The following is a 1,049,965-nucleotide window of genomic DNA, read 5'->3' as shown; positions in this document are numbered from 1 at the left end:
GTCACTCAAGAAGGACACTTTCAATGGACATGCCTACCATTTGGACTAAAGACTTCACCAGCGATTTTCCAAAGAATTTTAAGCAGTATTTTAAGAAAACACAAACTTACAGAATTTTCAGTAAACTATATAGATGATATACTAATATACTCTTCAACTTTTGAAGATCATATAAGTCATATAGAAAAAGTGTTAAAAGCAATAATAGAAGAAGGATTTAGATTGAAATTCAAAAAGTGCACGTTCGCCTCTGATTCGGTAAAATATCTAGGTCATATAATACAAAACAATTCGGTTAGCCCACTTAAAGATAATTTAGTTTCAATCAGAAATTTTCCTACTCCGAAAACTCAGAAAAATATAAGACAGTTTCTAGGAAAAATAAACTTTTATCATGAATACATACCAAATAGTGCAATAATTTTAGATCCATTACATAAACTACTCAGGAAAAACGAAAAGTTTGTTTGGACTGAAAAATGTCAAAATTCATTTAATAGAATAAGAAATCTTCTATGCTCCCAACCAGTATTAGAAATATTTGACAACAACTTGCCAATAAACATTTATACTGATGCATCATTAGAAGGTATTGGTGCAGTATTAAAACAGAGACAACCAAATGGAAAAGAGAAACCAGTAGCATACTTCTCAAAAAAATTAAACGAAGTTCAAAAAAAAAAGAAAGCAATATATCTAGAATGCTTTGCTATAAAAGAAGCTGTAAAGTATTGGCAACACTGGCTTATAGGAAAACAATTTATTGTATATTCGGATCACAAACCTCTGGAGAAAATGAATATAAAAAATAGGACAGATGAAGAATTAGGAGACTTAACTTATTACCTGTCACAATACAACTTCGAAATAAAATATATACCAGGAAATAAAAATATAGAAGCAGACTGCTTGAGCAGAAATCCAGTATTAGAGCCAGAAGAAAATAAAGAAGAGGATTTAAGAATAATAAACTTATTAAAAATAGAAGACATTAAGACGGATCAACGAAACAATATAACAATAAAAGACAACAACAAAAGACTGATAAAAAAAGTGATATATTTTATAAAAAAGCAAAAAACAAAGAGAAAATAATTTTATCAGAAGAGTTGAGTAAAAGATTAATCAAAGATGTACATGAAACGTGGTGTCATATAGGCATTCGACAGATGCAAAAAAAAATTAGCCCTTTATACACATCGAAAAACTTGACAAAAAACATAAAAAATATTTGTAAAAATTGTGAAATTTGTAAAAAAAATAAGTCAAGAGGTCAAGGGAAATATGGACTACTATCGCACCTAGGCCCAGCATCAAAACCTTTTGAGATTGTTTCTATCGACACCATTGGAGGGTTTGGTGGATCCAGATCTACAAAAAAATATCTCCATTTATTAGTGGACCATTTTACAAGGTATGCGTTTATTGTTACTTCAAAAACACAAAGTGCATGTGATTTTGTTAAATTAGTCAAAGGAGTATTGGAAACAGACGGAATCGGAACAATCCTCACGGACCAGTATCCCGGGATTAATTCTAAAGAATTTAAAGAGTTTCTAGAAAACCATAAAATAAGACTGATTTTTACATCAGTAAATACACCTTTTTCCAATGGTTTAAACGAAAGACTGAATCAGACATTAGTAAACAAAATTAGATGTATAATAAATGATCTAAAAAAAAAAAAAGCCTGGACGACAGTCGCCAGAGAGTGTGTTGATAAATATAATGAAACAGAGCACACAGTCACAGGATTCTCACCGAAGTATTTGCTAGATGGCACTAATGTATCTGCTTTACCAGAAGAACTGAAGAAAAAAATTGATAAAGATGATTGGATCAAAGATAGAAAATTGGCACATGAAAATACTATTAAATCTCACAATTACAATAAACATTTATTTGATAAAAACAGGAAAAATCATGAATTTAAAATCGGAGATAAATTATACATAGAAAATGGCAACAAACTAAACAGGATGAAATTAGATGAATTATATATCGGCCCATTTGAAATAATAGATAAAATTTCAAACTCTATATTCAAAATTAATACAGGAAAGAGAAAAGCTGAATCAACTCTATTTCACGTAACCAAGTTAATTCCTGTCACAAAAGAAGGGGACACAACGGATGAAGAAACTGTCGATTAGATATAATGATATTAGATTAAACACATTGAGGATTTTCACGTCGGAGGGGGGAGATGTAAAGGAAATATATTTCCTTCATTCAAATCTGCCGCGCTTCACGCATAGTAATAGTTTAGTTTTAATATGGTAACATTTAGTTACAGTTTAGATATACTGATAAAGAGAGATAGAAAGAACAGGAGATATGAAAACACGTGTATAAAATTTTCACAAACAAATTAAGATTAATAAAAAGTTTATAAAGATAGTGTAAAGGTATAAAAGTAACAGAAGGAATAAACTTTAATTGTCGTTTCTCTTGTTACAGGTAAGATTGTAAATATTGTACATAGAATTGTAATATAGGAAATAAAACTTTTCATCTCTTGTTACAGAGCAACAAATTGAGTTTTTATTCTTGAAAATCTTTAACGAATAATAATAATAAGATAATTGTCTTATATATATATATAAATATATATATATATATGTCTATAGAGAGGGAGAGCAATAAATACATCCTATTTTATATGCCTTCTAAATCTTTAGACCGCTATTAAAGTAAGCACATTAGTTACCCAAAGGTGCAATCTAAGCGAATTATGCCCAAGTCTAAAACTCGTTAGCATGTTTTAGCAAGCCCCCGAGCTATAAGAACCGCAGCTTAAACTACTGTTACACAAAATTCTTAGCTAAAATATGTAAAAAATCCTTTTTTATTATTATTATGTTTCATCTTATTTTTGATGCACCAGCTACACTAGTACTATTACATTTTTAATTAATAATGTCCTAAAGTCCTTTAATTAATATATTCTCAAAAAATTATGATTACAAGATAAGAGAGCCTTATTACGATATCAAATAGTTCAACAAATTAACCCACCAGTAGTGCTGCCTTAGCTGCTGTAAAGAGAACCCTACTGGGCTGCACATTATCGACTTAAACTGCCTGAAAAATAAAATTGTTTTAAAATAAATAATTGTCAAAAGGGAATTCGTGTAAATATTTGCGGCGTCTCTGGATTTGGTAAACAATCTTTGGAGAATGGTGTGACATTACACGAGTTACCGTTACTCGTGCAAATTTGCCAACAGTGTGACGTGGTAGCTGAAGCTATCACGTCACTATACACCTATATTTTTGGGCGAGTCATTGGTGGCTACCGAGTCCTATGATACTGTATATATTTTACATATGAATCGTCTTACAACACATTCTTATTGTGTGTTCTCGGTGCCGCGGACTACGAGACAGAGGAGAGAGAAAGACCGAAGACCAGAAAAGGGATTGAAAGTGTGTGAGGTATGATTAGGTGAGCATGTGTATAAGGTAGAGAAGGAGAGAGAGACGAGGGCTCGCGACACGTTGAAGAAGTGTGAGCACCGCGCGGCCGCGTCGATTCCCTAGTTTTTGAAACCTCCAATAATTTACCGGTTTTTAGGCGTGTTGGAGATTTTTCGTATACACGGGAGGGGTGCGCGCATCTGTTGAAGTGCACTGCCATAACGCAGCAGTACCGCGAGAGCCATCAGAGAGAGCAAAGTCAAGGAGGATTGTAGCAGCCACGATAGAGAGAAAACGAGAATAGTGACGAGTATCCGCGAGAACAGAACGGGAGATATTTCAGAGCAGAGTAGGCTAAATAAAAGAATTGGTGAGAGATAGGGAAGTGATAGAGCAGAGGAAGGGATTGAGGAGAGCGAGGTCAAGGTCGAGTGTAACGAGAGAGCAGCTGAGGCTAGGAAAAAAGGGAATTTGCGAGAGACCATCGGGCAAGAGCAACGGAGATCGCCCGAGGCCGAGAGCACGGCTGAGCCGTCATGACAAGTGAGACGAGTTCCAGGTACTCGTACCCTGCAAGGATAACCAGGAGGTAAGTGTGCTGTAAATAGTTCACCGGGTGGTATACAGGATAGTGTTGGGACGATCCGAGCGGGCGCGGGTGAGTGTGTGTAGACGTGAAAAGGGGGTGTAGTCGTGTAGTCGTGGTTAGAGGTGGTGTCAGAGTGCAGGGCACTAGAGAAAGGTCGAGAGACAAGAGGTGTGAGTGGAATTATGTGCGAGCGTGTGCGTGTGAGTAAGAGATTTAGGTATGGGTCACCGCCAACAGAATAAAGGTTAAGGCCGGCGGAGGACGACTAGGAGTCGCTCAACCCAGGACATCTACCTCGAGGACAGTGGAACCATATATGTTTATACGTATATATATACAAATACATAGCTACACACAGAGAGAGAGAGAGAGAGAGAGAGTGTGTGAGGTAGGACTTGTAAAGAGTAGAGAAGGGAGAATAAATAGCGCACGCGCTGTGAAAGTGATACCAGGGAGTTATTTTTTTGTAGTTGGTGCCCCGAAGTCCCCTTCTAGTTTTCTTTTCAGGAGTGTTCGGCGTTTCCGAGCCGAGCACCAGCGGCAGACCTCCCGGAGGAGAGGAATCTGGTGGAGAGGGACGAGGAGGAGTAAATAAGCTAGTTTTTGTGAGGGAATTCGGGGCGGCTGTTTTCCCGGCCGAAAAATTCTTGTCACAAATGGCATCCCTTTAAGTGGGGAAGTATGCTGCAGGATTAGGAAGGGACTTTCGGGGCCTAAAGTTGAGGTGAGATTTTAATGTGTGGGTGAAAGTGTTGACGAATTAAGAGTGTTGCTCGGATCGGGGAGTAAGTATTAAGCAATAAGGCAAGAAATAATTTTAAGGATATTTTTCTATATTTTTACATATATACATACACATAAAATTTTCCATATTTGTTTTGTGGTGTTTAGAGACCGTCGGCGACAAGTGCGGGTAGGCGACGATACGCAAACAGTGTATCTTCGTTAGGTAGGATCGTTCAACATTCGGTGTTTTATGGGGTTGTAGTGTAGGAAACGAAATGGCGCCGCATGACGAAACAATGCAGGCACTTATAAATACACAGGAGCTGCGCGCACTCAGGCGTAGCATCAGGAGAATGCCACTAGAGACACTAGAGGGCGAATTGTTTTTGAGGGGATTTAGTACCGAGGGGACAGAGGCCGCTGTGAGAGATAGGTTTCTCCGAGCATTGATGTTAGAGATGAAGCCAGATGATAAAAGGGTACCCTGGTACGAAGAGGACGTGCTTGCGGACGGAGAGGAGGGGAAATTATAACACAGTACTCCGCGGATGACCCAACTCAGTACCGCCAGCGAGTTGATACATGAGGGAATTATCACGTGGGGAGGGATCCAATTTCGAGAGAAGAGGAAGTCTGGTGTCTCCGTCGGAGCCAGTGGCTACGGGGGAGCGGAAATGCGAGCGCGAGTGAGTCCGGAATAGAAGATGAGTTGCGGCGATTGGATGAAAAGGGGGCTAAGGTATATAGGCCACTGACAGAGTCTAGGATACAGACCGTGACGACGACGACGTACACGACGACGTATACGACGCCCGTCACCACGTCAGTAATAGGGGGGGGGGGGGAGAGTAGATTGAAACCAGGGAGGGAACAGATGCGAACGATCACGATTGATCCTAACCTGCAGAAGTTGTTGATGGCCGGCCTCCAAGGGGAGCAAACTTCCAGGGCGACCACCTACACTCTCGGTGGGTGTTTCCCTGCTTCACAGAGGCTATCCCAAGAAATGTGAAAACATCTCGCGAAAAATCCTTCTAAGTCGACACTAGGGAATATAGCACTTTTGGGAAATCCACAGGGACACCAGAGGGCCAACTAGGCAGCGTCTGGGGATAGTCAGGGTCTTATAGGGGGCGATAGGGATACCGGAGAAACAAATCCGGCAACATCAAAAGATAATCGGGTACCACTTAAGGAGAATAGGGGAACCCCGAATATTAAATCAATCACTCAACAATCAATATTGAAGAGATCCGCGCGGGACTTCACTTTACCCAGCCGAACTGAACGGAGCGAATATTTTACCCCCGAACAAGTAGTAAAAGCGATTGATTCAAATTCGGAGGAGGACGGCTACCATAGCGATGGGGGGGCTACCGATCAGAGTCACTGTGCCGAGGAAGAGTATAGGATCGAGTGCGCAAGGATCAAAAGAGAGTTGGCGGAGAGACGCAGAGCAGAAGATTGGAGAAAAGGTTTTTCGAATAAGCGGAAGTATATTAGGACGAAGAATCACCAAAAGCCAAGCCTGCAGAGTAGGCGTTTAGAAATGACCCCCGGCAACGACCTCTCCCCGGAGAACCATAGGCACGCAGACCACCGAGGGACGAGATCCTGGCCGGAACTACAGCCCGGCCAGAGGAGACGAGCAAGCTCCCCAGATGGGAGGCGTGATGATCGATGCAAATCCAGAGGAAATGAGTGGCTTACTGAAGATCGGGGACAGCGCAGGCCAAGCCTCAGGGCTGCGGAGACTCCGAGCGAGTGAAGTAGCCCCACGGAAGATTATAGGACAAACGGTCCCCGATCTCAAGCGGTCAAACTTCTCAAGGGTTGGGGAGTGAAGTTTTTGGGTAAAGACAGAGGTGAGGATGCTGAAGAGTTTTTGGAACAATTAGAGGACTGTTGAGGAAGCGCGGAATTCAGCGACTGAGAACTCCTGAACGCATTGCCTTGCGTGTTATCAAAGGGGGCGAGCCGCTGATTCCGTACGATTAAAGGAGAGCTACGAGACTGGGAGAAGTTCAAGGTGTCTTTCAAGAGACAGTTTATTGGAGCATATGACGAAGAGGATTTGTGGAATGATTTGCGCCGCCGCACCCAAGCCAAGACCAAGAAGATCGCGGTGTTTTTATCGAAATTCAAATACATTGTCTCAAGATTTCCAGTGCCGCCCTCTAGGAGATCGGTAGTAGAGTTGGCGCGACGGAACTTGCTACCCGAATATCGTCGGGCCCTATCCGACAAACTGGTCGTGAGTTTCGATGATATTGAGACTTATAGGTTGTGGTGGGAAAGGCAGAGGGAGCTGGACAGTCGCTATGTCCCACCGCCACCAGCGGACAAGATGCAAGTACCTGGAGCAGGATTTTCCCAAACACCTACGGTCCAAGCCAAGATCGCAACGGTAGCGGAAGTAAGTGATAAAGAGGAGCCAAAGAAAAAAAATCCATCTAACAACAGGGAGGGAAACAAGGGAAAGAAAAAGGGGAAAGGTGGCAAGAAGCAGGATGCTGGAGACAGTGGGGTCAAGAAGGAGGAGGGGAACCAGGGGGAAACCGGATCTTCGTGTTTCGGGGTGCCGCCGGAGTTGATTGCGAGCTTCGCCCAAGCCCAGAACCGTCCGCTGTGGGCCCAGTATTGGAAGTCAATACCCTGGAACAATCAGGCGACCGCGAAGTCTCCGACTAACGTCAAGGAGGGAGGCCAGCTGACGGGACCAACGGCCAGCGGGGCTCAACAGGGAGCCGTCCCTAAACAGATGGCCAGCCGAGACGAAGCCGTGGGAAGTAGTGGGTTCTATACCACGTGCCATACCTGCCGGGCCGTGGGTCATCGTTCCGCACAATGCCCGGAGGTGCTTTGCTACATGTGTGGGAACAAAGGACACCTGGCACGAAATTGCCCGTCGAAGAGACCCCCTGGGAATCCCGAGCCTAAGCCAACCGTCGAGTGCCAGGTTTGTGGTACTCCAGGAGTAGTCTTCTCGTCCTGTCCCAAGTGTGTGTTTTGGCGAAAAACTATGGGGAACGGGGCAAGCGGGGGCCAAAATTAAGCAAGTTAACTTCTGCAACCCCCGAGCTCCGTCCAAGGCGAGAATTAGAGGAGAATAGGATCGGGACGATATATAAGGGAGAGGTTGAGAATGAAGTAAGGGATTCAGGAATATTTGAGGGGAACGAAGGTCAGAGAATCGATAGCGAAAAAACGTGGATTTTGGGAGCAGATGGCCAATTGGTTTTGGTACCTAGGAAGACTCTCTAAGAGCCACCGAGTAAGAGAAAGAGAAACCCGACCGGGAAATATGTGAGGATGAGTGAGAGGTTAGAGGTGAAGTTTCCGAATAAAAATGGTGATGTGGGGGAAGAAGAGAGAATATTAGTCATATAGAAGAACGACGATCCTATAGGGCAGTCACGGGAAAGAGAGTGGAAGCGAACAGCGAATGAGAAGAATGAGACAATTTGGTTCACTAAAGAGGTGTCAGGTCCAGACGAAGACTTTGATGTTTAGGTGGACAATTTCGAGAGGGAATGAGACTGAAGAACGGAGAAAATTCGTTATAGAGAGGAAGTCATCGAGCCAAACTCAGAAAACGTCGGGACGACGACAGATTGGGAAATCAAGCGACAAAAAAAGGGAGAGCGGATTGGGTCGACCCTAGAGGAAGGTAAGCCACAATAGATCGATGTCGAAGATCTTCAGGACTTTTTCAATAGGGCCTTTGGAGATGAGTCGGAGGACCAACAGTTTCGAGAATCAAGCTCAGACGCAGTTCTTCAGGAGAAGTACGGAACGTTGGGCCGTAATCAGACTACACCTCCCGACGTCAGTGGTGGGCAGAAAGAGGATCAGGATGGAGGGAATAACGGCCAAGAGATCCAGCGAGAGGATGTGGTGGGTACGAATAGCGAAAATCGACCTTATCTGTCAGTGGTGTAAGGGGGCCAGGAATACAGCGCTCTCCTTGACACTGGGACGCAATCGTTGCTGGTAGGACCCAGACTAGCCGAACGATTCCGAAATAGGTTGGAGCCTATCAACGCGGCTATCGTTAGCGTGAACGCCACGTTGTTGCGGGTCTTAGGAACTTTAAAAATAAGCTGCGAGATTGATGGTCACGTGAGAGAGGTACAGGTCCGGGCAGTCACTTATATCAACCAGGACATAATCCTGGGACGGGATTTCCAGGACATGTTCGATATGGATCTTCGATTGGGCCGAGGAATGTTTCGAGTGTTCGAGGGTGATTGGCATTCGTTCAAGAGTATGGGGGATACACCCACGTCACCCTCCATGCTGAATGCGCTGGGATAAGTGAAATCTCGACAGAGGAGCGGGAAGAAATTGAGCGAATGGTAGACGATATTTTGGGATCAGCTGAGAAACCTTCGGGGAAGACTCCTCTCACGGAGCATGTGATCGAAGTGACGGTCAAAAAATCCATACGTCATGCATACTGAAGGATGTCTCCGAAGATGCATGAGGTGGCCGTCGAGGAGGTCAAGCGGTTATTCCGAAAGGGAACAATAGATCGATCCGCTAGTGATTATTGCCAAGCACCAGTCTTACACAAAAAGCCGGATGGAACATATCGGTTTTGTATAGATTTTAGGGATTTGAATAAGGTAACCAAGCGGGACGCAAATCCTATGCCTAGCATGGATACTATTTTGGACAGGCTGCGCGACGCCAGGTATTTGTCTAAAGTGGACCTGAAGCAGGCGTATCATCAGGTACCAATGGCCAGGAATAGTCGAAAGTTTACGGCCTTCGCCGTGCAAGGGTCAGGACTCTGGCAATACAAAAGAATGCCATTCGGGTTAAGCAACGTGCCGATGACATTCCAACGTCTGATAGACATATTATTTGGAGAGGAGTTGCGACCCCAGGTGTTTGGATATCTGGATGACATAATTGTGGCTACCGATACCTACGAGAAACAAAAACATTATCTGAGATTAGTTTTAGAGAGATTAGTGTGAGTTCTGCATGCCGTGGTTAACGTATTTAGGATTTATTTTGGATAACGAGGGGTTGAGGCCGAATCAGGAGAAGGTATAGCCTGTCCTTAACTATCCAGAGCCGAAGAATGTTAAGCAATTGCGGCGGTTTTTGGGAATGGTAGGGTGGTATTCGAGGTTCATAGAGGGTGATTTAGAGCTCAAGGTACCCTTGGTCAAGTTACTTAGGAAGAAACAGTCATGGATCTAGGAACAAGACCAGCAGGAATCCTTTGAGGGTCTAAAAAGGGCACTCACTACCGCTCCGGTGTTGGCGAGACCCGATTTTTCGAAGCCATTCATCCTACAAACGGACGCAAGCGGGTATGCCCTAGGGGCCGTACTCACTCAATCGGACGAGGGCGGAGAACATCCCATTATATATGTGAGTCGGGTCCTTTCACCCGTGGAGAGGAACTATAGTACCACAGAGAAGGAGTGCTTGGCAGTGATTTGGGCCTTTAAGAAGCTACGTCTCTACTTGGAGGGATACGAATTCACCGTTATCACCGATCATGCAGCGCTCAAGTGGTTGAGAAACTTGCGAGAACTAACGGGAAGACTAGCTAGATGGGCGATCGAGATGCAGCAGTGGAGTTTCGAAATAATCCATCGGAAGGGGGTGCTTAATCATGTACTAGACGCTCTATCCAGACTGTACGAAGAGGAGGAGATGGCGATAGGGACATTTGAAGAGACAACGGACCCGAGTATTCGAGGTTGATTAGGGAAACAAGCGAGGCCCCGTACAAGTTCCAAGGGTGGCGAGTCGAAGATAGTAGACTTTATAGGCATCGTTACGATCCCTTACTGGAACTTATCGCGTTTCCGGAGGAAAACTGGAGACTAGTAGTACCAGCCGAGTCCCGGGAGAAGGTGATTTACGACGCACACTGCCTTCCCTCCAGCGGACATTTGGGAATAGAGAAAACGTACGACTGTATAGCCCAAAAGTATTATTTAAGAAGGATGTATTACGACGTGAGGAGTTTTATTAGAGCGTGTCCCGAGTGTCAGATGTATAAGGTGCCGCAAACTGGCGCTCAAGGACTAATAGGGAAGCGGATAGTGGAGAGGACTTGGGCCGTGGTGGCGGCCGACCTTATGGAGTTTCCACCTAGCAAGAATGGCCACAAATATTTGGTAGTCTTCTAAGACCTTTTTACTCGTTGGGTTGAGGTGAAACCTCTTAGGAGGGCCGACGGGAAGTCGGTGGCGAGAGCATCCGAAGAACTAGTGTTATTTAGATGTGAAACTCCGGATTTCTTCCTTACAGACAATGGAAAGGAGTTCGACAATCAGTTGATGCGAAAAACGCTAGAGGAATATGGGGTTAAACACGTGTTTACGCCACCGTATCATCCACAGGAGGATCCGGTTGAGCACAGCAATAGGACGATAAAAACTATCATTGCCATATTTGTGGGACATGATCATAGAAATTGGGATCAACACCTTCATGAGATTAGGCACGCTATAAATACCGCAACCCAGGCCACAACAAAGGTATCACCCGCGTATTTAAATTATGGCTGACACCCTCGACCAGTGAAGAGTTTACGGAAAGACATAGAGGCCACCGAGACCATTGAAAGGATACGACTAGAGGCATGGGTAGATAGGATCAAGAGGTTAGATGCGTTGCGGAATCTGGTAGCGAAGCACATAGATACTGCGAGGGTGACTCAAGCGAAACAATTTAATAGGAACAAGAAAGATGTTAGATTTCCGGTAGGAACTTTAGTACTGCGTAGAACCCACCCCTTGTCTGACGCTTCAAAAAAGTTCGCGGCGAAACTCGCACCTTAATTCAAAGGGCCCTATGAGATAATCGAGGTTAAGTCGCCGACAGTCTATGTGTTAGGAGAGAGGGAGGGAAAAAGTCGCCGTCTCAACGAAGCTCATGTGTCAGAACTCAAAAGATACATGCCCAAGAGAGGCCACCAAACAGAAGAAGAGATAAGGATAGGATAACCTGGTCTTCTTTAATTTTCTTTGTACAGGTTGACAAGAGTCAGCAAGTCCGAGGAAGTTCAAAATATGGAGCGTAGAGAGCTTTCGTCTCCAGGTCCCGTAGAGGATCCCCAAGAGATAAGTTAGGGGAGGGAGAAGGAACTGTTGAACTCCGATCAGGACGGAGAGGGAGGGGGAAGCATCGGAGTAGTAGCGAAGACGGAAAGGGAAAGAGGGCCAGAGAAGGAAAAGGTAGGAGAGGAGGAAGAAGGAGGACGGAGGAAGGAAAAGAGGAGAAAGGATGTCTGGGAGGATGAGGACTATGGACTGGTAGAGTTGTTCGATGAAGGACTAGAAGAAAAATTGGGCAGGTCATTGGAAAGTGTCGAGGAAGTGTCCATCTTGAAGGAAGCTCGGAACAAACCCCTCCCTGACTCGGGCGAAGGTGAAGGGGACTCCGACCCCGAGATCAACCCCCCCTTTCCCAGTTCCCCCGGGACTTGACCAGAGGCTCCCTCGTTCCCCAGTCCCGGAGAGAGAGCTCGATAATTTGGTGAGCCAAATGGGAATGTGGAAGACCCACACTACCTCGACCACCACGGTGTCGAAGCCTTCGTGCGGGTGTCTGGTCTCCACAGGAACTTATGGCAGATATTGGTGGCCCCCCTCTTAGGGCTTTGGAAGGAGCGACGGCGTCGCCCTCAATGGACCTCAGGAGAAGGGCTCGAGTCAGGAGGATCGAAGGAACGTATCCCAAACCCCACTCACCGAGGAACTTCCACCGGAGATCACGGACCAAAGTGATGGTTCCCGGGATCCCGAGGAAGTCTTTATGACTGAGACGGAGGCGGAGGCCTCTCGGACCTATGTCCCTATCCAATCCCACAATCGATTTTTTGTCGAGGAAGAGGAGAGTTGGGACGAAATCTTCCCCACCCCCCCGAAACCAAGGGCACCGGGAAAGCTGGAGGCCATCCCGGAGGAAACCCCATTGAAGAAGGGACCCATCATCAAGATGGTCCAGGCATTCCCCCCTCCGAATCGAGCGGTTGAAATGCCGTCGAGGGGACCCACGAAGGTCAAGACGGTGGGCACCACCTTTGGCAACCTACTGCCCATCCCGTTTGACCCCGCTCTAAACCCCCCACCCTTCCGATGTTTCCACTGTTGGCAGCCTGGCCACATCGCGCTCAAGTGCTCCAGGCCACCCGTGAAGCATTGCCGAAACTGTGGGCGTCGGGAGGTGGACATCGAGGATTGTCCTCGATGTGGGACCGAGAGAAGCATCGACGGCAAGAGCGAAAGAGGAGGGCAGGAGAGACCACAATGAACCCGGGCGAGGTCGCTGGTCTGGTCGCACGCCTAGATCTAACCAGGGAAGGAAAACCAAGTCCACCTCTACATCATGGCAAGTACCCCCACCGCTTCCAAGACCACTGCCGGGAAAATCTCGCGAAGGAAGCCGAAGCGAAGAGGGAAGAATGGAAGGACGCCAAAACTCAAGAAACCCGGGGAGAGCAGACTTCGCAACTTCCGGACCTGCGAGAACAATTGGAGGAGCTACGAGCAAAGAAGGGGAGGATGAACGTCTATGAGCGGCGCCTCCAAGAGGAACGAAATTGAAGGGAAGAACCTAACCGGGAAGAAGAGCGAAGGAGCAAGGAAAAATGGCAAGCAAATAGGTTGAGGGACGAGAAAGCAGAGGAGCAGAGAAGAGAGAAGAAAGAAAGAGAAGATCAAGAAAGAAGAGAGAAGATCAAAAAAGAAGAGAGAAGAAAGAAAGAGAAGATCAAGAAAGAAGAGAGAAGAGAGAAAGAGAAGATCAAGAAAGAAGAAAGAAAGAGAAGATCAAGAAAGAAGAGAGAAGAGAGAAAGAGAAGATCAAGAGAGAAGACAGATGGAACACCAGAGGAAGACGAAAGAGGAAGGGCAAAGGGAAAAGAAAAAAGAAATAGCTTAGCAAGAGAGGAGGAGAGCGGAACAGAGCAAAATGATAAGTGAATCCGAGGAAAAGAAGAGAAAGAGAGAATGAGAAAGCCCAGGAGGGTTGGCAGAGCAGTGGAATAAGTATATGGCCGAAAAAACACGAAAAAAAGAGTACAAGACGAGAGCTTAAGAAGAGATAAGGAAGAAGGAAAGGAAAAGGGAAGAGAGAAAGAGGCGTGAAGAATTAAGACAGGTAGAAATGTATCACAAGGAACTGAAGCGAAGGATCGAGGAAAAGCGATTGGAAGATATTAAAAGAAGGAAGGACCAGAATCGAGAGCTTCGTCGTAAGAAGGAGGAAAAGGCGAACGAGGAAAGGAGGAAAAAGAAGAGGCAAGATCGACGCGACGCTAGGAAGTCTCGGAGACAATCGGGACAGGAGGAGGGGACCCACTCTTCGGAATCAAGGGGGGGCTCGTGCCCTGGGCATCGACGTCACCGATCCCGCTCAGGGAGGCGCGACCTCCATTCCCGTAGCGGTCGACTAGAAGCAGCCTTGCGGTTGGTCGAGCACATCGACGACTTACCGTCCACCACTAGACAGCAGGTGTTGGACGGGACTTTCCGGAAGTTGTCCTCATCACCCTAGATGTATGAGTCGCCGAGGACACAGAAATGGAAGAGATTAGGGGGACCAGAAAATGGAATACGAGGACGCAGAGGGCCAGAGAGAGAGGAGATATGAAGAAATAAAAAAAAGATCCGAAGAAATAGAGCTATTCAGGCCAACGGAGAAGGAGAGAATAATTTTGTTTTTCAGGACTAGGACTAGTGAAGGCAGAGAGGAGAGAGACCTTGGATAGGGGAAAACCCCAGGCCGGACTAATAATTACTTATTTCAAGTAACCAGGGGACCCCCGAGAGGACGAACGAGGAGTCTTCGGGAGAGAGATCCCAGGTAAGCGTTGTTCAATAACTATGTAGGTAGTCGCCAATAGTAGACTGCTTTAGACATTTGGAGGAATGTCTAGCCTAGGAGGGAAGTTTGTGACGTGGTAGCTGAAGCTATCACGTCACTACATACATATCTTTTTGGGCGAGTCATTGGCGGCTACCGAGTCCTATGATACTGTTTATATTCTACATATGTATCGTCTTACAACACATTCTTAATGTGTGTTCTCGGTGCCGCGGACTACGAGACAGAGGAGAGAGAAAGACCGAAGACCAGAAAAGGGATTGAAAGTGTGTGAGGTATAATTGGGTGAGCATGTGTGTAAGGTAGAGTAAGAGAGAGAGGCGAGGGCTCGCGACACGTTGGAGAGGTGTGAGCACCGAGCGGCCGCGTCGATTCCCTAGTTTTTGAAATTTTGAAACCTCCAATAATTTACCGGTTTTTAGGCGTGTTGGCGATTTTTTGTATACACGGGAGGGGTGCGCGCATCTGTTGAAGTGCACTGCCATAACGCAGCAGTACCGCGAGAGCCATCAGAAAGAGCAGAGTCAAGAAGAATTGTAGCAGCCACGATAGAGAGAAAATGAGAATAGTGACGAGTATCCGCGAGACCAGAACGGGAGATATTTCAGAGCAGAGTAGGCTAAATAAATGTTGATAATAATGACAATAATTATAACAATAATTATAATAATAAAAATCACAGCGATAATGATAACAATGATTTTAGTGACAACGATAAGCATAATATCATCTATGATGATAAACGTGGTCAACATAATTTTGTTGAAGTCGAAGATATTGCCAATAAGAATGTCAATCATGATGAAGACAATAACGATGATCATAATAATAAAAATGATGATGGTACTGACTTCGGGAATTACAAGTGTTGCTGACCCGACCGGTTGCAGGCGTATACACGCGGCTTCTGCTGGGACTCGTGCCATCTGAGTGCTGATACCTGCCAGACGGATCTCCCAGTGCCCGTGGTCAAGTTGCGGTGTACCTCGCCATAGGAGTGTTAACGGTGGGCCTGTGTCCCTTAATCCTGTCCCTACCGTGAGAGCACTGTGCCGAACAGCAACTGCCGGACCCACAGGGCCGAATTGTTAGTGGATAGGTCTTGTCGGATGGCTGGACGTTGACATTCTTTTGTATGCCATACATAGTCATTGCCATAATAAACGCATTATCTTTGTAGATAAATAGATGTGTTTTCCTTAATTGTAGGTACTTGAATGCCAGCTACCCACCTATCCTACTGGCCCTTAAGGATAATTATTAATAAATATAAGATGAACAGCGTCTTGCTGCTGACTGCAAGGCGAGCAAGACGCGACACATCACATGGCGTGTTTTTTCTTTCACAGAAATTTTTTTTCTCTTCTTTCTTATTCTTTTTGTTTCGATTCCAATCCCAAATGGAGGATTTATTTTATATTACTTCTACGAATTGCTATCATTTTTATTATTAGTATTATTCTGTATTTTTTCTTTAAATATAGTCCTTTAACCTGAAAATAAAGGCTCCACAATTTATTTATCCACACGGAAGTAAATGAACGAACAATAAAACTTTATTTTATGTAAATTTTAATATTATTTTTTAAGCGCACTGAGTAGCACGGTATCACGCAACGAATTTATGTCTAATTATTTTGATTAGAACAGACAGCGGCATACAACATTGGCTTCCTTACCTAGTATAGCAAGAAATCTTTCTGTTCCCTTACGTTTGCCTACCTGTTTCTTTACTTTCCTGCCACTGCCAGTTGAAAATTTTTTTTGGTTTTCCTCTCTTTCCCCGTTTTTATGTTACCAGCCAAGGTATTGGCTGAGTTTGGGCACGGGGAGGTACCGAAGGGCAGGTAAGTGAAATCGTAAAGTGCGAATAGCACTAGAGCACTGACGGTGGGAGCAGAAAAGAGCCCTTACGGCATGTACTGCACAAGCCATGTGATGTGTCGCGTCTTGCTCGCCTTGCAGTCAGCAGCAAGACGCTGTTCATCTTATATTTATTAATAATTATCCTTAAGGGCCAGTAGGATAGGTGGGTAGCTGGCATTCAAACACCTACAATTAAGGAAAACACATCTATTTATCTACAAAGATAATGCGTTTATTATGGCAATGACTATGTATGACATACAAAAGAATGTCAACGTCCAGCCATCCGACAAGACCTAACAACTAACAATCCGGCCCTGTGGGTCCGGCAGTTGCTGTTCGGCACAGTGCTCTCACGGTGGGACAGGATTAAGGGACACAGGCCTACCGTTAACACTCCTATGGCGAGGTACACCGCAACTTGACCACGGGCACTGGGAGATCCGTCTGGCAGGTATCAGCACTCGGATGGCACGAGTCCCAGCAGAAGCCGCGTGTATACGCCTGCAACCGGTCGAGTCAGCAACAGGTAGCCGTGGCTGCGTCTCCTGTTGTCACCTGATACCGAGCTCGCCTCACTAGCTTACGCAAAACTCAACCGACGTATATCAGAGAACGACTTTACGGTGAGCAGACAAGAGAGAGAGACAAAAGGATGATAGCAGTGGGTTGGATCCGATGCCGACTGAGGCGCAGGATTATCGTCCAGCGATGCTACAAGTGCCTAGAATATGGACTCACAAGATACGACTGTAGAGGCCTGGACCGATCAGGTATCTGCTGGAGATGCAGTAAAGACAATCACAGAGCTAAGGACTGCAAGGCTAAACCACGATGTGTCATATGCAGTGAATCCGCGCATAAAGGAGAGAGCACTAATCATGTGCCTGGATTTGGAGCGTGCAGGGCCTTTAGACAGGTTCTGGATAGAAGAAAAAAACACCTCACATAATACCCAGAGTTTTCCAATGAAACATGAAAGGGGCAATTGCCGCAGATGCCCTTCTGCCACAATTTATGTGACAGAAGAGTAGACGTAGCGCTCATGAGCGAGCAGTACAAGAACTTTAAGCCACCTAAGTGGCTTAACAACGTTACAAATATGTCGGCCAATTTAGTTCCTAGATCAGACAAAATCTGCTAAGATGCAAGCGGATCGAAGAGACATTTTGTCTGGTTGGAAAGTGGAGGCATCATGTATGTCAGCTGCTACTTTTCACCAATCACTAGTATCAAGGAATACAGGAGAAGAATAAATTACCTCGAAGATACCATCAGGGATAGCATAGAAGACGACCTATTGGTCGCTAGAGACTTCAATGCAAGAGCAGTAGAATTAGGAATGCCTGCGACGAACTCTTAGGATCAGGCAGTCCTAGATATGGTTAAAGGCTAGGACTGGTCGTTGTAAATGAAAGAAGGACCACGACTTTCCGAAGGCCGGGATTTGGCGAATCAATATCAGACATTACACTGGCTTCGGAGAGCCTTGCGCGAAAAGTGAAGGAATGACAGGTAATCGAGGACGAAAATGGCAGCAATTAACAATATATCGTCTTTAAAATCACCGATACAATAGACAGAAGAGGCATAGCACGTAAAACAGGATGGAATAATAAGAAGTTGGACACAGAACGACTAGCGAAAATGTTGAGAATGGCATCACTGCTATCCAAAACGATGAACAAAACCTGAACACAGGAAAAGGAGTATAGAAGCTCACCGAGGCATTCATGCAACACATAAAAACCGCATGTGGGGTCTCCATGCCCAAGAAAAAAAGATGGAACGGCAAATGCTCAACGTACTGGTGGAATAAGGAAACTGCGGAATTAAGGTGCCAATGCCAGATGGGAAGCCAATGTTGTATGCCGCTGTCTGTTCCAATCAAAATAATTAGACATAAATTCGTTGCGTGATACCGTGCTACTCAGTGCGCTTAAAAAAATAATATTAAAATTTACATAAAATAAAGTTTTATTGTTCGTTCATTTACTTCCGTGTGGATAAATAAATTGTGAAGCCTTTATTTTCAGGTTAAAGGACTATATTTAAAGAAAAAATACAGAATAATACTAATAATAAAAATGATAGCAATTCGTAGAAGTAATATAAAATAAATCCTCCATTTGGGATTGGAATCGAAACAAAAAGAATAAAGAAAGAAGAGAAAAAAAAAAAAATTCTCTGTAGGGATAATCAATGTGCGCTCCTCAGCGTGGCATGTTGGTGCCTGCCTGCCTTGCCAAATAGGCTCGCCTTTCTGCTGCCCAGAGGTCACGACAATGTGGACAGTTTGTGATGCTCACCCTTTTTTTTCCACATTTGTGGCAAAACTTTTTCGCTGGGTCGCGCGTCGTACACTGTGCGTAACGATGCCCCAGATTCCCGCAATTCCAACATCCCAGATTCGGAACAGATATGGCCTCCGGAGTCGGCACCGTCTCCTCTCCCAGGAGGTCCGCTTCTGGGGTGAACGGTGGGGGTCCAGGCATTCCCCTTGGCCAAGTTACCCGCATGTCCATGAGTCGTGGAATCCTTGCCGTTTCCGGAATCACCTGCAGGGATGGTGGTACTGCTCGTCGGGGTGGGCAGGCCGGCGCCGATGCTGTCAGGGGCACGTATCCTCGTTGTGCTAGGTGGATCTGCCTGAGCACCGACTGGATCGTCTCCATGTCCTCTACTGGCCGAGGTCCCTCCGCCGGGGTGTCGGCAATCTCCAAGAGCTGCTCCAGCATCCTGGGGCTCAGTCTGCCTACCGGCTCCGGGTCGGGGCGGATCTGGCGTGCAGTGATTCTGGTGGGCGCCGGAGTCGGGATCGGTGGTGGCAAGTCATACCCTGGGGGGGGAGGAACCACATCTACCTCCCTTGGTGTGGGTGGCCCCTCGGCTCTGGGACCTGGTAACTGGCCGTCGGTCGGGATCGGTGCCCTGGGCTGTGGTCTCCTCTCCGTAGGTGGCCCTGATTGGATGACCAATCGTGTTTGGGGAATGACTCTGCCTGGTTGCCTCATCTTTTCTCCACTTGGCTCGCGGTACAGGTCGTCGAGCCGCGGATCCCGTCCTCGCCTCGATGTGTCTGCCCATGCCTTGCGTCCAGTTGGTTGGCGCCGGATTCGTTGTCCTCTCATGATTGGGGTCTGTAGGGATATAGCTCACTTCAGATTCATTGTCCAATGAATGGCGTGGGGGTGTGTACCGCTTGAGGTCATTAATATGAGTTTTTACTACTTTTCCTGTCGCGGTGTCCCTTACTTCCACTACTACGTCCGAGAGCAATTGAGTTACTATACAGGGACCCACAAATTTGGGTGCGAGTTTCGCGGCAAATCCCTGGGTTCCTGAGGATAGTACGTGATTTCTCCGCATCACACTGTCCCCCAATGCAAATGATTCTGCCCTTCGCCCCCGATTATAATATTTCGCCTGCTTCTCTCGTGCTAACTCAAGGTGCTTCCCTACCAAATCCCTAATCATTTCTAAGTGGCTTACCCTATTGGCCCATAAGGAGGTATTTGTTAGGTCTAATGGTGCAGTTGGTGTGTCGCGTTTCAGAAGAGCTACAGGTGGAGGATTTCGGCCAAAGTTCAGGAACGCCGGGGTGAGTTTCGTGGACGCTTGCTCCATCGTGTTCATTGCAAATGCAAACTCTTGTAGGTGTATATCCCACAGCCGGTGATCCTTATCCAAAAACGAGTTTATCATCGGGTTCAAGGTGCGAATGACACGCTCTGCCAGGTTGGCTTGTGCGTGGTATGGTGGGATGGTTGAGTGTTCAATGCCATAATTTTTACACATTTCTTTCAGTTCCCGGTTGACAAATTCGGTGCCGTTATCTGTTAAGATGTATTTCGGTTTTCCCCACCTGTTCAATACTAGCTCCTCTACCGCTTTCCTGATGCTTTTTCCGTCTGCCTTCCGGAGTGCTTTTAACTCTACATATTTCGTAAATAGGTCCTGGATGATCAAGATATATCGGTGCCCATTCTCCGATGGAGGTTTTGGTCCTGAAATATCCATAGCTATAGCCATCCATGGTTGCTCAGTGATTCTTTCCCCCATGAATCCGACAGGAGCTTTCTGTAGGACTTTTTGCTGTTGACACTCTTGACATTCCCGGACATACTGAACCACATCTTGGAAATAACCCGGCCAATAATAATAGTTGGCGAGACGAGCATAGGTCTTCTCCACTCCTAGGTGACCTGCCTGGGGGGCATCGTGGGCATCGTATAGTGCCTGGACGCGGTGTTCCTTTGGTAGGACGATTTTCCATTCGTCGAGGTCCTCCATCGTTGAACTAACGATAGGGTTTGGTTTGTGGAAGAATAGGGCTCTATTCTCATATTTCCAGTTTGCAAATTTCTGTGGAGCAGCCTGCACCCCCTTGACTCGCTTCAAGAACCATTCATCGCGTACTTGCTCGGCATCGGGAGTAATTACTGCGACTGAATTTTCTTGGGCACGGGATAGGGCATCTGGAACTTGATGTAGTTTACCTTTTCTATGAACAAACTCCAAGTCGTATGCCTGCAACGCAGTGTTCCATCGAGCCAATCTCCCTACTGGGTCCTTCAATCTATTGAGCCATAACAGGCTGCTGTGGTCAGTAATTACTGTTACCCGTTCCCCTTGCAAATATCCCCTTAATCGATCTACAGCCCACAGCACAGCCAAACATTCCTTCTCAGTTACGGTGTAATTACGTTCCGGTTTGCTTAGTGTGCGGCTGACATAACATATCGGGTGTTCTTCACCTTCAAGGGTTTGGGTTAACACTGCGGCTACAGCATAGTCACTGGCGTCAGTTTGTAGGACGAACGGTTGCGTAAAGTCGGGCCTCGATAGGACAGGGGCTTCGGTTAGAGCTTGTTTGAGGCTCTCCAATGCTGACTGCTGCTCCTCAGCCCATTGCCATTTCATGTCTTTGGACATTAGCTTCGTTAAGGGCGATTTCTTTTCGGCGAGATCGGGGATAAACCTGGAATACCATCCAATCATTCCTATAAATCTCTTAAGTTGTTTGAGGTTGGTAGGTGCGGGATATTCTAAGATTGGCCGGACTTTGTCAACATCTGTCCTAAGTCCCTTCCCGTCCACCACGTATCCAAGGTACTTAACTTCTCCACACCCGAATTCTGATTTTTCTCGGTTAATCACGAGATTCGCCTCCCTTAATGCCTTTAAAACAATTCTCAGCCACTTGACGTGCTCTTTGAACGTTTCTGTGACGATGATAATGTCGTCCATGTATGTGTATACGTATGGTTCCCACTCCGGTTTAATAATTTGGTCCATGATGGTCTGGAATGTAGCTGGGGCGTTGGTCAGTCCATAGGGCATGCGCACGTATTGATATAACCCTCTACCGGGTACAGCAAAGGCTGTGTATTCCTTGCTGTTCTCATCCAAGAGGATTTGATGATAGGCCTCACTGAGGTCGATTTTTGATATATACCTCGCCCGGCGCAATTTGTCCAGAATATCATCCATAAGTCGCATGGGGTACGCGTTTTTTCGCGTAATTTCATTAAGTTTCCGGTAATCTATACAAAACCGAAACTTTCCGTTGGCTTTTGGCGCCAAAAGCGGACAGCTGCACCACGCGCTTTCCGATTCCTCGATGATATTTTCATGCAACAAACGGTCTATCTCATCGTACGCAATTTGCAGGACTTTAGGCGCATACCGTCGGGGACGTTGTTTAATTGGGGGGTGACCTTGTACGTCAATACTATGTTTAGCTACGGTAGTTATGCCGAGCTTGTCTGGTCGAGGGATTATCAATTCATCTAGGATTTTCTCTAGCTCGTGCTCCTCAGTAGAGGTCATCGTTACCAATCCCCCGGCAGCAGCAATCGCTGCTGAACGTATTTGATCACCATCCTTACCCTTAAATTCTTGCCAGGGACTTGTGGGGGTACGCCATATATCCTTACCATAATCGATGGTAACTTTGAAAGTTCGTAGGAAATCTATTCCAAAAATGGCTTCGTACTCTAATTCGTCCACTAACCCCAACGTTAACGTCTCGGTAGTTCGCCCGATGGTTAACGGAACGCTTACAGTGCCTTGAACAGCCAGTACTTTGCCGTTTGCAACAGAAATTGTTGCACGACAGGGTTGAAAATTCCTCACTCGCCTAGTGATCCCTTTTCCCAGGTAACAGTGCACTGCGCCACTATCCACGAGGGCGTGCTTTTTAATACCTGCGACATCAAACGGTAAATAGTAACGAGGGTCCTCAGCAAGTGCCAAAACTTCTATTGCCCTTTCAGTTCCATATGTCCCCCACCCAAGTCCTCGACTCGTGGCGGACACCTTATCTACGGTCGACGATAGGAAGCTCGGCCATTGCCGCTCCTTCTGTCCTTTGCTTCGGAGATGGGTGTTTTTAAACTCCCAACTTCCTAGGCCCCATTTGTGCATACTGTTGGCTATGGAACTGATTCTATTCATCGCTTCGTTTGTCCAGTATATTATCGTTGTTATAACTTTGGCCCCGTAACTCATGAAACCCAACAGAGCCATTTGGAAAAATTCTCCCAGTCGATAAACCTGCCGATTACTACACCTCTGTACATCGCCTAGTTTCCCTACTAGCCATGTCATAAATGTCAGTACCGCAAGTCCTATTGCTGAAGAAATTTTCGGAGTCTCCTGTTGGTCTGTATGGTTAGCTGCCTTAATTACTATTTTTTCTGGTTCATTTGGAGTCGCGTATTGTTCCGGCGGGGCGGCTCCGACTCCTACTGCCCCCCTCCTCTGGCGTTTCCCGTCCTTTCCGTGTTACATTTGGGGCACTTGTAGCGCTTGTCCCCTATCTTGCCGCATTTGGTACAATATTCTCGGTAGGGGCAATCATTACGCCAGTGTCCCACATTTCGGCAAATGAAGCACGATCGGTCCCTGTTATCTGTAGTGGTATTTTCACCAGGGGTTTTCGCGTTATTGCCTGTTGACTTCTTCTCTTTAAAAGCTGAAGCCTGCGCATTCTGGCGCCGTTCAGCTACCTCTTGTCTTTCTAGCATCATACCTTTCAACGGAGCTAGCATTTCTTCAAGCTGCTGTTGCACAGTTTTATGCTGCTTCTCTGTCTTATCCTCCCCGCTCAGTGGGGTGTTGGTTGTTGGCGTCGACGTTTTTATATCCTCGACGTTAGGGGTGAGGGTACTTGATACTGCCGCTATCTTCTTTGGTGTATTCTGTTTTCGGGGAATGAAAGATGTTGCCGGTAACAAACTATCCTCGGGTAGCGGGGGTGGGCGGTATTCTCTATCCTGTTGCTGGGTTAATTCAACATTTTTGCCTAACAGCAAAAAATCGTTAAAGTTGTTTATCTGTGCCCTTGAAATTCTACCGCGATAATAAGGATGAAGGTTCCTGTATGCCCGATTAATTTGTTCGTAGAGCGGCAGGGGTGGGTAAATTTTATCTAATAGGGTTCGCAGATTGGATAGGTAACTAGCTATATCCTCATGCGGCGCCTGTGTGCGTCTTTCAGCTTCTTTATTCACCCTACCCTGTAAATCATATATCCCATATTGTAGTTGGAAAGCGGTTATGAATTCGCCTATAGAACGCCAGTTGTATTTTTCCCGTCGGAACCAGTTGTTTGTTTCTGCGTCAAACACTGCCGGTAACACCCTTAATAATTCCTCTAGTGACAAGTTGTACGTCGTCACGCATTCCCATAGTCGGGTCAAAAAATCCTCAGGATCATCTTTAGCACGTCCGCGAAATTCAACATTCCAGCGGGTCAACAAATCTAGCGTGTACCTTTCGCACCTAATTTGTGATTCGCGCTGTTGTGCTGATATTCCCACGCCTGCCAAAGTTAAATTATGTTGATTATACCCTGCGTTAGTGCTGGGAATATCTCCATAAGTGCCTTTGCTTTGTCCACCTTGGTTAGCTGAGGTCGAATTGCAGTGATCTTGAGGCCCTGTGGTAAATCGATGTTCGTGAGGAAAATTATCTGGGCTATGACTTTGTATCTCTACACGTGGATGACTGATGCTGCCAGTTGTTGGTAACTGCATACTCGCGTAATTAAGGAACGAATGTAAAGGTACATTTTGCGTTTGGGCTGTGGGTGTTCGAGTCTGCGGGGGCAGCGAGTGTACCGTTGAGTGCGCTCGGGGCACGTTTGACATATCGTGGGGTACGTGTTGTTGTGTGTGGCTATTCGTTTTACGCCTTGCTTCCGTGTACCCCATTTGTGCGCTTGTGTTGTGATCCTGAGATGCCAAGCCTTCATAGTTATGGTCGGTAGGGTGTCCGTCTGACCACTTTACCCGACGGTCGTTTGCAGCACTACCCTCTCTATCCCCCGATGCCAAAGCTGCTTGACGGTTATTACCACTGAGTGCCATAGATGTATTTTCGCCCATTGTTAGACCTGTACTTTGTTCCTTGTTTACAGTCCCTATGTTTTCTCCGGCAGCTCTATTTGCCCCCAAGTTACGTACAGGACCTGCTGCTAATACTCGTGACGGTCTACTCGTAGGTTCCTGAAGTATCTCTTGCAGGGGCCACTCATACGACCCTCTGTAGGGTTGTGTTGTTCCGTGTGTATTGGATGGTACGTTTTGTTTATCTCGTACTACCGATTCCATATTTAATTGGTCACTTTGCTCCCTCACATTATTAAGATCGTGACGTACTTTCCCGCTTACAACTTCACGGAATTGTTGATTTGCAGGTGACGATGTGGTGGCTCGATCCTCTCGTGTGACACTTGCGTCTGCCTCCGACGATTCGTCGTATCTGAATTGTGTTTCACGGCGTCCCGGCCTATACTCCATGTCTGAAAAGTCTATAGTCGAACTATTTTTCTCTACTCGAGTGACTTCATCTATTTCCTTAGTCCATGTTGCAGCTGTTGGTCCTATATATTTTCTGCTCAAGAAACGTTGTAATCTATCTCTAGCTTCCGGCGTGGTTCCATTACTTTTTAACCCTAGCAATATTAAATACTGGAATATTTCCCCGTCCGTGTATAGTTTAATTGTGTCCTCGATTACTTTATTTATTGTCTCATGGCTCAGCGCTTGGAGTTCGTCCCCCCCTGTTACGCTTGCGCTGAAGGAGAATTCTAAATCCTCTAGTGAGACTGTCATATTTTGTGTGTAGAACGCTAGGGGTCACGAAATAAACGAAGCCAAATAGTCGAGTATACACGATAAGGTCTTATTATATCGCTTGTATGGGTTGATGTTATGCTGTGTATCTACAAGTAGCTTGAAATTATTAAGCTACTGTAGGGATTATCCCGAACAAATTCTTTACAACATAATATATTGGTGTTGGTACGCTGCTAACTAAATGTAAACACTACCGTCTTCAACTTTCCCTTGTTATTAAATTTTCGATTCTTATATCATATACAATCTACACTACACAGTAGTTAATCCTGTACAAGGTTGCACTTGAGAAATAAAAGAAAACACCTTGTTTTTATTTCACTACACGCTAGCAAAGGTAAACGGTAGGGAAAAATGAACGATCAACTTTTAATTTGATATATACACAACTTATTATCAAGTAATAAGTACTGTTAAAATTTAAACTTCGTTAAAGGAGTAGCACGCACCAACAGCACAAATAATGCGCCGGCAACTAAGTTACAACATAACCATTATAATGTGCAAAAAAAAAAAATTTAGCATAAAAATAATATTCAATACACAGCGTGCACACAAAACGGCCGTATGAGAGCATGTGATGAAGCCAATGTTGTATGCCGCTTAATGTGTGTTCTCGGTGCCGCGGACTACGAGACAGAGGAGAGAGAAAGACCGAAGACCAGAAAAGGGATTGAAAGTGTGTGAGGTATGATTGGGTGAGAATGTGTGTAAGGTAAAGAAAGAGAGAGAGGCGAGGGCTCGCGACACGTTGGAGAGGTGTGAGCACCGAGCGGCCGCGTCAATTCCCTAGTTTTTGAAATTTTGAAACCTCCAATAATATACCGGTTTTTAGGCGTGTTGGAGATTTTTCGTATACACGGGAGGGGTGCGCGCATCTGTTGAAGTGCACTGCCATAACGCAGCAGTACCGCGAGAGCCATCAGAGAGAGCAGAGTCAAGAAGAATTGTAGCAGCCACAATAGAGAGAAAATGAGAATAGTGACGAGTATCCGCGAGACCAGAACGGGAGATATTTCAGAGCAGAGTAGGCTAAATAAATGTTGATAATAATGACAATAATTATAACAATAATTATAATAATAAAAATCACAGTGATAATGATAACAATGATTTTAGTGATAACGATAAGCATAATATCATTTATGATGATAAACGTGGTCATCATAATTTTGTTGAAGTCGAAGATATTGCCAATAAGAATGTCAATCATGATGAAGACAATAACGATGATCATAATAATAAAAATGATGATGGTACTGACTTCGGGAATTACAAGTGCAATGATAATGATAATAATATTCTTGACGTTAGTGACAAAAATAAAAGTTTCGATTATAACAAAATTTATGTTTATTATGTTAAGGGTAATGTTAATAATAACGATGAAGATAATAATAAAGAATTAAATAACGATAATACTTACGATGAGGATAATGATGATGATGGTGATGATGATGATGATGGTGATCATGATGATGATGATAATAATGATGATGGAGATGATAATAATTGTTATGATGATAATAATAATTTTGACATTAAGTCTTCATTAATAATAATTATGATAGTTATTATAAAAGTGGTGTTTATTTTATTGATAATAATGTAAATGATGTTAACGATGTGATAATAAAAATAATAATAATTTTAATAAACATGATAAAAATAATGTTAATGATGATAATAGCCACACTAGTAATTATAGTGGTAACAAAAATGACAAAAGATGATAAAATACTAATAATAATAATGGACATGATGAGTATCATAATGACGATGATGACGATATCAAATATAATGACGATTATAATAACGCCAAACATAATAATGATAATGTTCAAGATCATCATAAGAATTAAGAGTATAATTTTCGAAAAAATGTTCACAATGAAGATTATCATGATTATTATAAAAACAATGAAAATGATTATAATAATGATAAGGATGATGATAAGCTTAATGATAATAATAGCGATTATCATGATGAAAATAACAACGATAATTATGATAAATTTAATAATGATGATGATAATGACGAAGATCATCATGATAATGAAAATAATAATAGAAATGATAATACTGCATATAGTGACGATGATAGTGATGATGTCAATAATAATAATAATTTTTAAGATAATGATGACGATATTAATAATGATGCCGATAATAGTAAAAATAAAAATAATAATGATAACGATGACGATTATGATGATAATAAATATAGTTATTATAGTAACGATGATGATAATGACAATAATAATAATGAGTATAATACTGATAATAATGATAATAAATACGAAAATAGTAACGATAATCGTGATAATAATTATAATGATAATGACAAACATGGATAGTAAAAGTAGTGATGACAATAATGATGATGATGATGACGATAACCTTGATTTCGACGATTTCAAAAGTGATGTCGATGACTCTGTTAAGAATGTTGATAAGGACAATAAGCGTAATAATCATTATATTAGGGATAGCAATAATGAAAATTATAATAGTTATATCAATGGTGATGATAATAAACATGATAATAATGATAATGACAATAAGTAATGATATTAATAATGCTTTTGATAATGATCATGATGACGATAATGTATAGCATACAATAGTAATCATGCTGATAATAGTAACAAAGATGATGGTAATACAAACAACTGGCGGATGGTTGTAACAAAATGAAGTAGTTCTCTTGGACCAAATCGACGAGGAGAAAACCTCGTAATAAAGTCTAGGGTTGATTTCCAAACGAAACCAAACATGGATAACGCTTATGTTAACGCTTAAAAGTACTAGGTAGGATGACATACGTCCTGAAAAGTATCAAAAAAGTAATTGACAGGCAGCCAAACGTTAGCAGCACAGTTAAGGAAACCAGATTTCATCTGGAAAAAATCTGTGGAATCTTAAAAGACCTTTAAGGCTGCCGCCAGAAGACTGTGGGGGAGATGTTAGTGTTGAGGACATCTCTGTTAGCTCGTGTAATTAGACAGCTTCCGAAAAAGAAAGGTAGAGACAATAGTGCTACCGAGGATTGAGCGTATCAACAGAAAGCAAGAACGACGACGACTACGACGAAATGTGGAGGGAAGTCATAAACAAAAGAAAGCAGGCGCTTGCGAACCGCAAGGAGCAAGTGGCTGCTAGAAAGAAGCTCGTAGGTAGCACACTGACTCCAAACAAAGGTAAGCCAGGAAAGGAAATAAAGAAGCGAGGAAGGGCAAAGGAAAGTAACGAGGTCATCCTTGTGAAATCATCAGGAGGAAAGTCATACGCAGAAGTATTGGGAGCATTCCGTAACGTGGTCAACACGAGAGACTGTGGTGCGATAGTTACCAGAATACGCGGCACAAAAGCTAGTTGTATTCTGGTGGAGCTCGCCAAAAGCACCAAAGACAAGGAGAAGCCGACGCAGGCCATCTCACTGGGTAGTGGTACCACAGGAAAGGTACAATCAAGAAAACCTAGAGTTACTTTGAAGGTACTACACTTAGAGGCAGTCGCTGATAAAAAGGAAGTCTTAGCAGCCATCCAAGAGTCTGCTAAAACCGAAGAAGACTCAGGCAAAATTAAAGTGGCTATGGTACCGCCAAACCGATGGCAGGAAAAAATGGCGCTAATCGAAATGGACTAGGCTGGCGCTCTGTCACTTTTGAGGAAAAGGATGATAGCAGTGGGTTGGATCCGATGCCGACTGAGGCGCAGGATTATCGTCCAGCGATGCTACAAGTGCCTAGAATATGGACTCACAAGATACGACTGTAGAGGCCTGGACCGATCAGGTATCTGCTGGAGATGCAGTAAAGACAATCACAGAGCTAAGGACTGCAAGGCTAAACCACGATGTGTCATATGCAGTGAATCCGCGCATAAAGGAGAGAGCACTAATCATGTGCCTGGATTTGGAGCGTGCAGGGCCTTTAGACAGGTTCTGGATAGAAGAAAAAAACACCTCACATAATACCCAGAGTTTTCCAATGAAACATGAAAGGGGCAATTGCCGCAGATGCCCTTCTGCCACAATTTATGTGACAGAAGAGTAGACATAGCGCTCATGAGCGAGCAGTACAAGAACTTTAAGCCACCTAAGTGGCTTAACAACGTTACAAATATGTCGGCCAATTCAGTTCCTAGATCAGACAAAATCTGCTAAGATGCAAGCGGATCGAAGAGACATTTTGTCTGGTTGGAAAGTGGAGGCATCATGTATGTCAGCTGCTACTTTTCACCAATCACTAGAATCAAGGAATACAGGAGAAGAATAAATTACCTCGAAGATACCATCAGGGATAGCATAGAAGACGACCTATTGGTCGCTAGAGACTTCAATGCAAGAGCAGTAGAATTAGGAATGCCTGCGACGAACTCTTAGGATCAGGCAGTCCTAGATATGGTTAAAGGCTAGGACTGGTCGTTGTAAATGAAAGAAGGACCACGACTTTCCGAAGGCCGGGATTTGGCGAATCAATATCAGACATTACACTGGCTTCGGAGAGCCTTGCGCGAAAAGTGAAGGAATGACAGGTAATCGAGGACGAAAATGGCAGCAATTAACAATATATCGTCTTTAAAATCACCGATACAATAGACAGAAGAGGCATAGCACGTAAAACAGGATGGAATAATAAGAAGTTGGACACAGAACGACTAGCGAAAATGTTGAGAATGGCATCACTGCTATCCAAAACGATGAACAAAACCTGAACACAGGAAAAGGAGTATAGAAGCTCACCGAGGCATTCATGCAACACATAAAAACCGCATGTGGGGTCTCCATGCCCAAGAAAAAAAGATGGAACGGCAAATGCTCAACGAACTGGTGGAATAAGGAAACTGCGGAATTAAGGTGCCAATGTTTTAAACGAAGAACCCTCTATCAAAGGGCCAAAGGCCGGACAAACGTACTTCGAATACCAGCTTGCAAGAAAGACGATCTAAGCTGCTATTAAGAACAGCAAAAAAGAGTGCTGGCAAACTTTGTGCCGGGAAGTAAATAACGACCCCTGGGGCAGAGCATACTAGATAGTGATGTAAAATCTGGGAAGACAGGCACCAACTGCAAACAAAGACGCAGATACCATGAATCATATCGTGGATACGCTATTTCCGACGCATCTTGAACTCGAGGATCAAGCAGACTTGGAGCTTATAGAATATATACCTTTATTTACCCAGAAGGAACTAAAGCTAGCAGCTGAATCGCTTAAAAATGGAAAAGCTCCTGGACCAGATGGTATACCGACAGAAGTTATTAAAGCAGTGGTGGCAAAACATTCACAGCTGCTCTTAAACCTATTTAATATTGTTATTGATAACGATATTGATAAAGATAAAGATAATGATAATCATGATGATGATGATGATGAAAATGAGAATGATAAAAACTTCGATGGTAGTGGTCATGATAATGATGATGGTGGTAACTATATTTATGTTAGTAAAAATATTGATAAAAATAACAATAATGATGATAAGGACGATAATTATGATGGTGTAGGTAATAATGAAAATTTTAAGTGTGATGACAATAATCAAAACGATAATTCTGCGAATAATGATAATGATAACGATGATTATGTTTAATATTATAATAGTAATAATAATAATATTTACAATAAAGATAATAATAATGATAGTGATCATGACAACAATCATGATTCGACAAATAATAATGATGTCGATACTGACAATATAAATAATGTCGATGATGATAATGATGATTATAAAGGTACTAAAAATGATGAAAGTAATGATGATGATGATGATGATGATGATGATGATGATGATGATGATGATGATGATGATGATAATGATGATGATAATGATGATGATGATGATGATGATGATGATGATGATGATGATGTTAATAATGATGATGATAATCTTAGTCATAATGATTATGACTTCGATGACTCTATTGAAAAAAACCATGTCGGAAAACCATATGAGAAAACCATGTAAAATCATCTGGTTTTGTCACTTCGTTTTCATGTGGTTTGTTGTCTCAAAAAACCACATGGTTTTTTGTTCAAAAATCATGTGGTTTTTGAAAACCATGTGGTTTTTGAAAAACCATGTGGTTTTGCGTTCCAACAACAATTGTTATTAATGTGGATTATTTGTTTAAAAATCACGTTGTTTTTAAAACCATGTGGTTTTTGTAAAATGAGAATTCTTTTAATGGTCATAATTTTACGGTTTTTGACTGCCATTTTGTTATGGTTTTATAAAAAATAGTTAAAAGTTAATGATTTAATATATCTTTCCAGTGTAAAAGTGCAGATACAAATTTTTTGACACTTTACATGCCATTTTGGTTTGCTTAAGATGACTGTTCCTCTTTATCAGAGCTTTGGACGCTGTCACTGTCACAATACTTACGTTCCTTGGTAATTATTTCAACTACCGATATTATGTATACCTATTGCTGCTGAAAGAAGATTTGTTAAATATGTTGTTTATATATTGAAAAAATCTTGTTACCTTCTTTGGTATATAAATCAGTACTTCAAATGTGGAGAGGATTGATTTCACTTTCGTTATAATGAGCCGAGTAGAATTCCGAATGCAAAATGATATCACATTATAACTATTTTATTTAGAAATTAGAAAGTGACTTAAGTAGTGTACAGTTAGGAAGCTACACAGAACATGGGACAGATACTTAGCTCAGAAAACTTGAGTTGTGATGATTGATTCGTACATTACAAAGCGAAGCCTGTCAAAATAGATCATCACTGTAGGAAAACTATAGTTTCTTTCAATACTACGTCAATTATTAAGATCCACATTATTATTTTAACAGAAGACCACATGAATTTTTAAAACCACATAGTTTTTAAGCAAGAAATCATTGTAATTGGAACACAAAACCACATGGTTTTTAAATAAAAAAACGTTAGTGGAACGCAAATTCACATGAAAATAGAGTGACAAAACCAGATGATTTTACATGGTTTTCTCATATGGTTTTCCACATGGTTTTCCGACATGGTTTTTTTCAATAGAGGATAATAAAGATAGGGATGATGATAATTATAACAATAATTATGATGCTGATGATAATGACAATAATTATAACAATATCAACAAAATTAAAAGGTTGATAATGATGATGATGGTGTTAGAAATAATGATAATACTAATGACGAAAATTATGATGGTGATGTTGATGGAGATGGTGACGATGATACTTATAATGATCATAGTATTTATGATGTTGTTAATAATGATAAATATGATAGTTATAAAAATAATAACATTATTGGTTGAAACAAAAATAATAGAGTTCAAGATAATAATGAAAACGATAATATTGATGTCCACGATCACGATAATGTTAATGACGACGTTAAAGGTAAAGATGATGATGATGATGATGATGATGATGATGATGATGATGATGTCGATGACGATGATGATGATGATGATTATAAAAAAGATAATGTTAATAGTGATAATAATAATAATAATTAGGACAGTAAAGATAATAAGAATGGTGATTATACTGATGCTGATAATAATGATGTTGATTGAGGTAAAGATAATTATGATAATGATAATGATGATGTCATTAAGGACGATGATGTGAATAATGATGGTGAAAATAATAAAGGTATTAATTACAATGATAATGATTAGAAAACTGATGATTTTGATAATGTTGATAATGATAATAATGATAATAAGGATAATGATGATTATGACTATGATGATAACAAGGATAATAATGATGTCTAAAATGTTAATGTGCATAATGTTGATAAGGATCATGAAAATGATTATTATAATGATATTAGTAATTATAATGTTTATGTTCAAAATAACTATGACAATAATAGTGATTAGAATGATAATGACAATGTTAATTATAACAATGTTCATGATGATATCAAAAATAATGTTGATGTTCATGATAATAATAATTATAATGGTAATAATAAGAATGATTATTATTAAAGTGATCACAAAAATAACGGTAGTAATGATAAAAATAATTACAATAATATAGATGATAATAATGATGATGATATAATACGAAGATGTTTACCCTGTTTACGAAGATGATGTTGATCATAATGCTAATGATGATGTTGATGATAACACAGCTCCACAAAAAAAATCGAAAGTCTTAGTGCAGAGACCTGACATACCCTTCTACATGTAATCGACCACGCTGAATTCGAATCCGAGGTCAATTTTACTCTATCACGTCAGGATTTTTCATAACCTCAAAATTTAAGCCCAAAAACCCCATAACACATAAACCATTTAATGCCCGAGTATCTTAACCCAAGTAACGCTATAACCTTATGATTCGATCATCCCTAAACTCCATTAACCCCAAAACCCTAAAACCCAATGACGCCATAACCTCTAAACCAGATGAGTAACAAAGGTTTGAGTCTCTAGTGCTGAGATGTCTAGGTCAATGTTGTGTTTCTCCACGTATAGCGAATCTCCTGATTCGTCAGGCCCCTTTACTACATAATTGCTTAAAACATTAACTGTATGACACACCGTATTACCTAATAACTAACTCCCCCATTAACCCTAAAACGTGATTACCATGAAACCCTAAAAACCAGAAAAATTAGCCCAATAACTCCCAAATCCTTAAGTCGTCAGTCACTGTAACCTTATTACTTATTAAAATATGAACTGTACATCCTCATAACCCTATATAACCCAGTACCTCTGTTACCCTACAACCTTATAACCCTAAAACCCTAAAAACTAGTTAAAAAGAGGCTTATGCACTTTCTAGAAGAGAAAATAAAGTTTCAAACTATTATATCGCCAAACCACACTGTCATTAGAGCTTAAGAATCAATAACTCTGAAACCTCTTTACTTAATAAATTCTATATCCCTATACCTCCATAACGCCATAGATTAGGAGTTAGACGGATCTTTTGTATCACTGAAAAAAAAATTTTCTTTTTTGTGTTTGCAATCCAGGGCACCTCCACGTGGTTGACGGTGGGCAACGGAGTTTTTCCGTGATCTGGCAGAGACCCTGGATAACGGCATTCATGCCGTCATGGCAAACACAAAAAAAAAATTTACGATGCAGAGGGTTGGATCCTCAGTATCGGCGGCTGGTCATTAAGCACCTCAAAGGGAACATATGCCTGCTACGTCCACGTCTTTGTTCCTGGGTTCGGCAAAAAGTAGGTTTGTTGTAAAAAAGTGCGATCTTAGAAGTCCACTAAATTTATAAAATATATGGTTGAAGGGATAAAAGTTATGATTTATTTCAAAAGGTTAATGACTAGAATAAATAAACTTAAATGTATCGATACTGTCAAACAGTCCATCAAACTTACATTCCTGTACTTAGTGTTGTACGCGCTTATTACTCTTTGGGATTTGAGGTTGTTTAACTATAGTGTTGTGAGTAAATTAAATCCTACAGTTATTGTTTTATGCAATTATGTAGTTAAATGGCCTGACGAGTTGGGAAATTCGCTATACGTCAAGAAACACAACAATGACTTAGACATCTCAGCACTGAAGACTCAAAACTCTGTTACTGATCGGGCTTAGAGGTTACGTTTTAGATTGAATGGGTTAGTTGGTTATGAGTGAATAGGGTCATACAGTTATTGTTTAAAATAATTATGTCGTTAAGGGGCCTGGCGAATCAGGAGATTCGCTATACGTGGAGAAACACAACATTGACCTAGACATCTCAGCACTAGAGACTCAAACCTCTGTTACTCATCTGGTTTAGAGGTTATGGGGTCATTGAGTCTTAGGGTTTTGGGGTTAATGGAGTTTAGAGATGATCGAATTATAAGGTTATAGCGTTACTTGGGTTAAGATACTCGGGCATTAAATGGTTTATGTGTTATGGGGTTTTTGGGCTTAAATTTTGAGGTTATGAAAAATCCTGACGTGATAGAGTAAAATTGACCTCGGATTCGAATTCAGCGTGGTCGATTACATGTAGAAGGGTATGTCAGGTCTCTGCACTAAGACTTTCGATTTTTTTTGTGGAGCTGTGTAATACTAATAATAATAGTGATGGAAATGATGTTGTTGATGATAATAATGAAAATGATAATAATAATTATGATAATGATAGTTATGATGATTAGGTATATGTCAGTAGTAATAATATTGACGACAAAACTAACGACTATATTGATGATAAAAATAACGGTCATAGTTATAATGATGATAATGATAATAATAATGATGTCAATTAGGGTGACGATGTGAATAACTTCGATGATGATACTAATAATAATGATGATAATGATAATAACAATAATAATGATTAATATTATGTTAACAATGATGATGTCGATAATAATGTAGATCGTAATCATGAAAGTAATTATAATGTTTATGATGATGACGATCGTAATTACAATGATGATGATAACTAAAATGACAATGATAATACTAATAATTATAATGATAATAAATATAATAGTGATGATAGTCATAATGCTCATAATAATGATAATAATAAAAAAATAGAATTATTCTAATAATGATAGTAATGTCAGTGATTTTGATAATATCGATGATGATTATAATAATGATAATGATAATGACGATTATAACGATAATGGTGATAATTACAATAATAATAATAGTGATATTGATAATATCCATAACGAAAGTAGAATTAATTTTAATGTTGGTGATTATAGAGATGATGATGACATGATGATAATGATTTATGATGATCACAATGATGATAGTAGTAATGATGATAATTATAATGATAATGATGATGAGAATAGTGATAGTGTCTATTTTTATGACGATGTTGATAATGATAGTGGTAATGAAGATACGAGTGACGACAATGATAATAGGTAAAATGATTATAATGATGTTGAGGGTAATAATAAAAATTATGTTGATGACGATGATGATGATGATGATGATGATGATAATGATGATGATGATGATGATGATAATAATGATGATAAATATGATAATAATGATGATGATAATGTTTATGATATTGATTATGCTGATTATATTTATGACAGGAATGTCAATGATGTCAATAATGGTCATAATCATCATAATGATGATATTGATAATAATTATAATAACAATAATAATAATGGAGATAAAAAAGGTGATAAGAATAACAGTGACGATAGTGACGATAATTATGATCGTGTTGATGGGTATGTTAAAAATGATGATTACAATATTAATGTTACCGATGTTAGTGATAAAAATGATGATAATGATTATGACGTTGATAATCATGGCAACAATAATACTGATAATATCTTAAATTATAATGATAGAAATAATGACTTTAATTCTATGGAAATTGATAGCAATGATGGTAATAAAGATTGTTATTAATACAACAATGATAATGATCATAATAGTAATAATATTGACAAATATATGAAGGATGATAATAACAGTAAAAATAATAATGGTAGTAAAGATTATTAAAGTTTATGCTGACGATAAAAGTAATAATGGTAATTATAATAATGATACCGATGATATACATGATAATAAAGATAATTCTTATAAAAATAATGGTGGTGATGATAATGATGATTAAAATGACAATAATCTTAATAATAATAATGAAAGTAAGGATAGTGAAGATGATCATGATTATGATGATGATGATGATAATGGTAATAATGATAATGCTGATTTTGATGTTTATGATAAAGATAATAATGTTGTGGACGATGATGATGTAGATGATGATAAATATAACAATAATGATGTTGAATACGATAATAATGATAATAATGATGATAATGATGGTAATAATTATTATGAAAATAATAATAATAATAATAATGCTAATAATAATAATTATAATGTGGTTAATGACAATGATAATGATTATGATGTTTATGATAACGATGATGATGATGATGATAATGATAATGATCGTGATGATGATGATAACGATGGTAAAAATAATGACAATGATGGTGATAATTATGGTGATAATTATGATGAGGATAACAATTATGATAACATTTATAATAATAGTAAGTATTTTGATGTTAAATACGACGAAGAGGATAACAATGATAATAATGATGATATTCATAATGATGATTATGATGATTATGATAATGATGCTAATTATGATAATTATGATGGTATTAATGATAATAATATTGTAGATGCTAATAATGACGATGATAACAATGATGATGATAATTATATTGATAATACTGATCATGATAATGATGGTAATAATAGTGACAATGTATGTGATAATGATAATGATTACATAGATGATAGTTTCGATGGTAATGATAATTATAATGATGATGCTGTTGATGTTGATAATGATACTAATAGTCGTGATGTTTATCATCACGATGACGGTGATAATGATGGTGATAATAATTATGATGATTACGTCTTTAATTACATTCATGATCATTATTATAATGATAAGAATGACGTTAATGAAGATAATTAACATGTTTATGATAATAATAATTAGATTGATAATAACATCGGTGATATCGATAATTGTGATGATAATAATGAGGATGATGTTGATGATTATAACGACAAAAATAATAATAATGATTATTATTATGATGATGATGTCGATGTTCACAATAATAATGTCAATAATAATGGAGATTATGTTGATGATTCTGGTACTGTTGTCCATTAATAAGACAATAATTAGGATGATAATGATGAGGATGTTTATGATAATGATCATGATGCTGACGACGTTAATGATGATAATGATAATGATGACGATGATGATGTCAATGACAATGTCAATGACGATGACGATGAAAATGATGATCAAGGTGATGATGAGAGTGATTATGACAATGTTATTATTGATGATAAGGATAATAATAGTAACAACGATAGTGATTATGATGATGAGGATGATGATTATAATGAGGTTAATGATGTTAATGATATTGATTATCATAATTATGATAATGATGATGATAATAATGATTATGATGATGAAGATAATAACGATAATAATAATAATGGTGATGATGTGAGTAATGATAACTATAATGATGACAATGGTAATGATCATCTTGTTGATGATAGTAAAGATGATAATGGTATTGATGATGATGATTATCATGATGATGACGATAACAATGATAATGCTGATAATGATGATTATATCGATGATGATGATTAGAACGATAATGATTATGATGATAATGATAATGATATTAATAATGATGATGATAATAAAAACAATGAAGATAATCATAATGATGATGATGATGACGATGATGATTATGATGATGATGTTAATGATGTTGATGAAGATAATGTCTTAGATACAAATGCCTTAAGTTATTTTTATATCGTTGAAGTAATACTCAAAAGCTTACGTTATCCCTTACAAGATGCTTTGGTACTTAAGGATATGACTAGCAAGGCTGAAAGCAGTCATTATTTCTGTTTTTTTTGTATACAGAAAAAGGCCATTTTATTATTTTGAATTTCAAAAGCTACATCACTTCGAGTTATCGTAGCATTTGGTAAAGCATCATTTGTTTTGTGTTTGCTGAAAGGTTAGTATTCTACGATCTTTATAGGTTTTTATAAATCTTTCGAAAACTTGTTCTCTGGTCGATGCAGTGATTTAGAATATATGTACACATTTTTAAATTTAACTTTATTGTGGTGTACGATTAAAGCTTAGTAGCTATTGGTTTTACCCTAATTAGATAGACCGCAGAATAAAGCACGAATATTATTGCAAAGTAGTTTTTTATGTTCATTTGAACGCCTTTTTTGCTTAACATTAGAGTTAGGATTCGGAATTTTTAATTTTATGGACTGTTTCCTTAATTCTTTTCGTATTTTGTATAAAGAATAAGTCACAACTCATTTTTTAATTCAGAAGTTCAACGCTCTAATAGTTTGAGCTCTCTATTGAAACGGTTTTCTCTCCTATAAATACGTTATTTACGTTCTTAACCGCTCAGTAATGATCCAACCTCTTAAGACTAGCCATTATTATCACCACGTTTTACCATCGCCATATATCGTAACAGAAGACGAGGTTTTGTCAATAAAATCATATATTTTCCACCAGTAAAGCTTTACTTGCCCAGCTTCTAATATTGCGGTCTAGTACTAAGCTTGCTATGCGTTTGGCTAGAGGAAATTTAGGAGTTCATCCGTTGGACGAAGTGTGTAAAGTTCATGATATAGCATACTTAAAAAATTGACAAGGTTAAAAAACTAGACACGAAGCAGAAAAAATTTAAGCTGATAAGGCTTGGTAAAAAGTTAAAGCTTCAGATTTAAGTATTGGTGTAAAAACAGCAGCTACCTTGATGATCAGCGCTATGAAGTTCAAAATGTATTTGGTATGGCATTAAAGAAGGAGAAGACAAAAACAAGTTATTTACAAAAGAAGAAGGGAAAAATTAGATTAAACAAACAATGCAGTGCTTTAAGTGCCATTATTAAAACTACCTCACAAAATATGAATACCAAAAGCAAAAAATCACGAGACGTCATTAGTAGTGCTTTGGCAGGTGCTCATACTGCAGTTATAAAATCTAGCAGTTTAAAGCATGTCAAAGTTCCCCGCATTTTCTGCCATGCTACTCGAATTGGTGAAGCTCTACCTCTGATTTGCTTGTTTGCTGAATTGAGTTCAACCGGTGCTATAGCCAATGGAATAGCTAGAAATATTAGGAGCATCAGTGCTACTCAGTCAGCTAAAAAGCAGCTAGCTGAGAGTCAGAGATCTTAAGAGATAATAAAATGAGATAATCAAACCAAGGCAGCTATTGCTATCAGGAAAGGTCTTTACCTCAAACCTTGTAAAACTGGATTAGGAGTCTATTGAAACCCTTACATTACAAAAGATTTAAACAAAAAAAAATGTTCAAAGCAGTAAAATTACCTGATCGAGCTTTGACCAACACAGATTTAATAAAAAATATTCTAAAATCTTAGAAATTCGTTATTTTTGCGGAGTATCCATAAAAAAACAACTAACTTGCTGACAGCCCACGGTTTTTTATAACAGCTATAGTAAATCTTAATGATAAGAATAATCGTAGATCTCACTGAGTGGCTTATTGAAAACGTAGTAATAATGTTGTATATTTTGACAGTTTTGGAGATCTGCCACCAACTATCTATTGACTAAATGTTATATCTAAAATTTAATAAGGTAAAATATAATCATAAGTGTTATTAAAAATTTGATTCCTATAACTGCGGTCATTTGTGCTTTTTTTTAAAACAAGTATATCTTTCTTATATTGGAAAAAATCTCTTAGTGATTTAGTTAATTTCCATGGCAAAGTCATAACTATAAGATTATATACAAAACTCTCATCATAATAGGTATAATTCATAATCGAATAAATTATAGAGGCAGCTCAATATGTGATCCAGCACTTAGTTAATAACGAGCTCTCAAAATATTGAGACGTCAGAAAAAACAGTCCGTCAAAGCATCGAGACATCTAAAAAACAGCTAACACGTCAAAAGCTAGCTCATCAAAACATACATTTTATAAAAAGTTTAGGTCCAAAAATAAGAAACCCTGGTGGAAAATTAGTTGGATTCTTTTTTTTGTATACAAAATGGACGAGATTCCAAGTATTTAGTCGACAGTTGCGTTTGATGAATCCATTGCGCACTATGAGATTTATGCTCATCAGTCGTATGCATCGTCAACATATGGTAACAGCGATGAAATTTGTTTTTGAATTTAACATTCAGATTTGTGTCTTTTACCATCTAGCAGGTCTCTGTATGTTTATGAAAGATTGGTCAAAGCAGATGGAAATACAGCACTAACGAATACTGCATTGATCACCAACACCATCTCTCACTCATTTTATGAAATAAGATATGAGATGAATGCCATAGAGGCGGAAAAGTGCAAAAATGTTGTTGTTCTGATCGAAAATCTATGATAAATGCAGATTGGCTTCGTGTTCGAGAAAAAAATGTTGATCTTACTAATAATAACGGCTACTTTGATATTATGCTTTTGCTTAAAATGATTTTAGATTGTAATGAAGACTATCGTAAGATAGTTACTAATGTAAAACATGAGGTTATACTCACAAGAGTGAGAAACTGTATAGTTACCGTGTTGCAAACTCCAGTTAATGTCAATGCTGCTGATCCCCCAGCCGTAGAAACTTAGAAATACTTTAAAATAGTAATATTGAAGCTTGAGTGGCTTATGCCCTATGTGGTTATGTCAGATTCTCATATAATTTGCTTATTAAATTATCTGTTATAAAGTTAAGCTCATACCTATGAGTTTTTGAACTTGGGATTTACGTGAGTATCCACTCTTACCTAGCACATCTAAACATAAATAGATATTTTAAAAAATCTAATCAGTTAGAAAAGCCATTTTACGTTATTTGAGCTTTTTAAACTAACCGTAAAAATCAGAAAGATAAAAGAGCTAGTATGCTTGATCACTGCAACATAAGAAATGTTAAACTCTGTTTAAATTCTCAATATTATCCGTATGGTGATCTAAATCTTGATATAACGCGTAATCAGTATGTATTGCTGTATCATATGTATGATCTTTTTTAAAATTTATACTGTGGCAAAGATTGTGCACCTTCACTAAGCAAACATCACTTTCTTAATCGAATACATACCGTTCTAACTCCCAAGATTGATTACTACTTGCACACATCATAATGGAGCCTACAAATCCATGTGTGCTCTCCATAATGTGAAGCGAATGAAATAATTTTACTTTGATATGATATGGGTTGATGTTGACGATGATAATGATAATAATATAGAGCTGCAAGAATGCATTGTATTGTATTGTATTTTAAAAACAAGATGTTTAACAAAATTATTTTATGAATCATGTACATTTTTTATTTATTATAAGCTGATTTAAAAAAATAATACAAAAAATGTTTAATAGTTATTGCCCTATAACTCTACATCCTACATTATCATGCTGCGCGCTTGCTAACACAAAAAGAATTTTTGTATGCATATGACTACCACGTGCACAAGCTGCATACTATTTTGCACATTTCTTTAAATTATTAATTTTTTTCTCCGTTTTCAACATGATGGAGCTTTCGGCACGATCTACGTAGTTCACATTTTTTGTCTTACTCAGAAAATTTTGTAACAAAAAACAACCCAGGCAAACGAGCAATGCAGACGACTTATGCACATCACGTTGCGCGCCAACTCAAAGGGCGTTGCGTCAACTGGTGGCGCACGCGGCGCTACAGGTGCTAATGCACATTGCAGCGTGTATGAAGTCAAACAGCGCGCGAAAACTCAAGCAGCGCTGCAGGTGTCGCACGCAACCTTAAGTAATGTCGGGAATTCGAAGTGATCAGTGATCCGTTGGGGGCAAAATGTAAGAAAACAAATAAATACAAGTAAAGTGTATTTAAATTTTCTTGCGTTGATTTATTAATGCGCAACGTTTCGCTGACAATATGCGTCAGCCTCATTTCAGTGAACAACCTTTGGCTTCATGAGGCTGACGCATATTGTCAGCGAAACGTTGCGCATCAATAAATCAACGCAAGAAAATTTAAATACACTTTACTTGTATTTAATTATTTTCTTACATTTCGCCCCCAACGGATCACTGATCACTTCGAATTCCCAAATTCACCGGAGGGCACTGATATATACTAACAAATCCTTAAGTAATGTCGTTCTTGGGCATTAGTAATTACGGGTTACGTGTATTGGACTCTCATTTGTTTACAATTTTATGAATGAACTTGAATCTCTCACTTCTGCTATTAAAATTATGTATGTAGTGTACAGGGTAAAACTACTTTAGACAAAAGCAACGTTCAATAGCGGTACAAAATTTTCTGAGTAAGACAAAAAATGTGAACTACGTAAATCGTGCCGAAAGCTCCATCATGTTGACAACAGAGAAAAAAATTAACAATTTAAAGAAAATGGTATTGACAAATCGTAGAATCACATTACCACATGATTAAGAAGATAAAGACTTCATTATTAGATAAGATGAATAAAATCACACAATGGAAATGATAAATAATTACAAATTCTTGAATACATTCTAAAATGTTATCTTTTATATATTTATGTCTAATATTAATTAAAACAATTTATAACAAGAATAAGGTTTTAACTGATCAAAAGATATTTTCTTTTTAGAAGGTTTAATTTAAAGGTACCGTACTTAGCAGAAGCGTAATGGGCACTTTCTGTTATTTTAACATTCGAGATATATAAATATGAAATAAGAAAACAAACAAGTAATTAGTGATCAATATTAAGTTTTCTTTATCATGTACTATAAAAAAAAGTGCAAAAACTTGATAATAAAGAAATTTGCTTTCAAGCTTTTTACCACTTAATTATGATAATTCTATGGTTTGGAATTTCAACACTTATTTTCTTATTTTTTCAGTGAACAACCTTTGGCTTCATGAATTTTGTAAGAAAGTCTATGATTTCAACTAAATATTTTAAGTTTCGTTGTATATGACACGAAATTAGCCGAAAAAAGCTCTAACACTTACTGTCGAACTAAAAATTCTCCGTAAACTGTACATGGAAATTCTAAACCGTAAATGAGTTCCTATTAGTTCTGGTGAGCATCATGCCCTGATATTTTAAAAGTAGATTTCTTGAGTCTTATTTCACCATAGATTTTAGCCTAAATTTAATAGATAAGTACTAGTATTATTCCTGTATTATGTTTTAGATGAATTTTTTTTTTCCATCGGAACAAATCGTTGTGAATTTTGTTAGTTACAAGTTAAAAGTATTTTGTTAATACTCTGAGTAAATGTTATAAGATAAAAGAAAAAAAATATTAATACAACTACTTACTTATTATGTAAATATGCAAAAACACATCTTTTCTATTTGCGTATTCAGGATATTTTCTGTCCTTCTTTTTCAAAATAACTTTTTTTTCTGAAATTTTAAATGTTATTTTGGGAGTTATAACCTCTAATTAATTGTAATCTAATTATTTGTATACAAAGTGCCCAGTATAACGATAAAACCTAACCTGGTGGTTATAGGTAAATAAAATTTATGCACCAAGGTGAAATTTTCTGCTGAATCTTGTATTGTTCCTCAAATTCATATAGGATTAACTGTTGTAAGGATAAAAAAAGTATTTCCTCGATAAAAATTTCTTGGTTAGATTCGATATTGTATTCAGCTTGTCCAATGATTATAACATGGATTGACACACTCGTGGACTATTTATTACTTGATGAGTTCGAGTCACTAATACTAACTTCGATTGCGATAGCAGCATGTTGTTGACATTGTGTTGAGAATCTGTCAGACTGGTTTAATGATTTAGAGAGTAACTGTACCTAGATATGGAAAACTATCTCACTTAAAGTAGTGGCTTCGCACAACGACCATGCGCATAAATAAGTCATTGTGTGCAAGAAGTGCTGCTCAAAATTTAATTTTTTAAACAAAATATTAATATCAACACTCATCGATGAGGTATAGCATCATAGTGGTCTGTAAAAAATTGTAATATTATTTATTAAGAGAGAAACTGGCTGATATTTGGTGAGGAATAATGATTATTCTTATTAACATTAGTCATTTATTATCATAACTTTTTTTAATCTTTAATTTATCTATGCTCACTTTAATCCCATGGCAGTCATTAAACGAATGCGGCCATCTCCAGTCCTGACCATCTCCTGGTAGTGCAGGAACGTACGCCACTTCTTCCTCACCCTGTTTCAGAGCACATTTGGAAAGTGTAGAGATACTCACCGCTCCCAATAAGATTCTGATAATGATGCTAGAGTATAGGAATGCCTTCTGCCCTCTCTATTTCTTACCACGTTGTGGTAGTGCAGAAACGCACACCATACTTTTCTCGACGTCATGGTTCTAACCACGTCATGAAAGTCAGACTTAGGTATGATTTTATACATCGTTTTTTCAGCTTTTGAACCTACTATTAAATTGTTTTTACACTGCAATAAGCTATTTTCACTGAAAATTATTTCTTTTAACGATCCATATTACACCTCCAGCTTCAGACCCGTCGTGGCTATATAAAAGTGTACGCTGCTCATTGTCCTCGGCCTAAGCTCCTCGTGTAGTGCAGCCGTGCATGCAACCACCCTTAGCTCTGGACTTGTCATGGCAGCGCAGAAGTTCACATTAACTGCATCTTATGCTGAAAACCAAGTCTGAAGATCGGAAGCGATTGAAATTGGAACCCGTTTAAAGGACTTCAAAACTTGCGAGAGACTTTTGCAAACCTTCCACGAGAATCTCGAGAAACTATTCTTATACTTTTTCTCAACTTGTATCACATATTTATCAGACTAACGGAAGATATTTACCCGGCATTTATGCAATTTTTCTAAGACTTTGGTCTTACCTTTTACCGTTATATTTGTAACTTTTTCGTGAGATAATTAAGTGACTTTTGCACGACCATTTTAAGAGTTTTTTGTAACATTCGCGAGACATTTATGGGCTGGTAAGTACTGCCAACAGCGACATAATACGAAAAAGTATTTGAATAGTTAGGTAGCAGTATGGGATATGAAGTGTATGTGGCCTATGAATCGGCTTCAGGTGGCAGTCCCATGGCTGCCGTGTCCAGGAGTTGAGGAGGAAGGTGAAGTAATTAAACGCTTGTTAACATTAACAAGAAAAAATTTAATATTCACTGGTAAGAAAGGGCTTCTCAAAGAAGCTACAAAATGTGTGCTCGCAATGACGGTCGAGACTTCTCTGCTCGCGCAGCAGCCCAGCGGCCTGCACGGCGAGCAGAGACGCTGGAGAAAGAGAAGCGGAGGAAGGCTAAAGAGCCTACTCTTTTACCGACGGTTGCGCAGCAGGGTCGGGTCCCCACACTACTCCCCCCTGAGACAGAACAAGTAAAAAAAAAAGTGGAAGGCTGTGGCCATCGCAAACTGATATGAGTTACAAGAATAATAAAAAAAAAAATGTTTGAACGCAGCTTGACAAAAACATTACTGTTTAAATCGCAGTACAACACAAATTGGATTATTTTTACTTAGTTACAATTAACGTTGGAAACAATTTGTTTTAACGGAACAGAGTCTTGACACATAAGAGAGAAAAAAAAAAAAATAATTTACAGAGTGTGTGTAATTACGCTGTGGCCGCGCAGGTGTAGGCCATTATAAAGTTGTAAGACTCAAATGATAAATATAATTATAAAATGTGTTTAGAGACTACTTAAAGTCTATGTAGATCTGACTAATGATAAATTAGACGTAAAACATAAACGTTGCTAGCGCAAGTTAAGAAGATATTTAAAAGAAGTTTTACAGACTGTTTTCACAATTAACATTGACTTGACAATAACAGAGATATTAAAAACTATAAATTCGCAGTCTCTGAGTTACAATCGGCCAACGCAAGGCACTTTGGTGTGACAAAACATTAAATGTAACGCATTTTACAGTAATGGTATAACTGAGTAAATATTAAATCACAGATGGCGTTAAGTAAGCTGAGACTATATTAATTAATTTTCCTTAATATTAGCAACCAGGTAACGAAGAGACCAGAAAACAAATTTACTTAGAACTATTAATGGATGTGCTGAAATGAACGTTTTTGTTGCATTGTTTATTGCACAGATAGGTTTTAAGTACAGGAATGGGCCTTGGAGGCAGAATGCAGGGTGTGGTGAGATCCACAGTGGGTGCTTCAAGGTCCTCCGGAACAAAATGAGCTGGTTTGAGTTGTTCTGTTGAGACAACTTTGAGTGTACCGTTTATATCTATTTTATAATCGAGGTCAAAAATTCGCTCGATGATTTTGTAAGGGCCCGAGTAAGGACGTTCGAGTAATTTGTCAGCTAGGTTACGATGAAATACATGTGAGCAAGTGCGAAGATTCTTAAAAAAGAATGGGCAAGCCTTGTGACGGTGTTCAACGGGCACTGGTTTGAGTGTTCTCATGTGTTCCCTGTAGTCCTTAATAAAAATTTGAGGATTTGCAAAAAAATTGTCAGGGATGAAGAATTCACCGGGCAGGCGTAAGGTTGTACCATATAAGAATTTGGCAGGGCAGGCTCCCGTGTCAGTCCGTACTGCGGTGTGGAGGCCAAGCAGAACTGTGGGGAGAAGTTTAACCCAATTAGGATCATTGTGACACATGAGTGCGGCCTTGAAACTGCGATGCCAGCGTTCTATGAGCCCGTTGGCAGCCGGATGGTAGGCAACGGTTCTTTTGCGCTGGCAGCCTATAAAGGAAAGATAGGCGTTAAATATGGTGGATTCAAATTGAGAACCCTGATCTGTGGTCAGAAATCGTGGGGCACCGAAGCGAGCGACCCAACTCTCTTGGAAGGCACGAAGGACCGTGGAGGCTTGAACGTCCTTGAGAGGGACAGCCTCCACCCAACAAGAGAAACGGTCTATGATGGTTAAAAGATACGAGAATCCCTCACAGTTCTTGAGAGGACCAACGATGTCCATGTGAACATGACGAAATCTGTCGTCCGGAGCTATAAATTGACTGGGTTCGTTTTTAACATGACGAGAGACCTTAGATTGTTGGCAATCGAGACAGCCATGACACCAAAATTTTATATCTCGGTGCATGTTGGGCCAAACGTATCTTTGACGAATCAGTTGATCTGTAACTTTAGCGCCAGGGTGAGAAGAACTATGAAAAAGATCAAAAATTCGTTTACGTAAAGCTTTTAGAACGTAGGGACGAAGAATTTTGCCCGTCAGGTCACAAAAGAGACAAAGATGCTCGTGACCTAGTTCGATGCTTTTAAGTTTTAATGAGCAGTCTGAAGACTCGAGGAGTGACTTTAACTCGACGTCGTGCTGCTGATGCTAAACAAGTTCGGGCATCTCGATATCAGTAGGTAGTTGAATCATGTCGACGCGAGAGAAAGCGTCTGCTGCGACATTATCTGTGCCGGGTAAATGTTCGATCTCTGTAGAATATTGAGAGATAAAGCACAGCTGTCGACACTGACGAGGAGAGGCTTTGTCAGCCTTTTGCGCGAAAGCATAAATCAGGGGTTTATGGTCAGTGACGATTTTAAAGCACCTACCCTCAAGAAAATATTTAAAGTACTTTATAGACGTGTAAATGGCAGTAAGTTCTTCAGAGTCGTGCGTGAATGCATAGAGAGGAGCCTGAACAGATGCAGCATTGGGAAGGCTGCACCGATAAAAATTTACAAGGCCCAAAAACCTTCGGAGCTCGAGGACCGTTTTGGGTCTGGAGGAAGGCTAAAGAGCCTACTCTTTTACCGACGGTTGCGCAGCAGGGTCGGGTCCCCATAGCAGAAACCATTGCAGTGTGACATGAACATAAAAAAATAAAGTAAATCGTATCACCCTAGACAGTTTATCGTTTGATTAGTAACAAGTAATTCATAATACTCATGAACTGTCTTGTAACCGAGCTTGTTTAAGCTGAGACAAATAGCCAGCAAAACGTAGCTGTACTAAGCTCACAAGGGTAGTCTCCAAGTTATCAGTCGCCAATTTTGGTGCAATTTTGATGTGTAGTGAAGTATAAAAAAATATTAGACACACGTTTTTTTTTATCAACCCATACATAGCCTTCGGCCTGAGTATTTAAACTGCAAAATCTTAAACTCCTAAGCCTTAGACAAGCTGGAGTCCTGTGCATGTAAATCCCAAAATCTCAAACCTTTAAGCCCCACACAGGCCGAAGACCTGTGTTCCGTATTTGATGAAGCTCAAACCTCTGAACCCCAGGCAGGCCGTAGGCCTGTGAATTTAAACTGCAAAATCTCAGAAGCATCTCTCTTGAAATGTGTGTGTTTGTGACATGTGTGTTTTTTTGTGTTTCTTTATTTTAGAAAGTAATGCTATTCTGCTCTAATTTTATGATTGTTATACGAAATACTTATTTTGAGTGAAGTAGATCGACAAAATGAGTTAAAGTCATCGGGCTGAACGTTATTTTTGTGTTATTGATAATAACGAAAGAAAAAATCTGGACTTAAACTTTTACAGTGCTCCTGGGCAATGGTATGAGAGTGAGAAAAAAACAAAGTGGATTACTGCTAAATGATGATCAACGTTAGAAAATTCCTGTAAACTATTATGTATATTCATTGCTGGTAGATGCATAGATGCAGAAAAATGTTACTTAAAATCTGAAAAAAAACTTAAAATTCCACAACAAGCACAAGAATATGCAGTGCACACTTTTTGGGCGGAGAAAAATAAAAACAAAAAGAAATTGAAGCCATTCATTGTGAAACTATTAGTGGGACTAATGATGTTGAAGATGGAGTTGCAATAAACTGCTGTATTTCATTGTATCATAATGAAACATGTATATTTCTTTCAACAATATTTAATTACGAATGATTTTTACTATTTGACATTTCGGAGATTTGTAATTTTTTTGAGGAAGCTATGCAAACTAATGCTTGTGAGATTGAATCCACAGGTAGTCATTGTTATTTTTTTGGTAATTTTAATAATAATAATAACGCATTAGTACAAACAGACATAACCATCATCTGTATGTCGTGTGTTAAAGAAAAAGTCATAATAAGTGACAAGGAATTATCAAACGGTTTTTCAAAAAAATATAAGGATGCAGCATGTGGGCAAAATTCTGAAACAAGTCCTTTCTTCAGTGTACTAGATAGTTTAAACACAGAAGAATCTATAAAAAAATTGGCAGGAATTTTAATAGCTTTATTCGATGAATTGTTATCATTTATCAATCTTGGGAATGATGGACAACTGAAATTTTTCAGAAAATTGTCAAAGTACAGTAGGATCCTTTTGTTTTTGATGAAATTAAAACTAGGATTGAGTTTTTCTGCATTAGATGTAATACTTTGAGTGTCAAGACAAAGCGTTGAAGATACATTTTTTAGTATATTAGACACTTTAGTCACAAAAACAAATACTTTGGCCATCCATGGAAGCAGTAAAGAAAACGATGTCAGAAAGTTTCAAGATTTACCCTAATTTCAGAGTTATTATCGATTTCACTGATCTTTACGGTGCCATATCCCTCCTACAGTTTAATAAAGAGTACTTATGTATTCTCATTACAAGGGCAGATTTACAGTAAAGTTTTTGATAGGGATCAGTCCATCAGGACTAATAATTTTTGTATCAAAAGTTTACGGTGAACGAACTACTGATAGTTTCATCGTCAATGATTCTGGCTTTTTAAATTTATTAAAACCAGAAGATGAGGTGACGGCTGACAAAGAGTTTTCGAAAATAATAACAGAACTTTTGCAAAGGAAGTGTACTCTTGTCATACCACCCTTTATAAAAAGCCCTTAATTCACTGAACAGTAGGTCTTGGAAGGGTAAGCTGAAGGATTAGCTTCAGTAAGAATTCACATTGAGGGCGATATGCAGCCAATAAAAAAATTTTAAAGTATTACATCATACTAACATCAAATTACTTAGTAAAATAGATAGTATCATGCATTTCATATGCCTATTAGCGAACAACGAAGAGCCTTTGATTAAAGCACAATAAATTTACTAATTCTGACATAATTTGTCAGCCCTGTTTTTCAATTTGTGATAATTTTTGTACATTTATTATATGTGTTCTTTTACCGTTTAATGAAATATCAAAAACAATATTTTTTCAACCGTAACAAATTGTTTTTATTTTTATAACGTTGGAGGAACTTGAAGAAACAAAAGCAAACAGGAATTCAATGTGAGAGGCTTGTAGGGGGCTGATATTTAGTCATACTAAGATTTTTACATATTTCTCTGGTAAATTGACCAACTAAAACACATCTTCCAACAAAGTCACCTCTCCTCATCCCTCTTTATGAGTGGTATTTTTCCAGCTCCTTTCATGATAGTAGTAAGAAAACTTATAATAAATTTTAAAATATGAGATTATTTGAAAATCACGAAACAACATAGACGAAAATTACCATTTAAGTGATCACTATTATTATGAAAAAATTTTGATAATTTTAGAAATTTACTTTTGCACTGTACATTTGGGCTGATCAGAAAAAATCTACTCTGCTAATTAGTGTTAATGTATTTTTTTGTAATATTTTTCTAAATGGTAATAAAGTTCACGTACGAAAGTAAGAGTTTTAATTGATAAAGTTATTAATAAATGTATGGAACACTCGTGGAAGTTAAAAAATTTACGTAGGATCATGTAGATTCAATAGCACAAACTGTTTTTAAATAGAGAATACCATTACGATATTAAAAAATGCATCTTATCTAGCATCTGTAAATATTATTGTTCGTTGGTTCGGTTCATTCATTTTATTCGTTTTGCTCGCACAGTCCGTTCTATTTAATTGACTCTTACGCCTAGGAGATGGACTTCTACTTTTAAATAACTTCGAGTATGGTGAGAAAAAGAAACTATTTAAAGTCTTCATGGCTGCCATTATCTCAGAATTCATCTAAAAGCGTATAACGCAAGCAAATGAATACGAAATCACTGATCTCACTCAATGGCTGGGATAAAACGAAAGACTTGCTATGGGCACTATAAGATCTCTGCCCCAGGGATGTCATCAAAGATATTTTTTGTTAACTTCCTTATTCTACTCATATAAATTTATATATATTCATAAAGGATTAGTTACATTTACATTTTAATATGAAAAATTAATATGCTATATTTATTACTTTTCAACGTATTAAATCATACATTTCTATCTTTCAGATAGAGTATTGGAGATAAGCGCGCAATATAAAGGTATCTGCGTGGGGTATCCATTACAACCCGCACATGATAAGGTAAGATTCTGTATTTTTTCTGTTATTTTGAAATGGCACAATTTTTGTCCTAACCTCCACGACCCTCTCACAGGCCCACCATCACCCCTTACACATTTTTGTTCGACCACCCACCACCTTAACAACCCCCACACCATTTTTAACCATTACCACACCACCACACTATACTGAGACGCTACCAATTTTTACGTATGCTGACATACACATATGTTTGCATTATATTTTATTTTTAAATTAAATTTATAATCAAACTATAATAAAACACAACTTTTCCGTCGCTATTTCACATAAGACTTTATATATTTAATTTACGTACAAATTTTTAAAATAAATAAACAAAATACATCGAATTATTCTAATTGTATTTAAAATCATCGCATGATTGTAGTCAAAGGTTAACTAGTTCATTTACTTTATAAAAAAAATTTCAAAATTCTAAATAAAGATATAATTTTATGTATCTAAAACATGTTTTTGTACTGTATGCATAATTATTTGTTAGAAAAGATTTGTCCAATAAAAACATGTAACTTTTCTTAAAAGGTCATAAAAAGTTGCTGTATAAAGTGGGGATACCATTCGGGATTCTTCAAAATTTAAAATTGATGATATGTATAAAAATAAATATACAGTAAGCTCTTATAATAAGCAATACGAGGAGAATGAGAAAAAATTCAGTCTTTTTCTCGTTATTTTGAATAACAACATCTTACTAATACGTACATCAATGTACGTACGTCTTCTATGATACCGAAAAAAGCGTTAAAAATCGTTAATAGGAGTTAAAAGATTTATCTAGTAGCAATAAACCTTTTGCAAATAAAATAATAATTTTAGGTGGAGACTTTTGTCAAATTCTTCTAGTGCTAAAAAACGGAAGCAAAATTACTATTGTTCAAGAAACCATAAAATTTTCTAGATTTTAGCCTTTGTTAAATATTTTTCATTCAAAGAAAAATATACATTTAATTGATAAGTAATTTTCTTCATTGCTACTGGATTAGGAGAAGGCAAAATTGAAACTTTTAGAATTCCTCAGGCATGAAAAACAAATGATATATGTTATGAAATTTTTATTAATGATAATGATTCTTTTATAAGTACAGCTATATTAACATCTCACAATAAATACACACATGTTTTTAACAAAAAAATTTTCAACGATATGGTAGAAACATTAGTAACTTATTAAAGTATTAATAAAGTAACTCACAAAGCAGTATATATATCAGATGCTAATCTTTATATTTACATCCCTACAGAATATTTGAATAGTATTAAAGAAGATCCTCCTCTACACGAATTGAAATTATAAATAAACGCTATTGTTATGTTAATACAAAAATTAAACGTATCTAAATAAGGACTTTGCAATGGTACAAGATTGTGAATTACAAAATTATTTAAACACAACATCGAAGCTGAAATAATCACAGGTGAAAAAAAAGAAAATAAAGTCTTTATTCCAAGAATAGCAATATATACAAACAAATCTTTTTCACTACTATTTGTGTTGTACAGAAAAAAATTTTCATTTACCTTAGCTTTTTCTATGACTATCAATAAATCTCAAGGTAAAAGTTTTGATGCCTTAGGATTATACCTTAGAAAACCATTATTTTCTCATGGGCAATTATATGTTGCATTCTCTAGATGTAGAAACCCAAAAACAATTTTTATCTAAATTGAATCAGAAAACAAATTTGAAATTAAAAATATTGTTCGGAATAAAATTTTAGAGTAACAAAAAAACTATTCTATATTTTATTGCTATTTTTATACTTTCTTGCAAATTTTCTCTTTTATTAAAAAAGCAAATTTCAGTACCGTCTAGTACCCAGATTTATGTTATCATAAGCAATCCGTTTTTTGTAATATGTTTTTAGATACACCATCATGGATGCAGAATTTTATCAGTGTGACAAATGTAATTCAAAATTTTCGAATCAAGAGTGTCTATCATCGCACGAAAAAATTCACAAAAAAAATTATTTGTATTTGATCCATGTAGTATTATAATATTAGAGAAGAAAAACTATTCGCGTTACACACAGAAATGCCAAATTATTTAGAAAAATTTGCAGTGTATTAAATGCGGGAAATGTTTCAAAAGAAATTATCACTTACAGAGACATTTGAAAAGTCATGAAAAAAACGTTAAAAAAAATATTTGTCAAAATTGTGGGAAAGGTTATGTAAGAGCAGAGCACCTAAAGAGACATTTTATAGTATGTAATAAAAATAAACATCGTAAGTATATTAATTGTAACAAAATTTTTTGTTCTGGTCAAATAAAATTTTAGGTAAAAATTTAATTATTTGTAACACTTAATAAATAAGGCTTTATAAATTAATTCACATTATACATAGAGGAGATGGGGGAGGAGTATAAGGGAAGCCGAAGGGAAGTGGTGGAGAGGTGAGGGGGAGCGGGGGGAGTTAGCAAAAAAGTAGGATTACTCGAAAAATGCAAGAATAAAAGAAAAACTATCTTATTTAGAGGAAAGCGGGGGGTTGGGGGTGGGAGGAGCAGGGGAGAAAAAAACCCTGCTCTTATTCTTACGAATGTATAATATAGGAAGATGTACATATGTATATATATCTTACTCTTTAAAAAAATATGTAAATATACTTATATATATATATATATATATATATGTGTATATATATATATATACATATAATAATTCTTATATTATACAGTTGTAAGTGTAAGACTGAGGTTTTTTCCCCCAACCTTCTCCACCTCCCCCCCAAATAAAGTAGTTTATCTTTTATTTTCTTATATTTTTCGAGTAATCCATCTTTTTTTGCTAGCTCCCCCCAACCCCCCTCACTCTCCCTCATACTTCCCCCAGCTCTTTCTTAGCTTTCCCATATATCATGTGAATTTGTTTGTAAAGCCTTATATATTAACTGTTACAAATGCTCTGATTTTCACATGTAATTTTATTTGACCAGAACAAAAAATTTAGTTACAATTATTTTACTTACGAAGTTTATTTTGATTACATACTCTGAAATGTCTGTTTAGGTGCTCTGCTCTTACATAACCTTGCCCACAATTTTGATAAATATTTTTTTGAATGTTTTTTTCAAGACTTTTTAAATGTCTCTGTAAGTGATAATTTCTTTTGAAACATTCCCCGCATTTAATACACTGCAAATTTTTCTAAATAATTTGGCATTTCTGTGTGTAACGCGAATAGTTTTTCTTCTCTAATATTATAATACTACATGGATCAAATACAAATAATTTTTTTTGTGAATTTTTTCGTGCAATGATAGATTCTCTTGATTTAAAAATTTTAAGTGACATTTATCACACTAATAAGATCTTGCATCCTTGATGGTGTATCTAAAAATATATTACACAAAATAGATTCTTTATGATTTCATAAATCTGGGTACTAGACAGTACTGAAATTTGCTTTATTTATAAAAGAGAAAATTTGCAAGAAAGTACAAAAATAGTAATAAACTATGGAATAGTTTCTTAGTTACTCAAAATTTCATTCCAAACAATATTTTCAATTTCAAATTTGTTTTCTGATTCAATTTGGATAAAAATTTTTTTTGGGTTTTAACATCTAGAGAATGCAACATATAATTGCCCATGAAAAAATAATGGTTTTCTAAGGTATAATCCTAAGGCATCAAAACTTTTACCTTGAGATTTATTGATAGTCATAGAAAAAGCTAAGGTAAATAAAAATTGTCTTCTGTACAATAAAAATAGAAGCAAAGAAGAATTGTTTATATTTAGTGCTATTCTTAGAATATTAGAATGAAGACTTTATTTTCTTTTTTTGTCACCTGTGATTATTTTAGCTTTGATGTTGTATTCGGATAATTTTGTAATTCGTACTCTCGTACCATTGCAAAGTTCTTCAGATATGTTTCAGTTTTGTATCAACATAACAAAAGCGTTAATTTTTAAATTTAATTCGCAGAGGAAGACCTTTTTTAATTCTATTTACATATTCTGTAGGGAAATAAACATAAATATTATCGTCTGAATTATCTACTCATTTGTGAGTTGCTTCATCAATACTATAATACGATACTGCTAATACGTTACTAATGTTTCTACCATATTATTAAAAATTTTTTTGTTCAAAAAATGTGTGTATTCATTGTGAGATGTTAATATAGCTTTAATTATAAAAGAATCATCATTATTATTCAAAGTTTTAGAACGTATATCATTTGTTTTCCATGTCTGAGGAATTCTAGACGTTTTAATTTTGCCTTCTCCCAATCCAGTAGCAATGAAGAAAATTTTTCATCAATCGAACGTATGTTATTTTTTATATAAAAAATATGAAACAAGGGCCAAAAATTAAAAAATTTTATGGTTTCTTGAACAATAGTAATTTTGCTTCCGTTTTTTACTACTCGGAGAAGTTCACGAAAGTCTCCACCTAAAATTATTACTTCATTTCGAAAAGGTTTATTGCTACTAGATAAATCTTTTAACTTCTATCAACGATTTCTAACGCTTTCCTCGGTATCATCGAAGCTTTATTTCAAATAATTACTGCTACATTACGTAATTTTTGTTTATTTGGCTCAAATTGGAAGAACGCACTTTCTATAGAGCTTAAGTCTAAAGAAAGTCTGAGAGTTCTGTGAGTGGTCATTCCCTTTTGAAGCAGAATAGAAGCAATACCTGTCCAAGCCATAGTAAGAAAGTTCTCTGTAGATGTAAAAGGAACAATTTTTTTTTTCGTCGCAATTTGAGAGTCTAATTCACTGATACATTTTTGTTTAGACATTTTGTAACTTTTTAAAATAAATTTACCAATTATCTAACGATACTGTGAAAACAAAACCAATTTCACTTTTGACAATATCGTAATTTTTTAATTTTAGACGATATTTGAAATCTTTTAATACGCTGTTGTTTTAAATGTATAAAAATTAGGCTTCAGTCAGGGAAAATAAAAAAAGGTTGTTAAAAATGTATGTTAATAATCATGACGAATATATATAATATACATTTATTATATATTTACATACATTTACATACATATATCAATTTTAAGTCACAATTGATATAATTCGCGTTTTTTTTCCTACTTCGTAAATTTATATTTGTAATTACGGGGGTTGGTGCGCAGAGCTCGCAGGGGGCAGATATAGTTATAAGAGTTTAGAACGAGGTTTTAGAAATATATATTGACACACACAGGATAGACAGCTTTTTTTAAAAAGGGGGCCACTAGAAAAAATAATAAAGCCCAACAAAAAAAAAGTCAAGGGCACATATCTTTTTTTATAATAACTTCACCACTTTTGTTTAAAATTAGCAGCTTGTTTTTTATATTTTCTTAAAAGTAGCTCAGTAATCATTTTCCAGCGTAGAACGTGTATTCCCGAGTCTTTTCGAAAAATGCCGTAGTCTTTCAAATTCCCTCCAATATACTTTAACATATTTTTTTTTTATACTAATAATTATTTTTATAATTTTTTAAGGCTTTATAAAATATCAATGCAAAGCTTATTTTGAAAAAATTAGACTTATAACACTAGAAGGGGGGGGGTTGGCGCGTGGAGCTCGCTGGGGGGTGGAGCCTTACTAGTATATATATATGTGTATCTTCGCATTTTACACAGTGATTTTGGGGGACCATTTCACAGAAACCCCACCATTCCTCTCAGCTTCCCACTAAATAAAGTGAAATTATATTGGTTTTTACCGGTGTTTTAATAGATTTTTGTAATCCCCGTCCACCTCAACTTACTGTTATATAACCCTGTAACTGGATATTTCAATTAGCTTTCCTCGCTATTTAAAAGAACTATCTTTAATCACCCTTCAGCTACATCTCTGAATGAGGTAAAAGTATGTGCATGGGTTATCATGTAATCTTTAGTAAAACTACTGTTTTAACCCCCGCCCCCATCCCTTACCGTCTTAGTTATATCTACACTTTTCAAGAAAGCAACCTTGTCTCTTTCACAGTTTCTAAGCACATCGTTGGAGCAACGCTTCAATGTTTGTTCTTTAATTTTTGGTTGATTTTTGGACTTTTCTGTGAACTAAAAAATTTATGTTAGCTGTAATAAAGCATTTTGTTTTTTTTTTCAAAATCTAAAATAACACTTATTTTAATTTTTTCCATAAACTTTTGCTTGTAAACCTTCAGATAAAAGGAACCACACAAAAAAATTTCTCAATAGGCATACCATCATACCGTTAAATGCTTCTTCAAAAATATTATGAGTTCGAAAATCGTGTTTTACGTAACCTGTCACCTATTCCTAAGTTTTCAAAAGATTCTGCTCTAATAATGGGTTTTAAAGTAAGTTACTACGTTTAGTATAAATTCGCGTGACTCATAGCTTAGTGATAAGAATGAAGTAGTTATGTAGTAGGCGCTTGAAGCGTGCAGAGGAGTGGAGCCCCACGAGTAGATATGTATAATAAATGTCAGAAATATATAGGTAATTCTTTTACAAACCGAATAGATTGAGGCAAAATTTGACTGCCACATTTTTTATTTGGCTGAAAATGTTTTATAGGTTCTGTATCAAAGAATATCTATTCAACGATTTTTTGTTTTTTTTTCTTAGGTGGTGTTGAAACTTGGAAATTTACGTGATTTTTGCCTTAGAGACTCATTTTCAAATACTCATAACTCTGATTTTTTTTAAGCTAGAGTAAATTTTTTTAAAGATAAGAAAGAAAATTTCGAGAAAAAAATATTTAGAAAAAAATGTATTAATAGTTCTATATTATTATTAACAATTTAAATTTTCAAATCGACTTTTAACAATGTTCTCCAAATAAATTGATTATTTATTACAACAATCGTATGCTACGTTAAATTTTCTACAAAAAACATATTTTTAATTATTGGACAAATTAGTATTACTAGGAAAGATACATTAATTTATGTTGCACGGTACGTCGTATTGGCGCACGGGGAGCATTGTACACCTCTTCTTCTAACTCTACATCGTTTTTCCTAATAACATTAATGGTTATTAAAATAATAACATGTTTATACCTGAAAAAAATTTAAATTTAAATTTAAAATTTAAATATTTTTATTTTTAAACTTAACTTAAAATCAACTTAATGTCTATTTTGAGATTTTTATATTTGTTGTTTTATCATTTAATGAAATATTTTTGCTTCTGGTCTCTAAAGAAAGATCGGTATCATGTAATGGAATTGTAAGATGCCTTTAATTGTTAAAGCTTTTTAAAATTGTTCTGACAATATTTTTTATTCCTTATCATACTTATCATTAGTTGAATAACAATACTTTATGGTTTGTAAAGCTTTTGTTATCCAAGGGAATAATTCGTAGGGTGTTTAAATAGGATAATTTATCCTTGAAAGACTAGCACTGGCAGCGAATTCTTTCAACGTCCCACCTATTCTATCACATGGTCCCTTACTATGAGACGTAGAGAAAAAATGCCATTCAGCTGATATTCCAAAATGATGAATAAGATTTATAAAGTTTTCCTCGTTTTTGTACTGTGCGCTTGCACTGCCTGAAAAATGTTTAATTTATTAACACCAAATATGCAATATTTAATTTATCAATACCAGAAATGCATAATTTTTGAAAAAATTACATATAACAATACATTTTTTTTCCTTAGTTTTTCTCTTTAAGTCCAATAATTCGATTTGTTTTTTGACTTAAAAAGAATTATTTAGCAATTTTTTCAAGCCATTGCTTAAAAGTTGTAAAAATTCGTCTACACTGGATATCAAAGATTGTAGTGAAGTTCTACCTATTGTCATACACTTTATGTGTTGCATATTTTCGATGAATTAAATACCAAAATTTTGTGGTAATTCTTCAATAATGTTATCGATACCGGGGCAATTATCTCATAATCCCAAAAAAAATTGGTAGATTGAATATCACACGTCATACGATCTAAACAGTCATGATAATTAGTTACTGGTCTTTTTGAGTCAACTGATATATATTTTGGATTCGCTCCATCTATGATGAATTTATTATTTTCATGTATCGGACTTGCATGCACATCAAATGAGTGCCACTGGCTCCTGCCAGTACACAATGTGTTGGTCGTATACTGTCCAAGTTAAAAAAACTACACTTTATGGTTAGATACTCTTTTTTAAATAGTTCATACAATTTTTTTAAAGTATTCTAGCGTGCCAGCTTCGGCAGGCAGTATATTTTACGCACGTGCTGCCATCTGTACTTTATTCGTGACCAAAATCCACTAAATTCAAAAGTAGAAACAATTAATGAAACGACAAAATAGACTAAAAGTTTGATAAACAATTATGTTATTGAGACAAACGATGTAGGATTAGAAGGAGAGGTGTGCAAAGGTGCTCGCACACTGATGCGACGTGCCGCGCTACATAAATTAATGTATTTCTCCCAGTAATAATAATTTTTCCATTGAAAACACGTTCTTTGTAGGAAATGTGACATAGAATACAATAAATGTATGAAATAATTGAGTAATGTTGGAAACCATAGTTAAAATTCGACTTAAACATTCAAATTGTTCATAACAATACAAAATTGTTTATACATTTCGTTGTGAATATTTTCTTCTTAAAATTTACTTCATTATCTTTAAGACGAAAAAAAATTTACTCGAGCTTAAAAAAAAATCAGAGTTATGAGTTTTTGAAAATGAGTCTTTAAAGCAAAAATCATGAAAATCTCTCATTTTTAACCTCCTCCATCCAAAAAAACAGAAATTCTTGAATAGGTATATTTTTTTTCGATATAGAACCCATAAAAAATTTTCAGCCAAAAAAAAATGTGACGGTCAGAAAGGTGCTTGGTTTGTAAAAGAATCATCCATAAATGGAAAGAGAAATATACAGATTCCTATATATTATATAGTTATTTTTGTGGGGCCATCCACACATCCTTTCACCCCTATAGTCGTTTCACAGCCGTCCCTTGACCACCACACGAAAAAAGAGGAAATTTTTATTGTTCTATGAATTTCACCTAACAAAATTTGTGTAAACCCCACCCCACCCCTTGGTCTTTTCCATGAATTCAATGGCCCCTTTACATTCTTCCACTGTTTCCCCACAGATACTCAGAACAATTTGAGAAAATATAAAAATCATCCTGTTTTAATGAAAATGTGTTAAAGAAGGGTACTTATGGGATACTTTGCCCACCCCAATATCTTCCCTTAAAAACTCAAAACGTGATGTAATGATACCTTATGATAAGAACATTATAAAATATTTACCACCACACCCCTTGAAATAACCTATAAATATTTGTGAAATAACTTTATGATCGGGACGACAGGGGCCAATCCCCCAACCCCCATCATCAAAAAATTAGAATTTTTCGTAGAGACCTGTTATTTTTATATTTATCGACACCTCACTTTCATTGTACAATAACTTCAATTTTTGTTTCTTCTATTTTGTAAGTTTTTGTCTAAATAACAACAAATTTGATAATAAATAAAAACTAAAACAAAACAATTTACGAGGTGGAAAGTCTCAATGTTATATCAAATTACATTACGTTTAAATCACTTAAAAGTATTTTCAATTTACTTTACACGATTCTTTGTTAATGGTGATGGCGCCCAGAGTGGACAATGACCAGCTTATGATCAATATTTAATTTGTCAAAATTATTGCTAGAACTATAAAAATCATTAGGTTTTAATATTTTATCTCAAAATTCAACGCGTGTATACTTTTTTTGAAATATCTTTCCAATGAAAGAAAGTAAAATAGAAAAAAATACGAAAATTTTTTTAAAAATAATTATAACTATCATCTAATTTTGCCTTCAATTTGGAACTGAAGGTTGTGGAGTGTAGTCTCACGCTTCCTTGCAGGCTGTGGGACCAGCAGACAGTCCGACTGTTCTTTTGTTCATAAGAAGGAAAACAGAGGAACATGCATAGAATGATTGTGTTAACGTACCTTTCTTTCTTGTAGCAGCTTCTAATACTGGGCAACTTCAGTAACTAGGTTATTGACTATTCTTAAATATTGATTCAAATAACTTAAACTTCTCCTTCTGTTGGTTTTATATTAATTTATTTTATACTACTTGAAAAAAAAGCTCTCTTTAGTTGTCACTTGACACTTCCGAGATTCACGAAGTACACAGTCAGCTTTATTACGTGATGACTTTTGTAAAGTATGACTCTTAAAATATAATACAATAATTATGTTTTTTTTGTTTATTAAATAACATACTGTAATACACTAAAGTAAGTGATAATCAGAAAATACATGGATAAATATAATTATTACTTATCATGCTATGTCAACATATTTGTAGACTTACAATACAACAGAATGAATAATAAAAATACATTCTAAAGCTTAACATTAGAAAAATTTTTACAAGAGAGTAAAATGCAGCTGTCATGAAATACAACATGTGTTTCAGTCTCAAAGCCTCAAAGTTTAAAAAAAATTTTTTTATTTTTTATTTTTTTTTTTTACGTGAAACCTAAAACTATAGATTTCTTTTTATAAATCTTAAAGATTAAACTAGACAATAAAGTGCAATTCAGGAAAAAAAAACTATGAGATGTCTGTGTCTACCAACATAGTTTCAATACGTGACGGTAATAATTAAACACATATGGATTCTCTTATTGGTTTTCTAAAGCTTAAAATAAAAATTTTAGAACCTTGCGATGTATTTTCTTGACACAGTATATAGCTAATATAATTATAAGGTTTAATTGTTGGGGTCATTTTCTGCTACTGTTATTTCGGCATCAGCTAGATGATCATTTTTGTTGATCATTTTCACCATTTAATTATTATTTTTGTTGTATCACTTAGGTTGTGTGTGTATTTTTTCCTTCTTATTTATTTTTACACTATTTTTTATCTTATTTTTTTTTTCTTAGTTAGATTTTATCACGTTCGAAAAAAAAATTTATCATTATATTTTTGTTTCATTTTGCTAACTTACCCCAAAAAATGTTTCATTAGGTACTTGCCATGCATCATAAAAGACGCAAGAAATAAATAATTCATATAATATAATTATATAATATTATTAACATAAGAAATGCTAAGATGCATACATATATAAATAATATCGATAATCATGCATTTAACGTGCTGCACAAAATTAACTATGGATAATAGAGAAGAATATTTTCTTTTAAACGTGTGTACAACCAATATATATATATATATATATATATATACATAAACATATGTATACATATGTACATATACACATATTTACAGTGGAAATACTTGCTTGTCGCATTGCATAAATAATAAAGTTATAGTTTTTTTTTATGTCATCTAGTGCGCTGTGTATGATTGAAGGCTCTTTCGGTTAAGAGAGAGAGAAAGTATCCAACTTATAACTTGACACCTTTTTTTCTTTAGATTGGGGGAAAGCAAGATGGTTTAAGCTTGAACACTGTATTATTAATTCTCATGTATTTGTGTGTTTGTGAGTAACCATCTGACAATGTGTTTATACGTTCTTGAGGATGTTTAAGAAACTCTTTTTCGTAAAAATAATGATTCCATCGAATCGTATACTCAGTTAAATTTTAAAACTATTGCATTTTAGCTTAACGTTGATTTCTGAATGTTAAAAATGATTTTTCTGAAGTGTACATACTACTTGTGTTTCGTATTAATTTTTTTCTGTTAAATGAAAATTTGGTTTATTAAAATTATAGTAATGGTATGATTCATTATTAATAGAATAACATTTTTTTCTAGAATAATTTTCTCAGCTGATAGCTTTTGTAAGTAAAGTTTTTTGCCACTTCTTTTGTTTTTCTTGTTACCCGTCAATTTATGTGCTGGTATTATTTGTTCTTTGAATCTTCATTTATATATTTGTTTATTTAACGTGTTTTTGTAATTCAGGAAAAGATTGCTTTAATTAGCAGATCCTGGATTTAGAATGTCTACTATTGAAGCAGGACCAAGAAAACAAATCGCTTTGACGAGAAAATTAAGGGTAGGAATAAATAGACCACTTTAGGTAGCAGATCTAATGTTAAGGTGTGTATCTAAATGTGTGGTATAAAAGATCACTAATTTTTATTTTTCTACTAATATTTAATATACAAAGTTCTCTTATTTCTCACTTTTTGACTTTATAACGGTAATCTTTTCTAGTTGATTTTATTGTTTATTTATTAAAATAGTATCGTTTTTTAATTTATTTGTTCTTTTTTTAAATTGTAACAAAATACCGCACATATTATGTTCTCCACAAAGGCACGGCATATACACGTCCGCACCCGTTGCAATAAATGGGGTGTTACACGTTATTCATTAACATGCTTCTTTAAATTGTGTATATTGTTTCTTTAAAAATAGTCATAAAGGAACATATAATAAACAAACAAATAGTAAGAATCTCAACCATGCTCTGCTACCATTTTTGATGAATGATTATTACAATTATTTAATTTTTCCTTTAGTTTGGAATTGAAGGTTGTGGAATATAGTCTTACGCTTCTTTGCAAGCTGTGGAACCAGCAGACAGTCCAACAATTTTTTTGTTTGTAAAAATAAAAGGAAGTTGCATAAAATAATCGTTATAACTTACCTTTCTTTTCTGTAGCAGCTTTGACTACTGGGCAACTTTGGTAACTGGATTATTGAGTATCATAACTGTTCTAAAACTTTTTTTTTGTTAGTATTATATTAATTCATTTTATATTACTTGTAGAAAAAATAACAATATGTCGCGGGACCCATCAAAGAAGCAAAGCTTCGATGAAGTTTTTTTAAAGAAACCATTTTTTTAAATCATATAATTTTTGTCAAATTAACATTATTTCATTTAAAAAATAAAAAGCTTATGAATGCTCATTCATTATTTCATATTTATAAAAATTTATCGCACGTAATTTTGCATCTTATTTTATATACTTTCAAATTCTTATGCCATTTGGGAACGTCACGCTTGCTCATATTCCCGATCGAAAATTTTAACTAGGATACCCACCTGAAAAATGGATGACAGAATTCCATGTGTAATAACTTCGGGAAAGCCATACGGCATTTTAAGTGGTTTTACATGTGGCCTTACAAAAGGGGCTTTTGATTCGTGATGCCACATATAATGCCATATGGAAAAATACATGGAAATACAAATTAAAAAAAAAAAATTTATTATTTAAAAATAACTGCAGAATAGTCTTATCTACTATACTTTCAAGCTTGAAGTAGTTTTTTTATTATTTGCATGAGCAGGGCAATGTTTATTTGATTAGGCCTATTTAATATGTTTTTTTGTAGGTAACTATTGTACATTTCAGATAATTTTAATAAAATGGATAAGCATAGCAGAATACTAGTCTGATAAGTGATTTTCATAGGATTTCAATCATTTTAATGCTCAAATCTGTAAAAAGTATGATCATATGGGCTTAAACTTTGCACGATAACCCCTTGAATAGTTTTGTATCAGTCCTATAAGTTTTGTTGACATGTATTATTTCTATCATAGTTTGCAATGGTGATTCGGCAGCCATCCAATAAAAGTATACGTAAAACACTATTTTTTGTCGTATTATTTTTCAATATTGGACAGTATAACATATGCAAAAAAAAATGAGTAGATTCAAAATAATCTAATTACTACTATTCTTAATTTTCATAAGATTCTGTTATTATTTTATATAACTAGGCAACGTCTTTCACTAGTGAAAAATGCATAAGTAAATCGTTCTTCCAAAGTTACTAGAGTCAACGAGGATAATTTAGGTGTTTTAAAGTAGATATTTTTTTAAATGATCAACGTTTCATCCACCCACTACATAATAGATCATTTAATTTTCTAAATCGATGGCTGTTTTCTTCAAATTTAGAAAAATTCTGAAAAATCTATGGAAATTTATTTTGTAAACTGTACCTATATGGGTATACACAGTTACGACACACACAAACACACACACACACACACACACATATATATATATATATATATATATATAGACAAAAAAGGATGTCTAGGAAGGGCCACATGCGACTGCTACCGTGTACAAATGTGTCTATATATACACACCACTCTCGCTGTTGAGAAAGCATGTGGTGGTAAGAGAACGAATAGGAACCAAGGGAGCACGAAAAAGTGTGACGTTTTCCCCTATTTTCGTCGAGTAAGGGCACTACGTGAGAAGCTTTGCTTCAGAAAGCACAGAGGAAAGAAAAGACATTAAATCACTCTCTAACAAGTTACTTTAAAATTATTAATGAACTTCTGCACTTGATGAAAGGCAGCATGCTACTAACTAAAACGTCACGTGAAGAGATGCACCTAACGTGAAGCTATTGGTATAACTTCTTTGTCTTACATGCTACTGGGCCGGTACTTGCTCACTTCATGTGTTTAGACTTACTGGATAGCTTCGGTTGTCACTTGATACTTCTGAGAGCCATGAAGTACCCAGTCAGCTTTGTTAGGTGACGACTTTCGTTAAGTATAACTCTTTAAAAAGTCTTAAAATGTTATTATTGAGAGACTAAATATAATGTAAAATTAAATGAAATAAAAATTCCTTTGTTTAAGCTAGTCGTCACTTAACATTTATTTCACTAATCAATTAATAACTGAAAATAGGGGTTTTGCACATCATATCCTTTAACATTTTTGGAAAATTATTATATCTTTGCACATTATTTCGTATTCTAAAACATAAAATAATTATTTGTTCAATTGACAGAACATTTCCTAATTCTTTGTCATTACTTTTTATTTTATACAGAAAACAATTTTATGTATTCCAAGCGTTTTTCACAACTATGAATAAATCTCAACGTCAGAGTTTTAATAATATTAGATTACATTTGAGAAGTTCAGTGTTTTCGCATGGTCAATTATACGTCACGTTATCACGACGGAGAAATGAAAATAAAATTTGTGTTAAAGTAGAACAGGATGATAATTTTATAATAAAGGATATGGTTTAAAAATAATTCTTTGACGTCCACTATTAAAGATAGATCTGTTAGGTGATGACTTGCGTAAATTAATAAATTTTTATTTTTATTCTATTTTATCCTGTTATATTTCATTCCCAATGATAAAATTTTAAGACTCTTTACAGAGTCATACTCAACGAGAGTCGTCGCCTAACAAAGCTGACTGTGAACTTCGTGGCTCTTGGAAGTGTCAAGTGACAACCGAAGTGAGCCATGAAGCCTAAACACATGAAGTCAGTAAGTACGGGGCCCATAGCAAGTAAGACAAAGAAGTTTAAATAAAACTTCGTGCAAGGTGCATTTCTTTGCGCGGCGTTTTAGTCAGTAGCCCGCTGCCGCTCATCAAGTGCAGACGTAATAATTAATTTTATAAGATTAACCAGACGTTCCGTCTATTTTTTCCTTTTCTGTTTTATTTTATATGTATACTACTAATATAAAATAAAGTGATATAAAACTAATTGATAAAGGAATTTAAGTTATTGTAAAATAATAAATAACAAATAAATGAATTAAAAAAATAAATAATTATAAATCGACGGAAAGAGGAAGTGCAGGCCATCAGAATCAATAATTAGCGGAAAGAAAGGTAAGTTAATCTGAATATTATATTAAACACTCTACTTCTTCCTTCCTTTTAACTTTTCTTAAACAAATAAATAGTTGGACTATCTGCTGTCCCACAGCCTGTGAAGGAGCGTGAGACTGTAGTCCACAGTTTTTAGTTTTTGATTTGAAGCTGAAAACAAACTTAAATGACATTAAACGTTATTTAACAAAATTGGTAGCAGAGCGTGGTTTATGGTCTCTAGCTATTTGTTTGTTTATTATATATTCTCTTATTCCTATCTTTCTCTTAAGAAACACCAAACACCATTAATGAAGCATGTTAATGAATGACGCGTAATACCCCAAATAGTACACTGTGCGCGGAATCGTATATGCTGTGCTTTTGCGGATAGCATGGTATATGCGATATTTCGTTATAACTAAAAAAAAAAATAAATAAATAAATAAATAAAGTAAAAAAAGAAAATAATAAATATAATACTACATTAATAAATAAACGGAAAAATAATTAAGAGTTAACTGTCGTTAAAATAACAAAAAAATAAATAAGTTATAATATAATAATGTGTTTTAAATGATAACAGAAAAATAAGAAAATAGTGACCTCTTATACTACACGCTTACAAGACAGAACAAATACACTGTCCCTACCCTGAATCTGCTAACCAGAGCGGTTCATCCCTCTTGTCCTGCTGAAATAGCGGACATTCTATACCCAAGATCTGCTAACCACAGCGGTCTTTCTCTTCCTACTCTGAATCTGCTAACCAGAGCGGTTCATCCCCATTAGTCCTGCTGAAATAGCGGACACTCTTTACCCTAGATCTGCTACTTAAAGCGGTCTATCAAAATAACAAATACATACACACAAACATATTTGCACGTAATAGTGTTAGTAGAAGAAGAATTCTTAAAAAAAACGGAGTAAAGATTTAATATAATTAATGATTTCACTTATATACCCACGATTGTTTATAAAATAATATTTCATGAAACCTCCAACGAATAATTTTGCGAGTAATAAAAAAGGTAAGAGAAGTGGTAGAAAATTGTTTATGCAGGAGCTTGTAAGAGAGAAAAACGTTCCAGAAAAAAAATTAGATTTTATAAATAATCAGTTACAAAATTACTATAACTGTGATACATTAAACAGTAATTAATTAAAAAACAAAAAAATCGAAAAACAAGTAGCAAGTACGTTTAAGAAAAATAATTTTTATAATTCAGAAATTAATGTTCAGCGGAAATGCGATAATTTTAAAATTCGATTAAATACACAATTTGATGGATTAATTGCTTTCGCGAAAAAAGAGTTTCTTAAATGCACTCAAGAACATATAAACGCATAGGCAGGAGATCACTCATTTACATACGAATATTTAAAAAAATTATTAATACGGTATTTAAACCGTGACCGTCGAGCCTATTCTTGCTTAAAGAGGAAAAAGTGTTAAGTTAAGTCGGATACTCTCGTACAGAAAGAGCCCTTCAATATTACACTGCGCACTAGCTGATGCTCGCATAGCAATTTGTATGTATAGCTACACATGCCACATTAGAAATCCCTGCGCCGTATACTCCCTTGCTTAAAGCAGATGATATCATATAAGCGTGCTCGATTACACTCTCTCACTTTAGTTTTTGGGCATACACATAGTACACTTATCGTATACCTATAAAAATTAAAGCAAACTTATTGCACTTGCATGCGTTAAGCAAACGCTCACATTAAACACATACATATCCACACACGAATAAATACACAGATATATATATATATATATATATATATATATATATACATACAATTATTTTTTTATTTCTTATGTCTTCTGCGATAAATGTCAAGGATTTAATAGAATATTTTTCCAGAACAAAGAAACAAAACAAAATAGTAGTATAATTTTTTTTTTGTTAGTATTTCACACATAAAGAATAAAAAAAAAAATTAAAATAAAAAAGGTTTAAAAAAAATAAATAATAAAAAAAAGAGAAGAAAAAAAAACCGCACGTAAGGTATTATACAACTTTAAAAAATGGTCAATGGAAACGATGATGCCGATATCACAGTAGCCGAAGCGCTGAGGGAGTCTCTCAATGCCAACTTCTCATTTCAGCATGCGATTAAATCCATCCCTATATTCGATGGGAAAAATATTCCACTGAAGGATTATATACAAGATGTTAGAAATGGAGAAAGCTGGGTCAGAGATGATCAAAAAGATTTACATAAAAGAGCAGTATTGCAAAATCTACGAGGTGCCGCACGCATAAGCGTAAGTGGCCAAGATTTCGAAAACCTTGAAGCATTTATAACCCATTTAAAAAAAAGATATGCAACAGGAAAAACCGTTGCTTACTATCAAACTCAGCTATAGAAAGGGTGCCAATGACAAGGCCAATCGGTTGGTGAATATTATGATTATGTAAACCTACTGCTAAGCGGTGCTGAAAAAGCCTTGATGGAAGATAAAGGCAATACATACAACGCACATATAATGACCCCTATAAAAGACATGGCGTTAGACATGTTCATAAAAGGACTAGCACCTATGAGAAGCCAGCAGGCAGATGCAAAAGAACCTGCTTCTCTAGCCAACGCCTTCGATTACGCGTTGAGATTGGAGAGCCGAATGAGAGCGGGTATAATTCCGGATACGCGATATCAAGGACTACCTCGTAGTGACTTTAGAAATAATTTAAACAACTCATATCAATAGCAGAACAGGTATCCCGATGAGCCATTCTCATCACATCAAGTGGCACAAGTTAATGAACAACAGATCGACAATGAGAATAATCACGCTGATAGGCAGTATAATAATTATCAAAATTATAATAGACAATATCAACAGCAAAATGATGGACAGAATTACTGTAAAAATTATCAGAATCAGGGAAGAAATTGGAATTTTCAAAATCAATCGAGAAACTCTAATTATTATCAGAATAATTTCGGACGATATAATAACGAAAATCCTAATGATTATTACACTCAAAGGAATGCTAATTTTAATCCTGGTAATAATCAAGGATACCGAGGCAGAGGTCAGAATTACAATAGGTTTTCCCGAAATAATGATTATAATAGTTATAATCAACAAAGTTTTAATCCTAACTATCAGAATCAGAACTTTCAAAATCAATACCAACCAGGAGGCGACCGTTTGCCGCATCATTTAAACTCTTAGGCGGCTCACCCCAATCGTCGTTCGGAGGTGAGCCCCCAAAGACAGAATTCAACCCCTACACCGAATGTTTCAGCGCAGGTAATGACGATAGCAACAGAATTAAAACCGTCCACATTGGTACCTGCCAGGGACTTGGCGTAGACGACAAGCCTACAAGCATAAGGTTATCAATCCCAGAAGGGAAAAATCACTTTATAACACTCATGCTCGATAATGGCAATGCCACAAATCTGATTAAATTAAATCAGTTGCACCCATATTCACGAGTAGAGACTAGTGAAATTTTTAACCTTACTGGAATCACACCTCACCCAGTTTTAACTAAAGGAACAACGTATCTGACCATACAAGGAAAACCTACAATTTTTCATGTGATCCCTAACGATTTTCCGATCAAAGATGGCGGTTTATTGGGTCGAAACTTTTGTAAGGAACGACGAGCCACATTATCATATTATCATGATGCTATAGTACTAGATGATGACGTAATGAACCCCATCCCTTTTTTAAAAACTCTTGAGGAAATAGAGCAATTGGAAAGAGATGAAAAAGAAAAAAAAACCATAAAACTCAAAAAACAAGCACAGGAAAATCAAATTTTAGCTACAACCCTTGATACTAACAAAGAGGCAGAATGCCTTTAGGATAAAATTAACCAACAAAAATTTTATGACGAATACATCGTAGGCCCACCCGAAAGGTCAAATATACCTAAGTACAAAAAATTTGGAGACATAAAAGCTGATTTTCATTTTCGAGATGAGTTTGATAAATTAATCTTATCAGAAAGAGGTGAAAATCTTATGAAGGCCACTGATAATAAAACTGATAAAAGTGGGATACACAGTGAAAATAATAAATTAGTCGACCAACCCCATGCCATTGAACAGAATAAAAATACTCCTAGTGTAGAACATTGCCCTAATGAGGAACACAAAAACACAAGTAAAGCAACTAAATATACGATTAAGGCTCGAACACGTCAAATAGTAAGAATTAATTTAATTAATACTAATTTAACTGAAGGATACTTACCACGAATAGATGTAGGGTGTGATAACATATATTTAGGAGAAGAAATAGTAAAAAATGAGAACGGTCAATGTAATATTATGGCAATAAATACTAATAAGGATGATATTACGATTGAAATAGACCCAAGAGAAATCCTACCTTTCGAATACATTGCACCTGAATTTGATCCCGATACTAGCAGCGAACACGAAAGACCAATTATTAAAAATAAACGAGATAGAATGAACGACCTAAAAGGACTCGTGCGGACCAGTCATTTAAACTTGGAAGAACGAGACCAAATATATCAATTGATTTTTGAATTCTCAGAAATCTTCTTGTTACCAGGAGACATTTTACCGTGTACTAACCTCGTCGCACACGAAATCCCGACGGAAAATAACATCCCTATCAACACTAAACAATATCGTCACCCACCAGTACATAGAAAAGTTTTAGAGGAACACGTAGCAAAGAAACTTAACGATGGAATAATTGAACCTTCGTCATCACCGTATAATTCACCTCTTTGGGTTGTCCCTAAAAAACCTGATAGCCAGGGAAACCCAAGATGGAGGGTATTAATTGATTTCCGAGAATTTGATAAAAAGACCATTGGTGATGCATATCCATTGCCTAATATCGCAGATATTATGGATCAGTTGGGAGGAGCCGTATATTTTTCAGTTTTCGATTTGGCAAGTGGATTCCAACAAATTCCCATGGATGAACATGATAAGAATAAAACAGCATTTACGACACCCCATGGACATGACCAATATAGACGAATGCCCGAAGGCCTAAAAAACGCATCTGCCACGTTCCAACGACTAATGGATCTCATATTGAGAGGCTTATTGAATGTTGAAATGCTAGTGTATTTAGATGATATTATTATTTACGCAAAAGATCTAGTTGATCACGAGCGTAAAGTTAGGTTACTTTTCGATCGGTTAAGATCAGCGAACATGGTACTCCAACCAGATAAAGTTTAATTTTTGCGAAAAGAAGTAATATTTCTTGGGCATATAGTGAGTCAACGAGGGATTGAACCAGACCCTAAAAAGATACAAGCCGTTAGAGAATTTCCCCAACCAAAAACTATGAAAAATATTAGACAATTTTTAGGACTAGCAGAATACTATAGACGCTTTATTAAAGATTTTTCAAAAATAGCTAAACTATTATCAGATTTATTAAAAAAGGGAGAAAAATTTGAATGGACTGAAGTGCAGGAAAAGAGTTTTTAAATACTAAAGGATCACCTATGCCAAGAGCCTATTTTACAATTCCCCGACTTTAGTAAATCATTCAAATTAACAACAGATGCATCTGACTATGCAATTGGAGCGGTATTGAGTCAAGAAAAAGATGGGTTTGACCATCCTGTCGCTTACCTTTCAAGAACTTTAAATAAAGCCGAAATAAATTATTCCACGACTGAAAAGGAATGTCTAGCCGCACTTTATGCAATGCATCACTTTCGTTCGTATTTATTAGGAAATAAATTCGTTCTCGTAGCCGATCATGGGCCATTGAATTGGATGCATACAAGAAAAGACCCAGGTCAGCGTTTGATGCGCTGGATGTTTAAATTCACCGATTATGAATACACTTTTAAATACAAACCAGGAAGACTCAATACCAACGCTGATGCATTATCTAGAAACCCAGTAGGACCATTTCTTTATGCAGAAAATAATATAAACAATGGAATACCATTACCAAGAGTTATGATGATGGGTCGAAAGAAAATAGAGGAAAAGAAGAAAACAGAATTACAAAGTCAGAGGAAAGGAATAGTCAGAGCATCCAAATTAACGACGATCAAATTTAAAGCATTGCCAACAACCTCGAAGGAAATAATAGGAGTAACAAAACCAAGAAGCATAATCAAATCAGAACCAGATGTACCTAAGATGATCAAGGGCCCTGGACGACCCCTTGGTTCAAAAACAAACAAAGAACGGCCGAAATTAGATCATAGTGTGATTGCTCAAGGAACCCGAACAAAAAAATTTTCACAGCCACAGAAATCATCTACATCTCAACCGAATATATTAAGAAATGTCACTAAAAATACATCAGAAGATTCTAGCTCATTAAAAGTGAATTTTTCAAAATCGGTAGCCTCAACATCACACGCTAGCGATACAAATTTAGAAACTACAGAAATAAAACATAATAGTTTCAAAAATGAGGAAATGACACAATTACCAGTTAGAGATATAATTAACCTTGGTGCATCGTCAAGAACAAGTATGTTTCCCGAAAATGATCTAAGCGATACTGAAGAATCGTCAAGAGAAGATACTCAAATACCAGTATATGACCCTAGACGAAGTAGATTACGGCAAGAACTGACTGAAACAGAAATAGACTCAAATACGGATACTGATTTAGACTCAGACATGACAAATACTGAAATTTCTGTTACACCAATTTCACTTAGTGAAAGTTCAAATGATGACGTTTTTGAAGACCAACCTAAAATTACGACAAATAATACTAATGAAGTTACTTATCAAGAAATAGAAGAGTTATCAAAGAGATTTAACCAAAGCCTTCAAGAATATTTGGACAAGTCTAACAACGATGACGAGCCCGAACAGGCCGATTTTTTATCAGTAACTAGATTTTCTGATGGAGATAAACTGGACCCCGAAATTCAAGACATATTAACCGAAATAGACACCTACGATCCTGATAATTTTGGCGATTCTGTATTAGATGAAATAATTGCAGATATATCAAGACGTACAAAAGGTCTTAAACCCCTATTCGATGAAGAAGAAATTTTAAGAAAATATAGGACAAGTGAAAAATTATCAATTACCCCACGTATTCAGGAAAATACACCCTTAAGTTCTAGCACACCGACGCAAACGAGTACTTTTGCTACTGCAAAAAACAGACGATCTAAAGCGCCGGACTTGCAACAAATAACAGAAGAAACCCCAGATAACATAAATGAAAACAACAAACAAATAAACTGCAAAAAAAATAAATCAATGAATTGATTTATTGCACCTGATTTCATGTTACTATCGGACTTATACTCTTTTCAACCCATCAATAGATACAAACAACAGCACGGAAAAGTGTATGTGAGTCTTAGTGATAGTAGCAGTAGTACTGATAATTATAAGAACGAAAATGGAGCTAAGCTAGTAAACAATGTCATTACCACCAGATATTGCCTTACATACAATAGAGACAATATAGTTCATTTTATTAGCAAGGATTGTCAACCAGTCACTTCTGTCTCAAGGCTGTTGAGATCGATAGGTGCACTGGACTTTAGCTATTTGAAATCGAAGAAATCAAGAGTTGGCCAAATTTTAATAACACCTTATGGAGGACATATTATACTGTCAATCGTTATTAATGAAACGTCGACTGATTTAGTATCATCAGAAAGTCTTACAAAAGCTTTTAAATCGCTTCAAAAAATATTTTTGAGAAGAAATCTCAAAACCTTCCAAATTTCAAGAAGGGGAGATCTTACAGACAAAGTAGAACCTGGATTGATAACAGAAACGTTATTAACAATTTTCGATAAGACACCCATACAAATTACTGTCTGTTACGGTAAGGTTGATTTTCCAAAAATCCAAGAACGTAATGAAATAATACAAACATTACATGACAGCCCTGTTGGAGGACATAAGGAAATAAACCAAACTTACCGGAAAATAAAAAAACGGTTTTATTGGCCCGGAATGAGAAATAATATTCTCAATTATTTACGTAAATGCAGCAAGTGTCAAGAGAAAAAAATTGAACGACCAAAAACAAGAGAACCCTTGGTACTTACAGATACACCTATTGAAGCTTTCGATAAGGTTTCCATCGATACCGTTGGTAAATTAAGAATAACACCAAATGGTAATTGCCATTTGCTGACCATACAGTGTTATTTAAATAAATATATCATATTAGTCCCTGTACCAGACCTGAGATCAAGCACTCTTGCCGATGCACTCTTACAAAATCTAATATTAGTTTATGGTGCACCTAGAGCAATTCTATCAGATAGACATGCTACATTTATGTCTAATTTATTGGAACAACTCATGAGAACCCTCAAAACCAATCTTCTAACTACATCAGCATACCACCCTCAAACAACCAGATCACTAGAGCGAAGTCATGCTGCCCTAGCTGACTTTAAACGAACTTACTCTGAAACATATGATGACTGGGACAACTTAGCAAAATTTGCAGCTTTCACGTATAACACGAGTGTACATGCAGCAACAAATTTTACGCCTTATAAACTAGTATTTAAGAGAGTAGCGCGGTTGCCCTTGAAGATATCTAAAGATGAAAGATTACGAACATACCCACTATATTTACAAGATCTTATAAGGCGACTTCAAGAAATGCAAATTGCGGCAGGAAATCAACAAATAAAGATGAAAGTACAAGCAAAAACAAGATATGATAAAAAATTAAAGCCTCTAAATGTTAAACCAGGAGATTACGTTTGGGTAAAGAAAGAAGTGCGTTCCTATAAATTTGATCGCTTTTATAATGAACTTCTAAAGGTTAGAACAGTTTTAGAGGGAAATAATGTGTTACTTGAAAAAACCAATGGTGAAACCATACGCAAACATACAGATAAATTAAAGCTAGTTCCTCGATAATAATGTCTTGTAAGAAACATATTCTACATGTCTTCCAGAGAAAAAAAAACAACGATGCAGATTATATTGGCCATCTTAATGACAATAGCGTTCGAAGGCCGCGCAGATTGAAACTATGCTAATCATGGCAACTATAGCATAGAACCACTTGAAACAAACCCTGGAATATACTACGAACGAAACGAAATACGGCTGGATGTTAATAAATTCATATTGGAACAAGCACCTACTCAAGGATTAAACGAAACTTTTCGATATTGTATTGTACAGTTTGGTTATTATAATTGCACTCGCTATATGGAAATGGACCTCTTGAATTTAAAAATAAAGCAATTGACAAACCTCAAAGCAACACTATTAAACATAAAAAATACTGTGGGAATCTATGCAAGAGATAACATTATTCCACCGCCCAGCATGCGAGCAAAAAGACTGACACCTTTTGGAATTATTGGGAGCATTGCTAAAGGACTTTACGGCTTAGTCACAGAAGATGATATTAATGTTATAAACACTAACATCAACAATTTGGTTACCAATCAAAAAGAATATATTAAATTGTACGAACAAAATAGCAATATTTTTGCAGCCGCATTTAAAGAACTATACAATACCACGAAACGCCATGAGCATATTTTAAAACAAGTTGCTGATATATTAACTTCAGGACAGGATTTTACTCTTGACAGATATCTGATTCATTTGTCAGCATACCTTAGAAGAACTGAGGCTACCCTAGATCACATTATTCGTTCCCATGAAGATCTGATTGACATCTTGCATGATTTACAAAGAGGTCAAGCACATCCAAAGCTAGTTTCTCCAAATATATTTAAAACAATAGCCCGGGATGTAACGAACCTTGCGGGAAATCTAGAATTTGTAGCACCAATAGAAAACCTTTATGCTGGCGAAATAAGTACCCTAAGCAAATTAGATGTTGTAAATCAAGAAAATACAACCATGGTAATATTACATTTGCCACACGTAGATCGAATCCCTTACAATCTTTATAGACTACATCCAGTCATGATACCCCAATCTGGACAAAATGGATCTGCCTACATAAAACCGTCGTAGCCGTACCTAGCAGTAGCAGCAGACCATAATTTGTATTGACAACTAAACGAAGTTACATTTAACCAATGCGATAAGACGGTATATGGTTATATATGCTCGGCTATGGAACCGCTGAAGGAACCCTATTCTATGAACGAATGTGAAATTCTTATGTTATTACAACCTGGACCAGAAGTATTTAAATACTGTGAAATTATGTTTACGCCGAAAACCAGAAGCCAATGGATTTATCTACCAGCTGATAGTTCATGGTTATTCTCAACACCCAATGAAGAACAATTGAACATTATCTGTCCTAATAAAATGGATCAACAAGAAAGAGTAAAAGGTATAGGTCTTCTACGAATGAATGATGGATGTACAGGAAAAACTTACAGATTAACCTTAACCAGTGAACATAAGATTATCACTCAAATACAATATATCTATCAGGTAGAAGTGAACTTAAACTTAACAGTACTACATGAACCCTTAAAAGACACTGATGACTTCCATGACGCTATAAAATCGATTCGAGAATTAAACTTTAATGAACAAGCATGGACAGATGAAGAATTAAATGTACAAAATATAATAAATCAAATGGAGAAAATACGGACCCGAAAGTTGGAGAAAAAACAAACTTCTCTTTTTACTTTAATACGAAATGTCATTGAAGCTATTATTATTATGATTATAATAGCAATACTCATCAGCAAAGCAAGAGGCTGTTTCAAAAAGATTATGAAACGTAGTGTCTCGGAAAAATTTATAAAACGTACCATCAACCCACTGAACGCAGAACCCCGAGTAACCATAAAACAAGAACCAAATGAACACGAACCAACTGAACTGTATGTTGAAATTGAAGAAAAACAAAAAATACCTAAATCATCTAAAGCTAGACCTATAATGAAGACACGGAGTTTGATACTTCCACGCCATACACCCCAAAAACTGGAAACGGACTCATAAATCAATAGTAATTTGATACTATTTTCCTTCCAGGTAGAACAATGAACCCCGAATATGAAATAACAATAAAGACTAGAGTCAACATAAACCAACCTTTACATGAAGTTATCGAACAATTAGAAAATAAAGGAAATATTAAGGAAATGCACATACTTACGGATTCACATAGTTATGAACATCGAACTATAACCGCCAAATACAATAGTGATTCATTTACTAAAGTAACTGATGAAACACTAAATACAGAAAAGGAAGTTCAACCACTTTCTCCTTTTAAGATGAAATCCACTATTTGTCAAGCAGAAAAGATCTCTTCACCATCACCATCAAAAAACGACAATGATACACCAAACATTGATCCAAAAAGACTTATGTGTCTTCTGCCATTTGATATAGAAGAAAAGAAAAGGGAAAGAGATTTCTTTAATCATTTCTCTCAATTTGGCACTCTAGAATATTGTTTTGTCGTTAGAGATCGGTGGGGAAGATTATCCCAAGTATATGTAAAATATATGGATCCTAAAAGCGCTATTTTAGCATTGCAGAACGATGAACCCGAATATCGCACAAAATACGCTGAACCAATTAAAAGGAGTACAAAATACAAAATGAACCGAAAATTGACTCACCAATTATGACAACAACAAGTTGAGTTAATGACCTACCACATACATGTGATTACATTCAGAAGACAACGCTGTACACAAACTACAGAAATGAAGTCAATCCTTACCAAAACCGTTGATTTACGAGAGAAGATCAAAAGTAGCAGAAAATGAACCCAATAATTAAACCCTACCATTCAACTAGCCACCTTCTACGTCGAATACACATTACTTAGTTCTAAGATTTTAACTTTAAGCTTTGTAAAATCAATTTTTTTCTTTCAAGTATTTCTTCTTCTTAACTTCACTTTATTTTTTAATTTTATCTTTAGGATTTATATGAAGTACGTTTATTATTAGTTATAAAAAAAAAAAAAAATAAAAAAAAAAATGAAAAAAAAAAAAATAATACTAATAATAAATAAAATTAAAAAAAATGTATATACACAAATTTTAATTAATAAATATAATAATTATGAAAATAATAATAATTAGGCTTTAAATTTAAAAGCGCATGTTGTATTCTATTTTCGCTGCATGTTACTCTATTGTCAAATTTTTTTTTCTTCTAATTTGTGATATTAAGCTTTAGCATGTATTAAAACTACTTATTTAGTTGTATTAAAAATACGCAAATATTTCGGCATAGCATGATAAGTAATAATTGTATCTATCCATGTATTCCCTACCCATTATCCAATAGTTTCATAAACCTCATTTTATTCTCATATCTGTATTCCATACATCACTTACGAACAATAACAACACGAAGTACACTACAAGAACACTCATACATGTACAGTATCAAGTGAGGATCCTCACAACATCCATCATATTTACGCTTGCAGAATTACACACACAATGGACAAACAAAACGCTAATATCATAGAAGCAATGGCTGATGGATCCCAGCTTAGCATACTGCTGCAGGAGGATTATAGTAGGCTAATGCTAAAAAAAATTCTGGAAAACTTCGGGATAGTGAGGTCCATCGAACGGGAACCCTGTGCTATGGGGTACTCAAGTTACGAAGTGGCATTCCTTTCACAACGGGAGGCAGCATTAGCGGCTGATAACCTAAATGCAGAGCCAACGCTACAGAAGCTATTCGACTCATTGTCGAATGTATCGGACGAGAGGAATTGGGCAAAGTCAACGGCACCTGTCCCCTTGCCAAATAAAAGACAAGTCAAGGTCCACAATATATCGGAAAATGGACGTTGGATAAACATAATGACCGAAGAACCAATTGACAAGCGCCAATTTGAAACATCGCTTAACAAATTTGGTCCGATGTTATCATTAGAAGAACAGCCATGTTCGGCCCCATACACCAGCTACGAGGTCGAATATTACCAACTATGTGATGCAGCAGTTGCTGCAGCAACATTAAATAATACAACGACCATAGAAATAGAAGACAAATCATCTTCACGAAACATTGAAGCACCAGCTAAGAATGTAGAATCAACGATGGAAGTCAAAACCTTTGAAAAAATTAATGAAGAAGAGCTTAGTCCAATATTACGATTTGTAAGAGTAAATCGTACTGGGACTAAAATAAGCGTCATTTAAAAAAAACCTGTTAACACAAACTATATTATTGAATTTTTCGAAAACAAATATCCAATAGAAGATATTCATTTTTCAACCAAAAAACAAACACGGGAAGATATTGTTCCCGTTCATATAACGTATGGATCCGCTGAGTGGGCAGAAAACATGCGCCAGATAGTAGTGTATTGTATAACTCAGCAGCCAAAAAATGTAATCACAAAAAACCCAAAAACAGAAAACACGATCAAAATAAATAACGATCCAAAAGACAATGACTCACTTCCGCGAGAAGTAGTATCTAAGGTACCGGCCATTATGAATCCGGATGAATACACCCGGTTGTTAATGACCTTTGGCCCTTTGAGCCATTTAAACTACTACCCATGAGATGTCAAACGCGACGATGAAAGACAGTTATACCTAAGCTTCGCTACATACTGTAACGAAGAATCGACATAAAGGGCCCTCAAAGGACTCAAAATGAGGGGCGAATTACTCCCCAAAAAAAAATCGCCAAAAAACCGTGAAATAATAACACATTCATCGTGTGGAAATTTAATATCCAAATGCCATCTTGAGGTGCACAGTCTTTTGTGCAAAACACAAATGAAATTAAAAAAGATCTGCCCATCATGCCAGAAAAATATCAACTTGGTAAAATACGACTGGCACTATAAACTATGCCTTGAGATGGGAGTGTCAGCAAATCTTGATGCACTTAATAGACTAGTAATTAACAACACAAAATCAGGGGCCAAGGAGAAAAAAAAAACGTAATATTCACGAATCCATTCCTTCCTTTTCTCTCAGTCCCGAATAAACAAATGTAATAATTCTGTAAATTGATACTTTATTACATTACTATAAGGATTATTGTAAAATGTTTATGTTATGTAGTTCATAAATGTTTACTTATAAGATGAAAAAAAAAAAAAAAAAAAAAAAAAAAAAAAAAAAAAAAAAAAAAAAAAAAAAACCAATAAAATCATATGATATAATATATTCACCGAGGACGGTGATAGTTTTAAGAGGGGAGTCTGTTAGGTGACGACTTGCGTAAATTAATAAATTTTTATTTTTATTCTATTTTATCCTGTTATATTTCATTCCCAATGATAAAATTTTAAGACTCTTTACAGAGTCATACTTAACGAGAGTCGTCGCCTAACAAAGCTGACTGTGAACTTCGTGGCTCTTGGAAGTGTCAAGTGACAACCGAAGCGAGCCATCAAGCCTAAACACATGAAGTCAGCAAATACCGGCCCCATAGCAAGTAAGACAAAGAAGTTTAACTAAAACTTCGTGCAAGGTTTATTTCTTTGCGCGGCGTTTTAGTCAGTAGCCCGCTGCCGCTCATCAAGTGCAGACGTATCAATTAATTTTATAAGATTAACTAGACGTTCCGTCTATTTTTTCCTTTTCTGTTTTATTTTATATGTATACTAGTAATATAAAATAAAGTGATATAAAACTAATTGATAAAGGAATTTAAATTATTATAAAATAATAAATAACAAATAAATAAAATAAAAAATAAATAATTATAAATCGACGGAAAGAGGAAGTGCAGGCCATCAGAATCAATAATTAGCGGAAAGAAAGGTAAGTTAATATGAATATTATATTCAACACTCTACTTCTTCCTTCCTTTTAACTTTTCTTAAACAAACAAATAGTTGGTTTATCTGCTGTCCCGCAGCCTGTGAAGGAGCGTGAGACTGTAGTCCACAGTTTATAGTTTTTGATTTGAAGCTGAAAACAAACTTAAATGACATTAAACGTTATTTAACAAGATCAACAAAATTAAACGATTATTTATTTGCAAAAGTATAAAGTTGTACGTAATACTATTGCACAGTTTATTTAAATGATAAAAGAATGTATAAAATCTACGAAGGTATTATTTAAATATAGTTACATTTCATATTAAGGTAAATTTAAACAATTATTTTACAATACTTACTTTTATAAAAGGAGTTATTGCGATACAGTGGCCGGTCACAATCAACCCCCACCACATGGTGAGAGTTTCCGAACGGGCCACTGTGCCACCGCTTATTTACTAGGAAGTGAGAGGACTACTTCTCCCACTCCACCAACCCCATAACCTGGTGAGAATTTCTGAACGGAGCCACTGTGCAGCTGTGTACTTACTATAGGAGGGGAGAGCCCCTCCTCCTACACCTGAACTGGAAAGACTTTCCGGGGCAGCTCACCGTACATTTTTCCTTCTTACATTTTCTTTATGTATATGTTTGATTAGCAGCCCCCCGTCTTGGCTTTGCCCGAGACTTACTAAATGAAACACCGTAGTGCGTTGACATTTAATGTAAAACGTTTCCAGTTAGAAATTTTACATCTATTCCTGACACTTCTCAGAAAAAAAAATCTTCTTTTAAAAACATATTTTTTCGAAGTCCATACAATTTATTGGGTAAAATATTAAGCTAAAAAAGGTAAAATATTAAGTAAAAAAATTATTATTATGCTGAAAAGTACCATACGTTCCTTATGCCATAAAAGAATCGTTGACCCTAAAGGGCCCTTGATTGGCAGTTTCTTCCGTGTTATCTACGAAGAGGGCTATTTTTTAAAGCTCTTAATATTCAAATCTCCCAAAAAATATATATATAAAAAAAAAATTTTTTTTCTTTTATCTTACAACTTTATTATCAGAACAACAAAGTTCTGGAGATTCATCTCTACATTTTTTATCGCCAAAAAAATACAAATACATATTTTACCTATTTAAAAATCTGGAAGATTTAGGATAACTGTGAGGGTTCTGATTAAAAAGCTGACGTCTCACGCAATGGATTCTTTATTTATCAATTTTAATGCTGCTACTTCAACCTCGATAAATGTTTTGCGTCAGTTACTTGACACCCAAAATTGTATTCATTAGATGCACATAAGATTTTTCTTTTAATTTGCCCTCTTGCGACTTTTAGTATGGTTAAGACTTTTGTAAGCCCTAAAGGCTATGTTTTGTCATTTTTCTTAAGTTCTAATATATTTGTTGGCAAGGTAGTTCAACGTCCGATGGCCCTAAAAAAACGGGGAGCTTCTTAAGTAAACTCATTCTTGATTGAAGTTAACAGCAAACGTGACTGTCTGGATACCTCAGGGTGATCTTCTCTGGCCTGCTGTTAAAGCCCCAGACTGATCGGAAGAAAAATTACAAAGTTCGAAGCTTTAGAGCTAGTTGTAGAGATTTTGACTCTTACCCTCAATGTCTCTGTGTACGGAGACTGTGATGGAGGGAGGTACGCCACTGACCAATGAATATCTCGTCTTCAGGTTGTTTCCCGGATAACCAACCGCTCATCGTTAGTCGGAAAAGTGGGCCTAGAGAATACATTCTCTGTGGGTGGGTTGGAACGACCACTGAGAAAGAAGCCGTTCTGGCTGCCTGTGCTCCTCAGGGCTGTCTTCCCTGGCTTGCATTTGTAGTTAAAAATTCTGTGATGGCACCAGGCTGGATGGTGGAACGGCCACATTACTCTGAAAAGTTTGAGCAGGTTACGCTCTGGCTAAACACGTACCCTGGTACTCCACCAGAGACGTTATCATTAGGTTAGAATAGATTTTTTATTCGTGGCACTCGTCAATCCTGGAGGCTCAGGTTGGAAGTAGACCTAGGTCACTTACCCATTAGCAGAGAGCGTCATCGGTAACCGGGAAATACCCAGCTGCACGACTGACAACTACATTCTCGATGCAGTCTGACGTACTGTCGGTAGACAACTGTAAAACTTTTTGAGATACTCTGGCCTATTGTGACCACGTTTTATTTAATTCTGTTGCAGGTAGCTTCAAATTTATGTCGATGCCTCCTAGCGGATTCTACTGAACTGACGTGAAAAGCTGGCGTATTTTTTCAAAACTTTGAGCTTATTTGCTGTTTTTATAAACTTTTTTAAGATAAAAACTATACTAAAACCATCTAGGAAGTATCAAGAATCTATATACAAAATGTTAGCTAGATCGGTTGAGTAGTTTTTGTGGTCAGCGACTTTGCTGTATGTATCAGTAAGATTGTATTAATTATTAATAAGCGAGTATACAGGAAAGGTTTTTGGCCTTTCTTCTTTTATTTTTTATTTTAATTTGCATAGTTACAAGGAAAAGGAATACGTTTACGGTTAAATAACAACAAAATAAATACATTTATTTTTTTTATTTCTATAATTCATAGCATTAAAAAGGGAATTTACATGAAAAGATACAATATTGTACACAGTATCACACATCAGATCTTTTGTCAGTCTTCTGTTTTACAATATCATGTGCTACAATTTTTTCGTAAATATTGTGTACATTGTAATCATTAAAATCACTCATAATATTTTTTACAACATTTGGTGTGTAATAATTAATTTGTGCTTCATGTACACTACTACTCTTTTTTAAGACAAAGTCTATAAATACCTGCGCTACGATAGGCATATTATTTGATATTTTGCTGAACGTGTGTAAATTACAATCGACGCAATGTACAACAAACTTGTGTAAATGATCGAACGTTACTATTTTCAACACTAAACTTCGATGATACTTCTTTGCAGCTCTCTCGTCTTCACTTTATCATCCCATTTCTTCAGGATTCAGAAAAGGAATTCCTTGGAAATCTACGCCCAACAGACGAACGATAGGTTCCCAATTGTTGTCCAACAATTTTTCGCATTCAAGTCCGACGATTATTTTTTTACCAAATGATTTGTTTCTTCGATACGAACGAAAACCAAGTTCATAGTATCTATGAGACGAAATGGATCGCGAGATCTTACTAATCGCATTCTCACCTTAACACCATTGATGAGTAATTTTTCCTGATTGCAAACATCACAATGAAGATGACTAATTGGATCAATCGATTTCTTTGCTGATAGTAATGTACGTTGCTAGACGAGCGCCACGTTGGCATCTAACACATCGTCCATCTTTGTCGCTGCATCGTCACACCATAAGACACGCGTTAAGTGAGATGATTCTTCCGCAGGTCCGTAACTTAAGAAGGTTTCCGAATACGCTTGGTAAGTGTACGCATTGTTAGAAGGTGATACAGGTTTCTAATTGAAAAATACATCAACTTGATTGAACAATTAATGCATAAAATTATTTGTTGGTCCCTGCCTTTGAGATTTTAGATGCTACGTCAGCATTCAATTTTTTATCTTCATTGACGGCCAATTTAACACGAAAACTAAACATCTTTTGTGCGCGATCAATGTATTCTTCAACATGATCTGGTACGACAAATTTGATCGGTTAATCATTCATGAGCGATGAGATCGGCTTGTATTGAATCCAATGCGATCCCTTAATAGTTGTTTGAGTCAGTGGAGCATCAAACTAAAGAAGCTCAGACTTTAAACACTCACACGAGTAGATATATGAAAAAGCCATTTTTATTTAAATTCAACTTTCAAAAGTATCTCTTGCAGTTCTCTTTTCCTTCCTTTTTTTTCTTTTCATTCTTCTCTTCTTTTTCTTCTTAACTTGTTTGCGCGTTTTCTTGATCTTTTTTCTTTTTACTCTTACGACGCCTTGACTGCACAGTTCTACGAAGCAATCGCAACTGAAATGGCTCGTAGAGTCGGCCAACTTTATAAACTGAACCTTTCATAAGTTTGTCAAATTTTTCTTCCGCTTTCCTCTTTAGCGTTTTATCAAACTCCACCATGCACGTGCGAAATTCATCTTTGAAAGATATATTTCTAGTGGTAACGCCAGACATAATGTTCATACCAGTACGAACAGCTTCTTTGCTAACAGCTTTGGCACCTCGTTTAATGAGTGGTAAGATCCGTCAAAATACTCCGGCAAAAAACGAACCGATACCTTCTAGTCCCCGTTGATAGAAGAACCCTACGTAAATGCGTCCGACACCTCCTTCACTGTTTCCATGAATTATGTTCGGAATTCCACCACCAAAAAAATTTAATTCTTAACTCAACCGTACGCATAAGCTTGAAGGTTCAACGACACAGACCGCAACAATCGCGATTGAACGTCTCCTACGATGTATGGCTCACAGATTTCACTGTGAATCATTAGCATCGGCGGTAAAGCGTTGGCAAGATTTGCTGGATGAACTGATCAAATTTAGTTATTTTCCAAGAAAATACATGTTGCACTTTCAAAGCCTAAGATTTTACGTAATATTTCAGATAAAAGTTAGCGATACACGTATTTACTGTGCACTGTTCTGGAACAGACAAACTTAGTTACTACGTAACTACCTCTTTCCAAACTGAAAACCATGTGATCTCGCGTGGTATCAAAACCATTGTTTTCTTGTATCATTTCTTTGATATTTGCATATAGACCAGGGCGTGTGCAATCATCTACATAAACCACAGGCCGTTCTCTATGTACATTGTTGTACACCCAAGCAAATTTGCTGACAACATCAATGACAACGAGAACATAGGCGTAGCCATCATTGTAAGTTTTTAAAACTCTCAAATTCATTAAAATAGCTTCCCACACGTCATCAAAGTTACGCACGTTATAGCTTCTTCAGGGAAAACGATTCCTTGCAGGTCTATGTAAATTTTAGGCATCTTGACTCTCTAGCCAACTAATTACGTTGGATCGCAAATATCTATTTTCAGAGCACTCACGAGTTTGTTACCACCAGCGTATGCAGTTGCTCGCGCCGTTTCGTAGTAAAACTTTTGCGAAGTCTTATGCATTATTTTTTTTTTCATTTTTCTTTTTAGACTGAAATCTAATGGCTCTCTTGATGCAAAAAAAAAACTTCTCAAATGTAATCTTGCTACACATGTAGCATGCTGTCAATAAAGTGACTGTTCGCTAATCCGGCAGTGTTTCTCCAGCAAGCATACGAGAAAAAGCAAATTCAACCAACGCCCGATCAGCTTTAAGATGTTCACCCTTCTTCTCCGTAGCGTAGACAAGATCGTGCTGATGACATGCTTCGTCCAAGGGATTTATACCCACATCACCGTGTTCAATGTGCTTTGTTAGCTTCACTCCAGGACCGCAAAATTTGTATCCAGAGACATGCATCTCAAACGTTAGCAAGTCGATTGAAGTGTCAAGAGCACTGTTTTTTTTCTCTTTGAATTTTACTTGTCTTTCTTCGCCTTGGTCACTTTTCTGCTCAATCGACGCCATGTTCTTACTTGTTTTGACAAAGGTGCAAATTTTTTATATTTTTTTATTTTTTGGTGACTCCGTTAATTCAGTACCACATTCATCAAAAAAACTCCCACTATTCAACGTAGATTTTGGACTTTTATTTGGTGTTTTTAATTTATCGTTGTCGTCGTCATCGTTGTTCATTCGTAATTTTAATACTCGCGCGTTACTGACACACTCTTGAGGAATAATTGCTACACAAAGTACCACTGCGAACTGATCACGCCCCATCGGTGTGCGTTTTCTCCTGTTCCTTAAGGTATCGTTTACTAGATCGACAATGCTCGACTGTAGTATGCGAACATCACCTGTGGTGACGGTATGATCGTTGCTCCACTCAAAGTTACCAGTAGCATGCAATCGTCATACGATAACTGCAGCTTTTTGATGATACTTTTTCGGTACGCTTTTGATAACCTCGGCATTCTGTGTTTTTTCCTCCTTACGCTTTTTTTTGTCCTCGTCGACGTCATTATCAGAGGGATTGTTATCTTGTGATGCCTTGGTGTTCACTGTGATAACGTCAGCATATTGTTTTCTCTCACTGTCCAATTTCTTAAGGTGTAAATATCGTTGCAAAAATTGTTGATATTTCTTTCACTTTCCTTGCTTGTCGATATACAGTAAATTCAAGATGTCTTTCATTTCTACGTCAAGTCGACTCATCGTTGTACTCGACGTTTACACAGATTTTAGACCATCGTTGAGAAATGTGCTTCACAATGTGTCCACGCTTTCTCGAGGCAGAACATCCATTTTTTTTGCATCCTCCATATTTGTGACAGCATCGACAACACCGTTCTAAGGTGTGGACTCAACAAAGCAAGTAAGAAACTTCCTCTTTGCTGTACGATGATTTTGTTTCTTCAACGACGAATAAATTTTTGCGCTTGCTAACTTTATGAGAAAAATGGTGTGTCTACGTGAGCCTTTTTTATGTGCCACAGTTAGCGAAACGTTTTCTTCGGTAATGTTTAATGCACAATCGCAAACAGCGTTGGGTTAGGCGGATTCAATATAGGGACTTTTTCCCTAGATCGTATAAATAGCTATACGATCTAGGGAGAATTTTCCACCGAGCAGACAACAAAGACAGTACCCAAAACGCGCGAAAATTGAAAATTGTAATATTAATAACACAAGCGCCTATCACCCAGTGACCCGGAGCACTTACTGGTCACTCTATTAAATAATAAAATATTAATCATTAACACAAGCGCCTATCACCCAATGACCCGGGGCGCTTACTTGTCGCTTCATTAAACGACATATATCATTAATTAATAACACAAGCGCCTATCACCCGATGATCCGGGGCGCTTACTGGCCAGTCTATTAAATAATTAAAAGTTAAATAATAACGCAATCGCTAATCACCTGATAACCCAGGGTGCTGCTTTTATTTAATTAACATTTTATAATTTAATACAGTGGCCAGTAAGTGCCCTGGGTCATCGGGTTATAGGCGGTTGTGGGATTTATTAATAATATCAATCGTTTAATAAAGCAACTAATAAGTGCCCCGGGTCATCGGGTGATAGGCGCTTGAGCTATAAATTAATAATATACTGTTAAACGAAGCGACCAATAACCAATAATACCTTTATCGGACAATTCGTCCGTAAGACAGCCAAGTGTTGTACCGAGAGGTAAATCAGGTTCTCCTTCTTGACTCACGTAAAAAATACAATCCATATCATAATATAGTGCACGCAACCCCAATACGTGTATCACATGTGTCACATCACACATGATTGAATTATTTACAAGGGATAAGTCATTGTTGTCTTCAGTAATTCTTCGACATTCTATTTGTCCTATATATATCAATGGGTGACCAACGAAAAGTTACCACGTTTGCATATATACGGATACAGTGAACAAACATCGATGTACTTAATTTTTTCTGTCCCCTGGCATTCGTACTTTTTAACTGTATTTCCAGTACTTCCTCCGAAAAATGAATCACGTGGGTTGAGAGGTTTTTGTCTCCAATAACCTTCCTTTTCTTGAATAAAATGTCGAAGGTCCTCGTTTTCACGAATTTCTTCATTAAAAAGACATTTCCACTTTTCAATCAGCTGGTAATTGCACGCCACTATTTTTCCACTGATGGCACAGGTTCTCTCGTATCTTTTGTCTATTGTATTGCCAGTTAATATAGAAAAATCTCTGTTTATTCTAAAACATCGTGGACAACCATGACAGAAACAACCGTAAAACTGAAATAGGATACCATGATGATTATCTTCACCAATTTGTGGAGCGCAATAGCCATCGACAACAATACCTTCCGGTAATCGTTTCTCTTTGCATCGTCCAGCATGTTCAATGAGTTGATCGAGAACACGCTTCTCCATAAAACACAGCCACTTAAGCGCTACTTCAGACTGATTATTTACTAATCTGAAACCTCTTGGTGGTATAAAATACCAATTTGGTTTTTCTTAAAAAATGTTTTCTTGTAGACATGCATACATGTCAAGGCTATTGTTGTACAATCAATGAAAGCATCCACTTGGAATTTTGCGAAATTTCTCCGATAAGCCACGCAAGCTAATCTTAAAATTTTCACATCTTGTTTACAGTATTTAACAATTTCCCGTTAAAAATCAAATATATAATCATTGGCTACTTGTTCGTTGTACCATTTCCAAAAAAAAATTTCTCTTTCTTGTGCAGTCACACTTTTGGGCTAATTGGGCTAATATACATCTAATGGTGGTAGAAGACTGACATATGACTGATTTTCGGGTGTGTTAAAAAATGTGGAAAAACACCCTTTGCAATACCAGTCAGATCATACGCTATGGATAGACTACTCAAAGGCATTTTAAAATAATTAAGACTATTGATAAATTTTATCTTCATAAATTTTATCAAAATAAATTTAGACCCATTTATAATGATGAATGGTGTCACTCGCCCTCCGTATGTGTTTCAACGATATACTAAAAAAAAATAAATTGTGCGTCGAATCCTTGGGCGTTGTGGGCAATACAGATAACTTGCTAAAAATGTTTTTGATGATCTAGCGAGAGATCTATTAATTATTTTATCAGATTAATTCAAAAAATATATTTGCGTATTCCACAGTGGTTGCATCTCATCTCGAACAACTGTCTCTTGTTCCAAATCGATACAAAAATTAAAAACTTGCTCCACAATGCACAGAATTACTACATGAATTTTTTTTTCGTCGTCACCCAATACAGTTACTGACTGTTGCGTATCAAAGTCAAAATACAGTACTACGAACGGCACTTTGTTATTAGATGTCTTAATGGGTGGTATATGACAGAGATTACTAATAGGTACGTGTTCTTTACACGTGTTGCAAAGAAAAATTCAACAAATGTGTACTTGTTTTCTGTTTGTTCGCACGATTTTACAACATATTCCACAAACTGTTATTTTTTTACAAACAGTAGATGACTTAATAATCGACCCTTTATCCAAGTAATTTTTAAAACATTTGTTATTAATAAGCCATCGATTGCATGAGTCACATTTTTTAGAGTCGCCAGTTATTTCACACTGTGGTAATTAACAACATTTAGAATATTGATTAAAGCATCTATGATCTTCTACATGCCAAAAGCGTTTATAACAAGATATACATTAACCCGTACTTCCGCTGGTGCCAATCACATTTAGAATCAGTTTGAAATGTTGATTTTCGTAATACATTAATCGCAGTATATTACTTACACTTCCATATGTATCTACGACGATACGTGTACCATCGTACAGGAGGGGATGACCGTAATCAAAATTTCGTAAAGAACACACAACAATGGCTGTTCCACAAGTGGCAGAAAATAATTGGAAATCATGAATTGAGACCACATCCCGTTTCCGGTACTCTGACCCTTGCCTTTCTAACTAAATCATTATCTGCTTTTTTTTGCGTTGGTCTGAAATCGCATCTAATAAGATTCCAATATTGATGTAACCTACCTGTACGTATTTGCCCCCTGATAACGTAAGCATAGGCTGCCGCTAAGGCTCTCGGAAGGCAGAGGTTGTCATAGTTTCTAATAGTTAATATAGATTGTTCTTTTACTGTATCTTTGCTTAATCGTATACGGCCACGCCCTCTAGTACCATTTACGATCTCACATGTAATTGACAGTGTATCGTCCATTTCAAAGTCATTTGAATTTTGCACAGCACCAAACAACACTTCCCACAAATCTTTGATACAAAAATCGTGCACCAGTCTAAAGGACAACCATAAAGGTCCATGATTGAATCCCTCCGAAGTTATTGTCACACCAATAATGTCGTTGGGTTCACTTCGATCAATGAGCTGTCTATGCGAATCATTAATATACTCTTCTAGCCAGGTATATATATATATACACATATATATATATTAACGTTTGGCGATGGTCTTGACAAGCGTCCACGCACCTCTCGTCCTTCATAGTTGAAGTAACGATAACATTTCACAACCTCAGACTTGAGAATAAAGAGTGGACACTCTCTTTCTCTGTACTGTAAATGATTATACTTCATCGCCTCGTTCTTGATATTACATATTGTATACCCCGTCTCCCTCGCTTGATGCCACGATATTTTAGAGCTAAATGCAAATCCCCGCGGTATGCGCGCGCTCGCCTCCGAGCCTCGGCCCCCGTGCTCGGTCGGTTCGCGCGCGCCAGCAGTTAGCCCTATTAGCAAATCGGAACTAAAAATAAAAACCGAAGTAGATAAGCTCCTCCTAAGGGGCGCGATTAGCAAATGCAAGCAAATCCGGGGTCAATTCTTATCCTCATACTTCCTACGCAACAAACCAGACGGCTCATACAGGTTCATTCTCAATCTCACCGGCCTCAATACATATATCGCAAAAAACCACTTCAAACTTGAAGATCTTAAAGCGGTAAGCCAACTCCTCCTACCCAATTAATGGATGGGGAAGATCGACTTACAAGACGCATATTTTATCGTTCCCATTCATGCTCCACACAGAAAATTTTTAAGATTTCAATTTAAAAATCAGATTTTTGAATTGAACTGCCTGTCGTTTGGCTTAAACTCGGCCCCCTACGTCTTTACGAAGCTTCTAAAGCCAGTCACGAAGTCCTTAAGAGAAGGAGGCCTCTATTCGGTCCTTTATCTCGACGACTTTCTGTATGTAGGCGACACCTCTGAGGCATGCCAGCGGAACCTAACCAAAACGGTAAAACTTTTACAAACGCTAGGCTTTTTAATCAATTTCCAGAAGAGCACGCTGGTACCGAGCACATCCTGTCTTTTTCTTGGAATACTAATTGACTCTCGTAAATACACATTCAAGCTCTTACCAGAAAAGCAAGCCACTATCACCGCTTGGCTAAATAGATTTAAAACAATCAAATCATGCAAGATCCTGGAACTGGCTAGCCTCATTGGTAAACTGATATTCGCTTGTCAGGGAGTTGAGTACGGTCTACTGCATACCAGAGATCTGGAAAGGCTAAAAATTTGTGAACTCGCACGGTCAAACGACAATTTTCACTTGGTCATGAACATCCCACATTCGATCCACCCAGAACTAGACTGGTGGCTAGAAAAAAGATTAAAAACGGCAAACTATAGCTTAACCATCCATACAGACGCATCTGATACAGGGTGGGGCGCTACCTCAGGCATACATAGCGTTTTCAGATTTTGGGTTGAAGCTCTCAGTGAGAAACACATCAATTATAAAGAATTAATGGCGGTAAAACTATGACTAGAAGCCTTAGCCGAAAAATCCCATGATTGCGAAATTTTACTCAGAATATACAATACAACGGCTATTGCCTATATTAATCGCATGGGGGGAGTTCGGTTTATGCATTACCATGTACTGTCAAAATCAATCTGGGATTGGGCTCAATTTCGGAACGTTTTCTTAGTGGCTTCGTACATCCCATCAATAGATAACAAAGACGCGGACACCCTTTCGCGCATGAAACACACTGACATAGAATGGGAACTAAGAAACGAACACTTTGCACATATTCAACCAATTGCAGGCTGCTTCGCATTCTGCCACTAACAGGGGAAAGTGCCCACTGCTGTGTAAACGTATTGAGCGAATCATTTCACTGATAGACTATGGCTCAGTGTAGTGCTTCTACTTTCAAGATTGGCCATATCAATGCGCAATCGCTCGAGCCCCATTTTATCGATATTAGACAGATTATCCGCGACCGTGCTCCTCATGTTATGGCGATAAGTGAGTCTTGGCTGAAGCCGGAGAAGCACTCCAATCTACTGAACATTGATGGCTACCAGTTGCTACGAGTGGACCGTCCGGGCAGAGCTGGTGGAGGTGTGGCGGCGTATGTGAGTGCCTCTTGTCAAAGAGAAATTGTTGGTCGCTCAGTTTATCGGCCTGGTGGCCCAGTTAGACCCGAATTTATGTTTATTAAGCTGCGCATAGTAAACACATAGATATTGTTAGGGGTTGTTTACAGCCCGCCTAAAAGTGGATACTGGTCTGACGTGGAGGATGCGCTGCTCAATTGTAATCGATCGTGTGACTACTCGTTGCTTGTAGGTGATTTCAACATTGATTGGGCCGTTGACTCCACTCCGCGAAGGACTATCAGTAGCTGCTTTGATGCTTTTGGTCTTGAGCCTCTGCCTTTCGATCCCACGCACCATACCAAGTCGTCACACTCTACTATCGACTATATATGTGTCAGTGATCGTTCTCGGGTGCTTTCAAGGGAACAATTTAGCTCTCCGTCTGTCTCTTAGCATGACGTTTTATGGGCCGAATTTGACTTCTTGGTGCCTGCGCCTTCGACTACTAGAATTATGTGCCGAAGCTTCGCGTCATTCGACGAGAATAGTTTTGGACGGGATCTGTCTGCCATCCGATGGGACACGTTGCACACTTTCGACACCATAAACGAGAAAGTTGATTGGCTTACGATGACCATAATAGGGCTCTATGACCGCCACGCCCCTTATCGAAGCGTTACTGCCAAAAAGCGACGTGCCCCATGGTTCTGCTTGGAGCTCAAATCCTTAATTACTCGACGCAACAGATCATGGACGGTATATAGAAGGACGGGTAAATCGGAGCACCAGCTGATCTACAGGCGTCTGCGCAATCAGGTGAAAAACAAAATTCGTAATGCTAAATCAGCTTATTATCGCGATAGGCTCTCCAGGTGCACCGATGCTAGGAAGCTTTGGCGCTGCATCGATGAGATTGGTATACGTGTGAAGGAACGCTCAACCGACGGCATTAATGTTGACGTCGAATCTTTAAATACACATTTCGTCGATGGCGGCGACGCTATTGCCGCACCACACGTCAAGCAGGCGCGGACTCTTAGACGTGTAGGTGATGGTTTTTATTTTCGCCACGTCAACCCGACTGACGTACTAGATGCTCTGGCGTCGATTGGATCGAATGCCAGAGGCCCGGATAACCTGCCACTCTCCTTAATTAAGGGATGTATGCCTTCGATCTTGCCTGTTCTTCTGCATGTCTTTGATTTTTCTTTGCAGTCGGCTATCTTTCCTTCCAGCTGGAAGCGGGCTACTATTCATCCGATTCCCAAGCGCTTCCCTCCTCGGAACCTTGATGACTGGAGGCCCATCAGTATTACTTGCGCGCTGTCTAAGCTTCTTGAATTTGTTGCTCTGCGTCAGATCAAGGAGCTTGTTGGGCGTGAGCAGCTCATCGATCCGTTGCAGTCGGGATTTCGCAGGGGTCACAGTGCTCACTCGGCGCTTGTTCAGATGGTGGACAGTGTGCGCCGGTCTGTTGACAACAAAGAGATCACCGTCATGATCTCCATCGACTTTGCCAGGGCGTTTAATCTCGTGAACATCGAGCTCTTGGTGTGTAAGCTTGCGGCTCTTGGATTTTCTCCTCCGGCTGCTGGATGGATTCGGAGCTTCCTGACTGATAGATCCCAGTCTGTCGTTTCCTCGGATGGCTCTTGTTCCCGCTCGGCCTCCAGGGTGGCGGGTGTACCGCAGGGGTGCCTGCTCAGCCCGTTGCTGTTCGCCCTATTTATAAATGACGCACCGTTGGTCCTGCGCCACTGCTCTTACCATATATATGCGGATGATTTTACTCTCTGGAGGAGTGGACCTCTTCACGAGACTGCCCGGATTGTTAATGAAGCAAACCTTGACCTTGAGGCTCTGGTGGGGTGGGCTGCTTCAAATTGCATGTATATCAAGCCCGAAAAGTCGCAGGCCGTTTGGCTTGCCACCAGAAATTTCATTACCAAACTACAATTGAATCGCTTGCCAGTCCTGCATATTGGCGCTCGTACTATTGAATATGGGAGCTCGTGGATGGTCCAGGGTCGAAGAGACGCTCTGAAATGGACCTGACTGTCCCCCACGCACGCACCGAATGTTACAAACACTCCTTCATCGTCTACACCTCAAGGCTATGGAACGACTTGCCCGTCAACCTTAGGAGACAGGCTGGAGGCCCCCAGTTTGAGAGACATCTGCGGAAGCGTTTTCTTATACACGAAACCACCTTTTAATTTTAATTTATCAATTCAATTTATCACTTTTTAGCTTTGACATGTTCTATCTTCTTTATCTAATTGTTCTTTTGTTTATTTATTTATTTGTTTATTTATTTGTCTTTTGTTATATCTTTTTATATTACACTACTTGTTCTATATATGCGATTTTACTAATCTGTTGTCATTGGTTGTTGGTATTATTGTTATTTATTTATTTATTTATTTTATTCACGTTTTAATTTACCACCTAATTGTGTTCCGGATAATAGTTACGCTATTGCTCTAATGTACCTGTACTGTATGTAACGAAATTGTCATGTACCGTATAGGGCCTCTGAGTCCTTGGTACTTAATAAATAGTTCAATTCAATTCAATTCCTCTCGCATAAGTTTGTTCGCATCATAAGTCCTGTACGCCTCTCGAGACGGAAAAGTTAACTCCTCGCCCGATCCATCGATCGCAGCGCCAGCTGCGTCTGAATCGTCGCAAGGGGCAATTCCGCATTTCCGGACGTCGGTCCGCTTTCACCAGCCTTGCGCTGACTCGTGCGACCGAGCAGGGCCTGCCGGTTCACAAGGGAATCCTATTTCTGCCTTCATTAATTCCTCGCATACTCACACACCAGAAGTCGTTACCAGTAGGTCCTTCCGTACAATCATACACATACGCATTTACGCACACAAGACCAGTCCGCATTTAAAATTCCGCATTTTCATATCTCATTAGTTATCAATTTCATCAATTTGTATTTGTCTTCGTTTCTTAATAAATCTGGGTTTTTTATGCCTCTGGCTTTTTCCCATTTAATTGGTTTTCTTTATTCATTAACCTCTGTTCAATTTCAGGTAATCAACGCATTATAACCCCCTATTATGAATATTTAAATTCTCAACTTATTTTTTTATTATTTTTATTTTATTTTTTTTTTTCCCTTTAATTATATTTACCCCCCCCCAATTTTTTAATTTTATTTCTGTTTTTATTTTATCTATTTTTTTGATTGATTTCTTGTTACGTGAGCCCATCCCCCCTTTTTTTGTTCATTCTGCCCTAATCCCTTTTTAATTTGGACCAGGCAATCCATGCTGGATTGGCTGTGCTCCCACACGACATTTTGGTGCCTCTTATGAGGTTTGAAGTTTCACTGCCTCATTAACATCCCCATCAATCATCGTTGTTTTCAACGCCGTCGCTTCCACGGATCAACCTTCTCCCAGCTGCCAGAAGTTGAGTCAACGTCGTCAATACAGACAAGATTTGTTTTTTTTTTTCTTTTTGTTGTTACCCCCTTTCACTTTTTTCCAATTAGAATCAGCTTGATTTCAAGATATTTCTTTACATTAGTTTTTTTTGGGGGAACCATAAAGGTTGAGAGTGAATTTGTATACTAATTTTTATACACGGTCAATCTAATCAAGTTGCTCGCAACAATCATGAAGAGAAACATCTTGTCAGAAATAGCTGGAATTTTCGATCCTCTAGGTTTGTTAGGTCCAGTTGTATTCGCAGCCAAGGTTATTATGCAGGAGTGTATGAAATCAAAGGTAGGCTGGGACGAATCTGTACCTCAGGACCTGTTCACCAAGTGGGCCTCGTTTGCTAAGCAGCTTAACTTATTGGAAAGGGTATCGTTTCCAAGACTCCTTCTTTTTCCACACGCTGTCACGATTCAAATCCACGGGTTTTGCGACGCCAGCAACCGTGGATATGGGGCTTGCTTGTATGTGAGATCAGTGGATAGGTCTGGGAAGGTTCTCGTGTGCTCAGCTTGTGCGAAATCCCACGTCGCCCCAGTCAAACAAACAACGATTCCTCGACTTGAATTGTGCGGCGCCTTAACGCTGGTTCGATTGTTCAAGGAGTGTAGGGAATTCTTTCCCTTTGTCATTTACAAGGTCGTATTTTGGTCCGATTCTGAGATCGTGTTGCAGTGAATCAAGAAATTCCCTCAGGTCCTCAAAGTCTTCGAAGGAAATCGTGTCGCTGAAATCCAGGAGTGGTCATCAACGATAGAGTGGCGTCACGTGGCAAGTAAAAACAATTTCGCGGATGTTCTTTCCAGGGAACAAAACCCGGCCGAGTTCGTCGAGAATCGTGAGTAGAAGTCGGGAAAGTCTTGGTTGTATGGTCCAGAAGAAGCATGGCCAAATTCAACGAGAAATCACAACATCGATTTACCAGGCTTGAAGGCGTCAACTTGTCTCTTATCGACCTCGAAACCCTCTTATTCCGCAACACCAACTGCGTCAAATTTGTCGTTTCAGGAATAATCCACGAGTCCACCATTCTACAAGCAATCCTTGTCCTACTTTGCATTAGTTAGCTCCTTGTCTTATTGCTTGCGCTGGCGTCATGCGTCTCATCGAACCAAGGCACCACTCTCGATTGCAGAAAGGTCCAGAGCAGAAACAAGGCTTTTAATTTTTATTTAACAGGAACAGTTTGGCAAGGAGATTGAGCAGATCAAGGGAACCGGAAGTACAAAGAACACCAAACTCGCTGCGTTCGATCCATTCATTGACGCGGACGGTCTACTTTGAGTAGGTGGTCGACTATGACACGCGCAAATTCCTGATCGTCAGAAGTACCCGATTTTGTTGCCCTCCTATCATCACGTGACCGATCTTATCATTAGGGAAGTCCATCATTCTTTGTTGCACGCGGGAATTCAAGGCACGCTGTACAAGATTCGCCAATGCTTTTGGTTGTTAGATGGTAAGAATCAGGTTAGGTGGATCGTCAGGCATTGCATTACATGCATTAGGCATCGACCCGTGAATCTTCAGGCCAAAATGAGCGACTTGCCGCGAGCGCGTGTCCAACAAAATGCGGTTTTTCAGCACGTAGGCGTTGATTATTTTGGGCCAATCAACATAAAGGAGAAGAAGTTCCGAAATCAAGTGATTTTATCAGCTTACGGTTGCGTTTTTATCTGCATGCCCACAAAGTCCGTCCACATCGAAATAGCTAGCGACATGACCACAGAAGCGTTTCTTGGAGCGTTTAAGAGGTTTATAGGGCGACGAGGAATCCCATCGCACGTATACTCAGATAACGGAACCAATTTCATAGGTGCAAATAATGAGTTACGCGAAATCTTCAACCTAGTCCACTCAGACTCTTTCCACGATACAATCAGCAGTTATACTGCGAAGCAAAACATCAAATGGCATTTCAATCCGCCAGTGTCACCACATTTCAGTGGGATTTGGGAGTCCACGGTAAAATCGTTTAAACATCATCTCAAACGCGTGATCGGAAAGCAAGTGCTTACCTTTGAACAACTCAATACCCTTTGCATCGAAATCGAATCAATTTTAAATTCGCGACCTATCAGTTCAATGTCAAGCGATCCAAACGACCCATCAGCGTTTACACCCGTGCACTTCTTTATTGGTCGTCCTCTTACGATGTTGCCTGATCACAATTTGACTTCCGTTCCAGATAACCAACTACCAGCATGGAAATTCATTGTGAAGGCGTGGCAGGACTTCTGGAAACGCTGGCATTCGGAATATCTCAACAAACTTCAAAAAAGGACAAAATGGCTCGAGGGAAAGGGAGAAATCAAGGTCGGATCTGTTGTCATCTTAATGGAGAAATCTCAGAAAAGTTAACTCCTCGCCCGATCCATCGATCGCAGCGCCAGCTGCGTCTGAATTGTCGTAAGGGGCAATTCCGCATTTCCGGACGTCGGTCCGCTTTCACCAGCCTTGCGCTGACTCGTGCGACCGAGCAGGGCCCGCCGGTTCGCAAGGGAATCCTATCCCTGCCTTCATTAATTCCTCGCATACTCACACACCGGAAGTCGTTACCAGTAGGTCCTTCCGTACAATCATACACATCCGCATTTACGCACACAAGACCAGTCCGCATTTAAAATTTCGCATTTTCATATCTCATTAGTTATCAATTTCATCAATTTGTATTTGTCTTCGTTTCTTAATAAATCTGGGTTTTTTATGCCTCTGGCTTTTTCCCATTTAAATGGTTTTCTTTATTTATTAACCTCTGTTCAATTTCAGGTAATCAACGCATCATAACCCCCTATTATCAATATTCAAATTCTCAACTTATTTTTTTACTTTTTTTTTTTATTATTTTTATTTTATTTTATTTTATTTCCCTTTATTTATATTTATCCCCCCCCCATTTTTTAATTTTATTTCTGTTTTTATTTTATCTATTTTTTTGATTGATTTCTTGTTACGTGAGCCCCCCCCCCTTTTTGTTCATTTTGCCCTAATCTCTTTTTAATTTGGACCAGGCAGTCCATATTGGATCGGCTGTGCTCCCACACGACAGTGGTGGCAAGCTGTATCTTAGTGGAAGAACAGAGTTTGCCTCCCTTAACCATGCCGGCGACTCACAATCTTCTTCAGAAATAGGTGGTCCTTCGGGCCTGGGACCTAGTGAAAGAGTGTCCGGATGCGCTGTTTCCCGAGTGAACTGCCTCCCCTCCGCTATCAGCCTTGGTTGGATTGCAAACCATACCAGCTGGGCGACCACACTGGATCCCCTCAGTTCTGCCTTGCTCGGCTTTAGATATACTTTGTCAAGTCAGGGATCGCATCCTCTTCTCAATATGGCTACCCAAGCCTTGCGCCCAGTTGGTTGGTGCGTAATTCCTCACCCTCTTATGGTTGGGATCTGTAGGCATATAGCTCACTTTAGATTCATTGTCAACAACTTGGCATGGGGGTGAGTACCGCTTGAGGTCACTAATATGGGTTTTTATCAATTTTTTTATCGTGTTGTCCCTCACTTCACCTACTACCTCTGAAAGGAACTGGGTTACAGGGTAAGGGCCTACAAATTTGTGCGCGAGTTTCGTTGCGAATCATGGAGTTTCTGAGGAGAGTAGGTGATTTCTTCGTATTACACTATCTTCTTACGCAAATGATTCGGCCCTCAACCCGTTATTGTAATATTTTTCTTGCTTCTCCCGCGCTGACTCGAGATGTTTCATAACCAAATCTCTAATCATTTCTAAGTGGCTAACCTTATCGGCCCATAATCTTGTATTAGTCAAATCTAGCGGCGCAGCTGGGGTGTCTCAGTTCAGAAGGGCTACAGGTGGGAGATTCCGCCCAAAATTCAGGAACGCTGAAGTTAATGTCATGGATCTCTGCTCCATTGTATTTACTGCAAATGCAAACCTATGCAGGCGTGCATCAAATGATCAAGTGTTTGATGCCATAAATTTTACAAATTTCTTTTAGTTTTCGATTAACAAACTCCGTGTGGTCGTCAGTTGAGATGTATTTTGGTTTTCCCCACCTGTTCAATACTAATTCCTCTACCGCCTTTTGGATGCTTTTCTCGTCTGCTATTCAGAGTGCATTTAACTCGACGTATTTAGTAAATAGATTTTGAATGAACAATTGATCTCTCTGTCCATTCTTCGATGGAGGTTTTGGCCCTGCAATATCCATTGCTGTTGCTATCCACGGTTGTTCTATTATTCTTTTCCCCATGAAACCAGCTGGGGCTTCCTGTAGAACATTTCACTGTTGGCAGTCTTGACACCCCGCGACATACTGAACTAAATCTTGAAAATAACCAGCCCAATAACAACAATTAGCGTGTAACGAGGTAAATCTGGCCTCCAGGCTCGTGCTGCTCTCACTGACGCAACGCGTATGACATCACACCGGCAAAGGCGCACCTTCCTGGAATTGTTTCTTTTGTTTTGCTCCCGGAAAAAGTAAAAGAGGACGAAGCGACGCAGGGCACAGCAGCAACTGCGAGGAACGAGTACGAGTGAGCGCACGCAACACTGTTTGGGCCGCGGCGGTGGCCCTCGGGTATTAGAGAGAGAGAGAAAAAAGTTTGAGAAGCCGAGAGGTAGCGTGTCTTTTCTCCCCCGTTTTTATGCGTCGTACTAAGACTCGCGAGCACAGGCAGGATGCTTAGACTCAGTTCAGGAGTCGTGGATAGAGTGAGCAAGAGCGAGAGCGAAAGAGTGAGCGTGTGTGAAGGAGCGAGAGAGATAGAGAGAGCGTACCAGAGTACGAGATCATCGCGGGTGCATGCTCGGGAGTGCCGCTGAAAGGGTTCGCGTGTTTCCGTCCAGAGTACGTGAGGAGAAAGAGCGCAGTCAAGAGGAATAAAGAAAGTGAGAAAGGACCGGGACCAGGAACAGAAGGGGGCAAGGGTAAGGTTACCGGGAGACAGAGAGAGCGAAAGAGAGAGCGAGAGTGCGAAGAAAACCCAACAGGACGAGTAGGAAAGAGCAGCAGGGAGAAGAAGAAAGTAAGATTGTGTGGACACCAGGGCAGGGAAGGGACAGGACCGAGAGACGGTGAGAGGGTGCGGGTGAGGGGATTCGGGAGTGTGTGTGTGACGTGGCCAGGAACGCGTTAGAACAGCAGCCCCTCCTGATCTCAGGATCCCGAACGAGCGTTCGCGGTTCGCGCAGCGAGGCAGAACTGCTACAGCGCCGTCGAGGAGTTAATTTGTACCACACGGCGAAGAGTTTGATTAAACAATTTCCTTAAAACTAAAAGTTATTGTGTCCCCATTATTATTTCTCTCCTTAGAAAGAGAGAAACCCCGTGCAGACCCCCCTTCTGTATTACAGGTGCAGAAATCCAGAGGACGACGGACAACAAGGAGACGGACGAGACACGTTACGTCCACGGCTTCGGTACCACCTCCCCCCTTTCCTTTTTTCCTCTTTACAGGTACAGGAGTGCAGCGTGACAAGCGAGACAGGCATTGGGAAGCATCTTGAGCATTGTATAATTCTTTGACACAGTGTTCCTTCGGCAGAACGGTTTTCCATTAATCGAGATTCTCTATCGTTGTGCTAATGATAGGGTTAGGTTTGTGGAAGAAAAGGGTTCCATTCTTATATTTTCAATTTACAAATTTCCGTGGAAGCGCTTGCACCCTTTTTACCCGTTTCAAGAACCATTTATCACTTACTTGCTCTATATTGGGCGTAATGACTGTGAGTTTTAATGTGCACAGAAAAGGGCGTCCGGAACCTGACGTAGTTTTCTCTTTCTATGGACGAACTCCAAGTCATATGCCTGCAACGTAGTATTCCATTGAGCCTATCTTCCTACTGGGTCCTTCAACCTAGTAAGCCGTAACAGACTGATGTCATCTGTGATTACTGTAATGCGTTCACCTTGTATATATCTCCTTAATCTATCCATAGCCCACATTACAGCCCAACACTCCTTTTTTGTCATTGTATCGTTCCGTTCTGGCTTGCTTAGAGTGCGGCTGACATAACATATTGCATGTTCTCCGCTCTCAAGGTTCTATGTCAATACAGCACCAACAGTTTAGTCACTGGCATCTGTTTGTGGGACGAACAGTTGCAAAGAATCAGATCTCGATAAAACCGGTGCTTTGATCAGGGCTTGTTTAAGGCTTTCAAAGGTTGACTATTGCTCACGTCTTTGGACATGAGCTTCGTAAGGGGTAATTTCTTTTTGAAGAAATCGGAGATAAACCTGGAATATCATCCAATCATGTCTATGAATCTCTTGAGTTGTTTGAGGGTAGTGGGTGCGGGATGCTCCAGGATTGGCCTAATTTTGTCAAGATGTGTCCTAAGACCTTTCTCGTCAACCACTTATCCAAGGTACTTGACCTCTCCACACCCAAACTCTGACTTTTCGCTATGAGTCACAAGATTTGCCTCCTTTTATGCTCTCAAAACAATCCTTAACCACTTAAGGTGGTCCTTGAACGTTTCCAAGACAATTATAATATCGTCCATAAATGTGTAAGCGTATGGTTCCCATTCTGGTTTAATAATATAATCTATGGTGGTCTGGAGTGTAGCTGGTAAGTTGGTAAATTTGAAGTGCATGCATACATATTGATATAATTCTCTACAGCAAACGCTGTGTATTGCTTGCTATTCTCATTGAAGAGGATTTGATGGTAGGCCTCGCTAAGATCGATTTTCAATATGTACCTGGCCCAACGCAATTTATCTAAGATGTCGTCCATTAGTCGCATGGGATAAGCATTTTTCCATGTAATTTCGTATAATTTCCGGTAATCTATACAAAAACAAAATTTTTCGTTTGTTTTTGGCACAAGAAGCGGACAACTATACCACGAACTTTCGGATTCTTCGATAATAGTTTAATACAACAACCAGTCTATCTCATCATACGCGATCATCAGGAGTTTGGGCGAATACCGTCATGGACGTTGTTTAATGGGAAGGTAATCTTGCACATCGATACTGCGTTTGGCTACGGTTGTGATACCAAGCTTTTCTGGGTGACAGACTATCAAATTGTTGAGGACTTTCTTGAGCTCTTGCTCTTCAGAAGGGGTCATCATTATTAATCCTCCCACAACAGCAATTGCTGATGAGCGTATCTGATCACTCTTCTTCCCCTTAAATTCTTGACATGGACTTGTAGGAATGCACCATGAATCCTTACGGTGGTCTACAATAACATGAAAAGTTTTCAGAAAACCTATCCCAAAAATGGCTTCGTACTTCAACTCGTCCACCAATCCCAACATTAGTGTCTTGGTCGTTTTCCCGATGATTAATGCAACGCTTACGGTGCCTTCAACGACCAGTACTTTGCCGTTGGCAACAGAAATCGTAGCGCGACAGGGTTGGAAACTCTTAACCCATCTAGTGATTACTTTTTCCAGATAACAATGTTCTGCACCGATATTCACGAGGGCTTGCACTCTAATACCTGTGACATTAAGCGGTAAATTTTAGTTCCATACGTCCCCCACCCAAGTCCTTGACCCGTGGCAGACACTGCGTTCTCGGTCGATGGTAGGAAGCTCAGCTCCAACCGTTCCTTCCATCCACTGCTTTGAAGGTGTTTTTTTTAACTTCCCCATTCCCTAGGAACTTTCAGTGCCCATAGTTGGCTATAGAACTGATTCTTTTTGTCACTTCGTCTTTCCACTGTGATAATGTTGTGGTAGTACATATCCAGTAATTCTTGAAAGCTGACAGAGCCACTTGCAAAAACTCTCTCAGTTAATATACCCTCTGACTACTACACCTTTGTACATCGCCTAGTTTCCCTACTAGCCATGTCAAAAATGTCAGTACCACAAATCCGATTGCTGAACAAGTTTCGAGAAGTCTCTGTCGTTCCTTATCTTTGGTTACTGTAGTCTCTAGTTTATTTAGAGTCATGTCTTGATCTCGTGAGGCAGCACTGACTCCTATTGCCCCCCTCTTTTGGTATCTTCTGATCTCTCCACCCGATACTTCGAGCACTTGAAGTATTTATCTCCTATCTTGCCACATTTAGTACAGTACTCACGGTAGGGGAAATCATATATTACACCAGTGTCCGACGTTACGGCAAATAAAGAACGATCGGTCTTTGTTTTCCGTAGAGGTATTTTCTCCAGGATTTTTTGTGTTATTGCTCGTTGATTTTTTCTCCTTAGAGGGTGATGCTTGTGCATTCTGGCACCGTTTTCTGGCCTCTTGTTTTATTAGCATCATATCATTTAATGGAGCTAGCATTTCCTCTAGTTGCTGCTGCACACTCTTTAGCTAATTTGCCGTTTTATCCTCCCTGGCCAGTGTAGTAATGACTGTAGTGGTCAATACTTTCATCAGTTGTAAATAAGCGTTATCTTCTACTCATAATATTTCCTGTAGGTTTGCGACGCTTTGTATGTGTGCATCAGCAGGCCTTGTCCATCACGCATTACCAAATTCATTTCTACATGATTATCTTATACTCCCACGCTATTGAGATCACGACGTACTTGCCCGCTGACAACATCCCAGAATTTTTTTGTTACAGGTAATGAGGTGTTGCTTCGATACACCTTTGCAACGTTGGCGTTTATTTCAGATGATACATCGTATACGAATCGGGTTTCATCGTGTTCTGATCTATCTTCTACGTCCAAAATCTCCATAGCTGAAGTATTGTTTTCCGACCGTGTGATCTCATCGACTTTCCTATTCCATGTGTAAGCTGATGGTCCAAAACGTTTCCTATTTAAAAACTTTTGCAATCAATCTCTAGCCTCTAATGTAGTCCCATTACTTTTGAGTCCTAATAGTATCACGTATTGGAAAATTTCCCCATTTGTATAATGATTGACCGCACCCATTTTCACTCCTAATTTTGTATCATTGCTCAACGTTTCGAGCTCATCCCCTTTTGTTGCACTTGCACTGACAGAAAACTCTAAGTCCTTTAATAAAATTGTCATATTTATGTGTACGTATCTGAGAGGTTAAGAAAATACGAAAACGAATGGGACGTTAATGTGTACGTGGTAAGATAGTAAATTAATGCTATATACAGGACAGGTAGCAAGTTGATTAAAATACGCCGTAAACTACTGTAGGGATTATTTCGGATGAGTTCTCCAAACATCAATATACCAGCAGGCTGCTACATAAATGTAATTAACTGGCTTTTATTACCTCCCACTATAACCTTCTTAATCCAAATATCGTGTACTCCAACTTGCCTACTTTTGTATTCTAAGGACATGTTTAAGAATAGAGAGAACTAACTTTATTTATTAACGCAACGCGTTTTTTACATCACTGTCATTTAGTTAGAGACAAAACACCAGGAAAGACAATATGATCAAATATAATAATGTACTAAAACTAAATAATGAAAAATATAAATATGTGTATGACTCACTTAAAAAAAAACTAGCACGACCACTGTGGGCCAGGCAACCAATTTATATACATTGTATTTATATATTGTAAACAAAGTGGCCAAGCAGTACGCGTGAGCAAACCTATCTGCTAAAGCATACGGCGGGCACACAAAATGGTCGTTAAAGAGCACCGTGCCGAGCATCTGCCTATACAATTAGTCGAGCGCTATGTAACATGTCATACCTCACTCATTGACCTGTAAGTAGCAAGGCTCGGCATCAAGGTATTTTCTTTACAGGACTAAAGAGATGAGACAATTGTTACCTATATTCTCAAACAACTCAATACAACTACTATATGATGAATTACGCTACCTAAGTATCCGACCTTGCCTATTTCGATGCAGCTTTAGCCTTACTAGTGCAGATTCGGCAGTTGTTGCTCTCCATAATACTTCCGCGGTAGGGACGGGATATAAGGAAGTGGGCCTGATAGTAAGATGCTAGTGCATACTCTTGTGCTTACAATCATGGCTTACAAGTACTTGATAATAACCGATATCGATGCAAATTGTTCTATCGGTTAAAATAAAAAATAATCTGCAAAATAACAAAACAGTTACACAAACTAAACAAAAAAAAGTACTTAAAAAAATTTTTTTTTAAGAAAAAAGAAAATTAAAGATGTAGTGAAAATGCACAAAAATAAAAAATTATAACAAAAAAATTGGTAATTGCCTGTCCAGTGGCAGCCAGGTTATTTTATTACAATGTGTTTATTACTTATTACTATATTATTATGTGTTTGTTACCTGGATCCAATAAAGAGAAATGAATAAAAAACTTATAGTTTTACAAACCCAAAAAAATGACTGTATCTTTTTCGATTGGTCAGAGCCGTAAATGCTCTTCCCTGCTTCCACTGTTGCAATGCCTGGGTAAAAGATTCCAATTTCGTATCCCTTGTTCGTGTATTCGATCATTTGTTTTTTTCTTTTTTTTTTTTTTTTTTTTGTATTATTGCAAGTGCGAAAGGAATAGAAAAAAAACTATAATCGTTATGATATTTTTGGCAAAGATGTGAACTTTTCAAAACATAACGATAGTTCACACAGTTGCGACACTCCATACAAAATTGTGTCTTAATTTCTTAGTGTGCATGCGCCATTTTGTACTACCAAAAACACGGGGGAAAGGCGCACAGTGCAAAATCGCAGAAAGCAGAATTAGCTTTTATAAAAATTTTTGTTTGTTTATAGTTTCCTTTACTAACAAATGAGTATTTTTACACAACATTGGAATAGTTTATTATAAAAAAATTATTCAAGAAAAAATAAATCAGCAGGAGAACAAAAAAACAGGGGTCACAGGGCTCTTCAGGTAAACAGCACGTATTGGCTATACCTATATATATATATGGCACGTCTGATGAGCTGACCAACCTTGCCTGGCTAGTTGGTGATTAATTTCGATAATGTAACTAAGAGAATGCAGTAATCACTCCAAAATAATTTGAATTCGATAAAGTATACCAATGTCGTGTAAGAATAAGTACCAATGTCATAAATTATCTCATGAAATCATGTTTTTAATTAATTAAAATAGTACCATTTCCATAAGATCCAATGCTTTTAATGGCAATTGGTATTAAACTCCGGTATTGGCGGCACCCTCTGAGATGTGCTCGTAGTCAATAAGTACATTAGAGCATACGTAAAAGAAGACTTATATTCACACTTACTGAAGGTTCGTTTCTAGAAACTAATAAACTGGTTATTATCATTCATACTTACTCAAGATTCGTGTTTGCGCCGGAAAGTAATGCTGGAATGGCAATTGTCGCGAGTAGGAATCGAGATCAGTAGTTACCAAAGTATCACGTTACGAATAACTATGTACAAATTTATTATCAAATTAATTACCAATGCTCGCTGTGAGAGAAGCATTCTCAACAGCGGCCGTGAGCTGACTGACTGTTGTGCAGAACAGTTAAATTTAAATGTCTGAAGCATTTTGGGTCTATACATTGAAATAGTAAAGTGAAACTAGCTAGTGGTTAAGATAGATTAACATAAGCTTAATACAGGTGAAATTCTTTGTTTTGGTTTTACACGTAAAGAGATAGTAAAGGTAAGGAAAGCGTTACTATTGTAAGAGAAAGAATCTTAATGTAACTGTAGCGCAATAAATATAACTTTTAAACTAAACAGTTCGTTTTTAGAAACTAATAATCTGATTAATGTCATCCACAATTACTAAAGGCTAATTTCGTTTATTATTTATTCCATTGATTATGCATCAGTTTGAGTTAGTTCGGTATACAACTACAGTTACAGAAAAACGAAAAGTTTTCTGCTCAAAACATTTTAAAAATATAAGTTTTGTCAAAATTTAGGACATTTCATGTGTTTTTGAAAAAAATTCAGGACAGATAAGGCAAAATCAGTGGGCATTCAAATTTTTGCGGATTGTATGACCAGAAACATGGCACCTGGTGGACACTCTTTAGCACGGAATGTCGCAACTGTGTAAACTGTGACATAACGTTATACTTAATTCTAATTACAAATATACTTACTTTTTAAATAATAAAGTTAAAATCCTGATAATTATTAATAAAAGCTCATCCCCACAATAAGTTTCATTTAAAAATTAGAACAAGTGTTATTTGATGTGAAATAATGCAGTTAATAAACGTATTAAAAATCAAAGATAAATAAAATCGGCGCGCCAAATCACTACTTTAAAGGAGGTGTGGAAACGCGTTAACAAATTATATAGATGAAATAATCCCTACGGAAGCGGTGAAAAATGTCTAAAGAGGGCTAGAACAAGTATTGGAGCGTTGCTCACATTGTGTGTTTAGAAATTGTAAAGAGGCTGTTATATATACATGCACATGTGTACGTGTGGGCGTGCATGCACGTGTGTGTGTGTGTGAGCGTGTATGTCTATGCGGTGACTGGTATAGACTACTTGTATAGTAAACAAAAGGAAAAGGAAAAAATGTGGGGACCCGACCCTGCTGCGCAACCGTCGGTAAAAGAGTAGGCTCTTTAGCCTTCCTCCACTTCTCTTTCTCCAGCATCTCTGCTCGCAGTGCAGGCCGCTGCGCAAGCAGAGAAGTCTCCACCGTCATTGCGAGCACACATTTTGTAGCTTTCCTGAGAAGCCCTTTCTTACTAGTGAATATTAAACATTTTCTTGTTAATGTTAACAAGCGTTTAATTACTTCACCTCCTTCCTCAACTCGTGGACACGGCAGCCATGGGACTGCCACCTCAAGCCGATTCATAGGCTACATACACATCATATCCCATAAAAAGACGCATGTACAATAGTTTTATGCAGTGGTAAAGTGTGTAAGAGAGAGAAAGAGAGAGAAGGAGAGAGAAAGAAAGAGAAAGAGGCAGAGAAAAAACGGTGCCAGTGCGCAGAAAAGAGAAAGCAGTGGAAGTAAATAGGTGAGAGTAGTTAATTGTCTCCTTCATTCTCTTGTTCCCATACATTTTTCCGTTACTCTCTTACGTAACGTTACATTTTTCTTATTTGGGTTTCAGGAAGAGGAAAGGTATTATCATACTTCCTGGAAGATGTAAACAGCAAGTTTGTGTTTTGGCAGCCATTATTGTTGCCTATCGAGAGCCAGCCTTCCTAGGGCTCACGCTAACACCTCGTCGATGATTCTCCCAAAATACATCGTCTCGGCCTCTCGACGCCAAAATCACCGAGTGATCCGAGCCCTTCCGGACGCTTCCAGTACAGTGCTTTTGACCGTGCAGCATTCTTGCGTGTTTACGCCAGCCAACGGCATTGCTCAGCGACAGCCCATCATTGATGCAGCTCATCATACCAGCTCCAGCTTGCAGTGGCCCTAAGCTCATCGTCTTGCCGCAGCTCCTGCAGGTACTCATGCGTGACCTTGCGAATTGCGATTTCGCCGAACATTTGCAATTATAATTAAGGTGATTCAATAGTGTTGGCATGCTTTGTTTTTTTTGCGTACCGTCTTGATTACTTGTATATACATATATACTTTTTCTCGCGTTGTTTACAATTACAGTCTTTGCGCAGGCCCACATGAACTTGCGTATTATATGTCGTGTCTCGACGCGCGCGCGCGTGCACAACTCGCAGCGTTTTCTTGAAATCACCTTGTGTTTTGCTTAAAGCCGTGCTTGCTGTTGTTTATTTGTATCTCATTCAACACGATTTCAAAATGAGGCTCCGCGTATTTTCAGACTTTAACGTTATTATTTTTTTTTTTAATTAAAATAGTCTATTTTTTTTAAAACCCTTGCAGTCCTACACTCTTGTCGTGCATTTTGCGTAAAATTTTTTGTTTGTTTGTTTATTTACTTGGCTTCTTCTATTGAGATTTTGAATCATTCCGCCAAAGAACTACAAGCGTCGCTCAAGCAAGCAATGGACAAAATCGGAGAGCTAGAACTACAGGTGCAGGGTAGATCTAACAATTTAAACGCAAGGGGTGACGACAGCGAAGATCCGACATCTCAGGTAGTGGCTGCTGCGAGAGCTGCCAAAATAGCGAACTTCATGCGTTCTTACCCTCAGGCGTGGTTTGCTCAAGCCGAAATTACGCTTAGAAATTGCGGTGTCACGGTCTCCGCGACCAAATCGGGCTACATTGCCGAAAAATTAGATTCGGATTCTATGATGTCCATTCTTGATTTATTGAATTTGCATCTGAGGCCTCCAGATCTTTACGAGCAAATCAAAAAACGTATAATTTCTACTTCTGGGGGCTCGTCGGAACAGCGTCTCCGTCAGCTTTTGCGCAACTAGGTTTCGCTAGAAGGCAAACCGTCCATGATTTTGAGCAGAATGCGTGCCTTGGAGAAAGGATGTAGGGAGAAGGTCCTCAGGATCGTGTTCCTGGAGCAACTTTCTCCCGGTTGTCATGCAGCTCTTTCAATCCTTAATATCACATCCCTAACAGCTTTAGCAGAGGCAGCAGATAGGTACTGTGACTCCCTCGCCTCCGAACACACGAATATCTCCGCTGTCAAAACTCATGCCCAAGCCACGACCCGACCCATTAGCTGAGTAGAAAACCTTTTGATTTCGTCCATGGATGATCGATCCTTTTAGCTTTTTGAAAAATTATCAAACAATGTTGATACCTTAAAAAAAAAAGTCGATCTCCTTATGGGTAAAAATAAGATCGGCCCCTCCCGCGGCCGCTCAAAGTCACGTAATCGTAACAACCACTCTCGCCGCAATGATGACAAGGCTACTAAGTCTGAGTCCAACCCCGGCCCCAAATCTGATGATCTTTGCTACATCCATCGTAAGTATAGCGCTAGGGCTTTTCGCTGTAAGGGCAACTGCTCTTGGCCTAAGGCACAGGAAAACTAGGTTCTCCTCCTCGCGTGGAAGCTGCGAGCGAGGTTTCTTCTGGAGCAAGCCGCTTCTATATCCGCGACATCTCGTCTGGTTTTCTTTTTCTTGTTGACAAGGGAGCAGAAATCTCCTTTCTGCCCAAGACCGATCTTTCAGCCAGATCCACTGACTTTAAATTGTTCGCAGCCAATGATTCCGTAATCCATACTTACGGTGAGGTAGACCTGGCGCTTAATCTGCGCTTGAAACGCCGTTTTCCCTGGAAATTCCATCGTGCCGACGTTTCTAGCCCTATTTTGGGGGCAGGCTTCCTGCACTTTTATGGTCTTATCGTTGACGTTTCACGCCGCAGGCTCATTGACCCTCACTCGAACTTCTACTTAATTGGCTGTCTCAGAGAGGCCGACTCGCCCATAATCAGTCTCTTTTCCTCTAGCTCTCGAATTTCTCAAATTCTTGCTGACTTCCCTGAAGTCACAGGTAAAAAACCTGCTCAGTTTATTACGGTTTTAAAGACGTTTTTCATCATATAAAAACTCACGGTCCACCGGTCACCGAACGCACGCGTCATCTCGATCCCGAAAAATATCAAATAGCCAAAGAGGAATTCGAGCAGCTTGTCAGAAATGGTACTTGCCGCTACTCCAAGAGCCCCTGGGCCAGCCCAATTCACATGGTTCGTAAGAAGGATGGCTCTTGGAGAATCTGCGAGGACTATCGCCGTCTAAACTCTTGCACGGTTCCCGATAAGTTCACCATACCCTACCTTTACGATTATTCTGTTCTCTGAAAGGGTAAAAAAGTTTTTGCAAAACTTGACTTTTACATAGCCTATTACCAGATTCCTATTGCGCCCACGGACATTATTAAGACTGCAGTCACGACCCCGTTTGGTTTGTTTGAGTATGTTTTCATGCCTTTTGGCCTCTGCAATGCCTCGCAGTCCTTTCAAAGATATATTAATCAGGCTTTGGGTGATCTGAACTTTATTTTTGTTTATCTTGATGATATTTTAGTTTTCTCTTCCTCTCCTGAGGAACACGATTCTCATCTCAAGACGGTTTTCGCACGTCTCAAAAAATTCGGCCTCCACCTCAATCTAGCCAAATGTGAATTTCACAAATCGGGAATCGTTTTTCTTGGCCATCTCATCGATTAGGATGGCTTAAGGCCGTGCAAAGAGAAAATTCAGGCCATTGCCGATTTCCCCAGACCCAAGACGGTCCTCGAGCTCCGAAGGTTTTTGGGCCTTGTAAATTTTTATCGGTGAAGCCTTCCCAATGCAACATCGGTTCAGGTTCCTTTCTATGCATTCACGCACGCCTCCTAAAAAAACGATCGCCGGCTAATTGATTGGGTAGAAGAATTCATCAAGGCTTTCGAGGACACCAAAAATAGTCTTATTAACGCTTGTCATCTCGTGCATCCCTCTTCCACTGCTCCTACGCGTCTTGTAACCGATGCCTCAGACTTTGCCATGGGTGCAGCCCTCAAGCAGTTTACTGATGGAACTTGGCACCCTTTAGCGTTCTTCTCGCAAAAATTCTCTCCGGCTCAGTGCAAATATAGCGCTTATGACAAAGAACTCACTGCCATTTACACGTCCATAAAGTACTTTAAATATTTTCTTGAGGGTAGGTGCTTTAAAATCATCACTGACCATAAACCCCTGATTTATGCTTTCGCACAAAAGGCTGACAAAGCCTCTCCTCGTCAGTGTCGACAGCTGTGCTTCATCTCTCAATATTCTACAGAGATCGAACATTTACCCGTCACAGATAATGTCGCAGCAGACGCTCTCTCTCGCGTCGACATGATTTGCCTACCTACTGATATCGAGATGCCCGAACTTGTTCAGCATCAGCAGCACGACGTCGAGTTAAAGTCACTCCTCAAGTCTTCAGACTGCTCATTAAAACTTAAAAGCATTGAACTAGGTCACGAGCATCTTCGTCTTTTTTGCGACCTTACGGGCAAAATTCTTCGTCCGTACGTTCCAAAAGCTTTACGTAAACGAATTTTTAATCTTTTTCATAGTGCTTCTCACCCTGGCGCTAAAGTTACAGATTAACTGATTCGTCAAAGATACGTTTGGCCCAACATGCACCGAGATATAAAATCTTGGTGTCATGGCTGTCTCGATTGCCAACAATCTAAGGTCTCTCGTCATGTTAAAAACAAACCCAGTCAATTTATAGCTCCGGACGACAGATTTCGTCATGTTCACATAGACATTGTTGGTCCTCTTAAGACCTGTGAGGGTTTCTCGTATCTTTTAACCGTGATAGACACTTTCTCTCGTTGGGTGGAGGCTGTCCCTCTCAAGGACGTTCAAGCCTCCACGGTCCTTCGTGCCTTCCAAGAGACTTGGGTCACTTGCTTCGGTGCCCCACGATTTCTGACCACAGATCAGGGATTTTAATTTGAATTCACCATATTTAACGCCTACCTTTCCTTCATAGGCTGTCAGCGCAAAAGAACCGTTGCCTACCATCCGGCTGCCAACGGGCTCATAGAACGCTGGCATCGCAGTTTCAAGGCCGCACTCATGTGTCACAATGATCCTAATTGGGTTAAATTTTTCCACACAGTTCTGCTTGGCCTCCACACCGCAGTACGGACTGATACGGGAGCCTGCCCTGCCGAGTTTTTATACGGTACAACCTTACGCCTGCCCGGTGAATTCTTCATCCCTGACAATTTTTTTGCAAATCCTCAAATTTTTATTGAGGACTATAGGGAACACACAAGAACACTCAAACCAGTGCCCGTTGAACAACCGTTACAAGGCTTGCGCATTCTTTTTTTAAGATCTTCGCACTTACTCACATGTATTTGTCACATGGCCGATTGTAACTCAGAGTCTGCGAATTTATAGTTTTTAATATCTCTGTTATTGTTAAGTCAATGTTAATTGCGAAAACAGTCTGTTAAACTTCTTTTAAATATCTTCTTAACTTGCGCTAGCAACTTTTATGTTTTACGTCTAATTTATCATTTGTCACATCTACATAGACTTTAAGTAGTGTCTAAACACATTTTGTAATTATATTTATCATTTCAGTATTACAACTTTATAATGGCCTACACCTGCGCGGCCACAGCATAATAACACACACTCTGTAAATTATTATTATTTTTTTTCTTTTCTTCTTATGTGTCAATACTCTGTTCCGTTAAAACAAATTTTTTTCAACGTTATTGTAACTAAATAAAAATAACCCAATTTGTGTTGTACTGCGATTTAAACAGTAATGTTTTTGTCAAGCTGCGTTCAAACATTTTTTTTATTATTCTTGTAACTCATATCAGTTTGTGATGGCCACAGCCTTCCACTTTCTTTTTACTTGTTCTGTCTCAGGGGTGAGTAGTGTGGGGACCCGATCCTGCTGCGCAACCGTCGGTAAAAGAGTAGGCTATTTAGCCTTCCTCCATTTCTCTTTTTCCAGCGTCTCTGCTCGCCGTGCAGGCCGCTGCGCGAGCAGAGAAGTCTCGACCGTCATTGCGAGCACACATTTCGTAGCTTCCTTGAGAAGCCCTTTCTTACTAGTGAATATTAAACCTTTTCTTGTTAACGTTAACAAGCGTTTAATTAATTCACCTTCTTCCTCAACTCCTGGACACGGCAGCCATGGGACTTCCACCTTAAGCCGATTCATAGGCTACATACACATCATATCCCATAAAAAGACGCATGTACAACAGTTTTATGCAGTGGTAAAGTGTGTAAGAGAGAGAAAGAGAGAGAGAGGGAGAGAGAAAAAAAGAGAGAGAGGCAGAGAAAAAACGGTGCCAGTGCGCAGAAAAGAGAAAGCAGTGGAAGTGAATAGGTGAGAGTAGTTAATTGTCTCCTTCATTCTCTTGTTCCCATACATTTTTCCATTACTCTCTTACGTAACGTTACATTTTTCTTATTTGGGTTTCCTCACCGAACTTGGCATAAAAAACTCTGTTTCTTTTAATCATGATAAAAAAGACATAGTTTTGAGCGCCAACTGCATATATATCATAGTTATTTAATTTACAAAAATTGCCTACAATGTTTTTGCTTAATATGGCACCGTTGTCATAGCCTCCGTTCGAAACAAAACATGTTTTATTAGGTAAATTTATTTACATGTGTTTTCTGTGTTGTCATATAAAAATATATTTATATCTATGAATAAGGGTTTGATTTAAACTTATTTGTTATGACGAATGTTTGAATAGTTTTTTTAACATGAATAAGACAAAGGGTTTAATAAAAGGTAAACTGCCTTTACAAATGAGGTAGAGACGTTATTAAATGTATGCATTTGTCATGTCGGTGAACTTTCGTTAATATATTTACTTATAATTATTTTCTTCCCCTCATCCCTTCGGAGTTTTCTATGTTCATTCAAAGCATTTTAAGCAAGGACCAACGTGCTTCTGAAAAGAGGTAGATCACCTGCAAGTTTGCTTGCAGATGCAGCACAATGACCACACTGATCCATGCACATGCAAGCTGGCCTGTGTTGACCAGAAATTGGAAATAAGAATTATTCCATACACAAATAACTGAAAACATTTTCAGAAAAACTAACAAACGCAAAAGTTTAACTGGGAGCAGCTGCACTAAAATATAAAACTAGAATAACTTAGAGCTTACGAAAATAATATTAAATGCTAGAATTATTACATATAGCTCAAACAAATAATAACCTATACATGCGGCACCTGTAGCAAGCCACATAATGAAATAACGTACAGAAGTATCGACTCCGGTGAACCTAGCAAAGCAACTTTTTCAAATTTTAAGAAATTATGCAATTTTTACCGTTCGTGTTCGTTGACACGTAATTTACTGAGATACCCCTATTTCTAGACCCAAATAATTTTCAAAACCGACTGCAACAGTTTAATTTAGAGTCTTGTCAAATTTGGCTACTTTTTTAAATGTAAAGGAAAATAGGAAAGCCACAGCCCTTTCTCTTTTTCCTGTCTCAGAGATATTGAGAGAGAGAGAGTCTGTACCACTGCCTCCAACACGGGTAATGAAATTTTCCACGGCACGACCAGCCGACTTCATTTCCAACGACGAGCAAGGAAAAACATAATGTCTAAAATTCTAAAAAAATTCTAAATTACTTTAGTAACCTTATAATCAGTCAAAACTACCCGTAAACCTAATTATGTTAACTAGTGACAGGCACAGTACTATTATCTTTATTAATATCTTTACTATTACAACTATCATCTTTAATATTATTATCTTCATTGCTATTATTACAACTACTACTACTACTACTACTACTACTACTACTACTACTACTACTACTACTACTACTACTACTACTACTACTACTACTACTACTACTACTACTACTACTTCTTCTTCTCTGTTGATTGGGGGGAGCCGAGAACCGACCCCAGAGGACGGGCGGTGCTAGAGATGGCTGAGAGGCTGGATCTCATCGTCATGAACTCTGGTGGTTCAGCAACGTTCAGGCGACCTGCTAACCGGGGAGCGATCATCGATCTCACACTAGTGTCGTCAGAAATGGCGGCGCAAGTGTCTGACTGGCAAGTCCTGGAGGACTACACTGCCAGTTATCACCAGTATGTCAGCTTCGTGGTTAACGAAGATCGTGGTGCAGGCTCGTGAGATGTAATCCGAAGGCGCGTTACCAGGTGGAACGTGGCAAAACTCAACCGAGATTTGCTGCTGGAAGCCATGGTTAGCGCGCCACCACCAGCTGATTTGAACAAGATCACAAATCTAGCGGAGGCCGAGACACTCGTGAGCAGCACTACGAGACGGGTCAAGGAATGGTGTGACGCGTGTATGCCTAAAAGGTCATTCAGAAGAAGTCAACGTTCGTGCTACTGGTGGACCGAAGACATCGCTAACTTGCGTGGAGAAGTGCAGCATCTACGGCGTCTTGCACAGCAACACAGAACTCACGAAGGCGCCGGAGTGGCTGTTGCCGCGTACAGAGAAGCAAAAAAAGCGTTAGAGAGAGCGATCAAGGTGAGCAAGAACCGATGCTGGCGCGAGCTTATCGTTGAGGTAGATAAGGACACGTGGGGCCTGGGCTACCGGATCGCGTTAAAAAGACTTCGCGGTACGGACCCGACGCCGCCGATGGAACCTTCCTTTTTGGAGAGGGTGGTCTCTTGCCTTTTTCCAGAGCATCCCGCTGCGAGGCGAGAGGACATAAGTGTAGGACAAGTGCCTCTCTTTACACTGGATAAATTAAGGTCAGCGGCATCGGAGACGCCGGGGCGTAAGGCCCCCGGTCCGGACGTGGTGCCGTCCGAGATCCTCAAGATCATAGCTGCAGAGAAGCCACACGTTTTGTTGGATATGTTAAATGCATGCCTGCGCATTGGACTGTTCAGCGAGCGGTGGAAGATCCAAAGACTTGTTCTTCTGGACAAAGGCAAACCACCCCCCCTGGTCCCGTCGTCATTCCAACCCTAAAGTATGTTGAACAATGCTGGAAAAATGCCAGAAAGGCTGATAAGAACCCGCTTAAGAGGGAAAGTCAGCCTCTCAGAAAATCATTACGGGTTTCAAAAAGGGCGATCAACGGTTATGGCTGTGGCTAAGGTTCTTGAGTTGATCAGGGAGGCATGGAAACCCTCTCATAAGACGAGGAGCATCTGTATCCTGGCGACTTTTGACGTAAAGAATGCCTTGAACTCGGCGAAATGGTCCGACATAATGAGGGCTCTGAAGCGCAAAAATGTACCGGACTACCTGAGAGAGATCCTGGACAAATACCTCCAGGATCGAGTACTCCGGTACGACACGAAGGATGGACCAAGAGAGAGGCGTCTGACGTTGGGAGTCGCACAGGGATCTGCCCTTGGCCCCGATCTCTGGAACCTGGTCTATAACGAACTTTTGCGCCTTGAAATGACTCTGGGGGTCAAGCTGATGAGCTTAGCTAACGACATAGCATTGCACGTCACAGCGAGATCGCGAGAGGAGGCCGAGCGCAAAATACGGTGGGTGGTCACGATACTGTGGAAAAGGCTCCAGGACCACGGTTTTGAGCAAGCTGTAGGAAAACGGAGATGGTCGTCCTCACCAGGCAGAGATGGTTTGGGGGTGACTTTCGCCCGAGCGTTGCGAGTGAGGTAATCTGCGCGAGTCCGGTGGTGTGCTACCTTGGAGTGTGGATCGATTCACCTCCACCTTCGGGGAGCACATCAGGAGAGCAGCCGATAAAGCTGCTAGGGTCTCAGGGGCGCTTTCACGGTTAATGCTAAATGTTGGAGGCCCGCAGGAAGCCAAAAGACGGCTCCTTGCATCGGTCTCCAACTCAATCCTGCTGTACGGCGCGGAGGTATGGGCGGACGCACTTGCGAGGAAGGATGTCCGAGAGCGCTTAACTGCGGTGCAGCGCATCGGATCCTTAAAAATCGCGTGTGCCTACCGCACGGTCTCCTCTGCTGCTGCTATGGTGACAGCACGAACGATTACCGTCGTGTTGCTTGCGCGGAAGCGGCGAAGGAAATTTCTGGGCTCTGGTGACGAAAGCGATAGCGGCAGGCGGGAGGAAACGTTGACGATGTGGAAGCAGGAGTGAGGTCAGGCCGGTGTGGGTAGATGGACGCACCGTCTGATTCCGCTCTTGCGGCCATGGGTGGAGAGAGGGCATGGAGAGGTAAACTACAACCTCGCCCAGTTCCTCTCTGGGCATGGCCAGTTCGATGCCCATCTTCACCGCATGGTGGTGAAGGCATCACCTAAGTGTTCTTAATGCCCTGCGTTGGATAATACCGTCAAACATACGTTTTTCGTATGTGAGAGATGGCACCTTGAGCGCCAGCAGCTGGTGGACAAGATCAGCGTGGCACCCACTCCTTAAACCATCATCTCTGAGATGCTCAGCAGCGAAGAGGGGTGAACGGCAGTGGATGGCTCTGTCGGGTCAATCCTCCGGAAGAAGAAAGAAGAAGAGAGAGCCGCTGTGCAGGTAACGGGAGCCCCTGAGTAAAGGATGCGGACTCAAGCTGCGCTAAGTATTTATACTCATCAGCAAGTGGAAGCATCAATGAAGCTCTAGAAGACGGGTGCCGGTCCTTAGAGACCCCGAGCACTTTGCAGGACTCAAGCGGATTGACACCTCCAGCTACTGGTGGCGAGCTTTCTCGCTAATGCTGTGAGATACAATGTTCTCCCTGGTGGCTCCACCCTGAAGTAATGCTAACGCGATTCCGGGGTGCATCAAAAGCAACGCGGCATGGGGGGGGGGTTTAGTGGGTATGGGTAATCTAATTAAAAAAAATGCACCGAGTCCCACACTACCGCTGTCCCTGCGGTGTGCCTCAATGCATTTCCCGTCCCTCCAGAAAAAAAACACTACTACTAGTACTACTAGTACTACTACTACTACTACTACTACTACTACTACTACTACTACTACTACTACTACTACTACTACTACTACTACTACTACTTTTGGGCTTTACTAGGACTTTTGGACATCAGAGCCAGGAGCTAGAAGTTGCTCTCTTAAAGCCAAATGCCAGAGGACAGAGGCTGGCTTTAATCAAGGTGGACGAAACAACTGCCAGACAAGTAGAAAAGGAAGGCAGGTTACGAGTTGGCTTTGTAAGGTGCCGAATTCGAAGAAGAATCGAAGTAACGAGATGTTTTAAATGCCTGGGATATGGACACGTCTCGGGCAACTGTAGAGAAGAAAACAGATCCAAGCTTTGCTTCCGGTGTGGGAGCTCAAACCACCGGAAGAAAGAGTGCCTAGGTCCAGCACGGTGCTTCCTTTGCCCAACAACGGACAACAAGCACGAAGCAGGCAGCGGAAGCTGCCCTTTATTTAGAAGAGCCCTGAAAGAGGCCAGGGATAAGGCCCAAGCAGGGTCAAAATAAGGCAGAAAGGCCTTCAGTGGAAAGACAGGCTTATGTGGACCCACGCTGCGCTGGGTACTTTTTACCTATCAGCAAGGGAAAGCATTAAGCTTATAGTGGTGCTGGCTTAATAGGTAGCCTACTATGAAGCGCTAGACAGGGTGCTGGTCCTCAGGGACCCCGAGTCCTTTTCAGGACTCGAGAGCATCAGCACCTCTAGCAAATGGTGGCGAGTTAGCTCGTTAATGCTGTGAGACGCGATGGTCTCCCTGGTGGCTCCACCCCGAAGTAATGCTAACGCGGTTCCGGGGTGGATCAAAAGCCACGCGGCATGGGGGGGGTTTTAGTGGGTATGGGTGGTCTAATAAAAAAAATCCACCGAGTCCCACACTACCGCTGTCCCTGCGGTGTGCCTCAATGCATTTCCCCTCCCTCCACAAAAAAAAAAAAAAAAAAAAAAAAAAAAAAAAAAAAAAAAAACTACTACTACTACTACTACTACTACTACTACTACTACTACTACTACTACTACTACTACTACTACTACCCCCGGGTGGGGTTTTCGCTAGTTTCTCCATACCGGGCGCTTCCCCGGGTGGCGGATAGAGGCATCCTCTTAAAATAAGAGGTGACGATGGGCAGCTGGGGTGACTCTCTGTGGTGGTGGTCCGGGGCGTGAATCGGGGGGCGTGTGTGGCGTTGGCGTGTGTATCTGCGGCGATGTGGACGGGGGACTAGTGCCCCATGCCTCCGCCGGTGTGGATGCATGGGCCGGCTCTGCTTGTGCTCCTTGGTCTTCGCTTTTTGCTGCTTCCGTGGGTGGCACTCCATTGCTTGATGCGGGCCAACAAAAACTAGCACCCGTCGTCTATAGAAGTAAGCGGCGGTTAAAACATTCTTCTCAGATACATGCATCACACACTCTTACTAAATAAACACAGGGACAATTACGGATTGTTCTGGGTTGCGTGTGGCGGGTCCTTTACCGGGCTTGCGTTGGAAGCCTGGCGACGGGTGAAGCCGGATGATGAGGTGCGGGTAAGTCTGGGTAACCACATCTGATATAGCTGTACGCCTCATAAACAAAAAAGACGTGGTGGGCCGACTAATCTAGGCTTACTACCACTGAGGAGGCTATATGGCGGCACATTAGTGCCTTACGCCAGCCCGTTTCGTTGGGTCGTCGGCGCGGTCTCGGGACTGTACACCTGCCGCTCGTCTTGCTGGGATGACCGTTGTGTACCAACAAATACATACATTACACACGAACACCATTTTTACACTTGTTACTCAACGCCAGCGCAGTCTCCGTGGGTGGGACTGAGGGAGAGTGGCGACTCCCGGCCAGCCCGAGCAAGTAGCGGTCTTCTCTGGTGACAGAGAGGGCTGCTGCCCTGGTTTTAACCCTTTCCAAATACTTATTTCTAGAAAAAAGGGTAGTGCTGGCCTTCGCGGGTCAGTACGACACTAAAAAGATGCCACAATGAAAAACGTCGATGCAAAACAAGTACCCCAGGCGGTAACCTCTCCGGGAATCCGCCGGCAGTTCCGATCCGGTGAAAGCCCGGGTGACTGACGCAGGCCCCACGGATTCTAGGGGGGGCCACAAAGACGTATCTCATGGCCAACAGGGACTGCTAAATGTTCCATGGCCTTTCATTACAGACAAAGGACGACGAGAAAGCCTGTCGAGTATAGGCACTAACGACACCGAGGTTAGCAAGGTGTCGGTATTCAGCAACCAGACCCAGGAAGAGCTTGCCTCTTTGAAAGAAAGTGCCACTAGGCTCGGAGTAAAGCGACAGCAAGTTGCCAATAAAGTCCAATCAGCAACGAATGACATCACAGAGACGCTACAACTGATTAATGATAAGTACGGCAACACAGCGAACGCTGTTAAAAATGGGCTCAAAGCGGCGCTTAAGCATCTTCAAGAGGCAGAGGTGCTAAGAGAACGCTGTCTTACTGAAGAAGATTTGTATATTAACGCTTGGAAGATGTCATTTGAATCGCTGCAGTGGAGGGAAAAAAGGCGAGATAATTTCCGACGGCATGTACAGAAACCCTGAACACTGCCTTAAAGGAAATAGAACGAAGTAAGAGAAACAGGAGCCCATCGGACAGCCCTGAGAAACGCCAGCATACTATGTCTTTAAAGAAAAAGAAGACAGGTAGTGGCAAACAAGAATAAATTCTCCTGAATGATAAAACAAGCCAGAAGATAAAAGTGGACCCCACAACAACAGTAGTAGTGAAGATGGCTGAAGGGCAGACCTTTGCAACGGTGCTAAAGACTATGAAGGCAAACTTTGACCCCGATAAGGCTAAAGTGGCAGTCCAAAGTGTTGTCACTACAAAAAAAGGAGACATACTTATTAAAGCCAAAGGTGTAGAGAATGCTACTGCATTCTCACAGCAAATTCAAAAGTCGGTAGCCGGACAGGGTACCGTGAAAATGAGCGACAGAAAAGTGACATTAGAGGTCCGAGACCTGGATGCCATTGTAAAGGAAGATGAGGTCAAAGAGGCTTTCACTAGGACTTTTGGACATCAGAGCCAGGAGTTAGAAGTAGCTCTCTTAAAGCCAAATGCCAGAGGATAAAGGCTGGCTTTAATAAAGGTGGACGAAGCATCTGCCAGACAAGTAGAAAAAGAAGGCAGGTTACGAGTTGGCTTTGTAAGCTGCCGAATTCGAAGAAGAATTGAAGTAACAAGATGTTACAAATGTCTGGGATATGGGCACGTCTCAGGCAACTGCAAGAACGAAAATAGATCCAAGCTTTGCTTCCAGTGTGGAAGCTCAAACCATCGAAAGAAAGAGTACCTAAGTCCAGCACGGTGCTTCCTTTGCCCAACAACGGAAAACAAGCACAAAGCTGGCAGCGGGAGCTGCCCTTTATTTAGAAGAGCCCCAAATGAGGCCAGGGATAAGGCCCAAGTAGGATCAAAATAAGGCAAAAAGGCCTTGAGTTAAAAGACAGGCTTATGTGGACCCACGCTGCGCTGGGTACTTTTTACCTATCAGCAAGGAAAAGCATTAAGCTTATAGTGGTGCTGGCTAAGTAGGCGGCCTACTATGGAGCGCTAGACAAGGTGCTGATCCTCAGGGGCCCCTGAGTCCTTTTTAGGACTCGAGAGCATCAGCACCTCTAGCAAATGGTGGCGAGTTAGCTCGGTAATTTTGTGAGACGCGATCGTCTCCCTGGTGGCTCCACCCGGAAGTAATGCTAACGCGCGGTGTCAACTGTGGTGTTCCAACATAATCAAACATTACACACATACACCACTTTTACATTTGCTCTACTTAGCGTCAGGGAAGTTTGCGCTGGTGGGACTGAGGGAGAGTCGTGACTCCCAGCCGGCTCGATCAAGTAGCATGCTTTTCTGGAATCAGAGTGGGCTGCTGCCCTGGTTTTTAACCCTTTCTTATTTTCTTTACTAGAAAAAAAGGTAGTACTGGTCTGCCCAGGTCAGTACGTCACTCAAATAAGTTGAAAAAATGAATAACGTCCATGCAAAACAACTACTTTAGGTGGTAACCTCTATGAGAAAATCCGCTGGCAGTTCCTTTCCGGTAAAATCCTGGGTGGCTGCCGTTGGCCACACAGATTCTGGGGAAGGGGGGAGGAGACGTCACTTCCATAGTAAGGAGAATTATGGCAGAACTGGGACGAGAAAAGGCTGACTTTGCGTCAGAATCATTTGATCTTGATCTCGGTGGAGGATTCAAGCTGAACCCAGGGGTTGAGTTCCAAAAAAGCGCTGACATTGCGTTTGAGGTACTTGCGAGGGCCATAATTGATCTAAAGGCACCTATAGCTAAGCACCCCAACACGGCGAGGACTATAAAGGGTCTTGTCGGGCTTGCAGCGACGGCTGTAGGCACCCTTAAACACCATCAGGATCGGCTTGAGGAAGCGGAGGAGTCAGAGATCAGCTTAGAACTGAAAGAAAAAGAGAAGGAAAAAAGAAAGCGAAGGCGAGGAAGAGAAACCCCAAGCCTAAAATGGACGCCAGAAAAGGTCTTGAAAAAGCCAAGAGGGCCTGGCTTCCAGCCGCAACCAGAAGATGACGTGGCTGGCCGCATGGGCAGTGGGAAAAATTGGAGGGAGGTCCAGAAAAGCAAGAAAAAAAAGAAACCAGTGAAGGAAAAGGTTAAGAAGGATAATCCCCCAAGATCAGAAGCCAAGCCATCAAAAGTCGCTGAGGGAATACGTCAGGGGGCCAGGTCCGATGCACCAATCGTAAAACCAGCAGAGGGCAAAAAGTATGCCAAGATCCTGGCCTTAATGAATAGGGTCAATGTGGTCGAGCTCTGGGAGGGCATGGGGTTAATCAGGGAGATGAGAACTGGTAGTGTTCTCGTTGAGTTGAGAGACACCATGTCTGACTACCGCGATGCGTTCGCCGACGTGCTAAAAAAACGCTGTGGCAAGCGCTGGTAACGTAAGGACCCTTGCCCCGTGCTTGACATCCGAGATTAGAGACGTTGGCCTTACGGTGACAGAGCAGGATGTGCAGGCTGTACTTCGAAGCTGTTTTGAGGAAAAGAGGGCCCCTGTCATAGTGGTGCGGCTGTCGTCTGGCACTGTTAGAGGAAATCGAGCTACCTATGTTGAGGCACCTGTGTTGGTGGCTACGATCCTAAATAAGATGAATCACACAAGGCTGGGCTGAGTGAACTGCAGGATGCGGCCCAAGTCCAAGGCTGAGCGCTGCTTTAAGTGCCTGGGCTTTGGCCACATTGCCAGGCAGTGTGGCGGGCCTGACAGGACCGGAACGTGCTAGAGGTGTGGTAAAAAGGGCTACGTAGCACGTAACTGCTCCAAAAAAAAAGGAGCTGTTACCTGTGTGAATGCGTCGTCCCGTTACCAGACACCGGATACGTCACTGGGACTGCCAGGTGTCAAGCGCAGCAGGCGTTTGCAGGAGAAGCTCAGTGAAAATGGCGGTGATTCTGCAGGTAAACCTCGATCGAACCGTACTTGCACACAATCTGCTGGACCAGCTTGAACGTGTTCGAGGTGTGGACTTGCTTTTCATAAATGAGCCGTCCCACACGTTACCAGGCCGGGGCTGATACTGCGACAGAACGAAAAGCGCTGCCATTCTGATCTGTAGCCACAGGCTCTCTGTATCCGACACCGGAGGCAGAGACGGTTTCGTGTGGATCAGGTGTGGGGGTGTGTACTATGTGAGTTGCTATACTTCCCCTAGCATTCCGATTGGCGTTTTTGGAGGGCGGCTTGCCGAACTCGAGGATGCTGTTCACGTGTGTGGGGAAAATGGTAACGTGGTCCTGGCCAGCAACTTCAACTCCAAGGCCATCGCTTGGGGGGAGCTGAGAACTGACTGCAGGAGGCAGGAGGAGCTAGAGATGGCCGCAAGGCTAGATCTCATCGTCATGAACTCTGGTAGTTCAGCAACGTTCAGGCAGCCGGGTAACCGCGGCACAATCATCGATCTAACGCTAGTGTTGTCACAAATGGCGGCACGGGTGTTTGGCTGGCAAGTCTTGGAGAACTACACGGCTAGTTATCACTAGTACGTCTGCTTTGTGTTAAACGAGAACTGTGGAGAAAGCTCGTGAGAAGTAATCCGAAGGCACGTCACTAGGTGGAATGTGGCAAAACTTAATCGAGATTTGCTGCAGGAAGCCATGGTAAGTGCGCCCCCTCCTGTTGATTTCAGCAAAATCATAAATACAGCAGAGGTCAAGGCACTCGTGAGCGGCAGTATGAGACGGGTCAATGAATGGTGCGATGCGTGTATGCCCAAAAGGTTTGCTGGAAAGGGTTGACGTTCGTGTTACTGGTGGACCAAAGAAATCGCAAACTTGCGCGGGGAGGCGCAGCACTTACGACGTCTTGCACAGCGACACAGAGCTCGTGAAGACGTCGAGGTAGCTGTTGCCGCATACAGGAACGCAAAAAAGGTTTTGGTAAGGGCGTTCAAGGTGAGCAAGAACCGATGCTGACGCGAACTCATCGCTGAGGTGGACAAAGATACCTGGGGCCTGCGCTACCGGATCGCATTAAAAAGACTTCGCAGCTCCGACCCGACGCCACCGATAGAACCTCTCTTCTTGGAGAATGTGATCTCCTGCTTCTTTTTCGAGCATCCTGATAAGAGGCGGGAGGACATAAGTACAGGTCAAGTGCCTCTCTTTACCCCTCTCTTTACCCTTGATAAATTGAGGTTGGTGACATCGGAGACTCCGGGGCAAAAGGCCTCTGGCCCAGATGGGGTGCCGTCCGAAGTCTTTAAGGTCATAGCTAAGGAGAAACCGAACGTTTTGCTGGACATGTTTAATGCATGCCTGCGCGCTGAACTGTTCAGCGATTGTTGGAAGATCTAAAGACTTGTTCTTTTGGACAAGAGAAAACCACCCCCCCTGGTCCCGTCGTCGTTCCGGCCCTTAGGTATGTTGGACAATTGTAAAAAAATGCTTGAGAGGCTGATAAGAACTCGCTTAAGAGGAGAAGTTAGCCTCTCAGAAAATCAGTACGAGTTCTGAAACGGGCGTTTGTCAGTTATGGCTGTGGCTGAAGTTCTTGAGTCGGTTAAGGAGGCATGAAAACCCTCACATAAGACGAGGAGCGTCTGTGTTTTGGTGACGCTTGACGTCAAGAATACATTTAACTTGGCAAAATGGTCTGACATAATAAGGGCATTAAAGCGCCAGAATGTACCGGTCTACCCGAGAAAGATCCTGAACAGTTATCTCCAGGACCGAGTACTCCGGTACGATAGAAAAGACGGACTAAGAGAGAGGTGTCTGACGTCAGGGGTCGTGCAGGGATCTGCCCTTGAACCTGACTTCTGGAACCTAGTCTACGATGAACTTTTGCGCCTTGAAATGCCTCCGGGGGTCAAGCTGACGGGCTTTGCTAAAGACATAGCACTGCACGTCATAGCGAGATTCCGAGAGGAGGCCGAGCGCAAAATACGTTGGGCGGCCGCGATAGTGTTTGAGTAGCTTCGGGATCACGGTTTCAAGCTGGTGATTAAAAAGACGGAGATGGTTGTTCTCACCAGGCAAAGATGGTTTGGGGGGGACTTCCACCTGAACGTTGCGGGTAAGGTAATCTGCGAAAGTCTGGTAGTGCGCTACCTAGGAGTATAGATCGATTCACGGCTCACCTATTGAAAACACATCAGGAGAGCAGCCGCAAAAGCCGCTAGGGTTTCTGGAGCGCCTTCACGGTTAATGCAAAACGTTGGGGGCCCGCGGGAGGCCAAAAGACGGCTTCTTTCGTCGGTTTCTTACTCGATCCAGCTGTGTGGCGCGGAGTCGTGGGTGGACGCGCTAGCGAGAAGATATATACGGGAGCGCCTCACTTTGGTGCAGCGCATCGGATCGCTGAGGTTTGCGTTCGCCTATCGCACAGTACCCTCCACTGCCGTTATGGCAATAGCACGAAAGATTCCCGTTATTATTCACCTGAGGATTCAATTACAATGTTAAAAAATTTTTCCCCACTCTTTTTGCAACAAGTTCAACCGAATACTATTTAAATTATTTTTAATACCGCAAAACTCCGAACTTTTATTTAAATAAAACTTAATCGAATTATTAAGCCATTTTCACCACTCATTGTACAACAAGTTCGATTGAAGAAACGAACAGTGTTTAGCATTAGTGAATATTAATAATATTCTATCTTGATGTTAATATCGAGCTACAGTGAAAATCTATAATATTTGGATGTAAATGAGAAAGAAAGGTCAGAAGTAAGTGAATCACCTTCCTATCTTTTAACGCATATAGGAGAGCAAGCCAGATGTAGGAAGTGCCAATTTTTGAGTGGCTGAGCTAGAGCACATCTTGCCAATAAAATTTTTGGTTATTATCATTTTTCTAAGATTTTTTTCCCACAAGCTTTTTTGCTTTCTTTTCGAGACAGTTCGTGACTAAGGTCCTCTACTCTCTATAAAAAGGCCCCAAAAGCAGACACTTTGTAGTCACCCCTCGAACGGTAGACTGGGTAGTTAGAGCCCACCTCTGCTACCCGACAAGTTTACCACGGGATAAAATCACAGTTTATTTCTACACTCGAACGGTCGAATGGGTAGCTAGAGTCCACCTCTGCCATCATACAGTCCTCTAAGAGTGCGGTTTAACCTTGGCATCAAGCCTTCACTAGTTCAACATGTGTATCCTAGTTTTGACTCAGAAAAAAAGTACGTTGTTAAAAGTTTTAGTAAACTGCTTAAACCCTTCTTTTTGTTTTTTTGTACCTACGTGGACAAAATTTATACTTTCTTGAGGTTTAGTGCATAAGCACACGATCAGTAAGAGCTAATTTAGGAGTGAGAATAAAAACTCCAAAGTCAGGTGTTAGTTTGAGCAACGTTTCGTTGGTCTTAACGCCAACCTCATCAGGCCCACTTTATTAACAGAAAAAACACAACAAATTTCATAAATTACATTGCAGCGCCAATATTTACAAATATCTACATTAATGCAAAATTAATTATAAGTACGTAGTCACGAATAAAATAGGAATATAAATAATTTTAAAATTGAACTATTACTCACGTCTATATCGTTAAGACGATCATTACAGACTGTTGGGCGCCTCGAACGAATAACGTAAGTGTCAAACATGTATGTATTTACGCGTATACATATAAACAGTAAATGTACGCTTCTTACGAATATACATAACAGCAGTACATAACGACATTGTATTATTTAGAAAGATTACTTGTAAAATCTTTATATTTGTTATTGAGAAGTAAGGTATCTTCTTTCTCATTAATAGTGTGTTTAGTAAAGTGTATGTATAGCCTTTCAATATCTGAAATGCTATACATACATGTTTGACACTTACGTTATTCGTTCGAGGCGCCCAACAGTCTGTAACGATCGTCTAAACGATATAGACGTGAGTAATTGTTCAATTTAAAAATTATTTATATTCCTATTTTATTTGTGACTACTTACTTATAATTAATTTTGCATTAATGTAGATATTTGTAAATATTGGCCCTGCAATGTAATTTATAAATTTGTTGTGTTTTTTCTGTTAATAAAGTGGGCCTGATGAGGTTGGCGTTAAGACCAACGAAACGTTGCTCAAACTAACACCTGACTTTGGAGTTTTTATTCTCACTCCTAAATTAGCTCTTACTGATCGTGTGCTTATGCACTAAACCTCATAAAATCATGGAAACAATTGGGAGCAGAACGGCACGTTCAACAAACACCGTAACAAAATTTATACTGTTTATACCATTACTCATTGCGGTATTGATACTCTCTGCACCATGGAAATAAATAATAGATTGTTGAAGACGTTAGCTCTAGAATAATACCTTTACTCGTCACAGTATTGGTAGCTTCTAGATTCGGTAGCCGTTGATAAGGCGCCACAAGTAGTATTGACAACTCCTAGACGCGCTGCGAGTAAGTGCGTCAGGATACAGCACAACAACCACTCCAAAACATTGCAACTTGATTCTCTTCACTCAAAAACATTCATACCCCTTTTCGAATACCCTGTTTCAACTATTCTCTAGCTCCATTTCTCACCTACGCACCCAGTGTGAGTCCCGAGTTATTAAGCAGAAGCTAAGACTCGAATAATTTGTTGCCCCAACGTAACAATTATTTATTGATGTAATTTTCACTTTATGTTATACTACAAATTCAATTTGACAAACAAACAAGAAAGTTCTTCGTCTTTGTGCTTTGATAAGGCTCTGTAGGTTCATTTTTAATTTGAGCAGCCTGAAACCACAGATTTTTGCACAATTTTTATTGTTACATAAATAAGAATAATTTCAATGTTCATACGTGTTTTCGTCACGTCACGAAAAAATTTATAAAAATGTAAGTTTTGTATGTAGCTTAACTGTAATGTTAATAAAAAAATTTTTAACCATTAGAGGAACTTCCTACTTACAAATAAATCAAAATTAAATAGTTATAAAAATTAAATTAGTTAATTAAATAGTGTATTCATAATAATACTTTGTAATACTCTGTAAAACAAGCATTTATTACTCGTACGTATAACGTCAACCGATTTGCTTTATAAGCAGAGCTGAAAAAAGATCAAAATAAGTATATATCTTCCTATATCACATAGTTATTTCAAGTAGTCTCAGCCTCTAACCTCTCTCCATCCCCCTACAACCCCCAGACATCCCTCTCAAAATACCTTGTTATTAGTTTGTTCTCTTGCTGTTTTGTCTATTTAATTACGTCCCCCTCTATCCCCCATGCGTCCCACTTTAATCCCCCTCCATCTATCTCCGTCCCCACCTTACTTCTAAAAAATCTTCACAGTTAAGAAAATAATTGCGTTTTGTTGAATAGTTGTTTTGATTGTGCTAATCAATTCAAATGTTGTACAAGAGACTTCCATATATTTGTAAGAAGTCTTAAACTTATGTGATAGTAAAATTTTTTACAATAATATTCTGTAATAATGAAGAAAAATAAGCACATTTCGTACAAATTTGTTTAATTTCACATTTACTGTGAGTTTTTATACTTATATTTACATGTGTTGATCTCTTGAATTTTTTATTACAATATTTGCATGTAATTGTTTTTCATAAACTGTGTTTTTTTTGATGTCTGACACAATTTTTTTTTTAAGTTAATAAAATTTTACAAGTATCACAAACGTATAACAGTTTTCGATGTGTCTTTGTATGTTCTATTAACTTTTCAGAGTTCAAAAATTTTGTTTTGTAGTAAAAAGTTGTATTTAATCAGTTGTGTGAGTTCAATGATATATTTTACCTCAACTGCATTGTGTGACCTAAAATAAGTAAAACAATCTATTTTTCAATTAATAATGCCAATTTATTAAACTTTATTTTGCATTAATTTTTATTACATTTCCAAAGAAACCTGGAAAATACTTGTGTACGCATAAAAACAGATGATTACTTTTTTTCTGAATTTCTTATTTTTCAGAACAAAATTTACAAAATTCGCAAATTAAAAAATTACGGATATTATTATAAAATATAGAACATTCGTAGATGGATCAAAAATTTTTACCTTTAAATTTTTTCAAACATTTCTCAATATGGATAATGTGAATAGATGAGTATCTAAATTTTTTTGAACTATTGCAAAATTTTAGACCAAACAATATTTTGTACTTCAATTTTATTTTGAGCTTCAATTCCAATGAAGATATTACTTGAATTTTTACATCTTGAAAGGGCAACATATAAATGTCCATGAGAAAATAAAGGTTTTTTAACGTATAATCCTACATGATCAAAACTTTGACCTTAAGATTTGTTAATAGTCATGGAAACAGCTAATACAAGGGGAAATTGATTTCTGTACAAATTAAAAGGAAGTGATGATAAACTACTTGTGTTGAATGTTATTTTCGGTATAAAAACTTTACGTCCTTTTTTTCACCTGTAACTATTTCTGCTTCTATGTTATATTATTTATACAATTTTATTATTTTTCACTTCGTACCATTACAAAGGCCATCAGAAATACTTAAGTTACTTATAACCATAACTAAAGCATTAGTTTTCAATTGAGTTCGTGTGGTGGAAGTTCTTCTCGAATATTATTTAAAAATACTATTGGACAGTTCATGTAAATATTATCGTCTGTTTTATCAACTCCTTTATGAGTAGCATGGTTTATGTTATAATAAGTTGTTTTTTCTCCTTTCATGTTTTCTAAAATTTTATTATAAGCCTCTCCATTACCCCTGGACTATGTGCTTGTGCAACATCAGACTATCACATCTGAAATCATCGATTAGCGAGTTCGATGATTAAACCTACATATATGAATCCGCTTTCTTACGTATCGAGATTAACTTTCGTTTTGGACTTATAACATGTGATATCATTTTTCCACTACGCAATTTTGTACTTTCTCCATTTTATTAGAAAGAAAATTTAAACTTCGGATTCTTTGAGTTCTGTTTTACCTCGGATTTCAATGTGAATGCATTGGCTCAACATCAAAATGGTGATGAGCCACTGTAAAGTATACATATCGAAAATTAAATCTGTCTTATAAATCAGAAATTTTTATTTATCTTTTTATTTTTTTTCAATTGCAAGTACTGCTACTAATTTTTTTGAGAAGACGCACTGGAAATTCATGAAAGAAAAAAACCACAAAAATTTTTCAAGTTACTTCATACAAATCTCTGTAAAAGGCTAGAACGCAAAGACCATCTTATAATACGTAATCAATTCGTCAAAGGATAGCTAATTTTTTCGTGTTTTTAATTATCTGTGTATCAATTCATATACCAGTCACTGGGCCATTTTTGGCTGTATGTTCCTTATTATTATTAATGCACATTCCAAGTGGCCTGAGATTATTGATTTTGGGTCTAACACTAGCGTGGAAAAATTGATCAATTAATTCAAGGGTATATTTTCAACATGGGGCTTGCCATTACATTTCGTCACGGACAACGGACCCCAATTTACAAGTGTGTTTTTCAATGATTTTTTAAGAGAATTGGAACTTAGGCATGATTCTTCGCCACCGTATCATCCAGCTTCTAATGGTGCTGCAGAAAATTTAGTAGGTGTTTTCAAAGACAAAGTAATAAAGATTGTTAAAGAAGGGAAAACGCTGGATAATGCTATAAATATTTTTCTTTTCGATTATCGCAACGTTCCTCATTGTACAACTAGAAAAAGTCTGGTCCTTTTAATAAGTAAAAGAGGAATGCGAACTTGTTTTAATTTATTACGTCCTTGTGTAGAAAACAGAGTCTTGAAAGAACAACGTGATCAAATAACAAGAAGCAGTGGCTCTCGTTCACCATTTTTTCAAGAGGGCGATATCGTCACCACGAATGACTACAGTGTCAGTAATGAAAAGAAAATAATGGGTGAAATTGTGAAATATCTTTCACCCTCCACTTTCTTGGTTCAAGTATCTCCAGGCAAAACTTGGGATAGACACGTTGAACAGATGGTCAGCGTTCAGCCGGAAAACAAGGAACCACGAAGATCCGAGTGTCTTCGTAAGAAGGAAGATGCGTCTTCTAAAAACGACAGGAGTATGATGTCACGTGGAATAGGTGGGCGTTTACTTGGTCACTTGACCAAGTAACGGTTTATCCATCAATATGGTAATAGCAGCAAGCAGAGTATTACGAGCGTTTTGACTGCGATGTGTGCAGGTATACGGCTCTTATTACACTGTATCTTTTATGCATTCTAAATACATATTATTACATTCAGGTCATGTCTACTTACTTGCTAAACCCAATGACCAATTCATATATCACACTCTATATTTGATGTAAAGGCCTGATAAGACTGAAAAGATAGCTTTGACACATAATTGACAATCAGTAATCTCAAAAACTCTTAACAATAAATTTTTGTTTAAAAAATAAATTTTTTTTTTCCATCATCATTATTTTAAGTCTGCCATTTTAAATTGTTTAATTTCAACATCTTATTCGTAATAAGTGACATAATAAATATTTTGTTTTCATATTCACCATTTTAAATCAGCTATTCCGAATTTTTTTATATCTTATTCTTAATTAGCAACCGTGAAAACATCTCCATATTTTTTTTTCTAACAACCAGAAATTTTTTATTTTTATGTTCCCCATTATGAATCTACAAAACTTGAATTTGTTAATTTTAACATATACTTCGGAATTGGTAATCTTAAAACTATTGTATACCGATTATAACAAAAAAAAAGTAATTTTATATCTTTCATACCAATGCACTCGATATCATTGGTCCTCTACTTTTTTTGGTTATTTAAAATCGTAATTTAAACACTGATGCATTATTGTACATATCCCCATAAGTATGGACATTTTTTTGGTTTAAATTTTGGGTGAGACAGATTTTTGTCTAAATAAAAATAAATCCGAGTATATCTCGTTGTAACGGGCATTCCAAAGACGTTCATTTTAATATTATCCTATATATGGTAAGCTTGAAAACAAAACAAAAAAAACTAACTAACTAAATAAAACTGAATAACAATTGCAAAATCTTACATCCATCTAATACCTTAGAAACTCTCAAGACCACTACTATAAAAAAACTGAGTCAGTTTAGAGGCAGAGAGAAAGTGAAACCAAAAAAAAAATCGTTTGCTTTCTTTCTAACATCAAGATTTTTACGTAAAATAACATACAAACGCTCACACTAAGAACATAATAAAACAATTTAATTTAAATAGAGGACAAAGCATAGGCTTGCAAGAACAATTCAACCAAATAAATTAGGACAAAAACGCACAAAGTAACCTGAAAGGAAACGTAATAATCCAAATAGTGTGACAGCACAATACAAAATTGTTAGCTAAGTGAAAAAAGGCTAATATCAACAGAAACTTTTCATGCTGAAAATGCTTAAAAAATTAATCCTTAAAATTAGACGTTGGTAGTTACCTTACAAACAAGAGATAAGCAATATGTAGAAACACATGGATACATTTTATTTGAAAAATTAATCACTCCCTCTTAGCACATAAGTAATACAATAAACAGTTTTTAAAGGTTGCAATAAAAAGTTTTAATTAAAATATGAAATTAGAAAAAGCATAACTATTAATTTTTTAAATACTGAAATAATTAATAATAAAAAAATTGTCATCAACTAGTTTATTAAATACTTGTCCTAGCTACAATATTTACAATAAACGTTTACTAAATCTCACAGCTGTCACGTACAATGCAAGCGAAATGGTTATTAAGCCACAAAAAATTCAACATAACGAGTGGGGCTGAAAAGAGAGATCCCGTGCACGTTGCCGGGTAGTTACAATTAGGACGTAACAAGTCAATAAAGAGTGAAAGAGTTGTGAGAATCAGGCCCGTGAGAGCAACACATGTACTATTATCTCACAGATAAAAAAATTAGGTAAAATAACTGTGTAACACAATCCACGTTTCATTCTATTTACCGCTCGAAAAACTTACAACTCGTAACAACCTTCTGGCTACTAAAAGAGATAACAGTTTGTACATACTGCTCATTGCCATTCCAGAATAAAATTTTAGAAAATTTGGCAGCCACAAAATACACAACCGTCGTAGATTTTAAGAGCAGGATAAGATTCAAAAGATTTCTAAAATGGTTAGCAGGTGTAAACCTTACAGTAAAATCAAAAAAATCATATACTTTCAGAAAAGGAGCCAAAATATTCAGACACATTGACGCTCCAGGTGAAGACTTGTTTGGTCCTAGATGAAAACTTTACCCTTTCGACGTCCTGGACGAAGACTGTTCTTTTTTAATGTCCGGGCGTATACTTTGCTTTTTTCAGTCGCAAACGCAAATTGTGCCCCTTTTTTCAAATTTAGTCAAAGGCTATGACTTTTTCTTGAATCTGGATAAAAACCATGCTCTTTTTTGATCTAAAATAAATACTATGCCTATTATTTAGAATTCAATCGAAAACTATGCCCTTTTCTTGACTTTGGACAAAGACTATACCTTCTTTTTCAAGTATGGGCTAAAAGTACGCCGTTTTCTCTCATCTAGACAAAAACTATGCTTCTTTTTTATAGCTTTGACGAGAACTTTATCTTTTTTGCATCCTGGTATAAATTATTTGTTGTATTAATAGCTGTTTTATAAAAATATTTATGTATAAGAAAAATAGCTAAGACCCTAGAGGTTGGGCATCAATTTTCAATTTAAAAATTACATACGGTTGTTATGAAGTATATGTAGATAACAATTAAGTACCTAACAAAGCACACAAATTCAGGAAGAAGCTTTGCTGCAAAAAACCTGTTCTATTGGTTGAAAAATTTTTACGATTTTGTAGCGCATGATCGTTTTCATAAATGTGTGTCTATATAGGAAAACGTTATATACGCTTGAAGATCAATAAAAATCGTCTTATTTCAAGAAGAACGTAGAACAAGCAGACACTTTAATTAATCTGTTAGGCAAATAGTATTTATTTTCTTTCGTTGACACAAAAAATTGTGGAGTCTCTGTGGAGGACGTTCATGTTCGTCAACACCAAATCTATAGTCTCATAGTGAGACGTTAATCCAAAATAAATAGCGAATAAAATCACGTTTCTACAGGCTTGATGACAAAGCTTGTGGTAAGAAAAATCTAATCTAAAAATTAAGACTAGGGTAAAAAAACACATTTTATGTCTGGACTCGAGAAAAAGGTATTTAACATTTTATTCATCCAGGATCCTAAAAGGGCATAAGTCTTCATCCGGACTCGGATGAAAGGCACACAGTTCATGTCCAGGCTCAAGAAAAGGGCATAGTATTGGTCTGGGGCGTCAATATCATAGTCAACTTTTAAGTTAAAATTAACCCAGGATAAATAGAAGTGGTAAGAAATAACTCCAAACTAACCAACACGAGAAAACTAAAGCGATTTCTTAGGCTAGTTGGTTTCTATCAATAATTCGTTGAAGACTACGCAAAAATTACTTACTACTCTGGATATAAGTAAACCTTTTATCGTAAAAATCAATACTTCAAGTCACGCAATAGGTGAAATTCTTACCCAAGCAGAGATAGAAAAGGGTTCCCCTTGCAAATGTGCATTAAAGTGCTTTAGAGGCAACAAACTGTGCTACCCCACATACGATTAGAAGCCTTAGGTAATAGTTTTTGCAAAAGAGTAATTCCAGCAATACTTTTTGGGATGAAAAACAGTTGTCTCACACCATGAGATGCTCGAGCACTACTATACACCGAAAATGCCCAACATACGGTTGACTGTACTGAAATCAGAACTCAAGGCTGTGAGTTTGTCATAGTATATCGGCTAAGTATTTCAAATTAAGTCTAAGGCACGCTTTTCTAAAATCTAGTACTCAAGAAAGGAAAAGGCAGCATTGAACAACCACGCCAGGAGCTACATAAACTAGCAGATGAACAAGAGAATGAAGGACTGGTCAATAGCAACGGACCACTGGCGCGTTTATTCAAAGTACATACAAATTTTAGAAGCATGATCCAAAACAACCTCAATAAAGTAAATATTAATTGCTCTCATTCTATGGACTCGAATTTCAAAAAGAAAAAACGATGTCACAACAAATTTATCCAAGAAAAACAAGTTATGAATACAAAAAGACAATTGGACAGTGGAGCTGACTCTGAGTCTCAGAAAAATTAAAGATCAAAAAAAGCGGTTTTTTAATTAAAGAGTTTCACGACAAGAAGATGCGAATCATGGAGAAACTTTATTAAGAGGCACATAATAAAATCTAGTGTAGACAAGATCGTAAAAGACGAATTGTTATGATGAAGACTAACTGATTAGATACTAGCGTACATGCAAAAGCAAGAAAATAAAAAAAAAATGTAAAAAAAATGAGCACGCTGCTCGTAAATGACTATACTGCAAAGGAAATACAACACAGAACCCATTATCATTGAATCAACGTGTTACTCTACCGTACGTGTGAGTAAATGAAGGCCCAGGAAATTTCAGAAATAAGCAAAAACGTCGGGGCGATACTTGACGACCTACCAAACAACTTTGAACGGTAGGTGAGAGTTAGACTAGAGTCTAGTGCCAAGATATAGAACAAAAAATTTGAATAAAGCTCGAATAAAAAAGTTTTACAGCTGAATATAGTCTACGGTAACAATGACTTTGTATTTTTATTCACACAAAAGTTTAAATAAAAGTATGCATGCATTCGCAAGGCACTGAAAAAAAGAAAAAGTGCGAAATTTTTGAAACTTACGGCAAATAACTGAAATAAATATGTGCACTTGTATCTTTTTAATAATCACTTTAACTAACTTGCTGTCGTAGAAAAGCAGAATAAAAATGAAGCAACGAATTGGAGGACACCATTAGACAGGAAAAAATTTGACATTGCATAAGGCTTAAGCAAAAAAAGGAAAAAGGGACAAGAAAATTGAATGCAACATGACAAATTCCATAAAAAAAAACTAAGTTTTGAGAAAATTACGCCCTCATGAAATTCTCCACCACCCCCAGACCACTCAAACAACTTTGAGTCACTAACCGGCTATAACGGAAATGAGGATGTCTAAAAAAGGCCCATGCTAAAATCAGGAGGTGATTTAGCAAAGGCAGGCGTTGGATGAAAAAAACATCAAGCCTTTCGGTGCTCAATAAATATACAGTGTGCAACATAACTGTCCCACGAAAAACTACCAAGACTACCACAAGACAATTCATAACCACCGCCTTTTTAAATAATAAACTGAGTGAAATGTCACCCATTTTATTATTTGAATAACTTTTTGATACGCAATAAAAAGCGTTCCTGGTACAGAAACAATTGACGCAATTTATGAGTACAGTAATGAGAATGTATAGAAAATTGTACCTTCAGGGCACCACTCTAAAATCAGGTATTAAAAATGCATTCAATCAGTAAGAATACTAGTAATAATTAATAATTTGAATCAATTCGAATAATTTTTTAAAGGTCCCAAAATCACAGCATATTGTACAAACACTCTATTTGGTCCATAGGACAACAACTAAAAGTGCTGAAAAGGCATGGAATCTAACATTAGGTAGTTAATATTTAGTTGTTTATCATGCCAAGCGGAAAAACTAAAAATGAATTACATTTTTAGTTTTTCCGCTTGGCATGATAAACAACTAAATATTAACTACCTAATGTTAGATTCCATGCCTTTTCAGCACTTTTAGTTGTTGTCCTATGGACCAAATAGAGTGTTTGTACAATATGCTGTGATTTTGGGACCTTTAAAAAATTATTCGAATTGATTCAAATTATTAATTATTACTAGTATTCTTACTGATTGAATGCATTTTTAATACCTGATTTTAGAGTGGTGCCCTGAAGGTACAATTTTCTATACATTCTCATTACTGTACTCATAAATTGCGTCAATTGTTTCTGTACCAGGAACGCTTTTTATTGCGTATCAAAAAGTTATTCAAATAATAAAATGGGTGACATTTCACTCAGTTTATTATTTAAAAAGGCGGTGGTTATGAATTGTCTTGTGGTAGTCTTGGTAGTTTTTCGTGGGACAGTTATGTTGCACACTGTATATTTATTGAGCACCGAAAGGCTTGATGTTTTTTTCATCCAACGCCTGCCTTTGCTAAATCACCTCCTGATTTTAGCATGGGCCTTTTTTAGACATCCTCATTTCCGTTATAGCCGGTTAGTGACTCAAAGTTGTTTGAGTGGTCTGGGGGTGGTGGAGAATTTCATGAGGGCGTAATTTTCTCAAAACTTAGTTTTTTTTTAAGGAATTTGTCATGTTGCATTCAATTTTCTTGTCCCTTTTTCCTTTTTTTGCTTAAGCCTTATGCAATGTCAAATTTTTTCCTGTCTAATGGTGTCCTCCAATTCGTTGCTTCATTTTTATTCTGCTTTTCTACGACAGCAAGTTAGTTAAAGTGATTATTAAAAAGATACAAGTGCACATATTTATTTCAGTTATTTGCCGTAAGTTTCAAAAATTTCGCACTTTTTCTTTTTTTCAGTGCCTTGCGAATGCATGCATACTTTTATTTAAACTTTTGTGTGAATAAAAATACAAAGTCATTGTTACCGTAGACTATATTCAGCTGTAAAACTTTTTTATTCGAGCTTTATTCAAATTTTTTGTTCTATATCTTGGCACTAGACTCTAGTCTAACTCTCACCTACCGTTCAAAGTTGTTTGGTAGGTCGTCAAGTATCGCCCCGACGTTTTTGCTTATTTCTGAAATTTCCTGGGCCTTCATTTACTCACACGTACGGTAGAGTAACACGTTGATTCAATGATAATGGGTTCTGTGTTGTATTTCCTTTGCAGTATAGTCATTTACGAGCAGCGTGCTCATTTTTTTTACATTTTTTTTTTATTTTCTTGCTTTTGCATGTACGCTAGTATCTAATCAGTTAGTCTTCATCATAACAATTCGTCTTTTACGATCTTGTCTACACTAGATTTTATTATGTGCCTCTTAATAAAGTTTCTCCATGATTCGCATCTTCTTGTCGTGAAACTCTTTAATTAAAAAACCGCTTTTTTTGATCTTTAATTTTTCTGAGACTCAGAGTCAGCTCCACTGTCCAATTGTCTTTTTGTATTCATAACTTGTTTTTCTTGGATAAATTTGTTGTGACATCGTTTTTTCTTTTTGAAATTCGAGTCCATAGAATGAGAGCAATTAATATTTACTTTATTGAGGTTGTTTTGGATCATGCTTCTAAAATTTGTATGTACTTTGAATAAACGCGCCAGTGGTCCGTTGCTATTGACCAGTCCTTCATTCTCTTGTTCATCTGCTAGTTTATGTAGCTCCTGGCGTGGTTGTTCAATGCTGCCTTTTCCTTTCTTGAGTACTAGATTTTAGAAAAGCGTGCCTTAGACTTAATTTGAAATACTTAGCCGATATACTATGACAAACTCACAGCCTTGAGTTCTGATTTCAGTACAGTCAACCGTATGTTGGGCATTTTCGGTGTATAGTAGTGCTCGAGCATCTCATGGTGTGAGACAACTGTTTTTCATCCCAAAAAGTATTGCTGGAATTACTCTTTTGCAAAAACTATTACCTAAGGCTTCTAATCGTATGTGGGGTAGCACAGTTTGTTGCCTCTAAAGCACTTTAATGCACATTTGCAAGGGGAACCCTTTTCTATCTCTGCTTGGGTAAGAATTTCACCTATTGCGTGACCTGAAGTATTGATTTTTACGATAAAAGGTTTACTTATATCCAGAGTAGTAAGTAATTTTTGCGTAGTCTTCAACGAATTATTGATAGAAACCAACTAGCCTAAGAAATCGCTTTAGTTTTCTCGTGTTGGTTAGTTTGGAGTTATTTCTTACCACTTCTATTTATCCTGGGTTAATTTTAACTTAAAAGTTGACTATGATATTGACGCCCCAGACCAATACTATGCCCTTTTCTTGAGCCTGGACATGAACTGTGTGCCTTTCATCCGAGTCCGGATGAAGACTTATGCCCTTTTAGGATCCTGGATGAATAAAATGTTAAATACCTTTTTCTCGAGTCCAGACATAAAATGTGTTTTTTTACCCTAGTCTTAATTTTTAGATTAGATTTTTCTTACCACAAGCTTTGTCATCAAGCCTGTAGAAACGTGATTTTATTCGCTATTTATTTTGGATTAACGTCTCACTATGAGACTATAGATTTGGTGTTGACGAACATGAACGTCCTCCACAGAGACTCCACAATTTTTTGTGTCAACGAAAGAAAATAAATACTATTTGCCTAACAGATTAATTAAAGTGTCTGCTTGTTCTACGTTCTTCTTGAAATAAGACGATTTTTATTGATCTTCAAGCGTATATAACGTTTTCCTATATAGACACACATTTATGAAAACGATCATGCGCTACAAAATCGTAAAAATTTTTCAACCAATAGAACAGGTTTTTTGCAGCAAAGCTTCTTCCTGAATTTGTGTGCTTTGTTAGGTACTTAATTGTTATCTACATATACTTCATAACAACCGTATGTAATTTTTAAATTGAAAATTGATGCCCAACCTCTAGGGTCTTAGCTATTTTTCTTATACATAAATATTTTTATAAAACAGCTATTAATACAACAAATAATTTATACCAGGATGCAAAAAAGATAAAGTTCTCGTCAAAGCTATAAAAAAGAAGCATAGTTTTTGTCTAGATGAGAGAAAACGGCGTACTTTTAGCCCATACTTGAAAAAGAAGGTATAGTCTTTGTCCAAAGTCAAGAAAAGGGCATAGTTTTCGATTGAATTCTAAATAATAGGCATAGTATTTATTTTAGATCAAAAAAGAGCATGGTTTTTATCCAGATTCAAGAAAAAGTCATAGCCTTTGACTAAATTTGAAAAAAGGGGCACAATTTGCGTTTGCGACTGAAAAAAGCAAAGTATACGCCCGGACATTAAAAAAGAACAGTCTTCGTCCAGGACGTCGAAAGGGTAAAGTTTTCATCTAGGACCAAACAAGTCTTCACCTGGAGCGTCAATGTGTCTGAATATTTTGGCTCCTTTTCTGAAAGTATATGATTTTTTTGATTTTACTGTAAGGTTTACACCTGCTAACCATTTTAGAAATCTTTTGAATCTTATCCTGCTCTTAAAATCTACGACGGTTGTGTATTTTGTGGCTGCCAAATTTTCTAAAATTTTATTCTGGAATGGCAATGAGCAGTATGTACAAACTGTTATCTCTTTTAGTAGCCAGAAGGTTGTTACGAGTTGTAAGTTTTTCGAGCGGTAAATAGAATGAAACGTGGATTGTGTTACACAGTTATTTTACCTAATTTTTTTATCTGTGAGATAATAGTACATGTGTTGCTCTCACGGGCCTGATTCTCACAACTCTTTCACTCTTTATTGACTTGTTACGTCCTAATTGTAACTACCCGGCAACGTGCACGGGATCTCTCTTTTCAGCCCCACTCGTTATGTTGAATTTTTTGTGGCTTAATAACCATTTCGCTTGCATTGTACGTGACAGCTGTGAGATTTAGTAAACGTTTATTGTAAATATTGTAGCTAGGACAAGTATTTAATAAACTAGTTGATGACAATTTTTTTATTATTAATTATTTCAGTATTTAAAAAATTAATAGTTATGCTTTTTCTAATTTCATATTTTAATTAAAACTTTTTATTGCAACCTTTAAAAACTGTTTATTGTATTACTTATGTGCTAAGAGGGAGTGATTAATTTTTCAAATAAAATGTATCCATGTGTTTCTACATATTGCTTATCTCTTGTTTGTAAGGTAACTACCAACGTCTAATTTTAAGGATTAATTTTTTAAGCATTTTCAGCATGAAAAGTTTCTGTTGATATTAGCCTTTTTTCACTTAGCTAACAATTTTGTATTGTGCTGTCACACTATTTGGATTATTACGTTTCCTTTCAGGTTACTTTGTGCGTTTTTGTCCTAATTTATTTGGTTGAATTGTTCTTGCAAGCCTATGCTTTGTCCTCTATTTAAATTAAATTGTTTTATTATGTTCTTAGTGTGAGCGTTTGTATGTTATTTTACGTAAAAATCTTGATGTTAGAAAGAAAGCAAACGATTTTTTTTTTGGTTTCACTTTCTCTCTGCCTCTAAACTGACTCAGTTTTTTTATAGTAGTGGTCTTGAGAGTTTCTAAGGTATTAGATGGATGTAAGATTTTGCAATTGTTATTCAGTTTTATTTAGTTAGTTAGTTTTTTTTGTTTTGTTTTCAAGCTTACCATATATAGGATAATATTAAAATGAACGTCTTTGGAATGCCCGTTACAACGAGATATACTCGGATTTATTTTTATTTAGACAAAAATCTGTCTCACCCAAAATTTAAACCAAAAAAATGTCCATACTTATGGGGATATGTACAATAATGCATCAGTGTTTAAATTACGATTTTAAATAACCAAAAAAAGTAGAGGACCAATGATATCGAGTGCATTGGTATGAAAGATATAAAATTACTTTTTTTTTGTTATAATCGGTATACAATAGTTTTAAGATTACCAATTCCGAAGTATATGTTAAAATTAACAAATTCAAGTTTTGTAGATTCATAATGGGGAACATAAAAATAAAAAATTTCTGGTTGTTAGAAAAAAAAATATGGAGATGTTTTCACGGTTGCTAATTAAGAATAAGATATAAAAAAATTCGGAATAGCTGATTTAAAATGGTGAATATGAAAACAAAATATTTATTATGTCACTTATTACGAATAAGATGTTGAAATTAAACAATTTAAAATGGCAGACTTAAAATAATGATGATGGAAAAAAAAAATTTATTTTTTAAACAAAAATTTATTGTTAAGAGTTTTTGAGATTACTGATTGTCAATTATGTGTCAAAGCTATCTTTTCAGTCTTATCAGGCCTTTACATCAAATATAGAGTGTGATATATGAATTGGTCATTGGGTTTAGCAAGTAAGTAGACATGACCTGAATGTAATAATATGTATTTAGAATGCATAAAAGATACAGTGTAATAAGAGCCGTATACCTGCACACATCGCAGTCAAAACGCTCGTAATACTCTGCTTGCTGCTATTACCATATTGATGGATAAACCGTTACTTGGTCAAGTGACCAAGTAAACGCCCACCTATTCCACGTGACATCATACTCCTGTCGTTTTTAGAAGACGCATCTTCCTTCTTACGAAGACACTCGGATCTTCGTGGTTCCTTGTTTTCCGGCTGAACGCTGACCATCTGTTCAACGTGTCTATCCCAAGTTTTGCCTGGAGATACTTGAACCAAGAAAGTGGAGGGTGAAAGATATTTCACAATTTCACCCATTATTTTCTTTTCATTACTGACACTGTAGTCATTCGTGGTGACGATATCGCCCTCTTGAAAAAATGGTGAACGAGAGCCACTGCTTCTTGTTATTTGATCACGTTGTTCTTTCAAGACTCTGTTTTCTACACAAGGACGTAATAAATTAAAACAAGTTCGCATTCCTCTTTTACTTATTAAAAGGACCAGACTTTTTCTAGTTGTACAATGAGGAACGTTGCGATAATCGAAAAGAAAAATATTTATAGCATTATCCAGCGTTTTCCCTTCTTTAACAATCTTTATTACTTTGTCTTTGAAAACACCTACTAAATTTTCTGCAGCACCATTAGAAGCTGGATGATACGGTGGCGAAGAATCATGCCTAAGTTCCAATTCTCTTAAAAAATCATTGAAAAACACACTTGTAAATTGGGGTCCGTTGTCCGTGACGAAATGTAATGGCAAGCCCCATGTTGAAAATATACCCTTGAATTAATTGATCAATTTTTCCACGCTAGTGTTAGACCCAAAATCAATAATCTCAGGCCACTTGGAATGTGCATTAATAATAATAAGGAACATACAGCCAAAAATGGCCCAGCAAAATCAACATAAATTCTTTTCCATGCTGTATCTGGCTTAGGCCATGGTGTTCACTGAGCATGAGGTGGCTTTTTGTGTTCTTTTAAACATATTTGACATGTTTGCACTAAAGCATCTATATCACGGTTAATATTTGGGCACCAAACATACAAACGTGCCATCATTTTCATTTCAACCATGCCTAAGTTTGACTCGTGCAATTCTTTTAAGACCAACGAACTCAATGATTCTAGAATTACTACACGATAACCCTATAACAATCAATTTTCTTCAACCGTAAATGGGTAATTCTTTTACAAATCAAACGGATTTTGACCTTTACCTCTCTGATTCGGCTGAAAACATTTTTTCAGTTTCTATATTGAAAAATAAGAGATACGCGTTCGAGGAATTTTTTTTTATCGCCTATTTTCAATTTTATAAGTTATAACAAATTTCATAATAGTGGTTGGAGACTCATTTTAAACAATGTATAGCTCCGAATTCTTAAGAGCTATAAAACTATCACCAATGGTACTTTTGTAGCTAAAGAGTTGAGCTTAAAAAAAAAAATTATCAACAAATTAACATTGTTATTAACAATTTAATTGTTTTAATTAATTTTTAACTATTGCTCCCAAAATAACTTGAGTTTTTATTATTACCATCGTATTTTGCGTCAAATTTTACGTGAAAATCATGTTTTTAAAATATGGAGACTTTTTAGTTGATATTGTTGAAATATCAATTTATGTAGCGCGTTATGGTAAAGAAAACTTTTTTTTCAATACAAAATGGTATCTGTACCTCGTATCAAAAAAAGTTAAACGTAAAAGTTGGATATAATTAAAAGATCTATAACTTTTATACTCACAATTTGTCAGTACAACTTTAAAGTTTTGTATTATCATATCATGCAAATTTTATCAATTTTTAAGAGTAAAGTTTGACTCGTAAAACGGAGATAAGCAATAATAACTGAAAAAATTAAATTTTAATCAACTAACAAAATGTGTAATAAAAAACCATGTAAACATTATGATAACTTAATATTTATTCATAGAGACGAAATTTTTATGTACAAGTAAAACTTTTTGTACAGTTTCATAACAAAATTATGTCACTTGCTAATTTTCACAGTATTTGTTTTTTCGTGCAAAGAAAACAGCCTCGCTTATAATTCTTGACGAGATAGTGAACCATGCTATGATATTTTAGCATTTCCTTAATCGTTTTTGCTCTCAAAAATCTCTCTGACACTAATTTTCTTTCTTCTTCAGAATCTTCATTTGTAGAATAACAACAAGTAATATTCGGCAGTGATTCTGTGGCCCAATAAAAAATTTCTCGCTGCGTTTGAATGGGATTTTTAATTCTCTGAAGAATTGCTCTGGCAGCTAGTCATTTTACAGTCCCGCCTATTTCGTCGCATAGCCCCTTTCCATGTGAAGTGCGGAAAAAGCCACTCTGCTGCTATTTTAAAGTCTTCAAAGTGATAAGTGAGATTAATGAAATTTTTTTTTAATTTTTATACCGTCCACTCACAATGTCAGACATATATTTTATTTTATCAACACACGGTAAATTAATTTAAATAAATTTAATCAACTGCTTTTGATACAGATGTACGGCAATCGTGTCGTGGTGTAGGCATTCAGAAATGCAAACAAAATTTGAAATTTTTGATTCATCCAAGTCATTCCTATAATAAATTGAAAATGGGTGTAGGATTGTCTGATCGTTGTTCTAATGTATACCCTGAACCGAACTTTGAATTATAAAAGCACAATTTTCTGAGAAGTCACAAATTACGATACACTCGTTTTCTCTCAATTTTTTTTTCTAGTGGTTAATAATCTTTTTTTTTTTTTTAATGAAAAAACGTTTTGTATCATCCAGGAGATTAGATTGGATAAAAAATCACCTCTGATTTGATTTTAATGAAAATTTGTACTAAATAAATGATCAAATGGCGATTTCTCGCTTTTTTGCATGATAATACAAAATTTTGAGGTTATACTGACAAATGGGAAATACAGAAGTTGTAGATCTTTTAATTATCTACAACTTTTACGTTTAACTTTTTTAGGTACGAAATATGGATACAGAATACGGTGATAATAATAAAAACTCGATTCATTTTGGGGGCAATTGTTAAAAATCGATTAGAACAATGAAATTGTTGATAACAATATTCATTTGTTGATAATTTTTTTTCTTAAAGCTCAACTCTTTAGCTTATAAAGTACCACTGGTGATAGTTTTGTAGCTCTTAAGGATTCGGAGCTATACATTGTTTAAAATGAGTCTCCAACCACTAATATGAAATTTGTTACAACTTATAAAATCAAAAATAGGTAATAAAAAAGAATTCCTCGAACGCGTATCTCTTATTTTTCAATATAGAAACTGAAAAAATGTTTTCAGCCGAATCGGAGAGGTGACGATTAATTTTCAGTAAAATCCGTTCGGTTTGTAAAAAAGTGACCTAGATTCTAATCGTTTTTCAAAATATTTTTTTTTCACCGTTACGTTTTTAAAGTCTGTTGGCCAGCCTTCAGTAGTATATCGTTTAATGTTTGACAAAATTTTATCTCTTTTTGTTTCGGAGGCGATCTCATAAAAATCTAAAATACCTCATTGTTTGGAAGTATAATTTACGGGTGTAAAATCAGCTTCAAAAACATTCGTTTTATCATTTATAGGCAACAGAGATGGCGCGTCACAATTTCCATTTTGCTCCGACTTAATGTCTTCTATTTTATACTTAAATCCGGACACAAAATATGCCCATCGCTGCAAATGAATGGCAGCAGTTATGGGAACTCCGATACTTGGACTAAAAATGTATTGCAAAGGCTTGTGGTCTGTTACTAGTGTGTTTTTACTTTCTAAAAATATAATTATAAAAATATTTGAAACCAAAAACAATTGCCCGTGCTTCTTTATCCATAATAGTGCGTTGCATTTCTTTTAAGGGAATCTTTTTTGAAGCGTAGTCGATTGGTCGCTCTGTTCCATTTACATGTACGTGTGAAAGCACTGCTGACAGACCCTAACCCGATGCGTCACATGCCAGTACTAACGGTCGGCTAGCATCATAATGAGTTAATACTTGCGACGAAATCAGTTCACTTATCACCCACATAAATGCACGCTCACACTCATCCGTCCATTCAAAAATTTATTTATTTGTGCATTCGTACAGTGCATGCTAATTCTCGGCGCGATGCTGCAAAACACGTGATTAAAAGTTTTACTAGTCTTAAAAAAGATAATGGTTGCTTTTTGTCATTTGGGCAAGGTGCTTCAACCATCGCTGCTACTTTTGTTTTTGATTTATGCAAACCTGTGTTGTCTATAACGAACCCGAGTAACTCTAATGTTGCCTGCATTATTTTACACTTCTCTTTTCTCATACGTAAATTACAATTCTGTAGTCGCTCGCAAACTAATGGCAAATTTTCTAAATGTTTTTTATCATTCCGTCCTGTTACATAGACATTGTTTAAGTAAGCAGCAGTTCCTGGAATACCTTTAACAACGGTCTCACTTATTGATTGAAACTCGCCACGGCAGACCGATACTCCCTCTGGCATCTTTGTATAAGCATATAAACCCTTATTTGTATTGACTGTCAGATGTTTTTTACAGTTTTCAGCAACCGGAACTTGTATGTACGCGTGTGGCATGTCTAACTCTGTAAATTTTTCCCCATTTTGTAATCCTGCGAAAACTTCTTCTGTGTGTGGTAGTGTATTTCTACTTGTTACCAGATTTTGATTTAAAGTGAGCTTAAAATCACCACAAACGCGCTAGTTTCCATCACTTTTAACTATAGGTACGATTGATGTTGCCCATTCACTTGCCTCTGCCAGAATTAAGTACCCTAACTCAATTAAACGTTCAAGTTCTTTCTCGATAAGTTCATTTATAGCAAATGGAGCATGTCTAGCCTTTAGAAAAATTGATGTGGCAGTTTCCTTTAATCGTATGGACATAGCACCTTTATTAAATATGCCCGTCGTAGTGCCAAAAAGTAAACGAAATTTCTATTTGATTGCTCTTTAATATCCATTAAACTTAAGACTTTATCATTGTGCTTATTCAAAGAGAGTAAATTTTCTAAAGGCCATAATTCGAATTTCGCGAGCCTTTGCCTGCCTACTAATAAAAGCCCTGAACCAGGCAAAACAAAACAAGATAACTTGCGTGACTCATCACCCAGCTCAACACTGAGATTATCTAGCGTACCTACAGGCAATAATACATGCGTTTTGTAACTGTATAATTCACTATTCGTTTTGCTTAATATCAAATTTTTAAACAACAGGTTTTTTGTTTCCTCCGAAATCACAGTAACGGATGTGCCTGTATCTACTTTTAACTTTACTTTTAACGAATTAATTTTAAATTTCAAATACATAGGATCTGCTACCGATTTACTTGCGATATTTACTTTCGTATATTAGATTATCCCGCGTTCTTTCTCTGCGTATTAAACCTACTCGAATTCTTGGAACTTCGGCCGTTTTACATGAAAATTTCTTGCTGCTTGTAATTTTCCATTGAGACTTCACTGTCGTTAATTTCAGCGCTTTATATAGCTGTAGTGTCTTTTAAAGCATTTTCAAACGTTAATCCCGTTTATTAAATAATTCCACTTTAATATCATGACTTTTCATGCCGCACACAAATTGGTCTCTCAATGCTATATTGAGAACCGTAAAATTGCAATGAAGAGCTTATTTTCTTAATCTTACCGCAAAATCAGCTATCGTCTCTATAAGTTCTTGTTTAGCCTGATTCTAACAAGCAAAATTCTAACTTAATTTCCGACGTTGCACTTGTTTCGTTCTCAGACTCTAAATTACCACTACTTTTTTCATCTATATCACTTCCAGTTCCTACGATTTCTTCCTCTTTCACTGCTTTAACTTCTTTTCCTTTCACTGCACTTTTTAATAATTTTCGCAAGTTGTATAATTTTTTATCTTGTTTGCAACTCACACCACGTTTCATTAATTCCTCTATTACTTGCTCTTTTTTTAATTCATACATCTAACTTATTTGTCCATTTTCACTCATTGCATTCCATCCTCGTCACCAATGTGATGTATGAATAGGTTATTGGGATACAGGTTACAGAGGATATGTTTTTGCAAATATGGTTGAATAAAGCTGTTTGGTATGTACCAAGTACGAGTGTATACAATAAAGTCCAGAAAGTTAGGATCCTTAGTTATATTGCTGATTAAAAACGATTATGTACGACGTTGCTTGCTTACCGTACTTAGCATGTCGCAGTGTCAAACAATCAGCTAGTGATAATAGAGAGAAATTTGTTTTGATTATGTGCTTTCTAGAGCTTATAGCCTGTTTTTAGCCCAGGAGAAAGTAATTCCGTTGCAAAAACTCATGAGTTCATTGTTATGAATAAGTTAGAATAGAAAAGTATTTTTTTGTTGAGGCACTTAATCTTGTTTGATGTTCTTAAACTTATTTATTTAGTCTTAAAACAATAAATATTTTTTAACTCCAGTCGTATAAACAACAGATCTGTGTTGTCTGACATAGCCCACCTATATAATCTTCTGGATTGGATAGCTCTAGTAGTAGTGTATGCTTAAATAATGATACAATCTTTGTGATTGATTAAACTAGGTTGGGATATTAAGTTGCCCAAGGATATTTTGAAATCTTGGTTTCATTAGATGAATCAGTAAATACATTTAAAGAATGAATCTAAAATTTCCTGGTAAAAACAGTTTATTACTCAACTGCAGTCAATAAGATTGTATGGTTAAACTAGAGTAGGCAGTTGTTATATATGCTTGTAACGTTTGAGACGAGAAAGTGTATGTTATCCTTCAAATGGCAAAGATAAATGTAGCAACACTCAAGAAATTAAGAGCTCTCTGTGTCGAGCTATGTAATGCACATCATTTAGCTAAGCTCGTAAATTATTTTGTTCTTCCTCAGCATCAAGATATAGATCCTGTACACCTATAGCCAGACTTTCATTGCGTCTTATGCTGGCTTAATGTCCAACCAGCACGCTTTGTTCAAATCGGTGTCATCATATTCACGAACTTATTCTCACAGACCTATACCATCATCGTATTAGCATTTTCAGAAAATGTTGGGCTTGATATACAACGACCCAATTTTACTTCAGATAGTCATAACTAGTAAGGAATCGTAAGTTTATAGTTATGGCACAGAGATCGAAGCTTAATCACCCCAATAAAAGCTGCCACATGAACCAAGACAAAGAAAGGAAGAAAGAAAACTTGCCAAGTTCGGCCAAATGTATGGTTTTGATCATGGTTACCTTCGATTGTAGAGACCTAGAGTGATAAGGTTTTGCCACGAATTAGTTTGGTTACTAAGAAATATTACCTGCAACTTATGCATGATTCACGCAGAGTAATTTGCCAGAAATGTCTAGATTTGTGAAAGAACAAAGGATTGGCTTTTTTTACCTTGATAATGCCCTGATTAGACTTTAGCTACTTTTCACAAGTTTTCTGATTAAGAGAGTAACACCTCACTCCTGAAATCTTTTTCTCATGTAGCGTAAATAAGCATTTATATGATTCTTTTACACATTTTTGGGACGTTTTTAAATTAAAATCTTTGCACTATTTTCTCGTCTTACCTTGTATGTCGTAGCAGTTATTTTTTTTATTAACTTTTTTTTTTAACGTTTCGTTTTTTATTTTATGTTTGTAGCTGAGAAATTATAAATTGATAATTCATGTAAGGTAAAAACTAGTGGAAGGCATATAAGAAATCAATTTTTATACCTTACTCTACTTTAATTTACAAGGTTTTCATCAACTACGCCTGATAATGAATATTAAAAAAAAAAATGTAATGCTGAAATTTGTACTACTTACTTATAACAGTTTATATTCATTATTTTAACCTGAATATAATGGAAATGTAGGCAGCAATAGGGCTATTGTATGTCTCCCAGCTAACCCGATTCACCAATAATCTTAGTAGTACAAGTTGTATAACAAGTGCATCTCTTGGACAGTGCGTCTTTGTGGTGATTCTCTACGTAAGGGGTTGTTACCTTATACGATCTTCTCTACAGTGCGCCCTGATTATCATTTTAAGCTAATGACGAATTATCGTGATTACACAAGTGTGAATTACCACTATATTTGAAGCACACACCGATTATACAAGGTGCGCCATCATCCTAGGCAGAATTAGTAGAGACCTGATTGTGATTCTACAGATTTCTAATCATTATATAATTTATATTACACGTCTTATTATCGAATAAATTAAGATAAGTGAATAAAAACAAGGTATTATATAATTAAATCTGTTTAATAAATTGAATACATTTGTAGTACCTCACAATTACCCTAATACAGAAATCGTGTTATTTTTTGCCCATGCCTTTTAATCCTACATTTTTCTTCGTCAGCAAGGTATTAAGTTAGCTACTCTGGCTCCTAATAAAGTGTAATTGAGGCACATGAAATAAGTCAGAATTACAAAAATTGTATAAATACAAGTGGAGCTCTACCTATCTGCGCGGTCTGCTTGTCAACCTCTGTGAATATCATTCTAAGCGTCTTCTTTTTCGCAAATTGCAATGAAAGCATTAAACTTATACAAAACCAGTGGTCAGTGGGTACTTGGCTACGGCAGTATAAGATTATACTTGGTTGGCAGGTAAAATTACTATACATCATAATAAAAAAAATAATTGCATTACCTTAAATACATCATAGCGGGTTATTTAATATATCATTTTGTAAAAGGTGTATCTTCATTTATATGTGTTATCTGTATGGTTTCCATAAATGCTTTAATTTTTAATAAATGGAAAAATTATAAAGAACAATACGTTCAAACAAATTTTCTTGGCTAATAACAATCTTAATGTTGTACTTTTACCTGTCACATATTCTCATACACCCATTATAAGTTACGTATATATAATACCCACAATTTTTATTCTTAAAGATGGGCTCGAAATAAATAAAAAAGCATTGTTATTATTACATGTTTGTTGAAATGTGTAGAATAGATGATTAATATATGTTTAATAAAATATATTGCAAACATAATGATTACACATACATAGTAAATAATTGCACATAAAATTAACTGAACTGTTTTTTACGTGGTTAATCATAAAAAAATTTCAACGAAACATGTAAACTTATTAAAGAATTAATTGAAACTGCATTTATAAAGACATTATATGTAGAAATCATTCAATTTTTTTGGTATGATGGAGTGTATAAAATTAAATAAGAATATAAAATTTTCAAATGGATCTACAATTTGGTTTTTCAGTAAAATAATAAAGAAAGGGTCGAGTACGCATGAAAGCGTAAGTGTCCGTATGTCCATATGAACTAAATAATTTCCAGTGTTGCTACACACTTGCGCTCCCCTCACCTCTTTAACGTTCTCCCTGCTAACTGTGATGGACATCTGTAATTCGAAAAATCACGTTAGTAACAATTGAAAAAATTATGAAAGAACAAGACGCAATAAAAATCAATTCATGCATTCACAGAACCTTGTATAAATAAACCATTCATAGAAAAAAGATTTAAAAAATGTAAAATACGGGTAACCAATCCTTTAAAAAATTGAAAAATTTCACAAACAATTATTGATTTACTCTAAAGCTAACAAAATAAAATGATTACATAATTAATATTTAAGAAAGCTACTGCTGAAAAAACATTTTTTTTTCAAATCAAAAATAATTATTTGCGTATGTAAGATATTTATTAATGTACATAAGCAATTACATGCTTGAAAAAAAATTAATTAATAAACAGTAAATAAATATCTTAATTATAAATATCTTAGGACCACAGTATAAAAGCAGTAAAAGTTATGGTATCTCTTGCCCTCCATATTAGAATTAAATGATTTTTGGTTGATCTCTTGGGGCAAACTTGCAAATGAAAAACACAATAAGTTTTTTATACAGCGACGATTCGTTGACTTGTCAACCTCTTCTGGCTTTATTAACAAATTTAACAATAAACTAGTACAAAACAAACAAATCATGAACACAAATTTAATCATCCAAGTTAATGGAATTACTTAACGTAGCAAGTTTCGCTGGCACGCCAGTCAAAGAGGAAAAAACACCCACATTATACGAAGTGATCAATTTACAGCACATCATACATATTTACGCACTTACTTTAAGTCAATGTATTAAAATTAATAAATATAGTCAGTAACTTATACAGGTTGATAGTGTAGTTTTAGATAAAGAGCCAAGTTACAAGACCATATTTCTTACTTTTAGTACATTGACCTCTAGTAACTGCATAAATGTGTGTGATGTGCTATAAATTGATAACTTCGCGTAATATGAAAGCTTTTCCTGTTAGACCTATAGAGACCTAACGAGTGAATCTCACTACGTTAAATAATTCCCTTTCGTGTTTGTAGTAAAGGTAATGTGCACGCTTGAATTTAGGTTTACAAAAATCTATCCCTATGAAAAGTTGTGACTTGAACGAATTGGAATTGAGTAATTTTCTTCAGAGTACTGTAACGATGTCTTAACTTTCTTTAAAAATGTAAATACTGAGCCTACTAGAAAATCTTACTTTTTTTCTGACGATCAAAAAATTCAAAGTTCCCGATTGTTAGGACACGAGAATTGGTTTACAATCCTTGACCGAAAGTAGGGAAGTTTCGAACAGTCCAACTACCATTATGGGTTTTATCTCGAGTGACAATATTTTTATGATCCAAAACTTAAATTTACTTCTCTTACCAGCCATAATATGCTGTTTATTATCAGTGGTAAAAAAAAAACAAATTATAAGAGTCACATACATTACGTCATCAAGTTGAATACTATAATTATAAATTCAGTCAAGGTTTATTTTAATTGATATTTACATTACTAGATTAATGTTAAGCTCTGCACTTTGAGCTATTAGTTTTTTCAGGTTTTTCACAATATTCTTAAATATGATATTACCTTTTATAAAGATAAGCACTTACTAAGCTGAAAAATTTTATTACGCACGTAAGAGATAGTAGGTATGTAACCTTTCGTAAAATGTAATACAAAAAACATAGCTGTTTTTATATTAATTTTTTTCTTCAAAAGATTACTTTACTATACAGCCTACTTTTAAAAAAACAAAAAAAAAAGACTAGTATTGGCTGTGCAAAATACGTAGAAGCAACATAAATCCTTAAAAAATCTGATAAAAATCTTATATTGAACTTATATAAAAATGTCTGCTGACAGCGCCATTAACGTACATGAAGATTTAGCTAAAGAGAGTCTTCAGGAGTAAGCTAACGTTAAAAAGATTTTACTGCCCTTTAAGTTAATAATTAAACCAATAATAGTGAACATAACTACTAAATGAGATTCCAATTCTATTCTTGGTGGGTAGAGGGATTTGCTGGCTAGTAAATCTGCTGTCATGGATTTGACCCCTGTACAGAGAAAATCGTTTAAAAACTTAAATACTGAGGTGACTGAATTAATTCAAATAACTGCTAAAAAAAATATATTAAGGTTAACAAAGGATACACTAACACTTTCTACGGTATGGATTATAGAAAAAAATGAAATTCCAAAAGCTATTAATTTTCTCAAAAAACTGAAAAACCATTGAATAATTTACTACGATATACCTTAGTTGCACCAACACTGTTGACAGCAGAGATGTCAGATGTCAACACTGAGCACATACTTGTGATACAAATTCATTTTAGTCAGAAATTTAAATCGTCTAAAGACGAGGTATAGTGAGTTCTTCGTACCCTTGCTTGTTTGCCCTACAGAGATGTTGCCATTCGTGAATATGCTGTGGAGGTTAGACACTTCATGATGCTCCTGGAGATTAAATAATTTTTTCCGAACAACCATCCTTTGGATCATGCACTCGAAAATTTATCTGCAAACTGTGTTTGCAATGTGCCAGGGTTGGACGAGTTTATTGCTGCTGATATTAACAATGTTCCAGCTTGCTTTAAAGTTTTTTCATGTGACTGCTTCCAGTTACATTGAATCTATGTATAATGGCTTCCGCTTAGCTGATGTTCAGGGTGCTATTAAGTAAATGCAGGGAATTTCCTGGACTTCTGGAGATCCTAATATTTTTATGTTCCATTGAGTAAATACAGGGTATTAACTGGACTACCAAAGATCTTAATATTGGTGTACCGAAGGTTTATAATGTACTGAATGGAGCTAGTGATCTCTATGTGCCAAAAAAGTCTTTTAAGTCTAGTACGTATCCTCTTTATCACTCACCACACTTCCAGCGTCTTATTATTCCAAAAAAAGACTGCACAAACGATGGGTATCGTCGGGGCTATTAAGTGACTTTATCAAGCTTAAACATATTAGAACTGAGAACACTAGATTTCTGCCTAAATGTTATGATAGCTCTAATTATGAAGTACGATATAATATAAATTAGAACATGAAATGCTTTAAGACGTATACAAAAAATCTTAAAAGTGGAGAAAAGTTGCCTGTGACTATAACTTATGGAGGGTACAGCACCTCAGCAGTGGTAGAAAAGGCTAGGTTGTTTACAGATTAGTTTAGTTTTACTTACCACGGTAGAGTTGCCTCGTTAGAGCTGAGGCAGTTTAATTTCTTGTAACTGACCATTAATGACATTTACAAAGTGATAAATGCTCTAAAAGTTTATAGCCATAAGGGCCCAGATCTTTGTCCTATGTCGTTTATCAACGACTACACAGCTGTCATATCTGAACATTCGCTGCGTTTTAGCCGCTCATTATGAATGCGCTGTATGCCTTAGTGCTGGAAATTGTCTCATGAAATACCCATTTAAAAGAGAAGTGATAAGTCCAATGTTCAAAATAAAGATCAATTTCCATCTAGAAAATTGTAGCCAAACTATTTGACAAAATCATTTCTAAGAAAGTGTTATTAATGATCAGATATAAATTGGTTGATAAGCAGCATAGATTCCAACGGTAGCGCTTGACTCTCAGAAATCGGATTGTTGACTGCAATATGATTGTCGATGCTCTTGATGGTGCCTTAAAGACTGTCTCGGTATACGTAGATTTTGAAAAAGCGTTTGATTCTATCAGTCAGGATATATTTATTGCGAAACGGCAATAAAACGAATGGAACTTTTTGATTAGTTCACATTTGATTTATTGGTTTGCAAGCTAGTAGTGGTGCAGGCGTTTGGTAATGTTTCGTCTGAGTAAATTTCGATGAATTCGAGCATCTTTCGGGGATCCCACCCGAGTTGTTTTCTATTTTAGTTTGTGTGAATAATTTAAGGAGGTTGGATACAGTCTTTCAGACGGGCGGTGAAGCGGAGGCAGAGGATTAGGAAGTACGCAACATTATCGACAGAGATTTTTTTTCTTGAGTTGGGATCAGTGTTTGTTATGATTATCAGTATTATTTTTTCGTCTGATGTAGTGAGTAAAGTAAAAAGTGTTATTTTGATTGATAAAAAAACGCCAGGTATTAGTAATAAAAAGGCCAGTTTGTAAAAAAAGGAACGTTAAACAGAATAAATGCTGGACATGTGAATGGAAAAAATAACCGTGGACGCATCGTAAAAAAAAAGTTTATGTGAATACTGTTGAATCTGGAAACAAAACAATCAACAAAAATGATCATTGTTTTACACATAGTGCTGAAAACAGACAAACTAATCATGAAGAAAAATCTTCAAACTTTCCTATCAAAGGCGGCAGGATTGGTGTTCTGAGTCATGTTAATCAACTAATGTTTTGTTGCTCTTGCAAAATGAGACTGGATGTGAGAAACATCAAGAATGAAGAAATCAAAGCTTTGGGATCTATCTGGCATGTTAGTTGTAGTAATTGGTCAAAATTAACTAAAATAAAAACTTCAAAGCGATACAAAAGTCTTCTCATTGGCCGAAACCACTTTGAGGTTAATGCAAAAGCAGTTTTACGTAAGTTAAGAAACAATACAATGTTTACAATGTCTTTCACTTTGATATTTATGATTTTAGGAGGTTTACAAACTGTTGTTGGTCATATACAGGTCAATAGTGTATTCAAGATCATGAGTTTGCCCGGACTTACTAATCGTACTTTTGAAAAAACTGAACGAGAAGTTGGGAATGTTGTTAAAAAAGTCACCAAGTCCAGTTGTGTTAAGGCAGTTCAAGAATAAAAAGAGCTGACGGTCTTGAATAATCATAAGACATTAAATTTATTGTACATATTTTTTCAATCCACAAAAACTTGACTCATGATGTATAAAAAAATTATGCTCCCAAACTGAGTATATTTTTTTTCTTCCAATATTTTAAGAAAGTCCGTACTTATTTAAGCTCCAATAAATAGCATAATTTTTATATTATATCATGATTTATAGTTGATCATTATACACACAAAATATTTTAGTGCGATGAAATTCAATTCTGAATTTTTACTGATTTATACACTTGAGATTTGTTTATTATTTACAATTCATATTTTATTATTATTTTACCTTTTAATATAACAATGGTGTACTCAAAGATTGATTTACAAGTATACATTTTTTATAAGTTTTATTTTAATTTTTTTCACAATGATAATACCTACAAGCTTGTTAATCTCAATAGGTGACAGAGGGGCTATGTAATTTTTAAATCTTTTAATTGATTTTTATTTACATGCCTCTAAAGATGATTCGGAATTCTTATATCTATAGCTGAAAATAATAAATTTAAAAAACGCCAAGCCAAGTTTACACTGTTTTACCTTCTTTTGCAGGCTAGCTGATGACAGGAGGTCTTTTATTATAACGAATCCCGAACAAACTGTCAAATTATTAGTATCTTTTGATATGGGCTGGGTACAACGTTCCAATGGATACGCCTATGATAGTCTAAGTGGTTTTTGTGCAATGTTAGGGTATCATACTGGAAAAGCATTAGACTACGTGTCATACAATAGAAAATGTGGCATATGCGACTCTAATGTTAAAAATATTACCAACACTTTTTATGATTGCCGTTTAAATTTTTGGGGTACTGCTAAGGCTATGAAATCCTTCAGCGCAGTTCAACTGGCAGCTCGGAGTCCAATTTTAAAAGAGGCTAATACTGAAATTGGCGTATTTATAGAAGATAAAGATTCTGGATGTATGTCAGAAAAATAGCACCGTATAGACACATCTTCCCATAGGCTTGTGCGATACTGACTTCGAGACAAAACGAGACGGTCTCGACAAAAAAATACCGAGACCGAGACCAAACGAGACGAGGCTTGACAAAAAGATCTTTGATTCTTTTTGGAGAGTCTCGGAAGTCTCGAAAAAATTTTCAAGACCTACGATACTTTTCTAAGTGTCGGTGTGGTCTCGAGGAAGATTTTTAATATTTTCGAATTTCTTCAGTGATTAGCAGAAAGCTTGGACTGCGGTCACATATATGTCTACGTGGATTGCGAAAAAGGGGCTTAAGCTTTTTTTGGTACGCATCACATCTCTTTTCACAATTTTTTAGTAATTTATTTTTTAATGTCTTAGGCCGCGTTCTGACGGACATGATAGTTCGTGTGTTTCATAAGGCGTCATGGCGTTACTAAGTTGCGTATATCTTAAAATCGTGAGAGTGAGAGAAAGGTAAGAGGATTTAGTCTTTCACGCACCTTTTCCTCGCTTCCAAATGTCTCATGAGCTTTACACACGACGTAACGAAGCATTGACGCATATCAGGTAACCCGTGGCCTACCACCTTTGACGAGCACATGACACTCTCTTTTGTAGGTGTAAACGCCTCGTCGATTGCCGCTCCGTCAGATCGCGGCTTGCGACTATGGTCAGAAAAATTGTGAAATATATATGTAATGTGGACCATAAAAAGCTTAAACCTGTATAACTGTATCGTGTGAGCTTATTCGCAATCCACGCAGACGTGTGCGTGACCGCAGTCTAAGCTTTTCGTTAATCACTGAAAAAATTCAAAAATATCGAAAATTTTTCTCGAAACCACACCAAGACTCCCTAAAATGTATCGAAGGTCTTTTTGTCAAGTCTCGTCTCATTCGATCTCGGTCTCTGTTTGAGCGGTCAGCGGTGACCTGTCTTGATTGCTCCCCACGTGGGAGAAATCAAGTAGTTGAAATATTGAAGGGGGTATCGGGTGAACACAATAAAACACTAATTTTATCAAGTATTTAACACTGGAACTAACTGCAATAATCGCGAGATAAAAGGTAAAACTTAACGCAGGCACGTGAGAGAGAGAGAGAGAGAGAGAGTGTGGGGTGTGTGTGTGTGTGTGTAGGTGCGTCTCGGGATGTGAACAATCCTGACATCAGCGCGTGCGGCTGCAGTCCACGCGCGTGAAGATTAGCCACGCCGGCAAGAGCAGGTGGGCAGACACTATCGTCACTAGGATACGACGTTCTATCGGTGCCGGGTTGGAAAAGGTGGAAACTGCAAAATTCGTGGCTGCAGGAGCTTGGCCACGAGGAAGAGCAAGAACAAGAAATCGAGAGAGAATTTCGTTGCGAGAGAAACAATATACTAGATAATTGATTACGAAGCGAACGCGATGAGATGAGCTGCTGTACTACTTAACGCCACCGTTGAGCCTTCAAAATTCCTCTGCTCATCTCTCTTTCTGTCGTTTCTATAAAATGCGGAAAGCCAATTCACGCGCGTTAATAAACTGCTGCTACCGAGTTGCGCATGCCAGTGAGAAAATCCTACTACGCATTGAGTGGATGAAGAGGGAGGGAAAGAAAGAGAACAAGAATTAGCGAAAAGGATTGAAAAAGATCGGAATTAACCGATCGAACCCGATGCGCTCTCTCTCTCTCCCTAGTCATCATGTCTATTCTGCTTCACATCTTCGACTCGTCGCTCCAGACAGGCATATTTCCTACTCTAGGAAGCATGTCACTGTTGTCCTTATACCCAAAAAAGACAAAGCTGTTGCTGCTAAGGATTTCAGGCCTATAGGCATCCTGGCCACAGGGGGAAAAATACTTGAAGCAATTGCACTCTACAAAATTTTGGATCACATAAGCAGCAGGAACATTCTCGACAGTCATCAGTCAGGCTGTAGGTCAGGACATAGTACCTGTACCGCTCTTATTAACATTGTCGTCGAGCACCATGGATATGGATCAAATCACCCTACTCGTCTCTATTGATCAGACTCGAGCTTTTGCCTTGTAAACGTTGATCTACTTGTCAATAAGCTCAAATGTTACGGATTCTCAGATCCTACCACGCAATGGATCGAATCTTATCTGTTAAATCGTACACAGACTCTCCGCTCCCCAGATGGTGAACTCTCTCAGACTCTGTTTCGCAGCCTCGGTGTACCGCAGGGGAGTCTACTCGAACCCTTCCTGTTTTCTGTTTACATCAATGATCTACTTGCTGTCTGTCAGGATTGTCGATACCACATTTACGCTGACGATTTCTATTTCTATTTTCATGGCCATGTCAAAGAGGCCAAGCGTCTAATCGAATTAGTGAACTCCGTATTATCACGAATTTCTATCTGGGCTGAACAGAACGGTTTAATAGTAAAATCGGCTCTAAAAACTGTGACCATTTGGTTTGGAACCCGGAGATTTAAGAATAGAATGAGCCAAACTCTACCTCTTATCAAAATGAACGAGGTCATCATTGACACCAGTGACTCCATCAAACTCCTCGGCGTGTTCCTCGACCCATCTCTACTATGAGACCTCATTGTATCGCCATCACTGCCAGCTGCTTCTCTGCGCTTGCAAAACTCAAGCACTTCAAAGACTGCATACCTAGTGATACAAGGCTACTTCTCGTAAAATCACTTGTTTTTCCACGACTCGAGTACTGTGAAGCGTTGCTTTACGGACTTTCAGCCGAGATGACGACTAAATTAAGACAATGCAAAAATGCCGCTCTCCGTTTTGTCGAGAACATGCACAAATCCGAACATATCCCACGTGCATACCGCAAACATGACATCCTGTCTTTCAGCAGCAGGGTCCTCTACTGCATGCTTAGTTCGTTGGCCTGTGTCCTCAAGGCTGGAATTCCTACGTACCTTGCGAATAGGTTCGCATTTAAAACTACGCTGTCAGATTCAGTCTGTTCCAGAAGATCAAATACCAACGAACTCTTCATACCTAAAGCCTCTCTGGACATGTTCAAAACTTCATTCATCGTTGCAGTGGACAGGGAATGGAACAGGTTGCCCGTCGGCCTCCGTATGAGTTTCTCTGAACTCAGCTTTAAACAGAAACTTTAGACTTTATTGTATCACGCGATAGCCGGCTACACGACCCTTAGTCTGTAGTTAATTTATGTTAATGTTTATTCCTGTCACCAAATTTTTTTTTTCTTTTTTTTTTTTTTACTTAATTTTTATTTACTCATACATTTATTTTTTAATTACCTTACTTTGTACTTATTTTCTGCACCAGTGCCTTTGTTAACATGTTTTTGATGCAATGCAGCTCTATTGTATCACTTATTTTGTCTGTCATGTATTTCTCTTGTCAAGACTATTCTGGACCTACGGCCCTTATAACTCTAACTATAACTCTAACTCTAACTCTAACTCTTCCTATTACCAAAAGTTTGTTCCGAGCTCCGATGGAACAGTCTCAGTATTCTTTTGTCGAGACCGTCTCGTCTCGTCTCGAAGTCAATATCACACAAGCCTATGGGAAGATGTGTCTATACGGTACTCGGTCTCAGAAACTTTCTATGCGCCCATGATATGATAGGTATGCTGTCAGTTAGGTTATTAATGAAATGGATGTGGCAATCCATCACTACACATAGGTCATGGATGAGTAGTCCCGGGGACTAGACTAGTAGACTATCATGCTAAACCGTAAGTTTATTACTAATACTTTAGTCAAGGCTCATAATTAAAGCTATTATAACATTTAGGCAGAAATCTAGTGTTCTCAGTTCTAGTATGTTTAAGCTTGAGAAAGTCACTTAATAGCTCCGACGATACCCATCGTTTGTGCAGTCTTTTTTGGGACTAATAAGACACTGGAAGTGTGGCAAGTAATATAGAGGATACATACTATACTTAAAAGACTTTTTTGGCACATAGAGATCAATAGCTCCATTCAATACATTATAAACCTTCGATACGCCAATATTAAGATCTTTGGTAGTCCAGTTAATACCCTACATTTACTTAATAGAACATACCAATATTAGGATCTCCAGAAGTCCAGGAAATACCCTGCATTTACTTAATATCACCCTGAATATCAACTAAGTGGAAGTCATTATACATAGATTCGAAGTAACTGGAGGTAGTTACATGCAGGAACTTTAAAGCACTTTTCAAGACTTCCGAGAGTTTTGAAGGTTTTGGAAATTTTTTCAAGACTTCGAGACGAGACGGAGACGAGACGAGACTTGAAAAAATTTTCGAGACCAAGATTTCGGAGACTAAGACCCGAAAATTTCGAGACGAGACGAGAAGATCTTGTTGCATTTCTCGCTACCGCACATCCTTATCTTGCCAGTTTAGCTGACACTTTCTGCATCAATAATGCATCGGGTCCACTTATGACTGTGTAACCTTTCCGCAGAGAAGACTCCATATTTCAGGTACTTACTTATCACCAGTATAGCCGGCTCTCTTTACTAAAGCATTCCCGGAGAAAACTTGTGCCTTAGGGATTACTTATCACTAATTACTTATAACTTATCGGTAATGCCAGCGCTTCCTACCTAGGAACTGGCATTAGGTTCGCTAAATTCTTACGTAAAGCTCGACCACTGTTTTTAATTTATTCAGGCCTAAAGATGTGCGAGGCAAGGAAAATCCCTGAAATCATACTAAAGGAACGTTTCACTGAGGAACCCGCTCCAAAAAAACCCGAGTTCATACGAACTGTTTCCAATGAAAACAGTTTTTTCAAAAAATCTATATTTACTGGAAGTCGAACGCATATCTCTTAGATCGGTATTGTATCAATACTAAGCACGGTTACCACTTAGCTGACATCGCTTTATTTTACAAAAATTAGCGATTTGGAAAATGTTTTAGAAAGTTTTTTCAAATTCTGTAAGAACATTAATTTTGGACTCTCCACTACCTCTTTAACTGTAGGGTTCCTGAAGAGAAGTTATCAGAATTGTAATAATACTGGAAAGTTTATATTCTTATGAAAATCTTTTAGGTACATTGACAAATGATTCTAATGGTTGTAGATAAGTAAAAAATACAATATGACTCTAGTAGGTATACAAGCAATATTTATACATTTATTCTCGCATCAATTAGCGCATATGTAGATGGCAGCCTTTTTTTATATAAGCACTCTTAAAACCATTCATGCCCTTTGTCGATAGTAAATATACTAAAGATTTATAATCAAAGTTCATAAATCTTCTTTTTTTTAAAGAATTTTTTAAGAAATTGGTAAGAATGAGAAAAATATCTTCCTCGGGTGAGGATCGAATACACAACCTCTTGTTTACTAGACAGTTACTCTACCCCTTGAACTACCGAAAAGCTATATGTTTACTAGCACCGTTGGTTTAGATAGTTTCCCATTCCTTATTTTTGAGCTGTTTTTTATCTCAAACTCGATTAATAGGTATATTAAAAAATGATTCGAATGCTTGTAAATGAGTTAGAAATACAATTTGGCCCTAGTCGGTGTACAAGAAATATTCAAACATTTATCCTTGTATCAATTGGTGCATGTGTAGATGGCGGTAATTCTTTTTTATGTAAACACTCTTAAAACTACCCATGCTATTTTACGATGACAAACATACTAAAGATTTATAGTTAAAATTCACAAATTTTGTATTTTAAGAAAATTTCTGAAGAAATAAGTAAGAATAAAAAAAATATCCTCCCCAGGTGCGAATCGAACACACAAGCGAAAGAGTAACTGTCTTGTGAACAGGAGGTCGTGTCTTTGATCAGAACCCGGGGAAGATATTTTTTTTATTCTTACTTATTTCTTAAGAAATTTTCTTAAAACAAAAAATTGTTGTAATAAATCTTTATTTAGTATATTTATTATCAAAGAAAGGCACAGGTTTTAAGTTTTTATTGTACAGACTTGACGAGCTGATAATATATGTTGGTCTTAACTATTAACTTATTCAGTCACGGGTTGATTTAATTGGAATTGGTCAGCTTAATAAGAGTAATCATTGCCACACTTACATAAAATCATCTCTAGTAATGTACAATGCGAAACAGCAGTTTTTTTTGTTTTGAGGAAGCGCAGTGGTACCATGAAGAACCGGAGAATATTTATTGAAACTTATTTAACGCGAAATTATCTACACTATTAAGTATTTCTACGTTTAAGAAAACTATAGAAATCACTCCCTAGTAATATTATAAGTGCGCGATACATATTGCATTTGACAGTTATTTGGTCAAAATTATTAAATCTATACTTTACACCTTTACCCTGAAGTTCAGATTTTTATAATAAAAAGTTATAATGTGGTTATTTAAAGTAGTTTACCACTTAAGATCTCCCCATAAGCACTTATTTGTATTACAGTAGTGAAATTAGACTATATAAACATAAATGCTTTCTATACATGAACATTCATATTTACTATTTACAATAACAATTGAATGTTACCCAACATAAAGTGTACGTAACTATTTGTGGAAGACAATGGAGCAAAATAAACACTTATATTTTAGGAAAAACAAATATAAAATTATATATTGTGTGATATAACTAACAGTTATAAGTACAAGCAAAAACACAGGTGTATTGCATAACATTTAGGTATGCTATGAAAAAATATTCAAATGTTTCAGGATTACTAATGCTGCTGCACACAAGTATTTATGCAAGTTATTGTACAGATAACCAGTTATGAATTCAGTAAAAAAAATTGTATACATTCTTAAAAAAAATTATGTACGTAAACGATTACTAGCATTTAAACTCTGTTGATAAGTTTGAGATTAACAAAAAAAAATTAATGGAAAGAAGTATGGTAAAAAATGTTATTGAAATGTTGTTTTAGCTTAATTCATTAGCTATGTTTTTAGATATAATCCTGAAACCATTTTAAAGCAGTATGTCAGTGTAGTAACATCAGCAACCAATACTATAATTTTTTTTTTGATGACAGAAAGAAAAGAAAAACATACCTTTTATTTCTTTATTTCTTTAAAGTAATAAAATTTCAAGTAATACAATTTGGTACTTTTATTAATTTCTATGTGATTATAATTACAAGTAATTGCAAGATAAAACTGGATTAAATGTAGTATAACTACAAAATTAGACATAATATTATCTGACAACAGATTATGCTCGAAAAGCTTTAAAAATGTGGAACCAAATCAGTTTTTCAGTTCTTTAACACGTTCAGTCAAAATTGAGACGTTGTTTGCGATGATTTCCATATTTATACTAAAATTCTTTTGAATTTCCTCTAGGATACCTGTATTATTCAATACAACTCCATTGATATGTTGCTGTAAATGTCCAAATTCATCTAAATGATTATTAAATTCGCAAGCTGAAACAAGTGAAATATTATACATTTTTAACGTTAGAAACTTTAAAAAGGGTCATAAATAAAACTTATAACAGTTATAAAAATGTTTTTTTCTTAACATAATTGTACACATCCTCACTCCGTACATTCCGTAGTTAAAAAGAATTTTATGTATACTCTCTTTTCATCAATTCTGTCTTTATCTTAAGAAAGTGAAAGTCAATGACCGTAATTTTTTGAAAAGCAATCATCGTTATAATTAACAAGTATAAAGAATAAGTATTATTAGTTGAGTGAATTTTTTCTTGTTTATGTAAAAAATTGTAGAAAAAAAATTTCTGATGATCACCATTTATGATGCTTAAAAACAAAATTTTCAATCATTTTAAGTCAAAAAAATTTATCGTTCGAGAATCAAAACTAACATTTTTTTTGTTTTATGAGTCAAAATATACAAAATTGTTGTAATAAAATTACAAGTCGTACATCAAGTTTCAAAAATAACCTTGAAAAACAGTGAGAAACAGCACTTTTAAGTATGTAAGGTTTAAAAAAAAAACCTAGTATTGTTTTTTTTGTATGTAGAGTACTCTTATCCAACGTATTTTAAAAGACAAAATTCTAATTTCTTATTGAAACAGAGATTTGACTGATTCCATACATAACCTCAAAAAACTGCTTAAATAAGCGTTTTTCAGTAGTAAAAGTAGTTAAAACTTCAAATGAAAAGAAGCTCACTTTACAAGAACTAAATTTGTTGATGTTTTTGCTTGAGTTTGTTGTCAAAAGATTTATGAAATGAATTTCTTCGTCTTTTTTTTTAGGACTGCATCTCTTTTAAACATTCAACATCTGCCATCACATTAAAGCTTGAATTACCTAACCGTTTACATTCAAATTCTTTTATATCTTAATAAAATTTTATACTTTGCTCTTCACTACAATCGCCAAGGTTTCAAGGAAACTTAATCAACGGATGAAGTAAGTTAAGTCTTTAATTTATTAAGCAACTTAGGCTTTTAAGGTTTGTAGCCTTATTTTCATTGTTGTTTTTATAGTTTTCATCTTTATTATTCCCTAAAAATTTCGTTGCTTCATCTTGAATGCTTAACCAGATTTACGCACCCTCGGTATCATTTATACTTTTGACAAACTCCTCATCTCTATAAAGATTTTCTGAATTTAAGGTTTATAAAAGGTACCTGCCATTAATTTAACCAACGTTTTATTTTAAATACTTCAAAAGATGCTTTTGAAGTATTCAAACTAGCATCCTTATTTCTCAAGAGCTTTTACAAATTCTTCTATCGATCTTAACTGAATATGCAGTAGAGAAAGAAAAATTTTGTCAGGATCTATAAAAAAGCTACTTAATCATGTTGCTAGAATCAGATGTAAATACATTTTTTATGGCTGTACATTCCTTTTATAGTGGTGCACTCCGTCTACACTATTGAACATGAAATGATAGCACGAGTATTTGGTAAAGTCTGACTATTGCCCTTGTATTGTAGACAATATTTTCAAACTCTCACAAACCATTTCTGCTTACTTCATATTATTATGTACAAAGTCATTTTAATGTTAAAGTTTTATTCTTTGACTGAAGTTAAATGAACCAAAGGCAACAGAGTACACACACTTATATTATGAAAAAGAACCGCCTTTAGGTTTCACATGGATGGATGAATGGAGAATCTTTTTCTCCTGGCTTATATGAAATGTGTTGAAACTCATCAAGAGGTCTTTTTATAAGAGAACAGTGTATTGTATCAGATTCATTCGTAAAATTTTCACGAAAAACTTTGTCTTGGTTTCGTTGGTATGGGACACTTACGTCCTTTTTGTATACACTATTAATCTTTAATTGTAAGGGCAATAATACAGCTGCATTTATAGCTAATCAGACGTTTCGAAACATATGATTTATTTTAATTAAAGGAATCATTTTAATACTTTTTTTTTTTTTAATGAGACAAACTCCTTATCACTATTTCATATTTTTTAATTACTTACTTTTTTTTTTTTTTTTCTTTTTTTTACCGAGTTACCACGACAGCCTACTGGCCTAGTCGCGGGGACCACCCACTCACCACCTATGTGTGGGGGTGTATTGCCACACCCATTTCCAAACCTTTTTCCTCACGTCCTACCTGAAACCATAGGAACAGTGTGAGTATCTCCGGTGGAATACCTTGCAAGTTAAGCTGACACTCTGTGCACCAATGGTGCATCGGGTCCACTCGCCACTGTGTAGCCTTTCCCCGGAGAAGACTCCATTATTCCAGGACGTCCACTCCTCGCCGGTTAAGCTGGCGCTCTCTGCCGAAGCATCAGATCCAGGCTAATTAGCATCCCCGGAGAAGCCCCATGTTTCAGGGACCACTCCTCGCCAGTAAGGCCGGCAATCCCTGTTCAACGCCTGGCATCAGGTCCGCTAATCTCTACCTATAGCCCTAACACTGTTTCGCATTCACCCAGGTCTGAAAAGCTGTGGGGCAAGGAAAACATAAGATGAAGCAGACTTGCCCACTGACTGGATGACGGCCTGATGATGCCCATATCGAGTAGGTACTTGAATTCCTTCTTGGCTGCTTCAAGGCATGGTCCGGAGAGACGTCGCGGTTGGTCGAACACTGGGGGGCCAGATATGTGGATTTGGCGAAACAACGGCAAAATAGCCATTTTCCTGGGTGATGTCCTAAAACTCAGCTAGTAGCTACTGATAGCGAAAGGCCTGAGTCACCCGTTGGTATGCTGGTTATGCTGACAACTGATACGCTGTGGAGTGGTGTCAATTCTGCGAACCTCTTGGACGTAAGCCTTGTAGTTGCATCGACCAGTTAACTATTGTGCAGATTCATTAGCAAGCTGAAATGAGCCAAAAAGTCTGCACCCAGGATTTGAGTCTCGACGTCTGCTACCCTAAGAATCCAGTTGAAGGTCCAACATGTTGAGCTGCAAGTTGTGCTTGCCGTAGGTGGCGATAGCCGATGCGTTAGCTGCAGATAGTGTAAGGAGCTAGCATTGTAGGTTGGTCTTGGCTTGCGACCTAGAAACCAGGGAGATGACCGAACCTGTGTCGATCAGGAACCTGAGCCCTAATGAACTATCAATGATGTGCAGATAGATTTCTGCAGGCAAGTCACCCTCCACCGTCTGGACAGAAGATGGCTTTACTGATTTCCCGTAGTTGAGGCCAGGTATATGTTTAGGTTTGTCTGCATCTGCTAGCTTTTCTGCCAAACATGCCGTGGTATCAAAACCAATCATAGCTGTTTGCATCCTCTGGTGTGGTGGCCCTGCTGCTTGAGTTGTTATGTGACTTTTCCCTTTACCTACAGTGCCATCTCTGCTGATAGAAATTTTATTTAATGCGGTTGAACTGCTGCCATTGCAAGTCTTACTTGATGTTGGGTTAGGTAATGTGTTGAGTGGAGGTTAGCGGTGGACGGCTTCTATAGTGTGGTAGTACGTGGTGACATTAGTGTAATTTTCTTCGCGTCAGGTAATTGGGAGGGCCTGAAACAAACACCCTTAACGCTACAGAGCCAAAAAATGCCTCGTTACACTCAGTTGCTACATGTAAAGTTTCAGTGGTTTCTTAATCAACACCTGTTCATATGATATACGTAAACATTGAATCGATGGGTAAGTATTCATTCAAAAAAAATTGCATTTATCGACATTTATTATGAATCACAAGTTTTGCCTGGGCAACTTGTTCTTGCGTAAAAGCTTCTAATTTTTTAGAATAATTGTCTAACGTAGCAATTTGAACAAAGTGCCACCTAAGCCAGGCCTTAAAATTGGACCTCTTTCTTGCCGGAAAAGCGCGTTACCATATTTCACAATCCAGATCTCGACGACTCTCTCTCTTCTCATTTGCTGTATTAAATGTTACAGAAACGTTGACTAAGACATCGTTGAAACATTAAATGTAGCAATTAAGAAGAGTGAATCGTCGAGATTCCAGTAGCGATAATGGTAACGAGCTTACTGGTCCACAAAGAGGTTCAGGTTTGAGGCTCGGTAAAGGTGGTACTTTTTTCTTAAAGTTGCAACGTATGACAATTTTTCTATAAAACAACGAAGTTTTAACTGAAAAACAAGTTACCCCGGAAAAACTCATTATTGAAGATGTATGTCTATAAATTCAATTCATTTTCCATTAATACGTGTTTATCGACCTTACATTTATACATGGGGGGAATTTTTTCAACTGCCCCAGCGTCACCGCAGATAGGCCGCGTGAGCGCAAAAGACAACTTTTTCATCTCGTCGTTTGGGCCTAAGAAAAACGTTATAAAAATCACAACAGCATTAATCCCCAAGCAGTTTTTTCTCAGCTTTCTGATGGTGCTATCAGTTTTTACAAATTTTCACTCTATAACCTATAAAAATGCAAATGTTGGTAAAAATGCGTCAAATCTCATGATGTACAATTTTTAGAATTTTTTTGACATTTAGATCGAAAGATGAGACAATTTTACTTAAGTATAGTCAATAAAAAAGAGGGATTTTTTGATGTTTTTATGTGTTGCACCGATGAATTTGTAGGTGCGAGTCACCGTGCAGCACGGGTGGCTGCTACGTGCCTGTCACCGCTCCTAACGCTGCCACACGTCACAAGACACTTTTATTTAGTTATTTAAAAAAATTATAAATAACAGTTAATAAATGTAGATGGAAATTTAGTAATCAGTAGACATGTAAGTAACAACATAATATTTTATTATTAACAATCAAAAAGCAATGAGTTGACATTATTAAAAATAAGATTTAACTATTTTTTTCTGTACTCTTCAGCGTATTTACTTTATTCTACTTTTCTTTTTATCGACAGTAGTCGTTTTTGAAGCCATCTTACGCCCTTTGAATTTCGAGAATATTTTATATTTATTACTTGCAGAAGAATTTTTTAGCATAAATTTATTGTCACTAGTAGGTATAAAATCGTGATAATTCAAAGTTTCTGGAATCATTTTTGCGTTTGAAATTTGATGTTTTAATGTCTTGGCAGTTTATTGGTAGTCAGTTTTACTACTTAAAAAATCTGTCGCTTCCTTGCAATATCTTTAAGTCCAATGAAATAAATCTTCTGCCGTAAAAATATGGTTTCCTGCCGAGAGCTGCAAACTCGATCGTCGAGCACCACGTTTCAGATTTGCTCCTATTTCATCATATGCTTCTTTTCCATGGGCCTTAGCGTAAAAATGCCACCCTGCTGAAATGCTGAAATCATTTTCATGACTTGAAAGAAGATGAAAATTCGTTTTATTTTTAAAGTATTGCGTTGCGCCGTCACTCACGTAGTAAATTTTTTTTTTGATTAAAGGGTTTTTTAAAATAATCAATTATAATGTTTTGATGTACGTGTACAGCTATCGTATCATAGGATAGATTATCTGATATTGTTGCCAAGTATTAACAAATTCTCAATGAATTTGAAGTTATTGTGCATCGGTCAGTTTGAGTCCATGTTGAATAATTTACCTCGAATATATCTTCAGCTTCAAAGCTCTCCAGCAACATTGATCTAAGCCCTCTACAATTCAGATAATCTAAACATTTTCCTAAAAAACAATTTTCAGAAGGATCGTGACATACAATCACATTCATACAGTCTCCGTAAGTTTTAAGAGATGATACTGTGTGTTTTGTCAACTCTTCTAATTTTATTGCATCCAACATGAGTTTGACGTTCTCATGGTGCACGCACACACAAACGTTGTGAGTACCGCTACTGCCTGCTTAAATACAATGCAGTGGTCTTCGTTAAACAAACTTTGTAAGGCTTACTTCGATACTTTCATTTTTTTCTTGAAATAAAATAAACAACTCGTTCAAGTTGCCAAGTAAAAGTCTTTTTTGAACGCTAATTCAATTACCGTTATCTTGCTTAAATGAAATGCAATCTTTTACACCTGGCATTAGATGACTTACGTTATCTTGTTTGTAAAAATTTTTTATACGATTCTCACCATCGGCTGAAAATACCTTACCCTTTTTTTTATCAGATGATGATAAAATTACATACTGTGCAACTAAATCCAAGGCTTTTCTAGCTTCTCTTCTAGTGGATCCAAATTCTTTTATCAGATCGCGTCGATTTTAAAGTTATGGGGCAAGGGAGAGCAGCGTAATTCTTTTCTTCTGATCATTTGACAATGTAAACTTTTCTTTGATTTGCTCTACTGTGCGATACCTGCTTAAACATATTTATCGTCTTGTCATTTTTCCTCATTTTTGAGTTTGGGAGCCGAAATGTTGCACTGCAAGCATATCATAAGAATAGCCTTATCTTGAACGGATGAAATTTTTTTTTAATGATTGCGGAAATTTCACTATACTTTTATTAACGTGATAATTCTCTTTATTCAAGGGATCACAGCAGACAATCATCTTAAATACTGATTGTAAAATGTGAAATATAACAATCAAATAGCTGGCATTCAAGGATGCGTTACCATGGTTCTGTTTCAGATCACTGTAATGATACGTATTATAGGCAAATCACTGTCTAAATAGACGGAATTCAAAAAAAAGTGCAACTTACGACCGAAAATAGAAATTTCCTGATAATTATAATCAAAGAGTATCAACAAAATACAGAGACAAGACTTTTCTTAATCAGTATTTAGGTTAGGCGTGCTTGTTTACATTCGGAATAAATAAAAATAATGCCTCGCAGTGTGTGGTGGCCTTTGGAGCGGCGGTGGGCGCGTAGCAGTCGCCTGTGCCATGCGGTGACTCGCACCTATACATTGATCGGTCCGATACATAAGAATATTGAAAAACCCCCTTTTTTTATTGACTATACTTTAGTTAAATTGTTTTATCTTTCGATCTAGATTTATAGTCTTTTGTCATGAATGAAAAACCAGAAGTCAGTAGGTGCTGAGATAGCTAAGTACAAAGTTACACTTCTGTAGTAGAAGATATATGAATGTAAATATGCCTTCTATAAAACGATATTTTAAACAACATAATTCACTACGATACATAGAACCTAGTGTAATTATCCTTGACAGTAGAATATTCGGTTACTACATGGGATTTCAGTATATTTTAATATTAAATAAACTATGAGAATACATTATGTAAGTAAGAAGAGTACAGAGTACAGCCCCATGGCAGGACGCGCCTGTTACATACGTTCATACATATTAATTTTTAGTCAGGTGTATAACAACCTTTACTTAACAATCTTTAATAGGGTAGAATTACTTTGCAGTAAATGTGGCGTAACTCAAAAAATCACTTTACTCACGAATGAGAAAATTTTTAATGGACAAGACGCAACAAAAATCAAATGATTCATTAATATAACCTCCTATAAATAAACAAATGATAAGCAAAAATAAAATAATGAGAAACATTTAATAAAAAAAAAAAAAGTTATTTTTTTATTTTGAAATTACTAAACAAATACAAATTAAAAAGTTTATTACTGTAAGGTACAGATTGACTTGAAAAAAAAATTGTTTTGAAGTATTGAAAAAACAAATTTTTAATTCAATAAATAATTTATCAATGTGCATAATAAATCAAATCCTTAAAAACAAAAAAAATTATAAGCTGTAAATGACTCCTTAAATTTAAAGTAAGTTACAAAATAAACGAAAAGTGTAGTGAAATGTAACTTCTTAGCCAAGTGGATACGATGTTCGGTACGTATGCATGAAGACGTGAGTTTAAACTCTATGAAACGGTGTTTTATTTATTTATTTATTTTTTTTTTTAAGGAATGAAAGTAATGAAAATGAAAAGTTTACATGGGGCCCTAACTTTATTCCTGTAACTGAATGTCAAAGTTAACATTCATCTCCAGCACATTTTATTTGAAAGTACAAATTTTCAAAATTGTGGATTTATTTACGTGCATAACGTGACTGTAGAGTACAACTTCGAAGATCAAACTAAAATACTGCTACCAAAAAGTACACCACATGCACTACGATAGCTTGAAAGCTTGGTAACATATGCTTACGAGTTTGAGATCTGGCCTTTATTAACTGAGCTCTATTTTCTGAAAGAGAAAGGTTCATATAAATTAAGGGTTTTACTCCTGTCTGCCCCTTCACCCCTTCTGCTATCTCAATAACATCCTTTTTTTTCTTTTTTTTTTCACAGTCTCTGTCCTACCAACCTTTGAAACTTATCCTTTTCACCTCAATTTTTTATCTCTTTTTTAACAATGATTCTTAACACACGTTCCTTCAATATTTCTCAGGCTTCGTCAATCCCTCCTGTACTACAACATAAATTTTATTACGTATCAACCTTAAATAACTTAATGCTTTCTTCCGTCCACGTATTCACAAGCCTTTCTGCTTACGTCTTGTTTTCTGTTGTTAGTAGTATCCTCCTTATCTATTTTCCATCCCCTCATTTTACTTCCAACGGCATATGGTCTATCCTATTACCTACTTTAAATCTCTAAATTAACTCAAACATTTTCTCATTTGTTAATACATAACTGTTTACTGATTTTTTTCCAGGACCTATATGTGTAAATTTCCTCTTCTAATTCCCTTTTATCGAGCTATTTAAAAGAAAGCAACCTTTGTTATTTATCAAATATACAAGGCATCTCCCTCTGTTACTTATCACTTTGTCTTTACTACACCTTACTTCACCCTAATATTCCATTTTTTCTAAGCAACCACAATTTACATTTTCTAGTCTTGTATTTAAATTAACCCCATCGATTAATACTCTGTCTTCATGCACCACATCTGAGGTTTCTAGAATTTCTACTGTCTTTATCAGATCTTGTCTATTGTACATTGAAATAACATTCATATCTTCCCCTTTATATCTCTATCCTTTTAGTTCAGCTCCGATTACATCCTCCTCCATAACTTCAGTTAGCTTACAATTTGTACTAAAAAAATGCTTTTTTAAGCCGATAATAAAACCCGCTTTTACCCTATCTTTTTTGTGATATCTCACCACGTAGACTGCCTCCCATACAAATCTCTTGGACAATTTTTCTTTTGAATGATTTCATATTTTTTCCTTCATCCAAAATTCAGACAAGCTCACAAAGTCTGCGTCTTCTACATATTCCCAGAAATCTCTATCCTAATTGCTAATCTCTGCTACATCCAAAAAAATAACCTTATTTATTTGATCACGCTCTTTCACATTTTTTGCCTCATTTGTTACTTTCTTGCGTTCCTGGCTTATGCAAAAAATTTATTTAACGTCTCTTTGCCTATCTAAAAATCCCCTTTTTTCCCTTTTGCTACTTTTTTCACTTTTTCCTTCCCTCTTCTCCTCTTTGTTTTCTTTTACCTCCCCTACTGTCTCCCACCTGTTTTCTTCATTGTTTACTTTTGTAAGCTTCACCTCTTGTCCTCGCAAAATCATATTTTCTTTCCATCCATACCAAATCCCCTTAAATTTAATCCTACCAAACTCTGCTTTTACCTCCCACCCCATATCTATTTGCTTTTTAACCCATCGTGTAATCTGTTCTTGATTTTATCTTTCCTTGAACGACAAATCAGTTTTTATATGCATATTTATTTCTTTTTGACAATACTTATTCAAAATAATATACATTTCATCATCAAAATAGTAAAACTTAACAATCATTACCAGCCCACTCACTTTTACACTCAACACTTTCATTCTAATTATTAACATATTTTCAAACAGATTCTCTACCCACTCTTTCAAATTACCCACGCCAGCATTTCTTTACTTTGTAATAATGTTATTCACTCTTACTTTTTTTTCTCTGTCGTGTACCAACCTTCTGCCTCGTGTAACGTCCCTTACCGACAGCTGGCTACCCGTACTCCCGCATGACTTCCTGTTGTGCACCAAGTACTTCTCTAGCTTTTCTAGCATGCTTGCTAACTGCATCTCCCTCTCCTTAATATTGACTATCTCTTTTCCAATCCTTAGCAAATTCTGTTTTAACCCTTGTATCTCTTCTGTGTAGGTTTTCTTCATTCTCTTGTTTTTCTCCCTCTCTAATCTGCATTTTCTTCATTCTTCTTTTAGCTCCACCTGCATTATCTTTTCACTCTCTCGGACATCTGTTTTTTTGAAAGATACCGTTCTAGACTCGTCTTGACTAGACTGCTTCCTACTCACTGACTTTTCACTTTTTTTCTCAATCTTGACTTTCTTCTTCTTAACTGCTTTTTCCTTTATCAGTTTTGTCTCTCGTTCTTTTGCGTTGTGTTCTGACCGAGTTGGCTATAGAACGGATTTCAGTTGAGCACTACCTTCTTGTCCTCTAATGTATTCATTTGACACTTCAGTCGGATAAAACTATTTTGTTGCCATCTCCCTTTGTTTTTCTTTGGTGCCATCGTCCTTCCGCCGACTATACACCTCTTACGTGCAGCGGTACAATTCTAGTCCCAAGACTCACGACACTTTTTCCAGCCTTATTTGCGCCTTATTTTATCCACTTCCCCCATTATTACTTATCTAGGGCTTTCTTTGCTTACTTATTTATTATTAACCACTTTTTATTTACTTCTTAAGTCACAGAACACCACAAAAATAAACACACAGCACGGACACTATTGACAGTACGCTGCAGCGCGCCCTTTAACCAAATCCAACAATATAAATCTTGTATTATGTAGTAGTAAAACCAAATTTAGTATCAACGATCTCCCTCCCCTCGCTTCCTCTCAAAATTTTAATTTAATCCTTTAGCCCTCCTCAAGATAAGGAAAAAAACTATATATTATTTTGTTGAATTAAACCAATTAGAAATATTTTATGAAAATAAAGTCCCCCTCAGGCTCCCTTATATTTTAAGTTGCCTCTCCTCTAATAAACGACAGCGACTTTCACGCATAGAGACGTGATTTCATGATTACGTGTGTCGAATATGCCCATACATTCATGTAGTGATTTCTCTGTCCAGAAAATGTGAGACAGAATTTTCGTCACAAAATAAAAATCTGGACTGATCATCGTTTTTATCTAACATAAAATGTGTTATATACATAATGCACCCTAGACATGGAATGTATTATTCATGATGGGTGTAAGCGCAAATGTTACATTGTTCCCATGGTAGCATTTAACATTTTTTATTGTTCACTATACCCAGGGAGCGAGATTGTTAATACTTTCATATTTTGTTGCGATTCTTACGTTAATAATGGTGGAATTTGTGCTTCTCTTTCTTTCCTATGCATATCATTTTCAGTCTTTACATAATATTTTTTGCAGTGCGTATACAAGACCCAAGAATTAATTTTGTAGCCTGAAGACAAAAAAATTACGCTGTGTCTATTCGCACCTTACATCCACGTATACGCATGCACCTTGCTTGCTTCGATCGCTCAGAAAAAAAAAACTTAGACCCTATAAGTACTGGACAGTAGAGTTGCCCACCGCGCATGCGCATCCAGTATATTCACATAATATATACGGTGCGAATAGACCCTACGAAAAAATTATGTTTTGAAATTTTTTACTGGTAATTTTTACAGTTCTCACAGACTTTGCGAGTTCCTAATGGATGTCACCCGTAACCCTTTAAAACTCACTAGACGGTCATGTAGTGGATTCGATATTTTTATTAGTACTTGCATTAATACAATCAAGTACTACTTCTACATGCTCTATCCTGGCATAAATGTGACCACTATTAAAATTTAGGACAATTATTGACTCTGTTTTAATTGCAGCAAATTTAATACTGTCTTAAAAATAAAATTAAGTTATACTGGGATAAATATTAAATATTCTAAATCATTTCATAGTGTGATTTCTACTGAAATATTTTCTTACCATGTGTGCTAAGTCTTTGCGCCCTTTAATTAATTTACGCCCACGACCAAAAAAGTACTTTCGGCCTACAGGCTCAAAGTAATTTTTGCTTTAGAGCGCAAAGTAATTAGTTTGCGGTCACAAATATGCATGTTTTCAGATTGGTCCCTCTGCCAAACAAGTTTGCGAAGCAGGGATAGCATTTAAAATTTTTTTTTGAAATAAAACTTATTTACTACACATTTTAGCGATACTGCCCTCATTATCATTGATTTTCTGTGTTTAATATTATGGAGCAAAAAGTTTAGGTGGCCGCTAGCATAAGTTCTTTACTTATTCATAGGAATATGTTTTAAAGTGACACCGCAATGACAGGTGCATATCAAAAAGACTTGCTTGATAATGCAAATATTAATAAATAATTTTTTATCTTCAAGTCCAAGTAATTTAATTAACTAAAAATAGACTGACTTTTCAAAATAAAGTAGTAGCCGACTAAAAGCAAGAAAAGGATGAAAAAATATAATACAATATTTAAATCTCAAAAAATAAACTTCTTAAGACAGTAATCATCATTATGTAAGGTGGCTTGGGCGGTTAGTACCGTACCTAGAGTAGGGTGCCATAAGGGCCCCTAAAAAATTAACACTTTTCGACGGTAAATTTTTCAATAAATATAGTTATTTCGATAAAACTAAAGTACAAGATCAAGTAATTGCCAGAAAAGTTTCGTGAAATTATAACTGTAAAAATTGGGAAATGTTGCGAGGCAAGCCAGATAAGTATTTCATTCTTTTCTACTGATTTTCTCTTAATTTAAATCGTTGACCCTATGTTTTTAAGAATTCATTAGATTCTTTGTAAAAAAATACACGAGAACTATTTTAAATTTTTGAGGTTAATTAAGTACTTCTAGACATATAGCCGTTTTAGTGACACTTCCCATAAGACTGCATTTTAAATTGGCGAATTTTCAGTAGCGATTCGCGAAAAAATTAAGTCATTGATCAAAGTTTTTTTTTATCACAAATAAATTTGGCATATTTTATTTACATTACATTCCAGAATCTCAGAGGTTTTGGTCAAGCCAATAAATATCGCCCAAGCCACCTTAATATTTGTATGTACACTTGGTTGCTTAACTAGAGTTTGCCAGTAGTTAATATAAATAAAACGAATATGAGTTGCATAGAGAATTGCTTATCATAAAAATATAAAATTCTATACCATACCTGATTTCAGGTATAATGCTTCAGATTCTGATCAGATGCATGTTTCTTGCCAATTATTTTTTTCCTTTAAAGGGAACACTATACTATAAAAAATACCCTTGGTAGGTTGTAGTGCATTCTTTACTATAAATGTAAGGTATATGGCTAATCTTATATTTTGGCTTGAGATAAAAACGACGTTTTTTTCAGCCACGTAAGGCGATTTTAAGGCACCAAATGCACCCTAGAGTGCAAAGCACTTTGTCCGTGGTGTGGAATGGTAGTTTCTGATACAAATATGTACTTCTCTGAAAAGATTAGTCCATGAGAAAATTGTTGAATGATTTTAATAATTAAAAAAAAATGATCCTCGTAATGATTAAATAAATGCTGGGGACACCCTCCGTATGTTCAGCTTGTTGTTGATGATACATGCTAAACCACACCATCTCGTGCACAGTTTGTCCTTAGCATTAATATATTTTTTTTATTTCCAAACGTGTGATCAAATTTGAGAGTTAAATATTTTCTACTTTCAAGTAAACGTTTAATTACAAGCTAGATCAAGACCAAATTTTTAAAAAAACATGACAGCTGAAACGCGTTAGGAAGTATAAGATTTGAAGATTTTTGCGCGTGTGGAGACACATGTGAGAGAAGCAACAGTGAGGAGAGTGGTATCATCCACCTACTTTGTCTCTAAAAATTCAGTTATGTTTAACTCCATTAAGCTCCATGATTTAACCATTAAATCTTGAATCATTTTTTTAAGGTTACATATGTGCTGACTATGAATATGAAACATTCGTCAAACCAAGTTGTAAAAAATTGTAACACTGAACTTAAAATACCTATCGCCTAATATTACATTGATCTAAAGTAGCCTGATTTTCATTGTTTCCTATGTACACGTAATATGTTTGTTCTAGAAAGAACTCGTTTTTTTGTAACAATACAAATTAGGTGATTCTTATTATTTTTTTACAGTACTCTTTTTTGACAACTTTTAGACATATTCTCTATTATATGCCGAACTGTAAGGTGACACTTTGTATCAATTGTTTACTAAGCATCAGACCCATTTTATCGATGAATACACAATTTAAAATCATGTCCAAGAGCAGACTGCTTTTTCTGTATTTTTTCTGTTTCTAAAATATTGAAAAAAAACTTATATACTCATTCATTTTAGCAGAAAAATAGTAAGTACTGTGCTTATATTTGTATACTCAAAAAGATTTGGCGCTGTCAGAGTACTACCGGTAGTACAGTGCTTGTTTGAAAGTTTAATGAGTCAATGATACCAGTTGAGATAAGAGCTACGCAAGACTTGTACATACGCTGCACCTAACCTATGGTATATACGTCAACCATACTATTAAGTAATGCTACAATTCTACTTTAGGACACTACACTGCTTGGGATGCTATTTCAGTGGTCAGAGACGGCAGACTAATCGTAATTTTGTATAGCTGCTGTAGGGGGAGAGATAACTACAGCAACAAATCTTTCTCAGTGTAAGGATCATTTTGGTCTAATTTTTCGAGTTTTCTTCTTCTGTGTACAGTTTTACAGATTTTTTCCCAATTAGAAGTAACCGTTAGAACCTCCTGCAAAGCTGTTTGATGAATGAAATAGAGTACTAGAATAGTTTTATCCGTGAGTAATATAGTTTGGCTCCTGGCAGGACCTTATTTTTTACCTCTTATTTTATGTACATTTTCATGACATTCTTTAGATATTTTTGCTTATGCGCGTAAAATCTTTTTTCTCTAAAAAAACTATTGTTATGTACGTGCCGATACCTTGATGAAAGAGTTTGTTGGTAAAATCACCAAGTTTCGAACTGATCAGGAAATCATACTTGCCATCTCTGCTGATGTTGAAAACCGAGTACATGTTACAATATTTGCTCGAGGACTGAGATCATGCAAGTAACGAAAAAGTTTCAAACTAGCTTGTGCCGTGATAAAAACTGTAACAAATACACTCGTGGTCAGAGAAACTAGTAATTCTTTTTGTTTAAAATTAGTACACATTTTTGTTTAAAATAGTTTACACTATTACCATATAAGCGCGATCGAATCAGTCTAAGCCATCACCTCTCTTGTGTCTAAGGCAGAGAGCACGTCATCAGCCTTACTGATAAGTCCTGGCGTGCTCTCGGGACAAAACACTTTATTCTCTCTCTTGAAGATGACCTTTCGATCTCTTCATTCGCGATCCTGCCCTTCGAACTTTTATAATCTTCTACAGATGGTCTATTAAAAATTGATCTATTCCAAAACTATATAAGAACAGTGAACAAACTACAACATATTCTATTTTTTGTCTCCTCGACATTTGTACATTCTCTGAACAAGGCAAGACCACTAAAAAAGCCATTGTTAAAAAAGGATCCATCCATCCATCCATCCATCCATCCATCTCTCACCACCTTGTATTAGCCAACGATGCCACGACCCACACCATCCCACACCCCCCTCAGCTGCTTCACGCCACCCCACAGCTGCATCGCACAGATGTATGCCAAAAATGAGAGATACATGACCTACAGTAGGCAGATATGTTAAAATAGCTTATGACACTTGGGTCTGATAAGTCTTTGAATATAATTTAAAAGGGCGATTGTATAGACATATGAAAGTCTTAGAAAAAATATCCTGTAGTACTGTTTCATCTTTAACAGAATAGTATTACTTGTCAGTGTATGTTGCTTCAGAACATTTATCACACATAGGTTTTTGATAGGCATACTCAAAACATCTAGCATATTTGTTGTAGCATAGAAAATATCTGCAAAAAATTGCAGATAGTGTAATATTACCGTTTTTATATATTCAATTTAAAAAAATTTTAATTGAACCTGTAACCTTATGGAAGAATCTTATAAAGTTGTATTTATAACAAAAAGATCAGTAGAAATTTTCCAACTTTTTATAAATAATAGATTACTACGAGATAAACTAATTAAATTTTCATCGTGATCCACAAGTGGTTATATAGGTATATCCATAAAAAAAATGATTCCCAGCGTTGCTGCATCTTTGCGCTCCTGTCACCTCTCTGAACACTCATCCTGCTAACAGTAATAAACATCTTTAAGTTAACAAATCACGTTAGTCCTGAATGAAAGATTGTAAAAGAATAAAACTTAGTAGAAATCAGTTGATCTTTTAATAGAACTTTGTATGAATAAACGATTAATAGAAAAAAGATTAAACCAAGTGTTAGGGGTATCAGGACCCCTGATAGAAGCGACGCTGCTTTATATATGTGGCAGCGGAACACTATCCAAGATTAATTATACTAATAATGTCTGTAGATACACATATATATACATGACAAAGAATACGCATGCACCCATGCACTCATTTACACACATGCACGACCGCACACACACACATAAATATATATATATATATATATATATATATATATATATATATATATATATATATATAACTGGGACACATATCCAACAATTTATTGTCTAATATGCAAGTATACATTGTTGGCTGAAAAATGTAAGTAATAATAAAATCAAAAAAACGTAGATAGGAGATACATAGACAAAAATCTGTATAGCAGATGTTCAAGGGAGATGTCCCTATTAGGACCACATCACACTTGTTTCTTTATTTTTATTTTTATTTTTTTTTTTTTATTGTTAGCTTTAATGGTAAAGGAAATATGGTTTTGAATTGTTAAATAACTTTGTTTTGTTACGGGGTGTGCACGATGCAGATTTTCGAAGCAGAAGTTTCGACTTCAACCGGGCCTGTGTTGCCCGAATACTCGCGGCGACGCTCCCTGTAATATATTTGGGCGGGTCTCGTTCGCCGAGACACCGCAGGGGCCAAGTATCACGGCAACCTTGGATGTCGTCGTCTCTCGTGACGACTTTAATACAAAACAAGGAAAAGAAATAAGGCATACTTTGAAATAAACACTTCCGAGTAAATTTAAATAAAATATATCGATTCAAAAGAATAGGAAAGATACACCAAATATACTAACGGGTGCGCGCGCGCGCGCGCGTGTGTGTGTGTGTGCTAGTCAAGCGCGAATACTCGACGAATCGAGGTTCCGCTAGAGTTGTGAAGCGGGTACGCTAGGGCCAGTAGGCAGCGTTCCCTGCTGGCAGCGTTCGAAGGCCAAGGTCGTCTACGTTGGCCTTGATGACCTCGTGTCCAACGTCTCCTGCTATCCCAGCAGGACCAGGAGCCAACTCGTACCATCTCTTAAATCCACCTCTCACTACCATAACAGAAACACCAGCGAACAACGCTTCTCGTGCAAGAAAAACAAAACAAACACTTCTCACGTAAGACAACAATTTTGCTTCCACGCGCTGGTAAAGCCCAAGCTAATCTGCTCTCTCCCGGCTTCTTTTTCTTGCTTTCCCCTCTTTTCCTTTACCCCTTTCCTTGAATAGGGACACGTTCTACAAATAGCAATATTTATCTTATGTGCAGTAAAGAGCAACATCTGTATGAATATTAAGTAGTACAGCTGAGTCGAGCTGTGCCTGCTCTCGCGCGGTCCAGCAGACGCGATACATACGATTATACAGGTACTACGGATACATTTACATGCGATTGTTCGTGCAAGCATACGTTTGACAACGCATCAGGATATTTTGTATTAGTATTTAATTAAGCTATGGATTTCTCTCCGTGTAGGTAATAGGTATAAGCTTGTTACTTGTAAGAATAAACAGTAGCTGCAGTAACTGTTGCCGCATGCATATATATACATGTATACATGCGTCAGCTAAATTATGAATTTAAGTGCATCATATGTAAGATACGAGGTCTACATATACATGTATACATTGTATCATATGTATACAATAGAGGCCCACTCAACGAGCTGCTCGCCAGCCAGCAGCAACAAAAGCACTGTACTCTATCGGTACAATTCACAGCCGCTGGAGGTAGGAAAGAGAGACCACGTGACCATGTCGCAAAATTTAGAAAGTCACTCCCTAAGCCGAGATCCCGGACGTCCCATAAAAAGCTTCGCTTCAAAAATTATAAACTGCTTAAAAACTTTTTAAAATTATTTTTAAAGAAATGAAAAAATAGTATAAGCAATTATTTATTTATTTAATTTAAAAGTACAAAATCAACAAGAATTAAGTAAATACTCTTGAATATATAGAAAAGCATATTAAAAAATAGTTGTTCCTAAGTTTTGAGGAAAATTATTTAATCGTACAAAAAAACTTCATTGAATGAATAATTTATTAATTGATATGATGTATAATTAACAATAATTGTTTAATAAACATTAAATGAATATGAAAATTTAACATTGGTTACTAACCACACTATAACAAGGAGAAAAAGGTTTATCTATATAGTTAAGGCAATGACACATAATTTTAGAGTTGAGAAAGAAACCGGATGACGCTTGGTATTTGAGTTCTAGAAGAAGTTTGTTATTGCACCATAAGTCCAAAATGGGAGGGGTCGAAAATACAGGGGGATGTTAGGACGCAAAAAAAATTGTTAAATAACTGAATAAAATACGGTAGCATTTTAGTACCCCTACCAACTATTGTTCCAAAAAGTCGTCATCCGAAATGTACGGGTGGTTTGCGTGTACTGATTTTTTTTAAATGGAAAAAAAATCGAGACAAAATCGTAGAAACTTGATGGAAAATTGTTTGTTTACTTTTCATATGACACAAAAAATACTGTCATTCGCTTCTGCTAGCCAGTTTATGCGAAATTTGAGCTGAAAGTTCAATTTTCACGTCATTTTCGTTAAAAATCGTTAAATAGTTATTCGCGTATCAAGTGCGGAAAAGACGATTTTCCGCCCGAGTCATGATTGACTCGCACGAGTGCGGGAAATCATTCCACACGAGCTGCGTACAAGTTTTTTCGCAATAGTGTGCGGAAAATAGGTGTTTTCCGCACTGATAGTAGTGTGGAAAACACCTATTTTCCACACACTATTGCGAAAAAATTGTTAATAATGCCTCAAACGAATGACGTTTTTTATACATGCTCTTGGGAGGCATAACTATAACAAGTGGTAATTTTGTCCGTTTTTATTATGTTTACCCTCGCTTTAAGCCTCCATATACAATAAACCCAGGAGGTGACATTATTGAACGCCTTTCGTATCCTTTTAGAACCGATTCAAAAATGTCACCCATAGCGGTTCAAAAATGGTGCTAATCATGATAAGAACGGATGAAATTATTACATGTTATTATTGGACCTCTCAAAAACATGCATAGAAAACGTATTCAAAATTTCAATTAAAAAACAATATTAACAATTTTTCAACAGTTTTTAACGAAAATGACGTGAAAAATGAAACTTTTTGCTCAAATTTCTCATTAACTGCCCAGCAGGAACAGGTGACAGTATTTATTTTTGTTATCTACGAAACAAACAAAGAATCTTCCATTAAGTTCCGACCAGTTTTGTTGCAATTTTTTTCCATTTTAAAAAAATCGGTACGCACAAACCACCCACAGATTTCGGATGACTACTTCTTGGAACGATAGTTGGTAGGTGTACTCAAATGCTCCCGTATTTTTTTTCAGTTACTTAACATTTTTTTTTACTTTTTAACACTTGCCCTTTATCTCCAATCTCTCATATTTTGGGGTTATGGTGCAATAACAAAAAAATTTTCAAACTACCTCTAGAACTCAAATACTAAGCATCATCTGGTTTTTTTCTCAACACAAAAATTACGCGCCATTGCTCTAAATAATAAGAGTAATTGCTCGTAGCAAAGTGGATTGGACACTCGCCTGATATCCAAAAGATTGTTGGTTTGATTTTTGATAAAAGGATTTTGTTTTCTCTTTTTTAAGGAGAATTAGGAGTAGAACAAAAAGTGAAAATCAAAATACTTTTTTTTTATTTACTTTTATTCCACATTTTCTTAAGGTCATTTATCTACAATTGTTGGATTTAAAAAAAAAAAAATCCTTTTTTTACATATGTTTCTATTTCGTATATTTAATGGTAAGACTTTTATTTTAAATTGGAGTAGTAGGGGATTGGAACACAGAGCGCAGAGGGTTGGAGCCCCACTAGTATCCATACATACTATATACCTACATAAAGTTCTTTTGGCAGGGATGTCCATACCCACCACCAAGTGTTTTTGCTCCCCCCCTGCCCATCTCCCACTCAAATTAAAAAAAAATTCTTTTGTTTTATACTTTATTTGTACAGACTTTATATGTTCTTAATCCTTACTAATCTTCCCGCTAATTTTTGAAAGTCCCCCTGCACCCCCTCCGCCGTCATCCGCACTAAATGCCATGACGAATCCGCAATAAATGAAAACTCCTTTTTCTTTTCCACCTTATAAACCTTAAATTTAGTGCTTAAAAGTTTTTAATTCAATGACTTATACATATTTTAGGTTTAATTCTAAATTGATTCCTCTTAGTTGTATAACAAGATGAAAATTATTTATTTTTTCACACCACCCTAGAAAAAAATAGATTCTTTTTATACTGATGAATTTAGAACAAACTAATTTATTATTTTAATTATTATTGTTTTAATCAGTCATTTAAAGACTTAATTCTATAATTTTTGTGAGTATAAAGTTAAGGTAAGTTGACTTTTTTTGTAGTATGATATTTATGTTAATGTTGAATTATTAGATAAATTAATGTAAATGCATAGCATGTGAGATTACACTTAAAAATCTCTACTTAACATTACAACAAAATAATAATTATTAATATTATTATATAATTACTTTTATATCTTTTTTAAGAGTACCCAGTCGTCTCTTACCATAGACGTATTGAAATAAATTTGTTCCTTTATGAATATTCAATTTATGATCATTCAATTTCAAGAAATACAAATGTATGAATGAAACATACATAATAAATATACAAAATTTATGTAACAATTTTTCAATACATATAAAAAGTTATCAAATAAGAATCAGTATTGTTAAAAAATAATACGTAAAAATTTTTATCAAATATTGATAAAACAACATTTATAACGTATACGATATTAACAAATATATTTTTTGCGAACTGAATAATTAAAAAATATCAATATATAATGCCATTCAATAATGTTTAAAAATAAAACATGTTTTAAAAAAATCTCTCAACGAAACTGAATCATTACAAAGTATTATTACATTGTGTTATGTAGTAATATTGAACAGTGTCAAAGTTAATTATCTTAAAAGTTTTATGCAGTAAATTGTGGATTTAATTCAAAAGACATAAGTACATTAAAAATTTTAGCATTATTTACAATTCACTCAAACTTAAAATTTACTGTACAAAGAAATTTAACCTTATTCATAATGTATTTGAATTCGAAATTAACTACACATGAAATATTTTTTATAGCTAATCATTTCTACTTTAAATTTATACAAAAATCTAATGTTTATTCCTAAATCTTTATTTGTAATTTATTTGTTTTCAAAAATTTATTTCCAAACTATATTTTCCATTTCTGAATCGTTTTCACGTTTAATTTGCATGAAAATTCTTTTTTTATTTTTGCATCTTGACAATGCAACAAATAATTGTCCATACGAAGATAAACGTTTGTTCAAGTATTGTTAAGTAAGGCTTTGACTATTCATAAAAAAAATGTACAAAGAAATATTTTAAATGTTTACTTTGTCAAGTCATATAAAAAAAACCATAAACACTTTGTTCCTCATAAAAAGGAGCATATTAATAAAGAAATATAATAATGCGTATTTTTTGGATTGAAATTTAAGAGATGAACCCATTTGAATAGATATGAAAAAAGTCAAAACTGACTAGAAAAAAAAATGTACTCGGAATGTAGTGAATGCTATCTAGAAATTATATTTTAAATAATTATATCAATAGGACACATTCAAAAAGAATGTATTCTTAGAAAATTTAATTAAATAGGATTCTTTATTAAAAATAATAACAAATATTTACATTTAAAATTGTTAAAGTGTGGAAAGGTGTGGTTAAATAAACTAAACTGTCAATAGTTTATTAATAAGTAAGTTTAAAAATAAAGAAAACGATATACATAAATGTAAAGTGCGTGTGCTGTGCGACGGCACGATCTAGACTCCCGCAGCAGCGCTTACACGACTCTCTCTCACGCTGAGGCGAGTTCCCTCTCTATACCACTCACTCATGCATATGAGAGCGCTCACACTTACACGACCGTGTCTATCATTCGTGATAGTGTCTCTCAACCTATTATAGCGCTAATGTACATGTATTCTTAACACGCCTCCTTACATTTGCGCTATTTCAATTATACAATCAGCCATTTAAATTACATATATCAATTCATCATATCAATATTTTTCCATATTCTTATTTTCAAAATTTTACATATTTTTAGATTAAATAATCAATTTAGCAATTAGTATACATTATAACTTATAATAAGCATAGCATTTTACTAAACTGTTCGTGTTTATTTCTATTCAACGACTTCGTAAATATATCCGCAATATTATCATTTGTGTCTACTTTTACAATTTCTATTTTTCCTTTATTAACACTTTCATGAACAAAGTAATAATGCACCTCTATGTGCTTCGAATTTTTTGTAAAATTACCATGTTTAGCTATACTTATTGCTCCTGTATTATCTTCATAAATTTTTACAGGTTTTTTATACCCTATCTTAAATGTCTTTAACAATTCAACGATTAATTTAATTTCTGTTACCGCCTCGTATAACGCAACATATTTAGCGAATGTTGATGCTTTTGTAACTGATTTTTGTTTTCTTGACTTCCAAAATACTACATTTCCAAACAATCTTATAACAAAACCCGTTGTCGATTTTCTATCTACGTTATCTCCAGCCCAATCAGCATCAACATAACAATCAAGTACTTCTTCTTTTAAGTTTCCGCTATAAGTTAAACTTAACTCTTTTGTTACATATAAATATTTTAAAATTCGTAATGCATATTTGAAATGTGTATTATCGTAACAATTCTGAAAACGACTCAAATAATTTACCGCAAAGCTAATGTCTGGTCTCGTAGCAGAACTTATATATAACAATGCACCAATTAAATTTCTATACTTAATATCTCTCTCACAATCATCAGATCTTTCAAGCTTCAAATTTACTTCCATAGGTGTATTATACATTTTACTTTCTTTAATTTCATACTTTTCTGCTAACGAGTTAATATATTCTTTTTGTGATAATTTCATTATTTTACGAGACACATCATAATCAATATTAATACCTAAGTATTCCTTAATTTTACTAAGATGTTTCATCTTAAACTTTTTTGCTAATTTTTGTTTTACACCCTTAATTAAATTTTCATTTTTACTGCATATCAACAAATCATCTACATAGATTAGTAAATAAATTACATCATCATTGCTATTAAAAGTGTATAAACAATTATCAACATAATTTCTAGTAAAACCTGACTTAATTAAATACTCGTCTAAACACTCATACCAGGCTCTTGGACTTTCCTTTAAACCATACAACGCTTTTAATAATTTACATACTCTATTCGTTCCATCTTCATAGCCTTTCGGTTGATTTACATACACTTCAGATTTTACAAAGCCATTTAAAAAAGCAGTTTCGACATCCATTTGTTCTATATTAAAGCCCATTTTACAACAATACGCAAGTAGTATTTTTAATGTCTGCGTCTTTGCTACTGGCGCATAAATATCATTTATTTAATCTCTTTGTTGAAACCCCCTTACTACTAACCTCGCTTTATAAATACCATTTGATTTTCTATTATACACCCATTTTACATCGATTACATTTTTATTATCTCTTTCCACTAGTTCCCATGTTTTGTTCGATTCAATACTTTTTATTTCTTTGTCCATTGCTTCTATCCATTTTTTACTCTCTTTCATTTGAATCGCCTCCTCAAACGTATCAGGTGTATCAACTTTACAATAATTTGCAACAATTTTATTTTTAATTTTATATTCATCGTAACGATCTGGGCTACTTCTTTTTCGTTCAGACCTTCTAGGAATTTTAAGTTGGTTATCCTCTTCTTCTTTTGTTTTGTTTTTCATAGGACTAGCAAAAACTTCATCATCAGATTCACTATCGAAACCTTTTTCAATTTCAGAATTACTATTTTCATCTGAGTCATTATCATTAAATCCTATGCATTTTTCATTATTTTCAATAACTTCAACGTGTCTAGCAACAATTATTTTATTATTAATCAAAACTCTATAGCCATTTTCACTATAACCAACTAAAATTCCCAGATCAGCCTTCTTATCCCATTTTGAACTTCTCTTTTGTTCAGGTTTTCTAACAAATACCTTACTACCATAAATTTTTAAATTACATACATTTGGTCTTCTACCAAAAAATATCTCGTACGGAGTTTTCTTTTCTATAGTATTTGTTAGAGTTCTGTTTTTTAAATAAGTTGCCGCTTGAACTATTTCCGGCCAATACGTTTTACTAATCTGCGCCTCGTCTAATAAACACCGCGCCATATCCATGATTGATCTATTAAATCGTTCAGCAACGCCATTCAATTCATGTACATACACGGGACACGGTGAGATCACAATACCTCTACTTTTAGTAAAATCAAATACGCTTTTATTTAAATATTCCTTTCCATTATCGCATCTTAAATACTTTACTCTTTTGCCTGTTATATTTTCACACTCATTAATATAATCAATAATACAACGGCACACTTCTGATTTTTCCTTCATTGGATAAACTCTCGCGATCTTACTATAATCGTCAATAAAAGAAATAAAGTATTTCTCACCCTTATTGCCCGTATTATTAAAAGGCCCACACACATCAGTATGTACTATTTCTAAAATTTCTTTCGCTCTATAACGATTATTTTTAAACGGTATATTGTGCATTTTGTTTTGAATACACGTTTTGCACTTTAAAAAATTACTTTCTAATTTATTTGGCAGTCCTGTTAACAATTGATTCTTACACATAGTTTCTAAATATTTAAAATTAACATGACCTAATAATCTATGCCATTTTTCTTTATCATTCATTTCATTTAAATCTTTATTCAAATAATTAACTATGAAATTATTTCGATTTATTTTACTTGACATATGATATAAACCCTTTTTCTTATTTGCTACTGCCATTAAATTATTATTCAAATCGAAAATCTTAGCTACATCTTTCTCCGAAACTACTTTACCATTATCAGTAATTTTGCTTACACTTATTAAATTTAAATTCATGTCTTTAACATAAAGAACGTTTTTCATTGTAATTTCACTTTGCTTTCCAAAAGCATCAAAATACGTTATAATATTTCCGACCTTAGTAGCTTTAACAATTTTATTATCCCCAAGGTAAACATTTATAGGATTACACAATGTTTCACAACTGACGAAATACCTATCGTCGTTTATTATATGATCAGAGCTACCGCTGTCCAAAATCCAATGTATCACACCACATTGTTTACCTTTTGATTCGCTTTTATATGCCGCCGCTGTCGCCGAGTCTCGTTCTACTGTTGCTATCCAAGCCGCGCTGTTGTTGTCTCCTCTGCCTTGCTCGCTCCAATGGCACGTGTTATCACTGTTACTAGGCCCAGCTTGAGAGTTATGTGCGCCTCTGTAAGTACCTCTTCCCCTTGCTCCTCTATAGCCTCTCCAAGCTCCTTTGCCTCTGCCTCTATTCGGCCTTTGTTCTTGACCTTGACTTGTTTGACTTTGGTCACAGTTCTTTTGTATATGTCCATACTTTCCACATTTATAACACTGTAACTGTGTCTTATTTGATGAAAAAGCATTTGCTTTATTCACATTATCACTTTTATTACTTTTTAATTCAGCCATTTGAATTTTATTTTTAACATAATCTGCCGTCTGATCTGATGTTGGCAATGCATCTATCAATTCACCAATATAACTATATGACTCTGGCAACGTATTCAGTATATAATTTAATTTCTCCTTTTCACTAACTTTAGCACCAGCACTTTTTAAATCGTTCACGCACTTTTAAAAGTCTCCAAAGAAAGAAGCTGCATCATCGTAATCCTTTAACCTTAGCTTTTCCAGCTTATTTCTATACACAATTTGTAAAGCTGTTGATTCCTTTAGATACAAACTATCAAGTTTCTTCATAATTCCATAAGCAGTTTTCTCTTCACACACAAACTCCAGTTGTCTATCTGAAATGGAGCTGTATATCCAATTAATACATCTTAAATCTGCTTCATCCCAATCACTTTTATCTGCAGCTGTCTTCTCTCTCGTTATATTAACGTCGACTTTCTTCATTTTAAGAAACATGGCGATCCTTTTCCTCCACATGGAATAATTCTCGCCATCGAAAAATGGAATTTTAAATTCATCATGACCATTACCCATTGTTAATAATCAAAATATACTCAGTAACTTTCACAGTAATCACTGTCTTTATATGTTACTTATTTTAGCACAAACCACGAAGACTTTCAACCACGCTCTGCTACCATGTTAAAGTGTGGAAAGGTGTGGTTAAATAAACTAAACTATCAATAGTTTATTAATAAGTAAGTTTAAAAATAAAGAAAACGATGTACATAAATGTAAAGTGCGTGTGCTGTGCGACGGCACGATCTAGACTCCCGCAGCAGCGCTTACACGACTCTCTCTCACGCTGAGGCGAGTTCCCTCTCTATACCACTCACTCATGCATATGAGAGCGCTCACACTTACACGACCGTGTCTATCATTCGTGATAGTGTCTCTCAACCTATTATAGCGCTAATGTACATGTATTCTTAACAAAAATACGTCAACAACGATCGTCTACTAGTATATTGCATCAAAATAAAAAGTGTAAACAAGTGTTTACTAAAGTATTTAATGAAAATGAAATAAAGTTTGTGTTGCTTACTTCTTAAATTTTGTTATCAATTATCGCTGATATGTAGGACCACTGAAATTTACCAATTCGTTTGCTTGAAATAATATCTATAATAATTGTTCGTTTCTTACTTCTTACAATAAACAATGATTGTTTAGTTTTTTTTGTTAGCAATAATTAAAAAACTTTCTTAGACATTGATTAAACACTGTTATTCCATCTCGAAAAAAAACAATTATTTTTAATTATAACGTTAGCATGTATGAAAAATTGTGCAATTAATCATCCGGTGTTCATTTGTTTATTTTGACTATTCAAAATAATTTTATGGATAATTTGTACTGCATTTTAAGTTTCCTGATGAAAACAATACTAGGAAAACTATTGGTCCAACAGGCTTATGCCAAGTTGGATTCTAAGATAAGAAAAATGCCGAATTGGGTCCCAAGCATTTTATCAGAATGCCGAGTTGGATACTGGGTGTCTTATTAGACTGCCGAATTGAGTCCTGGCCGTTAAATGGATTTCTAAGTCCAAGAATTGATCTAGTTTATAAATATTACTTTTTCTCGTCACACTCTATCTAGGCTTCGTACTGGCAGTGAAGTAAAACATACTGGCGTGTTTAAAAATGTGTTTACGTTTTTGAAAAATTCGCCATAAATTGTAAACTTAAATTATAAATTCTTGTAACACCCCTCGTACGTCATTTTTTCACTTGCTGTTATGGTACAGATGAAAATTTGTTTGAAATCTCCTGAATAAATTGCAGTCGAGTTATGGAACAACATTGAAAGCATTCTATTAGCATTTTTGAAAATTTTTGTTTACTGAGAGTTGTTTTTGATTTATTTTTCTGCTTTGCATTTTTACACAAACTTAGCATTATATTATTTTCTTCTGGCGCAAGCAATGTGTAAAGACTAAGTGAACAACTGACAAGAAAGTTACAAAACTAACAATGTCGATAGCGAGCATTCGTACCTGAAATTCTACAAAATCTCGTCTATTAGATTAGATAAAGTGATATCTACATGAAGCAGCCAATACTAATATCCAAGGTGTAACAAAAAAATGTAGTGTTTATAAACTACCTCAATTAAAAACTAATACGTCAGAAGTTAACTTCATGACAGGGACTCTGCTCGGCTGTCTGAAAGAAAGCTAGGGACAAAATCCAGGGATGCAATTAAAATTATTTTTTAGAATATTTGAGCAGTGGTTCTTTAAATCGGTCGTAAATAAATCGGCAAATTTCATAGCTTTGTTATATTTGTAGTTACATATTTATTTATTGTATTTATTGACTGTATTAATAATGTCAACCGTTGTAAAATATTTTTCTGTGTCCATGTGTTTTACATTGGACTTTTTTATTGTTATATATCGAGTGATAAATGTATCTAGTCTACTACTGAACTGTACTTGACAGCCGTGGTAAGATAAAATGTTTATACGTTAATATCAAATATAGAGTTAAAAACACGCATAAATAGTTAGTAGGTTCAAATATTGTACTTCGACCTAATGAGGTCAACAAATGTTGGCGAAACATTGTCAATCATATAAACATCATCACTAGCATCAAGTAATTTAAGCCTTATTTTGCCCTATAGGATCAACGAAGTCCAAACAATGCATCTATTTAAGCAATCACATTTTTACAGAATGCAAATTCTTTAGTGTTATTGTTTTAGCTAAATTTTTTTGCTCTTCACGTTCGTATAATTTGATTTTTGTGTTAAATAGCACAGTTTTTTCCCTGTTAACAACAGTATCTAAGTAAGATAAGTTCTTTATTTCTGAAGTTATACTTTTATAGGCGTATATAGCGTACATAAGCTACAGAGTAAACCAACGATTTCAGATTCGTGACCTTAAAAAAATATGTAACGAGATCTCTCACCTGTCTAACCTACTCTGCTGCATCACACTTATAAGATCACTACGTGGAACCACTTAGCATCCCACCACCAAAGATAATATGTCAAGAGAAGCAGATATTAATTTTTTCTAAATTCATGTTGTTATTTTTTTCCCAATTCTTTTGAGAAATGAAGAAAAAAAAAACAAAAACAAAAAAATACTTTTTACAAAAATCAAGCTGGCGATCTTTTTTTTAAATACATACAGAATTTAATTACTACGTAAATTCTTTTAAAAAAACTGTTTTTAACCATGACATTTTTAGTGCCTTTTTTTAAAATCAATATTATTACATAAATATTTATAATTTATAAATACATGTCTGACGAGGCACTTCATGATTACAAGTAATGTAATAATTTTTAAAGTTTAAAAAATAATAATTAACATTGTGGACGTGCACAGTAGTTATACACAACCACAAACAAATTCGATTTTTCTGTACCCAACTTTTAATGGAACAAATGATACTTTAACTGATATTTTTTGTCAAGAAATTGACTTGACGATTTTTGTATTCAACATTTATGAACGATAAATAAATTTTACTTATGTATTAATCACAAATATCTTTCTACTTAATATTTTTTATTTTACAGTTACTATAACCCACAATTGATATAAATATACTATTTTTTGTTTTGCATGGTAATTACGCTACATAGAGTTATCCATGTGCAAGTAAAGATTTTTTCAAATAGTAGCTCATATTCTTAAAACGTTTGTTTGTAATTTAATAATTGTCATGGCATGTGCTAGAACTATATGAAATTACTCTCTGTACGGTATAAAGGGTATTTATGATGAATTTCCTGAATTAAAAGTTATTGTTGGTTTAAACTTTACTTTCCAGTTTCAATTCAGTCATTTTTTTGGCTTTTATTTAAGTAATAATATTAATATCCATAATATTATTATATTTGTAAGTTGCATGATTTATACTATAGTAAATTGATGTATTTGTGTTTAGATGATTCAAAATTTTTTTATTTCGGAAATGAGCATATTTTTTATGAGGAGTTAGTGTGACTTCATAAACTGTAGAATATCAATATTAGTTTTTAAAGTCTAAAAATTGAGAATGGTTAAAACTTTTTTTTAATCACCAATAAGAATTAAGAAACATTTACATTCATGAAATAAATAATTACAATTAGTTTTTAAATGTAAAAAAAAGTTCTAATGTTCTATAAAAATAATGATTTTGTAGTCTCAGCTATCACTATACCTCTACTATAATAGATAATTATTGCTTTTTTTATGGCAGACAGCATTTAGCGATAATTTTCTCTTAATACAATTGATTTATCTCTAAAATATATGTTTGCGTGACATTGGTCATGAAAAGTGCAGTCTACTATTTCTAAAACTCTCTTTTAGAATCACGAAAGAGTCATCCCGAATTATTAAATCAAGTTCGCATATTTTTTTCTTTATATTCTATCTAAAAAAAAAAAAAAAAAAAAAAAAAAGCACTTTCTATAGTATTTTAGCCTAAAAATAAACAAAAGGTTCTATAACTGTTTATTTTATTGTGAAGCAATAACAATATAACACCAGACTAAGCTATTGCTAACACTTATTCACTTAAAAAAATTAAGTAATTCATTAATATTTGGAAAAAAAGTTTTTTTCGGTACTTCTACTTAAATTTAATCAATAATAGATTTAATTTGTTTTTATTCAAGTTAAAAAATTATTACTGATAAATAATACTTTTTTAAAACGTATCCCAGCAGGGTAGAAGCTAACCATGCCAACTTATAAGGATAACCTTGTTGCAAAATTCCTGCAATCATCGTACCTCCAACTCTACATACGACATTGTGGATTCTGGGATATTAAGCACATGTGTAGGTACAAATATACGTCGTACCTATGCGACGTAAAACTAGCTTGGCGATCATGAAATTAATTAACGCACGATCGTTTTTAGACTCTTGTGTCTCGTCGATCATTAGTCAAGGCGAATCTTACTAACATATAAAGCAAAATCTCAAATAAACGTTGTAATCGTTAACTACGAAAACTACTAAGCCAACTTTGCAGAAATTTTGCATACTGATTCTTGACACTTTCTAGATGGTTTTCTTATAGTTTTTATATTGAAAAAATTAATAACAATAGCAATAAGTAAGCTCAAAAATTTTTTACAATACGCTAGCTATTCATTTAAGCTCAATACGATTAGGTGGCACCGAAGTGAAACTAAAGCCCCCTGCAACTGAATTCAGTGAGCCTAGTTATAATATCCACGAGCAAACTTATCGTAGTTGTTTACTGGGAGTACATCGAGAACAAAGTTATAAGTCATGCAACTGGGTATCTTGGCTACCAATGATACTGTTCTCAAATGGACAATCGACTTTCGTCGAATTCCACCCAGAACCATCAAGATAACAGAGTGTCACAAAAAAAACGTTCTAAATGCCAACATCTGCAGCGTTATACCAGGACACATCCAGCATTACGCTTCAAGATTTCGTGGTCGTTCTTTTAAACGACCTGGTGCTACCAGAGCACCTTCTTCTGCAACAGCAAGCCAAGAAAAACAACTCCAAGGAGTACGGGCAGCTACTTTGTCTGAAAGTTTTATCAGCCTTTTCCTTGGTTCGTCCCAATGGCATAACTCTGGGTGAGATTCTGAGCACCAACGTGTCCGATGTAATACCAGACGTCCAGCCCGGAGCACATCCTGCTTCACAACTTCAGGATTTTATCGCCAGGCTTCCGACTGACTTGGTGCCGTTACAGCAGCTTTTGCTACAACAGCAAACCATAGTAAAAAATCTCAAGGAGTTCAGGCAATCATATCAGCTGGAAAATTAATCAGCCACCTCCTCCGTGGATATCGAGGAGGTATTCTCCAGTGCCGTTTCTGCCAAGAGTGAACAGTTAATAATCCAGAGAGCAACCTAAAAAGCAATATTCTTCGGACAGGGGCGTATTTTCCTCCAGCACTCTCTCCATGCGTAGAGGTTTCCAGGGCAAGACTTCAGCTAATCCAGATCAAGATACCGGAGCTTCAAGATTTCCGTCAACTGAGCCCAGTCAAGCGGTAGATACGCACCGTTCACAGAACACCAGATCAAATTTTTCATATTATCCACCCACAGCCGGTTCCCCATCATTAAGCATAACAAAGAAAAACTGAAAGTATCACTACTAGCTCTTATTAGGGCCATCATTATTCTTTACAATCAACTTACCAACAAATAAATTTTTTTGAATTACTATTTAGAAAAATATCTTGAAGCGAATTCCAACAACAATTTGTTCACAAAAAGTCCATGTAAAGCTGGCCAATATTAAACTAATTCAGTTATTTATTGGCAGACGTTACAAACAGAGTTTTTCGTCACGAGGCTAAGAATCCCGGGAACCAACGATCCTGCACCACTTTCTCAGCTCTGAGAACTCAACCAGAAATTAACAATCCTTCAAGATCTGCGCTCGGCCAACTCAGTCTAGCTTGCCTCCTAAGCTATCTAGAGCCATCTGACGTTGAACTTTCTCATGATATTCACCATCGGTGTGTCCAATTGAGATCAGTTTTACCCATCACTTTTTATTTTTTTATTTTTTATTTTACTATCATAACCCAAAATTTTTCTTCATAACATTATAAAATTTGTAGGGAGAGTGATAAAGTGGCCTTAGAAAAATTCCATATTTTCCAATGGCTACAAAGGAGGTAAGAAAATTCGAAAAATAAAAGTAACATTTTTTCTCAAAGTGTTTTATGTTGACAAATTACGGAGGAAGAAAGATTCTTCGTATATTTTACTTCATTTGATGTTTTTTTTTCCCTTTTTCTTTTTTTTGGTTTTCAATTGACCGGTTTCAGTTTTTTTTAACGCTGCATTACGTCAGGCTTAGTGACATAGTTAACTCTTGGGTATCTATTTAAATAGTAACAATATGAGACAAAGTTGTACAATAAATAAGGGAAACGGTAAAAAGGGAAGCACAATTTAATTTTATTATTTACTATAAAATTATAGGTAAAGATACCCTATCCTTTCTTCCTTTTTTTCCTACCTTCCCTACCTTTGTCTCTGGCGTTGGGGCCTCTATATAAAAGTTTCATGATCTCTTATTACTACTTATTGAAGATTTACTTTTAAGGTTAAGCTCACATCATTGTCACGCATTAGCTTGGCCCCTGTCACAAACTGTTATTAGACATTGTTTTCGTTTCCTTACGAAATTTCGTTTCCGGCACTTGCTGATGTAAGTACAATTATTAGAATAAATAAATAATATTTAAAAATTTTTGATAGAACAGTTTTGCTTATCGAATTTGTAAATATTGTCAAAAAATTTTGTTAAACTTGTATATATCGTAATAATAATTTTTAATCGTCAACGTGAATCAGCAAATTTTGTTCTACAAAATGATTCAACTATAATAATTTAAAAAAATAAATAAATAAACGAGTTAATGCTTTTTAACAATGAAAAAAGGTCGAATAAGCTTGACATCCCGAATTTTAAAATTCAAAACTTTTTTAGAAGCATTCCACAAAAAAATACAAAAAAAACGTCTCTTCTTCCAATCACTTAAATTTTTTACACAAAATTGTTTAACTTTATATTCTTTAACATATTCATTTTTTAAACAGTTGCTTTTGAAGCAATTTAAACAATTTTTGAATTATTATCACCAGCAAATTAGTACTCGATACCAAAATAAGTAAGAAGAACCTTGATTTACCTACGGTACTTGTCTCTAGACATACACAGTAGTAGCTAGCTCATTTCTCAAACGTCATCTCCTGTTTGATATTAACACAATAAAAATGGCAAAGTCAATTACATTTCGGAGAATTTCAGAGACAAAACTTTTTTCTCGTAAAATAGGTTAAATAACAAAGAATAAAATTAAGTTTGATTGTCTCGAGATGTAACTATTTTTCATCAACGCAGGTAATTTAAATGGATTTTAGCTTGATTTATCTTTCAAGACATTAGCTTTGTGTGTCTCTTCATTATTTTTCGTTTGAATAGGTATACAATAAACAATTCATAAAAATTAATTAAAATAAAGTAAACGGTAAGGTAGAATCTTCCGATAATATATTGACTGCCCTTAAACGATTCCATTAAAAGTGAATTTCTGACTTTGATATATCCTGAACCAGAAAACTGGTTTCTGCGAGAAAAATATATTATTAAGACTTTAGTTTGTGAGATTTTAAAATCGGCTCCATTGAGCCAACTTAGTAGAATGGTACAGCTAGTGCAGAATTAGGAAGCAAGGATGCAAAAATAATCAACGGCAGAAAATAGGGATTAATAAAAAGACTTGTATATTGACACTTTTATAATCATACAATTAGCGAGTTTTTCACTTAGAGGCACAAAGCACATGGCGTCCGGCACATCTGCCCCTCACCTTGCCTCTACGAGCTCATACGTAGTCAACCGTCTCCTCTTGACGTCGCTAGCTCAACTAATCTATTGCGCGTGTAAACCGGGACTTGTTCATCAGTCTCACACATATGTCAATACAAACAAATATATTATTGCACACACACGTATATATTTTAACACGCCCCCTCAATAAAATATTTGTTGAATTACAAGAATAAATATAAAATAAAAATAAATACAATTACGTTAACAATTTTTCATTTGCAATAAAGTTATAAGTGTTGCAATATTTTTCTTTCTCGATAAATATAAATAAAATAAAATAACAACATTGCAATTGCTTTTACAGAAAAATAAATTCTTTACCACTGAAGGCATAAAAATGCATTTTTCACTCATTTAAAGATTACAACACTTAAATGTACAAACCAACTCTTAAGGAACGTAGACTAACCAATATGTTGTCATATCACTTAAGTCCAATGTTTTTTATTAAAGGTCCTTATGCATTTATCACTGACACTTTTGATCAAACCGTCCACTAGCATCTTTGGTGATGGAACAAACTTGATAATAATTTTCTTGTTGTTAATCTTTTCTCGAAGAAAATTATGACAAGTATTAATGTGCTTCGTGCGCTGGCTGTAATTAGCATTCTTGGCGAGAGATATGGCCCCCTTGTTGTCGCAACGCACCACTATGGGACGTTCATACCCTCTCCAAGTTCCAAGGTGAAACTACGTAGCCATAAAGCTTCCTGAGCTGTTGATCATAATGAGTCATACTCAGCTTCTGTGCTGGAGAGGGCTGTAGTAGACTGAGCCTTGGTGTTCCAACTGATTACACCAGACTGCAGTAGAAATGCATAACCAGTATCTGATCTCCAATCGTTAAGAGACGATCCTCAGCTAGCATCGCAATATGCCTTTCACTTTTCATTAGATTCAGATCATTGATATGTCAATTTAAGAGGACAATTACCTTTTAAGTACTTCAGGATGTGCTTGACAGTGTTTCAATGAGCAGATGAGTAATTTTTGTTGAATCTACTCATAAGGCTAACTGTGAAAGATATATCAGATCGAGTGCATCTGCTGATCTATAGTAGATTTCCAACCACAGCTCGATAAGGTATGTTTGCATTTGCATCCTTATTCTGCTGTTCAATGTCTGGTTGAGATGCAAACAAAGTATCGAAAGTGATCACCGAAGGTAGCGGAGTTTTAATTGGATTACTATCCTACATTTTGAACTTTATGAGTATTTGATTTATATAGTATGACTGATCCAATGTGATGGTTAGATTGGAGTGATTCACATTAATATTAATCCCTAGAAATTTCTTGACCGGTCCCAAGTCCTTGGTAGGAAAATGTTTGCTTTAATAAAATTTAAAGTCATTTAAAAACTCTTCGTTATCAGAGAAAATTAAAAGTTCATCGATAAAAACTGTGATGACGATAAAGTAAGGACTGGATAGTCGAATGTAAACACAGGCATCGTTCTTTGATTGCGTGAAACCTATGGACTGAAGCACCTTGTAGATGTGCTGATTCTACACTTTGCTCCCCTGCTTCAGGCCGTACAAAGCTTCCTTAAGTTTGCAGAACTTATCTTGATGGTTCGGATCCTGAAAACCAAGAGGTTGTTTATAATATATTTCCTCTTGTATGTGACCATGTAGGAAAAATGTCTCTGTATCCATGTAACGTATAAAAACAATAGAACGGGTTAAGGCAGCCAAGCGCAAACGCAGAGTGGAAAATTGGACGACCGGTGCGTAAGTTTAATCGTAATCGGTGGCTTGTACCTGAGCGAAGCCCTGAGTAACAAGTCTAGCTTTATGTATGACCTTGCCAAATTGGTCCTTCTTTTTCTTATATACCTGTTTCGTAATTATAGGAAGCTAAAGAGAAACGCAGAGTACATGACGTAGTCTTTACAGCGATTAGGTGGCTTGGTCTGTCGCTTCGGAAGGGTCTGCGGCTCAACTTCAACACGCTAAGATGAGCCTTGCTGGATATGTCCAGGAGCCAACGTTTTAATAGAAGTATCAGACTTGTTTTCAGAAGTCGTGTAGAAGAAACGCTTGTTATGGTCCTCAACAGATGGATTTTCAATAAATTTTACATCTCTGGCTATAATGATTATATCATGCTCGTCCCACGGCTTATATCCCTTTTGATTGGACGGATATCCAAGGAAGATACATTTTTTGGTCTTAGAGTCAAGCTTACCTCTAAATTTCGCTGGAATAAGAGAATAAGCGGGGCAGCCAAGAACTCGCATATGAGACAAGTTAGGTGGTTCTCCTGTCCATAACTGATGGAAAGTTGATCCTTGTAGTTGTGAATGAGGTGATTAATTGTAGACATAATTAGCAGTAGTGATAGCTTCAGCCCAAAACTGGTAGTGTACGTTCATGGCGAGCATCATTGCTCGAGCCTTTTCCAGCAGTGTCCTGTTTATCCTCTCGGCAACTTCATTCTGTTGAGGTGTGTAAGCAACTGTGGTTTGACATTCTATGCCTTTGTTCTGAAACATATTCTTTCAGTCCGTGCTCAAATAATCAAAGTTCATTGTCTGTTCTAAGAGTTTTAACTTTTCTTTCAGACTGATTTTCGACGTAGGCCAAAAATATTTTTTCCACCCTCGGGAGGTTTTGGGAGGGTGGTACTTCCTCGGGAAAAAAAGCAGTTTTCCGATACTCGTTCAAAAAGTCTCCTTTACGAACCTTGTTACGGATCTCGCCTTTGGCTCAGGCAGCAAACCTCTCGGTTCGCAAACAAAGACTTTTGAAACTCGTTGGAAAACTACTATTTCGCATTAGTGTGCGAAAAATAGGTGTTTTCTGCACTGATATTGAGTGAAAAATCGATTTTCCACGCTAATATCAGTGCAGAAAATACCTATTTTCCACACACTTATTGCGAAAAAACTTGTACGCAACTCGTGCGGGAAATCGTCTTTTCCGCGCTTATTACGTAAATAACTATGATAGCTTTTTGGGCATTAGATTTGTATTATAGTAGATATACAAACAGCATGCGAGAGAAGTCATCTACAAAGGTTACGAAGTACTCGAAACCTTCTCTCGAGATACGTGGTAGTTCGCCGATGTCACTGTGCACTAAATCAAGCTTATGTTCCGCACGACTTTCACTATGTTTGAATGGAGCTTTTATTGACTTGCCCTGTATGCACGCTACACAATTACTCAAGTTATCACTAGGTTTGAATTTTACACCATGTTTATCATTTTTACATAGTACATTTAAATAGTCTTTATTCATGTGTCCTAGTCTTTGATGCCACAGATTTATGTTCAAGGTGGCTATATTAACTCATAAATTCAGTTGAGAATCAGTCTTGTATTTTTAAGTATCGGCGTCGACTTTGTAAATATTATTTTCAAGGAGCGTGCCACTCATCACCAATTCACTATTATTTTTTAAAATGTAACACTTGTTTTGGAAGGATTCAACTTTAAAACTCTTTTTGGTTAGAACTCCCACTAATATAAAATTGGCAGAGGCTTTTGTTACATAAAGTACGCGAGCGAGAGCGTAAAGTGTCTTTTTGCCTTGATTTTTAATTTTAAGATTTATTGAGCCTGGGCTCAAAGCCAACATGGAGTTTTTGTCGGGAGTACCAATTTCGTGCTTTGTTTCTTCAATGAAATTTGTAAATAAGTAATTGTTTCTTCACATGTGCACCAAGGCGCTGGAATTAATCAGCCAGTCATTGGTTCGTGTATTATTGAGGGCAGATTGCATACCGTTTGGTACCGTACCTAAGGTAGGGTGCCATAAGGGCCCCTTGAAAAATTACCGTTCTTTAATGGTATTTTCTTATCGCAAATGGATTTGGCATACTTTATTTAAATAGTTCCAGAACTTCAGAGGTTTTAATGAAGCTGATAAAAATCACCCAAGCCACCCTTATGTTTGTCTGTACACTTGGTTGCTCTGATACTACGGGTCTTGATGGACATCGCGTAGTTTATTAGTTTAAGCCACCATTAAGCCAATTAATCACAATTGAAAAGAAGTTTACTAGGAGAACCTATAAAGAAGTACAAATTATCAAATATAATACAGAGTAGAAATAGAGTTATGGTCAAAAATGACAACTAGGACTAAGAACACAAAAGTGCCAACTTCACAAATAAAAAAGAAAAAGAATAAGAAATAGAAGAAGGAAATGGAGATAAAGACATTGATAGAGGGACAATATGCCACGATTTTTATAAAAATTAAGTGATCATAGATATAAACGTATGATGCTGTGTTTTGATAAGTTTTTTCCGAAATGATAGATTTAAATAGTCAAGTAAAAATAATTCAGTTTAAAATAATTATGTACTGTACCCGCTTCACATCAAAATAGAAACAAAATGTCCTAACAGAGTCAAATAACATAATTTGTAGGATTAAGAAACCACGCCATTTACAAACAGATGATGAAAGACTACAGGTATCGTTACCTATTAGGTCCATTAGTCAAAAAATAACCATGTCGTTACGAGTATAAAGTATATTTTTCTCATTTACTTGCCATGTAAGTAAATTTTTGTTTGTAGATTTACACTGGTAATGTGCAAAAAAAGTTTTGTAAACTTTACGCCTTTTTATCAGAAAAAGCAAACAAAAGAATCTTTATCGATGGCCAAGACATGTATTGTGTCCATGTTGCTCCCGCAAGAAACGAACCGTAACAGATTATTTTAATTCTAGAGTTTAAACAGTACTGAAAATACATTTTTTGTTTAGAAATGAGAAAATAATTAACAAAAGTAGATCTAACTTTTTAGGAAAGAGCCATGATGATCCCTAACAATGCCTTGAAAAAAGTCAATAGAACATTCCTAGAACTACGCGCAAGTACGATTACTACTTTTTTTGAAAGTATTTGAAAAACTTTTTCTGTTTTAAGATACATTATAGAATCATTAGTATCACAGAAATCATCAAATCATTATATCTTTGGGCATAGTTATTCATCTTGTATTTGAGTGATAATATAAATAGTAAGATAATATACGTTAGTAACATTTTTTAATGTTGTTATTGTAAATCGAGGAGGAAACTTACAATTCAAAAAAGATACTTCTATTTTCTTAATTATCAAATTTCTAATTCAATACTCAAAAGAGACTATAATTTGGAACGTTTTAGATTATATTTCAGTTTCCCAATAAAAATATCAAATGATATTCATAAATAATTCATTAACCACCTTATAAACTTAGTTAAAAAATTGGGGCTATAGTTATGATCATATAAAATTTAAGCACAACACACGTTTTTTGTGATGGTGCACGATTAAGTTGAGTAAAATTATTGAAGTATAACATTGGAAAATAAATTATAACTGACAAAAATTGAAAAACAATGTGCCTACATTTAGAATTACCTTAAATATTAATAATGTCACATACGACATGCGTGACGCATTTGACCCCGTATCAAGTCACAAAAACTGCATAACAATAGGTAAAGCTATAAAGGGAGGTCCCGTGCTGGTAGCCAGTCAGGAAAGTTACACTGGGAGTACAGTTGCGCTTGGAGTTGCATTAAAGTTACGCTAAATGAAGGTAAACGCAAGAGCTCCTCGTACTGCATAACAGCATTTTCAATGTCCTCACTACCGTCTACAGTCATTATTGACAACAGTCACCGTCACACACTAAAGACACGAAAGAAAACCGAATTTGAACAAATCCAAAGAACGAATTTAAATTATATTTTACTTCTGCACAACAAGAACGAATAAGCCCAAAACCTCAAAGCTTTTTGATGTAGTTGTTCAGAAAGTGAAGCAAAACACACTTTAATAGTTAAAATCAAATAGTTTATAATTAATTTACTAATACTTAAAAGTAGAAACTTATAAGAACTATTATGTTGCTAAATACAATGAATAATCTCTTTTATACATGGCCAAGCCATGTCTGTATGCGGTACAGGTATAAATAAACCTAAAGAACTATCATGCACAATATCAGCGATGGTGCTTTTGTGATAGATAAAAAACTACTATTTTTTATCAAAAAGGAAAAGAAGTTTCAAAAAACTTTGTGCTAATTTATTAAAAGCAGTTTTTTTCAGCTACAATTCATGTTGTATTGTATTTACTTGATACTGTTTTTACTTATTGTTGTAACTAATAAGGTATGGGTTTAAGGAATAAGTAAACCGTATACATTTACATCACACTCAAATATTGTTTGGATACAGAAATAGGCTCTACATTTAGGTCATAAATGACATAAATGATAAGCAACTGACCAGTGAGACATAGCGACTACTCCTTGTTCGAGTATTTGAGCGATGGCTAAATGGTACAACTATGTTTCCACGTTACAATAAGCAGAACTTAAATATGAGAGCATACGTGTACATCTCAACGATGTGTGTATAGTTCATGAAGAACGAGACTGTACTAATTTACTTATGTTTTAACCTTTGCTAATTGATGAGATAATACTATTAAAGATCGAAAGAGAATCATGATATGAAAACAAATAAAATTTTTAACTAACAATCATTTAAATCATGATGCTATTAAAGTTAATCCATCCAAATCATTCATGAATATATTAAATGTACCGTAACATTAAAAATTTCATCGCTAGGCTTATGAATAAAATTTTTTTAGCAATGAGTGCTTAACTTTATACTTCGAATGCAAATGTACTGTATAGCAATACGGAGCTTTAAAACTCAATTTGATTTTAGCGAGAAGTTGGTTCAGATATTTGGTGGGTAAGAAAAGAAGAAGTATTTTCTACCATATTCAACAATTTTTTATTCATTTTGGTTTCATTTAACTTTTATTAAACTTATAAAACAATAAAAACGGTTATAGTGCAAAAGATTGTCCCAAAAACATATATCACAAGATGGGAGAGAACTCAACAAAGAATGCTTTCAGAACCAGTCCTTAAACTCTATATGATTTGACTAAAAGCCATCCAGAGTATATGAAAGTATTTGTTTTCAGGTGAAATCTTTAAAAAAATAAAGATAAAACTTAAGAAAAAACTTGAATACACTAAGTTTGTCACTGAAATTTTAGTGTGAGCAAACTAAATTTTCGACTGAGAAATCTATTCTGGGCTACAAAAAATTTCTTGTTATAGATCTTGAGCGTGACAACAAACGTTACCAAAATAGGAATGAAAAAAAATTGTAGCAAGTGGTCGGAAAAAATGGTAAGAATGGCCAAAACAAACCCTTGCAAAACAATTGTTAATACTGGCATGTATAAAATATCCATAGTGATAAAAGTAATAATATAAATATTATAAGAGAACCACGTTGTATTATAAAATGCAGGGAAACCATGTGAAAAAGAATTTGTAAATTTTAATCAACAAATTTTTCAGTTGTTTGAACTCCTAAACAGGGTTAGAATATTTTATTTATTAGCAAGGTCATTTTGTGGTATGCTGTAGAAGATGAAATCATACAGAAGTATCTTAAATAAAAATAAAAACGAAGCTTTCTAGTGTAATTAGTGTAATACTATATTTATAGCAGCTATGATCATTAATAGAATATTGTTGACAAGAGCAAACTCAATATTGTTGCGAGATACCCCATATCGAAAACAATTGGTTATTCACAATGCTTAGATCAGAAGATATCAATTTTCTGACCACGTCAGTTTGAAGTAAATCGCTTGAAAAGGTGGCATGGCACAGCAAGAAAGAAAATATAGCTTAAATCGCCGCTGGTACTATGCGAAAAAACACTATTTTTGGATACGTTTTTCAGATTTTTTAAAAAGAGGTAGAAATACGAAAATTTAAAAACAATTAAATTAATATCTAATGAGGAAAAGACATTTTCAAAAGTGGCTTCATGTGGTCCAACAATTTTCTTAAGCCGTTTTTCGAAAGGAACATTTTTTCGGCTTATTTGACGGTTTACCAAAAGTTTGCATCCAATCGTCTTGAAATTTTGTGGGTTTATTAGAAATGACAAAATATACGTTCTGTTAAAATTATAAGTCAAAAAATGTATTATAACGCCAGTTACAAACTACCAAAAAACAGGGCAAAATTGGTACCTTATAGCAGTTTGCAGAGAAAGAGCAAGGCCGATTTCGGCCCTGCACGGCTTATTTCATTTTTCTTAAAATTGCGCATATGTTTCATGCGGAATGTTCCTTTGTCAGAATCATGGCTTTTCTGGTAGAACTGAAAAATCTGGTTTGGTCATTTTTACCATTTTTTTGGACCACTTGCTACCATTTTTTTTCATCCTATTTTAGTTGCGTTTGTTGTTGGATTCGAGATCCATACAAATTAATTTTTCGTAGTCAGTCTGAATTCATCTCAATTAGAGGTAGTTTCCAAGTAGTTTGCTCATACTATTCTTGTAAATTATTAGTTTGTTTTAGATTATCGTAGGCACAGTAAAAAAACTTTTTCCAACAAAAAGTATGGAGTTTGATATTAAAAAATCAAAGAATACATAAGAATAAATGGAATTATTTTTTGGCTAAATAAGTTATGTTTTTATTTCAGCTTAAAATAACCCAGATCTTGATAAGATGAGATCAAACATACCTGAAATTTCGATATAGAGACCCTAAAAGTATACAAATAGAGCATATTTTCGTTCTAACGTCTTGTCTCTGTTTTAACCTCTTAACAACTTTACAAACTTTATATTTAACTGATATCTTGAATTACAAAAAATTTTAAATACGTTGATGCAACGTAAATTGTACATACCTTATAATTTTTTTTTTTGCCCTTTTTTTCATCTACCGGTTGTAATAGTTCATATCGTCACTAGGGCACTAAGTAGGAACATGAGCACCCAAAGAGCGCGATTGTTGTATGTTGGTGCCCGAGTCGCGTACAATGTTTTTCTTACCAAGGGTGAAAAGTGCAATTTTGTGCCTGTAGGCACACTTTGCGCCCGGTAAAATACTTGGGACCCAGAGGGCGCAAAAAACTTTTTTGCCCGTGGGCATGGGCCAATTGATTCCAAGGGCGCAAAGTGTGACCCGAGGGCGCAAAGCGGCAATTGCACTTTGGGCTCATGGTAAGAAATAGTAGTTTTCCTACGAGTTTGAAAAGTCTCTGTTTGCGAACCAAGAGGTTTGCGGCCCGAGCCGAAGGCGAGGTCCGTAACGAGGTTCGTAAAAGAGATTTTTCGAACGAGTTCCGGAAAACTGCTTTTTCGCCCGAGGAAGTACCAGCCTCCCAAAACCACCCAAGGGCGGAAAAATTACAAAATACTGCACAGTACTCAAAACAAGAAAATTACAGCGAAATTTGAATCACTTGCATACGCAACCTGAGATGCTGTTATATACAATTTTACATTAAGAATTTCACAGTAGCTTAAATGTGTCAAATATTTTTGTTAATATTAAATAATAATTTTAATAACTATCATGATTTTATAACCTTAAAATATCGTTGTTTTATATTAATTGTCTTGAAATCAGAATGCTTAAATAATAGAAAATAAAAATACAAATTAACTTTAACCTTTGTTCAGTAACATGAATATAAATAATGTATAAATTTAACATACAAAAAAAGAATTTTAGAATTTAAATTAACAATAAAAAAAACTACTCTAAAAGGTTTTATAAAGTTGTAGTGTATTAATTTTAACTTTTTTCAGTACATTGATTTGTTGGGTGTAAGTATTATGGAATGAAATTAGGAAAGCCATGGAAAAAAAATTTCCTTATATTAAAAACTACAAAGTTAAAGTCTTGAGTGATTTAGAAACTAACTTTTCCATCTTTAACTTAGGTATTCCTAGCATTATACTTGTTGTTGAGAAAATCTTTTAAACGGACTATCGCACTATTTGGGCTCAACTTGTTGATACTAGGACAACTATAAATATATTAATTTGAAATAAACGGGATATGTGTTTTTAATCATCTAGTGGTAAACTATGTGCGACAGAAGTTGAAAAATGATGTTCTTTGTTTGGAAAAACTTGTAATAAATAAAAATTGGAATGAATCCAACTTTAGGAAAAAAAAGGTTAGAGAATATTTTTATAATTGTATGGTTCATTCATTTTTCGTACGTCTCGAGGGTAAGTGTATGAGATTTGAGATCTTTACATGCATAAGAAAAAAATTCAAAAGCGCTTTACTAAAAATTTTCATGCCCAGACGCGCTCTAGTACGTTTCGTTTTTTATGTTGCTATTTGTGACTTTTGTAAAATGTCGCTGACCTATGATAATTGTTTATTTTTTTATGAGTTACTGAGCTTCGAATTTATTTTTAGATCATTGCTCTATCTCAACTTTCAATTTGTAGTTTAAAATACAAAATAAGAAAATTATTTCTGACACAGATTTGTGGTACTCTTAACGCTATTTTGCTGTCTTTTCGAAATTTCCCGAGTTATGTGAGATTTTGATAAGATTTGTGTATATTTTTGAAAAATATCTTTTGGAAGAGGTTTCCAGGTTCATATCCAATACAAGTTTTGATTACAGCGGTGTAATCAATATTTTCTGGATTTCCCTATACCTATGCTGTTTTGTGTCTATAAACAATTTTAAAATTCCTAATAATATTTCTTTTGTCTTTTAATCAGACATTACTCAGAGTTTAAATTAACAATGACTCAAGTGGTAATACTATCAATAATTTTCATTTCTAATACAACGTTTTAGCCCATACAGTTACAAAATAACGAGGCCTTTATCAGATACACAATAATCGTCACCGGACAGTGACTACAAGTAGCACGCAAAGTGGTGTAGTAGCGAATACAAGATTGTAGAAGTTTACATTATGTAGGGTCAGTGACCAATACACTCTAAAGGTAGTTTTAATATGATATACTTACAAACACTGCGATGCGTGCACTTTAAGTGACTTGAGCCTATATAAGGGCTTACAAGGTTTTTCAAATTTGTATTTAACGCTTTACCATCCAGCGTACAACTAAACAGTGCTTTTGCAGGCAGATACTATGGATGTCCGTACATCGCGATTGCTGTTACAGTTATAACTCCCATCAAGAGTCATAGATTTTTTCATCATTGTTCACTGGTGCCAGCTTTTTCACGGTCTTTGCAAGACTGCTCTTTCCTTTACTCCTTTAAACTTGAGAAGAAGATTTTTCTTCTTGATTATGATGATTCCTTTTACTACGATTTCAGCCTCTTTCAGCTTGAAATCTTACCTCATTTTTTTTGAGACTCCAGCAAAGTTCTACCCTCTTGGGACCTTGACAAAAATTTTCTCCTCCTTTTCTTCTGGCATAATTTCGTTTACGACTCTCACTGCCGTCAACTATAAGTCTAATAATTAGCTGTATCAGTTTTCTTTATAGATAGCAGGTTTGGACTCACCTTTGAAGCATCAGAATTCCTGTTTCGCTTGCAAACCATCATTTTTTTCACAAATCTAGACTAAAAGATGTATTAAAAAAATAAAATCACAACTACTTACTTTATATTTTAGGATCAATTTTTTTTGGAACTTTCACAGAAAGACTCAACATAAAATTAAATAAATTAATTTGGATTCTTATACTACCTCAAATGTAAAGATATTTTATATTTTCAACAATCGTAATGTAAATATCAACATAAAATATTTTTACATAAAAAGTAGTATAAAAATTGTTAAAGCTGCTATCAGTTTCTGTCAGTAACAAACCGAAACTCAGAAGCAAGACTGTATGTTCTCTCACTCACCCTCACATGGACTTACAGCTAGTCCTGCAAGTTCAAAACTCTTCGAATAGACAGCCTTACAAGGTAAGGTTACCGACAGAAAATGACGGCACGAAATTTAAATTCGAATTATAAACACGCCATGGTACATTACTTCACTTTATTATTATATAATCTATGCTTGGGTTTTAATATTATAAAATAGAATAAATTTTGAATTTGCGGTTTATAAATACAGATACACCGAATATAGAACAAGACTCACAGGAAAGAGCCAAAGTCGCAAGCCACACAACAAGCTTTCAAAGTCGCACATAATCTCTCGATTTTGTTTGCTGCGAAAAATCAAAAGCCACGCAAAAAAAGAAGCTTAAGCTTTACTGTTTGAGACCAGCTACTTCTCCTTGTCAGATACTTCAGAAAGTAGTTGAGACGCTGTCACGAACAACCTACTCACCACTGACCAGCAAGCAACACCTCTCATGCTTGAGCCACGTCATGCAGCATCGCTTATCAAGCGCACGCGCATGGCTCGTGCCTAAGGTACAATACTCAAGGGCGCTGAGCACACATGTAGGCACTAATACCTACAGCTTCATAATTTACTACAGACAGGCACCCACGTAAGTGTGCTCGACATTGTGACTTCATCGCAATCCTTACTTCTAAGCTATCAATACTTCCTCAGGAATTATCTGGATTGTGAAACCAGGCAGGAGGAATAAAATGACATACTCTTTCTCTCTAGAAATGCGTTTATTGGTTACAGCGTCTCTGTATACATAGATGTATGTGAACAGTAGTTTGAGGTGTTGGGCGCACGCATACATCGTGCTTTTGTCTGCTAATTTGTATATAAACTGAAGCTGAAGTGACATTTTTTTTAGTTAAGGCTTTTATCTTGTTTCTTCCTTTTAATAATACATTTTAATATTATAATAGTACTTATACGCATCTTACTGTTCCTGGTACTTCACTCGACTCCAAACTGTGAGGGAGATTTTCATTTTTGTTTGAGGTGAGGCTTATTAGAGGGAAGAAATAAGATACAAACGTTAACTCAAAAAAACGTCACTTCAGCTTCAGTATATATACAAATTAGCAGACAAAAGCACGATATACGCGTGCTCCCAACACCTCACACAACTGTTCACATACATCTATGTATACAGAGACGCTGTAACCAATCAACGCATTGCTAGAGAGAGAGCATGTCATTCTGTTCTTCTTGCCTGACTACACCTTTATCTTGCTGAATACTGTCTCCAGTAATATATACTCTAAGGTTCTATCCAGCGGGAGAACAGATCCTAAAGCACCACAATATATTTATACTAGCTTTTAGTGAAAGGTAGCTCTATCATATCAGCAGCCACTACCGTCCAGGGGCATTCCACTATCCTCGAGCACACTGAGCCCTGTGGTCCAGTTTGCGAAACTTTATACTTCTGACACTACCGAACGAAAGTGTGCACGTCATTCTACATTCTAGATCAGAAATATTCCTTAGCCACTCTATCATAAGTCTTTTTCAGGCCAAAGTGCCCAGTACTAGGAAGGCTATGTGCTTCTGTCAAATTATTTTCTGTTTCTCGTGAAGAATCAATAGCCTCTAACTGTGATCCCTGTACGCTACGGGATACAGTAACTGATCACCCTTGGATTTGTACAACAAACCGTTTTTAATTCACCAAGTCGTGTACTTGTGAGGGTTCGTTTGAACTTCGTACAACGTTTAATGCACCAAGGATCTATGATCTCCTCATTGACAGATACTATTTTTCGATGGTCGAATATTTTTTCTCTGCCAGATTTAAGGTTCAACTCACGAAAACAATAGAGTATTTACCATTCTCATACTTCTGAGTGAAAACAGCACCTATAGTCAAGTTATTATCGCACTAGACCATAAAAGGCTTCAGTTCCTCCATCCATTTCCACGGCTGTCCTTTCCGTAATAATTTCAACAAGGGGACTTTTAATTCTAAATTATTCGGAATAAAGCATACCAGCCCATCTTTTCCAGGTACCTCCGCAACTGTTTAACAGTTGTTGATGCCGATTATTCTAGGATGGAAATTACTTTTTCTGGACAAGGACAAATATTGTAAGATGCTTAAATTTTAATGGATAAGAATGTTTCACCTAAATACAAAACTAATGTAAATACTGTGTATTTTCAAAATTGCTATTCAGGTGAGATGTCTTTGACATATAATAAACTAGTTTTTAAATCAAATCTCTCTCCTTCTCTCTCTCTCTCTCTCTCTCTCTCTCGGTGTTACTGACCTCAGTTATTCCAGCACATTTAGCTACTAACAAGCCTGACATCCCTGATTTAAATCCAAATTTATTCCAAGGACCGTCAAAGGATTTCGAATATTTTCTTTACAAGCTGACAGTGACGTCCCATTTCTCACCGAAGTCAATGCCCAGTATTATTTCGTACCCCATATTATCCATTACTCGTAGCAGTAAAGTATGTACGTGACCGTCTAATTCTATTGACACGTCCAAGACCTTTTAACAGCGTATCTGCTGGTCTAAGATGGTCTTTAAATTATTCAGTACTGCCGGTCATAATAGTGAGATCCCAGCTCCAGAGTCGATTTTCGTATCATATTCTTTGTCTTCCAAAAAAATACGAGTGAAAAGATGTCTTGGTATGCAATCTGTACTAGCCACTTCTCTACTAAGAAATCGCTATTTCCTCATCTCAACTGTTCACCAACCTCAAGCAGAAGTCATTGAAGCTAGTTAAGCCAGAATCAGTTTTTACTTTGACTAAATTCTCACAGCCACTATCCTGACACTTACCGTCACTTAGCGTATGAGAACCTTATACCCAGCCCCTTTTCGCTGCAACTTGCTCAACTCAATTTTCATAGTCACTACCAAAACCTTATACCACGAGTTATGGGCTTCTTATTAAGTTAGACGTGAGTGTCGAATTCTTCTGAACCAGACCTGTTAACGATGCTGATTGATTTTCTAGTTCAGATCTTTGGACTCCCACATCCTTCCTGATATTTTGGGACACTACTAATATTGGTGAGAGAACAGAGATCCCCATTATTTTTCCACCTACACATTTCCCAACAACTTACGCTAATCTGCACAATCAGGACAGTTCGCAAATATAATTCCCGATACCCCACATACCTGAAATTACAATTACAAGTACAGTGTTTAATGGGCATTCCTTTGCTCCATGTCCCAGAATCTTGCATCAAAAACAACGGTTGTTACGACACTGTGCTTGTCGATTATCAGTTTCCTTAAAAAAATAACATTAGCCATCGTTTTGATTCGATTTAGAGCCACTTTGTTCCTTTTCCTGAGGTACTAGACTCTATGGTTCACGATTCAGTTTATTTCCTGAAGAAATCACTGTTTCCTGGACAGCATCTCCAGTCTTACTTTTGCCTTGTTAGCTTTTATTTTTTAAGACACTTTGCGGCTTCCTTCAGTAATAGTCACTTTTGCCACTTAAATTTGTTGTCTAAAATAAGCCACAGTTGGAATTCTTGACATCTCGACTTGTAATGGGGGACATATCTCACACCTGAATCTAATTCTTTTTCATATCGTCTCTCATATTTTTCGATGTCTCCCAAAATTCTCAGTCTTTCCCGTGCCATACTTTTCTGATAAGATAGTAAGAGATTACGCAGAGACAACTTTATTTGCATCTCCAAGGAAGGAGGATCGCAACATCTGCTCATGAAATATTTGAAGCAGGATATATATTTTGATACTACCCTATCAAATTTCTCGATAAAAGGTGACTTAAACGCCTGTTTGAAGTTACTGAATGATGTAAAATTATTCCTATTAGCTCGGTACCAACGAGTAACATTTTGCGTAAAAATCGCTGATAAAGCTCCCAGCAGATTTATACTAACTACTTCCATGCAGGTTTTAAAATCTACGAGGCGATCTAAGAATTCTACCGAATTCTCTTTTTTATTGCTTGTAAATCTTAAGTTCAAGCTTTATACATTTTTTAACCATTTCATTTTTTTTTATTTTCATGACCTCATCAGCTTTTACTACAGCTAACAATTTCATCAAGGCTGTTTTCATTAGAGCTACTACTGGAGCTACTATCAGAGCTACTATTTTCAGGGTCGTGACTAATCGCAATAAGACTCGAGAAAAGCTGAGTTGATTTATTTCTTTGTATGTTTTTGCTTAACTTTTTTGATTCAAACTTATATAATAGATTGATATAAAGAGTATTACCATCAAAATGCGATTTGATTATCATCCTAAGCCTTTACTGGTCTTTTATAACGACTCTTTTATTAGATTTGGCACCGTTGGTGTATTACAGTTAACAGCCTGTGAAATAAATTCGGAGCTACCAACAGAACTTACACTATCACTGACTTATAATATTTAATACTTTCATCTAGTTCCTAGGTTACATCTTTTTCATTTTTTCTTCCCCTCTGTTGATATGAGAGTCTTTTTTAGAAATATTATTTTTATCTCCATCCTCAGCGTTTAAAACACCCTCCAGTATTATATTCACACCTGAAAAGATGTTACTGCTTGAAACTTTATAACTATGTTTTATTTCGATTCTCAATGATTTCAGGAATCCAGGTTATAAGAAAATCTTTGATCCCTTGAGCAATCAAACAGAATTGTGAAAATCTGCTTTACAGGTCATGTAAGCTGCCTATCACACTTAGCACTGCTTTTTTTTAAAGCAGCTACTTAAGATCTACTGTCCACTTGCCAAATTCCTCGCAGCAATGGTCAGACTTTCCTGCAAATGGTGAGGATCCACATATCATCGCGATGTGTACTCAAAGTTTCCTTGGAAATCATAACATAAAAAAAAAAAATGTCACGGCCAGTAAACTACTGGCATCCACTTTAGTAGTTTATAAATTATTAGAAGCTACTATAAAAAATCTAACTTAGTGTGTGCAAAGTGTAACAGTTGACACAATAATAACTTCTTCTCTTATTAGATAAGATTTACGTAGTAAAACTTCACTTACGTAGTGAAACTTCACCTCTCACGTATCTCTTACACGTGATTTTTTTGTCGAGCGCCTTTTTTATAACGTTGCACCCGGGCAGCTTGGAACACGCTCACAGCTAGCCCTAGCATAACTCTAGTAACACAGTTATACAGCTCCAGCCACTCGAATACGGCTGCCGTGCTCCGACGCCGCGCCGTAGCCCATGGTGCCCTACCAGCTGTGAATTTTTCCCACTAATAATATTGCTACTAACTATTAGCTCACCTTTGACGAGGAACTATAATACCCCAGAAGAGCTACTACAATGCTTCTAAGAAGATACTTCTCGCAAAACTTGAGGCCACTAACCACAAACCCGCAAATACTACTCAATTTACTCGAGGAGGGCATGAAATACATCTCACCACCCCAAGTTACCGACAGTCACTTGTCATGTAGCCACTAACACCCGTCATCAGGAAGTCACTGACACGAAGTGGTACGAATGCACGTCTTCCTTACTGTCTCGCACACCTTGCGTACGCTATAGCCAATGTAGTAACAGAAAAATTCTACTCACCTACGTTCTCTCAGCCTTCTGTTTTTTTGGGACTCCTAATCCTAGATGATGGCTTTAGCTCCAGTCTTCTTGTAACCCACACAACAAAAAATCGTGACCCACACAAAAAGCTTTTTAAGTCATGCATAATTTCTCAATTTTGTTATCTGTGGAAAATTCAAAGCTACGCAAAAAGGGTAACTCAAACTTTAATACTCGAGATTAGCTACTTCTTCTTGTCAGATACCTCAGAAAATCCCTACCAGGAACCCTTGATTGGTCGCCTGCCGTCAATCAACGATTGCTTATTGGGTCTTCAAGCACGAGCGCCTTTTCTTCTTTATTTATTTAGCATGTAAACTATACCGGCATACTGATTCGATCGGCAAATCGTACCAGCGCCTCTATCGGCCTGATCTCCATGTTTTAGTCTGTTCCACTCTCTCAAGAGCAGAGGCACTGTCACGAGCAACCTACCCACTGCGGTGCTAATCACTCCTCTCATGCTTGAGTCAAGTTAGCGCCGCTCACCTGAGATGCAATACTCGAACGGACTGAGCACACACGGAGGCACCAATACCAACAGCTTGATAACTCACTACAAAGAGGTGCCCACATGGGTGTGCTTGACGCTGCGACGTCGTCTCACATGTCGTTTTTGTATTATCTTATTTACAATTTCTAAATTAAGTACACAATTCTACACAGGTTTTATTCCAATTGCAGTGTTGTTCTTTGTCATTTTCTAGTTGTGGGTCTAATCTATTCTAAGTCTTGGATCGTAGTGGGAGTATCAGTGGTGGAGGAGTAGTAGGTGCAAGTAGGTTGCGGTTCACGTCCATTAACTCCTGCGTGTTGTCTGTGTCACTACATATGATCTTGCTACTACTGTTATTCGTATCCTCCATGGCCACTTTTTATTTATTTTGTTTTAGTCAGCCCTTTTTTCTTTTAACGGATATATATTTGTGATTTAGATTTAGAATCCCTTCTTAAGTTATTGTTACATTTTTGATCTTGGATAGTTCTACTCTACCATGCATCAATTCGGACTCTGGATTTACCATAAAAGTCTTGACACTGGACGTCTAGCCTAACATTTGTTTGAAATTCGTTTATTTACTTGTACAATAACACCTCGATTTTCTTATTAAGCTCATACTTTTTCTTTTGTTTATCTAGAATCCATTCGTAAGGTATTGTTTCATCCGTATTTTTTTTATTGCTACGTTCTTGTTAGTTTTGAATTTTCCTCTGTAGATTCTATTTCACTGTCAGTTGGATGGATTCGGTCACTTACGTACTCAATTCGTTTTACTGTAGCCCGATTTCCACTCTAGTTTTGTCCCGTTCATCTGAGTTGCAGCTGTTTTCCTCCTACTTTCTATTCTTGCTTTATTTTTGGCTTGTTTACGACCATTAATACTTCTTTTATAATCGTATTTTTATTTTACTTAGTCCTTTGCTGTTACTTGAAACTGTCTTTATCTTCTATGCTTTTTTTTATGATACTGGTCCGTTTCATTTTAAGTCAGCATTTTTGTGCTCACTGTCGTCTTGTATAATTAATTTTAAACCATGCTTTTCACAGTATCTTTTTTTTTTTTTTTTTTTTTCCAACTCGTCTTAATAAAATATTTTGATTTAATTTTTTTTGTACATCGTAACATGGTATTTTCATGAAATAATAGTAAACGGAATAACATGAAACCTTAAGGAATCATTTATTAAGTTACAATACTCTACTCCTTAAGATTTTAGTTACTTATTCACTGAACATAATCAAGTTAAAAACAGACACAATAAAGCTTACGCAACACTGAACATACAGCCACCTTGAAATATCTATGTTCATGGACTTGATCAAAAAATATTTTAAAAAATACAGGCATAAATTTTTGTTTTCTATGTTGAAAGCATATAGGCAAGCATCAACTGCGGGTATTTTGAGGTTGAGCGCAAATTTTACGTTACCATTCGGATATCATGATCTAAAATTTAAAATTAGTACTTAATCTGATTTAATAAATGATATTTACAAATAATTGTTTGAAATTTAAGCAGCAATAATAAATGTCAACTTATCATTCTTCAGCAAGTTTATAAAGCTCTTAACGTGGAAGTGAGAAGTTTTTTTATATTTCTATTTTAGAATTAGATTCCATGAAAATGCGATGAGGTATTATTTGTGACGCATGGTCGATACACGACATTATATTGATATTCTCTTAACTCTGTTCTTAGTATTGAAAATCGAATGTCTAAGTTGCTTGACACATGGAAATATTTAAGTGATTTAAGATCTGTAATTACTGTAAATTAAAATTTCTAAACGTATGACTAAAAACTCCTTATTAATAAAACTGTGGTCGAGAGATCTTTATTGAACATTGGATAGCAAAAATTTCTGTCCCTTAAGCATCTTTATACATACTGGCATAAATGATTCTTTCTTCTTTGGCTAAAGTTTCTCCTATTGTATCCATAGTTGTTATTATAAACAGTTTTCTTCTATCAGGGGTTGTGAGTGTTGGCTCTCTAGACAGGAAATTTAATAGTTTTATGAATGCTTTTTATCATGGTTATTACTACTTATAATTGATTTTTTTTCTGGTAAGTACAAAGAGCGATTGTGCAATTTTGGCGTAGTTCTTTATCAATCTTTACTAATATCCTGTTAACCTAGAAATTGTTTCACTTTTTTGCGTCGGTCATTTTCGAGTTATTTCTTACGGTTTTTTATTTTTCTAGATTTGGCCTTACCTAGCAGTTACCTAGTGTATGCTCTAGTACCTTAGCTTCGTGTTTTAAGGATTATCATGTTTTCAGCTCTATCGTTATAATTTAATCTGCTAGTTGTTAGTTATGGACAGTTCTAGTAATATGTGTAAATTTATTTCGAGAGTATGAATCCTATGGGCATCCACTTAAACTGATAGTGCCTTTTCAGGCTTCAGCACGAAGTTTAATGTAAGTAAATTTCTTGTATTTTGACTTTGAAAATCAACTTGTCAGGTTTACTACCATAATACACCACATAAACATGGAAAAACTTTGCTCTGGAATGGCAATAGATAGTATATACCAAATGATATCCCGTTTGACATTTGAAAGTCTGTTACAATCCCTATAGAACTTTTTTCTGCAAAGCTCTGAAAGTTTGAGGACGACTCACATGTTTGAATTGTATGAATTTCTCAGCATTTTATTCTGACGGTTATTAACACGTCGGACAAAGACAATTTATATTGTAGGCGTGTGGACTATTCTACAAAGCGCGTTTAAAAAGTAAGATAATTTTGTATTTTCAAAAAATAATGTTTATTCATTCATCAATATTGATGTTGTTCTCTTCAACCAAATCCTTTTTAAATACGATACGCTTATGCCAACGCTTCTTCAGTTTATTGGTGCACGTCTTAATGCCATCTATAAGCGTGCTCGCAACTGGGTAAAAGTCTAAGCGATATCTCACTCTCAGATACTGTAGATCTGTGCTTGTGTGTGCAGAGCTTTGTTATTTTGTGGCCCTGTCTATTGACGTACTGCTGCTTATAGTTTCTACTGTACGTACAAGCTTGTGTTGCACCGTAAAAATAACTCAGCCAACACAAAGCTTGGGCAACTGTTCACCCAGTATGCACTTTTCAGAACCCTAAACGCCCTGCGATTGTATACCAAGTAGCATTGCAGAGGATACGGCTGCAGCCAGTAATTATAGAAAGAGCACCTTCTTGTCCTTTCTAATCTCTTTTCGCCTAACCAGAGCGATAGATGCTAGCACCATGCCGTGCAACACTATGCCCACATACGCAGGCGTTTGTCAGAGATTAATTGAATACAGTGATGATTAGTTTTTAATGGTGAGACTGTTCTATAGAGTGTTTTGGTTACCAATTGTTTTTTTGACTTGTGTCCCTAAAAATAAGCACCAAATAGTAAAGATTTCACTTTAATTGGTCTAAATAAACTACAAGATAAACGGTACATTATATGATGTTACTTTGCACTTATTTTTAACAGTCTTACCATATCTATGGGGATTCTACGGTGTTCAGCAAAAAAAACTTACCCAGTGGTGTGTGCTCTAACCCGATCACCATTCTACAGTATAATACCAATAAAGCATATATACGTATATATATATATATATATATATATATATATATATATATAACTTTTTCTGGTCTAGTTAAATGCGAGAAAAGTGTAACATTCAATCATTATGAATAGTAAGGAAAAAAATTTTTTTAAACAAGATAAAATTCAGATATCTTACCTTTTTTGTGTAAATTACTGAGTGATCTCATTCTATTTATGATTTGAGGTAGAATCTGACTTTCACTTTCAGACTGCTTCACAATTGAAAACAATTCTAAAATCTAAAAAATTATTGACATTAACATTCTTCCTGTCCAAACTAAACATGTTGTTTTCTGTTAACTACATAAAAAAAAAAAAAACTTTTCTTTCTTATTATGACTAAAAGTTTGTGTGTTGTGTACGAACATAAGTTAATGAAAGTTAAAAGTATACTAGACACAACAAGTATACAAAAAAAATGTTCAAATATCTAAGAAGTAAGCAAAATATTGTGGAAAAAACAGAACTATGTATTGATGAGTTCTATAGAAGTATTTGTCCATTACACAGATTAAAGAAATTTTTAACGTATAATAACATCTTTCAGAGTAAAGCAAAATTTTTTAGATTTTGTAAGTTCGTGTGGCAAAGCAAAAATAATAGAAACTGCTGCCAACATGTAAAAATAAAGTTTATTCACACTCACAAACTATTTTTTTTTTTTTTTTGATCTCACTGTAACATGAATAACAATTAACCTATTACATACATTCGTAACTTGATTGCAAGTATCATACGATATACAGTAACAACTATCTTAGATTTGTTATTTATAAGGTTCTCAAATCATTTTCCTTTACTGCATAGAAAGACTTTTAATAATAAATCACGTACAGTTTCAATGATCTTTAATTACTCATTCATAAGTGTTTTGCTATTATTAAGAAAAAACTATTTCTAGTATACTTAGCAAGCTTGTATACAATGTGTATTTGAGCTAGTCAGCATAAAACAATACAATTAATAAAATGTACAAATCAAGGAATACATTTAAATGGAAATTTAAAAAACGTTTTTACAATAGAACCTCTCTAACATTTACATACGTTTTGAACAACCTTCCAAGTTGTGGGTCCTAGTTTCTACAAAATACAATATTTCAAAAATCTCGTACAAGAAAACCTCCCCAACCCAACTTCACTGATTTCACTGGTTTTGAAGTATGTTGTGGTACTCGAAAAAAAAGGAAATACGTAATTCTTATTCGTTATAACGATTACTTTCAAGAACAGAGAACTACCCTTAAATATTGCTTAAAAGAAACCAAGTACTGGATATTTCTAATAATGGGTTGAATATATTAGTGGTGTTTATGATTCAAAAAGTTGCTACCTTTACATTATTTTTTTTCCAATTTTATTTTCTATGCTCTTTTCACATAAGAACTAGCATATAAACTAAAAAAAAAAAAGAAACCATTTGCTAAAGCTTTACTAAATGTTTCAGTTCAGGTGGCCCCTTAAATAACTACCCCCAAATTCCGTAAACTATCCCATAAAGTTACATACAGTATGTAAAAAAAAAATTTTTTTTCTTTTCAGATGCATTTCACATTAAAACAGAATGAAATTTATTATAGATACAATTATCTTGCCAATTTCTTACAACACAGGTGTATAAAAGGGTAATAAGAGTAACCCCTAATGTGCTTATTCAATGTAAATGATAAAAATATATATATATATATTTTTTTTAAATACAAACATTAATTGAATTGTTAAATTATTATCTTTTTATTGTTATATTACAGTTACATTAGAATTAGAGTTATATGAGAATCATTATAGTTACTAACTAGTATCATTCACATTACTATCATCATTATTTTGTTTATACTTTGCTGAAAGTTTCATTCTTAATGTATACATGGAAGACTTATTGATAGCTTCGAAAATAAGAATCCCTTGAACTGATAATTATTACATAAAGTTCTAAAGGATTGAAACCTCTGAGTATTTTTCGTACTGTGCAAAGTTATTCGTGAAGTGCTTAAATTATTCTGTTTTCTGGTAATTACACAGTATACTAATGTAAGATAAGTTTTAAATATATCTTTACAAATAATCGTGTAGAATAAGTAATTACATAAGCTTTTTTTTTATTTTTTCAAAACAGGTTAAAAGTAAAAGTCTACTAGTAGTGATGCTTAACAGAAAATTGAAATACGTTCTTCATCTTGAATAGTGTCTCAATAACTTTAATTTGTAATGTTAAAATGTTTTCATAATAAATGGTGTACTTGTAATGAAAGTGTTTTGAAAAGTGGGATTTTTTTCTTATTCAGTAAATTATGAATCATAATCAATGATTAGTCAAGTATCATCACTATCCTGATTAGAACGATAGTAACATTCATGTCTATTGATAATTTTAGTTTAAAATTTACAAAGTATGTTTGCAATACTTGAAATTCCTTATAAAATGTGTATAAATGTAGTTTTTTGAAACCATCTCATAGGAATACTCTATTCATTATTCATTATTATAAAAAGTTGTATATTTGCATTTTGTTGTTTGATTTTCAAATGAGGAAGGGTCCTTCAACTGTACTGAATTTTTTATTAGCATATTTTGATTAATATAACAGATGACTTAAATAAAGTTGATATGATTGATAAAGAGACGTCAGACTTCCAGGAAGATTTCATGGATTAAAATGCTAAAATAATTAAGGATGACGTTCCAGATTCTTTTCCTGATCTTAACTTTGTACCAACAGATGACATCAGTGTACGCATGATACTGATGATCTGGATTTTGATTAAAAACAAAAAACCTTAGACTTTTGAAGAAATGAGAAAAAAAAGGAAACTTTAAAATTGAAAAAGTGCCAAAAAAATTAACAAAAGTTACCAAACGGTCAACTGAAACGTTGGGTTCACACTATTATTAGAAGAAGAACATTCAGAGAAAAATTGTACGTATCTGCCAGTATACATTAAATAATTTTAAAGCTGCTGTTGAAAATGGTTCAATGATTTACAATTGCGATATGTGTAGATAAATTATACAAGCTTAAATAAAAATTGGATCTGCATATGTAAGATTTCAAGCTTGCAATAGTTGGTTATTGAAATCTAAAAAGGCTCACAGACTAGTGATTCGAAAAATAAATAAATTTTCTACTAGAAAAACATTTGAAAATTATTTTGGGCTTCAAAAAAAGCTAGTATATTTGTTGCTGACGTGGAGTCTTGAATACTCCAAATTGGGATGAAAAATCTGTATGACTCAGACCAAAGTGCACTTCAGTGAAAAATGCATCTAGGACGAACACTAGCAGTTAAAGGGAAAAAGCAAGTACAAGACAGTTTCATCGACAAGGTATAGTTACACTGTACAAGCACTTATATCAGCTACTGGACAATAGCTTTCACCGCTTTTTCTTGTTCTGAAAAAATCAGCTGGTAAATTTGGTCTTGTTGCAGAACATAACTTATTTAGGCCAAAAAATGTGTTCGTAGAAGCATCGAAATCGGGAAAGTTAACTACCAGTGAATTATATTAATTATTTATTATAATGAAATAATGAATAAAATAAGTTAATAAATACATTTTCGTACTAAATATCTCTATTAGGTTTAACTAGAAAAATTATTTTATCCATGTAAAGGTCCTCAATCTGTACTGCTACTTAACTTCTGACGTAGACATTGTGATAAAGTTATGGAAGAAACTTTGCCAAAAAATAAAAAATTTTAATACAAAAAGAAATTATAACTGAAACTACAGGAAAGATTCAATCATTTATTGTTTTTAAATGTTGTGTCAAGAAAAATTTTGTGCGGCATTTTTCAAATAAGGTAATTTTGATGTATTAAGATTTAAATTTACATCCAAGGAATAATATCATAAAAATTTTATCTCTTGTTCACAGTCAACTTTTTTTACCAAGGTATAGAAATATGTATAGATATCTTTTCGTGGCACGAAAGCAGATAGATCACTGAGTAACCAGTAGGAATTTGAAAATCCAGTCGAGTTTTTTATTCCGAGATTTTTGAAAAGTACATTGCAAAATAGAAGGATGCAACAAAATCAGAATTATAAAATGTGGTTTGTACAAGAAGACATTCTGTTTCGAGCACTTTTTTGAAGGCTCTGCTACTATCAAAACTTTAAAATAAAAGATACCGTTATTTAATTGTAAAAAAAAGGAAAAGAATAATTTAAAGCAGAAATTAGAGCCACGCAACTGGCTCGCAGCGATCAAGCCCAACCTGACGACGAGCAGATTCACGCCCAACTAAGTACGTTAAGCATGCGCCACTTACTCTCTCGCAGTGATCTCACATTTAATCTATGATTTAATCAAGCAAACCTTATTTGTATCAATAAATATTATGTGCATACCTTGTACACAGCGTGCGTTTCCTTGTGTACTTTCACCCAAAACTCTAAAGAGGTAACGCAAATGTTTTTTTTTTTTTTTTTTTTTTTTTTTTTTTTTTTTTTTTTTTCTAGTCCACACATTGCTCCTTGTGTAAAAAAAGCATTAAAAAATAACTTTAAGAAAATAAAATGAAATAAAGGTTCGCAACTCCTAAGGTCCTAAGCACCGATAATTTATTTAACTCATTAGTAAAAATTTTCTACATTTAATTTTGTTAAAAAATGTTAACTAAAAACCAAGATACGATAAAAAATCATTTACGGAGGTAATATTTAGGGGTGGGTTTCACTTCTTTCATGTGGATGTCAACACAAGTTAAAATATACGTGTCTTAATTTATTGAGTACTACTCTATGTTTCAAAATCATTTATGTCACTGTTGTTGTTGTAGTTGCCTCCGTTGTTGTTATTGCCTCCGTAGTTGCCTTCGCCTTCGGACGAGCTGTTGTTGTCACCGGTTCCGACCATGGTTTTACTGCTGCGTTGTTTGAGGCTAGCTGTTCGTGCGAGGCGAGAAAGAAGAAAAAAGAAAATCGGCTTCGAAGAGGCAAGGAAACACGAGAGCACGCGCAGCGTAGCGTGTCACTTTTAATGGGCCATGTGGCCTTGCACTAATCTGTCTAGATCACGTTGGGGTCACTTCTTTAGAATTTAGGGTAAAAGTACACAATGAAACGCACACTATATACAAGGTATGCACATAATATTTATTGATACAAATAAAGTTTGCTTAATTAAATCACAGATTAATTGGCGCGTGCTCAACGTATGGGTGACATATGAGCGGCTGAAAATTTTAGAGGTTGAGCAAAGAGCTTTTGACGCATGGCTGAGCACAGTAAAAGAGAAACGACAGATCCTGAGTCAACGAGAAAACTCAGGCCAGAGTTTCTGTCAAAGACATGCGATTCTCTTGGGGCAAACAGCTGCCGTGGGCCATCTATACTGACAGCAGCTTGACTAGTTTCCCTGCCCGGGAAGAGATTTCCAGGCACAAGGCTGCTCACACTTTCTTGCGTCCATACCAAAGTGGTGGTGGTATTATTGTCGCATCCAAGAGCCACAAATAGCACCTACAGAACTTGAGAGAGCTCTTTAAAACTCTGCGAGCTGCAAAGCTCCACGTCAAACTGGAGAAGTGCAATCTGGGAAAAACACAAGTTCACTTCCTGGGTTTCTTGCTGACACCCAAGGGCTTCAAGCCACCAGAGCACAAGGTGGACGCCATTGATAATTTCCCCAAGCCAACCATTATTTAAGAGCTTCGCAGGTTTCTAGGTATGACGAATTATTATCGCCGTTGCATACCCAACGCAGCCATCCTACAAGCTCCGCTCAACAACATGCTTGTCGGAGCCCCCAAGAACAAAAAAGCAAAATTTTGTTGGATCTAGGAGGCTGATCAAGCATTCGAAAACTGCAAGAAGGCTCTGCGAGATGCATCTGTCTCCTTTTACCTGTCTCCACGTGCACCACTGGCTCTATCCACTGACACCTCAGACTCAGCCATTGGAGCAGTCCTCAAACAGCACGTCAACTCTGAACGGCGCCCGGTGTCTTTTTACTTGTGAAAGCTCACGCCAGATAAAACCAATTACTGCACCTACGATAAAGAGCTCGTTGTGGCCTACACGGCAGTCAAGCATTTCAGCCGTTTTATAAAAGGTCGCAACTTCATCCTCAGGACTGACCACAAGCCACTCATTTATGCTGGTGAGTAGTTGTCCAACAAGGCATCTCCTCGTTGACAGTGGCATCTGGATTACCTGCTTCAATTCAATGTGGACTTTCAACACATCAGAGATGAGGACAATCCTGTCACAGATGCTCTCTCCAGAACCTGCGCCATTGATATGCCCTCTGGATTATAAGCACACCATATTGAACAGTCAGACACACCATATCGAAGTCAAGCCTTCGACGCCTTACACTCACCCGCTCACCCAAGTGCTCATGCCATGGTCAGGCTAATGACGTCGAAGTTTGTCTGGCCTGGTATCAAAAAGCACACCAACCGGTGGAGCCGCACTTGCCAAGGCTGCCAACGCTCAAAGGTCAGCAGACAAAGGCCGCTTTGCAATCCTTCGACCTCCTGGACAACAGGTTCAAGCACGTCCACCTCCTACCACAGGTAGGAAACTTACGCTATTGCCTCGACATGGTTCAGCAGATGGCCGGTGGCCATTCCTTTGGCCGATATCACAGCTGAAACGATAGCAGCAGCCTTTACAAAGGAATGGATCGCCAATTTCGGTTATCCTCTGACCACAACCACGGATTAGGGAAAACAATTTGAGTCATCACTCTTCACAGCCTTAGCTCGCATGATAGGAGCCAAGCACGTCCACACGACGCCCTATCATCCGCAAAACAACGGCCTGGTTAAAAGGTTTCGTCGCACCTTCAAGGCAGCTATCATGTGCGAGTCTATCACACCTTGGCCATAACGCCTCCCAATAACGCTTCTGGCGCTGAGAGCTTGTATCAAACAAAACCTCCAAGCATCACCAGCAGAGATGGTGTTTGGCACCAAGCTACGCTTGCCTGGTGAGATTTTCGTTTCCAACAGCGTCCAGGCATAGCCACACAAGTTTCTCAACCAGCTCAGAGACCTCATAAGGACCCTCCAAGCAGTACCAGCTTCACATCACACCAAGTATTGCGTGTTCCACCACAAGACGCTGGATACCTGCACACACGTTTACCTCAAAGTCGATAGTGTCCGCAAGCCACTGCAGCATCCATACACAGGCCCCCATAAGCTTGTCAAGCGCCTCAAAAATAAGATTTTCGTCATTCTAGTAAATGGCGTTGAAAGAACTGTGTCAATGGACGGTCTCAAATCAGCCTTTCAGAATGAAGAGGATATACCAAAAACCTCGGCCACACCACTGCCAGCACTGAGAGACACCCCACCACCACAACAGCAAGCCACCCTGCCACCAGCACAGCAAACCGAACCGCAACCAGCCTAACAGCAAATCTTGATTCCGAAGTCAATCTCTAGTACCAACACCTACTGCAGCAAGGCAAGGGAGCCCCGTCGTCCAAAGCAGTGCCAACAATCCTGCACCAACGGGTTTCGTTCCCTTCGTGACTCACGAAGGTCTCTACGGGGGGAGTACCTGTGGATACTCTAACGCTACTACTTGACAACGCTACGCAGCAGCACCGCCGCAAGCAGAAATTAGAGCCACGCAACTGGCTCGCGTCGATCCAACCCAACCTGATGACCAGCAGATTCACGCCCAACTACGTACGTTGAGCACGCGCCACTTACTCTCTCGCAGTGATCTCACAATTAATTTTTGATTTAATCAAGCAAACTTTTTTTGTATCAATAAATATTATATGCAAACCTTGAATACAGTGTGCGTTTCCTTGTATACTTTCACCCAAAACTCCAAAGAGGTAACGCAAATGTTCTTTTTTTTTTCAGTCCACACATTGCTCCTTGTGTAAAAAAAGCATTAAAAAATAACTTTACAAAAATAAAATGAAATAAAGGTTCGCAACTCCTTAGGTCCTAACTTTATTAAGTACTACTATATGTTTCAAAATCATTAAAATCTGTAAGTTTGAGTTGGGGAGGTTCTCTTGTTGGATATTTTTGAAATATGGCCTAGTATACATAGTAAATACAAGGATAAACAGTAATTTAGCCTTACCATATAAGCCTAAAAAACAATATCTTGGACGTCAAGAACGGTCAGTGTAGTAACATAAGGCCACTTAAAACAGGGTAACCAAGAATGCAGTTATACACGAAAGTGCTACAATATAAGTTATGAAAACAGACGAACTTTCAGCAACTGTGCTACTATTTACTTTAAATCTAAAATACTTAAAGTTTGAAATAGCAAAGTATAATTATTTTGTCGGTATGCCTCACGTACTTTAATCTTTTACATTGTATTTTACAGCTTTACCGAAAATACCGCCGCAGCAAACCTTTATTAGCAGCCTCGCATTCATAGTTTCGCATCCATAAACGGTTCCATGACTTTTAGTCACGTTTAGACGCATATAAACTAAAAAATGATTAGAATAACAAAAATAAGACATGTGCATCTCAAAAGGCTCTATTTAAGACTTTTTTCAGGCTCAGCCGTCACGAAATTTGGTATCATATGAACTCAGATCCGAGAAAATTTTTTTTACATGCTTGAGATAAGCATGATCTTAAATTTAAACAATAAGGCTAGCAGTTTGATGTTGGCAACACGTATTTTGTGAATTTATAGAAAGCATACATTATGTTATTATGAAGAAGATGACTACTTGGCGCTTAATTTAAATGTGTTTGAAAATTACGTACTTTCATATGTTCGTGATCCATACGTCTTTACCGTAAAGACCTTCGGTACCAAAATTAAGCTTATTAATATTATAATTCATCATGAATAATGTACATATATGTGAACAATTATTTATTAACAGTAAAAATTTCTTGCACCATTTTTATTGTCTTCATACATGGCTAAAACGGAGAACCTGTAAAAGTTTCTCTATTTCCTCTAATAAATATGACTTATAAGAAGCGAAAACCTAGGTGATCCGAAATTTAAAAAACTTCTCTACTTAAGCATGTCATCCCACTCATTAACTAGCTAGTTAACCCAATTTATTAAATAAATAAATATTAAATAAGTAAAAAAATAAGTCCTACCACTTCATTTTAAAAGTTTAAGTAATTAATCAACGCCATATTTGGCGGCACAGTTTGAAGCTCAAGGAGAAAAATGTAAAATAAGATGGTAGACGAATAAATTATAACCTTAATTTTCATTTGTCTTACCGTTTGTCATGAACAAGGAAGCACTTAGATGGAGTCCTGATGTTGTCAAAAACTGCGGTAGTAAAAAAGAAAAAACATATTTTCTTGCTTTGCCTTCGCACTCACTTAAGCTTATAGGGAACTGACAAGGTTAAGACTCCATCTTAGCGCACCTAAGAAGACGCAGTCATAGAATTGAATAATTTATTTATTTTTTTATAAAAAATTTATTCATACAATAAACCATAGTATCTAGCTATAATTTTGACGTAATCCAATTAAGAAAAATAGAAAACTCTAATTATTTCCAGATCACGCTTAATAACAAACTGTGTGCCCAAGCTTCATTTAACCCATTAACAAGGGTAATTAATAGTGAATAAGGATTAAAAACTTAGTATTGTGGAACATGGCTGTTTATTTAAATAACTATCCATACAGAATCAATATCATATCAACGCGACGGCCTCTTTAGGATTAAACGACATGTAGGTACCAAGACAACACGTAGAACGGACCCTCATAGCGCCTAGAGATTCATGTACGAACTACAGCATAAGACCTTATGACATTAGCCAGTATTGAACCCATATTATCATAATTAAAAAAAACATCGTAGAACTCAGACTGATGTATTTGTTGTACGTAACACTTTTTAATTATAACATAGATTCAATACTGGTTAATGTCAGAAGGTCTTACGTTATGCTGTAGTTCGTAGATAAATCTCTAAGCGCCATGAGTGTCCATTCTACATGTTGTCTTGGTACCTACATGTTGTTTGATCTTGAAGAGGCTGTTGGTATGATGGCAAAATATTAATTCTGTATGGATCATTATTTGAATAAACAGTCATGCTCCATAATACTAAGTTTTTAATCCTTATTCACTATTCATGATGATAAAGGAGCAAGTAAAAGGAGTTCATAGACACTTGTAAGAGTAATTTATAATTATTCTTTTAAAATTAACATTTATAGTAAGTTATTTAATTCATTAAACGTTATTTCCAGAGTTTTCGCAAATAAAAAATACTAATTAATTACAAAAATTACGTAGTTAGTATATATGCACGTGTAAAAACTAACTTATGCACATTTTTCGTGCTTTGAAGATCTACACTTGTATTATAAAAAGTTGATGAAACAGTCAGCATAAATAAGCCTTTTGTTTGTAGAGTATCAGCAAAAATTAAAATATTGATATACATATATATCTGTTTACTACTTAGTTATATAGACAAAAAAGGTCCAAACTCGCCCCTGATCCCTTCTGCTCGCCCTTAACTCTCTCGTCACACCCTGTATGTTTTTCCTTAAATATCATAGTTATTCGCTTATTTTTACATGATTTTTGAGCAAGCTCGATCTTGTTACCCCCACTCCCTATCATCCCCTTCTCACTCTCACGCAGTAACCCTCCTTCTCCCCATTCACGTAATCTTTTCCTAGTTCATCAACACCGTCTCCGAAGATAATATTTTTAATTCAATAAAAAATCACCAGATTTTTCAAAAGCATATTCTTTAATCGACTTGAACAATCAACCTTCAAAAAAACAATATTTTATCAAGTTTGTAAAAAAAGACGAAATATTCTTTGGTCAGCAACGTACCACTCTATAGCACAGTCTCCGTATACAGAGACTCCGAGGGTAAGAGTCAAGCTACCCGCAGCCAGCTCTCCATCGTTTGAAATGATAATAAGCAATAGCTGAATGTTTAACCACTGCCTCATTTCAGGGTCATCATAAGTATTTACGTTCCCAGCTCAACCATCAATCTCATCGGTTCTTCTAACGGCCACCTGAGTTTAAACTACCTTGCCAACAAATAAATTTTTACTACCATTTCCGAAAACGATTCGTCGACTAAAAGACTATATAAAGCTGGCCACTATTAAACCAAGTCATTCATTCACTAGCAGACGTCACGAGCGGAGTTATTAGTCACAAGGCTAGGAACCCCGGTGACCGACGACCCTATACTAGCCTCTCGAATCAAAGCATTCAACTAGGAATCACCGATTCTCTCCAAGGTCTGCGCTGGGAGAATTTAACAGCTATAAAAGAAAAATAAACTTCAGCAAATGGGACAGTCTCCAACGGGCAAGTATCACAAACCAATCTCCCAACCGTAGATCACCAAAACAACTGAATCTGCAAAAAAATTCTACAACGATAGGCCAGAGAAGATCACCTGAGGTTTAGAGGCAATCACGTTTGCTGGAAACTTCAGTCAAGAAAGAGTTTACTTAAGAAGCTCACCGGTCATTTGTAGGGCGATTGGACGTAGAACTACCTTGCCAACAAATATATTGGAATTTAACAAAGTTGACAAAAAACAGCCTTTAGGGCTCACAAAAGTCTCAACTATGCCAAAAGTTAAAAGGAGGCGGATTGGAAGAGAAACTTTAAATGCATCCAATGTGTACAATTTTAGGCGTTAAGAAACTGACGCAGAACATTTATCGAGATTGAAGCAGCAGCATTTAAATCGATCAGTAAAGAATTTATTAAGTAAGGGATCAGCTTTTTATTATAACCCTCACGGTTATCTCTTAAATCTTTCAGATTTTTAAGTAGGTGGAATATCTATTTATGTTTTTGTGACGATAAAAAATGTAGAGATTAAGCTCGAGGACTTTGTTGCTTTGGTAATGAAGTTGTGAGATAAGAGAAAAAATTCTTCAATTACATATTTTCTGTGAGTTTCAAATCTTGACAGCCTTAAAAAATAGCCTATTTTGTAGATTACACGGGAGAAACTGCAAATTAACAGCCCTTGAGAGCTAACGATTATTTCATGGAATAAGAAACGCACGGTACTTTTAAGCGTAATTATACTTTTATTACCTGTTACAGCTTATAATTTGACTAAATAAACTGTATGCATTTTGAACAAATATGTTTTTAATAAGAAGATTTTTACTTTAAGAAATGTTAGGAATAGATGTAAAATTTTCAACTAAAAACGTTTCACATTACATGACAACACTTTACGGTGCTCTACTTAGTAATGTCCAGGAGTAATAAAAAATAAGAAAAAAAAAAAAAAAAAAGAAAACGAAAAAAGTATTTATCTTGAGGAGTACATGTAGATGTACAAGGTGTGGTTGTAAGACAACAAGATAATTAGTTTCGTAAAATACCAATACCAACACTGAAAGTGTATGAATGACAAGCTCTACAACGAAGAGCCTTTCTCTAGCCAATGTCTGGTGTGTATACGTAAAGATTTTATTTTTATTCATGCCGATGCACAAGATCTAATTTGTTTTTTTTTTAACTGATAAAGTAAAATATTATTTTAAAACGTCTTATTGAATTTAAAAAAAATAACTCTTATATGTTAAAGAAAAATGTAGATCAATAAAAATGAATCACGAATATTATTTTTTATGTGAGCTTTAAGCTTGTAAGATTGGCTCTACAATAGGATTGCCGTAACGCACAATACACACGGCTCCAGCAGTGTTTGCGGAATACGCTAATGACTGAGAAGCACATCCTCCATAATGTGTATTACGAAGCTCTACCTTTTAAGCATATAGTTCTCGAAAAAGCATAGAATTAAATATATTGACAGAGTGATGAGGCAACTTAAGTTTTTGTAATGCAGTTGATCGAGAAGTAGTGGTCCAAAGGCGTAAGTTTTTTCTGGTTGGTTCTACTATATTCAGGATCCGCACTTACAAACAGAACTACTATGTCCGTGTGTCAGAATTTACGTTACAGTATGTATATATGAGTACTCAATACAGTCGAGCGACTCCCGGTGCTCACCTTCGTCCACATTTTTATCATCATTATTATTATTAATATTATAGCTAAAATTACCTTTTTTTTGTTTTACTTAATTTTATTCAATTTTTTTTTCAATAGACCTTAACATATCTCTCTCGCTGTTACATATTTTGGGAAGAGAAAAAAAAGATTCTTTCTAAGTATCGTCCTACGGACTGTGCTTACCGATACAGTCGAGCGACTCCCGGCGCTCATCCTCTTTTCCTTATTACTCTTATTATTGTTATTATTATCCTTATCATCATTATAGCTACAATCCTCACATACATTTTTTTTTTTTTTTTTTTTTTTTTTATATAAACTTAAAAAAATTTCCCAATGTTACATATTTTGAAAAAAGAATAATTCTTTCTTAGTGTCGTCCTACGGACTGCGCCCTCCGATATAGTTGAACGACTCCCGACGCTCATACTCGTTGTCTCGCGAATTTCAATTTTGCATTACGGCCAACAGGAATTTTAGTATTCGTATAAAGGGTTGCAGTCACCTTTCTGCTCCGAATTCTACTGTCGGCGTAGTTTGGATTACTGCTAATTCTCGTTCTTCCTCTTGAGCTCTTTGTTTACCTGTGAACATTTTATAACATATTAGAGCTAGGGCCCCCCGATAGAAAAGGCACTTATACATAAGAAAAAGAAGCCCCATGTCGAATTTATTAACCATGTGATATATAAAGCTGTTAGCTATTAGTTGCCAACCCTGGTTCCTGTTTATGAGCCCGTGCTTTAGTCTCTGTGGTAAATACATGTCCTAACACTATTTATATCCCATCGATAGCTATTTATTTAAGTGTATTACCGTATGTACCTTACCCTTTCTCTTATATTTTTCCTTTATTCGGTTAGCGTTGAGCTGCAAGTGTGGCTCTCTCCTTACATACAAAGTTTATAATAATGAACGTATTTCTTTTTATTCATTATCTTGCTTTCCTTCTTGTACAAATATTATTGCCTATTTATTACTTTTATTTATGTAAGTACTTTTTGTACGTTTCAAAATTTTCCATCGCAAATACGTTTTTTGTTGTTGTCATTGCTTATTTTACATCGGCTCTACGTGTGCGCATGAGTCGGTTACTGAGTATGTAAATGGTCGGTTATAATATTGTGCGCCTTATCTTGCCTACGGAGTCATATAACATATTCGAGAAGACTGTGTAGTCAGACAATTTGACGATCGGTTACCTTACATTAGACTTGTATTTTAGTAGCGACGAGCTTGGAGGTATGAATTAAAAAGAATCATTTTACGGCCGTGCATTCCACATTTACATTTAGACTTGTGTCGTACATTTTTCTAGTATTTTTTATCTTTACATTTTCTGATACTACGTTTTTTCTGCTACTTCCCCTCTCTTTTCTCTAACATGATGAGGCTTAGGATAGGAATTATATGGATATTTCTTGTTTGCTTTTACTCTTAACGCCACGCCGTAGACGCATTTGCTGATTTCGTCCGTTGCTCTTTCGCTGTTTTTCCCCTTAAAAACAAAACTTTTTTTTTTCTATTTTTTTTTCTTTTGGTCTCTGGAGAAAGTGCGCTTTTTAAGGTGTTCTTGCTGTTGTCCGAGTTTTCGAATCTAAGCTTCGACATTGCTCATGTGACATGATTTTCCGCACCACGAGAATCTCTGTGTGCTGTCCTCATGCACGCAATTCTGCAGGAGCATTCCGCGTGCACTAATGCACAATGTCGTTGTGTGGGTAGTAGCTTTAATGATTACAAGCATTCTTGCTTTTTTTTTTTTTTTTTTTTTTTTTTTTTTTTTTTTTTTCTTTTTTTTGTGGATCTCTATGCCTTCTTTCCAGTATCGACGCCACTGTTTGAACGAGGGTGGGCTGGTAACGTGATATTGTTGTCCAGGAGGTGTTCCAGGATTCCACGAGGGCTTTCCAGCTGTCTTTCGACGGCCAAGTCCTGAGGAAACACTGCCACACGCTGGGTGGGGTTAATTATTCCTTTTGAGGTGGACGGTCCGACGAACGGGCTGTTCGTTATTTTACACATGGCAGTCCAGTCTATATCTCGTGACGATTATGTATGACGTTCCAGGTGTTGTGGTTATCAGCACATCATGATGGTAGGAGTGGGATTGTTTCTGATGGAGAAGGACAGAGGGAAGGAAGAAGAGAAGGTTCTTTTACTCTATTTATGTTTTCCTTTATTTTAACGTAAAATGCTTGTCTCGATTTTGCAGATATTTTAAAACACTCTGGCTGTATCAGCGGTATCTCTACGTTGTCCAACTTAAACATATTCTCAGCAGCGCTTATTTGGTCCCGGTACCGCTTAAAAATATCCACCCTATGATTCCTTCCACGTCAACTGGGAAGTCATGGGGGACGACATGTAATATGCACTCTAATCCGTGTAACTGAGCCTGTCCTGTGCCCAATGTTTTGCGTGATCCGTGAGTCACGCCGATAATAGCTACTCAATACCTACTGTCTATTAGCATGTCAGTGCTTAAAAAATTAACCTTCATAATAGAAATCTCTGCGCTATTATCCGCATGAAAAGTCGCCTTTCCGTTTTTTAGCCGTGGTCCTTGTAACTGAACCGATTGTGGTATATGCCCTGTTCTCGCGAGTTTTATAATCATTTTAGGAAGATGCTCTATTTCTTCGTCGTGCTCTGAAAGCTTGGGTTCATCATTATTTATATGTGTGTCCGACGCTCTTGTCCGATTACTCTTTTTGCGAGCTCTCCTCCCTCTTCTTGTGCGTTTGCCACCCCGTTGTCTAGGAGTATTTTCGCATTCTGCCTTATAACTTCTATTTTTTCCTGCACTGCGTTAGTATTCAGACTGTTGTGCGTCTCCGCCTCCACTACTTCTTGCTCCACCTTTTGCGGCTTCTCTCTCGCACCTTTTTCTTCGCCGGACACGCTTTTTTCCGTTTCTCTCTCTCGCTCGGCGTTTGGGGACCACGCCGAACATCTTGCGAGTTTAAAGCAGCTGATCTGTCTCTCCTATTATCAGGGCCGTATTTGCCGTTTCTTTGCTGCGGTGGGACCCTCTCTTGTGGTGGCCTAGGTCTTATAAAGTTTCTATTATAACCGTCCCTACTATCCTGATTTGTATAGTCATTTACATAACAGTTGGATGTGTCCCTCCTGTAGTTATTGTTTGATACCCCATTGCCCCGATTGCCGTTATAATTATTGTTTCTGGGATTGTAATTATTATACCTATCATTGTAATTATTGTTCCTATTATAGGCCTCTGTTGCACCATTGTTATAACCCCTGTAATAATTATTGTAATTTTTATCATTAAAGTTATCATTCCTATCATTGTAGTTGTTATTTTTATTATTGTACTGGTTATTCCTGCTGTAGTAATTATTATTCCCGTTATAGAGCTCCATTGGACCATTGTTGTGGCCCCTGTTATAATTATTGTAATTGTTGTTGTTGGAGTTATCATTTCCGTTTCCGTAGTTATGGGCGTTTCTGTTAGTATTGGTATTGTCTATGGGTTGGTTATGCCCCTCGTTTTGCTGCCTCTCCTCTTCGTCCCTGTCTTGCTTGCGTAAGCGGCAGTCTCTCGCATAATGTCCCGGTTTCTGACAGTAAGTGCAATTTCCCTTTGCTTCCCTTCCGTTATCTCTTGGAGTTTTTCTCTTGTTTATCACCACCAGCAGTTTTCGGCATTTCTCGACTGAATGCCCGGTTCAGCCGTCGCAATATATACATCGTTTTTCGTTTGCCACTGCAGCGCCTTGTAGCTCATTAGTGTTTCCTGTTATGTTTTCTTCTTTTCTTGCCAGATTTACTAGTGGCCTCCACTCAGTTGTTGTCTTATTGTATGTTGGCAGTGCACATACTGGCACTGCATGCCGTAAACTAAGATCGCTCTCAATTTTCAGTGCCTCTATGATTGCTTCACAGAGAGTCCTCGGGTTTAGACTAGTAATTTTACACCTGATTGTTGGGTGTAGACCATAAGTAAATTGTTTCACTGCCTCTGCTTCCACGCTTTCCTTCAGCACATGTTTTTGGATAGGTAATAGGTTTGGGTTCTAATCGTGTAGCATCGTCAGTCTATCGTACAAATGTTGCACCCTCCCGCCATAGTCTTCTATTGACTCGTTGTTTTGCTGCTTGATTATTTTTAGCCTTGCCATTAGAGTATCCGAGTTGCTTATGCTTCCGTATCTGTTCGAAAGTTCCTGGAGAAATTCTTGCACCGTTTTAAACTGGGCCAGTCTTGGCGCGAAATGCTCGGCTGCTTTACCTTTCAGTCTGTTGGCAAGGGTACCCAAAAACAATAATTTGTTCTCCGGCCCTATTTGCCGTGCAATCATTTGCACCATTCTCCCGAACAGCGGTAGGTTAATTGGGTCCCTGTCGAAGAACGGGATGTTGCTCGTCATATGGCAGAGTGTTAGCAGAATATTTTGTAGTGGTCTTCGTGTACCGTTTTCGTTACGCCCCATATAGGCTCTCTCCTCACCTGGTTGTGAGTGTAGAAGTATATCATCTTCCTGCCTTTGTTTGAGTGATTGCGGGACAGTCCAAGTGGGTTGGTCTCTATACGTGGGGCGAGCCACCGATGCAAAAGCCGCCTTTTTCATCCATTGTAGTTCTTCGGTGATCTCTCTGATTCTGCTCTCTAGGTGACGTCTTCCATCGTTTTCTATTAATGTACTCTTCATGCCCTTCATGCCCCTCCAACCGTCATGTATGGCCAGCGAGCTATGCTACCCAAAAATATTTGCTTTCCCTGGTATTCTTCGTGGGCCCATTTTTTTCGCCTGGGTCGCAAAAATTTGTGTAGTTCCCCAGTTTTTATATGTCCTATCTGTTTCATACTGCTTTATTTCTCTGTCTCTATCTAGTCTTTCCCCCCTCGTATCATTCAATTTATCCCCTTTGTTTTTGTTTGCTGTTGACCCGGTTTCATTTATTGTTGTAGTTGCTTTGCCTGTTGGGTGGACTATTTCTTTTCTCTGATTTTTCTTTACTTTCGCCTTCATTGAAGCAAAGATCCCCATTACCACTGTTCTAGCTTCCTCAACCAACGCATCTAATTTTTCGCACCCACTTGGTTCTAATTCTAATTCTAGCATTTGCTGTTCTGTGTCTTCTTTTTGTTTTTTTCTATTAAATATATTACATATCTTCACCCTACCGTTTTGTACTTCGTCTCTATTATTCACAACGTCATAGCTCGTACCCTCTGAAAGAGACATGTTTGTTGTGTCTGTGGTTTTGATTTTCTTAAGTGTATCTATTTTGCTCACACAACACACCCTGTTCTTATTTGAAAAATTTGGCTCACTCTGAGTCAGTGTAGAAGGTTCTGAGTGAGTGTAGACGCGTGGGTTTGTCGTATCGGAAGAGATAATGCTGAGGGTCCCTCTACCAGCTCTCGATACGATGTATGTTATGTTCAGGTCCTAATATTTGGTCCCTTTCACCTAGCTGCAGCAGCTTGAGAGAGGACAGACGGCAAAAGAGTTTCCCTACTTTCCCTGCTTGATCCAATTTATGGCACTTATCCTCACCTGAAGACGCTGTTCTCTCTCCCCTCTAGTCTCTGCTGTTTCCTGTTTTCGACCGACTCGTTGAGTTTTTGCGTTATGAGTCACTGATTTTTCTCCCAGTTCTACAATTCTTTTATCACGTGAATCGTTTTCCCAACAAAAATTCTACTCATCCAATGAGTTTTAAGTCCATTTTATCGCGTCTTTTATATTTTGCGTTTAAGAAAAAACACTAAACGAAACACTTGTTACGAAAAGATATTGACAATGAATATTTTGACTCCCTCACACGACAAACGGGGGACCTTATAGTTTTAGGTTTAATTTTGTTTTTTATGTAACTGCTAAAGATTACTATGTTTTTGTCACCCTAAGAATATTTTTGTTTCCAATCAAGTACAAACTTCTTGTATATAATTAATAGCATCACTGTCCTTAATAGCCATTTGTTCAAAACGTACGCCATAAACCTAGTTCAAAATACGTAAAAAAAAAGCATGGATATAAAAACAATGTACAATTTTGTTATTTAATTCATAATTTAAAACATACGATGTTATAGAAAACAAAAATTTACTCTTACTTTCTGTCAACGGAGCACAAAGTTATTTAAATTACGGCCATGTACAACACATTATGATTGTCTCAACTGTTTTGTCACTTGCCAGCTGCACAGATGAAACAGTATTAGGTTATTGTAACAAAATAATTATCCAAATATTTTAAAGCAATTTTTTCCACTTCCAAACATCAGACGAATGGCCTTGCAGTTAAGCATAATCTTAAATAATTCTCTATTTAAAATGGAAAAAGTTTACTTTTTCAAAGTTAGTACAAGTTTATTTTTGTCCTCAGAAAATAAAATATTTTTTTCGAAATAAATAAAATTGTTGACTGTTTTTTGTCAAGATTAATATTTTAATAGCATACATTTACTGTACACAATTCGTTTTAATTAGTTTTTGTAAGTAATTGGCAAAAAACGCATTTAAGACTTTCTTTAAACAATCCAAATAATAAAAAAGGCTAGATAAGACTTGTTACTTTTCTAAAAATTACCTTAATTAATTGATGTTACATGCGTTTTACGAGTAAATATATAATAGATCAAATATGTATTGCAATATTAAAATGATCTTTGTTATAACCTAGACAATAATTTACTTCAGCCTTAATTTCTACCATGAATGAAAAAAAGCGTCATTTGTGACAATAATTTTTCGGCCGGAAAAACAGCCGTCCCGAATTCCCTCACAAAACTTGCTTACTTACTCCTTCTCGTCCCTCTCCACTGGATTCCTCTCCTACGGAAGGTCTGCCGCCGGTGCTCGGCTCGAGAACGCCGAACACTCCTGAAAAGGAAACTAGAAGGGGACTTTGGGGCACCAAATACACAAAAAAAACAATAACTCCCTGGTGTCACTTTCACAGCGCATGCGCTATTTATTCTCCCTTCTCTACTCTGTACAAGTCCCACCTCTCACTCTCTCTCTCTCTGTCTGTATAAAAATTTATATGGTTCCAATGTCCTCGAGGTAGATGTCCTGGGTTGAGCGACTCCTGGTCGTCTTCCACCGGCCTTAACCTTCATCCAGTTGGCGGTGACCCGTACCTAAATCTCTCTCCTCACACGCACTCGCTCGCACACAATCCCACTCACACCTGTTACCTCTCGACCTTTCTCTAGTGCCCTACACCCTGACACCACCACCACCTACGACTACACCCCCTTTATACGCCTACACACACTCACCCGCGCCCGCTCGGATCGTCCCAACACTATCCCGTATACCACCCGGTGCACTATTTACAGCACACTTACCTCCTGGTTATCCTTGCAGGGTACGACTACCTGGAACTCGTCTCACTCGTCGTGACGGCTCGGTCGTGCTCTCTGCCTCGGGCGATCTCCGTTGTTCTTGCCTGATGGTATCTCGCAAATTCTCCTTTTCCCTAGCCTCAGCTGCTCTCTCGTTACCCCCGATCTTGACCCCGCTCTCGTCGATCTCTTCCTCTGCCCTATCACTTCCCTATCTCTCAGCAGTACTTCTGTTTTGTCTACTCTGCTCTAAAGATTCTTGCGTTGTTGTCTCGCGGATACTCGTCACTATTCTATTTTCTCTCACTATCGTGGCTGCTATAATTCTCCTTGACTCTGCTCTCTCTGATGGCTCTCGCGGTACTGCTGCGTTATGGCAGTGCACTTCGACAGATACGCGTGCCCCTCCCGTGTATACGAAAAATCTCCAACACGCCTAAAAACCGGTAAATTTTTGGAGGTTTCCTAAACTAGGGAATTGACGCGGCCGCTCGGTGCTCACACCTCTCTGACGTGTCGCGAGCCCTCGCCTCTCTCTCCTTCTCTACCTTGCACACATGCTCACCCAATCATACCACACACAATTTCAATCCCTTCTCTGGTCTTCGGTCCTTCTCTCTCCTCTGGCTCGTAGTCCGCGGCACCGAGAACACACATTAAAAATGTGTTGTAAAACGATACATGTGTAAAATATATACTGTATCATAGGACTCGGTAGCCGCCAATGACTCGCCCAAAAATATAGGTATATAGTGACGTGATAGCTTCAGCTACCACGTCACACATTTATTAAACAAATAAAATCAATTTTTGTCCAATTACCATAGACGTAAATGATTCTTTAATACCGCATTAAGTGATAACTTTTTTCAAAAATTTTATCACGTATTAATGCTCATGTACAGAATGCAAACAATATTTAGGAATTGATATGAAAATCAGTTTACACTAAATTGAAATTGAAAACATCTAGTTATACGACTACTAAGACAAATTTATATCATATCACTGGATGTCAAGACTGGCAAGTTAACAAAATGACAACTATCCAGAGAATCAAGTTGGATGATATGAGAGATCATACAGTCAATGAAACATTTTTCAGTCATGCTGAATTCTAGTTACTTTGAAGAGATAGGAAAAAAATGATCAACCATGTTGCCATTGTACTGTGACGAATGACTCACAAAACACAAAAGTAACAAATAAAATAGTATATCACTATTTCCATACCACAAACCATTGACCTTGTAAGTAAACGTTAGATTTTGTGATTCATCATTAGCAATCCACGACTACATTTTTGAGCAAATCAAATTGAATGATTGTAATCTGTTCAGTAGAAATTTTTTCTAAAGATGTAAGATGGTTAAACGTTGATTGTAAATTATAAATAAGGTCTACAGTAAAAAATTTAAAGGCATTTGCTGTTATTGGTTGGATCATTACAGTCCACACAATAAGCGCAGCATCCACTACACCAGTCACCTACATGACTTTGTAGGATCTCCACTGATCCACAATGGCACTGCAAGCTCACTACAACAACCGTTATACATGCTCAAGAAGATATAACAGATCTACTATTATCAAATCTCTTCAAGGTACATGAAGCTTGTGACATATGCTCAATCAGTAAACACCTCCTATTCTGCACTACCTGCAGCACTACGGCGTTTGGTAATTTGGTAATCAGAGCCGTAAATTGCGCCTCCTTTTCAGCCCATCACTCCCAACATTAAGTAGTTGTTATCAAAACAATCGTTTATGCCTCTAGTGATATGTACTAATATGATGATGATATCCTCTTGGAGACTTACGATATTACGACAGCTCGATAACAAAGTAATTGGACTCTTAAACTCTGGTAGACTTCCAATCTGGATATGAGCGGCTAAAACCCCCAAGCTACTTGACAATCTTCTCGAAGACGAGCATTTACGCACTACTTGGCATCAGTTTAGTGCAGACGGCTTCTTATTAAATTTGGAGTTATCAAAGACCCAGCCTTGGACAGCTTTTAACTCCTCGCGTCAGCGATTGCAAAACAATTCACCAAGTACGCAATAATTGCGGCCCTGGTCGTTCAGCACTCAGCTCTGAAAGATCCTCGTAACAACCACTAGACGATGTACACCAACACTTAGAAACCTAGCCATTCAAGTGGTTTCCACAATTGTGTGCCCTTCTTACCTTTTTCACACGCCTTCAGGGATGAGTCTAACTGCACCTCTATCGAGAGACAGCAATGTCCGTCAAGTCACCTCTTATACCTAGCAAACTGCATACGGCCTACCTAGTCTACGTTTGCTTGAGTCAGAGTCAGTTATAAAACATAAAAAAATAGACTCCTTTTGGTGCTGCAGACAGCTGTGCAACAAAAATTTACTGACTTATCATGCTGCGTTCATCGATGCAGACGGAATCCTGCATTTAAGTGGGTGTCAATTGTATTTATCCTACGGAAAGCAACATCCACTGATTCTGCAAGGAACGCACGTTCCTGGCCTTCTTATGATCTCATGGGATCACACCTGCGCACTACACGGCAGTTACTGAGTCATACGTGCTTACTTGGCCAATGGGGTCCAAATCGTTAACAGCACCAGAAAAATCGAGGATTTTATTCGACAATACGTCACCTGCACCAGGCTACAAGCACAAGGGCCTACTCAGCTAACGGCATCGTTTTCTACTTTTCAAGTCACACCTACCTTAGAGCTTTATAGAGTATGTCAGCCCCTTTCAAGTATTTCCATCGTGAAGGTACGAAGGTCGCAGTAATAAAGGCTATGGTAAACTTGCTGTTGATAAGTGATATCTTGATAAGCGTAGTTTATGTCCTTAGTCTACGTAAAAGGTAGTCAAAAAACAGACAGATAAATAGTTTATTAGAAGTACCATACTCAACTATACGGTACTTATGAAACTTGTTAGAGCCGTATTAAAAAATGTAACAATAAAAATAACTTGCTAGTTATTACAAGTACAGAATAATAAACAGTATTACAGCTGTAAAAAAGCTGTATTTTTAACAGCTGTTTAAAATCAAAACAAAGATAAAATCCCTTAAGTTGGCACTTGAAGAAATCAATAATGCCCCAATCCAATGCAATCCGTCACGGATTAAAAGAGAATAGTTAGATTTTGTTATAATAAAAGAGTGTTTTGTAGTTTATTATTTTAAATGCACTTTTTTTTAGATAATGCATTTAATTATCTACAATTTCGACAAAAGCTCTGAAATAAAATGACATACACCGGTTATGTTTTTTGTAAGTATACAATTGAAAATATACACTTACGGTGTTTGTTGAACGTGCCGTTCTGCTCCCAATTGTTTCCATGATTTCTTGAGGTTTAGTACATAAGCACACGATCGGTAAGAGCTAATTTAGGAGTGAGAATAAAAACTCCAAAGTCAGGTGTTAGTTTGAGCTCAAGCTCTAGCAAGAATAAAAATGAATCACTTGGTGGCTACAACGGCAAGCGCACCGTGTGTGCGGCAGCATAGGACCACGCGTCACGGTCTTTTTTTTACTTATTGCTCTTACATCTATTACTGTCCCACTTCAAAAGTTTGAAGAGATGCAGTTTATAAGTTTCTTCATTAAATGTTATTTTTAAAAACTAAAAAAAATACATATTTTGAGAAAAAGTGACCTGAAATTGAAACTGAATTTTCACTGTTAAAAAAATGCATTTAAGCTCAAATAGACTACACCATCAAAAAGACAACGTTAAAATCTGTCAAATAATGACTATATATGTATATAGTATGCTTATTTTTCTAATCTCTATTTACTAAGGAAATAATAACTATACTGAGTTTCACTGTAAAACAAGATATTTATTATTTACTTTACTTACATGTTTACATGGTTTTATTAACATTATACGCTTACCTGTAAAACAAGAAACGACCTTGAAAGCTATTATTTCACATTAGTTATTGTAGAGATGTACACTTTAAAACGATCAATGGCAAACTGATTATACCGCGTACGTGGTACTTGTTTCACGGGCATGCGCTATCAATCCAATTCAAAATAAGTTTCAAAAGAAATTAGGTGATTCGTACTATTTCTTTTACATACATATATTTATATGTATATTTACTATTTTTCCATCGCTTTTAAGGGACATGAATAGCTCATAAATTTTTTTTTTTTAATTTATTAACGACACTGTTACAAAAATAAAAAAAAACCATTTATACTCTCTTAATGTTAAATTTTTTTAGCACTTTCAGAAGAATCAACTTGTTATCGTGAAAATCTAAAAGTGTCTAGGGACTATGTCTCACTAAGTAAAAGCTTCCCGTCTATTAGAGGGTTATGGAACTAAAAGTCCTGATACGCATACGCATGGTTCATTTACTCTGTTTGCGTACTAGGAAGCCAAAAAACCAAATGACGCATGTTTTTCTATAAATTATAGCTCTAATTATAAGGTGTTCATCAGACTTATGAGATCAGTTTTTATTGTTGTACAATATAAGTTATTAGTTGTAAATACTTTACACAATCAATGAAGCATAGCCTCATATCACTAACAGCAAATTTTTTTCTTACATCGTGTGCTACACAGCTTAAAAATATTATAATAGTATTATTTAGTTAAAGCAATAACGAAACTGCAACGAAACATAATACTAAAAAATTAGAACAAAGCCAATTATACGATACTACATAATTTTTATATCACGAACAAATGGTCATACAGTCCGTTTATTATGAAAAAATTTTTTTTTAACAGATAAAAATGTCAGCGTTTTCATAACAAAATTACTATTCTTTAGACCTTCGTTAATTCAACACCCGTCTAAAGCATCTTCAACAGGTTTGCTGTATTTTGTATGCAAAATAAATAAAAAAATGCTAAAAATTAAAGTAATGCTGGTAAAAACTTCAGCAATGTTAACACCATAAACGTATGGCTTTGTTATTCAAAGCAAAGTTGAATTACCATTATGAAAACAAATAAAAATACTCTAACAAGAATTCAATATACTTCTACACTTTATTATTAATAGTAATTTTCATATTGAGCAAAATAGTACTTCATGAACGTGCTTTAATATAACAAAACGTTGATACAGTGACAAATATATTACAAATACTCTAGTAATCTTTTTGGTAGGTAATTTAATGGTGTATGCATCATAGGTTTTCCTTTTTTTTTTGATAAAATAAGGAAAAGTCAATAGGCTGGAAGTGTATGGCATACAAAATGAATATTTTGCCCTTTTTTACTGTGACAATACCTGTAAAATAAAATTATTCATGACATAACGCACTATCTATTGATATACAAAATGATCTCTAGCTCTTCACTTGTATAACTCCTTATCAAGGATAATAGACTTAATTAAACCACAATGAAACGTGCTGCTGAAAAATAAAAGAAATGCTAATTACTGACACCACATTATTTCCATACCACAAATGAACAGTGTTAATGATAGTAAATATCTTTAGAAACATTAAGGAGATATCTATCCTTACTATTGATAACAAAATGCAAAAGTATACTGGAATTCTTGTTATAGCGATTTTATTTAATGCTTTAACAATTCCTCAACTGCTCTTTTAAAAAAAAGGCATACATTTGTAGTATGGGCATTGCTAAGGTTTTTAACAGCATTACTAAATAAATGGTCAGTGCATTTTTCTAAAGTACTGTTATTTTTTTAGCTAACATGCTACAGCGTTTTCAAGACTTATTCTCTCACTTGTGTAGTCGTATTTGATAAGAGAAAATGTATTTCATAAGTAAAAAATAAATTACCAGGATTTTTCATAATCTGTCACATAATTTAACATTACATTAGAAATCTAAAAGCTGAAAATACTATTTATGTTACTTTTAAGTGCATAACAGTAATAATTCACTTATTTGCACTCGCTTACTGACTATTAAAATGACTTGAACATCATTTTACAAATATCTGTTCAATTTTTAGCGTATTTACGATTATTTTGTTAAAGAAATGTAGTCAATTTTCTGAGGAAGCTTTGGGAGATTTGAGAGGTAACAAAAATTCAAGGAGAGCTCTATTATTTTTAAAAACATTAATTATGTCTCTTAAATAAAAGTCATAGTTATAAATGGACCACATGACTATTCGTTGATGGTATGAAAATAATGAAATGTCATTCAATTGCCTGAATAATAATCTCTTGGTACGTCAAAAAATACTGTCACTAATGCTTTAATCAAATAATATTGTAAGTATAATAATACTCCTAAAGTTTGCAGCATTCTAAAAGAGAAAAATATTATGTCAATAGTATTAAATTGTGCTTCATTGTTCATATAACGTACGTGCAACGAGAAAGAGTTTTTTTATCCCAACAATGAATAAGACAATTCTTACAAGTATTCTAAGAACCAGATAATGAAAGATCCAAGCTGCAATTTTAAAAATATCATGGGTCATTTCTTTTTTTAGCTACCTTTCAGTTACTTCTAAAAAGATTAATCATGCTATAGGCAGATTACAAGACCATTCGTTAGTGGTATGGAAACAATGTGAATACAAGCAATTGCACTTTTTTTATCGCTTAAAACAGCTTTTAATTACTGTTTTATTAACGTTTTAGCTAAATTGTGTCTTTTTTAATATTGGGTACTAGACTTCGAAATTAAAATACCGTTTCTTTCATATAGAAAATACTAATTGTAATTTTTTTTTCTGTTAATACAACAACCCAGAAATGTTATGTGCGATCATACTAAATACAAAACATTTTTTTTGTACAAAATTTTGTACAAACGTGTACATTTTTTTTGTAAAGATATTTTTTTAGAATAAAAAACTTTTTTTTAACTAATAAGACCAGTATTCTAAGCTTAAAAAATCTCAAGTTAGTAACATCTTGCATTTTATTCCAAAAATTTTGTCTCATTGCTGAGTAATTTTAATATAAAGGTTATCACGAATTTTCTTTATTTAAGAAAAGTGAAAAATCGAATGACAACTTAATTCAAAGTCATTGAGGATCTGATTTTATTCGTCACCATCTCCAAATGATATAATCCTAATACATGGTAAAATAATAAGGAATACATTTTTTTTGTAACCACCTCATTTAAAAAATATAAAATGTAATCCCACTTTAAGAGAAGCAACTAAAATTCTACTAATGATACCAATAAGTGTTACAATGAACATTTATGAAACTAACAGAGACATGTTAATTTTTTCTAGATGATCTCGAAAAAAGTCAACTACTCCACATGGTGCCTGCTGCAACAGTAAAATAATAAAAAATTCTTGATATACATGGTAAAAATGCTACATAAAAAATCTTAAGATTTATCTCAACAAAATATTTAGCTATAAGTTTAGAAATATCCATTCCCCAACCGTAGGATCTTGTACATAACAATTTTTAAGGAATTTTTTCTAATATTTATAAAGTACGTTGAAATCCACCCTTGTTTCGATTCGGTTCTGCTCCATACAGATATACTTTTTCACACAGAACATACATCTGTATGGCAGAACTAAGGAGAACAAAACAGAATCTGTTTCTGCCATACATATGTATGATGTGTAAAAAAAAAAAAGCACGTATCGATTATTTTTCAAAATTATACAAGACGGACCGAATATAATTATTCATGCAAGGACCTTATTTAGCAAAGAAAACAAGTTAATTGTTAAAAATTTCCAAAAACCTCGTTATAACTATTTGTTAGAAACAAAACTAAGCAGTAAGATTATTTATGCAGCTACTGACTTCAAATACAGTTCTCACAAAATTTTTGAGAATGTATTATCATAACATTAGATTTAAGCATACCTAGAAAATACTGTGTCGCTTAATAAACTATCTATAACTTAAACTAACTATTCATAACTAAGGGCTAAAGTGTAGAAGAACCTGGGGCTATATGGGCCACTTTTTTAAAAATTATTTTGTTAAATACAAACTATTTACTCAAATGCAATAAGAAAAAGCTACAATATATTTCTAAACATCTCATAAATCAAATCTAAATTTTTTAATCGCACAATATAAAACTTTTTTTTAAAGAAATAAGGTAAAAAGATAAGAAGTCAAACCAGGTATGGGGCTGTTTGGGTCTAGCAGTGGGGCTTAATGAGCCAATGTATATTATACGGCCGCCTTGAGTGTGATTTTAACTGTTATTTAGGTCTTATTTTACCATGGAAAAGGCTGTAAGGATGGAGTAATAAAAAATACATGTTAATAAAATGTTCTAAAACAATTAGATAATGTTAAGTATTATTTTTTTTTTATATACGTATTTACATTTCCTTACAACTAATCAATTATCGATGTACAATGTTCATTGGAAAAAATTTGCCCAAATCACATTTGTTTTTTTCCAAATTACAAAGATTTCCTAAGCACTTTATGGCTTTATGACATAATCCTGATAAAAAACATCAAAATTTTTTGTTGTGTAACCTCAAAATTTTCATTGAACTAAATGATAGGAAAGTGTGTTTATAAGACGTCACATAAAGAACGTAACGACAATATACGAACCTGGCTTACACACGACTTCACGACTTTTTGGTTAGTTTTTCCTCCAATAGTTCGAGCTTTTCTCCTTAAAATTTTACCGTATTTTTTTTGTTTAGACTTCAGTATGCCCCCCCAGCTGAAACTGCACTTACTACTTTTGTAACGCCTCTGCAGACCAGAACTGCCGATTTGTTTTTGTTTTGTACCAACTGAGCATCAATTTTTTTAATTAATAGACCTAACCACATCACAACACTAAATATCAAAGCAAGTATTTGTCAGAATAAGAGACAAAAATCGTCTCCTGCTATGCTTATTTTGTCCCATTTCGCCTCATGTGACTGACCCATTAAGCCCCCCAACCAATATTTTTTCAATATTAGATAATACATATAAAACTGTAAATATATATTTTTATTAAGCATTGCAATATAGTGTATAATAGTTGCTTAATTGATATCAAGTTTTACGAATGAAAAATAGATTTTTTTCAATACTTGTACTCCTATTCAAAGTTTGTGAAAAATAATTTTTTTTTTACTTCAAATTTTTAATCAAAATAGTATTTGTTTGCAACGTTAAATAAACAAATCTAGCAGGCTTATTAAATACTCATGAAAATATGCTACAGAAAAAGAAATAATAGTATTAGTGATATAATTTTTTAAATAATTATAAAGACCCATTTTACCCTGTGACTCAAACAGCAACAGGTTCCCATGTTATAATTTTTTTAATATGGATTTTATTTGGTGCTATAATTGTTTTGTAATTTTACTTCTAACAAGAAAGGCATAAGTTTGTAATACTTTCATTGCCAAAGTTATCAACAGCATTACTGGCTATCATGTCCAAAGTTCTTTGGGAACACGACAAATAGGAGTATCAAATGAATTTTTGGCAACATTTGTATAGTAAACACACATCTGTAAACTACTTTTACTTGCTCATTGGTCATAATTAATAATAATAAAGTCTAAGACTTAGCATTTTGCAGCATAACTATTTATTTAAGCAATCTTTAATACGTATGATCAATATTTTTCCGTCATGCTGACGGCCTCTTTGGGATCAAAAAAATATACTTGTATACAAATAAACTTCTTTAGGAATCCAACAAAAAGATACAATCAATTTATAGAAACAATTTTTTTTGAAAACATGAATTTACCATGCAGGTATCAAGACAGCACGTAGAAAAGACACTGATGGCGGCTAAAGATTGAACAACGTATGACAGAAATTAACTTAGTCATTATAAAAGTCAAATAAGCAAATTAAAACGTCTCAAAGTCACATAAATATAGCGCAAACATGTAATCAAGACGAATAAGTAAGGCTAGAAAACAAACTAATGTATATCTTAAAGGAAGTAGTCAATATTAAAGAAGATCCAAGACCAGGAATGTAAGAGAGACATGTAAAAAAAATTGTGTAAAACCAACGTAAAGTTAAATATAGAATATTTAAAAGGGTTCTAAATATAATGACGTACGAGTGAGAACTATGATAAAAGTTTTATTTTATTTTTAATTTCAAATAAGAAATTCTTATAATAATGGGTAAGTTTTTGTGTATCTAATTGTCTTTGAATGTACGCTTTTATTTATTAGGGTTTTAATAAAAAATCACTATTCTCTCAGAAGTGGAACCCTGCGGGCACTTTTTGGAATGATTATACAAAGCCAATCTTTCGTTCCTGTTTTTAATGTAATGTCGTGCTTACGCAAACGCCCACGAAAGTGTCTCTTACTTCGGCCAATGTAACATAATGCGTATCTACATGAAATCTTATAGACAATGCCATTCATATCAAAATTATTTATTGAGTCCTTTCTTAACCTAGTGATGTGAGTCAATCTCCCAGAGCCTACGTAAACAACACGAACATTGTACTTGGATAAGGCCTTGCGAAGAGTCGTCTTCATAGACTGGAAATAGAGAACAACAAGGAACACATATCTGTTCAGAACTGACGAATTCAGAGAACATTTCCATTGCATTTTAGAAGGTTTAGAACGTGGAATTTCGGGGAACCTTCTTTTGTTTGTTAAAAAAATTAATTCTGTCTTTTGTGTAACTGTTAATAAAGAATAGAATATAAGCCTTATTGGCGAGAATCTTACGAGCCACTGCAATATTTTTAGATCTTAGAGATGGATCTACAAACGTAAAAGCTTTCTCAATCAAAGAGAAAATAGTAGCGATCTTCTGGCACTTTAGATAATGTGAAAAAAAAGTTAAGTCATCTACCTGAAGCTAAGGATTTTCTATATTAATCTATTGCGCTAATGAAATTTGGAAAACGTGTAATATCAATATCTTAAAAGAAAATCGAGTTATTTGAATTTGTTTACTTGACTTCTATAGTGATTAAGTTACTTTCTGTTATACGTTGTTAAATCTTTAGCTGCCATGAGTGTATTTTCTACGTGCTGTCTTGAAACCTGCATGGTTAATTAATGTTTTTAGAAAAAGTTGCTAATGTAAATTACTTAAATAAATAGTCATGCTGCAAAATACTAAGTTTTAGACTTTGTTATTATTACTTTATTTAAGTATTATTACTACTTTATTAACTATAACCAATGAGCAAGTAAAAGAAGTTCACAGATGTGTGTTAACTATCCGCTATGTTCGCACTAACCTCAGCGCCGCAGGTGGCCAAGAGACGAAACGCTATTGGCAGGACAAACATAACTGATCGGTTTGTAGAATGCATTGTGATAGTAGTTTTTCTGTTATTTGTATCACAAGTAATTAATATTGCGCACTGCTGGATCAAGAAAATTATTATGTAGCATTCGATGAAATAGTAAAATGTATTGGCGATGGTGTTAGGCCGTATGAAGAAGGTCAGCGAGTGTACAAAGCACGGCATATCGACGCTTCGGACGAAAATAAGCCCAGATCAGATTTTCCCATTTAAAATAACATTGAAAAATTTAAACTGGACTTGCTTTCGTCCGAAGCGTCGATATAATTTACTGCGTTATCAGTTAAAAGCTCCTGAAACTTCCCTTAAGGCACAGCTTTGTACTTACGTTTGTTTTGTGATGTTTTTGAGATGTCCTCACTGTTGCTTGGGTCCGTACACGATAATTTTTCGAACGTATTCGATGGAGCTCAAAGTACAAGAAAAAAATTCATTACCCTAATTGTATTAATAAAATATAATAAAAATAAATACATTTATTTACATTTACTTGTCAAGATGAATCAACACAGCCACAAAGTGTTTGAATTTCCCTAAAGTGCATTAACACTTACACAAAATGACCTTGCATTCATTTACCTACTTTAATCTGTTATTCGTGTGGAGTAAGTATCGGAAGTGCAGTTGTTTGTAAACATAACGCAAAAAACTTAATCAAACCATCAGGAGTTTCTTTACTGATACCGCAGTAAATTATATGCCCAGCTTCATACACTTGCTGACCTTCTTCATACGGCCTAACACTATCGTCAATAGATTTCACTATTTCATCGAATGCTACATAATAATTTTCTTGATCCAGAAGTGCGCAATATTAATTACTTGTGATACAAATAATAAAAATACAACTATCACAATGCATTCTACACACCGATCAGTTGTGTTTATCCTGCCGATAGCGTTTCGTCTCTTGGTCACCTGCGGCGCTGAGGTTGGTGCGAACATAGCGGATACAAATGTTGTTAAAAATTCATCTGATACTTCTATTTATCGTGTTCGCAAAGGACTTTAGACATGTGTTGGAAATAGTTACTCAGACGTTTTTAATGCTCTGGCACTAGATTTCTTACAGAGTATAGCAATGTTTTGGTTCAAGATGACGACTCTGAAGTTTTTACTCTGAACACTATATGTGTATAACTACAAGGTTAAATAATGACCCTTCTGATTTATTCTCAGCCTTTTTTTTTCAAATACAAAGAATGTCAGAAAAATGTTCTTTTATCCTTTGCAAACAATTTATTAATATTTCACATAATTTACTATTAATTTCATACTATTAATTTCAAATTACTAGTTCACATAGACGTAGATCATGTGGGTTATTACCTAAACATATTAACAATGGTATGCGTTATTTCAACTCCTTTTTGCTTGCTTTGCTTGCCAATTCTCAAACAAACAGTATGTGCTTATGTGTACTAATTACAAAATTTATATGTCGATTACTTAAAATGTTAAAAAATATCAAAGATTGAAATACATACAAGAAAGAACTAATTTAAGTTATTAGAAAAAAAATTCACCAGTTATTTGGCCATTACTTTAAATTCCAAAATAAGGTGTAAGCATGTAGTCCCTTGATGAGTTATTTTCTGAATTACTTCTGAAAATAAGACGGAAAAACGAAGAATTCTGAAATATCAAAAAAATTAAAAACTACTGATGTTTGTTCCAATAGTTTTTAGTTTCATGAATTGGTCGATAAATAACGTAATTTTTGACGTTGCAATAATGGGTACGCTGATTTTTTGAACAAAAAATTGTTGATAATATTGAGAACCATAACTTAGTATGAAAAAGTATGACTATTTATTTACATAATCAATTGCACGAATCGATATTTTGTTGTCCTCTTGACAGCCTCATCAGAACTAGAGATCTTAAATTGTAATCGAAAAAAAATTTTTTAGTAGAAGTTTAACAAAAGTAAAACATCGTTTTGTATATACAAATATTCTTGAACATAATAATACCATGTATGTGCCAAGACAACACATTATAGGGACACCCCTGGCGCCTACGTATTCGTTCTCATATAACTTTTATTTAACTTAGTAACAATAATGGTCATAATTTACAATTCAATTCTATAATAATCAGAAAAAATTGAAAAAAATTTTTCTCAAAGTCATACAAGGACCACGCAGACATGTAAGAATTAAAAAGTGAGTTAAGATCAGTGCACGTACCAAATATACGTCATAGTGAACAGTAATCATTGAAGGAGACCCTATGCCGAAAATGTAGAAGATATATGTGGAATTGTACATAAACAACTCATACTAAATATGAGATTTTTCGTTGTTTTAATTATGAAAATGTACTACTGAAACCTATAGTTTAATTTTTATTATATTTTTAATTTGATATAGAGAATTTTCATAGTAATTGTTATATTTATGTTTATCTAACTGTCTGTTAGTATTATTTATAAATAAAGTTATTATAATAATTTCAGAAAATTCACGTTTATACCTATTAGGCTCTCGATAAAGGACCACTGTTCTCTTAAATTTGGAACCTTGCGGAAAGTGTAAAGAATGGTACTACAGGGCCGACTTTTCGTTCCTGTTTTTTTACGTAACGTTTGTGTTCTTTTAAAGGCAAGCACAAGTGTCTCCTGCGAGTATTGCTATCGGGTTGAAGAAAATTTTAAAGCAGAGGATAAAATAGTGGATTAAATCGTTTTTGTTGGAGAAGCAGGATCAGACTGGCAATAACATCAGATGGAAAACAAGGCAATAAAAATAATCATTGACAGTAAGAGAACTAACACTCGATCAGATTGTCAGCAAATTGCATCAAAAGACGAATTCACGAAAGTATACAGTGTGTAGTCAATGGGACTCATTCGTCATTAAGGATAGAGTTTTATATGAAAAATTAATTTCACCAAACTTGAAGACTAAGACTTTACAACAAAACGTATTTTTAATTCACGTCACATTGTATACCTTATCAAATGCACTATAATGCTGAACTATATTTGAAGTTAATCTGAAACGGTTCACATATGACATTTTCGTCATCTAAAATTTGACGTTAAATTCGAATCTTTACTTAATTTCAGCCAAAACTCACATCCAACAATGTAAAAGGCACTTTAACGTTAATTGAAGACAATTTTTTGATAATTTTTTGCATATATGTTTAATTAAAATGGATATATTTGATTAAGATATGAGAATTTCTAAATTACTATTGAGTCAATCGTTTCCCATATCATAATGGTCTACAATTCTTGTGATCTGATATGTGAGACAGTCTGTATCCATTATATTAAAACAAAGTAAGTATTCCATTTTTCGTAAAATCATCTTTAATATAACCAGGACAATAATATAAAATAATCAAAAATATCCTAGAGTAAAAAATAATAGACTTTCCATCTAACCAATAGAATGTAAGAGTTTTTTTTTAATATTCCTTTAGCATAGTTATCTGGTAACTCTTCAGGGTATGGACATAAATCAAAAAATGTTTCGAAGGTTTTGAATTTAAAACTATAATAGCAACACAGCCAGGTGTTAACTATTTATTGTAGGTGTCTTTTGTGACTGTATTTTTGTACAAAAGTTATTTTTTAACTTAGTAGTTTTATCAACGTAAATTAATATAAATGTTTGTACTTTTTGGCAATTCGATTTTTTTAAAACCTTTGTAAAAGTTTCGATACTCTCTTTGATAAGATTATAGTTTTTTTTAAGATCAATCTGCTAAAGTATGTCATAAACAGGCAATGTTTCATTTTATAGGGTTTATCTAGAATTTCTTACACAAACAAATCTATAATATATGTTAATATGTGTGTGTATTAGGGTGCCTCTTATTTACCAATATTTTTATTTATACTGTGCTTCCCCCTGGATCTCTTTTTTGTCCTGAAAAATGAAGATTGTCCGTGGAAAAATCAAAAAAAAACTTTTGCAAGCCGTGCCGAAACAATACAACGTATTTTTAATTCATGTTCACATTTTATACTTGATTAAATGCACTTTAATGCTCGACTATAATTAAAGTTAACCAAATGGTTTACATGTGACATTTTTGTTATGTAAAATTTAACGTAGAATCTGAATTTTACTTATTTTTAGCCAAAACTTACATCTGATGATGTAAAAGGCAGTTTTACTTTAATTAAGGCTGTTTCTTGACAATTTTTGCACCTAAGTATCCTTGTAGCTCGAATAAACTCTTTTAACTGAATAAAAATAGCAATCCCATGGTAAAATCTGGCGTAGAATTTGAATCTGTACTTATCTTCCACCGAAATTTACATTTAGTAGTGTAAAAAACACTCATACAGCAATTAACTGCTGTTTTTTGGTGATTTTTACAATCAAAGTTGCCCTCTTAGCTCTTATTATCTCCGCAACTAAAGAAAAAAATTTAAAATTGAAATATATATGTGTATTTCTTTTACTTCTCACTTATTTAAGAAAAAAAGATAAAAAAGATACGAGAGACACATCTTACCTATTAACTCCTGTGAGATATTAAATTATATTTCAGATTTGACCTCAGACTTTAGTGAGACCCGTTAATAGAGGAATAGTCATCTATTCTAGATGCGTATATACGAATCCAAAGAAAGAACAAAGCATGAAAAATTAGTAGTTTTTGTCGGATAAGTGCCGTTGTCTCCAAGGCTATTTTGCGGCCCCAGGGACCTGCGAAGCAGGGCTCGAGAGACGTAACGTAGCTGCGGAGCGATGACACTTACGTGGCGAATCCTATTTTTCCTACCAAGGGTACACCCGACCCTCATAAACAACCGAGATCGGAAATGGTACATTACGTCCCTAGGGCACAAAGTACAAACATGAGCGCATGAAGGGCGCGGTTGTTGTACGTTGATGCCCGTGTCACGTATAATGTTTTTCTTACCAAGGGTGCAAAGTGCAAGAGCAACAAAGTCCTGGACCTTAAACCCTACATTTTTTATTGCTACAAAAACACAAATGCATTTTCTAGTTATTTAAAAATCTGAAGTAGGATATTTGAAAATTTCAGAGATTGCTGTGAGAGGTCAATGAAAAGCTGATCTCTTTAATGGATTCTTTAATTGTCGATTTTGACGCTGCTGTTCCAATCTCGATAAATTTTCAGCGTCAGTTTCTTGACGCTTAAGTAAAATTGTATTTATTAGATACATCTGAAGTTTTTCTTCCAATCCACCCTCGTTGGTGGACGAGACGTTGGTGTCTAAAGCACCTTTTTTATTTTCATATTCAGTTGTTTTGGTGATCTTAGATGGGGGAATTGGTTAGTGATACTTGTCCAGTGGAGGCTGTACTGTTAGCTCAAGTTTTTTTTCCTTCATAGCTGTTATAGGTTTGCCCAGCGCAAACCTTGGAGAGGATCAGTGATTCCTGGTTAAATGCTTAGAGTCGAGAGGGTAATATAGGGTCGTCAGTCACCGGGTTTTCCAGCCTTGCGAAGAACAACTCTGCAGGTGACGTCTGCCAGTGAATGGCTTACTTGGTTTACTAGTGCCTGTCTTTAGTTAATATAGTCTTTTAGTCGACGAATCGCTTCCGGAAATGGTAGTAAAAATGTATTTGTTGATAAGGTAGTTTACACTTAGGTGGCCCCTAAAAAGAACCGATGAAATTGATGGTTAAGTAGAGAACGTTAATACTTATAATGGCCCTAAAAAGCGCCAGTGGTGAAACTTCCAGGCTATTCTTATTCCTGATGATGAAGAGCTGGCTACGGTTGCTTTATTCTTACCCTGGGAGTCTCGATATACGAAGACTGTGATGGAGGGAGGTACGCTGCTGACCAAAGAATATCTCGTCTCGGGTCGTTCCCCGGATAACCAACCGCTCATCGTTAGACGGGAACATGTGGGTAAGCGCATTAGGGACGCGACGACTAAGAAGGTAGCCGTTGTGGCTGCCCGTGCTCCTCCGAGCTGTTTTCCGTGGCTTAAATTTGTAGCCAAAAATTCTCTGACTGCACCAGGCGGGATGGTGGGATTGCCACACAACTCTGAAGAGTTGGTGCAAATTGTGCTCTGGCTAGATATGTCTCCTGGTATTATGCCGGAGACGTCATCGGTTGGAATGTCTTTATTTTTGATCGCACTCGTCGAGATTCAGGGTGAATGGAAACGTAGGTCCCTTTCCCCTTAGAGAAGAGTGTCGTCAGTAACCGGGATATCCAGCTGCAGGACTATAATCTCCATTGTCTATGCGGCTCGTTAAACAGCCGAAGCACGACTGCATCAGATATCGAGACGCTCCGGCGTATTATACCCACACTTATTTATTTCTGTTGCAGGTAACCTTGATTTTATGTCAACGCCACCTAGCGGATTTTACTGAACTAAAGTGAAAAGCTGGCGTATTTTTGCAAAACTTTGAACTCATTTATTGCTATTGTTATTAAATTTTATAAGATAAAAACTATACTAAAACTATTTAGGAAGTATCATGAATCAGTGTGCAAAATTTCAGCAAAATCGGTTCAGTAGTTTTTGTGGTTAGCGATTACAACGGTTTTAGCGACTTTGCTTTATATATTAGTAAGAAGAGTTTGACATTTGGTTTGATTCCCACAAATATTTCATAAAAAGTTTTGTTTTTACTAATATTTTTAATAGTTATATTTATTTGTTGTCATTGTTTTAGGCTAGTACTTTAAAGCAATATAACATCCATCCGTACCCACTGCCGATCGACTATGTATTTTCATTACCCCGTCAAGTTTTTCTACATAAGCTAGACCCGGTACTAATTGTACACCTTTGTGTTCTATAAAATTATAAATCCCTTTATTTAGATATTGTTTTCTACTGTCGCATTAAACCTTTTTTAAAAGTCCTACCTAATTTATTTTCTACTAAATTTACAGTTAGTAAGATAATTGGTAGTTTTGATTTTTAATTAATGCTATATATTTTCATAGGTTTGCCTTAATCATCTATAGGAGTTAGAAAATATTTTTCACTGCCATAGCCCGTGGTTCTACATAGTCCATTTAAATTATTACGAATAACTTCTAGCATTTCTTAAGCCTTACTCCTATTATTTTCCAGTAGAACATATGTCATCTTACTATCAATACAATTAGCCCATTTCAATTCGATGTCTTTTAGTTTGTCTGGGATACCATCTAAGATTTTTTTCGTAACTAATTTATTAAAATTTAAAAAATTAATATGATTTAAAACACTATGCCATCTTTGATTTTCTGTTATTTTTTACTCAAACATTCAGTGTTTGTTTTATTCAAGTAGGGGTTAATGTAGGTATTACTGACAATTATATAATTACTGTCATTTGAAGTAAAATGATAAATATAATTGTAACTGTTAACAATTAAATATTTTGTCTTAAAAAAATATTACAGTGAACTAGATGTATTGCAGATGGAATTATCGTAGTTACATGTAAATGATTTCATCTTACATTGTTTATAGTAATTGTTGAATGTGTGCAAGCTTATAAACATCTAAAAAGTGTAGTCTATTGTATAAAATTAATGGGTTACAAGTAACTTTTAATGAATACAGCAACGGTAAATCACGTTCAAAATTTGTTGGCATATAAAGTCATAGCTGTTGTTTTATAGCAATTCAACAAAATATCTATTGATCACTTGGATTTCGTTTCATTTAAGTGACAGTATTACATACAGTCTCAGCACCTGTGATTATGTTACTGTCATCATTTTTCTTTAGCCTCAACCATGGAACATAACCTATTATTGTCTTACGTATGCGTGACAAAATCGTTGATAAGTTTATTTTTGTTGCGTTATTTTTTCTTACGCATGCATACTACAAGCATTGACTAGAAAAATGAAAGAAAAAAAAATTCTTGCCAACTTAACTTTTTTAAGTTGAAAGTTTTTTTTATACATAGGTACGTATTACTACAGACAAACAAAAAAAAACTTATTCAGATCATAATATTATTATAAAAAGGCTATTGGTGCTTGTATTATACTAAAAACTTTTTGAAATAATCCCAAAACATCATTTTCACTTTTACATTTAAAATGAAAAATGAAGAAAAAAAATTTATGTTCCTACTAAAAATACAGACATGCAAACAGTTACAATTCTAAGTTCAACAGAATCACAATTTAACTTTTTAAATTAAACTTTGTAAAATATAACAAACAACTCAAGACCATCTTCAGATTCAATTTCTGGATATTTACATGGCCTAATAACAATATCTTTTACTCGAGTAGCAAAAGACAGAATAAAAAAAAAAAGTTGAAAATCAGGAAAACAAGAAAAAAGAGCAAGAAGAGAGAAAGAATACCATTTAAAAAAGTAAAATTAGGAATGAAAAAAAAAATCAATTAGTGAAGCAACAACAACTAGCCATAACTAATATAATAAAATTCAAAGAAAACGGTTATTTGATTAAACAAATCAGTAATTTGCAAGAGCAATTATACTCTGTTATTAATTTATAATTATTAATTTTTGTACGTTAAAGTTAAATGTTTTAGAAAAAAAGTCATGTCATAAGCATTAAAGAGTTTGAGGTCTTTATAAAACGTTATTTTATAATTGCTTACTATTTCAATAAATAAACTAATCTTACTAAATGTTTTTTTCTAATTTTACAATTATTAAGATAACAGCATACAAGTCTAAATAACGTATTAATGACTCAAATGTCAATAGCTCATTAAAAAACAATAATTAGAATTTCAGAATTTATGAATGAAATGTTATTCATTTTTTCTTAGGTTACACTCTTCAATTCATGAACACCCAGTTTCACACTTTTAAAAAACTAAGATGACAGTAATTAAAGTAGTAGCAGTAAGTGGGTGTCAGTAATTGAAGCTATAACAGTAATTGGGTGTCACTAATTCAAGCACAGTGGCAGTAATATCAGCATTTGGCTAATTGAATAAGAGTTTAATAATGATTCTACTTTACAATTTTATTATTTAAATTAATATTGTATGGTAACTTAGTATAAAAGCTTTTAATTAAATAAAAAATAAAGTTTATGTACTAAAACATGCATAGCTTTTACATATGTCCTAAACAAAAAAGTGTCAGTAATATCTTTATTTACCCCTTTTCAACATTTCTCACGAGGAATCTTCCAAGCTCTCACTTTATATTTTTCTGTTGCTTCTGTACTTGCATGTTCTTTACAGTATTTATGTCCCAGCAGCATCAACAACGTCTACCTTTCAAAGTTATTTTTAGCTTCCAAAATCTTTTTCGTTCAATGGTAAAATCGTTACGTAGTCAATTTTTGCTTGTTGATTTGTTTTTTTTTTTGCTATCTCTAATAACTTCTTAATTATAAAAATTTCTTTAATATCAAAACTCTTTTCGTATTTCACACAATACTTTAACTTATTTACTTAACGGTTTTTTCACTTCACTTTTCTGTCTCTTTTATTGATTTTTTGTTAAGTGCTTTTTCTATTCAAACTAAACCACGCACCTGATCCTTATTGAATTTTCACGGGCTACCAAAACAGCACGTGAAAAATATAAGAAAAAAGGAACCACGCTCTGCTACCATGTTTTAATGGCGAAATACATAGATACTGGACTTGTGTTTTATACGAAGTCTGTCCAGAAAGTATTGGGCCTCCCTCTACAACTCCGTACCAGCATTATTCTTCATTATCCGGTGCATGGCATTCTTCAAAGTAATCCCTGATTAAAGAAACAACATAGTTCTAGCAATGTTTCCACTTCTCGTAACAGTCTTGGAACTCACTTTTAGGGATGGCCTTGAGTTCTCTCGTCACATTATTCTTAACCGTCATTTTGTCATAAAATCGCTGTCCTTTAACTGGTTTTTTCAGTTTTGGAAATAGTCAAAAGTCACAGAGGGGTATGTCAGAACTGTCCGGAGGTTATCTCAGTAATGCGATACGGCGTTTAGTCGAAAATTGTTGCACAACATTCAATGAATGCGCTGGCGCATTATCGTGATAAAGGAACCAGTCACCCCTTGACCAAAAAAAGCTTCAACGTAAAATTTTTTATTGAGTGTCTGACCTGTTAGTGCATATTCGTGGTGCATAACACATTCCTAATAAAAGAAAATCAGTCAACATTGACTTAACATTGCTTCGACTATCAACAGAAGTACGGCCTTCTTTCAAACGATGAAACCACTTTTTTATTCATGTTTTGCTCATACAATCATTCCCAAAAGCCTTCTGCGTCATCTGAATGTTTTCAGAATTCGTTTTTCTCAGCTGAAAGCAAAATTTAATGCAAATTTGTTGATCTTATTAGTCATTTTTAACAATCGCGAAAGCCGCCAAACTCAAAAAAAACTTTGTAAACCAAGACGCGCTGTGCATGAACTATGCGTCCGAAAGGTATCAACAAGTAACTGCTGAGTTCGTAATGCTTCACTGTTTACGTTTATGCACCACAGAGGTCGCTCGAACACTACGGCATGGAGTTGTAGAGGTAGTCCCAATACTTTCCAGGCAGACCTTGTATAATAAGTATATTTGAACAAGGAGTTGAATCAGTCAACTGTTAAAACAGTGATGTTTTTTGAATTTGTGGTAAAATGCGACTAACTTCTACGGTTAACTATTTACATTTAAATAGTTAGTTCACATTGCAGTTTTTAATAAACTCTTTTATTTTTGTCACTAAAGTGTGTAATTATAATTAGGAATCGTTTTTTTATCTCAAATTTTTTCTTCATTACTTCATTTAAAGTCTAGCTTCATGTCATATTTTACTGTATGGTTTTATAAATTTATGTTGAATGAAATACTCTTATAAATATATGAAATTGTTAAAATTTTTTGATACGTTCGTCAAAATTTTAAAAATTACAGAACCGATCTCTCTCTGATTTTAATACAACAGTCATTATAAGTTTTCATATCTTACGGACTACAATGAGCAGTAGCTATAATAAAAATATTTTTACAATTATTATAGAACTAACTGCAAAACAGCTCTGCATTTAAGATTTTTTATTTAACTGCTAGAAGTGAGGTTATAAATAAGACTTGATTGCAAGGCTGTTTTAGTGCTTAAAAAGAAAATCAGAATCTGTTTTATGTATTTACAAGGTGCACGAAGTTGAAGAGGATAGTCAAACCTATCGGAACCATTATAATTAGTAAACTTGGTGAGTCAATGTCTTCAGTAGTTGGTAAATACATTTAAAATCATCTATAATGTTTAGAAGCTACCATTTGTTAAATTAAAGAGTTTTTAATCACTAAAATGCGTCATAGGCAGTTATTTGGATAAATATAAATAGAAAACAAATAATTTTGAGAGTATACTTAAGTTTAATAATGTGTTTCAAGCAATTGAAAATCATAACTAAGTTGTCATAGCCGAAGTGTGACTGTATTTATTTGCTGTAAGTAGTGTCAGTTACTGTAATAGCTTACGGAAACGTAACTTTTAGTGTTGAAGCACACTTGGACCACAACTAATCGTGAGTTTTAAAATAGTTATTTGGTTTTAAAATTTATTCATTCACATTATACTGAAAGATTTAATAGTAAATATTGTTTACTGTACTGTATCTTTGATTTTTATTGTAGCGTTTATAAGACGTTAGTAAACTAGGGGAGCCTGGTTGCGGGATCTCACCATGATGCCAGAGCACTGCACGTCATACACCAAGAAAATAGTGGTAAATTGTAGGTAAATTGTATAAAAATACTAAATATTGATGAGAACAAAGTCAAATATCTCAAAGGTTACTGACTAGGAAAATATTAAAGTAATGGGAAGTACCATGTTATATATTCTGAAACTACGTTAAGGTAGTGCGAGTCGAAATGATCCTTCTTACGAAAACGTTGACAATTAGAGTGCAACTTATTGACACTTCTATTTATTAGTGGTTAAATTTTAATGTTAGTTTGGCAAGCCATTTTTGAGAAGTTAAATTTTCCAGTAACATGTTTAAATACTACATTTTATGAGAAAATAGTTTAAAATACCCGTATTAAATAACAACTTCTAAATTTTTTATAATAGTAGCAAACAACGACTATAAAACAAAAAAAACGAATGTTCAAATGTTAGAAAATGATCAGAATGTCAAGTACCGTTCTAATATCTCAATTTTTAAATGAATTTCTCTGCTTTTAGTACATTTAAAGTACGGTAAAATTTTTTCTAACCTTTTGTAATGTAAAAGTTCATAAGATTACTGAAATATTATCAGACGATAAACAAAAACAATTGTTCAAAAAATCAATGACTAACTGCTACGCAAATATATTGAAAAACACTAAACGGCATAAACTATCTTAAATGCTTAAAAGTATTGTAAAAAGATATTATGTTTAAATAGAAATCAAATGAAATACTCCAAAAATCATTTTATACAGAGCAGCAAAACACTGTCAGGAAAAGCTAGTGTATTAAAAATTTTAAATAATACGAACAATCTGTGCAAATTCTAATATTACTATTGTCAAGTGAGAGGGTGTTGTGTGGCATTTTTCTTTAATTATTTCCCCAACATCAGCTCGAGAGAGAAGCTGGCTCTCGTTCTGCTCCTTTCATCTTAATTGCTGCGTGGTTTTGAAGGCCCTCTGCGGTCAATCACATTTTTTCTTCTGGTGATAATTATTTTTGTTCCATTACTGTTAGTCTTAAGTCAAAAACCAAAAAGTATTAGAACAAAAGCAAGCTATGATACAGAATTTTAACCAAACATTTAATTATGCAACTCACGGACATATTGATTGACACGACACTATCAGTAAGGTTGTAGATTAAGCTTTAAGTCATAATAAGTCACAGGTTTAATTTAATAATTTCTTGCGATATCCAAGAGCTCATGATATACTCATGTCATCAACAGACTCCGTTAATTTTAGCTAAAACAAGGGCTGGAAATATATTCTGTAAGCTTGGTGCAAACTAGGCGGTAGGTTAAAACGCATTTCGTCCACGGTTGATGGTAGTTGATAGAGTAGAGGTCTATGAGTCTCATCGAGACACGAATTTAACTGTTTATGAGGTATTGGTCGTAATTCCTAAGCTATCATCAAGAGCTTTAATCAGAAATTCTAAGGAAGATCAGTTGTATAATCAAGATAAACGACGTAGATGGAGAAAACCACATGTTCATCTCAATCTATAATCAAGCGTTGTCCAAAACTTACTCAAATTCAGATTACAACGTTTTCTCAGTAACGTAAGGATTCAAAATAATTTTGGTATTCATTTCTGGCATTCATACATAAATATCAACACCTTAGGGGCTGTGCCTAAATTATGTAAGGCCGATGGGGGAGGGGGGGGGCTCTGAAATTTTCTTATGTATACTTACTTGAAGGGGAGAGGGGTCAACAAAATATATTACGTAAGATTTTTAGCATTAAAAATGTAGCTTAAATACTAACGCGCAACGCACTGAAAATGATGCTTCTGCTTCTGTCGCTTTCTTTTCAGTGTTTCTCGTGCAGATGGCGTGATACGCGCCAAAAGTAAATATAACCTTACGTATCTATGTTTTATTTCGTGGTTCATGTTCGACAAATACCATGTGGATTCGTTTTGACGTCGATTCGACAAGTGACAACCGGCTTCATCATTTTAGTGAAGAATATCTGTACGTTATACATTGTGAGAAATTTTTGTTGTTGTCAATATGTCGTTCAATTTCAATGACTTATACCAGAAGTTTTATCAAGCTTATAAAAACACACATCCTTCTATGACGTTAGAAAAGTCGCAAAATTTGGCAAATGAAGAGTGAAACGAAACAAAAAAGCGACTTTCACATGATAAACAAGAATTTGCTGAGTTCATGAATGAACGTATTAACTATGACAAATTAAATGGAGAAAAAAAAAGGTTACTCGGCTTAGTTACTTTTCAATACCAAATGTAAGAGAAAAAAAAAATTAAAATCAAGTTTCTTTTACTGCACAATTAGTCAATTGAAGAAACACCAATTATGCATGAAATATTTATAATTTTTTACATAAAATTCGTAATCCAAAAGAATGTTTGCGTATAGGTTTTAAACTCAGAATCTAGTACTACTGCACCAAAGACGAGCACAAACGGAAAAAACCACGGGAAAACTAATAAAAATGGAAAATCCTTTTGTGACATCACCACAGCATCTGTATCTACTGATATTGATGAAAAAAAACAAGTGTTACCTGAAGTTACCAATTGCAAAGAAAATCCAGCTGTTGAGTCAGTGAGTTTAAAAAGGAAACCAGCGCAAGAAGAAACTGCAGCAAAGATTCAAACTTTAGAAAGTATACTAGCTAGTCAAGTTTTAGCCAAAAACATTGATATTGTTGTTAAAAAGTTGATATTCATTAAAATATAAGTAATGAAGACATACAAAAAAAATGGAATAAAATTTGGGAAAAAAGTTGGAATAAAAAAAAAAATTAAATTTCCAAAAGCTAAATGCTGAGTACCAAAAAAGATTTCGTAATTCTAAAAAGGAAAAAAATTTCAAAAATATATTCAGAAAATAAATCAGTGGCTGCTTCTTTCAAAGTTCGTAACATTGAAGGGCGACCAAGATAAGAAGAAGATCAACCAGAATTGTTGAAAACGATAGTAGATTTAGATACTTTTGGAGGAGCAGCTCAAGAACGAAGAAGAAATCAAGTCCTGCATGACATTGAATGATGTACATAGCAAATTGAACAATATGGGTTTCAACTTATGCAGGCACGCAACTTATTTAAGACTTCTCTTAAAAAAGTCTAATACCGTTGAAGAAAAAAGCTATGTAGTAACAGTTCCTGTTAAATTGTGCAAGGCAAAAGATGATGAATATGAAGATAATTTAGACAGAAAAATTTCGTACGGCATCGATTCGGTATCTGGAATCGTTGGCTTCTTTATTGGGTCCTAAGCAAGTTTTTTTTTTTTTTCCAAGACGATAAAGCACGAGTTCCGATAGGTCTGGAAGCTGCTCAGAAACAAGCACCGATGCTTATACATCTGGAATACAGAGTTCAACTGCCTGACCATGATTGGGTCATCGCAGAGCGTCATAAGTTGATACTATCTGTGTATGCAGGAATTGAAATAAAAGCTCAGAGCTTAGGTGATCCAAAAGGTGTTAGCTACTCAGAGCCGACCTACGTTGCTATTAGAAGTGGTAAACATGACTCATTAACAGCTGCCAGCCTTTTAGAAGATTTTAAGCGACTCTTAACATTGAAAGAAATTAAAAATTTTACAAAATTTAACGGCAAAGTCAAGCCTATAGTAATCATTTCTTCAGATGGAGGCCCGGATGAAAATCCGAGGTTTGTAATTAAAGTATTTACTAATTTATTATTTTACTCGCTATCATTCTTTTATTTCATATTTATATAAATATAAAGTATATTATTATTTAATACTATTATGTTTTTAGGTATCCCAAAGTTATAGCTTCTGCGATCAAAAACTTCAAAGACTATCATCTCGATGCAATTTTTATAGTAACCAATGCCCCTAGTCGAAGTGCCTTCAATAGAGTCAAAAGACAAGTAGCATCTTTGAGTAGAATACATTTTTAAATAATCAAGGCAAAACAATTGATCTCGAGCTTGAGAAAAAACGTTTTGCTTGTGCAGGTAAGGTATTGGTAAATATTTGGAGTTAAACGGTAATAGATTCACATCCAGTCGTAGCAGAGTACAAAGAACCTTAAAAAAGTTTCCAATAAAAATTTTACTTTGAATTTAGATGTGGATGATGAATGGTATACGAGATACGTAAGAGAGTCACAATACTTTCTGCAAGTAAGGGTTTTTCATTATAGTCATTCTATTGTATTTACTGACATTTAATTTCATTGAAATTCCTATTTGTATCTTATTTAATACTAAAAAGATAAAAATTTATTTGAACGTGCTCTTTAACTGATATAAACTTGTAGGTTTCTAAATGCACAGATAATCGATGCTGCAAAGCATTGAGAAGTGACTTACGCTCCGTAATTCCAACTGGGTTTTTTCCACCCCCATGTCACGTGGAATAGAATGAACAAGGATTGCTGGTAGCTTCAGATGATACTTATAATTTTTTACCTTTATTTCAACGACTTAGTTTAAATATTAATATGCAGCCAGTAACAGAGTATGAAATAATGCCCTGTGATTATCACTGTCCATACGTGAAAATAGAAATCCACGATAGAATTTGTAAAACTTGTAACGTATATTTTGCAACAAATAAAGCTGTATTATTACACGCGAAGAAATCAAAATACTTAACGGAAACAAGATAACCTAGAAAAATTAAGAAAATTGAAGCTCGAAGAGACAATGAGCTTTTATGTACAATAAAAGATGGAAATACAGGCATTGAAACAGTTGAATGGGTTAAAAAGGATGATACTTATATTTCTGACAATAATTCACTAGTCAATCAAGTGGTAAGTCCCGAAAATTCGGACGAATCAATATGGCCAGTAATTGAATCAGTATCGAACTGGTTAGAAACCCCCTGGCAAGATAATTGAAGTGGATAAGAATAGAATACAAAAAAAAATAGATCTCAAGACTCAGCACATTATTTATCAAAATTTACTAATATTATAATAATTTATACAAATATTTGAAAATTTATAAAATTGAAAAAAAAAATCTTATGTAAGAACTAGGGAGAAAGGGGGAGCATAAGTGAAATTCTTACGATTTCGTACGTGGGGGAAGGGGGTCAAGAAATCTTATAAATTTCTCTTATGTAATTTAGACACAGCCCCTTAGTAATACAAAGTGTCTGTACTACCTTAAAACGCAAGTACAGGACAAAGCAAAGGCAGTCCTTAACACGCTTCAGATCATCGGCTTGAATTACACAACTGTCTATACTTAGCTCAAGACCCAATTTAAACATTGCTACTTTCTTCTGCCCATCCATACTATGACCGTTTGGAATATGAAGCCACTACGAAATGTAGCCATTACAGGTCCTCAAAAACTTTTTAACACAGTTAAAAAAAATATCACAATGAACTCAACGCACTAGAATAACTCATCGAACATGAAGATGTTTGTATCATTCCATTACTTGTCATTTGTATGGATTCGTCTACGCAGAGAGCATGGAAAGGCGAATGAGAAAAGATTAGAGGATAAAACCAACACAACTCTGGTCTAATACCTCGTCAAGCGTCAGCTTTCATGTCATTTCTTGCCCCACGGGCAGAAAAGTTTCTTTCCGCCTTCTAACCTCAAAATAGCACCTTCACCACTTGATTTTGGGTTCTTATGCGGAAAAATAGGATACGAAACTCGTTCGAAAAGGCTTCTTTACGAACCTCGTTACGGCCCTCGCCTTCGGCTCGTGCCATAAACCTCTCGGTTCGTAAATCGAAGCCTTTGCAAACTCGTACGTAATATAGTATTGCGACCTGCAGGCCTAATACTTTTTCACCCTAGAGTCCATAAAGGGCGACTCAAGCACTAACACACAACCGCGCCCTTCACGCGCTTATGTTTGTACTTTGTGCCCTAGTGACGTAATGGACCATGTCATTCTTTTATAGAATTCCTCCAGAAATACAAGAAAAAAAATTTTGTCCAATTCAGAAGTCAGCTATTATTATTAATTTTATATTTTATAAACAATTTATGCCCATTATTTATCTATTTTTTGAAGTGAAACTTCTTATATTGGGACGTGAACAGCCACGTGAGCAGAAATGCGTTATGAAAAAAGGTAGCCACCAACCCTACGGCCCAAGCCCTCTCCTCAATATTCTCTCTTATACACTCCCTCCAACTCCGCCTATCTTTCTTGTAGCACGCGACACTCTACGTCTATCGCTCCATCTCTCTACCTTGCATGGACGCCACGGGCTCCCTTCCTCTCACGCGGCTACTAAGGTGTGATCGCTTCGAAGTTCTTAAAAGAACAAAGTAAGAATCGTTTTCCTTCCCTATTCATCCTTTTTTATGTAGAGAAGTATGTTAAAAAACGTGCATAAAATATTGAATATGTATAATATGGCAACCAAACCTTTGAAAACAAAAAAAAAGCTAAATTTCAGAAGGGAAGCAAAATTTGCTGAAACTGACTATTTTTACGGATTTCCTAGAGAGTAACTACATTATCGAGGTGCACAAATATAGAGGAGTTGGAATATGCACTCACATAACCTTAATTTTTTTTTATTTTTATCTGTATCTTTAATAGTCATATTTCAAAGGCAAAGCTACATCCTACATATCCTAGCTGTAAATTGATTTATTTTCTATTTTCTATTATGTATTATAAGAATAATTGTCATGTGACTAAAACCTATTTTCTTATAATTAATTTTGAGATTAGTAGAAATTAGTTATAATCACGCGTAAATTTTATTGTAAACAATCATAGAAAAAAAATTAAACGAAAAATTAAAACTTCACAATAGAAAATAGCTATATGTCTTATAACACGTTAACCGGGGAATACAACTAACGTGAGTTTGTGTTTGAAACCTTATCTGTAATATTTTCGCGTATTCCATGCCATGCAACTTTTGTTAAAGGGGATTAGGGAAGGGCTGGGTATGACCAGTATTGTGCAGCACAGTGTGCAGCAACGAGTAGCACTGTGCAGCAATTGTGATTGAATAGCTTTTTTAGTCGGGAACACTCACTAACCGAACACGAGGGCACGACACTGTCACAGCTGCACTCGGCGCTGCCCAAGCCGAGACACGACAACAAGACGTACTTAATAGTTAACTGCTTGTTTATTGAGGTTAAATATTAACGGTCATTGATGTTACACTTATTGCATGGCACACTACAACAGCGACGATTCCTGTGTTGTGGCTTGCTGTTGCCACAAATTCGTAAATGAAGGTGTTATTCACGTAGTAACTCGCGATAGGGGATTCGGGCTGACTCTATAATATGGCATAAGGGAAGGGTGATAAGGGACGACTACTTTCACGCACGCAATGCACAACACCAACACAGTACACGTTCACCTACCGGGCTACTGCTCCAGTGGAGTACTCAGTGATGCTCCTGGCGATGCTACGGGCGTCGAGGGCACCAGGGAACCTGGATTACCGCGTGAGGGCTGGCTCGTGTGTGTGTGTGTGTGTGTGGCGCTGAGGTCTCGGCTTCGCAACCTCACGGCAATGCGGCAGGCGAGTCTGCTGATGCCGTGCCGAGCTGCTCTGGTGCTAGCCTCGCAACGAGCTCAAGTGTCTGTCCTTATCTCGCCGCGCAGGGCAACCGTATGCTATGCGGCCCAATACACACTATCAGCCAACAAAGCACTACACATAGGCCAACTCTACTACACTCCTGCTCCCGGAACACCAACACACCGATAGCTGCCATTCGCATCTTCATTCCTTTAGTAATGCACACACACATCTCTAAGGTACGGGTATAGGGAGAACGGAAGGAGAGTCAGACCAAGCTCTATAGTTACTCTTAATGCTACGGCATACGGGCTTGATACTGTAACTTCGTCCGCTACAGCAAGCCACATGCAAGAGAGAAAGAGCTACCTATGAGACTCTCACCATTTATTGTCAGTGACAAGAATTCCGTGACGTGTTTGGATGTATATTCAATTCGCCACGTCACAGTCTATTGTTTTCCTTACTCTCAATCAGATAGAGTGGATTGTTTTACTTTTATGGTAGCCAAAATTGAAAAAAAATGTTTTTTGAAAAAAAATTTTTTTTTGTCAGATAGAATGATTCTAACAAGAATTAGTTGTACATATATAATGTCATATCACATGCAAAAATAGTAATTGTTAATGAAAGGAATTTTTGTCCTGTGTAACTGGATAAAAGTTCCTTTTTTTAGGGCAGTATGGTGAAAATTTTTGTTTTATTCTGCATTGCATGACCAACAATTCGAATGTGTATTATTACATATATCATAGCAAATATGGAAGTACTTAGAATGCACGAACCACGTGTAACATAAGTAGTATGTATAAGTATTTGTTTATTTTGCACGCGCGTGTTCAAATACGTAATAATAATAAAATTTTTACTATTTTACTACTGGATACCGTAAGACCTATTAAAATTACGTGTAATCTAACTTTCTCAGAGTCTGTTATACCGAGTTTAATAACATTTAAGTTGGAAGTTTCACTACTGCCGGGGGTCCAGAGATCCACACCTGGTTATTTCATTTTACGTTATTTTATTTTTCCATACTTTCCAAAAAATTTTCTACTGTCTTACTAAGACTTTGTGTCATTACTTTAGAAGGTTCAGGCATTGTTTAAAAATGCTTTTTACCCTCTGAAAAAATATATATGATTCGTGAACACCTTTGGAACCTATGTGAATTTTTTAAATATTTTTTACCCGGAATTTTTTTAAGAAAAAAATTATTAAAATGTGCGAATGTAACATAGCCTCTTAGAAAGGCCATTCTGGAGGTTTCGATCATGTATATAAGTATGTCAAAATGCTTTCGACGTAATAAAAAAGCTTGTACCAAAAGTTCAAGTCCTAAGGAAGACGAAAAATATGCACCTTATTAGGTATTTGGAAGAAATATCTGTGCAAACGTAAACAAAATCACGAGCGGATCCTATGCTAAGTGTATAGGAGAGAACCGATTCTTGCTATGCATGCTAAGTGTAAAGGAGAGAGCCGGAGAATCTTACTTGGCTCCGTCAATGAATTTGGCAATGCCTTTACTGGTATGTGGATATACCGCTTTTTTCTCTTCTGAAAATATTCAAACTTCATGATGCGTATCTGTCATGCGTTTGGCTGCACCATCGCCACTACTTGTTGACATCTAGTCACCTCACTAGATCGTTTTTTTTCTACTTCGGATAGGATCATTCAAGTCACTGGTGAACTGCAACACTTAACTCTCAACTATCGTACACACCACCCCCTATTATAAGTGGCAAATGCTGCTATTCATGCGAGAGCGAGGGTAACAAATGTTTACGTTAACAAACGAGCTTGAATCATGGGATCAAAATAGTAGAGTGCACGTTGCCGAGATGTTTTGTATAGGTACGAAAGCCCTTCATCTCGATCGAAAAGGTGACTCCATCACGCAAGCCCTATGATTTTTTTTTCAGCAAGCTGATCAAGAGTTTCGTACTGAACTGAAACACACCAAGCAATTTCAGATGCATCGCCGCAGTCCCTATAGCTAGTGTCGTATGCGCTGCTACATAGAACCCAGCTACTAGAGAAAAAATCATGCCACTACCACTCGAGCTATATCTTATTGCTCCTCAGCCAACTAATAACTCTGTTATAAAAGGTACTTGGAGAGTACATGACCTCGAGAGATAAGCCTATGCAATACACTTTTGATAATCTGAGAAATTCTTCTACAAACCAGATAGAATGGAACAAAAATTCAGAGTGTTTGATAGAAAGGCGTAGAAGCGTATGTTAGATATAGGTGAACTTTTTTTATAGCTTGTACATAGAAGAAAGCACGAATTTAAAAATATTTAAACGTATTCTAAGAAATACAATTGATGATAAATTTTAGAATTAAGAATTTTTAGCTTAGAGACTTATACTCCAGAATTCATAACTCTGGTTTTATTATGCAGATGGTTTGATTATACTCGCACAGCTTGGTCCAGTGGTTTTCTTTAATTGATCGTTTAGTGTTTAAAACCCATATCTAATAAAGTTCGCTTACTATATATAATGAGAAGTGAATACCCAGATCTCCGAGAGGGCCAATCTTTACCAATATATAGTATTAACATTTCTTGTGATCCACTAAAAAAAATTGTATAGTGGTGGTTCAATAAATCCTTAGAAAATCTAAGAGATGACGTTTGTTTGTAGCATCACAAATTTTCTGTTTTTAGTGAAGAACATTTTTTACTAGGCGTCGATCAAAGTTTCAACAATTCAAGTAAAATAAGTGTTTATCGTCGATAGAGGAAATTTGCTTTTGTTGATTTCAAAAATTAGGAAAACAAGATAAAGGAGTGGTGATTAAAAATTTCTATTTGAAAGACTTAATAGCTGAACAATTAAAAGCCAAGTTAAATTCAATTTAAAGCACATCTGCCCCTTCACTTTTAACAGTTTACAATAAGATAAATGAATTTCAACGAAACCGTATATTAACAGAAGATGAGCACTATTAAGAATATCCCGTGAACATAAGTACTCCGGAAATGATCAATAAAATGTATGGTATGGTGTTAAGGGAGCGTAAAATAAAATAGTGCAAAATAGTTAAGGCCACAGAAGTTTAAATAGGTCTTGTAGTTTCAACCTTATACGATAAATTAAATATAAAAGAATATCTGTGAGATTGGTGCATTTGCTCTCAGCTGAAAACAAACGCAACCACATGGTCTCTTCTAAGGCTTAATCGGATCCCATGCGCCACAATCTAGATAAGTTTTGGCACAGACAAGTAACTGTGGATGAAACATGTATTCAATGTGTAATAAAACCATTTTTTATGAAAGTTGTATGTATATCCTACTAATGAAAAGCCACAGGTATAATGTTTGATGTGATGAGCAAGTTTCTCATGAGCCTTGGTTATTTCGAAAGCAAGTGAATATCAAGCTACAAAATAGGATTTTTTTACACATAAGAACTAAATATTCAGTCTTTACGTTTCTAAAGTCTGTCATTGTTATATTTTAAATTACAGTACTTACTTTCTTTTCGTATTTTGACTCGAGTCTTACAGAATTTTTTTTTTCTTCAGCCTCGTCCATTTTTCGGAGAAAAGAAGAAACTTTATTTTCTACAATATCTAATTGGGAGCTGTTAAGAATACAAGCACATGCTATTATCCTTTTAATGGACGACAGAATTCCTTGAGACCTAAGTAACTGGAACAAAAAAAAAAAAAAAACAATTATTATTAACTAAACAAAACAAAAATTTTATCAAGCGATTAAAAAATGTTTCTAGCATACTTGAAAAAATTTTGAATTAACGTTTTTATTGACTCCAATAATATTTTCTAGATATCCAACTCTTCTTTCAAGATGACTTAAGCGGGCTCCCTCTTCTATCTTGGCTCTTTCAGGAAAATAGGTCATTTGATACTTAAGTGATTCTTGTTTGAGTGACTCTTCATCAAAAAGTTCTCTTTTTGAAGAGCTACGTTCTTGTGTTTTAGCACGTTTGAAAATTTCTATTTGAGATAGAAGCTCTCTATAAATGAAAAATATAATTATGATAAGGTTGTGTTGATATAAATATAGACATACATACGTTGATTAAAGATGACTGATGCGGACATTATTGAGGAAAAAAATTATGAGGCTCCTTTTGAGAATCAAGTTGTACTTATGTGAACAGTCTGCATAATTTTTCAATATTATCAATACATATCATAAGATCCCCTGAATTTTCATAAGTCACGTTTCATACATATACTAGCATTTTTATCATAAAATGATAACTAGAAAAATAACCACAGTCTTATTAACAATATTACTGATAATAGTTGTAAAATCGTAAAAATTAATTTATGTCAGTCAAGTACTCCTTTTAAACGCAAGACTTTTCCTAGATTTAAAAACTGGGACACTGTGTTAATACTTATAAGAATTACAGAAATATATAACACAAGACGTTTCCAAAACATAGACGAAAAAAAGTAGAATAACAATGATATAATAAGGTTTCCTGTAGTTCTCCGAAAAATAAACGTAAAAATGTAAAAATAAACTTTTAAAAGAGACTAATATACACGTACATGATGTACACCCACCAAAGCCGCTCGACCACCCCTTACTTAGAGGGGAATGGAGAGAAATGCATGTGAGATGAAGGGAGATGTAATAAGATATACAAAACAGCTAGAAAACAAACGAATAATGAAGTATTTAAGGGGACTGGGTGGGATATAGAGGACGATTAAGGGGTGTAAGAGGCTGAATCCACTTAAGATAACTATATAATAAAGGAAGATGTATATAGATCAATCTAATACTTTTTGACCAAATCGTGCGCGCTAAGTTGTTGGATTTTGCTAATTTCTTAATATGTTAAAGTACACTAAAAGTCATCAAAGATGCCAAATTTTCAGCCCTCTAGGCGCCCTATAGCCCAAGATAAAGCAATTTGAATTTTGAAAATAGGCCTATTTTTAGTCTATTTTTGACTATGTTCGGAAATTCGCCAAAACCAAATTATATTTGAACCATTATAATTTTTTTCTCTTGAACTCAACCTTGATGAACATTGAATCAGATATTTCCTAAGCATAGAGTAACGAATGTTTATAAGTATTGCTTTGTGTATAAAACTGTTTTTGATTGTTTGAGACCTTTATTTCTCATGATTTTTTGCGTGTAAGTCAAGAAACCTATCACACGCTTGAAGCCTACTCTCAGAATCAGTCTATTATTACTATGTATTTCTTACAGGGAAATCTTAAAATGTATGTCGAGACCTTGATTTTGCTGTTTTACACAAGTTGGTAGTTGCTTAGTATCTGGAACACCAGCGGTTTTAATTTATGAAAAAAACGTAGATACCCTTGTTGTGAACGGCTTAATTTTATTATCTTAGAATCACAACTATAAATCGCTGTAATTCTTATTAATTATTCTTAAGAGGCTTTGTTAAAACATTTAATTAAAGATTCTAGTATAAACTATAATATTCTTTAATAAAAAATTTTTAGCTGGTTTATTATGGGTACTATGCAGATTAGCCACAGGTGTGTGCCTAATTTAAATAAAGTTCAAATTACTCATCAGTTATTAGTATGGTAACAAAACTCCAATGAATACGATTTTAAATGACATTTATAATTTTATATATAAATACATAAAATTATAAATGGCTAAGTATTGACTGCTATGTCCTGGAATAATCATTTTACAAAAATTTTCAAGACCAAACTTCTGCTAAATGTCTTACTTGTCGAAACCTTTAAAACTCAATATATTGCTACAGCTGGCATGCTGTTGGATTTTCAACATTTTTTACTTCTGATTAAATCAGTTATTTGAAAATTTATACAGTATTGCCGTTCTTTTCGTAAATACCAATAAATACCAATTTTCGAAATTTCTGAAAAATTATTATTGCTACTCTTCTGAAATTTGATTATACTAAAAAAGCATTGTAAATAGTTGTATAATAAAGATACATTTCATAGTAGTTTTGAAATAAAAAAAAATTTCTTTCATCTAACAACTATGTACCTTAACTGACACCACGCTAGTAGTAATGCATTGAACTCAGGTATTTAAGATCGGTCGAGGGCCTCGAGGCTTGGACATTGTTTTCCAGCCTTGTATATTGTACAGTCGTTGAATTAAACAGTTTACTTGTAGCACAAATAAAAATAGCAGACCTCAATGCCCGGTATGAAAAATACCGTAAGAAAATAATAAAATTGACTGAATATTGAAGTTGAAAACGTGTTTTTATAAATATTATATACCATGACTACATCTTTTATTGAATTATATATACGTTCCGAACTTATTTATTTGTCTGTGATTGTAAATTGTATGAATATGCTACTCGAAAAAAAATTTTTTTTTCCTCTGTACGTCTAACCAATAACTGTTATATCTAGTAGCTTTTGATTTTTCTTTATAATAATATTAATGTAATATTAATGTCAAATAATTTAAAGTAACTAAAAAATGACGATATACTTAGCAGTTGTTCTGTGAAAGAATTAGTTGATTACGATTGTTACTCTTATAGATTTTCTTAAAAAAAATATTAATATAATTCTAATAAACTAGAAAAAGTAGACGTTAAGCTTCTGACACTTAGAATATTAGGTTTGAAAGATACACAAAATAAATGCATATGTCAGAACCACATTGACAAATTTTAAAATTATTATGCATTTCTGCAAGTCAAGTGCATTGATCCGCTGTTAAAGCACTGAAAAATAACATACAGTGATTTAAGACCTATAGATATGAAATCCTGTAAAATAATCTGCGTATTGATCCATTTTAGGCATATAATTGATGTTTGTTAACATCTTAATGTTGTAAAGCAAGAATTCGCTGCCTATTCAACAACTCCTTTAGACATTACAGTTGATTCTGGTAAAAAAGTTTGTGAAACTTGTGAACAAACCATCCAATTTTATGCATTATCGAGTAAGAATAAGCTTAAAGACTAAATATCTGATGATATGAGATTAAATAGTGTCCTTACTCAAGAAACAAACTGTGTCACATTAATAACTAATTCACCAGATACAAATACATACACGTTTGAAACTGAGAGTCAAAATAAGAGAAAAATTCACGAAATATTGGCTGTTTGCAATCAGTTTCCTTTTAAACGTCCTTAGTTATCTGATTACCGTTTAACACAAAAAGCTATTTATTTAGTTCAAAGTGTAGTTAATCATATAAAAATGTAATTTCAAAACCAAGAAATTAAAGTGCCCCACTTCGATTTATAAGTAATGTCCCACCAGAATAATAATTTCGAGGAAATAATTTTAAGTATTAAAAATTAATTAAAAAATTGCAGATCTTATTATGAAAAAGTTTTTTGAACGTAAGCTTATAAAACACTAGCAGCCCCCCGTCTCGGCTTCGCCCGAGACTTATTTAATAAAACACCGTAGTGTGTTGACATGTAATGTTAAATATTTTCAGTTAGAAATTTTACACATATTCCTGATACATCTCAGAACAAAAATCTTCTTATTAAAAACATATTTTTTCGGAATCCACATAGTTTATTTGGTTAAATAATGACATGTAAAAATTCAAAAAAATTATGCTGATAAGTACCGTGCGTTCTTTATGCCATAAAATAATCGGTGGCCATAAGAAGCCGTTGATTTACAGTTTCTCCCGTGTAATTCACGAAAACGGCTATTTTTTAAAGCTGTTAAGATTTTAAACCCCCAAAAAATTTATATTAAATAAAATTTTTTTTCTCATATCTCACAACTTTATTACCAGAGCAACAAAGTCCTGGACCTTAAACCCTACATTTTTATTGCCACAAAAACACAAATACATTTTCTACTCATTAAAAAATCTGAAGTAGGATCTTTAAAGATTTCAGAGATTGCTGTGAGGGTACAATGAAAAGCTGATCTCTCACGTAATGGACTCTTTAGTTGTAGATTTTGACGCTGCTGTTTCAATCTCGATAAATTTTCTGCGTCAGTTTCTTGACGTCTCAAATTGTATTCATTAGATATATTTGAAGTTTTCCTTCCAATATACCCTTTTGCGACTATTAGCATGCTTACGACCTTTATGACCCCTAAAGGCTATTTTCAGTCAACTTTGTTAATTTTAATATATTTGTAGGCAAGGTAGTTCGACGTCCGATGGCCCTAAAAAAGACCGGTGACTTTCTTAAGTTAACTCTTTCTTGACTGCAGTTAACAGCAATTGTGACTGCCTGGATACCTCAGGGTGATCTTCTCTGGCTTGCTGTTGAAAACACAGACTGATTGAGAGAAAAATTACCAAGTCCGAAGCTTTGGGGCTAGTTGTAGTGCTCTTTCCCAACGTCTCCCGGTATAATGACGAAGACGTTAGTGTCTAAAGCACCTTTTTTATTTGCAGATTCAGTTGTTTTGGTGATCTTAGATAGGGAGATTGTTTAGTGATACTTGTTCAGTGGAGGCTATCCCGTTGGCTCAAGTATTTTTTTCCTTCATAGCTGTTATAGGTTTGCCCAACGCAGACCTTGGAGAGGATCAGTGATTCCTGGTTGAATGCTTAGAGTCGAGAGGGTAGTATAGGGTCGTCGGTGACCGGGGTTTCCAGCCTTGCGAAGAACAACTCCGCAGGTGACGTCTGCTAGTGAATGGCTGACTTGGTTTAATAGTGCCCGTCTTTAGTTAATATAGTCTTTTAGTCAACGAATCGCTTCCAGAAATGGTAATAAAAATGTATTTGTTGGCAAGGTAGTTTACACTTAGGTGGATCCTAAAAAGAACCGATAAAATTGATGGTTAAGTAGAGAACGTTAATACTTATAATGGCCCTAAAAAGCGCCAGTGGTGAAACTTCCAGGCTATTCTTATTCCTAATGATAAAGAGCTGGCTACGGTTGCTTTATTCTTACCCTGGGAGTCTCGATATACGAAGACTGTGATGGAGGGAGGTACGCTGCTAACCAAAGAATATCTCGTCTCGGGTCATTCCCCGGATAACCAACCGCTCATCGTTAGACGGGAACATGTGGGTAAACGCATTGGGGACGCGACGACCAAGAAGGTAGCCGTTGTGGCTGTCCATGCCCCTCAGAGCTCAGAGCTGTTTTCTTCCCTTGCTTACATTTGTAGCCACAAATTCTCTAACTGCACCAGGTGGGATGGTGGAACTCCCTTACAAATCTGATGAGTTGGAGCAGATTGTGCTCTGGCTAGATATGTCTCCTGGTATTGTGGCAGAGACGGCATCGGTTGGAATTAATTTTTTTTTTTTTGATCGCACTCGTCGAGATTCAGGGTGAATGGACACCTAGGTCCCTTCCTCCTTAGAGAAGAGTGTCGTCCGTAACCGGGATACCCAGCTGCAAGACTATTATCAGCATTCTCTATACAGCTCGTTGAATTGCTGAAGTTCGACTACAACACTATGAAGACGCTCCAGCCTATTATAACCACACTTATTTAATTAAGTTGCAGGTAGCTTCGATTTTATGTCGACGCCACCTAGCGGATTTTACTGAACTAAAGTGAAAAGGTGGCATATTCTTGCAAAACTTTGAGCTCATTTATTGCTATTTTTACTCAATTTTTTAAGATAAAAACTATATTAAAACCATCTAGGAAGTATCATGAATCAGTGTACAAAATTTCAACAAAATCGGTTCAGTAGTTTTCGTGGTTAGCGATTACAACGGTTTTAGCGCTTCTGCTTTTTATATTAGTAAGATTGATTGTTTTTATTTTATCGTCAAATTTTATATATACTTTTTCAAATAACACAAAATTTTAAATAATATCAACAAAACATTGAATGTAAAATAATTAATATTTTAGGTAAAAGATGTAAATAAAGTTACTTAAGAATATGAACTGATATTAAAAATGAAAAATAGCACAGTTTTATCTAAATGATGACAATAGCATAAACTGTAGTAGTATAAAGGAATGTATTAAAGAAACACTTTCTGACGGGACTTTCACGTATCTGCAAAAATAATCTTGCTGTATGACCTCAAAGACTTGCACAACGATTGGGTAAAACAGTCAAATTGTGAATGTGTCCCCTGTTTTACTTTTTTTTGTCAGATCAGGCCAAAACAGTGCGTCTTGGCCAGCAGCTCAGGAACATATAATATTTGTGTTTGCCTGTTGCATCAAAATATAAAATTAAAAGTACAAGTAGTTCTCAAAAATAAAAATTACAAAGAAGCTATCCAGCAAGGTGTATCTCTGCAGAGAAAAAAATGTGTATATTACATATTTGTGATCTTTCTCCAAAAATAGAAGGTATGAAACAGTATTCTAATGAGTCAGTTGATGTTAACATCAATAAATCAATAAAGTATAAGAATTGGGCATAAACAATATTCAAAAAAGATTCTGAAACTTTTTTGTGTTTACGTATTATCTTGCAAGATTTCAAAGAACCAATAAATTCATTACTAGAACAACTTCGTAATGATATCTGGGATTTGATAGAACACCACTTCATAGCAAATCAACAAAAAGGTTATTATATACACTATAAAAGTAATTTAAAAAAAATACTGGCTTACTTACCATAGATTCTGCTGAGAATTTTACATTTATATGTCAAGATTCTACGCAATAGTTTTATTTTAATAATATATCGGCATTCTTTTTTACTGCCACGATACATTACATTGATCACGAAAGTGACTTTTAGTAATTAGCTTTTGTCTAATATTAGATTGTGCTAATCACCAAGCATACTCAGTACACATGTATCAAGAAGTTTACTAAAGCAAGTGTAAGTTGAATATTCTTGGATAGAACGTATAATTTTTTTCTCAGATAAAGCTCCAACACAATTCGAAAGCAAGTATTATCTTTTTCATCTCTATAATAAAATGTTATGAAAGTAACGCTAATAAAAGAAAAAATTTTTTTTCTATCTTACAGAAATAATTTAAATAACATGTGTAATCATGCTAATGACTTTCAAATTGCTGTGGATTCATAAAATTTTTTTGCTACATCACATGGCAAAAGTGCTTGTGACGGAGTAGGATCCATGGTAAAACGTTGTGCTAGAAGAGTATCATTACAAGAACATACTATATTAAACGCAGAACAGTTGTATGAGTATCTGGATAAAAATGTATCAAGAATAAGATAGTCCAATAGGCAAACATTCGTTAGATGCTATTTTTTTAAGTAACAATGCACCCAATCATCTTGGAATGTTAACAATCATTTTCTGGTTTTTCCATATCAGTGGAAAAGATGTTGAAAATAGAGAAAAAAATGGTTAAAACGATTTAACAGCACTAAGACCGTAAATAATACAAAAAAAACTCAATTTTTTAAACCTCTTAATGATAGAACATTAGAAGTTAAATTATATTTATCTAATAATGAATCAGTAATTATAAAATTGCTGGAAAGTATATAACAGCATTTATATGATTCCTGTTATTAATCATTAGGAAATAATCATATTTTTTGACTATACTTGGTATTATTTTAACCATAGAAACTTATTTCGAATATGTAAAGTACGTAAAAAAATATTTACCATAGTAAAGCAAAAAAAATCACACAACGATCATGTTGAAAGTTGAACGCCTCGAACTTACTTTATGATCAAGTTAAAATTACTGACCTTCTATTCGAAAGCAAGAACAAACAGTTTCGCGTATTCTACAATTAAACTTATACCATTTAATGTTAAATATTTAGTGTACCAAAAATAGTTTTTAAATACTATATCTTAATGCCTCATTTAATTAAATTAAATAGACCTGTTTTGATTAAAATTTTCTTAAACTTGCCTTTCGAGACACCTTACTCATGATTTGAAATAATAAAAATGGTATACATGTACAAAAAACGGTTTAAGTTTTCTTTTGATGTCTGTGTAAATCGCTTGACGAGTAGCGAAACAGAAAAAAAATTTTTTTTTGTAGATTATTATAGTTTATACTAAAATCTTTAATTTCATATCTTAATAACGTATAGAAAAAGTAATGAGTAAGAATTATAACAATCCATAGTGAAGACTGTTTCCAATTCTGAGCAACTACAAACTTGTCAAAAACAGTAAAATAACGGTCTTGACATATATTTTAAGATTTCACTGTAAGAAATATATAGTAATAATAGATTGATTCTGAAAGTAGGCTTCAATCATGTAATAGGTTGTTTGACTTAAACGCAAAAAATCATGAAAAATAAAGGTCTAAAACAATCAAAAGCAGTTTCATACACAAAGCAGTAGTTAAAACATTTATTTCTCTATGTTTAAATAACATCAGATTCAATTTTCATCAAGATTAAGTTCAAGAGAAAAAAGTTATAATGGTTCAAATATCGGCTAAAAGCTCGTTTTTTGCTTTTTTTGACACCTTTTAATTTCACTAACTCAGCGAATTTTTAATTTTTTGACCTCACAAAAGCTTATTTTTTATATGTGAAACATCTTATGGCCGTAAATTTTCTATGAATAAGCACTATCAATTTTGTTTCGACAAGCGCAAAATGTTGAGATAAATAACTTCAAAAATGACAAAAGCATTTTGGCAATACCTGTAAGAGTAAGTGAGATGGAAAGAGCCATTGATCGTCGGCTGTCGCGCTCCATCTCCTTTTATTCTACTTATAAGTAAGCCTTTTTTATTGCTTTTCTTAATATTTTGCGCTTGTAGAAAATGATAAATTAATATTAGAATTAGTATTATTTGTTCATCATTTTTCACAAATTTCTTCTTTGTGAATAGAATTATTTTAAAATACAAATACTTGACCATGATGCAAAGTTTTCCTAGAGTCTTCCAATTGTGTTAATTCAAACTCCATCTTGACCCGTCTTTAATAAAGAGGCAACGAAATTCTCGAACGTGCACTACTACGCACAGTAAACAGGTATCCGAAAAGAGACAGATAGACAAAAAATGTAATACACACAAACGTTTGTTAAACTAATAAATGGACCTATGTGTAGGTAGGTAGCATAGATATTTTTCGGCGTATATCATTGTTTTTTTTTTCGTTCTTGCTGTTTATATGTTGATGAACGAAAAATATATAAACATAATTGTTAGATAAAAGAAATTTTTTTTTATTTCAAAACTACTATTAAATGTATTTTTATTATTCAACTATTCACAATGCTTTTTTAATGTAATAAAATTTCAGAAAAGTAGCAATAATAATTTTTCAAAAATTTCGAAAATTGGTATTTATTGGTATTTACGAAAAGAACGGCAATACTGTATAAATTTTCGAATAACTGATTTAATCAGAAGGACAAAATGTTGAAAATCCAACAGCATGCCAGCTGTAGCAATATATTGAGTTTTAAAGGTTTCGACAAGTAAGACATTTGGCAGAAGTTTGGTCTTGAAAATTTTTGTAAAATGATTATTCCAGGACATAGCAGTCAATACTTAGCCATTTCTAATTTTATGTATTTATATATAAAATTATAAATGTCATTTAAAATCGTATTTATTTTAGTTTTGTTACCATACTAATAACTGATGAGTAATTTGTACTTTATTTAAATTAGGCACACACCTGCGGCTAATCTGCGTAGTACGCATAATAAACCAGGCAAAAATTTTTTATTAAGGAATATCATAGTTTATACTAATATCTTTAATTTAATTTTTTAACAAAGCCTCTGAAAAATAATTAATAAGAATTACAGTGATTCATAGTTATGATTCTAAGATAATGAAATTTAGCCGTTCACGACAAGGGTATCTACGTTTTTTTCGTAAATTAAAACCGCTGATGTTCCAGATCCTAAGCAACTACAAATTTGTGCAAAACAGCAAAATAAAGGTCTCGACATACATTTTAAGATTTCACTGTAAGAAATACATAGTAATAATATACTGATTCTGAGAGTATGCTTCAAGCGTGTGATAGGTTGCCCGACTTACACGCAAAAAATCATGAAAAATAAAGGTCTCAAACAATCAAAATCAGTTTTATACACAAAGCAATACTTATAAACATTTGTTACTCTATGTTTAGAAAATATCCGATACAATGTTCATCAAGGTTGAGTTCAAGAGAAAAAAATTATAATGGATCAAATATCGGTAAAAAGCTCGTTTTTAGCTGTTTTTGACACCCTCCAATATAACTCAGCTAATTTTTAATTTTTTAAAATTTGTTAATAGCTAATTTTTTAAATTTTCTTCTTATTTTCCAAACGCCACTAGTTAAATGGAAAAATATTAAGATGGGCTGAAGATGAGCAAGTTTGTATAGAGACGAAAAATAGCAAAAAGAACCCTTGACGTCTCGTTCTGTAGGAAAACCCCTTTTATGAAAAATAATTTGAAAGCATTTTTGAAAACACTTGACACTACATTAAAAAAACAAGAGATTTGTCAAAGTCAATTTGGTTTAAAATTTGGTTTTGGCGAATTTCCGAACATAGTCAAAAAAAGACTAAAAATAGGCCTATTTTCAAAATTCAAACTGCTCTATCTTGGGCTATAGGGCACCAACAGGGCTGAAAATTTGGCATCTTTGATCACTTTTAGTGTACTTTAATATATTAAAAAATTAGCAAAATTCAACAACTTAGCGCGCACGATTCGGTCAAAAAGTATAAGATTGACCTATATACATCTTCCTATATTATACAGTTATTTTAAGTGGACTCAGCCTCTAACCCCCCTTAATTCTTCACTATCTCTCACGCAGTCCCCTAAAATACTTTATTATATTTTTGTTTTCTAGCTGTTTTTTATATCTAATTACATCTCCCTTCATCTCACACGCATTCCTCTTTATTCCCCTTTACCTAAGGGGTGGTTGAGCGGTTTTGATGGGCTGTAAACACACACACACACACATATATATATATATATATATATATATATATATATATATGTATATATATATATGTTATGTAAGAGTGCTATACATTCGGATCCTAATAAGGGCACTAGTATGGGCACTGAGCTCTTGGGAAGGAAGGCCTCTCATCACAAGGAGGGGTGTAGGGGGAATGAGGCAATTTTGCTGCGAGAAGTTTGCCTATCCCCTTTACGAGGAGCATTGCATGGTAAAAAAGCACATATAAAAAAAAATAAGCACTCCGGGAGTGCAGGCAGAAGTGAAAACTTGAACTTATGGCGCGTTGGGCACTTTTTTAGGTGAGCATTTTCAGGTGCGCTCGCGACATGAGAAATTGTACATAAAAAAATCAAGTTTATCAAAGCGATGTGGGCACTTTTTGAATGGACATGAAGTATAATAATATAGAAACTATATTCGAAGGAAGTGGTTTTATTCAAATGAGTAAATATTAGTAAATAGTAAATACAAAATTCCTGTAACTGTTGGTAAAACAGGAAGTTGTCTCCGTAGCCGAAGAAAGAGACAATATTGTAAACATATATCGACGCCCCGGGCGAAGACTATGCCCTGCTTCGAAGCCTGGACGAAAACTATGCCCTTTTGTCTGTTCCAGACAAAAACTAAACCCTTTTAGGATCCCAGACGAAGACTATGCCCTTTACCGGAGTTCGGACGAATACTATGCCCTTTTCTCGCGCTCGGACAAAAACTATGCCCTTTTGGAGTTCCGGACGAAGACTATGCCTATTTCTCGCGCTCGGACGAAAACTATGCTTTTTTTCGAGTCCGGATGAAAACTAAACCCGTTTTTTCTAGTCCGTGTGAAGACTATTACATTTTTTCTGAGTCTAGACGAAGATATTGACTTTTTCTGGAGCCGGGATAAAGTACAATTCGTTTAAGCTCACTGTACATTTGTTTTTGTAATTAGATATATAGTCAAATATACTTATATAGTAGTTGTTGTTTACATTTACATAAATAATTGTAAATAATAATACAAACTCAGGACTCGTTTTATAAGCATAGTGATTTGCAATTAATGAATGTAAAAGACTCTTTTATGTTTTATTTTCAAATTTAATTTCTTTTCCACATTTTTGTTGATTATAATAAGTAACTAATATAATTATTGTAACTTGAAGTTAAAAAATTAATAAAATTTGTACCATTCGTGATATAATAAAGTATAATATTCGTAAGAAAATTGAGAAAGAAGTAAACTTTTTTTTATTAATTAATGTTTGCAAGACATGAATATTTAGATTACAAATTATTTTTTAACACAAGAATAAATTAGCAAGTATAAATCAATTACAGTTATTGTTATGTACAATTCACGGAATCGTTTAATAAAAGCTTAAAAACTCCTTTTTTCAAACACTTACCAAAACTCCAAATACTGAAGCCGTTAGACCTGCTAAGAATAATGATTACGTGTTGTTTTTTTACAAAGATGTCTGTAGATTCACGTGCATGTGAATCTCGATGTGAAAATATAACTTATAACAAACGTTTTGACACAAGTATCGCGAAATCTTAAAATGTTTAATCGTTTTCAAAAGCTTCGTATTCTTGAGCTTCTTCCAGCATACTAGTAGCTGTTACCCACCCACCAAAAGCATAAATCAGCAAATCTGGAGGGTTTTTTTTGTTTCAGGAAAAGTAAAACACAAGAGGGGTTAGTAATTAACATTGGGGTGTTTTTTAACTTAGTTTCCGTCCGAACTCGAAAAAAAGGGTATAGTCTTCGTCCGGGACCAAAAAAAAGAGCATAGTTTTCGTCCGGGACCAAAAAAAGGGCGTAGTTTTCGTCCGGGTTTGAGAAAAGTGCATAGTCTTCGCCCGGGCTCGAAAAAAAGGGTATAGTCTTCGTCCGGGACCAAAAAAGGGCATAGTTTTCGTCCAGGACCAAAAAAAGGGCATAGTCTTCGTCCGGGTTGGAAAAAAGTGCATAGTCTTCGCCCGGGCTCGAAAAAAACGGGCATAGTCTTTGTCGGGGACCAAAAAAGGGCATAGTTCTCGTCCAGACTAGAAAAAAGGGCGTAGTCTTCGCCCGAAACGTCGAAAGGGCATACTTTTCGTCCAGGGCCAATTAGGGAATAGTCTTCGCCCGGGGCGTCGATATATACCCCACATGTTTCTCATTTTTTAGATAATTTTATTTAATAACGTGTTGCATTTGTTTGTGTACGTATCATGTACAAAACAAAATTTACCAAATAAAATAACAATTTACTTACGTGATGACGAGCAGCAGTTGTAATAATGTATACAAAATATAGTAACACTATAGTATACGAAAGCACTACAACAATGTTTTATTAATTCTATTTACACTTTAAAATTGTTTTTTTTTAACACAATACCAAAGCAGCATAACAAGTCAAATGAAATATTTAAATAAATAAATTTTCCGTTTAATACTCATTTATAAAATAAATATAAAAAACTCTCAATCTCTTCTGTCGCGAGGGCACGAACGAATACCCATGCAAAGACTGCGTATCAGCGTTGGTCTGAGCATTATTTCACACTCACAGTTCATGCTTGATCGCACATAGCGCCGCTGACTGGATCCCACCGAGAACTACTTCGCGCAAGAATTCGAATTCAAAATCGTATGATTTTTTTAACAGACAGTAGGCGCAGAAATTTAAATTCGAAAGAATTCTTGGTATACTATTTATGTATGTAATCATACAACATTATCCAATATTTTTAGGCATTAATTAGCCGATACATACAAAGATTTCTTTCGAATTAAAATTGCTGCGCCTACTGTCTGCTGAAAAAATCATACGATTTTGAATTTGAATTCTCGCGCCGAGTAGTTCGCGGTGAGATCCAGGCAGCGGCGCTATGTGCGATCAAGCATGAACTGTGAGCGTGGAATAATGCTCAGACCACCGCTGCTGCGTATAGCATGCAGCGCTCTGGCATACCTATACACTCTGAGTATACATATAGGTATGTTATCTCGTCTGTCGCGAGAGCACGAACGAATGCCCATGCAAAGAGCGCGTATAGTATATATATATTATAAGAATACACGCAGAGTAAATCTGTGTAAAATCTCATCTGTCGCGAGAACGGCTGAAAATGCTCACCCACAAAAGTGCCCAACGCGCCATAAGAAGTTTTCACTTCAAAAATCACAGAGGTGTTTGCCTATGGCAAGGTATATGAACTGACAATAGCGGGGGTTTAATGCAAAAAGCGCGTAGAGCTGCAGCATCACTAGTCTGTGTACACAAATAATATTAGTAGTATGATGAAGCTGAGCGGCAGTCCCTCTACACTTATCTTAACAAACGCCTTATATTATATTACAGCCACTTACAAGTTCTAAAATTTCTTCAAGTCCTACGTTACAAAACGAAAACAATTTATTCCTTTACGTTCATTCTTTCAGCTGCTTACTTCCCCTTGAGTCCCTCAACTATTGAAAAAATTCAAAACACTTTCACTACTTTTTTCTGAAACCACCTATAATTTTTTCATTTTAAGGTAAATCTTTTCTCCGCTCTCCTCTCAAAACCCTTTCTCACATCCTACATCCTCCTACATTATAATTACCTTATGATTTGTTATGCAACTATTAGGCTGATCCATACGAATATTCCTCATGTAGATTTTAGTCTATGTAATTTTTATGTATAACATTACATAATATATCCGTATGAGCAAAAATTGTCATAATTTGTACATCCATATTATGTATGGTTATGTGAATTGCGAGGTCATTCACCCCACCTATATTCAATAACAGATTTCATTACCACTAACAAGATACTACTGTGCTGCGATTATTATTTTTTTCAGTTGACAAAAGTTTAAAAGTTTTTAAATTTTTTGTAAGTTATCTAGGGAACATATCACTCTGTAGAATTTAAATTGTAAGATGATATCAAAACATGCGTTAAAAATTAAAGAATAAAAAATCTTAGAGATGGAGAAAGTTACCATCTAAAGTAATAAAGTAGTACAAGTAGTCCTGCATGACAGCTTGAAAACATGTACCTAGAACATTCCATCCTTAGCGATCGTGGGGCTTCCACTCAGGTGGCGAAGCGAAAGCCCAGTAGTTGCTAGGGTTAGTTTCAAGTTCAATGAACATTACTGTACGTGAATACTACAATTATGCTGTATTATCTCTTACACTTACCACACTCTCACCCATTGTATATCCACACTCTCGGGCCTTATCATCCAGGAACCGAGAGAATCAGACTTTAAGCACATCAGCTACCAGCTCACATTGTCTGCTGTGTATCGACACCCAGCCGCCCATCAGCGGCACCAGCTTCAGCAGCAGCACAGGGTGCTCATCGTTGGTAAATCTCGACTGTCGATTCGATACCTTCGTAGGTGACATACGTCACTCCCTACTCTTCCTCTCTTTTCAAAGTCGCTTACCTGAACAGGTAGGTTTTAACAAGATTTTAAGAGTGCACAACATTCCCATGAGAGAGAAAATAAAAAAATTTATAATTCTAAATAAAAAAAACGATTCAAAAATAAGGATTTTAAAATTCATAGCTACAAGTCCAAAAATTATCAGATAAATAAATACCTATAAAAAAAATAACTTACCCATATGAATCAATTATAACAGTAAAAGGGATAAAAAATAGTAGAAAAAAATAAAAGAAAAAGAGGTAAGGATATAGACAGTTTTTTTTCCACAAAAATCCATGTACAAGCAATACAACGTCACCAGAGTAAACAGTAGTTATCACATACTTAAACACAGTCTTATTCGCAAATATTTGGAGTTCATAAAAAAACCGTTGAACAAGAGCTTTGTTAATAGAAAAATAAAATAAAGATACAGACATAAAAATATCATACCAATGGTTGAACAGGCAGTTTTTATGGCAAATACAAATCTGTAATAAAGAAATATTCTTCGTATAAGATAATCCGCAATAAGGTACAGCTTTTCTCAATTGTACTTTTTGTCAAATTTGTAACTTTTTTCTGATCTTATCATATATTTTGTTATCTTTACTAGAATTTTAAATGGCCTAATAAATATTATTACTATTATAGTTTTTGTTGATACTTAGCGCATTATTATATTCAGAAGATTTCAAAAATTCGTAGTTTTACTTTTTCATCTGATGGATGCCAAGCTACTATTTGCCACCTGTAAACTATCTACAGCAAGTCAATAAGGGCCATGGGAAAAGGCGCTTTGATGCAAAAAAGTATTAAAAAGAAAGAATAAGTACATAGAGTAACAACACTGTAGTTTAGCACCCAATGTATCGAGCCATCAGCGCACGTCTATCTCGTCCGGCTTGTCCTGGAACTAAAAGGGCTTCTACTATAACACGTGCTTGTCCTTGTCCCACACTTACAGACACACTCATACTATCATCAATCCCTAGCTACTGTACTCTACTGAGCTCTCTCCCCCTTCTCTCTCTCTCTGTATACTCTGCTTTAATTTCTCTGTCTCTACTTTCTATGCACACTCTCTCTCTCTCTCTCTTCGTCTAACCTCGCGAAATCATGCACACTTCCTCATCTTGTCTATGCATACTATTACTCTCTGTCCCTAGCTAGGCTTACCTCCTGATCAAATGTCCACAAGTCCAACCCAGCGCAATATCGTCTGGAGTCCTCGAGCTAGTCGTTCGTCTTACGGCTTCGCTCTTTCTCGCTTGCTGTCTGACTCTCTTCTCCTTGTTTGAGCTGCTGTTATTACCAGACTTGTTTAGAGTATGGCTTTAATCGTTTTATTTAATTTATCAATATGTTATTTCATTGAAACAAATTTAAAGAACCAGATGTGGATCTCAGGACCCCCGGCGTAAGTGAGACTTCTAACTCAAATATTAGTAAACTCAGTATAATAAAAACTGAGAAAAATAGAGTACACCTAATTTTGATAGATCTTTAAGAATCTTATGATAAAATAGCGAGAATTTTAATACTATTGGGTATTCGAGCATGCGCGTGCATAGAATACATATACCTTAATATACTACTTATGTTATGATTCGCGCATTTTAAGTACTTCCATGTTTGCTATGATGTATGTAATACATGTACAAATTGTTGGTCATGTTGGTTGGAATCTTTGTATCCGACAAATAAAATTTTTTTTTAATTTTGGCTACCATGAAAGTAAAATAATCCACTATATCTTATTGAGATTAAAGAAAACAATAAACATACACCTATTTTTCATTGTAGAATTGTAATTTTTCATTTCATTTGTTTTTTGTAATAACTTATAATTCAATACTAAAATTCACTCGTGCTTAACTAATTTCTACTGATCTCATAATTAATAAAAAGAATATAGGTTTTGGTCAAGTGACAATTTTTCTTACAATACATTATAGTGAACAGAAATTAAATTAATTTCTAGGTAGGATATGAAGGTTGTAGCTTTGCCTTTGGAATATGACTTATTATTTTCAGAATTATTATGATTTTTTGTATGAATCCGTGTAACATATTTTTGCACCTTAATAATTATTTTCTATGCGTGGAATTATTTTTGGTCTATCTAGCTTCCTTAACGAGATACGGCTGTTTTTCTAATTTTTCAAGATTATGTTGTAACAAAAATTTTTCGAAAATTTTGTGAACATCCGTGTTAATTTTTCAAACATGCACTACGAAATTTAAAAAATGTTTTTGACCTGTTCTTTTCAAGATACAGTCGAAAAATCGAAAAATGGAGGTTCATGGTTTAACCCCTCTCTATTTGTGCACCTCGATCATGTAAATTCTTTTTAAGAAACTCGTAGAAATTGTTATTTTTAGCCAATTTTTCTTTTCTTTCGAGATACAGCGTTTTTTCTTGTTGTCAAAAGTTAAGTTGCCGTATAATATATATTTAATGTTTTACGTACGTTTTGTTACATACATGTATACATACGAAAAGATAATTAAAAAAAAAACCGATTTTTACTATGTTTTTTGAAGACTTCAAAAAGATCAAGCGATGTTTTGTGTTAGACATTATTTATTATTGTAATGTGTCAGACATTATACCTGATAGTACTTTAGCTGTAACAGAGGCCCAGTTTAGCCCGTATTACAGCCACGTTACGATTTTTACCATGCAGCAGTAGGTATGCCTACTACTGACACGATGGCGGAGCAGTAGAATTGCAGTCTCGTCGATCAGGAAAGTTAAGCAGAGTTGGCCGCGGTTGGTAGTCGGATGGGTGACCGCTCAACTATTATTCCGTTCGCTTCCACTGGTGATTTTTCGGATCAATTGACTGTCTTATTCATACATAGAGATAGAGAGAAGCAATATCATATATATAGATCGAGTAATTATGGCGCACTATTGTTGAATCGATAATCAAAAATCGAAAAAATAGCACTCCTTTGCTACTGGTAGCCGATTCAGGACCACTACTAGGTTGAATGAATTAAGCAAGCAGGAATAATTTGCATCCCTTATCTAAGCTCATCAAATAAATTTATGAGAAGATGACACCAGCACTCAAAGGGAAAACCTACTATTTTTCAAATGTGCAGCAATACGGAGTGATACAGTCAACTCCGTTCGTGTTTCTCCGGCGGCAGGCAAGAAGAACACCCCCGTTGTAGGAAATTCTACTCTAAACTTTTTTCAGAGGACCTTGGGTCGTCCCGCGACTCCTTGAGACTGCCCTCCCAAGCACTTTGCTTCAAGTTCTTTCAAGTGAGTCTCTACCCCCAGTCAACCCGTTAAACACCACCGCATCTGATGCACGTCTATCACCCAACCGAGTTTTCACGCATTCCCCAGACTAATTTGTTCCCCGATGCACTCGTGCACACACATACATAAGGCACCCCCCATTCGTGTACTCCCAATGGATTTTATTATTTGCAAATTTTTTTATTAAGAATTTCTGTCATTGCATAGTTCTTCGACTATGTGCATAAAATCTATAATCAAGCACCTTATCTAGTTTGATCCCTCCACATCAAGATTACTGATGGGTATAAAAAACTAAGAAGATTCTTTTTTTTAGGAAATACTTGATTTTTAGCTACTCTTTAACCTACAAATTTTTTAGGTGTTTTCTAAAATATAATCCTGCATTTAGCGATCCATTATCTGTTCGTTACAGAAAAAAAATTTTATAGGTTAGTGTTGTTTTATTACATTATTTGAAAAAAAAGATATATAAAACAAAAAATACTTATATTTTCTAAGTTCCAATAAGTAAAATTAGTTACAAATGTATATTTTTGGCGTTTTTTTTTTTAATTTTTAAATTTTTTTACTTCGTTTTGCGGGTCTTTGTTATCTAAAATCCGCAAGATATACTAAAAAACGATTTATGTTAACTTTTTTGTAGGTTATATCGTATAGAACTTAGTGAATTATATACTATGTTAAATTAGTTCTCTTTTTCCTTAAAATAATCATGCGTTGAAAGAAATAAAAAGGATTTCATTTTTTATACTAAAATAACTTTGATTTAAATAGAATTTCCAGAAAATTTATCAACTACATGAATTATCGAGACTTGAAAAACTTTTCACACTTTGTAAATGATTTATTCCATAACATGTTACAATTTTTCTTGAAACATTTATTACTGTAGCATATTCCGTTCAAGCGAAGCCAATACATTTATAACAAAATAGAAAGTCTCTCACTGTGTGACAGTTCGTGACAGGCAAACTCTTATTATTTTTATTTTTAGAATTTCTGTAGTTATTATTAATATTATAAATAATCTTATTTTTTGTTCTTATAACATAACCATTGTAGATATAGCTATGCCTACCGCCATTTGCCAAACCTACCTTATTTCTTTCAGTAAAACTTGTTTCTGTATCGTAGTGCAACAATTTTTTATTTAACCAAGTGCTTAACCAAAAAGCTAAAAGATTTTTATCAATTTTCTTGCAATAAGCTTGAATAAATGAATAGATAGTGTTGAGCGTTAGTGAGTATTAATAAAATTCTATTTTGTAAAAACAAATCCAATGACAGAAATGTCAAAATTAGTAAAATAACGATAAATGGTTGTAATGTCAATCAAGCTTTTTATTTTTGTCAATAACAATCAAGTAGCCATAAATTAAGTTAAAATATTGACACGATCCAAGTTAACAAAAAATCCAAAACTATATCCTTTAGTAAACATCTCTACTCAACGAGACAACATTACTGTCCGGGTTAAAGCAGATACTGATCTGTATGGCGTGAGCCACTTAAGTAACTATTATCCATACAGCATCTTGTAGATGTGCTGCATGTAATAAATATAATTTTTGTTGTAGTCTTAATTCTTAATTTAATTTACTTTATTACTGTAATTTTGGAAAAAATTTTTTCAAGTACATGACACGAGTTTAACCGTTCTTGCTCTTATAATTGCCGAAGGGCAATTGGCTAAGAGCAAGCATGTGACATCCCATGTTATACACTTAATGTTTATTCCTTCCAAACACTAAGCTTCATTTTAATACTATAAAAAGTAAATTCTCAGCGATTTTTAAACATCGAGCTATATGCCCGCTTTTGCAATCGTATGACCTATAACTTACTTCTTTTGAAAAGAGCTGCCATCGTAAAACTTGAGCTACACGTGAAATATCCAAACAATCTTATAGGACACAAAACGTAAACAATAAACAATTTCAACATTCATTGCTATGTATGATCTACAACACATATCGTACACAATTTTGACATAAACTTGTATTAAATGTAAAATCCAAGAGTTCAGCTATTTTGCTTATCAATCGCTGTATAAATACTGCACTATGATTGTACTCATGTCAATAGAGTATAGTAAATTTAAGCTTTAACTGGTCGTTCAAATCCCTAACGAAGACTTAATTCCGTAATTAAGCTGTTTGCATTTCAAGCAAATATAACACTTAGTTGGGTAACTAAGCTGTGTAAGTTAAGCTCGAGCAAATTAGGCCACTGTAGGCTCGCCTAAAAAGTAAAATAAAAAAGAACAAGAAAGAAAGAACCGTTGTATTCCTATATCTCGGGTCGGTCGTTTAGTATTCTTGATCTGGATGATGAACTAACCACATCTATGCCGTGCGCTTTAGAGATTCCTCAGGGTTCTTTACCTGGCCCTATATTGTTTATAATTTTTGCGAATTCGGTACTCAGCGTCCTCCATCACTATGAGGCGATGATGTTTGCTGATAACTTTCAGATCTAACTGCAATGTAAGCCCATGGATCTACCTCTAAAAATTTCACTTATGAATGAAAATGTAGAAGCTGTGGTTAGATGGTCTGAAAACTGAAGATTAATGCTCAATAATGAGAAAACTCGTACGGTCTTGTTTGCCTCAGTTCAGTGTCATATGCACATGACCGAAGAAGTAGAGTCACCGGTCATTGTTAGAGGTTGCTAGATATTTTTTTCGAGCAGCATTAGTCACTGGGTGTAACCGTCAGTAGTGACTTCCCGTGGAATACGCATATTTCTAGCATTTGTTCAAGGGTGCATGGGGTTCTACATCGTCTGTGGTATAGAGGCGGTCTGCTGTCAATTCAATTGCGCAAGATATTGGCTAGTGCCCTAGTCTTGCCCCACCTTTACGTCAGTAGGTTAATGTGTACTGCTGTGGAGTACACATCGACCTCTCAGGCAATCTTGATTTAAAACTTACCAGGCTCATGAACTCTGTTGTATGTTATGCTTTTCGTTTAAAGCTTGAAGTGGCGCTTCAACCTTATTACGATCGACTGGGTTGGCTTATTGTGCCTGTGCGAAGGAAGTATTGTCTGGGTCTTATCAAGCGTCAAATCCTACAGACTGGTGTTCCCGAATATTTGGCGAGCTATTTCCCAGATATTGGTGATCTGCGGCACTCAGCGAGGAATGCCACATCAAGAATTTTCAGATCAATCATCCGAACAGAGGCATACCTTAAGTTTTTCACGATCAAAACAGTAGATTTTTGGAACTGAGTATCAGATAAACTACGTAAGACTGAGGCCCTGAGTTTCTTTCAATTGAAACTTTATCGCACTCAGCGAGGAATGCCACATCAAGAATTTTTAGATCAATCATCCGAACAGAGGCATACCTTAAGTTTTTCACGATCAAAACAGTAGATTTTTGGAACTGAGTATCAGATAAACTACGTAAGACTGAGGCCCTGAGTTCCTTTCAATTGAAACTTTATCGATACCTCCTTGGTAGGAAATATCATGAGATTACAGCAATCAAATCTTAAAATTTTCTATTTTGCGACTAAATCAGTCATCGTTTCTACTAATTGTCCTAAATATCATCTTTTGTCTTTGCTCACTAAAATAAGTACCACTAAGTTACCCTATGACTAATGTAAAATCTAAATTAAGTTTAATCAAAACCTGCTATAACTTGATGTACTGTTATGACTGGTCATCAAAATGCGCTTAAAGCTATGAGATATCCTAGATTAGCGTTGTGTGATAATTGTATCTGCTCATTAGATACAGATCATTGGGCTACGCCCAGCTTTAATAGAACTATAATAGAGACGGCTGGGTCAACATCATGTTAAAATTTGCTTGTAAAAATTTTTTTAGTATTTATTGCTCATTTCATGTGCGTAGATCTATAAAAAGTATCACTTTTTCTTATTGTGTTGTTGTTTAACTTACAAACTGTGCATAAATAGTACATGAATATGGTTACTGAAACTTACAAATTGTGTATAATTAGTATATGTAGATTTTTGTCAAAACTTATTTACTATGTATAAACTTTGACATTCGGATACTATATCCTTGATATGAAAAACTTTTGTGAATCTATCAATAAAAATTTCTCTTCTCTCTGTCTATGCTACTCTCATTCTTCAAGTATCAGTCTCTTCTTATTTTATCTATCCATCTACTCCCTCAGCACATGTTACGCAAAATTTTATCTCTCATATTTATATGTATATTTACAAAAACTTATATTACAAACAGTCTTAAATATTTTGTTGTGATCACCAGACTCTTAGCAATTCAATACCATATTAGAAATGAACTTTTTCTAGTCCTCCATGTTGTCAGTGTACATAATTATGAATTTGTTGTTCTTCTAGGTCAACTAATAATTGGGCAACGTTTCTGTATCTATGCAAAGACAGGATTACATTAAAAAATGACTGTATTTTTGTGTGATACTGACATATACACAGAGATGAAAGGTAAGCGTTGACAAAAAAGGTATAGAATCAGTTAAAATATTTTAATGATGATAATTTTTACTATAAATTTTATTATGTACAGATTACACAAACGGGCACACAGTAAGCTGCAGTTTATAGCCTTCTAAAAATCCACAAAATAAATGAACCTTTAAGACCAATCATTCTGTTAATCAATAATCCAACTCATTTACTTTAAAAAGTATCATATGATCACTCGAAAAAATGTATACCAAAATCAGAGTTCCAAATCAACAATAATGAAGATCTTGTACACAAAAATAATTTTTTTGAAATACCAGATAACTATGTGTTGGTGTCTCTTGATGCTACTCTAATGTTTATAAATAAGTCATGTGATTTAGTTCTAAAAAGCCTAAAAAACGAGTAGATCTATCTGTAGTGCATTAAGAATTCTGTTCAATGATATTTTAGATTTAAAAAAGTTGTAATTCGAAAATGCATATTTTTCTTTCAATGAAAAAATCGACGGACATTTGATACATTCATGCTCTTCTAAAGTTTTGGCTCTTATTACAATATCATCTAAAAATGTAAATTGTTTTGTGCCTTGCTATTTCAATTACATGGAATCTATGAGTCTTTGAAATGAAGCCAGTGGATTTCACAATCTAAACAGCACACCAGTATACTTGTAATGTCCATATGAAGTACTAAAAGCTGTTTTATGATGATCTTCTAGAAATACTTCAATTTCATAAAATCCGTTAGGTAGATCGAGAACTTCCAAAAAAATTTGACTTTTTTGGCACTTTACGTGACAGTTTCAATCTATCAAAAGTTTTTTTGCCAATTCTATTTGTCGAAGAGATAGTAGACAGAAATTTACGTGATTTATGAAGTACATATTTATTTAAGAGATAAATTAAAAATCTGAAAAGGATATTTTTGTCAAACAGTTCCTGTTACAAGAAAAAGTAACAAATGATCAGTTACACCGAAAAATATTAATTCTTTATTTTTAAAGATCTTTTTTTATTTTAATATTGAACTCAAACATTTGTTTAATTAATAAAAATTTTTTTAATTACAGTTAAAAATTAGTAAGAAAAGAACAAAATCACTGAACATCCGTGAAAAATGAAAATTTATCGATGTACATTGAAAAATACTTAGTTAAAAAGCAAATCTTTGTTAAACAGCGTAATTCTGACTTTCCATAGTTAATACATTTTTTCGTCTATAACAAAATTTTCAATATACTAAAAGAAAATACGACAAATTATTTTAGCATAGATAATGTCACATACAAAGGCGTCAATGAATCAGATGATAAAATTTACATAAGTTTTTCTATTAAAATACCATGCAATATTCCTAATGGTCTACAATCCTATCTTTTAAATTTTATAAACGAACCAATAGTTCTCTTAATAAGGAATTCAGGAGTAGCTTATTGTTTGTGCAATTGAACATTACAAAATAACTGCACATGCAATCTCCAAACAATCTTGTAAGTGCTCATCTTACAACATAAATTCATATTAATACACGCAAGTATGCAAACAATTAATTATCGCACATTTATTACTGTGTACGGTTTACAGCAAACTTCAACACCAACGTGTACCAAAACGTAACATTTTAGAGATCAGTACTTTTAACCATTAATCACTGTTTAATTACTGCACCATAATGATGCTTGTGTTTATCAAGGCTAATTACGTTAAGCTCTAATTAGTTGTTCCAATTCACACCCTGACGTGCCCTCCTGAAATGCAAAAGTATAATAACTCCTTGCACGTACCAATATTTACCTCTTATCTTTCATCAAGTGCTCTGAAGTAACTATAATGGTTTGAGAGTGAGTTCAGATGTATTTTTTAACTAACGCAAGACTTGATTTAGTGATTAAGCTGCGTGTAAGAAAGGTCCACTTCAAGCAAATATTAGACTTAGTTCGGTGACTAAGCTGTATGAGAAAAGCTCAAGCAAATCAGGCCACTATAGACTCGCCTAGAAAGTAAAACAAAGAGGAACAAGGAAGTAAGGATCGTCAACTTGTGTTTCGACGTTACAAGCAGCAGCAGTCATAGCATCATCATCGCGAGTACCCTCGTATAAGATTAGAACCATTGTTGGGATCAATCTTGTAAGATTTTCAACTGCGTACGCGCAAGCAGCGGCTGATCAACAATCATGGAAGTGAGTTAAGTTAAGGAAAATCAAAAATTTTTAACCATTGTACATGAAAACTTGAAAGCTTATTATTTAAGTTTTTGAAAAATTTGTATATTTCCTACTTCATTATTTATTAAATTATTAGAGAATAGAAGACTTAGTTTTTAATTAAATTCATTCTCTGAACTCAAATATTTTTAAATTGAAAGTTCCGTTGGATGAAACCAGAATTTGAACTCGAACTAATTAATTTAGTATATAACAAAAATAAATCGATTAAAATATGACAAAAACTTTAAGAAAAAAGTGAGATAAAAAGATGAACGGAAATTGTAAAATTATGCAGTGCTTAAATAGAAATTTATACAGTAGGTCAAGTTAGTTTAACGTATGACATACCAACACTGACTCACGCGTATCAGTCGATAAAAACTAACACCACAACGCTCAATCAACAATTGAAAAAAAACATACTGCAAAAATAAGAGCAAACAAGATCTTTGGGCTGACAGCTAGTTTTTGGCGAACAAAAATTAAATTGCTAAAAATTAAATGTGCTAATCGATATAAACATAAATGAATCAATACTTATTTATTATATATAGTGGACTCAGATTAATATCTAGTTTGTCGACAAGCATTAGAATTAATTTCCGTTGTGCCTATTATTCAATTTACTTGTTTGTAGAACGAATCCATGAGATCCACCTTTTACTTTGAAGTTTAAATGTAACAAATTGTGGGGAGCTAAACCTTTTGTTTTAATTAAAGTATCTTTTAACGGAATAAAAGTTTTATTCTTACTTTTTTTTAAATATTATTTTATTGAATTTTATTTTTTTTTTTTTTTTCCTATTAGCCAACAGTCAAGCATATCTGCACTTGATAGAAATAACTCCTACTATATTCATAGGCAAAGCAGCGGTAACATACGATAATGGTCACTGTTTTGCGATGGTTGTAAACTTTAGAGAAGAGCCCATAAGAATTGATATCTCCTCTTAAAATCTTGTAGCTTTTAATTTATAAGACTTGGAAAAATTTCTTGATCTAGATTTTAGTGGTAGTGTTCCCAACACAACGATATAAGAAAAAATTTAATATATTACAAAAATTTTTTATCAGAAGTATCATAATAAGGCAAGTTTAAACCAATTCAGTTGCAAAATAGTATAAGGATATTTATATCTATTTTATATCGAAAGCGATGCTGATCTTTGTACATTATATGCATAACATAATATACTAACAACAGACGATAAGCCTACACTTACAAAACAATAGAGGTAACTTCCTGTTCTACATAAAAAAGTTTGAGATCAGATTCTTAAATTATCATAAGAGAGAACCATTAGCAACTCTTTTATCACATACAATAGGATGCTTTGGATCATTCACAAAAAGCCAGGTCCCAACGGAGAAAAAACATATCGTCTCCTAATATATTGTAGGAAATTAAATGCTTACATCGTCTCTGATGCTTGTGTGTGGCCCAATACTGCCCCGTATAGATGTAGCAGCTACACCACTATCTGGAAACCAGAAGCAAAACCCGGGGCAAATTTTTTACAACTCGACATTGTGCATTTAAGTAGTCGATATAACCTCAAAGTACATAGGACCTTTATATGAGAACAAATGTCCTATCTACATGCACCTCAAGGGTAGCCTTCAGTACCAACACTAGAGAAAAACTTAATTCAAACATAGAAAGACGACGTATGTGATAAGCCGGGTACAATTATTTGTACCTAACTTTTTTGTGCTTTCGTGTGCAAAAACATGCGATACTTTTCATAAAAATCGGTTGTAGATACAATAAAAATTTTGATGAACTTCCACTTACTTTGGCTAAAAATTTTAAAGTTCATTCCCCTAACAAATCTTTGGAGATAGACAGCTTATACAGCTGTTAGATAAAGAATTTATTATAACAAATTAGTAATAATAAAACAAAATCTACGACGAAATATAGTACGACTATTAATTCTGTGTTTTCGAGGAACTTACATAAATTGAATCACAAATATACGGGTTATATTTTTCTTTTCACAAACCGATTTTTATACTAGACAAAGATAATGATTAAACCTTTTTCACTTTAATTTATAATTTTATCGTTAATAATTACTGTTTATTTTTGAAAATTAAATAAGTACTATGTATAAAATAAAATTTCTACCGTTCCTAATTATTTATTTGCCATTAACCTAATCATCTGAGATCATTCAACATGTAAGTTATCATTATTTAGTTCATACATGAAAAATCTGTTCAAATTTTTTAACCCTACTTCATTAACTTGATACTTACTCTAGATTCTTAAACAATAATTCTCTACACAACGATTTTAGAGATCAAATTAATAAACCATTTCATAACAGAATCATTAACCACTTTTCTAGCCCTTAAAACCATACTCTAAGTTGGATTATCCATTGCCCCACATTGCAGAAAAATTAAAACAAACTTGTAAATCAAAGTTCTTTTCAGTATTCAATCCAGCTAATAAGTCTTATCAAATCAAAGTACTTCCACAAGATCGCCACAAAACAGCTCTAAGTATTCCATATAGACATTATGTGTATACGAGTATGCCATTTAGATGATGCAACACACTGGCTACATTTTAAAGACTTATGGATTTCAGGATATTAGGATTTTGAGGCAAAAAACAAGTTACATTTTAAATTGATATTTTACTAAAACATAAAGCAAAGTCTTTAAAACCATTCTAATCACTAACTGCAAAAACTACTGAACCAATTTTACTGTTATTTTGCATACTAATTCTAGATAATTCTTACATGTTTTTTGCAGTTTTTTTTTCTTAAAACAGTTAATAACAATAGCGATAAATGAGCTAAAAAATTTTCTAAAATAAGCAAGCTTTGCGCTTTAGTTCAGTAGGATCTGCTAGGTAGCGCCGAGATGAAATTGAATCCACCCACAATCAAAGATAGTAAAGAGTAGTTATGAAATGCTCCATCGAGCTATCAATTATCGTAGTCGTTAATCAGCAGTACACCAAGAACAGAGTTGGTAGTCGTGCAGCTGGGCATTTCAGCTACTGATTACACTCTTCTTTCACGGGCAAGCGAAATAAATCGGTTTTTACCCCATATCGCCAAGCTAACGAAGTGCCACGGAAAAATAGGCGTTCGAAACGTCAACATCTCCAGCGGAATACCAGGAGACGTGTCTAATCAGAGTACAACCTGCTCCAACACTTCAGAGTTTTGTGACCGTTCAACCATCCGGTCTGGTGCGGTCATAGAATTTTCTACTTTAAATGCAAGCCAGAAAAGACAGCCCTAAAGAGTACGAGCAGCCCCAACGGCCTCCTTTTTAGTGATTATTAACGGCATACCTACAGAGAAGGTATTTTCCAGGCCCACTTTCCTGACTAAAGATGAGCGGTTGGTTATCCACGGAACGACCTGAATACGAGATATTCTTTGGTCAGCAGCGTACCTTCCTCCAGTACGGTCTCCGTACGCAGAGATTCCAATGATAAGAGTCAAGCTACCCGCAGCTGGCTCTCCATCATCAAGAATAATAATAAGGAACAACTGGAAATTTCATTACTTGCCCTTTTCAGGGCCATTAAAAGTATTTACGTTCCCTATTTAACCATCAATCTCATTGGTTCTTTTAAGGGCCACCAACATTTAAACTACCTTGCCAACAAATAAATTTTAATTACTATTTCCGGAAACGATTCGTCGACTAAAAGACTATCTATATAAAGCCGGCCACTATTAAACCAAGTCAGTCATTTACTGGCAGACGTTACGAGTGGAATTGTGCGTTGCAAGGCTGGGAACCCCGGTGACCGACGACCCTATACTATCCTCTCGACTCAAAGCATTTAACCAGGAATTACCGATCCTCTCCAAGATTTGCGCTGGGCGAAACTAACAGCTATGAAAGAAGAAAAATCTTGAGCCAACGGGACAGTCTCCAATGGTCAAGCATCACGAACCACTCTCTTCACTTTAGATTACCAAAACAACTGAGTCTACAAAGAAGAAGGTGCTTTAAACACCAACGTCTTCAACGTCATACCAAGAGATATGGGAAAAAAGCTCTATAAATAGCTCCAAAGCTTAAAACGTTGTAGTTCTCCTTCCAAACAGTGTAGTGCTACAAGAAACAGGCCAGAAAAAGGCACCCTGAGGTATAGAGGCAGTGACGTTTGCTGGAAATTTCGGTCAAAAAAAGTTTACTGAAAAAGAAGACTTTAAATGGATCCAATGAATACAATTTTTAAACATTTTTGAATACGTATAATATATATTTGTATTTTTGCGACACTAAAAAATGTAGAGATTTAGCTCCAGGACTTTGTTGCTTTGGTAATAAAGTTGTGAGATAAGAGAAAAAATTTTTTTTTAATCATATATTTTTTGTGAGTTTTAAATCTTCACAGCTTTAATACATAGCCTTGTTCATAGATTAAACGGGAGAAACTGCAAATTAACGGCCTTTTGAGGCCAACGATTATTTTATGGCACAAGGAATGCACGGTACTTTTTAGCATAAATATATAATTTTTTCTTCTCACATTTTACAGCTTTTTACTTGATCAAATAAACTGTATGGATTCCGAATAAATACGTTATTAATAAAAAAATTAAGTTCTGAAAAGTGTCAAAAATAGATATAAAATTTTTAACTGAAAACGTTTCACATTACGTGTCAACACACTACGGTTTTTCATTTAGTGAGTCTCGGGCGAAGCTGGGGGGGGCCGCTAGTTAAATATATGCTAAGACTTTATAAGACCATAAGATAGAAGTGGAAAAATTATTTAATAGACAGCTTGATGAATACAAACTTTAAAACCCAGAAGTAACATACGTAGAATATATAATATGTGACTATAGGAAAAACCTGATCCTAAAACATTTGAAGTAGTAAACAACATTTTAATACCAACAAATTGTACAAAAATTTAAAAATTTTTAGGACTCACAGAGTGTTACTAACGACTTTTTTTAAATCATGCTAAGATCGCTAAACTTTTAATCTCATTATCACGAAGAAGTCAAAAATTCAGTAAGACATAGTGTTACGATGAGAGCTTTGAAAAATCGAAATCAGTCCTGTATAAAGCTCCATTGCTTACATGTGTCGACTTTGATACACCATTAATTTGTACTACCGACGCGTCTTATTTAGCTAGCACTACTGTTTTAAGTCAGTAAGAACCAAGAGAAGACCGCTCTATAGTAAACATGTCTCGTACTCTCAAAAAATTCGGAAGAAATTAGTCCATTTCTGAAAAAAAGTGTCAAGTAGTAGTAACAGCAGTACACCACTTTCGACTCTATTTATCTGGACAAAAACTGCCAGTTTCCCGGATATTTGAAATCAAATGCTGACGCTTTATTATATAACCCCATCGATTTACATAAAATAAATACTGTGAAGGATTACATAGATTTTAAGGGAAAGGGTGGCGTGACAGAATTAGAGAAGTTCCAACAACCAGCAGCAAGTAGCAGTAGTTGTTGTAACAACCTAGGTTCCAACAGCGAATCTAGTTATTATAAAATAATACAGTCCTTTATGCTACTTTAAAAGGTTATTTTTAAAATCTTCTGACAAACAAAAGCATTTTTTTGCACTTGCACTTAGAGACAGCGACATACATAATTTAAGCTCAAATCAGCTTGAATTCACTACTACAACAAAGCAGTTACAAATAACAGGAAAATGGGGTCTTACAATTCTTTTTTCACTATACTGCCAGGAATAAAATGGAGGGCAATGATATCTCATTATTCCATTAATAGCCCAAAGGTTACTTAAGCGTCAAGTCTCTAGAAAACGACGTTCACCTACTTTTAGCGGATGCAAGGTCACTGCAGACTCTAAAGATACAGAAATTTTGGATACATTGAAAGAGGAAGAAAACCAACAGGCATTAAGACCCCAAAGAGATAAATCTCTACTTGCCACCTCAATTACAACAGATAATTAGTCACAACAAGAAGCTATTACTGGAGCCAGTAACTTAAAAGAAATTTTAACCTGGCACAAACACAAACTGCCAGAATTTCTACAGGTAAAAAAATTAAAAGCGGACTTTAAAAAATAGTAGCATTTGGATTGGATGATGAATTATCCAGTACGTCAGAACATAAAATGATTGCTTCAATCCAACGAAATCTCAAACTGCTATCCTCTACTTGCAGATCAGTCCTTAAACATGCTTTGGAAGGCAGTCTTAATAAAAATAATAATATCAAATCTCTTATAACTAACAGTTTGCTAGAAGTATGAATCTTGTTGATCTTTGTTTTTATTAGGATTATTACGTACTGCACAAACTGATAAATATAATGGGAGCAACGGAAAATCATGAACCAGAGTCACACGAAAAAAGTTTTCAGAATTTGAAAGCACTATTCAATGTGTCACTTAAGTATTCTAAAAATTGAAAATTCTACAAAAAAATAAATAAATGAATAAATAAATAAATTAATTTAAAAAAATTTTTTTTTAATGTGGGTCTTGGGATCTCTGATGAATGTGAAACATCAAAGCAAACGCTATTGAACTTGGTGGCATTTTTTGCGCGGTAGATTTTTTTTTTTTTTACTAAATACTTTTTTTTGGTTTATAATTTTAAATTAAAAAGGTGACCTATTTAAGAATATCACTAATAATCAGTAAGTATTATCGATCAGAAAAAAGATTAAGTTATATTAAAAAAAATTTTTATTCACTGATTCATAAAACACATGTAATTCAATTTATTAACATAAAAAATCAAATTATGATTTGATATAAAATGGCCTTTCTTGCAGAACGACCTATTACAATTATAAAAAAATGCAGAATATTTTTGAAGCGAGAACTTTTTTAGGCGTACCTCGGTCAGAAATTAATACAACAGAAGCATACGTACATTACACAACGCTTCTTTTTTTGTGTGCCGTAATATTTTTTTCTCTCCAAGAGACCCGTAAAAATCGTTATTTCATAGCCTATCTTGCTTCCTTTTCATGATATGAACAGGTTCATGTTGTACAACATTGGCATTGACATTGTCACTGTCACTGTTACAATTTATATTAACATTTATTATAAAATTTAATTAAGTAATGTAGCACTTACAACAGTACCTTTAAAGATTTGTTTCAGAAAAACGTGTAAAATGCTACGCCAAAGGGTATTGTCACTCTCTAATCAATATTGACTTGATGTACAAGCGTCAGTTTCAACATGGTTTAAATGTGTTTGAAGAACCGAGTAGATGTTTATGTCTCACCGCGGTGTATAAGTGTGTGTGCGTGCCTGTGCGTCAGTGTGTGTTTGTATATGTATACTGCAATGGAAATTTCGACTCTTGAACACTTCTGTGTGGTTCTGTTTGAGTGAGAGTAAGTCCTAAACATGACTAAGCCAATCAGAGCAAGCTTACGCCTTTGCATCACTGACTTTCAATCAACGACTGCTTGCATGGTGACGCATCACTTACGGAGCAATGCGAGCTAGGAGGGGGGGAGCCCATTAATGGGAGTTTCAACGTTGCTTGCGTTGCAACTCATAACTCATCGATACGTGAGGCTCACTTTTACTCCTCACAGCACCGCAAAAGATGCTTCATATCAGAAAGCTTTATGAGATTAACACCATCAATAATACGCTTTAAGGCTATATGTACGGTAATAAAAGACAATGATTGTACCATAACAAGAGCCCCTAATACTAAAAATAAAAAAATAACGTATGGTATTATACCAGGTACATCTTTTCGCTTAAGTGCGAATCAGTGAGGCACGTATATAAAACATTATACTTCGAAGCCAAGTAACACGATACCGTCCACTCAACCGATGCTTTTAAAATGTTGAATTAGCGATAAAATACTAAACGTAATGACATTATCATACATAAAAAAAGCACAATGATTAAACCTTTCATGAAAACAGAAACAAATAACCTCAACATTTGAGTACACGATCATTTAAAAAAATAAATAAGAATTTACTAGTATTAACACTGATATATTGTTGGATTTATATTACATTCTAAATTATAATTCAAATGAATTAAGCTAAAAAAAAAAAGTAAAGTTATAAAAAGAACTCATAAAAATAAATGTGTATTTTGTTCAATGATTAAAAAAAGAAAAAGCGATGAAACTATGCCTCGAGATATTTACTCGTGTTTAGCAGTGTGACATCCCATGGCATATACTTAATATTTAATACTTCGAAACACAGAGTTTCGTTTTTAAATTATAAAAAGTAAAAGCTCAGAAATCTTAAGTCATCGAGTGGTATACCTGCTTCTGCAATCACGTGACATATATCTTACTTTTTTTGAAACAATCTACCATCGCAAAACTCGAACTATGCGCACAACCTCAAACAATCTTATAAAACGCTTATCTTACTAAGTCAATTCGCACAAGAACACCAAAAATGTGATTAATCAACAATTCAACATTCTTTACTACGTATGTATACAAGATATATCATACACAATTTCGACAGCAACTTGTACTTAATGTAAAATGCGAGATATCAGTAGTTTAAACCATGAATAACTGTGAAGTTATTGCACCATGGCCATGATCATGTCAGTCAAGGGTAATAAGATTAAGCTCTGATTGGTCGTTTGGATCCCCAACTTGACGCGTCCTCCCTTCATCCAAGAGTATAAAAACTCATCACACATAACAATATTCACCTTTTTCTCTTTTATCAAGTGCTCCAAAGTAGCTATAGAGGTTGGAGAGTGAGTTCTGTTGCGTCTTTTAAGTGAATGTAAGACTTATTTTGATGATTAAGCTACATGTTAGAAGCGTGCATTTCAAGCAAATGTAAGACTTAGTTTGGTGACTAAGCTGTGTCAGAAAAGCTCGAGCAAACCAGACCACTGTAGACTAACTTAAAAAGTGAATCAAGCAGAAACAAGAAAAAAGGACCATCGACTTGGGTCCCAACGTTAAAAGCAGCAGCCTAATTATTGTCATCGCCACGAGTAACTCTCGTGTAGGATTAGGATCATCGTTGCAGTCAACCTTGTACGATCTTGCGACTGCGTGCACGGAAGTAGCGGCTAACCAACGATCATAGAAGTAAGTTAAGTTAAGGAAACAATAAATTGTATAACATTGTAAATGTGAATCTGAAACTTCATTATTTATACTATTTGAAAAATCAACTATTTCCGGCTTTTCTGAATTTATTAATTCATTAGATAAGATATAACTTAGTTGTTAAATAAATTACTTTCTTAATTCAAGAATATTCCAATATCTAAAGTATATAAAACATTTTAAGATTCAATACTCTAATTGATTGACACATAAATTTCACCTTGATGAATTAATAGAATATCGAGGAAAAATTAAACAGACAACGTATGACAAAGACATTTACAAGGACGCGAGATAAAAAAACGAATAAGATACGCTATTACCGTATGATATAAGACATGAACTCAAACAGTAGGTAAAAGCCAGCTTGGCGTACACAACTCTATACATATCGCTCGGTGAAACCTAACACCATAACACTGAGTCAACGATTTAAAAGAAAAGTATACTGTAAGTATAAGCAAACAATGCCTGTGGATCGATGGCTGGTTCCTGACTTACAAAAATTGAATTTAGTTGTTTGTAGAACGAACCTACGAGTTCCACCCTTCATTTACAGCAGTTCGGACGTCACAGCAGAATAAGCCAAGGCGATAGGCATTAAGGATAGAAGAACGTTCAGAATATCCGTCAAAGGTAAAATAACCAAGATTAATAGGATGTCTCTTTGGTGGATATAGAAGCATAAGGAAAGCTTACAGAAAAAGACATAAATTATGAAAAAAAAAAATAAAAATTTTCAACGTAAATACCGAATTTGCTAAGAACAAAAATTAAAATGGATAAAAATAAAAAAACTAATAGTAATACACGATACTCCAAGTAAAATTTTCTCAAAAATAGCCGTCTATACTGCAGGACCATCGGTAATAATGGCATCAGAAAATAAACATACAATAAACATACAATTCTTATCTTTAAAATACTGTGTGACGAAAGCTATACCAGACATCTAAGCTATCACAGTCACTGAGGACTTGGCAAGACATTTCATAGCTTTGTATTGAGTACCTTAAATAGTACTCAGTGATGATGGAAGGAGTATTCGAAATAACGTACTAAAAAACATAGCCCAAATACTAAGCTTCAGCTTCAAGAACAGTACACCTTACCATCTCTAATTTATTGGTTTACTAGATTGTAGCCATGCCATGATTAATATCTTTATAAAATAAACAGTAATAATTTAACAACATTGAAATGAATTAATTCTTTTTGCTATACGTAAATACAATATATCACTGTAAACTGCTACGGAATTTATACTATAAATTAATATATGGCACAAAAGCACGTCAACCAAATCTATATTCAAGCAAAAATTAAATGTCATTAAATAAATTATCTTATTAATTCGTTATTGACTGAAAACTATGCATAAAAAAGCCGATAATGAAATCATTAAATGCAAACATAAAAGTAAATAAAAGTATGGTAAACATTCTAGACTTAAGAGTTTATAAGTCGATATGAAAGTTTACGCAATAAAAGAGCCTCGAAAAAAAATTAGATAAATATTACAATGGAATTTTTTAAATCGCTTATATAAATAAATAGAATAACAACGTAATATTTATCTTATACAAAAAATTTCTAACATTCTCAGAATTTACGACAAGTATTAAAGTAAAATTCGCCTCATCCGTATGGAATGGAAAATGACCTTGCTTTTAAATTGTGAAAATCTTACAAACTACGACTAAAAATTAAGGTATCTAATGTACGATATATGAAGTCAGTTCCGTAAACAATTACATATGAATCAATGCGAAAAAAACACCTGTCACACCTAAGACATCTAAGAGATACTAATTTATTATAATTCAATTTACAACAATTTTTCTTACCAACCATTGAAGTTTAAGCGAATTTTATAGCACAAAAACAAGCGGCACCCTCCTCAAAGTTGTGGGGTCAATGTTTAAGAAGATTTTTGGAACGTTGGACGCAAACGATAGAGAAGAAATTACTTTCAAATAAAATAATATCTATTAAGAAAACAGAGAATATTCCTCAATGCATAAAAATGCTCAATCGAGACAAAATGCAACATAATCTTTTGCAATACGGTTTACGAACTGTAATTCATAGTTCTGATACTGATAAAGACCTGTATAAATAATAAAATAAAAGTTCAAAATTTGTTCCTGAGCTTATGAGCTCTACTCGTTGCAATTGTATTGTTACGTGGGGCTTACGGTGCCGGAATAAATAATAGGCCAACTTGTGGTTAACTGATACTTTATTATAATTCCTTATATTCAAGGGAAGTTGCGCATGTACTTTCGTTTCACGGACTTCGTTCTTTCGCTCTCGCGTCTCTCGCTAATCTCCTTTTCTGTCCTTTTGCTCTCCTTTTCCTATCACTTCTCCTCTCTATTTCCCTACCTTTTGGGCCCAACCTAGCGGAGGCGCACGCATGCATAGCTATATGCTATCGTACGTAACACGTCCAAGGCCGCGTCGCCGACGTCCTCGGCGGAAATTTTCTTCTCTATCTGTATGTTTGTGGTAGAGTAGTGTCTGTGTTATGTTATTTGTATTGTATAGAATTTTCAGTTAGAGGAAAGAGGGTGGTTTGAAGCGTTCTGTCCCTATTTCTTCTAATGGTTCATTCCGCTGTATTTTATGTGTATACATTTTTGTTTATTGTTTGGGCGTTTCCCTCGGATGAAAACTTTGTTATAAGATTCTCTAAATTACTTATGTTACATAATCGCTTAACTATACATTTCTTGCTTTTTATTTATGTACATATGCACTATACAACGGTCTATGATAACAGTTTGTTTTCACATTATACAATAATTAATATTACTGTCAATTTCATACTTTTTTTTCATTATTATTTTTGTTTATTTCGTTGTCAAGGATGTCGAGGGTCAAGGACTGACTGTTTAACTCATTTCTAGTTGTGTTGATATTAATTGCGGTCAAGGATGTCAAGGGTCAAGAACTTACTGTTTAACTTATTTCTAATGTTGTTACTATTTTTGCTAATCCTATTAAGAAAAACTTTTATCAACGTTATAGTTATTTTTATTGGTATTATAATTATTATTTTTTTTTTTTTTTCATCACTACTTATACTTAATATTACATTTTACGATATATTCGCTTCAAAAATTTCTGTGATAGAGTGCATTTGATATCATATTTAAGTTACACAAAAAATCTATAATTTTGATTATTTGTCGATTTGTATTAAATACTAATATCAGCAATTTTGACCCACAAATGTTTTATAATCTTTGGTGAGTATGCACTGGTCGTTAATTTTTTTTTTTTTTTTTTTTGCTATTTATACCTATTTATTCTTCTCTAAATATTGTTTTATTATTATTGCTATCCTCCTTTTTCCTTATTACTATTAATATTTCAAGTTCATCCATAGATCGACGAGTGGTGTTGCTCTCCGATATTGTCTTATCTACAGTTTGCTTTATGTTATGTTGGTCGTTATCTGTAAACAATCTATAACACATTAGTAAAAGGGGCCCCCCATGGGAAACGGTACTTAAATGCGACAATTGTAATGAAGAAAGAACAGGTGTGTTGAGTAAATATACTGAATCTTCGCACCCAACGTACCAGGGGAAAAATGATCTGTTACTAACTTAGTATGTGAATGGATTTTTATCATTAGGTAAATTACATCTTGCACCCCTTTTACACATATATTTTCTTACCTTAGATTAAATTCTTACTTTTCTATAGCCAATCTTTTTTTTTTGTGTGTACACAATGCTTATACTAGTTTTTTTATTAAACATAACATCGTTTTTTTTCTTTTTTTTTTTTGCATTACTTACATTAGTGGACTCTGAAGAATGTGTTGATTGCTTACGCCATTTAATTATGCACAAAATGTTTTTTTTTCTTTCCGCCAGACGTCAATTAAAAATGTTTCTTAACTACAATAAATATTTGGTTCTTTCTCTGATTGTGGACTGTGTACATTGTTAGAAGGAAAATTTATAGGCAATTCGTGAGTTTTTTTTTTTTTTTATTTATTTATTTTTTATGGTGCGTATGTCTTCTACCATTGTAGTATTGATATTCACTGATTATGCCGTGTGGTATTTCAGTAGCAGGGTTGCTCAATAATTCTGGCAATCTATGTTTTATTCTCACTGCGGATTCTTAAGAATTATATCACAGGTGTCTGCTTAGGATGTTCTGACTTTGTTATGAAACTGAATACTCGTATTATTTTCTTGAGTAGGGTTTTCCCGTATAAATACACATGTATGTACACATACACAAATTTTTTCTTTGATATATATTTTACAGCCATTGCATTTTCTTCTGTGTCCTATAGGCTCTGCAATGTTGTGTTACTATGCATGTGTATGCTGTTGTCATTGGCATTGTGAAATTCTGCCTCAGTTTTCGTTATGATTTTGTTGTTTCCACAGTGGAGGAGACCTTATCTTAAATGGCTTCTAAACCAAATGTATTTGAGGGTTTCCCTTGTTCAGTTTTATTTTTTGTCTTGTTGTGTAAACGAAACTCCAGAATTTTCAGTAGTTGTTATTATCCTCTGATAGCTGTTCAATCTGAATCTTATGCTCAATTATGCAATCACAGTTTTTTTCTCTGTGATCTCCAACAGACAATTCTTAAAGTTGAATTAGGGTCTATCTATTTTAGCATTTTGACAGTAGGTAAGGAATATTGGGAGTGACCATGATATAATAGAGTAATTGAAGGATTATAGCTGACGGCGCGTTTGGTAAAAATTTCTAATTGCAGCTGTATTTCTTGATAATTAAAATCAAAATAATTTGAAAATAAGATTTTTTTGGAACTTTGCACATCTCACGTCCTTTAAAATCTACTAATTATAGTATTATGAAGTGTATCACATATAATTGTAAGTGTACTTGTAAGTATTTTTATTAAATCCTTTTTGTTTTTGTATTGTTAATAATGTTTTTCCTTTGATTGTTTTTTTTCTCTTTTTTTTTCTTACAAAAATACAATACTAACACTTATTGTTTATTTATTTATGACTTATTTTTCCTTACGTTGGGTGTTGTACAGCCAAAAAAATTTGACATACGTGTACCCTTCTCTTCCCCTTTTTTTTCTGTACCTTGCGCGTGCGTCCAATGGCTGCAAATTAATGAAAAATAACGCTTTTCCCGATATATTTATATCCGTATGTTTCTGTTGCAGTCTCTCATTTATTTTCTGTGAAGTAGTGTAGAAATGCATTTTTATCAGTCCATCCATGGGCGTTCCTTGTGTAATCCCTGCGGGATGCTACTTTTACGCTGTTGGTATTTTTCTTCTTTTGTTCCTTTTTTTCTCTGAGTTGCCTGTTTTGGGATTTTGGGAGGAGATGTAGGTCTTTTTTGGTTCCTTGTATCTCTAGTGTCAAGTGTTTTTATACCTACTTGCCAACTCTCATTGTTGAACTTTACGGTCGATTTTTGCGGTAGTGACAAAGTTGAAATTATGTTTTTCGGTGAAGCGCCTCGTTCCTTTATTTCCAATTTAATGGCTTTTGGTCGCCTGAAGTTCGATTGTGTTTGGAGTTCTACTGAATTCCACGTTCGGGGTGGCAGTGTGTGTGGAATTGTTGATGGTCCCTTCTTGGAGGAGGAGGTCGAGTGTCAGCTATGTTCCCATGTGCGTATCGGTATTGTGTGTAGCGCGTTTTCATTTCGTGTGCCCTTGAGATGCTAATTACTCCAGCTTGTTGTCCTTGAACGTTCTACCGTCCTGGTTCCCGTTGTTTGTCCCACTCATAGTTCGGTAAGTTACTCTTTCTCTTCATTCTCGCTTTTTTTTCTTTGGTTTTGTTATTTATTTTCTGCTCTTTTTTCTTTTGTAGTTAGGATTACATCTAGTGGTGGATCCTTATAAACTTTTCAACTTCCCTCTGCCGACGGCCGTGCGTGATTGGGTGTCAGTGGGGCTGGCTTTGCCCATCCGCCGATTTGTGTATCGTGGTGAAACTTTGTCGTATTGACGTCCGCTGTCCCGCTGGTATTTTGATTCAGGTAATCCTGTATGGTGGTGATGCGATTCGGTCGTCAGGCGTCCCCAGCCCTGTGGTGCTTAAGCATTGTGCTGTTGTGGAAGATGGGGCTTCTTATGTCCTGTTGGTTGGGTGCTGCTGTCATGGTATGGTGTTCATTGTGGTCGCTGAGATTTCGGTTAACCCTCTTCTCTATAATTCATATCGCGGCGTTTCGCTTGTATGTCTCGCGGTACTTTCCTCATATGCGTTGGTTGTTGTTGTTATTATTATTTACTATTTTTGTCTTCTCTTTCCTGCTTTATTGTATCAGCTTATGTGTAAAGTCAGTTAAAATATAGGCTGTTCAGATCTGCTTCCTCAGTTCGTGCTCTCGAATTTTCAACATGTCTGTCTCTGGTGAAGTGCGTGCTCTGGATATTTCGAATCGCCTGCGCGATTTTCTTCGTGTTCTCAATAATCCTTTTGAGTCCTTCAGTTATATTTCGCCCTTTGTTATCGCAGTGCTTACCGAATCTGTGTTCCATGATGTTCTGGAGTGTGCGAGGTGTCGATGAGTCCGTGTTTTATTACTGTTCTTCTTTTTGTTGTGTTGTGTTATACTGTTTCAGTTTTCATTTTTCCTCCCTTTTTTTCTTTCAGCGCCTCGAGATTTATTTTTGTTTTTTTGTGCCCTCGACTGGACGTTCGCGTAGGGCCACCTTGGTTGTATTAGAAGGGCCGTATGTCCTGTCTGCTGTTTGGTGTCCTAGAGACGGATATGTGAGTCCTCTGCTATTATATCCATTTTTTTTTTTTTTCTTATCATTTTTTTTTCTTGCTCTAGCTCGGGCATCAGTTAGCTATTGACTCTCGTATGCTGTTGGGGGTGTCGCCCACGTCTTTTCACTGTTCTTCTTGGCCCTCTGGTGCCTGTCCTCTGATCGTGCACTGGTTACCGTACCGTGGTGGCCTTGGCTCTTGCAGAATTTAGTGTCCGTCAGAGGTATTGGTTAAGGTTTTCTTTTATGATGCTGTACGACCTGTGACGAGCCGATCCAGCGCGGTTGTCCACGTCAATTGTTGCTCCCTTCAAAATGGGTGTTCCTACTCTTGGTTGTGGGCTGTCCGTGTCACGGCCCTTTGTTAGCCCTCGTAGCTAACGTCATCTTCCTCGCACCTTCCACTGATTATGTTTTGGAGCGGGGTTTCATTGTGCGGGTGGGTATTGGTTTCTTTTTCTTTTTTCCTCTGTGTAATGTCTCCCTAATTTCGTTTCTCTCTTGGTTTTAGTTTAAGGATTCTCCATTTTATTTACAACAAGATTAATAAGTTGAGTCATTATCAGTGTGTATAACAAATAAAATAAAAGTTGTTGTTTTTTTTTTGCATAATTTTTGCATTTTTTTTCTTCCTTTTTTTTCTTGCCCTTTCAATTGGTATCTAATAAGTGTGTGCTTATATATTACATCATCTTATCTCCTTTTTTTTCTAATAAAGCTTTTATTTTTATCTAAGTAGTGCCGCACGCACTTCCCATTTGCTATATTTTTGTCTTAGTTTTCCGTGTCGATTGTATACTTGCGTGAGCTCGTGTCCGGCCCGCTTTCTTACCCAGCGTTTCCAAAGACCGAGATAAGGGAGAATTTTTTTTTTTTGTACGTATTTTATCAATATTTTTTTTTTTAAAAAGAGAGGTGTTCATTGTCTGAATGTATGTTGGTTACGCCGTTATTCGTTATTTTATATTTTTTTACCTTATAATTCGTTATTCTCTCGCAGCTCGTCCTAGGACCGCAAAATAAATAGAGGTTCCTTTCTAATGAGTTCTATACGTACTTGTTAGCGTTGATTTCATAAGAAGTTCTCGATTTCTAAGGCGTCTATACGTTACGTTTATGTGTGCATTTTTTTGTATCTGTCTACATGTTTAATTATTTATTCTCTATATCTCTGCATTTTCGTTTTTGTCCATCCAAAGGCCGAGAAAAAACAAAAACGCGTTTTTATTTTGTAGTGTCTTGCTCCTTTTCTTTCTTGTTTTCCGCTGGGTGTGGAAATTTTAATATACACACCTTTTTGATTGCATCTACATGTGCTACACGTATTTCATTATCTCTTCTTGATTTTACGTTGTGATTTTTGTAATCTATGCCTGTTATTTTATACGGCCCCTCAAAATGGTTGTCGTACTTCCCTTTGGACGGTTCTTTTTATATGTATACCATTTCCCCTTCCATCAAAAACTTTGTGTTCAGTTTCTTATTGTAATAGTATTTTGATCTGTACTTATTTTTCGTCTGTGTCATCGCTGCTAGCGTTCGTAACTGTGTGAGATTCCCTGTTATTTGTTCGAGTAAGTCTGTGTATGTCTGTCCTTTTTCGTATTGCCTTACGTCTGGCCTCATATTTCACCAATAAAAATCTTTCGCTATTTTGCTATACAATTTATTAATAACACAGTGTCCTCCTTTTATCAATTCATGATGTTCTTTTATTAACTTATATCTCTGATGCTCTGGTAGCACTATGAATGTATTTGTGTATAATGTAGCGTTCATTTTTATGCCTTTGAGGATTTTCTCAAACTGTTAGACTATGTACGTCCATTGGTTAAGATTTAGTATTGCTAAGTCATTTACCAGTCCTATTGTTTTTCATTTGTTTACTATTACCAGTGATCTAAGGGCTATCACGCATTTCTTTGTATCAGATTTCAACGCTGAATCCTTGAAGTGAGTTTTCGTGTACATTCGAATAACGCACACTTTCCTTATTTTGGATAGCATAACGCCGCTGATTGCCTTCGTCTCGTTATTCATGACTACCGGGTTATTATAGCCTTGCTCGTATAGTGCGTCGATAGTCTCTGAGCCCGGAACATCGTCTCTTATTATGAAGAACGCTAGGTTATCGATATACCTGAACGGGTGATCTTCGACTTTTCTCATTTTTTGCAATGGGGTGGGGTCTGTATTGCCTTAAGGGGCCCATGGAGGTATGTCACGTGGCAATCGTGTCCTACATACTCTATACTTTTCTATTGTGCCCACTTTGTCGAAAATTTTTCTCTCCTTGCCGGAACTATCGTCGCTTTCTTCTGTTAAAGCTTTGTTTAGGCCCCAGTCGTTATCCGGTGAGAGACAGTCTCGTTTGGTGTTAGTGTTCAGTGGTGGTGGAGGTTACTCTAAGTTTTTTACGCTTCTTTTTAATTACTTTCTCGTCTGACTGGTCTGAGTCATATGTTTCTACTTTGACTTTCTTATTTTTTCGTATTAGATTCCGTTGTCTCATTGTACGCATTTTATACAGACGTGCCAGTGGCACGTTTACGTCTTCCTGATTGTCCCTTTCCTGTTTTTCCGCGAGCTCGTACATCTCCCAGCGTGGTAGTCCTGGGTTGCCCTCCCTTTCTTTTATTATTGGGTTGCGAGCCAGGGCATCCGGTGCCTTGTTTATTAGTTCAGGTCTGTAAACATTATCAAACTCGTATCATCAAAGTTCTGCCTTCAACCTTGTAAATCTTAGGTCCGGCTTCTTTGATGTGTGAAAATGCTTGAGCGGTTCGTGGTCTGTTACGACTGTAAATTTGCGACAAAACAAATATGTCCTAAATTGCTCTTTGGCGTGCACTATCGCCAACAATTCCTTATCGTAGGTCGGTTATAGTAATTCACTACCTTTCAAGCATTTGGACACATATTCACAAAGGTGATTTTTACCTATCTCTCTCTCTCTCTCTCTGGCTTCAAATTTTTCTGATGGCGTAGTCGGATGCATCGGTTGTTACGATAAAGAGTTTGTTTATATCTGGAGCTTTCAGTACTTGATCACTGCACAGGGCGTTTTCAAGTTCTGTAAGCGCATATTCCTGTTCTTCCTCCTATTAAAATTCGGCTGTTTTTCTTGTAAGCTTTGAGAGAGATTAGGCTATTTTTGCGTAACCCTTGATAAAGCGTCCATAGTACCCCGACAACCCAAGGAATTGCTTTATTTTCCTCGCATTTGTCGATGTAGGAAAACTTCTTACTGCTTCAATTTTTTCTGGGTTTGTTTTGATTTGGCCATTGCCTACAATTTGACTGAGCACTTTTGCTTCCTTCCTAAAAAATTTGCATCTTCTCGGTTCTATTGTGAGTTTTGCGTTGGCTAACTGTTTTAAGAGCCTTTTCAATCTTATTCCATGTTGTTCTAAGTTTTCTGCAAATACCATGATGTCGTCCATACATATCTCTATCTCCCCTTCTTGTAGGCCCGCCAGTGCTAGTGTTATTACTCGCATGAATGTACTTGGGGAGTCTATGCATCCCATCGGCATTCGTTTATATTGGTAATATCCGTTCGGTCCTGAGAACGCGGTTTTATGAGCATCCTTCTCGTGAATTTCTATTTGGAAAAACCCGATCTTCAAATCAACCACGGTTAAATATTTTGCATCTGCTAAATTTTCCAAGATTTTATTCTGGAACGGCAGTGGATTTCCGTTAATTTGTTTAATAGCCGGAAATCTGTTACGACCTTTCAGCGTTTTTCTTTATTTGGTCCTACGTTTCTCGGGACAATCTACATATTTGAGTTCTATGAGGATGACGAGGGCTCAATTATTTGTTGTTGTAGTTTGCAGCCTTTAGTGGTTCGCCATCGAGACCAAATACGAAAGGATTGTACTCTAGAAGGTTTCGGATGTAGTCTAATTCTTTCATGTTGCAGCCAGATGTGTCAACAATTTCCATTATTTTGTTTATTCGAGCTGTCATATCCAATTTCTTAATATTTTCGAAATTTTTAATGTCGCTCTTTATATTTTACTTATTTTGACCGCTTATGGCGTTTTTTTCTTTTATAACTTCATTATCTCCTTTATTTTTATCCAAATTTTTAGTGTTATAAGGCCCAATCATTGCTTCGTTTAACCCTTCAGCGCCGTCCTCAGCAATGCTGAATGTTTCCGCCGCTTGTCTTGTTTCACATTCAAAAACATCTACTTCTGGTACTGGCACGTCAATTCGTTTGTCTATTATGTTTATAATTTCCGCATATATTTTTGAGTTTTTATTTTCTCCTATAAAATTTCCAAATAAGATTTCCTCTTTTATGTTTTGTAGGGGGACCCAGCCAACTTGCATGTGGCTGCTATCATCTTTTATGCCAACAAGTATTATTTTCCTTGATTTTTCGGGGATTTTAAAATATTCTGGTTTTAGTAATGGAATTCTGATGCCTTTTAATGCTAAATAATTTCCTTCGGCGCTTATAAGGCTATTACATAACTTAAACAAGTCCCAACCAATAATGCCTTCCATATTTTTCGAAAAAGTATATGAGACTACATGCAGATTCATTATGATACCGATAAGAGGTATTTTAATTGTTCCCAACGTGCAGCGTGCTCTGTGTGTGACGCCAGTTATTAGGACTTTTTCTCTGCTCTCTATATGCTTGTCTGTAGTGAAACAGCATTATTTTATAATTGATACTTTCGCACCAGTATCCACGTAAAACTGTGCGCTATATAATTGCAGTTGATTGCTGCTTAATATTACTGATGGTAGTGTGCTTCCGATGCTCGTAATATTAACCGTGCGGATAGGTAGGTTCATATTTTCCGTGATGTTTTCTCCGTCAGCTAAAGGGCTACCAGTCATAGGTTCTATTTCAACTCTTTTTTCTTCGGTAATATTTTCAGCCGTTTGAGGAGCGATCTCGGGGTCTATTTCTCTGATGTGTATTGTGCCTGATTGTGTTGGCTCCTTCTCTCCCTTGGCTGCCTCTGTCTCATTCTTGAGTTCTATCTCTCTTTCTATTTTTGGGGCCCGCTTGGTGCTTGGGGAGCACGACGAGCGTCCTGCGAGTTTAAATGTTTCGTGCTATGCGTGAATATTTTTCTATCAGATGAATCATTTGTTCTATTTAGAGGTCCTCTGTCGTTATAATTTTCACCCCTATTATGATTTCTGTTATAGTTACAATTGCCTCTATAATTACTGTAGTCACCATACTGACTATTGTAATTGTTGTTGTTATTTCTTGGGTAATCAACGTTCCTGTTGTAGTTGTTATATCTGTTGTTATCCACATTATTATAAGGGTTCCTTCTATCATCGTTGTTATAGTTGTGGTTATGCGTATTAGGGGGTAATTATAATTATTTCGGTAGTTAAAATTTCCTTCCGTATTTTTCCTGTTATCGTTACAGAATTGTTTGCATCCGTCGCTCCAATTTATTCTCCCACTCTCTGCATCTCTCACTAGTGTGCGACATTTACTTGTATCATGCCCCCTACGTCTGCAGTAAGCGCAATTTTGAACTCTTACATTTTGTTTATCTTGTGCTATCTGCGCTGGTGGGTCATTTGCTTTTATATCCGGATTTTAAATTTTCTTATTGGTCACGTATGGTATCAGTTTCATACATAATTTTGAAGCATGCTCGCCATATTTATTGCAATACGAGCAATATTGATAGTCCCCGGTTGTTTTACCTTTATCTGTCGTTTCGCGTGCTTCTGCTTGCTCTTGGTTGCGCGCATGATCGTCCATATCTCTTGTCACTGTTCTTGCTAGGCATACTTGAGCCTCGATTTGTGCTAATGTTATCTCACGTAAGCTGAGGCCACTTTCTATTTTCAGCGCGGCTACTATAGCTTCAGTTGTAAGGCGATTGTATCTCGTAAGTGTATTGCTTTATTGCTTCTTTTTCAGCGCTCTCTTTCAACGCCTGTCGTTGACTAGGAAGTAGTGTCGTGTCCGAGTCTTAGAAAGTTATTATTCTTTCGTACGTTTTCTGTACGCAGCTGTTGTAATCTTCTACGAGTTCACCTCTGTATTGCTTTATGACTTTCAATTTCGCTGATAACGTATCAACTCTCTCGATGCTGCTGTATCTGTTTTTCAGTTCTACTAAAAATTGGTTTACCGAATAGAACTGTGCTAGCCATGGTATAAATTCGACTGCTTTGTTCTTAAATTTATTTGCTAGTGAGCCAATAAAAAACTTTCCGTATTAAGGGCCTACAGTCAATGATACCATTTTTACCATTTGTTCGAATAGGGGTCACTTAACGGGAACGCCTTCAAAAGTTGGCACGTTTGCTACTAAGTGATTTAATGAAGACGTAGTGTTCTGAATTTGGCGTTCGTAATTAAAATTTCCTGTATAATGGGGAGGTACCATGGATTGGTTTTAGGCATTGAAGTAATTTGTATTCGCCCAACTTGATTCGAATTACTCTGCAGGATAGTGTTGTGTCGTTGTATTTTATCCTTAGTTATTATTGTTGTAGTTCGTATCACGAGCAACCCCCTCGCTCCCAATAACTTGCTCCTCCTGAACTACTTGGATTCGCATTTGTGTTTAACGCTGTGTGGTTCTTTCATGGATTTGTTGTGGTAATGGATGTTTTGATTGTGTAGATATTTAATTTGTATATTGTTGCACCACCTGTGTAGCTGCTTCTCTCATTATATCGTGTAGATTTGGGTTGTGTCCGGTTCGCGCTTTATTGCTAGATTGATTAGTGAAGGGTTGGCTCCTGTTAGTCTTCGCATTTTCACGCTCGGCATGGGGAGCTAATTTTTCTAATAAGGGGAGTTTATGTGTTTCGGTATGGGATGGCTCATCGGCTTCGGTATTGCTTATGTCTTGCCTATGAGATAGCCATCCGCGTCTTATGTTTGGCATTAATTTCCTGAACATTTTCATCATGAGAAGCTTCTGTTTTTTTCTGGTTTCTGCCACTCTGCCCATGATTCTGGATCATCTCTTAAGTCAATCCATATGACCTCGTCGTCTGTGTTAATCGGTCCCACTGTGTGTGCGTCTGTGCATCTCTCGACTTCCTGTACTCCTCCTCCTAGGGTGTCGTTTATTTCTACGTCACTCATAATGTTGATCTCTAGTTTTAACTCTAGTTTGTCTTGTGTGTTTGTATATATATATATATTTTTTGTTTATTCGTAAGGCACTGTCGTTGTTTTGTATTTTGTGTTAGCCCGATAGATATACGCACTTTAATTAGAGTTCGTCAATAGTCTTTTTTTTCCTCGCATTCGGTTAACTACTCCTTGTATTTATTAATTAATTTAGAAAATCTTGTATCTAGTGTTTGTCACCCGTATATTGGGTATATGCTTGTGCATGCAATTATGTGTTACAACCAAGGTCCTTAGATTTTGTGATTTAGTAATAATATTGTTATGAAAAATTTTTTTCTTTATAGTATTTTGTATTTTCTAGTATTTTGGTTTATTGCTACGCTGGCTTGATATGCAGCTTCTTCTCTAATCGATGTACCGGTCTCGTAGCAGTGTTGATAAATATTACGATTATTTCTCCCTCTCTTTTGACGCTTCCTCTAGATTTCTTTTATTGTGACGGTTGGGCTACTGAATTCGGCGTCCAGCACTTTCGACACTTTTTCTTTTCACTGTACGATGAGCGATACATTTTATTTCTTTTCTTTATTTTATTACGTTGATTAATCGAAAAAAAATAGTTCTTCAATTTTTTTTTGTTTCGCGAGACTAAGTGATTCCCGCGTACACGAGAGACTGTGAAAAATTTTTTCTGTATCCCACTTCTGACACCAGCTACTACGTGGGGTTTATGGTGCGGGAATAAATAATAGGCCGACTTGTGGTTAACTGCTACTTTATTATAATTCCTTACATTCGAGGGAAGTTGCGTGTGTATTCTCGTTTCGCGAACTTCGTCCTTTCACTCTCGCGTCTCTCGCTGATCTCCCGTATCCTCTGTCCTTTTGCTCTCCTTTTCCTTTCACTTTTCCTCTCTATTCCCCTACCTTTCGGGCCCAAACCAACGGAGGCGCACGCACGCATAGCTATATGCTATCTTACGTAACAGTATTCTTTTATTGTCTTTGATCCATAGAAGCAGATACATAAGGATGCTATAGTAAAAATACTTTTTCAATAAATTTACAGGTTGGTATATCCTAAAAATATAAAATATGATATGAAAAAATTTTGTTAAAATTTAATGACTAATAAAAGCAGAAATTTTCTCAGAAAATTTTCAATCGAATTAACAGACATTTTTTAAAGTTAGGTTATGGGAAGTTTTATCTCTTTGTGGCTGTGTATAGGTAGCGGTGATAATAAATACGTTTTTCGTCTTTTTTTTTCTTTTCTTCATTTTGTGAGATTGTTATATATCACGAAACTTAATGTAGTAAGTATAAATTTAACAAAGAAATAAAAATAATAATAACAAAGAAAGTCAACGTGCCAAACTTTACAACTAAGGTCGATGTCCCAGTACTCGGTCACTTCAAAAAAGGGGCAGATTGCTGCTTTTATTATATTAAAAGAAATAACTGCATAGAGAATTGAAAAACGTCATTGTGTTCTACGATTGTTAAAATTTATAATTATGAAATCCAAGAGACTGTCAATTCGAATAAATAGTGAAAATAACGGAACTTATTGGGGATACTAAAATGACCCAGTACTCTATCACTTAAAAGGTAAGTGTGCTAATTTCTGATCATGATTATATTCCAGTACTCGAGCATATTTGATGATAGTATGTGAATAGTAAAATACAGTTGGTTCCAAGACAGCAAAACGTGTAGGAATAAGATCATTATTAATTTTATTTTAGAAAAGTATTATTTATTAATCAGCATGAAAATATTAATATTAAAGTTATTAAATAAAGAAAAGGAAGTACAGCAACGTATGAATAATTTAACATTTATTAACTTTGGGTTTGTTTTGCTATGTCAACTTTTGTGTTTTTTTTTTTTTTTTGTTCAAGTTTAACATTTTTAAGTGGGAGAATTTTTTATTCTCTTTTTTTTTCTTGCTTTTGTTTTAAAATTTTTTTTTTCCGCACATAAGTTCTAGTATTTTTTTTTTTGTTTCTTTTTTTTATCTTTAAATTTTCAAGTCTGATTTTTTTCCGAACTTCTTTGTCTTTTTTAGTTTTTCGTTTGTTTTTTTTTTCCTCATTTGTTGATGTTTAAACGTCCGCCAAAGATCTGATATCATAGTAGCAGGAAGTTTACCTCTTTTCACAATTTAAAATTTTTTTTCTTTTTCTGTTAACTTTCAAGGATAAGATAAAGTTATTTTGAGAACATCTTTATCATAATTATTATAAATACTTTAAGAAAATAATCATGGTGAAAATATCTACTGTTTCGTCGAAAAAAAGGGATTGGAAGAGGGGAACGTGGTGCATTTGGACAGCGGGAGGGAGTTGGGGCAAGCTGTGCGGCGAGCGGCGGTGGTGGGACGTGTATGTGTGTGTGTGGGTAAATGGAAGGGAAAAAAGGGAGGACGGAAGCGGGGGAAGGGCGGCAGTGGGGTTGGTGGAACGAATTCAGGCGAATGGAAGGCAACGAGGGGGCTTGCAAGCAACTGCTATCCTGTTGGGAACCTGTCGCCGTTTTATTGCATCCGTTCGCTTGAAAAAAAGGGCAATCCGTTGAGAGAGCAAAAAGTGTAGGAGCATTGGGCACGAGGTATGTACAGAAGGGCTGTGAGTGGATGTGTGTAGCGTTCTCATTCGATTTTCCTGGTAAGCGCGTTACGATTGCCTCGGTAGCGATGAGACCAAGTCTCAAGGGGTGACAAGATTGAGTCGGTGCAACAACCCGACAACAATATCGGTTTATACTACTTGAAGGAGGCGTTTTTTGTCCTATTGCTAACCTTGTGCACCGGCACCACGAGCTTCGACGAACTATCGCCAAACTCATAGTCATAAGAGCCAGCAATCACCCCTAAGTGGAACCCAAACCCTTGACTTTGCGAGGTCGAGGCGTCTTTATTAAGAGCGATGAGAAATCTGAGCTCTCTTTCTTGCGTAGGCGAGAACACTGCGTCAGCAACTGATCGTCCAATTCGACCCTTTCCTTTTTGCACGTGAATTGAAGCAGCACACGTAGTTACCCTCACCAAGGAATACTAAAGCAATATTCCGTGCATAACCGATCTTTTGACGTAATCGTAACTAGGAAATAAGTTGCTGACCCTACGTAAGTTATCTCCTCGAGAAAACGGGACGTCTGTATTACGACGAAACATCTACAATATTCAAATGTATAATATCTTGTTCTATATAGTATCTTGTTCTATATAATATATAGTATGTTGTTCTTGTTCACTTTCTAAATTTTATTTTTTAACAACAGATACTGACTGGCTTGAAAAATTTTCGTGCATGTCAATTAGATTTCCTTTGTCACCCAAAACTACTTTTTCATCAATGAGTTCCACAGATGCACTAAATGATTCTAATATTTTCATGCGGAGGTTACTTACTTAAAAAATTTTCACTTACAACTACTTCAGATTTGACAGAAATTACTCTATCACTGTCATCTGAGCCATTAGAATCAAGGGACAGATTTTCTACATCATTTTGAACATTCATGCCCAAAATATTTTCATTACTAGAATAACTTATCTACAATATAAAAATCACATGTTTTATCAAATAAATTAAATATGCATTGATTAGTTATTTGGAACTGTAAAAGTTTTCACAAATATAATGTATTGAGTATCATTTTTGCAAATAAAATATTAAAAAGTAAAGTCTTGATACATTTCGTCTCCATTCCACTCTTTTTTTATTTTCTTTTTTTTTTAAATGTTTCGATGATGGTTTTCTCTATTATAACCTCTAAAAAAATCAAAGTATCATTACACATGTAACTAGAAGTATTTTGTTCATTCGTTATTACACTATTTAAGATTTCTATCAAAACATTATAAATAATTGCATCAGCATTAGGAGGTGCCATATGATTGAAAGCCATCTGACAGAATTCTTTTTACATCGATACTAAGTAAAGCAGTTTCTTAAATACGTGCAAACTGAAATTTAGTTAAGGCTTGACCTCCATTTTGCATTATCAGCTGAACAACTGCCTTTTCCTAAGTGGCCTTTAAAGATTTGAATACTGATGTATCCATAGGTAGCATAATGTGTGTCACGTTAGGTGGCAACAAGATTAATTCTAAATCACTCAGAGGGAGTACTGCATGCAAAGAGTGTCCATCTATGTATAATATGATGGGCAATTTCAGTTTTTTATCAACACACCAGAGATGCAACGCATTCGTAACATATTCCAAAAAGCTTTCTGCAGTTATCCAACCTGAATCGGAAAGACTAATACCGCAGCCTGAAGAAGTAGATTCTATATTCTATAGCTGCTTTTAATAAGTCCAAAAAATATGGTTTCCTTTCTCACTTTCTTGCAGAAAGCATTTTATTCATACCACTTGTCTTTCTTTCATTTTCTATTACTGAAATCCAAATAATTATGTACATATTATATACATAGCAGATTTAATAATTACATACGTATAAGGTTGACTGTTACGATAACAGTTCGATTTTAAGTTTACTTATTAAATAGGTCGGTACTTACTTACAAAAACAAGGTATACACAAACTCAGTGAGCAAGTACTCGTACACGTAGGTTAGGTTGGACGCTACAAGTCCGATCACTCAATTTTGAGTAAAATGCTCATTAAAATAGATTCTTGAACTCACTCAACAACAAAAAATAAGTTATCTATAGTAGGATGCATAAATCAAAGAAATATCACTTTCACTTAATTGAAAAAAAAATTTAGTTTATCATACTCTTTTCTTGCCCTTAACCTTAACACAATACGAAAACAGTGTAGTTTGCAGAGTCACCTACACATTCGATTTTTTTTCTAGCTGAAAGGCGGGCTTATAATTTTCACAACTGGACATATATTTTTATTAATCGTCAAGAAATCGAAATCAATTTTTACATATAGGTTTAGAGAAATCATTTGGTCAGTTGGATTAAAATAATGAGCGGATTGATCGACTATGGGGATATGATTAAGTACTGGGACATTGATCTTATAAATAGAAAAATTACTTTAATTAAATTTGAAAATTGATAATTTACAAAACTTATTGACACACCAAAGTTAAAATTGATATATTTGCCTTGAGGCTGGAATGAAAAAACAGGTAACACCAACATATATACATTTTTATACGAAATTTTCAAAAATTTTAGTGTATTATTAATGTAACATATTACTAAGTCATCAAAGAATAAAAAAATTATAGTTGGATTAAAATTTTACTTGATCTATATAGGTAAACGATCGCTAAAAAAACCACTTGTTATTGTAAAGCTACTTTTTATGACATCGCTTCTTACTTTATACAATCGATTTTTTGCAATTAAATAACTGTAGTCTGTCTGCAAAGAAGCATCCTAGAATACGCAGGGACTGAAGAGAGGAAGCTCAAGGGTAATCTTGTAGGGTTGGAATAACATTAAACTCAAAAGAATTTTTCCCTATTTTGTGAGAGCTGCGAAGAAAGATGAGTCTGGAATGCCCCACCTCAATAATTATATCGTACAGGAAGATGTGCAAATAAGGGCTTATCTACTAAATTTCTAGCCTAAACGTTCTTATGATTCCAAAACTAAGCCATATCGTGCTTCTTACGCACCGATCACTACTCTTATGAAATAAGATCATCACTCTTTGGAGGTTGGACTATAACTGTATGCTAGAACAAATATTTATCATGTAGAGGTTGTTCGTATTGTATAACTTGCTCCTTTGTCATAATATATATCATGATAATGCACAACATTTGTAGTGCAGAGCATGACTTTATTTCACAAAAATTTGTCATTATGCTTATGTCCTCTTTAGGGCAACCACAAAAACAGTACATAATACGCAACAGAATATAAAACATAAGAAGAAAATGTAAAGCCCATAAAATTATAAGTTACCAATTCATTTAAAGAGACATCACAATCATACACGACTAGGGCGCTGACAAGACTTGAACATAGTAATATATAATAAAATTTAGAATCGGTGTAACATGTGTATTAAACGTATAAACGGTGGAAATACGTATGAAACTATAAAATAATTTTGAGGCGAAGAAAATACAAGAAATTCGGTTATGAAATTAATATTTGATGTCCTGTAAAAACTTCTTGTACATTTAGTTTAGCTTATAAATGACAAGCTGACTATTGGCATTTTTGTATTAAATAAATATGAAAATAACTTTACCAAATTCACAACTGAAAAGTTCCTAGTCCAAATTTTTAAGGTTATTGAAGTCAAAGAAATGGTGGGGTTGATGTTAATGTATAGAAAAAGCTGATCTATCATCATAACTTTTGACCATTTTCAAACGCTTACTAATACAAATGTGAACAAGTCTCTTACTCAAACCTATGTAACAAATACCACTTTCAAAAATCAACGTACAAACGATACCTCTCTTCCAAAATTTGGGTATTCTGTCTTTTCCCAATTTAATTATAACTGAGAATTAACAGTTATTGCAAAAGTTACTTTAGTATTAAAATTGGCAAAAATAAAGTGCGAAGTACACTCAAAAGGATACAAATAAGAAGGAACAATAAAGGGATATGCTGAATGTGCAGAATAATAACACTAAAGTTTGCAACGTTGCGTGCAAAATAAGAAAAAAAAAATTTTGGTTTTTTTTTAAATAGACTCCTTTAAAAGCTGTAACAAGTAAAAAAAGGCTCCCCTCAATTTTTAGATCATAAAAATGTACCATTCTCAAGATATAGAAGTTTAAAAATTGATTGCTACGATGCGTAAAAATGCATTTAGGCTTTTAAAACTATTAAAGTAAGATTCGTATAGCCTATATAAATAAAAGTATGTATATGTCTACGCAATAACACATAAAAACCATAAAAAAGCTCCTCGCTGTAATACCATCACGAAATAGCAATAACCAATACAACCCAATAATCCACCAAAAATAGAACAGGCTGTATACGCATGTACGAATGACTTGAAAAACGAAAAATCATTTATACTAAAACTATAATCTTTGTGCTATTAAAATAAAATGACTGAAAATATATACATCCCGTCGTCAGAAACTTAATATATTGAATATTTTTTTGTAGAAATGTCCGTTAACAACCAAAACTTCGAAACATTCTGATTAGCAAGACTGTATTCCATCGGAGGTATGAAAAAAAACAGAGTAATTTTAAAAAAGTACAACCACTAAGGAACTTTTCGTCTTCCAAAGCTTGTTATTTATTGAGTTAGACATTAAAAAACAGACCAAAAACGCCTATATTTCAAAGAAATCTTATATCATAAGTTGCACGCTACTAATAATGCCCAAAGGTACAGTGATATTATAAGGTTCATATAATGGCGATGAGTTTCAATAATTTTCATCTTCCGGAAATATTGATTTCAAGTGGGATATCGCAAAAATTACCAAAAAAATGCGGAAATCTAGAAAAAATGTATTGTCACCGGCTGTACCCCACTAATAATGATAAGACATTTATTAATTTACCTTCGTACTGAGCAGTAATAAGTTCTAACAATTTTCGACTTCCGGCATTATTAATTTCAAGTGTTATATCGCGAAAAAGGCCAAAAAATATGAAAATTTAGGAGAAGTTTATTATAACGGGTTGCACGCCACTGATAATGCGAAGACATTTATTGATATGACGTCGTACATATACAAGTTATATGTTCCAGCAATATTCGTCTTCCAAAATTATTAATTTCAAGTGTTATAACGCAGAAAAGACCGAAAAATACAGAAAATTCAATAAGATTTGTTATCACAGGCTGCAGGCCACTGACAACACCTAACCATTTATTAATATTACTTGATACCCATAGTTGTAATAAGTCCTAACAATTTCTGGCTTCCGAAATTATTATCTTCAAGTGTTAAAGTGGAAAAATGACCAAAAAATACGGTAATTTAATTTAATCACTGGTGGGACGCCACTGATAACGCATAGACATTTATTAATATTACTCAAGACCTATCTAAAAAAAAAGTTTAGGCGATTTTTTTCACCCGGGATAATTAATTTTTAGTGTTACAACGCAAAAATATTTGTTTCAACGAAAATTATTGATTTTACTTGATTTCTGTAGAAGTCCTGAGTTCCAACAGTTATCATCTTTCGGCATTGTTAAATCTAAGTGTTGTCACGCAAAAATGACAAAAAAAACGGACATTCAATAAAAATTGATTATCACAGGCTGCAAGCCACTAATGATGCATAGAGATTCTTTATTATCACTTAATTTGTATAGTTGTAATAAGGCTTAGCACTTTTCAACTTTATAATTTAATAATTTCAAGTTTTGTAGTGCAAAAATGACCGAATAATACGGAAATGTAAAAAAAATTATCATCACAGGCTACACGCAACTGATACTGCCTGAAAAAATATTGTTGTTACTTTGTATACATAAAAGTAATAAGTTCCAATAATTTTCGTAATTCGAAGTTTTAAATTTTAAGTGTTCAAACACAAATTGACTAAAAAATACGAAAATTTAGGAAAAATTCGTTATTGCAGGCTGCACGCCAGTGATAATGCATTCGCATTTATTAGTATCAGTAAATAACTATTTAAGTATCAAGTATTTCTGTCTTTTGGAATTATTAATCTAAAGTGTTATAACGGTAAATGACTGAAAAATACGAAAATTTTCAAAAAATTTATCATCACAAGATCAACGCTTCTGATAACAAATGAAAAAAAATTTTCAATATTACTATATACATACAAAAGTTATAAGTTTCACTACTTTTGATCTTCTCGAACTATTAATTCCAAGTGTTACTACGTAAAAATGACCATAAATACGGAAATTGAGAAAAAATTCATCATCAAACGGTGCACCTTACTGATAATACATAGACGTTTATTTATATTACTTGATCCATGTATAAGGAATAAGTTACAGATATTTTTGTCTGGCGAAATTATTGATTTCAAATGTTTTATTGCGAAAAAAATCAAGAAATACGGAGAATTAAGAAGGATTTGTTATTACAGGCCGCACGATACTGATAATATATAAAAGCTTGTTGATATTACTCAGTTCATACATGAGTAATGAGTTTCACTAATTTTCGTCTTCTGGAATTATTAATTTCAAGTGTTATAACGCAAAAAAGACTGAAAAAACGGAGATACAGAAAAAATTTATCATCACAGACTGCAAGCCACTAATAATGAATAGAAAATTATAAATATTACATAGTACATAAATCAATAATGAGTTTAAGCAATTTTCGTCTTCCACAATTATCAATTTCAAGTAATATAACGAAAAATGACTAAAAAATACGGAAATGTAAAAAAAATTTATTATCACAGGCTGCACGCCACTGATAATGCCTGGAAAATTATTGCTTTTACTTAAGACGCTTAAAAAAAAAAGTTTAAGCATTCTTCGTCTTTCCGAATGATTAGTTTCGAGTATTGTATTGCAAAAAAGACCGAAAAATACGGAGTTTTACAAAAAATTTATTATCACAGGCTGCAAGCCACAGATGATAAATAGAAAATTAGAAATATAACTTGGGACACATAAAAATAATGAGTTTAAGCAATTTTCATTTTTCGGAATTAATAATTTTAAGTGTTATAAAGCAAAAATGACCGAAAAATTCGGGATTGTAGAAATAATTTATTATCACAGGATGCACACCACTGATAATGCATAGATATTGATTATTATTTAATTTGCATAGATAATGCATTGAAAATTGTTGATTTTATGGAAATTATATAAAAGTAATAAGTTCTAACAATTTTTGTCTTTCAGATTTATTTATTTTTAGTAAGATAACACAAAACTGTAAAAAAAAGAAATTTAGAAAAAATTCAATATTACATGCTGCACACAACCTACAATGCATAGACACTTATAAATATCAATTATTACTTATATTAATTATAAGTTTTAGCGATTTTCATTTTTTGGAATAAGAAATTTAAAGTGTTATAACGTAAAAATGACCGAAACGCACGAAAATTTAAGATAAATTTACTATCACAGGCTGCACACCAACTACACATGTGTGTGTATGTAATTTTTTTTTTTTTTTTTTCATTATAGTGCTTTACGCCCAGCTCTCTTGTGGACACACTACTAAGAGCACCTAGCACTTGGATTTGAATTGGGAAGAAATCAGGATGGGATTGGAAGTGGGGGGAGCCCTAATAATTACCCCACATTCGCCCATGACGTTCGTCATGTAGATCAGGAAAACTCTGGGAAGTCTCCCGTAGGAAAAACCTGATTCAAAACACCCCAGTGTATCTGCCTTACTTCTGAGCTGGTGTCTAAGCTGCAGACTAAGACAATGGAGCCGAAATTTGGCACACCTGCTCATGATGTTAAAGGGACAGAGAAACAGTCAATTCGTCAACGAAGCAAACAGCTGAGGCGAAACGGCAAGACTTAAACATGCACCCATTTAAGGACTAACTGCGCCAAATGCTGCTCAACCTCGGTGATCGACGGGACTGCAACTCTACCACTGAGCCATCGTATTGGTCATGTATATATAAATGAAGCTATAGTCATCAGAGAGGTATTTCTCATTTAATTTCTTAATTTAATTTTATTTCGCAAAACTAACCTCGCCATTGAAAAGCTGACTGAAAAATACATTAAAAATGCTATATGCAACATTTATTAAGCTTAGAAATAATGTCAAGAAAATGAGCTGAAAACATTGACTTTTAGGGGTCACGCAGCGGGCCTGGGTCAATTCGTATGAAACGCCTTAAATAGCTGTAGGTATGTGGGCTCGGCTGAAACTAATCTTAGGCTGTCTTGGCTATACTCAGCTAGATACTTGGGCTTCAGTAATGTGACTATGAAACTATTCACACACACACGCACACTCATGTATATATATACTAGTGCGGCTCCATCCCCCTGCGCGCTCCGCGCGCCAATCCCCCCTTTTATTGTGTTATAAATGTAATTTTTTAAAAAAAGGGTGTGTATTAATATTTTTTAAAGCCTTAAAAAATGATAAAATTAATTGTTAGTATGAAAATAACATGTTAAAGTATATTTTACAAAATTCGGAAGACTATGGCATTTTTCGTAAATACTCGAGAATAAATTTTCTACGCTGGGGAATGATTACTGGTCTGCTTTTAAGGAAATATAAAGAACAAGCTGCTAATTTCAAATAAAAGTGGTAAAGTTTATGTAGACAAAGAGATATGCCCTTGACTTTTTGTTAGTGAGCTTTATTGTTTCTTCTAGTGGCTCCCTTCTTAAAAAGAGCTGTCTATCCTGTATGTGTCGATAGATATTTCTAAGCTCTTATAACTATATATGCCCCCTGCGGGCTCTGCGCACCAACCCACGTAGTTGCAAATTAGATTTACAAAGTATAGAAAAAAAACCCGAATTGTATTAATTGTTATTTATAATTTATATATGAAACAAATGTATATTGATCAAAATTAATTACATGAATTTTTAACAATTACTTTTTATTTTCCCTGACTAATAACAGCTACTTCTATGGGATTAGTAGAACACGATTTTCAGAACGATATAATTTTTGAAGAAGCATGTAACGTTATGCTGCCTTTTCAACTACGAAAATTTTTCACATGGTTTATTATGTCTGAAAATTGTTTTTGTAATATTATTTGAAACACATACACAGAATTTTTCATTGAAGATTGTAAAGATGATCAAAATAAAGCTCTTTTCCATTTAAACGAAATTTCGATTCTGAAAATATGTCTTGTAAAGATTTTAGTTAACCAGAACCAACAGAAACGATGGAAAAAAATATAGATATTGACAATGATAAAAGAATATTTTGTAAACATAATTCCATAAAATTATTTCACAACTCAATCATGATCAACGTCAAATTTTTCAAGAAATAATAAAATTTGGAGAAAAAAAATTTTTTATCGATGGTCCTGGTGGATCTGGAAAAACTTTTCTATACAAAAAAATAATTTATTATTTCATATCAATTGAAAAAAAATTCTTACAATGGCTTGGACAGGTATTGCTTCTATTCTGCTTCCAAAGGGAATGACCACTTTCAGACTTCCTTTAGAGTTAAGCACTATAGAAAGTAGATTCTTCCAGTTTGAGCCACATAAACAAAAATTACGTAATGTAGAAGTAATTATTTGGGATGAAGCTTCCATGGTATCGAAAAAAGCGTTAGAAATCGTTGATAGGACCTTAAAAGATTTATCTAGTAGTAATAAACCTTTTAGAAATAAAATAATAATTTTAGGTGGAGCCTTTCGTCAAATTCTTCCAATAGTAAAAAACGGAAGCAAAATTACTATTGTTCAAGAAACCATAAAATTTTTCAATTTTTGGCCTTTATTTAATATTCTTTATTTAAAAAATCATATACGTTCAATTGATAAAAAATTTTCTTCATTGCTACTAGATATAGGAGAAGGCAAAATTAAAACTTTTATAATTTCTCAGACATGGAAAACAAATGATATATGTTCTAAAATTTTTAATAATGATGATGATTCTTTTATAAGTAAAGCTATATTAACATCTCACAATAAATACACTCACTTTTTTAACAAAAAAATTTTACATAATATGGTAGAAACATTAGTAACGTACTATAGTATTAATAAAGCAACTCATAAAGAAGTAGACAAATCAGATAATATTTATATTTATTTCCCTACTGAATATTGAAATAGTATTAAAGAAGGTCTTTTTTCACACGAATTAGATTTAAAAATCAACACTATTGTTATGTTAATACGGAACTTAAGCATATCTAAAGGACTTTGCAATGGTACAAGATTACGAATTACAAAATTATTTAAATACAACATCGAAGCTGGAATAATCTCAGGTAAAAAAAAAGGAAATAAAGTCTTTCGTCTAAGAATAACACTCAATACAAACAATTTTTCTTCACTACCATTTAAATTGTACAGAAAACGATTTCCATTTATCTTAACTCTTCCTATGGCTATCAATAAATCTTAAGGTCAAAGTTTTGATGCCTTAGGGTTATACTTTAGAAAACCATTATTTTCTCATGGGCAATTATATGTTGCACTGTCTAGATGTTAAAACCGAAAAAAAATTTTTATCCCAATTGAATCAGAAAACAAATTTGAAATTAAAAATATTGTTTGGTATGAAATTTTAGAGTAACAAAAAAACTATTCTATAGTTCATTACTATTTTGATACTTTCTTGAAAACTTTATCTTTCATCAAAAAAGCAAATTTCAGTACTGTCTAGTACCCAGATTTATGTAATCATAAACAATCCGTTTTTTGTAATAAGTTTTTAGATACACCATCATTGATGCAAAATTTTATCACTGTGACAAATGTAACTCAAAATTTTCAAATTAAGAGTGTCTATCATCACACGAAAAAATTCACAAAAAAAAATTTGTTGTTTGTGATCTGTGTAGCATTATAATATTAGACAAGAAAAACTATTTGCGTCACGCAAAGGAATGCCAAAACATTAAACAAAATTTTAAGTGTGTTAAATGCGAAAAAAGTTTTAAAAGAAATTTTCACTTACAGAGACATTTGAAAAGTCATAAAAAAAACGTTAAAAAAAAATATTTCAAAATTGTGGAAAAGGTTATCTAAGAGCAGAGCAACTAAAAAGATATTTAAGAGTATGTTATCAAAATAAACATCGTAAGTAAGATAATTGTAACAAACTTTTTTGTTATGGTCAAATAAAATTATATGTGAAAATTAGACCACTTGTAACAGTTAATATATAAGGCTTTACGAATATATTTACATTATATATGGGGAAGCTGGGGGGGAGCTAGAAAAAAAGTAGGATTACTCGAAAAATTCAAGAAAATGAAAGAATAACTACCTTATTTGAGGGGGAGCGGGGGGAGCAAAATCTCGTTTTAACTCTTACGACTATACAATATAGGAAGATATATATATATATACACACACTTATGTAGAGGTGATTCTGCCATAACTAGCTCAGATCAACTAGAAAAACTTTTTAAAAAAAAATTGGTTAAAAAATCTTTTTTCATGGTATTGTTGCTGTATACAACATCAGAAACAAACATCTAAGCCGATTCAACTAAGAAATTTTCTGGTCAAAAGTTATACAAAGTTTTACAAAAGTCAGTTTGCATCGATTTTCGAAAAATTTGATCACTTCCTAACACATGTAGCTAAAACTCTTTTAGCTGGGATTGATTGCTCTAAAACAAAAAAAAAGCACTTTAAATTTTTAAAGTTTGTAGTGCTCGTACGACTCATAGACGTATTACAATGACTTGTCTGCTTATACTTTATTTACAAGCCTCAAATGCAATGAGAAACTGTAGTTTGCGTAACTGCACACGCACATCGAGTGGTTGTTCCATGAGGGTCAGAACGAAATGAAATGTTTGTACGCGCGAAATACGCAAAAAGAAGAGCTTGGATATTCGAGAGGTAAAATTTTCAGGTACTACTTTCATCAGACTTCATCCATTTTAGTCCTATACTTTAAAAAAAGACCATTGGTTAGCATTTTCAATCCAAAAAGTTACTAGTTTAAACTGATCTTTGTTAAAACCACGATTATGGTGCTAATATGCTGACAAATGTATGCAGTGAAAATTCACTCGTTTTAGTCAATTTTTCGTGTGACTAAGGTATAAATCTAATCACCAATAGCAAAAGTATATAATGCTTACACGCACAAGTGGCATATAACCTTAATTCATTACCGGTGAAAGCTTTCATGAGTCGTGATGGAGAATTTGACTCTAAATGATCGATTATCTCAATAGAAGGATCGATATATTGGTATAAGATAATATGTCAAGTAAAGTCAACAACATTAAACACAATTTGACATTTTTAAAGTTTTGGATTTCATTCCGGCAAGTGATCATAAGAACTGAACAAGATCCAAGCAAGTTACAGCAGAATTACTTATGTTTATATATATATATACTAGTGGAACTAACGCCCTTCTGCGCGCACTGCACGCCAACCCCCCAACTTCCGAATATTTTATAATAAATACATTTTTACAATTTTTGTGTATTTATTCTTATTTATTCTTAACTTTTCCAGTTACACAATAAAGTAATTGTTGAAAAATGATATATATTGAAATACGATAAATTTGACGTCACCACGTCAAATTTTCAGTGGGAAATTGTGATTCCTGATACATCAAGTTATTTTGAAACATTCAAGTTATTATCTGAAATAAAAAAACACGTAAACTTTTTAATAAAATTCAATATTCTATTCATGTTAATTAATGATATTAAACATACATTAAAATAGGAAAATCAAACAAACTAAATGAAGAAATAGTAGATGAAATAAGTAGTAATGTAGATGCTAGATATGTAAGTCAAATGGAAGCAGCTTGGAGACTTCAAGAATATCCAATTTGTGGTAGCAGTCATACAGTTGTAAATCTAGCTGTTTATCTTGAAAATAAACAAAAACTCATATTTAAAAAAAATAATATCAAAAATGTAATAAAAAATTATCAAACACCCCTTAAAGCTTGGTTTGAATTAAATAAAGTAGATGATTTTGCAAAATCACTAAAATATGTTAACATTTTAGAACATTACATTTTTGATAATAAACTTAAAATTTGGAAAGAAAGCAAAGTTACACTGAAAAATATTGCTATAGGTAGATTAAACATAGTATCTCCAAAAGATCATGAACGCTTTTTTTTTTAAACTTATTTAAAATAAATTACATGGGGCTACATCGTTTGAAAACGTTAAAAAACATAATGGAATAACATATAAAAATTTCAGGGATAATGCAATTGCAATGATTTTAATAAAACATGATTCTGAAATCGACAATATTTTTGAAAAAGCCATAACAATTATGTTTCCATACCAGTTAAGACAATTTTTTGCTTGATTTTTAGTTTCAGAAAACATTCAAGGAGATAAAATATGGAATGAATATAAAAAATATTTTACGGAAGACTTCGATAATGATAATAATAATTTTGCTTTTCTACATATTAATCAAATTTTGGTATCGAAAGGTAAATTATGTGAGTCTTTTAGTTTACCAACACTAATCATTAGAAACTATATAAATAATTGCAATATTGAGGAAATATCTTTCAGTAAAAAAATGTTCGATGTAATGTCCACAAATTTAAATGAAAATCAAAGAAAAATTTTTGAAACTATTTGTGAACAAGATGAAAAAGTATATTTCATAGATGGTCCTGGTGGATCCATAAAAACCTACTTATATAAGACACTCATTTATTTCTTTACTTCTAGAGGTAAAAATATTTTATCAATGGCTTGGACAGGAATTGCATCTGTATTGTTACCAGAAGGTATGACCAGTCATAGAACTTTTCGTTAACCTCTAGACTTAGATAATATTAATAGTGTATTTTTAGAATTTGAAACTGAAAAAAAAATAATTAAGGAAGGTTAATTTAATAATATGGGACGAGGCTTCTATGATTCCGAAAAAAGCTTTAGAAATCGTTGATAGAACGTTGAGAGACTTGTGTAAAACAAAACTTTGCTTTGATGATAAATTAATAGTATTAGGAGGAGATTTTCGACAAATTCTTCCAGTTATAAAAAACGGTAATAGAACTATAATAATAGAAGAAACTATTAAATCATCATTTTTATGGAACTTCTTTAAAATTTTAAGATTACAAAATAATATCCGTTCTAGTAATAACGAATTTTCAAAGTTATTGTAAAGAATTGGAAAAGAGGACATATAAACATTTAATATTCCTAAATCCTAGATAACAGATGATGTCTGTACCAACATATTTGGTAATTACAGCAACTGTTTTGACAATAACGTGATACTAACTTCACATAATGAATATACTTTTTTTTTAAGCAATAAGATTTTAAGTAAATTACATTTGGAAACTAAAACTTATTACAGCATCGATACTGCAACATATAAAGGTGTTGATAAATCAGATGATATTATTTATATAAATATTCCCGTATAAATGTTAAACAACATTTGTTAAGGCTTGCCACCTCATGAACTTAAATTAAAAATAGGTACAATAGTAATGTTTATTCGAAATTTGAGTATATCAGACGGATTATATAACGGTACACGATTGCGAATTACTAAATTACTGAAGTATAACGTAGAAGGCGAAATAGTAACGGGAGAAAAAATTGTTAATAAAGTTTTTATTCCAAGAATAACATTAAATACTGGAAATACTTCATCATTACCTTTTATTTTATATAGAAAACAATTCTATTAGTTGTAGCATTTGCTATGACTATAAATAAGTCTCAAAGTCAAAAGCTTTAAAATGTGGGATTATACTTAACAAAACCTTTATTTTCTCATGGTCAATTATACGTCGCTTTATCAAGATGCAAAAATAAAAATGGAATCTTTGTTCAAGTCGATAGAGAAAACAGTTTAGAGATTGAAAATATAGTTTGGAAAGAAATTTTTGAATATAATAATGTATCTAATATTCATACCATGATTTAATTATTATTTTTTTACGTATAGGTAAGATTTATTAATTAATAATACATATCATGAATGTATATCGTGTTCATCTATCGTACCAATTTCAGCATTAATTTAAAACAAAATAAAAATAGACGTAAGTCTTCGTGGTTTCATCAGGCCTTATAAGATGACTCATAAAGTGATGCGAAACTTTCATTGTTTATATTAATGATACTCTAAATTTAACTTAAGTTTATGTACGTAAAACGAAGAATTGTGTAATAAAGGACTACATAAGTGATGATGATATAATAATTATAAGCACCAATATATGTGTATATATTATTTGGTTTCAAAATATTATTAACTCCATATAAATTGGTTTTTAAACGTACTTAGTTGTATAAATAATGATGTTTTGCATAACAACCCATTGTGAATTAATTATATGACTTAAATTTCTTCTTGACGATGAAATAAATCATGGCAATAAGACAGTTTTGTCCAAAGATAGGTAAAGAGGTTATGATTACGGTCAGGATTCAAAAAAGTGGTGTGGGGAGGCGGTGGGGGCCATGAAAAAATTCGTGGGGGTCAGTGGGAGGGCCATAGGGGGTAGGTGGGGGAATGTAGGATGTTTTGAGAAAAAATACTATACAATATTTCCATGTGATTTGGTAGGAATGTGGTAATAGACTTTAACACATTGACAGGGCTGGCAAAATGCAACGTTACAAAATGCTAACAAAAAAAGTCAGCCAACCAAAAACTTTATGCTTACAAAGAAACCAAGGTATCCAGTAAATCGAAATACAATTGATTGTATTTTAGTTTAGCTGATTATAGTATTGTGCAGTAATCTGTAACTATTTGATTAAATATTCAAACATACATTGTTATTATCCCATGAAGTTATACATGGTTGTACCCCGGTCTTGAATAAAGACTTATACTATACTTTTATACTATACACATAATATTTTGTAGGGGGCCATGGGGGGCCATGGAAAAAATGCGTGGGGGGTCGGTGGGGGGCTTTGGGGGGCTGTGGGGGGTTTTTAGAAAAACTACGATATGTCAAGATAAGCAAGAAAATAACGGATTTTTACCTCATTTTGTGGGGGGTTGGTGGGGGGCAGTGGGGGGCAAATGGGGGGCGGTAGGGGGTTTGTGTTGAATGCCTGACTAAGTTCGCTTTATAATATAGAAAGATATATTTATATATATACATACTCATACACACAAAAGCGAGCTACATTTAAAAATATTTAACATTATAGGTTACATAAAATTTAAGCTATATTTAGCAAATTCTGCCAGCAGTTAAGTTACGTGGGTAATGGTAATGCCACACGGTCGGGCGACGCTACTGTCAACCTGTACTAACCGTCGGTTGGCGACAACACAATTAACAAAAATTGTGAAAACTTAACATTTTTATATGTATCAAGTAATATTGATAAAAATCTATGCATTGTCAGTGGCGTACAGTCTGTGATGAAGAATTTTTCCTAAATTTCCGTATTTTTCGGTCATATTTGCGATATAACTTTCAAAATTAATAACTCCAGAAGACGAAATGTAATATTACTTATAACTATTATGTACACTAAGTTGTATCAATAAATATCTAAGATTATCAGTGGCGTCGAGCCTGTAATAATCAAGTTTCTCTAAAATTCCGTATTTTTCGGTCATTTTTGCTGTCCCCAATTTCAAATAAATAATTCCAGAAGACAAGAATGTATCATGAGTGGCGTACAGCCTGTAATAATAAAATTTTCCTAAATTTTCATATTTTTCGGGTTTTTCTGCAATATAACGCTTAAAATTAATAACTCAAGACGTCAAAAATTGTTGGAACTTAAAAATATTATATGTACGAAGTTAGATGAATAAATGTATATGCATTTTTAGTGGCATGCAGCCTGTGATAAAAAATTTTCCCTGAATTTTCGTATTTTTAGGTTATTTTTGCGATATAACACTCGAAATTCACAATTCTAGAAGATGAAAATTGTTTTGACTTATAACTCCTATACGTGCTAAATAATACTAATAAAGTTTTATGCATTATTAGTGGTGTGCAGCCAGTGACAATAAATTTTACCTCGATTTCTGTATTTTTTTTTCATTTTAGCGATGTGAGACTCAAAATTATTAATTTTGGGAGACGAAAATAGTTGGAACTTAATACTTTTATACGGATAAAGCAATATTTATAAATTTCTATGCATTATCAGTGGCGTACAGCCCATGACAATAAATTTTTCCTTAATTTTCATGTTTTTGGTCATTTTTGCGATATAAAACTTGAAATTATCAATTCCGGAAGACGAAAATTGTTGAAACTTATCACTTCTATATGTACTAAGTAAAATTAATAAATGTTTATGCATTATCAGTGACGTACAGCCTGAGACAATAAATTTTTCTTAAATTTCCGCATTTTTTGCTCATTATTGCAACATTAGACATTATACTTTAAATAATATTTTTGGAAGACGAAATTTGTTGAAACTTATTGTTTTTATATGTACGTAATAATATCACTGTACGTTAGGCGTTATCAGTGGCCTTCAACTTGTTACATCAGATTTCTTTGGAAAGTAGGTATTTTATGGTGTATTATTTTATGGTAGGTTTTTTAATGACAAACTTATCAAATAACAAGTATTAAGACAAAAAGTGCTTCAGTTGTTGTACGTTAAAAAAATTTTTTTTTCGTCTGATATCACTAATGGCGTACAGTCTTCTTAATGAGATTTTTTTTGAAATTTTGGTTTATTACGGACATGTTTACAATAAAACTTTAAATATATCAAGTTTCCGAGGACGGGATATGTAAATTTTAAGTCATTTCATTTTACACACACTAAGATTACAGTTTTGGCATGGATGATTCTCATTTTTCAAGTTTTTTGTACATGCGTACACAGCCTGATTTATTTTTGTTGGGCTATTGTTAATTAGTCAATCTTTCAGCTATTTTTTGTCAAAACGAACTTAATTTGAAACGCGTGATCTCATAACACTCACGTTCCAATGTATTCTATGATAAATTTAAAGATCTTGGATATGACTATTAGAATTAAAATAAGCTTATCTTGAGACACATGATCAAATGACGATAACGTTGACACTGATATGCCCTGTGATAAATTGAAGCCTCTGTTACCTAACTGTTGGAATGATGATAAATACGGGTTTGTTGTTATTAATAAGGATGTACAGTTCAATCGTGGTTCATTTAGAAAGGGCTTTGACATTTTTCTACAACAAAGGACGCGCATAGTACACTTTAATAAATCTGCTAAGAAAAAAGTACTTACTCGACTAGTAAAGACAGAAGATACCATTAAAAAACAAATTGATTATTAAAATTTAAAAGTGATAAGGTTGAATAAGAACCGAACGAAACTTTTGAACTAGTTACAGATTTAAAAAAAAAAATTGTATTTAAAACAAAAGGAAAAAAAAAGTACGTACTTAAAAATTATTTTGATTAATCATATGACAGTAACGAGCTGTTCTTAAAACAAATAAAAAATAAACAAAATTACAGAGACGACTTAAAAATGTTTGAATTTGCTATTAGTCAACGATATAATAATAATACTAAAGATGGTAATAAATAACGCTATTTAAAAAAAATGTATAATATTAGTATTGATAAAAAAAATATCTGCACATTTTTGATACGGATCAAAGTAATTTATTAGGTATAATATCTAAATGCAAAAAGAAAACGAAAGTACTAGTTAGGTAATTTACCAATTAGTTTTGAAAATAATGTAATTTGGATAAACAAGTTTATGTTCAACGAGTATAAACTTGCTACAATTACTTGTAATAGCATTCTCACAAATCACTAATAACAAGACATTAAAAGAATTTCAAAAATATTATTCAATTTGACAAATTTCAAGTATGCACAGGTAAGACTGTGGCAAAAAAAGGTTATTTAAATAGTCTTGTTACAAAGTTACTCTAAAAATGCAACATATCAACTATTAGTGGCATCCTCTGAGTGGAGCAACTTAGAGTTGACATAAAATGTAAAATATTTTCAGTAAGTCAGTGCTTTAACATTTTGCATACATTATTGATACTTCTGGAAATTGAAAAAAAAATGTTTTAAATTTTTGTTTGGAATCCAGGTAGTTTTTATCAAATGATAAGCTGTTGAAAAGTAAAAAATATAGTAATGTTATTAACTACCCTGCATTTCTTACGCCACAAAATAGTTATTGGCCCTAAAAATGACCGTTAACTTGCACTTTTCGACGTTATGATATATAAAAAAGGATATTGCAGTTGTAAGAATTCAAAACAGATAAAAAATGTTCAGTTAAAATTTTTTTTTTTAATCACAAAAACCTTACCACCAGAGCAACGAAGTCTTGGAACTTTATCTCTCCATTCTTGAGCACCACAATGAATATAAATACATATTATTTCTTTTATTTAAATATCTGAAGGATTAAAATAATTAATATCAGGGTTATAATGGTAAGATGATCCGTCACTTATTAAATTATTTATTCATCGATTTTAATGCTGATGTTCCAATCTTGATCAATATTTTGCGGCAGTTTCTTTGACAACTAAAACTGTATACATTTAAAGCATTTGAAGTTTTCCTTCCATTTACCTTCTTGCAAAGCTAGGCGTTGGTTTTGTTTTTTTTTTCGGGTTACCATAACAGCCTATTGCCTTAGTCACTGTGGCCACCCACTCACCACCTATATGCATACCTATTTACCAATTAATATCATACGTATGTATCACCATTAGCACACTAGGAATATCTCCAGGGAAGTGAAACACCTTGCAAGTTAAGCTAACATTCTCAGCACTGATGGTGTTTTGGGTCCACTCACCACTATGTAGCCTTTCCCTGGAAAAGACTCTGTACTTTAGGACTTCCACTCCTCGTCAGTTAAGCCAGCACTCACTGCCGATGCATTAGATCCAGGATAACTAGCATCCACGGGAAAGCTAGTTGTTTCAGGGATCACTCCTCGTCGGTAAGGCGGTGATCCCGACCTAGCGCCTGGCTTTGAATCCGCTAATCCCTACCTATAGCCTTAATATTGTTTCGCATTTATACAGGCCCAAAAACTTGTGGAGTATACAGTTTAATTGTGGTTCATTTAGAAAGGGCTTTGACAATTTTACTGCAACAAAGGACGCGCATAGTGCACTTTTATAAATCTGCTAAGAAAAAAGTACTTACTCAACTAGTAAAGACAGAAGATACCATTAAAAAACAAATTAGTTATTAAAATTTAAAAGTGAATAAGGTTGAATGAGAACGGAACGAAACTTTTGAACTCTTTACAGATCTCTTGAAAGAAACCGTATTAAAAACCAGAGGAAAAAAAACAGTACGTTCTTAAAAATTATTTTGATTTGACTTGTGGGGTAAGGGAAAAATTCTGGAATGACTCTAATGAAAAATTCTACTGAAAAACAGCCGATGATTCAAAGGAATTTTTTTTTGGTGAAAACAGTTTTTTTCAAATCTGCGTTCATCATGAATCGAACCGACAACCCCTAAAACGGCATTATATCAGTAACAAGCATGCTTACCACTGAGCCAACGCCACTCTTAACTCTCGGCACTGTTAAAAGTTTTGTAAGCCCAATATAAGAGCTGTTTCTTACAAAATTTGTTAAGTTTTAATATATTTTTTGGCAAGGTAGGTCGGCATAAGATGGCCTTAAAAAAGGACTGGTGAGCTAAAATCTCTCTCTCTCTCTCTTTCTCTCTCTTGGCTAAAGTTTTAAGCAAACCCAACTGCCTGGATACTTTAGGGTGGTCTATTAAAGCACCAGACTGATTAGGAGGAAAATCATAACACTCTAAAGCATTGAAGATAATTGTACAGCTCTTTCCAAACATCTCCCTGTATTACGATAGATCCGTTGGTGTGCAAAGCACCTTTTTTTCGTAGAAGTCTGTCGTTTTATCAGTCCAAGCGTGAGATTGGTTTGTGTCTTTGCCTATTGAAGACTTTCTCATTTGGTTAAGTTTGATTGTCCTTTACAGCTTCGCTATGAGGTTCACCAAGCGCAGACCTCAAAGAGCATTAGTAATTCCCAGTTGAACGCTTACAGTCAGGAGAGTAATGCAGTAATAATGCAGGGTAGTCGGTGGGCGGGGCTCCAGCTCCCAGCCCCACGACGAACAATTTCTCTGGTCACGTTGGCCAGTGAATGACTGACGTAGTTGAAAAGTTGTCGGTTTTATTTAGTTTGATAGAGGCCAAATCGCTGTCGGAATTTTGCTTTCAAGTATTTTTGGAATTAGTTAATAAAAAATTACTTGATGGTGAAATGATTTAACGTAATATGGCCCGTATAAGGACCGATAAGACTTATGGTAAATTAGTGAACGTAAACATTTACGACAGCCCTAAAAAATCAGTGGTGATACTTTTAGTCAGAGGCTAATAATATTTCTAAGCTAATGATGTAATTGACTGAACTCCTCGAGATTATTTTCCTTGACTAACTGTTATAAAAAGAGGTGCTTTGGTGGCACCATATTTGTCTGAAAAATTACCATTATGCCATTATGCTGTTTGTGCTCTGGCCAGAAGTCTCCTAGTATTACGTAGGGGACGTCGGTTTTTAGAAAGCTTTCTTTCTGTAGCATTCGGTCCTTTTTACAAACTGGGTGGAAATTGGAATACATTGCTTGCCCATTGCAAACTGTCAGATTGCCGTCGGTAGCCAGGATTCCCTGCTGCTCAACTAATATCACTGTTCTTCGCGCACTGTTAGTGGATGAGTCTGGTACTCGTCATTTAGCTCAGCAATATTATCACCAGACTCACTGGCTTCGATTGAAGGTCGCTTTAATTTTACTTCGATGCCATCAGCCGATCCTACTGTACCAAAGTGCAAAACTATCATTTTTTGCAAAACTTTAAGCTTATTTATTGCTATTATCATTGAATTGTTGAATAAAAATCATACAATAACTATTTAGATACTTTTAAAAATCAGTATACAGAATTTCAGTAGGATTGGTTGAGTAGTTTTCGCAGTATGCAATTACAACGTTTTTTAGGACTTATATATTAATGACATATGTACTGGATTGATGTAAGTTAGTTGGTGCACCAGCTTCATCTTATTGCTAATAAAACGTAGGCAGGAAATATTATCCATAACAACAAGATAATATTAACTATGAAAGAATTATCAAAAACAATACATAGGTATTAATTCAGACATTCATTTGCATCAGTAGAAAAATAAGCATAGTTAAGTACATACAACATGTTAAGTAATTTAAAATATGTTTTTACTCAAAATAAATTCAAGTGAAAGTGAAAAATGAGTGAAGTTGACTAAAATTTTTTGAAGATCTCACATTTACTTCTAAAGAGAATAAGGTTAAAATTAAAATAAAGGAATGGGGTAGTGAATTTAATCACAACCCAAAGCAACCACTGTTCTTATCTATCTTATTCACTGATTAAACATCAAGAAGAATGAATGAGAAGAAAAAAAGGGTAAGGGAGCGCCGCAAGCCATTTTGTCATAATTATTTAAGTCAAAAGTGTGATATTTGTAGGTCAAATGAGACGTGGCTACCTGATCTCGTGGAAATGATACTTTGCGCTTGTAAGATCAAAAGTTTTAAATATATGCTAACTATAATAGATATATTTCACAGTATGCAGGGAGAAAACCTGAATTCTGTACAAATATAATTATTTCGACAATCACAAATCTTAAATATATTTGTTATCACATGAAAAAGCTTAGAATAACAAGTAATTATGGGGTGAGCGTGCGAAGCAGGGGAAAAATCCCATAAGAACACATCTACCAATATTAGATAGTTATTCATCAGACATTCCACACCCCCCCCTTCTACCCACAGCTTTTCAGTGACTTCCGCACATACCCTTTACTGCCCCAGTCAGAAATTTTCTGGATCTCCTACCGCCTCCACACTATTTTTGTGAAATTTAACTTAAACCTTACTAACAATCACCGGTCTTAACACATATCTACGCATAGATACAAATACGTATTATTTAATTTTAATACTTTTTTTTTTTTTTAAATTACGAAGAGATATAAGCTTTCGAAATAAACTAATACATACATATGTATAAGTATATATGTAATATATATTCGTGGGCTTTAATTTCTGCTCTGATATATATATATATATATATATATATATATATATATATATATATATGTATACTAATAACATGGTAAATCTATGCAGAAATCATTGCTGGTATTTTGACTTATAGTATTTTTTATCATGACACCCCACCACCTTACACAAACCTCAATCATACTTGAATTTTTACTTTAAAATACCTATTTTATACATACTTCTACACCACCCAAGACGCAAACAAATGGACTGTATTCATATAATTAATTGATATTAATTCTTTCATACAAATGTGGGTAAGATCATAAATGAGTTCATATCCATTATTTTTTTTATTTTTATTTCAAATCAGTGTAAGGTTCTTGGTGCGCTAATTTTTTTTGTAATATTGGTGATTAACTGTGTTTAAGGGGTCTACTTAAGAAACCAATCAAGTAACTTTAATAATATTTGTTGTGCTGTTAGATGTATACATGTTCATAAGGAACTTTTGTAATTATTAGTATTTCACGTTGAGTATGATAAAATTAAAATAGGCTTCTTTTTTGAAAGGTGAGAAATTAAAAACATTTATAGAAAGCTTGGAGCAGTTGATTTGGTTAAATACAGTTCACTTACCTCCTTCAGAATCTTATTAAGGGGGAAAAAATTCTTCATATTAACCATACCATTAAACGTGGGGGGAGAACAGGATTAAAGAATTCTTTTCAAACTATAATAGAAGGAATATCAGAATGTGAAAAAGTTATGAGAATGGGAGGTACATGCAAACACTTTCTTATAAGTGCACGGAGAGGTAGACGGCCCTATTATTAATAGTCACAGAAAAACTTTTAGAAAACTCATGTAATACTAAAGTTATACTGGATTATTTTATTTTTGTTAAGATCAACGTCAATAGTTTAGCTAACTTACTGTAACTGTATATTTTTCTAAATTAAAAAATTAATGATGAATATTTTCTATCGACTAAATGAAAATTTTTTTGTTTAACACTATTATCAAGCCCCAAAAATGTAAATGTATGTATTACCGAGTCCCTATTATCAAGCCTGTTTGATCTAAATATTTACTTACATAAACTGTTTGTACATAAAGTTATGTGCATGTTTATTAAAATTGATTAGTTTTCTTAAAAGTAATTGATATGTACATCATACAAGAAGTTCTTAAAGCTTAATGTTCTAATGCTTATATTGTTAAGATAATCCTTCCGAAACTTGGTAATTCAATGTATGTTAAATGGACAGGGTATAATTACTATTACATGAGTGATGATAGTAAATTAAATATCCTATAAATGAAGTGATAGAATACGAAAAAAAAGATGAAGAGGCCCCATACAGGAAAGCAACCTATTTTACATTTAATTTCTTCTCCACGTACTTTTTATTTGTTTTTGCGTATATTTGTTGATATTTATACATTTAGTAATCCTCATTTCTATTACAAAAAGCGTCTTGTAAAGCAGTAATTCTAAGTTCATTATCACTATAATGTACTATAAATGTAAAATAATCTGAAACTTTGACTCTCAACATAGTATGTAAATCGTTTTTTGCAATAACTTTTAAATTGCGATCTGCATCGAAAACTTGGGATTCATTGTTATTGAAAAGGATAATCTGGCATCTAAAACTGTTAAATGTGATTTCAAAAAACTATCCATCCTCCCTATGATTTCAAGTTTCACATACAGAACTATTTAGGAATGTAGACTTTAAGATATAGTTAAAGTTATTGCAAACAATGTATCTTTAATTCTTTCATATGATGTTAATGACAATAAGTATTCACTAATTCCAGTAGTGTCAGTACTTGATAAAAAGAGTAAGGAAAAAAAGTGTTAACAGTCTGATTTTCATATACATTTGTTATCACCGGTATATTCATTAAACTTAAATTCTACTTTTGATGAGATATTAGATTAATTTATTGACAAAATCTCCTCTAAATCTGCAGAACACTAAGTAATTTTAAAATTTTTACCATCAGACTCAATTTTGCGAAAATCTTGCTGTTGATGACTATACAAGGTTTCAGTAATATAATCTTTGAAAAACTATTAAAAATACAAAATAATAGAGAATAAGCCTCAAAATATTTAATATCTATGAATTTAATTGCACCTGATCATCACCACGCTGTCACTCGTTTTCTTAATACTTGCAGTATTCTTGGTCTTTAGCAGCTCTTTCTGCCTACTCTGGAACATACTGACTTATTGGACTTTCTCTTTATCTCCAGTTAGCCAATAAATATTGTTGATACATTAGATGCGACACTTTCTACAGATCAAAATCACATCTTAGTCTCCAAACCAACACACACCAATTTTGAAGCTACATCAGAGCTCGTTCTAGTTTCAATAGGACACCTAACCTCGTTTATTTTGCATTAGATTTTACTCCAGCTCCATGGAAGAAAAGCCAGTTGTTTGGTAACAACTTTATCTTTCTTTAACAACTATCCCATTTCGCCTATAGTCCCATCATGTAATGTATCATTTACTGCCATGTCAATTTCTACTTATTAAATCTCTTTTGCTATTTCTCGTCTTTAATCATCGAATACCACTGATTCGGATCTCATTCCAATATCTTTTGTCATTAAGTGCAGTTCCTATTTATCCCAGTTCTTTGCCTTTTTTTCTCCCAATCATTTAGTGATAGCAGTTTTCCTGGTATTTGGAAATCTTCCGATATTCCGCAATTCATAAATCTAGTGATCGAACTCGAATGATTAATTATAGATCAATAGTTCGCCCTAGTACCATATCTAAGCTTTTTGACTATCTAGTACATTAAAAACTCTCTGCATCAGTTTTCTCCTTCATCTGTTACCAGCATCATTGATATATTGAAGAACGTTCTACTGGCACCAATTTTCTTACCTTCAGTCATTTCACTACTTCTGCTTTGGAGGATGAATCGCAACTTGCTGTCATATTACTCAATCTTGCTAAAACTTTTGACAGCATTCTAATAACAAGGGCTTATTGTACTGTACTTGGGATGAGGTAAATAATAACGTATTTGAGCATGGTTACGAATCGACTGATTCCTTTATTGACTGTTCTTCGTGTTCAGACTACCATATCACTAGTGACACTAGCGCTACTGTTCCACATATTCTACACCCTTTCCCACTAACCGCAATTAAATTTTTTTTACAGGACGATGTAATAATTGTATTGAGAGAAATAATAATGACAGTAAATAAATTTAAGAAAATCTAAACACATTTAACTGTTGTTTAAGAATTTATGATTAGTGTTTGCCATTGTATGGAGTTATATTTCTCTTGAGCCGAGCCTATTTGCTTTGAGTTAGTGTCAAGTTTTCAATATTGATCACATCTTTGTTTACAGTATTTTCTCCTTTTCGACGCTGTCACTTTTGATCGTAATGTCTCTTTTGTCTAAAAGTGCTGACAAACTTTTTTGCTGCTCTGTTTGTTGCTGGGTGCCTAGGAGCAAAATAATTTTTTTCTCTTCCCAGCCGTTTAAAGAAGCTTGGATATTTTTCATTAGTGAATTGCGTTCGTAAATCTATAACTATTTGAGATGGCAGTCTGTGAGTTGTTAAAACTTCTTTAAATTTTTCTACAGTCATTCCGGTTGTTACATTTTTCGTAACGAAAATTGCGGGCCATTTTGAATAAGCATCTATTATAAGTAAGTACGTATATCCTAAATATGGCACTGCACAGTCGGCATAGACGCTTTGCCAGAGTTGGCTTGGCCAATACTTTTCTCTTCTAACTGTTTATCAATATTAAGCCACCATATTACTATCTTGATGTACTATTCATCTTTACAATTCCAAAATGACTCTTATGTAATTTTTCGACCACAGCGTCTTATAGTTTAAAGTTTAGTTACCTAGCTGTTATTCGATCGTTCTAGCCAGCCCTAAATTACTATTTATTTTACAGTAGACAGAGTTTTGTCTTTTAACGTTTCGCGCACAACTGTTTTATGATTAAAGCAAATATAATTATTTGTATAAACATAATGCAAACATGCAAATCTCCCGTTAGATTCTCAAATTACCATTATTATGACTTACGAACTTAATAGGTATTTTCGATAAAGTATCAGCAATGATATAATTTTGCGTATTAATATATTCTATATCATGGTCAAATGCCAATAAAAAATAACTCTAATATTTTAATCTACTGGTACCAATTTTTGATATACTTCTTTTTCAGGCAAAAATTCTGGATTGTAGCTTATTATCTGTTTTTAATGTGAATTTCTATTCAAATATATAATCATGAAATTCGTTTACTTTAAAAATAATCCCTGTTGCTTTTTTATCAATATGTATACATTTTTTTGATCAGCTGTTAATTCTATTGACGCAAAAGCTACAGGCCACATGTACGCCCTTAATGTGTGAGGAAAAACATCATTAATTTTAATGGTAGAGATAAATTTCAATTTACTTCATCATTCTTTCATCCTGTTTCAACTATTTAAAATTTCTCCTCACACTTTCCCACCTAAACTTTGTAGCCTTTTTAAAATTATATAAAGAAGCCAGGATTTTGGCATGATCTTGAATCAACTGTTTGTAATAATTAATTTTTCCCAGTGATAATTGTAATTCTTAATGTTTTTTATGAAGTTTCAGTTTGACTATGGCATTGTATTTTTGGTCCTGTACTTAAATAGTGTTATTTCGAACTTTATTGCCCAAATAACAAACTTCATCTTTAAAAAAATTGCATTTAAAAATTCTTGCTTTTTGACCACATACTTCTTAATATGTCAAAACCGAGTCTAGATTTTTTAAATTCTCGTCGTCAGAATTACCTATTATTACTAAACCATCTGCTGCGTTCGCTGTCCCCTCAATGCTTTTAAAGATTTCTTCTGTATTTTTTGAAAATTACTAGGTCCAGATGCAATACCGTACTTCAAATATTTACATTTAAAAAAACCTTTGTGAGCATTTTTATTCAATAAATGTTGCGAACTTACTTTTACTTGTACTTTAAAGAATTCTTCTTTTATATCAATTTTAGAGTAGCATTTTTTATGATTGATTTTATTTTCCAAATTTGTTTGAATTAAACTACTGCATGATCAAAGTTTGGTAAAGTGTAACGTATTGTTTTTAATTGAGGATTAACGGTCAGTTTAAAATCCGCGCAAATGCACTTGTCTCTGGTTTTAATACAGGCACTAAAGGTCCAGCCCACTCACTAGTTTTAATTGATTCAATTGTACTCTCTTTTACTAATCCATCTAGTTTTTTTCTATCTTATCTTTCAAAGCGAATAGTATCAGTCTAGCAAACGCCTCTTTTAAATTCAAATCTCATTTTGACTAAACGTTTATTATATCTTTAACAAATAAACCCTTAGTATTTTCAATAAATTTTTTATATTTTTCTAAAATTATGTTTACCTTATCTTTAGTATTATTCGGGATCAAGCTTGAACATTGAAGTGGACTGTACTTTTAATTAAATTTGAGCAGCAGAATAAGTGATGCTGCTATCCAGTAAAGCCTTGAGGAATGAGAGAGGAGCTTGGAGACGGCAATGGAAATAATTTCATGCACTCACTAACACAGCACTCGCTGAATTATAATTTTATTATTCATTTATAATTGAATAACAAAAGGCAGTTAACACAAAAATTCAAGATTCCATAAAAGGAGAAAACTTATGTTGCGTAATTGAAAAGAAATGAGTCACGTCAATTGAGACTCTTAGAATGCTCGTGAAATACAAGATGAGTACATGATCAACGCAGCATGATTTTATAGCAGTAAGAAGTGACCTGCTAGTACGACTACTTGTTGCGAACTGATACCAGTGCCGCAGCAAGCTACTAACATGGCACGGCAAGGTATAAGAGAAAAAACATGCTGATTGCTGGCCTCGCAGGGCTCGTGCGAGCACGTGATTGGCTATGGCCAATTTAAGTAAGACTGAGCATGTATACTTAAAAAAATTTTGAGTATCAATCTTGATTCTTAACAAGTATCATCTTTATCTTTAATTAAATGTTAATCAAGTTCTATAAATGGATGCCATACTCTTGCTGATTTTAGCAATGTTCTACCCATAATATGGGGACCGGAAGATTCGGTTATGTATACGAGAGCTAAATAATAATTTAATACTATAAGCACATACATTGATGCCCTTGAAAATTCCTATTGAATTATTAATGCCACCATCATCATTTTTCAATTCAATATCAAAATCGTACATTTTTTTTATTTTTCAAGAAGCTATTTATCATTATTTTAGTTGGAACAATAGGATGCTCTGCATCTAAAAGTAATTCCATTTTAATTTCCGAATTGTTTATTTTAACTTTTACGTTCTGAGCCTCTCCTCTTTACTTTTCTGGTGTGCATACGCTTTGTTAGCTACGTTTATTATCTGTAAACATATGACTTAACTCGCTGGAAATTTTTCAATCAGAACTACTGCTATTGTACTGAGGTACGCAATCTACTTTAAGCTTTTAGTCATCGTATTTATTTATTTACATTCTTAAGACTGCATACCTTTTTGATATGACCTTTCTTACTTCACAAATTACAACTCACATCGAAACTATATGTACAGTCTCTAGCAAAATTACTTGAATCACTGCATCGATAATATCTCATCGCTGAATTTGATCTCCTTCAAGTTCACTGTGAGCGTCGACTATCTTGCAGGGTTTACCAACGTTTTGACATTGATCTACGGCTGTGACTATCTGCTCTGCCTGATTTGCTTAACACTCGCTGCTTTTGCTTTCTGTTTTCTTTGAATTCATTAAGTTGAAATTTTTCGTTAACTAAACGGTGCACATCCGCGTTTTCAAAACTGCCCTCTAATAAGTTTTCAGGTATTTCTAAAGCCACGGCTTTTTTTAAAGCTCTTTCCAATTTAGGTTCATTTATTTTCAACAATTCAGTGGTTACTGCTTTACTTTTCAGACTGCAAGCCATTTGACCTAATACTTGGTATCAAAATCTGTGAACGTACACTTGTACGCCATGACTTTTAAAGCTGCAATAAATTCTTTTATAATTTCCTTTTCTAGTTTTTTCTTTATTAAAATTTATATTCATACACTAGAAATGAAGCTGGTGAATTATTATTAAAGTGATTATATTCTATCAATTTTTTAATTAAAATCTTAAGTTGTTCGTTGTCTTCGTAGAACTTCCACCTAAGTCCCCTTTTTAGAAGCAGAATTAAGTTAATTATGAAAGACAAAAAAAACGTACAAGGGAAACAACTGTATTTGCTACTCAAGTACCACTTTTATTTTTCAGGTTTAGAAACAGTTCGATAACACAGGCCCAAAAGAAAAAAAAAGTATTAAAACTGGGCATGGAAAACATGTTTTCTTACGAATTTTGTAGGGCTGAATCTGAATCCAAAGTCAGAATGGGGGTCCCACAGCTCGCTGTTTACAGTCAGGAAGCTCAAAAAATCTGTCTAAAACACCTTATCCATCATGTTCAAGTTTTTAATAAGCCAGGATCATCAGTACCTCGTATTTCAGCGTAAAAAGAAACATACTGCTCACATACTAACCAAAAAAATTAAAAATTTTAAACCATCCCGAAGCTCCAAGTAGGCTAAACGCTTATACCTTCATACATGTTTGATTCAATTTTTCGATAATTTACGTAACTTTTTATCCTTAAAAGATCTGCGTAGTGGATTTCTTTTACGTTTTGTACTTTTCTTCTGATTTGTTTCTCTTATTGATGTTCAGAAAAAGTGAGCCATTATATTAATATCTCACCGTCCTTGATAATGTCTTTCAATTTTTTTAATATCCTGATAAAATCGTTCACCTTGCTCTTTACTAAAATCTCCAAGATTTTTTGGGAAAAAGTCTAACTGAGAGTCGAGGAAATGTAATTTTATATTCATGAAACATCCTTATGTTCAGTATCTCTACATCATATTCTTTACAATTTTTACATTGTTTATTCTTCATGTTTTCAAAAAAATTTTCCACATCTTTGAAATCAAGCAAAGCTGCTTTTTTAATAGCAGCCATAGTAGTCACAAGAGTTTCATCTCTCAGCAAAGTGCGAATTTTTGGTCAATTAAATACACCTTATACGACTTTAGCACTCAATAATTTAGGGAAGGCACTCTTGATATATCCAAAGCATTGCCCTTCCTTGTCCAAAGCCAATGGTTTATCAACTAACAAAGAGGTCAGTAAGCACCCTGAAATACTTGGTGATAAGCACTTGGTTCAAGTAATCTGAATATCCTAATTTAATATGTAAGGAAGGTAGATGAATTCTTCTAGCTAATATGGCTCAATTAATGGCTGCTTTATCATATTCTTTGAACCAGGCTCTAAATATGTTCTGGGTGTACATTACTTTTTAACGCAATGGTTTTGTCGATCTCGGCTGTCCCATTCACACAAGCTACATAGATGCTTCGTAAATCCTGACTGCTGACTCAGAATCATTAATAAAATTTTTAAATCCCCACTTATTAACCATCTATGCTTTTCATAATTAAGTTTTTTAATACAGTAAAGTAAGCAACTAGGATTAGAAAAAATTTATTGGTATTGTGCGATAAGACAACCTTGAGACTCCTTGTAGAGAATAACAAGAAAACTTGTCCATCCAGCATTTTTATCTGAAATAATGCAGACATTATTGTACTTCAACAATGTACTGTACCAACTGTTCACTACTTCTGAGAGCCTTGTAAGAAGTTGAAACTATTATCCAGTTGACGTTTAATCAATTAATAGTTGAAAACCCATTAGCATGGAAGTTCATGAATATTATAACACTAAAGTTACGTGCATATATATATATATATATATATATATATATACTACAATACTCTTTGAATTTTATATCATTAGTAACGTTGATAAATATCATGAGCGTTTATTCGATATAGTAACACAATATCTCCAGATGACCCAGGATAACTACTGGCCACTTTATTTATAAATAAAATATTCATCGACAACAGAAGCGCCAATGACTAAGTGATTCGGGGCACTAACTGGTACATTTTTTTAATAATAAGACAATAATCAATAACATATGCTATCCATCCCCAGATGACTCGCTTACCGGCCAATATGTTAACTAATAAGATATTGATTCATAACATAGGCACTCATCTCTAAGTAGAGATAGTCGTTTACTGGTCACTTTATAAATTAATGAAAAAATATTAATAACACAAGCGCTTTTCTCAGGAGACCTAAGGCATTTGCTGGTAACTGGAGAAATTAATAAATGAAAAATTAATAACACAAGTGATTTTTTCCAGGAGATATGAGGCGTTTAGTGTCCACTTTAATATTCATTAAAACATTGATAAATAACATAAGAACTTATCCTTAGGTGACTTGGAGCACTGGCTGGACACTTTATAAATTAATGAGTTTAAAATTTATAACACAAGTACCTATCACAAGATAACCTGGATTGCTTACTGCCACTTTGTTAATTAATAAAACATAGAACAATAACGCAAGCGCCCATACCCAGACGACTTAAGGCGTTTACTGGCCAATATGTTAACTAACAAAACATTGATTAATAACGTAAGCGCTTACCCCTAAGTAAGATAGTTGCTTCCTGGCTGCTTTATAAATGATGAAAAAAAAAATGAGTAACACAAGCGCTTTTTCCCAGAAAACGTGAGACGTTTACTGGCCACTTTGAAAATGGATCAAGTTGCCAGGATACTTACTGGCAACTTGATTAATTAATCAAACGTAGGTTCATAATACAAGCACTTATTATCAGTAGCGTTTATTGGCTGCTTCATAAATTGATAAAGCAAAAAATTAATAACACAAGCCACTATTAGTAAGTGATCCGCATGCTCAATGACCGTTTTTTTAGTGTTAAAGCTTAAGTTAATAACTAAAGTGCCAATTATTACGTTATTTGAGGTGCTTACTGACCACTTTTGGAATCATCAAAGTTTTAATAATTAATTACATTAGCACTATTCAGCAGGTAACATAATGCACTTCCTAGATGCTGTAATAATTAATAGAACAATAATTAATAACACGAATGTGAATCTTTAGGTAACCTTAGAAACTTACTGTCTACCTTATGAATAATAAAACAAAAAAATATCCATTACACAAGCAGCAATACTACCTGATAACTCAGATCTCTTACTGACCAACACCTTGATTCATGAAACATCATTTTATGATACGAGTGCCAATCGCTAGTAAATCTAGGGCACTTTCTGCTTATAACCGTAATTAATGAAGCTTCAATTCATAACACCAGTATACATTGACATAAAATCAAGGGCACTTTGAAGCCATTTTATTTATTGATAGAGCAATAATTTATAACCCAGGTGTCAATCATTAGGTAACTTGGGGCACTTACAAACTAATTTCTAAAATAATAAAGCTTCAATAAACAATATACGTACCAATCACCAGGTAACTCAGGGCTGACTAATTGAAGCTATATTTGCTAAATAAATATCCTTAAAGTGATATTGATTTTTTATTTGTCATTTTGTATCGATGTCAGTCAGTGTTCTAGATCACCTGTAGATATGCGCTTATCTAATAAAATTATATTTTTAATTTATCAAGTGGTAAGCGAGCATTACATGTCAACTAGGAAAATGCACTTACGATATTAATCGATGTTCTATTAATTAAAAAGCACCTCTATTATTAGGTATGCACCCTAGGTTACCTTGTGATAGGCGAATGTGTCATCAATTATTGATTTATTAATTTATAAAGCGTTCAGTAAGCACTTCAAGTCACCTAGGCAAAGACGCTTGTGTCATTATTCAATGATTTCTAAATTAACTGACTTGCCAATAAGCATCCTATGTCATTTGGTGATAAGCGCTTGAGTTATTAATCAATGTATTGTTATCAAACTAACCAATCAATAAGCACCCAGTGTCACCTAAAGATAGGCACTACTATTATTCATCAGTGAATACTTATTTAACAATGTGGCCAGTAACTGCTTTAATTCATCTGGAAATCAAGACTTGTATTATTAATTTTTATTTCATTAATTTATAAAGTGGTAAAAAAACTTTCCAAGCCACCTAGAGATTGGCACTCATGTTATTAAATTATGTTTTATCAACTAACAAAGAGATCAGTAAGCATCCTGAAATACTTGGTGATGATCACTTGGCTTATAAATAAAATTTCATTTTTTAAATGTTATCAATGTGAATAAATGTTTTTATTTTTAAAAAAAGTAACCAATTCACGCTTCAGAAAATCTAAATGTTGGCACTTACGTAATTATTTAATGTTTTATGAATTAACAAAGTAGCAGTGAGCACCCCGGGATATTTAGTGGTAGGCACTGGTGATACTTTTTTTTTTTTTTTTATTAACTTATCAAGTTGCCAGTTAGCGCCCCAGATCATCTGGGAATAGACTCATATGCTATCGATTAATGCCATATAATTAAAATAATCTGCCGGTAGGCACCTCGGATTAGCTAGGCATAGACGCTTTTGTTATTATTTGATGTTTAATAATTAACATAGTGGGAGTTAACGCCTCAGATCATATTGTGATAGACACTTGTGTTATAAATTTTCATTTCATTATTTTATAAAGTTGCCAGTAAACGTCCTAGATCACCTTGAAAATGCTGCTTATGTTTTATATTTTATTCATTTTTTTATGTATTTCATCTCCGCCCCTTTCGGGTTTGGAAGGCTTCTGTTACAATTCTTACAACTTTGCATCTTTTACATCATTCATACTTTTCAATGCTCATCTTTTCTATTTTATCTTTCTATAAACAAAATTAAATGAAATCAATTCACAATTATATACAAAATGAAATTGAATTAAACAATCATAATTTGTAGAGTACTATAAACAAAACAAAAATACATTTTTTTTTTTTTTTTTTTTTAAGAACAAAACTACATTCAATGCCACTATTTTTTTTGTCTATTTTGGTCATCTTTTCAGCACCTTTTCTCACTTTTCACCACTTTTCACTTCCTTCTCTCTTCCTTTTTTGCTTCTTCTTCTCAATGTTCCAATAATTTTCTGGTGTTTTCTTTTTAGTTTACTTTATAATTTATCTCAGTCCTCTTTGGTATTTACCTTTAAAGCTTTTATCACCCAACTTTAAAATTTCTTTTCTTAGCCTAACCACAGTTCTTAAAACATCTATTTTTTTTGCATCTGGGCTTAAAAATTCTTCTATCTCTTTTTCACTTCTTGTTTTTTCACATATTCTCAGTAAGTGTCTATGGTTCTCTTTTTTCACTTGACACGGTCTACACATCTTTTCTTTCTCTTCTTTCCAGTATTCTTTTCCTTAAATTTTATTTCCACATCTAAATCTTGCCATCCGTCTCCTATCTTTACTTGTCACATCCTTTTTTCGGGTACTCTGGTTTTTCCTCTATTTTGATGTATCTATGTAGCTTGTTTTATCTTGAATTTTCTATCTTCTCCATTCTTTTTTCTTTTTCTTTCTGTTTTTTAACGGCCATTATTTTTTCTTTTATTTCCTTCTTAAATTCTACTACTTTCATGTGTCTTTTTTCTTTTACCTTTTCTTCTTTTAGAACTTTTATTCTCTTCTTTGATCTTCTTCCTATATTCATTTTTACCTTGTCTTTATCTTTTTCTCTTATACCTTCTTTCACTAATTTAAAATTTGAGTCCCTGATTTTTTCTTCAAACTTGAGCGCTCTTCTTAATGCTTTAATTTTTAGCTTCTCTATTTTACACTCCTCTTCCACTATGTAATTTGGGGTGTTACTATCTAATCCTAGTATCCACTTAAGGTATCTTCTTTCCACACTTTCTAGCCTCTCATCTTCTTTCCACCCCCATATCTCTGCTCCAAATAGTGCTACACTCTCCACAAGTGCTGTAAACGTTTCGTTCTCCTGTTATAACTGTTCTTAAATATATGTTTCCTCACCTATACTCCATGCACTCTTCATAGCAATTATTGCTTTCCTCTTCCTCTCTTCCATGTGTCTTTCACTGGTACCATTCTTCTGCAGAATGTTTCCAAGATATCTTATTTCTTTCACTTCTTCTAAATCTTTTCCTCCCTACTTCCATACTCTGTTTTTCTTCTTTCTTTTTTCAAACACCATGAGTGGGAGGGATAAACTGATATTTTTCGTTTCAAAACTATGTTAACTTTCTAAGAAGAAACATTTTTTCATGAAAGTTTTTGGATCTTATAGGTAGGTAAGTTTTCAGAAGTGTATGCGTTGTAGCTGGGAGTGATAAATAACTACTCAATGATATAAAAAAAAAATTAACCTATATACTCATGTGGTATTTGGAAATTTTTTTTTGTGTTTTGAAAATTCTTTCTTGTTCTCTTTATTCTTTCTCCTAATATTAGATTTCTCAGGAATGTAAAGTAGTTTGATCAAATTGATGCCTTTGATAATTATAATCTTATAATAACAGAGAAACGATGAATTGCGATGATGACATGGATGCTTTTAAATTATTACGTGCTTGTTTTACCCTCCATCAGATTCCGTTTTCACGTCACTTATATCATCGTCGTTCTTACTGTAAATGTTTATAATTTCATGATTGACATCGGTTAATAGTTATCATGAATGATACTTTTACATGAAAATACTATTCATGACTATTTTCGTTTATTCCTAACATAATTTTATTCTCCAATAACCTTGCAAAAATTAATTATATTATTTATTTTGATTACATTCACATAATAATCAGTCTATCTCACCATTACGGGTATTAAAATTTATGAAACACAGTAATACTAAATTCTAAAATATTGCTTTAATACCATAGTAAAAAGACAAAACAGTCCATTTTTTACTTTACATTAGGTATTTAAAGTAATAGCCATGTAAGATGTACAAAGTGGCATTATTTTATTAAAAAGTATTCATCGCTTTTGTAATTAGACTGATCAAGAAAGACTCATGTAATTTACTACTCTACAATTCAAGACGTAACTTTAATCAAATGTAAGATATCATTAAAGTTTTGTGATGATGTACACAAATGTTTAAAAATATTTTTAAGAAGCTGCTGAATGAATTGCAACTGTATTCTCGGTTTGAAACAAGATAAAATTGTTTTGTTTAAATTCGATCATTAGTACAATTAAATCTAACTTTTGATTAAAAAATAGAATAATTTTACTGCTTACGGAATGTAACAAGTTTAAGATACTGCACATAGAATGAAAAATTCATTATGTAATCTTTTTTTTCCCTCAGCGTATAATAAAACTGTAATTAAAGTTTCCGAAGTAATTACTACATTAACATGAAGAAATAGGATATTATGATTTTTTAACAATGGTAATATATAATATTATGCCTGTACTGATTTTGAAAATCGATTACTTATTGACTGTCTCAAATTTTATTCAATATTACACTGAAATCCACAAGTTTAAAAAGAACTTTGTAGAGACTATATAAGTGCTTTTACTTACTGTGATCGCGTTAATCCACTTAAGTCATGAACGTTTTTATGATTCGCCTTTAGCCATTGTTTTTGTTTAATGTACTCTAATGAAATGATAGGGTCTGTCATGTAGACTGCCATGTTGAAAACGTCCAGAATTCTAAGCTTCCTGTTTATTTATCGTGCGTGTGCAGTCCAATTTCTGCGATAATACTTGTGCCAGCTTTCACTACAATCTTTGGAAAAATATGCTAAAGGTAAAGGGAACTTTTTCACGATCTCACAACTATGAGCCAGCAATTTGTGTAATGTGGGGCTCATTTTCGCCCAGGGAAGACATTCGTAATACTTTTTATGAGTTTCAATACACAGTGTACTCTTTTTTCTCAGAACTAGTGCGTGCTTTTAAATAATGGTATTACGAGAGAAATGTTTTTCACCAGCGTTTCATCTAGTTCAAAAACTTCAGCAAATTTTTCTGGTTCCGCGAAGCATTTTCGAGCAACGTTACCATTTGTAGTGGTACCATGCCCTTGAAGGACTTGGTCAACTCGAACCTTGAACTTTTCGTACATTCTATTTTGTACAATTTGAGTTCGCTCATCTGCCTTTTCTGAAATAATATGGATATTACTATGCAAACTAATATAGTTAGGTTACAGATTTGACACTTCATTTTTCTTAACAATTAAAAATATGAACTTTTTTGCAAGACGTAATAACTATATTTGACAAAAGCCAACTTCGTTTATGATCAATAATATTTGTATTTACGAATACTTTCGATGTACCATTATATTTCTGAAGAAACATTGTGAATTTGAGTTTTCTAACACAGTTATTTATTAAAATATCCAATAGCAATCAATTTCGGACTTCATGTGGAAAACCCAATCATATGTGCATGCTAACTCAATTACTCAAAACGATGGTATGTGTGTTTTTACAATAATATCTATGAGTAAATGATAGTTATTTAATGATAGTTACATTCAAACGATTGGTCAGACTTGGAAGGTACAACCTTAAGGACACATCAAATGCAACTGAGTGGCAAACTCGTCCAATTGTTTGGATTTTTATTTAAAATTAAAAATTGTCTTGCGTCACTTCAAAAAAGTAATAAACCCTGCTGTGTAAGGTCTGAAAAAAGTAAAAAAAAATTTTTTTAATTTCCAGTGCGATAACGTGGCCTAATTATTACAATTACGTCTTACAATTTTCAATAGAAAGTAATATCTCGTATCCTTTATTTAGTTACACACGAAAGATACACATTAACTACAGTCCCTGCATGTGCTACGGACTAGTAAAAAGAAGAGTTTTTCAATTTATGTTTCATCTTTAATATTAGCATTAATCGTCCATGTTTGCAAAGAAAGTCTGTATGTTATATGGTTAAGATTTTCAAAAGCTTTTATTTCAGCATGTAGAAGACACAGGCCAAGCTCCATAAATGATTCATCAATAGGATAAAAATTGGTTGATACATCTTTATCGAATTGAGAATTAGTGCAAAAGCAAATATTATATCTACATGTAGCTTTGTTTCCTACGATTGCGTTTACACATTTTCCGTCTAGTAAGGTAACAAAAAATTAAAATGACACTTCTGCTTCTTGTTTATAATCTAACTGAAATGCATATGATGTAAGTGTGGATATTTCACGGTCGAAACGATTATACTCTGTAAGTATAGACTCCAGCGTTTCCTTCTCTAATGCAATTCGTACTAGTCTACAAAATCTATAACTCTGTGGGCTCGGATTCTTCTATGTGCAATTAGCTGTAATAGAATAATTTAGAATTTATGTTACTAAAATAATCCCTACGATAATTCCTAAATTTTGTGCTGAGACAGCGGTTTTTATTGACCAAGCATCATAATGTATTAAGGACGCCCGAAGATTAGACGTTACCCTCACTTAGAACAGTATAAAACATATATTCGAAGAGATCAAATGACAAAGTGATAAGGCAGATATTAAGATACGAGTAAAGTTTTGAAGACCCAAAAAATTTTTTCTCGTATAAAATTTTTTGCATTGTTCACGCAGATATTATTGATTATATAAAATTCACTACTTGTGTAGAAATATTTATATTCCCAACTGAAATTACTCTAAATAAGGCCTTCTTTAAGTCATGAAATTTTATTTGACGCATTTTTCACTGTGCAAACGATACAAACGATAAACAGTCAATTTGCTTACCATTAGATCTACTTTGTAGTTAAACAATGAGCATACTAGAAACAAACAAAGATTGCAGAGGATCTTGATTAATTACGTTTAAATCGGTATAGCGTTGCTGTGGGTTACAATGACCAGCAGAGCTATCAAACCCAAGTGTCACAGTTAGCTGCATGTGTTGTAAGTCCTGTTTGCTCCAAGAAGTTTCTACTGCAGAACATAGTTGTTGCGCTGTTTTATTTAAAATATTCTAGAGAGAAACGCAAATTTAAACTTCTGTATGTACATCATAGGGTAATGCGAGGCAATTCTTCATCTCTTTTTGTATTATAGAGTAAGAAGGGTAAATATTACATTTTCTGATACGCAAATCCCTGACTAGAGCTACATACGACTTCTTACTAAAGTCATGTTCGCAGTAAAACGCAAGAGCCGATTTAGAAAAATGCCTGTATTTAGCGATTTCAGTACTTGGCTGTATAGTATGATCTTCAACTTCCATCTCATATATGTAGTAATCCGTTCTACTCATTTCTTTATGAGTATCATTTTTAGCAAGATGAAGTTGGCATAACTTCACTGCTAATTTTAACAATTCGGTATTATATTTGACATAATCTAACACTTCATAGGCTCGCCTATATAAGGTGCTCGAACTGGCCTTTTCTGTTTCAATACGTGGTCATCCTCCTTTACCAGTACCCTTCTTCCCTGTAGGGGGACGTCCTTTTAAAATTTTTTTCTGTCTACTTTTTTAGTTAGTTGGGTAGCTTGGCATTCTATGTGTAAGAGAAATTTAAAAGTTACTCTACAATTATTGACGGATACGAAATGAAAGACAGTGATTTTATATAGGTAAAAGAAACAGCAATTGTGAGCGCCCATTCAGTATATCATATAAAATTAATGTACCGACTAATTTACAGACGATCTCACTTCAGTATATGTTAATTAATAATCAATTTTCATGTTATTTACGTTAATAACAATATTAATTGAATGCAAATTAAGAGAACACAGTTTCAACAAAAAATCTTTATCGTTGTATTATCAAATTCTTACATTTATTTTTCCCTCACTATACGCATGTCATCGAAATAAAGTTGTGCTTGCTTAGTTTTTCTAATTACCAGCTTCGTTTATAAACTCATTTTATCACGTGAAAATAGCTGTTCAATAAATCATTGGAATGAAGTAGTCGGTGGATCAAAAAATGAAAATGATGTACTGAATTTTCTTCAACTATTTAAGAACATTTAAGTTTCAATTCATAGGCACGAGATGTTACCTTTCGTTATATAATTAAAAGTGATTGCAATAAATTTGTCCCTGATTCATTTTATTTATTAAAGCATTTTTATTGAGCGTTTGCAATTTTTTTTGTTAAAACACATATCAAACTGTTGATTAATAGAATTATTTAAAGATCATTTAAGTTTTTAAAAAATACAATTTTTCTATAAGGGCTCAACATCGATATAATAAGTCCCAAGATATTTCGACGACATGCAGCTTTGACTTAAATCAACAAAAGTAAAAATTTCTTACATACTGCAGCGAATATCAACGTAAGCTCAAATATTTTCAGTTCGAAGTCACACAAAGTACAAATCGTAATCACTAAAACGAAAATCTATAAACACATTCAACAGCGATTCTGTTTAGCTCATGTTTGTTCTCATTTTTAAAATGTTGATGTGTAAGAAATACAAATGGAATTGCGTAGGATATTATAATTTAGTCGCTAAACTGCGAATATTTGAAGTATACTTTTATTTATTTAAGTTATATACGTTTCCATAAGCCCAAATGTGCACAAGTAAGGTTATGACGAACCTAATTGTCATTAAAATTAATGTTTTACCAGGATAACGTCGCGGTTAAGGTTCTTTTTTACTTGTTATAGTAGCTCTATAACTTTTAGCATTAGGAAAATCAAAGAATAAATTTACTTTTCTGAATTTGATAGACTGATAAAAACGTTCACTCTATATGCAATAAATGTGAATTGTTAAGTTTCCTACAATATTTTAAATAATTGTTGAACCTATCGGCAGCAGCTGTATGATACAAGCACCAAGAAAATACACAATACTTACTTGCCGATATTTACTAATCACTTATATCCACGATAAAAACTCACCTTACATGACTGTCCTACGGGAATACTTCTTTCTTCTTACTTTTGATAAAACAAAACCTTTTGAGAGTTCTCAAAATCTATTTGGCACGTATCCTAAAATTCTGCCATAAGTATGTGTAATACAGACAGTAGACTAGAAATCACAACAGTAAGCCCCAAACACGTAAATTATGAAAATCAATTGAATAAGTTTGTTTGGAATGTGTGGACCGGATAAAGCAAGGATGGTAATGCACTTTGCTTGAGTTTAATACACTCACCTATTTTGGCGCCCGGTGTAATACGCAAATAAGTGTCTCTCCGTGTCAAGGCTTAGTAACTAAAGCTATGAGCCATGTCACTGTGCCCTGTTTTATCTATCGCTGCGTATAACAATAATATTGAAAAAGCAACAAAAAATAATTTTCAAAACACGAAAAAAATTTGCAAATACCACATGAGTATATAGGTTAATTTTTTTTATATATATCATTGAGTAGTTATTTATTACTCTCAGCCACAACACTTACACTTCTGAGAACTTTTTTAAGAAAATAATTATTTTTTTGGAATTATGCTTTATTTTGACAAAAAAGTCAATTTTTAGACGCAATTTTGATACCTTATTTAATAAAATGAAGAATATATGTGAAATGAATATAGAGGTATATTACAAGCTCTTTAAAACTTATTTTTCAACAGAAAAAAAAAAATTAAATTAAAAAATTTCTGAAATAATAAAAAATTTTTAGGTTAGGATTTCATTTTTTACATTTCTCCTTAATTATCTGTTATTCCTTGTCATCATACCTATAAGATCCAAAAACTTCCATGAAAAAATATTTCTTTTAAGGAAGTTCACATAGTTTTGAAACGAAAAATATCAGTTTATCCCACTGTGGGCCCTGGGTTACGTGCTTATAAGCGCTTGTGTTATGAATCAATGTTTTATTAATTAACTCGTTGTCCAGTGAGCTCTTAAGGTTTCCTGGTGATAGGTGATAGTGTTGTGAATTTGTGTTTTATTAATTCATTTAGCGACTAGAAAGCGCTCTAGAATTAGACACTATAATCATTTTTCCATCTCTTACTATTACATAAATTGTCTATCAAACATTTTCGTTTACTTGGTTCTTGTTAATTATGTTATCAAATGGTTGGCAAGTAATCCACATTTTTCGTTAGAAGGTTTTCAAGCTTATGCTTTATTATCAATTCGTTTTTTTATAAATTAAATCCATATTTCAAACGTTATTGAGTTAAATTCGTTTAGAGAGAACAGAAATAAATGTTTTAAGATGTTTAGTATTCAGAGTCATTAGATTTGTTCACTAAGGATTAAGTTATTTGGTTTGGAGATATTTAAATTTACCGCTGGGCGGGCCTTTATTCTGGCTGCAGGACGTCAGTTATTCATGTATCAGACTAATCTTAATGTAACATGCATTGGTTTCTTCTCTTATCCGCAGATTAGCAGTTAAATCCTATCACGGGCTATGTTCTTAAGCCCACCACCTCTCTGCATTTTATCTGTAGCTAGGAGCCATGCATTTATAGCACTGGCAGTTTTTAAGCACATATTTTAAGCAAAGATTTATGTGTTTTTTGTATAGCTCACCATACTCTTATTTTGTGATAATTTGCTGTGTACTAGATGATGAAATTGCCTTTTTTATTAATGAATAAAAAAAGATCTTTACTGTCGGGTCACTAGAAGCTAAGATACGATGCTTTAATTTTTTGGCTTGTAGCAAATACCCAAAGCATTTGTTTGCTGTATTGTTATAAAGTTAATAAACTCAGCAATACAGGATTGGATGATTGAAGCATGACATGATGTTTTATAATTTTTTCTATGGTTACCAGTTTTTTAATACATTTACGAAAGACGACAAAAAACCAAAAAAAAAAAATTTTTTTTTTTTTTTTCAACCCATGACATGTCTCTTGCTTTATGTAATGAACTTTAGGGATTGTTCCTCATATTTTTTTTTGTAATAGTAAGCCCGATTACGATTTGTTAGGAAAAACCACCATGCTCAAAAGTTCTGGTATCCTGATGACAGCAGTAGTCACCCAAATAAAATCCTCAGGTAGGGAAGAAGTAACGCACATCTACAAATGATTTCTGTGAAGTCATTAATAAAATAGGCAACTTGAATGTTACAATATTTTTCCTTACAAATGTTATGTAATTGTTTTCCATAAAATAAAAATTATTGTTACTTCAGCAACACCCATATTTTTTATTTTTTTCAAATCGAAAATTATAATGATAATAGTTAACGTGAGACAATAATCATTATTAAACTTATTGCTTTTACTAATACATTAGAACAATGGAACATATTGTAATAACAAAATCTGAATGAAGTTCAAAGGAGATAATGGTCCTAATTTTTTATTCCACATATCGTACTTTATCTCATAATACTCTTCTATTTTACTGCTCTCCATGAAGTTAGTAAGTTTTTCCTCATAGTTGTTAAAAGAGACGTGCTAACGCTTATCAGCCTTTTGAAAGACTTCATCGGACAATTAGTTGCTTTTTTTTACTTGTTAACTGTCACTTTTATTTGAAAAATACATGATCAACGTACGTACATTAAGTTGTTACAGTTACATGAATCATTCTAAATCAAATGTTGTAAAAGTGTTTTAGAAATTACTTTAGTACACATCTTAAGAACTAAAAAACAAAAAAAAAGTACAAAAAATTAAGGTACTTTAACATTCCCAATATGATATTTTTTAATTATTTAGTAATAAATATAAACTGATGAAATAGAAAAAACACGAGTTGAAGTTATTGTACAGTAGAGAATAGGTTCCAAACAATATAAGGATAACAAATATCCAGAAAAAATTCGAAATTTTTCATAAAAGGGGGTGGCAAATAAGCTCTTTTTGTCCCTATCTTAAAGTAATCTCATAAACAATGATAAGTTAATTTAGGGAGAGTGGAGGGGCTGTAGAGGTAAGTATTCCGTAATAACCTTATGATAACGCATCTTCACAATACATTTAAAGTTTTTGTAGGAAGATGTAGGAAAAGGCTGTGGAGAAATTACCCCATATATACACTTTTTTAACATATCTACATTAAAACAGGATTAATATAACATTCTTTCCAAATATTCTAAGTTTCTGTGGAGGGTTGTAGGGGTGACTAAGATCACTTGGGGGGGAGAGGTAGTGGGGGGAGGTTAGAGGTTTACACAAATTTTGTTGGGTTCAACTTACGGAGAAATAAAAAAATTTTCCCTTGTATTGTGGAGTAGTTGAGGGAGTCTGTAAAGGTCGTCGTGAAGGGACCGTTGGGGTGTGGGGGAAAGTTTGGATAGCCCAACAAAAATAACTATATAATGTAGAAAAATATATATACACGAGTGTGGCTTCACGCCTCAACTATCTAATTTCAGTTATGAAAATTGATTAGAAAAATAAAAAAACATTTTTGTTTTTTTTGTTTTTTTAACATTATAACGAGAAGTTACCTCATCGAAAATTTTACTAAAAATAATAAATAAATAAAAAACGTTAATGCAATATGTTATAGTATACTTTATCAATTAGCTTCTTAAAAGATTGTGTATAAGACTGATTAGCGATGACTTCCACAATCACAACAAAACCCTAATTACAACAACAAAAGTTAGCGCACCCGTCTGTTTGCCTTATGGGCCGTGTGGAAAAAATAGATATAAAAGTTATTTAGTTTAATTATATCTGATTTTTTTTTTTAATTCTATTAAGATTAATATGAATTATAATATTTAAAGTAACAATGTATATAAGACCATACAATTTTGAAAGGCATCAGGCCACAACAAAAAAAAATATAGTTATGTTAAAATATGGTAGTGTGTTTTCTAATGTACAAAAGAATTGACCCAATGGAAGATTACATTTTCTTCCTAATTTTATGATGGGCATTGAAGAACAGTAAAATAAGAGGTTTAAAAAAATGGGTGTGTGTATCTACGCCCCCACACCCAGCTTAATAAGTAATGAATATACAAAGATTAAAACGTAATGTTATTAAATACATTATCGAGACTTTTCACCTTAGAATTAAGCTTTGTTAAGAAAGTTTTTTTTATAATCAAATTAATTGTTATTTAGCCAGATACGAAGAAAATAGAAGGAAAACAAATTGAAGTAATTAAAAAATGGAAGTAAGGTGTAAACAAATATAAAAATAACAGGTATTTAAAATAAACTCTAATTTTTTCGTGAAGGGAGGTTTGGGTTAAGCACCTCTTGACCCTATTCTGGAGTAATTTCAAGAAAAATTCTAAGTTAATGCAGGGGGTGTGGGGGCTGTGAAGGTGAGTAACTTATATTGACCCTATAATAAGCTAGTTTACAATACATTTTAAGTTTTTGTGGGAAAATATGAGATGGCCATGGGGCAGGAAAATTACCTTATATGTACCTTTTTATAGCATATTTTTACAAAAAAATTCTAAGTTTTTGTAAGTGCACTGTAAAGGGGCTGTTAGAGAGATACCTAAAATTTGGAGTGGTGAGTGAGGGAGATTATGGGGGATTTTACACACTTGTTATTAGGTAATAATCACGGTGGGTGTAGAGATCTATTCTTTATTTTGTAGGAGGGGTGCGAGAGGGGAGCCACAGAGAGAGTAGAGGGCGTCAGAAAAAGGAGAACTATAAAGTTTTCAAAAATATTCTATTTTCTGTTAAGGGTGGCTGGAGTGGGGGGCTATTTAATTCGTGCGAGAGGGCCGTTGGGGGTAGCGACAAGTAACGGATGAATCTCAGATAAATGGACATAATCATTTAATTTCTCTTTTCTGTATTTATTCAAATTAGGGCAAAATTATGTTTTAAATGTTTACAGACTACAATATTTTTAAGAAAAATTAAATTTTTCGTAGCTGCAAAATTACAGAAAAATTGAATATATTGACTTTTTAATTCAAAATTCTATAATTTACTGCATATAATTTTCTCCGTTAAAAATGTTCTCATGGTAAATCAATTTCATACCGCTTATGTACTTGTATACGAGGTCTGTCCGAAAAGTATCGGGACTACCTCTACAACTCTACGCTGGCATTATTCTTCATCATCCGGTAAATGGAATCCTTCAAAGTAATTTTCGTTTGATTGAACAACTAGTCATGGAACTTACTTGTAGGGATGACTTTTAGTTTTTTCATCACATTATTCTCAACCGTCGTTCTGTCATCAAACCACTGTCCTTTAAGTGGCTTTTTTAGTTTTAGAAACAGCCAAAAGTCACAGGGGGCTATGTGGGGACTGTATTTAGTCAAAAACTGTTGCACAGAATTCGATGAATGTGCTGGCGCATTATCGTGATAAAGGAGCCAGTCATCACTTGACCAAAAGTTCGGGCGTTTTCTTCTCACTGCTTCACGCAAACGTTTTAAAATTCTAACGTAAAATTCTTTATTAATTGTCTGACCTGTGGGTAAAAATTCGTGGCGCAAAACACATTTCTAATAAAAGAAAAATAATCAACATCGACTTAACATTGCTTCGACTATCAACAGAAGTACAGCCTTCTTTAAAACGATTAAACAAATCTTCTATTCGTGTTTTGCTCATACACTCATTCCCAAAAGCCTTCTGCATTATCTGAATAGTTTTAGAACTCGTTTTTTCAAGCTGAAAGCAAAATTTAATGCAAATTCGTTCATTTTGCTTCTCAGTCATTTTTAACAATCACGAAATCTGCCAAACTAAAAATAACTTTGTAAACTAAGACACGCTGCTTATGAACTATGCGTCTGAAAAGTATCAATGAGCAACCGCTAAGTTCGTGAGGCTTTACCGTTTAAGTTTATAAACCACAGATATCGCTCGAATACTAAGGCACGGAGCTGTAGAGGTGAGCCTGATACTTTTTGGACAGACCTCGTATTAAAACGTAACTAATGTTTGAGCTTGTATGTAAAAGTATTTTGTGATTTGTCGCGAAAATAACGTATCGATGCAGTTACTATTATAGTAAGAACCATACTTTGGATGTTATTTATCCTAATATGAGGGTTTTGTACAAGAGCGCCACAAAGATGTCTTTTATCATAGACTCATAATATTTATTGTTATCACTAAGCAATAATAATCACGACTTTAGTCTTCATATCAACACAATAATAATCAATTTTAAAATAAAGCAGTATTAAATAACCACTACCTTTATTCGCCGGGAAAACATGCAGGTATTGGAAATGTCTTAAAGGTGATGTATATAAGCAGAGCATCATCCCTTTCATCATTCACTGTCAACACAAGTTGCAGTCACCAACTTTTTACATCGTAGCCATATTGAGACCTCTGTACACGTATGGATTCAAGTCACTTACACGCTTTAATCTTAGCAAAGGAGCCAAGAAGTGATGCAACTAGTACCCTTGTTAACTCAGATCTCTTTAATAAATACTTATAAATAATAGCAGGCCATTAAAATAAAATTTCTTTGAAAGTGAACTTTTATGAAAATAATTTTTACGAAAATTAAAAAAAATATTACTCACTATGAAGTAGCTGTACTCTATTTTATTTTATGTCCTATGGCAACGTTACAACTTTTTACCAGAGCTTATAATCAAAAGTAAATAACTTTATTTGTTCACATAATGATTATTTACTTCGGTGACAGAAGCTCTACCCATTATTAAAAGAGAAATAATATCCATCGCAATATTAGGCACCTATTCTGATACATTCAACCAGTTCTTTTCAAAAAAGATGAACTGCAACAGTATCATTTGATTGAGCATACAGAAGTAATTTGTATAAAAAATAATTTGTTCAAACCAACTTAAGAAAAAATGACAAAAAATCAATCGAATATGTACGTTGCTATGTATAAACGTAACATAATACTATTTCAATCTATAACATCTTTTATACAGAAATTTTTACAACTTTCAATTTTTCTTAACAATCATCAATCATTTCATAATATCCACGACAATTACAACTCACAAATGTATTAGTAGAGTGTTTATCATATGCGATATAATTTAAACAATGATAATTTTTTAGTGGTCGCTGTAAGCCATCTGTAATTCATATACAGTTCGCACGGTCGTTCAATTATTTTAAATTTTTGTTTATTAATTAACCTACTACCGATGTACAGTTTTTTGGTCGTAAACTTTTGAACTTAAAAAACTACATTCTAGTGGTGGATTTTTGTTTTTACATAAACTTTGTAACTTTTTTTGATTATCAGAAAAAAGAAGGTTTTGTATTTATATTCAACATCAATTTATTTTTGTAGAAATTATATCTTTATGACCTGCTATTAGTTTCTAATATTTATTAAACTAATTCTAATTGTTTGTGTTACTAGTTTCATGCCTTTCAGGACATTTGCGTGCTGTTTTAACCACTGTACAAAAAACTGATTTAGTACCACAAAACTGAATACTAGATAAAACTAAAGGACTAATAAGTAATAAGTGTCAGTTGAACAAAGCTGCATGTGTGATAAGGCTATGGCTGTCGAACGACCACCATGCAAGAGAGCTTCTACTAATTTTACTGACCAAACGAATCTACGTAGAAGCACCTTCAGCCACTATTAACTCATTTAAATGATAGCAAGTACAGTTTTTATATTGTACCTCTGGTGGCTATGCTTAAGTATGATGTCTACACACTAGGGACGGCACGGCTTACACTTTAGAGGAGGAATAAGATACAGAATTGTACAAGCATTGCAGAGAAGATATGGTGAGCATTTTTGAATCTTTCAGAGTATGCTGCTTGGTAATATTAGTCAATATCGAAAAGATTATCATACTTTTTCTTAACGTTGGTTATGTCTTTGCAAAAAAAAAGAAAAAAAATATGAAAAAAAATTATTATACATTGGAAAAAATCATCTGTGTAAGATCTTGAATATAAGTTGTAATTGAATACTCAAGTATTGCAAAAGATATCTCAGGTTCTTTATTAGAAATCCAAAATTAAAACAAGAGCAGAGTACGCAACTTGCGACCACTAGCTTGCTTGTTCAGCGAGAGTCTGACGAGCAGCGTACTTACACATCGTCGTCATACACACACAACACACACAGTGGATTACTCATATGTGCTCGATGAGCTACACATACACGCGCTGTATGGTATGGCCTCGCTAACCACGCATTCGCTCCCATACCCAACACTTTCTTCTCTTTGAAAACTTTGTAAATGAAACAATAACCAATTACAGACCCAATCGGTCAGGTACACTGACTTTTTTTTATTATAACAGGATGTTAAACGACAACAGTGTCTTGGGTCGGAGTTGCCTCGGCGGAGTCTCCTCTGTTGAGAATGTCGAGTCCATCATACATGCGCGGAAGCGTCATTCGATTATTTTGCTGGTCAACTGGCGTTCCAGAACCGTTTAACGTAAAATCCACATCTAGCTGATCTTGCGCACCATAACCATTAATCAATGAGCAGCAATCAAAGTCTGAAATGGCAAGCATAGTATATATCGACTTGCATAGCTGGTCGACGTGACATTTTCACACCCTACCATCGCTTAATTCGACGTTGTAATGCAATTTGCCAATTTGTAGCGCAAATTTTCCAAAATGCTGTTTGACATTGTATAGTTCCACGCGTGCACTAATTCTTTCATAGAGAACACGATAAAAGATTTATTTGGTTTTCGTCCGTGCTGGTGTCTCGCTCTTTGTGAGGTCTTATTAAATCTAAACAAGTTCTTGTTTCGCTGTTAAAAACAAGGTTAGCTGGTGCCAAATGAGTTTTTACGTGTAGCATTGTGCAATACTGGCCTAAAAAAGTTTGTAATTCTAATTTCACATGGGTTTCATAGTTTGATATCTATGACAGTTAGTTTGACATTATCTGATACTATCACTCGAGGAATTCCAAATCTCGAAAAGGCTACCAATAAGTATTCAATAGTGGTTTTACTGAGTAAGTTTGGAACGATAAAAACTTCCGGCCCCTTGGTAAAAGCGTTAACACTGATTTAAAAATACTTATTTGAAAACCTTTCTGTAACATAATTTGAAACCGATGTATAACCTTTCGAAAGGAAGCTGTGGGTTTTCCCAAACATGAGTTTCTGGAATTTTTACGACATTTCGTTGCAATTGGCATTCAATACAACAGTTAACTATATTTTTGATGTTGTTATTCATGTTTGACCACCAAAAATGGCCTCTCGCTAGGTTTTTCATTTTGACAACACCAAATTGACCTAGGTAAAGCTCCTGTAGAACTTTTATGTACAAAGCTTTCGGAATTACAATTTGACGGGAACGCATAAGGACGCCTTTTTCAAAGCTAAATTCACTGGGTGTGATGTTCTAAGTATCTTTGGCTGAGATATTCTTATTATTATTGAGTTTTTTAATGACATTTTGTACTTTCAAGTCAGTTTTCGATTTGTGGATGATATCATTAAACATTAGGGGTCATGTTTCTACTGGTTCCGTATAAAAACTTCGACAACGGCACTAGTTTGGTCGTTATCAACTTCGGGGACCTGAAATCATCCTGAATAAACAGTTTGCATTTCCGTTGTTTTCTGAACAACGCACAGTGCAGCGAAACTGACTTTTTTGTACATAAATGGAATAGCGCCGGCTGCTGTAGACCGATCAACATAATTTTTTTTGGAAATTGTAGGTGAATGCACAAGGAATACCAGAAAAATGGTCCCGACTCAAAAAAAAGGTGTGAAGGGGGTTGAAACTACCCTGAAAAATTGAAAAAAAAAAAAGAAATGACACATAGTTTCGTCTAACTTATTTAATTAAGACTTAACGATAATTAAATATAAAAATTTTTACACAAGATACCAAGTTTTTAACAAATTACATTGAAATGGGTTATTATAGGTCTCATGGGGGTTAAAATAGTACAAAACTACCCCTGAAATTTGAATTTTCATACTGTAAAAAGTAAATTATTAATAATTCTGTAATGTGTTCTATAATTTAACTTATATTTAACAAATTTACTAGTTATGTTGTGAGCAAGTGCTGGAAACAAAATAAAATACACGTAGGGTCAATGTGAATGCCACGATAAATCAGATTGGTTATCAATCAATGCGACAATGCGAGGATATTATCTTGTTCTTCATAGAAAACTTGCCAGAGATCGCCTTGAAGGTAGTTACATGATCTTGATGAATATAGATGACAACTATTGACGTGTTCGCAGTCATTTACAGTATTCAGTCATTTAAGTGTTATGTATCTATTTGCAACCCTTTTCACAAAAATGTAAATAACATATCAAACAAACCATAACCTGGATGACACTGCTCCAAGTACGAAGACAATGTTATCGTTGATACTTCGTTTTCGTACCATATACGCTTTTCGTAGTTTTAAATACATGTTGTACATTTTCTTTTGCATTTTTTAAAAAATCTTACAAATCCAAGAAATTAGATATAACCAAAATTTTGCAAGACTATCACATCCTCATGAGAATTCGATATATATGTATACATACTTATACACATGTGTACCATAATATTTTTATACCATGATGAGTATACGTAATATTAAGAAAGTCAATTATCAAATAATTTACCAATTTATGATTCGAGGTGATACGCGTGCGACAGGTTTTAGTTCCATTTACAGCCGCATGAAGTTTTTTACTTTAAAAAGTGGCGCTAATTTGCCGCTCTTTCCTTGGAACTTCCAAAATGGGACAGGTTTTAGTTTAAACTCCAGCCACTGCATTTACTATTACACAGATTCTTTGGAGCTAGTAGTCGCGTGTCACCTCCAATACATATTCCTTGTATTTCTCTTGTATTTCAGGTAATAAATTACAACTGACTAACAAAGCTTATGTTATCATCATGTAAAAAAAAAAAAAAATTCCGAAAAAATGTGTATTTTTAAAAAACTTAGTTTAGTTCTGATATTCCATGGAAAATCCTGCACTTTTTAGCACCAATGCAAGATAGTACAGTATGGAACATATTTTGATATTTTTTAAGGGAAAAAGTAAATTATTTAGAAGAAGTAATTAAATATTCCTTTTCTTTTTGTCTCCATTGAGTATAGTCTGTTTATCGTACAATTAATTTTTTAATTACGGTATTTTATGAAAAAATACTAAAATTTAACACATACGCTTTATTTTAATGATTCAAAGTACAAAGAAACGCGCACGATACAATTTGTCCACGTAATATTTACTATAATTTGATGTTGGATTGTACGCAAAGTAGTAACGTCTGTATGAAAATTGTGAAGTAAATCTTTTAATGTTGGGCCATAAATACTCACGTGAGGGTTAATATGTAACGGAAACAAATCGCATCCCACCATGCAGCATAAGCCCCCCCCCCTTATATCTTCTCTCTAAATTCCAATAAAAAATTGAACAAAAGAAATTTATGTATTATTCATCGATGTTTTAAAAAAATTTAAAAAAGATACACATTTAAACAGGCCCATGAAAACACATAATTGACATAATGGAGATATTTGCCTTGAATGCGAAAAAAAATTATCTAGGAAGGATTCTTTAAAAAGAAATATTAAGACATATCATAAGAAAGTAAGTAAAATTCAAATGTTGAAATTTGATTAAATATTATCGTATTATTAAATATGGTAGTAGATAATTATTTTATTTATTTCAGAAGTTTAATAAAAGCGTTTTTTTAAGAAAACTAAAACCAGAAGCAGATTTTATGATATTTTTTGAAATGTATAAATAATAATGTAGTATGATTAAGAATTTCAAATATTTATTTTTGTACATTAAAGGAAGTAATAAAGTAAATTAATTTTCAAATCTACTGTTTTTCAATATTCTTAAAAAATGACATTAAAGAAATACAAATGAATTTCAAGTAATTAAAGATTAACAGAAAAAATTTTAGACTTTTACGCCAGGGATTGGCGCGCATTGTGCGCAGGAGGGCGAATATTTATATGACTATTTTTGAGAAAAAATTACATTCACTGACTATTTTTTTAAAAAAACAGAAAGTTATGGCTTAGATTATCTAAATTATCAAAAGCTTTATTGCGGTATAAGTGTTTTTTATACAATCAAAGAATATTGTAACACATAATGATATTTTTTATTGATGAAATTACTTGTTATATTACAGTAGTGTTAACATTTAACATAAAAATAAAAGGATTGTTTTTTTTTCAATCATATTTAAGTGAAATAAAAGTTGTCAAAACTAGCAAAGCTTATATAAACCTTTTTTCTCTAAACATAACGGAAAGTTTAAAAAAAAACTCTCAACGTGCCACAATAGTACCTTCTGGGTGGTGTGAAAATTGACTCATAAATATATACTAATGCTTGACGATGTAGATCTAAAACTCTTCTTCCTTACAAAATTCTGAGCTCCAACCTCTCCCCACTAACAAATATGATTTAAAGACTATCCTTTTAAGTTAGAACTGTAGGCGGTTAGCGAGCGGAGCGCGCAGGGGGCTAAGCCCCACTAGTATATATATATATATATATATATATATATATATATATATCTTCCTATATTATAAAGTCGTAAGAGTTAGAGCGAGCTTTTGCTCCCTCCCACTCCCCCGCCGCTCCCATCCAAATGAGGTAGATTTCTTTTATTTTCTTGCCATTTTTGAGTGATCCTACTTTTTGCTAGCTCCCCCCCTCCGCTCCTGACCATACTCCCCCCCAGCTTTTTTTTTTTTTTTTTTTAACTTCTTGGCAACATCGGACCCCCCCAGCTTCTTCATATATAATGTAAATAAATTTATAAAGCCTTATATATTAACTGTTACGAATGGTCTAATATTCACATAATATTTTATTTGACCATAACAAAAAACTTTGTTACAATTAATATTTTTACGATGTTTATTTTGATTACATACTCTAAAATGTCTCATTGGGTGCTCTGCTCTTACATAACCTTACCCACAATTTTGACAAATGTTTTTTTTAACGTGTTTTTCATGACTTTTCAAATCCCTCTGTAAGTGATTATTTCTTCTGAAACATTTCCTGCATTTAATACCCTTAAATTTTTTCTCAATGTTTTGGCATTCTTTTAAGTGACGCAAATAGTTTTTCTCCTCTAACATTATAATACTACACAGATCACATACAAAAATTTTTTTTTTGTGAACTTTTTCGTGCGATGATAAACACTCATAATTTGAAAATTTTGAGTTACAATTGTCACACTGATAAAATTTTGCATCCATGATGGTGTATCTAAAAACAAATTACATAAAACGGATTGTTTATGATTTCATAAATCTGGGTACTAGACGGTACTGAAATTTGCTTTTTTGATGAAAAAAAAAATTTGCAAGAAAGTATAAAAATAGTAGCGAACTATGGAATTTTATTCCAAACAATATTTTCAATTTCAAACTTGTTTTCTAAGTCTATTTTGATGAAAATTTTATTTTTGGTTCCTACATCTAGACAATGCAACATATAATTGCCCATGATAAACTAATGGTTTTCTAAGGTATAATCCTAAGTCATCAAAACTTTGACCTTGAGATTTATTGATAATCATAGAAAAAGCTAAGGTAAATGGAAATTGTTTTCTGTACAATATAAATGGTAGTGAAGAAGAATTGTTTGTATTTAGTTTTATTCTTGGAATAAAGACTTTATTTCGTTTTTTTTTCACCTGTAATTATTTCAGCTTCGATGTTGTATTTGAATAATTTTCTAATTCTTAATCTTTTACCATTGCAAAGTCCTTCAGATATGTTTAAGTTTCGTACTAACATAACAATAGCGTGAATTTTTAAATTTAATTCGTGTGGAGGAAGACCTTCTTTAATACTATTTAAATATTCTGTAGGGAAATTAATATAAATATTATCGTCTGAATCATCTACTCCTTTTTGAGTTGCTTCATTAATACTATAATAAGTTACTTATGTTCCTACCATATTATTCACAATTTTTTTGTTTAATAAATGTGTTCATTCAGTGTGAGAGGTTAATACAGCTTCAATTATAAAAGAATCATCATCATTATTGAAAATTTTAGAACGTAAATCATTTGTTTTCCATGTCTGAGGAATTCCAAAAGTTTTAATTTTGCCTTTTCCTATATCCAGTAGCAACAAAGAAAATTTTTTATCAATCGAATGTACATCATTTTTTGAATAAAAAATATCAAACAAAGGCCAAAAATTAAAAAATTTTATGGTTTCTTGACCAATAGTAATTTTTCTTTCGTTTTTTACTAAGAGAATTTGACGAACGTCTTCACCTACAATAATTATTTTATTTCTAAAAGGTTTATTACTACTAGATAAATCTTTCAACTCCTATCAATGATTTCTAACGCTTTTTTCGGTATGATAGAAGCTTCATCCCAAATAGCTACTTCTAGATTACGTTATTTTTGTTTATTTGGCTCAAACTGGAAGAACGCACTTTCTATAGTGCTTAAGTCTAAAGGAAGTCTGAAAGTTATGTGAGTGGTCATTTTCTTTGGAAGCAGAATAGAAGCAAAACCTGTTCAAGCTATTGTAAGAAAGTTCTCTGTAGATGTAAAAGGAAGAATTTTTTTGTTCGTTGCAATTGGGGAGTCTAATTCACTGTCATTTTTTGTTAGACATTTTGTAACTTTTTAAAATAAATTTAACGAAGTAAAAGTGAACGAAGAAAAAAATACAAATGGTCCAAAATTTTAGTTATAAAAAATTGAAAGAAAAAAACCAATTAACTAACGATACTGTTAAAACAAAATTAATTTGTAATTCTGACAATATAGTAATTTTTCAATTTTTGACGATATTTAGAATCTTTCAATACGTTGTCGTTTTAAATATTTAAAAATTAGGCACTAATCAGGGAAAATAAAAAACGATTGTTAAAAATTTATGTTATTAATTATGATCATTATACATTTATTACATACATTAATTTTAAGTAACAATTAATATAATTCGTGTTTTTTTCCGGGGGTCGGTGCGCAGAGCGCGCAGGGGGCAGATATAGTTATAAGAGCTTAGAACGAGGTTTTAGAAATATCTATTGACACATACAGGATAGACAGCTCATTTAAAAAAGGGGGCCACCAGAAAGAATTAGAAAGCACTCAAAAAAAAGTCAAGGGCACAATTTTTTTTTTATATAAACTTTACCACTTTTATTCGAAATTAGCAGCTTGTTTTTCGTATTTCCTTCAAAGCAGCCCAGTAATCATTCCCCAGCGTAGAACATGTATTTCCGAGTATTTTCTTAAAATGCCATAGTCTTCTGAATTCTGTCAAATATACTTCAATTTTTATTATAATCTAAATAAGTTTTTCACAAAATTTCAGTAACAGCCTTTATTCACATTTCATGTACATATTTGATTTTTTTTTTCATTGCGTAATCTTAGAAAATGTCTAGAAACCCTCGAAAAAAAAAAGTTGTAGTACTAGTAGTCTCAAAAGTAGGCCCACAAAGCAGACAAGGGTAAACGGTACAAAAGGAGGAAGAAAGCAAGTAAAAGCGGAAGATGCATGTCGATTACTGCGCTATAACCTTGCAAATCAAATCATTACAATTGCTGGAGGTCATTTGGAAATCCTGCAATTAGCAGTGAGACTATGTGAAAAGAAATAAAATACGAGGAGCTGTGCAGTAAATGAATCAAGTAATGAGATAGCTCATACTGAAGAGTCTGCACTCGCTTTTTATTTGGAATCAGATGATACACAAAGCTATTACCAACCATTGCGAAACGACTACATGTCGAGAAATGGTTACATTTATCCAACGTATAAGATCATAAAAGAGGCTATGGAAGAATGTATCCCTGATACTTGCACAGTTTTTGAAGAGAAAGCATTTGTACCCTTACAAACTCTATTAAACAAAACTGCAAAACGATTGTATGAGACTGTTGCTCTACAGTGAGAAGAACAACAGTTAAGTAATATGCGTCTGAGATGTACTCTTGGATTTAATAGCTCATCAGGGCACACCAATGGACAGCAAAAATGTATCGATCCTGAAGATGAGAATAAGAGCAATGAGCTATCATTAATTGTGACTAATGTACTTATTTTAAAATTGAGCTGTGATACACATGGTATTAGTCATTTTTTAAATATTTCTTACGTTTATCTTTTCTTATGCTTCTTATGCGACATTTCTGCGTATAAAATAGATCCAAAATTAAAGTAAATTTTTATTGATTACAGTAAAATTCTTTCAACACAATGTTACCGTTACTTTTATAAGTTCGTTCAACTTTTTCTCCTTGCATGCATTATCTAAAAATATTTTGTAATTAAACAAAAAATTTAATAACGTTTAAATGTACAATTCTATTCAATGTTAATAGTTCTATAAAAATTAACTTCAATAATCACATGAATTACTTCAATAAAATTTTCGGTTGATTTTACAATATTAATTATTTTTTATAAATACAATTATGTTACAGTTGAAAATTTCTGTTTGAACAACAATCCACAAAGTTCAAGGTTTTGTAGACCCTAGAGAATTTCCCTTGAGGAAGAGACTTATGAAAGTATTAGGGATGAGTATCAGAGACTGCAACAGGAAATACACCTACTAAAAGTTGGTGAATTTATCCTATCAAATGGTAGTTTTGTCAAAGTACAATATGAAATAGTGCTTACAATGTTCGATGGTAAATGTGTAAATGCTATCGTTGGAAACACATCCACAAAAATGTGTCCTATGTGCTTATTTACAACGTACACTTTTAATATAAAGAAAATGTCTTTGATGCCAATGAGGAAGCACTTCAATGTGGTCTTGGTTTACTTTACTGCGAGATTAAGGCATTCAAGCATTTCATCCATGTCTCCTATAAACGTACTACTTCACCACTGTCATAGGAAATTACAAAAAAAAACAAAGGTTACAAAGGTGACATAAAAATTTTCTCAGATATTTTATTTGTGATTAAGATTCTATAAAAATTACTTTTTAACACAAATAAAAGGTCAGGTAAGTTTGATGTGTTAGTACTCATATTTCAGACGTAGATAGTAAAGAAATCAATTTTTAAAATGAGGCAAGTTTCTTTTTTCTATCGACACAGTACTTAATTATTGTTTAAAAATATCTTGTATATTAACAAAAGCAAACTTAATAATTATTACTGTTGATCTAAAATATTTAGGCTACTGTAATTTCAAATATAATTATAAAGGTTTATGTTAAGCATATAAAAAAATGTTATCATGATAATTTTTTGGTGTAATGTTAGTAAAGAGTAAAAATTACTTAGTTAGATTTTGTTATCAAACAAGAAATTTTTAAACAATATTTAAGTATTGTATCGATAGTAAAACGAAACTTGCCTTAATTTAGACTTTAATTCTTTACTTTCTACGACAGAAATATAAGTGCTTACATATAAAACTTACCTGACCTATTATTTTTCTTAAAATGTAATTTTGATATGGATATCACAACTTTTTTTCTACATGTAATTTTTTACCTCTTTTTTTGCTGATAGATTAGTAGATATTGATTTCTTACCTTATACCCTTAACAAAATTAGAAAAACAGTTTTTATGTCACATTTTTCTCTTGTTTGATGTTTGATAATTAAAAATTATTAGTGAATACAACTTGTTTGTTAATGTAATTGAAGCTTGTATTTTTGGACTAGCTATTTCAAGCACCGGGAAAGACAATTTGCCAGTGAAGTATGTTGTGTTGAGGACAGTTACGCTTACGTTTTCAACATAACTAAATTTTCTGTGAGTAGGGTTTTTTTTGGACATAAGCTTGGCACAGCTTACTTGAGGATAAGACCATTTTGTAAAGTCTGATCTTGATATAATGTTGATTTGAGCATTTTGAGATAAACATCCCTTATTTTCGGTGTTCCAGCGACTGTTTTGCCAATATTTTTTGGTGAAGCTGTAGTTTAGGATCAAACATGTTGAATTGTATCGTTATATCAAATCTCTATCAATGAAAATAATTTTATTCGCGATATCCAAATTCAAGAGTGCAATTCCCGAGCCACGATCGCGCAAGGCTTCGTCTGTTTCTTAAGCTCACGCCACTGAATGTAAAATTTAATCCTTTTAACTATAAACTGCTAGTTTTGGCACATTAATTACTTATTTTACTAATGATGTAATGAAAGTAATATAAGTAAAAGATATAGTAATTTAAAATTTATAAGGTATAAAAGGTCCTGATTCATGTGAATGTAGCAATACTTACATTTCTAATGAGATTATTGTACAGGATCGAAATTTTACAAATTATTTTCCTATATAACTGTAATTTTTGTAATTATTAATGATTTTTATTTTACATATAACATTAAAATATAGAAGTTACGCAAATAACATAAATTAAAAGTTTTTTTACGTTGTTGAAACAAGATAATCCAGTTATTGGGTCGAAAGTACGTAACAAATATTTTTTTAAATAATTTTACGTAAACAAAACCCAATTGACAATCAGCTACTTTAAATCTTTGTGATATTGTTAATAGGGACGGTAAAATTATTGTAAGCAAACTTCGAGGAATCATTATAATTAGACATTCATAATATGAAAAGAGTTCGATTCAATTGTATTAGTGTTTACTTAACCTTTTTATAGCATAATGATACACCTTTTTATTCTTTTCGTCACAAAACCACTAGTGTATTCGTCTTCATTAACGCTGAAAATAATTATAGACATACTTAAAAGAATGTAATCAATGCAACAAGAATTTTGCATAAAAAATAGTCATGCTGATTTTCGTTTTGTATTTTTTGTCTCCTGTAGCACTTAATAATAATTTAAGTGACTTGCTCCTTACAAAGACACTTATTAATCTGTTCTTTAAAACAACATGATGAAATCTTAGAAAATATTGATCTTTCAATAAGAATGTCAAATAAAATTTTAATTACAGAAGTAATTTTGTTGTACTTTAACTTCTTTGTAGCTCCGTATTACTTTTCTTTTAGAATGCCATCGAGAAATTACTAGTAAATTTGTCTGTAGTGACCTTATGAATATGCATAAGCTAACTTAAAGATTACTTGCAAATTTATTTTGAATAATCTCTAAAATTGCAATATTAGAGATCATTTTAGTATACTCCAACCCCCATTAAGCATAATATTACTTCACTGCAGTATTTCGTCACAAAACTATTGATCAATTAGTCATAAACCAAACTATAAATGATTATAGACTAACCTAAAGTAATACTATTTTTTTGTTTAAAGCATTACGAAAATTCTTTACTTCGGGGATAGTTTTGTGATATTACGAAGCCTGTATAGCTTAATATCAACATTCGAAAATGTATTATACATTTGTTTTACTGATATATTATTCTTCAATAATCATAAGAGCAATTACATACAAATTTGCACAAATATCAAATGCCACATACTTTATGAGGAAATATTACTGATAAGGGTAGTTTCTTATCATATTAACCCATGTGTAGCTTTCAAGTAATTTTCATAAAATTTTTGTCACGAAGGACAGGTTGAATCGTTTCCGATAGTAACGTAATAAAGGTTAGAGGAACAATATTTATGTTACCTGTATAATAGGTGAAATAGCCTATTTGTAGGTTGTTTTACGATATTTTTCCCCGGTACAGTGGAGAAGTACGATTTCACTTTTTATCACACCTAATTCCTGGTCAATTTGTTATGACTGTACTTCCTTAAAAACAAATACAGATAAACATGAAAGGAAAATAGAAGTTATGCACTTAAAATTATCTCAACAATATTTAAGATAGGGGAAGTTTTGTATAATTTCAACCCTTCACAGCTCAACAATTATTTTATGATGAACTGCACGGCAATAGTACTAATAAATTCGTTTTGAGTTTTATTACAAATAATTATTGACGATCTGAGCAGAAGTATAATAGTGCGAAAGAAAACATATGCATGTATATCAATTGTAGGGGTACTTTTTGGTTAATTCAACCCCTGTGTATCCTTGCAGTGGTATTATCGCACTTTTCGTAATAAAGAATAGGTCAATAAGTTATTAGAAGTAATATATTGCAAACTTTAAGAAACATACTTCACTTGACCTTAAAAACACATAAATTGACTCTTTCAGGGTTTGTTATGTTAAATTTTTCATCTTTAACACCATAATGTCACCCAATCATTTTTTATTATACCGAATTTGTGGTTTATTCCTTCTCAGTAAAGTCTGTAATAAATTTTTACAAATTCGGAAACATTATTTATTTGACACAAATATCACTAAAAATTGCAATTTTGGGGTAAGCTTCAAAATTTTTCAACCCTTGTAACGGTACTTTTTTTAGCACTTGCTTATAACATAACTGGTAAATTTGTTAGATATAAAATAAATTATAGACCAAATTACAGAATTATTATTAATTTATTTTTTACAGTACGAAAATTCAAATTTAGTTTTGTACTATTTCAACCCCCATAAGACCTATAATAACCCATTTCAATGTAATTTGTTGAAATCTTGCTATCTTATGTAAAAATGTTTATATTTAATTATTGTTAAGTCTTAATTAATTAAATAAGTTAGACAAAACTATGTGTCATTTCTATATTTTTAACAATTTTTAAGGATAGTTTCAACCCCCTCCACACCTTTTTTCGGGTCGGGACAATTTTTCTGGTATTCCTTGTGCATTCACCTACAATTTCCAAAAAAAATCATATCGATCGGTCCACAGCAGCCTGCACTATTTTATATATGCACAAAAAAGTCCGTTTCAGGAGACTATGCGACGGTACTCGATATGGGAACGGAAATCAAGCTAGAAAACTGCATAATGTTGCATTCTAAGAGCACTAAAAATTGGCAGGGCTTTGTTTTGTTAAAATTTGAGTTAGGATCTAATTTATTAAAATAAATTGGTTACCGTATGCATACTAATGGAACCTTTTACCGCAAAAACAATCGCGTAAGCCTCTTTGTCAATCTGGATATACTTCTGTTGGGTTTTATTTAGAGTTTTTGACGCTTGTTTGATGACTTTTTTCGAACCATCTGGGTAACTGAGGCCCAAAGCAGCGTGGACTCCGTAGAGTTAGGCGTCTGTTGACAAGACTAAGGCTAGTTTGTTATCGTAAAAAGCGAAGTTTTTTTCGTATGTTAAAAATTTTTTTGCTTCTAGTCAGGCTTTTTTATGTTTATCAGTCCAAATGAATTTAACGTTTGTTTTTAACGGTTCATAGAGTGACTCAAGTGTTTTACATTAATTTTCAACAAAATGACTAAAAAAGTAATCCCTCCAATAAAAATGGGTACCTTGGTTTGACTAGTTGGCTTTGGAAGTTTCGCGATCACTGCACATTTCTTTGGGTCTTTCTAAATACTTATTTTGTTTATTACGTACCTGCAGTACGTGATTTTATTTGCAAGTAATACTATTTTGCCAAGGTCAAAATTAACTTGAACATTATATTTATCTAGTTGCTAGCAGATTATTTCTAGAATAGTAGTGTACTCTTTGACATTTCGACCAGCGAACCTGATATCGTCGAGCAAAACTTTACTATATGGAATGCCTTTAATCATCTGCTCAACAACATTTTGCCAAATCAATGGTGCTGAAGCGATTCCGTACATTATACGGTTATATTTGTACAGACCCCTGTAGGTATTAAGAGAAGTGTAGCGCTAAAATTATCGATGTGTAACTGTAAGAAAGACTCTACAAATTCAATTTTCTCAAAAATCTACCCACTAAATCAGCAATAAGTTCTTTAGTATTTGGTAGTGGATAATCTGGAATGTGAAGGAGTAGATTTATACAATGAGTATGGTCGCCACGGATTCTTACACGGCCATTTTTTCTTTAGGATAAGGGCAATGGAAATAGCGTTGGCAGACGTTTTAATTCTGTCTAAAATTTTAATGTTTCTAATCTGTCTAATACGTCATTGACCTTCTTAACCAGCTTAAAAGCTACTGAACGTGGTTTGCAGAAAACCTCTTTGGCCCTATATTTAAGACTCAGTGCGGCTTTAAATTCAATCATGGAACTATTATTTTATTTTGTAAGGTTTTTGTACTAGACTAATAAGTGCTTAATATAAACATCTTTATCGAAATCTGTATTTTCACATAATTAAAAAATATGTAGGAGGCTGTTTGAATCATTGAACTCTAGAAACTGCCTGGCCCACTCGCAACTTAGCAAAGGCTCACGATCAGCGTTTATTATGTTCAGATATAATTTGTATTTGCGTTTCTTAAAGACAAAATCGACCGTCATGTACCCCAGTACTAAAATTCTTTATTTACAATAGGGTACCAAGTTAAAATTACTTGATTTTACAACAAAGTTACTAAATAACGCAGACGCTTGTTTTTGGCACATGATCTTTACCGTTGACCCAGTGTCTATTTCGAAGATAACCTGCTGACCATTCACAAACAAGGTGTTGCAAAACTTAGCCCTGGTTTTGGAAAATTTCGGAGGTGGAAGCAAATTGTTGAATTTGTCTGCGACAGGGCACACCTCCAAGGGGCAAATTTCCCTGACGTCAGATGCGTTGGAATTCTCGGAGTCCTCGAGAAGGTCAATATCGTGACGATTTATTTTTCTGAAGCATACCCTCTCCAAATGGCTATGCTGTTGTCAGTGGTTACAGGTTATATGAGCAGGCAGCTTGCAACGATTCGCAAGATGATTTCCACTCTCACACCTGCAACAATTTTTTTCTATATGTTTTGCGTGAGACGATTTTTTCTTCCCCAATTCGTTTTGCGATCTTTTTACATTACTTTTGTTCACGCGTATGTAATTTATTTCAAATTTTACATTACCCGTACTGAAACAAATGGCCTCTTTTTCAGAGAGCTCCATTGCGAGTGGCAAATTCAAGGCTGTAGTAAATGTTAAATCTTAAGTTTTGAGGAGCCAAGCTTGTATGCGTTTGCTATGTATATCGAAAATCAGTTGGTTTCGTAGAGCACTATCTTCGTAAGCGAAAAAATTGCAATTTATACTTAGCTTTAGTGAAGCGTTAGCTAATGTTAGGACCGACACCCCGGGCAGCTGTTTTCTGCAGTTAAAGCTGAAACATTAGGCAATTTTCAGCCCCGCAGACGCCTACTGTTTCTTCAGTTTGTCTTTTATTTTCATGTAGGTTTTGTTGTAAGAGTTTCCCTCTTTAAACTTGTCACACAATAGCTTAAATGCTTTCTCTCCGATGTAATGCAGTAAAAATTCCGTTTTGTCTGCTTCTTTGACATTCATTATTGCACGTGTCCCTCCGCAACACTGTATCCATCTTGTCACATTTGAAGATTTAGGTTGGAAGTATTGTATTTGCATCTGTGGTATATTTCTTACGCTGAGTGAAGAAGTAGACGTAGTCAGTGTAGGCCATGTGATTGTTACTATTTTTGTATTATTTCGACAAAAAATATTTGTATGAGCTTGTATTGTTGTAATATACTTGTCGTTATTTCAAAACTATTACCATGGATGAAAATCTTTTCTCGTTATTTTAAAGAGTGTAATATACATGAGCGTGGTAGTTTTGAAGACGTTGAGCACGTGCTGCACTTTTGCCACTCCTGCTGTTCGCCATCCTCGTCGACAATTTGTAGAATCTTAAATGTGGGTTAAAAAATCCGTTATAAATATAATTATAGAATAGCACAGAGTATGTAAGAATGATTAATAATACTTATGTTTAATGTCAAAGAAAATACGAGATACACACCTGAAAAAAAGTGTAAGAAATTTTTTAAGGAAATCAAATATTAAATTATAAAATGAACAAAGATTCGTCAAAGTACAAATACAACCGAAATTTTTTCTTTATCTTTGACTCTATCGTTTAAGCTTAAAGAAAAAAAATTTTTCAAAAAATTATAGCATGGTTATGAAACAAGTATAGTCTAGCCCAACATGCATCAGTTGTTGATAATTAATGCAGAGTAGTAAGGGAAGGAGAGGAGGCTCTTACAACGTTTTACAAAAATAGTCTATACAACATACAAATATATGTGTCTAACGGTCATTCTTTTACAAACCGAACGGATTTTGGTAAAAATTAATCGTCACCTCTCCGATTCGGCTGCAAACTTTTTTCCAGGTTCTATATTAAAAAATAAGAGATGAGTGTCCGAGGAATTTTTTTTCATCGCTTATTTTTGATTTTACAAGTTATAACAAATTTCAAAATAGTGGCTGGACACTCATTTTAATTAATGTATAGCTCCAAATCCTTAAGAGCTACAAAATTTTCACCCATGGCACTTTTGTAGCTAAAGAATTGAACTTTAAAAATAATTGAAAAAAAAACTATCAACAAATTATTATTGTTACTAATAATTTAATTGTTTTAATCGATTTTGAACAATTATCACCAATATAAATCAAGTTTTTATTATTACCATCGTATTCTACGTCAAGTTTTACGTAAAAATCATGTTTTTAAAATATGGAGACTTTCCAATTGTGTTTGTTAAAATATTAATTGATGTAGCACGTAATGGTAAAAAAACTGTTTTTTGAGTATAAAATGACATCTTTGCTTCGTATCAAAAACAGTTAAAAGTAGCAGTTGTAGATAATTAAAAGATATACAACTTTTGTGTTTACCATACGTCAGTATAACCTTAAAATTTTGTATTATCATGCAATAAAGCGAGAAATTACCATTTTATCATATATTTAGTATTAATTTTCATTAAAATAAAATCATGAGGAATTTGTTTTCCAATTTCATCTCCTGACTCCTAAGCAAATTTTTATTAAAGAAAAAAAAATTTTAATCACTAGACAAAAAATAATAATAACAATGCTCGACGTAACATCAACACGTGAACTGTTTTTTGTTCTTCAAATTTTTTTATTGCTCCTTTGTTTTTTATTGTTTTATTAATTGCCTGCTTTTAAATAAAAAAAAGATTTTTCATCTCTTTGATTTTTTGGAATTTTAAAACTTCGCGGGGAAGCCTGCCCACCGTACGATCTATGATTCAAAGTGTTACCCACGCTACTCGCGTACTTTCCCCGTACTACAAGTTCGTTGGCTTTAAGATCAGCTGTGCGGTCGTTATAGTTCACGACTAAGACGCATTCTCACTCGTTGTAATTGAAAGTTAAATAATTTTTACTTTGTAACAATGCCACGGAAAGAGGCAAGTTAAAATGCAAAATACTATTTATTGATCAGACAGATGTTTTAATCCTTTTAATCCTAAACATCTAACAACAAACACTTCTGATTTGAGAACAATAAATAAAAACCAACTTTTACAACTGGACGAGGCAATTTCGTCAGATGCATTACAACAAAAAATTTGTTCTTGTTGCCGCTTGAAGTTATCAAAGCTGAAAAAAGAAGATAAAAAATAGAGTGAAAATGAGCTACCAGAATTGGTACGTACGATATTTTGAATACTATATTAAGTTCAGACATACCTAACCTCTCGTAGAATTTCATGTCTATGTTTTAGTCTAATTTTTTTAGCCGCTACAAAAAGTGGATTCTTCAAGTGAAGAATCTGATAAAAAGTTGGGAACAGTGACGGTACATCTGGATTTTCGGGAGATAATCCATCTTTGCAAAGTGAACGAGTACATTTTTTCAACTAAGAATTAAGCTTCTTAGGATCTTCGCCCATGAAAACCAATTTTAAACCACTTACTTCCGGTTCTGAGCTGCCTTTGATCAATTACAAGGATTGTTTGGATCGTATAGTATGCAAAAACAAAATGACTGATTGTTATTTGAATCCTTGTAAAAAGTGCCCAGGCGTGACGAATGTTCTTGAGCTCACTCATCACTTTGAAGACTTTAAAATAGCAGCAGAGTGGCATTTTTTCCCCACTTCACATGAAAAGGGGCCATGCGACGGAATAGGCGGGACTGTAAAATGACTAGCTGCCAGAGCAAGTCTTCAGAGAATTGACAATCCCATTCGAACGCCATGAGAACTTTTTGATTGGGCCACAGAATCACTGCCAAATATTACTTGTCACTATTTCACAAATGATGATTACTAAGAAAAAAGAAAATAAGTGTCAGAGAGATTTTTGAGAGCAACAACGATTAAGGGAACGCTTAAATATCACAGCATGGTTCCACTGTCAAGAATAAGAAGCAAGGCTGTTTTCTTTGCACGAAGAAACAAATATTGTAAAAATTTTCAAGTGACATAATTTTGTTATGAAACTGTAAAAAAAGTTTTACTTGTACATAAAAGTTTTGTTACATTTATGAATAAATATTAAGGAATCATAATGTTAACATGGTTTTTTATTACACATTTTCATTAATTTAATAAAATGTAATTTTTTCAGTTACTATTGATCATCTCCGTTTTACAAGTAAAAAATTACCCCTAATAATTGATAAAATGGTGATTTTTCGCTTTTTGCATATTTATACAAAATTTTAAGGTTATACTGACAAATAGTAAATACAAAAGTTGTAGATCTTTCAATTATCTACAACTTTTACTTCTGACTTTTTGTGATACGAAGTACAAATATTATTTGATACTCAAAAAACAGTTTTTTTACCATTACGCGCTACAAAATTAATATTTTAACATTAACAATTGAAAAGTCTCCATATTTTAAAAACGTGATTTTTACGTAAAATTTGACGCAGAATACGATTGTAATAATAAAAATTCGATTCGTTCTGGGGGCAATTGTTAACAATCGATTTAAAAAATTAAATTGTTAATAACAACATAAATTTGTTGATAATTTTTTTTCAATTTTTTTTTTTAAAGTTTAACATTTTAGCTACAAAAGTGCTATTGGTAAAGATTTTGTAGCTCTTAAGGATTCGGTGCTATACATTGTTTAAAATGAGTCTCCAACTACTATTATGAAATTCGTTATAACTTATAAAATCGAAAATAAGCGAGAAAACAAGAATTCCTCGGACACTTATCTCTTATTTTTCAATATAGAAACTGGAAAAAAATTTTCAGCTGAATCAAAAAGGTGAAGGTCAAAATCCATTTGATTTGTAAAAGAATTGCTCATATACATAGGACACATACATACGCGCGTGTGTTTGGCAAAATTAATGTTAAAGTCCACATAAGTCGCCTTCGTTTAATATACATTTATACATACTTTTCTCAATACATACGTACATCTGGTTGTAGATAACTCTACAAAATAGTTTTTTATTCGTAGGTCTACAACTAGTACAGCTAAAGCCACTGTGGAAGTTACTCGCAGTGCGTACGGAAGCTCGATGCTCGATACCTTCTACATTGAGCCGATTTTCAAAAATTGTAAAATAGTATAAAACTAAAAAGTTTGTTAGTTTCTTATCTTAATAAAAGTTAGTTTCCCTTTGCTACTGATGCTTCGTGTCCTTTGAAGGGCACGAAGTAAACTTATTCACTGACCTTATTTAAATGACAGTATGAAGCTATTAAATCTTAGATACACTAACTGCAAGACAGTGTACTGTGGTTATTGTCGAACACAGATATTGCAAATTTTTTTTTTTTATTTGTGTTTTTTATTGTATTTTGAAAAGCTTTCTCCAAAAATAAAGATAAAAAAGAAAAGTACAATAATTTTAGATAAATTATTGTGCAAAAAAATTAGGGTATAGGTAATTAAAAATGTGATTTTGTCGTACTTGAAACGTATCTCTTGATTATGGAGTACATTGGTTGTGGCACGGGAATCGTACATTTTCTCTATACTCAACGAAGTTAGTTGATTTCCTGCTGATTCAATTTGACAGATTATGTCAACCAAACATTTAGTATCTTCATTTCTATCCAGGAATGCCTGTGAAAAAATGGTATAATGTATACATGCGATGTGGTAATCTTTAACTATAGAGATATTTTAAGCTCTAAGTACAATTTGCATCATAAAATAATACAAACTTGAAAAAATTATATTAATCTATTAAAACATAATTTTTAGTAAAAAGGAAAGAAACGCAGCAATTTAAAACAAATCTACCTAATGATAAAAAATAATTTAAAAAATAAATATTTTTTTGGAATAAAAATCTTACGAGTTAACAAATTTTGCACACCTATCCTTGATTTTAAGCCTCATCATGTTAAATTATAAACAAGGAACTTAAGTTAAACACAAGCCTTCGAATATTTGTTGACCTACGAAGTAAAGACTGAATTTTAACGGTTGTATAATTATTATTTTTGATGAAATCATCTAGTTAGATGAGAAAAAAAATAGAAAAATGTTCTAGATATTATTTTTATTACGAGCGAATAAGACGAGAAATCCTAAGGACTAGAAGAATTTGCATTTTGAGATTTTGTTATAAATTTTCAGGTTATTTACTTTCTAACCCTTTGTATGAAAACACTTTGTTAAGTATTATTTGGATCTTTAGTATAAATTAATACAAATTAAAATGTATTAGTCTTCATCATATAATTAGGCTATTTAAAGTTTAATTATGATGCAAGAATATTAAAAAAAAGCGTGATTATTAAAGTAGTTTAATTATTTATTTTCATGAGTTCATTAAACATCTTATTTCCATGACTTGAATAAAAATGAATTACGTTTTTTTCTTGCCAGTGCATGTATTTAAAAAAAATTACAGTGAAACAACTTAATGTTTTTTAATTCATAATTACCATTTTGTATCAAACTGTATTTTATCATATTTAAGACTATTATACAATTTTCGTACGTAGTATAAAGCGATGTTAATTTCAGCTTTATCTTTACTATTTATTGCAATTTTTAAGTTCATTTTTTATTCATAATAAGATCACAATCCGTTTTATGAGTCTACGCTCTGGTACGTGGTCAAAAGCTCAGCTGATATGACAAATAAAGGACTTGTAAAACACTTGTAATATTCAGAGAGAATGCTGAAATGGACCTTAAGATTTCTTGAACAGAAAGTATTTTGGAATAAGTAGCAAAATTATAGCAAGTATTTAAAGGTGTATGTATAAAAAATATACATTTTTATTATTAAAATTGAAACTGTTTTAGATATGTTGAAAAGTATATGATTACAATAATAAAAATTTTTAATGATGCACTCACTATGATTTAACTTAATAGTAACGCTATCTATATTCAAGAACAGCCAGAAGCAGCGTTGGCCACGATAGTGAAAAGTTTAAACCCAGTCGCTACCGGTTCCAATAGCAAATAAGAAGTTGTCATAGAGTAGTCATATTGGCAGAGAAATCAGGACTCATTTACTACCCGAAAATTGACTTTGCCAAACGTTTCTACAAGATTAATTATAACAAAAACTATACTGGTAGCAATCTTAGAACTTAATAAGATAAGACGTTTGGATCAACTTAATTCACGTTATAAGAGAATGAGTACACTTATGCATGCGCATTTGTATATACACGCTAGTGGGCACCAATGCCCTGCACCCTTTGCACGCCAACCCCTCCTCTATCACACTTATATTTAAACACAATACATGAATGTTAAGAGCTAAATATATCTACTTATACATTTACATAAAGTAATTATGTTAATAAACATATAAAGGGCTTTTTTTGCACATGAATTTAATGACAAGTTGTAAGATAGTTATATTATTTTTGACCATAAGGTGTTGTAATTAATTAAAAAATCTTATCTCCGCAAAAGCACTTGAACACATCTTGAGAATTTTACGGCAATTTAAGTTAGAGCGTTGTTTTTAATTCATACGATTGAAAAATTATCATAAATTACGAATGTAAATTTAAGAAATTATATTTAACTTCACAACATTTTTTCTTATACACAATTGTACATATTCTCATAAACATGAAATTAATTCAGAAGTAAAAATCTCGATAAAAAAGGAAGAAATTTTCAATTAATCTTATTTTATTGGGTTAAGAAACCAGAAAAAGCAATCAAATTTTACCTTATTAGCGGTAGGGGGTGGTAGGGGCAATGTACGAACGCCCCGCCTTATTAACTGTATAATATATAAACGTATCTTTCTACATAATAAAGTTATTTGTGTAGAGCATTTTACACAACCCCCCACATTTTCTCAAGGCTTCACTGGCCCACCCCAGCCCTCGCACTATTTTTGGAAAATCTTACTGATATCATGCAGTACACAGATATGCACATGTTACATGCCTCCAAGCGGTCAGGTGATCAAACTAAGAGAAAGTTGGTAGGCAGCATCTCCTAATCAAGTCATGACCAGCGCTCTTATCGACTCGATATTACAGTTCGCCCAGTTCAGGGAAACAGGCGCCCCAAGATAACAGCGTAGTGGCTCCAAGCGGTCGTTAATCAGCTGATGCTCGTATTTCTACATTTTTGTTGTTTCCGGAGACGAGCGTATACATACTATTTAATAATATGAACATGATTTCTTTTTTAAACAAAATAAAACTTATTAAAACATTACTTTATGAAGTGTGAATAGTTTAATGAAGTATAGCAACTAAATATCTTTGTTCGATGCGTGACGACTATGACGAGTGAAGTTACTAAGAAAGAAGCGACTAACAGGAATTTTTCATAACTTTAGTATTTTTAGGTTTCATTGATATTCATGATTTGTATACATCCTTTGAACTACATTGACTATATTTGAAAGAATTACATTAGCTAATTACAGTGTGAATAATGTATAGGTTTTATTTATTTATATTTTTAATAGTTTATACAGTAGGTGAAATTAATGCTGTGTATATTTAAGATGAGCGAACATCCGCTTATAAGACCCAAAATGAGAAACAAGTTATTCCATTTCCGATTTTATTCCAAATAAATAATGCAACTTACCAGTCGTACTAAAACTATTTTTTCATCTTACAATTTTATACGTTACGACTGTGTGCTTCATTCTGGTTCGGAGTCAAGAATAAAATGTGCGAATTGATAGTGAAGCATGGATAAATGGGACAAATTATTTACTATAGAAACTTATAAAGAAGTTATTGTACTTTATCAATTAGAAAATAATAGACCTTATTATACGTAAGTACAGCACAAACCGTACAGTGTACGTACCAAAGTAGATAAGTCAAAAAATGTTTAAAACCGTATGTATATGATACATGTGCAGTTTGCGAATTATTTTTTTTTTAATTTCTTAATGGTGGGTAAACGATTTTCTATCGACAGGTATAAAATATTTAATACAGATCAATGAAACATTTTATTCGATGATTTTTTAGTATTAAAATATTTTTTATTGTTTTACCTTGTAAATTTAATTATGAGTTTAAAGCACTCTTTGCTAAACTGTCGGTTTATTCAAAAAAATTTTTAATGAAATTTTAACCAAACTTCGCAATATTCAACTTATGTATGCTTGGTTTTATTGAATATTTTAACATCTTATATTGCTGTAGAATGTGTGAAGCAGATTTGAAACGAATAAATAATGTAACTGTGGAAAGTAACGCACAGTTAAGAATAAAAGGAAACTATAATTTGCAAAGCATTAAACCGATGCAAAAAGATACAAGACTGAAAGAAAAATGTGTTTTAGATGCTATTCATGATTTTATAACCAACAGGCATGTCACACTGTCCACCACCATACATCAATATGAGACCTTGCGTACCACTCAGATAACGCATAACCGACTTGATTGCTGACCAGTGCTCCTTACCATAACAGTTATTAAACTTGCTTTAATAATTCAAAGCAAATGTCAAATCAGGCCTTGTATGTAGTGAGAGATACAAAAGAGAACCAATTGCACTCTGATATGGAAAATGCACCTTATCAGACCGACTCTGCACCTGATCAGACTTCAGAAACAGACCCGGATTCATTGGAATGCTAATTTTATTTGCATCAAGCATGCTCAATCTTGAAAGTACATCCTTTATATAGTCTTTCTAATGAAGATACAACAACCTTTTACTTATGTCCCTTGTTACTCCAACACCAAACAACTTCTTGACACTACCTTAATTCTTTACAGGAAATTCAACAGTCAATCTTAAGAAAAGTTTAATCACAGAATTCATAGTGTTTGAAAAAACTAAAATACCGTCCACAAATAACAGCACATATAAGATTACATCACCAGATAAATAATCATGAACACAAGGATCATATCGGGACTGCCTTAGCCCTACAGTCCTTAAAAACATATCAAGCTTGGTATTCCATGTCCTGCTGCTCTGCTTCAGACCGTTTAACGCTTATTTCAATAGGAGCACTTTGTTTTCTTCGCCACATCTGACAGAGCCTGTAGGTTGCTTCATATAAATTTTTTCTTGAAGCTCGACATGAAGAAAAGCTGTTCTTACATCCAAATGTACAATTTCAAAGTCCTTGATAACTGCAGGGGCAGCAGAATTTTAAGGGAATGAAGGCCGCTGGTGACAATGTTTCATAATAATCCACTCCATACTATTGAGTCAAACCTCTGGCCACAAGTCTCGCTTTAAATCTCTTTGTACCATCAGGATTCGTTTTAATCTTGAATACCCATTTGTTGTCCACAATGTTTTGATTTTCAGGTGGATCAACCAGAATCTAGGTTTAGTTGTTAGCAAGTGATTTAAGCTCTTGATTCATGGCTTGTATTCAACTAGCAGATTTGGGGCTCTCAACTGCTTGTTTACAATTTTGAGGTTCACCTAAGCAATCTGAAAATTCTGGTATTACTTGAAAAACATAGTCTTTTAGAAATTTAGGTTTTTTAGACGTTCTTTCTAATCTTCTTATCTTTACTTAATCAAATGAACGATCCTGAAGAGTTCTCTAACTACCTATCTGATTTTGAACTTTGTAAGTATGCATAGACTGACAGAAATTGTCTGATATATCACTTTGCTTGTCAGCGCTTCTATCCAGATTGTTCTGCAACTCGTCACTAGATTTGCATTAATCTGACTGATGGAAGGGCGTAAAAAACTTTTGTTTTGGTTTTAACACGTCCTCATAAAAAACGACATTGTCAGTTATCCTAATCTAACTCTCGTTGTGGTCCAATAGTCTGTATGCTTTGTGACTAGCATCATAACCAAGCATAATGCACTCTACTGCTTTGGACTCAAGTTTGGAACGCTTCAGTGCTAGAACAAACACAAGTGCTTTGCACCCAAATACTTGTAAATGAGTAACGTGCGGCACCTTTCCAGTTCATACTTCCTGCGGTGTTTTAAAGTTTAAGCTTCTTCTCGGAGATCAGTTGGCCAGATATGCAGCTGTTACTATTGCTTCGCCCCAGAATGACTGATCCAAAGAAGCATCAAAAAGCATGGCACGTACTTTGTCGAGGAGCACCCGATTCGCTCTCTTCGCACGTTGAAGCGTGGAAGGTAATGAGAACTCATGAACAATCCCTTTGTTCCTAAAGAACTTTATCAATTCACCATGCATATACTCAAAAACTTCTTACAGTCACTGTAGCATCATTTTTATTTTTTAATGGGTAAACAAACATTTTTCTTGAATAGCCATCCATAAAAGTTATAAAATATCTGCTGCCACCATGTGAAGTTGTCGGCATCTCACAAACATCAGAGTGCACTAACTCAAGTATCTCCAAGGCCGTTTTTGGATCCTGATAAAAAGACTTTTGATTTAGCTTACCATATACACACGTCTCACATCTCTGATTCAGTGAGCCCCTTATGTTAATGCTGACAGTAGCTCCCTTTGTTAACTGCTGAACTGACTCAAGATTTAAATGACCTAATCGTCTGTGCCATATTTTAACATCCAACGGTGGCGCATTTACTTGAAGCCTATTTGTACTGTGTGCAAAATGTTTTTCTTTGTGTAGATTTAATTTATATACATTATTATATGTCTTAGTTCCCGTAAGAATCACTTCATTTTTTTTATTTAAGATTTTGCACTCTCTTTTTGTCAAATGCGCTGAATTTTCGGCATCAGTTATCTTAGCCACGAATAACAAATTTTAGGTTAAATCCGGCACATGTGATACATTTTTAAGTGTGGCTTCAACGATCCTATTACACTTGTCTGCTGGGAGAGATACGACACCTTGAGCACGCTTCGGTAAATTCTGGTTATTTGCAACTGTTACTGCTTTCACTTTACTTGAGGAAATTGGCTTAATTAAGTCACGATCGTTACATGCATGATTGGATGCATCAGAATCAATCACCCAATCTTGATGACACACAGTTGAAATTGCCGCCAAGTTAAAAAAAAAAAACAGCAAAAACATCGGTATTTTGCTCGTCATCATTCTCTGCAGTCTCAACAGTATTTATCTGAGCTAGAAACTGCTCTGCTAGACGTCCACGCTTGTTACATTTATAAAAGCGAAAATTTCTCAATTTGTCTTTGTTGTCGTTGTTTGAATTTCTTGGAAAAGCCGTGTTTTAACTTTCCTGAGTTGGTTTATGGCCTGTGTAACTACGTTTGTTGACAAAAAAACTCTGTGTATGTTCGTTACTCGCTTCAGCAGTTGCGTCCTGTTAAAGGTCAATTTCTCGGAAGACGATTCCAAGGCTGTTAACATAGGACTAAAACGCTCCGGCAATCTAAACAACAAAAACGATGCTTTCAGCTCTTCGGGCATTAAACACGTCTTCCTTGCTCTACAACCGCTGTGTCACTGGCTACAGTTAGTACAGTTTCCAATTGGCGCTAGCAGACACACGCACCAATACACATGTAATATACCAGCATACGTCAACATTTATTTTTCAAAACTTGAACAAGTGTGTTGTACAAACTAAGTAGATATAGGGCAAAGAGGGTCCCACTGCCAATAATTACGGTAAAAATATCAGAGAATTCTGTAGGGGGATATGTCATGAAAAAAGTAAGAGTTTTCATCGAATTATGCACGTGCATGCAGATTAAGGTAAAGGTTTTATGTGGAAAGAGACAGTTCAGATGGGGAGAGGAAGAGAAATGTAACCTGCCATATTAAAAAATAATATAATATGCACAATAGTAAACACCGAATTACATTATTTTTAATATAAACACTCATTTATTTCTAATAACTTTTAATAAGTGTGTTGCATTGGGTGAATGGATGTAGTGGAAACGAGGTCTCACTGAAAATGTATAAGAAGATATCTAAAAGTAATATACGAAGATAAGTAGTATAATGGGTAAGAAATTCCATAAAATTAAAGCGTGTGTGCATAAATAAGTATACGTGGATACTTGGCTTTCAAGTAAAAAATTGTTTAGATACCTTTAAAAATCATGAGGGGGTATGTGTATGGGCTACATCGAAAAAAACTATCAGAAAAATAAAGCGAATGTGTTTTTATTTCGTAGGATGACTATCGTGTGTGTAAGGAGGGATAGTATAGGGGCAGGTTTGACCTAACTTACGAATAGATTTATATAATTAAAGGAGATATGTTAACTAAAGGTTGGCATGCACATATTCTTGAGAAAAAAATTACAAGGGTTATTATAAGGATAAAATCATGCAAATGTGGACAGTCTACTTTACTTTTGATATTACAAGTACATGTCTTAAAAGTAGGGGAATTCTCGCCCCTGCACGCTCCACGTGATCACCCACACAAGTTATTCGTTGAAGCAAAAGTAGAAGTAAGTATCGACAGCCTCAATACCTTAATTTTTTCTGATTATTGTTCCCATAATGCAGTTTTATGACTGTACTTAATTATACATCACACATTGTTAAATGTCATTATTTGAGCCCAATAAAAGTAGCATGGACCATTCAAGAATTTCCTCTCCATCGTAAAAGTCATCCAGTATTTTAGTTACCTATTCACTTAAAAAAAAAGCGATTATTTTAAAAGAAAGTCAAGTTAAAAAATAACTAAAAAACTGGAAAACTCCTTTAACAGCATGGTTTTAATAAAACAAAACTGACAAGAAGAGAAAAGCAATTTAATACGTTATTATGAAACACTTTAACATTCCTGAATAAGATACATTTAATAACACAATGAAACAATGAAACACACAAAAACACTCAAAAAATATATCACAGTTGGTCGATTAAATGTACTTTCTTTAAACGATAAATGGAGATTTAAAAAAAAATCAATACTTAATAAAGTAGCACGTAAAATTTTTTTGCAAATTTAAAAACTGTTTGAAATGTGATGTAAAATACTTTCAAACAAACAGCTATTTCTATAGGATTGATAAAACATTCTCAAATAGGTATTATTCTTAAAGAAGCATGCAACGTTGTGCTAAGTTTTTAACTTTATTGGTTTTTTGCATAGTTTGTTTCATCTAAAATTTTCTTAAGCAACATTGTTGGGAATAAATACAAGAAATCTTTCATAGAAAATTGTAAAGATAATAAAAATAAACATCTTTTACATTAAAACAAAATTTTCATGTCTGAAAATATGTCTATCAAAATTTTAGTTCATCAGAACCAACATAGTTGATAAAAAAAATTTCGATAGTGATAACAATGAAATTTTATTCCTAAACGATAAATTTTATGAAAAATTTCTAAAATTAGGTGGTTATTAAAATCTGATTAATTAAGAAACATTAAAATTTGAAAAAAAAAATTTTTTATTGACGGTCCTGGTTGATCCAAAAAAAACTTTTTTATGTAAAACATTAATTTAATACTTTGTAATACTATGAATCTGACGACAGCAGGATATTGCAATATTAAAGTATGACTTCAACGGCAATGCTGTCCAATGGTCTTTATTTATTTATTAAAGCAACGTTTCGGCCACTTTAGAATGAGGCCCTTTTCAAGCACTATAAATTTCATACAAATCATGACAAAATTAATAAAAAGGTAAACAATTATACAATCGCTCGTAGTTTAAAACACTAAAACTTACAATTGTGTCACAGTATACAGGCTTTACGTGATCGCTTACATTTGTCGAGATCTTAGTTAATTGACTGTAGCCTGTAAGCGACTCGAACATACTAACGAAAATTAATTTCTATACCGAGGACAGGTATCTATGAGGCAGGACCAATACCAATACATACATGTGCAAGAGTTGAAATGGTTAATGTATGTATTAGAGAAGGCGTGACCTATATGAAATGATATTTTTGAATAAAATTTATTTAGTTATTATGCTGTTGTCTGCGACTAGTGTAAATTACTTTCGATGAATTCTTTAAAAATTGGTAATAAATTTTGTGTATCAAATTGTCTATTCAAGTTATGGATATTTCTACTTATGTGTATCATTTCTGATACCTCACGCCTACTCCTTACATTTTCAACATCTAAAATCTGTACATTACTATATATTTAAAATCTATATTGTGTCTTGAATCTTTCACATGGTAATACAATGCAGATCTGTCATCTTTTTTCTTAACATCTATCATGTGTTCACCAACTCGTGTTTGCAGAGTTCTACTTGATTGACCTATATAATACTGATGACAATCTAGACAATTAATTTTATACACTATATTTGGTTTGTTACGCGGTTCTATTATGTCTTTACCTAATTGATTATTTATGTTAATCTTATTAATGTTTTTAAAAATGACGTTAATATTGTACTTTTTTGAAATCTTCTTTATCTTATATTCATAGTCTTTTGAAAACGGTAAGGCAATATAGTCATTATATGGGGTTATACTATGATTTTTATAACTTTTTTTTTTATTTAATATGTTTAGTCTTTTTTTAATGTATGTATCAATAAATTTTAATGGATAGTTATTGGCTTTTAATAATTTTTTAATTATCTCAAAATTGTCTTTTTGGAACTTATTATTAGACAGTTTTATATTTTTATCTACTAAATTATAAACTATTCCAATTTTTTGTTGTAAGTGGTTGTGTGATTCAAAATTAAGATATTGTCCTGAATGACTTGGTTTTCTATACCAGTTAGTTATGATTTTGTCAGAATTAAAGTAAATAGTAATGTCTAAAAAGTTTATTATTCTAAGTGTTGGATTTTCCAAAGTAAATTTTATATATGGATCAAAACTGTTGAACGTTTGTAGTATGGTATCTATATATATAATTTAATACTTCTTATTAATTGGAAGAAGAATTTTAACTATGGCTAAGGCACGTATTGCTTCTGATTTTCCTCCGAAGCGAATGGCTATTTACAGAACCTTCAGATTTCTATTAAATTTAAACACTACAGAAAGTATGTTCTTAAGTTCGAATCAGATAAACAAAAATTATGTGAAGTAGAAGTAATTATGCGGGACAAAGCTTCTATGATAACATAAAAAATATAAATAGTTGACAGAATTTAAGGAGATTTGTATGATGATTGAAAGCCTTTCAGAGATTTTTAATGGATACTGCCGTCAAATTCTACTAGTAGTAAAAACCGAAAAAAAATTAATATGATTCAAGAAGCTACAAACTATGCTGTTCTTAGGTCTCTATTTTACATTTTTTATTTCAAAAATTAACATATGCTCAATAAACAAAAAATTGTCCTCTCTGTTATTGTACATAAGAAAAAAAATTAATACTTTTAAAATTCCTCACACGTGAAGAACAAATGATGTGTGCTCTGAGATTTTAAATATCATTGGTGGCTCTTGAAGTGTTGAAGCTATATGAACATAATATAATAACTGTACACATTTACTTAACCAAAAAATTCTGAGGAATATGCAGCGAAAATTAGCAAGTTACTACAGCATTAGTTATACGACTCACAAAGGAGTTGATGATAAAGATGAAAATATTTAGATTAATTTTCCAGCTAAATATTCAAACAGTATTAAAAGTCTTCCACCACATGGATTTAATTTAAAAATTAATTTTATTGTTATGTTTAAAAACATCCAAATTTAAATTCATCAGAAGGACTTTGCAATGATACAAGGTTAAAAATTACAAAATTATTTAATTACAACATCAAAGCTGAAATAACTGCTGAAGAAGACGAATAAATAGAGTCCTTATTCTACGAATAATGCTAAATACAGAAAACTCTTTCCTACTTCTATTGGATTTGTATAGAAAGCAATTTTCATTTACATTAGCTTTTTCTATAACTATTAATACATCTCAAGACCAAAGTTTTGAAGCCTAAGGATTATATCTTAAAAAACCACTATTTTCTCATCAACGATTGTAAGTAGCATTGTCCAGATGTCAAAAGCCAAAATAAAATTTATTTAAAAGAAATCTAAAAACAATTTTGAAATCAAAAATTTCGTTTTGAAAGAAATTTTTAAATAACAAAAAAAGTACCGTGAAAATCTTAATGTGGAAGCAAACTAAGCTGATTATAACAGTATAACTTAATCTATAACGCCTTTTTTTACAAAGAGGCAATATTCATAATCTTTTAAGAGTGTCATAGAAAAATAGAAAATTTTTTTATGAGGTAAAATACTTTTTTATATTTGTTTTTTCAAAAACATCATCCTGGACATCAACTTTCATCAGTGCACCAGATGTCATCTAAAACTTACAAGTTTCTGTACTCAACAACTGACTCATAAAAATAAATTTTCTAATTCATGTTAGGTCATTTTAAAAGTTAAAAAGAATAATATTCATTATAAAAAAGAATGTAGAAATACAAAGAAAACATTTAACTGTACACAATGTGACCAAACTTTTAATCGAAGTTATCGCTTTAGTAGACACACGAAGAAAACTTTAATGGACAAATTTGTGAAAATTGTAGAAATGACACATTTTCACAATAAATATTATTATCCATCAGTTAACTTTTTTTTTTTTTTTTCTTTGAATTAAAATAAACATTTTAATCCGTTGATAGGTACACATTGACATTTAATCTTCTGTTAAAAACAGTTTAATCAGTGTTCCAAAAAAAAGTAAGATGATAATGTATCAAACATTACTATAATGGTTAATAATTATTAACATGCTATTGAAATTCTTTATTTTCTCTTTTATAAACTCTGTTGTAATATCTTTTCAACGCATCTTATCTTGAAAATTTTCTTCTGCAATATTTACAAATTTCTTTGTGCTCCGGGTTATGTACATATAAATCATGCCATGAATGTAATGTATTGAAGTTTTTAATTTTTCCGTAGTTCCAAAAACATATAAGCAATATTCACACTAAAGTTGGCTCATTGACGTTAATTTATCAAATACATAGCTAAAATTTTAATTTTTTTTGTCCATCCTTTTTATCCATTCTACTTCAACGATGGAATTGCATTAAAACAACAGTAAAATCGTGTAATGGGGGAGCAGTATTAGGAGCAAAAACAATCGTGTGGAGTGATAGCGAAGGGGCGGTGGATGGAAGTGATAGGGCAGTGGGAGGTTCAATCCAATATTTATCAGGTTAAAAAAACGTAGAAATAAGACAAATTTTACCTTCATTGGTGGGGGGTGGTGGAGAGGCAGTGGTTGGATGGTCGTAGATTATGTGGAATGCTCCAGACAACTAACTATAATATACGAGAATATATATGCATATAAGATTATGTAAATAGGTTCTTTTTTGTCGATATAGAACCAGTAAAAAAAGTTTTAGCCAAATAAAAAAGTGGGTCAGACAAAATGGTGTTTGGTTTGTATAAGAATTACACAGATATGGGTAATTCTTTTACAAATCGAACACCTGTCTGATCGACACCTCTTCGATTTGGCTGAAACTTTTTTTACGGATTCTATGTCGAAAAAGAAGAGATGCGTGTCACAGGAATTTTGTTTTCTTTGCATATTTTCGATAATAGAAGTGATCGAACATTTGAGAATGGCAAGTTTTTTGGCTCGGAGACTTATTTTCTTAAATTCATAGTTCCGAATCTTTAAGAGCTACAAAATTATCACCAATTGCACTTTTGTAGCTGACGGATTAAACTTTGAGAAAAAAATTTTTTTTACAAAAAATACTAACAAATTTAAATTGTTATTAACAATTTAATTGTTAAAACCGATTTTTAACAAACGCCCCCAAAAAGAATTAAGTTTTTAGTAGTTTCATCGCATTCTCTGTCAAATTTTACGTCAAAAACATGTTTTTAAAATATGGTACCATTTCAATTATTATTGTTAAAATATTAATTAATGTAGCGCGTAACGGCCAAAAAACGATTTTTTGCTAATAAATTGAAATCTGTTCATCGTATAAAAAAAAGTTAAATGTAAAAGTTGTAAATAATTGACAGATCTACAACTTTTGTGAAAAATTTTTTTTGACATAACCTCAAAATTTCAAATTAAATTGCAAAAAATGTAAAAAATCAGCTTTGTAACAATTATTTCTTAGCAATTTGCACAGACAATAATTTATGGGTAATTTATTTTGAATCGAATCTCCTGACATGTTAGAAAACCAATCTTGATTGAAAACAAAATTATTATCTAGCGTTGAAAAAAAATCTATCTAGTGCGTAACTTTGACATGTGGGATTTACTTCATATTTTAAAATTATTTTTGTTTTCGGAACTTCGTTTTTTAGCATTCATAATTGTTTCTTGCATGGTTTTTTGGTTTAATATTGGTTTTTAAATTTTAGCATATTTTTAAAATTTCGCGGGGAAGTCCGCCTAAAGTGAGATCCGTAATCCATAGTGATCTACACGCCACACCCGTAGATTTACTAAACTAAAAGTTCGTTGGCTGTTGGATCAGCTTTGCGCTGGTTTTCGTCTGCTGCCAAAGCATTTCCTTTCTCACGTTAAAGTTTAAAGTAATAGAATTCTTTATTCATAAGTGTCCGCTTCGTTTTGTATGTCAGTGTACAAATGTCACGTAAAGAAGCACGATCATTGCAAGGTACTATTATTAGATCTGACCGATGTTTTAATCCCTTTCAATTGAGACATCGTGCTACAAGTGCTTCTGAACTGAGAAAAGTGAACGAAAATCAACTCCGAGCGTTAAATTCAAGAATTTCTTCAGAGACATTGGAACAAAAAATTTGTACTTCGTGCCGCGTACGAATTGGAAAGATAAAAAATGCAGAAGAACGAAAGAATGAAAATGAACAATTCGAATTGGTAAGTTTAATGCTTGGCATGTTTTATTGTGTTCAGAGATACCTAACCTTTCGTATCCATAAATCAGCTGAGTAACCCATTTTTTTCCCACTTCACATGGTAAAGGACCCTGTGACGGGATAGGTGGAACTTTAAAACGACTAGCCTCCAGAGCGAGTCTTCAGAGGATAAACAATCCCATTCGAACGCCACGAGAACTATTCAATTGGGCGACAGAACCACTGCTAAACATTACTTGTCGCTATTCTACAAATGATGAGCACGAAGAAGAATGAAAATTACTATCAGAACGATTTACAATAGCTAAAACAATAAAGGGAACCCTAAAATATCATTGCATGATTCCAATATCTTGTCAAGAATTAGAAGCTAAGATATTTTCATTGCATGAAAAAAAAAATGTTGTGAAAATTTTCAAGTAAAATATACTATTAAACTGTCAAGGAGAGTGCTAATTTTACTACATAAATGTCGTTATTTCAATAAAGTACATATTATTTATTAAGAAGTATTACATTATTTTTTATTACGTGATTTTTTTAATTTACTAAAATATTTTTTTATCATCGATTATTATTTATCAAAGTCTTTCATGGCAGTGGTGGCTAATACAACAAACAGGGCGATAATACTTGACGCGCTGGATATATTATTTGTTTCAAACACACTGGATAGATTTTTTTTTCAAAGCTTAATAATAATTTTGTTTTCAATCAAGATAGGTTTTCTAACATGTCAGGAGATTTGATTCAAAATAAATTACACATAAATTATTTTCTATACAAATTGCCAAAAAATAATTATTACAAAGCTGATTTTTTACATTTTTTGCAATTTAATTTGAAATTTTAAGGTTATGTCAAAAAAAATTTCTTACAAAAGTTGTAGATCTGTCAATTATCTACAACTTTTACATTTAACTTTTTTTTATACGATGAACAGATTTCAATTTATTAACAAAAAATCGTTTTTTTGGCCGTTACGCACTACATAAATTAATATTTTAACAATAATAATTGGAATGGTACCATATTTTAAAAACATGTTTTTGACGTAAAATTTGACAGAGAATGCGATGAAACTACTAAAAACTTGATTCTTTTTGGGGGCGTTTGTTAAAAATCGGTTTTAACAATTAAACTGTTAATAACAATTTAAATTTGTTAGTATTTTTTGTAAAAAAAAATTTTTTCTTAAAGTTTAATCCGTCAGCTACAAAAGTGCAATTGGTGATAATTTTGTAGCTCTTAAAGATTCGTAACTATGAATTTCAGAAAATAAGTCTCCGAGCCAAAAAACTTGCCATTCTCAAATGTTCGATCACTTCTATTATCGAAAATATGCAAAGAAAACAAAATTCCTCTGACACGTATCTCTTTTTTTTCGACATAGAATCCGTAAAAAAAGTTTCAGCCAAATCGAAGAGGTGCCGATTAATTATCATCAAAATCCGTTCGATTTGTAAAAGCAGAATTTCGCTCTCTTTTATTTAATATACGCTTATACAAATAAACGCTACCAATTTTTTATCCACTAAAAACTGTGTAATCCCAGTAATCAAGTTATAAACATACAACCAATTAGTAAAAATATTCTTATGCTTATTGTAAAACATTTCCCAACCTTCATTGTTCTCTTTAGTTTAGGCAGACGATTAAGGTTCTCGTATGTTAACTAAAAAATGCCATGCAAACTTCTGCATGTGCAATTTCTATACTTTCAATTTCTAACATGAATTACATACATTCTCTTCATTATTTTTTATGAAATTAAAGTGTATCTGGCAACAATTATTGAATTCAAAGCGGCATTACTCGTGTCACGTAGTTTAAGCCACTATTTTTTTTTGAAAAATATTTCAATATTACTTACCAATAAGTGCAGTGTGACATACTTTACTCCTACCCGCATTTTTCTCTGATTGTTGATTAATTACGTGTTTTTTATACATTTACGTAAAAAATACTAATCACACGTTGTTTGAGCTGCCATGTTGGAACTTGAAAAAATATAAAATAATAATACTGTTCCCCGATTGTAAAAAAAATGCAATATTTTTTTTGTTGCTCTTTTAAATCGATACAACACTTGAAGCAGTTCTTGTAGAGGATACTATCACAAAGAAGCTCTTTTGTCATGTGATTAAGAATGTAATTTCGTTATTTAAATTACAGCAATTGTACGTTTACAGAATCTATCTATGAATCATTCATTAAAGACTTTTTGAGATCTCAGAAGGACCAAAAAAATGAGCCATTCTATGATTTTAGTAAAAAAAAAAGAATATATCACGTGATTACAAAAAAAAACCAAATGTGGGTCTCAGGACCCCCCATAAAGGTAAAACTTTCAACTCGTATGTTATTTCATTCAGTTTATTAGGAACTGAGAAAATTAGAATACACCTAATTTCAACAGGTCTTGAAGAATTAGATACTAAAATAGTAAAAATTGTAATACTATGCCGTATTTGAGCACTCACGCGCTTAGAATTTATATACATGTATACACTTTAATAAACTACTTATGTGACACGTGACTCACGCATTCCACGTTCTTTCATATTTACCATCATGTATGTTTAGGATGATGCCGGGTAGTTTATCCTGAGCTTGAGGTTAGCTGGAGGTAAGGAGGTCGCACGAAATAAAAACTCGTGCGAGTACGAAAAAAATCAGCGTTTATTCGAGTAATACAATTTTACATGCAGCTTGTTCTGCTGGTTAGGCGTGCGTGTGTCTTGCTCAGCTGCTGAGCGTCATCTACCTCCACTGATTACAACGCCACACTAAGGTGGCGGGACGGGTCGTAGTAGTCTAAACACTAGGAGATGGCAGCACTGCATGGTGCTGCTGCTGCGAAAACTTCGCGCGTCGTTAAAGGCTGCTTGCGCGATTTTCGTTTTTTTCCCCTTTCCTGGGACGGGGGGGGGGGCACATATGTATGGATACATGTACGAATTGTTAGTCATGTCATAACATAAAAAAATTTTCACCACACTGCATCAAAAAACGATACTTTTGTCCTGTTACGGGGGACAAAAATTCCTTTTATATGTGAAGTATTTGTAAAAAATTGTATCTTACCTATGGACTTAAGTAAAGAAGCCTTAGATCTCACATTAACTGTCACCCTTGGGTACGCCGCGAGCAACTATATGCGTGAGATCTGAGACTTACTTTACTTTCGTTTCCTATAGGTGTGCAATGTTCTATTCGTGCACTTGATACCACATCAAATATTTGTACACTTACTGCGCTTTATACTTGTAGGAACGATGAAAGATATTGCTTGTCGAGTGACAAAAGGTTTGTATTATATTGTATGTTACAGGACATCATTGACCGTGTGTTGACAAATCGTTCTGACAGATACAAAGTACCTTAAGTGTACAATCAATTCTTGTTGTAATGATTGTATCAGACAAATGAATTTTTTATTTCTTATTTTGGTTACTATGAAAGTGAAATAATCCACTCTATTAAATTAAGATTAAGAAATACAAAAGACATAGCTATTTTCCATGGTTAAGTTGTAATTTTTCATTCAATTTGTTTTGTATAAATATTCATAATTTAATTTCTTCATTTACTTACGCTTTACTTGTTTCTACTAATCTTAAAATTAATAATAAGAATACAGGATTTGGTCACATAACAATTAATTAGTCATATAATACATAAAATAAACGAATTGATACGTAGGTAGAATGAAGCTTTCCTTTGAGATGTGACTTTTATTATTTTTAAAATTATTAAGATTGTTTGTATAAATCTGTGTAATGTATATTTTCCGCCATCGGGTGGTTTTGGGAGGCTGGTACTTCCTCAGGAAAAAAAGCAGTTTTCCGATACTCGTTCGAAAAGTCTCCTTTACGACCCTCGTTACGGACCTCGCCTTCGGCTCGGGCCGCAAACCTCTCGGTTCGCAAACAAAGACTTTTCAAACTCGTAAGAAAACTACTATTTTTCACCTCAATATTTCTTTTCTATAAGTGGAATTATTTTTAGCACATCTGGCTTTTCTTGAACTACGAGTATATGTCTAATTTTAAGACGATACGCTGTAACAAAAATTTCTTAAGGTTCTGTAAGTGTCTGTAATAATTTTTCAAACATGCCATGATAATTTTTATTGAGTTAATTTTGTGTCAGTTTTTATTTTAATATGGATCGGTTACGAGCAGTCAGTTGTATCTAATGTATAATTGTATCAATTTTATGGCACATTTATAAAATTATGAAATATTGCGTCAATAGTTGATGCCATATCATTACAGTTTCAAATACTAACAGCCTTAATACCAATTTTAGTTCACTAGTTTCGTGCTTAGTATAGTGACAACTTGTGCAAAAGTAATTCTCTGGCTTCACTTATATTTAACATAATGTCAACACATTTTAAACTATTATTAGATGCGGGCTTTGTGATGCTTTGAGCAAAATTAACCTTATAAGTGGATGCCAATATATTGATGTTAAACTAACACGCTTATACATAATTTTACATTTGGTTTTGTTGTGCAACGATTTTAATTTTGCCTATACCATGTACATTGCTTCTGGTGCACTGGCTGATAATTAGATTGGTATAGCTGAGTTTTCAATGAAGTTACTTATTATAAAAAATATCTGAGTATATATATTTTATATTTTATCATCAATGTCAACTTTTTGTCTTCACTTTATTTAGTTTGATCCATTGACGTACTAACTGATTACTCATACAATATGTCGGTCTCATCCATGTTAATACCGGATTTTGCATCGTCTAGTGGTGTTGATAGTGCCTTCAACATGTTTACTGCTCATATTAATTCTGCCAACAACTTTGTGCATGACAGACAAACAATTGGCAGTGAAATTCGTCGGAACGGCAGCAGTGCTCGTCCAGATTTTCTATCAGGTTGGGAAAGCTATAATCATATTGTATCAGAGAAAAGAGTAGATATTCATGCATTGAGAAAATCTGAAAGGTGTACCAGGATCTGAGTTGAGGAATTCTAGAATTCCAGCTGCATCTTTTTTGCAATATGCTGACATATTTGTTGAGATCCCAATGGTATTAGATTTCATATCTCTGAAGTCAAATATTCTAGGATACCGTAACAGTATAATTAAGAATAAAAAAGGAAAGATTAACAACAATCAAAATGTATTTAACTCTGATTCTAAAGGGGATGATAGTGAGGCTACCTGCAAACAGTCTACTCGTAGATCGTTTATTGTTAAGTTTAAATCAACGGACATTTACAATTATGTACTAAACATGTCACATGAGTATAGTGAAATTAGGTATAGATTATTCTTCCCTGAAGCTGCACTTGCTGGTAACATTCGTCTATTTGATATGATGTCTCACTAACTGTTTGATTTTTTAAAGGTAGCTAAGGATAAAGCTAAGAAGTGTGGTTTTTCATATGTATGGCATTACATTAGTCAGATCATATTCCGTTAAAAAGGTAGGTTACCAATAATTAGTATTTCTGGCTCGTGTCCTGAATAAGTCGCAAGAGATAGTGTATACCATAATTAATGGAAGCTGTCAACAATCATGCCACTTTCTACTGTGTCTAGTCTCAGGGAACTTCATGATACGTGACCCGTAGTGAGTGTGGTTCATTTGGCCAAAATATTTAACCATGCCATAATTCTTTAAATTTGGAAATACCTTAAATGTGTATTTTTTAATTCCTCTTTGCAGTCTGCGTCAAGGCGAGATTTTAGCTCACAATCAACACTGCTCAAGGTTTCCAATAGAATTTGTCAAGGTATAAAATGGGGTTTGGCTGTGGTATCGGTCTCGTTCGATTTTAGTCATGCTTTAGATACTTTATGCCATTACTAGAAAATCGCTTACTGTACTTAAGTTGGCAAGTTAACGGCCGCGGCATCAGTACCGTGCACATCGGTTGTCTCTCACAGTTATTCGCTTGACTCAATACTATTTTTGATTTTTATCAAGTTAAATTTAAATGCTCGCTGCTACTTCATATGAGACTCTAAATTAATTCCTTGCTATAATCTGTTTTATAAGATAGTTTTAAACTATCAATACAGAGGAAGTGTTTCTTGGGCTTGACCATGTACCAGGTGCACGTACTCTTTTTAGAGGATCATAAACTGCGTAGGTTTGGCAGAAATAAGGAAGCAAGCCCTCAGATATGAACATGAGGACGAAAGTGTACTTAAGGACGTTCGGTAGAGATAGTGGGGGGAAAGGGGCAAGGGGGAAGTAGCGATGAATGAAGACTTGGCATCACTGTACGGGTCTCCAATGTGTGAGTGTTCAAGTACACACATATATACACACATCAGGTGGTGTGCACTCTGCTTGTCTGCACTGTCTGCTGCGTCGGTTACGGCAGCGTATGTGTATATTTGTAATGTATTTGTACTAAAGATGTAAGTATTTGATTTTTTTTTTCCTTATAACAATGTAATAAAAATTAGAAAATGATTAAAAAGACTTGTGACAGATATATGTACATACAATTGTATTCGTAACTACTGCAAATAAAGTTCTTGAATTTTTATGTGACTTGAAAAGTCTCATTGAAAGTGATATGTTAAATAATTACGACACACTCTAGTCTCAGCGATTACTACAAGCATGTGATTTTGTTATCTTGTTTAAAAAAACATAACAATAAATATGTGTTATTATAATACATTGTTTTCTTATGGGTACGGGTGTAACCTATGTACATACACTCACACACATTTATAAGCTTATGTTTTATACAGAAATACATAAATATCTACCATAATATTCAAATATTTACTGATTTAAGTCCTGAAACATTTTGAATTTCCCGCTTCTTGCGACGTTGCCGTTGCGTTTTTGTCGAACTATTATTTAATTTTTTTTTTCATAAACTTATCAGACGATCGTCGCGAAACTTTGTGCACATATAGTTAATAACATTATCTATGACATATAGAAAAATTGGAGACATTTATTACGCCAATTTTTTTAAAACTAAGTTTTTATAAGTTTCCCCACAAGCGACCGTGTTAAAATGACTGAAATTTGAAATTCAATATCTCGGAAACAAAACAGACGAACCTCTTGAAATTTTAACAGCTTCATTGTAATAACAATAAGAACGTCTCGTTGAAATTTCAAAAAGATTCATCACAGGGTTCTATCTCTACCAAACGTCCTTAATGTTGTTTATCGTTATGGCAGTAAGATTCTGGAATTCATTGCTAACTGATTTTTGTAGGCAAACGTCAATAATTTTGTTGAAGCAAGGGTTGTATCACTATATTCTCAATATTAATGTGTGATATAAATCATGATAGTTTATGGTAGCAAATGCTAGTTAATAGTCGTATATGTGAGTTTTGTTTTGTACATACAAACTTGGGTCTATAACTTTTGCTAGGGTCTATATCTCATGCAACGATCAATTCAAGTAAAGACTTGGATCTGTCAACGCGCTATCAATTAATTTATGTAGTTGATGATTTTTTGTACGTGAATAATAATACAAAATAACCTATCCTCAAAATATTAATGACGTTAGCTATGTGGTAATACGGCGTAAACGTTCCATTTACATATTTGTTTCCTAATTAATTCTACTCCTCTTCTTTCAGGATGTATGCGTTAGTCAATTTGAAGAATAAAATCTGTTGAGCACTTCTTTATATAACATCATAATACTTACACTTTCATTCAAACGCTTATTACTTACTTATGATTTTTTGGCTACTGAGATTCGATGGTAACTTGTTTTGAATAAGTCATATAATATTACTTACATCATGAATTAAACTCATACATATACGAAGAGGTCCAAGTGACTGCTCTGGCGCAAGAAACTTTTTTTCTAGTTTGGTTAATTTTTAATAGACTAGTTTTTTTTAAAGACATCCTACCACAGTAAGAACTTTTAAAAACGATTATTCAAATATCAAATTATGAGCGCAAATGAACTTATGTTATTAGTTTTCAAAATTTGGTACTTTTAAAATTGGTAATGATCGAGGCTTGCCGAACACTAAATTATTCGTTTATGAATAAACAATTAATTCAGAATATTTAATACGAAAAATATAAAGATAAAAAAAGGACATCTAGTTAAGAAGATCGGCAAAACCGACCTTTTTTTTCTTCAATCTACTAACTTCTAGTTTTAAAGTAAATTACAAATAGCTCTTTTTACAAAAAAAGTTCACTAAAAATATTAATTGAATATTATAAGCACGAAATTTCATTGCATACGTAGTCAATTATTACAATTTGACTGATTTGGGGGCTAAACAAAAGTTTAGAGCGGTGTAAATACAGTATAAATCACTATAATGAAAATTGAAGTTCAACGTATCCCATGATTTGGTAGGATTCGCAAGTTATTACAGCATTAAACTGGTCTAATGATAAGTCTTTCCTTGAGAGATCAGCCTAACAGCAAAACAAGTCCACCTTTAAGGACAAAGTATCAACTTTATAGGCAAGGTATAATCTGAATAAGTTACTTCCTGTAACAACGCTGCTGTTAAATAATATGCAAAAAGGCTATACCTTTAAAAAATGAAGGTAAATGGCACTAATACACTTATCAATATAGAAATTTAATACGACCAATAAGTAAAGAAGTGAGTGTTAATACATCTTTATTGTTGTATCAAGAGACGTATATGTATACATGGCGGCACTTTTCATACAAGCAATCTATATACTCTATACATGCCCTTTTTCTCAATATCCAATATACTTAAGATTAATAATACTAAGCCACATAATTTCTTGTTCAAGAAATTTTTTAAAGAATTAAATAAGAATAAGAAAAATATTCTCCCCGGGTGTGGATCGAACACACAACCTCCTGTTTACTAGATAGTTGCTCTACCACTTCAGCTTTTGAGGAGCCGTACATTCACTCGCACCGTAAGTTAAGATAAGTACTTATTCTTAATTTTTAAAGCTAAATTTAAAGTTAAATAGTAGGTATATGACTCTAATACTTGTAGGTAAATTAGAAATTTAGTACGACCAATAGGTATACAAGCGAATGTTGATACATCTTTATTATTGTATCAATAGACGCATGTGTATAGAATGCAGCACTTTTTATAAAAGCACTCTATATCCTTCATACATGCCCTTTTTCTCAATATCCAGTGGACTAAAGATTTATAATACTAAACCTCATAATTTCTTTTTCAAGACAAGCTTAGGTGAAAGACAGCTTTTAAAATTAAGAATGAGAACTTATCTAAACTTACGGTGCGAGTGAATGTACGGCTCCTCAGTAGCTCCAGTGGTAGAGTAACTGTATAGTAAACAGGAGGTTATGTGTTCGATTCGCACGAAGGGAAAATATTTTTTTTATTCTTATTCATTTCTAAAGAAAATTTTTTGAAAAAGAGATTATGTGATTTAGTATTATAAATCTTTAGTCTATTAGATGTTGAAAAAAGGGCATGTATGGAAAATATAGAGTGCTTATATAAAAAGGGTCGCCATCTATACATATGCGCCTCTTGATACAATGATAAAAATGTATCAACACTCGCTTATTCATCTATTGGTCGTATTAAATTTCTAGTTTACCTACAAGCATCAGAGTCATATACCTACTAATTAATATAGTATATGTAATTTCAAGAGTTTAAAATTGATACTAAATGTGTTTTTTAAATGTTTGCGTACATGGATTGGGCAAATAAAAGAATCTTATTTTCATAAAACTTACGATTTTTATTTAACTACGAAACTATTTTTTAATCTTTGCTATTGTTATCAATATTCAAAAACCTCATCTTTTACTTTCTTAAGGAACTGACTCCAACAAATACATTTAGCTTTTATTAATAAAGCGTGTATGTACTTATGGACTGATTGTAGCAAACTAAAGCAAAAAGTCAACTACAAAAAGTTTATGCAGACAAGTAGCAAATCTTAAATTCAAAAACACTGGTCATTACTGAATGAAGATCCACGTCATGTTGGTTAAAGAAATAGATGGTTTTAAATTTTATTGAAGGGTTATAGGTTGAGGAAATGAGGAGACAACTTTATAGATTTATTTAACTAAGTGATTTATTTAACTGACTTGACAAAACCTAACTGACGACTGACTATAACTGACTTTATGTGAGCACAGACTTTGTGAAGTGTTTTGTAAAAATGTCTGCCGTTTGTTCTTTAGTACTTAACCACCTTACATTTACTCTGCCACAAGTCACACATTCTTTGACATAGTGTTCATAAATTTCTGTCATATGTCTCAATTTCCCGCTTCCACTTATTTTCGAATTTATCGCAATTTAGATCAGCCGGACAACAAGTCTTGTGGAGGATGATTTTGAGAGAATTGTCTACTGCCATCAATTCTCTACATGCTTCACTTAGTGCCACGTATTCAGTCTGACATGTTGAAAATGCTACCTAAGTCTGCTTGTACATTCTCCAGGCTAAAAAATCTCCGAATAAGAGTTTGATGACATACTCACTCGTGATCAGAGAGCCCTTGCAATCACCAAAACTAGCATCCAAAAATGCTTATAAGTTGTCCTGCCTTCTTAAGAACATTAGACCAAAAGATTTAGTGCCTGCCAAGTACCAGAATACTCTTTTGACCATGTTCCAATCTTCATAAGTTGGATTTATTCGATGTCAACTGAGTACATTTACAGCATAGCTGATGTCTGGACGAACAGTATTAGCTACGTATAATAGACAGCCCACAGCCTCTCGGTAGGGAAAATTTTCTGTCGATCTTGTCTCCTTTCAATCATCCTGCCTTTCAGATTTTTTTCTTTGTTTTCTTTGTTGATTCAACACGTGTCCAGTGACTATGGGAGTTTTCACGGGTTTTGAATTGTCGAATCCAAATTTAGCCAAAATTTTATCTATATAATCAGTCTGAATCAAAGTTAAGACCTGCCTCTCCCTTTCTCTTCTGACTTCAATACCTAAAAAAGATTCTACTCCACCGAGATCCGTCATCTCAAATGCGCTTTGCAGACTTTCTTTAACAGACTTTAAGCGATTTGGATATTTACTTGCAATAATCATATCATCAACAAAAAGAACTAAAATAAGAAGTTTATCTGCCTCGCGCCAAGTAAACAGGCATGCTACTAAAATGTGTGACTTCAGACCCATTTTAATTGCTGCTTCCAAAAATCTTTAATGCCATTTTTGAGGACTCACCTTTAGCCCATACAAGGCCTTTTGCAGCTTACAGACTTTATTCTGACGTTCTTCATCTGTGCAGTTCAAACCTTCTGGTATCTCCATATATATTTCATCATTAAGAGTACCATTCAAAAAAGCTGTTTTTACGTCTAGCTGGCATGTATTTAGATTTAGTTTATTTTCCAGAGCTAGAACCGTTCTGATCAAGGTCAGTCTCGACATCGGGGCACAAGTTTCTGGCAAATCGTATTCATTTTTGTCTTGGAATCCTCGAATTATCAGCCGTGCCTTGTATTTTTTCTGCCCTCGAGAGTCGATCTTTTCTTTAAGTACGCTGCGCGAGTCAATTATATTTGGGCGTCTGCCGTTTATGAGACCCACAGGTCTGTCTAAAAGAATCAATACATGATTTTTCACCATTGAATCAAGCTTATCTTGTATCGCTCGAATCCAGCCTTTCCGATCCGCTGCCTTTATTGCTTCTGTATACATTTATTTCAGCCAGTAACAGAAAGTGAGTGAGATCTTCTGCAGACGTATCTTTATCTGCCATATCTGTATCATATTTTTTGAAAGTAAGATTTTTTATGAGATCGTCAGCAACACCCAAACCCGCAAAACTGACATCTATAACTGGATTTTTACACTTCAGGTTTGTATCTGCCATGTTTGCTTCTAACTCGACTGACTTTTTCGGCCTTCCAGGTTTTCTTCGTACAACTGGAGGCTCTCCCTCCGATGTTGTCATCTCTTACCTTTCTTTCTCGAAGATCAAAAACCACTCATCTAGTTTTATAACTACTGTCACGTTCTCCCAGTTTTTGATCAAACTTTTGCCATATATGTCTCCATGTCCAAAACGTTCGTTGAATATGACGTCCCTACTCTCGTAGAATTTTCCTTCGTCAGGGCGAAGCAGCCCTGTAGGTGTGTAACCCACCATAAATGCTCTATTTCCTTTGGCCTGGAATTTTGTGTCTGTATTTCTCTGAACTCTTATATAGGAGACACAACCAAATCTTTTCATCTAACTTATATCTATCCTTTTGTTTGGCACAAGCTTCGCCGAAGAGATTTCCATATTATTTGAACGATGTTGAATGCGATTGTAAGCAAAAACTGCTGCATTCAAGGCCAAGTCCCACATGTTTTCCGGGAGTCCCGAATCATACATGAGAGCTCTGACTTTCATTTGAATTGTATTATGTAGTCTTTCCGACGTGCCGTTTAATTCGGGGGTATCTGGACGGCTCAACTGGAGTTTTGCTCCAAGACTGTCTAACACCTTTCGGGTGGATCCTCCCGTGAATTCTTTACCCTAGTCTGACCTAAGATAACACACATTAGTATCATATACTAACAAATTTTTACAGCCTTTGACGAAATCTTCTAAGCATTCACCCGTATCACTTTTGTTTTTCATGAGGTACGTCGTGGCAAATCTCGAGAAGTCATCAATAAATACAGGGATAAATTTGTACCTTTTCGGAAAAGATGACGGACTTATAACTCTCATTGTGTCTGAATGAATAATCTAAAGTAGTCTGGCTGCTCTTTCTCGCACGGAGGGGAAAGGAAATTTTTGAGACTTTGTCTTCAGACACACGTCACACGCCCTTATTTCGTCACTAAAACAGCCTCCTTCAGACTTTTTGTTTCCAGATATGCTTTCTGCAGCTCTCCGAGATATCCCAAAGACGCATGTCCCAATCTGACATGCCATAACATTTCCCCGTAGTTATCTTTAAATGCTTTATACTTTTCGGTAAAAGAGCTCTGCACTTCGTTTATTAACTCAGTTTCTGCTATTCCGACATCATGAAACTTCCTATCTTGTATCAAAAACATATGACCAAGGAACTGTCACCTTTTTCAGTCATTCTAATCGAGCTCCCCAACTCATCAGTTATACTGTATTCCAAAGCTGACTTTTCAGGACCAGTCTGTGCTTCTGACTCTGCCGTTAGTATTTTCATTATTTTAATACTTCCGATCGGTCTTTGGTAAAACTTTCTTATGCTATACGACCTTATGAATTTGACTGTCAAGTACGATTTTTGGTATATTCCTTATATCCAGACGTTTTTTGTAACAGGACCAAAAAAGCTAATTTCTTAATCATCTAAATAGATGGACACACCCATGTCAGCAAATTTTCGTAAGGAGAGTAAATTTTCAACCAAGTCCCGAGCACAAACTACCCCGTTCAACTCCACCTCGTTACTACTATTCCTAAGTAGCAAACTTCCCACTCCCTCCGTTCTCAAATCTGCAGATGAGTCTGAGTTTGTACATTTAATTTTCCAATTTTTCTTTTGACAAGATTTTAAAGTAATTTTTCCGACTTAGTAAAGTGATCGATCACTCTTGAATCAGCAATCAATTTAATTTTATTAGTTCAATCGAAATCTATATTATTTACCCAATCCGCAGAGTTTGAAAACAGAGTTTTAAGGGGCTCGATTAACGTCAGAGATTTGCCTTTATTCGATCCCAACGCGTTTTTTTTTTTTTTTTTTTTTATTTATTTCGGCCTTGGTCAGACACTTTCTGCCTTTTGATGTCTTTTTTATCTCTGAAATTGCTAGAGTCCCCTTTATGTCTTAAGTTCCAGGACTTGGGCAATCACTGCTATAACCACGTCTGCGGCCACCTTGATGCCCTCGACTTCCACGCCCCTGCTTTTTAAAATCCCATGAATCTGACTTAATTTACTCACCACATCTTGGACTGTACTTCTTGTGGGCTGGTATGTCATTTACAAAAGTGCCACAAGTGTAGCACTTTTTAAGCCCAGTTCCAGCCTTCGGGCATTTATCGGCCATTTGGTCCCAGTAGTTGCAGTTTGAAGTACCGAAGGCGATCCCGGGGTCATGACGCTGTCAACGCCACCCTCATGGGTCGGCCTCCAGCAGCTTTTGCCAGGCCTTCTGACTTAATCTGATTTCTTTCGGGTCTTGGCGTGGAGTGTGAGAGGGGACTGGAGTTGGCCAGTGCCTCAAGTTTTACGAGCCTCTCATTCCACATGTTCAGCCTTTGGTCGAAATTTTATAGGACCGCATAAAATTCCTCCCTTATCCGCTCTCCTTCCTGCCTTTCTTCTTCCGTCTTCTTTCTTTCCTCTGCAGCCTTTCTATTCCCTTCCTTCTGCCCTTTTAATATTTAATATGAAATATCTGACTTTGTTGTATCGAGCCCGGAGATTTTACGTATCAGCCTTTCTGCCTTTATTTGAGGCAAAACAAAACACTGAGCGGGCACGCGCACGATTATTATAGAGGAACGTGAAAGAGAAATATTTTGTGGTTAGAAGTCGTGCAATACTATACAATGCGTGCGAGAGAGACCATGTGGTCTCATGTTAGTAAGACGGAGAGGGAGAGAAATTCTCTGATCTGACTCCACTTATTACCTCCCCTTGTCCTTCTTCCACACCGAAGAACAACTGAACATGTGCCTGAAGCGCTTTTGTCGTAACATGCAAGTAGACAGTTATATTTTCTCGAGTTTTTCTAAGAACTCGCTGACCTTTTCCTGTCCTCACGCCGTAGCACTGTCTTCGAGATCCGACACAATATTTGATAACAACACTGCAACTTACCGACATCTCTTACAATAAACGAAGCTGTGTTTGTCGCCTCGGGTGATTCTGGAAGCAACACCATCGCCACGGCCTCATTCTCAGTTCCGGTTACCGGGAGCTCCTCCTCAACTGAAGTCGCGATCTTCTCGCTCTTCGCCTCAGCCAGAGCTGGTTTCCTATAAGCCATTTTTCCTCCCAGGGCCACGAAAAAGAATAACATACACGAGAGAAAAGCGCAGTGAAGCGTGCTGGGCCCATAACCTGAAGGGCTATAGGTTGAGGAAATGAGGAGACGACTTTATAGATTTATTTAACTAAATGATTTACTTAATTGACTTGACAAAAACTAACTGACGACTGACTATAACTGACTTTATGTGTGCACAGACTTTATAAAATTCAAGGAGAGCTAAATGTTGCGTGTGAACTTGACTATGGTCAAATCAGAACTGGCTCACACCTGACTGGCGCTGTACATGTCTCTCCTATGGCACACATACGCTCGCGCATGCCTACAGCCTATCGATACAGTCGTGCACTTCAACATTTATAATCGATCTTTACTTTTTTTTGTAATTAGTTAAAAACGTGATAGCTGTTTTGGTATCATATACTTTAGTAGACTATGTTTTAAGGAATCTTGTTGGACATGCATCTGAAAAAAGTGTCACGTTTGTAACGAATTAAAGTGAAGATCGGCTGTAAAATGAGAAGTTATTTATTTATTTAACAAGCAGTACTTTAAACTACACTTACTTTAAAAAAAATTGCTCTGAGCTCTCTATACAACTTAAACAAAATTTTATTTACTAATGTTGGTCTCCATCCAAAAGATGGTACACTTGAAAATAAATACGTAAAGAAGTTACTGAGTAAGAAAATAACAACAAAATATTATTTTTACACAAATTTAACGCAGTTATCGTGTTTTGTCCCATTTTGATAAAAAGAGTCGACTTGTATTCCGGTCATTTAATGAAATGGTCGACTTTCGTCCTAGTCATTAAGGTAGATGATCAAACTATGTTCTAGTTATTAAAATCACTGGTTGAGTTGTATCAATAAAATCAGTTCCTTGAATCGACAGATCACAATAGGTTACCGTAAACTATATTAATAACAATTATAAGTATTTGATATGAATGAACATATTCAAAAACAGATACAACAAGATATTCAGAAATAATTCTTGCAATAATAAAACCAATGACACTTACCAATTCCTTGATTGCGTTTATTTGGTTCATAAGGTCATCAATTTCAGATTTTAGTCGGTGGCATTTTTCAGAAATTGACTCATCTTGATTATGTGTGGATCTAATGGCAATATTACGGCTAAAAAAAAATCTAATGAGTACTCTTCCAAAAATAACGATTAATCGTTTAGTATGAGTAAAATCAACAAACTGCTACTTCTAACAAAAAGCTTTTACGTACGAAAAAAACAGTTGTGAGGATACTATGTCGCACATATGTTATTCAGTTTCATAATTGTAGTGAACAAGGTTAAATATTTTATGATATCAAGCATAATTTTTAACTTCACTTTATTATACCTATGCGGCAGTGTTTAGTTCTGCACACTTGATGTTTCTAAAATTTGACCTCACTGCTTGTAAATGTACTTACCTACATTAATTATTGCGTCTATACATATGCATCGCGTCATGAGAGCGTCAACTTTAGCTCACGGCTGACACTGTAGCCTGTTCTCATTAATTAATTATATGTATGAGTAGTAAGCAGATGCATTACATTACATAATAAAAATCAACAACCGTTTATAGTGTCCGGACTATTTAATTTTAAAAAAGACGTATTTTTTAAGCTATAAGTATTACAGTATGGATTTGAATTTAGAAAGAATTATTTCATATTAAACTTAAATTTTTCTTACTTAATGTTGTTTTTTTTTTAGTGTTTGATTACCTCTTCTTGAAATCCTATCCAGCTATTGCATAATTAGACACTCCATGCAATCTCGATCTCAAGTAAGTGTATCACAAAAATTTGTTCGTTTAAGTGCGTGAGTATGTGTGAGTGGGTTAGTAAGTGTGTGTGTGTGTATGTATGTATGTATGAGAGAGAGAGAGAGATAGAATAATCTGTTGTCAATATTTTATCTTAGGAGCTTCTTCGACCAATGACAGTGTATTCATGATTATTTCTTTCATTTTAAAAATTGTCCGCACTAAATTGTGTTTTTTCGATTCTCAAACTAACAATAATTTTTTTTTAAAGAAGAAATAGCCGTCCACGTACTTTGCTTAAGTCTTTTTTTTAATTTTTATCGCTGATAGAGACTTAAACTTGTTGTTATATTTAAAATTACGTATCCCCACATCTTTACAGATAAACGGTACAGCAATCAATTAAGAATTGCTACGTCGAAGATGTAATAAGAAATGAAATTTTACAATTGCAATAGTAAATCTAAGATAAAACTCTAAAGCCTCGAATTAATAATACAGACAGCCTTTACAAGAAAAACTAATGAGGATTACAGCAACAGCTGCTCTAAAAGATAACATAGCTACCCCAAATCTCCAAGATAATAGCACACATGACCTAACCATAACCGAAAGAATTAAGGCTTGGCAATTATTAAATCCCAAGGTCAAACCTCAACTAAAACTACCACTCAAACCATCATTAAAGGCAACATGGCAACCAAAACCTTAGTTAGTTAAAAGTGACTAAGAGTAAGGTTATCACACCTACAAAATGGATTTCTAGTATATATCATATTTACAATTTGATCGATGTAGGAGCGGCGTTGGCTCAGTAGTAAACGTGCTTGTTACTGATACAACGCTATTCTAGGGGTCATGGGTTCGATTCCCGGTGAACGCTAATCTTTTTTTAAACTGTTTTTATCGAAAAAAATTCTTATGTAATCTCAGCTGTTTCGGGGCGAGTTTTTCAGTGGAATTTTCCTTCAGAGTTATTCCAGGGTTTTTTCCTTGCTCCACAGGTCTTCGGGCCTGGGTGATTACAAAACAGTGTTAGGGCTATAGGTAGAGGTTAGCAGATCCGATGCGCCAGGCAGGGATCGCTATCTTTACCGGCGAGGAGTGGTCCCTAAAACATGGGGCTTCTCCGGAGATGCTAATTAGCCTGGATCTGATGCTTCAGCAGAGAGCACTGGCTTTACCGGCGAGGAGTGGACGTCCTGAAATATGGAGTCCTTTTCGGGGAAAGGCTACACAGTGGCGAGTGGACCCGATGCACCGTTGGTGCAGAAAGTGTCAGCTTTACTGGCAAGATGTTTCACCGGAGATACTCGCACTGTGCCCATGGATTAGGTATAAAATCAGTAAAAAGGTTTGAAAATAGGTGCGGCAATACACCCCCACACATAGGTGGTGAGTGAGTGACCCCGGTGACTTGGTCTAACAGCTGTCGCGGTAACCCGGTAAAAAAAAAAATTAGACCGATTTAGTACTAAGTCAGATAGACCCCAGCTACCATTGCTAAGTAGAGTGACTGTTGACATTAATGAAGTAAATTGTGAGAATTGCTTAACAAAATTTGGAGTTGACAAAACCACCTAACAACCTCGGGATATTATCATGGTCAAACAACTTTACAAGAAGTTACTGGCAGCACAAAGTACAATTTAACATGATATAATGTGATAAAGCCAAGTTTACGATTTTATTATATCAATGATCATATTGTCAAAAATTACGCTCATTATTATAGGTTTAATAAAACATTTAAGGGCATGCAGTATATCAGCAAGAGTATTTACCTTACTAACAGACTTACTCCATAACATTTTTGTTAATCGCATACCTTAGAGCTGCTTTTAATCAAAATTTAAAAAAAACATACATCTAGTATTTCAAGAAATTATTCAACCCAAGCTTTATTATAATCTGTTTGGAATAGAGGCAATTAAGTTGAAACAGATGACTATAAAAGAGTACTGAGGTGCTCATGGTCTGAGATGCAACGTTAACGATCACGTGTTGCAGTTTTTGTCTCAACTCTTAACTATGACAAACTTTGACGATTTTGTTCACAGAATGGATACCATGCTTGGATAGTAGCAGTAGTTCATTCAACGCTTCAATACATGTTCTCATATGTTAATGTTTTTGCAGTTTCTTAAACAGTTGTTCTTTAGACTGAAAATAAAATGAAATACTCGGTAAGCCAGTTTTAAATTAAAAGTATGTATAAATTTTTGCAACTGTTCGTGATGAGGATGACTTGTTTATTTCTAACACGTATAGGTTTTTCAGTTTGGCAAATTTTTCGTCCTAATACAAACTGTCGTACTTCCAGCCACATATTTGTTCAATATAAATCTTTAGAAATTCTGTTAATATAGTTGGTAATTGCCATTTTGTATTTCAACTGCTGGATCACGAGTGATTTGTAATTTCTCTTACTGAAGTATTATCGTGTAAATTATTTTTTATGGTTCATTGTAAAGGTTTTAAATAATTAAATATGCTTACTATTTCTACTACTTTTCCAGTGTTTCAAAATAATTTTTTTTAATTTTTATGTGAACACTATGCCGAATATTATTTCTATAGTCTGCTTGTTTTTTCAAGTTTATATATGTTTTTTCTAGGTCCATTCACAAACTTTTCCATTCAGAACATCGTTTCACATCACGTAGCTCAAGTATTGTGAAATGTAAGCCATATAAAAAAATATTGAGGTTGAATAGGCTGCTTCTTAGTAACTGTTGAAAGCTACATAGTTCGTTAAAAAATTTTGTTCAACACAATGTAGTATAGCTCGTGAGTGCTTTTAGTAATGTGCTACCGCTGGTACTGTATATAATTCAGGGCACGGTTTATGATTTCAGTAATTTTCTTACTTTAATTTTACTGATACCTGAAGCAAAATCGCTCAAACCATTATAATCGCTAATCGCGAAAACAGCTTGACCGATCTTGCTGAAATTTAACATACTGATTCTTGATACTTCCTAGTTGGTTTTAGTATAGTTTTTAATTTTAAAAAATCAGTAGCAATAGCAATAAATAAACTTAAAGTTTTATCAAAATATCTTAGCTTTTCACTTCAGTTCAGTAGGATCTACCAGGAGGCGTGGACATGAAATCGAAGCTACCTGCAAGAAAATTAGGTAAGTCTGGTCATTATTTCCCCGAGCAAAGTACCACATGTCAAAGTCGATCATCAGCAGTGCATGGAGCATAGAGCTGGGAGTCGTATGTTACATCTCTAGTGAATATAGATGAATCATATTGAAAGTAAGAACGCAATTCATCCGTAAATTTCATATAAGACGTATTGTGTACATACAGCAAGCTCATATCACAAGTGAAGCTCGTACGTCTCTTATATGCGTGTGTGTGTATCAGCTTTAAGGTGAATGTTTTATAATATGCTGACATGTAATACGTCTAGTCTTGTTGTAAGAATGCATGTATGTATTAAAATTATCCGTTACATGTATGTGTACATAAATTATATTGTATGTATGAATGGGTAGTTTACTTCCGCATTGATTGTCCATTTCTAATAATGTATACCAATTAAAAAATTGTAATCAACACATTATTTTATTATACTCAAAATTCATTGTAAAGTTCCAAAAAGAATTAATTGCGAAATTTGTAAACTTATTTATCACATTTGGACTAATATTTGGCATTTTTTTATTGATGATGCGAGCTTTAATCATCACTGATCAAAAAAACTCAATAGTCCTTGTCAGAAAAATGCGATTGGTACTGTTGTATTGTTATTTCTTAATACATGAAATCATAACATGTAACATCATCGTGCAAGCCTACTGTTTTGCTGTCAACCCAGTCTGCAAGAACATCGCTAATTGGTTGACCTAATTCAACCAAAGGCCTCTTTTACTCGCTCTGACGCTATAAAAACGTATCATCAAGAGAAAAAATCATTCTTTTTACGTTTGTCACGTATCCTCTAAAGTTTTAGTCCACTCTTGACTCCCCTGACTCATGAGTACCTTGTACACGTAAGGCATAACGTGTTGGCTGAGGAAACTCAGGTGCATTTCCAGAACATCAATAGTATTAAACTACGCTAAGGAGCGAGGTACAACAAAGGAGGCCCGCCGAAAGTGGTTCCGGCAATAGCAGAGAAAGCAGAACCAAAACGGAGAATTAGGGAAGTTTGAAGCAGTAGTAACAACAATTAGTGATAGATATAAGTTAATAATTAGTAATAAATTAACACTGAACCTTGTCAAAGTGACCCGAGTAAACTGTATTGAAAAGAATAAAATATTTTAAATTGTTCTAATAAAAGAATATATTATCTATATGATTTGGTTAAAGATTTTCCCCAACTAAGAAAAATAAATAAAACTCACGAGCTGAACCCTAAGAGACTCACGAATGACATTAAAATAAAATAGTTAAGATCATACTTTAAACCAACCTGGTCATAACTGGTGCAGCTGGATATCCCAGCTACCAACAACACTGTTCTCTAATGGACAAGTGGATTACGTCGAACTCCATTCCACGAACACCATCAAGGTTGTGTGTCCCCTAGTGGCTGGGGGTGACATATGATAGCCACTGACATGTGATAATGTGTATTAAGTAATATAGAGAGATTTATATGCAATAGGTGCGCCGTAGTACGTACAGTAGGCTTCGAATGGCACTGCTACACGGAAAATTGTTGTTACCAGAAAAACACGCTCTACATGTTAGTACAAGTATTTTCGATACTCTGTACAAGAAAAATGTGTACTGGTACAGGTATATTTGGTACGGTAGTATACTTTAAAGTACCTTATTGAGTATAGCTGAACCTTATGCTTAGTACGTCAAAATCTGATACGTGGTACGGGTTTTTCCTGTACCAGTACAGAAAGTTAGTCGGACAGTGGGAGCATTCAGAATGTCAGTATATATATATATATATATATATATATATATATATATTTATTTACATACGTAGCTGTAAAAGTTCAAGGGGTTAGGATTTCAGTATATCCACCATAACATAATATAAAAATGAATATATTGATACGAATCTAACAAGATATAATGATAAGTGCAGTTGGCACTTGTAGTCACTTTCTTGTTACGTATAATAATTGGTTTCCACTTGCAAAGAACAATTTACATATTGAGCCAAAATAACAATGACAATCCCATACATGTATGCAAGTATGCATATATATATATATATATATATATATATATATATATATATATATATATATATACATATCTCCACTATATATAAGCGCACGTACTATGCGCGGTAGACGGTACAGTAGAAAGCCATGCGCAGTATACAAATTTAATAGACTATCCATGGTACAGAAAAATTCTGTACCAAAGCTATTGAAAAACTTGTACTAGTATAGTAATAAAACCGACTAGTCACAGGTTTTTCAGTGATCCAGACAAGTATGTAAAAATGTGAGACTGGTTGCAGAAATCTCAAGACCTGTACGTTATTTTTCTATGCTTATCACTTTTGGTATAGCTTATTCTAGTAACAACAATCTTCCGTGTACGGGACTACGCCAAAGCATGGAGTAGTTCTATATGAGAGTGGCAGTTCGTGCCAGCCATATTTTTCAATGTTGTGTTCGTCTCTCATATATTCATTCCAATCCAAAAGGTTGCAATGATTACAATTAAACTTAGAACCTTAATGCTTAATTTGACACTTGCTTGGAAGCTCATACTCTCTCTACTGGTGATTTTGAGTACATTTGTAAGGTATAGAGTATTTTGTTTGTTTTTGATTGTTATACTTTTTCTTGATTTAAGGATTGCTCTGTGTATCTATTCCTACTCAAAGTCAGCTGAATTCGGCCACGATCGTACTTGGTATGGTTTTCATGTAGTACCCTAGATTGAAAAAAATTATTTTAACGGACAAACTTGATAAGATCGAAAAAAATTAGTTTTTGTGCAGAATCTTCTGAAAATTCGTAAAAAATGATTTTATACCACACAGACATTAGCTTGGTTTATTTATTCATTAATTTACTCGTATTAAAAAAGCGCCATTTTCCATTTTTTTACGTTTATCTTGACTTTTAAAAGTCTTAGAATAATTTTAAAAAATTGATCTTTCGGTAATAAACTGCCCTTGTTCGTTGGAAAATATGATCGGGTTCTTTAAAATAATTTTTTAAACTTCAAAATTAACCCTGATAAATCTTGAGTTAAAACTCTTTCTGGAAACTGTGGCTCGGGTAAAATATCATAAGAAATCTATATTTTGATACGGTAAAAAAAAAATTGATATTTAATACACAAACGACTAAAAAAAAAAGCCTATTATGTAACTTGAGTACATACAAATATTTCCGCTAAGTTTTGTTTAAACTGAATGCCTAGAATATATTTGAGAGTGCAATAAAAAATAGTAGCGCTGGTAAATTAGGAACTTACGTTTTACGCAACTACAGGTTATTTTGCAATCATTTTAACTTGAAAATTTAACTTTAAAATTTAAATACACTTGACTACATTATACAAACTTGTCCTTTAATGCTTAATTACTCATGGTAATTGTTTGTAAAAAAAACTCAGAAAACTCAAAATCTTGGACTGCACGCTTAGCAGGTACAAGACTTTTCAGGCTTTACAGGTCAACTTAGATAAATTTTTCAAAAGCGCTTTTGTTTATTAGGAGTTCCTTTACACCGGCTTTGAATTACTTTTATTAGCATGCTTGAAAAATGAAAAAAAAATTTATTGCGAAAAGACCTTCCGAAGTCTGATAGTGGGGGGCTGCTGAGCTTGAAATATGTCTGTAGACAAAAATTTCGCACATAATAACTTTTTTTTAAAATTGTTTATTTTTTTAAACAAAAATGGCAATGGTCTAAGTACTAAATAGCAAGATGATAATAAAAATATTTATACATAATTATAAAACTGTATTTACGTGACTTTCATTATTTCATTTATATTTACAACTATCACGACAAAGTATTATACTATTATACATTCAACTTTCATGGTTAAGATTGCTTGACAGGGTTAAAAAATTTTGTAACTTTAATATGTAAAGTGTCCAAATAATATTTATAAGTTTTGGTATTATTTTCTGTAATATTGTCTGGGTTGTCAACGATGTACCCATAGTTTTTGTTTTTTGTCCATACTTTCTACTTTTCACATGTATAATGTTATAACATTATTTATGTTTGTTTATTGGTTTTTCATAATTATAATTAATGTTCTTTCTCTTTTTGTCTTTACTTTACATTATCAGCTTACTTTTGATCAATATTAATTTCTTAATCTTAGCTGTTAGTTTTTTAGTCACTGGCCACTCCAGCTCTGAATCGGCATTACTGTTTTCTCTATAGCCTAATATTAATGATTCTAAGCCTTTTTTTCACAGTATCTCTTAAATTTTAATTTTTCGTTGAATTTGTATAAATAAGACATTTTGATTTAATTATTTGTATCCTTTCTATGTATATTTTTTAATATTTTTATTATCACCTTGTACACTACATTTGATTAACAGCAGCCTGAAAAGTATAAGAAATTCTTTAGATTCGCATGCCCTAAAAATTTTTAAGTAAATCAAAGTTTTTAAGTTTATTCTTATTTATGGTTGTTCTTCAAGTTTCTTGAACATGTCAGTATATATCATAGAAATGGCGGCTAAGACGCAGTGATCAACGCTGAATGTTCATACTTACTCTTGATAATTTTTTTTAATTCGACAGTATGTTTTTAACCAACATACTTTTGTTTTTGAGATCAATAACAAAGAACTTTGTCACCTTCTCAAATTAAAAATGGCAGATGTTACGCAGCTAACAACAGTCAAACAGATTGAAAATTTTGAATAAAATTTATATGTACATCAGATTGTAAAAACAATATGTCTTAGGTTTTTTTTTCATTTATTTTTTTTATTTTGCTAGAATATATAAGTTACCAAAAAAATGTATCAGACATAAGAAAATATGTCAAGTTTACCTATACTTCTACTTGTATAAAATGCTAGATAAAAGGCTTATAAAAAATGCATATTTAAATGATACAGCAAATATAATGATTTTAAATTGCAATTTCAAGCGTATATTTTATATCTAATTTCGAGTTTTGAATGATATCTATAAACACTCTAATAAATAACACAAATATTCAAATGTATTTTTCAAACCATTGGCTCAAGTAAAAAAAAGTGGTAAACAGATTCATTTTTTAATTTTACAGAGAACATTGAATCATTTACTTTTTTCCAAGTTTCAAAAGTCTTTAATAAGTATTTACCACACTAGGTCCACCATTTTTCATTTTTTTGTAACTTACTGTAAACTTTGATTCAACACTAATAAAAGTCTTAAAAATTACACTTAAAATCAAATTTTTTACATAAATTTGAATTTTTTTTACAATAGTACCTCATTAATTTTGCTTAAAATTTTTTTAATTTTACTTTCATTTACTACATTAAATCTGATGTTGAAAAAAAAAAAAAAAAAAAAAAAAAAAAACTGTCAACTTTCTAATCAGTGACTGTAAAAATAAGTAAATATATTTCTCAAAAAAATTCAGTACTTTATTCCAATGAATTAAGTGTTAAAATTTTTGTTAACACACTACATTTCAGCTACCACATAAATGACATCCAAAAAACTCAAACTATAGAGGGTACCCAAAAATGAGAATCAGTCTACACTGATGTGATCAGATCGATTGAACGAGAACCGTTAATTTACGTTGAAAATTTATGAAAAGCATAAATCTGAACCATTCTTGTGCATTTCAAACTACTGTCTGGTGCCATGCGTTCAAATCACCTTGCACCTTCCTATTTTATCCCTGATAGATTTTTTTTTTGTTTTCTAGGATTGGGTTACATTTTATAAGTATTCATTTGAGCTGTGCTTTGTGTTAATTAGGATACTAATCGTGCAATGATTATTTCTGTCTGATAATTGGTATCAACTTCATTAACACTGTTGTAATTAATTATTTACGTTTTTATCAACTTTTTGGCTTTGAATTACGAAATGCTTTGTCAAAAAATTACCGTTGTATGAAACGGAAGACAAAAAAATGCATTAATGGTTTTACTAAAAAACTAAGGTTTATTTAATGGTCCTGCTTACAACAAAATTTTGTTACTCAAATATTCATTTCATACATACATTAAGTATATGGAATAATAGATATATATTGTTTTCAAAAATCTTTTTCAACGGTTTATCATCGCCCTAAGGCTATATTCAAATTATCGTTGTATAGCAAATGATTTTTTACTGTCCAGAATAATTTAAAGGTGATAAAACAATTGTTTAATTTTAACAGCATTGTAACTTTATTTGTTTTTTTTTTTTAATACAGATAAACAATCTTAATGTCCAAAATCCATTTTTTTTAAATCTAAATAATAAAGTGTCGATGATAATTTGTAAAAAATCATGTTAATGCGAGGTAGTAATTTTTATTGTTAACAAGGAATTTCGTCAATGTTACAATTAATGACTTTTTTTTATTTAATTCTCGCATTAAAACTGTGTGATTTTTTAATGTAACATTATTAATTTTAATATTATAAAAAAAACTATCTTTTGTTTAAATTACTTGTTAAGTACAACGCTGAATATAGTTATTTTAAAAATTTTATGAGAAACAATGACAAAAACTGGAATCTGTTAATAAATTTTTATACAAATGTAGCAACTTAAACAGAACTTTGTACTTGAATTTCACTACCTTTAAAACCCTTTAAAAACCAAATTTATTAAAGTACACTTTAAACTTTATTTAGTTTTGAATCTTATTATAAAACAGACGATCAAGAATATTATAATTTCGAAAGAGAATAATTTAACTGAAGGACACTTACCGCGAATAGATGTAGGGTGTGATAACATATGTTTAGGAGAAGGAATAGTAAAAAATGAGAACGGTCAATGTAATATTATGGCAATAAATACTAATAAGGATGATATTACGATTGAAATAGACCCAAGAGAAATCCTACCTTTCGAATACATTGCACCTGAATTTGATCCCGATACTAGCAGGGAACATGAAAGACTAATTGTTAAAAATAAATGAGATAGAATAAACGACCTAAAAGGACTCGTGCGCACCGGTCATTTAAACTTGGAAGAACGAGACCAAATATATCAATTGATTTCTGAATTCTCAGAAATCTTCTTGTTACCAGGAGACATTTTACCGTGTACTAACCTCGTCGCACACGAAATCCCGACGGAAAATAACATCCCTATCAACACTAAACAATATCGTCACCCACCAGTACATAGAAGAGTTTTAGAGGAACACGTAGCAAAGAAACTTAACGATGGAATAATTGAACCTTCGTCATCACCGTATAATTCACCTCTTTGGATTGTCCCTAAAAAACCTGATAGCCAGGGAAACCCAAGATGAAGGGTAGTAATTGATTTCCGAGAACTTAATAAAAAGACCATTAGTGATGCATATCCATCGCCTAATATCGCAGATATTATGGACCAGTTGGGAGGAGCCGTATATTTTTCAGTTTTCGATTTGGCAAGTGGATTCCAACAAATTCCCATGGATGAACATGATAAGTATAAAACAGCATTTACGACACCCCATGGACATTACCACTATAGACGAATGCCCGAAGGCCTGAAAAACGCACCTGCCACGTTCCAACGACTAATGGATCTCATATTGAGAGGCTTATTGAATGTTGAAATGCTAGTGTATTTAGATGATATTATTATTTACGCAAAAAATCTAGTTGGTCACGAGCGTAAAGTTAGGTTAATTTTCGATCGGTTAAGATCAGCGAACATGGTACTCCAACCAGATAAAGTTGAATTTTTGCGAAAAGAAGTAATAGCTAAACCATTATCAGATTTATTAAAAAAGGGAGAAAAATTTAAATGGACTGAAGTGCAGGAAAAGACTTTTCAAATACTAAAGGATCACCTATGCCAAGAGCCTATTTTACAATTCCCCGACTTTAGTAAATCATTCAAGTTAACAACAGATGCATCTGACTATGCGATTGGAGCGGTATTAAGTCAAGAAAAAAATGGGTTTGACCATCCTGTCGCTTACCTTTCAATAACTTTAAATAAAGCCGAAATAAATTATTCTACGACTGAAAAGGAATGTCTAGCCACACTTTATGCAATGCATCACTTTCGTTCGTATTTATTAGAAAATAAATTCGTTCTCGTAGCCGATCATGGGCCATTGAATTGGATGCATACAAGAAAAGACCCAGGTCAGCGTTTGATGCGCTGGATGTTTGAATTCACCGATTATGAATACACTTTTAAATACAAACCAGGAAGACTCAATACCAACGCTGATGCATTATCTAGAAACCCAGTAGGACCATTTCTTTATGCAGAAAATAATATAAACAATGGAATACCATTACCAAGAGTTATGATGATGGGTCGAAAAAAAATAGAGGAAAAGAAGAAAACAGAATTACAAAGTCAGAGAAAAGGAATAGTAAGAGCACCCAAATTAACGACGATCAAATTTAAAGCATTGCCAACAACCTCGAAGGAAATAATAGGAGTAACAAAACCAAGAAGCATGATCAAATCAGAACCAGATGTACCTAAGATGATCAAGGGCCCTGGACGACCCCTTGGTTCAAAAACAAACAAAGAACGGCCGAAATTAGATCATAGTGTGATTGCTCAAGGAACCCGAACAAAAAAATTTCCACAGCCACAGAAATCATCTACATCTCAACCGAATATATTAAGAAATGTCACTAAAAATACATCAAAAGATTCTAGCTCATTAAAAGCGAATTTTTCAAAATCGGTAGCCTCAACATCACACGCTAGCGATACAAATTTAGAAACTACAAAAATAAAACATAATAGTTTCAAAAATGAGGAAATGACACAATTACCAGTTAGAGATATAATTAACCTTGGTGCCTCGTCAAGAACAAGTATGTTCTCCGAAAATGACCTAAGCGATACTGAAGAATCGTCAAGAGAAGATACTCAATTACCAGTATATGACCCTAGACGAAGTAGATTACGGCAAGAACTGACTAAAAAAGAAATAGACTCAAATACGGATACTGATTCAGACTCAGACATGACAAATACTGAAATTTCTGTTACACCAATTTCACTTAGCGAAAGTTCAAATGATGACGTTTCTGAAGACCAACCTAAAACTACGACAAATAATACTGAAAAAGTTACTTATCAAGACATAGAAGAGTTAACAAAGAGATTTAACCAAGCCTTCAAAAATATTTGGACAAGTCTAACAACGATGACGAGCCCGAACAGGCCGATTTTTTATCAGTAACTAGATTTTCTGATGGAGATGAACCGGACCCCGAAATTCAAGACATATTAACCGAAATAGACACCTACGATCCTGATAATTTTGATGATTCTGTATTAGATGAAAGAATTGCGGATATATCAAGACGTACAACAGGTCTTAAACCCCTATGCGATGAAGAAGAAATTTTAAGAAAATATAGGACAAGTGAAAAATTATCAATTACCCCACGTATTCAGGAAAATACACCCTTATGTTCTAGCAGACCGACGCAAACGAGTACTTTTACTACTGCAAAAAACAGACGATCTAAAGCGCCGGACTTGCAACAAATAACAGAAGAAACCCCAGATAACATAAATGAAAACAACAAACAAATAAACTGCAATGAAAATAAATCAATGAATTGAATTATTGCACCTGATTTCATGTTACTATCGGACTTATACTCTTTTCAACCTATCAATAGATACAAACAACAGCACGGAAAAGTGTATGTGAGTTTTAGTGATAGTAGCAGTAGTACTGATAATCATAAGAACGAAAATGGAGCTAAGCTAGTAAACAATGTCATTACCACCAGATATTGCCTTACATACAAAAGAGACAATATAGTTCATTTTATTAGCAAGGATTGTCAACCAGTCACATCTGTCTCAAGGCTGTTGAGATCGATAGGTGCACTAGACTTTAGCTATTTAAAATCGAAGAAATCAAGAGTTGGCCAAATTTTAATAACACCTTATGGAGGACATAATATACTGTCAATCGTTATTAATGAAACGTCGACTGTTTTAGAATCATCAGACAGTCTTACAAAAGCTTTTAAATCGCTTAAAAAAATATTTTTGAGAAGAAATCTCAAAACCTTCCGAATTTCAAGAAGGGCAGATCTTACAGACAAATTAGAACCTGGATTGATAACAGAAACGTTATTAACAATTTTTGATAAAACACCCATACAAATTACTGTCTGTTACGGTAAGGTTGATTTTCCAAAAATCCAAGAACGTAATGAAATAATACAAACATTACATGACAGCCCTGTTGGAAGACATCTTACTAATATATAAAGCAAAGTCGCTAAAACCGTTGTAATCGCTAACCGCGAAAACTACTGAACCGATTTTGCTGAAATTTTGCACACTGATTCATGATACTTCCTAGATGGTTTTAGTATAGTTTTTATCTTAAAAAATTTAATAACAATAGCAATAAATGAGCTCAAAGTTTTGCAAAAATACGCCAGCTTTTCACTTAAGTTCAGTAAAATCCGCTAGGTGGCGTCGACATAAAATCGAAGCTACCTGCAACATAATTAAATAAGTGTGGTTATAATAGGCCGGAGCGTATCGATAGTAGTATAGTTGAGCTTCAGCAGCTCAACAAGCTGTTCAGAGAACCCTGGTGATACTCTTGCAGCTGGATAGCCCGGTTACGTACGACACTCTTCTCTAAGGTGGCAGGGACCTAAGTGTCCCTTCACCCTGAATCTCGACGAGTGCAATCAAAGAAAAATAAATTAGTTCCAACCAATGCCGTCTCTGCCAGAATTACCAGGAGACATATCTAGCCAGAGCACAATCTGCACCAACTCTTCAGAGTTGTGTGGCAGTCCCACCTTCCCACCTAGTGTAGTTAGAGAATTTGTGGCTACAAATGTAAGCAAGGGAAAACAGCTCTGAGGGGCACGGGAAGCCACAACGGCTACCTTTTTGGTCGTCGCGTTCCCCAACGCGCTTACCCACATGTTTCCATCTAAAGATGAGCAATTGAGCAGTTGGTTATCCAGGAAACGACCCGAAGACAAGATATTCTTTGGTCAGCGGCGTACCTCCCTCCATCATAGTCTCCGTACATCGAGAAGCAAGAATCACTAACCAATCTCCCCATCTAAGATCAGTAAAACAACTGAATCTGCAAATAAAAAAGGTGCTTTAGACACCAACGTCTTCGACGTTATACCGGGAGACGTTGGGAAAGAGCACTAAAACTAGCCCCAAAGCTTCGGACTTTGTAATTTTTCTCCTAATCAGTCTGGGTCTTCAACAGTAAGCCAGAGAAGATCACCCTGAGGTATCCAGGCAGTCACAATTACTGTTAACTGCAGTCAAGAAAGAGTTAACTTAAGAAGCTCACCGGTCTTTTTTAGGGCCATCAAACGTCGAACTACCTTGCCAACAAATGTATTAAAATTAACAAAGTTGACTGAAAATAGCCTTTAGGGGTCATAAAAGTCGTAAGCATACCAATAGTCGCAAAAGGGTGTATTGGAAAGAAAACCTCAAATGTATCTAATGAATACAATTTGAGGCGTCAAGAAACTGACGCAGAAAATTTATCGAGATTGAAACAGCAGCGTCAAAATCGTCAACTAAAGAGTCCATTACGTGAAAGATCAGCTTTTCATTGTACCCTCACAGCAATCTCTGAAATCTTTAAAGATTCTACTTCAGATTTTTTAATGAGTAGAAAATGTATTTGTGTTTTTGTGGCAATAAAAATGTTGGGTTTAAGGTCCAGGACTTTGTTGCTCTGGTAATAAAATTGTGAGATATGAGAAAAAACAATTTTTTTTTAATATAAATTTTTTGGGGGTTTAAAATCTTAACAGCTTTAAAAAATAGCCCTTTTCGTGAATTACACAGAAGAAACTAAATCAACAACTTCTTATAGCCATCGATTATTTTATGGCATAAATTTTCAGTATAATTATTTTTTTGAATCTTTACACCTTATTATTTGACCAAATAAACTATATGGATTCCGAAAAAATATGTTTTTAAAAAGAAGATTTTTGTTCTGAGATGTATCGGAAATATGTGTAAAATTTTCTAACTAAAAATGTTTCACATTACATGTCAACACACTACGGTGTTTTATTTAGTAAGTCTCGGGCGAAGCCGAGACGGGAGGCTGCTAGTAAGGAAATAAACCAAACTTACTGAAAAATAAAAGAACGGTTTTATTGGCCCAGAATGAGAAAAAATATTCTCAATTATGTACGTAAATGCAGCAAGTGTCAAGAGAAAAAAATTGAACGACTAAAAACAAGAGAACCCTTGGTACTTACATATACACCTATTGAAGCTTTCGATAAGGTTTCCATCGATACCGTTGGTAAATTAAGAATAACACCAAATGGTAATTGCCATTTGCTGACCATACAGTGTTATTTAAATAAATATATCATATTAGTCCCTGTACCAGACCTGAGATCAAGCACTCTTGCCGATGCACTCTTACAAAATCTAATATTAGTTTATGGTGCACCTAGAGCAATTCTATTAGATAGACATGCTACATTTATGTCTAATTTATTGGAACAACTCATGAGAACCCTCAAAACCAATCTTCGACCTACATCAGCATACCACCCTCAAACAACCAGATCACTAGAGCGAAGTCATGCTGCCCTAGCTGACTTTAAACGAACTTACTCTGAAACATATGATGACTGGGACAACTTAGCAAAATTTGCAGCTTTCACGTATAACACGAGTGTACATGCAGCAACAAATTTTACGCCTTATAAACTAGTATTTAAGAGAGTAGCGAGGTTGCCCTTGAAGATATCTAAAGATGAAAAATTACGAACATACCCACTATATTTACAAGACCTTATAAGGCGACTTCAAGAAATGCAAATTGCGGCAGGAAATCAACAAATAAAGATGAAAGTACAAGCAAAAACAAGATATGATAAAAAATTAAAGCCTCTAAATGTTAAACCAGGAGATTACGTTTGGATAAAGAAAGAAGTGCGTTCCCATAAATTTGATCGCTTTTATAATGAACCCCTAAAGGTTAGAACAGTTTTAGAGGGAAATAATGTGTTACTTGAAAAAACTAATGGTGAAACCATACGCAAACATACAGATAAATTAAAGCTAGTTCCCCGATAATAATATCTTGTAAGAAACATATTCTACATGTCTTCCAGAGAAAAAAAAACAACGATGCAGATTATATTGGCCATCTTAATGACAATAGCGTTCGAAGGCGGCGCAGTTTTAAACTATGCTAATCATGGCAACTATAGCATAGAACCACTTGAAACAAACCCTGGAATATACTACGAACGAATCGGTATAACAAAAATTAAGAGAGCCGATTAGAAGATTGTGATATGGCTGGATGTTAATAAATTCACATTAGAACAAACACCTACTCAAGGATTAAACGAAACTTTTCGATATTGTATTGTACAGTTTGGTTATTCTAATTGCACTCGCTATATGGAAATGGACTTCTTGAATTTAAAAATAAAGCGATTGACAAACCTCAAAGCAACACTATTAAACATAATAAATACTGTGGGAATCCATGCAAGAGATAACATTATTCCACCCCTCAGCATACGAGCAAAAAGACTGACACCTTTTGGAATTATTGGAAGCATTGCTAAAGGACTTTACGGCTTAGTCACAGAAGATGATATTAATGTTATAAACACTAACATCAACAATTTGGTTACCAATCAAAAAGAATATATTAAATTGTACGAACAAAATAGCAATATTTTTGCAGCCGCATTTAAAGAACTATACAATACCACGAAACGCCAAGAGCATATTTTAAAACAAGTTGCTGATATGTTGACTTCAGGACAGGATTTTACTCTTGACAGATATCTGATTCATTTGTCAGCATACCTTAGAAGAACTGAGGCTACCCTAGATCACATTATTCGTTCCCATGAAGATCTGATTGACATCTTGCATGATTTACAAAGAGGTCAAGCACATCCAAAGCTATTTTCTCCAAATATATTTAGAACAGTAGCCCAGGATGTAAAAAACCTTGCGGGAAATCTAGAATTCGTAGCATCAATAGAAAACCTTTATGCTGGCGAAATAAGTATCCTAAGCAAATTAGATGTTGTACATCAAGAAAAAATAACCATGGTTATATTAAATTTGCCACTCGTAGATTGAACCCCTTACAATCTTTATAGACTACATCCAGTCATGATACCCCAATCTGGATAAAATGGATCTGCCTACATAAAACCATCGTACCCTTACCTAGCAGTAGCAGCAGACCATAATTCGTATTTACGACTAAACGAAGTTACATTTAACCAATGCGATAAGACAATGGTATATTGTTATATATGCTCGGCTATGAAACCGCTGAAGGAACCCTATTCTATAAACGAATGTGAAATTCTTATGTTATTACGATCTGGACCAGAAGTATTTAAATACTGTGAAATAATGTTTACGCTGAAAACCGAATGCCAATGGATTCATTTACCAGCTGATAGTTCATGGTTATTCTCAACACCCTATGAAGAACAATTGAACATTATCTGTCCTAATAAAATGGATCAACAAGAAAGATTAAAAGGTATAGGTCTTCTACGAATGAATGATGAATGTACGGGAAAAACTCACAGATTAACCTTAACCAGTGAACATAAGATTATCACTCAAATACAATATATCTATCAGGTAGAAGTGAACTTAAACTTCACAGTACTACATGAACCCTTAAAAGACACTGATGACTTCCATGACGCTATAAAATCGATTCGAGAATTAAACTTTAATGAACAAGCATGGACATATGAAGAATTAAATGTACAAAATATAATAAATCAAATGGAGAAAATACGGACCCGAAAGTTGGAGGAAAAACAAACTTCTCTTTTTTCTTTAATACGAAATGTCATTGAAGCTATTATTATTATGATTATAATAGCAATACTCATCAGCAAAGCAAGAAGCTGTTTCAAGAAGATTATGAAACGTGGTGTCTCGGAAAAATTTATAAAACGTACCATCAACCCACTGAACGCAGAACCCCAAGTAACCATAAAACAAGAACCAAATGAACACGAACCAACTAAACTGTATGTTAAAATTGAAGAAAAACAAAAAATAACTAAATCATCTAAAGCTAGACCTATAATGAAGACACGGAGTTTGATACTCCCACGCCATACACCCCAAAAACTGGAAATGGACTCATAAATCAATAGTTATTTGATACTACTTTCCTTCCAGGTAGAACAATGAACCCCGGATATGAAATAACAATAAAGACTAGAGTCAACATAAGCCAACCTTTACATGAAGTTATCGAACAATTAGAAAATTAAGGAAATATTAAGGAAATGCACATACTTACGGATCTACATATTTATGAACATCGAACTATAACCGCCAAATACAATAGTGATTCATTAACTAAAGTAACTGATGAAACACTAAATACAGGAGAAGAAGTTCAAACACTTTTTCCTTTTAAGATGAAATCCACTATTTATCAAGCAGAAAAGATCTCTTCACCAACACCATCAAGAAACGACAATCATACACCAAACATTGATCCAAAAAGACTTATGTGTCTTCTGCCATGGGATATAGAAGAACAAAAAGGGAAAGTGATTTCTTCAATCATTTCTCTCAATTTGGCACCCTAGAATATTGTTATGCCGTTAGAGATCGGCGGGGAAGATTATCCCAAGGATATGTAAAATATATGGATCCTAAAAGCGCTATTTTAGCATTGCAGAACGATGAACCCGAATATCGCACGAAATATGCTGAACCAATTAAAAGGAGTACAAAATACAAAATAAACCAAAAATTGACTCACCAATTATGTCAACAACAAGTTGAGTTAATGACCTACCACAGACATGTGATGACATGCAAAAGACAACGCTGTACACAAACTACAGAAACGAAGTCAATCCTTACCAAAACCGTTGATCTACGAGAAAAGATCACAAGTAGCAGAAAATGAACCCAATACTTGAACCCTACCATTCAACTAGCCACCTTCCACGTCAAACACACATCACTTAGTTCTAAGATTTTAACTTTAAGCTTTGTAAAATCAATTTTTTTCTTTCACGTATTCCTTCTTCTTAACTTCACTTTATTTTTTTATTTTATCTGTAGGATTTATATAAAGTATGTTATTAGTAAAACTAAAAAAAAATATATATATATATATATATATATATATATATAAACATAAATAAATAAATATAATGATTATAAAAATAATCATAATTAGGCTTTAAATTAAAAGCGCATGTCGTATTCTATTTTAGCTGCATGTTACTCTATTGTCAAAATTATTTTTTTCTCCTCTTTTGTAATATTAAGCTTTAGCATGTATTAAAACTACTTATTCAATTGTATAACAAATACGCAAATATTTCGGCATAGCGTGATAAGTAATAATTGTATCTATCCATGTATTCCCTACCCATTATCCAATAGTTTCATAAACCTAATTTTATTCACATATCTGCATTCCATACATCACTTACGAACAATAACAACACGAAGTACACTACAAGAACACTTATACGTGTACAGTATCAAGTGATGATCCTCACAACATCCATCATATTTACGCTTGCAGAATTACACACACAATGGACAAACAAAACGCTAATATCATAGAAGCAATGGCTGATGGATCCCAGCTTAGCATACTGCTGCAGGGGGATTATAGTAGGCTCATGCTAAAAAAAATTCTCGAAAACTTCGGGATAGTGAGGTCCATCGAACGGGAACCCTGTGCTATGGGGTACTCAAGTTACGAAGTGGCATTCCTTTCACCACGGGAGGCAGCGTTAGCGGCTGATAACCTAAATACAGCAAAAACGCTACAGGAGCTATTCGACTCATTGTCGAATGTATCGGACGAGAGGAATTGGGCAAAGTCAACGGCACCTGTCCCCTTGCCAAATAAAAGACAAGTCAAGGTCCACAATATATCGGAAAATGGACGTTGGTTAAACATAATGACCGAAGAACCAATTGACAAGCGCCAATTGGAAACATCGCTTAACAAATTTGGTCCGATGTTATCATTAGAAGAACAGCCATGTTCGGCGCCATACACCAGCTACGAGGTCGAATATTACCAACTATGTGATGCAGCAGTTGCTGCAGCAACCTTAAATGATACAACAACCATAGAAATAGAAGACAAATCATCTTCACGAAACATCGAAGCATCAGCTAAGAATGTAGAATCAACGATGGAAGTCAAAACCTTTAAAAAAATTAATGAAGAAGAGCTTAGTCCAATACTACGATTTGTAAGAGTAAATCGTACTGGGACTAAAATAAGCGTCATTTAAAAAAAACCTGTTAACACAAACTATATTATTGAATTTTTCGAAAACAAATATCCAATAGAAGATATTCATTTTTCAACCAAAAAACAAACACGGGAAGATATTGTTCCCGTTCATATAACGTATGGATCCGCTGAGTGGGCAGAAAACATGCGCCAGATAGTAGTGTATTGCATAACTCAGCAGCCAAAAAATGTAATCACAAAAAACCCAAAAACAGAAAACACGATCAAAATAAATAACGGTCCAAAAGACAATGACTCACTCCCGCGAAAAGTAGTATCTAAGCTACCGGCCATTATGAATCCGGATGAATACACCCGGTTGTTAATGACCTTTGGCCCTTTGAGCCATTTAAACTACTACCCATTAGATGTCAAACGCGACGATGGAAGACAGTTATACCTAAGCTTCGCTACATACTGTGACGAAGAGCCGACGGAAAGGGCCCTCAAAGCACTCAAAATGTATGGGGCGAATTACTCCCAAAAAGACTCGCCAAAAAACCGTGAAATAATAACACATTCATCGTGTGGAAATTTAATATCCAAATGCCATCTTGAGGTGCACAGTTTTCTGTGCAAAACACAAATAAAATTAAAAAAGATCTGCCCATCATGCCAGGAAAATATCAACTTGGTAAAATACGACTGGCACTATAAACTATGCCTTGAGATGGGAGTGTCAGAGCAAATCTTGATGCACTTAATAGACTAGTAATTAACAACACAAAATCAAGGGCCAAGGAGAAGAAGAAGACGTAATATTCACGAGTCCATTCCTTCCCTTACTCTCAGTCTCGAATAAACAAATGTAATAATTCTGTAAATTAATACTTTATTATATTACTATAAGGATTAGTGTAAAATGTTAATGTTATGTAACTCATAAATGTTTACTTATAAGATGAAAATATAGCGCAAAAAACAGAAAAAAAAAAAAAAACCAATAAAATAATGTAATATAATATATTCACCGAGGAGGGTGATAGTTTTAAGAAGGAGAGGCTGTTAGGTGACGACTTGCGTAAATTAATAAATTTTCATTTTTATTCTATTTTATCCTGTTATATTTCATTCCCAATGATAAAATTTTAAGACTCTTTACAGAGTCATACTCAACGAGAGTCGTCGCCTAACAAAGCTGACTGTGAACTTCGTGGCTCTTGGAAGTGTCAAGTGACAACCGAAGTGAGCTATCAAGCCTAAACACATGAAGTCAGCAGGTACCGGCCCCATAGCAAGTAAGACAAAGAAGTTTAACTAAAACTTCGTGCAAGGTGCATTTCTTTGCGCGGCGTTTTAGTTAGTAGCCCGCTGCCGCTCATCAAGTGCAGACGTAAAAACTAATTTTATAAGATTAACCAGACGTTCTGTCTATTTTTTCCTTTTCTGTTTTATTTTATATGTATACTAGTAATATAAAATAAAGTGATATAAAACTAATTGGAAAAAGAATTTAAATTATTATAAAATAATAAATAACAAATAAATAAATAAAAAAATAAATAATTATAAATCGACGGAAAGAAGAAGTGCAGGCCATCAGAATCAATATTTAGCGGAAAGAAAGGTAAATTAATCTGGATATTATATTTAACACTCTACTTCTTCCTTCCACTTAATTTTTCTTAAACAAACAAATAGTTGGACTATCTGCTGTCCCGCAGCCTGTGAAGGAGCGTGAGACTGTAGTCCACAGTTTTTAGTTTTTGATTTGAAGCTGAAAACAAACTTAAATGACATTAAACGTTATTTAACAATATCAGTGAAAATGATCTTTACAGTTGTATATTGGACTTAAACGTACCAATTTTCAGTTTTTCGTAAACAAAAAAACAAAAAACAAAAAAAATATTAGAGTTGTTCATTATTATTGCTTACATTAAAATTTTTTTTCTAACTTTGCGTTTTTTGCTTAATTTTTGACATTTAAAGTCCAAACTTTTATTTTATCGTTTCGTTTTAATTTTAAATATTACTCAGATTGTTTTAGTTTAATTAACTGTGATTAATGTAATCAAAAACTTGAAAGTGGCCATAGTCTTAATTTTCATTAAAATTTAACTTAGTGGTCAATCGTTTAAGGTATCTCCAAATAGTTTTCTCCAGAATTTTCAATCATAGATGTTTTCAACATAATTCTAGATGTTTCAAGCACAATTATATTTAAAAAAGATATTTTCCTTTATGGAAGTTTTATTACTATTCTAGTCGTTTACAACAAAATTAATTTTATTACGCATTAAAGTTTTGTTAACCGAACAGTGATAGAAAAAACAGTGAAACAAGAAATCTTTCGCTACCTTCCATTTAAGGTAGAAGACCCATCACCACTAACAAATCAAACTTTTCTTGAATTTTAAATATTATACAGATAACTTTTTCATGTTGTACGAATTTTTGTAACGGTAACGTGTAGGTACTAGTTTTTGAGGTATTTGAATTTGGAATATTTTTTAACACCTCGATCGGAAATCGATTCATTAAGCCTAGCTAGGCTCACGTAACAGCCAAGGTACGATTTCCGATCGAGATGGGGTGTAATAAGGTACAGCAACAACAATGTTTAAGACGTAGGTAACAAATCAAATATTTTTATAAAAAGTACCGTACAAATCCTCAAAATTTGTATTTTATTTTAGTCCTTTCAAATTATGGTGTGCCAGCACGAAATAAAAATCAGTTAATTGATTAATATTTTTCCCATTCGAAAACCATACAGCCATAACATATAAGACTGCCATAACACGGTAAATGGCGAACTTTACTTGCTTGATTAACTCGGTCCACGGATTTTCTACCTTGAATTCTCAAACTATATATTTTGAATAGAATACGTACATTTTTCTTTTTTTTTTCTTTTTTTTTGAAGTGTAAATCTTTAATTTTAGTAAAAATTGAAATCGATCCATAAAATAATAAAAATTTATCACAACAAATTTGAACAGATTTTTCAAATTAGTGTACCTCTGGAACGACAATATGAGAACCTTCCAAATCTTTCCTATGGTCTAAAGAGTTTTATGGAATCATTTGCTTTGATTACCAGTACTGTGTAGAAAAAAGTTTCATAACTGTAAAATGAATTCTATTAACTTACGTAGTTATCTATTCAACTTTAAATTTTATCTTTAGAAATCCTGTCAATGTAAAAAAGATAACTTCTTTATTTGTATGACTATAGAGATTGTATCAATTGCATTAATTTTTTTGACATATTTTAATTAAAAAATATTTTGTTTTTTAATTTTGTCAACTACTAAACTGATAAAAATGTAGTTGACACTATTTTTTATATGTAAAATCAACAGTTATAAAAAAAAATTGTAACCAGAATGATTTTTTTTTTTTTTTTACATGTAATAAAATAAACTGCGGGCATTTAAAAACTGAGTTTTATACATGTCCACTACGTTGACTGTTAATCGTTACATTTTACTTAACCGTTTCTGTTTTCATGTTAGGCATATTAAGATACGATAAAACGCAAGGGTGTACGTAAAATCTCAATATATTCCTATACCATTTTCTGAGCATAAAAAGATTTTATTCAAAGCTTATGTTGAATTAAGTCTATGACAAAATTTCTGTCGATAATATAAAATAATTTCATAAAGCAGATCATCATATTTGTAAAGGAATATTTATTTACTTGCAGCAGAAATCGTTTATCGAACTTAGCTTGATAGAATTATACTTTATGAGGCCATTTGTTTCTTAGAGTTAACAGTTAATTGCATTATCTGGATGTAAAAGTCTAAAGTTCATTCTTTTACAAAATGAACCAGAAAATTCTATCGAAGTTGAGAATGCGATGCATGATGAAGGTCCTAAAGATATCAAATAATTTATTCAGTTTGTTTCCATATAATATTTGTATGAAAGATTTATCTTTTGTTCTTCTTATTTGATACCTTTTATCTTAATAGAGAACCTGTAAATAGGTTTAAGCCGCCCCAAAAATGTAGTGGTTAAAAGTGTTGGGTTTTTACAAGAGCATACCCTATAAAAAAATAATTTACTTACATATACTGCAAATATCTACGGATGGAATACAATGCATGTATATTTTCATGTGATGCATTATTGGTACAGCTGAATGACTTACACAAATCTCATAAGAATTTGAAAATTGTAAAAAATTGTTTACATCCTTGTGTAACAGTAGCATAAGAAAGGAAAGGTAATGGTTGGGAGTTGCGAAGAGCAACAATTGTAAACAAGTACAATACAGCCTGGTTTTGTAGAAAAGCTGTAAAAAAGGAAAGTATGTAGACTATCAGTGAGGGGCTTACTAGAATGTATGGTGTTGGAGCGACGGGAGGGGACGTATGAGAACCATTTTTATACTAGAAAAAAAACAGAAAAACAAACATTTTCAGAACAGCTTGTAAAAAATTATTATGTCTGAACTTTTAAGTAAGGTACTCTAGTTGATTCATTCTACAAACAAATAAATTCAATGATAAGCCTAACTCAAAGGCCTTATTAACTATTACGAACAGTGTGCTTTACTTTCAAATCCATTGACTCGGCATTGTGGTGTCAATGCAAATTTTATCGAGAAATACGGATGAACTGGTATTAATGTATTCAACGGCAAAGTAAGGTCCCACGTACCATGCATTGATACGTTCGAAGTTGAGTCTGATGTAATACCGAAACTGCGTATTTAATTCGTCTTTTACCTGAGTTCTTGGAAAGGTCTGTGGAATACGTAAGTGTAGTTATTTATGTTTCGTATTTAATTTGTTAATTTAAACTTAAGATTTATTCTGAACTTTTTAATTTGAAAATATTGGAATTTACAAAATAGATTTATTTAACAATGAAACTATGTCTTATGCGATTCGATGAATCAAGTAAAGTTCTAGTTATACAAGAATTCAATTTTTTTTTTAGACTCACGTTGAGAATGTCATTAACAAATTCCAAATTTTCTTGACTCAAATTATTTCCCCAGTAACTGGTTAGCTACAACTCGGGTGCATGTATACCCAAGATCTTAAAAATTTGACCGCAACAATATTTTTTATTCTACATACAAGGGTACTCTTGTGACGATTATGATATTAAGGTTGCAGGTTTTAATGTCAGAACCCAAAATGGAAGGTCCTTTTGTTCTTTTTTTTCCACTTATGAGGTTGGTCTACAGTTGTTCAAGTTACTAGAGATTTTACTACACAGTTTATCTAAAAAACTAGATCTTACGTTCGCTTTAGGCATACTCCCAAATTTATGTAGTTACCTAGAGAAAAATGTAATTGAAATGTGCAAGGAATTTTTATACTTCTGCGATTAAGAAAGACATTTTAAGTTGAGGATCAAAGCGATCAATCAGGGCTGTACCTAATTTTTCTCAATCGATATAAGCACAATCGATATAAGCTCAATCGTGGTGCAATAAGTATGTAACGATTAATGATTAAAATTTCTTTTCACTCAAATTTTACATTTCAGTACAAGTTTATCTTAAAATGTAAACAATATTCGTTACGGATTATACATACTGATCAATGTTGTTGTTGTTTGTTTTTTTTTTTTTTTATCGGGTTACCGCGACAGCCTATTGGCCCAGTCGCCGGGGCCACCCACTCACCACCTATGTGTGGGGGTGTATTGCCACACCCATTAAATCTTCTCTTTAATTTATACTATACAAATCATACCATGGGCACAGTGGAAGTATCTCCGGTGTAACACACCTTGTCAGTTAAGCTGACACTCTCTGCACCGGGGGGAAGTGCATCGGGTCAACTCGCCACTGTGTAGCCTGGGTCCGAAGCATCAAAACCAGGCTAATTAGCATCCCCGGAGAAGCCCCATGTTTCAGGGGTCACTCCTCGCCGATAAGGCCGGCGATCCCTGCCTGGCATCGGGCCCGCTAATCCCTACCTATTAGGCCCTAACACTGTTTCGCATTCACCCAGGCCCGAAGACCTGTGGAGCAAGGAAATAACCCTGGAATTACTCTGAAGAAAAATTCCACCGAAAAACCCGCCCCGAAACAGCCGGGGTTACGTAGGAACTTTTTCCGGTAAAAACAGTTTTTGAAAAAATCTGCACTCACCGGGAATCGAACCCACGACCCCTAGAACAGCGTTGTATCAGTAGCAAGCACACTTACCACTGAGCCAACGACGCTCTACTGATCAATGTTATTATTGTTGAGCGTTCACATTCTTACGTGTAGTAGCGCAAACGTATATTGCAAGACGAGCGTATTGTACAATTATTTAGAGATATCTTGCAATGCTCCAAATTTGTCACAGCAACTTTTCTAAAAAGAAAAGAGTTATAGGTCACGTAAGTGCCAAGGCACATACAAAGCTCTATCTTTAAAACCACTGGACACATAATTGTTTTACTTTTAGAACAAAGCTGGTTGTTTTAAAGTAAAAATTATGAAGTTATGACATGGGATGTCACAAAATCATAGATATTTTTAATTAAGATATAGATTTATGTAGGAGTAAGGACTAAAACACTACTGTACAAATGTGTGCTAACCCTCCTTGACTGTTATTGATTAATTCTAACTGACACACTAGCAGACACTTAAAAAGCGCCAAGTACACTAACAATTTAATATGAAAGTAAACATGTAAGCCATATTTAGGAAGGAAAACAAACTATTTTATTCTAGAGTAGAGATAATAAGATTGTTAAACTTTTCTTTAAACTATTCACCTGTAATATATTAAGATGAAGAAGTAAATACGCTGGGTTAAAGCACACATCTATTGTTTCTTATAATGGCAAGTATATTTATGTACAAAGGGATGCCACAATAATTAATTTTGGCTTTGCGTACAGTAGTGCTAAAAATGCAAAGAGACTTGCGCTTGCCAATGCTTGCTCGTTACAGTGCCAAAAATTGCTATTGCCGCTGCAAGGCCCTAGTAAGATATACTATAATCCTTTCCCCCTTCAAAAAAATGTCATTTCAACTAATTAGAGTTATAATTTAATTATGAGACCGATTTAGGTTCATGCTGAGAACGCCTTAGCGGTTTAATCTATCCAGTGGTTTTGCTTTTTCCAACACATTCCCGCTATCTTTAGTTAGCGCTTCGAAATTTACACGGTTTTTCTGGGCAGCGGCATAACTGTACTTGTATCAGTTTGCAACAGAATCGTCAGAACTTTTGGGTCAAGAAGTAAGGGTTTGGAATGATCTAAATGTTTTTTACAAATCCAATTATCGTTTTTTTTATAGTTTCTGTAAGTGGATTTGTTTTATCTAAAACCTGAGCTCTTACCTAATAACTATGTTTCACATCTTCCACCATAATATTGTTGTTTATTTCAAAATTAATATACCTTCTTCCTATAATACATTTTTCTGAGCCTTCTGTTTACTCTGTACAAAACGCGCAACATCTAATCTTAATAAATCAAATCTATTTAAAAACTTCCTGCTAATTTTTAGCTCTGCAGAAGATACTCCTGTTGTAGTTTACAGAATCAATCAGTAATTAGAAAAATAGCTAACTATAGTTTTTTTTATTGTCACCTTGAAACAAAAATAACTTAAATTTATTTTTGAATGTTTTTACTGCGTTCTCCACTACATCATCTCGTAGGATGATATGGGGCAATAAAGTAATGAGTGACAATATTCTTGCATAAAAACTCGCAAAATTCACGTAAAATAAAAGCCAGACCGTCTTTTGTAACTATAGAAACGGGTAAGCCTCGTGATAAAAAATATTATTCAAACATCAAGACTGCAGTTTTAGATGTCATATCACGCATCCCTTTCATACTACCCTCTTGGAGGAAGCACTGGGAATAATCATTACGTACATAGTGCTCTGAATTAGACCTAAGAAATCCGCATTAATACGTACATTCGGGGAATGTGGCCATTTATAGATGTGCAGATTAGCCTTCGTTGGACCGCTGCGGAGTCATAAGCATAATTTACACCTTTTAATTACGTTTTTAAAGTCAATGTCAATCTCGAGCCACCTCTAAAAACCATATGGTAAAACTGAATGGAAAATCCATATGATAAAATCATATGGTTTTTGTTCTAAATACCCATATAGTTCTTCACCGATAACCATATGGTTTTCCACTGAAACGTACACGGTTTTGTATAAAAAACCATATTGATTTTATTCTTATTCAAGTACTTATATTTTAAGGACGTTTACCACCTTCATTGTAGGGTATGCGCTTGTGGAGGGAGGGAGAAAAATTAACAAGCGAGAACAAGTTGGTAGCATTGCATAGAAAACTACTAGCTGTGTAATCGAATAGCAAGTTTCTTTATTTTCAAAATTAATCAAATAGTAGTAGTGTAACAAATAATATAAGATTTACATAACTTTTATCTAATAAATTAACCTGATTCAACTTTCATGATCTTTTTAGCTATTAAAGAAAATATTTTTAACTGCTTAATTTATGATAATTCAACAATATCAGCTAAGTTTGAATTGTACACACTTTTAATCTCAGGCACGATTGACGCGCTCTCAAAAACACGTCTGATTCTCGCTACACCAACATGGACCGATTTAGAATCGGTATTTTACGATTTAAAACATAACTACGTGATAAACATTGCTAATTTGAACAACATTTGTTGTTTATTAAAATACCAACAGTTGAAACCCAAAAAATTAAAATCACCGTTTCGGGTCGAAAGGTGTAAACTTTTTAAAAACTGTCATGTTACAATTTCAATCTTACCCTTTAATGTTAACCAAACTAATCTTACACATTTTGATGTAACTTTTGAAAGTCCATGTTTTTTAAATTATATTTTAATTTTACTTATCATTATTTTTGAGCAATAGTCCAAATGAACAGATATCACTTTAAAAGACTGTCTTCTCATAGCTCGTATTATATAGATATATTATGATATATACAGAAGCAGCTTCATCCGTCATTGAGTGGAAAAATTCTCGATTTCATTTTTTTTCCAGCATCTCATGTAGAAAACACACCTCTCAATGTGTTCGTTGCCAGTCAGTAACCAGATAAGAAATTGTTTAGACTAATTTCTCATAAACAAATTTAAAAAATTACAAAACAAAAAAAGAAAAAACTTGCCACCAATGTGGCTTGAACTTTGACTAACAGATTCTTAGCCAAGTATTTTATCTACTTGGCCAGACGTTACTTGATGGTAGTTTGAAATTTTTCGTCTTTACAAGCTACAGAAAGTATGGTATTATGTTATGCGTATTTGTGCAGAACTCTGTTTTATATGAAATCTATGGAACAATTGTGTTGATAACTCATATCTTTTAATTTTAAGGATAGTTAGGTAGAATGTATGATGGTAGGATACTTATATTTAGGTAAATTTTGTAAAAATAGTAATATTTAGTAGTTTTTAAGGTTTTTAAAGTCATAGTTTTAAAGGCGCGCTCTACAGAATAAACGAAAGATTTCAGATGTGTGACCTTGAGGAAACACGTGGTTTTATTTAAAAAACATTGTGTTAATTCAAGATTAAAAACCACATGAAAAAACGTAGTGGTGAAACCGCATGTTTTTTTGCGGATTTTTTCTTGTGGTTTTATGGTGTGTTAATTTAATATGGTTTGTTTTAAAAGATTACTTTTTTTTGCTTACAATAATGAAACGTGTATGTAGACTGTATGTGTGTTGAAAAAAACGATAATAACCGGGAATTATATACCATAATTACCTTAAATAACCTTTAAGATTTTCTAATTTATATAAGAGATTATAATTTTTTTTTTCTATTACACAATCATTTTGGTAACTGGAATGAGTATGTGGAAGAAGATTTATATGTTCCCATTGACATCTTGAACAGTGAGAAGAGTGACCCAGAAGCTAATTGTAATACTGTAAGACCAAAAAGCATTGAAGAACTTCTTGTAAATGAAAATTTTTACAAAACAATTGATGTGAAAGTGAACATTAGTACTGGTGAACTATTTTATATGATTTTGAAGTTTTTTTTGGTTCATAACAACCTACCCATAATGTGCATGTCTAATGTAATCGGGCTGATTAATGCGATATTTGTAAAACCTGTGTATTTCCGCTGTCCAGATATATGACTGATAATCTATTTAATTTAAGTGAAAGTACTACATATCACGTTACGTGTCCTATGTATTTTCAATACGTGGGGAAAATAGACGAGTTAAAATAATTCGTTAGGTGTGACGTATGTAGTACTAAAGTGAATCCTTTTAACTCTTCACGACTATCAGTCCCTCTCAGGCTATTTCAGAATTGTTACGTATACATACTCAAGATTATAATGCTATAATTCACAAAAAAATGCAATAACATCACATTCAGGACATACATGATAGTGAATTGTACAAAAACTTTGTTTTACAATGACCAAAAATAGAGAAACAAAGATATGTTACCGTAACATTCAACAGTGACAACGCTGTACCTTTCAAATGTTCAGCATTGTCTGTTTGGCCATTGTACTTAATGATAAATGAATTGAAACCTCAAGACAGACTTTCAAATCTTGTAAAAAATGTGTAGCAAGCACTAAGTATTCACTATTGAAATATGTCTCATAATGTAGGAATGAGAATGAAACAATTCATTATATGATGGAACTAAATTACGAAAAGACGAGCATATTTGGTGTTAATAGAGTTTCTCCTCTTATAATGCTTTTAATATTACACACGGATTTGTCCTAGACTATATGCATTGTGTATTAGCTGGAGTAACTAAACAAACAGTTGAGAATTTAATTACTGGAGGTGACGATGAGTACTACGACAGAAATTTAAAAAATTCAAGTAACGAATCAAATATGTCGTTTCACTAGATCATTTTATGATAGGAAATTCTGAAAGCGTAAGGAATGGCAGAGCTGGTAATTATATCATAGTGTACTCACTTTTTTCAAGTTTAAGTAAAAAGTATCTTTATTGTTGGGCTATATTCGTTGAAAGTACGTTTATATTATTAAAACACAATAAAACGTACACGGAGTTAGATAGAGCCGATGAGATATTGTATGAGTTTGTTGCTAAAACTCAAGAAAATTTTTCAGAAGTATCAATGACGTTTAACATACATCAGTTATTACATTTGGGCAAAAGTGTTGAGGACTGGGGACCTTTTAAGGCATATACAACGTTTGCTTTTGAAGCGGAAAATTACTGTATAATACAATTTCTTAAGTGTGCTAGAGGTGTTGTTTTACAAATTTTAAAGTACATAAACATAACGTGATTTACAAAGATTTTAGAAGAAAAATTTTGCCCATGTCGTCAGACAATGTAAAAAAATTTAGTTTAAAATTAAAAAAAAACATATTTTAAAAAGTTATAAAACTAATACCGTTACTGCTTGACAGAACTTGTCAAACGAATGCCAAATGTATCATAGAATTGTAAAAAACAGATGTTAATATGTATCAACATATCAACATTCAAAAAAAGTAGGCATTCTAATCATTCGGTCACTCAGTTGCATGATAACAGATATGTAGTCGTGGAAAAAATAAAACCGAACTCACTCATTGTAAATTTTTTAATGTTACATAAAATAAAATAAGCTTAAATAGTATTAGTATTAAGAAAATACTTTAAGTAGAAAAATTTACCACGCTCAAACGGACAGTGGATATAAAAGCTGTGTGCGTTACCATGACAGTTGAAGACGTTGAATATATATATAGCGTTCCAAATTTATTGTACTACTAAAAGAATATATCAAACTCAATAAATTAAAATACTTTTTATAGAAATATTTATGCTTTTTTTTCTTATTTTCCTGATATCACTCCCATGTAAAATCTCAAGTAACAATTTACACAAGCGTACAATTTTTGACAAATGTACGCAGTTGTTTATGTTTATGCACCTACCAAATTCTTGAACACAGTCATTGTTTGTAACGAGTTTGCTAAATATTACTTTATATGTATACATAAAACTATGTGTACTTGGATTGTAAATAATTTTTTTTGACTACTTATAAGTATTTCAGTTACAAAACATTTTTTTTCACTATTCAAGCAAAACCAATTTTTATTCTCATAGCCATGTTCATCATACCAAAAAAAAATGAAACATAGTAATAAGAATGTAAAAAAAAGACGATAGAACTGATTTTCGTAGTAACATTAATAGTAATCAAGTCAATATCATATACAATTACGATAGTAACAAAATTACAAGCTATGCATTCATCATTAAATATTACGTTAGAACTGATGTAAGTACTTACGTAAGTACTTACTTTTGCAACAACCTGATTATTATACACAAGGACTTATGTCTGTACATGTAAAAATTCTTATGTTGTAAATACGTAAGAACTGACTTAAGGACAACGCAAATACTTGAGTTTGTACCGATGTAAGAACTTACGTAGGTACTTACAAAATATTTACTGGTGAGGACGATACATAGCTTATCATACTCTACCTGGGATTCCTTGTCCTCTGAAATCTGTCGTGAGAGGAAAATGTGAAAATTAATAATTCTTTTTATTCGTAGGTCATAACTTTTTATTCTGTAGGCTATAATTTTTATTTTCAGTAATGTCAACAGCTTGTAGTATTTTACTTATCATGACCTTCCAAATGACACCTGTTTTAAGGGGGTTGTAAAAAAAAAGAAACCCGCCATTTTGTGTTAACCGCCATTAAAAATTTTGAATGACGTAACTGAGCTTATTCCAATCTACTCGTCATGCTCTTTAAGTTGATACCCATGCCAATCAAGTTGTAAAAAAAGGTAATTAGCCATTTTGTGTTGGCCGCCATTTTGAACTGTAAACGACGTAATATAGATTATTCTACTCGTCATGCCCTATCATTTAATACCCATGTCCAAAAGATTGTAAAAAAAGGATAGTCCACCATTTTGTTACAGCCATTGGATTTAGCAGAATATTGTATTTATCATATTGCCATTGTCTTTATAACTAAAGGTGTGTGCAAAATTTTAGCATAATTGGGTATCGGGAAATGGTTGAAAAATTGATTACAAGAATTGTCTCAGACAGACAGACAGAAAAACATGCTAAATAAAAACTTGTAACTTGTCAAAGGCAGACTGTTCAGAAGTAATGATTACGCTAACTGTACAAGAGATGATAAATGGTTGTCCAGAAATCAATAAAAGTAGTTTTTAAACTTATAAATACAAATTGAACTTGGAAAGAACCAAACGTATTTTATTTTAATAAAAGCATTCATCATATAATTACTATAAAAATCAAATCGTTTTTTAGTATGGACTAGAAAAAATTTGTTTTTTCAACATTCCGTCTGGGGAAACATAAAGTGTTAAATCACAAACCGAATGAAAAACCATCGTTTTTATATTGAAAATCTACATACATGCTTAGAACAAAAACCATACGGTATTACCATATGGTTTTTAGTACAAAACCATTTGGTTTTCAGTGAAAAACCATATGAATATTTTAAACAAAAACTATATGTATTTTACATATGGTTCCATCATATCGTTTTTCCATATGGTTATTTTCAAGACAGATCACACATAGGATCATGTCAGCGCTTTCATCTTGATTACAGTCATGTGACCATCATAAAATTCGGATAAAACAATGTAATGCAAGGAGATTGGTACAAATTATCGAGCAAACCATAAAATACAATTATTTTTTTAATGACAATTTATACGTTTTGTTTTTAAATACTTTTAACTGATCACTGACTACGTCTGATAAACTAACTTTAACGTATTTACTAACGCTTTCAAGCACTGGACAGTTATTATATGCAATTCGCAAATCAATCATGGATAAAAAATCAATTTTTTCCGAAACAAAATTTAAGTTTAAAGAATAATCCGTGTTTCTATCAATTTAACTGGTCACACTAAGTCTTGATAAGCTCATGTTCGTTGTTTTTTCATTCAATATGCTGAATTTTGTATAACTGTATCCCAATAAGAAGACTGCTTACATTTACAGACGGTTTGCAGACATTTGTGAAATACCTTGCTTGTCTCCAAAAATGAAGACTAGAGGTTTATGGTCAGTCTCAAGATTGACACAAAAACCAAATAAAGTTGGTGCAATTAATGAACTACAAATACAGTGGCTAACGCTTCACGATCTATTTGTGCCTAATTTTTTTTAGCTTTAGTAAGCGTACTTGATTTTAATACAGCTGGCCTTTCAGAGCCATCAAGCATTACATGCGAAAGAACCATACCAATATTTGTTGGTAACGCACCCTTAATAGGTAATTCGGGGTTTATTACATCAACACTTCGTAGGACGCTAATCTACGTTTTGCATTGTTGAAAGCATTTTCACAATCTGTCAACGAGAACTATTTTCTATCTTTTCTTAGCAAATTATGTAATAGCCAACATTAATCGTACCTTTTAAAATCTGAGTAGAACCTGTCCTAATCTATTTTCTTGTTCCGCTTGGTCACGCTTTCCTACACGAATATTGTCAAAAAAGACACATACACCATAAGCTAAACGAGTATAATGAAATAAACCTTTGTGTGTGGTAATGATATTTAAAGCTTGTGACGTGGCATCAAGCTCAATTTATTGATGCGCTTGCTTTAAATCTGATTTTGTTGTACTGCATGACTTTAAAGGTCACTAGAACATCTTAAACACGAGGTATTGAGTGCTTATCTATTTTCATAAAAGGGTTTAGTGTAACTTTTAACGCACCAGAAATTCTTTTTCAACCATTTTTTAAAAGTAGGAACTATGGAGCTAGTTTATTTGCTTGATTCTACTCGTACTAATATTATTTTGTTCACTTAACAATCTAACTCTTTTTCAACCAATCCTCTAACCACGCATGGTAAGGTGAGAGTTTTTTTGAAAACATATGAGGTATTTTTATTTTACATGATTACAAACTTTTTTACGTTGTACAATTTCATTTTACTGGTTAAAACTTTTAGAAACTCTGACTTTAGTAATACTTAGTCAACTCTGTTTGCGGAAATACCACCCAAATTGTTAAATCTTGAATTCTCTTAAATCATAACCTATTTCCACAGCCAATCTGCAGCTATAACCCGTAAATTTTTTACTGCAATACAAATAATTCTAGTCTTAAAATATTTCCTTTATGAGTGGCACTCACATATACAGTGCCAATCGGCCACATCACTATACCTGTATAACTCTTAAACCAGCGTAAGGATAAGTTAAGTTCGTAAGCGAAATTGTGACAGTGTTCACTCGACGTATCATTCTGTAAATATTATTGTTTTTTCTTGGCACTGAAGTGGCTCCTTCTACATTCAACGTTGTTTCGATCGACTTTACAAATGCAAGCCGAGTACCCTATCTAATTACATAGACGGCATATACATACTCACGATATCTAGAATTTGAATATATGTAGTTTATATATTCGCAACAAAAACACTTGATGCCTCATGCTTGCTGGTTTACTTTACTGGAACTTGACTTCCGTTCGAATGCTTGTTGTTTTGAATCTTCGTGGCCTTTGTTTGCTTTTTTATGCAGCTTAGTTGACTTTACAAAGTTTACGAAACTATTTACTAATATCATATTGTCTGCATTACGACTGGCTGCTTCAATGGCCAAAGCCTTTTTTACTGCTGAATCGAAGGTCAAATTTTTCTCACGTGAGAGCATTTTCTTAGTAAATAGTGGTTTTTATGGCTCAGAAGCTTGGTAATCCACTTCCGGGTTCAAGATCCGATTTTTCGCTAATCGAGCCGAGTAAAATAAGGTCTCCATTGCTATGTACGTGATTTATCACATTAAATTTGAAGCAGTCTTTTAATATTTGAAAAAACAAACCAATAAAGTAGATGACTATTGAGCTCTGCTTAAAAATGACAATGCTTTCTTCATTGCTCTTAATTGCTGGGAGGCAACTTTGACGCGTATTGGGCCAATATATTTTTCTAGAAGGCAGAAAATTCGAAATTTACCTGGGAGGTTATGTTGAGCTCTATACCTGGAAATGAGGTGAGTGGGAGCAGTAAAATCCTTTAAAATTCCAAAAAAATGGAAATGAATTTTTTTCCCGAAACCATTTTCAAATTCTCACAAAATAAGAAATCACTATAACTTTTAAGTTTCAAACGCGCAATTTAAGGATTATGTTGAGGCTGAAAAATTTAAGATGGTAGCAGCAGTGTAGTGATCAGGATCTACTGGAATATTTATAGCTTTTATAATTTAATACAATTCAAAATCTTTTCTTTACAATCTCTAAAGAAGGACAGTATGTAAACTATGAGGATACGGGGCCGTACCCCCACGAGTATAAGACTACCCTATCCATGAGGTACTAGGCTAGGTATCGTAGCTCCAAGGGTACAGAACTATCCCACTCATTGAGGTATGAGGCCAGGCTTTGTAGCTGTATAGGTATTAGATCATTCCTTGTCCTATATCAGCTCTGATCCACTTTAGGGGGGGAGGAGCTTACTTCTAATAGCATGATACAAACCTTGCAATACGCGTTGATAGAAATAAATTTGCTTACTTTGAAAAAATGCTCTGCTGCTATTATTACAGTAGAGATCCCCCTCTTCGCTACGCTCTCACTGATGACGTATAGTCACCGTTGTGTCTTTGTGTCTCTTCATTAAATGTCTACTCCCAAACCATAAAGTCTATAAACCATTTTCAAAAAAATAGTTGCTTGAATGTAAACGCAATAAAACTACATGCAACTCTTCCAACACAAAGTTATTGATAGGCTGTTTGAAGCCCTACTTGTCAACTATCTAATTCATTTATTTCAAATTTTATTTTATTTTCTCATTAATAAAGAGATTTTCTGTTACATTTTGTATCCACTAACTTTTAGCAAAGATTCTTTTATTAACCGTAATAGAACGTTTTTCATATTTAACGTTGCTATGAAAGTTACTTCTAGTTGGTTAACCCTTACGTGAGCAACCGGGTATACGGGCATGCACCAGCTCACACTTGTGTCGATTACTCTTTGAAAAAAATTTTTTACGGTTTGAGGCTCCAAATCCCTATAATTCGATTTTTTAATAAGCTATTGGCGATTTTACATATGTAAAAATACTTTTTGTCATATAAAAATCCAGCTAATAAAAAAAGTAGCCCTAGAGGGCAGCCCGGGCACCCACTGGAAGAGAAGAGACTTATTTATTGGAAAATGAGTGTTCTAAATAGTTTGTAGGATTATTATTCAATGCGGGATGATAAATATACAAGTTTAATAGTTTTTAAGGAATAAGTTAATGGTTTATTTGTAATTTATGTTAGGAATAAATAATTTATATTTATTAAACGCAGACAGAGCACAATATTTTTGTTAATGAATGTCCACCACATACGGGAATTAAACACTTCATGCAACTTTTTCAAGTTTTTCTGCACTTTTTGATTGTTAATCTATAGCATATATGAGAAGATCCTGTTACTTTTAACTTGCCAGTATACTATCTCGAGGCTCATCACCTCTTTCAACGGTAGGCACAAGACCAAGGTGATACGAACTATCATTTTCTTCTCCAAGCAAATTATTTAAATATGCTATCCTAGTACGAGTTAGCCTGAATTCCGCAAAAATTGATTTCATGATTAATATTCACGAAGAATCATAAAAAATGCTATACTGTACAACTACAAAACTACGCTACAAGAAGTCTTACTTTGCCAATTGGAGACGTGATAAACGATTTTTCATGATGAAAATATAATAAATATCTTCTGTAAAGATGACTCGATAACACTGATTCAACTATTATAACAGTTACAAGTAAAATATCGCTAGCGTTATTATACGGTTTTCACGGCACAGTCAGTTCTCGCTGCTAAGCACGTGTTGCTCTTTCGACTACATACTTCTGAGTGAGCCACAGCTGTCCCAAAGGGTTTTAGTGCTATAAAAACGCCAGTAGGCTACGCTACTACCACAACTACAAACATTGGAAGTAGCTGCCAATAGCCTCTTATAAAAACTGACTGAGAACTACCCACTGTGCGCTCGAAACCTCTGCTCAGATTTCGATGTAAAATATGTTTACTGCTTTGTATGTCATGGAAATAGCCCATATAGTTTCTATTTATTTTTAATTATTAAAAAAATTTATTTCAGTTGATTTGAATCATATGAGAACTCAATCAATAAAAAAAAAACCAGATGTGGACACCTGAGTACCCGATCGCCCATCAACGTATGGAAAGTTGGTTGCTCACATAAGGGTTAATGCCACATATTGATCTTTTCCCTCAAGTTACTAAGGAATAAATAAGCTTAATGTCAGATTGTAGTTTTTTTACAGCGATCATCATTTATCACCATTTTAAAGATTGTTTTCCCCCACCACACTTTACATGAGTTTTTTGACATCCTTACTCATTAGATTGTACTGGATAATGCGATCGTATACAATCAAGCAATTGCCTGATGTGTCATTAGAAAAATTTCCATGAGATTCAAAGTCTAAATGCACATCTACTAAAGCATTTGTAACAATTTATTTTTGATATGTGTAGTCAATTCCACTATGATTTAGTAGCCTCCCTATTCAAACGTCCGGACAGCACATCTCTTATAGCATTATACTGGCTTAGCATGCAGCTACTGCATATAAGCAGTAGCTTTACAACTGTAGGATACATGCATATACAGTGAATGATACACTACAGAGAAGATGTTTTAATAAACGCGCACACTCATACCTCATATTATTATTTACAGCTACTAGTGTTCGTTATCTGCTATACATGAGGAAGTATTAGATAACAGCGAGTGACAATAAGTTTCTGATGCTATAAAAGAGTCTATTGACATTTATACTCAAAGTATTACACAGATGATATTCAAAATCATATATACCCACTTACTCCAAATAGTAATATGAATCGAGATAAAAATTATAAGAAAGCATATGTTATACCTAAAAGTTTTCTTGCTACTACATATTAGTAGTAGCTTTGCTGATCTAAGGTGTGTGTGCAGTGAATGCTACACCATAGAAATACCGCTTGAGTAAGCGCACACTTATATCTCATATTGCGTACGTACTTGACAATGTGAGGTATGAGCGTACAGCTCCAAATGTTAATGATCAACGTTACTAAAGAAAGTATAAGAGAACGGCAAGTAACAATGAGTTTGTGGTGTTATATGAAATCTATTGACTTGTATATTTTAAGTATTAAACACTACACAGAGTATATTTAGAATCACATGTATACCCACCCTTTCTAATAGGTATTACGAATCGAGACAAAAATTATAAGAAAATTATGTGTTATAGAATTCCATATTACGGCTGCTTATTATTTGAAGAAGTGAGAATTAACATCCAAAGATTTTTTAAACATTCGTAACTAACAATTGAACATCTTTATTTGTAAGTGCTCATCGACTTATTCTTAAAATTCCACGAGTCAGCATTTTCTCTATTTGTATGCTCTTTAATTTATTTTTTACCCAAAGTCATGAAACTACTTGTTTCTAGCTGTGGCAATTCATTGACTTCTGTTTTTCTATTATTTGTTGACCTGTAAGAAACAACTATTAAACTATAATTCTTTTAGTTAACTATTTGTTACTCTGAGATAAGTTTATGATATTTCTAAATGTTACATACAATCAGATGTAATGAAGCATTTTAATTTATAAAAACTGTTTGAACTATAAATTATGCAACACATTAAATTTTTAAAGTGACTAGAACAAATTCCTAGACAGTGATATAAAAAATATTATACTCTAAACATTAACAGCTGATAAGATTTAGCAGGTAAGTGTTTCTGTTTCAAATTAAAATACAAGTTTTTCAATAATTTTTCTGTCTTTGCTGACCAGCGAGAAACAATCTTTGACCTTTTATTTGATTGTCAACTATTTATTACTTTAAAGTAAGTTTATAATACCCCCAAACGTGTTAGGTATCAGATATAATAAGGCATTTAAATTTATGAAAAATTGTTAGAATAAAAAATTACGTAACATATTAATAGTGGATGGAGTTCACCAAGTTAGTGTTAATAGACTAAACTATTGGTTCTATACCTTAATACATAAAGTAATGAACGGGATTCACTAGATAAAATTTACTGGGTGGGATTCCAAATTGATGATTTAGGGATCTGCTTAAAATGGAGTATAAACACCGATACAAGATCGTTGCTTGTCATAATTCTTTTGAGCTGTTGAAGAAGATGACATTCACAGAGCAAGAGGAGCAGGCCTTACCTTGGTTGGAGACTTCTCTATCAGCATCGATTCAATGCAGTTGTCTAGAATACGATAATAATGGTAAGTGTACATCTCTGAATAGCGTTGGAAATTTAAAATGTTTCATAACATGTGAATTTTTCATTTACAAATCGAAATGTTAACAACAGAGAGAGGATGCGAGCCCTATCAACAGCTAATAATATACGTGAGTTTTACATTATATGTGGAGATGTGTATATGCACTTTTTTAAATGTGTTCTACTTCTCAATTGTCCAGAAGAGAAATGCAACCCGTCCAATCTATTCAGGTTTTTCGTTCTGAATTTAAGACAAGTTGAGAAATTTACTGAGGAAGAGTTATGGAGAATTACAGCAGCACCTTCCAGAGCACTAGTGTAGTGAACGAAATAGTGCTGATAATTTTCGTGTAAAAGATTTACCATCAAACTTTCAGAGCTAGAGGTTAAAAGGAAGTACTCAGGGACTAATGTTAAGCATGTAATTACAATGTATGGTCATAAGATAGTCATTACCATTAACAAAAAATTCGGATCTTTTTACATAATCGAGTCTCAAAAGCTTTTGTAAATGATTTTAAGTTATTCAATAAAATATGCGAGATGGCTAATATTTAGGTGATGGTAAATTTTAGAGTAATAGTTGGATTCATATATGTACTTATGAATTTTATAACAAAATTTAAAAATAAAGTGGATAGTAAAAGTGTACATGATACTCGATAAATTGATAGAGAAGGATTCAGAGTTGTAACATGATGGTGAACCACACAGATAAGAGCGGTGGTTGGGGCTCTTATTTCATCACTTTTATTATTATTAGTTAAATCTCTGATTTATTTATCAAACTATTGTTGACAAGAAAAAATTATCACTGGCCAATAACCACTTAACATACATTTTGTTACCATGAAAGTACTCCACGAAATGAATGGATATTGGACGAAATGAATGGAGAAGAACCACAATATACACTCACGAAATACAAGCTTATGAGGAGAAAAAAATTTTTTTTTATTAATGCACTCCTAAATAGGTATTTTTTAGTTTGGAAGTATACTCAACACCTACAAAAATTTTGTCAGTTGTGTAATATACATTATTGTTGAAATAAACGCTTGTAACAGATCATTCTCTGTAAGATTCTGTGTATTCTTACTAGTATCGACAACTCTTCCACTGCAGGTGGCGTTGTTTTAAATGGCTGCACAAAGCAAATAGACGCCTTAAGACTACTGTATGTAAAACATATATATTAATTTTGTACTTTCCAAGAAGATCTGTAAAGGGTTCATTATAGAATTCTTTGCCTGTATCAGTATGCAAATATGGATTTCATCGCAGCAGTGATGTCATTACCCGTTTTATGATTAATTGGCATAGCCCATGCATATTTTAAAAACACATCTTTTACAGTGAGCATGTATCTATACCCTTTATTTTCTCGATTATAAGGGATCATTTCAACGGGATCAGCCTACCATGTTCCATTCAGCGCTCCTATATATCATACTTTCGACGTACATAGCGGTTTGTGGAGCTGTTTCACTACCGATTGCTTTTTATGATCCATCCTCATTAACGTTTAATTAGTAAACAAATGATCTTAAAGATATTTGGTAGCGTCTTTTTCTTGATTTAGTCTTCTGGATTAATATAAGGGATCTGAGATAATACCTCTTTAATAGTATTTCTTTCTTTTCCCAAGTTAACTATTTTTGGGATAAATGAGTCTCTCAAATGATAAAACACTATATTTAATTTTTTCAGCTCATCCATAATTCTTTTCTACCCAGTCATCAACTTTCTTTTCGTTATAAAAATAATTAATATTCATATTATCATTAGGCTCAATAGCTGCTGCAGAATTGTGCTATCTTTTATTTTCTAAATCATACTGTCCGTCTGCAGTGACTTTATATTAGTACCAGGAGTACCTCGGCTGTTGCCTTCCATCTTACCTAGCTTATGTCTGAATACGTAAATGCTCATGTTGATACTAACTTGAAAGTGCACATGCTTCAGCGTATGCACTCTGCCTCACGCAACTCTTCGATGATTGATAATATCTCGTAATAATGGCTATAGTTCCCTGCTGATCTTTCAACTATGAGTAAAAGAAGGCGGTGGACCAACTCATTCGGATTATTCCAGTGCACACAATATACTTGCTTAAGCATTTTTTTTTTATTGTTTGAGCAATTTTATAGCGAGATTACAATGACCCTCCTCTTTTTTTACTTTCAATAATATTAAACATTGAACCGATGATTTTATTAAATTTTTTTCTACTATGCTATCTTATAGCTCCACGTTTACTACATTGAAGTCCCGTTATCAGTTACTTATTTACCACAAGTTGGCCAAATTATTGACTGTACACATCTATGTGCTATTAATTAGGATGGTGATTCAGTCCATTTTTGTAGAGCGATAATAATAGTAAGGTTACACATCAAACCATCGATGTTATGGGAACTAAATATGAAGCTTTGTAAGCAGTTCTATATGTACTTCAATGCTCAGTACACAACAAACAATTGAGCCACCAACACATTGAAGAATGTTCAACAATGTGTTTCTAAAAAGTCTAGGATTAAACGTAAAGGACTGGACTGTAGTTGAAACTACAGTGCATATTTGTTTTTTTTAGTTGTTTTAAACATGGAAAAGATTCTAAACGTTAAGTCTTGCGCATTATGAGATCCACGATCATCAACCATACAGGTCATCAACTTATGGTAACAGTAATAAAATTGATGGAATCAAAATTTTTACAGTTTATAAAATAACAACGGGTTGTATAACACCAATTGTGCTCTGCATAATGTTAAGCTATTCAAACAATATATTTTAGCAGTAGGCTTTATAGATTGGGAGTTAAGATTTTCTGAAGAGGTTGACAATAGCTGTACCTGACAGGTAAGAGCTTTGTTGAGGCTGTCATCATCATCATCAAGTAGAAGAAAGAGGGTCTTTACTGTCATAAACGCAGCAGTAGTGCATTTTTTAATTAAAGCTAAGTTAGTTCGACCAAAGTGCATAGCAAAGTAAGTATAATGCTATAAGGGGTGAATCCCCTCGAAAAACAGATCGCAGCTCGTAAAGAACAAGGGATGGTCTCATACCTAAAGGCTACAAAGCCTGGCTCCGTACTTCTATAAGCAGAGAGGCCCCTGAGGGCGATGAGGCCTGACCTCGTACCCCCGTGTTTTTACCTACTGCGGACGATAAAATTAATATTCACAATTTTTACAATACGTTGTATCTTTTAAAACTTAAAATGAGGAAAACACCATAGGGAGAATTATTAGTTTTTTTTACAATCTTTGTTATGTGGAGGTTGAATAAAATATTTTAAGAAGTAAAATGCAGTAAAAAGTGTATTATCACTGCAATTTAATAATGATGGTCAACACAGAACGCAGAATGAATGATATTTTGATAACTCTGTCTTTTTAGTATCAAATAAAAGGTTATAACATTATCTCTGTAATGTGGGTGTTAAATAAAATATTTAAAAAAGTAAAATGCAGTCAAAAGTGTTTTATCATTGCAATTAAATAATAATGGTCAATACACAACGGTAAATTCATTATATTTTGACAACCGATGTCTTCATAGTATCAAATGAAAGGTTATAACAAATAGATAACAGCAAGCTGTGCAACATCACTAAGAATATAAAATATTAACGATCGCAGAATGGCGTTGCAACTATTATTTTCTATCCTTTTTATTTAAGTTTTGAATAAACGTGAAAAACTTTTTATTTTGAAAAATGTCACCAACTTTAAATTGATTCCCAAGTTTTATTATGGTTAATGGTTAAGTGAAAAAGTACAACAAATAACTAAACTAACATTTTATACAAACAATAGCAATTTATCTTAACCAACGCAACACCTTTTCGTTCTAGTCCGGACTATTATTTAAAAAGATACTTAAGATTTAAAAAATGTTGACGTTAAAATACCAATATAACTTGAATAGTTCTATAAGATTTTTCTTTGTTTCATTTTTTTAACTTGTAGTTTCAACTTTTGTACTTTGAAATAAGATAAACAGTGAGTTTCTCAGTTAAAAGTGCTGGTATCACCACTTACGAATTGTAGCTGAGTTCTATTAATGATTATTTAATAATGCAGGCTGAGAGTGCATTTACGTTAGCAGGACTTAACAATAATTGATAGGAGATGATATCAGCACCAACTAAGAAGTTTACGACTAGTAACGTTTTTTACATACCAACACAACTTTTCATTAAAATAAAACATAATAGAATGTCAGAATAGTTCTGGTATTTTAAAATGGTCAATAAGAAATTTTCTGCAACTACGACAAAAACTAGTAGAATCGCCTTCTGTTGCGATCAGTAATCGTTACGTAAAAAAATACTTTTATCTGAATCCACACAACTCTAATATTAAATAATTTATAGTGTTTAAAACATTTTTACTTTGTAAAGTACATTTTTACACGAATTGAAAAAGAAACTATTACGATAATGTTTTTTTAACAAAAGTTGTTAACAGTTTCGTGTTTAATACAATTGTTTAAATTTTAACTGTTTGTTAAATAAAAAAAAAATTTCTATTTCTGCAGGGTATTTCTTGTTGATTTGTATAAGTTATTAATTTTTTTCGTATATTATCAATAAAAAAAAATATTACACTTAAACATTTTTCACACGCCATACTATTCTCCGAATAGTGGGTTGCATGCATTTTAGACTGTGAGCTGGGGAACAGATAAGCCAGAAATTGATACTTGCCGTCAATCTTACAAAAATTGAAAATCCTCATAATTTGTCGAGACGTAACATATTGAACCTGAACATATTTTTCATACAACTGATTTGCATGAATGGTTTAAAAATAATGTCCAGAAACCCATTGCTACCGGCCATTTTCTCGGCACTACACCCTGCAAGTAAAAATGCGAATCAACTCTCGAATTATAGAAAATATGAAAATTATTACGATTTCACTGGTATATCTTTTGCAGTGCAACCGAAGCAAGTATCGAAATTTAAAAAAAAAGAATGGTATTTCGGTTAATGTATGTTCTTTAAAAAAGATAAAGAATACTTTTAAAACTTTTCCCTTTTCTTTGACAGCTGAAAAAAGCCTAAACATGTAAATTTGTTACTTATAGAAAGTCTGTACATGGAAATGGATGATAAGGGAAAAACAAATAAAAAACAAAAAAAATTTAACAACGAAAATGATTTCAATTATTTTGAAATAATAAGATAAGTAAAAGAAGCAGAAGATGATGCAGAAAAATATGGTATAGAAGAGAGTGATGGAACAAATGACGATCTTAACGGTTCTAATAATTTAATTATAGAAGAGGTATACGAAGAAGAAAAAGAGGCATACGAAGAAGATGGTGAGTCAAAAGAAAGCTTAGAGAGCAGGGTTTGTCATACAAATAATGATGAATACCACTTTCATTATTAGAGAGTGAAAAATTTGTCTCGGCTTGTAAGAAGCTCTCTTAGTAAATGTAAACGTAGAATACACATTTGCGATCGGTATCTGCATTTCTTCAAAACTAATGAAAAACTTATAATACACACAGTGGAGTGCGTTAAAGTCTATAAATGTGAAGTTAGCTTACCAAAATGTGGTAATGATATTATTATAAAATATAATTGTTAAAAAATTGTGAGATCTTGCCGTGAATTTGCAAAGTGTGTATAACGATCCAGTACCAATGAGATTACTAACTGGAAAAGAGGGCTTTGATATTTTCAACTCAGACAAATGTCATATATATGAAAAAGTATACAAAAAATGATGATAAAATTCACGATCATTACAATTTTACTGGAGAGTAAATATTTTTAATTACACTTCTTTAGTCAATATTATTTTCTGTTCAAACTTATTTATAAATTTCTTTTAAATTTGAGATATCGAGGCCCTGCACATAATAAATGTAATCTCAAATACCAAGACTCGCCAACAATACCCATAGTTTACCACAACCTAACTAACTATGATACACATTTATTTATACAAGAACTTGTTACTTGTTTTCCTGGAAGAGTAGAAGTAATACCTCAGACGAAAGAAAAATATATTTCTTTCACAAAATATATTGAGGGACTGAGAATCAACTTACGTTTTATCGACTCTCATCGATTTTTGCCTTCATCGCTCGATAAGTTGGCATCCTATTTGGAACAGAATAATGTTTTAGATACTACTTTTAGTCGAGATGATGCGTACACTAAAGATCAAATCAAGTTGCTTATAAGAAAGGGTCTGTTTCCATATGATTATGTAATATCATTTGAAAAACTTCAAGAAACTGTGCTTCCATCAAAAAATGATTCATATAGCAAATTATATGACACGCATATAAGTACTAAGGATTATATATATGCTCAAACTATATGGAAAATGTTTAATACAGCAAATCTCGGACAGTATTCAGATTTATATCTCAAGATAGATGTGTTTCTATTAGCAGAAGTTTTTGAAAACTTTAGAAATAATTGTCTAGAGGTACACAAACGAGATGCTGCTCACTATTTTACAACACCAGGCCTTACTTGGGATGCTATGTTGTATAAAACCAAAGTAAGTTTAAATATTTACATATACATATACAAAGAGTTTTACTAGAACATTAAAAAAATAAATTCATAACTTTTTTACAGATTTTACTAGAACTGATTACTGACATTGATATGTTTATGTTCGTTGAAAAAAGAATAAGAGGAGGAATAAGTCAGTGCTGCAACAGATATGCCGAAGCAAATAACCACTATAGGGATGATTACAGAAAAAATTATGCTGAAAAATATATAATCTATTTGGATGTGAATAATTTATATGGTTGGGCGATGACTCAACGACTTCCTTACGGGGGATTTGAGTGGGTTGAAAACGTTGACAAACAATCTCACGATTTTTGTAAAATTAGCAACGAAAGTGATCATGGATACATTTCAAAGGTAGATTTGAAATATTCAGAGATGCTCCATGATTCTTATAAGGACTTACCATTTTGCTCTGAACACATTTCAGCTCCAAATTTAAAACAAAAAAAATTAATGACTATATTATACAATAAGTATAAATATGTACTTCATTGTGAAGATCTCAAGCAAGATGAAAATCATGGATTAAGAGTAACAAGAATTTATCGTGCTTTTAAGTTTCAGAAAAGTAAATGGCTTAAAGAGTACATAGATTTGAATAGTGTTAAGAGAAAAAAAGCTAAAAATGAGGTAGAAAGAATGCTTTTCAAACTTTTCAATAATGCTATTTTTGGAAAGAAAATGGAGAATCATAGAAAGTGAATCGATGTGAAGCTTTTAGACCACTAGAAGGGGCGTTATGGTGCAAGCGCATTTATTGCTAAACCCAACGTTCATAGCTATGATATTTTTAATGAAAATTCCGTAGCGACTTAATTACAACGATTGGAAGTAATGATGAGAAAGCCCATGTATATTGGCCTCAGTGTATTGGACTTGTCTAAAACGCTTGTATACCGCTTTCATTATGATTACATGATTTCTAAACTAAAAAATGATTGCAAACTGTTGTACACTGATACATACAGTTTAATATATGAAATCAAAAATCATGATATTTACGAAAACATATTTTTTACGTATTTTTTCTATTTTCATAAATATTGCAATTAGTAAAAATTTTGTGTTTCTTTGTTACAGATGTCCGATCTGACAGCTTTAAATAAAGTCGCTTTTAGAGGTTTTCTCCCATTCAAAAAAATCACCGAGATGATAGTAAACCACAGCTACATGGTTACAAAATTAAAGAAAGTTAACACTAAAAACAGAATAAAGGCAGTTGCAGAATTCAATGACGAGTTTAGAATATTTTTACCTAGTGCAATTTCCAAGAATATTGTTGATAATTAAGTGCTGTATAATAATCTATTAGATTCCATACAGACAATGAAGCTCTTTAAAACTTATAATGGTTGTCATATTCAATTTTCAATTGAATAGGTGAAATAGTTTTTGTGGAAATAACAAAAAACCATTTATTGTATTTTATTTTCATAGAAATTTCTTTACCAAATTCACTTCTTTGCAATTTAAATATTTTTATTTACTTCATTTTTTTCCATGCATTCACTATATGTCTCCTATTCATTATATTTTTGAAATTATAATTGATTTTTTGAAATCCAACTATTGTAGGTATTGTCGAAACCCAACCAGTTAACGAAAATTTCATTTTTTCGTCGGCGTAGAATTTTTTCAACAAGATAAATATTAGGATGCTTGGTTTTCTGCAGCTCTTGCACGTAAAAACCACCAGAGATTGGGTGCTGCTGACAATACTCCAAATGGTAAGTGAATGGCTTTTTTGGTGCTACTCGGGTTACAGTAAAAATTTCTGTCGACCAGTTAGGTGTATAACCTTTTTCAAAGACTTGTTTAGTATTACTCACTCGTCACCAACTTTTAATTTTGATTTTGTTCCTTATTTTTAATACAGAAATTTTTGTAAAATATTTTTTTGATTAACTATTAAAACATCTTTTGGCTTCACAACAATCGTTCGGTGTTTTCGATTATTGTAAGAAGTTATCAGCTATTGTAAAATATTAATCCACTTGTAATTACCATTTACACTAAACTTTTTTCACATAGCATGCCTTAGAGTACGATTAAATCGTTCATATGCAGACGCCTTCAAATAACTGTACGTGGAGTATAAGTTAATTTTGTAATTTTTCATGAGACCTTGAAAATTTGCGTTGTAAAACTCTTTACCACGATCGGTTTGCAAACTAGTTGGAACTCTTCCTTTCGTCAATATAGTTCTCATAGCTGCAGTCACATTTGTACCAGTTTTATTTTTTACGGGCACGGCCCATGCATACTTAGAAAATATATCTATTACAGTCAGCAAGTATCTGTAACCTTTATTTTCATGAGCATAAGGTATCATCTCCACAAGATCCGCTTGCCATGTTCTATTCAAGCCCCGAACATCAAACTTTCGGCGGAGGTAGTTGCGTCTCACAGGTTTATGAAGCTCTTCTACTACTCCTTCTATATTTCCTGTCTTCTGGAGTTATATAAAATATCTGGGTCAAAATCTCCTTAATTGTATTTATTTCATGCTGCAAATTTATTATTGTTTCTGATAATGCATCAATTAAATTGTTTACTAGGAGATTTATTCTTTCTTACTCATTCAAAATGAAACTTTTTTTCTGTAAACAAGTAAGATTTATCGCATCATTAGATTGAACAGCTGATGCAACGTTGCACAATCTTTTATCATCTAAGTCAAATTGACCATTTAAGTTGAGCGTATATCTAATTCCAGGAGGACCTCGACTACCACCTTCAGACTTAGCTGATGCATGACCGAATATATCGATGCTCATTTTGATACTAAAGTTAAATTTAACAAGCAAGCTTTATTAATAATATTAGTTTCACAAAGCTCCTCAACGATTGAATTTATTTCATTAGTATGACTTGGATAATCTGCGAATCTTTCTGCCACTGACAATCTTAGTCAATTAACGAGTTCGTTAGCATTGTCCCAGTAAATATAGTCCTTTTTCGTATTTAGTTCAGCAATTTGAAATAAAGGTATGCATCCACCTTTTATCTTTACATGTGTAAGATTAAATAGTGGAGTAATAACATGATTAAATTTTTTACTGTTGTATGGTCAAATAGTCTTACTTTTATTAAATTTTCTTTTATGCGCACTTGAAGTTTCCAACATATGTTTGTATTGAGCTAAATTACTGAGTGTCATGTATGCTTTATCAGGATGCTTTTTAGTGAGTAACACTATTAACCCATCAGTCATTGGATATCTTAGACCCTTTAATTAAATTTGATTATTTTTAAAATAAATGGATGAATCATCAAGTACACATTGTCCGTTTTGTTTTATTCCAATACTATAAAATTCGATCTAATTCAGGCTTATTTTCATCAAGTATTTCAAAGTACAAATTCATGGATAAAGTTTTACTACTATCATGAGCTGAATCATCATTATGATTACTTTTCTCAACATCAGTATTATAGTCTTTGATAACATCATTGGATGAAAACGTATTTTCATCATTATCACTGTTACTATTAGCTGATTGAAACATTGATGTATCGATATTTTTTTTTGTTTAAAAGGCTTAAAAGGCTCTTTGGACTGAAATTCGAAGCTTTGCGGTACATTTTCTTTCTCATATGTTTTATAGATGATTTTATGAAGTGGATAAGTAATAGGCTTGAAAGTCTTGCTAATTTGTGTTTAAAAATTTTCTTTTCCTAACTTTAACAACCGATGCTTACGTTTAACAGCTTCTCTCGCTTTTTCAATTTGTTGAACAATGTGTTTTTCCTTATGAAATGAATTCATATTTACCGCTTGATAGTTAACAAAAGACTGATGCATACTCAATGAAAATGAGGAATATTTATTGCGAAAGGAGTCACATCCTCTCCTATACTGTTACAACAAATCCATGTTTTCCAACCCCCCACCAATATTTAATACATAATTTTCTCAAGTCATTATACGGCATATCGATATTAACATGACCATTATGGATGTGTTCCAAAGTCATATCATCTTGTCGAAATATTACTAAGAGATTTAAACTATCTCGGACTAAATGCTTTGGAACTTGAGCATAAGATTGGCAAGGATAAAAGAAAACAACATTTTTGTGACGCCCCATGCAGAAAAAGGCTCTTACATTATCTTGTTTTTTCACAGGCAATGTCATCAAATATAATTTTAGAGTTGGGTACTGTCTTATCCGGTGATATATCACTGATTCATGCTTTCTAAATGAAAAATATTTTATGCCATCTATAGGATCTAATAGTTTTTTTAGAAACTTATACTTGGGTTGATTCAACAATTTTGAGTACAAATAAATATTTTTAAATCTCAACCCATTGGTGTGAGTAATTGATTGATTGATTGATTGATTTATTTATTTTAAATGGTCCAAGGACTCATGGTCCTACATGGTCCGGCAATTGCCGTTGAAAGCTTCTTTTATAAATACAAATACGTACAACAAGAAATATGTACAACGGACATGGACACATAAAAAAAAAAAAATAAATAAATAAATAAAAAATAAAGATAAAAAATAAATAAATAAATAAATAAGTCAATTAATAAATAAAAAACAAAAATAAATATAAAAACAACAGCGACAACAACAACGACGTACCCGGAGCACAAAAACCACGCTACACCACAGAAACACAACAGCACGGAAATCCATCATCCATCCCATCGTCACTACCGCTCAAAGCACCGTCGCAGGAAGTGTTCCTCCAGGAGATGTCCGAAACACGGACGCGTCACCATCAAACGCAGATCGGAGGGCAGACTATTCCATAGTCGCGCCGCATGTGTGCGGAAGGAAAACTTATACACATCGGTCCTCGCCCATGGAATACGAAGGTTATTTTCGGGACTCCTCGTCGAGCCCGCTCCGTCGCTCGACTGAAACTCGAAGTACTTAAACAGGTAGCCGGGCTGTTGCCGGCATAGTATCGTACCCAACAATCGGACACAGAGGAAGTCTCGACGCACCTCGTATGGCATGATGCTAAGTCTGTCGTATGTAGGAGTGATGTGCTCGTACCTCTTCACACCCGTGGCATAGCGTATAGCTGCGTTTTTACCACGTTAAAGTTTCAGCACTAAATCGGCCGACAGTCCCAAGAAGATGCCCGAACAGTACTCATAATAGGGAAAAACAAGTGTCTTTACCAGCAGCAGACGCATGCCAGGCGGAATTGAATCACCGCACTTACGTAGGCGTGCAAGGGCTGCAAAACTCTTACGCGTAGTCTGCATCGTCTGCGGGGCAAATGTCAGGGTACTATCCAGGAGGACACCCAAAATTTTGACACTGTCACAGTATTCTAACTCCTTATTTCCAATCCTGACTTTTGGGAGATTCATTTCATTCAGTCTGCTGATAAAGTTGCGTGTAGCAAACCAGGTAATTTGTGTCTTTGTTGGGTTGATTTTAAGTCCATTCCTAAGGGCCCAGCCGGAGAGAAGCGCCAAATCCTCCTCAATCATCCTGATCATCCGATTTATCTCCCGAAAACTGCCATGGACATAGTAAGTGGCATCGTCGGCGTAGTAATGGTGCCTACTGTGGCGCAGTACCGACGATGAGTCGTTGGTGTACAAGGCAAACAGCAGAGGTCCCAGGACGCTACCCTGCGGAACCCCAGCACGCCGAGTAGTAGGAGCAGAGCGCGCGCCGTCGTCGCTCACGAGTATTTGCTGAAGTTCAACAAGGTACGAATGGATCCATGCACACGCGGCGTCAGACAGTCCAAGTCTTTTCATCTTTTCAACAGCTAGATTGACGTTCACGAGGTCGAATGCCTGAGAAAAGTCGCTAGTGACCAGCAGGGTAACCTGCTGCCTGTCGGCGGCTTCACGAATGTCGTCCACGATGGCTGCAAGTGCGGTGTGCGTGCTGTGTCGCTTACGGAACCCCGACTGAAATGGGTCCAAGAGTTTGCGTCCTTCCACATACTCAGTCAACTGCCTGCAAGCTATTGTCTCGAGAAGCTTGGCAGCAGCGCACAAAATGCTGATGGGGCGAAGATGCCCGATTTCCATGGGGGGGCGAACCTTTGGAATAGGCCGCACAATGGCCCTCTTCCACGCCTCAGGAAAGACTCCTGACTGCAGCGACGTGTCGAATATATGCATAAGCACTGGCAAAATATCCGGCATGCAGTTCCTGAGACAGCTAACAGGTATGTCATCCATTCCACGGGCATCGGACCGAGCAGAACGGAAGGCGGCAAGCACATCCTCAACTGTGACATGGCTGAAGTAAAATCTACTATCCGGGGCCACCCGCGCGCAGGGCACGAGGTCCCACAGTGGTGTGACATGATCGGGTCCAGCAAACTGCTCGTTAATTTCATCGCAGCCTGCCGGGAGCGGATACGTCTCCCTCGAGGCAGATGAAGCACCAAGCTCGCCCAGGCAACGCCACATTTCAGTAGCGTTCGCAGTAATAAGAGATAGTAAGCTATTTGTTTTTTCACAGTTTAATGGACTGCAAAAAACAGCTTCTATAGTATTGGGTAGCAAATTACCGTGGCGTTTTATTTTCTTATTTTGTTCAACAATATCATCAAAATTTACAACAGAAATTTTAATATTCTGTTCCACAAAGCTCATGTTAACTGTATGCTAACTTAACTAAGACTGAAAGTGATAGGGTAATCAGCATATTTTTAATCATTTAATCCTATTTTTTTTTAAACATAAATAGCGTGATAATGATGTTGACGAGGACTTTGTTGCTCTGGTAGTAAAGTTGTGAGATAAGAGAAACCAATTTTTTAAATGATAATTTTTTTGTGAGCTTTAAATCGTTGCAGCTTTAAAAAATGGCCCTTTTCGTAAATTATATAAGAGAAACTGCAAATCAACGGCCCTTTATGGCCAATGATTATTTTATGGCATAATGAACGCACGGTACTTTTCAGAGTAGTAATTTTTTTTTTTCATTCTTACAGCTTATTATTTGGCCAAATAAACTATATAGATTTCGAAGCAATATATTTTTAATAAGAAGATTTTTTTTGTAAGAAGTGTCAGAACTAGATGTATTATTTTTCACTGAAAACGTTTCACATTACATGTCAACACACTACGGTGCTTCATTTAGTGAGTCTCGGGCAAAGCCGAGACGAAGGGGCCGCTAGTACTTGATAACTCTAACACTGAGATATAACATCAAATCTAGCGGTGGTTTTAGATTGCCAAAACTATCGAAATATGTTACGACACCACCTTGTTTTTTGTATGCAACCCAATAAGTACCAGGACCTTTTTTATCATCTAGATTAACAATTGCTGATTCATTCTGATATGGGCCACTGAATGGCATATCATCTTTTATGAATACTCCTCGAAAATGTGGTATCTTTAATATTTTTGCATATTTCACAAAATCTTTATTCGTTAGAGCTCGATTAGGCACTGTTACTTCGAACTTTTTTTTTTCTTTTAATCTTCTTCCTGGTTTTAAGTATAGACCTAAACCTTTTTTATGCGATTTTAGGAAGAGGCCTTTACCAAGGAAAATAGCTTCCATTTTTTTATTGTGTCTCGCACCCTCTTCAAGCTGTTTCTTGGCTTCGTTTGCTTGATTTATTGCTTTATGTATACCACTAGCATCATTAGCAATAGCCTCTACAGCTCTTAGACCTGCAAATGCGGGTACGATATATGGTAAAAAATCTCCAATCTTTTGAAGTATAGGTAATATGCGTGATGTTGTTATGTTTTTCTTACCACCAGCTTTTTTCATGGCTGTTCGAGCTCCCTTTGTTATAATAAAAGTTAAAGTTAACTAATTTTTTACTTTATAACAATGCCACAAGAAAAGGCACGTAAAATTAAGAATACTAGTTATCGATCCGACAGATGTTTTAATCATCTCCAACATACAACAACAAACACTTCTGATTTGAGGACAGTAAATAAAAACCAACTTTTGAAACTGGATTCGGCATGACAACAAAAAATTAGTTCTTCTGGCCGCTTGAAGTTATCAGAGTTAAAAAAAAAATATACAAAAAAGAGTAAATATAAACTACCACAATTGATACATAAAATATTTTAATTATTATATCAAGTTCAGAAATACCCAACCTCTCCTAGAATTTTATGTCTAGTTTTGGTCTAATTTTTTTTTTTAGACGCTTCAAAAGGATGATTCTTCAAGTGAAAAATCTTATATAAAAGTTGGGAGCACTGACAATACATCTGGATTTTCAGGAGATAATCCATCTTTGCAAAGTGAACGAGTGGATTTTTTCAACTAAGGATGAAGCGGCTTAGGATCTTCACCCATCAAAAAACAAAAACCATCGTCGAAAAGGTATTTGGAAGAAAAATCAAAACAAAAATCGTCCGTAATTGACAAAAAAATTGTTTATTTGAGCCGAGATGATATAGATGATCTTGAAGCAGATGACGACGAGTCTTCGATAGTAAGTGCATTGCAAAAAAGTTTCAATACTTCGGCCGACCGCGTTCATGAAATAAAAATTTTGACTATTTTTCGATCGCGGTCTTATAAAAAAATTTAGGACACATTCCCTTCCACAACTCGTCACATGATAGGCATAGCAAAAAATGTTGCTCAAGATAAGAGATTAATTGGGGATCCAAACCCAAAACAACATCTAGCTCTAGATGATAATGTTATCGATATAACTGTTAGCTTGTACCAGTCTGACGACTACACTCAATATGTGCCCGGAAAAAAGATTACGTTTTGATAAAAGTAGACGCCAAATCGGAACCTATTTAAAAAAGATTAGTATCAAATAATTTAAAAGAATTGTACAGAATTTTTACGAATACGTATCCAACTATAAAATGTGGTTTCTCAAAGTTTGCTAGCATAAGGCCAAAATATCGTGTTTTGGCAGGTGCATCTGGTACTCACTCTGTTTATGTATGTCTTGAACATGAAAACGTTAGTTTACTAATGAGTGGTGCCAGTAAGTAGTGATACAAGATTGATCAAAGACCGGTAAGCACGTGCGGTTTACTATGTAAATAGCCTGAACTAAACAGGATTATCGATAAGATTCTGTTCTAAAGCGTGGGACATACAATAAAGACTCTGGTTGATCGTCTGAGATTATATCCCTATCACCATTATGTGAAAAACTTTGGGCTAGGTATTAGGGGAAATTGTGAGCGATAATTGAGTATGCCACTGATCCATGTGTTCCGTGAAAATTACATTTCCAATAATATACTCAGCTATTTCTGATATTTTACTTACAATTAGCTTGACAAAAAAATGGACGGACGATTTTTTTAGCGAACAAACTAACTTTGCTGCTCAACACAACGTCTGATTTTTAAGCACTTAGCTTTTCTCTCTTTCTCACTCTCTTTTTTTCTCTTCCTCTTTCTCTCTATCATAAAATCAGATGATATCTCGCCTATATATCTAGAGTTCAACTACTGCCCTTTGAACATTGATCAATATGTTTGACCATTATATGTCTTGTTACTACATTAAGGCTGGATCCCGATCTGTGTGTAAGAGTACTTAAAATTTTAACTTTAGGACCAAGAGATGAAAAAAGTGAGTCTAATTGTACCCCTTGCTTGACTTTACTTTTTTGTGGTGTCCTTTAGAGTATCGGCGCACTATGTAACAAAATTCCAGTAAATGTCCAAGCCTACTATTCAGAATTGTGCGTAGGAGATAAGCTCTTAAAACTATTTTAGAAGCGTCCCAATTTATTTGATTAGCTTTCACTAATTTATAGAACTAGTGATCTCAACTATGTAATGTATTGCAAATAGTGTATAAGATGTATAACAAAGTCTATAATCGAGAATAAAACTAAAAATTGTATTTAATTAAAATAATAAAAATGTGTAATAAAAAATCGAGTAAGCATTATGATTGCTTAATATTTATTTATAGATGTAAAAAAATTTTCATGTACAAGTAAAACTTTTTTTACAGTTTCATAACAAAACTATGTCACTTGAAAATTTTCACAATATTAGTTTTTTCGTGCCAAGAAAGCAGCCTCGCTTCTAATTTTTGATGAGATAGTGAAACCATGCTATGATATTTTAGCGTTCCCTTAATCGTTGTTGCTCTCCAAAATCTCTCTGACACTAATTTTCTTTCTTCTTCAGAATCTTTATTTGTAGAATAACGACAAATAATATTTGGCAGTGATTCTGTGGCCCAATCAAAAAGTTCTCGCGGCGTTTAAATGGGATTGTGAATTCTCTGAAGACTTGCTGTAGCAGCTAGTCGTTTTACAGTCCCACCTATTCCGTCGCATAGCCTCTTTCCATGTGAAGTGGAAAAAAAATGCCACTCTGCTGCAATTTTAAAGTCTTCAAAGTGATGAGTGAGATTAATGAAATTTTTTTTTAATTTTCATACTGTCCACTCGCAATGTCAGACATGTATATTATTTTATTAACACACGGTAAATTAATTTAAATACATTCAATCAACTGCTTTTGATACAGATGTATGGCAATAGTGTCGTGATGTAGGCATTCAGAAATGTAAACAAAACTTGAAATTTTTAATCCATCCAAGTAATTCCTATTATAAATTAAAAAGGGGTGTACGGTTGCCTGATCGTTGTTCTAATGTAGACCCTGAACCAAATTTTTAATTATGAAAGCATAATTTTCTGAGAAGTCGCAAATTACGATATACTCGTTTTCTTTCAGTTTGTTTTTCATCTCATTTAAAAATCCCTTTGTTTGATAACTAAAAATAAATGAATCAACAGTTTTTGCAAACCTTCACTTAACTTCTGTAAAAATTCATTAACTCGAGATATTAGGGTCTGCAATGAGGTTTTTTCAACAGTAATCCATTGTTTATAGGTAAAAATTTCAATACATTTTTTTACAATAATGTCCTCCAGTTGCTCAATAACATTCGTCACGCCTGGGCACTTCTTACAAGAATTTAAATGACAATCAATTATTTGGGTTTTGCGTATCATACGATCCAGACAATCCTTATAATTGATCAAAGGCAGTTCAGAACCGGAAGTAAGTGATTTAATATTGGTACCAGTCACTAATAAACTAACATTCTTATGTATTAGACATACACAAACAGAGTGAGTACCAGAAGCCCCTGCCAAAACATAATATTTCGGCCTTAGCTAGAAAACTTTGAAAAACTACATGTCATGGTTAGATACGTACTGGTAAAAATTTCATACAATTCTTTTAAATTTTTCAGTGCTAATTTTTTTTGAATAGGTTCCGACTTGCCATCTACTTTGCATTAAAAGTCCTGTGATTAAATATCAAAAAGTAGCCGTCTCTAGTAGTTTTTATTGTTTGTAGGAAGAGACCGACTTAGACACATGAAAATTCATTATTTTTAGTTTTTTTAAGCGCTATTATACACTAATTTTTGTTTCTGGCAACAATTTCTTCTACATCGAGAATAGCAAAAAACCTTATTGTACGGACATTTTTAACGTTTTTTTCCATAGGTTCTGTGAAAATTTATTTTCTAAAAAAATACTCAACTATTTTTCCTATTTTTTTTCGATTATCCCGTTAAAAATGGGATAGAGGATTTTTTTGAAAATATGGGCTTAAGTCCGTTAACTTGCCTGCACTAGTATTCGAGAGACCACAAAGTTCATGTTCAGGAGTACCACCATTATACGTTCACACGTTACATGTGGGTTAAAAAAGAGAAACATGACAGACAGACATATGTAATAACCCTTGTATACATGTGATTATTTGCATAAGTCACCTCTTGATAAACACACACACACACACACACATACATATATGTATATAAATAGTGACTTATGCGGACTTCACGTGCTTCTAACAAATATATCAATAACATGGTAGAATTATGCAGACGTCCACATAATTCCACTTTTGTCCTCACAATAACCCTTATGTACATGTGATTGTTTTCATAAGTCACCTCTTATTCAGTCAACCTTAGAAATATTACTTGGTAGTGCTACTTTTATTTCAAGAATTAATATGGCTACTTTACCTAACATCACCCTTACCGATGTAAATATCAAATTTGTGACTGAGGTCAAAACATTAGGATTGTGGCTAACTCCCACCTTAAGTTGGGATCGACATTCAAGGCATGTGTCTGGACAGGTCTTTAGAGCTTTGTATTCTCTGAAATTTTTTAAACATGCGCTATCATTCAAGCTCAAAAAGAAACTAGTTGAAAGCTTAATCTTCTTACTTTTTGACTATATGTGTGTGTTGCTTATCATTCGATCGACCTTACTTCTAATGCCAAACTGCGTAAAGCATTAAATACATGTGTACGATTTGTTTTCGGCAACATTCATAGATTCTCTCGAGTCACTCCGTATCGTTCGGCTTTGGATTGGATGTCGGTTGGCGGAAGGCGTGATTATAGCCTTGGTTCAGTGGCATACTCAATTATCGCACACAATTGCCCCTAATACCTAGCCCAAAGTTTTTCACATATTGGTGATAGGGATAATCTCAGACGATAAACCAGAGTATTGTCGTCTTTATTGTATGTCCCGCGCTTTAGAACAGAATCTTATCGACAATCCTTTTTAGTTCAGGCTATTAACATACTAAATCGCACGTGCTTACCAGTCTTTGATCAATCTTGTATTACTGCTTTCAAAGACTTGCTTTGGAAATCTATTCTTAATTATGAAAAGGCAGCTCTGGTTTCATCTAGGTGACACAGTTGCTAAAATGGAAATATTTGCTCAATTGCTAATTTTAACTTTTAATTTTTAAACAACAACAACACTATTAAATCATTATGAATTTTAATTTATTTTGTATGTACTTATGTTTTATAAAGTCACTTTACTTTGTAACTTATCGCGTAGAATAATACTATTATTATTATCTATGTTATTTTACTTATTATTCTTACAATACTAAATACACTTAATATGTTCAAATTTGTATACTAAGTATACTATTTCTATATTGTCCTTTTTGTTTTGCAACCATGTTTACTACTACCGCTTATTATATAATTCAAGTTACTACGTATTTACTAGATGTATTTTTATTTTTATTTTTACATTCATTCATTATATCATTATTTGAGGGCCAGATATGGCAATAGAACAAGGCCTTAATAAAGTCTAATGTAATCTAATCTAATCTCTTGATAAACACATACATATATACACATATACATATGTATATAGAAAGAGAGAGAGAGAGGGAAACTTTGTGTTAGTGTGGTTGACAGGGACCAACGAGCGATAAAGCAGAAGTCCCTCCTGATTAAGCAGGAGCCGTCCGTAATAAACATTCACTCGTGGCTTGTCTAGTGAAAGTCAAGTCACTGCAGCGCCATATAAGCGTTGTCTAAAGTAAAGAGTATAGTGTATAAAGTATGGTGTGTAATGTACTAAGAGGTTAAATTAATACATAGATAAATATCTGTAGCAGTGGTTATTGGTTATTCCTGTAGAACAAGAGAACCTCTGCGATAATCTCTTTTTTTAGAAGAACGTAGAGGTATGCAGTACACAAAAAGGTGACGTAGGAAAGCGACAACTATCAACATTGATTGAGTGATCGAATCCCGTCGAAAATTATCGAGATTTTTTTTCGGGCTTTTTCGATAGAGTACCCAAGATGCCGAAAAACCACTAATCCGATTTCTAAAACGAATAGTGGAATTTTTGGTAATAATAAGATCTCCAGGAGCTAATTTTTCTTAGAAAAGCAAACACCTGATTATCTTTTTAGGTAAAGTCACTATTGGTTTAAAAAAAGATTTGGTACAGCAAGTTAGATGGTTTATTGGAAAAGATCTTTCCATTCAACTTGATAATAGCTGGGTTGCACTTGGGACAATCACTGCGCCCTGTAAATAGTTACCAGTGAAATAGAGGACCAAGACATCTGAAAGGAACTTTGCAAGAAACTTGCATACAAGACTTTTTAAAAAAAAAAGTAATTAGGGGAAAAAGAACAAGGAAGGTAAAGTATTTTTGTTGCAGGTATTCCTAATTCAGATTTGGTTTTAAAACACGATGTAATTTCCCTTCTAGTGCTGGCACACAGAATACATGATGATCCCGTTTTTGCACCAACTTGATAAAAACTTTATAAATTTTAGTAAATAGTTAAGACTATGGAACAATGGAGCTTCATTGTTTTTTGTCAATTTTCTCAGTTAAATTCTTTTTTTCGCAGAATCCAAAGCTTTATTTCAGGAGGTTTAGGAAAAAAAGTCTAAAATGTAAGATCCTGTCAAAAAAATGGATGTCATATTAAAGTATATTAGGAGTGCAAATGAATTTTTCAAACTTTTTACCAGGAAAATTTTCAAGAAAAAAAAATTACCAAGTATTGACAGTTTAACACGGTATCTTATGAGAGAACAAGCTTAAGTGCCTTTAATTGTAATTAGGGTATATTATAAATGTGTCAAAATAAAAAAGTTTTTACAGATACCTGAGTACAGAAGGCAAATACTCAAAAAAAAATCAAGCCTTGACAGGTATTTTTTAAAAACACAATCAATTACAGTGGTACAATTTCAAGTTTGTAGAGTGCGAGAGAAGGTGCGCGATAAAGAAGGTATATCTGTGTAGACCATGGGACTCCCCATCTGATACTATCAAACCTTCTTAACGCTTTAGTGGAGTATCTCTTCCTTTTTAGTATAGTTTTTTTAGATTTAACAGTTCAAAAAGTTTATTTTCTGTTTTTGTGCTCTACAATAAGGCTTTTTTTTTTCGTTCTTTGAAGTGATCTTATTATTTTTTTTATTTCTGTTGTGTATTCCATCAAATAACAAAAAATTAGGTTTTGAACAAAAACATTATAAAATGCAAGGCATTACGCAGAAATATAAACAAATTTTAAGGTTAGATACGCTGAAAAACACGAAACACCAGCTTTTAACACCTACAACTTAAATTCACGTACTCTATCAAGACAGAGGAATAAGCTTGATATTTCACACTATTAAATTTTACTGCTAAGCAAAAAATCCACAGTTACTTGACTTATGTCACGCAAAACACTGAGAGCTACTCAGAATCAATTGATATCTTCGGCTTTCTAAATAGGTAACAGGCAATATATGCACCAAGGCTATTTTATAAAAAACTCTGCGCAGCTGTCTTAAAAAAAGAGACGATTCATAAAAACGTGTATGTAATAAAGAGCGCTTACAAAAAATAAAAAAATTATTAAATGTAATAGTTGAGATTCTGTTTACTATCCTTATAAGAATTCTATTAGGCTATATGAAAATACTTTGTTAAGATGTTATAAAATGAAAATGTAATGAAGTATTTTTTTCAAGTATTTTATAGTGAACTATTTGTTTTTTTCTTTAGTTTTTTATAATTATACTATAAACAGTTTATTGTATAGTTTTAATACCTCATAACTTTAAATACCTCAAATAAAATTGAATCCTCAAAAAATTAGTTATAGAGACATATTTTACAACGAGAGGCTTTAACCCTATACTTAAGTTCGATTGGAGCTACTTTGAGATTTACAAGAGCTTTCAGTTTTATGTAAGTTATAAAGTAGTGAATAAAAAAAAAATTATTCTTGAAAATGAGTAACAATAAATTTGAAGAAGAATAAACTTAAAAGTGTAAAACAAAAATTGAAAAATCACAGTAATCATGGTATCAACTAAATAATCGAAATAACTAACTTGTCAAATTCATTATATTTTTTGATATTTCGGAATATCATAATTTTGAGTATTAAATCGAAGTAGACACAAAACAGAAAAAAAATTAATAAACCGATGACACAGTGAAACGTAAGTTTCTCCAACGACCTTAATAATATTTGTTTAAGTAAATATCCAGTTCAGTAAGATCATCAATACAGTAGATGAACCGTTAAGAGAACAAAGCTCTTTTACAGCACTGTATTTAACATGTACTTAATACGTATAAGATTTAAAAAAAGTTAATTTTGCATATCGTACTAAAAAAAAAACTGAAGAATATAGTAGAACTAAATTTGAGTACTAACAAATACTTTCCAAAATCAAAATTTCATATAAATTAAAAATTATTTTAAAAGACCAATTTTTAAATCAGAGTAGTGAATATTATTGTGTTAAAAGGTAAAAAAAAACTTCTTTAACTCAAATAAAAACGTTCATTTACTCACATGTAAATTGATAGGCTCATCTTTTCGGATATAGAAAACGATCACGTGCAAAGGTTAAGGCACTATGGAACTTTCGTTTTTATTTTTTTCGATTTATAGTTGGTTTTTATATTTTAAGAAGTAAAGACTGATTCTCTTTATTCACTGGTATTAAATCGCTTGTTTACTGGTCATCATTAATCTACTAGGCTGATGGCCCTACAGGGTGAATATAATAACATAAAATATTATTTATTATAAAAAGCAGCCATTGTTCTAAGAAAAAATTACAATTATTAATTTACATTAATTCAATAAAATTATCAATTAAGCGAATACCATTCGTCATGTTTTTAATTTCGATAATTTCTGTATCGTTTATGACTTCCAGAATTCTTTCAGTTAAGAGAAATAAGAATACTTGTCAATTTAGTTTAAAATGAACATTTTACTTATAATGGAAAAAAATGGAGCTTTTTTCGTATGTAGCTTTGGACGAAAACAAATGTGTGTATTCAAAGGAATGAAAATCTACTACAAATTTCACAAATCATGGGTAAAAAAAAAATCAAATTTTTTATTGAACGTCTTCGATGGTAATAAAAACCTTATTATCAAGAACGTTAAATTGTTATTATTATTTGATTCCTTATCGACAAAAATTACATTAATGGCATGAATAGATACTGCATTTATGTGAATTTCTAAATACACTATAACTTAAACGATTTTTAAATAACCGTTAAAATTGATAATAATTTAAAAATCATCAGAGTTACACTTATAAGGAAAATCACGTCAACTGTCCCAGCGCCGCGGTGGACGGCCCACGCGGGCGTCAAACACGACGTTTTCAACTCGTCGTTTCGATGTCAAAACTTTGATAAAAAAATTATCTAAAAACATATTCTTACGTATTTTTTCCTCAGCTATCCACTGGTGGCAGCGGTTTTTCGAAAATTTGCTCCCATAACCTTGAAAAATGCACTTGTTTGAAAAACACGTTTTATCTCCATGATCTTGAACTTTTGGAATTTTTTTGATAGTCTAGATCGAAAGATAAGACATTTCTACGTAGACATCGACAATAAAAAAATAGGGGTTTTTCGTTTTTATAACGTATTTAAACGACAAACGAGACGATGCGAGCCGCGGCAGAAGGAGAAATTTTCATCATCTAACGATAAGCGAAAGAGAATCTCGTTGCTCACCCTCGCCCCGAAATTTTGGAACCGAAGAGAGCTTATGAAAGAATTTGGTTGCACAGATAGAGAAGCTAGGCAAGCTTTAAATTTAGTTGCAGAACGTGGCATACTCTCGTGGCCCGATAAAAAAAAAAAGAAAAGTTTTATCTGCTGATGTTGAGGTCTGCGTAAAAAATTTTTACGAGAGTGACAGTGTCAGCCGCTTGATGCCTGGATTAAAAGATTATGCTTCCGTGAAACAGGATAATGGTCAACGTGTTCATGTACGAAAACGATTATTACTTAGAAATTTGAACGAGCTATTCATTTTATTTAAAGAAGAGCATGAAAATGTCAAAGTGGGTCTCACGAAATTCGTATAGCTCAGACCTCCTCACTGTATCTTAGCCAGAAGTAGTGGCACGCATAACGTTTGCGTATGCGTGCATCACGAAAACGTAAAACTGATGCTAGATGCACTAAATTTAGAAGAATTAACGAAACCCACGGCATCACCTCTTAAAAATTCCACGGACTGTTTGAACGCCATTGTTTGCGACAATCCTTCCGAAAATTGTTTTTTAGGAAAATGTTTAGATTGTCCCAATTTCGGAAAACTTCAAAAATTATTATTAGATTCGCTAGAAGCTGAAGGAATTTCTATATTTAATCAATATTAATCATTATTTATTTCTTTATTATAAAATTGTTGTGTACATGAATAAACTTTATCAAAACATTTATTATTTATCCATTGTAAACCCTGGTTAACTAATTGTTGTTTAAATCGCCACTACTACATTATATATTATATAGCCAAACAGACTCACCGTAGCAGACGACACACGGCGGACGCGCTGCTGCCGCGCGTGGCCCGGCCGCCACCGCGCCGTGGCTCGCATCGTCTCGTTCGTCGTTTAAATACGTTATAAAAACGAAAAACCCCTATTTTTTTATCGTCGATATCTACGTGAAAATGTCTCATCTTTCGATCTAGACTATCAAAAAAATTTCAAAAGTTAATGATCATGGAGATAAAACGTGTTTTTTAAACAAGTGCATTTTTCGAGGTTATGGGAGCAAATTTTCGAAAAACTGATGCTACCACTGGAAAGCTGAGGAAAAAATACATAAGAATATGTTTTTAGATAATTTTTTTATCAAAGTTTTGACATCAAAACGACGAGTTGAAAACGTCGTGTTTGACGCCCGCGTGGGCCATCCACCGCGGCGCTGGGACAGTTGACGTGATTCTTCCCTTATATAGGCGTATTATGCACAGGAGTAAATCAACAACTTCAAAATTTTCGCACTTAAAAAATATGTGACAGAAGTGAATTTTTTAATTCCAAGAACAGAAAAACAGAAGGGAGCAATATAAGTTAATTTTTAATTTCCACGAGGTTCAAACATACACACCTTCATGCGTACGAGCTAATTACCGTATCCACTTAGTTACAAGCTATTTTTAATAGAAGTTCCTTTCGATACATTACTTTCTACACGTTAATTAATATTAATTATATTAAAAATATATATACTGTTGGCACATTATGTGCTCAAGTGAACCAACGATTTTAGAATTTGGACTTTAGGAAAATATACACAGTTGTAAATTTTTTATTTGACTTCGCCCCTCCTTTATTCCCACCGTATGCATGTTAAAAAAATAAATTTTCAATTACAATTCTTACTCTTGAACTGATTTTCCTAGAAAAAAAAAAAAATGAACAACAAACAAACAAACACTTTTCATGAAAATTAAACCAACAACCTCCTACACGCGAGCTAAGTATTGTACCAACTCTGCCACAAACAAAAATCTTCTAATTTTTTTTATACTGAGGTTCGTCACTTATTTTTAATTTTAATCCTCACTCACAGTTTATTAATTAACTCGGTTTGCATATAAATTATGTGCATTTATAAATGATTGGTTTGGTTGAATAATTTTTGTTTAAACTTAACAAACTTTTTTTCTGTATCAGATATCCTGTATATTAACAAATGTTTAATTCTCCTTTATAACTGGGTATTTTTAAAAAGAATAATTGTTTATTTAATAGTTTTCCGAATATTTTTAAAGTTAATTTTTTTTTTTATTATTATTTTATTCATACAAGGTTCTGTATATAAATTATTACTCTTTAATTGCAACATATTCTTAAAAGTTTTCCAACTCGTAAATATAGTAATTTTTTTAGTTAGGCTACATTCATTACATGTGATACTACCCTATTCATAATGAAGCAGTACTACAAAAATGTTTTTTTAGCCTTTCTGATACATGTTATGGGGATTATATATGCGACTAAGAATAAATGTGGGAGCATATGAGGCAGATGTGAGACTGAGGTTATAGATGATATTAGCGTAGATGGTGAAACGTAGCTTTAAAGTGATCGGGAGATTTAATGCAGAAAAAGTACAGTCTTGTACTAGTCAGCCCGGCAGCACATGGTACTGTGCATTACTTTTAAATTTTTTTGTTGACAGAATATATTCCTTATTATTATTAATTCATTTAATATCAAACAACTCATTTAAACCACACCCAATTACCGAATTCGAACAGTCATTGCACCATTTTCGATATATCGCAATAGATTACTTAAAACATTGCTTCATAGAAATCACATTTTCATTTATATATTGTCTGCCATAGAAGTATAACTCCGTAAGTGGATATCTAAGCACCTACTGACTACTGGTTTTTATTGTAATGTCAATTTTAATTCTTTCAATTTTTTACACTTTTTAAAAAATATTTTCAAGCAAAGTTTTATACTATCTTCATCTAGTCCTGTGGATTGTGAGCATTAAAAACTTACTAAATATACGGAAAGGACTTACTAAATACCTCCTGAATTTAAACCAAGTTTAGACTAAATACTTCCTAAGCATTTTCTCAATACAATGGCACCTACGTTACTTTCTCAGATAACAAGTTTAATCATATGTATCAATAATAAAGTGCATTCAATATACCGATCAAGACAGAAATTAATATGAGTATTTTATAAGAAACGAGTGGCTTGACTGAAAAAAGCTATGGTTTATATGCAGCATTTAAGAATGCTAGTCAAGGAGGCATTGTTTTTAATTTGTTGCATATAAAAATCTTTAACCACAGCAGTTGTATTTAGCTAAGAAATGAGACGCTCTAATACACAGTCAAATTAGTGAAAACTATTAAAATTTGGAAAGTGAAATGGTACCAGTTCTTAGAAATAAACACTATTTTACTACCTCAAAATCATTGGAACTACTAGATAATTTACTAGAATTTATTTTATTTTATTTTTTTAATGCTACATAGAAACATAAAAAAGAACAGTTTTTAAAATGTATACTTACGAAAAGTTATATTTTTGCATGCTACTACAAGCAGTATCTGAGAAGTGCAGGCTTTCTGCATTGATATGTTTCTCTTTGAATTTCATAAAAGCTTCTGATGCATTAAGATATATCTTCTCAACTGAAGCTCCATCCTCCTATAAAATATTACGGGAACTTTTTTAATTTTTGCAGGATGCACAACACATAAAAATAATTTTGAGGAAATTAAAACACCAGAACACAAAATTCTGATAATATAACACAACCCAAGGAATATGTATGCTATTAACGACATCGAGAAAGTTTCCAACCAATTTTTTACTGTCTTTTTTGAATACAAAAAGTGATCTTGGCTAAAAATGGTAGGTAGCAAAGACAAATTTTCTAATTTACGTATGTAAGCTTCAACAAAAGCACTCTGGTACCCGGGCCTGAAACCACAGTATCCAGACTAATTACCAGAAATGAGTATACTTCACAGCAAACTTTTATCTTCAACTATGTATACTTTTTGCAATTGGCCTGTTAAGAGAGTAAATATTTAACTCAAAAAATTTCTAAATGTTTCACAGATTGCTCTGAGCAACAAAAAGATATTTCATGACAATTATACAATTGAAAAGTTTATGATGAAGCTAGATTCTGGATATGTTACTGGAAATTTAGAGCGGAAAATAAAAAAATGACTTTATTAGACATTGCTAACATAAGTCTTAATTCATCAACGAATCTTTTTTTCTAATTCGTGAAGAGAATTTTTTCACTAAATTTGCATTAACTTACTTATACTTAATTTTTTCTTGACACTGTGTGTTTTCTAAAAATCACACATAAATTTCCAGTATTTGTTTATTTACATTTTTTTTAAATCGTAGTTTAAAACAGAATTCACTTCTGTACAGTAAAAAAACTGTAAAGTATATAACTGTTATCTTCTCATTTTTATACTGTTTAACTATACTGAATAAAAATCAAAGATTTTCACACTTATTGTTCCTACAATATTCATGCATGGTTTAAATACTACTTATTAAGAAATAATAACTATATAAAATAAAATTGATACCATATCCACCAAAGTTTATTTAACATAATTTATATACTCATGGTATTTATTCAAGTATCATGTAACTGAAAATGTTAATTGCTATACCAACTGTACCTTCTCAAACACTCGGCTTGTTTACCTCATCCACCAGGCATGCCAACCATACCACATACCATTCACCTCAACAAAGATAATCTTTGATTACCCATGCGGTTTTGATTTTCTCCTTGATATTTTCCCGGATTAACAATGCAGAGATTCTGTATTACTTAAAGTACGCACCGTCAAAATACACACACTATACATTTATGTATGTATGGATGTATGTGTGTGTATGTGTGTATATGTATGTATAAGGTAACTTTTCAGGACTTTACGCATGTATAACGTCACTATCAAGGACTTTTGCATACTTCCAGGACTGTCCTGGAATATTCAAGGACTGTCCTGGAATATTTTAGTGATGTCCTTGAAAATACTTATGTCATTGAAATTTTGAACTGTCCTGGAAAATTTCAGGGCAGTCTTTGAAAGTGCAAATACTGTCCTTGGAAATTTTAATCAAGGTTATTACAATTTTAAATCATAATAATAAATATAAATGCATAAGATAAATAATTCAAAATTATTATTTTGTAAATAAGGCCACTAGTAAAATAGTGTAAGTATTCAAGTATACTTTCATATTCATTGCATTTTAATCTAAGAATTTTAGTATGAGCCGTAATCTATTATTATTTTTTTCAACTATTTTTCTTTCATTAAGGTTTTGTCGTTTTTGATAAGATGTACTTACTCACTAAAAAAATTGTTATGTTGTACTTAAGCATGTTAAAGTGGACATAAATTTTTTTCTTTTTTTTTACCAGCCAAAATTTTTCAGAAAAAAATCTTTAAAATCGCATTATCTAACATTGCTCTCATGGGCAAGAGCGACTATTCAGCCTTTGTTGCACAAATTTTGAGGCAAGAGATAGATTCATGATGGGGAGAAAGTTCGATTGGAGAATTTAACTCTTAAGGAAGACTCTTGTATTGAAAAATATGCACTTCTCAGGCATTTGGAAGAAATATATATGCAAACGTAAACAGAGTCACGAGCAGGTCATGTGCTATGTGTATGGGAGAAAACCAACCATCGTCTGCTGCCACCTGGTCTTTCCATCGGCAGCGAGACATCTTTACCAAATTGTGTCTAGAATTTATTAAACTTAAAATCATGATCTGAAACTTATCACAGCCCTCCTCAAGACCTCAAACTATAATGTTGTGCAAAATAAGTTTATTTTTCAAAAATTTATCGAGTGTCTTTCAATTTTTTTTTATTTTTATGATGTAAATAGCGTATTTTTGAGTTTTATACTACACACATACTATCAGAAACGAGCTGCTTTTAAGTACGTACCGTAATTTTTTTCTAAGTAATTTAATTAACCATGATGCATTAGATGGTTGTTTTCATGCACGGTTTGTACAAATCACTTTAACGCGTTGTCATATGAGAGCCCTCGCATACCTGCTCACTGCCCCACACAAAAACAACCGATCCTCTTTAAGGATAATTTGACGCTGATGCACAGCATAAACAAGTAGAAAAATCTATCAATAAAAATGTACTAACCTACAAAAAACCATCTGATTTCTTAATTGTTAGGAAAGCATTTATATTGAACTTGCCAGAACTACATAGTACATTAACATTAGGTAAAAAAAATTACAGAATGTATTTAAACTCGTTTATTTTTTTAAATTTTAAGACTAATAGCATAACTACCTTTTAATATTGATAAAAAAAAATTTTAATTAACATTTGGTCGTTCTTTTATTTGAAATGTTTTGTAAATTTCTGAAAAGTTAAGTTGTTTGGATAGCATCAATGTACATAGTTTCGTATAGTGCCTCAGAGAGTTTTAAATCATTTTTTTACATAAAATGGCTTCTGTAAGAAATTTTCTAAGCAGATGCGTGAAAATAAAAATTGTAAAATTATGTTGCAGTTTTCACCCTTCTTTTTTCAGCTTACAAGTCATTATCCAATTTTATTTATTTTTGGGAAATATTCTTAACTGCAGACAGTATTTAGGGTAAACATTCAATTCGCATTACTAAAGTCCTTATTTACAACCTATCGATTTCTCAGAACGCTATCAGCGCTACATCAAGCATATTAAGTATTTCTGACAAGTTTTTTGTATAGTCCTCATTTAAGTACATGTGAGAGATAACATTAAAGTGTTCACGTTGATTTTTTTCTTGAAAGTTTTATGGATCATGATTTTCACTGTAAGGCAAATTATGCTCTGATCTTAGAAGTAGCTAAGTTACATACTACAGACGTGAGTAACTTTAGTATGTTAATATTGTATCTGATCCCACGTCATTCAAAAATTTTTTAGGAACTTGCTAATTACAATCGTACTGAATTTCAGCAAGAGCGTTGTTAATTTGATTATCGCCCTGAAACCTTAATTTTTTGTGTCTAAAGCAGTCATTGTTAGTTTAAGCATTAATTGTTGATAATGATGTTTCATTTCAAGTCTTACTTCTACTACTAGCTGAATTTAATTTACAGTCTGCAATTGGATTACTTAGACTTATTATGACGTAATAAAAACTAACAATAAGAAGATCTAACCACAACATCCATTTTTTAAAAGCTCCAGATTATGTAACATACTATAACTCATAAAATCTTAATTTAAAAACTGAGCAACCAACCAACAAACATATTAAATAAAAAACAGTATTGCGAAAGCATCCTCAGAGATTACTATATCTATACTAATTACGTCTTAACCTGTATTAATTAGTAAGAACTCAAGTTAAATTTTTTAATTATTTAAAAGTGTTTATTACAGCAGTTTCACAAAACAATACAAAAAAATTTTTCCTTATCTCTGTTTTTCAATACAAAAACATTATGTATTGTAAATATAAACTGAAAAAGTAATTGGTTATAAAAAATTATTAATAAATAAACGCAATTGTTATTGTCCTTGTCAGAGTTGTCCGAGTATGACTTTCTTAAAAAAAATTACATATTTGTAACTTAAATTTTAAGGACGCAATTGTTATTAGACTTAAGTAAAGTGTTGTAACATGTAGACGAAGTAATAAGCGCCACAGGTGTCGACGATGCGTGCTGTCTTAGCACCTGCATGACTGTAAATCCTGAAGAGGCTGTCAAAGGGACAGCGAAATATTGTAAATTAAATGTGAATAAATAGTCATGCTCCAAGTTTAAGCCTAAATATTAATTATTATTATTATTTAATGTTATAATTTAGATTTTTGAACGCTAAGAATTTTAAATTTTTTTCATATTTGTCAATGCGTAGACAATTTTTGTCATGTACCACATCAATAATAAACTTGAAATTTTGTTTTACTGACTACATTAAGTCCTCTGCTACAGTTTATCTTTACGGAAATGAATAAAGTAATGAATGTTGTAGTCTTTTAATTTAGTAGACTATCTTTGAGGTAAATCCGTTATTGATGAAAAAAATCTGTGATAGTTGACGGTGAAGTAGACAATAGATGTGACCAAACATAATTGTCTTTTTACTTCTTTTACTGTCTGATGCAGACTTTTTTCCCATTATATTAATAACTACCATTCAATTTATAAAGTACAAAGCACTACCTTTAACTACTTCTTTTATATTTCTGATGCATTAGCTGTGTATAATATTGATCATATACTCGCCAAGTGCAGGACATGCAGCACTTACCATCGTGGTGAGAACTGGTAATGCGGTCCCTGCAATATGTATGGGAACTATACAAAAAGTGAAATATACGGTCAAACGTAACAGTTGTTACTGTTGAATCTTTTAGTATGATGTCAGTTAATATATTAAAGAATTAAATGACTCTTAGAAGATAGTTATTCTTTGATAGTAACAAAAGTGATGTTCGAAGTACAAAAGCTACATTGCCGTAGGCCAGTACAGTAACGGACACTTAACGGAGTATCAACAATAGCACAATAGCACAGCTTATAAGGTTGTGACATTCCATACAAATTTAAGTCTTGGATTTTTTAGTGCGCTTGTGCCAATTTGTACTGTCGAGAGCTTAACGAAAAAGTGTACAGCACAAAGTAGCAGAAAGCAGAATCAGCTGTTCTACAGATTCTGACTTGTTTATATTTTTCTTGACTGAGAAATAAATGTGTGCAAAGCTAAGTTGCGTATAATGTTTTTCTAACTTAGGGTGCAAAGTGCAGATAAGCGCCCGTGGGTACACTTTGCACCCAGTAAATCACTTTGAGCCCTAGAGCAGAATAAGTACTTTTGGCCCAGAAGGCACAAAAAACTTTTCTGCCCGTGGCTTCGCAAAGTGGCACTTTGTGCCTATGGTAAAAACAAAGTAGTTTTTGTCGAATAAGTGCCATCATCGCTGACACTATTTTGCGGCCCTAGATAACTGCAAAGCAGGGCTTAAAGAACGTTAGGTAGCCGCGGTGCGATGGCACTTATGTTGCAAATCTTATATTTCCTACCAAAGGCACACCAGCCTCTTAAAAAGTGCTCAAGGAAAATAACCTTTACCAGTTTTCGCAAATCCAAGTTTTTTTACGTAAATATAAATACTGTAGTATAATGATGTTACAATAAACAATAGTATGCAGGTAAAGCTTTCACTGCATCTTTACATTGAACTTATTTATCGTTAAACGAACGAGTTTTTGTATTTTCTACTGCTGGTTGTCAGCATAAAAGAAAAAAAATTTAATTTCTGTATCAAGAACTAAAATCTTTTTAGATAAAATCCTTGATTGCATTTTGCCTTAGAATTAACAAAAAACATTAGAAGTAAAAAGTAATTTATATTTCATGTTATATAATAAGTTAAGTAAAGCCTTCTAGAAGTAGCCCTGTATGCAAAAATGTACTAAACACAACCATATATTTTAACCTGATAAATTAATTGCGATAAAAATTTCTTTGTAAATTCAAAGATTAATACAAAAATTTATAACTGACAACCTTGAAATTCATGTCCCTTTATTAAAGCTCCTAGGAAATGCTAGTGGTGAACCCAAGAACGACTTCAATTTAAGAATATATTTATCTACTTATCCCGCAAGCATAACAACGTTGTTTTTGTACATAAAGTCTGAATTTTGTTGTACTTTATTCATTTAACTAGTGTTATATGTTTTTTTACTTTTTTTTTTTTTTTTTTTTTAGCGTACTCGTATTAAATATTGTACTTTCCTGATCTACTATCTTATAGAATACTATTTACGTATTAACATATATTTTGCTGATAGTCAACGCAGAAAATAAAGTTTTTAAACATTCTGTATCGAGACTTTACATATTTTTTGATATTCTCTTCAACTGAATTCCACCTTTTTATTAATAGAAAATATTATAGTCGTTTACTTAGCCATACGACTAGTTAATAACACCGTCCTTTTATGACATGTGATGTAAGTAAGAGTGCAAAGATCATTCTAGTCCTCCTAGAACTTATAACGAAATTTGACTCCGTTTTGTACAGAAAATCATGTTACGAAGCATTTTATAAAACAACTTTTAGTCAAACGCTTTTAAAAACAAACGGCACGTACGGTTACTTTAAAGGTACCTTAGAAACCTTACGTATTTCATTCAAAGTTAAACAATTGCTTCTTTTAGAATTGACCAAAATTTAAAAACAATAATAATAGAAATGCCAGTAAACATTTTGCACACAGCAAATGTTACAACTAAACGGAACGGTACTTAGGTCTGAAAATTAGTTATGCCAAGAGCCTGAAAGTTTGTGTTGTGAGCAAGCGTATGCTTAATACTGCCACATAATTTGCCCTTGTCAACTGGTGACAATAAGAAGATATGATTTTAATTTTAAGTATTATTCTACAACATAATTAATAACGACTTCTGTTAGGTATTATGTCACTTTTAAAAAAGTTTTAAATAATACAGGCGGTAAATTTTAATTTGACACTACTTTTACATTATATGTATCTACTTGTTTGTCAGGAAAATTTAAGTTGCACAAAAAGCGTAATTTTTTTACGTCGTTAAATACAGGTGACCGACGGTTTAAAACCTATCATTTAAAAAACAGTTTTTATGATTTTAACTGTTTTTTAATCTATGCTACTATGATATCATCACACTAATCTATGCTTTTATCATAAAACATTTTATAGCTAACTACTCAGTAGTGATAATATAAAAAAGTTTATTTTGACTTAGCGTTGACTAAAGAAATATGTATACAATAGTTCTCACTACCTCTAGCTTAGTAGGCAGCACATTTGTACCCTGTTAAAAGAAATTTACTACAAAAAAGAGTATATAGCGTATGTAACTAACTACAAAGTTTGACAATAATGATATAAGAAATTGTGTGTTAGCACACAACTAGCAAATAAATAATAAGATCCTCATCATACTCCTCGTTCTAGCGACCTTAAAAATTATTCTAAAAATAATAAAAACATCTTAGTTTGTAGTTGTCCAAAAATTACACAAGGTTGAAATAAGTCAGTAGTTACAGTACAACATAATTATCATGCCATGAAACCTTTGTGGTTGAAATTAAACTTGTTGTGTTCTATATTCTGAAATAAGTGACGCGAAGCCTACAAAAGTATGTTATCTAGGCAGTTGCGTACTGGGCCCAACAGTATAATTCAACATGCACTACTGATCGCGACAAAAATTTTCTGTCGTTTCTCTATGTAATAAAATGTTCTTATAAAAATTTGAGAATGTTAATCTAAAATCTCTTGTCCATTTTTTTAAATTCCTGGATAATACAAGTACTAAGTCTAAAAACAAATGTGATTTTATAATAAACCAATTTATTTTTTGCGCAAGTAAATCCATAATGTTGCCCAGAAAATCCCGATATGATTTCACTTTATCTGTTAAAATAGTTTTTTTAATTTTATTGAAGCGTTATTTTATTTAATATTTTAAAATTTTATTTACTTGATTTAGTATTTTACTGTTATAGGTTCAATATCTATATTGATATATTTTTGCTGGATGTCAGTATAGAAAAAAAAATTTTTTAACATTCTGCATCGGGACCTCAAACATACTTAATGCACTATTAAATTGTATTCAGCCTTATCCTTGATGTAAAATATTAAAGTCGTTTACTAAGCTTCACACTCACTTAATAACACCACACTTTTACGATTTAAGATATTAGTTGGATTACAAAGATTAGCCTAGTCCTCCTGGAACATTCTTCATAATTAGTTTCTGTTAGTAAAGAAAATCACATTACAAAGGGATTTATGGAATAACTTTAAGTAAAAAACTTTTACAAAGAAACCGCATATTTGCGACCTTACATATTGTATTTAACGTTAAACCATTGCTTCTTAAAGTATCGGCCACAATTCAATAACAAAAACAATATAAATGCCAGTAAACTTTTCTGCGCGTATTAAAGATTAGCATCACACTGTATGGGTCTTATGTTTTATAATAAGTTAAGCCTAGCTCAGATTTTCTGTTGTAGGTAAGCGTATACTTAACACTTTTACGTAATTTGCTTTTATCAACTTATCGCAATGAGAAAATATGATATTTTTTAAAATTATTAATTAAAACAAAATTAATAATAGATTTTATTAATTATTATGTTACTTTTTTAAAGGGCGTGGAACAAACAAGTGTTACATTAAAATCTGATTCTATTCTGAAATCATACCGATCTACCTGATTGTCTAGAAAATATAAGTGTCACAAAATGCGATATTTTTAAACGAAGTTAAATATAGGATACCGATTGGTTTTTAACCTATTATTTAAAAGGAAGTATCAATGGAAATAACTGGTTTTTCTCTTTAAACATGCCTATGTCGTATAAAATTAAAAAAATGTCTTATCATTATTATATGCTTTAATCAAGAATTGTATTTTAGCCAACTAGGGGAACGTTGGGTGGAATGGGCTCAGCAGAAATAATAGGGTAGGGGTAATCTCAAAAACTATAACATATTATTAACTTCTTCCATTTGAATATTCATCCATAGCATCACTAGTTTCTCCGTCATAACAAATTTGACTGAGATCTATTCCCGTAGTTTATAATGAGACAGTTTAATTTTTAGTAATAAAAAAGTCACAAGGCTAGATTTTTAACTGTTTATAAAATTGAGTTAAGTATAAGTCAGATCGTAATCCATGATGCCGTTTGAAAGCTTAGGTCTTTAGCTTTAATTTACATTTTTTTAATTCATTCTACATTATATATCAAGATAGTTATAGTTAAATTAAAAATATGTCTTTTGGGGGCACGAATGATCATCGAGGTAGGCTACAGATGAGCACGAGAAGACATAAGAGAATCGATCGTACGCTCGAACACGAGCTCGATAAATCGATATCGAGCGTAGCAAGTGCTAGGTTTTATACATATAGGTATAGATTAGCTGTTTGCTATCAACTGTGATCTGTTATAGGTTAAGTCTTATTGTTTTTTCTATAGCTAATGTAGTTTTTTAATAACTAAGATACATAGTCATTTAAACTACGGTTCGTCACTATCGGGCTAAAAAGCAATCATGGACGGATGGAAATAACACAGTGCTTTACATGATTTAAAATTCGATTTAAGAATGGAAAAACAGTTAAATATAGTGCCATTAAATTTGGTATTCCCAGAAGAAAGTTTTTTGATTCGCCAAAAGACGGCCTCATAGCAAAAAGTAAGTTGTTTTTTTATCAGGACACTAGCGTATCATCTTTGTAGCTTTTCTACAAAATTGGAGCATGATATATGTATATATGTGCCCATTCGCACCCTAACTTGAGCTCATCCATACCCCATAGCAGATAACAGGGGGTATAAATGGGCATTTTAAGGTTTCAGTTTATACACGAAAAATTTTCCAAACAATCGAATTTGAAACAACATAAAGTATTATTTGGACGATAATTGATAAAATTTCATATTTTAAAAATAATTCTACATCTATATTTTTAGTACAAATGGATCAGGAAAAAATGTGCCCATTATGCCCCACCTTCCCTTACTAAGTTATGATCATATAAATCAATTCTCTTTCGTATTTTCGTTCTGACAAATCGTTGCTGGAAGATTATTTACATCTTAGTTAACGATACCTCAAGCTCATCAGACTGCACATTTAGACCCCAGTAATACAGTTGTACTACAAATAGTAGTCTATGGGGTTAGAAACTACCAACAAAGTTTGACACTGTTGATATAAGAAATAGAATGTTAGCACACGTTTGATAGATAAATTCTGAAAGACGTGTTATTGAGCATCATACTTATTGGTCTGGCGACCTTGATAATTATTCTGGAACTAATGAAAATGACTTAGTTTGTAGTTGTCTATAAATAAAAAAAAGTAGAGAATAGTAGGTAGTTAGAATTCTTATTATTATACGTAATACTTATTACATATAATGATAGTAAATATAGTTATTATCATTTTAACAGACTTTGGTAGTTAAAATTAAACTTTTTGTGTTTTACATTCTGACAAAAGAGACACAGAGCCTACAAAACTTCGTTATCTAGGCAGTTGCGTACTTGACACAACCATATAATTTATCTTGCACTTCTAATAGCGTTCAAAAACATTCAGTTGTTTCTCTATGTAATCAAATGTTTTTATAAGAACTTAAAAATGTTGATCTAGAATTTCTTGAACATTTTCCTGAAGTCCTGGTTAATGCTAGTTGTGAGTGCAATCTGACTTTAGTTTCATAACGCTGCAATATATTTCTTGTGCATGTAATATCATCATGTTCTCTAAAAAATCCTGATTAGATTTCATTTCGTCTGTTACACTAGTTTTTTTTTTTTTTTAACTCCTTAATTATTTGTATTTCATTAACTGAATCTAGAATTTTATTGTTATAAACACTATCTTTATATAGATATGTGGCGTCTCACATCTCTCGCACTTCAGGCTTTACTCGCCAGGTGGCTATGCCCCTAATAATTCTCTCCCGTCCAGCAGCGGAATTCCCTCACGATTAGTACATAAGCTTGATCGAGTCAATCTGAGCCCACACCTCTCCTGTGTCTAAGGCAGGAAGCCCGTCATCAGCCTTTCTGATGAGTCCTGGCATGCTCTCGGGACAAAACACCTTTTTCTCTCTCAAGTAGGCGATAACAATCGCTAAAGTGGTGACCCCGACAAAGAACAAAAGCAAAAAGCAACTTTCGTGATACTCTTACGCATTTCCGCATCCACCACGCCGGGTACACGCAAAACGCAGCTAATACCACACACTTCGCTCAACGAAGCACATATTTCGCACATCGCACAACTCATGCACGCACGGCAATATGCCCCGCATCGCTCGCAACGGAGCGTTGAAGACCCGGAGATTCAACGAGACTTCTCAACATCTTTCTCCCGCTCATGCCTTCACACCCTCGACGCTCATATGGTCACTTCCTCCCGTCGTAACTGGGCGGGGAGTGATGTGGCGTCTCACATCTCTCGCGCTTCAGACTCTACTCACCAGGTGGCCAAGCCCCTAATAATTATCTCCCATCAAGTGGCGAAATTCCCACACAATTAGTATATAAGCGCGATCGAGTCAATCTGAGCCCACACCTCTACTGTGTCTAAGGCAGGGAGCATGTCATCAGCCTTATTGATGAGTCCTGGCGTGTTCTCGGAACGAAACACCTTTTTCTCTCTCAAGTAGGCGATAACAATCGCTAAAGATAAATATGTGCTTGGTGTCAGCATAGAAAAAAATATTTCTTATTATTTTGCATCAAAACGTCAAACAATTTTTAATACATTCTTAAGTGGCATTTGACCTGAATTTTTAGTTAAAATATCGTAGTCTTTTCTTTTCTTAGTAAAAAATTTTTTGTCGTTTTTTTATGTATTAAAATTTTTTTCCGGAATTTAAAAATGTTGATCTAGACTCCCTTCTCCATTTTCCTGGGGTTCTGGATAATGCTAATAGTAAGTCGAAAAACGACTCTAATTTAGTAGTTCACTATTTGTTTTTTTGCACAAATTAATTCAGAAGCTTATCTAGAAAATCCTGATCTTATTCCACTTCATCCCTTCAAGTAGTTTTTTTTATTTAAGTGTTTTAGTAATTTATATTTGACTGACTCAATCTAGTATTCTATTGGTATAACCTCTATCTCTATGTTGATAGATATCAGCTGGATGTCAGCATAGCAACAAATGTTTTTAAGCGTTTTGCAACAGGACCTTGAACATTATTCAATACACTCATCAATTGAATTTTACGTCATTATCAATATAAAATATTATAGGTGTTAACTAAGCTTTACAACTACCTGATAGCACCACACTTACAGGACCTATGAAATATGTAAGATTAAAGAAAATTAGTCTAGTCTTACTAGAATTTATTACAGAACTTGACTAGGCTCATGAAGAAAACCATTTGGCGAAGCATTCTATAAAATGACTTCTCATCAAACGTGTTAAGTAACGTACTGCACTTTTGCGACCTTACGTATTTTACTTAGAGTTATACAATTGCTTTCTATAGAATTTGCCTCAATTCAACAACGATAATAATTAAAATTCCAACGTACTTTTCTGCACACATAAAAGTTAGCCAAGCGCATAAGAGTTTGTGTTGTAAGTAAGCGTGTACTTAACACTCCTACATAATTTGCCCTTATAAACTGATCACAATAAGAAAATATGAATTTTTTCTAAGTATCATTTTTCAACAAAATAAATAATAGGTTGTGTTAAGTATCATGTAACTTTTTAAAAAGTTTTGAAAGAAATAAGCGGTAATTCTGAATTTAACACTAGTCTTGAATTGTATGTATCTACTCGTTTGTCAAGAGAATCTAAGTTGCACAATGAGTGTAATTTTTGTACTTAGTTCAAAAGAGGTGATCAGTGGTTTGTTACCTATAATTTGAAAAAAAGTTTTTATGTTTGTAACTGTTTTTTTGCTTAAACATGATTATTGCGTTAAAAATAAAAAAATGATTTATCATTTATCTATGCTCTCATCACAAACCACTTTAAAGCCAACTACCAAGTCATAATGATAGGTAAAAGTTTATTTGGACTTTCCGTTGACGAAAGAAATATTAGTATCATAGTTCTCAATACCTCCAGCTCAGTAGGCGACACATTTGCGCCATGTTAAAAGAAATTTGATACAAAAAAGTGTTTGTTGCGTATGTAACTTCCTACGAAGTTTGGCACTGTTTATATAAAAAATTGTATGTTAGTACACTATGGACAAATAAACTAAATGATCCTGATCATACTTTAAGTTCTGGCAACCTTAAGAAGTATTCTGGTCATGTTAAGAAAGCTTAGTTTGTCTTTGTCTAAGAACTAAAAAACGTATAAAGATGTTAGAAGTTAGAATACAATAATATTATCATGCCAGCAAACTTTGGTGGTTCGCTATAAACTCTGAGTGTTCTATATGCTAGAAAAAGAGACGCGAAGCCTGCGAAAGTTAGTTATCTAGGTAGTTGCGTACTGGGGCCCAACCATATAATTTAACTTGCACTACTGATCGGTTCGAAAATATACTGTCATTTACCTGTGTAATTAAATGTTTGCATAAGAATTTGAAACTGCTGATCTAGAATCTCTTGTTCATTTTTTTTAAGTCCTGGAAAATGCAAGGAGTGAACCTAAATAGACTTTAATTTCATAAAGCACAAATTTTTTTTTGCACAAGTAAATCCTTGATATCGTCGAGTTAACCCTCATTTAATTTTCTTGTAACTGTTTAATTATTTTTTTATTAACTAAGCCTTTTGATACATTATATTTTATTCACTCAAACTTGTAATTTAATGTTATAGACTGTATCTCTATAGTGATATGTTTTTGCTTGATGTCAGCACAGAAAAAAAAATTTTCAAACATTTTGCATTGAAACATTAAAAATGTTTTTAAACACCTCTAAACTACATTTCATCTTATTTGTGATATAAAATATAACGGTCGTTTACTGAGCTATACACCTATTCAATAACACCGCACTTTCGCGACCTATGATATTCGTTATATTATGAAGATTAGCCTAGTCCTCCTGAAACATTTTTTATAATTCAAATCTGTTAATGGAAAAAATTATGTTCCAAAGCAAGTTATTAAATATTGATAAATCAAGCACTTTTTAAAACAAACGGAACTTTTGCGACCTAACTTTTTTTTTATCGCTATCCAATTGCTTTTTTTAATAACGGCCATAATTCTACAAAAATAGCACCATAAATGCCAGTATACTTTTTTGCACTAATAAAAAATGTTAATTAAACTGTATGGGTCTTAAGTTTTATAATAAATCAAGCCAAGCTGAGATTCTCTGTTAAAGAAAAGCGTACGCTTATCACTTTACATAATTTGCACTAAACAACTTATCGCAATTAGAGAATTTGTCATTCTTAATTATTCAATTAAAAGAAAATCAATAACAGATTCCGTTTAGCAATATGTGTCTTTCTTGACGGGCATGAATCAAAAAAACACTCTCGAATTGCTTTCACCCTGTGATCAATATAAAACATTATAGTCGTTTACTAAGCTATACACCTATGTGATAACACCACACTTTCGTGACTTATAATATAAGTTATAATATAAAAGTAAGCCTAGTCTTCCCGGAACATTTTTAATAATTCAAATCTGTTAATAGCAAAATCATGTAAAAAATTAATTATTGAATATTTTTAAGTCAAACACTTTTTAATACAAACCGCACTTCTCAGAGCTTAGGTATTTGTCTTAACGTTGAACCATTGCATTTTTAAGTATCGGCCATAATTTAACAACGATAACCCCATAATCTCCAGTACCCTTTTTCCACTAAGAAAAAATTTTAATTAAACTGTATAAGCTTTAGGTTTCATAATAAGTCAAACTAAGCTGAGCATTTTTGTTGCAGCAAAGCATGCACCTAATACTTCCACATAGTTGGCAATTATCAACTTATCGAAACTAGAAATAATGTTATTATTAATTATTAAATTAAAAGAAAATCAATGAAAGATATTTTTAAGTCTTATGTCACTTTCTTGACGGGCGTGAAACAAAAGTAAACCTCTTGAATTGCATTTAGCCTTATTATCAATATAGAATATTATAGTCATCTACTGAGCTATACACCTACTTAATAACACCGCACTTTCACGACCTATGATATTGGTTGTAATATAAAGATTAGCCTAGTGCTCTTTGAACATTTTTCATAATTTGTATCTGTTAATAGAGAAAATTATGTTACAAAACGGTTGATTAAATATTTTAATGTCCAACCCATTTAAAAACAAACCACACTTACACGACCTTACTTTTTTTGTAACGTTAAACAATTGTTTCCTAAAGTATTAGCCACAATAAATTACAATAACACCATAAAGGCCCGTACGCTTTTTTACTCTAATGAAAAATGTGAATTAAAATGTATAGGTCTTAGGTTTTATATTAAGTTGAGCCAAGCTGAGATTTTCTTTGGAGCAAAGCGTGCGCCTAACACTTTCACATAATTTGCACTTAACAACTTATCGCAACTAAAAAATATATCATTTTTAATTATTAATTTAAAAGAAAATCGATAACATATTTTGTTAAATCTAACGTCACTTTCTTGACGGAAGTAGAACAAAAAACACTCTTGTATTGCATTTCACCTTATTGTTAATATAAAATATTATGGTCGGTTACTGAGCTGTACTCCTATTTGATATAACCGCACTATCGCGACCTATGATATTAGTCATATTATAAACATTAGCCTAGTCCTTCTTGAACATTTTTTATATTCAAATCTATTAATGAAAAAAATAATGTTACAAAAAGGTTTACTGGATATTTTTAAGTCAAATACTTCTTAATACAAACAGCACACTCGCAACTTATGATATTAGTTATATTATAAAGATAAGGCTAGTCCTTTTAGAACATTTTTTAAAATTTAAATCTATTAATGGAGGAAATTATGTTACAAAGCGGTTTACTAAATATTTTTAGTCAAACACATTACAAAACAAACCACACTTTTGCGACCTTTCGTATTTTTTTTAAAGTTAAACAATTGCTTCATACGGTATCGGCCATAATTCAACAACAATGACACCATAAATACCAGTAGACTTTTCTGCACTTATGAAAAATGTTAATTAAACTGTATGGATCTCAAGGTTTTATATCAAATCGAGCCAAGCTGAGATTCTCTGTTGTAGCTAAGCGTGCGCCTAACACTTCACGTCATTTGCAATTAACAACTTATCGAAATTAGAAAGTGAGTTATTTTTAATTACACAGGACCACAAAAAAAAATAAGTTGAAGGGTTCTTTTTGCCTACAATACATTCCCCACGTGTTTTGAGATGCTGAATTCAAATCCGTTGTCGAAATTGCTCTATCACTTAACAATTTCTTTTTATCTGTAAAAAAACGTGTCCATAAATGACAATGCTATAATTTCGGTAAATAAGTTAGTCCCCACGTAGACAAGTGTAAAAAATTGTAATGTAATAAAGCAATTTGGACAACGGATTTGAATTCAGCACGTTAAAATACGTGGGGAATGGGGAATGTATTGTAGCTAAAAAGGACCCTTCCACCTATTTTTTTTTGTGGTCCTGTGTTATTAAATCAAAAGAATATCAATAACATATTTTGTTAAGTCTTACGTCACTTTCTTGACAGGCATGAAACAAAAAAACACTCTTGAATTGCATTTCATCTTATTATTAATATTAAATACTAAAGTCGTTTTATGAGCTATACACCTTTTGAATAACACCACACTTTCGCAACCTATAATAATAGTTATTTAACAAAGATTAGCATGGTTCTCCTAGAACATTTTATATAATTCAAATTCGTTAATGAAGAAAATCTTGAAGTGGTTGATTAAATATTTTTGATTCAAACACTTTTGAAAACACACTGCCCCTTTACGACCTTACGTTTTTTTTTTTTACGTTTAACAATTGCTTTTCAGAGTATCAGCCTCAATTCAACAACAATTACACCATAAATGCTAGTTCACTTGTGCACTAATTAAAAATGTAAATAAAATTGTATAGGTCTTAGGATTTATTAAAAGTCGTACCAAGCTGAGATTTTCAGTTGTAGGAAAGCGTGCATCTAACACTTTTACATAATTTGCACTTAAAATCTTGTCACAATTTGAAAATATGTCATTTTTAAATATTAAACTTAAAGAAAATTAATGACAGATTTCGCTCAGTCTCATATCACTTTCTTGACGGGCGTGAAACAAAAAATCACTCTTAAATTGCATGTCACCTTATTCTTAATATAAAATATAATAGTCGTTTACTGAACTATACACCCATTTGATAACACGGCACTTAAGCGACCTATGATTTTACTTTTATTATACAGATTAGCCTAGTCCTCCGGAAATATTTTTTATAATTCAACCCTGTTAATGGAGAAAATTATGTTACAAAGCGATTCATTAAATATTTCTAAATGAAACACTTTCATAAACAAATCGGACTTTCGCGACCTTACGTATTTTGTTTAACGTAAAAAATTGCTTTTTAAAGTAACGGCCATAATTCTACAACAATAACACCATAAATGCCAGAACATTTTTCTGCAATAATGATAAATGTAAAATAAACTGTATAGATCTTGGGTAATATAATGAGTCAAGCAAAGCTAAGATTTTCTGTTTTAGCAGAGCGTGCGCCTAACACTTCACAAAATTTGCACTTAACACATTATCACAAATAAAAAATATATATCATTTTTAATTATTAATTTAAAAGAAAATCAGAAACAGATTTTGTTAAGTCTTATGTCACTTTCTTGACGGGCGTCGAACAAAAAAACACATTTGAATTGCATTCTACCTTATCATCAATATAGAATATTATAGTCATCTACTGAGCTATACACCTATTTAATAACACCGCACTTTAGCGACCTATGATATTAGTTATAATAAAAAGATTAGCCTTGTTCTCCTGCCACATTTTTTACAACTTAAGTCTGTTAATAGAAAAAATTATGTTACAAAACGGTTGATTAAATATTTTAAGGTCAGCACATTTAAAAACAAACCACACTTTCGCGACCTCACTTTTTTTGTAACGTTAAACAATTGCTTCCCAAAGTATTAGCCACAATGCAACAACAATAACACCATAAAGGCCCGTCCACTTTTCTACACTAATGAAAAATGTAAATTAAACTGTATAGGTCTTAGGTTTTATAATAAGTCAAGCTAAGCTGAGATTTTCTTTTGTAGCAAAGCGTGCGAACACTTTTACATAATTTGCATTTAGCAACTTATCGCAACTTAAAAATATGTCATTTTTAATTAATAATTTAAAAAAAATCAATAACATATTTTGTTGACTCTTACAACACTTTCTTGACGGGCGTGAAACAAAAAACACTCTTAAATTGCATTTCACCTCATTATTAATGTAAAATACAATAGTTGATTCATGAGCTATACACCTTTTGGATAACACCGCACTTTCGCGACCTATAATGATATTTATTTTACAAAGATTAGCCTAGTCCTCTTGGAACACTTATTATAATTTAAATTTGTTAATGAAAAAAATCATAACACAAAGCGGTTTATTAAATATGTTTAAGTCAAACACTGTTAAAAGCAAATCGCACTTTTACAACATTACAATTATTTTTTTAACATTTAACAATTGCTTTTTTAAGTTTTGGCCATAATTCAACAACAATAACACCATTCATACCACTACACTTTTTTGCAGTAATAAAAATATAAATCCAACTGTATAGGTCTTAGGTTTTATGATAAGTCGAGTTAAGCTGAGATTTTCTGTTGTAGCAAAGCGTGTGCCTAACCCTTCACATAATATGGATTTAACAACTTAGCGCAATTAGAAATTATGTTATTCTTAATAAGTAAATTAAAAGAAAATCAATATCAGATTTAGTTAAGTCTCATGTTACTTTCTTAATGGGCGTGAAACAAGAATACACTTTTGATTTGCATTTTACCTTATTATTAATATAAAATATTTTGGTTGTTTCCTGAGCTATACACCTATTTGATACCACCGCATTCTCGCAACCTGTAATATTAGTTATATTATAAAGATTAGCTTAGTCCTTCTAGAACATTTTTTATAATTTCAATCTGTTAATGAAGGATATTATGTTACAAAGCGGTTTATTGAATATTTTTTAGTCAAACACATCTAAAAACAGAGCGTACTTTCACGACCTTACGTATTTTTTTTAACGATTAACAATTGCTTTTCAAGTTATCGGCCATAATTTGATAACAATAACATCAAAAATGTTAGTACACACTTCTGCACTAAGAAAAAACGTAGATAAGACTGTATAAGTCTTAGGTTTTATATTAAGTCGCGCCAAGCTAAGATTTTCTGTTGTAGTATAGCGTGCGCCTAACACTTGACATAATTGGCACTTAACAACTTATCGCAATTAGAAAATATGTAATTTTTACTCATTAAATTAACGGAAAATTAATAACAGTTTTTGTTTAGTATTATGTCACTTTCTTGACGGGCGTGAAACAAAAAAGCACTCTTGAATGGCATTTAACCTTATTATTAATATCAAATATCAAAGTCGTTTACTGATCTATACACCTATTTAATAACACCTCACTTTCGCAACGTATGATATCAGTTTTAGTACACAGATAAGCCTAGTCCTCCTGGAACATTTCATAAATTATGAGTCTGTTAATAGACAAAATCATGTAACAAAGCAGTTTATTGAATATCTTTAATTTAATTACTTTGTAATATAAACTGCACTTCCGCGACATTACTATTAGTTTTAACATTAACCAATTGCTTTTCAAAGTGTTGGCCACAATTCAACAGCAATAACAACATTAATGCCAGTACACTTTTCTGCACTAATAATAACTCTTAATTAAACTGTATGGATCTTAGGTTTTGTAATAAGTTGAGCCAAGTTGAGCTTTTCTGTTGTAGCAAAGCGTGCGCTTAACACATCGCAAAATTTGCACTTAACTTATCGCAATTAGAAAATATGTCGTTTTTAATTATTAAATTTAAAGAAAATTAATAACAGATTTTGTAATGTTTTGTGTCACTTTTTTGACAGGCGTCAAACAAAAAACACTCTTAAATTGCATTTCACTTTAGTATTAATATAAAATTCCATAGTTTTTTACTGCGCTATACACCTATTTGATATCACCGCACTTTTACGACCTATGATATTAGTTATGTTATAAAGATTAGCCTAGTCCTCCTGGAACATTTTTTATAATTCGCATCTATTAATGAAGATAATTATGTTACAAAGCGGTTTATTGAATATTTTTAAGTCAATTACTTTTCAAATCAAATGGCATTTTTGCGATCTTACGTATTTTTTTTAACGTTAAACAATTGCTTTTTAAAATATCGTCCATATATTTACAAGAATAACATTATAATCGCCAGTACACTTTTTTGCACTAATGAAAAATGTTAATGAACTGTATAGGTCTTAGGTTACATATTAAATCGAGCCAAGCTGAGATTTTCCGTTGTAGCAAAGCGTTCACCTAACATTTACACATTATTTACACTTATCAACTTGTCGCAACTAGAAAATGTTGTGTTTTCTTATGTGTTTTTCTTGACGGGCGTGGAACAAAAAATTGTTAAATTTGAATCTGATACTATTTTTAGATCATACTGATCTACCTGTTTGTATAGTAAATCTATGTTGCGCAAGAATCGGTATTTTTATTTACGTAGTTACATATAGGTTATTGATTAAATTTTAACCTCTCATTTACAGGTATGCTTTAATGTGATTAACTGTTTTTTCTCTTTGATCACGATCATGTACTAAAAACCGAAAAATTTTTTTTATGATCATTATATTCTTTAATCAAGAATTGTATGACAGCCATCTACTAAGTCATAATCATTTGAATAAATTTTTTCTTCGTTTTGTTCTACTTCTGGCTGTTAGCATGACTCATTAAGATGTCTATTTTTTGTATCAAGATTTCAATCATTTTAAAATACACCAAGTAATTATTTTAGCATGCGGTGGGCAAAACAAAAATTATGGCTCAATTAACAATACCTCCAGCTTATCAGAGTGCACATTTGAACCCCAGTACTACATATGTACTACAAATAGTATTCTACAGCGTTAGAAACTATTTACAAAGTTTGACACTGTTAATATTAAAAATACAATGTTAGCACACAGTTGACAGGTCAATTCTGAAAGAATTGTTCTTGATTATTATACTTGTTATTCTGGCTACCTTGATAATTATTCTGAAACTAATAAAGATGGCTTAGTTTGTAGTTTTCTATAAATGAAAAAAATTAGAGAATAGTAGGTAACTAGAATACATAATTATTATTATTTTAACAGACTTTGGTTGTTAGAACTAAACTTATTGTATTCTATATTCTAAAAAAAGGGACGCAAAGCCTACTAAAGTTACTTGTCTAGCATTTGCGTACTTGGCCCAACCACATAAATTACCTTGTACTTCTAATCGCGTTCAAAAACTTTCGGTCGTTTCCTTCTGTAGTTAAAAGTTTTTATGAGAAGTTGAGAATGTTGATCTAAAATTTCTTGACCATTTTTCTAAAGTCCTGGTTAATGCTAGTAGTAAGCCCAATCCGACTTTAGTTTCATAACGCTGCAATATATTTTTTGTGCAACTAAATTTATCATGTTCTATATAAAATCCTGATTAGATATATCTGTTAAACTAGTATTTTTTATTTAACTTGTTCATATTTTGTATTTTATTAACTTAATCTAGTATTTTAATGTTATAGACTTTATCTTTACATTGATATATTTGTGCTTGGTGTCAAAGTATAAAAAAATATTTTTTATTATTCTGCATCGAAACGTCAAACAATTTCTATTACATTCTTAAGTGGCATTCCACTTTATTTTTAATTCAAAATATCGTAGTCTTCTGCATCTATTTGATAACACCGCTTTTTTGCGACCTATGATATTAGTTATATTATAATGATTAGCCTAGTACTCCTGGTACATTTTTTATAATTTGACTCTGTTAATTAAGAAAATCATGTTACAAAGCTGTTTATTAAACATTTTTAAGTCAAATACTTTTACGAACAAACCGAGCTTTTGTAACCTTACGTATTTTATTTAACGTTAAACAATTGCTTCTTAAAGTAAAAGCCACAAATCAACAACAATAATAATATTAATGCCAGGACTCATTTCTGTACTCATGAAAGGTTAAAATTAAACTGTACGGGTCCTAGATTTTACAATAAGTTAAGCCAAGCTGAGATTTTATGTTGTAATAAAGCGTATGTTCAACGCTTGTACATAATTTGCCTTTATTAACTTATCGCAATGAGAAAATATGACTTTTTTTCAGTTTAACTTTACAGCAAAATTAATAACAGGTTTTATTAATTCTGATGTAACTTTCTTACAGGGCGTGAAAGAAACAAGTGCTCAATTTAAACCTGATACTATTCTTAGATCATACCGATCTACATAATTGTCTAGACAATCTAAGTTGCACAAAAAGCTATATTTTTATACCAAGATACATACAGGTTATCGATTGTTTTTCAACCTATTTTTTAAAAGGAAGCTTTTATGCATAAAACCGTTTTTTCTCTTTCAACATGCTCACATAGTGTAAAATAGAAAAATTTTTCATCAGAGATGTACTACGAATAGTAGTTAAGGGCATTAGAAACTAACATCAAAGTTTGACGCTGTTGATATCAGAAATAGTTTGTTAGCACACAGTTAACATATGAATATTAAATAAAAGCTTTGATTACACTCTAGGTTCTGGCAAACCTTGTAAATTATTCTCATTTTAATAAGAATAGTTTAGTTTGTAGTCGTCCATAAATCGAAAAAGGTAGTAAGACGTCAGTGGTTACAATATAATATTATTATGCTAAGAAACTTTAGTGGTTAGAATAAAGCTCGTTGAGTTCTTTAGTCTATAACAAGTGGCGGGAAGCCTACAAAAGTTAGTTATTCAGCTAATTGCGAGCTTGACCCAACTGAATAATTAAACACTACTGATTGCATAAAAAATTTTCTGTCGTTTTTTTATGTCTTTAAATTTTTTTTTTCGGAATTTGAGAATGTTGATCTAGAGTTTCTTGTCCATTTTTCTGGAGTCCTGGATAATTCTTGTAGTAAGTCCAAAAACGACTCTAATTGGATAGTTGACTATTTGTTTTTTTGCACAAGTTAATTCATAAGTTCATCTAGAAAATCCTAGTCTTATTCCACTTCATCCCTTTAAGTAGTTCTTTTTTTATTTGAGCGTTCTAGTAATTTATATTTGATTGACTCAATCTGGTATTCTATTGGTATAGACTTAATCTCTATATTGATAGATGTTAGCTAGATGTCAGCATAAAAACAAATGTTTTTAAGCATTTTTCATCAGGACCTTAAACATTATTCAATACACTCATCAATTGCATTTTACCTCAGTATCAATATAAAATATTGAAGGTGTTCACTAAGCTTTACAACTACCAGATAGCACCGCACTTTCGCGACCTATAAAACAAGAAAAATTAAAAAAATTAGTCTAGTCTTCCTGGAACACATTACAAGATTGAACTAGGCTCATGAAGAAAACCATTTGGCAAAGCATTCTATAAAATGACTTCTCGTCAAACGTGTTAAGTAACGTACTGCACTTTTGCGACCTTACGTATTTTACTTAGAGTTATACAATTGCTTTCTATAGAATTTGCCTCAATTCAACAACGATAATAATTAAAATTCCAACGTACTTTTCTGCACACATAAAAGTTAGCCAAGCGCATAAGAGTTTGTGTTGTAAGTAAGCGTGTACTTAACACTCCCACATAATTTGCCCTTATAAACTGATCGCAATAAGAAGACATGAATTTTTTCTAAGTATCATTTTTCATCAAAATAAATAATAGGTTGTGTTAAGTATCATGTAACTTTTTAAAAAGTTTTGAAAGAAATAAGCGGTAATTCTGAATTTAACACTAGTTTTGAATTGAATGTATCTACTCGTTTGTCAAGAAAATCTAAGTTGCATAAAGAGCGTGATTTTTGTACTTAGTTCAAAAGAGGTGATCAGTGGTTTGTTACCTATAATTTGAAAAAAAGTTTTTATGTTTTTAACTGTTTTTTTACTTAAACATGATTATTGAGTTAAAAATAAAAAAATGTTTTATCATTTATCCATGCTCTCATCACAAACCACTTTATAGCCAATTACCAAGTCATAATGATAGGTAAAAGTTTATTTGGACTTTCCGTTGACGAAAGAAATATTAATATCATAGTTCTCAATACCTCTAGCTTAGTAGGCGACACATTGCACCCTGTTGATAGAAATTTAATACAAAAAGGTGTTTATTGCGTATGTAATTTACTACGAAGTTTGACACTGTTTATACAAGAAATTGTATGTTAGTACACTATCGACAAATAAATTGAAAGATTCTGATCATACTTCTAGTTCTGACAACTTTGAAAATTATTGTGGTTATAATAAAAAAAGCTTAGTTTGTATTTGTCTAAGGACTAAAAAAGGTAAAAAGATGTTTAAAGTTAGAATACAATATTATTATTATTATTATTATTATTATTACTATTATTATTATTAGGCCAGAAAACTTCGGTGGTTAGCTATAAACTATTAGTTTTCTATATGCTGAAAAAGGAGACGCGAAGCCTACAAAAGTTAGTTATTTAGGCAGTTGCGTACTGGGCCCAACCATATAATTTAATTTGCACTACTGATCGCTTCAGAAATTTTCTGTCATTTTTCTGTGTAATTAAATGTTCGTATAAAAATTTAAGAATGCTGATCTAGAATCTCTTGTTTATCTTTTTTAAGTCCTAGATAATGCTAGGAGTGAGAGCAAATTGACTTTAATTTTATAAAGCACCAACTTTTTTTGCACAAGTAAATCCATGATATTGTCTAGGTAATCCTTATTTAATTGTCCTGTATCTGTTAAACTATTTTTTTATTTATCAGGCCATTCAATATATATTATATTTCATTCACTCGATCTTGTATTTTATTGTTATAGACTGTATCTCTATATTGAAATATTTTTGCTCGATGTCAGCACAGAAAAAAAAATCTTTAAACATTTTGCATTGGAACTTTAAACAATTTTTCAAATACTCTTGAATTGCATGTCACCTTTTCATAAATATAAAACATTACAGTCATTTACTACTCCTTTTTGATATAACCGCACTATCGCGACCTATAATATTAGTTATATCATAAACATTAGCCTAGTCTTTCTAGAACATTTTTTATATTCAAATCAGTTAATGAAGAAAATTATGTTACAAAGCGGTTTATTAAATATTTTTAAGTCAAACACTTTTAAATACAAACCACACTTTGGCGACCGTTAGTATGGTTCTCTATGTAATTAAATGTTTCTATAAGAATTTGAGAATGTTGATGTAGAATCTCTCCTTTTTTTTTAAAGTTTTGGATAAGACAAGTAGTGTGTCTTAAAGTTACTTTAATTATGTATTGCACTAATTTATCCTTTGCAAAAGTAGATCAATGTTGTTTTCCAAAAAATTTACATATTATTTCACTTCATTCATTACCGAATCAGTATTTTTTCTAATTTTAGCGTTATTGTATTTAATATTCTATGATCTTGATCTGACATTTTATTGTTATGGACTCGAATTGTATATTAATACGTTTGTGACAGCTGTCAGCTTAAAAAAAACGTTTTTAAAACATTGTGCATCGGGACCTTTAATATTATTAGAATTTCTTTATAGTTGCACTTTATTTGAACATTAATATTAAATATTGTAGTCGTTTGCTACGCCATACATCATGGTAATAACACTGTACTTCCGCGACCTGCAATGTAAGTGAGATTACAAGGATTTTTTTAGTCCCTCTAAGACTTATCACATAATTCGACTTTGTTTATAAGGTAAATCATATTACGAAGTATTCTTAAAACTGACGTCTAGTCGAACGCTGTCGGCTACAAACTGCACTTTCGTGACTTTACGTATTCTTTTAAGAGTTAAACAATTCCTTTTGCCAGAATCGGCGACAACATAATAAAAATAATAGTAGAAATGCCAGTGCACTTTTTTGCACACATCAATGTTTAAAACTAAATGGTATAGGACTTAGGTCTAACAATTAGTTAAGTAAATCTCCTGAGAGTTTGTGTTGTTAGCAATCGTATACTCAACACTTTTACATAATTTGCCTTTATTGAAAAACTGCAAGAAAAAGTACTTTGCTTTTAGGTGTTATTTAACAACACAGTTGATAATATGTTGTGTTAAGTCTTATTTTACTTTTTTAAAGGTTTAGGTAGAAACAAGTGGTCATTTTAAATGAAACACTTTTTTCAGTGTACACCTTGGTGTAAATCTACTTGGTTATGAAAAAAATCTAAGTTACACAAAAAGTGTCATTCTTGTACGTCATTAAATAAAAGTGATTGCCGTTTAGTTACCTACTATACGAAGAGGAGTTTTAATGTATTTACCTGCTTTTTTTTATTTTTACATGGTATAAGTGGTATAAATTGAAAAAGGGTTTTATTGTGAATCTATGCTTTTATCAAAAACCATATGTCAGCTTACGGCTAAGTTATTATGATGTTAAAAAATTTATATTGATTAAAAAATTTGACAATGTTATTAAAAGAGATAGTATCTTTGCACACAGTTGATAAATAAATTCCAAGATAAATGTTCTTGATCATACTCTTTGTTCTGGTGACCTTGAGAATTATTACAGTACTAATAACAACCGCTTAGTTTGCAGTTTGCCAAAAATTAAAAAAGGTAGAAAAAAGTCAGTAGTTCGAATATAAACGTTAATGTTATGCCAACAAACTTTAAGAGCTAGAATTCAACTTGTTGTGTTCTATATTCTGAAACAAGGGATGCGAAGCCAACAAAAGTTAGTTATTTATGCATTTGTGTACTTTGCATAACATAGTAATTTAACCTGCACTACTAATTGCGTAAGAAATTTTGTATTGTTTCTCTTCGTATTTTTATGTTAATATTAGAATTTAAGGATGTTGATCTTTAATCTATTGTCCATTTTTTTGGAGTCCTGGATAATGCTAGTAGTGATTTCAAAAACGACTATAATTTCATAATGCACTATTTCATTTTTTGCACAAGTAAATCCATGTTGTTGTCCATAAATCCTAATTTTATTTAACTTTTATCTAAAAAGTCTTACTAGTAAAAAAAGTTAACCGTTTTTATTACATTTATGATATAATGAAAAATATGCTTCTCCTAAAGTGCTATTAGGTGAAATTCAAAAAAAAGTTATGAAAGAACGCCATTCTTTACAAAAAGTAGTAATGGATTTTTAAATTATCACCATTAGTCGACACCGTACATTAGTATTTAAAATCTTCTGTCGTATATTATTATGTCTGGAGTAGATAACTATATGTTCCAAAGAAATAAATAATAAAGTTTTAATGTATTGAAATTAAAAATTATTGCCTTAGAAAAGCAAGATCACAAAAATTGCTTTAACGTTGATGGTTACACGTGGTTAGCATAAGATCTTTATACTATTTGACTAATTTTCTTAAGGATTGTTTATCATGTGATACTTAATGTAGTCTAAATACCAAAATGTATTGTTTTTCTCATCATACTAATTGATGAAGCTGAAACTAGCAGACAAATTCCAGCAATGGTATAGTCAAATAATAAGTTCCACTTGGGGTACCCTTTTAACTAAGATAGGTACTTTTTTATCTTACTAAATTAAAAAGGTACGTGGTCCTAGCTTTGACGGTACCCCAAGTTCAATTTGTTATTTGATGATATCGCTGCAGGAATTTGTCGGCTAGTTTCACCTTCATTACATTACAAACTTCTGTTAAATATATATACATGTTTATACAATATTCAAATTAAGTTAAGTACATTTCTTGAAGCGTTTTCTTTTTTTTAAATTGTACTTTTGTGACCTCCTGTTTAGAGACAAATTTTAGAAGCTTTTTGTATTCATGATGCAAATATGCAAAGTAAGCGGCAATTAGCTTTAATTCCAATGTTTTAATTTAAGTGTTTATGTATTTAAAAATCAAATCTTTATTAACCCCTTTTACAACGGATAGAAAGTGGAATTGGTATATTACTAAATAATGGACGTGTTAAAAACCGTTTTTTTGGAATACACTAACTTATCGCAAAATAAGCGATTTTTCGTATATTTCTTACTACTGGCTGTCAGCTTAAGACGACAAGTTTTTTAACATTTTGCATCAAGACCTTAAAGATATTTAGACAGAATTTGTTATTGCATTATGTCTTATCGTTTATAATAGTATATTAACGCACCTAGTGAGTAAGGTTAAGAATGTCACAGATTTCACGTGAATAAACGTGAATAATGTGAAATCCATGGCATTTTTTTAACCTTCAAACTTGGTGCGTATATAGTTTTACATGTCCTGGTGTTCGGGAAGTCAATATTACCATCCGCACAGTGAACAAGAATGTTCACTTTCTGAGAATCAGGCACGTAAAAAGTATTATTATTTTTACATTAAATCATACTCCTGGATAGTAACACCTCATTTTTGCGACCGATTGTTAATGTTGTAATACAACAAGTGTTCCCTTGTACCTTAAAAAAAGTAAGCAATTTGATTCTGTCAATTACAAAAAAATATTTGAGCACGCCTTTGATAAAAAAAATTCGGCATTTATTTTATTTTCGTATTTCTTTTACTTAGTTAACTCACACATGTTAATTTTAATAATAAATGTGATTTGGATGCAAGCTTGTTTGACCGTATACAATAAAAACTTGAGTTATGGAGAGACTTCATACGTAATTTCATATTTATTTTAGTCTGACATTTATGCTTGAAAGAACAACGCATTTTACTCTGATGTACCTAATCATGGCATTACTGTTCAAGATCATTTATTTTTACTGAATGAAAACTGTATTTTACTCTTACTGAAAGTGTCATAGAATGAAGTATTTATTTTTTACAGCATCTCTTACTCTATTCCTCTATTATACTTAATATTATAAAACAAGTAACGTTTGTGTGGTTAGCGTATCACTCTCTTAGTAAATCACCGTTATTTGGCGACCTTATGTACTACCATTAACTGATAAAGAATTTTTTCTTACAGTTGGCTAGAAGTTTGAAACAAGTAATAATATAAATCTCCGTTACAAACCTAACAAACATCAAAGGACGTAATTGAATTGTATGCTTGGTATTTGTCAAGATTTTTTGTGTCTTGGAAATGACCATATGTACTAAGAAATATAATTAGAAATCCTTATCGTATTAAAGCTTTAAACTATTGCTTCATAAATACAAAACTTAAGAAAGTACTGTAACATATAATGTTTTAAGTGGTTGAGATGCGGTTTTCTATCTTTCTCGGTTATCCACCATGTTATATTCTCCAGAGCCTTACAAATACAGAGAGTAGTAGTTTTTTGATATCTTATTTTAAAACTAAATAAATAAATTATCACTTTACGAAAATAAATTTGTGTAGATCCATTCAAACATTATCTCTTTTCTTAACTGTACTTTTTCGACCTATTGTTGTAGGTACATAAACAAATGAATTTGTTTTGTGACGTCGTCAGCTGTAAATGAGTGACAATGCACTTTTTACTATTTCAAGTTAAGAGCCACCCAGCGTATGTCAAAAAACAATTTCTAATTGTATAGTATCTTACAATTAACGAAATATTAAATCGTAATGTTATTGAATCATTTTCTTATTTAAAAACCTCATCTATAGTATCTATTTTTCTAGCGTTGAAACGGATAAATTATTTGTATTTGTCATACTGCTAGCTGTAATCATGGGACTATTTATTTTATAACTTGAAGAAATCAAAGCGTTGTACTACTTTTCCATACAATTTCTTTTAGGTTAGGTCTTATTCTTAAAAAAAAAGTAATTTTGTGAAAAGCATACTAATGCTAAATAACACTGCATTTTTTTTACCTATTGTTCAAAGTTCATTACAACACGCTCTTTCGTGCGCTTAAAAGAAAATATATGATTTGTGCTTGTAAATGACGAAAATGCGCGTAAGCAAGCATTCAACATTACTTTGTATAAGAAATTTCTAAAAAAACTTAAATATAAAAAAAAAAAAAAAAATAGTTTCAACTGATTTCTTTTGTTTTACAACATTACATGTAAATCTATTGCTGTAAAGAGCTTAAATCTAAGACATTAAATATATATAGATTTTCAAATACTTTCTATGCAAGCTTTTTTCTAACTCAATACTGTAGATTCCTTGAGATTTAGCACTTGAAGTAAAGCAACTATTTCTGTGTGGTTACATACAATATTAATTAAGTGTATAAGGTAGTGTAAAATAAAAACTTCTACAAACTTTTTACGATTATTGTATAGAAAAGCATCTATGTTATTAAAGTAACTTTATCTTCATTTTTAGTTCCAGCAGTAAAACGAGCATTAAATAGCTTTTACTTTCTCTCACTTTCGGATACGGAAAATTATGCACATTTAAGTAAATCGATTTAAGTACAGTAACTTAATAGTATGATCAAAAAACTTATTTGTTCTGAATGAGAGGTACAAGAAAGTATGTTTCCACGTTTTGACGTGGATTTTGTTTCTCATCAGTTTTTGTATAAGTATTATGTGCTGAAAAATTTAGAGTATTGCAACAAAAGCTTGTACCAATAAACTATTTAAAACATAAATAAAACACTATTCTGAAAGATGCTTATGAACGTAAATAAGTAGTCCTGGAAATACGAATATATAAGTCCTTGAAAATAAGGAGTCCTTGAAATAAAAATATTCATGTCCTGGAAAATAAAAAGTCCCCAAAGATGTACAATGTAAGTCCTGGATAATGTAGTTCCGTTGAATATTCATGTCCTTGAAAATATGTAGTCCTTGAAAAATTAGGATATTAAGTCCTTGAAAACATTTTTTTTTAATTGATCACAACTTTAAATGTTTGCAATGTATTGTTAAGCAGTTCCGGAGATATCATTAATACCGAAAATTCTGAGGGTCCTTGAAGTAGGCCTTATACGTACATATATGTATGTATATAATACTGTAATATATATATTGGTGTGGATTTTGCCCCTGCACGCTCTGCGCACCAGCCCCCAGAAGTATTTGCTCAGTTAAAAATTTATAACTATAATTATACCTATAAATTATAGCTATAATTATAGCTATAACTACCTATGAAACAGCTATAATAATGTATAAAATTCAGCTATAAATATAGCTATAAATTACAGCTGTAATCTTTTCACAAATTTTAAATAAAAATTAGTTTAAAATCAGATTTTTTAAACATATATCGATCAGTAGAGACGGTATCATCCATGTGATAAGAGTAAAACTGAGGGCCTAAGGTATTTTTAAACAATTTTTAAAAAACTTGAAATTGTAAATGATTTCTTGTTTTTTTTTCTACTTAGTCAAAAATACTCCAGGCCCCCAGTTTTACTGTTATCATACGGATGATACCATCTGTACTGATCGATGTGTGTTGAAAAAATCTGATTTTAAACTAATTTTTATTCATTATTTGTGAAAAATTTACAGCTGTAGTTAATAGCTATATTTATAGCTGAATTTTATACATTATTATAGCTGTTTTATAGGTAGTTATAGCTATAATTACAGCTATAAATTATAGGCATATTGATAGCTATAAATTTTTGACTGAGTGAGTTGTTTTGAAATCACATCAAATTGAAAAAAGAAAAACTTTCTTAGGATGAGCTAAGCAAATTTAAAATCATACACCTACACTTTTTTTACCCTCCTGCACGCTAAGTGCGCTGACTTTCCATTACCAGATCGCAGTTAAGTTCAAAAACAATGTGTTTGATGCACTAACCTTATACTAGCTGAAATTTTAGAGCAATACGTGAATGTTAAGAGCTGAATATTTTTACTTATTTAGGGGGTAACGGGGGGCTGTGGGGGGAGTGTTCCAATTGAAAGATTAAACATTTTGTTAAAAAAGCTTTTGACATTTTTTTTGTATTTATAAGTGTACTTATCTAAAATATCAAATCTTCGTGCTTCTGTAAAACATTATGATAATAACATATTTTTGTCATTACAATTATTCGTGTACATTAAAAATCTACTGATTAAGACCCAAACAATAACTCTCACGTTTTTGTTATGTTAAGACAAAACTTTTATACACCTAAAGTGCATAAAATATGTCTTGCTGTTTATTTTTTGTCTTGTAACGTTTATAATTCAGTGCTAACGAGATATCAATGGTACAAGAACTTGTAGCTACTTTTCCCACCGTCCAAAGACGTTTAAGCTCATTTTCAAAGAAACCTATTACATCTATACCAAAGGCCGCAGTCACATGGGGCGAGAAAAGCCTGTAAAACGTCACAGCGTCAGAGATAAGAGTTAATTTCCCTATAACTCTTTTAGGAACCTTTTTTTTCTAATGTTATCTATCAAAGGCAGTACCATGTAACTTTTTTTTGCTTTGTGGCCCTATGTTATAACTTGGGCTGATGTACTGAAAAATAATTACATAATATGGCCCCAGTATTATGTAAATGGGATTCCGCGCATGACAATACATTCAGCACACGTTCATTAAACCTACTGCACTACACCTTTGCGGCGGAGAAAAAGGTGTACAGGTATGTAAATACTCTTGTTTGTTATATCCATACTAAAGGCCACAATTACACGGGGCAAAAACAGCCAGCGAAACGACAAAAATCCGCTAGAGTGTTGCTGGTCTTCATCCTCACAGCGGATACCTATAGCTATGCGCTTGATATGCCAATTTAGAGGAAGCCATCGTAAACAAATAGGCGATATCTAGCGATACTAGAGAGAACGAAAATGCCTAATGGACAACAACCACATTGTTGTGCTCTCTCACCTGTCCACTGCACTGCCACGAAACGAATACCATATAACATGGCATATAGTTAATTAAATGTGTGTCTGGTGTGTGTGTGCGTGTGTGTGTGTGTGTGTGTGTGTGTGTGTGTGTGTACGCATGTATAAATGCATACTGCTTTTAATACTTGTCCGCCTTTCTTTTACTTACGCCTGCATAAGTGCAACGCAGCAGCTCTAGCTATTTATATACATCTATATATATGGCCTCTCTTTATACTACTTATGCGTGGTGATAATCACAACGTACAATGTATATACACGTAAAAAGTTTAAATTGACGTAATCAATTATAATGATAGTAACATCTTAAAAATAAATCATAATAGAATAAGTTATTTTTTTTTTGGATGAATTAAAGTATGTCTGTTTGGATGAGTTTGTCCCTTAAATCGTTTTGTACAATCGTTACAAATGCTGTCTTTTTTTACATCGTGTTCTTTTTTGCGACGAATAAAATGTTTATGTTTTATTACAATTGCACATGGACTGCATTTGACAAAATGATGATTGTGACATCTTTCATGTATTATCAATGCCTTTTTTTCTTCAAAATTTAAGGGGCAGTATTGACATTTTAGCAAAAAAGTAGATCTGCAATAAATATTTTAAATTATTTGGCATTGTAATGGTAATACGTTAATTATTTTAATAAAATTAAGCTTACTTTTCTTCCATAGTTGAAAATGATAAATAATCATTAAAAGTTTCACTTTTACTTAAACGTGATCTTGACGTAGCGGAAAAATTTGGTAGTCCCACATTTAGTTCCCCCATGCCCCTTAACATGATTACTACGTACCACGCATCGTTATCGGTCTATTTTTCTAGGCCACCCATGAGGCAAATATATACACTTTACACGTAAAAAATATTTACGCAGAAAATTATATCAGTTATTAGTTGAACGTATAAGTTATCGTAACTCATCAAATTAAATCCATGCATGTAAAATACATACAAATATATTCATATTTACGAACTGGAAAACTTAACAGTTTATATTTAATAAGTATAAAGTGTAGGCCATGTTATACTTTTATTTCGTTCTAATTTTTTTTGTACTATGTAATTTCCAACAATCAAAATAAATATTTTTATGACATAATAAAAATAAATGCATCATCTAAATACGTACATAATAAAATTAATAATGTAAACCGTGGAACTTCACCGAATGTCAAAGCATTTTTCACTGAAATTTTTAAAAAATGATACATTTTTTAAGGCCGCGGTCACATAGGGCAGAAAAAATCAGCGGAAAGTTACAGCGTCAGAGATAAAAGTTAATTTCCCAATAACTATTTTCATTAGTTGCAAGAACCTCTTTTTCCTAACGTTATCTATCAAAGGCAGTACCATATAACTTTTTTTGTTTCGTGGGCCTATGTTATAACATGGGCTGATGTACTGAAAAATAGTCACATGATACGGCCCCAGTATCATGTAAATATGATTTGACAATACACTCAGCACACGTTCATTACACCTACACCTTTACGGCAGAGAAAAAAGTGTACAGATATGTTTATACACTTACAGTTTAGGTATAACTGTTTCTTACATCCATACCAAAGGCTGCGGTTACATGGGGTAGAAACAGCCAGCAAAACTACAAAAATCCGCTAGAGTGTTGCTGGTCTTCATCCTCACAGCGGATACCTATAGCTGTGCAAGCGCGCGGTGGCTCAGTCGGCTAGGTCGTGGATTGGCACGCGGGAGACCGTGGTTCGATTCCCGGCCAGTGCGACTTTTTCGGGCAAGTACCTCTGTAATTTTTCATATGTGCTTTTTCACTACGCAATGCTCCTTGAGGAGGGTTTAAGCAACCTCCTCGCAGCAAAATTGCCTAACTTTCCCCTACCCCCCTCCCAGTAGTGGGAGGCCCCCCATCCCTCATCCCTTCCTTCTCCCAAGTGCTAAGTGCCCATAGTAGTGCCCTTATTAAAGGTGCCGGACGTAGAGCACTATAATATAAAAAAAAAAAACCTATAGCTATGCGCTTGATATGCCGATTTAGAGGAAGCCATCGTAAACAAATAGGGTAGCGATACTAGAGAGAACGACAATGCCTAATGGACAACAACCACATTGTTGTTCTCTCTCACCTTTCCACTGCACTGCCACGAAACGAATACTATATAATATAGCATGTACTTAAATGTTTAGATTTTTATTATCATTATAATTGATTACGTTAATTAAAATTATTTACGTGTATGTATATTGTACGTTACGATTTTTACCATGTACCATGCACCAGTAGTATAAAGAGAGGCCATGTATAAAGATACACAGAGCTAGAGCTGCTACGGCGCACTCTCGTATGCGTGAGCAACAGAAAGAATGACAAGCATCAAAAGCAGTATGCATATATACATGCGTGTGCGCGCACACACACACACACACACAAATAAATCATAATAGACTTGAAACAATTAACCCCAAGGGAAACCACCAGGAGTTTTGTTAGAGTCTAAGCAATCCTTATTTAAAACTGGGGGGTCAGGGCGCAAAGCGCGCAGGGGGGCGAATGATACATATATTTTTAGTCACTCTATTTTTTTCCACTTTTTCTAATTTCACCAGTGTTATGCATCACTTCTTTCAGATTAGAAACGCTCAGAACAAGTCATGCCGGGAAATACCGAGACACCAATAATAGGTTGGGAATGGCTGCGTGAGTTGGCTATAATGAATGAAGATAAAAACGAGAATAAAAGAATGTGTGTTAATTTTACTCCGTGAGAGCGAGAACGCGATGGATGTAGTAAGGAAGTTCGATGCGGTGTTTACTAAGAGCATGGGGCTATATAAAGGGGGAAAATTCACGCTACGCCTTAAACCAGAGGCTGTGCCCGTGTATTGTAAGGTGCGTGCAGTACCGTTCGCCATGCGTGACAAATTAGAGGCTGAAATTACTAGGTTAAAATCGGAAACAATAATTGAACCAGTCCGGAGTAGCGAATGGGCCACACCGGTGGTAGCAGTTTTAAAAACAAATGGTCAAATTCGCTTGTGTCGAGACTACAAGGTCTCATTGAACCTGCAATAAAAGGTTGATAAATACGCAATTCCACGAATGGCAGAATTAATAGCAAAGTTAGTAGGGGGAAAAGTTTTTTTAAAGCTAGATTTAACTTATGCGTATCAGCAAATGGAACTGGGGAAGAGTCTAAAAAGCTAACCACCATTATGACTCATAAAGGGCTTTTTAGATATAACAGACTACCGCATGGGATTGCATCTGCTCCAGGATTGTTTCAAAGAGAGATGGAAAAAATTCTGCAAAATATAGACAGAGTAACAATGTACTTCGACGACGTATTTATCACGGGAAGAAATAGGGGAGAGCACGATGCAAGATTGCAGGAAGTTTTAAAGCGATTTTTAATAAATAGATTAACCGTAAAAGCGGAAAAATGCAAAATCGCTCAGAAAAAAGTACAGTTTTTTGGATGTATGCTGGACAGTCAGGGATTGCATGACGATCCAGAGAAAGTAAAAGCAATCGTGAACATGCAAGCACCCACAGACGTTAAGCAGCTGCAATCTTTCATCAAGGCTCTAACCTACAATTTCAAATTTATAAAAAATTTTGCGAACATTATTAGCCTGCTGTACGAGCTATTGAGGAAAAACGTGGAATGGCAATAGACCCCCCAGAAAGAAGAAGCATTTGTTGACGCTAAAAAGGCATTAAAGTCCCCCGAAGTTTTGATGCACTATAATTCAGAACTGCCAATTAAAATGACGTGTGATACGTCACCGTACGGTCTGGGAGCCGTGCTCTTTCACGTTTTACCATCGGGGGAAACAAAACCAGTAGCGTTCGCATCTAGAATTCAGAGTCAGGTGGAAAGGAATTATTCACAACTCGACCGCGAAGCGTTAGCGTTAGTATTTGGTATTAAATCATTTTACCAGTGCATATACGGCTGAAGCTTTACCCTTGAAACTGATCATAAGCTGCTGTCGTACATTTTTGAGAAAAATAAAGGTATTCCGACGATCTCAGCAAGTAGGGTGCAACGCTGGGCCGTCTTCTTATCAGGATTCGACTTTGAAATTAAGCATATTAAAGGGACAGAAAACGGACCAGCAGATGCACTATCACGAGTTTTAGTAACAGATTTTAAATCCAAGCAAGAACTCGAAGACAAAGAGGAGTATAGTTATTTAAATTTTATTTGTTATGAGTCAAACTTAATTGATTTTTATAGTTTTAAGCGCGAAACAACAAACAATGGCACCTTGAATCAAGTTCGTAAGCTTTTGACCCAAGGCTGGCCCACAAAAGTTCCCGAAGACCTCCAACCGTACAAAAACAGGGAGTTAGAGTTGACTATTGAAAACGAATGTATTTTTTGGGGACACCGAATCGTAGTACCATCGATACTTATACCGGAAATCCTCAGAGAACTCCACAGTATCCACTTAGAGGTGGTTAAAATGAAGGCGCTCGCCCGGTCGTTCGTGTGGTGGCCGGGGGTCGATAAAGACATTGAACGAACAGTAAAGTCGTGTGACGCGTGCTTGACATTTAATATCAACCGACCGCACGCGATCTTGCACGTATGGGAGTGGCCGAGCGCACCGGGCCAACGCATTCACATATATTTCTGCGGTTTGATAGATAAATTCATGTGTATAGTTATAACGGATGCCCATTCTAAGATGCTAGACGTGCGCAAGCTGACAAATATCACGGAAACCACGACTATTAAAGTTCTGAAAGAATACATCAGCGTATGGGGGTTGCCGGAGATAATTGTGAGTGATAACGGTCCCATTCTTACGTCGGCAGAGTTTCAAACCTTTTTAAGCAGGAATAACATCAAACATTATCGAACCGCGCCATACCACCCAGCGTATAACGGCGCGGCAGAGAATGCGGTAAAAACATTTAAAGAGAAATTAAAATTGTTGATCAAAGAAATGCCGCGACATAACGCCTTAAATAAATACTTGCTCTACTATCGTTCTACACCGCATTGTACTACGGGTCGCACACCAGCGTCATTACAGTTAGGCAGAGAAATGAGAACGGGATTGAGCGCTATTGACGCGACTAGAGCGAAAGTTGAGTTTAGCCAAGATAGGCAAAAGCGGTATTTCGCAGGCAATCGTAAACAAGCTTTTGATGTAAATAATGTAGTAATGGCCAAGGATATTATCGCGAACCGATGGCGCAAGGCCACAGTTCTGGACAAGATTAGTCCAGTGACATATCACGTCAAACTCGACGAGGGCAGGGTGTGGAAGCGCCATGTAGACCAATTGCCTCCACACGAAGTAGATAGCGAAACCATGTGTGTCGATGGAAACCATGTGCCGGGCCAGTTTCATGTGATGAGCCCGAGCAAGCGTAAGGAACGTGTAATGCCGACACCAACAATAATGTTAAGCACTGGACAGGCTAATGTGGCTAATTCAAGCAAGGTATTCGCAAAGCAGGCAGCAACGAATAGTGATACCCACAGTGTAACGAAAGCGAGTGTTACAACCAACGTTATGAACGAGCCGCGCCGCTCAACGCGAGATAGAAGGGCACCCGTGCGTCTTGATTTATAACAGTTTTACTAGATTCAGTGTGGAGGATTGTTATGTATGTTCGCATATCTATATGTATATCAACCTAGCATACACGGCGCGCGTTGTATGCGCCATCGCTGGCCACCAGCGATAGTCATATATAGTTGTATGGAACAGTGCGGCCAGATCAGATTAGCGTGAATCGCCAAGCGTGTACATCTCGATCCGCCGGCTCTGATGTAACTTGACTGAATAAATATCTTATCATATACTTAGTGCCTACTCTCATTATTGCCGTTAGGCTACATATATTACATAAATATTGGTGTTAAAAAAGTTGGCAGCGGAAAAAACAATCATACGTTTAATACAAGCTGAACGTTTTTTCATTAAAAATAAATTTAACACAGCAAAGAAAACAATTATGTTTAAAGGTTTTAAATCGATTTCTCGTACCAAAGATGCTTTACGAGTTGGCTGTAGATCTTGACATTCGACTGTTCCTAATGATAATAAATGTCCAATATTGTAGCCATTAAAACACTCATACAGAGAAAGATTTGGTGCCCAGTTGTCCCTCCCCCTACAGCAACTATACCAAATCACGATTAGTCTGCTGTCTCTGACTACTGGGATAGCAGATGTCCCAGCCAGAACAGCGTACGTACGGGCCCAAGTATAGTAGCGTTACCTAAAGTGTGGTTCGACGCATGTACCATAGGTTAGGTGCACCACATATACAGGTCTTGTGCAGCGCTTGTCTTAACTGGTATCGCTGACGCACTAAGCTTCCGAACTAGCAGTGTTTTACCGGTGGTACTCTGACGGCGGAAAATCTTTCTCAGTGAAGTAGTTAAAATGCTCATCCGAAGAATACATGCAGAAGACGGCCATCTAGGCATTGAAACTATTTTGATATAGATGTATCCATACACAGTTAGTCAACTAAATGTACTGAACTTTCGTTTGTTTAGTATTGTACGTCAGTTGGCAACATCAAGTTTTGTGTGTAAATATACATTTGCTGTTTCTGTAGTCTGCCTGTAATATAAACTAAATAAGTATGTAATTTATTTAGTACGAAATTTTTCACAATGGCAGGTGTTAATAAATCTGATTTGTATTCAGCATGAGTGCAATAATAGGGATAAGGGGTATTTTTGAAAAAAAAAAGGGTGGGAATAAAAGTGAACTATTAAACGGTATTTGCAAAGTATATTACAAATACTTAATTGTGATGATAAAAAGTAATTAGTTACTTATGTCACGAAATTAATATTATTGTCTCAAGAAAATTTTTATGTACAATTATAATTTTTGAATATTGGATAAGAACCGTGACACTTCATGCCACAGAATGGAGTTAATTACTTTTAAAAAGTCTTAAAATTAATAGCATGTCCTAATTGTTGTAAAGCATATAGATTCTATAACTCAGACGCAATTTATTTATCTTTTTTTATTTGCTCATCATAAATAATATATTGACTCTAATTTATATAAAGGTGATCAAATTCGTATTTCAAAAAAATGTAACGTTTTTTATTGCACTATATTGTTATAATTCGATAGCTTCAGCAGCTGAGTTGTAAGCGTACTAGCCTTCTAGATAATCGAGGGGTCGTGGGTTCGAATATCGTCGAAGATTATCGAGATTTATTTCTCGGTCTTTTTCGATTCGATAAGAATCTAGAATGCCTAAAAATCACTTATCAGACTTTTAAAACAAATAGTCAATTTTTCTGGTGATGTCTGGATCTCCAGGGGCTTTTTTTCGAAGGATAGTAAAAACCTGGCCAGCTCATACTGTGAAGTCACTGTCGGTTACAAGAAGATCAGTAGAGGGAGTTAGATAGTTTATTGGAAAATACCCTTTCATTAAACTTGATGACAGTTGAGGTGTGCTTGAGACAAATAGTATCCAGTCGAAAGGATGACCAAGTCATCTGAGGGGAATTTTGTAAGGGGTTCACACGAGAGACTCGCATAATGCGCGTTTAGGGCAAATAATTGAAAGTATAAACGTCTCTCATTCATTGAAAAGCCAAAAAAAAAAAAAAAAATAAAAATAAATAAATTACTATACCATACCATCTTTATAATTAGCAAATAAGAGAATGTTCGTACAAACAATTGACTTTTTATTTGCTTACAGTACTCACTTAACGAAGACTCTGCATTTAAAACTCGTGCATAATCTTAGCCTTATACAGTGTTATCACTAAAACAAGAAAGTAGGGTCAAAAATACGTGAAGTATTAAACATGTTCTTCATAACAATCATTGCTCACCACATGAGCACCAACTTGGTATTTTTATGAATAATTTAAATACAATAAATATTTTTATCAATAATTTAAATACAATAAATATTTTTTTGTGTAACAGAAAAAAATATTGTCAAAAGTTCATCAATATTTTCTGTAATGTACGTGATTAAAGCCAAGAAAAACATGTTTTGTTTCAAGGATAATTGTTTAACGTATAAGAAATTTTAACATTATTACTTTGTTTAATAGGAACATCAGCCTTACAAAAACTTAACAGATTACTAATGATACGTTACTATTTAACTGTGAACCAAATTTCAGAATATCATCATTAACTTTATTTGGGACACAACTACTTTAACTTTTCTTTGGCACAAGTATCAGATTTTAGATAATAAAAGCAGGTGCGTAGTGTTATTCAGCGCAGTTCTACTTATCTTAAATACAAACCTAAGTTTACTCACACTACAATGGGAAATTTACTTGAACACAAGTTTATTGATTCGGCAATGATTTTTCCAGTCCCTTTTTTATTAAGGAAAAAAGATCAAAATTGTAAGAAAGTCAAAGTATACAGCTGTGTTTCATATATGTAGTATATGTGACTAGCACCATGCAGCTACTATATCAAGCGTGGGCACTGTAATGAGCAAGCAACATCAAGCGCAAGTCTTTGCGCATACCGAGAACGACTGTACGCAAAGCCTAGTAAAGTCGCCTTACCGTCACTCTGTACATAAATATAATTGCCATCATAAGTAACAACAGAATGTGCCTCAAACTAGCGTGTTCACTTCTTAACCTTAAGTCACTACAATGTGCATAAGCTTCAACGCAGTATACATCGTTTCATCACTGATCTCACAAGTGAGGGATTCCTCGCTGGTTACAAGCGTTTTATAGCCCATCAAGGAATTCCGAGACATGGTGTCTCCAATCACGGTACAACTTATGTCAGAGCAAATTAATAACTTCAAGAATTTTATAAATTACTTACATTAAATAGTTTTTAACTTGGTGTACACGAATATACTGTACAGAAAAACATCATCTGGCATTTCAGTCCACCATTATCTCCACATTTTGGAGGGCTCTGGGAATCAACGTTAAAATCATTTGAACTCTACCTAGTCCAAGTCATAGGTATTGGATTACTAATTTTGAAACAATTTAGTACCTTATCCATAGAGATCAAGGGAATTTTAAATTCGCAACTAATTTGTAAGTAATTGATCATACTTTAAAAATATACCTGGCAAGGCTTGGCTTTTTTGTCGAGCATCTTCCTGTTGTACTAAGGTGTCTATAAAAATTTTCCTGGTGAAACACTTGAAAATATTTATGTACACTCCTAATGTGTTAACTATAAATTACATTTTTTTTGGCACGATCTACATTTTGAACTATTCTCCTGAACCTCCTTAAGTTATTATAGACAAATATCATGACACAAAAAAAATTGAAATGTGTTCGAGAGAACAACTACAATACAACAAATTAAACAAAAATCCTGAAGCCGATATTAAAAAAACAATTAAGAAAGTAATAAGACAATAGGACCAATAAGGCCTATTTGACGATGTACAGAAATCTAAGAGTTTCATTTCTATGACTGATAATTCTTATTTGTCAAGAGCATATACATTTTTAAAAGTACATAAAACAGGCACACCAATAAGTCTTATTGCTTTATTAATAGTTTTACCGTCATGTTTCTTAGACAAATTTATCTCAAAATTGTTTGTAACACACATTCCAAAAAAAAAGTTTATTGTTAAAAATTTGTACAAAATAAAAGACAGTCTTGCTCACACTATTATACCAAATGGGTTTGAATTCGTGTCGTTTGATGTGGTATCTCTGTACACTATAAAGGTCATGAAGCAACAGTAGAGTTGCAGTACCGTCAATCTACAAGGTTACACAAATTTTGGTACAGTTAGTACTTGGATGGGTAACCATTCCAGTCCAGAAGTTTCGCCTGTGCTATTGATTTTTGAGGATCGATTAACTTTTTCTATTTACTCTTTAATAACTTGATTACAGGTGTAATTAAGTTAGTCCTGGTGTTTATACGTATAAATATCTTATCATAACTTGGTTTGTACCCATGGCTCAAAAACACTAAGCTTGTGTAAAAAAATCCACATCTAAATCCAAGAGAAATGATTAGCAATAAAAAAAATTCCGTACACGAATCTGCCACACTACTTTATCGTCAAAGGTATAAGGTCAATGTTCCAGTACTCGGTCATGTTCCAATAATCAATCATTTAGCTGATTTTTCTAATGTAAATTTTCAATAAAACACAGATAAATCAGGTAGTTATTTAGACACTCAGCAATAACTTTTTTAATTCAAATAAACGTGTATACCTAATTAAAAGTATAACGAAGGCCAGTTGAAGAAATAAGTGACCAACTATTGGGACATTTCATCTGATTAAGTGAGAGAGTACTGGGACATCCTAAGAACAGAAATAAATTTTTTTTTTAAACTCAGTTAATACGTCAAGAAATAAGCTTATACAAGGCATAAAATTATTACTTAAATCAACACGTCGTCAGATTAAAAAAAACTTTTACCCGCAAATCATAGGATGTCCTGTAATCAGTTGGTCAAGCCTAATATTTGCTAATGTTGTTTTGGAAAAAGTTGAAAAAAATTAAAAATCTAGTTAGCAAAATAATTTGTTATTATACAAAAGATATGTAGATGATAATTGTGATTGTTGAAAACGACTTAAAAGCAAAATCAACGAATTCGCATTAAATTTTTCTTTCAGCTCGGTTCTGAAACCATTCAGATGATGCAGAAGGCTTTTGGGAATGAGTGTATGAGCAAAACACGAATAAAAGAAAGGTTTAATCGTTTCAAAGAAAGCCGTACTTCTGTTGATAGTGATCCTTGTTCTGGCCGACCTTCAATGACAAAAATATTGGATAATATTGAGCGAGTGCGACTTGCGATCGAACAAGATCGTCGTATGACTGAGCGGAAACTAGAAGAAGACCTTGAAATACTAAAAACTGTAATTTGGGAAGTTTTAACCTAAATTTATAAATGACACGCGTGTGTGCGAAGTTCATACCAAAATTGCTCAGCGCAGAGCAAAAACAGCTTTACTTAGAAATTGCACAGGACAACTTAGAAATGGTTAATAATGATTATACTTTGCTTAGAAAGATTATTACAGATGATAAGTTATGGGTATATGGTTATGATTCTTCATGAAACAAAGCAACACTTCTCAGTGGTTCACCAAGACCAAAAAAAGCACATCAAAGTCAAAGCAATGTTAAGTCCATGTTGATTATCTTTTTTTTATCAGGAAGGTGTTGTGCCCGACGAACATGCATCAACAGGTCAGACAACCAATAAAGAATATTACGGTAAAGTTTTAAAACGTTTGTTCAAGCAGTGAGAAGAAAACGCCCGAACTTTTGGTCAAGTGGTGACTGGTTCCTTCATCACGATAATGCGCCAGCGCATTTATTGAATCTTGTGTAACAGTTTTTGACTAAACACGGTATCGCATTACTGCAACTACCTTCGTGCAGTTCCGACATAGCCCCCTGAGACTTATGACAGTTTCAAAAACTGAAAAAACGATTTAAAGGACAGCGATTTGATGACAAAACGACGGTTGAGAACTTAAAGTCATCCCTAAAAGTGAGTTCCAAGACTGGTTCGAGAAGTGGAAACATCGCTATAACCGTGTTGTTCAATCAAATGGAAATTACTTTGAAGGATGCCATGCACCAGATGATGAAGAATAACGTTAGCGCGGAGTTGTAGAGGTAGGCCCGATACTTTCCAGACATTCCTCGTATGTGCATACGATAAGTGTTAAATAAAACTGCTACCACGAAGATTTTATTATTAAAACTTTCAAAAAATGGATTAAGAAGATAGTTTCGTAATAATAATAATCATCACACTATTAACCTAAAACTATTGAAGTTTAACCTTATGACCTAATGATTTTTTTGAAATAGAGTAGATTATTGAAATCGAAAATTTTTATAAAAAAGATAACTCATACAGTAAATAACAAACTATATTTAATTATTAGATTATGTAAAAACAAACTGGATCCAGACCAAAAAACAACGTTGTAATTAGGCGTTGAATAAAATCAATCACACAGAGAGATAATTGAAATGTTAAAAAATTTGTACTTTGATCAAAATGTCAGTAAAAAAAATGATTTGAATGAATTAATAAATTCGTATAAATTTACTATCTCCAAGGTCAGAAAGAACGAATCGAACAAGAGTATTCCAATTAATGAAAAAAGTTTACGTATTGACATTTAATTGTATTTGACTACATATACCTCTATTACCACATACAGAAGTAACCGTTTTCGCAACAAATAATCGACGATCTAATGCATGCATACAATGATACACTTTTAGTATACACGATTACACTGTCGGCGATCGACGCAGACGGATACTAGTGCTTATGTCTTTTATCTTCAATTTTATTTTCAAATGAGCTCTCTTTGAATAAGAACCCATTGGTTTTTGGTGCATGAGGTTGTTGCATGAACTAAGGTTAGTTGTCTTCAGAAATATTTACTCTACATCACGTTAAGTCAAAAAAAGAATTTTGATCAATTCAAAAGAACTCTTTCGCTTATCACTTTTTTTCTGTACAAATTACATGAGTTCTGTGAAAAGGCTTTTGAAGAGCTTGAAATGAGCTTTTGCTTAAGCACCAACTAAGTTTAAAATGTCTACTCTGTCGAAAATTGCAGGCCATTGGCGTTCAGGCTTCGAATTAAAAAAAGCAATTTTTGTCGATGTCTGCAAAAATTACTTTAAACCTCCGTAACTTTTGACCAAATTAATATTTTTGCTCAAGTTAAAGGATTTTTAACAAGCTTTTAATAAAATTTTAGTTGGTTCAAAAATATTCATTAGGTGAGATTTGTGAAAAAAGGGCTGATTGAAGTTTGAATTAAAAAAAAAAAAGCATTGATCTTGATAATTAACGAATCAATTGAAAACCATCTGTAACTTTAGATTTAATAATCAATTTTAACTTTATTGGAGCTTAAATTAAAGTACTCAAAACAAGCTTCAATTTTAGGATTGTTGGAATCCAAAACAATGATTTTATTAAAATTTACAGCTCATGCTAGCTGACACATCACATAATTGAATCACGCTTCTATCAATTTTCCTAAAATTACTTAAACTCACCGTAAATTTAAATTTCATCAAAATTTTTAACACACGTGGATGCTTACTGACTTTCCGTATACAAACTAAAATTTTCCGACAATTATTTTAATACGTGGCCTGGGTGAAAAATGCATTTAAGTTAATAAAAGGCACTATTATGAGAATTATTAAAAATTTAATGTACCGAACCCTTCTTTATCACGAGTATACATACTACACATAATACATAAATGAATCTCAGTTGGATTTTCGTCAGTAGTACGTAATTGTGACCTCTTGCCTCGTTAAATTCATTCAGTTTACTTAATTATTTGGCAGCCCTTTCAACTTTGGCTCAATTTTTTTATGTTTTCTAACACGGATTTGTCAGATGATATTCAAATAAATCTTCAGCTTTTAAACTTTTCAATCTTTTAAACACTAAGTCTTTTCTTTTACTTGCAGCCCGTCAAATCGTTTCATAGCCATGACTAGTACTTGTCAGTTTTCCACTTTTTTAACCAATGTTACACACATCTTTAAACATTTTTAACTAAGTTAACATAATTCTAACGCTAATACATAAAGAATTTTAACTATAATGAGTGTAGCATGTGTCTGCAGTTTGCCAGCACTCGTATAGCGACTGACAAGTTAAAACACTTGATACAAGTCAAGTTCGAAAGTGTGACAAATCCAAGCGTGCTTTTAAATATAAGCGTATCCTGCAAAAAACATAGACAACTGAATTGCGATCAAAATTTCGAAACAAATTGTTGTCTAAGCATACTCAATTGTATTATTTTAACTGCGTGATAAACTTGTTCACGTTTTTGATTTACTTTTTAAGCAAGAAATAAACTCTTTTTTTAATAATGATACAAACTTTTTAGTAATAATTTATGCAAGTATTACTTTGAAAGAATAAATAATTTAGGAAAGTGTAAACAAATTAGTAATTAATCTATTTCTAAAAATAAGTATATAGTTTATGGCTATAACACAGAGCGATGAAGCAGAAGGCTTACTTGTATAGTTTTTTAGGGAAAAAATTAATAAATAATAAAACTATCGTAGAAAACATTTTATCAATGTAAACAAATTGATTTACAGTCAAAAGTGAGAATTGGGCCTGGTACCCTCAAAATTCAGAAGCAGCGACCCCGAAAACTTATAAATAACTTAGATACTTGAAGGGACCAAAAATTGCGTTCACAGCTTCTCTTAGTGCCAGGACTACTCATTGGATGCTGTTATGAAGCGGCAGTTTTCTTCCACTCCATATGCAAGATGCATACTTTTAATAGCAGAAATGTAACGGCGTAACAAATACAACTGTTAGTAAGGGAACTTTTGTCTCTAACGCTATAACGTTCCGCTGGCTATTTCAACCACATGTAACAGCGGCCTAAGTTAAAGCTAGGTGACAGACATTAAATTTTGCTTCAATAAATCAATCTCTGTAAGACAATAAAGACCAATGAAAAAGTACAGGATTACTGTACACAAAAAAAAAGTTTAATTAATATATAAAATGGTTAAAACAAATCTAAAAAATTGTACGTTCCCAAAAGTAGGAGAATTGAAGAAAAAAAAGACGATAGTAAAAAAATAGCAGTTATAAGACAAATAAGTGATGACAAAAATATTAGTCTTTTTATTTATTTTTGCAGGCATACACGAAAATGTAGAAAAAGTGTTTACAATCATAGGAATAAATAATGGTATGAACTTTAGCTGGTAGTTTACTGCGATACTGTTATTGCCGTACATATACAAATATACTCAAGATTAAAATGCCACCATCTATATATGGGGAGAATCACGTCAACTGTCCCAGCGCCGCGGTGGACGGCCCACGCGGGCGTCAAACACGACGTTTTCAACTCGTCATTTCGGTGTCAAAACTTTGATAAAAAAATTATCTAAAAACATATTCTTACGTATTTTTTCCTCAGCTATCCACTGGTGGCAGCTGTTTTTCAAAAATTTGCTCCCATAACCTCGAAAAATGCACTTGTTTGAAAAACACGTTTTATCTCCATGATCTTCAACTTTTGGAATTTTTTTGATAGTCTAGATCGAAAGATAAGACATTTTTACGTAGATATCGACAATAAAAAAATAGGGGTTTTTCGTTTTTATAACGTATTTAAACGACAAACGAGACGATGCGAGCCGCGGCAGAAGGAGAAATTTTCATCATCTAACGATAAGCGAGAGAGGATCACGTTGCTCACCCTCGCCCCGAAATTTTGGAACCGAAGAGAGCTTATGAAAGAATTTGGTTGCACAGATAAAGAAGCTAGGCAAGCTTTAAATTTAGTTGCAGAACGTGGCATACTCTCATGGCCCGATAAAAAAAAAAAAAGAAAAGTTTTATCTGCTGATGTTGAGGTCGGCGTAAAAAATTTTTACGAGAGTGACAGTGTCAGCCGCTTGATGCCTGGATTAAAAGATTATGCTTCTGTGAAAGAGGATAATGGTCAACGTGTTCATGTACGAAAACGATTATTACTTGGAAATTTGAACGAGCTATTCATTTTATTTAAACAAGAGCATGAAAATGTCAAAGTGGGTCTCACGAAATTCGTATAGCTCAGACCTCCTCACTGTATCTTAGCCGGAAGTAGTGGCACGCATAACGTTTGCGTATGCGTGCATCACGAAAACGTAAAACTGATGCTAGATGCACTACATTTAGAAGAATTAACGAAACCCACGGCATCACCTCTTAAAAATTCCACGGACTGTTTGAACGCCATTGTTTGCGACAATCCTTCCGAAAATTGTTTTTTAGGAAAATGTTTAGATTGTCCCAATTTCGGAAAACTTCAAAAATTATTATTAGATTCGCTAGAAGCTAAAGGAATTTTTATATTTAATCAATATTAATCATTATTTATTTCTTTATTATAAAATTGTTGTATACATGAATAAACTCTATCAAAACATTTATTATTTATCCATTGTAAACCCTGGTTAACTAATTGTTGTTTAAATCGCCACTACTACATTATATATTTTATAGCCAAACAGACTCACCGTAGCAGACCACACACGGCGGACGCGCTGCTGCCGCGCGTGGCCCGGCCGCCGCCGCGCCGTGGCTCGCATTGTCTCGTTCGTCGTTTAAATACGTTATAAAAACGAAAAACCCCTCTTTTTTTTATTGTTGATATCAACGTAAAAATGTCTCATCTTTCGATCTAGACTATCAAAAAAATTCCAAAAGTTGAAGATCATGGAGATAAAACGTGTTTTTTGAACAAGTGCATTTTTCGAGGTTATGGGAGAAAATTTTCGAAAAATCGATGCCACTACTGGAAAGCTGAGGAAAAAATACGTAAGAATATGTTTTTAGATAATTTTTTTATCAAAGTTTTGACACCGAAACGACGAGTTGAAAACGTCGTGTTTGACACCCGCGTGGGCCGTCCACCGCGGCGCTGAGACAGTTGACGTGATTCTCCCCATATGTGCCTATTGTCACGATGATAAATGTATTAAAATTGCTTGTGTACCTCCTGTAGTCACATTACATATATAGTTTATTAGCAGGCATTAGAACCAACTTCTCACTACATTAAGTTTATGTTTCTCTTCTTGAATGTGCGTAGAATGTGCGTAAAAATGATAAATTATCTAAACCCACGATGCATAAGAATGCACGCCTCCTTGTAGCTGAAGTGGTAGAACAAATACCAAGTTAACAAAAGGTCACGTGTTCGATCCACACTTAGGGAGAGTATGATTCTCATTTTTTTACTTATTTCTTAAAAATATCTTAAAATAAAAATTAGAAGTAAATTTCAGTTTTCAATTTTGAGTATACTTGCCTCCAAAAGGAGACATAAGTGAATTAAAGAGTGCCTTTGTTACGTCCTAACTTCTATAAGTGAAGGGCGAAACTAGTAGATTCATTGTACAAACAAATAAATTTAATTTTTGTTCGTCAAGAACTAGCAATCGGCCCAAAGGCCTTATTTGCTTTTACTTAAAGTATACTTTTCTTTGAAATCGTCGACTAGACATTGTGGTGTTAGGTTTCACCGAGCGATATGTATAAAAAGGTGTACGCTGAGCTGTCGTTGACTTGTTGTTAGAGTTTATGTCTTATGTCATACGGTAGTAGCGTATCTTATTCGTCTTTCTATCTCGCGTCCTTGTAAAGGTTTTTGTCACACAGTGTCAATTTTATTTTTCCTCGATATTCAATTTATTCATTAAGGTAAGAATTTTGTGTCAATCAATTAGAATTATTGGATCTTAATATCTTACTAATAAATAAAGCAGAAGCGCTAAAACCGTTGTAATCGCTAACCACGAAAACTACTGAACCGATTTTGTTGAAATTTTGCACACTGATTCATGATACTTCCTAGATGGTTTTAGTATAGTTTTTATCTTAAAAAATTCAATAACAATAGCAATAAATGAGCTCAAAGTTTTGCAAAAATATGCCAGCTTTTCACTTAAGTTCAGTAAAATCCGCTAGGTGGCGTCGACATAAAATCGAAGCTACCTGCAACATAAATAAATAAGTGTGGTTATAATAGGCTGGAGCGTCTCCATAGTGTTATAGTCGAGCTTCGGCGATTCAACAAACTCTATTGAGAATGCGGATAATAGTCTTGCAGCTGGGTATCCCGGTTATGGACGACACTCTTATCCAAGGGGGAAGGGAAGGGTCCATTCACCCTGAATCTCGACGAGTGCGATCAAAAAAAAAAATTAATTCCAACTGATGCCGTCTCTGCCACAATACCAGGAGACATATCTAGCCAGAGCACAATCTGCACCAACTCTTCATAGTTGTGTGGCAGTCCCACCATCCCACCTGGTGCACTTATAGAATTTGTGACTACAAATGTAAGCAAAAGAAAACAGCTCTGAGGGGCACGGGCAGCCACAACGGCTACCTTCTTGATCGTCGCCTCCCCAATGCGCTTACCCACATGTTCCCGTCTAACGATGAGTGGTTGGTTATCCGGGGAACGACCCGAGACGAGATATTCTTTGGTCAGCAGCGTACCTCCCTCTATCACAGTCTCCGTATATCGAGACTCCCAAGGTAAGAATCAAGCAACCGTAGCCAGCTCTTTATCATCAGGAATAAGAATACCCTGGAAGTTTCACCACTGGCGCTTTTTAGGGCCATTATAAGTATTTACGTTCCCTACTTAACCATCAATTTCATCAGTTCTTTTTAGGGGCTACCTAAGTGTAAACTACCTTGCCAACAAATACATTTTTACTACTATTTCTGAAAGCGATTCGTCGACTAAAAGACTATATTAACTAAAGACGGGCACCATTAAACCAAGTCAGCCATTCACTAGCAGACGCACAACGTCACCTGCGGAGTTGTTCTTCGCAAGGCTGGAAAACCCGGTGACCACCGACCCAATACTACCCTCTCGACTCTAAGCATTCAACCAGGAATCACTGATCCTCTCAAAGTCTGCGGTGGGCAAACCTATAACAGCTATGTAGGAAAAAAAACTTGAGCCAACGGGACAGCCTCCACTGGACAAGTATCACTAACCAATCTCCTCATCTAAGATCACCAAAACAACTGAATCTGCAAATAAAAAAGGTGCTTTAGACACCAACGTCTTCGACGTTATACCGGGAGACGTTGGGAAAGAGCACTACAACTAGCCCCAAAGCTTCGGACTTAGTAATTTTTCTCCCAATCAGTCTGTATCTTTAACAGCAAGCCAGAAAAGATCACCCTGAGGTATCCAGGTCACAATTGCTGTTAACTACAGTCAAGAAAGAGTTAACTTAAAAAGCTCACCGGTCTTTTTTAGGGCCATCGAACTACCTAGGACGTCGAACTACCTTGCCAACAATTATATTAGAACTTAACAAAGTTGACAGAAAACACACTTCAGGGGTCACACAAATTTTAAGCATGCCAAAAGTCGCAAGAGGGTGAATCGGGAGAAAAACTTGAAGTATATCTAATAAATACAATTTTACTTAGGCGTCAAGAAACTGACGCAGAAAATTTATCGAGATTGAAACAGCAGCGTCAAAATTAACAACTACAGAGTCCATTACGTGAAAGATCAGCTTTTTATTGTACCCTCACAGCAATCTCTGAAATCTTTAAAGATCCTACTTCAGATTTTTAAATAAGTAGGAAATGTTTTTGTGTTTTTGTGGCAATAAAAATGTAGGGTTTAAGGTCCAGGACTTTGTTGCTCTGGTAATAAAGTTGTTAGATATGAGAAAAAAAATTTTTTTTTAATATAAATTTTTTGGGGGTTTAAAATCTTAACAGCTTCAAAAAATAGCCGTTTTCGTGAATTACACGGGAGAAACTGTAAATCAACGGCTTCTTATGGCCACTAATTATTTTATGGCATAAAGAGCGCACGGTACTTTTCAGCATAATTATTTTTTTGAATTTTTACACCTCATTATTTAACCAAAGAAACTATATGGATTCCGAAAAAATACGTTTTTAACAAGAAGATTTTTGTTCTTAGATGTATCAGGAATATGTGTAAAATTTCTAACTGAAAATGTTTCACATTACATGTCAACACACTACGGTGTTTTATTTAGTAAGTCTCGGGCGAAGCCGAGACGGGGGGCTGCTAGTATTTCATATTATAATTTACAAAATTAGAATGTTTTTTAATTAAGAAAATTAATTTAATCAACAACTAAGCTATGTCTTATCGGATGATTTAATAAATTTAGAAAAGCCAGAAATAGTTAATTTTACAAATGGTATAAATAATAAAGTTTCAGATTCACATTTACAATGCTATAACATTTATAGTTTCCTTAACTTAACTTACTTATGATCGTTGGTTAGCCGCTGCTTGCACGCACGCAGTCGCAAGATCTTACAAGGTTGACCGCAACGATGTTCTTAATCCTACACGAGAGCACTCATGGCGATGAAAATAATTAGGCGTCTGCTTTCAACTTCAGATCCCAAGTCGACGGTCCTTTCTTTTTTGTTTCTTCTTGATTAACTTTTTAGGTGAATTTACAGTGGCCTGGTTTGTTTGAGCTTTTCTTACACAGCTTAGTCACCGAACTAAGTCTTAGATTTGCTTGAAATGCACGCTTTAAACACGTAGCTGAATCACCGAACTAAGTCCTACGTCCGCTTCAAAAACGCAACAGAACTCACTCTCCAAACTTCATAGTTACTTTAGAGCACTTGATGAAAAATGAAAGGCGAATATTGTCATGTGCAAGGAGTTTTTATACTCTTGCGTTTAAGGAGGACGCGTCAAGTTGGGGATCCGAACGACTAATCAGAGCTTAACCTAATTACCCTCGACTGACACAAGCACAGTCGTGGTGCAAAAATTTTACAGTAATTGATGGTTAAAACTGCTGATCTCTCGGATTTTACATTAAATACAAGTTGCTGTCGAAATTGTGTATGATATTTCTTGTGTATATCTGCAGTAAAGAATGTTGAAATTGCTGATTTATCACATTATTTGGTGTACTTGTGCGAATTGATTTTGTAAGATGAGCTTTTTTAAGATTTTTTGAGGCTGCACACGTAGTTCAAGTTTTGTGATGGTAGCTTATTTCAAAAGAAGTAAGTTATATGTTACGCGATTGCAGAAGCGGGTGTACTGCTCGATGATTCGAGATCGCTGAGCTTTTGCTTTTTGTAATTTAAAAACGAAATTGTGCGTTTTAAAGTAATAAATATTTGGTATATGACATAGGATGTCACACCTTCATAATAGTGCAACCATTTATGTAGGTGCCGATTAATACGATGATGAGTGCATCGACATTGTATGTTTATCTCGTAGAGTCACATTAGATCTCTTGTTCATTAGCAAGCATAAGAATCATTTTATAACTTTTTTATGATTCACAAATTTAAAAATACATAACAATAGAAAACATTCATTGCTTTAAGAAACTACAATCGCTATAGGTTTCATTATTAACAATTCGAATATTAATACAACTATTAGTCAATTAAGGACAAGTGTGCTTTCTTTTATTTTAACAACAGTGAGTGCTTTGGTACCTTAGTATTAAGTATACTTTTATAAAATTATGTGGCATAATATATAATTATAAGTATAAATACACCTTCAATAGAACGATACTGTGTACGAAGGTGGTGCAATCATCGTGAGAACGCGTATATCTACGTTGATTGGGTGTAATTTTAATAAATATTTTAATATTTAATAATTTAACGATTATAAACAGTAAATATAACAGCACAATACAACATATGGGCTGTCCAGTACAACACTATGCGCTTCCATCGAATCTTCTGATAAATTTATACGACATTCTACCATCTACGATGATAACATCTCTAATGTCACGCTCACATCCGTCACATATGCCCACATACTTATTTCTCGTCCATATTTAATATCCAAAATATAATTGTATATAAAAATTTAAGAAAAACTATCCTGTAGTACTGTTTTCTTCAATAGAGTAGTATTTTATATCAGTGAATGTTTTTTTAGGACGTTCATCACACATAAATTTTTTTGACTAATATTATTTAAATATCAAACGTGTATTTAAAAAAGCTTTAGAAAGGCCCCAAAAAAACTGAATATTATTGAACTGTACCCAAGTTGCTTTCTTATTACTAATGTTAGCTGAACTAGCATTTTAGTTCATAATAGTTAGGTTACAAGATTTTAATTATTTTTTTGCATACATTGTCATTAGAATTAAGGTATACTAGCCTGAAAATCAGTATTTGCATATACAGGGTTGCAAGAAAATTCATATGTTTCTATTGCTCTGTATGTTTTGTATACTCTGATTATGAAGAAATAAATACCATACTATAATAAAGTGCGGGGGGCTCTTGAAATGTTGGGGGGGAGGGGGCGAAGCTCAAAAACAAATAAACTTTCAACTAATGAGGCAGAAAACAAAACAAATTTTCCTTAGTCTGTAAGGGGGTAGGGGAGTGGCTAAAAAATTTGGGAAAAGGGAGTGCAGAAAACCTCACCAAAGGAACTGTATAATTTAGGAACACACACACACATAAGAGGGGCTCTCAACCCCTGCGTGCTGAACACACGAACCCCCTACTACTCTGACATAATCAAAAAGTCATTCCATTTAAGATGTGATATAAAAACATATGTGAAATTGGAAATTAAAACTTCTAAAACTGACGATTTTAAATTAATGACTTTAAGAAAATGTGTAACTAAAGCGAGTTTTTCATTTTATTTCGCTGACTCTACCACGCTACACTACACCACTAAAGTGCATATGCGAAAAGATATTTGATGTTTTGATTATCATTTACTTTTCGAATCAAACCAGCTACTCTCTGCACACTAGCTAACTACCCTATTTATTCTGCTGTGATCAACTGCTATCATAGATTTATCTTTTTCTTCTTGTTCTAGTGTGGTTCGTAACTTATCTCTAATTTTAATTTTTATTTATCGTTAATTAATACACTATGTTTGATTATACATTATTATCAAATAATAAGTTATTCATTTAATTCACACATTTTTGTTTATATAATCAGAAAGTCGTTTTTAAAACTAAAAACTAAGGGACATGAATCATTTTTATGTTACCTGATTCTTCGACATATAAGTGTCACAAATCAATCATGTATGAATAATGTGCGGTAACAAAAAATCCAGTTTCTAACTATTTTAATTTTGATCGTGAAAATGTTAAAACAATAGAATACAACAATAAGATAAGTATATAAATATTTTTTCGTAACATTTGTACAGAACTGTTATGATACTGAGTTTGTTAAAAAAATTTGAATGATTATAGATATTCTATAGAGGTTTAAAAAAAACTTTTATAACCAAAATATTTGATTATAGAATAAGAATGCATCATACCATGTATTATTTTTAAATATAAAAATGATGGTTAAAAAAATAACTTTAAAGAAATGTATAAAATTATGCAGGCATATGATAGAATTTTTAAATAAAGTACATCTATTTATTTTTATTTTCTTTCCAAAAGAACACTTTTTATTTTCGAAGTATCCGTTTCAATTAAAATAAAAACATTTTTTTAATTTTATTGACATGATAAAGCTACGTATGATTGGTCACAAGAGAATACTGATTTTAAGTATAAACCAACATTATTGGCCTTGAGATTAATTAACAGTCATAGAAAATGCCGCAACTAATGAGAATTGCTTAAGGCATAAAATAAAAGGTAGTGGAGAGATGTTCTTAGTGTTTAAAATTATTTTATAGATAAAAACTTTACGTCCAATTTTTTCTCCAGTCATAATTTCACCTTCTACGTTGTATTTTAACGATTTAGAAATTTTTGATTAAGTAGTAACATTACAAAAACAGTCTGACAAACTTAAATTTTTAATTAGCAGTACTTTTGTACTTACTTTTAAACTGACTTCAAAAAGTAGTAAACCTTAAGAATACTATTTAACAAATCTAATAGAAAGCTGAAATAAATATCATTGTCTGACTTATCAACCCCCTTATACGTTGCGTTATGTTAGCTGTAACAGGTTTCAGTGCATCTAGTTATTTTTTTGAAGAATAATTTTATTTAAGAAACTGCTGTACTTATTATGTGATGAAAGCACAACACCATTAACCAAAGAATCATTTAAATCAGCAAATATTGTAGAATACACATGATTTGATATTCATTATTCATTAAAAAAATGAATGTTGAGTGTAATTTATCAATTTTAAATATCTAGAAAACCAATTATTAAATATTTTCTTAAATAATAATACTTTTATTACTGTTTTTTATAAATGGAAGAATTTGATAGAAATTTCCTAAAACAATTAATTCATTTCAAAATGTATTTCCGTACAACATTTTTTTTTCAAATTTCTGTCAACTAACTTTAAAACTTTTTTTAGAATCATTAAGGCTCCATCCTAAATGATCAATATTTTTCGTAATTTTTTTAATTCTAAAAACATGCTCTCTATTTTGTTGTTTCAGTCTGATAAAAATCTAAAAGTTCTATGACTTGTCATTTATTTTGAAAGCAGTATTAATGCTATACCAATCTAAGCCATTAACAATTTTTTTTTCGTTTTGAAAAATAAAGTTGTAACTTAATGTTTCATGTAAATAAAATTTTTTCAAATCTCTAGAATCATCGATAGAAAAAATTTTATAACTTTTATGCAACATGTATGAAATACTTTTTTATTATTATTTAAATTTATACACGATAAGTCAAACACTTCTTCACTGAAAGATATTTCTCTACCCATCAGATTTCGTGTATCTTTGATTCGTTTCTGTATAGGAATGTCACAACTTTTACATGATTTATCTCAAAATTTTTAAATTTAATTACAAAAGAGAATGCGATTCTTTTTAATTAAGTAGGAAACTTCTGTGATATTTTTTAATGTTTATTTAATATTTTAATACCTTAAACATTTTCCGTAATAAAAAACCATGCAAAAAATAGTCTTTACTGATTGGAAAACTATAAAGTAATTACTTCTTTAAAAGTATAATCGATTTGAAAATCATGATTGATCAAACCCATTGCGGTTTTATCACCTTTGAACGACTGTTATTCAATTTCTTTATATATTTTAATGTCTGTGAAAAACGTTGCACTATTTTTTTAATTTCAAAAAAGTTTTAAAAACCCGCTTATGATTCTTTGGAAATACCTTGTTAAATCTACCTATTGCGTTGATTTTTATTACATTTTCTCTTTTTCCCCAAATTGTTAGTTTGTTTGTGAAAATATTATATTCTGAAATGTTTACGTACTTAACTAATTTTTAAAAATAATCATGTTTGTTCAATAACATCCAAGCTATTAGTTGAGTTTATAGTTTAATACTATTTTAAAAATTATTTTAATTGATTATAAGTTTATGTTTGTTTTAATGATCGACAGCTGAATTTATAACTGTATAACTTCGAGCACGTATTGAAAATTCTTGTAGTCCCCAAGCTGATTCTATTAACCCACGTGACAAACATCATTATAATGACTAATTTCATTTGATATTTCTGTTTCTTTGTCTTCTAAGTTTTAAATTTTAATGTATGCTCTGTCACTCCCTCTATAAATGTAGTTATAAATATATTTTATACTCTGGATTGATGCACATTTTATGTTAATCAAACAATTATATTTCATCAACAAAATTATATTATAAAGTACAAAAATTTGATTTTTTACCAAAATTTTATCTTCTGTCCCAGTTCTGTAAATATGTTAATCAGATACGTCATTTCTTCTTCTATATTACGGGTGACCGTATGTTTAAAATGTAGTTTAAAATGCAGAACGTTTGTAAAAGATTTTGGAAAATTTTTTGTACTCTTCTAATTATAGTAAACGCTGCGTTCTATATGAGAAGCATGTGTTAGATAACAAATTTTGTAATTCTGCTTTATATAATTTTTACCATCATCTTAAATAGATCGTTATTAAAAATTTAATAATCCAACTCTAAAACTTGAAATATTATTCAGTGTCATGTTTTTTGAAAATTTAGATAAAACTTACTCTAACTTTTTTCACGTATAATAACATGTTAAGATTACAAATAATTTAGGTCTAATGACAGTATTAAGAGTTTTCCAGTTTCTTCCATTTGTTTGAAAATTTTTATAAATGTAAGATGCTCTATTAGTGATTGCATCTGACAACCCTTAATAAAATTTAGTTTTAAAACTTCTCTAATCATATTTCAATTGATGAAAATAGAGTAAAATAATGTAAATACAAGTATTTATAAAAAATTCTCGAGTTTATCTTTTCCCATATAATATGGACTAATATTCCCGTAATTTGAGCTGTAAGACAGTCTGTATTTATAATATTAAAACATTATAGGTTTAACATTTTTTTAAAAGTAATTTTTAATGTAATCAGTACTCCGGTTAATATATTTTAAAAGAAAAAGTATTAGACTTACCATCCGATCAATAAAATAAAAGAGTAAACTTCGATATATTTTGTTACGATAGTTATTTAGTGACTTTTTAAGATAGACACACAAATTAAAAATTTTCAAGAGTTTTGAGTTTGAAACTACAACAACAACACATCTGGCTGCTAATGGTATCTTGTATGTTTGTATTTGTAACTACTTTTTTGTAAAAAAATCATTTAATAATTTGGTAGTTTTGTTTAAGTACGTAATTCGGTATAAATGCTTGTACTTTTTGGCTAGTAAATTTTTTCTCACAATCCATGTCAATGGTTTGTTATGCTCTCTTATCACATTACAGTTGGATGTATTATAAATATGTACATATATATCTTCCTATACTATATAGTTAACTCAGTGTGGCATTCCACACAAACCCCCCACCACCCCCATTTGCCCCCCACCAACCCCCCACAGAATAAGGTAAAAATCCGTTATTTTCTTGCTTATTCTGACTTATTGTAGTTTTTCTCAAAACCCCCCACAGCCCCCCCACCGACCCCCCACGCATTTTTCCCATGGCCCCCCACCGCCCCCCACAAAATATTATGTGTATAGTATAGAAGTATAGTATAAGTCTTTATTCAAGACCGGGGGTACAACCATGTATAACTTCATGGGATAATAACAATGTATGTTTTAATATTCAATCAAATAGTAACAGATTAGTGCACAATACTATAATAAGCTAAGCTTCAATAAAATTAATTGTATTTCAATTAATTGGATCCCTTGGTTTCTTTGTAAGCATAAAGTTTTTGGTGGGCTAACTTTTTTTCTTAGCATTTTGTAACGTTGCATTTTGCCAGCCCTGTTAGTGTTAAAGTCTATTACCACATTCCTACCAAATCACATGGAAATATTGTATAATTTTTTTTCTCAAAACATCCCACATCCCCCCACCTACCCCCTACGGCCCTCCCACCGACCCCCACGAATTTTTTCATGGCATAATTATTATATCATCATCACTTATATAGTCCTTTAATACACAATTCTTCTTTTTACGTACATAAACTTAAGTTAAATTTAGAGTATCATTAATATAAACAATGAAAGTTTCGCATCACTTTAAGAGTCATCTTATAAAGCCTGATTAAACCACAAAGACTTACGTCCATTTCTATTCTGTTTTAAATTAATGCTGAAATTGGTACAATAGATGAACACGATATACATTCATGATATGTATTAATAATTAATAAATTTTACCTATACATGAAAAAATAAATAAAAAGGAATGATAAATGTTCCTATGTCCCCTTCTCCAATTCTTAACAATAATTTTGAAAATTCGTTATTACTAGAACGGATATTATTTTGTAATCTTAAAATTTTGAAGAAGTTCCATAAAAATGATGATTTAATAGTTTTTTCTATTATCATAGTGCTATTACCGTTTTTTATGACTGGAAGGATTCGTCGGAAATCTCCTCCTAATACTATTAATTTATAACCAAAGCAAAGTTTTGTATGACACAAGTCTTTCAACGTTCTATCAACGATTTCTAGAGCTTTTTTCGGAATCATAGAAGCCTCGTCCCATATTGTTAAATCAACTTCCCTTAATTTTTTTTTTTCAGTTTCAAATTCTAAAAATACACTTTCAATATTATCTAAGTCTAGAGGTAAACGAAAAGTTCTATGACTGGTCATACCTTTTGGTAGTAATACAGATGCAATTTCTGTCCAAGCCATTGACAAAATATTTTTACCTCTAGAAATGAAATAATACATGAGTGTCTTATATAAGTAGTTTTTTCCGGATCAACCAGGACCATCTATGAAATATACTTTTTCATCTTGTTCACTAATTGTTTTAAAAATTTTTCTTTGACCTTCATTTAAATTTGTGGACATTACATCGAACATTTTTTTACTGAAAGATATTTCCTCAATATTGCAATTATTTATATAGTTTCCAATGGTTAGTGTCGGTAAACTAAAAGACTCACATAATTTACCTTTCGATACCAAAATTTGATTAATATGTAGAAGAGCACAATTATTATTATCATTATCGAAGTCTTCCGTAAAATATTTTTTATATTTATTCCATATTTTATCTCCTTGAATGATTTCTGAAATCAAAAACCAAGCAAAAAATTGTCTTAACTGGTATGGAAACATAATTGTTTTGGCTTTTCCAAAAATATTGTCGATATCAGAATCATGTTCTATTAAACCCATTGTAATTGCAGTATCCCTGAAATTTTATATGTTATTCCATTATGATTTTTAAAGTCTTCAAACGATGTAGCCCCATGTAATTTATTTAAAATAAGTTTTTTAAATTTGAAAAATAAAAAAATTAAGAATAAATAAGAATAAATACACAAAAATTGTAAAAATGTATTTCTCATGAAATATTCAAAAGTTGGGGGGTTGGCGCGCAGTGCGCGCAGGGGGGCGTGAGCCCCACTAGCATATATATGGATGTATAAACATCTATATACACTTATGTATTATAGTTGTTTATGTGTAGCATTCAATACTAACTATGCTACAACCCCACACTGCCTTCACTAGCTCCCCTCCTCTGCACACGAATCCCTGATGACTCACAATGCCGACCCATAAAATAAGATGAAGTTCGACTTAATTTTTTTTTAGACATAGATCATTGACAAATTCTCACTCTTTGATAGAAATTTGATGGGAATCAGCGAATAGTTTTCAAATCAACATACTGATTTAAGCTTGATATACACGTTTTTTATTTTTTAACCTCTAAGAGAGAATATTATTTCAATTATATCATTTGATACTAAAAATACAAATAATTACAAAACTCTTTTTTAACACGTTTACATCTAACTGCACAATAAATATTAATCAAATAACTTGACTAGTTCTGAAAGTTGACTTATAACAATGAGTCTTTCTTACAGGGCAATGTGGTACTTCAATGATTCGCATTATTGTATAATTAAATGTTATTTTAATCGATGTATGTATTAGTATTATACCATACGACAAACAACTAAAAAATTTAATTTTTTACACAGTTCATTAACAATACTACTAAAAAAAACTTAGCGTACCAAAAACTTGATACCTATATATAAATTCAAATAAAATTAATATACATCAATTTATAATTTTACTCCCAGTTATATAAATAAATGAATTGTAAATTTTTTCTATGTATAAAGTCTTTCTTTTTCCGTCCTAAGCAATGTGGAAAGAAATGTAAAAATGTGTACTTAAAATAGGATTTTTTAGGATTAATAAGGTCGGTAAAAACAGTAGGGTATTCGGTAAGAAAATATAAGTCAGAATAACGAAAACGACATTTGCATACGCTTACTATGTTATTATTATAAGTTACCAGCAAATTATGTTCACTAACATTTGTACATGTAAGTATAGTTTATTTTTGATGTCTCATCGTAGTATGTAAATAAAATAATATTAATACATGTGTGTGTGTGTGTGTGAGAGAGAGAGAGATAGAAGGTATCGGGGTCCGCGAAAGTTAGTCGAGTGTCAGTAAGATTCCACAAAAATAGTGTGATGGAATCTGGAAGTGGGTAGTGGGGTAAGGAACTAAGCATGAGGCGTCTCAGGATCGCTTGCAAAAAAGAAGCTGCCTCATATGTGACATTATCTGACATTAATCATATCAATAATGTCTGTAGGTAAACACATACATTCACAAAAAGAGAGACCACGTGATCATCTTACAAAATTATATCAGTTTTTGGAAAGTCACTCCCCAAGCCGAAATACCAAGCATCCCATAAAAAGATTCGTTTTCAAAATTTGGTATGGAGCAGTGGGGGTATGTAGGTGGCTCTGAATTTTAATTTTTCTGTAGGGGGCATTGGTATCCTACGGGGGTCTGTGGGGGGGGGAGGTTTGCAAGAAATTTGTGGCGGCTGTACTGGATATTGGGAGGATTGTGTAGAATACCCGACACAAACAACTATATAATATAGGTATGTATGCATACATATATTTGTCTACATTTGTTTTTTTAAAATTTATCCATAAATTAAATGTTATACATCTAATTCACTTTGGCAATCAGAAAATTTTTGTGTCTTATCAAAGTTTAATAATAAAGTGCATTAAAAATAAAATGAAACGTATACATGTGTAGGTAAAATATATACCCACACATGTATACATACATATACGACACGCACCACAGGTCTATACATCATGGTCTGTGAAGACCGGTAGGATCTTCGTTAGATTGTTCAAAAGTAGTGTTGGGCAGTAAAGAGTTATGAAAGAATGCGTAGAGGTAGTGGGGATCTGTGTGAGGCGTTAGGGGTTAGAATAAAAATTATGATGTGTCAAAATAAGACAGAAAATGACGAAACGTTAGCTTATTTTGTGGCAGGGGGGGGGAGGTCTGTGGAAGGCTGTGCGGAGTATGTGAAATTCTCCATACAGTTGGCAGACTTGTGCTGACTATCTGCATAAAGTTTAATATTACAAGCATGCATCTCAAAATGACATATATTTTGCATAAGTCAATCCATAAACTAATAGCATGGTAACATTATAATTTTTCGTACTACTTTGTACTTTATAACTCTAATATTTTCAAAAAGATACACAATGCTACAAAACATGTAACCCGTTTGATTAAAAACTGAAATTTATGATTATAATGTAATGTTATTTATGTATAATAGATTTACATAGAGTAAATAGAAATTCAACTGACGAAAAGTTAGTTTTCATACTACATTTTTTGTTTGAAGATGATTCTTTGACTCGATCCGTACAAAATTATTACGCAATACTTACATCTGGAAAAGCAACATTAATTACCTCCGTGAAACAGAATTTTCTTTTAAAAAACTCTAAAAAATGGTTAAGATATAGAACTAACTTTCAATTTTTATTCACCCCACGTCACATACTTTTCCCAATTTTTCAACACAGATCATGTTGCTTTGATGTCATATTTAATTAGTTTCGTTGTCCTTAATTACGTACAAATGCATAACCAATCCATTTTACTAAAATTTCTGATTATCATCACTCCTGCTTTACTTTTTAAGTTTATTCCACAAAGTCACTTGACGAATGAAATTAAAAACTTTTGTCGTTTAATTACGCAATACACCTACCTTTGTAATATCCTTAAAATCACGCTGCACTATCTGTAGCTCGTCCTAGCCACGGCGGTAGCTCAGTTACACAGCTAGCTTCCATGATTCCCTTCGCAGCAGCTGTCCTCTAGTCTAGTTTGATACTCTTCTAATCTATTTTATCTCTTCCAATATTTTATTCTCTATCTATTTCAATCAATAATCTTTTCCTGCTGTTCTCTCCTACATCACCTGTCACTTTTCCTGTAATTCTTGATTCTGATCTCTACGCTCTATTCTCTCTGATGTCTGATGAAATACTGAATGCGCTATGCACTAAGTCTGCATAGGTGCGCGCACATCTCTCTTTGCATCTGAAAACCTCCAACGTTTCTAAAAACCAATAAATAGTTGGAGGCTCCAAAAACTTAGTTCTGGACGCAACGACTCGGCCCTTGGTTTGTTCTCAACGCGTCCCGAGCTTATCCATCTCCTTTCTCCCTCTTACACATGCACTCACTCAACTAAATCTCACACACATTCAACTTCTCTTAATGCCTTCGGCTTTTTTCTCTCCTCTTGGTTGGTAGTTCGCAGCACCGAGAACACACATGAAATAATGTGTCAAGAAGACATGAACAGGCTATTATGTTACGGTAGCACTTCCCAAAAACAGCGAGCAGAACGATTTTTTCTGAAGCGAACTCCGTTGAAATTAATTTTTTAGGGCAAAAAGCTTTCAAAGAAAAGGCGATTGACAATACGTTCGAATACTGGAAGGCTATGGCGCGTCTGCATGAACGCATGACGTTGCAACATTTTTATTAAGCTTAATCGGTAAGCAGTGAGAAATGTATACATGGGTATATCCGTGCGCATGCAAGGGCGTCTGCTTGCTCTTGATAAAGTTAAGGTTATAATACGTGTTTATGCATCAAGCAAAGATTGGTACAAAATTTGTATGCATGCTTTTGCTGTACGCAACTGTGATGTCAACTATCAAAAGACAAAACACTATATTCTATCACAAAAGGCTGATGTATATTTGCTCGTCGTTTAAAGTGATTATAACCTATTATTTGATAAGATTCGTATCTTTTGGTTACGGAAGATCAATTACTGTAAATACGATGACTGCTGAATCTGGTACAGAATATCTTACTTATAGATTTTACTACTTGGCATATATAAATACCAGTGGGGCTTCCCCCCCCTGCGCGCTCCACTCGCCAATCCCCTAATTTTCAAATAGTTGAATACCTAATTTTTTTAGTTTGCCTGTAAAAGTTGGACACGTAAAAAAATCATGCACATTTTCATAAAAATAAAATTAAAAAATTAAAAGCCAAATTACGTAAAAATTTCAATTGACCCACACTAACAGAAATTTATATAAAAGATAACAGTGCAATAAAAAAAATTTTTTGTACTCAAGTGTTTAAATCAATGTATGATAAATGAAAGATTAAATCACGATTTTTAAAACTGTGTGCGATTAAAAAAATGAAATTTTTTTACTGATAACTCAGAAGGTTCAGGAAAAACATTTTTATAAAGAGCGTTGATTTATTATTTTATTTCTCGTGGAAAAAAAGTTTTATCTTTAACATGGACTGATATAACATTAATAGAACTTCTAAAAAGAATGATGAGTCATACAACATTTCATTTACCAATATACTTGAAAAGTTTGTTTTTGGAATTGAAATCTAGAAAAAAAAAAATTCAGAGAAGTAGATTTAATTGTATAAGACAAGGCTTCTATTATCCCAAAAAAGCCTTAAAAAAATATAAAAAAAGATTACGTAATGCAACCAAATATAAATATCTATGTTGGTAATAAATTAATTGTTTTAAAAAGGGATTAAAGATAAAACTTTTCAGTTTCAAAAAATCGTAATGAAAGCATCATTATAAAAGAAATGATTAAATCATTATCTCTTGTATATTATTTGTAATCTAAAATGTAATGAATGTCAATATTCTTTGAATTGACAAAAAATTATTTAATTCATAATCATTACCTTTTATAGAAAACAAATCTCTTCGATCTTAGCGTGTTATTTGAACTATGAATAAATTTTGAAGTCAACATTGAATAATATTAAATTTAAAAAATAACTGTTTTCGCATTGTCAATTATACGTCACGTTATAAAAATGCATAAATGAAAATAGAATTTATATTTAAATAGAACAAAATAATGATTTAGAAATAAAAATTATCAACTGGAAAGAAATTTTTGACGTTTACTAATTTTAAGTAGTTAAAAAAGTTAATTTTACATACATTTGCACAAGTATAAAATTGTACGTAATAATATTGGACAGTTAATTAAAATAGTGAACAAATGTATAAAATGCATGAAATAATGATTTAAACATATTTTAGAACGTAATAAGGTTAATATTAAAAATAACTGTATACTGTTTCATTTTGTAAAACAGAAGAATTATACTGTATTATTATACGTAATTATTATTTCTTTGTAAACTGTATAGTTCTATTGAATATCTTCCACAAAACAAAATTTTTCTAAAATGACTGATTTATTTTTTAAAATTAAATTTGTAACATTAAAACATTAAACTAAAACATAAAAACATATATATTAAAATAACATAGATATCAAGTTATAAAATAGTATAAAGTTCTTCAGGCACATAAATTTTTTTCTAATTAACATCACACATCATTTAGATTAAAGGCAAAATGATAAACTTTATTGGAATATTTAACACAGTTCTATAAAAAAAGCGATCAAACTAGCTGAAATGTCGACAACTTTTCATGAAATTCAAACTAGTGTGAAAAAAATATATTGTAGAGAATTAAACAATACCAATTAATTGTAATAAAATCAAACAAAATATATTTTCTGCTAAAGCTTAAAAAAAATAGTTAAAATGGTAAAACACGATTTTTATCGTCGGAAATGAGCAGTAGCCCACATGACTATGTACATTTATACTCGTGCATTATATTGTTGTCAGAGTGGGGACTTTCATACTACCCCCCGCACACCCCACAGCCCCACCGCCACCTCCTCCACCACCACCACAACCCCCCTGCAAAATAAGGGATACTGTCAATGATATTTTAACTTAACAAAATAACAGTCAAGGACCGACTGAGCCTCTTCTGGCCCTCTACAGCCCTCGCACACAATTTTCAAAGTCCCCATGATCTCTTTGCAGCCAACTACAAAACAAGGAAGAATTCCGTTAATTTCACCGTTATTTTGAGCCATTCAAAATCTCCCTTATTTTTTTGTAAACTCCCAAAAATTCTTAAAAGTCCCCCACCACCCCTTTACCACACTCCGCGAAGCCTTCACTATATGTTACCAATCCAGCTACCCTTGCAATGTGAATGATAATTCTACAGACTTGTAGCAGCTCAGTCTATAGTACATCGATAGGCTATTGTATACACAAACTCTACATAAACTGAAACTAGCTGTAGCCAGCAATCACAATCGGCAGCTCCTACAACTGATGGTAAACAAGCTCTTAGCTATATATAATTATTTACTTTTTTCACATCACCCAGGAGGCAAATAAATGGATTTTATACTTAGCAATAACGAGTACAAAATACATTCAATATAGTTATTTCCTTATATAAAGAGAAGTACTTGTCCAAAGGAGTCACACTGGCCGGGAATCGAGCCGCGGTATCCCCCGTGCCGACCCACGACCTAGCCGACTGAGCCACCGCACGCCCGAGTTTTAAATTAATACGTGTAATCATATGACATGATACATGATCACAAGTAGAAAAAGAAAAAAGTAAAAAAAACTATGGTACACGAAGAGACAAAACTCACCAATGTTCATGTAACCCCCCATGTTATTTAATAATAGTTTATTTATACTTCTATGCATTCGCTTACAATTTCTTTTTTTTTTTTTAAATTTGTCTGTCTTAAACCTATTACTTTTTATGTAAACGAATTTAAAAACAACTGTATGATACGTGGAAGTTTTTAATTTAAACACAACTCTAATTTTAATTGGAGAAGATTCTCAGTGCAGAATCTTAAAATTTGATTTTTTTAAATTATTATTTTTTAATTAGTATACAAAGTTATCACATGAAAAAAAATTAATTTTGCTAAAGAACATTGAAAAGAAAAATCTGATTTAGAAAAATGTTATGAATAGTTATCCGAAATCAAAATTTAAACTTTAATGTTTCTAACAAAATTGTTACACAATAAACTATAAACGTATCATGTCATATGATGCTACTGAATATTGTTTTAATTTATGTGATAACTTTTTTGTGAATTTTTTATGTAAAAACAAAATTTTTTAATTACAAATTGTTTCAACGTTCAGTTTGCATAAATATCTCTTCTTTAGTTTTGCAACTAAATAACGACACGTATAGTTATTTATAAAAAAGTACAGGCTTCTTTAAGTATGTACCAACTTTAACGAAACTTTTCCCATAAAAGTTGTTCATTGTCACAGCGAATGCAAAGACTAAAGGAAATTGCTGTCTGTAAAGTATGAAAGGTAACGACAAGGTATTATATTACCTGTATTTAAAATGATTTTCGGTATAAACACTGTCATTCCAAGTTTTTCTCCTTTGATAATTTTAGCATAAATATTGTACTTGAATAACTTTTCAGTCTTTATTAGTGTGCCGTTGCACACACCGTCTGCTATACACAAATGTCCTATCAATATAACTATAGCTTTAACTTTCAAATTTAGTTCATGCGGTGGCAAACCTTTACGAATATTGTTTAATATTTCAATAGGAAAATTGATGTAAATGTTATCATCCGATTTATCAACATCTTTGTACGTGGCATCATTCAAGCTCTAATAAGTTGTCGTGTTTTCTTTCATTAGATTTAAAATATGGTTGTTTAAAAAAATAGTGTATTTATTATATGAAGTCAGAATAACACTATTTAATAAAGATTAGTTATTTTTACTAAATATTCAAGCATAGTTCATTAACTTTCCATTTTTCACGAATGATCAGTGATTTTAATTTTTCCTCTCTAATTTTTAGAAGCAATTTAGAAAAAGTTTTATCAACCGAACGAACGTTTGTATTTAATTTTAAAGTATAAAAAAAACTTCAAAAAAATGATGACCTAAGGAGGTTTGGGAGAAAAGTTAAAAATAGAGAAATGTGCCAAAAAATAAATGTTATATTTGAGCATTTGAGGAGTGCACATGAATTTTTTTCAGATTTTTTATCAGGGGAAAATTTTGAGAAAAAAATTATGAAATATTGACAGTTTAACACGATCCCTAGCGAGAAAGCGAGGTTAGGATTACCTTTTAATTGAAATTAAGGTATATTCTAAATGTGTTGGAAAAAAAAAGTTTTCTTAGATAACTTGGTATAAAAAGAAGATGCTCGACAAAACAATCAAGCCTTGCCAGGCATTTTGCAAAAATAGAAGCAGTTACAGTCGTACAGTTTCAAGTTTGTAGAGTGCAAGAGGAGGTGCACGGTAAAGGAGGCCCAGATGCGCGGGAAGGGGGGACTCATCTGTGCTATTTGGGAGAACAGGCAAATAAAGGTATTCACTCGAGCAAGGTTCAGGATAGACTGACCCATAGTTTATTGGATCATCTCTTTAATACATAACTACGCTGTATATATTGAAGCGTACAAATATATATATATATATATATATATATATATAGTACATACACTACATCCTTCACCTTTTATTTTGGAACTTAATTTTATTAACATTTGAGTATCATAAAACGAATAAATAACGTATTTACAATATGTACATTTTAAGAAGTATAACGCTGGACTTGCTTTCTTTCACGAGTTGACCTTCTAACACTTTCAACATCTGAATTTGCAGTAGACTCAGGCAGAGCATTGCGAACCCTCTCCTCCGCTACGCCCTCAGATTCATGCCAGTGCTGCAATTGATCAATATGACGTTTATGTAGTCCCTTTCCCTCTTTAAACTGTATTAAAAAACTTCGGGGGGATAATTCTTGCACAATTACAGCTTCAGACCACGATGGATATCTTTTTCGAAAATCTTTGGCTAAAACAGTATTGCCTTTCTCAAAGTTATCCATCCTTTTGCCACCGAAATTCTTTACTTGTGTATCTTGTTTAGATTTGACAAAACTTTCTACACTAGGCCAAAGCAAATGAAGAGGTGTTTGCAACTCTCTATTGAACAATAATTTTGCGGGAGTCTCGCCTGTCGTTGCATGTTTAGTTGTTCGATATCCGAATAAAAATCTATCCAGTGCAACTTGTACACTAACATTATCGTTTTCTATAATAGCTTTAATTTTACGTTTGAATGTTTTGACTACATTTTCCGCAGCGCCGTTTGTTGCTGGGTGTTTAGGAGCTGTAAATGTATGTTTTACACCTAACTGTTTGAAATACGATTGACATTCTTCACTAAGAAACTGAGCTCCCGAATCAGTTACTATATTTATTGGTAATCCATGTATTGCAAATGTTTTTTTTGAATAACTCTATTGTAGCTTTAGTTGACATGTTTTTGACTATAAATATTTCTGGCCATTTCGAATACGCGTCGATAATTAGTAAAAATGTGTATCCCAAGAAAGGATCAGCAAAATCAGCGTGAATGCGATGCCATGGATTTTTCGGATAAGGCCACGGATTAAGTGGTGCTCGTTTTGGATTGTCTCTTACATCTGCACAACTTTTACATGATTTTACCGCAATTTCTAAGTCTCTATCTATGTTGGGCCACCATACTACCGATCGAGCCAAAGATTTCATTCTATCTATTCCAAAGTGACATTCGTGTAATTTATTTATTACTTGTACTTGTAATTTTGGCGGAACGATAACACGCTGGCCCCACATAAGACAACCGCGTTCTATTGATATTTCGTCTTTTCGACTGGCATACGCTTTAAATTCGTCGCTCCAATACTTTAGTTTTTTTTCTGGCCACCCTTCTTCTACTACTCTTTTTACTGTCGATAAAATTTTGTCTTTCGCTGTTTCGCGCGCTACACTCTTATAGTCTAAATTTGTAATATTTGATTGTACTACATAATGTAAATATGTGTACCCTTCGCTTTGCACATTTTCTTTGTTTTCTTTTTCATTGCTGCTGCTGATTGGTAAGCGAGAAAGAGCGTCAGCGACTATATTTTCAGTCGATCGTATACATTCAATTTCGTAGTTAAATGCTGATAGAAAGAATGCCCAATTCTGTAAACGACTAGCAGCCATTCGCGGTATACCCTTTTCTGGTCCAAAAATTCTATACAGAGGTTTGTTGTCAGTCCTAAGCGTAAATTTCCGGGCATATAAATAATCATAGAATTTCGTGACTCCAAATATAATCGCTGCCGCTTCTTTATCAATCTGAGAATATCCTTTTTGAGCTTGTGTCAAACGTATGGACGCAAAAGCTACTGGTTTATCGCTTTCTTGGTACGGTTGACTTATATACGCAGCTAAACCTAGAGGTGATGCGTCGCATGTGAGTATAAGAGGTAACTTCGGATTGTAATTAACTATACTTTGTTTTAATTCATGTTTTACAACCTCAAACGCTTTTGTGCATTCTTCACTCCATAGAAAAAATTTTTGATTATTACATTCGTACAACGGCGCTAACACCTCAGCTTGCTTTTTAAATAATCTGCCATAATAATTGATTTTTCCTAACAATAATTGTAATTCTTTTTTGTTTGACGGTACTTTCATTTCTGTAATCGCTTTATATTTGTTCGGATCTATACGTATGCTATTTTTTTCAATTTGATAACCCAAATAAGTAATTTTTTTTTCAAAAAATTTACATTTATCTACTCTTACTCTCAATCCACATTCTTCTAATTTTATTAACACCGCGTCTAAATTTTTTAAATGCTCGCTAGCTGTTCGACCTGTGACTACAATGTCATCAGCAACTATAGCTACTCCCGGTATATTTATCAAAATTTCTTCCATGCGTGCCTGGAAAATTCCCGGTGCCGAACTTATACCAAATGGCATAAACTTGTAGCGAAAAAGACCTTTATGTGTATTGATGGTCAATAAAGGCTGGGAATCTTCCTCGACAGGCATTTGTAAATATGCCTCGCGTAAGTCCACTTTCGAATATCGTTCGCCGCCTTGTAATTCCGCAAGAGCATGATCAAAACTTGGTGCTAGGTGCCTTTTGATAATTAAAAATGGGTTGACGGTTATTTTAAAATCTGCACATATCCGTATACTACCATCTGACTTTACTATTGGCACAACCGGCGTTGCCCATTCGCTATTTTCAACTGGTTCTATTATCTTTTGCTATACTAATCTTTCTAATTCTTTTTCTACTCGTTCTCTTAAAGCAAAAGGTACTGTGCGTGCGAGTACATACTTCGGTTTACTATTTTCTTTCAATTCTAATTTATTTTCTCCTTTCGTGAATATACCTTTTGAATTAGAAAATATCATTTTATGTTTGTCAAGTATAAGCTTTAATTCTTTCTTAAAATCGCGTGACTCAATCGTATAAAGTGGAAATTTTGTTATCGAAGACCATAAACCCACTGCTTTTAACCAAGGTCTGCCCATGATTGGAGGACCATTCGATTTCGTTACATATATATTTGGAATAAAATTAATATCGTTCGCCTTTACTTTAATATAACGCAGCATTCCTACCGGCGTGTACATAGATTCATCGTGATTTATTAACGTTATATCGGCTTTTTCAATCAGTAAATTTTCGAAATATTTTTCTTAATATGATAATGGCAAAACTGATATCGCGGTAATTTATGGTCAAAATTGATGTGTACTGCATATATCACGCAAAGTTCTGTCTACTTCCTTTACAGCTTTTTTCGGAATCATAAAAGCATTATCCCAAATTAACAAATCGATTTTACGTAATATCTTATTTTCAGATTTGATTTCAAAAAATGCAGGCTCAATATTATTTAAATCTAAAGGCAAGTGGAAAGTTCTATGACTGGTCATACCTTTTGGTAGTCGTACAGACGCAGTCCCATTATATGCTATTGACAAAATATTTTTTCTTTATGATATAAAGTAATAAATTTCTGTATGATATAAAAAAGTTTTTCCCAATCTTCCAGGACCATCTATAAAATAAATCTTGTAAACGTTTTAACAGACAATTTAAAAAATTAAAAAAATTTTTTTTGTTCATTGTTTAGCTGAGCATACGTTGAATCGAACATATGTTTACGGAATGCAACTTTCTCTGAGTAATTATTGTTTTGTAGGTCAAGTTTAATAGGGTCGGGTAAATTAAATTATTTACATGATTAAATTTTAAGTTTCAATATTTTGTTGATGTGCAAAAGAGCACAAATTTCTTTATTACGAATGAAATCTTCACATTAAAAGCTTTTATACTTATTCCAAATTTCATCACCTTGATCTCTAATAGTAAAAACCATGCAAAAAATTTTCTTTATTAGTAAGGAAGCATGCAAAAACTAGCTTCTTAAAGAATATCATTGATCTGTGAATCTTACTTAATTAATCCTATGGCACATTGCAGTATCCTCAAATGCTTTATGTTTTATTTAAAAATAAAAAATTAACAGTTTAACATGAGCTGTTACGGGACTAACGAAATGACCTTAAAACAGTATATCTTAGTAATAGTTAAAAAATTGGAAAAAATGTACATTTATACTTCTTATACTGCGGATTTACATGATCCTTTTATTTTCGTCTCTATTTATACTAATTATCGAGAAAATAATTTTTTAATTTAAAGGTATGAATTTTAGTTAGGTCTATAAAAGTGATGCATTTACGCCGTAGAAATGAGCTAAATTATGTCTTGTTGGTTATGCCGCAAGCTTCCCACACTCTTGACTTCCTTTTGAGATCTCACCCAGAAAAAAGTATACGTATTTGTACTTGAATTTAGTGGCCATATAAGGTGTAACTTTTCAGATTGCCATACCAAAAGTATGGAACTACGCCTATTTATTATAATTTTAGCAATAGTAATATCTTATTTTATCAACTTGAAAAGCTTATGAGAAAATTAGGTTTCCTATTTTTAGTGTTTAAAGACTGTATCGAGCTTCCTTAAAAAATATTTGGCTAAAGTTTTTAATATCAAGATAAAAAATGGTCCAACTACTCGACCACACATCAGTAATTGACCAATGTTATAGTTATTATGAATAGAGCTGCGTTTTGTATGCAGTACACCATAATTTTTGTATGAAATAGTTCATAAATATATACTAGATTTTTTTATTTTAGTACCTTTGCCAAAAGTGCGACTTTCTATTCTGTTTTTAAGAAACAAAGTACCACATAACTTCGAGATAAAAAATTGCATGTACTGCCAGTAGAAAAAATACCAATTTAACTAGAGGTTTTACACGTAGTTGCACTAGATCCAGCAAATAAAGCCGAAATTACATACTGTAAGAATACTTTTATTTTTGTTTCTGACAGTCATAAAAGTGTTAATACCATCTTCTAAAAATAAAACAAAATTTTTGAAATAACAATGATGCAAGTAACGTGACTACTGAGCATATAATTTCAAGCCACTTTCATCTCTTAAGACTTTTAAATTGTCATAGCAAATGCCAAGACTAGAAGAAATTGCTTTCTGTCAAGTATAAGAGGTAACGACGAGTAATTACCTGTATTTCAAGTGACTCTCAAGGCATGGTCCATGCTATAAGTATTCGTATTTCCTTCTTTTATACTTGAAATATTGTTAATTAAAAAAATTAGGTATTCATTATGAAAAGTCAGAATGACACTGTTTAATGAAGAGTGACAATTTTACTTAACCGTTAAACATACATAATTGACTTTCCATTTTTCAGGAATGATCAGTGATTTTAGTTTTTCCTCTCCAATTTCTAAAAGAAATTTAGAAAAGTTGTCATTAACCGAACGAATGTTTGTGTTTAGTTTTAAAGTATGAACATATTTTAAAAAAAATTATGACTTAATAGTTTCCTGTATGAGTTCCGTTGTGGATACGAGAGAGAGCGGACGTGTCGAGTGAGCGCTCCGGAGAATTGAATATTAAAAAAGTTATTACAACAAAAATGAAAGAAAATAAAAGTACGAATAAGTGTAAAAAGTGGAGAAATAGCAGAGAAGAAAGTGTAAAGTGAATAAATATAAAAAATTTAATGGATGAAGTGAGATTAGTAAGGTCGTATCAGTGGAATGGGAACGGTACACGTGGAAGATAAAGAGTAGCGGGTAGAAAAGAAGGTAGATAATGAAAGAAGGTGATAGTGAGCGGATACACGAGTGACAAGAGGACAGAAAAAGAGTGTTAATGTAGTGGTGGTGAGATGAGAAAAAGGAAAAAGTGCAGGGAAGTGCGAAAGAAAAAAAAAGGTTCGTAAAGTATAGGAAAGAGGAAGCGAAAACTTGAGAAAGAGGTCGATAAAAGGGGCAAGCTAAGAGGTAGATAAGGAAGGTCTGTGGCCAAATTAAATAGTGTTAGATAAAGAAGAAGGAAGTTTAAAAAAGAAAGTGGTCGATAAGGAAAATTTCTGGAAGACCGACACTAGAGAAAAGGATGTATCCTTTAAGGTATCGATAACATTCCTACATTATTGATTGAGGTCGTTAAAGAGGATTTCTGATGAATCAACGTGAAAAAACCGATCCAGAAGAAAACTGTGGTATCGACAAGAATTTAAAAATGACCGGAAAAGTGACGGGTGTAAATGTGAATACAAGAAGTAATGCAAATGTGAACCCAAAGGAGCAGTCTTTATTAAACTTCACAAAAGAAAGTCAAGAGAATAAAGAGTTAAACAATAAGTTGAGCAGATTGGAAAATAAGTTGGACAGTATGATTAATATTCTAAAAAGGAGAGAAGAGATTGGAAAAGAGGAAAAACAGGTGTGGATAAAAGAGAGACAACAGTGGACAGAAGAAAAGAAGGCACTAGAAGAAAGAATAAGCAAGTTGGAATGGGAAAAAGAAACAGATGAGAGAGAGAAGGAGACCGAACTTTGTGATCAAAGAAACTAATATTGGAAGAGAAAATCTGGAAAAAAATGTAGAAGAATTCGTTGAACAAAAGATCAAAGTGAAAGTAAAGTTAGAGAAAGCTAAAGAAATCAATGTGAATGCTAGGCAAAATGTGAGGAAGATAGTTGTAGTAACGTTGCTAAACAAAAAAATGAAAGAAAAAGTAATGAGGAATAAAAAAACATTTAGAGAGAGGAGTTTACATAGATAGTGATTTAACAGAGAAAGGAATAGAGATTTAAAGAACTATTTTAAACAAGTCAAAAGAGCAGAGGAGTGAAGGAAAGAATATAAAAATTAGGTGTATAAAGATGATGGTCGACGGTAAGTGGTTTAGGTATGATGAACAGAAAGAAGAGTTCACTCAAGAAAAAAGCAGGAGGTAAGAATGAAGAGGACAAGAAGATAAAGAGGAGGAGGGAGTGTGATGAAGGAATGTCAGCATTTGTGCATGGAACGTTGCGGGAGTGTTAAATAAGGACAATAAAGTGTCTAAGTACTTGAGTGATTTTAATATAATAGTGTTATTAAAAACGTAGTTAGAGCAGGACAAGTGGACTAGTGTAGAAAGTGAGTTGTCAAAAAGTTTTAAGTGAAAGTGTCTAGCAGCGACGAGAGAGCATCAAAAAAGTAGAGCGAAAGGAAAAATAATATTAAGAATAAGTAAAAAGATGAAGAGCAGAAAATACGAAATATAGAGCCATAATATAATAATGTAGAAGATAAAATACGGAAATCAGAAGTGGAAAATCATAGAAGTATAAAGTCAAACGTAAAAGGGACGATGAGAATTATAAGAAAGAAAGTAAAAACGAAAGAAAGAGAAAGTGTACTGATACTGGGAAATTGCAATGCCAGAACCGGGAGAGAAGGAGGATGGATGGATAAAATGGATAGCGACAAGGAAATAAAGGTAAGAAAGTCAAAAGACTATAAAATAAATGAGGAAGGAAGAAGATCAATAAAAGAAATAACAGAAGAAGGATGGTGTATAATGAATGTGCAAAATGGAGAAGAAGGAGAATTTACATTTGTTGGCAGCAGAGGGAAATCTATAATATTTAATGCAATTGGGAATCAAGAAGCTTTAAATCAGGTAAAAGAAATGAAGATAGGACAAAGAACTCAATCGGATCATATGCTGTTGGAGGTGTATTTAGAAAAGGAAGTAGAAGTAGGAATTATAGAAAAAGAAGAAAGGATAACAGCAAGAAGGGATTGGACTCAAGAATTGATCGATCAGTATGGAGAAAGATGTAAGGACTGGAAATAGAAAAAAGATGGAAGGAATTGAAAGAAATAATAGAGAGTGCGGTATTTAAGGTAGATAAACAGTTTAAAGTGTAAAAACTAGGATATAGAAAATGGTACGATAGATAATGGAAAGAAAAAAAGAGAGATTTAAGAAGAATAATGAAGATGTGGAGAAAGAATAAAATAGAAAGAAGTTATTATATGGATAAAAAAAGAGTGTATAGAAACTGGTGTGAAGCGAAAAGGAAAAGGTTTAAAAGATTAGAAGAAGAAAATGAAAAAAAAAAACACAACATCGGAAGGTGAAGTGCGGAAGTACATAAACAGGTTCAAAAATAACGAAGCAATGAAATAGATAAAAAGATTACAGTGGAAGTGTGAAGAAGGGTATTTTATGAAAAAATTAGATGGGAAGGATGAAGAAGAAATCGGAAGAGAAGATACAAGAAAAGAAGAAGGAAGGACAAATACAGAGGATCAGGAAGAGTTGAGCAAGGAAGAATTCGGGAGACAGATTGCAAGGTTGAAAATAGGAAAAGCACCAGGAGAAGATAAGCTAGAAAACAAAGTATGGAAATACATGCATAGTAAAGTAATTGCAGCCCTTTGGGGACTGGTTAAGAAACTATGGGAAGAAAGAGAATCACCAGAGGAATGGAAACTAAGAGTGATATGCCTGATTCACAAAAAAGTTGATTAAGATAAGTAAGAAAATCATAGAGGAGTTAAATTAACGTGCACAGCATGTAAAATTTAGGCAAGTTTCTTGAAGGAGATGCTAAAGAAGGAAATTAAAGGTAAATTAGCTGAAAGTCAGTTTGGATCTAAAGAAAAAAGAGGAGTGATAAAAGCGATATACACACTGAAACACATTGTGGATAAAAAATTAAGCAAAGCAAGAGGGAAAATATTTGCCTGTTTTATAGACTTAAAGGAAGCATTTGATAGAGTGGATAGGCAGATTTTAGAGGAAAGATTAATAGAGATGAAGGTGAACCAAAGAGTAAGAAATAGGATTATGGATATATATAAAGTAAACTAGGAATGTAGTGTAAGTAGGTGAGGAGGAATCCAAAAAATTCCAGACAGAGAAAGGTGTGAGGCAAGGATATCCACCGAGCCCAACGTTGTTTAATATATATCTAGCAGACTTGGAGGAGGAATTAAAGAGAGGGCAAGTGGGAGGATGTAGAGTTGGTAATGAAAGAATATGGAGTGTGTCTTACGCGGATGATATAGTATTAATAGCAGATAGAGGAGAATAATTAAAAGAGATGCTAAAAAGATTTAAGAGGTACATCTGTAAAAAGAAAGTGATTTTAAGAGGGAAAAAAACAAAAATTTCAGTATTTGAAAAAAGAAAGGGAAAAAATAGAAGATGGAAGTGGGGAAGTGAGGAATTAGAAGAAGTAGATGAAATAAGATATTTAGGATACATACTCCAGAAAAATGGGAGGAATGATAAACATATAAAAGAAAGAAAAAGAAGAGCAGTGATCGACATGAAAAATGGATGGAGCGTAGGTGAAAAAATATTTTAGAATAGTTACAAAAGAAGAAGAAAATCATCCACAGCACTAGTGGAAAGTATAGCGTTGTTTAGTGTTGAAGTATGGGGTTGTGAAGAAGAAGAAAGGCTGGAAAGTGTACAAAAAAGATATGTGAAATGGATATTAGCACTAGATAGCAATACGCTAAATTATCTAGTGGAGGAGGAGTGTACATTAGAAAAGAAGAGTACAAAGGCGCTTAGGAGAGCGTTAAAATTTGATGAGAAAATTAAAAATTCAGACATAAAATTAGTTAAGGAACGTTTGAGAGAAAAAGATGAGGACAAAGAAAGATGGGAAATATGAAAAGAATAAAAAAAAGAGTGGAAATGCTACGGAAAAAAAATATAAAAGAAACAAGATTTATGAAAGGGGTTGAATTTAAACAAGAAGTAAGAGAAAAAATATTAAAGAACAAGGAAAGACAAGGAAAAGAGAAGAGAACGGAAAAGATAGAAAATTCTCGGAACAACAAGGTATTTAAAGATATAAGAGCAGAGGAAGAACCAGAATATTTAAAAAAGGATATGACATTAGAGAATAAGAAACTAGTAGCAAGATTTAGGTGCGGAAATGAATGTAGCTGTAGAGTATTGGAAAGGAGAGGAGGATAAGAAGTGCAGATTATGCAAAGAAGAAGAAGAAGAAGATTATAGACACATATTGAAGAATCGTAGAGGTACGGGAAATGAGAAAGAAATAGTGAAAATACTAAGCCATGATGCAAAAGAGATAGAGTCACTAAGACGAGTTATCCGAAAAAAAAGGAAGCAGAAAATAACTAAAAGACAAAGAAGACTGAAGAAAGTTTATATTAGAGAAGAGAAATGGACGAATGGCAGGACAAGGAAGAAGAGAAGAAAAAGAGTGTAGTGAAGAAAGAAGAATGAAAGAAATTAAAAGGACAAATTAAAGAAAGGGGATAAATATTTAAATTTCTGAATTTTTTGTTCTTTAAATTTTTGAAGGTTATAAATTGATCTTGTTTGTTTTTTATGAATGATTACATAATATAAAGAATAAGAAGAATTTAAAGTGTGTGCAAATAAAAACGAAGATAAAATAAGATAATATAAAAATTGTTTAATTATTCTGTGAAAATAAGGTTCAATGTGTAACGGAACAACTCTAAACCCGAAAGGGGCGGAGTGTAGGAAATAAAATTAAAAAAAAAAAAAAAAAAAAAAAGTTTTCTGTACAACAATGCTTCTATTATTATTTTTATATTAGGAAGTGTTTGACGAAAATCTCCTTCCACAATTATTTTATGTATTATATATATATATATATATATATACGTCTGTTTGTCACACAATGTTCTGTCCCTAATTCTGTTACTATCTCTAATTCTTGTTTCAGAATGATAGAAGCCTTGTTTCAAATTATCAAATCGTTTTTAAGAAACTCTTTTTTTTCATATTTGACTTTAAAGAGTGCAGACTTGATATTATTTTAATCCAAAGGTAAGCGAAAAGTTCTATGACTGGTCATACCTTCTAGTAGTTGTACCGACACAATACCAGTCCATGCCATCGACAAATTTTTTTTTCTTTGGGATATGAAGTAACAAATGTATGTTGTATATAAAAATATTTTCAGATTGACTCGCACGAATGGCCGAAATTGACGGGAACGAGTGCCAATTGAGCACACGAGTGCGTAGCACGAAAAATCGATTTTTCACACTAGTATCAGTGCGGAAAACACCTATTTTCCGCACACCATTGCGAAAAATGATTCTATTCTTAGGTTGTAGTATTACAAGAACATGTGCATGTGGTGAACACCGTTTTTGAAATTCTAAAGTTAAATTATAGGTTATTATTATACCGAAAAGAATTATTATTTTAAATCCCAAATAATTATTTTAATAAAGAAGTAAATACATTCAGCTTTTGACATTCACGTATCGCTCTGAAATTTTTGCGAATAAAAGAGCACATCAAATATAATATTTTTTAACTTAACAATGTTATTTTTTGACCAGTTTAATTTAACCAAACAAAAACGGGTTTATAACCTTAAAATAAATAAGTGGCAACACAAGCGGCTCTCTCTAAGTAACTTACTGCTGATACCAATTGTTTGCTGTGTTAATGGGAGGTTAGCGCAAGAGAGGTCAAAGCCCCACTAGTGCATATATATATCATAGTGCTTTACGCTCAGTTCCTATAAAGGGCACTACTAAGCGCACTTAGCACTTGGGAGAAGGAAGGCAACAGGGATCGGAAGCCTTCCACTACTGGCAAGGGGGTGGAGGCAAATTAGGCAATAATGCTGCGAGGAGGTAGTCTAAGCCCTCCTTAAGGAGCACTGCGTGGTGAAAAAGCACATGTAAAAATACACAGAGGTACTTGCCCGAAAAAGTCGCACTGGCCGGAAATCGAACCACGGTCTCCCGTGTGCCAATCTACGACCTAGCCGACTGAGCCACCGCGCGCTTGCACTAGTATGTATATATATATATATATATATATATATATATATATATATATATATATATATATATATATATATATATATCAATTTAATATTTAAATATAACAAATCTAATTTCTGAAAATTAAATAGTTATTTGAGAGATTTTTTTTTTAATAAAAGATATTTCATAGAGCTATGCAGTATACGTAAAAAAAATAATAACATATAATAATACAGTAAAAATTTGCTTTATAATAAAATCAAACAGCATTAAGTTATTTTCAACATTAATATTATTATGTAATAAAACAATTTTATATAATAATTTTATTGATTTTACACATTTGTTGACTATTTCAAGTAAGTGTCCAATATAATTACGTACAATATTATACTTGTGCAAATGTATGAAAAGTTAATTTTTAATAAGGGATAAGGCCCCTGTGAGAGCCAGTAAGTTAGGTTTAGCTGATGTAACCCCCTATCGTTGGCAATGCACAAGATAGATAAATACCCAGGCTGGGTTATGTGTCCTCTTTGTATTTGTGCTTCTAGAAAATAATGTATAGGTGGAGGAACATACAGGCTATAATAACTATACATATCAAAGCATAACTACATATATGTCAAGCACATTGGCAAGGTGCATTATTCGGTATAGAAAGGTGTGATTTGTATGACAAGTAGGAATGAGAATGGTCAATAAGAAAACAAATTAATGGTATAGGAATCAAGACATTAAATAATGACGAATAATGTTAACTAGTGGTGTTCAGGCAGAATTAGAGTTGTTAATATCCAAAGTTTTTATTCACAACTTAAGATGTATCTCGGAGTAGTTACAACAAAAAAAAACAACAACAACATAAATAACAGTAATAACATAATTATTTGTAAAATTTAATATGTTATGACTTAGATTCAAAAAGTCTATATGTGATTAATAAAAAAAAAAGAAAATATCACTAATTCCGAGACCAGAAATCGTCAAAGAATTACAAAGTTTTCTCTGGTACAATGAACTTTTACTCTAAGTGTATACAAACTATTGCTATGTTGATAAGCCCCTTTCATGGTTTGTAAAGATGCCCTTAGCAATGTGAAGTATAGATTAGTATCCCGCGTAGTGTTTCACGCAGTTAACTCCGAATGACCTATGAAGGTAAAGTGCAATCCATCACCAACAGATATTGCTGATATTTTTTCACATAAAATGCCTGGTCTCTCTGAATTGCTTACCATCATAGCAATATTTTTTATACATTTAGAAGAAACATTTATCATATGAAAAAAAAGTAATTCTTCAACGTTTTTTGGTCTTGGAATTTGTAAAATTGCCTCTATTTTTTATTAATTTATAACGGAGTCATTTTTCTCTGACCCTACAGCATTAAGCGCCGCAATGCGTCATAAAGCTGGAATCTATTTTTGTTTACAAAGAGCTAATAAAGGTCCGGGTCTGTGTGTTTCATGTGTTACGTGAGAGTAATCGGATACAAAAGTAGAGCCAAAGAAAGAAAAGAAGACAAGAGAGTTACGGAAATACATGCATCAAGAGTTACGGCGTACGAAAACACACACACACATGTACTTAGTAAATAAGAATTTGTAGTACATCGCCATACATGTATATATGCTTGTAATCGCCGTGCCGCGAATATGTACCAAAAGTATCGTCATCTATCGTTGTAAACAGCACCGCGTCCAAGTGTATACGTATAAGCAGGAGTATATGTGTAGGAGCAGAAGTAGCTAGTACGACTGTCGATATACATATGTACGAAGATATAGTGCGGTAATGCGCAAGGCTGCACTAATTGGTGGGCCTATTGCGTCACTCCAGGTGTAGCAAGGACAAGGAGAGCAAGCGACCACGATCAGCCTGCCGTATCTGATCTTGCGCACGACGACCAAGGAACCATCACCACCGTCATTAGTGGTCAACTGCAAGGTCAAGGTCACCAGCTGAGTTAGCTGCTGAAAAAGAGAGTACGATGGTAAACCCTGAGGTAAAGTAGCGTGTAGTGTCGTCGCGAGAAGTAGTGCATGAGAGCGTGTGTGTGTGTGTATCGGCCACGTGTAGCCAGCCCTTGGGATCATGCATCAAAGAGGTCGTTAGAGCGAAAGCGCGTGAGAGAGAAGCGTGATTGTCGGAATTCGTGCCATGGCGTGGCGCCAGATCGCGACGAAATTTTCTGGGCCTAGCCGCCCGCGTAAGTGTAATGACGAATAAAGTAAACTTTATAATCCGAGAAATCCGCATTTCGTGTCGTTATTTGTAGGCCGTTGCCAGATTGCGTTTTCTTTCAGGTTGTGGGACTTGTTTCTCCCTAGGAGAGTAGCTTGCTTCCCAACAGGCTATCCCCAGCTGGACTTCCTCTAGAGTAGAATCTCCAGGAGCCAAACTGAGTTTGGCCGAGCCACGAGCGTCGTTAAGCGGTGATATTTGCGAGCCATTTGCGTCGTTTTCAGTGCCGACATCGGTGATAACTTTAGTGTCTTTGAGCGTTGCTATGGGACCGCCCTGGCCAGAACACTCTACGTGTCACAGGGCAAGAAAACGCAACGTTACAAATTACATATAGACCTTTTAAATATAAACTAGAATCTAAAAAATTTTGTAATTAATAGTATTATTGTTTATGTTTCTTGTTCTTGTTTTTTTTATTATTATTGTTGTTGTTGCTGTTGTTCATGTTGGTGTTGTTATTGTTATATTTACTACATGACGTATCTAAATTTTCGAACAAGAACCTCAGATATTAACAACTCTGATCCCACCTATGGACCAGTAGTTAACACTATCTATGATTATTGAATGTCTTGATTCCCATGATGTAAATTTTTTTTTTTATTGATTGTTCCTACTCCGACTTATCACACAAATCACATATTTTTATACCGAATAATACACCTTGCCAAGATGTTTGACATCCTTGTGATCCTCTTCCTTGGTGTTCTCTGTTGCCATACCTTTTTTATTTGCTTTGATATATAAAGTCACTCGGTCTTGTCTGTTTCTCTACGTGTACATTAATCTCTAGAAACATAAGAAAATTAAACTGTTCGTTTCTATGTATGGTGCTGAAGCATGAATAAAAAGATGGTACAGCACCTAGTGTGAGTACCTGTCTATCTTGCAAATTGCTAATATTAAAGGAGTTAAATCAATAGCACAGAGGTCTTACAATTTTGAGTGTATACCTTTCTTTTTACATTCAGTTTCTTTGTTAAATATATTTGTTGCACTCATAAATCATGTGATTTGCTGTTTCTGGGCCATTACTGCATTGCCATAAGTTTGAGTCATTAATTTTGAGTCTATATATGAAACTTTAAAGTGAGTTACGATTACAAGGTAGGGATAATAATTTTTTAATTACTAACTTATACTCACTTCTTATAGCAAATAAACTTACTTAAAAAGTAACAAAATTCTAAGTCAAGAAAAAGAGAAATAATAACATGTTGCAGCATAGTTTAAGTCACTCACAAAAGGGATGATAAATCTGATAGTAATGTTATGAACTTTTGATTACATTTCTAAAAAACATTTTTGAAGGTTTAGTTACTCATGGACTTTTTTTTTAAATTAGAACCGTCGTTATCTTGATATGAAATAATACGATTAATGAACATATTGAGAGTAAAAGATAAAACAAACCAACTTGCCAAGGCACTCACTAAATGGTTGTATGGAAATATATTAATTTGTGGAAATTAATTAACACAGTATATCGATAAAATCATTTCCAAGGAAGTATTTAAAAATGTCTAAAAAGGGCTAGAAACAATAGTGGAAGATCGCTTAGACAAAGTGTTTATAAATTGCAAAAAGGCTAAGGAGGGTTTTTTAAATAGTGGAAGAAAAGTCAAGGGTGAAAAAAGGCACAAAAAGTAATTAAAAACAACATGATAACCTACATACTTTTACCTCATGTAGAGATGCAGCTGGTAGATGCAGAGTTTTCTTTAGAACAGACAAGGAAGATTATTAAGTTATGCAGTTATAGAGTTGAATAATGGCAAGGGGTGGTTGCTAAAGGGGGTGTAAGGAGGCTAAACAAAAATATATTCTTACAAAAAAAAAGTATAACCTGATAGAATTTCACTTTATTAAGAGGGTGGACTTAGTGGCGGACGGCGGAGAAGGGAAGGAGGGCTTGACAAAAATGTAACGTGATAAAAATAAGGTAAAAACCAGTAGAATATTATTTTGTTTTAAGGGTGGCTAAAAGGCGGCTAAGGGCGTATATTTGAAACGACCCTTTAAAATCAATATATAATATAAAAGGATATATGTACATAGAGCGCGTGGTGGCGCAGTCGGCTAGGTCTTGGAATGGCACGCGGTAGACCGTAGTTCAATTCCCGGCCAGTGCGACTTTTTTGGGCAAGTATCTCCGTGTATTTTTATATGTGCTTTTTCACCACGCAATGCTCTTTGAGAAGGTTTTAGGCTACCTCCTCGCAGCGAAATTGCCTAATTTCCCCCTACCCTCTTACCAGTAGTGGGAGGCTTCCTATACCTCTTCTCTTCCTTCTTCGAACTGTTAAGTGCTCTCAGTAGAGCCAATATAGTAGCCGGTCGTGAAGTACTGTAATATATATATACTAGTGGGGCTCCAGTCCCCTGCGCGCTCCGCGCGACAACCTCCCCTTTTATTGTGTTATAAGTGTAATTTTTTATAAATAAGGTTTGTTTTAATATTTTTTAAAGCCTTAAAAAATGATAAAATTAATTGGTAGTATACAAATAATATGTTGAAGTATATTTTACAGAATTCGGAAGACTTTGGCATTTTTCGAAATTACTCGGAAATCAATTTTCTACGCTGGGGAATGATTACTAGTCTGCTTTTAAAGAAATATGGAGAACAAGCTGCTAATTTCAAATAAAAGTAGTTCAGTTTATTTAGACCGAGAGATGTGCCCTTGACTTTTTGTTGGTGAGCTTTATAATTTCTTCTAGTGGCTCTATGTTTTAAATAAGCTGTCTATCCTGGATGTGTCGATAGATATTTCTAAGCTCTTATAACTAGATATGCCCCCTGCGCGCTCTGCGCACCAACCCCCGTAATTGCCAATTAGATTTACGAAGTATGGAAAAAAAACCCGAATTATATTAATTGTTACTTAAAATTTATTTATGTAAAAAATGTATATTGATCATAATTAATTACATGAATTTTTAACAATCACTTTTTATTTTCCCTTACTAATGCCTAATTTTTATATATTTGAAACGACAACGTATTTAAAAATTTCAAATATCGTCAAAAATTACAAAATTACGATATTGATAAAATCACAAATTGATTTTGTTTTAGTTATAGGTATCGTTAGTTGATTGTTTTTTTTCTTTCAATTTTATGTAACCAAAATTTTTGGCCCATTGGTAAATCTTCACAACCAAAATTTTGGCCAATTGGTATTTTTTTCTTCGTTTACTTTTACATAGTAAATTCGTTTCAAATGTTACAAAATGTCTCAACAAAAATTTGACAGCGAATTAGACTCTCAAATTGCAACAAAAAAAAATTCTTCCTTTTACATCTACAGAGAACTTGAAGTCTAAATTTACAGTTGGAGATGGATCTGTGTAAGAAAATTATAAATTACTACTACTATAACTTTTTACTATTATAACTATTATCACTACTATTAATACTATTACTACTACTATTACTACAACTACTATCCTGCTTTTATCATAAATATTTATTTTTAAATCACTTAAGAATCACTTTTAAAACCACTTAAGAATTGAAAAACCCCTCTAATAGCATGGTTTGAACTGCATATAATTAATGAAAGTGCAAAATCAATAAAATACGTAAACATTCCTGAATATTATACATTCAACAATGAAACAAAACAATGGAATAAACGGAAACGTGTTAAAAAAAATATTACAATCGGCAGATGAAATGTGGTTTCTCCAAAAAATCAGGAAAGATTTTATTTAGAATTGATATTTAATAAAGTAGCAGGGAAAACTTCTTTCATAGATTTAAGAACTGTTAATAATATTACTTACAGTACGTATGAGGAAACAGCTATTTTTATGGGATTAGTAGAACAAGATTTTTAAAACGATATAATTTTTGAAGAAGCATGTAACGTTATGCTGCCTTTTCGGAAACGAAAATTTTTCGCATGGTTTATTATGTCTGAACATTTTTTTGGTAATATTATTTGAACCAAATACAAATAATTTTTCACTAAAGATTGTAAAGATAATCAAAATAAAGCTCTATTACATTAAAACGAAATTTTTAATTCTGAAAATATGTCTTGTAGGGATTTCAGTTTACCAGAACCAACAGAAAAAAAAAATTTAGATACTGACAATGATGAAAGAATATTTGTAAATGTAACTTCCATGGAATGTTTTCACAACTTAGTCATGATCAACGTCGAATTTTTCAAGAAATAATAAAATTTAAAAAAGGAATTTTTTTTATCGATGGTCCTGGTAGATCTGGAAAAACTTTTCTATACAAAAAATTAAATTATTATTTCATATCAATTGAAAAAAAAATTCTTACAATTGCTTGGACAGGTATTGCTTCTATTCTGCTCCTAAAGGGAATGACCACTCAAAGAACTTTCAGGCTACCCTCAGACTTAAGCACTATAGAAAATGCATTCTTCCAGTTTGAGCCAGATAAACAAAAATTACGTAATGTAGAAGTAATTATTTGGGATAAAGCTTCTATGATACCGAAGAAGCGTTAGAAATCGTTGTTAGGACTTTAAAAGATTTATCTAGTAGAAATAAACCTTAAAAAAAAAAAAAATAATAATTTTAGGTGGAGACTTCCGTCAGAATTTCCCTGTAGTTAAAAACGGTAGCAAATATACTATTGTTCAAGAAACCATTAAATGTAAGGTTGCTACCAAAAAAGTAGGATTACTCGAAAAATGCAAGAAAATGAAAGAATAACTTCCTTATTTGGGGGGGAGCGGGGGGGGGAGACCTTGCTCTAACTCTTACGACTTTATAATACAAGAAGATATATATATATATATATATATATATATATATATATATATATATAATAGTGTGGCTTTGCCCCCCTGCGCGCTCCGCGGGCCAACCCCCTACTGTTCTAACTTCAAAGGAGAGTCTGTGAATCTATTATGGTACGTTACGAGTTTTTTTTAGAACTCTTTGTTATGTTTAAAGAAAAAAGGTATACTTTATATTTTAATGATTAAATTCTGAACAACCAAAAGTTTTAATCACTTTAATCACATATAAATTATTTAAATTTTATATAACATATAACATATACTTTACATTATTTTTGTTACTATTATGCATTCTATATTTTATCAATTAATATAATTGGTCAAACGAATTTTCCATTTCTAGATTCAATGACAAATATGGAGATAATTTTTTCACAGTGTTCCACACTGTAAATTGGGAAAATCGTTTGTACTTTCTACTATTAAAATTTAATTTACAATCAAACTAAATATTTTAAAAAATTTTTTTAATAAACAGTGTAAAAAATATTAAAGTTAGCGTAAAAACGGACGGAAATTGTCTATTCATAACTTTTTCTTATTTCCTGTAAAGTGACGGAGATTTCCACATGAAAGCTCGTTCTTTAGTAATTATTAATGTTGTAAATAAGTGGCAAAATTATTATGAGTTTAGAGTACGAAACGATTATTATTAAAATGTGAAAAGTAGTGATAAATATATTAACATAATGTCAAAAAATGGGATTTATGTTACAAGTACTAAAATTAAAAGCTTCTTAGATTCATTACATGTTCACGTTATAGTTAATTTCTCAAACAAGGATATTCAAACATATGAAAGCTCAAATAGTAATCTTAAACTAAAAATTAATTTCAAAGGAAAAATTTAATAAAAAATATTGCAATTGGTCGATTAAACATTGTATCTCCAAAAAATCATGAAAGATTTCTTTAAAGCTTGTATTAAATAAAGTAACTGGTTTGACATCGTTCAAAGATATTACAATATATAAAGGAATAACTTATGAAACTGTTAAAGATACTGCAATTGCAATGGGCTTAATAGACAATGATGAAAAAGTCGATGATATTTTTAAAGAAGCAATTGCTATCATGTTTTCATATCAATTAAGACAATTTTTTGCTTGGTTTTTAATTTCAGAAAACGTTCAAGGTGATAGAATATGGAATACATACAAAGAATGTTTAACGAAGGGTTAGCCTAATAATAAACATAAATTAGCTCTTTTACATATTAACCAAATTTTCGATTTGGAAAATAAATAATGTGGATACTTTAATTTACCTACACTAAAAAAAATGAAGAGTAAAAAAGAAGATATAGATAATGAAATACGTTTCAGTAAAAAAATGTTTAACTGGATGTATTAAAGTTTAAATAACGACCAGAAAAATATATTTCATATTATTTGCGAACAAAAAAATTGTTTTTTTTTTTAAAGATGGTCCTGGAGGGTCGGAAAAAACTTATTTGTATAAAACGTTGATCAATTTTTCTATTTCTCAACATAAAAAAATTATGTCAATGGCATGGACTGGCATAGCATCAATTTTGCTTTTAAAGGGGATGACCATTCATAGAACTCTTAGACTTTCTTTGAGTCTTAATAATATAGAGTGCATTCTTAGAATCCGAGTTACACAGAAAAAAATTAAAAGAAGTTGACTCAATTATTCGGGATGAGGCTTTAATGATTTCAAAAAGAGCATTGGAAGTAATAGACAGAACAATGAAAGATTTATGTAATACTGAAATATATTTTGGAAGTAAGTTGATTATTTTAGGAGGTGATTTTTGTCGTATTCTTCCAGTGATAAAGAAACGGTAATAGAAAAATTATACATAAACAAACTATTAAATCTTCATTTTTATGGAACTCATTTCAAATTTTGAAATTAGAAGTCAATATTGTTTTTAACTATAGAGGATTTTCTTAATTATTATCAAAAATTGAGGAAGGGGGAATAAAAACTTTTAATAGTCCTATTAATTGGATCTTAAACAATAAATGTTTTCAAATGTTATTTAATATCTGCAATTGTTCGATGAATGGTGTTATACTTACATCGCATAACGAGAACACCTCTTATTGGAATAATAAAATTCTTAAAAAATTAACTGGAGAAATTTAAACTTACAATGGTATAGATAACGCAACTTTTAAAGGGGTTGATAAATGAGACAATATTATTTATTTAAATTTTCCGGTGGAAATGTTGAAAAATATTTGTGAAGGATTACCACCTCATGAACTAAATCTAAAAATTGGTACAATAGTGATGTTTCTAAGAAATCGAAGTGTATGAGATGAACTCTGTAATGGAACACTTTGACAAATCACATTATTACAGTATAATATAGCAGGAGAAATAATAACCAGAGAAAAAATTGGAAATAGAGTCTTTATTTCCAAAATAACTTGAGACACAGGAAACTCCTTAACATTGCCGTTTCTTTTGTATCGTAAACAATTTTCAATCGTTGTGGCTATTGCTATGACATTAAACAAATCCCAAGTTCAAAGTCTCAATAATGTAGGTTTGTAATTTTAAAAAACCTTTATTTTCTTAAGGTCAATTATATGTGTTTTTATCAAGATGCAAAGATAAAAACAATTTATTTATTTAAGTAGAGAGGCAAAAAAATATAAAAATAGAAAATATTATTTGGAAAGAGATTTTTAAATAATTTATTGACTTTACTTGATGATTTTTATAGATAAATCGGCAATATTTATGGTAATAAGTTGAAAGTCGCTTATTAATGTTTCATCATTCAAGAAGTATACATGACATGACGTATGAAAAATGGTGTGGGGGGTCTCTTGAGGGACAGGCAAGACTGTGTGGGGGGGTTTGGGTGGTCAATGGAAAAAGTTAAAAAATGTCAAATTGGGGATAAAAACGGTCGATTCGAAGCTTATTTGTGGGGGGGCTGTGGGGGGTGTGTGGGGGGGAGATGTGTAGAATGCCCAACATAAAACTATACAATTTAGGAAGATGTGTGTGTGTGTGTGTGTGTGTGTGTGTGTGTGTAAAGATTCTGATTGTCTAAACCAAGTAGTAGCTTGCATTTAACAGAGTTAAGAAATTACTTAACTCTTATTATTGAGCCATAATTATGGTAAATTTTAGTTTTTCGAGTGCTATAATAATTCTTGGCACCAAGAGGGTCTGATCCTTAGTTCAGTAAAATCTTACAAGTTCTGCCAGGGCGGTCCCATAGCAACGCTCAAAGACACTAAAATTATCACCGATGTCTGCACTGAAAACGACGCAAATGGCTCGCTTATATCTGGCTCGCAAGTATTACCGCTTCACGACACTTGTGGCTCGGCCAAACTTAGTTCAACTCCAGGAGACTCCCACCTAGAGGAAGTCCAGCTGGGGATAGCCAGTTGGGAAGCAAGCTACTCTCCTAGGGAGAAACAAGTCCCACGACCTGAAAGAAAACGCAATCAGGCAACGGCCTACAAATAACAACACGAAATGCGGATTTCTTGGATTATTAAGTTCACTTTATTCGTCACTACACTTACGCGGGCGTCTAGGCCCGAAAAATCTCGTCGCGATCTGGCGCTACGCCACCGCACGAATTCTGACAATCACGCTTCTCTCTCACTTGCTGTCGCTCTAACGATCTCTTCGATGCATGATCCTAGGGGCCGGCTTTCGCAGCTCGCCCTAGCTACACGCGACCGAAACACACACACGCTCCCACGCACTACTTCTTGCGACGATACTACACGCTCCTTTACCTCGGGGTTTACCATCGTACTCTCTTCTTGAGCAGCTAACTCAGCTGGTGACCTTGACCTCGCAGTTGACCACTGATGACGGTGGTGATGGTTCCCTATGGTGAAGTTATAATGTACTAGATTCCGTACCAGGTGAGATTTTTGGAATTTTTGAAAAAGCCGATTAATTAGCCAAGGAGGCAGCCACATTTGGCCCTTCAGCTAACGTCCAGATACCCTCCTTTTAAAAGCAAAAATAACTAGTATTACAAGACACGAAAACAAAGCAACACCTTATTTTTATAACTACTATAGGTTCTGTGATAATTCTTGGTTAGAATATAAACTTCCTAAGAAACTGTTATATGTATAAATGGACTAAGAAGTAATCGCAACTTACTTCGAAGTTCCTTGTATGGATTAAACATCAATGACTTAAACTTGGGTCAATGTGGTTATGGTCCAGAAACAGCAGATCACATGATTTATGAGTGCAACACATACATTTAAGAAAGAAACTAAATGTAGAAAGAACGGTATGGACTTAAAATTGTAAGGCCCCATGTGCAGTTGATTTAAGTCCTTTAATATTAGCAATTTGCAAGATAGACAGGTACTTGTGCGGCGCTTCGGCGGTACTTGTGTCACGTGACTGCCGCTAGATCGTCGGAACTTGGGCAGTACTTGGGTGGCACTTGAGCGGTACATTGATGAGACTTAGGCGGTGCTTGAGTAGTAGTACTTTTTTGGTAATTGGGCGGCACTTAAGCATCGGCACTTGTGTGGTACTTCGGCGGCACGTGGGCGGTTTTTGTGCAGCGGTACTTGAACAGCACTATGGCGGTACTTTGCTGGCACTTGAGCAGTACTTGAGCGGCACTTAAGCAGCGGTATTTTGGTGGTGCTTAAGTGAAACTTTGAAAGCACTTGGTCGGCTTTAATTAGCGGTACTTTGGCAGTACTTGGGTGGTACTTAGGCAGCACTTAAGTGGCGGCACTTAGCGAGTATTTTGCTAAGTCTTGGGCAGTATTTGGGCGGTACTTTGGTGGCAATTGTGCAGCGGTACTTTAGCGACACTTGGGCAGCACTTAGGCAGCACTCACAAGGCAGAACTTGGGCAGCACTCGTGTGATACTTTGGTGGCACTAGGGTGGTATTTGGGTGGTACTTTGGCGGCACTTACGCAGCAGTACTTGGGCGGCACTTGTGCAGTACTTTAATAGCACTAACGGGCGGTACTTTGGTTGCACTTGAACGGTACTTTGGCGGCAATTCGGCGGCGCTTGGGCAAATATTTAGCAAGCGGTACTCTGGCGGCACTTAGGCGTCATTTGGACGGTATTCAATGAGCGATACTTTGGCAGCTCAATAGGGACACTTGAGCAGCGAAACTTCGGCTGCACTTAAGCAGTGGCACTTGGGAGGTACTAAGACAGCACTTAGGTGGTACTTTAACTGCACTTGAGCAGTTTTTCTTCCGTAGCATTAGAGCAGCGGTACCAAATCGGCACTTCTGTAGAAGTACTTCGTTCAAGTACAGCTAAAGCACCGCCATAGTGTCACCCAACTACTGCCACACAAGTGCCTACAAAATCCTGCCAACATACAGCCAAAATGCAGCCACATTACCGCTGTTTAACTGCCACTAAAGTGCCGCTACTTAAGTACCACTGACGTGCTGCCAAAGTCCTGCCACACGCGTGCAGCCAAAGTCCCGACAAAGCACCGCTTATGTGCCACTTAAGAACCACTGATGTGCCACCTAAGTACTACCATAATATCGCTGCTCATGTGTCAATCAAGGACCACAAAAGTAATGCTGTAATCCCACTTTAGTGCTGCTCAAGGGTCACTAAACTGTATTTACTTAAGTACCACCTAATTACCGGCAAAGTACCACCTAAATGCCACACAAGTATTACAACACAAGTAACGCTTAAGTCCCGTCGAAGTGCGGCTCCAGTACTGCCTACGTACCACCTGAGTGCTGCTAAAGTACCGCCAAAATGCCAATACTTAAGTGCCGTCCAAGTGCTGCCAAAATCCAGCCATAGTATAGCCAAAGAGCCGCCAAATTACCGCTGCTTAAGGGCCGCCAAAGTACCACTGCCTACTTCCCACCCAAGTACTTCCAAAACGCCACCTAAGTACCATCTAAGTGCTGCTGAAGTATCGCCCAAGTGCTGACCCTTAAGTGCTCCCAAGTGCCGCTAAAGCATCACTGCACAAGTTCCGCCATAGTACCATCCAAGAGCCGCCTCTTGAGTGATACTGTTTAAATACCACTCAAGTACCACTGCTGAATTACCGCCCAAAAACCGCTGAAGAACTATTGCTTAATGCCACTAAAGTGCTGCTAAAATCCTGCTCAAGTACCGCCAAAGAGCCGTTGAAGTATCGATGCTTCATTGCCATTTAAGTACCAAGAAAGTTCCACCACTTAAGCACTACTTAAGTACCGTCGATGTACAACTCAAGTGCCGCCTCAGTACTGCCCAAGTTCCAACAATCCAGCGCCGAAGTCACGAGACATAAGTACCACCGAAGAGTCGCCCAAGTGCCACTGAAGTCCTGCCACCCAAATCCCGTCGAAGTACCACCCAAGTGCCGACAAACTACCGACAAAGCCATGTTACACAAGTACCGCCAAAGAACCGCTGCTTAAGTGTCATTTACGTACTCTTCCTTTAGTGCCTCTAAAGTGCTGCCCAAGTGCTGCTACCAAAGTGCCACCTAAGTCCCAAGAAAGAACGACTGCTTTAGTGCCTTCAAAGCTTTCACGTTCTAAGTACCGCCATAGTACCGCTGTTTAAGTACCACTCAAGTACACGCCGTAATTTAGCAGTACCTTAAATTCATTAGCAGTACCTTAAATTATTTACTTGTTAAATAACCGTGAAATAATTATTCTGCCAACGGATTTTTACACAGAATAAGCGGCTCTACACACGGGCTTAGAGGTAGTAACAGAGCATTAATTAAAACTTGAATATTAAAAGACAAAGAAACAGAAAAATTTAAGAAAAAAGTTGTCATATTGATGGTTGATACGTAGGTCTAATAAAAGTAGCTAGTAGACTACAAGAGTTTTTAATTGATGCTAGAAGTTGTACAGTTATAAATTAAGTTGTCCATCTTAGAAACAAATAAAAACTCTTATTCGATCAAAATAATTTTAAAAGTAGTATAAAATTATCAAATCAACTAACAGCTTGGATGTAATTAATTAAACATGATTATTTTGTAAACTCAATAAAGTATATAGACTTTCTATAATATAACGTTTTTAAAAACTAACTAACGATCTGGGGAAAAAGACAAAAGACTCATTTGAAATACAAAAAATGGTACAACATTTTTCAAAGACATTAAACTATGTGTAGCAATTGAATACCAAACGTTTTAAGATACTGTAATCACAATGGGTTCAATCGATCATGATTCTAGAAATGATACAACTTGAGTAACTGAGAACTGATAAAACGATAATACTCGAAGAAGCAATTCCTTTTAGGTTTTCTAATTCATTAAAACAATTTTGAACATAGTTTTTTATTCTAGAAAATACGTAAGGTAATAAAATATAAAATAAGTAAAAAAAAAAATTACAAAAATAAGTTGATAATAGAGATGATCACGCTTTTTTGAATATCACCTAAATTTTTAAATTAAATGATAAATCATGTAAGTGTTTCTCTAAATCTCCTCATGCCGAATTGAAGATACACAAAATCACAAGGATATAGAAATATCTTTTAGTAAAGAAATAGTTAAATCACGTTACAAAAAAATTACAAAAAAATAATTTGATTACGTAGGATGCAGCAACAATAATTAAAAAACAAGTTTTAAAAATAGTTATCAGAAACTAAAGAGATATATAAAAGACTGAAATACAATTAAAAAATAAATTATTTATTGTTGGAGGAGATTTCAGTGACAAATTTTTATTAATAAAAAACCGTAATAAAATTATTCTTATTTAATAAGCTATTTAGTTATTGTTTTTATAACAATTTGTTAATTTTAATAGTTGTTTGGTTCAAAGTGTCAAGTTACATCACATAATAAGTATATCAGTTTCTTAAATAAAAGAAATCTTTAAAAGTTAACTAGAAAAACTCAAACCTAGTACAAAATAACGCAACATAGGGTAGTTACTAATTATTATATCAACTTTTCAATAGATATGTTAAATAGTATCCGTGAAGGTACACTACTTCTCGAACTTAAATAAAAAATAAATGTAAGAGTAGTGCTAATCGGAAATTCGAGTATGTTTGTTTTGACTGCTTTGTTTATTCGCAGGGGATTACAAAAGCTTTTCAACACTTTAAATAAAGGATAAGGCACAAGGGATAGTCGCTTCGGCGTATAGTCGTCGTCTCCTTCTTCTCTCCTTCTCTCGCGTGGCGTGCGACTCTTCTCGCTGAGCCCTCGTACACGAGTGAGTGCCACCGGCCGAGCGCGGTGACGAACGAGGTAGGAAGCCGGGAGAGAGCGCAGCAACCGACGTTGCATGGCAGGGCGCGATTCCCCGCTCGGTTGGTGAGAAAGCCCGAACATCCCGCCCGCCTCGATCCAAGAGCGAAACCCTAGTCACCGCCCGCCGAAGCGGGGGGAGTCCCTCGATCGTCCGTCGCAGGGAGGCTAGAGTCCGCAGGTGCCACAGAGAGACGCGCAAGCTTGACAATGGGCCGCACGTATTCGCCAGTGGCCGTCTTGACGGCAGCAGCACGGACTAGTCCATCGGATCCAGGGTGTATGCGGGTGATACGGCCCAGAGGCCAGCGTCCGCTGGACTGTAGCAGCGTAGGGTCAAGAAGAACCACCAGGTCCCCCACCGCGAAGTTCCGACGGACAGCGCTCCATTTCGGCCTCTGTTGGAGAGAATTTAGATACTCACGGCTCCAGCGCGTCCAGAATTGGGTGCGAACGGCCTTGACGAGCTCCCAGTGCGTGAGCGGGTCCAAATTCTCTGCAGCGGGGGTAGCTTCGATGATGGAATCGACGGGAGCCCCGATGAGGAAATGTCCAGGCGTGAGCGCTTCGAGGTCAGAGGGATCGCCAGACAAGGGCGTCAACGGACGGCTATTCAACACGGCCTCAATTCCAACGAGAACCGTAGAGAACTCTTCATACGTTAGATAACGAGAGCCGAGCACACGACGTAGATGGCTCTTGGTCGACTTGACCGCGGCCGCAACGGGAGGAATGAACTGCCAGGAAACCCCCTGGGAGGCAAGAGTCCCAGCGACTAGGTCCCAGTTAAATTCTGCGCCCTGCAACGCCTCGCGGAGCTCCAAATTAGCTCGACGGAAGCAGGTGGCGTTGTCGCTCCAAAGCTCGGATGGTCGGCCTCGACGACCGAAGAAACGGGTGAGAGCACCCAAGAAGGTGGCCGCGGAAAGGTCGCCGACAAGCTCCAGATGCACGGCTTTGGTGGTCATGCACACGAAGACAGCGATGTAGCCCTTTGTGGTCCGGATCCCCCGTCCCTTCGATGTAAGCACGGAGAAGGGCCCGGCGTAATCAACTCCGGTGCGACCAAAAGCGCGAGACGGCATGACGCGAGACGCGGGCAGCGGAGCCATCAACTGGCTTGAAGAGCGCGCCTGTAACCAGGCACATATGACGCACCCTCTAATGTGAGCCTTGATTCTGCGTGGCCCGCCGAAAATCCAGGCACGCCTGGAGACGTATGCGCTGGTAACGCGATATCCACCGTGGAGGGCGCGTGCGTGGGCCCAAGAGACCACGAGTCGAGCGAGCGGCGATGTTCCGCTGAGGAGGGGAGGGTGCTTCTCTTCGTAAAACAGCGATGAGTGATCGAGCCGCCCGCCAACACGCAGAACACCGTCGACATCGAGGAAGGCGGCAAGAGAGGTCAAAGGGCTCCGTTTCGAAAGACGTTCACAATTCCGCAGGAGTGCCAACTCATCCCCAAACGTCATCGATTGACTCAACCGAACGCAGGCCAGAAAAGCGTCCTGAATCTCAGACGGCGTCAACGGCGAAAGCACAGAACGGGTGGGCATGCGCTGCAAGCGGTGTCGCACCCATCAACGAACGCGCACGAGGAGGCCCAGTACAGCGCGCAAGCTCGAGAAGAGCTGCAGCAGGTCCGATTCAGGCGCGCGGAAGGCGCAGCAGAGTGAGAGCGTGGGCGTGGGCGGAGGCAGGGTCTCCTGGGGCCAAGACTTGTCGTCCTGGGCCAGCCACGTGGGGCCTCTCCACCACAGGGGCTGCTGTCGGAGGCCACTCATGTCGGCACTTCTGGTGGCCAAGTCGGCTGGATTAGATTGCGACGGCACGTATCGCCAGGCACTGGGTGGCAGGACCTCCTGGATCTGAGCGACGTAGTTGTCGACGAGCACGTTGTTGGCCAGCTGATCAGAGCGTATCCAGTGGAGCACAATTTGAGAGTCGCACCAAGCGTGGCAGTGCTCAATCGCGACTCCCAACTCGATGGCTGCTGAGCGAAGAAGCTTGGCGGCGATGAGGACCGCTCGCAATTCTAGACGTGGGATGGTCATGCGAGCGGCGGGCTCGGTCATCGGCTTGAGCGCGCGGATGGGCGCAAGCTTAGTACGAGCGAGAAGTATGTGGCAGAGAGCGAGCCCATCTGAAGACTGCAGCCGCGAATATACAACAGCGGCCATAGTACGGCGACTGGCGTCAGAAAACACGTGCAGCTAGACATTCGACGACGGAGACATACCAATCTAACCAGGCAGAGAAAACCCGGAAATGGCCTGCAGCTCGGCGGTGAAAGCGGTCCAGCGGCGAGTCATGGAGGACGGTACGTTCTCGTCCCAGTCCAAGCACGCGCGCCACAGGTCTTGCAGTAGAAGCTTGGCGTTCAACACGATCGGGGCAAGCCAGCCGCACAGATCGAACAAGCCTGCGAGCGCGGCGAGCATGGATCTCTTTGTGGTTTGAGATTCGACAACGGGCGGCGTCAAATGGAAGAAATCCGAGGGCGGGTCTCAGCCTACGCCCAGTTCGCTGACGAGGCCTTCAACACTGAGCTGATCCCAAGTAGAACGGAGGCGGACGTCTTCGGGAAGGTCTTCGAGAAGCTCGGGCGTGCTGGCAACCCACTTTCGCAGAGGGAAACCGCCCGCTTGAAGAAGTCCGATCAGCTGGTCGCGCAGACGCTTGGCCGAGCCAATGTTATCAGCGCCGGAGAGGATGTCATCAACGTAGCGATCGTTCATCACCACTGGGACGGCCTCGGGCCAGCGGCGGCCGTCATCCTCGCACAGCTGCTGTACGACCCGTAGTGACAGGTACGGGAAGCACGAGGCACCGTAGGTAACGGTGAGCAGTTGGTAGGGCGTAGGTGGCTGCTTTGGGTCGGAGCTCCACAAAATGCGCTGCAGGTCGACATCGCGTTCGTCAATCAGGATCTGGCGGAACATCATGCGGACGTCAGTACAGAACGCAATCTGGTGATGACGCCAACGCAGGAGCACACTGGGGAGAGCCGTCTGGAGCCGAGGACCAGCATGGAGCACGTCGTTTAAGCTATAGCCACTGGAAGTCGGGCTCGACGCGTTGAAAACAACGCGCAGTTTGCGACCTTGGTCACCGTGCTGCCAAATGCCGTGATGTTGGATATAGTGCACTGGACGGTGCGATGCAGCGAGCTGGTCATCAGGAAGGGGCTTCATATGACCGAGGGCAATGTACTCTGCCATGAACCAGGCGTACTCAGAAGCCATCTCGGGAGTTCGCTGCAGCCGACGATGCAACGAGCGCAAGCCCGCGGTGGCGCCCTGCAGACTGTCACCAAAGAGGCGCACAGCGTCATGTTTCAGCGGAAGTCGCACAATGTAACGCCCGTCGTCAGCGCGATGATAATTATTAATTACGAATTTAATAATTAATTAAAAACGATTATAATCGGCGAAGATTTGCTCGCATTCCACATCCTCAGGTGCTCGGCGGCTAACATGTGGCACCTCCTCGATCTCCCAGAATCGCTGGAGCTGCGCAGCCAGCTCTTGATCCCAGGGCGACTGAGTCTTCGTGTGCAGAGTTGTGCCTGCGATGAGGGCGTTCGAACCCAGGCCAGGGGCACGGCCGACGAGAGTCCAGCCAAGAGCCGTGCGCTGTCCGACGAGCTCGTCACGCTGAACGTAACCTGGTTCGATGAGGCGGTGGTAAACGTCGACTCCGAGCAGAATGTCTACACGGCGAGGTGTGCCAAACGCTGGATCGGCCAGAGGCTCAAGATCGAGCCACTGTCTCATCACGGCTGGGTGCAAGGGGGCAGACGAAGAGGTGAGCCCGAGCCGCGGCAAGCAGAGCGCTGTCAGGTGGATTGGCGGTGCATGCTCTCCAGTTTCAAGGCGTAGATGCGCTCCGGTTTTCGAAGGAATGGTCATCCCTCCCCCAACCCCATGAATGCTCGCCTCGTTGACTTCTAGCGCTGCGCCGAGCTGCTGGGCCAACCGGATGGAGATGAGTGTAACCTCAGAGCACGCATCAAGGAGAGCTCGACCAGCGACTCGTCGGCCGGTGGGACCGGTTAGCTTGACAAGAGCAGTCGGAAGTACGGCTAGTCAGGACGATGGAGGCCTCTGATGCTGTGAGTCGGTGGCGGACGGGCCCGCGGGGTCGACTTTTGGCTTCTTGGGCGAAGAGGGAGGCTGATCCGATTCAGGCTTGCGCCGACGGTTGCTCTCGTGCAGCAGACTGTGGTGGGGCTCCCTGCACTGCTGGCAGACGGACCGTGAAGGGCAGAACTTTACTGCGTGACCTGATCTCAGGCAGTTAAAACATAACTGCCCTTGATAGACCATGCGTCGCCGGGCCTGCGCGTCAAGGCCTTGAAATTGCGCGCAGTGACCCAGGTAGTGCGACTCTCTGCACGACGGGCATGGCGGCAGCGAGCCACTGGTGGCAAGGGCTCTAAAGTTTCGTCCAGGAAACGGGGGGGCCGGAGAGCGCATGCTGGCCGTGTTGGCTGAAGGAGCAGGGCCAGAGGCCTCGACGGAGCTGAGCGCGCGGCACTGTCGGCGAAGGAAAGTCGTCAAGGCAACAAAAGTGGCAATTTCCGCCGTGGTGTCCGTGCCAGCGCTCTCCATTCGCTCAATCTCGTCCTCCCACACGCGTCAGGTCGTCGGATCCATGCCAGTCATCGTGCAGGAGACAATCCAGTCGTTCCACTGAGACACAGGGCGACCCAGAGCTTCCAGCTGATCTCGATGTTTTCCCAGGGTGTCGAGGAGACCCTGAAGCCCTCGAGCTGACTCTTCCTTCAGAGACTTGATGTTACGGAGCGCCGTGATATGATCATGGATAAGAAGACGGCGGTGCTCGAAACGCGCTTCGAGTAAGGCCCAAGCCGTTGGGTAATTGGCACCGATGGTCTGAACGGTGTCGAGAGCGGCCTTGGCGTCTCCGTCCACCAAGAATTTCAAATAAAACAGCCTCTCCACGTCGGTGAGCTGTTTATCGTCGTGGACGAGCGCGCGGAAGAGGTCCCGGAAACTTTCCCAATCCTCTCGCTTCCCCGAGAAGGAAGGGATGCTGATCTTGGGCAAGCGGGCTCCGTGTCTCGAGTTATGACGGTCCAGGTCGGCGCCGCCCGGGCCAGGGAGAGGCGTGAGGGTGTTTCTTGCATTGTAGAGGCGTGATCGAGAGGCGATGTAGTCCGACTCTGCCGTCAAGTACATCTGGTGAAGAAACTCCAGCTTCTCGGGCGGCGGTGACTCCAGGAGACTCACGTGATTGGCCTGGGAAGTGTTCCAGTAACCGTCCAGCAGCTCGAGCCTTACTTCCACGAGACCTAGGCTCCAGTTCGGGGGGTCGATCTTCTCGACGTCCCATGCGAACCGGCTGATGACGCCGGCGAGGGCGCTCTGGGAGCCGAGCAGGCTCGCCCAGTCGTCGTTCGACCTGAAAAAACGATCACTAGCTTGACGTTTGCACGAAGCATGTCTTGCCTCCGGGCCACGAGCGGCGGGGCCATGTCATCGCCAGACGCGACACAGCTGTCGACGCGCGGCGCATCAACGGCAGACAAAACAGATAGAAGGAGAGTGAAAGAGAAAGAGTGTGAGAGAGAACACGAAAGGGCGTGGTCAGTCGTCGTCGTCTCCTTCTTCTCTCCTTCTCTCGCGTGGCGTGCGACTCTTCTCGCTGAGCCCTCGTACACGAGTGAGTGCCACCGGCCGAGCGCGGTGACGCACGAGGTAGGAAGCCGGGAGAGAGCGCAGCGACCGACGTTGCATGGCAGGGCGCGGGTCCCCGCTCAGTTGGTAAGAAAACCCGAACAGAGTATATGAGACGGTTTGAGTAATGGTACTTGATAAACAATTACTAAATCATTAAAATACTACGTAGGAGAAATAGTAACGAGAAAAAATTGGACACGAAGTTTTTTTCTCAAGGATAACTTTAATCACTAGGAATACCTCTTCACTACCTTTTATTTTTTGTCTTAAGCAATTCTCATTTGTTGCGGCATTTTCTATGACTATTAATAAATCTTAAGGTCAAAGTTGATGATGTTGGTTTATACTTAAGAAAATCAGTATTTTCTTGTGACAAATTATACGTATTTTCATCATGTTAAACCAATTTTAAAAATGTATTTATTTCAGCTAAAAGAGAGAATTCGGAAACTAAAAGTGTTGTGTGGAAAGAAATTAAAAATAAATAAATGTATTTTACTTCAAAATTCGAATACATGCCTACATAATTTTTGATATTTCGTGAAAGTTAATCTTTTAATTATCACTCTTTTATTTAAAAATAACACATGATATGATGTATTCTTATTCTATAATCAAATTTTTTTGTTAAAAAAAGTTTCTTTTAAACCATTACAGAACATCTATAATTACTTAAGTTTTTCTAACAAATTCGGTGTCATATTAGTTTTGTATACATGTTTAAAAAAATCTATTTATGAAAAATTTGAATATACAAATCGTATTATGGTATTTATATTCAATTATATTCTATTGTTTAAACATTTATACTCTGAAAATTAAAATAATAAGAAACTAAATTTGTTGTTACCGTCAATTGTTCGTACATGATTTGATTATAATGTATAATCCAACATAGTGTATTAATTAACACTGAATGAAATTTAAAATTAGAGATAAGTTACGAACCACACTAAAACAAGAGAAAAGCGACTAATCTTTAATAGGGGTCAAGCGTAGCAGAGTTGATAAGATATTCAGCTAGTGTGCAGAAAATTGCTGGTTGGATTCTCAAGAAAAGTATTTTTTTTTGGAGAAGAACTACGTGTAAAATGTAGGATTAGCATTTTAAAGTGTTTTTTTGCATATGTGCTTCGGTAATGTGGTGTATCGCAGTGGGGTTGGCGAGATAAAATGAAAAATTCCCTTACGTAACACACTTTTGTGAGGTCACTAATCTAAAATCATTGGTTTTAGACATCTAAAATTTTTCATTTACATGTGTTTTTATTATATTTAATTAAAAAACTCTTTTAAGTTAGAGTAAAGGGGTTGGCGTGAGGAGCGTGCGTGAGTGCAAGTATGCAATTGTGTGTAAGAACAATTCAACTAAACTAATTTAATTAAAAAAAAAACTTTAAAAAACGTTATTTGTTTAAACAAAATTTATAAACTAATAAATAACCGTTTTGTAAAGTCGTAGTGAATACAGAACATCTACGTATGATATAAAACATTCTTATTTATTTATTTGAAATGAACGCAAGATCGTGAGAACGTAATAATTACAAAAAAAAATGTTGGCCAACCTCAGAAAAAAAGGAAGAGTAGTACCAATACAAAAAGAAAGAGAATCTTTCAAAATTTAGGAAGAACAATTACCCATCGTTGAGCTGACGAAATAATAAAAAATTATGATTATCATGTTATTACATGATCTGCCAAATTAAAGACAGCAACTTCTTAAAATAATTAATCAGGTAAAACAAAATTAATGATTGTCAATCTCAAAACTGCCCAATTTATCAATTATATTTTAAAACTTAGAATAAAAAGACATTATATTTACGTTTTCGCTATTCTGGAATTTAATATTCAGAAGCCTTAGTATTGTAACAATCAATTTTAGAGAAAACTACTCAGCAGCATCGCGAATCTATAGTTTATGGTAACGCAAATGGGAATCGGCGTTATTTAGAGTTATCAGAAGTGCAGGGTTCAATAACTTTTTTAATCATTGGAATTTACATAAAAGATGTGAAGATATAGATAATAAAGAAAAAAATGTTATGCAAACCACTTCTTGGGACAAGTATGATTATCATACTATTAAAAAGGAAAAGTCTGACCAAAACGTATGGCTCAAACCTTCGCTACGGAGCATGAATCAATATCAACCATTAATAATGTAATTTCAAAGAGGGAATGACACCTCAGTTAATTTAAAACTTAACAGACTGCTGAAAGAAATACCTAATTTAAAGTTGCATGTTTTAACATTGCCCAATAAAAGCAATATTGCCATCACGTTTCATGTAGAAAAAATCTTATCTGATAGAAAAAGTTCAACTGCAATATGTTTGCAAACATCTCACTGATTTGCTGATTTAGAAAATGATCTTGTGCCAAATGAATTCAACTCTCAATACGACTTAATAACACGTTACGATTAAAATTTTTGAACATAGTTTTTAGTTGTCAGACAGAAAAGAATCAAAAATATTGGAAGTTAAGAATATTCATAAAGGTAATAAAATGAATTACTTGCTAGTGCTTAAATTATAAAATTTTTTTATGGACACAATGTATATTGACTGTTTAATATATATAATGTGATAAAATTTAGCAATGAACATTAACATAAATACATAAGCAAGCTTTTAAATCATTTAACTTTCCAGCGTTTTTGTTGCTATTTCTTTTCGTTTTTCTTTCTACCTACCAATATAAATAAATTCACTTCATGTGGGTGGAAAAGAGTTCAAACTTCGTGTGTATATATATATATATATATATATATGTATATATATAATCCAATTTTATATTGATTTTTTGGTAAGTCTGTCTACACATCCCCCCCCCACACCCTTATGATCCCACACAGCTCCCTTGCAAAACAAGAAAAAATTATTTTTATTTCTATGTGAATCCGACCCAAAAAATTTGTGTGAACCTCTAAACACCCAGTACCCCCCCTCCCTCTACGGCAATTCCGCAAATTTAATAGATCTCCACAGCCCCCATACAAAAACTTAAAATGTATTGTAAAGATACTTCATCATAGGGTAAATGTGGGTTACTGACTCTTATACCCCCCCCCCCCCCTTCTTCCCTCACCTCCTACATCAACTTACAATTTTTTGTGAAATTTCTTTACGATAGGGTCAAGAGCGGCCAATCCTTTAACCCTCTACATCAAAAAATTAGAATTATGTTTGAAAACCTACTATTTTTAAATTTTTATATACTTCCCCTCCACTGCTCTAACTTTTATTTATGTTTCTTATGTTTCATCAGTTACAGTCTAAATAACAGTAACAATTAATTACAAATAAAAAATTTTGGAACAAAGGTAATTTATGAGGTGGAAAATCTCGATGGTATATTGAATAACGATATGTTTGAATCTATATATATTATATACTTATTTTGCTAGGTGTGTCGACACCTCCCACTGCCACACCTTTTACTAAAAACGTCGTATTCTACACCTACTTGATTCCTACCATAAAATAAGGAAAAAAATACAATTTTGTTGAGTTAATTTTTCTGTGTATTGAAAAACACCTTACTACATTTATCATAACTATACCTTTAGTTTTATTATCACCTGTCGTCATGCAAAAATATTTGATCTCATATATATTTAGCTTTGTAAAATTAAAAAAAAAAATTTAACAACTTCTTTAACCATTTTTTCCACATCACCTATAAGGCAAACAAACAGGCACGCTGATTTTTGGTTGTCGTGATTATTTATGTATCAGTAATTAAATTTTTTTGTTGAACGCATTACTATACATGATATAGACATGTTAAACTGCTCAAAATTCATATGATAATATAATAATAACTGTGAAGGTCATTACTAATTAGTCTTGCGCATAAAGGTAATGAAATACAGCATGAGAATCCCACTAATCCCAATGATGTGATGTGTCACACACTGTGTTAGAGAGATCGCTGCAAGAAAAGTCCCTGTCTATCTCTGTCTAACTGGAAGTCTATATATACATATATGTACACAAGTGGGGATTCGCCACCCTGCACGCTCCGCCCGCCAACCCCCTACTGTTCTACCTTAAAAGGAGAGTCTTTAAATTTGGGAAGAGGTTGGTGCCCAGAATTTCGTGAGGAAGAGGAGTTTTTGATCCACATCGTGAAGGATTAGTTAAATATGTATCAGTAAATTTCCAGATATCCTGGAAGGTACGTTGAAATTTTTAAAACAAAGGAACGTACAAATGGTATTGTGGTACGCTTAAAGTTTTTTTTAGAACCCTCCAAAATGTTTGGACAAAAAACGTATACATTATGTTTTTAACGATTAAATTTTGAACAACAAAAAGTTTTAATCACTTTAATCACATATAAATTATTTAAATTTTATATAACATATACTTTACATTATTTTTGTTACTATTATGTATTCTATATTTTATCATATGATATAAGTGATTAGAAAGAATTTTTCATTTCCAGATTCAATGACAAATATGAAAATAATTACTTCACAGTGTTCCACACTGTAAATTGGGAAAATCGTTTGTACTTTCTACTATTAAAATTTAATTTACAATTAAAATAAATATTTTAAAAATTTTTTCAAATAAACAATATAAAAAATATCAAAGTTAGCGTAAAAACGGACGGAAATTGTCTATTCAGAACTTTTTCTTATTTCCTGTAAAGTGACGAAGATTTCCACATGAGAGCTCGTTCTTTAGTAATCAATAATGTTGTAAATAAGTGGCAAAATTATTATGAGTTTAGAGGACGGAACGATTATTTCTTAAAATGTGAAAAGTAATGATAAATGTATAAGGGGGCTCTTACGACTACTGCTGAGGTCAAAGACAAACAAAAAATAAAGTTTTGTTTTTCAATAAACAAATGTGTCTGAAAATCATTATGATATTTTTAATAACGTATAAAGTGGAAAAAATGATATTTATGTGTGTAGAAACTTTGTACGAAAAATTAATTATTGTTTTGACCAGTCTAGTGCATACGAGGGTACACCACCAGACCAGACCACCTGTGTTGGTGTAGTACAGCGATGTAATAAATAGGTATATGGTATATATATGTCGTGAACAAGTACGTTTGCTACCCACGTGATCTCCTGACCTCCCGGACACTATTTATTTATTTCCATCACAAATATCTCGCTAAAATGGTCCTTTATCCACAATTTTTAATACAGCATATTACAGAGGAAGACTTCATCTACAAAACGCATATATTTAGTCTGCTGGGACATTTAATTTAGGTTTATTATAAACGAAAACAAATTGTTTTTCACGCTGCCCCATAGAAACATGTGCTAATAAATACAACTTTGAGCTCGGATATCTCAAAATTTTGACCCATTCGAAATATAATTTAGACCACCATTAAATTTAGTAGACTTTTATTTACAAGAAATAATATATCTCTGTTTGGGGACTTTTGTGAAGGAGCCCCCTTAACATACTGTCAAAAAATGGGACTTATGTTACAAGTATTGAAATTAAAAGCTTCTTAGATTTATTACATGTTCACGTTATAGTTAATTTCTCGAACAACGATATTCAAACATATGAAAGCTCAAATAGTAATCTTAAACTAAAAATTAATCTTAAAGGAAAAATATGATAAAAAATATTGCAATTGGTCGATTAAACATTGTATCTCCAAAAAATCATGAAAGATTTCTTTAAAGCTTGTATTAAATAAAGTAACTGGTTTGACATCGTTCAAAGATATTACAATTCACAAAGGAATAACTTATGAAACTGTTAAAGATACTGCAATTGCAATGGGCTTAATAGACAATGATGAAAAAGTCGATGATATTTTTAAAGAAGCAATTGCTATCATGTTTTCATATCAATTAAGACAATTTTTTGCTTGGTTTTTAATTTCAGAAAACGTTCAAGGTGATAGAATATGGAATACATACAAAGAATGTTTTACGAAGGGTTAGCCTAATAATAAACATAAATTAGCTCTTTTACATATTAACCAAATTTTCGATTTGGAAAATAAATAATGTGGATACTTTAATTTACCTACACTAAAAAAAATTGAAGAGTAAAAAAGAAGATATAGATAATGAAATACGTTTCAGTAGAGAAACGTTAATTAATTTTTTTATTTCTCAAAATAAAAAAATCATGTCAAAAGCATGGACAGACATAGCATTAATTTTGCTTTTAAAGGGGATAACCAGTCATAGAACTTTTAGACGTGCTTTAGATCTTAATAATATAGAGAGGCATTTTTAGAATTCAAGTCGGATGAAAAATAATTAAGAAAAATTAATTTAATTATTTGGGATGAGGCTTTAATGATTTCAAAAAGAGCATTGGAAATAGTAGACAGAACGTTAAGAGATTTATGTAATACTGAAAAATGTTTTGGAAGTATGTGAATTATTTTAGGAAGTGATTTTAGTCAGATCCTCCCAGTGATAAAAAACGGTAATAGAAAATTATACTTGAACAAAATATTAAATCTTTATTTCTATGGAACTTATTTCAAACTTAAAAATTAGAAGTCAATATTTGTTTTAACGATAAAGGATTTTCAAAATTATTATTAAAAATTGGGGAAGGGGAAATGAAAACTTTTAACATTCCCAAAAATTGGATATTAAATGATGAAAGTTCTTAAATATTTTTTAATATCCAAAATTGTTTGATGAATAGTGTTATACTTACATCGCAGAGCAAGAACACCTCTTATTTGAATAATAAAATCCTTAAAAAATCAATTGGAGAAATTAAAACTTACTATAGTATAGATAACGCAACTTATAAAGGGGTTGATAAATCAGACGATAATATTTATTCAAATTTTGCGGTGGAAATATTGAACAATATTCGTAAAGAATTACCACCTCATGAACTAAATCTAAAATTTGGTACAATAGTTATAATACTGAGAAATTTAAGTGTGTCAGATGGACTCTGTAATGGAACACGTTTACGAATCACAAAATTATTACAGTATAATATAGAAGGAAAAAAAATAACTGGAGAAAAAATTGGAAATAGTCTTTATTCCAAGAATAACTTTAGACACAGGAAACTCCTTGCCGTTTATTTTGTATCGTAAACAATTTTTAATCGTTGTGGCATTTGCTATGACAATAAACAAATCTCAAGATCAAAGTTTTGATAATGTAGGTTTGTATTTAAAAAACCTTTATTTTCTTATGGTCAATTATATGTGACTTTATCAAGATGCAAAGATAAAAACAATTTATTTATTTAAGTAGAAAGGCAAAAAAATATAAAAATAGAAAATATTATTTGAAAAGAGATTTTAACATAATTTATTGACATTACTTGATGTTTTTTATAGATATATCGACAATATTTATGATAATAAGTTGAAAGTCACTTATAAATGTTTCATCATTTAACAAGTATACATTACATTATGTATGAAAAATGGTAAAAGGGGGGCCTGTGGGGGATCTGTGGAGGGTCTGTCGGGGGATATGTAGAATGCTCCCCACTAATATCTATATAATATAGGGAGATATATATATATACATATACAAACCACACGTGTGTATGTGTGTCTGCTGTCTCATTGTATGTGATCTGTGAAGTTATCTGCTGCAAGTACCTAAACATCTAATCAAAAACTGATAGACTGCTGAGTGGGTAAAAAGCCAATAAACGTTGTTTTTTTCTAGAAAAAATAACAAAAAAATGTTTAGTTTGTAAATTGGAACCTATTCCTAATTCATATATCCAATTTAACATGTATAATAATGTAATTGATTTGTTAATAGGTTTCCCAAAAACGATGAATTAAAAAAAAATGGATATCTACTCTTCAATTAACAAAAGATGTAAATTGTAATACTACATACGTATGTAGTAATCATTCTTTAAAAATTATTTTTTTTCACAGGTTCAAATAAACAGCGAACTAGATTACTTGCGGATGCGGAACCAAATTGTAATACTACGTCTGGACCTGGACTTTCAGTACAAACAAACACGGTTGTTTTTTATGAATCAACACAACAAAATTCTGTAGTATTAAACGATGAAGTATCTCGCAGTAATACGAAGGGAGAAAATACTTCTAGATTGCCTACTACTATTTACAAATAATATAGATAAAATAGTAAATGATGTGAGTGTACCTACTACCTATTATAATGCTGTGATACCAAACAATTGTAAGAGCTGATAATTATTTCTTTGAAACAAATATTTTACAAGCAATACTTGTAGTTCAAATGGATAAGATTTTATCATGATGTATCTATAATGAAAAAATTGCACAACGAAATGAAATATGGTAGAAAACTGCAGCACATAGAAACGCAGTCAACAAAACGAATTGGACTTACATGTGGTGTTGGAAGAGAGTCGAATAGAGTAACGCATTCGTGGAAACGTTTTGTTGATCTTGGAGATCAATTACAAGAGTTCAATAAAAATGGAAAACAAGAAATTGCCAGTAAAGTTTTAGTTTCTATGCTCGTTAACACCAAAGGCCATTTTAAAATCCCCGTAGCATACTATCTTATAAACTCACTAAATGGAATCGAAAAGTCAATCCTGATTAAAGATTTGTTAACTCAACTACAAGAAAATAAAATAACTGTCGTTAGTCTTATTTTTGATGGAGATCCTGCTCATAAAAGTGCTTGCAAAGCTTTAGTCGCTCAACTTAATTACAACGATTAGGACTCATTTTAACCATTTTTCCATGCAGTAAAAATACAATGCAACGAAAAAATTCTTCTTAAAAAATTACCCGAGCATGGAACTAAGATATCAGGGTCCTTTTCATTACTGATGATTTACATTTCAGAGGACAATAATAAATCTTGGCACTGACTTTATGAAAAAAAAACATGACAGAGCACACAAGACAAACAGCAAAAAAATTATGCTAATGGATAATTTTATTAGAGTTGTATAAATTTCTGACCCATAAACAGCATTGATAGATTAACGAGCAAACTATTCTGAAAAGATAAGATGTATACATACACGGAGATATTTAAGAAACAGGTGAATTATAAATCTATACATGCACTTTTTTAGCTGAATTTATTTTCAGTGTTATTCTGGTACTATTAAATACTGGAAAATTATTCTACACAGAATATTCCATTATATATTTAAACATCTATTGCCTTACGATTAAAAAATGTGTATTGAACAATACCTATGTATGCACCAAAGAAGAGAGCTATATCTACAACAATAGCGAAAGTGATGTCGACGAATTAGATTAAACGAGTGATATAAAGAGTTGATGAAATGTATGTATAAAAAAACGCTTGATAAATAGATAATTAATAGTGAAAAAATTAATAAAAAGCCATTAATTTTGTTTTTCGGAGATCAAATCATTAAACTGCTTTATGGTCAATTAGCTATTGTACACATGTAGAATTGTACTATACAAATTTAGCATTACTACCTTAAGCTTGATAATAAATTTCTCCATAGAAAGTGTATCCATTACATATATCAAACAGACAGATTATCACTTCACATGCTTTCAATTACATAAACACTTAAAAAAAAAAAAAGGTTTAATATATTCAGAGGACTCGGATTCCTTACATTAAGCTTGATAAGACTATGCTCGGTTGTGAGATTTTGAAATGAAAAAGTAAGTAACTTTTGAGATCTGACAGTATTATCGAAATTAATTTTATTAATATGACATTCAATAGTTATACCTGTATATGCGGTTTTTTTGGATTCTTTAGTAACAGATTTAAATAACTATTTTAGGTTAAGCGCTTAAAAGGCACGATTACTCACAATTTAATTTACACGCTAATCAATATAAATATTTAATATATTTTCAATGAAAGAAAAAAAAGGTTCAAATGAATTTTTTTCATAATGGCAAAGTAGATGAATAAATTTTTGAATGAGAGCGGCGTTGGCTCAGTGGTAAGCGTGCTTGCTACTGATACAACGCTGTTCTAGGGGTCGTGGGTTCGATTCCCGGTGAGTGCAGATTTTTTTCAAAAAACTGTTTTCACCGGAAAAAGTTCCTATGTAACCCCGGCTGTTTCGGGGCGGGTTTTTCCGTGGAATTTTCCTTCAAAGTAATTCCAGGATTTTTTCCTTGCTCCACAGGTCTTCGGGCCTGGGTGAATGCGAAACAGTGTTAGGGCCTAATAGGTAGGGATTAGCTGGCCCGATGCCAGGCAGGGATCGCCGGCCTTACCGGCGAGGAGTGGCCCCTGAAACATGGGGCTTCTCCGGGGATGCTAATTAGCCTGGATCCGACGCTTCGGACCCAGGCTACACGGTGGCGAGTTGACCCGATGCACTTCCCCCCGGTGCAGAGAGTGTCAGCTTAACTGACAAGGTGTGTTACACCGGAGATACTTCCACTGTGCCCATGGTATGATTTGTATGGTATAAATTAAAAAGAGAGGATTTAATGGGTGTGGCAATACACCCCCACACATAGGTGGTGAGTGGGTGGCCCCGGCGACTGGGCCAATAGGCTGTCGCGGTAACCCGATATAAAAAAAAAAAAAAAAAAAAATAAATTTTTGAATACAAAATACCTAGATTTAACAATACAGCACAACGTTGTTATACTATAAGTTTTATAAAATAACACACTACTAGCGTGATGTCAGTTTTGGTATGTGGATAATAATTTATTAAATTTAATCTTTTAATCAGCTCTTGCTTATTCTATTACTATTAAAATTTTAAGTATTATTGAAATTACATAAACATTAAAGTAGTCAATTATTATTCCATTCCTACAGTCTATGCAAGTATTAAAAATAGTAAAATTAATTGTACCCCACAGGACAACTACATGGCTACACAGTTTAATGGATACAAATAATATTCATATTTAAAATACTCATTCTAACTAGAAAATATCTGAGACTGTAAAAAATTGTTAGATAAAAGTTTTTATTGACACAACAAAATTTGAGAAATCATTAATTTTCATCTTGTTTGAAGCCAAATCTGTAAATAGACTAGAAAATGACTAATAAATACATTTTATTGAGTAGTGGCACTTTTTATTCTCAAGTCCGCTTATTTATACTTTGATTTTGTAACTTTGGTGAATTTTTCCCACGTTTTTTCAAATGTATAATATTTCAAGAATGTTTCATGATTATAAAACCGAATAACGCAAAGACTTATGCTTTTAATACTTTCCTGTACGAATTTGTTACAAAAAATCCTCGTTATTTTCAGAGAAATTGGATTTCTTACATTCAGCTTAATAAGGTTACGTTTAGATTGTGAGATTGTTAAGTTGAAGAGGAAGTAATTATCAAGATATGGCAGTCTTATCAAAATTAGTTCTATTACTATAGTAGTCAATATTCATATCTGTATTTCCATTAATCTGGTTTCATTAGTAACACCTATTTTTTAACGACCGTTTTAGGTTAAGCGTTTGTAAGACACGCGAACTTACACTTATGTATGGGTACTCAAAACTTAATTTTTTGATGTAAATCAAGTAATTAATTGATCAATCTTTCTTAGTAATAAAACCTTAAGTTTAATGTTCGAAGAATTGACTGATGTTTAATTTTTTAGCCTAATGAGGTTATATTACGAGGTAAATATGCGTACCCACTTTAGCCATTTTACTCTTTTTTTTTCTAAATGAGTTTTAATTAATTTTGAGGCTATAAAACATTTAAAAAATATAAATTTTAATTTTACAGTAGTTTGGAATTTATTTTAGAATCCAAAAGAATAATTTATACGTTTATTTTTATTAGAATGATGTACAGTGATTCATGAAACACGGTAACATATTGTTATTTTATGCGTGTATTAAGGTTATGTTGATTTAGTATAACAAATAGAATGAATTTCAAATAATTGCTTAGGTATCATGGCATTAATATATTTACTTTAACATGTTTTTTAGTTCTTACTTTTTTTTGAGCCTGTTCTTTGATTTTTCGAGAAAATATCGAAGAATTAAGCTTTTTTTTTTAAGTTAGAAAAATGTATTTTCGCTTACAACTTTTCTATATTCTTCGTTAAGTCCTTATCCCAGCTGATAAGTGTACGTACTCAGAGCAGCGTGGGTCTGCTTGGACCTTTTTTCTGGCTTTTTCTAATACTTGTACAAATATTGAGCAGTTTTCTCTGACAACTTTATGTTTGGTGTTCCTGTTCTTACAAAGTAATTACCGTTTAAGCTTTCTTATCGAAAAAGCAGCTTTGATCGATCTTTTTTTTTTGTAGCCATAGTATTCAAGTGTATGTACTCCAGGCACGGTATAAACACCTTGTTACAGTAAGTTTTCTTTTAACACGGCAAGAGACAAATCTAACTGACTCTGTCTGCGTGTTCTACTTACTTTGCAGCCGTTTTGTCAATGGTTACTAATGCCATTCTCTGTCCTTTACCGTTTTCTTTCTCAACAGATTCCCTTATTTTTCCTTTTTTAAGCATGCTATCCAAACTCTGGATTTCTAACTTGATTTTTTGTTAAGTAGTAACGTAGACATCAGTTTCTCCACTTTGCATCTTGTTTGAACATACTTTCTCGTTCAAGCATGCAGAGATCCATCAAGCTAAAACTTTCCCGCACAATTTATTTCATTGAAGTTGACAACCTTCGTAATCCGTGCACTACCTACTTCTAATTAAATATTAATTAATTATAAAAAATTCAACTAAATCTGATTAATTCATCGGCAGCGCTGAGGCATTCCACGTACCCGCACTAAATTTCAAACGATTTCGATCATAATTGACTGAGAAACAGCAATTTATGTTTTTAAAAGTGATTGAATTTAAGTTTTCAAGAAATGCGGTTTTTATTTCTTATCTCAAAAAGTACGACTTGATTCAAAAAGTTGTAAATGTAAAAAAGGTGTGGATTTTCATTCTATACAAGCTAGTATTTTTTAAAAATCGATATGGTGAGTTTGAAAAATTTACTCCCTGGACAATACTTTTACGTGTTTCTCAACTTATGCGCCCTTTTCGTTTCCAGCTCCTCATAATGGCTTTATTACAATTTAGAAATATGCCCATAAGCGAAAACGGCGTTACACCGGCAGAATTAATGTACAAAAGAAATGTTAGACAAGTTCTACCTTGTTATTCTTACTGCACCATAAAAAATAGTACATTCAAAAAAGAATTGTTACAAAAACAGAAACAGCAAAAGGAAGATTATGATAAGGGGTCAAGATTGTTAAAAGAATTTAAAGTTGGGGATACTGTTAAAATTCATGATGAAAACAAAAAAGTACCTCATCGTAATGGAATCATTGTTGGAATTGACTCTAATCCAAGGTCTTATCTGGTAAAAACTGAAACTGGTTCTGTAATTAAAAGAAATAGTGTTGCCCTGTTGGAAGGGGTTCATTACAGAGAATATGATACGGAAATCAATGAGCCTTTACAGAATCTTCCAATTCTTGAGTCTGTGATTCAAACAGGCGGTAATAATAGAGACATAGTCATCAATAACATTGGCACTGGTGATGTACAAGTGGGACCTGTTATCCCAGTTCAGAGATCACCTTTGAAAACCACCAGAAGTGGCAGAGTTATTAATAAACCCAATAATTTAAAGATTATGATTGTACTTTTATTAGAAAATGTTCAAGTCGAGTTTAGAAAGAGGGAGACGTTGTAATATTAAGTTTAAGTTGTAGTATTAAGTTTAAGTTGTGAACTAAGCCTAAGACATGATTGTAAATCAGGCCTTGTGACACAGGAGCTCGAGGGGACGTGGGAGAGAGAGCCGAGCGATGGCGCATGAGCCACGCGACCAACCCGAGCTCGTCCATACAAAGTGTATTAAATAAATCAAGTAGTTCTCTATAATTAATTGCTCGTGTGTTATTTATTAACAAACAAACAACAGCATTACCTTAAGTCAGCACATTCTTGAAAGTGTTACGATCGACTAGTAGCTGTAATAATGAAAACTCTAGGTATAAGAATTATGATACATAGGAATATAGTACGCTATAAATATAAGTTCAAAGGTAGATCGCGCGACCAATCAAATCGTTTTAGCGAGCCACGCGTCGACATATTACATTGACACTCTTTGAACAAGTCCCCGGTGGGGGTTCTGCTAGTTTCTCCGTACCGGGTGCTTCCCGGGGTGGCTAGAGGCGGATAGGGGCATCCTCTTAAGATCTGAGGTGACGACGGGCAGATGGGGCGGCTATTTGCGGTGGCGGTGGGGGCGTAGATCGGTGGGTGTGGGCGGCGTTAGCTTGTGTGTCTGTATCTTTGTGGAGGTGAGCCTTGTGTTCTCTGTCTTTATTGATATGGATGCATGGGCCGGCGCTGCTTGTGCTTTTTGCTCTTTGCTTGCTGCTGCCACCGTAGGTGACGCCTTAATGCTTGATGCGGACCAACAAAAACTAGCACCCTGTCGTGTATAGAAGTAAGTGGTGGTTATAACATTCTTCTCAGATACATGCATCACACTCTTACTAAACAAACACAGATATACTTACTAAATGTTTCGGTTTGCGTGCGGTGGAGTCTCTCTCTGGCTGACGGTGGGTAAAGCCAGATGATAAGGCTCAGGTAAGTCTGGGTAACCGCATGTGATATGAGGAAAATGACGCACGAAGAAGTGCACAGCGATGTTCTCCAAAACGGCTGACGCTGCTCTCCGTTCCTGGTTTATCAGACCACTAGGGGGCCTAACAACCGCTTTGGCAGTACTAGGGAAATCCGGAAAATTCTACCATCTGCAACCAGCTGAACCCGCCTTAGGTCAAACTTGAAAAAATTTATGCGCCCGTTGATCGTACAGGTCACATCTCTCATACGGACCTGAAGTTACATTTTATCAAGCCACTATGAGCGCTGTGCCCTAAATCTGGGACGAACACTTTTGTTACGACCATCAGCTGCCCCGACTCTCATTCTAGATCCAACCGTTCGTTGACAGTTTAAGTGATGGCCGCATCCACGGTGCACCTCGCGGCGGCGTGTCCGTTGGCTCCCGCCTAGGACCGCGTAATTACGGGTAAGGGCACCACTCCCTGAAGGCCAGTTCTCTGAGGCCTCTCTAGACCTAGCTTTCAATGTATTCAGCACCGTGCGTTCGGGGTCTCCCTCTCTAATTGTTTATCCTCACCTCATCACCCGTCACTATTGCAAGGTTTTCAAAGAATAATTTCTTTCCTTAAGTTATCTGGGTGATTGTGCTTTCAAAGGAGGTTAACTGAGAGTTCAACCGTATGCACGCATAGTACGCTTGTTAAGACGGTTTCATTATATGAAAAGCCAGGGCAGGAGTCCCAAGCTACTCATATATTGGCTTTCGAGAACTGTGTGTCGTGTCGATATTGACCCTTGCACTTGCTGTAGCAGACTTCTATAGTTGGCGTTCAAAGCTTGGCTTTCGGCCTGTCACACTTGTAGCTGCGTGTTTTTTCCCTTACTTCGGACTTGTAACCAGGGCACCCAATCTCAGTGAAGAAAGGCCTTCCCGATAATCCGATTTTCAGGTCACAATCTTTAACAAAGTAACACGACTAGCCGTGGTGTACTTTCAGTGACACATGCCCTTGTTTGGCGCACTTGAGCATCAAGTCTTTGGACCGAGTCAAGCTCGGCCCTGATCGCAATGAGATCGTTGTCTCTTCCGTCTTCAGAGGGATCACGCAATTTCAGCGTCTTATGGGAGCCGTGCTACTCTTGTGAGGTAATGCGAAAGTCAGACACTTGCTCCACGCGCTTTCACTCGAATGTATTCTCCATCTATTTATCATGACGGCATTCAATTCCATCGTGCTCATGGAGTCGAGTGTCGCACGAAGTTTCAGGTGCCCGACCATAGACAACCCGCTGCCCCCAAACACAGACAACTTCACACTTGAATTTTTGAGAAGATTATTAAGACTTCACCTCGCAACCAGATGGTCAATCCTGGTCCCGGGTCTCCTTCCATGCAACATTCTCTAGCTCACGCCCCAACGAAAGTTATTAAAGCATCAAAATTGATCACCGTATTCAGAGAAAATGGCGCTCATTCCCCCTAGCCCGGAGTAACCTCTTTAAGGGAATCCGCCAGGAGTTTCGATCCGGGGCAAGCCCGGGTGACTGCCGCTGGCCCCACAGATTCTGGGGGGGGGGGGGTACAAAAATGTGTCTAATGGCCAACTGGGACTGTTAAATGTTCCATGGCCTTTTCTTACAAATAAAGCACGAAGAGGAAGCCTTTTGAACATAGGCAGTAACTTTAGCAAGGGTACTAACGTAACTGTCTTTACAGACTTCACCTGCCACTCGTCTCGCTGGGATGACCGTTGTGTACCAACAAATACATACATAACACACGAACACCATTCTCACACTTGTTACTCAACGCCAGGGCAGTCTCCGTGGGTGGGACTGAGAGAGAGTGGCGACTCCCGGCCGGCTCGAGCAAGTAGCGGTTTTTTCTGGTAATAGAGAGGGCTGCTGCCCTGGTTTTAACCCTTTCCAAATACTTATTTGTAGAAAAAAAAGGTAGTGCTGGCCTTCGCGGGTCAGTACGATATTAAAAAAGATGCCAATATGGAAAACGTCGATGCAAAACCTGTACCCCAGGTGGTAACCTCTCTCAGCGAATCCGCTGGCAGTTTCGATCCGGTGAAAGCCCCGGTGACTGACGCAGGCCCCAAGGATTCTGGGGGAGGGGGGGGGGGCACAAAGACGTGTCTCATGGCCAACAGGGACTGCTAAATGTTCCATGGCCTTTTCTTACAGACAAAGAACGAAGAGGAAGCCTGTCGACCTGTCGAGTATAGGCACTAACGACACCGAGGTTAGCAACGTGTCGGTATCTAGTCACCAGACCCAAGAAGAGCTTGCCTCTTTAGAAGAAAGTGTCACTAGGCTCGGAGTAAAGCGACAGCAAGTTGCTGATAAAGTCCAATCAGCAACGAATGACATTATGGAGACGCTACAAATGATTAACGATAAGTACGGCAACACAGCAAACGCTGTTAAAAATGGGCTTAAAGCGGTGCTTAAGCATCTTCAAGAGGCAGAGGTGCTAAAAAAAGGCTGCCTTACTGTAGAAGATTTGTATACCAACGCTTGGAAGTCGTCATTTGAATTCCTGCAGTGGAGGGAAAAAAGGCGAGAAAATTCCCGACGGCATGTACAGAAACGAACCCTGATCACCGCCTTAAAGGAAATAGAACGAAGTAAAAGAAACAGGAGCCCATCGGACAGCCCTGAGAAACGCCAGCAGACTATGTCTCCAAAAAAAAAGAAAACAGGCAGTGGCAAACAAGAAGGATTTCCACTGAATGACAAAACAAGCTGGAAGAAAAAAGTGGACGTCACAACAACAGTAGTAGGGAAGATGGCTGAAGGACAGATCTTTGCAACGGTTCTGAAGACTATGAAGGCGAACTTTGACCCCGATAAGGCTAAAGTGGCAGTCCAAAGTGTTGTCACTATGAAAAAAGGAGACATACTTATTAAGGCTGAAGGTGTGGAGAATGCCACTGCATTCTCACAGCAAATTAAAAAGTCGGTAGCCGGATAGGGTACTGTCAAAATGAGCGGCAGAAAAGTGACATTAGAGGTCCGAGACCTGGATGCCATTGTAGAGGAAGATGAGCTCAAAGAGGCTTTCGCTAGGACTTTTGGACATCAAAGCCAGGAGCCAGAAGTTGCTCTCTTAAAGCCAAATGCCAGAGGACAGAGACTGGCTTTAATAAAGGTGGACAAAGCATCTGCCAGACAAGTAGAGAAAAAAGGCAGGTTACGAGTTGCCTTTGTAAGCTGCTGAATTCGAAGAAGAATTGAAGTAACAAGATGTTACAAATGCCTGGGATATGGAAACGTCTCAGGCAACTGTGAGAACAAAAACAGATCCAAGCTTTGCTTCCGGTGTGGAAGCTTAAACCACCGGAAGAAAGAGTGTCCAGGCCCAGCACGGTGCTTCCTTTGCCCAACAACGACCAACAAGCACGAAGCAGGCAGCGGGAGCCGCCCTTTATTCAGAAGAGCCCTGGAAGAGGCCAGGGATGAGGCCCAAGCAGGATCACAATAAGGCAAAAAGGCCTTTAGTTGAAAGACAGGCTTATGTGGACCCACGCTGCGCTGGGTACTTTTTACCTATCAGCAAGGGAAAGCATTAAGCTTACAGTGGTGCTGGCTGAGTAGGCGGCCTACTATGAAGCGCTAGACAAGGTGCTGGTCCTCAGGGACCCCGAGTTCTTTGCAGGATTCGAAAGCATCAGCACCTCTAGCAAATGGTGGCGAGTTAACTCGTTAATGCTGTGAGACGCGATGGTCTCCCTAGTGGCTCCACCCTGAAGTAATGCTAACGCGGTTCCGGGATGGATCAAAACCCACGCGGCATGGGGGGGGGGTTTTAGTGGGTATGGGTGGTCTAATTAAAAAAAAATCCACCGAGTCCCACACTACCGCTGTCTCTGTGGTGTGCCTCAATGCATTTCCCCTCCCTCCACAAAAAAAAAAAAAAAAAAAAAAAAAAAAAAAAAAAAACTACTACTACTGCTATTTCTACTTCTACTACTACTACTTCTTTCCAAGCTGTAACCTTTCTGAGGAAATCCACCAGCAGTTCTGATCTGGTGCAAGATGTTGGACATCCAGTGATAAAATCTAAAAGTTTGAGTGTAATAAACAGGATTAAATATATTTGTATATGTGTGTATATATGTATATTTTTATATATTATATTTCTTGCAACTATATCCACGCTCACAGATTTAGCGTTGTTTTAGAGTGATTATTGACAGTTATTCTATACTTACGTTCATTTTTTTCATAGTAATTGATTAGTTAAACAATTCTCTGAAGTTTACTGAATAATATAATCCTGTTACAATTACTACTAACTCTGCATCTCTGCTTTGTTGGCGTGGAAGTTGTGATGGAAAGTTATCTGAGAAATGCAAGGTATTCGTATCTTAAATATCCACGTGTTCCGTTCATAAGAATAATCTGGTGTGCTGAATAATACTGATTTACTATCACTAATGAGACTGTAAAGTGGTAATTCTTAGTGTATTGTTTTACACCATCCTGTTTTGTTGTAGCCTCTGTGTGCATTATAGATTCGTATGCTTTTTATCTATTTTCGTAGGGTACTTGTGGTTTATTAATATAAACATTTACTACACACAGAATTTTTACAAAATACTTCATTACAACATGGCAGGGCAGATTATACTGTTGGAGCAAGACGTACCCTTTTCTGGCTAGAAAGATGGTTGATGTTTTAATCTATTTTTAGTTCTAATTTATTTGTAGCTTAAAAGAGTTGTATGTCTTCTAAATAATAGCACGTAATTGACGTTTCCATATTCAGGTTGTATTACTCCAAGGCTGCTAGTAGTTAAGTGGCAACGCTGAATGGTCAGTGGTGCTAGTGTTGCTATTTAACTAATGCCGCTCTATTCTGCTAAGAAAAACAGTCCTTCAGTTTTTACATTAAAAATTTGATTTACATCGTCTATTTGTTTATCTCATCGGAATACAGTGGCGTTCGTTAGATAGTGCCACTATCGCTAGTGACCATCTAGGCATCCAGCATTACTATGGCTCACGTAACTCAACTACTAGCAGCCTTTGCGGAAAATAGCCTCACATTTATTTGATGAACAAAATTTTTTTAATGGAATATTACAACACGATTTAATGTTCATACCGTTAAATACATTTTCAAAGTATTTATTGTTGGAATCACAACATTTACACGAAACGATAAAAAAAAGTTATTAAAATGCCAAAAGGAAAATTATTTCAACAAAAAAATTAAAAATTACGTTGACGGTAATCACGTAAGCCTTTTTAGAGATGTCTGGAGATTCTAAGACTTCACAGTTTTATATAGAAGCCTTGAAAGTTTTAATTTTGCAATTAATCTCAATAACAAATAAAAACTAACTTTCTTGAAAAGTAAGATTAAGGATAATATAAGTAACAAAACCCACCCAGAGCTCGATTACAACTAAACTGAATTCTTCTATGAAATAAGTAAAATAAGTGCCGTTTTAAAGTATAATTATTATGATTTTCAGTTGAGTTTTTACAGGGAAATACAAAAAATTATCGTATGAAATTTCTAGAAATCTGATTAACTTTTTGATAAATAAAATGTTATGTGCATGTTAATGTTGATTGTCATTTGACGGCTTAAAAATCCCTTATCCTATGAGATATCTTTTACCTATAAATACAGCAACTGCCAAGGGCTTACTTAATTATTATTCTTTAATCAATGACATTTTTAAAGCACTAACTACCGCTTTGTTTCCTTTTATATTATGACACCTTTTTGCATGGTTTATAATTCAACATTTTGAAGTAAAGAAAATCAGGATTCCTTGTACAAAATTATGGTATAGAAGATATTTTATTCATAGTAAGTAAAATTCGACAGCTTGACAAATGATTAAAAAACAATTTCGTTAGAATACAAATCTGTTAAAATATTAATATACAGTATAGTGATGGTAGAATGTAGAATAAAACGTTAATAACTTAATAGTAATTTGGTTTTATAAAAAACATTTGATTCAATATGTAATCAAGCAAATTATAATCAATTGAATGTTCTTACGATTATATGTGAACAAACTAGAAGATTTTTTCAATGAATTATTCTGGAGGTAATAAAAATGTTTATACGAAAACATTAATATGTTGTTTTATTTCTTATCGATTAAAAAATTTAGTTAAAGATAAAGACAGCTATTCTATTAATTTATTTATTGCCAGTTCAGAGTCTCGTTAGAAAAAACTGAATGCATCACAATAGTAACATATAGGTGGTCTTGAAACTTACTAATTAATCAAATTTTCGGTAAATAATCCACAACTGTTAGTAACAGATAATTAAAAATATTTGAAATCTGGCATTAAAAATTGTATGAATTAATCAAAAATATTTGATGTAGCAATGTCATTAAAATGTTAACAATCGTCACTAAAAACCCTATGCTAGTATATTCGCTCAAAAACGTTCATGGAACACTTTTGTGTCTGATAAAACGGTTAACTAAAAGTCATGACTTTGTACAAAAAAAAAAAAAAAACGGAAAAGTTCAAGCATTGAATTTTTTCTTACACTTTCTTTAGTGAGAATATATTTCCTATATCTGCCTTAGATTTTTCTGATTCTACACTATTTACTTTGGTGCAAGCACCGAAAAATCTGTGCCAAACACGGTATATTTTTTTGCTGTGGAAGGTAGAAAAAAAAATTGGCACTGGTTGAAACGATGGAAAACTTTCTCTGTGCGTATACATAAGTTCCTTTCCTCTAATCCCTTCGAGAGTAAATGGGGTTGGAAGGCTATAGCGCGCCCGCATGAACTCACGACGTTTCCACATTGTCATTGGAGCTTAGTCGGTAAGCAGTGAGAACTATATCAATGTGCGCATGGAAGAGCGTCAGCTACTGCTGGTAACTTGAAGGTTGGATGTAAAAAAATCAATGTTGTCTGTTCCTTATGTTGTCAGTTGTTTATCCACGCGCTTACTGTCTTTCTCACTCTCATGTTGGACAAAACCATCTTTAAATTTTTATACTTAAGTAATATTACCTCAAATAAAAGTAAAATACCATATCAGTATGGAATTTTTCACTCTACACGATAGTATTTTTGCAAAAATAGTCGACCTCTCGGTCAAAAATATTGTTGTTAGGTATGTCTTGCTTACGTTCCCAAGTATGTCGTCTGTACACGATTTAGAACAAGTCCATTCATAAATTGCAATAATCAAAGTATATTACAGTTGATATTGCTCATATAAATCATTTATTTATTATCCAAATTTACATAGATTAAAAAATTATGTTTGAAAATGCTCTAAATACTATCTAATTATTTCAAAAAAAATTGTAGAACATCTATTCAAAAAAATCATGAACTTAACAGTGTATTGAATAATAATTAAAAAATGTCACGTTAATAAGATGTTTGTTTAATGTACATCTTTATTTAATTAAAACTTAACCATCAATATAAACTTACACATCAAGAATGAAAAATAGTAAACAACATACAGGAAATAAATTTAATCGAACAAAGTCCCCACCAAGTGCCCAGGAAGTACCCGCCAAGTACACGGTAAGTACCCAGAAAGTACCCGCCAAGTGCCCGGGAAGTACCCGCCAAGTACCTGGGAAGTACCCGAGAAAGTTCCCGGTGTATATCTTTATTTAGTTAAAACATAACCATCAATATAAACTTACACATTAAAGATAAAAAATAGTTAACAACATACATAAAATAAATTTAATCAAACAAAGTCCCCACCAAGTGCCCGGGAAGTACCCGCCAAGTACCCGGGAAGTGCCCAGGAAGTAAGCACCAAGTACCCGGCAAGAACCCACCAAGTGCCTGGGAAGTACCCGAAGAAGTGCCCAGGAAGTACTCAGCAAGTGCCCGGGAAGTATTCGAAGAAGTACGTGAGGAAGTACCCGCCAAGTGCCCGAGAAGTAAGCACCAAGTACTTGGAAGGACCCGCCAAGTACCCAGAAAACACCTAAAGAAATGCCCGGGAAGTACCCGAAAAAGTGCCCAGGAAGTACCCACCAAATGCCCGGGAAGTACCCGCCAAATATCCGGGAAGTACCCAAGGAAGTGCCTGGGGAGTACTCGCCAAGTGCCCAGGAAGTACCGGAGGAAGTACCCTGGAAGTACTTGCCAAGTACACGGTAAGAACCTGCCAAGTACACGGTTAGTACTCGCCAAGTGCCCAGGAAGTACCCGCCAAGTACCCGGGAAGTACTCTAGGAAGTTCCCGGGAAGTACCCGCAAGGTGCCAGAAAAGTTCCAAGTAAGTACCTGCTAGTGCCCCGGAAGCCCCCGCCAAGTAAACTACTGTCGGGTACTTCCCGGGCACTACCTCGGCTACTTCCCGGGCACTTCCTCGGGTTCTTCTTGGGTACTTGGCGGGTACTTCCCGGGCACTTGGTGGGTACTTCCCGGGCAATCCCTCGGGCACTTCCCGGGTAAAAACCGGGTACTTGGCGGGTCCTTCCTAGGCACTTGGCAGTTACATCCCTGGCACTCCCTCTGGCACTACCTCAGGTACTTTCCGGGTACTTTCTGGGTACCTACCTGGTACTTCCCGGGCACTTCCTCGGGTACTTGGTGGGTACTTTCCGGGCACTTACCGGGTCCTTCCCGGGTACCTGGCGGGTACTTCCCGGGCATTTCCTCGGGTACTTCCCGGGTACTTGGTTGGTACTTCCTCGGGTACTTGGCGGGTATTTCCAGAGTACTTGGCGAGTACTTTCCGGGCACTTGGCGGGTACTTCCTGGGCACTTGGTGGGGACTTAGTTCGATTAAATTTATTTTCTGTATGTTTTAAACTATTTTTTATTCTCATTGTGTCAGTTTATATTGATAGTTGAGTTTTAACTGAAGAAAGATGTACATCGAACAAACATGTTATTGACGTGACATTTTTAAATTATTATTCAATACACTGTAAAGTTTATGATTTTTTTTAATAGATGTTCTATAATTTCTGATAAAATAATTAGATAGTATTTAGAGCATTTTTAAACGTATTATTTTAAAGCATGTAAATTTGGATGATAAATCATAATTTTTATGAGCAATATCAACTGAAATATACTTTGATTATTGCAATTTATGAATGGACTCGTTCTAAATCGTGTACAGACGACATACCCGGGAACGTATGCAAGACATACCTAACAACAATATTTTTGACCGAGAGGTCGACTATTTTTGCAAAAATACGATCGTGTAGAGTAAAAAAATCCCTACTGATATGGTATTTTACTTTTATTTGAGGTAACATTACTGAAGTCAAAAAATTTGAAGATGTTTTTATCCAACATGAGAGTGAGAAAGACAGAATTCGCGTGGATAAACAACTGACAACATAAGGAGCAGACAATATTTACCTTAAGGTAAACATTTTCACATCCAACCTTCAAAGTACCAGTAGCAGCTGACGCTCTTGCGTGTGCACATGGATATAGTTCTCACTGCTTACCGACTAAGCACCAATAACAATGTGGCAACGTCGTGAATTCATGCGGGCGCGCTATAGCCTTCCAACCCTATTTAGGGGTAGTTTGGAACGTATTTACAATCGGCTCCCATTTGAAAGCTATTTGCCCTAAAAAAATTTAGTCAATGGGGTTCGCGTCAGAAAAAATCCATCTACACGTGTTTGTTGGGAAATGCCACCGTTACATATCATGCTGTATGTATACAGAACATGCTATGTAACGGTGGCATTTTCCGAGAACCGCGTGTAAAGCGATTTTTTCTGACGTGAACTCCGTTGGAATTAACTTTTTAGGGCGAATAGCTTTCAAATAGGAGCCGATTGAAAATACGTTTCAAACTACCCCTAAATGGGGTTGAAAGGCTACAGCGCGCCCGCATGAACTCACGACGTTGCCACATTGTTATTTGAGCTTAGTTGGTAAGCAGTGGGAACTATATTAATGTGCGCACGCAAGAGTGTCAGCTACCGTTGGTAACTTGAAGGTTGGATGTAAAAAGGTAAATATTGTCTGCTTCTTACTTTGTCAGTTGTTTGTCCACGCGCTTACTGTCTTTCTCACTCTCATGTTGGACAAAAACATCTTTTAATTTTTATACTCATTAGTAATGTTACCTTAAATTAAAGTAGAAGACCACATCAGTAGGGATTTTTCTGCTTTACACGATAGTATTTTTGCAAAAATACTCGACCTTTCGGTCAAAAATATTTTGGTTAGGTATGTCTTGCTTGCGTTCCCGGGTATTCAAGGATGAATGAAACAAATTCTCAACTCAGAGTGATCTCATTTTAAGTGTCATATACATACGTCTACAGTACCTAAAAAAATTTTAATTTAGAGCCCATGCTGTACTCCGCAAATGCTGCCAGCAGTGAAGTTACGTAGGTCGTGGTACGCCGCATGATCGGGTGGTGCTAGTGTCAACATATACTAACTGTAACTGTTGGTTGGTTCAGCATGTAAACAAGCTCCGAAATATCGATGTAGCATTGAAGTACAAGCATAAATCGAAGTTTGTTGACATGCGGAACACACTGACAGTTAGTACACGTTCACAGAAGCGCTGCCTGACGGCGTTAACACAAACTACGTAACTTAACTGCTGGCAGCAATTGCAAAAAAAAAGCCTATGATACATGATGTACTCGTGTTCTACTCTCCGCGAAACACTTAAAAATAGTGCCACCAACGAGAAAAAATTTTAATGCTCACTCAGTAAAGTACGTACATTTATTATAGGACCACTTGAAAAAAAAAAATAGCAAAAAAAACTACTGCTCGCTCTAACCTTAATCACAAAACTTAAAAAAACTAACTTTGTAATAAGAGATCCGTTAATGCCTTGAGAAATGTATAATGCGTCATGGCCCGTTGGAGGCTATGCTATTCTTGTGAGTTCTTAGCGAGCACTTGACGGGTACATACCGGATACTTCCCGGGCACTTGGCGGGTACTTCCCGGGTACTTGACGGGGACTTCCCGGGCACTTGGCGGCAACTTTCCGGGCACTTGGTGGGTACTTTCGAGGTACTTGGTAGGCACTTGGTGGGTACTTGGTGGGTACTTGGTGGGTACTTCCCGGGCACTTGGCGGGCACCTCCCGGGCACTTGGCGGGTACTTCCCGGGCATTTGGTGGGTACTTCTGGGGCACTTGGCGGGTACTTCCCGGGCACTTGGCGGGCATTTCCCGGGCACTTAGTGGGTACTTCCCGGTTACTTTGCGGGTACTTCCCGGGCACTTGGCGTGTACTTGATAGGTACTTCTCGGACACTTGAGTTTTTTTTTTAATTCGTTTTAATTGCTTTCTTTTTTCAATTAAATTTATTTTCTGTATGTTGTAAACTATTTTTCATCCTCACTGTGTCAGTTTATATTGATGGTTAAGTTTTAACTGAATAAAGATGTATATTTACCAAACATTTTATTACCGTGACATTTTCAAATTATTATTCAATACTCTGCAATGTTTATGATTTTTTTGAATAGATGTTCTATAATTTTTGATGAAATAATTAGATAGTATTGAGAGCATTTTTAAACGTATTATTTTAAAGCATGTAAATTTGGATGATAAATAAATGATTTTTATGAGCCATATCAACTGTTATATACGTTGATTATTGCAATTGATAAAAGGACTTGTTTTAAATTATGTACAGACGGCATACCTGGGAACGCTAGCAAGACATACCTAACAACAATATTTGTGACTGAGAGGTCGACTATTTTTGCAAAAATACTATCGTGTAAAGCAGAAAAATCCCTACTGATGTGGTCTTCTACTTTAATTTAAGGTAACATTACTAATGAGTATAAAAATTAAAAGATGTTTTTGTCCAACATGAGAGTGAGAAAGACAGTAAGCGCGTGGACAAACAACTGACAAAGTAAGAAGCAGACAATATTTACCTTTTTACATCCAACCTTCAAGTTACCAACGGTAGCTGACACTCTTGCGTGCGCACATTAATATAGTTCCCACTGCTTACCAACTAAGCTCAAATAACAATGTGGCAACGTCGTGAGTTCATGCGGGCGCGCTGTAGCCTTTCAACCCCATTTAGGGGTAGTTTGAAACGTATTTTCAATCGGCTCCTATTTGAAAGCTATTCGCCCTAAAAAGTTAATTCCAACGGAGTTCACGTCAGAAAAAATCGCTTTACACGCGGTTCTCGGAAAATGCCACCGTTACATAGCATGTTCTGTATACATACAGCATGATATGTAACGGTGGCATTTCCCAACAAACACGTGTAGATGGATTTTTTCTGACGCGAACCCCATTGACTAAATTTTTTTAGGGCAAATAGCTTTCAAATGGGAGCCGATTGTAAATACGTTCCAAACTACCCCTAAATAGGGTTGGAAGGCTATAGCGCGCCCGCATGAATTCACGACGTTGCCACATTGTTATTGGTGCTTAGTCGGTAAGCAGTGAGAACTATATCCATGTGCACACGCAAGAGCGTCAGCTGCTACTGGTACTTTGAAGGTTGGATGTGAAAATGTTTACCTTAAGGTAAATATTGTCTGCTCCTTATGTTGTCAGTTGTTTATCCACGCGAATTCTGTCTTTCTCACTCTCATGTTGGATAAAAACATCTTCAAATTTTTTGACTTCAGTAATGTTACCTCAAATAAAAGTAAAATACCATATCAGTAGGGATTTTTTTACTCTACACGATCGTATTTTTGCAAAAATAGTCGACCTCTCGGTCAAAAATATTGTTGTTAGGTATGTCTTGCATACGTTCCCGGGTATGTCGTCTGTACACGATTTAGAACGAGTCCATTCATAAATTGCAATAATCAAAGTATATTTCAGTTGATATTGCTCATAAAAATTATGATTTATCATCCAAATTTACATGCTTTAAAATAATACGTTTAAAAATGCTCTAAATACTATCTAATTATTTTATCAGAAATTATAGAACATCTATTAAAAAAAATCATAAACTTTACAGTGTATTGAATAATAATTTAAAAATGTCACGTCAATAACATGTTTGTTCGATGTACATCTTTCTTCAGTTAAAACTCAACTATCAATATAAACTGACACAATGAGAATAAAAAATAGTTTAAAACATACAGAAAATAAATTTAATCGAACTAAGTCCCCACCAAGTGCCCAGGAAGTACCCGCCAAGTGCCCGGAAAGTACTCGCCAAGTACTCTGGAAATACCCGCCAAGTACCCGAGGAAGTACCAACCAAGTACCCGGGAAGTACCCGAGGAAATGCCCGGGAAGTACCCGCCAGGTACCCGGGAAGGACCCGGTAAGTGCCCGGAAAGTACCCACCAAGTACCCGAGGAAGTGCCCGGGAAGTACCAGGTAGGTACCCAGAAAGTACCCGGAAAGTACCTGAGGTAGTGCCAGAGGGAGTGCCAGGGATGTAACTGCCAAGTGCCTAGGAAGGACCCGCCAAGTACCCGGTTTTTACCCGGGAAGTGCCCGAGGGATTGCCCGGGAAGTACCCACCAAGTGCCCGGGAAGTACCCGCCAAGTACCCAAGAAGAACCCGAGGAAGTGCCCGGGAAGTAGCCGAGGTAGTGCCCGGGAAGTACCCGACAGTAGTTTACTTGGCGGGGGCTTCCGGGGCACTAGCAGGTACTTACTTGGAACTTTTCTGGCACCTTGCGGGTACTTCCCGGGAACTTCCTAGAGTACTTCCCGGGTACTTGGCGGGTACTTCCTGGGCACTTGGCGAGTACTAACCGTGTACTTGGCAGGTTCTTACCGTGTACTTGGCAAGTACTTCCAGGGTACTTCCTCCGGTACTTCCTGGGCACTTGGCGAGTACTCCCCAGGCACTTCCTTGGGTACTTCCCGGATATTTGGCGGGTACTTCCCGGGCATTTGGTGGGTACTTCCTGGGCACTTTTTCGGGTACTTCCCGGGCATTTCTTTAGGTGTTTTCTGGGTACTTGGCGGGTCCTTCCAAGTACTTGGTGCTTACTTCTCGGGCACTTGGCGGGTACTTCCTCACGTACTTCTTCGAATACTTCCCGGGCACTTGCTGAGTACTTCCTGGGCACTTCTTCGGGTACTTCCCAGGCACTTGGTGGGTTCTTGCCGGGTACTTGGTGCTTACTTCCTGGGCACTTCCCGGGTACTTGGCGGGTACTTCCCGGGCACTTGGTGGGGACTTTGTTTGATTAAATTTATTTTATGTATGTTGTTAACTATTTTTTATCTTTAATGTGTAAGTTTATATTGATGGTTATGTTTTAACTAAATAAAGATATACACCGGGAACTTTCTCGGGTACTTCCCAGGTACTTGGCGGGTACTTCCCGGGCACTTGGCGGGTACTTTCTGGGTACTTACCGTGTACTTGGCGGGTACTTCCTGGGCACTTGGTGGGGACTTTGTTCGATTAAATTTATTTCCTGTATGTTGTTTACTATTTTTCATTCTTGATGTGTAAGTTTATATTGATGGTTAAGTTTTAATTAAATAAAGATGTACATTAAACAAACATCTTATTAACGTGACATTTTTTAATTATTATTCAATACACTGTTAAGTTCATGATTTTTTTGAATAGATGTTCTACAATTTTTTTTGAAATAATTAGATAGTATTTAGAGCATTTTCAAACATAATTTTTTAATCTATGTAAATTTGGATAATAAATAAATGATTTATATGAGCAATATCAACTGTAATATACTTTGATTATTGCAATTTATGAATGGACTTGTTCTAAATCGTGTACAGACGACATACTTGGGAACGTAAGCAAGACATACCTAACAACAATATTTTTGACCGAGAGGTCGACTATTTTTGCAAAAATACTATCGTGTAGAGTGAAAAATTCCATACTGATATGGTATTTTACTTTTATTTGAGGTAATATTACTTAAGTATAAAAATTTAAAGATGGTTTTGTCCAACATGAGAGTGAGAAAGACAGTAAGCGCGTGGATAAACAACTGACAACATAAGGAACAGACAACATTGATTTTTTTACATCCAACCTTCAAGTTACCAGCAGTAGCTGACGCTCTTCCATGCGCACATTGATATAGTTCTCACTGCTTACCGACTAAGCTCCAATGACAATGTGGAAACGTCGTGAGTTCATGCGGGCGCGCTATAGCCTTCCAACCCCATTTACTCTCGAAGGGATTAGAGGAAAGGAACTTATGTATACGCACAGAGAAAGTTTTCCATCGTTTCAACCAGTGCCAATTTTTTTTTCTACCTTCCACAGCAAAAAAATATACCGTGTTTGGCACAGATTTTTCGGTGCTTGCACCAAAGTAAATAGTGTAGAATCAGAAAAATCTAAGGCAGATATAGGAAATATATTCTCACTAAAGAAAGTGTAAGAAAAAATTCAATGCTTGAACTTTTCCGTTTTTTTTTTTTTTTTGTACAAAGTCATGACTTTTAGTTAACCGTTTTATCAGACACAAAAGTGTTCCATGAACGTTTTTGAGCGAATATACTAGCATAGGGTTTTTAGTGACGATTGTTAACATTTTAATGACATTGCTACATCAAATATTTTTGATTAATTCATACAATTTTTAATGCCAGATTTCAAATATTTTTAATTATCTGTTACTAACAGTTGTGGATTATTTACCGAAAATTTGATTAATTAGTAAGTTTCAAGACCACCTATATGTTACTATTGTGATGCATTCAGTTTTTTCTAACGAGACTCTGAACTGGCAATAAATAAATTAATAGAATAGCTGTCTTTATCTTTAACTAAATTTTTTAATCGATAAGAAATAAAACAACATATTAATGTTTTCGTATAAACATTTTTATTACCTCCAGAATAATTCATTGAAAAAATCTTCTAGTTTGTTCACATATAATCGTAAGAACATTCAATTGATTATAATTTGCTTGATTACATATTGAATCAAATGTTTTTTATAAAACCAAATTACTATTAAGTTATTAACGTTTTATTCTACATTCTACCATCACTATACTGTATATTAATATTTTAACAGATTTGTATTCTAACGAAATTGTTTTTTAATCATTTGTCAAGCTGTCGAATTTTACTTACTATGAATAAAATATCTTCTATACCATAATTTTGTACAAGGAATCCTGATTTTCTTTACTTCAAAATGTTGAATTATAAACCATGCAAAAAGGTGTCATAATATAAAAGGAAACAAAGCGGTAGTTAGTGCTTTAAAAATGTCATTGATTAAAGAATAATAATTAAGTAAGCCCTTGGCAGTTGCTGTATTTATAGGTAAAAGATATCTCATAGGATAAGGGATTTTTAAGCCGTCAAATGACAATCAACATTAACATGCACATAACATTTTATTTATCAAAAAGTTAATCAGATTTCTAGAAATTTCATACGATAATTTTTTGTATTTCCCTGTAAAAACTCAACTGAAAATCATAATAATTATACTTTAAAACGGCACTTATTTTACTTATTTCATAGAAGAATTCAGTTTAGTTGTAATCGAGCTCTGGGTGGGTTTTGTTACTTATATTATCCTTAATCTTACTTTTCAAGAAAGTTAGTTTTTATTTGTTATTGAGATTAATTGCAAAATTAAAACTTTCAAGGCTTCTATATAAAACTGTGAAGTCTTAGAATCTCCAGACATCTCTAAAAAGGCTTACGTGATTACCGTCAACGTAATTTTTAATTTTTTTGTTGAAATAATTTTCCTTTTGGCATTTTAATAACTTTTTTTTATCGTTTCGTGTAAATGTTGTGATTCCAACAATAAATACTTTGAAAATGTATTTAACGGTATGAACATTAAATCGTGTTGTAATATTCCATTAAAAAAATTTTGTTCATCAAATAAATGTGAGGCTATTTTCCGCAAAGGCTGCTAGTAGTTGAGTTACGTGAGCCATAGTAATGCTGGATGCCTAGATGGTCACTAGCGATAGTGGCACTATCTAACGAACGCCACTGTATTCCGATGAGATAAACAAATAGACGATGTAAATCAAATTTTTAATGTAAAAACTGAAGGACTGTTTTTCTTAGCAGAATAGAGCGGCATTAGTTAAATAGCAACACTAGCACCACTGACCATTCAGCGTTGCCACTTAACTACTAGCAGCCTTGGAGTAATACAACCTGAATATGGAAACGTCAATTACGTGCTATTATTTAGAAGACATACAACTCTTTTAAGCTACAAATAAATTAGAACTAAAAATAGATTAAAACATCAACCATCTTTCTAGCCAGAAAAGGGTACGTCTTGCTCCAACAGTATAATCTGCCCTGCCATGTTGTAATGAAGTATTTTGTAAAAATTCTGTGTGTAGTAAATGTTTATATTAATAAACCACAAGTACCCTACGAAAATAGATAAAAAGCATACGAATCTATAATGCACACAGAGGCTACAACAAAACAGGATGGTGTAAAACAATACACTAAGAATTACCACTTTACAGTCTCATTAGTGATAGTAAATCAGTATTATTCAGCACACCAGATTATTCTTATGAACGGAACACGTGGATATTTAAGATACGAATACCTTGCATTTCTCAGATAACTTTCCATCACAACTTCCACGCCAACAAAGCAGAGATGCAGAGTTAGTAGTAATTGTAACAGGATTATATTATTCAGTAAACTTCAGAGAATTGTTTAACTAATCAATTACTATGAAAAAAATGAACGTAAGTATAGAATAACTGTCAATAATCACTCTAAAACAACGCTAAATCTGTGAGCGTGGATATAGTTGCAAGAAATATAATATATAAAAATATACATATATACACACATATACAAATATATTTAATCCTGTTTATTACACTCAAACTTTTAGATTTTATCACTGGATGTCCAACATCTTGCACCAGATCAGAACTGCTGGTGGATTTCCTCAGAAAGGTTACAGCTTGGAAAGAAGTAGTAGTAGTAGAAGTAGAAATAGCAGTAGTAGTAGTTTTTTTTTTTTTTTTTTTTTTTTTTTTTTTTTTTTTGTGGAGGGAGGGGAAATGCATTGAGGCACACCACAGAGACAGCGGTAGTGTGGGACTCGGTGGATTTTTTTTTAATTAGACCACCCATACCCACTAAAACCCCCCCCCCATGCCGCGTGGGTTTTGATCCATCCCGGAACCGCGTTAGCATTACTTCAGGGTGGAGCCACTAGGGAGACCATCGCGTCTCACAGCATTAACGAGTTAACTCGCCACCATTTGCTAGAGGTGCTGATGCTTTCGAATCCTGCAAAGAACTCGGGGTCCCTGAGGACCAGCACCTTGTCTAGCGCTTCATAGTAGGCCGCCTACTCAGCCAGCACCACTGTAAGCTTAATGCTTTCCCTTGCTGATAGGTAAAAAGTACCCAGCGCAGCGTGGGTCCACATAAGCCTGTCTTTCAACTAAAGGCCTTTTTGCCTTATTGTGATCCTGCTTGGGCCTCATCCCTGGCCTCTTCCAGGGCTCTTCTGAATAAAGGGCGGCTCCCGCTGCCTGCTTCGTGCTTGTTGGTCGTTGTTGGGCAAAGGAAGCACCGTGCTGGGCCTGGACACTCTTTCTTCCGGTGGTTTAAGCTTCCACACCGGAAGCAAAGCTTGGATCTGTTTTTGTTCTCACAGTTGCCTGAGACGTTTCCATATCCCAGGCATTTGTAACATCTTGTTACTTCAATTCTTCTTCGAATTCAGCAGCTTACAAAGGCAACTCGTAACCTGCCTTTTTTCTCTACTTGTCTGGCAGATGCTTTGTCCACCTTTATTAAAGCCAGTCTCTGTCCTCTGGCATTTGGCTTTAAGAGAGCAACTTCTGGCTCCTGGCTTTGATGTCCAAAAGTCCTAGCGAAAGCCTCTTTGAGCTCATCTTCCTCTACAATGGCATCCAGGTCTCGGACCTCTAATGTCACTTTTCTGCCGCTCATTTTGACAGTACCCTATCCGGCTACCGACTTTTTAATTTGCTGTGAGAATGCAGTGGCATTCTCCACACCTTCAGCCTTAATAAGTATGTCTCCTTTTTTCATAGTGACAACACTTTGGACTGCCACTTTAGCCTTATCGGGGTCAAAGTTCGCCTTCATAGTCTTCAGAACCGTTGCAAAGATCTGTCCTTCAGCCATCTTCCCTACTACTGTTGTTGTGACGTCCACTTTTTTCTTCCAGCTTGTTTTGTCATTCAGTGGAAATCCTTCTTGTTTGCCACTGCCTGTTTTCTTTTTTTTTGGAGACATAGTCTGCTGGCGTTTCTCAGGGCTGTCCGATGGGCTCCTGTTTCTTTTACTTCGTTCTATTTCCTTTAAGGCGGTGATCAGGGTTCGTTTCTGTACATGCCGTCGGGAATTTTCTCGCCTTTTTTCCCTCCACTGCAGGAATTCAAATGACGACTTCCAAGCGTTGGTATACAAATCTTCTACAGTAAGGCAGCCTTTTTTTAGCACCTCTGCCTCTTGAAGATGCTTAAGCACCGCTTTAAGCCCATTTTTAACAGCGTTTGCTGTGTTGCCGTACTTATCGTTAATCATTTGTAGCGTCTCCATAATGTCATTCGTTGCTGATTGGACTTTATCAGCAACTTGCTGTCGCTTTACTCCGAGCCTAGTGACACTTTCTTCTAAAGAGGCAAGCTCTTCTTGGGTCTGGTGACTAGATACCGACACGTTGCTAACCTCGGTGTCGTTAGTGCCTATACTCGACAGGTCGACAGGCTTCCTCTTCGTTCTTTGTCTGTAAGAAAAGGCCATGGAACATTTAGCAGTCCCTGTTGGCCATGAGACACGTCTTTGTGCCCCCCCCCCTCCCCCAGAATCCTTGGGGCCTGCGTCAGTCACCGGGGCTTTCACCGGATCGAAACTGCCAGCGGATTCGCTGAGAGAGGTTACCACCTGGGGTACAGGTTTTGCATCGACGTTTTCCATATTGGCATCTTTTTTAATATCGTACTGACCCGCGAAGGCCAGCACTACCTTTTTTTTCTACAAATAAGTATTTGGAAAGGGTTAAAACCAGGGCAGCAGCCCTCTCTGTTACCAGAAAAAACCGCTACTTGCTCGAGCCGGCCGGGAGTCGCCACTCTCTCTCAGTCCCACCCACGGAGACTGCCCTGGCGTTGAGTAACAAGTGTGAGAATGGTGTTCGTGTGTTATGTATGTATTTGTTGGTACACAACGGTCATCCCAGCGAGACGAGTGGCAGGTGAAGTCTGTGAAGACAGTTACGTTAGTACCCTTGCTAAAGTTACTGCCTATGCTCAAAAGGCTTCCTCTTCGTGCTTTATTTGTAAGAAAAGGCCATGGAACATTTAACAGTCCCAGTTGGCCATTAGACACATTTTTGTACCCCCCCCCCCCCAGAATCTGTGGGGCCAGCGGCAGTCACCCGGGCTTGCCCCGGATCGAAACTCCTGGCGGATTCCCTTAAAGAGGTTACTCCGGGCTAGGGGGAATGAGCGCCATTTTCTCTGAATACGGTGATCAATTTTGATGCTTTAATAACTTTCGTTGGGGCGTGAGCTAGAGAATGTTGCATGGAAGGAGACCCGGGACCAGGATTGACCATCTGGTTGCGAGGTGAAGTCTTAATAATCTTCTCAAAAATTCAAGTGTGAAGTTGTCTGTGTTTGGGGGCAGCGGGTTGTCTATGGTCGGGCACCTGAAACTTCGTGCGACACTCGACTCCATGAGCACGATGGAATTGAATGCCGTCATGATAAATAGATGGAGAATACATTCGAGTGAAAGCGCGTGGAGCAAGTGTCTGACTTTCGCATTACCTCACAAGAGTAGCACGGCTCCCATAAGACGCTGAAATTGCGTGATCCCTCTGAAGACGGAAGAGACAACGATCTCATTGCGATCAGGGCCGAGCTTGACTCGGTCCAAAGACTTGATGCTCAAGTGCGCCAAACAAGGGCATGTGTCACTGAAAGTACACCACGGCTAGTCGTGTTACTTTGTTAAAGATTGTGACCTGAAAATCGGATTATCGGGAAGGCCTTTCTTCACTGAGATTGGGTGCCCTGGTTACAAGTCCGAAGTAAGGGAAAAAACACGCAGCTACAAGTGTGACAGGCCGAAAGCCAAGCTTTGAACGCCAACTATAGAAGTCTGCTACAGCAAGTGCAAGGGTCAATATCGACACGACACACAGTTCTCGAAAGCCAATATATGAGTAGCTTGGGACTCCTGCCCTGGCTTTTCATATAATGAAACCGTCTTAACAAGCGTACTATGCGTGCATACGGTTGAACTCTCAGTTAACCTCCTTTGAAAGCACAATCACCCAGATAACTTAAGGAAAGAAATTATTCTTTGAAAACCTTGCAATAGTGACGGGTGATGAGGTGAGGATAAACAATTAGAGAGGGAGACCCCGAACGCACGGTGCTGAATACATTGAAAGCTAGGTCTAGAGAGGCCTCAGAGAACTGGCCTTCAGGGAGTGGTGCCCTTACCCGTAATTACGCGGTCCTAGGCGGGAGCCAACGGACACGCCGCCGCGAGGTGCACCGTGGATGCGGCCATCACTTAAACTGTCAACGAACGGTTGGATCTAGAATGAGAGTCGGGGCAGCTGATGGTCGTAACAAAAGTGTTCGTCCCAGATTTAGGGCACAGCGCTCATAGTGGCTTGATAAAATGTAACTTCAGGTCCGTATGAGAGATGTGACCTGTACGATCAACGGGCGCATAAATTTTTTCAAGTTTGACCTAAGGCGGGTTCAGCTGGTTGCAGATGGTAGAATTTTCCGGATTTCCCTAGTACTGCCAAAGCGGTTGTTAGGCCCCCTAGTGGTCTGATAAACCAGGAACGGAGAGCAGCGTCAGCCGTTTTGGAGAACATCGCTGTGCACTTCTTCGTGCGTCATTTTCCTCATATCACATGCGGTTACCCAGACTTACCTGAGCCTTATCATCTGGCTTTACCCACCGTCAGCCAGAGAGAGACTCCACCGCACGCAAACCGAAACATTTAGTAAGTATATCTGTGTTTGTTTAGTAAGAGTGTGATGCATGTATCTGAGAAGAATGTTATAACCACCACTTACTTCTATACACGACAGGGTGCTAGTTTTTGTTGGTCCGCATCAAGCATTAAGGCGTCACCTACGGTGGCAGCAGCAAGCAAAGAGCAAAAAGCACAAGCAGCGCCGGCCCATGCATCCATATCAATAAAGACAGAGAACACAAGGCTCACCTCCACAAAGATACAGACACACAAGCTAACGCCGCCCACACCCACCGATCTACGCCCCCACCGCCACCGCAAATAGCCGCCCCATCTGCCCGTCGTCACCTCAGATCTTAAGAGGATGCCCCTATCCGCCTCTAGCCACCCCGGGAAGCACCCGGTACGGAGAAACTAGCAGAACCCCCACCGGGGACTTGTTCAAAGAGTGTCAATGTAATATGTCGACGCGTGGCTCGCTAAAACGATTTGATTGGTCGCGCGATCTACCTTTGAACTTATATTTATAGCGTACTATATTCCTATGTATCATAATTCTTATACCTAGAGTTTTCATTATTACAGCTACTAGTCGATCGTAACACTTTCAAGAATGTGCTGACTTAAGGTAATGCTGTTGTTTGTTTGTTAATAAATAACACACGAGCAATTAATTATAGAGAACTACTTGATTTATTTAATACACTTTGTATGGACGAGCTCGGGTTGGTCGCGTGGCTCATGCGCCATCGCTCGGCTCTCTCTCCCACGTCCCCTCGAGCTCCTGTGTCACAAGGCCTGATTTACAATCATGTCTTAGGCTTAGTTCACAACTTAAACTTAATACTACAACTTAAACTTAATATTACAACGTCTCCCTCTTTCTAAACTCGACTTGAACATTTTCTAATAAAAGTACAATCATAATCTTTAAATTATTGGGTTTATTAATAACTCTGCCACTTCTGGTGGTTTTCAAAGGTGATCTCTGAACTGGGATAACAGGTCCCACTTGTACATCACCAGTGCCAATGTTATTGATGACTATGTCTCTATTATTACCGCCTGTTTGAATCACAGACTCAAGAATTGGAAGATTCTGTAAAGGCTCATTGATTTCCGTATCATATTCTCTGTAATGAACCCCTTCCAACAGGGCAACACTATTTCTTTTAATTACAGAACCAGTTTCAGTTTTTACCAGATAAGACCTTGGATTAGAGTCAATTCCAACAATGATTCCATTACGATGAGGTACTTTTTTGTTTTCATCATGAATTTTAACAGTATCCCCAACTTTAAATTCTTTTAACAATCTTGACCCCTTATCATAATCTTCCTTTTGCTGTTTCTGTTTTTGTAACAATTCTTTTTTGAATGTACTATTTTTTATGGTGCAGTAAGAATAACAAGGTAGAACTTGTCTAACATTTCTTTTGTACATTAATTCTGCCGGTGTAACGCCGTTTTCGCTTATGGGCATATTTCTAAATTGTAATAAAGCCATTATGAGGAGCTGGAAACGAAAAGGGCGCATAAGTTGAGAAACACGTAAAAGTATTGTCCAGGGAGTAAATTTTTCAAACTCACCATATCGATTTTTAAAAAATACTAGCTTGTATAGAATGAAAATCCACACCTTTTTTACATTTACAACTTTTTGAATCAAGTCGTACTTTTTGAGATAAGAAATAAAAACCGCATTTCTTGAAAACTTAAATTCAATCACTTTTAAAAACATAAATTGCTGTTTCTCAGTCAATTATGATCGAAATCGTTTGAAATTTAGTGCGGGTACGTGGAATGCCTCAGCGCTGCCGATGAATTAATCAGATTTAGTTGAATTTTTTATAATTAATTAATATTTAATTAGAAGTAGGTAGTGCACGGATTACGAAGGTTGTCAACTTCAATGAAATAAATTGTGCGGGAAAGTTTTAGCTTGACAAAACTTTCAGCGACAAAGTTGTTCCTCAATATTCGAAGAAGTTTTCCTAAAAGTTTCAAATCGATTTATCAAAAAACAGCCGAGATAGAGAACTTTTTGTAACAACGTGCACGGATGGTAGGCAATAAGCTGTCACCGGCATGCAGCAGACGGCCTAACCTGATGGTGTTGTTGAGCTGGGCGACCGCCGTGGCTCAGTTATTGTCAGCTGTGCACGTTCTATTTATACAAAGTTCTATATTTCGGCTGTTCTTTAAGAATACCTACGCTCCTGAAATGAATAATATAAATGATGAAATCTTGTAAAGAATTGAAGACAATACTATAGTAAGCAACTTTTCTGAATAATTTTATTTAGTTTAATCATTAAAATTTCATTTAACTATTTTATTAAAATTTGACTGTATTCTGTCTAAATAATTTTAATTAATAATTCTCTGTTGATTTTTACATCTGTTTTAATCTGTTTTTTGTCTTGAGTTACTGCTCATCACTTTTTAATTCCTGCTCTTATGCTTTTTTTATGTTTTTAAGATCACACTTAATTTGTACTTTGCTTTTGCCAGCTGCTTTTAAGCTTTTTTTCCGTTCAACAATTGTTTTCAATTTAATTTCTTTTTTCTGGCTAATAGAATCTTCGTTTTTTTTTCTTTTTGGCTCTGTTTTCAGTTTGTTTTTATTTTCTTGATCAATGTCTTTTTTAACAATCTTTCTTCCTACTTTATCAAAATGTTCTATAAAATATGTTCTACTTTGTGGACTAACATACTTGAGTAAACTTTCAACATCTTTTATTTTTTCACTTGCTAAACCAACTATAGGCGGTGATACGCAGCTGATACTATCAAATTTAATAATTGGCTCTATTGTAAATGATTGTGAATAATTGTCATAGTTTTCATAGATATTAACCTTTCCTTGTACGTAAAATTTAATATGAAAAGCTTTGCTGATGTACAAATTTTTTATGTCACCTTTGAATATTTTTTCATAATATATTAGTTGATATTCTTTTTCTTGCACGATAATAAACGGCGGCTCTCGAGCACTTTCGATGATTTTGACATATTCTTGTTGAGTTTCAATTCGTTCAAAATGTTTCTTTTTCTGTGAATATAGACCGAAATTACGATCACACTGGTTAAATGAATGTCCTCGAACAGGGTACAAATATTCAATTTCAATATTTAACTCTGATGCTAAGCTAGAAAAAAACCTTAAAATCATATAGTTACGATTTTGATCGTCACAAGCGTCAGAAAAGAGAATAATTTTTTTATGAATCATGGGCTTAAATTCTTTGTTGATAACGAATGAAACAAAATTGCAAACCGTGTTAGCACCTTTCTTAGCAATACCTTCTGGTAGAATAAACATGTAACTGACGTCAGTTTTATGCACATGAACATTAAACACGTATACCCACATTAATCGACGAAAAAATTGATCACAAACAAGTAGTTTGGGTAAAGGAAGATTTTGTGCAAAATCAAACTCAAGAATCAAAGCATTTTCTTCTGAAATCAACTGCTTTTTCATTTTAAAATAAGCTGCTGCCTTATTTTTATGAACTTGAACTTCTTGGCTGATTGCACCAGCAGTTTCACTTTCAAAACAAATGTTGCGTACATCTGACCTTGGTAAGATAAAAGAGAAGCCCGAATGATGATCAAAAAATTTTGCAAAAGATGATTCTCCTATTGGAGGATCTTCTTTGCCAGTTATAGCTGTATAATAAGTCAAAAACGATTCATATAAATTTTTTGAATTAACGGTAGGGTTTTCAAAATACTTCAATGAAGACTTTTCGTATAAATAATGCGGCTGACGATGTGGAATCGATTCACAATGCAATAAAATTAACTGCTTCACTTCTTCCGTCAATTTTGAATTATGAAGATTTTTTTGCCCTCTTTGGTCGTTTAAACTATCTTGATTTAATATTTTTCTCTGGACTGTTCTTAATCTTTTTTCTCCAATTTGAAATAAGCTAAGAATAAATTTTTGGCAAACTTAATAAATATCTTCTGACGTATGAAATAAATAAGTCCATATGACTAATCTTTGGGATTTATTGTACAAGGATCGCGTAATTTCAAGCAATTCGATAAATAAACATTCTGCATATTGTAATTGCCCAGTGACCAAAAATCAATATGTTTATCAATCTGTAATTGTACGGCCATTTTTTTAAAACATTTATGTTTACAACAGCTAGCGATAGGTTCAAATGATTTCTCGAGAACTTCTTTACCCGAAAGAGTCTCATACGTTTTACCCTGCAAAGTAAGCAACATAAATAACATCAGGTAATCAATGATAAAATATCAAACGGTATTCACTTATATATGAACACAAAATTCCATAGCATTTCGTGAATGCTCAACAAAAAAATGAGTAAAAAAATAATACGTATGAACAGACACGTATACGTAAATATATACCTCATTTTTGGCTCTTTTTTTCAGGTTTGATTGCCAGTTTTTTTCGTTTCTTATCCTTTTGCGTCCACGGTGCTCAACATTCACATTATTCATTTCAGGAGCGGATAGTAGGTATTCTTAAAGAACAGCCGAAATATAGAACTTTGTATAAATAGAACGTGCACAGCTGACAATAACTGAGCCACGGCGGTCGCCCAGCTCAACAACACCATCAGGTTAGGCCGTCTGCTGCATGCCGGTGACAGCTTATTGCCTACCATCCGTGCACGTTGTTACAAAAAGTTCTCTATCTCGGCTGTTTTTTGATAAATCGATTTGAAACTTTTAGGAAAACTTCTTCGAATATTAAGGAACAACTTTGTCGCTGAAAGTTTTGTCAAGCTAAAACTTTCCCGCACAATTTATTTCATTGAAGTTGACAACCTTCGTAATCCGTGCACTACCTACTTCTAATTAAATATTAATTGATTATAAAAAATTCAACTAAATCTGATTAATTCATCGGCAGCGCTGAGGCATTCCACGTACCCGTACTAAATTTCAAACGATTTCGATCATAATTGACTGAGAAACAGCAATTTATGTTTTTAAAAGTGATTGAATTTAAGTTTTCAAGAAATGCGGTTTTTATTTCTTATCTCAAAAAGTACGACTTGATTCAAAAAGTTGTAAATGTAAAAAAGGTGTGGATTTTTATTCTATACAAGCTAATATTTTTTAAAAATAGATATCGTGAGTTTAAAAAATTTACTCCTTGGACAATACTTTTACGTGTTTCTCAACTTATGCGCCCTCTTCGTTTCCAGCTCCTCATTTCTTTATCCTTTCCTTCTTGTACAATTTTTTTTAGAATTCTTTTTACTGTTTGAATTTGTCTTTCGGCTTGACCATTAGATTGATGATGTTTCGGAGTAGTTATCTTATGTTCGAAGCTCCACTCTTTTTTAAAAATAGCAAATTTGTTGTCAGTAAATTGTGAGCCTGAATCTGAATATAAAATTTTTGGTATTCCAAACCTTGAAAAAATAATTTTTAACGCTTTCACTATGTTATCGGTTGTCAAACTAGTTATTTCTTCAATGCCAACAAATTTTCTGAAGGTATCTACTACTAGAATATGAGTCTTTCCAAATAAATAAAAAATGTCATCAGCCAAAATTTCCCAAGGCTCATTTGGAATTTCTTTCAAAATCATGGGCTCTTTTCTATTTTTGTTAACATAGCTTTTACATGATTCACAATTTTCAATAAGTTGATCGATTTGTTTAGACATACTTGGCCAGTACAGAGTCTTTCTAGTCATTGCTTTACATTTATTTTTCCCAAAATGAGCATAATGTATTTTACTCAACATAAATTTTTGTAAAGATCTGGGAATAACAATGCAGCTTCCTTTTAAAACCAACCCATTAGTCTCACTAAGCTCTTCATTAAATGTAGAGTATGGCTTCACAATATCAGGTAAAACTTGCTGTTTCTTTGGCCAGCCATTACGTATAAATTTTAAGACTTCTTGTAACTCTCCATCTTTAGCAGTATGCCGTTTTATCTCTTCCATTTTAACATCTGTAATATTGTAAGATTTTTCTAAGCCTAATACATAAGCCTCTATTTTTTTTTTATCTGTTAATTCAAAATTTTTTAAATTAGTTCTACTTAAGTGATCAGCTATAGCTAGGCTTCTTCCAGGTACATAAATCAATTCAAATTCATAACTTTGTAAACTAATCATGATTCGTTGTAACCTAGGTGGGCATTTATTTAGTGATTTTTTGTATATGGATACCAGTGGCTTGTGATCCGTTTCAACAATAGAAGTTTTTCCATAAAGGTATTGTTCAAATTTTTTACAACCATGCAAGATTGCTAAACACTCCTTTTCTATCTGACTATATGACTTTTCTGTCATTGTTAAATACCCTGACCCATAAGCCACTGGTCTTCCATCCTCTATAATGACGCACCCTAATCCATCACCCGATGCATCTACACTTAAGGTTGTTTTCTTTTTAATATCAAAATAAGTCAACACAGGAGGCTCACACAGTAATTTCTTTAAAATTACAAACGATTCTTGTTGTTTGTTACCCCAAATAAAAGGTACATCTTTTTTTATCAATTCTCTTAAATTGCTAGTAATTTGTGAAAAGTTGGGGATGAACTTTGAAACATAATTTACGGTCCCTAAAAATGACAACAACTCTTTTTTATTTTCCGGTTGTTTTATTGACTTCATTGCTTCAACTTTACTTTTATCAACTTTTAAGCCTTTTTCAGATAATATGTGACCAAGATATTTAACCTCTCTTACATTAAATTTACATTTCTTAATATTAAACATTAAATCATACTCTTTTGCCCTTTTAAAAACTTTTTCTACGATCATATTTAATTCATCATCATTTTCAGCCCATATAATTATATCGTCTATATAAACCGCTAAATTTTTAATCCCTTCAAATATTTAATTCAAGACTTTATGGAAAACTTCGGGACTTGAACTTAGGCCATGAGGCATTCTATTGTAGTAGTACCTTCCTAGAGGAGTGTTAAAAGTTGTCAACTCTCTGCATTTTTCGTCCAATTCTACCTGCCAAAATGCTTTGTCTGCATCTAGCGTAGTAAAACACTTAGCATTTTTTATCTTAGCAACGATTTCATCAAGAGTAGGAAGCTGTACATGTTCTCTTTTTATACATGAGTTAAGGTATCGTGGGTCCAAGCATAATCTTAATGATTTGTCGGGTTTATAAACAATTACTAATGAATTTACAAAATCCGTAGGATTATCAACCTTAGTTATTACTCCTCTTTCTTCCATCTTTTTCAATTCAACTTTTAACCTTTTCATCAACCTAAATGGTACATGTCTACATGGCTCTGCTTTACCTACACTACCTTGCTTTAATTCTATTTTGTATTTAAAATTTTTTATCTTTTCAAACCCATCAAATAATTTTTTATGTTTTTATTTTAGTTCTTTTTCACAATTCGGTGCACCGCTTATTGAATTTAAATTTTTTTCGTTATCAGCCAAACGCTTTATCAATTGTAGTTTCAGTGAACTCTCTAGACCTAAAATGGGAACTCCAATTCCATCAAAAACTTGAAATTCAATTAGTTTATTAACATTAGCTAACTTGCAATTCAAGAAGACTTTACCAATAGTTTTTACTTTTTGTCCAGAGTAATTTTTTAAAACTACATTTGAGTTTTTTAAACTGGTGACCCTTAATTTTTTACAAACATTAACAGGAATAACATTGCATTGAGCACCTGTGTCAATTTTGAAATTAACTCTTTTATTATTAAAATCAATCATCTTGAAGGGTTGAACCCATTCTTCATATACATCTATACCATGAACACTTACTCAATTGACAACAAGTTCTCTGCACTCATCCTCAACATCGCTTTTACTATCCATACTCACTAATTTTACAGTCTTTTTATTATCACTTTTGCACATTTTAACAAAGTGGCCTTTTTTGCCACAGCTCCTGCACTCCTGGTTGAAAGCCGGACAATTTCCTGGACGATGATTATAACCGCATCTTCCGCATCTGTTTCTCCCTTCTCTGCTTACATCAGCATGTGCCTCACCTTGTTGAGACTTTTGTTGTTTCTGTCCTTGTTTCGTTCCAGACATATGAGGTTCTTGTTTACCTTGAATCTTCCGTATACTATTTATGTCTACTGCCGGTGATTCTATTTGCTTAACTTGTTGTTCAGCCAGTTCCGCAGCTTTACAGATTTGTATTGCTTTTGTGAGCGTAAGTTCGCTTTCTCTAAGTAATCTGTCTCGCACTCTATTATCTAATATCCCAGCAACTATACGATCCCGTATAAGTCGATCCTGAAGGTCACCAAAAGTACAGTCTCTGCTTAATTTTCTTAATTCTGTTATGTAAACATCATATTTTTCACCACAATGTTGATTCCTGGTAAAAAACAGGTGTGAGCTTACACTTTCATTCTTCATTGGAACAAAATAATCTTCGAACTTTTTCATAACTGTGCTGTATACTTTCTTCTCTTCTTCAGTCAGCGACAAGGTATTATATGTATCTATACATGTATCTCCCATTGAAAATTTTCCTTAAGTGAAGAAAGAAAATCTTAAAGCGACGAGTATTGAGAAGAAAAAATGTATATTACCGAAGAAAAAAAACTAAGTGACTATTGTAAACATTATGTGAGAAATGTAATTACAGAGTTATCGAACGGTGTAAATAATTTATTGCAATGAAATTATGAACGATGTAAATAGTTAACTTTATCTCTCTGTCAGTTTTGGATTGATAAATACATTTTCAATACTTTTGTTTTGTTAAATTCGATTTTGGTTTATTCTTTTTCAATGGCAACTCATTAAAATAACATAATTGTTTATTTATTTTGCTGTTTATTAAAAGTAGATTTAAAACAGCGCAACCTAACCATGTTCGCTTGGATATATATATATATAGCACACTATCGCGTAAGTCGAGCAGCTGCTGCCGCTGTGTCGTTGCGCCCAACTTTGTCATTTACTATCTTGCTAAAATGAAAAAAATACTCTCTGGAAATCGCCATACCAACGTAAAAAATCCTGCTCTTTCGATTGGCGATGGTTAAAAAAATATTAAAAATGCCGTTTTTGAGATATAACACATTTTGTGTTTTTTCTAGGTTAAATCGTCATTTTTTCAAAAAAACGATTGCATCACCGAAAAGCTGAGGAAAAAACACGTCGATCCTATGTTTTCATTATTTTTTCTCAGTTATTTAAAACACCGCAATCGCGAGTTGAAAAGTACATGTTTTGGTGCTCGCGGATCGCGCTAGGACAATTGACGTGAAATGCCTCATATATATGGCACATTTGATGAGCTGACTAACCTTGCCCGACTAGTATGGGATTAATTTCAACTATGTCACGAAAAGAATGTAGTCATCACCCAAAATAATTTGAATTCGAGAAAGCATACCAATGTCATGTAAGAAGTGCCGACTCCATGTATTACCACATGAAAACAGAATTGTTATTAATTAAAATAGAACCATTTTCATAAGATTCAATGCTATCAAGTTACCAAATTGGGTACTGAGCTCCAACATTGCCAGTGCCATCTGAGATATGCTCGTAGTCAATAAATTTACGGGTTCAATGAATGGCGGGTTGAATTCAAAGCTGTAGCAGTGAATACCAGTACCTACTTCTGTGTTAGCATTAAATATTACATGCGGGTAACTCAACAAGCATTCAACTACCATATAAAAGGACTTCCGGCCGAAACGTTCCGATTTTTCTCGAGCAGAAAACGTTTTAATTCGTGCGCAATTGAGTTTTGTGTATAAGGCAAAGAGGGTGAGCACACTAGTCTACACAACGCTTAAGTTGCCACGCGTTGAACTCGCGTGTCTCCAAGCGTTTTCTGCTTGAGGACAATTAAATCTTTCCGTCCACGTGTTCTTACCCTTATCTAATCCGAGCAATTTCCCTCTATAACTAACTGAAAAAGTGTAAAGTATAAAAAAGGACTCGTTGGCAGCATTCCCTTTTCCTCTGCACAAGGCAGCCACTTTCTGGAAATCAGACCTTTTACGTGACATATCATAATATCTCTATGATTTGTTCCTCTACTTAATCTATAAAACTCTTTTTTAACTTTCTTTCATTTCTAATACTACCTTTACAAGAACTTCTTCTATTCTTCTTCTGTATTTGTCGCTACATACAATTTTAGTGCTTCATTCGAAAAAATTATATTATTAGTATATTTTATTACATGTTTTATTTACAGTTTAATCTCTTATATTCCTAGGTGCTTCTACATAAGGATCACAAAATTTATGTCAATAAAGCCTGCCTTAAGAAATTTAAAAAAAAGCAAAGGATAAAGCAAATTTAGCGAGATGGCTCATGAAAATGATTATGGAAGAGAAAACATTACAAAACATGACACCGACTGGGAAAGAAGATTTCGATGCCATACTAACAAAAGTGTATGATAGTATTACTGGTATGTTAATTATCTGATGTACAAATATTCTGTCCAACATAGTTTTACATACTGACACATCAGTCTTAATTATGTCAAATTAAAATTTGTAATTACAATTCGCATTAATTTGCAGATTACGTTAATGACGGTGTTACATAAAGCGAGCAATTACCATTGGATAAATACAGACTAATTCTCACTGAGATGTGCAATGGCTTACATAATCTAAAGATAAGATAGTAAGATATTACATGATAAATAATAAAGTTGAATAAAAAACATGAATCTAACATCTAAAATCATACGCATATCAATGACTATACAACCGAACGAAACGCCGTATGCAGTCCATGAATACTCATGCTGTACACTATTTATCTAAAAAATTTGCTAAATAAATATTTAATATCAATATTTTCTATTATTCTGTTAAAGAAAAACAAAATTATTATTTAAAGTATTTATACCAATCTGACAAAAACACAAAATGACGATTATTCATTGCACAAATTCCACTGAAACGTGACCCTAAAGTAATGCCAGAGTACCACCAGAGTACAGCTCAAGTACCGCTCAAAAATCACTCACGTACCAACGGAGTACCACGTAAGTACCGACAAAAAACGTCTCCAGTAATTCCCAAGTGCAGCTAAAGTACCGCCGAATCACCACTCAAGTACAGATCAAGTGCCACCAATGTACAACTCAAGCATCGCTTTAGAGTAGCTCAAGTATCGTCGATATACTGCTTAAGTACGGCTCAAGTAACACTAAAGTAATAAGTACGTACCAACGAAGTACCGCACAAACATCGCACAAGTACCACTCTACTACCGCTAAAGTACCGTACAAGTGCCGAAAAAGTTCCACTTTAGAGTAGCTTAAGTACTGCCAAAATACCGCCAAAAAACAGCGCCAGTACCGCTAAAGTACTGACAAAGTACTGCACAAGTATCACTCTAATACCGTCGGAGTAACGTCGAAGTGCTGCCAAATTACCACATGAAGTACCGTTTCAGAACGGCTTAAGAACCTCTAAAGTACGGCGTAAGTACCACTTAAGTACCGACAAAGTACCGCATAAGTAACACTCTAATACCGCTAAAGAGTGTTTCAAGTGCCGCCAAAGTACCGCTTTAAGGCAGCTCATATGCTGCCGAAATACTGCTAAAGTACGGCGCAAGTACCACTTAAGTACCGACGAACTACCGCACAAGTACCACTCTAATACCACTAAAGTACCGCCTATCCACGTAAAAATGTTTACGTTTGGCCAAACTTTCGCCAAAGTTCATGTGGTCAACGTTTGGCCAAACTGTGGCCAAGCTTGGGAAATGAGGAAATCCCAAACTTGGATTTTTGTTGGAATATTTTACTCAAGTTAAGCAAATGTTCTTCCAAACGTCTTAATCAAAAAAATTAATTTGTTGCGTCAGGATATTTTTTTTTTTTTTTTTTTTTTGTTTGATGGAGCGGGGAGGGGAAAATCTTCATGGACATCTCAGCTAATCCGGTGGTAGTGTTGGATCCACCCGGTGTGCCTACCGACTAAAAACTAACCTCCCCGCATGGGACAGGTCCGTGAGGACCACTTCCCTAGAAGACAAAAGGGCATAAGAGGAGAAAGAAGAAGGAAAATAACGGAGAATTTCGGAGGCCGACTCGCTCTCGAAAAGATGAGAGGAGGGGGCACTTACGCATCTGGGCGAAGCTCGAATTTTGTCTTGCACCGGAATAGAGTCAAGATATTAGTAGGTCTGCATTATATGACTTACAAAAAATATTGAATAAAATATTCCAACTAAAATCCAAGTGTGGGGTTTTCTCATTGCCCAAGCTTGGCCAAAGTTTGGCCAAACGTTGACCACATGAACTTTGGCGAAATTTTGGTCAAACGTAAAAATTTTTACGCGGGTAAGTGCTGCCAATGTGCCACTTGAGAGCGGATTAAGTACTGCCGAAATATAGCTAAAGTACGTCGCAAGTACCACTAAAGTACCGATGAAGTACCACTAAAGTACCACCTAAGTGCCACCAAAGTACAGCTTTAGAGAGGCTCATATACTGTTAAAATACTACTAAAGTACGGTGAAACTTTCACTAAAGTACCGACGAAGTACCACTTTGATACCGCCAAAGTACCGCACAGGTGCCACCAAATGACCACAAAAAAGCCCCTTCAGCGCGAATGAGGTACCGCCAAATTACCACCAAAGTACGTCACAAGTACCGCACAAGTACTTTTCAATACCGCTAAATTACCACAACGAGTACTGCTTCAGAGCGACTTAAATGCCGCCAAAGTACGGCGCAAGTTCCGCTAAAGAACCAATACAGTCCCTCGCAAGTAGCACCGTTACTACAACTAGTACAGAGCGGCCCAAGTACCGCTGAAATACCGCCAAAATACAGCGCAAGTACTGCGAAAGCACCGCCTTAGAGCGGCTCATACACCGCTAAAGTAGTGGCGAAATACCACAGAAGTACCACTCTAATACCATTTAAGAACTGCTCAAGTGCCACCAAATTACCACATGAAATAACGCTCTAGAACAGCTCAAGTACCACAAAAATACAGCGCAAGTACCACTAAAGTACCGACAAAGTACTGCACAAGTACCACTCTAATACCGCTAAAGTACCACGCACGTAACACTAAAGTAGCGCCTTAAACCGGCTCATGTACTACCACAATACCACCAGAGTACCACGCAACTACCACTTAAGTAACGGCAAAGTACCACACGAGTACCACTAATACCGCTAAAGTGCCGCCAAATTACCAAAAGAAGTACCACATTAGAGTAGCTCAAGTACCACCAAAATACTATTAAAGTACGGCGCAAGTTCCACTAAAGTACCGATGAAGTACCGCACAAGTACCAGTTCTAATACCACCTAAATACCGCACAAGAGCGGCCAAAAAACTACCAAAGTACCGTTGATGTACCGCACAAGTACCGAATTAATACCAGCGAGGTACTGCCCCAGTTCAGTCAAGGTACAACTATAGGACCCGTCCAGAGCGGCTTAAGAACTGCTAAAGTACGGCTTGAGTACCGGCGAAGTTCTGCTCAAGTTTTACCTTAGTACAATGTGTCGTGCGATAAGTTACGTCTTAACAACGCAAGAGTACTGTCTAAGTATAAAGGTATTCATAAAGAACAACATTTAATACACGATAAAATGCTTTCATTTGTATTTGTTATTCATGACTAAATGTTGGTATTTCTTTTTGTTGCAATTATAAGAAATATTTGTCCGTAAATCATTAATGTTACATTCAACCGTTAAAATTGAACATCAAAGAATCTAATTTATTAATATTATTCTGTGATTTTGAAGCACAACAGACGACACCCATCGTAAGTGATGAGGAAACAAAATCCACGAAGTAAATATGTGTATCGTTCAACAATTTTGTAAGGCTTATAGCAACGTACAAGAGATTTCGATAAGCTTCGCTCATTGCGGGATTCAAGAAAATATTTTTCAAACTAATCCAATTTAACAGTTGGTAGATCTTGCTTCAGATCAACAAAAATATTTTAACAAAGTCATTTGCACATCTCACAATTCATAAGGATTCGATGCTGAATTTATTTTTTAAGTATGTAGTGTAAATACACGGCAAAGTCGTAGTACTATCTGTTATCATGAGCAAGTAGGAGATAATTGTATATTTGACTTGAAAAATGAAATTATAAAATACTGTAAACAAGCCGTAAAAATTTCAAGATTAGCTTGCTTAGCTTTTCAAAAAACCTTTGAAAAATTCGAGGTGAACCCTTTTGGAAAATGCACAACGATCTCTTCGACCAGCATTCGTGTGTATAAAAAAAAAAAAATTGGTATAATACCACAAAATGGTTTCAGAATGGCTAACAATCAATCTGAAATAGCTTAAAAATGGCTTCATTGGATGAAAAAACACGTTCTCCAGCGATTTATCGCACACGTTGGACGCTGCCAAGAAAAACGCTTACCAAAAGGAATTCCAATCAATGGATACTGTACTCCTCTAGATGGTGTGCATGATCATCGCAGAATCATATTACACTTTCAAGGCTGCTTTTAGCAAGGTTACCTACGGTGTTACCAAATAAACCAAGATACCGTTTTGACGATTACAGATATAATGGATGACGAATGTGAGTAAAGAAATACGTGAGAACGGAGAACTTTCATATTTTATTCAAGAAAATGAAAATTATTGGAGTAGGATGGAAACCATTAAATTCATGTAATGTATTTTTCGGCAGTCAAACCGAAAATACAGTAAAAATGTATGATTGTCGGGTTGAAGAAAAAACTAAATACGTTGACGTATGCTCTTTGTATCCATATATTTGCAAACAAGATATATTTCCCGTAGGTAACCAACGTTATACTCAACAATTCTGGCTTAAAAGCGGTCACAAAATGATTACTTAATTCTTTGTGAGGTAAATTCGGTCAACGTGAAAATTTGACAAAAACTGAGGTGGTGATGGCCCCAGAAAAGTTGATAGAATTACTTACAAGTGCAAAAATCGATGTAAGAGGTGTTTTACACACCAACGATGATACATTGTACGTTAACTGGAATTATAACACTAAGGCCTTGACGTCATTACCGTTGAGTAACGTTGTGATTGCCCCTTCCGTGACCGAACAAGCTCGCTCGAAGGTTTTCAAGTATCTGCATTTTCTGGAAAAACGTACTCATTGTTACGACACAGATTCCGTTTTTATGTTTCCCACACAGGACTGGACGATTCACCCACTGGCACAACACTAGGCAGTCTCATCGGCAAATTGGCCGATGAAGGAGTAAGCACATACATTCCTTCGTTTTTATCCAGCAGCCCAAAGATTTATGCATATACGATTAAAAACCCGACAGTAGTCAAGATTATGTTTGCAAAGTGCAAGATATTAAATTGAATTACTGCAATAGTCAAAAGATAAATTTTGATACAATTCGTGGGCTCGTTATGACTAATCATCCCGAAATGACGTTCTCAAATTTTATAATTCGTTGCACAATTTTTCACGATGTAGTGACTCAACTAAAAATAAAAACATGGCAACCAGTTTATAGTAAAAGATATTTTGACAGCATGACCACGAATTATATGTATGGTTACAAACGTGATGGCACAGGGAATGGGTTATAATACATAGGAGTAGGAGAAAAGACTCACTTGGTCGGGGTACGACAAAGCTGTTGGTTTGACCATTTCCATTCACAGCTTATGCATAAACATGTAAACGACAAGATGAGTTCGAAACATATCAAATCAAACGCTACATCAACCACCTTTAGGAACGATAATGTGAAATGAAAAATAAAAATTATGTATTCCAGAGTATTTTTCGGCATACAAAAGAAAAACCAGATACAAAGTCATAGAAGATAGTTGATCCAATTGCAAAAATTGGTCCTTTTCAGGACCAACACATTACTCATTTATACTAGTTAAATATGTAATTAATTACCCGATACTCGTGTCGGTGTCACGTCAGATGTTTAATGAAATACGATACATATTTAAAAAAAGTCATCAGCACATTCTTCACCACGAAACTTTAACCATAAAAACAAAAATCATCCTTACGTACCGAAAAATGTATTTGATCACTTTATACTCGAGTTAGCGCATTCTTGAAACCGTTACGTCAAATGTTTAATAAAACTTGATATATATTTTAAAAACTGTAACATAAGCACATTATTAACCACGAATCTGTGCCCTTAAAAAAAAAGGTTATCTTAATGTCAGTTACTCGTGTAACTTTAACCTCGAAACTGCCACGAATAAAAAGAAAACTTTCTAATAAGGTAATTTTGATCATGCTCAATAGGTAGTCCAACCGCCGCGCCGTTACAAGTCAATTGATCGCATGAGCCATACATAAGCGATGACGGTAGCGGTGGCAAAAAAAGCTTGATTGACGGTAGAACCCGACAAAACGAGCTGATTGGTCACGTGAGCCGCTTTTGCTCAAAAAGCCCTTGCGGTTTTGCGAGCAGCCTGTGGATGTCCCCACCACGGTCACTTAACTTTTCGACAGAGTTTAGTTTGCCAGTATGGATACGCGATGGCAACACCCCTGGACGTGTACACTAAGTGGACCTACAGGTTGCGGTTAGACATTGTTTGTCAGACGGTTTTTACGACACATTGACCGTATGAGTGACACTTGATTAGAGCGATTTATTTTGTGTTACGGTGAGTGACAGCCTGGTTACCGCAATCTCAAGAGTAATATTAAGTTTCAAGAAGAATTACCACAAAATAGCGATTGTGTGGACGATGATAAATCGAAACTGGTCATTATTGACGATTTGATGAGTGAATCATACGGTAGTAACGGTGTTGTAGACTTATTTACTCAAGGTAGTCATCACAACAATTCCAGCGTAATTTTTATCACGCCAAGTATATTTTATCAAGGTAAGCGTTAACGCGATGTATCGCTAAACTCGCAATACATTGTCATCTTTAGAAATTTACGAGATCGCTCGCAAATACATCTTTCGAAACAATTGTGTCCGGCAAATCATCAGTTCTTGCAAAAAACGTTTTGGGACGCTACTTCGAGGCCATTTGGTAACCTTACCTTGGATCTCAAGCAAAATACAACGGACAATTGTCGATTTCGAACTTGCATTTTTCCGGATAACGAGTTTCTGTACGTATACGTGGCAAAAAAACAGACGAATGGAAGTGACACGGCAAACCAAGTTCCAATCGTACCGTTGTAATAGCACCAAAGTCACGTTCCCCGTTTGATCAAAAACACGTTGCCATTTTGAGTGCTCTTTATCATCTCGACACCGAATAACAGAGGGCGCTGTTGCGTAAAGCCAATAAGACACTCATCAAGTACATTTGCGAGTGTGCATTAAACATTCTCGAAGAAAATGTTTCGCTAACTGCAGCTCACAAAAAGGCTTACGTAGACACACCAGCGTTCTTAGAAAGCTCACGAACAAAAAAATTCAAACGTCATCAAAAAAAAAAAAATTATCGTACAACAGGGAGAAAATTTCTTATCTGTTTTGTTGGATCCGCTCCTCAAAACGGTGTTGTCGATGTTGTAACAAACATGGAGCACGCAAAAAAATGATTCTTCTGCCTTAAGAAAGCATGGATCGATTGCAAAGCACATTCCTCAACGATAGTCTAATGTTTGTGCAAACGCCGGGCACAACAATGAGTCGGCTCGATGCAGAAATGAGCGACATCTTGAATTTACCGTATACTGATGAGCAAGAAAAATGGAAAAAATACCAACAAATTTTACAACGATATTTGCACCTTAGGAAATTAGACGGCAAAAGAAAGTAACACGCTGAAACGATCGCAGAAAACGCCAAGGTATCACAAGATAACGATCCCTCTGACGATGTCGACAAGGACGAAGAGAAGTGTAAAGAGGAGGAAAGGCAGGACACCAAGGTTATCGAAAGCGTTACGAAAAAGTTTTGTCAAAGAGCTGCAGTTATTATACGATTGCACGCTACTGGTAACTTTGAGTAGAGCAATGGACATACTGTCATCAAAGGTGGCGTTAGCATACCACCATCAAACATTGTCAATCTGGTAAACGATGCCTTGAGGAACAGGAAAAACCCATACTGGTGAGCTGCGATCAGTTTGCAGTTGCAATTCGTATGGCAAACATTCCGCAAGAGTATATCAGAAAAGCTCAAGTATTAGAACTACTGATCGACGACGACGACGACGACGACGACGACGACGATAAATCAAAATTGCGTAATAAGAGTCCGAGATCTACGTCAAATAGTGGAAGTTTTCTTGATGAAAGTGGTAATAAATCAACGACGTCACCTGAAAATTATTTTAAAAAAATTTTATAAGTTATGCCTTCGTTGAATCAAGTATAAACATGGCGTCAATTAGGTATAAAAGTGACCAAGGCGAAAAAACAGAAGTGTAACTCGAGGAGGAGGAAAAAAATAGTGCTGTCGATGCTTTAATTGAATTGCTATCGTTTGAGACGCGTGTGTGACGTACAGTATCTAGAACCTTTGTAAGTTCGCGCCCAAGACTCACCTCTCACGGCGCATGAGCAGCGGATACAGAGTATGATAATCACCTTTCGGCGGCGGGCCTGAGCGTTATCAGCTCTCCCGCTCTCTCTCTCCGATCAGCCTCCAAACCTAACGCCACGCACGCGACTGCTCTCGCCTTGAGACTCTAATAAACGAACATATACTTTCTTCCACGTGTATTCAATCCCCTTACACCCCGAAACTCCACAATTCCCACGTAACACGTGTACCTAAATACAAACTTTGCGGTCCTGGAACGAAGCTATCGAAGCGTATTGAGCACGGTGATGTGGGTTTAAGTCCCTTGGATGAAGCATGTTGTCAGCACGATCTTGCCTACGCTACAGAGAAGAAGGGTCAACGTCTAGAAGCCAATCGAATGTTGGCTAAATTTATTTTTTTTTGCATGTGCTTGCCAGAGAAACACTGCCAGATGAGCGAACAGTCCCTTTATTGACAGCATGCTAGATGTGTAGCAAGATTACATTCGAGCAGTTTTTTTTCTCGCATCAAAAAAGCCATTGGATTTAAGTCTAAAAAAAAAAATGAGAAAAAGAAATATGCATAAGACTTTGCAAAAGCTTTACTACAAAACGGCGCGACTAACTGCATACGCTGTTGGTAACAAAATCGTGAGTGCTGTAAAAAATAGATATTTGCCATCGAACGTAATTAGTTGGCTAGAGAATCAAGATGCCTATAATTTACATATACCGGTGAGGAATCGTTTCCCAGAAGAAGCTATAACGTGCGTAAGTTTGACGACGTGTGGAAAGCTGATTTAATGGATTTGAGAGTTTTTAAAACTTACAATGATGGCTACGCCAAAGTTCTCGTTGTCATCGATGTCGTCAGCAAATACGCTTGGGTGGACCTGATTAAGGTTAAGACATCAAAAAACGTTGCCAAAGCATTAAAACATATTTTATCAAGAAGTGACGATCGTACACTAATGTTCCTGCAAACGGATGAAGGTAAAAATTTGTAAACCGTAAAATGCAATTTGTTTTACGAGAAAATGAAATTGAATACAGAGTAGTTCACAGACAAAGGCTGCAATAAATGATTGTTTTATAAGAACGTGAAAAAAAATATGGCGATACTTTACACACACAAACAATTGTCGCTTCTTAGACGTTCTTTTAAGTATAATAAAGGCATACAATCGTAAGAAGCGGTCGTCGACAAAGATGACATCAGCCAGCGTGACTTTGCACAATGTTGCGCAGGCATGTAAAAACATAAAGCAACGTTACGGCAGACATATTTAGGAAAATCTAAAGTACAACCTTCGGTATTTAGTTCGCATTAATAAGACGAGGGGTATTTTTTTCAAAGGTTACGAAAGTGGTTGGACTTTAGAGTTGTTTAGAACTGTACGTATTTCTTGCACGCAACAACTTCCAGAATATTATCTAAGAGATTTGGCTGACGAAGACATTGACGGTTTGTTTTACAAAGAAAAGTTAAGCAGAGTGCGAAAGAAATTGAACGAGAGCTTCTTCAAGGTTGACAAGATACTGACAAGTCGAGATATAAGACGTTCTAAGGAATACTTCATCAGCTAAAAGGGATATTCTAAAAAACTCAATTCCTGGTTGACGAGTAATTATTTAAAAGATATAAAATAAAGCACGAATTTTACGTTGTGTTGCATGGCAACAAAAGCATGCAGTATTACCCTGATATTACCTACACATTTCGTGATTACCTCAGCAAATTACCATTGACGTTTCAACATGCAATAAAAGATAACAAAAGAAAAATTACCGTAAAATGTATGCCATGGCTACACGATACTGTACACAGACAACGTCCTGTGATTTATATAGATTTTTACATACACTTCAGTCTATACGCATATATTGAAGAAATGATACAAAAAAATTAATTGTTTCGATACCACGCGAGGTCACGTGGTTTTCAGTGTGGAAAGAGGTAGTTGCGTAGTAACTAAGTTAGTCTGTTCCGAAACAGTGTACAGTGAATACGTGTATCGCTTACTATTGTCCGGAAAATTACGAAAGATCTTGTGCTTCAAAAGTGCAACAAATCTTTCCTTGGAAAATAATAAAATTTGATCCGTTCATCCAGCAAATCTCGCCAATGCTTTACCGTCGATGCTCATGATGAACGGCAAGATCTGTGAATTATAAATTGTAGAACACGTTCAATCGCATTCGTTGTGGGCAGTGTCGTTGGACCTTCAAGGTTACACGTCCTGCTGTGTCAAAAATAAAATGTTCTCACCGGCTGTGTATACACTATTAGTATTTAACTCATTTCACAACATTGAAACCGATATAAGGGACCCGATTGATACCCCTATACCATTCGACCTTGGAACGCTGATGGTAACGTTTTATTTTGCACGAATTGATTGAAAATTATGGATCCCTGCGAGAACTACTTTATTGCACAAAAAGCTGGTGGTGGTGGAAGTCTGACCACAATTCATGGAAACAGTGGAGGTGTTGGACGCATTTACTTAGGGTCCCCCAGTTAACAAAGACACGGAGGTATTAGTTTATTTTTTGCTAGAGTATTTTGATGGGTTTTACCACTCATTAAACGAGGTGCCAACGCTGTTGGCCAAGGAGCTGTTTATGCAGGTATGAACATTATGTCTGACGTCACCATGAGAAATAAACCTTTCAAAGAGAAATTCCGCACTCGTTTGATGGAGTCTGCTAATGTGCTGAAGAGAAAAGCCGAGGAAAAATTGGACAAGCTTATGAAAGGTTTAGGATATTACATTGAACGACTCGAAAAATTATTTCAGTTGCAATTGCTTTGTAGACCTGTGCAGTCAAGGCGTGGTTGGCGTAAAAGTAAAAAGAGAAAAATTAAGAAAACGCGCAAGCAAGATAAAGAAAAAAAAAAAAACAATAAAAAGAAGCAAGAAAAAGGGACACAAAACTGCAAGAGATATTTTTGAGAGTTTAATTTTTTTTAAATGACTTTTTACACAGTTACTCGTGCAAGTGCTTGTCTGAGCATTTTTTGTTGGATATCCTGCCAAATAAAACAACTATAAAGGGATCACGCTGAATTCAATACTAGCCGACATCACCGCTCACGGATTCTTTATCGATCAAACTTATCGTACCAGGTAATAGTGACAAATACATTGATCTTGCACTTACGATGCTCAGTCTCTGTTGGCCGTCAGTAAAGATAAAAAGTGAATACTGACGTAGCATCAAAAATATCAAAGGTGGAGCCAACAAATAATTTTATGCATTTATTGATTAATCAAGTTAATGTGTTTTTTAATCAGAAATCTGTATTACTTCCTAACAACGCATACGCTCACAGAGCGTTTTTAAAAACTTTATTTAATTACGAACCTACGGCAAAATTATCCCTTTTAATAACTGCATCATGGTGTGACGATACAGCAACAAAGGACGATGTGTCAGGTGCCAACGCTGGATTCGTCAAGCAATGTACACTATTAGCAGCAAAGATATCGATTGATCTGATTGGTCATCTTCATTGCGATGTATACAATGAGGAAAAATAACTCATTAATGGCGTCGAGGTGAGAATGCGATTAGTAAGACATTTTGTCTCATAGACACTTTAAACTTGGTATCCGTTCGCATCGAAGAAACAAATCTTTTCGAGAGACGCATCAAAATAAGCCGATCTGTTTTATTAGCCCATACCAAAGCTCTGTCAAAAAATACAAAAAAATATTTACTCACACGTGTTAACGTGAAACCTGTGACAATACATAGTGGTATTGGGTTATTTTTGACACTTTAGATAATATTATTTTGGGCCAGTTACCTAAGCGGACAATCGTCGATTTCGTTAAAAATCAAGCTTATAATGGCGATCGCACTATGAATTCGCTTAGTTTTCATTTTTCGAATATTAATTTTTTTTTTTTTTTGTACGTTGATGGTCTTCGAGTTACTTCTAAACCATTACAGTCAGACTTTAAAATGAATAATTCATACATAGATGCTTATTATACCTTGTTTTCGGGTTCTGGCATACACTTTTTTAATAAAAGAAATGACATCGATCGCAAGTCTCATCCCAACGGTAACTGTTTCTTTGCTTTCGATTTAACACCAGATTAATCAGCCAACGAATATTCTCATTGGAACCTGATTAAACACAGTCGAGTTATATTGGAAGTTTGATTTACCGACGCTTTAACTTCGACTGTTAATTGTACAGCGTATGCCGAGTACGAGAATATTCTCGAAATCGATACGTGACGTCAAATCATGGTAACCTTTAGGAGCTAGATGGTGCCACTAACTAAATATACTTACACTCACTGCTCGGACATGACAATCGTCGTCCGGTTTAGTTTCTGTTGGTACGCTCAACCATCCATAAATCACAATGGACCTTGTAGACGACATTCAGTATTTCAAGATGAAAAAAGACGTAATGGTGCCGAAAGAAGTTGCTATCGTTGCTTTGAACAATGACTTTTCGGTACATTGGGTAGTGACACCTTCTTGTCGCTTGCAAAAATTGTGTCAGGAGGCGCAACGACAAAATGTTTGGTTGGCCTGACATTATCGTAGACTTGATTTCATTGAAAGTGAAGTACTTTTAAAAATTCTAAATTATATTGGAAGAAGTGCAAGAAAAACTTACGTCAGGGATTGCGAAAAGTGATACGATTGACATAAAATAGCTCTCTGTCTAGTACTAAATTTAGAATACGATATTGACTGTCCACCTTTAAAAGATTTGTCGTCGGAAGTTTATTGTGTGCATCACTTATGAAAACCCAATCATCAAAAATATCGGTGTGTCTCAAATAACGCTCATGAACTGAAATCTTAGCTCTGCGAACGAAATAGACAGCCTGCAGATACTGCAAATCCCATTGCAAATCACAGTGCGTAATACCAGTGTGTTCTCAGCCGATCAGATTCCACGGGTGTGGACGAAACCGACAGCACTGGTCATTAACACTGATGATCCCACAAAACCAGGTATGCATTGGGTTGCTACATACGTCATACATATTCCAATGGTTTTTATTTCTATAGCTATGATATTCAACAATATGTACCACAGCACATTAATCTATTTCGTAAAAATTTTAAGAAACTGGATTGGAATGTCAAACAGTTACAAAGCATATCTTCAAACGTATGTGGTGGTTTTGTTTGGTGTTTTTGTTTTACATGAGCAATGGTTAGGGTTTTCAAAAACTTCTTGACAATTTTTCTGCTGATTTAAAAAAGAATAACGAACTTGCCAGACGTTCTATTTCATTGAGGTGTAGCAAAAAAAATTGAGAAGATCGGTGTCGGGTGGTAGCGGTTGTCTGGTAAAATGTTTACAAAAAAGTTGCAGTAAAATGTCTTTGATATAAGTGTATTAATCAATATACTTGTGATTAGCAGTCTGCACATTCTTGAACGTCTAGTGAGAGAGACTAATAATACGTTATTATGAATTCCTAAAATAAACGATGTCAGCGTTTTGCGATCCTACCTCTGAATGTTTATAGTTTGTAAAAAATGTCATACTCAGCGTTTTTTATCCACGAGCGATACACGATCATACTAGTTTCAATCAACGTTGCCCTGAATGTGTTATCAACGCAATTTTTCATGCTACAACGTGACTTACCACCTCCAAACGTTTTTCACACTGTCTCTTACTAGCTACGACTAGTCAAAAAAGTCGGATTAGCCGTTTGTCTTTGACTGCTAGTCATACCGTCAATTCAAATAAACAGAAAAATGGAGTTTCAGAAAAAGAAGGTTGGGGAGTCGGTAGCAATTGATCTCTCAGGCGTAAAGCAGTATTAACAGTCACCTCTACAGATTTTTTGTTAGCTTTATGGGTTGAATAAATCATTTGCCAAAAAAGCTGTAGTTGGTCGTGAATATAAGAAATTACTTGACAACAATTGGGAACCTGTAGTCCATCTGTTAAGCATAGATTTCTAAGGGATTCCATTCAAAATTTTGGATTGGAACAAATTTAACTTGGCGTTTACAGACATTGAGAAGTATTTCGCCACGGACGACAGCAACTTGCAGGACATCAAAATATATGGCTCCAACTGGTCTCTAAAGTTGAATGTAAGTTATATCGAGAAGGCTATTGAGCTTGAACAAGGATGAAAACAAGGTGTGAATGACTTAGATTTAGAGAGCGTATGTAAAAAAGTCGTGTTAACAGATACGACGAAATGCGAATACTTAACAAGAGAATGTGTATGCGATTTTAGATACAATATTGCGTCATTTTATATAATTGCACTTGTAGAGGCTTTGAATTCTAAAATAAATTAGTATACGTATTTACCTTTGTTGTTACGTACCTAAAATTCATACCACATCCTCATCAATCACATTTTATTTTCATGTCATGAAAAAAAAATTGAAAAATGTTTTGGACTCTTTCTATAGAAGAAACCGATTATTATTATAAAAAGAATACCCGCACTAAGCGAGAGGGAGAAATTTTAACCTCTCTAGTAACCAAAGTGGAGGAGCTCTCTCGCCACGCATAAAGATGGGAGAAGAATTCAATCGTGGTGGGGGCATGCTCATCACCCCGCATGCCACGTTTTGTCTCATCAGGAAAAGCTTCTATTTAGGTGGCAGGGGTATGTTATGATGGGCCAAAGTGTTGCAACAACTACTTACGTAGAAAAATTGGATTATTTATACATGTCATTACAGAATTAAATAGATCGACAACTTTACAATATAAACGAGTATGTCAATAATCAAAAAAAATTTTCGATGTTTAGTACTGCATTCCGTTAATTTGATGAAGCTGTTTTGGTTACTTAGCACCTTGATCTATTCAGCTACGTATGAAACGAAGGTCTAAGCCGTCTTAGCACTCATGTATAATACAAATTACGTATGGGTTACATGGAAGTGATGCATGCAACTTTACTACACCATCCTACATGTACAGGCACACATCATTGTTTACTAGCAAGCGTCTTTTGCTAGGACATCATAGACAGCTATAATTTTTTTCCTTTTTTTACATTATAGTGTAGTAACCTCATATCGTCAGGTTAGCGCGAAAAAGAGTGTTTTCAGATGCAATGGCAAGAGAGAGCCTTTTCAAAACCAAAGGCAAGAAAGAGTCTTTTCGGACTCGAAGGCAAGAAAGCGCCTTTTTAGATTGCTGAGCATGTGTGTGTGCATTAACTTGCAGATCAACTACATGCCTACAAGTCGTCATCCTCGTTGGTTTGGATACCCGGGGTAAATAGCACGTATATTTGGGTATGTTTTGGTACGTGTGGGTGTGTACATGTGTGAGTGTGCATGTGTCAGTTCTCAGCAACTAATCTGTGTAGTTGTGCACGTAAGTAATACAGCACTGGTGTCACAAGTTTCGTGAACTCGCGAACTTGCATGCCCTGGTGCCCAACAAGCACGAGGGGTTATGTGTTTTAACGGCAAACAAAGCTCACTGTATTGGTCTGTGTGACAATAAGACAGCATCCGGTCGGCTGCTTGCTGAGCGGCTTTTATGTCACTGTCTGCTGCAGCTGAAATACATGAAGACTCTAGGTGTATGCTGTAAGCACCAGAGCATAATATATAAGCACGTGGCGTTGTAAATTTAGTACCATGTACTTAGACACCACATGTGCACGTCAGTTTTTGAGAGCTGGTGCACGCACAGATACTCGTGCTCACTGCACTCCATATCGTCATGCATGATAGCTAGGTAAACAGCACCGGCTGCACCCATAAGCGGAAGAAAAGAGCTGGATCGGTGGCACACTCTCGAGTACAATACACGGCTAAGGTACAGAAACACAAACACATGCCCTGCGTGCCGTCAGCAGGACTGCGTACCGGGAGTATTAGGGAGTATCGCGGTTTTGCGTGCACAGAACGGCAGTATCGACAGCAGTATCTAGCAGACGTACTGCTGGACTGCTGCACTACGACAAATGCATATTCCACTTACTAACGGATGAAGTTGCATAATAGATATTTTGCTTACCGACTCAACTTCTTCGCTGCGTGGCCACGCCGCTTCTCGTAAGTGCTGGCGCCATGGTATAGAGCGTTTTAAGGGGTCAAAACAACCCTAAAATTGTATTGCTTTTGGTTCAAAATCTACTGCATTAAAAAATACGCAAAAATTAGCGTTAGAATCGTAATAATTTATTCAACACGCTTAATTCAGCTGGTAAGGTACTTAACGATCACCCTGTATAAATTGAAAAAAACAAAATTTTTTCTAAGGAGGTTTTATCTCTCACTATGGTTCCTGCAATGCTCTCTGTAATATGGTATGTGGTGCTGTTTTTTTTTGTCATTGGTAAAATTTTCGTAAAAAGAACGTTGTTCACATAAGATAAATGCAATAGACAGGCCAAACGAAGAAAGCCTACGAGTAAAAATTGGCGAATTTTATTAATATTTATCACTTGGCTTCTAGGCACTCCCGAGCCTTCAAACATGAACATCGTCATTTCTAAGACTCTATTTGCAAACAAATTTTTGTTTTCTTATTGTTAAATTTTTCAACTAATAGAATCTCTATAATGTAAAAAATTTGTAAAAATAATAATAAAAATTTTTTTTGTTCCAATAATGGAAGTTCTATATATTTTTAGTTTAATCAAAACCATGCACAACTCGTGCACTTAAACTTATTAACACATTGATATTTATTTTTATCTAAATAACAAAAAGTTCAACATTGTTTTATTTTTCTTAGCGTGTAATGTAATTAAAAAAAATAGAATCAGCACATGAAGTAGTTCGCTCAAAAAAATCAAATAATTTAAGTAGAGTTAACAATTATTTATCTCAGCAGTGATAATCTTCTTATACAAAAATGTTCTGCTAAGAATTAGACGTTACGTATGTAGATGCACATGCATATACATGCACATACACTCTGATGAATATTATTGTCAAAGTAATGAAGAAATCCTAAAATATTACTGAATCAATGATTTCACATATTCACACCCCCACACATCTACGTACAATGCTCTTTCATTTCTAGATAAACATGTTATTTCATGTAAAAAGCTGTAAGATCAATCAGATCATTTTACATAAAATGTCTTACAAGAACGAAAACGTTTAAACATTTACTATGATAAAAAAGTCGATAAAAAATCAATTGATTGAACTATAAATTTCTCAAAGTTACTTTGAATAGTATCACAAGGAAAAAAGCTTGTTACATAATTTTCTAAATTTTTATTTCATGTTAGCCACAGTACATTATATATCACAGAGATATAATAATTTCTATTATATATTCACTTGCGTAACAATTTTTCTATGTAAGTGACGTTCGTATACTACAGGTCAAAGGAATCTAGATACACACTTATGCAGACCATTCACATACATCTATTTCGACAGTCGATTATCCTATCTACTTAGCGGCCTTACGTTATACAAAAATGCCATATTTGATACAAAATTAGATACTTTGTGATACTTCGCTGTTCAAAAACGAAAAACTTTGTATGAATCAATCAATAGTGTTAATAATATGAAAAAATCGTTTACTTCTAAAAAAATTTTTGAAAATTTTGAAAACAAAAAAAAATTCTATAAACATTTATTTATCTTTAGTAAAATCAACAAAATAATGATAAATAAATGAATATTAATTAATACATGGAAAATCTGCTGCTAAACTCAATATTTTCGAAGTTTTGAAAAAAATTATTTAACAAAAAAAAATTCGATTATCATAAGGATATTATATTAATTATTATAATTTAAAATCAAATCAAATCAATTAGTCAACAGGAGATCACCAGTTTATATCTCAGGAAAAATTTTTTTTTTTCAAGAGTTATTTAAAGAATGAGAAGTTAACCAATAAATACTCACATAATTTTCAAGTATATAGTATCCAAAAAATTAAGTAATCATCACTTTTTGTATAAAACAAAGTAAAACTCAGAATAAAAAACATTCCAAATGCTACTTATTAGATAATTAAAATAATATGTAATATGTGTTGTATACTCAAATCTCTACAATATTACAACAATCATAAAACCACTTTGAACTAATAACAAGAAAGTATTTCTATAGCACTGAAATCACTTTGCACTCACAATTAATCACTACACAGAGTGACGTTGGTCACGCGTTAGATGTTTGATAAGCAGATACAAATATATGAAGTTTAATAGCGCTTTGCTAGGGTTTGGTTGATTAAGTGCTGGTATACGAGTGTGAACTATCATAAGTAATATATAAGATAGTCCCATTGCACGAATCAATAACCTTTAACATAAGGTTTAAGACTAGCTAAATATTTGAAGCACAAGTGTAAAGAAATAATTTAGAGTCAATATTATTAGACAGTTAGAAACGATTTTCTAAATTCTTTGTATCAAGCATTCTATTTACATAATTGCGATTAAGACTTTTTTTAGAAATTCTGTATTCACATAATAATCGCTATAGTATAAGAAAAATAAACGTTAATACCAACTTAAAAAATATCTGTATTCGAAGTAATTTAATACACTGAAACCGAATCCACTGCTATGTCAGAATTTAGAGTTATCCTCGCCATAATGCTCAGAAATATCCAGTTTTATGTGATTTTGAGGCTATACCGCATCAAATATTTTCTTTTGCCCCTATTGTACATGACTATTGTATAGCACAAGCTGTTTCCCCATAATATACATTTTTAATACACTAAATACGATTTTTCACCCCCAAAGTTGTAAGAGTTTTATTGCAATTACCCTTTTTAAGTAGTGACCTGCAAAATAAGGATTTTAATCGTTAATTTCTCTGAATTACTGCAGTGGACTCATAGAGTCCTGAACTCGGACGCTGGCTATACCAATGCTGGGTCTGTTCCACTTTTCTCTCAATGTAGGATAACAGCTGAGGTAAGCTGAGTATTTCTCTCACTCAGTGGGTCAACGGACGGTACAGGGGACGTTGAAGTGCGGTCCTAATTGGCAGCACCATATTTAAAGTATAACACTTTATACATGTAGAACGTATAGTGTAAACTATTTTACATACATAAATGGAACGTTCTTTGTTAAACAGATCAAGGATATGCTCAAAATTTGATAAAAAGTAAGAACTCCTTAGTGGGCGCAAACTTAAGCTTAGTTTGTAAGTCTTTCTTTTACTATTTGGCTTTTTTTAAGATTTAAAATGGCAGACTTATGTAAGAGTTGCAATTAAAGGGTATTCCATTAACCACATGTGCCAATTTTGTCAGGTTTGAAGAAAAACATAAAAATAAACGTTATACGATAATTATAAGATATATTTAAGTTAAAGAATGCATTAACTAATTATTACCTAAAGGTACAAATAGAAAGGCAAGCCACTAGTATAAGTCATCAATACCAGGAAGATAATAAGTATTGATTTCTTTATTATAAAGAGGGTCGAAATAAATTGCGAAAAGTTTAAAATCTTGTTCTTCAAATCATTCTACTGCTGATTCAAGCATATAAATCTAACATAAAATTTCGTTTCCTTTACTTTTTTGATACTATCTGTAATGTCTTTAGGACAGGTGAAAGGAAAAGGTCAAATACAATAAATAAATTGACTACACAATGACTCTTTATTAGTATAAGTACACACGCAGCAGTCAAGCAAGGAGACATCACCCAAGCTGCTCACACGTCGAGCGCTCAACCGGGTCTGAGGCATTCACTTGATGTTCGATACGCTTATAGTACCTAACTTCGAATCTGCATACATCGGCAGAGGCAACTCGCATATCACACAATCCTCTTCCACTAATCTGGAGTTACAAACACAAATTAAATTTACCAGGTTTACAAATTAAAACGCTTTGGTACCTTTTTAACGCGAGTAAAGCATCTAGACTCACTCTCTCTCTCTCTCTCCCTCCCTCTCTCTCTCTCTCCCTCTCCCTCTCTCTCTCTCTCTGGTGTATCAATTTTAGTTGGAGTTTTTTGTAAACTTTTTGTAGATAACGCAATGCCAGTACGGTTTCCAGATGCCAATTTATTATGAACAGATAAGCCAGTTTCAAGCAGACAATAGAGACGTGCGTGCTATTTGTCTTTTGACGAGGTTCCAACGGTATCGCTTACAGTTACGTTACACTCTGATTTTGTTGAGGCAACAGAGAAGGTACTCGAGCCCTTTCCTCGCAAGTTCACATTTGATCGACGTGCATCTTACAAATTTTTTCGTTATTCGCACGAACATTACATGTGACATATCCTAATTTATTGATAACTTACGTCTTTCGCCAAAAATTATTACCGAAGTCTTTAGTCATTACAATATTACCAACTATAAACTGCGCATTTCCATTGCCCTTAAAATACAACTTTTGTTTATGTTACTGTTAATTAACATTTTTACGCACTGAACTTTCAATAGCACTTAATATCGTTTTAAGACGACATCCTAATTGTAATTCGTCAAGCAAGTATCCCCTTGTACAATGAGGTGTTGAGCACCTACCCATTGGTCCGCAGAAATCAACATGTAATATTTCCGTAGATGCTTCAGGCCATTTTCAAGAGTGTAAAATCAAGTGCGGGGGATTCGCATTAGTAATGATAATTCTTACTGTCTGATTTTGTATGATTCTATGTTTTTTACATTTAAAAGCCAACCGTCTACGAGGAATTTACGCACCCGCACTAAATCCTGACCCATCAATGTTTCTTGACGAATAACATTGACATTAATTAGACTCGATTCTTCTAACACGAAGTTTAAAAAACTCAAGTCTTTATGTTCTGAGGAGCTAAGAACTAACGTAAAACTATCAATCAGCATACGGGACAGGGCATCCACTCGATCGTTTTCTGTATCCTTAATATGATGAATTTTAAATTCATAGCCTGACAGAATAACAGCCCAACGTTACACCCAACTCACCGCCATCAGGATCCCTTTCTTTTTTCCAAAAATTTATCTCAATGGTTTTTGATCCGTTTGAAGGATAAACTGCCTACCGAACAACTAAGGTAAAATGGGGTATAGTCGAACACTTTTTTAAACAAAAAATATTTATTTCTTATTTTTGAAGTTCCACCAATTCTAATTCACCTAAATTTTTTTTTTTTAATCGAAAATATTTGTCTTTACTTAAGGAAACAACATTTATTGACTGTGCTTATCATTTTCCATTTAATTAAATAATTTTTCAAATAAGTCGTAAAATCTGCAGTAGTGGGGCATAGTCTTTGAGGATTACGGCAGTAGTAGGACACTGTATGTGGTAGTAGTGGGACAGTATATGACAATGTTATTTGCATATGTAAGAACACAATTTTTTATTTATAAGAGGTAAATTATCACTCTTGAGAGTATATAAATATTAAAAATAATAGATTAATAGGGATTCCCCTTTTACATATATTTTTTTTTAACGATATCACAAAATCCCTCCTTACTATGTCCGTTAATAATAAAGGAAAAAATATTGTCTAAGCTTAACCAATTATACCTGTATAAGCCTTTGAGCGTGTTCATGGTAGTCAAATATTTTGATGCATCATTCAGCTCAATTTGTTGGTTCACATGAGTTAGGTCTAATTTCGAAAAAATCTTGCTATCTTCAAGATTCACCAATAGATCAGCTACACGCGAAGTGAGTTGATGTCAACAATTAAATGAGTATTCAGAAAGATGTTATAACCTCCGCGAAGTCTAATTTGATCATCGTTTTTAATACCAGCACGACTGGAGTAGCTCATTCACTATTTTTCACGGGTTTAATTATCTTATCCTTTTCTAACCTAACCTAACTTGTTACAAAATACAAATAGCACGGGTCGCGCCTGACAAAAAACAGGACTTGTGCCTGGCTTTATGTGCAACGAAAATTTCCCTCCCGTGAGTACCCTATTTCCTCAAAAAATACGCTCCAATCTTACGCACTAATAAGTCAACAGGGCTGCTTTTCCCTCGCAACGAATCAATAAGCGTCACGCCTACGCTATTGACACGAATCAGATTTAAGGGATATAACCATCCTCGTCTCATTATAGGTGTGTTTTCGCTATACACCTTCTCTGAAATTACGGTTATGGGTGAGCTGGTATCAATTAAAAAAAATATAGGGTTATTCTCGACACTCACTGGCAAACGGGAGGAAGGACTACCGTACGCTTACTTTTTATTAATGCCACACAATGCAAAAATTGAATCAAACGTTTGGCCAAACTGTTCCTCTTTCACGAAATTATGCTTCTACGAGCCGTGACTATCGTGTTGTTTACCTTTTTGCTGCGCGTTAGACTACGTGCTCGAACTAGTATCGCTTTTGTTTCGACACATCACTTGCAAGTGCCTGATTTTGCCACACATGTTACACTTAAAGTCTTTATATCAGCACTCAGTTTTTTAATGATTCGACTTATTGCAGCAGAAAAACTTTTTCCCCCCTGCTCTTTTCTCCTGTTGATTTCTCTTCCCAGCATTTTTTTTCATCTTGCACGAAGTTTAGGGCACTCGATGTCACTGATGTTCCTCCTTGAAATCTCGATGCATCACACCCAGATACTTCCAATGACAGGGTAATCTTAATTGCTCGCTGGTACGTCAGATCTTTTTCTCCAAGCAATATTTCCTTCGTCACCTCACTCGCAATTCTCCACACGAATTGATCACAAAGGCTCGCCTCAAACCCGCTGCCAAACTTACAAAACGCTGAGAACTTCTTGAGATTTTCGACGTACGACTTGACGTCTTTTCTGGCGCTTGCTCAAACTCTCCAGTCGTTCCAAATTCAATAATTCGAGCTTTGCGGGGCACACAGGTCTCGCAAGAGCCTAAACGCGTCCTTGCTAATTAGCGTAAGGAAAAGTGTCACGTATTTTTCTTGTGGTACTTCATTCGTAGAACTTCAATTTTTCATAGATTTAATAACTGTATTAGACAAAATTGAACAATCTCATCGCATTTTAACTATAATTATTAATGAAAGTGTTAATAAAAAAATTATACAACTACATATTTACTATGATTAATTGCTAAATGGAATTTTGGTCTGAAATACTTGCATCTGTATTCTCAAAGCAATAAAGAAATCTTATATGAAATTTGTCTTAACATATTTAAACTATCTTATATTAAACTGTAAATTTTCTTTTAACTTTTTTGTGAAATGTCATAAAATGTCTCATCAATGCATCTTTTCTTAAAAGTTTTTTACCACATTCAGAACACATTTTATGATTTTCTGAATATTTTTTATAAAATATTTTAATGTGACATCGTAAATGTATTGCTGTTTCAAACTTTGCTCGTACACTTAGTGCATTTATTATTTAACAATCACACGTCACGTGATGTTTTACATATTTTAAGTTTTTTAACTCTAGTATTTTACCTTAAAATTACAGCTGAGTCATTGAGATGCGAGCCATAATAATCATAAGATAGTATTAGACCTGCTAACTAGTGACTCAAAGGTGCTATGCGTCTTTCCACTCTATTGTGTACGCTGAAGCTCGGAGAATTTGTTATCAAAAATAAGCCATCTATGTTGTGAGTTTTGAAGTGACTATTGGCATCGTCGACGACTTTTCTATACCACAGGTTTTCACCAGGTTCACCATCCAACGTGATCACTACTATTAGTTTAACTTGATCTGTAGTAGAATCCAGAATAAAAAAGATTTAAGAAACTTCAAATAAAATTTAGGACAACAATATGAATTTACATGATTACTCTTACAACATAAAATGTCATTACACAATTCTAGTTTTAAAATTCTTGCAAAATCTAAGGCATGTGACGCATATGTACTTAAAGAACGCTTGCTACATTGTACGGTTATATAAGTAGGCCCTGAGTATGATATACTTTTAGCGTCACTTATTTTATTATTTGATATTGTTGTACCCACATTAAGTTATGATCCAGCAAAGTTACTTTATACTACAAGTACATCAAAATAGGTGATTGTTTACTAGCAGTGGTAACACCAACCACGACTCTGTTTTCATCGCCTTATGAAATGACAGCAACTTAACTAGAACTGAGAGTAGCAATCACTTGCGCTAAAGACCTATGAAAAGATAATAATTTTACCATAATTTTTAAATAGAATGTTTTACTCTATAGTTAGCTGATAAAAAAATCAAGTTTACTTGAGTGACGAAGGACAAAGTTTTACATTGCGATGAGCTTTTCTTGCATCAACTTGACCTCAACCAAGCTTTACTGCCACTATGCTAATATGACGTTTGCCTTTATTTACATTAGAGGTTTGAGAAAGAAGGCAGGGATAAGTGGCACTTTTAGGTATGACAAAACTTTCAGCTTGAAGCTTACTATACAAATCATGAAAGGTTTTACAACTGCGAATCAGTTCTGAACGCTATCCATCTTCCGTGGCACAACCCAATACTGCTATTTCAGAAACTGTCTTAAAGAACTTTAGTTTAGTTATCTCAAGTAAAGCTCGACTTAGATTTATTTGGATTCTAAGTCAAAAGGTTCCATTTAAAATAAAATGTTTGGAAAAAAATTCTTTACCTCGGAAGTTAATAAGTGCTTGAAGTGCCTTCAGTAAGAAAAAAAACAGGGTTCAACACAGTAGCTTATCTAGCCCAAGCGATCACAATACTTATAATCAGTCCTCAGAGATGCACATTACAGACGAAAGTTATTATTGATTTTTTTTGATTAGATGAAAATCTTTTGTTGAATCTGGTTTATCGATTTTAATTTTTTTGAGGGTTTTTTTTTTTGTTTTAATCTGTATGTTTCATAAGAAAGTTTTAAAAAGCATTATTTTTCTGTATTATTTTGTAACGATTCTTTGATCTTCTTTCTAACATTTGCAGGATACGAATTCTTGTCAACTCTTAGCGATCTCCACAGTTCAATTGCATCTTTTTCAATTTTTTTTTGTTCAAAATACTCCTTGTATAGCATTTTTAAAACGCACCATAGAACTTTTTGTACAGTGAATAAATTGTAACACTAGCTATTATGAGAAAAATACTTATATACACTGATTTACACTAATTTAACGCAAACCCGGTATCTCACTAAGACCTTTCAAAACAAAACAAATCGACATATGTAGCATTCATCAACATATGGTATTTACAGCACATTATGAGTACATAACCATAGTACTTTGACTGCCTCAGTAAAGGTAAACAAAACAACGTTGAAACTCTATAGCTCTCTTGATTCTCTATAAGGTGGTGTAATACTCAACTTAAAATGCGTGATACTTAAAAAAAATTCTGAAGAATATCAGCTTAAGAAGTCACATAGCTTACACTACCATTCACTTCTACCAACCCATGGCTTACCGTAACCTTTTCTTGAACCCTCGTTTCAAACTTATGTATCATTAAAAATATATTCTTTGAGATTTCAGTTAAAACCATTTGACAAATTTTAAAACCTTAAAATTTACCATAGGGATAAAACTAAACACAATATTGATACAATCGAATAAACAAAAGTAAATATTGTTATAGTACAGAATAAGTTTAAAAACCAAAAAAAAAAATTTTTTTTACATCGTGATTAGAATAGCTTACGACTCTATTGTAATACATAAACTTTCAAGTAAGATTTCGTTACATCACTTTTATTTAATTTAAACACAAGCACTATGACAAAATCGTTATTAAAAAGTTATTTTCTAGGTCCGCATATTGAGGGGATATCAATTTTAAATAGTACTAACTTCGAGGAAATAACTGCACCCGTGGAAAAATTTTAACGTTTCACTAAACTTTTGCGGATGTTTATGTTTAACCAAACATTAGTTAACATGGGAAATAAGAAAATTCCAAACTTGGGTTTTTGTTAGAATATTTGAGTTACGTATAGCTAATGTTTACTAAAAATTTGCAACATAAATGATTAAAGTTTTTCAGAACCAGTAAGATAATGAAAAATGTTTCAAAATTTATACTTATGAATATTTTAACATTAATTATCTAGACAATATACTAGTGATATGTAAATACGGCTCATGAAAAAAGCTATACAGGAGAAGGTCTTGAACCTCAGTCACTAGAATTTCGCATGCGACACAAGCACGCTTAAGATGGCTTGGGCGATTTTTATCAGCTTGATCAAAACCTCTGAAATTCTGGAATTATGTAAATAAAGTATGCCAAATTCATTAACGATAAGAAATACTGGGGTTAACAACTTAATTTTTTCGCAAATAACTACTGGAAATTCACCAATTTAACAGATACACTTATGGACAGTGGTCACAAAATCGACTAAATTTTGAAATCTTTAATTAACCTCAAAAATTTAAAATAGTGCTTGTCTATTTTTATTCTATTAAATTTTTAAAAATATAGGGTGAACGACCTAACTTGTGAAAAAATAAGAAGAAAAGTATGAGATATTAATTCAGCTTGCCTAGCAAAATCTCCCAAATTTTACAATTATAATTTCACAGTACTTTTCTGACAATTTCTTAATCTTGTACTTTGGTTTTATCAAAATAAGTATATTTATTAAGAAATTTACCACCAAAAAGCGTTGATTTTTTCGAGGCCCTTATAGCACCCTACCCTACGTACGGTACCAACCGACTAAGCCACCTTAACCACTTGGCTTTGACGAAATGGTACTTATCGTGATACGAATCATCTACATGCAGCAGTAAAATGTTTTTTTTTTTTTTTTGCAATTCACTGTTGCGAAATATACTTTATAATTTTTCTAAAATAAATTTTATGTAAATGTATTCAGTTACAATTAATTATATGTGAATCAATATTTTCTTAGTGTATTGTCAAGCATGAAATCTACAATAAATGTTTTTACCATGTTAAATCTGCCAATATTGTGTATGGTTTTTATTGTATCACATGTAATTGATTTTAACAAAATACATATACATAAAATTATTTTTGGAAAATTTATAAAGTCAACTTTATGACAGTGAATTAAAAAAAAAAGTCAGAGTATCAGTACGATATGGAGACGATTCGTATCACAGTATATACCATTTCGTCGTAGCCGGGTGGTAAAGTGTGCTCTTATCGCATGCGGAATCTCAGAGCCTCTGAGTCAGAGGTTGAGGTTTGAGACGATATTCTGTATAGCTCTTATCATAAGTCGTATATGCACATCACTAGTAAATTGTCTGATAAATGAATGTTAAGATATTTTTAAAGATAAATTTCTGATGATTTTCTATTATTCCACTATTAAAAGAAAACTTTGGCTACTTGTGTCACAAAGTTTGGATAAACATTAGCTAACCTTGAGTCAAATATTTCAGCAAAAATCTGAGTTTTGGGTTGTCTCATTGCTCATGTATGTTTACGTTTGGCCAAACAAAAACTTCCACAAAAGTTTACCGAAACTTAAAGAATTTTTCGCAGGTAACCTAACTCTATAAAATTGATATCTTTGAATTTAAGTAATACTATTTTTGAACGTTCAGGTTAATACAACTCATCTTGATATGACATACAAGTTGTAAGGTCAGATCCGGTCTTACTGTACTGAATTGCTTGAGGTACAGGCATTCTCAGATAAATTCAGATAAAATGCTACTTTAACAGGTCAGTACCTAAAAAGATACTACCATTAAACATCCATAACTTAGAGATAGAAAACCTTATACAGGATATTAAAAATAAATACTGTAGAGGCAAAGGTATAATAGATTAAAGCACTGTAAAATAGGCTTACACAATATTTAAGATATGGCATAGCCTCAAAAATACGTAAAATGGATATTTTTAAGTATTGAGGTGAGAATAACTCTAAGTCCTAAAACGTGATAGAATAATTCTGACGGCGGATTCGGATTAAACGTAGGACATCACGTCGGATGTTGGTATTCACTTAACATTTAGCAAAAAATTTTTACATAACGGTTTAACAAGTATTACGTATTATAAATGAAATAATTGAGTATAATTTAAATTATATCATAAATAACGATAAACAACATTAATACTATAAATAAAAATTATACCAAAACTAGATGTTGTTACCATCGTCATTTAAATATTTAATGTAGTTATTATCAATGTTGTTATCCTTATAAATTCTACATTTCCACATGACAGTGTAAAAAGAGTATTATACTATTAAAGTACACTTACTTGCAGATAAATCTGAGAATCATTGTTTTCTGGAGGATCTTCTGTTTCAAATACATCAGGTTGATCATTTGCCTACAACAAAATATGGTAAGGGTTTAAATCCCGCAAGATTATCACATACATAATCTGAGTATTGGAAGTAGAAGTATTTTATAAATTTACTTCAATAATGTTATACGAAATAGCCAGAACGGTATAACTTATGAGTTATTCAATCTGGAAAGTCAAAAAAATAGATTTTTGGAATTGGAGCATGGCACTCACTAGAGAACTAAGTTGTATAAAAAAACGTTAAGTTTACCTTTTTGACGTCGTTAATATCGAGCATTTCAAGTTCAATAATTATGGTGTCTAAAAAACATTAACAGTTTCTGCATGGTTTTCGAGGAACCACGTACTAATTTCACCTTTCAATATCAAAATATTTGTTGGAAACATATTTTTTTTTACATTTTCAGTCTAACAGAATTCTAACCATGTGAATTAATATGTAACACGTAATGCACATAGATCATCTAGGTAAATTTTTTTCAGTGAGAACCACCAACAAACAAAACGAACGAAAGTTGGCAGGCACGAACTGCAAAATTAGTCCGAAAAAACCGAGACAATTTTACAAAGGCTTATACTTAGCCATAAGTTAACCACTCCAGATACACAGACCGCTATCTGAAGGTTCCAAAAATTTTTTTTTAATACAGACGTTTTCTTATCTTTACGACACAAAAACAATTATAACGCCAAGCAAAAATATAAAAGGCACATTGAACTGGGCTTGTGACTTGTTCTAAGTATTTAAGAAATAAACTGTGATAGCTACAGATTAACCGTAAGTCCAGAAACCCTAAAATTAGTTTTCATGACAACTTTAACAAAATCTGACTTAAAAAACTGTGAAATGGATTTAAAAAGACTTAAACAAAAAGTCATGCATAATTTACATTAAGTCAATTTTTGTCTTTCTTAGCTCTTATCTCCTACGATGCAAAAAACCGTAATATTTTTTTACACCCACCCTCTCTTTTTCTAACTAACGTAATATTTAGTCATGGTAATGATAGCCATAAAAATAGTTAAATAAAAAAAATGTTGATGCTATCAAAATCATTTTGTACATTATATTATTTGTATTATAGTACTTTAACGTACGAAAGTTTTTTTTTTTACTGTATTTTAAGGTTTCAGAGGTATTAAAAATTGCAGTTTAAAAGGTTAAGGATTTACGGACTAGAGAAAGAAAGGGATTACAAGCTTGTGGAGTTATTAAAAAATACGGGATTAAGGCTTCGTATGACACGAACATACTACGGCTTTTAAGTGCTTGAATTTATTTTTAAATCTGAAATCGAATTCGAACCTGAAATCTCTTAAAGTTACGACATTTAGAGTTTATGAAAAAATGGATTTCAGTAATTAGGAGTTTCAAGCATGAAGTCATAAAGACGTTAAGAAGGTTACGAGATTAAGAAATAGGGTTCTGTAGGGGCAAAGTAGAGGCAGTGGGGATAAAAATATATAATAATTGTCCAAAATACGTAAAAATTTAGTAAATTTTGGGAGGCTGCTGTAGGCCAGCAAAGACTGTGGGGGCAAACAAATTTTCTTACGACGATGTATGTTTATTAAGATTGGTATGAAATCCTATACTATACAGTTATATAAATAAAAATACGTGACAGACTTCCTTTATCCCCTTACTTCTCACGACTTTTTTTTCATTTTTCTCTCAGCATCTTTTCAGATTATACAGTTACTCGTTAATTGTTGCATGATTTTTAATTAGGCTGGCTCCCTCCTATGCCCCTCACAACGCTACGTGGTTTACTTTGCACAACTCTCAACCCCCCCCCTACATCTTAGATGGAATGGAAAAGAACCCTTTAACAGCTCTGTAAATTTCCCCACCCACTACCTCCACAACCCCCTAAATAACTTTCACAGCCCCGCAGCCTCTTACAATTAATGTAACTCTTCGGTAAGTAAGTATACCATTGTTAAATAAACATATGATTCTTACTTCTTTACGCTATTCATAACGCGAATGAAACGACTTTATACTCATGTACAATATAAACTATCTACTTATGGTTTAATGGATTCAATTTTTATAAAATTAAAATCCTTTTATAAAATCTGTAAATACTTTAAGCACGTTGACTATATTTAAAAAAATTTATTATAAAATTTTTTTGGCGTTTATCGTGCACTTTACAGAAAGGAAAAAATTTTGTGACGAAGCACGTTTATATAATACACTACATATAATACATATTGATAGTTTAATTTTTAAATATAATAAACATTCTAATTTCAAACGAAATAAACAAAAACAATAAACTCGACAAAATAGTAAACTCGACATCAGGAATACAAGGTACATTGAATAAAATGTGAGAAGAAAAATTATGCGTTTTTGCCTGCAGAGCTTAGTACAGTGGTTTTTCTTAACCTCATTTATTAACTATAGATGGTACGGGGTTGTCACGCAGAGCGCAAAGTTGGAACATATATATGTATGCATATAAAGTGACCAGTTTTTTAAAGTTATACTTTTAAAGGCATATTCTGCACTAGAGTAAGCCAACAATTTCAGAAATGTGACTTAGAGATTTCAAAGAAGTGAGTTGTGCATTTTACACCCCCCCCCCTTAGCGCCCCACAAAACAAATACGTGAAGAAATTTAATTTTAAATTATAATTCGTATTCTTTAACTAATTCTCCTAAAAAAACCAGAGATCTTCTGAATGTGAACCAAGTATCGCATCCACTATTCCACGAGCTATTCTGACACAAGAAAACCTCTGAGTCTTACTTATAGTGTGGTTCGTAACTTTTTTTTAAATTTAAATATTCATTAACTGTAAATGGATGTTATGTTCATATATTTTAGTTCGATCATAAATTATATTTATTAATGAATTATTCATTTAGCTAAATAACTTTTTTAAACCTTAAAAATCTTTTTTTTAGTAGCAAATATTTTATATATAACTGAATGACTTATTTAATTTTATAATTTGGCAGTTTCTAAAATAATTATTGTTTGTTTCAAAGTTTTAATTTTTTTTCTTCATTATTGTTGTATAATTTTTAAAAAAATTATTTTATTTTTACTGCGTCTGATTCTTTCAAAATTTTTTCATCTATGAATAAGATGATTTTTTGAGTCAAGCTACATTAATTGACAAGTAATCCTACCGTATTAAAGATACAGCGGTACTACAGAATTTTTTTTTCATAGCCTTCTAGACGTATACTGTGGGAATCGTATATGACAGATGTGAGCGTGAAGTCGGAGATATTTTAGTGTAGGCGGTAGGAAGTTGTATTGAAATAATCGAAAGATTCGATGAAAGTACACAGTCTTGTACTGGTCAGCTTAACAACACGTCGTGCCATGGCTTTACTTTAAACTTTTTTTTTCTACATAAAAAATAGAAAAGAAACGTAATAATAACAATAAATGAGGTATCCTCCAAATTTCAACATGAAGAAGAATGCCTTTTTACAAAACCTTAGCATGCACTGACCACTGGTTTCTGGAGAAAATCTGTCAGTCATATTATTACAATGATTCAAGTTAAGATTTAAGTAGTAAAACTTCACTTTTTCCTTACGAACATTTTCACTTAAGTAACCTATTTATACAACTGTAAACGAAGTCAATATTGTCCATAGCTAAAAGTTTCGTCGTAATTAAATAATTCATATGCAAGTCAAAACGTTTTGTTAAAGTTTTTCTACTTGCACATTGCGATTGAGTCGAAGAGAATGTCAATTTAACCCTAGATATACATAAATAGTAACTTTATATAAGTTGGCTTTGATGTGTTTCACGTTCTACTAGTAGAAAAAGGATTTTTCTTCCAATTAAAATCTGATCTGTTAGGTTCCAATTTAAAGTAACTATCAGAGTAATTTTTTAAATTTAGTATGTGTTTTGTAGCCAAGAACATTTCTTTTGACACTTCTGTATCTTCTCTTCAGTTGCTAATTTTTCTGAAAATTTTTCGTGCCATTTTCAAGGAATATTTGTAATAAGGGTATTTATCCGACCTATCAGGAAAATTAGCTTCTAGATAGCTAAAAGGATATCAACATCTTGCGATATATAAAAATGAACTTGACTGAATAATTGACTGATAAAGCTGAGAGTAAATTGTAAATTAAAATACTTTGTAAGAAACTTTTAACACATTTATCAATTAATTGCAACCGATGTACAACATTGCTCGTTATGTACAACATCCTACCATTCAAAATAGAAGACACAGAGTTTGGATTTGCTATTTTCTGCAGAATTCTTTATTTATTAAGTACAAATAAACTTACTAAGTGTTAACAAGGGCTAAAGCTCCGTGACCAGCAATTATTTTCAGAGTTTTGTCTAGACTGAGTAGGAATGATAAAGTTCCAATCCTTCTCCCACAATTTTCTGTTGGATTAATTCCAGAAATTTCGCAATTTCTTTATCAATAATACTTGGATTGTTTTTAAGGAACTGAATTAACTTTAAAAGTCAATCACGGTTTCTCATAAAGTGTACGCAATATTGATTAGCATCTAGCAGTATTTTTACTAACAAAGTATATTAGGACATAAGTATGTGTCAGTGAGCTAAATATGATTAACATAACCTATGAATTCATCCAAATGTGGAGAAGTACTAGCATAATGTACTACCAGCAGTGTTAATTTTTAACTGATTATATAAATAATAATGCCATATAAGTTTATTTCGTTGATTTTCTATTTAACGATACGTTAAATAAATTGTCTTTCACGGTTTAAATTAAGCCTGAAGAGGTCGGCACACCAGTCGATGAAACTAAGTGTTTTCATTTGTCCCAGAAGATCAACGAAATAAACTTATATATATAATAGAGAGGGCGAGAAAGACTCAACTCATAATAATGCAAGATAAAAATTAGCTTAAAGAACATTATACCTACAAAAAGATTGTATAGTTAAATGAAATATGGACACTTATGAGCCCAAAAAACCCAATAATTTTTTTAGAAAAATGCTGGAAATGTATTTAAAAAATAAAAATAATTGTTAGAATGCAAAAGCTCAAAAGCTAAGGATTATTGCAGCAATTTGATTAAGCCAGTATTCGCTTTGTGCAGCAATTTGAAACAACACCACTTGTAGCAGAAAATATGTCGATGCTAACTAACAAGAATATAAAGCATCTGATAGACAATGATAGATAACAAATGTTTATTTCAACAAAATTAAATATTTAACAACTAAAATAACTTTTTTCAGCCTCAAGTAGCATGTTTATTGCAAATACTTTTTTTTTTAATTTCATGAGAAAAAAGTAAATTTATAGAATGAAATGGATATAATGTATGAGTGAGCATAATAAATACTACTGTTTAATATGCTGATTTAAAAGTACTTCACGAAATAAATTGATATTCAAGAATACTTATTATCAAAATACAACCATGAAAGAAGAAAATTTTTTTTTTTTATTAAGGTATTATTAAATAAGTATTTTTGTGCTTGAAAGAAAATCTAAAAAAATTACGCCAGTTGTTGAATATATATTACTATTGAAATAAATGCTTGTAACAGATCATTGTCCATAAGATTCTGTGTATTCTTGTTAGTTAGCATCGACAACTTTTCCCCTGCAGGTAGCGTTGTTTCCGATTGCTGCACGAAGCGAATAGGCAGAGTAGCGTAAAAATTTACTAATTTTTTAATAAATACCATTCACATAAATTTTATTTTAATCTCAGAACAATGGCTACAAACATCCATGAAATAAAGTTTTAAGCCCATGAGGTAAGCGATCATATTACAATTTTTGTTATACTTGCTTCTTTTATTATTTTCTTGTGGGCTTTAATGGTGAAAATTTTTACTATTGCTAGTTTGTCATGACTCTACCATTTGTAATTTAGTTTTTGTTTGGCTCTTAATAGATGAATTATCTTGTTTTAAAAAAAAATTATAAGACCAAAATTCACTTAGTAATGAAACCTTATACTTATTGTTTTATAACAATACCCCTTTCACAAAAATTTTTAAAATCATAACTTTATCATAATATTTTAGTACAATTAAGTTTTTTTTTATCTATATAATACCATTGTATTTCACCGAAATAATTGTAAAATTCATTAGTTCATTAGTATTGTATAAATTGCTCGTCTAAGTATAGTACCGTAATACATACAACTTAAAAGATAGGTTTTGTTCAATTTTGTCTCAACGATTAGAATCATCTTTAAAATTGGTCATTTTGTTTTCTACAATAAAACTTTTCTTACGAATTTATAAAGATAAATAAAATATACAATCATCACAATCTTTTTTAAAACTGAATTGAGTGACAATAATATGAATTCTCATGTTCTAAGAATAGGGAAATTTAATTTAAGTACGTAGATAAAATAGTAAGTAAGTGGAGTACGATTAGACCTATATTTTAAAATTACACTGTATTAAAGTTCAAAATGTTACGAAAGACTGCGCTGAGTTTTAGTCCGTGATTCTTAGTATAATTAGTTCTAAGAGCTGTTTCGTAAAATAGCTTATCTTCCGTGTACTACTTGAAAAGCAAGGATGTATTATTTGTTACCGTTTGCGTCAATATTTTTTCCAAGTACATGAAGATAAGTACATTTTTTCATACGAATATTTTCCTTCAAAATTTAAGCTATTAAAAAGAATTTTTCATTTACTTCATATACATTTTCGTCCTACAGAATTTGACAATTGAATCCTACCAAATTCTATCACTTATGAGAGCCCATATCAAATTGTATAGTTTCAAGAATGTTCTTTAAAAAATTCAGATGAAATAAAATATTTCGAATATTTATGTATTCAAGTAGTTTCTTTTTTTGTTCAAGAATGTCTCCAAAAACTTCCTAACAGCAGAGAAAGACTAAGCAGTTTTTGACGATCATGGAATCCTGCGAGCAATTTTTTAGAAATAATTGGAAAAGCTTTCGAGCATACGTCTACAATCGATAATGCCTTACAGGATTTCTCAACTATCAAAACAGTCTCTGAAGTACTCTGAACTGTTTTCGATCCTCGAGAGAGCTTACGACCATTTGTGGCCCATTAATAAAGCCTTTGAGCATTTTCCGACCATTGAGAATGCCACAGAGCAATTCTCGACTATCAAGAATTCCTCCGAGAAAGTATTAACGATCGGACAAGCTTCCGAGCTTTTCTTGACAGTCAGATGAGACTTGGAACATTTACGGTCCATCAGCAAAGTCTCCAAGCATTCTTCAACCACCAAGAAAGCCTCTGAGCTTTTTCGATCCTTGAAAAATCTTACGAGCAGTTCCTGATGATCATAAGAATCTCTGAGTAGTTCTTGACCATCAAAAAGCCTTCGAGTACTTTACGATGATCTAGAAAGTAGGGGAGGGATCCAGAATAACGACAGTCAACTTTAATTTTAAATAAGAATTATGAATGTTTATCTCAGCGACGTTAATTTCGACGATAGTGACAGCTTAGTGCAACGACTGTTCAGTACTTCGACAGCTAATCACAGAACAGTATCAATAGACAATCAAATTAAACTTCCTAGTTATTTGCTGTCAAAATAATGTACAGTCGTTGCACTGAACTAATGCTGTCTTAGAAAGAAGCGTTGATGGAATAAATATTCATAGTTTTACTACAAAATTGAACTGGAATATCGTTATTTCAGACTCCTTTCTCCCGCCCCAGAAAGTAACCTATTATTTCTAAACCATAACAAAGCTTATGAACAGTTGTCAGCGATCGAGAAACTGTCAAAACGCTTTACAAAGAAAAAAAAATCCTTTGAGTATTTGTTGACAATCGAAAAATTTTCTGAGGATTTCTTACTGTTTAGGAAACTGTCTGAATATTTTTTAATGATGGAGCAATCCTTGAAATACTTATTGGTAATTAAATAATCTTCCGAACATTTATCAAGCATCGATAAAATTTTAATCGCCTAATGATGATGGAAAACCTCCTGAGCACTTAACAATGATCAACAAATCTATTTTTAAATTTAAACTTACATAGGCACGCTCTGTGCTACGGAGTAAACCAACGATTCCGGACTCGCGATCTTGAGAGAATGTGTAATGGAAGTAAGGTAAAGTACCCAGTAGTTGGACACTTTTGACAGTCGAAATTTTCTTTGCTGATTTATAAAAAACTAACAAAAAATTATGCTCAAAAAAACGTTGCATTAATTATTTAAAATTTTTTTTTATTTATTAGAAAAAAAAAATATGTCAGCTTAACAAACAAAGAAAAAACTAATATCAAAGAAAAATCATCAAGACCCAGTATCTGGACCCAGTATCTGGTCATCATTCAATTTTATTTTAGTTTTTAACAGCAACATTAACATATTGTATTTAATAATAATCAATAATTTTAAGTGTTTTTTACTGTCCAAGTACCAGGTATAGGAAAAATCTTGTGTTATCGAATAGAAGCTATTCTTGGACAGATTATTTATATTTTTCGATGTGTTTAACTCTGATAAACATCAATAAAAATTGTAATAATATAATATTCATTTTGCAACATAACTATAGTTAGAAAATAACTTGAACGTTCTATGCCCAATTATAAATTATAATTTTTAGCGATTTTTTCCGTGTCCAAGTACTAAGTATAGGAAGACTCCTATTTTATGAAAGGGATCTACTGTTAGACAGCAAGCTTACATGTTTCGCATTTTAAACATATTCCATCACTTAAAAACGAAAAAGAGTTTTAAAGATAATTTTTTTCATCAGGCATGATTATGCATTGATAGATTACAAATATATTTATTTTTCCTATTTGAAAACGTTTTTTATTCGAAAATGTTAATTATATTAGACTGTCCAACTACTGGTGCTATTTTTATTTTTGTCCAACTACTGGGTACTTTACCTCAAATCTAAAAACACATCTCGAGATTTGAACCATCGACCTTCTGCAAACGAGCCGAGTACCTTACCCATTCAGCTACCAGCGATCCCGATATGAAAAAGTAGGTTTCTTCTTATAGTGTAATTCGTAACTTATTTTTAATAAAAATATTCACTTACTGATAATTAATTAATTAAGTTTAATTATCAATTAAATCAATTGACAAATTATTCATTTAATTTAATTATTTCTTTTATCCAAATGAATAATTTTTTTTTTAACTTGAAAACATCTTTCACAGTTTAAACGCAAGTTAGGCTTCTCTAACACAATTATAATAACATATTGTCAAAACATAATTTAAAACGTCGTACTTTTTTAAAGATAATATTGAGACATTTAAAATTAACAATTAATAAAGATAGATAATTAAAACTTTTTCGAGTACTGCGTGTATCCTTAATGGTTGATCAAGACTATAATGTTTATAAAACTTTACAGTTCAAATGAAAGTGGGACCCTAAGAAAAGAATTGTAATCAAAATACTTTGTGGTGAAACTTAATTATGTTTTATTTTAAAACATCATTAGACAATTTGAAATTAATAACGATACTTGAAATTGAGATATTTTTCACACAATACTGTCTCATTACTAAAGAGGCATTATTAAAACCGTTTCGGATAAAACGCATGCTTAAGTCGAAAATAAGCTATAAGTAAACTCCCATACTATACTGAGACTTTATTTTGTGCTCTGCATTATATATTCACTGACACTGTTAAACAAGGTTTTGATGAGGTACAGGATAAGCAAAAAGTGAAAAATTGATTGTATAAAAACAAGCCCAAAAAATTATTACAAAGCGTGTTTTCAATGTAATCCGTAAAATTTAATCAAAATTTTTATCTATATTTATAAATTTTAAAAAGTGTTTAATCACACTTACATTTAGATCATATAATCTTAGTAATATATAAAGCAAAGTTGCTAAAATCGTTGTAATCGCTAACCGCGAAAACTACTAAACTGATTTTGCTAAAATTTTGCATACTTATTCTTGATGATTCCGAGATGGTTTTCGAATAGTTTTTTTCTTGAAAATTTTAATAACAATAGTGATAAACAAGCTCAAAGTTTTGCTAAAATAAGCTAGCTTTGCACTTTAGTTCAGTAAAATACGCTAGGTGGTGTCGAGGTAAAATTAAAGCGACCCGCAATCAAAGATAGTGAAAAGTGGTTATAACATGCCCCATCGAATCGTCGATTGTCGAAGCTGATAATCGACAGTATACCAAGCACAGAGGAGTCAGTCGTGCAGTTGGGCATCCCGGCTACCGATGACACTCTTTTATCATGGATAAGCGAAATGAATCGATTCTTACCCCGGAAGGCCAAGATAACCAAGTGTCACGAAAAAATAGACGTTTGGAACGTCTCCAGTACAACGCCAGGAGACGGGTCTAGCTAGACCACAACCTGATCTAATACTTCAGAGCTCTGTAGCCGTTCAACCATACAGCCTGGTGCCGTAAGAGAATTTTCTACTTTGAATGCAAGTCAGGAAAGACAGACCTGAAGAGTAAGGGCATTCACAACAGCTTCCTTCTCAGTGGTCATCTCGAGGGTATACCATACAGAGAAGGTATTCTCCAGGCCCACTAAACCAACTAACGATGAGCGATTGGTTATCCGGGGAACGACCTGAAGACCAGATATTCTTTGGTCAGCGGCATACCTCCCTCCGTCACGGTCTCCGTATACAGAGACTTCGAGAGTAAGAATCAAGCTACCCACAACCAGCTCTCTATCATCAAGAATAATGATAAGGAATAGCTCGAAGTTTCACTACTGACCCTTTTCAGGGCCACTTTAAGTATTAACGTTCCCTAATTAACCATCAATCTCATCGGTTCTTTTAAGGGCCACCTAAATTTAAACCACCTTGTCAACAAATACGTTTTTATTACCATTTACGAAAACGATTCGTCAACTAAAAGACTATGTAAAGTCGGCCACTATTAAACCAAGTTAGTCGTTCACTGGCAGGCGTCACGAGTAGAGTTGTTAGTCACAAGGCTGGAAAACCAGGAATCACCGATCCCCTCCAAGGTCTGCACTGGGAGAACCTAACAGCTATGAAGGAAAAATAAACTTTAGAAAACGGGACAGTCTCCAACGGGCAAGCATCACAAAGTGATCTCCCTATCTAAGATCACCAAAACGACTGAGCTCTTCAAAAAAGAAGGTGTTTTAGATATCAACGTCTTCGGCGTAATATCAGGAGACGTTGGAAAAGAGCTCTACAACTAGCTCAACCAATATATTACACTCTAATAAAGTTTAAAGAAGTAGCCTTTAGGGCTCACAGAAGTCTTAACTATGCCAAAAGTCGCAAAAAGTCGAATCGGAAGGAAAACTTCAAATGCATCTAATGAATATAGTTTTAGGCATCAAGAAAATGACGCTGAAAATTTATCGAGATTAAAGCAGCATCAAAATTGATGAATGAAGAATTTATTCAGTGAAAGATCAGTTTTTCACTATAACTTTCATAGTAATCTCTTAAATCTTCCAGATTTTTAAATAGGTAGAATATGTATTTACATTTTTGTGGTGATAAAAAATGCAGAGATGGAGCTCCAGGACTTTGATGCTGTGGTAATAAAGTTGTGAGATAAGAGAAGAAAATTTTTTTCCATCATATACTTTTTGTCCGTTTTAAATTTTTACAGCTTTAAAAAATAGCCCTTTTCGTAAATTACATGAGAGAAACTGCAAATCAACGGCCTTTTGTGACCAAGGATTATTTGATGGCATAAGTAATGCAAGGTACTTTTCAGCAAAATTATATTTTGTCACTTTTTACAGCTTTTTACTTGATCAAATAAACTGTATGGATTCCGAAGAAATATGTTTTTAATAAAAAAAACTTTTGTTCTGAGAACGGTCAGAAATAGATGTAAAGTTTTTAACTGAAAACGTTTCACATTACACGTCAACAAACTACGGTGTTCCATTTAGTGATTCTCCGGCAAAGCCGAGACAGGGGGCCGCTAGTTCATTTATAATAGTGTAAAACTTAAAATATCTCAATAAGACTTATCTTATCCTCTCACAGAAGCCTAACTTTTACACAATTTTTCCAAGTTGTTTATACTCAACATGACTACAGTTTGTATTTTAGTGAGAATCAACTTAATTATTATTCATTTAAATCAACTGTCAAACTGAACGAACAGTAAAAGTAGGATTCGAGTTTCTTTTTACGGTCACGACAGGTCCAAGCAGAGAATATTTGCATTTCTGTATTGCCTCTAATTGTTTTAAAACATGATAGGACAGCACAGATTTTTATATAGGTAAAACGTGGACTGAACTCTGATCAAAAGAGGGTGGGAGGTCCAACCTAAGACAACAATCAGTAAACATCATTTCAAAATCAATTATAAACACGAATTATGAAATTACCTATACAACTTTAGCAGATGCTCATGCATTACAAAAAATATTAAATCGATTATCATTGTCAATACAGCAATGCAAAGCCACTACAGGCACTATTAGTCAGAATGGCTGTAAAATAAAAATAAAATTTCAAAAATTGTTGTTAATATTTCAGCAACTTATAAAAAACATAAAAATGTGCAATCATAGTGTTATGCATAGATTTCGTAATGAGGGTCAGTCTTTTATAACGCTTCCACATGAAAATATATACAGACCAACCTTATTTCAAAAAATGACCATACCCAGCTATTTATTCATAACAAAAAAAGGTTTGCATATCTGTTTCAGTTTGTTGAGTAGGTTAAAAGCATGCATCAGACCGAAATCTAAGTTTGTCCTAGCGGAAATAACAAAATGCCTCCAATATAATAAAAAATCATGTCTTTTTTTCAATACAAAATTCATTACAAAATGGTATAGAATTTTTAAAAATCTACAAAATAGAAGTTGCAGAAGTCAAATTGGTTTATGAGTTAATTGTAAAAATACGAAACATGCAATAATTGGGTACTAGTCATCAAAATCTTAAAAGTTCTGTGTGAAGATGCCGAAAAAGCGACTAAAACCTGGATGTTCACAAGTTGATAGTTATCGAGATATTCACTTGTTAATTTAAAGACACTTGTTTAAAAACTCATTTATTCAGCTCTCGATGGTCCAAGTGTTATTGCAAAACACATTTTACTCGTGAGGACTTATACCTTTAATTCCTTACGTACTCTATTTTCATATTATTTAATTTAGAATAAAATTAATATTACAAAGTTGGCTACATCTATTGGGATTAAATAAATGCTATGTACCCTTATCAATTATTTATATAACTTAATGCGGATTTAATATTCTCAGTAACAGAATTTTCATTCAAATAAATAGATAAATAAAAATAGGTAAAAAAACTTTTTAAGTTAAACGGTTTTATGTTAAACATACCTTGCAATTTTTGTTGAACGTGCCGTTCTGCTCCCAATTGTTTCCATGATTTCTTGAGGTTTTGTGCATAAGCACACGATCAGTAAGAGCTAATTTAGGAGTGAGAATAAAAACTCCAAAGTCAGGTGTTAGTTTGAGCAACGTTTCGTTGGTCTTAACGCCAACCTCATCAGGCTCAGTCTATATCGTTAAGACGATGTCTGTAACGATCGTCTTAACGATATAGACTGAGCCTGATGAGGTTGGCGTTAAGACCAACGAAACGTTGCTCAAACTAACACCTGACTTTGGAGTTTTTATTCTCACTCCTAAATTAGCTCTTACTGATCGTGTGCTTATGCACAAAACCTCAAGAAATCATACATTGCAATGTTTAAGATAAATGTACTAAAAACCAAAAAATAACAAAACAGATACAGTCGTGGGAATTATAAACATATGCATAGACTAGACTAAAATAAAACCGTGGGGCATGTCAATTGTCTACAATCGTTGATTAAAATGTTTGTTTTGTAATGTTACACTATAATAAGGCAGTTGTTCAACCGACAACGATGGACGTGTGATAAGTTGGGCTAGAATGTGGAAACAAGCTAGCAAGCTCGATTATAAGCGAGTTTTAGGGTTTCATAGTGGTGAGCGAGTAGTACTTTTATCATATGTTTTGTCGATTAAAGACAAACTACGAGCAGTGAAACGATTCCTCACCAGCCAGCAGTGTGAATGTCCAACGATAAACTAGTTGAAACATCTTTTTTATTTACATGGAGTGTATAACTATTGGAATTTCCATGAGCAAGAAAATAGTAATTTCCTCACCGTCTGCGGGCCAACTGCCTAACGACGAATTAAACTATTCTTCTATCGCACATTAAGTCGATAATTTGTAGACAATTGACGTGCCCTACGGTTTTATTTTAGTCTAGTATATGCATATGTTTTTAATTTCCACGACTGTATCTATTTTATTATTTTTTGATTTTTAGTACATTTATCTTAAACATTGCAATGTATGTTTAACATAAAACCGTTTAACTTAAAAAGTTTTTTTACCTATTTTTATTTTCTAGTTTTTAGTTTTTATTTCGCATTCTGTTTAATTCTGTTTAACTTGGGTGGTGTACCGCTAACGACGTATAATTTTTAGCTACCCTAACGCCACACAGTCCTCAACACGATACAAAATCTTGACATGGGTGGTGGATTCAGGCTGGATTAATCAGATACCTTAATTACAGATTCAATTTCTAAATTTAAATCTTATTATTATACGCCATTTAGTGGCTGCGCCCATCTTAAATATTGAGGTTGTATAGTGCACTGTATTCTTCTTGTCAAGCCCTTTTATTTAATACCCATATTGGTGGGATTGATAAAAAATTGTTATCAGCCATTTGGTAGCGGCGGTCATCTTAGATTTCAATAAATAGTATAGTAAATTGTATTCATATAGCATAATAAATTGTATTCTACTTGTTGAGACCTTTCATTTGATACCCATATTGATGGGATTGATAAAACCTACGTTATCCGCCATTTTGTAGCGGCCGACATCTTGGATTTCAATTTTTTATAGTATATTGTATTCTGCTTATTGAGCCCTTTCATTTGATACCCATATTGATGGGATTGATAAAACCTACGTTATCCGCCATTTTGTAGCGGCCGACATCTTGAATTTATAATGATAATGAATAAACATAATTGTATTGTCACCAAAATCCAAAGCGTATACAAAATTTTAGATTCATCGGTTGACAGGAAGAGGGTGAAATTTGAATTACTAAATTTGACTCAAGAATAAAACAAACGGGGTGAGCTAAATAAAACCGTTTAAAAAGCCATTCTACGACTTTTAGAAGCAGAAATAATTTTTTTTTGTTTCGTCTTTGTGGCTCTTTTAAATAACAAAAGGCATTGAGATGTACAAGTATTGTTTTTTCATGTCTATATTTACGGAAAAGCAGGAAAGCCGATTAAATATCATCATATATAGTTTTTTTGTAGTTAAGGTCTTAAAAGATGATAAAATTCTACGAGATGATTGGCGTATTTTGAAGCGTGAACCCTGCAATCACGTCATCAACGTACTTATACCAAAACAAAAAGTTTTCGGATCGTAGACTTTTATATACGGTTTTTTTAAAGTCATCCATGAGTATGAGGCTCTTTTACCGTCAAGCTTAAATCAGATGGCGCCAGGGCACGTCGCGGCTGTCATGGCCGTCTCACTCACACAACATTACTTTTCAGTATTGTATGTATACAGGAAATTAAAGTGTAGTGGTAAAGCGCAATATTTGAAATTTTGAAATGAATAAGGAAGACAAGAAAGAATATTATGGGAGCTTCAAAGTTTCAGAATTGAAAAAGCTTTTAAAAGAGAAAGGAGCAAGAGTCAGTGAAAGAAAAGCAAAACTCGTGGACAGGTAAGCCATGACTTGGGAGCGGCAAAAATGTTGGTCTCCCAATTGCTTCGAGCCACTTTTTTTTTATCACAATATCAGAAGGAAATTTAAATTTCACTTTCTTATCGCAGGATATTACACTGCACTTCATTTTTCCTACTATCTTTAAACGTAAATGCAAACAAAAATTGTCTGCAAACAACAGCAATCATTTACAAAGGAATTATGTCTTCTGCTTTGCTCATTACACAGATAGGCTCACGAACACAATACACAACTGTAAATTTGACGGTGTGTACGTATGACAGCCGCGACGTGCCCTGGCGCCATCTGATTCAAGCTTGACGGTAAAAGAGCCTCATATCTGCAAGAAGAAGGCTAAAGGAGTATCTCTACGAAAAAATTATGCTAAAATAAACTTCAATTTTCAATCTTAGCTTTAAGTATTTTAGACGATAAATCTTAAGATAAGTGCATTTTTTTAAAAAGCGTTTTTGTTCTACACGTTTTTAAACTATTTGTCCAAATTTTTTCCATGTACATTTTTAGTGATATCATTCACTTTGAGCAGCAATTTAAAATAGCACAACCTTCATGACATCAAAAAAAAGATACGTACTTTCAAGAATACACTCTATGAGACCATGACGTTTTATTTATTTTCATCTAGGAATAAGTGACCTAACTACTGCACAAGTACTAATTACTGCGGACTTGTCAATAATAGAAAATAATAAAAACAGCCTGTAAAATTCGTGTACTCAGATATTGAAACACGTTTAAACGTTCATAACGTTCCTATCAAAATCATATTTCACATCATGAAATACATCATTGTTTAACTAAATGACTTTCAACGAATACAACCTACAAAACTTCGTAGTCCTTTGCAATAATTGGTGAGTAGTGGACCTGGGCTTTATTATGAAAACCTCATGAAAGATACCCTCGCAGTAATTGGGTTCACAGTAACTGGTGCTGATTTTATAACCGTCCGTAAAATACAAGCGACATGAACACAGAAATAATTATATTAAAGAAATAAGTAACATAAAAAAACGTTATTTGCGGGCCACTTGGAAAGTTTTCCTCAGATGACTCGGTCATTATCTTAAGCACACCCCAGCTATTATCAACTTTAATGGAAAAATCTTTTCCAATGAACCATCTTACTCAGTGTACAGACCTTTTTATAACCAAGAGTGACTTTACCTGATGAGCTGACCAGGTGCTGGCTTTTCTTCAAAAAGATCTTGGAGATCCAGACATAACCAAAAAAATCGACTATTCGTTTTAAAAATCAAATAAGTGGTTTTCAGCATGCTGGGTACTTATCTCATCGTAAAAGACCAAGAAAAAAATCTCGATAATTTTTGACGGAATTGGAATTCACGATCCCTCAACTATCTCCGAGCTAAGAAGCTAGCACGGTAACCACTAAGCCAATTTTTGGGACTCCATGAATGGTAGAAGCATACATATATAAACCGCTGCTTGGCTCAAAATTTTTCAAATTTGTCCGAAAATGGAAAAGCCTATCAGTGACTTTTGGACACTTTAGCAACTTTTCCCTTCACACCCTTTCCAACAAACTGATCTCAAACCTGCTCTCTGCTAATTTTTTAACAGTCTCTCACTTGTACAGCAATTTTTTTTTCATTGTGATGACACTGATTCAGATTATAGCCAGGGCACCAGAGGCTCAAAACTCTGAAAAAGTGAAGGTTGTTATTTATAAAGCGTATTTAGATTTGAAATTAAGGAAAAAATATATACTATGAGGTCTCTACATAAAGCACCACACGCGTCATGCATTTTCTAATGCAAAATAAATTGTACTTCTGCTTTTTAGTTGTTTTTCCATTTATATCTTGAAAAGTGTGAGCTATACATGTAAATATTCAGCACAAAAGTTAGAAAAATGATTGTTTATGGGAATTTAGTTTTTAAAAGAAATTAAAAATTGATTTTCATTATTAAAACTACCAAAAAAGTTCAAAAAACAGAAAATGACATGTTAAAATTTTCTAAAAATTGGAAATAATAGAAATATAAGTGTAGTCAACATTGCACGTCAAGTCCATTGGCGGAATGCTTTAATAGCAACTTATAGCGAAATTGTTAATTTAAAATTTGAATTCTTCATATGATGAGCAAACCACCATGTATCACGATCTGCATTTTTGGGAACAGGTAAGTACGTGTAACGTCGATATTCTTCTAAAAATTCGTATTTTTAAATAATTGCGCCAAAAATATTCAACACAAACTCGTAATAGAGGACCATATTCCAAAATCATGATTCAGAAAGACGTTGTTTCAGTTTTTCATAATTTTAAGCAGTTTAACGATAAATAAACCACCAACTTACATAGACCATTTTTAAGTAGACATTTCCAAAATTAAAATGACCACTTATAGAACTGCGAAATACAAAAAAATATCAAGACAATTGTTCGTGAAAAATAAGGGTGTTTTTTCGAAAAATGTATACACTGGGAGACGTTGGGAAAGATCTCTACAACTAGCTCCAAAGTTTCAAACTTTGTAATTTTTCTCCCGATCAGTCTGGGGCTTCAACAGCAGGCCAGAGAAGATCACCTTGAGGTATTCAGGCAGTAACAATTACTGTTAACTTCAGTCAAGAAAGAGTTTAAGTACTTTAGAAGCTCACCGGCCTTTTTTAGGGCCATCGGACGTCAAACTACCTTGCCATCAAATTTATTAGAACTTAACAAAGTTGACAGAAAACAGCATTTAGGGGTTACAAAAGTCAAAAGTCAAAAGTTAAGCATGCCAAAAGTCACAAGAGGGAGAATTGAAAGAAAAATTTCAAACGTATCTAATAAATAAAATTTCAGGCGTCAAGAAACTGACGCAGAAAATTTATCGAGATTGGAATAGCAGCATCAAATCGACAAATAAAGAATCCATTAAGTGGGGGATCAGCTTTTTATGGTACCCTGACAGTAATCTCTCAAATCTTCAAAGATCTAAATTCTGATTTTTAGATAAGTAGAAAATATACTTGTGTTTTTGAGGCAATAAAAAATGTAAAGATTAAGCTCCAGGACTTTGTTGCTCTGGTAATAAAGTTGTGAGATAAGAGAAAAAAAAGTTTTTTTTAATATATATTTTTTGGGAGTTTAAAATCTTAACAGCTTTAAAAAATAGCCCTATTCGTAAATTATACGGGAGAAACTGCAAATCAACGGCTCCTTATGGCCAACGATTATTTTATGGCATAAGGAACGCACGGTACTTCTCAGCATAAATATATTTTTTTCAATTTTTACAGCTTATTATTTGACCAAATAAACTGTATAGATTCCGAACAAATATGTTTTTAAAAGAAGATTTTTGTTCTGCTAAGTGTCAGGAATGTATATATATAAAATTTTTAACTGAAAACATTTCACATTACATGTCAACACACTACGGTGTTCCATTTAGTAAGTCTCGGGCGAAGCCGAGACGGGGGGCCGCTAGTTTAGCATTAAATTTTCCTTTAGACTGTTAATTGTAATCAACTATGACTAGCCGGTAAGTATTTGGAGGAGGAGAATAAAGTTTTAAAGGTCGCTCTGTACATAGCAACTGACAAATTTTATGAAATTATTAGAAAATGAAAATTGTCGTACAAATACTTTGCACACACTAAAAAAGAAAGTAAGTAAAGTTTTGAATTTAATCAACTGATCCATTTACTCATCTCTGAAATTTTTACATTTGATTCTGTTTTCGTCAGATCAGAGTTAGCAAAAAACACAAAATTTAGTTTAAAAACATATTCCAACACTTTAGGATTTATAAATAACAATACTGAAATAGTAGTTTTTATATGATAGGGTTAAGGTACACCTGACGCACTCGAAGATGACGGTTGACTGTTTCTTTGTCCCTCTGACATTATGAGCGGGAGGTGTGCCCAATTTCTGCCCCGTTGTCTAAGTCTACAGCTTGGACACCCGGTCAGAAATGAGGCAGATACACCGGGCTGTTCCGGATCAGGTTTTTCCTACGGGAGATTTCACGAGGTTTTCCTGATCCACATGACAAACGTCATGGGCGAATGTGGAGCAGTTGTTAGGGCCCTCCCCCTTTCCAATCCCATCCCAATTCCTTCCCAATCCCAAGTGCTAAGTGCCTTAAGTATTGCATCTACAAGAGAGCCGGACGTAAAGCACTGTAATATAAAAAAAAAAGCTACGACTTCATTTTTTTTTATGTAAGTGACATTAAAAAGTTCTTTTTAAAGAACAGGTATTATATACTGGGATACTAAGAGTCAGCGTACTCACCCTTGACATTTACCTCGTGTCCTGGGGGAGAAACATTGAATACTTGAATGTTGGTGTAGTCAATAATTCTTATAACGTTTAGTAGAACTCTCTAACAATAAAAATAATTATTATTATCACATATTATAGAGTAATTTACGGATTTGAAACAAAAAAATTTTATTTTTATGCAAAGTTTTACTGTTTTACTGTTTAACAATAAAAATAATTATTATTATCACATATTATAGAGTAATTTACGGATTTGAAACAAAAAAATTTTATTTTTATGCAAAGTTTTACTGTTTTAACAAGTATAATAGTACTCTAAAAGAAACAAAAAAACAAAACGACAACTTGGACTCTAAGATTTTAGAAAACCTTCTCTACTTGCCCTTTCACGTATTCTGATTATGAAAGGTGTAACAATGTGAGCAACTGAAATACGCATAAATGAGCACAAAAAAAAAAAAAAAAAACTGGACTCTGTTACTTATGTTCATCAAGTTGAGCACAACCATGAGTTTGGTAGGAATAATGTAAAAATACTTGATAAAGAAGTCAGCTATAACAAGCGAATTTTTTCCAAAATGCTTTTTATAAAGTTATACAGCAATAACATCAACAAAAAGGAAGATGTACTATACTTCAATAAATCATACCTTTCGTTATTACGAAAGTTTAAAGGCCCTGAGCGAGGTTAATGAACTCGGTGTTGTCAATTTACTTACAAATAACAAATACAACAACGTAAAGTGTTTATTACTGCACATATAACGTTCATTTCTCTACCAAAAATATTAATACTAAAATCAGACGTAAATTATGTCGTTGATTTTGCGTTGATTCCATGTTGAATCTATGTTGATTCAGCGTTTGAATCAGCGTTGGATTAAGTCAATACTAGCAGCTAACATAAAACGTATGCTTTTTGATGTAATCACCATTGCCATGGCGATTCAAATAAAACTTTTTACAGCATATAACTTCAGTACTATAAAGTTAATAATACGTAAACGCTGATGCAACACTAAATTATTATTGATTATACAAAGAATTAATATAAAATCAACGACGTTATTCACGACTGATTTTAGAGTTGATTCAGCGTTGATATTTTGTGTAGGGTCTTAAATGATGCAAGGATGCAAGAAGATGCATTTTTCTGATACCGGTTATGCAGCACGTTATGCGGACATTGTAGAGGATATGAACGGTTAAATTTATATTCTTAGCATTTTAGAAAAGCAATAACTTCAGGAGTATTGTCTTATGAAAATGCTAACCTAAATAACGTCAACAAAAAGATTGACACTGTCTAATTTACCGACAGCTTTAACTCAATACAATTTTATTACTTAAGAACTTTTTAGTTAACTTTACGCCAAACGATAAGATAAGGCAGAGTACGAGTACTTTATGGAATATCATTTAGGCCTAAATTTATAAGAATTCAGTGCGAACTAAAGCTGAAAAGTTGCAACGTCTGATTGTTAAAGTTACATCTTATCCTGTCTAAAGTAAATAAGTATAAAAATATATCCTAAAGGAAGTCTCTAATGGCATCTTTAAAGACTATGTTTTATTATATTACACAGCCAATAACTTGTCAAAACGAAACGAACAGCTAAAAATGATGAGATATCTTCCATTACACACTCTTGGAACTTTTATTTTGATCGTATAGTCATGCAAGATATTAAAGCTAAATAAAATTTTATATACATTTGTATCATTTGATCCAGCCCTTTAAAAAAAAACATTTTATTTTTTAGAGATCAGCAGGGCGTAATCAATACTATTCCCCTCTACAGCCAATTTCCAATTCAAAACTTTATCGATTGGTCTGTACTAAAAAATTTGCACAGCAACGCTCACACGGAAGATTGTTGTTACCAGAATAAGCTATACCAAAAGTGATGAGCATAGAAAAATAACGTACAGGTCTTGAGATTTCTGAAACCAGTCTCACAGTTTGACATACTTATCTGGATCACCGAAAAACTTGTGACTAGTCGGTTTTATAACTATACTAGTACAAGTTTTTCAATAGCTTTGGTACAGGATTTTTCTGTACCATGGATAGTCTATTAAATTTGTATACTGCGCATGGCTTTCTACTGTACCGTCTACCACGCATAGTACGTGCGCTTATAATATACAATGGAGATATGTATGTATATATATATGTGCATACTTGCATACATGTATGGGATTGTCATTGTTATTTTTGCTCAATATGTAAATTGTTCTTTGCGAGAGAAAACCAATTATTATACGCAACAGGAAAGTGACTACAAGTGCCTACTGCACTTATCATTACATCTTGTTAGATTCGTATCGATGTATTGAACTTTATATTATGTTGTGGTGGATATACTGAAATCCTAACCTCTTGAACTTTTACAGCTACGCATGTATGTATATTGACATTCTGAATGCTCCCACTGGCCGACTAACTTTCTGTACTGGTACAGGAAAAACCCGTACCACGTATCGGATTTTGACGTACTTAGTATAAGGTTTATCTATACTCACTAAGGTACTTTAAAGTATACTACCGTACTAAATATACCTATACCAGTACACATTTTTCTTGTACAGAGTATCGGAAATACTTGTACTAACATATAGTAGCTGTTTTTCTGGTAACAACAATCTTCCGTGCAACAATTAATAAGAATTACAATGATTTTCACATACATGGTGATATTTGGTTTGCTTTAGCATAATTCTTTTCAACGATCTGCAAACCATTTTGTATCCTAGAAACCAATAGATATTTACATTTGAGCGTTAATAAATCAGTCGACGTATAAGGAGGGAAGGAGATGTAGACTACTTCTTGGGTCTTTATCTTACTCGGTCTCTCCTTATACGTGTGTCACGAAGCATTAGCTCCGGTGATTGGTATATGTGTGAGTATGTGACGTTTAGGTAACACACAAGTGATATGCTCGAAGTTGCATGTAAATTGAAGTCTGCATTGATCATGCTATGAGATATATACCTTAAGTCTAACGAGATAAATGTATTTTTATAGAATAGTAGGGAGTGGAACATTGTTGAGCATATTTTCAAATTTCTAAGGCCCTTTAAACAGATTACAGAAGCTATATCAGGTGAAAAATACGTAATCTTACCCAAAGCTGTTATAGCTTTGAATGTGCTCTTAGATAAGATCGAGTGCGCTATTGAAAATTTAGATGAAAAACAAGGAAGAAACTCAGTAAATGAAAAATTATTATTAGCTTATTAAGCTGGACGAGACAAAATTATAAAGCACTACCAAAAGTGCAACTGGATGTATTGCGTTGCTCTAGTGCTGGATCCTCGTCATAAAGAAATAGTTTTCGATTATTAAAAATGCGAAAGTGAAATGAAAAAAGAAACTATGCTCAAGTAAAAAAAATCTGCAGAAGTGACTATTATGACAAGTTTAAGGAGGCTTGGGCAATTTTGCATTAAATGCTGGCTAGGTCTGAAATTCAGAGATTATTTAGATAAAGTTTGCTAGATTTTTTTAGAAAAACAAAATAGGTAGGTCAACACATTTATTTCCGAGAAAATCGCTTGTGAAAATTCGTCATTTTAACACGCAACCTTACGGAACCCGAAATTTAATAGACTACCGTACCGCAATAAAAAGCTGTGGGCCCACACATTAAATTGGTACATGTACTTGAAAGTATAAAGAATCTATTATTTAAAAAAAAGAATAGGATCAACACGTTAAATTTTGAGAAAATAGCGAGGAAAACATCGAACATGAGAATTGTTTTGTTCAGGTACTGTAAGTGCGCATGCGCTGTACATTCATAAACATACAAGCATGCAAATTTAAGTCTAACACAAGTATAGGTATATAATAGCAGATGAGAGCAAGAGAGTACAGTGTTGTCAGCTTTATCGTGGCAGGGCCATCATCTTTACACAAGGTACCTCGGGAAAACTAATAAATTTTTTTATACCGATTTTCCCAATGACTTTTCTGCGTATTATTGCTATTTTGTTCACACATGTGTATAATCAAAATGATTATAAAAAAAATATTACAAAGAATCATTTGTATGACAAGTACCCCACAGGGGCCCCTCAATAGATACGACACCAAACGCCCAAGCCTCCTTAATAACAAAAAAAATAACGCTGTATTAGATGATAGCTGCAATATTCCTGACGATTGTATCAATCTTGATGCTCTTAAAGAAAAAACAAAATATTCTAGTCAATGAAATGATGAAATAAACCATTATTTACATTCCCTAAGAGCTGCTAGAGATACAGATATATTGCGATGGTGGAAAATTCAAAGTGTTGTGTATCCTGTCTTATCTCGAATGGCTAGGGATATTCTTAGTGTTATGGCTACTTTAGTTCCTTCAGAAAGTTTTTTCGAAAGGAGCAACTGTGGTTACAAAAACAAGGTGCAGCCTCAAAGACGACGCTATTAGAGCATTTATCTGTGTTAATAGGTATATGCGCTTAAACCCAAGACAAGCCATATGCAATGTTAATTTTGAAAAATATTTTTTTATTGACATACAATGGAATATACAACTATAAGACATTGAAAAACTACCAAAAAATTTATCAAAAATATTAAAAATTGAAAAATAATATTCCTACTTTTTAACTGGCATTTTGACTTTTCTATGTATTTTTATATTTCTTCTTTGAGATTTTTGTGACAATAATACAATGTACCTTGTAGTCTAGATATGTAACTTATCTAGTATATGGTCAACGAAAAGAGTACTAAATACATGAGTGATTTTTATTTAAGTATAAATAAATATGAAACTAAACCATTCGTGTCTTGTATCTTATGCTGATTGTATATTTTCGCAATTAAAATTTTAAATATTATTGTTATCCCTTGAAAATTTTACAATTTATTTAAAAAAAATGAAAGTGTTGATTAATAAAGTATTTTCAAGAACAAGACTTTTCAAAATCTTGTACAGAAAGTCTTGCCAAGACAAGAAGTTTCGAGATGTGGGATGTTGTCTTGTCTTGATATTGTCAACTTTAATCTTGTCTTGGTATCATCTTGATTTCCAAGACAAGACAAGACAATATCGAGACCAATACCTAGTATTTTTAAGGCCGTAGGTTTGACATTCATATTAGGGGAAACTGTAAATAAAAACTTCAAGTTACTACCAACATAAGAATTATCCAATATATTTTTGATCAGCTGAATAAAAGAAAACAGTGTACATACTGTTTGTTATAAATGCTGTAGAACAGTAAATAAATGCTTCTAACAAATTTAAATTATTTCGATTCGTTATTATTTAATAACAGGATCATTTTGTTTTCAGTTTTTTAAAATTATTTTCTAATTACTAGTATACAGAACGTACCATCTTATTAATGCACTGTTGCAACTTTTATGACACATGCACATATTTGGAACACACGATAACATGCACAGTAAGATAAAGAAGTTTGCCTGGCATTAAAAAAAGCTTAAATTTATGACGACGTAGAAATCTTTAATACATTGTATAAAGTCGGTGTTTTCTTAGTGGCTGACATAGAATCAGTTGAAAAAGATTAATGAAAACTTATAAAAGTCATCAAGATTGATAATCATATACCTAGTGAATTAAAAATGTACTCAGAAATTTATTTTGAAAATCATTTGTATGACAAATTGTTGATTAGTATAGTAATGTTACGAAAATTATTTAATTCGACGATCTCTTTAAGATAGTTCCATATAACGCGATCAAATTAGACATGACTCATTACGAAATGACAAAATACTTTTTATAATTATTAGTAATATAGTTAATATACTTTAGTAACATTCAATATACATGATTTTTTTACAACTTTTTACGAAGTGTATTTTTTTGTACCTTATTAAATAACCACATATTTTTGTTGCAATATCGTTAACTTCTTCACGATATTTTGATTTTTAGCGTGACTGATATTGGCAAAGCATACGGCCACTAATCTACCCGTAACTGACCGCTTGGAGCCACTGCGCTTCTATCTCAGGGCGTCTGTCTCCCCGAGAATGTTGCACTTACTGGACATTTTAAAAATTAATACAATTTATAAATTAATAATACGAGTGCCAATCCTCACACAACCCAAGGCGCTTACTGGTCGCGTTATTTACTGATAAAATAAATAAAATAACGCAAATACCAATCCCCACACAACCTGGGGCGCATACTACGCCCTTTATTTATTAATAAAATAACGCAAGCGCCAATCACCACATAACCCGCGCCACTTACTGGTCATTTTGTTAATTAATAAAATTCATTAATTCATAACGCGAGTGCTAATCACCACACAACCCAGGGCGCTTACTGGTCGGTTTATTTATTAATAAAATCATTAAAATAACGCAAGCGCCGATCACAACGCAACCCCGGGCACTTACTGATCATTTTAACAATTAGTAAAATTTATTAATTAATAACGCGAGAACCCATCACCACACGACCCAGGGCATGACCAGTTAATGCCATGGATGGTCTGGTGATTAGAACTCGCAATATTATTAAATGCATTTTATTAATTATTAAAATGAGCAGTAAGCGCCCCGGGTTGTGTGATGGTTGGCGCTTGCGTTATTTTATTTATTTTATTAATAAATAAGAATATCAATAAGCGCCCCAGGTTGTATAGTGATTGGCGCTTGCGTCATATAATGTATTTTATAAATTATTGAAGCTCGTGCGACTGCTGATGGGCGCGTTGGGTTATTGAGTTAAACAGCTTGTAATTGCTTCATTAAGTTATTGGGTATGAAATTTTGTCAAGTTCGTTGGGGTTTACGTCTTGCTCTATATAGCCAATTACAATTTCCCGCAAATTAGACAGTCACATTTGAGAGTACTGCTTTGCCATATTTATAACCAACTCGCACACAATCCTTATCAACCAATCACTAGCTTGGAATCTCATGTCTGTGAGCTTCATAAATGTCATATATCAATAGACGTGAGCAATATACAGAAATATACAGTTTTTAAATCGAATTCTGAACATGGCAACTTATCAGCCACACTGTCACTTGACCCTCTGTACTATCATTCCCTTGAGGATCACTAATTTCGGGGCGTCTGTTTCTTCGAGGTGGGCAAACACTGGTATTACATCAATGAAAGCACTGCTCACGTCTTTATTGGGATAATATTCGGGGTGCCAAAGGTTCAAAAAATGGGTTATTTCGTTGTTGGACAGAATTGATGAAACCTGGCAGAAAGGAAAGGTCATTGCCCGTACCCATTAAAAAAGTTAGAATGAGCGATGTCAGGAAGGTACTTGTTATTGCAAAATAACTTTGATAACCCGTTTTTTTTTCAGTTTTCTTAGAATAACTCGAAAACGAAGCGTTTCAGCGAAAAATGTTTAATACAAAAGTTGTTCAGCTGATGATTTTATGTAGGAATATGGTTTTTTGATTAATTAAAAAACTGTTTTTCTGACCGAAAACCAGCAGAAAAGTAACAAAACATGCTAAAACAATAAGCATTGAAAAATAACGGAAAAAAACAATTTCCATCGTTGATATTTATGTTATTGATAGGTATTGGTATTGTTAACCAAATGCACCCGGTACGGTTTTTCAAAAATAATATGGCGACCTATTGCAAAATTGTTAAGTTAAAACTTTGGAACGCTGTAAATTCTGACTGAAAAAACAGATCTTGATGAAACAAATTGGAATCAGTAGGTATTAACGGCATCTTTGAGTGTGCCAAATTTCAAAATTTTTCAACAATTAGTTTTTTTGTTATTAACCAAAAACAATTTTCTATGCTTCGTAATTTCGTCAATTGACAACAATAAGCTTTGCAACAAAATGCATTTGATTACTCTTAATTTTTAATGAATTTACAAAAAAAAAATGTTTATTGTAGGATGTCTAGAAGTCGAGATACGATACTTTTACATTTTTACTTGTACTACCCGATCTACTGAACGTAGGCAATTCAAACTTGGATATGAACTTTTCAAAAGTTCCAGCTACACGGCAAAAATAGTGCGACACTAAGTGTTGCAGTATTTGTTGAGAAATCGTTTATTTCACTCAGTCTGTTTGGGTGGCTTGAGCGCGAGGGCACTCTGCTGCGTCGATAAGGACGTGCGCCGTACCGACATGCGGCCCGCGTAGCCGTCGCTTTCATCGTTAATTGCAAAATGAATTACTCGACAACAAAGGCACGTACGATAATTGATTTTTTTTTTAATTTGCGTGATTTTTCCCGATCTTTACGATTCAGTTCTTAGTTTTACGCTAAAAGACATATAATGGCCAAAAAAATAGGAAAAATCATCAAAACTCACTATTTTCGCGTTTTTAGTCTCAACTGTACGATGTCTTGCTAAGGAGGCCCCATGGAAGTGCTCTATAAATATTAACAGACCTAACATTCATTGCAGCTGTTTGTATCAACTCAAACACTGCGTAATAGCAGTGTAAGATACCGAACGCGCAGTTATCCTCGCTTTTAAGTGCTGCTATGAAGTACGTGTGTGCTGTGTATGGTTCAACAAATAATACACAATTGAACGAGCTGCGTTTCACCCTATTCAAACGGCTGTCGATTAAACACGTCAGTAATATTGCAGTTCTACCACCAACGGAGGCTGCAGTCGAAAAACATTGCTTGCGTGCATACTTTCAGTTAAGAGCATGGGAACTAGACACAACAAAAGTTGCAACAGATTATGGTTGGAAACGAACAAAAAATGGTTTACTCCCAGTGAAGACAACAGTTGCAACTATTCCTGAAAAATTTTTAAGCCTGATCTACTGCAATTGCTCAAAAGGCTGTCAATCAAAGTTATGCTCCTGTCGCAAATTAGGTATAACTTGTTCCTCATTTTGTAAAAACTGTGAGGGAAAAAATTGTACAAATATAGAGCACGTACCTGTCGATGTTTACGAGAGCGCCAATATGACTGATGCGGAAAATAATATTTATTAAGAGTTAGCACATTGTACAGAAATCATCGAAAATATTGAAATTATCCAGCCCGAAGAGGAAACACAAGAGAATGTTATCTATACATTGTTAAGTGATACTTTAAAAGACAATGTTAAAGAGGAAGTAGTCGAGCCTACGTCAAAAAAACCACGATTTCTGTAGTTGGTCAATTTTTCCTTTGTAATACAAACATTTGTTATATTACAGGAAATAAAATGAACAGCTGCAATGAATATTGGGTCTGTTATTATTTATAGAGCACTCCCATGGGGCCTCCTTAGCAAGACATCGTACAGTGGTGACTAAAAGCGCGAAAATAGTGAGTTTTGATGATTTTTCCTATTTTTTTGGCCTTTATATGTCTTTTAGCGTAAAACTAAGAACTGAATCGTAAAGGTCGGGAAAAATCACGCAAATTAAAAAAAAAATCAATTATCGTACGTGCCTTTGTTGTCGAGTAATTCATTTTCAATTAACGATGAAAGCGACGGCTACGCGGGCCGCATGTCAGTACGGCGCACGTCCTTATCGACGCAGCAGAGTGCCCTCGCGCTCAAGCCACCCAAACAGACTGAGTGAAATAAACGATTTCTCAACAAATACTGCAACAATTAATGTCGCACTATTTTTGCCGTGTAGCTGGAACTTTTGAAAAGTACGTATCCAAGTTTAAATTGCCTACGTTCAGTAGATCGGGTAGTACAAGCAAAAATGTAAAAGTATCGTATTTCGACTTCTAGACATCCTACAATAAACATTTTTTTTGTAAATTCATTAAAAACTAAGAGTAATCAAATGCATTTTGTTGCAAAGCTTATTGTTGTCAATTGACGAAATTACGAAGCATAGAAAATTGTTTTTGGTTAATAACAAAAAAACTAATTGTTGAAAAATTTTGAAATTTGGCACACTCAAAGATGCCGTTAATACCTACTGATTCCATTTTTTTTTATCAAGATCTGTTTTTTCAGTCAGAATTTACAGCGTTCCAAAGTTTTAACTTAACAATTTTGCAACAGGTCGCCATATTATTTTTGAAAAACCGGACCAGGTGCATTTGGTTAACAATACCAATACCTATCAATAACCCAAATATCAACGATGGAAATTGTTTTTTTCCTTTATTTTTCAATGCTTATTGTTTTAGCATGTTTTGTTACTTTTCTGCTGGTTTTCGGTCAGAAAAACAATTTTTTAATTAATCAAAAAACCATATTCTTACATAAAATCATCAGCTGAACAACTTTTGTATCAATTATTTTTCGCTGAAACGCTTCGTTTTCGAGTTATTCTAAGAAAACTGAAAAAAAAACGGGTTATCAAAGTTATTTTGCAATAACAAGTACCTTCCTGACATCGCTCATTCTAACTTTTTTAATGGGTCACTGTACGGGCAATGACCTTTTCTTTCTGCCAGGTTTCATCAAATTCCGTCCAACAACGAAATAAAAACCTCTGGCACCCCGACTATAAACTACCTATCAATTTTCTCCCAGTTTAAGCACTCAGTCACTTCCTTTCAACATTATCTAATGCGCATAAACACATGTATACAAGGATTTAGTATACACGGAGGTAAATCTTGGGTTGAGAGAGTGCAACAATTGTGTAGTCAGAGTCCAACACAACGTCAAGCACTGACTTCTTAACATTAACTATAAGGCTGTTACAGCCCGATGCTTGTGTTTATACAGTTTGACGCAGCGCCAAGCTGTAAGAGCTCGAAGAGAGGGGGCGAGCGAGCCCAAGGCTTTGGACTCTCTGATGACAATCCCGGAGGCTCACGGCCGGACGATAAATATAGATATAGTACATAGAAATTTAGAGAGAGGGAGAGTGTGAAGGCGTGCAGCGTTATACTGATGATGCATATATGCATGTGTTCGCATTTTGTTTTTCTCACAACGTGCAAAGCATACGTTCGTATTAGCTGCTGCTGTTTTGAGTATTTACACACTATATATCTTGTTAATATTTTTCATTAAGTAGTTTGAACGTATAAGTGTATAACTTACATGTGTATAAAATATTAATTTTGCGTGAATAGCTGCACAAGCATATGCTGTTACAACAATTATCAGCCTTAACCATATGAAGATTAAGTAAGTATCAATTTTTTCCTTCAACAAATTTCATGAATGTTGTATGCAAGTATAACATAACATACTATGCTGTAAGATTTGTTTTTTATTCCTAACCGTAAGTTAGGTTAGGAAATTCGATCCTTTTATAGAATGTTTTCTGATTCGTATTTTGATATTAGTAACTATCAGTAACTAGTAACTCTCATCATTATGAATGATCATCAGTTTGGTGTGAGAAATACTATTACCCGATCCAATCCTGTTCCTATTGTGGATGATTTTCTTGGTAAATGTTTATTCTAAGCTTTGTTACTAATTAATTTGGTATGGTTGGAAATTAAATCTTTATTATGATTATCATTATTCACGTCATATTCTATCGATAATTTCTAGCTCAACATCAGCAAGCTGCAGGCTCAATTGATCATCTATCAAAAAAAATCCATATTAGTAATACACCAGAATTTTACGATAGAAATCTTCGTTCTTTTGAAATTGCTGAACAACCAGCTGATTATTCTGTCAATACAGAAAAATGTTTTTTGTGTGAAGGTGAGCCTGTTCATAAAAAAGCAAAACCGATTCACAATCTCTTTTTTGGATATAACTCGGGTCAACTGTCAAATATTGGAATTCAACCAGTTAATACAGAGCAATTGCAGCACGATAAAAATGTCAGTCTTTCAGTCAATTCTTTGGGACAAAGTACGTAAATGTTCGTCAACGTGAATATTGAACTTTACGAGCGTCATTATAATTTTTTTTTTTTTTTTTTCCTATAGCTTGTCAGGCTGACAGTATCCGTATTACAAGAGATGAATTTTATAAAAATAAGAATTATATTTACTTTTTGTTACTGAAATCAGCTAAAGGCTTATGTGCCTTAGGGGCCTACAGATTAGATGTCATTAATCCTTAAACTCGATCTCGATTCAACAAATTTATAAATAAAGTCAGTGACTTAATAGTAGATGATAAATTTGTTAATGGTCGTCAAAAGTAAGCATAAATATTTAATACATGTATATCATTATCACGTTAAGGTGTACAGTGTTATAGTTATGTAAATAATAATTTTACAAACCTTAAGCCGAACGAATGTATTTCTTTAAATTCGTTTTGGATAAATGTTCTAGCTTGGAACGTGATACTTTTGTTTCTTTACGTAAGCAACTAATCGAGCTGTTCCCTACCCGTCTTTCTCAAGAATTTTATGGGGAAAGTGGCAAAGACGTTGGAGCAAAAGGTTGCTTGTTTTGGTCATATAAACATCTTAGGGCAATTGAAACTGAAACCTTCAGTGGAACCATAAAAACAAATCAGACAAAAGGTACACTCGGTTTTTTCAAATTAAACTAAACAAAGGTTTTTTGTTGAATATATAATAATCTTTTTTTAGTAAATTTTTTTAGATGAAAAGACATTAATCGATTCACGAACTTGGGACACTGACAAGATTGATGATGATTTGATTCTCAAATGAAAAGCTACATTAGAGCAACGTAAATTAATTTATAAAAGCTCAAGTCTTGCTAAAATATTTATCGTTTACCCATGCTTAAACTTGTCTCTTGGATATTCGTTGGTATGTTTATTTTCGCTGGTTTAAAGATTAATTTTTTTAAAGAAAAAATCAAGATTTAATTTATAAATTTTCTTCATGTAACAGATACTGAATGATTTTCAAGCTGTGCATGGTGCGTCCGCAGAAAAATTAGTTAAAAATTCGGGGACCATAGCCAATAAAATTATAACACTTGCAAAAGATGATCAAGAAAACAACAGTGCCATAAAATCGATTTTGGAAAATTATCTTACATTTAAGAATGGTTTGTGAATATGTTTTTATTATCAGTAGGCACTAAAAACAATCTATATAATACCTGTCATATGGGACTAATTTACAAGTTATGATTTTCTTTAATAGATACTCTGGCTTTTTTCATCTTTCATCACTTGTGCCCTTTGCCAAGCAACGTCATGAAATTGAAAAAGGGTGCAAAAGTCAATCGACAAGAAAAGTTCGATTGTTTTTTGATACACAAACTCGTAATTTTCAACATTTCTAAGAAACATTTCGTACTATAATGTTTACGCAATTGATTTATTATGTATTTATATCTCTTTAGGATTTTAATGAGGAAAATGAAGAAGCTGTCTTTAATAGCGTCAAAGCTCATTTAAACAATATTTATGAAAGATCGTTTGAACCCGAAATTTTGCCCTATATTTTTTGTGCTGGATCCTTAGAGCAACCTAAAGTAGTGTATATCGTGGTAAATGACCGCTGTCGATTTTCTGTAGGTTCCATAATAACCGCTGTAGACATCCTCTACAAACTACTAAAAATAATTAAATCTAAGAGTGTTCGGTATTATAAAAAAATTTTTTAATTCTTAGATTTTTATGTGTATGAGTTATCTTGTGAAACTCCGTTTTCAAACGTGACTAAGATTATTCAGAGGATAGAATCTGTTAAATGTCCAGAGAATTCTGAAAATCCTACAAAATAACTTATTTTTAAATTAGAGGTCTATCTGCGAGCACATAGCCGTAAGTTGAAAATTTTGACTAGTCATTAAAAAAAAAATTCCATGTAAAAATTAAAAAAATGTTTGTGCTAAAAAATTGAATCTCATAATTGTAATAAATGTACAGTTAAGTATTATATAGATTATTTAGTAATTATTGTAACAAGAAAGGAGAATTTTGTAAATCATATTTCCTAATCTTATTCCTAAAAAAAAAAAAGAATTCTTAAACATGTCTTCGAGAGCGAAAATTGATCTTGAGATTTCAAAGTTATGTTTGATGTTATATAATATCTCAAATTTATCTCGAAGTACTGCTCAAGATATAATAACTATTTTTAATAAGTTTATATCTGAAAGTGTGATCCCATTATTGAATAACCATATCAAAATAGAGTCAAGTAACCTTGTAAACAAAACTGTAATTGATAAGGTGAAAAGTATATTTGAAGATTACAGTAATATGTTTCATGCTTTTTCAACAGAACATAAAAGAATAAAATATTTTCAAAATTTCTACAACTACATTGCACCGAAAACAATTAAAATTGCTGTAGACACAGTCACTCACCATTTGGTTACAAAAATTTCAGATGTAAACGTTACGTATATACCTCCTCAAAAAACCTTAAAATTCTTATTGGAGATACCTGGAGTGTTTCAAAAAGTTTGTAGCTTTCTGCAAAGCTTGAAAAATGAAGAAATTATAGTTAGCAATATAATGCAAGCCGAAATGTGGAAAAATAAATATTTGAAGTCAGGCTCTTGCGTACTCCCTTTGTTATTTTACAGTGACGATTTTGAGCCAGGCAATGCCCTTGGTAGCCATGCCGGTGTACAAAAGCTCCGCGGTGGTTATTTGCAATGTCCGTTTCTACCACCAGATTTAGTCGCAAAACTCGATAACATTATTTTAACTATTTTATTCTATTCCAAGATGCACAAAAAGTTTTCGAATAAGCTTCTATTGTCCCAATTAATTAACGACTTGAACCTTTTGAGTACGGAAGAATTATTAATAAATGTTGATAAGACTACAACCGTAAAAGTATTCTGTAAGTGTGTGTTGGTAACTGGTGACAACCTGGGACTTAACGAAATTTGCGGTTTTGTAACTAGTTTTACGAATACTCGATGTTGCAGGATATGTAGAGCAGATAAGTTTCAAATCGAGAGCATGAGTGTCGAGGACAAAAAGTTGTTGAGAAATAGGGAAAACTACAATGAAGATCTTAAAATTGAAACTAACATGAGCGGAATAGTAGAACCCTGCATTTTTAACGAGCTAGCTGATTTCCACATTACAGAAAATCGGTGTTTAGATTTCATGCATGAATTTGCTGAGGGCATTTCAAAAAACTCTTCATCAAAAATACTAACAAACCTTATATGTAATAACAAATTATTCACCATCGAAGTATTTAATGATCGTTTGAATTGTTTTGAATTTGGCGCTAATGAGAATAATAATAAACCAAGAAATATTTACCAAATCACCGGTAAAAAATGCAAAGGAAATTTTATTGACAAAATTAAAGTAAAACAATCAGCTGCTGAGATGATGTGCTTGACAAAATATTTTGGACTGATAATTGGCGATTTAGTTCCTAAAAATAACGAGAGTTGGAAGCTATACTTGATTTTACGCGAAATCGTCGGCATATTGTCATCTCCAAGATACGTTCCCGCAGATTCATGTAGAATTCATATCCTTATTCAAAAACGCAATGACTTACACATAAAATTATTTGGTCCGTTGCAACCAAAAGATCATTTCGCAATACATGCTCCTAGAATAATGAGAGATAACGGGCCATTCACAAATTTCTGGGCCATGCCTGGCGAAAGAAAAAATAAAAATTGAAAACTATCGCTGTGAGCACAAGTTCAACGATAAATTTACCTCTTGCTGTAGCACTAAAAAACCAACTTCAGCAGTGCTACGTTTACAATTTTGAGAGCAATCATAATTTAGAACCTCAGCTTGAGGCTATTGATGTTGAAGAAGATACAGATGTATCTAAATATAGTCTATTAATAGACAAAACAAATTCTTTTAAATTTGTAATTATAAAGGATAAGAAATATTCACCAGGAACAGTAAATATAAGCAATGTTAGTGATGATGGTCCTCAGTTCAGTATAATTACAAAAATTTATTATTTTTTTGGTGAAATTTACTTTATACTTCGTCCAATGGATACATCATATTTTAAACAACACTACTATGCTTTTAAAGTGATAATTAATACACTAACGGAACAGATACATTGTTTTAAAATATAACCAAATATTGAGCCTTGCGTATGTGTAAAACTTGACGGTGAAATGTATGTAGCAACTAGATATGATGTGTAGTTAAGTCTTTGTACAAATCTTTTTTTTAGTTTATATATATAAATCTATACAAAATTACTGAAGTTATTACTTTTCATTTGAAAAATTGTGTTATTTATTTATAATTATTTTTCATAATCTAACAAATATATAGATTATAATTTTTTAGACAAGCATGTCCCTATATATATGTAAGAATCATATACATATATAGATAGGTATTATACACACAGTTACGTACATGCTTCCATATTTCAGACTCTTTTTCTGCCTATGTATATACACCTACATTTATCGTCAGGCCGAGAGCCTCCGGGCAGTGCTCTCGACAGTGGCACCCGAAGAAGCGCGAAGTTCAAATTAGCTCTATGAAGCAAGACGTGAAAACCCATATATCACGACAGTATTTCATACACAATAAATTAATAAATAAAAACCAAGCTATTAAACCCAATTACCCAGTAAGCCTACTGGTCGCTTTGTTATTAAATAAATTTAATAACACAATCGCCAATCACCACACAACCCGGGGCGCTTACTGGTCGCTTTGTCACTAAATAAATTTAATAACACAAGCGCCAATCCCCACACGACCCGGGGCGCTTACTGGTCGCTTTGTTGTCAAATATATTAATTTAATAAGACAAGCGCAAATCCCTAAACAAGCCGGGGCGATTACTGGTCGCTTTATTAATAAATAAATTAATTTAATAACCCAAGCGCCAATCCCCACATGACCCGGGGCGCTTACAGGTCGCTTTGTTATCAAATAAATAATTTTAATAACACAAGCGCGAATCCCTAAACAAGCCGGGGCGATTACTGGTCGCTTTGTTAATAAATAAATTTAATAACACAATCGCCAATCACCACACAACCCGGGGCGCTTACAAGTCGCTTTGTTATCACATAAATTAATTTAATAATACAAGCGCAAATCCCTAAACTAGCCGGGGCGATTACTGCTCGCTTTATTAATAAATAAATTAATTTAATAACACAAGCGCCAATCCCCGCACGACCCAGGGCGCTTACTGGTCGCTTTGATAATAAATAAATTTAATAACACAATCACCAATCACCACACAACCCGAGGCGCTTACTCGTCGCTTTGTCATTAAATAAATTAAATAACACAAGCGCCAATCACCACACGACCCGGGGCGCTTACTGGTCGCTTTGTTATCAAATGAATTAATTTAATAACACAAGCGCCAATCACCCCACAACCCGGGGCGCTTACAGGTCGCTTTGTTATCAAATAAATTATTTTAATAACACAAGCGCAAATCCCTAAACAAGCCAGGGCGATTACTGGTCGCTTTATTATTAAATAAATAAATTTAATAACACAAGCACCAATCACCACACAACCCGGGGCGATTACTGGTCGCTTTGTTATTACATAAATAAACTTAATAACACAAGCGCCAATCACCACACAACCCAGGGCGCTTACTGGTCGCTTTGTCATTAAATAAATTTAATAACACAAGCGCCAATCCCCACACGACCTGGGGCACTTACTGGTCACTTTGTTATCAAATAAATTAATTTAATAACACAAGCGCCAATCGCCACACAACCCGGGGCGCTGACAGGTCGCTTTGTTATCAAATAAATTAATTTAATAACACAAGCACCAATCACAACACAATCCGGGGCGCTTACTGGTCGCTTTCTCATTAAATAAATTTAATAACACAAGCGCCAATCCCCACACGACCCAGGGCGCTTACTGGTCGCTTTGTTATTTAATAAATAAATTTAATAACACAAGCGTTAATTACCACACAACCCGGGGCGCTTACTGGTCGCTTTGTTATTAAATAAATAAATTTGATAACACAAGCGCCAATCAATGATGCAAGTTCTATCACCATGTATACATTACTGCTTTCACTGTTATTTGTAGCTTAAATAATTACGATAGTGATCAGTAATCACCCTGGCCTGTTTTGGGATTTGCGCTTGTGGTATTAAATTAATTTATTTATTAATAAAGCGACCAGTAAGCACCCCGGGTTGTGTGGGGATTGGCGCTTGTGTTATTAAATTTATTTATTTAATAACAAAGCGACCAGTAAGCGCCCCAGGACGTGTAGGGGTTGGCGCTTGTGTTATTGAATTAATTAATTTATTAATTAGTCAACCAGTAAGCGCCCCGGGTTGTGTGGTGATTGGCGCTTGTGTTATTAAATTTATTTGTTTGATAACAAAGCGACCAGTAAGCGCCCCGGGTTGTGTGGTGATTGGCGCTTGTGTTATTAAATTTATTTATTTACTAACAAAGCGACCAGTAAGCGCCCCGGGTTGTGTGGTGATTGGCGCTTGTGTTATTAAATTAATTTATTTAATAATAACGCGACCAGTAAGCACCCCGGGTTGTGTGGGGATTGGCGCTTGTGTTATTAAATTAATTTATTGAATAACAAAGCGACCAGTAAGCGCTCCAGGTCGTGTGGGGATTGGCGCTTGTGTTATTTAATTTTTTTATTTAATAACAAAGCGACCAGTAAGTACCCCGGGTTGTGTGGTGATTGGGGCTTGTGTTATTAAATTTATTTATTTAATAACAAAGCGACCAGTAAGCGCCCCGGGTTGTGTGGTGATTGGTGCTTGTGTTATTAAATTTATTTATTTACTAACAAAGCGACCAGTAAGCGCCCCGGGTTGTGTGGTGATTGGCGCTTGTGTTATTAAAGTAATTTATTTAATAATAACGCGACCAGTAATCGCCCTGGCTTGTTTAGGGATTTGCGCTTGTCTTATTAAATTAATATATTTGACAACAAAGCGACCAGTAAGCGCCCCGGGTCGTGGGGATTGGCGCTTGTGTTATTAAATTTATTTAATGACAAAGCGACCAGTAAGCGCCCCGGGTTGTGTGGTGATTGGCGATTGTGTTATTAAATATATTTAATAACAAAGCGACCAGTAGGCTTACTGGGTAATTGGGTTTAATAGCTTGGTGTTTATTTATTAATTTATTGTGTATGAAACACTGTCGTGATATCTGGGTTTTCACGTCTTGCTCCATATAGCTAATTTGAACTTCGCGCTTCTTTGGGTGCCGCTGTCGAGAGCACTGCCTCCGGGATTGTCATCAGAGAGTCCAAAGCCTTGGGCTCGCTCGCCCCCTCTCTTCGAGCTCGCTCGCCCCCCTCTCTTACAGCTTGGCGCTGCGTCAAACTGTATTAACACAAACATTGGTCTGTGAAAGCCTTATCGCAATGAACTGTACTAGTTCAGTGAGTGTACGAGCTTTAACAGTCCAAATTGTACTTCCGTGATACGGCCTTGCTATACACAACGGTGGGTTCGAAAATAAATTTAGAATGTAATATGCAAACGTTTACTCACTTTGAGACTATGAAGAAATGCTTTTTAGTGACATTTATCTTTAGTTTTGGCTACTTATTTCTTATTGTGTCCAAATAGTAAACCATAATCCAACTGACAATAGAGTAAAAAAAAAACAGATGACACATCATCTTACATGGCATATTAAATAATTATTTATACGTAATGCGATGGAAAACCTAATTACTCAGCTTGAACAAGTGCATTTATGTTTGTATTATATAGATAATATGAATGATTTGGCAATTATGTTAATTATGAGCTATGAACTTCACAACAGATAAGAATTGTCATTAATATCAATAGTTTGTGGTAATATGCATAAAAAATTTTAGCCGACACCTCGAAAGGAATATCAGCTAGCGTTTATGTAAAGGGTAATTACGTAATTCTTTTATCTAGAAAATCTAGTGTGGCAGTATTTAATCAGGGCTCTAAATGTATACTTCGTTAAACGTTTACACTTTATTTAAAAGATTGTAAATTTTAAGTAAAAAATAACATGAGACAAGGCCACATGGATCATCACAAGGTTTATATTTAACAAAAAACATATACTAAAAGAAGAAAGCCTACAATACGTCTGAATAAATACCAACTCAAAAATTATGTTAATCTGGTCTTATAAAACCATAGGATAATTTTTTGTATACAATGTATATAAACACCTATATTAATAACATGAATAAAAAATTTAAGTACTGACAGGGTTTCAAAATTTCAATTAAATTTACCCTTTCTACTTTTAGCACTTTTATTTTAGGTACATACGATAAGTCTGAAAAAGCCGTATTTTGCACCCATTTATACTGAATTAACATAAGATAAATGAACTAATTTTATAAGTTAAGATGTATCAAAATTTTGTTTTTTGAAATTTTGAGAAAAAGATGTCTTTTTTTAAGTATTTAGGTTAATCATGACAGTCAGTCAAATCCTATTTTTATCCTGAGCTTTCTCAATACTTACTACTCCAGGAAGATTAGCATATTTAGGGTCAATCATTTTCGCATAATCTTGTTCAATTGTTCAGTATATGATTAACTTTCAAGGGTAAACGTGAACGACTATTATCCAACAAAAAATACACTCGGAGTACAACGTATTTTTATTTTTTTACGACCCACTAACTTCGACCACACTATTGTAAGCATATAAAGATGCTTTGAGGCACGTTCGATTTTCATCGTTCGTTCCTTCGGTTCGCTCGTTTCGCTCGTACAGTTCGCTTACATCCACTAAGTGAGTTCAGGCATTGTGTATTTAATGGCTTGGGTCATCCACTTCTAGAAATAATAATAGTCGCTATCTGTCACAAAGGTTCTAAATAATTATCTTTTGTATTAATATGTGACCTTATTTTAAAATAGACACCACGTCTAACGAGCATAAGAAGCGACTGAACAGCACAAACTGTACAAGCGAAACGAACGAAAGATGAAAATCGAACGTGCCTTATTTTACTATGGCACGGTGTAAGATATGGGGGATTATGGGGGTGTAATCCGCAATCGCCGCCAGCAGCTACATATGTAAGACGTGACAACGTTGCGTGGTTGGGGGCGCTACTGTCGATTTACTGGTGATGTGATCCGCAATCCCGCCAGCAGTAAAGCAGACAACGTCGGTCTACTTACTCTTTTTCGTGACATTTTTTCTGTGATCCCGCGCAATCCCACTAGCAGTAAAGCTGTTATTTCCATTCTTCTTTTTGGCACTTGAAACTATTTTTTTTTTGGTCTGCGTGTTTGTTTACGTCTAGCACAATAAGCTTTGTTTACAATCAAAGAATGTCACGAAAAAGAGCAAGTAGACTGACGTCGCCTGCTTTACTGCTGGCGGGATTGCGGATCACATCACCAGTAAATCGACAGTAGCGCCCCCAACCACGCAACGTTGTCACGTCCTACATGTATGTAACTGCTGGCGGTGATTGCGGATTACACCCCAATTTCACTCATGAAAGCTTTCACCGGTGAACAATAAGGCTTATATGCAAAGAGATATTAGAATAGAGTGCGCTAATGCCTGAAAACTGCGTCAGACGGTGCGAGAGAGACAGATGCTAGAATTTCCCTCCGTTTCTCTCTGTTTTCCAGCCATTCAGCGCTTGGAGAGGGAGTAGAGCCAATCACAGCGATCGGCTAGAGAGAGACGGAGAGAGATTCTCGCATCTGTCTCTCTCGCACCGTCTGACGGGCTAACTTACTAGACTTGTGAAGTTGGCGCCCGTAAATATTAAATATTAATATTTTGCACCCATTCAGGGCTTAAACGATTCCTCCTTACTTGCGAATTTATCCTCCACTCGAATTTTTATTTGCGGATCAATAGTTTGCGAGATATTTGCAAAATAAAAAGTCTAAAATGGGCGCGGCGCTGAAGTATAAAAAACTTTGTTGTAAGTGCTAAATTGGGTTAAAATCCAATTCTACCTGTACGATTCGATTCCTCCTCATTTGCGGATTACGTAGGTATATAAATTAATGTAATTAAATGTCACAAAGTTTGTAAATAATGAATTTAATTATAGAGTGAGAGAATCTAGTAACTTTTGTCTAGTGACTTTTGGTCCAGTGCTCCGTTCCTGTTGTTCGGTACATGTCGTTTACTCCGTACCGCGGGTTCTACAAAATATTTATCTGGAGCCGTACCATACAACTTTTTTTAGCTTCGCGGGCCTATATTATAACATAGGCCGATGTACAGAAAAATAGTTGTATGGTACGGCCCCAGAATAGAAAACTTTAGTAGGTATTAATCTATTAATTATTAGCTATAAGTTATTCAGCTTTTAGGTCAATCCACACACACATACATTGCATACTTCAAACTAAAGGAAAAATTTATTTGTCAATAGGTACAGATTTTTCATCTTAAGAATCTAATATCTGGAATCTATTGTGGCAAACACTGTGGACTGATATTTATTCATTACGCGCAAAATTTTAATATTTGTTGTTATTCAAGAAACAAATAACAACACAACTAAAAAGTAGCAGTACAGCTATAATCATTACAAGACAAGCCACAGCTAAGCACACGAGTAATAATTTTGTTTGGGCAAGTTTTAGAAAACAGCTCAAGCATTCAAATTTCGCGCTTAAATGATTAATCAGGCGAATTGAAGATCAAGTTACCGACCAGTGGAAACGGATAAAAGTGACACAGGCTGTGTTCGCCTAAGGCTCTGTTATTAAGTCTGTTAAGGTCACGTGATCATTTATCATCAGTGCGAGGGAGACAGCATGATGTCACCGTCTCACTCGCACTTATCATAAATGATCACGTGACCTTAACAGACTACAAATGGAGCCTATGTAAACACAGCCCCAGTAATAAATTTACAAGTACTTAATTTTAAAAAATGTTTATTTAATGGGCTTACACTAGATTGCATAGTCATCGAAAAATGTGTGTGTGTGTGTGTGTGTGTATTGATCCAAAAGCTGAATAACTTATAACTAATAACTAATAGATTAATACCTACTAAAGTTTTCTATTCTGGGGCCGTACCATACAACTATTTTTCTGTACATCGGCCTATGTTATAATATAGGCCCGCGAAGCTAAAAAAAGTTGTATGGTACGGCTCCAGATAAATATTTTGTAGAACCCGCGGTACGGAGTAAACGACATGTACCGAACAACAGGAACGGAGCACTGGACCAAAAGTCACTAGACAAAAGTTACTAGATTCTCTCACTCTATAATTAAATTCATTATTTACAAACTTTGTGACATTTAATTACATTAATTTATATACCTACGTAATCCGCAAATAAGGAGGAATCGAATCGTACAGATAGAATTGGATTTTAACCCAATTTAGCACTTACAACAAAGTTTTTTATACTTCAGCGCCGCGCCCATTTTAGACTTTTTATTTTGCAAATATCTTGCAAACTATTGATCCGCAAATAAAAATTCAAGTGGAGGATAAATCCGCAAGTAAGGAGGAATCGTTTAAGCCTTGAATGGGTGCAAAATATTAATATTTAATATTTACGGGCGCCAACTTCACAAGTCTTAACTTACTGGCAGCAGTATATCTTGCTCACTCTATTCTAATATCTCTATGCTTATATCAGAGATGAGTAGAGAGATTGCTAACGCCAATGCTACGGCGTGAGACAACTTTTTTCCACTGATCGGGGCGACCCGCCGCGGCCAGCCGTCGAACCAAGGCGCACATTTTTCGAGAGTGCGAGACTCGTATCGAAGAGCGTGCGCCTACAAGAAGAGAAGTGGATTCGCGTGGAAATGAGCATATAGGCGCACATTTTGGCGACACGTAGAAGGGGTATACCGAATGTGTGCCTACGAGGAGAGGAGTGGAAATGTTGACTATAGCTATATATCTGAGCGCACAGCCAAAGCAAGCGACGACACGAGTTTTTCTCTTTTGACTGCAACCGAGTATATGCTATATATATTTAACTGACTCTTACTCTCTCGCTCTTGCTTGAATGATATCTATCAATCTTACATTCGATTAAATCGTGAAACTAAATGCTCATATAATTATATGCACAGAATTTGATATCAAAACATTTTTTTTTTCCGTACGTTAACACTTAATTTGAAATCTAGTATTATTTTGAAAAAATAATCAGCTTAATTTTTTTAAGGATAACAGTTCAGCTATAACCACTGGTTAATTATTTTTCCTTATCATAATTGTTATGAACTGTAGGACAAGCCCCGGAGGTTATCGATGAACATATGTGACTTTAAGATCTCCTACCCTCGAAGTTTCGATAGCTAAGGTAGTAAGGACTTATGCCACTACTGTTCTCGTTTTGCTATCTGAGGATCGATTCCAACTGTCGGCAAATTTTTTTTTTAACGAGATTCATCATTCTAGTTTATTTTCTTTTTATTTATGTTTTATTTATGTTTTATAAATAATATTAACAAACCCTTTTTTCCCTATACATCGAAATACATTTTTTTAATACTAATTATATTAAATAATTTCATAAGCTGATACTTATCGTTAGCATGGCCATTTCGGAATTTCATAATAATAAAATAATTTCTTAGGATATGAGTATAATTCTTACATTTAAAACTCCAAAGAAAGTAAGAGAGAAAAAATCCTTATACATAATTTTCATTAATTTTAATTTTTTTTTTTCCAAGAAATGATTAAGCTGTTCTGATCGATATTTTTATCTATCTATACAATAATCATAATCTTCGGAGGCACAAGAAAACTTACATAAAACTCCCTAATTATTTATTTTCCGTCTTTTGTTGTAAAAAAATTTTAGGTATAGCAGCTATACTTATTGTGTTGATTAAATATGTAATTTCAATTTCATTTACATAATGTTGGTTCTAGACCAAACTTTTAATTAGCGTATGTAAGTATCAAAACTTAATACCTTTGAAAATTATGCAACATAAATCTGAACAGTAATGAAAAACAGATCTTATATATCAAGTTAACTGTTACGTTACTTAAAATTTTTACCTGGTAGTTACAACCACTTGTCACTTACATTATGAATTTCAAAAAAGTAAAAGTTTAACCTTGAACATAATTTTCGATAATTTATAAGAATTTATATGAAATTCCGAAATGGCCATGCTAACGATAAGTATCAGCTTATGAAATTATTTAATATAATTAGTATTAAAAAAATGTATTTCGATGTATAGGGAAAAAAGGGTTTGTTAATATTATTTATAAAACATAAATAAAACATAAATAAAAAGAAAATAAACTAGAATGATGAATCTCGTTAAAAAAAAAATTTGCCGACAGTTGGAATCGATCCTCAGATAGCAAAACGAGAACAGTAGTGGCATAAGTCCTTACTACCTTAGCTATCGAAACTTCGAGGGTAGGAGATCTTAAAGTCACATATGTTCATCGATAACCTCCGGGGCTTGTCCTACAGTTCATAACAATTATGATAAGGAAAAATAATTAACCAGTGGTTATAGCTGAACTGTTATCCTTAAAAAAATTAAGCTGATTATTTTTTCAAAATAATACTAGATTTCAAATTAAGTGTTAACGTACGGAAAAAAAAATGTTTTGATATCAAATTCTGTGCATATAATTATATGAGCATTTAGTTTCACGATTTAATCGAATGTAAGATTGATAGATATCATTCAAGCAAGAGCGAGAGAGTAAGAGTCAGTTAAATATATATAGCATATACTCGGTTGCAGTCAAAAGAGAGAAACTCGTGTCGTCGCTTGCTTTGGCTGTGCGCTCAGATATATAGCTATAGTCAACATTTCCACTCCTCTCCTCGTAGGCACACATTCGGTATACCCCTTCTACGTGTCGCCAAAATGTGCGCCTATATGCTCATTTCCACGCGAATCCACTTCTCTTCTTGTAGGCGCACGCTCTTCGATACGAGTCTCGCACTCTCGAAAAATGTGCGCCTTGGTTCGACGGCTGGCCGCGGCGGGTCGCCCCGATCAGTGGAAAAAAGTTGTCTCACGCCGTAGCATTGGCGTTAGCAATCTCTCTACTCATCTCTGCTTATATGCCACTTGGGCGTGTAAGCAGTTTATACTCTAGCTATTGGTTATTAGATCTGTACCTTAGTTAGTCACACTTATCATTGACAAAGACGAGTGAGTTTCCACTGCATACATTTTATCCGTGTATTCGCACCATAATCGCGGTTTTAACAAAAATCAATTCAAACAAGTAACTTTTTAATTGGAAATGCTAACCAACGATTACTTTTCAAAGTATAGGACTAAAATGAATAAATCCTTACGACAGTAGTACCTGAAGTTGTTACCTTTCGAATAGCCAAGCTCTTCTTTTTGCGTATTTCGCGTACAAACATTTTATTCCGTTCTGACCCCCATAGAACAACCACTCGGTGTGCGTGTGTAGGTATGCAAACTACAATTTCTTATTGCATTTAAGGTGGCTCCAGTGGCCTCAATGTTAAAATTATAAATAACCCAACCGAGGTTAATAAAATTGAATTATATAGATGCTATAAATAAGAACAGAGAAAAATAGAAAATGAAACTTAAAGTAGAGCCACGCACATACAGACTAGTAGTCCTGCTGATATAAATGCATTGATCAACGCAGTTTGTAATGGAAAAGAAGTATAGGTACATGTAATTAGAATTTTGTATTTTACTTCACTTGCAAAAATATCAGTTTATCACGCATCGATCAATGATTCTAGTCTGATGTTCAAATGGTCTAGCCTGATAGACATCCAGTCGCGAATAATATGCTAGTTGGAAAACTAGCTAAACAATCACAAGCATCTGGACCAGAACCTGTGGGTAAATAATTGATATATTTTAAATCATCTTCACATTATTTATTGTACTTATTCAAATACAAAGAGATTACTTCTTCATTGACAGCAGGACAAATCAGTAATGCTCCGAGTCCTATCAAAATAAATATCAAGGATGTCTACAAGTTCATTCTTATTAGTCGATAAAAACATTTTTGTACTTATTTTGTACTTATTCTGTGATTAAAAATTGTACTCATTACATCATAACTCAAGGCTTTATTGTTTTTTGTTATTATCTACTGTATACAGTCTTTAATCTTCGCACATCTCTTTTAATCGCATCTAAGACCCATTAGTCTTATAAATGGTTTGATCGATGTCTGTACTGTGAAAAATTAAAAAACAAAACAAAAAATATACATACCATAGCTCGCACAATTTGTACTACTTTTTTATTAGAAGAGATGAATCGCTTATTGCAAATTTATCTCTACAAATTTGCCAACACTATACACAAAAAAAATTACACATCACTTTTTATGAAAATTATTAAATGGATGTGCGCAGAGATATTGTAAAACCAAGTAGATTTAAATTTATTTTTAAGATAATAGATTCAGATACGTAATTACTTAATTCTCAGTCCTAGCGATACAGCACTTGGCCCCAGTATCACTGTCGTGAGGTACAATGCCAATTACGCCAATTAATCTACGAAAAAGATGACATTAGTGTTAACAGAAAACAAAAAATACGATGATATAGGAGAAAGTGATTCAAGAAGCATAGCGTTTTGTTTTTTCGGTTATTCAGTGGCTGAGTTAACCTAAAAAATTCGTGAAAGTCCGAAAATCACTTTTTTCGCGTTTGAAATAAAAGTTGACCTCCAATGCCGAAAAGTTAAATGACAAAGTTGTAGATCTTAAAAAAACCTATCGACTGACGCGCGTTGAATATAATTTGAATGCGTAGTTGCTGAGAAAACTTAAAAAACCATCAAAAATCGTCTTTTTTTAATTTGTTAATAACTTTTTTTCTTTTGAGATTTTAAAGTTGGTATTTGGTCAAGTTCTGAGTTTTTGGTTCACAAACCTTCAGTTGTTTTTTTTAGCCAAAAATGTTAAAAATTTTTCGAAATATCGCATTTTTCGAAAAAAAACACCTTTCGTAAAAACTTCAATAGACGTCAGAAAATAATGCTGGAGCGATTTTTCAGGGCTTAATCTCTTCGTCTAGACTTATTCTATCATGCAATGTTTGTAGTAAGTAAAATTTTTTAATTTTTGATGCCGAAATCGGACTCCGAAAAAAGTACTTTTTCTTTCTATCAGTTTTTTACATTTTTTTTTATGTATTTTGATAATTGCATGTATATAACTAACTGCAATGCATTGTACTTATTTTTTTACGAATTTAAAAAAAAATTTTCATGATACGACCATGTGGAGCCAAGTTAGATTTTTTTTTTTTTTAAATCCCTATGCGATGGTGAAAAGCGTAGAACTCTGAAACTTACACACTTTACTAACAAATACCCATTTTGCATTAAAAAAATTATTCGCAATCGTTAACTTTAGTGGAACGATGGGTATGATAGCGTTACAGTTGAGCAGCTGCATGAGGGGAGAACATCTTTCTCTCACCACTCCGACTCCATTTTGGAGCCGTATCGGAGCGCCCGAGTAAGAGCAACCAGCCAGACACACCTCATACCAGCGGGCAGTCGATGCGCGACGCGCAAAAAGACTCAACTGTAACGTTATCATACCCATCGTCCCGCTAAAGTTAACGATTGCAAATAATTTTTTTAATGCAAAATAAGTATTTGTTAGTAAAGTGTGCAAGTTTCAGAGTTCTACGCTTTTCACCGTCGCATAGGGATTAAAAAAAAAAAAAAAACCTAACTTGGCTCCACATGGTCGTATCATGAAAATTTTTTTTTCAAATTCGTAAAAAAATAAGTACAATGCATTGCAGTTAGTTATATACGTGCAATTATCAAAATACATAAAAAAAATGTAAAAAACTGATAGAAAGAAAAAGTACTTTTTTCGGAGTCCGATTTCGGCATCAAAAATTAAAAAATTTTACTTACTACAAGCATTGCATGATAGAATAAGTCTAGACGAAGAGATTAAGCCCTGAAAAATCGCTCCAGCATTATTTTCTGACGTCTATTGAAGTTTTTACGAAAGGTGTTTTTTTTCGAAAAATGCGATATTTCGAAAAATTTTTAACATTTTTGGCTAAAAAAAACAACTGAAGGTTTGTGAACCAAAAACTCAGAACTTGACCAAATACCAACTTTAAAATCTCAAAAGAAAAAAAGTTATTAACAAATTAAAAAAAGACGATTTTCGATGGTTTTTTAAGTTTTCTCAGCAACTACGCATTTAAATTATATTCAACGCGCGTCAATCTATAGGTTTTTTTAAGATCTACAACTTTGTCTTAAAACTTTTCGGCATTGGAGGTCAACTTTTATTTCAAACGCGAAAAAAGTGATTTTCGGACTTTCACGAATTTTTTAGGTTAACTCAGCCACTGAATAATCGAAGAAACAAAACGCGATGTTTCTTGAATCATTTTCTTCTATATCAACGTATTTTTTGTTTTCTGTTAACACTAATGTCAAATTTAACATTGAGCCTTCGTAGATTAATTGGCCTAAATGGCATCCTTGGCAGTAGCCTCAAAGATGTGCAGCTCAAAAGTCCGGGGCATTATGCGACCGATCTGGGTTGGATCAGCCTGCATGAGCTTAAGTAGCCCGAAGCAGCCAAACTTAAGAAGCGGATACCTAGAATTTTCTATTCGTCAACGTGGCCAGCTGAACTCGCTGTACAAGTCTCTGAGAGCAAGAAAATCGGAGGACCGTCGTCTACGAGGCCTTAAGCGATACCTTACTGGCTTTCTTTTCAAGAACAATAGGTAGATAGAGGCGACGCGGTGCTTAGTCGGTGGGCAAATTTTGTCCTCTGAAAAGGGGTTATATCGAATATACAAGATATATTTTTCTAATACGACTGATTAGAGAGGACTTACAGGCAAAAATACACAGGACTCGCAGTTCGCAGTTCGCAGTATGAGTGATGCCGCCCTCACTGGCGCTAGACACAAGAATAAATACAAATTATTTAATTAAAACCGAAATTTGATAACAACCGCCGTATGTTTATTTTATTTGTATACTATACACTCCAAACCGTCCAAACGCAAACACTCCAAAGTCCAAACTCCAAAACTTTTAACCAGAGATTAGTAGGGAGATTGCTGACTGCCATGCTACGGAGTGTGCCCACTTTTTTCCAGTGGTTCGAGCGCCCCGCCGCGGCCAAGCGGCCGAACCAGGCGCACATTTTTTTTTTATTTGAGAAGCACGGTAGGGGTATGAGAAGAGTGGATTCGCGTGGAAATGTCCATATAGGTGCACATTTTGGAGACGCGTGGAAGGGGTATACCGAATGTGCGCCTACGAGGAGAGGAGTGGAAATATCGGCTATATAGCTGTATATATCTGAACGCACAGCCAAAGCAAGCGACGACACGAGTTTTGCTTTTTTGAGAGTCTTTGGACTCTGCAACTGAGTACATGCTATGTATATATTTAACTGACTTGCTCTCGCTCTGGCTTCAATGTTATCCATAAATCTTATTTAATTAAATCGTGGAACTAAATGCTCATTAATTGTATACACATAATTTTGATTTCAATACATTATGTTTTAACTCTCCCGTACTCTTAAAATTTCCAAATCCATTTATGTTTTCAAAAAATTAACCACTAATTTATTAATTTCACACATCCTAACTTCTGTAAACTGTAGGACAAGCTCCGGAGGATATCCATGAACATATGTGACTTCGAAAGAATTACATCCCGTCCTTCGGATAGCTAAGATGGATAAGGCTTATGCCCCTACATAGATTGTTTTGCACTTAAGGGTTCAAATCCACTTTATGGTAGATATTTTTTTTTTTTTTTTTTATTCAATGTATCATTTTGTCTTCATTTCTTTTATTTATGTTTCGTTAAAATATATATATGTAGTCACCATTTTTTTTCGGATACATCAAAACAAATTAAATTAATATTGATACTTTGATACAAGGCAATTCTATAATTTTATAATACTAAAATAACTTTTAAGGATTTTAATATAATTTGTGTATTTTAAAACTCCTAAGAAATTGTGAACATCCTATTTGCGACAAAAAAAGCCGAAGGCAGAAGAAAACTCATTCTTTTACTACGATTATTTCAAATATGATCATTACCAGTAAAGTTCAACTTACATCCAATTATACGTGAATATTTAACTACGTACATATATTATATTTTTGAGCTTATATTTACATCCCTTATCAAAACCTTGTGGTTGTTGCATTGACAAAATTCGTACTACATATATATATATATGTACAAACATAAAAGTAGATTCTTTAGTCTTTATAAATAGTGCGTATTTTAGATTAAAGAGTCTTACAGAGACTGAACGAAGCTTTTTTTATTCAACACATACTAGTTTCAACCACTTGTAACTTAGAGTATGGTTTACAAAAAAATTTGTATTCTGTGTAAGCAATTAATCTTTTTACCTATAACCAATTGTTATTGTAATTTTTCAGAAATAGTTACCAAAATTTTTGACAGTGCGTAAATCATATACAGTTAACAAAAATTTTTTTTCCTCTGTTTTGAAGGTGGCACTATATATATTGTTATAGATGAATAACTATACAAAATATTAAAATTTCACAATTGACATTGCTCTTTTAACTATCGCAATCGATCAATTAATTTTACATCGTATGCAACACACAATGATTCGCATAATTTTATTCGATTGTTTGTAGTTGATAAGATAAACCATCAAAAAACGCCTCTTGCCACACAACGCAAGGCAGCTAATATTTTTTTTTATAGTTATATTAGCACAGTCGTATTATTGGTATCTTTAACCACGTGACACAGGTTGCTTTTATTAAAAATTTCGCGGAACTCTCACGACGAGTAGCTTAACTTTAAAATCTTTAAAATGCCTTTTTCATAGCTCTACATATTAATTATTGATAATCATAGCTGAATTAATTTATCATAAAGAAGTATGCACTTAACTACAATAAACAATAATAGTTTGAATACTTCACGATTTTAAGAATAAAATGGAAAACTAGAATAAATAATTGGTCGATTTTTTCAGAAAACTGCAGATTTTTTATGTGCGTATCAAATACCAACAGAAATTTATAAGATAATACTTTTTATAATTTCCAAATTTAGTTAAGATAACAATTTCAAAATTTTTGTTTGAATCTAATAGTTTTCGAAAAAACCTTTTTTTATGTATACGCTTACGTTGCAGGAATTTGTATAATTTATCTGAGTACTGTACAAATAATGAGTGAAAAAAATTTTTTTTTGCTTGTATTTGATACGCACATTAAAGTATTAAAAAGGAACAGATAATCCACATCTTTGTTGTTGCAATTACAACAAATTTATTACACTATTTTAAATAGACTATTTTCCTTTAGAATCAAAAGTTTATGTAAAGTTTAAGTAAAATCCGTGAACGAAAAGTAGTTGTAAGATCAATTACTAAATTTACTGTTGATGAACGTATTAAGAGACACGAAACAATATAAAATGTACATTTACAAAAAGTTAATTATCAATTACATAACTTAGGCAGTAAATGTTATTCACGAAATCATAAAATAAACATTAGTCTTAGATGTACCTGATAAGGACGTAAATTCTATCTCAAGTGTCTTATCCATTCTGGCTAAGTGGTAAAGACACTCGGCTACCAATGATCCGGACCAGGTTCAAATCCCTTTACGTACTGGATGCTTTTTTTTTTTACTATTTATGTAAGCTATTTGCACAGCTTCTAAGCAGTTAGAAGTACAAGTTTCACTTTCTCATTTTTGAATCGCCGAAAATCTAGCTTATAAAAATCCACATGACACTTTCACATGACAATTGTACATGGCACTTCTATATGATAAATTGGCACGGCTTTTGACCTGACATGTCACCTGACAAGTCACCTGAATATTTTCAGTAGGGAATAAATGGTAGATCTATATTAATGCTATGGTTTTATTTTAATTATGATTCTTTGGTAAACATTGCATTTTCATTTATTAAAATTAGTAATCGGAAGATAATGCAAATACATTTGTTCTTTTGGAATTACGTCTAATAAAATCATTCAACAACATTTCAATATTTAACTGTTAAACTACATTGTGATGTGTAGTATTGCAATATTATTTAACCTGTCTTGAAGCATAGTAGATCGTATGTAGTTTTTTAATCGTTTTAGTGCAGAAAAGCTTCGTTCATTTGTGCACGATGTACTAGGAATAGTTTGTAACAAGTGAACAAATCTTACGAACTCGGAGACAAGTCCTCTACACCACACACAAAAAGTTGACTACGTTCTTTGAAGAATTAATTTTCTTTTCTTTTTTTATACAGTTATATGGAAAAAAATTTCTCGATCTCTGACTAGAGAATCTGAATCAAAGTCATCTTTACAAAATTGACAAATGCGATCCGCTTCTTTGACTTTTCCAATTGCAAATTCTTCCCTTGATCTTAAAAACTTTGCCAAATCTGTGTCAAATCTGTTATGAAAATATCTATAAGTATCTGGTCATACATCTCAAAAAATTTCTGCCTGTATACATCTTTTGGACTACATATCAAAATTATAATTATCAGTAGCAAAATGATTTTCAATGCGTTTCGGAATTTTTTTTTTCGTGGAAGCTTTGGTTTATCAATACCAAAATTTTCTATTTGATCTATCGATTTTTGACTGTTGGAGATGACTGTTGTTGTGTTCTGAAATAAGAAATAGTTACATGTTATCGTTCCTTCTTTGTCTAGCTAAGTGTGATTTTGTACAGACGCTCAGTTTCGACATTTGCATGCGGGCTACAGAACTTGCAGGCAGGCTTAAGGGCATTCAGTACATCGGCCAGAATTTCTACTTTACCAACTTCTTTTGTGAGAAATTATGGTTACTAATTATCTAGCTGTTTAAATCTCAAAAAAGGAAAAGAGCCCCTAAGTTAGCACATTAAGGAATTAATCGAGCCTAAATTCAATGCAATCCGTTGCAAATTGAAAGAGAAAAGTTACATTTTCTGATCATGAAAGAGCGGGTTAGTGTGCATAATCTGAAATGTAATTTTTTTCATAAAGTAATGCATTGAATTATCTGAAATTTTGACAGAGCCTCTAAAATAAAAAGACAAACGCCGGTCCTCTTATGGTCTTTGAAAATATACAGTTCAAATGAAGGTAAAGTACTCAGTAGTTGGACACTTTTGACAGTCGAAATTTTCTTTGCTGATTTATAAAAAACTAACAAAAAATGATGTTCAAAAAAACATGGCATTAATTGTTTAAAATTTTTTTTTATTTATTAGAAAAAAAAAAATTCAGGATAATGAACAAAGAAAAAATTAATATCAAAGAAAAATCATCAAGACCCAGTATCTGGACACCAATGTCCAGGTACTAGGACTAACATGAGACTTGGGACCAGTAGTTGGATACCCCATCTTGTTTAAATAAAAAAAAGGTTAGGGTGGACCTAACTTCAAAATGCTTTCTCACATCTCTCAACTACTCAATGGTTATAATCTTTTACACTACGTGTTATAGTTTAATTCTGGTCATCATTCGATCAACTTTATTTTAGTTTTCAACAGTAACATTAACATGTTATATTCAGTAATAATCAATAATTTTAAGTGTTTTTTACTGTCCAAGTACATGGAAAAATCTTATGTTATGGAATGGAAGCTATTCTTGGACAGAGTTATTTATATTTTTCGTGTATTGAACTCTGATAAACTCAATAAAATTTATTATAATTTGCAAGGTAACTTTAGTTAGAAAATCACTTGAACATTCTATGCCAACTATAAATTATAATTTTTAGCGATTTTTTCCGTGTCCAAGTACTGAGTATAGGAATTAACACTCCTATGTTATTAAGGGGATCTATTTTTGGACAGCAATCTTAGATGCTTCGCATTTAAAACATATTTTTTTTACGTAAAAACGAAAAAGAGTTTTACAGATAAATTTTTTCATCAGGCATTATCATGCATTGATGGATTATAAATTATTTTTTCTCATTTGAAAACGTCTTTTTTTCGAAAATGTTAATTATATTGGACTGTCCAACTACTGGTGCTATTTTTATTTCTGTCCAACTACTGGGTACTTTACCTCATGAACTCACCTGATAAATCTCATCTGAGATCTCAGCTGAGATTTATTAAAAAATATTTATGCTAAAAAAAAAATTAAACATTGATTTCACGGTATCCAAAGTTGCATTGTTTGTGTTATCATCAGGATGGTAGATCGAAAAACACATCTGTAAAGGTGTTTTATGTTTATTTTTTAAAAATGAAATAAATTCCTTTAAGTTTCAGGTGAGATCTCATCTGATATCTATCTGAGAGAGCACCTAAGAATTAAAGAAATTTACTTCATTTTAAAAAAAAATAGACATAAAACACCTTTATATATGTGTTTTTCGACGTACCATCCTAATGATGACATGGACCAACGAGGCAACTTTGAATACCGTAAAATCAATTTTTAATTTTCCTTTTTTAGCATCAATATTCTTTATTAAATCTCACCTGAGATCGCGCCCGGGGGCCAATGCCGACAATAATTATGACATACATACAGTCAGGAAATGAAAATATGTAATATCTATTACAAAAGTACTAAAATTTGCAGCAACTAGTAGAATAATTTTCAGAAGTACGGTTTTTCCATGACTATTATTATTGTTATTAATATGTCGATAAGCGCGCAATCTCAATATTATTGAAAGCTACCCCAGATCAAAAAAAAACCATCAATTTCTGATGCTTAGTTCCGGAGATATCGTTGGTTTTACAACGCGATGTCATTTTAAACCTACACGCTCGAAAGTACGCCGAGCGCTCAGCGAGAAAGTGGGCCTGGCCTAATTTGGCGGCTCACCCCACCACGCGCCGTCGACGGCCTTATGCAAAAATCACTGTTTTTCGATGCAATTTTAACAGTACTTCTTAACAAGATGGGATTATGAAATTTAAGCATGTTGAACACTCACTCTTGACGAAGAGCAGCGCATTCAAAAAATGGCCGTAAGTGGTCTCAAAACTTTTTTAGAGCCATTTTTCGAAGGGACCATTTGTTATTCAACACGATGGTTTACAAAAACTATTAATTGTATCATCTTGAAATTTGGAGCATATGTTGAGGACTACGAAAGGAACATTGTATAAAATTTTGAGCTCTTCATAGCCAATTGGAACTGAGTTATGAATTTTTCAAAAAACGGCCAAATTTGCGGTTTTTTGCAATTTGCAAAAAAACTAATTAATAAAATTAATTTCAACAAGGCTACTTTTTTGCGGCTTGGAAAGGTGCATCTTTTTTGTATTCAACTTTTTTTTCCATCTATCACTGTTTTCGATTTATTCGCGATTTAGATGATTTTAGCACTTTTACCATTTTTATTGGGAACTTTGCTGACAAATTCAGAGGTTCGTTTTTGCTTGCAGCCATTTCTACCACTTTCATCTCGCTAATCCAATTTTTTATTTGCTTATAGGAATTAATTTTTTTTAAAGTCCAATTCTATCAGTCTACTGGTCCATTTATTAATTTAAAATAAATAAAATAACACAAGCGCCAACCCCAAGACAACTTGGTTCGCTTACTGGTCCATTTGTTTATTTAAAAGAAATATAATGATAAGACAAGCGCCTATTCCCACACAACTCGGTGCGCTTACTGGTCCCTTTATTCATTTAAAATAAATATTAAATAACACTAGCTCCAATCCTCACACAACCTGGAGCGCTTACTGGTCCATTTATTCATTTAAAATAAACTAAATAACACAAACGCTAATCCCCACACAACCCAGAGTGTTTCCTTGTCACTGTAATAATTAATAAAATTTATTAAGTAACATCGCAAGTGCTTATCACCTGACTATCCAGGATACTCACTGGTCACCACTGGTTGCTTTTACTTTGCACTTAAATTATTATTAAATACTTTTTAATAATAATTAATGTTACTAGTAAACGCCCCGGCTTATGTGGTGATAGTCGCTTGCCTTATTACTTTATTTGTTGTAAAATGAGTATGGGACCAGTAAGCGCACCGGGTTGTGTTGGGATTGGCACTCGTGTTATTTAATTTATTATAAATAAATAAAGAGACCAGAAAGCGCACCGAATTGTGTGAGGATTGGCGCTTGTGTTACTAAATTTATTTTAAATAAAGGGACCAGTAAGCGCACTGGGTTGTGTGGGGATTAGTGCTTGTGTTATTTCTCACATGATTGCCAGTTGCATTTGGGAGCTCTGTTGAGAATCTCTGGAATGCCCTCTCCTTGTCTGCGTATTTGCTTCTCTAACGCTCTGTATATCGGTATGTTAGTGACAGTAACTTTTATGTTACTGACCGTAATTTTTGCTGCGGAAATCCTCTTAACCCAACGCTGACGGTCTGTAGACTATGTCAACTGTGGCGCTGCGCAGCAAAGCCACTAACAAACTCAAAATCTGCGACCCGCGAAAGTTAAACTGTAATATTTATCTCCAAGTATTTGTGTTACCTAAATTTTGTATATCCTTATATGAGTAATATTTTTTAACGATCGCGTTAAATTTCATACAGAATACGGAAATATTCTGTCTCTTGATAAGATATGATAATAATGATAATTATAATATTAAATGTATACATTCATATGAATATACCTACGTTATCAAGCTTCATTGGTTTTTTATGCATTAGGTTGTTGCTTACGGCATCTCTAGCACCTTTCTTCACCGGCCCTGAGAAAATTCCCCATATGGCCATGACCTCAACCGCCGCCCGTAGAGAATAGTGGTTAGAAGTAGTGCTCTACAAGCATAGTTGGCAGAGACCAGAGTAGAAATTGAAAGTGCCCATGGGCAAAAACTGGGCTCAAGCTTGGCTGCCACGCTGCCCACCTTGGCCACAGCTTGGCATCTGACTTGGCCTCCGTTAGGTTTGTAACACGGCGCAGACTTGGGCGCAGCTTGGCCGGACTTGGCATGACTTTCGCCCAGTAATCGCCCACTTTCGTCCGCACTAATATTCGATGTATATGAGCAAATAAGTTTGAATACAGATATTCTGTGTGTGTCTGCGCGCGCACATGTCATACTTTATTTTTATACTTACATATAGACATCTCTTTATTATGTACTGATCTGCAGACGAAAGTGGGCGATTACTGGGCAAAAGTCATGACAAGTCGGGCCGAGCTGCGCCCATGTCAGCGCCGTAGTATAAACCAACTTGATGCCAAATCATGGGCCCAGCTGCGGCCAAGGTAGGTAGCGTGGCAGCCAAGCTTGGCCCAGTTTTTACCATAGACATACAAAAATAGACTGCTCGTTCTTGTGTACGGCGCTGAAGCACAAGTAGAAAGACACACAATACACAATATCGAACGTGTATATCTGTCTTTTTTGCATGTTGCCAACTGTAAGGAGGTTGCATCAGCTGGCCTTAGATTGCTGACCCCTCTTGTTAGCAACGTGCGAGAGAGACAGACATATAAGTTCGATGCTGTGTCTCTTTCTACTTGTGCTTTAGCGGCTTAGCGCCGTAAATAAAAACGAGCAGTCTATTTCTTATATGTCTATGGTTTTTACCCAAATTTAGTTTCTATTTCGGTAGTGGTATAATTGGTTAAGCTTCAAACGATCAGGGCAGCGCTACTTGTCACTCAACACTACAGTATGTCGACTCGACGTACTAAAATGTTGAGCGAAAAGTAGTTAAGTGACATTGTCGAGGGACAGTGTGGTAGATAGGGTCACGCAGTGCTGATTGGCTCCGCTATTTTCAGCACCTCCTACTGTTTTTCTGTTTGTATAGATATACAGCTTTACGCCTAAGTCATTGCAGGGCCACTTCTACCTCTTTTTTAATTGTGCTACCCCTACGCACTTTCGCAGTGCAGCGAAAGCGCGATTGTAGAATGGCATTGTGGAGTGGTGTGATGTAAAATATTATTTACCATTTCAAATTGACCGCCACTGACATATGCTATAAATGGCGGCTATCCACCGCACTGTCCCTCGACCCACTGTAGCGTCAGTGTATACATAATAATTATGTAAAAGATTGTTTAGAAAAAATTTTATTTATTTTTTATTACATGAACATAATTAGTAAGCTATTTTTATCATAAATTTCTTATTACATTATCATTACAGTAGTGAAGCCGCAGTCACATGGAGCGCAATAGAGCGAGCAAGATAGGAATTTCTCCATAAGCGGCTATGTTAAGTCTATTGCGCCGCGTAATAGGGCTATCCTGCAGCGCAATAGACTTAACACAGCCGCTTACGGAGAAATTCCTATCCTGCTTGCTCTATTGCGCTCCATGTGAGTGCAGCCTAACTTATAAAGTTTCTACGCTAAAGTCATAGACTATGTGCGTGAAACATGTATGAAGGTCTCTACTCTCTACACATTTTGGAGCTATTCACATAGACATTGTTTGCTTATTTCATTTCAGGAGCCCTACCGTATAACTTTTTTCAGCTTCGCGGGCCTATGTTATAACATAGGCCAATGTACAGAAAAATAGTTATATGGTACGGCCACAGGGCACAGAGTTCCCAACTATAGGTGTAATCCGCAATCGCCGCCAGCAGTTACACATGTAAGACGTGACAACGTTGCGTGGTTGGGGGCGCTACTGTCGATTTACTGGTGATGTGATCCGCAATCCGCCAGCAGTAAAGCAGACAACGTCGGTCTACTTGTGGCGTCTCACATCTCTCGCGCTTCAGGCTCTACTCGCCAGGTGGCCAAGCCCCTAATAATCAACTCCCGTCAAGCGGCGAAATTCCCGCACGATTACTATATAAGCGCGATCGAGTTAATCTGAGCCCACACCTTTTCTGTGTCTTAGGCAGGGAGCACGTCATCAGCCTTACTGATGAGTCCTGGCGTGCTCTCGGGACGAAACATCTTTTTCTCTCTCAAGTAGTTGACTACAATTCCTACATTGGTGACCCCGACAAAGAACAAAACGCAACCTTCTATTACTCTTACGCATCTCCGCATCCTACACGCCGGGTACACGCAAATCGCAGCTAATCCCCACACACTTCGCTCATCGCACAACTCGCTCACACACGGCAACACGCCCCGCATCGTGGCTAGAGCATCATCTGCTCGCCTCTCTCCAGGACTCTCGCAACAGAGCGTGGAAGACGCGGAGGTCCAACGAAGACTTCTTCTCAACATCTTTCTCCCTCTCATGCCTTCACACCCTCGACTTTCATATCGTCACTTCCTCCCGGTTACACCATCGTCGTGACTAGGCGGGGAGTGATGTGGCGTCTCACATCTCTCGCGCTTCAGGCTCTACTCGCCAGGTGGCCAAGCCCCTAATAATCAACTCCCGTCAAGTGGCGAAATTCCCGCACGATTACTATATAAGCGTGATCGAGTTAATCTGAGCCCACACCTTTTCTGTGTCTAAAGCAGGGAGCACGTCATCAGCCTTACTGATGAGTCCTGGCGTGCTCTCGGGACGAAACACCTTTTTCTCTCTCAAGTAGTTGACTACATTTCCTACATACTTACTCTTTTTCGTAACATTTTTGCTGCGATCCCACGCAATCCCGCTAGCAGTAAAGCTGTTATTTTCATTTTTCTTTTGGGCTCTTGAAACTATTTTTTTTGGTCTGCGTGTTTGTTTACGTCTAGCACAATATACTTTGCTTACAATTAGAAAATGTCACGAAAAAGAGCAAGTAGATTGACGTCGTCTGCTTAACTGCTGGCGGAATTGCGGATCACATCACCAGTAAATCGACAATAGCGCCCCAAACCACGCAACGTTGTCACGTTTTACACATGTAACTGCTGGCGGCGATTGCGGATTACACCCTATATTTCCAAACCTATGACGATGGAATTCTACTGACAATACGGGAGCTATTAACATAGACATTTTTTGCTTATTTTATTGTGAACGTTCATTTTAAAAAGGGGGTTTTACTGTTCCGCTAAACTTAAATTGAGTGAACAGGCTGAACGGACCTATACTGTGTTCTCTGTCAGTCAACATATTTGCGACCATAGGCTTTGGCGCTTTGTTGCCTGATGGAAAAAGAGGTATAGGTCTGTTTAGTCTGTTCACTCACTTTGAGCTTAGCGGAGCAGTAGAACCCCCTTTTCAATATGAACGTTTACAATGAAATACGCAAAAAATGTCTATGGAGCTGTTCACATAGACATTTTTTGCTTAATTCAATGTGAACGTTCATATTGAAAAGGGGGTTCCACTGTTCCGCTAAACTCAAATTGAGTGAACAGACTGAGCAGACCTATACCTCTTTTTCCATCAGGCAACAAAGCCTATGGTCGCAACTACGTTGACTGACAGAGAACACAGTATAGGTCTGTTTAGTCTGTTCACTCAATTTGAGTTTAGCGGAACAGTGGAACCCCCTTTTCAATATGAACGTTCACATTGAATTAAGCAAAAAATGTCTATGTAAACAGCTCCTATGTGAATAGCTCCACGAACTACACCGTGGATCAATAGCAATCAACCCAATTTCAATAACCCCATGTGAGCGGGCCCTTAAGTTTGTAACATGAGAGGTGCGACACGCGGTAGGATATGCAATTTTCTTGAAACCTAGATTTTTTGTAATCTATTTCACGTTTTACAAGTAGTGTTGTGATATAAAAAAATAAGACTAAGAAAAAGTGTGTGCATATTTACTCATAAAATGGCTAGGTATGGACAGAGACCAGAAAACGCTTTGAAACGAGCAAATGGTAAGATAACTCATTTTCAATTTTTATTGAAAACAAGACAATCAATGTTGATAAAAATGTTCAAATAAGCACACAGACATTGTAACTTTTATTCTTGAAAAGCCAGAAAGCAAGACAAATAGTGTTATTTCTTGATGTATCGTAATTAGTACATGCCATGAAAAGGCCTCATGCTCAGAGTCATATCTAAAAGTTGGTCACGACCTCACCTGGCTTTGTTTACAGTGAGACATGCTTAGTCTTTCTGTGATAGTTACTCTTTCTAATTATTTTTTCCTGTCCCGCCATAATCGCTTAGTTATAATTATTTTTAAGGTATTTCAATTATTGCGTGTAATGTTTTTATACAATTACTGTTCATAATTATTCAAATACTTGAATATTTTTAATGTAGCCCAATAAGAATTTTTTTCAAAGATTTGTGCTTAAAGGTGGATTCAGAATTTTGTTGCTACATTTTATCTTTTTGTTATCAATCAACTCTTGTGTAAGTTTTAAAATTTAAAATACGTTAAAGAACAGAACAGCTCTCGTAAATGATACATGAAATTTTATGTAATTGTTCAAAGTTATTGGATTCGCAAAATTATGAGTAACTGATGTGGAATGCACTCATTTTCCAAAATTATCTATTGACACATATCTTATAGTAAGAACTTTATTTTAAATGAAAAATATTTGAATTTAAATTTGGTATACATATTAAGCTTCACTCTTGAATGATCAATGTGACCAATGTTGAATAACTAACAAGTACATGATTGGAGCAAATCTATAGATTTGTGTATATTAGCGTCTAGCAGAAAAATGTATAGCTGTTTATTGAATTCAGTTTTGAAATTATTAGGCATTTAAACTTCCAAGCCCTGCACAAATATCTTCTCCAAATCATCCTGAACAGAAACAAATTTAGACGCTTATGACAGCAATTAACACAGGCTAAGTGGAAAAATAAAAAAATAAAATGTCATTGTATTGTATAAGCTGTTCCTGCTAAATTAAAGCTAGAGAACCTAGTGATATAATATAAATAAATTACTACCATCATAGGATAAGCAGTTTTGTTTCGTTGTTGTGAGTGCAGTTCAAATCAAATACTTTCGCAAAATGTTGCATCCCAAACAAAATCTGTATGGATCATTCGTTCTCAAAAGCCACGTCAATAAAAAGTTTTATATATATATATATATAGGTACACGAACACACGATACACAAAGATGAGATTTTACACCAATGTGGCGTTTTAGAACAATTACCAAAATTAATAAATTTTGTTCCCGATTTTTTTTAAATATTATTTGACTTGTTTTAAAAAGAAACAAGCTCTTACCCTTTTTTTTGTAAAGTATCTCTGAAGGAAACTATACATTCGTAAAGTATTGCAGTAAAGCAATTTTTACCAAATTTTAAAAAAGTGCTTACTCAAAAATAAAACTTGATCATGTATTTTCAAATATTCATTTAATTTATATAACTGGAAGCTGAAAATATTATTCATTTTGTATTTAAGGGGGCTCCTACGACTACTGCTGAGGTCAAAGACGAACATAAAATAAAGTTTTGTTTTTCAATAAATAAATGTGTCTGAAAATCATTGTGATATTTTGAATAACTTATGAAGTGGCAAAAATGATATTTATGTGTGTAGTTTAACTTTGTACGAAAAATTAATTATTGTTTTGACCAGTCTAGTGCATACGAGGGTACACCACCAGACCAGACCACCTGTGTTGGTGTAGTATAGCGATGTTATATATAGGTATATAGTATATGTATGTCGTGAACAAGTACGTCTGCTATCCACGTGACCTCCTGACCTCCCGGACACTATTTATTTATTTCCATCACAAATATCTCGCTAAAATGGTCCTTAATCCACAATTTTTAATACAGCATATTACAGAGGAAGACTTCATCTACAAAACGCATATATTCAGTCTGCTGGGACATTTAATTTAGGTTTATTATAAACGAAAACAAATTGTTTTTCACGCTGCCCCATAGAAACATGTGCTAATAAATACAACTTTGAGCTCGGATATCTCAAAATTTTGACCCATTCGAAATATAATTTAGACCACCATTAAATTCAGTAGACTTTTATTTACAAGAAATAAAATATCTCTGTTTGGGGACTTTCGCAAAGGAGCCCCCTTAATGTAGAGTGCATGAGTGGTGTCGAGGATTTGTATCCGACAGTGTTGGCAAAGAGGGTCTTCGCATACCCCTACCTCCATCGGAACTTTCCGTTGGAAAAGTTCCGAAGCCAATCAAAACAGAGCTACAGCAGGAGTGTAGGGGAAGACTTATTTCTCCTGTGAATAATAACGCAAGCGCTATACCCACACAACCCGAGGCAATTACTCGTCGCTTTAATTCTTCACAATATATAAAATAATAACGCTAGCCCCTATCCCCACACAACCCGGGGTGCTTACTGGTTACTTTAATTATTTATGGTTAGTAAAATAATAACGCAAACGCCTATACCCACACAACCCGGAGCAATTACCCGTCGCTTTGATTATTTATAATATAAAAAATAACAACGCAAGCGCCTCACAACCCAGGACACTGAATGGCTACTTTGATTATTTATAATTAATAAAGTAACAACTTAAGCGCCTATCCCCACACAACCCGTGGCGCTTACTGGCTACTTTAATCATTTATGAATAATAAAATAATAAGGCAAGCGCCTATCCCCACACAACCCGGAGTGCTTACTGGTTGCTTTAATTATTCATAATAAATAAAATAATAACACAAGTGCCAATCCCCACACAACCCGGGGTGCTTACTGGCTGCTTTAATTATTTATAATAAATAGAATAATCCAAGTGCCTCAAAATGTGTTGGGATTTGCGCTTGCATTATTTTTTACCTAATATAAATAATCAAGGCGAGCAGTAAGCGCCCCGTGTTATGTTGGGATGGGCGCTTGCGTTATTATATTTGTTTTATTAATAATTTAAGCAGCTAGTAAGGTAAAAGTACCTATTCGTGAAATATGTCCCTATAATGAAAACTCAAGATTAAATAATCATGAAAATTCTAATAATAAAAATAAAATGTAATGAAGAATCTCTATAATACTACCGTATTAAATTAACAAAAATAGTAAACAATTTGAAACATTATTATATTGAAAAATATATTATTACGAATCCAGTTTTCATAATACAGACAGTTTGAAACATAACCTGCAATATGTGATGTTCCTATTTATGAAACGCATGAGCCTATTTAATTAACATGTAAATTTCATAATTGGGACTTGTGTCTCATAAATATGGACACAACTTTTTAGCTATTCCATAGCTATGGACATTTTGATCGTGTCAATATTTGCTTATAAAATTATTTTTTTACATCTAAATTTAATTTCAAAAATGTCAATTTGTTTAGAAAAGCATAGCGCTTCTATTAAAACCAAAAATTATGGACATATGACTATTTTTTTATTTAATATTGATCGATGAAACGTAACAATCGAAATTTGTATCCATAATACGTACTTTTACCTTAAGTGCCCCGGGTTGTGTGGAGATAGGTGCTTGCGTTATTATTCACAGGAGAAAGAAGTCTTCTCCTACACTTCTACTATAGCTCTGCTCTGATTGGCTTCGGAACTTATCCAACGGAAAGTTCTGATAGCGGTGGGGGTATGCAAAGATCCTCTTTGCCAACACTGGTATCCAAATTTATTCGCGATGTGAACCCGATTATGTAGCGCTGCCCTCGTGGCAATCAATGAAACTGACGAGAGGTAGGTATACAAACCAAAATAACATGTCTGAGATAGGAGCCGTTGGAGAAAAATTTGAATTTCTTTTTGAAATTTGAAAAAAAAAAATTTGAATGAAAAAACAGCCGAAAACAGCGTACTCAGCTGACTCAGCCGACTCAGCCGCACACTACCATTGCTAGGTCATGCGTTTGTTGCATTTACAAGCAAATATCCAATTCTGGCATTGTTTTTTATCCTTTGGAAATCGATGTATGTAGGATCCTTTTTTAATCTTATACTAGGGGAACAGTGCACCAATGCGTAGGCTGTTCTCGGCTGTTTTTTCATTAGAGATTCCACTTTTTCTCTTACGGCTCCTATCTCGAACATGTTTTTTTGGTTTTTTTAACTGCCTCTCGTCAGTTTCATTGATTGTTACGAGGGCGGCGCAACTGGCGGGTTCACATCGTGGATAGCACGTGTTCGTCTGTTACCTTCTGTAATAAGTACGTCATGTGTCGATACACAAATTTTTTCCGTTATAAAAATATTGAAAAACTTCATACGTTCTTCAATGCTTCAAAATAGGTTGAACAATATTGCACGTAGTAGTATGGGGATACAGTTACATATTGAATTTTTAATAAATTACTTTAGTAAACGCAAGTCTTAAAAGTCAAAATTGTGCATCGTCATATAAATACGAATTTTAATCAAAAAGTTGTATTACCATTAAATTATAAATAAAATAAATCCATAACATGTGATATGTATCGTTTATTAACTTTTTTTTTTTTTTTTTTTTTTTTTCTGACCGGGTCACTGCAAATGTCTACTGGCCTAGTTGCCAGGGCCACCCACTCACCACTTATGTACAGTGTAAGTATCTCCGGTGAAACACCTTGCTAGTGAAGCTGACTCTCTCCGCACCAATGGTGCATCGGGTCCACTCGTTACTGTATAGCCTTTCTCCGGAGAGGACTTCGTATTTCAAGACGTCCACTCCTCGCCGGTAAGGCCAGCGATCCCTGCCTGGCGCATCGGATCCGATAACGACACCGGTAGTTGGAAAGCCAAGTATTTTTAAGTATAGTGAGCAAAAAAAATTTTTTCAAGGTTTAGAAAGCCTTGATAATTTTTTTTTTTTTTTCATCCGGTTACCACGACCACCTACTGGCCTGGTCGCCGAGGTCGTCCACTCACCACCTATGTGTGGGGGTGTTTTGCCGCTGCACCCATTTCCAACCCTTTTTATTAATATCGTAGCTGAATCCATGGGCACAGTGTGAGTATCTCCAGTAGAACACCTTGCCAGTCAAGCTGACACTCGCCACTGTGTAGCCTTTTCCTGGAGAGGACTCCATAATATTCCAGGACGTCTACTCCTCGCCGGTTAAACCGGCGTTCTCTGCCGAAGCATTGGATCCAGGCTAATTAGCATCTCCGGAGAAAGCACCATGTTCCAGGGATCACTCCTCGCTGGTAAGGCCGGCGATCCCTGCCCGACGCCTGGTATTAGATCCGCTAATCCCTACCTATAGCCCTAACACTGTTTGGCATTCACCCAGGCCCAAAGACCTGTGGGGTAAGGAAAAAACCCTGGAATCACTCTGATGAAAAATTCCACGGAAAAACTCGCCCCAAAACAGCCGGGGTTACATAGAAACATTTCCCGATGAAAACAGTTTTTGAAAAATCTGCGTTCTCTGGGAATTAAACCCACGACCCCTAGAACAGCATTGTATCAGTAATAAGCACGCTCACCACCGAGCCAACGCCGCTCTGTTCTATTCTATATTATTAATATTATTAATATTGTTTTTTTTTTTTTTAAATAAATTACTACCCCCATTGTTATATCGTTACGACGGCCTTTATTTTCGTTATAAACCTTTAATTAGTTTTTGGTATTACGAGTTCTAGTCCATTCATATGGAGAGCTCCCCAGATCTCTTGCTAGTACGTGGGGAACATTCCATATAGACCAGAGGCCAACCGCTACCCTTAAAGGAATATACCTTTAATTGAACAATACAATATTGCTGTAACGTTTTTGTCGTTGCTAAATATAAGTTAGTAATCCATTAGTTGGTACGTCTCTTATTTTTGTTATTAAAGATTATAAGTCAATAAGAATACTTGAGTATTACATCAAGCGATTACGTGTAACAACAAAACACGAAATTTACTTGTCTATGGGCATCCATAGGTTGCAGGAGAAAAACGTCGACCAAAGTTTATGAAGAGCTGTTCATTATTTAAAAAATCAGAAGTAAAAACACACACACACATTAAGCACAAATGTATACACACAATGAAAATAAATACGAGTATGACGATTGAAATCCTTACTACTAACGATATTTTATTTTATTTTGACATAAAATAAGTGATGTGTCGCTTTTTAAAAGGCGAGTTATTGATTAACTTGAAAATTAGCGCTAAATTAAAAATTTGTAACTGACTTGAATTGACAGTATACATTTTATTTACGAAGCAATATGTTAAGATACATGACACATTCATATATCATTTATTCAGGAAAACTTAATGTTTATGCAACAAGCTTGTGATTGGCCTGATCTTGTAGCTAAGTATTTCATTCAAAAAAAATATAGATTACTCGATTTAGATGTAAAAAAGAATTTTTTTCTGCTCTGCAAGCTGTGTTTCCGTTATAGAATTTCCAAAAAGAGGATTGCCACACATGCATTTGCTGATGACTTTAAAACATGCTTATAAAATCACCATTTCCAAATTTTTATTATACCAAATAAAATTCCAGATATTATGGTCAATTCTTGATTGCGTGATATTGTAATAATAAATAATTTACAGTACCCTTTCGGTAATTGGTGCATGATAGATAATACATGTTTTACAAATGTTCTAAAATTTTAACTGAATGAAATGAGAATGGACGAAAATGGTTTCTCCAATTATCGAAGAAGAGCACATACAACTTACGCACGACCTGATAACTCTATAATCGACAACGGATGAATTGTACCATATAATCCTACGTTATCAAAAATTTTTGACTGTTATATGATTAATGAGATTGTATTAAGTATTCAGGCTGTTAAATATTTGTATAGTTTTGTTTTTGAAGGTCATGATGCAACTTTGGTATGAAAAAAAGAGAAAAATATTTTGATTGCGTTGGGTGTATGTATTCTGTTAGTTCAACTCAGGTTGCTCACTTAAGATTTGGATTAGGTACGATGAAAAGAGCAGTCGACGTATAACGACACAACGTACGGGTGTACGACTTGATACATGACCGTCTCTAAACATGTCACTTGCTCTCGAGTGTACATCAATTGATCTCAACAAATGCGATAATATTTTATTAAATACCAAAAGCTTTTAAGGCTCATCATTTCGTATTTAAAAAAAGTCGCCTTATGGCATGTATTTTCTTTATTAGCTCATCATGCGGCGTTTTTTTACACACATTAAAGTGATGTCTCGTAACGCTCACTATTTTATCCGACCATTTTTCTACCAGAAATCCATTGATTGTGTAGGTATGCTTTTTAGCGAGGGCGCTGGTAAGTTGATGGTCAGAAAAATAGTCATTCACCATCATTTTTACCAGAAACTGGTGTGTTCAAATTTCTTGCAGGGATCGTAGTTTTAAATTGCATCATTATATTCTGAAAATGAGTATCCTTTTACTTTAAAAAAAAAAACACTTCCTTACTGAACTAGCTTTTGAAATGACAATTAACAAATCAAAAAATCAAACGTTTCATAAAATTGTCGATGATTTACAAAAAGATGTCTTTAGTCGTAGTCAAATATGTGTTGCTATTTCCAGAGTTCGATCATAAGATTAGCTCAAAATGTATCTTGGAAATATTATACGAAAGAATTGTAAAGTTAAAGATCTCGTTTGTAAAAAGATATACTTTTGAAGAGAAAACGAAAAGTACATTTATGAAGCTGGGCAATGGTAATGTATGAATAATAATTATTATAATCGAAGTTTCATGTTCTGCTTATAACTAACTCTAAAAATCAATATTGTGCACCTTAAATTATGTCAAATCTAACGATTATTATTATTGAAGCATAAGTCACAATAGCTTAATAAAGGCTACTGTACCGACCTCTCAAAACCCCACAATGAAAATGAAACACAATTTAAAAATTTTGTTTCTTACTTTACTTCATTGTTTTTTATAAGTATTGATGTGTTGAAAAGTATTCATCGTTATTTTACTGTAACCTGTTTTTTCAGAACTTGAAAAATTGTTGATATCTGGAAATATAGAAATTCGTTAGAAGTTTGATGATTATTTAATTTTTAATATTCTTTGTCAATTTTTAAACATTATGTATTTAGCAGGGAAAAAAGCATGTCGATAGTGTGATTTGTCAAAAAAGTGCAAATTAGGATCGTGTATAAAATTAGGTGCCTTTCAGTATTTTCAACTAACGTACCTAACTGTCTGCTAGTTAAAACATATAACAGAAAAATTTTTGCCATTACTGAATTCTTATAATTGGAATAAACAGTTTTGTCCAACCAAAGCGTTAGCTTTAGTTATTATTAAAGAAACTGTGAATTTCAATAGAATTTTTTTTACACTTTGGCTTGCGATTCCTTTTCTATTGGTCTGATCGAAAAAAGTGTGATAGTAAAATTGATCGTGGTGAAATTATCTATCAATTGGTTGTGTACAGTCATAAAAAAATTTTTTTTTGTAATGGCATGTTGCAATAAAGTGCATATTTCCTATTATTAAAACCAATCATCATGTATTCGTAATTTTTCAATGTATTGATAAAAACGATTAAAAATTGGGATTCAGTACTTGTTATAAGTATCTCTTACCATGCACACGCTATTTTGTTTGTTTGAAAAAATGACGTCTCAATTTAATTGTTTATTTAAAAATTTAGTTTTCCGTACTTGGCGTTAACATAAAGTTAGACTCTTAATTCCAACCACATGTTGTCCAGAATACAAAGAAATTTAATGCTATGAAAAGAAATTAAAAAAAAATTTTATACAAGTGTTGAAATAATGGTTGTTTTTTGCAATCAAATCAACTTATGAATTCGTCAATTTTGCATGAAATACAACCAATATGTTATAAAAAAAGACAGATTTTAATACGTGGCTCGTAAAAAATACAATTTTTTTTAAGTAGTCTGCTATTATTATTTATACATTTTTTATACGTACACGTTTAAACTTATATTTCAAAAAACAAATAGTACTTATACTTAGCCTTCTATGAGCGGTAGGTAGGTAATGAATTACATGCATTAATGCACCCACGGACATGCCAACAAGAAGTAGACTGAAAAAATTTTCTATTTCATGATATATTAAATATTATGTTGATAAACAAATAGTTTCTTTACTACAACTTTTCCAAGCTGCAGAACAACTGTAAAAAATGCTTATTTTTTAACAGCATTTCATAAAAGCATCATCAAAATCGATTTTCTTACAAATACTTTGTTTTATTTTTTCGAAAAAACAAACTTTTGAGAAAAATTGGTTGCGTTTCTCTACATGTAAAATAAACGAAGGAATTAGTGTTCATTGTAATGCAATAATTGATAATTATTAAATTGGTTTGGAAATAAAAAAAAAGTTTTCTTCGTGGCATTCATGTTTCTTTGTATTCTTGACAAAATGCCGTTAGAATCATGGGTCTAACTTCATTTTTACGCCTAGTCGGAGCAAAAAAAATTTTAATTAATAATTTAAGAAAAGTTTGTGTATTATTACAGATACTTATCATAGGTACTTAATTTCGAATTTTCGATCATTTTTATCAATGAATAAAAAATTTCCAAGTACATAAAAATTGATTTAAAAAACGAAAAGTTTTTCTCTTTTTTGCCAGATAACACGCAAAAAATAAGTTTTTCAATACTGAAAAGTATCTCAATGGATAGGAACCCTAATCACGGTTAATTTTGCTGTTATACTCATTTTAATAACATCAATAGGCACATCAAAAAACTCTCCATACCCTATATTATTGTACGTCTGTAAAATAAGTTGTAGGTATTGTGAATATCTACTAAATGAGCTCAAATCAGTCAAAAATACATTTTTTTTGCAAATACCAACAAACCACTTAGAATCGCTGTTTACTGATTAATTTTTTAGACTAACAATTGGGAACGTAGACGTACCAAATTTTTATGGATAGTAGGTTTGGGTCTGAAGTATTGATAATTTTTTTTAAAAGGTTTACTTTTTTTGTACGCAAACTAACGTTTAACCAAAAAGCACTCTTCACAACCTTTTTTCTACAGATTTAAGAAGTAGAATATGGTACTAGGGTCTATTTTATTCCTTAAGAGTTGCACTTTTAATTTCACATTTTTTCTCCTACTTTTAGTAAATAAAGTACCATTCCTCCCGGGTAAAAATCTCATTCACTGATCGTACGAAAGCAATTTGTTATACTCTGCGTGTTTGCCATCCTCGCTTTTACCTCAGGGGCAACTTGGATCAAAAGGGAATTCCGTACTTTCCCTCCTTAGTGCGTAGTATACTATTTCATCTTACCTCCGCCAAAAGACTTTTCTTCCCTAATTTCAAGGACAAAAGCACCACGTTCCTTCTGGGTAACAACTCGCATTCTCTGCTTATAAGAAAGTATTTTAGTCACTATCTGCGTATTTGCCACCCTTATATACGGCTTGGATGGCACTTTCCACGTAGATTACGTCAAAATACGTCAAAATAATTTTCTAGTGAAGAGAATGCGAGTTCTACCTAGGAGGATATGTTGCACTCTCGACTCTAAAATTGTAGAAAAAACGCCATCTTTCAATAAAAGATTGTTAAAAGTTGCATATGCTATACGAGATAAAAGTATGGCATCGACTGGATTTTTGCTTTTGTATACATTAAGCTATTATACACGCCAGAGAGAATGCCGTAATTTTATCCCTTGTGGCGTAATATACTAATTGTAAGCGCGCATGATTTGAAACGCCCTACTTTGGACCTCGAGTAGCCTTTGTTATTAACGAATTACTAATCCCTGCTCCATTCTCTACTATACCATTTATATTAATGTTGCTGATACCGATAGCCCGTGCAAAAAAAGCATAGCTTAGGAGCACTCATGAGAATAAGCATATAGTAAGATTTCGACTGATATATTTAATATAAAACTTGATTAAATAAGAAGCACAACTCAGGTTCAGGAGAAAAAAAAAGCATTACTAAGCCTAGTCACCGAGGCCTCTCACTCACCACCTGTATGTAGGGGCGTATTGTCGCACCAATTTACTAATCGATTAACTGTTATCATACCTATCATACCATAGGCACAGTGTGAGTATCTCCGATAAAACCGTGGTCACACCTTCCCAGTTCAGATGGCACTCTCTGAACTAATAGTGCATCGGATCTATACGTCACTGCATAGCCTTTTCCGGTGATAACTGCATATCTCGGAGCCGTCCACTCTTTGCCAAATACGCCAGCGCTTCTTGCCGAAGCATCAGATCCAAGCTAATTAACATCGCTAGAAAAGCCTAATATTTCAAGGACCACTCCTCGCTGGTAAGGCTGGCGCTCCCTGCCTGGTGTCTGGCACCACATCCGCTAATCCCTTCTTATAGCCCTAACATTATTTCTCATTCACCCAGATCCAAAGATCTGTGAAGTAAAGAAAAAAATCCAGGAATTACTCTGAAGAAAAATTCTACGGGAAAACCCGCCCCAAAATGGCTGAGGTTTCATAGGAACTTTTTCCGATGAATTTTGAAAAAATCTGCATTCACTAGGGATTAAACCCACAATTATTTACCGACTCTCCTTAATTATTTTTCGACTCTCCCTTACATACCTTCTGTAGCTCCCTGCAAATAGGGTGAATTTGTTTTAATTTTCACGTTATTTTGCTGAAACCAAGTTATCTGCCTTCTCCCGTACAATGAGAAATTTTTTTACTTGTGGAAGAAAACGATCACTACTATTATCAATCAAATTGAAAATAAAATTATTTCTGAATTTACTCAAAATTTTACTACTACATAGTTGAATAGTTTTAGAGTTTTGATGAATTAAAAATTATTGTTATCCGGTAGGTAAGACAATCATACTAGATTTTTTAAAAATTAATTAAAAATCTATCCATATCTTTTAAAACAACTGTGTTTCATTGTTCTACGCGTACGATTTTCTACGTATTCTCAAGTTCTCACAAACGTTTGAGTTAATTATTAAAAAAACTATGTTATAAAATTACGTAACATTCTACTAACTGTAAAATATTACTAATTTTATATCATTAAAACTTTTTTTTAGAAAACTATGCCCTGGGCAAGCAAGCATCGGTGATTCGCAACTCAACTATGTTAAAGTATAATTCGTTAACAAAATATATCTTCCGGCAAACAAGCACTGATGATTACCCAGTGTTTAGAAAAGTAAATTGAATTGATAGGTTCGTACTCCAGTAATTGAGTAATAATGCACAAGAATTGAAAAACACTTGTTTATAACTAATTTCACTTTAATATAAGTAACTTCAATCCTTATTGCACCATTAACTATTTTAACTTTCTTCCTTTTACGATCAATTACAAATAATACAAATATAATTAATGCCCGAACGTGGAGTGAGTTTACAAGAAAAATTATTTAAATGTGTGGAGACTCGAATTGAAACAATAGAGCGTTCGTCTTGAGTATGTAGGGGCTCGACGATCGGACATGGACTGAGTGACTCGCGTCGTTCTAGTAGAGAAAGAGCTGCAGCTCTCTTTACAAGTGCGAGAATTCAATAAAAGGGAGGACGTGTATCAAATTCTCATAGGTTCGCCTCGATATAATCAAGATTTATTAAGTAGTATTATTGAGCTCGCCAAACTATGACATCATTCTAAATATTCCCCCGCCGTTGCTTCGATGGGTGGAAATGTAATTAACTTAGACAATCAAGAAAATTTTACCTAAACTATGGTGTAAGTTAAAAAAGCAATTTTCGCTACATTACTTACTGTCTAATTCTTTATTACCAATCAACAATATCAACTCAGTGATTGGTCGCACAAGAGCAGTATCAGCTGTATTAACTTAAACAACTCGCACTTTTGAATCAGGGCCAGGAAATACTTTTAACACTCTAGCTAGGGACCAACGACGAGGTGGAGAGTTATCCCTTTAATATTCACTAAATCACCTACTTCAAACGACCTCTGAGGGACAGTCCACTTTGTTCTTTGCTGCAAGGATGTAAGGAAGTCCTGAGACAAACTACGCCAAAAACTCTGGGATAACTGCGAGATAAGTCTCCAACGATGCATGCATGAGACCTTAACATCTGATAAATCAGTTTCAGGCAGTATTGTGACTGGTTTCAAATTAAGTAGGTGAGCAGGAGTTAAACTTTCCAGGTCTGACGGATCATCGGTCAAAGGAGAGAGTGGACGTGAATTCAAGTATGCTTCTATTTTACACAATAACGTAGAGTATTCTACAAATATGAAGACTTGATTGCTTACTACTCTCTTTAAGGAGGTACTTCAGCCACGAAGTTACCGAATAGATTACGTTCAAACTTTGTATAATTGATGCTTTAGAAATATAGAATACACCGTTAAATTTTTGTTGCCCTGAGTTAGTTAGTTATAAATAAAAATGTAGTATTCACTCTTATGCAAAAAGTTAAGGTTATGAACATTTTTATGAATATCTCAAAAGTTGCCGAACAGATCTTAATGAAAATTGAGGAGGATATAAATAAACATACGAGGAAAAGTATTGTAAAGAAATTAGGCAATGAGCGCACGTCTGAATTCAATGATCAATCAATTATTGATGACACTCGCGGGACTTGGTTACTATTGATGCCATGTTGCGTTGGCATTGTTGGCGGGAAATATGAACGTAACTCCAAAAAATTTGGCTTGGCAAAACATAAATTTTTTTTTCGTCGTAAGCACATAATTAAGTAACACTTAAATAATTTAATAATTTAATGAATTGTAAATAATTTTGGTTACATAAAAAATATTTTAGAACAAAAATTAAAAACTATTGAAGACTTGAGTGTTAATATTACTTCCTTATGAATCTAGTGTTCGGTCAAATAATTCTTTTATGAAAGTTTTCACCCTGCTTATCTCATGTTGTGATTTGGTTACACGAATCAGTTCTTTGGAATCTTCTCACAACAAATATTTAATACCTTTTAAATTATTATTAATATATCGATCTATAATATCTGAGAATGAGGTATTAGCATTTAAAATTTTTTTTCCAATAGAAACTCATGTCATGTTTACATATGATACCTGCTCTTATGATCATACGCCACACGTCATCCATGCGCCTCATCAAAACATTTATATAGCGCCAAGATTGGTAGTGAAGTATAGTTACATTTCTACAGTGACATTTTTCAGACATTTCTAGGTTGGTATTCTATAGCTAAGGTACCTCCTTAAGTGATGCTTGAGAGACTTTACAGCTGCTTCCCAAACCACACCAAAGTGGGGGAAAGCTGGAGCATTAATATGCCAATTGGTTTTTAAAGTTGTCAATTGTGTAATTAGATCGTAAGAATTGCAAAGCTCTGTCGATTGGCGTCTCAACTCAGTGTTGGCGCCAACGAAATTTGTTCTTCTATTACTATACAGATCAAAGCAATACCCCCTTCTAGAGATAAAACGTTGGAATGCTGCAATAAAGCCTCCAGCGCTACAATCCTCAACAATCTCTTAAGTGGACAGCCGAGTACTCATCCAGACAAATATGACCACGTATCCCTTAGTTGTGCCTTTACCTCTGAATTTGGCCAATCTAACGGGAAAGGGTCCAGCGTAATCGACACCTGTCTTCTGAAAGCCTGCACTGGGTCTAACTCTAGTGCTAGGCAGATCTGCCATGATTTAATACGAAGTTTCAGCCGAGTAGCGTTTACATGTAAAGCATTTAGTAATGACAAAGCGATCCCTTTGTCGTCCTCGGATAATCCAATGCTCGCGATGGCATGTACTTGAAGTAAGTGGATTACCACCATGAAGCATCAAATTGTAGGCATATTCTATAATCAACTTAGTAAAATGATCCGAGAAAGTTAATACTAATGGATGTTTAACTTCGAAGAGTAACAGTGAATGACTCAAACGACGACCGACTCTAATCAACCCATCTTTGAGAAATGGCTTGAACTTAATCAATGAGTTGTTTGGGGGTAAACTTATAGTTTCTTGTTAAGCAGAATGAGAGGTTATTTTAATGTAAGCATCGCTCAGCAACTTCAACTCTGATTTGAAATGTATGGTTTGATGTAGATGAACCATAAACAATTTTACGCTTATAAGTTCAGCAACGGTAATCGTAAGGTTCGAACGAGAAGCTATTGGGACAATATTAAGGAAAAGTAACTGATATTTTCGACCAATTCAATTTAGCAATTTGTAAAAAAATCTAAAACAATATGCCGTTACGCGTAGAAGTTTGCCTAAACAAGAAAATCCATAATACAGGTCTCAAGTGTTAGGCAACAGAGTCTGTTGATGACTAGTGGGAGAAGGTGGTTCGTTGACTTGCACGTTTGAAAGTTCTGAAGCGGATTTTGAGGCGTCAGAGTAACCATGTAATTCGATCAGTTGGACTGTGGGAGTAAATTGATTCAACCTAGGGACTTCAATATCATTTAATTTTTGTATTTCTGACAACCAATGCAACCAGTTATTCGATATATCTTTAGGAACTGCAGAGTCCCACCCAATTTTTACTAACCTCAGTGATGGTAGAAAAATTTTAACATAAACGATGATTGATGCTAACCAACCAACAGGGTCATACAATCGAGCTATGTGAGAAAGTATAGATCTTTTGGACCACATTTCACGGGTATGGGTTTCACAGATATGATAACAAAACACATCCTTGGACGGTAACCACACGAGTTCAAGAACTTGGACAGAAACTTCTGTATGACTTATGGTAATCGTCGGAGTGGCCTCTAGTAAATTATTGGGCAGACCTTCCAAAACCTTATCATCATTGGCGGACCATTTGTGCAAGAAGAAACCTCCGAAGTTGGTCACATTAATAAATTGTTTTTTTTTTTAAGTTTCAATTAGTGAATGACCTCCAGATAATATATCATCCATGTAAATTTCATTGCTTAATACCGTGGGAGCTAAAGGATTAGCTTCATTGTAATCAACAGCTAAGAAGGGTGAAGCTAATCCATAAGTAATAGTCTTTAACGAGTAAATTTTTATGGGTGTCGAGAGATTGAATCGCCAATATATGCACTGAAACTTCATATCTAACTCACGAATTCAAATTTGTCGAAACATTTTTTCGATATCGGATATAAAGGCGAATATAATAAGATCCAACTTAAAGGAGTACGAGTGGCAATCGGTTTATCGGGACTACCTCTTTTAATTTCTTCCTCTACAACCCTTGCATGAACTTCAGCTTCTAGGATTATGTCTATTTAATCAAAGCTAGTGAATTATGGGTCAGCTGGTTCAAGATCTCCCAAGTAGTTTCAACTGGTTCTGTATCGACTAACTGAAGGTTGATAAGAAGAGACCTGTGGTAAAACCTTAGCTTCTACCGACATCTTGAATTGTGATGGGCATAAGGGAATGGTGCTTTCTCTTACACGTCAGACAACTAAACTTGGATTTTGCAATTGACTAAACAATTGAAACATAATTTATCCTACACAACAAATTCATTACGAGCCTCGATGGAAAGAGTTCTGAAACTATCACATTTACTCAAAGTGTGAGTGCCTTTGCACTGTAAACAAGTCGACATTTCCTTAACAGCAGGCTGGTTTTCAGTGGGCTCAGAAGAAACATAGGATTGGTGGGAGACCGTAGAGGGGTAACTAGAATTCGATTTTACTACGTAAGACTTCGGGGCATTGTTAATGATCTCACAAAATTCTAAAGTTATGATCTGAGATGATATGAATTAACGTAACTTAGCGAGAGTGGATGGTTCTGTACTACTTCCGAAAAACTTGTGCCAATCCTTATTAGTAGAAGTATTAAATTTGCTAACAACTAGAGCAATATAAAAGTCACTGCTTCCCAAGTCGCGGCCGAGGGAATTAAGGGAGTCGATCGGATTAAGCATCTCTTCACTAACGCGCTTTAGTTCTGACCCTGCTTCCTATTTCATAGGTTTACATGAAATAATACCTTGAAGGTAATTGTTCACGAGACGGCGCTGACTTTCGTTACAATTTGACAAGGTCTGCTTAGCTAAAGGATATTGATCGGCAGTCAATTAAATGGATTTAATCATTTCGAGAGCTTTTCCACTTATGTGCGCACATAGTAGGTGGAATTTTACAATATTGTCTATGTCGTCTTTCCTATGAACTAAAGATCGAAAAGTATCATTAAAGTTCTCCCACTCAGAATACTTCCCCGAGAATTTAGGCAGTTCTATACGAAAAAGATACGAGTTAGTTGTTACTGACTGAACCATTGGATTTGATTGAGTTGGAGAAATTACCGGTGGCTCTTAAGCGTTAACGTTTCTAATAAATTGAATAAAATTCCCTTTAACTGCATAATACAGATCTTCGACTTTATCGAGTAACTCTGATGTGAAATATAAGTGATTATCATCTACAGTAGTAATTGACATAATTTCTTCATGATTCTCATTAAATTTTAACAAAAGTTTATCTAAGGCTTCTATTAAAGTCTCCGCCCTCTTTCTGGTCATTTTCTCTATACCAGATTTCTTAAAGTTCTCAAAATAACTACTTAGTTTTGTATATATTTTAACTTGCTTCATATATAGGGTTCTTTTTACAATATAGAGGGTTGAAAATCGCTGTAATTATAGTTATACATTTACATTTTCTTCAAAAAAATGTACTTTCTCGTTTCATCAGTGCAGTTTGTTGACAAACTATTGTTATTATTAATGCATCGTAACGTCCGATATAGGGACGTAGTGGAGGTGAGTGTCATCCAGTTTTCAAAGACATGATCTCGGGCGTTCCGAATAATGTGCGCTTACAGAATTATTACTATTTCAGCGTACTGAAATCGTGCAGAAATTTATCACCAATTGATTTGGGATAGCTCGACGAAACTCAAGTGTTTTTGTATTATTTATTAATAAAATTTGCCTGCCAGCAAGCAAGTATTTTTAATTGGTAACGCAACTTTGTTTAAATTTAGTTAGTTAACAAAATACATCTAAGAGCGAACATCTATGCTAGGCAATAAGCCACCTAACGGATTTTTTAGTGTTATTTATTAGTAAACTGTGGTCTTATGTGAGTAAGCAATAGCAGTTAGCAATCCAACTTTTTCCTAAAAAGAGCAAGAACTAGCGATCATCAACGGAATTCCTATTACTTAGTATTACTTTTAACAGATTTTTTAGTATGGTTTATCCACAAAATATATCCTGGAAGGCAAGGACTAAAAATTATTACCCAATAATCCAACTGTTTTATGGTACTATCTATAAATTGATTGTGCCCTTAGGCTAGCATACACCGGTAGTTGGAAAGCCAAGAATTTTTAAGTATAGTGAGCAAAAAAAATTTTTTCAAGGTTTAGAAAGCCTTGATAATATTTTTTTTTTTTTTTCATCCGGTTACCACGACAGCCTACTGGCCTGGTCGCCGAGGCCACCCACTCACCACCTATGTGTGGAGGTGTATTGCCGCCGCACCCATTTCCAACCCTTTTTATTAATATCGTAGCTGAATCCATGGGCACAGTGTGAGTATCTCCAGTGGAACACCTTGCCAGTCAAGCTGACACTCGCCACTGTGTAGCCTTTTCCTGGAGAGGACTCCATAATATTCCAGGACGTCTACTCCTCGCCGGTTAAACCGGCGTTCTCTGCCGAAGCATTGGATCCAGGCTAATTAGCATCTCCGGAGAAAGCACCATGTTCCAGGGATCACTCCTCGCTGGTAAGGCCGGCGATCCCTGCCCGACGCCTGGTATTAGATCCGCTAATCCCTACCTATAGCCCTAACACTGTTTGGCATTCACCCAGGCCCAAAGACTTGTGCGGCTAGGAAAAAACCCTGGAATCACTGATGGAAAATTCCACGGAAAAACCCGCCCCGAAGCAGCCGGGGTTACATAGGAACTTTTCTCAATGAAAACAGTTTTTGAAAAAATCTGCATTCACCGGGAATTGAACCCATGATCCCTAGAACAGCGTTGTATCAGTAACGAGCACGCTTACCACTGAGCCTACGCTGCTCCTGAAAGCTTTGGTAATTATCAATTCAACTATTTTTTAAGTTTAGTTAGTTGAGAACATATGACTATGGGTAAGCAGGCGTCGGAGATTAAAAACCCAACCTTTTTTTTTGTCAAATCTACTTAACAGAATATATACTTAGGTGAGCAAGTATTGACAATATGCAACCTTATTTCTTTTTTTTAGTATTATTTAGTAATAAAACGTTACTTTAGCCGAGCAAGCTACTAAGCAAGCCATCTGTTTTTTTAGTATTTGTAGTTGACAAAATATATTTTTGGATGAGTAAACGTCGGGGATTAGAAACTCACTTTTTTTAGGTCCATAAACTAAGGGGGTCAAAGCAAAAAACAAATTTCTAACGAGTATTTAAAAAGTTATAATGTGTTTGTTTTCACTATGTTAACAACATATTAAAATTTTAGGAACCGTAGCGTCGTAGTTTTTGTAAAAAAAAGCAAACTTAGAATCTTTTACACAGTCTTTAAAGAGAATGTCGTCGTGACATTTAAATTTTTAGCAGTAAATTCCATTTTCAAGTATCAATTTTTTATTTTCTTGCCTAATAGTAATAATTCATCAAGAATAATGATAAAAAACACTAATTTTTAATTTAAACCAACTTTTGAGGCTGGCCGTACCGCTCTAACCCCCTTAATAAAATATGGATCAAGTAATCAAGCATAAGAAAATAACAACAATCGTTTTTAAATATTATTGTTAGAAAATGTGATCTTAGTCAAGCAAGCATCGGTGATTAGCAACCTGAGTGTTTGAGTATAAATTGTTAACAATGTACATTTTTTATATAAGTTTATTTCGTTGATCTTCTGGGGCAAATGAAAACAATTAGTTTAAGCAACGTTTCGTCGACTGGTGTGTTGACCTTTTTAGGCTTTATTAACAATAACAAATTATTACAATGACTAATATAAACAACAGATACATATAATGATGTAGAACTGACAAATAAATTACCTTAATTTAAACCGTGAAAGACAATTTATTTAACGTATCGAGCAAATGGCTCACACGCAAGTCAAACTGGCAAAAGCCCCAACACCGCAATGTACCCCGCTTTTACAACAAACACACACACACACACACAAACATTTACAGGTTTCACAGTGCGATGACTCGGGCCCTCAGTTCACATATCACATTATCTGTATACAATTCTAAGAACGTACATAGTCTTTAAAAACGGACAGAATTAAAGAAACTTCGATAAGTGCTCTTTTAAAGCTCTTTTCGTTTCACCTGTATATTTTGCTGAACAGTCACTGTATGAGATTTCATATACGACATTAGTATTATCCAAAGTAGCAGTAGTATCTTTTCCCAACTGTACAATATGATTCAATTTTTTGTTTATTCTCGGAATTACTTGTATATTGAATTTTTTTAAATAACGTTGTATCTTATCAAAATTATTTGGAAAAAATGGTAAGCTTATAATGGTTGTATTTAAAGGTAATTGCTCTGGAATTTTCTCTGTAACATCATTATTGATCTTACAAAGTCTTTTCTTAATATGTTTATTTAACAAAATGCTTAGGATAGCCATTCTCAAGCAGCATCTGTCTTACAATTTTCACGTTTTCATTATGGAATGAACTGCCAGAGAGTCTTATGGCCCTGTCTATTAAATTGTAAATTATATTTTTCTTTTGTTGCCCAGTATGATTGGATTCAAAATGTAAGAGTCTATTTGTAGATGATTCTTCAAATATAATATTTTTGAGCAAATAGGCACTGGTGTACAGTAACTTAGTTGTTTTAGCATTATTTATTAATAAAATATAATCTCAGGCGAGCAAGCGTTATTAATTAGTGAGACAACTGTTTTTAGTATAGGTAGTTGACAGAATATATCTCCAGGTTGGTAAGCATCGTTGATTAGCAATCTAACTGAATATGAGTTAAAGGAATATTTTCCCGGGTAATGAAGTATTGGCTATTAGTCATCCCACTGATTTTTGGTATGGTAAATTGACAAAACATGTTTTAGGAGAGAAAGAACTTGCGATTACTAACCTTCCTGCTTTTAAGTATTTTTATTAATGATTTGTGCTCTCAAGCGAGCAAGAATAGGCTTCAAGTTACTTAACTTTTTTTGAATGTACTTCGTTTCCAAAATATATCCTCGAGTGAAAAAGCAGCAGTGATTAAAAAACGAATTTTTTTTAGTATTTTCTATCTTAAAAATATTCCGTCAGAAAAGCAACCATCGGTGATTAGCAAGGCAAGTGTTTTTTAAATATAAATATTTAACAACAAATATTTTGAGCATAGTAAAAACTGGTGACTAGCAACCCAACTATTTATGAGATTTATAAATCAGTAAGATGTGCACTCAAGGAAGCAAGTATTGGTGATAAGTAACTTCTTCTTTTATAAGTCAAATAAGTTCTAAAAATCATAACGTTATATCATAATCTTATTGAGTTTAATATTTAATTTAGTTTGAACGTATTAAATTTCGTATTTTGTTTTAAACGTTATTAAAAATTACAGAAAGTAAATAGTTTGCTTACAGTTTTAATAAAACAAAAAATATTCCAATCATCTATTATGGATAAATTAGGTAATTGCTTATGCTTGCGCGAGGATATCTTTTGTTCAGTACCTTACTAAAAAACAGTTAGGTTGCTTATCACTGATGCTTATTTGCCTATGGGTACGTTTCATTAATAACACAGCCACACAAAATAAAAATTTTGGCCTGGGGGTCTGACTATGCATACTATAAGTTTTTGGGATCGCTAAATACAAATCTCAGGTCAATTTTACCCCAGCACGTCACGTTTTTACATAACCTCAAAAAACCCTTTCAAATCCACTAAAGTCACATAAAAAAAGTTTTTCCAGCCTAGGGGTCTGACTACATACTTATACTACATGTTTTTGAGGTCGCTGAATCCAAATCCAAGGTCAATGTCACCCCAGCACATCACGTTTTTGACATAACCTCAAAAAACACTTTAACATCCACTATCTGCCGAACATTATACATACGTTTTACATTACTTTGAATTAAGGCATGTTCATATAAAATTGAAGTTCTATAATTTCCAGATTTCTTTCGGTATACTCTCCCTTGTCTATGCATCCAGGGCACCTCTTCGCGGTGACGGTGGGAAATGAAGCATGCCTGTTATCCGGCAAAGTCCCTGAATCACGGCTGGAATGCCGTCATGGCAGATGCACGCAAACGTTTTACGATGCAGAGGGTCGGATCCTCAGTATCGGTGGCTGGTCAGGGTGAGAAATCGGGCCTGCATGCGTCATTATCATACGATTGCAGCTCTACATTGGTTGGTGACTTGGCCAGTGTAAAGCTTAGAACTACAAGAAAAAAAAGCAAAGTTATCTTGACAGAACACAACTGTGAGTCGGAGCACAATGTGTTCTGTCATGTATTCTCAAAGTTTGGAGTTAGTTCTGTACGGGAAGTCATTTATGATGATATTCGAGAGACTTACAAAAATATTCTTGGTTTGCATATGGGCTAGTCAGAAATTTAATGCTGGGCTCCCAACATCATATGTAACTGTTTTCGAAAAATGTTCGGCAGATGGAAAAAAGAAAAAAATAAATAGAACATCACGTTGTCCGTTCCGACGATATGGTAATGCGCTTGAAGTGCTGATAACTGTTTTTATTGTTGCAATCATATTCAGGGGTATAATAGTAAAAAAAAAAAAAAAAATTGTGTACTCTTATGTTTAATCTGTTGTAGCTCCAGTACCAGCTACAGTCAAAGACAGCCGTACTTGTGATGTGCATCCACACGAGATAATTGCTGATATGATGGAAGTCGATGAAAAAATAGATATGGATACAGAATCGGCATCTGAAATGAGTGATGTGATGGATAGTGACATAGATCATGGCTTCAGCTCCAAAAAATCAAAATAAATATCGCAACCTGTGTTAAGCGATCTTATACGGAATTTAGGATTAGCAAAAGATGGTTAAGAATTTTTAGCATCGTTTCTTAAAGAGTACAATATGTTGAAGCCAAAGACGAAAGTTTTTTTTCATACAAATAGAGTAAAGCAATTTCGACAGTATTTTTTAAAGGATGAGGATCATTCGCATGTTTATTGTACAGACATAAAAGGTCTCATTAACGAACTGAAACCCAATTGTTATGATGCCAAAGATTAAAGACTCATCGAAGAAGAGTGTAAAGGCAGTTTTGCTACTCAATACAAACATTTGTGCTGCAGTTCTCATAGCCCATTCCATTGTTATGGAGGAAAAAAATGAGAACATGGACATTCTACCGCAGAAAATTTATTACGAGACTCAGATGGCAACTTTGCGGTGATCTTAAGATTATCACTATTTTACTTGGGCAACAGTCAGGATTTACGAAATTTCCATGTTACTTATGCTTATAGGACAGTCGTGATCGTGAAAATCATTATGTGAAGAAAAATTGACCTCCCAGAACATCATGGTTCACACTTGGTTCCCGGAATGTCATTAACAAATTGCTAGTTGATCCAAGCAAAATTCTTATTCTTCCCCTTCACATCAAGCTGGGTCTAATGAAGCAGTACGTTAAAGTGCTTGATAAATCTGGAGCCTGCTTCAAATATCTCGTTACTAAATTTCTAAAGTTGTCCGGAGCAAAAATAAAAGAAGGGGTTTTTGATGGCCCTCAGATCAGGATGATGTTTCGAGTTATTGCCTTTCTTAGTACGATGAATCAGAAAGAAAAAAACGCTTGGCAAAGTCTGAAAGCAGTTGCTCAAAATTTCCTTGGCAATAAAAAAAGCCTTGATTACGAAAAATTAGTTAATAACATGATTTTTGATTTTCAGAAGCTTCAATGTAATATGAACTTAAAACTACATTTTCTTCATTCACACCTTGATAAATTTCCGGATAATCTTGGGAACTTAAGTAAAGAACAGGGAGAACGATTTCACCGAGATGTTAAGGTCATGGAAACTCGGTATCAGGGATGATCAGATGTAAACATGATGGCTGATTCTTGTTGGATTTTAAAGAGGGAATCAAAGAAAAGTTGGAAATGAAAGCGTACTTCGTTGCACAAATTGTTTGAAGAGAAGACAACGCGATATTCCACAAAGAAAGAGACTGACTAAAGCTTTAACTTGATATCATTGAATTCATTCATTGATTTATACGCATATTTGTTAATTTATATTTATTTATTTATTTACAGATTTAAATTCATACATTTTTTTTCATTTATATTTATACATGATTTACTTATTTATGTGGTTTTAGTGGATGTTAGAGTGTTTTCTGAGGTTATGTCAAAAACAGAACGTGCTGGGGTGAAATTGACCTCGGTTTTGGATTCAGTGACCCCGAAAACATATATTTTACATAGTCAGACCCCCAGGCTGGAAAAAACTATATGGTTTACTTTTTTATATGGTTTTAGTGGATGTTAAAGTGTTTTTTGAGGTTATGTCAAAACCATGATCTGCTAGGATGAAATTGACCTGAGATTTGGATTCAGTGACCCCGAAAACGTATAGCGTATGTAGTCAGACCCCCAGGCTGGAAAAACTCTTTTTATATGGTTTTAGGGGATTCGAAAGTGTTTTTGAGGTTACGTCAAGACCCCCAGGCCAAAATTATTTCTTTTTTTTTGTGTGGCTGTGTAATTGATACTAAAAAACAGTTGAGTAGTTAAGATGCTTACAGCGTATGCTTCCTCTCGAAGGTATATTTTGTTAAGTAACTATACGACAAAACAGTTGGGTTGCTAATCACTAATTTTTCTTTGCCTAAAATTTTATTTTGTAAAGTAATTATTTAAAAAAAAGTTGAGTTGGCTGCTTCGTCTACGTGATCATAGGTTTGACTGAGTTGGCCCTTGTGTTTATGCGTATGAACATTTGGTCATAACTCAGGTGCACCGATAGCTAATTAACACTATGCTTGTGTAAAAGAATGCCATGTCTGAGCCTACGGGCGATATTGAATAAACAAAAAAAAAGTTGAGTTGGCTAATTGCTGATGCCTACTGACTCGAGGATATAATGCATCTAATTATATAAAATACACAATGTATTACATAATGTTATATTAAAATTGTGTTAAAATTGACACTTTATCGTAGATAAAAATAAATAAAGGTGGTCCTTATACATGAAGAAAATTTTTTGCTACATTTTTAACGAAAATAAAAATCCAGCTATCAACTTTTTACACGTGTAACTTGAATTATCGTTTGAATAGTCGTTTAACTGCATTAACATAGGCAGTACATGTTATTAAAAATCAGATTTACTGTTTTTTGTTAGTAGGTAAAAGTTTACTATAGGTCGAATGATACAGTAAAATTAAATAGTATAAAAACGAAAAAACTTTTTTAATTTAATAGCAAACTATAATGTTTGTTATCGATTAAAGATATTACATTTTTAGTTAAATAGTATATTAATTTCCTGATTAATTGCAATTTAATCTTATGTAAATTCCTGGTCAATTCCAGGTAAGAGCGAATATAACAAGTTTTGTCCAAGATTAGAAACGACTCTTATTTTTTTTTACTGAGTTCAATAAGAATGTAGCTAAAACAAAAACTTATTTTAGTACGTCGTCCTATTGAAATTCGTTATTTTTGTAATATTTAACCGTTTAATTTTAATAAAATTCTACATAAATCTTAATTAAAACGACGGCTTATTACAGTTTAGAGCGATGCAACTTACGTTTTCGAAAAACAAATAAACTTATTTTTTCAAAAATATAATTAGTAATGAGTTACAACTAAATTATGATTTTATTAATTTATTATTTATTTTAATAATTTTGTACGTTACTTGATACTTAAATTTATATGTAAATCGTACTTGCAATGCACTTAATCGGGAATTGGTTGACGTCAAATTATAGTTCAGAGTATATCAACTATGTTTCTAAAATAAAAATTAACTTTTTTAATTCTCTTATACTACTACTAATCCGTTAAAACAAAATTATGTTTTCTCTAGTTTTAAAGAAAGTCGAAAGTAATTTTGAGTGTGACTCAAAATTCCAATAACTTTCAAATTGCATACATAAGTCATTTCACAAAAAATGCTTTATTCCATGAACCCTATGTTTAAAAACGACGGATCAAATTATTTCAAGCTGAATTTTATTTAAACGGCGTAAACCAATTTTCTCTAAATGCATGTGTGAGGTCCAGTCGAAAATTTTTTTTGCGTGGCCGTAAGGTAGAAAAAACAGGCTAAAATATAACTATCGTAACGCGAAGCATTTAAAATTTTTACTTTTTGCGGTGTATGTTGCCTAGACATTAATTTTCTGATTTTTTTACGATGTAATATTGAAAAGTGTGAGGTGTTCAGCACCTTATTTGATAGTTAAGAGCCGAAAAAAAATCTTGTTTTTAACTACGGAATGTTTTATTTGTGAATCCTACTTTTGACACTTTTGATTTGCGCACTGCAAATGATTTAAATTGGCCAAGTGATTAATTTTCAGACACTAAGAATTCATCGTTTTGTAATTAGAAGTATACGAGAACACTGTCACTTTTTCAGTCCCAAATTTTAATGCGGCTATTTGTAGTATCGTCGTGAATTTAAAATCGTCGAGAATATGACTATAGTGTACAAAGGGGTGTAAGGTGCAGATGTGACAAACAAAATTTCGTTGGAAAATTCGATCTTGGGGCTTCACTACCGCAAAAAAGTACTGACTTGTCATTATTACCGTAACGTGCTTACAAAAATTGTAAAAAATTCATTTAAATTATGATAGGTTTTATAAATGATCGTAGAGCCATGCCCAAAAGTTTCCAACTAGTTTGGACCTTATATAACTTTGAAAAAATAATTTAAAGTTTCTAAACATTTTAGTTTAAAAAATCTCAATTAGGGCGTGAAAATATCGCAAGTTTTGTGAAATGACCCATGTATCTTAGTTCAATTAAACTTGAATTGTCCTTAAATTGTATTTAAATCGATTTTAAATCGCAGTTAAAAAAAAAATACTGTTTTTTCTAATAAGAGAATATTTTTTTCGGAAAAAAATTAAAAATAATTAAAATAAAAAATATTCTTATCGATTTCATTACCACCTACACATTTTAAGAATAATTTAACATTTAAATTATCCTTCAGTTATTTCTACACAGTTTACAAATTATCCTTTAATTAAACGTAAAGCAAATGAATAGGCTTTAAATAAAGTTAAAAAATTTCAAGAAACAGTTCTAACATTCGTTTTAGCATCTAATTGGCTTATACGCCACGACAAATAAAAGTAAGAAATTCAGATTTAATCGAAAGAAACTATTTTTTTTTGCTCATTGAAAATCGTAATTTTTTTGTTATGAAAAAAGAATTTTTTCATTCAAGCTTTTGATTTTTTAACGCCATAGAATGATTCTTACACATAAATATCAAGTAATGCGGTTGAAAAATAATATAGATGTGATATGATTTAAATCATTCAAAATTATGTCGACAGCCCTTCATACATAATTATGGTGATAAAAATGCGGTTATTTTGCCTGATTACTATCTTACATACATGTATGATATTTTTTTTGGTAAGAAGTACTAGAATTAGATAAGGCACTTTAAATTAAGTATCCCAAGGGCAATTTATATCAGTGTACAATGAATCCTATTTAACGTTCATTAAATTGATAAACCCTAAAAAATATGATACACTAATAAAATAAAGCTTACTGCATTTTACTCAATATACTTTCGGTAGATCTGACAAAAGAATTGCTGAAAAATACGAAGTCCATGGTAAATAACCTGCAGTAGTTAATCATCCCAATATATAAATAAAATTGAACATTTTTCTGGCAAGCTTTTTTTATCCGTACGCAAAGCAAAAATTTTTCACCAGCACTCAAAAATATCTACAGCCGTATCGGCAGTACAACACTGCCGAAACGGCAGTGCTGGCCACAGAAATCCTTGTACCGCTTCATCCTGTGGCTATCGCAGAAAAGTCGGGAAGTTGTGTCAGTACGTACACAGCTAATCTGTCAATTTAGTATCACCGCTGAAACCACTGTTCTTACTCCCGCAATCCCGTGCTTATAGCTAACACAGAAGTACATAGCGGTAAATGACCTAATTACTGTGCATTGAGCGGTAATAGAAAATGGAAAAAATAGACTAGAAAGTTTGTATGCTCAGATACTTTAACATGTTTGGACACTAATAACGTTCAATCCAGAATCATACGTTACATCATGACAATCATAATTGTATAACTGAAAGACCCTAAACGAATCTAACCTACGAAACTTTGTAGTCATGCGCAGTAAATGGTGCGCAGCAATTAGGTCTGGGATTCAGCATGAATATCTTACAGAAGATACCCGCGTGGTAATAGAAGCGCAAAAGTTGGTGCTGATTTCATAACCGTGCACAGTAATACAAGAAAGTCATATCAGCACTAAAACAATTATTTTAAATAAAAAAAAAGGAATATAACTGAAAATGTTTGTACTTTTAATCGCATAAGATGCTGCAGATAAAGATAAAGTAAAACTGCTTCAATTAACACAAAAAAACATCAAGAAATGAGAAATTTACCTCTGTCGAAAATTTCAGTGCGCAGTAATTAGATTATTTACCCCTATTTTTATAATATATCATGTAGCAAGAGTATGTATATGAATATAGTGTAAATAAGTGTTGATAGAAAAGGAAAGAAAACCTATCACAAATGTGTACTTTCATCAGCTGTCTGTTGATGTTTTTATATAATTATATATGTATCATTTATTCATTCATTTTTATTTCACTCAATAACCCTATTTTAAATATAATAAAAAACAATAGACAAAACTATGTCGCATGCATGGTTTGATATATACGCTACAAAGTAAATATGCTCTTATATACTTAAATATTTCGGTGTTCTGAATCGTGAATATATATGTATATGTTATAGACTGAATTTAGTGATCAAATGTATTCGCATAGAGCATAGCGTTGAACGTGCTGCTCTTATTTAATACCTATAACCCATGTTAAATCTTATGGAAGCAAATAGTACCCGTGGCAGCCACCGGCGATAATGTGAAAAGCCATGCTGTTTATCATTTGAACGTGTGAGCTGTACTTATTTTCGTTTAGGTGCAATAATTTGTGTCTTTAAAGTGAAACTTCTTATGTTGGGCCGTGAACAGCCGCGTGTGGGGAAATACGTTACGAAAAAACGTAGCCACCCACCCTGTGGCCCAAGCCCTTTCCTTAATCTCCTCTCTTACACACTTCCTCCCGCTGCTCTGTCTCTTTCTTTTGCAGCGCGCCCCACTCTACTGTCCACCGTTCCGTCTCTCTTTCTCTCGTATGTACGCCAGTTGCTCCCTTTCCGTCATGCTGGTCCTATACCTAAATACGTATACGTATATTATAGGTATGTTAGTATGTGTGTTTCTACGTTACGACTAAACACTAAACCGATGTGCTTGCTCAAGCTGAGGTAAAGGTATGAAGAAAAGAGAAAAGAGGAAAACAACAGCTGTACCTATACACTAGAGGCAAAGTATACGTATGTGTTTTGTATACATACAAACGTGTTGCACGTCCTGGTGATTACATACATGTTCATACGCATACATGTATGTAAAAAACGTGCATAAATGTATACTTGAGTACTACATATGTATAATACGACAATATTATCTTTGAAAACAAGAAAATATCTATGTGTCTATTGTTTTCCTTAAAGTCAATCAGATAGAGTGGATTATTTTACTTTTATGGTAGCCAAAATTGAAAAAAATTTGTTATTAATACATAATATATCATAGCAAACATCAAAGTTCTTAGAATTCTCGAATCACGTGTAATGTAAGTATATGTATTTTATGCACGCGCGTGCTCGAATACGTAACAATAATAAAATATTCACTATTTAAATATGGGATTCTTAAAGATCTATTGAAGTTAGGTATACTCTAATTTTTTCAGTTTTTATTATTCCGAGTTTAACCAGGTGTGTCCCGAAATCACACCTTGTTTTTTTTCTAAACGCTTGAGTTGTACTTTTTTTTGTATAAGTCTGAGCTGTGCTTTTTTTTGTACGGACCAGTCTTTCAGTGGGGGGCGAAGCGGGGTCAAGTGTGTAAGGAGCTGATGACATTAGCGACAGAGCTCTTTTTTAGTTGGCATTAGCTATTGTAATGATTTTCAGTATCATTGTTTTTCTATGGTGTAGAGTGGTAAAATAAAAATTATTTTTTTTTTTTATTTTTTTTTTTGTTTTTTATTGAAAAAAAAAAAAACTGATGCACGAAATAAAAAAACACAGTTTTTGAAAAAAGAAACGTTAAACAGAATTAACTCTTGACACAGCAGTGGTAGAAACAACCGTGGACGCGTTGTATAAAATAAAGTTTTTGTGAATACTGATGGATCTAGAAATAACACAATTAATAAAAATAAACATTGTCGTACACGTAGTAAATTTAGCTTCGTAATTGGTAAATCGCCAACTACTCATAAAGAAAACATTTTTAATTTTCCTAATTAAAGTGGCAGAATTGTGGATCTGTGTCATGTTAACAAATTTTTTGTTGCTCTTGCTAAACGACTGTATTTGGTAATCATAAAAAAAGAAGTAATCAAGGCTTTAGGGGTTACTGGCATGTTAGTTGTAGTAATTATCCAAAATTAACTAAAATGGAAACCTTAATACGATAGAAGAGTCTTGTCACTGGTCGTGATTCCTTCAAGGTTAATATAGTTTTGAGTGAGTAATTAAATAATCTACTATTTATGTATACTCGAACAGTCTAATATTTTTAATTTTACGAGCTTTACGTACTGGTACGGGTTATACAATTGAACATAAGATGAACCAACTGCATGTTCAAATAAACTAAACGAGATGTTAGGAGTGTCATTAAAAATTTTGCTAAGTCTAGTTGTGTTACAGCTGTCGAAGAAAAATGAAAACTGACAATCTTAAATAATGACAAGACATTTAGTTTATTTTAATTAATTTGTCTTTTTTTAATACTTGATTCAAAACTTGTTGAAAAATTTTGTTCATACACACATACATACCTATTCATCGCGTCTATTCACAAAAAGTAATAAACATCATAATGTTTTTTCTAATGTTTTTGACTTTCACAAAATGGTACAACTATGTCTCTTAAGATAATTGAACATTCGTATATCTGTAATACAAAACAGTAAATTAAAAAAATGCCAATCTAAGTGTACTTTTTTTACCTTTTTTTTAGCTGGACAATTGATGACAAAAATACTTTTATTATAACAAATCCCGGACAAACTAATAAATTATTAGTATCGTTTGATATTCGTTGGGCCCAACTTTCAAACATATATGCCTATGATAGTCTCAGTGGATTGTGCTTTGTAAGGCTATCATACTGGCAAAGTATTGAACTACGTAAGTGGTACATGTGACTTTAATGTTAAAAATAATACCATCACCCTTTATGATTGCCGTTTAAATTTTCGGGGTAGTGCAAATAGTCCGGGTCGTAATCTGGAATTTGTGGGAGAAATTATTTGGATAGGATTTTTTTGCATGATCTTACGCAAAATGATCACCTAAAAACGAATTTGCATGTTGCCAGGCTTCAAAGTTGTAGGAAAAATGTTAAAACAAAATTTTTAAACAAATTAAAAATATTGTTTATTTTGCCCTGGAGCCCTTTGCCCTTTTTTTAGCTTTTTTGGACAATTCTAACAAAAAAGATGTCTTGCGAATTTTCTCTAAAATCAATACTTTTCGAGAAATTAGTTGTACAACGTTTAAAAAACCGTGAAAATCGCCACTTTCAAGTATGAAAAACAACAATAAAAATTAAAAATTTTGATGTTACTAAAGTTCTCAAATATTCTTCAAACATCCTTTGACAAAATCCTAAGGGGTTTCCGGATGTTATTTTATTGCAAACCCTTCATTTTTAATTTACAATTAAGCGTGTGCAGGCTTAACTTAAAATAATTTTTTTTATTTAAATACATGTATGTTTGTACAGCAACAGTTAGGTTAACCTCATTTTTCATCAATATGAAAGATTGTATAATTACTTTTATTCCCACAATTACTATAGAAGAATAATATACCTACCATTAAAATCAAATATGAGCGCCAGTAAATTCCGTGTACTCCTCGTGAGTGGGAAAGAGACGGAGCATGAGAGCCGCGGCCAGCAGCGGCCGACCGTAACGATGCACACGCTTGATTGTAAATTAAAAATGAAGGGTTTGCAATAAAATAACATCCGGAAACGCTTCAGGATTTTGTCAAGGGATGTTTGAAGAATATTTAAGAACTTTGGCAACATCAAAATTTTTAATTTTTATTGTTGTTTTTCATACTTGAAAGTGGCGATTTTCACGGTTTTTTAAACGTTGTACAATTAATTTCTCGAAAAGTATTGATTTTAGAGAAAATTCGCAAGACATCTTTTTTGTTAGAATTGTCCAAAAAAGCTAAAAAAAGAGATGACGACCCAGTGCGCTAACTTAGCCGCACTTTTATTTTATTAATTAATAAAAAAAATCTCGAGTAGCTAATCCCCAACGACCCAAAGCACTTACTTGGCCGCACTTTTTATTGATTACCGAAATCTCAAGCGGCTAATTTCCAACGACCCAGTCCGTTTACTTAGCCGCACTTTTATTTTATTAATTAATAAGAAAAATCTTGAGCGGCTAATCTCCAACGACCCAGTGCGCTTACTTGGCTGCACTTTTATTTTATTGATTAATAAGAAAAATCTCGAGGGCAAAATAAACAATATTTTTAATTTGTTTAAAAATTTTGTTTAAACATTTTTCCTACAACTTTGAAGCCTGGCAACATGCAAATTCGTTTTAAGGTGATCATTTTGCGTAAGATCATGCAAAAAAATCCTATCCAAACAATTTCTCCCACGAATTCCAGATTACGACCCGGACTAAAAGGCTGTGAAATCCTCTACTGCAGTTCAACTTGCAACTCAAAGTATTTAAAAAAGGCAAATAATGAGGGGTATTTACAGGAGATAATGATGTAAAGTGTACATCAGAATTGAAAAAAGCTAGTTGTTTAACGAGAGTAAAGCAATCTGACATAAAATACACGTCAAAAGGGGTGAATAATGCACTTAGTGAACCCAGTCTCGAGATCTGGAGAAAGAGCTCGATTCCGATTCAATTTTCTTAAAAAATGTTTTACTTACACGGTGAAACAAAATGTAGAAAATAGTTTCGCGTCAGATCGCTCTCATTTAAAAGCAAGGTGATCCCTGCAGAAAGTCGTGTGTGAGCGCGAGAGAATGAAGTGTTGGCGAGGGGGGTGGGAGGAGAGAGGGAGCCCGCTCTGTATTGGCTGGTGGTAGAAAAGGAGAGAGTAGCTTATTGGTGGTGCGGCGGAATGCGGCAGGGTATAGTTGATGCATGTGGCCTAAATACTCTCTCTCTCTCCTTGCCTAACGGCAGCCGCTATGAGTGCGCATAGTGCGCATTTGAATTTTGAATCACACCGAATATGTGTAGGTTAATGGCGTACGTAACTATGTATCGAGTCAGGTACTCAGGTACCGAGCTACCGAGTAACTTTTAACTATGTCAACTAAGTGTAACTTCGTACTATATTAGTATATAGCTTTTTGCCATGTGTCAATGTGTATACTATAAACTGTATACAGTGCATGTTACTACAGTATTACTGTAAAAGTGTATAGTGTATATCCAGTAGTACAAATTACCCATGCAAGTTCAAGTGCATATAGTTGCACACGTGCGCGGCGATTTGTGGTGCATGTACTTAAATAGTAAGTCACTATAAGCTGTATTATTGTACACATACACACAAACATATATATTTGTAATTAACTGTCGTCACGTCGTCACTCTTCGTTATTAATTAAATTAAGCCTCATAATATCTTACATTATACTACATTATTTTAACGTATAACGGTATAATGTAATATTAAACTGCGAGTTTAATTACCTTACTCTCTTCCTGAAACAAATTTATAAGAAGTGATTAACAATTATTCTACAAATTATTTAATAGCCTTATCAGAAAACTCAATTATTTAAAAAAAAATTCGAAATAACACTTTCTTTCACTTAGTATTTAGGGTTCCTGCTGAAAAATCAATTCGATTATTTACAAATTGCATGTCGAGCACTCCAAATGAATGTATTAAAAAATGATAATCAGCCTACATTGGACGTAAATTGTCTAAGTTCTTAAATGAATTTTTCTCACTCTTCGGTATCTGTTGTAGTAAAATTTAAAACGAATATTTTCATGACAAATCGCATAATTTTCAGAATTTCCACTTTAAGGAATACTTGCATTATCGCGTAATAAACTTTATAATTCATTATTTAAAATATGTATTATAGAGATATGCATGTTATCACATGTATTATCACGACCCACACAATTATATACATGCCATAATTTTAGATTACTCATTTCAAAAGCAGTATATAGTTTCGATAGCTATTAATTTATTTCAAAACTTAAGTAAAAATATAATTCGTAGTTTTAAGTTTTCACTTCTGTTGGCAGTCCCATGACTGCCCACTGGTTTTTTTTCTGTCCGAAAGTGGTTTCGTTTGTTGTTTAGCTCGAGATCTATACATAAATATTCTTGGCCCAGTCTAGATTCTTATCAAATAAGGATAGTTTTCATCTAGTTTGCTCACGCTACTAGTCATATGTCATTGTTTAAGATATCACCTAATTTAGAAGTTGCATTTGAGAAAGTGATGATTATTTAATAGTCCATGGTCCCAAGGATTTTTTCATTTGATGTCTTTCAGTAGAGGAAAAATTGATCATTTCTCTTCAAAATTTCTCCAGGAGTACAGAAAAAATAGTTTAGTCTTAGTTAAAAATCGACTTCATTCATTTATTTAGCAATTTTTAAAAAAATGCCAATTTTTTTTTTAGTTTGTTGCTTGTATCTCCGCTTCTATTGCTCTTAGAGATATTTTTTGACACTCCCCCCCCCTATCTTTGTCATTAAATTTTTCATTAAATAAAAAGAGCGGAAAACATTTTTTATCAGTGAAAAAAAAACTACCATCTCAATTTGAACAAAACCATGAGAAAATGTTGATATTAAGTTGCATAACAAATAGCTATGTGTAAAATTGCAACATAGTCGTTAGTTTTTTGTTGATTAATTTTTTAAAGTGAAACTTTGAAGTATTACTACAAACTTTACGGTCAGTTTATCGACACTTCATTTCGATAAAAAAACATTGTTTTCAGTAATGATAACAAATAAAAAAGTTGATGATTTTTGTGAATTTTGACGTCTACCACCAAAATATTTTTTTTGCAACTGAAACAATTGTAATTATCTCGGTCAATTTAGCATGCTTTTTTTTGAGCACATGTCATACATTGCATGCCTCATAAAAATATACAAATTTAAAAAAAGAGTGCTCTAGCTCACTCTTAAGCTAAAATGCAAAAAATCGGCCTTTTTTTGCAATAACGGCCTGATAATTAAATTTTTTGTATCATCTTGATCTATTTCTGCATTACACTGTGGAAGCTCTTTATCAATTTCAATGAAAAGAAAGCTAAAAAAAATCAAGAAAGTCGCATTGTAACAGCTGGGGCAGCTCAGTGCTCCCGTCTGTACCCCTCTTTTGCGGCTAGGTGGCCGACCGGTTGCACTGTGCATAGGGCAAAACATTGGCTTTGGTTGGTGTTAAAAGTTATTTCACATAATTATACAGTTACAAACATGGTATTAAATATTGAACATGCTTATTCATAAAATATTTATTAAGTATATCCTCATTGTATTATTAGTAAAAAATTGGTACACTGTAAATACAGATTTTTATTCTTCTAATGCAGTGGGCATTTAAAGGAGTTCATCTTGATATTTTATTTTCTATAGAATTTTTGAAAATGATCATGAAACACTTATTTTATCACTACATATTACATACTTGAATTTCTAACTCGTTGAAGCTGATTATATTAAGAAGAACTGTTCCAAATTTTAGAAGGCCCAGCTTTATAGTTAATGATATCTAGTAATTTAAGTAGCACATTTTGCCAAAAATATGACGAACACAAAGCAAACCGATAACTACACCTGAACTGCTCATGCGTGAGTACATTTTCGGATAAAGATTCATCTTACGGGAAGAGGAGGGTACAGTCAGCTCAAATCTCGACGCACCCAACTTTGACCGCGTATTGTACCACGATAACCCCCTTAAAAGTAGAATAAACAAATTCTTTCACACCTTTTCTTAAAAAATCTTCCATTACGATTAAATAGAGCCCCAAACAGTTTAACTTGTACAGAAATGTGTAACTACTGTTAAGAAAAAAATTGCTCTAATATCGAGCTTGTTACAGTTTCATTAATAAAAAAGACTACATGTACGACGATTTATCAAAAATACCTTCAATCCCAGACAAAATACCAAACAGAATGGACAACAAAACTGCATAACTTTATAGAAAATTTAACGACAATAAGATTGATTGTCAAAAAATTGGCATTTTTTCAAAAATTGTTCAATAAATGAATGAAACTAACTTTTGATTTGGACAAAACAATTTTTTCTGTATTGTTAGGGAAATTCTGTAGGGAAGTGACCAATTTTTCCTCTACTGGAAAACATACGATTAAATCGTATTTTTTTGTCTCCAGGCATTGGACTAAAGTTTTTAAACACAAATTGTTTATACTGTTCTCTTTAACACAGAAACCAGTAGCTTTCCCTTGCAGAGTCTTGATACATTATAAATATCTGCAAAATGTGGAAAATGTATTTTCAATGTATATTACTCTAACATCTGTGATTGATCGAACGGCCAATGAGGTTCATGGATTATCTCATATTGGCCAAAAACTGCGAAAATATAAAAGAAGTACATACTCTGAGCACTAAAAATGCCATGAATGAATCTCTAAGTTTCTTCCTATAAAAGTTATAAAAAAATCCTTTTTCGTAGTTCAGAATTGTATATTTGATGCTGATCGCTTAGCTTATAAAATCAATAAATTATCGTATACATCTAAGTTCAGCGCTTACATCGAAAGATTCTAAGACTCATTACCATTATTTAGAAAACTGTTTCCTAATGCTGTCAATCGCAAGTTTAAGACTTTACCACAAGAATTTTTTAAACTTTAGACACTTAACGCACACGATGGACTGTTAGATGTACAGATGCTTGAAAAACAATGGTTTTAATTTTTTAACATAGATGTTCTTGTGAAAAAAAGCAAAGTTTCTGAACAAGTACTGTCTGATATCAATCAAAACGCTGTACGTAAAGATAAGATATCAAAACATTTACCTCACTTACTGTCATGACTTTCTTTATATTTTATACTAGTGGCCGCGGCCTTTCTACTACTTTAATTACTATTTTCTATTCCAGCAAATTGAAGTGAGCACCGATCTGTAAAAAAGTGTTACTTTTTTAAAACTAAAGTAAAAGGTTTCATTCAATTTACCAAATTAAAAATTGTATACCCTTATTAACGAAGCATGGTAAACTCACTCTACACTGAATTAGTGGATTATCTAGAAAACGCAGAAGAAAATTTAAATAAACAGACAAAACAAGGTTACAAAGAAAGTCAAGAAAACGTAAATAGTAGTGAAGAAGAAACAGAAGAAGAAAATGAGGATAATGATAATGACTACATCAATAGTAAAAAAGAAAAAAACAAAACCCCACAGAGATATACGCAGTCCGAACTGAATGATCTTGTGAGAAACTTGGGTTTGTCGAAAGAAAGTGCTGAGTTTTTGGCTTCTGACTTAAGGATGAATTTGTTAACAGAAGGAATAAAAGTAGCGGTATATCGTGGTAGAAAGGAGTATTTTAGAGAACATTTCACAAAAGACATTAAGTTATCACTATGTTATTGTACAACTGTTGATAGATTAGTGAATGAAATTTGAAAAACTGTTTACATAGACCAGTATTGGAGACTATTCATTGACTCGTCTAAACGGAGTTTAAAAGCTGTCTTATTATATAACAGCAAATATGTGGTGATCTAAAAATGCTTTTCATGATAATTGGTCGACAAAGTGGTTTTACCAAGAATCTTTGTTACTTGTGTGAATGAAATAGTCAAGACCAAAGTTATCATTATTCAAAAAAAGAATGGCCAGAAAGAAAATTATTTAATTCTGGTTCACAGAACATCATGAACAAACCTTTGGTTGATCTATCTAATATTCTTCTTCTTCCTCTGCACATTAAATTTGGTATCATGAAACAATTAGTGAAGGTTTTAGATAAACAAAAAAATTGCTCTGCATACCTAACGAACAAGTTTTCTACTATTTCCAATGCAAAGTTGAATGAGGAAAAATTTGATGGACGTCAAATTCGTAAAGTGTTTCAAGATAGTGAGTTCGTCAAAAAAATGAAAAAAGCATGAAACCTGCATGTATAAGTTTTCAGAGCGTAACAAAGTATTTTTTGGGAAACCACAAGAGCGATGATTATGAGAAAATAGTATTCGAGTTTTTCAAAATTATGGAAATTTTGGTTGCAATATAAATCTTAAGTTGTATTTCCTTCATTCACACCTTGATAAGTTCCCTAATAATTTGAATGACTACAGTAAGCAGCAAGGAGAACAGTTCCACCAGGACATAAAAAAGGTGGAGCATCGTTACCAAGGAAAATGCGATAAAAACATTGGCTGATTACCCCTGGAACTTGAAAAGAAAATTTACTACAACAGGTGAAAAATGCCAATAAAAACCATTACGAGAAAGCTTTGAAGATAAACGATAACGTTATGGTAAAATGAAAGTTAAAAGTAGAGGTGACTGATGTTTTATTAGGAACGTGAGAAGCAAGGGGACTCAAGCTAATTAAGCACTCCACAACGTGAAAAGCAAGGGCACTCGGGTTAATCAAGCACCCCAGAGGGATCATATCCCCGCTACGTCCACGTCGTTAATCTTGGGTAATGCTAAAAGCGGAAAAAACGCAAAATATATCTTCATACCGATCTCAGAGAGATAAACTACTGGGTAAGAACTCTAAATAAAGATCCTCCTTTTCATCAGCAGTGCTTGTATAGCTACCGATGAGTGATTGCTAAACTAGAATAGCACCTTTAGATTATTCCTATTGGCTGTTAACAAATATACTGCTGGAGCATGTTTAGAGAGATGAAAAACCCAAAAATAGAAAAACCGATTAATGTTATCTCTAATCTTAATCTTGTTGGTTACTGCAGTACTCCATCACAAGTAACTGGTACTTTAAAATATGTACGAATTGAGGTATACGTAACCCACTAATTCCATATACCCTATATTTTATTATTCTTTAAATGAGCTTTTGTGCACAATAATAAATAAAAACAAAATGTCGCAATCTCTCTAAATTTTTTTAATGTCGTATCTGCTCCTGCTACACATAGCAACTGCGGTGGCGCACGCCATACGGCAATGCAGCCAACTATTGAGCTGAAAAAATTCTCCAGTATCCATATATTTCAAAGTGAATAGCAATAAATTGATATTTATAAATAATCAATCAAACATAAAGGTAATTAAATGATGAAGTAATTTTCTACATCATAAAAGCAGTTTTTTACCAGAAGAATTATTAAAAAATTTTGAACATTTGCAGAAATGTAGACTTACAAAGTGACATTTCGAACAAAACACTTTTTTTGCATTATCTAAATAAATAACAAAGGGCAGTTTTAAATACGTACATTAGTTAGATTAGTTCAGTTATTAAGTTTTAACTTTTTGCAGGCTGTGGTTTCGTAGGTGAGCAGAGTGTCTGTTTAACGATGTCATCACACAGAATTTGGCTAATAATTACAGTAAGGTGCTGCGCTGGTACTAATTTGGAAAATTTGGTCAAATTTATTATTTAATAGAACATTCAACTGCGAGAAACGAAAGGAATCGTCAGGACTCGCACCGTAAAGCTATCAGGCATCATGTTTGTGAACTTGATGTTTTCAAAAAATATCGTACGTTAGTACGTTATTCTGCTTATTTCGCTTATTCCCATTGTTATTCCTCTTATTGTCGTTTTTTCCTTATTCCTCACTCTTATCACATTTGCGTATGGAGGCCTATAAGCGATTGTATTGAAAATAGTCGTTATTATAATTGTTAGAGCGAGACTTTCAAGAAATAATAGCCCTTTAGCTTGGTTTTGGTTTTAAAAGTAAAGGAAGCTTTTTAAATGAAAGTTATTAAGTGTTTAATGTAAAGAAAAAACAATTTTCCGCGATTAGTGTAATTACTAGTTGTGTTTTCAGACAAATCAGTATCAAAAATATCTTGTACAAAACCTCCCTCAAAGTAAATTATAAAATATATGGGTAAATTTCTTGTTTAAAAATGTGTTGATAAATGTTTTTAATTACTAAAATACAAGATTTACTGGTTTTAGCTAGTAGATATTATATTTTTTTTTCTTTTTACAACGATGTTTTCGCTGCTATGTTGTTCAACCCGTTTCAAGCACAATTGCCATACAAAAATCTTAAAAATACGTAATTTTATTACAACCTTAATTTTAACAGAATTAAGAGACCGTCAAGACTGTTTTCTATTTCTTACACTTTAACTGTAAACGTTAAAATTTGAACTAAGCACTTATTCGATAACAATCTTTTTTTCACACGCGCTTAATATATATTAAAATTATTCTTATCAATTAATAAAATTTAAACTTTTTTGCAGAATTTATTGAAGTTGGTAAGCCATCTAGAGCCTTAGATACACTACAAGAGGTGTTTCGAAATAAAAAATGGACGTATAGCTGGTCGGAATCTGTTTTAGAGCCCATCATGTTTAAGTATTTAGATTTGTGCGTTGAGTTAAAGAAATCTCATATTGCAAAAGAAGGACTCTTTCAATACAGAAATATGTTTCAATCTGTTAATGTAAGCAGCTTAGAAAATGTTATACGAGGTTATTTACGAATGGCAGAAGAAAAAACCGATGCTGCTCGGAAACAAAGTAAACAAGCAGTGATTGATATTGATGATCTCGATAACTTAGCAACTCCTGAAAGTATTTTACTGTCAGCTGTAAGTGGAGAAGATGCCCAAGATAGAAGTGATCGAACAATTTTGACACCTTGGGTCAAATTTTTATGGGAATCGTATTGTCAATGTTTAGAATTGTTAAGAACCAATGCTCATGTAGAAACATTATATCATGACATAGCTCGAATGGCTTTTCAGTTTTGTTTGGAGTATAATAGAAAGACGGAATTTCGTAAACTTTGTGAAAAGTTGAGAAAACATTTAGAGGACATAAGTAAACTACCACAAATGGTGTCCAATGTATCAATCAATAAAGTAGAAACACAACAGCTCAACTTAGAAACTAGATTAATTCAGTTGGATTCAGCGATTCAAATGGAATTGTGGCAAGAAGCATACAAAGCCATAGAAGATATACATGGACTAATGAATCTGTCCAAAAAAATGCCAGTTCCTAAAACAATGGCAAATTATTATCAAAAATTAGCCATGGTTTTCTGGAAAGCTGGTAATTACCTGTTTCATGCTGCTGCATTATTTAAACTATTTCAACTTTCTCGTGATATGAAAAAAAATATGTCTGTAGAAGAACAGCAACGTATGGCAAATAGGGTTTTATTATCAACGTTATCGATTCCACTACCCTCTGCGCATCCAGAATTTGATCGTTTTATTGAAACTGATAAGAGTCCTCAAGAGAAGGCTCAAAAGCTTGCAGTTCTTTTGGGTTTAATGCAGCCTCCTTGCAGAGCATCGTTACTTAAAGATATCGTACGTCTAAATGTTGTTGGTTTAGCATCATCTCATATTCAAGATTTGTACACTTGTCTGGAAGTTAAGTTTCATCCTCTTGCACTTTGCGCACAAGTCGATTCTATAGTGAAAAGTATTTTACAAGATGAAACTAGCCTATTAATTCAATACATTCCAGCCTTGCAAGATGTCACCTTAGTCCGCTTAGTTCATCAGGTATTTATAATATAATTCTAAAGTATTGTTATAGCATAGTTATTTTTTTAGTGTTAACAGTTTTTGAAGTGAAATCAAGAAATTCTTGAGAAATTGTAACCATTCTAAACTATTTGGTCTCAAGAGTTTCGGTCGAAAATTGTTCTAATACCGTAAAAAATATGGATGAAGTATGTTAAACGTCGTTAGTTCGCATTGTAAAAAAAAGCAATGCATTATATTATTTTTTGAAAAGATGCTAAGTGAGGTGGAGTCAAGAAATTTTTCAAATAAAAAGAGAATTTCGAGTACATATATAAATACATTTTCATTATAGTGGCTTTGAAAGTAAACATTCTCGTTTGCTGCGTAAACGGCAGTTTTTACTTTCCAGTCACTGTGAATATGAAAAATCGTATACAGCCCACGGCCTGAAGTGAAAAATCTCGGATCGTTTCTGCTTGGCCTCAAGACAATACTCAGGCAACATAAGACTTCCTTTACTTTTCCGGGTTAGTATTGTCGTATACTAAACCAGCGGGTACGTTTCAGGGAGGTTGTAAGGCTATTCAAGAGATTTAAAATTTTATATCAGTGGGTAACTGATGCCCAAACATGATGTATGACATAATTTAAAAAATATAACGTTAATATTGTTAAATTACGTTAAAATATTGTAACTACAAAAAAAAATCAATCACTGGCTCGTTCCGCTTTTCGCCATATTGAATAGCTTACCAACCGAATATATGTACTCTTTCATCAATATTTCTAATTGATACGTTCAGCAGTTGTGCAGTATTTACATTACTTCAACATAGCGAAAAGCAGGACAAGCCAGTAATTGGCTTAACATGACAGCTGAATGGTAACACACTTCATATTTTTTATATCTTAAAAAAGGATATGTAACATGACGTTACGTTTTAACAAGAGGCTGCAGAGATATAGGTATTTATATTTGTTTCACCATGTCATCCATCTTGCCAGTAAACTGACATATACTGTTAGGGATTTAATCTCTTTTTTTATTGCTTCCCTTGCATGTCCTTCCATTTTCAGTAATACACCGCTAAATTTTAAAAAACTTGAACTTTCATTCCCAAAAATGGTTAATATTGACAAATTAATCAAATATTATGTTGCTGTTATCCTTATTACTTAAATCTTTTATTACATGGTATCCAATTAAGTAGTTTTTTATACAATTGTTAATTATAATCCGATACAAGACTAGACGATGTAATCAACAATTACAGAAATATTAGATTAGAGCTTGTCAACAAATAAAAATTGACTTGAGTGGAACGAGAGCAACCTGCGATCGAGCTCCCTCGTGTCATTTTTTGATCTAACTGGTCCATCTATCCAACTTTGTTTAAAATAAGGATGTAAAAAGACTTATTGGTAGTATTCTCTCCTGCTCAGCATTTTGCAGCCACCTAGCCCACTAGCCCACTAGCCCCCTAGCTCGCTAGCCAGTAGGCTCTGCATGTAATTTGTAGTGATTCCCACACAGTAATAACTATAAAAATAATTAATTAAATGTCATTACATAAGATAAATAAAAAGTTTGCATTGAATGTTTCAAAAAAATTTTCAAAACAAAGACAAATTTTTGAATTATTAGTCAAAATAACATTGCATCTTATTGTAAAACAATTACACCCCGAAATGTAACTAAAAAAATATTTGCTGGAATAATGTCTAATCATGAAAAACCCTTAAAATTTGTAACTCAACCTACACTTTCAAAGATTTCGTTTGTGTGATTAAAAAATAATGTGTCACATTTTTTCCAACCTTTTAACACCATAAAAAATATAAAAATTCATCCTAAGTATAAGTCGAAATGTAATACTTCTAAATATAAGTTGAAATATAATACTCCTAAATATAAGTTAAAATATAGTACTCTTATAATAAATGATAAATGACATTCACACTTCTAAGGATACAAATTATTTTTAATTAGTATACATTTTACATCAAATACATTATAAATATTACCTTTTTGCTAAAAATTTGCAATACATTTATGACTACATTCACAGTAGTAACAGTAGTAGAGCACTTAATGAAATTAAAAAGTTTAATAACTGTAGTCTAAAAATTGTAGACAAAATTAAAAAATTATGTTAATGGTAGATACTTAAGAATAAGAGAAACTACTAATAAAATAAAAAGAGTTTCATAGATCATCATTCAAGAACAATTAAGGTGACAGTAAGTAATTTTAAATAATAAACTTCGTCGCTCACACCTAACTCTTGTGCTTCACTTTTTATTGCATCAAAATACGATTTTTCACAAACATATTGACTGCGTGCAAGTCGCTAGAGAGGAGGGCTGGCGCCACTAATCATTTTAACACGCAGTCTTATGGAAACAGGGGCCCGAGTTCGCCAGTAGCAGCCACTGTACTAATTTTTCCGCTATAAAAATTTACGTGGGCTTGAAAACCTAGGTGAAAGCTGCACCTTATTAGCACCTTGCTAATAGCCAGTCGTCTTTTTTATGTAAATAAATAATCAGTCAATCGAAAATAATTAACAATAATTTTTTTTTATTAAGAGGCTGGTGATGTCCCATCAACTTACGAAGTGGCAGTTGACGTTCACCATGCTTTATAATAACTCTCTAAAGCATTTTGCGAATTATCGCTTGAGAGCAAATGACTGATGAAGTATACTATCCAGCTCATTTACTATAAAATTCTACAATGCTGCACAATGAACTTTGTACAAAAATTTGAATGGAGCATAGGAGTTGATAATAAACATTTATTTTTACTTTTTTTGCAACAGAAGACTTTTTTGAAAACCTTTTTTTGAATTCTCATCAGTTTATACAGTTATAAAATTATATTTAACTTATACATTCATTAATTTATTTACTATACCGAACTGTGAGGTAGAGCAAAGTGGCTATATCTAATCGTAAGAGTGGTAACGGGGGTGAGAAGATAAAAGAAAGATTACAAAACTTCTAAAATAAATAAAAATAGGTGTAAAATGTGGACGTCCCCATAACTCTTTATTTGTCTGTATAATTAGTCCCCCTCCATACATTTAATTGTCTGCATGGATTTTTTATACAAACAAACAAATATATATGTACACGGAAAAAAAAATCAAGCATCTGTAGCATGAATACCATCCATATATCGACAGTGTGAGAGAAGTATTAGGTTAAACGCATCGGTTCACATAGCAACACTGTGCGATACAGGTATAGACGGTATAAGATGCGCTCGAACGAATGTAGTATGGTCTGCTAGCGTATACACTGTGACAAACACGGTCGTAGCGCGTGGAGCCCACGCGCAAAGTGTTTCGTGTGTACTCATACTGATTTTGAATGAGAGACATGCATGAGATGCACAGGCATCTCAGGTATTCTACGTGCCTATCATGGGGTTGGTCTTTTTCACTGTGCTCACTAAGGTGTACTTAATCTATTAGAATACACATTACTGTAAATTCAAGGGCTGTCCTATGATAAAATATTACGTAAAAAAAATTTTTATATATTTATATGGCAGAAAAATCCTAATAATTTGATATAATCAAAACTCAATAATAGACAATTTTTTGGATATAAATACGTAGTTCCAACTTCTACTAATACAACCCGATGTGATTGACATTATAGTACATAATTAGTTAAATCCATCATTTTAACACATAGTGGTAACAAAAAATGATTTTTGTATTCACCTAAAGTAATTTTAAAAAATCTTACAAAAACAATGAGGAATATTTGTATTGGCATTGTCATACTGTTTAATCTTTTCGCGCTGGCACAGGTGGTTATTAATTTACCTTTTGCCGTATAACCTTCAAAATTGTAACGTATACTGATGTTGTTTCGGTGATTGTCTCCGCTCTCTCTCTCTCTCTCTCTCTCTACACACACACACACACACACACACACACACACACATATATATATATATATATATATATAATGCACTCAGCGCAGGGTGTTGACAAATAAAGTTGAGCACAATTCACATGTAGTACACTTAAACAAAATATTAGTAATTAATGATGAACAATCGCCACATTAATTTAGTACTCATTAAAGAAATAACTATTACCTTGGTTATTCATCATTATACACATAAAATTACACGAGCATCACACATATTACATCAGTATATCAGCTGTAATGAATGCGTATTGCAGACCGCGTATGTTATGTATAGGGTATGCCTATAGCTCCCACTCGAATTCAGCGTGCGTACACGCGAAACACTTTGCGCGTGGGCTCCACGCGCTACGACCGTGTGTGTCATCGTGTATACGCTAGCAGACCATACTATATTACTTTAAGCGCATCTCATACGATCTATACTTGAAATCCAAGCATTGCACACATGAATCGATAGTCATACTAACGCAGTATAGATTCTCATGCTACAGCTGCTTGATTTTTTTTTCAGTGTAATAACCAAGGATGTTAGGTCTACTATTTAGGACAGTGCAATAAAATTGTTCGATAAATAACGTTATATTAACATCGGACAATGAGTTCGCTTATTTTTCAAATAAAAAAAATAAGTAATCAGATATTTAGAATAATGGCTGTTTACTGTAGTATCGATAGTGCTGCTTATGAAGGAGTAAATAAGATTAATGAAAATATTTAAACAAATTTACTTGTAAAAATTTTAAATCATATTAAAACAGGTTTTCTGCTGCACAAGTTCTTATAATAAAAATAACTTGAAATGCACACCTATCTTGAAAAAATAGATAAATCTTAAGGTCTAGGTTTTAATAAAGTTAGTTTTTGTTAAGTGCATAAATAATCGGATAAAACGGATATAGCTCTTTCATCACTTGATTTATTAATTTTCTATTTTTATGTTTACCCAGAAATAATTACATTTTGGCATAATAAGACATCATAGAATGCGTATGTTAATTTTATAAGTACAATTTGTTGATATAAATTTCAATTATTTAGACTGATTTATGAATTTCACAACTGTACACAAAAGGTTACACTAATTGTAAAAATCTAATGAGCGGAAGCAGTACCTCTTGTGTAGCGTAGCAATAAAAAATTTATAAATTTTTACAAACTTTTGTATTTCTTTTTCAAAAACACTAAATCAGGAAGTCGATATAGGTAAAATAAAGTTTGTGAGGGTAAAGATAAGGAGCGCAGGAGACCACGACTTTCCCTTGTTTTGTGTGGAGGTAACTAAAGATGGTTAGAAAAGCGTTGGAGAGCTTGGAAAACACTGACTGCCCCATACGATCCCTCTGTGTTGAACAGGAAAATTTTACACATATTTTTACCGCTCCTTTCAGAACACCAATTTGTGAAATATGTGTAGGAGACGGTGGAATAACAAAAAAAATTTAGTAGAGGACAAGCAAGGAAGCGTTAAGGGAGCACTCAGGAAGAACAAAACAACATTTTCAATCCCATTACGTAAAAATTCTAATAATTTCGCCTCGTTTTGCAAGGGAGCAAGTAGGAAGTAGTAGATAAGCTTGAAGAAGTGCAAAGAAGCTTGGTAAAGAGAAATGACTTTTCTACATAATATAACTCAATAGTGTTTAATAATGTATATCTGTCTATATTACACAGTAAATCTTGAGCATCATTTCATATTTAACCCTTCCATCTCTTCTACCCCTACAAAATAATTTCTTTTAACTTCTCCGTTATTTTAATTGAGTAAGATATTCTTTTGCCCCGTCCACTCATTCTCAGCCCTCTTCACCATTCGTAAGTATTGACACCCTCAACCCAACATGAGGCAAAATAAGTTAAGTGTGTCTATGAATTAATTTGGTTAGATTTTTCTTTGTAGTGCCCCTCAGCCTCTGTTATTTTCACAATACCTTTTTTGCTCTCCTTCATCGCTTCATTTTTATAATAAACATGGGTTCCCTTCAGGCCCCCTCATTTTTGTTGTAACACATATCTCCACCCATATCCCTTCAATTTTACAATACTCTTAAAGCCCCCTTACCTCCTCTTATTCCAAATACCCCTTGTTTTCCTCAGACCCCCTAAGTATGAGGTAAAACTATTTTAATGTGCCCGTTACATAATTAGATAAAATTCTCCTCTCCACTGAGCATCAACCTTTTAACACTCTTGACTAACCTCTTGACCTCACTTTAGCTAAAGGTAAATCTATCACAGTATATTTAATTTGGTTTGATTTTTCATTTGATTACCTTAGTCTCACAACTTATTTTTATCTTCTACTTAAATAAATATGTGATAAACTTCAGTCATTTTTTCGCTTTGTTTGACGAGTCAAATTTTCCGTCTAGTACCTCTTAATCTTGTAATATAAAAACAATTGTATTCTCTCTTGCAATACTTTAATAACTATGCATATTTGTGGTCACGGCAGCGCAATGGTAGAGTTGCAGTTCTATATAATCCAAACATATAAGTACGTAAACACTACACCTATAACAAAATTCACCATACAGGTAATTAGTACTGTATACATTTGTTAAGAATTTAAAAGTGGCGGATTATTCAAATCTAACTGACAATTAAGTAATCGCTCCGATTTTTTCAAGCTATTAATTTCAATTGTTTCTAGTGCATCCAGCAGTTAACTATTCGTGGCTTGGTGTAAAATTTTATGTTCAAGATTAAATTTCTAATCGCATTCTAATTAATAGGATGCGTAGTGTCACTATTGTTTTTTAAATGAAAGATTTACGAGAGAGGAGTATGCTCAGAAAATATGTTTATTGTACGACACTTCCTACTTTCAATGATGCAGACTTCCGCGACCGTTGAAGTCAGCGCTGACCAATTAGGTCTCTCTACGTGACAAAGAGAAGAGAGGGAAACTGAAAAGTAGTAGCCGTTTGTTCTTGTCGATTGTTTAGTATACTTGCGTTGTACTGTGTTACTTGAGATTTTCATTCAAAATAGTGTCTCTTTGCCTTACTAATACAGATGCTACCATTTTTTTTAACTGTCTAGTCTCATCCTTTCTGGTAGACTTTCGTAGAGTTGTTTTTGTGACTACCTTACTTGGCTGTCTTACCATTTAATTGTACCTGGAAAAAGAGAAGGAATCCTCACAGTTATAGAGTGACTGAAGAGAACGCCGCAGAGCACTCAGGGCTCTGTGTTACCTTTTTCCCCCTACTATTCTCGTTTATCTTCTCAGGTGAGTTTCTACTTAAGTTGTTGTTTTGTTTTTGTTAATATAGACTGGCGTTTAAAGGTTGCGTGCGTTTCACGTAAATTTTGGGAGTTGACGCTCATTGCAAGAAGGCCTTTCGAACATGTATCCTGACCTAACATTCTGGTCTTGCTGTTGCCGTTTGTCTTATCCATAGTATAATAACCATCAGTCATCATATACGTCACGTCAACTATAGTTTAAAAAAAATACCTGTTTAAGACCCCGTTTCAAAAACTCCAGATACTGCAGTAATAAAACATTTTCTTATAAAATTAATCTAGGCTTTTAAATATCTGTCTTCATGAACAGCTTAAACTTTGTGGGTCATTGTTTACAAAATTCGTAATTGAAAAAATCGGTTTTTCTGAAATAGCACAAAAAGTATAAATCGTACGAAAAATTAGTCTTCATGTAAAATATAGCTCTTAAAAAGATCTACGAAACAAAAAACAAATTGATTATAATAGGTCATTTCATTCGTCTGCAGAGTTGAAAAAAACACCAAAGCTAGCATATTTTTCGATTGTTAATAACAAATAACCCCTTCAACTGAATACTCTCAAAACCAAAGAAAGTTGTCTTTGTGGAATTAATAAATGCATAAAATTTCAAATCATCATGGTTAATAGTTATTGTGAAAAGTTTCTAACAAAGATGCTTTTGTAAAATCGCTATCATTTTTTTTTTTACATGTCACACTAATAATTTTGATTGAATTCTCTTTTTAAAGAGTTATTTTATCAACTTCAATTGTTGTTTTATTCATTTTCGCAAATGATATTATTTAAAAATGTATTTGAAAAATAAGTACGTTTTAACGTTACAAATAAACAGAATAACTTTAATGTTTTTAGTCGTACAACGTTGAAAGTAGGTGTGTATTGTAAGTGCTATTTTTCTACAAATGAAAAAAAAAGTTGCTCTAACTAACTCAAGAGCTGAGATAACTTTTTTCTAGTTTGATCGTATTTCTTCAATTAAATATTTTCCTTTAAAATTTTTATAGTGAACACATCGATTGCTTATCTACCTAATAAATAAATTTCACACAAAAGTTGCTGGCAGTTATTGTATAACGGCATCAGGAATATTAATGATTTTTCCATCCATAACGGAGGATTTTTAAGTGATGACGTCACGCCCGCTCTATAGAGGTGTGAAGATATCTTTCTGTCCACTTCAAAGACGAACCAGCCGTAAAAAATTGCATTATCTCGAGAACCATAGGTTGGAGAGCAACGATTTTCTATAGTTTGGGGTGGCTCTTGAAAATAATGACATTCACCACAATTTCAACTTTCTAAAAGTTAGTGCATATTTATTTAACAATTAATGTTTTTCAATGAACGGAGACATCGTTTTTCTCGCCTTAAACTAATCTAACCATTACAATCATATAAAAAATTGCATTTCTCGTGTCATATAATACCGTAAATTATTATTACATGAAGCATACATAATTTCGTGTATAATGAAAATAATTTTCATAAGATGTTACGTAGGGCGTACAAAATATGTAGATCTGTATATTTGTAACTTTATTGAGTGATATATTCATTGCTGTTATAAATAACTAATTTTCTATTTCTTCCTCTTGGTATCCATAGCTATTTCCAATTGGTCTTCTAATTCTTTCATTTCAGCTTAGCAAGTATTTCATCGATAGTTTCATCGTAATGCGTGAAATCATTCTCATCCTCTGCTATAATTACATCCTCGTTTGTGCATGATTCTCCATGACATGCAGAACACAGTGAAGTACATTTCAACCCATGTTTTTTACAGCTACAAACATTTGACTTGCATTTTGAAGTGCAGTGGCATGTTATTTTTTTCCTAACTCTTAGAGGAATTAGTTTAAAGCTTGAATAAACTGGCATCAAACCATTTGATGTTTGCTTTCAGCCCTACCGCAAAGCCGATTTTTCGTTGCCTAGCCATTGTTACAGTTGGAGATACACTCTAAAACTGTGCTGTTCACTAGCACCCGCAGTATGTGGGAGCGATTTCAATACGGACGCAGATTTGTTCGCAGATTTCTTGAAGTGCATGAATCGTAGCTCATTCAGCTCCTTCTTTTCATCCTTGGTAGTTTTGAAATTATTTAATTACCATCTGTAGCAACAGTCGATGGCCTGACCACAGGATCATTAAACAATTTGGTGGCATTTTGCAAATCTTTATTATTTTTAAGTACTGCAATTAGTTTGTTTTTTTCCGTTTTGATAAAAACAAGAGGTCGTGTCTGTTTCCGTAAAGGCATGTAAGAAAGCGACTAAGTAGACTAATTTTTGATGTTTGAAGCTATTTGATGAACTGACAGATGTTGGTGTAGACTACCTACTAGGTTTTGAATAAAAATGTTGTTCTTTTCATAAGCAAGTTGAGTTGAAATTACCAACAAATCAATATCAATAACCAACTACTATAACGTTGTTGTTTGTTAAACTTAGGTTGAATGCTGTCGAAATAATTAGCTCATCAGCATCGTCTTCGGCTACTTTTGTCCGGTACCCCGTTTGACTTAATTCCAGGCATAAAAATTGTGTCATCCTTTTTTAGTCGTTTCATTAGCCAAAAACTGCTCCTCCGAAAACGTGATTTTTGTCGACTTATCAAAATTTATTTCTCTTTCTATATTTTTTTGAAGCCGCCGTTAACGATGCGCTCCTTTTAAATTGTGCGAATCCATTGCGTTATCAGGATATCCATCAAATATTACAAAAATATTTCCAACAAACGTATTTCTCACGTATTTCACATACTCATTTAAAATATTATCGATCGCTTCATTTGTGTGCCATGAAACTTTATAAAGTAAGTAATCCCCATCGATAACGTATGTTGCACTTGTAACAGAGAAATCTGAGAGGTTCGTAAGATCATCATAAAATTCAGATTTCGTGTTTTTTTAATCCCGCTACATCACACAACGATAATGGATAGGGCGATAATTCGTACGAAAGAAAATTGTGTAAATCAGCGCTCGTTTCTATGTTTGATGTGATTTGCTGGAAAATTAGTGTAGGATCGATGACTTCTACATTGTTGTCGACTTTTACACAAGAAGTTACTGCTTTTAACCACACCACCTTGTGTTTCCTTGCAAATTTGACGGTGCCAAAATTTTTCCTCTCGAATTTATTCAAACTCTGCAGTCCAACCTCAAGTGCATTGTAAGGATTGATCGCACTATCCCTTACTATGTTGTGGATTATCAACATGATGTGTTAGGAGACAGAAAAAGGATTATGTAGAGAAAAATATTCCTTAATTTTTTGCAAACCCGTAGCATCGCGGTTTATTCTGGAAAATGATCTATCAATATGCTGCTCTCACGTTCAGGATTGAACACTGCAAAATTTGTCTACTGCTTCGGTAACTTCAACAAGCGTGATCGTTGACAGAAGCCACGTACTGCAGGTGCTGCAAGTGATGACTATCTGTTAACCCACCAATAATTTTAATCCAACGGTGAAGGGTTTGCTCTATGGTCACGTCAAAAAAAATTTCCGAACGATATTTATTAGTACGTCTGAAGGTGCAGTATCCAAGTTCAACAGTTTTTTCGAACTCCTTGACTTCCATAATACTTTAAAGGTTATACATTTTTTGAAGATAATGGTGAGCTGATTTCGCATATAAAAAGTTGCCACTTGCATGGAAGTACGGAAGCATTCGCTGCGTACATTTTATGTGCATTCACCAATCTCCAGTTCTTTCAGCTTGTATGTACTGCTTTAAAATATCAGTCATATCTATGTATTGTACAAATAATTTTGCTGTGGGGCCGTTTTCTTTAAGTAATTATAACTTACTTTCGAATTTTCGTAGTATTTCTGTAAATTGGATGCTTTCGATATTTTTCTTGAAACCTGGCTCTTGAACGTGATTCAAAATCTCATCAAGGTCTTTTTTCTTTGCGTCACTTAAACCAAGTGATTGAAGGACAATATCTGCGATCGCACATTGTACCAAAGAATGACATAGCAGTGTAAAAACCACCTAATCATAGAATAACAGAATTTAATTGTTGCTCAAGATCGGTTCCTTTAGAGCAAGTTAAAATTTATTGGGCTTTGACCTGTAAGGATTGGTCAAATGTAACAAACGTATGTTGTTGACCATTGCTTTTACAGCTAGCATCAGCTTCAAGTAAAACAGTGAATAGTATTATATATGTGGTATCATAATTTGGTGCTAGTGCGTTGATGAATGGTAAGGGTATCAATTTTGAAACAAAAAATACACCCAGCTGAGTACACTCTTCCATAAATCCATTCCAAGACGCCAAGTTAACAGTCTTCGTATTTCTCCCGTAAAAGTATATAAATTCACTTGGGTCGATATGAGTATCTCTTGAACTTTTATGTAATAACTCCAAATTTTTAATTTCAACGTTTTGTAGAGCTGATGGTTTTTTTTTTATTAAAATGTTTGAGTGGCAAAAAACCAAATTATTATTATTACATACTAACGACTGATTTTTTCTTTAATGGGACATAAATCTAAAATGTTTGGTCAAGAGTGGTAAGCAACGTCGGAATTTTTAAACAAATAATTAATAATAAAGCTAAAAGTTTGTCGAGAAGCTTCACTCATCACTGGTCCACCTGTTAGTCTTAAAAAATTTTCTTAATACATGTTTTGCAAACAAGATGCATGGTAACTAGCATGAACCTCGAGTAAATCAGAAACAGAAGTAATACGTTGTTGAATTGAGTCTAAAAACTCACAATTCTCATGATCATTCGTAAATTGCAACATGTTGCTTCTACTGTCACTGCTGTTGATGAATCGTTCCTGCTTATAATAATTCTTGTTTTTCTTTTATTTCTCAATGTACTCGGCGGACGTATCCTCACCACAAATGAAGCATAAACATTTAAAATTAAATGGCTCATTTTCAAAGGACAATCTTGCTTTCTTGCGAACACTGGGTTTTTTGGCTCCCACTGCTGCATTCTTAATCGCCGATTTTCATGAATATCTGACGTGACCGAAGTGATAAATATCGACCGAGGTCTTCTGCTTTAGGGATACGTGCTTGTTGTCCCTTCTTTTTACTCATGCTGTGATAAGATTGGCAATCCCTACCTCTTTTAAAGTGGTCTTCGTATACTGTTGAATTTCTTTGCCGCACAGGCAACATGAGATGGGATCTTCCGCCATGAAATATGCTGTAAACATTAATAATTTGTATAAGCAAAATTGTTGCCGTAGCTATAATCCTAGGAATATTAATTTTTGTAATGTGTCAGTTAATGATTGTTACAATTTTTTATTGTATGTACTGAGGAGTAACTTCAGATAAAAATTACGAGTATTCTAATAATGACAAGTCGTCACTTCTTAAAAAATGTATGTACGACGTTCTGAAAAAAAAGAAGCTATAACTATTTAATTCAAAATTGTCCGTGAAACAATAACGTAAATAAATAAGGTAAATGAGATTGTAAGAAAATGGTATCGATAACTTATATTGGTTCGAAAAATTTATTATAAAATTTATACATACTTGTTGTAAATAATGCAATAATACGTATTTTAGGCAATTTTACGTAAGTAAGTTAATATTAATACAACATACAATTGATGGTAAGTATCACGTACCATAACCTTCATGTAATCAAGAGTTTATTGTACTTTGAACGTCGAAACTAACAAAAAGAGTACTTGTGTGTTTAGTTTATCCTTACCTTGATTACACAAGCAGTATTTAAAAATTAATACAAAATAGCACCTTAACAGAGATAGCAGGCACTAGTAAACGTTGTCATCGGCAAGCGCGTGAATACTACGTTGTATACCGTATTTAAAATCTCAGCGAGATTCTACTTCCATTCCTTCCATTGCCTCTCCTTCTTGTACAGTCCCCCAGCCCCAGCTCTCTCTTCCTCCACATATACACAGACGTATACCTACACATTTTTTCTATACATGTGTGTATCGTTCCCTATTTCTTAAGTGAGATGGCCAGAGTGTGGCCTCTGCCAAAAAAAAGAGAACGTGTTTTCTATTTCATCGACTAAATAATATACACCACGTTAAAAAAAGTAGTTGGGAATCGACAAAAAAATCATTACTATTCCTAATGCCGTTATGCAATAATATATTTTATTTAATAATATATTTAATTTCACTAATGATCCTACTGGATTGCTAAGACTAATAGTCATCATACACAAACACAGTAGGATCATTAGTGAAATTAAACTAGTAAATTTGATTCACCCTCAATGGGTCTAATAAATTAAATGGGGTCAATTTAGTAGTGTTGATACTTCTTTATTGCTGCTCTTCGTCGACCTTTGCATTTGAACATTAACTGTTCCTATATTACTTGTTGCTCATGTTTATCGTTACACTACCCCTGGATTTCGTCATTAATCAAATTATTTTTTCTAACTCAGTCATTCTATAGTTATTTCGACCTTGCTCTTTAGTTTTCGTTTGATATATACTATTTGCTCTCCATATTGCAGGCTCAGGACTCGCTTAATAGCTGCCAACTTTGGTTCTTGTTTGATACATACTTTTGGCCCACCCGGCAAGTCAAAAGCTAAAAACTCGCATGATAGCTGCTGACTTAGTTTTGTTTAATATAGTTTTCTTCACTCTCCAAGTTGCAGGCTCGAGACTCGAGCGTTTACTTTGGTTCTCGTTGATACATAGTTTCCATCCATTGAGTCCAAGGCTGAACATTCTCTCAATAGTTATAATATAGTAGTTTTGTTGATTTTAGTTTATTGAATTGTTGTAAATTTTCCTTAGTTTATACTTGAACTAATATTCGACTTTTTGTCAGAAAGGAAATTTTTTATCGTGATCAAAACGCAATCCATGAAAAAATTCGTAATTTGTTGCCTGATTTTCAAAAGAAAACCGACAAAATGACCGCAGATTAAGTATCGATAAGGTTAGAGCTGCTAAAAACCTGATTTGATCAGTTTAATGAGTTCATGAGGAGATTATTGGATTGGAAAAACTTGATTTGAAAGATTTATATTTGAGACTTAACCTATACGATCTCGCTGAAGAAGCTTATTATAATCAGAAAAGGAGTATTGTGATTTCTTGAGCAAAATAAAACCTGCTGCTGACTTTCCTTCTCTACCTGTTCCAACCAATGCTAACATCAATCACACGTGTATTAGTTTACCTGGACCTAATCCACCTGATTTCGTTAAATCCTGTAGTAATTAAGATACTTTTTATGACCTCCACAGAGATTTAGTTGACGATAGAGATGAGGATCCAACTGTCAGTAAGTGTCAGCATTTACGTACCCATGCAAAGGGAGACGCTCTAGATTTAATCAACAATATTATCATCGTTAAACACAATTGTGTTAGGGCCTGGGATACTCTTCTTAATCGTTACAATAATAAGAAACGCTTGGTGAATAATTAAACCGACCAGTTGTTATCAGTTGTCCTATCAAATCTGCATCATTTATAGAGATAAAGCATGTACAGAAAGAAATTTTTGGAGCTGTTAATGCCCTTGTTGCTCTTGGAAGAAACTTGGGGGACTGTGGTATAGTCGCGTTGGCTGTTAGTAAACTCAATTTCAATCTCTGAGGAATGGTTCAAACACCTAGGTAGTTCTTTAGAACCCTAAACTATAAGTTAGCTGGGAACCTTTTTTGCTTCACAAGTTCAAACGCTTCAGGCCTTTCAAGATTGGTCTTTCAACAGAGACTCTAAAGCTACTCCCTTCAATCGAAATTTTCTTCTCAAACCACTATCAATGTTAAAATCGCTGATCCTCCAAAGTGGTGCCCAATTTGCAAAGAATAACACTAACTTTGGTATTGCGAATCCTTCAGAGTAATGTCTTTGTCCGAAAAAAGAGAGGCTTTGTGAACTCATAGTCTCTGTCTGAACTCCTTGGTACGCATTGGGTTGAAGATTGTAGTTTTACTAGAACCCGCCAGAAATGCTAACAGAAACATCATACCTTATTATATAAGTAAAAAGATGAATTTTCTGTGAAGGATAAAGGGAGCTCCCAAAATAACCTTTCTTTAGCTACTACTTTCATCGACGAACCAGATATTTCGTCTGATAAGGCTTAGAAACGAGTTGGCATTTCAATCTTTCCCATGCCCCTCACTTAAATGGTATTTTGGAAGCAGTAGTAAAATTTGTCAAGTATTAACTCAAACGTGTCATGAAAGTAAATTCTTACCTTCGTGTAGTTTAACACGTTACTCTGCGAGATCGAAGCTTGCTTGAATTCTTGTCCGTTGACTCCTATAACGATTAATGCTACTGCCTCGTTCCCATCAATTTTTGTTTACCTCTTAATTATGTATCCTTCGTTTCTATTAGTAACCCCTAGCCTTATTGAAAAAAACCAGAGAGAATGGTTTTACACTGCGTATCACTTTAAATACAGAAAATTGAGAACTACCATAGATACTTTACTGAAAACAGTTTCCTCAGGTTTCTATATTTTCAATGACAAGAAATACAAATAAACACAAGTAAGTACATGATAGACGGTGTGAAAATTAAATTAAAAATAGTATAGAGAAATAATTGTCTGCTTATGACCCCTTACAAAATGCATCTCTAAAAAATTTGTTAAAATTCGTTACTTTTAAACCCTTTGAGGTGGCTTGGACAGTAGGTTCCGTACCTAGGGTAGGAGTTTTGTAAGAGCTCCCAAAAAATGAACGCTTTTTGACTGTAAATTTTTCAATAAATATAGTTATTTCGAGAAAACCAAAGTACAAGATCAATAAATTGCCAGAAAAGTACCATGAAATTATAATCTTGAAAATCGGGACATGTTGCGAAGTAAGCCAGATTAATATTTCATACTTTTCTTATGATTTTCTCTTTAGTTAAGTCGTTGATCCTATATTTTTAAGAATTTTATAGATTCTTTGTAAAAAAATACACAAGAACTAGGGTATCTGTCCCAATTATAGACCCTGTCCCTATCGTGGACCCATTATCACATTATTAATGATAAGTTAAACGAGTGTTTCAATAGCATAATAAATTATTTTTTAAGTTGTTATTTTCTCTCTAATTCACCGTAATAATTACATTCAATAGCATTTAAATAATGTTATATCATTAAAATAATATTTAAAAAAGTTACACAACGCTTTTGACTATTTTCTTCATCACGCCTTGTTGAAAACCGTAAGAACCTCATATTTTTGAAATGCTATATAAAAAATTAGGAGTATTATTTGAACTCAAAAAATTGTTTTATATATCAATAAGAGTTTCAGAAAAATAATAAAAACAAATTATACTCCTAAAAAGTATTTTAATATACATTATTAGAAGGTCCATAATGCAACCATGATTATCGGCTCTGTCTCTATTATGGACCATTTATTCCGCCAGTATTGAGTGCACACATAACCTTTAACTCCATAACTTCGAGCTGTTGTTTTCATACTAAAAGTAAAGAAAGAACAACAAAAAATGCCTCTTAAAAAACGCACCAAGAAGACTAAACAACCATAACAAAGTCATGAAAAATATAAGATCATTATGATAAAAAAAAGTAATAGTTATTATCACAAAATTAGTTTTACATAAAAATTTGTTCTTAAAAACCTATCTCAAAAAGTGCCTAGTCAAATATTTTGTTAAAAGTGTAAGAAGTACTTATAAATAAATCTCAAATATTTATTGAATTACATACAAATATTTTTTTACTTTTTCCTATTTAGTAGATTTCATAGAACAGAGGTCCAAGTTCTTAACAGGGTCCATAATAAGGAGGTCCACATTATGGACAGGATCTGTAATAGGGGGGTCCACGATAGGTTCAAAGTCCATCGAGGGGGTACCGTAATACGGACAAAATTTTTTTTTCTTGTTTCATCATTAAAATAAAAATAACAAAACTTTTTGATGAAAAAAAAATTTGATGTTGTTAAAAAAAATCAAACGACTTATACGTTATTATATAAGGTGTAGTTTTATTGACCGTTAGACACAAAATAAAGTTGAGCTCGAAATTTTTCTTAAAGTGTCCATAATTGGGACAAATACTCTATTTTAAATTTTCGAGAATAATCAAAAATTTCCGAAATTATAGTCGATTTTGTGACTACTGTCCATAAGAGTAGGTGTTAAATTGACGAATTTTCAGTAGCGATTTGCGACAAAATTAAATCGTTGATCCCAGTATTTTCTCATCTCAAATAAACTTGGCCTACTTTATTTACATAATTCCAGAATTTCAGAGGTTTTGATTAAGCCAATAAAAATCGCCCAAGTCACCTCAAACAGCAAACATTTTACTTTAGTACCATTCATACTAGATGAAAAACATGTTTCGGTTGTATTTGCAGTATCAATGACAATAAATAAAAATAAATACAAAATGGTACATTTTAGGTGGTATGAAAATTTCTTGTCAAATTAAGTGTCGAGATTTAATTTACACGAAATTTAAACGTTACGAACCTGAAAGAAAGGCTGAGGGTAAAATTGTATTATAGAAATCAAATTACAATGTTATTCGTATGTTGAAAGTGTGGAGTTTGAATAATATTTAACTTTTACTGTTGAAGTGTTGCAATTCGGAAAATCATAGCAGCGCTATTTAAAATTTTGACTGATTTTGTACCTAACAAAATGCTCTTAATGACATTTTAAAAACATTTTGTTTTAATTGATTTAGCAAAACTCATATATTCTACCTTAAAGTATCTTGTGAATGGTTGAATCTATATAAAGAAATAAGACGAGGGGTACACGACTGAGTCTTAGATATTTTAAAAGTCAAAGTTGATAAATTTGTGCAAATAATGGATACAAGCAACTCATGATCTATTGCTGTGAGGTGTTCTCGCAGCTGGTTTAATTTGCTATCTGTACTAGCCATAAGTGTTATTGAATCGAAAAAAACCACGTCTGGGGCGTAAGTAACCATGACTACGGGGGCCTATTCGTCACGAGCAAACTGCGAGTACATTACTTAACCTTCGCTGACCCTTCACTTCGTTTTACTGAGACATTTTCTTGTACTGCTCTGCTCAGGAATAATATAGGGGAGACCGTTTTTAAAGAAAAGTGAATGTAGTTATCACAATACAAGTAAATTTTATAAAAATAATAAAACTTTTTGTTTAAGAACGGCACAAACCAAACCTCTGGAAACCGCTGGTAGCGCCCCATAGTGAGGTACTTCTAGCAGGGGGTGGGGTACCACTAGCCTGATAAATCACGATGATTTGTTAGGGTAAAGTAAAATGGGGTATAGTGGCACAACGCAGAAATTGCAAGGTACAGTAGGACAGGAGGAGAAAATCATAACTGGTAAATTCATTTGTCAAAAAATATCCTTGAAAAAATTTCCTAATATTCCCTTATCTTTTAGGTGGATAAGACTCCCAAGATTGATTGTGGTAAACGTTCAAGGAAGAATAAAAAAAATATTTTATCAAGCTGTCCAAGCACTCGTTTAATGTATACGTCTTCAACGAGGCATTTCGCCCATTTTAGATATGACACTAAAGTTGACTATCAGGATAACATACCGAAAATACAATTCTTTTTGTACGTTCAAATTATTTATACGTAATAATAAGACACTAAAGAACAAGTTTTATTAATTAGATCTTAAAATAATTACTTCGTCATAAAATGTAGCCTGTCCTAGTATACCCTTATTTTCTGCAAACACCACGTAGAAGTGGGCCAAGGCTTATCATTGCTGTCCCACTACTGCAGCCTTTTTTTAAAAACTAAGTATTAGTGGGACAAGTGCTTGGCAAGACCAAATTCTATTTTTAACGACTGTGATTTTATGCTTTTTACTATAGTAATCGTGCGAGTGTCATCAGTCTAATCTTAAATAGTAAAATTAAACTCAAATATAGTTGTAGGATTAGTAGTTAAGTGAATAAGAGCATTGTTACCTGGTAAATAGACATAATCTGATACCTAACCTTAATGCAATCTGTATTAATCCTTCCTACCCAATGTAAAAAAATCAACTGTGCAGAAAATAATATATATTTTCAATAATTAATTTTCATCATACTAATATTAAAAAAAAAACTGAACAAAATTAATACCTCTGAAAATTGTCAACAGAAAAATAGATATTAGTTTACTCACATTATATTTTCATTTGGTATTTCAGCCTTTAAAACTTGCTTCTTAACTCCACAGAAGAATCAAATGATTCTCCTTTAACAAATATATTTTCCGTAACCAATCTTACTTTTAAGATCAAGAAGGAAGCAGCTAAGAAAAACTGACCCGTGGCGGTCGTTAATAATTTAATACATTACTTAAAAAAAAAAAAAAAAAAAAAAAAAAAAGAGAAATTATTAAAAAAACCCGAATGCAAATAATGGCTCAATAGTACAAAAAATAAAAAAATGTTTATCTAAACTAGAAGACGATAAAAAAGTATTAAGTACGTGTGAAGTTCATTTATTGCTCAGTGTTCAAAATTGAACTCAGTAAGATAGTGGACTGTATAATTTTTATCGCACGCTGGATTTGGGGGAGCCTGAAAAAGAATGTAAATAAAAGGACACAATAATAAATGCACAACACACTTTTAAAAACTTCAGTCATTTATTATAAAAAAACAATCTCTATATTTAATTTTACTTTAACAAGTCATAATACTTGCTTACTTGCAAGATAAAAAAAGGAAGAACCAATTTTTGAGTCAGACGGAAAAATTACGTGTCAATCGAAAATGTGAATCGTTTTTGTTACAGAAATATTACATAAAAACGATACACGTGAAAATTATAAACACGAGTGCAAAGCGACTTATTGAAAAGGGCGTTTGAGGCTGACTAACGATAACCGCAGCAGCAGCAAGCTGCTGGACAAAGGTAAGTATAAACAGAGTCTATTGGTATATCAATAGACGCGCGCACGCTTATGATTGGCCCTTATAGGTAAGAGAACATCCTAAAGCGTGAGATTTCAAATCTCATAAACTAAATTTTCTATTTACATCAGTATAATGTTACCGATGTTGCACATAGTCCCAAGGTTGATAGACAGAAGTGTAACGAATGTATATCAATAACAAGTCTTAAAAGGGCAAAAAGGTGGATCGCATTCCACTTACAAAAATTCTAAATAATGAAAGTTTTTTTTTTGTCGACGTAATGACATTCAGCCGGTAACAATCAGTAATACTGATGTTTTACATAGTCCCAAGGTTGATGGACAGGAGTGAGACTGAATGTGCATCAAAAGAAGTAATATACAACTAAGTACCGTGTGAATAAAGCAGTGGAATGCTTTCCACGTACAATAGCAAATAATTCAAAATCAAAAAAAGAACATAATAAACAAATTACTGATAATTTTATACATATTTTCGCAAGGTTTGTGACTTTAAGATATGAGATTTAATAATCATAATAGTAAATGAAAGGATAATAAATTGATCTAAATAAGACTAATTACTATTGTGGCCTGACTTAAGTTCAGATACGGTACGCAACAATATTAGTTTGTGTATTGGCCTTACAAAACTAGATTAAACGGTTCTAATCTTGGCGACTCTGACGAGAGACTTGGCATCCTTATAGACTTCAACGACCATGCCTAAAGGCCATTTACCAGGTGGAGAAAACTCGTTTTTTATGAGCACGAGATCACCAGGCTTTACCGAGCGTTGAGGATTTAACCACTTGCAACGACTTTGTAAAGTGGAAAGGTATTCAAGTGACCACCTTTTCCAGAAGACTTGGAAAGATTGTGTCACTAGCTTCCAGCGTTTAAGTGGCGATACCTTTTCAGAAGAAATATTGGGCTCTGGCATAAGAAATAAAGACCTCATGATCAAAAAATGAGCAGGGGTAAGAGGATCAAGCTCAGAGAAATCATCATTAAGGCGAGCCAAGGGCCGAGAGTTGAGGCATGCCTCTATTCTACACAATTAAGTAGAAAATTCAACTACTGTCAAAATCTGATTGCCGACTACACGCTTCAAATGATGTTAAGCTGATCTGACCGCTGATTCCCATAAACCCCCAAAATGTGGAGCAGAAGCAGGAATAAAGTGCCACTGTGTACCTGATTTACCTAATTCATAGGCAAAATTAGGATCACGACTACGTTCTAACAACATTCTTTTCAACTCAGTATTAGCACCGATGAAATTTGTGCCATGATCAATGAATAAATCAGTGCAGTGGCCACGTCTAGAAATAAATCTGTGAAAGGCAGCTATAAAGGCCTCCTTTGTATAATCCTCCACAACTTCAAGATGTACTGCACGAGTTGACATGCAGATGAAAACTGCAATGTAACCCTTGAAAGTTCCTTTACCCTTGTGTTTTGACAAGCGTATTGGAAAGGGGCCAGCAAAATCGATCCCTGATTTTTGAAAAGGAGGACTCTGAGTAACACGAGAACAAGGCAAGTCTCCCATTAACTGAGTTTGTGATTTAGACTTATATCTTTTACAAGTGATGCAACGAGTAAGCTCAGCTCTTACAGTCTGTCTACCACTTACAATCCAGTACGTTTGACGGAGTGTAATAATCGTCAACTGCAATTCACCATGTAAAGTTAATCGGTGATAATTGTCAATGAGCATAAACGTCAACTGATCTCTATCTGTAAGTATCAAGGGATGTTTAGCATCATCATCAAGTAGGGCTCTACTCAATCTACCCCCAACTCTTATCAATCCGCAGTTTATAAACGGCGTAAGATTAAGCAAACGGCTAGATCGAAGTAGTGGTAAGCTATCTTCTAAACTACGATCTTGATTTTGAGTTAGTACCTCGAACTCAGCGGAAAAGTGACATTGTTGATGCTGATAAACTAGACACAGTCTAGCACAATCAATTTCTGATGTTACAGGGTGAATCGAGTCAACTTCAATAAAAGAATACAAGTCAATAAACTGCAAACTAGCCTGTAAAGGGGGCTTAAGATTTCCAGCTATAGGTAAATATGAACTCTTTTGGTTAACTTTACGTAAACAACGGTATGTAAAACAAAGGCAATATGCTGTTACTCTTAGCAACCGTTCCCACTTTGAACAACGAGTTAATAGAGTCATATAAAAGGACTCAGAACTATTTACTAGACTATTTACAGAAGGCATTGAACTATTTACATTTACAGAGGTTGAGGCAATCATTTCTACTCCAAACTCTGGATAGTTAGGGTGCAATTCATGAAGAATCTTAGAGCCCTGATACCCTAATATTTGATTCAGCAATTGGCCCGGAAGAACACCTCTAGAAGCTACATCAGCTGGATTTTGCTTTGACGTGATATAATGCCACTTAGCATATGGAGTCAATTCATGAATTTTTGAACACCTATTGCTATGAAAACTGGCCATTTGGAAGGAAGTCCATTGAGCCAATATAGTACATTCCTAGAATCGGACCACATGTGAACTGGTACTTCTTTCAATGAATTAACATCAACGAAATGACTAACTACTGCGGATAACAATTCTGCAGCACATAGCTCTAGTCTTGGAATACTTAGCGTTTTAATCGGAGCTACTTTCGTTTTGGCTAATTGAAGATGTACAAAAATCTCAATCTCGCGTACAACGCGTAAATAAACAGCCGCTGCATAGGCGTTTTTAGAAGCGTCGGCAAAACCATGAAGTTCGAGAGATTCACAATCTAGCGAAAAATGATTCTATCTAGGTATTCGAACTTCGTTCAACAAAGGTGTTTCATTTAACCAATGAGTCCAGGTTTTAACCAAATCAGGTGACAGAGAATCATCCCAAGATACTTGCAACAACCAAAGAGATTGAAATAGTATTTTAGAAAAATTATCGTGGGAGACAACCATCCTAAAGGGTCAAAAAAATTTTGACAACTGCGCTAATAAAGTACGTTTGGTCTAGCGAACGGGTGTGTCAACGTTAGCTGTAACGCAAAATCAAAACTCGTCACTACTAGGATTCCAATGTAAGCCTAAAACAAAAACAATTGGTTCATTATCACTTAGGATCTTTGCTTACTAGATAAGAGGCTTACTGGTAACTCAGCTATCAACTCAGATGAATTGGCTGATCATTTTCTCAGTGGAAATTGACCTAATTCACACAATTCAATTAGTTGCCGACATTTAATCTTAGCATCTTCTAACGTATGGCTACCAGACAAACAATTATCCTCATAGAAGTCTTCACAAAGAACTTGAGCAGCTATAGAATGAGATTCAGTGTAATCCTTGGCAAGTTGCCTTAAAACACGTGTGGCCAAGTAAGGTGAACTTGTCAAACCATATGTAACAGTGTTTAAGACGTAAGATCGAATAGGTACAGATGAATTAGGTCTCCATAAAATGGCCTGAAACTCATGATCTTCAGGAGCTATCAAAACTTGTCGGAACATTTTCTCAATGTCAGTAGTAAAGACGAATTGGTAAATCTCCATCTGATAATAATATCAAATAAGCTAAGCAACGAATTCTCTCCAGAGTGTAAAATGGAATTGAGCGAGGAACTAGAATTACAAGAAGCTGATCCATTAAAAACTACTCGCAACTTGTTGTTTTTAAAAACTCCATGATGAGGTAGATAACAAGCTACTAATTTGTCAACCTGTAATTCCTTCATATGGCCCAAAGATATATAATCGGACATGAATGCTGAATAAGTATCATGTAGAGACTTATCTCTCATAAACCTCCGTTCTAAATGGTGAAAAACTGCCAACGCTGATTGGTATCATTGTCTTTGTAGTTCAGGAAGACTTTTAGGATTAACTTTGAAAGGAAGCCGTACAACATACCTGCCGGTTGAATCTCGAGAGTGTGAATTAAACGAAAGTCTCATCACAGGCTATCTCGTCTTTACTCAAAATTTTTCGAGGCTTGAGAGGTTCCTCAATAATCAAAAACCGCTGAACTAACTCATTAAGCTGAGTTTCCTCAACATTAACCATAACTAGTGATTTCTGTGACAAGTTGGATCCTGAACCAAAGGGCATCTGACCCGATAACAACCAACCAATTTGCGAAGCAGAGGCAATTGGGTAGTCAGGGGCTAATTTGCGAACTTCCTGACCAATAATAATTGCATGGACAGATGCATCTAACAAAATATCAATTTTATCTTAACTGTTCAATTCTGGATCTGCTAGAATTACATTCTTCCCATAATCTAAATTTGCCAAACGACTACCTAGAGATGGTTCGTAGGAAGAAATTTTTGGCACGACTAACGCATCAACAAAGTGCTTGAAACCAGACTCAAAATGAGGCGTAAATTTGAAAGCAACTGATTTACTAGCGTCCATGGAAATCAGTCCACCCACTCCTGACAGAGTCGTACTAACTGATCTCGGTTTCAAATGCAGCATATCACAGAGAGATTTAGTAATAAGACAACTCTGTGAGCACTGATCAATGAGAGCTCGTACCAATATGTGAGATCCATCAGTGGCATACACGAAAACACGAGCAGTAGCTAAAAGCTTCTTGGGTGAGACGATTTCATTACTACTACATGACTGTACATTCACACTAGACTCTGAAGAAATCTGAGCTTGGTTTTGTACAGTAAAAGAGTTCGTCAAGTTATTTACAGATTTTTTTGCTTATTTTTAGCAGAGACAGATGTAGAGCTGGACTTATCCCCTCTGTGCATAATGGTGTGAGGCTTTTGGTTGCAATGTAAACACTTACTATTAACAGAGCACTCCTGGTTAAGGTGAGGACCAAAACAATTAACACAGAGACGATAGGACTTCAGAAATTTCCATTTATCGCTCCACTCCTATGATTTAAATGAATCACAAGAGACAAGATGATGTTTTTGATTACAAAATTGGCAAACAATTGAATCTGAAACAACTGTCTGATGTGCAGTAACACCAGATACAGGCTTACCACTAGATGATCCCATATTTTTAAAAGGAGTAGTTGCGCGAATATGTACAATCTTATGTACAGGTTTTCAAGGAAACGATTCCATTGTAATGATTTGTGCCGAAATGAAGTCTCGTAGTTGACCTAAAGTAGGAGGATCACTGCTACTACCTAACTTTTTTTGCCAATCCTTGTTCGTTTGAAAATCAAATCTACTAACTGTAAGAGCAATAAGTATGTCAGCATCTCCTACTGCTCTCTCTAAGAATATCAAGGAATCAACAGAACTTATCATCTCCTTAGATATGCGCTTCATTTCAGAGCAAGAACTGCCTCTCATAGCTTGACATCTGAGTATAGTAGTTGTATACGTATTAATGAGACGACGTTTATTATCATAATACCGGGTTATGGTATCCCAGGCCTGTATATAAGTCTCGTCAGACAAGGGTCTATTTTTAATGAGGTCTGAAGCTTCACCCTTCAGATGCGCCCTAAGATGTTAATATTTAATAATAGCTGGTAATTCTTGCTTTCTATGGACTATAGCCCTATAAACATCGCGAAAATTCTCCCAACTAGCAAAATCACCATCAAAGGATGGCAAGTCTATCGGAGGTAAAGAAGAGAAACGAACTAACATTGGCATTGGCAGGAGGTAAGGTGCCTGTTGGATTCGAATGATCATTAAGCGAATTGAAAAAATCGTTAAAATCACCCTGAACTGAATAAAAAGTATCCTCCACCACTTCATAGCACTCATTTTTAAAATAATTATGAGTTGTAACCAATCTTACTTTTAAGATCAAGAAGGAAGCAGCTAAGAAAAACTGACCCGTGGCGGTCGTTAATAATTTAATACATTACTTAAAAAAAAAAAAAAAAAAAAAAAAAAAAGAGAAATTATTAAAAAAACCCGAATGCAAATAATGGCTCAATAGTACAAAAAATAAAAAAATGTTTATCTAAACTAGAAGACGATAAAAAAGTATTAAGTACGTGTGAAGTTCATTTATTGCTCAGTGTTCAAAATTGAACTCAGTAAGATAGTGGACTGTATAATTTTTATCGCACGCTGGATTTGGGGGAGCCTGAAAAAGAATGTAAATAAAAGGACACAATAATAAATGCACAACACACTTTTAAAAACTTCAGTCATTTATTATAAAAAAACAATCTCTATATTTAATTTTACTTTAACAAGTCATAATACTTGCTTACTTGCAAGATAAAAAAAGGAAGAACCAATTTTTGAGTCAGACGGAAAAATTACGTGTCAATCGAAAATGTGAATCGTTTTTGTTACAGAAATATTACATAAAAACGATACACGTGAAAATTATAAACACGAGTGCAAAGCGACTTATTGAAAAGGGCGTTTGAGGCTGACTAACGATAACCGCAGCAGCAGCAAGCTGCTGGACAAAGGTAAGTATAAACAGAGTCTATTGGTATATCAATAGACGCGCGCACGCTTATGATTGGCCCTTATAGGTAAGAGAACATCCTAAAGCGCGAGATTTCAAATCTCATAAACTAAATTTTCTATTTACATCAGTATAATGTTACTGATGTTGCACACTCAGCAAAATAAAAAGAAAAAAAAAATTTTTAAGATCTTAGAAACTAGTATTTGTATTAACCTTGTGTTCATTATTATTATTTTCGTATTTTGTATTATTAATAATTATATTATTTAGTTTATGTTGTATTAAACAATATTTTTCCTTTATTATGAACGGACATTGTAAGTAGGGATTTTGTGATATTGTTGAAAAAGATATATATAAACGAGAAATTTCTGATAATCTATTATTCTTAATATTTATAAACTTTCAAAAGTGATATTTTACCTATTATAAATAAAAAATTGTGTTCTTACATATGCAAATAACATTGTCATATGCTGTCTTACTACTACCACATACAGTGTCCTACTACTGCCGTAATCCTCAAAGACTATGTCCCACTACTGCAGATTTCACGACTCATTTGAAAAATTATTTAATTAAATGGATAATAATAAGCACAGTCAATAAATACTGTTTCCTTAAGTAAAGATCTATATTTTTAATTTAAAAAAAAATTTAGATGAATTAGCATTGGTGGAACTTCAAAAATAAGAAATAAATATTTTTTGCTTAAAAAAGTATCCCGCTGTACCCCATTTTACCTTAACTCGTAAAATGAATTATGAAAAAGAAGTTTTTTTTTATTAAGTACACATAAAATTAAAATAAAAAAATGACGAGAGTATGTTTACATGTATACATATTACTAATATTTTAAATTACATTGAAGTTGTAACTTTTAAATCATAGTTTTGATTTTTGAGTGAGATTTGGTTCTCATCCCAGTTCCCTTGGTTAGTCTTTTTTGTAGTGACGCACCATTTGTAAAATTTGCTTAAACAATAGACATCTTAAAAACCAAATCGCCTTTTGTATCACCGTGTATCACAATGTTTACATGTCTGGATAAGGTTAGGAAATCTGTTTATGATTGGAGCTCACTCGTTATTATTTTTTAAATAACTTTTTTTCCATGCCTCCTAGAGCAAATTTTAAAAAAGTACGTTAAAGCTCAAGGTTTAATCCACAAAATAGACATTATAAGATAGTTTAAAACAGGTTCATTTGTATTGAGTGTGCCATTCAAAATGCGAGAGCAGGCACTCTATTAGATAAAATTTTACATATTTTTCATTAAACTTACGCTGCATTGTTTAGTGTTTTACTTGGAGAGGGAAAAAGTAATTGCATTAGGAATTGTTATTTGCAAGGTTTGAATTGAAAATATTTTATCATTCGGGAGAAACTGAGGTGCTAAAGTTACCTAGTAAGCTTGTCATTCCCCGGTCTCTCCTACCCCAGTAATCAAATACCCCGCTAGGTAACTTGTATACTTAGTGTAGGCCAAAAGCGCCCTCGTATTCTTAGGGTGGAGTATATTTGTCCGTTATACCCATCCGTGAAAATAAAAAGAAATCAATTTTTTTCTTTTAAAGTTGTAAAATAAAGTTTGCTAGGGCGTCACGCATCACGTATTTTTTTTTTAAGTTCCGTAGTAGCAAGTAGTTATTATTGTAAGTTATTATTTTCACCATACCACGTATACCCCTCTCTAATCTATTTCAAACGGTCAAATCTCAATAATATCATTGACAGGACATAGGTCATTAATAATTGACATTTTAACTTAATAATGTTCCAATAGTTTACCATTGGTCAATATCTTCGAATAATATTTTTACAAAACACTACTGATTAACAGTATAGTTACTGTTACGAATGTTTCATCGCCTGGTCCTAATTTTTCTTTTTAATACTACTGAAAGAAGATAGATAATGTGTCGCCCATGTTTGCTTGCCTGATGATTAAATTCTTTTTTAATTATTGAAAATTATTTTGTTCAATATCACTAACGCTCGCTTGCCTGATAATCATTTCGTACATTCATTTGTACAAAAAAAAAGTTATAATATTTATTGATGTTGCTTGTTTGTAAAAAAATGTACACTAGTTAGGGAAAGAAAAGTTACTTATCACCAATGCTTACACACCAAATAAATTATTTTTTTACATCACTTAACGATGATGCAAAACACATACGTTAACTATTGATGATACTTGCTTGTCAAATTATTAGGGTTTTGGTGACTTACGTTGACATTATTGGGTAAAAAAGGGTTTTTATTAGATATACTACTTACTATACCACCCCGCCACAGCGTAAATGCGAAGAAAAAAAATTTTTTAATTTTTATTTTTTAATCTACAACTAATAGCATAACCTGGTAATACGGATGGGTTGGCGCGTGGAGCCTCGCCCTGCCCGCCCCACTTCTCGCTGCTCTGCAGCCGCCTTACCGGATTAATACTCCTGTTTCTTAAAATCTTCAATGTTACTTTATTCCTTTTAAATTTTATTGAAGATCAGCAAACAAAATTTTCTAATCTAATAAATTATATTACTGTTAGGGTAAAAGAAATGACAGTACCTGAAACTCTGATTTAATCTACATCGTTAATCATTATTAATGTATTCATCAGTAAATTTCTACACAATCCAAGAGGCTTTCCTGTGGTGCCTTGAAAGTTTTTGTTATAAAACTCTTCGCTATGTTTAGAGGCAAGAGGTATGTAAAGCTTTGCTAATGTTGAAAACTTTAAATTTATCCGTATATGATGAAAAAAAACAGTTCTTTAACTTACACGTTGAATAATTACTTTATTTATTTATTTATTTCATACTTCGCCCCTTTCGGGTTTGGAGGGGTTCCGTTACACATTTAACATTTTTTTCACACAATAATTGAAAGATTTTTATTTTATCTTTATTTCTATTTGCACATATTTTAAATTCTACTTTACCTTTATATTACATAATCATTCATAAAACAAACAAGATCAATTTGTAACCTTCAAAAATTCCAAAAAATCAAAATCAAAAAAAAAGACAAAAATTCAAAAAAGTTCAGAAAAAGTAAAATTCAAAAATTCAAAAATTTAAATATTAAACTACTTTCTTTAATTTGTCTTTTCTATTTTTTTCATTCTTCTTTCTTCACTGCACTCTCTTCTTCTTTTCTTCTTCCTTGTCCTGCAATTCATCCATTTCTCTTCTATATTATAAAACTTTCTTCATTCTTTTTGTCTTTTATTTATTTTCTGCTTTCTTTCTTTTTCGGATAACACGTCTTAGTGACTCTATCTCTTTTGCATCATGGCTAAGTAATTTCTCTATTTCTTCTTCATTTTCCGTATCTATACAACTCTTTAATATGTGTCTATAATCTTCTCCTCCTTCTTTGCATAATCTGCATTTCTTATCCTCCTCTCCTTTCCAATACTCTCTATCCATACATTCATTTCCGCACCTAAATCTTGCTACTAGTTTCCTATTCTTTAATGGTATATCCTTTTTCAAATATCCTGGTTCTTCCTCTGTTCTTATATCTTTATATACCTTGTTGTACCGAGAATTCTTTAACTTTTCCGTTCTCTTCTCTTTTTCTTTTCGTTCCTTGTTCTATAATGTTTTTCCTCTTACTTCTTTAAATTTCACCCCTTTCATAAATCTTATTTCTTTTATATTTTCTTCACGTAGCATTTCCGCTCTTTTTTTTCATTCTTTTCCTATTTTCCATCTTTCTTTGTCCTTATCCTTTTCTCTTATACATTCTTTAACTAAATTTATGTCTGAATCCCTAATTTTCTCTTCAAATTTTAACGCTCTCATAAGAGCCTTTGTACTCATCTTTTCTAATTTACACTTCTCCTCCACTATATAATTTGGTGTATTGCTATCTAGTCCTAATATCCATTTCATATATCTTCTTTGTATACTTTCCGGCCTTTCTTCTTCTTCCCAACCCCATACTTCCGCACCAAACAACGCTACACTTTCCCCTAGTGCTGTAAATAATTTCCTTCTTCTATGGTAGCTATCTAAAATATTACTTCTCCTACGCTCCATGCATTTTTCATGGCGATCACTGCTTTCCTCTTCCTTTCTTCTATATGTCTATCGTTCCTCCTATTTTTCTATGGTATGTATCCTTAATACCTTATTTCATGTACTTCTTCCAATTTCTCATTTCCCCACTTCTATCTTTTATTTCTTCCTTTTCTTTTTTCAAATACTAAAATTTTTGTTTTGTTCTCACTCAAAATCATTTTCTTTTTACAGGGGTACCTCTTGAATCTCTTTACCATCTCTTTTAATTCTTCTTCTCTATCTGCTGTAAATACTATATCATCTGCGTAAGACACACTCCATATTTTTTCATTACCAACTCTGCATCCTCCCACTTGCCCTCTCTTTAATTCCTCCTCCAAGTTCGCTAGATATATATTAAACAGCGTTGGGCTCAGTAGACATCCTTGCCTCACACCTTTCTCTGTCCAGAATTCCTTTGAGTCCTCCTCACTTACTTTAACTACATTCCTAGTTTCTTTATAGATATCCATAATCTTATTTCTTAGCTTTTCGTTCACCTTTATCACTATGAATCTTTCCTTTAAAACTTATCTATCCACTCTATCAAATGCTTCCTTGAAGTCTATGAAACAGGCAAATATTTTTCCTCTTGCTTTGCTAAATTTTTCATCCATAATATGTTTAAGTGTGTATATCGCTTCTACTACTCCTCTCTTTTCTCTAAATCCAAACTGACTTTCTGCTAATTTACCTTCAATTTTCTTCTGTAGCATACAGTCCGTGAAATTAAATTTTCTCTAACTTATGTATTTTTCGGTCATTTTCGCGATATGATACTTGAAATTAATGATTTCGGAAGACGAGAATTGTTGAAACTTATTACTTTTATATGTACTTGGTTATATCAACGATTGTCTATGCATTATCAGTGGCGTACAGCCTGTGATAATAAATTTTCTCTAGATTCCCGTATTTTTCGATCATTTTTGCGGTATAAAACTTGAGATTATTAAATCCGGAAGACGAAATCTATTCGAACTGGTAACTTTTATATGTACTGAGAAATATTAATCAATTTCTATTCATTGTGAGTGGCGTCCAGCCTGTGATAAACTTTTCCTTAATTGTCGAGTTTTTTGCTTATTTTTTCGATAAAACCCTTGAAATTATCAATTTCAGAAGACGAAAATTGTTGTCACTTATAACTCTCATATAATCAAAGTAATACTAATAAATTTTCTAACATTTATCGGTCATTTTTGCAATATCACCCTTGAAATTAATATTTCTGGAAGACGAAAATTGTTGAAACTTGTTACTACTACATGTACCTAATAATATCATTAAACGTTTAGGCATTATCAGTGGCGTGCAGCTTGCGATATTAGATTTTTTTTAAATGTTGGTATTTTTTGGTCTGTTTTTAATGTCAAACTTAATAAATAACAAGTTTTAGAAGACAACATGTGCTGTAGTTGTTGTACGTCCTTTGTAGTTGTTCTGTTTTTTTTTTATATCACCGGTGGCGTACAGTCTTTTTAATAAGAATGTCTCGAAATTTTTATTGATCGCGGACATTTTTACAATGAAATATTTAATGTATTAAGTTTTTGAGGACATAATGTATACATTTTTAGTCATATTTTCTTACTATTACTAAGAATATAGTTGTAGTTTGTATGATTTCTTATTTTTTAAGTCATTTGTACATGTGTATGGGGAAAATCACGTCAACTGTCCCAGCGCCGCGGTGGACGGCCCACGCGGGCGTCAAACACGACGTTTTCAACTCGTCGTTTCGATGTCAAAACTTTGATAAAAAAATTATCTAAAAACATATTCTTACGTATTTTTTCCTCAGCTTTCCAGTGGTGGCATCAGTTTTTTAAAAATTTGCTCCCATAACCTCGAAAAATGCACTTGTTTAAAAAACACGTTTTATCTCCATGATCTTTAACTTTTGAAATTTTTTTGATAGTCTAGATCGAAAGATGAGACATTTGTACGTAGATATCGACAATAAAAAAAAAGGGGTTTTTCGTTTTTATAACGTATTTAAACGACGAACGAGACGATGCGAGTCGCGGCGCGGCGGCGGCCGGGCCACGTGCGGCAGCAGCGCGTCCGCCGTGTGTCGTCTGCTACGGTGAGTCTGTTTAGCTATATAATATATAATGTAGTAGTGGCGATTTAAACAACAATTAGTTAACCAGGGTTTACAATGGATAAATAATAAATGTTTTGATAAAATTTATTCATATATACAACAATTTTATAATAAAGAAATAAATAATGATTAATATTGATTAAATATAAAAATTCCTTCAGCTTCTAGCGAATCTAATAATAATTTTCGAAGTTATCCGAAATCGGGACAATCTAAACATTTTCCTAAAAAACAATTTTCGGAAGGATTGTCGCAAACAATGGCGTTCAAACAGTCCGTGGAATTTTTAAGAGGTGATGCCGTGGGTTTCGTTAATTCTTCTAAATTTAGTGCATCTAGCATCAGTTTTACGTTTTCGTGATGCACGCATACGCAAACGTTATGCGTGCCACTACTTCCAGCTAAGATACAGTGAGGAGGTCTGAGCTGTACGAATTTCGTGAGACTTACTTTGACATTTTCATGCTCTTCTTTAAATAAAATAAATAGCTCGTTCAAATTTCCAAGTAATAATCGTTTTTGTACATGAACACGTTGACCATTATCCTGTTTCACAGAAACATAATCTTTTAATCTAAGCATCAAGCGGCTGACACTGTCACGCTCGTAAAAATTTTTTACGCAGACCTCAACATCAGCAGATAAAACTTTTCCTTTTTTTTTTATCAGGCCATGAGGGTATGCCACGTTCTGCAACTAAATTTAAAGCTTGCCTAGCTTCTCTATCTGTGCAACCAAATTCTTTCATAAGCTCTCTTCGGTTCCAAAATTTCGGGGCGAGGGTGAGCAACGTGATTCTCTCTCGCTTATCGTTAGATGATGAAAATTTCTCCTTCTGCCGCGGCTTGCATCGTCTTGTTCGTCGTTTAAATACGTTATAAAAACGAAAAACCCCTATTTTTTTATTGTCGATATCTACGTAAAAATGTCTCATCTTTCGATCTAGACTGTCAAAAAAATTCCAAAAGTTGAAGATCATGGAGATAAATTGTGTTTTTCAAACAAGTGCATTTTTCGAGGTTATAGGAGCAAATTTTCGAAAAACTAATGCCACCACTGGAAAGCTGAGGAAAAAATATGTAAGAATATGTTTTTAGATAATTTTTTTATCAAAGTTTTGACACCGAAACGACGAGTTGAAAACGTCGTGTTTGACGCCCGCCTGAGCCGTCCACCGCGGCGCTGGGACAGTGGACGTGATTCTCCCCGTATACAGCTGTTATATTCTTGTTGGGTTATCTAGTTATATTGGTCATTGCTATTTCGTGAGGGTTCCATAGCAAAGAGCTGTTTTTTTGATGGTTTAATGAGTTATTGCGTATACAGATACTTACTCTGATTTATATATACTTTCTGAATCTTACTTTAATAGTTTTAAAGGTCTAAGTGCATCTCATACGCCTATACACTCGTATGCATCTTTAAACCCTCATTTCTCGAGAATGGTTCATTTTTATGATCTTAAAATTGACGGAAGCCTTTTTTATTACTTGTTGTTAAAGCATTTAAAGCATTCTAGAAAAAAAAATTTTTATTTAATTTTTGTTGCATGCAAAGTTCTAAACTTTAGAGACATGGAGAAGGACAGTAGAAGGAGGTTAAAGTAGCTGCACGGGAGGCCGAACGCATAGAAAAAAGCGGGAAAAAACTCTTATAACTTCAGAATGGTACATTTTTTCGATCTTAAAATTGACGGGAGCTTTCTTTATTACTTGTTAAATCGTTTAAAGCATTTTAATAAAGAAAAAACAAAAGTTTTTTTTTAATTTTCTTGCATGAAACGTTGCTAACTCCAGAGTCATGTTTCTTCCATGCGATACCGCTGTTCGGTATCCATATCGATATCGAGCGCTCATTTGACCTTAAAGCTTCTTTAGACACTTTTGTCCGGTCATATGTCTGCTTCTTGTTTGGCTTTCTGCGTTTTCTGCCCCAATTTGACTTTTTCCGTGACGTATAAGTTTCTAGGGTTTTTCTAGTTGTGTGTGACTAAATTAGCTGTTTTTGTTTTTTTCGTTTCTTTTTTGTGCTCATGAGATTTTTTACCTCCTTGCATTTCTCACCTAGCTTGTCCGGTATCTGGCAGCTTTTACCTGTGTATTTGCAATCTATTTATATATGTTGCAGTGTATATATTCCTCCTCCGTCCAGTAATCTTTACTTTTCGTTATATTTCCGCAACTAAATCTCTTACACGTGTTGATCTTTCAGTTTCCAGTGCCCTGTTCTTCAAATAACTTGGCTTCTTCTCGTTTTAATAATTCCTCACAATTCGGATTGTATTTGGATTATATTATCTTGCAGTTTCTCTCTTCCACCTCTTTTATGTTGCGTCTTTGTAGTATTTTTGTCAACCAATGTTTGTTACTCCTTCGATCTAATACCAGATCTCTGTTTTCTTCAGTTCCTATTGCCTTGTTTCTTTTTCTCTTCCATCACTCTTCTTGTCCTACCACTAATGCTCTGTTTCTTTCTTTCAAGCAATCCTTTACCAGTACCTTTTCAGACGACATTGCCTTACACTCATTGTTAGCAGCTGTCTCTAGGGCCTTGCTTAATATTTTTTCTATCCTTGTCTTCTCGAGTAGTATGTAGTTCTTGTCTGATTTCAGAATTCATTCCACGTACCTTTTCTTAATGCTGTTTATGCCCTCTTCAAGTTTCTATCCCCATACTTCTGCTCCATAAAATGCTATACTCTCCACAAGTACTCCAAACTTAATCATTCTTTTTTTATGGTTAAACATAAATAACCTCTCTTCTATCCTGTATGTACTTTTCATTGCAGTTACTGCCTCTCTTTTTCTCTCTCTATTGTGTGCTTGAGCTCTACCATTTTTCTGCAAGGTGTATCCCAAATATTTTGTCTTCTTGTCTTTACCGTTCCAGTACCATTTCCTTCTGTTTGCTTCTTTCCTACCTCTTTCAATTACTAGAATCCTTGTCTTCTCTACACTCAGTCTCATTTTTTTCTTCTCTAAAAATTTTTCTGAACTTTAAATTATATCATCCAAGTCTTCCTCGTGCTCCGCAATTGAAATTAAATCATCAGTATACATTATCAACCAGATCTTGCTTTTCCCCACTCTTGCCTCTTCCGTTACGTTTTTCCTCAAGGGTCTTCTAGACCTCTTACGTATATATTGAATAGCGTTAGGCTGAGGAGGCATCTTTGTTTTAGACCTTTGTTTGTCCAAAAGGGATGTGACCTCTTTTCTCCTACTTGAATCCTGCTTCTTGTCTCGGTATAAATTTATATAATTCTTGCTCTTAGGTTCACATTTATGTCAGTTTTCTAGCTCTTTACTTAGTAAAGTTTTAGCTTCTTTTTTTATGATTCTGTCCACTATGTGGTTAAACACGAAATCTGCATGCATAGCCCCTCTCCTACTCTTAAAGCGAAACTAATTCTCTCCCAGCTTGTCTTTTACTTCCTCAATCAGTCTTTCGTTAATTATGCTTACGTATATTTTATATGCTGAGTCTATTAACATCATGCCTCCGTAGTTTTGAACCTCCTCTTCTTCTCCTTTTTTGTACATTGGTGTAATTACTTGTCCCCTCCTGCAATCTGGGATATCTTGATCTTTCCATATATTCTGGTACAATTCCCACCAGGCTATTTCTTATCTCCATTGGCATATTTTTCCAGACTTCGTTTTCGGCTCCGTTTTCTCCTGGTGCTTTTCGTAGCTTTAAATTTATGATCTGTTTGATTAACTCTTCTCTAGATATCTTGTCCTTCCGTTTTAATGGGTGCACTTTCTGAATGTAAAAGTGTGTCTCACTCTTTTCATAGGTTGCTTCCAGTTTTCCCATGAAGTGCTTTTCCTAGCTCTGCATATTGATATTTTTATCTACTTGCTCCGTTTTTTTTTTTTCACTTATCAGAAATAACTCATTTTTTCCTAAATCTCTAGTTCTCTTCTTCGATTTTTATCTCCTCGTACACTATTCCTTTGACTCACTCTTCAGTTTTTTCCATTCTTAACTTCTTTGACTTTCTGACTTCTGAGATTATGCCTCACATCGCTTATTCTCTATCCTTGTCCCTGGTGGCTGTACAGCCCTTCCATTGAAACTCTGTTTGCAAGCTGCTTTAAATTTTTTAACATATTCCTTTTTACATCCATGTTTCCATTAGACCCACAAAATCGAATTTCTTGATGTAAATCTAACGTCAACATCCTTGTTTGTTAGACCAGCCCCGTTCCAGGAACACACAAATACTCAATCCCTCCGTTCTTTCTCCCCTCCCTCTTCTCCGTCTATCTATTCCACGGAACTCACTTTTTTGTTCATCCCAGTGGTGCCATCTGTTGTCGACTAGCACTTTTCGGTATCCAACTCTCGTTACCTCCCCTATTTTCTCCACTCTCTGGCCGTTTGGCTTTCATTTGCACGATTCTCTTTTTTTGCGTAAGGTCGTCTACTATGTGCATACCTCTTATTAAATTTTTCTTCTTTTGTATTACTTGTCTTTTAGTTTTCTAATCCGGTAGTTTCACTAGAATCATTTGTTGTCCGATTTTCTGTTTTTATCTCCTATGATTATAGCTCTTAGGCCCTACTTTTTCACTCCTAGCTGATGGTTTAACTGCTTTTCAACCTCATTTCACGTCTCTCCTTCCCTAATTGTCAGTCTTTATATGACTATGTTTAGTTTTCTGTCTTTTGTCATCTCTTTCCTTCTTGTCTTTCAGTGTTTAAAGTCTCTTATTGATATGTTTCTTGTCCATTGATCATTTCGCCCTGTCTTCGTCTCTTTACTTTTCTATCTCCTCCAATCGTCTTTTGCGTTTGTTCCTCAACTCCTTGGTGTCGTCCTTCGTTTGTTATGCATCCTCCTTCACGCTTTTCATCGCTTCGTTTACATTTCTTAATTCCTCTTTTATTTCTGTCAGGGTTTCGGTCAGCTTTTCTTTTGCCGCCTTGTCCATTTCTTCTGTCTTTTTAGCACTGCTAACCTTGAGCTTGAAGTTGTCAAGTTTGTACAGCTTTTACTGTTCTGTTGTCTTCCGGGACTTTGCACTCAATCTTGTTGTTCTCTCATTTTCTTAATTTTTCCTTAGCTGTTTCAGAATATACCAACTATCCTTCTTTTTCTTTAATCTTTAGTTTAAGGTTACAGTTACCAGTTCTTCTCCTACTTGTCTGTTTTTTGCTATCTTTTCCTCCTCACGGGTAATACTTTTCTTCATCCTGGACTTTCTTATTTTGGCATGCTTTTTTCACCTTATTCTTGCTTTTTTCCCCTTTTTCATGAGTACTTCCTGCCCTACCTCTGTAAGCCACGATGTGCTCTCTATCGTAGTTTGTGCTAAACTTTCGATAATTTCTAAATAAATTAAATATTGCTTTCTAAATTACATTTTGAATTTTAAATTTGTTATCTGATTTATTAGGACTGTAACTATTATTCGAATTTTGAACTCCCAAAAAAGCTAAAAATAATTGACCGTGTGGAAAAAAATGATTTTTTTAAATACATCCCAACCAATATTGTCTATATTGTCATGGAAAATGCGGGTACCATTAAAAATTATTTTTGTCATAGTATATCTGGTAGTGCAGAAAACTTCCCTGTTTTAAAGTTATTTTTGATATAACAACCTTGTCTCCTATTTTTTCTCCTGATATTATTTCAGCATCAATGTTGTATTTTAATAGTTGTATTGATGTGTAGTCTTGTACCATTACATAAACCATGTAATATACTTAAATCATAGATAAACTTAACGTTTTTTCCAACTTTCAACTTCAGTTCGTAAGGTAGAAACCCTTTATTTATATTATTCAAAATTTTTACTGGAAAATTTAAACGTGGACTATCATCTGTTTGATATATACCTTTACGAGTAGCACAATCTATAATATGATACGTTATTGAAATTATTAAAATGATTTAATTACTAAAAATTTATCGAAAATTTTCTTATTCACATATAGAGTATACTTATGAGTTTCGGAAATAACGGTGTTAATAAAATTATTATTATCATTATAAATTTCTTAACAAATGTGATTCGTTAACCAACTCTCTGATATTTTAAATGTTTCAATTTTCTCTTCTCCAATTTTCACGAGTAATAAAAAAAAATTTCGATTTTTAATCCGTACGTTTGTTTTCAATCTCAGTACTGTACAATAAGTCTTAAGATGTGAACATTTAATATTTTTTTAAAATTATTGCTATTTGGTAACTATTCTTCTAAATAAAAAAAACTTGTCTAAAATTACCACCTACAATTACCATCTATCTGATTCATAATTTATATGACTTGGGAAAATCTTAGTTGACACAGCTAAAAGTCTAGCATCTTGTGTGATGTGTTACAAAAATTATACTAAAATTCATTAAAATTTTGTAGACACCCAGAACAAAAGAAACAATTAATAAGAGCAATAGTGCAAAACACTTGAACATACCGTTTTTTTATGTAACTTAACAATGTATCCATGTTCAATGTTCAAAATAAAATACTTGTGCCCTATACAATTTGAGTTTAATTTAATAACTATGCTATTAGTATTATCTTTTCTAAATGGGTTTTTTTATAAAGTGAAAATTTTCAATACTTTTGTACATAGAAGATTGTTTGAAATGTAAAAAAACATTACTAAACCTTGAACACTAGATATTTTCACTAATTCTGTTGACAATTTTATAAAAATAGCTAGAGAATTTGATTGAGTCATTTTTCTTATGAATTGTCTCTTACGGAGGTTCGGTCGGTTTTCCCAGAGGGGGGGGGGGTTGAGCAGGTGTTCGGGGGCTCCCATAAGACACCGTGTTGAAGTGAGTTGTACTAACCGTGCATACAAATGTCCGTATCATTGTTAATTCAACTGTGTTCAACTCGTCAGCGCTGAAAAGTTGAACGATTAAACATACTTAAAAGCAGCTTGTTTTCGATAGTTCGAGTAAAAAAACTTGAAAACATGTTGTTTGCATGATAAAAAATAACCTAATAAAAGTAGGAGGAGACTCAACTTCCGTCAACGAAAGTGTGTTATGAATTTTCGAAAAACAAACTTTTTTTTGCACAGCATTACAGTTTGAAGTCTTAAGAAAAGTTTCAGTTTAACAAATTAACAAATTCTAGAAGCAACTTTGTAAAGACGTCTCGCTCCGTGTGAAAAGACCAGCTGACAGCAGACGATGCTCGGTTCTCTCATATACTCTTAGCATAAGACCTCCTCGCGACTTTGTTTACGTTTGCACAAATATTTCTTCCAAATGCTTAATAAGGTGCACATTTTTGATACGACAATCTTCTTTTGAAGTTGAGCTATTAATTTAAACTTTTTTTTCATCATGAATAAATCTCTAGCCTCGAAATTTGTGCAACAAAGGCTGAATAATCGCTCTCGCTTATAAGAACAATGGTAAATCATGCAATTTCGAGAATTTTTTTCTTGAAAATTTGGCTAAATAAAAATATTGAAAAAATTCACATGTACTTACAGCATGTTGAAGTATAACATTTATTTTTTTCAGTGAGTGAATAAATCGCCTTAAAAACGACCGAATCTCCTTACCATGCAGTGTGCTAAATTTGAAAAAATTGTTTTTTTGTACCTAAAATATCATATTTAAAGATCTTGATGCTATTAACAGCCAATTTGACACTTAATTATACCTTGGCAAAAGTATTAGATCTTAGTCTAATTTCAATTACTTGGGGCTTTTCAATAGACTTACTAAACCAATCAGACACATGTCTTATAAGCCTCTCTGATGTCTGGTATTTCTAACAGGCTTACCAGACTCGTAAGACCCAAGTATTACAGGTATTTTTAATACGCCTGCCTTCTATAGGGCATATATTTCACTTTATCGGCATACATCTCAGCGAGGCGGCTGAAGGGTGGTATGGAGTGGGGTGGGATGGCTTTTATTTTATTTTTATTTTTTCTTAAATCACGTAGAAACAAGCAGACCAACATGATTTTGTGTAATAGGCTAGTGGGGTGGTGAACGGTGGGGTGGACTGGCTAGTAGGCATAGACCCATAAACAACTTAACATCATAGGAAGATGTATAGTAAAGATGACTCATGCGGACTTGACGTGCCTTTTAGATATAAGTTGATAACATGGTAGAATTCTGCGGACGTTCGCATAACTCCTTGTTTATCTGAATAATTACTCCTCCATGCATATAATTGCCTGCATAAGTCACCTTTGATAAACGTGCGTGCTTGTGCGAGCGCACGTGTGTGTGTGTGTCTGGTTGTATGAGGACAAATTTTTTTTATCCTTACCCTTCTCTGCCCACTCTAAATTAATAGATAAATTCGTAGTAGTGTGACATATTTTGCCTGATCTTAGTTTGTTTAGGACCCTCCTTGACCGACCCTCATCTCTCCTTGGCCCCCTCAAAAATTCGATTGTTTTCTCCTGTAATTCACATAAAAAATTGTGTTTCTAAAATTTCAGTACCCCCTCTGACTTCTGTAACCTCCCCTCCCCCCCTCGCTGCAGATAAATATAAGTACGCTATCTCAGAAACGTTAACTAAGTTGTATGCTTGTGTTTTTAGCGTTTTTAAACGTTTTAAAATAAAATACTTTTTTGTCTTTAGACGTTATAAAAAATTATTTTTTAATAAGAAGATGCTTTAAACAGAGAAAAGCACAATTCATACTTTCGGTATTTTAGATAGGAAATCTTCATAAAGTTATACTAGATAAAATCTTTATTATACGATATACGTCGCAGTTTTAATAATTTAACATTATAAATTGTTTTTGCAATAAAGTTATATTTAAATTACCCATGGATTCTTGAATCTCACACATGTAGTAACAATTATGTAAATTTAATAAAATTTAACATTTGCTTACAACTGACACTCATCTCATGTAAGGGGGTTAGTCTGTAAAGTGCGCAAGAAGGTGGAGAGCTTTGTTTATAGTCGTAAGGACAATATTTTTCAGCCACTCTTCACCACTTTCCCCTCACTCCTCTGCCTCCTTATAAATGCAATCGTTTTCTCCTATACTTCGCGTGAAAAATGACTTTTATAAAATTTCAGTGCCCACCTCTAAGAATTTTCATCCCAAAGGCTTAATTTTTTTTTTAATTTTAGCTAGCCAGCCTTCCTACCATTTAAAAGCTCATATTTTTCATCAACTTTGATTCTTTATTAATGTATATGTACAAAAAAAGCATCATAAATTTAGTGTACAATATTTTTTATGATTTTTCCACTCCTCCCAGTCGTAGTCAAGAAAAAGTGCTTTTTTTTAAGTATAATTTTCCCATTTGCCTTAGTAACATAAGCAATCTTTTAGCTAAAATCAACCTCAGTTATTTTAAAAACAAAAGTTACTAAACTTGCTTTTTTATCATAGTACTTTATTAATACCAAACAATAGGCCTTTTTTTCACTTGGAGTTATACATTTCAAATGAAATTCTACATCAAATTGAATAGGTACTAAATTGTCATCCGTGAAAATTCTTTCCCAAACAAGATTTTTAATAGTATTTCCATCATTGGACTGTAATTCAATAAATATATTATTTGGAATTTTGTATCTAGACAATGGTACATATAATTGCCCCAAAGAAAATAACAGTTTATTACAGTTAATACGAGTTTTACCAAAACTTTGGCCTTGTCATATATTTACACTCATAAATGCTGATACTGTAGAAAACTGATTTCTATGCAAACCAAATAGAAAAAACAAAAATTAGTTCAAAATCATAATGTTATTAGGATATGGAGATTTATGTTTGTTATAATCATAACGATCATTTTTACTATTAAATAAAGTTTGCGAGAAAAAAGACTTCTAATAGTATTTAAAACTTCCATTAGAAAATTGGTATGAATATAATCGTTAGATTTCTCGACTTTCTTATATGTGGCCTCGATCATATTGTAATCAGTTACTGTATTTTGTCTCTATCATTTTAAACTTTATCATTTGAAGAAATAGTGTATTCAATATGAGTTGTTAATACTATTCTATTTATGTCAGAAATAACATTTTTGCAAATATTTCTAAACAGTCATCTGTTGTTATCCAACTTTCAGAAATATTAAATGTTTCGATTATTCCGTTATTCAATGTTTGGCAAGAAACTTGAAAAATTTTAATTAATTGATAAAAACTAGTGCATAACTAAAGGATTTTAAATAATCTTTATAAGTATGATTTTATCATTTTAATAATTCTTTTGCCTGGATTCCTATTTTTAATGGCTAGTAATATTTGACAAAAATCTTCACCTAAGACAATTAACTTGTTCCCGATAGGTGACTCGTTGTTGAATAAATTTCTTGAAGTTTTATTAACTGTTTTTTCTGCTTTCTTTGGAACCATGAAAGATTTGTCCCGTGTAATTGAATTTACTTGTCTTAATTTTTTCTAAATATTTAAAGTTCTAAAAATAATCTTTCAATATTTAATGCTAATGGTAATTTGAACACTCGAAAAAACTTATGCAGATGTGACGTACAGTATCTAGAACCTTTGTAAGTTCGCGCCCAAGACTCACCTCTCACGGCGCATGAGCAGCGGATATAGAGTATGATGATCACCTTTCGGCGGCGGGCCCGAGCGTTATCAGCTCCCCCGTTCTCTCTCTCTCCGATCAGCCTCCGAACCTAACGCCACGCACGCGACTGCTTTTGCTTTGAGACTCTAATAAACGAACATATACTTTCTTCCACGTGTTTTCAATCCCCTTACACCCTGAAACTCCACAATTCCCACGTAATACTGATCCATCTCCTACTTTTAATTTGGATTTGTGTATTTCAGTAGGCGTAAAGAAGACATCTTTTTTTCACTATCTAAAAAGTAGATCCATTGGCATTTTTAGCTGAAATTAATGTTATGATAATATTTTTTTTTTTGGTAAAAGAAATTGTTTATCTCAGTTCTTTCATAACTAATTGCATAGTTTGTAATGAAAAATTGTGGTTGTAGAGTTGAAATAAAGGTTTCGTATATAATCACTTGAATAATTTGGTATTAAGTACTGTAAATCTTCATTTGCTAACCATGATTGATTAAGATGAAGGATCTATAAAATAGTTCTAATTATAGATAACTATCTTCTATCCTTCTTTTAATTTACTAGAAAATCAAGTTAATTAAGCAAAGAAAAGTTGAAAATATTTACAATGGTGAATGAGTAAGTAAATGTATTGATAAAATTTGCTACGTGTATGAAACATATAATGTAGTTGAACTCTACTTTCTAAAACATAGATTAATCTATTTAAGCATATGATTTCTGTTTTTACCTGGGGATCCGTTTTTTCAGAACTGTTGATCTATTACTATCCTTGTTAAGTATGTTATAGTGCAAATAAAAGTAGCGTATAAAATAATAATGGAAGAGAGTCATAATCATTAAATAAAAAAATAAGAAATAAGTATTCATCGAGCCAGCGCGCAGGGGTGCCAAGCCCTACTCGCATATGCATATTAATTCTTATAGGGCTCTGCCTTTTTGTGCGCTCTTCGTGCGAACCTTTCATAAGTTAATTATGACCGAAAGTTTTTGATGCGAAACATCTTATGGTGGGCAGTAAACAGCCGCGTGAGCAAAAATGTGCGACGAAAAGTCTTGTCCGCTTTTCCGTTGCTGTTCACCCCATCACTGGGCCCTTGCTTTTTCTCTCTCTCTCTATGTATGTATACACGCGGTGAAACTTGTATGTATATATATGTATATATATATGTATATATACGTATATACGATAACCTATAACTATTGTTGAATATAAATAGCTTTTTTGTAAAGCACGTGTATTATCCATATATATAGCTGTATACAAGTGTACGTGTACATATATAAGTAAGTATTATATATGTACTGTATATATAGCATATACACTATATACGTACTTGTATATTATATATTATGTATGTGTATATACTATAAATGATATATTTGTACATATTATATGTAATATATGTATACATATATATATGTGTGTTTGTAATGTGTATAATATATGTGTATATACTATGTATGATATATGTGTAAATAAAATTTCCAAATTTTACTGACTCTGAGAATCAAATTTACATCCTTCGAATAGGTACTTTATTGATTGTGATACACAGCACGCCGATCTGTTCTCTGTTCTTAGTACTTATGGATACTAACTGAGAAACTTCTGAATCACAAAATTGAACGATAGCTGGGAGTTTTTTATATTATATGTAATTTAGCCCGCTAATTTAAAATGAAATGGTTGTAATTATTTTTAAGTGTTCTAACAATAGTTATGTTACAATCGTGTTTGAAAGTTCGTTTTGCTTGTATCTTTTTATGGTTTGATATGCGGAAAAAATAAAAATACTTGCGTGTAGGGTAAAAATTTTCTAAAATTCCTAATCTTTATTACTGTTTTCGTCGATATTAAGGTACTCTTTACTTATGCTAAAAAGACTCGTCAGTATTTTAGTGAGTCAAATGACGTCTGATAAATATCCGCCATGGAAAAAATAATATGGAGGAGCAGCAACGTGTGAGCAACTCCTAATTAATCTTAGGCTTTTTCCATTGTTGCAGCAGTATCCTCTGATAGAATCTATACCTTCGCCGTTCAGATGGTAATGAATGAAACATTTATGGGTTTTTCAGGTGATTTGTCTTGATTCGAGCTCAAATCTTACTGTGTCAGAACTTACTTTTAAAAAACTTACACCAAAAGTATTGACATCATCTAGCATTTCTCTTGAGTACAAAATAGCTTGTTTCAATTAAAAAGATCTCATAAAAAAATTTTTAGTTCATCCAAAATCAATTCCTGGAAATCAAGTATATCAGTTAATAAGGTTACGAAGATATTTTTCGCAAGGGTAGATATTTTCGATTGAAATTAGTCAGCCACTCTTTCCGCTAAATAATTTACAACTTTTTTTCTTGACTTAATTGTTTATACAATTGATTCCAATTTACTATTGTCTTGCTTAATTTTTTCCAGTTATATTTTGAATTAAACAAGTAACTCTACAATACGTTCCAGCACTTCAAAATGCTTCGTTTCGAAATTGGTGATATAATCGTTTGTATTTTTGCTCGATAATTCCATGTGTAGCTTCTACGACCCAACATAGTTTAGAACGTATCTCTACTCGTCTAATTCTTCTGTCCTGAGTTTTTTCCTTTCCCATTTTAAAACAGACATTAAAACTTTAGAACCCTTTTTCCAAAAAAAAAAAAATTACAGCATCTCTAAATTCGTGGTTTACAATAAAAGATTTTTTTTTAAATCCGTTAAATTCTTAAAGTAAGTGCTTAAGTATCTTTATATCATTGACAGTTCCTTCAAATGATCTTGCAAAATCAATTATTCACCCGTTTGTCGTGCAGATAGTGAATGGCTGACATTGCTGAACTTTTTTTTGGCTGGGATGCGATTTTTGTAGATAAACATTGTTGAAACCCTATTATGTTATAAATACGTGTCATCGCAAATAATGATGGAAGCACCATTAATGTCATACAGCATTCCTACAGCTTTTGCCTGTTCTTAAAGGAAAAACTCTTACTGTGCGCTGCAACCCTAAAACTCTTTGGAAGCATTTCTTCTTGAAAAAACTTCAAGACAGAACTGATTAAATCTTTGACGGTATTTTCAGATATATCTTAAATGGCAGCTATTAATGCATTTGAATTTCCTGATCTAAGTTTGAATAAAAATATTACCATCGCTTGAGTAATATTTATGTTATGAAAGTCTTATTGAGGTTAACACATCTTAATGTTTTAGGATTTCATCCCACGAACGACTAGTGAAGGCTTTTACGTGTTATTCTAACAAAGAACAGTTACCAATTTTATGATGTAGGCTCCCATCAATTAGGTCGAAGAGTACTTCAATGAATGTTTTTAATTTCTGTTAACTTAGCAGACATCATCAGTGTCAGATTTTCGTGAAATCGATCTTTTATTACATGTTTGGGACAACATCGGTTTTGATTAGATATGTACATACGTCTTTTTGTAAAAACTTGAAGACGAGCTTGAAGGGCCACATTAACTATATTATTTACTATTGTATCTTAATCTTGATTTACCACAAGAATATCACAGACTTAATAATAAAGAAATACCGCACTGAATACCTGATATTATTTGTGCTTTTAATAAATGCTTCAAAATAATACAACTGCTCACTGAGTAGACACACTCGACTCGCGATACACGGCTAGTTGATCACTAAACTAAAATTTATTATATTTCTAAACGCAAGGCTTAAGTCACTCTTCATCATAGTGAAGATAATGTGAGGGGCAACTACTCGGTGTACTATCTAATATACTATGTATTTGGATGAAAATTTAAGGTTTGTTATTGATTAATTGAAGATAATAACTGCTTTTTTGTCATGCAGCAAAAATTGAAATGTCTAAGTATATGTTAAACCATTAGTAAATTAATAGACTCTTTTTCTTTGGTTGCAGATGTAGTATTTTTTCAAAAATTATATATTGTATGTCCATTAAAATCAATCAACTTATCTATTTTTATGTACAACATCATGTCAAAAATAAAATAAAGAGAAATTCGTAAAAATAATGAAAGTTTCTTAATTGTGAGGCAATAGATTAAGAATGTGTCATCAACTACATAACTATGGCAAATTACATGTATACACAAGCAGAACACATACTCCGCAATAATAATGTAACACTTTTGGTCTCAGTCTCTAAATTGGTCATATCATTACTGTATCATTAATTAAAGATATTTTGGTGACACTTAAACTTACCAATACTTCGTACAAAGCTTGATCAATACTATTCTTACTTCTATTACATTTTTTTTTTTTATGCACATTGATCAGGACACACCAATATGCATTAATGACGACTAAAAAAAAAAATTTTTTTTGAGAACCATACTGTTGCACGGCCATTATACTAGTAAAATCGTATTGTTACGCAAGCCCTACATCAGACCACGCGTGTATACTTCAATTAGAAACCATAGCATGTGAAAATAACTGATAATGTACTTTTTTCAGTACAAAAAAAATTTTTTTTTAATTTAGAAAAATTAATGATTTTGTCAGCCATATAAAATAGGCAATTTTATAAGTTGCTAGTCCTCAAATTTGTTTTAAGAAACTTAAATAATGACAACTATAACAATGGAAATTAAATTGTTTCAACATTCTCGATTTTTGTCTCCGTGGTATGTTTTACGGAATTTATTAAAATAACGTCCAATGGTGGTACTGTCGAATTTTGTAAGTGAAAAACAAAACGACGTTTCGGCCCTTTGGGCAATGTCCCGGCATCAGGTACAAAAATCTATGAGTAATAAAAATTCTTTACAATACAAATTTTGGTAAGTACAATAAACGCAAATTAAGTGAAGTGTATAACATACCTCTGAATCTTACGAAAGGAACGTAAAATCGTAATGTAGTCAGAGTTTCAAGTTTAGTTGCTTTTATACCCTGCACATACACAAATGACATAGTATACGCACATAATACAATCAAATAAGAATCGCTAGCTGTTCCTTGTGAGACACACGTAAACAGATCATGTTTTTCTAATATTATAAATGAAAGGGGCCCTCAAATCATGTACATCAAGTTAGTCTCCTTTCTTAATTGACTTAGTGAAAGACTTATAACAATTTTTCAATTTTTCTGTATCTTATTGTCTATTAATATTATTATTGAAATAATGTTTATTTAATATTTCAGAAAAAAAGCGCTTTTTGTAATTTTGTTCTGTGTCTAAAATTTTTATTTGGTCAAAATTGAAGTTGTGTGTAAATTTAATGCTATGTTGTGATAGTACAGATGTATTCTTTTTTTCTCTATGTCTGCCATTCTTAATTTTACAGCTCTCTTTTTTTGACCAACATAACAGCAGTTCCAATTCGCACATGGTATGTAGTAAACGACATTATTTTTCTCGAGTGTCTCGGTTACATATTTTCCAATGAAAAAATCGAGTTCAATTTATTGTTTAAACTGTACACAAGACCAATGTGGAACTTCTTACAAAAATGTTTAATAGGACCGTGCAAGTAAGGAATATACGGTAATGATAAAATTAGTTTATAATTATTATTGTTTGTATTGCAATTGTCAATCATGTTCATGTTTTTTAAGGTATTTATTCTTTTGTTTAAAAATTTATCAATAAGTTTTTGAGGATGGTTGTTAGCTAGTAAACAATTATTGATTAATTTAAAATTATCGTTATGAAACCAAGCGTCTGCTAATTTAATGGTAAAGCCTACTAATGTGTGAATGATACTTGTATTATGTTGTATTGGATGGTGGGGGAGAAAATTTAAGTATCGACCTTAATGTGTGGATTTTTGGTACCAATAAGTTAGTACTGTGTCATTTTGTTGAATAATAATTTTTAAATCTAGGAAACTAATGCGGTTGTTATTACATGTCTCAACAGTGAATTGTAATTCCGGACAATAGCTATTAAAAATGTTTTTAGTATAGTGAATATATTTAGTAGGAACCCATATAAGGATATCATCCACATACCGCATATACAGTGGAACATCAAAACCTAACTTCTCTAAGCATGAAATTTCAATTAAACGCATTACAAGATCACACATCACTGGACTACAGGGACTGCCTATTGGAGAAACTTGTTTATATAATTTGTTGTTAAAATGGAAGAAAGTTAAATTCAAAATAAAAGATACTCCTGCGCTAAATTCTTTCAGAGAAACATTGATTTTGCCATTCAAGAATTTCCATAAATGTTTTATTGTATATATGATGAAAGCCTCACTAGTATTAGTAAATAAACTAACTACATCTAGACTAATAAGAGTGTAACAAGTTGAAATAATATCTCTTAATTTATTTTTCAACTCATAACTATTTTTTACGTGTGATTTTGACAGCGGAATATTCTTAATCAAAAAATCAGAAAGAAATGTTGAAAAAATATAAGTAAGTAAATTCAGTGTCGAGACAACGATATGGATAGGAAAGTCTTTTTTGTGTATTTTTATCAGTCCGTAGCATTCAGATAAGTTTTTTCTATGAACATCTTTATCAAACTTACTGAATTCATCAAAAATACCATGTTGATCCCACTTGCTTACAAAATTTTTTGTGTCTTTAGTTAATTGCTTTAAAGGATTATTTTCTAGCTGTAAATAATATTTATTATCACTCAATAATTTTTCTACTTTATCGATGTAAGTTTCATTGTCAATGACAACAGTGACATTACCTTTGTCTGCTTTAGGAATTGAAATATGTTCATGATTTTTAAGAAAGACTGGTGTTCGCTTTAAATTGTCTTGAAGAATTCCATCATTTATACACAGACAAGTAGATACCTTATGTCTATTGTTACTAATAATGTTGAGTAGTCCTTTTTTAACTGATTTTATTTAGAGCCCCCTCGGCCCTCCAAACACTTTTCTTCCGTCTCTCTTTATCTCTTTCTCAAAGTTAAGCAAAATTTGTTTTATTTATCAGTGAAATTAACCTAATTAAATTTTGGACTGCTCTGCTAAATCCTAACACCTTTTAAATTTTGTGTACCCTCTCATCTCTTTCACATGATTAAACCCCCCTTGCCCCCTCAAATTTTTCGAGGATGCCTTTTTTCCCCTTAAGAAGATTCTCCCATTGCTAGCCTTGCACTCAATAAAAAGACATTGTCAAATCGTACAAAAATATGTGTAATTGGAAAAATTCTATTTATTAATCAATGTTATTGAATGATTATTAAGTGTTGATTATACAATGTAATTTTTAGGTTTTTGAAATAATTATCAAACTCGTTTTTTGATCCAAGGATATGGTTCAGTTACGAACACGTTGGTGTGTAAAGTGCGCAAGGAGTAGATGTATAAATATTGCTATCACTTTTGTCTTTTTACTTATTAAACTTCTTTTACTACTGCCACCGCCATTGCTGCTGTCGAGTACAAGAGTAAGCCAACCCGCGCAATCATTCTACGCTCCCACACTTACGTTAACATTTCTAAGGACAAATTATAATTATTCATAGCAGTATGATGATTTTGCCTATAGTTCTCCTGTATACCTAGTCCAGTTACATCTAAGATAAAAAATCGTAGTGATATCTTTATCCCGTCTTAAGATTTATGATTTTAATACAAATATTTTTTGACCAAAGACACCCGAATAGTCTTTTATCTTTCTATGTTACTAGAGAGGCTTCGCCTCCCTGCTTGCTACGCTCGCCAACCCTCCTGTGTTCATTCGTAGGGTAGTTCTTACACGGACCTGAATAATACCTTTTTAAGGTTTTATGAAGTCCAATCTAAACTCTTCACAATGTTTTAACATGCCCTTATAATACAGTTAACTATTTCTTATGATGTTATTATTATCCTTATAGAAGATCTTTATGAATGCTTCATTGCACAAATATAAGACTTTTACTGAAAAATATTTTGCTCTTATTATAAAACTATAATTTGAGTCATCAAATATATAAAATAAAGTAATTTGCCAATTAATTTTTTTTTTTATAAAAATTTATTCTTGTACATTTATTTACTTTTTTAATTTATTTTTTCCATTTTCTAAGTATATTTTTAAATAACCTTGTAGTATATAAACTATTCTGACTTATATTAAATTTCTACTAACAATAAAATTATTTATGCAGACGTGTACTGACTTGTGCTGAGTGTCAGCATAAGTTTTCTATGTTACAAGTACGTACCTTGAAACCGTGTGAAGTCTGTCTAAGTCAGTTTTGACGCTTGTGCCTACACGCATACACACGCACATGTTATGACCGGCCTTGCTTAAAGTATGGTCTCAACCGTTTCTTTAGGTGTTGTTCGCGGGTCTCTTAAAATTCATCTCCTGAACTTTATTTGTTCCTTTTAGTCAGATAAAAGTCTTGATGTGAATAATATGGATAATTTTAGTGACTGTATTTTTTTGTTATAACAATTGAAACTAATTTATTTAGGTCACTCTAACAAGGGTTGTTATCAATTATATTACTGTTAAATTACTTACATCCATCACTGATTGTTATTACTGCTGCTTTGGAGTTCCCTAATGCTTGCACTGCTACATTTTTTTTTTCAGTGGTCCCTCAAACTACACGAATGAGTTCGTAACCGGAAAGATGTTGTAGTTTCTGCTTTCTCTGCTATCGTTGGGACCACTTTCGGTGGGCCTCCTTCGCTGCTTATCGTAGTCCGAGACTATTGATGTCCTTCAAAGCACCCGAGTTACCTCAGCTAATCATTTATGCCTTACATGTATGAATAACTTATGAGACGCAAGAGTCAAAAGTTGACTAAAACTTTAAATGACAGGTCGCAGGCGTAAAAAAAGTAATTTTTTCTTGATGGTGCATTTTTATAGCGTCAGAGCGAGTAGATTTCAGTTCAGGCGTAGTAGGAGTCAGGCCTTTGGTTGAATTATGTCGACCAGTGAGCGATATTCTTGCAACTGCGTTGACAGCAAAACAGTCGGCTTGCACGATGATGTTTTATGTCATGATTTCACATATTAGGAAATAACAATACAACAGTACCAATCGCATTATTCTGATAGGTACGATTAAGATTTGTAGATCAGTGATGGTGAAAGTTCGCATCAGCAATATAAGAAACACCAAATACAAGTTGAAGTGTTACAAACGAGCTTACGAAATTTTACAATTAATCTTTTTAAATGTTGTAATACATTTTAAATATAATGAATTACTTTGTCAGTTAAGACTTTTAAATTAATATATATTATTATTACAATATTACATTATAAGAAATGGACAATCAATGTGCAAGTAAACTATTCATTCATACATACATTATAATTTATGCATTCATACAATATATAAACTGCAATTTTAATATATACATGCATTTTTACGACAAGGCTGGTCGCATTATATGTCAGCATATTATGAAATATTCACCTGGGAGCTAATAAAAGCAACACACATATGCTTACAGGTGACGTATAAGCTCCACATGTCATCTGAGCTTGTGTATATGCACATTACAGCTTGTATGAATTTAACAAATGAATTGCGTTTTTACCTACAATATAACTCGTCTTCATCAACTCGAGATGTAACGCGCAGGCGCACTCTTTCACACATGTATGCGTGTGTGTATAAATTTACATAATAGTTATTAAAAAAAAGCTGTCCACACCCTCCCCTCTACCCACCCTACCCACCCACCTCAATTCGTCCATTAGCCTCCCCTCGAAATAAGACAAACTTTTTTTGTGTCTGTAAAATGGCTCAAGGATGATTAAAGTAAGCCCCCATTCGCTTATTTTTTACCCTTTGCCCCCCCCCCGAACATTTTTATCTGCTTCCCTCCTATGCCTCCTATCAAAATGAGCTATCGTTCTTTTTAATCTTTTGTTAAATTATCCTCATTAAATTTGACATAGCTCCCCTCATTCTCCCGACACCCCTCAAACTTTCTGTGCCCTCTCATCGCCCTTCCATGAAAAGAATCAATTGTGTTTATTTATTTTGCTTCTTTTGCCATCCCTTGCATTTTTCGTACCTTCTCCCTCGAAAATACCCCTCGTCTGACACTTTTACATTTAGAGAAAAAATATTTTGCAAAAACTTACGTAAAAAGAATGTATAACCAAAAAAATGCTATTAATCGATGTGTTGACTGAAATTTTGAAGTGTTATTGAATTTTTTTTCAGTGCGCATATTGCTGTTACATTAGTCTGCTTTTTAATATTAGTAAAACCTGTCTAGAGTTCTTAAGTGGCGTTACAACTCTTGACAAAGAAACTTACTGTGAGGTATATTATAAAACAGCAAAATTGAAACAAGTAAGACTTAGAAAAAAACAGAAACTTACTCTTTACTAAATTCGATTTTTATGTTTTTAATATTCAGTATAGCAGCATTAACGTACATATATTGTGCCATAATTTGACCCCCTTGCAGAACATCTTAACCTCACAACTTCTATTTCGTTTAGTTTAATATGTTTTGTACCTTTTTATCTTCTTTAAATATTGAACCAAAATGGTATGTTCACTTATACTACTTCAATAATTACATTCTTTTTTTTGGTCAATTTTATTCAGTTTTAGTGTAAAAATTTATAACAATATTATTTTATGTATTATTTGTCAGAAAATTCTCGAACCAACATCTATGCATTGATATGGAATGCTATTGTATCTTTTATTCCGAAAAAGTTTTTTAATTGTGGTATTCAATATAAATAAAAATATTATGTGGTAAAATTATACTAAGTCTAAAAACAATGAATAAGCTTACAAAATCTTCATACTGTCAACGTCGTCAGTATCCTTATTTACAACGTAAAGACAAAAATTACCTTTTTCTTTTTAGTAAAACATGAAGGTTATTTTTACTAAGTTCAATCATTTGTCTTTAACTTTGGATTTGTTAGTTGCCATGAAAAAGGCTAATACTAAACAAAATTGTTTTCTGTGCAAAATAAATGGTAATATAGAAGTATTCTTTGTATTTTGGTCATTTACGATTTAAATTTTTTGCTGTAATTTTTCTTCTTTTAATTATTCTAAACAAATTCTTCCTTTACTTTTCTATACATTTAAATATTAGCGCCATTGAAGTATGACTTTTAAAGTTATTGTATAATTGAATTTTTAAGAATATGACTTTTATTGAAATCAAGTTGAGTTGTTCAATATGTCGACGAGATTATAGGCGCCATCGGTGTCCATATTACATGTTGTCTTGGCACCTACATGATTCTTTATGCTGTAGAGGCTGTTAGCAGGACAGCGAAATATTGATCAAACGAAAATAAAATAGTAATAAATAGTCTTGCTCCACAATACCAAGTTTGTTTCTTAATATGAATTATTTCAAACAAGTTGAAAAAAAAAATCGTGTCATTAAAGTGTGTAACCTTTTTCGGATTTAAAAAAAAAAAGTAGTTAGTAAAAATTCTTCGATGAAACATTCCTAATAAATTTATTTCTTTTGTAGCAAATCGTTTATTTTAGTAACTTAATACCTTACTCGTTGGTTGTAAGTTATCTAGAAAATTATGGTTTATCTATTTTTTTAATGCAAAACAATAATTTTTTAGGTAAGCTTGTTTTTTTAATGAATATAAAAATCGGATTCTTACGTATGGAAATAAATACATTTAAATGGTTTTTTAAAAGTTTCTTTTATGATTGGGCTTTGATAACTTTTGTTCAAAATGAGAAGTATTAAAAAATCAGTGGGCAGTTATGGGACTGCCGACAGAAGTAAAAACTTCAACCTAAGAATCATATTTTTACTTAACTTCTGAAATGGATTAGTAGCTATCCAAATTATTTACTGTTTTTGAAATAAGTTATCTAAAATTATGGCATTTGTATAATTATGTGAGTCGTGATAATACATATGATAACACGCATATATCCATTATATATATTTTAAATAATGAATTATAAAGTTTATGACGCGATAATGCAGGTATTCCTTAAGCTGAAAATTCTGAAAATTAGGCGATTTGTCATGAAAATATTCGTTTTAAATTTTACTACAACAGATACTGAAGAGTGAGATTTTTATGAATAATAATTGAGTTTTATGAGAAGGCTATTGAATAATTTGTAAAATAATTCTTAATCACTACTTATAAATTTGTTAAAGGAAGAGAGTAAAGTAAGTAAACTCGCAATTGAATGTTAAGTTATACCTTTGAAAGTTGAAATAATTATAGTACAATGTAAGATATTATAAAGCATAATTTAATTAATAACGAATAGTGTCGACGTGACGACAGTTGATGGGATACACATATGTGTATGCGTATGTGTACGGTAATACAGCTTATAGTGACTTACTAGTTACGTATATACACCACATATTGCCGCGTACGTGTGCAACTATATGCAGCTGAACTTGCATGGGTAATTGATACCATTGGATATACACTATACACTTATACAGTAATACTGTAGTAACATGCACTGTATACAGTTGACAGTATACACATTGACATATGGCAAAAAGCTACATACCAATGTAGTACGTAGTTACACACAGTCAAAAGTTACCTCAGTAGCTCGGTACTTAAGTACTTGACTTGATACCTAGTTACATACACTATTAACCCATACATACACGGTGTGAATCGAAATTCAAATGCGCACTATGTGCACTGTGCAGGGGCTGCCGTTTGACAAGGAGAGAGTACCTAGGCCGCATGTATACCCATACTACCATACCCGGCACTCCGCAGTGCCACCAAGCTACTCTCTCCTCTATTAACGGCCAATACAGAGCGGGCTCCCCCTTTTCTCCCGCCTTCCTTGCCTACACTTCATTTCCTCGCGCTCACGCAGGAATTTCTGCAGGGATCGCCTTGCTTTTAAATGAAAGAGATCTGACACAAAACCAAGAGATCTTCCCCATCCAAAATTGTCTAACGTGCCTAAAGAAGTTTTCACTTCAAATATCTCTTTCTGTCACTATTTGGTTTTTTTAAGGAATATTTTCGTCTTGTCTTATATTTTTAAAGCTTTCATGTAATATTATAGAAGCGCGATCCATATGATTAGATCCCCTTCTTGTTAGTTTTTTTATTTATTTCAATTGTTTTGAATCAGTCATACTATTTATTAAATCTAAAGATACATGAATTGGATTAAATAAAATCAAATTTTATTCAAAGACTAAGGACTCAATGGTCCTGTATAGCCTACACGATTGACGTAAAGATAACGTACAAACATTGAGAAAAGCTAGTAAAGCGCTTGTAGTATAGGCCCAGATACGTGGACGGCTGAAACAGTGAACGATAAGGTCACAAATATCATAATAAAAAACATTAAAGAATAAATATAAGATACAGCGAGATCAACAAAGTTATGTAAATGCCGATGAAAGTTAAAATAGAAATATCCCAATGAAAATGGAAATAACATAAAATAAATAGAGATAAAAATTAAAATAGCCTCATATAGCTATACACAAAGAGTCAAATTCTGGTCATACTTTTTCAAAGTTGAAAAGATGAGCCATAAAAGATGCCCTGCATGTAATCATGGCCTTAGGTTGCTATAAGGCATGTATTTTGGGTATTATTACATCAAATCAGTGACAAAGTTCATTTTTTCAGTTAAGAATTTTTCTTAAACAAAAAAGTTAACGACTTTTTTTATTTAAATCAAAATCTTTTGTTAAACAATTTTTGTTATCTCACTACTAAAAATTGACAAACAATTATTTTAAATAAAGGAGATATTATAGAACTAGAATTTTTAAAATATCATCTCCACCCACTACTAAATCAGCGCGTCATAGGCATTATAAGAAAGGTCTGTAGACCCATGAGTCAGTAGGTAGTAAGCGGTCGAGAGCATCATAAGCCTTAATAAACCAGCTATCCGGCCAATACTCCCAGTAGCGAAGTCTTTAATTTTTTCTGTGAAATCCTTCTTCCTATACGAACGAAAGATAACCTAAAGGCTACGACATGGCCAGGCATTCAAGCAGCTGAGAGGGACTTCTCAAGCAACAGCCTATACAACAGCCATCGTCAGGGACAACCTCGCCAAGCACCCAGTTCCCTCCACCCTAGGTGCCGGAATAACCTTTGTAGTAGCTTCTATCAGTGACCTCGAGGAAAGATGAAGGAGGCCAAGAGCTGTCTATTAGTGATTAGATGTAACTGCCTCTTGCTAAGGCCTATGCTGCCGAGGTAACTCTCACTTACCAACACTGGTCCTCCAAGAGTTTAGTGGCAAGCTAACGGAACTTGGACCACTACCTTAGCGTAGATTGAGGAACCTAGATGGATACCAGTACAGTTACGCGTGCTGAGACAAGTAGCCAGACCGACATCGCGAGTTTACTGGGATGGAAGAAGACCGTGCAAAAATCTGCTTGACAAAAAGCTGCCGATGCTTGACGGATTGCCCTGGCACGTCTTCATGACGACCCTACAATTCGGAAACCTATGAGGCTGGCCAAGCTTCCTTCAAAGATCCAAATCAACTTGGAAATCACAATCCCATAAGTGTCAAGTACATTAAACTAATCTCGGATCCCGTTGCTAAGGAAAAAGGATAATACCGTCCAGTCATACACTAACAAGCTGGATCCATCTACTACCAACGAGTACCAATTATCAGACGAAGCGGCACGTGACGCCTTCCCCGAGAATTTACCCTGTAGCCGAGCTAAGTAATCCTTCCCTGCGTATCTTGCACAGCTGACTCTGTCAACAGATACTACAGGCGAGAGATCACTTTTTGTAGAACAAACACATTTCAGTGTTATAGAGGGAGGTCCTGACTACAAAGAGCCACCCTCCATGACCTCCTCTCTCTCTTTAGTGGTTCGGAGGTACGACCGTCTAACAATGTAAAAATTAAATTGTAAAAAGAAAATAGTGTGCTTCAAATACCATGCAATTTCATATTTTCATTTTTATGTGGTAGTACAGGATAGGCATGTTCTTGCAGCACGCAAGAAGGTAAAGGTGAAGAAGAATGGTAGGGGTATGTGCCTACGAGAAGAGAAGTATATTTGCGTAGAAATGTGCATATACTTGCACATTTTAAAGATGCATGAAAGGGGTGTACCGAATTTGCGCCTACGAGAAGAGGTGTAAAAATGTGGGCTATATAGCTGTATAGCTACGAGCACATAACAAAAGCAAGCGGCGATGACTGTTACAAGTCTTTCTTGCTCTTACTACTTTCACTATATGTACAAAGTATAATATGGTATTCAAATAATTTGCTTTAATCTTATCATTCAATATTTTAGAAATTAAAGGGGTATAAATTGTCAATAAAAAGGTTCGGCAGATGTTAATTAAAAAAAACCATTCTCTTTCGTTATTGATTCGTAAAACACACGAAAATTAAAGAAAATCTAACCACTTTATTTTCCGGAAATCAAATTGTGAAAACAAAAATTAATATATAATGCAGAGAGTTTCGATTTCAAGACATTTCATTTTTAATTCTCTAGTACTTTTTAACATTCTGAAAACTAATGATATTTTTAGAAAAATATCTAGCTTCAACTGTTTTTTGAGGTGGTCAGTACGGTTATAACCACCAGTTTATTACTTTTACTCATCGTAACTGCTGTAAATAATTAGACAAGCTTTAGAGGATATCTATTAACATATGTGACTTCGAAAGCAGAATCTTGCGTCTTTCAGATAGCTTGCACCGTTAAGTCTTATGCCGCTTCATAGATCATTCAGCATTTTTGGGGTCCGATCCTACTTCTTGACAGATTTTTTTTTTTTTTTTTTATGCAATCTGACGTTTTGTTTTCAATTTTTTCTACATAATTTATACATTTTCAAACTTCTAAAAATTTATGAACATCCTAATGTGATTATTACCAGCATTTACAACCTACGTCGAATTATACGCGAATATTTGTTTACATGCATGTATGATATTTTTTGGATTTTATTGACATTCCTTATTAATACCTTGTGGTTATTACATTGATAACATACGCACTACATACTTACATGTACAAAGATGAATGTAGATTTTGTACTCTTTAAAAAAAAGTGCATTTTTAAGATTAAAGATTCCTTTAAAGACTGAATAAAGCTTTTTCTATTTAATTCATAGTAGTTTCAACCTCTCGTAACTCAAAGTATGGATTAAAAAAAAAAAAGAAGACACCTTATGTATATGAACTATAAACCTTTCTACCAACAATCCATTGTTACTGTAATTTTACAGAAATGGTTATCAAAATCTTGTCACAGCATGTAAATTATACACGGTGAAAAATTTGTTCAATAAATTATTGGGAAATTTAGACATAATTTTTATTAACGTATGTGTGTTTTTTCACTAGAATAGACTAAGCTTTTCTAAACAAGAATTTTATTATTTTATCGAACAATTCTTATAATCTTCTAATTTAAAAATACTTTCTCGAGTTATGTACCAAAATTGTTTAAAACACTTATTTACGAAAAGACTACTATCAATTAATTAGGATAAACCTTCATGAACACTAATATTGCCTATTGATGCTGAAAAACTTCGATAAGACTGCTATCTTACTAATATATAAAGCAGAAGCGCTAAAACCGTTGTAATCGCTAACCGCGAAAACTACTAAACCGATTTTGATGAAATTTTGCACACTGATTCATGATACTTCCTAGATGGTTTTAGTATAGTTTTTATCTTAAAAAATTTAATAACAATAGCAATAAATGAGCTCAAAGTTTTGCAGAAATACGCCAGCTTTTCACTTTAGTTCAGTAAAATCCGCTAGGTGGCATCGACATCAAATCGAAGCTACCTGCAACATAATTAAATAAGTGTGGTTATAAAACGCTGGAGCGTCTCCATAGTATTGTAGTTAAGTTTCGGTAATTCAATGAGCTATACAGAGAATGCTGATAATAGTCTTGCAGCTGGGTATCCCGGTTACGGACGACACTCTTCTCTAAGGGGGAAGGGACCTACGTGTCCATTCACCCTGAATCTCGACGAGTGCGATCAAAAAAAAAAAATTACTTCCAACCGATGCCGTCTCTGCCACAGTATCAGGAGACATATCTAGCCAGAGCACAATCTGCTCCAACTCATCAGAGTTGTGAGGGAGTTCTACCATCCCACCTGGTGCAGTTAGAGAATTTGTGGCTACAAATATAAGCAAGGGAAGAAAACAGCTCTGAGCTCTGAGGGGCATGGGCAGCCACAACGGCTACATTCTTGGTCTTCGCGTCCCCAATGCGCTTACCCACATGTTCCCGTCTAACGATGAGCGGTTGGTTATCCGGGGAACGACCCGAGACGAGATATTCTTTGGTCAGCAGCGTACCTCCCTCCATCACAGTCTTCGTATATCGAGACTCCCAGGGTAAGAATCAAGCAACCGTAGCCAGCTCTTCATCATCAGGAATAATAATAGCCTGGAAGTTTCACCACTGGCGCTTTTTAGGGCCATTATAAGTATTTACGTTCCCTACTTAACCATCAATTTCATCGGTTCTTTTTAGGATCCACCTAAGTGTAAACTACCTTGCCAACAAATACATTTTTATTACCATTTCCGGAAGCGATTCGTCGACTAAAAGACTATATTAACTAAAGACGGGCACTATTAAACCAAGTCAGCCATTCACTAGCAGACGTCACTTGCGGAGTTGTTCTTCGCAAGGCTGGAAAACCTGGTGACCGACGACCCTATATTACCCTCTCGACTCTAAGCATTCAACCAGGAATCACTGATCCTCTCCAAAGTCTGCGTTGGGCAAACCTATAACAGCTATGTAGGAAAAAAAACTTGAGCCAACGGGACAGCCTCCACTGGACAAGTATCACTAACCAATCTCCCCATCTAAGATCATCAAAACAACTGAATCTGCAAATAAAAAAGGTGCTTTAGACACCAACGTCTTCGACGTTATACCGGGAGACGTTGGGGAAGAGCACTACAACTAGCCCCAAAGCTTCGGACTTAGTAATTTTTCTCCCAATCAGTTTGTGTCTTCAACAGCAAGCCAGAAAAAATCACCCTGAGGTATCCAGGTCACAATTGCTGTTAACTGCAGTCAAAAAAGAGTTAACTTAAAAAGCTCACCGGTCTTTTTTAGGGCCATGGGACGTCGAACTACCTTGCCAACAAATATATTTAAACTTAACAAAGTTGACAGAAAACACACTTTAGGGGTCACAAAAATTTTAAACATGCCAAAAGTCGCAAGAGGGTGAATCGGAAGAAAAACTTCAAGTGTATCTAATAAATACAGTTTTACTTAGGCGTCAAGAAACTGACGCAGAAAATTTATCGAGATTGAAACAGCAGCGTTAAAATTGACAACTAAAGAGTCCATTACGTGAGAGATCAGCTTTTCATTGTACCCTCACAGCAATCTCTGAAATCTTTTAAGATCCTACTTCAGATTTTTTAATGAGTAGAAAATGTATTTAGGTTTTTGTGGCAATAAAAATGTAGGGTTTAAGGTGGCTCCAGCGCCTAGTGCCGTATCAAATGGGGAGACTCAAAATTAATCATTATTTCCTTTAAAATATGGTATTAAATTATCGTAGAGACTGTTGTGAGCCATATTCTACATTTTATCTGTTACTTAAGTGAGTTAATATAAAAAAACAAAAAAGTTTTATGGTGCCCTAATTGGTGAACTGCTACGATACGCTCCTAAGTTCAAGAGTAGTTATACCTATATTATATATATGTACTCTGCAGAATGCAGACAGCTGAGAGCTGACTTGCACTCGCAACTGTATACTTAGTCTCCGATTATTTAAAGATTTTGTTCGATAACAAGACACTTTTCTCATGTCATCGAAAACTGCGTAATAATATATACAAGATAGTATGTTTTTTACACCTTACGTGTTATTTATATAAGTGCAGCAGTAGGTTTTATATCGCGTAAGCTTGCATTTCCTATCTAACCTGTCTTAAAACTACGATTTTGTAAGCATGATTTCTTACAATTTTCATCGTCAATCTTAATTTTTTTTTTATACGAATAGAAAGATGGGAATTCAAAGAATATAATTCAATTTTATTAACCTCGGTCGGGTTATTTATAATTTTAACATTGAGGCCACTGGAGCCACCTTAATGTCCAGGACTTTGTTTCCCTGGTAATAAAGTTGTAAGATATAAGAAAAAAAATTTTTTTTTAATATAAATTTTTTGGGGGTTTAAAATCATAACAGCTTTAAAAAATAGCCGTTTTCGTGAATTACACGGGAGAAACTGTAAATCAACGGCTTCTTAAGGCCACCGATTATTTTATGGCATAAAGAACGCACGGTACTTTTCAGCATGATAATTTTTTTTGAATTTTTACACCTCATTATTTAACCAAAGAAACTATATGGATTCCGAAAAAATACGTTTTTAACAAGAAGATTTTTGTTCTTAGATGTATCAGGAATATGTGTAAAATTTCTAACTGAAAATTTTTCACATTACATGTCAACACACTACGGTGTTTTATTTAGTAAGTCTCGGGCGAAGCCGAGACGGGGGGCTGCTAGTATATTTATGTTAGTTAAATGTACAATTTGAATTACAATTGTAAAATGCTAATTTTGGACGAAAAAATTTATTTTGTGTAGATTTTAAACTCAGGTAGCTGTATAAATTATGGAATTAAAATCTGAATAGTAATAAAAAACAACAAGTCGAGATAGATTTTCTGTGTCTGAGTTGAAGCTATGCTCTTTTCTTGCGTGCTGTCATAGATAAGAGCTGTTCCGCTACACTTTAGAGATTATCTACACTTTTTAATGAACTTAAGTAGAGTACTATCATTAGTGCCCATTTTCTGTAAATTATTACATAAATGAATTTAATAAATAAATTAAAAAACAGATCTTAAAAAATTTCTTAATTGTTTCCAGGTCTTTAATAAAGTGTGCTACTACTTTTGAATTCCCAACTGCTATAAAAATAACAATAAATGAGACAATGCTATCAATAAGTGATTAAAATTATTCAGCTTATTTAAGGCCAAAATTTTTTTTAGATACTGTAGTAATTCATTTGAAAAACCTAATACTTACTAGAATTAAGGTTATAATGTCGTTGTTTTTATGCCGCATATTATCAAGGAAGATTAATGATTTACAGAAAATGCAGAAAAAGCATCATAAGACTTCTAATAACAATGCTGTCGAGTTTACCATCCCAGATAACAAAGTGAGAGGTCGTTGAGAATATTTGAGGTGACATAAAAAACGTGTGAGGGTAGAGAAGCAAGTTGGTTGAAAAATAAAAAGGGATGGTAGGAGTCGGTGGTCCGATAATGCAATATTTTTCATTGGATTTTAATAACAAAGAAGTTAATTGAGTTTTCCCTTATTTTTTAAGGCACTGTGTGGGTTATTATCTATGATCGCACGCAAGACAAGAGCATAATTTCAACGCAGAAACAGAAAATCTATTTCGACTTATTGTTCTTTATTACTATTCAGATTTTAATTCCATAATTTATACAGCTACCTAAGTTTAAAATCTACACAAAATAAATTTTTTCGTCCAAAATTAGCATTTTACAATTATAATTTAAATTGTACAAAAAATTAACCTAAATATACAGCTGTCTTATCAAAGTTTTTAGCATCAAAAGGCAAAATTAGTGTTCAGGGAGAAAATACTTTCTTGAGTTATACATCCAAATTGTTCGAAATACTTATTAAAAGTTTTCCCTGATTAATTGTTAGTAGTCTTTTCGTAAATAAGTATTTTAAACAATTTTGGTACATAACTCGAGAAAGTATTTTTAAATCAGAAGATTATAAGAATTGTTCGATAAAATAATAATATTCTTGTTCAGAAAAGCTTAGTCTATTCTAGTGAAAAAACACACATACTTTAATAAAAGTTATGTCTAAATTTCCCAATAATTTATTGAACAAATTTTTCACCGTGTATAATTTACATGCTGTGACAAGATTTTGATAACCATTTCTGTAAAATTACAGTAACAATGGATTGTTGGTAGAAAGGTTTATAGTTCATATACATAAGGTGTCTTCTTTTTTTTTTTTTTAAATCCATACTTTGAGTTACAAGAGGTTGAAACTACTATGAATTAAATAGAAAAAGCTTTATTCAGTCTTCAAAGGAATCTTTAATCTAAAAAATACACTTTTTTTTTAAAGAGTACAAAATCTACATTCATCTTTGTACATGTAAGTATGTAGTGCGTATGTTATCAATGTAATAACCACAATGTATTAATAAGGAATGTCAATAAAATCCAAAAAATATCATACATGCATGTAAACAAATATTCGCGTATAATTCGACGTAGGTTGTAAATGCTGGTAATAATCACATTTGATATAATTGTAACGAACATACAAGTTTTCTTTTGCCTTCAGCTATTTTCATTTGTAAATAGGATGTTCATAAATTTTTAGAAGTTTGAAAATGAATAAATTATGTAGAAAAAATTAAAAACAAAACGTCAGATTGCATAAAAAAAAAAAAAAAATCTGTCAAGAAGTAGGATCGGACCTCAAAAATGCTGAATGATCTATGAAGCGGCATAAGACTTAACGGTGCAAGCTATCTGAAAGACGTAAGATTCTGCTTTCGAAGTCACATATGTTAATAGATATCCTCTAAAGCTTGTCTAATTATTTACAGCAGTTACGATGAGTAAAAGTAATAAACTGGTGGTTATAACCGTACTGACCACCTCAAAAAACAGTTGAAGCTAGATATTTTTCTAAAAATATCATTAGATTTCAGAATGTTAAAAAGTACGAGAGAATTATAAACTCATTATGTATAGTTAAAGTGTAAGTAGCGAGGAAGACTCGGCACAGTCGTTGCCGCTGCCTTTTGTTATGTGGTCATACCTATACAGCTATGCAGCCGAATCTTCACTCCACTCCTCTTGGGCGCATACTCCTACTTCGCTTCTCAAATAAAAGAAAATTGTGCGGCCGCTTGGCCGCGACGGAGCGATCAGACCAGTGGAAAAAATTCGGCACACTTTGTAGTATGGCAGTCAGCAATCTCCTTACTAATCTATGCTAGTAGGGCTTAACTTCCCTGCGTGCTTCACACGCCAACCTCCTTCTATCACATAAGAATCAGCAGGTATAATTAACTATGAAATAGTTATTACATATATGTAATAGCATAATGTTTAAATCACACTATAATCATGATACAGTAAAATTCTTATACTTTTATAGAAAATAACTTAATTACCTTTAATTTAACACTTAATATTTAGAAATAAATCAACACTTTTATTTTTGATTATTTTAAATAATAAATTAAATTTATTTCTCATTTACGTTTTTAAACATTTTTTAAATATGATAAACAAATCTGAATTTAAATCCGAGGTCAGGTTTTGTCCTTCACCCTCAAGTTTCCCCCTAGTTAAGGATAAACCCTAGGTAATTGCGTAATCCACATTTACTCTCATGATCTCGGAGAACCAGGTACTCAGACGTTATCTAACTCAAAGGCTGACACTGAGTTTCTGTGAAACGAGATATACTCATAATAAATAACACTAGGAACATAACCTCAAAACGAAAAAACCCCTAGGATGTCCAAGAATTAATTCTTCAATTCCGGATGAAACCCTAGTCTTCAAGTTTTCGAGTGCGCTGAGTCGGAATCTGAAGTCAGATTCAGTCCATCTCCCTCAAGTTTACCACTAGATAAAGAAGAACCTTATCAATAGCATGAATAAGCTATTTTTGTGCTCTGAGGTTGTCTTATCTCCAAACCAGATCCCAGATCATAAGAAGATTCTACATTCAATTGCAGTGGTCTCATACTATGTGAGGCTGTTGAGTACCTTCATTCGAAGCTTTTACAGTTTGAAGTAGGTATACTTCTCATCAAAGAATATAAAAATCTGCAAATTTCTGCTACCATGGCATTTTATAAGGATGATGACAACTGCTCCAATGGAGATGTCTAGAATGATTCGCTCCCCAGAATGTTATGGTAACGAAACCAGCGAAAGTACGCTGCCGTGCAGGGGGACGTTTGGGTGCGAGTATGATACCGTAGTGTGTCTGACGACGAGTTGACAATGTCCTCGTCAAAGTTGGAAAGCCTTTATACTTAGCCCTGGAGAGTTATGAGAGTTATCATCTCCAGGACGGTGGACTCACGTGTAATCATGCCAAGATCCTAAACGTGCGTGGCTCGTCACAAATTTATGGCTACTTCAACTCACAAGAGCAACTTCCAAAAACTACAAATCAACTAGTCCACAATTGCCCCAGTGACTCTAATGTCTCCTGCTATGTCTGTGAAAAATTTGATGTCAATAAAAATTTTTTTTCGATCTCCAAAGAGATAAGAAAAATCTATTAAGATTGTTTTGGAAGAAATGTAAGAGACTTAAATCATAGATGGGTGCCATCGTCAATATGTAAGGCTTGTAATACATGTTGACGCGCTGGAAGGCTACAAAAGAGCAAAGAGAAAAGATTCAACTCAAAATCTAAGAACCGATTCGTTGGAGAAAGCCCCAAGATAAAAGGCAATGTTATTTTTGTATTACAAAAGTATCTGGGTTCAACATCAAAAATGAAAGTAAAATAGTACGTGCGAATGTTTCATCAGTTACGAAAGCGATTGAATCCGATCCAATTAATAAGAAACAGAAAGAAAATTTACCCTCTTCAGTGAGGCAATCAAAAACTGATGACAGAGGTGATGATTTGAGTAAACAGGAAGGTAGATGCAACGAATTGGATAGATCTGATGACGAAGATGAACCCGAGGACAACAAGGAATCCGAGAACGAAGATGGAGACTTTAAACCATACAATGATAATAAGAAGCCTATTGTATACACAAAAAGCATTGATTGATTTGATAAGAAACATAAGACTCTCTAAAGATGTGGCAAAATAATTAGCTTCAGATCTGAAGAGGAGGGGTTTTGCTGGAACATGGTGTTAAATTAACTATGTAAAGAGATAAAGAAAAGGGTTTCCGTGAATACTTCGTTGAAGAACAGACTGTAAAAGGTAAGCTAGTCTACTGTAACAACTTTAAAGGACTCATTAATACACTGAAGCCTTATATATACGAGTCTGAGAATTAGAGGCTCTTTATTGACTCGTCAACCCGGAGCTTAACAGCAGTGTTGCTCAATAATAAGAATGTATTCGCACTGGTGCCGATCGCTCACTCAACACAGTTGAAAGAATAATACATAAATTTGAAATTACTTTTGGAAAAAATCTATTATTCAGCACAACTGGCTTGTATGTAGTGATCTCAAAATCTTATCTATGATTTTGGGACAACAATCAGGATTCACGAAGATATCCTGCTGTATCTGTTTATGGGATAGTAGGGATCGCAAAAACCAAATCAAAATGGGGTCCAAGACTAGCATTTCAAACTGGAACACACAACATCATCGCTCAGTCACTCATGGAACCTTCTAAAATTTTGATTTCCACACTTCACATCAAGCTTGGACTAATAAAACAATTCATTAAGGCACTTGATAAAAATGGGAATTGCTTCCAATATTTGTGTCGGAAATTCCCTCAAATTTTAGATGCCAAGTTAAAAGAAGGAATTATTTATGGACCTCAGATACAGAAAATGTTGAGGGATCCTCAATTCATTACAACAATGACAGGTCCTGAAAAATCTACTTAGCAAAGTTTCTTACAAGTTGTCGAAAATTTTCTAAGTAATAATAAAATGATTACAAAAAGATAGTTGCAAAACTTGTTACAAACTACGGTAAGTTGGGGTGTAATATGAATTACAAACTTTATTTTCTCGATTCTCATTTAGATGAATTTCCACAGAATTGTAAAGATTTCAGCGAGGAGCAAGGAAAAAGGTTCCATCAGGATATAAAAGAAATGAAGACGATTTTTTAAGGCCGTTGGGATATCAGTATGTTAGCTGACTACAGCTTTATCTTGCTGAAAAAGGATCAAGGAAGAGAAAGAAAGAGATGGAACCCCCTGCACAGGTCGTTCAAAGACAAGAGAACAAGGTATCGTCGAAAAACCATACCGTAATCTGTTTTTCGAGAACAGGTAGTTAAAATTTTTTTCATACAAATTTCTGATTTTAGGTTCATATTGATAAGTAAGTCATCATTTTGGATATTGAACAGTGGTAGAGACGAAGAGAGAAAGATGCAAAATATTTAGCATGATATTGACAAGATTTACTGTCACAAAGGATTTTCCTCGTTTTAAGGTTATGTTCCTAGTGTTATTTATGAAGAGTACATCTCGGTTTACATGAACTCAGTGTAAGTCCCTGAGTTAGGCAACGTCTGAGTACCTGGTTCTCCGAGATCATGAGAGTAAATGTGGATTACGCAATTAACTAGGTTTTATCTCTAGCTAAGGGAGAACATGAGGATGATGGACTTAATCTGACCTCGGATTTGGATTCAGCGCACTTAAAATCCTATAAGTAAATGGGTCTTGTCTCAAACTCAGATAACTTTTTTTTTGCGTGCCTGTGTTATTAATCTATAAACAAGAGTCTAAAATCACATAGTTCAGCGTACTGGAGGCTTTGTGTTTTAAATGATTGCATTGCTAATTGAAGAATAAAACCCTTTATGTAAAATATAAAGAGAGCTTGTGTAGTTCTTTTTTTTTTAATTAAATTTTTTAAAAATAGTACGGTATTTATCAAAGAACTTTTTTTTATGTATCTGGATTAAGTTAGACCGATCTTCTAATTGGTAGAATAAATTATACTGTATTATGTTACGCGAAAGGCTACTGCCAACGTCATTTGAGAAATTGAAGTAACTGTTCAGAATTTTTTTAAAATCTTGTATCATATTTTACTTACATTTAAAGTTTTTAACTGCATTAAAACGAATTTTTGTTGCATTGTACTTGATACATAATGCGTTAGCAAATAGAATGGCAATATTTGTAAAGAGAGGTTGAAAAATTCAATATTATTATATCCAAAATGTATTTTAATTCGCAATTTTATCGAAAATGTTGTATTGCCTGTTTGTAAAGGAATATATTTAATAGTGATTTCTCTGTAATGCATGAATATGACTTTAGTTTTAAATCACTAACGACTTAGTGAAGTAGGTTACTTCTTATTAGAAAAAAAAAATTCTTTACCGAACTAGTGCTCTGCTTCCACCAGAATATAATAATATCGGGTATCGTAAATTAAAGCAAGTTTAATACAGAAACACATGGTACCTGCATTACATATTTACGTGACATCAAACTATCATATCTAAAAACATTGGGTGAAGAAGTTGCTACAGTTAAAGTAACCTGTATTGTTTTATTATCAATCACCTAGTTAATAATATATTTTACAATATTGTCTGTCGAACCTACATTTTTTTTATATCACTGAAAAGCTTATGTTTTTGTTTAGCACCTAGTTCTATAATAAGAGTTGAAGTAAAAAAAAATTCGCTCAGTAAGCTAGTATTCAATGAAAAACGTTTGTCTCGAAATTCGTAACTACATAATAGCAAAAGTTTTATTTACAATTTCTAAAGAAACAAGACTTTATAATAATAAGATCATTAAATACGACTTTTCTTTCATTAAAGTTATGTTTAAGATACTGTCAGTAATACGTATAGCTATACTCAGCCGTACTACCTGTGCTCACCATTAATTATTACTCAACATTCACAATGATTTGTTGTTTCATGCTTTTTTAAGGTGATAAGAAATATATTTACATTAAAAAAAAAAAAAAATTTTATTCTGAGTTACCACGACAGCCTATTAGCCTACTCGCCAAAGCTACCCACTCACCACCTATGTGTGGGGGTGTACTGCCACACCCATTTACCAATCTCTCAATTGATACCGCAGGTATGTCACACCATAGTTACAGTGGAGTGTCTCCGGTAAAACACCGTGCTAGTTAAGCTGACACTCTCTGCACCAATGGTGCATCGAGTCTATTTGCCACTGTGTAGCCTTTCCCTGAAAAGGACTCTATATTTTAGGTCGTCCACTCCTTGCCGTTTAAACTTGCGCTCTCTGCCGAAGCATCGGATTTAAGCTAATAAGCATCCCCGTAAAAGCCCCATCTTTAAGGGATCACTCCTTGCCGGTAAAACCGGCGATCCTTGCCCCAAGCCGGGCATTGGATCTGCTAATCCCTACTTATAGCCCTAACAGCGTTTTGCATTTATGCAGGCCCGAAAACCTGTGGGGCAAGAAAAAAACCCTTAAAATACTCTGAAGGAAAATTCCACAGAGAAACCCGCTCCAAAACGCACGGGGTTGCAAAAGAACTGTTTCAACGATAACAGTTTTTTAAAAAATCTGCACTGGGAATCAAACCCACAACCACTAGAACGGCGCTGTACTAGTAACAAGCATGCTTAACACTAAGCCAATGCTGCTCCTAGAAATATATAATTACATATACAATGTATTTGTGCAATATAAACCAGTTCTTGCTCGAATTACTTTCACTAATAAGGAACTGTTTGTATGTACCTCCCATTTTTATAACTTTTTAAGATTTTGATATGCCTTCTCCGATAGTATAAGAAGCATTCGTGGATCCTGTTTTCCTCCCACAATCAATGATATACTAGGCATTAAAAATTCTCTTTCCCTTTACGAAATGTCGATGGGGATAACCAAACAGTTTTTAAATTAATCTACTGCTCTAAGGTTTGTATACATGTTTTTAGTTTATAAACTTATAAACAAAAATTATTTTTTTATTTTTTTATTTTATACTTACAATACAAATAATGACTTTCTAATAAACATGTATACATCTAACGGTACAATTAATGTTGATCAAATTTCTTGATTGGATCTCTAACTTGATTTATAAGAATGAGCCTCCGTAATTGGGCAATATTTTCGCCGTTAGTATTATTGTGTAACTAAGTGTTATTTAAATTTATGTATGTATAAGTGTAATGTCATTAACAGAAAAATAAAAAATTGAAATGTATTACATAGTTTATCCTCTATATTACCAAAATAGCCTAGCAAACTAAAAAATGTATCCGTTTATAAATTTTAAAATAAAATTAGTACAAATTTATTTATAGTCTTACTTTTAGTTGTACAAATTACCTAATTATCAATTATTCGTATATATGAAGTCCATTTAGTTGCGTCCTGAGTGGTGTACAAGTATGCATGAAATACAAGTATGTCTGAGGCTGGTGGAGGTTGGTAGGATATCTTGATACGAAATAATATAAGTCAGAATAACAAGAGCTTCAATAGCTTCGCAGTTGGCGTGCTAGCATCTTTGCCGGAGAAACTGAAGGGATCATAAAGTAGAATATCATCGAAAATTATCAAGATTTTTTTCTCCGGCTTTTTCGACGAAATAAGTACTGAGGATACCAAAATACCACTTATCCAATTTTTAAAACAATAAGTCGATTTTTCTGGTGATGTCTTGACCTCCAAGAGCTTTTTTTTTTTAAGGAAAGCCAATGCCTGGTCAGCTCATGAGGGTAAAGTCACTATTAGTTTTAAAAAGGTTTGTTACAGCAAGTAAAGTAGTTAATTAAAAAGTATCTAGGGGTAGTTTCAAACGTATTTTCAATCGCCTCCCATTTAAAAGCTATTAGCCCTAAAAATATAATTCCAATGGGGTTCGCTTCAGAAAAAATCACTCTACATGCTGTTCTCGGGAAATACCACCGTTGCATGTTAGCCTGTTATCTTCCTATGTAACATAGTAATTTTGAAGTGTCATTCCGCACAACACCCTACCTCCCCCCCCCTTGTCACCCCTTGGTCCATTCTCATTGAAGTAAAAATTTATTATTTTTTACCTTACTTTTATTAGGTTTAACTGCTATAAAGCCTTCCTCCACCCCCTACTCGATTTCGTAAGGCCCCCTTTAAAGATAGTAAAATTCTGTCGATTTTTAGCTTTTTTTTTTTTGAATTTAATTTTTGTTTAGCTTCCGTCCACCCCCCCCCCCTTCTTAGCCCCAAATACTGTTATTTAACCCTATAACCGAACAACCCAGTACGTTTTCCTCACTATTTTAAGGAATTTGCTTCAGCCGCTCTTTAGCTGCATCACTTAATGAGATAAAATTATGTGAGTTACCATGACATTTTTAGTTAAACTACTTTTTGCACCTTGAATACACCTTTTGACAATAAATTTTGTCCATGCATATAGGAATATCTAAATCATGTTGTTATTATTAGATACATTAATACTCATAATCAAAAACTTCTTTCCAAACTATATTTTCAATATCTAAAATGTTTTCTCTATCGATTTGAATGAAAATTCCATTTTTATTTTTGCATCTCGATAAAGCCACGTATAATTGACCATGAGAAAATAGAAGTTTTTTCAAGTACGATCCTGCATTATAAAAACTTTGACCTTGATACTTGTTTATAGTCATAGCAAATGCTACAACTAATAGGAATTGTTTTCTATATAAAACAAAGAGTGATGATAAAGTATTTCCAGTATTTAATGTTATTCTTGGAATGAAAACTTTATTACAAATTTTTTCTCCCGTTACTATTTCGCCTTCTACGTTATACTTCAGTAATTTAGTAATTCGCAATCGTGTACCGTAACATAATCCGTCTGACATACTCAAATTTTGAATTTACATTACCATTGTACCTATTTTTAATTTAAGTTCATGAGGTGGCAAGCCTTCACGAATATTGTTTAACATTTCTACGGGAAAATTTATACAAATACTATCATCTGATTTATCAACACCTTTATAGGTTGCAGTATCGATGCTAATCAGTGTTTGTCTCCCCATCTAATTTACTTAAAATTTTATTGTTTTAAAAAAAGTATATTCATTATGTAAAGTTAGTATCACGTTATTGTCGAAACAGTTGCTGTAATTACCAAATATTTTGGTACAGACATCATCTGTTATCCAGGATTTAGGAATGTTAAATGTTTCTATGTCCCCCTCTCCAATTCTTAACAATAATTTTAAAAATTCGTTATTACTAGAACGGATATTATTTTTTAATCTCAAAATCTTACAGAAGTTCCATAAAAATGATGATTCAATAGTTTCTTCTATTATTATAGTTCTATTACCGCTTTTTATAACTGGAAGGATTTGTCAAAAATCTCCTCCTAATACTATTTATTTATCACCAAAGCAAAGTTTTGTATTACACAAGTCTCTCAACGTACTATCAACGATTTATAGAGCTTTTTTCGGAATCATAGAAGCCTCTTCCCATGTAATTAAATCAACTTCCCTTATTTTTTCTTGTCAGTTTTAAATTATAAAAATACACTCTCAAAATTATCTAAATCTAAAGGTATACGGAAAGTTCTATGACTAGTCATACTTTTTGGTAGTAATACAGATGCAATTCCTGTCCAAGCCATTGACAAAATATTTTTACCTCTAGAAAGAGAATAATAAATGAGTGTCTTATATAAGTAGGTTTTTTCGGATCCTCCAGGACCATCTATGAAATGTACTTTTTCTTCTTGTTCACAAATAGTTTGAAAAATTTTTTTTGATCTTGATTTGAATTCATGTACATTATATCAAACATTTTTTCTCTAAACATAACGAAAAGTTTAAAAAAAAAACTCTCCACGTACCACTATAGTACCTTCTGGATGGTGTGAAAATTTACTGATAAATATATAACGAATGCTTAACCATGTAGATTAAAAACTTTTTTTCCTCACGAAATTCTGGGCACCAACCTCTTCCCACTAACAGATAGAATTTAAAGACTCTCCCTTTCAAGTTAGAACAGTAGGAGGTTGGCGCGCGGATTGCGCATGGAGGTGACGCCCCACTAGTATATATATATACATCACCATTAAATTCCTTACCAAGTTTGTAAGTAGCATAATCTATCGTGTATTATGTTCTTATTTTATTTTACATGGCTTAGAATTTTATTATTTTAAAAAGAAAGTATTTATTAGTATGAGTAGTAAGTATAAAGTTATTTATTGAAAAGTTAATATCTTTACCAAAAATATTGGAACAAACATTAGTTGTTCTCAATTTATTTGGCACTTACAATGATGAAATTTTCCCTTCTTCAATATCTAACAATAATAATAATTATTTTTTTTTTTAAATTACAATTTTCAAAAGGTTTTGTCAGTCTTAGGCTTTTTTGAGAATTCTTCGGAGTTTTCTTTTAACTTGAAAATTGAATTTGCTGTAATAAAGCATTATTTTTTTTATTTTTGAAATCTTTAACAAAACTTGTTTGAATTTTTTCATACATTTGTGCCTGAAATATTCTCAGACATCAAGAAACATGCCGAAAAATTCCTCAATTGGCATGGCAATATAACGTAAAACATATTATGAATTTGAAAATTGTGTCTCTCTTGACCTAAAGCAACAGCATCATCTTTAAATGTACTGTAAAGTATTACGTCAACTGTTCTTAGCATTTAAGAATATTCTGCTCCATTAATGTAATTTAAAATTAGTTACTACTTTTTAGAGTATGAAATTATGTGACTCATAATTTTTGACTAAAAATAAAGTAGGTTTATTAAATTACATTACTCTTATTTTGAGATAAAGTATTGAACTTTAAGTAAATACTTGAGTCGCTTACCTCAAAGCCTATGTAAAGGATGAAAATTCGTTTGTAGCATAGTGTGAGCAATGCTTTAATATGTGTTCTAAACCTTTGCAGAAATTTTCTGCCATTCACTTTATAATTTTTTCATCTGTATAATTTGTTAACATATTTCCAAACCACCTTAAAGGTGGTACTATACCGCGCCGTTTTTTCTTTTAAATTTTTAATACATTGAATAATTGCATTATTAAACATATATAGGAATATTAAATTATATTTTCATACTAAATCAAACAACATCAAATAATCTTTAAACCGAATATTTAAATCGTGAACCCTGCTGGTAGCCATATTTCATATGAAAAGGTAGTAATCGTCTGTTCCGCTTTATGAAAGTATCTAAATATTTTAATAAAGTTAACCATTTTGTCTCCAACCTAGATAATAAGCATTTTCTAAAAGAACAAATTTGTGTTTAATACAAATTCCATATTATTTATAAAGTTGGTGTATATATTATCTCAATACATATGTATTCATGTTCTAATTTAATGTTTCGATGTAAGGAATTTAATTTTTTTAAACGAATCAGTTACTTGAGAGAAATTTCATTCTGTTTAAACTGTTTAATAAAATTGAACAGTAAACAAAAAAATATTATTTACGTATAGTAATATAGTTTGTTTATTTATAAAAGTAAACTGTACAAAATAACTATCAAAATTCACCAAATAATGTCATAAAACAACATTTGAATAATAATTTCATCGATTTTATTTATTCATTCATTATTTATTCTTTTCAAACAATATTTTTTATTTCCAAATTGCTATCTTGTTCTATTTGACTATAAATTTCATTTTCACTGTTGCATCTTGATAACGTGACGTACTATTGACCATACGAAAACAGTGGTTTTCTAAAATATGATCCAGTATTATTAAAACTTTTACCTTGAGATTTATTTATAGTCGTGGAAAACGCTAAGACTAAATGAAATAGTTTTTCGTAGAAAATATAAGTTAATGATGATGAATTAGAAAATGTTCTGTCAATTTAACAATCGTTGATATAACGTTCCAGAATACGTAACAATGTTTAAGATATAATTTAATACTTTATTGTACAATATTATGCTTCGATTATTACTATTTTAAAAAACTGGAGGAATCTGTATAAAATCTTTTATTAAAACAATTAACGTATCGCTATAATAGATATTTCTATTTAATAATTCACGTAATGTTATTTCAGAAATTTTTAAGGCTTTTTTTGAGATCATAGAAGCTTTGTTCTATATTGTAAAATCTACTTTTCTCAATTCTTTTTTATTCTTTTTTTTTTTTTTTTTTTTTTTTCAGATTTTAATTCACAGAACGAAGTTTTTATATTGTTCATTTTTAATGGTACACGAAATGTTTTCTGGCTGGTCATTCTTTATAGAATTGATATTGATGCTATACTTCTTCATGCCTTGGATAAAGTTTTTTTTTCAAAAGTAATGAAATAATAAATTAACGTTTTATAAAGGAATGTTTTTTCTGAATCTCTAGGGCCATCAATAAAAAATTTTTTTATTTTTTAAAACACATATAATTCAAAAAGTCGTGATTTGATTTTTATGTAATTTATCATGAATTAAATTGAACATTTAAGTACAACTAACAATTTGTTTTGTGATACTGTTTTCTTTTACATCAATTTTGGCTAGGGAAAACAAAATTTTGCTTTTTCATGCGTTGCAAGGCTAACTTATTTATATAAATTTTAAACGTTTTGATCGATGATTTTGTGTCACTTTTCTGGTATAACTGTCATTTTATCACTATAAAACTTCCAAACTTTCTGGGCAAAAGTGCTAATCAAGTAATTATTGCAAGCCTCTTTTAAAGCTGACCTTACACAACTCAGAGAGTTCTACAGAACAAATAATAGTTGAACGGGGCAAGGTTCTGGCTATGCGGTGGATGCATTAAAATTTTCTGGCTAAGCTCCTAATTCCTGCTGAGTCAGCAAAGATATGTGTGGTCTAGCGTTGTCGTGATGAAAAACAACGCCTTTCCGATTTATTAATTCTGGCCGTTTTTTAACGCCTGCTGCAATCGCATTAGTTGTTAACAGTAGAAAGTCAAATTAGTTTCTCAACCAGGTTTGGGTAGCCCATCATAAATAATTTATTTCCAGTCCCACTAAACACTTAGTATCACCTTCCTCAGCGACAATGCAGGCTTTTCTACCATCTGTGAAGCTTCTCCGGGCTTCGATCACGATCTTTTTTGCATAAGAGTGTCGTACATTGTCTACTTTTTATCATTCTTAATCATTCGTTTCAAAAATTGTTAGAGTTCATTTTATTTGAGTAGCGATTCACAAATGGAAACTTTGTTCAATAAATTTTTTTCTTTTTATTCATGTAAAACCTAAGTATCGAGCTTTTTTCTGGTATCTAGCCTTATGTAAATGTTTCAGAATTGTTTTATAGTCGATTTTTAATTCCATAGCTATGTCGTAAGAATAAATATTTCGGCCTACTTCGATTTTTTTTTAAATTTAATCAACTTTCTCAACGGTTAGCTGACCAGGGCAAGGTTCGTCTCTAAAATTCAAATTTTCAAATCGAAAACGAGCCAACCAATTCTGACACTAGTGTTCCCTTGAGCACTCGAATGGTTATAATGATATCCTTCTGTATTTATAGTCATTTATCGTTAATAAACTTTTGTTCTAATTTTTTCTCTGTTAACAATTTTTGGTAGTTGAAAAAAAAAACGTATGATCAAGAAGTAAAAAAATTCTTTGGATTAAAATGAATTTGTGGTTTGTAAAAGTATTAAGGTAAAATATACATTTCGTAGAAGTTCGTTTATCATAGTAATTTAATACCTAATTTAATAGTAATATTGTATCTCAACTATAGTTTACTTAGTCTTCCTTATTGAAAAGAACAATTTTTAGACGGGCTTATTTTTTAATCAAATATAAATATTAAATTCTTAAATGCAAAAATAAGACCATCAAAATGGCTTTCAAAAAGTTTTTTTTTAATGATTATGCTTTATTAACTTTTTTTTTAAATGAGAAGTATTCAACAAAAACCTTTTTTTCCACTATTAAGTTTTTCAAAAAAAATTTACATGTATATAGACTCCGTAAAATCTGATTCTGTAAAATTATGTAAGCCTTATCCATATAATTAAATTAACTTCTTTTTACTTTTTTTTCATTCTTACCCTTTTAACATGGTTGTACTATTTGTTATGTCTAAAGATGAATGTATAGTCCTATTCTGGTGACACTGTACAAAGTTAAAAGAATAAGCCAGAGATACTCTTTTCAAAAAAAAAAATTAATTGATAATTTTAGTTTTTTATAAAAAAATTTTTGCCTTATCATTAAGGACTGTTTACGATTAAAGTTTTGTCATTCCTTTAACAAGAAATTACGAATTTATTTCCAATTACTGTTCCAGTAAATAATCAATGTGTGAGATACTGTTCATAAAAAGTCATTCTGATAGTGTTTTCAAGTTGCTGTAAAGCATGTATAAAAACGGACCAAAAATTATTTTACTAAAACAAAGCAGTATAGCATTAATCTTTTTCAAAATATTATTGAACTAAGAAATCAATTGATTTAAAGCCATAGCAATAGCGATTTTCAAGGTTTTACAAGTTATGTTACGCCTTCTTTAACTTCTAAATAACGTTGTTCCACTTGTTTAATTTTATATAAATTTTAAAAAGCGGTTATTATTATGAAAAAAAAATTTTGTTTTATTTTTTTTCACAATCATAAAAAACAAATTTATAGCCTGTATTTTTTTTTTTACTGGGTCACCGCGACAACCTATTCGTCTAGTCATCGGGGCCACCTACTTACCACCTATGTGTAGAGGTGTATTGCCGCACCTATTAACCAATCCCTTAATTGATATCATATGTATGTTATACTTTAGTCACAGCGGGAATATTTCCGGTAAAACATCGTGCCAGTTAAGCTGACACACTTTGCACCTATGGTGCATCGAGTCTACTCGCCACTATGTAGCCTTTCCCCAGAGAAAACTCCGTCCACAATTCATGGGTTAAGCCGGCTCTCTGTGCCTGGCGGATCTGCTAATCCCTACCTATAGCCCTAACACTGTTTGCATTCACCCAGACCTAAAGACCTGTGAGGCAACGAAAAAATCCTGAAATTACTCTGAAGAAAAATTCCACGGATAAATCTGTTTCAAAACATCAGTGGTTAAAAAAAATCTGCACTCACCAGAAGTTGAATTTACGACACCTAAGACGTTCTTATATCTGTCAGAAGCACGCTTACTACTGAGCCAACGCCGCTTCCAACTTCATAACTTGTTATTCAAATTAAAATTAACTTATTATTTGAAACAATTAACAATAAAGTCTTTGCTTTATTTGTAAATTTTAACTATCGAAAGTTAGTTTACTTTGTCATTTTCCTTGAAGATATGAAAACTGTGAAATGTTATGATAATATTTTAATTTAAATACAACGTTATTTAATATATTTCGTTACCATTTATTAGTTAATTTTTTATACATAATTTTTATTTAGTTGAGAGGGGTAAGTATTTAAATATATATATGGGTTTCAAAATTCTTTGCCTAGTGACGACCCTATGTTGTCCAAAATTCGTTTGAGCTAATCACAATGAGTTAAGGCTTAAAATAAAGGTGTAACCGTAAAGTTTGATATGCTTAAGGGCATTTTATACAATGCCAATTTTTTAATCTAATATGGTGGCTTGAACTGGATGTAAACCGCATCTTAGCTTAAGTGATTACAGCAAAAAACATATTTTTATAATTTTTTGTAAGAACAACGGTCTGTATTGGTTACTGTTGTGAGATCTAATGTTAGTTTCACATTTATATTTTAAATGTTTGTAATAACCTAAAAATTACGTAGAAATCTAATCTTTTCAGTATTACGTCAACAAAATAGTACTTATCAAGGTGTTAAAAGTAAAGTTCTCATTGTGATTTCAAAAAATAATATCTTAATTCCACAACTTTTTTGTCATAACCTAAAAATTGAGTAATGCTAATTTTTGTGAGCATAACGTATACGAAACAGTGAATATCATGAATACACTATCATTGTCTGTTACAACTAATTCATAAACTTCTACTAATATTGTTACGCTTGTTAACAGGTTTGTATTTCTAACCTTGTAAACTAAGGATGTATTTCGTTTGTAAAAAATATAAAATACAGAAAGACAGAATAATATAATTTATTGAATTTTTCGTGACAGAAAATTATTTTTTCCGCCTTCTAACCTCAAATTGCACTTTCGCCGCTTGATTTTGAGTTCTCAGGCGGAAAAATAGTGTACGAAACGCGTTTGAAAAGGCTTCTATACGAATCTCGTTATAGCCCTCGCCTTCGGCTCCTGCCGTAAACCTCTCGGTTCGTAAATCGAAGCCTTCGCAAGCTTATACGTAATATAGCATATCAATATTTTTAACGCAATTTTCAATAATTCTTTTCCTATCCTCAAAATCCAAGTACTACTTACATTTTTTAGATATTTTTAGATACGTAATATAATTAGTCTTACTTAAAAATAAAGCAAAAAGCATTTTTTGGGCTACATCAACGTTTTTTACATCTGTTACTGACAGTTACACGTTTCATATTAAAAACAAGTCTTCATTTCCAATCATAAATTTTACAGACAAGTTACTGGGAGTACAATTTAGAATCTTATCAGCCCCATACTTTTTGTAATGGATTTCACAAAATTATAAGGACGGATGAATGGAGCTGCTAATGGCAAAAAAAACTTTTAAAAAATAAGTAAATAAAAGGGTAAAACCATCTTCAATAGGGACTTCTGTTAATCATAACTTTAATAATAAATTTTACTATAATTTAATAAAAGCTTTGGATCAAATACTAAAGGCTTTTATTATTATGAACAATAAGTGAGATAGTACTAAGTATGGCTTTAATCTCTTACTTGTATGTGTAAATAATTCAATGAAACAGTTGTAACGTGTTTAAAAATGACATTATTTTTGAAAATATTACTAAGTTAGAAAAAATTGCAATATTTTGTTGCTCATCCCGTACCCTTATTAAGGACTAAGTCAAATTGACATAAAAGTATACTGTTATTTAATAATTAGGTGCAGAAAAAAATACCACTTGTGAGCATATGACCTCGTATTAGTTACCACACGATTGCAAACACGATGATTACATAGAGTACCACGTACAACATTCACCAAAATATCAATAGAAGCCTTAAACTCAAATTGAGAATCATAATCCTTTCTTTTCTTCTTTGGAATGACCAATAAGAGTTGCGTAGTCAAAATACAATGTTAAGTTAACTTCTTTCAACATCAATACAATCACAGGCACTATTGGTTTGGGTGAAGAGGTGATTCCTAGAGCTGAGGTCAAAAATATGGTTTAAAAGGTTACATTCAGTTTTGGTGCATCATATATTAGACAGAGTAAGATACGTTTGGGTTGCACATGTCTGAGTATGAAACAATGTTAGTAATGAGGATCCTAAAGGAGTGCCAGTGCGAATTTGATTTTGATAACCCAAAGATCTTAGACCGTGAAAAAAATAAGGTTGTACGAGAGTTTTCCGAGATGTTAGCTATTATGACCTGCTATAGTAATTTTAAAAAGAAAACAGACGCTCTTATGAATAAGCTCAATTTGATGTCAATCAAAAAGTAGTGAAATCATAGTTCTTTACATTTTTTCCGAATTTTCATATCTATACTTACACGTACATCGAAACTTCATGAAGTTGTTTCATACTTCATTTGGATTATAACTAATTTTTTTAATGTACCAGTAATTCCGTACTTAATTGTAATAATTTGTTTTACTAAGTTACAATCCTATTACCTATATTTATTTGTGTGGCTGGTAATTTTAAATTTAAGTTTAAGGGTTTTATTGACACCTTCGTAGATGTTGTACTTGCGGCTCTGTAATTATAAGTGCGTTGTTGAAAATTTGATAGTTGGTGACCTTGATATGTATTTTGTTCGTGCTTGTAACTGCACGGTATTTGATAAGTGTTTATTTGCTCACAAATTGTCATTTGTGTTCTGCATCATTGTATTACGTAAACGTATATTTTTATGTCAAGTTTTAGTAAGTCCCTGATAAGAAAGCAGGATAAGCATTGAAATATTGGAATGTTTTAAACTTTGTAGTATATTCAAGAATAAAGTCATGCTTAAATATACCACAATTGTTCCATTGTAACAACTTGAAAAATAAATTTTTACAATAGGACCAGTGTAATAACTTTCACATTATACAAATATACAAGATAAATTTTCACTATATACAAGAAAGATTACCAACTTATCTAGTTAAAAGTGCTGGCAATTACATCTCGACCTGAAAGTACAATACCTTAGTGTAGTTTACCTTTACTGAGTACATAGCTATCTCTGTAATGCTCTTCAAGTCGTACCATACCTATTACTTAAATATCATAACCACTGACGACCTGACACATTTTCGAACCTTAATCTTTTATTTACGTCGTCATGCTATATGTATGCATTATTGACGCTTAAATATCTTATTTTAATGTAATTGAGTAAAAAACGTAACGGAGATCTTCATGGAGTACGGTATTATTAGAAATAAAAATACTTATTGAAATAATTGTGTATATACGGACAAACTTATGTATAATATCTTTACTATTTTGTGGTAAATGTTATTTTGCTACATTGAATGGATAGTTTTTGTTATACTTATCATTTAAGAAATACTGTTACCGTTGATTAACAATTTTTATAACAGCCGTGCCCCATCAGGTGTTGCAATCCTTATGAAGATTTGGGTATTATAGGACACAGGAAATAACTTAAGATGAGTATTCAAAAGTCTTGAACGACAATTCTTACATTTGTCACGTAATGAAACAAATTTATACTAATTGTTGATTCAAACAAGTGCATAAGAAATTGATACATGTACGGATACAAGAGGAAAATGTACACACGATGCCCGAATAAATAACTTTAGTCAGCATTATGAACAGCAAAAAATATGTATGGACACCAATGAAAGAGAACATACGATTTTTTAGAACAGTACTCCATCAGTAAGGAAGCTCGAACTAGAAATAATGTTAAGTGGACTTTTTAGATTGGAATGACCGACCAAAATTGTGTATGTTAACAATAGCTCCAGAGTCTTAAAGTTCCAAAAAACTTGATCTGCAGGTTACTTGTGGTTGGAAGTTAGCCGAAAAATCGATAGATTTTACAGCTGAATGAGGCGCATTCGCCTAAAGAACAGCTAAAAGTGGAAAATTATTGTCTGCCGAAACTATTACTAAAAACCACAGCTTTACGGTAAGAACAAAATTTCTATAGAAATTAAAAATTATTATAATGCCGGAAAGAGTTGTACAATTTCGTATAGTATATAACATTCATGCTCCATACATAACACTGCTTATGACATTCTGTAAGTACCTCAGAGTTCTGAATCGGCAGTTTTTATAACGACAATAAGAATTTAATTTTTAAAAAACTTCAGAGTAATGCGAGCAATATGAATAAAACTGTGAGGTTTTTTTTTTTTTTTTTTTTTTAAGGTTAAAATTCAATGCTTCTACCAGTAACACGATTTATTTTTCATATCTTTCGTATCTACAAAATGCTATTAGTACTTTAATTTTGTGGTTAGAAAAAAAATTATTGAAAATAGCGCTACAAAATAAATAAAATAATTTTCTGTCATGAAAAATTCAATAAACTATAATATTTTGTCTTCATATATTTTATATTTTTTACAAACGAAATTCATCCTTGATTTTTAAGGTTAGGAATACAACACTGTTAATAGGCGTAAAGATTTTAGTAGAAGTCGATAAATTAATTGTAGCAGACAATAAGAGTATTCATGACATTCACTGTTTCGTATATGTTATACTCACAAAAATAAGCGTTACTCAATTTTTAGGTTATGACAAGAAAGTTGTGAAATAAAAATATTATTTTTTTAAATCAGAATGAGCTCTTTAGTTTAGAAACCTTGATAAGTACCAGTTAATCGCAAAAACTAACTATTTTGTTGACGTAACACTGAAAAGATTGGGTTTCTACGTAATTTTGAGGTTATTATTAAAATTTGAAATATAAATGTGAGCCTAAAATTAGATCTCATAATAGTTACCAGTACAGACCTTTCTTCTTACACAAAAAGTACAAAAAATTCTTTTTTGTTGTAATGTCTTTATTTTCTACTGAAACTTTTCAATTAACCACTCTTACTTTTTGTTGCATGCTGTTTATAATACCCCTTTCTATAGCTTTAAGATCTTTTTTTTAACTTCTTAGTTTATACCACAAAGTTATCATTTTCTTCTTACTTGACCTAACTCTTGTTAATTATTCCTAAGCCTCTTCTGCATTGTCCTATCCATTTGATTTCTTAACATACATTTTACACCTACCTTAACTATCGCTCTTTTACCTCTTCTATTTTATGTCTACCTTTATAGTTCTTTTTAATCCTTAGTTCCTTTGTTATTTTTCTGTAATAATTATATTAAGTTGATTTTTCAATTTTTGTTTAGTTTGCTTTAATTTCTTGGTCTCAAAATACGATATGTAGTAGACAATGCAAATGTAAAAACGGTTTTTAGTGTACTTGGTACACATACTAATTAATTGATTGATTTTTGCTGTTATGAAGTATAAGTATGTTATGTTTTTTTGATTATCTTGTTTTAAAAAAACAATTGTTGTTGTGTTGCACAAAATTGTGGCTCAAGAAAAAGGCAAGTGAAAAAAAATTTTGTTAGTACAAAATATAGCACAATTAAGCAAGTTTATATACAAAACAAACATAAATAAATTATTGTCCCTTTATTGCAAGATAATTGTCTGTCTTATAGAGAGTTTTGGTAAAAAACAAAAACTAGAGCATGAAACGAAAATCAGTATAATTCGATTTTCTAAGCAGCTACCTGCGGTGTGGCTCTTCCTTTAAGGTTAAAATAACGTTTTGAGTTGACATATTCTTAGTTTTGCATGCTGCGTAACAATACATACTTTCTATAGTGTTTGTCTGTACCGTAAAATTTGTTTATAAGATCTACACAACAATAATGTTCTAATAATATGATAAGCGATGAATGATTTTATTGAAATATGTACATTATCATTAAAAAGAATGTTTTTGTTTTATAAATTTATTTTGTATTACACAGTAAATAAACTTTAATAATCATTTGCTTATTAATATTAATAGTTTTTAATTAACTTAACTTACAGGTTTCACAAGTTTATCAAACTATACAAATAGTTCGGATGCTTATTCTTGCAAAGTTTACGACAGAATTTCACTTGGAACGTCTTCTCGTAGACTGTGTTAGATATAATGATATGCAAATCAGAATAGACCATGGAAAGAGATGCATTCATTTTGGAGTTGATTTATCGGAAGCTCAACGTGAAGATCATCCAGATGGTCCTGTTTTACAAGCAATGCCGTCAGAGCAGATACGTTGTCAATTAGTTAATATGGCTACTGTTTTACACCGTGCAGATAACGTCATTAACCCAAACAAAAAAAAACAAGAACGGGAAAAGTTACGATCTCTCATGGTGAGTTACTATCATGAAACCAAGGTCAAAGAACATCAACGTATACTTGGTAGACATAAAATAATTGAAGAAAGGAAAGAATACATCGAACACATGAATTTTGTTCGAGAAGAAGAAGAAATGAGACGTCAAGAGGAGTTGCAAAGACAACAGCTACTTGCTGAACAAAAACGTTTAGAACAAGAACGTGAAGAACGAGAACTTAAACGGCAGAAATCAGAAGTCCAACAGATTAGAGATCGTACCCATAAAGAAAAAGTCGAACAAATTTCCCGAACGACTCATGGTAAAAAAGTTTTAAAAAAATTAGATGAAGATGAAGTAAAAAAACTTGATGCTGAGCAACTAGCAGCACGTGGAGTAGAAGAACTACAGAAAGAGCGGAAACAAAAATTGAAGTCACAAGAAAAAAAAGTAGATTACCTTGAACGAGCAAAACGTTGGGAAGAGATCCCATTACTTGAAAAAGCCATGGAAGAAAAACTTGAACTTGCTAAACAACGTTGGGACCAGCAAGAAACTGAAAGAATTCAAGCTGCCATTGAAGAACGCAATCAAGCCGTGGCTACACGTGAGCGCTTATCCCGAATGAAAGTAGATGTACATATTTTTCTGGACAAAATTCTTGCTGAACGAAAGAATGTTTATCTAGAAAAATTACGAGACTTTGAGCTGATAGTAAATCGAGAACGTGCCAGTCGTTTGCTAAAACGCAAGCTACAAAGAAAAGTAGAGAAAAAACTACAATGGGAAAAAAACTTATCTGATATGGCTGAGAAAAAAAGATTAGAAGAATTACGTGCTCGACAAGAAGAGGAAAGAAAACGTATGGAAGAAGAAAGAGCTAAGCGTGAGGAAGAAGAGAGGATCAGAAAAGCAAAAGAAGAAGTTAAAGAAGCTGAGCGTTTAGCTAAACTAGAAAAGCAAGCAGAAATAAAAAAACAGAAAGAACTAGAAATTGAAAGAAAATTGGAAGAAGAAAGTTTAAGAAGTTCAGAACGACAGCATACAAGTTGGAGAATGCAACGTAAGTTTTTTAAGTTGTAGTATATATTTTTTACAATTGAAGTTAAAAATAAGTTTCTCAATAAGAAAACGTGCATATAGGCTGGTGTGCCCACATTAACGCACACATACATAGAGCTTTACGTAAAACTTCTTATCACGTACGAATCAATTTTAGTTTTTCCGTTGGAAATCTCTTTATCACATACACAAAGTATGTATAACGTACTGTTGATTTACGGGAACTGATCGCTGATCCCGAAAAATTGGGTGCACAAGTCTGCAAAAAAAACTTTTCAATTTTTTTCTTTTTTATTGTAAATATGAATTCTATGTGGTTTTTAAATTTGATTTAAATCCACCTATTCCATTACCTTGTGTTTCTAAATAATTTATGAAAAATCTGATGCCAATAAAATTGAAGGTGAGTCAAACAAAAAGTTGGACCCTCGATACTTTTATTTTTCACACAATTTCAATTTTTTACTTACTTTTTTACTGTATAAAAAGTTTAATTTATATAGTATTAAAAATTTGACAGAATTTACAAATGGTTTCTTCAAAATATTCAATTTGTAAGAGTTGAGTACTATTGTATCTAATCAAGACACCAAAGGTATTACTCGTAAAAGTCGTTTCTATTTTAATGATTTTGATCTTTAAATTTAAAGAAAATACAAAAAATATAGTCCTCAAATTTGTCATTGAGTAAGGCCCAGAACATTGTTTTATAATGCAAAATAAATTTTGTTAGACACGTTTATAAGTTCTTATTAACTATCTCGAAAAGAGTTGCTCTTGCAATGAAATATTTACAACAAAATTTGCTTTTTTTATATATTTTAAACATAAATAATAAAGGCGAAAAAAGCAAAAAAAAAACTACAACCCTGCAGAGGAGTAGTAAAAGTGCTTTAGAAATAGTGAAAATTAAGTACGTTGTAGTCTCATGAATGCTTAATAAAATTCTGCAAGTCCAATCAAGAAATTTGCAAATAGTGACTCATTTTGAAATTATAAAATTAAAATTTTTTATTTTTAACAACATATGGTCAGTCAATATCGTCAAGATCCAACCACTCAAAATCTATAAGTACGGGCAATATCTTTAATCTCTTGAAAAATCCATATGTCCAAATAAATTAACAAAAAAGCTATATAGCAAAAAATCCGTCACCAGGGACCCTATTTTCGTCAATTTTTAACTTCGAAATGAAGAAGCAAATACGTGTAATTGCACTGATTTCCAATTAAATTGAAAAAAATTTTTTTTAACGATCAAAAAAAGCTAAGATACAATGTTTTTACTTTGTTACACGTGGTGACTACCCTAATTATTTTCTTTACTCCAGACCAAGTTAAGCATTTTCTGAGATATTTATTAAACGGTAGACTTTTTTTAATTGATTGAAACAAGTTAGTTTAAGCTAGTGATAATTTACGTGGGGTTGCCTATCACGAGCTGAACACGTCGAGCACGCCCAAAGCCACAAAAAGAGCGTTAGACTTCGTAAACGATTTGCTGCTAGAAATTTTTAAATGTTTAATTGATTTCACATTAACGAAATTATTTACAAAAGTACTGTTATATTTATTCCGACATCATTTTTTTATCGTTATATTGTATTAAACGTGAAAAATGGTATACCAACAGCCCTTCTCTTAGAGCAAACAACTGTTTAAAGGCTTAAAGAAGGCACTGTACTCTTTAGCTTCATTATATAGGTTTTTTCAATTTCTTACAGCTTAATACTTAACCAAAATTGTATGGGCTCCAAAAAAAATTGTTTTAATAAAAAGTTGCTTATTTCTAAAAGTGTTAAGAATGGATGCAGAATTTTGAGTTGATAATGTTTTACATTATGTATCTACACAATAACGTACTCCTCTCCCTGAATATTGGGCGAAGTACAGACGGGTGGAGCGCTTGTTATTAATATTACTGAACTGTGGTGATCAAAAGTTATACCCAAAGGTATAAATTCATTCAAAAGATGACGCAAAAGTATATGGGTCTGAAATTCATGACCGAGTTATATTTCAATTCATTATAGGAGTAGTGTGGTTAGCCGGAAAGTATGATGACAAAGTACTTACGACTGCAGAAAAGTTCATGTAGTTACTTACCATTACTAAAGTTAAACTTAGCCGTTTATTGAATGTAAATAATGGGATGCATTATTAAACTAGTATTACAAACCCAATTGTTGCGGTCGTGGCCTTCGTCCCGACACAAGTAAGACTAAGACTATTTGGTGACTGAAATGCCAAAAACCTTAAGTTTCTAATTACGACACGGGCTTTATTTTTAACGTCAGCAAAGATTACAACTGTCATTTATCAACTTACTAAGTACTTCAGGTTCTTATCTATGAATTCTCTCATCAAGGTTTGATATACACATAAAGAATTTTGTGTTTGAAATTAATACGACTTACTTGAAACTATCATCATGATTTATGCGTATGGTTTTTTAAAGTGCAACCGACCCAGAAATTTTAAGCTGATTATTATTGAAATGTGATAATGCATTATACGTTTACAGATAATAATTGGGGTAACAGATATCTTTTTTTACTAAATAAAAAATAAGTACAAATTCTTAGTAAGAAATAAAAAAACGCTAATATCAATCTTAACCTATAAATTAGCATTTTCAGTTATAATCATTTCAAAAACAAATTTAATGTACATTCTATGAATCTACAAAAAAAATTTAATTGGCAATAAAATTTAATCGTTTAATGAAGTTCCTCTACATTAAATTTGAAGTGAGTGAAAAATGTAGGTATAAAAACCATTATTAATTATTACACTTAACCATGTAAGTTCGTTTACAAGAATAAATAAACTATATAAGTTCATTAAAGATATAATGACAACTCTTATTTTAATCTTCAACGTCAAAAATATGATAGATATTTACAGTGCATTTGAAATTAAAACGTGTATTTCAAAAAATTCTATAAAAGTTAATTCTTATAGACTAACATGCATTAAAAAAAATACATAATACGTAATAACAATAATAATGCTGAATTTCATTATATGCACAACGATTATTATATATTTTACATTATTATAAACCTGTGAAAGTGATAAGTAATATATGATCTCGAACGTAAACAAATCTATATATACACACTTCTGCGCTGTCTTACGCTTGTACATGACATTCATCAGCCTGTTAACCTTTATCCTAGCTCTAACTCGCATCACATCCGCTCCGGTATCCAGATCGTTCCCACAGCTGGTAAGCCGAGAGAAAGCCGTGGACCAGAGTTAGCAGTCTTTAATTTCTGATCGGGTATGTTGCAATGAAAAGAAAAAAGTGAAACGGTAATAATTTCATAATCAGTTTAAGGTACAAGAAAAATCGTCGATTTTTTTTTTCAGTAACAACAACTAAGTGAGTCAAAAGATTCCGTAATCATGTGTTAAAGAATAATAACGATGTCTGTGCTATAAAGCTAGTTCAAACTCATAGGGCCACATTAAAACTTATACCAAATTTTTTTGCTTATTATTTGCTACTTTTTGCCACAACCGTTCACAAGAAACAATGGCCCTTCTGACTGGAGGCTGAATTTTTGGAGCCAAATTCTAATTTTAAAGTGCTAATTATATCGTTTTTCCAGAGCAAAGACGTTTTTTTTAAGATAATGTAGCAAATTCGGAATGAATATGAATAATTTCCAATGGAGGTTAAAAGGTTAAAGATAGTATCAAGTAATGTTACTGTTGGTTTTTTTTAAATTTTTGAAACCAAATTTTAACTTCGAACTACCAATTGTCTTGTTTTTTCGAAGAAAAGATCAAATTTTTTAATAAATAGTGATAATTCTTGATGTGGGTACAAAATAGTAGCAAATATCATTACTGTAAATTTTTCAAAAATTTTTGGTTTCAAAAAGTATTGAAAAATTTACAGTTATCATACTTCATACTACCTTTCACCCTCTATCAAGAATTATTATCCTTCGTTTAAAATTCGCTAGAATATGCCGAAAAACAACGTTATTTTTTCGATTCCAAAAAATATTTCTGTTCGCTGCGTAATCACCACCTACCAGGGCACTCGCGTCTACCCTGAAAATATCGGCAGCTTTTAACAAATCGTCCACGATCTTGATGAAAAAAAGGTCGAATATACCCCTCCTATTTCTTATGAGGACCGTGAAATAATAGCTGTCATCTGTCGAATTAATATTGGCTACACGGAAGCACAAGTCTTGGACATAATCCAAGAAAAAGTACCCTCTGCTTGTCGTGTTCATCGCATAACTAAGGCATTCGTACTGACCTGGTCCCTAATCACCATATACCTCGATGCTTAAGACACTAATTCCGATGCTTTTACAACCTCAAGTCCTTCAGGGGCACTTCTGTCAGAGTTAAACAGAAGTGCAAGTCAAATAACATTCCCCAATGCCGCCGCTGCCGAAAATTAGAGCATATAGCAGCTTACTGCCATGCTGCTTACTGTGGCTTTGTAGACTTAACTACGCCAAAAAAACTTGTCCAAACTACGCGGTCCACAGACGAAGCATACGTTAGCTATCCCATGGTGGAGTGGCTATCCTTATTTCATGGGCATCCGCCATCGTGTCATTTACAAACGCTGCCAATTGCAAAGTAGTTGGAGACGAAGTATACACCATTTCCTCTATTTTCATTAGAATCATCTCCCTCTACTCCCCTCCCAAGAATGACCCTAAATTTCATTGCTTTACCGCGCCCTTTGACTCCAACACTCCTACAATCGTGACTAGCGACTTGAACGTCAAGCACAAATCGTGGGGATCCAAGTGCGTGAATGTTAAATGACGCTCTCTTCTCAAGCAATTGCATAACCTCGACATCAATATCAAGGTCACATCCGAACCCATTCACTATCCTAGCTCCCCTGACCAGGTCACAGACATTTTAAACATCTTCCTGACGAAAAACTTGACTATCCCTACGGAACCACAAACCTCTTCAAACCTTCCTTGCAAACATAACCCAGTCTACGTCGAGATCACTAGATCCCTCTTAGCACACCAGTTACATCCAGCTGCCTAGACTGAGCTCACGTTGCTTACAACCTAATTTAAATGCCTCCCCATTTGATGCCAAATAGAACTTGACATAGCAGTTGATAAATTTATTGACTTAAGAAAAGAGTCCGAAAACTCTGGCAGAAACGAAAACCCCCAGAACTAAAAGTCCACTATAACTTGATGGAAAAATCAATGGAAGCTGCTTCTCCAAGTACCTCGTCCTGACTCTAGACCGGTGACTTACGTAAGTTCGGTACATCAACTGCACTAGTGGCAAGGCATACGGTGCCTCCGTGCAGCTTAAGCCGTTTGTTAATAACAAAGCAGTTTTCCAGAAGACTAAGCTCTGCACTCTTTCAACGCCATTATCAAGAGTATAAGTACGTACGCGATTCTAACGGGGTGCTGCATAGTTAAACCGACTAAAGGCCATCTATGATCCTTTCATGAAGATACTACGGTTGATCCTGGACATTTCATGGTACATCAGCAATTTTTAAATCATCAATGAGTTCAACATCGTCTCTCCAATTCCAGCAGCCCCTGTCCTTGCGTCAAAAATTCATGCCTCTGTTACGGATCATCCAAACTCTACTATCCTTGCGCACGCAAATATCCAACTCGGGTGCTTTGACCTCCTATGGTGTCCATGCACTCTTGCACAGAACCCTAAGGACTCTGAGAATACTCGAGATCTTTAATCCCCTATGCTTCCATCGGATGCATCTTCATGATCATCCTAACAACCGCGACTTCAACTTTGCTCTACAGCCTTAACTCAATAGAACACTTACACCAATTACAAGCACATCTTAAACATACAATACACGGTACACTCACACATCACATGCTCATAGAATAGCACCAAAATTTAAGCTCCTCCAACTCTATTCCTTGTATTCTTATCTGATGCAAGGAGGTTAGTTTTTGGTCGGTATACACACTGGGTGAGTTTGACACAACCACTCGAATAGCTGGAGTGTCTTTCTTTTCCCTATCCCTCCTCTCTCCATAAAAAAAAAAAGAAAAAACTGAAAACTGTATTAAGTTTTTAGCCCGTGTACATCTTTTTTTTCATTATGGATTTATTCAAGTTTCCAATTATGATTACTATATAAATTTTCTAGCATACTCCTCTGAAACAGAAAACTAGAAATTTATTCAATTTGGAAATTCGTTAATGCTCTTAAGAATGACAGTGTTGTAGGTAAAAGTACATAATAAGCTTATTTTTCACGAGTAAAATCGCAGAAACCCTCCCTACGTTAAAAGGTATTGTATTATACAAGATGCTACATACCTCTTTCACGGTTTTTACTTATCCCAAATCTACATCTAGTATACGCTCTAAACTTGTTTGTATCAAGGAAAAAATAAGCATTGCTCATGTAATACTACAAAACCATTATTTTATTGATTTAATCGTATTATTTTTAGTTTATTTACGTTTCAAACGGCTGAGAAAAGCCTTTATAACTAACTTTATTCATTTCTTTGTAGTATAACTCAACTGTCAAATTCATCATAATTGTAAGTGTAAGAAAATCATTTTTTAGTGTAGTTTTACGTTTGGCTTTAAATTTACAAAATCCTATCAAAATTCATTTTCATAGTAGTGGAAGATATTTTTAACTTATCTTGAAAAAAAACCTACTAAGTTTCGATTGGTTAAACTATATTCAACAATACATTATTTATCAATCAAATAGTGGATTACTATAAAATTAAATTAAGAATAGAGTCGGAAATTAAACTAGCTACTGATTTTACAAGTATTGTCAAAAAATATTCCACAACCTGTTTTTTTATCCAGAACAAATAATTATTGAATAATAAAGACACTACACTTACTGTATAGCTCACAAAGGCTTTATTAAGTAGTTCGAATATCAAAAATAAACTGAAAGTAGTACGTACGGATTTATAAAAAAAATAAGCAACAAAGCTTGCTTTAACTTTAACTGGTTTAAGTGTTAAATAATCAGGACGGTAATACCTTATCAATAGTTGTAGCGAAAAATAAATTTCTTAGTCAAAAGACAGCAATAATTACTCAAAAAAGCCACGAAGAATAGGTAGGTTAGCAGATCTCGAGATACAGCGAAAAATATGCTCGTGTTTTATATTAGCCGGACTATTGTTTCTCGGCAATAGTCATGGCAAAACAATTATTTCTTAGGCAAGAAAAAAAAACAAATAATAGGTTACAATGAGTGAGCTTTGCATAAGTAGTTATTTTTGCAAAATTACCTAAAAAACGCCACTTTCTTCAGCTATGTCGCAATAATTCAAAAACTAAGGATTTTAGACAAAAAAGTTTTGTACAAAAATTGTTTGGTTGATGATTTTACGTAGAAGATGAGTTTTTTTTTTTAACTTGAAAATTGCTTATCAAGCCAAAACCATACGGTTAAGTTGAAAAAAAGATGAAAGTAAAAGTTTTGATAAATACGCGTAAATATCTTTTTCTTTTTTTTCACCAATATTTGCTTTTAACATTTATATTGGTACTGTCAACAAAATGCGCCTAGTCTAACTGTGGAAAAAAAAAAAAAAAATGGTGACCTCTTGCAAAATTAATAATTTAGAAACTTGGAGCGCTGCAGTTCTTGTCACCGCACAAATATCTCGATGCAACCAAATGTAATTAGTAGGTATTGGCCGTATCTTATAATGAACCCATTTTTTAATTATTACATTAACAAACGAATTTGTTGTTTACAAAAAATACATTTTGGCGTCTCATACCTCGCCAATTTGTAAGTTAAAGATTTGCAATAAAGTGCATTTGACTGCTCTGATTATTTTATGAATTTAAAAGAATATTTAACCTATGACCAACAGGAGCAGAGATACAAGAGTCTCATTTTTTTAACTGTAGCAGTTATCCTAATCAACCTACGCACTTGAAACTTCGACAGTTACGTTTAGTAAGCTTTCGTAGACTAAACGTTGTGTAATGCCGAGTGTAGAATAGTTAACTAACGCTAGACCGAAAAAAAGAGGCGATTAGAGGGGTGTTTCGCAACTTTGACACGCAAATTATGTATTTGTTTATTTGTTTTTTAATCCATGTAGAAAAGCTTCCCTTCGAATATTACAAGAAAGTAGATTTTAGTAGATACTTTTAACAACAGTTTTAATATTTGCATGTATACACACACGCGCGCGCGTGCACACACTCACATACACACACCTATATGTATGGGACATTCCACGTCAACGCGAACGCTCAAAAAATAGATTTTGCTTTTATCTAGCGCAATCGATAGTACTCATCGAGAAAACAATCCCCTAATTTTTTCAGATTTTTTGACCCACCTCATGACCGTCAGTGACGGTCACAAATTCAAAATTTTTCTCTCTAGACCGAAAATCATTATTTTTTCTCTAAAAAATTTAAAAAAAATGCACAATATAGGGGTGGTTTTCAATGTATTTTTTCGCGTAGATTAAGATAAAAATATTGAAAAAATGTTTGGGGGTGGTTTACTCCCCTAAATTGCCATTTTCAAGTTTAAAACCGAAATTTCATCAAGTATACCATGATTTTTATTTTTTTTAATTTTTAATTTTTTAACTTTTTTGATCCCCTTTCAACTTGTCAAAGTCGCATAATGGGAGTCACCCGTTAACTTGCCCAAAACAAAGGTTGAGGGCAAAACTCCATGAATTTACCATAATATCTTGTTGCATAACACAAAAATAATCGAGTTTGGTATGTATTCCTACGTTTTTGAGGTCGCTGATTACAAATCAAGGGTTAAATTTTCAAAAAACAATATGGCGGATCCAATATGGCGGCCAATTTTTGTAAAATTTAAAAATTTTAAAATTCTAAAAATACTACCATAATTTACATCAAATTCTACGTAAAAAATGTATTTTGTAAACTTTTTATTAAAGTCGCCGTTGCATAGAAAAAAATTCAGTCAATTTTCTTTAATAATAGTTAATGTAATCATGATATACGATTTTGGTAATTTTTTCATGACAAGTTAGGATTCATTTTTATAACTGATTATTAACTTAGTCATTTTTGACACTGATTGCAAATTTAAAGTTTAATTTTTAAACAAAAAAACATCAGACTCTACATTGAAGCAATCTGTATTCCAAAATTTATTCAATACAATGTGGGTTTGCTTCGAAAATATATTTGTTGTATGTGTGCAAGAAAAATAAATCAGGAATGGTTAAATAAAAGATTATAGATGTTTATTCTTTGTTTTATTCTTTTATTTCCAATTTACTAGTAATTAAAGATTTTTTTATTGTTGAATTGAACAAAAAAGAACTTAAGTAGCATCTTATAAGAAAAATTTAATCAATATTTATCTTTTGAATCACAGATAAAAAACAGTAATCCTTAAACCAAAAAAAAAAATTTTACAAAATTACAAAATTTCAAAATCTTCATGAAAGTCTGACTCAGAGTGTGTTTTTGCACGCACGTTACCATTTTCTAAAACAATAAAACAGTGCTCTTTCTAAAGAGATTAAATCCTACAGTTATTGAAAAATCTTTTGTTTAGTTTTTTTCATTTCATCGTAAACTTTTGAGTCTAAGTATTCAAAATAAATATTTGACAATCTGTTGTATTTTTTGTAAAAACACATGTATTTACTTTTTGTGCTGGAATTGTTATGTAAAGCCGTTTCCTCTCTGATCCACTTCTGCCTTATGAAATGGTATTTCTAAATTCTCTAATATCATTAAAGATTCAATCGACCGGTAATAATGTATATATTATAAAAATTGATTCTTATTAATTTTTTTATCTGTAACGGCGACTTTAATAAAAAATATACAAAATACATCGTAGAATTTGATGAAGATTTTGAGAATTTTAAAATTTTTGAATTTTACGATAATTGGCCACCATATTGGATCCGCTATTTTGTTTTTTGAAAATTTAACCCTTGATTCGTAATCAGCGACTTCAAAAACGTAGGAATACAAACCAAACTCGATTATTTTTGTGTTATGCAACAAGATATAATGGTAAACTCATGGAGTTTTGCCCTCAACCTTTGTTTTGGGCAAGTTAACGGGTGACGCCCATTATGCAACTTTGACAAGTTAAAAGGCGATCAAAGAAGTTAAAAAATAAAAAACAAAAAAAAAATCATGGCATACTTTTTAAAATTTCAAATTTACACTTGAAAATGGCAATTTAGGGGTGTAAACCAACTCCCAGCACTTTTTCAATATTTTTATCCTAATCTACGCGAAGAAATACATAGAAAACCACTCCTATATTGTACATTTTTTTTTTTTAATTTTCTAGCGAAAAAATAATGATTTTCGGTCTAGAGAGAAAAATTCCGATTTTGTGACCGTCACTGACGGTCATAAGGTTAGTCAAAAAATCTAATAAAATTAAGGGATTGTTATCTTGATGAGTACTATCGATTGCGCTAGATAAAAGCAAAATATATGTTTTTAGCGTTCGCGTTGACGTGGAATGTCCCATATATATTAAATATGTAAACATACTAGTGAAGCTTATGCCCCCCGGCGCGCACTGCGCGCCAACCCCCCAACTTTTGTATATTTTATAAGAAATACATTTTTATAATTTTTGTGTATTTATTCTTATTTATAAATTTTTAAAACTACTTGTGAATAACATGAAAAAGTATATTTCATAGATGGTCCTGGTGGATCCCGAAAAACCTACTCATATAAAACACTCATTTATTACTTTATTTCTAGAGATAAAAATAGTTTGTCAATGGCTTGGACAGAAATTGCATCTGTATGACTACCAAAAGGTATGACCAGTCATAGAACGTTTCGTTTACCTCTAGACTTAGATAATATCGAAAGTGTATTTTTAGAATTTGAAACTTAAAAAAAAAAAATAAGGGAAGTTGATTTAATAATATGGGACGAGGCTTCTACAATTCCGAAGAAAGCTCTAGAAATCGTTGATAGAACGTTAAGAGACTTGTGTAATACAAAACTTTGCTTTGGTGAAAAATTAATAGTATTAGGAGGAGATTTTTTACAAATCCTTCTAGTTATACAAAGCAGTAATAGAACTATAATAGTAGAAGAAACTAATAAATCATCATTTCTATGGAACTTCTGTTAAATTTTCAGATTACAAAATAATATCCGTTCTAGTAATAACGAATTTCTAAAATTATTGTTAAGAATTGGAGAGGGGGACATAGAAACATTTAACATTCCTAAATCCTGGATAACAGATGATGTCTGTACCAAAATATTTGGTAATTACAACAACTGTTTCGACAATAACGTAATGCTAACTTTACACAATGAACATACTTTTTTTTTAAACAATAAAATTTTAAGTAAATTAGATAGGGAGACAAAAACTTATTATAGCATCGATACTGCAACCCATAAAGGTGTTGATAAATCAGATGATAGTATTTATATAAATTATCCCGTAGAAATGTTAAGCAATATTCGTTAAGGCTTGCCACTCCATGAACTTAAATTAAAAATAGGTACAATGGTAATGTAAATTCAAAATTTGAGTATGTCAGACGGATTATGTTACGGTACACGATTGCGAATTACTAAATTACTGAAGTATAACGTAGAAGGCGAAATAGTAACGAGAGAAAAAATTTGTAATAAAGTTTTCATTCCAAGAATAACATTAAATACTGGAAATACTTTATCATTACCTTTTATTTTATATAGAAAACAATTCCTATTAGTTGTAGCATTTGCTATGACTATAAATATGTCTCAAGGTCAAAGTTTTGATAATCTGGGATTATACTTAAGAAAACCTTTATTTTCTCATGGTCAATTATACGTGGCTTTATCAAGATGCAAAAATAAAAATGCAATTTTTGTTCAAGTCGATAGAGAAAATAGTTTAGAGATTGAAAATATAGTTTGGATAGAAATTTTCGAATATAATAATATATTTAATAATCATAACATGATTTAATTATTATTTTTTTATGTATAGGTAAAATTTATTAATTAATAATACATATCATGAATGTATATCGTGTTCATCGATTGTACTCATTTCAGCATTAATTTAAAACAGAATAGAAATGGACGTAAGTCTTCGTAGTTTAATCAGGCTTTATAAGATGACTCATTAGGTGATGCGAAACTTTCATTGTTTATATTAATGATACTCTAAATTTAACTTAAGTTTATGTACGTAAAAAGAAGAATTGTGTATTAAAGGACTATATAAGTGATGATGATATAATAATTATGCACACCAATATATGTGTATATATTATTTGGTTTCAAAATATTGTTAACTCCATATAAATTGGTTTTTAAACGTACTTAGTTTTATAAATAATGATGTTTTGCGCAACAACCCGTTATGAATTAATTATATGACTTTTAATTTCCTCTTGACGATGAAATAAATCATGCTGATAAAACAGTTTTTTCTAAAGATAGGTGAAGACGGTATGATCACGGTCAGGTTCCCCAAAAGTAGTGTCGGGAGGCGGTGGAGGCCATGGAAAAATTCTTGGGGGTCGGTGGGAGGGCCGTAGGGGGTAGGTGGGGGGATGTGGGTGTTTTGAGAAAAAATACTATACAATATTTCCATGTGATTTGGTAGGAATGTGGTAATAGACTTTAAAACATTGACATTGCTGGCAAAATGCAACGTTACAAAATGCTAACAAAAAAAGTCAGCCCACAAACTTTATGCTTACAAAGAAACCAAGGGATCCAATAAATCGAAACACAATTGATTGTATTGAAGTTCAGTTGATTGTCGTATTGTGCACTAATCTGTAACTATTTGATCAAATATTAAAATATACATTGTTATTATACCAAGAAGCCATATTAAACCCCCTGGCTTGAATAAAGACTTATACTAGACTTCTATACTATTCGTATAATATTTTGTGGGGGGCGTTGGGGGGGCTATGAAAAAATGCTCGGAGGGCTGTGGGGGGTCGGCGGGGGGCTGTGGGGGGTTTTGAAAAAAACTACGATAAGTCACAATAAGCAAGAAAATAGCGGATTCTTACCTTATTTTGTGAAGGTTGGTGGAGGGGGGGTGAAATTGGGGGCGGTGAGGGGTTTGTGTGGAATGCCCCCCTGAGTTAACTATATAATATAGGAAGATATACATATATCTATATATGTAACAAAAATAATTAACGTGGATCTACAGATTATTGCATTTTTTTTTTTCCTCATCGACAATGCACAACGTGTTCGAAACAGCCTTACTAATGTATACAATCCAATAAAAACCGTATTAATTGATACAATCAGTAGCGAAAATACATTGAAAAGTAAAGCCTAGGTATATAAATTTAAAAAAAAATTTTTTACAAAACTTATGCTATGATTCGTTTTATCTAGTCAAACTATTTCCAATCAGTTCATACCTTTTTTTTCGACCACGGGAACCCAAAATATCGATATTTTTTCAAACACTCCCCATAATAAACGCTAGCCCAGTTCTAGTATCACCTGATGCCAGCCATTTCTACTTTGCCGTTGAAATCAATGTAGATTTTAACATTAGTTTAGCAAAAATATTAACCCTCCTCTTAGAGCTCTAATTTGCTCAAAAAAATTTGATAGTTGGCACCACTGCAGCAAGAAAAACACAGGCTCACCTATGAATTTTTCAAGATTTTATCTGGTTTAGGATATAAAAAACGGTATTCTTAGATTCGGCGTAATCTAAACTATTTAATGACATATGTCTGATATGGTGACACTTGGACGCTGGAACCTGCTTAAGGAACAAATAGATTTTTGCAAAAAATAATAAAGGAAAAATTTGTTCAATAACACCACTAATACTAAACTTTAAAGCCCACAGTTTTTAAACATTTGGGACGTCTGAGTAGAACATTATTAGTTTCAAAAGTTATTTGTAAACCATCGGTTTTTAGCGTTTTTCAAACTCAACTCATCTTGTTTTGTAGATTTTTTTAATATCTACGAAGTTTTCTTATAAGAGTTTTCTCCAAATGGCCAAGAAGAAATTAAGATTGCCAAAAACTATAACTTTACCGCCGAATAAAAAAAAATCTGCGATAGTTGAGCTGTTGGATTTTAGGTTTATTAATAATACGTACGGAGATAAACCTAAATCCATCGAAATATCTCATTCGGAATTTTTTTTTGAATTATCTCCTTAATCGACTTCTTTTTCTGGTCTATCACTTGAAAATAATGATGCTTGGATACTCTTCAAGATAACTTTTCTATAGTAGAATCCGTATGATTTTTAATGTAATTATTTATCTTGAAAATCATCAAAATTCAACATTTCAAGGTAACATTAAATCTGCAATGGATTATGAGCAAATGCCATCCATAGCTTGGTTTGACATGATAAATTATACACATTTTAGAAAGAGAGAGTCACTGAGACCTGGGTAGCAAAATTTAAAGAAATAATGTTATTCGTATTTAATTTATCTATTAAAAATACACTACTAGCTTTATATCACATGAAACTAGCGTCTTGACTTTAAGAATTGCTGAAATTTAATTGCAGCATTTAGAAAGAGATAGTTGCCGAGACCTCAGTTTTAAAATTGGTAACGTACTGTTCTGGTAAGAAAGAGAGCCATGTTCAAGGCCAAGTCTCGGAGGCAACTTTTTTTGATTGCATTTCATAGGAACTTTTCAAGCACCCTAGTTTTTAGACAAAAAATAAGATGCTCCTGCAAATGTGCTTCAGATACAAAATTTTAATAATTATATTATTTGCATGAAATTAATCACTGTCGTAAAATCATCATTATTTGTCAACTATCTCGAATTTAATTAAATTACAAACTTAAGTTAGCTATAATTATCATGAGCAAACAGCAGTACAAAAATAACTAGGAAGTTTCTCATAGAAATCACAAACAAAACTATTCAAATAATGTATTACATGAAGTTAAAAGTGTTCGTCAATTAAAATTTTTTTTTAAATTGAGACAAAATATATTTAACCATATTTTTAAAAACTAGTATTTCTGATTATTATTTTAATCATGGCTAAAACATATATAAGTTTTTTTTTTAATATAATGCAAGTCTGCTCATCAATTCAATGTAAACAACATTCTTTATGGTTTATACTATCATGAAATAATATTATTTTTTGTAAGTGTAAACAGTTTCGTAAATAATGTTACTAAAAATTAAGAAACACGCGACAGTCTACGTATTAATCAGATATTTATAATTGCGGACGTATCATATGAAGCACTTAATATACCAATACGAAATCAAATGATCGCTATAAACTTTAGTAATAATAAAAAATGATGCACTTGAAACATACGTTAAAGTTTACCTGTAATCATTGAAACAGGGATCCAACTCAATCTATTAATTCATAAGTGATTAGGATTAGAAAATTTAGTTTACTGATAACCAGAAACAAATTTATACTAAAAAAGAAACAAAATTTTTGTCTGTCCACAAAAACTATAGATTTTGCACGATATTATAATTTCCACCTTTTTCGGCGGAGAATTGGTGAAAAATTGAATGCCATTCACATAAAGAAATAAAGCTTGAGGTTACATTCACATCATCCTCAGCTTCACCTGACATGTCAAATGCCTATGATATTGAACATTCTGTATTTTTTTAATAGTTAGCAATATACTACTACTATATAGAATTTTATCAAAGCTTTCAGTTATATTATTTACAAAATTATTTTCCACTACTTTCATGACACTTTTTTTTTAAGTTGTGACTGTGATTTATCTCCTACATTTGTGGTCCTTATGACCCTTCCTCTTAATTTGAAAAAAAGTTCTTACTAAGACCAAATGTGCAAAGTAAAAAACTTATTCTCAATACCTTTAATGTTTACTTCGTATTCAATATGATCATAAATAAATAAAAATTCAGAATATTTCCGTATTCTCAAGTTTACTTTTTATCCATCCACAACGGTCTTGTGGACGAGGTTAGAAACATACCGACGTCTCGGTAAAAGACAGAGCCAACTCAGATACTTGGTGAATAAAGAGCCAGGTCGAAATTTCGTTTGATAAAAAAGCAGTCAACCCAGATTTGGCTTTAAAAAGGAGCCAACTCAGGGTAATTTTTTTTCATTAAGTTTCGTAGCACTGTCATGTACAATATAAGTATACCTACATAAATGAACAAAGATTTTTCAATAATCCAATGTTTCAGAAAAATAATTTGTTATTGTAATAGAGAGTATTATACTTATTAAATCATGTACTTTAAAAGTCTGCTGCGATTAGACGTAATTCTATGATCAGACTGTGGATGTAATTCATTTTTAATGTTATTTAAAAAAATTTTAGCTAATTTTTTTGTTTTAAAACATTTTCTGAAAAAACACCTGATTTTAACAATGAACGATTTTTTTTTTTTTAACTTTAGTATGAATAGTTATTACATTTTTTAAGGTTTTCCTAATTATCAAATACATGAATTGTATGTCAACGCGGCCTACTGTTTTATAATATTTTTATAAAAACTGTGATATTCTTTTACAAAAGTAATGAGGTATCATACACATAAATTCCATATTTTTGAAAGTATATTTGTGTATATGTACGTTCGCACATAACGTTATAGTCATATTTATTTAACGTTTTCTTTCCCTCCCATGATTACAGGGAAATTTTTAAGCACACAATTTAATAAATGTGATACGCTCCATGACAGTAACAAATCATTTTTCTGAAACATTGGATTATTGAAAAATCTTTGTTCGTTTATATAGGTATATTTTTATTGTGAATGACAGTGATATCACGACAAAACTTGATGAAAAAAAATTACTTCCGAGTTGGCTGCTTCTTCAACCCGATGCTGAGTTACCTCCTGTTTCAAGCCTAATTTGAGTTGACTGTTTTTTCTACCCAAATTTCGAGTTGGCTCTGTCTTTTACCGAGCCGTCGATATGTAGGTGTAAGGAAGGCATTACTGGGTCAGTAATGATTATAGTAGAGCTCAGAAGAAGTGTTTGTGGTAACATGTTAATATCGATCCAAAATTAAAGACAAAAATTTGTTTCGGTGCACAATTTTAAACAATTAAAAAAATTAAAAAAAAAAAGTTAAAACTAAATTATTTATCATCAAATTATTTAAAATATTTAATTATTTTATTACACCGAAAAAATACAAAAGTCATGTTAAAGTCGAAGCAATGTTAAGGCAATGTTGATTTTTTTTTTCTTATTGGAAAGGTATTGTACACCACGAATATGCACCAACAGATCAGACAATTAATAAAGAATTTTACGTTGCAGTTTTAAAACGTTTGCGTGAAGTAGTGAGAAAAAACGCCTGAACTTTTAGTCAAGCGGTGACTAACGCCTTCATCACGATAATGCGCCAGCGCATTCATCAAATCTTGTGCAACAGTTTTTAACTTAATACAGCATTGCATTAACGTGACAACCTCTGTACAGTCCCGACATTGCCCCCTGTGACTGTTGGCTGTTGGCAAAACTCAAAAAACCATTTGAAGGACAGCGATTTGATAACAAAACGATGGTTGGGAATAATGCGACGAGATAACTCAAAGCTATCCCTAAAAGGGAGTCCCATGACTGTTTCTAGATGTGGAGACATTGCTGGAACCGTGTTGTTCAATAAAATGGGGATTACTTTGAAGGATGCCATACACCAAATCATAAGGAATAACGCCAGCGCAGAGTTGTAGACGTAGGCCCGATACTTTCCGCATAGACCTCGTATATTGTTAATTTGTGTGGGTCGAAAGTAATTGGCTCCCTCTATGACCCCACGCATCTAACCCTTTTTTCCAACTTAAAGTAATTGTTGTGTGTTACATCAGTGCGACATATTATTTGTGGCTAAGCTTGCGCTTAATAACCTGGGATTCGCACGAGGCGCGTAGGTAAGTCACAAGGCTAAGGAACTCAAAAAATCTCGCAGAAAGGTATTTTTTACTCGTATCTTGACTTGGCCTTTGCTGCCCTTGCTGACCAGTGCGAAAAGGCACAATTACCTAGAAGCATGAGAGCAAAAATGTTAACCGTTTAGAGTGGCATAGAAGTTACTACTGTCTTTTCGAGCCGCAGTGCATACTCCAGCGTTCACATGGGGACAAAAGTTATATTTAGACATTCGCGCTGCGTCTAAAGTTACCCCGAGTATTTTGATTCGGCAGTGCACCCTCTGGTGTTGACGTAGAAAACGCAGTACATTTTAATTTGCTATATTCGCTTCGTGCAGCAATTTGAAGTAACGCCATCTACAGGAGAAAATATTTCGATGGTAACTAAGTAATATTGGATGGATGGAACAAAAAATACGTCTGATACACAGCATCTGATAGACAATGATAGAATCCAAGTGTTTATTTCAACAATAATGAATATGTAACAGCTAAAAAAAGTTTGTTTAGTCCCATGTACCGTGTTAATAGCAAATAATTTTTTTTTTAATTTCATGAAAAAAATAAAATTTCTAGTAAAAAATGAATATAATGTACAAGTGAGCACAATGAACATTACGGTGGCGGTGGTGGTGGTAATGATGATACTGATGATGGTGATAGTGATGGTGATCATGATGATGATTAAAATTATGACAATGATCTATATTTCTATTCTATACCTATGAACAGACATTAATTTTTATCTTCTGCAGATAATCGTTTGTTGTAAATTTTTGTATCCGTTGTGAATTTTTTCGGAAAACTCTTCTTACATGTACTTACATACATTCTTTTTGTTAGAGTATTCAGTATTTTTATGACATTATTTAGTATCATTCATTATATTTTTTATCAAAACATGTTCTATTTTTAGAATGGGGTCTACGGAAAGCACATGTTCAAAACTATACCTTATAATTTGATACTTGCAGATTATATTTCATTAGACACATACTAATCAGTATGCATTAGTAATAGTTACTTATCTTGTTTGCAACAGTCTAACAGTAATGACTTTCAATCCTTCAAGAAAAAAATTAAAAGAAGTTTTGAAAGATTTTTTAAAAAACACAACTCTTAACAATATTTCTAAATCACACTACTAAAAAAATCATGTTTACCATATTTTCTTACTATTGCCTACTACTGTCCATCCTGGTAATATTATTGCATATATTTATAATTACAAACGTAGTTTGATGGTAAAATAAAAAAGCTACCTGTTTATTTTTCTCTCACTATTACTAGAAATATGAAAAGCTCAATTTGAATATTCATTCAGCAGTCTTTGATAACATTCAATACACATAAATAATAATAAAATCTATTTTCATTTAATCCTGAGTTTTTTTCACCTTTTTTTTGTGTCAAAGTTGTATGAAAAATTGATAACATGATTTTTTTTTGGTATTTTTATTAAACAAAATGTTATACGTCTTGTGAAATACTCAACTCTTCATTTTCAAATTATAAATACATTTATTATTTTTTATGTACAACATGGCAAACAAAAGAGATAACATAGTGCCTTATATTTTTATTGTTCAATAAGTGCTTAAAATTACCGTTGTAGTTATTTGATAAAGGAAATACTATTTTTTCATTTTTCTATTTTTTTCCCTAAAACAGCTAAACAAGAAGTATTCTTGAAATATGTTTGACTTATTCTCCGTATGGGACGTTGACATTAAAGGTTTTTTTCGTACCTAAGTTTCTGAAGAAATACTTTTTCATTATTTGTTAAGTACGTTTTTTACGTCTGATTTTTTATGGTTTATAAAAAAAGTTGAAACAATGTAAAAAATTTAAAATTTTTTAAAATTATACTTGATGAAGGACCAATAAATGGTGACTTGAATTAATTCATCAGACGTATTGTAAAAAATTCAAACATGAACATACATGTAATTTGCTTATATACGTAATTCATCATAATTAAGATACTTACATTAAAATAATTTATCATTAAAAAATCTTTTAAAAAATTGTGTGTATGTATACATAAGATATAATAATGTCATATTCCTCATTAATGGTTGAGACTATCGTAAAGATTCCAAAGTATAGCTTCACGTATATTGAAGTACTCGATGAGGCTCCCCTGAGTGCAGATATTTCAGCTTAACGTAGAAAGGATAACATTGAATCATTGTAAAATAGCCCCTATGACATGCGTTGATTAATTTCACTCTTTGTTCAAATTTTTAATTATTTCACACTTAAATTCGTTGCTTACATGAACAGATACAAATGTGTTTAAAACTTTTTCCTAATGCCTATATGCTTATGTAAGTCGTTTGTGTTATAACTTAAGGCTTACTGCATACCTTCATTATTTATTATTACATCCTTAACAGCGTTTTGTTGAAAAAGTTTTTTTTTATAACATAAACTCTGTCGTTGAGATAAGTGATGATTTTTTAATGATTTTTAAAATATGCAAAGTAGGGAAGCATTTAAGTAATATATATATATCTCCCATGATAGTAATCATAGTAACATTACCATTAATTTGTTACTGATAGATACAGCAATATAGAAAGACAAATTATAGAATTTTTTATGCATAGCCTATTGCAGTTACCAATAAAATCTTTAAACTGTATACGCAATATGTTTTTTTTCTGCAGAACATTGATAAAAATGTATGGCAATCTCAACACCTCACGAACATTATAACTCTTTCACAAACTATTTTTATAGATAGATAGTTTAACATTTAAATGAGCATGTATTTGATCTATCATGAATGATTCTAATAATTATGGCACTTTCCGACAGCTTAAATATAACTTCAGACACCGTCACGTGTTATTAAGTTGTCGGTAAATTGTAGGACAGGCTCGAGGGAACCAATTCATGAAGGTTTACAAGATACTTTATTGCTAAAGATAAATTTTATGATTTTTAATTTATAATACCACAAGTAAATTATGGAGATTGAGTTTAAACTGTACATAAAACAATATTTACCTAACGTAATAATGTTGATTTTTATTAATTTATTTTATCGTATTATGCATTTCTTACAACGTTTGGTTGCCTAAAAATCGTGATATGATAATAATTTTTCGAAAAATGCATTTGGAATAACCTTTTTTTTTTTGTTTTAATTAAAAACGTCTTATAAAAGTATTTTTCGCTTCTCTCATTATTTAAAATCATTCCTTTGCACTTGGTTAAGATAAGTACTTAAATTTCAACAGCAGGTCATTCCTTATTTTGGATGATCTTTTATTCATCACTTTTTTATCTCTGTTGATATCGATTTTTTTATGTCAAGTCAAATTGATCTGCTCTGTCTATTTATTAACTTCTAATAGCAACTTTCCACGTCACCTTTTTGTAACAAATTTTTGTGTTTGCTTAATTTCCCTTTCATGTCATAACATATTGTTGTGCCTCTCTTTGGATTTCTTTCTCCTGCCAAGTCGTGTTGTTCTTTGTAAATACTACTGTCAAACGTAACTTTCTTTTTGCTGTGTTCATATATGCGTTGACTTTGTATGACTTTTGAGACTGACTTTTCTGTTTTTAGGAAACATTTTTATTTGGATAACATGAGTTTTAGAATAGCTAATTTTATAAGTTAGTTTGTTGTAGTACGTAGATAAATCTGCAGGTGCCATGAGTGTCCTTTGGACGTGTTGTCTTATCACCTTCATGTTTAATTCTGAAGAGGCTGGCAGTGTGATGGCGAAATATTTATTTTGTACAGATATTTATCTTAATAAACAGTCATGCTTCCAAATACCAAGTTTTTAGTCCTTATTTATTACATACTACTCTCTTAATTATCTTCTTTCTTTTTATTACTTGTGTTTTTTTCTTAAAGCTTTACAACAGTTTGAATAACTTTACAATGTTATTAGTATATTTCTTCAAAGCACATGAAGTCTTTATAAGCTACGTTTTATAAACATACATATAAATCTTTTTTTAGGTTACCCTTAAGAACTAACACATTTTCTAATATGCTTTTTTAAATTTTCTCTTAGATTACTGTATTTACTTACTTAAATTAACTTTCGTACTTTCATCGTTTCTCAAATAGTATTTCAGTCAAATTCTTTTTTGGCTTATTTAAATGTTTTGTGACTTCCTTTTATACCTTTCGTATTTTTTGTCCAGCTTATCTTTATCTTTTATCACATGTTCTATTACTTATAATCTTCCTTACTTGCTGTTATATCGCGCTGCTCTAGCTTGGAAATATCCAATGTATTTGTTACGAAAATTTTTTTTTCTCTCCTTGTACCGTGTCTCTTTCACTTAAAACTTGACTTTGACTATTTACCTTTCTATCACTTAAAACGATATTTATTCTGTATTCTTCATTATTATTAACTTTTTTGTGTTATCAGTTGCTCGCTTATGCTTTACTTTATTACCTGTCCACACTTTTAATTGGCATTGCTTACTCAATTTTACCCAACAATGCACATATGTGCACTCTTCAACATATTATATGTGTTTATACAAGCATTTTGGTAAAAAAAGGCAGCGGGATTTTCTGGAGGGAAAAATTGCACTCAAAAGGGAAGTAATGGACGAAATTTATGATGCTGATATACATGATCACTTTCAGATCATTGTCTTTCGTAGTAAAATTTGTATATTTAAAGTAAATTAATATTAAATACACAATATAAGTGCGACATACTGCATCTGTCTTTTTTTCAGTTATTCATACGCATTCTTGTGTATTAAACTTATACAGATCCAAAATAATTTAATCTTTTCTTTCTATGAGCCAAAAGAGTAACTGCCGCTTTGCGCCCTCGTAATCACTTTGAGCTTACGGGCAGAAAAGTTTTTTGCGCTCTCCAGGCCAGAAGTACTTTTCTGCCCTAGAGCCCAAATTGATTTACTGGATGTAAAGTGTGCCTACGGACGCAAAATTGCATTTTGTGCCCTCGGTAAGAAAAACATTATACGCGACTTAGGCACCAACATACAACAACTGCGTCCTCCGGGCGCTCATGTTTTTGTACTTTGTGCCCTAGTGACGTAGTGCACCAAAAATTTGGACTATAAATTTTTCTTTAATCTAGTTTGAAGAAACACGGTATTGCTTTTACCAAGATTTTCGATGTATAAACTTCGTGTTCTACTGTGTCATAAGTTTTCTTATTTGCTTTCAGAATGTATACTTTTCTGCATGTACTAGTATTAATGCATTTTTACTCAGAAAAGTTATAATAGAAATGGTAGCAAGACCGTTTTTTTAAGGCAGTAGTTTATGTTCAACAAGAAATAACCAAATATCTAGTAACGGGCAAGAATACCAGATACGTATGAATAATCAGTTAAAACTAGTGTCAACATTCGGGTGAACGAGTTATAAAGTTAAAGTTATACGGTTATGAAAAAACTTGGTTGGCATAGCTCATGCTTGATTTGTCTCATAATATTTTATTGGAATTTTATTTTTATGAAAAGATAGAATTATAAAATAATTCAAAAAGATGATAAATATAATATTTGTTGTATTGGTATGATCAATATAAACTTTGTTGTGTTCAGGAAAATATTTTTTTAAGGATAGTTTTTCTTTATTAATATTATAAACTGACACAAAATCGTTACGAAAATGTTATTACTTGGCTGAATAGCCTTTCCCCGTACGTAGAGTAACAGTCGAAACACAAATTCTTATATAGCAAATAGCTTATATTGAAGTACTCGTACAAAGTAGTATTCTAAAAAAATATTTTCAGTAATAAACAAATTGTAATTACCGCTACATTTATGACATTCATACTTACAAATCGATCTGTTTGCTGTTGAAAAAATGGTTTTATGTATTAATTCATTGATTAACAAGTTATTCCAATTATCAGCGTTGTTTAACTAAAGAAATGATGATGTCTATAACGGTGAGGTTCTACATTGATTAGGTTAACTGACTTGAATTATTGAATAGGAATTTTTTATTTTTAATTGCGAGCCAGTATCATGATAAGTCACTATACTATCGTTGCAAGAGTTGGAATGAATCTATTTACTTTTATACAAGACGATACTACAAATCTTATATAAAACGAAGTAGCAACTTGAATAAAGAAGTCATGAGGTACGGTATGCATGAAAAGTATTAGCTTCACCCATCATAGCATTTATTAAATGTGTACACATGTTTGTAGATTTAAAATAATGTATAAGTTAAACCATTAAGCTATTCAAATCGTTCTAGATATTCTCGTTGAATCTTAGTATTCTATATTAAACACAAGTTAATTATTAACACCGAAATATATTTTAACTGGATAAAAAAAGTTAAACATTAGCATGTTCAAGAACACACTGTATGCTTATTCAAAATGAAATGAACCGTATTAAAATTTACACTACTCTCTTTTTCTTTCAGAAAATGACGTTTCATGGCGCAGTACAAAAGATGATAATGTAAAAGATGTCTCTGATCGTAAAGATCACGGAATCGATCGAAAATTTGAGAAAAATCTTATTGTAAGTAGTAAAATCTTAATAATTAGTTTCGTCAAGTATTTTGTTATTTTACATTTTTTTAATTCTGAAAGTTTTTTTGGCTTATATTTTTCATCACACTTTTTAATTATTTATTTTTGTTCAACGAATAGAATTCCACGAAATATTTTTTAAGTATTAGTAGCCCTCACACGAAACCTGTGTGATGACAACTGTCGCTCTTAAGGACGTTTATGCTCAAAACGATTTTTTTACAAAAATATAAAAAATTTAAATTTGAGTTATGGACATTACCATACATAAGTAGTTAAATTTTTATAAAGATTTGCCATGCCTTTTTCGAGACATTTAATTAGAAATTTACGCGTTTTAACATGGCCACTTACAAGCAAGCCATTTGGAAATGCTTATTTTTGTCAATAAGTACAAAAATATATTTATGGTTTCTTCTAAAAACGAGTAAAATACGAGAATCGTAACTATGATTTATCTTCCAAAAAATGAGAAGTATGGCCCGTGCCGTTTTAATGATATTTCAATTTAAGAACAGGTTTTCCATACTTTTCGTATATCTGTACAGTGATAAAATTCAACACACCTTTTTTCATATAGTTGAAATTTCTGATTTTTTTGTGGGTTTTATCATGTTAAGTTTGTTGAGGTTATTTAAACTGACGATAATTAATGATAATTTTTTAAATCATGGCGATTTTCAACTATACTTAATTGGTTGAGTACCACTGAGTGGCATAAACGTTTCTTAATAAAAATATGTTTTGTTACTCTGCTTGTAATAGACAATTTATTCTCTACCTGTTATTGACTCTCCTGATTTCCCAACTTGTTTTTTTTTCTTCTACTTGTCTTCAACGTTTAATCTAGCCAATTTTAAATTGAATCTATTAAAAGAGACCCTTCATCGCATCACCTACAAACTGCCTAAGCAATCTAAACTGTACTACCATTTCTGGTCCATTTAACAATTTGTTTTCCACTTCTTCAACCAAATCGATACTCATCCATTTCTTTACCATCTAGCACAAAAAATTTGTAGAACGAAGTTCTTTTTTCTTTACTTTCCGAATTTTTCATTACATATTCTATACTCTGTTTAAAAAGAAAGTTAAAAGGTCGTTAGAACGATAAAAACTTCACAATACTTTAAATTTGAATCAGGGTGCGGTCACATGGAGATTGTTGTGTAGTTCATTCTTTTAAAAAATACGAATTCCGGTGTTCGATAAAAGTCGTAAGATTCGTGCGCGCAAATTGACAAAAGAATGTAAAGAAAAGACGATCGAAATATATGAAAAAATCTCCGGCTTTTTGCGCATACAACTTCACTTCTCACAAAACTCTCTCTCTGATCGCACGTCGTTTTAACCTTCGTGTTTAACCCTAAAAAAGAAAATTGAGATCGACTACAAGCTTGCGTCAATTGTGACCAAACATCGTCTCCCAGCGAGGCATAAACGATATTTCGTGGCAACGAAAAAAGCGGTCCTGCCTGGCCAGCAGACCCGAAAAAGCCGAGCTCCTTGCTCGCAATCTTGTTCACGTTAAATGAATCTAAGTGACAGATTCATCGCAACCATAGTTCCTGACAAGGTACAATTATTATTTTAAACACCACAAACTTACACAAATATTAATTTACTTGAGTATATTTTGTTATTCTCATCCATGATTTACTAATGTACAACTCTTTGACATAATAAATCAGGTTTTTTGCAGAAAGGCTTTTTCCTGCAATAAGCTTCTTTTATTTTATACTACCTTGTTTAAAATACTCAAAAATCATCCCTTAATTAAATTTAGAGAGCGACTCTTAACCCCTGGGGTCTTACTCTCTACATGGCATTTCATTTTTAATTTGAAAATAGCTGTGCATTCTTCGTTGTAAAACCTATAACGTGCAATACGAACTTTTCTTACAGTCAATGAGAGTTGAGCGGACTTTAACTTTCCTACTGACAAAAGTCCATCGTTTACATGGTACACAAAATTTTTAGCAGACAATGTTAATTAAATGGGTGAAATTCGCTTGCAAGCTATCTCTTTCGCTCTTAAATAAGATCCGCACAGTAAACGATTGACTGTTGACAAAATGGAAAGGACAAATATATGCATGTACCTACTAATATACAGTTTAGTGTTGACGCAGACAACTTCTTTAACTCTGCACTGAGATTAGCAAAACAGGTGTGACTTTTTGTAGAAAATGTCCTTACTCGTATCAAAAAATAATAATACCCGTAGCTTACAGAGACATAATTAGCCGTTGTTTACACTCGTGATGAATATTTGAAGTTATGAGCACAATTTCGTGTGGACTTGAGGTCCCGTCTGTATGTATACGGAGTTTTCAGTACAGAATTATATTTATTGGTTATCAGAAAAGTCCCTACTGCGTGTTGCAGATTTCGTACTCACTATCTGACTATACCCTTAGTCTGCTGGCATATTTCTACTAACAGAGAAATATGTTTTAAAGCATGGCATTAAAAAAAAAGGAACTTTACTACGAATGATATCGGCAAGCAATTTAATCACCTAAAAATATATTTCCCGTGCATCGGAAAGCACGGCGCTAAATATTTTCTTGTCTAGTATGTCCACCGTGGCACTTCATATGTTACTGCTGGATAAAAAATTGTGTATCTCCTCCAACTTTTCTTCTGCGTTCCTGTCGCTATTAGTCGTCTCGTGAAAAACATGATGTAAAGAAATTACGAAAACGTAATTTTTTTTTCTTTTTCTTTTTTTAAGCTATATTAAGAATTTTCAAAGGATATTTTTAGTGATTTAATTCGATTTTCCAAATCTGACTGTCCGGAAAGCATCTCCGAGAAAAAAAATTTTCATCGAGAACGTCGTCCGACGTTGTCTGTTACATCTCGAGCTACTTTTCATCCTTTCTTTCTTTTCTTTCTTAAACGGAAAAAAGGGAAACATTAGATCAAAGATTACAATGAAAATATTAACATGAGATTTTTTAAATATTATCTTTACGAAAAAATCCAATAAAACTATCTAGTTAAAAAAATTTTATAGTTATGTTGCGACAAAACATAAAAAATAATAAAAATTTAACAAGAATTGCAGATGTTTACGATTAAATAACATACATGAAGACATGTTCACCTTGAATCATCACACTGTTTACGTTCAAGTCTAATATTCAAGTCAAGTGTTGCGTCGGTGCGACGATTTATTCGAGTCCAAGCTTTCGCTTAATAACTTATGACTCACGCTGGGCGCGTAGGTCAGGTGCGGGGCTAGACGATAGTTAAATTAAACTATAGGGTGTTGGGAGTATGACTGTTTTGGAGTGAAGGGAATCAAGATGAAATGACTCCAAGCGGCTGTTGTACAATATCCTGATGCACTCACTCGCAGCGCGCCTGAGGTTTATCAATGTTATTCGGAGCGGCATATTGAATAATGTCCCGTTCGGTATCTAGAAACTACCAGTACCGTCACGAGTAACGGTGTTGTTCTAGAGGTTGCGTAAAGGGAGTCAACTGTAGTTTGATTCACGAGTGGACTAGAATCTACCAATACTGCCACGAGTAATGGTATTCGTTCTAGATTTTTACGTTGATTCAATCGTTAATTTGATTCCCGTGGGTCCTGGTGTACCAATACTGTTGCGAGTACTGGTGTGCACGTTGACTTAATTATCTCCTGGTGTGTACCACTACTGTAGCGTGTAATGTTGGGTGCGTTAGAGTTTATGCCTGCGCCGGAAAGAGAAGGAAAATAAATTACACAAATTCGTCAAATGCAAACACTTACATTTATTTTGAAAATGACGAACACTTGAACGCTCGGTGAACCAGTGCGAGACGTCCGAACTTGAAATTAAGAACCGTGGTGGACCAAACGGTAGCAGAGGTGGACTCTAACCAGACTTGGGCAAAGTCGTATTCATTATTTGAAAAAAAAAAGATACTATTTTATTTAAAAAAAAAAAATTGTTTTATCAGTAAAATAAAAATTAAAAAAAAATAAACTTACAATTTTTTAAAATTTTAATGAGCGTAATGGAAATTATTTTAGAAAATACTGATGGTGTTTTGGTTAAAATATTTCAAATATAATTAAAATTTTAAAAATCTAAATAGCTCATTTTAAATGTAACATTTAAAATAAAATGTTTTAAATACAAAAACTTGAAATACAATTGTATTTGGTCAACGTATTTTAAATAAAGTATTTAAAATACAAATATATTTGTTCAAAGTATTATAAGTTATTAATCAAACACAAATGTTAATGTAAATACTTGATCAAATACAATTGTATTTCAAATACTTAATACGTAAAAAAAAGTATTGCAATGCAAACCTTCCGAACATACAGTCGGTCAATTGGAGGCTCGGCAGTCTGGTTTGCGGAGAGCGGCTGCGTGAAAGGTTAGAATCAGTAGGTACAGCTAAAAAATTATACTTATTTAACTGACTAGCCGGTTTATTTTAGATAATTAGTTTGCAGTTATCAACTTACACTTGAAAACATCTGCATTGTAGTAGTCATGAGTAGGTAAGAGCTGTCAATCTTCAGAAGAGACGTTATAATTATGTGAAAATGCAAAGAAGTGTTAGTCCTCGGTCACATGAGGTGGAATAGCCAGTGGAAACATTTGAGCCCACGAGAGTGAGAGAGATCAAAGGATTTACTTTTCCGCCTAGACCTTTCTCTCACTCTCGTGAGCTCAAATGTTTCCGCTGTGACGTTCCGCTGGCTAATTCTGCCCCACATAACCAGGGCCTAAACGATGATGAATTTTCAGCATCGTCACAATGGATGTTGATATGAACGAAGCCAAACAAAAGGTCAAGTACCCCAAGATCCTCAATGGAATTCTTTTCAGAGTGAAGTAAGTTGATAAAGACAATTTTGTCTCTGCAGTATGCACACATTTGATAGGACATAAGAGATTATATATGTATTCAGGCACTTTGTACTCAACATCTAATTTTAGATTTCGTTACAGTGTAAGCATTTAAATCAACCATAATTATTGAGATAAGCACACGTATCGGCAGATAAGTAGCATAGCGTCATCATGCGTTGAATGCAAACAAATTATTTTTCTTTAATTTTTTAATGATGTCCTCACCAAAAAATTATAGTTAACTTACACCAGCAACTCTGGTTACAAATTTTTCAAAATTGGACATGCAAAAGAAGCCCCATTTTGAATAAACTTTACTGCTTTTATGTGTATTTTAGATGTACCATCCACAAGTACCTCAGGAGTTCGATGCAATGTACAAAAAAAGAAAAATACAATGTTCTGAAAGTAAACGTCAAACAAAGTTCTTAAAAATTTACATCAATTTATGCATTAGAGGAATGCAGCCGATGAGCTACGTTCAAAATGAATTTTTTGAAAAACTTATTAAAAGTAAACAGACTTGAAAATATATTTTTATACATCACACACAATCTTAAAACTATGTTTAAACATTTTAGATATTAATCAAAAATAAGTCATTGAATCAGAAGAATTTTTAGTATCATTCGTTAATGACAAGTATAGCACCGGTTTTGAAGAGCTGAAAATAACGCTTCAAAAAATATCCACCATCTGCTTAACCTTGGTTGCTTCAGTTGTTGATGAAAAAAAATTTTTGTTTCCTATTGCTCATTAGATACGCATATTACTTAATATAAGACCTCACGACAGTAATTAAAACTAGTATAATATTCGAGTAAATGAGTACTGTACTGTCTTTTAATATTTGTACTCCTTTCAGCTCGATAAAAAGTGTATTAGAAATGATAAACTATTGATGTCCGCAATAATGAATCATAAAGTTTATTACAAAGTAGGAGAGGTATTGGTTGATGTTATTAAAAAATTAAGTATTGATAAATTGAAAATTAAAACAATGGTATTGAATACATCTATTCACTATTTACAAAACGTATAGAAGTTTGTTGGTACAGTGATAGGTATGACATTTTCTTCAAAAAATAAACTTTAAAATGTTTTTCTTGTTTAGCAAATTTTTATTGAAATTTTTTTGTTTACTTTTAAATTAAATAGAGCTATTTTATATCTTCATAGAATATTTTGAATTACAAAAAAAATTATCATTAGTGGGGGCAAAAACACAATCAAAACAAATTTTACTCAAATACTTTGCTTTTTAATGTTATGCAGACATTAGTTGATAACTTGATAATAATTTTTGGCTGATATTTTAATGTATTAAAGAGAACTACCTTTTAAAACAGAAACCATTTTAAACATTGTATCACTGAGACGGCTACGTCTTGAGCCCAAGAAAACAGTCTCTCTACTGCAGCTGAGGAACAAAGGCTAGCGTTGGACTTGATAAAAGCTTTTTTTTCATTAGGAAATTATTTCAATTTGCTCAAAGACGAATCAAGATAATCTGAGAACAATTTAACTTCCTCTTCTAGAGATATTTTACTTTTTTCGTTGGTCTCAATACTAAAAAGTCATCTAAGCTCTGTGCACTCTCGTTTTCAAGCACTTCTAAATTTTCAACGTATTTTATGCACATTTTTATAATATTTTCTTCGATCTGATCAATATCTTCTGGCAGCCACAATAGCTTGTAAGATAGATGTAAGCTGGCAGCAACAATGGCATCTTCATTACTGCAACCAAGAATGAAAAAAATTTTAAATCTTTCTTCTTAAGAGAGTTTCATATATATCACCATTTTATGAAAGAACGTAAGTTGATCGTTTAGCATATTATTAAGTTTAGTCTTTAAAGAACATAGTGTACGAAGTAATGATCCATAATAACCATCAGCTTGCAATCGGTCAAGTGCAACAGATAATGGTCTTAAGACTTTAGGTAGTTCTACTAAATATTCAATTTCTCTATCTTGAAATACAAATTGATACTATAATGTTTTGGCAACATCATTTAATTTGTCTTTAACGCCTGTTAATTGTGCGAAACAATCAAATGAAAAGTTCCATCTAGAATTTACTGAAATTTTAAGCTAAATCCTAAGCAATTCACTATTTCTTCAGAGGAATGCTGTTTTCGGGATGCATTCCATACATTTTGAAATTTGCCTAATACCTTACAGTGTATTTTGGATATAGTCGATCGCCTCAAAAGTTTCTTGATATCAGATGTTGCTATTAAACTGAGCGAATGACTTGAACATCTCAAATATTTGGATAGTGATACATGTACATGAAATTGCAATACTATTTAAGATATCGCTATCAGCGTCATTACTATCACTGTTATCATCATCATCATCATCATCATCATCATCATCATCATCATCATCATCATCATCATCATCATCATTATCAGTGCCATCACCATTACTACCACCATTATCATCATCTTCATAAACAGATCGTATGTCTGTAAAAGATGTATTTCTATTAGTTATCAACCAAAACTATGCTTTTTCAGCAAAAATAATGCATAATATTTTTGAAAATCATTTTAAATTATTAGTACATCTACACAATAATTGTGATTCAGTTTTTTATTACGTAATAAATAAGATTTCAGAAGTAATACACCCTATTTTAATATTTAAATTGAATACATCCTTTTTTACTTTAAAGCATCAAATTGTTTTATAAACTTAAATTATGATTGTTTGATGTCTTACTTTAACATCCAAATACTCTAAATGACTTGACAAAATTCGATGCATTATCTGTAACCATTGAAATAAGTTGTTGATTATTAACACTATGAGTATTATAAATGTGTAATAAAATGTTAGCAATTTTATCATAAGTATGAGGGCTTTTAAATCTTCCTCTACGAATCCTCGTCCATCTGAAACATTTCAGTTGAATCATTGAAAGTTTAAATTGTTCCAATCCATTCGTGTATTGTTTATAGAGTAAGTACGTACAAAATGTGCAGTTACTCCAATAAAACTTCTGTGTTTTCAAGACCAAATGTCAGCTGTTGATGATAAATACTTGACATTTTTTACGATGTCTTGTATCTTTTAAATTAATTTTAAAAATTCGTCTTTAATATTCCTTCCAAGTGTCCTTTGAGACATGACTGTACATTACTATCCAAAACAACACATACAAACATAGTATTGTATAATTGTTGCTCTTTAGTATACATAATCTCCAAAACAATAAAGAATATACTAGTCCATTCTTACCATATACTAATTTTCTGAAGTGGCAGTTTTCAACGGTATCAGGTGGCTTCATATCTTGGATGATTAAATCAACTAAAGCTTTATCGAAAATCACCTGCTTCTCCATATAATTTTAACAATTCCTAGCGTTGACAGAGTTCATCATGGGTGTACCTTTTCCAAGGTTTTTTCGTGCAGGTAATGACCACTTCTTAACTTGTTCACGATACAAAAACTGAAAGTGCTGGTCGAGAGGGATGCGTGATGTTATAACAAAATATTTGTTTAACGCACTGCGCTGAGACTTGGTGACGCTGAAATTTTATACTATAAATACTTCTGTAAATACTTTTGTACCTGATGAGGGCCAGGACGTTGTCCAAACGGCCGAAACGTCGTTTTGTTTTTTAATAAATTCAAAATATGACAGTACCACCATTGGACGTTGTTTTTAATTATAAATACTTCTATTTATACGATCCAAGATAGTACCACTTTTACGCTGATTAGCTCATACTTTCTTAATTTTCCCTTTTAATCACTAAAAGTAATTAGTGCCCAAGGTCCTAATTCACTAATTCTTCTCATAGCGTGAGTAAGCCAAAACAGGGCTTGAAGAGTCCTTTGATTGATCAAAAATGTCTTTGTAAGTTTTCTTACACTAACAAAATTTAGTGAATTAATACCCCGACCCTCTATACCACCGCTAACCACTACACGTACACAGCGGTTTTCACTTTTTTTTTTTCTTTCTTTCTTTTTTAAATAAATACCTACTTGCGTAGTGTATTTATTTTAAAGCTTTAAGGCTTTTATAGCTACAGTAATAACACAATTTAGAATTTCATTTAAATAACATTAGGTTGCGGTACTGCGGGTTTTTAATTTAAAACTAATCTTAATTCAAAATTGGTATCAAAAATTGGATTCCAGAAAAGACCATCAGAAAAAACCCCAACCGGCACGGGAATCGAATCCTACGACTCGTTGAGCTGTGTTGCGGTTTTGACATTTGAGCCGCAGAGCAGACGAGTAGTACGCGTAGGTCAACGTAAACAAAAATATTTTCTTGTATGATTCGTTTACCGACAGTTGATACGTTTGTGCATGATGTACAGCTTAATGTGAAAAGCGCCTAAGCGATATTCCATGCATAATTCCGTGGACCACACGTGCGCAAAGTGTGTTTACCATGTTTCAAAACCTGTTGTACACGGGAAATGAACACGTCGAAATTCTGATTTGTCTTTGGTAAATGAGTTAAATATAAGTATCGCAAATGTGGAGTTGAATTGTAGAGTTTTTAACATTTAACATTGAAGTATACCTGTAGAGTGTTGTCCTGCACAGGCAAAGCTGTACTTCCACAAGAAAAGGAGCACGAGGGAAAATGAGCACCCACGACAGCTTTTATCATATAAAAATACAAAAGGCTTTTATTGATATTGTACAGTAGGATTGCTCTGCTCGCGTCGAGAGCTATACAATAAGTGTGTGGCGCCACGCGACTCTTCTTCCTCAGTCGTAGCGCACCGGCAATGTGTGAGTTGACTCGCGCGTGCGCAGGAGAAAATGTTCCTTGGGACGATTGTCTGCTTGCGTCTTGAGTACAAAGCTGGTCGCTGTGGCTAAGACGCCTCATTTCTATTGTACATAAAACATCTAAGGGCTCTGACTAACTCAAATCCATTCTCCCCGCCCCGCCTCATCTCATGGGTTCAATTTCGTTAGTCGCACTGTAAAACTGGCATCACTAAAAATAAAAAGTGGTCAGAATAGTTTGGCTACTAGGCTACTGAAGCTTTATCGACCCAAGTAGCTACTACTGGCAGGTTAGGTTAGCAAATTCTGCTTGGCTCCCAGGCTAACCTAGCCCAAGTCCCGACTGTAGCAGCTTGAGTCGACAAAACTACAGTAGCCGTGTAGCCAAACTATTCTGACCTTTTTTTATTTTTTCTGTGTAGGATAGCAGCGTGGGGATGAACGTGTGTGTGTATAAATATATATATCACCTGTCTTTCATCAAATTTATGAATTGACTATAGTTTGTTTTACTTTGAATAGTAGTGTGGTTAAAACAAAATTTTATATAATTTGTCTGTTACGGATAATCATTACTTTGAAAAACCTATGAGTGTTGAAAAATAAGAGATATCTTGCTGCTCTTTAGAGCTTACTAACAATATATTCAACTTGAAATTTGAAGATTCTATTTACCATTTACTTATAAATTTCATATCACAACATATTGACATTTTTTAAGATAGTCATTCGAACTTTGACGTAAAAGCTCACTTGAAATTCTAAATAAATGCTACAAAATTTAGGAATCAGCAAAAAATAGAGAAGTTCAAAGCATTATAAAATCTAGTTTTCAAGTTGAACTACGTACTCCAATACACAGTCAACTCACAACGGTAATAGATGGAATTTTTCAAATATCTGAACAAGAAGACAAGATAAATTCGATCTAAAAAAAAATAAATTTAGGAATAACTTTCAAAGAGACTGACTTCCTTTACATGAAGGAAATATCTAGTTTGCTTAAGCTCTTTATGCAAGCTCTTCAACATTTGAATGCTGATTGTCGAAGTTACCTGGGCAGCATTGCTCCAGTTTTTTCAAGCTTGCACAAAAGATTAGGAAAAATAAAAGTAGCAAATTTACGCTTATTCAAAATAGTTAAAAATAAAATGATTGAAATGTTTGATGGCACTTTTCAACCATTTCTTTATATCAATCACATGGATGAGCGAATCATGTTGTCTGCGTGTTTTCATTCTGAGTAAATTATTTTTTTCATTTTTAGAAAAAAACAAAAAAAAACTTGCAATTCGAGTTCAATCGAGTTATGTTCTTTTTTTAATGACTCTGCAGTAGATATCGAAAGCCTCGATGTCTATTTAAGCATTAAAAAAACCTTCTTACGATATAATTGCAAATTGTCATCTCCCATGATAGTACATAATTTTTTTGACCTAACTAAAATTAATTTACTGCCTTCTCGGAAAAATATTGAACCTGGGTTAATAGGAAAATTTCTTTTTTTAATGCCAATTGTATAGTTTAAGTTTATGTTTATAGTTGCATAAGTCATCTAAAAAAAAAGTTTTAAAACAATCGTTATATTACTTCCGGAGAAGTGATTAATTGTACATATTAGTAAATGTTAATTTTTGTTGTAATCAAAGAATTATGAGAATTTTTCATTTATTTAAATTTACATTTGTTTTATTCTGTGGGCATATCTAAACCTCGTATATAAAGTTTTAAAGCAAAATCAGCTCTATCAATGTTATCACATCATGTCTATTTGTATTACTCAAACTTAACTATATCAAAATTATGTAACAGAATATAATATAAATTCCTCGATTACTAGTAATTGTTTGGATTAAGCTTCTGTACATAGTTAATAATCAACTGAAAAAAGTTTTAAAACAATTGTTGTATCAGTTCCATGGTAGTGATTAATTGTGTACGTATAATTAAATACATAGTCATAAAAAATTTCTTATAATTACAGAATTCAGAGAATTTTTCATTTTTCAAAATTTCCTTTTATTGTCTTTTCCTATGACCATATCTAAACCTAACATATAATGTTCCAAAGCAAAATCAGCACTATCATATAATATCTATCTGTACTACCCAAACCCAACGATATCAAATTTTTACAAAAGATCCTAAACTTAATTCCTTGATTTTCTCGATCAGAAAGCAGCTGTTATGATATATATTGATATAAGATATGTGTTGTATGTGTGTGCCATGTGTAGTTTTTCTGTACTTGTTATACTCACCATCCTTACATCTAAGATCAGCTCTTATATTATATTAAAACGCATACATGTGTATCTACAGAATAATTTTTGGTCTTGAGTCATTAGGATGATAATTATAATTTTTGATTTTTATATTCAATTTTGGTTTTAAAACCTTTATAGGACGGTTTTACGCCGAAAATTAGATAGAGCTACTTCTAGTCCTGGAGCTTATGAGTTCAAGTACACGGCTGTAAAAAAACTCGTACAAGGTGAACCATCGTTGAATTAAAAAAGTTTGTCAATCTCAGCACTTGTACATACATACATTATTAAAATTATAAAGGGTACCATTGCGCATTCGCCAGGAGAATGTCTTGTGGGTGGGGAAACCACTCGGTAAAAACTCATCCCGGAAAGGCCCCAAAATTCTTTGATCTGGCACATTCGTATCTGAAAAATATTTCAAATACATTTTTAAATACTTTATTAAGATATTTGAAATAATTTATAAAATACACTTGTATTTCAGTAAGTCATTTTTAATATTTAATCAAATACAATTGTATCTGTAACAATATATTTTAAATACAAATGCATTTCATATAATTTATTTAATTTCAGAAAAGTATTTAAAATACTTTTTAATCAAATATTGTATTTAAATACAAATGTATTTGATGCTTTTATTAAAAATAAAAAAGTTTAAACGCTGTATTTTAAATAAAAGTAATTAATATTTTTTATATAATTTTTAATGATTGAAATACTTAATTTAAAAGAAAATATTTATCAAAGTATTATAGTTAAATTACTATTTCAAATAAAATAATAAATACAGTAGTTTCTCCAAATATTTGATTTAAATAAAGTAATTTAGTATTTGGATAACTTGAATTAAAGTTGAATTGAAGTATTTCAGAGTATTTCAACTCTGTCAAATACTGTCCATCTCTGACTCTAACTACCCAGTTGACCGTTCGAGAGTAAAAAGCAAAAATTAACTGATTTTTCCGAGGCCTCCAGGTCTTTTTATAAAGAGTAGCAGACCTCGGTGACGCGCCGGTTCGAGAACAATGCAGAAAATTTTTCCAGGGAAAAATCTTCAAGAAAGTACAATAGCCGAAAATCTAATTAGCTAGCACTGCTCCAGTTTATCCACTCAGAAATTGGCACACCCACATCTCCTCCGTGCGTTAAGAGAAAGGAAGGTGATTCACTTACTCATGCCCTTCCTTTCTCCTTCACATCCAAATTTTACAGAATTTCAGTATAACACAATATTAACATTGAGATAGAATATTATTTATACTTACGAATACTAAACACTGTTCGTTTATTTAACTGAACTTATTGCAGAAAGAGCGGTGAAAATCACTCAAGGTTTTAATAAATGCCCAAGTGAGTACACGATCGGTGTGTTGCGCTACATCAATTAGCACTAAACTTAAACAGTAGTAACGGTGGCCGCTGCTATGATAACTTATAATTATAATATTATTGGTAGTAATAATAATAATAATAACAATAATAATAATAATAATAGTGATAATAATAATAATAATAATAATAATAATAATAATAGTGATAATAATAATACTAATAACAATAATAATAATAATAATAATAATAATAAAATGACTGATTATATTGGATCAAAAATAATTCAGGATTTTTGGTAGAATTTTAGTCAGCATGTTTTTCGCTGCTAGTCGTTCGATAGGACGTTGGCTCGTGATACCCTGGGGAATCGAAAATTCCGTTATCCGTGTTGAAGGCAGGAGTACAGACTCTCTCTCTCTCTCTCTCTCTCTCTCTCTCTCTCTTGACATCTCTTGGTCAAGAAAAAAGAAAAAAGCTATAACCCTCCCGTTTTCCTTTACAGTTAAAAAAGTGACAGAATTTAACTAGATTACAAATTAGACTATTGCAGTGTGTTTATGAGATTGTTAATGTGATACAAAAGGCTTACTCGGTAAATCATGAGTCTGCGAACATAAATGGCAAATATCAGATAATTCTTTGAAAATGAGTAAGGTTGCTACACTAGGTTTACCGTATTTAATATGTAATGTTGACGACTATGCCTGAACAAAGACTATGCCCAGAAGGGTTCTGGACGAAAACTATGCCCTTTCGACGTCCTGTGCGAAGACTGCCCTTTTTCTAGTCTGGATAAAAACTATGCCCTTTTTTGGTCCTAGACAAAGACTATACCCTTTTTTGAGTCCAGACGAAGACTATGCCCTTTTCTCCAGCCCATACGAAAACTATGCCCTTTTTTCTAGTCTGAACGAAAACTATGCCCTTTTTTGGTTCCGGACGAAGATTATGCTCTTTTTTTCGAGTCCGGGCGTAAAACTGTACCCGCGTCCGAATAAAAACTAAGTTAAAAAACATCTGAATATTATTTACTGACTCCTGTTGTGTTGTACTTTCCCCACAACAAAAAAACTCTCCAGATTTGCCGATTCATGCTTATGGTGGGTTACTACAGCTACTAGTACGTTAGAAAAAGTTCACGAAAACGAAGCTTCTGAAAACGATAAAACATTTTATAATAACGTTTCACGATACTTGTGTCAAAGTGTTTGTGACATAAGATTCATCTTCACATTAGATTCATATGCACGTTAATCTTTGGACGCCTTTGTAAAAAAATAATACGTAATTGTTGTTCTAAGCAGGTCTAGCGGCATTAGTACTTAAAGTGTTTGAAAAAAAAAAACAAGTTTTTTTAAAAGATTTCGTAAAGTGTATATTGTAAAAACTGTAGACAACATCCAATATATTAAGATATTTGACTATATATTTAACAATAAATGCAAACGTAAGGTGAGTTTGAATAAATTTCACTGCATCCGGGCTCCGGAAACGATCAACATCTTCGTCCAGGCTCGGATAAAATAGAATAATCTTCACCTGGACTAGATAAAAGGGCATAGCCTTTGTTCGAATTCCGAAAAAGGGCATAGTCTTCGTCCGAGATCCTAAAATAGCATAGTTTTCGTCTGGACTTAACAAAAAGGCATAGTTTTCGTCCAATCTCCGGAAAAGGGCATAGTCTTTATCCGGAATCCCAAGAGGGCATAGTTTTCGTTCGGACTAGAGTAAAAGGCATAGTTTTCGTCCGGACTTAGGTGAAGGGCATAATCTTCATCCAGGCTTCGAAGCAAAGCATAGTCTTCATCTAGGGCGTCGATATATATTAAAATTATATTACCATTTAATATTACACCTTAGTGCAGCTGTTCCCAGTGAAATTTTTTCATCTACAGTTATTTTATTATTGCATTAAAAAGTATTTTATTTGCTTTTCATTTCTAGTCAGCATAGCGTGCATGTGCATGTGCATGAATTATAGTTGGTCTTTTCAGATGCACGTTAGTCCGTGCTCAAAATGCTTTCAAATCAACATGGAAAATTATGAAGGAATGAGCGGGGAAAAAAAATATTGGTAATTGTAGTTTACCGATGTTACACAAGTATTGGTAAAAGATTACTTATGGATTGTATAAATTCATTATTCTACTTATTGGAAAAAATAGTAATAAATTTGAAAAACATACATAAGTAAAAGTTGTTTGGATATTGATGTTATTAATAGATGGGTATGTCAAATTATTATATATTAAACTCTTTCATCTAAATTGCGCTATCTACATATATACATAATTTTTTTTTTTTTTTTTTTTTTTTATAGAAACGTCGCGCTTATTTTTATTGTGAAAATCGCTGTTTATTTATTGCAGTTTAAAAGTCGTTTATTTCCGAAACGTTCTTCTGAGTTTGAAAAAATTAAAAAATCATTTAAAAACTGCATTTCTAACGTATTTTTGACTGCTTTATACAAATTAGTCGTTAGTTTACAGCCAACATGAAGATAAAGCGTTTACAGGTTAAGCTGTTACATATTTATTCAGATATAAAAGGTGGCGTTACATAGATGAGTTGCGAAATGTGACCTTTTATACAGATTCATAAATTATTTTTATGCGTGATCGAGCCCATACATTTAATATTCATGGGTAACCCTAAGTAAAGATACGCACAACTGTAACAGGAATTAGTAAATAAACAGTAAAGCACGAATCGATAGGGTTAATAAAGAATGTCTAAATCAAACTCAACATTACTAATGTAATTTCTCCATAATCCAATGGTAACCTTAATACTAAAAACTCAAGTCTTATTCATTACGTAAAGATGTGTAGCGGTATTTCTTATTTCCTTAAAGTTAACAATAAATCAAAACAAAGCCTATCACCGTACTTTTCTAGCTTTATCGTAAATCATAATTATCTCGCGTTTGTCTTGTCTTGTAGCTATAATAAAACACAACTCAAAACTAAAGAGAATACTAAGAAGAGCGTAGCTTTGAAAACAAAAAATATTAAGTCGTAAATGGTTCGTCTATGCAATAAACAAACTCTTGAATTACAATGATTTTTAGGCCCAAGCCAGCGAATGAGCGATTAATCGCCATCGGAGCCAATAAAAATATGTACAAATTACTTGTTCAAATGTAATTACGGCTCGACAAATCTGAGCAACTTTTCAATATAAGGCACGGGTAAGGGCAGGCAGCGCAATCAACAAACAGAACTCACAGGTTCAACATCATGAGAACGCAACTCATCATACCCAAGGATCACCCATGCATGCTAATATTACAAACATTTCCCTATACTAATCAGCTAAATCTGAGGATACTTATCTGTTGTATCAATTAAAGACGTTCATCACAGTTAGAGAGGAAATGTAGAGAGTGCAGTGAGGGGGGAGCGAGTACGCGGCAGCGCCGGCAACTGTTCTGAATGCGTTTGTGTACCTGTATTTAGGCGTTTGACACTGTTTTTTTTAATTTAATTACAAAAGTAACCTGTCGATCTCTCTGAAAATTAATAAAAATAAATGAAAATAAGAATAATAAAAAAATTGGAAAAATTCTACATGTCGTTTTCTAATAAATTTCATCTGTATGTGACTTCTCCATAAGGTTACGTGTTAAATTTAAGTTTTTTCAACATTTAATATCTAAAAAACGGTGTTGTGAAACGGTCTCAAATTTTAGATTTGACTTTTTCACATCATTACGAGTATCCTGTTGAAATTTCAGGAAGATCGTACAGAAAACGCTATGAGTGATGAACGTCTTTAAGCTACCAGGGATTCATACCTGCTCATCTTGACGATACCCTAGGGCGTCAAGAGCTTCTTTGCGAAGAGAAAGATTGGTACTTACGATTCTGATTGAACTGATAATCAAGAATTCATCTCCTCAGGACCTTCAGAGAACACTCTAGCTCCACACCCAAGTTTACTGACTTTTCGTCATTTTCTCTTGCCCAGAAAAATACTTTCTTCCCACCGGAGTTGAGCCTCCCGAATGGCCACACCGAAGCTCTTTGCGCGTAAAGATATTTGTGTCGCATATTCGTGCACGTACCTCAAATTTCAAAATCCCATAACAAGTGACGCACTTTATCAGGCAAAACACACACCTCTCACTAGGGCATGATATATGTATATCATAACAAGAAACTTCCTTGTAATCTGTTTTAGGAAAAAGAAACGAAATGATACTATATTTTACTGTGTAAATATCGATTTTATATAAAATAAACATGAAAATCCCAAACTTTACGGAATCACCTCTATTTTTTTGTAATTGGCAGTGAGACAACAATAAATTGGCTGTAAACTAACGACTAATTTGTATAAAGCAGTCAAAAATACGTATTAATGCTTTTTTTTCGAAAATGTTTTAAATAGGTACGAATTAGAAAAATAGCCCACCTTTCAACCTATATCTTAACTGTTTCTAACCTTAAAATAGGAACTTGAAAAGTTATAGCTGCATCAAGCTTGACGCGTACTTCATCCCGTATTCACTCTTGATCACTTATTTATCTAAAGGTCGACCTTCAAAAATAGTGGGTCCAAGCAATGTGCTCATTATTAAATATTAGAGCTTTTGATTAAAATCTGTAAATTGATAATTCTGTAAACTAGTATAAGTTCGTAAGATAACAGTTAATAAACTCAGCTATTTTTTTTGCTAGTAGCCCAAAAAATTAAGAGTGTCCCCATCACCATTAAATTTTGGCTTAAACTTGATCAAAATGCATAAAAACTATCTTTTTGAGTACTTTTTTTTTATTTACCAAAGAAATCATTATACTTGATGTAGAATAATATCGCTTCTGTGACTTAGTATTTTTGCCATACATGTATTCATACGTTCGAAAAATACAGTAACTTGAGTACCTAGATTTAATAACGTGCAAAGAAATTGTAATGATAATACACTCTTATCTGATTCAACATTTTCATAGTACCACACGCTTTCACTCCTAACGCTACTTAATTAATGTTTTACCCTTCGTGTACTGATTTTTTTACGCTATCCGTAATATCTTTCTATATTACGTAGTTGTTTGTGTAAAGCATTCTAAACACACCACCCACATTCCCCCACTGCTTCCCAAAAAATAAGGTTGAATTCAATCTTTATTTCCGATATTTTGACGTAGCACATTTGTTTCCAATCCTCCACAGACCCCCTCAGATTTTTCTCGACCTCCTTCTCCTGCCCCCTGCAGCCCCTGACCATTTTTTGGAAACCTTATGAAGACCCTACTAATTCAGTCATTCAGTCATTCAATCATTTTTTCGTTATTTTGATTTGTACAATTCCCTCCACTGACCTTAAATATACTTTGATATTTAATTTAAAATTTTTGTTGTTATCTGTTTTTCCACATCACCTACGAGGTGAATAGATAAACCCTATACATGCAAACAGTTAACAATTATGGCATTTATGTTACTGAAAGTAATTATCATATTATAAATAATGATCATGAATCAATTTACGTCAAGTTTTTTTCAATTTCTGTAAAAGTACATAGTAATTAATGCGATAAGCTTTTTTTCGATAATATTAATGACCAACTATAAAAAAAAATTTCAATTTTTAGTACGTCTTCGTACAACATAGTGTTACTGTATAAATATACATGCATAAATTCATGTTACACTTTGTTATGCAATAATTAAAACTGTAAAAGTTTCGCCCGATTATGGTGGCTCAATATTATGCAGCTCATAGAACCTGGTAAGTAAATTACGAAATATTTATTAAGCTGTTAGATGTACACATGTTTATAGAAGAGTTTTGTAATAAGGTGTAGCCCAGCAAAGTATTATTAATTTTTCTGTCGTTTGTAGGCTAAAAACTTTAAAGTATGTATATATAGCTGAAATAAGTAGGTATTTTTTATCTGTTGTCCAATCCCCATCTAATAGAAATTTTATGCACTAAGAGAGATTTCTTCACGTGAAGCATATCATTCAATGTAGAAAAGTGTCAAAAGGCAATGCATTGATTAATATATTATTTTCATATTTACAAATGAGTGACATTAAACAATGTTCCGTACATATTATCACCAAAGAAATATTAGGATCCAGAAAAATTATCCTATATTTAAAAAATGATGAGTCACGTTATGAAGCAAATAGAGATTACTTTGAAGGATGCCATGCATCGGATGATCAAGAATAACGCCAGCGTAGACAGACCTTGTACATTATTTATTATCCAGAGAAGCATGCACTGACAAATGATTTTGGGAGTTGGCGCGCAAGGTGCACAGAAAAGTGGAGCTTCACTATTACATATCTCTAAATATTAAATAGTTGCATAGACAAAAGTAAGTCTGAGCTTCCTTCTGCTTCTCGTTAGCCCCCCTTAATTTATTTAGTGATTTTATTATTTTTATGTAATTTTTAATCCAGTAATATGTAAGCTAGCTCCCCCTCAGCCCTCTCCACTCCCTTTCTACCGTACCCTCCACCTTTTCCTCTTTTACGTAATCACTTCTTTACCGTCTCAAGAGATAAAATTTTTTATTTATTGAGAACTTGGAAAAATTGGAAATATCATATTATTTAATTGACTAAAACCATCAAGCTTTTACAACAAGAAATATATGTATAAACATTTACTTAAATTGTATAGTGAATTAGTGGGGTCATTTAAACATTTCTCCGGGTGAAGACAATTTTTTTGGTATTTAAATAACTAATTTGTAGTTCTAGCTTGTTTCTAAAATTTAAGCTACAATCGAATCGATTATTAGAAACAATTATTACGTATTTAATTATGTTAGTATTACATACTACAAATCTCTATTTATTACACGTTATTCATATGACATAATTTGTATAGTGAATCAACCAAAAGATCAAGTGTAGAATAAATAATTTGTAAATACATTTAACGCGAAGAAAAACTTTATAAATTTCTGACTTTGAAAGCGTTTCTACAATAAACAAGAAATATGCAGTTAAAAATTTTTTTAGTCAATGATTAATTTATTTTAATATATTGTTTATTATTAAACAAAAATCAATAATCGCACAAAATTTTTTAAAGATCTGTTTACTTTTTAATGTTGAACGATTTTGTGATTCATGGTAATATTCTAATGCCTTACGTGTCCCAAAATGATAAAAAAAGAAAAAAAAGAAAAGAATTAAAAATATTCATACTGCAACATTATCACAGTATTCGTCATCACTATCATCATGATCATTCATCCTTATCATTATTTTTATCATTGTGACTATTATTGCTATCATTATTGTAATTATTGTTATTGTTATTATAATGATAATTATCATTATTTTTATGATAATTATTATCACTATTATTATTACTATCATTACTACAATAATAATCACTGATGCTATTATTGTCATTATAACCAAAATAATTATTATCATCATCAAGTATCCCCATGGCTTCTCTTACAGATTGGTTTTAAAAGTTATTATCTCATAACAGTACATGTAGTTTTTAATTGAAAAGAAAGTTATTTGACGTATTTAAAATGCGTCTAAATAATGTTTGTAGATAATTAATAAAATATTTATTGACTGTTTGCGTTTTCTTACTAATATATAAAGCACAAGCGCTAAAACCGTTGTAATCGCTAACCGCGAAAACTACTGAACCGATTTTGTTGAAATTTTGCACACTGATTCATGATACTTCCTAGATGGTTTTAGTATAGTTTTTATCTTAAAAAATTTAATAACAATAGCAATAAATAAGCTCAAAGTTTTGCAAAAATATGCCAGCTTTTCACTTTAGTTCAGTAAAATCCGCTAGGTGGCGTCGACATAAAATCTAAGCTACCTGCAACATAATTAAATAAGTGTGGTTATAATAGGCTGGAGCGTCTCCAAAGTGTTGTAGTCGAGCTTCGGCAACTAAACGAGCTGTATTGAGAATGCTGATAATAGTCTTGCAGCTGGGTATCCCGGTTACGGACGACACTCTTCTCTAAAGGGGAAGGGACCTAGGTGTCCATTCACCCTGAACCTCGACGAGTGCGATTTAAAAAAAAAAAAATTAATTCTAACCGATGCCGTCTCTGCCACAATACCAAGAGACATATCTAGCCAGTGCACAATCTGCTCCAACTTATCAGAGTTGTAAGGGAGTTACACCGTCCCACCTGGTGCAGTTCGAGAGTTTGTGGCTACAAATGTAAGCAAGGGAAGAAAACAGCTCTGAGCTCTGAGGGGCATGGACAGCCACAACGGCTACCTTCTTGGTAGTCGCGTCCCCAATGCGCTTACCCACATGTTCCCGTCTAACGATGAGCGGTTGGTTATCCGGGGAACGACCCGAGACGAGATATTCTTTGGTCAGCAGCGTACCTCCCTCTATCACAGTCTCTGTATATCGAGACTCCCAGGGTAAAAATCAAGCAACCGTAGCCAGCTCTTCATCATCAGGAATAAGAATAGCCTGGAAGTTTCGCCACTGGCGCTTTTTAGGGCCATTATAAGTATTTACGTTCCCTACTTAACCATCAATTTCATCGGTTCTTTTTAGCATCCACCTAAGTGTAAATCACCTTGCCAAAAAATACATTTTTATTACTATTTCCGGAAGCGATTCGTCGACTAAAAGACTACGTTAACTAAAGATGGGCACTATTAAACCAAGTCGGCCAATCACTAGCAGACGTCACCTGCTGAGTTGTTCTTCGCAAGGCTGAAAAACCCGGTGACCGACGACCCTATATTACCCTCTCGACTCTAAGCATTCAACCAGGAATCACTGATCCTCTCCAAGGTCTGCGTTGGGCAAACCTATAACAGCTATCAAGGAAAACAAAATTAAGCCAACGGGGCAGCCTCCACTGGACAAGTATCACTAACCAATCTCCCCATCTAAGATCACCAAAACAACTGAATCTGCAAATAAAAAAGGTTTTTTAGACACCAACGTCTTCGACGTTATACCGGGAGACGTTGGGAAAGAGCACTACAACTAGCCCCAAAGCTTCGGACTTTGTAATTTTTCTCCCAATCAGTCTGTATCTTTAACAGCAAGCCAGAAAAGATCACCCTGAGGTATCCAGGTCACAATTGCTGTTAACTACAGTCAAGAAAGAGTTAACTTAAAAAGCTCACCGGTCTTTTTTAGGGCCATCGAACTACCTAGGACGTCGAACTACCTTGCCAACAAATATATTAGAACTTAACAAAGTTGACAGAAAACACACTTCAGGGGTCACACAAATTTTAAGCATGCCAAAAGTCGCAAGAGGGTGAATCGGGAGAAAAACTTGAAGTATATCTAATAAATACAATTTTACTTAGGCGTCAAGAAACTGACGCAGAAAATTTATCGAGATTGAAACAGCAGCGTCAAAATTAACAACTACAGAGTCCATTACGTGAAAGATCAGCTTTTTATTGTACCCTCACAGCAATCTCTGAAATCTTTAAAGATCCTACTTCAGATTTTTAAATAAGTAGGAAATGTTTTTGTGTTTTTGTGGCAATAAAAATGTAGGGTTTAAGGTCCAGGACTTTGTTGCTCTGGTAATAAAGTTGTTAGATATGAGAAAAAAAATTTTTTTTTAATATAAATTTTTTGGGGGTTTAAAATCATAACAGCTTTAAAAAATAGCCGTTTTCGTGAATTACACGGGAGAAACTGTAAATCAACGGCTTCTTATGGCCACCGATTATTTTATGGCATAAAGAACGCACATTACTTTTCAGCATAATAATTTTTTTGAATTTTTACACCTTATTATTTAACCAAATAAACTATATGGATTCCAAAAAAATATGTTTTTAATAAGAAAATTTTTGTTCTTAGATGTATCAGGAATATGTGTAAAATTTCTAACTGAAAATGTTTCACATTACATGTCAACATATGTCAACTATAGTGTTCTATTTAGTAAGTCTCGGGCGAAGCCGAGACGGGGGGCTGCTAGTCCTTTAATATTGTTGTTCAAAGTTTTGTATATTTGTGTATATTTGTACAAGCTAAAACCTGTATTACTTAGATGAAGAAGATGATTTAAATTCTTTATCATTTTACAATTTAAAAAAAGTTTCTTTAAAAAAAATGTAAGAATGATTTGAATTTGAATAATAAAATGAAATATATTTATATATACATATATATATATATGTATATATATATATATAACAAAATTCAAGAACTTTTAGTTATTCCGGTAATGTAAATTATAAATGTTCTTTTCTTTTTATTTCATCATAAATGAATATTCTTATTGTTCAACAGTTTATTGTAGTCAAGATAAAATTACAAATAATTGGAAATTCGAAGTGATCAGTGATCCGTTGGGGGCGAAATGTGAGAAAATAAATAAATACAAGTAAAGTGTATTTAAATTTTCTTGCGTTAACTTATTAATGCGCAACGTTTCGCTGACAATATGCGTCAGCCTCATCAGGCGCAGGTACGTGAGAATTCGTAAGTTTGGTTGACTTACTCGTCACCTGTCGTGCTATCGACTGACAATATCGTCATTCTATCAATGTATTATTGTCGATAGTCGATGGTCCCTGAAACATGGGGCTTCTTCCAGGATGCTATTTAGCCTGGATCCGATGCTTCGGCAGAGAGCGCTGGCCTAACCGGTGAGGAGTGGACGTCCTGAAATACGCCATACTTTTCGTGACAATTCACTATTAAAACTAAACATCAATTTCAAATGTTAGTATTCGTTTGTATCAATTTATAAAGCATATTGCATTTTAAAAATTTGAGTATTACTATTTAATACATGTAAATAAAAGACCCTTATTTTTACTTAGAGTAAGGGTTCGTGTGCGAAGTGCGCAGGAAAGCAGAGCCCCACTAGTGCACATGAATACATGAAATTGAACTTGAACAGACAACAGGCGCGCGTGCGTGTGTGTGTGTGTCAGTATGTGCGCGCGCGCGCGCGCGCTTGCGTATGTATAAAAATTGAATAATACTTCGTAAATAAGGTAAATGCCCATTAGTTTTCACATTATTTTTATTGGGTTGATTTTTTGTTTCCCCTTTTAAACCCTCTTCACAATCATGCGTTCAATTTTGAAGTTTGAAATTTAGTCTTTACTTACTTCTTTATCAATTGAATAACCATCTAAGTATGAACAATTTATGATGGTTATCATTTTCTTTTGTATACATTTTTGTTGGTGTGGATGAATAAAAATATCTACATTATTTGTTTGAATTTCAGTCGTTTCACAACGCTTAAAAAAGTTAAGGTAATATAAATGTAGCAAATTAATTTTAGTAATTCAAATAAAAAACTTATGAATAATAAACGTTGAAAAAAATTTGTCTCATAAATTTAAAGTAGATAAGTAGATATTTAATTATTTCTACTGCTGTTTCGACTTTCATTAAAATAAATATCACAAACATTTACTTTACAAGTGTGTGTGTGTGTGTGTGTGTGTGTGTGTGTGTGTGTGTGTGTTTATAACAGTTGTCTTATGTGGACATTTATATGTTTATATGCATGTAATGGAGTAGTAATTGTGAGTAAATTAGGAGTTACGCGGAAATCTGCATAATTTTACCATGTTAGTTAACATATATCTCAAAAGCACGTAAAGTCTGCATAAATCACTTTTACCATATATATATAAGTTAAAGCTTACTTCTTACTTTCAGGTCTATGTTTAGTCCATTTGCATCTTAGAATCAATCCTGTGTAACTGGAAAAATTATTATTTATAGCCATCATTACTGAACGCATAACTACATTTATCAATAAGCCTCTATTATACTTAACAAAGCTTGATTAGAAATTCTATGAAATTATCGATTTCCCTCTTATTGATTAAACCGTAAACATAATTTACGATATGTTACTATATCTGTTACATAGATGACACTTGAATTTATATTTATAAAAAGCATATTGACATGGTTTTGAGCAGTTTAAAAAACTATCATAAAATTCGTACATAAACTTTATAACAACTACAGTATTAACTTTTAAGACATAACTCTAACAATTAAAAACTCACGGCACACCACGACTAACATTTAAAAAATAAAAAATCCACGACCTGTACACTTTATTTTTTGTTAAACCATCTGTTATTCTTGAAATAAAATATAGTTTACCACTTGATTTATCGTTCCGTTTTTTTCCACATGAATCTTTCTATAATACTAATTATTATATCATATGGCCGTCAGTGTTTGAAAATCATACCTTAGTTCTGTTATTAACGAATCTATAAAATACAGAATTTCTTTTTATTTAAAAACATCTGTTCCAAATGTATTATCTCAGTACACAAGCACGACTCTAAAACTTCTCTTATCAGTCCCGTTTGTGAATGATTATTTTCTTAAAAAAGTCAAAAATAGTTCAAAACTATGTTATATTTTAGTTTTTTTATCTAATAAAAAAGTCTCTTGGAAAATTTTAATTTATATTTTATAATTCACCACACAACGTAACAAAATTTTACTTAGCGGGTTAGCAGTCTCTTTTCTATTAGGTGTATTGTTTCCAGGATTAACGTATACCATTTCAGATATTATTTTTTTAAAGTTCGACTCTTTGTAGCAGATGTCAATTGAATTCTGATTAAAATTTTTAAAAGAATCATAAATATGATCAAACTACTAAATTTTTTGTTTAGATGTACTGACGTTTTTACAGGTACAGTCACCGCAAGAGAATTTTGTATATGAGCGCGTGGTATGATTCTTTTAAAAATTTTAATCAGAATCCAATTGAAATCTGCTACAAAGAGTTGAACTTGAAAAAATTAATTTCTGAAATGGTGTACGTTAATTCTGAAAACAATACACCTAATAGAAAAGAGACTGTTAACTCGCTAAGTAAAATTTTGTTCCCTTGTGTGGTGAGTTATAAAATATAACGAACGACGTTGAATCATTAATCAATATCTAAAATATACGGCACATAAGTGTACTGTAATGTCAGATACCTTATTATTCGTCTACTGTACACACAATGTAGCCAATACGAGTGTTTTTCCACCTAGAAATATAAATTACGTCAATTTTTTTAATGCTAATTTTGTTGATTTATAAGTATTTTATATATTATCATGTATCGATACGTTGTATAGTTTTTCAGTGTTTTGTTTAGTTATTCAAATACCAATTATCAGTGAACGACCTAGGGCACACTTTCCGCCCTCTAATAACTTTTCGCCCACAGGTGGGGAGAAACATTCTGTTCCTGCCAGGCCCAAAGTTTGTTCCTGCCCTAAGGCGGAAAGTAATCCTCGATATAAAAAATGTCGTTCCCATCTCAGGCAGAAATATTTTCTACTTTAGGTGTTTTTTTTAACAGTTGGACGATCAGTGCGCCTTTAGTATAAGAAATAGGGTTCACACCTGTTGCGCATCGAACCAAGGCAAGGCCAAGCCGGGTATTTATCCTAGCGACATGTGCCACCAGGTACGGAAACTACCATCCGTCACATTTTCAAAAGAAAAAATTCTGAAATCATTATTTTACTTCTGTTTATCGCACTCTTATAGAAGTATAACTTTAAAAGTTAGTCTAATAGGGTTTGTGTTTACTTATTTATTCGTCTTTAAGTGATTGTTTATCAATCCTTGTATCTTACTGAATTATAGAGCATGATTAAAACTATACTGTCTGATTCATGAAAAATCATTCCTCTTTTTAAGATGAAAATATGTTAAGGATATAATAATTATGTCAGCACTTTGAAACGCCTTAGTTAAATCTATTATTTTGTACTAAAGACTGAACCCTTCCTAATCATAAATTTTATCTATCCAAAAAAATATTTACCTTATCAGGAGTTTTTACGTTACTGCCTAGCTTTAAGCTGTAAAAGTCTATCTTTTCTTACTTCTTAGAAAAATATTTATATATTTAGTAATCGTATATATTACCTACCCATTGTGGTAATAACTTACACTAATTCTCTGAATGCCCTTGGACCTTAACAGCTTAATCATCATAATTAAATCAGACAAGCAAAACATTGTTTGATATTTTATCAACCAAAACACTCATATGTAACCTATTTAATTAATACTTCGATAATAAAAAGAAATATCTGACACAATTACTGATTCGGATTTTTTTACAGAACTCTGGATCATGGCATGAAAATCGAGATACCCGACGTTCTGATTTTTCAAGAGGTAGAGATGATCGCATTAGGAATCCTGAACGACGGAGTTTTAATGTAGAAGAATCAAGGTCCTCCATCGAAAACTGGCGAAACATTTCAAATGTTTCCAAGGATATAAAAAAAGAATTTAGTGTCAAAGAACGAGAAAAGTAAGTATTTTTTGTGAAAAAATAAGTGGCTCAATCTGTGTAACAATCTGTACTACACTCGTGCTTCATCAATTCAGTGACTCTGTGCATGACTATGATAATGAAATTATTGCATAAAGCTAACTTAAATCTATGCAGGGTGTACAGGTGATCTGAAACGAGTAGCATGCGCGAGAGTCAATACAGCTGCTCTAAAGGATGGCTCTAATTTTTACGATTGATTTCTTTTAAAACCCTTTTTGTCAAACCAGTTAAAAAAAAAAAATTTTTTCTATCTTCAATGCCTCCAGGAGTCCACTAACAGTACCCTCAATAACCCTCTCACCCGCGAACCACGGAAATCACTCAAGGTAGGCACTAAGTGCGCCTCGTGATGTCAGCTTCGGCTCTAGTCCTTTACTGATGCAGTTCACCTGTTTACACAAAATCAACTTAACACCTGACGGTGAAATCGATTCTTCCGAGATGGATTTCCTGAAAGAATAGCCACTCAATTGCATGCTATTAAAAAACTAATTCAAAGACTTTCTTGGAGCCACTTGCTATCTTTTCAAATTTTATGAGCTGCGATAATAATTCACTATTGAAAGAAAAAATCTATTTTTCAATGCCAGCTACCTTAACTTCTTTAAGGCTTCGGAAAATTCATATCAAGAACCCTTGATGGATCACCTGTCTTCGATTACTGGTTGATAATTGTTTCTCACAGCACGAGCACTCTCTTCTCTTTATTTAATTATCCCTTACCCCTTATTAATAAATGTATTTGACCAGAGCCTCCACAGGTTTAGTCCTCGTGTTTCCAGCCGTTCTACTCTCTCAAGAGTAAAAGTGGAGTCACGAGCAACCTACCCGCTCATAATCAAGAAGCCATACTTAAGTTACGTCAATGTCGCTCAATAATTGCTCTCGCACAACTTTGGCCTAAAAGCATTATTCAAGTTCGCCGAGCAAACCAATAAAATATCTAACTCGCTGTACTGACCTTTTAATAACCGACAGTGTCTACACCCGATAAGATGGCCAGGTTGTTGGTTGTCCTTCGAAAAGTTTTATAATTAATAAAACTATAAAGTATGTATTTTGATCAAAACATTATAGCCTCACACTATAATTCAATTGATAAATTATATCTAACAAATCTCATTTTATATTTATTTAGTTTGAAAACATAGTTAGAAATTTAAGGCTTGGTGGGATTTAGATTCTAAAAAGAAGATTGTTTTTTTTTATTTGAAACAATCATATTTTTGATTATATCCATTGAAGAGGAAAGATAGAATTATAAGAAATAACGAAAACAGATACAAGTGATAAAGAAAACGATATATAAATTTTTGATGAAATATAAGAGCATGTAGAAGGTCGTTATTGAAGCCATATGGAAGCAGCATTGCAATTGCAAGAGTTTTCTCTGTGTGGACGAAGCCATTCTGTATTTAACTTACCAGTACCTATTAAAAATCAACAAAAATTAGTTTTTCAAGAAAATAAAATTTTTAAAAGATATAGAAAATTCCAAAACAGCCATAATGTCTTGGTTTGAATGAAATAAAATAAATAGTTTCGCAAAAACCATTAGATACGTGGATAACCTAGAATATAACTGTTTTAGTCGACGCTAAAAACTTAGGTTAGAAGAAAAAGAGTGAGACGTAGTTAAACAATTGGGCAACTTGATATACACGCTATGGGCAACGCTATACATTACAGTACATTTAGAGATACTGCTATTGCTTCAGGTTCAGTTAAACGCGACTCTCAAGTATATAAAATATTTAAGGAAGCTTGTAACGTTATGCTGCTAGAGATTATTCTATTATATATATCAAACAACAAACTATATTATAAACATCGACTGAAACTTTTTTTTCGCTATTTACTTATGCTCCCTCAATTTCTAAGATGTTAAATGATAAGATTAAAGCAAGTCAGTCGAATAATATATCATACTTATAGGAATAGCTCAAGTATTAGTAGCGAGGAAGACTCGTTGCAGTCATCGTCGTCGCTTGCTTTTTTACATACTCAGCTTTGCAGCTATAGCCAACATTTCCACTCCTCTCCTTAAAAGCGCACATTCGGTATACCCTTTCCACGCATTTCCAAAATGTGCGCCTATTAGCAAATTTTCTCGCGAATCTAGTCGTCTCCTCGTAGGTGCATAGCCCTACCGTACTTTTCAAATAATAATAAAAAAAAAGAATTTGCACCTGATTTGGCCGCAACGGGCTCACAAACAGTGGAAAAAAAGTGGGCACACTCCGTAGAACTGCAGTCAGGAATCTGCCTACTAATCTTTAATGCTGTCATATCCACTGAGAAAATTAACCACATGGTTTTTAATATCTGCAAACATTTGTAGTAAGACTATTTAGAAATCATTGCAAAATTCTTTTATTGAAGATTTGGAAAACAATAAGCAAAATAATGCTTTGTAACATTTAAATGAGATCTTTGAAAAAAAAGCATGTAAAGGTTATAGATGACTAGAACCAAATAATAAAATAACATCTAAACATAGTGAGGACAATTAAACTATTAATAATTTAGAAACGAGTTTGAAGGATTTATTTGTAAAACTGAATAGTCGTCGAAAGAAAATTTTTAATGAAATTATTAATAATGATACAAAATTATATTTTATTGATGGTCCAGGAGGTTCTGAAAAAATATTTTTGTATAAGACATTTACTTTTTATTTTTTATTAATAAAGAAAAAGGTTATATCTAAGGCTTGGACGAAAATTGCTTCAATTTAATTACTTAAAGGGATGACAAGTCATAGAACATTTTGATTACCATTATATTTAAATTAAAATTAAAAGTTTTAATATGAATCTGATGAAAAAAAAATTATGAGAAGTATGTAATTTTTTGGGACACACTTTTAATAATTCCTAAAAAAGCTTTAGAAATACTGGATAAAACTTTAAAAGACTTAATTGATAATAATATTTCATTAAGCGTAAAATTATTTATTTTTGGAGGTAATTTTTGTCAAATACGTCCAGTGATGAAGCATGGGTGAAAAAGTTTTTTAATTAGTAAAACTATAAAGTATTTATTTCTATAAAAACACTTAAAAATTATAAAATTGCAAAATAATATGCGGTGTACAGATTTACAATTTTCATTATTGTTTACATGTTATAGACATTAGAAACGAAATCACAAAGTCTTTTGAAATTCCTAAAGGTTGGTAAACTGTTAACGTTTGTAAAAAAATAAATGGGGATGGTATAAATAGCTGCATAAGCAAAGTCATTTTTATAACTTACAACGAACTTTCGTATATTTTAAACAATAAAATTTTGAATGTTATTGAAGGGAAAAAACATACTTATTACAGCATAGATTATGCAAACATGTATAAACATAAATTTTCCTATACAAACTTCAAATAATATACATGAAGGATTACCGCCCCACATTCTGAATTAACAAATAGATACTATTATTATGTCATAAGACACCTAAGTGTATTCGATGGCTTGTGCAATGAGAAAACACCACTTGTAACAAAGTTATTTAAATATAATTTAGAAGCAGAAATAATAACTGGTGAAAAACCTAATAATCAAGTTTTCATTTCAAAAATCACGTTGAATACTGGTTATAATTTATCTTTATCGGTTATTATGTTGAAGTGGTCGCAAGGTCGAAGTTTTGATAAATAAGGATTTTACTACAAAAGACCTTTGTTTCTTCAGGGCCAACTATACGTATTGGTATCAAGATGTAAAAATCCTGAGAATATATTTATTCAAAATGATTCCGAAAATCAAGCAAACATTTAAAAAAATATATGGCAAGAAATTTTTGATCGTTTCAAATTTTTTTTTTTTTAAGTTTATCCCTTGTAATTTTTCTTTTTCTCTTTGAGAAATTTAGTTTTTGAAATACACAAAATGTATCCTAAAAATAAGTTTGTATGACAAGTAAAAGCACAAAAAAATTAACTTATTTATTCAGATACTGTATTCTCAAATCTTTACATTAAAATTAAAAAAGAAATTAAAATACTAACATCACAAAATTTTTCTTAAATATATATTATAAGTTTAAACTTTATTTTGAAAATCTAAAATCTTGATTTTCATTATAAAATTGATTTTACAAAATCAAAGAACAGGACAGCCTTTAATTTCGTACTTAAAATTTTATTATTAAAAAAATCGTCATATACTTTCAAACGCAAATTTGATAATGATAAAGTTTCATAATCTTATTTCCTGTGCCAAATAAAATACTGCAGCTATGTAATTATAGTATTTAATATTGATTGTTGAATATTTAAATTCATACTTTTATACAAATCTGTACATTTTCCTTTCATAAAAGAGCATTGATAGTAAAATTTCCGTCTCGGAGTACTTTAGTTCCCAGTATATGTTGTATTTACAGTATAATAAAATAATGATATACAAAACTATAGGTTGTCCGTATATTTCAAGTTAATAACGATATTAGGAACATCGTTTAAAAAGTAAAACAAACAAGTAACAAGCTGTAGCCAGCAATCGCAAGTGGCAGCTCCTACAACTTACGGTGAACGAGCTCTTAGATATCTATAATTATGTATTTTTCACACCGCCCAGGTGGCCAATAGATCAATTTTATACTTATAAACAACAAGTACAAAAATCATCAAATAAATTTATTACTTTATATCGATATTGATGAGTATGAAGTCTTTTTTTATTTGTATTTGTATTATTTTTTTCTTACATTGAGTTTTGAATAAATACGTGTTATTTTATGACATGATATGATCATATATATTTATTAAAACTTGAATAGTAAATAAGTAATAGAAACCGTGGTAGTCATATACACACTAATAGGGCTTTGTCCCCGTTCTCGCTCTACGTGCCGACCCGTCCATTAACAGAGTAATAATATAGTAACAGCAGTAAATTGCTTAACCAAAGTGCTTATGTTGCCGCTTATTTATTTTGAGGTTAATCAACCTATTTTAACTTGATTAAATCTAAGTGGTAAAAAAAGATAAACTTAGGATGAACTAAGCTTAGGATTTAAAATCATACAACGATACTATTTTAACTCTCCTGCGCGCTAAGTTAAAAACATTGTATTTGATGCGCTAACCTTACATCAGCTGAAATTTTAGAGCAATACGTAAAAGTTAAGAGCTGAATACATTTATTTATTTATGTAATAGTTATTTGTATTTTAAAATAATTGTTCCCTTTGGCAACGTATTAGCCTACACTGAGAGATAATTGGCATGAATATTTTCCTCCGTGAGGCACTCACTATGACAAAGTGACGGAGAGGGACTCTCCTGCTGTTCGAGACAAGTACTCTCTTGCGTTGAAAGACTGAGTCTCCCAAACGTGTAACAGCAGCAACACTACCGCACTGGGAGAGCCACTGTACTTTTTGGCGGGCAAATATTCTGTTATTTTTAGCGCGTGGACTCATATACAATAGTGACAGACATTCTGGTATTTACACTATATATGAAAAATCCATTCCATGGAAATAAAGGTACCTATATTTGAAAATAATTTTTTCTATACACTTGCAAATGAAACTTCAACTATTTGTTATAATAAACAGCTGACATAATGGTAGTAAATACTTCAATTCTTTAGAAAAATTCCAAAGTATTAATGCATTTCTATATTATGAGGTTAAGTGTTGCTGAGGAATGACAATTATTATTGTATACCTATGTCATCCATATTGTGAAAAATTAATACAATTTATAAATCAGAAAATAAAAAACTCTATTAAAGAAAGAACTTCTTTGTATTTCTATTAATAATCATCTGACGAATAAAAATGGTAAGATACTTAACAAAACCATTGTAGTATAAAATATATTATACATACAGGCATAGTAAGAACAAAAAATTACAACAATTACTACATTAGGCTGTAAATCTTTCATTAAAATATGAGATAATACGTTGTAACCTATGAATAATATAAATCAATGCAGATATACCATAAAAACCAACTATCTTTCTTAATAACACTTGTATTTAACTAAGAAATGATGAAAATACTACTTACCCTAGGCTTCAGGTAACTAAGAGACCGTTGCCATCGTCGTAGTCAGTCTCAGCGACCCTAAAAACCCCTTCATTGCAGAAGTGAACTTACTTTTGTCATTATTTATCCCATTGTAAATAAAATATTTATCATCTATTTGAAATGCTCTTATAATATGCATGTTGTTCATAAAAAGGTATATTCGAAAACATTTATTGATAACTTAGGTCACAACGTAAGTTGACGCTCTAAATAAAGCGAACGCAAAATATCGCATTAAGATCCATCTTACTGTTCAAAAAAACAAGTTCAATGCTTTATTTTTCTAACTTACATAGTATAATCATAGTTTCAATGCATTAATTGATGTTACTTTCTTAAAAAACGAAATATCTTTGTTTGATACATATAACTTTCCCTGAATTCAATATTTACAATAGTGCATCAAAAATATGCGTATTTGACATTCGTATGAAGTGCGTTAGCATGCTAGTCATTTCCTTTCCTAAACAGAGGTAAAGGTACGCTGCGGCATTAAAGGTATAGCGATCATCCCACATATTGATATAAACATTCCACTTTCTAGAAGACTCAGTCTCCTAAAAGTAGGAGAGCACTTGCACTAACTCGTAGTTGTACTGCTGTATCACAGCCAGTAGACTCTCTATATCAACTCTTTCTAACTGTTTTTTTACTATGAAATTTCAAAATTGTGGTTTACCACATGCACATCTTTTAATAACACTACAGCTTAACAATAAAATAATTTTACCTAAACATATTTGTAAAGTTATATTAGCTGAAGTACCTTCAAATAATAAGGAACTTTCAAAATTGATTATTCAACACATGCTTCACGATCCTTTCACTAAAAAAAGCCCATGTTTAAATACATCCAATAACAAATGTATCAAAAATTTTTCTAAACCATTTGCTAACATACCATCGTTAAATAAAATGGTTATCCCGAATATATCAGAAAAAATTATATTTTTAATAATCACGTATGTAAGACTAAAAATGAACATAAAATTATAGTTGACAATTCAATGATATACCGTATGAAAAAATTTTGTTAATGAAATTTATATGCCATACAAAAGTCAAATATTGTGCATCTATTCAAAACATGGAGTACATATGCAACTACATTCTTAAAGAGGGTGATCAAGCTTTAATTGTAATTAAGTGATAAAGTAATTCTGGCGATGAAATTCTAGATAAAATAAAAAGCTATGGTTATGGTAGATATTTCAGTCCCATGGGAGACGCATGAGATTACAAGAATACTCAATTTGTAGTAGGAGTCACAAGGTTGTAAATCTTGTTGTGTACCTCATATATAAACAAAAATTAGTTTTCGAAAAAAATAAAATTAAAATAATAATAAAAAAACTACTGACACACCTAACAGCTTGGTTTGAGATAAATAAAATTGATAATTTTGCAAATCTTTAAAGTACGTTATTATCCTAAAAGACTATATTTTCGATAATCAACTAAAAATTAAGGTAAAAAAAAGAAGAAAAATAAAAAGTACTGCAATGAATAGATTAAATACAGTATTATCAGAATATTATGAAAGATTCTTTTTTAAAATTTATATTAAATCTAAAAAATGAAGCAAGTTTATTTAAAGATTTAAAAACATGAAAAAATATAAAATACAAAACATTTAAAGATACTGCAATTGTCATGGGTTTAATATAGTATAATTGACAGATTGATGATATTTTCCAAATAGCTAGTGCTGTTGTGCTTTCTTATCAGCAAAGAAAATTTTTTGCATGATTTTTAATATCAGAGAGTATACAAGGTGGTAAAATTTAAAATAAGTATAAAAACTATTTTTGTGAAAATTTCACTCGTAATACGGAAAATTGTGCTTTTCTGCACAGCAACGAAAATTTTGAAATTGAAGATGAATCATGTAAATCATTTAATTGACCTGTACCGATTAAAATTGACTTACAAAACAGTGATGACGCAAAGAAAGTTGCATTCTGTAATCGGATGTTCGATTCAATGTATGCTCAGCCAAGCAATGAACGAAAAAATATTTTTAAGATTGTATGTAAAAACGTTAAGAAGATTTATTTGAATGACGGTCTTACAGGATCACAAAAAACCTTTTTATACAAAATATACATTTTTTACTTAATATCACAAAGTAAAAAAAAAATTTGTCAATGACATGGACTGGCATTGCGTTAGTACTACTACCGAAAGGTATAACTAGTCATAGAACTTTCCGCTTACCTTGACATTTAAATAATATTGAGCCTGCATTTATTAAAATTGAATCAGAAAAAAAGAAATTACTTAAAATCGATTTGATAATTTGGGATAAGGCTTTCATGATTCCGAAAAATACTTGAGAGAAAGTAGACAGAACTTTGCCTGATGTATGCAATACACGCATACATCTTGGAGAGAAATTAATAATTTTGGAAGGAGATTTCTGTCAAACACTTTCTGTTATAGAAATGGTAATAGAAGTATGGTTTTACCAGAAACTGTTAAATCATCATTTTTGAAGTTCTTTATATACTTTCAAATTAAATACGAACATTTGTTCGGTTGATTACAATTTTTCTAATCTACTTGAACAAATTAGAGAGAAAAAATTAAAGTCACTGATAATTTATGAAAACTAGAAAGTCAATGATATATGTTGAAAAATATTAAGTAAAAGTAACAAATCTGTATCAAATAGTGTTATTCTGACTTCTTATTATGGATACACTATTTTTTTTAAATAACAAAATTTTTAATCTAATAAAAGAAAATGCGGAAACTTATTATAGCAGGGATCATGCCACGTATAAAGGTGTCGATGAATCAGATGATAACATTAACATAAATTTCCCTATTGAAATGTTTAACAATATTCGTGCAGGTTTGCCACTGCATGAACTAAATTCAAAAGTTAAAGCAATAATTATGTTAATGAAAAATTTGTGTATATCAGAGAGTTTGTGCAATGGCACAGGATTGAAGATTAGAAGATTATTCAAGTATAATGTTGAAGCTGAAATTATCACAGGATAACAAATTGGAAATAGAGTATTTATACTGAAAATAACTTTAAATACAGGTAATATAATACCTTGTCTTTACCTTTCGTACTTAACAGAAAGCAATTTCCGTTAGTCTTGGCATTCGCTATGCCAGTTAACAACTCTCCAGAGAAAAATTTCGATTAAGTCGGTATATACTTAAAAAGCCTATATTTTCTCATGGGCAACTATGCGTATTGTTATCAAGATGCAAAACTAAAGAAAGGATATTTATGCAAATTGATCTTGAAAATAATTTGGAATTAAAAAATGTTAGGAAGAAATTTTCGATTGAAAGGAAGTACACTATTTAAAAAAAAAAAAAAAAAATTAACCAATTAAAAGTTTTCACATAAATTAAAACAATCATTAGTAGTAGTATGTTACGTGATATTTTAATCTTTTATAATGTTTTAATTTTGTTAAAAATCATTAAAGTAAAAATTTTGATTTACGATATCTATTAATAATATTTTTCTAAATAAGATCCTTCTTTCAATGTTTCTCAGCAAAATTAGTTTATTTTTGTGATTACTTCGTATACGTATTTAAAAACAATATTTTAAAAGAATCAAATTTTAAGGTTGTGTACTAAAAACGTTAGCTTATCAAAATCATAGTTATGTATATAATAATAACTCACGTATTCTATAGTTGTTTTTTAATTCGTGTACGCAAAAAGTAGTAGGTTGAAGACAGACGAGTTTTTGAAGGAAAAAAAAGTATAAGCGAATCGATAGAAGTATTAATCAACTATAATTGAATGACTACATTTATTAATGATTTTTTTTTTTTTTTTTCCTTAAAATCCGGCATCGCAGAGTTTTGTCTCTTCGTGATTTCATAAAGCTACTGACGATGTCCACCACGGGTTTTATTATTTATTTACTACTCAAGTTCCAATAAATATGTCTGATCGTATCATGTCATACGATTACACAAATTTATTCAATAATCAATGTAAGAAAAAAATAATACGAACGAAAAAAAGTCAACGTGTCTCAGATTTTATACTTATCAATGTTTATATGAAAAATAAATATATTCGATGTTCTTGTACTCGTTGTTAATAAGTATAAAATTCATTTTTTTGCCTCCCGGGTGGTGTGGAATAAATAGCTAACTATGTAAAGTGAAAAGATCGTTTACCGTAAGTTATAGGATCCGCCGCTTGCGATTGCTGACTACAGCTTGTTTCAGCTCATGTAGAGTTTGTGTATACAATAGCCTATCAATTTACTATAGACTGAGAAGCTAAAAATTTGTAGAATTATCTTGTATATCGCAAGGGGTGCTAGATCGGTAACATATAGCGGTGAGGCCGCGGAGGCGGTAGAAGAGCAGCGGAAGGAGGGGCACTTATAAATCAGCTGGGGGGTGGAGCTTGCAAAAAAATTAGTGAGATTTTTGATAGATCAAAATAACGATAAAATTAACGAAATTTCCCCTTTATTTTGTCGGGTGGCTGCGGGGGGAGAGGTGAAAATTGTGTGGGGATGAAGGCGGGCCAGAGGAGGACTCAGTGGGTCTTAGACGTTATTTTGTTAGTTTAAAATATTATTGACAGTAATTGAATTTTTTCTTACTTTGCGAAGCGAGGGGAGGTTAGTGTGAAAAGCCCTGCCCTTACAAGTGTACAATTTAGGGAGATATATATATATATATATATATATTTTTCTTCGTACATCATATAGTTGGTTTTACTCTACTCTTGAATTTGCTTTCTCACACTGCTGCACCCTTTTCCATGATTTACGTTCTTCTTCTTTAATTTTCAAGCTTAATCTGACTGTTAGAAACTTCCCTACGCTGCCGTACCCTTCCTCTGCTGCCCCGCACTTTTCCTCTTGCCCAATAAACAATGTTATCTTGAAATAAAATAGCATATAAACTAATGAATTCTTAAATGATACCTAAACATTTACATTCACAACAGTTAAATGCATTTATTTAAAGGCATTAATTTAATTGACTAAGTATATTGTTTAACAATCACTTATAAATTTTTTTGTTAATCCAAATGTCTTTAAAGAGCATCTTTTCTACAAAATTTTCTTCCACGTTGATGACAAAAATTTTTGTTTATGACATTTTTCTGCGTTAAGTGGTGCCTTTTTTATAATAAACTTTTCGTAACTGTTGTTGCACGTGTTACATGTATAGATTTATTTAAGTGTGTGCTCCTCTAAATGTTCCGTTAAATTTTTGTATAGGCATGATCAAACGTGTTTAATTATTTTTCTAAAAGTTACCTGTATAATTTGTTTTTAATGAATTTCCATGTGTTGTAAGACTACAGAGCAATTTTCAAATCCCAACATGCAATACTAACATAAGTTGAATAATAGATATTTTTGTTAATAATTTTTCTTTAAGTATATTAGTGTTTAATACATTTATATGATGATGATGTCGGTATTTATTACAAATATTGTTAGATTTTAAAAGTTTTCTGCCATACAATAGTTTTTATGTTTGATTTATGTTCAAAATCAGTTTAAACAAAAATATTTTCATTGATTTGTGCATGAAAGTAAAGCTACATATTAATTAGTCATGAAAAAATATAGGTTTTTTAAAATATTATCCTAAAGAATCTAAACTTTTGCCATGTGATCTATTTAATGTCATAGAAAAATCGAAAATAATGGAAATTATTTTTTATGTGAAATAAAGGGTAAACAAAAATGATCCCTGGTATTTAGTTATCGCTGTTACCCTCAATGATTTCAGCTTTACTCTTATACTGATATAATTTTGCTATGTATAAACTAGTTTTAGTACATAATTTGTCTATTATAATTAAATTTCTTATAAGCATTGCTATCAAATTTTTTTTTAATGTTATCTTATGAGGTGGTAAGCCTCCATGAATTGCAATCGAAACATTAATTTGAAAAATTAACTTTACATTTTCGTCAGATTTATGTGTTCCTTATGCCGCTGCATAATCAATACTGTAGTGGGATATAGAAGTTCCTTCCGTAGTGTTTAGTTCTTTGTTGTTTAATAATTAAGTATATTCGTAACATTATGTTTAAATAACTCAGTTTATGAAAAAAAATTTTTTTTATCAAAAATTTTACTGCAAACGTCTTCCGTTTTTCATTCATATGGTATTATAGGCAAGTTAATTTTACCTTATTGTATATCTAAGGAAAATCAAAATAATTTTTTGTTTGGTGACATTTGATTATTTTTTATTACACAATATTGAAGAGTTTTCATATTAGAGAGTACCTTATTGTTTGTTTTATAAATTCTGATTTAAAGTTATTATTTAAAACTAGTAAAATTTGTCTGAAATCTATGCCTTGTATTATTGTTTTTCCTTTAAAATGTAAATCATTATCCAAAAATATTTCGATGTTCAATCCACTTTTTTTAAGGCTTTCTTTGGAATCATTGATGCTTTATTCTGTATCATTATATTCACTTCTCTTAATTTTTTTTTTCATATTTACGTTTTACAAAAGCTATTTGATTGTTTAGTTAATCTAAAGGTAGTCTAAAAATTATGGGACTTGCTATACGTCTTGGTAATATAATTGCAAAAATTCCCTACTGACCAAAACTTCCAAAAAATCCACAGGCTCTCCACAGCCTTGCTGTACTTTTAAAAAACTCATCGATGAACTTCTACCGACGCCCTACATAATCAGATAATACTTTTCCTTATTATTCTTAAGTCTAAATTTTAAAAAACTTTCCAATGCCCTACACAAAAGGTACAAACTTGTGTTAAAAAATTCGAACACTTTTCCGTTATCTTAAATAAAATGATCAAATAAAATTTACATAAATAAGAGATTTAACAAATTTCCATATTACCTATGAGATGATGCTAATATCCTGCTAGTGACTTTTTATGAGATTATAAAAAAGTACATTATTCATATTATTGAGGAAATACCATTCTACTACATAAAAAAAATTTTCCTAATGCAGTATGCAATTAATAAACATTTAAATATTGAAATCCTGATTTTCGCCATTAGTACTACTTTTTACAAAAAGGCTTCTTGAATATTTCAGTAAAGTTAAGGAGGCTTGGGCGTTTGGTGTCGTATCTATTGAGGGGCCCCTGTGGGGTAATTGTCGTACAAATGATTCTTTGTAATATTTTTTTTATAATCATTTTGATTATACACATGTGTGAACAAAATAGTAATAATACGCGGAAAAGTCATTGGGAAAGTCGGTATTAAAAAATTTATTAGTTTTCCCGAGGTACCTTGTGTAAAGAGGACGGCCCTGCCACGATAAATCTGACAACACTGTACTCTCTTGCTCTCATCTGCTATTATATACCTATACTTGTGTTAGACTTAAATTTTCATGCTTGTATGTTTATGAATGTACAGCGCATGCGCACTTACAGTACCTGAACAAAACAATTCTCATGTTCGATGTTTTCCTCGCTATTTTCTCAAAATTTAACGTGTTGATCCTATTCTTTTTTTTAAATAATAGATTCTTTATACTTTCAAGTACATGTACCAATTTAATGTGTGGGCCCACAGCTTTTTATTGCGGTACGGTAGTCTACTGAATTTCGGGTTCCGTAAGGTTGCGTGTTAAAAGGACGAATTTTCACAAGCGATTTTCTCGAAAATAAATGTGTTGACCTACCTATTTTTTTTCCTAAAAAAATCTAGCAAACATTATCTATATAATCTCTTAATTTCAGACCTAGCCAGCATTTAATTCAAAATCGCCCAAGCCTCCTTAACTGAATTATTTTGTTTTCTCTGTTTTTATGAAGCAGTTTATGTACTGGACCATTAAGTTTGTCAGAAACTACTAAATTATGAGTTTAAAATTTTTGGTTTCAAAAGAAATTTTTTTGTTTTGCATTTTTATCTTAAAAGTATTATTAGAAAACCTTAAAGATGAAATTATTTAGTGAAATTTTTTTCCTACAAATAGTTTTATCAAATAAAAATAATTGTTCAAAACAATACTTTCTATTTCTTAGGAATTTTTCAGAAAATTATGATACTAACTCTACTTCTTTTTCTTAGTTTTGTCCATTAATTATCCACCGCCCTTCTTTTGTTATTACAATAATTACACTCTAAACCACAAGACTAAATTTGGGTGGTTGAAAGACAAAATTTTCAGGGTCAAAAGAATAATATGTAATATTTATATTTATGCTTTTTAAAAGAATGAAATTCTGTTTTTCTACTATACAAAGAAGGAATGATGCATTTTCTATTTTGAAAAAGATTGAATTTGTGAATTTAGTCTTTTAGAAAGAATAAATCCGCAACTTTAGATGTAATAAATACTAAATCGATGGCTTTATTCTTTTTTAAAAGGCAAATTACCTAATTTCGTCTTATAAAAAGTAGAAATTTTAATTTCCCTTTTGTAAACGACTAAACTTTTTGATTTGCACTTTTAAAAAGACAGATTTTACGAATTTCGTCTTTCTAAAATATTTAAATATAAGTATAAACTTTGGAAAGATAAAAGCTTATCTTTTTGACCTTGATCTACATAAATATATATATATGCGTATAGAGATGTATATGATATTACTCTGTTCTTGGTCGTATATTCATTACTTTACCTGATAAATAGCGTCTTGATTCTCCATTGTATAATCTGTCACCAACTCACCTGTACTACCAGCATACGTAAAATCTACTTCTTTTTCTTTTTTTTGTCCTTTAATTATCCACCACCCTTCTTCTGTTATTACATTCATTATTCTTCTGTTTTTCTAATTTAGTATTTTATCATTTCATCTTCTGTTTTTTAATTTTTTGTTTTCAAAGTCCATCTTGTTGATCTATCCTTCTTCTTTTTTTGTTTTCACGTTCTAATACTCCACTAATATAACGCTACCGTTTTGTAACCTTTTTACATTTTCTTTGATAATTTCCATTGCCTTGTTCACTGTACATTTCTATGATTCAACATTCTTGTTAATCACGTTAAATCCCTAGCATTGTACATTGTCACTGCAAACTCCAAAATTTTTAGTTTTTGTGCTGTTTCTACTTTCTATGAAAATTCCTCCTTTAACCTTATTTTTCTACATTTTCCTGTTACTACTATTATTTTTTACAACAATTTTTTTCGATGACCAACTTCTTATACTGACCTATTCATCTTTTTCTAACTACTTCTGTACGAACAGTATGATATTAAAATCACTAATGTATTATTTCCACATATCTTTGTCTTAAAATTGCCAACTGTTAGCTTGAGGCGGAAAAATACATAGTGAAACTTGGTGAGTAGGTAAAACGTTTATGAAAATCTTTTCTCACTCTTACTGAAATTGTAGTAGCTGTGAGTAACAAAGTGAACTGTACTTCAAACTCTGCTTTTTTTTCGTTACCAAGCAGAAAAAAGTTGCTGTTTAAGACAAAAAAGCTCTTTGTCTAGCAACTTTTCAACAGGCCCACAAGCATCCTGCTGGCTATTGTCCATAATTTTATAAACAAGGAGATCATAGTTTTTTGCTTTATTCTATTTGTAATACTTAATCTAATATGCCTGTAATGGTTCAAATACAAATGCTTAAATTTTTTTATGTTCCTGTCATCCAGACTATCTTGGTGTTGTGTTCATTTTTGCGACTTTTCTTTTGTCTTATCTTGTATTTTTCTTTTTCCTTTTATAAACTTGATAGTTAATTTTATGAAACTAATTTTTGTTGTTTTTCCTTTACTTCGTGGTTCCTTCAATTTGTTTAGTATTATATTTTGTTTATCTTTTTTACTGTTGGTATTATTTTGTATGAATATAGTATACATTCCTTTTTTCATTAGCGAAAAAAATCAAGAAAAATGTTTTTATTAACAAAAAAAGTATCCAAATAATCTTAATAAGTTGAATAACTGTATGTGTATTTTTGAGCCAGCACAAAGATATAAATTATTTCAATTTTTGCCTTTGATTTGTCAGTTGGTTTTCAACATCTCCCGGAACAGTTAGTTCTCCGACAAGAAAGTTAACTAAAACCAGTGCCTCAGGCTCTTTGTTTCTAGAGTTACTACTCAGCTGATAAAGAAACTGACTCAAAGCAAATCAACTAAACAAAACTGACACATGATAAACTTGAACATATATATGAGACACTCTCTGTCAAATAATCCTGTAATATTTATCAATTAAAAAATTTTCGTATATTCCACAACATTCTCACTAAACTTAATTTTAAAACTGTACTTAAAATGAAAAAAAATGTAAAAAAGTTAAAGTTCTTTTATAAAGTTGGGTAAGGACTCTACACCTACGACAGAAATCACAAATGTCATTTATAAATTACTGTGTAAGAATTGTCCAGCCGAATACATTGGTGATACAAAAATACAGTTAAAAATCGGAATCTCTGAGTACGAAAGGAAAGTTGACGCTGATTGCCTGACCCTTCTTGTCGCCACAATTTACGAGATTTTTTATTTTATTATTTAGCTTAATCTGACTATAAAAACTTCCCCAAGCTGCACCATTCTCCCCCACGCTTCTCCACGCTGCCCCACACACTCCTCTTTTGCCGAATTCCTTGTCCGCCCCTTCTTGCTTTTATATGTTACACACATATCTGAAATAACAAAATTTTCGTAACACGTTACAAATTTTTTTTCATTTCAAGATTATATTCTAAGGTGTCTTATGTGTATCATACACATCCGCAATGACAAAATTTTTTTGATACGTTATTAATTTTCTTCTATTTTAAAATAATATTCTAAAGTAATAGTATTAAACGTCCTTCTAAAAAATGTTATTAAGAAAAGGAAAAAATGCAATTATCTATTTATGATCTTCGTGCTTCAAGATAAACATTCCAATACAAGGCCTTGAAATATTATATTGTTTCTCTTGTTAAATAAATTTTACCGATGGCATGGACTAGTGTTGCCTTAATATAACTTCCTAGAGAAACAACCAGTCACAGAGCTTTTCTTTAACTATTCGATTATAGTAGTGTTGACCGTTTATGTCTTAAATCAAAATCAATAAGAACAAACATTAAAAAAGTAGTTTAAATAATTTCGCATGAGTCTTCAATGATAGTAATGCTTATCAGACATTCATGAATTGCTGATAGCTTATGCAGTGGCATAAGAGTACAAATTACAAAATTAGTTAAATATAGCATTGCAGCTGAAATTATAACTTGTAACAAAATCACAAAAAAAGTTCTTATTCTGAAGATAACTTTAAATACTGGAATTACATCTTTATTACCTTTTGTTCTATACAAAATGCCATTTCCTTTAGTATTAGCATTTCCAATAACCATTCATAATTAATGAATAAATCTCAAGGCCATAGTTTAGATAAAATTGGTTAAAATTACAATTTTTTGGTTAACATTAATTTTTTTCGCATGGTTGATTGTATGTTGCTTTATTACGATGCAAAAATAAAAATGGATTTTCCATTCAAATCGATTGTAATGATAAATTAGAAATAAAAATTACAGTTTTGAAAGAATTATTTTTCATTTGATTGAATTGTAATCAATAAACAAATTTTACTGAATTATTTTATTTTCAAGTTTTTCTACTAATACCTTCAAGGTTATAATGTAAAACAAAAAACTTTCTTTTCAAAGTAAAAATTTTAGTCTTAGAATTAAGTAGTTAATAACAAATTTTTTCGATCTAGTTTATGAACTGCTTAAAAAAAACACAGGAAACAAAACAATTCAGTAAACTTTACTAAATTTCTTAAGTTGCCTCTAGTCAAAAATAGGACTAACAGCGAAAACTAAGGTTTAAATATTTAAATGGTTTATTCATTGCATATTGCATTAGAATAGTTTTATAGCTTGGTAGAAATATACTTTCTTAATAATATGGTTAATACATTTATCGAAAATCTAATAAAAAGTCACTAGCAGGCCATTAGCAATATCTTATAGACTGTGAGGAAGTTTGCGAAACATTTTATTCATATAAATTGTACATGATCATTTTATTAGAAATGACGGAGAAACGTCACTACTTTTTAACGGAAGTTTCTACCTATTGTTTAGGGCATTGGTAGGTTTTTAAAAATTAAGACCTTATGATAAGGGAAAATATTATCTGATTATGTTAGGAGTTAGCAAGTAGACTATGGATAGGTATTTCTGAAAGATGTGCGAGGCAGTGGTGGCCGGTGGGTTGTTCAGAAAAGTATGGTGGGCCGCCAGGATTTTTCTTAAATCTGTGGGGTGTCAGTGGGGAATTACTTCTACTTTGTTACTAAGAGGTATCACAAGTTCCAGAATTTTTAGACTATCTTAAGATTTAAACAACATCGAAACAGTAGTCTGACAAAAAAAATTAAAAGACGTAGCTATTATAATATAAAATAAAGCTTTCATGATTTCTTTAAGAAAGCCTAAGATAGAGTATACTAAACTTTAAAATATGTGTGTGATAATGATTTACATTTTACAGAAAAAGCAATAATATTAGGCGGAGATTTCAGACATACTCTCTTTGTTTTAAAGAATATCTTTGAATCAGCTATTATAGAAAAAATAATCGAGTACTCTTACGTATAAAAATACTTTAATATTTTTGGCTTAAAAAAAAATCAAAAATCACCGAATGAAAAGTTTTATTCGTTTTTATTAAATATAGGAAAAGGTAGAATTAATTAGTTTACAACACCATCTAAATCGAAAACAAAAGACCTTTGCAATAAAATTTTCGCTAAATAAATAATTTTACCATTAACCGAGTTATTTTAACATTACTCAACGAATACACTCCATTGTAATAGTATTTATACCTAGAATCACTTCAAATACGGGAGATGATTCTTGTTTACCGTTCATTTTACATAGAAAACAATTTCCATTGATTTTGGCTTTGTCTCGAATGATTCTGAAGATAAATTAAAAATTAAAACTATTGTCTGCCAAGAAATTTTTAAAATCTAACATCTAACAATAATAACAATATAGCTTCTGACATCGTTATTATATCTCCGTACCAAAAATCAATGTAACATCAACGAAGCATAATTGACAGAAAAATATCTATTATAAAACATATTATAGCTTTATAATATTTAGAGCTATTTTACTTTCAGAAATTAGGATTTTAAATGTAATTATTGCATTTTAGGATTTAAAGAGTACTCTTAAATAACCGAACGTATTAAAATTTATTCAATTAAAAGTTGTACATGTCACCTTTGTAAAAAAAAAGTTCAAACACAAAAAAAAATTAACAAAACACTTAAAGGAGCACAAATTTTAAAAAATCCATACACATGCATTAACAGTTACAAAAAAATTCATCGCTAACAAAGGCACCACTTAACGCATGAAATAGCCATCAACAAAAATATTTGTCCACAATGTGAAAAAAAATTAGTTTAAGAAGAGATGCTCTTCAAAAATATTTAAACTTACAAAAAAATATATATAAGTTATTTTTAAACAATATACTTTAACAATTGAATGAAATCCTTTAAGGGACTGACGTAAGATGTTTTAAAATATAAATATACATGTATGTTTTAGAAATTGACTGGTGTATACACTGTTTTATTTTCAGATATTATTGTTCAGAAGGACGTTACATACTATTACTAATACTTTAGAATATTATTTTAAAATAAAAGAAAATTTATAACGTATCAAAAAAATTTTTGTAATTTCGTATGTGTATGCAACATATAAGATACTTGAGAATATTATCTTGAAATAAAAAAAAATTTGTAACGTGTTACGAAAATTTTGTTATTTCAGATATGTAACATATAAAAGCAAAAAGGAGTGGACAAGGGATTCGGCAAAACAGGAATGCTTGGGGCAGCGTGAAGAAGCGTGGGGGAGGGTGGTGCAACTTGGGGAAGTTTTTTACAGTCAGATTAAGCTAAAGAATTCAATAAAAAATCTCGTAAATTACTTTTTTTTACAATTACAAAATTTACATATTCTTTTATCCAATTCCAATTAATATCTATTCCCTCCATCTTGATCACCTTTTTTTATATGACTTATACAAATACCATTAAATTGATTTTATTTTAAGTACTTCACCATTCCTATTCCCATAATATCTTTGTATCTTAAGGTGGCTCCAGCGCTTAGTGCCGTATCAAAATGGGGAGACTAAAATTAATCATTATTTTCTTTAAAATATGGTATAAAATTATCGTAGAGACTGTTGTTAGCCATATTCTACATTTTATCTATTACTTTACTGAGTCAATATAAAAAAACAAAAAAGTTTTATGGTGCCCTAATTGATGAACTGTTACGATACGCTCCTAAGTTCAAGAGTAGTTATACCTATATATATGTACTCTGCAGAATGCAGACAGCTGAGAGCTGACTTGCACTCGCAACTGTATACTTAGTCTCCGATTATTTAAAGATTTTGTTCGATAACAAGACACTTTTCTCATGTCATCGAAAACTGCGTAATAATATATACAAGATAGTATGTTTTTTACACCTTACGGGTTATTTATATAAGTGCAGCAGTAGGTTGTATATCGCGTAAGCTTGCATTTCCTATCTAACCCGTCTTAAAACTACGATTTTGTAAGCATGATTTCTTACAACTTTCATCGTCAACCTTCATTTTTTTTTATACGAATAGAAAGATGGGAATTCAAAGAATATAATTCAATTTTATTAACCTAGGTTGGATTATTTATAATTTTAACGTTGAGGACACTGGAGCCACCTTAAGTTAAACTTAAAGTATGTAGTTTTGGTTTCCGTTATTTAATTGTCTATATCACATATACGCTGCCCTACCCTATGCTTCGCTAGTATATTTTAGCTTCTGTACACCTCCAGGGTGAATTAATTTAACCCTAAAGTTATTACAAAAGCTTTCCTTTCGTTTTTTAAATATTTGTTTAATATCACTCTCAGAAGCTTTTTTATGGCAGAGTCTTGTAAGCTTGTCTTCCCCTAAGTTGTTGATTTTTCATTGAACATTATTGCCATTTTTCCGAAATGTACTCTCGACTTACATAAACATGTCTCTTTCAGAATGATCTATTAAGACGTGCAAAAATCTAACCTCAATACCTGACGAAAATAGTCAATTTAAATTTTTTCCAATATTTTTACCTCTTTCCACCTTAAGACTTCCGCCCCATAGCTCATTGTACTCCTAACTAGATAGTGAAAAATCATCAGCCATCTCTTGAAATTTTTTTACACACTCTCCCCTAGCCCTCAAGTTTTCCCAACCTCAATAATTCCCTAGGTTTTTAATTCGCTTATGTGGTGTAAGTAGTCCTCCTTTTTCCTAATTGTAAATCCTAAATACTTAAGGCTTTTAACTTCCCTAATTACCCCTCCTCAAAATTTATCTTCCTTTATTTATTTTCTTCTTACTGTTCAATACCAATACCCTTGTTTTCTTAAAACTTATACATAAATCCTTTTTTCTTTTAAACTTCTTTAACGAATTAGTCATATCTACTAAAGCCTCTTTATTCAAAGTATATAAAACTGTCATCTGCGTATATGCAAGAGACTGCAGTATTACTCAATTAATCATAATTTCTCCAATATTGCTATTTTTTAATACCTCCTTTAACTCGGCAATATATGTACAAAAAAAAGCCGGGCTCAGCACTTAACCCTGTCTTAATCCTTTTAAAGTTACAAACTCATTTTATGACCACTTGTTTCCCCGAATCCTTACCTTTGTTTCAGTATATAATTCTTTGATTTTTAAAATTAAATATCTACTGAACTTTCCTCTTGGCACTACACGGTCTAAAATGAAAATAATATCGAAGGTTCATCTACCCCTCCTGAATCCTGCCTGTCCCTCAGATAACACTTTCTTTCCTTCCATTTCAAACTTTAGTTCCTTTTTTAAAATCTTCGTATTCAACGTATAATCTGTAGGATACAAGGATATTCCTCTGTAATTTTGTGGGGCATTTCCATCGCCCTTTTTATATAGGGGCACTACTACCGCTGTTTTCCACATTTCAAGTATTCCTTCTCCTGTCCACACCTTATTTTACCTCCGTTAATTTATCTCTGACTCCTGTCCCAGCATATATACAATCCTCATTTGGCATCCTGTCGTACTGAGCTGTTTTTTTTATCTTTCATTTTCCAATTGTCGCTACAACTTTGTCCTCACTTATACTTTCTCTTACTTCTCTATCATTTCGTTTTTTTTTGTTTTTCCATGTACCTACACATTTCATACTTTTACCTTCCAATTGTTCCCTAAAATGCTCTACCCACTTCTTCGGACTCATGTGATTGATGATATTCTCTCTACTTTTTCTGTATTTTTTAAAATACTTCCACATGTCACTGTCGTGCTTAATGTTTCTTTACTTTTCCGCCTGTCTTTCTTTAAATTCTCTTTCCTTTCTCCAACAGGTTTCCTTCTAATGTTTCCTAGCCTTTTTTATAATTACTCCTGCTTGTTCCCTCACATCTTCTGCCACCTTAATAATATTCTTTTTGCCTTCTTTTTTTTGTTTTTACAGTCTCTGTCTCACCCTTTCTTGAAACCTGTTTTCTTAGCCTTAATTTTTATCTTTTTTTTAACTATGACACTCGACACGTGTTAACATAGTACTCCTAAGGCTTCCTTCGTTGCGTCTGTACTACAATCTAAACTTTCTCCTGTACCAACCTCAAATTATTTAATGCTTTCTTTCGTCCACGTATACACCACATTTTTGCTCACGTACTGTTTTCTGTCGTTAGTGATTTCTTTTAAGTCTGTCACTCCATTCCTTAATAATACTTTCAACGGCATATGGTACAACTCTATGCTATTACCCACTTTAAATCTCTGAATTAACTTAAACATTTCCTTATTTGTTAAGACGTAATAAACTACTGATGTTCATGTAGGACCTATATATGTGAATTCCTCCTCATAATCAACCTCTATCGAACCATTTAATAGAAACCAACCTTCGTTATTTATCAAATCTATAAGTTGTGTACCTTCGTTACTTATGACTTTGTCCTTACTACACCTTACTCCACTCCAATCTTTTTTTTTTTTTTTAACCTACTCTAGTTAATATTACCTATTCTTATGTTAAAATTTCCACCGATTTATATTCTGTCTTCATTTACGACATACAAGTTTTCTAAAATTTCTACAGTCCTTTTAAAATCTTCTCTATTATATATTTAGATAACATTCATTCCTCCCCTAAATCCCCCCATCCTTTAAGTTCAGATCTAATTGTACCATCCTCCATGACTTAGTTGGCTTACAATTTGCACTGTTAAAACGCTTTTTCAAGCCCATTATAAAACCCTTTTTTGCACTGCCTCCCATACAAATTCCTTAGACAATTTTTTTTTTTTTTTTTTCGTCCCTTTTCTTCCATCCAGTTTTTAGATAGGTTGACGAAGTCTGCATCTTCTACATATTCCCAGAAATCTCTGTCCTTGTTGCTAATCCCTGCTACATTTCAAAAAACATCCTTATTTATATGAACACGCTTTTTCACTTTTTTACCTTATTTATTACGTCCTTCCGTTCCTGGCTCATGCAAAAAATTCATTTAACGTCTCTTCCCCTACCTGACAATCCCCCTACCTACCTTCTGTTACTATTTTACACCTCCCCTTCCCCTCTTCCCTTGTTCTTTTTCTTTAATCTCCCCTACTATCCTCCGCCTGTTTTCTTCACTGTTTACTTCTCTAATCTTGACACCTTGTCATTGCAATATCATATTTTCTTTCTATTTATTTCATAAATATTAAATTTTATCTTAACAAACTCTGCTTTTATCTCCCATCCTGCATCTCTTTGCTTTGTAACTCATCTTGTTATCTGTTCTTGATTTCTTTCCTCGAACAACAAATCACTCTTACGTTCAACACTTTTTTTTTAATTTTTAACATATCATTGAACCAATTCTCTACCACACTTTTTAATATCCCGCGCTTCCTTCCCTTACAATAATGTTATTCTCTCTTTCTTCTTTTTTTTTTCTTGTACCAACCTTTACAGTCAGCTATCTATACTCCCGTATGGTCTCCTACTCTGCACTGATGCTCTGCCTCTACTGCTGTTTTTCGTTGTTCCACCATCTGATGTCTTTTCGTCCGAATCTTTTTCATGCATGTTTCCCCGCCAATCTTCCAACTTCTTCTCCAGCCTTTCTAGCATGCTTGCTGACTGCATCTTCCTCTCCTTAATATAGACTATCTCTTTCTGCAACCTTAGCACGTTGTGTTTTAACCTTTGTATTTTTTGTACGTTGTTTTGCCTCCTTCTCCTGTTTTCCTCCCTTTCTTGTTTGCATTTTTAAAATTATTCTTTAAGCTCTGCCTGCATTACCGTTTCACCCTCTCTGATATCCTTTTCCTTCAAAAGATATCGTTCCAGAATCATCTTGGCTAAACTGCTTTCTACTCACTGACTTTTCACCCTTTTTCTTAATGTTGACTCCAATGTCCTTCGTCTTAACTGCTTCTTCCTTTCTCAGTTTTTCCTCTCTTTCTGTTGCCTTGTGTTTTGACTGTGTTGTCTTCAGGGTGGATTTAAGCTGTGCACCACCTTCTTGTTCTAAAATGCGTGCATTTAACACTTCGATCTTGTTTAGCTGTTTTATTGCCGTCTCCATCTTATCTGTCTTTAACGCCATCTTCCTACTAACGATTATACACTTCTTATGTACAGCTATACCTATCTTACCTTAAAATGCACCACACTTTTTCCAGCCTTACATGCACCTTCTTTTATCCTCAGCCACAACTTATTACGTACTTAAGGCTTTCTTTGCCTACTTCTTTATCTTTAAACCGCTCTTTATTCACTTTTTCAGCCACAGAACACCACAAAAATATACACGCTGTACGGACACTATTAACGGTACGCCCGTACGCTGCACTGCCCTCCAAATGAGTGTAATAAACTTAAATAATGTTCATGTGATCAATCGATCAGATTTTCAGGTAAATTATACAAATTAAAATAACAATTGTGGGATCGTAAATTTAAAAATCTACAAAATTATGACAAAGTAAATTTACAGTAGCTAGAAAGCTGTAAGTACAAGTTCATATCTATAACCAAATACAAATCTTGCGCAATGGCTCTTTGATACTGTTAAACTGATTTAGAGCCTTGCATGACATACTCGACGGATAGTGTAAAATTTTGAAAGGACTTTGACTAAAACATTTTAATCAATCTACATCACCTATTAAAATAGAATTGGACTTGAAACCAATGCAATACAAATATGCTGAACAGAATTGTAAAGATTAAATAAAGCGAAGCGATAATCGCATCAAATTATATGCGGAAAAAAAACTCTAAAATTCACTGCAATTTAAAAGAAAGTGAAATGATTAATAAATCTAACAAGTGCTTCTATAAGCTTATTCGTACTCACAATAATATAAACGGGTCTATTTATTCTTTGAGCAGTGAAGACAAAGTTGATACGTTCATAAATGTTGTCAAAATCTAGGTTAATTTTTATGAGATGACAAAGATAAGAAAGAAGAAAAAAATGCAATTTCAGAAAAATTAGCTAAATTATACATCTGAAATATGATATGATAACTTAGGTACAAGTAGGGCAATTGCGATAACTTGTATTAATTTGGCCAAAGCTTTTGATTCTGTGAGTCATTCTATATTGCTTGACAAGCTGTATAACTACAGTATATGGGCTAATACATTAGACTTAACCAAAATCTATCTTGGCAATAGGTTACAGTGCGTAAGAATGGGACAAGATCAAAGTGATATAAAGAAAATTAATATTGGGGTACCATCAGGGATAATATTAGGTTCCTTATTATTTATGATATTTGTTAATGATCTTTTAACGGCTTTGCCTAATGGTTGTATTATGTCTTATGCTGACGACACTGCAATTATTTCTGTTGGAGACTCTTGGAGTAAAGTCGAAAGTAATATGAACAAATATTTGGCACAGACAGCCGATTAACTGGCTTTTAATAAACTTTCGCTGAATTTAGATGGAACAGTATTTATGACTTTTGTAAACTACTGTAATAGCGTACCACAGACAAAAAATATTAAAATCAGGGATAAAAAAATGAAAAGGATTGTATATTACAAGTATTTTAGGTTAATCTTTGATTTCAATTTAGAATGGGACAAATGCATTAAAAATATTATTTAAAAAACTAAGTATTTAGTATTTGTATTTTATAAAATCTCTAAATGCATGAACTGCGATATACTAAAAATAATATTTTATGCTTTCTTTCACAGCATAATAAGCTACGGTATTCGCTCCGAGCCGATACAGAGGTTGCGCCCCCTCTAGCCAAAATCAGGCAAAATTTCTTGCATGTAAACAAACGGTTTAGAACATATATACATGCGTACAGCTGCTTGTGATTGGCACTTGGCAGGCTAGAGAGAGAACGACGATCCTCTCCTGCTGTCTTATTTAGCCAATCACAAGCAGCTATACGCATGTATATATGTTCTAAACCGTTTGTTTACATGCGAGAAATTTTGCCTGATTTTGGCTAGAGGGGGCACAACCTCTGCATCGGCTCGGAGCGAATAAGTGCTTGGGTTAGTACATATGTTACCCATGTTAATGTTCTACAGAAAATACAAATCAGACTTATAAAAATTGTAATAAAAAGGCATATAATCGACAAACCTTTATCGGTAAAACAGCTCTTTGATTTTGAATGTATACGATTCTATTACAGTGAATTACAAAATCAATATAAGACTTCGAATATTATAACTAAAAATAAATTCATACTATTACCAAAAATAACACAAACTGTGAGTTATAAGAACAGTTACATATGTGCTATAAAATTATTTGATGAATTGATGAATAATCTTAAACTATTAGATATTACAAATAAAATATATCTAGATAAAACAACAAAAATGAATATGTACTAATAAGCTTTTATAAATATACTAAATTTATCTTGAACAGTAATATGATCACTAAAAATATTATATAAAGTTTTTTGTTAACTCTTACAAAGACTATTACATTATTTTGTTGTTTAGATGTTAGCCAAACTGGCACTTTAGTTCATCGTAATTGCTACTCTTTGCTAAGGTCAATAAAAAAAGTCATAATTGTACACAGCAAAACCAACCTGTTTGTCGTATTTTAATGCAGAAAACTTTAATGTTATCATCATTTATTGATTGTTTTATTCACAATACTCAATTGATTAATACTTAAATCCACGTCAATACGTCAGCTACTTTCGTATGAGCATTATTTAAGAAAAATATTAAAAATTAAGGAAAGTAAGGCTTCATTAAATGAGCTTGTAAAGCAACGGTTAATTTGAAGCATATAAAAATGAATAATGATTATACATTTAAAGTCTAGTTGTCCATATTGTAATTCTGAATAATTTTCCAAAATCAAACAGCACTCGAATAAAAAATCATCAAAAAAACTTCATAAAGTTTTCAGAAATATTTTTCCCAAATAAACAATTATATCAACATTAAGTGCATGACAGACAAAAATTAATAACTATAGCACGTAATTTTATAACAGTAAAAACCGTTTAAGTTAAAATAATAGTGAGTATTAATATAATTTTGTAAGTCTTACTGCTTTCCTGTTATTTTTTTCTTTTCTAATTCTTATAGTTATTGCTGTTCATTATAAGTTGTACATCAAGTTAAAAAAAAAATTAATAGGAAATCATACATCATAAACTTTTTGAGACATGATTCATAAAAATTTTATGATTTCAATTAAAACATGGCTTTTTATTTTGTGATTTTTGCAGTTGTTGAAGGTTAGATGACAGCCTGTTTATGTATGTAGGTATTTTCTTACACATCAAATTCTAAAATCTGCAAGCTTCAAAATATTTTGCTATCGCACACTGATGGTTTTAAACAGTTCTCAAAACAACCGGATGGACCATATGTTAGACAACAGCCATGGCTCGACGTGCTGCTTTGCTGGTTTATACAAGACTGTGCGTTTTTATCGAATTCTCCGATAAATTCAAACAACTTCCAATTGCCTACGCCGATTACATCTCTAACGTCATGCTCACATCCGTCATATACGTTCACACACTCATTCCACACCCATTCCTAGTCCATATTTATCACCCACAATATGTTTGTATCCAAAAGACTAAGAAAACCTATAGTACCGCTTTATCTTCAATAGGTTAGTATTCGATAGCAGTGGATGTCGCTTTAGAGCATATCACACACAGATTTCTTTGACAGATATTATTCTAACATCGAACATATATTTGAAATAGTTTAAAAAATACCCACAAAAAAACTGATCTTTCCAACTGTACCTTTTTTTTAAAATGTTTACTTTGAAAAAATCTCAATTTCACATAAAACGATACGAAAAACTCACCTAGAATGAAATTGTATGATTTGTAGCAATCTTTAAATTTTTTTAGCGTGAAAAATCACTTTAAGATAAACCTATTAAATTTTCAAATAGATTCACAAGTTTTTTTTTTATAAAACAAAAAATAAGGGATCGAGTGTGCATTAAAGCGTGTATGTGAGGATATCCATGTAAGAAAACTGATTGCCATTATTAATGCATATTTGCTCTCTTTTTACTTCTCTTAATTTTCACCCCGCTCATTGTGACTCCACCAGTCAAAAAATCACTTAAGTCACAAATGAAAAAATTTTAAAAAAATAAAACGCTACAGAAATCAATTAATGCATTCGTACAATATATATGACTAAACTACTAATAGAAAAAAAAAAATGAGAAAGATGTCAAACTGCTTAAAAAATGAAAACATTGTTCAGACAATTATTTAATAAAAAAGTTAATGATACATAAATAAAAATTTACTAATACATAGAAAAGTTGTTTTGCTAAAAAAAAATTTATTTCATAAGTTTTGAAAAAAATTATTTAAAAAAAAAATCACCTTAGTAAATGCGTTATTTATTAATTAATATAATTTATAATTCAATTGAATTAATTTATAAACAGTGAATAAATACTAAGATTAAAAATAAGTTACGAATTATACCATTGTAAAAAGTAACTGAATTTTTTGTATGAGAACCGTTCACAGCAGAGTGGGTAAGGATCTCGGTTCGTGTGCAGAATATCGTTGACTCAAAACTGAAAATGGTGTTTTTTGAATAAAAAAATAAAAAATTTAATTCTGTAAAATTTAAAATGTGTGCTAAGGTGGCGTGGTGTGGCGTGGTGTGGCGTGGTATGCTGTCTATGAGGCCGGTGTGGGCGGTGTGGCAAAATGTGGTGGGGTTAAGGTGGAGTTAAAATGAAAAATATACTTCTGTCACATATTTTTTTCTGAATTCTGAAATCGTTGATTCACTCTAGCGTATAACACACTTATAGAAGTATAACTTCAAAAACTAACAATCGATTGGCTAGAAAACATTTTGAGCCGGTGGTGCTAACCGCTTTGCTAATAATTCATTGAGAAGATATTGGTAAATTTGCAATCCATATATTGTGCTCACTGGTATGTAGCTTGGGTTTATTTATCCACATAGTTGATTCAGATAGTAACAACTCACGTCTCATCAATACTCAGGCATTGTTATCGATCGTACATCCGTTATAGAGGGCTCATACGCTTAGTGTATCTAACCTTCTAGGTGCTTCTAAAGCCATTACCGACTGCATAATCGTGCTCAGTGACCCCTGCAACTCCTGTGAAAGTATTTTGGTTTGTTGTTTCACGAATAAGATTCAAAAGTCCAGAAGACGACATGTTTGACGCCCGTCCTGGACCCCAGGAGCATCGGACGCCGTCACCGACTTTATAATCGTGCTCGGCGAATCCCACAACCCCCAAGTAAGGATTTTGACTTTGTGTTTCACAAATGAGTCCAAAAGACGACAAGTCGTTGACTGCATGATCGTGCTGGGATACCTCACAAACCTTACAGTAACAAAATTGGGCTCATTTCTATTTTAATTGACCGAGTTATCGAACTGTTATACATTGCTTCTTAGCAATGTTTTTCTAAAACCAGTATTTTTATTGCAATAATTCATTTATTCAAATCTCAAAAAATAACTATCTTCACAAAGTTTCGTAATAGCATTACGAACTGAATGCAAAAATTTCCATCGTGATCCATCTTACTGCACCAGTTTGAGTTTGTTTGGCCTGATTTTGTGCCTTATTTTCTCGACTATTTTAAACATACAGAGATACATTCGTAATTCGTTAAAACATTATTATTTTCTTACACTTTACTCATGTACGATTCGGGGATATTTAAAACTTTATTTTTTGTTATTTTTTGGAGGAGAGATAATTTAAGGCCGTAGAGGGGTTGTGTGGAATGATCCGCATAAACAACTACCACGTACATATATCATTCTCCGTTATGTGAACTCTTACCCTTTGTCCATCCCAAAAATTGACTAATGGACTTAAAAGACTGTAAGGGCACTCAGTCTGTCGGTCGGAGTTTCTACTTTACTGACTACCTCACTTTAGAAAATTTCTATTATCACTCCATTATAACGTTGTTTTAACATAAATAACACGAATACTCGCCAATCTAGTACTTAAATGAATCCATGAAGCACATATTTATTATAATCAGTTGCAAATTAGAAGAGAAAAGTTACATTCCGTAATCATAAAAGAGTACTAAAGTGTACGTATTTTATGAAAAGTAACTTTTCTTAAGAAGTAATTCATTAAAAAACCTGAAATTTGAACAGAACTTTCAAATAGTAAAACGAACTCTCATGGTTTTTGTAAACATTCAATTCAAAAACTGAACTTACTCGAAGTTCACAAATTCGTAGGTTATGTATTACTGGTCATAATAACTTGAGTTTTTAAACTAACTATTTACAAAAAATATAAGAAGACACGTGTTCGTCTTACGATTTTAGAAATCCTACTTATATGTCGGATCATTCAATGCTTTTCTTTTTAAAAAGAGTTACATTTTATATAATAGGTAACTTATTACTTTTTCATGAGTGTGAGTAATTTTCATGTAACTTTTTCTTTTAATTTGTTATATATTACAATAAATTGCAGCTTAATAAATTTCCTAGAGCATAAGCATGGTAGATCTTCTTGTTGTTTCAAGTAAAAACAACTTTCTAGTGAAAAAATAATAGAATTTTACTATAGTAAGATGATCAGTTGAGTAGAAACTCTAGCCGATGTACAAAATGCCCTTAACTTTCGTATGCTTTATGGCCATTTTCGAGATCTAACATGGTGGCTGCAAGATGACGACTGTAATGCAGTATATCGACAGAAACTTTAAGTAATAAGTTTACTAGTAATAATTGAAAAATTAATTTTGTTTTTTAAAATGTCATACTAATGTTCTTAAAGTAACTAAACACAAATTTTATGAGTTTTTTTTTTTTAACTAAAAATAGTAGATTCTATTGATTAGAAATAAATAAAAAAGTTGAGAATTATTCATTTAAAGAATTTTACCATATTGAACATTCGATTCTGAAATTAAGTTATTTTAAAGGTTTGATTTATTTGAGTACATAATTTCCAAAAAAAAAAAAAAAAAAAAAAAAAATAAAATGACGAAGTTTTGAAATGAGATAATTTACTAGATTTGTCTATATTTTATTTATTTTTCCCAAGCATGAGCCTATGTAAAAATTTTCATCTCATTATATAAGGTTGTAAAATTTGCTGAATCAAAATTTGTCAAGTATGAAAAGGTTATAATGGTAGATTTGATACAGCTGAGAATATAAATAATTTTGTAGTATGACTTTAAGAAAATAAAATATTCTGTATAGAAGTTCAAAATAAATTCGTTCGTGGTATGTTTTCAGTTAAACCCGCGATTAAAAGAAAAATTTATATTTTTTAGAATTCTAAAAATTTACTAGATTCACCCATAATTCCATTGCCATGAACATTTTTATAACAACTCATTTATTATAATACGATGCACCTATTTTTTAGACCGTATGCTTCGACTCGTAGTGCAAAGTATAATAATGTAACTAATGCAAAGTAAATAATGTAACTGTCAACGGTAAAAATATTTAATTCATTTATAATTGAGTATCACAACCAAGGAGACTAAATCCTTTAATTTGAGGCAGCGATGCATTTTCTGTACGCACTTCCTAATGTCAACCTAAAATCTCCTGAACAAAAATAGATGTACGAAAAAAAATTTTTCAGTATGGAGGATGCTTAATCTTGAATACGGGAAAACCATTGAGAAATAAACAGATACTATACTTACAAAAAAAAATTGCCTTAAACCTCATGGTTTACCAAAAAAAGTGAGACACAAGAATGAAAAAGAAAAAAAAACAGACCCTGAAAAAGAGGTTAAGTATTGTTTTTTTATTAAATCGTGCTGAAATTATCCTTCTTGTATTAATAAAAAACAATTGCAATGCGACTGCAACACATAAAAATCTTGTTTACAAATTCATAATTCCTCTTTCAAGATTTAGTCAATCCTTCGTAGTTTCAACATAACCTTAAATTAAGTTCAAAATAAATTAAATTGATTTCCTTTTGTAAAAAAGTTGTAATATCCTATTATGTTGATTCTTGTTCGACTTATGTTTCGCCATCCAGCAAGAAATTTCACGCAGATTACAAAAAAAAGGTATATAGCCTAGGATTATGCACTCGGCTTACCTAAATAAGTTGTGCGGAACCTGATAATCTAGAAGAAAAAAAAATTATTTTAAAAAATTGACTATGCAAAAGACGTTTTAGTATTATTATTGACATATAAGCCTTAATCCTCGTTTACTAATTAAATACTTTTCAAGTTCAAACATATTCTACAAAATCATGCAGTAAATACAATAAGATTTTTTTGTATAATAATGGGATGGTATCATGTAGTCAACAGTTATAACAATGATAACATCTAAGAGAACAAGACAAATCGTGTAAAATGTAAAACAAATCAGAAAATTGAGTGTCAGGAAGTTTCTAACATCTTAAAATTCTTAAAACTTGATTACTTTAAATATGTGTACCCAATCGATAAATAAAAAACGAATTTTAACTGCCACGATAAAAAGCATTTCATACAGCTTTTAAATGATTACTTCTCGGTTAGAAAATGAAGCATATCTTTTGTAGTTAAAAAATAATCTTCAGTAATATAAATAATAAGCAAATCAACTCAGTTATGTCAAGATACATCTATTGTTTTTTTTTAATATAAGAAATAAGTTAACACTAGTAATATTTTTTATACATAATTCAATATTGATCAAGTCACAAACAATTAATATGTCACTAATGATTATTTTACTATCCTTGCTTAAGCCTCGTTAAACGTATTTATCAAGATTTCTGTAGAATATTTTATGTTTTTCTTATTTAACAGTATCTTAATGTGCAATAAATTTATCGTACTTTTATTATTGGAAAATATTTTTCGTTTGAAATTCAATTGTTTATATAGAATTTTAACCATACACTTAAATAAATAATACTCATTATGTACCCATAATACGATATCTTGTGAATTTTCATGCAGTATCTTATGGTATAGGTACAAGTATAGAGTACATTCATATTTTGTAAATATATATTATTAAATTTTTATTAAACCGTAGAATTCAATGAAGAATTCGTTTATATTAATCATTACAACTTTAAAAATTACAATTTTTCTAAATTCAAAAAAAAATTTTTGATTTTTCGCATACCTAAACTGACACCACGCTTATTTCAAACTAGCTAGCTCAATAAATAAACACTGATAATTGAACGCTCACGCATGTTTGCTGATTTATTTCAAAAAGTGAGCTTTTTTGAAAGTTTACAAGAAAAGGACCATAATGAAGTCGATTGTATTTTTACATAAAAAACGCTAAAGTGAGTCAAAAAGTAAGTGTACTAATAATTCTCTACAGTAAATATGAAGACTAGAAGAACGATGAATGTAGGTCGTCAAAAAAAGGGTAAAAAAAGTTACCAAGAGGACGATAACACAGCGGAAAAAAGCGAGTTGACTCAAACGTAGCTTTTCGTGTGACAATATTTCGAAGAGCTACTGAATATTGAAAACTGAAAATAATGCTAACATTTTAAAAATAGGATTATAGCTAGCAGCTAAGCTTACTTATTCAAAAAATGCCAGTGAACCATGGCATTGATCGCATATCAGAGATCATGCAGGACAGTCTAGTAGAATATAAAGGCTCCAGGATTTGTTTAATCGTTTTATAAATAACCCATAACATTCTAACAAATATTTAATAGTGTCTGAAAAAAAAAGATTAGAAAAAATTGATTACAAAAAAAACGCATGAGTATATTAAATGAGGATTACTAAGTAATAGCATTAAAGTGATCGGTAAATTAGTAAATTAATTGAGTCCTTAACATCATAGAGATTGGGTATCAGATCTAGGCTCTTGTTTTTAAATTCATGTAGATGCCTGACATATTATAAATTTCTTTTTTTTAAAGTCAACATTTAATTACATGGTCAATAGTACATACAAAACTGTTTGGTCAGAATAAAAATTGAAGTGCTTGCGTGACTAAAAATAATATTTTAATTCTGAAAGTAATTTTTTTTTTCGTCCCACGGGCAAAGTGCTTTGCGCCCTAGGGCGCACTTTCCCCTCACTAATTAATTTTCATCCACGGGTGGGAAGAAACATTTTGGCCCTGCCAGGTCGAAAGTTTGTTCTCGCCCTAAGGTGGAAAGTATACCCATGGGTGCCAAGTGGCACTTTCCAAAAAATGTTGTTCTCTCCTTGGGCACAAACATACAATAGCCGCGCCCTTCGGGTGCGCAAGTTGTACTTTCTGCCTTAAGTTAGAAATATACTCTTATTTAGCATTGCAGTTTTAAAATTTGTTCAACAACCTTTTTTTTCTGTTTGCCAATATGTTTTAAACGTAGAGAATGAGAATTATGAAATGAATTGGAGTGATTTTCAGTACTCCATGCATTTTCAACTTGACTTTAAATTAGAAAGGCGTGTAACTGTGACACTTTCTCCATTCATTTTTTTTTACCTTAAGCTCGTTCTTTTGTCCTCTTAGACATAATCAATGTCGCAACTGTCAACAATATGATACAATGCAATTATTATACGAAGAAATATTGTTGTTTCTAGTGCATTTTTTAGGTTATGTTTAAACTTCAGAGACATTTAATTAGTTAGCAAAAATTAAGGCTTATAGGAGTCGTTAATTATACTAAAACATATTTGCAGTCTTTTTTTTAAATCAGGATTCAAATAAGTTATTAAGGGAAGTCAAGTTGATGATTCTATACTACATAACTTCTTTCTCTAATCTGCGTTCAATTACTTGTTTTACGGTGAGAAGTAAATCTTCCAAGAATCAGCACGATACGGCACTACAATTTTTTTACAAAAAGAAATTAATTTAATTCGTTTTGTATTTAATGTAAGGTTATGTTGAAACTTCAAAGGGTATATAAAGGGTATACTCAATCTTTAAAGAAGTATTATAAATTTACAATCAAGCTTATGTGTTGCAGTCGTATTTCAATTATTTTTTAATAATTTGGTATTCATTTTAGAAATAACTAAGAAAATTTTCAATATTAGTTCAGTTCTTGACTATTTTCTTTATTACTTTTTCATAGTCTTTGTTCATTATCTTATTTCATTACGAATAATCATAGGTCTTACAGTTTGCAATATAATTAAATAATATTACAGTAGAAAAAAAGATTATTTTGTCTATAAAATATTTAGTTTAAGGTTATGTTTGATATTAAAAGGTGTTAAGTCAACACAAACGGGATGATTTTAGCTCGAGTAAGTCATAAATAATACTGAATCATCTTTCGCGGTGTCTATTTTTTATTTATTACAAGTAGTAGCACTTATACATGGACACGCAAATATACTATTATATAATGCTACTCCACATTAACATTTGGCGCATTGCAGTCACTGCATGCCTAGAGAATATGCAGGGCTGAACTGTTAGTATGAGTACACTACTATAAGTAGTTGGATGCTGCTGACAGCCCACTTTTTCCAGTTCATGTAAAATGTTTTATTATGTTTATAAAGTATACTGTGTAATAAGTGTTTCTTACATTTTTCCACCACCCATGACACAATACCATCATCCTTTTTTGACTGACAAAGGATGACCAACCTATTAAATATTAACGTAGTGTTCCTTGCTAAAAGCCGAATAACCACTCCGACATGAATTTTCTATTCATACATATAAAAATAAATGCCTGTTTGTCCTTAATGCTTCACTACACTATTTGTTCAATCGAAGTAAAATTTTAGAAGGTTGTTACGGAAGCTCCTGCGAAAGTTTATGGGTCAATACACGTGTGTGTTGTGGCTTGGGTGTCACAAATAATTCAAAATTTGAAATGAATGTCTATTTATTGAGAATGATTTTTTTAGTACGGTTAAATTATATAGATATTTAGAAGTATTAAAAAAATAAAGGTTATGTATAAGAAATAAGTTATTCTCTTAATGGTTGTTGATTTTTTGTTTATCAAATGTTTAGAATGAGACAATGTAATACTGATCCTTTGAAAATAACAGAAATAAACTTCTTTTGATGTAATAATTTTGTTTATTTAAATTATTTATATTATTTTTGTTGATATTGGCTACCTCAAGTTATTTGACGGGGTCTTAAACAATTTTACAGCGTGAGTGAACGAAAGAATTAACAAAACGTTTTGCGCGTAGTCGAGGCGTATCGCGAGATCGTTAATTTTTAAATAGTCCATCATTAAGGCAATAAAGGCTGCTTAAAAATATGTGAACCTATAACATTGAAAAAATACACGATGGCTCACAAAAAATGATTGAAAGCTATTGAATTCACACTCCGAAATTCGAGGTGTGATAAACAGCTGTTTCGTGGAACACTTATTTTACTGTTGGGTGATTATTTGAAATAATAATACCAAACAAAGACGAATCAATTCAAAAGCTTCTCCCAATTATTGTGCGGAATTACATAAGTTCTCAGTAGCTCAGTGCCCGTGCTATACTGGTTACTAGAAACAATAATGTCAGGGACATTAATTTCAAAAATTGGAGTGGAATGCAAAGTGAAGCAGCAACGTACAAGTCTATTCATACTGTGCTGAATCAAGACGAAGATGTCAGGTATCAATTATACAACGGAACTTTTTAATTCACTCGATTTGATAAGTATCCCACCGCATGTTTTGACATTAAATTTCGGTGAAAAATATGATGACCAATGTTATCAAAGTTATAATTTCAAATAAAAAATTCTAGGGAAAAGATGTACTGTTGCTATGAATTCCTATGATGCCAACATATATGCCATTAAAATTTAAACGATTGCAGTTTTCTGTGCGATCCGCTTTTGTGATGACGAACAAAGCACAAAGAAAGTTGCTACAAGCTTCTGGACCAAATTTAGAAAATTCATGCTTTTCACATAGATAACTGCATGTAGCCAGCTCACGTGTTGGAAAAATTTAAGATTTATTCGCATATCCACCTGACAAAAAAAAAAAAATGTCGGGTATTCACAACAAACACAAGCACCTTAATTCATTATTTTTCAGAACGTAGCAACGTGCGACAGATAAGCTAGTATTGAATAAAAATAGAAAAATAATGACACTGAAACACATTAGTGCATCCATAAGGCCTTTATTTAGACTATACAATTTACACTACAAGTAAAATAAATTGATATAATGTACAAAATAAACAATGTAATTATCAAGTAACTTTTATCTAGAAAACATTATTTACTTATTTATTTATTTATTTATTTGTATACGTTTGCAAAGTAGTGTTTTTTCTACAGGTTATAAGGATATTGTAATGTTATTCACTGTAATAATTTGATACTACAGAATAAAATATTTAACGACAATCAAAGTTTAAGATAAAAATTATGTACGTTTGAATCATTATACAAATCAAGCTAACGCTATGAAAAATTTAGAACAAGGTTTTGTATTGTACTTTTTCAAATAGTAAGCATGCTCCAAATAGTATATAAAACCATAACGTTAGTTTCGTACTGATTAGGTCAAATAGAAATATCACAGAACTCCAACTGACTGACTACCATGCAGGTTTGTCTATCCGTACAAAGATGAGGCACGCAAAGAAGACAAGGTGCACTTTTATTCGGCATGTTAAGTCATAACTAGTGCTGCGTGGGGGCCAATCTTGGTACCTGAACCTCCTGCACTTTTGGTGTTCAAACGAGTGCGCATGAAGTACTTAGGCCATTGCTTCATTTTAGAGTTTGAAACCTCGTATATTTCAATGCGATGGATTTTTTAATTTCTATCACAGAAAGAATAGATTACGTAAGGGAAGGATCGCAAAAACATATTAATCGGAAAATGTAGCTAATGCGCAGCATCTTATGTACTGTGGCCTAACTTCAGAAACTAGTAAAAAAAAATTGAGTTAACATTGCTATGCCTGATATCAAGTGATTCATATGGACCTCTGCATGAGTTAAAAGTAAAAATAAGTATTATCTATAATACTAAAATAATAGACTGTGAATGTTATTACAAAGCATGTTAGGGTGGACACTATAAGCACGTCATTGTTGCTCTTGTTTATTTAACTATATTTATATAAAAGTGAAGTATGGTTAAGAATATTTTAATTTAAAAAATCCTTTATATAGAACACCAAAATCAATAATAGAAGTATCTACTTGCACTGATGTTAATGAGGAGGAATTGCATTTCTTTTGATCATTTCTCTTTGATGCTTTCCTAAAATCGTTACAAAATGCTATTAAAATATGAAAAAAATCAATGATTAAATAACAATTCTATTTCATGTCACTATTCCTGACAGTTTCAGTGATAAAACAACAAACCACTTACATATGAAATAATCACTGCTTAAAAAATGTAGGCCGCAAACATACAACTGTTTTTTACTTAAGGGTAAGCCACATTTCCTAATCTATTCGTTTCGAATACTCGCATTTTTTGGTAACATGTGTAAAATAACATTATCACATAATGTACTACTACAGCAGTCAAAAACACTACAGTCCGCCACTCGTTTTTTTTACTTATACTCAAAATTATTGTTTTTATTCGCTCATACAATACACAACTTGACAGCTTTGCGCGTACGCATTTGAACATCAGTAGTGCAGGAGGTTCGGATATCAAGTTTGGCCACCACGCAGCACTAGTAGTGACTTGACATGCCGAATTATTTATCTATAACTTGAAAATCACTGACGAAATCTCATCACAATACTAACTTATATAGATAACTTTTCATTTTTATGATACCAATGACAAAATTTTTGCATATCACTCCAGACATTCGATGAAAACAAGATGTAACATTCACAATTATGTAATGATCTACCTGACGGGCTAAATAGAATTTTTATGCAAGAGCCCGATTGGAGAGTTTTTTTTTAAATTTGTTATTAGAAGTGTTCTAGGTAAAATTTTTAACAAACAAAAAATTGTCTATTTTACTTCATTCAAACCATTCTATTACTCGTGTTTGTCATTTTTCCTAATTTGATCTTGTATATTTTGTTCTTTAAACATAAGTATTTCTTTGGGTCATGACAGACAGTCATGGAGTAAGATAGTCGAATGGGCCAATGGCCCTCCACTTTACACGTCTAGCTGAGCGATAAATATATAATAGACAGTCATGGAGTAAGATAGTCGAATGGGCCAAAGGCCCTCCGCTTTACACGTCTAGCTGAGCGATAAATATATAATAGACAGTCATGGAGTAAGATAGTCGAATGGGCCAAAGGCCCTCCGCTTTACACGTCTAGCTGAGCGATAAATATATAATAGACAGTCATGGAGTAAGATAGTCGAATGGGCCAAAGGCCCTCCGCTTTACACGTCTAGCTGAGCGATAAATATATAGTAGTGTTTCTGCTGGCCAACAGAGGCATTTATGTCGAAAAAGTAGATGTGATGTATATGTATGAATTTATACACAGGTATAATAATATATGTCATATATATATATACCTCTTTGAAGTGAGTAAATTTAATTCAACTGAATCAATTCTTTTTATTGGATTCTTCTGATCGAGTATTGGGGTTTAGACTGATCGAGTGTTGTTTCCATCTAGTTTTAGGTGATCGACTTTTGGGGTAAAAAAGGTGCGTTTGTAAAACCTTTAAGGCCATTAAATTTTAGAAAGAAATGTTCTTTTTTATTTGTATTGTTATGAAGTTAAGTAGTTTGTTTGTACTCTCCAACAGTCACAGTGCTAAATTTTTATACGTATTATATTTTGTTGGCCAAAACAACCTCAAAATTGTGTAGAGTGGTCGAGTATTGGGCCCTCTACTTTATACGCTTAAACGCTCCATATTAACACACAATGTAGGTTTAGAGTTTAAGTCAAAAATTTCGAATTGTAAACAAGTGTTGCATTAAAAAATGTGAAGGTACTAGGATTCTAGGGATGCAAAACTGTCTGTTTTTAAAGCACCCATGGATAAATAATTGTTGTAAAAATGGACTAGTTTCCTATCCCAAATTGATGTAGTCCTGATATAAATTAGTTTTGTTTGTGTAAAACACTTTGCTGCCTATTATTTTATAAAATAAAAGTAATTAAAGATGTTAAAAAAAAGTTTTTACCAGGTAAAAAAATTTAAGTACTTATATGCTTTGTTTACTTTCAAAATAATATATAATAAAAAATCTGATATTCCTTATATCTTTGTGAATATAAATTAATTAGACTAGACTTTTTCTGCTTTTCTTACTCACACGCCACCTGATGTCTCGCAGTAGCACTACAACATAATCATCACACGTAAAAAGTTGCCCTTTGGACCCACCGTATTTCTTACACTGTGTGTATAGCTACGTTAACTACTTTGCAGATTTTCTTATAAATGGTACATTTCTTAAGTCCCCAAGTGACTACTATTCGTTATTAATACCTACAAGGAACAAAATTTATTTTTTGTCAAAAATTTATTTATTATACCATTTTTTAACTTTAGTTATACATTTTCTGTACAAATTATAACATTTGACGAAATTGTTTGTATTACAACACTGATCGAATTAAACTTAAAAAAGCGATTCATCTAACATTAATGCAAAACAAAGAGTCATTTTGCATTTTATGTGATCCTTCAGGTTATGTATTTATTTAATAGATGAGTTAAATTATAGTCGTCTTCCATGTTCACACAGAATAAGAAATTGATAAACGATCACTTGAGAATTAATGAGTAGACAGATCTATATTACGATAAGGCAACGTTTCGCTGGCCTCATCAGGCCGAAATATTACATTGACTCTAAACACCCAAAGAACATGCAGTAAAATAAAAAAATTTTTCAATTTCATAGAAAAATTAACAACTATAACAAAATATTATCATCATTGCCTACAAATTGGTGCTACTGGAATAATACGAGTGAAAAGTCCTCTAGTCAACTCTACGTCTATACTGAGCAATGGTCTGACAGTATTTGTGCACAATGACTAACCCACACAGTAACAACAACAAACACAAGAGCACTCGGTGTCTATCACTATTCTACAAATCGCGTCACAAAGGTAAGTAAACCCTACTAAGCATATCAACGTCTTTTTTCTCATTCAAAGTATTGCTATGTAAATTAATATTAATCATTTCTGACAACAGCCTTTTTTTGTAGTTAAGTTCTATGTCACTTTACTTTTACGGAGTCCCGGTTAATATTGTGTCTAATTATACTTGTATGTACAGAAACAACTGAATTTTTTCGAAGCGAAGCTTCTTATGTAGGGCCCTTGCTGAGTAAAAGTAGGAGAAAGTGTCACTTTTTTTCTTGTCACCTTCGTTCCTGTTCGCCCCCCTACCACCGCATGCTCTCTCGACAGCGAGTAGTATAGTACAGCGTATCATGCATGCAGTGGCAAGCGCACGCTCTCTTTCTTTCTTTATCTTTCTCTTTCTCGCTCTCTCTCTCTCTTTTTCTCTCTTTCTTTCTGTCAAGTATACGTACATATGTGGAAGGGCAGTTCGTATATGTACTGGTATTTATACAGCGAGAACAAAGTGGCGCTATGGCGCAGTAGACTACACTAGGCATATGATTAATAATCGAAGGTCCCGCATTGAAATCTCGGACGATGTACCAAAATTTTTTTTTTAGGATAACCAGTATAATTTCTGAACTAACATCATTTCTTAATTAATATCGTTTCTTAATCATTAGCAGATGATAATACGTGATACAGATAAAACATCAAAAAAATTTATTATTCATTGATTGACGTCACTGAACAGACGCGAAAATTTTAAAGTTAAATAAGACACAAGAAACTTGATAATCAAATAGGTCAAGTAGAAATTTCCAAGATAAAATATCGAATAAATGTTTGTAATCAAGTGACGCGTTACTAAACGGCGCGAAAATTTGAAAGTAAAATTAAACTAGAGTTAAGTAGAACGTTTGAAAAAACGTGAGGGTGGATTAAAATAGAGTCCAGGAGTCTGTCAGACTGGTATTGAAGCTCAGAAGAGTGAGAGAGAAGTTAAATGTGGTCACGTGATAAACCTTTCTCTCTCATTATAATGAAGCTCATTAGAGTGAGAGAGAAAAGTTCATCACGTGACCACACATAACCTCTCATTCTTCTGAGCTTCAAGCCAGTCTGGCAGACCCCTAGCCTCCATCTACACTTACCCTGAGCCAGTCAGATAAATATGTGGGTATTTTAAATGAGACGGCAAAAATTCATGCCATGAATATTTATACATATGAAAAAAACATATTTTTAAAGGATTAAAATAATTTTTTTTTTTTTATTAAAATACGCAAAACTTCGAGCAATAAATGTTTATAAATATAAAAAAAAAATATTTAAAAAAGTTTAAATTAATGCTTTTTTTGTTTTCACTCGCGTTGACTCCTTACCATTATAAAAAGAACTCTGCATTCAAACGTCAAGGAACACGCAAAGACACTGCTGCTCAGTGCCACCAATAGTGAAATTTCATTGTGTAAAAGACCAAAACCACGTACTTAAGATATTACTTAAAATTCATCTAGAATTTGCACCATCTATCAATAAACATTCGGCTAACCTATTGGTTCTCCCATTTCACCATTGTTTGCAGATCTGATGATGACTTATTGTGAATCAAATTTCCTATGACTATTAAAAAATAAATACAATAGTGCCCCCTTCTCTACTATCGCTACGTCAACGACACGATACTACGTATCCGTATGAATTATATTGATACGGTATCAATTGTTGTTTATAACTATCACATTAACTTAACATTCACACATAAACTTCAGCACAATCACAGTATTAATTTTCTTGATGTTACATTATTAATTTGAAATTCTCAGATCATTAAAAATTGATTCGAGAAAGAAATGTTTTTTTTCCGTACCTGAAACATTATTTCTAATCATCCTCTCTCAAAAAAAAATATATTAAAAACAATTTTGTTAACCGTGCTATTCTCTTATCGCATCGTAGTTTTCACAGTGATTGTACACAAATTGTAAGACAATCGCTCCTTAATGATGATCACCCGACCTTGTTTATTAGTCGACACATCAAATTCCGCATCTCTGCTTTATCTAATAAACCTTCTCTTAATTTAGTTTTTCCATATCCTCATGATCGTGTTATAAAACAATTCAAATTAATTTCGTTCGTCAATAACCATTATTAAAAAATGCACTAGTAGCCTTAGGACACATGATGTCCGCGTAATTCTATCGGTTCATAAACCTCTTAGCAATATTATAAAATTAGATAGAGACCAAACATCTAAACTGAATACGACAGAGGTATTTTATAAGTTCTTATGTAGAGACGGTCCTGTTAGTTATGTTGGACAAACGACGGACAAACTAGCGGTCAAGTATCGTATAAAAGAACATTCTAAAAGATACAAAAAAGATACAGTTATTTCTGAGTATTCAAGTAATTTGAGACACAATTTTAACTGGGACTCCGTAAAAATACGTGATATAGAACCTAACTACAAAAAAAGACTGTTGTCAGAAATTATTTATATTAATTTATATAGAAATACTTTAAATGAGAAAGAAGACGTTGATATGCTTAGTAGGGTTGATTTACCTTTGTGGCGCGTTTTGTAGAATAGTGATAGACACTGAGTGGTCTTACGTTTGTTGTTGTTACTGTGTGGGTTAATCATCGTGCACAAACACTGTCAGACCATTGCTCAGTATAGACGTGAAGTTGACTAGAATGAATTTTCAGTCGTATTGTTCCAGTAGCACCAATTTTTACGCAATGATGATAATATTTTGTTATAGTTGCTAATTTTTTCTTTGATGTTGAAAAATTTTTGTATTTTACTGCATGTTCTTTGTGTGTTTAGAGTCAATGTAATATTTCGTCCTGATGAGGCCAGCGAAACGTTGCCTTATCGTAATATAGATCTGTCTACTTATTGGTTCTCAAGTGATCGTTCATTGATTCCTTATGTATATATTTAAAGGAGATTCTTGTAGGGTTGTTGAAACTTTCCAATGGAGAAAATATAATTAGTATGCGTAGAGAAGTGTAAAATACCACTAGTTTACGTATAACTTTCCATTGTCGTAGACTATGTTAAATTAATAATTGTTTCAACTAGATTTTAGTAAGCACTTCAATACTACAGATATAAGTTGACGATGGAAAAATATCAAATTGTATATCCTTATTAATTGTGATACACAGAACCATAACTAGAAAATCTAAGAACCGCAGTCTTCGCTTGAAAGATGTCATTCGACAAAGTATCATTGATTTTCTTTTATTAAATACTGTAAAATTTCACAGTCATTTCCCGTTAATTGAGATAAAAAAAATTCTTAATAATCTTACAATACGTACTATTAAACTTTTAAATGTACAAATCTTATTTTTATACGTAAATACTCCTATTTGGTTTGTCAGATTTGTTGAAAAAATATTGTACTGGATTCTAGATATGACAGTTTAAGTTACAAAACAACTATTGGGTTATTAAACAAAACATTCTTTTTATTTTTCAGAAATGAAAACCAATGTCAAGGCTCGAGCTCCGTAAGTGAAGATAAAGAATCACCAAATCCAATGAACGAAGAAGCTGGGGGATGGTCAAAAGTACTCAATCGGCGCTAATTCAATATAAAAAATGCAATAATAATATATTTTGATTTTTAATAATAATAATCAATACATTTTGATTTTTATCAATTTATGTAGTTTTTAATCATTAAAGTAAAAACTTGAATCTCTGGAAGAGAAATCAAATGGTTTTATTTGTGTAAAATGATTTGAGAAAACTATACCGCACTTGAACATTTGCAATGAAAAATATTCTTGCTGGTATCCACGTCTGCAAAATTATTATTTTTTATTAAAAAATACTTACCAACTTATAATCTAAATAAATACTTTCAATACTACTAATAGTGTAGTGAAATAACTTTCAATGGTTTAATTATTTTTCTGGGAGAAATATTTTTCAAAAAAAGTAGTCAAACAAATATCTTTAATACTTTTTTGACGCATTTCGTTACTCTTTCTATACTGTATATAGATGACCTTAATACTTATACTCAAAACGTAAATTTGAGTATTCAGTATAATGCTCAAATCGATCAGTAAAATTTTTAAATAATAGTTTTTAAAGAAATGTACCTGTCTAAGTACAGTTAAATCATAAAACTAAAGATATTGTAGTTTTTTGTTATTATTTATTTACAGTTGTAACATATTGTAAAGGTAACGGATCTACATTTTATGTATATAATTCAACCAAAAATGGTATGTTGCATGTCTCAGTCGATTACAACGTCGTGTCAGGAGATATTAATCTAGGAATTTTTCTAAATATGTAAGAAATGTTAACTGCTAATAGCACAACAAAATTCAGATGATAAAAGAGAATTGTTTTAATCAAAGATGCAAAAGAGTAGCTAAATCAGTGTTATAGGCTCGTGTCTTACTCGTAAATTTACAGTTTTGACAACGCCTAAAAGCAAAACACGGATTTTTGAATTTTTCTATAACATAGGATCTTACAGTTAGTAATATGAATAATATTTCTACGCATTCAAGAGAACCAAAAAAATGTTAACCAAAGTTTGTATGTTTTTTAGATTGTGAGACGGAAATCTGACAAATGTACCATTTCACCGGAAAATGTTTCCACAGATGCACACAATTAAATGTTAGGGTTCCAATTGGGACGTGTAGTATTTTATGAAAACTAATAATAAATCAAAAATAATTTCTCATTCTGATGAGCCCGTGCTACAGGCTCGCTAATTCGTAAATTCGATCCCCCCAAAATAAAAAGAGTGTTATCTTTCCGAAGTGTTCGGTAATCGACTCGGAAGGTGTTGGATAGTGTGTGTGATATAAGTGCAGTGGTGAAGTTTAATTTTTATTTGGTAAGTTGCAAATTGATTTTTTAACGCATTTGTAAGATCCCGTAACTTATCTGTTTTTGTTAAGAACCCATAACGCTACCCTGTAATGCATTGCATCTCCGTTTAATGTTGAATTATTCGCTGTGAGGATGAAGACCAGTAGCGCTTCAGCGGATTTTTTTCAAGACCTGAACGTGTCCGGAGCCAATTGTTGTGCCGTGATACATACGGACTTGGCGACATGAATATTTATTGTAAGTAATTGAGTGCCCATGGCACTCTGCACTTTTAATAAATGAAAGTTAGTGCAATAAGTTATTCACAGAGACACACACGCATACTCACATGTATATGTCCATAACCTTTTTGTGTCATCTGCATCATCGCCCTTCATATTTGTTGGTGATTCACAGCACTGTGATAGGTGAAAAAATTTTGTATAGATAATTCATTACACAAACTTATATATATTTTAAGTGCAGAGTACCACGAGCTCTCAATTGATTGCAATGAATATTCATGTCACTGAGTCCGTATGTATCACGGCACAACAATCTGCTCACGATATGTTTAGGTCTTGGAAAAAGTACGTTGGAGCGCTGCTGGTCTTCATCCTTATGGCGAATAGACCCGAATAGTGATTTTAACGAATTTTATTAGGAAGTACATAATGTAAATGTAATAAAAGTTGTATTATTACTGACAGTGCCATTACCTTAGTCGTATAGTAAGATTTTTTAAGAGCCCGTAACTTTTTTTTTTTTTTTTTTTTTTTAATAATAAAATGAGAAAGATTGAAAAAAAATTTTTCGTCCTGATCCATCAGAGCCTAGAAAGTTTTAAATTATTTTGGCCACGGGCAACACAAAAAACATTGTTACAATTAACAACCCATTTTAAGTGTTTATTCACTACGGCCCTTAAAAAATGCCGGTTTTCATAGAATGACCCATATGAGTACTAGGGGCCCTAAGAGTCGTAAATACTCCTCTATACTCCCTTGCGCGCCTGTACTCACTCTCCCTCCACCCCCGCAAATTGCCAATTCTTGTAAACGGTTGCTGCAACGACGGCGACAGTGGAGAAATAAATTCAGTATAAATAAAAGACTATTAAGTTGATTTCGTCCAACCTTGGAAATATAGGTAATGTGATAGGTGCATGGGCATGGGAGGATTGCGTAAGTAAGCTCCATATCCGCAAATTGCCCATTCTTCTACACGGCAGCAGCAGCACTGCACAGTGGTACCAAATTTAATTTTTTGTTACAAAATAAAATAGTGGCATCTGTGATAATCCAATCAAGATTATTCTTTTTGAAGCTTCAAGCTTGAAACATTACAAAATACAAAAAAAGTTATCCAATTTAAATAAAAGGTGATTCGGGCATTAAAACACCACCTAAAGGCACCCCGTACAGCGTTTTATTCAGAAGATCAATTGATTTTTAAATTAAATAAATGATAAAAAAAGTAGCTATATAAATTTAATGGGTAGCTGAACACGAATTTGGCATTGGCACCTGACAATTTAAAATAGTGAATTAAATATGGTGGCCAAAAAAATTAAATATCGGCTAAAATTTTACGAAAATTAGTCTGTAGGGGTTGTTCTGGTTGTCAAACATAAATTTAACATTTTTTTTTGTTGATTCAAATTTGCAGATCCAACATAGTGGTCCAAAATATAAGAAAAACCTGCAAAATTGGACAACAATCAGTTTATAGGAAAATTTGACAATGCTGAACGCAAACTTAAAAAAAGAACTGTAAAATTTAAAGGAGCGAACCTTCTGTGGCTAAAAAAAAGTTAAAAACACCGCAAAAATATTGATAAAAAACAGTTTATAGAGAGGTCTCTGATGACTTAACACAAATTTGACCTTGATGAAAAATTGGAAGTGTCTCAATAGTAAAAAAAAAAAGTTTGTACAAAAAAACTAAATAAATTTACAGCAGTTATTAGAAACCCAATAGTTTTTCAGAGATTTCGTTTATAATATGTGCTCCTAGGCGAGCAAGCGTCAGTAATTAGAAAACCTACCGTTTTGCAATGTAACAAATTGTAAAATGTCTCAAGAAAGAAAGCATCAACGATTATAAACTTAAATTTTTTAGTGCATGTAAAAATAGAATAAGCTCTTAGGCAAGCAAGCAATAACGATTAAGAACCCAACAGTTTTTTAGAGCATTGATTAATAAAACGCTCTCTAAGATAAACGTGCATTGGCAAATAGAGAACCAACAGTTTTTAAATGTATGTTTCAATCAAATGTTGCCTAAAATAAACAATCATCGGCGATTATAAACCCAAAAGTTCTGCAAGTTATTTGAGTATAAAATGCACTAAGGCAAGTAAGCAACGGCGATTAGACACTTACTTGATTTCGAGTAATATTGAGAAATATAATGTGCTTTCAGAAGAACAAGCATCGGTGATTTGAAACCCGACAGTTTTGCAGCTCATTCAATTATATATTTTGTTTTAGGCAGGCAAACATCGGTGATTCCAAACCTAAAAGTTTTTTAGTAAAATTATGAATAAAATATGCTCTTAGGTGAGCAAGTGTGGGGACCCGACCCTGCTGCGCAACCGTCGGTAAAAGAGTAGGCTCTTTAGCCTTCCTCCGCTTCTCTTTCTCCAGCGTCTCTGCTCGCCGTGCAGGCCGCTGCGCGAGCAGAGAAGTCTCGACCGTCATTGCGAGCACACATTTTGTAGCTTCTTTGAGAAGCCCTTTCTTACCAGTGAATATTAAACCTTTTCTTGTTAATGTTAACAAGCGTTTAATTACTTCACCTTCCTCCTCAACTCCTGGACAAGGCAGCCATGGGACTGCCACCTCAAGCCGATTCATAGGCCACATACACATCATATCCCATACAAGCATTGGCGATTTGGAACTCAACAGTTTTGCAGTGTATTGAAATATAAAATGTGCTCTCAGGCAAACAAGCATTGGCGATTACAAACCCAGATTCTGAGTGTTATTATTAAACAAAATTATCTTTTGGGCTAGGAGGCATCGATGATTAAAAATCCAACAGTGTAACGGTGTATTGATTAATAAAAAATGCTCCTAGGCAAGCAAGCATCCGTAATCAAAAAATCAACTGCTTTATAGTATTGTTTGAAAAAAATGTGCCCTAAAGCAAACAAACCTCTGCAATGAAAAAAACCCGACATTTTTTAATGTAGATATTTATAAAAGGTGCTCTTAGGTAAGCAAGCATATGCGATTAGAAACTCTACAGTTTCTTAGCAATCAAATAAGACGTCCAATGACAGTTATAAAATAATTAAAATCAACGTCCAATGATAGTACTGTCATATTTTTGTAGCTATTCAAAAACACAAACAGCGTTTCAGCCGTTTCGATGACGTCTCATTATTTATCAGGTACAAAAATCTATGGGTAATAAAAAACATTCTTCATAATACAAATTATGATAAAATACAATTGACGCGGATTTAGTTTAGTGTATAACATACCTCTGACTCTTACGAACGAGATCTAAAATCGTAATGTTGTGATAGTTTCAAGTTTAGCTGCTTTTATACTCTGCACATACAAAAATAACATAGTACACGTAAGCAGTACAATCAAATAAGAATCGCAAGTAGTTCCTTGTGAGAAGCATGTAAAAATTACACGTGTTCCTAATACTATAAATGAAAGAGGCCCCCCAAATCATAATCCTCTCTCGTAATTAACTTAATGGAGAATTATAATAGTTTTTAAATTTTTCTGTATCTTTTTGTCTATGAGTATTATCATTGAAGTAATGTATATTTAACATTTTGGAAAAAAACGTTTTCTGTAATATTGTTTAATGTCTGAAGTTTTTATTTTATCAAATTTGGAGTTATGTGCAAATTCAATGCTATTTTGTTATTGTACAGAACCATCCCTTGTGTTTTTTATGTCTTTTTTGTGTTCTGCCATTATTAATTTAAGAGCTCTCGATGTTAGACCTACATAACAGCAGTTGTAACTTTCACATATTATGTGGTAAACAACGTTTTTTTCTATCGAGTATCTCAGTTACATTCTTTCCAAGAAAAAAAATGGAATTCAACTTATTATTTAAACTGTATGCAAGACCATACCAATGTAAAGTTTTTTACAATAATATTGAATGACTGTGCAAGTAGGGAATATACAGTAACAATAAGATCAGTTAACAATTATGATCATTTCTACTGAGATCTATTCTCCAAAATTGATTGATAAATTTGTGAATAAAAGAATAAATACCTTACAAAAAAAGTATATGATTGATAATCGTAGTATAAATAATAATAATTATAAACTGATCTTATTTTAACCGCTTTTTCCCCACTTGCACAGTCATATTAATTTTTTTTGTATAAGCTTCACATTGGTCTTGAATGCAGGTTAAATAATAAATTGAGTTCGTTTTTTCCCTGGAAAAGGATGTAATTGAGCAACTTGATGGAAAAAACGCCGTTTACCACATACCATATGCGAATTGCAACTGCTGCCATGTCGGTCGAACATCAAGAGGTTTAAAGATAAAAATGTCAGAACATAAAAAAGACATAAAGAAGAAAAAGGATCTGTACCATCACAACATAGCATTGAATTTTCACATAACTTGAGTTTTGATAAAATAAACATTTTGGACACTAAACAAAATTACAGAAACGCCTTTTTTCCACTATGTTGAATATACATTACTTCAATTTATATTAACAGACAACAAAATATAGAAAAATTGCAAAATTATTATAAGCCTCTCGTTCAATCAATTACGAAAGAGGATTAACTTGATGTACATCATTTGGGAGGCCTCTTTTGTTTGTAGTATCAGGAACGCATGTACCGTTTGAATGCTTCTTACAAGGAACTATCTGTGATTCTCATAAGAATGTATTGCGCACGTGTACTATATAAAATGTTTATGTGCAGAGTATAAAAGCAGCTTCACTTGAAACTTTGACTACATTACGATTTTACATTTCATTCGTAAGAGTCAGAGGTATCTTGTACACTTTACTTTATTTTCGTTAATTGTATTTTATCAAAATTTGTAGTGTAAAGAATATTTTTTATTCTTCATAACGTTTTGTACCTGATGAGAGCTAGGACGTTGTTTTTGTTTTTGAATAAATAAATAAATTTTACAGTGCCGCCATTTGGCGTTGTTTTCAGTTTTTCAGTAATATTAATCAATAGAATGTGCATTTAGGAAACTAAGTACTGGTAATTGCGGACCCAACGGTTTTGCAGTATCTTAAAAAATAAAATGAGCTTTTATGTGAGCTAGAATCATCGATAAGACACCCAATAGTTTTTTAGTATTATTAAAAAACAGAATATTCTTTAAGGCTTGGAGACATCGGTAATGAGAAAACCAATAGTTTTGTACTGTATTGAATTATAAAATGTTATTTGAGGGAAGCAAGCGTCAGCGATTCAAAGCCAACCAGTATCTTAGTATTTAAAAATCCAACAGTTTAGCAGTGTATTTAATTATAAAATGTGCTCTAAGGCAGGATAGGTTAGTTTAAATTCAACAGTTTTTTAGTAAAATTAATGAATCATATGTGCTTTTAGGCGAGAAAGTATCAGCTATTAAAAATGCAACAAATATGCAGTGTAATAAGAAATAAAATATGCTGGTCAAGTCAAGTTGGCATCAACAATTAGAAACCCGACAGTTTTGCAGTATATATAATAATAATAATAATAAAATGTTCTTTTAGGCAAGAAAGTATCTGTGATTACAAACTCAACAGTTTCTCTATGACATAATATATAAAATGGGGTTTTAGACAAGCAAGCCTCGGGGATTATAAACTCAACAGTTTCGCAGTCGTACTGATGAAAAAAATGTGCTTCTAGGTAAGCAGGCATTGGTTTAGAGAACCAACAGTATTGAAGTGTATTGATTCGTAAGGTGTTGTCTTCAGCAAGCAAGCACCAGTGATATAGAAACAAACGCATTTTCAGTGTACATATAAACTAGCGATCCCCCCGTCTCGGTTTTGCCCGAGACTTATTGAATGGAACACCGCAGTGTATTGACACGTATAGTACAATGTTTTCAGTTAAAAGTTTTACATCTATTCTTGACGTTTCTCAGAACAACTACACTCATTAAAATAGCTTTGTTTGGAATCCATGCAGTTCATTTGGTCAAATAATAAGATGTAAGAAGTAGTGCTGAAAATTACCGTGCGTTTCTTACACTATTAAATAATTGTTGGCCCTAAAGGTCCGTTTATATACACTGATAATTGATGATGTCTTTTAGAAGAGGACTGGACTCGTTGCTCTAACAGACACATTTCTTAATCAGCAGAAATCTCCCTAGCACGTCTATTAGCAGCTGATATTCTCATTTGAGAACTTCGGGTTTCACGATCATCCAAACCTTTTGTTCAGTCATTAAAAATGCACTTATCTTGTGGCAGTTGTCTTGCGAGACAATCTCGATTTTGGCATTTTGATGCCAAAATTCAAACTCAAAGATAAACTGTAAGTAATCGCCAACGAAATAAAAAGAATAATATAATTTGAAAATGAAAATCAAAGTAAAGTACCCAACAGCAAGTATACGAAGAAATAATGAGATTGTAGAGAATCGAAAGAAGTTTTAATGCTTAAAAATTTTTATTTTGACCGTAAAAATCAGAAAAAATCTTGAGGATAGAAAATCGAACAGAACTTAGTATTTTATATATCTTACCTATACAAATTGAAAAAATAAAACACTTTTTAGTTTCAATGGAAGAAAAGTCAGGAAAACAAAAAAAAACTGCCGAACTGTAAGATAATTATACATTAAAGGCTTTTTCTGCACCTTACCCTTAGGAAAGATCAAAATTTCATGAGATGTGTTATCACTCAACATCGACCATATGCTGATGGGGGTGTCACACATTACTGATGTGTACTAAGAAGTTTAACTTATCAAGGTAACTCAATAAAATTGATTCCGGGAGCGGCTCAGTCAACGTAAAGTAACATTGAAAACATAATCACGTGCCTTCTAGCGGTCAAAAGTTAAACTCCCTTTCAGAGCTGTTTAGCAGTAAGTTCTTATAAGTAACATGAAAACTTTCCTCTTGAAGTTACCGTTAATTTTAATAGCCTAAGGTACATGAGAAGTTGTAATTCAACTTCTGTAATAATTAGGGATCGATTCGTTCAGTAGTTTTTGAGATTTTTGCGAACATACTAACAAACGCCGTCTCTTTATGTAATAGTAAGATAAAATGTTCTCTTAGGCAAGCAAGCATCCGTGATTAGAAACGCAACTGTTCTCTTGTAATATTAATAAATGAAAACGGGTGTTGGGCAAGTAAGCATCTGTGAATAGAAACTCAATAGTTCATTAGTAATGTTATAACCAAAATGTACTTTTCTACAAGCTAACATCAGCGATTATGAACCCAATAGTTTCCCAGTGTATATAGTTATCATGAGTCCTCTTAGGCAAATAAGCATAAGCGATCAGGAACTCAATAGTTTTTTAGTATTATAGATATATTGTATATGCTCTTAGGCAAGCAAACATCGGCGATAAGAAAAAAAACCGTTTTTAAAATATTTATCAGTCTAATGGGCTCTTATGCAAGGAAGTCTTGGTGATTCGAAACCCAGAAGTATTTTAGTGTTTAATTTAAATCAACGTCCAATTATGGTATTGTCATCGCAGATGCATGCTTGTCTTACAGCACATTTCAACACTAAATACGCTTAAACAAAACAGGTAGGTTTGTAATTGGCAATGCTAGCTTACCGAAGAGCACATTTGATTAATAAGTAACTAAGAAACCGGTCTGTTTTTTGTCTCCGATGCTTGCTTGCCTGAGAGCACATTTAATTTTCTTAAACACTGAAATACTTAAGGACGTGCAATAGTGGTACTGTCATATTTATTTTTTTTTTTATTAAAAAAAATAACGTGTCGGCCCTTCACGTACAAAAAGCTATCAGTAAAAAAAGTAAATTTTTATAATACAATTTTCGATGATATTCAAGCTTTTATTCTATTCAAGATAAAATTCAAACTTAAGTTGAGTATGTAACATACCTTTGACTCTTATGAAAGGGATGTAAAATCGTAATGTAGACGGAGTTTCATGTTCAACTACTTTTGTTCTCTGCACATTCACAAATGACATAAGTATATGTATGCAATACAATTTAATTAGACTCGCAAGTAGTTTCTCGAAAGAAGCATATAAACATTACATGTGTTTTAATGCTCTAAATGGAAAAGGCATGCTAAATCATTTAGATCAAAATAGTTCTCTATTCTTATAGACTTAACGAGAGACTTAGAGTAATTTTTTAGATTTTCTGTATCCTATTGTCTATTGTTATTGAAGTAATACACATGTAACATTTCTGGACAAAGACGTTTCTGTAATTTATTTTTATATCTACAGTTTTTATCTTATCAAAATTAATGTTATGTTGTAATAGTACAGATCCATCCGTTTTGTTTTGCATGTCTCTTTTGTGTTCTGCCATTCTTAAATTTAGAGCTCTTAATGTTGGACCGCCACAGTAGCTGTTAAAATTCGCACGTGGTATGTTGTAAACAACGTTTTTTTTAATCAAGTGGGTCAGTTATATTGTTTCCAAGATAAAAGATTGGATTCAACTTATTGTTTAAACTATATACAAGACCGACGTGAAGCTTTTTATAATAGAATAAAATATTATTGTTGAAGCGAGGAAAATACGGTAATAATAAGATGAGTTAGTCATTATAATTATTTCTATTGTTACTGTTAATCATATTCATGTTTTTTAAGGCATTTATTCTTCCATTCAAAAATTAATTAATTGATTTTTAAGGATAGTTGTTGGCTATTGAAAATTTATGAACCAATTTTAAATTATCATCATAGAATTAGGTGTCTGCTAATTCAATGGAAATGTCTGCTAGTGTATAAATGATAACTATTTTATGTTATATTGGTAGAACTCCAAATTGAAGTATCTGCTAGAAGCTGAACGTCCTCGACATCTACATGTACACTGAACTGATATAAAAAATATTTGATTTTAATTGCCAACTATTTTTACGAGGAAGAAGTTTCAATCTGTCTTCAGGTAGCTCGATTTCATGCGTTCATGCTTTGGTAGAAATCTAAGTTTTGTTTTTAGTAAGCTAAGCTATGTTCTAAGAGAATTAAAAATAATTAAGTAAATTTAGGACTTAAGGCATTTTTCCGAGAATATAAATATATAATACCTTTTTTCGATCCCGATCGAGCACAAAACTTTGATTGGCTATAACTAAATTACATAAATTAATTTTAAATAATAAAATTTTAGATTCTTATAGGAGAACCAATTATTCGAAAATACAATCGAATTACTTACAAATAAAATGATAAACAATGGCTGGGATTCTTATATAATAAATTTATTTATTGATTTTTAGGATATGAAGTTGAACAGCTTTTTTTGTGGATGCAAGTTTAATAGAAATAACATTGTAGGGTCACTGTTTATAAATAATAATAATAGATACTCACGTCTAAGACGATCGTTATAGACTGTTGGTCACCTTAAACGAATAACGTAAGTGTCGAACATGTATGTATTTCTATAAATACATATAAACAATGAATGTACGTTTCTTGCGAATGTAGATGACGTGTGTACGTATTTAAAAGAAATTACTTATAAGAACTTTACATATGTTATTGAGAAATAAGATATCCTCTTTTTTATTCATTGTTTGCTTAGTCGAGTGTACATGTAGCATTTCTGATATTAATCTTTTTTATCTATTTGGTTCATAATCTAGTATTTTGGTTTGAGAAAAATTAAAGTTATGGTTGAATTCTTTCATGTGTGAAGTGACAAGTTCATCTTTTTTCGTACTTTTGTGTTCTTTTAGCCGTTTTTTCAATGCTCTCTTTGTCTCACCTACGTATGATACAGGGCAAGAATCGCAAGAGAAATAATACATGTCATTGGTTTGATCGAGCTTATCAATTTTGTCCTTTCCAAGAATGACAACACTGTCCGATTTGTTTTGAATGGTAGGGTTAAATTGTATATTTAATTTTTTCAAAGTTTTTGAACAAAATTTAAAAAATGACGGGTTATAAGGGATAGAAGTTTTTATTTTAGCACTTAGATTGCCATTTAGTAAAAAGTTATTATCATTGTTAGTATTTATTATTTGGTGAAGTCTTTTCTTGATGTATTTTTGTATAAAAAGATCAGTATAGTCATTATCGCGTGGAATCCTTTTAGCCATGAGAATATTCTTCCTGTGGAAGAATTTATCAGATAATTAATGGGTCATGGGACCCACGGTAAGAACGAAGTTCTTCAAACATGAGATGGGTATAGACACAATTTCTCAGGTAACAAGGGGGTCGCCAGACCCACAGGAAGAACGAAGCTCTGCAAACGTTAGTACTGCATTCATGTTGTTTACTAAAACAAAAACTTGAAAAACGAATGAAAAAAAAAAAAAAAAACAATAAGTAGTTTAGTACTCACGATGGTTGAACTTCGTGAGTACTGTATTTATGCACAACGTTCTCACGAAGTTTAACCATCGTGAGTACTAAACTACTTATTGTTTTTTTTTTTTTTTTTTTCATTCGTTTTTCAAGTTTTTGTTTTAGTAAACAACATGAATGCAGTACTAACGTTTGCAGAGCTTCGTTCTTCCTGTGGGTCTGGCGACCCCCTTGTTACCTGAGAAATTATGTCTATACCCATCTCATGTTTAAAGAACTTCGTTCTTACCGTGGGTCCCTTGATCCATTAATACCCCCTGGTTTGTTGTTTTAATTTGCTTTATAATTTATTCATTTGTTTTTTTTCTTTTAATTTCTTGTTTTATTTTTTTCTTAATTTCTTGTTGTATTCTTTTTTTTTTCATTTCTTGTTTTATTTTTTTTTCATACTTCATTTTATTACATTTTTTTTCATTTTTTTGTATTTCCTTTATTTAATTTCTTTTTTTATTTTCATATTTAATTTTTTTTTTTTTTATTCCCTTTTTTATTTCATTTTTTTTTCATTCCATTGTATTTATTCGTGTCTTTTGTAATTTTATTTTATGTTATATTTATATTTCATTTCATCATTTAAAAAAAAAAATTTTTTTTCAAAAGAAAAAAATTCAAAGTCAAATAAAAATTATCGTGGGAAAATAAAATTAAAATTTGTTTAAAAGTTAATTGCTTGGGAGTGTGAGGGGAAATGGTGGGTAAAGGTGTGCAGAAGAGTAACACGGCACGGCTGGCAGATATACATATACAGTGGGAAGAGGGGAAGTGTATAGAGAACAGGGGGTGAGGGGGACAGGGTAAGGGGGGAAACTTGAGAGAAAGAGACTCTGGGTGAACCACTTTCGTTTCAAAAAAAAAAAATCTGTTGGTTTTAAGATTCCAGCCCCCCGAGTAACGTGACATAAAGAACTTCGTTCTAAAAATCCTTCAGTTACTAAGCTGGCTAAAAGGGAAAGAAGAAAGTGGATAACAGTAATTGCGGTGAATGGGGGCCAGCGCCATCGGACTGCGACATCAAAAAGGCTTTATCATAATTCCTTTTCCATACATGATATACAAGAACGGAAGAAAGGAAGCGGGAATATCTTACGAACAGGAAATAAGACTAGACCAATGTGAGCCAATTGAGCTTCCGCTTCCGGCACAAGATTAACAACTCATCTGGACTCGCCTCTGTTGGAGTGTAACAATAATTAAATGTTTAAAAAAGTATACTTATTCAATTATCAAAGAGAATAAGAAAATATAAAAGGTAAAACAACAAATGAAAAGAAAACAATACCAAATTAGAAAAAAACAACAACGACAAAAAAAGAAAATAATAACAAATAAGAAAAAAACAACGTGTTGGAAAAAAACAATAACCACAAAGTAAGAAAAAAATTAAGCACGCGGTAACAAAAAAGCGTAGCCATAGTAGGATAAAAAGGAGGAGATATATGTATACCGCATTGCGTATGCCGCAACATACGATAGGAAATAGACATCTGTAAAAAGAGTGCCTCGCAGCTGAAAACAAGCACACGGTTCTTGGACGGTATAATGCATGGGTCGCGTCATATTCGAGTGAACTATCTTCCAGGTACATACATAAGCATGAGCGTAGATAAAAAAAAAGAGAAACGTAGATAGAACATGAACGAAGACGACGCCTGGTCATACGGCCAACCGCTCTCTTTTCTCGCCCCTTACTCTCTCTCTACTGCGGTTCTTAAGAGATTTCCAAAACAAAAATATACCCGCGGGAATAGAGTAGAATATACGAAATAAAAAAACATCACGGTGGCGCGTATCACCAAACATACGAATACGGGGTAGCGCAAATAAAAGGAGAGCCAGAAACAGCGTTGGCTCAGTGGTAAGCGCGCTTGTTACTGATACAACGCTGTTCTAGGGGTCATGGATTCGATTCCCCGTAAATGCAGATTTTTTCAAAAACTGTTTTCATCGGGAAAAGTTCCTATGTAACCCCGGCTGTTTCGGGGCGGGTTTTTCCGTGGAATTTTTTGTAGAGTAATTTCAGGGTTTTTTCCTTGCCCCAAAGGTCTTTAGTGAATCCGATTAGTGGATCCGATGCGCCTGGCAGGGATCACCGGCTTTACTAGCGAAGAGTGGTCCCTGAAACATGGGGCTTCTTTGGGGATGCTAATAAGCCTGGATCCAATGCTTCGGCAGATAGCGTCGGCTCAACCAGCGAGGAGTGGACGTTCTGAAATATGGAGATCTCTCTGGGAAAATGATACACAGTAGCGAGTGGACGCAATGCCCCGTTGGTGCAGAGAGTGTCATCAAAGCTTAACAGGCAAGGTGTTTCACCGGAGATACTCGCACCGTGCTCATGGATTAGGTATAACATCAGTAAAAGAATTGAAAGATGGGTGCGGCAAAACACCCCACTATTATTAGGAGCAGCTGCAGAATCGTTCGTGTTTTCAAAAATGGGAAGAGGCCCCTTTTACTAATGTGTTATGGATTGCTTACAGGTCACAATCAGCGCGACATACAATAAACGGTAACGGAGACAACATCGGAGAACAACATCGCTCTGCGGCTGATGGGTTAACTCAAAATATCAGTAGCAATAATAAAAAAAAGGGGATAGCTATAATAATAATAAAAATATACTGAAAGTATCGTAAATATGTATAAATAGTAGCAATAATAGTAATAAAAATAATAATAATGATATTAAATTAGGCCGAACACAGTAGACCTTGACCAGCGCTTTCTCGACAACAATCATTTAACACTTATCGGTCATAATTGCTAATATTGTTATTACCGCAATAAAATAAATATGCAGAAAGTAAGCAATATTGTAGTTTTTTTTGTAACTTAAATATAGTAGTAAATGTATTCTTATCATCGAAATATTTTTGAAGCACCATGTATCGTAAAATATAGGTAGTTAATAATAAGCGAAATAAAAAAAACAGTAAAAAATTTTGCATTTAATAAAAATAACAATACGAATGACCATAGCAATGATAAAATTTATAAAAGGAGTAGAAAAAAAAGAGATACTAGTAACAATACTATAAATAGTTTAAAACAGTAAGCCTTTGACCCTCGACATCCTTGACCACGAAACAAAAAAAAAGAGTATGAAATTGACAATTATAATAAAATATGAAGATTAGTTATTATTTAATGCGGAAAAAAACTTGTTACCATAATTTATTATACAGCATGTATGTAAATAAAAATAAGAAAAATGTATGTAAGCGATTATGTACCATAAGTAAATAAGAGAATTTAAAAAAAAATATAATTTGTATGAGGGAAGGTGCAAACATAATCTAACATGTATACACATATGATATAGTGCAATAAAGCAGTAGGAAAAACAGGGACATGGCACTTGAAACCTCCTTCTTTTCTCTAACTGGAAGTAATATACAACACAAACAGCATTACACGAATACTACTCTGTCACAAACATACAAATTAAGAAGAAAATTGTAGCCGAGGGTCGTCCCCACTGGCCTGGGCCTAAAAGGGTAGGGAATAGAGAAGAGAAGGCATAGATAGAGAGACGAATGGATAGAGTAAGGAAAGAAGTTAGAGACGCGAGAGTAAAAGGACCAAGCCCGCGTGACGAGAAACACGCGCAATTTGCCCCAAATACAAAGAGTCCTTATAAATTATAAGTTAACCACAAGTCGCGCTTTTATTCATTCCCGCACTGAGCAACCTATGTAACACTAGAAATGGATAAAAAGTTTAAAGATTTCGAACTATACCGGGATTTTATTTCCAAAATTTGGTATTTAAGGCTTTTTTAGGCTCAAAAGAATCAAGTGTTTTAAGCAATTTATTGTTTTTAAAATAATTTTTTCTGAATCTTATCAAAAGAGGTAACGTAGAAATTCAAACAGTTCTTTCGAAAGTCCATAGCTTCTTGCTCTGGAAGAGACTTTAAAATATAATTGCAAGCATCACCCACAGCAATATCGCTTATGGACTTAAAATTTTTATTATTAACCTTATAGCTAATGTTTTTTTTGTAATTTTTCTACTCCATTGTCATTAAGAAAGTTAGAGCTTATAAATATTAAAATTTTTGAACACGAAAGGCGAAGTTGGTGAATAACTTGTTCTTTGTTTGAAACGATGAATTAAATTTATTGAAATAAATTAACGTGAATTTCAAGAAATGTAAATAAGCAATAACTACGTTATCACTTAATAAAGTATAAATATACTGAGGTGAGTTTTTCTTTTTCTCGGCAGTAGGATTCTCAGTAGATTCGAGAAAGAAAAATGCTTTTAAAGTTGATGAGTTATCTAAAACGCGATTAATACAGTTGAAAAGTGAAGGCTATCTTGTACCAGCTAACTTAAAAATTTTTTTTAGTAAAAATGTCGTAAATCTAAAAAATCTTGGGATCTCTTGGAGCTATTATAAAAATATTTCGCAATCGACTGCAGAAAAGTTTAGCACTCTGAAGGTATATTCACGCAACAATTTTTCGCGACAAAAGCCGGTGAGTCACAAATGCAAGGGAGTAAAATGACACGAGAAACTTTTTTTTGTAAATAAGTAAAAAAAAAATTTTTTTGAGCCAGCCAAAATGCTAGTATTTTCGCATGTTAAACTTCTTATATTGTCGAAAGGAATTGCACTTTCAGTAAAAAAAACTCTTGAAAGCTTTTAAAAGTTCTTTAGCACCACACTGTTTTGCGTTCAATTCCAATAAACTTAATTGGTGAGTTAACAATTTATTTGATACATGATGTTTTAAGCAAAACTCTAAAAATACATCGATCTCAGCTTGGCTTAAATAAAAAATTATGTGTAGCTGAAGAAGTTAACGAATTTAATGATTATCACCATTCTGATGCCTCAGGTGATTTTAGTGATGAGGCACAAAATTATTCAGCTACTTGTCATCGTTTAATAGTTCATCTCCCTTTTCATCGGGTTATACCTTGAATGATTGTTCACACGCCGGTCCCGTGCTCCAAAAGGATATTTAGGCAGTCTTATCTCGTTGGCGCATGTTTAAGTATGTATTCACTGCTGACATAATGCAAATGTTTAGGCAAATTCTCATTCAACTCAAGGATCGTAAGTGACAATGAATTCTATGACGTGACAGCCCCAAGCAGGCTCTTACTAGTTTCGATCTGCATACTGTGACCTATGGTCTTACATTCGAACCATTTTTTGCTTTGAGAGTGTTTAAGCAGTTGAAGCCTTGGCTGAACAAGCCCAATGTCCCTTGAAACCTAATGTTTTGCTTAAAAATTCCTACATGGATGATTTTCAGCAGCAGATGATGAATCTAAAGTTCTTGTTGTTCAGCAAAAATTAATATCTACCCTCAGGGCTGGCAGATTCTTTTTTTAGATTTTTATCCATTCGGTGCTGTTCGGCTTGGCCCGGTCATTTTCGTCCCCTGCTCATCCATCTGCTGTTTGTCTTTGGCCCTACTCTCTCTCCAATCATGTAACCCCCGTTATCTTTCGTTTTTTTTTTTACCTTCGTCTATGCTTGGATTTTTTGCTGCTGCCGTTTCTTCTACTGCCTCTCTAGCTTTCTGTTCTCTCTCTTTTTCTGCTCTTTCCGCTGCCTTGCTATTCCACGCAAGTTAGTTTCCCTAATATTTTTCTGTCTCAGATTTCCTCCGCATTGCCGTCGGTGTAATACAATGCACAATAATAATTTCCTTTGAGTAGTGCGGTTGCTTAACGGTGTTAGACGAATCTGTAATCTTCCTATAAAGTGTATCCAATTGACGTTTACGAGTTATGTGTTGTATTTTCTTTGCTATACCTTCGATTGTACATAGTGTGCTTGTTTTTTTTTTTTACTTCTTTTTCCGTGTTTTTCTCTTTGTGTATGTACGCTACTTTATCGTTCGATAGTCCTTGCAACAAAATATCCTCTTTGTCGTTTACTGCTGCAAGGGTATCTTTTTCTGTCTTATCTTTTTGTTTTTCCGTTATCTCTCATTCTGGTCCTGTATCTTTATTTCTGTAGCTGCTGGTGCTTGATATGTGTTCGCTTGCTGTAAGTTTCCCGGGCTTCTTTTTAATTACTTTCTAATCTGACTCGTCTGAGTCAGATGTTTCCACTTTGTCTTTCTTATTCTTTCGCATCAAATTCCTCTGTCTCCTTGTACGCATCTTATATATGAGCTCTAGTGGCTCGTTTACGTCTTTGTGATTGTCCCTTTCCCGTTTTTTCGCAAGTTCATATATAACAGCTCCTGGCATGGTAGTTCTGGGTTTTCCTTTCTTTTTCTTAGTACTGGATTGCAAGAAAGAGAATCCGGTGCTTTATTTTTCTGTCCAGGTCTGTAAACAACATCCAACTCATATTCCCGGAGTTCTACTTTTAGTCTTGTGAATCTTAAGTTGGTTTCTTTGATGTGTGGAAGTGCTTAAGTGGTTTGTGGTCTGTTATTGTAAATTGACGACCGAACAAATATGGTCTAAATTGCTCTTTGGCGTACACTATCGCCAAAAATTCCTCATCGTATGTTGAACATCGTAGTTCACTGCCTTTCACGCATAAACACAAGGGTGATCTTTATCTATCTCTCCTTGGCTTAAGATTCCATCCATGGCGTAGTCGGATGCGTTGGTTGTTACAATGAAGGGTTCGTTTATATCCGGAGCTTTAAGTACTGGTACACTGTACAGAGCGTCTTTTAGATTCATAAACGCATGTTCTTGTTCTTTCTCCCATTTAAATTCGGCTGTTTTTCTTGTTTGTTCTGAGAGCAGTTGGAATATTTTTCCGTAATCTTTGATGAAGCGTTGATAGTCCCCGCTAACTCGATGAACTATTTTATTTTCCTTGCATTTGTTGGCTTAAGAAAGCTTCTTACTGCTTCTGTTTTTTCTGGATTTGTTTTGATCTGGCCATTGCCTACAATATGTCCGAGCACTTTTGCTTCCTTTCTAAGGAATTGGTATTTTCTCAGTTCTATTGTAAGGTTTGCGTCGGTTAACCATTTTAAGAGCCTTTTGAACCTTATCCCATGTAGCTCTAAATTTTCTGCAAATACTATAATGTCGTCCATGTATACTTTTATCTTACGTCCTTGTAGGCCCGCTAGTGCCAGTGTTATCACTGATTATGCATGAATGTGCTTCGGAAATCTATGCATCCCATCGGCATTCGATTATATTGGTGGTGTTCATTCGGTCCTGAGAACGCCGTTTCATAAGCAATATTCTCGTGAATCTCCAGCATTTTTCCTCGTTTGTTTCCACGTTTATTGGGACAATCCACATATTTGAGTTATATGGGGATGTCGATGGTTCGATTATTTATTGCTACAAAAGCTTGTCTATTTCTACCTGCATCTGTTCCTTTAGTTTTATTGCATTCCATACTCTTTTTGCAACCATTGGCTTCTGGTAAGTAAGGCTCGCCGTTGAAGGCAAATACGAAAGGATTGTATTCTATGAAATCTCGAATGTGGTCTAGTTCCTCCATGCTGCAGCCGAATGTGTTGAAGATTTCCATTATTTTGTTTACTTGTGCCGCTGTATCCGATTTTTTGTTGTCTCCGGGATTTTAAACGTTGTTATTAAAATTGTTCCTATCGTCACTACTTATTACCCTTCTTCCTCTTATATCTTTATTATCTTTTATGTTTCCGTTCCAATTTTTGTATTTAACAGCCCGATTATGGCTTCGTTTGAACCTTCGGCATGGTCCCCAGTGACGCCAACTGGTTCCGCCTCTAGTCTGATTTCGCATTTAAAAACTCATACCTCTGGTATTGATACCTCAATTTGTTCATCTGTTATATTTATTATCTCCGCATATATTTTAGAGTTTTTATTTTCTCCTATAAAATTACCTCTTTTATGTTTCGTAGAGGGACCCAGCCGACTTGTATGTGGCTGCTTTCATCTTGTATGCGTGAAAATATTAATTTTTTTGACTTTACGGGAATTTTAAAATATTCTGGTTTTAATAGCGGGATTCTGATACCTTTTAATTTTAAATAATTTTCTTTGGCGCTTATGAGGCTATTATATAACTTAAACGTGTCCCAGCCAATAATTCCTTCCACAAACAATGAAATGAATCCTGAACAATGAAATTTTATTTACCAAATTTCTGTCATAATGGTCAGTATAATGATGATCCTGTTTATACCTATGAGTTGGCCTTTTATCCTCCTGTGAGTTGAACTGCAATCGCTTTTCCCCGTTGTTTCCTTCTTTCGAGTGATATATCCCGTGTCTCGTTTGTGGCTGCTGTCTAGGCTTGGCGTGCCGTGTTCGCTTTTTGCCCGTATTTTCCTGAGTTCATTGATTGGTAGTTAACTCTAGTATTTTGATAAATTGGTCCACTGGCTTGATATGCAGTTTTTTTTCTTATTGATGTACTGGTCTGGTAGCAGTGCTGATAAATTTTTAATTATTTTTTCCTCTCTTGTTCCGGTTTCTCTACATTCCTTCTGTTGTGACAGTTGGACCACTGAATTTGGCGTCTGACACAAGAAAAGTCTTGGGTCTCTGTCATCACTGTTTCAAGCGCGTGGGTGCGAACTAGGTCCAAGAATGATCCAATTCACACCCAGCAGCCAGGGTCTGCAGCTATTAAGGGGTTTTTTCATGACTCCCGAGTCAAAGGTGTGACTGTCGAGTTGATATTAAATAATGCTGCTTAATTTTTAGAAGATTATTTGTTGGTATTGTTTATCGAAGCAAATTAAGTACTGATTCATTGCTTTCAACATAGGAAACAAAAATGTATGCCTGTGTTTCTTTTATTATCTTTTAATTAAGTCCATGAACACATGTATTTATTGTGTCAGTTTTTTACTTAATTACGTTCAGTAAAGAAATAGCTAGACTATAACTTTCAGTAAAAATATGCTTAGTTGCTATAAGAGTACATGTTTATAATTAAGTTTTTTAAAATCATTTTCTTGCATTTACATTCGTCAGCTTACTCTGAAATTTTAAGGGGTAGTGCATTGTAACTTAAACGATTTCTCAAGATTTCATACCATTTTGTTCATAACACAGGCCCACAAAAAAACCAAAAGTGTCTGTGCAATTGACCAGACCTACATATTCTTATGTATTTTTCGACGTTAAATCCGAATTTGCAATAAAAAAAGTAGGGTCCAGCTACTTTTTTATAGGGTTTTGCTCGAAAAACCTCATTTTTTATGATTTCTTCGTGGTTTTGAAAAAAAAAAAAAAAAAAGAAATAAGAAAAATTCAATTTTTCGACTTCCGAATCAAATTCGACGGGAAAAAAATACATCGGAAACCATGTTTTAAATTTTTTTTTACAGAAATTTTAACCCACCATACGGTGATGAAAAGGCAGAAAATCGTGAAAAGTGAAAATTTGCTTCAAATTTGATCAAAATGACATTAAAATCAAGCTTTACGATTTTAAACCGATTTATAAACATTGAAAATACTAAAAAACAAAGAATAGCGAGATAGTTTTACAACAGGTTTAGAAGCTTTGCATTCAAAAAATTGTATTAGAGATCATCTGAAGATTTAAGCGAATCCAACGAAAGTGAAGAAAATCTCTTTTCAAATGATGATAAAGAATATGTACCTGAAGATGTGAAGAAATCTGTGAAAAAATATGATCAAAAGAGTCTGAATGACTTATTTAGAAGGGCTGGCCTATCTAAAGAGTAATCTTAGTTGATGGCTTCAGACTTTTAAAAAGCGAAATATGCTGACACGGGAACTAAAGTAATTGAATATCGTGACCGAGAGAAAACCTTTCGAAAATATTTTTAAAAAGATTCAGGGCAAGTTTACTGCATTGACGTAAAAGGACTTATTGACGAATTAATGCCAGGTATATACAAACTTGAGGATTGGCGCCTGTTCATTGATTCGTCGAAGCGGAGCCTTAGAGCAGTCCTTCTTCATAACTCAAATAAGTACGCTCCTATACCATTAGCGCGTTCAACTATGCTTAAAGAAGAGTATTCAAACATTGAATTGATTTTGTCAAAAATAAAATTTTAGGAACATAAATGGCAAATATGTGGAGACTTAAAAATTTTATATATGATACTAGGACAACAATCTAGATTTACAAAATATACTTGTTATTTGTGTATGTTTGATAGTAGAGATAGAGAAAACCACTACAAAAAGTAAATTTGGCCACTAAGAAAGTCGTTTGAACCTGAAAAACAAAATATTGTAAAAGAGCCACTTGTGAATTCGTCCAAAATTTTGATACCACCTCTTCACATAAAGCTTGGTTTAATAAAACAATTTGTCAAGGCATTAGACCAAGATGGAAGAACGAATATTTGAGCCAAGTATTTCACCACAAAATAGATGGTAAACTAAGTGCAGGTGTTTTTGATGGACCTGAAATTTATTCTCTATTTAGAGATGAAAACTTTGAAAGAACTATGAAAGATGATGAGAAAGCAGCACGGACTAGTTTAAAGATGTATCAACAAAATTTTTGGGTAACACTTAAGACGTAAATTACAAAACTATTGAAAAAAAAGTGGTACGCTACTTTGAAAAACTAGGCTGCCTAATGAACTTGAAGCTTCATTTCCTTGATTCACACATTGATCAATTTCCTAAGAACAACGGGAACTTTGGTGAAGAGCAAGTAGGAGAAAGGTTTTACCAAGACTTTAAGAAATTTGAACGCAGATTTCAAGGACGATGAGGTATAAATATGTTGGCAGATTACTGTTACATGATAAAGAGAGAAATATCTTCAAAAAGAGGTCAAAAGCGTGTCAGAAATCCTTTACGCCGGTCATTCAACGAGAAACGTGTGCGTAAGCGTAAAACATTTTAAAAATTTATTTAAAATATTTTTTTGGAAGACAAAAATAAAAATAGATATCGCCAATATCTAGTATCCAACATCTTACTATCAAAGTTACGAAGTATTAGCTAAAATTCTACAAACTCAATTGATTAACCCATTAAAACTCTAAGGCACTTCTTAAAAGACGCTAAGAATATTATAATGGAGTTCATGAATATCGATATACATAAGTTCTGAGTCTTACTTTATGATCAAGAGTCGAAAAAAGTTCTAGTTTTGTGATTCATGTAGTGAAAAAGCTCCAGAACAGTATGCAAAACATCGATTTTTTTTAAAAAATATCAATTTATCACGTTTATTGTCCATTTGCGCCAACTATTGGTCGTACTCACCTAACGATAATCGATAAAATTTTGGAGCAAGCTTGTATAATCATGTTATCATTACAGTTATGAAAATATTATGTATGGATTTTAATGTCAGTAAATGTTCAAAAAAAAAATTATAAGATGTAAAAAAAAAAGAAAAAATTTAATAAACATCATACTGCAGACTACCGAAAAAAGCTCTGCATTACCTAACCTTAACAGTTTATTGTATTAATTTGTCGTGTGCAGTGGTGGGTAAATGACGCAAATGAAAGGTTTCTTACTCTACATGTAAATTACTTGTAAAATACCTAAAAATATCAAATTTTCAGAAACCTATGCGCGTGCGAGCGTCTGATGGTCTGATAACCAGTGTCCCTAAAACCCAAAAGTAGTACCGAACGTAAAGTGCGAAATTCAAATCAGGTCTAACATTACAAGCGCCTATCACCCAATGTTTCGGAGCGCCTACTGGCCACTCTTATGAATAATAAATTATTAATTAACAATACGAGCGCCTAATACCTAATAACCCGGGGTGCTGACTAGCCGCTCTCTTAAAGAATGAATTGTTAATCAATAACACAAGCGCCTATTACCAAATGACCCAGTGCGCTTACTGACCACTCTTATAAATAATACGTTATTAATTAATAACACGAGCGCATAACACCAATGACCCGGGGCGCTTACTGGCCACACCATTAAATAATTATTTAATAATTAATGAAACAAGCGCCTATCACCCGATCACCCAGGGCGCTTACTGGCCACTACGTTATTTGTGGGTCATTGGGTATTAGGCGCTCGTGTTATTAATTCATAATTTATTATTTACAAGAGTGGCCCGTAAGCGCTCTGGGTCATTGGGTGATAGTCGCTTGTGTTGTTAGACCTGATTTGAATTTCGCGCTTTACGTTTGGTACTACATTTCGGGACACTGGTTAGCTTGTAACTAAAGCAGTACATTTTTATTTAAAAACGCAGAAGTTGGTATTGGTATTGTTGAAATTGACTCATAAATTTTTATTATAATTAATCTCACCTTAATGTACGTACAAATAAAGTTGCTTCTGCAATGCACAGCATGGGCACTATAGGCACAGCTGTTTTCTTACAAAACGACATTCAATAAGAGAAACGGACCCGGATAATTTACAGGTATTTTACTTGTGAGAAACTAATTGAATTACCTAAGGTAACTTACCTACCCACCACTGGTCGTGTAAACATTTTTAATTACATGAACTACAAAGAAGATATACTTAAACTCCTGTTCATGATAACATGATTTCATTTTTCGAGAAAAAATTTTATTTGATTTGCAATTAATTGATTACTAATAACTCTTAAGCAAGAGGTTAGGAGATCCACTAAAAAAAATTACTAATAGATTAAAAGGATCGAGAAACACGTTTTTGTGCACAACATTTATTTAGTATCTCAGTTTGGTAATCAAAAACATGGTGTCTATGAAACGAGCAAGCATTGTCACTATTCTATGTGGTAAAGAAATCAGAAGTTGTAGAAATTTTATATGGTCTTTAAATTAAAGTTGACCGAAACTGCTATTACTTAATCGCAATTATAAAAGAAAATTATGAGATACTGATGGTCATCATGATAAGAATTGAGTATCAAGGATACCTGTCATAGTATTATTAAACAATAATTGGTTCATCAAAAAACATATTTTCTTTGTAAATTGACTAGTTTCAAATTCCTAACTATTTGTCCACACTAAAAATTACAGAAATAAAATTTGTTCAGTTAAAAAAAATATTGTGATGAATAAAAAAATATACAATACCATCCAAAGTTACAAGAAACAGAAAACACATAATACTTGTTCCAAAGTCATCTAGATTGTTAAAGAATTTTTAATGGATGACTTCATTTTTGCAGTTTACTACGAGTATTTTTAAAATAATAAAATATAACATCAGTAGATGATTGAAGCAAAATTTTTAAAGTATTGGTCAGGTAACGTATGAAACATTTAAAGAAACTAATTATAATTATAAAATTTTTTCATGGAATATTAAGATTTCATTTATGAAATTCTCATCTAAAATAAATGACAAACGTCATTGTGGTTACAAGAAATGTATTTGTCTCAGAATAATTACGTAACAACAGGAAACAAAAATTAGGTTTTGATTGAAAAGTTTGATCCGTCTTATATGATTTTAATGAATAATTGATACATGTTTTTTTTTTTTTTTTTTTTTTTTAATTAAAAACTTCACAAGATGAAGCCCCCAGAACATCCTCTATTTTACAAAGCTATAAATACACTTCTTGTGTATATAACGTCATAATAATACATGCGAAAAAATCATTTTGGTTTTTTACTATAACACGAGTAAGAATGAGTACTATTTTTGAAACTTGACAGTATACTTGGTTTTTAGCAAATTTAATGGAACCATTTATACTTTATTTAAGGTTTTATGTATGTTCAAATTTCATTCAAAAAGCTGTATCTGTAAAAGTTTTGAATCGTTTTTTGTTTATGATCTCAATTTTTCCATACCTTATCGTAGAATATTTACTTGTTATGTATACTTCACATCACATGTACAGGGCGTTTTCTGTAACTTTGGAAATACTATTATTTTCAGGTACTGTATCTTTTTCAATTTTATTTTTAAGGAGAAAGAAAAAATACGTGTCGATTATTTTTCAAAATTATACAAGACAGATTAAATAGACTTTTTCATGCATAAACCTACTTATTATAGGGGGCATGAAGGGTTTGTACAGTCCAACTTTCTTTTATTCTTAAAATTCTGTCATCAATGAAATAGTTATTTTCTTGTAAAATGAAAAAAAAATAAAATAACCTTATAGAAACTAAGACGGAAAGCTCGAGAGCATTATTAATTAAATTTTACTTCTTATGTTGCCGTTTTTTTTGTTTTTTTTTCATATATTTCCACAAGTACATTTTGTGCTACGGAGTAGACCAACGATTTAAAATTCGTGATCCTTATAAAATATGAAACGGAAGTAAAAATTTTATGTTACTTTCTCCTTGCTTCGTCGCATCACGCTCCGCTAATCTACCCCAACTTGTTGCACTGCACTTATAAGATCATTACGCCAAACTACTTTCCATCGTGCCACCAAAGTGCCTACCTCAAGCCAAAGAGAAAAATTTCATTATTCAGTCATATATTAACAAAAGGACCGACCCCCGTTACTATTCTTGAAGGACCACCAACCAAACCCCCACAAATTAAAAAAAAAATTGTTCTCATTTCTACGTTATTTTAACCCAATAAATATTGAACTGAGCCCCCCACTGATTTAACCATCTCTCCACAGATCACGGCATGATTTTTCTTGCACTGCACTTCCAGTGCCCTACACGATTTTTCTTGTGTTTTACATAACCCCCCCCCCTTTACTGTTCCTTAAGGACCACCCACAACCCCAGCACAAATTAAGAGGGAATTTATCTCAATTCTACGTTATATTAATTCAAGAAATATTAGGTAGAGCTCCCCCCCCACTGACCCCCAACAACCCCCTACTACCCCCTGGCAGGATTTTTTTCCACGAGCCGTGCCCTGACCCCTAACCGACTTTTTCTACGTTTCAATGTCCTTTCATTGTCTGCGCATAATGACTTTTATAATACGACCTTTAGCCCTACTTACTCCTTCAGGTAGAATTTGTTTATACTCTTTAGAAAAATTTTCAATTATGTAAACTACTTGAACTGGAACAAAAAGTCTTTCCATTTAATATTTAAAACAGATACACATGTGAAATAAGAACTTAAAATCTTGTAAACTGACAATTTTAGTTTAATGAACTTAAGAACACGTGTAACTGAGTGAATTTTTCCATATTATCTCGCTGACCCACCCGCGCTACACCACACTACCAAAGCGTATATGCGAAGAAAAAAAATTTTCAAATGTTCAGCTGTATCCTTCACTTGATTCTCCACAAAATGTATATTAACGATTTTCTCTATAACCCAACTAGTGACCTTCTGCACACTAGCTAAGTATCCTCTGCACTCTAATACGAGTGACTTTTATTTCTGATTAAAATATAATTTTGATATTTATTTTTTGTTTATTAATCAATGAGTTAACTATACATTATATCAAGTAATAAATAATATATTTCATTAAATATTCATTTTTTTATAATAAAACAGCTATTTTTAAGACTTGAAAACAAACTTTTCTCATGTTACTCGATTTATCTACAAACAAGTGTTATAAATCAATATGTGTAAACAACTGACGGTAAAACTCAGTTCAGTATCTCGACAACGTTCAAAGATACTACTGATTTGACATCGCTTATATATGTTAAAACATATAAAGAAATGACGTGTGAAACTTTGGAAGATATTGCAATTGCAATGGGTTCAATAGATTATGATGAAAAAAATAGATGACATTCTATAAATTATATATCTGACACAAGATAAATTATGCCAATGCTTTAATTTACCTACACCAAAAAAATGGAAAATAAAAAAGAAGATATAGATAAAAAAATACGTTATAGTAAAAAATGTTTTACTCGATGTATAAAAGTTTAAATAATGACTAGAAAAGAATATTTCATATTATTTGCAAACAAAAAAAATTTTCTTTATAGATGGTCGAGGAGGATCGGAAAAAACTTAATTATATGAAACGTTAATTAATTTTGTTATTTTTCAAAATAAATAAAATGATGTTAATGACATGGGCTGGCCTAGCATCCATTTTGCTTCCAAAGGAGATGACAAGTCATAGAACTTTTAGACTTTCTCTAGATCTCAATAATATAGAGAGTGCCTTTTAAGAATTCGAGTCAGATAAAAAAAATTAAGAGAAGTTAGTTGAATTATTTGAAATGAGGCTTCAATAATTTAAAAAAAAGCATTGGAAATAGTTGAAAGAACGTTAAGAGATTTATGTAATATTGAAAAATATTTTGGAAATAAATTAATTGTTTCAGTAGGTGATCTTCGTCGAATTCTCCCCGTAATAAAGAACAGTAACAGAAGAATTTTAATTTAAAAAACTATCAAATTTTCCTTTTTATAGAACTTGTTATAAATTTTAAAATAAGAAATGATTATTCGTTCAACCGATAAAGGATTTTTAAAATAATTATTGGAAATCGGAAAAGGCACCAAAAAAAACTTTGAATATTCCGAAAAATTGAATATCAAATTTTGTATGTTCTCAAATATTTTCTGATATCGATAACTGTTCGATGGATGCTAACATCGCATAACGAGTACACCTGTGATTTCAATGATAAAATTCTTAAAAAATTAACTAGGGGTACTAATTTTTACTATAGTGTAGATAACTTACAGAGGAGTTAATAACATTTCTATATTAAACATTATTCGTGGAGGATTATCACCTCATATACTAAACTTAAAAATTGGTACAATAGTGAGGAGTGGCATTGGCTCAGTGGTGAGCGTGCTTATTACTGATATAACGCAGTTCTAGAGGTCGTGGGTTTGAATCCCAGCGAATGCAGATTTTTTCAAGAACTGTTTTCATCGAGAAAAATTCCTACGTAACCCCGGCTGTTTCGGGGCAGGGTTTTCCGTGGAATTTTCTTTCAGAGTAATTCCAGGGTTTTTCATTGCCCCACAGGTTTTCGGGCCTGGGTAAATGCGAAATAGTGTTAGGGCTATATGTAGGGATTAGCAGATCCGATGCCAGGGGTCGGGCAGAAATCGCCAGCCTTAGCGGAGAGGAGTGGCCCCTGAAACATGGGGCTTCTTCATGAATGCTAATTAGCCTGGATCCGATGCTTCGGCAGAGAGCACCGACTTAACCGGTGAGGAGTGGACGTCCTGAAATATGTAGTCCTCTCCGGCGAAAGGCTACACAGTGGCAAGTGGACCTGATGCACCATTGGTGCAGAGAGTGTCATCTTAACCGGTAAGGTATTCCACGGAGATACTCACACTGTGCCTACGGATTATTTAGCGAAATCAAGAGGAAGTGAGTTCTTTATTGTATCCTTGGTAAGGGCCTAACCTAGTATCTCCCCGTGATGATGGATGGTAACGCTGTGAGTCTTGTCAGCGAAGGGACTCGTAATAGCGGCAAAACTAGGATTAGCTCTACCTAGTTCAAGGTGATGTAAGAATTGATTGACTTAAGGTGAAGTAAAGCGGTTATCCCCTTGCGAGCCGACTTGGGAACAAGCGACCTCGTTTCGGAAACCTCAAGGGGCCGTCACCAAAAGTGAGGGCACGGGTGTGGCAAGTTCGAGTGACTCTGAGCCAGGAAAATGAACGCCACCTTCTCTGAACACGACAATAAAATTTTATGCTTCAACGACTTCAGCTAGGGCGTCAGTGGGAGAACGTTGCATGAAAGGCGACCCGGGAACAGAATTTGACCACCTGCTTGCGAGACAAAGGCTCTGTAATCTTTCCAGAAAATTAGGCGCATGAAGAATACTCTATTTGGGGGCAGCGGGTTATCCTTGATCATACACCAGAAACTTCGCGCGACTCCTGCTACCATGAGAACAGATGTGTAAAAATCTGTCAATGATTAGCAGCTGGAGCACATGACTGCGAGAAAGCGCAAGGAACAACTGTCTGACTTTCGGATTCTCCCCAACGAGAGTAACATTGCTCTTCGTAAGACGCTGAGAGTGAATGACCCCTCTGAGGACTTACTAGGACCACGGTCCAGTTGCGATTAGAGCTGTGCTTGTCACAGTTTGAGGACCTGATGCATAAAAGTGCCAGGCAAGGGCATGTGTCGCCTAAAGTACACTGCTACCAGTCAAGTCACTCCGTTAAGATCGTGAACTGAAAATCGGTCGATGAGGAAAGCCTCTCTTTACTGAGAGTGGCTGACCAAATCACTAGTTCGAAGTAAGGAATCAAAAACGGGGTAGAACACGTCTGGCAGGTTGAAAGCCAAAAGTTTCAAAAGCCGGCGGAAAATTAAAACATTGCTGCCAATAAGAGTGTGCGTTGCCATTTTGGTTTGCTATACAATTTTGAAAGATAAGAACGTGTAGCTTTCGATCAATTGTCGGCTACCCATGCTCAAGAAAGCGCCTGAACGGGCTTACTATGCGTAATTACGGGCACCCTGTCGGTTGATCTCCTTTTGAATGCAACTTCGCCTCGAACAACTTGAGGAAAGGAAACCTCCTTTGGAAACCTTAAAGTTGTTGGGACCGATGTCGGGAGCGAAAACATTAAAAGGGGCCGTAAACGGATAGTGAAAATACAAAAATTGAAAGCTGGGTGTGAGTGGCCTAGGGTACAAGGCCGTCAGGATTAGTGCCCCTGCCCAAATAGTAACTACTACGCGGTTCCAAACGGGAGCCGACAGACACGCCGCGACGGAGGTGCCCCGTGGATGCGGCCATCGCCGAAGCTGTCTGCGAACGGTTGGATCTGGAACGACTAATTAAGAGTCGAGGCAGCTGATGGCCGTAACAAAAGTGTCTGTCCTGGACTCTGATTACATCGATCAAAGACACTTGATAAAATTTAACTTAGGGTCTCCTTGGAGATGCAACCGATATTACCAACGGGCAAATAGATTTTTCCAAGTTGGACCTAAGACGGGTCTCGCCCGATCGCGGATAGGTAATTTCCAGATTCCTCGAGTACCTCTCAAGAGGCTGCGAGCCCCAATCGGAGGCAACCAGCTGAAAAAGGGGAGCAGCACCAGCCGGATATCCGGAGAACATCGCTATGCACTTCCCTGTGCGTCACTAGTCCTTCTGTGCCCATGGATTCAGTTCTGATATAAGTAAAAAGGGTTGGAAATGGGTGTGGCAATACACCCCCACACATATTTGGTAAGTGGGTGGCCCCAGTGACTAGGCCAGTAGGCTGTCGGGGTAGTCCGGTAAAAAAAAAAATAGGTTTAATAGTGATCTTACTTAGAAATTTAAGTATATTAGATTGACTGTGTTATGAACACGATTTAGGATTTTCGAAATTAATGAAGTATAATATAGATGAAGAAATAATTGAAAAAAAAAAAATTGAACACAAAGTCTTGATTCGAATAATAACTTCAAAAACACGAAACATCTTAACATTACCTTTTATTTTGTATCGTGAGCAATTTCGAATCGTTGTGGCATTTGCTATGACAGTTAACAAATCTCAAAGACAAAGTTTTGATAATGTAGGTTTATATTTTTAAAAAACCATCATTTTCTTATGGTCATATATATATGGCTTTATCAAGATGCAAAAATAAAAATAATTCATTAATTCAAGTAGAAAGAACGGAAACACAGAAATAGAAAATATTATTTGGAAAAAAATGTTTACATTATCAAAAAACTTATTAATTTTTAGAGATGAACTGACAAAATTTAGGCCAGTGATTTAACTGTTATTTTATGTAATAAAAATATATCATTCATCTATAATAGGTATCATATTGACATTTTTTTCATATAATAAAACTTCTTAGTTCAGAAAGTTTGACCTTGAATTTTTCAGAGTAAGATAATAATTTTTTTCCGTTTTGTCTCTTTGTGGTTATGACATAGCTCAGTTCAATAGGTTATTTACTTAACCATCTTGAATTAGGCGATACTTCCATTGTTAATATTATTTAATAATTATTTAACGGTTTTATCTTTACATATAATTGTACAATGTCAAATAAGTACATGTGACACAGAATAGATGAACACTGTTTTTTAATGATAGAAACACAAATAAATTAACAAAAAAAAAGTTAAATGCATCACGAACTTAATACTTATTAATGAATTAAAACAATTTTATAACCATTAAATGACGATTTTAAATAGTATACGATTATATAATTACATTAATAAAAACTCATTTTGTACTTTATCAATTTATATCTGTGGCTTTCCGGACAAACCGATTAACTACATTTTTTTTCAAAATTGAGTTAGTACCGAAAAGCATATCCTTTTATTGGAATCCTAACACGTCACGTGACTTTCGCGATATATATAGCCGAGTCAGGGTAAATTAATAGAGGCCTTACGGGGACAGATCTATTTTTATTTTTTTTTACGCTTGAAACGATTATAATTCTGTAAAAGCTGCCAAATACCATGTTTTTGAGGGAATAATAGTATTGTAACTATTTTTTTTCCAAACCCAATCGTTACATGATGCTTAAAACCTTACTTTGAAAGTGAGAAACGCACATGTAACCTGTACAAAAGTCATGTTTATACAACTATATATAACCAGCGGTGGGAGGGATTTGTACAGGTTAAATATACGTTTCTCACCTTCAAAGTAAGGTTTTAAACTTCATATAACGATTAGGTTAGGATAATAATTAGTTACAATACTGTTATTTCCTCAAAAACATGTTATTTGCCAGCTTTTATAGTATTACAATCGTTTCAGGTGTAAAAAAAAATAAAAACAGATTTGTTCCCGTAAGGCCTATGTTAATCGACCCCGTCTCAGCTATATATATCGCGAAAGTCACGTGACGTGTTGGAATCCTAATAGTGTACTTGTGTCCAAACAAACTTTTGAAATAATTCGAGTTGCCCATTTCTCGTAATAGTCACAAAACCTAACCGATTAACTGCCATTTTCCCAGCCCAACCGATTAACTGACTCTTGTCATGGCCCAATCGAATAAGTGATATGAAAAAATTGATGATTCTAAGGTACAGAAATCATAGAAGAATATTGTGTTCAGTAGCTTTCACTCTTTTAGAAGAAATTATTTTATTAATTTAAAAATGTGACTTTCACAAACAATCAATCCAAGTTCTTGTATAGTGTGCATAAGTACGGTATATGCGACTCGCGTCACACTTGGGCTGTTATACGAGACATAAACTAGTAGCGAGACGTCAAATGCATTATTGGACTTCCATAGCGCAATAGCCACATATTTATAAAATTTTAATACAAAGGTATAAAATATGGGCGCTAATGTCGAAGCCATGTCGTAGAAAAGTCTAATCGTCTCGCAGGGGCCAAAATTCATCACCTTTTAAATTTACTTTAGTGGTCGGTGCTCCAGATTAGTTAAAATCTCTGCAACTGCAGTTCAAGCCTTGTTTCCGACGAAAGGTAGTCCGATTCAAATTTTTCAATGTTATTTCAAGCAAGAAAAAACGAATTGTGTTAATTTTCGTCGAAGCCATCGTTGTGTCGATAGAACTGTATGAATTACTACAGTGCTGTGTTTGAGTAATAAAAATCTACTACTCGATAACAGCTAATTAGTAAGCAGGCATGGCATGTAGCCTCATGGTTAAATATGTTTTTTTGTTGAATATTCTTAAATTTGAATAATTGAATCAAAAGTGACTCGTAGCAAGGAAGTCGATTGCATTTTTCCATCACCCATGTAAAATTAAAATGTCTCGTCTTAGTGCCTAACATTAGGCACCGCAAGAAACATGCAGTTTCTGTGCTGTCAAATAGTGGCTGTTCTATTTTTAAAGCCATTTTTCTCGAAAATCACAAAAATGGAGTTAATCGGTTAGTCCAAGAAGCCATCGGTTGTCCATGATTTACGCGCTGTGAAAAGATTTTGGTTACTATTTCTGTAAAATTAAAATAACAACTTATTGTAGGTAAAAAGTTTGATTGTTTATACATAATACAATTTTTTTTTAAATCCATACTTCGAGTTACAAGTGCTTGAAACTAGTATATATTGAATAAAAAAAGCTTTATTCAGTCTCTGTGAAACTCTTTAATCTAAGATACGCACTATTTATGAAGACTAATGAATCTGCTTGAATGTTTGTACATATATGTAATACTAATTTTGTCAATAGAATTACCATAAGGTATTAAAAAGAAATGTAAATATAAGCCAAAAAACATAATATATGTATGTAGATAAATTTTCACGTATAATTGGATGTAAGTTATAATGTACTGGTAATAATCTTATTTGATATAATCGTAATGAAAGTATCAGTTTTCTTCTGCCTTTGGTTTTTGTCTGCCGTAAATAGGATGTTCATAATTTCTCAAGAGTTTTCTAACACATAAATTATGCTCAAATCCTTAAAAGTTATTTTAGTGTTATAAAACTATGAAATGGCCTTGCTGTCAAGAAGTATCAAAGTAAAAATATTTTATTAAATCTTAAATTTGATCTTAGATTTGATCATTAAAGACATGAAAACAAATTGATAAATTAAATTTAAAAAAAAAAACCTACGATGATGGGGATTCGAACCTTGGATTGCGAAACGATCAACAAATTGGTATAAGCCTTATCCATCTTAGCTATCCGAAGGACACAAGGATTCTCTTTCAAAGTTACATATGTTCATAGATATCATCTAGAGTTTGTCCTACGGTTCACAGTAGTTACAATGCGTGAAATTCTTAAATTAGTGGTTAAAGCTGTACTTGTACTGACAATGTTAAAAAATAGTTGAAGCTGTATATTTTTTAAAAATATTAATGGATTTTAGAATGTTAAAAGTACGGGAGAATTGAAAAATAATGTAATCAAATCAAACAAATATGAGCATTCAGTTCCACGATTTAATTAGATAAGATTTGATAAATAACATTGAAGCAAAAGCGAGAGCAAGTCAGTTAAATATATATAGCATACACTCGGTTGCAGTCAAAAAAGAAAATCTCGTGTCGTCACTTGCTTCGGCTGTGCGCTCAGCTATACAGCTATATAGACGACATTTCCACTCATCTTCTCGTGACCGCGCATGCGGTATACCTCTTTCACACGTCTCTAAAATGTGCGCCTACATGGACTTTTTTACGCGAATCGTAGACGCATACCCCTATCATGCTTATTAAAAAAATATGCGCCTGGTTGGGCAGTTGGCCACGACAGGGGGCTCAAATCAGTGGAAAAAAGTGGGTACACTCCGTAGCATTGCAGTCAGCAATTTTCCTACTAATCTCTGGTAATTTCTAAAAAAATATTAGACATGTGTTCTTTTTTATCGGACTATACGCAGTTCTCAGAGATAAAAACAACCAGCAAAGTTCACCCCCTTAAAGCATATACACCTGGAGGCAGCGTCGTATATTGGGATGTAATATGAGCCACTGGAGGGTGTAGATAAATTCAACATGGCAAGAGTCAAGGCATATACACGCGCAGCATAGGACTCGCAGACTTTTCTTCTTCCATGTTTAAATGTTTGATGACAATGAGGCCCGTGCGTTTTTCTGAACCATATTTACATTAGGGAGCAGCTCTCGGTGCACTTTTTTATTCTCTAGAGCTATGTAACTCACGAATATCCGTAATAAAATACGCAGCTGCTAATAGCTTTCCCGCGTATACATATATCTACATCAGTGCTCGTATGCATGTAGGTATAGCACTCTATCAGCAGCTGCGTATTTTATTTCGGATTTTCGTGAGTTACATAGCTCTAGAGTATAAAAAAGTGCACCAGAAGCTGCTTCCTAATGTAAATATGGTTCAGAAAAACGCACGGGCCTCATTGTCATCAAACATTTAAATACGGAGGAAAAATAGCCTGAGTCCTATGCTGCGCGTGTATATACGTTGACTCTTCCGCGCCACGTTGAATTAATTACTGGCCCGTATTACATCCCAATACTAGTTGCGAGACTAGGTGTGAGAGAGAGAGTCCGAGTTCCAGTACATCCTGTCTCTCTCACACACGCTTCTCAAACATTTTTGGCACTTCCGCTCCAGCTTGATATTACTATATGTACGGGTTTTTAGCGACCAATCACGAAGTGTGTGCGAGAGGGACATGATGTACTGGAACTTGGACTATCTCTCTCACAACCAGTATATACGATGCTGCCTCCAGGTATATATATGCTCTAAGTTCACCCCCCAAAAACCATATTTCCTAAATATCTGAACCGTACCTCTACATTTTATTTTAAAAAAAAGCAACTATTTTCCATGCAGAGGGCAAGTTATATAAATTTATTTGAGCAGAAGGGGTTGCATCTTCTATTTTTAAGGAGGTGAAAACCCTTTTCCTTTTTCAACAATATCCTAATAAAAATTATAAAAACATACAAGAAAAAAAAGTTTAAAACAAAAAATTGAAAAATAAACTCAACGTGTTCTTATCATATTTAAAAATTTTACAAAAAGGATCCAGCCCCCTTCGAAAAAAATCTATAAATACATGTTTAAATTGATCCGATTTCAATGAAAATTTATATGTAGGGGTCTTTGAAGTCATAATTACAAAGCCGTTATGAGAGTGTGTAAATTCAAAGAGGCGGATCCAATATCGTGGACAAAATGTCCGAAAAGTTTTAATTTTAATGACAAATTGTATACTAGAGTTTTTCAGTTCACTGATTACGAATCTTTTATCAATGTCAGAAAATTCGAATCATCTTGAGCTTTAAACCATTCCGCTCCAAACTCCTAAGCTCCAGACAGGCCAAAGGCCTGTGTATTGAAACCGCAAAATTTTAAACTCCTCACCCTCAGACAAGTCATAGGCCTGAGTATTTGAACCATGGAATTTTAAACTATTAAATCTAAGACAGGCCAGAGGTCTGTGCATGTGAACCGCTAAATCCCAAGTTCCTTAGCCCCAAACTGGCCGGAGGACTGTGTTTCCTAATTGATACATCACAAACTCTTAAAATCTTAGGCAGATCATAGGCTTACGTATTTAAACCACAAAATCTCAAACTCCTAAGCCAGACAGGCTGGAGGCCTGTGCATGTTAACCGCAAAATCCTAAGCCTCTAAGAACCAGTAAGGCCGAAGGACTATGTTTCTCAATTAATAAATCCCAAACTTTTAAACCCCAGAAAGGCCGTAGGCCTCCGTATTTAAACTGTAAAATCGCAAACTCCTAAATCTCAGATAGGCTGGAGTCCTGTGCATGTAAACCACAAAATCCTGTACCCCTAAAGCTCAGACAGGCCGAAAGCCGGTGCTTTTGACCTATGAAATTCGTAAACCCTAAGCCCCAAACAGGCCAGAGGTTTATGTTTTCAAATCGAAATATCACATTTAAAAACACAAACCTTTCAATCAAGACACCTTTCAGACAGCGCGAAGGCCTCCGACTTTAAACCGCAAAACACCCAACTCCTAAACCGCAGATAGGTCAGAGGCATGTGTTTCATAACAATACAGCACGGGATCCCTACATTCCACACAGGCCAATGGTCTGTCATTAAAACTGCGCATCTCCCAAGTTACAGATAAAGGAAAACCCAATTTTTTATAGCATTTTTTCGAAGAGACCTCAATACATTTACAGAATCACATTTAATGTGCAATTAATATATTTACTTCCTTTTACACTCAATAAACAGTTAACATCATTACAACACAAGAATAGACAGAATTTTTACTTTTATCATGCCCAATGAATCTGCGATGATCTGATTAATAACAATAAAGTTAAAAAAAAGGATCTTGATCAGTGTTAATTGTTTTTGTGGATTCGTATGTATTTGGTTTAATTTTTATGTATAAGCCGTATGTTTTACTACGTAAAAATTGTTACATATTAAAATAAAATTAGTTATTATATGATTTAAAATAATGATAATCATTAAAGAAATGGATTAAACATGATATTTCTATGCGCCACGAGCACGTTACAATAGCTCTTTTACCACATATGTCGCATTTTACATATCAGACTTGAACCAAAATACTTTCAGCTTCGGTCCTTTCTCTGGCCGATTTTCAATGTTACCTGCTGCATACCAAGCATAAAAGAATGAATTTTTGAATCTGGAACTCGACAGTTGGTTATGTGTAAGTGATTACACTTGAATTATTCTGTTTATATCGTGTAAATTTACTTCTTCGTTTAAGAGCAGGACAGTATCTTGAAAAGTGCGAATAAAATTTTTTTTAATACTGAAGCCATACACATCAAGTGGTTGGAGTTCACTTATTGTACCTTCAGAAATTTGTAAAAGTATGAAAGTATTTGTTTCTGGTTTTACTTAGTAAATTACATCTTGACAGTGACCTCTTCATGAATCTAACAGTAACAAGCTTGTTGCAGTCGTTTTTTGAAAATATACATCTCTGGCCCAAATTTTTAAGTGTTCCTTAGTTAATTTACTAGATTTTAAAGCCATGACATGTACATTCTCAGCTTGAAATAAATTACATTTTACAATTGGTCCGAATTCCCCATTTGTTTTTTTGTACAACTAACAGAATGGGTGACATAAGTTCTCCTTCAGTCGATACGACTGGTTAAATTGTGTAGGAGTGGGTTGTTGAATGTACTAATTGTACGATTTCTTCTATATGTTCTTCTCCTACAAGATTAAGTGTACGGCCTTTATATGCATTTTATAATTGAATCCACTTTGATTTGAATTGTATACTTGCTCTAAATCATATTTCTTCATGGCATTTTTAACAGCTATGCGGAATGATTCTTTTTTATCCAAAAAACTTTGTGTAGAAAAACAATGAAGTGCTTTTTTCATTATTTCTTTTGAAATCTACCGCGACACTATATAACATCGATGTTTAAATTGCTGGAGCCACTTTTTCAATGCTTTAAAATCTGTTTTTGAAGCTGCTTCTATAACAAATCGTCGAACATTAATTTCATGGACAACAACTCTATTATTTCTTACTGCATTAAATTTATCCAAACGTTTTTTCTCAGTTATCCTTGAATAATTTGTTCTATTACCGTTTGCATTAAGTTCATCTTTCCATCTATATAGTTGTCGCAATGTTTTCATTTTTTAAATCGGTGTTGAGCCGTAGCGAAACTTTCTCTTTTAATACCACTTATCCAAAATTTTATAGCTTTTTTTATAATCTAAATCAATCATTTGTTTGCCTACACATTGATCATATCTATTTCATATACATCTTCGTCGTCAATGACATTTTCATACTCATAATCTATAGATATATTAGATGGTATAAAATCATCGTGTATTACAATGACTCTTCCGCTTCATTGTCTGTACCTCTTACTTCTATAGAACCTTATGTAATATTAAACAATAGATTTGCTACCCATTTTTCTTCGTCATTTATGAGTAATCTCGTTTTTTGTTTGAAATCATCCAACATTTGTGTTAGAATGAAACTTACATTCATGAAGCTTATTATTTGCATGTTATTTCTAAAACTGCTACTTCTTCGTCTAAAAATGATTTTAACGCTGATGTAAAGCTGAAAATTTAAAATTTTAATGTAATAAAAAAAAATTTAATGATAGTGTTTAAAATAAATATGTGAGATCCGAAAATTTTACAAAAAATAAATTATAAGTATATTTGAAATTCCACCGATTTACTTAAGTATTATTAATCTTCTCAAGTAAGATTATAAGCTATGTTAATTGAAAATTTTCTCACTAGCTCTATCCAATATTCTTTACGGCTTCTGCCAGTCAAACGCCCATATACCAGGTTTAATCACTAGTCTCATTCTTTTTTATGTGAAATCATAAGCATTTAATAAAATCAAAAAATTAAAAACTCACTTAGCTTACAAAGGTTTTAAGGACGTTTGGAAGATAAGTTCGAAATGTAGAATCTTACTAAAAAAAATGTATGTTATATTTAAGCATATCATGAGTGCACATTAATTTTTTCAGATTTTTCACCAGTAAAGTTTTTGAGAAAAAAAATATCAAATATTGTCAGTTTAACACGGTCTCTTACAAGAAAAAAAGGTGAGATTGCTCTACGTTTAAAATTACGGTACATTATAAATATGTTAGATTTAAAAAAAAAACATTTTTATAGATACCTTAGTGCAAAAGGAAGATGCTCAACAAAAAAAATCACGACTCGCCAGGCATTTTTCAAAAATATAACCAATTACAGTTGTACAGATTCGAGTTTGTAGAGTGCAAGAGGAGATGCGTGGTAAGGGGGGTACATCTGCGTGGGCCGGGGAGGATCCCCGTTTCTCGCCTCTCTGAATGATACTTCCAAACCTCCTTAATAGTAGTATGTTAAAAAAATTTTTTTCTGAAAATTTTTATTATTATTAATATAGTCTCGTAACATAATACACTACAACACTTCTTTTTCGTTTGATGAAGCATAATTACTATGACAAAAGCTTTATTTCCGTAAAATCACCATACAATATTAGAAAATACTAATGTGAAGTTGGACGAGAAAAAGGTAAGCATTGGTTTGGCCTAAATTTAAAGAGAGCATTTCACATTAACAAGTTTATAAAAATAATATTCAAGTATTACTTACGTACAATAAATTATACTGTTAAATTAACTGTTACACAATTATTATACTCCTCTACTTGTAGATAAAATTTTAGTCTTATTTTACAAGTTACAGTTTTTGCACCAGTTCAGAAAATTATAAATAAGATGTATTTTTTAATATATAAAATCATACTGTTCACGGTAAAACTTGTAAAAAATGTGAGCTGACTATCACTTTGTATTTGACACTGTCGAGTTTTAACTATGTGTATCTGCTTCATTCTCTGTATAAACCTAACTGAGCGATGAAGTAGGAAGAATAAGATAAAATGACAAGATAAGAGCCAATTTCTCTTTTATTCACATTGGATTATTTTATTTTTTTCATTATTAGTTCATGTACGAAAAAAATCTAAAGGTTTTTTCAAATATATAATAATGTAAGAATCAATAAAATTTATTGTGGATACGAGTAACAAAAACATCAATTAATGTTTAGTCGTAATAAAAAAAAATAAACATTACGGCTGGTAATAAAAATACGATTGATGTATATATATATATATATATATATATATATATATATATATATATATGGGTCATTCTTAGTCAAGCGACGACCTTACATTGTCCAAAATTGTATTGAGTTAATCGAAACAAATTTGGGCTTAAAATAAAGATATAACCTTATAGTTTCATATGCTGACAGGCATTTTGCCAAAAGTCATTTTTTAAATCAAAGATAGCGGCTTAAATTTAGTGTGGACCTCGTTATCGCTCAATTAATTACATAAAAAAGTACATTTTAGTACTTTTCTCATAAGTAAATAAGTCTGGACTGGTTACTAATGTCAAAAATAACCTTAAAATCACGACAACCCAATAGTTCTTACTCGCTATTAACAGATACTAATGGAGGTATTGACAGTAAGTAGCTCATTTCAGTTTAAAAAAATTAATTTTTTATTGTGTAACGTCAGCAGCCCGATGTTCGAAATTTTTGAATTGACTGACACACCCACTCATTTGCACCATCCTCGCTCTCTACTACTCCTATTCATCCGAACAAACAGCACCAAAAGGAAAAGGCATTTGACGTTTCTTATCGCCTTCGAGAAGAAACTGTTTCAAAGAAGTCTCACCCGCATTCAGTGCACCTTTATTGCTCTAAATAATAAATTTTGTAAAATTTTAACGCTACAAACACGCTAACTTATGGAAAAATTCCAAGATACGACAAACACCAAATGTTGTTTTTAGTCCAATAAAAACGAAGCCACACACCTCATCGGCCATGGGTGACCTCCTTACTCCCGCACTGGAAGAAGCAACCCTATGCTACTACTACCGTGAACAACTAAACATCCTCTTTTTCCCCTTTCCCTCCCACTCTCAAATAATATTAACAGTACGTTGAAAACTTCGACACAGGACGTTAACGCGTCGGACCAAGAAGAATTGGAAAGAAGTAAGGTTAGGAAAAGAAAGGACAGACCCAAAAATCTTCCTCCAGAAAAACAGCCACTAAGAACAACTACGAAGCAACTTAAGAGAAAACAGGACGATTCAATACAGACCAGTGAGCCCGACTCATTGGACGAAGAGTCAGCCTAGACGAGCGACGAAAGGGACCTTGACATATGCTATAATGTTATTGAAACCAAAGAGTTGTATGAACAGATAACAAAGTGGAATCTTAATCTCTAACAAGCAATAGATTGAGGAGCCTATTTAAGGATTTACGGTCGATTCTAATATAAAAGAGCTTGGCCACGTTTAGCATAACTAAGGCACAAGATATCTGTAACTTGGACTGGATGGCCGTAATCAGTATAATAAAAGATACATTCAACAGCAATGACATAAAGGTCATAATTTGCAAAAACACGTTGCAGTATGTAGAAAGCAAAGATAGAGACACAATCTTTTACGAGATGCATAAGTTACCTATAGGAGGACACAGAAGCATCTCCAAAACATTTGCCAGAATTTGCCAAGAGTATCACTGGGAAGGTTTGAAGGATGACATCCAGCGTCGTATTGGGCACTGCCTAGAATGCCAAATAACGAAATTAGTTGGGCTAAAAACTAAACAATCCATGTTAATAAAATACCCCCAGAACTGTATTCAACAAGATCGCGTTAGATATCGTCGGACGCCTACCTAAAATAAAAAACGGTAATGAATATATCTTAACCATGCAGGACCAGCTGTCAGAATTTTGCATGGGAGTACCACTAAAGGACGCAACATCCACAACGATTTCCGATGCTTTTGTAAGGCGTTTCATTTGTATTTTTTAAGTTTCTAAAGTGATACTGACTGTTCAAGGAAAAAATTTCCTAAGTAATTTGATGAAGAGAGTCACGAAACGTTTCAAGATTAAGAAGGTAAAAAAAACAGTCTTTCATCTCCAATCAAACGGATCATTAGAAAGATCGCATCTTGCACTAGGCGAATATTTGAAGTAATACGCTAGTGATGACGAAGACTAGCACGAATGGGTAAAGGTAGCAACTCTAAATTACAACACATGCGTTCAGGAGGGTACCAAACACACAACATACAAAGTTGTATTTGGAAGAATAGCAAGACTACCGTCGTCAACCGCTCTGAAGGAGATAGATTACCTACGTATTAAGATTATATTTTTAACTTAGTTAATAAGTTAAATAACGTTAGGAAACTCACGTATAAAAGACTTTGTCTCATCGAAAATAAAATCTAAGGAATATTACGACCGAAAAATAAATGAGAAATTTTTTAGGGTAGATGATTGTGTATACTTATTAAAAGGAGTTAAAAAGGGTAAGTTTGGAGATTACTTCTTCGGACCCTATAAGATTCTAGAAGTATTAAGTAACCATAATGTTAAAATTCAAGTAGGTAAGGAGCATAAAATTGTTCACGCAAATAGGTTAAAAATTTCCCGTATGCTACCTAAGAGAAAAAAATCTTCCTAGTAGCAATAGTGAATAGAGCGAAAATTAATTAGCCTCAATTCTAATTTCAGAACCTTAAAGACATGAGTTTACGTCCTCACTCTCTTTACCTTGATCTATACTAACAAAGGGTTAATAGGTTACGACTATGGAGCAAGAACAGTCAACGTTACTACTGTATAAACCTTAGAAGTAGAATCATGTGACATCGCAGCCAGCAGAGTAAACGCAACTGAACGATACATGCAACTCTTAAAAGTGAATGAACATGTGCGTACCCCAATACAAGCATGTGGGATAAAAATAAAAAGATCAATCATCTACTGCAGAGCATTTTCATACAGCTCAGTGTTCAGAAACGGAGAAGCTAGCTTGATAGAGACAGTCAGTTGAGAAGACTGCGAACTGATGATGAACAAAGGAATTTGCGTACGCAGTGAACTCCAATTTACTGATATCCAAAAAAATATATTATGAAGTAGACCAGCTACCTTCGCGGGGAAGGCAACTGCTGACGCGCACTGCGATGGAACCTTTTACTCCGATCGTTACGGTTCGTGGGATGATGTCACGGTCATCGGCGAAATCCAATTTGGCGTATGGGAATACGAAGGCTCGTGTGGATCTGAATTAGGACGCAATAATTCTACTATTAGGGACTAGATGCGCGTTCAGTGCTGGACACTGCCTAGATACAGATAGAAGCAGTGTATTCTGGCAATCTCTACTTGTATTTTCAAGCAATATAGTATACTATTTGAAGGGATAGCTGAAAGAATGTATGATGCAGAAGATAGAGAAGAACAGGTCGTCTACTCCTTTCTATCAAACGAGGTTATTTTCGCCTTAGTCGTAAAATCTAGACTGAATACTTGTGGATACAATGTGATAAAAACTGAACACCCCAACTTGCTCATTTACGAAACAGAAAGAGGGCAATCATTTGTAACCAACTCCCGCAAAAGTACAGATGATATGGATTTCTTTTCTTATGTAAACTCCAACTTCATCTATGTAGAAAGACGCATCAGTGACCAAGTAAAACTACTGTATAGGGATATGACGATGTAACGCTGTAAAGTTGAACTGTTGACACCGGAAAACGTCCTAGCTATCGCACACAAATCTCCTGATCTTTTCACTTACAATGTAATGAAGGGACCTGGATGCATGGCAATAGTGACAGGAGCAGATGTCAGGATAAGTGCATCCCAATAATAGACAAAATCGTCACTTCAACATGGAAATGACCGTGAGATAAATTAGCGTTTGTAAATGCGAGTGCAGGATTTATAGCACTTTTCGTCATTGTACACGGCTTAAAATCAATTACAAAAGCAGTGATTAACGGATATCTACTACACCAAGCGTACGGATGGTCCATACATTTATTAGGCGCAATTTGGACCTTACTTGCAAACTTACTGCTGTTTTTTGCTAACGGGCTCACCGAGAATCCAAAGAATTCTTCTATACGAAGGCCATTACCACGGATTCCTCTCGTCTCATACCACCAACCAGAAACCCCTAACGATCCCATCATGATCCGTGAAGATGACCACCACCAAAGCCAGTTAATAAATAAACAGGAAAGACAATCCGTCCCCTATGCCCCCCAATGTCCAAAGAGTTAAAGGACGATAACGAGTTCTTAAGGGTGAACTAAGAACATACTGCAACGAAAAGAGCGAGCAAAATGCCGTTGAAGTTGAGCTATAATTTTATGTAAGGAAACATCGGTTTTTGTACTCAGCGTACCGTTCCTAGGTCATCATCAGACGCCCTAACAACAGTTTAAGCAGGGTGTGTAACGTCAGCAGCTGAATGTTCGAAATTTTTATATTGACTGACACACCCCCCACCTAAAAAAAATGGCGGAATTCTATGTAGAATTACTTCTGTAAAACTTTCAAGAAAGCCATATGGCATTACACATGGTTTTACATATGGCATTACATAAAGGGTTTTAGCTTGGTGATGCCATATGTAATTCCATATGGAAAAACACATGGAATTACTAATTGGAAAAAGAAAAAAATTCTATCATCTAGAAATAACTGCAAAATACCATAATAAGTTATTTGCGGTTAACAACTTGTCTTACCATCGGGATAATAATTCCAAAACAAGGGGGTTCAGCCGATTTTACTTCTATAGAAAAAAATTTTATTTTTTTATTTTTTTTGTTTATTCCTGAAATATAACTTTAATCCCCTTGTTTTCGAGTTATCATCCAGATGGTAACACTAATTGTTCACAGTAAATGACGCATTACAGTATTCTGCAGTTATTTCTAGATGATAAAATTTTTTTCCTTCTTCCAATTTGTAATTCTATGTGTTTTTTCAAATGGAATTACATATGGCATTACCAAGCTAAAACCCCTTATGTAATACCATACGTAAAACCATATGAAATGCCACATAGCTTTCCTGAAAGTATTACAGAAGTACTCACACATGGAATTCCGTCTTTCTTTTTCAGGTGGGCCACTCATTTGCACCATCCTCGCTCTCTACTACTCCTATTCATCCGTACAAACAGCACCAAAAGGAAAAGGCATTTGACGTTTTTTATCGCCTTTAAGAAGAAACTGTTTCAAAGAAGTCTCACCCACATTCAGTGCACCTTTCTTGTTCTAAATAATAAATTTTGTAAAATTTGAACGCTACAAACACGCTAACTTATGGAAAAATTCCAAGATACGATAAACACCAAATGTTGTTTTTAGTCCAATGAAAACGAAGCCACACACACTATCGGCCATGGGTGACCTCCTTACTCCCGCACTGGAAGAAGCAACCCTATGCTACTACTACCGTGAACAACTAAACATCTTCTTTTTCCCCTTTCCCTCCCACTCTTAAATAATATTAACAGTACGTTGGAAACATGATTATTCATAAACACAAATAAACAACACAAGAATAATCACTGACAACATTTATACTTAGGTTAATGAACAAGGCTAAGGAAATTGCTATCATTAATACTAATGTTGTTACTATCTCTATTACGTTTATTATTATTGTTATTATTGTTATTATTATTATTATTATTATTATTATTATCATTCATATTATTATTACCATTGTCATTTGTACGATTACTATTCCCATTTTTTTACTATCACTACTACCACTACTGGAACTATTTTTATTATATTTGGGATTATTTTTTTTATTGTTATTATCACCGCTACTGCTAGAACCATTATTATTATCACTATTTGTATTACTTTAATTACTACCGTTATTATCATCGTTACCTGTAAATTTACTTACATTTTTTTTCTCCATTAACTAAGTGTGCTCGCTCTTTTATTAATAACTAGCACTACTTTAGCAATAACATTAGTTACAAGAAATTCCATCTGTAAAGAGAGACAGAAGGAAAAAGGGATATTGACTCCCCTCTATCTTGTGTGTTGGACTGGGAAGAGGATTTTCTAAAATTTTCAAACCATCATGAGCTCAAACCTGAGTGGTGGCCACGAATTATGTAACGACATTGAGCGTGTACACAAGAACGGCATCCCTGAATTGACCCATGTAAAACCGTTTATAAGGCCCGAAGCCTCCTACACTAGCCAGTCTCAATCAATCGATCTGACCATCCTCGACTTTCCTTTGGTCAAAGTCCTCTACTTCACACGTCTTGGTCAAGTTCCCTATACTGCTGCTCTCAATTAGCGGCACTCTTTCAAGATTATCTTTGATTCCTTTAGTCAATTCGGGTTGTTTCTAGTATTTGCAAACAATAAAACAGTAAGTCAAAAAAAAAAAAAAAAAAAAAAAAAAAAAAAACTACGCACCCATTCTCACGAACACCCTTCCTGAACCTCTCGGACTGCTTGTCTTTGTGCAAAGGAGCAAGCTAGTTAATCTGCTCACGTGTACCTTTTGCACCATCTCGCAAGAGTGGCTGACGTGGGGTTGCACCTCCCTCGCGTACCTTATTGCCTCGCATCGCGGCCTATCTTCGTTTATCTGACTGCCTGAACAGGAGACATAAGCAAAAAGAATTGTGAGTATCAAGTATACGAAACAGTAAATATCATGAACAGACTATTACTGTATACTATAATTAATTCATAGACTTCCTTCTACTTAAATTGACACGCTAGCTTACACCGTTGTGCTCCTAACCTTCAAAAGTATGTATAAATGCATTTTCATAAGAATACAAAATATATGAACGCAAAAATAGATAAATTGGTGACAGAAAATTATTTTATCATATTTGTTGCTCGATTTTTAATAATTGCTTTCCTAATCCCAAAATCCAAGTACTATTTACACTTCTTAATAAGCTATGTTCACACGATATTGTCTCTAATATAGGTATATACGTATGATCTGGGTTAGGACTTGCGTAACAGAAATTATACGCAAGAAATTAAAAATAACTGATCTATTATGGCGAATGAAACCCCCTTAAAAGTTTCAACCTTACAAAAGTTTCTTATGAGAATTGTTATAAGAATATCCATGACCTTCTATAGCATTTTGGCCCACAAATCCTATAGAAATTTTCTGACGCTTTTTTAAATTAAAAAATTCCATGGTGATAACTACCATACATATAATTACCTTGAATGATAACACAATGCTTATGGCAATACCAAAACAGAGGGGTTCAAGTATTTTTCGTGAAATTTTGAAAAAATAGTAAAAATCTTATTTTTCAGAATTTGACGAAAAATACTTGAACAACCTAGTTTCTTGATTCTAACGACAGCAAAAGTAAATAAATAATGTAAATAAATTTTGTAGCATACTGTCTTTTGAAGTGCACGACTGTATTGATAGGCTGTAGGCATGCGCGTCTGCGCGAGCATATGTGTGTATGTGTTAGAGGAGAAGCACGTACAGCACCAGTCAGGGGTGAGCCAGTTCTGATTTGACCGTAGTCAAGTGCACACGTACAACATTTAGCTCTCCTTTGTGTTCTATAAGTCTGTGCATATAAAAAGTCAGTTATAGTCAGTCATCAGTTAGTTTTTGTAAAGTCAGTTAAATAAATAATTTCGTAAAATAAATTAATAAAGTCGTCTCCTCATTTTCCTCACCCAAAACCCTTCAGGTTATGGGCCCAGCACGCTTCACCGCGCTTTTTCTCTTTTGTGCGTTTTACTTTTTCGTGTCCCTGGGAGGAAAAATGGTGAACAGGAAACCAGCTCTGGTGGAGGAGAAGAGTGAGGAGATCGCGCTTTCAGTTGAAAAGGAGCTCACGGTGACCGGGACTGAGGGTGAGGCCGCGGCGATGGTGTTGCCACCAGCATCTCCCGAGGCGACAAACACAGCTTAATTTGAGGTGCAAAATGTCGGTAAGTGAGAGCAATATAATTAAGTGTTTTGTATCGAATCTCGGAGACAGAGCTACGGCGAGAAACAGTCAAAAAGAAGAAAAGGTCAGCGAGTTCCTAGAAGAACTCGGGAAAAATAAGACTGTCTACTCGCACGCGATAACAAGGCTGATACATCAAATCTCCGGGATCGGTAGAACAAAGTCAGATATTTCATATTAAATAAAAGTCAGAGATAGTTCGTTAAATGTTTTCGAGATAAAAGGCAGCAAAAATATTTTAGATGAGCGGACATTCGATGCTCTATCTGGAGCTTGCCACGGCATTTGTTTGCGCGTAGGGCAAAATGTGGGAGGATTGGAAGTTATTGTATTGGTGGACGAAGGCTGTATTCATGTAATACTATAAATGTCCAAGGTGTGTGGCAGATATTTTTTGAACTTTTCGCTGTGGCTTGCACAGTCATGTAGGGCTTGTGTTCGGCCGCGCAGAATTGTGTAGGTGCCCAGCACACAATAGTGCTTTGTGTTTAAGCACGTTTGTGTGCACCGGGCCGAGTGACTAGAAACGACATGTGTTCGGTCGGTCTAGGTTAACTCTCTAAAGACTTCTGATATTTGTTATGTTTTAGAATTCCTGATTGAAAACGACATTTTGTACTTGCTGAATTTTCTCGACCTTAAGGGCGGAAAACTAACACTCCCAGGAGATCTTTTTAAGGAAGATTTCGAAAATGGAAATTCTGCTCAAAATGAACCCAGGTTATTTGTAAAGTCGGTCGATGTGAATAAGACAGTTAACGAGATTAAGTCAGTTTATAAAACGTCTGATACTGATGCTCTAAATGCCATCGGTAATGGCAGAAAACGTGACGAGAAATTTAAGTTAGACAGAAAGGCAGGCATTGAGAATACGTCGGAAAAACGAGCAGAAACCGTTTTCAAACTAAGCACAAGCGAAACCCCGCGAATAAGTATAAAGATAATAGAAACGGTGCCAAATAAATATAAATGGTCAAAGGCAGTGCTTGAATGACAGTCGACGTCAGACGAAAATAAATTTTCAAAAATTACAGAAAACAGTCCAACGCAAAGACTGGAAAACCTGATGGTCGAATTCGACCGTATGTTAAAAGGACAGGAGGAAGATAGTAGAAAGGCTGCAGAGGAGAGAAAGAAGACGGAAAAAGGAAGGCAGGAAGGAGAGCGGGCAAGGGAGAAATTTTGTGCGGTCCTATAAAATTACGACCAAAGGCTGAATATGTGGAATGAGAGGCTCGTAAAACTCGAGACACTGGCCAACTTCAGTTCCCTCTCACTGTCCACGTCAAGACCCAAAGGAAATCAGATTGAGTCAGAAGGCCTGGCAGAAGCTGCTGGAGGCCGACCCATGAGGGCGGCATTGACAGCGTCATGACCCCAGGATCGCCTTCAGTACTTCAAACTGCGATGACTGGGACCATATGGCCGATGGATACCCGAAGGCTGGAACTGGGCTTCATAAGTGCTACACTTGTGGCACTTTTGTAAATGACATAACAGCCCACAAGAAGTACAGTCTAAGATGTGGTGAGCAAATTAAGTCAGATTCATGGGATTTTAAAAGGCAGGGGCGTGGAAGCCGAGGGCTTAAGATGGCCGCAGACGTGGTTATAGCAGTGGCCGCCTAAGTTTCCGGAACTTAAGACATAAAAGGGACTCTAGCAATATCAGAGATGAAAAAGACATCAAAAGGCAGAAAGTGTCTGATCAAGGCCGAAATAAATAAAAAAAAAAAAAAAAACTCGTTGCGATCGAATAAAAGCGAGTCTCTGACGTTCATCGAGCCCCTTAAAACTCTGTTTTCAAACTCTGAGGATTGGGTAAATAATATAGATTTGGATGGAACTAATAAAATTAAATTGATCGCTGATTCAGGAGCGACCGACCATTTTACTAAGTCGAAAAAATTATTGAAAAAAAAAAAAAAAAAAAACTTGTGAAAAGAAAATTGAAAAATTAAATGTACAAACTCAGACTCATCCACATATTTGAGAACGGAGAGAGTGAGAAGGATGGTGCTTAGAAATGGTAAAAACGAGGTTGAGTTGAACGGAGTAGTTTGTGCTAGGGACTTGGTCGGGAATTTACTCTCCTTACAAAAATTTGCTGACATGGGTCTGTCCATCTGTTTAGATGATTAAGAAATTAGCTTTTTCGATCCTGTTACAGAAAACGTCTGGATATAAGGAATATACCAAAAATCGTACCAGATAGTCAAATTCATAAGGTCTTATAGTATAAGAAAGTTTGACCAAAGACAGATTGGAAGTAATAAAAGAATGAAAATACTAACGGTAGAGTCAGAAGCACAGACTGGTCCTGAAAAGTATGTGATGAAATACAGTATAACTGATGAGTTGGGAAGCTCGATTAGAATGACTGAAAAAGGTGACAGTTCTTTGATATGTTCTTGATGCAAGATAGGAAGTTTTACGATACCGGAATAGTAGAAACTGAGTTAATAAACGAAGTGCAGAGTTCATTCTCTGAAAAATATAAAATGTTTAAAGACAATAACGGGGCTATGCTGTGGCATGTCAGGTTGGGACATGCGTCACTAGAATATCTCAGGGAATTGCAGAAAGCATCCCCGGATATTAAAAGTCTGAAGGAGGCTGTCTTTAGTGATACAACAAGGACGTGTGATGTGTGTCTGAGAACAAAGTCTCAAAAATTGCCGTTTCCCTCCGTGCGAGAAGGAGCAGCCAGACCACTTCAGATCATCCATTCAGACACAATGGGAGTAATAAGTCCATCATCTTTTCCGAAAAGGTACAGATTTATATCTGTATTTATTGATGACTTCTCGAGATTTGCCATGGCATACCCGATGAAAAACAAAAGTGATACTGGTGAATGCTTAGAAAACTTCGTCAAAGGCTATAAAAATTTGTTAGGATATGGTACCAAACTGTGTTATATAAGGTCAGACCAGGGTACAGAATTCACGGGAGGATCCACCCGAGAGGTGTTAGATAGTCTTGGAGCGGAACTCCAGTTGAGCTGTCCGGATACCCCCGAGTTAAACGGCACGTCGGAAAAGCTGAATAAAACCATTCAAATGAAAGTCAGAGCTCTCATGTATGATTCGGGACTCCCGGAGAATATGTGGGACTTGGCCTTGAACGCGGCAGTTTTTGCGTACAATCGCACTCCGCATCCTTCAAATAATATGGAAATCCCTTTGGCGAAGCTTGTGCCGAACAAAAGGATAGATATAAGTCAGATGAAAAGATTTGGTTGTGTCTCCTATATGAGAGTTCAGAGAAATACAGACACAAAATTCCAGGCCAAAGAGAAGAGAGCATTTATGGTGGGTTACACCCCCACAGGGTATCGGCTACTTTGTCCTGACGAAGGAAAATTCTACGAGAGCAGTGACGTCAGATTCAACGAACGTTTTGTATATGGAGACATATGTGGCAAAGGTTCGATTAAAAACTGAGAGAAAGTGACAGTAGATATAAAAACTAGATGAGTGGTTTTTGATCTTCGAGAAAGAGAGGGAAGAGATGACAACATCGGAGGGAGAGCCTCTAGCCCCACGAAGAAAACCAGGAAGGCCGAAAAAGTCAACAGCGTTAGAAACAAACGTGGCAGATACGAACCTAAAGTGTAAAAATCCAGTTAGAGATGTCAGTTTTGCGGGTTTGGCTATTGCTGACGATCTCATAAAAAATCTAACCTTTAAAAAATATGATACAGATATGACAAATAAAGATACGTCTGTAGAAGATCTCACTCACTACCTGCTTCTTGCTGAAATAAATGAAGACCCGTCTTCATACAAAGAAGCAATAAAGGCAGCAGATCGGGAAGGCTGGATTCGAGCGATACAAGATGAGCTTGATTCAATGGCGAAAAATGATGTATGGATTCTCAAATACAGACCTGTGGGGCTTATAAACGGCAGACGCCCAAATATAATTGACTCCCGCTGGGTACTTAAGAAAAAGATCGACTCTCAAGGGCAGAAAAAATACAAGGCACGGCTGGTAATTCGAGGATTCAAAGACAAAAATGAATACGATTTGACAGAAACTTATGCCCTGGTATCGAGACTGACCTTGATCAGAACGGTTCTAGCTCTGGAAAATAAACTAAATCTAAATACATGCCAGCTAGACGTAAAAACAGCTTTCTTGAATGGTACTCTTGATGATGAAATATATATAGAGATACCAGAAGGTTTGAACTGCACAGATTAAGAACGTCAGAATAAAGTCTGCAAGCTGCAAAGAGCCTTGTACGGGCTAAAGGTCAGTCCTAAAAAATGGCATGAAAGATTATCAGAAGCAGCTATTAAAATAGGTTTGAAGTCACGTATTTTAGAACCATGCCTGTTTACTTTGCACGAGGCAGAAAAAATTCTAATTTTAGTTCTATATGTTGATGATATGATTGTTGCAAGTAATGATCCAAATCGGTTAAAGTTTGTTAAAGAAAGTCTGCTAAGCGAATTTGAGATGACGGATCTCGGTGAAGTTGAAGCTTTTCTAGGTATTGAAGGCAGAAGAGACAGGGAGAGGCAGGTCCTAACCTTGACTCAGACTGATTATATAAATAAAATTTTGGCTAAATTTGGATTTGAAAATTCAAAACCTGTAAAAACTCCCATGGTCACTGGACATGTGTTGAATCAACAAAGGAAACAAAGAGAACAATCTGAAAGGCTGGATGATTTAAAGGAGACAAAATTTACAGAAAATTTTCCCTACCGAGAGACTGTGAGCTGTCTATTATACGTGTCTAACACTGTACGTCCAGACATCAGCTATGCTGTAAATGTACTCAGTCGACATCAGATTGAAGATTGGAACATGGTAAAAAGAGTGTTCCGGTACTTGGCAGGCACTAAATCTTTTGGGCTAAGGTTCTTAGGAAGGCAGGACAACTTAGAAGCCTTTTTGGATGCCAGTTTTGGTGACTGCAAGGGCTCTCTGACTACGAGTGGGTATGTCATCAAACTCTTCGGAGACTCTGTAGCCTGGAGAACTTACAAGCAGACCTACGTAGCATTGTCAACATGTCAGGCCGAATACGTGGCACTAAGTGAAGCATGTAGAGAATTGATGGCAGTAGACAACTGTCTCAAAATCATCCTTAACAAAACCTTTTGTCCAGCTGACCTATGGTGCGATAATAAGGCAGCGGAATTAAATTCAAAAATAAGTGGAAGCGGGAAATTGAGGCATATGACAGAAATTCACGAACATTATGTCAAAGAATGTGTGACTTATGGCAGAGTAAATGTAAGGTGGATGAGTACCAAAGAACAAACGGCAGACATTTTTACGAAACCCTTGCCTATCGAGCTCCACGAAAAATTCAGAAATCATATCTTTAATAAAGTCTGTAATTAAAATAAATAATTAATATGATACATTCTGTTTCAGACAAGAAGTAAGGTGCTCATACGATGACCATGATCCCTGGCCTATTTGACCGTTGTTACCAGCGCCATGGAAAATCGATATTCAAAATATTAATACTGTGTGACTTAAATTTATATCTATTTTTGTATAACTCTTTAGCTATCTCAAGTTGGGAGGGAGTGTTGAAGTGCATGACTGTATCGATAGGCTGTAGGCATGCGCGTCTGCGCGAGCATATGTGTGTATGTGTTAGAGGAGAAGCACGTACAGCGCCAGTCAGGGGTGAGCCAGTTCTGATTTGACCGTAGTCAAGTGCACACGTATAACATTTAGCTCTCCTTTGTATTCTATAAGTCTGTGCATATAGAAAGTCAGTTATATCAGTCATCAGTTAGTTTTTGTAAAGTCAGTTAAATAAATAATTTTGTAAAATAAATTAATAAAGTCATCTCCTCATTTCCCTCACCCAAAACCCTTCACTGTCGAAAAGTTTATTCTTAGTCCAAAGTGTGTACAACGTTTCGGTTGTATATTGACAACCATTTTCAAGCAAACTATAACAATGAAAAATAAAAAACAACTCATTTACAAATCACATAAATCATAGACAAGTCAAGAAAACGATAACAATGGCATAAGCTCTCAAAATTTACAAGTAAGCAACGTACTCTTAATACAGGACATTTTATCAATTTTGATCGTAATACAATAAAAATTTTAGATCAAGAAAATAACTATTATAAACGCTTGGTTTTAGAAATGATTCACATTGAAAAACGTAAAAATAGTATTAATAGAACTTAGTGACACACAAAACTTAAGTTTGATTTTTTAAAAATACATTGACAAATTGATAGGCTGATAACCACTTTTTCCGTTCTACAAAATTTTATTATTTGTCTACTATGTAATTTTTGTTTTATATATTTGAATTTATTAATTGTTATTTTTACTATTTAAATCCTGTGCCTTTTTGACACTTTTTCGTCACCAAAAATGTGCCTCATAACGTTATAATCATTGCACACATGTAATATGACCATTAGTACACGTTGTACAGTAAATAGAACTACATCGTTAATTTTTAAGTCAACGACATATAACTTTTGTTATATTTATTTCTGAGTAAACATTCGACGTTGCTTACTTGTAAGTTTTGAGAGTTTATGCCATTGTTATCGTTTTCTTGACTTTTCTATGATTTATGTGATTTGTAAATGAGTTGTTTTTTATTTTTCATTAGTATAGCTTGCTTGAAAGGGGTTGTCAATATACAACCGAAACGTTGTACACACTTTGGACTAAGAATAAACTTTTCGACAGTATGCCATAAAATTCATTTACATTATTTACTTGAACAACCTGTTTTAGTATTGTCATTAGCATGGTAATATTATGTCAGGTAATTATACCTAAGATAAATGTCACCATGCAATTCTGAAATTCGAAGAAGCGTCTGAATATTCCTATAGGACTTATACGCAGAAATCCTGAAGAAATTGGAAATTTTTATTAGACTTCTTATGGGAATTCTTATGGCAGTTGTCCCCCATGCAGACAGGTATTGCAATCCTTATAAAGATCCTTATCACGTGACTGTCGACAGAATACGTCGTGATCTGATTGGTCGTGAGTGACGAAAGGCGGTACATTTAAATGTACATATGACATTAAGTAGACAAGCGCTGGCTAATCGAGGTCGTTTTATTTGTTTGGAGTTAAATTTATTTTTAAAATTTAATTATTCGATTTAGATTAAGTAATTATTAGAAATATGTATAATCAAAAAAGTTTGGGGGGTTTGCACATGGAGCGCGTAAGGGGCGAAGCCTCCTAGTACAATAAAATTGAGTAGGAGTTGGTGATTCAAGTTTCAATCGTTTCCCTAAGCTGGAATGGATAACTTAAGTTTGTTGGACTCCGTTTGTTTATCAATCATAAAACATCAAGATGTGAGTATTGCAGGACACAGAGGAAATAACTTAAGACGAGTATTCGAAAGTCTTAAACAACAATTCCCTCATTTGTCACATAATGATAAAATTTGTTCCAACTGTTGACTGAAACGTGTACGTACAGAAATTGACACATCCACAGATACAAGAGCCAAAGATACACAGGATGCACCAATGAACGAATTTCGTTAGCATTTTGAAAAGCAATAAATATGTATTGACCCCAATGAAGGAGAACATACGATTTCAACAGTTACTCCATTAGCAAGAGAGCTTGAACTAGAAATTATGTTAAGTTGTTTAAAAGAAAAATTCTTCTCATTAGATTTGTATGATCTACTAAAACTGCGTACATTGACAATCGCTCTAGAGTCTTGGAGTCCCAAAAAAATCGCTATGGAGTTTAAGTATGGTTGGAAGTTGGCCAAAAAATCAAAAAGTTGAAGTTATGGTTGAAGAGCTGAACGCGGCGTATTAGCTGAAACAACACAGCTAAAAGTAGAAAATTATTGCCAGCAGAAACTGTTACCAATGTAACGCAGTTTTATATTGATGATAAAAATAGTTGAGTGATGCCTGGTACAAGAGATGTAGTGTAAAGACTCCAGAAGGTCGTGTTTTAATACAAAAAAGACTTAAGCTTATAGACCTGAAAGAGCTGTATATTTTGCATAAAGAAGATGTCCCAAATTTTAAAGTAAGTTTCAGTAAATTTTCCCAATTGCGACCGAAACAATGCATCCTTGCTGGTGCTCCTGGAACTCATTGCGTTTGTATATGTACTATACACCATAACGTTAAACTCATGCTTGATGCTATTAACCTTAAAAAATTGACAAAAAATTCCGATAAAATCTTAGTTACGTACAAAGATTGTTTGAAAGAAATTACAATAATACGATTAGAATAGATACGTTTTCCGATTTCTTAAAACAATTGTTATGTGATATTAGTCTCGATAGTGTTCAATTCAGTAATTGGTTATCAACAGACAGATCCACTTTGGAATCTCGAATTATCGACACAGAAATATTTGTATTAAAATGATGTGGTAAACTAATAATTTTAAGGCGTCATTCATTTATTTCTAAACAACAAACGCAATTCTCCGATAAAATAAAATAAAAAAATTTACGCTTGGGAGAAGTTTTTCCTGTGCTGGACTTTTCAGAGAATTAAAAATTTATAGCTCAAGATGTATCCCACGTGTTTCATTTCAACAATACACAGTGTACTATTTTCCCTGTCATATGCTCTTATAAAGTTAAAGAAAATTTGAAACACAAAAGTTTAGTCTTTTTATCCGATAGTTTGCAGCATGATACTGCAGCTGTGTATACAATACAATTGTAATTAGTACCATATTTTAAAAAAGAATTACGTGCAACAAAACAATTTATTTTATTGACAGGGTGAAACAACACTTCAAAAATAAGTTTTAAATGATTAACTTAATACACCATGACCAAAATTTTCTTGTACAAGCAAAATGGCATGCACATGCCACTGCCCATGGAAAAGAAGCTTCAGATGGCATTTGAGCCGTATTTAAGAGATAAGCTAAAAATGGTAGTCTTCTGGCCAAATCAACAGACGCCATTTTATCACCCCAAAAAATGTTTAATTGGGCTACACACAACATTGATAATATAACAACTATGTTGTACAGTACACGGGAGCATAAAAAATATCAAAGGCAGTTGGATAAAAGATTTAAGAAAGCTATTGCAGTTCCACAGATATCAATTAGCCACAGCTTTACGGTAAAAAATAAAAGTCTTTTAGTAATCAAAACATATGATGCCACAGAGAGTTGTACAATTCCTTATAGTACATGAAAATTATTTTTTCTGATATAACAATGCTTGTGACTTTCTGGAAATAGCTCAAATAGTTCTCAATATACAGTTTTTATAGAGACAAAGAACATAAAATTTTCATTTAATCTGTAGAATGACGCAAAAAATATCAATAAGTTCTTTTTTAGAGGTTCAAAGCGATATTTTTCTGACAGTAAAACTAATTATTTTTACTATCCATCAGATCTACGAAATGTAAACAATACTTGCATTCTGAGGTTAGAAAAGCAATTATTCAGAATCTCGCAAACAATAATGATGAAATGATTTTCTGTAACCAAAGATTCAAGAAATATTTTCTATTCTTTCGTTCATTTATTTTTTATTCTTATCAAAATAAAATTTATACATACTTTTGAAGGTTAGGAACACAATGGTGTAAGCCAGAGATTAGAAGGGAGATTGCCAGCGCCTATGGTAGAGAGTATGTCGCTTTTTTCCACTGTTTTAAACGCCCCGTCGCGGCAAATCAGCCGAACTATACGCACGTTTCGGCAGTGGAGGAGAAGACCAAATTGTGCGTACGATAGGTACCTAGTAGAGGGGGAAGGAATATGTGCGTATACACGGGTATAGCTATATATGTTTTGTATTCTAGCTGCCTTGGCTCTCGGCTCCCGGCTCTCGCAGCTCGCAGCTCTCGCATGCATGCGTATACCTATATCTATTCCTGATGTGATGTTCCCTCAAAAGCAGTTTCGAATGTTGGACAGTTATTATATGTCCAGTCATATATATTACTCATTAAATGTGTATTAAATACTTGTACAGCTAAATACTGAGTTTTCCAAGTATAAAATAAAAAATTGAGTAATAAAAACGTAAGCCCCGATATTTAATGTAACTTCTTGAAACTTGATCTCTATAAAATAATCATTTTAACAACTTGAATAATTTATGTTTTTATAGATTTATAAAAATTTAGCACATTAAAAATATCAGAATAATATACACACGCTTCACTTTGATTTTTAAGTTAATTCAATAGAGAATGACTTTTTCTGTAATTCAAATGTCATTCTTCAACACATGTAACTTTTCTAATAAGAATAAGTAATTGTGAAGATGTTTTGAAAAATAATAATTCTACTTGTAGGTCAAACTTTCACACAATTATCAATATAAAGAAAAAATAAACTAGTACTTAAACTTAAACCCTGGAGCTTCACGATAAACATGTGTCACTTTAAGTGCTTAGGGAAACAGTGCGTTGGTAGTCGAGGTAGCTAAATACTGCATCGTGTTTTTTTGCTTTGAGCATTTTGGGGTTCAAATCTCGCCCGCAGCAGAAATTTTTTTTTTTACGATTTTTTTTTTTTTTTTTTTTTTTTTTTTTATGATAGTACAAAACTTTTTTTCGATAATAGTATTTAATAATTTTTATGTATATATTGCGTAAAGACTACGCTTTGTAAATTGATTCCTTGTGAAGTTGGGTGATTTTGTTAGATATTTAAATTTTTTAATAAAAATATAATATCAATAGTGGGGAAAATGCTAATTACCATTTCATCCTTTTCGAGATGGCTATAAAACTATTATTGATAAAGTTAAAAATCATCCAAAAGTAATTCAATAGTACTAAATTATTTTACACTATTCTAACAAAATGGTTATGATCTCACTTTGATGAGGATCACACCTTTTACAACCTAATTAATAATTGTGTAAAACTTATTCAAACAATTAATTAAACTATTAGAAACTAGGAAAATTTTTGAAAACACTTTTTATCAAATGATTTTTCATTGCTATTCCAAGTTAAACATGAGTTTATTGATAAAACGCTCAGTTAACTGGAGAGCAAAGTATGGCATCGCTTAACATAAAGGAAACCATGAAAACTTTAGTAAAATAAAAGGCAAGGTATTAAATATTGAGGAATTAAAATTTTTTTTCCTATTTTAGAACTAAATTTTGCCTATTATATAGATATAACTTATGTTGTACAAGTTCTAAGACTTATTTTGATGATTCAGATCAAAAAATTATTTTTAAATCCATACGGCATTTACCAAAAAAATTAAATTTATAGTACCTTATAATTTTTTCAGAGCCACAATTGTGACCACTTATTAATCGTCTATATTTTGTTTAAAAAATTTTTAATCTAATAAAAGGGTAGTCTGAGTATGTCTCATTATGTATACATGTCATAAAATGTATGTAAAAAAACTTATTGCGGGAAAACTGGATTTTTTTTGTCCATGAGCACTGCACTAAAAATGCTCTCAAAATTTTACGCTTCGATCAAACTTGTCTGATTGTAAACCCCCAGCTGAGACATTCAGCCCAAATCTAACAACAAAATTGTGGCATATACATAAAAATTAAATACTATTATCGAAAAAAAGTTTTGTACTATCATAAAAAAAAAAAAAAAAAAAAAAAAAAAAAAAAAAAAAAATCGTAAAAAAAAAAAATTTCTGCTGCGGGCGAGATTTGAACCCCAAAATGCTCATAGCAAAAAATCACGATGCAGTATTTAGCTACCTCGACTACCAACGCACTGTTTCCCTAAGCACTTAAAGTGACACATGTTTATCGTGAAGCTCCAGGGTTTAAGTTTAAGTACTAGTTTATTTTTTCTTTATATTGATAATTGTGTGAAAGTTTGACCTACAAGTAGAATTATTATTTTTCAAAACATCTTCACAATTACTTATTCTTATTAGAAAAGTTACATGTGTTGAAGAATGACATTTGAATTACAGAAAAAGTCATTCTCTATTGAATTAACTTAAAAATCAAAGTGAAGCGTGTGTATATTATTCTGATATTTTTAATGTGCTAAATTTTTATAAATCTATAAAAACATAAATTATTCAAGTTGTTAAAATGATTATTTTATAGAGATCAAGTTTCAAGAAGTTACATTAAATATCGGGGCTTACGTTTTTATTACTCAATTTTTCATTTTATACGAGGAAAACTCAGTATTTAGCTGTACAAGTATTTAATACACATTTAATGAGTAATATATATGACCGGACATATAATAACTGTCCAACATTCAAAACCGCTTTTGAGGGAACATCACATCAGGAATAGATATAGGTATACGCATGCATGCGAGAGCTGCGAGCTGCGAGAGCCGGGAGCCGAGAGCCGAGGCAGCTAGAATACAAAACATATATAGCTATACCCGTGTACACGCACATATTCCTTTCCCCTCTACTAGGTACCTATCGTACGCACAATTTGGTCTTCTCCTCCACTGCTGAAACGTGCGTATAGTTCGGCTGATTTGCCGCGACGGGGCGCTCAAAACAGTGGGAAAAAAGCGACACAGTCTCTACCATAGGCGATGGCAATCTCCCTTCTAATCTTTGGTGTAAGCTAGCATCTCAATTTTAGTAGAAGTAAGTCGATCAATCAAATATAGTATACAATAACAGTTTGTCCATGATATTAACTGTTTCGCCTACTTGATACTCACAAAAATAAACAAACTTAATTTTAAGGTTATATCAAAAAAGTAGTGCAATAAAGAAACTATTTTTTAAAGTTAAAATGAGCTACTTACTTTCAATACCTTTATCAGTATCAGTTAATAGCGAATGAGAACTATTGGGTTGACGTGCTTTTAAGGTTATTGTTGACATTCAAAATATAAACTGAAGTCTAACATTAAATTTCATAATAGTAACCAGTACAGACCTATTTACTCATGAGAAAAGTACTAAAATGTATTTTTTTCTGTAATCATTTGAGCGATAACGAGGTTCACACTAAATTTAAGCCTCCATCTTGGATTACAAAAATGGCTTTGGGTAAAATGCCCATCAGCATACGAAACTATAAGGTTATACTTTTATTTTAAGCCCAAACTCGTTTCCATTAACTCAATACAATTTTGGACAACATTGGGTCGTCGCTTAACAAAGAATGCCCGTATTTCTTTATTATATAGTTATTTTGAGTGGATTCAGCCTCAAACACCCCTTCATCCCCCTCGAAATACCTTGTTATTCGTTTGTTCGCTTATTGTTTTGTCTATTTAAATACATCCCCCTCCATCCCCCATGCGTCCCCCACGCGTCCCCCTCTAATCCCTCTCCATCTCCCCCATTCTCACCTTACTTGTAAACAACCTTAACAGTTTAGAAAAATGATTGTGTTTTTTTGGGTAGTTATTTTGATTGCAGCAACCAATTCAAGTGTTGTATAAGAGACTTATATATAGAAACGATATATTCTTAAGATATCTTAAACTTGTATGATAATACAATTGTTTATAATAATATCCTGTAATAACGAAAAAAAAGCTATTTGTGTACTAAAATAACTATTTATTTTGAAAACATTGTATATTCTGAATTTATAAATTGTGAATTTTCATGTCTTTTTAAGTTTTCAAACCTTGAAAATCTTTTTTCACATTTGGTACAAATTTGTTTGATTTCAAATTTACCGTGAATTTTCATATGTCTATTTAAATGTGTTTATCTCTTGAATTTCTCGTTACAATACATGCATGTAATTATTTTTTTTAAACTGTGTATGTTTAGATGTCTAACATTATTTTGTTTTAAAGTAAATACAATTTTACAAGTATCACAAACGTATAATAATTTTCGATGTGTCTTTTTATGTTCTACTAATTTTTCAGGATACAAAAATTTTGTTTTGCATAAATTGCCGGTAAATAAATCTATTAAACAGAAACATAACTTTTTATTACAAGTTGTATTTAATCAATTGTGTAAGTTCAATGATATATTTTTACCTCAACTGCATTGTGTGACCTAAAATTAGTAAAAAATTTGATTTTTAAATTGATAATGTCGATTCATTGTAATTTTTTTTGGATTAATCTTTATTACGCTTCCAAAAAGCTTGGAAAACATTAGTGTACATATAAAAAACAGATGATTGCTTTTTTTCTGAACTTTTTATTTTTCAGATTAAAATTTATAAAATTTGCAAATTTACAAATTACGGATAACATTATAAAATATAGAACATCCGTAGATGGATCAAAAATTTTTTACCCTTAACATTTTTTAAAACATTTATCAATGTGAATAATGTGGATGGATGAGTATCTAAATTTTTTTGAATTATTGAAAAATTTTGGAGCAAACAATATTATGTAATTCAAATCTATTTTCAGCTTCAATTTGAACGAAGATAGTACTTGGATTTTTACATCTCGAAAGGGCAACATATAACTGTCCATGAAAAAATAAAGGTTCTTCAACATATAATTCTATAGAATCAAAACTTAGACTTTGAGATTTGTTAATAGTCATCGAAAAAGCTAATACAAAGGGAAATTGTTTTCTGTACAAAATAAATGGAAGTGATAATGAACTACTTGTACTTAATGTTATTTTCTGAATAGAAACTTTACATTCTTTTTTGTCACCCATAATTATTCCTGCTTCTATGTTATATTTAAATAATTTTGTGACTTTTAACCTTGCACCATTACAAACGCCATCGGAAATACTTAAGCTTCTTATTAACACGACTAAAGCATTGATTTTTAAATTTAACCCGTGTGATGGAAGTCCTTCTCAAATATTATTTAAAAATTCTTTTTGAAAGTTTATGTAAATATTATCGTCTGTTTTATCAATATCTTAATGAGTAGCATGGTCTATTATATCTATCTCATACCCCCGCCGAAAGTAAGACTTTGTTCCCTGATTTCGGGGAGCAAAGTGCTACATTCCTCCCAGGTACAAAATCGCATGTACTGCTCCTAAAAAAAGTATTGTGCCATCCTCTGCGTGGTTGCCAAAATACTTTCCTTAATAAGCAGAAAATGTGATTTTTACCAGAGAGGTTATGTTGCACTTTTCTCCCTCAAATCAGGGAAAAACATCATATTTTCAGCGGAGAAAAAGAAAAAATCAGACACGGGCCTCGGGAACAAAGTACGGCATGATCTCCCGGGTGTTTGCCCCCCTTGCCTTCGTCTCGGGAATCAATTACCCACCCGCCGGGAGGAAATGCCGTACTTTGCTCCCTTGGTGCGTAATATACTATTCTCTCCTTTCATGTTCTCTAAAATTTTATTGTTCAAAAAATAAGTGTAATCATTATGGGACGTTAATATCACATTATTTATTAAATAACTATTAACATTACTAAAAATTTTCGAACATACATCGTTTGTTTTCCACTGTTCAGGTATTTTAAAACAATCTATTTTTCTATTACCAATATCCAATAAAAATGACGAAAATTTTATGTCTATTGATCTAATATTTGTTTGTAAATGTAAAATTTGAAATACATTTCAAGTTTTTAAGTATTTAATAGTCTCTTCTATTATTTTAAGTTCATTACCATATTTAACTACAGGTAGAATTTGACGAAAATTACCTCCTAAAATTATTAGTTTGTTTCCAAAGGGTGTATTTGTATAACACAAATCTCTTAAAGTTCTCTCATTATTTCTAAGGCTTTTTTTGGTATCACAGAAGCTTCGTTCCAAATTATGGCATCAACTTCACGTAATTTTTATTGATCAGATTCTATTTCTAAAAAAGCACTTTTAATTGAATTTAAATTTAATGTTATTCTAAAAGTTCTGAGGCTCATCAAACCTTTTGTTAATAAAATCGAAGTTATACCTGTCCAAGCCCTAGATAAAATTATTTTTTTTATTGAGATAAAATAATATCTCGACGTTTTATATACAAAAAAAATTTACCAGAACCACCAGGACCGTCAGTAAAAAAAAAAATTTGTTTTAAAATGTGGTAACTTATTGAAAAATAAGTTTTTAATCATTATTTAACTTTGAAAACATTTTACGAAATTTTACTTTAAGAATTTTACTTTCAACTCTGTTCATTTTTTTCCATCTCTTTATTTTTTTTCAAGTGCAAATACTGCTACTTATTTTTTTGAGACAACGCACTGAAAATTTATGAAAAAAAATTCAATAAAAAATTTTTAAGTTACTTCATACAAATCTCTGTTAATGGTAAGAACGCCAATAGGGTGCAAAGACCATCTTATAAGAATTAATAAATTTATCAAAGGTATTGCTAATTTTTTCGTGTTTTTAATTATCTGACTAACTTATAAATTATAAAAATTATTATATTTTATTATTTTATCTTGAAATTTAATATGCTATAATTTTTGATTAGGTTACTTTTCGATAAGAGATTGTATAAAAAAAAAACGAAAAATAAGAATTTATTTATTTCTCTACTTAGTTTTAAGCTGGAAATGGAGGCTTGGCGTGTGGAGCGCGTAGGAAGGTGAAGTACCACTAGTGTATATATATATATATATATACTGTTCGCTCCGTGCGCCAACCCCCCCCCCCCTTGTTGTGTTATAAGTCTAATTTTTTCGAAATAAGCTTTGCAGTAATATTTTATAACGCCTTAAAAAATAATAAAATTGATTGTTAATATGAAAAAAAATATTTTAAAGTATACTTAACAGATTTCGGAAGATTACGGCATTTTCCGAAAATACTCGGGAATACATCTTCTACGCTGGGAAATTATTACTGGGCTGCTTTTAAGGAAATATGAAGAACAAGCTGCTAATTTCAAATAAAAGTGGTAAAGTTTATACAGAAAGAGAGATGTGCCCTTGACATTTATTTGGTGAGCTTCATTATTCCTTCTCGTGGCCCCCTTTTTTAAATGAGCTGTCTATCCTGTATGAGTCAATAAATATTTCTAGAGTCTGGTTCTAAACTCTTATAACGATATCTGCCCCGTGTGCGCTCTGCGCACCAACCTCCATAATTGCAAATATAGATTAACAAAGTATGAAAAAAAACACGAATTATATCAATTGTTACTTAAAATTGATGTATGTAATGAATGTATATTGATCATAATTAATTACATGAATTTTTAACAATCATTTTTTATTTTCCCTGACTAATGCCTAATTTTTATGTATTTAAAACGACAACGTATTGAAAGATTCCAAATATCGTCAAAATTAAAAAGTTATGATATTGTTAGAATTACAAATTAATTTTGTTTTAACAGTATCGGCAACAAATTTTGGCCCATTGGTATTTTTTTCTTCGTTTACTTTTACTTCGTTAAATTCATTTTAAAAAGTTACAAAATATTCAAACGAAAATGTGACAGTGAATTAGACTCCCATTTACATTCTTCCTTTTACATCTACAAAGAACTTGAAGTCTAAATTTAAAGTTGGAGATAGATCTGTAAAAGAAAATTATTACTATTACTACTATTTTTCAAGAAATAATAAAACTTAAAAAAAAATTTTTTTCATCGATGGTCCTGGTTGATCTGGAAAACATTTTCTATATAAAACTTTAACTAATTATTTCATATCAATTGAAAAAAAATATTCTTACAATGGCTTGGACAGGTATTGCTTCTATTCTGCTTCCGAAAGAAATGACCACTCACAGAACTTTCAGACTTCCTTTAGACTTAAGCACTATAGAAAGTGCGTTCTTCCAGTTTGAGCCAAATAAACAAAAATTACGCAATGTAGAAGTAATTAGTTGGGATAAAGCTTCTATGATACCGAAAAAAGTGTTAGAAATCGTTGATAGGACTTAAAAAGATTTATCTAGTAGTAATAAACCTTTTGGAAATAAACTCATAATTTTAGGTGGAGACTTTCATCGAATTCTTCTAGTAGCAAAAAATGGAAGTAAAATTACTATTGTTCAATAAACCATAAAATTTTCCAATGTTTGGCCTTTGTTCAATATTTTTTATTTAAAAAATATATACGTTCGATTGATAAAAAATTTTCTTCATTGCTACTAGATATAGGAGAAGGCAAAATTAAAACTTTTAGAATTCCTCAGACATGGAAAACAAATGATATATGTTCTAACATTTTTAATAAAGATGATGATTCTTTTATAACTAAAGGTATATTAATATCTCACAATGAATACACACATTTTTTGAGAAAAAAAATGTTAAATAATATGGTAGGAACATTAGTAACGTATTATAAAGTATTGATAAAGCAACTCACAAAGGAGTAGATAAATCAGACGATAATATTTATATTAATTTTCCTACATAATATTCAAATAGTATTAAAGAAGGTCTTCCTCCATACGAATTGAATTCGAAAATTAACGCTATTGTTATGTTAATATGAAACTTAAACATATCTAAAAGACTTTGCAATGGAACAAGATTACGAAGTACAAAATTATTCAAATACAACATCGAAGCTGAAATAATCACAGGTGAAAAAAAAGGAAATAAAGTCTTTATTCCAAAAATAACACTAAATACGAACAATTCTTCTTCGCTACCATTTATACTGTACAAAAAACAATTTCCATTTACCATAGTTTTTCTATATCTATCAATAAATCTTAAGGTCAAAGTTTTGATGCCTTAGGATTATACCTTAGAAAACCATTATTTTTTCATGGGCAGTTATATGTTGCATTGTCTAGATGAATTAACCAAAAAAAAATTTTTATCCAAATTGAATCAGAAAACAAATTTGAAATTGAAAAGATTGTTTGGAATAAACTTTTAGAGTAACAAAAAAACTATTCCATAGTTTATTACTATTTTTATATTTTCTTACAAATTTTTTCTTTCATCAAAAAAGCAAATTTTAGTACCGTCTAGTGCCCAGATTTATGAAATCGTAAACAGTCTATTTTATGTAATATGTTTTCAGATACACCATCATGGATGCAAAATTTTATCAGTGTGACAAACGTAACTCAAAATTTTCAAATCAAGAGTGTTCATCATCGCACGAAAAAAATTTACAAAAAAATTTTTTTGTGTGTGATCTATGTAGCATTATAATATTAGAGAAAAAAAATTATTTGCGTCACACAAAGGAATGCCAAAACATTGAGAAAAATTTCAAGTGTATTGAATGCGGGAAATGTTTCAAAAGATATTATCACTGACATAGACATTTGAAAAGTCATGAAATAAACGTTCAAAAAAATATTTTTCAAAATTGTGGGAAAGGTTATGTAAGAGCAGAGCACCTAAAAAGACATTTTAAAGTATGTAATTAAAATAAACATCGTAAATAAGTTAATTGTAACAAAATTTTTCGTAATGGTCAAATAAAATTATATGAGAAAATTAGACCATTTGTAACAGTTCGTATATAAGGCTTTACAAATTTATTCACATTATATATGGGGAAGTTGGGGGGAGTATAGGGGAGAGCTGGAGAGGAGCGGAGGGGAGGTGGGGGGGAGCTAGCAAAAAAGTAGGATTACTCGAAAAATACAAGAAAATAAAAGAAAAACTCCTTTTTTGGTGGGAGCGGGGGGGAGCGGAGGGGAGAAAAATCTCACTCTAACTTTTACGACTATATATATATATATATATATATATATATATATATATATATATATATATATAGTCATGTTACCATATCAGTTCTAGAAATTTTACCTTCATTTCTAATTTCGAAGAATATACAAGGTGATAAATTTTGAGAAAACTATGAAGATCCTTTTAGTAGAGATTTTATCGACGGTAAGCATAATCATGCTATTTAAAACAAAAATCAAATTTTTCAATTGGAAGGTAAATCTTGTAAATTGTTTAATTTACCGATTCCTGTAAATATTTAATCAAAGGAAAATAAAATTTTTAAGGAAATTACATTTCAAACAGAAGTGTTTAAATGTATTCATGATAAAATGACTCCAGATCAAATAAAATTTTCCAAACAAAATGTCAAAAAAAAAGTAGAATTATTTTTATTTGTGGACCTTGTGGTTCAGAAATAACATTTCTACATAAAATCTCAATATATAGCTTTATTTCTCTCGTTAAATAAATGTTATTAATGGCATGGACTCGTGTTGCCTCAATATTATTTAAAAAAAAAATGACCAGTCACAGAACATTTTGTTCACCATTGAAGTTAAAAAATGTTGACGAATCAAAATTAGAAAGAAAAAAAAAAGTAGGTAGATAAATAATTAAGGATAAGGTTCTACTGATCTCAAAAAAAGCATTAGAAATAGTCAACAGATTTTTGTGTGATTTATGTTGTAAAGACATACATTTTCGAGAAAAATTAATAATTTTAGGAAAGATTTCCGTCAAATCTCTGACAGCTTTGAAAAACGGTAATAAACGTATGATTGTAATCGGAAGTATTGAATCATCATTTTTTTGGTCATACTTTAAAGCAATAAAATAAGGTATTACTACTTGCACTAATGACCCTGAATTATTATAAATATCGTTACAAATCAGAGAAGGAAGAATAAAATCATTAAAATTTGATAAAACATGGAAAGCCAATAATTTATGTTTGACATTTTTTTTAAATATATGAATTATTCAAAACATAATAATTTTCTTGATTCCCGTAATGAATACACTCAATTTTCAAACAACAAAGTTCTTAACCATTTACCAAGAGAAATGAACACTAACTATAGCACAAATCATAGAACTCATAAAGGGGTTGATAAGTCTGATGATGATATCCTACTAATACATGAAGCAAAGTCGCAAAAACCGTTGTAATCTTTAACCACGAAATCTACTCAACCGATCGTGATGAAATTTTGCATACTTATTTTTAGCACTTCCTACATTGTTTTAGTATAGTGTTTATCTTGAACTAATTGGTAACGATAACAATAAATAATCTCAAAAACTTGCCAAACTACGCTAGCTTTTTACTTAAGTTCAATAGGATCCACTAGGAGGTGTAGAAGTCAAATCGAAGCTACCTGCAACAGAAGTAAGTAGATCTTGTTGTAATATCCCCAAGCAAGTTATTAAATATACTGTAAAAAATGCTGTAGTAAAATCACTAGTGGATAGTAACTTTTTTTACTATCCTGAGCACAGTGATTATGATATCTGATAGCGAAAACTATGTTTTGAGCATCGTAATTTCACTAGCAATGTGTTGATATTACTATCCGCTATTAAAATTAATATGCTCAGCATAGGTCACAGCGAAACCTATGCTCAGCATATCAATTTTACTAGCTGCATGATAAATACAGTCGGCTATTAAAATTACAAGACAATGGAGATTCTACGTTCCGATAGTGAAAATACGTTTAATATCCCTCGGAAAAATACGAGATAATAGTAATATTGCGCTCCGATGGTAAAAGTACAGTGATCCAATTTACACGAGATAGTAAAAGTAATATCTAGTATTAAAGTTACATGCAGCTATCACTCTTGATGGGGGTAAGGGAATCTCGCATTAACTACATTAATGTACATGTATATTTCTACCTAATTTACGATTCGTGCTTCGCGCTCTCGCAATATAATCAATAATTATGATAAGGATTAAAAGTAAATTTATCATCAGTGCTCTTACAAATTCGTAATCAGTAAGTATTAGGTATATTGTTTATATAGCGAAAGCATTCTGGAAAGTAAACACTTTTCAGGTTATGTATCATTTCATGACATCGTGGGTATACACTTTTGTAGACCAATAGCTAAATATTTCGGATCTCTACAAATCATCACGTTTCTCAATTGTGTGTGAAGATGTGTCCATAATGTGAAGAAATAATAACATAACCCTTTTAGTGAAAATGGAACTATGAAAAGTACGATAGTGCTTCTCATATCCAAGATATAACTTTTACCCTTGGGATAGTAAAATTACTACGCGATCGCAAAAAATTTCTGATGATTTCGGCTTCGCTGAAAATTACTATCTTGACATTTAATTTTACCATCCGGGAAAAACATTTTACGAACCGATAGTAAAATCCCTATGCTGAGCATATGTCTTCACTTTACCTATGCTGAGGATAGTAATTTTACTACAGCATTTTTTACAGTGTACCATAAACTCTTACCAGCATTGCATCATGAATTAAATTATGAGTCTGGCAGCTGGCTAACAATGTGGGGTTTCATGGCCATTCTTGCAACCAATCAGGTGCTACAAGAGCAAATTTTGCTATAACAGCAAGTCAGGGACAATAGCTCTAAGGATTTTGGGCAGCCACATCGGCTAAAAATTCTATCAGCTTCCTCTTTAGTGGTTCATCCCAACAGCATACTCACGGAGGTATATTATCCAGGCCCACTTCTCCAACCAATGGTGAGCTGTTAGTTATTCGGGGAATGACCCAAAGACGAGATGTTCCTTGGCTAGTGGTGTACCTCTCTTCAGCATGGTCTCCATACGCACAGACCCCTAAGGCAAGTGTCAAGCTACTCACAGCTGCCTCTCCATCATTGAGTATAATAATAGGGAATGATTGAAAGTACTGCCACTGGCCCTTTTAGGGGCCATCATAAGTTTGTACGTTCCCTAATTAACCATGAATCTCATCAGTTCCTTTTAAGACTATCTAACGTTAAACTACCTTACCAACAAACAACAAACCATTTTTGGCAAGGATTCGTCCACTAAAAGACTATAAATATAAAAAGCCAGCCACTAATTAACTAAGTCAGTCATTCACTGGTAGACGTCACGAGCAAAGTTCTTCGTGATGAGACTGGGAACCCCGGCTACCGATGACTCTACGTTATCGTTTCGACTACAAGCATTCAACCAGGAATCACCAATCCTCTTCGAGGTCCACGCTGGGCGAACCTAACAGTAAATCTATGAAGGAAAAATAAACTTGAGCAAATATGAAATTCTTTAACGGGCAAGCATCACGAACTTATCTCCCCACCTTAGATAACTACAACAACTGAGCTCTGCAAAAAAAGGTGTTTTAAACCTCAACGCAACAAAAGAAGACGTTGGGAAAGGGCACTACAACTAGCTCTAACGCTTCACTTGTTGTAGTTTTTCTCTTAATCAGTCTGGTACTAGAACAGCGAGCCAGAGAAGATCACCCTGAGGTATCCAGGCGGTCACGTTAGCCGAAAACTTTAGTCCAAAAAGAATTTAGCTCACCAGTCCTTTTAAGGGCTATCGAATGGTCGTCGAACTACCTTACCACCAAATATATGACAACTCAACAAGGTTGACAAAAAATAGCCTTCAGAGCTCACAAAAGTTTCAACCATGTCTATAGTCACAAAAGAGCAAATTGAAAGGAAAACTTCAAATGCTTCAAATGTATACAATTTTACGCGTCAAGAAACTGACGCAGAATATTAATCAAGGCTGAAACAGCAGCGTCAAAATCGACAAATAAAGATTCCATTACGTAAGATATCAGCTTTCCATTATAACCCTGATAGTAATCACTTAAATCTTCTAGATTTTTGAATAGGTATTTTCTGTCAATTGTAAATCCTTATAGTTTTTACAAATATCCCATTTCATTTATAATAACGTGAGAAAGTCCAAATCAACGGCTTTTTAGAACCAACAATTACACCGGCACACAAAAAAAAGTGGACTGTACTTTTGACCAGACCCACTTATCTTGATGTATTTTGACATGCTGAATCTGAATCCAAGGTCCGTTTGACCCGTAAACCCTCAAAATTTCGAGTAAATTGCGAAAAACTGCGAAAAATAGCCAAAAATCGTAAAAAATTATATTTGTAGCTCTTAAAACATTCGAAAACATTTTTGTAAACATGTGTCGAGGTTCATTCTTATATATTCTGACGTGATGAATCCGAATTCGACATCCGCTTGACCCATACACCCTCAATATTTCAATAAGTTTGCAAAAAAATTAGCAGGAAAACCGCAAAAAGTAGTAGAAAATCACAGTAAATCGTAAAAAGTCGAGGTTCTATGCTCTAGCTGAGTATAAAAAAAAATTTTATTCAGATTTTGAACAATTCTCATTTTTTATTTTTAACTGAGTCGAAGTTAGAGATTATTCAAGCTCAAAAACTTTTAAAATTCTGAAGAAATTGTATAAACAGAAGAAAATTGCGTTTGTAAGCGTTAAAAAATTCAAAAAAGTGTTTTTCTAATTTTTTCGAAATATGTTTTTTTTTGTACGTCGAAAAATGATGTAAAAAAACGGCCAATATAAGGAGTAACAAGTGTCGAGTATGAATATCATGGATTTAAAATAAAGCAAAGTAGGTCTACACATGTGAATCATGTTTTCGTTTATATTGCTCTCACACTTTCTTTCCCTTGTAGCGATCTTTTTTCTCTTCGAACGACCTATGAAGCGGATTTTTCTTTCTCTTATTCCTCTCTTGAGTTTTTTCTCTTTTTAATGTCCAACAGAAATCAGCCACCATGTTGATATCCCATCATCCTTGATATCGATTTCCCATTTCACTTTTATCTTGATGGAATCTTTCTCCTTGCTCTTTGCTGTAATCTCCAAGGTTTTCTGGGAAAGAGTCAAGGTGAGAATGTAAAAAATGTAATTTGAGACTCATCAAACAACCCAATTGTTTGAAATTGTCTAACAACTCTTCAACTTTATCCTGGTAATTCTCACGCTTCTCATTTCCTAAGAAGTTCTGAGATATGCTTTTGAAACTTTGCTATGCTGCTTTTTCTATTTCATCCATCTTTGTAATAAAATTGTCATCGTTAAATAGAGCACGAATTTGAGGACCATCGAAAATACCCTCCTTCAGTTTTGCATCACCATCTTTGTTCAGAGCTTTGACAAATTGCTTCATGAGACTCAGCTTGATATGAAGAGGTGGTAGCAAAAATTTGGAAGGTACAATCAATGGTTCACGTACGATGCTCCTCGATCCTGGATGAAATTCAGTTCTCTTTGGCTAGTTTTTTTGAATATAATGATTTTTTCTGTGTCTGCTATCTCATAAACATAAGAAGCAGAGATTTTTTGTGAATCTGGATTGTTGATCTATTATTAGAGTTGAAACTTTGAGATCACCGCAAACTTTCGATTGATGTTTCGTGTAGTCTATTTTCTCCAATACTATCTGTAAATTCTCATAGGTCTCTTTTATTATCGTGGAATGAGCTATTGAAATAGGAGCGTACGAATTTCCTTTGGGAAGCAGAACTGCTTTGAGACTTCGTTTTGATGAACCAATAAAAAGTCTCGACTCTTCATTCTTGTAAATATTTGGTTTCAACTCATCAACTAATCCTTTCACGTCAGAGCAGAATACGAGTGAGGTTTCCTCACCTTTGTTGAAGAATTTTCGAAACTCCTTTTCTCTATCACGATAAACGTAAGCAACTAAGAACGTAGGTAAACTAAGATCTTGTATCAAATAATTCAATCCTTCTTGGGTGAATGTTTAAGGAGCACTCCTTTTAGAAACTGGTGAGTAATCGTCTTCCTCGTTATCTTCCTCACGTTCTTGTTCAAAAAACTCAACAGTTTGCATTGCTTCCTCTTCGAAAAATTGGTCAACATCCATGGTTTCTGGAGCTGTTGTTGTGTTTGAGGCTACTATTTTTTCAGATCTCACAACTAAAAAAACATTCGCATATAAAACTTTATTCTTCGTAGCTGTGGTAAAACCTGTAGTATTTGTCATACAGGAATAACAGTTTTTATGGCATGATGGGGTGGACCATAACATTGACTTCGTGAATCTCAATATCCTTTTTTTTCTAGTCTTACCCCATCGTGTCAACATCGTATAACACGAAACGCAAACTGTATGTGGCATCCAGTTCTCATTCTGATTAGAAATTTCCAAATCGTAGCACTCTTTGTAGAGCAACTTCCATTTTTCAGAGAGAGGCCTCCGGTATTTGGAAACTTTAAACTCGCCACATACGTAGCAAACACATTAAAACTTTTGTCACACACGTGTGAGACATTTCTTGCGGCATTACACCCTACAGAGGCCAAGTCACCCATTAATATAGAGCTGCGGTTGTATAACGACGACGACGGTGGAACCGCTTTCTCACCCTGTCCAACCGCCGATACTGGGTTTCCAAATCCCTGCATCGTAAAGCACTCACTGCTTGTAACTGCTATGACGACATAAACGCCATTAACTCAGAGACTCTGCCGCATTAACACGTTGCCCACCGTCACCACGTGGAGATGCACTGGTTACAGGCACGAGCTATAGGTCCTTACGTGATCAGAATTTAACAATTTTTTTCAAAACTTATTGAAATATTGAGGGTGTATGGGTCAAGCGGATGTCGAATTCGGATTCATCACGTCAGAATATATAAGAATGAACCTCGACACATGTTTACAAAAATGTTTTCGAATGTTTTAAGAGCTACAAATATAATTTTTTACGATTTTTGGCTATTTTTCGCAGTTTTTCGCAATTTACTCGAAATTTTGAGGGTTTACGGGTCAAACGGACCTTGGATTCAGATTCAGCATGTCAAAATACATCAAGATAAGTGGGTCTGGTCAAAAGTACAGTCCACTTTTTTTTGTGTGCCGGTGTAATTGTTGGTTCTAAAAAGCCGTTGATTTGGACTTTCTCACGTTATTATAAATGAAATGGGATATTTGTAAAAACTATAAGGATTTACAATTGACAGAAAATACCTATTCAAAAATCTAGAAGATTTAAGTGATTACTATCAGGGTTATAATGGAAAGCTGATATCTTACGTAATGGAATCTTTATTTGTCGATTTTGACGCTGCTGTTTCAGCCTTGATTAATATTCTGCGTCAGTTTCTTGACGCGTAAAATTGTATACATTTGAAGCATTTGAAGTTTTCCTTTCAATTTGCTCTTTTGTGACTATAGACATGGTTGAAACTTTTGTGAGCTCTGAAGGCTATTTTTTGTCAACCTTGTTGAGTTGTCATATATTTGGTGGTAAGGTAGTTCGACGACCATTCGATAGCCCTTAAAAGGACTGGTGAGCTAAATTCTTTTTGGACTAAAGTTTTCGGCTAACGTGACCGCCTGGATACCTCAGGGTGATCTTCTCTGGCTCGCTGTTCTAGTACCAGACTGATTAAGAGAAAAACTACAACAAGTGAAGCGTTAGAGCTAGTTGTAGTGCCCTTTCCCAACGTCTTCTTTTGTTGCGTTGAGGTTTAAAACACCTTTTTTTGCAGAGCTCAGTTGTTGTAGTTATCTAAGGTGGGGAGATAAGTTCGTGATGCTTGCCCGTTAAAGAATTTCATATTTGCTCAAGTTTATTTTTCCTTCATAGATTTACTGTTAGGTTCGCCCAGCGTGGACCTCGAAGAGGATTGGTGATTCCTGGTTGAATGCTTGTAGTCGAAACGATAACGTAGAGTCATCGGTAGCCGGGGTTCCCAGTCTCATCACGAAGAACTTTGCTCGTGACGTCTACCAGTGAATGACTGACTTAGTTAATTAGTGGCTGGCTTTTTATATTTATAGTCTTTTAGTGGACGAATCCTTGCCAAAAATGGTTTGTTGTTTGTTGGTAAGGTAGTTTAACGTTAGATAGTCTTAAAAGGAACTGATGAGATTCATGGTTAATTAGGGAACGTACAAACTTATGATGGCCCCTAAAAGGGCCAGTGGCAGTACTTTCAATCATTCCCTATTATTATACTCAATGATGGAGAGGCAGCTGTGAGTAGCTTGACACTTGCCTTAGGGGTCTGTGCGTATGGAGACCATGCTGAAGAGAGGTACACCACTAGCCAAGGAACATCTCGTCTTTGGGTCATTCCCCGAATAACTAACAGCTCACCATTGGTTGGAGAAGTGGGCCTGGATAATATACCTCCGTGAGTATGCTGTTGGGATGAACCACTAAAGAGGAAGCTGATAGAATTTTTAGCCGATGTGGCTGCCCAAAATCCTTAGAGCTATTGTCCCTGACTTGCTGTTATAGCAAAATTTGCTCTTGTAGCACCTGATTGGTTGCAAGAATGGCCATGAAACCCCACATTGTTAGCCAGCTGCCAGACTCATAATTTAATTCATGATGCAATGCTGGTAAGAGTTTATGGTACACTGTAAAAAATGCTGTAGTAAAATTACTATCCTCAGCATAGGTAAAGTGAAGACATATGCTCAGCATAGGGATTTTACTATCGGTTCGTAAAATGTTTTTCCCGGATGGTAAAATTAAATGTCAAGATAGTAATTTTCAGCGAAGCCGAAATCATCAGAAATTTTTTGCGATCGCGTAGTAATTTTACTATCCCAAGGGTAAAAGTTATATCTTGGATATGAGAAGCACTATCGTACTTTTCATAGTTCCATTTTCACTAAAAGGGTTATGTTATTATTTCTTCACATTATGGACACATCTTCACACACAATTGAGAAACGTGATGATTTGTAGAGATCCGAAATATTTAGCTATTGGTCTACAAAAGTGTATACCCACGATGTCATGAAATGATACATAACCTGAAAAGTGTTTACTTTCCAGAATGCTTTCGCTATATAAACAATATACCTAATACTTACTGATTACGAATTTGTAAGAGCACTGATGATAAATTTACTTTTAATCCTTATCATAATTATTGATTATATTGCGAGAGCGCGAAGCACGAATCGTAAATTAGGTAGAAATATACATGTACATTAATGTAGTTAATGCGAGATTCCCTTACCCCCATCAAGAGTGATAGCTGCATGTAACTTTAATACTAGATATTACTTTTACTATCTCGTGTAAATTGGATCACTGTACTTTTACCATCGGAGCGCAATATTACTATTATCTCGTATTTTTCCGAGGGATATTAAACGTATTTTCACTATCGGAACGTAGAATCTCCATTGTCTTGTAATTTTAATAGCCGACTGTATTTATCATGCAGCTAGTAAAATTGATATGCTGAGCATAGGTTTCGCTGTGACCTATGCTGAGCATATTAATTTTAATAGCGGATAGTAATATCAACACATTGCTAGTGAAATTACGATGCTCAAAACATAGTTTTCGCTATCAGATATCATAATCACTGTGCTCAGGATAGTAAAAAAAGTTACTATCCACTAGTGATTTTACTACAGCATTTTTTACAGTATATTTAATAACTTGCTTGGGGATATTACAACAAGATCTACTTACTTCTGTTGCAGGTAGCTTCGATTTGACTTCTACACCTCCTAGTGGATCCTATTGAACTTAAGTAAAAAGCTAGCGTAGTTTGGCAAGTTTTTGAGATTATTTATTGTTATCGTTACCAATTAGTTCAAGATAAACACTATACTAAAACAATGTAGGAAGTGCTAAAAATAAGTATGCAAAATTTCATCACGATCGGTTGAGTAGATTTCGTGGTTAAAGATTACAACGGTTTTTGCGACTTTGCTTCATGTATTAGTAGGATATCATCATCAGACTTATCAACCCCTTTATGAGTTCTATGATTTGTGCTATAGTTAGTGTTCATTTCTCTTGGTAAATGGTTAAGAACTTTGTTGTTTGAAAATTGAGTGTATTCATTACGGGAATCAAGAAAATTATTATGTTTTGAATAATTCATATATTTAAAAAAAATGTCAAACATAAATTATTGGCTTTCCATGTTTTATCAAATTTTAATGATTTTATTCTTCCTTCTCTGATTTGTAACGATATTTATAATAATTCAGGGTCATTAGTGCAAGTAGTAATACCTTATTTTATTGCTTTAAAGTATGACCAAAAAAATGATGATTCAATACTTCCGATTACAATCATACGTTTATTACCGTTTTTCAAAGCTGTCAGAGATTTGACGGAAATCTTTCCTAAAATTATTAATTTTTCTCGAAAATGTATGTCTTTACAACATAAATCACACAAAAATCTGTTGACTATTTCTAATGCTTTTTTTGAGATCAGTAGAACCTTATCCTTAATTATTTATCTACCTACTTTTTTTTTTCTTTCTAATTTTGATTCGTCAACATTTTTTAACTTCAATGGTGAACAAAATGTTCTGTGACTGGTCATTTTTTTTTTAAATAATATTGAGGCAACACGAGTCCATGCCATTAATAACATTTATTTAACGAGAGAAATAAAGCTATATATTGAGATTTTATGTAGAAATGTTATTTCTGAACCACAAGGTCCACAAATAAAGATAATTCTACTTTTTTTTTGACATTTTGTTTGGAAAATTTTATTTGATCTGGAGTCATTTTATCATGAATACATTTAAACACTTCTGTTTGAAATGTAATTTCCTTAAAAATTTTATTTTCCTTTGATTAAATATTTACAGGAATCGGTAAATTAAACAATTTACAAGATTTACCTTCCAATTGAAAAATTTGATTTTTGTTTTAAATAGCATGATTATGCTTACCGTCGATAAAATCTCTACTAAAAGGATCTTCATAGTTTTCTCAAAATTTATCACCTTGTATATTCTTCGAAATTAGAAATGAAGGTAAAATTTCTAGAACTGATATGGTAACATGACTATATATATATATATATATATATATATATATATAGTCGTAAAAGTTAGAGTGAGATTTTTCTCCCCTCCGCTCCCCCCCGCTCCCACCAAAAAAGGAGTTTTTCTTTTATTTTCTTGTATTTTTCGAGTAATCCTACTTTTTTGCTAGCTCCCCCCCACCTCCCCTCCGCTCCTCTCCAGCTCTCCCCTATACTCCCCCCAACTTCCCCATATATAATGTGAATAAATTTGTAAAGCCTTATATACGAACTGTTACAAATGGTCTAATTTTCTCATATAATTTTATTTGACCATTACGAAAAATTTTGTTACAATTAACTTATTTACGATGTTTATTTTAATTACATACTTTAAAATGTCTTTTTAGGTGCTCTGCTCTTACATAACCTTTCCCACAATTTTGAAAAATATTTTTTTGAACGTTTATTTCATGACTTTTCAAATGTCTATGTCAGTGATAATATCTTTTGAAACATTTCCCGCATTCAATACACTTGAAATTTTTCTCAATGTTTTGGCATTCCTTTGTGTGACGCAAATAATTTTTTTTCTCTAATATTATAATGCTACATAGATCACACACAAAAAAATTTTTTTGTAAATTTTTTTCGTGCGATGATGAACACTCTTGATTTGAAAATTTTGAGTTACGTTTGTCACACTGATAAAATTTTGCATCCATGATGGTGTATCTGAAAACATATTACATAAAATAGACTGTTTACGATTTCATAAATCTGGGCACTAGACGGTACTAAAATTTGCTTTTTTGATGAAAGAAAAAATTTGTAAGAAAATATAAAAATAGTAATAAACTATGGAATAGTTTTTTTGTTACTCTAAAAGTTTATTCCAAACAATCTTTTCAATTTCAAATTTGTTTTCTGATTCAATTTGGATAAAAATTTTTTTTTGGTTAATTCATCTAGACAATGCAACATATAACTGCCCATGAAAAAATAATGGTTTTCTAAGGTATAATCCTAAGGCATCAAAACTTTGACCTTAAGATTTATTGATAGATATAGAAAAACTATGGTAAATGGAAATTGTTTTTTGTACAGTATAAATGGTAGCGAAGAAGAATTGTTCGTATTTAGTGTTATTTTTGGAATAAAGACTTTATTTCCTTTTTTTTCACCTGTGATTATTTCAGCTTCGATGTTGTATTTGAATAATTTTGTACTTCGTAATCTTGTTCCATTGCAAAGTCTTTTAGATATGTTTAAGTTTCATATTAACATAACAATAGCGTTAATTTTCGAATTCAATTCGTATGGAGGAAGACCTTCTTTAATACTATTTGAATATTATGTAGGAAAATTAATATAAATATTATCGTCTGATTTATCTACTCCTTTGTGAGTTGCTTTATCAATACTTTATAATACGTTACTAATGTTCCTACCATATTATTTAACATTTTTTTTCTCAAAAAATGTGTGTATTCATTGTGAGATATTAATATACCTTTAGTTATAAAAGAATCATCATCTTTATTAAAAATGTTAGAACATATATCATTTGTTTTCCATGTCTGAGGAATTCTAAAAGTTTTAATTTTGCCTTCTCCTATATCTAGTAGCAATGAAGAAAATTTTTTATCAATCGAACGTATATATTTTTTAAATAAAAAATATTGAACAAAGGCCAAACATTGGAAAATTTTATGGTTTATTGAACAATAGTAATTTTACTTCCATTTTTTGCTACTAGAAGAATTCGATGAAAGTCTCCACCTAAAATTATGAGTTTATTTCCAAAAGGTTTATTACTACTAGATAAATCTTTTTAAGTCCTATCAACGATTTCTAACACTTTTTTCGGTATCATAGAAGCTTTATCCCAACTAATTACTTCTACATTGCGTAATTTTTGTTTATTTGGCTCAAACTGGAAGAACGCACTTTCTATAGTGCTTAAGTCTAAAGGAAGTCTGAAAGTTCTGTGAGTGGTCATTTCCTTCGGAAGCAGAATAGAAGCAATACCTGTCCAAGCCATTGTAAGAATATTTTTTTTCAATTGATATGAAATAATTAGTTAAAGTTTTATATAGAAAATGTTTTCCAGATCAACCAGGACCATCGATGAAAAAAATTTTTTTTTAAGTTTTATTATTTCTTGAAAAATAGTAGTAATAGTAATAATTTTCTTTTACAGATCTATCTCCAACTTTAAATTTAGACTTCAAGTTCTTTGTAGATGTAAAAGGAAGAATGTAAATGGGAGTCTAATTCACTGTCACATTTTCGTTTGAATATTTTGTAACTTTTTAAAATGAATTTAACGAAGTAAAAGTAAACGAAGAAAAAAATACCAATGGGCCAAAATTTGTTGCCGATACTGTTAAAACAAAATTAATTTGTAATTCTAACAATATCATAACTTTTTAATTTTGACGATATTTGGAATCTTTCAATACGTTGTCGTTTTAAATACATAAAAATTAGGCATTAGTCAGGGAAAATAAAAAATGATTGTTAAAAATTCATGTAATTAATTATGATCAATATACATTCATTACATACATCAATTTTAAGTAACAATTGATATAATTCGTGTTTTTTTTCATACTTTGTTAATCTATATTTGCAATTATGGAGGTTGGTGCGCAGAGCGCACACGGGGCAGATATCGTTATAAGAGTTTAGAACCAGACTCTAGAAATATTTATTGACTCATACAGGATAGACAGCTCATTTAAAAAAGGGGGCCACGAGAAGGAATAATGAAGCTCACCAAATAAATGTCAAGGGCACATCTCTCTTTCTGTATAAACTTTACCACTTTTATTTGAAATTAGCAGCTTGTTCTTCATATTTCCTTAAAAGCAGCCCAGTAATAATTTCCCAGCGTAGAAGATGTATTCCCGAGTATTTTCGGAAAATGCCGTAATCTTCCGAAATCTGTTAAGTATACTTTAAAATATTTTTTTTCATATTAACAATCAATTTTATTATTTTTTAAGGCGTTATAAAATATTACTGCAAAGCTTATTTCGAAAAAATTAGACTTATAACACAACAAGGGGGGGGGGGTTGGCGCACGGAGCGAACAGTATATATATATATATATATACACTAGTGGTACTTCACCTTCCTACGCGCTCCACACGCCAAGCCTCCATTTCCAGCTTAAAACTAAGTAGAGAAATAAATAAATTCTTATTTTTCGTTTTTTTTTTATACAATCTCTTATCGAAAAGTAACCTAATCAAAAATTATAGCATATTAAATTTCAAGATAAAATAATAAAATATAATAATTTTTATAATTTATAAGTTAGTCAGATAATTAAAAACACGAAAAAATTAGCAATACCTTTGATAAATTTATTAATTCTTATAAGATGGTCTTTGCACCCTATTGGCGTTCTTACCATTAACAGAGATTTGTATGAAGTAACTTAAAAATTTTTTATTGAATTTTTTTTCATAAATTTTCAGTGCGTTGTCTCAAAAAAATAAGTAGCAGTATTTGCACTTGAAAAAAAATAAAGAGATGGAAAAAAATGAACAGAGTTGAAAGTAAAATTCTTAAAGTAAAATTTCGTAAAATGTTTTCAAAGTTAAATAATGATTAAAAACTTATTTTTCAATAAGTTACCACATTTTAAAACAAATTTTTTTTTTTACTGACGGTCCTGGTGGTTCTGGTAAATTTTTTTTGTATATAAAACGTCGAGATATTATTTTATCTCAATAAAAAAAATAATTTTATCTAGGGCTTGGACAGGTATAACTTCGATTTTATTAACAAAAGGTTTGATGAGCCTCAGAACTTTTAGAATAACATTAAATTTAAATTCAATTAAAAGTGCTTTTTTAGAAATAGAATCTGATCAATAAAAATTACGTGAAGTTGATGCCATAATTTGGAACGAAGCTTCTGTGATACCAAAAAAAGCCTTAGAAATAATGAGAGAACTTTAAGAGATTTGTGTTATACAAATACACCCTTTGGAAACAAACTAATAATTTTAGGAGGTAATTTTCGTCAAATTCTACCTGTAGTTAAATATGGTAATGAACTTAAAATAATAGAAGAGACTATTAAATACTTAAAAACTTGAAATGTATTTCAAATTTTACATTTACAAACAAATATTAGATCAATAGACATAAAATTTTCGTCATTTTTATTGGATATTGGTAATAGAAAAATAGATTGTTTTAAAATACCTGAACAGTGGAAAACAAACGATGTATGTTCGAAAATTTTTAGTAATGTTAATAGTTATTTAATAAATAATGTGATATTAACGTCCCATAATGATTACACTTATTTTTTGAACAATAAAATTTTAGAGAACATGAAAGGAGAGAATAGTATATTACGCACCAAGGGAGCAAAGTACGGCATTTCCTCCCGGCGGGTGGGTAATTGATTCCCGAGACGAAGGCAAGGGGGGCAAACACCCGGGAGATCATGCCGTACTTTGTTCCCGAGGCCCGTGTCTGATTTTTTCTTTTTCTCCGCTGAAAATATGATGTTTTTCCCTGATTTGAGGGAGAAAAGTGCAACATAACCTCTCTGGTAAAAATCACATTTTCTGCTTATTAAGGAAAGTATTTTGGCAACCACGCAGAGGATGGCACAATACTTTTTTTAGGAGCAGTACATGCGATTTTGTACCTGGGAGGAATGTAGCACTTTGCTCCCCGAAATCAGGGAACAAAGTCTTACTTTCGGCGGGGGTATGAGATAGATATAATAGACCATGCTACTCATTAAGATATTGATAAAACAGACGATAATATTTACATAAACTTTCAAAAAGAATTTTTAAATAATATTTGAGAAGGACTTCCATCACACGGGTTAAATTTAAAAATCAATGCTTTAGTCGTGTTAATAAGAAGCTTAAGTATTTCCGATGGCGTTTGTAATGGTGCAAGGTTAAAAGTCACAAAATTATTTAAATATAACATAGAAGCAGGAATAATTATGGGTGACAAAAAAGAATGTAAAGTTTCTATTCAGAAAATAACATTAAGTACAAGTAGTTCATTATCACTTCCATTTATTTTGTACAGAAAACAATTTCCCTTTGTATTAGCTTTTTCGATGACTATTAACAAATCTCAAAGTCTAAGTTTTGATTCTATAGAATTATATGTTGAAGAACCTTTATTTTTTCATGGACAGTTATATGTTGCCCTTTCGAGATGTAAAAATCCAAGTACTATCTTCGTTCAAATTGAAGCTGAAAATAGATTTGAATTACATAATATTGTTTGCTCCAAAATTTTTCAATAATTCAAAAAAATTTAGATACTCATCCATCCACATTATTCACATTGATAAATGTTTTAAAAAATGTTAAGGGTAAAAAATTTTTGATCCATCTACGGATGTTCTATATTTTATAATGTTATCCGTAATTTGTAAATTTGCAAATTTTATAAATTTTAATCTGAAAAATAAAAAGTTCAGAAAAAAAGCAATCATCTGTTTTTTATATGTACACTAATGTTTTCCAAGCTTTTTGGAAGCGTAATAAAGATTAATCCAAAAAAAATTACAATGAATCGACATTATCAATTTAAAAATCAAATTTTTTACTAATTTTAGGTCACACAATGCAGTTGAGGTAAAAATATATCATTGAACTTACACAATTGATTAAATACAACTTGTAATAAAAAGTTATGTTTCTGTTTAATAGATTTATTTACCGGCAATTTATGCAAAACAAAATTTTTGTATCCTGAAAAATTAGTAGAACATAAAAAGACACATCGAAAATTATTATACGTTTGTGATACTTGTAAAATTGTATTTACTTTAAAACAAAATAATGTTAGACATCTAAACATACACAGTTTAAAAAAAATAATTACATGCATGTATTGTAACGAGAAATTCAAGAGATCAACACATTTAAATAGACATATGAAAATTCACGGTAAATTTGAAATCAAACAAATTTGTACCAAATGTGAAAAAAGATTTTCAAGGTTTGAAAACTTAAAAAGACATGAAAATTCACAATTTATAAATTCAGAATATACAATGTTTTCAAAATAAATAGTTATTTTAGTACACAAATAGCTTTTTTTTCGTTATTACAGGATATTATTATAAACAATTGTATTATCATACAAGTTTAAGATATCTTAAGAATATATCGTTTCTATATATAAGTCTCTTATACAACACTTGAATTGGTTGCTGCAATCAAAATAACTACCCAAAAAAACACAATCATTTTTCTAAACTGTTAAGGTTGTTTACAAGTAAGGTGAGAATGGGGGAGATGGAGAGGGATTAGAGGGGGACGCGTGGGGGACGCATGGGGGATGGAGGGGGATGTATTTAAATAGACAAAACAATAAGCGAACAAACGAATAACAAGGTATTTCGAGGGGGATGAAGGGGTGTTTGAGGCTGAATCCACTCAAAATAACTATATAATAAAGAAATACGGGCATTCTTTGTTAAGCGACGACCCAATGTTGTCCAAAATTGTATTGAGTTAATGGAAACGAGTTTGGGCTTAAAATAAAAGTATAACCTTATAGTTTCGTATGCTGATGGGCATTTTACCCAAAGCCATTTTTGTAATCCAAGATGGAGGCTTAAATTTAGTGTGAACCTCGTTATCGCTCAAATGATTACAGAAAAAAATACATTTTAGTACTTTTCTCATGAGTAAATAGGTCTGTACTGGTTACTATTATGAAATTTAATGTTAGACTTCAGTTTATATTTTGAATGTCAACAATAACCTTAAAAGCACGTCAACCCAATAGTTCTCATTCGCTATTAACTGATACTGATAAAGGTATTGAAAGTAAGTAGCTCATTTTAACTTTAAAAAATAGTTTCTTTATTGCACTACTTTTTTGATATAACCTTAAAATTAAGTTTGTTTATTTTTGTGAGTATCAAGTAGGCGAAACAGTTAATATCATGGACAAACTGTTATTGTATACTATATTTGATTGATCGACTTACTTCTACTAAAATTGAGATGCTAGCTTACACCAAAGATTAGAAGGGAGATTGCCATCGCCTATGGTAGAGACTGTGTCGCTTTTTTCCCACTGTTTTGAGCGCCCCGTCGCGGCAAATCAGCCGAACTATACGCACGTTTCAGCAGTGGAGGAGAAGACCAAATTGTGCGTACGATAGGTACCTAGTAGAGGGGAAAGGAATATGTGCGTGTACACGGGTATAGCTATATATGTTTTGTATTCTAGCTGCCTCGGCTCTCGGCTCCCGGCTCTCGCAGCTCGCAGCTCTCGCATGCATGCGTATACCTATATCTATTCCTGATGTGATGTTCCCTCAAAAGCGGTTTTGAATGTTGGACAGTTATTATATGTCCGGTCATATATATTACTCATTAAATGTGTATTAAATACTTGTACAGCTAAATACTGAGTTTTCCTCGTATAAAATGAAAAATTGAGTAATAAAAACGTAAGCCCCGATATTTAATGTAACTTCTTGAAACTTGATCTCTATAAAATAATCATTTTAACAACTTGAATAATTTATGTTTTTATAGATTTATAAAAATTTAGCACATTAAAAATATCAGAATAATATACACACGCTTCACTTTGATTTTTAAGTTAATTCAATAGAGAATGACTTTTTCTGTAATTCAAATGTCATTCTTCAACACATGTAACTTTTCTAATAAGAATAAGTAATTGTGAAGATGTTTTGAAAAATAATAATTCTACTTGTAGGTCAAACTTTCACACAATTATCAATATAAAGAAAAAATAAACTAGTACTTAAACTTAAACCCTGGAGCTTCACGATAAACATGTGTCACTTTAAGTGCTTAGGGAAACAGTGCGTTGGTAGTCGAGGTAGCTAAATACTGCATCGTGATTTTTTGCTATGAGCATTTTGGGGTTCAAATCTCGCCCGCAGCAGAAATTTTTTTTTTTTACGATTTTTTTTTTTTTTTTTTTTTTTTTTTTTTTTTTTTTTATGATAGTACAAAACTTTTTTTCGATAATAGTATTTAATTTTTATGTATATGCCACAATTTTGTTGTTAGATTTGGGCTGAATGTCTCAGCTGGGGGTTTACAATCAGACAAGTTTGATCGAAGCGTAAAATTTTGAGAGCATTTTTAGTGCAGTGCTCATGGACAAAAAAAATCCAGTTTTCCCGCAATAAGTTTTTTTACATACATTTTATGACATGTATACATAATGAGACATACTCAGACTACCCTTTTATTAGATTAAAAATTTTTTAAACAAAATATAGACGATTAATAAGTGGTCACAATTGTGGCTCTGAAAAAATTATAAGGTACTATAAATTTAATTTTTTTGGTAAATGCCGTATGGATTTAAAAATAATTTTTTGATCTGAATCATCAAAATAAGTCTTAGAACTTGTACAACATAAGTTATATCTATATAATAGGCAAAATTTAGTTCTAAAATAGGAAAAAAAATTTTAATTCCTCAATATTTAATACCTTGCCTTTTATTTTACTAAAGTTTTCATGGTTTCCTTTATGTTAAGCGATGCCATACTTTGCTCTCCAGTTAACTGAGCGTTTTATCAATAAACTCATGTTTAACTTGGAATAGCAATGAAAAATCATTTGATAAAAAGTGTTTTCAAAAATTTTCCTAGTTTCTAATAGTTTAATTAATTGTTTGAATAAGTTTTACACAATTATTAATTAGGTTGTAAAAGGTGTGATCCTCATCAAAGTGAGATCATAACCATTTTGTTAGAATAGTGTAAAATAATTTAGTACTATTGAATTACTTTTGGATGATTTTTAACTTTATCAATAATAGTTTTATAGCCATCTCGAAAAGGATGAAATGGTAATTAGCATTTTCCCCACTATTGATATTATATTTTTATTAAAAAATTTAAATATCTAACAAAATCACCCAACTTCACAAGGAATCAATTTACAAAGCGTAGTCTTTACGCAATATATACATAAAAATTATTAAATACTATTATCGAAAAAAAGTTTTGTACTATCATAAAAAAAAAAAAAAAAAAAAAAAAAAAAAATCGTAAAAAAAAAAATTTCTGCTGCGGGCGAGATTTGAACCCCAAAATGCTCAAAGCAAAAAAACACGATGCAGTATTTAGCTACCTCGACTACCAACGCACTGTTTCCCTAAGCACTTAAAGTGACACATGTTTATCGTGAAGCTCCAGGGTTTAAGTTTAAGTACTAGTTTATTTTTTCTTTATATTGATAATTGTGTGAAAGTTTGACCTACAAGTAGAATTATTATTTTTCAAAACATCTTCACAATTACTTATTCTTATTAGAAAAGTTACATGTGTTGAAGAATGACATTTGAATTACAGAAAAAGTCATTCTCTATTGAATTAACTTAAAAATCAAAGTGAAGCGTGTGTATATTATTCTGATATTTTTAATGTGCTAAATTTTTATAAATCTATAAAAACATAAATTATTCAAGTTGTTAAAATGATTATTTTATAGAGATCAAGTTTCAAGAAGTTACATTAAATATCGGGGCTTACGTTTTTATTACTCAATTTTTTATTTTATACTTGGAAAACTCAGTATTTAGCTGTACAAGTATTTAATACACATTTAATGAGTAATATATATGACTGGACATATAATAACTGTCCAACATTCGAAACTGCTTTTGAGGGAACATCACATCAGGAATAGATATAGGTATACGCATGCATGCGAGAGCTGCGAGCTGCGAGAGCCGGGAGCCGAGAGCCAAGGCAGCTAGAATACAAAACATATATAGCTATACCCGTGTATACGCACATATTCCTTCCCCCTCTACTAGGTACCTATCGTACGCACAATTTGGTCTTCTCCTCCACTGCCGAAACGTGCGTATAGTTCGGCTGATTTGCCGCGACGGGGCGTTTAAAACAGTGGAAAAAAGCGACATACTCTCTACCATAGGCGCTGGCAATCTCCCTTCTAATCTCTGGCTTACACCATTGTGTTCCTAACCTTCAAAAGTATGTATAAATTTTATTTTGATAAGAATAAAAAATAAATGAACGAAAGAATAGAAAATATTTCTTGAATCTTTGGTTACAGAAAATCATTTCATCATTATTGTTTGCGAGATTCTGAATAATTGCTTTTCTAACCTCAGAATGCAAGTATTGTTTACATTTCGTAGATCTGATGGATAGTAAAAATAATTAGTTTTACTGTCAGAAAAATATCGCTTTGAACCTCTAAAAAAGAACTTATTGATATTTTTTGCGTCATTCTACAGATTAAATGAAAATTTTATGTTCTTTGTCTCTATAAAAACTGTATATTGAGAACTATTTGAGCTATTTCCAGAAAGTCACAAGCATTGTTATATCAGAAAAAATAATTTTCATGTACTATAAGGAATTGTACAACTCTCTGTGGCATCATATGTTTTGATTACTAAAAGACTTTTATTTTTTACCGTAAAGCTGTGGCTAATTGATATCTGTGGAACTGCAATAGCTTTCTTAAATCTTTTATCCAACTGCCTTTGATATTTTTTATGCTCCCGTGTACTGTACAACATAGTTGTTATATTATCAATGTTGTGTGTAGCCCAATTAAACATTTTTTGGGGTGATAAAATGGCGTCTGTTGATTTGGCCAGAAGACTACCATTTTTAGCTTATCTCTTAAATACGGCTTAAATGCCATCTGAAGCTTCTTTTCCATGGGCAGTGGCATGTGCATGCCATTTTGCTTGTACAAGAAAATTTTGGTCATGGTGTATTAAGTTAATCATTTAAAACTTATTTTTGAAGTGTTGTTTCACCCTGTCAATAAAATAAATTGTTTTGTTGCACGTAATTCTTTTTTAAAATATGGTACTAATTACAATTGTATTGTATACACAGCTGCAGTATCATGCTGCAAACTATCGGATAAAAAGACTAAACTTTTGTGTTTCAAATTTTCTTTAACTTTATAAGAGCATATGACAGGGAAAATAGTACACTGTGTATTGTTGAAATGAAACACGTGGGATACATCTTGAGCTATAAATTTTTAATTCTCTGAAAAGTCCAGCACAGGAAAAACTTCTCCCAAGCGTAAATTTTTTTATTTTATTTTATCGGAGAATTGCGTTTGTTGTTTAGAAATAAATGAATGACGCCTTAAAATTATTAGTTTACCACATCATTTTAATACAAATATTTCTGTGTCGATAATTCGAGATTCCAAAGTGGATCTGTCTGTTGATAACCAATTACTGAATTGAACACTATCGAGACTAATATCACATAACAATTGTTTTAAGAAATCGGAAAACGTATCTATTCTAATCGTATTATTGTAATTTCTTTCAAACAATCTTTGTACGTAACTAAGATTTTATCGG

General features: G+C 33.9%; 7 protein-coding genes across 7 annotated transcripts; 6 read left to right on the top strand and 1 right to left on the bottom strand.

Annotated features, from left to right (window-relative positions):
- The first annotated feature begins 97,997 nt into the window (after nucleotides 1-97,997).
- LOC111643520 (uncharacterized) lies at nucleotides 97,998-98,666 on the top strand. Its single transcript, XM_089596062.1, has 2 exons — nucleotides 97,998-98,459; nucleotides 98,517-98,666. The coding sequence occupies exons 1-2, from the start codon at nucleotides 97,998-98,000 to the stop codon at nucleotides 98,664-98,666; spliced, it is 612 nt and encodes a 203-aa protein (XP_089452188.1).
- Nucleotides 98,667-99,356: 690 nt separating this feature from the next.
- LOC149375733 (uncharacterized) lies at nucleotides 99,357-100,181 on the top strand. Its single transcript, XM_089596056.1, has one exon. The coding sequence runs from the start codon at nucleotides 99,357-99,359 to the stop codon at nucleotides 100,179-100,181; it is 825 nt and encodes a 274-aa protein (XP_089452182.1).
- A 12,151-nt stretch (nucleotides 100,182-112,332) lies between these two features.
- LOC149375732 (uncharacterized) lies at nucleotides 112,333-113,317 on the top strand. The gene is made up of 3 exons (XM_089596049.1): nucleotides 112,333-112,474; nucleotides 112,534-113,007; nucleotides 113,043-113,317. The coding sequence occupies exons 1-3, from the start codon at nucleotides 112,333-112,335 to the stop codon at nucleotides 113,315-113,317; spliced, it is 891 nt and encodes a 296-aa protein (XP_089452175.1).
- A 49,539-nt stretch (nucleotides 113,318-162,856) lies between these two features.
- LOC106639232 (uncharacterized) lies at nucleotides 162,857-163,408 on the top strand. The gene has a single exon (XM_014352741.2). The coding sequence runs from the start codon at nucleotides 162,857-162,859 to the stop codon at nucleotides 163,406-163,408; it is 552 nt and encodes a 183-aa protein (XP_014208227.2).
- A 3,863-nt stretch (nucleotides 163,409-167,271) lies between these two features.
- Nucleotides 167,272-713,770, bottom strand: DCTN2-p50 (dynactin subunit 2). Its single transcript, XM_089597711.1, has 9 exons — nucleotides 713,610-713,770; nucleotides 673,342-673,413; nucleotides 496,341-496,477; nucleotides 427,797-427,914; nucleotides 397,640-397,794; nucleotides 277,440-277,680; nucleotides 277,176-277,352; nucleotides 223,243-223,345; nucleotides 167,272-167,649 (listed from the first exon to the last, which is right to left on the bottom strand). Exons 1-9 carry the CDS (start codon nucleotides 713,643-713,645, stop codon nucleotides 167,471-167,473), a joined length of 1,218 nt encoding a protein of 405 aa, XP_089453837.1. The 5' UTR covers nucleotides 713,646-713,770; the 3' UTR covers nucleotides 167,272-167,470.
- Nucleotides 707,674-709,649, top strand: LOC149375731 (uncharacterized). Its single transcript, XM_089598028.1, has 3 exons — nucleotides 707,674-707,999; nucleotides 708,084-708,286; nucleotides 709,579-709,649. Exons 1-3 carry the CDS (start codon nucleotides 707,674-707,676, stop codon nucleotides 709,647-709,649), a joined length of 600 nt encoding a protein of 199 aa, XP_089454154.1.
- Nucleotides 713,771-734,505: 20,735 nt separating the features above from the next.
- eIF3a (eukaryotic translation initiation factor 3 subunit A) lies at nucleotides 734,506-960,097 on the top strand. Its single transcript, XM_089597506.1, has 6 exons — nucleotides 734,506-734,783; nucleotides 775,431-776,707; nucleotides 861,592-862,951; nucleotides 887,237-887,337; nucleotides 914,675-914,868; nucleotides 959,874-960,097. The coding sequence occupies exons 1-6, from the start codon at nucleotides 734,735-734,737 to the stop codon at nucleotides 959,980-959,982; spliced, it is 3,090 nt and encodes a 1,029-aa protein (XP_089453632.1). The 5' UTR covers nucleotides 734,506-734,734; the 3' UTR covers nucleotides 959,983-960,097.
- Nucleotides 960,098-1,049,965: the final 89,868 nt, after the last annotated feature.

The sequence above is a fragment of the Copidosoma floridanum genome, unplaced genomic scaffold (assembly GCF_036245765.1).
Source record: "Copidosoma floridanum isolate Cflo_tuat_1 unplaced genomic scaffold, Cflo_Japanese_pri ptg000004l, whole genome shotgun sequence".
Lineage (NCBI taxonomy): Eukaryota > Metazoa > Arthropoda > Insecta > Hymenoptera > Encyrtidae > Copidosoma > Copidosoma floridanum.
The sequence above is the reverse complement of the archived record's forward strand: the minus strand, read 5'-3'. Positions and strand labels throughout refer to the sequence as shown.

What these genes read in the sequence shown, in the direction of transcription:
- LOC149375731 (XM_089598028.1), top strand. Translation starts at nt 707,674, where the DNA reads ATGTGGAAAAATAAATATTTGAAGTCAGGCTCTTGCGTACTCCCTTTG. An exon ending in ACCGTAAAAGTATTCTGTAA is followed by an intron (nt 708,000 to 708,083) that starts GTGTGTGTTGGT and finishes TCGATGTTGCAG; the next exon opens with GATATGTAGAGCAGATAAGT. An exon ending in CATGCATGAATTTGCTGAGG is followed by an intron (nt 708,287 to 709,578) that starts GCATTTCAAAAA and finishes ATTTATCGTCAG; the next exon opens with GCCGAGAGCCTCCGGGCAGT.
- eIF3a (XM_089597506.1), top strand. Translation starts at nt 734,735, where the DNA reads ATGGCTAGGTATGGACAGAGACCAGAAAACGCTTTGAAACGAGCAAAT. An exon ending in TACAAGTTGGAGAATGCAAC is followed by an intron (nt 862,952 to 887,236) that starts GTAAGTTTTTTA and finishes TTTTTCTTTCAG; the next exon opens with AAAATGACGTTTCATGGCGC. An exon ending in AGTGTCAAAGAACGAGAAAA is followed by an intron (nt 914,869 to 959,873) that starts GTAAGTATTTTT and finishes TTTATTTTTCAG; the next exon opens with AAATGAAAACCAATGTCAAG.
- LOC111643520 (XM_089596062.1), top strand. Translation starts at nt 97,998, where the DNA reads ATGAAGAGAAACATCTTGTCAGAAATAGCTGGAATTTTCGATCCTCTA. An exon ending in TTCCCTTTGTCATTTACAAG is followed by an intron (nt 98,460 to 98,516) that starts GTCGTATTTTGG and finishes AAATTCCCTCAG; the next exon opens with GTCCTCAAAGTCTTCGAAGG.
- LOC149375733 (XM_089596056.1), top strand. Translation starts at nt 99,357, where the DNA reads ATGAGCGACTTGCCGCGAGCGCGTGTCCAACAAAATGCGGTTTTTCAG.
- DCTN2-p50 (XM_089597711.1), bottom strand. Translation starts at nt 713,645, where the DNA reads ATGATTGACCCTAAATATGCTAATCTTCCTGGAGTA. An exon ending in ATTCTCAGATTTATCTGCAA is followed by an intron (nt 496,478 to 673,341) that starts GTAAGTGTACTT and finishes AATATTTTATAG; the next exon opens with GAGGATGGAGCTTCAGTTGA. An exon ending in ATGCAAAAATATAACTTTTC is followed by an intron (nt 427,915 to 496,340) that starts GTAAGTATACAT and finishes ATTTTTTTTTAG; the next exon opens with CCGTAATATTGCCATTAGAT.
- LOC106639232 (XM_014352741.2), top strand. Translation starts at nt 162,857, where the DNA reads ATGAGACCTCATTGTATCGCCATCACTGCCAGCTGCTTCTCTGCGCTT.
- LOC149375732 (XM_089596049.1), top strand. Translation starts at nt 112,333, where the DNA reads ATGGGTAAAAATAAGATCGGCCCCTCCCGCGGCCGCTCAAAGTCACGT. An exon ending in TGATCTTTGCTACATCCATC is followed by an intron (nt 112,475 to 112,533) that starts GTAAGTATAGCG and finishes CCTAAGGCACAG; the next exon opens with GAAAACTAGGTTCTCCTCCT. An exon ending in TGACTTCCCTGAAGTCACAG is followed by an intron (nt 113,008 to 113,042) that starts GTAAAAAACCTG and finishes ACGGTTTTAAAG; the next exon opens with ACGTTTTTCATCATATAAAA.